Raw genomic sequence first — 1,153,433 nt, 5'->3', positions numbered from 1 at the left:
CTTGAAACAAGTGACAATAATAAACCAATACCAATATGTGGACTGGATTAATGAATGTGGCTTTTGTAACATCAATGCCATAACAGCTTCTGATCTGATTTAATGCATTTCAGCTTCCAGTCATATTTTTCTTTTTTTTTTCATTTTTTGGTGTCTGGGTGTTGGTACAAAGCCAACATTTATTGCTGATTCTTAATTGCCTTGAGAAGCTAAACTGCCACCATGAACAGTGGTCTCCAGGTCTTGGTGAATGCAAGTGTAGACTTCTTCATTTGCTTATGAGTTGCAAATACCACTTGATACTGTGAAATAATTTGAATCTGCAAACATTCTTACTTCTGGCTATGCAATGGATGGAAGGTTATTGATGAAGTAGCTGATGGTTGTCGATCTTATAGAGGTGTATAAAATCAAGAGGGGCATAGATAGGGTGAATGCAGTTAATCTTTTTTCCAGGTTTGGGAAATCAAGAACTGGAGGGCATAGATTTAAGGTGAGAGGGGAAAGATTTAATAGGAATTTGAGGGTAACTTCTTTTACACAAAGGTTGGTACATATGTGGAACAAGCTACCAGAGAAAGTGGTTGAGTCTGGTACAATAACAAATTTATAAGAGAGTTGGACAGGTCTTTAAAGAATTTTAAATCACATGGATTGGAAAGGTTTAGAAAGTTATGGGCCAAATGCTGGCAAATGGGACTAACCTGGATGGGCATCTTGGTTGGCATGGACCTGTTGGGCTGAAGGGCATGTTTCCATGCTGTATGACTCTATAACACTTTAGCTGGAGATAGTTAGGCCTAGTACACAGCCCTGAGGAACTGATGTCCTGGGGCTAGAATGATTGACATCTAACAACCACAACCATCTTCCTTTGTGCAAGGTATGACTCTGACCATTGGTGTGTTTTTCATTTGATGCCCATTGCTTCAATTTTGCCAGAGCTCTTTGATGCCACATTCAATCAGATAATGTCAAAGGCATTCACTCTCACCTCACCTCTGGAATTCAGTGCTCTGATCCATATTTGGACAAAGACTGTGATGAGGTTTGGAACCAAGTGGTCCTGATGAAACACAAACTGAACACCGAAAAGCAGGTTATTTATAAGCATTGTGAATAACACCTTTCATTATTTAGAAAACTTAAAATCAAAGACACATTTAAAATCATATCCCAAGCCTTCTCTATTACCATTCCATCTTTAGGGTTGCATTTAAATGGCATAAAATGTTCTTGCTTACCAAGTAACAACATAATACACCATTTAAAGTTAACATAGATGTAATGATGCTAGACTATAGATAGAGCCTAAATGTATATAGGGCCTAAAATTTGGGTTTGCAATACTTGAACTTCTAGTACCAAAGGCCTTTCTAAGCCTTAAATACTGCAAGCAGGAAGTGCACACACATTTTAAACTAAATGTTCCCATCCCATCATATTGGTGAAGATCAAAAGATTTAGGTATGAGTACCCATGCATGCAAGAGCAACTCTGTGAATGCAGGCAGGGATTCTGCAGGTGGTCGAGGCCAACTGGTGCAAAATTAATTTTGTGGGCATGCTATGTTGGCACCGGAAGCATGGCAACACTTGCAGGCTGCTCCCAGAACACTACGCAAAAGATGTATTTCAGTGTATGTTTCGATGTACATGTGACTAATAAAATATCTTATGTTATCTTATCTCTAACAGTCACCAGATCAATGAACCACCAAGGTATGCTAATATATAGAAAAACACTTAATTGAATATGGAGCTGAACAGAGCAGGAATGTTTTTCACAACTCACACATAAAGATCCACACCACTGCCAGTCTCTTCTACTCCTGTGTGTTGAAAGCAGCAAAAGTACTCACCAACAAATTCTGCCATCACTCCACTGAGCTGTTCAAGACAGCTTGCTCTCGACACTCTCCTTTTTCCCTTCTCTCCCTCATTTACCTGAGGGCTATGATAACAGAACCAGTGCCCAATTATAATCATGCCTTATCTTATAAGCAGCTTATTTCTCTTGCTGGTACTGCCTCAATGAACATAAGGTCTGACAATCACTGCAATCTCATAATTCACATCTCTCACCCCTTATGGACACACCAAACTCCCCTCCCCCTTATCCCAGTGTTTCTCTGGTTGTCTGTTCTGCTGTGTATGTGCAAAATATTAGTCTGATCAAGAAATAATAGACTCAGATGTTTGCCAATAATACAAAAGTAGAATGATGTTAATGTTGGAACTCAGAAATAAATGAAGAAAATGCTGTAAATACTCAGGAGGGTAGACAGCAGCTGTAGAGAGACTAATAGAGATACTGTTTCAGATCTTTGACCTTCATCAGAACTAGGCTTTTGATTAGATGAAACTAATTTGAGAATGGAGTACTTGAGAGAGATAGCAGACATAATAATTCGTGCAAATGAAAAGACATTGCTCAACTGAAGCATTTCCTAAAGAGCTGCTGCCAAAGAGTTCTGGCTGTGGATAAACATGGTGGCCCTCCCACTTCCTTACCATCCTCTGTTCTTTTTTTCAGAGCAGTTAGAGGGCAGTCAATACAGAACAAAATCAATTTGAACATTTTCCAGTTTAGTTAGTCTGCTTACTGTTTACTCGAAGGTATTATAATTATCTGCTTGGTTGCTAGTTTCCACATTTGGAGAGATAGGAATAAACTGACAAAAGCAATCAAATAATTGACATCCTTGCCACCTAGGACTAAATCTGATGAGCCTAATTCCATCTTGCCTCCTTATTCATAAATCCCCTCCAAATGCACAGCACATAAATTTCATGATTTTTTGCTCTTTGATTACTGACTAATTAAACACTGCCACTTCTCTTCCAGGAATGCCCATCTTGTCAAAGCTAAGTTTCTTTCTGTGACAGGATTTCCATTCATCTCCTTTACCTTGGTCACCTTCAATGTTTTTTTGTTTTTCTCCTCATTTTAATTATGGTGTTAACCAAAATACCTTCCATAGCCACATCTCTTTCCTTAACAAACTTCTCTGGCCCCAACTTATTGTGAATCAATTCCAACTGAAATTTCATCCTTCACATTTTGAAGCCATCCAAGACTACACGTTCATACCACTCAGCATTTCTTGAGTCACTGCTCTTGGTACATCCTGAGATCCCCGCTTCATGTAATGCATTACGTATTAACACATCATCTGTCTCTGTAACAGCACTGACTTACTTGGTCTCAAAACTGTCCACATCCACATTTCTGCATCATCCTTCGCCACGTTTGGTACTTCAATAAAATACTTTTTATCAGGCATTAAGGTCACAAACTCTAAGGGTTAACTCTGTTTCTGTCTCCACAGATCATCCTGACTTTCTGGGTATTTCTGGGAGTTTCTGTTTTGATTTTGGATTTCCAGCATTCCAGCATCTCCAGTTTTTTTTACTCTCCCAATGCAGCTTACTTGCAGCACCCACTCAATTGTAGTGATGTGAAATCACCACCAGATGGAACGAGACAGCATACTGCCAGGTACTAAAATAAAAACAAAGAATGCTGGAAACACTCAGCAGATCAGGCAGCATCGTTGGAAGGGGAAACAGAATTGATGTTTCAGATTGAAGACCCTTCATCAGAATTCATGCTCAAGGGAAATACTCACTTTATTTGTCTTAAACAAAAGTAATAAACCAGGAGTACATGATGAGCAGAAGCATTCTGTTTTTATTTCAGATTTCCAGCATCTGCAGCTTTTCTTCCTGATTTTCATTTCCTGCCAGACACTTCACAGTCCCTTCAGAAAACCAAAAAACTATCTTTTATGTAAATATGTTGCATTATATTTTGTGGCTAATATATTAAATGAAATCTTAACTATAATAAGTTTTGTCCAAATACTCCTAAAAAAAATATGGTGAGCCTATCTCTGTTGTTCTGACTCCACCACAGTTAAACAGAACTGGCATCCAAGCTAGGAGGAGTTAGGTTGGACTCCAAGCATCCATGGCTATCAATTTACATCACCCTTGAATTATTCCTGTTGAATGCAATGGATGGAACATTTCACAGCCAATCTCACACTCTGACTTGTTTGTTATTTGTTCAGAATAGCACTGACAGCACAACTGCCTGGTGAGGAAAGATTGTGTTGAAGATCAGGATGAAGGGGGTGTGTTTCTCTAAAGAGGAAGAGAGTTGTATAGCAATTATTAATAATTTAAAAAGCACAATTGACAACAGTGTTTTGTTTGAGGTATATTCATGGGAAGATCTGTTGTAAAGAAATTGTATTGCATATTCAATTCCTGTGAATCATAGGCTGTGCTTCTTTTTTATGTGTTCTTGTCTTAAATGAAACACTTGGGATTTATGAGGTCATTCCAAACCCAGAGCTCAGATCTTGTGGGCTGATACAGATTTAAAGAGTTGGGACTCAGGGCTCAGTGTGATACGTGGCACATTTTCATTTTCCCAACCTGATTGTCACTCAAAATTTCAAAGGATGCATAAAGTATGGGCCTATAAGAAAGAAAAGAAGGAAAGTGTGATCTAAGTAGACACAGTGGCTAAAAAGGCAACTCAAAAAAAATCCAAAGATCAAGTGAAAATATTTTAAAAGATATGAAAAATAATGAGGTCTGCTTTGTAGAGATATATATATGGAAATAGAGAGACCAACTGTAGCTGCAGCAAGAAGGATCCAAACCTGTGAAAGTAAATTTAGTCCTTTAAGAGTAATACAAAAGCAAAATGCTGTAGACGCTCAAAGATTGAAATTGGAACAGAAAATGCGGAGGGAGAAAAAGAGGTAACATTTCCAGTCAATAACTTGCAAATTTGAAATAAAAATTTTTAAAAAACAAAATTATTTTGCTTTTCTTCTCAGAGAATGTTGAGTAGAAATATTCCAGACAGCGATGGCCGGAATTCTGGTCCGAATTTCCTATTTACACTTTGCCAAGAGGCTACTTCTAATCTTAAACAAATTGCTATGATCATAACCAGGTGGCAATGTAATAAGAGTATTGGAAATGAAGTTCTGAAAATACATGCAATATAGTCAGCATCAGTAAGGTTAGTCGCTTTCTTCAGAGAGGAGGGTAAGATATATGAAAGCATTTTAATACGACTCAATAAGATTGTGAAGAATGCTACGAAGTAAAGAAAGGAGAGAGCCAGCTATTATACTAAAGCAGATTTTTTTTTCATGACTATCATGCTGCTAAGTAGAAAACGGATCAGTGATATCATCATTGAGACATAAAGAAAAAGAAATACGCAGACAGTGGAGAAGGGAAAAAAAAGTGGCTATCCATGTACAGTTACACCAGGAGAAATAAATAAAAATGAGGAAAAGAGAATAAAGAGAAAACAGAACTCACTAAATAATCATATCCATTTAAGAATGTACTTAAAAGTCATAGGAATAAGAATAAATGCAGAAATTAACCACCACGTGGGATGTGATGGTTTCTCCACCACTGGGACCAAAGAAGTATAATTACTGGAGAGCAATTATTCAGGTTCAATAATAATGATCTTGACATGGATAGTTTAATTACAATACTTCTTGGGACCAAGGATACGTTTGAATATTTACTTCAGGAGGGTTTGAATGAAATGAACTCCATGGTGTTTCATTTGTACAATGGGAAGTTTTGGCAAGTCATACCTGCTTTATTTGTCCCTAAATTCAGGCATTGCTTGATGGTCATCAACGGTGACATAGTAGGCATGGCTCTTTAGGAAGGATACAGAAACTTTAGGGAGGGTGATGGATGAGGTTCTCTAGAATGGTTAGGGAAGAGGGATTATAGTTCTCCAAACTGAACATTAGAGCTGAGGCTGCAACCTAAGGACAGTAAGAGAATTGACAGAGGTGTTTAAAATAAAGAAGGGTTAGATAGAGCAGAGTGAGATTATCTTCAATGGCTGAAGGGTTAATAAACATGGAGCACAAATTTAAAGGGACTGGCAAGAAAAACTGAAGTGACAAGAGGATACAGACTTTATGCAAAGAGAGAGAATACAGTTATGTGTTTTGACTGGAGGAAATGAGGTTGCTCAAGGACAAGACACAAAGAGATTTGATGGAGCTGTTCATTATTTTAAACTCCTTAAAGTAGTGGAGTGCTCATTCTCTGTAAAACATATCTGCAGGGTAACCTATTCTTCATGCTGGCTGATAACATACACACGTAGTATTGGTGTAGAGGTCTTCATTGTTGGTCAGTTCTGCTCTTTACTGAAAGAGGATAGTGTGCAAAAGGAAAATCAGCAAAAGGTATATAATGCCGTCAATATCATCACAGTTCTGATTTGACTGTGGTAACAATGGGTGAATTGTCTCATGAGGAAATATTGGATAGGCTAGGAGCTTGGCATTGGAGCTTGGAAGAGTGAGAAGTGACCTGATTGAAGCCCGTAAGGGGTCATGACAGAGGAGATAATGGAGAGGATGCTTCCTCTATGGGAGAATCCAGAATTAGGGATTGCCCTTAAAGTCAGACGAAGCCAATTTTTTTCTTGCAGGATCGTTAGCATTTGGAACTCAATTTCTCATAAGACGGTGGAAGCAGCATACTTGAATATTTTTAAGACATAGGTAGAAAGAGAATAGGTGCGAATGTGGAGTTGAGGTTACAATCAGATCATCCGTGATCCTATTGACTAGAACAGTCTCAGAGGGCCAAGTGGCCTGCTCCTGCTCTTACTTCATCTTTTGCACCTGACTTTGTCACCAAGTTCAAAGCAGAACTGAGAGACTGAATGTCCGTAAAGTTTTGAGCTCTCTGCTCAGTTCCCTTGGGAACCACCAGACTGAGGTTCCCAAAACCATTTACTTTGAGTCTTTACAGTCAGAGCTAACAAGACTGTGACAGAGTAGTGAATGTGGAAGATTGCACGGTTTGAAAGGTTTCATTTCTCTTCTGAAAGGCACAGGCTCTGAACTGGTTGTGGCCTGGCTGCTCAATGAATGAATAGTGCTTGCATTAACAAAAAACTGTAACACATCACTGAACCTATTTATTTTCTCACACCTCCTTGTATTTTCCACTAAAGGAGTGTTCTGCATCACATTACCTATGGTAAGACTATATTTAAACAGCAAAATTCTTCTGTAATTTTCAAACCTCAGCTTTGAAAATATGAAGGAATACATAAACAGAATTAAAGAACATTAGAACAGTTCAACTTAAAAAGAGACACTAAGCCTCTCAGGACTGTACTGGCCTTTTCAAAGAGCAACTAATCTCACTCCTCACTCATTTCTACACATTCCTTTCTTCTTCTCCTTCAAGTGTTTATCTGGTTTCTTTTCAAAGACTACAAGTGAACCCGTATTCACCACCCTATCCAAATCATACCTCTGTGTAAGATAGTTTTCTCTCATGTCACTTGTCTTTTATGTCAATTGCTTTAAATCTGTGATCTCTCTTTATTAACCCTTTGGCCATTGAAGATAATCCCCCTGTCTGCTCTAACCCTTCGTTATTTTTAACTGTCTTTAACAGAGCAACCTCAGCTCTTCCAGTCAATCCATACAACTGTAATCACTCATCCCTGGAACCACACTAATACATCTCACCTATCCCTCTCCAAAGCAGTTCTATCTTTCCTAAAGTGTAGTGAGTGTTCCAGCTCAGGTTAAACTCGTGTTTTGTAAACATTTAGCACAAATTCTGGCTTTTGCACTGCATGCCTCTATTTAAAAAGCTCCAGATTTCTTAAACTTGTCCTAACATCTTCAAAGATTTGTGCACAAAGATTCTCCAATATCTTTGTTCTTGTACCCTCATTAAAATGGACTATTTTCTTGAACCGTCTCTCTCCATTTTTCTTGCAAAGATATATCACCTCACACACTCATGCAAACAAATTGATCTGCCATGTGTATATTCATTCTACCATGATGTCTTACCAGGTTAGAGGAAGGGGAATAGACTAATCTTTTACCATCATTCACTGAGATCATGACAGGTCTCTACCTCCTTTATTTATTTAGTTTTCTCTATATCCCTTGACACCTTAAGCCAGAAAAATATACCAGTGTCTGTCCTGAACAGTTTAATTAACCATTTGTGCTCCAGGTACATTTTTTGTTTAAAATTGCTTTTGATTTCTCTCCCAACTAGGCTAGTTCTGACTTTATGTCTTCTGTACCAGAGGAATAGTTTCTTTGAACACAAGCCCTTAAACACCTGAATTTAATCACCCTATAATCAAGGTAATATCAGCTACTCATTCAGTCTCTGCTCAGAATTATAGAAAATTACAGCTAATGCATCTATAAGTTCCTTATCAATTTTTAAACACCCGAATAGAAACACAACAGTTCCTGAATATTTGTCTTTGTTAACTCCCATAATCATCTCAGTTACAATATTTTTATTTGTAGTAAGTTCACCTTTGGTCATTCTCTTGATATTTTCAAGATCCCCTGTAGCTCCGGTATTTTGTCCTCTTTCTCCAGTGAAAAAAAAACAAAATACTGATTTAACAAATCTGCTATTCCCTTATTACTCATTAATTATTAGTTGGTGCGTCCATGTTTAATCAGCCCACTTTCCCATTTACTATTCCTTTTTTTATTGACCCTTTTGCTGTTAATTTTGCTGAACATTCTAACATGATTTAGATATTCTTTATGCATCTCTTATTACTACCATTTCATCTTATTACTAATTTTATTACACTCCCTCTCCACTCAGTTTTCACTCCACTTTTCATTTGTGTTTCATTTCATCCTTTTAGCTTGGAACTATCACTTAACCCATTTGTTCGTATGTTCGGTTAACTGCACGTGGAACATAGTGGACAGTTCTGGTTGAAGTTGCAGTAGACAGCTGGGGAGCACAACGTAAATAAGGAATGGTAGTTTACTGCCAGTGGAATGTTAGCTGCTCTTCACTCGACAGAATGCCCACTGCAAAATGGCCTAACAGCGATAGTGAAAGGCACTGAGTTACATAAGATGCCATCAAATCATACATTCTAACCTTGAACACTGCTCAATGATGGAGGCTCCTAGGTGTAACATTTCATTGCAATACGATGAAATGTTATATCCAAGGTGGCAGCACCGACATTGGCTCCAATATATCAAAGGCGGAAAATTTCAATAATGGGCATCATACCATTGGAATGTTTGGGAATTTCCATTTTAGTGGGCAGAATGATCAAAGCCTACTACAAGAATATTTCCTTAAAACAATTCTAAAACTTGTGGAAATTAGATAACCCCCAACCCATCACCACCACACCAACCCAAAATATTATTTTTTAAGTGATACTTGGTCTATTACATGCTATTTCACTCATGTTCACCATTTGCAGGTATCATTACTGAAAATGCACTTGAGGAACAGCTTTAGGCCCAAGTACTCCAGATTTTAAGTGGGCCAAATTTACAAAATTAGCCGAGGTCTTAGACCAGGTTGGTTGGGCAAATCTATCAGGAAGGACTAGACCAACTAATATGGATGAAAAAATATACTTCTTTGAACTATTCTTATGAAAAAGTTGCCAAGTATGTGTCAAGGTCAAAACAAGGACACAGCAAAAACCAAGCCAAGCTGGTTAACTTGTCATGTGCAAGGACTAATCGGCCTTAATCAGAAATACTTCTACAAATGAAAATAACTTGCAGCCAAACAGATAAGTATTGAAAGATCCTTTCATAGCAACCAAAAGGTCAGTGGAAAAGTTGTATGCGATTGCCTCAGTAATTGAAAAATCATTCTTAGTTATTTCAGAAATTGCTGAAGGACTGGTGATAGCTGGAGGGAAGCAAACATAATACCAGTATTCGAGGAAACAACAAATAATGGCCAAAATATTATTGACCCATTACCTTTCTGTCAGTTAAAAGCAAACATCCCTCAGGGGTATTTCACTTGGTCACCTACAAATAAGATATTTCTAGACTAGTTCATGCCTTGACAACCCATTTGAATTGTGAGGTAGGTTAGTAGATGAAGGATGAAGGTAGCTCCAGGCATTCCCTGTCTGGACATTCCAAAACAATCAACAAGGTACTTTGTTGACAAGGACAAGGTACTAGACTCCTCTGGGATTGGAGAGAGAATCCTGGGGTTGGGGAAGATGGGGTTTGGCCTGTGTTCTGGTACACAATAGTTGTTCTTAATGCCATCACAGGTATCAATAGGTGCTATTCTCCACGATTTATGCAAGTGATCTGAATAAAGGCACTGGCAACACTGACTTCAAATTTGTACATGACAAATATCAGCACTTGTGACAGTATCACTAAGCAGGGAAAAAGACTGACACCTGATCAAGATGTGATGAGTGAATGGAACCACAACTAGCAGACTTTCAATGGAGATCCACAGGGCACAACATGTGGTCAGCAGGCCACATCGAGCCAACTGTTACTCTGTGACACACCCCAGGGACTTTGACACAGCTGTAAAGAGCGGGGCAGTTGCCATTAATTTCTCCAATAAAAGCATCCAAACACCTTACTTGTCAGGAGATCATTCTGGCCCTCAATGCAAACAAAGAACGTTGCAAACTACTAATGTAGATGTAATTAGTGCTCATTCATGCAACATCTTAAAAGCTGGTCTTACTGACTTGTTTCACTTCTCCCTGTAAATTCAGCAGATGGTTGGGGAGAATACAATAAACCTTTGACAACTGCTTAAAGAACACAGGTATGATAATTTTCTTCTTCTCCTTTGTGAAGATTATCATATCACAGTGATGTTCATGATAATCATTACAGTATTATGCTACTACAATATTCCTTACAGCTGCAGGTAAAAATTTTAAGTGGCTGCCAACCAAGGCATGTTACCAGTTCTCATAAACATAGAAAACAGAACACAGAACAGTTCAGCACAGGAACAGGCCCTTCAGCCCAACATGTCTGCATCAATCATGATGCCAATTTAACTAATCCCATCTACCCTCACATGGTCTGTATCCCTCTATTCCCTGCCTGTTCAAGTGTCTGTCGAACTGTCTCAAACATGAACATTGCTATCATATCCATCTCTACCACCTCCCCCGGCAGCACATTCCAGGCACTTTCCATTCTCTGTGTAAGAAACTTTCCTTGCAAATCTCCTTCAAAATTTCCCCTTCTCAACTTAAAGCTATACCCTCCAGCATTTGATAGTTCCACCCTGGGAAAAAGACTCTTATTATCTACCCTATCTATGCCTCTCATAATTTGATACACTTCTATCACATCACCCCTCAGCCTCCAATGCTCGAGAGAAAACAAAATTAACCTTTTATTCATGTGTTGTTGTTATATAAGGATGTATATTATGGGAGGAGGTTGCTGATAATAGAACAAGTTGGGCACCAAGCCTCTAACTATTGACTCCTAGAAGTTTTGAAAGAGGGCCCATACTTCCTTGGTTGTTAAGGAAGCAACAAGCAGAAGTTGGAGGAGGTATTGGTTGACCTGGCCAGTTCAGGTGACCTCAGCATCACATGGGGACAACATTCCTAGAAAACAGTCTGTATCGCAATTTTCCGTAATGTGAAGCTGGATCAGCTGCGCATGTGTCAGAATCAGATTAATTACCTCTGACTTATATAATGTGAAATTTGTTGTTTTGCAGCAGTAGTACAGTGCAAAGGCAAAAAAAGTTACTATAAATTACAAAACAAATAAGTAGTGCAAGAAAAATAGGAATAATGAGGTAGTGTTCATGGACCGTTCAGAAATCTGATGGTGGAGGGGAAGAAGCTGTTTCTAAGTCATTAGGTGTGTATCTTTAGTCTCCTGTACCTCCTCCCCGATGGTAGTAACGAGAAGAGGGCATATTCCAGATGGTGAGGGTCCTCAGCGATGGATGCCGTGTTCTTGAGGCACCACCTCTTGAAGATGTCCTCAATGGTGGGAGGGTTGTGTCTGTGATGGAGCTAGCTGTCTCTACAACCCTCTGCCGCCTCTTATGATCAAGAAATACAAGTTGAAAAAAAATTTGCTTTTATGTTTTCCCCCCACACAAATACCCTAAGAGTGAATTGTACTCAGTATCTGAAACTTTTCAGCAGTGATTTGTGAATTCTGCAAGGGCAAACTTCCGCCACCTGAACAACCATAACATGGGGTCACTTGTATAGGGAAATATAGAATGCTGCAACTTTTAATGACGTTGAGTAAAGTGCTGATTGTAACTCAGAGTATGACTCTGGGTAGGCTGGAGCTTCAGCTGACAGTAAACCACCCCATCTGGCACAGGGAAATTTGGAAGAATTTATTAGTTTGTCAACAAAACTGGGTGAAGCCACAGATGGCCATAGGCTGGAATTCAACATCAGGTGGCAGGAGGTTGCTGCTAGATTTGGAAGTTGTTGGGAAGGACTGGGCAGGATCCTAGTTTGGAGGAGGGAGGAATACTGGCGAAGAAGACACCTGAACCTCCCTTGCTCGCCTCAAAGAAACATTCTTACCACTCCTAGACACAAAAGGAAAGTGGAAAAAAAACAAGTCATTTGTCACTTTATTTCTCTTCCCCTCAGCTGGTCTGCCTCGAAAGGTTCCTCACACTTGAAATTACAATGTAAATGGAGTTCATTCTGTTTTTGTAAAAAGTAAGCACCAGACAGGCAAGGTTAGAATCCCCCTTTAGTGGTATTTACTGATATTGTCCAAATGTAACCAGAATTTTTATAACATAAAATGGTTGTACTCGATATGAAAATTAAGATTGATAGTGATATAACAAGAACAGAGCTGCACTTAGAAATATTGCTTAGTCAGAAAATAGATGCTCAGTATCTTATTATATCTCCAAGGATCTTTTTCCCCTTTATGCGTTGGTGGTTAATTTTGCCCAGAGTTGTTCAGTCTCAGCTTTTTGCTTCTTTGTAAAATTGCTGCTCGACTTCCAACAGCATCTGCCTCCCCTGTAACCATAGCAACAGAGATGATATCAGAAGCAGGACTGAATCGCATAACGTGCAGTCCACACTAATGAGGTGCCACTACAGCAGATTTTCTTCTACACTACAACATTTAGCTTGTTGTTTAAGTGAAACCACAATAGGTCTGAAATTTCAGGCCCTCATCCAGAGGCAATGGGAGGATACAACTGAGAGAAATGTGGGGAATGACTGTCACAATGTTATCTGACCACTACCCAGCTAGAACAGCCCCCAAGGCCAGCAGGTGGGTCCATTTAAAATGTTCACCAGGATCCTATCATGTTCATAGACCCCAGCTGGAAATTGTGGTCTGAAATTGATCACAAGGGTGAGTTCCTCTTTTCTAGTCTCAACAATCCTCCTTTACACCCCATAGAATCAATCTGGGTGATTCCTACCCCTCCCCTCCTACCTGTCTCTTGTCACCTGGTTTAGTGCAACTGATTCCTGCTACCAACAAATTCAGGCCCAGGCCTCACACCCAAGACCTTAAAAGAATACTGTCAGGATACAATATGAAGAGTCTTTGACCTGAAATGTTAACTTTCTTTCTACAGACACTATCTAATCTGGTGATTGTTTCCAGCATTTTTTGTTTTTATTCTGGATTTCCAGCATCTATATTTTTTTTCCTTCTTGACTATAAAGCAGGAATGATCTGGAAAACTGTTTGCTGCAGCATTTATCTTGAGAACAACCTCTTACTGTAGTTAATAGAAACAAATTATTTAATTGCAATATAAGGAGCAGGATTGGAGATGTATTAAAAATGCCTCAAATAGCAAAAAGGGTACAATGATAGTTTCTGTCAGTCAGTAAATGTTGCTTTGAAGGGAAATGCAGTACGAGAGTAAAATTGTTGCACACCACTGTAAATTAGTAAGAGGTTCAATTGAAATCTTGGCTCCTACGCAATGGAGACAAACAACTACCGTATAAAACACCTTGTGCAAATAATTATGCTTGCCTAGTTAAGTCTGTGATGTTGGTATCACAATTAGACTGAAATAATCTGAAGTATCATAACAAGTGCATACCTAAATCATTGGAGCAAATTAATAATTTGACAAGTAAATATCAACTAACTCCACTGAAAGAAAACTAGACTGTTTTTGTAGTCAAATATACAAAAGCATTATATTGATGTAATTTCAGATTAGATTTTCCACTAAAGCCACAAAGTATCTCATAATGACAAATCAATAAGAAGAGCAGGAGTAAAAGTGGAAAGAGCAGCAAGGTGACTGAACAAGTATTCACTCTTGCAAGTTGGTACTGATGAAATCTCAATATACACCAATATCTAAAAACTGAATTGTGTACCATCACACTTTGCACATTGTACAATCCAGTTTCAATTAAAAGCCAAACACAACTGAAAATCAAGATTTTAATGTAAGTCGCACCATGTTCACAATTTTCTTTCTGTGAATCCGAGATGTTACCAGTTGGAGGAGCCCAGATATTCACAGCAGGTGTTCTTCCCACTCAAATTCAGGATTCTGGTGCGATCTATTTCCACACTCAGACAACCGTATCCCCACATGAACCATACACTGTATTCATCAACCACCTTCCCACCAGATCACTGACTGCCTTTGACTTCCTGCCTTTGACCACTGCAGGTCCACAGTCTTTGTTACAGGTGGGCAGGAGGTAGATGGGTAGTCTGGTGACAGTGAGCTCCTTCTACCATTTTTGCTGGACTTCTGCGTGCTCCGGCAAAATTTTACCTGAAGTTCTCTGTGCCAGCTGGATGCTCTTTCTCCTTTCTCCATGAGTTGAAGAGGATGTTGAAATTTTGTTTTAAGGAGGCTTTGAGAAAACCCTTTTCTCTGTCCTCTTGGTGTTCTCCGTAATGGAGCTTAGAGTACAGTGTCTGTTTCAGATGCCTGGTGTCTGGCCTACAAATGACATGGTCTGCTCATAGGAGCTGAGTGGATATAATCAGGACTGGGGAGAGGATGCTGATATTGGTTTGCTTATCCTACCAATGAAGAAAGAGGATTTGGTGGAGACAGTGTTGAAGGTACCTGTCTGGCGCATTGAAATGCCTACAATAGATAGTTCACGTCTCCAAAGGATACAGGAGGATGGGGATTACTGTCACTCAATAGATCAAGAGCTTTGTGCTGGGCTTGAGGTCTTAATCTTAAGCCACTTTTCTCCAGATAACCAAAAGTTGTGTTTGTCCACTGGAGGCTATGGGAAATCTATTTTTGCTGAGACATGGCTCCTGAAAGCAATCCATATTGTCTAGGGTCTTGTCTCTACATGCTATTGAATTTACTAATGGCAAACCCACAATAAGAATGCTCAGGGCCCTGATGTGAAATGTCTAACAAATGAGCCTTCAAAGGCATAGATCAAATTTTATGCATAATTCTTCATGTTGTATTTTTGTTTCCTTTCCAGAGGTATGAACTATGCTGTGAAATTTTGTTTTTACCACTGCCTTCCCTCCTGAGCTTCCAAGGGAGTTACTCACTGCCATGTACAGCCATAACTGGCTGTCAGGTTGAGCTTCTTCAAGCAAATTCCAGCCCTACTAGGGGATATCTGAGCTTTATGTGCAATCTGCCTGTGGTGAAAGCTTCCCCATTACCTTTGGAATTTCATCCTGTTCTTATTCTTTTACCTGATCTGTTGACTTCAGCAGGGGGAACAGGCCCTACTGAAGTCAACAGATACTTCTGCATGGTTAGCTACCTACTTCCACTTTGCTGTAACTTTTCCCTCAGATCGTGCATTCCTCACTCATTGTGATCTCTTCATTTCTCAACCCACTGCAGGCTCAGGTTCAACTCTGATCTATCTCTGCTTGGTAGCCATCAACACCGCATTTTGTAAACTACCTTTCCCTGCAATCAGCTAGGATTTACCAAAAAAGATAAGGAATATGTGATTGCAAAGTGCCCAGACAGATAATACAATAGATGGAAAACCACAGGCAGGACATCCACAATTTCTCAATGTGCTTGCCCTGTCTATATTTTCCCAAACATTTAACTGGCTATTACAGACATCTATTCACTAAAGTGAAGCGTTTCCTGACCTTTTTTTAGCTGTATTACTGGAGAAAAGGTGGGTGGGCTTAGACCAAGGTTCCTTCATTCCCAAAAATGTAGCAAATTAAACCAAGTTTGTGAAAACCCTTCTGCAGTTTACAATAAAATAGTGCAGCCTGAGACTTGACTCTTGTGATGTTCGATAATATGTGAACTCACCTTGTTCAAAAATAGAATAGCTGACAGGTTGGACAAAAGGACTTTAATTAATTGGATTCGGTTTGAACATCAGTACCATGCATGTGCATGCTTCAAAGCTGGGTATCATCTTTTAATCTTTTCAGTTGCTAAGATATACAGTTACTAAACTATCTATTGCATGGTTCTTGTAGCACATGAAAAGAAAAAAAAATCAGCAGTTATTAAAATAAAATCCTTTCCTCTTGAACTCTCTAGGGTCTTCTCTAGAGCAAGACACTGTTCAGGTGTTCAAGTTGAATTTAGGAACTCAAGGAAGGAGGTTGAAGAAAGGTATGTTTAATTGTTTATAATCATGTCTCCTGTGCATGCTATTTGAGGTTTAGTCCTGGACTTCTACAAACTGCTGATAATAACACGTTTTATGTTGAACATCATACTGTCTATTTGACAAAAACTGTTTATAACTTCCTTTGTCTCACATTATACAAGAGGTTGCAAATCAGTTTCAACAAAAGATTCCCTTTTAATTCAAATATATCAATCTCTAACAAATAAATTCAACATACACATTCTGTCTGTTCATGAGGTTTAATCAAAAAAAGACTGAGTATTAAAATTTTGTGGAGTTTGCACTGCTTTATACACAGGAACTTTGTCTATTAACTTAAAGAAACACAAATAATATCACTCTTTTATGCCCTTTTAAGGTTTGTTCCACCATTGACCTTTGTTTAGCATTGACAATGATTGCTAGCATGTCTGAGTCCTGGCAGATCTCTTAACAAATGTTCTAGTAATTTTCTTGGAACAAGTGAGTGTTGGCAATAGTTAAACTAACTGTCCTGATTTCCAGAGAACCTTGGAAAAATGAAAATCTGGGCTTCTGTAGTCACTAACAGATGCAGTTAATTCAAGAAAAACTGGCACAGTAATTGGCTTAAATACACAAACCTTCATTTGCATGACTATGCATCACTATGAATATACTGAAAGTCAGGAAAGGCTTTCTGAATGTTAATTACTGTTTCAACAACATAAGTTAATTAAAGAGAGACCACGGGGGTACACTTTCTGCAGGGATTCCGAAATTGCTCACAGTTACTTTGGCAGAAATCCCAGGAAATTGGCATAAATGGAGCTCATACTCTTTCTATGAAGTTTTGACCAAGACCCAACTAATTATCAGGAGTATCCTTCCAGAAACTACAAGTGAATGTGTAAATTATATGGGGGCAATTTTTCAAATCCGTGGTTTCCAAAAGGAAATTTCTAGGAATATACAATGGAAATTTAACGGAGGTGTAGAAATTTCCAGTTATTAACTTAATGATGAGAAAATAATATGGAGTACATTTCTGCATTTCTATTGTATGCTCCTAATGGGCATGGTTCCCTGCTTTAAGCACAAAGCCAGAAAATAAATCACTTGGCATTGTGCACAGTGAGTCAAGAGGACGTGATTTTAAAACAGTGGTAATATCACATCATAAATCACACGGTGTGTTATCATGCCAGCTGATCTATGGTGACTAAACAAGTGAAATTCTGTCTTTTCAATTGGAACTTGGGATTTTCCCCAATGTTTTGCACTCAATTTTCTTTATTATGGCCCATTGTCCACTGCTAACCATAATTGGACTTGATTACTGTCATTAGCAGTTTGTTCAACAAGTATACTGTATAACCAAAATTCATAGCCATTCCTTCATTCTTTTATTTCCACAAGGGATTGAAATCCTTGTGATATCTTTCAACCCCAACTCTGTATGTCCATTCTCCTATATCCTTCTTGTATCTCCTTAGCATTTCTGCTTACATTTCCCACCACTGGAAAATATCCACCCTCAGCTACTTCCAAATTTCACCACTAATTCCAACTACACTTGGTGCTGGCTTGTTATCTGCATTGACACTGAACAATTCTATCCATTTCCTTCATAACTCTTTCACCAAAGTCCTCACAACCATAGAACCTATGCAATCTCCATCCACGTCACTCCTTTGCTTAATACAAGCATCCCCTTCATAATTGTAAGATGCTCTTTTAAAAATTTTATTTACAGCGTGGTAACAGGCCCTTCCGGCCCAATGAGTCCACGCCGCCCATTTTAAACTCAAATTGACCTACCCGTACGTCTTTTAGAATGTGGGAGGAAACCAGAGCACCCGGAGGAAACCCACGCAGACACGGGAGAATGTACAAACTCCTTACAGACAGTGACGGGAATTGAACCCCGATCGCTGGCGCTGTGATAGCGTCGTGCTAACCGCTACACCTTGTGGCTTCATATTTAGTATCCTCCACATGTCCATCAGTAGCTCTAGCTTGACCATTTCCAATTTGTCCCATCACTAGCTCAGTGGAGATAAAATTGCTCAGTATTGTGTAATCATTTTGAGGGAAGAAATAATTCCAGGCTATTATTTCTCTAAACCAAGCAGAAAATGAAGAGGGGATATCATGACCTGTAAAAATGAAAGTACAATTGGAGCGGCTCCATCCCCGAGTCTATAGTTGCCACTGCCTGCAGTGCAGAGCTGGCAGAGCGGAAATAGAGTTCAGTGTAAATTGTGGAAGCACTCTTCTAAAATGTGATTTGTTTGGATGTGTCAGAACTGGATGAGGAAGATTTTTGGGGTGTGCAGGGAACTGAGGAGGGAACCTGAAGATTCTGACGAATGTCCAACCTCCCCTTCATCCCATGTCTCAGGGTCTGATTGCACAAGGGAAGGAATCCCAGATCCAGCTTAATGCTCCTTTGATTGAGCTCCTACTGAGAACATGACACTGGAATCTTGAGCACTTCTGGGTGTTTGGACATCGGGGAGAATGAGAAATGAGATCCTAGGACCTGGAAATTGTGGGAGAATATTCCCCTCATGAAGAACATCAGAGAAGTGATCCCCATAGAAGAACCATTCATGGGGCCAGATTCAGAGAATAGTATTAGAGGTAGAAAATAGGAGCACTGAGTGTGGGAGCAGAAGAAAATGGGAAGGACATGATCTTGCATCATCTAAGGTACATGAGCTGAGTACAAAGGAGGAAACCTGAAGATTTTGACCAATGTCCAAGCTTCATACCTTTTCAATGTTTCCTCCACATCACAGTGCCAGTTGTATCCACACATTGTGATCACAAATATTCAACCTTATTCCCAGTTCTACACTGACCTTAAGCATGGTGTAGTTTTGCAATAAACTGTACACTTAATTTATGACTAGTGCAGGTATAATTAATCAGAATGTTTATAATCAGATAGCACAGGCAATGTAATTAACTTCTCAAGTACAAAGGTTTAGGCAGTGATAATGTAATTACCTTGATCTATTTTACTGAAACATTACAAAATTCAAATTAATTATATCTTAAGGGAAAGAAAAAACTCAGAGAAATGGTGTTACTTTAAAGACTGACATGAGATCCAGTCCAGACTCATGAACTGAATGGCCTCCTTCTATGCAGTAACCACTCTGTGAGTCTGTGACATCCAATGTACAAGTCACAGATGTGCATTTGTTGCACCGTACCTACCTTCCACTTGGAAGTGGCTAGTCCAGTGGGAGTGGAAAGGTCGACCCATTATACAGTAGGAGAGGTATGGTGGGCTGAAAATAGATCCAGCTGATTTTGCAATCCACAGTTTTAGTTGCAATGGTGTATTGTACATGTTCTTGCGATCCTCTGTTTATGTCATACTTGTGCATACGTTCTCACCCCTCTCTTACCCCTTCAAAAAATTCTTGGTAAGTCAACATAAAATAGATTTAATGGTAGGTATTTTGAAAAAATAATAATTAAATCTAGCTTCATTTTTCCAACAGCTGTTCCCTTTCTTCCTCTTCACCAAACTCAGGTAGAAGTTAAACATTTGTTAAATGGGAAGGGTAGATTGAAGTTAAACATTTAGAAACTTTTGTTGTGTTTTGGTGTGATTAGTAACACCTTAGTGATTCTGAGGACTGTTCAAACACTGTCCAATTGAGTTTAAAATACAAAACACTAATAAATGTATTAAAGCACAGAAAAAGAAACATACCGTGAACAAAATTTTGAATACCTAAAACATTAAAAATTTCCATTTCTGGCGAAAATGGCCAATTGAAAGGAAATAAAATATTATTTTGAACAATTTCACTGTCTCAATCTATCCTTGGATTCTTAGGTTTTCATGAGTCTCCAGTGATTGATTGTTTTGACTTTTCCTCAGCATTTTCATTTTAATTATTATATCCCCCTCTTCTATTCTAATCTATCAGTGACCGCAGCCAATATCACTACCTGGTGTTGCCAATACGTCACTATTGGAAGGGACTTCCCCAGTTTCAATGAAAAGCAGCCTGTGCTTTATGAGAACATCTTAGTTGCCTTATAATTTTTCTGACTTGGGCACCCAACCATTAAAGGTCAAGTTCCAACCCACAAAAGACACAGTAGATAGGATTTTGCAGTCGGTGGAGAAAACAGAGACTTCCCATTGAATACTAAATGAGCAGAAACTCCCTAGTCAACGATTCTGCAAGCCAGATGCCTCAAACAGCTGGAAAAACCTGATGAGTGAACACAAGCCCCACCTACAACAAAAGACAGCACCCACAAGTCCCAACCCTATCACTTATGCAGATTGGTCTTGAACTCTAACTGTAAAATACAATTTTCTTGTGCAATACCCTGGTGCAGGCTGCACGTTTCCTTGCATAAACACTTGGCATGCAGATGACATTATTTGTTGTACAATGCATCTTGACATTGAATATCTGTGATTCAATGGCATAACAGCAAAGGAGATACAGAAAAGTCCATAATAGGAAGGTAGGCCCCAACGAATAGAAGCAGGTTCACTCATGCTACACGCAAAGTTACAGACCTTCTGCATTGTTACAGAAGATGTCAATGGATTCAGCTCAGGTGCAATGGTCAACCAAATTTATGAGCTTTCTTCAGCTCAGCCTCTCAGCATTCTCTGCAGAAGGGCCCAAATGCTCTGATGCCAATGTATATTTACCATACTGTTTACTCTGTGAGCTTCACACAAGCAAGGAATTTCATTGCACCCTATATGACAATAAACTATTCTGAATCTGAATCCTCAAACTGGGTATCTAGCTCTGCTACCAAATTCTCCATTTCCATCCTTGTCCTCACAAATTACTCTAGGCCATGCCAATACTTCCAATGGAAGTTCCAATTGAGAACCAATGATGGGACATTACAAAGATCAACTCACAGTTTACATTCAAACTCCTAGCATCATGTGTGATTCATATGTGTAACTAAGCAAAAGATCGCAAATTGTCCTGCCCAAACATATGAAGTTTCACATAGAAATTCACTCCCTGGTGATCCTCAATCAAATTGCTGTGGGTTTGCAATGCAGTGCTATCTTGGTATGTGCTTTTACAAGTAGTTCAATTTCCAGCCTAATGTTAGCTGGTCAGCATGGCATTGTGATTTCCAGTAACTTGCTGGGCACAAGTTAACTGGTGTGTTTCCTGTTGCAAAATTCCAAAAGCTTTTGGTAGACATTGGCCAGGCAAATTTTGGAAGCAGTATTTGGGGCCTTAGACCAATGGGGTAAACCAAGATGATGTGTAGCATAGAACTATATTTGCCATGGCCAGTGTGCCCAACTAACATCAGACTGAAGAGCTGCAACCACCAGCTGAACATCCCTGCATGGCTCACTGCTATACACAAGAACAAGAAAATAGGAGCAGGAGTAGGCCACCTGGCCAATCAAGCCTGCCTCGCCATTCAATATGATCCTAGCTGATCTATGTTGGCCTCAATTTCTCTTCCATGCCAGTTCCCCATAATCCTCAATTCCTCAATCCTTCAAATATTTATCCATCTCCACCTTTAATATATCTGTTGATCTGGCCTGCACCACCCTCAGAGGCACAGAATTCCAGAGATTCACTGTCCGAGAGAAGGAACTTAGAACATAGAACACTACAGCAAAGTACAGGCCCTTCAGCCCACAAATTTGTGCTGACATTTTATCGCACTTCTGCGCACCTCAGTTTTAAATGACCGGCCCCTCATTTCACAGCTCTGTCCCCTTGTTTATAACTCTCACACAAGTGAAAACATTTCAATATCTATCCTGTCAAGCTTCCTTAGGAGCTTATATCTTTGAACAAGGTCAGGACATCACACAGTCTTCTAAACCTGAAGGAATACAGACTTGCTCCTCAGAACACTCTATGCAAAAGATGCATTTCACTGCATGTTTCGATGTACATGTGACTAATAAAGATATCTTATCTTCTCAAACTGTCCAGCCTCTCTTAATAGGAGAATCCACTCATCCCAGGAATTAGCCTGGTGAATCTCCTTCAGACTGCCTCCAATGTTACTGTATCCTTTTATTTAGGTAAAGGGACGAAACTGTACACAGTACTCTAGTTGTGACCTGTATAATTGTAACAAAACTTCCCTATTTTTAAACTCCAACCCCTCACAATAAAGTGAAAATCATAATAATTACAGATGCTGGAAATCTAAAGTAAGAACAGAAAATGCTGGAAATACCCAGCAGATCAGGCTGTATCTCTGGGAAGATAAACAGAGGGTTCTTCAACCTTCCATCTGTTTCTCTTTCCACAGGTGTGGCCTGACCTTCGGAGTATTCCTTTTGCAACAAAGGCCAACATACTGTTTGCCTTCTTAACTACTTGTTCGACTTGCTTGATAATTTTGTGATTCATGCACTAGAACACCTATGAACCTCACTCATTTGCAGTCCCTCTCCATTTAGATAATAATCTACCTTTTTATTCCTTTTAACAAAGTGCCTGACCACACTTCCCCACATTAGCCTCCTTTTGTCAGGTTTTTGCCCAATCACTTAATCTATCCATATCCCTTTGCAAAATCAGAGTATCTTTCTCACAACATGCCCTTCCACCTATTTTCGTATCATTGGCAAACATGGAAATCTTACATTTCATTCACTCCTGATGGTTTGGTGGTGTCATGCAGCATTTTCCTTAAGAGCTGTTGGTTAAACTCCATGTAGACTTGGCTTTCCTCGATGCATCTGTCTGATTTAGGGTATCCAATTTTACATAGGAGCCCTGAATGCAAGTCCCCTTGTTTTGCCTAAAAGAGCACTGGATTGGAAACTTTTCCCAGGCACTTACAAATGTGATAAATGGTACATTTCCAGCTTGAAATGAGCATGTGTTTCTTGACTGCCACACTGGAATATTTGGAGCCAACTTATCACAAGAAAAATAGCCAAGGTGCCCTAAAATTTCTCAAACCTTTAAATCCAAATCATAGTCCTTCTTGTCCTAACCAACCTGAGGAGGTATTGGAATTTAAGGTAAAGTACTGTGTATTGTTGTGTTGTTGCTTTTAACCTTAGCTTAGATTCATTTTTTTGTGAGAAAAATGGTAGTCTTTACTCTGGAAATTCTAAGTTTCATCTGGAAACAATCCATTTTCTTACAAACACCAAACTATATCTCGTTGGGATGTAGCATGGTTTCCAAAGATATATATAATCGAAGAGGAAGAGAAAGGGATAGAGCAGAGAATGCAGAAGGCAAGACTTATAAAGCAGCTGGTCAAGAAATCAAATTTCTCCATGGACACCCAACCACCAGAAAATGTGACCCACAAAATCTTAGCACATCTTCATGGTTTAAGGAGTCTGTGATTAACCTCAGAAGCCCTTTTTCTCCAGGGTTGGGGAATCAAGAACTTAGAGGACATACAGTAGGTTTAGGGTGGGAGGGAAGACATGTTATGAGAACCTGAGGGGCAACTTTTTGACCCAGAAGGTGGTCCATATATGGAATGAGCTGCCAGAGAAAGTGGTTGAGGCAGATGCATTAACAACATTTAAAAGGCTCTTGGACAGATACGTGGATAGGAAAGGTTTAGAGGGACATGGGCCAAACTTGGGCAAATGAGACCAGCAAAGATGGGAATCTTGGTCGGTATGGACCAGTTGGGCCGAAGGTTCTGTTTCTGTCCTCCATGACTCTAAGCCCTGGAAGAGCTTTATACTGCTCAACTGGTGCAGGGGATCTGAAAAATCTTCAAAATGTGGCATAGCATTTAGTATGTCTGAAAAACTTGCTACTTTGTTTAATTTTTGGTCTCCGAATCACGTCAAGGGATCATAGGCACCATCTACCAGTTTACTCTTGGGTAAGACAATTTTTTAATGACTTGTTTGATACAGTTGCCCAGTTAATTATATAACACAGGCATAAAATAATTAAGCTTGCAAGCCATTAATTTCCAAATACTGTTCAGCTTTTATGATCCTTGAAGCAATACATTACAAGTTACATAGCCACAGAAATCTCCAGTGTCAACCCATGCCATTATGTTGACTGAAAGAAATTTCACTTCCTTAATGAACAATTAGTATGGAGCTACAGGCCAGGGTTTACACATGTTGATGCATAATAGAGACAAGGTGTAAAAGATTTAGAAGAGGACAGGTGAAACTTTTTACCCAAAGAATTGTCAGCTTGTGGACTTCATCCCACACTTGAATGCCTTAGTTCAAAGCTTGCACTTTGGAGGTTATAGCTTGTTCCTCTGGCCTGTGACCCATAAACAGAAGCTTCTGCAGCCGTCTTTTAGCCACTTGCTCTTGGCTATTTACACTGTTGGAAAGATGTCCCTAATATTGTTGGAAATTAAAGATGGAGGCTGCCAGCCTTGCCATCTGCTTTAGAATGGAAAGGAAGCTAATATTTACTTAGCTCCTGCTTAGGAACACCCTACACTTTTTCCTTTGTCTTCTTTGAGAAGCATACACCAACCGGTCTTACATCCTCACTTGGCTGAACAACAAGCTCATTGCAGGCGTACTTAAGTATGTTCTCCACAGTGAGGGTGTGATTGTTGAGCCAGTTTTCATTAATTCTTCTCCACTACTTCTGATATGGGAAAATTTCCTCCTAACGATCAGTGTTCTTTTCATTTAGGGCTTCCAATAACAATTAAGAAACCTCAAGTATGTTAGGATGAGCATATATTCTTCACAAATCAAGTGCAGGAGCACGGCTTTCCCAATCATTGCAATGCGTCAGTTCCTACTGGATTAATGGGAAGGAATGTGCTGTTCCTTCTCCTTGAAGCTTGCCCTTTCCTCAAATTGTTCCAGCATTGGAACAGGATTTCTACTTGTCAGAATGAAGGGTATTGATGATACAGATCAGCACACTTTCCATATCAAGCTCTTCAAGTCAGGTGTTGCATTAGCAGATATGAAGTAAATATCCTTTTATCTCACTATAAATATTTATCTTGACAAACTCTGAATTCTATTCCTACTGCACATTTGCTTTTCCTATTTTATCATTCCTTATGCTTTTTTTCTCATTATAGTGACCATTTGCTGGCAATTTGTGCTGATTTATGGATTATTTTGTTTTCTGGACGTGTAGCAGTTTGGAACCAAGTTGAGATTCACCAAATGATTTAATTTGTTTGTTCCATTCGGCCAAGATAGAAGAGTTTCATCCCATTAGTCTAGTTTGGAATCAGATGAGGTCTTGATGGGTGTGAAGCAGTGTCGGCTCTTATTATAATGTTCCCAAAGGTACTTTAATTTTGAACTGAAAACAAGAAGTAGAGATTAAACTGTTGAATTATTATTGCTGAAATATTCATTTGTCCCTTTCATCTCCACCTTTTTTTCCACTTGGCAACATGATTACAACATTATGCCAGTAACAAGGGAGGATGGGAACCGGAGTGATAGGGCTGAGGAAGGGGAAAACAGTAATAAATGAAAGATAGTGCGCAATAAAGAGGACAGGAAGGACAGGCAGGTGATGTGGCAAATTTGCAACCAGTGGGATGAGTTGCAGTGCAATAGAGTTGCAGTGCAATCAAAGCAAAAGGTACCAAATACTGGACTTAAAGTATTATACTTAAATGTACACCGCATAAGAAATAAGGTGGATGATCTTGAAATACAGCTACAGATTGGCGGGTATGATGTTATGGCCATCACTGAGAACGTGGCTAAAGGATGGATGTCTTTGGGAGCTGAACGTCCAAGGATACATGTTATCCGAAGGATAGGCAGGTAGGCAGAGGGGGTGGCGTGGCTTTGCTGGTAAGAAATAATATTAATTATTGATAATTATTATTAATAAATGACATAGGTTCGGAAGGTGTAGAATCTTTATGGTTGAGTTAAGAAATCGCAAGCGTCAAAGGACCCTGATGGCAGTTATATACAGATCTCCAAACAGCTGCTGTGATGTGGACTACAAATTACAACAGGAAATTGAAAAGGCTTGTAAGAAGGGCAATCTTACGATAATCATGGGGGATTTTAACATGCAAGTGGATTGGGAAAATCAGGTTGGTATTGGATCTCAAGAGACAGCATTTGCAGAATGTCCACGAGATGGCTTTTTAGAACAGCTTGTTGTTGAGGCCCACTAGGGATCAGCTGTACTGGATTGGGTATTGTGTAATGAACCAGAGGTGATTAGAGAGTTTAAGGTGAAGGAACCCTTAGGAGGCAGTGATCACATGACTGAGTTCACTTTGAAATTTGAGGAGAGGCCAAAATCCAATGTGTCGGTATTTCAGTGGAGTAAAGGAAATTACAGTGGCATGAGAGAGGAACTGGCCAAAGTTGACTGGAAAGGGACACTAGTGGGAAGAACAGCAGAGCAGAAATGACTGGAGTTTCTGCAAGAAGTGAGGAAAGTGCAAGACAGATATATTCCAAAAAAGAAGAAATTTTCGAAGGGAAATAGGACACAACCGTGGCTGACAAGAGAAGTCAAAGCCAAAGTAAAAGCTGTAGAGATTGCGGAGGCTTTAGTAATGATCTTTCAAGAATCAATAGATTCTGGCATGGTTCTGAAGGACCGGAAAATTGCAAATGTCACTCTGCTATTTAAGAAGGGTGCAAGGCAGCAAAAAGGAAATTATAGACCTGTTAGCCTGACATCGGTGGTTGGGAAGTTGTTGGAGTCGATTGTCAAGGATGAGGTTACGGAGTACCTAGAGGCACATGACAAGATAGGCCGAACTCAGCATGGTTTCCTTAAAGGAAAATCCTGCCTGACAAACCTATTGCAATTTTTTGAGGAAACTACAAGCAGGCTAGACAAAGGAAATGCAGTGGATGTTGTGTATTTGGATTTTCAGAAGGCCTTTGACAAGGCGTCGCATATGAGGCTGCTAAACGAGATAAGAGCCCATGGAATTACAGGAAAGTTACGAGCATGGATAGAGCATTGGCTGATTGGCAGGAAACAGAGAGTAGGAATAAAGGGATCCCATTCTGGTTGGCTGCCGGTTAACAGTGGTGTTCCGCAGGGGTCCGTGTTGGGGCCGCTTCTTTTTACATTGTATATCAACAATTTGGATTATGGAATAAATGGCTTTGTGGCTAAGTTTGCCGATGATACAAAGGTAGGTGGAGAGGTGGGTAGTGTTGAGGAAACAGAGTCTGCAGAGAGACTTGGATAGACTAGGACAATGGGCAAAGAAGTGGCAAATGAAATACAATGTTGGAAAGTGTATGGTTATGCACTTTTGTAGAAGAAATAAATGGGCAGACTATTACTTAAATAGGGAGAAAATTCAAAATTCAGAGATGCAAAGGGACTTGGGAGTCCTCGTACAGGATACCCTAAAAGTTAACCTCCAGGTTGAGTCGGTGGTGAAGAAGGCAAATGCAATGTTGGCATTCATTTCCAGAGGAATAGAATATAAGAGCAGGGATGTGATGTTGAGGCTCTATAAGGCATTGGTAAGACCTCACTTGGAGTACTGTGTGCAGTTTTGGGCTCCTTATTTAAGAAAGGATGTTGGAGAGGGTTCAGAGAAGATTCACTAGAATGATTCCAGGAATGAGAGGGTTAATATATGAGGAACACTTGACGGCTCTTGGGCTGTACTCCTTGGAGTTCAGAAGAATGAGGGGACACCTCATAGAAACATTTCAAATGTTAAAAGAGTAGATGTGGCAAAGTAGTTTCCCGTGGTAGGAGAGTCTAGTACAAGAGGGCATGACTTCAGGATTGAAGGGCGCCCATTCACAACAGAGATGCGGAGAAATTTCTTTAACCAGAGAGTGGTGAATCTGTGGAATTTGTAGCCACGGGCAGCTTTGGAGGCAAAGTCATTGGGTGTATGTAAGGTAGAGATTGATAGGTATCTGAGTATCAGGGCATCAAAGGTTATGGTGAGAAGGCGGGGGAATGGGGCTAAATGGGAGAATGGATCACTCATGAGAGAATGACAGAGCAGACTTGATGGGCCGAATGGCCGGCTTCTGCTCCTTTGTCCTATGGTCTTACGGTCTAACAACACTGGCAACTATTTTTCATCAATAGTAGTACGGCTATTTTGACATTATTCTTACTTTTGGTGTGATTGTAAACTTAACATTGTGGGAAGTTAATTAATCCCAGATTTACTGGATCAGTTCACAGCAGTAAATCACTATTTTAAGTGATTATTCATGGATGGACACAACTATGATTCATGATTGTTCCACCACTTTTCTGTGTTAAACATGTATACTGTGAAGTACATTGAAGTAGGGCTTTATATTCCACCACTAAAAGATATTCCAAGGCACAAATCTGTGAGATGCATGGGAACTTTGACTCCTGGGCAGGAAGCTGGCTGGCAAGTAAGGGAGTTTCTTTAATTTAACAGCCAGACTCATTTATATTTATTGGCCAACAGCCAAAAGTGGAAGGTCAGTAGCTGCCAGGAGGCAGGGTTGGAATGGGGGATTATTTAGTGCGGTAGTGGAGGGGGGAAAAGAGGTTTGAGACTGCAGAGGCCTGACAATCCTTGTGGAGTATGGAGAAGTGTTCCTGTTCCCACAAAGGAGAATTTCCAAATCGATTCCCTCTTCGTGCAGCTTCAAGATTTCACGTACGTAACACCCTTCCCTGAGCAGCAGTAAGCCAATTAGCATCAGGGATACTTCTCCAAGTGTTATAAATTAATCCAGTCTCAGGGAAGTTAAGTGTTTTTTTTCTCTCAAGCAATAGAAGACAGGCCTGTGAGAACATAATGCTCTTGTAATAACTTGCATTTAAGCAGCACTCCCTGAAACCTCCCATTGCTCTGGTGAACACTAATCCCCCTCCTAACAGAAATCCACTGCATCCATAGAAACTGAATTATAATTCATTTGAAGAAAATACAAGTATTAATTTCAAGGTACTGTGAAGGCCCAGTGGAGCTGCAGGCAAGTCAGAACCCAAGTGTTTTCACAGGGTCTCTGTATAATGGTAGCTGGTCAGGCCACCAGAACTCCTCAACCACTGCCAGCTGCAGATGCCAATCCAGGCTGGGTTTGCTGTCCTAACCCCCAAATATTTAACATCAAATTTTTAATTTCTAAAGGGAACCAGATGATTTTGTGTGAAGGGGACCCTAGTTGAGTTGCTAATACTATAGGCAACTTCTATCAACAGGCGTATTTAACAAATCTCCTGCTGACCTTGGAAACCTAATTAATGTCAGCAGATGCTCCAGCAGGCAATGATCCCAGATCGTTACCATGGATAAGAAGGAATTCCATTCTTCAAATGTACTCATGTGCAACCATCAGTTCCTCATTATGCAAGCCATTGCTGGCTTCCCCAGCAATTGTATTAATCCCAAACTTTCTCAATTTTATTCATAAGCTTTTACTGCCAGATATTTCATGCTCGCCTCTCCTTTGCTAGTCAGTTGTAATCATCTATAACACCTCTCTGGCCACCTTTAGATTCTCCATGTCCCATTATTATTCCCTTTTTTCCTTTCAAAATTCATCACTTCTCCCTTTCACAACAATGTTAGTTCTTCCCCCTCATTCTTTTCCCTGCTCTCAACTTGCTTAAAATGGTGTTCATTAACGTTTTCCAGTTATGATGAAAGGTCATCAATGTGAGATGTTAAATCAATTCCTCCCTCTGCAGCTGCTGCCTGAGTTGCTTTGTTTTCAGCATTTGCCGTATTTATTTCAGTTTCACAGCATCAACAGTACTTTTGCTCTTTAACTCTTTTAAAATATTTTTAAAGTTGATTTTAAAGAAATCCATTATCCAACAACATTTGACTCTAATACCAGGTTTAAGCAGACTCTTGACTAATCCTCTGTGACACCAGTCGTCTCAAAGGAATACACCCTTCACCCCTCTCACCTTGCCGATTAACATTTCAACATCAGCTAACCTTCCCTCTTCCCCTCTTGGGCCACATAGCTAAGGAAGGACGTGCTGGCATTGGACAGCGTCCAGAGAAGGCTTACGAGAATGATCCCGAGGATGAAAGGGTTAATGTATGAGGAGCATTTGATGGCTCTGGGGCTGTACTCACTGGAGTTTAGAAGAATGAGGGGGGATCTCAGTGAAACCTACCAAATATTGAAAGGCCTGGATAGAGAGGATGTATCCAGTAGTGGCAGAGTCTAAGACCAGAGGGCACAGACTCAGAATAAAAGGACATCCTTCTAGAACTGAGATGAGGAGGAATTTCTTTAGCCAGAGGGTGGTGAATCTGTGGATTCATTGCCACAGACGGCTGTGGAGGCCAAGTCATTGGGTATACTTAAAGTGGAAGTTGATAGGTTCTTGATTAGTAAGGGTGTCAAAGGTTATGAGGAAGCGGCAGGAGAATGGGGTTGAGAGGCAAAAATAAATCAGCTACAATCGAATGGTGGAACAGGCTCGATGGGCCAAATGGCCTAATTCTGCTCCTATGTCTTTTGGTCTAAATGTAGTGTTGAACTCCCAATCTAAGTCTATCCTTCCCAGAATTCCATGTTTGAATATCTCCAATCAGGTTTTCACCCATGCCGCAGCATTGAAATAACCCTTAGGCTCTTATCAAAATTACTAATAACTTTCTAATGTAACTGGGATAAAGGTAAAATATCTCTCCTCACCCTCTTTAATATATCAGTTTGTGATGTAATTGATCACACCATCCTCCTCCATCGTCTTAGTACTGTTATTCACCTTTCTTCTATTCTAATCTATGCAATTGCAGGCACAGAGTCGACTGCAATGGCAATTTCCACTCCTACATAGTGTACGGGATAGCCCAAGGATCTAACCTTAATTCTCTCTTTCCTATTTCTCATCTTCAACTTCATTAGAAAACCACATGTTAATAACAAGCATTTACTTACTACTACCTTTCTTAATTTCTCCCCTGACTTGAAACTGTGAGAATATACATCTAACAATCAGTGGTGGATGAGCAGGAATTTCCTCCAACTAAATATTGGGAATATTAAAGGCATTCTCTTTGTCCCCATAAACTCTTGTTCCGTAACTACCAAATCCATTCTTCTCCCTGGCTGACTCAGACTGTTAACGAGGTGTTGCACATGAGGCTGTTAAACAAGATTGGAGCCCATGATATTATAGGAAAGGTACTAGCATGGATAGAAGATAGGCTGACTGGAAGAAGGTAAAGAGTGGGAATAAAGGGGGCCTTTTCTGGTTGGCTGCCGGTGACTAGTGGTGTTCCGCAGGGCTCGGTGTTGGGTCTGCTATTTTTCACATTATATGTCAATGATCTGGATGATGGAATCGATGGCTTTGTGGCCAAGTTTGCAAATGATACAAAGATAGGTGGAGGGGCAGGTAATGTTGAGGAAACAGGAAGTCTGCAGAAGGGCTTGGACAGGTTGGAAGAATAGGCAAAGAAGTGGCAGATGGAATACAGTGTAGGGAAGTGTGTGGTCATGCACTTTGGTAGAAGTAATTAAGGCACAGACAATTTTCTAAATGGGGAGCAAATTCAGAAATAGGAGGGGCAAAGGGACTTGGGAGCCCAAGTACAGGATTTCCTTAAGGTTAATTTGTAGGTTTAGGCAGTAGGAAGAAAAGCGAGTGCAATGTTGGCATTCACTTCGAGGAGACTAGAATAAAATAACAAGCATGCAATGCTGAGGCTTTATAAGGCATTGGTCAGACCACATTTAGAGTATCGTAAGTAGGTTTGGCCCCATATCTAAGGAAGGATGTGCTGGCGTTGGAGAGGGTCCAGAGGAGGTTTATGAGAATGATCCCAGGAATGAAAGGGTTAATGTCTGAGGAACATTTGATGCCTCTGGGCCTGTACTCACTGGAGTTTGAAGGATGAGGGAGGATCTCATTGAAACCTACCAAATATTGAAAGGGCCGGATAGAGTGGACGTGGAGAGGATGCTTCCAGTAATGGGAGAGGTGAGGCCAGAGGGCACAGCCTCAGAATAGAAGGACATGCCTTTAGAACAGAGATGAGGAGGAACTTCTTTAGCTAAAGGGTGGTGAATCTGTGGAATTCATTGCCACAGAAGGCTGTGGAGGCCAAGTCATTGGGTATATTTAAAGCAGAAGTTGATAGGTTCTTGATTAGTAAGGTCATCAAATGTTATGGGGAGAAGGCAGGAGAATGGGGTCGAGAGGGAAAAATAAATCAGCTATGATCGAATGGTGGAGCAGACTCGATGGGCCAAGTGGCTTAATTCTGCTCATGTTTTATGGTGAAGAAACCCTCGCAAACATGGGGAGAACGTACAAACTCCTTACAGACAGCGGCCAGAATTGAACCCGGGTCGCTGGTGTTGTAATAGCGTTATGCTAACCGTTACACTACCATCCGAGTGCTCCGGTTTCCTCCCACATTCCAAGGACGTACAGGTTAGGAAGTTGTGGGCATGCTATGTTAGCACCGGAAGCATGGCAACACTTGCGGGCTGCCCCCAGAACACTCTATGCAAAAGTTGCATTTCACTGTGAGTTTTGATGTACATGTGACTAATAAAGACATCTTATCTTATAAAGGAAGCTTATTTTGTGTTAACGACATGGATGCTAAACTTAACCCCAAAACAAGCATCTAACCATGCCATCAATAATCTAGTTTATTTCCACCCCTAACACTGCCTCCACCCATCCCTTAATTGATCTTTTGCGAAAACTCAGCAACCGCTTTGTAATCTCTCATCGTCACTATTCCAATGCACTCTTAGCTGGTCACTCTCATTCTAACTTTTGCAAGCTTGAAGTCATTCAAAATGGCTGTCCATGTCATGACTGACATCACTTGTTACTTCTAATGCAAGCTAACCTACACTGGCTCCCAGTTAATTGAAGCATCGACTTTCAAATCCCCCAATGTCTGTAACTTCCTTTAGGCCTACGATCCTCCAAGCCACTTCTCCATTTCTCACCTCTTGCACATCACAATGTTAGTCGGTCCACCATTGGCAAAGCCTTTAGCTGCCAATGCCCAAGTTCTGGAATTCCTTCCTTAATTCTGTCTTTCCTCTTTTAAGCAGCTCCTTTCACCAAGTTTTTCCAATATGTATCTCAGTATCAAAATTTGTTTGAAAAACCACTGAGCGTGTTAGAATGTTTCATGACAAGAATGCTATAAAGCTATAAATTGTTGTTGTTGTCTATATATTATAATCATTTGAATTAAAATTATCTTTTCCACCTTGTGGAAGGCCTGCCATTGTTATTACTGCGTGGGCAATCTGGCCCTGCATGTGCAGAAGGCAGAGGGTTCTTAAGGTGCAAGACATATAATCTGCCTCTCCATCCAGGTATTTGTCAGTTTCTGGGCCCTGCCTAACCTTGTGGAGAACCAAGGGCTTCTATCACAGATACAGTGAACTGCAGTGTCACACAAAAGTGCATTACTTTGACTCCGGTTTGTGTTCAAAGGGCAACATGAAGAAAACAAAAATCTTTCTTATGTCTCTCTCCAACTCAGCAGTAAACCTGTCAAACCCAGAAGGGGGGTTCGTTCGTAATCTCTAGCGTACCAGACTACTGTGACAAAGACTGTGGGAGAAACAAGGATTTCACTTGTCCTCTGATAAAGGGACAAATATACAGATATCCCTGATGCTGCCGCAGACCCAGTGGACTGCAATGTTACACAAAGGGTGCATTACTTTGTCTCCTTGGGAGATTTAAAGAAAGAAATTCCACAGAATTTTTGTAATTACCTCTTTTCAAACACATACTTGCTGATGCATGGCTCATTCATGGCTTGCTTTGAAGCAAACAAGCATTATTGGCAAAATTCAAATCAGTCGGTTGCCTACTTAATATGTATAATTTCCATGATTCTACTTAACACGTCATTGTGTTATTTAAAGAGTTACTACTCACCAACAAAATAAAGAAAGAAAAGACACTGGCTCAAAAATTTAGTTGCATGCCCCACAGATGCACAGACAATTCCTGGGGTAGGGCATCAATAAATCGAGCACTCTGCTGGAGGAGAGATTCCCAACTGCCCTGCCACCTTCCAATTGAGGAAACTAGAGCCACAAACTCAGACCATGTTTGCATTGCAAAGCTGAGATTTGGTTTGCTTGGCACAAGTCAGAGCTTCCATAGAGGAACCACATGTTGGGTGAATTTTGCCTTTGCTGCAGCGGAGGTTACGCCTTCTGCCATCTTACACTGCACTGTGATTGAGTCCATGAATCAGGACATGCATAATTGGCCATCACTTGCACAAACACCAGGAAAAGACATGTGCAAGGTTGGAGGTGGACTCCCCCCATGGTCCAGACATACACACAAATGAATTAGGAGCAAGAGTAGGCCACTCAGTCCCTCAAGCTTGCTCCACTATCCAATCAGTTCATGGCTAATCTGATTCTGATCTCAATTCCCGCTTTCTTACCTACCCACAGTAAACTTTCACCCACTTGCTTATCAACTATCACTGTATCTCTGCCTCAAAAATATCCAAAGACTCTGCTTCCACTACCCTCCTGAGAGAAAGAAAATTACCTCATGTCCATCTTAAATGGATGATTCCTTTTTAAATAGTAACCTTTAATTTTAGATTGTCCCACAATAGGAAACATCCACTCCATGTCCATTCTATCAAGGCCCCTCAGGATTTGATGTTTCAGTCCCCTCTCATTCTTCTCATCTCCAGTTGATATAAGCATAGCTTTCCAACCTTTCCTCACAAGACAATCTGACCATTCCAGATATCAGTCCAGTAACCCTTCTCTAAATTGCTTCCAATGCAATAACATCCTTTAATATGGAGGCCAATGCTGTGTAACATACTCCAAATGTGGTTTCACTATTTTTGTATTCAATACCGCTTGCAATAAACAATAACAATGTTTGCTTTCTGAATTACATGCTACACTTGCGTGAATCGTGCACCAGAACACCCAGATTCCTCTGCAATGTAGAGCTCTCCAATCTCTCATCACTTAAATTGTAGGCTTCTTTCGTTGTTTCTTTCCAAAATGCACATTTTCCCATTTTATACTTCATTTGCCACATTTTTGCCAACTCACTTCACAAATCTATATCTCTCTGTAAAAAAAAACTGCAGATGCTAGAAATCTGAAGTAAAAACAGAAATAAAAACAGAAAATTACTGGAAAGATTCAGCAGGTCAGGCATCTTTGACCTGAAATGTTAACTCTTTCTCTTTCCACAGACAGTGCCTGACCTACTGAATGCTTCCAGTATTTTCTGTTTTTATTCATCTGTAGCCTCCTTTATGTCCCCTTCACAACTTGCTTTCCAACTTTGTGGAAGTAAGAGGAAATGAATGAGTTTAGAGATGACAGAAAATAATGCTGTAAGTGAAATACAGAGTACTACTGCTGTTGAACATCTGTTGATAAACTGTTGCAGATCAGCCACAGAGTACCAATTTTGCACATTAAAGATGCCTATTTGAATTCTTTGGCCACCAAATAAATATAATGATGTTTTAGAGATAAATGTTCACAATGACCCTGCATTAACTTTTTGTTTTATTCTTAAAGGCAACAAATTGATTTGCAGAACACTGCATTAGTTGTACAGGAGTTTTGCTTGTGAGGTGTCAGAGGCCATTGATCTCTTTTTCAATTACCAACATGGTGCTCTTATGGTTTTGGGAAACTAAAATAATTTGCTTATAACTAAACATTGACAGCTTTTATACCTTGTCAGTTTTTGTTCCCAATTGCAACTGTTCTTGTATTTTTAACTCGCTTTGAGAGATTTCATAATTTCATGTTTATACCAATAGTCAATACAAAAATCATATGCATTTAAAGTAAGAAATACTCAATTACTGTAAACATGCAGCTATACAAATCTTATCATGAAACATCTAGATTGATGCTATTTATCTTTGTTTCATTGTGGGTGGATTAATAGCTTAAAGATACTTTACCAGTGCTGAAGCTCAAAAGATAGGGAAAACCAGTCTGAATTAAGAAAATTTTGACTGATTTTTCTAACTAAGCTACCAATCAGTATAAAGTACAGTATATGTGGTCAGTGGGTTCGTAATTCCTTATTACGTTCATTGCAGAAAATACAGACATATAGGATATGCAAGTTCAAAGTATGTTCGTTTGTTTAAGGACTTTTCAGAAATGGCGTCTCCAGAATTTTGCAACTCAGAGGACAGTCACAAGACATAATCCTTTAAGGGGTGATGGCCATAAAGTAACAACCACTGTTCAATTCATACTACATACTCTACAATCAGGAACTGAATCTGTTATAGGCTTTCTTCAATTTTAAGAAACATACTGTGGAGCTAGACTGTTCTCATTTGCTCCAAGAGCTAAAACAAATTCAGATTTAAAATAATTTAAAGCACACCAGATTTGATATCTCTTGAAAGAAACAATGGCTGGAATTTGGATTTTTAAAAAAATACAATGGTAATTAACTTGCAGGGAAAATAATTATCTTTCTGATCCTGTTGACTTATGGTTTTTTTTGGCAGGGCAAGGCAGGGGAAGGGTTCATGTCTCTGGCAGTCTGCAGCTAGGAGACATCCATTTAGTTTGTGTTCTGATGGAATGGGGGAACTGCATTCAAATTGAGATAATATGAACAATCAGGAACCAAATCTGAACAGCAAAGCATTTGACGTATTTTCTATTTCAATTTGCCAATCAAATGTAAAATATTAAGCATGTAATGGAAATAAATGACTTTAATTAGTATTTATCTGTTCATAATCACAAACTAAACTTGTTCTTGGCTGCTTCCTCAACCAATAACCTGTATTTTTCTGCTGTATGGTGCATTTATTTAAGCGCAATGGTATCAAACAATCAAAATCATCCAAATTACATTTCAAAAATGTAAATCAATGTTGAGTCCCATCTCTTAAGGAAGAAGTAATTGTCTGACTCGATTATTTCTTTGGTTCATTTTTACAGTACTGTTTTCAAAGGGGGAAAAAAAATATCCAGAACACCTGTGTCTTTGGCGACTTCATTATCTTCCAAAATACAGTTTTGGTGACTGCTATGTTTGAAGCCATTGCAAGCCAGTTAGCAGATATTCTATTGAAAGAAACATCCATTCGCATGAGTAGTGTCTTCAGGGAAAAGATTTTCTGTTTTGTTTCAGAGGAAGCTTAATTTATTTTCATATATTATGTCACACACATGATGATTTATTTTGATAAAATTTGCATCATCTTTTGTTGGGTTAATGTAAATATAACACTGTCTAAATGTATTTGAGGATAACAGTGGCAAGCAATTTTAACTTCACGTGACAAGCTGTGCAGCCTGCCCTCATTGTTTGGACTCCGTCACAGGAATTCAGGGAATGCAGGATTCATGAAGCTCATTGGCCACATATTCCAAGAGATAAACTCATCAGCAACTTTTCACACTAATAGGTAGCAAGTATCATTCAGCAGTTCTAGTACCAGATAAATTATAATTAATTATTATTTTTGTTTTAAGATTGCTGTTTCTCTGGCTTATTTTTTTTGACCTCCTAATTCTGACTCAGTGAAAGATTTGGAATTCAGTTTAATCCATGCTTCAAGGTGCAAGACATTTCCATTCAGCTTATTGCCTTCATTCATCCTATTCTAGTTTTGCCTCTTATTGCAACGTGGTTGGCTTCTCTAGATAGGGACAAATTTTGCAGAATGACCTTGTTCTCAATGCTCTTGCAGTTGCCCTGTCTCCAGCCAGTGTTTTGCTCCTTGCAGGAGGACAGCTTTAAAAATCTGGATTACCTGCCCTTCCCTGAATCTTATTATGCTCCAATACATGGTAATATAGTCATCGACTAATACAGCATGGAAACAACTCATCCTTGCCAACCAAGGTGCCCACCTAAGCTAGTCCTATTTGCCTGCATTTGGATCATATCCCTTTAAACCTTTCCTATTAATGTACTTATCCAAATATCTTTTAAATGTTATTGCACGTGCCTCAACTACTTTCTCTGGTACCTCATTCCATATACACACCATCCTCTGCGTGAAGAAGTTGCCCCTCAGGTCCCTTTTAAATCTTTCTCCTCAAACCTACGCCCTCTAGTTTTTGGTTCCTATTCCCTTGGAAAAGGACTGTGTGCATTCAATCTTTAAAAAATATTTTCAAAATAATCAGGTAATTTAACTTGTGTTACATCATCTTGACCCCAAGGAGCAGCACCTGATTCAGCACATGTCTGAAGCCAATGTGGCAAAAATGCAGTGTCTGCATCCACTGAAGCAGGAGACACATCATATATCCAGATCATGACATTTTCTCATATCTTGAATTTGTCTAATGTTTACAGCTGAAATATTCAAAATTAGTGGTAAGGGAATTGTCTAATGTGTTTTGCTTTTGGTCACTTAAAGAACAATTATGATCAGTACTTTCACTTACAGTGGTGTTTTCATGATAGAGAGTCTGGGCAATAATTAGTTGCCATGGAGACATTCCCAAAGATACATACATCATAATGCAATGGACATACAAATTTTGTGCCACTGCTTCATAGTATTTATTCTTCCACTCCTGAACTTCAGGATATTGGTTCAAAACATATCACAAACCCTATACACCACAATTATGAGGATTCTCTTTATGACAAGTGAGCTTGTTAGGCTTGCCAAGATTTTGTGTAAGACGCATTCTAGCCAGATAGAGCATGGGCTCACAGGAAAGGGCTATAAAGCTGAATCCAAGGAAATATCGAGTGTAAAAATATCATGCCCTCCCACACTTATGATCTGTGCTGATACAATTACACTTTGTATCTGTTTCTTTTCTGCCATTTCACTGCAAGACAATCTGTAATTCTCCCAAGTTTACATTCAGTATAATGGTAAAACTGCGATTTGAGAGCAATTCATTCACAATGGTGATTCCTATATAATCTTATTCTGCCCACAGCGTTTGAAGTGTTTTTAACATTCAATTATTTTAATTCATTGGAAGGAGAAAAAAAATTAGTTTTTTAAGCTCTGAAGATGAAGATTTTGATTGTTTCTGAATTAATATCTGATCTTTTCAATTTGACCAATATATTAGAAATGATGGGTCCATTGCACCTTAATAATTCTTTAATGCCACTCCTCAATAATGCATTATAAACTCTTTGGAATTAGACATAAATTCCTGCTTATATGTAATGTTACAATAATTGTGTTTTTGGATTCCGTATCTTGCCTTCTTGGGCAAAGAACTGGGAACACTGAAAACATGGAATTAGAACAAATACTCACACACAGTATGTAAAGCTAGTGGCGGATTATTGTGGTGTTCACATAACACAAATATGTTACTCAGCTGTTAACAATGCTAAACATAAGGATCATGAATCTTCTCTTTGCTGACCACTTCCACCATTCTCAGTATATATTACATTAAATACAGTAAAGGTGAAGATTATCAACCCACAGTAACTGCCTATAACATTTTTGGTGGCACTTTGAAACACATTACCAAGGATTCCCAATCCTCAATAATGTACACCAAGCTGATGGCTTTGGAGGGTTATTTGCCCATCATCTGGAAATCTCTACAACGTTCCTATCCTGATATGTTAGTTCAGGAAGGTTCAGAGAATGAAGGTTTGGATCCAAGCATTCACCACAATAATGACACAAGAAATATATTAGCGTTTTAATTTCCTCTGTACAACATAATTGCCAGTTTTTGCCTGAACATGGGTAATATGTTTTAATCTCATTTTATTAGAGTCCAAAATCTTCCTGCAAAATTGGAATGGAAAATTTACTAATTGAATTAAATTCTTGGCTATAGAATCGATTGGTGTATTAATAAGGTATAGAAATAGTTTTACAGCAAGAATTTGACTACACAGCCTTCAATTTCAATTTCAGGAGCAGGCCAGTGAATAGCCAGTCTTCAAAAGCAACCTTTCTGCTTTAACTATAACCTACCATCCAGTCTTGTTCAGGTTTAGATACTCCAATTAAAATCTATTCTGTTTTAGTACTTTGTTGAAGATATAAATTATGCAGGAGGATAAGGTCTAATGATGTTGGGAGCCAGCTTCATTAAATTCTTGAGAATACCACCAGCAAATGATGAAGGTTGACTTGTTTTCTATCAGAAAGTCATTTCATCATTAGTTCCTACCTGCAGATGCCCAAACAAAGTGAGAGTTGGAAGATGCCTCATCTGCTAGTGACATAAGCCACCAAGGGAAAGAAATTAATGTGTATTATGCATTCAGACGTACTGCCTGAAAACATATGCACATTTAACATCGCAAGTGAGGCATTGCTATAAGATATAATTCATCTCAATAACATCACTTTAAATATTAACAACTTTTTCCTAAAGCCTCTTTGAATTTAACTTAAAAGGAATCGTTTTGGAGGCAAGTTGCAATATTTGAAAGAATCTTCTAAAGACTGTAATTTGATACTCTTGATTAGAATGATTTGGGGGAAAATGGATTTTCTGGTAGGGGAATTATTGGCCTGGGGATCATCCAGATTACGATTCCCATTGTTGTCTTTGTCTCTTATGCTCTCTCTTTGCTATTACTGAGTTTAATCATTTATAATTTCCCCATCAAGTCCCTTAAGGTTTCTATGACTTCTTGAATCCTTGTATGACCATTACTTTTTCCTTCATAGGTCATTCCTTCAACACTTATTCATCAACAAAGTGATGAAAGCTGTCATGACAATGCTTCAAGTAACATTTACTCTGCAAAAATCTTCCCACTGTTGTTCAGTTTGGGTTTTGGTAGAACCACCTAGCTCCAGATCTCATCACAGCTTTGGTGCAAATATGGACCAAAGAGCTGCATTCCAGAGGTAGGAGTGACTGCCCTTGACGTCAAGGCAACATTTCTTAAAGGAGCACAGGTAAAACTAAATTCAATAAATATCAAAGCAGGATAGTTCTGATTGTTGGAGGTCAATCATCCAATCCCAGGACATCACTGCAAGACTTCCTCAGGATAATGTCTTAGGCCCAACCATCTTCAGTTGCTTCATCATTGACCTTCCTTCCATCTAAAGTGTGAATGTTTGTTGATGATGATACAGTGTTCAATTCCATTCACAACTCCTCAATAAATGAAGCAGTCCATGCCTGCACAGCGCAAGACCTATATGACATTCAGGCATGAGGTGATAATTGGCAAATATTGTTTGGGCTACAAGTGGCAGGCAATGATCATCTCCAAAAAGTGAGAGCCTCACCACCTGCTCCTGACATTCAGTAACACTATCACTGCCAACTTCCCCATCATCAAAACCTGTCGAGGGGGTGGGGGCAGTCTCCATTAACCAGAATCTCAACTGGATCAGCCATATAAATACAGTAGCTGCAACAATAAGACAGAGTGTGGATATCATGCAGAGAGAATAACTCACTCCCAAACACCCTGAAACCTTTTCACCATGGACAAAGCACAAGTCAGGAGTGTAACGAAATACTTTCTACTGACCTGGATGAGTGCAGCTCCATCAATTCTCAAGAAGCTTGATATCATCCTGGACAAAGCATCTTGCTTGGTTTGCACCCCATCGATCACCCTAAGCATTCATTCACTCTGCCAATAGTGCACAGTGGCTGCAGTGTGTGCCACCTACAAAATGATATGCCCAGCACATATCAGACCCATGACTTTGACAACCAAGAAAGACAAAGCCAGCAGGGGCAAGGGAATGCTGCCATCTGCAATCTCCCCCTCCAAATTTCTACCAGGAGCAGCTAATAAAATTAAATTAAATTTGATCTAATATTCCTTGGAAGAGTGAGGGATGATCTTATTGAAACACAACAGGGTAGATGTCAAGATGTTTCAACTACTCGGTGAATCTCGGAAGAGAGGGTATAGTTACAAGAGTACGCAGTGATCACTTATAACTAAGGTACACAGGAACTTGTTCTTGCAGAGGCTGGTGACTCTCTGGAACTCTACTTGATAGTTGTGGATATTTCAAGAGAACACTTCAGATACAATTTTGAAAGATCAGGAAACCGAGGGCTATGAGGAACTGACACAGAGGACAGATCAGCCATTATCATAATGAATAGCAGGGTTGGCTTGTTGGGCTGAGTAATCTAAACCTGCTCCTACTTTATGTTCTTATGCAAATTGCACACTATCCTGATCTGGTCCTTCATTCTCACTAGGCCTACATCTTGGAATTCAAGGCAGCATCTCCCTACCTCCTTCTCCTGAGCAATTATGAATGTGCAATAAATGCTGACAATGACAGCAGTGCCCAAATCCTGAACAATGCAAAACAAAATGAAAAAAATGAACTTCTTTAACCCTCATGACCACAAAACTATTGGATCATCATAAAACCCACGTGTCAGTAATTTTCTTCAGGAGAGAAATTCTGTCATTTTTAACTCCAGTCCCACCAATGTGAAATGCCTCTGAAATTACCTAGCAAACCATTTCCATTACTTTTCCATTACTACTAGTTTGAAACAGAGGAATAATAATATCAGATGGACCAACCAGCATCAGCCTAGGCCCCAAAATTGGACTTGACAGAGCCAGTGGCAGCCTTTCCAAGTTTCTAAGTCCTCCGCACAAACATCTCAAGACTGGTGTATCGATGAAATAGATAAAGCTTTCAGGACAAGGGAACACCAAAAAGTGGATATTCCCCTGCAACTCACACACCATCCTGACCTTCATCACTGTTGGGTCCAAATCCTGGAACATCCTCCCCAACAGCATTCTGGAGTACCCTCACCAGAAGGATTGCAGTAGTACAAGGTGGCAGCATAACATTACTTTCTAAAGGGCAATTGCCAGTAATATCTAGATTCCAAAAAAAATGTAAACTTTAAGCCTCCCCTCACAATAATCTTTCTTTAACCTTCCTTTATTTGCTTTCTCAAATCATCTCTGACAACATTCATGCCCCTTTATCATCCATTTTTCTCCATGCTCTTGTAATTTCTTATTCTCACTACTTGCTTTTAGTTGATTGTTCCTTCCTGCCTTGCACGCCTTCAAAATGTATCCAACTATTTGAGAGCAATGTTACAATCCCATGGCTGCCGCTGCATGGTGAAAAACTGTGCTTCATAAATGACATGATATTGATTGATACATTTTATTAAAAAAGGAGTTAAAATCAATGGATTGAAAGCCATTAAGCAGATTCTACAGTGAGGGTGGGTAAAAGGTTATTGGGTGGGCTGGCCAAGATCCGTTATGTCTGGTTACTGCCGGGGTGGCATTGAAAATAAATCAATGACTTTTTAAATAGAAATACTATAAAAATGTATAAAATCTGCTCTGCTCTTCTATTGCAGGGAAGCTTCTTGAGGATTGTTAAAATAATTCTGCAGCCCTAAGTTAGCGGCGATGTTTCTGAACTAATGTAATGTATTTACTTATATAACTTTTTTGGCTATCTTTTTGTACAAAAACTGAACATGATTTGGATCAATAAGGCTCATTTGACTTTACAATACATTGGGACTGCCACTAACCTCCAGCTGATAAAACACCAGGGCAAATCTAGAGGAAATCTGGTTCTCTAGGGTTTACAATGGTCTCCTGTTGATGATCCAATAGCAGACTAGCACTACCTCTGCAGAATTTGGGAGGTTTTTGCCTAGCACCTGCCCTGATTTTCAGATGAACAGACAGTATTGGTCAAAACTTGTTCTTAAAAAATATCTTAGGGCCTGGCATGATTCCATCTGGTCTACCTCTTGCCTGCCGGAATCCAACTCAGAAACATTTATTCTGCTGCCTGAGGAAAATCATCAAGGTGGTTTGTGCAGCTCATCAGTAAAAAGAATTTCAGAGCAATTAGAGAAATTAGGGAAGGATCTCTTTACTTAAAGTTCTATCTTCATTTTTGTATTCTGAAATATTTCATTAAACTACTACCTTGGATTCTAATTCCCAGGAGATATGTGCACTTATCCTGCTTGTATGTGCATACTTTTTTTAAAGTGGGAATCAAATGTTGAAGTACTGAACTTCCAGTAGCTGCAATTGCTTGTGGTTCAGCCTAGGCCACATTTAATATGTTGTCTGCTTCAGATGCATTTCAGCTATCAGGAATCTTCAGCAAAAAACCTTGGTTTCTCCAACTGTATACTGGATACAACAAGGTCAATTAACTGAACGATATTCCTGAATGATAGATCTACTTGTTGATCTTGTGGTTCAATTTCCTTTAATCTCATTTTTGTCAATAAACTAATGAATTCATTAAAAAATGGGGGAATAAATCAGCTCAAACATCAGAAACTATGAAAGCAAACTTTTCAATGTGGCTCATCAGCATAGCCAAAAACATTAGGCCTACTAATTAGATAGGGAGCAAAGGCTAGTCAGTACTAAGGTTGGAAGAAGCTCATACGTTTAAAGCATATCCTGACCTAGTATGATATCAGTTGGCAGGCGACAAAAACACTTACACCTGTTGTTAGTGAGCATTATTGCCTAACAATGGCAATGTCATATAATGGAGTGGTTACATTTGCTATAAATAGTATTGATTCTCACTAGCACATTGCCACTGGAAATCATAAGTATTGGGTTTAAGAGGCCAAGAATGACAAAATAAGATATTTTAATTCAATTCTTTTAAATCCAGTCAGGGTATGCAAGCAATATTTTTTTAAAAAACTGCAGATGAGGGAGCTTCAAAATTAGCTTGTTGTTATGTTCCTAGTTTTGCTGGTTAACTTGACCTTTAAACACTGTCATGCGATTATTTCAATTTGTGTATGAAAAGTTGGATATTCAAAAGCTAGGAATAAAAGATCAATTTTATCTGAATTTAGGGGACCACTTTGACATTCCCAGAGAAGCAGCAAGCTAATTTGAAACTGCTGGAAGAAATCAGCACCATTTAAAAATTTTAATTCATACTTAATGACAGACTTATAAGATAAGAAATTCATTAAAAAGATAATGCAAAAGATATTTGCAAAGAATTAAGTTGAAAGTTAGTATTTGTTTCCATTTTACTATTTATTCCACTAAACAAATTTGATCATTGATTTAAAATAATTTTATAGTGCTACTATTGATTTATTTATTCACCTTTTGGATAAATTGATTTTTGAATAGTTTTAAACATAAAATAAGATCTTTTTTTTAAAATCAGTTTGCTCATGAAGGATGTGAGATATCATGAGACATCATTGCTTTGCACTGACCACAATGGAGGTTTTGCCACCAATTTTGCATCCAATAAAATGGATGCAGCTAATCAATAAATTTCCAGGCCATAATTTCCTGTTTTGATGTCCTATGCATGTTACTGAATGCTTGCCTGAAGGAAAGAAATAATTGCTCACAAGAATATGTGGACCTGGGATATAATGATCAAGGATATGAGGGCAGAAATAAACCTCAGTAAAAGTAGAAAAAAAATCAAAATATTTAATGAATACTAAAATTGAAATGTTCACTCTAAGATGCATATTCAACATATCTGCTTTATCTGATAATTTATTCTAGTTACACGGTCATCACATCTTGTGCGATGATGCTCTAGTAGAAAATGCCTTGAAACATTTTAGTACCTTACAGGTTTTATATAAATGCATGCGTCATTGTGTACAACTACTTCACAGGGGAGGAGAGTGTGAAAGTGGAGACAAGGCACAAAGTAGGGCAATGCTTGACTTAAAATAAATACTGCTTTATCTTCCTTACTTATTGTATATGGTTTTAAGACAAATTATTTGGATTAGATGTGGGCTGAGAAGCTTCATACCCACCCATTTGGTTAGAGACTAGCTTTGTTCATACTTCATTGATTGGTTTCATTAATATTTAGTAAATGAGCTTTTGTTACATAGAATGCCTGTGTTGGATCTCATGGCCTTTTGTAGATGAGAGAGATGGAAATTAGTGTAAAGTAGACTGAAAAATCAATCATCTTGTTTAATTTCAAAAATTAATTCAAGTTAAGATGAGGATCGCCACCACCATTTCCCACTTATACCATCTAATACAATTGCCAGATTCAGTGATGCAATGAATATTTAGCTTTGCATATGTTTAAAAGGAACCCTGCTGGCTCTATACAAGTTTCTTTGCTGCGTGCTCAGATAGCAATCAGAGAAAATAAAAGCAAAACCTGCAGATGCTGGTAGTCTGAACCAAAAACAGAAACTGCTAGAAATACTCTTCAGGTCATGCAGCGTTTGTGGGAAGAGAAACAGAGTTAACGTTTCAGATTGGACACCCTTTGTCAGAAGTGAAAAGGAGACAAAAGGAGCTTGTGATGCTGCAAGGAAGGTGAGGGAGGAGGATGACTCTGCCAGGGTAAAACCAGGGTGACAATGGCGATAAGCTGTAAACATGGTTAGCTGGTCAATGAGTGGATGGGAGCAATTTGAGAGTGAGAATATAGACAAAAGAATGTGGGAGTTGGGAAACAGAGCACAAGGAGATGCCTGGCAGGTCAAGCTGGGCATGTTTTTCACTCCCTGATAGAAAGATTAAAAAAAAACTGAGCCAACAAAAGCTTCTCTTGTCTTCTTTTCAGTTCTGACAAAGGGTCTCCGATTTGAAACATTGACTTTTCCCATAGATGCAGCCTCACCTGTTGAGTACTTGCAGCATTTTTTGCTTTTGTTCAATGGTCAGTGACGGTCAGCTCCTCACTCCATGGTGGAGAAATGACCTGAGAAATTAAAGCCACCTACCTCCTCAGTTTCAACCAGATTTGTAGCATAAAAATTGTTTCCATAGATGATTTCTCACATTAAGAACTATTAGTATCACCAGTGCTGACAAATTAAAATGACTAACATTCTGGTTGGTAGCATCGCAGACAGAGACAGGTTGGGATGTAGGTGGTGGGTGGATGGTGTAAATTCAGAAACAGAGGTTCAAGCATACTCAGTGCCACTGTAGACCAGCATCTTCCCTGACCCCATGGCACTCAATCTATTAACAGCAGAGCTCCACAGGTAAAAACTGCTGGAATACTACACCATTGGATGTTTGAAGGCATTTTGAATCATTAGGATGAATCTGCCACACAGGGATTCTGTTAAAGTAATAGCTTTAGTACAAAGAAAATTGAATTTCATTTTCAAGCATGTATCCTTTGTTTCACATCATCCAAAGATGTTGGTAATAATCAATGCAATTTGGCAAATGGCACTTCACTACAGTTCCACTTGTGTTTTTCTGAAGATCAGCAGTCACCAGTCATATAGGACAGATTTGTACATTAGCTTGCCTCCATTGATTTCAAGTCAATGATTCTTCCTCTGTGGGATTTGTTTGGCTCTGAACTAGTTTGGCAGAAGGGCATCTATTTACAGCTTGACAATGTGCTGCACTGTAGAGATGGGAAGCTGGAACAGCAGCAGGCTTACAAATTGCTTTAGTTCACAGTCAGTTTAAAACTGGTAGCACGATCTGTGCAATAATGGCACAATAAACAAATTAACACCATTTATAAATTGCATTTTAATTAATAACAGCTGGAAAACCAGCACTTAACTAGCAGCTGTCACCCAAGCTAGGAATTTGAAGAGAGCTACTTGTGAGTCTCAGTTGTGCAATTAATGACTCCCTGACAGGCAGTCTCAAAGGTCATTGTGGGCAACATGCAGGGAATTTACCATCCATACTATCAGATTTAACAGTCAGTGCAATGCTTTAGTAATATTGAATGGCAGTACTGGAAAATATATTAGGCTTCAATTCAACTCTGGCGGGACTGGAAAAGGGGCAACAGTGTACCAGACTGTCTATTTTACAACAACTGATTTTCTGAAATGCTTCAGTTGCCATTAACTGTTTCATACTCATGCCAAAGTTGACAAAGATTGGCTGCTGAGATTTCTCTCTATCGCAGAATGCTGTTTGGTTAACTGAATGAAATGACTCACACAAAAAATGGGTGTATCCAACAAACAATGTGACTGCTTTTCACTAGATAATATTGGTGAGAATATTTTGAAAAAAAACCCACAAATGTAGATTCACTAATAGTACTTTGGAAACCATCGATCAGGGTAACCACAATTGATAAATAAGTTTACCATTGGTCAGTGAGGCATCTGTCTGTCTCAATCAGGCAACTTATGCACCATTATGTTTCAGACTATTCCACAAATAATAGACTGTGTTACTGTTTGAGGAGCAGTTGTACTCCCAAAAGCCTCAGAAAAATAATTTGGGCTGGTGGCCTCTCCACCCCACCCCCAACTCCCAGGCAAACCCCTGCTCTCCACAATTGTGCACTCTATTTCCATCCCCTACCACTCCCATAGGTTAAAAAAAACGACTGAATACATGATCAATTTTTAATTTCTTCTTTCTGTTGACTATCAGTAATTCATAAGTCTGGACAGGTGGAGAGTGCAGTCTCTCAGACCAGGTGTTCTCCTGCTACCTCCCCAGAGCTGCTGTTTACCAGAAAGGGCTAAGTTAAATGAAAACAAACACCAAAAGATACAAATCTATCCCAAAAAATTTAATTTTATTGTTTCTTACCTTCTTTGATAAAGAACATTCTGTGCCTTGTACAATATTTTTTTTCTGTGATTTGACTCCTCACTTTCATCCCAATATTGATTTTTTAACACAGCCTGAAGATATCCAATACTTCCTCCAACCTTGCTTCCTGTTAGATCTTTTACCCTAGAATGGAGGTCAAAATGCATTCATTCAACATTCACTCAATAGGCTTTAATGACATAATAGTAATGCACAGCATCTTGAGAGAAATCTCAGCAGTTAATCCTAGTAAGATGAAATCTACACTGAGCTCGGATTGTTGCCGGTTCATGATTAAGAACAAATGAATTCTCATTTATAAAGCATCTATCAATTCCTCCAGACATCCCAAAACACCTCAAGAGGTGGTAACTATTTCTGAATTGAAGTCACAGCTTTTATGTAGGCAAATCAAGGTACTGGATTTGCAAGCAGCAATATGCCACAAACTGCAACCAGATAAATGACAGGTTAAATTGATTTGGTGTAATTGGCTGCATATTAAGGGAGAATCACTTATTATTTCACAGTGCTATTGGGTCATTTGTGTTTATAAAGGAGAAATTGGACTTTGCATTAAAATCTAATTCAAAAACAGGTGTCTACCACAATACAGCAGCCCTGAATATTGCACAAAGGTAATGTGTTTGAGAGTCAACCTATGAGGCAGAGAAAGCCATGAGCTAGTGACTAGGTTTCAGGTGTCAGATCCTGAGGCCACATCTCCAGAACTCTCACGGCCTTTTGGTAGTTAGCTGCTATTGAAGACTTTCAAATTATTTTTAAATATCTCTGGTAATCAGAGACTTTAAAAACTGTTGATTGATTTAAATAATTTTTTAAAAATCATTAAAATATGTTTAAATGAAACATTGAAATGTTAGAATTTAATGAAATCATGAAAATTAAATACTGTAAGTAAACCACTAAACCTGCATGCACTTTTTTTTAATCTGGTTTTGAGAATCCCATTCAGTTGAGGTCACTATGCTGGTATACAGCTGAGGGTCAGAATGCCAAGTGCATTCAGCCCCTCTGCTCAGCACGTGGGAGTCCAGCATGTGTGGATTCATAGGTGAGTCTGATGTCAGAACAGGAATGACATACAATGGCACTGAACCTCTAACTTCTGTTTTTCAATGTACAGATATAAAAGTCCGAGATGCGATAAGCAGCAAGCAGCAGAGAACTGCCAATTTTCTGTGGAACAGCTAGTTGAAGATAAAAAAGATCCAGACCACTACCTCAATAAGGGACTGATAAATAGGGGTTCTTGTGAAAATGATGCAAAGATTTCATAGCCTGGATTTTCCTGAACCTAGCAACCTGACCATATCAATATTACAAAGTTTCGTTAGAGCACCCAAATTTAAATTTAGCTACTGCTTGTGGCCTGTTCTCTTCAACCAGAATAGAGGGAAACATAATTTTGCTGCACCTGTTCAAATTCAGTTTTGATTTAATTATTGCCTTCTTCAAGTTTTCTTTAGAAAAAGGAAATACTAATTGGTGGCAAATTAGCATCAACAGAACAAAAACATCAGCCAGTATTATAATGATGATGTTTCTAGGAATAGGGCAGAAACTAAAAGAAATCCCAGGGAAAAGGCCATCTGTCGTCTTTGCTTTCATGTTGGGCATGGCAGAATTGGGTTGGGCCCATTTCAATAAAACTCTGTCAATTAATTTTTGGAGTGGGGACTATGTAATGTCTTCTGTCCTTATTTTGAACTTGACACTTCCCCTATATTACCTAAGATTGGGAGAGCACTGCGCTAAATAAATTCCAGGACAGGGTCTTCAAAGCTTCTCTAGCAAACTTGTGAAGCATCCGATTTCAGTCAATTTTCTTTCCTTCATAGTTTTTGTTGTCTAATGAGCCATAGTGACGAATGTAGAGGTTCCAAGTACTCTGACAAGCATGTTCGGCAGGCACGTTAAGACCAGTCCGATCTGATCCGAAGTTACTAAATTACTTGATAAGCTGCTTATTTTTACGACAGTTTTACTGGGTATTTATTTCCTTTCTTATTGTTATAATGTTTCTTCAGCTGGCCCATCTACACTTGCATTTGAGAGATTAGGTTCAAGGCCTGCTGGTAAAAGGCTGCACCAAGATAGCAGGACTCACAAGGGATTGGCCAAGTGTGACTCTCCCCTTGCAATTTCTACATTGGTAAACATCTCTCCATTTGGCAGGACTCAAACTAGCAGACCACTCCAGCTTTCTTACAGTGCCCATAAGCACCTGCATAAGATGATCCATTTGCCATTGCTCACTTGAGAAAAGAAAACAGCACAGATTGGAATCTGTGGTTGTAATCCAATGAGAATTACTCTGAAAGAGTTTTTAAAGAGTTGGTATTTACATAAGAAGATTACCGTTACATTCTGTGGGAAAATATTTAATCCAGCTATCGTACATACTGAAAATAACTGACTGATTTCTAGAATGAGACTTTCTACAATGAGAATGTACAAGCCAAGATCCAGGTTCCTGTGAAAGCACCAGTTTAAGACATTCTTTGATTGATTTATTAATTCCCTTATTTCTTCTGATTTATTACTTTTTTTGCTCATCTCTTACATTCCTTCTTTGTCATGCTATTTCCCCAGAGACAGTACAAGCTGGGTACTTAGTCGGTGTAATGAGATGAAAAATGATTGAGATGAGATATTTTATGGTTTGCTGGAGAAGATTTGAAGCCTTAGCTGTTAGCCTGGATTATAATTCAGGGAACCTTGATCAGTTCTCTATGTTTTCAGAAAGAATGTCAATAATTCAATACTATTCAAGGTTAAAAATTGCAATTTTAATTTATATTTATTTAATCTTAAAAAAAGTTTTGATTCTTGCCTAAAAATCTATTTTCTCATGATACTATCCTCATTAGACCATCCTTATTGATAACTACATGCCAAAGCATCTGTTTTACATACATTTTATTCTACAAAATTAGCAATATTTTAATTTAGCTTGGGTCAAAATGCTGCATATTCTATCTCCCACTGTCTTTATATTAAGGTGGGTGGTTAGCAAAGCTACCTACCTGTCATCTCTCTGGTTTAAATTAAGTACCTATTTAAGAATATACTAGCTTAAAAATTGGATCAATTTGTGTCCTTTTTTAAAATGTGATTTAACTCATTACACAAATAATGATTTCTGGATAAAATTGTGCACATTGAGAAATTAGACGAGACACTTCCATGCATTCTTCACTTCAACCTGTCAAAAGCACACCTAATGACATCACTCTTTGCCTTTCTCTGCCCTTGATGGCATAAATTAGGTGCAACCTATGATTGTTATTGAACAGTCACAGTATAACTAAGAGAACACTGCTCTGCTTTGTTGCTTTTTCCTTTATCTAAATGGACATTCTATTAACATTAGAAGATTTGAATGGTCAACCTCAGAATTCAAATGCATTGTAATGTCCACAGAGTGTGCTTAAACAATTAGGGAATGTTTTCTCCAGCATCGAGCTGCTGAAATACTCTTGCAATGGATGTTTCAGTGATCACACTGCTGACACCAATCTATTGCTGAAGTTGTTGTTATGGTAATGACTGGCCATGCAGTTTGGATCAGGAATCTCTGGGCATAAAGCAAAGATATGTCCATTAACAAGGAGCCAACTTCAATAGAGTCTTCAGAAACACGGTATTGATCCTGGACCTTGCTGATGAAAATATATTTGCAGCCTCTAGTTCTCCAAGGCTGTCATCACTGAGGTGTGTGCAATGCTGCAGGAAAAACCTCAGCCATATTCTCACGTCTCAAATGCTCTCTCCATGGAAGTCCAATCACATTGAAACCGAGCTTCTTCACTATAGTATTTTTCTACCTGACCACAGCCAATATGATTTGCTGCTCACTGCAGCATCAGAGAGTACATCTACAAGGAGATGACTTTATGTACTTCAACTTCAGTAAGGAGAAAGTGGCATATTAGGCATTGGACTTGACAGTATTGCTGGCTTCCCACAAGTGCGGGCAACCATTGACTGCACTCGTGCCCATAAGGATGCCTTTTAATAACCTGGACCATTTCCTTAACCCAAAGCACTTGCACTCCATAAATATGCAGGAATATTTCTGATGGTGATTCCCATGTCTCCTCAAAGCACTAATGATGCATTCATCATCAGGGAGTTTGCACTACAGGCCATTTTCTGTGACAAGCACTGGGGGCCAGGACTACCCTTTACTTGCCTATTTCCTAACATCAGTATGCAGTACAGCACAGCTCCTGAGCACTGATTCAAAGAGAGCTACACAAGCACTAGAATCATTATAGCAAATGCCACTGTCCTTCTGAAAATGAGATCTGGTGCCAACATCAGTCTAAAGGTGCCAAGCTATATACACCAAGCAGATGCAGAAACTTCATTACTGAATACTTTATTCAGCAAAACCCAGCAATCAGAATCAGTAACTGATGCTGGAGGACAAGCAGCATGCAGACCCAGAGCCTGGGGTAAATCCCAGCAGAACAGCAATAACCTCATATCGCAGTCATGCAGCAGAAGGAGGCATCAACTCCACAGTCACTAAAGGACCTGCTAACAGAAGGATGGTTTCCATAAGGCTTCTGTGAAATCATTATATGTAGTCCATGCAAAATGACTCCCTCCACAGTGCAATTATTAACACCACTTAATAAAGAACTTTGGAACGTTCTAAGGGTGGGATTTCCATTATATAAACAGAAGTTCTTTCTTTCACAATGAATTAAGATCTTCTGATAACTTTCCATTCTTGTTAAGCAAACATTACATATGAAGCAGTAAAGTTCAAGGTCACAATTATTTTCTTTTCTAAAATAATTTTTCCATGACTTATCTCTTCAGTGAGTTTCTGAACATGAATGGAGTGAATTCCAAGACTATGAACATATCAGTTGAGAATCTGTACATATCCACAACAGGCCTGAATAAAGACAACTGTGAATATGATCATTCACTATATTCATGCAGGTTCTCTGATATCAACAGAGGATGTGGAAGGATTGCTTGAGGTGCTCATTTACTGTAAAATAGGAAAAGATGTAGAGTGAAACACAACAATCCCCAATAGCATACTGTGAGTATTTCACCGCAGCAGGTTAGCAAGGAATGCATAGCCATGGCCGACATAAAAAACTCAGTTATGAGTTTATTGCTGACAGAAGACTGATCAGCAAAACAAAAACAACCATATCCCACACACAGTTTTGATTTAAAAAATTTTTGTTGATGGAGGGAAAAAAAACCTGCAATTGTGTCTTTAATCTCCAATGGGGGAAATCACTTGACCTCCACTGTGGAACAACCCAGTTCCCTATCATTCAAGCTTGTTCTAGTCCTGGAACTATATCTCCACATTCCATGAAATGGATATAGAGTTAGTAGGACCAGTCATTAAATCTTTTGAGGGATATAGGCCTTGAAAATTCCATCACATAATGCAATGTTTATGTGCACCTAATCAATACAATTTTAAGAATATAAATGATCAACAAGGAAAATCACGGATCCACAAAATGTTAATTTCTGCTAAATTTTTTGAGGTTCTTTCCCAGATGTGTTAGATAGGAAGAAAATCCAGGCCCTCCATTTGCCCAAACCAAGGAAATTTGCACTTGCTGGCATGGTTAAATCATCAGAAACAGTGTAATTGATTGCAGACTATTTATCTCCTCTCCAGACCAAAGTAAAGTGAGATCAGGATATGAAGTGATGAAAGGAGTATTGAAGTACATGAAATGGTGGGGGGAAGGGGTAGCATGTAGGAAAGGGGTTTGGATAAATTCTTATCTGATTACTACCTTCCATTGTGACTTTGCAATGATGACCCATAATAATTTTGACATTATGAATTCGATTTATGATGAAGCAAATCTATATCAGTTACTTTTTATCACATTAATAGCAGCTGCTGCAACCTTTTCCATTTATTCATTTCTTACAGTGCATCTGTTATGGCATTAACAACTTCACTCCGTACTAGAGGTCACAAAAGATTATGAAGGATTCTTCTTCAATAACAGTAAATTTGAGACGACACTGTAGATTTTATTAAATTAAGGTTATTAGCTTTGAATATCTGATCTGACAGACATAAATGGTGCTTCCAGAACATGTACAATCATGCACTCAGCAGTACCATCCTTTGTATTAATAATTCATGCCCTATACATAGCACACAGCAGTAGACAAGTATCAGTGCTTTTGTTACTGCTGATCCATATGAACGAAAGAGCAGTCAGCACACCAAATAAAATTGTGCGGGGGTTAACCACAGCATTGAGACAGAATACATCATCCTATCAAAAATCCTTGGCAGCAATGAGAAATAAAAAATGGAGGTAGAGAAAGATAGAAGTCTCCATCTGTGTTCCCCCTGTCTGCATTCTGAATATGTGCTGGATCAGTGTGTTTCCACTCGTTCTCCTGATCTCTCTGACGTTTGATGGGAAGTGCAATCCATCTACATTTAAACTTGGCCATACATATTATCACCAGATTATACATAAAGATGATGGTCTCAGGACTCTGATGATCTGAACCCAGAACTTTGACATATTGTAAATTTTGAAGGAGGTGAATGGCATTTGGAGGATACATCAGTTTTAAGTTCTGCCTTAAATTCTGAATCTGCAGGAAGTGAGTCATAAGATAAATTTACTGTAGCCAAGTACGATATATTCAAATTGCATACCTAGACCATTATCAGTGTTCAATTCCAACATTTATATCCTAGAATTTATCAAATGTTACTTGTGCCATTATAAAACCAGTTAAATTAGACCAATGAAAAAAACACATCTGGGAAGGAGAAAAAAGAAACTTGTTAAGCTGCAGGGAGGGATGCAAGGGGGAATGTCTCTGATAGGGTAAAACTGGGGTGATCATGGTGATAAACTGCAAATGAATTGTAAACAAGATTATCTGGACAATGAGTGAGTGGGAGAAGGTAGAGTGTGAGAATATAGACAAAAGAATGTAGGAATTACAACATGCGGAGCTGAAAGACATACCCAGCAGGTCAGACTGGACATATCCTCCACTTCCAGAGACAAAAAAAACAAACAACCTGAGCCAATATCACAGATGGACATCTTTAACCTGAAATATTAACTCTGCTTGTCTTCCTATAGATGTGGTCTGACTTGCTGACTATTTCCAGCATTTTCTGTACATTAGATCAATAACTGGGATGTTGGGATTTAAAAGATGAATTCATGCAGTGTTAAACAGCGACTCAAAACTTTACTTTGAATTGGTCTCCAGTCAGACATTTTGTTTATTATTTTGGAAACTCCTGACTTGGAAATTTGCCTTTAGTCTGTTAGCTGTTTGAAGTAAAACTGAAGGGAATGACTGCATTTTTTCCTACCATGGATTCACATGTTCATCACATATTTGTTGGAGGAGGAAGAGGATACGAAACAGCAGGCAACCTGGGTAGCCAGACTTACACAGAAAATACCAGAAATTCAGATTCTCCTACAGATACCTGATACCCAACCTAATTATCCCCAGACGATTATCCTTCAGTGCATTAAGAGGTGTTGTTGATAGTGAAGAAGGTTATCATAGATTACAGGGGGATCTTGATCAGTTAGAGAAGTGTGCTGAGTAGTGGCAAATTGATTTCAATACAGGTAAGTGTGAGGTGATGCATTTTGTAAAGTCAAACTAGCGTAGGACTTACTATGAATGGTAGGGCACTAGGGAGTGTAATGGAACAGGGGGACCAAGAAGTACAAGTGCATAGTTCGTTGAAAGTGGCGTCACAGGCAGACAGCGTGGTGAAAAAGGCGCTTAGCATGCTGGCCTTCATCAGTCAGGGCACTGAGTACAGGAGTTGGGACATTACGTTGCAGTTGTACAAGTCGATGGTGAGGCAACCAATGACTTATAGAACTGCAACATAATAGGAAAAATGTGGTTAAACTGGAAAGAGTGCAGAAAAGATTTACGAGGATGTTGCCAGGACTAGAGGGCCTGAGTTATAGGGAGAAGTTGGCCAGGCTAGGTCTTTATTCCTTGGAATGTAGGAGAATGAGGGGTGACCTTAAAGGGGTGTTTAAAATTATGAGAGGCATAGATAAGGTGGATGGTAACAGTCTTTTCCCCAGGGTAAGGGAGTCCAAAACTAGGGGGTATAGGTTTAGGGTGATGGGGAAAGATTTAAAAGGGACCTGAGGGGCAACTTTGTCACGCAAAGGGTGGTGAGTATATGGAATGAGCTGCCAGAGGAAGTGGTTGAGGCAGGTAAAATAGTATAATTTAAGAAGCACTTGGATAGGTACATGGAGGGGCTTGGAGGGATATGGACTGAATGCAGGAAATTGGGACTAGCTGGGTGGACAATGTGGTCGTCGTGGACTGGTTGGGCCGAGGGGCCTGTATCTGTGCTGTATTGCTCTATGACTCTATCTAATACACCACTAGCAGCCCCCATAACTTCTGTTAAAAGCTAAAATTCAGTTAATTTCAGTATAAGTGATACTTTGAGAAATTTTATATTTTCCTTGTCTGTTTTTGATCCCTGTTTGGTATTCGTTGCAGAATTTAATAGCCTTCTTGTCACATTTCTCAACCATGGGATCCCCATGTTCAGCCTGCAGCTGATTAAACTATTTGCTCCTTTATTGTAGGAGATCACCAGTCAACGTGGTTTACAACTACATTGTTCAGAGTGGGCAGGATGTTAACTGAAGGGACTTAAATAAAGCCCGATTATTAAAACTGGCCAGGTTTCATCCTGTTGCAGGCAGGCGGGAAATAAGCCCACCAGCTCAGTCTCCTCTTGCTATTGAAAATCCATAAAAGTGCTAGCCTTAGCTTCTTTTGATTACATATATTCTGCCTTCATGGCTTCAAAAAACACACAACTTATTGACTGTCACTTTTGTTACTTTAATCTGGTTAAATAAAAATGTAGGGAAGAAGCAGCAAAAGCAGCATAAAGCCCAATCCAAAAGGGAGCACAGACCTAGAGGTTCAGGCGGGTTTCTGGATCTGCCTGAACAGCAGTGTGTGAGGAAGCTGTACTTCTCCAGACGACAAGACCTTACTGCCCGCTGGGCCAGATTGCAATGCTTTGCCTAAGGCTGTGCAACTTGCTACAGCCCTGCCTTCTCTGCTCAGGCTCCTTCCATCATGCTTCATGCACCTCTCAATTTACAGTTTGTAAATACATAAAGCAGTTTGTTAATGCCCTCTTTGGAAAAATGATATTGTCTTTGTTCATAACAATGAACACCAGCATTAATGCTCACTGTGATTTGTTCTGGTAATTGACTCTCCTTGCATAAACTAAGGGGCCAGAAAAATCACATTCGTTAACAGGAAACAATTCCATTTAATCCATATCTAACATCAGTAATTACCTGCACTGAATAAACCAGGTCTAAGATGCAAAAAACTGCAGATGCTGGGATCTGGAACAGAAAACAAGCTGCTGGTGGAACTAAGCGGGTCAGGCAGCATCTGTGGAGGCAAAGGGATAGTCAACATTTTGGGCTGAGACCCTGCATCAGGACTGAGAATGTAAAGGGGAGATAGCCAGTATAAAGAGGTGAGGGAGAATAATGAGGCTGTAGCCTGCAAGCGATTGGTGGATCCTGGTGAGGAGCAGTTGATTGGAGATAGAGCCATGTGGGGGAGGAAGGAGCAGAGGTAGTTACAGAGGCTGGGAGGTGATAAGTGGCAACAACAAAGGGCTGCAGGTTGTGGAATCTAAAAAGAAAAGGTGATGAGTGAAACCAGATAAGGGAGGGATGCGAGGCAGATGGGAACAGAAGGGGGAAGGGAGGGGATAGGGGACCGAGTGGGCAGATTGTGTGGGTGATAGGCAGAGGGAACCAGGTGGGGGAGGAGAAAGAAACTGGGTAACGGGACTTGGTGGGGGGTGGTGGTTTGGGAAGAAGGGGGTGTGCAAGAAGACCTAGATGAATCAGGAGGAGGAATCTGAACCAGGTCAGAAGCAGAATTCAATGACAAGGGGTGGGCGAGTTTGTGCTGAGGAGGTCCAAGCTTTCGTTGCATGGTGTAGAGATAGACTCATGCTCCTGGTTGCAAATGGAAGGTGAAAACAACTGTGATATATGTATCCTTGTCAGTCCTTTGAGCTATAACGTGCAGGGAATACAGTCATTGGGTTACACAGCATGGAAACAGGTCCTTCAGCCCAAATCATCCATGCTGACCAAGTTGACTACCTCAGCTTGTCCCATTTGCCTGCATTTGGCCCATAGCCCTCTAAAGAGACAGCACAGGAAGTTCTTCTCAGGCTGGGGCACATGTATACAACAAAACTGGTACGATCAATAAAAACATCATGCCTGTCAACACCTGTAAAATATTCAAACAATCAAGGGCCAAACAATCGATTGCTGTGACCACTTTAGCTGCAACAGGGAACACTGTTTTAATCATGGCACAAAACTGAACATCTTTAAAGAGAAGGCGACAAAGATGTGGAATGGCAGTAGCCTTGGGCATTTGCAACCTTTGAGCAGATCCCCTGTGAAAATTCCTCAAAAGGGACACTGCTGCTTAGAGAGGGCAGTTGAATATCTTGCATAGTGAACTGGTGTCTTCTAGCATGCTTTTTATTTCTTTTCAGATCCCATTGCTATGACCTCTTCTCAGAAATGAAACCAGGGAGGCAAAAGGAGTTGCACACCTGCTCCAAAATTATTTCACGTATACAAGAAGCCAAGTGGATATGGAGGAGTGAGTAAAGGAGGTCCTGCCCTAGGAGTGGAGCTGAACTGTAAAATTAGAATGCTGTTAAAGAAGTGCAATGTACTATCTGGCTGGAAATCGGAGACATTTTAGAGACATATTGAAAGTCTCAAGTTCTTCACTATTGCTTATATCAGGTTAATCAGGAATTAACTGCAGCTGCTTTCTATGCAACTAATTTTTTTTTAAGTGCTATACTAGCATTAAGGTAGGAAATATTCATTCACACAATCACCAGAAGGCTGGCACTTCTGTTCAAATAAAGTCCACAAGGCTTGAGGGAGCAACCTCTGAAAGTTTCCAAAACTTTGCCAAAATATGTATGTGGTGCAGTGATCTGAAAACATGCATTTGCTCTGTCTTTCTAGTGCCATAACATTGCAATACTAGTGCTGTGACAGTGGTATTGGATTAATAATCCAATTAACATATCAAATATAATTTTAAATAAGATATCAAATGCAATGTGTCAGAAATAATTTTAGAAATACATAGATCCGTCAGTTTACAGTACAAATTCAAGAAAACTGAAAACCGGTGATATCTTTCCCTTTGTCAGAGAGGGTGGTAAAAGTCCCATTGCACAACTGACCCTTCTATAAATCTATGGGTTATTGTTCCCACAACTGTTAAATCCCTACTGCAATATGACCAAAAGAGAGACAGGGGAGACCATATCGGCATCCCTTAGTGATGCTACAACTGGTGTCACAGATTGTTACAAGGAGGGCCCAGTAGCAACTGCCATTGACATGACAACATACTCATGGTTGGCTACTAATTCTCCATGTTATGTGCCAGAACTCAATTACAGTGCATGAACAAAGTCCTTATCACTTTCAGATGAGAGTGGTGATTATTCATTCAGCTCTAGCTAAGAAATCAACATTGGCAGACATAGCTGGAACAGAAGGCTGAACTGGGTTCTACTGAATTTTGTGCTCCACTGTGTTTTGCTAGTGATTTTCTTTCAGGTCAAGGCAGGTGAACATTGGTTATTTAATCTCCTTTCAGTCACTCTTATACTGTTGTGGGTGAACAAAAAACGAGGTCAGGAACAGCTGACTTGGCCTTCCTTATTGATGTATGAAGAATAACCAGTTGATTTGGAGATTGGAGTATGGTCAGCAACTGCAGAATTGTTTTCTGTATAAGTTAGTGTCATTTGCAGAAACCTAGTAATGGGCAGGCAGGAGAAGACATTTTGCAATGGCACAGCTAAATACAGATTCCTGACTGGTAAATGATATGCCTTTCTACAGATTTTCAGATGGTCTCTCGCTGGGTTTGTGGAGATAATTGAAGACTTTTGTAAATTATGGCAGAAAGAATCGGCTATGATGTGCAAATCAAGATTACAGCTGTTCGGTTCACAAAAAAGCTGAAAATGGATGGTTTACCTACTGACTTTCAGATGTTACTATTGTATCAGAAAACAGAATAACATAGTAAATTAGAACCTGGAGTAAATGAGAATATTTAATTCAAATGTCTGATAAGTCATTGGGCTAACCCAAATTTGTTAATTCAAACTTGTTTTGTGCTTAAAATCAGTTATATGATGTTTTTCATTGAAAGTCAGATATGTTAAGTTTTGAGTATCCTGATGCATTCTTTACTGCACCTATATATATATTTGATTACAGTATTATATCCCATGTCTATAAATAAGAAATTCAGTGACATAATACATTTAAACAAGTTTGTCTGACCTGGTTCACATGTACAGTATATAGTCGAGGAGGCTGTGAGGCCATCATCACCAATGCCTGCAAATTATTAGCCTCCTCCAGTTATCACTCAACTGTATCACTTCACACAGTTATTCCAAGTAGCACCAATGCTGTGCAAAATGTGGCACGTTGTGCACAGCTCTCAAATTTTGAAGATCGCCTACCAGGAATGCATCAGTAAAAGCAATGAGATCCACAATGGAAATGCTCTAAGTGCAAGGACAAACATAATTTTCAAATTGAACTTCAATCCTGAGGAATTTTTTCCGACTACTCAGAAGTGGCACTGGAAGTGGCTTAGTCTATTGATCTATATATGCTTAACAAAAACGTTTAACTCAGTTTATGGTGTAATCCACCTGAGAGTGAACAGAAGCAGATGTTTTAATTCTACTTGAACTGAGAGAAGAATTCATTAGTCAGTAGGGATCCTGTGTTTTTATGGGAATCCTCAACAAGAGTTCAGCTCTGGTGATAATGCAAGCTTCAACAAGAAAAGAGTTAAAAAATGGTGCAAAATTTGTTGTTCACAATTTGTCAACAAGATGAGAAACATCAGTGAACAAGAACTAAAGTTTTCCTTTCCTAGGGCATTCTGCATTAACATCAAGTACTCCCAAGGATGAAACAACAAAACCAGTTGCAGTGCAAAGTTTTATCTGATTTACTTTATTCACCTCAGATCACCTCCTCTGACACCAGTCTAACATTTGTGTTTTATACTGTGAATACACTGCTATTCCATTTCTCTGGTATGGATGAGGATAGGCGGTTACATGTTTATCCCTTTTCCTTGCAATTCTATTTCTAAATCACATCAAACCCTGTATTAAGCTTTTTTTTGTCTTAGAACTCATTATAATGTGTTAATTCAGCATTCAATATTTTTCTTTTCATAAGCATTGTAGTTAGGAAGCAAATAAATCTCTGAAGACTAAGACTAATCATTGCCATCTGATTCACCACAATCCTGGGTTTATGCTTGTTGGATTAAGAAAAAAAACATTGCAATGACAGAGCATTTTAATGGTAGCATAGCGGTTAGCGTGACGCTATTACAGCGCCAGCGATCGGGGTTCGATTCCCGTCGCTGTCTGTAAGGAGTTTGTACGTTCTCCCGTGTCTGTGTGGGTTTCCTCCGGGTGCTCTGGTTTCCTCCCACATTGCAAAGACGTACAGGTAGGTTAATTTGGGTTTAAAATGGGCGGCACGGACTCGTTGGGCCGGAAGGGCCTGTTACCACGCTGTAAATAAAATTTTTTAAAAAATTCACTGATTTTCTTTTCCATTTGTCCTTCAATTTTTTTTCCCCAGTGCCTGGTGTTGATGCTATATTTTGGATAACTGATGGAAAATACCCTTTATATTTCAAATACAAAATTAGTGAAAGATAACACTCAGCCCTAGTAAACTGAAGTCAATGGGAACTGAGGGAAAAGCTCTCCACTGGTTGGGACCAATGTAACTTGGCTGTAGTTTCTGAAAACTAGTCATCTCAGGTGACAGGAAATTGCTGGAGGACACTACAGCCCATTTGACTGACATCCAATGCACCAAATAAACATTTAATTCTTTCACAACTAGCAAACCATGATAGTATTGTGCCTGAAATGCACTGCAGGATTTTGGTAAGGTCACAGGAACAGGACCTCCCAAACGTGTGTCCATTACCACCTAGAAAGACAAGGGCTGCATCTACTTTCCCTCTAAATCACACAGTTTGGATACCTTTCACCAGTCCTTCACTAAAACATAATCCCTTCCTAACTGCACTGTTAGATTAGGGAGATTACATTAGGTTACATAGACTAGATTATAATAGATCAGAGGGTAACTTCTCAAGGAGAATTAGGGAAGGGTAATGAATTGTGGTCTTGTTTGTGGTAACACCCACTGTCTGTAAATGAATGAATTAAAGAAGAAGATTGTGAAATTGAAGGCATGAGCCAATATGCTTGACACACAATGTGACACATTTTAGTGAAGAAATTTTTGAAGCAAATGAATACGTGACTAACCTTGCAGCCTGGGCTGCTCAATGTACATTCTTAAAGTGAGATTTCTATTGAAAATGGTGCATGATTTTTCTGATGAAGCAAATGTTATTAGTTGTTTCTTACTCCTCTCATTGATTTCTGTTGTTGTGGAAAAGGCTTTTTCTGCACTGAAATGGTCTTTGTCCAAGACTTTCCCCTAAAGTTGTTACCAGCTATAACTGAAGTTGTAACAAACAAATTGGCAATGATGGGAATTTCCTTAGGATTCTGATAATTGGCCACTTTTTAGATAGAGATGATATGTTCATAAAAGAAACCAAGAAATGCAAGTGCAGCAATCTTAGGTGCTACCTAAAAGATTAATAAGACATTGGGAGTAGCATTGATAGAGGACTGGCAAACCAAAGGCAGATAGTGTAGGATAACCTCACATTTCCCATGTTACAAGTTTTATGGAACATTCCAGCACAATACAGGCCCTTCGGCCCACGATCTTGTACCGACATTTTATCCTGCTCGAAGATCTATCTAACCCTTCCCTTTCACATAGCCCCCCATTTTTCTATCATTTATGTGGCTATCTAAGAGTCTCTTAAATGTTGCTAATGTATCTGCCTCCACCATCTCTGCCACCAGTGCGACCTATGCACCCACCACTCTCTGTGTAAAAAACTTGCCTCTGGCATCCCCCCTATACCTTCCTCCAATCACCTTAAAATTATGCCCCCACCTGTGAGCCACTTTCGCCCTGGGAAAAAGTCCAAATTTTTGCCAAGTCGCATATTTATACCCCAATGCAGACCATTTAGGTCATCCCTATAACTTGCTTCCCCATCTGGCTTTGTTTTGTCAGCAAATCTGGCCACAATACACTTGGTCCCTTCAGCTATCACAAATATAGCATGGAACCCAGTGACACCTTGCTAGTTACAGTTTGCCACCTTGAAAGTGCATCATTTAGGGTGGGGAATCAAGATGTGGGGACAACCTAAAGCATCTTCAATGGGGTATAAATGGATTGTGTGGCTTGGTAAAATTTGTCAGCAGCATTTGGTACCCTTTCCCCATCCTGCATTTGTATTTTTCCAACTGAATTGGAATTTGTTTATTATTGTCACTTGTACTGAGGTACAGTTGAAAACTTGTCATACATACTGTTCATACACAGTGCATTGAGATAGTACAAGGTAAAACAATGCAGAATGCAGAATAAGGTGTCACAGCTACAGAGAAAGTGCAGTGCAGCTAGTCAATAAGGTGCAAGGTCATAACAAGGTAGACTGTGAGGTCAAGAGTCTATCTTATCATATGAAGGGACTGTTCAATAGCTTTATAACAGCAGGAAGAAGGATAACCTCACATTTCCCAAATTGGAAGAATACAAATGCAGAATGGGGAGAGGGTACACAATGCTGCTTACATGTGAAGTTCCTGAGACATGAAACACATAACGTTAGCACGCAGATCAAGGTCAGGATAGACTATATTTTTGGTCCATAGGAAAGTCAAGGATTTCAGAGAATAGGCAGAAAAGTGGAGGCAAGGCCAAGATTGTATCAGCCTTGATTTTATTCAATGGTGGAGGAGGCTCAAGGGGCCATACTGCTTAGCCTCCTCTTTTTTTTTACGTTCCTGTACTTTAATTGACTGGGTGCAATCCCATGGAATTCGGGAATACAATGGTTTAATGCTCCACCCAATGTTAGCCAATGAAATATTGACTTCAAGAAGAAGTAAAATCGGGAGAGGAGTTAAATCACCATTGCACCTGACTCATATCAGTTTCCTGTTGGGTGGATAACTTTTATAATTGCTTCATGACATCTGCACTTGTCAGTACCAAGGACACACATTTATAACCCTGACAGTCTGATTTAATCTCCCTTAACTATCACCACTTCACCCAAAATACTTTCAATAAACAATACCATATACTTCATGCAGCCTTGCAGAGTTATTTCTCGTTTCATAACATTAAGCTCTCATGTCACTCAGTCCTTCCATGCCATTGGCCCATCATGGCTGACTTTGATAGAGCTGTTCAATTAGAGGAGATGTCAGGGGTAAGTTTTTTTTTTACTCAGAGAGTGGTGAGTGGTGGGCTGCCAGAAACAGTGGTGGAGGCTGATACGATAGGGTCTTTCAAGAGACTGTTAGATAGGTACATGGAGCTGAGTAAAATAGAGGGCTATAGGTAAGCCTAGTAATTTCTAGGGTAGAGACATGTTCGGCACAGCTTTGTGGGCTGAAGGGCCTGAATTGTGCTGTAGTTTTTCTATGTTCTATGTTCTAGTCCTATTCCCTTGTTTTTTCCTTCATAAAACATTGGTGAGGCCACATCTAGGATATTGTGACCAGTTTTAGTATCGGTATTGGTTAATTATTGTCACTTGTACGAAGGTACAGTGAAAACCTTGTCTTACAAACCAATCGTACAGGTCAATTCATTACACAATGCAGTTACATTGAGTCAGTACAGAGTGCGTTGATGTAGTACAGGTAAAAACAATAACAGTTCAGAGTAAAATGTCACAGCTACAGAGAAAGTGCAGTGCAATAAGGTGCAAGGTCACAACAAGGTAGATCGTGAGGTCAGAGTCCATCTCATTGTACAAGGGAACTGTTCAATAGTCTTATCACAGTGGGGTAGAAGCTGTCCTTAAGTCTGGTGGTACATGCCCTCAGGCTCCTGTATCTTCTACCCGATGGAAGAGGAGAGGAGAATGTCCCGAGTGGGTGGGGTCTTTGATTATGCTGGCTGCTTCACCAAGACAGCGAGAGGTAAAGACAGAGTCCAAGGAGGGGAGGCTGGTGTCCGTAATGCGCTGGGCTGTGTCCACAACTCTCTGCAGAGCAGTTGCCGTACCAAGCCGTGATACATCCAGATAGGATGCTTTCTATGGTGCATCTGTAAAAGTTGGTGAGAGTCAAAGGGGGACAAACCAAATTTCTTTAGCCTCCTGAGGAAGTAGAGGCGCTGGTGAGCTTTCTCGATCGTGGCTTCTACGTGATTTGACCAGGACAAGCTGTTGGTGATGTTCACTCCCAGGAACTTGAAGCTCTCAACCCTCTCGACCTCAGCACCATTGATGTAGACAGGTGCGTGTACACTGCCCTCTTTCCTGAAGTCAATGACCAGCTCTTTTGTTTTGTTGACGTTGAGGTTGTTGTCATGACACCATTCCACTAAGCTCTCTATTTCCTTCCTGTACTCCGACTCATTGCTGTTTGAGATCCAGCCTACAACGGTGGGATCATCTGCAAACTTGTAGATGGAGTTAAGAGCAGAATCTGGCCACACTGTCATGAGCGTATAGGGAGTAGAGTAGAGGGCTGAGGACGCAGCCTTGTGGGGCACCAGTGTTGAGAATAATTGTGCCGGAGGTATTGCTGCCTATCCTCACTGATTGCGGTTTGTCACCTCAGTATAGATAAAATGTGATTGCTCTGGAGAGAGTGCAGAGGAGATTTACTGCAATATTACCTGGAATGGAGCATCTCAGTTATGAGGAGAAATTGGATAGGTTGGGTTTGTTTTCCTTGGATTCTCTACCCTGAAGAAAAGGCTATGAGCCAATTGCTGGAACATATGAATAGACTGGAGAGTACTTTGTAATTTGTTGGGCAGCATAGAAAGGATGAGCTGGATGGCCTCCATCTGTGCAGGGAATGTCTATGATACTAAACTGGTCAGGGTATAGACATTCTTGATCCAGTGTCACATAAAAATAGATTAATTAGTTCTCCCTGCTCTCAAAGCAAACCACTGCTCTGGAAGCAAGCCACACAAGATCAAAGTAAACAATTCAACCCAGATTTCCATTATTTTCTTCATTCTTTATCTAATTACTTTGTTTGTACATCGTGTAAGCAGAATGCATTATCAAGTGATTAATATTTTCTAGCTTGCTTGCAATTTCTTTGCTTCTAAGCCATCTATTCAGCCCTTTCATTGGATATAAATCACAATCCCAGAGGGCTGGATAATGTATGCTTGAGATCATCTACTTTTTTAGGATTTTGTTTTATTTGTTGTGTTTTTTTTTCTTTGATTTAGATCTGGTAGTTATTCTTCTGTGCTTTCTTTCCAGACAACATTTTACAAGCATTTTCTCTCTCCCCTGATCATTACTGTATTGATTTTAATATGACCCACTTATTATGTAAAGAAATTATTTTGTGTCCACGGTCTTCATCTCCAGCATAGGTCATAGTTGTGATTGATTACAAAACTCAAATAAGCTCCTGCCTCATTTTTATTAAAGCAGAAAAATGAGTGTTGTTTTCTGTCTAAGGATGCTGTTATTTTCAAGTTTGATGCTGAGCAGCACACAAGTGCTCTATGCGAAGACATACCCGAACGTGACAATATGTCAATTCCAAGTCTAGATCTAATCATCATTCCTGCTTATTCCACCTCTTAATTTCAATAATCCTGCCATAGATCTTCCTTCTATTTCTCCATTCTGTTCAATCATCATGATACTATGTTTTATTTTTACCAGGTCAGTTAGATTATCTGTTCCTTCAACTGCAAGACATTTGTTCCTAATGTTCTTTCAATTATTCTCAAGATTTGTGTCTCTGATTCTCCCTGCTGTTCCTGCTCATGTCAGCCCCTTCCTCAGATCTAAAGTGCCTTGGGACACTTTGCGGCATTAAAAGCTCAAATGAAATACGACGGTTTTGGATTTACCTTGTTCTTTGCTGTCGCTTTGATCTCTCTTACACTCAGCTTCTGGGAAATTCTTGTTGTTCAACTTATCCCTCAGGAAGACTATGTCTCTTTCCTATCCATCTATAATTTGATTGCTCTTTCTAAGCTTATGAGAGCTGTTGTTAACTCTCAAATTATCTAAACCCTATATTTCTTTCCACTTTTCTATGTTATATAATTGGAGTACATCCAATCACCTGTTTTCATTATTGGGTTTACTTCTATCTTTCTGACTATCTTTTAAAGGTCCCCTACACTCAGCATCCAAACCTATCCACTTATTAAAGTTTGCATCCTATATTTGCCAGCATCCTTCAGACCATGCACGCTCTGTGATCAGAGGTAGAATGATGATCTTATTCATCTCTTTGAGTTTACACTTCCTCAAGACACACCTTTACTGCCCTCTTTCAGCTGGCACCATCAACACCTGTATTATTCCATCTCTCCTGGTCTCACACCTAACAAAGCCCTAAACCCCTTTTAATCTCTCCATACATTCCTCATCCCCCACCCAAACAAGACCCAGCATTGTTTTCTCTGCAATTTGTAACTTGTTTGATTTCTAACTTTTTCCTGTTTCTGATGGTAAGCCAAGGACGCAAAACTTTCATTTTGTTTCTCTCTTCACGGATACTGTCTAACCTGCATTTCCAACATTTTCTGCTTTTATTTTTGACTTTCAGCATATGCAGTATTTTGCTACTAGAAACAGAATTGCCTGGACTTGAAAATGCTTCTATGTTAATCTACTGAATATTTCAGCAACACAAGCATCAGTCTTGTAGATTTGGAAAAGCAGCCCTTTACTGAAACTTCAAAATGTGCTGGGTTGGTGGCTAACCCCATCTTTCATTTTTCTTTTTTAGACAGTATCCCATTTTTTACTTTTTCTCCCTCTGATTCTCCACATTTTTGTTTCAATATAGTCTCCCCTGAATCGTCCTTTCCAGGATCTTTAAACCACTGTCTCTCATGGTCCAGCTTATCTTTCTCAGTCTTTTCTTCAACTGATCACCACATTCTGATTTGACTTAAATTCTTATTTATCTTTTTCATCTTTGGCATTCTCTACTTTAGGCCCTGCACACTCATCTTGGTTTCTCAATAAAAATTACATTTTAGCCTTTTTGTTATGTCATAACTAACTTTCAAAATCTCAATCTCCACAATGCATTGCACTAGGGAAATTAAAATTTTATTTCTTTCAGCCCTTCAGGATTAAGTTTTAACTTTCATGCTTCTCAATGCTAGCTAATTACATTTGCTTCTGGATATTTTTATAGAATCACCCAAAGGTTACTGCATGGAAGGTCCCTAAATGGTCGAGCAAATCTGTGCAAACTGTGTACAAGAAATATCCAACTAGCCCCAATGTCCTGCCCATTCTCAAAAGCCGATATTTTACTTTCCTTTTAACTATTTATCCAGTTCCATTGTAAACAGCATAACTGAATTTGCATCCAGATGCCATATTCTAATCACGTGCTGTACAGAAGGAAGTTTTCCTCAGGTCACCTTTGGTTCTTTTGCCATTGACTCCTCCTATATCCTCTGGTTTCTGATGCTTTTCCAATGGGAAGAGTTTCTCTCCATCTACTCTGCCCACATTCTGGTTTTATTCAAATAAATATTGCAAAATTTAAGAACAAGAATACTGTATACTTCATGAATCTAGAAACATTTTGAGCAGTTTGCTTATTGTACCAATGTGGAAACTCTTATCATTGTATTCAACAAATTCTAAAATTGTGGGTGTCAATGTAGATACAGAAAATTCAGCACCTCAAAACATTTTGGGATGCCAGCATTGTTGATGTTCACCCGAGCTCTCAAAGAAATGGGACTCACCTGACATACACCTTCTATTTCCTGATAAGAGCCTCAAAATCCCTCATGAACCAGTGTTCCTCAATCCTGCCAGCCTTGCCCTTCACTCTAACAGCAACATGCTGGCCCTGAACTCTCCCCATCTCACTTTAAAAAGCCTCCCACTTCTTAGACATCCCTTTACCTGCAAACAACATCTCCCAATCAACCTTTGCAAGTTCCTGACTCATGCCATCAAAGTTAGCTTTGTCCCAGTTTAGGATTTTAACTTGTGGACCAGTCCTATCTTTTTCTATAAATATTTTAAAATGAATAGAATTATGGTCACTGGTCCCAAACTGCTCCCCCACTGACACTTCAGTCACTTGCACCGCCTCATTTCCCAATCGGAGGTCGAGTGTTGTCCCTCTCTAGCAGGGCCATCCAAACGTTACATGAGAAAATTTTCCTGGACAGACTTAACAAATTCTATCCCATCCAAGCCCTTAGGATTCTGGCAGCAATATTAGGGAAGTTAAAAATCACCTACTAATACAACTCTATTATATAGTATTAGTCACCACCCTCCTCTCTTACCTCCACCTCTATCATGCCCGTAGCATCTGTACCCCAGAACATTGAACTCCCAGCTCTGCCCATCCCTCAACCATGTTTCTGTAACAGCTATAATATCCCAGTCCATTTACCTATCCATGCCCTGAGTTCATCTGGTTTACTTGTCAGGCTTCTTGCATTAAAATAAATGCAGTTCAGCCCATCAGACTTTCCTAGCTCCCAATCCTGCTCCTGCCTAATGAACTTATTTGCTTTAACTTCTATATTTGCCTCAACATTTTCATGTACTAAACTATCACTTTGGGTGCCACCCGAGTAATTCTAGAAAATCGTGTCCCCCCACCCCCTCCCCAAGGATATTGCTCCCCCTCCAGTTCGGGTGCAAACCATCCCTCTTGTACACATCACATTTGCCCCAGGTGAGATAGCAATGGTCCAGGAACTTGAATCCCTCCCCCCTGTACCAGCTCCTCAGCCATGTATTTATCTGTCCTATCCTCCTATTCCTACCATCACAAGCACATGGTACTGTGGAGTAATCCAGAGACTGCAACCCTTGAGATCCTGCTTTTTAAACTTCTGCCTAACTCCCTGTGTTCACTCTACAGGTCCTCATACCTTTTTCTACCTATGTCATTGGTACCAATGTGCACATGGTCTCTGGTTGCTCACCTTCCCCCTTGAGAATGTTCTACAACCACTCAGTGACATTGCACCCAGGAGGCAACACACCATCCTATACAAGCAATAGAAGCAATTTCAGTTATGTTTATAAAGGAACCAGAAAAGTACTTAAAAGATAAGAAAAATGTTGGTGTCTTTGGGAGCAGGCAGGGCATTGGGGCTAGTTGGATACTTTTTGCACACAATTTACACAGGCTCATTTGGCCAGTTGGAGACAGACCAGATATCAAGAGGTGTTTCTTTTCAGAAAGGGCTGTTGACCTGTGGAAAAACTGGCTGGTTGTGGAACATGGCATGGACTCAGTGCAAACTTTCAAAAAGAAAGCTAAAAGAATTCCTGACTCTGGCTGGCATTACGCATACAAGGGAAACTGAGTGATGTAACTGCCTGCTGGATGGGGAGGAGTGTCAACAAGTAACTTCCTAATTTTTCCACTAATTAAGTGTATAGCTTTACCTCTGTTTTATTCTCCCATGTTCAAGAGACTGCAGAGCTGCTGTTGGGAGGCATGACAGTATGTTTCAATCTTAATGGAGTGGCTGCTATTTTCCTGGCTCTTTTGCACATTCATCATGGAAGAAATAATATTAGGTAAGGGACATTGGCACCTGTCAGCTATAAATGGGAAAGGAAAGCCATGATCCTGCATTGTTTGAATGAAGCCCAAAGTAAACTTGAGGAACAGCACTTCATTTTGCATTTAGGCATGTTGCAAACCTCGAGATTCAAAATTGAATTCAACAATTTCAGATAATTTGCTTCTTCTACTTATATCAGAACTGGTCCAAGGTTATCCATTTATAATATTAACTCAGTTTTTCTCTTTCCATGGACACTGCCCAATCTGCTGAGTGTTTCCACCTTTTTCCTCTTGGTTTCAGGAGGAAGCCTGCATTTTACATCAAACGTGTCCCTTTGTTTTCTGTCTTTCTAACTGTTCACATTAACCAGGTAGCTCCATGAACACTGGAATCACTTGGACAACACTGGCCTAACCCTATAAGAGATATTTGCTTTGTCCTATCCATCAACCCCCAACCCACATGCTCACTGCAACTTAAAACAAACTTGTTTTCTCACTGATGAAAGATCTTCAACCCAAGAGTCATTAATTTGCTTCTCCTTCCATAGAGATTGTCTGTTGTATTGCTTCCATCATTTTCTGTATTTATTTAAAGTCATTGATATGTGAGCCTTTGTTGTAAGAGGATTTGAGTAAAAAAGCAAAGACATCTTACTGAAATTATATAGGGGCCGGAATATTGTGTCTAGATCTGGTCTCCCTAAAGGAGGATATAGTTGCATTAGAGGGGTTGCAAAAAAAGTTGATCAGATTGATTCCTGGAATGGTATTGGCTTATTATTGTCACTTGTACTGAGGTACAGTGAAAAACTTGTCTTGCATACTGTTCGTACAGATCAATTCATTACATAGTGCATTGAGGTAGTACAGGGTAAAACAATAACAGAATACAGAGTTATGTGTCACAGCTACAGAGGAAGTGCAGTGCAGGTAGACAATAAGGTGCAAGGTCATAACAAGGTAGATGGTGAGGCCAAGAGTCCATCTTATCATACAAGGGAACCATTCAATAGTCTTATAACAGCAGGACAGAAGCTGTCCTTGAGCCTGGTGGTATGTGCCCTCGGGCTCTTGATGGGAGAGGGGAGAAGAGAGAATGTCCCAGGTCAGTGGGGTCTTTGATTATGCTGGCTGCTTCACCAAGGCAGCGAGAGGTATAGAGGTTTCTGTGATATGCTGGGCTGTGTCCACAACTCTCTGCAGTTTTTTGTGGTCCTGGGCAGAGCAGTTGCCATACCAAGCCAAATGGAGGTGATTATCCTAATAGGAAGGGATTAAATAGACTGGGCCTCCACTCTGTAGGATATAAATGAATGAGAGTCTTGATGGGTTAGATGCTGGGATGATGTCTTTCCCTGGCTGGTCTGTCTGGAACCAGTCTTAAAATAAGGAGTTGGCCTTCAGGATGAAGAATAAATTTTTTCACCCAGAAAATGGTGAGTTTTTGGAATGCTCTTCCCAAGAGGGCTGTGGAGGCTCACATCAGTGTATATCGAAGACAGGCGTTGATGGATTTTTGAATATTCAGGAAACTGAGGGATATATGATTAGCACAAGAAAGTGGTGCTGAGGTAAAAGATTTGCTATGATCCTGAATGGCCATGAAGGTTCAAGGGGTGAAATAACTTACTCCTGTTTTTATCTCTAACCTTCTTAATAAGTGGTTAAAAAAAAACATGCAGAATCCTGGTCTTTATAAATAGAGGCATAGAGTACAAGAGCAAGGATATCATAAAGACTTCCATAAAATATTGTCCACACTTGTACTTATTGCACCACAGTGGAAAAGATATGAAGGTTTTAAGAGAGGCTGCAGTGGAGGTTAACCAGAAAGATACCTAGACATGAGGGTTTTAATTTGTTATGTGGATTAACAGAAGAATCTTGGGTTATTCTTCTTGGAGCAGAGAAGATTGAGAAGGGATCTGACGGAGTAATTCAAATTCATGAAGGTCCAGACAGATTTGAAAGAGATATGTTCCTTGACTCTTGTATTGATTGAAGGGTCAAAGGACCAGAGGACATGGAATGAGGTGATTGGCAAAACACACACTGCCAGGGGTAGTCATGGAGGCAGATTAAATCATGGCATTCAAAAAGGGAGTTATACAAGTACTTGAAAGGAAAGAAATTGAAAGGTGAAGGGGAGGGAGAAGTGATATTAGCTGGTTACTTATAGTTGGCATGAATTCAAAGGCTGAATGGCTTCTTACTATGCTGTAAGCTTTGAGATTCTGAAGAAAATTAGAGCTTTGGAATCATTATGGCAGTAAATAACTCACGAAGGCAAACATTTTCCTCACTATCAATGAAAAAATTGCTTACCTGCAATAGAAATGACTACATACACTATTGACGCCAACCACAGTGACAAGTTATTTCAAAACAATCTGGGATTAGCAGGTGCTCAGAAAGAGGTGATGTTTCTTATTAATTCTCTTGGGAATTTTGATGCAGATGCATCTAGAGCAGAAGACTTTGGACACCAAGATGAGGCTCTGTTTAATCCAAGGAAATGTGTTTATCTGCCTTAAACCATGTAAATCAGACTCCCGACCTCAAATATCCAATTTACAACTTACCCAAGTTCCACCAGCTGTTTTTAAACAGGAACAAAAGGGCATTTCCCAGAAAGCAAATTTCCCATTGAACAAATCAGAATCCACAAATCAGATTTCATAGTTGGGACAAAACTCTGTCACAATCACTTTATTTGTACATTTATGTTTACACTTTTTCATGTTTTCATTATAGTTATAAATATTTAGCAGGTCAAGCAGCTGCTGTGGAGAAGGAAACAGGGTTACTGTTTCAGATCTTTGATCTTTCATCAGAATTGAGAGAAGTGGGAAGTGAAACATGTTTTAATTTGCAGAGGAGATAGGTGTTGTTGGTGGAGCAGAAGGAACAAATGGAAAGGTCTATAAATGGATAAAAACCAGGAGAAATGATACATGATGGTGGCGCCAGCTGGAAGCAGGCAGTAATGTTGTGCTTGGAAAAGGCTTAAATGGGAGACAGATGAAATCTGAAAAAGATTAGAAAAGGAGAGAGAGCGCGAGCGAGAGGGAGAATGAAAATGTTGGAAACGTAACACAAGATGGGAATGGCTTAATATTTGAAATTATTGAATCCACTGAGTCTTGAAGGCTGGAATGTACCAAATGAAAAGATGAGGGCATGTTCTACCAACTTCTATTGAGGTTTATCGTAATTATTTAAAAGGCAAAAGACAGATCAGAGTGCGAGTGGGATGGAGAATTAAATTGACGAGCAACCGGAAGTTCAGGGTTACCCTCATGGATTAAATGAGGTGTTCTGTAAAGTGGTTACCTAATCTGCATTTGGTTTCCTCAATGTAGATGAAGATACGATGGAGATAGAGGACTGGGAGGATGGATTCCATACAGGAAGCAAGGTGGGAGGAAGTATAGTCAAGATGCCAATCAAAATTGAAACACAGGATGAATTTTGGGCTTGTAATGGATGCTGAGTCCATTTGCCTTCCCAGTATTGCTGTATCTGCATGTTGATGCCCAGATTCATCTGAACACCAGAACTTTCAAATCCCTAACCATTTAAAAAATACTCTGATTTTTCGACTTAAGTGGATACTTTACACAACTCCAAATTATACCCTGCCAAATCCTCACCCTTTTGCTTAGCCTATCTATATCCCTCGAAGGTTCTCTGCATTTGGGTCACAGCATATGCTGCCACCCAGCTTTCTCCATCTGCCCTATCGCTTTCAATAATTAATGCAAATAAACCTCTGGATTTATTTATCCTTATCCATCTTTTAGAATTGTGCACTTTACTTGATATTCTTCTGCTCAGCTGACAATTTTCTCAGTTAAATTTCACGTGCTATTCACTTCCAAATCTTACATCATCTACAAATTTGGAAATGGTACCTTGTGCAAGTTACAAATATGCATTATGAAAGGCAGTGGCTCTAGTATCAGCTCCTGGCAAACTCCACTGTACACTTCCCTCAGTCTATAACCATCTGTTCACTACCACTCTGTTTTCTGCTACTTGGCCAATTTTCCATCAGTGCAGCTCCTGCCTTTTTATTCTGTATTTCAATTTTGATGACTGGTCTATTATGCTGCATTTTATCAAACACCTTTTGAAACTCCATATATGGCATATCCACCACATTTCTCTCAGTGATTTTAATACTTCATAAAAAGACACTCTCAAGTTAATTAATCACAATTTGCTTTTAATAAATCCAGTATTTCCTAATCAATTCACACTAATTCTGTCAAAGGATATCATTTCTAACCACCAGAGGTTAAATTGACGGGTCTAAAGTTGTCAGCTTCATCCTTACACCCTTTTTTGAACAAGTGAGTAGCATGTAGTCCTGGCTTGTAGCTTTATTAAGGTACCACCTAATAGGCATGCTAACTGCTGCTCCCAGCATGCCCTTCTGCACTCTGTTTGAACCAGGGTTAATTCCTCAGCTTGATAATAATGGTAGAACTAGGAATATACTGGACCATGAGGTTACACTGCTGTTGCTGATGGTCTACCACACCACAGTTTTGAGCTGTCAGATCTGTTCTGAGTCTATCCCATTTAGCACATTTGTTATGGAGTCTTAGAGCAATACAGCATGGATACAGGCCCTTTGGCCCAACCAGTCCATGCCAACCACATTGTCCACCCAGCTAGTCCCAACTTCCTGCGTTCAGCCCATAATCCCTCCAAGCCCCATTCCTCCACGTACCTATCTAGGTGCTTCTTAAATATTTTTGTACCTACCTCAACCACTTCCCCTGGCAGCTCATTCCATATATTCACCACCCTCTGCGTGAAAAAGTCGCTCCTCAGATCACTTTTAAATCTTTCCCCTCTCACCCTAAACCTATGCCCCTTTGTTTTGGACTCCTGTGCCCTAGGGAAAAGACTGCTACATCCACCTTATCTATGCCTCTCATAATTTTTAAATACCTTTGTAAGGTCACCCCTCATTCTCCTTTGTTCAAAGGAATAAAGACACAGCCTGGCCAATCTCTTCCTATAACTCAGGCCCTCTAGCCCTGGCAACATCTGCGTAAATCTTCTCTGCACTCTTTCCAGTTTAACCATGTCTTTCCTATAACAGGGTGACCAAAATGGTACACAGTACTCCAACTGCAGCCTCACCGATGACTCATACAACTGCAACGCAATGTCCCAATTCTTATACTCAATGCCCTGACTGATGAAGGCCAGTTTACTAAATGCCTTTTTCACCACCCAGTCTACCTGTGACGCTGCTTTCAATGAATTATGCACTCATACTCCCAAGTCCCTCTGTTCCATTGCACTCCCTAGTGCCCTGCCATTCATAGTACAAGTCCTACGATGGGTTGACTTTCCAAAATGCATCATCTCACAGGTTTCCTTGCCCATGTGTGATATATCACGAGACATCATGAAGTTTGAACTTAGTGTTGAGGACTCCAAGCACTACTCCCTCCTAGCTGAATACCACTAGGTGGCTACTTCTGGTGGGCCTGCTGCTTACAAGGTAAAACATACCCAAAGATTATGACGGAGAAGTTTGGCATATTGTCTATAAGGTATGATTCTGTGAGTACACCTAGGTCAGGCTGTTCCTTGACTAGTCTGTGCGACAACTCTCCCAATGTAGACACCAGTGCCTGAACGTTTGCATGGAGAACTGGGCTAGGAACAACTTTTCTGTGTTCTAATTTGGTGCCTAGGTCGATGGCAGGTGGTCAATCCATCTCTGTTTAAATCTCTAATAGTAATGGTGCAAATGAGTGGCTTGCCAGGCAACTTCAGGGGGTATTTGAAAGTAAACCACATGGGTGGACCTGGAGTTACATTTCGGCCAGACTCGGAAACAGAGGAGTTTCTAAAATGATAAAAAGGTAGTTTATCATGGTCATCATTAAAAGACACATTTTTTTTCCCCAAATCCAATTGTCAACTGGATTTAAATTCCACAGTTGCTGTGATGAGATTGGAATTTGGCTGAATTGATAGTCCAGGCATCTGGCAACTAAACCACTGTATCACTACCTACTCACCTACATCTTCCTTTGGTAAGACTCCAGCAGCATTTCTTTGGTTTATAACCCATTTAGTCTTCACTTGCCTGTGGAAGATCTTTGTATAACCTTTTACGTTAACCACAAATAGTCTTTCATAATCTCTCTTTGCATCTCTTATTTTTGAACTCCCCACTGAACATTCTATAATTAGCATGATTCTTGATTGATACTGCCAGAAATTTAGCATTCAGATCAGCAAATAGATAGATTAGCAAATCAGCATACACAAGAAGAATGAAATAAATCATCCTGATATGGTGTCATTTCCTTCTCAGAACATCCCAATGCATTTCAGTGTGATTATGTGAAGCCTTTTCCAGCCCACAGTAAGTATCTCAGACATTCTGGAATCTGGGATTGAAATTGACAGCATTGACATATGCATTACAAATGGAATAGCAAGTGTTCTGTTATTGTATTAAAATCCAAGCTTTCTTCCCTTTTTATTTTGTGCAGAAGTTCTCCAAATTCAACAAACCAGCTGTCTGTTCAGTTGTTCCTAAGGTTCCAATACACTGCTCAGAAAGCAATACATTCCAATACAGAATACCAAATTTTCTGTTAACTTGGAAAATTCTAGTGATATGTTTGTTAACCCGATCTATTTTTGCACCATTATATGCATATAGTAAGAAAACCTATGTCTCTGAGCTCTGCATCAATTTCTGTATGTTGACCATTCAATCAACCCAATTAGAGAATGAAGGTGGCAAAATTCTTTGTTGGCATATGAGGCAACATTTACACCAGAATCATCTTTCTCCATTTGGGCACATCTCCCACGAGCAACGATTTCACAAAATATTGTAACTATTCAAGGTTGCTGAATTATGTCATAGATAAACAGGCTCTTCTCTTGGTTGGGATTACAATATAATAAGCAGAAGGACCAAAGAACAAATGTAAGAGCAGAATAGGTGTAGCACAACAAGCTGTGAAACATGACACCTGCTGACATTGGCTGTCATTCTACCATGTAATATAGAAATGTTTAAATTCCAATGACCTGTATGCTGTAACAAACTTGAGTTATTAGTTTATTGCTGTCAGCATGGTTTTGTTCATAGCATTTCTACCTCTGAGACAGAAGAGTACAAACTACATTCGAGGACTGAACATTTGATTAGGCCTGGCAGAAAAGTGAAATACTGAAGAAATGCTGCAATTTTAGAGACGCTGTTCCCTTCAGATATGGTTATAAACTACCATCATTTAAGAGGTCAGGAAGCTGGCAACCCATCTATTTTCCATTAAAAATGGCATTGGGCATACACTATGTCACATAAATACGGATTGAACTATTAAAGGTAGGTCCAAACGATGGGAACATAATACATTTCCTATCATACAGTATATGCCTTACAGGTGTATTTAAGCCATATATGATATGCCCAACAATTGGTGCCAGGGACAATGCTTACTAATGGCCACAAAGGATTAAAAATTTATATTTGCATGGGTGGAACAATCAAGTGCATCAAACCTGGGAGTTTTTATAGGAACCTCAAAGTTGTTTCCTTCCATCATTCATTCAGAGATAGGAGTGTTCTGGGATGATTGCATAGTGCTCAGCTTTGTTTATAACTCCCACAGGTAATGAAGTGCTCTGTGCTTGCACATAGCAAGACTGAGTTATCATTTAAGCTTACACAATCAAAGTGGATGCCACACAAGTGCTGGGTAATGACCATCTACAGCAAGAATGAATTCAACCATCTTCCTTTAACATTAACCATCAATGTCCTGCGGTGTTATTAAGCAGAAATTTATCTGTACCATATACACAAGCAATATAGCTGCAACACAATTCAGCATCTGGTATTATGCAGGGATTGGCCAACCACTTGACTCCCCAAAAGCTTTCCATTATCTACAAGACACAAATCAGAAAACATAATGGAATACAATTTCATTTCTTGGCCGAGTGCAGCTTAAATAAAAACCCTCAAGCCTCAATGGCAACTCCATTTGCTCCATCCATACCACAGACCCATCTTCTAAAGACTGCACAGCAGCAACTCACCAAAGCTTTTTCCACAGGACTTCCCAACCATACCCTCTTCGTCAAGTTATAGTTGGGACAAGAGGAAGCTGCAGGATTCCCCTCAGGCAAAGTTTACTGCATTCATGGAGTTGAAGAAGACTGTGGTTAGGGGAGAGGAAGCCAAAAATTTCCTTCAGGGTACTGGAGAAATCTTGGTTCTCCAGACCCATAAAGGCACCTCAAAGAAACCTTTATCTCATGAACCTAAGAAAAAGAAGCAGGAGTAGAGTACCTGGCCCTTCATACCTGCTCTGCCATTCAAGAGGATCATGGCCAAACTTTTATTTCTGTGCCACTTTAATGCATTAACCCATATACCTTTATTTCTATCCATCAAATCTATCCATCTCTGTCTTAAATATTTTCAGCTTCCACAGCCTCCATGGCTAGTGAATGCCAAAGGCTGACCACTCCCTTTGGTGAAGAAGTTTCTTCTGATTTCCATTCTTAAGGACTAACCTCTTATTTTGAGACCGTGATTCCTGGTTCTGGACACCTCTATCAAGACATGAATTCCCATCTATCCTGTCAAACCCCATAAGTATTTTGTTCATTTCAATGAGATTACCTCTCGTTCTTCAAAACTTAAGCAACTACAGGCTTTACTTGCTTAATCCCTCCTAAGACAAACTCACCAATCCAGGAATCAATCAGGTAAACCTTTCCTGCACTCCTTTTATTACAAATATATCTTTCCTCAGGTAGAGAGAACAGGCATGTACACAATATTCCAGTTATGGTCTCATTAATGCTCTGTATAACTGCAGCAAGATACACAGTTCATCGACTCAAATTTGCTTGCAATAAAAGCCAACATAGAATTTGCCTTTCTAATTACTTGCCGAGCCTGCATATTGAGTGATTCATATACAAAGTCACCAATATCTTTCTGAAAACCAACACCTTTCATTCCCTCACCATTTTCCACATTATGTTCCATCTGCTATGTTCTTAGTCATTCACTTAGCCTGGATATTCCAACCTACTTTTCACAGCCAGACTTTCCATCCCCTGGAAAATATCTGCACTGACAGTAATTTTTAAATCATGTTCTCAATTTTACTGTGGAAAACCAACTGAAACATGTTAATGAAATGTCCTGCAGGGTATCTGAATGCCTGATACTACCATGAAAAAGGCAACAGGCATATATGCAGTATGTATTAATCCAAATCCCTGTATTTAAGTTTTTAAACCCTCACTTCCCTTTCCCTGCTGTGGAATATTTTTACTCAGACCAGTGACTCCAACAGGAATTTTAATATTGCGTATTAATTTCACAGAATCAGAAAATTTATATCAGAGATGGAGATGATTCATCCTATTATGTCCATGCCAGTTGAAAAAGAGCTACCAACTCTAATCACTCCTAGCACCAGATCAGAAGCCCCACAGGCCATAGCCTTAAAGAACACAGCCAAGTACCTTTTAAATGCGATCAGAGTTTCTGCCTCCACTATCATTTCAGGAAGTGAGATCCAGACTCCTGGCATCTGCTGTGAGATTTTTTTGTTCCTTCACCATCTTTCTAATTCTTCTGTCAATTAGTTTAAGACAATGCGTTTGGTTTTGACAAGTCTGCTTTGGGAAATAGGTCCTTCCTATTTACTCTCGACTCCTTGCCATTTTAATGGCCTCAATTTAATCTCCCCTCAGCCTCCATTATTCCACATAAAGTAAACTCAATCTTTCTTCATAGCTAAAGTTTTCTATTCCTGACAACATCCTCATAAATCTCCTCTGCATCCTGTCTGGTCCAATCCACTTTCTTGCACTATGCTGTAACCGAAGCAGCATATACAATGCTCAAGCCGTTTTCAAACTAGTGTCATATACAATTCTAGTATAACTTTTCTGCTGTTATATGCTATATTGCAGCTAACAAAAGAAAGCATCCCATGTACCTTTTTAAACTATCTTATTGATCTGTCCTGCTACCATTAAGGGTCTGTGGATGCACACTTACAGATCCCTCTGTTCATCCACACCTAGCAGTATCTTCCCATTTATTGTGTACTCCTCATCTTGTTTTACTTTTGAAAGTATTAGGAATTTAAACGTGAGCAGAAGGATTAGCTGGAATTCTGTCCCATAACAGTGGGAATGGTTTAGTAATTGCAGCCATCATACTGTTCCAGCTGGCATGTCATAACTGACACTTGGACCAATCCTCCGTTCACATTTAGTATTTTTTGCTATCCTAAAAGGCACAATTTAACATGCAAATTGTTGTTGGCAGAAGCTTTGTAAAGAAAAATATTCCCACAGGCTTATGTTAGCTCAGCACAGAAGCATCTTTCAGCAGCAAATCAGTAATTGGTGCTAAAGTGCACTATTACATTATCAGATAACTAACATACACCAATTCTGTTGTTATCAATAACTAGTCTGTAAAATTGTTTGTTTCAAGAAAGAAACCTAATCTTGAGTGCAGGGTCTCAGGTTGACAGCTGAGGGCACGTAGTACTAAAACAAGAACATTCAGTTCAGCTACAGTTTGGCCAGAAACCAAGGGAATATTGGTGCAGGTTTGAGGGGGTTTACTGGTTTACTCACATCTTCCCATTCCATTAGAGAATCAGTCATATTACCTAAAATAGATATTATTTACCAATATGATAATTGCAAATTTTAAAAATATAAACTACTTAAAGAACAAACTTTGGAGGGCTAATTTGCACATGCCACGATAGTAACAAAAATCATGAGACTTGTAGTAAGACATCCTTATTCTTGTACTCCACTCTTCAAGCAACAAAGGCCAATATACCATTTGCCTTCCAAGCAGCCTGCTACACCTGCACATTAGTTTTCAGTAACTAGTGTATATGGATACCCAGGCCCCTTTGAATATTAACATTGATGGACATGGTGGCCAAGATGTCCATCTCCATTTTATTTGACCCTTTAATGAAGTATTTGTTTACTTCCTCTGGTCATTTATTTATACCTCATTATGAACTCTCTTTTCTCATCTTCCCTTCTCTAATAGATTGGCAATGGTAGGGCCTTGTTTCAGTGATGCCTCCCTAGATGTGATGCTCAGTTATGTAAAGGCATTCAAGGAGCTACTCTTCTCTACTGAAGGATTGGTGCAGCCTACCAAGGTGTGGCTAAAGGTAGCTAATGAGGAGACCGCCCAGCTCATGGAGGTAATGTCAATAGGGAGAGACCAATGGGATCTCAGGGGGTATTGTTGTACCAGGATAAAAGTGCTGCCCATAGGGCAAGGGTAGAGTGCAATCATAAGTCAAGACAGAGAAAGAGTGTGTAACATATGTAGCAAATATAATGTTGGTTCTTAATAATCGATGCTGTTTTAAGGCTGTTACACTCAGAATTTTACCATGTCTAAATGGCCTCTATATACTGCAATAATGTTTAGTACAAAAGTTTCTGCAAGTCTGTATGCTTTTGTGGAGGAAGCACACAGTTGGAATGCTGCCCAGGCTCTCTGTTAGATTCTTTTATTAATAAAGTACTTTGATAATTTAATTTATCAGACATCCTCCAGTAATTTAGAGAGGGATTGAGAAAGGAAGTGAGATAATTTGTCAGAAGTGCTGGCTGAAATGATGATATTTAGATTCTATGCCAAATGCCAGGTGCAATTCCTCCCAAATGAAATAATGTGTGGATGTGCACTGGCAGACAGAGACAGTGTGATTCAATTGAAATAGTGCATGGTGACATAAATAAAGCTATCCAAGCCACTGGATTTCCAGGTAAACAAAAGATGCAGTCAATAGGAAGGAAACACCCTGGCATGGGGGAAAGAGTATACACAATGTGGATTGGCAACTCATTTCTACACATGTCAAGGTTGCTTGAGTAGCCAGACATTGTGGACAGCAATAAGAATGACTGAAAGTGAAATTGCCTGTAATATAGGGTGTATTGCATATGTTGTCAATCAGAAAACCATATCTGTAAAAAGAACATCACAATGACAAGGGCATCGAAAGACCATGGAGTGGACAAGATGAGCAATGCAGACACAGACAGGGTCAGATCCAGAGTACCAGTTGAATACAATGCTTGTATGGTCAGCCAAGATCAATTCCACGGAAGGGTTGCTATATTGTGCAGGGCCGTGGTTGTCACGTGACAGTACTGCCCAGTACCTGGTCGAAAGACACACCACTGTCAATCAAGGCCTAGCTCCACCCCACCCATCAGTGCATACCTGACTATTGGCCCCTTTAAGCACCTTTGTACTTGGCCTCGGGCCATTGGCCTTCTGCTATCGATTAGTCCTTGCTGGCACTGGGCCATTGGCCTTTTTGAACTACCTGGGCTGGACACCCCCAGCCCTCCAGCACTATGATGAATGCCATATGTGCCGGGTTCGTTCTTTTTGTTTGCTCCGAGGAATCATGAAACGACACTGGAGAGACTGCTGGTAAGGTGTGCACTTCGACAGGGTTAGAAGCATTCTAAGTTAGTATTCCCCGGTAACGTGGAGCTGTGCCTGCACTGAGTCAAGGGGTGGCGGGTAGTGTATTGCTTTTCCTTGATTGTTTGTACCCAGTTCGTTGTGTGTGCATGTGTTACTTTACCCTTGTTGCGATTTTCCCACGCTCGCTATCACTGGTGCGCGCACGTGTGTGTCACCCCTATTATCTTTTCCCTATATTTGTCTTTGTAAATATATCATTTAACTCTAAGACTGTATTCAGAGTCCTTGTCCTTCGAGGCCTCAAATCTGTTTCACAACAGTTGCCCACAAGTACCACTAATATTAAGATGTTGGTGCAAGGCACCAATGATATTTCAGCTTGACTCAAGAGCAATGCATAATGCCCTCCTGAAGCCAGCCGTCAATGTCGTACAGCTAAAACAATAAATCAGGTGTTGTTGGTGTACAAGTTGACTCTGAAGCTTGCTGTGGAATGCTCTCTGATGGTAATTGAATTAAAGAATAAAAAAAAATTAAGTTGTGCTTTTCACCATAGTAGAAATGATGTTCCACTTGCACTTTTTATTAATCCCATCATTTGAGTTGTACTACTTACAAGTAATCATGACAGGATCATGAAAAGCGAGTCAATGGAAGCAATCACTTCAGCCATGCAACTGATAAATATATCGATGTTGTTCACAGAGCAGTGAAGCCAGAAGAGCAAAAAGCTGCAGGAACTCAAATGGAGACAACCAAAGAAGGCAGACAGGCATCCTGCTACAAAAGAGTTGCCCAAGACCTGCCACCATAAAAATTGGAGTACAGTGAAGATGAAGTTCACATTGGACTAATGACGTATGTGCCAAAAGGCTGTGATGACACATCACAACTCACATTCTACCAGGTTATGACAGAGGAGAGTATTCCATTTCAGAAGAACAGAAGCCGCCTCAGGAACCTCTCAGATGAGGCCTGCTTGACAGAAGCTGCCGTGGATATAACCATGAATACTGTAGAGCAAGGACACCACAGCTCAACAACAGACTTAAGAACCACAATGAATTAGCACCTGATCTGGAGGGGTAATCTGTAAACCAATATACCTGGAAGAATTTGTGCCAAATTAAATTAAAGAAACTGGAAAGTTATTCTGAATGTTTGTTTTTTTCCTGTTGACCTATTATTAAAGGAGGGATGAAACTGATGCAGTATATGTAATATTGGTTAACAATCATTGCTGTTTAAGACGGAATCATTTTTAAAATTGAAATCATGTGACTCATTCTATGTTGCAATATCATTTTGAGTAGAAGTTTTAAAATGTCTATCTGCTTCTATATAGCAAGCACATAGTAGGAATGCTGAATCCTTGTAAGCTTTTCAATAGCTGAGGTAATTTATTTAATTAATCAACTATCCTTCAGTGTCACAAAGAATGACTGAGAAAGTTGTCCACAAAACAATGGGGGTGGGAAACAGAATAGAGCGATTGGAGACTAGGACAGAGATACTGGCTGTGGTGTGGGAAGATAAGAGTGTAATCAGTGACCAGTTTGGAGATACCATCTGCGATGTGGGATGAAATTGGAGGCTAGGATAGAGTTCCTAGCCATGGTGTGTGGGGAGACAGTGCAATTAATGGCCATGAGTCAGAGGAGCAGCAAAACATCTCAAAGTCCTGTAGTTCAGAGATCTAGGAGTCAGGAAGCTGCATGGAGTTCAGGCTTATTGGTGATGTGTGCTGAGGTGGGGGTGGGTGCTGAGGGGTTCAGTGAAGAGGTAGTTTTGAGGAGGGTTAATCAAGAGTTTACAGACCTCTCAATTTGGTGTTCCAGGAATAAATCCATGTTATCCTGTACCTTGGTCCCAACTTCCCTGTATCACTGCAAAAGAAGTGTTGCATGGGGAATAATATAATCTGAGGCAGCACTGATGTGGAAATCATGTCAGAATTGCAAAGGTGCTAAAGGCAGGAAGATCCTCTTTAATATTTCCAAACCAACCCATAAATGCTTATGATCATGGTTAACTCTAATCTCCCACCGAGCCATCAAGCACCCCCAGGAGGTGGTGCAAGAGAACAATAGTGATAGAGGAAGTAGCTCACTCTGAGAGTGCATCACGGCAGAAATCAAGAAGACCATGCACAAGCTTCAATATACTCAAACTTCACTGGAACACCAGATACTGCAAAGTCCGACTCAGAGAACACAGCCTTCTCAGCTGATGCTGTACCTCAGTCACCATCAATGAATAGGATCCTTCTGGAGAAACAGCAAGCAACATACAACATAACAATTATTTGAGCTGAACAGTGGACGTTTGCAGAGACTATGAAGATAATTTCAAACATACATGATATGATGTTGTTGGTCTCTGCAGTGGTCTTCTTCCATGAAAGATGTAGTAGTCACCTCGACTGAGCATCAAATGAGACAATCAAACAAATGCATGAAGACCTTCACCTTTAATAGGATACATGATACCTTAGCGTGGGCTGTTCAGGCCTCTTTGATCTGTACCAAAGTCTTCTCAAGCATGTTATTAGGATGGTATTACAGAAGGATCATGAGAGATAATGGACAGAAGGATCATAGAAGTGAGTGCACTGAGCAAAGTGCTTCCACTTGTAACCCACTGCCTCTCTCTACCACCCTCACACAGTATACCAAATGTTTCCAGATATTCCAAACACCAGGTGCAGGTGAAGCTATCTGTGGTTGGGTTCTGATGTCCTCTAATCCAAAGATTAATGTCCCCAAGAAAGCATTTGGACAGGGATCCAAACAGCCTGCCTCAACCTCTGAATGAGCCACAGGGTTACAACATATGGAAATATCAGGCAGAAGAAGAACAATGATTTGCATTTGCACAGGGCTTTTTCCAGTTTCTTTTATTATTTTGAACAGCATAAGCATTATTTATTTCCACCACTTTCTCATCCTGCCATTTATTTTATTTCTCATTCATAAGCATAGAGAAACAGAAATGACACCAAAAAGAGGGCTCTCAGTCACTGGAATCACAAACATCTGTAACATTATCATTTAGTGGATTTGTGTCAGCAGAATGACAATCTGAACACCAAAAGATGAATGCCAGTGGCATTGAAATTATCAGTAACAGCCACCTTTTGCATCAAGGGTGTATTTTAAACACAGCAGGAGTCATATTTAGAATTAGCCACTTCTCTTTATTTAAAAGCATTTCCAAGTGATTGCTGCATTAGTCACTGAGACAGGTGCAAACATCCAGATTTCCTTAATTGCCTGTGGAGCAACCAGCAGCAAATGTAATAAGAATGTTTGTGGTATTGTTATTCCACAGGTCCTGGGTGCTTTTGAATGAGTTCATGTTTTCCTTCGCCTTTTATTTCAAAGGCATCGAAAACAATTCAAGAGTTTTTGTACTCTGTACATGTCTTTGTGATGCTCCTAATGCCTATGAGCATGAAACTGATCATGCAGACCCTCCCAGCTTTGACTCCTTGCACCTGGTCATCTGTTACATTCACTTTTCTCACTTATCAGTTTCAGACTGAGGAGAAAAACAAGCAACTTGTTGCCCACCTTTTACATAATATTTCCCAGGAAAGGCAAAAACATACATAAAGAATTGTGAAGAACTTAAGGATAATTGGTAAATTGGTTTATTATTGTCACATGTACCCAGGTGCAGTGAAAAACTTATCTTGCATACCATTTATACAGATCAATTCATTACAACAATGTATTGAGGTTGTACAAGGTAAAACAATAACAGAATGCAGAATGAAGTGTTACAGTTAAAGAGAAAATGCAGTGCAGACAATAAGGTGCAAGGCCATAACAAGGTAGATTGTGAGGTTAAGAGTCCATTTTATCATACTAGGGGAATGTTCAATAGTCTTATAATATCAGGACAGAAGCTGTTCTTGTGCCTGGCAGTACGTGCTTTCAGGCTTTTGTATTTTCTGCCTTATGGGGGGGGGGGGGGGGGAAAACGGAATGTCCAGAGTGGGTGGGGTCTTTGATTATGCTATTACCAAGGTAGCGAGAAATGTAGATAGAGTCAATGGAGGAGAGGCTGGTTTCCGTGATAGGCTGAGCTGCAGTTTCTTGCAGTCACAGGCAGAGCAGTTACTATACCAAGCCAAGAAATGGAAATATAGTCCAAGTGAAACAAGACTTGAGGGAAGAGGGGAAGTATATCCCTCTCACTAGCCCTAGGAGGAGGTGTACTTCCATTTCTCCAAGATATATAGGTTATGGGTGGCCAATTCTGTAACGTTTCTTCACTGTACTTACAGTAAATGTCACCTCTAATAATGTTCCTCTATCTGAGGGTATTAGGATTTACAATGTACAGTGATACCAGATTGTGATCTTTTTGTAAGCTGTACCCAGGAGATCCATATTCATCAGGTGCACTCATTTCTCTATTTCTCTGGATTAATTTCAATCATTATCACATGGAAAATAATTTTAGAGGGAGCCCCATTTGGTTGTGTAAATTTCCCATTTCTACTTCTCATCCTGTTTATTTAGAGTTGTTGGATTCTTCAAGCATAATTCAACAGGTATGACCTACTACACTGTACTCAAGGAACAGTCTGTAAACATTTGGCTAATTTAGGGACTAATCTTCTGCGTATACTTATATAAGCAAGTTCTGTTGTCTGAATTCCCAAGTGCAAGAAAGTGACACCTTTGGATGAGAGAAAAGGAAGATTAGAGATGGAATTGGAGGAAATAGATGGATCAAAAAGGGCTTCTATGAAGATGGGGATGATGGTGACAGATTTAAAAGGGAGATTGGTGCTCGAGAACAGGAAATCAACTGATGGGACCATGAAGTGGATCCAATGAACCACAGAACAGGACTAGCTCAATATTTTGTTTTCACATTAGCTATTGCATTTCCCTGGTACACATGGCAATGGAAACTAATATTAAAGTCTCAAAACTCCAGAGTTTTATTTTACGTTGGAACACATGAAACAGGAAGCAACAAATGCTATTTCTCCATTTCTAACTTCTTAAGTTCAAAAAATTGCTCGAAATAGACCTTGTCCATAAACACCAGGAACTACAAAAAAGACTGGCATTTAACCATTCAGATGTCCTGAATAAATTGCAGACAGAATACAGTTTCACAAATGCATCCAGCAATTCTGTGGAGGTTACATAGAGGGTATCCTTGGGTAATGAACAGGTTCCATTTTTACACATGTCCTTAGGTTGATTTTGTCTACAAATTGGAAAATATAAAAAACTCAATAATGGCAACTATACCTCCACAATATTGTAACGAATGGCATCAAAAACACATACAACTGACAAGGAACAACAATTACTAAAAGTGGAGAGAGGGAGGGGAAACTAGTCCTTCCGTTTGCAGGAACGAACATATGTATGCACGTCGGATCTTTGAATTTAATAATATCATGGGAGCCAATTTGTATCTATGGTCCATAAGTCAGGCATTTATAACCCAGGGACGGCCTGTAAATCATCTTTATAAAACTCTTCCATTGAATGTGGCAATTTCTAATAAAATAACCCTGAAATTTAAAAACAATGGCCACAAAATTTGTCTTTGTGATGGTCTGCTCTAACTCCATCTACAAGTTTGCAGATGATACCACCATTGTAGGCCAGATCTCAAATAGCAATGAGTCGGAGTACAGGAAGGAGATAGAGAGCTTAGTGGAATGGTGTCATGACAACAACCTGTCCCTCAATGTCAACAAAACAAAAGAGCTGGTCACTGACTTCAGGAAAGGGGGCGGTGTACATGCACCTGTCTACATCAATGGTGCTGAGGTCGAGAGGGTTGAGAGCTTCAAGTTCCTGGGAGTGAACATCGCCAACAGCCTGTCCTGGTCAAATCACGTAGATGCCATGGCCAAGAAAGCTCACCAGCGCCTCTACTTCCTCAGGAGGCTACAGAAGTTCGGTTTGTCCCCTTTGACTCTCAACAACTTTTACCGATGCACCATAGAAAGCATCCTATCTGGATGTATCATGGCTTGGTACAGCAACTGCTCTGCCCAGGACTGCAAGAAACTGCAGAGAGTTGTGGACACCGTCCAGGCATCACGGACACCAGCCTCCCCTCCTTGGACTCTGTCTTTACCTCTCGTTGTCTTGGTGAAGCAGCCAGCATAATCAAAGACCCCACCCACCAGAGACATTCTCTCTTCTCTCCTCTTCAATCGGGTAGAAGATACAGGAGCCTGAGGGCACGTACCACCAGACTTAAGGACAGCTTCTACCCCAGTGATAAGACTATTGAACAGTTCCCTTACACAATGAGATGGACTCTGACCTCACAATCTACCTTGTTGTGACCTTGCATCTTATTGCACTGCACTTTCTCTGTAGCTGTGACACTTTACTCTGCACCGTTATTGTTTTTACCTGTACTACATCAATGCACTCTGCACTAACTCAATGTAACTGCACTGTGTAATGAATTGACCTGTACGATCGGTATGCAAGACAAGTTTTTCACTGTACCTCAGTACAAGTGACAATAATAAACCAATACCAATAATTTGGGTGCTCACAGATTCTGCAGTTTCTAAATGGAAACTGATGCACAAATCATACCAGATATCACACTGATGAGACTGTAACCATATACACATCTGATCGGATCGTCACAGGCAGTATCCAGAGTGGGTAGATTATGATCTCAATTAACATTCAGTGCTAGTGCAGCCATTCTGGAGTTTTATTTGCAAGAAGCTTTGTTTGTAATGATAGAGAGTGTAGAAGAATAAATAGTGTCTTTTGACTATACTGAGGCTGATGGGATATTTGACATTGTATAAGAGAACTATGTTTGCAGTCAACAGTAAATCTTGGCTTGGAGCCAGCAGGTCTGCAGAAGACTACCGAAACCAGACTTTGAAATAAAACAGGGTTCGAGGTCAGCCTTGAGCACACTGATAAGAGGAACTGATTGGTGTTGTTCTTTGTCTTATCTTGATCTGTGAGATACATTAAGTTCTTAAGTGTGTAACAACTGTAACTGGAATAGTCATGTGATATAGCTGTTGTTTTAACATACAAAATAAGCTTGTAACCTTCTGTATGTTAGTCTGGGTGACAGTGGAGATTGCTGCCCACTCTCCATGGTACCATGTAAAATAAAGCCTTGGAACGAAACTGAGTTATCTTATCTTATTGTAGATTAAATTAGAGTTTCTACGACAGAGAGGGAGACAGAGACATCCGAGTCAGATTCTTTCTTTTTCCCCTTCTCCAGACTTCCTCTGCTAGCACATTCTAGTAAGCTAGCACAATAGCAACCCAAATCAGGAACAGAATAACTTGCACAACTTGATTTACCACACTGCTCCTTCAGAGTAAACTTCCTTTAACAAGAGTATACAGGTTATAATTACTGATCAACATCAAAATAATAGCTATTAATTCTTGGGCTCAAGTAGACTTATTCTTCCCTCTTATCTGACTAGTCATTATTTGGCAACACATTCTATAATTTATAGGTCAAATCCCTCTGATGTCTTTGTTTGCTGCAAAGGGATATCTTCTTTCAGAAGTAATAGAAGCTGATAAGGATAGACAATCATCAGCATGTGGAACAGATTCTGCTGCAGTCCAGCAAGCAGAAGCAAACATTTTCTATGTCTCCATCTTGACCTGGAAGAATACCAACCAGCAGTGTTGGGATCATTCACATGAATGTGAATATGCCTATTATCCACTTGGGCTGCTCAGGTTAAAGGTCTCATGCTTGATGGCCACTCGGGAAATCTACAGGCTCTTTATGGACCAGACCATCATCCACTCCCCAGGCAGGCCTAGTCATCTTATCACAAACTCCCAGTGAACAAATCAGGCTTGGGCAAGGCCATCAAAGCTAGTTGAGTGTGAGATCGAGGTTTTCAATACAACTTGCTAGATGTCACTTTGCTCACCCTGTGATGTGTGTTCAGGTTTGCAAAGAAGAACTGAGCCAATTTTTTTTAGGGAAAAAGAATCGACTGAGAATTCTGTTCAATCCAGACCTTGAAGGTTTGTGCAGCCCACTCTGCCGTACCATTAGTTGCAGGATAATCTGGCGAGGACAAAATATAAGAGACTCCATTTATTTCAGGAAACACTCAAATTCATGTGCAACAAACTGAAAACTATTGTGTGACACAAGCTCTCTTGGTAATCCATAAGATGCAAGAAGGTGTCTTGGAAGATTCACAGTACAATCAATGGTAGTCCATTGTGTATGAAGTACTTCCAGCCACTTCAAGTAGATGTCAATCACAACTGGAAAGTGCTATTTGCCCACCTTCAGTGCAGTCCACATGAATGTACTCAAATGGTGCAGTGGTCCTGGGTCATAGATGCTGGAATTTAACTCAGACAAGTGCGAAGTATTGCATTTAGGGAACTTACACAATAAATGTTGGGGGCCCCCAGTGAGTGTTGTAGAACCAAGGGTACAAGTACGTGGTTCCCCAAAAGTGGTGACACAGGTAGACAGGGTAGTGAAGGCAGCATGTGGCATACTTGCCTTCGTCTGCCAGGGCATTGAGTACAAGAGTTGGGATATCATGTTATAGCTGTACAAGACATTGGTGAGCCCAGGCTTGTATTGTGTGCAGTTCTAGCTGCAGGAAGGGAGGTCACTAAGCTGGAAAGGGTGCAGAAAAGATTTACAAGGATATTACTGGGACTAGTGGGGTTGAATTATAATGACAGGCTGGATAGGCTGGAACGTTTTCCCCTGGAGCGTAGGAAGTTGAGGGGTGACCTTATAGAGGTATATAAAATCATGAGGGACATAGATAAGGCTCCCCCCACCCCCAGAGTAGGGGAGTCTAACACTAGATGGAAGAGAGGGAAAATTACAACCCTATTATTCTTACAGCTATCTGTAATCTCCCTACATAATTGCTCCTCCAATTCCTGCTGATGGCGGGAGGCCTATAGTACAATCCCATCAAAGTAATCACCCCCTTCTTATTTCTTTCTACCCATATAGCTTAACTGGTCATACCCCCAGAAATATCCTAAGCACTGCTAAAACGTTCTCCCCAATCAAAAGTGAAACTCCCCCTCCTCTCTTACCTCCACCTCTGTCACACTTGTAGCATCTGTACCCTAGAACATTGAGCTTTAATCCTGCCCATCCGTCAACCAGGTTTCTACAGTAGCTATAATCTCAATTCCGTATGCCCATCCATGCCCTGAACTCATCTGCTTTACATGTCAGCTTCTTGCATTAAAATAAATGCAGTTCAGCCTATTAGACCTTCCTCACTCCCTGTCCTGACAACTGGACTTGCTCCTTTATTTTCTGTATTTGTCTCAACTTTCCCATCTGCCACAGTACTACCTTTTGTTGCAACCCCCTTGCCAGACTAGTTTAAACCCTCCCAAATGACTCCAGCAAATTTTCCTGCCAGGATATTGGTCTCCCTATAGTGCATGTTGTAGAATACTTTCTTTGCTTTAGGCTAATTTCATTTGTTCCTGCCAGTTTAACCCCAATAATGCATCCAATTCCTTTCCCTGCCCCAAGCAACAGGATCCAACAACTGTCTCCATTTTTCACTGGAACTTGAATCTCTCCCACAACAGGATTTCTCCCTTGATGGCTGCAAGAGGCATGTAATAAACTCCTCCTTTTAAACACATGCTCCAGCATGCATGACAAAGATGCCCTGATGGCCAGCTGTGTACACAGATTTTCTTGCCAGCTCCATCTGAAGGTAAATGCCATCTCCACTCTCTTGCATTGGGTATTCAGTTAGTAATCCAAATTGCTCTTCCTCTGGTTCAGTGTTCTCTTTGGTGTTAATTGTATATTTGCATTAGCAATGTATCCTGCATATTCTGTAAATAGCCCATTTTTCTACAATTGTGGCATCTTTCCTGATGAAATCTACAGGAAATTTGTTAGTGGTTTTCATCACAAACTGCAATATGTTTGTGTTGCACAACAATTGTTCGAGGATCAGGCTTCTGCAGAATCTGGGTTTGCTGATGAAATGAGAACAGCTTTCCATTGTAGCACTCACGATGCCTCTGATTTCTGTGTATCCTCTGGCTGGGATCCTCAGAGACAAGCTCAAAAATGAGTGCAATATCACAGGGTGACACAAAACTCAAATCATCAAAAGTCAGTTGTTTGCAATGAGCTTCCCCTCAGAGACAAACCAATCAAGAAAGGCATCATCATGGAATGCATCAAAATCATAGGCGTTTACCAGATGCTTCAAAGCAATGATATATTCAGCAATAATTTCTTCTTACTCTTTGTGCCAACAATAAAATCTGAAGTGTCCTGCAATGAGAATTGTCTTGGACTTCAAGAGCTTTGACAGTACTTCAGCAATTCTGTTTCACAAATTCACCAGGTTCTTTGGTGCAATTAGTTAATCCAAAATCTATAGGGCCTAAAATAGTGACATGCCTTTTTCTCATCTGTGAAACTATTTGCTGTTCACAGCTGTTCAAAACATTTCAAATAAGAATCAAAGTCTTCTTTTGATCTATTAAACTATGATACCTGCCCAATTGTTGGCATTTTACTGCCCTGCTGTCCTCTCCTCCACCACCACCACCACCCCAAACTGTGAAAAGTTTAATTGTAATGATGAGATGTTGCTGGTAACTCATGTATTCCAAATAGTGCACAGGACATTTGCAGCACCCTATTTCAGGTCAATTTTACCATGTTGCCACTGTTATAACCTTTATAATGTCAATAAGAAGGAAACAGAGACATGTTCTATCCATCTGGGTACAACATGTTTATTTTTCCCTTCCTCCAGAATTCCCCTGCTGTTAAATGTGGTATGCTAGCACAATGGCAATCCAAGGCAGACAAATAGAATGAATTGAACAAAAAAAATGCAATCCATTATTCTCCACCTAGCACCCTTTCTTAACAATGAGTAGCATGCTTTCAGCAGCTGGAAGAGACATCCACGGATACTCTTGTATGCAATCATTGATTGTTTAAAGATTTTTGCTGGCTGTTTCATTGATTCCACATGCTTTTGATGTTTTCAGAGTTCTTTAAAAGTTGCTAAATTCTACAGGGAGGGTTGCATCAAGTATTGAAGGACTTGGTCATAATTTCAAAGAGTAACTCAGTTATTCAGAATAATTCTGCATTCAAGAACATTTCTTTGAAATATAGAATACTGGCCAAAAGAGTCTAGTGCACACAGAGCCAGACAAGCTCCTGCAGGAGGGAGCAGGAAGCTATATCAACTTGAGCTTTTCAGGGAGCAAGTCGCCCACCCAAACATAAGCAACAAAGCATGTGTGAAGTCTGTGATTCAAAGAAAGAGATCCTCACTGAAATTTGCCTCCTGTTGCTGTTGGGACTGCACATACAGTAGCCATCAAATTCACTTTAATGCTGCTTCTAGGGTGGAGTTCAAGATATTTACAATATCTTACAGACTGCTATTCACTATTGCATTAGAGAAGTCACTGAAGCTCTATTCAAAGACCACATTTTATTCACTCCTGTCATGCAGGGGGAACAAACAGATTTTTAAGGAATGAAGCTTCTCCACTGTGCGTGGAAGCAATGCAAGTTGTTTGGTGGATACAATATACACACTCCAAAATACACCAGACTGGATTCCACTTCCTTAAAACCCAGCTGCTTTGAGAAATGGACAGCACATCAAGCAAGTTAATACCCACTATCCTGGCAGCAGTCAACATGTCCCTGTTCGATAGCACTATGACATCTGCATTCAAGCCACCAGGAAAAAGACAAGGCATGGCTACTGGATAGCATAACTATCTGCTGATAACACATCTCATGATCAATGCGAACAAATGGGATGAGTATAGATGGGCATAAAGAAAGGCATGGATGTGGTGGGCCAAAGGACTTGCTTCTGCACTGTACATCTCTACAAGTTTGGTGCTGAAACTAACCACACCAACTACACAAGTAGCATGTGTACAACAAAACCTCTGTTGCCAGATGAAATATGAAACAGCAAACAGATTGCTGGTGTGTTGAAACAAAAGCAGTGTCAGTGTAGAGAAAAAATGAGTTAATATTTCGGCTGAATAACCTACAGCAGAACAAGCCAGGTTTGATACAGAGAGTGAGCAAACTGAAATTGTTGAATTCGATATTGAATCCCAAAGGCTGCAATGCACCCAGGTAGAAAAATGGAGTGCTGCTTCTCAAGGTGACATTGGGCTTCATTGGAACAGTGAAGGAAGCTACAGACAGCTAAGACAGAGTGGGAGCAAGATGAAGAATTAAAGTGTCCGGAAAATGGAAGTGCAGAGTTACTCGTGTGGACTGAATGCTAGTGTCTGCAGAGCAGTCACCCATTCTGCATTCAGCTTCTCCAATGTACAGGAGACCACATCATAAGCATCAAATGTAACTTACTAGATTGGAGGAAGTACAAGTAAATCACGACTGAAAGGACTGCTCGATTCCGTGGATGATTGGAAGGGATGAAGTAAAAGAGCAGATGTTGCATTTCATGCATGGAAAAGTGCCATGAGAAGGGGAATGATGGTTGAGATGTAAGACTGACTTATGTAGATAGTTCAATGAGGGAAGGGGCCATACTACTGGGGTATAAGCCTGGCCAGGTGATTGAAATTTGAGTGGGGGAGCATTTTCAGAACAGTGGTCATGATTCCATAAGTTTTAAAGATAATTAAGGATAAGGATAAGACTGGTCCTTAGGTGGAAGTGCTAAATTGGGGCAGGGGGAGGCTAATACAACACATTAGGTAGGAACTAGAAAAAGTAGATTGGGAGCAGATGCTTGCAGGCAAGTCCACATTTGGTACATGGGAGTTTTTTTCCCCCCCCCCCCCCCCCCCCCCACCAAGAAAGGCCAGCTGGTTAGCATTAAGGACCAGCATGTTCCAGTGAGGATGACAGACAAGGATGGAACCTCAGATGACAAGAAATATTATAAGTTCAACTTAAAAGAAAGAGGAATGACATGAAGCTTGGGAAACTGAAATCTGACAAGGCCCTTGAGCAATATAAAGGGAGAAAGAAAGAATTTAAACAAGGAATTACAAGGGTTAAAAGGGGCCATGAAATATCCTTGGCAAGTAGGATTACAGAGAATCTCAAGTCATTTTGTACAGATATAGGACCAAGGGGTAGTGAGGACAGGGGTAGGTTCACTCAAGGACAAAGGAGGGAATGTATGCATGGACCCAGAGGAAGTGGGCGAGGTCCCAAATGAGTATTCCACATCAGTATTCACCAAGGAGGACATGAACAATGGAGAGATTAGGGAAGGGCATGTTGATATTAGGGACGTGGTGGTGTTGGATGTATTGAAAAAAACACTAAGTAGGAATAAGTCCCCAGAGCCTGAAGGAATCTATCCCAGGATACTGAGGGACACACAGAAGGAAATTGTTGGGGCCTTGGAGATCTTTGTATCCTCATTAGCCACAGGTGAGGTCCCAGAAGACTGAGAATAGCCAATGGTTTTCATTTGTTTAAGATAGGTAAGAGGGATAATCAGCAATTTACAGACCAGTGAGCCTTACACAGAGTGGTAGGTGCCTGGAACACACTCTCATGGGAGGTGGTAGAAGCAGATACAACAGCAACATTTAAGAGGCATTTAGACAGATACAAACAGGCAGGGAATAGAAAGACAAGGACCATAAGGAGACAGATGGGATTAGTTTAGATTAGCATCATGGTCAGTGCAGAGATAGTGTCTGAAGGGACTGTTCCATTGGATCAGGGAATCACGAAGGGAATGATCTCTTCAGAATGCTGAAAGGGGAGAACAAGGGAAAGGAAGGTGTGACTCATGGTGGAATGTAATTAAAAGGTGGAGGAAATTGCAAAAGATGATCTTCTGAATGTGGAGGCTAGTGGGCTGGAAGGCAAGGACCCAGGACACACAATATCCTTGCTCAGTCTGGGAGGAGGGGGGACTTTTTGCACCCTCTCTCTTCTTTGAATTAATGATAGCTATTAAAGTCAACACAAAATAAAAATTCCAAGCCAAATTCACAAGTTGATGGAATCAAAATCACATGGAAACAGCTATTAAATCACACTTCCCTTGGTGGCCATCTTAAATGTACTTTTACATGTCCTGGTCTCCAATGTCCATGGTTGCAGCATGGCTGATGGAAGAGACTGCAGATGACCTTGAAGGGTGACTTGAAGAGCACAAGCCTAAAAGACTTGGCTCAATTGCACCTTCTCAACACAAGTATGCTGGCTAGCTGACAAGCAACAACAAGAGGGCAAAGAGTGAAATGGCAATGGTGGGATCATGAGTGCTATCAACCTGATAGGGAACAGCAAATTTGTGCTCTTCAGATTCACTGATGCTGGCACCTCAGTAAGCCAAGCAAGCTGATCTGAGAGGAGAATAGTTTGAGCTTCCACTGCCTCACCTGAATGTTGGGTGGTTTCTGCAGATGGTGCCATGAAACCTGGCATCAGATATCTGTTGCAGGTGAGTCAAAACCATGCAGTTGCAAGTACCTACTGAGTCCAGATTGAAAAGTTGCAAGTTCCATAAAAAGTTCATGCATAGTTAGTATTAGATACCTCCATATTTCTTGACTGCATATGAACCTTTTAGCCAGCCTGCCACTGCCTTGAGCATTTTATTGTCCAAACTCAGCCATAGTCTGTATGCTGCTCCGAAGTCCTCATTAGATTCTTCTGCAGCAGAACACATGCATGACCTTGCACTCAGGGAGCTGGCACTTCCTCCCTGCATTGGCTGCAGACCATCCATGCTCAATGACTCACCACATGTACATCCTGCTAAAATAACCTCCAAGTTATGTCTAGTTTCAGTAATTTTTTAAATTATAAAAAATATTTGTTTTTGATAACCCTTGAAAATTTCTTTCAATATTCCCTTTCCATAACTCTTAGTTTTTTTTTACTTTTTGTTGTTCTTTGACCTCTCCTAGTTGTCAGGACATATGCTGAATTTATCATTATTACAAGTTTTTCCTTTCATTTTGTGTTGCCCCTTGTTTCCTCTCCTCCCCTCCCATTGCAAGATCCAGTCCCTATGGGACAACTTGTCCACACCTCAGTCACCGCAACACAGCCTCCCTATTCCATGGCATCTAATGATGCAAGCATCTTTTACTTCCTCACTTTCTACTATCCTGGGCCTCAATTGTTCTCACTATTCAAGATAAAAAGATAGAAAATAACATGCTTGGGTAAATTAACATTAAATTTCCCTTTATGTATTTTAAGTTCAAGGTCACAATAAAATTAATTTACATCACCCTTCATATTATTTCAAGAACATAAACCGAATCATTTTGTTTTAGATACACGAGCTTCAGTCCAGTTGGACTGATCTGATGAACATTTCCCAGCTCCAAATGTAAAACAAAATGGGCTCATCCACTTTGAACAATCTACTGAATAGATACGCATGTACAGAACAAACTGGTCAATAATCTAGTTGGTTCCATATGTAAATTCCGCTCAAGGCATTTTTAATCCTGCTGCTTTGGATTCTAGGAGACCTGCCCACAAATTTTCTGACTACTCCAGATACATCTGTGGAAAGCAGTTCACAGCTGTCAACCTCTCAAAATTCAAACTAAATACACAGCAATTCAAAAGTGGTTTTAGAAAGGCCATACAGCTGGCTAGTGTGGGGAAGAAAAATATTGGCTTAGGCTCCAGGGAAAATAAAATAGGCCAATCAAAGAAAAACAGAATTCAGTAAAATGGGCCAATAATTCACTGTCCCCCATTTTGGACAAACGTGCATCTCTATGGACTTCCAGTTGTACCTGATCTGAAAGTGTTTGATACTGGGCACCAAAATTAGAAGCAGCATACCTCACTTTGATGATCACAATTACCTCATTTCCCCTCAAAGACATCTACAGTTAGAATGTTGAGCTGGAATCATAAAAATTTGAGGCCAGTATTTTTGTGCAGTTTTTTTTCCAGTTTTGCAACAAAGTTGCTTAATACCTGCCACCTGCTCCTTGATGAATAACTGGAACTAAACCACTCTTTGCAGCCTTAGCATTATATTTGATACTGTAAAGTTGATCTTGGCACTTTTCATATTGAAGTGTTTTATCATCTACGTAGTCAGAGTCTAAAAGTCAAAGTCAAGTTTATTGTCACATGCACAAATACACCTATGCACAGATGCAATGAAAAACCTACCTGCAGCAGCATCACAGGCACATAGCATCATATAGCAGCATTCACAAGAAAAGCACAAATTGTGCACAATTTTTACAAAAAAAAACACAATTAGAACAAAAGAAAAAAAGTTTTGTCCAAGGTGATCAGAGTGGTCATAGTGTTGCTAAACTGTAGTGGTAATTAGGGTTTTGGCGGTTGATTCAAGAACCGAATGGTTGAAGGGAAGTAGCTGTTCTTGAACCTGGTGGTGTGAGACTTCAGGCTTCTGTACCTCCTGCCTGATGGTAGCTGCGAAAAGATGCTGGACGGAGGGGATCTTTGATAACGGATGTTGCCTTCTTGAGGCAGTGCCTCCTGTAGATACTACCGATGGTGGGATGTGCCTGTGATGTATTGGGCAGAGTCCACTACGCTATGCAGCTTCATGCATTCCTGTACCAGACCATGATGCAACCAGTCAGACTACTTTCAATAGTACGTCTATGGAAGTTTGTTAGAGTGTTCAGTGACAAGCCAAACCCCGTTAACCTCCAAAGAAGGTAAAGACGCTAGCACACTTTCCTTATGATTGCATCGATGTGCTGGGCCCAGGACAGGTCATCCAATATATTAAACGCCCAGGAATTTAAAGCTGCTGGCTCTCTCTGCCACTGATCCACCAATGTAGACTGGTGCATGTTCACCCTCCTTCCTCTTCCTGGAGTCAACAACTAGCTCTTTAATTTTGCTGACGTTGAATGAGAGGTTGTTGCTGCATCACCACTCAACCAGGTATCCTATCTCACTCTGGTAAGCTGACTCATCGCCACCTGTGATTTGTCCAACAGCAGTATTGTCATTGGTGAATTTGAAGATGGTATTGGAGCTGTGCTTAGTCACACAGTCATATGTACAGAGAGTAGAGCAAGGGGCTGAGCACACTGCCTTGAGGTGCACCTGTGCTGATGATCAGCAAGGAGGAGATGTTCCTACCAATCCTCAATGATTGAGATCTGCCAATGAGGAAGTCGAGTATCCAGTTGCAGAGGGAAGTACACAGGCCCAAGTCTTGAAGCTTGGTGATTAGTTTGGATGGGATGATTGTGTTGAACACAGCTATAGTCGATGAACAGCAGCCTGACGTACGAGTTCCTGTTGTCCAGATGGTTCAGAGCAGAGTGAAAAGCTAGAGAAATCGCACCTGCTGTTGACCTGTTGTGATGGTAGTCAAATTAGAGTGGGTTCAGGTCATTTCTGAGGCAAGAGTTGATTCGCACCATAACCAACCTCTTGAAGCACTTCATTACAGTTGATGCAAGTGCTACGGATGGTTGTCATTAATGCAGGTCACCACGTTCTTCTTGGCACCAGTACAATAGATGCCTTTCTGAAGCAGGTGGGAACCTCAGACCACATAAGCGAGAGGTTGAATACGTCTGTAAATACTCCACCCAGTTGGTCTGCACAGATCTTTAGTACTCAGCCAGGTACGCCATCTGGACCAGACACCTTTCGTGGATTCACCCTCTTGAAGGACGCCCAGACATCGGCCTCGGGTTCCGAAATTACAAGGTCATCTGGAGATGTTGGGGTTCGTGTGGGTGCGTCATAGTTTTCCCTATCAAAGTGTGAATAAAAGGCATTGAGCTCATCCGTGAGTGATGGGTAGTTGTCACTTATGCTACCTGATCTCACCTTGGATGCAATTATATTGTGCAAGCCCTGCCACAGCTGTTGAGCATCTGTCTGTGATACAGTTTAGTCCAAAATTGCCTCTTTGCAATAGCCTTCCGGATATCGTACCTGGATTTCTTATGACTCTGGGTCACCAGCCCTAAACTCCACGGATCTAGCCCTCAGCAGATTATGAATCTCCTGGTTCATCCAGGGCTTCTGGTTGGGGAAGACTAGGAATGTTTTTGTGGGTACACACTCATCCACGCATATCCTTATGAAGTCAGTGATGACTGTAGCTTATTCATTTAGGTCCACTGACGAATCCTTAAACGTGGTCCAGTCCACCGACTTGAAGCAATCCTCAATTCGCTCCTCCACTTCTGCCATCCAGCTCTCTGTAGTCCCCTTCACCGGTACTGCACTCTTCAGTCTCCATGTGCATGCAGACAGAAGCAGCACAACCAGGCAGTTGAATTTACCAAAGTGCGGGCAAGGGATGGGGCAGTAGGCAGTCCTAATGGTGGTACAGCAGTGGTCGAGCGTGTTGCGTCCTCTAGTATTGCAGGAGGTGTGTTGATAGTAGTTAGGCAGAGACTTCTTCAAGCTAGCCTGATTAAAGTCTCCCACCACGATGTGACAGGCACATAGGTACGCCACTTTGTGTAGAGTAGCATTCAATGCAAAACAAATTAATGCAGAACAACACTTGTTAAATGTAATGACATAAAGTGCTCAAATAGAGCAGAGCCCACAGCAGCTGTCATCACAGCTGAGTGACACTGTATCCAGACAAAAGCCAGGTTCATAAATGAGACCAATGCCTTACAATCAGGGAGAGGATTGAGGCACCTCCTGGCAAGAAGGAAATAATGAGTAAACTTCCAACCCTTCCCAGTTTCTACCCAGAAGTGCCTGCTGCACTTTGCTGAAAGACTTAATGCTATCTCTCACATCATCAGGACATGAAAGATGAACAGGAAGATATCAGACTTAAATACAACTGTAAAAGTCATAACTTAAAGTTGTATGTCAATGTTTATAACTACAATGCAAAAATATCTCTCTCTCTCTGCACAACAATCTGGCAGCTGTAATTAAGTGATAGGTAATTGTGCATTTCAGGCAAGAACAAAAGGCAACAGAAGGAAAATCTTTGTTGTCGAGTAAGTGATTCCTCATCATCTTCAATTTGCCAGCACAACCTTTGGTTAGCTAAGGGGTATTGAAGATCAAGACTTCAGACCTGCACTAAAGTCATGGTCTACCACATAGCACTGATTCCTACCTTCCTACACTTCTGAGACCTGGACTACCTACAGCAGCTACCTCAAAGCACTAGAAATATATCAGTGATGGTGAAAGTCTTCACAATGTACTGGAGAAATAAGCAAACTAATATCAGTGCCTACTCCCAGTCAAAGATTCCAGCAGCGAGGCCCCAGTTACACTCAGTCAGCTACATTAGGCAGGGCATATCATTCACATACCCATTTTCAGACTCAAACCTAGCACTCTATTCCAAACTCTACCACACAAAGAGATCTCCAGGTGGACAAAAGACTCAAAGACACACTGAAAGCCTCCTTGAAGAATTGCAACATCCCCACTGCCTCCTGGAAATCGCAGCCTTGTGACAAAATGGATAAAAGACATCCTCTTGGTGAGGGTCTTTATGGGTAAATGATTTTTCTTAAATCTAGCGTTCCTTGAGGCTTATAACATTTCACTCTGTTTATCACTGTATAAAATAAACACCCTCTTCAACTTTACTCAAGGTTTTACAACATAATCCTACCTTTGTAAACTATAATAACCAGGAAACCGTTTTAGGTCTATTTTTACATCCCCAAATTAGACTTGATATTAGCAGCATATTTCCAGAAAATTACCAACCTAATCGATTGCACGTGAACGTAAGAAACAAAAGTTAATACTTGCCTATCAGTTAGCAACCTCCAGCAGTAGCTTCAACCGACGAACCTGCGTTAAACATGCCCAGCGCATGCTCTGCCGAATGGAAATTAATTTAAGAGGGAGGAGGGGAAATTCGCTTTTTAAAGAAGCCTAATACCTGCTTAAAGGTGTTTGCCAAGAATATTTGAACAACACTTTAGATAAATTATGTCATCAGCATTTCTGGCACTTTCAGGACTCGGGAATATAATCTCACAAATTCGTTCAAAGTTCTTCCATTTCAAAACCCAAAAATGAGTGCAACCAACTCCTATTTTCTTCCTTCTGACGCGTCTACCTTACATCCCTTTCAGAATGTGGAAATTGTTCCTTCGTCTCAGTATGACCACAGTAATGCGTTAATAAAGTTAATCCTATGAAATATTGCCGTTCGCGCCTCGGGATGTTTTAAACCACACTGCACCTGGAAATCGGACGGGGGCTGTTACGCCCTGTCACCATGGAGCCCAGTGGCGGAGCAGTCACTCCCGAAGGATGGGGTCCAGTCGCACTTCGCATTCAGGTTTATACCCGAGGGGGTTGTAAAAGCAACAGAGTGGGCTCGTCGACCCTGAGGAAAAAATGGAAGTCTAGGTAATTGCTTTAATCTTTTAAATGTTTAAAAAATATTTAAATCTATCTTAGTAGCTTTTTGAAATATTCCAGATTATCAAAGGTATTTAAAAACTGTTAAAAAGCCTTTTGCAGCTGGAGAGCTGACGAAAACCGTTGGGATGATCTGGGGGTGGGATCTCGAGATCAACTCCCAGAGGCAAACTCGCAAGAGGGAGTTCACTCCACCTCGCGGGACACTTGCAGGCGGCAGAGGTGATCTCGATCAGTCCTCCACATGCAAGCAAGTCTGGGCATTGGCCAGATCCTGGAGATTTGGTCCCTTATTGGTGCGAATAGTAGTTTCTATCTTCCAGTTGGCTTGATAATTTTGCATTGCAAATAACTTTACTGAAGTAGTAAATTTTGCAGGATGTTAACAATATTTCTTTCAAATCAATTGTAATTAGATTTCACTGATGTGCTTTATTCATCTGCACAAATTAACTTCAGCAAGTCAGTTATAGGGTCAGAGAGCTATACAGCACAGAAAACAGGCCCTTTGGCCCAACTCATCCATGCTGACCAAGTTACCTACCTGAGCTAATCCTATTTGGCCCATATTCCTCTGAACCTTTCATATCTGCGTACCTGTTTAAATGTCGTAATTGTACCTGCCTCTACCACTCCCTTGCAGCTCGTTCCATATATGGACCACCTTCTATGGTAAAATTTGCCCCTTGGTCCCTTTTAAATCTTTCCCTTCTCACTTTCAACCTATGTCGTCTAGCTTTGGACTCATCTGCTCTTGGGGGGGGGGGGGGTGCGGAAAGACTGTGGCTGTTCACATTATCAATGCCCCTCTAAAAGTCACAACTTGTCCAACTTCTTATAATCAAACCTTTCAATCCCAGTAACATCCTTGTAAATCTATTTTGCACCCTTTCCATTTTAATGACATTCTTCCAAAAGAAGGGAGACTAGAACTCTACACAGTTCTCCAAATGTGGCCTTAACAACATCTTGTACAGCTGTAACATGATGTCCCAACACCAGAACTCAATATCCTGACCAATGAATGCAGATTTTGTTGTCATTTTATTTTTGTATGTTTAGACTGTGAGTGTTGTTGACCTCATTGTATTAGAGAATTTGAGCCCAATAGTATGAATAAATGTAATGTGCATTTACATATACTTGTGCCCTCTTGTGCATGTGTACACACATCTATATACATATATAAACACATTTAAAGCTGCAGTGCTAAGAATTAACTGTGGCTTTTTAAGGGTGCTGTCCATGATTTTGGTGCAGGGGGATTTGGTAATTGTAATGCCATTGATTGTTAAGGGGATATAATTAGATTCTTTCTTGTTAGAAATAGTCATAGCCAAGAAAATGGGGCACAAATGTTATTTGCCACTTCCTATTAAAGGCTAACCATTGCTTCAGTTTTTGTGCATGTGGTCACCAAGTACTTTTTCGATGAGCTGCAAACAGACTGAGCAATGCAATCACCAATGAACGTCCCTACCACAGAATGTATGATGGCGGGCATGTCATTGGTAGAGCAGTGCCGTGAATGGGACTACGACATTGTCCTGTAGATCTCCTGCAGTGAAGCTGAGCTAACTGACCTCAACAAACACAACCATTGTCCTTTGTATCAAGTCTGAATCCAGCTGAAAAAAAATGCAGTTCTAACTGGATATTAATCAGTGAAGGGAAGTATTCCCTGGCAGATTGTTGCTTTCCCTAGCTGAAGGGCTCTGAGGCTATTTGCAGAAGGTCAGCTGGTACCTGGCTGAGATGAGTCAGCTCATCACAAACTGAGGAACAAAATCTGGACCATCTGGCCAGTTGCTTCCTACCAAGCCATTTCCCTAGTAAGACATTAACAAAGCAAAAAAATGTGAAGTACCTTTTTAGAGGAAGAACTTGCAATATTTTATAACCGAAGCACATTGTCTTTAAATACTATAGGTACTTTGAAGAAAGTACACTATCAAATGGTGAATCATGAGTTGATAATTGTTTGAAGCACAAAAATAAATACATTGGACATATTACTACCTCAAGACTATTGAGGATAAAGGGATAACATGTTGCCACATTCTAAGTTAATGCAGCCTACTGCAGCTCCAAGTTAATGCTTAATCCATCTTAGACTTAGAGTTGGCTTGTGTCCAAGTTATCCCATTGCTTTAAATGTAAAGCACAATTTATGCCAAGACATGTCTTAGAATTGATTCTGCTGATGTTGAATAATTTATGAAAAAGAAACCCTACTCCCCATCACATTAGAAGGCTTTTTTTTCCAAAATATTTAATATTAGAGTAATTTATCTCAGTTATTTAAGTATCTTTTCAGTCCTGCTGTTCTGCTGAAACAAAGCAATTTAAAGTCAGACAGGACCAGCTGCCTGGGATTGTATAGGGATACGTACATTGGCAACAGAGAACACATATATTAGCAGTAGATTTTTTTGGGTATTTCATTTTCATGTTTAGTATGATTTTTGTGTTTCAACAGCAATCAACCAAGCAGTGTCTCAGTGAAATGACAAAACCAATGAAGCATTTATGTTTTCAATAGCCAGCTGCTGAGATTTAAAGTGAAAGAGAAAATATTTAGTGGTCTTTGAACGCTCTTTATTTTACCTTGATTAAACTGTATAATCTGATTTTATTTTTAAGTTATGAAGGGTCTGAAATGTTAAATTAATATCATGGTTCACATATTATACAGCTCCCAAATCCAGTGTAGATAACCAATATTTTTCTCCTTCAACTTTTTCATAAATTTTCCATTCTTATCTCAGTTCCTTCAAAGCAAGCAATTGTAGGAAACCACCAGTTGTTTGATATGTTCATAAATTGTGACAATTCTGGTAAGAAAGCTTGAGTGTTGGGTTTGAGCATCTCTGGCTATCATAATTGCCCAGCATCAGTATAGTTAATCTTTCAGATTTATAGTGAAAGTTCCTGAGCTATTGTGAATCTTCTGCTACTGAGATCAGATACAAGATTGCAGATATTAATTCTAGTTTCAAATCCTGAACAATAGACACTTTGAGGCAAAACCAGTTGAATTTGCATATCTTGGAATAAAATTGCTTGGATAACTGTTACTTAATGATGAACTAAGTAGGAATTATCATACTGAATACAGATTTATGAATAATATAGTGAATGAAAATACCAGTGAAGATATCAGATATACTATTTCAGAAAATGCTAGAAATACCTAGCAGACCAGTTTTCACCTGGGAAGTGTGAAACAGAGTTAACGTTTTGAGTCAAAAAAACGTTCTGATGAAAGAGATTATTGAACTGAAAAATTAACTTTGTTTTTCCCTCAACAGCTGCCTGGCCTGCTGAGCATTTAGAAGTTTTTGTTCCCATTTTAGAAAATTTGTACTTGCATTTCTTTTGGTGTGCATTATCTTGACACATACCATTCTGAATTTACTTTGCTTCTTGAATGTGTTGGCTTTTCTGAACCAGGAATGCCAAAATGGGTTTTTTATGAGAATATTGTTAGAACTGAAAAATTTGAGGCATGATGAAAGATTGGATGGCTGTGTTTGTTTTCTTTGGAACAGAAGAGACTGAGGGGCAATTTAGATCAGGGAGATAATAAGGGACTGACATGGAGGGGATGTGAAAGACCCACTTCTCATAGCAAGGGAGGTTGGGAACCAGAGGCATAGGTTTAAAGTAAATAGTAGGGTTAGAAGGAAGGAAAATATTTTTCACTAAGTAGGTGGCTGTGTCTGAAACTCACTGACTTGAAACTGAGATAGCTGGAAACCCTCCATTAATTTACAAAGCATTTGGATGATCACATGAAGCCATGCAGCCAGCGGGGACATTGATCAAGATCTGCAATGTGCGAAGGGTGAAACAGATCTACCCTAAATAGCAAGGACGGTATGAGTTAAATAATTTCCTTCTGTGCTGTAAATTTCACTGACTCTTTGAACATTTTCCTGATTCTTCATCATAAAGTTTAAGGTAGGACAGGGGAGCAGCAGAGGCCCTCGTATGATCCACTGATGCACAGCAGGGTTTATTGATCAAAGTTGAGATCCAGTGATCAATCAGGCACCTTATTGCAGTGGTAGAAATAACTGCAACAGAAACAATAAAACATGCCCTGATAAAGGTTCTGAACTGAGGGGAGGGTATAAAGGTGCAATCATCAGAATCTGAAAGGAGCTTATATCTTGCAATTTCAAGCTGTCAGTAGCAGAATTGCATAGAACTTAATCGAATTCTTTACAGCTCATCTTCCCTAAGCTGGAAAATTGTGTAGAGTAACACACTGCTGTCTGCCAGATAACCTCTTTATGTTACAGAGCACAGAATCTGCTTTGGGAGTCTGGTGTCAGGCACGTGAATGACATGGCCTGTCCAAATGAGCTGAATGAATGTAATTAGGGTGTTTAATGTTGGCCTGGGAGATGCTGATGTTGGTTTCATTACCCAACCAGTAGATTTTCCTGAGATGGTATCTCATTGGAATCTTTCTAGTTCCTTGAGGAGTCTGTTGTAAGTGGGTCACATTTTAAAGTATATAGGAGGCAAGGATCACCACTGACTGCTGGACCATGAATAATACCGGACAAATTGAGGCAAATATTCAAAGGTATTCTCGAAGCCTTTTTTGAAAAATTGCAGCATTCTCACTGACTCCTGGGAATCCTTGGCCCTTAATTGCTTAAAATGGAGAAGGCTCATTTGGAATTGTACTAAGAACCTTAAGTCCATGAGTTGGGAGCATGTAGTAGGCAAGTGTAAACAGCAGAAATAGTGAAACTATCCACCTGCCCATTCAGTTAGGCACCTCCAACTTCAACTGGAAATTCGATCACCTCTGAACCCACAGAACTGCAGTGGAAGTGATTCATCCCAGATCCCAAGAGACTGCTTAAGAGAAGAGAAGACACAGCTAACGGCAAAGATAAGTTTCCATCTGTACTATTGCTAGGATACTGCTTCAGAACTTAGAGAAACAGATAGAACATGGAACAGTACAGCACAGCACTGGACAGGCAATTCAGCCGATGATGTTGTGATGATCTTGATGTCAATTTATACTAAATGTCCTCCTCCTGTGTATCATCCATAACCCTCCATTCCCTTCATATTCATGTGTCTATCTAAAAACCTCTTAAATTCCTCCAAATGCCTGCTTCCACTACTACCCCTGGTAACCCATTCCAGGCACCTACCACTTTCTGTGTAGTTGCCCCTCACATCACCTTTAAACTTCCCCTCCCTCTAACCTTAAAAGCATGTCCTCTGGTGTTTGACATTTCTACCCTGGGGGAAAGATTCTGACTGTCTACCCTATATGTTCCTCTCATAATTTTAAAAACCTCTATTGGGTCTTCCCTCATCCTCTAATGCTCTTGGGAGAACAATCCAAGTTTGTCCTACCTTTCCTTTTAGCTCATACCCTCTAATCCAGGCAGCATCCTGGTAAACCTCTTCTGCATCTGCTCCATAGTCTCCACATCCTTCCTATAATGGGGCAACCAGAACTGCATGCAATACTGGAGTGCGGTCTGACTAAAGTTTTGTATGTGTGCAGCATGACTTCTGTATTCTTATGCTCAACACCCCTACCAGTGAAGCCAAACATGCCATACGCCTTCTTTACCACCTTATCCACTTGTGTAGCCACTTTCAAGGAACTGTGGACCTGGACCCTAAGATCCCTCTGTACGTCAATGCTATTAAGGGGCCTACTATGTACTTTCTCCTTTCATTTGACCTCCCAAAGTGCAACACCTCACACTTGCCTGGATTAAACCACAGGAAAAGCTTCCACATTGAAAGATTTCAGATGTAGGCTAAAGCAAAGTAAGAGGATTCTTCTGAAACTGGAAGTAGGCTAAGAAGTAGTGCTCATAGATTATATGGAGTGCATTTAGCTAGACTTTCCTAAATATTCCTTGAAATCAGTAAGCAATCTTATAAATAGTTTTTTGTAATTTCAATACACACTGAAACTGAATTCCTCAGAGTAACAAAGGCTTGGGATTTACAAGAGACTGTAGATGCTGGAATCTAGAGCAACACACGAAATGCTGTAGGAACTCAGCAGGTCAGGCAGCGTCTATGGAGGGAAATGGACAGCCGATGTTTCGGCTCTAGACCCTTCATTTGGACTGAAAGATAGAGGGGAGATAGCCAGTGTAAAAAGGTGAAGGGAAGGGGTGGAGCAAGAGCTAGCAGATGGGTGGAGGGGGTGGTTGATGGGGAGAGTGGGAATAGTGCTAGAAGCTGAGAGGTAATAGGTGGAAGTGACAAAAAGATGAAGATGATGGAGTCCGATAGGAGATGAACGTGGAGCATGGAATACAGGGAGGAAGGTGGAGAGGGCAGAGGAGCGGGGGAGTGGAATCAGTTGGAGGAGTGGGCAGATGGAGAGGGTTAAGGAAGGGAAAGAGAAGGTGATGGGGGCCAGGTAGATCAGGACAAAGGGGAGGCAGTTACTGGAAGTTGGAGAATTCAATGTTAATGCTGTCGGGGTTTAGGCTACCCAAGTAGAATATGAGGTACCGTTCCTCTAGTTTGTGTTTAACCTCGTGGCAGTAGAGGAGGCTGAGGACAGACATGTCGGTGTGAGGATGGGGAGCAGAATTAAAATGGCTGGAAACCAGGAGATCTAGATGGCCATAGCGGATGGAGCGAAAGTGCTTGATGAAGTGGTCTCCCAGTCTGTGTCCGGTCCCACTGATGTAGTGGAGGCCAAAATGGGAATACCGTATGCAATAAATAATGAGGGGTGATTTGCATGTGAAAGGGTGGGGGATCTTTGACCTACAAAGAAAGTTGCATTTGAATATACCAGATGTCCAAAAGCAGTGCTTTGTTTTAATAAAAAAGCAACTTGAGTCAATGAATATAACCTCTGGTTCATAACGGTGGTGTCCAAATGTTACCACTTTTTTAAGACAAATTCAAGCTGAATATTTTTCATTTTCAAAACTGCAATATTAGTTTCGACATTGGATGAACATGTTGATTACTTCCATTACTTTCACGGAATAGTTTGTGCTGTTTTATGCTGTGTTATTTCATTACCCCAACTGGAAGAAATAGGGATTCAAATAAAATCTTCTTCCCAATTAAATCTTCCTCACTACAGTGATGTGGGGCCCTGACCAGACTATGGCTGGAAATCGTGTGCAGGTTTGGCCTTCCTGAGGAAGGATGTACTTGCAATTGAGGGAGTATAATGAAGGTTCCTGATTTAGAAACTTGTCCTGAGAAGAGAAGTTGGTCACATTAGGCCTATACTCTAGAATTTAGAACAATGACAGATGATCTCATTGAAAAATATCAATTCTTATGGAACTGGACAGAGTAGATGCAGGGGTGGTGTTATCCTTGCTGGGGTCTATAGAACCAGGTATGATATTCTCAAAATAAGGATTTGGCCATTCAGGACCAAGATGAAAGAAAAATTCATCTAGAGGGGAAGGAATTTTTGCAATTCGCTGCCCAAGATAGGTACAGGGGATCAGTCGCAGAGGATATTCTGGACTGATATGTTTTTTAGATATTAGGGGATGTGAAGTTAGTACAGAAAAGTGGTTCTGAGGTAAAAAGATCAGTGTGATATTATTGAATGGCAGATCTGGTGTGAGGAGCCAATGGCCTGCACTTAAATTTTTTGTGCTTCGTGTTTTTATACATTCATAATTAATTTGCTTGTTTTTAACCTTTTTCATGGAATGCATTTCTTTTGACCTCCATTGATTTCTCTTTTAAAGATTTCCCACTGATTTTTCAGTCTCTAATTTCACACTGTTCTCTTTAGCTGTACCATTTCAATACCATTTGTTCTTTTCCAAACTTTGTCCTGCTCATAGCACAGAGGTTCTTTCTGTGTACAGCTTTCTCAGTTTGTACTGACATTTTCCATTGACTTCCTTTCCCTGTTAATGCTGACAAAATCCTCCTTCCATCACTGCAAAGCATTTTTCCCATTCCACTTCGACCAATGCTATCGCACACAAATACACTTGCCATAGGAAGACTGGCAAGGACAAAGTCAAGTAGGTTTATCCTTTGTGTTGGCAGCTATGCCACTTGAGACTTGGTAAGTTCAGTCTGGGATGGTGCTATCAACCTGGTGGTGGACTTTGAAATCCCCATCCAGTGTACATTCTGTGCCCAACATGGAGGAACACTGATTTATTGCTGAGGGAGGACAGTAGTTGGTAATCAGGAGGAGATTTCCTTGCCTATGGTTGACTTGATGCCATGTGATTTCATGGTCTGGAGTTGATGTTAAGGACTCCAAGGGTTACTTCTTCCCAACTGCTGTGACTGATGCAACACCGCCTCTTGTGGGTCTGTGCTGGTGGGACAAGCCAGATCCAAGGATTGTGATGGAAGGCTCTGGCACATTGTGTGTAAGGTATGATTTTGTTGAGTACAAATATTCCAGGCTATTGCTTGACTGGGACAGCTCTCCCAATGTAGACAACAGTCCCTCTATGTTTGTGAGGAGAACTTTGCAAGGTCAATTGCTCTGGGAGCAACTTTTGCTATGTTCTAATTTGGTGCCTAGGTCATTGCTAAGTGGCATATCCTGCTTTATTCCTTCTGTTTAAATGTACTGGTACTGATGCAATTGAGTGGCTTGCTGGGCCACTTCAGAGGGCACTTAAGTGTCAACTGCATAGGATGAGGCACATGTAGATCAAACACGATAAGAATGGTAGATTTCTTCCCCTGAAGGACATTAGTGAACCAGAGGGGTTTTGTTGACAATATGGTAGTTTGTGGTTGTCATTACAAAGATAGTTGAGGTTTTATTTTTGCAAACTCCATTTATACCTACTTTATAGTGCAACTATATGTGTTAAGGACAACGAACAGATTAACAGCTTTGGAGCAGAGGCAAATCGCATTTTTAATAAATAATTGGACAGTTTTGCATTGCCTAGCATGTTCTCTAAACAAAGGTCACTGCTCTAATGATGCACAGGTAAAGATCCAATCAATATTTAATGGAGCACATATTATGTATAGGTTTGTGTCAGAATTATTTCAGCAATGTTGAATATATGTTTGGACAAAACCAGGTTTATCTGTGACTTGATATCAAACTTGGAGTTCAAATTATAAATTGATTGCTCTGTTAACTATTAGATCCTTCATACTTTCATAGTTTCCAGAAAGCAGTGTACATGTGGGGATGAAATTAAAGAAAAACATTTATTCTTTCATGCAAGGAAGGATGGTACTTTGGAATTGAAAACCAATAATGTCATCTGACTGAGACACTTAAGAAGGACGTAAACATAATTATTTGGAATTGCTTTATTATTGTCACAAGTACTAAGGTATAACTAAAAGCTTTTGTTTGGTGCTGTCCAGACTGATCATTCTATACAAGTACATCGATGTAGTAAAAAGGAAAACGGAATGCAAAATATTGTGTTAGAGAGAGTGCAATGCAGGTAGACAAAGTGCAACGGCCACAACAAGGTAGATTGGGAGAAAGAGTTTATCTCTTGCAGCTGGCTTGTTGGTCTAGGGGTATGATTCTTGCTTTGGGTGCGAGAGGTCCTGTGTTCAAATCCCAGACGTGCCCTATTTTGGGTGGCACGGTAGCATAGCGGTTAGCGTGACGCTCAGCGCCAGCAGTCAGGGTTCAATTCCGGCTGCTGTCTGTAAGGAGTTTGTACATTTTCCCCATGACTGCGTGGGTTTCCTCTGGGTGCTCTGGAATGTGGGAGGAAACCAAAGACATACAGTTTATTAGGTTAACATGGGTGTAAGCGGGCAGCATGTTCCGGCTCATTGGGCCGGAAGGGCCTGTTTAGAAATTTTTTATAAATTTGAGTTTAAAGTAAAGTTTTATAAAAGAGGTCCATTCAAATGTCTGATAACACTGTCCTTGAGCATGATGGTACATGCTCTCAAGCTTTTATATCTTCTGCCTGACAGGATTGGGCGAGAAGAGAAAATGACCAGGGTGGATGGGGTCCTTGATTATGTTGGCTGCTTCCCTGACGAAATGAGAAGTGTAGATGGAGGGGAGGTTGGTTTGCGTGAAGGACTGGGCTGTGTTCACCACTCTCTGCAATTTCTTGGAGTCTTGGGCAGATCAGTTGCCAGACCAAGCTGTGATGCATCCAGATAGGATGCTTTCTGTGGTGCATCTGTAAAAATTGGTGAGAGTCATCGGGGACATGCTGAATTTCCTTAGCCTTCTGAGGAAGTAGAGGCACTAGTGTGCTTTTTTTTGCCATCGCATCCATGCAGCTGGACCAGGACAACTTGTTGGTAATATTTACACCTAGGATTTTGAAGCTCTCAACCATCTCCACCTCGGCACCATTGAAACAAACAGGGGCGTGTACTCTGCCCTGCTTTCTGAAGTCCATGACCAGCTCCTTTGTTTTGCTGACATTGAGGGAAAGGTTGCTGTCTTGACAATATGCCACTCAGCTTTCTCCTTCCTGTACTGTCTTGTTTTTTGAGATCTGGCCCACTATGGCGGTGCCATCTGCAAACTTGTAAATGGAGTTAAAGCAGAATTTGGCCATACACAGTTGTGAGTGTATAGGAAGTATAGTAGAGGCTGAGCGTGCAGTCTTGTGGGTCTCTGGTGTTGAGGATAATCATGGAGGAGGTGGTGTTGGTTATTCTTGATGATTGCTGTATGTTGGTCAGGAAGTCAAGGATCCATTTGCAGAGAGGGCTGCAGAGTCCCAGGTCTAGAAGTTTGGAGCGGAGTTTGTTTGGAATTATGTTATGAGCCTAGTTGTAAAAACAACAGTGTTTACTAAGAAGAAAAAATGGGATTTATTTTCTACCTACCTTTTAGTGGATTGTCTTTGATGCTAAAATAATTAGCCCTTTAAACAAAGAAGGATGTTTGTCTGAAAGCAAAAAAAATGAACTTGCTGGAAATCTGAAATAAAAGCAGGGATTACTTGAAATAACTCAGCAGGTCAGGCAGAAGATGTGGAGAGAGAAATGATCAGCATTTCAGATTCATGATGCATTCCAAAAAAAGTCATTGACCTGAAGCATTGACCTTCTTTCTCACTTCATTCATTCCTACTATTTCCAGCATCCTCTGACATTATTGAGGATATTTGTCCTTCAGATATGCCTTAAAAGTGAATTTTTTCTTTTAAGAGCTGTTTGATCAAAGAACCTTGGAGATGCAATGCATAGAAAATAATCGAATTGAGTTCCTGAGAGATTGTCAGACCAGAATGTGGCATTCCACCCATCCTTACGGAAATTTTTTCTTCCTTGTTTGACGTGACTTATCATTTCCTGGTGTCTCTGTGATGGGATCACTGACAACTTTGGACAGCATAGTTGACAACTAGATATGAGGATAAAATGCCTGGAACAGTGAGACTACTTCTCCAAATTTTCACCCTCTTTTGCAGAGTTTTGGCATAATTAGTTAAGTAGAATCAAAATTGTTCCTAATCATTTTCATGTCCTGTAACTTGCATTTATTCTTAAACCTGAAAAAAGGACTTTCAAAAAAATAATAAGCCTTTCTCTTTTAAGCCATAGTTCCTTTGTTTAAATTCACTTCTCAGGATCTGGTAAGACCAGCACTTTTGGCCGCCCTTAATTTCCTTTCAAAAGGTGATTGTGAACTCCACTGAAGATCCTACTGTGGGAATAAATTCCAGGGTTTGGACCCAGTGATGATGAATGAGCAATGATACATTTCCAAGTCAGGATGGTGTACTATTTGGAGCAGAACATGCAGATGGTGATGTCCCCAATCATCTGAATGCCTTTTCCTTCTTGATGATGGATGTCTTAAATTTTGGATATGTTATTGGAAAAGTCTAGATGAGTAACTGCAGTCATTTTTTTGTAGCTTGTACACTTTAGTCAGTGGTGGAAGGAAAATATGTTTAGGGTCATGGATGGAGTATGTATCAAGGTGGTTGCTTTTTCCAGGATGATGTTGAGTTTCTTGTACCTGTTGGCACAGCACTCGTCCAGGCAAGCAGAAAGTGTTTCATCACGCTCCTGACGTGCCTTGTAAATGGTGGAAAAGCTTTGCAGACTTGCCACTTACCCAGCCTCTGAACTGCTCTTGTAGCCACAGTATTTACTTGATTGATCTTTTTCAGCTTCTCGTCAATAGTGACCCCACAGGATGTTGATGGTGGAGATGTGGCTATTGTCATTGTCTAACCATCTGTCTTTTAATTCAATGTTTTGTTGTGAAGTTCATTGCTTGGCATTTTTTTGTACCACAAATGTTACATGCCATTTATCAGCTCATACCTTAAATTTGTCTTCCTCTTCTTAGCCAGTATTTCAGCATCACATTGACTTACTTCCACTCTCGTTCTCAGGTGACTAATGAGACCAACATGGGTGGCGGCACTAGCAAGTGGCGAGTTTTAGCGATGACCTGCTCCTTCCTACTGGATTATTTAATTCCATCTGCATTTGGACACAAAAACAGCTATCAAAAATGTATTTTGCAGCAGAAGATTCTTGGTGGTGATCTACATAGGATTTGAAATTCTAGCAATAATTTGATACTTTCATGCACTCAGCTGGTGAGCTCGTACAACATGAACAGCATCTGCACAGAGACCTCGTGCATTCAGATGTGTATGGTAGGACAGCTTAGTTGTGCTCCCACTGACGATGTAGAAAAATTTCAGTTTATTGACCAAGGTATAATGAGTATACTACTAGATTAAACAGACCTGCATGGAAGCTCACCAAAAAAGAAAGCAAAGTAAGCATTTTAATAGAATTAGAACAAAAGAAGGAAGACTTGGAAAGAGCTTGAAGGACAGGGAGAGAGCAAATAGGTTTCAATGATCTGCATCCTGCTGAAAAAAAATGCAAGATCACTAAACAATTACAGATCAAGAAGCTCTTCTTAAGTAATCCAGGCAGAGGGATCCATACTTTATGCACCCATTCTTCATTGTCTGGGTCAATTGTTCTTCCAAAGGGCAGAAAGAATCTTTTAGAAAAAGCAGAAAATTACACTGGTGAAATTTTTTTATCTATATGTTTATTATTGTCACATGTACTGTGATAGACTGAAAAGCTTTTTGCATGCCATCCAGACAGATCATTTCATACACTAATGAAAGTATATTAATTAAATTCCTGCTATAACTGGAGCTTTCAACTTCTGCCCAAAGCCCACAATAGCCTGGGGCTGACTGGAACTGTCCTTTGCTCTCTTTCCTGATTTATTCTACCATATTACAACACAGCTTTTTTGGGACACAAGGCACCAAAATTATCAAAAATACCTTTGCCTCTCTTATGTAATTGTCGGTATATTCTTGACAAAAGTCAGGTATTTTTAAAGGGAGGAGAACATTAACACCAACAAACCTTAAATAAATTCATGTTTGGCTTTGAAATAGTGCATTGATGAACATGGAAGATATTTATGTATTTGCTCCTTTTATTGGAGAAGAATTAATCTGCATGACAGGAATTTCCCAGGCCTGCTCCTATTCTGCCACCGTAACTTCGAGTATGGTGGAAATTCCTTTCTCTCTGATAAAGAAGGCTCCTAACGATATAAGATTATATGAGACTTTGCAGGTAGGATGAATAATCTGAAATGCAAGTAGAAAATTAGCCTAAATTGAAATGTATGTGCTTGAGTAGAAAAATTGAGGATTAGTATTGCCATTTTGAAGTTTACATTAATGGCCAAATTGACTGAAAGTCTTGATCTGCTAGAACTATGAAGAGTTAACCTGATCAGTCTTGGCTATTGTGGGTATGTACAGCTGCTAAAAATGCACTGCAGACTATTCCATAGGTTACCATGGAAACAGTTGTACAATTTTACCCAGCTTTCAGCATCATGTCACAAATAATCACTGTAGTTTCACTGGAGAGGAAACATCATTTTAACACTGCACATCTTATCACAGGCTGAGGACATGATAAAGCTAAAATTGTGTTTACAGAGTTGTAAGGAGGGTGATGAGTCAAGACTGAACACTTGACATGGTATGTTCAATGAGATAGTTTTCATCACAGAATATTAAATAAATGAAATGAGAAAACTTAAATTCAATGAGAGCTATGTTCTAGATATTGATTTTATATATGCTTTAGTAGTGCATGGCCTCTAGGGTCTGATGCTATGGGAAGCATAATGTTAAAATACTTCCTATAATTAAATTGAGGACAATGGTCAAGTTTTTTTTTTAAAAACTGACTTGCTATGTCATTGATTGCTCCTGGCACCCATTAGAAAGCACCAGTGCTCCCATCTGGGAAAATCACCTACAACTACAAAGGAGCACCTTTGACCAGTTCTTCACTGGATGAATAGACTGAAAGCCAGCAGGACACTGCATCAAGCAATGCAGTAAAGGCTGTTTATTTTAAGAGAAACAAATCTGAGTTTAAAATCAATTGGAATTAATGGTTGTAGAGGTACCATCCTGGCTTGGAAATTCCAGTGATGGAATGCTGCTGCTGAAAGTGCAGGTGTTATGTTTGTCATCAGGGTACCTTTTAAGTCCCAGAGAATTTGCACACTGGGGCCACACCTAATGTTATAACCACCCTATCATTTAGAACTATTCCTTTCTGCTCCCCACTTTGGATCAATTGGCATTTGACTACAGAATGAAAGAACGAACACACACAGCTCAATGCGGCAAATGTGCCAGTTTCAGGCAAGCATGCTTGGAGTGTCCAAACTTAGGATCCTACAGAACAATTGCTAAAGGTGGTATCTTATTGTGGGACAGGTCACTATGGGTGGAGTAAGCTTCATCATAAGTTGCAGTGAGACTGACCGAAGGGTGGAATACCAATATAATGGATTCTGCACTGACTTCCATTTTCTAGTTCCTTCTGCCACATGACTCGATGTTGGCTCCATAACATGGGAATCTAAAATTCCTTTTATGTAGGAATGAGTGTTGGTTATTTAAAATACCAGGGAGCAAAATGCATTAATATATTTTTTAATGCTTCAGGCTTTATTTGAGTTAGAAGAATTTGCTCCTCCAATAGTTTTGCAGAAGAAAGGACAGATTGGGAGGATGTGTGACTGAAAGGCAGAGCGTGAATATAGTGTGTTAAAGCATAATCAAATAAGGGAAATTTTCCATTACTTGCAATTATTTTGCCAACTTTTAAATCTAATTAATCACTACAATCTCTTCATCCATTTTTTTTCTAATCACAATAAATTTGACTTTTGTTTTTTTATTGTGCTTAATTATACTGTGGCAATTGCTTCCCAAACGCTCACCTATCTACTGTGCTGTGTTAGTCAGAACAAGAATAAGTTGTCCATACTTTCCTATTGGAAACAACACTCAATACATGCAGTTTGGGAACATCAGTAGGTCTGTACAGTTTCAATGAAGTTAAGTAGTTTTATTGTAAACTTGAGAACCTGTATAAAATTTACTTATTGATTTGAAATAAATAGCCACACTGAAATAGAACACCATGAAGAAATGGTCATTGACAGAGCTGTATGGCATCCCCAAAATGTACTTTCATGGTCCTGAAATAAAAGAATTATAACCATTCACTATCTGCAAATTTTCTCAAGTATTTGCTGGGTCATTATCAACATTTAATTTTCTTTTCAAATTGGATAAAGAAAATTGCAGACTAGTAGTTATTAAATTATTTTATAGCTCCTGACTTTGCAAAATTTCTTCACTATTATTGGTTAATGGTGATCCCCAGGATGTTTATAGGTGATCTAACTAAGGAATTAAGGGAAATGAATTGTCATGTATTGGAACATATCCATGTTACATAGAACATAGAAGACTACAGCACAAAACAGGCCCTTCGGCCCACAATGTTTTGCTGACATAGCTAATCCCTCCTACCTACAGAATGCCCATATCCCTCTATTTTCCTCTCATTCATGTGCCCATCCAAGCCCCTCTTAAAAGCACCCAATGAATTTGCCTCCACCACCCTATCAGGCAATGCATTCCAGGCATCCACCACTCTCTGAGTAAAAAACACCCCTGATGTCAGTTCTGGCCCATAACCTTCTAAACCCTCCCCATCCATGCACCTATCCAAATGCCCTTAAATGTTGCGAATGTACCTGTCTCAACCACCTCCCCTGACAGCCCATTCCACACACTGAAAAACGCTCTGGGCGAAAAAGCTGCCCCCCAGGTTCCCACCAAATCTCTCCCCTCCCAGCCCAAACCCCTGCCCTCTGGTAGGTGTTGGCAGTCGTAAGGCCTATTAAGAAGGATAAACACCTGGGGCCTGATCAAGTGTATCCTAGAACATTATGGGAAGCTAGGGAAGAAATTGCAGGGGCCTTGCAGAGATTTGCATTATCTTTAACCATGGGTGAGGTACCAAAAGACTGGTGGCTAATGTTGTGCCTTTTATTTAAGAAGGGCTGCAAGGACAACCAGGGAACTATAGGCCGATGAGCCTAACATCACGGTTGGAAGTTACTGGTGGGGATTCTGAGGGGCGGGATCTACCAGCATTATAAAGGAAATGACTGATAAGGGATAGTCAATGTAGTTTTGTGTGTGAGAAATCAGGTCTCATGAATTTGAGGTTTTGGAGAAGGTGACCAAGAGGATTAACAAGGGCAGGGTGGTAGACATCATCTATGTGGACTTCAGCATAGCCTTTTACAGGGTCCCACATGGCACGCTAGTCTGGAAGGTTAGATCAAATGGGATTGTGGGTAGCATAGCCAGTTGGATACAAAATTGGCTTGTTGGTAGTGGAGGGTCGTAATTTCAGACTGGAGGCCTGTGATCAGTTGTGTACCACAAGGATCCGTGCTGTGTTCCCTGTTGTTTGTCATCTATATTAGCTATTTAGATGACAATGTTGTCAACATGTTTAGTAAGTGTGCTGATGACACCAAAATTGGTGCTGTCATGGACAGAGAAGAAGGTTTTCTAAGATTACAGCAGGATCTAGATGAACTGAGGAAGTGGGCCACAGAATGGCAGATGGAAGTTAACTTGGACAAGTGCGAGGTGTTGCATTTTCATCAATTAAACCAGGGCAAGATTTGCATTATAACTGGTAAGGCCCTTGAGAGTGTTGTAGAATAAAGATTCCTAGGGGTATAGGTGCACAATTCCCTGAAAGTGGTGACAGAGGTAGACAGGTGGTGAAGAAGGCAATCAGCAGGCTCGCCTTCATTAGTCGGGGCTTTGAGTACAGGAGTTGAAACATCATGTTGCAACTGTATAAGTCATTGGTAAGACTACACTTGGAGTATTGTGCACAGTTCTAGTCACCCAGCTATAGGAAGGATGTCATTAAGTTGGAAAGGATGCAGAGAAAATTCACAAGGATGTTACCAGGACTGGAGGGCTTGAGTTATAAGGAGAGGCTTGATAGGCTGGGACCTTTGTCCCTGGAGCACAGGAGGATGAGGGCTGACCTTGTAGAGATATGTAAAATCATGAGCAGTGTAGATAAGATCACAGTCTATTTCCCAGGTTAGGAGAGCCTAAAATTAGAGGATATAGATTTAAGGTGAGAGGGGAAAGACTTAAAAGGAACCTGAGGGGCAAGTTTTTCCCCACATAGTGTGGTGCGTGTATGGGATGAGCTGCTGGGGAAGCTGTAGAGGTGGGTATTATATAACGTTGTTTAAAAGACATTTGGGTAGGTACATGGATAGAAAAGGTTTAGAGGGATATGGACTAAATGCCAGCAAATGGAAATAGCTAGGATAGATATCTTGGTCGATATGGACGAGTTGGGCCGAAGGGCCTGTATACAAACTGTATGACTATGATTCTATAGTGAAGTCTGGATAATGGTAATGTCATTGAATGTCAAAGTGAAATTGTTGAACTACTCTTGATAGAGATGATCATTACCTGGCATTTGTTTGTTGTGAACATACTGTGTCACTTAGCATCACAATTACAGTTGTTAAGATTTGTTGCATTAGGCCCCAACTGCCTTCTTGTTTGTGTTGTTTTCTAGTGTCAAGCGATCCTAAGCTCCACTACATTTGGAACAGATTACCTTGACTGCCCATCCTGAGAAGGTCTCTATTGGCATTAATGACCTCTGGCTTCTGCATCTTTTGGCCAGGAGGGTTCTAAAGGATCAGTTACTGAGCATATTCAAGAATGAGAATGATATATTCATGGATATTAAGGGAAACTAGGGATTACAAGGTTAGTAAAAGGAAGTGGTGCTGAGCTAATAGTTCAGCTATGATTATTTTGAGTGGTGTAGCAGGTGTGAAGGGCTCAATGGTTTAGTCCTGTTTTTGTTTATTATGTTTCTTAAAATACTGTGTCTTAATAGCACTTTTGTGACAACATTACATTGGCATCAAATTCGTGTTGCGTAAGAAATGACATCATGACTCCTGCTTTGCATGTTCCTGACAAATGAGTAAGGAATTTGAGCTACCATTTTACAAACTGAAAGCGAGGAAACTTCAGACCATATTGTTCATTAAGGCCACAAATAGCCACTGGAGCCCACAATGAATAAATAATAAAAGTAAACTGAAGAGAATGGGACAAATTCTTCGTGGCATAAGATCATCCCTTTTAAGAAATTTAAGGTGCATATTGTAGCGATGATATCGACTGATGATGATAAGCAGCTTATTATTTCAAGGGGTAGTTTTTGTCACATTTAGTCACCATTTTATATGTTATGCTGATGGCTGCCATTCGAAATATACAATGGATTTTAATTTACCAAACAATTTTTTGAGTATTTATTTATGCAGTGATCTTCCTACAGAAGAGTCCTCCAGTTCTATTGAAATGTATTGGCTGTATACAGGAGGGTCCTGTTCACCCTCCTAAATGCAGCCATCTCACTATCTATAAAGTTCTGTCATGTGTGACTGTTATCCTCGTATATTAATGTGTCAGCTTACCCCCGGTAGTTGAAATGTATAGTTTATTTTTTCCCAAAAAACACTTTCCAACTTTAATGCTCTTTTAGAATAGTATTGTGATTACATTAAATACAATGTTTGCTGATTGGTCAAAGCAGCAGTACTGTAAAAATACCATTTAAGGTTTTGTATTATGAACTCAAACATTTAGTTTCCGAAGAGCATGTATTGCCTCAAATTGCTTGATGATGAAATGTGACTTTCAACATTAGTGGTATGAAGGTTGGAGCATAAAGTCATTGGGTTAATTGGATGCCCTCTAAAACTGGCAGTGTTGCTGTTTTAACTTCACTTTCTAGAATCCACACAGCTCTGTTTAAGCCCATGCTAAAATATATAAAATGTGTATTAGCATGTGAAAAATGCCTACCGTCTAGACTATTATTCTGCCTGGCAGTAATTGGGCAGTAAAATTTTTAGTCCAATATTCCCTGCAGAACACTATCTTATTGTTTTTCCATACATCATTGGTGTAATAAATATGTAATATGTGTATGATCGCTCAAGTCCAGACCTGCTGTTTGCATTGTGCTGCAAGCTCAACAAAAGGTTAAAAATAATTAAAAAAAACAATTACACTGATGCTTTTTTTTATTTTGGTTTGCTGAGTGCATTTATCCATGCATTCCTTCAACAATCTGGATTGCTGTATTAGCTTTTCCACATTGCACAGAAATGTTATTACATAACATCCATTAAGCTGTGCCCTTTGAATATTAGAAATGGAGGAAAGATAAAGCCGTAGAATGTTCGCACATGTGAAATATTTAAATTTAAGTTTTCCAAATAAAATGGTTTGCATTGTATTCAATAACTGATCATGATATTCCTCACAGTAAATTGATAGCGCAGTTCCTGCACTAAGTATCACTCTGATTTATTTCCAAAGCAGTAGCTTTTTGTATCTTCTACTAGAAACATTTACCTATTTCTTTGAAAATTCTCCAAACTAAATATTGCAATGATATCAACCTAATGCACAGACTAGAGATTATTCTGTTCCAGGATCATTATGGTCCATCTAAGTGGAATATGTTTTGCATGCCTTGTTAAATGTAACCACTTTAAATCAGCTATTGGAGACAGTAGTAGAGAATTTCCAGTTAGTACAGTGTTACTGTTTGAGCAGGAGTTGTCTAGTTCAGGGCAGAAAAATGCTTTTCACTTAGTGCGGTATTTGGAATTCCTGGGGCATTTCAGCTAGCCAAGTGTTTCTTGCTGCAGGATCTAACGGGCAAATCTAGTCCATGTTTGAAATATGGCTGAATTAACAGATCACTTGCCCTAGTTTAAAACAACCATAGGCATCAAAGATTATTCTGGTCTCTTGCTGGCAATGAAAGCAAATTGCTGCATGCTGAGAGCTAAAGATGCATTGGTCAGGTTAAGCAATCTTGGCTTTAGCAAGAAGAATAAGACTTTATTGGACATTTTTTACTGTCCATGGGCCTAATGATATCCTGAGTGGTCTTTTAAATCCAGAAATGCATTTAAAGGTCAATATCAAACTATATTGTGTCTAAACTTCAAACACATAACAGTGATTGGCTGGATTTCAAGAAATCCTCAAATTCTCTGAATTTTGAGCTACCAAGAATTTCATTGTGTATAGACCATGACTGGGACTATGGTGTAATAGTCCAAAACTCTGCTGCCTGCGTTTTAACTCATTCCAAGTTCCGTTCACCCTCACACCTGTGTACTTCCTGCATTGGCATATTATTAAATCCCTCCATGTCCTTGTCCTTTTGCTTTGCAATCTCTCCAATCAGCAACTCCTCCAGGATGTTTGGCTTTTCTCCAGTTCTGGCCTCTTGAATATTCCTCAGTTTATTTGCCGTACCATTTGGAAGTTTTGCCCTCAGCTGTCAAGACTCTAAACATTTGAATTCCTTCCTAAAACTACTTTGCCTCTCACCTTCCTTTAATGCATCCCTTAAAATTTAACTCTCGAACCAAGCTGAAATAATAAAAAGAACAGAAAATTAGGGTTTGTTTCAAGTTCTAATGGAAGGTCTGTTTAAATTCTGTTTCCCTCTCCACAGTTACTCCCTGACCTGCTGCTCATTCCCAGCCTTCTGTTTTCAATTCACTCTTCTAGCATCTGTAGTATTTTCCTTTTGGTCATTTGCCATAATATCACTTATTTGGCCTGTTTTCATATTTGTTTGGTGTCCTTCCTGTAATGGTTCTTGGGTGTTTCGTGCTAATGATGCTAGATAAATACAGTTCACGTTACTGGCCAGTCAGTTCGTGATTGACACAAGTGGCCTTTTTGCATGGTGGGCTTAGGGAGTCATTGAAGAGTAATTAAAGAGAATGAATGCCAGTCTGGTGCAAGGCATTGAAGCTCCAATGTTGTACTGTATGAAAGCCCAAGAGTCTTTTGTGTTAAAATTGGCACTGCATGTGTGATAGCTCAAAAGAGTTTTCCTTCCACAATCTGAGAACACAGTAGAGCATGAACATGGCAAAGAGATCTGGGCAGCTGATTGAGGAGATGATCAGTGCAGAAGAATTGGGTACGAGGGTAGGTGATGGTCTGAAGAAAATTGTGTGGTGCTGGGGTGGGGGGAAGTTGGGAGAAGAAATGATCTGTAGGGTGGGTGCGAAATTGATTGCAGGGCAGAGATGGCTGGTGCAGATTACCAGGGATTTCGGGGGTGGCAGGAAGGTTGCTGAGGAGAAAGTCAGGGTATAGGGATAAAACATGGGAGAGGTGCGTGGAAGATTCGACTGTGGGCCAAGGAAGATTTCAATTAAGGGGCTTGGGAAGGAAATTAGTGAAACAGATAAAAGATTGGGATATCATGGTAGGGGTTAGATCATTGCGTGAGGGAAGGCAGGAAGCAAAGGAGGGGCCATGGAGTTGAGAATGACTCTGCAATGGCCATGCATTAAGCTGACCCTCTAACCATCAAGTTAAGACCTGCTTCAGTGTTTGCAACCTGTGCATTAAGAATCCAGCAGCTGGCATTAATCATGTATTATACACTGACACTTCACTGTGTGTGCCTGCATGAGTGAACACCACTTGCCTAGAAGACACAATTCAAAGTTCCTTAAGCATGTTAATACTGCACGAGGGGGTTTTGATAAAATACACTCATAATACAGAAAACCATTGTATTATGTGACAATTTCTAGGCCAGATTCTTTTCTCATTGAACCCTTGCAGATGCTTTGCAGTAAATTGCTGATCAATTTGGCCTTCCTCGGTCGGCAATTTGCAAATCTATTCAACTTTAGCTGTGAATGGCTAACTCTGCTTCTTCGTGATTTACTTCAACTGCTTACTTGACTGTTGATAGAAAATCTGAACATCTAATTGTCTTTTATGTTTTCTGACCCATTCTGGTTTAGCCTACAAATCAAAAATGTTCAAATTGCTGTAAATTAATATTGTTCCAAAAAAATCCATGGCTTGATGATTAACAGAAACAGGAATTTCCTGCTTTGAGGATGAACTTGCAAGAAGCTTTATGCAGAAACAAAAAGTCATGGAAGATTTAGAAGTCTGTTTGAATAAACTTGTTCCATTCCCATGATTAGATTTCTTAATTATTAAATTAATAGAGAGATTGTCCTTTATCTGCTAAGCATTTCCAACACAATTAAAGTGTACATAGGAATGTAAGAATTGGGAACAGGAGATGGCCAAATAGCTCTTCGAGCCTGCTCCGCCATACATCAAGACCCTGGCTGATCTTCCACTTCTGCTTTCCTGCACTATTTCCATATTCCTCAATTCCTTAATATCCAGAAATCTAACTTTTTTTTGTTCAAAGAACTCTTACTGAGCCTTCACAACCCTTCAGAATAGAGAATTCCAAAGATCTGTTCACCCTATGTGAAGAATTTTCTCTTCATCTCAGTCATAAATGGCCTATCCTTACTCAGAGATTCCTCAACCAAAGGGGAAACACCCACCACATCAAGCCCTTTAAGGTTTTTAAGTTCAATGAGATTGCCTCTCATTCATCTAAACTCTAAGAATACTGGCCTAGTCTACTCCGTCTCTCCTCATATAGCCACTTCCCCACATCCCACTTCATATTCCCAGGAATCAGTCAGGTGAATTTTGGTTGCATTCCCATTGTGGCAAGTATGTGCTTCTTTGATAAGGAGACCAGGCATGTCTCACTAAGGCACTACACAATTGCAATACGAAAGCTTTATTCCTGTACCCAAATCCTCTCGTAATTTTCAACATTATCAGTTGCCTTCCTAATTCTTGATGCACCTCCAATTTAGCTTTCAGTCAAGGACACCTAGGTACCTTTGAACATCAACATTTCTCAATCTGTCATCAATTAAAGATGCTCTGCATTTCTGTTTTGTGCACACTTTTCCTCATTTATATTCCACCTGCCATGTTTGAGCTTACTCACTTGGCTTATCCCACCCAGTTGTGCAAGCAAATAACTTCTCTCTCAGCCAAATCGTTGATATAGATTGTAAATAGTTTGGGCCCATGCACTGATCTCTGTGGTACCCCACTCATCTGCCAATCTGATAGACCCACTTAACCCCACTCATTGCTTTCTGTCAATGCTTTTGGCCAATGATCTTAACTACTTTAAATACTGATGTGTTTCCCTACATTACAACTGTACTTTGAGTGCATTAAATGTTCCTGCATATCCTGAGAACATGCAAAATTCCACATAAATTTTAACCTTTCTATATTTCTTCCATCACAAAGGCTGCCTGATACCACCTCCATATCATTGCTGCCTTTTGCCTGCCGGCCATCCTGTGATATTAAAACTCCAGTCTTGCTTATATCAGCTTAAGTCTGCTTTCTTCTGTCCTCCAAAACTCTGCTGTTCCCATCCCGTTCCCATCCCATTCCCATCTAGCACTCATCAATTCTGTTCTTGTTGATCCTCACTAGTTCCTAGTTCCACAAAGACTTTTCTGATCCTTGTGTTTAAACCATTTTCTGGCCTCGTTCTTCCCTGTCTCTGTAACCTTCCGAATCTTGGGTCAATGAATGTGCATTCACTTTTTACAAATCCCTCCCTCGTTTCACATTTCTACAACTGTCTCGAGACCATGTTCACAACTCCCTTCCTTAAACCTCCAGGTCTCTCCATCTATCTCTTTACTTTTAAGACCCAAAGAAACCCATCTCCTCAACCAAAGCTTTGATCATTTCTCTTGATGTCTTCTTTGTTGGAACATCATTCTTTATTAAGAACTACTATGGGACATTGGTTCCATGTGAATGTCATTGTATAAATTTTGCATCTCCTTTCAGTGGCACCCAAGAATGGGGAATAAATACCAATGTCCATCTTGAAATTTCAACCTTGTCATTCTCCCAGTTTATTGGTTGGGCACAGTTCCTATTCCTGTGATTTTAAAATAGGAAAAAGCTGACAGATATTTGGCTCCAGTTTCTTCACACTAATTTTAATTTGCAATATTTGAACTTCCATTGAACTTTAAATAGATAGTATTACCTCAATGATAAAGAAAGAAACACCATAACATTTTCATGTCCCTTGTTAACTGAAGAGTTGGTCTGCAAGGAGTTCTGGCGTTGTAAAGTTGATGTCTAATAATAATAATGGGGGGGGGGGGGGAGAAACAAAAACTAAGTGGAGAGTCTGCTCTATCCTACTGTCTCCTATTGTCCTAGGGCTGTGTATAGTTATGTTACTATAATTTTTTTTGGGCCCTAGTTCCATGGAGTTGCATATTCCCAGAATATGCCTAAAGACCTGCTCTAGAATTGGTTCTACTGAAGCTTATAGGGCCACTTAGGGAGGATTTGATTTGTTAGGTAAGCTGGGTGCAAGTGTCCCTACATTTGCATCCCCAGTGCCAACCTCATATGCTTATCAGAAGCTGCTGCACCCAGCCTCCCATTTGGGAAGTATTGCATAGGTACATGCTCCTGACACAGAAAAGTACAAAATGGAAGATGGAGCAGACTTTCAAGCCTACTCTATCACTCAGTACAATTATAGCTCATCCTTGTCAGTACCCTTTTCCTGCATTTTCCCTGTATCTCTTGACACCTCTGGCATTTAATAAATGTACCTACCACCTTTAAATATGTTTAATGACTTAACCTCCATTGTCTTCAATGTGGTAGAGAATTCCAGAGATTTACCACCCTCCTTTTAGTGAGGTGGGGGGGGGGGGGGAGTCTCCTAATTTACATCCTATATGCCTTTCCCATTCTCTGAATCTCTGATCCTTGTTCCAGAACACACAGCAGTGGGAAACATCCTCTCCGCATCCAGTCCATTAATCCTGTCAGAATTTCATTTCATTGAGATCTCCTCTTGTTCTTCTAAACTTACTGAATATGGGCCTAATCAATCTAATCTCTCCTCAAACGACACCCTGCTATCCCAGGATTTAATCTGGTGAATTTTTGCTGCACTTTGGCAAGTATGTCCTTTCTTTACTAATAAGACCAAAACTGCACACTATACTCCAGGTTGGACTCACCAAAGCCCTGTAACATCTTTGCTCCTGTACTCAAAACCTCTTGCAATAAAAGCCTACATTCCATTTTCTTCTTAACTACTTGCTGCACGTGTATGTTTTCTGTGACTGTGTGCAAGGACACCCAAGCTCTTTTGTACATTAATATTTCCCAACCTATCACTATTTAACTAATACTCTAATGAAATATATAATAGCATCCCACCTGTGTTCTTGTAGGCACCAGAACCAGGAGGCAATCAACTTCTATCTCCAATAAAATTTGAGGTGTTTTGGGAGTCCTGGGAACTTGATCAACTTGATTCAACAATGGGGCTCAGATATGCCTTGGTGAATTCAGATACTCCTCCATTCGACCCACTTTACCTGCTAATTCACAATAAAAACTAAAGCTTAGGAGCCAGAACTTCCACCTATCAACCCAGCACTTGCTTTAAAATGGATGGATAGAAAAATTACTGATTAAAATGCTTTGATAAAACTCCCAGAAACAAACCTATAATAGGATATCACCAACAGTTTAATAAACGGTTGTTTTTAATCTACAAATGTGAAATTCCACAGGGGTACCATCAACCTCCTACCTTAACTTGGATGGACAGGTAACTGGTCGAACCCCAAGAAACTTCCGTTTTCATTAAAAGCTCAAAATGTCTCCCTTTTATTGAACATGACAAGTAAGCTGTATCCTATTAGTGACAATATATTAATAAATTGTGCTAATTAGATCTGAGACATAAATGACCAAATGATTGACATTAGTTAAAATTTGTATGTTAAAATTTATACTTTGTGAAGCTGATCGTATTATGTGATTGTCGAGGATTTGCATATACTGTGTTTAATATAATGTGTATATATTTAGATTTATCTTTGCATAACATACATGCACTTGTCTATTAAATGGAGGTTGAATTCTAACTTGCGCCTGGTACAAACTGAGAGAATCTTCTTTATTTACCACTCTCACAATCAAACATATTTTTGATATTATATTTTCAGTCCAAATCGAGCTGTTTTAGTAAGTTTGCTTGATGTGTGAACCTGACTTAAATATAAAAGAGCATACATGAACAGTAAGCAATGCACAATCCGAGCTGTGCAGCAGTGCGAGTGTTGCTATTTTTAGCCACTTTCGCAGTCATTTTCAACACAGCATGAAAATCTATGCCAATCAATGTATGATATAACATGAAAAGATGTATCATTTTTCACAATGTGGGTAAAGTCACGCTTTGTGTATCCCTAACTGCCCTGAGAGGGTTGGGGAGTTGGAGATTATGTTCAAATCAGGATGGTGTATGACTTAAAATGCAGTCAATTGCCTCCTTGTTCTGGAGCCTATAACAAAGATGGGGTGCTATTATATATTTAATTAGAATATTATTTAAATACTGATAGATTGGGAAATGTTGAAGTACTTGAAATGACAGTCTTCTCGTGATATTCCTTATCTTAACCTTCATGATCATGGAATGGGGTGGTGTGATCGGTTCACTGTCACATTCAGCTGGGTGTGATGTTATGACTGTAGCTAGTAGCAGCAAGAATCAACATTGAATGTGGTGGAAAACTGCTCAGTTTAGGATGGACCCTGGTTTCTTGAGTGAAGTTGCAGCTGCACTCATCCACGCAGATGAGATTGAGCCTTGGAAATTTTGGATTGAGTTTGGAACGGATCAGAATGAGAAACTGATAAGCAGGTCTTATTCATAAATTCCTTTTAATTTACAAATGCACCAACATCCAAGACATGTCAGGGAAAACATCCTTTTTGAAGGTATGACTTCAGTTGATGGGAAGCAGGAGAATTGATCCACGTTGGGAGCTTTACAAGAGCTCCTTGTGTCATTGCCAGACTCATTCCAGTCTGATTACTGTCCAAAAGAGTGGACCAGGGCTTTGGTGGAACTTCAGTTGGTGCAATAGCAGGATTGCCACTGCAGAAGTGGTGTGGGACCTTAAACAGACAGAAGGTGGCTGAACGTATAAATTACAACCTTGTAGGCCTAAGCAAAGTAAGAGGAAGCCAGATTTAGGATCAAGGAGGTCGAAATTAGACCGTCTCCATTTGTGGATAATTGGTCCATTTTTGCCACTGCCCCATAACTACCACCACCTTCCACTAGTGGTGGTCACAAAAGACGAGGGGAAAATGGGAGAGCAAGTCAAACCATGTCCCTTGCTATAATGGGCAAGAAAGGGATGGTCAGCAGTAAATGTGAAGCAGTGAAATTTAGGCCAGGCCTGTGGTACTTCCCACAAAATTTAACCCCTCTCACAACTTGTACCTGGTTGACTGATTCTGGATACGTGACAAAACTCTGTTCTGAGTTCCTCCTCAATAGCTCCTTTCACTTCAGTTCCTTGCAGCACATTCAGACCATAATCCAAACCACTGGACCAAGACTTAAATGTTTTCATTGAGCCGGAACTATAATGCTGGCATATTTCGTAGAACATAGAAAAGTACAGCACAATACAGGCCCTTTGGCCCACAATATTGTGCCGACCTTTAAACCTCGCCTAAGACTATCTAACCCCTTCCTCCCACATATCCCCCTATTTTAAATTCCTCCATATGCTTATCTAGTAATCTCTTGAATTTGACCAATGTACCTGCCTCCACCACTGCCCCAGGCAGTGTATTCTGTGCCTCAACCATTCTCTAGGTAAAAACCTTCCTCTGATATCTCCTTTGAACTTCCCACCCATTACTTTAAAGCCATACCCTCTTGTATTGAGCATTGGTGCCCTGGGAAAGAGGCACTGGCTGTCTATTCCTCTTAATATTTTGTATACCTCTATCATGTCTCCTCTCATCCTCCTTCTCCCCAAAGAGTAAAGCCCTAGCTCCCTTAGTCTCTCCTCATAATGCATACTCTCTAAACCAGGCATCATCTGGTGAATCTCCTCTGCACCCTTTCCAACGCTTCCACATCCTTCCTATAATGAGGTGACTAGAACTGGACACAGTACTCCAAGTGTGGTCTAACCAGAGTTTTGTAAAGCTGCATCATTACTGCACGGCTCTTAAACTCGATCCCTTGACATATGAAAGCTAACACCCCATAAGCTTTCTTAACTACCCTATCCATCTGTGAGGCAACTTTCAGTGATCTGTGGATATGAACCCCCAGGTCACTCTGCTCCTCCACACTGCCAAGAATCCTGCCATTAACTTTGTACTCCACCTTGGAGTTTGTCCTTCCAAAGTGTACCACCTCATACTTCTCCAGATTGAACGCCATCTGCCACTTCCTCAGCCCAGCTCTGCATCTATCAATGTACCCTCTGCAATCTTTTGAAAGTCCTTCACACTATCCACAAAACCATCAACCTTTGTGTCGTCTGCAAACTTGCCAACCCACCATTCTACCCCCTCATCCAAGTCATTAATAAAAATCACAAAAAGTAGAGGTCCCAGAACCAATCCTTGTGGGACACCGCTAGTCACAGCCCTCCAATCTGAATGCACTTCCTCCACCACAACCCTCTGCTTTCTATAGGCAAGCCAATTCTGAATTCACATGGCCAAGCTTCCCCAGATCCTATGCCCTCTGACCTTCTGAAGAAACCTACCATGTGGAACCTTGTCAAATGCCTGACTAAGATCCATGTAGACCACATTTACTGCACTATCCTCATCAATCTGTCCTGGTCACCTCCTCAAAGGACACTATCCGGCTATGGGACATGATCTGCCCTTCACAAAGCAATGCTGGCTGTCCCTGATCAGACCATGATTCCATAAATGCCCATAGATCCTATCTCTAAGAATCCTTTCCAACAGCTTGCCTACCACAGACATAAGGCTCACTGGTCTATAATTCCATGGACTATCCCTACTACCTTTTTGAATAAGGGGACAACATTTGCCATCCTCCAGTCCTCCAGTACCATTCCTGTGGACAATGAGGACTCAAAGATCCTAGCCAAAGGCTCAGCAATCTCCTCCTCGCCTCGCGGAGCAGCCTGGGGAATATTCCGTCAGGCCCCGGGGACTTATATGTCCTAATATTTTCTAACAGCTCCAACACCTCCTCTCTCTTGAGATCAACATGCTCTAGAACATTACCCTCACCTACACTGTCCTCAGCATTATCAAGGCCCCTCTCCTTGGTGAATACTGAAGTGAAGTATTCATTGAGGACCTCACCCACTTCCAAGCACATCTTCCCACCTTAACCCTAATCATTCCTACCATTACTCTCGTCATCCTTCTGCTCTTCACATAAGTGAAAAATCCTGAGATTTCCTTAACCCTGCTTGCCAAGCCTTTTCATGTCCCTTCCTGCTCTCCTCAGGCCCCTTCTTAAGTTCTTCCTTGCTACCTATATTCCTCAAGAGATCTATCTGATCCTTGCTGCCTAAACCTTATGTAATGCTGCCGCCTTCCTCTAACTAAATGTTCACCTCTTGTCAACCATGGTTCCTTCACCATGCCATTCTTTCTCTGCCTCACCAGGACAAATTTATCCCTAAACATCCTGCAAGTAATCCCTGAACAAGGACCACATCTCCATAGTACATTTCCCTTCAAAATGTCATCCCAGTTCACACTCGCAAGTTGAAGCCTTATAGCCTCATAATTTGGCCCTTCCCCAATTAAATATTTTCCTGTCCTCTTTGCTCCATGACAATGCTAAAGGTTAGGGAGCAGTGGTCACTTGTCCCCCCAAATGCTCACCCACTGAGAGATCTGTCACCTGACCCAGTTCATTACCTAATACTAGATCTAATATGGCATTCCCTCTAGTCAACCTGTCAACATACATGTGACGGGAATCTGTCCTGAACAAACTTAAACTCTGTCCTGTCTAAACCTTTGGTACTAAGCAGGTGCCAATCAATATTTTGGGAAGTTGAAGTCTCCCATGATAACAACCATGTTATTTTTGCACCTTTCCAAAATCTACCTCCCAATCTGCTCCTCAGTGTCCTTGCTGCTACCAGGGAGCCTATAGAATACTCCCAGTAGAGTAACTGCTCCTTTCTTGTTCCTAACTTCCATCCATACTGACTCGAGAGAGGATCCTGCTACATTATCCACCCTTTCTGCAGCTGTAATAGTGTCCTAACAGGTTAACGCCACCCCTCCTCCTCTTCTTTCCTTGCCCCGAAAGTTAAAATTTGCTTTGGGGTGAAGGCAGGTTACAAGCACCAGTGAAATGTCATATGCATTGTTGACACCTGCAAAGAAAAACATTACCTGATGTTGCATAATGGTAATTGACTCCAACTTGTTGCTCGCAGATATGGACCTAGAAGTTGGCTTTGTGCTGACCTGCTGGCACTAACTGAGTGCAGATAATAATTTGTGACGAAATGGGGCTAAGGGACACCCAGTGTTGGGTCTTGGACATCATTTACATTAGAATGTTGTGCTGAAAATGCTGGCAGGACAATTCTGGCAAGCTTATCAGTAGGGAAGTTTCCAATTTTGGGCTAATGCATCATCATCAGTGACCCACAGAGAGAATGGGCAAAGCAACTGAGGGAGCGGTGCAGTTGGAAAATGATAAGTTTGCTGACCCAGCTTCCCTACAGCAGTTGATACCTTTCCAATTGATTCCATCACCAAAGCTCGTCTTTTTTAAAATTCTGCCCTCAATCCCTTAGTTACACTGGTTGCCAGGAATGCACAGACGTGCCTTGCACCTGCCACTGATTGGATTCAAATCAAGCAATTTACATAAACAATGGTTAAAGAATTCCATTTCATACAGAATCTGTGCACTCGCCCAGCAGTGTGGATGTGGATTTGCTCTGCCCTCAGAGCCAGCTGCTGTCATCACAGACATCACAGCAAAAGATATTAGAAAATTGCAAAGCATTTGACACTGGAATGTTACTGTCACAGATCTTTCATTCATTAGTGGCATATCTTTTGGATGGATGACATTTTAAATAATAGGCACTAAGTGCTATTTGCCATTTAACAATATTTTTGAGCTTGAATTGAAAACAAATCAAAGAGCAATATAATATTTTAAATAATAGAAAGAAACTGACCAAATGAAAATATAACAGATATGGTTTGGGAGAGGGGCAGTTAAAAATCATTTCTCCAGTGTGCTTGGACTACAGTCATGTTTTCAATGATACTGTAAGCTGAGTCTTCCTTAATCCTCCTTTAATTTAAGATCTTCTTTATATCAAGCATGCACTGTTGTTTCTGGAGTAATGTATTTGACTGTGTGAACGTGGTATATGGCCCTAGAAATTTAACCTTATGCAAAAGTGTGCTGAAATAATGATGTGCCGAGCAGCCAAGCCAAGTTTAAGCTCTTAGTATTTAATTTTCACGTACACACCTTGAGCATGAACTTGTACACTTCAGAGGCTATTACCTCCCCCCCCCCCCCCCCCCCATTGGTGCAAAGTAACCACAAATAATTTTAGGAGTCCCATACACCTGGTGTAATTAAGATGGTAGTTTGTTCCATACTTGTGCCTCAAGTGATTACTGAATCCACCCACCCATGCAAGTCATTGTGCAGCTTGAAGAGCACATTGATATTACAGTTGAAGTAGTGAGCAGCAGAATAGGGATCCACCGCACTTGGGAAGCCACCAAAAACCAAGATAAAGCAGTTCTGAGAAGTATTGATTAGAGGTCAATGTCAAGAGTGCCGAACCAAGTGCCAGAAAAAGTTCTCAATGATCTCTTGCACGTTCTGAGGTTAGTGGAAACGGCAACAAATTCTATCTATCAGCAACCGTATTACTGCACTCACATACATAACCTCTACCCCAACATTCACACGTGCATCTCACACTTTGTGGTGAGGTGCACACTTCCAGAAATTCAATCATGGCACATATATCTCAGACATGTACTTAACCTCTTGAATAAGAAACACATATTCAATAGCCTCTTACAGCAGCAGACTGGCAGGATCCTACAGTCTTCATAAGTTGTGTTGAGGAGAGTGCTTGCAATCATGAGCTTCACTGTTACAGATCCAGAGGCCATTGAGGGATCATTGACAATGTCTATATGCTCGTATCTAATCTGCCTTCTCGTATCACAGTTCCTCCTCATTGCACAATCTTAATGCTTCATAACATGCAGTTAGTTTAATCATACCTCTCACCCACCCCAGTCCCTTCACCATGATGATACGTTGTGTTCTTAATTTCAGAAAGCCAACAATGTGTACCATAGTGGACCCCAGGATATGAGCTGCAACAAAAAAGACAAAGGCACTGCAACACCACCTCTATCAATTAGTTCAGATCTTGGCAACTTCTAGACAGCAGAGGATTGTTTAGAGGTGGAATCTGTGTGTGGTGAGCCACTGGGTTTGAGTGTTCTGCATCCGGGAAAATGGGTTACCTTGTATGCAAGCGCACCAGATGGTGACGTCACAAATTGTTCTTTAGCATAAGATTTGGATTGACAGGACATCCCATAGGCTGAAGCTTACAGGCATGCACATCAAGATGCTGAGGGCATATCCAGCCAGCCAGAGTGAGATAATTTAGGAGTATTGAGAGTCCAGCTGCAACATAGTATGTGGCATGAAACCAGTCCTCCTTTTCAATGTGGAAGTGGTGGCCATGCCAATACTCTATCATACTGCAGTTCCTCATGGGAGAGAATCCAGGTAAAACTCTGGTTAGGCCACAACTGGAGTACTGCATTCATTTCTGGTCACTCTATTACAGGGAGGATGTGGAGGTTATGGAGAGGGTGCAGAAGAGGTTTACCAGGATGCTTGCCCGGATTAGAGGTCATACAAGGAGAGGTTGGACAAATTTGGGTTGTTTTCTTCAGAGCAGTGGAGGCGGATGGGAGACCAGATACAAAATTGAGAGGCATAGATGGAGTAGACAGCTGATATCTTTTTCCCCAGGTTTGAAATGTCAAGTACTAGATGGCAGGCATAAGGTGAGAGGGGGAAACTTCAAAGGGGATGTGAGAGGCAAGTTTTTTTTTCTTGCACACTGGTGTGTGCCTGGAACGCACTGCCAGGGTGGTGGTGGAGGCAGATATGATAGAGGCATTTAAGAGGTTCTTGGATAGACATGTGAATATGCAGAGAATGGAGGGATATGGACCATGTGCAGGCAGGAAGGGATTAGTTAATTAGGCACACAGTCATAGTTTGGCAAACATCATGGGTCAAAGGGCCTGTTCCTATGCTGCACTGTTCTATGATATGGGCCCAAAGTGGGCAAATGGGACTAGCTTAGATGGGCACCTTAGTTGGCATGGATGAGTTGGGCCAAGGGGCCTGGGTCTGTGCTGTATTAGGTACACCTTTCATTGCATTGCAGGGAGAAACCATACAATGTATGAGAACTGCCATACAAACTAAGTTTGCTTTTGTAAAAGTAAATTAGGAGTGTTTATTCTAGTATCATATATGCTCTATTATATATATGCTTTTGTGAAAGCATCAACTGCATACAAGAGGATGGGCCTTGCACACAACATCCACAAATGAGGATCCTCTACATTTTGTTCTCACTTCACCACACTGTCCTCAGATGATGATGGTTCACATCAGGACCCTGGAAAATGTGGACCACTTCCCATTTCTTGGAGCCACCTCTCAGCAAAGGCAAACATCATTGAAATTTACAACTACCTTCAACATGCCACCACAGCCTTTCGTCGATGGAGGAAAAGATACACAAAGATCAAGACACGAGAACTGATAAAACTCTGGTTCACCAGGCAGCAGTGATCCCTGTCCTCCAATGCAAATCTAGACGGTCATGGTACTAGGAAGAGTGGATGCCTGGAGTATTTGCAGAATTTTTCTTGTGCACCTAAATTGTGTTGTGAGGATGGAGGAAGAGCTTTTCAAAGTATCTGTCACAATTGCATATGCAGCCTGATAGGTATTATTGCTCCATGAGTCTAAGTGCCTGGTGAATAATTTCATTGGTTATCTCAATTATCAAAACTCAAAGGGAGTTTGGCTGGATAGGTGCCCCCTGGTTAGGGCGTCTAAAATAAGGGAGCATTGTCTCAGTATAAAGGGTCACTCATTTAAGACTGAGATGTAAATGAATTTTTTTTTCTTGAGATATTGTACATCTTTGGAATTCTGTCCTGAAGAGATATGTATGCTGAGTCATTAAGGATATTGAAAACTAAGATAGATTTTTCAGGAAATCAGCATTATGGGGAACAAGGTGGTAAATGGGTTTGAGGCCAACAGTCAGGTCATCCTGTTCTTGCTCCTATCTTGTATGTTATATTATTTTGTGGTCAATGACAGTTTCCAGGATTAGTGCAAGTGGGAAATAGAGGGTGATAATGCTGCCAAGTATCATTATGGAAATGCTGAGACTTTTATATGATGAAAATTGTCATTGCAAGACACTGGTGTTATGCTGTTAACTTGCAACTTATCATATCAAATTTAAATGGTGTCTTGGAGATGCAAGAGACTGCAGATGCTGCCTGACCTACAGAGTTCCTCCAGTGGATCGTTGTTTGCTTTAAATGTTGTCTTGCTGCCGTTCCTTTTCCTAACCTTTCCTCCGAAGGAATCAGCAGATAACAAGTTGCATACCCTCTCTGGAGAATATTGCAGATCATTTCTTGAACAATCACATCCTGAAAATAGCAAAGGCATTCTCCACCATGCTTATTGTGACCCTATTTGTAGTTTTGCTTTCTAGCACTTCTAATAACCTTGACAAGAGTAAGTAGCCACAGAAAAAGAAATCGCTTTTTCCCTTTACGTCCCATCTGGCATGGTGGCTCTAAAACATGCCAAAAGCAAACAGCCTCAGGAATGTTACTCAGGTTTCCAGGTTCCAAGTGTAGAGCATAAATTTGCACTGATCATTCAAATAGAGCAAATGCACATCTGAGGAGTTTTGCAGTTCATGAAGAGTCCTGGGTTCAGATGTGGAGGCTCAAGTACCACGTGTTCAGTACTTGATTCCATAAAGCCTCTGAAATCGTGCAATCTATATGCTGGCACTGCTTAATTCTCTCAGCTTAAGGAAGAGACAAACTCACCTTTCCTTGAGTAAAAATAGTCTGTGAAATTGTGTAAAAAGTAGTGTGCTGTTAACTGCAACATGAGATAGATATCCAGAATAATCTGAAGGCTGTGTGGTTCAAGATGGTGGTAAACTTCACTTAGCACAGCAGACCAATGAATAGGGTTTTGCCTGCACTGGGTTGGAGCTCTGTTACCCCTGCAATTGAAACTACCCTCTGAATGCATTGTTCCTCAGACTGTTGGAGATGGGAACATTGTTTCCAAAAGGCTTTTTGGAGGAGGTCCCTTCTTGCCAGGGCTCTTCCATCCTTAGCCTGCGAGGGAGGCTTTGCCTCATGCTCCTTTCCTCCTGCTCCTGATTTTTTCTGGGGGCCAGGAGGGTCAACATTTAAGCATCCACTTTGTTGTTAATCTCAGAAATAATCAGAAACTTGTAAACTGTTGCAATTTCAAAATTCTGCATAATTGATTTCATTAAGCATTGTTCCAATTGACTTAACAACCAACAAGTAATTGATGATCTCTTTCAGTAGCATAAGACGGGGCTCAAATCTGCAGTTCAGAACTGATTTCTAAGGCAGTAGTGCACGTGCATTACCCAGTCAAATATTTTGGTCTGGACTTTTACTCCTTCCATTCAGGTAAAGGGCAATGGACAGTACAAGAGTGAGGACCAATTTGGTGAAAGATCAATGGAAAGCAAAACCTGGCGTGGCATGAAATGGGCATCCAGTATTTCTGTTTCTGTTTCAGTTTCTCATTGGCTTGGTTTGTTTAGTATCTCCCATTCTCTACCTTTTACAAGAATATTTTTTCACCTTTTTGATTCCTCAGATCTTCGTCCAATCATCATGATGCCCAGATGTTTATGGCAAGGCTTGCCATAAATATTACTTCTTTGTTTATTTTGTCATTTCTATTTTCTTGAATGCTGCTGATCTGTTAGCACAGACTTAACAGGAAATAAAATGTAACCATTCTTGAAGGGGCACTTTAAGCAGTCACATTATACAGTAGACATAAATATACACGTGCATTTCCTTAATGTGCTTTATTATTGTTGATGGAAGTGATTATGATTGACAGCTGCCACCTATGAAAGCCCTTGCTCCTTTACCTTCAGTTCTTCACATTGACTTCTCTGCCTGAAAGAGTAATGATCCAAACTGGCATCCAAAAGCATGAAAGAAATGGGCAGACCACTCCTCCTAAAATAGAACAATACAGCACAGTACAGGCCCTTCAGCCCACAATGTTGTGCCGACATTTTATCTTGCTTTAAGATCTACCCAACCATTCCCTCCCACATAGCCTTCCATTTCTCTATCATTCATGTGGCTATCTAAGAGTCTCTTAAATGTCCCTAATGTACCTACCCCCACAACCTCTGCCAACAGTGCATTCCGTACTCCCACCACTCTGTTTAAAAAAGAAACTTAACTCTGACATCCCCCTTGTACCTTCCTCCAATCACCTTAAAATTATGCCCCCTCGTGTTAGCCATTGTCGCTCTGGGACAAAGTCTGACTGTCCACTTGATCTATTCCTCTTATCATTTTGTAGACCCCCATCAAGTCACTCTCATCTTCCTCCTCTCCAAAGGAGAAAAGCCCAGCTCACTCAACCTATCCTCATAGGACATGCTCTCCAATCCAGGTAGCATCTTGGTAAATGTCCTCTGCACCCTCTCTAAAGCTTCCACATCCTTCCTTCCTATAATGAGGCGACCAGAACTGAACACAATATTCTAAGCGTGGTCTAACAGAGTTCTACAGAGCTGCAACATTACCTCACAGCTCTTGAACTCAATACCCTGAATAATGAAGGCCAGCAAACCATACGCTGCCTTAACAACCCTATCGACCTGCATGGCAACCTTGAGGGATCTATGGACGTGGACCCCCAAGATCCCTCTGTTCCTCCACGCTGCTAAGAGTCCTGCCATTAACCTTGCTTTCTGCCTTCAAATTCAATCTTCCAAAGTGTATCCCTTCACACTTTTCCAGGTTGAATTCCATCTGCCACTTCTCAGCTCAGCATCCTATCAATGTCCTGTTATAATCTACAGCAACTTTCTACACTATCCACAACACCACCAACCTTTGTGTCATTTGCAAACTTACTAACTCACCCTTCCACATCCTCATCCAAGTCTTTTATAAAAATCACAAGGAGCAGGGGTCCTAGAACAGATCCCTGTGGAACACCACTCATCACTGACCTCCAGGCAGAATACACTCTATCTACCACCACCCTCTGTCTTAAGTGGGTGAGCCAATTCTGAATCCACACTGCCAAGTTTCCCTGGATCCTGTGCCTCCTGACTTTCTGAATAAGCCTTCTATGAGGAACCTTAACAAACACCTTACTAAAATCCATATACACCACATCCACTGCTCTACCTTCATCAATGTGCTTTGTCACATCTTTAAAGAATGCAATCAGGCTTGTGAGGCGCAGCCTGCCTCTCAAAGCTATGCTAACTGTCCCTAATCAGCCTATGCTTCTCCAAATGCCTATAAATCCTGTCTCTAAGAATCTTCTCCTGTAATTTGCCCACCACTGAAGTAAGACGCACTGGTCTGCAATTCTCAGGGTTATCCCTATTCCCTTTCGTAAAGGAACAACATATGCCACCCTCCAATCATCTGGCACTACTCCTGTGGCCAGTGAGGATGCAAAGGTTGTCGCCAAAGATGCAATCTCTTCCCTTGCTTCCTGTAATAACCTTAGATATATCCCATCTGGCCCCAGTGACATATTCTAATGTTTTTCAAAAGTTCTAGCACATCCTCTTTCCACATGTCGACATGCCCTAGCATATCAGCATGTTGTACACCATCCTCACAAAGCTAAGTATTCTTTAAGGACCTCCCCTACCTCTTCCAACTCCAGGCACTTGTTTCCTCTTTCATCCCTGATCAGTCTTACCCTCACTCTAGTAGTCATCCTATTGTTCATATGTGTAAAATGCCTTGAGATTGTCCTTAATCCTACTTGCCAAGGCCTTCTCATGCCCCCTTCTAGCTCTCCTAAGTCCATTCTTAAGCTCCCTCCTGGCTACCTCGTAACTCCCCAGAGCCCTGTCTGATCCTTGCTTTCCGAACCTCAGGCAAGCTTCTTTCTTCCTCTTGACAAGATATTCTACATCTCTCGTCAACCATTGTCCCTTCACTCTACCATCCTTACCCTGCCTCAATGGGACAAATCTATCCAGAACACTGTGCAAGTACTCCCAAAACAACCTCCACATTTCCATTGTGCACTTCCCCAAGAATATCTGTTCCCAATTTATGCTCCCAAGTTCCTGCCTAATAGCATCATAATTCCCCCTTCCCCAATTAAATACTTTTCCATATTGTCTGCTCCTATCGCTCTCCAAGGCTATGGTAAAGGTCAAGGAGTTATGGTCACTATCTCTAAAATGCTCTCCCACTGAGCGATCTGAAACCTGAAACCTGAAATCTGAAACCTGATCAGGCTCATTGCCTAGTAACAGGTCCAGTATGGCCTCTCCTCTAGTCGGCCTGTCCACATAATGTGTCAGGAATCCTTCCTGGACACACCTAACAAACTCTGCCCCATCTATCCCCTTTATACCAAGGAGGTGCCAATCAATATTTGGGAAGTTGAAATCACCCATGACAACAACCCTGTTATTTTTGCACCTCTCCAAGATCTGCCTCCCGATCTGCTCCTCAGTGTCTCTGCTACTATTGGGGGGCCTGTAGAATACTCCCAATAGAGTGATTGCTCCCTTCTAATTTCTGACTTCCACCCACATTGACTCAGTAGACGATCCCTCCAAGACGTCCTCCCTTTCTACTGCTGTGACACTGTCCCTGATCAGCAAAGCCACTCCTCCACCTCTTAACTCTGTCCCTGTCCTTTTTGAAACATCTAAACCCCAGAATATCCAGCAGCCATTCCTGCCCTTGTGACAGCCAAGTCTCTAATGGCCACCACGTCATAGTTCCATGTACTTGCCTATGCTCTAAATTGCATCACCCTTGTTCCTGATATTTCTTGCATTAAAGACACACTTCAGCCCATCCAACTAACTGCAATTTTGCCCTTTCAACTGACTCACAGTCTTTCTACACGCTGCATCTACTTGTACAGTAAATGCACCAACCTCTGACCTATCACCCTGATTACCAGCCCCCTGCTAAACTAGCTTAAACCCTCCCCAAAAATTCTAGCAAACCTGCCTGTAAGAATATTGGTCCCCCTCCAGTTCAGGTGTAACCAGTCCCTTTTGTACAGATCATACCTTCCCCAGAAAAGATTCCAATGATCAACAAATCTGAAACCCTGCACCCTGCACCAACTCCTCAGCCACACATTCATCTGCCAAATCAACCTATTCCTACCCTCATTGGTGCATGGCACAGGCAGCAATCCAGATGTTACTACCCTTGAGGTCCTACTTCTCAGTTTCCTATCTGGCTCCCTATATTCCCTCTTCAGGACCTCATCTCTTTTCCTACTTATGTCGTTGGTACCAATATGTACCACGACCACCTTCACCCTCCCTCTTCAGAATGCTGTGAGCCCGATCAGAGATATCCCTGACCCTGGCACCCAGGAGGCAACATACCATCTGGGAGTCTCTTTCACGTCCACAGAATCTCCTGTCTGTCCCCCTTACTGTGGTATCCCCTATCACTACAGCTCTCCTCTTCTCCCCCCTTCCCTTCTGTGCCACATGACCAAGCTCAGTGCAGGAGACCTGGTCACTGCGGCTTTCCCCGGTAGGTAATCCCCCCTGACAGTATCCAAAACAGTATACCTGTTATTGAGGGGAACGGCCACAGGGGTACTCTGCACTACCTGCCTATTCTCCATCCTTCTCCTGACAGTCACCCAGCTTCCTGCCTCCTGCAGTTTAGGAGTGACTGCCTCCCTGTAGCTCACATCTATGAACTCCTCGTTATCCCATAGGAGCCAAAGATCATCCAGCTGCATCTCCAGTTCCCTAACACTGGTCTGTAAGGAGCTGCAGCTAGATGCACTTCATGCAGCTGTAGTTATCAGGAAGACTGGATGTCTCCCAGAACACTCACATCTCACAAGATGACCCTGGAGCCAGTTTAAATATTCTGGCCTGGCACTAAAGGCAACACCAAAGCAAGCAAGCAAAAAAGAAACAAACTTTCCAGAGACTTGCCAGAGACTTACCATAGCCTCCACTGCCTCTCGTCGAAGCCTCTTGAGCCAAAGTCTCAATCCCCCACTCTAACACTGGCCTACTGCAACAATGGTCACTCCGCTTATACCTATCTTCCTTTTATTTTCTGCTGCTGATCAGCCAATCAACTGGTAACAATTTGCAAATGTGCCTCATAGGCAATCAGAAATAGTTTTAATTTTTTTTAAGTCTTTTTTCAGTTCAGATGTCACTTAAGATTGATTAATCATTAATGTAAGCATCATATTTTATAGAGGAGACTTATTGATACACTTGGAGATGAAGGAAAAATAGAGAACAGAAATTCAGTGAGGAAGTCTTAGTAAAAATTGATACTTTCAATTCAGTCAAATAGTTAAAATGTATGTACAACTTGCACAAAAAACATGAGAGGAAAAAATTATGTTCAGAGCCTGTGAAGAACTGAAGAATCTGCTAAACATGCCCACTAGGCTCTGCTTAAACCAACAACATTTGCTGGTATTTCATTACTTGAATACAGTATTACTCTCTGGGGTAAGAATGCTGCCGTTTTGCTGATTCTCCCTTGGACTTCATTTCTCACTTCCACAAAATTTGTACCAGCTTCCACTGTACAGATTATGAAATTTGATGTGTTTTGAATGAGCCAGGTATTGCAGTCATTGGCTATATGACACCAGTAGCATTTCCCCATCTTATATCAGGCTGTCCCAGGTAACAAATGAGTTCAGTATTTACAGACATCCATAAAATGATCTTGTCCATAAGTCAAAAAATACACAAAAATCATTTGATATGGTAACCATGTCTCCACAGTATTGTAATGAATGGCATCACAAGCACAAGACTGATAAGAAAGAACAATTAACAAAAATGGAGATAGAGAGGAAACTAGTTCTGACTTTTGAATTTAATAATATTATGGGCACTCATTCTTATGTACAGGTGTCTATAGGTCAGGCGATTGTAACCTGGGGATGGCTTATGTACCAAATATTCTCATTGATTTCTTTAATTCCAACAATGAGGTTTATAAATTTTGAATTCAAAATGGAATTTACTCTAATAATAGCATAAAATACTGGACTTCCTCAGAAGCAATAGATCATTGCTTTGGTATGTAAACTCAGAACTACACACCACATTGGACCTCATTTTGCCTCATTATCATCTATAAAAGAGATCCAAGGAAATGACAACATTAGTTGTAGTTGCATGTACCAAGGTATGGATTAGTTTTAGTTTAGGTGCTCCTCAGTCAATCCAATGAAAAGCCTGAAATCTGTATTGGCCAATTAAAGTTTTAAAACATTGCTATTTGCTGCTCACAACTACCGCAGTGTCCGATTTTGCTAATTCTTTAGTGCACCAATTTAGTAATGGTGTAACAGCTGGAAGCTATGATGCAGTCATTCCAATTAAAGGGATCTTCCATCTCCATTGTCGTAAGATTCTCCATAGTAGCTTTAAGCTACTAGTCTAATTGGTGACCTGTTCTGGCTGCAGTATCTGGAGATGCAGAAGTCTTTCTCTGTTTGGCATTTAAACAAAATTATTTTCCCATTAGATACTCTATTAGATGGGTTGAAGAGAAGAGAAGGAACTTGGGTAGTTGTAGTGGGTGGTGTGGGTAGAACAGTACATAGGAAGCAGAAGCTCCAGTTATACATTTGTTCCCAGATTCTGAATGACACGCTGTATATATGAGGCACCTCCACTTCCATGAGAGGTGCTGTGATTGTTACCAGCAATAGCACTAATTGGAGATCTGTATCAGGGCATGAAATGCACTCTCTGTGGTTATCGAGGTGACGATGGTTCTTAATTGCAAAGTTAAATGGCCCGACAGTATTGTAACAGGTAATGTAATTTGGATCATGAAGTTTGTAGTCCACTTATGGATCAAGGAAGCGCAAAAAACACTGCCCTCCAAGAGCAGTCAATTCATCTTACTATCAATGTAAGCAGCAAAGCAAGAAGAAAGAGCTGCAGGGTTCACTAAGAGTAGTGGCTTATCACAGATGCATGACTCCATGCATACATTCTGTTGAGTGCTCAACATGAAGAGCTTATAGGAAGCAATTTCACTCCCTGAACATCTAGCTTCTCAGTGGCAATGGGCAAGATGTCTTGCAGCTATGTGACTTCCTGACTGTTTCCAATCCACACTCTTTTCCACTCAGACTACGAAAGGTCAGGCCGATTGGTTAGAGACAGAGTACTCCCTGATTACTTGGCTCAGCAGTCACAGCAGGAATGTTGTAATCAGACCCACACCTTCACCAGATTTCAAATAAAACAAACCATGACCCTTTATGAAGCAGAGGTGTTTCTGTCTGGACAGTTCTGTTAGACACTCTGCAAGGAAGTCCCAATATATTTCAACTGGTTTCTGTGCATAAGTTAAAAAAACACCAGTTTGTCATTGTTGCCGTGAATGATGATAGTCTTGGCTTTCTAATGAACTTTTGAAACACACCTGAAATCCTTAAGTGTTTTTTTAAAAAAGCTTTGCCGCAAGGAACTGAGGCACATGGGACAATGATGTCACAGGAACCACTGTTCCAGTCTTCTAGTCAGTTTCTCTGATCCCCGGAAACCTGCCCTACTCATATAATATCTGGATCTAAGATAAAAATATTTACAAATAGCTCATTAACATTAAAGAATATTGATTGTGATGGTACCTGGCAGCTGACAATCAGAAAATCTAATAGCTTGCTCAATGACATTCAAACACACTTCTGCTAACTTTGGAAATAAGACATTTGGAGTGACATTGTACTCTGCTCTAAAGTTACTAATTTTAACCCCATTCACTTCCAACCCAACTATAGTTAAAATTCCTTCCATTAATCCAGGACAAAATTAATTGGCATTTGGAAAAGTATGGGCTGAGAAATGAAAGTCAGTATGGGTCTGTTGAAAGCAAATCATATTTGATTTACTTCGGTTCTATTAATGAAGTAACAGTGAATTGTTGAGGGCAGAGGTATTGATATTGCATAAATTAACTTTCAAGAGACATTTCATAGTACATAATAGAGTCAATGATAAAATTAAGGTCCATTTGAGTAAAGGGGCAGAGAGAATGTAATATAAAGTTAGTTAAAGAGCAGAAAGCCAAGTGCAGTAGTGCAGTTTTTTCAGATTGGGGATAAGAATACAGTGGGACTGCTTTTAGAACCATATATCTGAATAATTGAGATGGTTCTATAGAGCAAAATTTCAAAATTTACAGATGGCACAAAACTCAGAAATAACGTAAAGGATGAGGAGGCTAACATAACATAAGGAGTACATATGGACTAGCAAAATGATCAGGCATATGTCAGATGAAATTTCAAGAAGTATGAAGTACATTTTGGTAGAAACAATAAGGAGAGGCAATATAAATGGATCCATTTTTAAAGGAAGTGCTGGAACTGATGTACACAATTCATTGCAGGTGGCTGAACAAGTTGAGAAGTCTTTTAAAAAAGATTGTGACCTTTGGTTTTATTAATAGAAGAACAGAATACAAAAGCAAGGAAATTGTGGTAACTCCATATAATATAATGGCTAGATTTCAGCTCAGCTTGGGGCTCCACACTCTACAAAGTATACCAAAGCCTTAAAGATAGTGCAGAAGAGACTTACTAGGATTCCAAATTGTGGTTAGACTGAATAAGCTGGTGGTGGTCTTCGAACGGAGAATATTGAGAAGATTTAGTAGAGATATTCAAAATTATGATTGGCTGTGACAGAATACATATCAAACTTTTCCAATGACAGTAGTGTCAGGTACAGAGGATGTTTGATCATTAAAACAGATGACATGAATATTCCAAGAAATGGACTTAATTGGATAGTTCTCTCAAAAGGTAAGCAAGATAGGCTGGATTGACAACTTCTGTGCTGTATCATTCTTTATTTTGATCAATCCTCTGTTTTCATCCCACAAATCATCATCACTTCAAATTTCTCTGTGTTACATTGCAGCTGCCATGAAGCTGCCCACTCCACCAGTCTGCTTATGTCATAAAGTCTTCTACTATCCTCCTTTCTAAGTTTTAATTCATCTGCAAGCCTTGAAATTATGATCTTTATCCCCAATGTACCCAAAAAGTGTAGCAATATTTATAAAGTAATTGACTATCTTTTAAAAAGTCACACTTGGATGTTTTGGAAATCTATAAAGGTTGAAGAGATAGTCTCTGTTTTCTGTTGATGGGTAGTGCTTAGTTGCTACTTGAACAAGCCCAGTATTTGTTTGCATTGAGAGCTAACTTTTAAGGTATTTGTGGCCTTGTATATATCTATGATGTAGCCAGCATTTTTATCCACTGCTGTGTTTTGTGCTGTCAAATACGGTTGATTAATTGCAACTCTAAAAATAACAAATTGAACAAAGTCTGACCTACAGAAAGCAGGCAACATGTACAAAATCTGAGGAGGAAAGGTTTCCCATTGAAGTAACAGTGACAAAAACTATGGTATTGGTGAAGTTAAACCAGTTGATTAATTCAAATAATACAAGGAATGAAAGGAGAACCAGATGACAGAAAAGCAAATGAGTGAAATTATATTTAGATCAGAATTTGGGAAGTAATTTTTCACTCAGTTTTTTTTCTTGGCAGAGAATTTAGCAGAATTCAAACTATAACATCATCGTGGGTAAAACTTAAGCAACAATTAGTGTCACTTTTACCATGCTGCTAAATGGTTTATGATTGACAATAACACTAAAATGACAGCGACAACTTCGCCAGCCAAGTGTGCACCTGAATTTGTAACACGTTAAAGTAAAAGAATTGAAACTTCTACCAATTGATGTTTAAACTTGTTTTCAAATTTGTAGCTGACAATATAACTTGCTTTTGAATTTGCAGCTAACAATGTAACAGTGCAGTGTGACATCATGTGGGATGCAATTTTTTTTTGTGTCTCCAAGAAGAGCTGCTTTTAGTTTCTGCTTTCACTTTTAATCTTTGGTTCTGCAGTACTTGTTGCCAGCTGCTACACCCTTTCTTTTGGCCCTTCATATGCATAGCTTGGGTGGTACTGGCCATGTTTGTAGTATCACAATACTATCTCACTCTTCTGCATATATGCTGCTTCAAATTGAAATCTGTACACTGATCTTCATACCCAGGGTTTCGAGTGAGCATCAGGTCACGCAATACAATTTGATCAGCTGGGATCAGGAATCAGGAGTCATGCACTGGAGCTGTACAATCAGCAAATGAGATTCTTTAAATGAGCCACTAATGCAAATCCCTGGTTAAAAAGTTAACTTTAAGCTGGAAAGGCTAATCTGTTTTGGTGATTCTAGATATAGGTAGAACAAGTCTCTTAGCATACAAAATTTGTATCTTAACAGATAAAATATTTTAAACCCATGAAGTGAGTTTGCTAACACAGTGAATTCCTTTATATCTAAAATTTGATGAAGACTTGTTTAAATTGCACACTGAGCCCTTTTGCCAGATAGCTGTTGGCTGTGCTAATTTGGAACTGGGTTGGGAAATTGGGCAGGGATCCAATTGGCTGGATACCTGTCCAACTTGCAATAATTGGAATTTCTTATCAGCCCTTTTGGGCCAGCCAAAAGTAGTTTTGCACAAATGTGGGAGAGCTGTATTTAAATAGTAAATATAATGTTAATTATTTTGTAGTTTTTCAATGTCCCTGGAAATACCTTGGTCACAACAAATACTAATAAATTTTAAAAATTATTTATTTCATATTCCCATTATCTGCAGCATTTTTTTGCAATAATAAAAATTCAGTCACTGGCTGGTCTTTTGGTTACTAAGTTGATAAAGATGTATTCTGTATTTTCACAATCTAAATTTGCATATAGGAATTGATGCTCCTTGTTTTCTGTGATCTGATTATGTAAAAGCTGAAAAGAGGAATGTAATGCTAAGTAGATTAATTTGCACCAAAGCTGTTCAGTATACTTGGAGACTGAAGGAGGTATAAGTCAATCAGTGGCATAGAAGAGCAGCTCTGATGCAAGAGTGGTAAATTGTTCCACAGTGTCTTCAGATCTACTCACTAGATGGTTTGAAGGTGCAGAAAAGTTTCTTCAGGAAATTGCCTGGGATGGAGAGTTTCATTTATGTGGAGAGACTGGAGAGGCTGTGGTTGTTTTCCTTATAGGAGACCTAGGGGGATCTGATAGAGATGTACAAAATTATGAGAAGCGTAGATAGTAGGATTTTTTTTCCCAATAGTAGAGGTGTGTAAAACTAGAAGGCAGATTTAGGATAAGGGATAAGAGGCTCAGAGGGGATCTGAAGAATTTTTTCACCCAGAAGGTGGTTTGAGTCTGGAGCACACTGCCTGAGAGGATAGGGGAGGTAGAATCTCTCTCAACATTTAAGTATCTAGACAGTCACTTAATTGCCAAGGTATAGAAGGCTACACACTAAGTGCGGCTAAATGGGATTAGTTTAGGTAGGTACTTGGTGCTTGGCAAGGACATGGTGTGTCAAAGGGTCTGTTTCTGTGCTGAATGGCTCAATGAAAAGCATACTCTGCTTCCTAGCTTACCTGAGTTCATTTGTCTGGGCTCACTTGCGTTTTACCATGGTGATTTAACCTTGACCTGTTTTATTTTTCAGACTGTGGAATTGTGGCAGGGTACTTCCAGTTGCCAGTAGGAATGATGAATTTCTCGAGGCCTTGCTTTATGGTATTGCTGTATCAGAGCTTGAGTTAAGCCAGGATAGCAGAGATGTTCATTTTGTCCTGAATTTCATTGTTGATATAGATTTTGAATGGGATGTTGATGCCCTGTGATAAAGCAGATCTTTTCTTGAAACTGATTACCATGCATCAAAGAACTTGTTCATCATTATCTCCATCGTCAATGAGTTAGAGACAAACGCGGCATCATTTATAAAGAGGAGATATCTGTAATGTCAGAAGGATCCTTGGTGTTGCTGCTAACTAAGGCAAAAAACAGAGCTACCAATAAAGCATCCATTTTGAAGGCAGTCCACTCAACTAAATAGCAGTAATGATCAGGTACAACTGCTATTGACTTGTGATGCAGCCATTCCTAAAATTACTCTCACATTTATACTTATTACAATCCCTATAGGGAGCTGAGTGACATGCTTTTTGATGCATCTTTAAAAGTTGGTGCTTAATCCAGTTCCTGCATGATTGGAAGCTGCAAGATGGCAGTGAAGACTGTTCACCTTTACATTGTGGATCTTTTTAGGGTGCAATTGGAGTTCAGCCTGAACATGAACATAATCAGTATCACAGTCAGCACTATGCATAGATTAAGCATGCCGTATATCACAAATGTTTCTGTGAAAGATCAGACTGGGGCTGGGGTCAAGCTGATGCCAGTTGTTTGAACAGGAGTGCTTCCATATAACCTTCCTGCAGCTGCTGCCAGCAAAACAGGTGTTCAGGCCTATCACTCACAAGTGGCACAAAGCTCAGACAGGCAGGCCATCTTCATCCAGGCTACCTGTTTTATGTTGGTCAGTGACGTGAGTAAGGATTGACAACACTAAACACATGTGCATTGCTGTCAGCAAAAATAGCTTTTTTTTTGCAGGGACATTTTTGAGTGATTTGTTCTGATTGAAAATAAAACTAATCCTCTTGCTACTTGGGGTGGTCAGGAACTAGTCAAAGATGGCCATAGTTTCCACATTTATGAAAAGCAAAAAAAAGTTCAGATGCTGGAAAACCTAAAATAAGGCTTTCCAGTTTGTGACAGAAGTAATCAATTCTGGTTGAAAACCAGGGAATGTTAGGGTTGTTTAGCAGGTCCTGTACCATCTGTGGAGGGAGGGGCAGAAGAATCTGCACTTTTTAGGTCAATGACTTCATGATGAGACACCATTAGTCAGGGGTGTAAGCTCTATTTATCTCTCTGCCAATGCTACCCAGTCCGCTGTGAGTTTCCAAACTTCCAATATCTGCAGTTTTTTTTTGCTTTTCAATCCCTGACTGGATCTAATAGAACTAAACCTTCCTCTCCACAAACCCTACCTGACCCAGAATTCTCCTTTTTGGATTTCTAGTTCCTCAGTCTCAACCGTTTTTGTTTACTCTCCACTGTCCTTCCTCTTTTAGGCCTCCATCATACAGATTAGCAGCTATTAAGAAGCCTTTAGCACCTTCTCCACCTTTATCACAGAGATTTTGTTTGTTATATACACCTCTCCCCTCTGCCCCCCGCCCCCCCCCCCCCCCCCCCCCCCCGCAATGGAAACGTGCTTGTTTTCCAAATTTTCTTAGTTCTGGCAAAAGGACATTGACCCTGCTATTCTCTCCACCAGATGCAACCTGACCTAAGTATTTCTACCGTTTTCTGTTTTTTTTTCCCGAGTTACTCTTTACTGTAAACCACATTAGCCTCCCATTGACAGAAATAGGAGGGGTAGATACACTGGGTACAGTTTATTTTCAGGGAACCATTACTTGGATATTACCAGGTTCGAGTTCTGAATCGTTTTACACTGCAACATTCCAATTTATTCAATTTCCCTTAGCAGAGGAGTTCAATTTAAACTGATTGCTAGAAGAATCAGAGGAGAGAAGAGGAAAAATCTTGTCACCCAGATGGTGGTAGGGGTCGGAAACCCATGATCTGAAAGGTTGCTAGAGGCAGAAACCCTCAACAAATTTAAACAGCATTTACATCTACACTTGAAGGGCCATGAGCCACAGAGTATGGATCTAGTACTTAAAAATGGGATTGGGCAAATGTTCTTAATCGATTGGCACAGGCACAAGGGCTGAATGGTCTCCTATGTTGCAATTTTTCCATGTCGGTAGTCTCGAGTAATTGTTGAATCCCAGGCGTTCTTCAGGCCTACTTATTGATTGGACGCTTTTTTGCTTTTGCCTGGGGCTCTGCTGGCTTTAATAAATTTTGTAGAATATCATGTACAATTCAGTGACTATAGGATGATAGCAAATTACCGAAAGGTTATAAAATATGTGTGACCATAAACTCCGGTTTATGTATTTATAGTACACTGATCAGAAAGCAGATTCCTGCATTTGCAGTAAATGTGAAGTCTTAATCGATTGAAGGGGAGCTTTGAAGAGCCAAACTACTTTCATGTTCCCAACTTTATCTTCTTGTATCTTTATGCTCTCATATATAGAATTAATGTTGCTGATTATTTGCTCTTGACCCAGTTCATGGTTTTGGAAGTCCAAGTGAAAAATTCTCACCTTGTACCACAAGTTATCAAGGGACATAGTTCAGCTGGAAAGTTGGCAGAGCGGTGACAGATGGAATTTAATCTAGGCAAGTGTGACGTAATGCTTTTTGAGTTGTCTAATACTAGCAGGATGTATACAATAAATGACAGGGAATGTTGTAAGCATTGATGTACAGAGTGACATTTGGGTGCAAGTTAATAGCTCCCTGAAAATGGTGAGACAGGTGGATAGAGTAATGAAGAAGGCATTTAGCTTACTTGCCTTCATGGGCAGGGTTATTGAGTATTAGTAAATTGTTTTTATTATTGTCACATGTACCGATGTACAGTGAAAAACATTGTTTTGCATGCCATCCATACAGATCATTTCATCACATCAGTACATCGATGTTTTACAAGGGAAAAGCAATAACAGAATGCAGAATATCATGTTACAGTTACAGAGAAAGTGCAGTGCAGACAGACAATAAGGTGCAAGGCCATGACGAGGTAGATTGTGAGGTTAAGAGTCCATCTTATCGTTCAAGAGTTGGGACATCATTTTGTAGCCGTACAAGACATTGATTAGGCTACACTTGGAATATTGTGTGCAGTTCTGGTCACCATACTGTAGAAAGAATGTGGTAGTGCTATAAAGAATGTAGAAGTGATTCACCAGAATGTTGCCTGGAATGCATGGCTTTAGTTACAAGGAGAGGATAGATAGGCTGCGATTTTTCTCTCCAGAGCACAGGAGGATAAGGGGTGATCCTATAGAGGTTTATAAAATCATTAGGGGTATGGATAGGGTAGATAGTCATAGCCCTTTTCTAAGGGTAGGGGAGTCTAAGACGAAAGGACATAGGTTTAAGATGAGAGGGGAAATGGTTAAAGAAGATCTGAGGGGCAAGTTTATCACAGTGGGTGGTGGGTATATGGAACAAGCTGTCAGAGGAGGTGGTGGAGGTAGGTACAATCACAGTGTTTAAAAAGCATTTGGACAGGTGCATGGATAGGAAAGGAATAGAAGGATATGGGCCAAATACTGGAAAATGGGATTAGTATACATTGGTATCTTGGTAGGCATGGATGAGTGGGGCCAAAGGGTCTGTTTCTTTGCTGCATGTCTCTATGATTCTATCAGCTGATGTAGTCATCACGGCCAGTGGCAGTAAAAGTAACTCCTGTTCTCATGTTGATTTTTTTTCACTTTAAAACTATTACTAATCAATCAAAAGCTCCTGGTTTAACCAAAGCTAATTGTAGAAGCCAGAGAACAGCTGGATTTCTTATGACAACAGATTGCCACATCTGTATTCCTGACACAATATCAGCAGCAAAGAAACGATAACACTGCCTAGTTAGTGGGATGCATATTCACAGAAACCTGACATTGAATTTTGTCTGGAATAATGGGACAAAATTTGCCACTGTCTCTTTCTCCTAATCATCAGTTCTTTAGACTACTCTTTGGAGCAGTGCTTCTGCAGTGGAAAAATAATCTTGCACTAACAGAAGAGAAATTAGTAACCTGTTTTAAAATAAGCACACCGTGACTATTGGAAGAAATTTGAAACATAACCCTGCTATGGTATTAATTTCCTTATGAAGGTATATTGAAGATAAGTACATTGGGAGGCTATTGAGCTATAGGGAGATTTACTTCAGCTTGCCCTGCAACCAGCAATGCTTCACAGAGGTTTATGTTTTCTGCCATTTCAAATTCTCATATGCTTAATCACATGTTTCTCTTGTGTTTTAGCTCCCACATTCCCAAAATTTTACATACTTTTCCAGCTAAGGACTTCGCGTACTTTTCTGAAGTCATCTTGTATTAGTACATGCATTTCACTTTGAGCTCAAGACAATTAGGCTACTCTTGTGGTTGGTAAGTTGCCTTACCTGAAAGTTCCCTCCTCCTCACCTAAATATAATGGCTCAGTTTTTGAGAGTGGGGGTGAGCCACTAAAATCCTATTAACTAAGTCAATAGTTATATGAATCGCCCAGTGGGAATTGGATAGAGCAGGTTGATGGGATTCTCATCAGTGGTAACAGAGTCTTCTGTGAATCTGGCATGTGGGCTGGAGGATGGAGTGAAGAGGGATACAGAATGAGCCTTGCAGAAAAAAATGGATGGCCAGCTAAGCCATCCTGACATTCAAACACATGTAAAAACTATGAAAGAAAAACACTTCTTAAAAAAATTTGGATAAATTAGAAGCTAAAATATTTGCAAATAACTAAACATTGTAACAAACCAAAACCAGTCAAAGATATGAAAAAGTAATTAACATTTCCCTTGGTTCCTCACAACTGATCCTCTCCATTGAAATGAATGGAGATGCTATTCCTCTTCCAGTGAACCCTATGTGGAGTCCAGTCATAAAATCCCCACTGAATGGTTCAGAAAGTTAAGGACTTCCACATTAATGTGCACTTGCACAGAAATCCCAAGCTTGCTAGCTCTAATGTAAGGAACTGGCAGCAGTTTGATGTGAAACTGCTGGCAGTCCTCCACAAAATTTTGGTTCATTGATAAATTTAAGGGAAAATTTTAACCTAAGTCATCCAGTAAGTTTAGGTTGGGTAATTTTAATATAATACTAGCTGCTATACCCGGCATTGCTTGGGTATTATGCTGGCAATCATGATGTCTGCATTTATTTCCATGTAGTCAGGCTTTAACACTCCTTGTGAAGGAAATAAAATGTAACTTAAAATATATAATTATCCATGAATAATATAATTAGGGTGTTAAAATTATATTAACTGTAGTTACCTATAAAAATATACATGCTGAAAATATTTATACAAAGATTACATTTAATACAGATCATGTTTTGTCTTCAGACTTTAGATAAGAGTCGATGAATGAGGAAAGCTTTCCCCAATCCACCAGAAGTATCCAAAAAAAATGATTCCTTGGTCATTGTAAACAGCCTCTGTAATAGTATCCAAGGCATTTCTTTGGCGTCTTACTCGTCTTTCTCTTGAATATATTCATCTAACTGACAATAAACTCGACTTGGACTTTGAGTTTGAACTGGTTTAAAACATAGGAGGTCTCCCGCAGGAACTTGGTGGACAAATTTTCAGTTTCTCTTTGTGGTTTAGGTAGACCAAAATACTTGGGTCAGGTTCACTCAAGTATTTAGTACCTCAAGAATAGATCTGAAAAAAAACTCATTAATTTTCAGTATTAGGCCCCTTTTGGGCTATGGAGGACATCCTATGAGGGTTTTAGAAAAACTGTGTGTAGTGCACATCCCTGTGCCAAACCTAACTTGAAAGTAATATTTCAGATTTCTAGGTAGTTTCATTACAGAGCTATGCACAAACATTCTATTTTATTATACATCTTTTAGATGTTGGAATATGTATGGTTCCAATATTTACCAATGGAAAAGAATTAACGACACTGAAGATCAGCTCAATTCACCGGATATTACTTTTCATTTTTATCCAATACATACATTGCTGTAGTCAAAATGTTAAATATACGCCCAGAGTGTAAAATCAAAATAGGATGCTCTGTAGGTGTTCAGCCAGTTCCCACTTGGTGGGTTGGGTTTAAGTTGTTCCCTTTTGTTTCCAGTTGCTATGGATTTCCCTATTGCAACACCAGATACCAGAAATGAATTAACTAATAAGAAATCGGATAAACTGAGATTGTATGCCATTTAAATAAAAATATTGAGGAGTGCTTAGCCTGCAATATATAAAAATAACAAAAGGAGTTGACAGGGACAATGATTCCTCCTATCAGAGACTCCAGAACAAGAAAAATGTAAGATAGAAATTTAACTGTTGTGCCAATTTTACCATCCTAGTTCTGTAAACCACTATCTGCAACACAAAGTCTGAAATATGTAGATTTGCCACTTTTACATGTCTCAAACAGCTATTAAGTTTGTTGCACCTGCTAGTGGCTGAGGCCAGTTTTTAAGGATCCCTCATGAACACTGGCCACTACAATCTTTGCTCAGTTTACTTTGTTGAGGATGTAACATTGCAAGCAGTAGTTTCCAAAGTATTTTTCCCACATTTGACATTGAACCAGGAAAAATTGAAATCTTCCTCTTGATTCCACAGGCAAGGAAGGTCTGCAGGTTTTCAATGGGCCTCCCTATCTCCAGTGTCCCTCCAACATGGCACTTTCCCGAGGACTGCTGCCAGTATAGCATACACTGCAAGAGATGTCCAATGGTAGATAATTAACAGTATGGGCAGTCAATTTGCAATATGTGGCATCTTATGTTATGTTTTCCCATAGCGACAGGCAGTAATTTTATTTGTCACGTAGCAGTTATGAGCTCCTGCTTAGATGAGATCACAAGGCAATATCACTCTTCAAATTCAAACTGTGTGGCAATTCATTATTTCCTGAATACATATGTTTGTTTTTCCATGTTTAAAACCATGTAAAGGATCTGGTGTCATAGGGGGCGGGGTGGGGGGGGGTGGTGGGTGGGTGGGGGGGGTTGGGGGCGAGGTTAACACATAGCCTGAACAGAGTTTCCAAGCATAGCACCTTCGGATCAAAAATAATTGCTTAACCACTTTCAAACTTTGTTATAGCAACGATGAAAGTGGCTAGCCACTATCATGACAAAAGAGCACGCACCAGAAAATTATCAAAGGAGGAAAGAAAGGTAAAAAGCTGGAAATTTTATGCAGTGATTTCTAGAGACAGGGGCCTGAGAAGCAGAAAGCAAGACAGTTCTGATGGCATTTTTACATTTGAGATGTGACAAGATACCAGGAAGATTACACAGTTACGAAGTAGATATAATCTAATGAGTAATTATTATACAAATAAGGTATTATAAAGTATAGTAATCATGGTATTGGTTAAATGGTTCATAATAACACAGTCTGGTCTTTTTAATCATCAATTAAAACTGGGAATTTTTGATGCTAGAATTTCTGCAACACAGTTGTACAAAATGATGGTTACCTTGCATGACCTCATCCTTCATTGAAAATTAGCTTCCACCATCTTGGGTATATGGGTATCCACGAGGAATACTAGAGACATGTATTAGGGCCTTTGCATAGGCAATTGAAGAGCTTAATGCTGGTTTGTAGGCCCATACGCAAGATTGGATTGGTCAAGAATGCAGCTTTCACAGACTTTGCCATGGTCAGTTTCTCCAGGGGTTTGGCAACCGAAGCCAGCAGATCGGAAAGAATCTCCTTCCAAATTAAAATTAGAAATGATGTAAAGTGAGTCTCTTTTGCTCTGAACCTGGTTCTGTCAAAAATAAATTGTTCTAAAGTTCAATTTTTTTGCATAATTTTACATAATGGAATCAATAATGTACACATGGTGCAGGATCTCCAGCAGTGCTGCCAGCTCCTGTGTACTGTGTTGTGATGCAAAGCCGGCAAACTTGGAAAACCTTCTGTGGCATTCATTGCACACAACAGGAACTAGAAGGTTCTGGGGTTACGGCCTGAGTTTTTCTGCTAACAGCTCCTAGAGTTCCTGGCTCCTCTTACAGGTGAATCGTCATCGATGGTCAAAATTGCTGGAGGCAAAATTTTAATCCTGCTGTTTTAAAAAGAACAGCTGCAAGACATTTGTATCATTGCAGCATGGATAATGACAGTGGGCAAAATATGTGTAATTCCATTTGGAACCTGAATCCAGAAACAGGAAAAATATAACTTACCAAAGTGAGAGTGTGGACACATGACTAAATGCACAATAGTGTCTTCCAGTACTTTTCAAACAAAAGTAAGTGATACTGTGGCCAGAAGGGAAGGCAGTGTACTGTGCCAACAATTGCCTACTTCATACATGCACAGACATGCTCGTGTTGTTTCAGGACACTTATTAATCTCGTTATACTGACACTGGAGCTTATGTCATGGGTTCTGTTCCCACCATTGAAATTATCTTTTACATCTCCACAAGATTGCCCTTTAGACCTCTCCTTTCCAAACTGAAATACTGGAGATTTTCTAATTTTTCTTCATTTAGCCAAGAAATTGGAACTTTTTTAGGCACTAAATGATCTAGTTTAAGTTTTACCTTGCATCGGCTGTGCTATGATCATTTCCTGGTGAAATAACAACAATTGCAAAAATGGATCCGACATTTCCATAGGGACGATCAATACGTGTACAGTTGACCTTTTCCTGGGGTCAGCCACACACTTAATAACATCACCAAGTTCAAGTTTAATCTTGTCATAGGCATACCTACAAAGCCATAAAAAATAGCTTTTTGCATCAGCAGCACAGTGTATCACATGAGGACAAACATGTTAATATAAATTATATATAACTTACACATGTGGAAAATAAACAACAAAATAAACATAATGACACATGCACTGCATGTTTCCTCTGGTACTAACATAAATTGAAGCTGAAAATTTTATATCATCACTATTGTGGCGCAGTCTCAATAGAACTAGAATCTTGTTATATTAGTTTTCTTTCTTTTCTCATCATTTAGTGGTGAGAATCTGCTGACATCAGGGATCTGACTGGGCATTTGCAGGCTGTTCAAACCCCTTCCAAAATCCACAGTCTGAGCTAAAACTAATGGACTTCTTTTTCCAGCATTTTGCTGCTGAGATGCTCATTCAATGGGTGCATTTGCAGTGACACTCTAATTAGGTCACTCTATTACTGGAGGTGTCATTTTGGCTGTGGCTGGCCACTCAGGATGGGTCAGGAATCTCTGGGCTCATCAATAAAAAAACGATACCCACTGTCTAAATAGACACCAGATCCAACCTTGACCCGTCTTATGAATAATGTATTTATGGACTTTCCGATGCTGAGGTGGAGGACATTCTGTCAGAAGGTTTTCGGCTATGCTCTCTGCTGCTTGAGGTCACATGGATGCTAAACCTCCTTGCTTCTTGGTCTTTCCAAATGTACTACAATTTGTTATTCACTGCTTCATCAGAGAGGTCGCTCAGGCACTGTATTTGCAAAAAATTGATTTCACTCAGCTTGATTTCAGTGAGGAAAGGGAGGCATCTTAGACAGATGGATTTGACAGCATTGCCAGCTTCTCTCAAGTCCTAGCAGTCATTAACTTTATTCCTATGCACACCAAGGCTGCTCTTAATCACTCAGCCTATTTTGTTTGCAAGTCATTGTGTTCATGAGAAGACTTTCCTCATGGTGAATGTCACATTTCCAGGAAACACACATGGCATCTTTATCCTAAGGAGGTCTGAACAGATGAACCTTTTTAGTAGCCAGTATTTCCTACCCACTACTTCCCTGGCTACTCAAACCACAGCCAACGAGTGCACATGCCAGTAAGTGCCACTCAAGTACCAGAATCAAAGTGAAAAACGTTATAGGTTCCCTGATGTGAGATTTCCTTCCCTGCATCTGTCCAGGGGGACTTCCCAGTGCACACCAATCTGATGTGGATGCTTCATTGTTGTCTGCCGAGCCTTACAGATAAAAGTCAACATCATCTGAAGGAAGCAAATGGACAAGGAGATGCAGAGCCTGATGGTCAAGTCATGGAAGCAGAACAGCATTAAGGGAAAGAAGAGCAGAAAGGATGCAGCAGCTACCAGGGAAATGTCCCTACTCAGTATCAGCCTTATCTCCTAGCTGAACAGAGGAGGCAGGCATTGGGTGCACAGGATATAAGGAACTTCCTCATAGAGAGATGATCTGCACAAGAATCCTCCAAAATAAAATCCCCAGAGCAAAGCAAGTGGCAAGTGACCCTCTCCTGCAGTGAATGGAATTGTAATTGGTTTGTTATTGTCACATGTACCGAGGTACAGTGAAAAACTTGTCTTCCTTGCTGTTCATACAGATCAATTCGTTACACGGTGCATCGCGGAAGTACAAGGTAAAACAATGACAGAATGCAGAATAAAGTGAAACAGTGACAGAAAGTGCAGTGCAGGTAGACAATAAGGTGCAAGGTCATAACAAAGTAGATTGTGGGGGCAAGAATCCACCTTATTGTACCAGGGAACCGTTCAATAGTCTTATAACAGTAGGATGGAAGCTGTCCTTGAGCCTGGTGGTCCGTGCTGTCAGTCTTGTACATTTTGTATCTTCTGCCCGATGGGAGGGGGGAGAAGAGAGAATGTCCAGGGTTGATTATGCTGGCTGCTTTACCGAGGCTGTGAGAAATGCAGACAAAGTCAGTGGAGGGGAGGCTGGTTTCCGTGATGTGCTGAGCTGTGTCCACAACTCTCTGCAGTTTCGTCCAATCATGGGCAGAGCAGTTGGCATACCAAGGCATGATGCATCCGATAGGATGCTTTTTTGTGGTGCATCGATTAAAAATTGGTGATGGTTGACCGGGATATGCCAAATTTCTTTAGCTTCCTGAAGAAGTAGAGGCACTGGTGAGTTTCCTTGGCCGTGGCATCTATGTGGTTGGACCAGGACAGGCTATTGGTGATGTTCACTCCTAGGGACTTGAAGCTCTCAACCCTCTTGACCTCAGCACCGTTGATGTAGACAGGAGCATGTGCTCCACCCCCACCCCCCACCACCCCGCCCCCCACCACCTGAAGTTAATGACCTGCTCTTTTCTTTTGCTGACATTGAGGGAAAGGTTGTTGTCATGACACCATGTCACTAAACTCTCTATCTCCTTCCTGTACTCCGACTCATTGTTGTTTGAGATACGGCCTACAACGGTGGTATCATCTGCAAACTTGTAAATGGAGTTGGCAGAATCTGGCCACTCAGTCATGAGTGTATAGGGAGTAGAGTAGGGGGCTGAGGACGCAGCCTTGTAGGGCACCAGTGTTGACAATAATCGTGGCGGAGGTGTTGCTGTCTATTCTAACTGATTGCGGTCTGTTGGTAAGGAAGTCAAGGATGCAGTTGCAAAGGGAGGTGTTGAGTCCCAGATCTTGGAGTTTGGTGATGAGTTTGCTTGAAGTTATAGTATTGAAGGCGGAGCTGTAGTCAATAAACAATAGTCTAACATAGATGTCTTTACTGTCCAGATGCTCCAGAGATGAGTGTAGGGCCAGGGGATGATATCCACATAGACCTGTTTCAGCGGTAGGCAAATTGCAGTGGGTTGAGGTTGTTGGGGAGGCTGGAATTAATGCGTGCCATTACCAGCCTCTTGAAGCACTTCATGATGGTGGATGTCAGAGCCACCAGGCAGTAGTCATTAAGGCATATTACCTTGATTTTCTTAGGTACTGGGATGATAGCTATCCTGATCCTTCAATGGTTATTGCATCTCCACTTCATTTGCATACCAACTTATTTAAGGAGCTAGGAGTTCCTCATATAATACACTTTATTTTGAAGATCTTCCCCATGCAATTGTAAGCAGTGGTGCATAGATCACCATAATGTATCTGGTGATGACTTGAAATTTGCTGCAGAATTTCTCCACTTTGCGGGTTTGTACTCTGGAAGAGGCTGCTATTGTTTCCTCTTGTTGAGATCTTATGGTGAGCTTTTGAACCTTCTACAACCTGGCACACCTTCCCTTTGGCCTATATTTGATTGATTAAGACTTGTCTTTCCCTTTAAGTTATTTTGGGAGTGCTTTCCCACTCTCCTGCGCCTGTGCCTTCTCCATAGCCGCCATGCTGTGTGGCTGCCATGGCAGTGATTGCTGTGCAGCAGAATGCTAGAAGATGCATCAAATTGGGTGGAGCCGATCAGAATTCTTGGTCTTCCTGTTTCACTGCTTATTTCTAGTTCTAAACCACTCTAACCCTATTTCAAACACATATGTGATTGATTTTCTTTTTGACAGAGGGCCTCATCAGGCATTGATGTTAAACTTAATCATGTTTAAGTACATCAATAATAGGTGCAGTACAATTTCAATGTATTTGTATCAGGCTTATAGCCCTTTTTGCATCTTGCATAATTCTACTACCATTTTGCAATCAAAAATGGTCACCATATTCAAAGTGCAATATGATCACAGCCTTGCGTAGTTTGATCATTACCTCCTCTGCTTTTTATTTTAGTCTTCTGGCTCTATAGTTCAACTGTAGGGTTTGGTAATGAAAACATCTGGAGCATTGGTTAAAAGTTATGATTCATTGGGTATAATTATGTCAAACTCTTGCTTGACTGATCTGTAGAACAGTGCACCCAATTGTGACACAACTAAGCTGGGTGTGTCTTTGATGAATCTGAGCCCAAGGATCATACCAAGTGGTTTGACTGGTTTTATTCTTACTGCAGTTTGCAATAATGGTTTCATACAAAAAATGAATAACTGGAAGACCTCAGTGCGTCAAGCAGCATCTGCAGAGGCAAGGGGATGGTTGCTGTTTTGGGTCAAGACCATGCATCACGACTGAGTGTGTAGAGGGAAGGTAGACAGTATATAGAAGAGGGAGGGCTGAGGCATACATAGGTGAGCTATAGGTGGATCTAGATAAGGGGATGGGGGAGATAGTGGGCAAATGGACCCAGGTTGGGGGGGTGGGGGGGGGGGAGAAGGATGGGAGTATTGAGACAGAAGCTGGTAGGTGAAAGGTGGAAACATCAGAAAATAATCTTTTTTAGGTGGAGACAAGTGGGAGAGAGGAGAGGGGATGGGCAGAGATGGGCTGGTAGGTGAGAGGTGAAAGCAAATAAGGGATAGATGTTGGGTAGATGGAACCAGGTGAGGGCAGAGATAGGAAAAGTAAACCAATGGAGAAGAGACTCGGGTAAATTTTAGGCAGATGGAACCAGGTGATATCCGGCCTATAAAGGAGGGGGGATGGAAAAGGTGAACAAAGGAAGGGAGACCTTGGGTGGGCTGGTGGGAGTGGGAAAGGAACACTGGAAGTGGGTTACCTGAAATTGGAAATTTCAATATTCATACCACTCATATCATTTATATCATATGGTAGGCTACCCAGGCATAATGTGAGGTGTTGTTCTTTAAGTTTGTGTTTGGTCTAACCAAGGTAGTAGAGAAGGCAGAGAACAGACAGGTTGGGGTGGGAATGCCAAAGGAGTTGAAATGACATGCCACCAGAAGCTCAAAACGGCCATTGTTGACAGAGGACAGATGCTCTGCAAAATGGCCACCTAGGCGACACTTGTCAACTTGATTTGTTCACTATTTTTTATCCCTCCTCCCCACCCCCACCTCCATGTCACCTTGACTCATCACCTGCCCCTACCCGCTTACATATAACTGAGTTTCTACTCCCTTGGTTCATGTTTCCTATCCCTTCCCCTTTCAGGTTCCATCTCTTGCCTGCCAGCCTCTTTTTCTGCTCTTTCCCCTCCCCTTCCCCCTCCCCTCCACCACCTGGCTCCATCTGCCTAAAATGTTTCTTTTCTTGTGTTTGTACCCCTCACCTACCAGCCTTTGTCTCGATGCTTCCCCCCCTCCCCCCCCCCACCCCCCAACTGGCTCCATCTGTCCATCATCCCCACTTTATCTGGTTTCACCTGTCACCCACCAGCCTATGTCTCACCCCCGCTGCTCAACTGTTTATACTGCCTATCTTCCCTCTATACTCTCAGTCCTCATGCAGGGTCCTGACCTGAAATGTTGACCATCCCTTTGCCTCCACAGATGCTGCTTAACACACTGAGTTCTTCCAGCAGTTGTTTTTACTTTAGATTCCAGCATTTACAGTCTCTTGTGTCTCCAATGGTTTTGTACAACTGGGTGACTTTCCAGTGCAGCCTTATCTGCAGGAAAAGCATCTCTAACTACCAACAGAACTGGGTGACAATAGGATAAAGGCAGCTTTGTGTTCCCCCACAAATTGAAATTGACAAAATAATATGCCAACATGCCTTGAGGAATCAAGGGGAGATTCCGTGAACTACAAAGGAACAAGATTTGAGAGAAAAGAGATACAGGAGGGCTTATGTGTATTTGCTGAAATTTAACCATCTCTTTTCTTCCTGTGGTTTTGGCCATCCACGTGACTGAAGCTCACAGGATAGTACTGGCCTTGGCTCAAAGAAGTCTGAGATTATCCTCAAAGTCCTTGGAAAGGTTTTTGAGATGAAATCTATTAGGTATTCAAACAAACCCAGAACTATTCTCATTGAAACATCTTGCCTTGCAAGAATTGATTTGTCAACCAAATGATGTTTCATCGGTGACAATGGATTGGTTAATTCAGGTAATTACACCAAACAGAAAAAGGTGAGGCAATCAAAGGAGAAGGGTGAAGGGTTGGGGGGTGGCAGGGGGTAGGCAGAAGGTAAGGAAATGGTATTTTGCGATCTGAAATATATCTCAATTGTACTTGTGTAATGTATTGAAATTGTATCAAAGGAAAATTTAAGGCTAGCACAAAATACCAGACAGAAAAAAGGGGGATAGTTCGGGCACAATTCCTGCATGCCAAAGGCCAAGGAGGGGGTAGGGGTTGGATGAAGTCTGTGGGGTGGGTAGTGTGAACCTTTTGTTGAAGATCAAAGGGGAAGCTGTGAAGACAGCTGGTTACAGTGGGAAGAATTTTACCCTAAATGCATAATCGGCAGATTGACTCCTGTGGCATCCATGAGTATACAGGGTAAATTCACAGAGTAGGAAGAGAGAGAGGATATTGCAGTATCAGCCATTACATTAGTTATTGTGTTCTTTCACAATTAAAGAAAAGGTAGATCATCACAAAATAAGAAGCTTAGTCTGTAATCATTCACTAAATTTCTGAGTTTCTCTTGCGCAATCAATGGTAATTTAATCCTGGCACATTGTAAACTTAGACACAAACTGGGGAAACACATCCTACAGTACACCATTTCAGGGAGGAATTTAAGAGTCAATCACATTGCTAAGAATCTGATGAAAAATATAGGTCAGATGGAGTAAGAATGGAATATCTCCTTCCTTCAAGGACATCAATCGACCAGGTGTTTGCTAATATCTTTACAACCCCCTTCAGAAGAGCAGATTTTGATAGTGCGTAGTGGGATCCTGGCTGCAAAGGGTAAGAAAGATGAGCAATTTTAAGTAACCAGCCTACCGATGTGCACAGTTAAAATGCTGCCCATGCCTTCTGAGACTGAGGTCGCTTTCAGCATTATCTGCTTTATTATTAATGCAGCTTGCACATAACCATTTTTCCCCATATGTAAAACTTCATTTGTTTACATTCAGTTATATTTGTCCTTGTTTTATCCATTTACATATTTTGTCCCACTCATTCTATAATTTATGAAATAAGAAATGAAAATATGAAAAATGCTCAGCATCTACAGAGAGGAAAATGTTGATGTAATGTTTCAAGTTGATGATCTTTTATCAGAACTGGGAAAAGGCATATTTTAAGTTCCAGAGAAGTGGAATAGGTAGGGAGAACAAAGGGAATGTCTGTGATAGGTGGAGAACAAATGAAAATGAAGCAAAAACAACTGCTGGAAGAACTCAGCTTGTCAAGCATCATCTGTGGAAAAGGAAACTAGTTACAGTCTTGGGTCAACGGCCCTTCCTCGGAACGGTCCAAAACTTAACCTGCTTCCTCTTCTCCACAGATGTTGCTTCACTGGCTGAGTTCTTCCAGCATTTCTGTTTTTGTTTTAGATTCCAGCATCTACAGATTTTTTTGTTTTCCAAGTGAAAATGATACACGTCAATGTTGACTGAGAGGGAGTGATGATGGCTTGTTAATGGCAGCTTTGAATGTAATTTATGAGCTGTAATTTATAGATTCTTTCTTAGAATCTATTATATTTCCAAGTTTGATATCAACCACAATTTTAACCATTTTATGAAGTATTGGATGGGGAAGTGAGTTTCAAGTAGGCATTTAAAGATGAAGAAAAGACAGAGACAAAGAATTCCTGAGTGTACCAGAGAGAAAATAAACAATATAACTGAAGGCAGTACAATGATTGGTAGCTGGAACAGAGGAAGAATGAATAAAAGGCTAGAAGAAAATAAATGAAGCGTTCAGGAATGCCAAAAGGGCTGGGGAAACTTGAAGAACAATGTCATTGACAGATTTATGAATAGGGATAAGATTTCAACTTTAGTACCATGGGGAAAAAAGAGAATCAGTAAAGGTCACCAACTGTAGGAGTGATGGATACTGAGAAGGTACAGATATAGATAAAACAAAGCATGAGGGGAAAACCTGAAAAGCTAGTAAGAGGGATTTTGAATAAAATGTAGGAGTTTTTCAGAAGAGGTTGGATCACAGGCAGATGTATAAAATGAGCATCTTGGGGTGATTGATAATATAGTGTACATGGTACACCTGGATATCTGGCTTAATTCACAACGAAATAGTACACCAAGGGTCTGAGTAGTCTCGGCCAACCTGAAGTATCTGGAGAATGCTTGCAGTAAAGCATCAATGGCTAATGACAAACCAAGAGAAACTGGACAACTGGAGCCTCAGAGTCATAGAATTGTGCAGCATGGAAACAGGCCATTTGGACCAACATGTCAGCACTGACCAATGGACACCCTTCCACGTTAGTCCCATCTCCCACTGCTTGGTCCATGGCCTTCTTTGATGAAGCAATGCAAGTGCTCATCTGGACACTTCTTGAATGCTGTCAGCGACCCAGCTTCAACCACTCTCTTAAGCAGTGCATTCCAGGTACTTGCCACTCTCTGGGTTCTACCTTAAATCAATGTCCTCTAGTTTTACCTACCTCTGGCTTGGGGAAAAGTTTCTTTCAATCTAATTCCTTCAATCCACCACCCATCATTTTAAATACCTCAATCGTGTTCCCTCTTAAGTTCCTCTGCTCCAGTGCAAACAGACCTAGATTCACCAGCTTTCTTCATCACTGAAATGCTGTATCCCAGGCACTATTCTGGTGAATTGCCTCTGCACCCTTTCTGGAACTATCATATCCCTCCTATGGTGAGATGACCCAAACTATACACATAACTCCAGCTGAGATCTGATCAAATTTTTATAAAGACGAAGCATAACCTCCTTACTTATGCCTTCCTAACCACATTATCTACCTTGGAGGATCTATGGGCTTGTCTCCAAGGTCCCTCTGTCCCTCAGTACTCTCTAAGACCCTACCATTCATGAGGTATGTCCTAGCTACAGTGGTACTCCCAAAATGCATCACATTTTTCTGCATTAACCTCCATCTGCCGTTTTCAAGCCCATTTCACCTGCAACTCCATTAATCTTTCTGTCATCTATGAACTTACTGATCATGCCTTCCATACACATCCAAGTCATTCTTGTATATTTACAAACAGCAAGGGTCCTTGTGGGACACAACTAGTTACAGGCATCCAATTGCAAAAACAATCACCCTCTGTCTCCTATTGCCAAGCCAATTTTGGATCCAGTTTGCCAGCTTACCCTGGATCCCATGTGTCCTAACCTTTAGAACCTGTCTCCCATGTGGGACCTTATCAGGTCCATGTAAGTCACCCCTACTGCCTTACTCTCATTGACTTAATTTGTGACCTCTTCAAAGAATTCAATCAAATGAAGACATTAGTAATTGTTACTGTGTAGTTTCAGTGCTGCTCATAGTATCCAATATTTACATCGCCAAAGTTGTGCATGCCTTGAATACACATGCAAGCAATATAGTTTATAATGTTAGTTTAAATGAAAGTTAGTTTATCATGTAAACCCTTGTGCAATGCTGAATTAATAAAGCCCTGTAGATTCTCAGACATGCATGTAAAACCAAGAGACCCATCTATGTTACTTAAAAGGTTCATTGTTTCATTGAAGTTTTCTTTAAAACCAAGTTGCAGCTGTGTTGTCTCAAAATAGTTTAACCCTTGGCTACTGGGACAGACAATATTATTTTCTGCAGCCACCAGATAACAGAATAGCCATACCATCTAGAATGAACAGAGGGCAACCTGCCACAAGAAAGATGAGAAGAAAAGATCCCAGAACAGAAACTACAGTTAATATTAAGTACACTAATGGCACTTCTCATATGTTGACCTGATGAGAGGTCAGTATCTTACAAAGGAGGTGCCAGAGAGTTCTGTCATATATTGTGAGTCCAGCTACAGTCACGGTGCAGGGCTGGGATCATCCTGCCTGTTGAAGAAAAGTTGCTTTTGATGTGTTTGCCACAAGAACTTTTCAAGCTGCCATTGTTAATCTTTGTAAAATATTTAATTGTCAGCTAATCTATCCATAGTGGAATGTTGTTGTGAGAAAGGTTCTTTTGGTATTTTAAAGATAAAGGTCTGGACACACAGTCTTTGTAATTTAAAAATGGTTTATTAACAAAGACAAACGCGGGGACAGAATGAATGGGAACAGATGCACACTCACACACTCTCAAGCAGGAGATCACGAATGTGGAGGGAAATCACGACAGAGGGTGAGGTACACACACACACACACACACACACACATACACACACACACACACACAATAACTGGGTACACATGATCAAGGAATAAACAGCACAATGTTTGGACACCCTGATTCTGGACAAACATTGGCTCTTTGGTCTCAGGAGTCCTTAACTAACTGCCCTGAAGTAGTGCACAGCTTACCTCAACATCCTCGGAGCAGAAAGAGAGAGAAAACCAAATATGCAGCACTTTTATGCTGCTGGGGGGCTGGGTAGCCCAGCAAGACAAAGGTGTTTACCTAATGGGTGGAGCCAAACCTTGATTGACAGTGGTGTAGCTTCCGACCTAATACGCAATGCTATCATCCGACCATGGGGGTCAGTAGTGTTGTCACTGTCACCTGACCCCTGGCCTTTCATACTACACATGTTTCCCAGGAGCTTTTAGCCAATATAGCTCAAAATCACAAGCTACACAATATCATTTTTGGGTTGTGCTGGACAGAGACTGATGGTTGGGGAGTTTGAAGGTGTTTTGCATTGAGTAGTGTGTGAGGTTACTGTTGTATTAAGCAGAATGGAGTGGAAGACATTTTCTCTGACATTGATCATAGATATTTCTTCCTACAGTGGTTCCACATCGTTTGTGCCTGACCCCTGACATTGGTTTTCTCTGCATAATCCTCCAAGTGGTTTAAGAGAAGTGTCTGAGAGAAGATGTGTCAATCCCTTCATGGTCAGTTTCACTTCCTTGAATGAGCTCCAATCATGTGGAATAACTCTCAGTATCTTTTGGACCCTTAAAATACTTTTCCTTTATCCATGGCAAGTTCCAACAGGGCAAAGCACTCCAGATATTGAAGGGAATGTACGAATACCATGGCCAACAATAACAAAATTAGCAAGTTTCTAATGCTATTAAATTTCTTCCACAACCTTCCCAATGATGAGTTCATGAAGGCTTTGGCAATGATATGGCGTGATGAAAGCAGCAAATGGACCAAGCAAGGTAGCATTAAGTGCCATCAAACTTGCAGAAGCTTACATCTGACTTACAAATCATGTTACCAAGGCCAATGAATAGATCAGAAAGCATTCAAAACTTAGGACAGGTTCTTGGAATGCTCCAGGGATAGCAGTGCACAGAAGAGAACCTTTGTCAGATTTGGACTTGTGGTGTAGAACCATTCTCCTACTGGTAACAAAACTAGAACCAGGTGACAAAAGATAGATATTGGAGGAAGATGCCACACTCAGCCCAGGCTGCAGATTTGTCCTGGAAAATAAAAAGTGATAAAGCACCATGGTCACAGTTACAGATAATGTTATTCATGACTTTGGCAAGGGCTGCTTCATTGTTTTGGGAGATGGAAACATATTGAACTATTGTCAAAGGGATTTTTGAGAGTAAAGGGCAGAGAGGCATCAGTATGTTCTTGAATCTTAAGATAATGGATAGGGCAAAAACATTGGAGCAGTTTCATTTTAAGGAGGGGTTGAAGCTGATAATTTTGATAGAGGAGTGAGGGTATCTGATGAAATGAACTATTGGTGTTAGTTTACACGGGAAGGAAAGAAGTGACCAAGCACAGGGTGAATGTTAATGTGAACAAGAAAGCAAATGGTTGCTCTCATGCATGATGTATGTGGCACAGTTTTCAGACTGAGATGCGTAGTTGTGATAAATTCAAATTCTGTACATCACAAGAATAATAATCTGCTTCCATTAGAAGAATGATTTCTCTAATGCTTTTGAAGGCTTCAATGTTTCCCCCAAATCATTTTATCTATCATCTCTTTAAGTAATCATATTTTGAACAAACCCACAGAAAATAAATTACTGCAGGATAATGAAGGTATAATTAACAAACAAATTACAGTTAGATTTATTGACAAAAGTCTTGAAGTAAGAATAGATTGAAAGTGATGTCAGATAGCAGAAACATGAATGGAATGATCAATGGTATGAACAATACTGATAAAATATTTGGGCAGTGGCTAATAAGTGACTTACTTTGAAATATTTAACTGAGAACCTCAATGTATACTTCAAAGGCTTGCCAGGTAATTAATTGTTCAATTCATTGAATGTTAAATGGAATCTTAAAGCAAATTCAATCCATTTTTCATATTTCATAACATAGATTCCTGAAATAAGCAGTATGGTAAGTGATGTGAAAGTTACCTGAAATATTTCAGAACAATATGTGTGCAAAAGAGGAGTTTTAGGTTAAACAGCTACTTTCAAGCAATGATTTTGTGTTCTATGTGCAAGCTAACAACTCAAAATCCACTTGGGTTTCTGAGATGCTTATAAAGTCAAGTTTATTGTCATATGCACAAGTACATCTATGCACACGTGCAATGAAAAACTTACTTGCAGCAGCATCACAGACACATAGCATCATATAAGCAGCATTCACAAGGAAAATATAAATTAAACATAACTTGTACACAATTTTTACAAGAAAAAAAACACAATTAGGACAACAAAAAAACAAAGTTCATTTTAGTGCAAAGTGATCAAAGTGATCAAAGTTGCTAACCTGTAGTGTTGATTAGGGTTTTGCCAGATGGTTCAAGAACCGAATGGTTGAAGGGAAGTAGCCGTTCTTGAACCTGGTGGTGTGGGACTTCAGCCTTCTGTACCTCCTGCATGATGGTAGCTGCGAATAGATGGCACGGCCCGGATGATGGGGATCTTTGATGATGGATATTGCCTTGTTGAGGTAGCGCCTCCTGTAGATACTACCGATGGTGGGGAGGGATGTGTCTGTGATATATTGGGCCGAGTCCACTGCTCTCTGCAGCTTCTTACATTCCTGCATATTCGAATTGCCATACCAGACCATGATGCAACCAGTCAGAATACTTTCAGCAGTGCATCTGCAGAAGTTTGTTGGAATGCTCAGTGACAAGCCGAACCTCCTTAACCTCCTAAGAGAGTAAAGATGCTGGCATGCTTTCCTTCTGATTACATCCATGTGCTGGGCCCAGGACAGATCATCCAATATGTTAACACCCAGGAATTTAAAGCTGATGACTCTCTTCACTGCTGATTCCCCCAGTGTAGACTGGCGCATGTTCGCCCTCCTTCCCCTTCCTGGAGTCAATAATCAGCTCTTTAATTTTGCTGACGTTAAGCAAGAGGTTGTTGTTGCGGCACCACTCAACCAGGTGTCCTATCTCACTCTAACAAGCTGACTCATCACCGCCTGTGATTCGTCCAATAACAGTGTGTCATCAGCAAATTTGAACATGGCATTGGCATTGGAGCTGTGCTTAGTCATACAGTTGTGTGTGTATAGAGAGTAGAGCAGGGATACTTTCTGCATTTAATGTTATTTATTCCACTAACAGGATTTAGAGTGTTTATATCTCAATATTTGTGTTACCTTCATGAAAAATAGTGCAGGATTCAATGTTACAGTGCTTCCTCCCAACCATCACAAAGATTATTTGACGTTGTTTTAGGTTGCGTTATCAAACAAAACTGATGAATCAATCACATTAATACCACTCTTGCTTTTTTGGCATTCTAATTCAAATCATTCTCTTAAGCCAAATCGATCAAAATTTATATTTGTTCCTCAAAGTTAGCTGAATGAAGCGTTCCTGCTTGGGTGTATTTTTCATTACTGCAGTGGTAATGCAAACCACTTTATCAAGGTACCTCTTACTTTTTCTTCCTATTCTTTTCATAACCACTTCGTTTATACAACTTATTATTTTCCACTGCTTTTGTCTCATTTAAAATCTTAATTTTCTATCACTTGCCAAAAACCATGCTGAGCTTGCCAGTGCCTTCTTTCTTTCTTTCCTTCATTTTCTATATTATTTTGGCACTGTTGTCTGTTGACCACCCAGCTATTCAAGCTGGTCCCCATTTTTAATCGCATTACATTCAAATGTCTGGCAGTCAAATGGTCTTTTGGTTCAGATTTCACTTCACAATTGCAGCATCTTGGCTTTTGTCATTTTCCTTTTCCAAATTAACTTTCTTCTCTGTTTTAGATCCCTTTACCCTGCTTTGCATTTGATTCTGATATTTAGACATAGTTCCACCTCCACATGGCTTTAATGGTCCATAATTTCAGCTGAAATTTAGTTATGATTTTTGGAAGAATTAAGTCAATATACTGTATTTATTGGGTTACTCCATTAACAACATTATTCAAGTACTAATCTGTTATATTTAATGGTTCTGGCTGTAGTTTAAAAACTGAAATTACCAATGAAAATAATCTGCAGGTTGGAGTTATACTTTAAATTATCATGTTATAGAAGCTTGCCCAACATGTGTTTTTTTTGTGTTTGCCAGTTATTATATTGCAGCCAGCTTGCTGACTGTACATTGTGCATTTAATTACATCAGGTGAGTGGATAATTAATATAAACTGAACAATCTTGTCTCTGGCCTCTGAATAAGAGGTACTGGCATATGTCCTTAGTTAGTTTACTTAATGACATATTTAAATTGTTTAATGGATATATGATATCATCTGATGTTTCAGGAGTCATAGAGGCATTGTCATAAGCATGGAATCAGGCCCTTCGCCTAACTGGTCCATACCGACCAAATGCCCCAACCAAGCTAGTCCCATTTGCCAGTGTTTGGCCCATAACCTTCTAAACCTTCCCAATCCATCCAATCCATGCACCTGTCCAACTGCTTTTAAAAGTTGTTATTGTACCTGCCTCAACCACTCCCTCTGGCAGCTGATTCCACATAGCTACCACCCTCTGTGTAAAAAAAAGTTGCTCTGGAGTTCCCCTTAAATCTTTCGCCTCTCCTCACCTTAAACATATGCCCTCTAGTTCAGGGAAAAAGACTGAGTGCATTCACCCAATCTATGCCCTAGGAGCTGATATCTTTTTTGGATTCTGATCTAATACAGATTTCTAAAGCACAATGTCATCAGTAATTCAAAAAGAAATAATTTAGGACAAAATATGCTCTATAAAATGTCAATGTTTTGAACTTATTGCATAAATTATATTACTGCAGTCCTCAAATGTTTAGCAAGGATTGCTATGGCTGGAGAGTGGAGAATGAGAGAATATTGTCTCAGGGGGACAAAAGGTTGATTGTTTCACTCAAAAGGTTGTTAATCTTTAGAAGTCTGTACCACAGAGGGCTGTGAATATTCTGTGTCTGAGAATATTGAAGGGCAAAATGGATATTTGTTTGAATGGTAAGGTAATTGGGTTTGGGCAGGAAAGTGAAGTTGAAGTCTGATCAGCCAGGATTTTTATTGAATGCTGAAACAGGCTTAAGGGAACGCATGGTCTCCTCATCTTCATATAAGTTCTTATGGTAGTCTAACTGCCTGTGGTAAAATTTGGAAACTTGACAAGGAAAATGGAGGGATATGGGCATTCCCTCCAGGTAGGAGAGATTAGCTATGTCGGCACAACATTGTGGGCCAAAGGGCCTGTTCTGTGCTGTACTCTTCTACATACTTCTACAAATGTTAAAACTACTTCAAGTAGTATTACATCAGTTTCCATCCTTTGGTAGATTGGCTGATTCTTTTAGCATTCCATGCAGGATCTAACATCTCAGAATCTTTAGTTCTCCTGATTGCTGCAGGATTGAGTGAATGAGCACTTAAGGATATTTGAGATGATTCAAGAGAGCCAACGTGGATTTATAAAGAACAGTCTTGTCTAGAAAACCTAATTAACTTTTTTGAAGAAGCAACTAAAGCATGGGGTGTATATAGAGATAATCTGTGTAGACATCCAAAGGTGATAGGCTTCTTTTTAAGAGAATGTTAGTTGTTGACGCCAAACAGCTCATAAGCAGAGTTAGCAGGATCAAAGATATTCAGAAAACTGGATACTTGCCATACCTGCACACAACTTAATTATGACAAGAAGTCAGCAGTACCTGTCCATCAACACACTCAAAGAGTTTTCTCCCAAGATTTTTCAAACTACCATGGATAAAATCTTGCAAGGATTGGATCATTGTTTTTGTAACCAAGATAGCCTTTTCATTGCCACAACAGAAGAAAAAGATTATCTGATTTTGGAGGAGGATTATATGAGCACAAATTGAAGCAGACCAACTATATGTTTTTGCAACAAGTGGTAAAGTCATCTTGGTTTGGTGAAAAGGAAATCATGTTTCACCAATTTATTGGAGTTCTTTGAAGAAATAACATGTGCTGTTGATAAATGGGGAATCTTGGATATATGATTTCCAGAAGGCATTTAATAAGGTGCCTTATCAAAGGTTATGATAGAAAAATAAAAGTGCATTATGTAGCAGGTGTGAATATTAGTGTGAATAGAACATTGCTGGCTAACAGGAAATAGAAAGTAGGCATAAATAGATCTTTTTCTGGTTGCCAGAATTCAATGCAGGGATCATAGTAAAGATAAAAAGTATTGGTGAAAGTTATATATAGATCCCCTTACAGTAGCTAAATTGTAGAACAGAATGTAAAGCAAGAAATAAGACTTGTAACAAAAGTACCACAGCAATCATGGGTGATTTTAATTATCATATAAATTTTGACAATTCAACTTGTCAAGGGTTGCCTTAAGGACAAGTTCATAGAGTGTGTCCAGAGTTTCTTGGAACGATACATTGAGGAACCAACCAGAAAGCTGAGTATTATAGATGTGGTATTATGAAAGGAGACAAGATTAATTAATGATGCCAAAATAAATGATCCCCTGAAAACAAGTGATCAAAGCATGATAGAATTTCAAATTCAATTTGTGGATGTGACATTTGGCTCTGAAACTAATGTCCAAAGCTGAAATAAAAGTAATTACAATGGTGTGAGGACAGAGTTGGCTAAGGTGGATTGGGGAAATAGATTAAAGGGGAGATCAGCAGTGGCAAACGTTTAAGGAGATATTTCATACATCTCAGCAAAACCATATTCCAGTGAGAAAGAAAAGCTTTATGATTCAAATGATTATCTGTGGCTAGCTGAGGAAGTTAAGGGTGTTATTAAATTGAAATAAAAACCATAGAATATTGAGTAATGTTTAGAAACTAGAAATGGATGACAATTGAAGGTGAGAGTAAACTCTCAAATAATATTTTAAAAAGGAGCAAGAACTTCTACAGGTGCTATAGGTGTATTGAAAGGAAGAGAACAGCTAAAGTAAATGTTGGTCCCTTGGGTGATAGATTAGATAAATTGGTTTATTATTGTCACATGTACCAAGGTACAATGAAAGACTTGTCTTGCATACCGTCCATACAGACCATTTCATTTCAACAGTACATTGAGGTAGTACAAGGTAAAACAATAACAGAATGCAGAATAAAGTGTTACAGTTACAGAGAAGGTGCAGGCAGACCATAAAGGTGCAAGGCCCTAATGAGGTAGATTGTGAGGTCAAGAGTCCATCTTATCTTACTAGGAGACCATTCAATAGTCTTACAACAGCGGGATAGAATATGTCCTTTGGCCTGATGATATGTGCTTTCAGGCTTTTGTATCTTCTGCCCTATGGGAGGGGGGAGAAGAGAGAATGTCCGGGGTGTGTGGGGTCTTTGTCTACACTTCACACTGCCTTGGTAAAGCAGCCAGCATAATCAGAGTCCATGGAGAGGAGGCCAGTGTCTGTGATGTGCTGAGCTGTGTCTACAACTCTCTGCAGCTTCTCGTGGTCACTGGCAGAGCAGATGCCATCCCAAGCTGTGATGCACTCGGATAGGATGCTTTCTATGGTGCATCGATAAAAATTGGTGAGGGTCAAAGGGGACATTGCCAAATTTCTGTAGCCTCCTGAGGAAGTAGAGGCTCTGGTGAGCTTTCTTGGCCGTGGCGTCTACGTGATTGGACCAGGACAGGCTATTGGTGATGTTCACTCCTACGAACTTGAAGCTCTCAACCCTCTTAACCTCAGCACCATTGATGTAAATGGAAGTTTGTGCACTGCCCCCCTTTCCTGAAAGCAATGATCAACTCTTTTGTTTTGCCAACAATGAGGGAAAGGTTGTTGTCATGACGCCCTATCACTAGGCTCTCTATCTCCTTCCTGTACTCCGATTCATCGTTATTTGAGATTCGACCCACTACAGAGGTATCATCTGCAAACTTGTAGATGGAGTTAGAGCAGAATCTGGCTACACAGTCATGAGTGTAAACGGAGTAGAGTAAGGGGCTGAGGACTCAGCCTTGTGGGACACTAGTGTTGAGAATAATTGTGGTGGAGGTGCTGCTGCCTGTCCTTACTGATTACGGTCTGTTGGTCAGGAAATCACAGCATGAGAAAGAGAAATGGAAGAACATAGAACATTGCATTACAGTACAGGCCCTTTGGCCCGCGAAGTTGTGGCAACATTTTATACTGCTCTAATATCTATCTAACCCTTCCCTCCCACATAGCTCTCCATTTTCTATCATTCATGTGGCTCTCTAAGAGTCTCTTAAATGTCCCTAATGTATCTGCCCCCATCCTCTGCCAGCAGTGCGTTCCACGCACCCACCACTTTCTGTGTAAAAAAAAAATGTACCCCTGACATCTCCCTTATACCTCCCTCCAATCACCTTAAAATTATGTCCCCTTATGTTAGCCATTGTCACACTGGGAAAAAGGTCCCTGACTGTACACTCGATCTATGCCTCTTATCATCTTGTACACCTCTATCAAGTTACCTCTCATCCTCCTCTCCAAAGAGAAAAGCCCTAGCTCACTCAACCTATCCTCATAAACCATGCTCTCCAATCCAGGCAGCATCCTGGTAAATCTCCTCTGCACCCCCTCTAAAGCTTCCACAGCCAGAACTGAACATAATACTCCAAGTGTGGTCTAACCAGACTTCTATTGAGCTGCAACATTACCTCGTGGCCCTTGAACTCAATACCCCGACGAATGAAGGCCAACATTCCATACACCTTCTTAACAACCCTATCAAACTGCACGGCAACCTTGAGGGATCTATGGACGTGGACCCCAAGATCCCTCTGTTTCTTCACACTGCTAAGAGTCCTGCCACTAACCTTGTATTCTGCCTTCAAATTCGATCTTCCAAAGTTCACACTTTTCCAGTTTGAACTCCATCTGCCACTTCTCAGCCCAGCTCTGCATCCTATCAATGTACTATTATAATCTATAGCAATCTTCTACACTATCCACAACACCACCAACCTTTGCGTCATCAGGAAGAGATCCTAAATAATCATTTTAAATTGGTCTTGCTGGTCGAAGACACCAAAACATACCAATAATAATAGATAATCATGGGGCTCCAGGAATGAAGGAACTTAAAACAATCTCGACTACAGAAGAGACAAACTAAAGGAGCTAATGGCTGGCAAAGTTTCTGAATGTGATAACCTGCATTCTAGATCTTAAAGATGGTGGCTATAGAGATGGAGGATATATTGGATATAATCAAAATTCACCAGATTCAAGAAAGGTTCCAGAGGACTGGAAAACCACAAATGCAATGCCACTATTAAAGAAGGGAGATAGATCCAGTTAACCATAGACCAGTCAGCCCAACATTTGTCTGGGGAAAATGCTGGAATGGACATTAAGACATTTGAACAGAATCAGCATGGCTTTATGAAAAGTTTGACAAATTTGCTCAAGCTCTTTGATGTAACAAAAAGGGTGGATTTGAGGGAAATAGTGTAGATGTAGCATATTTGGATTTACTGATAGCATGCAATAAAGAACAACTAAAAAAGTTACAGCACAAGGTAGAGAGCATGGGTTGGAGGTAATATATTCATATGGATAGCTGATTGGCTAACTAACAGAAAACAGAGCTGGGATAAATGGGTCAGTTTATAAATGGCTACCACAGGGGTCAGTGCTGGGGCCTCAACTATTTTCAGTCCTTATTAATGACTTGGATGAAAGGACCAAATGTATTATTATACAAGTTTGCTGATAATACAAATGTAGATAGGTTAGCAACAAAGAGATTGCAAAAGGATAGACATAGGTTAAGTGACAGGGCAAGAAATTGGCAGATGAGCGTAATGTGAAAAATGTGAGATTATCCACTTTGGAAGGAAGAATGAAAAAGCAAGTTATTACTTAAATTATGTGAGGCAATAAAATGTTGCAGTACCTGGGACCTCAGTGTTCCAGTACATGAACCACAATGCATTGGCATGCAAATACAGTGAGTAATTAGGAAAACTAATGTGATCTTGGCCTTTATTGGAATGAGTATATAAGGAGTAGAGTTTTCATGGAACTTCACAGGGCACTGTTGAGACCTCACCTGGATATAGTATTGATATCCATATTTAAAATAGGATATACTTGCATCAATGCAGAAAATGTTCATTAGGTCGATTCCTGGTATGAAGGTATGCATGTATGAAGAGATGTTAACCAGCTTGGGCCTATACTCAATGAAGTTTACAAGAACAAGAGGTGATCTTATTAAAACTTAGAGATTCAGAGGGTGCTTATCAGGATGGGCACTGAGAGGATGTTTCCTCTCTTGGGGGTAGCTAGATGTATGGGATACTGTTTCAGAATGAAAAGTTGCCCCTTTAAGATAGAGATGAGGAAGAGTTGTTCTCAGTGTCATTACTCTTTGGAATTATGTATCCCAGAGAGCTTCAGGGGTGGAGTCATTAAATAACTTCAAGCCAGAAATTGACAGACATTTGAACTGCAGGAAGTCGAGGGTTATGGGGAGAGAGTGGGAAAGTGGTGTTGAGGCCAAAATTGGATTAGCCATGATCTTATTGAAAGGTAAAGCAAGTTCCAGGGGCTAATTGCCTGCTCCTGTTTTTTCACATTCTTATGTACATAAGTTAAGTAGAACACCAAAGATCTGGCTAATGGAGTATAATGCAGAAAGATGTGAAATTGTCCTCTTTGGCAGGAAAAATTAAAGGATGAGAGATTGCAGAAGGATCTGGGTGTCCCAGTGCATGATTTGAAAATGTCTGGTTTGCAGGGCCAGCAGTAATTAAAAAAGCAAATGGAATATTATTCAATTCCCCTTGCAATAAAGAATATGAAAGTAAAGAGGTTTGCTTTGGTTATGTAAGCCACTGGTGAATCCACATTCGTAGTATTCTGAACAATATTTGTCTCGTTTTTTAGGAAGAACATTAATGAATCTGTAGCAGTTCAGAGAAGGTTTACTCAACTAATACCTGGGATGAGTGGATTGTCTTCTGAGGATTGGTTAAGTAAACTAAGCTTGTTTCCCCAGGTGTTTTGAAGTGAATGCAGAGTCACTGTTTAAAAATGAGGGGTTACCCATTTAAGCTAGAGGTAAGACAAAGGCTTTTTTCTCATTGTCCTGAGTCTTTGGAAGTCTTTTTCACAATGAGTAGTAGAGTCTTTGAATATTTTTAAAGCAGAGGTGGATGGATTCTCAGTAAGCAAACAGTGAAATATTGCAGCAGTTAGTTGGGAATGCAGAGTTGAGGTTACAATCGGATTATACACAATCTTATTAAATGGCAGAACGGACTCAAGGAACCAAATGACCTATTCCTACTTCATATTTGTTTGTTTTTACATTTGGATGCAAATAATCCACCACTTTTAGCAATATTAGATCCAAGATAAGTGTCCATGGCAGCATCAGGGATGCAAAAATGGGCAATCGTTTTATCACAATAGACTATTCAATTGAATACTGGAATTCCATGTGGAGGTACATGATTGATGCCCTGCCACTGCTACCCCATGAGAACACTGATATTGAAAGTAAACATGTGACCTAAATATTGCATGCAGTTGATGACCACTTTCCTGGAACTGTGTCTGGAATTATAGTCAAAATGGAGAAGAAGAAGGAATTGTTAAAACAAGCATTGAAAGGATGGACGGGATTTGAGCAGTATACAGAAAAGGAACAGAGACCATGTTCCACAGTCACAGTAGGTTGTCGAGTGAGGAAAGAGTTCAATAAGTGAGTTTCTTGGGTGGTAATACGCACTTTAGAAACTCACTTATTGAAGGAAAAGATCTTGGCTGAACTTCATACTGAACAGGAATAGTCAGCATAAAGTCAATTGCAAGAAATCTTGCTGCAGTGACTTCAAATCTTTGGTAAACAATTATCATGGCCTACTCAACCTTTCAGAGAACACATATAGACTTTTGAGAAAATGGGAATTACACTTTTATGACATTGATGGATAGTCACTCAAAGTGGATTTAAATGAAATACACAAAACATACTGTCGGTGAGTTGAGATCCATTTGTGCATTCATGGTTTACCTGAATAGCTCATCTTGGTTTTCTTTCTAAAATGTCTGTTTTACTTGTAGGTACACAGCATTGCCCTCAATGAAATTGTACAGAGTTGATCTGTTAGTGTTCTTTTATGTCCCATAGTGGTTGAACTTCCATCCTTGGGTTCAATTACTGATTTGAACTGAGACAGTGATTTTTTTTTCCCTGAGATTATTTCAGAATACTAAAATTGATCTCGATAACCTTGGGAAAGGTGCCAATAAACCTGCCATGGTTCCCGCTCCTAATGGAAAGTGTTCACGTGTAGAAAGAAGAGGATCAACTCCACGGATACATTTCTATTGATAGAATTGAAAAGTCTTATTTTTTTGGCTATTACATGATGAATAACCACTTGGAAAAGATACTGGAGAGCAGCTTTTTCCTGAGAAATCAAAATATAGCACAAGCCATTGCCTTTAGAAAAGGCAGAAAATTGGCTGGAAAAATAGAAAATGATTGGCTCTTTTTTACTTAATTGTTTTTCCACAGGATTGTGTTTGTGTATGTTATTTCACAATTGTTTCCTTTCATCAGTTTTGATGAAATAAATATTAAAATATCTGAATGAACGTCAGTGTTCTCGGGCTGACAAGGTGGTTGTCATAGAGTCGCACATAGAACACAAAGGGAATCCATTTACCCATTGTGTCTGTGCCAGTTCTTTGAGAGAGCTCACCAATAAGTCTGCAGCCCTGCTCTTTGTTCACAGACCTATCATTCTGTTTTTCGACTATATGTTCCACTTTATTTTGAAAGTTGCTATTCGATGTGTTTCCACCACCTTTTTAAGCAGACCTGTCCAGGTAAGAGCAAAAAATGCAGAAAATAAAATTCTCTTCTAGAGATCACCTTTGGTTGTGATTTCTTCCCACTGCTTTGACCATTTGACTGGAGGAATCCTTGTGGAAGGTTGAACTCCCTCTTTCCCTCAGTGGCCAAGGACTCCACAGACACGTGTTAAAATAGGAATGCGCATACTCCCCTGAAATCAGCCATGGTTTCCAGAAAAAGGGAAATTGTGGCTTGCAACCAATGGGAGAAATCATTCCACAGAAACTTGTGGAATGATTTATCCCATTGGTTGCAAGCCACACTTGCCCTTTTTTTAAAAAAAAATAGGAATCTATATGCAATAAGCAGCTTCAATGAGGATAGCTGTGGATAGACATTAAGACCAACAATAGAGTGTAATCATAATGAGGTGGGACCAGGCATTTCGTGTATATCATGCACTGGGCCAAACAGGTGCAGATTAATGTGTATTTCAGCATTATTTAATTTGACCCCCAAAACTTTTTCATTCATCCAAAGCAAAACATATTGCAAATGTCATAGAGTCATAGAGTACTGCAGCACAGAAACAGGCCCTTCAGCCCATCCAGTCCATGCTGCCTGATCTTCTGCCTTGTCCCATCTACCTGCACCCGAACCATATCCCTCTAAACCCATCCATGTACCTATCCAAACTTCTCTTAAATGTTACAATTGAAGCCGCATCTACCACTTCCACTGGTAGCTCATTCCACACTTGGACCACCGTCTGAGTGAAGAAGTTTCCCCTCAGATTCCCCTTAAATATTTCACCTTTCACCCTAAGCCTATGTCCTCCGGTTGTAATCTCACTCAACCTTATAGTGAATGCATGTCGGCTCTTTCTCCTATCTATACCCCTCATAATTTTGTATACCTCTAAGATCTCCCCTCACACTCCTGTGCTCCAGGGAATAAAGTCCTAACCTATTCAAACTTTCCCTGTAACTCAGGTCCCGGCAACATCCTTGTAAATTTTCTCTGCACTCTTTCCAGTAGGTCGATGACCAGAACTGCACACAATACTATAAATTTGGTCTCACCAATGTTTTGTACAACTTCAACATAACATCCCAACTCCTGTATTCAATGCCTGATTAATGAAGACCAAAGTGCGAAAAGCTCTCTTTACAACCATATCTCCCTTTGACACCACTTTCAAGGAACTATGGATCTGTATTCCCAGGTCCCTTTGTTCTACCACACACCTGAAAGCCCTACCATTCACTGTGCAAGTCTTACCCCAGTTTGTCCTCCCAAAGTGTATCACCTCACATTTGTCTGCATTAAATTCCACCTGCCATTTTTCAGCCCATTTACCTCGATGGTTAAGATCACACTGCAAGCTTTGATAGCCTTCCTCGCTGTCCACTATGCCCTAATCTTGGTGTCATCCACAAATTTGCTGATCCAGTTTACCACATTATCATCTAAATCATTAATATAGATGATAAACAACAACGGACCCAGCACAGATCCCTGCGGCACACCACTGGACACAGGCCTCCAGACAGAGAGACAACCATATACTACCACTCTCTGGCTTCTCCTGCTAAGTCAATGTTGAATCCAATTGACAACTTCATCCTGAATGCCAAGCAACTTAACCTTCGGGATCGGCCTCCCATGTGGGACTTCGTCAAAGGCCTTTGTCAAAGGTCATGCATTATGTTTAGATAAAGAAATTGTTTTAGTTTGTCTTGAAGGAAAGTAGCTTCAAGCATTTGTATGTGAATTATATCGCTAAAAATCATTCCATGCTGTTTGTTAAGTCTACTGACTTTTCTAGTCCTGTGCATAACACGTTCTTCAGAAAGAATTACGAGAGATTTAAGTGCTGAACTATTCATTTTTCAAAGCACGTTGATGAGCTCCACAAACTACATCTATCCTTTGTTCTTTCAGGACCCAGAGACTTCCTTTGCAATTTTTTTACTTTGCTCATTGTCAACCCATACTGCCTTCTCTCCAAACTTTTGGTTGATCCAACAATGAATTTAAGACACGAGATCAAAAAATCCCAGCAGAAATTACAGATGTCAATTTTTATTATGAATGCCACATACTGTACATAAATAGAACTGTTTTGTGTAGCTTAATGTCTCTAGCCACAGACAACAAGCAGGACAAAAGTTGCAGAACCACAATTCAGATTCCTAGGCCAGTGATTTCAATAACAAATTGCATGTTTTGTTAAACATCGATAATCCAAATTCAAACAATGCCAACTTCCTTCCGAATTTTGAAGAATGATTAAATCCTGTGTGGTCCAGGTGGAATCAGAAATTTCAAGTCATCCGAAATGTTAACTGCTTCTCCCCTCTCAGGTGAACTTCACCTGCTGAGTATTTCTAGCATTTTATTTATCTTATTCCAAGTATTATGGAAATATACTAGATGATAAGTTGTTATTTGTAGGCAATAGTGTATGATTGCAATCATTTATTTGGCATGGAGGTTTTTATTTTTGTAGTGGCATTTATGTTTACAGCAGCTAAACTGACCCTCTGAAGATCAATGACAGATGGAAGATAAGATCTGAGACTGCTGAAGAACTGTGATTGGGTTACTGATTAGCACAGATGATTTCTCCAGAAAAGGTGAGATTTTTTTACCTCTGCCTTCCTCCTGATATTCTCATTCCCATGCTCATTTGCTTAAAATATAACTGGGGGCAAAGTTTGTTCCTTCATAATGGCAAAGCTGCACAGCATGCATATGACCATCATTAATCCTGACACCCTAGTAGTGGGTATTTTAGAACTCCCCTAGAATGGTCCAGGCAGCAGAACCATCATTTCAGCATGGTAGTGGTTTGCTCCATCAGATTTTCTGGCAACATAACTTTCATTGTATGCATGCAAGGGGTGTTTCACAGAAATCATCAGAGAATAAACCCAAAAATCACCTTTTGATTTGCTGTGCCACACAATTGAATTTTAATTTCAAAATATCAATTACTCCATGATGTGCAATTTTATTTCTGTTCTTTTGACGCCCTAGCACATGGCACTGAGAGGTGGCAACCAATGGTGTGCAATGCATGTCAGCACACACTTCATTAATTTTCATGAACATCTGCACGGCTTATTAATCTTTACAGCATTCATAAGACCTGCTTTGGTATTACTTAAAACGGACCTTTCTGAGCAGTTTCTGGGATGTTGGAAACCATTGCTAGGAACCTACTTTGGAGACATCTTTGAATCATTGTCATCTTCTCTGGCAGTTCCTTGGGATTCAGGCTTCCACCTTGGTTTAGTGGAGTATGAGGTGAATGATTAGACGAATGTGAGAACTGCAGACGCTTCCACAGGAGGCAGGCAACTGGGTAGTTTGTGAGGTGCTGCGCTCCTTCTTCTGTGTGTACTCCTTACCGGGACAAGAAGTTTTCAATACCATCCTGAATATGTTTCATTTTGAGCAGTCATGAGTCAGTAGAATGTTGCATATTTTCAAGGAGGCTTTGAACGTATCCTTGATTCTTTTCTTCTGTCTGCCTGGTAATCTCTTCCCGTGATAGAGCTAGACTGTAATGTTGAGCAGAGTATTGAGAGCAAATGTAGTCTTCAGGTAAAATAGAGTAGGGTAATAGGGGAATAAATGAATCTCTATGTGTGGATGTAGTTTGATTCTTCTTTTAGAGTCATAAATTCTGATTACATTTTTATGATGTTTATATTACTGTTTTATATGTTTTATATTGCTATTCATGGTTATTTGGCAAATTTCTGTACCTTATTGAGTCATCCGTCAGAGCATTGAGCCATGTTGCTGCTGTATAAAACTTTGGTTAGGCCACATTTGGAGTATTCTGTGCATTTCTGGTTACAGAAAGGATGTGAAGGCTTTGGAGATGCTGCAGAAGAGGTTCACCAGGATGTTGGCTGGATGAGGGAGTACTAGTTATCGGGTGAGGTTGGACAAAATGGGATTGTTTTCTCTGGAGTATTGAAGGCTGAAGGTGACCTGATAAGAGTATGTAAAATTGAGAGGCATAGATAGTGTAGATAGTCAGGGTCTTTGTCCCAAGGTGGAAATCTCAAATACCAGAGGAATATGTCAGTTACACACATCTAAAGTACCGTAGGAATCTGTTTGAATGCACACACCACACTTCTACAATGAAAACTTCATGTTTCCAAAATGAAATTCAGACCAGTAAACTATTATACATATTTAATCCCAAACTATAGGGTCCAGCTAGAACAACTTCCATTTATATTGTGGATTTGTGACTCAAGGAAAAATCTGGAGAATTCCCAGGTGTGCTTGGAAAACAGAAGCTCAGAGACACTGAAAGTACTCTTCTTGCTTCACACTTATAGAGAACAGTATAACACAGGAATAGACCCTTCCGCCCACAATGTCTGTGCCAAACATGATGCCAAATTAAACTAAATCTCTTCTGCCTGCAAATGATCCATATCCCTCCATTCCCTGCACATTCATGTGCCGATCTAAAAGGCTCTTAGACAGTAACTTGAAGCTGTGATTTCAACCCTCTCCATTCCCTCATAAGGCCCACTACCTGTTTGGAAACGTTTCTATTCAAGAATTGGAGTGCAAATATATTGCTGCGAAAAGAGCAAGAGATCAATGAGTAGGTATAAAGAGCAAGAAGGTGATGGGAATTGAGGCTGTGGGGCTGAGCAGCAACAGGGAATGAGAGGCCAGTGAGCATGTATAAAGAGCAAGAGGCCTACGAGAATTAAAGCAGTGGACCTTCATATTTCATTGTTCCTGATGGCACGGAAGCAGGTCATTAAGTCAATGCCAGCTCTCAGAGCAATCCTGTCAATCCCATTCGCCAGTCACCTATTCTCTTTTACATGGCATCAACTCCACTCTGATTCACCTATCATCCACTAAACTAGAGACAATCCACAGCAGCCAATCAACCCAATGTATAAGGAGTGAGAAGTTGATGAAAGCTGAGGGAGCAGACCTGAGCAACAACACCCTACAAATGAAAGTGAGTAAAGGTTTGAAAGTGTGACAGAACATTTTTTACACGGTGTCAGATTCGGAAATGGTGACGTTCAAATCTAGATATCATTGTATACAAGCCAGAGAACACTAACATGTAGGTAGAGCGGGCAGTAAGGAAGGTATGTGAGAACATTTGAGTAAAGGAGTAAAGATGTCTTAATAATTTATGTAGGGTCTCTGTGAGACCACATCTAGTCGTGTGTATAATTCTGGTTTCCCTATAAAGAAACGGATATATTTGCCATAGAGGGAATGCAACAAAATGTCAATATACTCTCTTCCAAGGATAGCACATTTGTGTATGAGGAGAGATTGAGTAAACTAGGCCTGTATTTTCAAAAAATTAGAAGAATGAGTGGTGATCTCATTAAAAAGGACAAATTCTTACAGGGCTAGACAAGCTTAATGCAGAAATTCTTACAGGGCTTGACAACCTTGGCTGAATACTCTTGGGCCAGAAGTCATGGGCGTAGGTCATTTTCGACTGAGATGAAGAGATTGGTAACTTCATCTCATCTCACAGGCTTGTGGTGGCCCAGTCATTCAACTCATTCAAAACAGAGATTGATAGATTCATGTATATTAATGGAACCAAGGGGTATTAGGAAACTGCAGGAAAATAAATTTGAGGTCTAAGATCAGCCATGATTCTGGTGAATGATGGAGCAGGCTTAAGAGCCAGATGATCTTTTCCTGATCCGAATCCTTATGTCATTTTAATCACCTGCACTAAATTCTATGGAGTATATGCCACCAGTTATACTTATCTCATACTTTCAGTCTCAATGATATCAAAGTAAATTAATTTCAAATATTTTTACACCTTTGACTCGTCTTGTACTGTTAAAACTAAGTGAAATGCAAAAAACTACAAATGCTGGATATCTGAAATAAGTCATATATTAAGTTAAGGCTAAGTATTCATATTACTTTTAATATAGCAGTAGTTTAAGTATGAAGTATAATTTTTGAAACTAACATTTAAGAAAAATGCATGAATTATTACACAAAAGTTCATAAATACCACAGTATTTTATTCTTCGCACCTATCTGGGAGCAGTAAATGGGAGATCTCCTCCTCTCCCATTTCCTTTATGTTCAGGATCTTTAAATGATGGGTGGTACATTGCCTGTTTAAAATGCAGCAATCACCTTGCCGCCTATGAGAAAAATCAAAGAAATGTGACAGAAACAAAGAGGAACTAGGAGCTGGAGTTCATCTGGAAATTCCAAGAACCATGGTAATCTTTGTAAAATACCAGAGTTACAGGGTCAAACCTGGAGAGTTCCCAGGTGTGTTCATTGCTGCCTGGCCTAATTGGTAGATTTTTTGCCTCCAAGCCATAAGATTGTGAGTTCAACACCTATTCTAAAGACTAAAACACAAAAGTCGCGCCTGGCTACTAAAGGAATGCTACATTTTTAAAGTTGTTGTCTGTTCCATTTGAGATGTTGAACTGAGGCTTTATCTACCTTCTCATGTGAATGTAAAAGATTTCACAGCACAAATTTTAAAGAACAATTATACCTGCTGCCCTAGCTAATATTCATTCCTCAATCAATATTACTGAAGGAAATTACCCGATGATTTATATATTGAATATTTATGGGAGCTTGTTGTTCACTAATCAGTGGCATATTACAACACTTTGCATGTATGCCAAATTTGAAGTATCTAAAGCCGTGAAAGGCACTGTATAAATGCAAGTCTGCCTGTCTTTCACCAGCAATGGGAAAAGCAGTTGGTTTGTACAGTGGTACTTTTGTGTTTTTGCTTGGTCTTGTACATTTACACTTACTGGCAAAGGATCAGGGAGATGGATTCCCCAGAGAACTTAGTTGCAAGGAAGAGTTGAATGTCTCTTAGAACCACAGCCAGCATAATTGTGTCCTATAATTGTCACTTCAGCAAGATGATACTCTTGGTCCTGCAGGTTATATCAGACTAGTAATGTCATGGTGCTTTATACTGTCCATTATTGGTAATTTCTGATATTGAGGGTTACACTTCCTTCGTCACACTAGAAATGAAAGTTAAATTCAAATAGCATCCCTTTAATCACCATTCATCATTATATGGTACACAGAGAAATTGCTTACTGAGACTCATTGAACTCAAGGTTGTACTTAATGAGAACATTTTGTAGCATGAACACACGTGAGATTTTAGCAGAAGATCTAATCTTGACTTCACTCAACGATATCCTATAATTTAAGGTTCACCGAATCAGTGTATACATTTTTCAGGAATATACTTCAAATTATTTATGCAACAGTTTGTATAAATATTGGAATAGTGTTTAATATCTGCATGACTTCCAGATATAGTGATAGAGTAACACTGGAAAAATCCACATAGGTTCAAAATAAATGTATTGGAAAACAATAATTGATGTAACCACAAATATGATGAATTTATGCATTCAGGTAGTACTGAATATTCACTCATGCTTCAGCCAAATTCTTTATTAAATATTGTCTGAACATATTTCTTAATAATTGATCTTGCATGCATGTATTTTGGATAGTACTTGATATAGAACCAGAAATTTAATAGTTAAGATACCTTTTCTAATCCTGAAACTAAAGGTACAAATCCTTAGACTAGTAAACACGATTGTGTTAAGGTTTGTCAGTTCTCAGATGAGTCAAGAGATGTTTTCAGGCCACTTGTGAATAGAAACAGAAAGATGATGTACAGGACCAGCCTGGGGTAACACATTTTTCATTCAACAAAGCACCAGACTTCCCTTTGTACTATGTTTGACAGCGTTTTGAAGATTAATGATTTGCCACATCAACATATTAAGAACTAACATCTCAACTCAACACAATACCGCTTCTGAACTTTTGCTTGAAAGATTCAAATTTTGTGCTATCTTAGATTGTTAGGATGTGATTTGGACCTGGTCACTTCCCAAATGTGAAGCATGCCTTGCTTTAAGTTTTATTCACTCCAACCAGTACATAACTTCCTTCTGATCTTGCCAATGAGTATTAGGGAACTCAGGGACACATTTTCAGCCTAGTTTGATGAATATAAATTACTGGAAAATGTGTATGTCTATCGGAATGCTGACAGTTTGTTGAATTTAAATCTGGAGAGTAAGGAAATGAATTTTGATTCCATTTTTGTTTTATTGGACAAATGTACTAATTTCTTTCCGCAGAAAATTTTGTAACAAATGTCCAATCAGAGAAGAAGCTGAAAATGAATGCAACTATTTTGGCATGATGATGGATATTCTCTTCCACTGAATGCGTCAGTATGATGTTATTTGAGGGTGTGAAATTAGATACCAAGGAGCTCTCTTCCTTACAATCTGGCCCAGAATTAGGTAGGATCACTGTGAAAGGCACATCAAGATCAAGGCCCACTATTGCCTCCTGGGACTGTTTCATTCCCTCCCATCCACACACCATCCTACTGCCGCCCATACCTTCCCCAATTGCTGCACTTGAATACATTCATGTAATAGGCCTAAGCTTTCTGGAAAATTTTGCTTTCTATTTACTAATAATCAAAAGCTGTATTCCCACGTCATAGTGACTTCTATCTCTTTGGAAACCTGCCCCATTATTTCTTAAATACTGAACTCAAGGTGGAAACTGATTCAAAAATGTAGGACCCCAACAGGGTTCAAATCACCAAGGTAGAAGTCATTTATTTATCTATTTATTTGAAGTAAGTAGATATCTTTTTTAAAAATGATAGTGAAAGGAATTCAAAAGATGTACACTAAATCATTGTGATAGGGTAACTTTTACCTTGTAGAGAGCATAAGATGGGGTAGATTTAATGAGAACCTGCTCAGCCTGCAGATTGGAATCTTCACACTTGGATATAAATCAAGAGGGAATCGTTGAGTGATGCCAATCATGAGCACTAAAAAGCTGTAGATTGCAGCTAGAGGAAGTTCTATGATTTTGTCCTCCTTGAAAAGAATGAATTAGAATAAGAAATTTAGCAAAATTTCGGCAGCATATTGACAGGGAGAAAATTGCACAAAAATAACCACAGTTTATTTTTCCTTTAGGCATCTCTGCTATTATTTCTGCATTGAACTTGTGTCCAGAAACATTCTGCTTTCCTGATTAAGTAGTTCATTGTCCTGTAGAACATTTGATTTGGGATTGCTGTTTTTTTTTCCAACATTGGTCACCAAAGGGCACAGATTCAGATGACTGGTAAAAGAAGCAGATCTTGCTGCCATTGATATTGTTTCTAATCTACTCACTGAAAACATTTCATGATTTGGAGTGTCTCTGTCAAATTTCCTCTTAATCTTCACTGCTCCAGGAAAAACAATTCCAGCCTCTCCAGTTTTATACATAATACCACTCTTGTTATTCTGTTCTACACTTTCTCCAGGGGCTTTGACTTCTTTCCTTAACAGTGTCACTTCCAATTGCCTACAATCAAACACACCCAACAAATGTTTTTTGAACATTCAGCGTAGCTTCTTTTTTTTGCTTTGGTAGTCTAATCCTCCATTTAAAAAAATGTTGGGGAACCTATATACTTTTTTTATAACAGCCATCTCAACTTGTTCTGTCAGGTTGAAAGATTATATATATTCTCTTAGTTTTCCATTCTCTCTGTTCCTACTGCCCTTCCTTAATTTTCCGATCAAAATACATGCTTTCACACCTCCCTGTACTGGACCACATCTGTCATGTATCTGCCCATTTCACCAACCTGTCTATGTCTTGACATTTTTATACTGGAGGGAAATGGACAGTTGAAGTTTTGGGTCGAGACCCTTCATCTGGACTGGAAAAAAAGAGGGGAAGAATGAAATCCCCTCTTTCCAGTCCAGATGAAGGGTCTCAACCTGAAACCACGACTGTCCATTTCCCTCCCATAGATGCTGCCTGATCTGCTGAGTTCCTCCAGCGTTTCGTGTGTTGCTCCACATTCCAGCATCTGCAGTCCCTTGTGTCTCCACTGGAAGAGAGAATAAGGGTTGATGGTGCTTTTGAGTGTGTCAAAGGTTATGGAGGTTGAGGAGGATGAGAAGTGATAATACATTACAGTGAGGAAGCAGCTCTTCACATAAAAAGCGATCAGCATTTAGAATGGTACTTGGAAAAGAGTCATGGAGCTAAAAACAGTGGAGTCACTCTAGACTTGGTTACAGTTTGTGTTTACTTTGTTCACACCACTTGGGACACACATTTTCAGCATTTCGTTAGAATTAATAATTCTAGCTTTAGGGTACTTCCTTGGAAAAAATTAATTGGCTTTATCAGAATAATGGGCTCTTCATTAAACTTACCCCTGTACATTTATCTTGGTGGCCTTTTCCACAGGAGTTATTGTAAGTTGGAGCTCCAAATCAATGCCCTTTCCTCATTATCTTGCACAAATACAATTAGGGAAAGCAACTGAGTTCATCTGTGAATAGTCATACTGATGTCTTGTTAATCAACAGCGCAGAATCAGAACCAGGAAGTATAAATTAGAATGGTTAATCCAGTGTCAAATCAGGTGGAAAAATGCAATTAAGGGGAAAAACTGGACTTACTAAGTGCTTTCTGTTTTTATTTCAGATTTCCAACATCTGCCATTTTTTTGATTTTCAAAGGGAAATAAAGATTGGATTAAGGAGAGAGAACTTAGAAGCATAGACATAGAATCATAAAGCATAGAAACCAGCCCCTCAACTCACCATGTCCATGCTGACCATAAGGTACCCAACTATACTCATCCCATTTACCAACACTTGTAGCTTTCTATGCCCTGATGATTCAGAGGTTCATCCAAATACTTTTTTAAATGTTGTGAGAGAACCTGCCTCTACCACCTTCACATGCATTGTGTTCCAGGTTGCAACCACCCTCTGGGTGGGGAAAAAAAGGTATGCCCCCATATTTTAGACATCCACATTATGGGAAAAAGTTTCCAACTATCTACCTTATATAGGTCCCTGTTAATTTTGTATTTTGTGACCCCCATCCCCTGAGCCTCCTTTGTTCCAAAGACGACAAGTCCTGCCTATCCAGTCTCCTCATAACTGAACCTTTCCATCCCAGGCAACGTTCTGTTAAATCTCCTCTGAATCCTCTTTGGTGCATTCAATTTCTTCAAAATGTGTGATGACCAGAACTACATACAATATTCCAGCTGAGGCATAGCCAATGATCTCAATGCTGTTGTATCCCATAACTGGCTAACGAAGGCCACATTATCTACCCGTGCTGCCATCTTTATGGATCTGTGGACTTGTACCCCAAGGTCCCTCTGTTCCTTAGTAGTCCCTTGGACCCTACTATTTCAGATGAATGTTCTACTCTTACTAGACCTCCCAAAATACATCCCCTCACAATTAATAGGGTTACATTCCATCTGCCATTGCTCCACAAACTTGTGATGGAGGAAATCTCAGAACAAATCGAGATATATCATCGCCTTGGCCTAACATAGTTGCAAATGTTTTGGCCTTTTCTTTAGCATTAGCATGCTGCGTCCTGCCATCGTTGAACATTGGGATGATCTTGGAGTTGTCTTTTCCTATTAGCTGTTTAACTGTTTTATTGCTACAAGTGTCATTTATCAGTAACTAAGACCGAACATGTTGTTGAGGAGGACATGGGCAAAAACTGGTCAAACTAAAGCTGTAATGAAGTGAGTTCAAAGCTATGACTGATTGTGGGGACTTCACACTGATGATAGGTTGAATGAAGAAACACATGGTAAATAGCATTTTGACACATTTTTAAGAGGAGCAATATATTTTGGACAGCAGCATCTGATTTTCACAATGAACTGCACATATGTGCTGCAGTTTGCTACCAATATGTGTAATTTGACTTGCACTAATTTTTCTGTAAGTTTGGGCCCCTTGCATCTATGAAAATTTATCTAGATAAGCTAACAAACCTCACACGCTATATTTGTCCTTCACCAACCTTTGTGATATGAAGTTGATAGTAATTAAACAGCTGTGAACTATAAATATAACATCATCAGAGGCTAGTTGGAATTAGCCAAAAGATTATTGCTGACATAAATAAACATGCAGTAAAACTATGAACCTTAAGGAAAATTTAGATGCCTAGAAACTGGTGCAGGCAAAGATAATGTGATGATCCAACAAACATCTTCTTTTAGATTCCCAGTGCTGCAGAATCAGAAACAAGGCCCAAGCTGTTATGCAGTACTGAAAGTACCTCACACATTTAAAGGCCCTTCCTCCTCGTGCAGTGCACACACTGGAAATCAGATAAGTCAGGGTCCATATTATTGGTGTCACAGGGGAATGGGAGACCCAGGGGTTGGGAATGGAATCTCCATGTGGAGATTCAGCTAGGGTCTTCAGGGGAAGTTGCAATCTGTTGACAGGGTTGTGGCCTGAGAATAGTTTTGTAAGGAGATTGTCAGGGGTGTTGAGGTAAGGGTCAGGCCAGGATGTTGGATGAGAATTGGTTCAGTTTTGAGGCAAATGTTAGACTCGGCAGGCAGCAATGGGAATGACAGATCAGTGATCAATAGGAATGGTTTGGGTGGTATTGGACAAGAGTCAAGAAGTGGGAAGTCTTTCAGGTCACAAGAGGGATGGGGATTGGTTAGGGAAATCCAAGGGAAAACCACTGTGATGGCCAAGTATATTACTTAAAGGAGACATATCTGAGGGAGATTCTCAATGCCGGACTTCACAGACTGGGACCTAGTAGCCAGCTGCCTTTTAAAATAACACTGAACAGTCATCACAAACATGAATAGCTGCTTCTGCATGTGTCACTGTGCCATCCATTGATGCATGTATGAATCTGTCATGAATGGATCTGCCATCCATACATGCATCAACCAAATTCCCAGAGGTAAATTGTGGAACTCCCTGTAAATTAATCATTTTCCTTTACAAATGATGTTTCTTTGAAATTCAATCCCTCTAAATGTAGACAATGTGGTCCTCATGGATCCAATATCTTGGTAAAGGGATATTCCAAGAAAAGATACGAGTGTTACCCTGAAAGTTTGGTATTAATACTATGGAAAACAAAATTGGAAAATATATCTGCTGGTGACAGTTTCAGTCCATTGCAAAATATTTTTAATACCTCTTTTCACAGAAGCTTGTGGAATTTTTCACAGAAGAATGTTAGAGATATCCTAAATAGTACATATATTGCTGATTCTGCAATGGAATAAGCAAAGGTCTCCAGTCATGAGCTAACGTAATGGATTTTCTTGAGTTGGCATTTAAAAGTACTAGTTTATAGTGGTATTGTTATCTGACCTCCAATATACTGGATGTATTTTATGTTTCTGAGTCATAACTTTAATGTTAATATGACTTCTGTCTCAACAAAATATGCAGTTTCCCAATAAGTTTATGTCACCAGAGGCTGAAATCCCACTTAGTTTGTCTTGCTGTACTAGCACTTATATCAGCAATACCACTGTAAGGTAAATGCCACATAAAATAGCTCTTTCCAAATCTCCATGTCAGCGTGGTCTTTGGATTCTCCTTCCACTTATACATACCAAGAAGTATTCTCCTATCCTTCAAAGTCACCTGACAAAAAGATAGGTAGCTCATATGAGGAATAATATAAGAAAACTGATTTATTTTGCAAAAAATGCAGTGTTTGCAGGTTTCAGTGGAAGAGCTGTTTTCTCATCATGCATCCTCAGTGAAATTTACCACTATTGAGGAAATGCCACAAGCCTTGCAATGCAGAGGTAGTTTTATGACCCCACATTGCCACCAGGTGAGACTACATGCCTGCTGAGTATCAGTAAAATTACTCTGTGAATGTCAGTAATTAAATTATTCAGGGCTCAAAACTATTCAACAGTTGGGTAATAATGGGTTTCTGAAAGCAATGCCAAGGCAACAATAAAACCAATAATTTCAGAGGATGTCATAAACTATGTGATCAAAGGTTGAGTGCTATATAACTATCACTTAAAAACTAAGATTAAATTACCACATTGAATTAACTCCAGAACATTTGAGCCTAGATATCCAATTGTGCCCAGAATTGGGCATGCAGCAGGCAGGGCATTGTACACGCCTGTTATTTTGGCTTGGCAGCATATAATACTTGTGCTGCCTGATCCTTTTAATCCTGCAATTGTGCTATTAATGTCATCCATGCTACTCATTAGCTGCATGCTGTAGGGTAGTCAGACATGTGGATCATGATTTAAAGGCGGCCAGTTTATCTTAAAGGGGAAGGCCATTTTTGTTACAGACTTAAATTACTTGTTCTGAGACAGAATTGTGTTGACTTGAGTCCCAATCCAGAGATTTGAGTTTAAAAATCTTAATTGATATTTCTGAGAGAGCATTGTACTGCCAGAGATCTCTTTGAGATAAGACATTAAACCAAAGCCTTGTCTGCCATGGCAGGTGTGGAGGTAAAAAAAGTTGAGACTTTTGGTAAGCCTTATAGAACCAGCCAACATTTGTCTCTCATCAAGCACAACAAAAAACAGATTTACTGAAAAAAACATTTTACATATCACAACCAGTGGGGGAAATCATGGCCAAGAAAGGTAACAATCTGGATGAGATATAGAGTAGGATATCTTAACATACTTTTTCTTCCAAGATAACAGCTGTGATTCAGTGGGTGTCACTGTTGTCACTGATTCAATTGACTATGAATTAAAATCCCATTCTAGAGAGTTGAGTATAAAAATCTGAACTGAAGCATTTGTTAGTGAGGGGTACTGCATAAAGTATTTTGAGGTGGGCCTTGGACAGTGGTACTTGCGTCATATGTGTTCATGCTGAAGTCACATATACACTTGCATATTAAATACAAATTCACCACAATGCTTTCCCCCTTTGAAAACTCACACATGTACATGGTCATTATAGATCTCATCTGTTGACATATTCCCTTAATTGGTTTGACCACAGCAATGTAAATATCTTTAATATTGTATTAGTTCCTTGAACGGAAGGATTTACAACTGTTTGACTTACCTTATTGTTATTCTGGACTCTTCCCTCACAGTTGACTCCATGTCAATATCAGGAATAGGTTAATCATCATAATTTACCTCAGTATCTTCCAGTATCTCTCGTGCTGTGGTCATGTGATCAACATGGATGTTTCTGACATAATTTTCAGTGCTTACTAAATATCACTAGTTTACCAAGGTCCATTGCTGAATCTCATACCTGCTCACTGATCTGGTGAATCCAACACTTACACTTACTTGGGCTGCTTTGTTCTGCCTTGAATGACTGACTTTAGTTTCAATTGCTGCTCCTCTGCACTTTTCTCCAAATTGGTCTCACTGGAATCAATCAAATGTGAAAATGATGATGCATTAACAGCTCTGCCAGAGTAAAGTCATGAGTGGAGAATGGTTTATGACTACTTAAGCAAGAAGTTAACCCACCTTGGAACACTTGCTTCATCAAAGCTTTTGTAATTCAGACAAATCTCTCTGCTGCCCCACTGGAAGCAGGATGATACAGAAGAATCAATATGACATTACATTGCGTAAGACTCTCAAACAAATGCGGTGAACAGTGGTCTGCTGTCAGGCATTAGTTCTGTTGGTACTCTGGACATAGCAAGGATCCACCCAGCTCTTCAATGGTACATTCTGCTATTCACAAATAACTACATATCTGACAATTCATTTTAGGTCCACGTCAGTTGAAAGAAGGTTGATCAATAACCACATCTCCTCCTCATTCCTCATCAACACAAGTGCACCTCAAGGCTGCATGCTTAGCCCCCTGCTCTACTCTCTTTACACCCACAACTGTGTCGCTAAGCACAGCTCCAATACCATCTTTAAATTCATTGACAACACCACTGTTGTTGGCCAAATCATGGGTGGTGAGGAGTCAGCATACAGGAGTGAGATAGAACATCTGGTTGAGTGGTGCTGCACTAACAACCTTATGCTTAATGTCAACGAAATAAAGGAGCTAATTGTTGACTTCAGAAAGAGGGAGTTGGGAGAACACATACCAATTCTCATTGGTGGGTCAGAGGTGGAGAGAGTAAGCAGCTTCAAATTCCTGGGTATTAACATTTCAGATGACCTGTCCTGGGCCCAGCACATTGATGCAATCACGAAGAAGGCCTCTACTTTCTTAGAAGCTTAGGGAGATTTGGTATGTCACAATTTGGTATGTCACAAATGTCACAACAGATGCACTGTTGAAAGTATCCTGACTGGTTGCATCACGGCCTGGTACAGCAATTCCAATGCACAGGAATGCAACAGGCTGCAGAGAGTAGTGGACACAGCCTAGTCCATCACGGGCACAGCCATTGACAGCATCAACAGGAGGCTATGCATCAAGAAGGCAGCATCTATCATCAGGGATCCCCACCATCTGCCATCTTCTCACTGCAACCGTCAGGCAGGAGGTAAAAACGCCTGAAGTCCCACACCACCAGATTCAGGAACAGCTACATTCCTGCAACCATCACGTCTTAAACCTACCTGCACAACCCTAACCCTTCCTCAGCAATGGAGTGCCAGAGACCACTCTTTGCACTACCATGGACTTGTCTTTGAATATGTCTTTGTTTTTGTTTGCACTAAACTCCCGTATTTTCATTCTATTTTTTTACTGTAATTTTCACTGTAATTTTATGTATAATTTATATTCTGTGTGTTCTCTGTACCTACGTGCCTGTGATGCTGCTGCAAGTTTTTCATAAAACTGTACCTCACCGTACTTCTGTACATGACAATAAACTTGACTGATTGGAATTATCAAGTCATCCATTTCTATGACTGCACTGATGCCATGAGTAGTATTGTCCTACATTGCTGGCAAACTGTGCACTTTAGACACAACTTCTTCCAAATGCTTATATTTGGCCAAAACACACAAGAGGCAAAGGCGTTCACATTGACAGAGTCAGTATGTTCCATATGTGGTTCATCTAAAATCTATTTTCAGAGAACACTTGGAATCACGACACAATTATTCCATTTTAAGCAGTTTTGGCCTATTGACAATTATAAAATGGCTGAAAATCTTCATTTAGGCCATTGTCCAAGCTGGTCCACCCTCTCAGAATGTGTCTCTTGAGTCACCTAAGCAATCTCTATGACTGCAAGCAGAAATCCTCACCTACAAGTCGAACAGTGAAAATTGTACTTTGACTGTCCAAATCAGACAATCCATGCAATTATCTTGACAGACTGTCAACAATTTCATTTTGCTTTGATGAATGATATTCAATCATATAATCATATTGTGATAGCTTCTTTGCATCCTAGAAGCTGCTAATTTTGGAGTTGCTGCTTTAGAACCCAGGTTTGTTGATAAAGATTTATGATCTGTAAAAAGAACGAAGGGTTTTCCCAGTTAGAGCTGATGGAATTTGTACATAACCAAATATAGCCGCCAATGCTTTCCACTCAATTTGTTTCTTCTTTTGTCTTGAGTACACAAAGCAAATGCTATGGGCTGTTGCTATCCTTCATCCACATATATGATGATAGTCCCTGTGTCATGTGTTAGTTTTAAGGTTGTCATAGTATTATAGCGAACAGTATAGATTCACTGCTGAAAATGCACTTGTATCAATCAAATGTTTTCTGTTGCTTGTCAGTCCAATTCCATTTTTCATTCTTTATAAGGGTTTGGTGCAACAGTGTTTAATTGGGCAAGAGTATGGGATATCATTAAATTATTCTAAGAAATGAGTGAAACTTGGTGATATTCTCGGGATGCTTGGTTTTCATGAAAGCATCAACATTGTTGTCAAAAGGTTTCAGTCCATTAGTATCTACATTCAAACTGAGACACACTATCTGACAAAAGAAAGATGCACATTGTGCTGATGGAGTCACTTCTCTACTTGCTCCAAAACAAATCCTTCATGCTAACTGTACCGATGAGAAGCTCACCTTGATTACATAGAGAATTACCAATGCCCTGCAAAATTTTGTCTGTGGTGAAGATCTTTGAAGAGGATCTGACTCCATATGGCAGCTTAATATAGGTATATAATCATTCATGAGTGTTAGTTGTGAGATATTTCTCACAATGCTCATACACGTCCAGTTTTGCATAAATGTACAACAAATCAAATTTTGGAAACAAAAACTTGGATCTTGTTAGTTGTACATTCAAGTGCTATGAAATTGATGAAAGATGTTGTCCATCATCAACTACCTGACGATGTTACATTGTAGTTGTCACATAATTACTGTCTTACTGCATAATCTTAATGCAAGTTTGCTTCAAAACTACTGATAGAAAGAATGACGAGGAGCAATAAAGGATACAGTTCTAAAATGGTGCTCAGCAGTAAGGGTTCCTGGGGTGTGGATGCAGAAGTTATTAAAAGTGGCAGGGCAGTTTGAGAAAACGGTAAATAAGGTAAACACAATTCTTAGTTTTATCAATAGAGTATAAAAGCAGGGAAGTTATGCCAACCTTTAAAAAACTTCATAAAACCTTTAGCCTCAACTGGAGCATTGTGTTCAGATAGTCAGATTAAAGGAAGGATGTGAAGGCAAGAGAGAGGGTCCAGAAAAAAAAATTATGAGGATGTTTCCTTGTATGAAGGACTACAGGTAGAGAAATTGATTAGAAATGCCAGAACTGTTTTCTTTGTAGAATGCTCAGGGGGGATTTGATAGTATGCAAAATGGTGAGGGGTTTGGGCAATGTATAGTAGAAGACTGTTCCTTTTGATGGAGGGATTGAGGACGGGGAAACACAAGTATAAAATGATAGGGAAGATAATTAAAATTCTCATGAGTAAAGTCTTTTTACATAGAGAGCGGTTGGAATTTGGAATGGACTGCCTGCAGATGTGGCTGGGGCAGGTTCCATTATGGCTTTTAAGAGGAAATTGAATAACTACATGGTGGAGAAAAATTTGCAAGGCTACAGAGAGAGATGGGTGATATGTAAGAGTGGTCATTTACCTCACTTAGCTTGGATGCATCGAACACAAAAGACCACAAGCTGTTCCCAGTAAAGGTGTGTTATTTTCTTGTAACAACTGGGATAAAAACAGAAATCATGGAGTTTACCTCCCTACCATCTGAAACATGTGACTTGCAATGTGAATTTCTCCAACAACTGATCAAGAAAATCATCACAGTGAAAAGCTTGTTGAACTTTGTCCAGATACTAAAAAAATTGGTCATGTTATACAGGCTGGAGAAAATGATGTTTGGCAAAAATCTCACATCCAAACTTGGGAAAGAGGTATTTGGTATTGGTTTGGTGCTCTATCCTCCACTTAACTTGTTGTGTTTTGCCGTGAAAGCTAAAGATACTTTCATGTTTGTACTGTACATACAGAAGACCGGACACCTGCCAATTTGCAAGCCTTGAGTATTCTAAATTGCTAGGACATGGTAGCATACATTTCCTATTTCTTGGGCTATGTCTTGCGTGGAATTTTGTAGATTTGTGGGGGACTGAATGCATATTTTCTATCACAAGAAAAGTTCCCAACATTGTTGAAAAGCATCTTTAGAGACCTTGCATGAAACTGACTTAACGGAGGGGTTCAGAGAAAAGTTTGTTGCATCTGACTTTGCCATGTTTCATGGAGGATGAGAGATTTAGTGAAGGAGAATTCTATAATGCAGACAGTGTTTTTTCTCAACAGCACTGAGTTAGCTGGATCTGTGAAAATGGGCCATTGAGGGAACAGAGTGGGCCTTGGTGAAAAGACTTCAGGAGTGGAATGACATATAAACAGCCTTACCACTTGCCAAACAAGATTTAGCACCCTAAGTATTCCTGGAAAGTTTACGTTGTAGGATAACATTGTGTTAAGTAAAAACTTATAATTTAAAATCATTTCCCATTAGCTTTTATGCAAAAACTCTAGTAGTGGTCCAGAGCCAAGAATCTCTTCAAAAATATCTAAATGCTTAAAAATACATTGTGTCTGAAATAAGAAAATAATGTTTTATTATCTTAAATTAAGATAATAGAGCATACATCTTGTACATAATGTACCCTTACAGGCTACTTGCTGTCAAATATATAGTATCCTATGAGGTCTTGATGGGTTGGACATATCCTATTGTAGAAGAATCTAGAGCTTCAAGCTAAGGACTTGCACTTTTAAGACAGAGATAAAGTAAAATATTTCCTCTTAGATGGCCGTGAATCTTTGTAACTCTCTTAGTCAAAGGCTGGTGGAAGTAGAATCCTCTTCTCCTCTTCTTCTGATAAAGCTCCTTATAGCAGAGGATGGCATTTTCCATCATATGGCCATATCTGATGCTGCACTCCTTTTGGTATCATTGTCTTTCTCAATGTGGCAGAATGCCTCCAAAACCATCTTGTTGACGGTGGTATTCTGGATAAGGAAGGGGGTGAAAGATTACCAAAGGCAGGAAGAAAGAGTTGAAGTAGCAATGAGATGAACCATGATTTTATTGAACGGTGGAGCAGGCTCGAGGAGCCAGGCGGTTTACTCCTGCTCCTAACATGTAGTGGCTTTGGATGTTGAGGTGACAGCAGGGGAGATGAGAGACAGAGTTACAATTGATGCTCAGATGGTGGTGGTGCTGGTGAACCTGAGCTTGATAGACTCGCACTATTGAAGGGGAGGATTCTTCCTGTGACTTCTCCTGGCTTAAGGAAGGCACTGATCTACAGTACATTTGTACAGCTCTCCTCTTCTTCCTCTGATAAAACTCCTTATAGCAGAGGATGGCATTTTCCATCATATGGCCATATCTGATGCTGCACTCCATTTTGGTATTGGTATTGGTTTATTATTGTCACTTGTACCGAGGTACAGTGAAAAACTTGTCTTGCATACCGTTGGTACAAATCAATTCATTACACAGTGCATTGAGGTAGTACAAGGTAAAAACAATAACAGAATACAGAGTAAAGTGTCACAGCTACAGGGAAGTGCATTGCAGGTGGACAATAAGGTGCAAGGTCATAACAAGGTAGATTGAGAGGTCAAGAGTCCATCTTATCATATAAGGGAACCGTTCAATAGTCTTATCACAGTGGGATAGAAGCTGTCCTTGAGCCTGGTGCTATGTGCCCTCAGGCTCCTGTATTTTCTGCCTGAAGGGAGAGGGGAGAACAGAGAATGACCCCGGTGGATGTGGTCTTTGATTATGCTGGCTGCTTCACCAAGGCAGCGAGAGGTATAAACAGTCAATGGAGGGGAGGCTGGTTTCCATAATGCGCTGGGCTATGTCCACAACTCTTTGCAGTTTCTTGCGGTCCCGGGCAGAGCAGTTGCCATACCAAGCCATGATGCATCCAGATAGGATGCTTTCAGTGGTGCATCGATAAAAGTTGGTGAATGTCAAAGGGGACATGCCAAATTTCTTTAGCCTCCTGGGGAAGTAGAGACGCTGATGAGCTTTCTTGGCCATGGCATCTATGTGGTTGGACCAGGACAGGCTATTGGTGATGTTTACTCCCAGGAACTTTAAGCTCTCAACCCTATCAACCTCTGTACCATTAATATAGACAGCTGCATGTACACCGCCCTCTTTCCTGAAGTCAATGACCAGCTCTTTTGTTTTGCTGACATTGAGGTTGTTGTCATGACACTATGTCACTAAGCTCTCTATCTCCTTCCTGTACTCCGACATTGTTATTTGAGATACAGCCTACTACAGTCGTATCATCTGCAAACTTGTAGATGGAGTTAGAGCAGAATCTGGCCATGCAGTCATGAGCATATAGGGAGTGGAGTTGAGTAGAGGGCTGAGGAGGCAGCCTTGTGGGGCACCAGTGTTGAGAATAATCATGCTGGAGTTATTGCTGCCTATCCTCACTGATTGCAGTCTGTTGGTCAGAAAGTCAAGGATCCAGTTGCAGAGGGAGGTGTTGAGTCCCAGGTCTCGGAGTTTGCTGATGAGTTTGCTTGGAATTATAGTATTGAAGACGGAGCTGTAGTCAATAAACAATAGTCTAACATAGTTGTCTTTACTGTCTAGATGCTCCAGAGATGAGGGTAGGGCCAGGGAGATGGTGTCCACTGTAGACCTGTTTCAGCGGTAGGCCAATTGCAGTGGGTCGAGGCTGGAGTTGATGCGTGCCATGACCAGCATCTTGAAGCACTTCATGATGGTGGATGTCAGAGCCACTGGTCGGTAGTCATTGAGGCGTCATTTTGGGGTCACTGTCTTTCTCAGTGTGGCAGAATACATCCAAAAGCATCTTGTCGGTTGTGATGTTCTGAATGTGGCTTCTTCTCTTTCTGTAGTCTCTGTTGCTCAAACTCTTACAGATACCCTTTTTGTGAACTCTTTGCCATGTGATTCCACTAACTCTTCCACATCATTCTAATTTAATTTATTAAACCCATCCTCATCTGCCAACTTGACAATGTCTTCTTAAATTTTTCAGATTTGTTAACCTACCCCCACATCCTGACTATAATTTCCTACTTAAGCCATTTATTGTCGCATAAGTTATGCGATGAGTTATGTTACGTCCAGAAGCATTGTCAATAATGAGCAAGGCTCTTTTATCTAGGTTATTCCTCACACAATATCGTTTGATGAAAGGGCAGAGAAATTACATGATATAATCTTGGAAGAGTGGTGCCATCACCCTGGCTTTTTTATTAGATCGCCACAATATAGGAGGATTGGCATTTTAACATCCTTTAGAACTTTCAGGTTCTCTGAGTGGTTAGATTAAGAAAGGCTTCAACTTATAGTCACCAAAAGCATTGCACCCAAGGGGAAGATAAGACAATCTTTGGCTAAATTGAAAATATTTTCTCAAAAAGATTTATTGGTCATAGCCAACCGTCAAATTACCATCTCATTTACGAACTTTAATAATCTGACGTTTAGCCGAAGCAACTTTCAGTTGGTTGGCCAATAATTTACCGGATTTATCACCATGTATATAAAACTGACTCTTGGTTTTGAGTAACTGATCATTAATTGGGGATGTTAATGACAAATTGTGTTGCAATTGAAGTTCAATTCTCTTTTTGTAAAGCTCCAAATTAAGAGCAACAGAGTATTTTTTATCAATTTCTTTAATCTCATCAACCAATTTATGTATTTCATTATTAGTTCGTTTTTTCAATCCAGCAGAAAATGAAATAATTTGATCACGGATATACACTTTAAAGGTATCCCATAGTATCCCACTGGAAATTTCTTCTGTAGAGTTAGTTGAAAAGAAAAAGGCAATTTGTTCTTTAATAAAATTAACAAAGTTTAAATCCTGAAGCAGAGAAGAATTGAACGGCAATTGCTTGGCACCAAAAATTATGTCAGTTAGTTAATGGATAGTTTCAAGGGCGCATGATCAGAAATGGCGATTGCATCATACAATCAATAATTTTCAAGAATTTTATACCTCTTTATACCAATCAGAATTTCCTGTAGATTCCATCTTAATGCACGAATTTTTAAGGAAACATTTAACGAATGTTTAACATTAGAAGCACCCATTTCGGAGGAAGAAATGAAGAAAGCAATCTCTTTGATGAATTCTGGTAAAGCACCAGGTCTTGATGGGTATACAGTAGAATTTTTAAAATCTTTTTCTGACCTTCTTTCTCCTTGGTTATGTAAAATTTATGAAGACGCCCTATTTGTAGGTAAATTGCCACAATCCTTTTATGAAGCATCTATTTCTTTAATTCCTAAAAAAGATGAAGATCTTTCTGAATGTGCATCATACAGACCTATCTCCTTATTGAATGTGGACTCCAAAATCTTTTCCAAAATATTGGCTACTAGACTGGAAAATGTACTTCCACAAATTATTTCTGACGATCAGACAGGATTTATTAAAAATCCGTATTTGCAGTTTAATATTAGGAGATTAATGAATATTGCTTATACCCCTTCATCTAAAGTTCCGGAATGTGTTATTTCGCTTGATGCCAAGAAGGCATTTGATAGGGTTGAATGGGAATATTTATTTAACATGCTTGAGAAATTTAATTTTGGTCAAAATTTTATTTCCGCGATCAAATTGATATATCATACACCTTTGGCTTCTGTATTTACCAATAATCAGAGATCCCCCTTTTTCAGGCTTTTCCGAGGTACTAGACAGGGCTGTCCCTTAAGTCCTTTACTATTTGATATTGCCTTGGAACCTTTGGCAATTGCTTTTCGTGATTCTTCTAACATATCTGGTATTAGTCGTGGAGATGGAACACATAAGGTATCACTATATGCAGATGACCTGTTACTTTATATCTCTAACCCTGAGGAATCCATCCCTGCAGCATTATCATTGCTTGCTCAATTAAGTGGTTTTTCTGGTTATAAACTGAATCTTAATAAAAGTGAGCTTTTCCTATTAAATATGCAAGTTCCAATCTATTGGCAATTGCCATTTAGATTAGTGACTGATTATTTTACTTACTTAGGTGTTAAAATTACCAAGAAGTACAAGGACTTATTCGAAGTTAATTTTTTACCCTTAATTGATCATGTTAAACAATTGTTTACTAAATGGTCCCCATTGTCCTTATCACTGATTGGTCGAATCAATGCTGTTAAGATGACTATTTTACCTAAATTTTTGTATCTATTCCAGGCGGTTCCAACCTTCATTTCTAAATCCTTTTTTGATATTATTGATTCTAAAATCCATTTATATATATATGGCAGAATAAAAATCCAAGGTTAAGTAAGAAATATTTACAGAAATGAAAAAAGGATGGCGGTATGGCTTTGCCTAATTTTAGATTTTACTATTGGGCAATTAATATTCGAAATTTAATCTTTTGGACACAAGATTTAGATGTAACTCAATGTCCACGATGGGTGTATCTCAAGCGTGAGTCAGTGCAAGGGTTTTCATTGGTTTCTATCTTAGGGGCCTCGCTCCCCTTTGCACTTAATTGTATAAATAAATGATTAATCCAGTAACTAAACACACAATACGAATATGGTTTCAATTTCATAAATTTTTTGGACTGAATAAATTTATCTTACCAAGTCCTATTCTATCTAATTTTTTCTTTCAACCATCTAGAATTGATCTAGCTTTTCTTTTATGGAAAATGAAGGGAATAACATGTTTTCGTGATCTATTCGTTGATAACTGTTTTTTGTCTTTTGAATAGTTGTCTAATAATTACAATTTGCCTAGATCACATTTTTTTTTAGATATTTACAGATTAGAAACTTTTTAAATGTTACTCTACCTACTTTCCCAATATCCCATCCAATTGAAATTACAGAAAAAATTTTAGGTTTTAACCCTTATCAGAAGGGCTTGATAGCAATAATTTATGATTTGATAATGAAAATACATTTAGGGATACTGGATAAAATTAAGATTGAATGGGAAAGAGAACTTCAGATACTTCTACCTATAGAGACATGGAAGAAATTTCTTCAATTAGTCAATACCTCTTCAATGTGTGCTGGACACTCTCTAATACAGTTTAAGGTGGTTCATAGGACCCATATGTCTAAGGATAAGTTAGCTCGCTTTTATAACCATAGAAATCCTATCTGTGATAGATGTAATTCGGAGGTGGCTTCCCTGACACATAAGTTTTGGTCCTGCCCTCTTTTGGAAAAGTATTGGAAAGACATTTTTGATATCATTTCAGTGGTATTGAATATTGATTTACAACCACATCCCATTACTGCAATTTTTAGGTTACCAATGATGGATTCTGGCCATTTATCTGCCTCAGTTTGTCGTATGATAGCATTTGTTACATAAATAGCCAGAAGATCCATTCTATTTAAATGGAAAGACCCTAAACCTCCTACTACATTACAATGGTTTTCCCAAACTATAAAATGTTTAAACTTAGAAAAAGTTAGGAGTGGTACTATTGATTCTTCGGTTAATTTTGAAGAAACTTGGAGCCCATTTATCCAGCATTTTCATATGATGTAGGCTGACCTTTTCTGAATCCTTCTCAATAATTTTCTATTCGAATATAGAGGAGCAGAGTTAATGACATAATTTTTTTTAATCAATGAAATACGACAGCCCAGCTTTTGTTTAGTTCTTGGTTAGTTTTTGTTTATTATTACCATTCATTTTGTTTTGTTACTATTTTTTTAGTTTGGGGTTTTTCTTTCTCATATAATCAAATTTCTTTTAAATTTTTTTCATGTTCAATTATTAAGAGATTGGGAGGTTCAGATTACATATTTTACTCTTTATGTTTGTATATGTTAACTGTTATTATTGTAATCCTGATCTCTTTATTATCATGTGTATAATTACTATTGTTATGTATACCAATTTGAAATTAATAAAAAGATTGAAAAAGAAAGAAAGAAAGAAAATATTTTCTCATTCTTGAAATGAATGTTTATGAAGCATTCCTTTCCAAAAGAGCCCATCACACTGATAACCTACTACCTGGTATCAGTATCCAGATTGGACAGAAAACTTTTTTATTTTGGTCACTTTAAAACTAAAACAAAACTCACCACAAAGGACCTTCATAACCTGCAGTTTGTAAACAATGCTTCATGATGGCTTACTTTGCACAGGACCTGAAAGTGGTGCTTGATCTCTTCAATGCTTTATATAAGAATCTTGGCCTGTACTTGAATATCACCAAGACAGGTTCACCAACGGAATCTCGCTAATCATCCCCGGTGCCATCCATGTGAAGCACTTATGATGAAGGAGTCCAGCACTGGGTCAACACTTTCTTCAAGCTCCGACAATGAGTCTTGGGAAGTTGTCAAAGTTATATATCTGTCCAATGCCACACTGAGACCCTTGAGGGCAGTGCTTGTATCGAATCCTGAGGATCAAATGGGAGGACCACCAGATCAACTTGAGCATCCTCCATGAAGTTGCATTAGCATTGAAGTTCCACAATAGTTCCACCAGCACTGAAGTTTTGATCTTGAGGAGTAGATTCAAATGGATAAGACATTGTGTCTGGATGCCCGAGAACCTTTTCCCTCAACAGGTTTTCCTCACTCTGCTCTCCATTGGCCAATGTTAGAAAGATAGCCAAAAGAAATGGTATAAAGACATGCTCAAGATGACCCTCAATCATGGTGGCATTGACACCAGTGACTGGGAGAAGCTGGCTGCTAACTGTTCGGCTTTCTTCCGCCTGGTCCATAAGACACGTGGCATTTTAAGCTCTAATGATTTAATGCTGAGGTGGAATAGAAGCAGCAGCAGAGATTAACTCAGGGCTGGAAATTCCATTACCCAGACCAACAATATGTGCCCATTGCCGAAGACCATGTGCATTCATAATCGGGCTTCTCAACCACTGAAGATGTGCCAAGGCTGATGGATGACATCCTAAATTCCAGATGGTCTAGGTAAGCAGCATTCTTTTTCAATGTAGCTGTCAGTCAAGTGGATAGTGGCCATTATTGACAGAGCTGTGCCTGGATTACAATTTTAGATTATTGCTAATGCTGATATAATTTCTCTTTCTACTTCCTAACATTAAAGGTTATTTGTTGTAGTGTTGAGTATATCTGACCTGTGGAGTCATTACTGCATTATGGCAAAAACTTATAAATTAAGCATTCATAAATCAGAGGATATAATGGTCAGAAAAGTTCTTTCTAATGAGCAAACCCAATACCAATAATCAACCGATAATCTGGTTTTTTGGAATACGTAAAAAATTCTGGTTTCTGAAAGGTGGTGCAGTGCTTTTCAGTAGATGGACAGAAATGCAGTGAAATACTCAGATCTGGTGAAAGCAATTGAACTCACATTGGTCTACCTGGCAGCAACCCTTCATTGAACAGCTCTTTTCAAAACTGAAGTCTGGATCAACTGAAAAGTCAGATCTCAGTATTTTTACAATTGTCTATTTTGTTTGTGTGGGCAAATTTTGACACAGAAAGCATAGCATTCTATGATAGACAATCAAGAGACAAACAGACTTTATAAAGGATTACATTATAAGAAAAATGCAACCCACAGGTAGCTTTGTGTTGCAGTCAGCACGACTTTCTTCAGTGTCCTTGTATTCTTTTTGTTTGAATGTACCGAGCAATATCATTTTGGCTACCTTGAGAAATTGAAGAGTGTCCTCCTCAAGTCTGGCATTACAGTGTTGCCAGCAACTAACAAGTTTTTCTTCAAGAACTTAAAATCTTTTTGAAGGTCTTATTAAAAGGACAGCCACACTTTTGTGACATGTTTGCAGCATTAACAAAATTTGCAATGCCCTGCACTTCGAAAAGTATGCGTTGTGGAAGTTGCCAATATATAGTTTCTTTTAACATGGTAGCATACAAGCTACCATCACAATCCTGACAGATTGAGGTCTTCATCCAATGGCAAGGGCACTAAGCTGACTGGAGATGAGACTCTACTATGTAGATTTTAATGTTCATTCATTGGTGGGTTTGGCCATAGGTGCCACTCAGAAGGTAGACACCCTTTCCCCTCTCTTTGACACCCACATACACCTCACTTCCCCCACCCCATACACCCTCCTCCTGACTTCACACCTTCAATCCACCCTGTCCCTGAACCCATTCACTTTATATATCCTCCCTTAACTCCACTCTCTGGCCTCCTTCTGCCCTTCCAGAGGTAAAGAATGGAATTCTCATACATTTTTAGGCTGCCATCTTCATGGGAATCTTAATCCAACAAGCCAAATCAAATATGTAGCTGGATTTGTTCATCCCTTAAACCACCCAGTCTCTCAATTCACAATTAACAAATTTTCCATTGTTACAGTTTGACAATATAATCATCACTGTTCCTCAATTTTTTGATTGCATGAGCTGAAATTATAGCTATGGGTTGAAATACCCCTCTATTTTATGTACTACCTCTGCAAATTGGGTATCATTAGTTTTGTGCAGAATTACTCGGTGAGTGTGCAATACAATTCAGAGCTAACTTCTGGAAGTAAACTCATTCTTGTTTGTTCCTGCACTGCACTATTCAATACCTATGTGATCTCAGCACTGTCTTCCACCTCAAATATTATTGGCCATGAAAAACATCTCCATTCTGCCCAGGAAGATATTAATGATACACAAACCCTATTATACTCCCCTAAGCTGCCTATGCAGCCTGCATATGCTTGAGCAGCCATTTTCTTTCTTTTCCCACAAAAAGGATGTCACAGTAATCCAGCCTTATCTGTCTCTTCATTTTACACCCAACGTGTCCACTACGTTACAGACTATCTTACTTTAAAATCAGCTTTGAGCAACTGCTACTGAGCTAAAGTATTTGCTACTGTCTGTATTTCGCTCCTTTCTCTCTCTTTCTCTGAGTTGACCTGTCAATACCTGCTCAAAGACATCAGAAGAACCTGTACTCAGGCCTGACATACAGGGCTGATTTCTGTTGCCTTTGCCTCCTATCAATGGACTTTTTTTTCCAGATCCAACGTGTGATTCAGGAATGATCCATTTCTTCTCACAGCTTGACCTCACAGTGCTGATCTCCTCAAGAACAATCCTTGCACCAATTTCCTTGGGGTGGACCTTGGCCTGCGTTAGGAATGCTGGTAAGCTACAACTCCCCTACTATCAACCTGGCATTAGCAGCTTCTAAATGAAGATATGTTCTTCATCCTATTTGAACAGCAAGGCAAATCAATGTATAAATATGTGATGATGCTGTTATGTTCTATACCTATGTGATTTGCTAACATATTGCACATAAATGTCCCATAGTGCTACATTATCAGCTGTGGTCTTTCAGTTGAGATGATAAAACAAGGCCAATCAGATGGACATAAAAGAATAGGATACTTCAAAGGAGAACAGCGTAGTTCACCTTGATGTCTCAGTCAAGATTAATCCTCAATTGTTGCCATTAAAATTAATTATGTAATATTACAAAATTGCTAATTGTATGCAAATTGGTTGTAGTGATTCCCAATTACACTAGGAATAATTGGCTCTAAACTATTTTGAGGCATTGTGAAAGGAGCAACATATATGAAGATCTTTAAGTTTTTTTTCTACAGAGCAGTCAGCATTGGTACATAATGTAATCCCTGAATGTTGTCATGAATACAAACAAATTGGGATGTAATTCTCAATTGATTGCCACAGGAGACTACAAAATAAACACTGAATGCAGTGTACGATGCAACACCTTCATCTTCAGCTCAATTCTTCCTGTCATTCAGTGTTTCATTCTTTCCAGGTGAACCAGCAACTTACATCTAGTGACTGCTTTACAGAACACCTTTGTTCATTCCACAATGGTGACGCTAAGCTTCCAGTTGTCTGTCACTTTAATTCTCCATTCCACTCCCACTTTGACCTCTCGGCCTCCTGCAATATCCAGCATAAGATCAAGGAATATCACTTCTTTTTCTGCATAGCACATTACATTTCAGGACTCAACCTTGAATTCAACGTTCAGATAATCAGCACTTCCAGTCTTGTATTTCATAGTTCCTGTATTTGACCTTTTTCTCTCACCTGGCATTTAAGATTTCTTTCATCACCTCCTACTTCCACATCCTCCAGACATCATTTTTGTTATTCACCAGCCTTTACCACCCTCTTTCAGCCTGTGCCGTGACCACTTGTGTAATTCAATCTCACCTGATTTCCACACCATCACCAGCCCTTCCTTTTGTTTCAGAGATGAGGTGATGGCTGGAGTCACTGTGTTGCATCCATAAGGCCAAGAACTTTGTAGATGAGGCATTTAGAGAAGTGGTCACACCAGAGCTTGAGGATGAACGGGCAGAGAGTCAGACTGGGAGGAGTAGGCAGGCACTGCAGGAATCCTCTAAGTCAATCTCACTCTCTAACAGACTTTTCCTTTTGGATCTACTGTGATGGTTCCTCAGAGGTGTGCAATCGGAGGCAGGAGCTTGGCACCAATCTTTGTACAACTGATAGGAGGAGAGGAAGAAGAGTGAGAGAGCAATAGTGATTAGGGATTCAACAGCTAGGGAGCTGGAGAAAAGGTTAGAATGCAGGCCCTCTTGGTAATCTCAGGATTACTCCCAATACCACATGCTATTGAGTACAGAAATAGAGGGATAAAACAAGTGATTACGCGACTGGAGATCTGGTGCAGGAGGAAGAATTGTGGTCCTCTGAGACATTGGAATATTGTCAGGGGCACATCTGGCCTGTACAATATGAGTGGATTACAATTCAGCAGAGCTAGGACCCAATATCCTTGCAGGGGAGTTTGCTTATGCTGATGGGAAGAGGAGAAGTTAGAAAGGAGAAGTTGGAAAAGTAGTAAGTGAAATAAATAGATGGTAAGAACAATGTGAAGCAACAATGTTTTTCAAAAGCACAGATAAATGTTAAAATGACAAAATTAAAGTCACTGTATCTGATCCTACAGCAGACGACAAGATGAATGAACTAATGGCAAGTAAATAGAAATGATTTAATTGTCATTGCAGAAATGCGGCTGCAATGTTACCAAAGCTGGAAGCAAAATATCACAGTATATTCAACATTTAGAAAGCGCAGAAGAAAAGGACAGACTGGGTAATGTTGATGTTCAAAGAGAACTAGGTGTGGTTGTACATAAGTTACTGAAGGCCAACATGTATGTACAGCAAAAGATTATGAGAACAAATGGTATATTAGCTTTTATTGTGAAAGTATTTGAATACAGGGGTAAGGAAATCTTATTACAATTGTACAGAGTCTTGGTGAGACTGCAGCTGGATTATTATGTATAGTTTCAGTCTCCCTATGCATAAAGGATAAACTTGCCAGAGAGGCAGTGCAGTAAAGATTCAATAGATAGGTTCCAGGGATGGTGGGTTTGTCATCTGAGGAGACATTATGTGGACTAGTACTGTATTCTCTAGGGTTTAGAAGACTGAGAGAAGATCTCAGTGAAAATTACAAAATTCTTAAGGACTCAACAGGCTGGTTGTAGGGAGAATGTTCCCTCGGGCCAAAGAGTTTAGAGCCAGGAGTCACCATCTCAGAATAAGGGAAAGGCAAGTTAGGCCTGTAATAAAGAGAAACTTTTCCTCTCAAATGAAGATGAACTTTTGAAATTCTCTACCCCAGAGGGCTGTGGTGCCTTAGTCATTTTGGTCAGTAAAACAGAGATCGATAGATTTCTCAACATTGAGTGAATCTTGGGGATAGTGCTAGAAAATAGCGCTGAGGTAGATGATCAGCCATGATCCTGATGAATGGCAGAGCACACTCAAAGGGCCGTATGGTCTACATCTGCTCCTGATTTTTACATTGTTATGCTCTTATGTTATTCTCTATACTATCCTACCATTTCTCTACAACTTATGACCTGCCGTCTTCCAGTTCTGGTGAAAAGTCGTTAACCTGAATTATTAACTTTGTTTCATTCTCCTCAGGTGCTGCTTTAGAGGATGACCATTTCCAGAGTTTTGTGTTATTCCCTAAAATCAAGCTGGAGCTAACAGTTGAATGCAAGCAGTCTCTTGATACTTCATTACACAAAACAAGAGATGTGGCAAATTTTCATAAGATTTTTGTTTTCCTTCCATATGTTAGAGTGACATTTCAGCAGCAACATGTAAAATAGAAAGAAACTTTCCAAAAACAAAAGATAAGCCTAACTTTGGAGATCATATTGCTCTCACTGATTATAGGACAACTGGTGACAGATAAATATATCCATCAGGTGTTGATTTACGTGGTTATTCAATGGTACACAATGCCATGAAGGTTAAGATTAGCCTGCTCAATTTCAGTCTGCATGGCCATATGGGGTTAAGCATGACCAACTGACAAAAGAAGAAAGCAGACCTAAGACTAAATAACTTGTGCATTGAATACATGTTGTTTCTTGAACCTTTTAACAAATGGTGACTCTTGATGTGGCACATTTAAATTGGAGAGTTATGTAGATGTTTAAACCACATGCATTCAAGTTTTGGCTTCTGAATGAATTTGTTGAAACTTTACCTTTGTTGAATTAGTTGAAATATCATCAGCTTCCAGACATCAAAGCTCCTGTATTATTTATACTTGTCCCAAAAATATTCCAACAGCATAATTTCACCTTAAAGATAATCTATTCAGTAAAAGAGTGAGATATTTAGGTGTTGTTTGTAAACCTATTCACCCATTGAAAATCAGATGTGCCAGCAGTTTAAAGAAGAGTAGGCTACTTACCGGCTCAGAATGTAATCCTTTCTGCCTGCAATATTTATTTCTAGAGTTGTGCAGACAGATGATATGCCCATTTAAAGTAGCATGAGCCGCATGAATATATGCAAATTGGAATCTACCTTTTGATTTTCTATGTAAGAGATCTGAATTTCAAGGGATAGAAATAGAACATTCCAATCTATTCAGTTTCTTCTGAACCTATTGAGGTAAGGGCTAGAGATTCTAATATAATATGACAAAACCTTACATATGAGTTATATTATGGAAGCTGGTCCAGATCAACTGTTAATAATATTACCAAGAAAATTAGCAAATGAAACTTACTGCTGGAGGTGAGTTGTTCAAAGTACAATGTCAATTTCCTCCTTTTGTTTAACTATTACTATTAGTTTCAATAAACAGTACATATTTTTGCATCGTTAGGTATATTGACTCTACATTCATTCTTATAGTCTGGAACAAGAAGAGCCATTCATTAGCAAAATTTTCTATGTACCACAGAACAGATCTATAATTTGCGACAATATGCACAAATATATATTTTGTGTGTTAGAGGAAAATGATATTTGCAACTTGGTATAAAGGAAGCATCTGATTAAAGCTTAAAAGCATAACAACAATTTTGTAATTTCTTTTCCTTCTGTCAAAAGTAAATGAAACAAAATTTCTTACTCTCCTACATTATTTATCCATGACAGATTGCCTCTCTTGGGATGACATTTTCTTGGTTCCTGCAATTTAAGAGCCATCACATATCACAGTTGATATTCTTTCTCAGTGATTAGCCTTATATTCCTGAATCCTATTCCATCTAACTTTTCTTAAAGGTGACAACCCATATAATAGTAATTGCTTTACCTCAGAATCTGTTCCACATACTTTGTGGTGAAAAGCTCTGTTAAACACTTATGCCTGTCAATTTTATTTTTATTTCCTCTACTTTTGTAATGAAAATGATTTTGCTAAGTTGTGAGCAGTCTCTGTGTTTCAGCAGAATCTAGGTTTCAAGTTCTGATCCAGGACTGGAACACAATCTAGACTCTTGCACAAAGTGTGTCCGGATGAGAAACATGAGTTGATCGCTTCTCATCCACAAGCATTAAACTGAGGTCCTGTCTTCTGATTTTGTGGGCTTAAAGATCCTCTATCGAATAAAATTAGTCTTCTGTCTTCAAGATTAAGTTGGTTTTAATTTGTTTCATACTGCTTTAAGACCTGCCTGGAGCTGAATTCTGGTAGACAATTTTCTGATCTAACCTAATTTACATAATTATTTCCAACTCCAGGTACTAAATTAGATGGATTCAGTGATCATTTAAGGACAAAGCAGCCTGCTTCATCAGCAACCATTTACCATCTTTAATATTCGGTCCATCAACCACTGACGCACTGTGGCTACAATAAGTATCATCTACAAAATGTGCTGCAATAATTTGGCAAAAGTTTTTCAACAATGTTCCCAAACCAGAAACCTGAAATCCCACACCACCAGGTTCAAGAACAGCTACTTCCCTTCAACCATTTGGTTCTTGAACCGACCAGTAAAACCCTAATCACTACAGTTTAGCAACACTCTGATCACTTTGCACTAAAATGGACTTTGTTTTTTTTTGTTCTAATTGTGTTCTTCCTTGTAAAAATTGTGTATAATTTATGTTTAATTTATGTTTTTGTGTGTATGCTGCTTATATGATGCTATTTTTCTGTGATGCTGCTGCAAGTAAGTTTTTCATTGTACCTGTGCATATATGTACTTGTGCATATGACAATAAACTCGACTTGACTTGATTTGGAAGGGCATAGGTGGACATAGGCAGATGCTCAGGAGCACCACCATCAAATTTAGCTTCAAGTAGCACTACAGCTTGACCAGGAAATACATTTCATCATATAAGTGGGAGTACCCTTCTCACATAGACTGGAGCAGTTTCTTAGGTGACATATCACCTTTGCAAGTGCAATTAGAGATTAGCAATAAATGCTGGCCTTAGAAGAGATACCCAAATCTTGAATGAATTTAACAAAACAGCATGGGTAGTAGATGAAAAATGTTTTAATAATTCAAATTCAAAAAGATGGGGCAATCTAGTAGAAGTATTGCAAATATCAGACAAAAATTTAGAAACCTTGTGGAGAACATTAAAGGACATCTCAACCCTACAGCAGACTTTGCCATGGCTGAGAGGGCAAAAGTAAGAAACCTATAGCCAAGGTGAAGGGAAAGAGAACTTTAAATGCAGGAATGAGTCTGTGTGCCACTGATGTTGGAGGTCAGCACATGCTTATCTTTTCAATGGTTGTTGAGTGGTGGCGCCTAAGATGATTGTGAGGATCATTGCCCTCTGTAGGATTATTCCAAATATCTGCTTCATAGCTTGTCTTTAAGGGGAAAGGAGGCATGCCTTAATACTATAATGGTTGTAATATTGTAAGATTCATGCAGTACTGGAGTTACAGGTGTCATTACAGCTGGCAGCATAGCTTGGCATCTAAGAGTCCACTGACACAGATACTAGGAAGCAGGAATAAAAACAGTAAATGCTGAAAATACTCAGCAGGTCAGGCAGTATCTGTGGAGAGAGAAACCGAGCTAATGTGTCAGGTCAGTGGTCTTTCACTTGAACATCTAAGAAACATGGATGTGTATCAGGGATGGTAAGCAAGATCACAGCACCATTCTACATCCCCAATAATCTTATAAAAACTTCTCTAACTTGAGTTTATGACAAGAAAGCCTTCAAAATCAGGCAAATTTAAATTCCTGAGCACACCTTTGTTGTGAAGGTGGGTCCTACAATAATTTCTAGGTAGGTTTGCTAGAATCTATAGAAATCTTTGGTGGCATCTTGGAAGTTGAAAGTAAGGTCAGATGCTGAATAACCTGGCATGTATTCTTTCATTTATTACTGTATAAAGCCTGTAACAGGGCTTTTGGGTCGAGTGCTCCTGAATTATGCATTGCAGATGGTGGTGAGGTTTTATTAGTCATGAGCTGAGGCACTCACCACAAGATATCTAGCTTCCAACCTGTTTTCGTAGCCATACTGGTCTTGCAGTTGATCCAGCTATGTTTCTGGTCAATGATGACCATGTTACCCCTCTTCCACCTCACCATCCCCCATGACCAGGATTTGAGGGTGGGTGACTCAGCAGTGCTAACCTACTTGAATGCCTAGGGGAAATTGTTAGATATTTTCTTGTTGAAGATGGTCATTGCATGGCATGTGTGTAACAGTGACGTTACTTGTCACTTACCCCCATGTCTAAAAGCTGTCCAGGGCTTGCTGTATCCAAACATAGGGTGCTTCATTTTTTGAAGAGTTGTAAAGTCGTAAAAAGATACAGCACGGAAACAGGCACTTTACCCCACAATGACATCAACCACCCATTCATACTGATCCTACATTAATTTAATCTTATTTTATTCTTCCCACCTTCTCATCAACTCCCCTCAGATTCTTCCACTCACCTACACACTGGGGGCAATTTACAGCAACTAATTAATCTACCAACCTGCACATCTTTGGGTTGTGGGAGGAAACTGGAGTGCCCAGAGTAAACCCACATGATCATTGGAAGAAGGCACAAACTCCACATGACCAGCACCCAAGGTCAGGATTAAATCTGGGTCTCTAGCGCTGTGAGGTAGTGGTTTTACTACCTGCACCACAGTCAAATGCCCCATAAGAGATGCATATGGATTTGAGCATCCAACAATCATCTGGGGACAACTGCACTTCAGGCTTTGGGAAGGATGGAGGCTCATTGATAGAGCAGCTTTAAGTAGTTGCCACTAACCTGAGGAATTGTTGTAGCAAAGTCCTTGGACAGGAAAGATCAACCTCAACCTATCATAACCATCTTAATTTCTGTGATGTCTTACTAAGGCTCCTGGACCCCACATTTGCTAAAAGCACATCCTTGACGTCAAGGGCAGATTGCTGGAGGACCATGACATCCTCAAAGTCCCTTCAGCCTCAGTCTTCCAGAGTCTTCAGAATCAGGTTTACTATCACTGACAAATGTCATGAAATTTGTTGTTTTGTGGCAGCAGTACAGTGCAAGACATAAAGACATAAAAATTACTATAAGTTACAAAAATAAATAAATAGTGCAAAAGAGGAATAATGAGGTAGTGTTCATGGGCCATTCATAAATCTGATGGTGGAGGGGAAGAAGCTCATTCTGAAACATTGAGTGTGGGTCTTCAGGCTCCTGTACCACCACCTTGATGGTAGTAACATGAAGAGGGCATGTCCTGGATGGTGAGGGTCCTTAATGATGGATGCTGCCTTCTTGAGGCACCACCTCTTGAAGATGTCCTCAGTGGCAGGGAGGGCTGTGCCCGTGATGGAGCTGGCTGACTCTACAACCCCCTGCAACCTCTTTCGATCCTGCGCATTGGAGCCTCCATATCAGGCGGTGATGCAACCAGTCAGAATGCTCTCCACCGTACATCTGTAGAAATTTGCAAGAGTCTTTGATGACATACCAAATCTCCTCAAACTCCTAATGAAGTAGAGCCACTGGCATGCCTTCTCTGTGATTCTATCAATGTGTTGGGCCCAGGGTAGATCCTCTGAGAGGTTGATGCCCAGGAACTTGAAGCTGCTCACCCTTTCCACCACTGACCCCTCAATGAGGACTGGTGTGCGTTCTCCTGACTCCCCCTTCCTGAAGTCCACAATCAATTCCTTGGTCTTGCTGACATTGAGTGCGAGATTGTTTCTGTGACACCACTCAACCAGCCGATCTATCTCACTCCTGTATGCCTCTTCATCACCATTTGAGATTCTGCCAACAACAGTGGTGTCTTTGGCGAATTTATAGATGGCATTTGAGCTGTGCTTCGCCACATAGTCATGAGTGTAGAGAGAGAGTAGAGCAGTGGGCTGAGCACGCATCCTTGAGGTGCACCTGTGTTGATTGTCAGCGAGGAGGAGATGTTACTACCGATCCGCACTGACTGTGGTCTCCCAATAAGGAAGCTGAGGGAGGTTAGAGGCCCAGGTTTTGAAGCTTGTTGATTAGTACTCAGGGGATGATGGTGTTGAACGCCAAGCTGTAATTGATAAACAGCAGCCTAACATATGTATTGCAGTTGTCTAGGCTCTCCAAAGCCGAGTGGAGAGCCACTGAGATTGTGACCACTGTAGACCTGTTGTGGCGGTAGGCAAATTGCAGCAGGTCCAGGTTCTTGCTCAGGCAGGAGTTAATTCTAGCCATGACCAACCTCTCAAAGCACTTCATCACAGTAGATGTGAGTGCTACCGGGCAATAGTCATTGAGGCAGCTCAGCCTGCTCTTCTTGGGCACCAGTATGATTGATGCCCTTTTGAAGCAGTAAGGCGTTGAAGGTGTCCTTGAACACTCCAGCCAGATGGTTGGCACAGATTTTCAGTACTCTGCTAGGTACATGGTCGGGGCCTAATGCCTTGTGAGTCTTGACTGCAGCATTTTGAGTTTTTGTAGAAAGGATGGCAGAAACCAAGAACTTCCATTCCGCAGGTGATTTTTGCTAATGCTAAAGTGGAAGGTGTGGACTTCGCAACCAGATGCTGCACAACGGTTGTGTGAATGAATCTTCATTCACCCAACCCCAAAACACTACGCAAAAAGATGCATTTCACTGTGTTTTGATGCACATGTGACTAATAAAGATCTTATCTCTTGACGTGGAACTGGCTGACCCCATGCTCCTAGACAACTTACACAGGCTTGTCAATGCCCCAAGCATCTCAATATGCACATGTATCAGTATTTATTTATAGGCAATCTCTTAACATTGTCGTAAATGGATTTTCCAGAGCAAAGATGCCATATGACCTGAACCTTCAGAAAGCAGACAAATGAGCTACCATCACTGCCAGCTTAGCTTAAGTCCATTTATGCTTGATAGTCACCATGGGCAGATCTCACCTCTAAACTATACTTCTATTATCTGCAAAGTGTTAGGATCTGACTAGGTGCATGCAACTGTCAGGTGGAATGATGTGGTGCCTTCTTCTTTAGTTTTTTGTGGTTCAATAGAGCCTGGCCAGGTGATTTTTTTGTGGAGCTCTACAATGAGAAAAACGCAAGTGTATGGCCATAACGTAGAGAGGAACCAGTTTAGAGAGGCAAGATTAAACTACCTGCATCTTATACAGCAGAATAGATTGCGGATGAGGGGAAATGCAATGTGAGAAGGAGGTTTGGATGAGAACATGCTGTCATTCTCAATGGTCTCTTATACTCTTCGGACAATAAGCTGCCAAATCCATTTAAGCACCTTTCCTCAGTCTACTCAAGCCTGTGGGCACTGTGCAACCCCCTTGTGGTCAGTTGCTGCAGATGGTGGTTATGTGCCAACTTCTCCTGCAAGGTAGAGTGAAGAGTTTAAGTGAGCATTGTTATATGCTTGCCTTGGATGAATTGCTGGATGTATACGCAAGAAGTGAGATGTCTTAGTCCTGGTTAAATGTATAAGTGTGTGTTTAGGTACATAATGCTAAGTGAGTGATGAATGTGTGGTGACAGAAGAAGTGTGTAACTGCATTTGTGCATTTTTGGAAGTTTGGCATTGTTGATATGATGCTGATTGAACTCTTTCCTGCACTTTAACTAGGTCCAAAGGAGAACACTTGTTGATTTGATCTCCCTGGTCACTTCCCACCAGTCCTTCATTTCTGACCTTTGTAGCATTTTATGCCCCCAAATGGGCAGGACATTCTCCAAGATCAGGATTCCTTTGGTAAGGATCTCAAGGTCCACATTGCTAAAATGTTTACTTTGTGCTTTTCCTGTCATTTTTACTGCAGTGGTTGGAATCAGTGATCGTTTCCCCTTTCAGACAGGATGTGATGTCAATAAGCATAGCTTAGTTTTGATTAGTGAACAGGATTTGTGAACTTATTTGTGATTGGTATCTGCTCATGAAAAAGATCAGAACTGGTGCTATTTAAATGTTTAATATGTTGCATGATTTGCAAGAATTCTTGTGTGACTGGTGCTGAGAAAAACTGGTCTGTCTCCATACAGTGGCATTTTAGTTCATGTCTTGTGTGCAATTTCAAATTGTACCCACAATGTGTTCCAATGACTTTTTTATTGTCCTATGCATATTGAACATAGTATTGAAAGCTGGAAGCCAATTTTGCTCTTGAACATCTAATTGAGTGCATTAGATTTTGGCTGCTGGTGCAATGTTTCATGATAAGGTTTGAATTTATAGGGTAAGTTGAAGGCTGTCCAAAGATGTTGTAATCTTAGTTCAAAGGTATTTGGTGAATAATTTCTATTACTTAGAAAGGTACAGTCCAACATGATAACATTAGACAATATTGCAACATTAACAGGTGATGAACCGAGAGCACAAATAAAAATAAATATCATGTGCTGACCAATACAGAGACATGTTTGCAGGATGATATAGACTGGGACCTGACCTATATTACTTAGGAAGGACAGGAAGCAAAGAGAGAGTGGAGGAAAAACTCTTAATTAATAATCATTTTAGTGCAATAGAGAGGGAAGGCCTATGTTGGAGAAAGTGAAATGTAGGAGCAACTTGAGTGGAGATAAGAAATAATAAAGATAAGAAGTGACTTGTGGGAGAGGTGTATGCCCCCCCCCCCCCATCAGAGTACAGAACATTAAGAATAATGGCAGCATGTCAGGAAGGTGGAGTGACAATCATGTGAGATTTTAATCTAAATTTAATCTGCAAAGAATAACCAAAAGATTAACAGAGAAAGAAAAATTAAAATAAAAAATAAGACTAGCCAAAAATATAGAAACAGATAGTAAGATTTTCTATAGCTATTTAAAAAAAGGGAACAGATCCAGAAAACAAGGTGAGTTAAGTTAGATGAGTTAATGGCCAGCATAGAGCAATCACGATCATATTGTATGGTGAGGCAGGCTTGGTGGCTTACCCCTGGTCCTATTTTCTTGTGTGCTACTTTCTTAAAAATGTATTGTCCTTCAACCTTCACTATTGAGGATGTAAGTAACATCATAGAAATAGTTGTAAATCAAGAGTCGGAAGGGATGGAGGAATTCAGGAAAATTACAATCACCAAGCAGTGTTACTGAGCAATATGTTGGAACTGTGGGCTGACATGTCTCTGGATCCTGATAGACTTCATCCTAGTATATTAAAAGAAATGGCTTGTGGGACATTAATTTTCCAAAATTTCCTAGAATCAGTTCCATAAGCTTGGAATACAGCAAATGTAACTCATTATTCAAAAAGGGAGGGAGACAGATAGCAGGAAACTACAGGCTAGTTAGCTTAATATCTGTCTTGGAAAATTATTATAATCTATTAGTGAAGAAATTACAGCAGAACACTTAAAGTATTGGATTATCAAATGAAATCAACAGTTTTGTGAAAGGGAAATCATGTTTGACCAATTTCTTTTACAGTTCTTTGAAGAAGTAACATGGAGAACTGAAAGAGTTATTATATTTATACTTTCAAGGCATTTGATAAAGTGCTGCATCAAAGGTTATTAGGGAAACTAAAAGCTCTTGGTTAGGAGGTAACATATTGGCATGGATAAGTTGGCTGGTTAACAGGAAGCAGCGTATACATAACTGTGTCTATTTCTAGTGGGCGAGATGTAACAAGTGGTGTGATACAAGTTTGATGCTGAAGCCTCAACTTTTTACAATTTACATAAATGATTTGGATGAAGAGATCAAAGGCATGGTTGCTAAATTTGGTGATATAAAGATGTGAAAAGAACATAAGGAGACAATAAAGGTGTATAGATTTGCATTCGCTGGAGTTTAGAATAGTGAGAGGTGACTTGATTGAATCATAAGTGTTGGAGATGTTTCCTCTTGTGGAAGAATCTAAAATGAAGGGTCACTGTTTAAAACATGACTTTTTTTCTCAGAGGATTGTGAATCTTTGGAACTCTTCCTCATACATAGGGCAATGGAAGCAGAATTTTGAATATTTTTAAGGTGGAGGTAGATTGATACTTAATAAGCAAAGGGGTGAAGGTTTACCATACAGAAATAAGAATGCAGAAAATTATAAACAGATTAGCCACGATCTTATTGATTGGCTCGAGAGGCCAAGTGGCCATTCCTGCTCCAAACAGGAATGTTTGCACATACATATGTTCATATGATCAATGTAATAAACTTCTATGCTTTCCCAAGCCCAATGTTAGTGTTGTCTTTATTCTCATGCACATGAACATTTATTTCTTAAATTAATTTCTTATTCCAAAGATGTGAAAGATGGCTTCTGACATTGAATAGTTCAGCTTCATTTTGTGTATGTGTTTGTGTGTGTGCGTTCAAGTGATTTTTTTAAGTCTTCCAAACAGGACTTGATTGATGCAAGTAAAAACAAAAAATGCATTAAAAAAGTTCATAATTCAGGCAGTATGTGTGGAGAGGGATTATATTTCAAGAAAAAAGACCTTTAAACAGAATTTAGTTAGTACAAGTATTTTTTAAGAAAAAGTCACGTTGATAGTGGCAAGTCAAATTTATATAAAAATCTCTGCTCTTCTACTAACTTTTAAAGCTTTCTTTACAATTGATTTGCTTCAGCAAAGCTCATATTTTTACAGAGCTGGCTGTTATAATTAAAGGGTGGCTCATACTCTTGTAAGATTAGTGGACAAGAACATCGTCAAACCTTTTAGACTGTGTTATTGATTGATATTTTTGACAGCCTATTGTTCAGTGTTGGCTTTATTTTCCTATAATGATTCCTCTTGAAGGGAAGTTAATTGCTACAGAGATTATGAGGTCAGTGAAGAGAGCATCATTGATGAAATGGAAAACAAGAGTTTCTAAAGCCAACTTCTCTTCAGGAAACTTACTTGTGAATTGCAAAGAGGAATGTATATTTATAATGGCCTTAAGCTTTTGTTTTCTGACAGAAACATATATATTTGAAGAGCTGAATCTGTTTCCAGAAGAAGACTGAAAGGAGAACATAGACTGAAAGGAATAAATAATGTAGATGCAGGAAATAATTTTAGCTTGGATTTAAACACATTGCATTTATATTGCAAAGTATCACTAACCTCAAATGTTCCAAAATTCTTCATTCTCATTGAATCACTTTGACGTCCAATAACCATTGTTTATAAGTGCACATGGAAGCTATTTCATGCCTTATAAGACCAATGGTGATAGGAATCCTGGCCAAGAGAAGAGCTCAGTGGCATGATTTTTTTCTCCTTTCATTGTGGTCACAAATAGGATTGTATTTTCTGGGGCTGGTGGAGTGGTAGTGAACAGCAGGAAATTTAATTGCATTATGAAAAGTGCACTGTGCACCTCTGGTTGCATAATGTTCAATTTCATTTGCATTAACTTGGTAATGTACGAGTCCGTACCTCTATGGAGCAAACTTACAACACTTAGGCTTTTGTTGATAAGTGACAAGTGGCAACTAACATTCATGCTGCACAAATTCCATACGAATCTAAGAAACAGTTGCAGGGGTAGGCTATTTGGTCCCTAATGCTTGCTCCACCCTTGAATAAAATCTTGGCTGATTTTTAACCTCAGTGCTATTTTCCTGCACCAACATGATATATTGATTCCCTTAATATTTAAAAAGATCTATCCATTTCTATCTTAGCATCTGAGCCTCAATCTTCTTGGGTGATGAATTCCAAAATGCACCACCCACTGGATGAAGAAATTTCTTGTCATCTTTTGTCCTGAATGGTCGACCACATATTATGAGACTGTAACTCCTGTAGGTATTCCAGCCAGGGAAATATCAATTCCACATCCATCCTGTCAAACCCCTTAATAATTTTATATGTTTCAATGAGATCACTTCTTGTACTTCTAAACTCAAGAGATTACAGGCTGAGTTTGCCTAATCTCTCCTCGTACTAAAAACATCTGCCCAGGAATTGATCTGGTCAACTATTATATTCCCTCGATTGCAAATGTACACGTCTACATGTTCTTTAGTGAGGCCTTTAATAAGGTCCTTATTATTAATACTTGCTTCCTACTATTATTATTACTACTTACCTCCATACTTGCTTCCTGAATTTCAGTGATTCATGTTCAAGGACACTAGACCCTTCTGAACACCGGTACCTTTCAATCTCTCACCATTTAAAAATACTTTGTCTTTATATTTTTTCTACAAGGTGCATGATTTCTTGTTCTTCCGCATTATATTCAGGCAGTATATGTGGAAAGAGAAACAGATATATTTTCAGGGTGATAGTCTTTCATCAGAACCTTAATCTTTTTTATGAAATGTCATTCACCTGCTATAGTAACTCTGTTTCTCTCTCCACATAGGCTGTTTGACCTGCTGAGTATTTCCATCATTTTCCATTTTTATTTCAGATTTTTAGCATCTGTATTTTTTTTGCTTTTCAATCCTGATTTTACTATCCCAGTTCTATCCAAACCAGCATCTTTATTTGAGGCCTCATTTCATTTCAACTCAACCAAAGTAACCCATTCACACTGACCTATGGTCTCTACTGGTGCCCCATTGCCACACCTCTAAAATTCTTGTCTGTATTTAAAGCCATGGCTCACACAGCTTTGAAGTAAAATATAACGTAGGTTGAAGCCTAGTGTGGGTTGATGCATGATGGATGAAGAATGTGGTTGCACAAGAAGAGAATAGAAATGTTTCAGCTATGAGGAGAGAGGGAGAAGGTTGGGTTTGTATTCTTTAGAGCAGAGAAGACTGAGGGGGGACCTGGTGGATGGAAACAAAATTATGAGGGGTGAAGATAGAGTGGATAGTGGGAAGTCTTTCACTTTAGTAGTGATGTATATAACCAGATTGTATGGGTTTAAGGAGTCAGAGATTAAGACAGGATTTGAGATAGAATTTAACCCAGAATATGGTTGAAATGTGGAACACACTGACTGAGAGGATGGTGGAGGTGGGTACTCTCACAATATTTAATGAGTATTTAGATGTGCACTTGAAACATCATAGTTGGGAAGCAGGAACAGTATAGGTAGGTACTTGATGGCCTGCGTGAACACGTTGGGCCGAAGGGTCTGTTTCTGTGCTGTCTCACTCTATAACTCTAATTTGTGGTTCAATGTCAAATTTCTTTTGCCAAGGATCATAAGAAACATCTCAGTAATATAAGGATGCTATATATTTTTTTACTTGGAGCTGCACCATGTAACGCCCCTAAACTATTTAATTTTCAGAAATATAATTCCGATGATGACAAACAACCACGTACTCAGGGCAGGTAGAGTAAGAATCCCGGTTAACGCATGCGTACTATTGGTCCCCGAAGGGTAGGTCTGCCACTGAGACGCATGCGCATTGACGATCCGTGAAGGGCAGGTCTCCACTGCGACGCCTGCGCAAAGGTACCTCTGTCTGTTAGGTTCGTGCTGACGCATCCAGAGTGCGGCCAGCGAGTGAGCGAGCGGTGATTGGTGGGTTCCGGTTCGACGAAGCACCGCCGCCGACTGGATCTTCATCGCTGCCGCCGCCGCCGCCGACTGAGTGCGGAGTTCAAGTGAGCGGCATACCGAAAGGGGGCGGGCCAACATCGCAGCGCACGGCGGGGGCAAGTGGTGAAATGGTCTAAATAACGGCGGGTGTGCAATATAAAAAAGCCCTTGCCTCCATGCAAATAATTCCTGGGGCTCGGCCTGGGCTTCGAGGGAGCAGCAGCATCCCGAGACGAGGAGCCTTGGACTGTGGATTATCAGGGTTTTAAACCAGTGAGAAAGAGAAGGTGGGGTCGTGAGAAGGATAGCGGAGCCCATCAGCCTGCTCTATTCGGCTGTTTCAGTATAAATTGGCTTCATCGGCGGCGGCTGAAATTTTTCATTGTTTCCTATGTGTTGAATCCTTCAACTGATCTACACGGGAACAGTTCTATTAATTTCCCCGATTGAAGAGTTTTTAACTTTGAATTTTCATTCTTAAATTTTCTGATTTTTAATTATCGACCATGGCCGACGACGACGTCCTGTTTGAAGATGTGTATGAGCTGTGTGAAGTGATTGGCAAGTAAGTGTCTTTTAAACGTAGATTAAAGTAGAAATAAAACTGCACTTAGAAAATGATGTCTTGGGTTATGGTTTCATTCGTGGATTTACAAGACAGGCCTCCGTCTGCTTCCAATGGATTACTGGGCAAAACCGATTTATTTTTTACATGTCCACTAAAACAATTCTGAATTGAATTTAAATAGAATATATAAGCTTTGCATCCAGAAACAAATCATGTTTATTTTTGAACGATTTTTAATGTGGTGGACCTGGCGATGTAGACGTTTATATTTACTTTTTCAAAAACTGAAATTAAGAACGAATTGTAAAACTGAAAACGCTGCAATGACTCGATGTAGTCTTTTGCATCTGAATGATACTGTGCTTTCTTGTGAAGGAGTGGTTCATCAAATTAATTTTCTCAAATAATAAGAATAATCTCTCGGATAAGCTAGAGATTTGTACTGTTATCTTCTGCATTAATATGCGACGTTATAATGTGATTCAAAAAGCGCATTGTTTTGATAGCTTTAAATGGACCATACCATTTTCATAAACCGAATTTAAGATTACTCTTCCTTGTCAGGACAGAAAAGGCACTAGTGAAGTAGTTGTCGTAATACAATTCGGTTATATTATACTACCATACCTTTAATGCATCAGCAAACTTTTAATTGTTTCAATTATTTATTCAAGCTGATAATGCCTTTCAGGATGGCTCCAACTGTTTATATTCTCGATCATGGAGTTTGTGTATTTACTACCACAAATACATCGTTTGGATCTCATTCACTTTTTTATTTAGAGCTTTCTGGAGAAATATTTACTTTTAATTATGTCGCAATTGGTTTCTATTTTCATTGGCTTCTTATGGGACATGTTTACACTACTGTTGGGGAGTATGCTTTTCAGTAATTGAAAATAAAGTTAGTTATCATTTTTTATCTTGAAACATGTCTTTTCAGGCATTTTTATTTGATTTGTTTGGGGATTTAGTTTCTTGAAAATAACCTGTGAAAATTTTCTGGTCCAAGCTATTTGTACTGAAGGCTCCCAAAGCAGTGATCAATTATCCAAATACCATGAAAGTTTTTAAAAATACCTGTTAGGTATTTTAGACTTTGTTTAAATCTATTTGAAACATAAATAACACATTCAGTTACTATAACATTGAAGGGTGATTCTTGTATGTAATTTCAATAGATGTTGCATTACAATCTTTCTATCTAAATTTTACCGTAAAATATGTGGCAATAGATTTTTGATTTGTGCTTTTAGTTCTTGAAGTGTGGTGTGACTTCCTTATGAAAACACACTTCTGTATATTTGAGAGGGTACCATTATAAAGATGTACATATCTTTGTTATGGTCATGTCTTGACAAGTGGTAATGATAACTGGAATATTTTTGTGTTCCTGTGAAATGACAAAAAGAGACTTGCATTTAAATAGTGTCTTTTAACTTTGTATCATTAAAATTTGAGCAATAAAATACTGTTATAATGTCCACAGCCAAATGCAGTTTCCTATATATAAACAACTAAACATCTCCTCCATCAATTTCCTACTTATTGTACAATAGAATAAAGGCATGATTACAGCACAAGAGGGCCATTTAGCTCATCGTGTAGCAATCACAGTTACTGCAAAGTGTTTGCTTTATAATTTTTGTGCTGTCAATCGTTATGTAAATTGGGTTTAAATGTGAGTGCATTAATCAGTTTTGTAGTTTGATTTAGGTACAAGTATGGATGGTGTTTGGGTTGACTTCTGTAGCCTTGTTTCAACCTCCTAAGCAAAGTCTGCAATGTATAAACTTCAGTATCTTGCACTTCCTTCATCTCAGCATTGGTAACCACACTTTGAGCAGTGTAAGCCCTAAGTTCTGATGTTCCCTCCATGAACCTTTTTTTTTGCATCACCAACACTCTCTCTCTCTAATCTTGGCACTCTCTTTTAAAAACTTACCTCTTTGATCATTATTTGTCATGTATCCTAATGTTTACATTTTGTTTTGCCCAGTATCTGGTTATTTCTAAATATTTTCTTGAGACATTTTAAGCCAGTTATATAAATGAAAGTTGTTTAAGAATTACTTGTTAATTCTCTACGTTAAGCCTTTGAAAGAAGCTTTGAGCATTTTCAATTAGCTTTTCCACAAGAAAAATCAATTGGTCAGCTTGTTTAATAACTAGAATATGTTTATAGAGTTACAGGTGCATAACCTACAATCATTGAAGGGAAAATTGAATACTGTGGGGAAAGTGTAGGTATGCAGGGAATGATGATATAATTAGGTTAAATGGTCTTCATCAGAATTTGTTCTCTTATGTCAACCAGAATAACTACTGATGTGATTTTTTTTTTAATGTGTATTTCATTGTAATGAGCTTGCTTCTTTAAGTTTCTTTGCAACTCCATTTTCATTGTACCCCATATAAAATGTTAAAATTTTGTTGACATTTTGCCCTTCCAGCAGATTGGCTTGACACTCATAACAAGCAGTGATGTTAAACTTCAGGGAATCCTTCTATATTGTAATTGTAAACTGTATGCACATAAAATAACATACTATTTCTGTTCTTTCACCACCATTGCACTTTAAAATGTATGGTCGATAATCAGATCTTTCTATTGCTTTTCTTTCTTTAAAGTGAATGATAGTTTTTTTTTAAGCCTTGGTTGTAATGCTGACAGAGCTCTGAAAATATCTATTGACACATGATTTGCTGAATTGCATAGAGTTGACTTCTGGATTTAGAGTGAACTTCAGAAGACACACTCAAATGGGTGACGGCTTGGCTGCTAATCTAAAGGTTAAAGGATATAGCAGAAAGGGGAGACAAAGATGGATACCAATAGATGAGGTGGAAAGAAAAGCCATAAGTGGAGCTGGTCTGGCATTGTCTAGATTGACAAAGGTAGTTAATGGAAGAGGAGGATGGTGTAGTCGGTATAGCAAAGACTGAAGAAAGATTTGAGGTGGACTACAAAGGATAGTGCACTACACTTGCAGAGTTGATAATTTATGGCCTTGGTAGATGGAATTGATAGATGGCCCTGCAATTTTGTGCGAGTCCTTTGGCACTAAATTGCAGTGGCTTCTGCACGAGGCAAGATGTCAAGAATTTGGGAGACAGCTATGCATTCAGGAGCCTTGGAGAAGAAGTGGAAATTTGGGTTTGTAATGGTAGTTTATAAGGTCAGAAAAATCAGTAGACTTCTTGGACATGATTTATAAGGAACTAGGGATATCACTGAAGAAGGCAAAAGTTGTATGGTGTCAGTTGGATTGCTGGACAAGAAGGGATATTGATTGTTAGCAGTTTAGTGGGAAAAATACATTAGATAACAATATGTGGTGATAGATGGAGTTGGCAGTGCAACCCAAGCACTTGAACAGATCTTGATTTTAATGAAACCTATCTTTGTACTTGTTGGTGTAGGCAGTTGTGGAAAAATTATAAGAAAGTGATTGAAAGGGGAAAAGAATGGGTTTACCCTTGTTCACTGGAATAGTTCTGGAGTGATGGTTTTTCAGAGGGGAGAGGGGCCATTGGAGCTTAATTTGGTTGAACTATGTCTGCTGTTAAATTGCTAAACTATTTTTCTGGACACAATCAAATCTGCAATCCTTGAATTTGAGAAATGAAGACTAGTCATAGCAGGAAAAATGACCAGTTTGTGGGAAAGTAAGTTTATTTTTGAAATAGAGGACCAAGGTATCAAGGTCACAGGATGAATTGATCGACCAAATAATCACCTGCATAGGTATCATGGCAGATAGATGCCTATTATAATTCAGAGGTTGCGTATTGGGGAGGTTTAAAACAACTGCTATAATGACTTGAGACAGGTTGCGGTTGAAAGAGAATGTGGATGGTGGAAATGAGGATACAATATAGTCAGTGGTTGAGACCATAAATGTAGAAATGACAAGTTTGCTGGGGTGGAACTGAGCTTGTGTGGAGGAGGAGATGGAGGGTGGATGGACAGGAGTGAAATAAGAGCGCAAGCAGAATTGTGGTCATATTTGAAATATAGCAAATGGGGAATTATTCATTGAATGGTGGATATCTTGATATGACACAGGTGGAGTGAGAGAGAATGGAAAATTTTAAAGGTGAGGCTTGAGGGTGGGACAACAGATCTTCAGGGAAGGAGCATCATCTGAGGAGAAAGGAATAGGTATACTTTCACCTTGAAGTCACCAATCCTGAAACAAATATTGATGCTTTTAGAGCAAAGTTTATATTTGGAAGCAGGGAAGGGAGATATGTCATGCTGTCTAATTAGAAAGCAGCAAACATTTTTGCACCAAACAGTATTGTTCTATGCCAGGTCAGCTCATGGGTTGTGGGACCTCCAATGTGCTACATGATGATTAGCATAAAGCCCTCACTTGGCAATTGAGCAATTTGTGGATTGTGGAAGGTGAGATGTTCACTGGTTAGCTGCTTTTCTATTAGATAGTTTTGTCTATGAGTCAGACCTGTTGCATATTTTCAGTGGTGGAGGGATTATGTAGAAAAACAGATTCCATTAATGAAAATAACATCTGGAAAGACTGAACAGTGCATGACAGGATTTAATTTTGAGTGAAATACATCATTATAGATTAGTTTTAAATTTGTTGTTGGTATTGCACTTACCTCTGCAAATCTCATTTCAGAGACTTGAGCACAAAAACCTAAGTTGAGGTACTGTTGGAAAAGGAGTTAAAATTTCAGAAGCAAGTGGAATACCAACAACACATTTAAAATTGTAATACTTAAGTGGATCTGAAAGGTCTTATAACAGTATTTTGAAGTAGGTAAAAGAGGGAAATGGCCATTGTTTCAGCCAAAATTTATTTAAAAACAGGTATATATGAGCCCTGAAAGAATCGTATCTTTCAGCCTTCATCCCAGATTCTTCCATCACCAACCCAGATTCTTCCAAGGTCCTGTTCCATATTCATATTGGAAGGAGGTGGTATTGTGGTCTGGAGGGAATGAGCAGTAACACTAGAACATCCTTGTAAATCTATTCTCCACCTGCACTAGTGCTATCACATCCTTTTCTATAGAATAGTGACCAGAAATGTACACTATACTTCGTGGTCTAAATAACATTTTATCTAGTTCTGTTTGCTCTTGTATTCTTTGCCTTGGCCAATAAGGGTAATGTCCTGGATGCCACCTTGACTATCTAATTTACCTATATTTCAGTGTATTTCCACACCAAAATCTGTCAGTTTCTCTACATTTATCATTTATTCCCTTCCCCAAATGCATTATCTCACTTCTTTGGATTGAACTCCATTTCCCTTTTTTGTCCATCTAAACTCTTGTGATGTCTTGCTGCAACCTGAAGCTTCCTTACTATCAACTGCAATGGCAATTTAGTATCATCGGTACGCATCTTAATCATAGCTGATATATCAAGTCATTTAAGAATTTAAAAGCAAGTGGGGGCCATGTGGTCCCTTGAGATTGCTCCACCTTTCAATAATGTCACAGCTGATCTGATTGGCCTCTGTTCCGCTTTCCTTCCTTTACTCATAACCATTCCCGATTTGATCCAAAATCTGTCTGCCTTGGCCTTGAATGATTCAGTTTCAATTCTAATGGTTCAATTCCCCTCTCTGGGACAAAGAATTCAAAGCTTTGAAGACCCCCTGAGAGAAGAAATTCCTCGTTATCTCCGTCTTAAATGGGTGACCCCTTTTTCTGCATTTATGGTTCCTTATTCCACCTTGTCAGGCTCCTTCATCATCTTTTGTTTCAATAAAATCACCTTTCATTCTTCCAAACTACAGCCAGCTTAGTCCTCAGGGCTATAAGACAACCTCCGCATCCTGCGAATTAACCCACTGAACCTTTTCTGAACTGCTTCCAATGTAAATGTATATCTCAATAAAATGGCCAGAACTGTATTTGGTACTCCTAGTGGTCTTGCAATGCCCTGTGCAATTACAGCAAAACTACTCTACTTTTATATTACTTCCCCTTGGCAATAAAGGCCAACATTCTATTTGACTTCCTAATTATTTGTTGCACCTGTATGGTAACTTTGTTTCATGAATGATGGCACCCAGATCTCTGTTCAACAGCATCCTGTAGTCTCACTCCATTTAAACAATATTCTGTTTCTGTTTTTTTCCACCAAAGTGGGTAACCTCATTTCTGCATGATACACTCCATCTGCCAAACTTTTACCCTCTGGCTTAACCTACCTATATCCTTTTTCAGGCTGTGTCCTCTCACATTTTGCTGTGGTCAGCCAGTTTGGCTATAATACACTCGTTTTGTAAATATAAGTCATTAATGCAGATTAGATGTAGTTGAGGTTCCAGCACTGATCCCTGTGGCATCCCCACTAGTATCTATTTTCTAACTCAGTTTTTTTTTATATAGGCAATCCTTTATCATGCTTGCATTAACTTCAATGCCTTGAGTTCTTTTTGAGCAGTAACATTTTATCTGGCAACTTATCAGCTGCTTTCTGGAAATTTAAATACACATTGTTTCCATTTTCTCCTCCCTGCTCGTTACAAGCTCAACAAATTGTAATAAATTTTTCAAACGTGACCTCCCGATTGCAAAATCATTGGCTATACTTGATCATATTATAACTTTCCAGAAGTCCTGCTACTTCCTTGTTAAAGGATTCCAGTATTGTCCCAATGATGATAGAAAGCAGAAAACTAGTCTATATCCCTCCTTTCTTGAATGGGGATATTATATGCGCAGTTTTCCAACCTCTTGGACTTTACAGAATCTAGTGAATCTTGAAGCATCATAATCCGTGAGTCCTGTATTTCTGCAGCCACTTCTTTTAAAACCCCAGGACGCAGGTCATTGTCTAATTACCAATTTACCAATGTATCAAAGATTATGGGCAGCACTTGTCATTAAAAATACCCATTGATTTCTCCACTGAGCTAGCTTTTGAAACAGCTTGCCTCTTTCTGTTGCATCCCATCAGCAGATTGATCTGGAAAGTAAAAGCTATGTGGGGCTTTGTCAAATGTTGGGCTTAAACCCACATGGACAATATCAAATGTGTTACCCTCATTGAAACTCGATGCAATTCTGAATTCTTATTTCTTATTGGGTGATACGAACATATTATGTACAGACTTGCCCAGAATTATTTCTATTTGTTGGATGTAGGTATTGTTGGCAAGAGCAGCCTTTATTACCATTCTTTTAGTGATCTGGAAGGTGGTGGTGATCCACCTCCTTGAACCTCTGAAGTCTACAGTGCATTTCAAGAATTGCACCCAACAATAATGAAGGAATTGCAAATATATTTACATGTCAGGATTCTGTGCAGCTTGTGGGAAAACCTGTTGATTATGATATTTCCTTGTATCTCCTGCCCTTCTACCTTGAAGATAGAGGTTGTGGGTTTGGGAGGTGTTGGAGTAATTGTATTGCATTTACCATAAACAGTAGCCAATGATCAGTGGAGGTGGAGGGAATAAATGTCGAGGGTGGTGGAATGAGGTGCCAGTCATTGGGCTGCTTTGTCCTGGGTGCTGCCAAGCTTCTTGGGTATTATTGAGTCTGTACTCATCCAGGCAAATGAAAAGTATTTTATCCCTATTCTTGGCTGGAGAGCTCAATTCTGTCCTCTTAAAGGAGTGGTATTTCAGTATCTAGTCCAGTTAAGTTTCTGGTCAATCGCCATCCTCAGGATGTTGTTGCTTGGAAGCTTAGCAAAGCTAACATCATTGAATGTCAAAGATAAATGGTTAAATTATCTCTTGTCAATAATAGCCATTGCCTGGCATTTGTGTGGGATGGATATTACATGCAACCACTGCACTATGGCTGATTGGGTAATGGAAGTTTGATTTGTGAATTCTGCAAGAGCACTACCCAAAAAATTTAAGATACAGAATAAAATTTGCTCTTGCAGGAATTTACATGGAGTGGGGGGGAAGAGTATATAATTACAATTTTTAAAATTTTTTTTATTTCAACTCATGTTTTTTTGACACATGCACAGAAGGTGTGGATTATGGACCATTTTCTAGAAACACAACCCCCAGCCCTGTAATGTGGGAGTCGCCTGTATATTTCATTTATTAGCCCATACCTGACTGTTGTCTAGGTTTTTGCTACATGCAGGCATGGGCTGCTTCCTTTTACAAGGAGTTGTGAAACATCATGCAATTATCAGTGAACAAACTCCTGACCCCTCCTGTTTAAAAAAAACCTTCTGTAGAAGGCAGCCATTGATGAAGCAGCTGAAGGTGTTTGGGCTAAGAACACTGCATGGTCTTTGGGCTGAAATAATTGAACTCCAATAACTACAATCATGTTTCTATGTACTAGGAGTGACTCCAGCAAGATTTGTTCATATGCTTCCTTGTCGTCAAGAATAGTCATTTGTTTTTTTTTATTGAGCTCTTCTCCATGTTTGGACTGAGGCAGTAGGCCTGGGGTCAAGTGATTCTGGTGAGACCCAAAATGTGCATCAGTCTGCAACTTATTGGTTATTAAGTGCCTCTTTCCACCTCGGCTAACAGCAATTTTTATTGTTTTAATCCTGAGTACAACAATGAATCTGTAATTGGCCAGATTGGACTTGTTCATTTTGTGTTCAGGCTATAACCTGTGCAGTTTTCCACACTATTGAGTAGATACCAGTATTAAAACTATACTGGAACATCTTGGCTAGTGGCAAGGCTAGTTATAGAGTACAAGTTGTCAGCATTGAATCAGATCAGCTGATTGATGGCCCTCTGGTCCAAGATTGGTTTCTGAGTTGGTGAGGACCTCAAAGCTGAGAATTTTTATACTGAAGGGTGCACATCTATGTCTTTAGCCTGCATGTACTGGGTTTTACTGTGGTGAAGCATGGGAATGTTCTTGGAGCTATTTCCTCCGACTAACTGATTGTCCTCTACCCTTTGTGGTCAAATGTGGTAGGACTACAGGGCTCTCAGCTGATCGATTTGGTTGTAGAATTTCTTGGGTCTGACTGTTAATGCTGATTTTGCTTATCATGAATATGCTGCATTTGCATGTTGAAACTTGGCCAGAGAGGCAATTCAGTTTTAGGTTTGCCTGGTTATTCTTATAATCCCTTTTGCCTGCTTCATTGAACCAGGTTTTGTCTCCTGGCTTAATTGTGTTTGTAGAATGAGATACATGGCAGTCCACGAGGTTACAGATTGTGGTGGTATTTATGGATGTCCAGTTCTGAGCTACCAGGACAGTTTCAAATGTGAAAACAAATTGTTGGAAAAACCTGAGCAGGTCAAACAGCACCTGGTGGAGGTAAAGGAATGATCAACATTTCAGTTGAAGACCCTGTGTTAGGGCTGAGAACATCGAGTGAAAAGAGCCAGTATATTGCAGTGAGAGGGAGGGGTGAGACAGAGGCTGATAGGTGGAAACAAAGGTGGGGGGAAAATTAGGTAGATGGAACCAGGTGGGGGAGGGTGGAGATTGAGCTTGTAGGTGACAGGTGAAACTGGATAAAGGACAGATGATGGGCAGATGGGACCAGGCGAAGAAGGGGATAGGAAGGTTGAGAGGAACCCAGCTGGATAGTATGTGGGTGATGTGCAGAAAGTTAATGAGTCTAAGTAATGGAGGGAAAATGGTGATGGAACTGAGGGGGAACCCGGGTGGTCTGGTGGGAGTGGGAAAGGAGCAGTAAGTGTGGGTTACCTGAAACCAGAAAAGTCAGTGCTTAGAACATTGGGTTGTAGGCTACTCAAGTAGAATATGAGATGTTGTTCTAGTTTGCCTTTGGCTTTCCAGTATTAGTGGAGAATTTCTGACACTTTCTTCCTTTTCAGGACGTCCTTTCTGCATCACCGGAGACAAACTATCTGATGCTGTCTACTATAAATCTGTGGACTCCCACAGCTATCTTGTCATTGCCTCCCCCCACCCTGTCTCCTGTAAGGATGCCATCCCTTTCTTTCAGTTTCTCCATGTCTGCTGCTGCATCTATTCTCAAGATGAGGCTTTCCACTCAACTCCTGAAATGTCTTCCTCCTCCAGGTAATGTGGCTTCCCCTCTGCTGTAGTTGTTGGAGCTCTGATGCATTTCCTGCACCTTCTGCAGCCCCCCCCCCCGACAGAAAAGAGAGTTCCCCTGTTCCTCTCCTTCCACCCCACTAGTGTCTGCATCCAATATACCAAACTTCACTTGTGCCAGCTCCAACAGGATCCCACTACCAGTCACCTTTTCCACCCCCCCCCCCCCCCACCCCCCCCCCCACTCTGCTTTCCATGGGGACCGCTCTCTCCTTGACTTCCTGGTCCACTCATCCCTTCACACTCATCTCCTCGCACTTTCCCCTGCACCTGTAGGAGGTGCAACACTTATCCCTACACCACCTCACTCACCACCATCCAGGGACCTAAACTGCTCTTCCAGCTGATGCAGAGATACATGTGCATCTTCTCTGACCTGGTCTATTGCACTTGGCTCATAATATGGCCTCCCCTACATTGGCGAGATCACATGTGGATGAGGTGACCACTTTGCAGAGCACCTGTACTCTGTCCATAATGGCCATCTTTAACATATGGTTGCATGCCATTTCAACTCTTCCCCTTCCCATACTGACCTGTTTATCCTCAGCCTTTTGTGCTGCCATGGTAAGGTCAAATGCAAACTAGAAGAACAAAGCCTCGTGTTCTGCTTAGCTAGCCTGTAGCCTAATGGCCTGTGCATTGAATTTTCCAGTTTCAGTTAACCCACACCTATTGTGTTCCTTTCCCATTCCTACCAGTCCCCCCAGGGTTTCTTTCCCTTTTGTTCACCTTTTCCATTCCTTACACACATCCACCCAGTTACCTACTTACTACCCTCCCCTACCTGATCCCATCAGCCACTTAGCTATCCACCTGAGTCTCTTCTCCCTGGTTCACCTTCCCTTCCCCCTCCCCCTCTTCACTCCATCTGCCCACTGTCCCTCCCTGCCTTCACCACCATTTGTTTTCACCTACCAGCCTCTGTCTTACCCCTCGGTCTCAATTCTACATACTGACTTCCCTCTACACTCTCAGCCCTGATGCAGGGCCTCAACCTGAACCGTTGGCCGTCCCTTTGCCTCCACAGATGCTGCTTGACCTGCTGAGTTCTTCCAACACTTCACTTTTTTTGTTTCAGATTTAAGCATCTGCAGTTGCATGTGTCTCTTGTTTCAGATATATCCCATTTAGCATGACGGTAATAGACAACATGGAGCTATGAAATTTTAACTTTTCCTTTATAAAGTGTGATAGCCACTCCTACCAATAATAATAATATTTGGATCCCAGTTGTTTTCAATTTGTATTAATGACTGACAGTGTTGCAGTTACTTTTGGTATCAGATTTTATTGTCTTTGGTCCTTCAGGATCAACAGTGACTCTCATCTGCTCTGGGGCAAGGGTGCCTGACAGGGCTGCTGGGTGGTAGCTGTGAGCTGCTATACTCCTGCCATTATCTGGGCTTTTGTGTTCCTGATGCGTGAACTTGAGGCTCTCAATACCATCCTGAATGCCCCCTCTCCACTTTAAGCGCCCCAAGGCCAGAATTCCCAAGAATCGGTGGGGATGTTGCATGTTTGCTAAAAAGGCTGTGAGCACATCCTGAATCTCTTGCTCTATCTGCCTGATGATACCTTCCTGTTGCACAGCTTGGAATAGTGTCTGATTTGGGAGTTGTGTGGCAGGTACATGAATGACATGGCCTGCTCAACAATGTCTAGTAACTATAATTAGGACCACTGATAAGAGCAGTAGAGTTAGAAAATAATGGGAGTGACTTGTGGAAAGATATAAATTGGTTCCAACTAAATAGCCACGCACAACACAGATCTTCCTCTTAGGCAGTCCCTCAAAGTCAAGAATGACTTCTTCCTCTCCAGTGCTTTGTATTGTGAAATAAAAATGGAAAATGCTGGAAAAACTTGGCAGGCCAGGCAGCATCTATGGAATGAGAAATGGTTAACATTTCAGATTAAAGACACTTCATCAGAATTAGATTCTGAAGTGGCTGATGAGGCCAATGTAGAATCCATATACTCTGTCACAAGTTATGCACAAGGTACTTGAAGGAGCAGGTGGTTGGGTACTATGGGAAATGCTACAATCTTTTGTTTCACTGGTCTGCTGTGTGCTCCTGAAAGGCACTTGTTCCCATTGCCATCCCAGATGTTCCTCTCCATTTTGATTGGTGACAGGCCAGGGATTCTCACAAATCAGTGATAGTTTTGCAGTTTGTTTCAAGGAGGCTGTGAGAACAACCCTGAATCATTTCCTCTATCCTCTTAGCAGTTCCTTGCTGTGATGGAGCTTACAGCAGTGTGTCTGTTTCAGGTTTCTGATGTCAGGCATGCATATGATATGGCCTGCCTGTTGCAGCCTACTGATACTACTTGGGGCTTTGATGCTGTGGATGTCAGCATGGGGGAACATGCTGAGATTGGTTCACTTATCCTGCCAGGAAGGCTTTGCAGTGACAGCATTAGTGGTACCTCTCTGGTACTTTGAGGTGCCTGCTGCAGATTATGCATGCCTCTGAAGCATATAGGAGGGTGGGATCAGTTGCCTGCTTGATCTTCAGATGTATTTTTTCATAGATGAGCAAAGGCTGTGCTGGCATATTGGAAGCAATGACGGATTTTGTCACTAATGTCTGCTTTTGCTGAGAGGTGGCCCAACTTTTCTGACGCCTTGGCCTTCATTGTTGGGGGCCAGTCTGATGTAGTGGGGACTGGTTGGTGGAAATCTTTGCTGAAGTGTAAGACTTGTTTTCTTTCACACTTCAGTGAATCAGTCAACAATGTCTTGTAGCTTGGCCTCTGAATGTGCACAGATGCAAAGGACAACTGCGTAGTGCCCCTTGATGACCTGGAATTGAAATGACCTTGCTTCTGGAGTGGTGGCAATGGAACACAACATAGTTGCAGCCTATTTGGGTCATCAAATCAGTGCTGATTTTTCCTAGTGCAATCACATTCTCACATTCCCCAAACCAAACTTAATATTCAAAATATGCATAATTTCCAACCAATGTATAAAATTTTATTGTAAGTGCAGAAAGAATAATAAAATACAATGCAACTCTGATAACCCAGCTGCTCATTACCTTGGTACTGGACTGGCAGAATTTCTGAACTACTAGGTAGTAAAGGTAGGAGATTCAAATACTACAAAACAAACTGCAGCATAAATATATATTTAGAACCAATTTTTTTCAATCTCCTTTTGAAGAGTGATAAATCCTTCAAATAATCTGTGAAGGAAAGTGACGTCAACAGAAAGATCGAATGTTCCAAATACGGTATTGTGCCACCACATGGATGTGTGATGTTCCATGTTTTTCCTTTGTTGGTGTTTAGGATATCTTGGTTTTCATAAAATAGCACTAGCAAACTTAGTTGAATGAATAAAACCTACTCCTGCTTTTATGGTTTACTGGCTTTGGTTGTAGAACTAGCCACTTAAGGGTTGTCATTTAAGTAACCAGATTTCTGCATCATTTAAATAGTTGGAAATCAGATTGAATTTGGTGGCAATCATACATTTCAGTAACACTAAGTTTCTTGGGACTATCTGATTTGGCCATTTCTGATACATGCTTAAAATTGGAATGTGCAATAGGCTATTGCCTTTGCGGCTAACATTTTGTTAGTATTAAAGTATCATTAGCAAGGTTCATAACTGATGGAAAATGATTACAGCAGCAATTCTAAGTTCACTAGAAGTTATGCACCATCCAATTTGAACTTGAATTGGGTTTTATTTTGTCTGTCAGTCAGTTTTCTAGAATTTCCCTGCCTGAACCAATGGGGCAAGCATCATCTGAAGGATTATGTTGATCTAAGATGAATGCTCACCAATGTCATTGTACGAGGGAAACCAAATTAGTAAGAAGAATGGAGAATAAAAATCCATACTTTTTGTGGAGAAGTGCCAATCAATGGGAACTGCCTGCCAAATATTTTAATGTCATGACTCTTCCTGAAATTAACTTGTTCATAGAAACTTATGGCAGAGAAGGAAGTCAATTGGCCCATTGTGCCAATGTCATCCAAAAATGGACTGTAGATTAATCTCACTTTCAGATGTTAGTCCATGGATTGCAGATTTTTGCTCTTCAAGGGCTCATCTGGGTATTCATTTTAAATGTGGTGAGGGCTTCTGTCTCCACCACCCCCAGCTGAATGAATTTTTTTCTCTCCTCCCCTCAGATCCTTCCACAAATTAACATCAATCTGTGCTCACTAGTTATTGAAGTTTCTGTTTAGGGGAATGGGTCCTCTTGCCTTGTTGAGGCCTTTCGTAATGTTTATATACTTTAGTTAAATCTCCCCTCTTTTTCTATTGTCCCAAACAAAAGGATCCCACCTAAACAATTAATCTTCGCCAGAATTATATTTGCAATGTTCTCCTAAGTCTCCTCTGTACCGTCTCTGTTATCACATGCTTCCTGTTGTGTGGTGATCAGAACTGTAGAGTGCTCCTGCTGTGGCCTACCTAATGATTTATACAATTCTAGCATGACCCCCTCCCCCTTGCATTTTAAGTCCAGTCCAATAAACACAAGTATTGCATGTACCTTCTCAACCATTTTTACTTGCCTGTCCTGCTGTCTTCAGGATTTATGGATGTGCATGTCGAGATCCTTCTGTTCCTTTGCACTTGCTATACCCGAACATTCAATTAATTTGTTTATCCTCCCTGAATGCATTGCTTTACCTTTTTCTCTAGATTGAATTTTGCATTCACCTACCAGTCCATTGACATCCTTCACCTACCAGTCCATTGACATCCTTGCATAGCATAGAACTTTCTTCCATCAACCACATTGCAGCAACTTGATTGTAGCCCCTCTGTTTAATTCCAAGTCATTTATATACACCATGAATGGCTGGTGCTGTGCTCTGCAGAATCCCCAAAACAACAAATTCCATTCGTTATAATTCCTCTCTATTATCCTTTGCTTTCAATTGAGCCAATTTTTAATCCAACATCTACTATCCATAGGCTTTTAACCTTGATCAATTGGAGACTTCATCAAATACTTTGTTAAAATTTATGTATACTATACTGAGTTCTGTCCCCATCAATCAACACTCCCTGTTACCTCAAAATTTAATTCAATTAGTCAGGCATAATCTTCCCTTACCAAATCCCTGCCGACTATCCTTAATTAATCTGTTCCTCTATAAATGCTGGGTTTTGCCATCCATTTTTTTTCGGCAATTTGCCCATTACTAATGTTGACCTGGCTGGTTTGTCACTTGGTCAATCTAATTCTTTCCTTTTTTAAAAAAAGAAGTGGTATATAGTTATTTTGATTTAAGCAGCGATACTGCTTTGTTCTGGGAAGTCAATAGGAATGAAATTCGGCTCCGGAGTGCCATTCTTTTGGGCAGCACAGACTGCCGATAGAAATAGTACTACACAAAATTATGGGCAAGTTGTGCCATATGCCATATTGCTAAGAGCATTAATGTTCATGCAGTGAATGTCTGCCAGAAGTAGTCAAAGCAGACAAAACATTCATGTCAATCAGCATGCAATGCAAATTGACATCAGCAGTGCCATTTTGGAGCTAAGCAATTGAACTAACACCAGCTCTTAACTTCACATGGCTGAATTGTGAAGTCAGCAACTGGAAGGACCCCATTGATGTTGTTTAAAGGAATCATTGGGCACTTAGAGATTAGTTGCTAGTAATTTACTTTTGGTATTGTTATTATACTAGATGATTAGTGTTTTCTGTAATTTCAAATTGCAAGGTGTAGCAAGTTTTACGGGACTTTTTTGTCTGAGGTTTCTACTCAAACCAGCTGCTCTAGGCATCAATGTGCTAAGAATATTCCTCTTCCAAAACCAAGAGACTGAGCAAAGGCCACACACAACAGAGCACATTGCTGAAGGGGGAAAGAGGTAAAAAGAGCTGCTAGCAAGAGATCAAATTCTCCCCAGGTACTCTGGAAACAATTCTTCCACTTCTTAGTGAAGAGCAATATGTGAGACACCTGCACTTCAATATGGATATCCTCGTCTGCTGGAAATCTGCCACCCATTCCAGTGCAGCACCCTACTTTCCATGGCTATCAAGGTGACTGTGGCACCTTGAATTTTTACACTTATTACTCCATCCTGGCTGAAGATGGAAATATTTACAGTAGCAATTTGCTGCAGCTGACGACAATTTTACCATCATTATCCAGCTGGTCTGTGAGCATAGACAGTGTATTATCTGGCTCCATCCCCAGCTTCTGGCGACCAGCACAATTCTGATGTTCTCTGGTGGTTTGTCTTTGAGCTATTAGTGTAAGCTATTGGCTGGTTACTGGGTGATGAAGATTATTTGTTGTTGACATACCACATACACAGACAGTACCTTGTATAGCAGGTTTATTGGCATTCTGAAGTGTTGGTTCTGCTGCCTCAACTTCCCTGGAGGAATCGTAGTGGTCTGTTGCATTTTGCACAGTCTTGAGACCAAGAGGTGATTGCAGTGAGCAAGAGCATTAGAAGGAAAAAGGAGGCAACATATGCATGTCTGTTCTGCACCGACTGTCCTAGAAGATCTCATCTAAATGTAACACCAGCACCATAGCCCTATTCCTTATGTGGTCACAGTCCCACAACCTCACTCCTCTCTGTCACCGACCATCAAAGCATCTGCTTGGCCATGCTGTAAAAATAGAATCCCTCACAAAATAGTCATTCCAAAAGCAAATTTATAAATGAAATTATGGCATATTCAAAAGTAATTGTGTTTAAGTACATATGTGAGAATAGAGTTGGCCACAACTTTAAAGTTAGGAAAGATGGGACTCAGCAATATGCTAAACCCTATGCCAAGTTTGTTCTGGGCTCCATGCTACTTGCCATTGAAAGAGACTCTCTAGCAACACTAGAATAACCTTGACAAGGGCCAACTTAATGGTGTCCAACTGGCTGCTCTTTTGGGCAGATACAAGTGTGCATCTCCTTCTCTGGTTAACTTTGCTTGCTCCAACTCTGTGGCACTTTGTCTCATGAGGGAACTGTGCCACTTGGTGTTGTAAAATCCATTTCTTTGACTTGGAAGCCAGATTACTAGCCATGAGTGTGTTCAAATTGAATTGTGAATGTGATGCTTGTATATGTGAAAGTGCTTTGAAATATAGAAATATTAGTATGAGACTGGCTGATATTTGTTTAATTATGGCAATGTAGTGAATCGACCAGTTTTTTTTGCCATTTGTGCAATTGATTGGCTATTTCATTTGTAATTATATTTGCTGATTATGGCCACTTGTGCAAAAGAATCGCTCTTGAAGATGTGTATATGAGTCTCCAGTGTTTGTTTCCTGGTATTGACTTTGCAAAGCTGTTTGCTCCTATTACCTTCTGAATATGTGCCTGGTTGGCCATTCTAAACATGCAGACAAAGACTATTCTCCTACTTTCCATCTCCTACAACTTTTGTGGAAACTCTTGAAATCCTTGAAGACCACTTTGTCCCATGTTGTCCTCCCCCAAGCACCCTTTACACTTCCACCAAGTTGCTGTGTCAAATTAAACAGGTGTGAGTTAGGTGTGATATCGGCTCCCTAATGAGGCATCTTTGCTTTCATAAAATCCTAGAAGTTTACCACAGCCTATGTCCATGGCAGCCAAAAAGCATTTATTGAACATTAATACCACTTTTGAGCTCCCAATTGGTAGCCTCATAAATTATATCAGGTGCTCATCCTCATTTATAAATGTAATGAGATTTCTGACTCAGCCTTCTTTCGTGGCAGTTCAGTTCCATTCTCCTGCTACTTTTTGGATGAAAACTTTAAACTTGCTTTTAATTTTTGTGTTACCTGAATCAATTGTTCCAAATTATGACCTATCTGGTTAGGAAAGTAACCCCTTCCTATTCACTTTATCAATGCCTTTAACCATAAACATCTCAATTAAAATCTCTTCTCAGCCTCTTCACGTTGGTGTAACCAATTTTCATAAATATCCTCAAATTTTCTGCAAGGCATCATATCCTTCCTTTAACCTAACCAGCAATTACACAATAAAAATTTTTTGAAAATTCCAGCTGCTGGAAATCTGAAATAAAAAGTGAAGATGCTAGAAACATTCAGTAGGTCAAGCAGCAAATGTGGAGATTCTACTATGAGCATGGTCTCACTCCTTGTGTTATATGCCTTGGCCAGTAAAGGAGTATCCTGAATGCCTCCTTAAACACTTTTTTTTTCTTCTTCTTCTTTGCTCTTTTATCTTTGTGAATCTGTGAACATGACTCATAGGTTCCTGTGCTTCTCTACACTTCTAAGTATCCTACATTTTCATTGTGCATTCCTTTCACTTCATTTGCAAATTCTGTCGTCTTCCCCCTCCCCCCCCCCCCCACCGCCACCAGAAGACAGTCCGCAGAGATTTTTGTACAGTTTGTAACTTCCTTCCTCACTTTCAACCATACATCAGTTCTTATATCATTTGTACACAACTTAATCATTGCCACTTAGCTTTCAGTCAAAGTCACAGATATATACCATAACAAAGCAAAGAGGCTGAGAACTGAGCCCTGCACTGGCAGAATACAATCTTGCAGGTGCTAACACTCGGCTTGTACGTTGCCCTTTCCTTCCTGCCGCTGAGTCAGTTTTGAATCCAATGTCATTTTCTCTTGGATTCTGTCTGTCATGTGGAAATTTGCTTAATGCCGTCCAAAAAACCATATAGACTATGTCAAATTCTTTCAATATCACCTCAAAATTCAATCATGTTAATCTGGCACTGCTCTTCCTTAATGAATTCATGTTGACTGCCCTTATTTGATCCATGCCTTTCTAAAAGATTTGAAGTTGTCCCTCAGAATTTTTATCAATAATTTTCTGATCACTAATATTAGGCTAACTGGCCTGTAATTACTTAGTCTATCCTGTCCCCTTTCAAATAATGATACCACATTAACAACCTTCAATTTTTCTGCCATTTCATTCATAACCATAAAGAATTGGGAAATGATGGTCATAATCCTTGCTGTTTCTCCCTAGTTTTTTTTAAACACCATGGGGCATCCTGATAATTTTAAAAAGATGTAAAATGATAAATCCTTCCTCCCCTCCCTCTCTCTGTTGCCATATCTAACATTTCATACAATTTCTGCCACAGTTTTCAGGGACTTATTTTATGTTTGTCATGAAATGATGGGAACAAAATGTCAATGTCTTGATTATAACGCTGCATTTATAAATGTACTAATAGCCTAGGTTCCTGTGCCCCTTTACACTTCTCAGTATCTTACATTTTCATTGTGCATTCCTCTCATTTCATTTGCAAATTTTCTGTCGTCTCTCTCCACCCCTCCGCTCACTCCCCATCATCACCACCACCAGAAAACAGTCCATAGAGATTTTTGTACAGTTTATACAGACTGTTTGTGGACTATCAAGGAGAGCTATAGTTTCCATACTTAAAATACTGTTAGGAGAATTAAACCTGAAATATTTGGAAAACTGGGTATACAAGAAAATTTTGAAAATGGCAGTAGGGCTATGGGAAAACGGCATCCATAAATATGCCAATGCAAATCATTTACTTAGTACTAGTTGAATACTTATCCAATGCTTTGATCATGCAAATATCATTTAAGTGTATAACTCAAACTTCCATTCTGCGGTAGTCCATTTAGTTTTCCTGGCAAATGGATTGAGTTCACTTCGTGGCTATATTCCAAACCAAGAGTACTGGAATTTGTTCCATATCTTGATCATTGGATATCAAACAACTGTTAAGAGTAATTTCCAGCAATGGTGATTTTCCCTGTTTCCAAGGTTATAATTGATTATTTTGAACACTTGGAGAAGAAAAAATTATTGATGGTTCCTGATGTTTTGATTAGTCAAATTCAGAGCTTACACTTAATCAACTTAGATGAAACATCAGCGCCATTGTGACATTCCTGGAATTCTATGAAGTCTGTGTTCTGAAGGCTTGAGAATGGAAAATGGTTTCCTGATCAGATGGTGCAGTTTTAGCTTCAATCTTTGAGTGGCATGGTTGCATATTTCATCTGCTGTATCATCAACTGTCAGGTTGCTAAAAGTTCATGTTGCTCTTTTAAACCCATGCAGCAGTCCATTTTTGCTGTTTTGTATCCAGAGAGTGGTATTTATACAATATACTTTAAAACAGTTTTCTTCTAAATTTTGAGTGAAATCAAAATGGGCTTCCAAGTGTTTGTCCCTCTGTTTATAACAGGCTATTGTATTTGTCTCATTACTTCAAATATAAACTTAGGAACTGATGGGGGAAAAGTAGCACAATATAACTTCTATTCTGTGAGGAAGGTCTCTTCCATTTCAGTCAATCTCTCAGCACTAGAAGAAATTGTTTATAAACACAGAGCATGGTAGAATTACTTAATTTTATGTGGACATGTTACTTGTGCTACTTTCAGTTCAGAAGAATGTATTCACTGATCGTAATGTGGTCTCTGCATTGAAGAGACAAAACGGCGATTTGTGTGATCACTTTACTTAACCCCTCTTCAGGCGCCTAGTGTAACCCTGAACTCCCAGTTGAACATCCCATTAATTCTCCATCTTACTTCCAGCTTTTTCATCTGCCCTTGGCCTCCAGTTGTATTTCAGTGCCACACCGAACAGGATCTTGTCTTCCAATGAACCACATTAAAATGTTTGGACTCAATTTTGAAATCAATATTTTTATTTGAGAATTCCCATTACAACAGTACTTTGGTAATTTCAGGTAATTTTTCTGCTAATAATGCCATCTCCAGCTTGGTCTTTTTGATCCTGTTTTACACTAATGACTACCGACCAGTGGCTCTGACATCTACCATCATGAAGTACTTTGAGAGGCTGGTCATTGGCATGCATCAACTCCAGCCTCCCAGACAACCTCGACCCACTGCATTTTGCCTACTGCTGTAACAGGTCTACAGCAGATGCCATCTGCCTGACCATACACTCAGCTCTGGAGCATTTGGACAGTAAAGACACCTACGTTAGACTACAGCTCCGCCTTCAATACTGTAATTCCAAGCAAACTCATCACTAAACTCTGAGACCTGGGACTCAACACCTCCCTCTGCAACTGAATCCTTGACTTTCTGACCAATAGACTGCAATCAGTGAGGATAGACAGCAACACCTCCAGCACAATTATTCTCAACACTTGTGCCCCACAAGGCTGCGTCCTCAGCTCTCTACTCTACTCCCTACATACTCGTGACTGGGTGGCCAGATTTTACTCTAACTCCATCTACAAGTTTGCAGATGATACCACCGTAGAAGGCTGTAGCTCAAATAACAATGAGTCGGAGTACAGGAAGGAGATAGGGAGCTGAGTGACATGGTGTCATGACAACAACCTTTCCCTTAATGTCAACAAAACAAAAGAGCTGGTCATTGACTTCAGGAAAGGGGGTGGTGTATGTGCACCTGTCTACATCAACAGTGCTGAGGTCGAGAGGGTTGAGAGCTTCAAGTTCCTGGGAGTGAACATCACCAATAGCATGTCCTGTTCCAACCATGTAGACGCCACAGCCAAGAAAGCTCACCAGCACCTCTACTTCCTCAGGAGGCTAAAGAAATTTGGCATGTCCCCTTTGACACTCACCAACTTTTATCAATGCACCATAGAAAACGTCCTACCTGTATATGCATCACGGCTTGGTATGGCAACTGCACTGCCCAGGACCCCAAGAAACTGCAGAGAGTTGTGGACACAGCCCAGCGCATCACGGAAACCAGCCTCCTCTCCATGGACTCTGTCTTTACCTCTCACTGCCTTGGTGAAGCAGCCAGCATAATCAAAAGACCCCACCCACCCAGGTCATTCTCTCTTCTCTCCTCTCCAATCAGGCAGAAGATGCAGGAGCCTGAGGGCACATACCACCATGGTCAAGGACAGCTTCTATCCCACTCTGACTATTGAACAGTTCCCTTTTACAATGAGGTGGACCCTTGACCTCACAATCTTCCTTGTTGTGACCTTATTGTCTACCTGCAATGCACTTCCCTGCAGCTGTGACACTTTACCCTGTTATTGTTTTTACCTGTACTACCTCAATGCACTCTGTACTAACTCAGTGTATCTGCATTGTGTAATGTATTGATTTGTACGAACGGTATGCAAGGCAAGTTTTTCACTGTACCTCAGTACAAGTGATAATATAGCAATACCTTGTCTCTTTATGGGCTTTCCTTTTTGGGTATTGTCCCTTTTTGTCAGTAATCCATTCTGTTTTCTGCCCTGTCACAGGCCTTCCCTTTAATTCTTTCTTTGTTTCTCAGAGACACTTGATTCCTATTTTTTCCAGTATTAATGACATGTTCTTGACCTGAATTTGTTAACTCTCTTTCTGTCCACAGGCACTACCTTATCTAATCTGTTATTTCCTTGTGGGGGAGGGGGGAATTACATTTTCAGATTTCCAGTTTCTGCTATATTCTATTTTTATGACAAAATCACTATATTGCCTCTTAAGATACATTTCCCTATTTGCATAATCAGTAGAATATTGGAGCAAAATTAAATAAATGTATTTCCTTATTTGCTTTTCTTTTTCAAAGTGGTGCAAAATAAATGTTTAAAAAAAAGACAATATTATCCCCGAGGTGTTTTATTTTGCTTTTAGAGAATTGAGCTCTCTTGTAAAATTTAATACATAAGAGTTGTTTATTTCCATCTCAAACTCTAAAGGTGTACATCGCCTCTGACCTTCAGTGAGAAAACTGCAGTCGACACTTGTGTTTAGCTCCTTAAGTATTCAAGCAATTCACTTCCAGCAAGCAAATGCTGCATCATGCTTCAAGTAAAATATTTATTTAAGGTAGCACCAAAGTCTGATTTATCATTTCACATACCAAATGATATTGAATAGCTTCTGAAGTTATATTCCAAATCAAATCTTAAACCAAATGTTTTATTTCTGCCATGAACCTTGTATTAAAACATTGGATGGAGTGTGCCAATACTGCTTTTTTTAAGCTGGCTAAAGAAATTGGATCAGGGTTGTTAATGGATTTCCAGAGGTATTTTGTATATCAGTTTGACCAATTTTCAGGCAAAGTATCCAAGTTCTTTTCTCAGACTGAATGCCACTCAAAGTTTTAACAAGGTACAGCTGGAGTCTTTTGCATCATAGTTTTTTTTAATATTAATATGCTGTTTGAATTTAGTGTTCCTAATAAAAATCACTTGCTGCATTCAAGATCCCAAGGCTGCTCACACAACTATAAAGCGTGAATGTGCTGATCATATTGTTGAGTGCACAGCTATTATCAAACAATAAATTGGTATCTCCATTAACCTATCAAATCTGGCTGAATTTCTTTTGCGAAGCCACTGGAGCATCACATTCTAACTACTTGGTAAGTTAAGAATTTTCTTAAATTCTTTACTGAATTTACTAATAATTATTGTCATATTATGGCCTCTGGTTTTGTACTTGCCCATAAGTGGAAGCATCACAACCTGTGTGGCACTGCCAGTGTCACTTTCGTAACTATGTAGAAGTTCTATGTGCATACTGCAAATTTCCCAAATCTAATGCTGGGTAGTTCTATCTGCTGAATTGTTGCCAGTTTAAACCTGTCACAGTAACAGCAACCTCATTCATTTGAGTGGAGGAGAAGTATTGCAATAAAGTAGTGCAAGATAATTTGAATTTTTGATCTTGGTTGAATTAATATTAGTGCATTTGATTTGTTTAATGCTTTTTCCAATATTAATTTTATACTACCTTTTTTAAAATATAAAGTTGTTTTAATTTTTAACGATTTCTCAATGTCACAAACATTAAATCCCCAACTGCATGCTTAACTGGCTGTTAAAGCAATTCTGTAGCCAGGGCTTTCAGGTTACGTTATTAAAGACCTTGCCAGCCAGCCTGGAGCTGCCTTGCCAGAGAAGTTTGCACTTTGAGATGTGCTTCAGGTAAGAACAAATTTTAATGGACAGCCATCCTATTAGTGCAGTTTGCAAGTCTGTAGAAGGAAGATTTCTGTCATTCTGTACATCTATACAATTAAACTATTGCATAACTTTAGAATTTTCATCATTGTTGCCCTTTGGCAATGTACCCAACACAGTTTCTCTTGAACCCTTGGTTACATCAATAGTTTTACCTTGGCAGTATGACTTCGCACATTAGGCAAGTTTGTTATTGTAGGAAGCACAAGGCATTGTGTACTGGTGGCATTGGCACAATGTAAAAGCAACTTGGGTCTGTCTTTAAAAAAAAATGCAGATACCATTTCGATTGAGGTTGGTGTCCAGTCAATGCTAATTTTTGAGAGCAGCTTCTTTCAGGAAGAGGTTAAGGAAGAATATAGTTTATATGTTTGATTAAATGTCAGAATCCACCAAATTTTCACTTTTTGAAAAGCAAAAAAAACTGAGGGTGTTGAAAATCTGAAATTAAAAACAGAATACTAGAAACACTCAATGGGTCAGGCTGTATCTGTGGAGAGAGAAACAAAGAAAATGTTTTGGATAACCTTCATCAGAACTGTTCTCTGGAACACCATAGTCATCTTGGACATTCCTATATCTAATTTGCTGTTTTGAGCTGAACAAGGGAACAAACCATTGCCCCTTATTATAAGAATAGATACCATGTCTTTTGTCAACCTTTCTAGCTGGAAGATGCCATATTGCAAGAGGATTTTGTTAGGGTGATTACTAATGGACTTGGTTGCATGAAAATTGAAAGGAACAGCATCAAACTAGTATTGTAATGTTTGTTTTCAAATATGGACAATAAGAATGTAAGTAGAAGGAGGAGGGCACATTGCCCTGCAAGACTGCACCACCATTTATCAAAATCATAACTGTTCCTGACTTGGTCTCAACATTACTTTCCTGCTCTCTTACCATCCCTCCTGATTTCCTTGTTGTTGAAATATTTGTTCATTTCTGCCTTGATGATATTCAGTGACTTGACCTTGACGGTGCCCGGAGTAGAGAATTTCAAAGAGTCACAAACGTTATATGTGACGTCTAAGAGGCATTTGGGCAGGTACACGGATAGGTGAGGTTTAGAGGGATATGAGCCAAATGCAAGGAAATGGGACTAGCTCAGTTAGGCAACTTGGTCGGTATAGATGAGTTGGGCCAAAGGGCCTGTTTTCCATGCTACTGCATAGCTCTATTGAATGCCTTCTGGAAATCCAAATACACTATATTTACTGGTTTTCCTTGATTTCTTGTGGACCCATTCGGAGTCTAGGGAATTTTGGTAGATGACAGCTAAAGTATCCACTGCCTCTGCACCTAGTTCCTGAAAGTTCCTAGGATGCAGGTCATCACTTCCAGGGGCTTGTCGACCTTCAGCTCAATTAATTTTCCTGGTACTTTTTCTCAAGTTATTGAGATTGTTTGATAGTCTTGAATATCTTCTATTTCTCAATTCTCTGGTCTCTTCCCCCTAAGGGACCAACATTTACTTTTGCTAATTTTAGTTATGTATAACCGTAGAAACGCTTACTATCCTCTTTGATTCTTTTGCAGCGGATGAAAAATTTTGCTTACTATTACGAAAGTAGATAAAAAGCAAGTTGAAGAGGGCACAGTATCTACAAAAATAGCTTGAGTGAGTGGTAGAAAAAAATGAACACCTGGAATATAATGTGGGGAAGTTTTGAGAGGGAGAATAGAAAAAGCAGCATATGATTTGAAATAGAGATGACAATGCTGCTGTGTTGGGGATCTGAATGTGCTTGTACACAAAGCAAAGTTTCCATACAGGTATGGCAATTAGGAAGCTAAATGAAATGTTGGCCTTTAATGCAGGGGTATAAAAATAATGAAGTCTTGAAACAACTTTACAGGATGTTGATACAATAACCACTAGAGTCCTGTGTGTGGTTTTAGTCTCATTTTGAGAATAGCCTGCAGTGGGGGCAGTTTGAAGAACAATAGAACAATACAGGCCCTTTGGCCCACCGTGTTGTGCCGACCTTCAAACCTCGCTTAAGACTATCTAACCCCTTCCTCCCACATATCCCCCTATTTTAAATTCCTCCATATGCTTATCTAACAATCTCTTGAACTTGACCAGTGTACCTGCCTCCACAACTACCCCAGGCAGCACATTTCATGCACCAACCACTCTCTGGGTGGAAAAACCTCCCTCTGACATCTCCCTTGAACCTCCCACCCATTACTTTAAAGCCATGCCCTCTTGTACTGAGCATTGGTGCCCTGGGAAAGAGGCGCTGGCTGTCTACCCTATCTATTGCTCTTAATATTTTGTACACCTCTATCATGTCTCCTGTCATCCTCCTCCTCTCCAAAGAGTAAAGCCCTAGGTCCCTTAGTCTTTCCTCATAATATATACTCTCTAAACCATGCAGCATCCTGGTAAATCCCCTCTGCACCCTTTCCAACACTTCCACATCCTTCCTATAATGAAGCGACCAGAACTGGACACAGTACTCCAACTGTGGTCTAACCAGAATTTTGTAGGGCTGCATCATTATCTCGCGGCTCTTAAACTCGATCCCACGATTTATGAAAGCTAACATCCCATATGCTTTCTTAACTACCCTATCCACCTGTGAGGCAACTTTCAGTGATCTGTGGATATGAACCCCCAGATCTCTCTGCTCCTCCACACTACCCAGAATCCTGCCATTAACCTTGTACTCCGCCTTGGAGTTTGTCCTTCCAAAGTGTACCACCTCGCACTTCTCCGGATTGAACTCCATCTGCCACTTCTCAGCCCAGCTCTGCATCCTATCAATATCCCTCTGCAATCTCCCGCAGTCCTCCACACTATCCACAACACCTCCAACCTTTGTGTCGTCTGCAAACTTGCTAACCCACCCTTCTACCCCCTCATCCAAGTCATTAATAAATATCATGAGAAGTAGAGGTCCTAGAACCGACTCTTGTGGGACATCACTAGCCACAGCTGTCCAATCTGAATGCACCCCCTCCACCACAACCCTCTGCTTTCCACAGGCAAGCCAATTCTGAATCCACTCGCCCAAGTGTCCCTGGATCCCATGCCCTCTGATCTTCTGAAGAAGCCTATCATGTGCAACCTTGTCAAGTGCCTTACTAAAATCCATGTAGACCACATCTACTGCACTACCCTCATCAATCTTCCTGGTCACCACCTCAAAGAATCCTCTCAGGTTTGTGAGACATGATCTTCCCTTCACAAATCCATGCTGGCTGTCCCTAATCAGTCCATGATTCTCTAAATGTTCATAGATCCTATCTCTAAGAATCCTTTCCAACAGCTTGCCCACCACAGACGTAAGGCTCACTGGTCTGTAATTCCCTGGACTATCCCTACTACATTTTTTGAATAAGGGGACAACATTTGCCATCCTCCAGTCCTCCAGTACCATTCCCGTGGACAACGAGGACTCAAAGATCCTAGCCAACGGTTCAGCAATCTCCTCCCTCGCCTTGCGGAGCAGCCTGGGGAATATTCCGTCAGGCCCCGGGGACTTATCTGTCCTAATATTTTCTAACAGCTCCAACACATCCTCTTTCTTGATATCTACATACTCTAGAACATTAACCTTACCAACACTGTCCTCAGCGTCAAGGCCCCTCTTCTTGGTGAATACTGAAGTGAAGTATTCATTGAGAACCTCACCCACTTCCACAGCTTCCAGGCGCATCCTCCCACCTTTGTCTCTAATCGGTCCAACCTTTACTCTTGTCGTCCTTCTGCTGTTCACGTACATGTAAAAAACCTTGGGATTTCCCGTAACCCTACTCGCCAAGGCCTTTTCATGTCCCCTTCTTGCTCTCCCCAGCTCCTTAAGTTCCTTCCTTGCTACCCTATATTCCTCCTGAGCCCTTTCTGATCCATGCTGCCTACACCTTGTGTATGCTGTCGTCTTCCTCCTCCTAACTAGTTGTTGCACCTCTCTTGTCACCCATGGTTCCTTCACCCTGCCATTCTTTCTCTGCCTCACCGGGACAAATTTATCCCTAACATCCTGCAAGAGATCCCTAAACAACGACCACATCTCCATAGTGCATTTCCCTTCAGAAATGTCATCCCAATTTACATTCTCAAGTTCTAGCCTTAGCCTCATAATTTGCCCTTCCCCAATTAAATATCTTCCTGTCCTCTTTGCTCCTATCCTTGTCCATGACAATGCTAAAGGTTAGGGCGCAGTGGTCACTGTCCCTCAAATGCTCACCCACTGAGAGATCTGTCACCTGACCCAGTTCATTACCTAACACTAAATCTAATATGACATTCCCTCTGGTCAGCCTGTCAACATACTGTGACAGGAATCAGTCCTGGACACACTTAAACGCTGCCCTGTCTAAACACTAAGCAGGTGTCAATCAATATTTGGAAAGTTGAAGTCTCCCATGATAACAACCCTGTTATTCTTGCACCTTTCCAAAATCTGCCTCCAAAATGGATAATTTCACCAAAGCATATGAAGGAATGTGCTTTGTGTTAAACATCCTGTACCTGCTGAATTCAGACCACACTCCATCAATTGAGATCCATGATGAGATCTTAGAAAACATAGATAATTTACCTTGGAAGCTACTGAGGACAAGCTTTGATAATGAAATCTACCACTGTCTCCAGTGGGCTATCATAATATGTAACCATCTGAGGAAGAACGTGTTTGAAGACTGTAACCTCAAACGGAACACTAAACTCGTGGTCCACTGAGTGGTGGTGATTCCCAGTGTCCTACGAGTCTTGGATACATGGACAACTTGCAGTAAACACCTTGAAGCACTGGAGAAGTGCCATCAAATCAGGAAAAATCCTTTGGTTCACCCATCCTGTCAATGGATTGTCAGGGACCTCATCTGGGTTGACATCTCTAATATCAAGAGACAGATCACACTCAGGTCTGCTGGCTTCCAACTGTACTCTCAAAACAAGTCCTCTGTTCAGAACTGTCATGGAAAGTAATTTAAAGGAACACAAGACATTTCAAGACCATTCTCAAAATCACCTCAAAAGTGCAGTGTCAGCATTGTGGGAGCCCCGGTCCAAGGTCTCTGGGTGGAAACCAAACTAGTGGGGAAACCTTTGGAAATGTGCTGAGAACCAAAAGGCTCATAGAGAGCACATTGAAACAGAGTGCAAATGTTGGAATGAGCATACAGCAACCAAGCCTCCCTGCCCACCCATTCTGTTAAGTGCCACCTGCCTCACTTGTGGCACAATGTGGATCTCTCAAAGGACATATCAGCTACCTCAGGATGTAAGAACTTAGTTATCCTTGACAGTGAAGGACTACCAGAAAGGAAGAAGAGTTGTTTCATTATTTCTGTGTTCTATACTAATAACTTGGAGTTGAGGTGAAGCTACAATTCTAAATTTATGGATAGTGATAGATTATAGCAAGGTATAAATAGGCTGGAAGAATGGACAAACACATAGCAGATGAAGTTTAATGTGGGAAAATATGAGATGCACTTTGGTGAAAAGAATGAGGAGAAGCAATAGGATAAAGGAGTCCTGGGAGACTGCAGATGCTAGAATGAAGCATACTATCCTAAAAGGGATCTGGGTGCAGAGTCCTGGGGATATGTGTACAAATCTCGAAGATGACAGGGCAGGTTGAAAAAGCAGTTAATCAGGCATACACAGGTCTGCACTTTATCAATAGAGTCATAAAAGCAGCAAAGTTATGCTGAACCTTTTATTTTACACTGGCCTAACCTCCAGTAGACATTGTCTTCAGTTCTGGTTGCCACATTAAAGAAGGATGTGATGGCATTAGTGGGTGGTTCAGAAAATATTTACAAGAACTTTTAGGATGAGGGATGACAGTTAACAGGATAGATCAGAGAGGCTAGGCCTGTTTTTCTTTGGAGAAGGCTGAAGGGAGATTTGATAAAAGTACATAAAATAAGGGGTCTGGACAGAGTGGATCATGAGGATGTTGGCTTTGGTGGAGAGGTTGAAGACTTGAGGTAACAGTTACAAAGGGGACAGAATTCAAAGTCTCACATGAGGAAAGCTTATGCAGCCTGTGGTTAGAATCTGGGATGCCCTGCCTGCAGGTGTGGTGGAGGCAAGTTCCACTATGGCCTTTTAGGGCAAATTGGATAAATACAGGCTATCCTTGGATAACAGGTTTTACTTTTACAGAAATCCATAAGTCAATTTTGTAAGTTGGAAAATGCATAAAAATCAGTTGATTATAGAACCAAACCTCCATAGTATTGTAATGAATGGCATCAAAAGCACATAAGAATGTTAAAGAGCAATTACTAAAAGTAGAGAGAGGAAATTTGTTCTGCTGTTGGTAGGAATGAGTGTATATACTCACTTTGGACTTTTGAATTTAATATTATGTGAGCTCATTCATATGTGGGGTGTCCATAAGTTGGGCATTCATAACCTGGGGACAGCCTGTATGTGGTGGTGAAGAATTTTGTAAGGCTACAGAGAGAGCTGGTGGGTGGAACTAAAGAGTTTCTCTAGTAGAGCCAGGACTGACATGACCTCCTCCTGCACTATAGTCATCCGTCGGCTCTGATACCTGTGAATATTATGTTGCAAGAAAATGTGCTTAACGTGAGATAACAATCTATTTGATATGATCTTTAAACTCAATGGTTGGTGCATAGGCTGGAGCTTGCAGAGAGAAATAACAGGAGATCATCACATGATTATAATGGAGGAAATCTGGCACAGTGAAACATGGAAATTTAGAAATTGTTGTCACTGCTAGTCTTGGAATTGCTATTTTTGCATTATTCTGCAGAAATTGGGTAGGCTAATGAGAATTTAAGGTGTTTGCAAACTTTAAAATGTTCAAATAGTTAACTGAACTGGTTTGTGCTTTGAGTAATCTTCATTGTGATTGACTGCTCAGCCTGCTTGATGACATTCCTATTACCAAGTGCCAGATATCCTTTGGAGCTGACACTGATAGTAATCGTTGTCAGGAAAACCAAAATTTATGTTACTTCTCTAAGGTCAGTGGTAAGAATTGGTGCTTCTCCATTAACTCTACTATTCTGGCCATTATAAATTGCCAAAGATCAGGTTCTATTGATATCTGAAACTGCAATCCAAAGAAATGTATTTTTTTTACATAATCTTGAAGCTGCCACCCCTGCCTCTCCAATTTTTTTGAATGTCTTTGTAGAATAGCAGAGCATCACTATTGATACTTTTGTCATTTGATAACGTGGCTTTCCAGTCGTAGCTTAATGAACTGGATCTAGAACAAAACTTAAGTATTGAATGTTTAAAATTGCTTCTGTGAGTTTGCAAATTTGATATTGTGCTTTTATTTTATTACAGACCAAGGTCCAAACTCAAACTCTTATCAGATTTCTGGTCTGGTACAGGTGGAACCTAGTTGTTTTAGTTTGTTCAATTTTGTTAATTGATGGAAAATACTTCTTTCTCTCCCAGTTCAATTCTAACCATCCAAGTTGTTTGTCACTCAAACAACAGACAAGAGTTGATATTGAAAGCTGCCCTGTAATTCTTATTGGCGATTGACTTGCAACAGAAAGCTATTGAAAATGGCACTGAAAACTAGCAGAGAAATGTTTGGTGTTATATGATAGGCTTGATACTTTTGGAATCATTCAAATAGGCACAAGTATATTGAATTCCTTTGTCTTGCTGTGAGTGTTATGAAAGCAAAGGGTGGCAGAAATCCCACGATCAACAGTGAGGTAAATGACCAGTCAATTTGTTGGTACTGATTGAGAGCAGCGTGCTGACGCCTCCCTACCCAGCTTTTGAATAATAAAATGGATCTTCAGCAGTGATCTGAAATGCATGTGGTATTTTGGTATATTCTCTTTAATTAATAGACAATGCCTCAAAAAAAGGCATATTGTACTGAAGTCATGCTCAGATTATCTCCTGAAGCGAAGTATTTGTTTGAAGTCTCAACCTTCTGTTTCTAGTAGAAATGCTACCAACTGTGCTAAACTAACACTTGCAGTGTTGAGACAACTTAAATATTATTTTCAAGCACTGGTTTTGCAGCTAATAGTTGAATTTCACAGTTGTAGATTTTTTTTTGTTTGGGTACAAAATCATTTTTTAATCTTCTCCCACCTTTTTATTTCTCCCTATAAAGATACTGCAACACATTAACAGTAACCGAGCAAGTGCTAATGCTTTAGCAGAGTCTGGTTAATTGTATCATGCAGGCCTTTTACTGTTAACTGTCTTTGGATGTGTAAACAAACTGATTTCGATACATCCAATGACAATATGGTTGCAGTTTTCTATGGGTCTTCTAAATGCCTGTAAGAACAACAGCAGTTTTCTTCTCAAACTGAGTTGGTTCTCTATATTTCTGACTTGGAACACAATAGTACAGCACAGATCGGGCCCTTCGGCCCATGATGTTGTACCAGCTATATAAACACCTACTCCCATATCAATCTCACCCTTCCCTCCTACACAGCCCATAATCCTCCATTTTACTTGCATTCATGTGCCTGTCCTAGATTCTTTTAAATGTCCCTATTGTATCAGCCTCAACCACCACCCCCACAGCGCATTCCAGGCACCTACCACTCTGGTTTTTTAAAAAAAACTATGACATCTCCCCTAACCTTTCCTCCACTCATCTTAAACTATGCCCTCTGGTATTGGCTATTGCTGCCCTGGAGAAAAGGTACTGTCTGTCCACTCTATCTATGCCCCTCATAATCTTATACACCTTTTATCAAGTCACCTCTCATCCTGCGTTGCTCCAAAGAGAAGAGCTTAGCTTGCTCAACCTTTACTCATAAAACATGTTCTGTAATCCTGATAGCATCCTGGTAAATCTTCTCTGCACCCTCTCTAAAGCTTCCACATCCTTGTTATAATGAGGTGACCAGAACTGAACACAATACTCCAAGTGTGGTCTGTCCAGAGTTTTATAGAGCCCCAACATTACCTTGGGGATCTTGAAGCAAATCCCCTGACTAATAGCAACCAGTGCACCATGCACCTTAACCACCCTAGCAACTTTGAAGGATCTATGGACTTGGACCCCAAGATCCCTCTGTCCCTCCACACTGCTAAAAATCCTGCCATTAATCTTCTACTCCACTTTCAAGTTCATTCTTCCAAAGTGTATCACTTCACACTTTTCTGATTGAACTGTCTGCCACTTCTCCACCCAACTCCACATCCTGTCAATATCCCATTGTAACCTTCAACCTTCTTCATTATCCACAACACCTCCAACCTTTGTGTCATCTGCAAATGAACTAACCCATCCCCCCACTTCCTCTTTTATAGTCAGTTATAAAAATCACAAAGAGCAGGGGACCCTGAACAGATCCCTGCGGGACACCACTAGTCACTGACCTCCAGGCAGAATATTCTCCATCTACTACTACCTTCTGTGGGCAAGCCAATTCTGAATCCACGCAGCCAAGTCTCCATGGATCCCATGCCTCATGACTTTCTGGATGACCCTACCATGGGGAACCTTGTCAAACACCTTACTGAAGTCCATGTGCACCACGTCCACCGCTCTACCTTCAACTGTTTTGTCACCTCCTCAAAACTCAATTCGGCTTGTGAGGCACGACCTGCCCCCCTCAAAACCATGCTGACTATCCCTAATAAGACTATGCTTCTCCAAATGCTCGTAAATCCTGTCCCTAAGAATCCTCTCCAATAGCTTGCCCACCACTGACATAAGACTCACTGGTCTATAATTCCCAGGATTATTCCTATTACCCTTCTTGAACAACAGAACAATATTTGCCATCCTCCAATCCTCTGGTACCACTCCTGTAGCCAGGGAGGACGCAAATATCATTGTCAATGCCCCAGCAATCTCTTCCCTTGCCTCCCATAGTAACCTGGGGTATATCCCGTCTGGCCCCAGGGACTTAACTATCCTAATGTTTTTCAGAAGCTGCAACACTGCCTCTTTCTTAACTGCAACATGCTCCAGTTTTCCTCCTGTTCTATGTTGACCTCTCATTCATCAAAGTCCCTCTCCCACAGTGAACACTGAAGCAAAGTATTCATTATGGACCTCCCTTATCTCCTCTGCCTCCGGGCATGTTTCCTGCTTTATCCCTGAGCAGTCCTACCCTCACTCTAGTCATTCTCCTGTTCATTACGTATATGTAGAACACCTTGGGGGTTTGTCAAAGTACTTATTGTGGACATAAAAGGACACTTTGGTGCAAGCACTGGATGCACATGAAATAATGGGCAAGACAGAATTTGTCATGACTTAATTCTGAGCCTACCCATTGTTCTCTAATGGACCTACATGGAGGGTAGAGTAATACTACTTTCAACTTCAAAGTAACAATCACCTGAACATGGTCCTGTACTTGCAATTATGCTGTCATTGAGATGATGGCTGGCAAGTTCATGATAGATTGGTGTCTTTGATATTTGCACAAATGGCCTGTGGGAGATACTTGCTTCAGTCATGGACTCTTTATAGCAAGACGGCTGAAATTAAGAATAGTGCATAATGGGGAATGAATAACCAGTGTCCTTGTGATGTTGCACATTTGTCCTTTACTGTGTATAACCACACCTCAATTTTGCAATTTAAACCCAAGAGCTTTGGAAAGATTTTGAAGGCATACACACAGTTGAACTCTAATGGAATTAATTAAGACTAATGCAGATGTCAAATTGTGACTAATCATGGGTTTGTAAAATGAGATGTCATAGCCAGAGCAAATTTCCTACTACAGCCTTCATTCTTCCCATTTTTCCTTGTTCTGCTTTAAACACCCTCAAATTATATTTATTCCTTAACCAGTGTTAATAAACAAATTGTTTGTGTAACTAGTTTCATTCTGAGGCACCTTGTTTTCTTCAAACTGACAGCCATAATTCCTTATGTTATAATTGTTAGAATATTTGTAGCACATCCAGATTATATGACTGACTTTTGAAGTGTTTTGGAAGGTCCCCTTTTAGTGAGAGACACCATGTAAATGCAAGTGTTTTCTTTAAAAGAATCAGATCATCTGATACGTTAAAGTCAGTTTATCTGTATAGCTAGTGAAGTATGACGGGAAATGCACGGTGTGTTGTACAATGCAAGCAGATAGATAACCAACATTGCACAGATGATGGGGCTCTCTATAAGTAATAAAGCTTTGGAGGCATTTTGACAGGTACTTTACTGAACAAGGCATAGGGGTATGGAATTAATGCAAGCAAGTGGGATCAGTATAAATGGGCGTGATGGTTGGCTTAGACATGGTGGGCCAAAGAGTCGATTTCAATGATGTACAAACTCTGACTCTATATGAATCGGAACTATTCATAACCTGAAATCCACAAAACCAAAGGTAGGCTCAATGAATTATAGCTAAAAAAAGAAACAATTGATATTTATTCCTTCATGTAAATCAACTTCTTCAGTTATTAACAATAAGTTAAAATATCTTACTGCCATATGGTTGGGCCATGATATATTTATTCTGTGCTCTCCAATGGGAAAAGCACTAGACCCGATGTGTACTGTGAGCAGGATGATTCAATTTATTAAGTTAGTCAACTATACATATTAATGAGGGAATTTAACTCTGTGCTCGATTCACTAAGAGTCAGAAACCCTATAGAATTACCAGTTTTTCCATTCCTCTTTCTATTGCTAATATCGCATCTTTATTTCTTCCAACCTTTGTTATTTATAAAATATATTTCTATTCACTGATTTTTGGATATTTCCATATTCCTTTATGACATGGAAGTATGTGCTGGCTCATGGAGCAATCCCACTCCCCCACTAACTTTCCTAGTAATCTTTCCAGCCACATTCCCGTTAGTTCTCTCCAGATTCTACCATCCACTATACCAGAGGCAATTTGCAGTGGCCAGTTAATCTTCTACCACCTTGAAGGGAACCAGAGTGTGCGGTGAAATCCATGTGGTCACAGGGAGAATGCTTAAACTCCATTTGGACAGCACCAGAGGTTGGGGATTAACCTGCCTCACTGGAGCTGTGAGGCAGCAGATCTACTAGCTGTGTCGCTGTGCTGCCCTGACATGAATTAATTTACTATTGGCTACAGTTATACATTAACAAACATTTAATGTCCTTCATAAATTGAATATTTATCTCTGTGCTGAAAATTACAAGTTCAATTTTATCCAAATATTTGGTGCATTTGGAATTGACATAATTCCACTTAACTGTCATGTTTACCTTGAGCAAAGGAAGAACAAAATCTTATTTTTAGAAATGCATATGTGAAACTGTATTTGTAGTTTCAAATAAAAACACTCCTTTAATCTGGTAATTGCACAACTGATTTTTAAAAGGCTTTTTGCTGTTTGGGTCAAGACAAGTGTACATCTTTTTTATTACAGCATATTTATAATACTACTTGAACAGATATTTTAAAGCTTTATGGGCAGCTCTTTGATTGTATTTAATATCAACTGCAAAGCAATAGTGCTCATTGCTGACCTTGCAGGACCAACAATCCCTGGCAAAAACACTCTCATTTGTGAAATCTGTTGCTGTCAGGTGTTTGTTCAAGGGGAGCCCTGCAGTTCAGGAGCTACAAATGACATGAAACTTGCTGAGTAGACAGCCACATTAAGATGTTCTTGCAAAGCGCATGTTGTTAAGGAAATAATACAATTGGTTCAAGAGTTAATTAAACATTGTAATATCCCAAATCTTTGAAAATAGGAGTCAGGTCAACCATGATTTTATTGTATGATGGAATTGGCCAAGTAGCCTACTGCTGCTTGTACTTTGTACCTTCATAATAATTTGAGGATAAACAATTGAGATATTGTAATTTTAAAAATTGAGTGATTTAAAAATTTTCATCTATTTATTGTATATGTGGGGGAATGAGTACTTGTCATTAATTGTGGGATCACTCACCATTTTAAAAACTCAAACCTCTGGCATCAAAGCATAAGATTTTCAGGATATTTTACAACCAGAATAGATTGTGAATAAGTTAAATTTTCATCAATTCAAATGAGTTTTCCCTCTATTCTTTTGGAGAAAGGTACAAATAACAGTTTATGGAAGGTTGCTGAATCACAAGCAACAGCTTTGGGATTTCCATATTAAACTACATGTGCAAAAGTCCCTGTTGCTATCAGTTTCTTGGGGCACCAACTATGAATACTGATAGATTTTGCCAATATTACTGCTGTGAGATCCAGGCCATTGAATTCTAGTTCACCTTCAAAGCCAATGTGAAATAAATAAACCTGGTGCAGATGAGATCAATGACTTTTATATTCAATTGAATAGGTTACTTTGGTTACAATGGTTTTACTTTAGTTAAGAGCTATTTGGCACAACTAGTTCCCTGTGCATGATCCTTTTAACTCATAAACATGTCTGTTACATGGCAAACAAATTTGAATCTGCCATCCATTAACACAAGCAACTAACATCCTGGGGAACTGTTCCTGGAGCTATGGACATTTCCTTTATCTTTAATTTATATAAAGCAATTGTATTTGATGCTGAAAAATAAATGTTTGATTTCCATTCATGCTTGAACGTTAGATACAACTTGAACAGCAATAACAAGTGTTTTATTTCATTAGCATTAGAATACACAAACATCAGATCTTATGTAAAGTTGTATATTAATAAAAAACATTAGAAGTATCACAGTCATTTATGTTAAGGTATCTTTCCATTTTATAATCCTGTGCTGCATGTTTTGCTTTCCATTTTTTTTTTAAAAAGTAGTATGACTGGCTTTATTTCTGTACTAAATTTGTCTTTGTTTCATGCAACTAATTTAAAGCTCACTTTTTGATCATTATTTCTTAAACTGAAGCCTCAAATTTCAATTTTTACTATCATTTTTGCGTATATTTTTGAGGATGTTGTTGCCAAGGCAAACAATTCATTGTCAATCCCTATTTTCCCTTGCTATGTAGCTGCAGTCAGATAGAATTGGTTTAATGCCCTTATTGCTTTTTATAATATTTTCCATAAATATGAACTTTGTTAATAACATGATTAATAATAACCTGGTTTTTATGGCTTTTGGGTTAGAATTCCCATCAGGTAATCCGTATGAAATTGCAGAAATCTCAATCCCACCACTTTGACCAATGTTTTCACATTGGATGGCTCAAAGAAGTGCAAGAATATACAGAGCCATTTCTAATTTCCATATGGGAATTGGAGGTAAAAGTGATGTCAGATGCTGGAATCTAGAGCAAAATATAAACTGCTCGAAGAACTCAGTGGGTCAAGCAGCATCTGTGGAGGCAAAGGGGTGGTTGATGTTTTAGGTTGAGACTCTGCATTAGGACTGAGAGTATAGAGGGAAGATGGGCAGTATATTGAAGTGAGAGGGAGAGGTGAGACTGTTCTCCTAGTCCATCTGCCTATCATCCCTTCCTTATCTGGTTCTACCTATTATCTACCAGCCTCTCGTCACACTCTCTCCCCCTCTTCAATATACTGGCCATCTTCCCTCTATACTCTAATTCCCGATGCAGGGTCTCAACCCCAATCACTGACCACCCCTTTGTCTCCACAGATGCTGCTCAACCTGTTGAGTTCTTTCAGCAGTGTATTTTTTTTTCTCCACATTCTAATTGGGAAGGGTGTACATGTTAAAATCGAATGGGGGGAAGGAATTGATGCTGCTTCTCACTCTTCACCACCCTTGACTCGCCCTTCCTCTTGTTACTTATTGCTTTTCTTTAAATCCAGCCCCCACCTTTGCTTTGTTTCGTCTTCCCAAGCATCCACTTCTGCATGTGACTGTTCCAAATTGATCTCATTCCTAGCCTCCAATCATGTACCCCATAAAAACTTTGGATTATCATACAATTTGACCAAAATACTGGTTCACATAACCATTTTCACATTAAGTTCTACTCATCCAACATCCCAGATGTGCTAACCTTCACTGACTTCTTGCCTTGATGCAGGAAGTTTAAAAACCTGGCACTCAGTGGTGTTTCACCACCACCGGCCCCTCTTCCCCGACCTCTCAAACCAGACCATTATCTCTGCATGGTTAACTCTTGAGAGATCATGTTTTCAAAATGTTCAATTCCTTTGACTCTGATATATTGTTGATTTTGTTTTTATTTTCCTCATCCTGCTTTCTGTTGCTCCTTAAAGACTTTCTCTCCTGACTTGCTATCGGTGTTCATTACACACTGAAATATGCAAGAGATTTATTTTGGTGAAAGGAACAGGTGACTGTTTCAAATACATGGTAGCAGTTAAACATCTGAATCATAAAGCTGTGGATTCATGTTCCACTCCAGGACCTGAGTGTAACATCTGGGCTATACTTTAACGGAGTATGAGGGAGGACTGCATTAATAGTGGGTCCACTTTGCAATACATTAGAATGAAAAAGAGAATTTGCGTGTATACAGCAGTTTTTGTAAGTTCAGCATGCATCAGAGTGCCATAGAGGTAATAAAGTCTGTTGCAATGTGGGATACATGGCAGGCAGTACCAATGCAACAAGGTCTCGCAGACGACAATGGTCAGGTTGATGTTGGTTTTTAAAAAAAAGTGCTGGGGAAAACTTGCCTGCTCTTTACTCAATTGTGCAAAAGGGTTTTCTATCTCAAACTGAGAGGGAAGATGAGGTGTTGATTTGATAATTCTTCTAAAAGTTGGACAAGCCAAATCCTTGTTTGCCACCTCAGACAGGCATTTCAATTCTGTGGAACTGTTTTAAGAGCACAGGAGTTCCTTCAGCTTCCTGGTCAACATTTATCCTTAAAATAAATCATTTTGAATAAAATTGGGTTGTTATTTCATTTATAGACTTCAGGACTTCATGCAAATTGGGACCTTTTGTGTAAAATCAATTCATAGCCTGTGAAGTTCTTGAGCTTCGAATATAGCAAGCATTATATAAATTTGTATGAATAGAAAGTAATAATTTATTCACACAATGCATATATTGCAAGCATCTTTTCAGGTACTGAGTACTTTCTGATGAAGTGTTGTGCCTTGGAATGTTTAAAATTATGTGACAGTTTAGGCTCGCAAAAAAAAAAATGTCTGATGTTTATGGGTAATATTTACTCCAGAATTATGAAATAATATACTTCAGTTCTGGTATATAACATTTGCTTTCAAAAATAAAAGATGCTTGTCATTTGTGCACAATACATTGATTTATATTGTTAAATTGAAAGAGTATACTTCAAAAACAAATCCTGATTTTGCTAATTTGATCTAAATATTTCAAGATACCAAGAAGGTTTTTGAGTATTTCAATGTAATCAAATTCCAATTGCTATGTGACATTCCTATCACTTTTTCTTCAACTGTACCAATTTCATAGCTCTACAAACTAATAAAAATCTGTTTGAAGTGCAGTTATCATGAGATTTTGTGTTCATTTATAAAAATATTTAAAGGGTAGTACACATTTACATCTATTGTATTCACAAAGATTTTCAAGGAATGAATTGTAGATCAGCCGTTGGTTGGTGCCACCATGTGGTGGTAAGCAGTTTGATGCAAACCTCTGCTGAAGTTCGAACTTCTGCATTGAAACCCAAGGGACACAGTTACTTCTCCATAAAAGAGAAGGCAGATTGAAGAGTAAGCAACTTAACTAGTTTCTGGGAAGTGCAGTGATATAGCTAAGAGCAATATCAGCTGTGGGGCCAAATTCCTGAATAATTTGAACAATGACCTGAATAGTGTGTGGTTATGTCTAGATTCTGGAATGCTGCTGGATTTTTTGAAGGTGAAACCATTTTTAAGGAATCATTATTCACAATGGTAATTGGATTAGGCAGAGACAATGACACATGATCTGTGTGTTACCAATAGAAGAAACCAGCATGACTGTCTATATGCTTAACATTTTATTTTGCATCCTTGCATGCTGTTTCCTGTTTTCTACTCCTCCACTCTTACATTTATTTCTTTTCCACAAGCACACTGTTTATTTCTCTTTAGCTAGCTGTCTGTTTCAAAATCATGTTGAAAAGATAGGAAAATGTGTTCGAGAAAGGAGGTTTCGATTGATTTTTATTGTTCTTGCACTATGGTCTGAGAATTAACTGTTACAAGGATATATTTTCCCCTCTGGTCTGCTTGTTTACTGATCTATTTTGACAAATAGTGTGACATCCATATTGTAAATGCAAGTGTAGTTGGAGAGTGAGGATTCAATTTATTTGTTTGAATTGTAATTTTAAGAATCACTTAAAACAGTTGAAATCTACAAGCAAGCAATAATCAAGGATCTATTTAAAGCATTACTAAGCCACATAACACCTTAAAGCAGATGTGGGTTTCTCGTGCTATACTGAAAATTGTAAAATAATGACAATAATGCAGAAGAAAATACATGAAAAATCAATTTCTCATTTTTCTCCCAAATTGTTTATTTTGCATTGTTGACATTATGGGGTAATCTTCATCTACTGGTATTTCAATTCTAATTACAAAGTTGAAAGAAAAAGCTAAAGTAATAATATGCTAAAAGTATACTCTAATGTCTTTTGGGTCATTTGACATTATTTGCAACTCCAACTGCAGACTTGGGTGAGCATGGGATGAGAAAATTTCACGTAGATTAAATTTATAGTAGAACTTGAGGTATAGGAGAACTTGAAGTCTAGTGCAGCCTATGGTGAGAGCCTTGCAAAAGGACGCATCAGTCCTGATGCAGGGTTTCGACCTGAAGTGTTGGCAATTCCTCTCCTCCCACAGATGCTGTTCGACCCAATGAGTTTCTCCAGCAGATTCTTTGTTGCTCCAGATTCCAGCATCTGCAGCCTCTTTTGTCTTCAGCCTGCGGCAAAACTCTAAACATTTCAGTTGATTGGCAGCATTTGAAAAGATGAAAGTCTGTAATGGGCAGGCTGTGGTTGGTGAAATGCAGGAAGAAAAAGTGTAAAGCAACTATGTATTAGCAGAAGGTAACACTTTGACAACTTGAAGTGGTGGTGTTGCAATGTGAAATAGTGGCAAAGACGATCCTGTTTGTCTTTCCTTGGACCTGAGAGGAAATATTGGTGTTTGAGATGTATTGCCTGTATTTGGATATTGAGTTGAAGAATCATGCAAGGGCAGAATCTAAGACCTTGAACAACAAAGGAAAAATGATGAGAAAAAAATTGCAGGGCAAGTAATCTATCTTTGAAATCGAACAACATGCTGAGGGATAATGCTCAGTGGTCACTATGCATTCATGCCATAAATCAGAGATTCTCCCTGCCATGTAGGTGTGTGAATAGCATGGCAGAAGCTGGAAGTTTTGAATGAAGAATGATGGTTTGAAAGGAAGAGTGACAAAACAAAGTATTAATGTGCTTAATTGAAACCAAAGATTTCGAGTAAAAACTTTATTTTAAAAAAAAGTCAATAAATATGGAGCATTTCTGCAGTTCACTATTGCACAAGGTACTGTTGGAGAAAGCAGATGAATTATTATATTCGTACAACTTTCCTCTCCCTATTTTGGAGGAGGCATTAAATATGCCTGTGTTGAAGCATTAAGAATAAAATTTACCTGAGATGTTTAGGATTGTGACTCAAGAATTTGTAGCTAGATTGTATCTTTTACTGTTTCAACGTCTTTCATAGTGAGAGCTATGATACGCTAACTATTGTGATTTTGTATACGTTTGATTATAACAACTTTTATATTTGTACCTCTTGCCATAAAGCACAGTATTCCGTTGAATTTTTTTTAACAGGCTTATCAACTAAATCTCTACCCCCCCCCCCCCCCCAAACCCCTCTCATTTGTCTTTTCCTTCCTCATTTGAAGACCAGTGACATTTTTCAGATTGTATTATAAAGCTGAATTTCATGGGCAAATGCTGGCACTTCTGTGCAGCACTGATTCATTTCCCACTGAAGAGGTTCACACACTTGCATGCAAAAAAAAACCTCAAACTTACTGGCACACATTCTCCTTCTCTGTTTGCTCCCTCCCTGTCCCAATTAATGAGTAGTGATTAGAATCAAATGGATTATACTGTTGCTAATTAACTTTCCAATCTGTTTATCAATTTCATATTCCATTTTTTTCCTCAATTAAAATAACTGGCACCACAACTGAACTAGTAATTTCTGAAAATCAACTTATGTTTATATTGTCAGCAATATCAAAACTATTGTTATGAGTGAATGTTTGTCCAAACCAGCTATGTATTTTGGAAAAAGCAACTTTTTTGTGAGAGACAAGGCTAAGTAATTTCACTAAATGCTTGAGACTTTGGAAAGAGAGAATTGCTGTGGCTCGGTCATTTATGATGGTGAGCTGAAGATATTTAGCTCTTGCCCTGCTGTATAAATTCTATAATGTCCTTCTGTGCTGTTTGCAATCATGAGGGTAAATTTGATAATAACAGACATCCATCTTCTAGTTGCTGCCCAGCATTTTATGGTGCTGTAAGCATCTAACATGCATTCCACATAATTTTTTGCAATATAAGTGACCTGAGAATATGATTGCTATAGTGGCAATCTTCTCAACCCATGATGGTATTCAATACCTTCAGTGGCAGGTTTAAGACTACATAATGCATGTAGTGGAAAATGTTCTATTTTTATAGAAACTGTATCCACTGACAATTGAACTAGTAACCAGAGGTTATTGATTGAAAATATCTGGCAAAATAACAAGAGAAGAGAATTTCCTTTGCAAAGTGAGTTATGATCTGGAGTGCTTTTCCTGAAACCGTGATTCAGTAGTAATTTTCAAAAAGGAAATATTTGAACAGGAATAACTTGGATTCCTGTGGGCAGAGAGTAGGAAAGTAGAACAATTTGAAAGTGGCTGTTTCAAAGAACTAGGATAGGCATGGGCGGGGTGGGGGGGGCACAAGTAACTATATTTTGTGGTGCAACGTTCTCCTTGTGAAGACAAACATTTTCTTTTCCATTTTTCACAGTTCATGACTGTCCCAATAACTGTTTACTCGTTAAAAATTAAGGTATAATATCTGTAATTCTTGGCCTGTTCAAAATAATGAACAATTTACTTGGATAGCATCTTTCTGGTACAGAATTATAGATTTCTGAACAATCCATGAGCACTACCTTGTTATTCCTTTTTTGCACATTATTTTTGTAATTTATAGATTTTTATGTCTTGCGCTGTACTGCTGCCACAAAACAACAAATTTCACGTCATGTGTCAGTGATATTCTGATTCAAAACCAGGTAATCTGAGTGAAATTGTCCTTTCTGCTTGGCTGTATAATTATTATGGCTATTTTAGATGTATTTTGCTGGAACTATTGTATTTATGTGAAATTTAATGTTAAAGCTGCTAATTTTGCCCTTTGTATTAAAGTACCCATTAGAAATTGAAGATTTATTAGTCATTTAAAGAAATTGCAACCCATTGGTAAACCATTTAATCTTGATGGAAACTATACAGCTCAACATTAGCCTGAGTTCGTCATAAGGTTAGGATGAGCATCTATACTAATGAGCTGCTTACAGATACTTGTAAGTGTCTTTGATGTAAATATACTTTCTGTTATTAAATGTGTTATCTATAGATTACTTCTGTTGGGTTGCACAGATGAGTTTTGTGCTCTATAGAAGTTTATCAGCCGAGAGGTGCAGCACGTAGGGCTACTGCCTCATAGCTCCTGTGACCCAGGTTCAATCCTGACTTCCAATGCTGCATGTATGGAATTTGCATGTTCTACCTGTGACTAAATGGGTTTCCCCTGAGTGCTTTCACTTCCTTCCATATGAGTGGAATGTTTGTGCTGGTACATTAATTGGCTTCTAAAATTACCCCTTGGTGTGGCTTGGGTTGAGAAAATGATTGATTAAAGTGAAAGATTTCTGAACATCTTCTGAACAGTCCTTGAACCCATGAAAACTACCTTGTTATTGCTCTTGCACTATTTAGTTTTGTAACTTAAAGTAATTTTTGTCTTGCAATGTACTGCTGCCGTAAAACAGCAAATTTCATGACTTGTGACGGTGATAATAGACCCAATTCTGAGAGAATAGGTTGCAGGGAAATAAGTGGGGGGAATAGGATGTCAGGTCCTCCCCAGCTTACAAATGCCTGACTTGTGTATGGGTTGTACATACCAGTGAGCATTTGGGAAACTGGTGGTATCGATTTGCCAGCTGCTGTGGGGCTACAGGCATCTTCTGCAGCCTGGGAATTTGGTTCGCAGCTGCATTTCAGACTTGTGAATTGTTCAGGTTATGAACAGTTCATGGGAATGGAACCCTGTCATGACCTCAGGATGACCTGTAATGACATCACTTTGAGAGCCAGCATAGACTCAGTGGGCCAATTGTAAATTGGTTTATTATTGTCACGTACTGAGGTACAGTGAAAAACTTGTCTTGCATACCGTCCATACAGATCAATTCATTACCTCAGTGCATTGAGGTAGTACAAGGTAAAACAAAAACAGAATGCAGACTGAAGTGTTACAGTTACAGAGAGAGTGCAGGCAGACAGTAATTTTTATGTTTCACACTGTACTGCTGCCATAAAGCAGCAAATTTCATGACCCATGTCAGTGATGGACCTGATTCTGGCAAAGTCACATCGAGGTAGATTGCGAGGTCAAGAGTCCATCTTATCGTACCAGAGAACCCTTCAATAGTCTTATAACAGTGGGATAGAAGCTGTCCTTGAGCCTGGTAGTACATGCAGTCAGGCTTTTGTATTTTCTGCCTGATGGAAGAGGGGAGAAGAGAGAATGTCCACGGTGGGTGGGGTTGTTGATTATGCTGGCTGCTTCACTGAGGTAGCAAGAAGTATAGACAGAGTCCATGGAGGGGAGGCTGGTTTGCATGATGTGCTGAGCTGTGTCCACAACTCTCTGTAGTTTTTTTTTTGCAGTTATGGGCAGAGCAGATGCTTTCTACGGTGCATTGGTAAAAATTGGTGAGGGTCGATGGGGACATGCCAAATTTCTTTAGTCTCCTGAGGAAATAGAGGTGATGGTGAGCTTTCTTGGTCACCAATATCATATGAAAATGTTATTGCCTAATGCCAATAAGTTTACTGTATTGAGTTTCTCCCACAGGCATCTGATAATGTTGGTTATGTAACTATCATTTGTCCTTGTCAATTAGCTTGTTAATTCTACAGTATATGCAAAGTGAGCTGTTTAATGCTAAAGGATGTGAGCTTAAACAATGAGTGGAATGTTAGAGTTCTGTATATTTAACTAAATAAGTGTGAAATTCATAGAATTAACTCATTACTGTTTCAAATCATGCTTTTAATATTAAGTTTGGACTATTGAAAATCACCTAAGATGTAAAAGTAGTTGCTGACAGTCTTTGTAAGATGAGAATTAGTTTTGTGTATAACTATCATGTTGACGAAAGAAAATTCTTATAAATTTTATGCAAATTATTATCTCTTTTAGGCTTGAGTATATTGTTCATTCATGTTGCTTCTATGCTTTTGAACCTTTGTCTATCTTTTGGGCTTTTTTGGAAAAGTCTGGTTAAATTTTGTACCTTTTGAATTATAGGGGACCATTCAGCGTTGTGCGACGATGTATTAACAGAGAAACAGGACAGCAGTTTGCTGTGAAGATTGTAGATGTGGCCAAATTCACCTCCAGTCCTGGCCTCAGTACAGAAGGTATATAATATTATATTTTAACTGTACAATTAGGAACATGGTCTTTGCAGCTTAAATTTTCAAAAAATGTCTACTTAAAATAAAAACTTCATTTGTTTTTTTTTGCTCTTAAGATCTGTCTTAAATGCCTGGAATGTTACTCAAATACACAAGTTTGATTCAGGGAGGATCCTGCTAACTCAGGCTTGTTGGTTTTAAATTATCAGGTTTATTCTTTCTGAACAGGTAAAACATTAGCAATCCTCCAGTCCTTAGACATTGACTCGTACCTAATGAGAGCTGCCTTTATTTCCATCCTTATTTTTCCCAGTAAACTATGGTGCTTCATATGTGGACCCCATGGTTTTTTTCTGTCAATACTGCTAACCTTTAAGATGCTGCTTCACTTTTCCTTTAATAATATTTGAAATTGCAACTGCCTCCTTGTTTACTCCTATATTAGCATCATCCCTTTATTCAAGAGCAATACAGAATATGAATTTTAATACTTTAATTATCCCTTTTATTTAAACATTTTGATTCACTTTTGTCTTTGCATTTTCTTCACTTTTTGTTTTATTGCTTTGAAGAGTGGTGCACGGTATTGTCGAGGATAGTTAAAGGATTTCTGAATTTGCCTGAGTGACAATTTACCATTGTTCTTTATTTGTGATGCTTAAAGGTGGAAAGAAATATTGTGTTCATGCTCTGGCCAACTGCTTTAATGTCATCCATTCAGTCCATCCCATGAAGACATCAGAAACCTTTTGTCTAATACCCTTCAAACCTTGAAATCCTGTATTAAAAGAATTTTTTGGTAATTTAAGATAAAAGATGGAGTAATTCCTCTCTAGCCAGAGGCATTCAGCAAAGTCCAGATTGAAGCAATTGATATTACAATTGCTGGGAATCTGTACTTACCAAATACTTGAACAATAATTTGTTTCAAAGTATGTAATCAAACACTCACCTTGCATCTTTTATAATGATGGGAGCCCAGGGCAGAGGATTATCCATTCTAACATGTACATCCAACTGAACAACATTTACTCCTACATCACTTTAAAATCATCACATTACTTTCTTAAGTGAAATGAACTCCTAGTTTCTCTTGGGTAAAATAGATTTAACTGCTAGAGGGTGTTTTACTCCCCTTGGATTAACTCGGGTCCATGGTTACCACAAATTATATACACATACATAACAAGAATTAGTTATAATGATTTCTTTGAACAGCCAGTAATATATATTAACTGTAGCAGGGTAAAACCCCCTCCTTTACAAACTCTTGCCCAGTAGTTTTGGTCCAAGATATTTGTATTCTGAACTGAGCAAAAGTTGCATCTTAATCTTCTTCACAAAACAGCGTAGGCTTTTTATTAGTGGGTGCGGTTAAAGCATTGGCAACTAACTTCATCCAGACCTAGAGCAGATTATCCATCTCTGGTTCCTACTGAGGTTCTACCATCACAGAAGCCAGCAATTCAATGTAACAGTTGAGTACAGGAGAAGCTGTGAGCCCTGACATGATCCTGCTTACAATGCAAAAGAGCTGTGTCCAGAATGCTTAAAACTGTAATACTGTTATCTACCTGATCTGTCATCTACCAATGTGGAAATTGTTCAGAAATATCTAGTCCACTAAAAGGTAGAACAAATCCATTCTGTTAATTGGTTTATTATTGTCATATGTACTTGCATCCCACCTAGCCAGATCATTCCATACAAATACGTTGAGGTAGTCATAGTGTTGCCGCTACAGAGAGAGTGCATTGCAGGTTGACAAAGTGCACGGCCAAGGTGAGGTAAATTGAGAGATCAAGCGTTCATCTTTTATCGTGTAAGAGATCTGTTCAAGAGTCTTATAACAGCAGACTAGAAGCTGTCTTTGAGTATGGTCGTAGATGTTCTCAAGCTTTTGTATCTTCTGCCTGATGGAAGGGGAGAAGATGATCAAGGTGGGATGGGTCCTTGATATTGTTGGTTGCTTTTCCTGAGGCAGTGGGAAATATGGACAGTCAATGGAGGGGAGGCTGGTTTTCATTATAGACCGGGCTGTGTCCAGAACTCTCTGTAATTTCTTGCGGTCTTGGGCAGATCAGTTGCTATACCAAGATGTGATGCACCGGGATTGGATGCTTTCTGTGGTACATCTGTGTGAATTTAGTGAGGGTCATCGGGGACATGCTGAATTTCCTTAGCCTCCTGAGGTGCTGGTGTGCGTTCTTGGCCATAACACCTTCTCATGGCTGAACCAGGTCAAGTTGTTGGTGATATTTACACTGAGGAACTTGAAGCTCTCAATCATCTTCAGATCGGCACCACTGATACAGTGTACTCTACTTTGCTTCCTAAAGTCAATGACCAGCTCTTTTGTTTCACTGGCATTGAGGGAGAGGTTCTTGTCTTGACACTGTGGCATTAGGATCTCCATCTCTTTCCTGTACTCTGTTTCGTCATTGTTTGAGATCCAGCCTACTACGGTGGTGTCATCTGCAAACTTGTAAAAGCCCTCATCCTTGGAACCATTTTAATAAATCCCACATCACTGTAATCATTCCAGCAAGCCACAAGAAGTTAAATACTATCAAGTACAAATCAACTGGCTTGTTTTCTATCCCAATTATCACTTTAAGATTCATTTCCTCCATCATCAAAACTTTAATCGCAGTGTATCCCATCAACAAAATGCACTATTTGGCAGCATCTTCCAAACCCATGATCTCTGTCAACAGGAAGGGCAAGAAGAACAGGCATACAGGAGCACTTCCATCTGCAAGTACCCACCACATCCAAAATTTTCCTGTCTTGGAATAATATTGCCACTCCTTTGTTATCACCAAGTCAAAATCATGGAACTCTCTGATCAACAGACTTGCTGTAATCTTTCACCATGTTGGTATAATAATTCATAACAAAACATTCAGCACCATATTCATTTTGGAGTTGGATGTGGCCAATAAATCTGGCATTGCCCATGTAATGTAAGTGAATTTTAAAACGTGCATCATAGGGAGAAAACAATCCAAAATGCATTGCTGTGGCTTTAAAGAAACTAGTTATGGATAGGAACACTTCTGTTTATATAAACTAATAATTGTCTCTGAACACACACCGATTACAGCCAGGTCAAGGTAGTTATTTATAATATGTAACCTATTTGAGGCAACTAGCCTGATTTTCCAACTAATATTGCAGAGGTTTTTGACCATCTTCCCATCTCATTAAATGGGTAGGGTAAAATCCATTGGCTAAACTATATCCAGCATGTGGACTTGCATTTTTAAAAAGAAAAAACATCAGTACTTTCCTGATGAGTCTCTCAGGCTGAAGTGAATTTTCTTGATTGCAGCCTAGTTGTGATAATTGCTATTTTTCAAAGCATGTGAAAGAAGATTCCCTTTAGTGATATAGGAGGGTTATAAAATTTCAGAAGTATGATCACAACAACTAAAATTGAATTTTTAGTTCATCTGAAAAGAGTGATCTTTGCTATAATGAGGATGTTTATGAATGTCCAGATACTAAAAGATGGAATTCATATGGAGTTTTGTAGTGGCAGTAAAACAAGAATTGCTTTTTTTATTAGTTATTTCTGCTTCTACTGGGATATTTAATTTCAAGTTAAGCTTCACAAAATTTCACTTCTAGCCTATTTCCTTTGATAAGAGCTTAGTCTTATATTTGCATCTTAATTTTATTACCTGCATTAAGAGAATGAATGAAACAGCAGGAGGCCTCATTAAGGTTTCAATAATATTTAACTGGAAAAATCCTTTTTAAGTATCTGAATAATTACTGTTATCAGTAGTCCTTGAAAATAACAAAACAAATGAAGGACATGACATTGCTTGCCAATTACAATCTTATTCATGGATTATTCTTGATTAAAATTAGGGAGGATCAGTGGAGATGAGTTTAAACTGCACAGGAGTGGGAATTGATGGCGTGTTGGACAGTTCATTTCAGAGATTCATAAGCCTGTGATGGCTGATGATTCTCTTTTAGCTTTCTGGAGAGAAGGGATTGACAAAGCCAGATATTCTATTAGGTATTATGTCTTTACACAATACTTGGTCCACATGATTTTCTGGATTTGCATTAGTCACCTCTCTTGGAGAAGAATTTTTCAAGTACGTTATTCCATTATTGCCTCTGAGAAGTTTTCTTCTTTGGCTTTTCGAGATACCTGGTAAGCTAAAGGGAATGCGGAAAGTTTAAACATGATGTTTGAGCAACCTTGAGTGTGAGCAAAACTTAAAGCCATTGTTCTTTTGTATTCTATTTCATATTTTTTTTGTATGATCAAGCTCTTCATGGAATTGACATTTTATTTCATTGGAATTCGTCATGGTGTAAGGGATGTAATAATGACGTGCCTCGCGCAAGTCTACGAAAGTTGCACGGTTGTCAGACGGCCATTTCTTCCTTTTGGATTTTACAGAAAGCCAATCCTAGCTTTTCATTCCTCTACACAATTCTTTTGAGAGTAACTCTTATGAAGTTTGCATCTACATCTTTCAGCTGACGTTGTTCTAACCAGAAACAAAAAGGCAACATTTGAGGAAAGAGAAACAGTTAACATTTCAACTCAAAGACCCTTGGTCAGAACAAGGAAAGAGAGAAATCTTGTTCCTGGTTCTAATGAAGGGTCTTTGACTTGAGACATCAACTCTGTTTCTCTTTCCTCGGTTGCAGTATTTCAGTATTTTTTATTCCAGACATATAGAATCTGCAGTTTGTTTTTAATTTTCATTCTTCTAAGTGGCTTTTGCTGATAAGGTCAATGAGTTGGGAATTGTGGATATAAAACACTAAACTGTCTGTGTACATAGTCATTACACCATGAAATTTACAGGAACTCTAGATTCTGCACTTTAATTTCAAATCTGGAAATTGCTTTTAGTGATTTTGTGCTTCTTCAAAGACTGTGCTGTAATAATAGATTCTCTAAAATTCCTTTAAAATTTTATACATGAAAAGCTCTGAATGGCTGACCAAGTCACAATTACCAGTTAACAAACACTCTGGTTCTAGTTAAAACTAATTTTATATATGTCGATTTCAGTTCCTTTAGTTAAATTTTTCAAAATAAAATGGGTTTTAAAATATATTTTAAAGAAGGTCATAATTATCTTGCTTGCACAACTAAGATTTTAAAATGCTAGTTAAAAAAACATGTACTTTGGATTTTTAATTTTGATTTGCAGCTCTGATAATCACTGATGTTGAATGCCAGCACTTCCCTTGAATTGACACCTGTCAGCATCAATTGCTAGGTCTCTCTTGGACAGTTTTCTTCAAGGTCTGTAACAAGCCATGGGATTTCTCCATGAACTACAAGAACGAGGCCAGTGTCAATAATGTACCATGGTAATTCCCTCATTCAGTGTTCCCTGCCTTTCAGATCCACTTGTTAATTTGGTGTACCTGCCTTAGCACTACCCTGGAGAGTACTAAATCGATGTAGTGGATTTTGAGCACTCACTGGTATTTCTTCTTGCCCCACTTTCCAGAAAACATGTCTTGGGCTATGAGTTATTGTGCCAAAAATATGATGTGCAACCCAGCCCACCTGCTTTGCCAAGAACCTGCTGAGAGTACCTCTCTCCATGCTGACACCTCCACAGCAATGAATCACCCTTGGTTCAGTGTGAAGAGGCTGTGAATACTGGTGTTGGCTGAGCTGAGGCAAATGACGTCACTGTTCACTGCTGAGATGTGGAGTTCAGGGCTGCATCCTAGCTGGATTATTGAATGCAAGCCACGGTTAGGAACTGGCAGCACTTCCTCCATGACAGATTACACTATGGTCTCTCCATAATCTCTTTTTGGAAGTGATGGAAGTTGTTGTCTTCCCATCTCTGTGCTAATGTGCTCATTGGTGCTTGCTACTGTAGAGAAGTCTACAGGCTAAGGATAACTGTGCAGCTAAATAAAGAACACAAGAAAATAAGAACAGGAGTTGGCCATCGGGCCCTTCAAGCCTGTGCCGCCATATATTATGATCATGGCTGATCTGTGCTGGCCTCAACTCCTTTTCTGTGCCATTTCTCCTTACCCCTCTGTTCATTTACCTATCAAATTTTTACCCACCCCCACTTTAAATACTTCTAATGATCCAGAATCCACCACCTGCCAGGGCAGAGAACTCCAGAGATTTGCTACCCTCTTGAGAAGAAATTTCTACATACCTCAGTTTTAAGTGATTGGCCTCTTGTCTTGTAGTTATGTACTCTTGCTCAACTCTCTCCCATTGGTGAAAACATCCCTACATTTATGCTGTCAAGTCCCCTGTGAGTCTTGTATATTTGAACGAGGTCACCCCTCATTTTTCTATACTCCAAGGAATATAGGCCCAAATTATTTAGTATCTCTTAGTAGGACAACCCTCTTATCCCAGGAATTAGCCTGGTGAATCTCCTTTATACAGCCTCTAATGTTACGATTTTTTTAAGGTAACTGGACCAAAATTCTGCTTAGTATTGCAGGTGAAGCCTCACCAACATCCTGTACAATTGCAACAAAACCTCGGTATTTTTAAACTCCAATCCCATTGCAATGAAGATCAAAATACCTTTTTGTCATCTTAACTATTTCTTTGACCTGCCTGCTAGCTCTTATTCATGCACTAGAACACCTCTGAATTGCAGTCTCTCTATTTAGATTAGATTTAGATAATCTGCCTTTCGATTTCTTTCACTAAAGTGCATTGCATCACATTTCCCCACATTAACTTTTTTTATTTACCAGTTTTTTTTGTCCACTCATTAAAACTATCTATATCCCCTTTGAATATGACAATAGCCTTATCACATTGCAAAGAGTTGTGAACTCCCTTTGCCCAGTCTATCACATAAACCAGCCTTCCCTTCATTGACTTTGTCTGCATTTCCTCCTGCCTTGGGAAAGCAGCCATCATAATCAAGGACCTCTCCCACCCTGGTCATTCTTTTCTACCCCCTCCCATCGGGCAGAAGATACAAAAGCTTAAGAGCACATGCCACCATGCTCGAGGACAGCTTCTATCCTGCTTTCATCAGACTCTTGAACAGACCTCTCCTGTGCTAAAAGATAAACTCTTGATTTCTCAACCTTCTTAGCTGTGGCCCTTGCACTTATCTACCTGCACTGCATTTTCTCTGTAACTGTAACTCTATATTCAGCATTCTGTTTTCCTTTTTACTACCTTGATGTACTTGCATATGGAATGATCCGTCTGCTTGGCATGCAAACAAAAGCTTTTTGCTGTATCTTGGTGCATGTGACAATAATAATTAAACAAAACCTTCCACCTATTTTTGTATCCTCAGCAAATTTGGAAACCGTTTATGTTCTTCCATCCTCCAGGTCATCAATGTAAATGGTGAACAGTTAGTGGCCAGGAACTAATTCCCGTGGTACTGTACTAGTTGCCTCCTTCCATTTTGAAAAGGACCCATTTATTCCAGCTCTATTTTCTATGAGACACTTCCTCTGATACCATGAGGAGGGGAGACAGCAGCTTTCATCAGCAAGGGGTGATGAGAGAGATTGTAATATTCAACATAGCAATGTGCAGCAGGGATTCGTGCCTGATTCCTGGCACCCAGATTCCTTGAACAGTGGGGAGTGGTGGCATTCACACCATGGTCACAGCATAGCAGCACTGTTGGTAATATGTTTCTCTACATGTGATGCTATAAAGACTTATTTTAGTGCTGATTCCATTTGTTACTTTTTTTCATGGGAACAGAGCCTGTATGCTGAGTGAGTTAGTAATGTATTCTCATGTTCTATTGCTGTGTTTTTTCTTTGAAATATGCCTTATTAGAATACCTTGTGTCAGTCTCTGTCCAATGGAGTTGAATAGTATGATCCTGTGTATGAAAATCCTAAATACGATGCTTAATCCCATGAGGGACCACTGCTGTGAGCAGTGCTGGGGCTCTGGCTGTAAGCAATCTATATCAGTCGTGGGTGAGGAGATCAACTTTAATGTATTCAACTTAGCTGATGTGGGTGCCAGTGTGGGATGTGAGGAAGATGCAGCAAGACTTCAGGGAAATATTGTCTGGCTTGGTGAATGGATGGACACATGACAGGTGGAATATAATGTTGAAAAATGAAGTCATCCATTTTGGTAGGAAGAAGTAAAGGAGGAATACTTTTTAAATGGTGAGGGATTGAAAAGAGTTGGTGTTCTTAGTGATGTGGGTGTTCTTGTACACGAATCACAAAGTGAATATGAAGGTTCAGAATATCATTAGAAAGACTAATGATATCTTGGACTTCATTGAAAGAGGATTTGGGTTAAAGAATAGAGGCGTCCCAAACATGCAGGGCCTTGTTGAGACCATCAAGACTTCTGAGTACCGGTCTAACCTGCCAATCTAAGGGAGGAGGCACTTATGATAAAGGAAATGAAGTAAAGGTTCAGTAGATTGATCCCTGCAATGGCAGATTTTCCATACAAGAAGAGATTTAGCAAAATAGACCTATATTTTCTCAAGTTTGGAAGAACAAGAGGTGATTTCACAAACATATAAAATTTCTAAGGGGCTTGATGTATTCGAAACAGAGTTGATTTTCCCTTGGCTGACCTACTTAGAAACAGACATCACAATATAAAAATAAGGGGTTGACCATTCAGGAAGAGTGAGAAGAAAAAGGAAGCAGAGGAGTTAGACATGTAATAAGGGGAGAGTGAATAGAGGAAGAAAAAGAATGGGTGAGAAGAGGACATTAGAACATAATGATTGGAGACAAATATCAGGTAAAAAGAGAACTTCTTTTATCTAATACACTTCATATAAAATTGGGCTACTCCTGAATTTTTTCTCAGTAGAAAGTCACAGCATGGAGTTTTGTTTATTGAATTCATTTCCATTTTTTCTTTAAGGCCATCTCAGACCTACATCCATTTTTCCCATTAGAGGAAATTATACGTTTACTTCAATTTACCACACTGCAAAAAGAATGTCAGGATTTGGAAGAGATACAGGGGAGATTGACCAGAATATTACCTGGATTGCAGAGCTTCAGAAATGTGGATAAAATTGAAAAAACTGTAATTTCCTCCCCCCCCCCCCCCCCCCCCCCCAGATAAGAGAAAGTATTCAAGAGGAGATTTAACAGACATTCAAAGTCAGGAAGGGTTTTTGGTAGATTATATAATATGAAACTGTTTCTAACATTTGCAGAGTGATTGATTTGGGTAGAGAACCTGGGGTCTCCTGCAGATGCCTTCCTTTCATGGAACAAATTGTTATAATGTGGAGTACCATGCCTGACAACAGGGTAATATTCAAAAGATAATTGGATGAGAAGTTGGAAAAAAAATGTTTGCAGGATAGTGAGGAAAGAGTCAACTGAGACTATTTGATTTAACTCTTCCAAGTGCTGACTTGGGCATAGTGGGGCAAATGGTAGCCTCATCTATTTATATAAGATTATAAAATAGTTGAGACAGGAAGAAGTCATTCATGCAGGGAACCTGAACATTTTTACATGTTTCAATGTCTATTTCTTGTTTTGTTTTGTGAACACTTCTGAATATCGGAGAACATTCTAAGAGCTTGACAGCTTCAGTGGATGGAAAAGCCACAACCATGGCTTTGTCGCCTGTCAAAAGTTATCAGCAGTTTCATGTGGAAGAATTGTCTGGTTTGATGATGTCAGATAGAATCCTGGCACAGCTCAGAGCCTTGCCAGCTGGACCCAAGATGCTCTTAACCAACAAGTTAGGCTTTCTGGATTCACAAAAATGAAGCATGGAGCAAGGTAGAATCATAGAACAGTACAGCACAGGAACATACACTTTGGCTCACAGTGCCAAACTAATTAAACTAGTAGTTAAATGCCTAACTAAACTAATCCCTTCTGTCGACATAATGTCCATATCCCTCCATTCTCTGCACATTCATGTGTTTATCTTGGAGCCTCTTAAATGCCTCCACTGCCACCCCTGGCAGCCTGTTCCAGGCACCCACCACTATTTTTTTTAAAAAATTTGCCCCACATTTCTCCTTTGAACTTTTCCCCCTCTCATCTTAAATGCATGCCCTCTAGTATTAGACATTTTGACCCTGGGGGAAAAAGATACTGGCTGTCTATCTATTCCTCTCAGAATCTTATAAACTTCGATCAGGTCTCTCCTCAGCCTCTGCTGCTCTAGAGAAAACAATCCAAGTTTGTCCAACATTTCCTTGTAGCACATGCCCTCTAATCCAGGTGGTATTCTGTTAAACCTCTTCTGCACCCTTTCCAAAGCCTCCTTCCTATAATGGGGTGACCAGAATTGAATGCAATACTCCAGATGAGGCCTAACCAGAGTTTTTTAAAGCTGCAACATAACTTTCTGACTTTTGAACTCAGTGCCTCGATTAATAAAGGCAAGCATACTATGTGCCTTCTTTACCATTCTATCGACCTGTGCAGCTGCTTTCTGGGAGCTATGAACTTGGATTGCAAGATCCCTTTGTGTACATTAATGCTGTTAAGGGTCTTGCTATTAACTGTGTACTGTCCCTTTACCTTCGATCTTAGCAAAATTCAGCAAGTGAATCAGTGCAGCCAATTAGCTGAACAGTGTTTATTGTAATATATGTAAGGTTTAATGCCAGTTTCAAGCTTGTACTTGTGACTGCTTTTCATAACCCTCTACCTGTGTCAGTGTGCCACAGGCTGAATATGGTATATCAAGTGTGTAGGTGAAGAAAACCAGCATAAAACTGCTAGCTTTTAAGTGCTAGTGTACTGGTAAAAGGGAGAGCCAACTGATTAAGTTACCCCTATTTGTGCATAACCTTTCTTTTGGCAAGTCCTCTGTTGTGTTTTCACTTGATAACAGAAACTGGTGCCCTTGTAGCCACAGGCTAGAGCTTCAGAGAAACTTGGGGCAGCACAAAATGCTGGAGGATATTAGCAAGTCAGGCAGCATCTATGGAGGGAAATAAACAGTCAACATTTCGGGTCAAGACCCTTCATCAGGACTGGAAAGGAAGAGGGCAGAAGCCAGAATAAGAAGGTTGGGGGGAGGGGGAGGAGCACAGGCTGGCAGGTGATGGGTGAATCCAGGTGAGAGGGGGAAGGTAGGTGGGTAGGGGAGGGGGGATGAAAGGGAGTGATGCAAGAAGCTGAGACGTGATAGAAGAGGCAAGGGGCTGAAGAAGGTATCCGGTAGGAGGGAACAGTAGACCATGGAATAAAGGAGGTGAGGAATAGATGGCCAAGTTGTGAGGCCGGGAGAGGGGAAAGAGAAGGGGTGAGGGGGCCACAGGAATGAGGGAAAACAAAGGGGGAGGGGGGAAGAGGGGAGGGGTTACTGAAAGTTAGAGGAATCAATGTAGAGGCCGTCAGGTTGGAGACTACCAAGGTGGAATATGAAACTTAGGGTACTCGACCCTGTCACCTTCTGCATGGGTCTACCAGTATGTGCATACACTATGGTGTTCGCAAACCAAATCCCTAGTTGTGAGCAATTAGCCCTATTGCCTTGTGAGGAGAGGGGAAGATTGTAGGAGTATACCCTGATTTTTTAAAAAAATCTTAAGTGGAATCCTGAGACTGCTGCCTAAAAAGTAATTTTTTTGGTAGCCCCTGCAAATAAGTCTGTGCCAAACATGAGTGTTCTCCACCAGTGGAGATCCAGAGGGAAACTTCATCTCTGGACAGTACAGGCTTGCACTGTGGAGAGGACACACCAGTCTCTCAATGAAGTATTGGCACAGAGTTGAAGGCATTCTATAGTCCATGACCAAACTACGGTCATCATCCTACAGCAATATTGCCACACCAATGACAGGTGGCGCTCATCCAGTTCATAATGATTGTGAGCTTCCTACCCTCTTTTTTGAGCCTTTGATTGTTTCAAGCTGATGTGCAATTGGAGATGTTTGGGAATGTACATGGCAGTGCTAGAATTATAAAACTTAACCTGACTAATCCAAATGTCCTGAAAGCAGTCTTATAAAGAATCGTCGTCAACTCTCTTGTGTTTGCTACTTGGAGTAGGCTGGTAGTTTCAACTTTTCTGATGTAACTATCTTCACTTGTGTGCTTTTGTTCTTGAGTGTGCACCTCTTTGAAGTGATTTGGGCTGGATTGTCAGTTCAAAATTAAAGCTGTATATAACTCATTTTGAGCACAGGTGCACTTCCTATACTGCTTATGGGAGAATTTGTAGTTTAAAGATTTACTATTTGTGACAGCCAGAACATTGCAATCTCTAAATATTCTTAACAGTCCTGTTATTTACACATGATGGGTCAACTTGGCCATGAAATTTTAACTAGATGACTAAAGTGATATTTTCCTTTTCTTAGATTTAAAGAGGGAGGCCAGTATCTGCCACATGCTGAAACATCCACACATTGTGGAATTACTGGAAACCTACAGCTCAGATGGAATGCTCTACATGGTCTTTGAATTGTAAGTAGCTTGATTTTCCACTCCTAAATTTTATATGTGGCGACTCTTGACTTGAGCATGCGAGGAGTGTGTTATTGTTAAAAGTGCTACTTTATTACTTCACGGGATGTGACGATTGCTGGCCAGGCCTCTGTGGCCATCCTTTATTCAAGTCAGCAGATGCATATACTTGACATTCTTAATTCAACATTTATGAATTAATCTCAATGAAAATGTTAGTATATTTTTCCAACATGAGAGAAACAAAGGACTGCAGATGTTGGAATCTAGAAGAAAAGCACTATGATGCTGGAGGAACTCAGCAGGCCAGGCGTCAATGTTTCTGGTCAGGACCCTTCTTCAGGACTGAAGATAGAAAAAGGGAAGCCCAATATATAGGAGGGAAAAGCAGAGCAGTGGTAGGTGGACAGAGGGGAGGGGAGGTGGGGTGGGCACAAGGTGGTGATAAGTAGATGTAGGTAAGCGATAGTGATAGGCAGTTGCAGGGGAGGAGGGGAGAGCAGATCCACTGGGAGATGGGTCAAAAGTAAGGAGAGAAAGGAAAAACAAAAGGAGGTAGAAAAAAGACAAAGGGAAGAGAAGAAGCATGATTTGGGGTGGGGGGGAAGGTTTGTGGGGATTACAATGTTCATGCCATTAGGCTGCAAGGAGAATTCAATGCTCGTGCCATTAGGCTGCAAGGTTCCGAGATGGAAAATGAGGTGCTATTCCTCCAGTTTGTGCTTGGAATTCTCCTGGCAGTGGAGGAGGCAGAGGACTGACATATCAGTGATAGTGTGGGAGGGGGAGTTGAAGTGACTGGCAACAGGGAGATGCAGATTGCAATTACGGACAGAGCGCAGCTGTTTTGTGAAACGGTCACCTGGTCTTCGTTTGGTCTCACCAATGTAGAGGCAGCACTTGGAGCACTGAATGCTGTAAATGATATTAAGGGAGGTGCAGGTAAATCTCTGTCTCACCTGAAAGGACTGTTTGGGTCTTTGGATGGAGGTGGTGAAAGGGCAGGTGTTGCACCTTTGGCAGGGGCAGTGAAAAGTTCCTGGGGTGGGGAGGAGCAAACTAGGGAGTTGCAGAGAGCGCGGTCCCCGTGATAGGCAGAAAGGGATGAGGAGGGGAAGATGTGCTTGGTGGTGGGATCCCATTGGAGATGGCAGAGATGTGTTGGATACGTTGGCTGGTGGGATGAAATGTGAGGACAAACAGGACCCTATCCCTGTTGGGTCTGGGAGGGGTGGGGATCAGAGCAGTGGCATGGGAAATAACAGATATGGGTGCGAGCTCTCTCGACCATAGACGGGAAGCCCTGGTTAGAAAAGAAGTTGGACATCTCGGATGTCCTGGAGTAGAAAGCCTCATCGTAGGAGCAGATGAGGTGGAAAAATTGAGAAAAAGAGATAGCATCCTTGCAAGAGACGGGGTGGGAGGAGCTGTAATCGAGGTAGCTGTGGATGTCAGTGGGTTTGTAGATGTCAGTGGATAAGGAATCTCCTGAGATGGAAAGATCAAGGAAGGAGAGAGAGGTGTCAGAGATAATCCAAGTGAATTGGAGAGCAGGGTGAAAATTTGTGGTGAAATTTATGAAACTGTCGATTTCCGCACAAGTACAAGAGGTGGCACCAATGCAGTCGTCGATGTAGTGGAGAGTTGAGGAATGGGGTCAGAGTAGGCTTGAACAGAGACTGTTCACCGTAGCCAGTGAAGAGGCAGGCATAGCTGGAGCCCATGCGAGTGCCCATGGCTATGCCATAGGTCTGTAGAAGGTGAGAGGAATTGAAAGTGAAGTTGCTCTCCCCTCCTCCTTTGCACCTGCCTATCACTATCTGTTACGTACATCTACTTATCACCACCTGGTGCCCATCCCACCTCCCTCTTGTCCACCTATCACTGCTCTCCTTTTGCAACATGAATTGCTTTTCAAACATTTATGCCAGTTGATCATAATTGTTGCAATTTAAATGCTCCCTCTCTTGAGTTGTTTTAAAAAAAATTGAAAACTTTGGAAATATTTAGTGGGTCATGCAATTTCCTTGTAAAGAGAAATAGTCAAGGACCCTTCACCAGAACTGAAAGAGAGGAAAGTTAGTTTTAAGTTTCAGGGAGTGTGAGAGAGGGATGGATTGGACAAAACTATCTTGTTTCCTCACATGATAAGACATGGAGTCACACAGCACCCAAACAGGTTGTTTGACCCACTGAATCCAATGCCACTATATCATTTCTTAGGTCAGGGGACCAGAATTCTGAAGAATACTCTAGGTGTAGCCTCACCAGCACTCGATACAATTGAAACTATTTCTAAGCTTCAACCCTCTTACAATAAAGGCCAATATGCCATTGCCGCCTGAACAACTTGTTGTACTTGAGAAACAAAGGACTGCAGATGCTGGAATCTAGATGAAAAAACAAGAAGATGCTGGAGGAACTCGGCAGGCCCTGCAGCATCCATGGAGAAAAACAGATGGTCAACTTTTTGTGTCAGGACCCTTCTTCAGGACTGAAGATAGGAAAAGGGGAAATCCAATGTGTGGGGGTGGGGGGAGAGAAACAGAGCAGTGATAGGTGGACGAAAGAGGGGAGGCGGGATGGGCGCAAGGTGGTGCTAGGTAGATACAGATAAGAGATAGTTATAGGTAGATGCAGGGGAGGAGGGGAGAGCAGATCCACCAGGGCATAGGTCACGGGTATGGAGGCAGGTGCCCCATGAGGGGGGGGGGGAGAAAAAAGACATAGGCAAGAGAGAAAAAAGAGGTTAGGAAAAGGAAGAGAAGTAAAGAAGAGGCATGGTGGGGGGGGTGTTTGGTTTACTGAAAGTGGGAGAATTTGATGTTCAAGCCATTAGGCTGTAAGGTCCCAAGACGGAAGATGAGGTGCTTTTCCTCCAGTTTGCATTTGGACTTCTCTTGCCAGTGGAGGAGGCAGAGGACTGACAGGTGACTATTTCATAGAACACCTGCGCTCCGTCCGTAACCACGATCTGCATCTCCCTGTTGCCAGTCATTTCAACTCCCACTCCATCACTGATATGTCACCAAAATGTTGACAGTCTATTTTTCTCCATGGATGCTGGCTGGCCTGCTGAGTTCTTCCAGCATCTTGTTTTTTCATATTTGTTGCACTTACCTGCTAACTTTTAGCGATTTCAGGTACAAAGACACCTGGATCCCTCTGTGCTTCACTCGCATGCAGTTTCACTCCAGTTAGATAATAAACTGCCTTTGATTCCTTTTACTAGAGTGTATGTCTTCTACACTTTCTGACACTAAACTCCACCACTTGCTCAATCTACATCCCTTTGCTGAACCACAGTATGCTCATTGCAAAGACGTGCAAGTTAATAGGTGAACTGACTACTATAAATTGTCCCGAGTATATAATTGACCAAAAACCATCCATTTTTCACTAATCCTACTTTAATCTTATTTTATTGCCCCCTCATTCCTTTCAACTGCCCTTCCTCTATATTCTACCATGCAATTACATACTCACAGATCACTTTTAAAATGTTTGATTGATGAAGCAGTTTAAGTAGCTTAAGATAACATTGACATGTACATGGCAGTAAAAAAAAAGGGCTATGTTTGCTTATGGTCTCAGTAATGCAATGCAAAATGGTTGCAGACAAATATATATTCCTTTTAATCTATGTACTGGATGGTATGACAAACTTACGCTAACTTTCAACATGTGTAGATAATTAAGATTTGGTAGTTTCAAATATGCTATTAAATTTGTGTTTTTTATTATAGTATGGATGGTGCAGACCTCTGCTTCGAAATTGTGAAAAGAGCAGATGCAGGTTTCGTTTACAGTGAAGCTGTTGCCAGGTATGTACCTTATCCTTAAATTCCTATTATATGGTTGGAGACCAGTTTTGAATCTATTCATTGCCACTAAAATATGTTGGTGCAATAATGTGCTGTATAACTAAATAACACATTCCTTTTTCTTATTTCTTTGCCCACAGGTAAAGGTTTTTCTCTGCCACCATGAATATCAAAGTTATTCATGTTATGGTAAACAATGCAGGTCAGGATTTGCTGCTCATAGTGTAAAAGGAACTCTTCTCCACAAATTCATTCATAAATCACAGAAGGAATCCCTTCTGGTGAACTAAGGATGTAAGAAAGGCCACAGAAGAAGGTGGAAAAATGGATTAAAATGGGAGGGGATTCATGATTTGAAATTTCATGAAACGCTTGTTGCTTAAGAATAAGCATCAGAATCTGTAACATTGTTTGCCTTGCCCTTCATTGGGAACTGGCATACTACAGAGATGTGAATGCACGAAGATCATTTCTAATAATTCACAGTGGGTGCCTATATTACCAATAAAGGTGCAAGTTTTATGGCAGCTTCTGATGACTCTATATACAATTCAACACCAGTTATGGTATAGCCAACGTCATTTATTGTATATCCATTGATTAAGTACAATGTTTACTTTGCTATTTCTTGCCTGCAGAGGTGAAAGTTGTGAATATTTAAATCTGAAGTAAACTAAATTCTGTAAATATGCAAAAGTTCATTAATACCTTAAGATATTAACATTTCGAGTGGAATTTGATCCACTTTTTTGATCCTTATTTTTTCCCTCTTCCTTTCAATTTTCTTTCATTCCTTCTAATTCTGTGTTAGAATTGTATAACCCGAGTTTAATGCATCCCCCAATCTAAAATGTCTTTAGAATTATTTTGACTTTATGATATGGTTAACAAGCAACACCTTCAGATGGAAAACAATGAATTTAATCTCAATATGCTGTACTCAGTGCTAATGGAAAGATACTGATTTGTAACTTCTAGCTTGGATACAAAATTGAAGCTTGAATTTCATCCCTATTAAAGATGGTGAAGAGTCTCAACTTTGTCATTTCTACTTTAAATCTACAGTTTCTTCAGGAATATTATAACAAAAACTGGTGGAGAGGGTGAAGGGAGGAAGTGATTGATTCTCATTGATATGAGAACAAATTAACTCCAACAGAAGAAGAAAAATATCAGTAAACATTATATAATACCTCCTGAAGGATACTCATCAGCACATTGAGTTTTTTTTAAAAAAAAGTGGAGGTAGAGCAAGGAGTCATTGAGGAGTGCTTAAATTGTCATTGTGTTTTTTATTTTTGTACTTCAGGGTTTGGGGTGAGATGAAAATAAGCAGAACAAAAGCATTGGAAAGGCACTTAACCATATAATTTCTTTGCCTCCCAGTTGTACCCAAAAATGTAGTGTTTTTTAAAGGTAGAATTATTAATTACAATTAGTACAATTAACACGAGGCAAATTAACAATTTTTTAATCATGTACATTAACAAAAAATCTAAATCTCCTGGCAAGAACTTCCTTCCCAAAGCTGCACTAGCAAGGCCCTGTCACTTTCAGCGTCCTCACTTTGGGATTGGGGTGATGTGAGGGAGGGTGTGCCACAGAATGAGCCCTGCCCACAGAACTGCTAGGGGTGGAGTTGGGTTGGGGAACTTGACTGGCAGCTAAACCAGGGCTTCTGACTTAGATAGTTGTTTAATGTGTCAAAAAGAGTAGCATTCAAATACTATTAATGAAAGCATTAAAATGAAAATAACTTAAAATTGTTCAAACATTTTTTACATTCTATTGGTTAACTGCAATTCAACTTGATTATTTTAATTGACCTGAAGATGAGAATGATCACCGTTCATTCTCGTTGGTAGAGAGTGATTTTTTTTTAAAATTTGAATTTAACATGAGGCTCTACTTTTTTTCCAGTTAAGAAAAGAAATACCTAGCAAATGTCAGCTCAAGTCACTGTAATTCCATATACTGAAATTAATAAAAATTATCATGCTGTGTTACACTGCTTCCCATTTGAAGACATGCAAGGTTTCTAAAACTTCAATTGCGCTATAAATGCTATCCATTTGAGGAGCTCTGTTATCAGAGGTAGGACATGCTTGGCATGGGTGCCAGCTGGCATTTCTTTACAACAGAAGTAGAAACCATAGATTCCTTCTGTAAAACTGTATTCTTCCTCTGCTTTTGACTTTTGCTGGCAGTGTTGTTGGTCCTAAAACATTGCAAGGTATTTAAATCTTGAGTCATTAACTGCTGCCTGAGACTCAAGTTTTAGAAATGTAGGCTGCAAGTACTTGTGGGATTAAAACAGAAAATGCTGAAAATGCATATTGGGTCAATCAGTGTCTGCAAATAATTGGAGTGTATTTTAATAGTGTCTGGACTTCATTAACTTGAAGCAAAACTTTCAGCTGAATCTATAATTAGAACCAGTTGTGGTTTCTTTGGCATAAAACCTTCCCATTTGATGACATCTGTCATTGAAAGAGTTTTTGATTACAGGATCCAGAGTTTTATAAAACGAGGTTAAGAGCATCACAGCAAGAGTGTTGTGTAAATTTTGTATAGAATAAGAGTTTGGCCAAAACTGAATATTGTGTCTAATTCATGGCACCATACTTTAGAAAAGATCTAAGTATGTTGGAGTGAAAGCAGAAAAGATTTACCAAGATAGTTGCAGGAATGAGGGATGTTAGTTATGTGAGTAGATTGGAGGTAGTGAGGAAACCTGATGGTGGTGTGTAACATCATGAAGAACATAGATGGAGTAGTTTGAGGAAACTGTTCCCATTGATGAAGGGATCAAGAACTATGGGACATAGAATGGAGGTAATTGAAACAGGAACCAAAAATGACACAATGAATTTTCTTTTTCATTAGAGAGTGAAATCCTGTGGTCTTATCTAATGGTCTCATGAGTGGTTAATGTTCAGAATGCACTTCCAAAAGTATTGGTAAAGGTAGATAAAATTGCATTGTGCAACAGGGAGCTTGATAGGCTTCTGAAATGAGATGAGTTACAGGGGCTGTGTGGAGAGGGTGGGAACAGGGCTAGCTATATTATTCTTGTATGGATTTGGCCTAATTCCATGCTGTAACCATCTTTGTGATTTCTTTTATTGCCTGTTATTTTATGTTTAATGTGTACTGCATTTGCTTGTATTGTTCATACAAGTTTTGATTTTGGTTGTGGCTTCACTATAACTATCAGCTTGACTATGTGAACTTTTTCCAGTCAAATTTCAATTTCTGAAAATGTGGAATTTTAAGATCCTTGACTTTTGAAATGGTTACAGCATGATTCTAATTTAGGTAATTATTTCTGTATTTGTGTCTATCTTGAGGAGTGAGCCAAGAGCCATACTCCTGTGTCTAATTCTTATATTTGAATTTAGTGATCAAGTATAATCACTTTGGAAAATCTCCTTAACCCTTTCTATCTGACTCCATTGTCTCCATCATCTCCTATCAATACCCCTAACTTTGTGCATTGGCTGTTCAAGCCAACCATCCTTGCCATTTCCAAACGTGATTAATGCAATGCTCTAAAGCACCTTTACATCTTCCACTCTCTGTAAGCAACAGTTTAACCAAAACTTTGCTGTTCATATGCAGTCCAGTGCTTACTTCTGTTCACCTATAACCCCCCTCCCATGTATCCAAGCATATGAAAGCTTTTGGCAAACAATGGTTCAGATTTTTTTGGCATCTTCTATGCTTAAATCCTTCATAGCTTCACTTTTTTTCCCCCACTTCCTTGCTGAAATCATTTGCAGTTCCATACTTCCCATGAACTTATCTCCTGGTGGTTCTTGTTTTTGTGCATTTTCATTAAGTCCATCTGATCATTAACAGCTTCAACCTTTTGGACACTATGATTTGAGAAATTTCATTATCACTATCAAATAAAAGTATTGCCTAATTCCCCAACAAATTATTGGGATACAGAAAACAAACTGGGCAAGCATACAAATGCTTTGGTTATGAGAGCAGGTCAATCGAGAAGTATTCTGCCACTGCTATCCTCAGTTTTTCTACTACCAACAAAGACAGGAGTGTAATGGCATACTCTTGCTGGATGTATGCAGCTTTAGTCATGCTTGAGCATCTTGGGGAAACAATTTATTTGATCAGTACCCCATCCACAAGGTTAAAATTCTATTTGCTCTATAATTAGCGTATTTTGGCTGTTATGTGTTTTACAGGAGTGAAGCATTGCAGCAACTTGATGATACTGCTTTTTGTAGCATTTTCACCACCTAGGAAGAAAGAACAGCATGTGTATTGAAATAGTCTTAATTCCAACTTTTCTTGGTCATATATCATCTTCACCTGGACACATATCAGCTTTCTTTCATTGTCTCCATCAAGACTCTGGCATACCTCACTGTTAGTGTTCAGTTAGATATTTAGCAGCATATTGGCATCCTAAGAATAACTCATCTTTAAAAACAAAAAAATGAGGAGCCAAAACCTTCAGGACTTTTCACTGTAACATGTCTGCTTGTGGGATGGAAAATTGATGCATGGTATCTTGGGACTTTGGGAACAAAAGAAAAAATCACACTTGAATATAATTGATCAAAATGTGTTGTCTTTTTAATCAATGTATTATTTTACATAACATCAAAGTAGTTTTACTTGTTCTGACTCAGGAGGGCACCATTGGCTCTATCCCAGCTCCCAGCAGAACCCATTCCTTTACCTTATTTCCCTGTAGCTCAGGAACTTATTTTCTCTCATGCCCATCAACACCCCTTGGAATCTTTTACCACTTACTAACACTGGAGGTATTTTGGGTCAAAGAGCCTATTTCCATGTTTTGTGACTGTGATTTAAGTTTATTGGTACATCTTTTAATCATGCACTTTGCTGATGGGATTGATGCAACTTGTTCTCTATTCAGCACGTGTTCTCTATTTATACTTTGACATAATATATGCATATCTAAAAGTGCTTACAGAGCAAGTTCAGATACATTTAAGACTATTGAGACATTGTGGCATAATGTTCCCAGACCTGGTGCTAAATCCTGATGTTCCTTCTCAAAAATGTAATTAGCCATGAGCTCTTAAGTGAACTTGGTCTCTCAGTGATGACGCATCAGATGCTACTATATTAAAACATGGAATTCATGTCAACTTTGAATTATTTCAAAGATTTTGGGTCCTATACAAGATCAATTAGCTGTTTGCCTTAGTTGTCTGAGTTAGTTTCATAATGTATGGTATCCAAATAAAGGTAGAATTCATGGCAAGACATTGCTTGACTATCTTTTTCTGAACTCCGTTGTTTCTTTAAGTTTCACAATTTTAAATCCTGTTTATTCCCAACACATTGCGTGAATTTCATTTTCAATCATATAATAGCAAAATGCTTAAGTTCCCGATGAATAAGTTCCCATGAATCAATCTAATCATTTCCCATTTTCTTCATTGTGCTTGTCATTCCTTCAAAGTCTGCTGTTCTGAAATCTAACACGTTAATAGTTTTTATTTTAAATGTTAGTTTGGTTCAGTGGTACCACTTCTACTCAAGCACCCTTCCATGATATGAGCTTTGAGGGGGTTATACATTGTAGAGGCTCTAGCCTTTTGATGGAAACAATAGGGGGAATCTCTGTCTGTACTTCTGTTTAGTTAGACATAAAAGATTATTGCACTTTATTCTGCTCTATCTTGTGCTGATTTAAACAGAAAATGTTGGAAATACTTGGGTCAGGCTGCATCTGTGGAAAGAGAAACAGGTAATATTTCAGGTCAAAGACCCTTGTCTGATTAGCTTAAATTATGTAATTTCATTTACTTCATACTTCAAATGACTTTCAAGTAAAAATTGTTAGTAGACATTTTTTGTGATACTGTGGTTAACATTTGCTACTTAATCTAACATCAGCAAATCTTTAAATGGTGAGTTATCTGACTTGCTGTTTGTGGATCTTGCTATTCCAAATTAGCTACAGAATAAAAGCAATTTATTCCCATTGACCTGACCTGATATGTACTATAAAAATGCAAGCTTTTTTTCAACCTGTTGTCTAAATTTCAATCTTCTCATGAAGATTCTGATCAATAAGCTATGAATGTTCTTCACTTTTGTATGTGGTAACTAAGAAATCTTAAATAGTGCAACACCTGTTGCCAAACTTAGTCAGAAATATTTACCTTTTATCCCTACAGCCATTTCAGTTCATGTTGCAACATTTTTTGTCATAACCAGTGTTATTTGTTTCCCGCAAGACCTTTCATAATCTTACCAGGTATTTTTAAAAATAAAATGTATTCCCTAAACTACTTCAAAAACAAAATGAAAATGGAAGAAATGTATGTTTGGTTTTCCTTTTCTTTGCCCTGATTAATTCTTGTTGAGTACGCAGTAGTTTCATTCCATCCAAGTATCCCTAAATACCACATGGCTCAGCCATTGAAGAAAATTAGCAGATTTCTGAACAGGAGCAAAAGAAGCTTATTCTCTTGGCTTGCATGTTTCTGCTGGAAAACTGGTGGAATGGATAAATATCCATTAATCATTCTATAATCCACCTCCTGGTCATTGTAATCTCAATTGCATCACACTCTCTTCCCCACATCACCACCATAAAAACTCAAACAAGTACTTAGTATCTTTGCCATAAGCTCATTCCTGACTAACTTGACTTCTTTATCTCCTGGCACAACTTTTCTGCTGCTAATATGTTAACAGAGCTGTTTGATTTTCCTTTATATTGCAGTAACTTTTTCTTCCTCGAGCTTGCTAATCTCTGTACTTTAGTATTCACAGGACAGGTAATAAAAACCAATTACCATTTAGCTTCAAATTTGACATCAACCTTTTGTTTTCCATTGCTCTTGTTGCAAACACTTTCCATCCCTCTTGCCCTAGTACTTTTGCTTGCACTTTATCATGGTCTCTCACAGGCAACACATTCCCCCATCCCCAACCACCCCAATCTCACAACCTGATGCATTATTTGCATTACCTATAACTCCTCTATGCCAGTGAATGAAAACTTGATGTTTAAACTGCATGCTTTCCCTCAAAGACTCATTGCATCCTACCAGGTGGAAAGCTACTGTAGTGCAACTTGTTAAATTACAAATGTACATTTTATCTTCAACTATTAACATAACACATCTTGTCAAATAGATATCCTGATTTTTAACATAAAGTCTTGGTTATGTACTGAAACAAAATCCAATATGACAAGTGACAGATGTATTCACATAAATTCTTTGCCTTCAGTACAAAGAATGTGTATACATTTAGAAAGATTGAAATCTCTTCACAATACCTAACTATCAATCTTTGAGCTATCCTTGATAACGTAAAACTAGTAATGCTTGTGAAGAGTAGTTGTTCCACACAGGGTTGGGCTTTTCAGTGTCCTTGTGTGCAGTCTGTACTGAAAATTTCCAAGATATATTTGAGGCCATCTGCTGGAATGTTGATTGTAAATGGAGATGTTCCAAGTCAGCCCCTGACACAAGCAAGCAGCAAAGCTAAGATCTTTGATAATATGCAGTCATATTTCCTGAACAATTCATTTTCTTAACAGTTTACTTCCTTGATGTTTTTGCGCATCAGTTCCATTCTGTAATTCTGAATATAAAACAAAGGAGAAAAGATTTTAAATATTTAATTGCTGGTCGGCCATAACAACCTCCTGTATTGCCAAAATTGACATAACTTTCCACATTTGATTCTGTGAAAGTGGACAAATGTACCATGTGAGAATTTTTCAGTCAAGTCTGTAATATTACTCCAGTCATTTTTGAATATATTTATTGGTCAGATTTTTTTTTAAATCAGCCTTAGGAGTTTTCAAAACATCTGTCTGATATCCAAGGGTCTGTTGAAACATATAATTTTCATATTTGGTGAGGAAAGAAGAAAATTAGTGTGGTATAGCATGAGAATGATGAATTACTACATTCTGCTGTAAGGTGTTATAATAAACTCCTGGGGAAAAAACAAATGGTTTTGTGATTGCTTACTGTATTACACAAATTTGTCAGTTAAAGCCAAGTGTTATGCAGTATTCTGAGGCATGGGGCAGAATCCACAACAGTACAGATTGTAAAGCATTCAGTTTCCAGGCACACTACAAAGTGTTACCAAGTGACTGATGCTTCATGGATTTAAATTCAAAATGTAATTCAACAGTGAATTTCATTGCAGTGAGAATGCTGAAACACCTTAAAAGAGAAAAATATTTTTGAGAACCAGATGCTCACAAACTGTCCAACATTAAACATTTGCTTAGTAATGGATGACTAAGCTAACTTTCACATCTTGAGTTAGCTTGATCTTTATTGTTGGATTTCTCATAGAACCATCTACTTGGCTTTTTGGATGAATATATTTCATTTGTCGAAGATAAAACAAAGACTCAAAATTGTTGTATAAACTTGTTTATGAATTTAGATCTCAGAGTTAAACGTAGTCTGTCACCACACTGGTCATTGAATGATACGGCATCTAGGGCAGTACATGTATCAGTTCCAATCTAGACTTATGCTCTTATCTGTTTTGTCTCTTCTGTTGTGTTGCAGAAGAATGGGTGGAAAAGCCCTCATTTTCTGGAATTGTGAGACTATATGAAGGCCTTTTGTCCAGTAATATAGCAATCAGTTTTAATTCTTTAAATTCCAATGGTGAGCAACAAAAAAAAAACATATTTTCAGATGCTATTACATCATAGAAGTGCAGAAACTTCACTAAGTGAACTTTGTCTTCTTGGCACCTTGATCAAACAAGAACAGCACATGAGGAACATGCTGTTCATTCAGTGTAACAGAGGTACTTAACGCATAGATTGTCCCTCTACAGGAATTTAATTTGATTGTCAAAACAAAACATTAAATTCTTTAAAATGTGTGTTTTTGTCTGTCAAAATGCTCTGATTTCAGAGTTGCTTGCCCTTGTCTTGATGTAGGATGTTCGTTAACTATTTGCCTTGAAGTAAGATTTACTTTTCTTTGGAAGTGGTGCATCTTGCAAGATGCCTTTTGCAAAAGGCAAATGTAAATTTCTGGGGTCCAAGATAATAGTGCTCAAGTGTTTCCAACTTAAAAACCTAGAAGAAAAATCTTACCTTATTTGTGTAAGGCTGTGTCACTGGATAGAGTAAGAGACATTCATCTGCATAACCTACCTTGTTAAGAATTGAGATGAATCTATTAGTAAAAGTAAGTAGTTAATAAATGCCATGATTTATTGGTCCCTGGGAAAACTGGATCCACAGAACTCTTTCTGGGGTTAACATATGGAAGATTGCTCTCATGGCACATAATTTTTTCAAGGGGTGGTGTCCCTAGAAATTTCTTCAGCACAAGATATTGAGATCATTGTATTTGGTGATCTTATTGTCTATCATTCTTCACACTGAATTATCTGATGACATATAATTCTGTTAGTACAGATAAGCATACGGCAAACCTTGTTACAGTTGGTGGTTAGCAAATGAGCTGCAGAATTTTTTAATCTTGTTTTGTCTCTTAGCTTTTGTACTTAAAACAAACTGGATTTGCGCATGTATCCATTTAAGTTTTTGAATACAGTGTATCCTGATGATGTGGTTATTGTGTTTGGGCATGGTACACTAAATTGGAGTAATCACACCTCTGCCACAAAATAATGAAAACTTGGGGTATAATTTCCTTTATATGGAGGCCAGAAGATGACCACAGAGATGGAAAGAAAATTTCTGGCAATGTCACTTGAACCATTCTTTAGATGCACAGACCTATGAGTAGGAAGAGTAACATTGAAATGGGTTTCCTGTCAATCTTCCCTCTGGATATTGGTATGCATAATCTTGCAGATATATTCAACTAAAATAATTGTGTAACTTGTTTTGATTTCACTGCTAACTAAAGATATGTATAATTCTAATTTTTTTTTGTATTTGTAGTCACTACATGCGACAGATACTAGAAGCACTACGCTATTGTCATGACAATAATATCATTCATCGAGATGTGAAGGTAAGTTGATTGCCTTTGTGATGCTGTTCTGTTCGTGTAAAAATAAAACCCTGAATCGAGTCTTATTCAACGGAGAAACTGAGCAAGTTTTCTCAAAAGCAACACTATTTTTCATAAGGATTTGTAATTGTCAAATATAAAATGGCTATATACTCTATTGAAAAAACTGAAATGCTGAGTGGAAAAATGGGTAGGTATGATTTCATAGGGGCCAATTTATCCGTTGTTGCATGCTTTGTATATGGGTGTTAAAAGGGCTGTGGAGCTTGTATTATAAAAACTGCTGATCTAATCACTATTGCAGCTTGATATATTTGTATGTTATTTGTTGCTAATTCTCAACAGCTTTGGCCTGACTTAAGTGAACCAATGTTTACCATCTTATGCACACTCGCATTGCAGAGCAAATGATGGAGCCGAGGAACTAACGCACAAAATTTTGATTCATTGCATGTAGTACATATAGTAATGTGAATTGCCATTTAGCTGAAATTAGCAATAAAGGCTAGTGTTCCTGAAGGTTGATTAGAAGAATTTGGATTGTTTTTTTTCCTCAACTCATGATTATAGGAATAGCACCTTGTTTAAAATGTAAGTAACAATTATCCATGATTTCATTGAATGGCACAATAGACTCAAGAAGCTGAGCATACTTCTCCTGTCCCTAAGTTCATAAATGGAACAATTTGCCCTCGCCTTAAACAAGTGCTGGCAACTCCCAGCTTTATTCTTTGGCAAGGCCATGAACTCAAATGTGTTTTTTTTTTTTGCTTTTTCTTTTTTTCCCCCCCATATATTGTCCTCAAAGCCAAACCCACCCCTCAGACTTGTTTTACTCTAGATTTGCATCTCTCAAATGTTTCCGTCCCATTTGTTATATTCCCTTGTCTCTCCAAATCCATGTTCCCAATTATATTTGCTGCCACCTCTCCATTTGGAATGAAACTGACAAATCATTTTTCTTTTCTTGACACCATAATAGTTGATATTTCTTATGTTCCCCTTTTCATGGGCATTGTCCCTCCTCACAAAACCCACTTTAACTTCTCCGTATCTAATCTCCCTTTCCTTTTCAGACCTATGAGTAAAATACTGTCTCCCAAATATGCACGTTTTTCCAACAACCTTTTTGAATCAATTCAGTTTTCCACCTTCCACTGCACACATACAACTGCAAGTAAACCCTGGCACAATGTTTTTTTTAATGTACTGCGTTACTCCTCATTTTTCCTTTGCAGCCTTCAACATACTCTTATCACCTCACTTATTTTCTAGGTCAGTGGAACCTTTTCCTCTCCTATTTTATTTAAATGTTGTCTAAGCATCTCCAGCATTACTGATGTTTCCCAACCCCAAACCATCAACTGACATATTCATGGAGAAAAGCAGGTGGTCAACGTTTTGTGTCAGGACCCTTCTTCAGGGCCGAAGATAAGAAAAGGGGAAGCCTAATATATAGGAGGGAAAGCAGAGCAGTAATAGGTGGACAAAAGAGGGGAGGCAGGGTGGGCACAAGATGATGATTGGTAGATGCAGGTAAGAGACAGTGATAGGCAGGAGGAGGGGAGAGCAGATCTGTCAGGGGATGGGTCAAAGGTAAGGAGGAAAAAAAGGATAGAAAAAAGAAAGAGGGGCTTGGAAAGGGAAGAAAAGGCATGGTTGTGGGGGATGGTGTTGAGGGGATCACTTAAAGTGGTAGAATTCAATGTTCATGCCATCAGTCTGCAAGGTTCCAAGATGGAAAATGAGGTGCTGTTCCTCCAGTTTGCGCTTGGACTTCTCCTGGCAGTGGAGGAGGCTGAGGACTGACATATTTGAGATGGAGTGGGAGGGGGAGTTGAAGTGACCGGCAACTGGGAGATGTAGGTCGTGGTTACGGACAGAGCGCAGATATTATGCAAAACGGTCACCTAGTCTGCGCGTTTCGTCTTGCCAGTGTAGAGGAGGCTACACTTGGAGCACTGAATGCAGGAGATGATATTAAAAGGTGCAGATAAATCTGTCTCCCCTGAAAAGACTGTTTGGGTTCCTGGATGGAGGTGGTGTAGGGGCAGGTGTTGCACCTGTGGCAGGGGCAGTGTAAAGTCCCTGGGGTGGGAGCGGGATGGGTGGGGAGGGAGGGAGGAGTGAACTAGCTAGTCATGGAGAGAGCGGTCCCTGCGAAAGGCAGAATGGGTTGGGGAGAGGAAGATGTGCTTGGTGGTGGGGTCCTGTTGGAGATGGCTTAAGTGGTGGAGGATCATGTGTTGGATACATGGGCTGGAAGGATGAAATGTGAGTACAAAGGGGACCTTATCCCTGTTGGGTCTGGGAGGGGTGGGGGTGAGAGCAGAAGTGCAGGAAATGGCAGAGATGTGGGTGTGAGCTCTCTCGAACACAGTCGAGGAGAAGCTGTGGTTAGTAAAGAAGCCAACATTGGCTTTTCCTCAACTTTCTCCACTATATTGACGACTTCATTGGTGCCACCTCTTGCACCCATGCGGAACTCAACAGTTTCATAAATTTCACCACTAATTTTCACCCTGCTCTTCAATTCACTTGGACTACCTCTGACACCTCTCTCTCCTTGATCTTTCCATCTCCATCTCAGGAGATTCCTTATCCACAGGCATCTACAAATCAACTGATGCCTACAGCTCCTCCCAGCCTGTCTCTTGCAAGGACACTATCCCTTTTTCTCAATTTCTCCACCTTCGCTGCATCTGCTCCCATGCTGAGGCTTTCCGCTTCATGACATCAGAGATGTCCAACTTCTTTACTAACTATGGCTTACCCCCTACTGTGGTCGCGAGAGCTCGCACACATATCTCTACCATTTCCTGCACCTCTGCTCTCACCCCCACTCCTCCCAGGCCTAAAAGAGGTAGGGGTCCCCCTTGTTCTCACATTTCATCCTACCAGCCTACATATCCAACACATCATTCTCTGATGCTTCAGCTCACTCCTCCCTCCCCACCCATCCCGCTCCCACCCCGGGGGCTTTCCACTGCCCCTGCCATAGGTGCAACACCTGCCCCTACACCACCTCCATCCAGGGACCCAGTCTTTTCAGGTGAGACAGATTTATCTGCACCTTCTTTAATATCATCTACTGCATTCGGTGCTCCAAGTGTGGCCTCCTCTACATTGGCGAGACCAAATGCCCAGACTAGGTGACAGTTTTGCAGAATATCTGCGCTCTGTCTGTAACCGCGGCCTACATCTCCCAGTTGCCAGTCACTTCAACTCCCCCTCCCACTCCATCTCAAATATGTCAGTCCTCAGCTTCCTCCACTGCCAGAAGTCCAAGCACAAACTGGAGAAACAGCACCTCATTTTCCATCTCAGAACCTTGCAGCCTGACGGCATGAACATTGAATTCTCCCACTTTGTGATCCCCTCAACACCATCCCCCCCCCCCCCCCCCCAACCATGCCTCTTCTTTTCTTCTGTTTCAATGCCCCTCTTTCTTTTTTCTACCCTTTTTTCCTCCTTACCTTTGACTCATCCCCTGGTGGATCTGCTCTCCCTTCCTCCTGCCTATCACTATCTCTTACCTGCATCTACCTATCACCACCTGTGCCCACCCTGCCTCCCCTCTTTTGTCCGCCTATCACTGCTCTGCTTTTCCCTCCTATATATTGAGCTTCCCCTTATCTTCAGTCCTGGAGAAGGGCCCTGGCCCAAAACATTGACCAGCTGCTTTTCTCCACAGATGCTGCTTGACCTGCTGAGTTCTTCCAGCAGACTTTGTTGCTCCAAATTCTTGTATCTGCAGTCTCGTGTGTCTCCAAGTCCCATTCATTCAATCTTCTTTGAATTTTACCGGCTTCAAGATCCCTCCACAAACTTAATATCCTCATTTTCATACTTCACGTTCTTTTGGCCTTTCTTTTCCTTACCTTAAAAACTTCCTTCAGACTTAAGCCTCCTGACCCCTCTTTTGGTTGCAGCCTTTTTGTTTCTCCCCTATTCTTCTCCGTACTCCCACTGTCCAACTTGAAAACCTACAGTTGTAATTGAACTTTTATCAGTTGTTCCCAAAATCCAGAGAAAATAGTCTTTCTCAAAGAGTAGGTTAGATTGGAGTGTACGCTACATCAGGGTAGAAATTCATCCTCGATCATTTGTACTAAATATGAATATTTAGTAAAGGCTTTGCAATGTTCTCCACTTTTCTAATTTGGAATCAATGGAATTGAATTTCGGAAGCTGAGTATAACATTCACACACTGCTTTGCATACACAAGGTGGTTCAACACTGCAGAAAACTATCAAAGTTCTAGGGATGGAATTGAAAAGAAAGTAAGGAAGGCAAAGGTTGCATGAAAAAAAGTACTGGCAGGTAATATCCTAACATGTTCTGAGAGCAAATGAAGTGAAAGAAAATGAAAAAGGAAAGAACTGGTCTTTGAGACCAAAACAATAGCCTTTGGTGGCAGTTGTATAAGTTTTGTATGAATGCTTTGCATTCCTCTTCATGGAAGAGGGTGATGTCGATGGGAGTAGAGGTTAAGGTGGAAGATTTGTAAATAATAAGCCTTGAGAGGACAATCATCTTTAGAAGTGGATAAATCACCAGGCTCTGATTAAAAATATGTTTTAAACTCAGAACGAAGGCAGGAATTGCTAGAGGCTCTGACGATAATATTTCAGTGCTCTTTGCTGCAGCAGTGAAACTGTTGGACTGCTGTGTCACTTCTCAGAAAGAGAGGAGTGATTATTGCTCGAACTGTACATAACATTGACTAGGCCACAGCTAGACCACTGTGTACAGTCTTGGTCACCACGTGGTGACCTCTTATAAGAGGGATGTCAAAGTACTAGAACGTAAAACAGTGCAGCACAGGAGCAGGTCTTTTGGCTGACCATGTCTGCACCTACTGACTCTTAGTAGGCTATAGTGTAACCTCATACTAGTGACTGCACCTTTCTTATTCCCGAGTTCTAACCATGTGGCCTTGCCGGATGAGCCATCCAAAATGTCCCCTCAGCAGAGCTGTGACATTCTCCCTAACCTGTAGTGCAACTGCCCCACCTCTTTCACATCCTTCTCCAACATGTCTGAAACATCTACAACCTGGAACTTTGAGATTCCTGTCCTCCTCTCAACCAAGTTTCTGTAATGAGTGCACTATTGTAGTTCCATGAACCCACGAACATAACCTATTATTCCTTTTTTGCAGTTTTTATTTATTCGTAATTTATCAATTTTTTTTAAAAAATGTCTTTGCACTGTACTGCTGCCACAAAACAGTGAATTTCACATCATTTGTCAGTGATGATAAATCTGATTCTGTACCAACCCAGGCTTTTTCGCTCATCTGCCTTGCCTGTTGAATTCCTTGCATTAAAATAAGTACACTTCAGGCCATCATTCCTGCTCTGTTCATTATCCTGGCCCTGCCTGTTTTTCCTGTCTTTAATCTCTACCTTCTCAATTACTCCACCTGGTGACCTCCTGCTCCGGTTCCACTAGTTTAAACCCTCCTGAGTAGCAAGTTTTCCTGCAAGGATATTGGTGCCCCTCCAGTTTAGGTGCAACTTGTCCTCCTTGTCCCACCTCCCCTAGGAGAGATCCTAATGATCTAGGGATCTGAAATCCTCCCTGTACACCATTTCTTTAGCCATGGATTCAACTGTATTGTCATTTTACTTCTGGCCTCACTAGCATGTGCACATGGAGTAATCCCCATATTACAACCCTCGTGGTCCTTTTTAACTTTCTACCTAATGCTCTATATTCTCTATGCATGACCTCATCTCTCTTCCTGCCTATGTCATTCGTACCAATATGGACCACAACCTCTGGCTACTCATACTTTCCTTTTAGAATGTCCTGTACCCACCCAGAGACACCCTTGACCCTGACACCAGGGAGGCAACACATCATTCTGGAGTCTCACTCATGGCCACAGAAATGCCTATCTGTGCCCCTGATTATGAAGCCCCCTATCACTATCACTTGCTTAGACTTTGCCCTGGTGCCACTGATCTGGGTGCTGCTGTCATTTGCTGTGCTCTGCTGCAACAGAGGGTCCAGAGGGGATTAACAAGGATGCTGACAAGGTTGGTAAATTAAGGTTATGAGCAGAATCTGTCTAGCCTAGAGTTGTTTGCTTTAGAACAAAAGAGATTGAGGAAAGATCAATTTTTTAAAAAAATTAAGATCCACAGGGCTTATTTCCTCATCAGAGAGGTCAGTAACTATGGGGGCACAGACTTAAATTAATGTCAGATAATTTGAGAGAATTTATGATTATTTAATTCAGTGAATGGTTTGGCTTTGGAACTTGCTGTCTGAAGTAGTAGTGGAGGCAGAAAATCATATGATTTGAAAAAGAACCTGAATAAGCATTTGAAGAACCATAACCTGTAGGACTGAGAATGGAAAGTGGGACTAACCTTAAATTTATTTTTGACCAATGTGGACATGATAGGCTGAATGGCTACTTCCAGCACCATATATAATCTTGTGTGTTTTTGTGCACTTCTTCTGTTGTTTTCAAAATCAGCCACTAGTGTTTTGTTATTATTGGTTCACTGTAGAATCTTGTACTAATTATTAATTTGAACATTGTCATTTGTTGAGTACGGTCAAAATCGAGTTTGAATTAAGTAAAATAAAATTGATATAAGCTGCTCTGCAGGGACACCTGGTGACCAGACCATCCATTGCAGGCAGAAAGATCTGTTTACCTCTCAGCTGCTGTGCTTCTCTCTTTTTGAAGACACAGGTTTTGTATGTATTGATCTATTTCCCCTAAATACTGCACTTTGGACCTGGAATAACGTTGATACATTTAGATTTTCAGGTTTCTTGAAGCCGTGGAAACAATTCCAATGTACATTAATAGGTTCTTTGTTTGAATCATGTTGATCAACTAGGTCAAACTTTGGCTGAATCCTTGATGGGCATGGTTTAAATGTTGAATTGCTGAGTCTGCTACTGAGTTGGTTCTTACTCACAGGATGTTACTGGGAAAAGTCAGCATTTATAGCTTGTTCACAATTGATTTCCTTTGAACTGATAGCTTACTGGGCTATTTCAGAGCTTTTGGGAGCCAAGCACAGCTCTGTAGGTCAGATAGTTTTAAGATGACATGCATGTTCGTAAAAGGCTTTAACAAAATGAATGGATATTTACAATAGTTTCATCATCACTGTCATCTGCACTTTTTACTATTCCAAATTTGAATTTGCTTCTCTTGATAAACTCAGATCTTTGAAGTGCTTGAGATATGACCACTGTACTGTGGTTTCCTACTCTTAGTTTCCCTTCACTAAGCACATTACCTTGCAGAAAGGAAGATAGCTGTGATTCTAGGCACATTGTGTGTGCATTTTTGAAACCTTGCTAAGTAGAAGGTATACGGAAGCATTAATAGATTTCTGATGCTTTTGTAGCTGATACTCTAATTCTATCAGATGTAACTCCAAACTGCTAAATTATGACTTTTTGGTACACTTTGACGATATAAATGAAGATACTGCAATATTTTAGTGATGATCATCTGGTCAGAATGATCCTTCTGTCTCCCCATTTGCAGTCTGGTTTTGTGAGGAAGTTAGTTATGTGACTGGTCTGTGTCAGCTAGCCTCTGGTCTGTGCAGACAGTAGCCATGATGAGCTCGGGTAATTGAAATCCTGGGTGAAATTTTAGATCTGATGTTGTAATGTTTTCATGCCTGGCCAGAGTACTTGCTTTATCCAGAACCTAGCGAGCTACTTTTTACTCCTGCATTATATGGTGAATGCATGTAATCATAAAACAAAATCATGACAAAGCAGTCCTTATGAATATACATCATTGCCCACTATATAGTTAAATAAAAACAAGTTGAGCGTTAATAAATATTGGATCCTTTAGATAACATCTCAATTCTTCAGAATTTTGTTTTTGAAATATGAACTGAAAAACACCCTTTTGAGACCTGGCCAATTGTAAACCAATGAAAATTTAAATGTAATTAGTTATGTGTGAGTAAAATTCCATTTTCACTGAGATTTACAAGGTCCCTGTTACAAGGCAGAAGTTCAAAATAATCGGTTACTTAAATTATGGTGTTTGATGTGGTTGTGAAGCTACAAATCAGCTCTGAACTTGTAATTTTAGTGTTCTGGCCTGCTTCAGTCCACGAACTCCAGTACAACTAGATTTGTACTCGGTGTATGTTATTCTGCACCATAACCCTTGTCCATCATTACCTCACTGATGTAGATTGGCTCCTGGGCACCCTAAGCTTCACATTTAATGTATTCAAACTTCTTTGTAAGTTCCTTTATTGTCTTTTGGAAAACTCTCAAAATAAACTTTGGAATCTGGATTTCTGTGGGAAATTGCAAAAGGAACAGATACGAATACTGCATTGTTACCATAGCTCTAAAGCTCAAAATATTTTGATGTTTTTATGACTACCCCTGAGTGGAACAGGGTGAGCAAGAGAAAACCAGGCCCAAGATCCCCAACTACAGAAGCAGTGGATGAGACCAGAGAAGAATTCAACCATGATCTTGATCAATCCATAGCCGAGAAGAGATGAACTGATCTTCCTATGCAATTTCAGTGCAAGGGTCAGACAGGACACAAGCCTCAAAGAGAAACTTTGTTGTAGCATTACTGTTTTTTGATATCATGTGGAGTGTCGAATTGGCTGTAGTCCAGCTCCTATGAGCATGGTGACCATAGAAGGAGGCTGTGGTGATCATTTTCTCTGCTGTTGCAACAAACTGGTTTCAAGTGTTTAAGCCTTTGGTACCCGTCCATTGGACTCTGCTGTCTTTGAGGATCGAGTGTTTTACTTTAGAGGCTTTTAATTATCCACTGTCATTCATAGCTTGGTATGGCAGGAATAATTACTGTTTTTTTTAAAGCTGTCTATTAGATTTACTATTTGCATTTCTAAGTATTCAGTGCGGAGAGGTTTGGTTAGCAGCCTTCAGTCACTATAATATTTCTGCTGTTCTCATTATGCCTGACCATGTGCCTCCTACATTTTTTGTCTGGCCCTAGTAAATTTCTATGCTCCCATTTTAGTCAGATGACATTCATTTTTGCTCCCTTGTGGTAAGACTTCAGTATATCTAGCAAGTAACTGTTTTTGTCATCTATCTCTCAATGCTGTTACACCATATTAAGTATTATCAGATACCTATCAACAAAAAACATTCACAGTACCTTTTAAGGGGAAAGACAGATTTGTGCAGGGTACTTCTTCCAAAGTGGAGACTGAAACACAAATCAATTTGGTAGAAATGGGGAGGTGGGAGGGAAACAAACAGTCCTGGGGTAGAAGTTAATGATTACTTTAAAATTTGTTTAAACTTCCCTTCTCTTACCGGAATGCCATCCAGATTTAATCAGCAGCACTTAGTTTATTAATTCCAGTTACTAACTTGGCCATGGCCTCAGCTCAACCTTTTCAACTCTGAATTGCCTCAAGGCTACACCATGAGCTGCAAGTAAATTTGTCTCATTAACTTGAAGACTTCTCACAGTTATTCACAGGTCTAATATATATTTATTAAAATCACTCAGGGATGCCCACTGACCCGCCACTTCTAGTCTGCTAAAGTTTTTTTTTAATTAATGTGAGCTGTTGATTGATAATTAGCCAGCCACCAATGTCTGTTATTTTGTTAAATGTGTTTGGCTGAAATCCTATGTCATTTGCCTGAAAACTGCATGGATTGTTTCACTGTATTTAGGCCAGACCCATCCTTTGCAACACGAGAAGGGTAGAACCTCAGCAGATAATGACATTTGGTGTGTGCATACCCAAACCACTGCTGTTGGCTGCAGGAGTGCACTAAGAAACCAACTGCAAAAACAGCAGGTTGCCCTGGACTTTGTTAAATGTGAGGTAATGTACTTTGGGAGGATAAATAAGGGTAGGACATAGACAATGAATGGGAGGGCCATAGGGTGTACTGAGAACAAAGAGACTTTAGTGTACAAGTCTATGAATCACCAAGGATGACAGCACAAGTGTACAAGATGGTGAAGAAGCATGTGGGATAATTAGTGTCACACAGAATGACAACAGGCCCTTCAGCCTAACTTGTCCATGTCGACCAGGGTGCCAACCTGAAGTAGTCCTGTTTGCCTGCATTTGGCCCATATCACACTAAACCTTTCCTATCTGTGTACCTGTCCAAATGTCTTTAAAGCATTTTGATTGTACCTGCCTCTGGCAGTTCATTCCATGTACCCATCACCCACTATGTGAAAACCTTGGTCTTCAGATCTTTAAGTATTTCCCCTTCCATTTTAAACCTATGCCCTCTGTATTAGATTCCCCTACCCTGGGAAAAAGACTGATCATCCACCTTATCTATGCCCCTCATGATTTTGTAAACCTCTGAAGTCACCCATCAGTCACCTCTGTTCTAGGGAAAATACTGGCAGCCTATCCATTCTCTCCTTGTCACTCAAGTCCTCCAGTCCTGCAACATCATTGTGATTCTTTCTACTTAATCACATCCTTCCTATAGAATGCCAACCAGACCTGCAAACAATACTCTAGATGCAGTCTCACCAACATCATGTACAGCTGTAACAAGACATCCAACTCTTGTACTCAGTGGCCCGACTGAAGGCCACCATGCCATTTGCTGCCGTCACCACTCTGTGTCACCTCCTTCAGGGAATTGTACTTGTATCCCCAGGTCTCTCTGTTCAACAATACTCCACTGGAAACTTCCCAAAATGCGTCACCTCACACTTGCTGAGTTAAATTCCATCTGCCATTCCCTTGCCTACTTTCCCAGTTGGTCGACATCCTGTTGTAATTTTGGATACCTTCTTCACTGTCTTCTACACCACAAGTTTTGGTGTCATCTGCAAACTTGTTAATCATGCCACCTGTTAATACATCAAACATTGTACCCCAATACAGATCCCTGCAGCACACCACTGGTCTCCAATCTGATCAACAACCCTCAACTACCACTTCCTTATTCCTTCCAAGCTAATTTTATATCCAATTGTCTAACTCACCCTGGATCTCATGTGATCCAACCTTCCAGACTAGCTCCCCTGATCTAACTAGCTTCCTCCACACTAAATACAGATGAAAAATATTCATTTAAGACTTCACCCATCTCCTGTGGCTCCACACGTGGGTGAGCATACTAATCCTGAAGAGGCCCTGTTTTCTCCCCAATTACCCTTTTGCTCTTAATATACTTAATTCTTTTAGGATTCTCCCTTATCTGTCAAGGATATCTCATGTCCCTTTGTTCACCTACTGATTTCCTTAACTGTACTCCTACATCCCTCGTTCCTCCTGATCCCAACTACCTTTACCTATACCTGACATACAGTGGCATGCAAAAGTTTGGGCACCCCTGGTCAAAATTTCTGTTACTGTGAATAGTTAAGTGAGTAGAAGATGAACTGATCTCCAAAAGTCAAAGTTAAAGATGAAACATTCTTTTCAACATTTTAAGCAAGATTAGCGTATTTTTGTTGTGTACGATTTTAGAGTGGAAAAAAGGAAATGAGCACCATGCAAAAGTTTGGGCACCCCAAGAGATTTGAGCCCTCAACTTTTACCAAGGTCTCAGACCTTCATTAGCTTGTTAGGGCTATGACTTTTTCCACAGTCATTGTTAGGAAAGGCCAGGTGATGCAAATTTCAAAGCTAAATACCCTGACTCCTCAAACCTTGTCCCAACAATCAGCAGCTATGGGCTCCTCTAAGCAGCTGCCTAGCACTCTGAAAGTAATTAAAATAAATGATGCCCACAAAGCAGGAGAAGGCTATAAGACGACAGCAAAGTGTTTTCAGGTAGCTGTTTCCTCAGTTCGTAATGTAATTAAGAAATGGCAGTTAACAGGAACGGTGGAGGTCGAGTTGAGGTCTGGAAGACCAAGAAAACTTTCTGAGAGAACTGCTCGTAGGATTGCTTGAAAGGCAAATCAAAACCCCCGTTTGACTGCAAAAGACCTTCAGGAAGATTTAGCAGACTTTGGAGTGCTGGTGCACTGTTCTACTGTGTAGCGACACCTGCACAAATATGATCTTCATGGAAGAGTCATCAGAAGAAAACCTTTCCTGCATCCTCACCACAAAATTCAGCATCAGAAGTTTGCAAAGGAACATCTAAACAAGTTTGATGCATTTTGGAAACAAGTCCCGTTGACTGATGAATTTAAAATAGAACTTCTTGGCTGCAATGAGCAAAGGTATGTTTGGAGAAAAAAGGGTGCAGAATTTCATGAAAAGAACACCTTTCCAACTGTTAAGCACGGGGGTGGATGGATCATGCTTTGGGCTTGTGTTGCAGCCAGTGGCACAGGGAACATTTCACTGGTAGAGGAAAGAATGAATTCAATTAAATACCAGCAAGTTCTGGAAGCAAAAATCACCCGTCTGTAAAAAAAAAAGCTGAAGGTGAAAAGAGGATGGCTTCTACAACAGGATAACCATCCTAAAAAAACACCTCAAAAATCCACAATGGACTACGTCAAGAGGCTCAAGCTGAAAGTTTTGCCATGGCCCTCACAGTCCCCCGACCTAAACATCATCGAAAATCTGTGGATAGACCTCAAAAGAGCAGTGCATGCAAGACGGCCCAAGAATCTCACAGAACTAGAAGCCTTTTGCAAGGAAGATTGGGCAAAAATTCCCCAAACAAGAATTGAAAGATTCTTAGCTGGCTACAGAAAGCATTTACAAGCTGTGATAATTGCCAAAGGGGGTGTTACTACGTACTTTTGCTTTGGGCCCTTTTCCTTTTTTGTTATTTTGAAACTGTAAAAGATGGAAATAAAAAAGTAATCTTGTTTAAAATATTAAAGAAATGTTTTGTCATTAACTTCATGCCTTTTGGAAATCGGGTCATCTTTTACTTGCTTAGCTATTCACAGTAACAGAAATTTTGACCAGGGGTGCCCAAACTTTTGCATGCCACTATATGTCATCTTTTTCCTGATCAGACCCTCAATATCCTTCATCAACTGGGGTTCCCTAATCCTACTAGTTTTGCCCTTCACTCTAACAAGAACAAGTTGGCCCTGAATTTTTCCCATCTCACTTGTAAAGCCTCGTACTTGCCAGGTGTCCCTTTCCCTGCAAGCAGCCTCTCCTAATCAACCTTTGCATGTTCCAGTCCAATGTCATACTAGAGGGTGTGCATTTAAGGTGAGAGGGGGAGTATTTAAAGGAGACGGGCAAGTGTTTTTTTACACAGAGGCAGGTGCCTGGAGCAGGCTGCCAGAGGTAGTGGCGGAAGCAGATACAATAGTGCCATTTAGGAGGACACTGGAAGTTCCCCCGATCTCCCACATGTGACTGCCATCTCAAAACCACTAAGACCGCAGAGGAAAGTGAAAGGTCTTGCCTTATCTTACCTTGCCACTCACTGCTCAACTTCTGTGTTGAAGCCTCTCGAGACAAAACCTCAGCACTTACACTTCAAACACCGCTGCTTAGCTTCTCAACAGCCATTCTAATGATGGCTGCTCTGATATAGCTCAGTTCTTTTTAAATCTTCAATCTGAGATCTGATCACTAGCACCTTAATAGGCAGGGCTTAGAATTTAAACTCACCTTGCTCTCAATTTTTCCTCCTCTAAAATGTGTCTTAATCCTCACTACTTTTGAACCTCTGTCCTTCTATTTCCTGAACTGGGTAGATAATGCTCCTCTGAAATGTACATAGATCATAGAAGAGTACAACACAGGAACAGGCCCTTTGGCCCACGATATCTGTGTCAAGCATGATGCCAAATTAAATGAATTCCTTTTGCCTGTATGTGATCTATATCCCTCCATTCCCTGCATATTCATGTGCCTATCTAAAAGCCTCTTGGACGACACTATCATATCTGCTTCTACCTCTACCAGCACATTCCAGGCACATATCACTCTGTTTTCAAAAAAAACTTACCCTGCACATCACTTTTAAACTTACTCCCTCTCACCTTAAAGCTCTACACTCAAGTATTCAACATTTTTACTCTGGGAAAAAGTTTCTGGCTGTCTATCCTCGCTATGCCTCATAATTTTATCAACTTCTATCAGGACTCCCTTCAGCCTCCAATGCTCCAGAGAAAATGACCCAAGTTTGTCCAAACTCTCTTAGTAGCTAATAGCATCTAATTCAGCTGGCATCCTGGTTAAACCTCTTCTGCATCCTCTCAAGTCTCCACATACTTCCTGTAATGGGCCGACTAGGACTGCATGCAATACTCCAAGTGTGGCCTAACCAAAGTTTTATACAATTGCAACATGACTTCCTGACACTTCTCTTTTCCCTCTAGCAATGAAGACAAGCATGCCATATGCTGCCTTTACCATCCTATCTATTTGCATTGCTATTTTCAGGGAGATATGGACTTGGACCCCAAGATCCTTTTTTTTTACACCAATGTTACTAAGGGTTCTGCCATTAACTATATACACTCCCCTTGCATTTGTATTCCAATGTTCTACAATAGAGAAACAGTATAAATGCAAGCTGTTTAATTAGACTCCCAAAGTCTAACATTCAATCTTGCATAAGTCCAGCAAAGTATTGGCGAGACTGAAGTCAATATCTGGGTTCTTGTAACAAGCTCCACACCCTTGTCACCAATTTCCTAGCCATTGTCTCTGGCTGATCTAGATTGTTTGCAACCCCAATGACCTCTTTACCTGGAACTGAGCTTCTAATCTCATGTTGTCACTTTTACAAAAGTTACCGCTTTTGCCTGTGTCTCCACTTCAGCCCACCTGACATTGACATTGCCTCTGCAATTATAGCACTAGCAATATTTTTGGCTGGCTTTCATTCTGGATCTGACACAATCTTTAGCATATAAAAACTTTGCTGACCAGACCCTTTTCCTCAACTATTAAAATATTCCTTGGTTCCCTCTTTCATTTTGTTTCCCTGCTCCCCAAAACCTACAGCTTCATTACAATCCTTACATTTTCTAAGCCTCACTACTCACCTGAACTTTAGTGTTCTTGCCACTTAAGCATTTCCTTTACCCTTGCCCCATCTTCAGAGTGCAAGCCTTCAACTACGAAGCTCCTTTCTTAAAACCACATATTACAACCAATTGATGGATTTTGGTAACTTGTACTGGTTTTTTCATTTTGGTTCTTTTTTTGTTTCCACCACTGCAAAGTTCCTAGGAACAACTTTTGTACTTTCATGGCACTAAAATGCAAGGCATAAATTATAAGTTGCAATAAGTTATTGTTGATAATGTAATGACATTTGGGGAGATTCCTCTATTCAGTGCTTAACTTATTTTCAAAGCTGCTAGTTTATGTGCAGAAACCGCAAAACATTTACAAATGCCTACTTACCTATATAGTACTAATATATAATTTCATGTGATTCATAATGACAGTTAACACAGTGCTTTCAACTACACATCAGTTTTTAGTTTCACAAAAGCATGAAAGAACAATTTTCAGATGGTGCACTAAAATTACAAGCATTATAACCTTATTATGCTTAATGTATACATTTTTATGATGGGGCCTGAATTCAATTATTATATAGCTGTATTGATCACATTTGATTACATTTGATATGTAGTTAATGCTGGGACCCAAACAATAGAAAGCTTTAAGGGTGAGCATTATCAAAACTCTCTTTTAGCACTTCCCTGATGGTTTAGTTGCTCATTGAATTGACTCTTGTGATAATGAAAGACACATTATGCAGCCCCCGATCTCCCTGCTTCTCTTCCCCCCCCCCCACACCCACCCCCGACCATGCCTGTTCTTTTCTTTCCTCTCCTAGCTTATCTCTCTTTTTCTAACCCCCCTTTTTTCCTCTTTACCTTTTGACCCATCCCCCGGTGGATCTGCTCTCCCCTCCTACCCTGCACCTGCCTATCACTATCTCTTATCAGCATTTACCTATCACCACGTTGTGCCCACCCTGCCTCCCCACTTGTCCACCTATCACTGCTCTGCTTTTCCCTCCTATATCTTTGACTTCCCCTTTTCCTATTTTCAGTCCTGAAGAAGGGTCCTGACCCAAAACGTTGACCCCCTGCTTTTCTGCATGGATGCTGCCTGGCCTGTTGAGTTCCTCCAGCACTGTAGTGTTTTTCATCTAGAAGAGATGTGCAATTTTTTTTTAGTAATTCTAGCTCTTGTGAGAAATTTACAATTTTAACATGTACAGAAGCCAGAATTGTTCGCATGAAGTATTAAATAAAGCATCAAATTAAGTATTACATTGACTGTGCTGGAATCAATATAATGAATGTAGAGGACATCACACATGGAATTCATGGGGATGAATGTAGTGAATGGAGTAACTTCAAAATCCTTAAGTGCTAGTTGAGAAATGTATTTTCTTTCTCAGAAGTTAAGACACTAGCAGTGTCTTTGCACAGTAATGTAGGTTAGATACTGATGTCTGTTAAAGAGCACTCCACTATTACTTGTCATTGTAGAGTAGTTGTTGAGAGCTGAAGTGTTTCTTGCAAGCTAAACAATATGCATCAAGACATGAGAAACCACAACTTAGTGGGGAGACACTTCTGTTTGCAGTTGAACTTTTCCTTTCATGCTTGTATTTTTGATTTCCAGCATCTATATCATTTTCTTTTAATAATTAACATGTTAAGCATTTTATCTGGATAAGCTGATAAGTTTCTCACAATAGTAGCACAATAGATTCAATGGACCTGTGCTTTTAAATTTGTATTGTGTACATGTTTAAAATTTTAGCTGAAATTTGAACAAAACATTTTGTAGGCAAACTGGGATCAGGACCTGAATAACAATAAACAGCACCAGCCAAAACTTAATCCTTTTTCTTTAACTCCAGGAAAAGGAATTGTCTTAATGCCTAAGAACAGTCTCAGAATTAATGATGCCTACATTTGTCTCATTAATCTGTATGACTCTTGCTCCCTCTTTAGGATACACAAGCTGCTGAATAAATAAAGTTTATTTTTCCAAATAATCAAAGAAACAGTCATACAATAAGTGCAAACAATTGTTTATTAACATCAGAATCATAATTAGTTACACTTAACCCTAATACAAATGATAAATTGGATTAACTAACAATGAATCAGATTGTTTTGTACAGAGACAGTTTAGTTGCTTCATAATAATTCAGAATCAGCTTATTTACATGGTCCAGTTTAATGTATGAGATTACTATAATTGAAAATTTAGAATTCCAAAGAGAGACCGCTTCCCATACGTCAGGAGCAGCCTCTTGGTTAAGGCAAACATCAGACATGAAGTTAACCATCACGTTCAATGCACCTACACAGCCTTTGGTTGACTGAGTAAAAGGATATTCAAAGATGAAGATTGGAGACCTGGGCCAAAACTCGTGGTCTGCCAGGCAGCAGTGAGCCCCTATTGCCACCTCCTTCCCCTCTTATGTTACTGAGACCTGGACTACCTACAGCAGGCAGCTCAACGAACTTGAAAGAAGCCTCTAAGGCTGTCTCTGCAAAATTCTCTAAATTGACTGGGAGGATAAGTAAACACATATGTCTCACACAGCCCAAATGTCCCCAGCATAGCAGCCCTAATTACACTCAGTGGACTCGTTAGACAATGTCAGGCAGGACACCTTGGTTGCATTGTCTGATGCTGAACTCCTGAAACAGGCACCCTGTTCTGTGCTTTGTCATGGAAGTGATTACCAGATGGATAGAGGAAAGGATGCAAAGCCGCCATGGAAAAAGTGTAACTTTCCCATTAATTCTAGGGAATCCCCAGACAATGGCAGCTTAAATTAGAGAGGAGCATATAGAGCGATACTGAGAAACTCTAAGTCATACATAAACAGCAGAGGGAGAACTACCCAACCACTGCTCTGTCAGGCATCTGCTGTCCTATCTGTGGAAGAGTCTGCAGTTCCAACAGTGGCACCATCGGTCAGCTCAGAACCCATAAAACCAGAATGGAAGCAGGTCATCCTCAGTCGAACACGCTGTCTAATAAGAAACAGTAATGTGATAATAGCCAGCTACTCTGTGTTAGTGGCGATGTTTGAGGGATAAGCATTGGCCAGGGCACCAGAGCCAACCTTTTCTCCTACTCAAAATAGTGCTTTAGGAGTATTTTTATTCAACTGGGAGAGCAGACAGGCCTAAGTAGAACATCTCGTGGCACTGCTGATGGTCTGGTACTCCATCCTTGCTTCATTGGTGTGTCTGCCTCTGATTTTCCTATTTAGAGTGGAATATGAACTTGCAACCAACGAATCTATAGTTGGTAAAATTAATAAAATATCAAACAATTTAAAAGCAAGAGTCGAGAATAAACATAAATCTGTATGCGTGAAAAATTGATATTCCTGCCAAGGGTCTTGGGATATTTTCAAGTATTTAACTTAACACGATCTGGGCTTAACACTTTTGAAATGTAGCATTAAAAGGTGCTTAAGGGAAATAATTATCATAACTTCTTGTTGTATTTGGGTAAGAGTATTGGTGTGAGGACTATTTGGAATTCTGAGGAAGTCTCCAAAGATGGATGCCAGTGTTTTATAATTCCTGATTTTGATTTAGCAACAGTTAAGCTTGATGGTGGGCTTTTCTCTTTTTAAAAGTTGGGTAAGTAGAAAATTGCCCTTCACATGAAGCTGACAGTTCATGAATTGAACTATGGTCATTTGCCAGCAAATAATTCTGACAAAATTTGTCTGAGATCTTCTTGAAGATGGTTAATGGAGTGCCATAAGGATATTATCATTGAAGCTAAATTTTTCCCAATTGGTCATAAGTATACTCAGCAACTGAATCATCCACAGCCTTCCTAGGTAGAAGATTCCAAAGATTCACCACTGTCTAGATGAAAACATTTCTTCTCATCTCACTCCTGAACAGCTAAACCCTTATTTTGTGACATTGACCTCTAGTTTAGAATCTTCAGCAGGGGGAATCTCTGCTTCCTGCATCTATCAAGCCCCTTAAGAATTTTATACATTTCAGTAAAATCACCTCACTATCTTGTAAATGCCAGAGTGCAGACTTAGTCTGCTGAGTCTCTCTTTCCTCTGAAGACAAATGCAATAATCCCAGGAATCAGCCTGATGATCCTTTACTTTCCCTGTTGCAAGTATGTCCCTCACAAGCAGGGAAACCAGATGTGTACACAGTATTCCAGATGCATTTTCTCTAGGGCTATATATCATTGGTGAAAGTCATCTTGCATTCAAATTCTCTTGCGATTAAAGACCAATATATTTTTTGCCATTCTAATTGCGAACTGAACCTGCACATTAAAATTTCAGAGATTGTGTCCTCCTGAACAATTACTCCTTTCTACCACAAATACAGGAGAGACAAGTTTGACTTCATGGAAATTTTCCCATAAGTTTTTAAAGCATTTTTCAAAACAGGAAAGCTAGTTACAGTAATGCAAGCATCTTCAGGAATGCGGAACAGGGGCAGCAGCAAATTAATTCAAAAGTCAACCAGTCTTCATAAAACTGTTTATATGCAACCTCCCTGCAGTAATCAAACAGGTACATTGTATTTATGAAAACAGCTGCCTGTTCACAGCAGAGGCAACTTACTTTATTTGCCTTGGAAACTTATAAAATACTTACTATACAAAAAAATGTAGCATTCATTGATACTTCAATGCCATCAAAACTAGCCATTGGATGGGAGACATTCTAATTCTATACCATTGTAACAACAGAAGGGAAGACAAATAAATGTTTATGTTAATTGACCCTCATTGAAATTATACATTAGTCACTTAAGGAAATATTGGTTTATGTACAGTTCTCAGGATGGAACCCTTATGTAACCTGGGGATTGTCTCTACCTTGAAAGATCGGGGTGTACTCTGTATTCATATATTGAATGTTGCATATGGTTATCCAAACATTTGCAGATGCCTCTTCCACAATTTGTTACCATATTTTATGCTCCAATTTGTGGATTTTCAACATATACTTTTCATTTTTGTGACTGTGAAAGCCTGTTTTCCAGTAACAATGTGAATTGCAACCATATAACATGGGCAAATGGGAAGAACTGCCTATTAATGTCACTGGAACTGAAATGCATTTGGTAGAGATCTTTTACATCTGTTCCCTTGACATCTTTAACATCCTGTAAGACATCTAAAAATATGCAAACTGGTTCATTTATTAATTTATAACTTCAAAAAATCCGAACCATACTTCTGTTTGGGCTCATTGTTAAACATACCTAACAAATACCACAATATGTTTATTATTTAAGCCATTCCATGAATATTAAGGACCAAGGATACTACAGCTTTTATGTGGTTTCACTTCTTGAATCTTTCTGGAGTTTTCCATTAATTAAGCTCAATACAGTTCTTCTAACAGTCTTGGAGAGCAGAAAATACATTATTGGATCCAGGCAACTGTTGAAAGCAGATAACAGAAGTGATATTTCATTTGTTTTATTACCACATTTTTCCAGTAACAGCTCGCTTGCTGGAGCTGAGATGCGATATAAAAGAAACGGGAGATGTGAAATGGGACAAAACATACGGTGAAAATGGTGGGAATAATGAATGTTTTCATTACAACGTTTTTGAAAATGTTCTTGTTGGATAAGTCTGGCTTTTCTCTATTGAGCTTAGAAAGTTTTTTTGCAATCTTTGCATATGAACTGATGAGGAAAAAGAACACAACCCAAAAAATATTACAATGAGAAGATTGATAATTGCTGTCAAGTGACTTTTTGCTCTATAATGGAAGCATTTGGTGGAATTGTCAGTTGCTTTGCTCCTCCAAATCTCTATTATACCAATCAGAATGGAGACACCCCAGATTATGCCACAGATCATACAAGCTTATGGTGACTTCTTGTAACTTAAAGTGCTGCAATGGCTTTATTATTTTTAAGTACCGATCCATACTAATGAATCCCAAAAGTGTGATGCTAACATACATATTCATATAAAACAAAATGCCTATGGTCTTGCAGAACAATTTTCCTAACATCCATTGGTCATGATTTGCATGATATGCTATTCTGAAAGGTAAGCAGACAATTAAGAGGAGGTCTGCAATTGCCATATTGATCAGGTAGACATGAATGGAGTTTTTCTTGGTTTGTATGAAGAAAAACACTAAGAGTGCTGAAACGTTGCTTATCAGTCCTGTTAAAAAATGAAGGAGTACATTATTGGTAAAAAAAACCATTAGAAAGTCCTGATGTATGCTGCAGTTATGGTTGGCTGGTTTGTTGCCTTCCATCCTTGTTTCTAGCAATTTACTTCCATTTTCTGATAGCCGGTAGCTTATTGACAAACTGGCAGTTTCCATATTTTCAGCTGGTGAGATGACTTAGTTCAATCTTTGTATTTCTGTAATAAAATAGCATCTCTATTAGAATAGTTTATAGAAGAGACAAAACACTTCCGTGATGAATAAATTTATAAAATTGCTCTATTAGGCCAGTCATGCTCGTCAGTCAAATTGAAAGGATATACAGGAGGATTCCAGCTGCGGTCTTCAGAAAACGTGGATAAAATTCATTTTCTTGGCACTAGTTCCACTCCTTTCCCATGCCAATCACCTCAGCAGAAGCTGATAGTACCATGCCCAATGAATAAAGAACAGGAATTAGGAGGAGGCACCCAATGAGCAGGATATTGGAATGATATATCCATGTGAAGAATGGTGTGAATCTGGTTAACATTTTGCAGATTGCTGAGCTTCAGAGTCAAGTTGTCACATTAAGTTTATGATACAGTGTCTATATCAGCAATAGAACATTACAGCACAGTACAGGCCCTTTGGCCCACATGTTGTGTTGACATTTTATCCTGCTCTAAGACTTTTCTAACTCTTCCCTCCCACATAGCCTTTGACTTCTCTGTCATTCAGGTTTCTATCTAAGAGTCTCTTAAATGTCCCTAATGTATCTGCCCCCACATCCTCTGCCAGCAGTGTGTTTCCACACACCCACCACTCTCTGTGTGTGTAAAAAAAAAACACCCCTGACATCCCCCTTGTATCTTCCTCCAATTACCTTAAAATTAAGTCCCCTTGTGTTAGCCATTGTTGCCCTGGGAAAACTTTTCTGACTGTCCACTCGATCTATCCCTCTTATCATCTTGTACACCTCTATCAAATCACCTCTCATCCTCCTCCTCTCCAAAGAGAAAAGCCCTAGCACTCAACCTATCCTGATAAGATATGCTCTCCAGTCCAGGCGACATCCTGGTAAATCTGCTCTGCACCCTCTCTAAAGCCTCCACATCCTTCCTATAATGAGGTGACCAGAACTGAACATAATACTCCAAGTGTGGTCTGACCAGAGTTCTGTAGAGCTGCAACATCACCTCTCAGCTCTTGAATTCAATACCCCACCTAATGAAGGCCAACACACAATACGCCACCTTAACAACCCTATCGACCTGCGCGACAACCTTGAGGGATCTATGGACGTGGACCCCAAGATCCCTCTGTTCCTCCACACTGCTAAGAGTCCTGCCATTAACCTTGTATTCTGCCTTCAAATTTGATCTCCTGAAGTGTATCACTTCACACTTATCCCGATTGAACTCCATCTGCCACTTCTCAGCCCAGGTCTGCATTCTTTCAATATCCTGTTGTAATCTACAGCAACATTCTACACTATCCACAAACAACCTTTGTATCATCAGAAAACTTCCTAAGCCACCCTTGCACATCCTCATCCAAGTCTTTTCTTTAAATCACAAAGAGCAGGGGTCCCAGAACAGATCCCTGCGGAACACCACTGGTCACTGACCTCCAGGCTCCATCTACCACCACCATCTGTCTTCTGTGGGTGAGCCAATTCTGAATGCACACAGCCAAGTTTCCCTGGATCCCATGCCTCCTGACTTTCTGAATAAGCCTTCCATGAGGAACCTTATCAAATGCCTTACTAAAATCCATGTACACCACATCCACTGCTCTACCTTCATCAATGTGCTTTGTCACATCCTCGAAGAATTGAATCAGGCTCGTGAGGCACGACCTGCCCTCACAAAGCCATGCAGACTGTCCCTAATCAGCCTCTGCTTCTCCAAATGCCCATAAATCCTGTCTCTAAGAATCTTCTCCCATAATTTGCCCACCACTGAAGTAAGACTCATTGGTCTGTAATTCCCAGGGTTATCCCTACTCCCTTTCTTAAACAAAGGAACAACATTTGCCACCCTTCAATCATCTGGCACTACTCCTGTGCTCCTGTGGCCAGTGAGGATGCAAAGATTGTTGCCAAAGGTGGAGCAATCTCTTCCCTTGCTTCCCGTAATAACCTTGGATATATCCCATCTGGCCCCGGTGACTTATTTATCCTAATGTTTTTCAAAAGTTCCATCACATCCTCTTTCCTCATGTCAACGTGCCCTAGCATATCAGTTTGTTGTATGCCATCCTCACAAACATCAAGGTCTCTCTGGTGAATACTGAAGCAAAGTATTCATTAAGGACCTCCCCTACCTATTACGACTGCGGGCACATGTTTTCTCTTTTATCCCTGATCGGTCCTACCCTCACTCTAGTCATCCTCCTATTCTTCACATGTGTGTAGAATGCCTTTGGGATTTTCCTTGATCCTACTCGCAAGTGACTTCTCATGCCGCTTCTAGCTCTCCTAAGTCCATTCTTAAGCTCCCTCCTTGGCTACCTTGTAACCCTCCAGAACTCTGTCCATGCTTTCTAAACCTCAGGTAAGCTTCTTTCTTCCTCTTGACAAGATATTCTACATCTCTTGTCAATCACAGTTCCTTCACTCTACCATCTTTACCCTGCTTCAATGGGACAAACCTATCCAGAACCCCATGCAAGTATTCTTAAACAACCTCCACATTTCCTCTGTGCACTTCCTCAAGAACATCTTTTCCCAATTTACGCTCCCAAGTTCCTGCCTAACAGCATCATAATTCTCCCTCCCCCAGTTAAATACTTTCCCATATCGTCTGCTCCTATCCCACTCCAAGGCTATGGTGAAGGTCAAGGAGTTATTGTCACTAACTCCAAAATGCTTTCTCACCGAGAGATCTGAAACCTGATCAGGCTCATTGCCTCGTCCCAGGTCCGGTACGGCCTCTCCTCTAGTCGGCCTGTCCACATAATGTGTCAGGAATCCTTCCTGGACACACCTAACAAACTCTGCCCCATCTATCCCCTTTACACTAAGGAGGTGCCAATCAATATTAGGGAAGATGAAATCACCCATGACAACAACCCTGTTATTGGAGGGTTGGCTTAAAAATGGCATAACAGGAGCTTAACATTCCTACCTTCTGTGCATTTGGGGTTAGGAATGAAGTCGAGAGGGCATGGCATTGTTGATCAACAGACTGTAGTTTAACATTCATCACTCTTGGGATGATGTAGTGGAAGGTTCCAAAGCAAAAACTGCAGATGCTGGGTATCTGAAATATAAATAAAGGATGCTGGAAATATTCAACACGTGAAGCAACATTTGTAGAGACAGAAATGGAGTTAATGTTTCAGAATTCAGATGCCCAGTATTGCATCACTAATTTCGTATTTGGTTACAAAAGGTATAATTTCAAAATTCCTATAGTTACGATAATACCAATCATATAACTATAGGAAAACGGGGATAGCAATAGACAGTATATTGGCATTTGGTGAAGAGGGCAACAAGTGGCAGGTTAAATTTATCACTGATTACATTTGGGTAAAAAAAATATTTGAACTGCATGGTACAATTGCATATGTGGTCGAGAAGCTTGAAGAAGTCAGTGTTGAAGTGTGGTGTTTGAAAATGGCTGAACAAATTGAGATAGTTATTATAAGGGAAAAAACTTAGAGGATCCTTAGTTTTAGTATTAATCATAGAATGTGAAAAAAGGGCCATTTTTGCCAAATAATTATAAAAAAATTATTTGTTCCACAGCGAAGTATTGTTCATTTCAAAGCAGCATAGTTGTCAAGAGATGTTCCTCTTTCTCAGGAAAGGGAGGGATACAAAAATTGGAGCTTCTGCACAGTTGTTGGGAAAAAGGTGAAATCCAAGATATAATTAGACACAGCATAGTTTAATGGAAAGGAAATAAACTTGCTAAAATAAAAAGGTTTGATATCGGGAGGTATCAGAGCCATGGAAGTCATGGAATTAAAGGACAATTCAAACTATTTGACCCACTGAGATCACAGTGGCCACTAACAGAGCAATCCTGTCTGTTCCATTATGCCATTTTCTCCCCAAGTTGTGCAAATATTCATTTTCAAGGGCCTTTCCCTTCCCTTTTCAAGGCAGTGATTCTGTTTCCATTATCCTACGGGCAGGGAGTTTCAGATCCCATCCAAGTTAATTTTTTCTCGCATCCTTGAATGGTTTTCCTTTTTAGATGAGTTGAGGTACAGATACAGGAATTGGATAATGCAGGTGATTCCTGTATAATAAAGAATTGAAGAGATTGTGCCTGAAGTATTGTCCAGTTTTAGCCTCTGTATCTGAGGAGGGATGTACTTGCCTTGGAGATATACAGTGGCATGAGGAAAGATTGACTGTCTACTGTCACTGGAAGTTAGAAGAATGAAATAAGATCTTATTGAAATACAGAAAATAATGAAAGGGATTGACAGGATAAATGCAAAAGAGGGTATTTCTTCCTGGAAAGTCCTTGATTAAAAGCTGCAAGGCTTTGGCTATTTAGAATTGAGAAGAATTTCTTCGCTGAGATAGGATTGAGTAATCCGTATTCAAGACTGAAGGAATGACCAATTGTTTCATTATATTGAGACTGTCTGATCATCAAAGGAATTAAGGAATATGGTGTCAAGCAGGAAGGTGGACAAGATGAAAGCTCAGTAAAAGTTGGGAGTATATGCTTTAGGTCCTTTTTGGTGCTAAGGAAGTTTTATGTAGTGAAGCTAGGGATTCTCTCTTTGGGGAAGAAGATTAAGAAGTGTCAATGATCAGTTTATGTTGCTAGAATGGAAGCTAGCTAGGTGATAGAGTTAAAGTGATGAACAAAACAATGAGGGGCAAATGAAAAAATACTTTCGTGATCTGGATTACAGTGCCTGAAAAGGACAGTGAAAGGTGATTCAAATAGTAAGTTTTGCTTCTTTTCCCCTTGTGTTAGTTTATGTTGCTTGTGTAGTCTCTGGTTAATGACACATTTCCCAGAAGAAACTGATTCTCCTTACTTGCTTTATCAAGCCACCTTGTAACTTTGAGCTGTTTTGTCAAATCTCTCTCCTCAGCACCAAAGAATTCTAGGTTCTGCAATCTCCATGAAACTGAAGTCTCTGCACTTTCTACATGGCATCAACATCATTCTGTAAGCACAGTGCCAGAATTGTACACAATACTTCAGTTAAGACCTAACCAGAGATTGTAAATGTTTGGCCTGGCTACCAAACTTTTGCATTTGGTGTTTCTGCTTACAAGGCATATTCCATATTGTTTCCTTCCTTTTCGACCTACAGAAATTTGTGAATGTGTTTCCTAGATCCCTCTGCCTTGTAACCCTTCTCTTTCTGATGTATTTTTTGTGTAAAGTACATCTCAAGTTGATTGCAAAGCTTCAATATTAACATATTCACTTCACTTTTATTTTTCTGATATTATGTATTCTGTATTCACTCTAATAATGATGGTCATCCATTTGGAGGAAAATTTATCTGCTCACACCAGTGCATAGTATTTTTCCAGCCAAGTTTATACCTTGCATTTTTTCTGTTTAATATTCTATCTGTCACCTTAGTTATATTCTATCTGCCCACCCAGTTAACCAGTTTTATACCCTTTGCAGAGTCCTTGCATCCTCACTTCACTTTATTACTGGTTTTTATAATCAGCAAAACCTCAATCTGTTGCACTGTCATTAATAAAATTGAGTAGTAGAGTCCAGTAGTGATCCACTTAGTAAACTGCCAAACTAGGAGGACATGTATATTCTGATAAAAGCAAACTGAAAAAAATCTGAAATAAAGCACAACATCCTGGAAGTATCTATCAACTTGGAGAGCATCTGGTGAGAGAAATATGTAATTAATATTTTAGGTTGATGGCCTTGCATCAGAAATAGGAATAGTTGGAGATGCATAGGTTTTAAGATGCATAAAAAAAGTGGGAGTTGTGTAGAGTACTAAAGGGACGTTCTGTAATAGCATGGAAAGCAGGAGAGGTTAACTAACTAAATGGGTGGTAATTTGATATAACAAAGCCTGGAGGAAAATGAGAAAGAATGATTATCTGAAATGGACAAAAGAATTCAAAGAATGCTGAAAATGCTCATTAACTGAGATTTTTCAACGATGATTCCAGAAGACATTTAATGTAGCTAATTAGAGGTTCTGTTTGTCAGAGTTGTGTTAAATTTTATTGAAACAATTTGGAGGCCAAGAATAGAGAGGGCAAAGAAGGAATGAAACAGTGAATTAATATGACAGGCTTAGGGTTGAACTTGCAGACAGAATAGACTATTTTTTATTGACTACAGCTCCACCTTCAATACTATAACTCCAAGCAAACTCACCTCCCTTTGCAACTGGATCCTTGACTTCTTGACCAACAGATCGCAATCAGGTGAGGATAGGCAGCAACACCACTGCCATGGTTATCCTCAACACTGGTGCCCCACAAGACTGTGTCCTGTGCCCTCTCCTTAACTCCCCTTGTACTCATGACTGTGTGGCCAGATTCTGCTCAAACTCCATTACAGGTTTGCAGATGATACCACCGTAGTGGGCCAATATCTCGAATAACAATGAGTCGAAGTACAGGAGGAGATAGAGAGCTTAGTGACATGGTGTCATGACCACGCCCTTTCCCCTCGTTGTCAGCAAAACAAAAGAAGCTGGTCATTGACTTCAGGAAGCGGGGTGGTGCATGCGCTCCTGTTTGTATCAATGGTGCTGAGGTCGAGAGGGTTGAGAGCTTCAAGTTCCTTGGAGTGAACATCACCAATAGCATGTCCTGGTCCAATCACATAGACACCACGGCCAAGAAAGCATACTTTCTCAGGAGGGTAAAGAAATTTGGCATGTCCCCTTTTGACCCTCACCAAATTTTATCGATGCACCATAGAAAGCATTATCTGGATGCATCCTGGCTTGGTATGTCAACTGCTGTGCCTAAGGTCGCAAGAAACTGCAGAGAGTTGTGGACGCAGTCAGTTCATCACGGAAACCAGCCTCCCCTCCATGAACTTTGTCGACATTTCTCACTGCCTCAGTAAAGCAGCCAGCATAATCAAAGATCGCGCCCACCCCAGATATTCTTACTTCTGCTCCCTCCCATCAGACAGGAGATACAAAAGCCTGAAAGCACATACCACCAGGTTCAAGGACAGCTTCTGTCCTGCTGTTATAAGACTATTGAACGGCCCCCTAGTACGATAAGAATTGACTCTTGACCTCACAATCTACCTTGTTATGATCTTGCACCTTATTGTCTGCTGGCACTGCACTTCCTCTGTAACTGTAACACGTCTGCATTTCTGTTATTATTTTTCCCTTGTACTACTTCAATGCATTGATGTGATGAAATAATCTGTATGGATGGCATGCAAAACAAAGTTTTTCACTCTACCTTGGTACATGTGACAATAAACCAATTTACAAATAGAGGTGTTCTGAAAAATGGCCACCCAATCTGAATTTAGTCTCATCAGTATAGAGAGTGTAAGGGAATAGATTTCACTAAACTTAAAGAAGTTCAGGTGAAAAGGTTATTTGTGACCCTGGACGGCAGGAAAGGGAGAAGATCAATGGGCAGGTGTTGTATTTCCTGCAGTTGCATGGGAAAATGTCCTGGAAGGGATGGTATCAGCAGAAGTGGAAAAATGAATCGGTTTTCTGCAGGGGTCAGCCCCTTCGGACAATTCAACAGGCAAGGGAGAATAACATGTTTTTGGTGCTGTCAGAAATAAGAAGTATGTGGAGTCAAAAGAGAAGTGACTCAATGTGAATTGAACTTTGCAAGGAAGTGTGGTGTGTGAAAGGATACTGACTGATTGTTGTTCAAGGAAGAAGCAAAGTGCCCTTGGGTCATCTGGTGGGCAATAGAATTCATTCCCTCTGTTTATTCCTACCATTTTCTGATGCTCTATCTCATCTTCTGTCCATACTAAAATATGATCCTCAACTTCAAGTCCTTATTTTATGAAGCAGCCTTTTGTGGTACCATTTTCAAATGTCTTCTGAAAATTCAATGCAATTTAACCACTGGTTCTTCCTTTTCTAACCAGCATTTTATTTTGGTGGCATTACTAATCACCAGCTGTTATGTACTTTTTAAATAATTTTTCACGATGGTTCCATACCAGTTTAAAAGGAATATTAGTTTCATAGATTCTGAGAAGTTCAGATCTTTTGTATCCTTTATATTTTCCAGCGTTTAAGTCCATAAACTTTAAATGTTTTGTTATCTGAGGGTTTTCACTCTGTACAGGTGTGGCCACATTCTCTTAACGTGTCAAATCAAGCTACAATATAAATCTGTGCTTTTTCCACTACGCTGGTGAATTGATGTACCAAGAGTATAAGTTGCCAGAAAGCAAAATCCTCCACATCAGGGAGAGTCCAGAGATTTATCTTGTGCTCTTAAGTTACTTGATTGGTGATTATCAGGTAAGTTGAATATAGCCTAAGTTTCCAGAAACTGTCTGCACTGTGCTTAAATATGCACTTTCCCTTCTTATTTCTGATTAGCATCTTCTATTCTATTGTGGTTGCTATAGAAAGGTGATAACAGAAGTTAATGTTAGAATGTCTTTGCCCTGAGAAATTCACTTCTGACATTATTCACCAAAGATAGCTAAATATATCATACTCAGACATGGTGCTAGCAAAATGTGCTCTGGGTTGTATGTTAAAACCAGTGATTTCAGAATGAGGAATGGTATAACTTGGTTCCTCTGTTACAATGAAAGTATAACTTAGTTCCTCTGTTCCACTTAACTACTTCCTTGTCTCATAATTCATTTCAAAAGCCAGAATTGTGAAACAAGGAAATGCTAAAGTGAAGTTGGTCTATAATGAGTGAAACTGACTGAAAGTAATAAATTGTTACACCACAACTGTTTTCTTTTCCCATTCAGATCAGTTTATGTTGCAGTACTAGCACTGACTGATTTTATCTGCAATAACTTAAATTAGGAGTAAGACAATATAAAAACTGATAAAAAAAATTATGACATATATTTGGTGGCAGTTGTCAGCTGAAGAGCTTTGCACATCATTCTGATAATTTACTTATAAAACTGACATTAAAATTCCCCAGGCTCCTATACAACAGAAAATCAACATGTGAGCCACAAAAGACTGCAGAGGCTGGAATATCTAGTTGAAAAACACTGATGCGTGGAGGAACTCAGCAGGCCAGGCAACATCCGTGGAGAAAAGCAGATGGTCACATTTCGGGGCAGGACTCTTCTTCAGATGGAAAAGGGGAAGTCCAATATACAGGGGAAAAGCAGAGCAGTGGATAGGTGGACAAAAGAGGGGAGGTGGGGTGGGCACAAGGTTGGTGATAGGTAGATGCTGGTGAGAGATAGTGATAAGAGGGAGGAGGGGAGAGCAGATCCACCGGGGGATGGTGTGAAAGGCAAGGAGGACAAAGGGGGGGGGGGGTTAGAAAAAAGGAAGGCTAGGAAAGGGAAGAAAAGAAGAGGCATGGTTGAGGAGGGGTTGAGGGGATTACTTAAAGTGGTGAATTTATTGTTCATGCAGTTAGGCTGCAAGGTTCCAAGACACAAAATGAGGTGCTGGTCCTCCAGTTTGCACTTGGACTACTGGAGCAACTCAGCAGGTTAGGCAGCATTTGTGGAGGCAGAGGGATAGTTGACATTTTGAGTCCAGACCCTGCATGTTATGAAGACCTTTCGATGTTGATAGATAGAGTGATAACTCTGAGAAAAGCAGTTTTCTTAATTTCATGCATTTCCTGCTTCTCACTTCCTTAAGTTTTCAGGTCAGACATTATTTTCTTTGATTCCAGTTGGCCACTAGACAGCAGTATAACATTGCTGTAGATCTAAATTTGGAAAACTCCAGCAGCTTTAAAAAGAAGCAGCAACTCAAAAAAAAGTGGTAACTATAAAGTTTCTCCTGAGGAGTGGTGGGGAAGGTGCATGATTAAAGCCGAGAAGTGGCTGAACTAACTTGAATTTTAAATATTATTTTGCATTTCACAATTTGATATTGGGTCCTGCAATTCAGTTTTATGAAAGGAGTTTATTTGCTTAAACTGGTTACAAGGGGGATGAAGTGAATTATGAATTTGTCTTAAGTGACAATTCTTTTGCAGGATTGATTTGTACAAAAGTGCAGATTTTCTCATTTTTAAATTACTTGTACGGTTTGATCGAAAGACATCAGGAAATTCAAGTTTTTTTTAAACAAAACACCTTTTATCGTATATAATCCAATCCATTGATCAACATATTAGTGTGTTTTGCAGCATTGCTTTTTCACTTGCTGGATATATCTTTGATTTCCAAATCCAAAGGGAGGCAGGATAATGGATCACCTTGCTATTTGGAAATCAAGAAGTTAGCGTAATGCAATTACAGCGCCAGCGATTGGGGTTCAATTCCTGCCGTTGTCTGTAAGGAGTCTGTATATTCTCCCTGTGACTACATGTTGTAGATGTGTGAAATTGTTAAATATTAATGGACCTAGGAACTTTAGTGCATCCAAAAGTTGCACAGAATGAGCTTTGCAGTGGGACACCAACAACTGTTTTCATTGCTGAAATCACTGCTGCAAACTTCAGCGTGGTCAGGATGATTATAAGTGTACTTTGATTGACTGGAGTGGTGAGGTTTTATTTGTGCTCAGCCTTGTGATTGTTAGGAAGGCATTGGAGTTCAGGACTTTGAAAGTCACGAATCAAGGTATTAATGCTGTGATTGTTGGAAGGGGGAATTGGAACCCAGAATTGTGGCTGGACAGGTAAGTGGTGGAGAGACCAGGGATTATCTTGGTGTGATGGTTGGTGTGGATGGTTTTTAATGGAATATTGCAGAAATTAAATCTTGCAGAGGTAGAGAGATAATTGGCAATTATGAATAGTTTCTACATCCTATTCACCAGTGTTACTGTTCTGAGAAAGAATATCTGAGTTAACATCTTAAAACATAGGGAATCAGACATGAGAGCATCCAGCAATATATAACAAAAGGGTGATAATCATCTTGTTTATTACCCAATCTAGAAAATCGGAGTTTTAGCTCGAGTAGACAACCTAATATTCAAAGACCTCTAATTAAAAGTTATGTATGCAAGTGAGAATCTGCATCTAATGTACCTCAGTCGAATGTATTTCTGTTAAATAGAACAGTACAGCCCAGGAACAGGCCCTTTGGCCACAAGGTTGTGCTGAAATATACCAGCATATCTTGATCTTGTGGGTGTAAAGTTTTCAGCAAATATCTCATTTAAGTGGAAATAAACTATCTTTAGTTACTGTTGGTGGTCCTTGACCCAATAATTAAGAAAGTGTTCAGCCAAGATCAGTAAATGTCTAATCCTTTGGTAATGCTTGTGTATTTCTACCTTGTTCTCTGATTCATTTCTCATGCCCATTACAGCACATTTCACAAAGAAACTTAGATTGGGGAAAGTAACAGCTCTGAATAAGCTTGTTCTGTGATTAAGACAAGTTAAAGACATTCAAACTTCATTTGAAAATGATACTTCAATTAGTTTTGGATTGAAGTGGATATTTGTTTTATTAGTTGCATGGAGATTGAGAACCAGTTTTCTTGCAAGATGATACACAGAAATTCTGGCACACTGTGGTGATATTTTTATTCATTGTGCCAGAGGCAGACTTCTGCAACTTTCATCTGGGAGCTCCATATGGGAACTTTAACCATGCTTTTGAAGGTTGCAAATGTAGCTGCCCTCAATCAATAAGGAAGTCTTAACCTTAGTGTTGAGGCCTGCTTATAATTTTTCACCTGGCGGTCTAGATTGAAAATGTTGAAAATTTTCTGCTGGCTCACACTCTATCGCTAAATTGCATTATGTGATGCATAGAAATATCATGATATGTGATTTAATTTCTAGATCTTGATTTTATTTTAAGGAAATTGTTCTTCATCCATGTGTACATGAGAAATCATGTCTCAAGAATTCGATTGAATTTTTTTTGAAAGAAGTGATGAGGGCAGGATGGTAGACATTGTCTACATGACTTCAGCAAGGCATTTGACAAGATACCACATGGTAGGTTGGTCTGGAAGTTAGATCACATGGATCAGGGTGAACTAGCCAATTGGATACGGAATTAGCTTGGTGGAAGGAGTCAGATGGTGGTAGTGGAGGGTTGTTTTTCAGAATGGAGGCCTTGTGAACAGCAGTGTGCTGCAGGGATCTGTGCTGGGTCCACTGTTGTCCATCATCTTTATTAACAATTTGGATGAGAATGTAGTTGGCATGGTTAGTAAGTTTGTGGGTGGCACCAAAATTGGTGGTATAATGGACAGTGTAGAAGGTTATCTCAGATTATAACAGGATTTAAATCAACTGGAAGATGGGAATTTACTCAGACAATTGCAAAGTGTTTCATTTTGGCAATTTAAACCAGGACAAGACTTGTACAGTAAATGGCAGGGCCCTGGAGAGTGTTGTAGAACAGAGAGACCTAGGGGTTACAAATACATAGTTCCCTGAAAGTGGCAACACAGGTAGACAGGGTGGTAAAGAAGGCGTCTGGCACACTTGCCTTCGTCATTCAGGGCGTTTAGTACAAGAGTTGGGACATCAAGTTGCTGCACATTATTAAACTAGAAAGGGTGCAGAAAAGATTTGCGAGGATCTTACAAGGAGTGACTTGATAGGCTGAGAATGACCTTTTAGAGCTATCTAAAATAATGAGGGGCATAGGCAAGGTGAATGGCCACAGCCTTTCTCCTGAGGTAGGGAAGTCTAAAACTAAATAGTACAGATTTAAGGTGAGAGAGGAAAGATTTAAAGGGGACCCAAGGGGCAACTTTTTCATACGGAGGGTAGTGGGTATGTGGAATGATCATTCAGAGGAAATGGTAGAGGCATGTACCATCACAATGATTAAAAGACAGGTTTGTGGATAGGAAAAGTTTAGGGGGACTTGGGCCAAATACAGGCAAATGGAATTATATCAGGTAGGCAATTTGGTCAGCAAGGATGAGTCGGACCAAAGGGCCTGTTTCTGTGCTGCTTTACTCTGACTATGACTTTGATACGATAAGGGTGTCTGGAGTTTACATCTTTCTTCATGTAAATTCCTCCTTTTAGATTTTAATAGCTAACAATGGTCCAACCCTTCCACCCTGCCAATACTCTCTGTTCACCTCCTGTCATCTTGATTGGCTACTCCTTTACCACAACCTTTTTTTTCTCCCCAGTCCCCAAGCCATTCTTCAATACACTTTCTCACTCTCTACAATGGTGGGATATCACCAAGGAGAGAATATTGTGTATATTCTTTAAACAAGCGCCGTGCCCAATGACTCGCAAGAGTTGAGGGGTAGACGTCCAGGTGACCCTGTTCAAGGTCTTTTCCATTGCACATAACAGCTCAAGGTTTGAGCAGGATAGAATATTGGTGCCCTTGGGCCTTGCACCAAACTGGCACCAATCTCTCCCACCACTTCCTCATTATGCAGCACCATTTCAGTAGAATTTCAATGCTCACATCTATTTGGCCTGGAGATGCTTCTTTATAAGTAACAAGTCTTTGATGCGCACCAAAGGAATAAATTGTGTTGCTCAACTAGTTGTAGATGTGTGAAATTCCTAAATATAATGGACTAGGAACTTTAGTGCATCCAAAAGTTTGCACAGAATGAGCTTTGCAATGGGACACCAACAACTGTTTTCATTGCTGAACTCACTGCTGCAAACTTCAGGGTGGTCAGGATGATTATAAGTATACTTTGATTGACTGGAGTGAAGTGAGGTTTTATTTGTGCTCAGCCCTGTGATTGTTAGGAAGGCATTGGAGTTCAGGACTTTGAAAGTCATGAGTCAAGGTATTGTTGGAAGGGGGAATTGGAACCCAGAATTGTGCTGGACAGGTAAGTGTGGAGAGACCTGGGATTATTTAGGTGTGATGGTTGGTGGGGATAAGGTTAGGCTGTTGGAGTAGTTGGAAGGACTGCTGTAAATCAAAAGCCTTCTTGGTGGCCTCGGAGCAAGAGAGGAGAGACTTGGGATTGGGATCTTGGTCTTGAAATCAGGGATTGAGGTGGAGACTGGTGGAATGGTGGAAGTGGATTGGTTGGTGCAATGGTGCAGTGAGAGGAATCTTGATCAATGTTCTAGGAAGAGTGATGTGCAGGGGATTGTCGTCCTGTGCATCCATGCTGCTGAAATCACATTGAGATATAAAGATGATCCAGACCTGTAAGTCATTCGTCAAATTTTTTGAATGTTGCAAAATGGCCAGGATTTGGTTGTCACCAAATGTTCTTTTCCTTTGCCTGAGAGACTGAGACTTGAGTATTTGGTACCATACAACAAATCTGAAAAGGGAATCCAGATACATAAACTTCTGCAGATGCTGGAGTCTGGAGCAATACACATAAAGTGCTGGAGGAAATCAACAGGTCAGACAGCATCCATGGAGGGAAATAAACAAGGCTGAGACCCTTCATCAGGATTCATCAGGGAATCCAGATGTGCTTTTGAACTGCAGCATATTTATTTTTGATTATTTCATTCTTTTCTCAGGTTCAACTTTAGATTTAAATCATTACTCCAAGACTTGTGACGATAATCTAATTTGGCATTTCATTGCATGACTAAGGGATTGCTAGGCCATTGATGTCATCTTTTCAGATCAGGCGAGTCTTGTCTGTTCAGGAAGGCATAAAATATCAAGAAGAACTGAGGCCTCTCCAGGTATTTGTCAATAGTCTTCCCCAAACCAACGCTATCAATTATTTCATCTGTTTTTAATGTGAACTTGACGTCAACAAATTGTCTGCATTGTTTGCATCAATAAAACAACAGATAATGCACTCAAATTAGTCAGCTATGAAGTATTTTGGGATGTCCTTTGTGACACATTGAAGAAATTTTTTTTATTATTTGAGCTGGAATGAAGTAGAAATGCAGAATATTATGTGCAAACTAATGCTCAATTCTGGAAGGGTTGAGTTGGGCATCTATTAATTTCTTTATCCCCTACAATCTCTGCCATACAATTTTATTGATTGTTAAAATACTTTTTAAGCTCGCTTTCATGTGAAGTGTTAATTCGCCCAAAATATACCTTTGAGTCCATGCCAGATGAAGTATTTGTGAAAGTAGAAGTGTTTCTGTTAAATTCATTTACAATTTTTTCTATGTTATTCTTTAACATGAGCTGTTTTTAGTTGATGCAAACCTAAACTGCAAATTACCCATTAGTTCCTTCATCCTTTCTGTAAGATCCATTCAGTGATCTGTAACCTAACTCCATTCAATTGCTAGCATGCCTTGGAGCACAGCGAAGACAACCTGTTGTCCCATGAGTACCCAATGATGCATGACCCTGGTACCGCATGACCCTGGTACCCCATACAATGCTCCAAAAAACATCACCTCAAACGGCTGTGACATGGAAAATGTGTCACTGTGGCAATGGTGATTCATGACATGAAGTACCTGAGTGACACAAAACAAACTGTAAATGGTTGTAATCATGTTTCACTCAAAGGGGAAAAAAATGGGTGTGGGGGATGCGAAAGATCTGTTTTCAATTGCACAGAGCTAAAAATTATCATGATCATGCAATTGAGTTCACGGCAAGAGTCTTTTATTCCCATTAAATTCAAAGTAGGTGACTTCATAATTTCTCCATATATTGAAATCCATTTGCTGTAGTTTTGCATATGTGTTTAATCTCTAAATATTTTCTTGCAATTTAATCATTTTATTTTCACTGCTTATAATGTTGCTGACCTTTGTGTCATCAGTGAATTTAAATACATAGCTTTTTTTTTACTCCAGCACCAACATTGCAAAGAACTGCAGTGAATTTTTGAGGCCCTCTCATTCCAGTCACATCATTTCCTAACTAGGTCTATATTTCAACCAAGTGAAGTCCAGCTTCATCTGGTAGTCTCATGTGACTTTATCAACTGCCTTTTTGGAGTCCAAATAAATGGCATCCATAGACGCCTCTTCCCCCGCACTTGATTTGCTTCAGGAAATTCCATCAGTTTCATCAGACATCATTTACCTTTTATAAATCTGCTGGTTCTTTTTGATCAAGTGGAAAAATTTCCAACGTGTTTAATTACAGGTGCTATGACTGCAGACTGATCTATAGTTATTGAGTTCTCCCCCACCCACCTAATTACCTTCATAGTGGAGTAACATGCTCAATTTTCCAATAGGTTAAAAATTGCTAAATCAAGAGAACAGTCATCTGACGTGCAATTTACAATCTCGTTTACAGAGGAGAAGCAGTCAAGAAATATTTAAACTTAAAGAGAATCGCCAAAGAGAGGCTCTTGTCTCTTTCTCTGGAACTGTAACACTGTATTCTGCATTGTGTTATTGCTTTTCCTTTGTACTAACTCAATGTACTTTTGTTTTAAATTGATCTGTATGGATGGCACGTAAAATTTAAGTTTTTCACTTTATCTCGGTACATGTGACAATAATAAACCAATACTAATATCAACAGAGATCAAAGAATGCATGAATAAAGTTTGTCACATACCTGTGAAATCCTGTGTATAATTGGACTTGCTTGAATTTAGCTTTCAGTATCCAGATGCCTAGCATTAAGGTTTTGTTCAGAGAAGCTTAACTGAAATCTATTCCCCTTTCACTTCTGGTCTTAATGTTTGTGGATTTCCTTTCTTGGGTAATTCTGCTGATGCCTTACACTTAACTATTTACATCTGCATCCTTTTCCCCCGGATGTGGTGTATTAATACCATTTCAGAACAAAGTTTTCTGCATGTTGGCATTTTTTAAATATTCAAGATGAAAAGTACACAGGTGAAAAGGAGTGATTTAATTTATATTACATTTTATGACCACCCAAAGTGCTTCACAGTCAAAACAAGTAATTTTGAAGTAATGTAGGAAATTTGACAATTTTTCACACAGCAAGCTCTCATAAACAACAGGATGATGGCCAGATATGTAGATGGGATATGGTGACAACGATAAGGACCTTGTTCTTCAAAATATTTGTTATCACCAAGATGGCAAGTGGAGCCTCATTTTGATCTCTCATCCAAAATTTGCAACCAATGTTAGCACTGCATTCTTTTAGCACTGCACTCGAAGTGTCAGCATATATTTTAGTGCACAAGTCCTCCAAGGTGGGATTTGAAGATATTTATCTGGCTCAGGGAAGCATACAACCCAGTGAGTCATTGCTGATGCATAATGAGGTGAATAAAGACATCCTTGAGTACAAGAATTAGGACAACTTCATTCATCCCCAAAACATAATAGTATTAAAGTTTTAGTCTCCAAAAAGGGTTTTCTTTGCAAGCTTCCTGCACCTCTTTGAGCCCAGAATTAACATTTCACACATACTATGATTTTGCAGATGGTATGGTATTTCATCTCTGTAACCACAATATGAATCAGGTTTTCACCCTGGCATTGCATCAAAACTGTTCCACTGCTTAAAAAGTACAATTCTCCTTCTCTATCCTTATTGTAACAGATTTGATCACTCTATTCATCTTCAAAACTTCTCGAATATCCAGCCTACTGTAACTGGTCCCACCCTTGCCTTTCTCAGTGAGGTCAGGAGAATTGGCTGTATTACACCTGGCAGAATGAAAAAATACTGCTATCATAAGATATAGGAGCTAAATTAGGCCATTCAGTCATTCTTGTGAACTTCCTCTGGACCCTCTCCAGGGCCAGCACATCCTTTCTTGGATACAGAGCCCTAAGTTGCTCACAATATTTCAAATGTGATCTGACCAACGCCTTATCAAGTCATAGCTCCATACAGCATGAAAACATGCCATTTGGCCCACTGTGTTGGCAATGACCATCAAGCACCCATCTCACTGATACCATTTTCCTCTCTCTCTCTCACTCTCACACACACACACACACACACACACACACACACACACACACACACACACACACACACACACACCCCCCCCCCCCCCCCCCCCCCCCCAAGGTACTTGCAAATTCTCTTGCCACCCACATACAGGAGGGGAAATTTACAGTAGTCAGTTAACCTACCAACCAACACATCTTTGGTATGTGGAGGAAATGAGAGCACCCAGGGGAAGCCTATGTGGTCACAGAGAGAACATGTAAACTACATACATACAGTACCCAAGGTCAATATTGAATCCAGATCATGAGCAAGGTGGTAGTAGTAGTAGCATAAGAAAAACCCGATCAAAAGGTCAGCTCCATTGTGATATGACTGTATTCCCAAATGTTGTAGTGGCTCTCAAAATCTTACAATTAGCAAGGTTTGGGAGCTTGTGGAAATTGTTTGGCCAGGATAGCTAGCCAAACTATAGTAACAAAGGGAAAGCCAGAACAACGTAACTAATCTTCAACTGAAACATTAACTGTTTCTGTTTCCACTGGTGCTGCCTGAGCTGAGTTTTTCTAGCATTTTCCATTTTCATGTATAAAGCATATCCATGTTTGTATATCATATTGGCTTAGTTTTTCTTGTTCTACATTAAATAGACCAAACAACTTATTGTGCTGGTAACTGCTCCTATTTTGACTCACCCTATCAGAGACATTCCCTTTGTTCTACAAGTTCCTCCCTTGCTTCCTTTCCTTCTGAAAACTAATTTGTTCATCTCTTTCCCAGTTCTGATACAGGGTCACAAACCCCAAATACTTAGTTTCTCTTTCCATAAATGATGCCTGACCTGCAGAATTTTTCTGTTTTCATATTTTCAGCATTTGCATTTTTGTTTGAATTTTCTATAATTCTCATTAGCTGGCAATATATTGAGAAATTTCATTGTTTCAAGGATAAGGACACTTGTGCACTGAATCAAACTAAAGTGCCTTGATATTAACTGAACTACTGTATTGCAAGATTACCAAAAGTTGAGAATATAAATTATACTGAGGATGCCAATTATACTGTTTAAACATCTTGGTTTGTATACCCCCAGTAACTCAATAGATTTATCCACTGTATCCCGGGTGTTACGGACTCAGTGAATGTCCCTTTTAGATAGAGTGTGTGTGTGTGTGTGTGTGTGTGTGTGTGTGTGTGTGTGTGTGTGTGTGTGTGGCGTGCTTACGTCAATAGAAGATAAAGGACGTAATGACGTTGTTGAAGAGGTCAGAAGAAGAGAGAGAGAAGGGAGAGAGACACCAGCCTGCTAGTTTTCTCTATCGATGGATGGGAAACAATAACTGTGTCTGCCACTGAAATCCATGTATGGAAATTGGAAGTAATCTGGTGGAGTTCACTTTGTTGCTGACCTGTAGAAGGAAACAGGTATTTGTGTGTGGACGACCACGATTCGGATGCTTTTCGGGGTGAGGAAGTCACTACCGAGTAAACGCTGAGGTGTTGTTTGGGTTCCATCGTGGAACATTTGGATTTCGTAATTACTCTCTCTATGTTTCTCTACGTCTACGTCTTATCTTCAGACAACGGTGGTTGTTGAAGAAGCCTTTGCTCATGTTTCACCTTATGGCTTGCAGAACTGAACTTTAAGAACCATTCCTGAACTTGGAGTTTGCGACTGCCACACACACACAAAGAGTTTAGTTTTGGGGTTAACGTTCCAGGTTTAACATTTTTGAATTCTAACATACTAACATTTTTACTTTTATTTTACATATTATCATAAGTAGTGATTAATAAAATAGTTTTTAACACTGAATCATGCTCAGTGTGTTTCTTTTGTTGCTGGTTCGTGACACGGGCTATGCAGATCAGGAAGATTTCAGGATTGATGTTGAACCACTGCAAAATTAGCTGGTTCCTATCATCGTTGGTGGCAATGGCACTCCTGTTGATTTCAAGCACTCCACGATTAGAAAGAAGCAAATCAAACAATTTAATCCTTTTAAATTTAAGTTGAAAGTCTACTTGTGTTGATAACTTGAATGTTGTTAGGCTCGTTGTTGTGATTCCCATGATTGAATGCCAACAGTACTCATTTTTAAACTCCACATTTGCATTTGGGCAAAGTACCATAGCATAGCTAGCAATTTTAGGATTATAATCTAAAATGGTTTTTGGTGAAAGTTTCAGAGTTAAATGAGTGAGGATGGTTGGAGTGTTCAGATGTAGTTGCAATAGTATCATGGTTGCACATATGTTGACTTGTAACTAAATGTTGCCGGTCAGTAAGAAGAACTACAGACAAAAAAAAACTGGTATCTACTTGAAAATGAATTGGAAGATTATGGATTTCTGCATTAGTAGATCTCATAGATTAATTTTTGTCAACTTTATTTCAATTCTTGAAGATAATTTTGGAAGCTCAATTGTCCCTCAGTTATTTTATTATTTACCCAGGTTCACATTACTAGAAAGCCAGCATTCGTTGTCCATTCCTAGTTGTCTTTAAGAAGGTGACAGTGAACCACTGCAGTCTTTGTTGTGTTGGTGTTTCCAGAGTGTAACAAAGGGATGGTGATTCAGAGGGAATGCACAGGTTGTGCTTCCCTGCACATCCTGACCTTCTCGGTAGCAGATGTTGTAGTTTTAGCATCTGTGGTCAAAGAGCTGTGGCGAATTGCTGTAGTGAATACTGTAGGTGACACAGACTTCAACCATTGTCCACCGTTAAAAGTCTCTGTTAAGCGGGTGAAGAAGTACATTCCATTTGCCTGGATGAGTGCAGCTCCATCAACACTCAAAAAACTGAACACAGCCCACGACAAAGCAGCTGCTTCATTGGCACTCATCCACCATCCAAAACTGTAATTCTCTCCCCAGTACATAATGGCTGCAATGTGTACCATCTACAAAGAGCACTGTGCCTTGGCTGCTTCCGTTGCACCTCCTAAACCTGTAACCATTAATATAATGAATGAGCAGTAGACACATGGGAACACCATCTGCATGTTCCCTTGTGCATCTTTCTGACTTGCCATTTCTTCACTGGGTTGAAATTGTGGAACTACCACCCCAAACAGCAGTATTGGGAGCATCCTCACCCAAAGGACTATAATAGTTCAAGAAACTAGCTCCCCATTTCCTCCTTGAGGGTAGTTGGGGATAAAAAATAAATGCTAGTCTTACCTGCGGCCCCAGGTACTGAAAGATGAGTAAGTAGATAGATCAGAGGTGGTCAAATCATATTATGCTTAGTTGTGAAAACATACTGGTTCTGGATAGTACCTATCAATGTTTTAACTGTTAGTAAATTTAGTTTTTGGTGGCCAAGTAGAGAAGGATTGCAAGTGAGATTGCAGTGTAGCTGGAGTATTTATGTTGTGAAGATGAGAGCAAAGACAGAGGACATTTTTAGCTTACCATTGTGGTCAGAAAAATGAGTGCAAGCCTCTATCATGCATTTTAATGTTTCCTGTGTCTGATACACCCTAGTACAAGTTGTAACAGTAAATTTTTCTTAAGTTTTGAAACCGCTGTACATGAAGAGAAGATAAAATTATGGAAGTAATGGTAAACCTTTATCAATTGCTAGTTCGGTCTCAAGAACATTATGGCCATGCTTTGAGGATTGAAAGGGCTTCAGAGAGGAGTTTTCCCAAAATAGTGTCAGGGGAAAGCAAATTCAGTTGCATTAGCAAACTAGAGAAGCTATATTGAAAATTAATGGGAAATTTAATAGAAATCCAAAATAGCAGAGGCTCTTGATAAACTAGTGAGAGAGTTTTCTCTGCCAGGAGGGTTGATAACCATAGGCTGTGCTTTCAAGATTAATGACAAATAATCCAGTGCCAAAATGACAGCTTTTAAGTAATAATTACCGATCAGGCATGAATTGACTGTAAAGGTGGTGGAAGTAGCTTTAGTTGTGACTTTTGGAAGGAGACATTTATTGGTCTTTGGGGCTGTTTGGACCATTGTTGGATTCAGTAGTGTGCTGACATAGGTTATAGTTGATGCTTGATGACTTTGTGGTCTTTTTCAAACCTACTAGCTCTCAGAAACCTCTGCACGGTTAAAAATAGAAATAACACATTTGTGTACTTTTGAAGATAAATTTAATTTGTGAAATCTCTAGCCAGTTAGAATGCTGTCAATTCCACACTGATGCGTCAGCTAAATTTCAAGTATGTGGAGCTCTTTTAACTTTTTAACCAATGAAATCGAAGCTAAGCTATGTCAATCATTCTCAATCGGTTGCATATTTGTTTATCTCAAAATCAAAGAACAAGAGGCCCATCACCACAGTATATTCTTTTACTAATTTATTTACTGAAGATTAGTTATCATGCGTAACATGATGTGTAACATTTTGAAATTTGTTGCCATGCCCCCATTGCACCTTGGTTTGGCATTGATGCATCCATTTTAATGAATATACCTTTGTATATACAAGACAAGGATATCTAGATTTATGGTTGAAACTCATCCAATATCAACTGCAAAATTTGTCTGCTTTGCATTTCTGAGATGCTACTTCCCTTTTCTTGCACAGTTGCCAAAATAATTGTTAACTTAGTTCTAGTTTGAACTTGTTTTCTTATGTTACTGATGTTGCAATATATAACCTTGCAGTAGCATTGGACTCTAGCTTTGGTATATAAAATATATCTTTTCTTGAAATAATTTTTATTACATTTTTTTGAAAAAGTATATGCTGCAATATCTAAGTGAGCAGCTCCAGTAAGTGATGCTGTATCATTGGTTTGGCTTCCAGCAGTTACTGTTCAGCATTTTTAATGAATGTACATGGAGAAAGTCAACGAGATTTAGGAATGGATTCATGCTTAATCTCTCATTGGGTGTGGGGGTAAGCATGTGGATGGAGATGATGATGGAGTAGGGCACAATCCTCATAAGCTTGTAGTTTACGTCTTTTATTTACATATTGTACGTGCATGAAAAATGCATTTTAGTGTGTCATATTGACTGTACAGTTCCAAGGTATACACCAATAAATGCTGCAAAAAAAGTTTGCTTCTGGACTGATTAACACTTTATAAATAAAGTACACAGGAACCGGTGGGACAATGAATATCACTGAGTTTATAGACCACAGTCTTTCGCTGAGCACATTCAAAATAATGTGGAGGGCACTTTTTTTTTAATTTTGCTGAGTTGGTATTGGTTTAGAAATCAACCCTTTTCAAAGTAACAAAAAACCTGCAAATCCAATATAGTCTTCTTGTTAATAAAGCTGAAAAGATGAATTGATTATGAGCAGTTTCAATTTTGCACAAACTTTTTTTTTCTTCTTGTGCAGCCACACTGTGTGTTACTTGCTTCGAAGGAAAATTCAGCACCTGTCAAGCTCGGTGGGTTTGGAGTGGCCATTCAGTTAGGAGAATCTGGGCTTGTTGCTGGAGGTAAGAGCATAACTTAATCTAAGCATCAGCAGAGAATATTCATAATGCACGCCAGCAGGTGAAACACATTATCCAAATACAGTCTAACTAACCATGGCAGCACAAGTTAAATCCAAAAGACATGGAGGGAAGTCACTTGTGTAGGTCACACCCAGTCCTGTGAAGAGAGAGAGGAGTTCTGAAGGATGAATGGAGTTAGCAGTCTTGGGATCCATGCAGCAAAACATTGAGTTTGTACAGAATACAGACCAGTACAAAAACAGCAAGTGTAGGTCATTACTAGCTCAGCATAGAGTTTAAATGTTGGTGAGTTATAAGAATCTGATTTATGCAGAAGCAAACCAGGAACTAGAATACAACCCAACAGAGGTAGTTCTTGTGTTTTTAAAAAATGGCAATGACACTGGAGATCTCTGAGATCCATAAGCCGAAAACAAACTCCTTTCTGAATATCAACTGGAACAAAATCTCTTTCCATCCTCAATTAGATAACTGCAGCACAGCTAAATACTGCTGTTTCTTAATAGATTTTTGTAGGCAAAATTAAGAACAGTTCTTGAATAAATAATAAAAAGATTTGTCTGAAATGACCCTCAGTTATTTTAACAGCGACCTTAACCTTGTTTAAAATACATTGAAGTCACCACAGAGGTAACCAGAAGGAAGTTAAACCAAACAAATTAATTTGCAGAATTAATGTTTTGTTGCTCCTTTGCTTTTCATCTTTGATCACCACTTGAACGATTCCAATTTGATGCCATGCCTGCTATTTCAAGGAGTCTACTGATATAAATGACACAGCTTTGAAAGTTGGCCTTTATTTTCTACTTGAATTATCTTGTTTAGGTCGTGTAGGAACACCACACTTCATGGCACCAGAAGTTGTCAAAAGAGAACCGTATGGAAAGCCAGTTGATGTTTGGGGTTGCGGAGTGATACTTTTTATTCTTCTTAGTGGCTGTTTGCCATTTTATGGAACAAAGGAGAGATTGTTTGATGCTATTATCAAAGGAAAACACAAGGTAAATTTGAGTTTTTGTGTGTCATGTTGGCTGCCGCTTATGCATTACTCTACTAAACATTGCAATATACTTTCAGCTTCATGGTAAATTCTATCCTTTGCATTTTCATTGTACTCAGGATTCTCATAACCTCCAAACTGTGTTTATGTTTCACTATTCCTGCAGCTTTTAAAAACAACTTTTTCCCCAAATTCCAAATTGCTTCTTGTCTGGTTTTATTAGAAATATGTAACTATGGTATGAAAAATGTGCAAGGAGAGTTATAATTATGCTATTAGTGATAATAATTCTTTTCATATAGATGAACCCTAGGCAATGGATCCATATATCAGAGAGTGCAAAGGATTTGGTCCGTCGTATGCTCATGCTAGACCCTGCAGAAAGGATAACTGTTTATGAAGCTCTCAACCATCCTTGGCTTAAGGTGCATTTTTAATTGATTTCAAATAGGCGTCCAACTACAAGCAGTTGTAATTTTATGCAGCAGAAGATGCCATTTCTTTAAATATTTTTGTAAAGTAATTTTAAGCTAAATGGTCATAAATTTTCCCACCTCATGTTGACATATTTATGGAAAATATTTTAGTGCAGTGGTGAAACTATTTGCAATTAGACCAATGTGTATGGACTCCTTACAATATTGCAGTCTTGGCAATCATTTGTGACCATCTAAGATGGAACATGGAACAATTCTCTGAGAAGTGCCTTTTCATTGCTTTGAGACTTGAGCATTTTGCTGTGTCCATACATTGGAAAAAACACAAATGTTGAGACCATTTCATAAATGAGTTAGCTTAGGACATCTAACACATTAACTTAAAGCCATTTATTTCAACTTGAAACTTGGCCACATTTTGAGTTTGGAGGAAATATCTTGTATATAAACTTTACTGACTCCATCACAACCAATTGTAATATTTTTACAGTGATATATCCAAGGTTTTAAATCAAACATTATATATTTCAGGAACGAGATCGGTATGCATACAAAATTCACCTCCCTGAAACTGTGGAACAGCTGAGAAAATTTAATGCAAGAAGGAAATTGAAGGTAAGGTTAAAAGGTGAAATATTTGGTTTAATATGGAAGGATATTTCCAGTCCTTCACTGTGGAAAAGCCAACTTCTAGCTTCCTTGCACAGCAGGACTCAATGGAAATATTAGAGCTTGTTGTAACATGTAGTGCCCATTTCTTAGATCAGAGTGCAAGGATCAACCACTTGAAATCCTTTTTAAGACAGCAACAAGGCATGGTACATGTATTTCTACAAAAGCCTATTAAACCAAAAGTAATAAGGGACCCATTCAACCAAGAGAAATAAGTAACAGGAGAGTAATAAGGAACCTTTTTTTTCAGAATTATTTATGGAATTTGGAAGTTGCTGACAGGGCCAATATTTATTGCCTGTTCCTCACTGCCCTTGAGGATCCACTTCCTTGAAATGCTTCAATCATTCAGTTTTGTTGTGTAGGAAGTTTCAGATTTCTGACCCAATGATGAAGGAAAGTAGATACATCTCTCAAGTCAGGTTGGTGTGTGAGTTGAAACATGAGCTTGTGGTAGTGAACATGCCTCATTGAGGTTATGAGTTTAAATAGTGCTATTGAAATAACATTGTCAACTATCTGCATTGCATTTTGTTGATGGTAGTCACTGCACTCATGGGTGCCAATGGTGGAGGATGTCATGTTTTGGCTGGTGGATGATGTGCCAATTAAATAGGTTGCTTCGTCCTGGATGAAGTTGATGTTCTCAGTGGCATTGTTGAGGTTCTCAGTAGCATTGGAGCCATATTCGTACAGGCCTGTGGAGAAATTTCCATCACATTCTGTACTAATGCTCCTCAAAAGTCTCTTCCCACTACCTAACCTCAAGAACATATGCATGTATTCCTCTTACTTTCCTTAATTGCAGCGATGCTTGTCACCGTGATTACTATTTTTTTTAGGAACTAGTTCCAAACTTGAACCTTTCTCTGAATAAAGAAATTGCTCTGGAATTTCTTCTTGATTTATTAATGATCATTATGTTCCACAGTTCTAAGTACGCCCAATGAAATCCACCCCCCTCCCCCCCCCCCCACACCCCATTATTTTAATATCCTCAATCAAGTCGCCCTTCTCATTTGCCAGGCTGTTAGTCAGCTTTGGTATCATTCATGTAAATCTAAAATATTTCCCACTCCATCACTATCTTCCTCATAAAGCGAAGACTAGAAAGTTTCACAGTATGCCAATTGTGGTCTAATAAAAAAAATCTTTGCAACTGCATACTTTTTGATTTCCTGTGTGATATTGTAAGAATAATATTTTCTGTTAAATATATAATTGAGGGCTGTAAAATGCACGAGTCCTTAAGATGAATTAAGAATTAGCAGAAATTAAAAGCAAAAACATGGAAATTATTCAAAATAATTTTTTCCTTTCTCTGTTGTTTTGATTAGAAAGATCTTCCTTATGTCCTTGTGGATGTTTTAGAAGCTTGTACCTGTTAGTTTTGGCAGAGCTGACCTGGTGCTGATTGACTTTCCCAGGCACTTCAGAAAGTTTTGTTTTCTCTGTCAACCTTGATAAAAGTTAAGTCCAGATTTTTGAAAATGATGGTGTGATAGATATCCTGGGAATTGCAGACAAAAAAGTATTTCTTTTTACAGCTTCCCCTTCAGCCACACAAACTAAGAATATATTGTAGATTCAGCATTTTGTGTTGTGTTGCTCACTGGACACATGATACTCATCTGACTGTCTTTTCTAGAAGGTACAAACAGGAAAAGAAAATCATTTGGTCAGTTGACAGGATGTTTCCACATTTGCCCTGCATCTAAAAGTACATTGTTAGTAAAATATGGTAAATGCTACAATGCTTAATGTTTGATTGCTTGAAAGAACTGGGAAGTTGCCTAATCAAAAGTACTCTGAGTTAACCTGGTATAATATAATAATGAAGAGTTCTTAAATTTTGATTTAAGTCCCTTCAGCAGTTTCCTATTCTATTGCAGTATGCCTTTAGTTACATGAAGTACCTTCTGTTAAACTAATCTTTAATTGTATTAATCATCATTTGCTCCTAGCAACGACTGTCAACCCACAGGAAAGAAATCACTTGGGTACAGTACAGTCCTTATAACAATTTCTGATTTTTTTTTATTGGTAGGAAGTAATTTTTTTCAGTATTTTGAATTTATTATAATGCAGGGTTACTTTGCTTAATTACCAAAGTAATTTTCTTTGATTTAAAAATAATATGAAGTCTTCTCCATACTGAGAAGCATTAGGCCACTGTCTCCTGCACCATCACCGACCTCATTACCTCCAGAGGTCTCCCCTCTACACCCTCCAACCTCGTTGTTCCACAACCCTGCACTGCCTGTTTCTACTTCCTACCCAAGATTCACAAACCAAACTGCCCCAGTCGGCCCATTTGTTTCTGCCTGCTCCTGCCCAACTTAATTTGTATCCTTGTATCTAGACTCCATCTTCTGTCCCTTCCCACTTACAAACATAACACTTCGCATGCTCTCCACCACTTCAACAACTTTCAGTTCCTTGACCCCAACTGCCTCATTTTCACCATGGATGTCGCCTGACCATTTCCCTCCATAGATGCTGCCTGACCGACCCACTGAGTTCCTCCAGCTCCTTTGTATGTTGCTGAAGTCTTTTTTTGGTTGTTTAAGTGAAAATGCGTAAAATTTAAATATATAGACTCAAGGCTGAATTGATTTTTGAATAAAATGTGGAGCAAGTTTACAGGTGGTTGGTGCAATTGATGTGGAGACGTCAGCATTTGTGTGGGTTTCATTCAGTTTGTTTTTCTTCTTGAGCATTAGCTTAGTTCATGAAGTGATTTGCTAGAAGAATAAGGAAAGCAAATAAACTGGAAGTGTAACATTTGTCACTGGAAGGGTCACAGGATCAGATCTGCATGTTGCAATAGGACCTGCAGCTTCAGTCAATATTTAGAGTTAACTTCCTCATAATGTTGGTTATTTATCCCAGCAGATATACCATGATCTTTGGAATAACGTGTAGATTTTTCACTTTAGAAATGTCTACTCTCGAAGTCAGAATAGACACTATCATTCTGTTACTTGGTATGTCTATAAAATTACAAAACAGATTTATGAAAAATAACATAAGCACCAAGATTGCACATTGCATCAGGTTTAGCTCCTTCCTCGAGTGGGCTTCAGATACTTTTGATCTACTTTCCATGTAGTCATGACATGCTATCTCCACTTAATATATTTTCCATTCTTCCACCAATGTAAATAAATGATACAAATGCATCTAGCAACTGCACACACTTAAATTTTGTCATAGGTGTATTGGAGAAGGTGGATACACACACAAGAGAAAGGAATAGAAACTAATACTGACAAAGAAATTTGAGAGGAGGCTTGTGTGGAGCATAAACATCAGCATCAAATGGCCAGTATCAGTGATGTAGACTCTTTAATTCGCCATCTCAACCATCTTGAAATTTTCTTTTTAAGTTCTTCTGTGGTATGTATCAAGATGGGCAGTTAATGCCTTCCTCAACTGTCCTTAAGCTGACAATGGTGAGCTTCTGGCTTCACCAAATTTAAATTTTGTAGAAAGCATTTCTGTAGTTTTGGGTAGAGAGTTATCAGATTTTGACCTGGTGACAGTGAAGTGTTGTTGATATATTTACAAATCAGGGCACTGGATGAAATGTAGGGAAAATTGAAAATGAATTGTAACCCTTACACTTGTGACCTGGGTCTTGGTGAACATTGAAAGACTTTGATTACAGGAGGTAAGCCAGTCACTCCACATTAACCAACCTCAGCCCTCCTCAGCTGATAACTATGGCCATTGCGGTTGACTTTCTAGTTCAGGGATTACTAATCCAACAACAAAACCATTGTGCTCCTATACTCACTGATCTGTAGGCCAAACCACTTGTGTGTAAATTGTGGAATCAGCTATCTACAGCACAGGTTGAGGTCATTTGACCCATCATATGCATGTTTGCCAAAATGGAAATATTTAGGTTAATCCCACTTTCCATTTCTCTGTTAGTAGCTCTGTAGATTGCAAAATATCAAGTTCTTGTCCATGTTTAAAGGTGATGAGTAGTTCTGCCCCCCAATTTCCTTTCAGATAGTGTTCCAGAGACCATCACACTGGGAGACAAACATTTTTGGTATTGGTTTGTTATTATGTGTACAGAGATACAGTGAAAAGCTTTTGTTTGCGTGCTATCCAGACAGATCACGCTGTACATAACTGCACTGACGTAGTAAAAAGGTAAACTGAATGCAGAATATAGTGTCGCAGCTACAGAGAAAGTGCAGTGCAGATAAACAAATAGAGTGCAAGGGCCACAAAGAGGTAGATTGGGAGATCAAGAGTTCAACTTCAGTGTATGAGGTCTGTTGAAGAGTTTGATAACAGCAGAATAGAAGCCTTTAGTCTGGTAAGACATGCTTTTGTATCTTCTGCCAGACGGGAGAGGGGAGAAGAGAGAACTACTGGGGTGGGAGGTGTCCTTGATTATGTTGGCTGCTTCCCTGAGGCAGCAAGAAGTGTAGACGGAGTCACCAGAGGGGAAGCTGGTTTGCATGAGGGACTGGGCTGCATTCATAACTCTCTGCAATTTCTTACGGGCTTGGGTGGAGTAGTTGCCATACCATGTTGTGATGCATCCAGATAGGATGTTTTCTATTGTTATTGGTATTGGTTTATTATTGTCACTTGTACCGAAGTACAGTGGAAAAACTTGTCTTGCATACCAATCGTACAGTCAATTCATTACACAGTGCAGTTACATTGAGGTGGTACAGACTGCATTGAGATAGTACAGGTAAAAACAGTAACAGTACAGAGGAAAGTGACACAGCTACAGAGGAAGTCCAGTGCAGGTAGACACTAAGGTACAAGGTGACAACAAGGTAGATTGCAAGGTCAGGAGTCCATCTCATCGTATAAGGGAACAGTTCAATAGTCTTACTGCAGTGGGATAGACGCTGTCCTTGAGCCTGGTGGTATGTGCCCTCAGGATCCTGTATCTTCTGCCTGATGGGAGAGGAGAGAAGAGAGAATGACCCAGGTGAGTGGGGTCTTTGATTATGCTGGCTGCTTCACTAAGGCAGCGAGAGGTAAAGACAGAGCCCATGGAGGGGGGGCTGGTTTCCATGATGCGCTGGGCTGTGTCCACAACTCTGCAGTTTCTTGCGGTCCTGGGCAGAACACTTGCCATACCAAGCCGTGATGCATCCAGATAGGATGCTTTCTATGGTGCATTGACAAAAATTAGTGAGTGTCAAAGGGGACGTACTGAATTTCTTTAGCCTCCTGAGGAAGTAAAGGTGCTGGTGAGCTTTCTTGGTTATGGCATCTATGTGATTGGACCAGGACAGGCTGTCGGTGATGTTCAATCCTCGGAACTTGAAGCTCTCAACCCTCTCGACCTCAGCACCGTTGATGTAGACAGGCGCATGTACACTGCCCCCTTTCCTGAAGTTAATGACCAGCTCTTTTGTTTTGTTGACATTGAGGGAAAGATTGTTGTCATGACACCATGGCACAAAGCTCTCTATCTCCTTCCTGTACCCCACTCATCATTATTTGAGATACGGCCCACTACGGTGGTATCATCTGCAAACTTGTAGATGGAGCTCGAGCACAATCTGGCCACGCAATCATGAGTATATAGGGAGTAGAGTAGAGGGCTGAGGATGCAGCCTTGTGGGGCACCAGTGTTGAGAATAATCGTGCTGGAGGTACTGCTGCCTATCCTCACTGATTGCGGTCTGTTGGTCAAAAAATCAAGGATCCAGTTACAGAGGGAGGTGTTGAGTCCCAGGTCTCGGAGTTTGGTGATGAGTTTGCTTGAAATTATGGTATTGAAGGCGGAGCTGTAGTCAATAAACAATAGTCTAACGTAGGTGTCTTTACTGTCCAGATGCTCCAGAGCTGATTGTAGGGCCAGGGAGATGGCGTCCGCTGTAGACCTGTTTCGGCGAATTGCAGTGGGTCGAGGTTGTCGGGGAGGCTGGAGTTGATGCGTGCCATGACCAGCCTCTCAAAGCACTTCATGATGGTGTATGTCAGAACCACTGGTCGGTAGTTATTAAGGCACGTTACCTTGCTTTTCTTTGGTACTGGGATGATAGTGGTCGTCTTAAAACAGTTGGGAACCTGAGATTGAAACAGGGAGAGGTTACATATGTCTGCAAATACTCCTGCCAGCGCGATCAGCACAAGATCTGAGCACACGGTCAGGGACACCATCTGGGCCAGATGCTTTCCTCGTGTTCACTTTCTGGAAGACTGATCTTATGTTCTCGACGGTGACCACAGGTTCAGTTGCATTGGAGGATATCAGGGTGGGTGGTGACAATCCACTTCCCTTCTATTCGAAGTGCGCATAGAATGTGTTAAGCTCATCAGGAAGGGATGCGCTGTTGTTAACTATGCAGCCCATCTTCATTTTGTAGCCTGTTACAGCATATAAGTCCTGTCATAACTGACGACTCATCTGGGAGTCGGTATTTTGAGTTGGTATTGCCTCTTGGCATTCCTGATTGTTTTCCGGAGGTCATACCTTGCTTTCTTGTACAGGTCAGGATCACCAGATTTGTGTGCAGCAGTCCTTGACTTCAGCAGGGAGTGGATCTCCCAGTTCATCCATGGTTTCTGGTTTGGGAACACCCGAATTGTCCTCTTTGGTACACAGTCCTCAACACACTTACTGATAAAGTCTATGATGGTGACGTACTCATCAAGGCTGGCAGCTAAGTCTTTGAACGTAGACCAGTCCACTGACTCAAAGCAGTTGCGTAGAAGCTCATCTGTTCCCTCAGACCAGCACTGTACTACTCTCTGTACTGGATCCTCCTGATTCAGTTTCTGTTTGTATACAGGAAGAATGAGCACAGCCTGGTGGTCTGACTTACCAAAGTGAGGGTGAGGGGTGGCTTGGAAGGCATCTTTGATGGTTGTATAGCAATGCTCAAGGATGTTAGGGCCACTGCTAGAGCAGGAGATGTGCTGGTAGTACTTTGGTAACACGCTCTTGAGGTTGGTCTGGTTGAAGTTGCCTGCAATAATGAAGAGGGCCTCGGGGTATCCTGTCTCAAGGTTGTTGACCACGGAGTATAGCTCATTGAGTGCAGGCTTCATGTCCATCTGGGGTGGGATGTAGACTGCCATCAGGATAGCTGAAGTGAACTCCCTTGGCAGGTAGAATAGTTGACACTTCACTGTTAGATATTGCAGGCTGGGTGAGCAGGAACTCACCAGGGCCATCACGTCTGAGCACCACAAGTTATTGATTAAGAAGCAGACCCTTCCACCTCTAACTTTGCCTGAGGACGCTGTACAGTTCATTCGATGAATTAAGAAGCCCTCAGGTTGAATGGCACAGTCGGGTGTAGCAGGTGTAAGCCACATTTCAGTGAGACATAGCACACAGCAGTCCCTCAGTTCTCTTTGGTAGGTCAGTCTTGCCCTTAGTTCATCAACTTTGTTCTGAATGGCCTGGACATTAGCTAGTCATATGCTGGGGAGGGGGTGGGGGGTGATGTATCCATGCTGTTTCAGTCTCACCTGCAGCCCAGCCCTCTTAGCATGCGTCCAAGGTAAGCTGCAGCAACCTTTCAGTCCTGGCGTGGAGCCACCTGGTAAGTGATTGCTTAAGGACAGACCTGGAAGACCTGGAGTGGATTTACCTGTACTGGATGGTAAGTAATTTCTTTTGGCCAGACTTTGAAGACCTGGAGTGGATTCACCTGGACTGGGAGGTAAGCTTGGAAGACTTGGAGTGAATTCAGCTGGCTTGTGAGGTAAGTTATTGCTTCCATGCAGGTCCAAAGGTCCTGAAGCGGAGTGGGCTGCCTCAGCAGGTAAGTGGGGGCGTCTAGGGGGGCCTTGGCGTCAGGACTCGGCCCCGGGTGCTCCACGGGGTTGGGCTTCTGATCCGGAGCAGCCTTGATGTCGGGTCAGGCCTCGGGACTCTGTGGAGTATTTGTAAAATTTGGCAAGAGTCATTGGGGATATGCCAAATTTCCTTAGTCTTCTGAGGAAGTAGAGGTGTTTTCCAGTTAGAGGAAAACTTCCCTGTGATCCTATTATCTTTATATCTATGTCATCTAGTTATTTATTTTTTCAAGCTTGATGATCTTTTTCCCAGAATAGGGGAGTCTAAAACTAGAGAGCATAGGTTTAAGGTGAGAGGAGAATTTAAAGTGAAAGTATTTTACACGGAGGGTGGTGGGCATATAGTAAGAGTTGCCAGAGGAAGTGGTAGAGGTGGGTACAATTACAATGTTTAAAAGATAGTTAGAAGGGTACAAGGTTCAGAGCGATATGGACCAAGTGTGGGCAGATGGGATGAGCACAGGTAAGCAACCTGGTAGGCACTGACAAGTTGGGCCAAAAGAGCCTGTTTCCATGCTTTATAACTCTGACTCTATCTCCCATCTGGTCATAATCGCACTTCAGCCCTGCTTTGGCTGATTTAAGTTGGCATTCTCATCCTACTTGGTGAGTTAGTACACTGTTTATTGGTTTAAAAAACCATTTGAAAAATAGAATTAATTATGCATAAATGAATTCATTTAAACAAAATTGTAATTTGTAATGTTTTTTCTTAATTTATTTTAGGGAGCAGTACTGGCAGCTGTATCAAGCCACAAATTCAATTCTTTCTATGGGGACCCCCCTGAGGAGCTGCCTGACTTCTCAGAAGACCCTACCTCTTCAGGTGAACTGCTTTAACATTTGGATTCCAAAGCCAATTCCTGCAAATAGTTTTGGTGGATGAAAATTTTGAGGCTTTGCAGCAAAAGTATACTTTATATAATTATCAAATCAATCTTCCTTTGATTTTTCAAGCTCACAACACATGGCAAATTTGTATTTAAATGTTTAAAAGCTGGAATCTTTCAAACATGATTCTTTGTCTTGAATTAATATATGCAAACATAAATGCAGACAAAGTCACGCAACATAAATTTGTGTGGTTAAAGGACCCTACATCTGATAACGTGCAGTGAGATTATCATCACTACTTCCTGACTAAATGCAATTTATGTCTGACTGGGAGTCGACTAAATTAATTTAAGCCTGAGTTGTTCTTTTGATTTTGTCTGTTAATATTATGACTTTGGAATTTTAAATCTGTTCACTTCCAAAACTGAGGCTGTAACTTGTAAACTGTGTGTTTCTTGAAAACAGTGGTCCAGATGTGCTGGTGGCTAGCTGAATCTGTAAGGAACTGCCAGCTAGCTGCAGTCTATATGACAGCATGTTCTTGACTTCCTTGCCTGTCCACTGCATAAAAGTAATGAGTGATAGATATATACGCAGCCAACCTTGTGCTCTTCCCCTGCCCTCACCATTGAGTCAAAGGGAACTCCATAAGTTACTAAACTAATGGGCTGGATACATTGTGTCTGGCCCCTCACATTTGCACCAGCCAGAGCTATGTAAGTTCTGTTCTCGAAAAGCAAAATTGAACTGTGATGCTGGAAATACTAATGTAAAAACAGAAAATACTAGATATGCTAAGCAGATTTTAGGCTGCACATGTGAAGCTGAAGAGGGAGTTAAACATTTCAGATTGGTGATCTTCCGTCAGACAAAAGTTCATCGTTTATTTACATTTTTTGTTCATCTGTTTTATTTCAAGGTTTCAATTTAAGGTTTCAAAGGTCATTTGTTCTCAAGGAAATGTAGCATTTTTTTAAATAGCTTTTACCTTTTTCAGCTGCTTCCTAATGCCTTATTTGGAAACAGTGAAAAAGCTTACTGACAGCTAAAACTGGAAGACTTGTGGTGCAAAAAATTTAATGCATAATTACAGCTGGTGTAGAAGGCAGCTGTGAGACATGGGACTGGATTAGCACGATCTGGCCCAATATTTTGATTAATTGCACATTATGCAGCATTGACCTGTAAAGGATATAGAAATGGATGCTTCAAAAGTTGGAAATGAATCATTTGCAATTCGCTCAAGTCAAGAAATGATACCATTTTGCTTGACCGTCCTTAAAAGTATATGTTATTTTTCCAATATAACTGGTCCATTCAATAGCAAAGCTTTTTGCTAAGCAACTGGCTTTGGTGTTTCATCCCTGTGAAAATGTTCAAATTGTCTTCAAATTTGAATTTTTAACTATTGATACTTGCAAGGTCATTTATAAGTTAAAAAAATGATGCCAGTACTTTTCTGACACTTCTGAAGGTAGAATTGTGCTAATTTTGTTTCATCCTTTATTTCATCATCTGTGTCACATATGATTTGTTTCATGCCAGCAAGTTTATTAACAATGATGCCAGTCCTAAAGGTAGACATTCTATGTTGTACAGTTTTTACCACCACCTTGGTTTTACTGAATGTTATTACAGATGTTCACTAATAATCACAGATTTGTGAGTTACTTGAGGATTTAAAATTCATCTTAAAACTGAGGTTTAAATCTATAAAGAAAATATGGAGTTGAATAATTTATCTGGCTTCCTTGCCTTTTATTCTAATGGGGGGATTAATGATTTTGATTTTTAACACACATTTGCTTCTACTCTTGCATTAGTTTGATTAATGATTTGGCTAACAATACAGCTTAAAATTATGTTCAATTAAGATTCAGTGTCTGCCATTTAGATCCAGACCAGCCATATTAATGATGATATTGCTTTAGCCACATAGCCTAATTTTAGCAGAAAGTGCCTTATTACAATATGGCTCAATGTGCCTCGTGTCTGTGTGTATTTATCTAAGAAGCCTCTACTGTGTTGGTAGTCAAAGTGAGGCAGGTAATGATTAAAAAACACAACACTGCTTTTCATTTTATTGATTTAGCAACAGATGTACAAAAATATTTAATGCTCATGCTTACTCTTGTGCTAATATGAATATTGATATTAAGTGTACAATACCAGTGATTTATTGCTCATACTTGCTATTAGAAAATTTGTTTATGGAATCCCAATTCATCTGGTTTGTAGCTACCATGTTTAGATAATGCTGAACCAAAATGTTCATTGTTCAACCAATGATGGCTTCAGCTCTAAAAAAGAGCAAGCCAAAATGTAAAATTCAGTTTATTTTCAGTGTAAACTAATACACTCGCAACACCTTATGGTGACAACTTTTAAAAAGTTCTTAATGTTTGTTATTTATCCAAATGCTGCTCACTTACTAGGACTGCTAGCTGCAGAAAGTAGGTATCTATTTGTTTCTCTAATTAAGGCATCTCATACTGCATAAACTGTGTGCTGTTGTGTGTGTAAATTCCACTGTCTCTCCTTTCACAGGTATGGTACTGAGGGGATAACACTTAAATTTCATCTTTTTTCATGCAGTTAATTATTGATATGTTCACTGGTGTGTTTCAAGATCTTCCTTGGCACATCACTTTCTAGGTAGGATAGTTGTAAGGGCAATTTTAACATTTGATCTAAAATGACATAAATGCCAGAAAATTAAATAAATTAAATGTTTGGGTAAAGATTAAGAACCTCATACAATTTGGTCTTGATTGTTATACCAACAGAATTAAATATATGGCCAATTAATATGTATTCACTAACATAATTCATACAGAGTTTAGTTCTTTAATTTGACAAATGCACTAAATGCCACTAAAAGCATTACAAGGCCTGAATATGCACACTTAAGAATTGCACCACTCCTTAATTTTTTTTGTAGTACTCATTAGGGTGGTTACTGTTGAGAAGTGAAAATGTTTTCACCTTTGGTGCTCTGTCAGCATCAAGCGTACCCTGGTCAAGCAAAGCATAGTCAGATGTAAAAAAAACTTCACAGTGCTCTCCATGCAAGGATAAAATCAATCTCAAAAGAAGATATTTTCCATTCCCAATAAGGCTCAAGGCTGGTGAATTTGCAGCCAAAGAACCTTTAGCTCCATCAGAATGAAAAGGGTTGTTTTAATGGCATGATTTGGAGCCAGCTATTAGAAACAAAAATTATACGTGCATGAATTATTTCAGCAGTTAAGATATTTAATAAACTTAATTGGCTAAATTATAAAAAGCTGGAAACACTCATAGTATTTGTGGAAAACGAAACAGTTAACATTTCAAGTCAAGGACCCTTCATCAGAATTGGGAAGGTGAGAAAAGTTTTAATTCATAGAGAAGATTGGGGAGGGATAGATAGGCCAAAGGTAGTATCTCTGATAGAGTGAAGCCAGTGTAGCCAAGGTGATTACACTGATTACAGAGACATCTGATTGATAAATTAATGAGGGATGTTGGGAAGAAAGAAAACACAGGAACATGCAAAAACTGAAATGCAGATCAGAGCTGTTGCTGAGACCTGAGGCCTGAAACCAAAAGGAGAATGCTGGAAATACCCAACAGATCAGGCACTAACTATGGAGTGAGGAAAAAATGAGTTAATATTACAGATGAATAAGTTTACAGCAGAACTGACCAGTTCTGAAGCAAACAGGAAAAGCAAGTTAGCTGACTTGATGAATTCAGATAGAGTCCCGAAATTTGTAACATGTTCTTGTGTTGAACTAGTTGCCTTAAATTCACGTTATTTACCAGTGGCAATTACAAGGGACTATTGAAATACTTAGTTTCCTCCAAGCAATTTTAGTCCATAAACAGGATGTGCATTTCTTCTGATCTGCTGATAGAATCTGGTCATAGATTTTTTTGTTGATTGAGTGTCCTGCAGTAAAAAGGAAGTCAGAGTTGCCAAACTGATTTTTGTAAATCTGCTGAGAAATAGCTAATTCTAACATTCATCACTCATTAAGCACTTTTGTAACTCGATGATTAGTAGATTGATGATGAAATCTGTTCTGCGTTGTCACTAGATGAAAGTACTTTTCTATTATAAACAATTGTTGTTGTTTTCAGGCTGCAAGTTTCAAGTAGAAAGCAGAAAAAGAGTAACAACTTACAGTTGAATAGAGTGTTCCATGTTTATAATGGTCCTGGGTCATGTCACAATCAAACAAAAATAAAAATTTGAGATGACAGAATGGCTATCAGAATAGTGAACAATAGCCTAGTGTAAGCTGTATTTTAGCAGAGAGGTTTGAAGAGGGAATTCCAGAATTTAGGAGCTGGAAAACAGCCCACTGTCACCAGTATTGGTGCTAAGTGGATGCACAAAAGTTAAAAGCAACAGAATTTGTAGTAATTTTTAAAGTTGTGTCAATGGGATTATTTTGGATTGGCATCATATGATTTACTAACGTTATGTGAGTGTTAAATATTGTTCAGGACAATAGAGGCAACATCTTTATTCATCTACACCCATCTAAGATCAGACAAAGCCTCTGTTTAAAGTCTCATCCATAAGTGCAGCACCCCCTTTTTTTACTGTAGTGAAGTGTTAGATCACACATTTCTTTTATACTCCAAGCTTCTGTCGTGAGATTGGAGCCCATAATAAGGAGTTATAGACTCGGATGGTTATAGAATCGGGGAATAGCATAGGTCTGGAAGTATTTAAATATCAGAATATTATTTTCTTTAACTTGAGACATTGGGGGCTAAAGGTCAGTGTTGGTAAGCAAGTTTGGGTGAAAATTGAGTAGCGTATGGAGCCTCATAGGACGAGGCAAGAATGTTTGAATGAACTAGCTGAGTTGACAATAGGAAATTGGCAATAGTTGAGTCTGGAGGGATAAAAGAATGAATGAGCGTTTTTATGGAAGAGGGATTGTTCAAAGTTGAATAATGTTGCACATTGGGGGTAAAGGCAGTCTTTTTGACATAAATGGAACTAAAAGATCAGCTTGGGGTCAGAGGACACCAACGTTGCAAACAGTCTGGTTGAGCAGGAGGGTATATATGGAGAATATGATTGAAGTGGTGACTATGGTACAGTTTTGTATCACGGACAGAAACTGAAGATGTTAGTCTTTCCAGAATTTAATTCATGTACTTTGAAGGGTAGAAATTGAACAAGAAGTCTGTCAACACAAACACTCGCCAAATTTTGAGAAATTGCTGGGAACAGCAGAGCCGAATATCATGAGTGAACATTTGGAAGGTGATCCCAAGTTTTTGTGTGATATTGTCTAGGGGTACCATATTGTTGAGGGAAGAGCAGAATGCCAAAATTTGGAGACTCAGAGTAATGGTGAGTGTCTTGGAATGGATCCCAATGCTGCAGATTTGTGGATAGGTATTCAGCGAGGCCAAGGCAGCAAAATACAGAGTTGAAATAACAATCAGATTATCCAGGATCTGATTAACTGGCAGATCAGAGTATAAAGGCCAAATGGCCTACTCCTGCTCCTAATTCATCTCCCATTGTGGTTGCACCTTGCCAGCCTGAAAATGATCATTTATTCCAGCATTCTGTCTTCTGCATTCTCTCAGTATATTAACCCCAATCCCACGAGTCTGGTGTGGTAATCTAATTGAATGACTTCTTGAAATTCAAACAATATTTACTGGCTCCCCTTCATCCCATCTTGTTATCATCTAATAAATTTGGCAAATACTGTTTCCCTTTCATAACACTTGTGTTAGCAGAGCTTGACCATTAAATTCCCTACTTTTACCTCTTTCATAATGGATTGCAGAATTTTCTCTCCTTTCTTGAATAGGGTCATTAAATTTCTGGTTTTCTAAACCACTAAGACTGGAATCCTCCTTTCTGCCCCCAGATTTTCTACTGGTATTGGATATTTCATGTCTTGTACCATGAGCATAGAATAGTACAGCACAATAACAGGCCTTTTGGCCCACAATGTTTGTGCTGACCGTGATGCCAATCCAAACAAATCCCATCTGTCCGCACGTGATCTATTTCCCTCCATTTCCTGCCTGTTCATGTGCCTATCTAAATGCTTCTAGTACATTATTCTAAATCTGCTTCCACCACTCCCCCTGGCAGCGCAATCCAGGCAGCTACCACTCTCTATGTACAAAAAAAACTTGCCTCATACGTCTTTAAACTTTCCCCTTCTTGCCTTAAAATTGTGCCCTCTAGTATTTGACATTTCTACCATAGGGAAAAAGACTCTGATTGTCTACCCTTTCTATGCCTCTCACAATTTTATGTCCCTCAGCCTCTGATGCTCCAGAGAAAACAATCCAAGTTTGTCCAACCCCTCCTTATAGCTAATACTCTTTAATCCAGACAACATCTTGATGAACCTCTTTTACACCCTCTCCAAAACCTCCACATCCTTCCTGTACTGCGGTGACCAGAACTGCACGAAGTACTCAAAATGTAGCCTAACCAAAGTTTTGTATGTCTGCATCATGACTTCCTGACTTTTACACTCAGCACCCCAACTGATAAAGGCAAGTATGCCATATGCCTTCTCTACCACACTATCTGTGGGAGGTATGGACTTGCACCCCAAGATCCCTTTTTACATCAGTGCTCCTAAGAGTCCTGCCATTACTGTATACTTTCCTCTTGTATTTCACCTCCCAAAATGCAAAACCTCACAGTTGTCTGGTTTAAATTCTGCGATTTCTCTGACCCACTTTCCAACTATTGATAACCTTTCTCGCTATCCACCACTTCACCAATTCTTGTGTCATCTAAAATTGACTAATCAGCTCAACTACATTTTTTTCCAGGTCATTTCTATGTATCATAAACAAGAGGTCCCAGTACTGATCCTTGCAGAAAACACCATTGGTCACACACTTCCAGTCAGGGAAACATCCCTCCACCACTACCCTCTGACTTCTATGGCCAAACCAATTTTGAATCCAATCTACCAGGTCTCCAAGTACCTTAATCTTCTGGATCAGCTTACCATGAGGGATCCTGTCAAAAGCTTGACTAAACTCCATGTATACAACATCCACTGCCCTGCCTTATCAATCATTTTTGTCACCTCCTCAAAAAAAGAAAGAAATCAAGTTTGTGTGGGGAAGGACGTGTCTTACAAAGCCATGCTGACTGTCTCTAATAATTCGATGCTTTTCCAAATGTGAGTAGATCCTATCCCTAAGAATCTTCTCCTGTAACTTTCCTACCATTGATGCAAAGTTCACCAGCCAATAATTTCCTTGTTTGTCTCTATTGCTCTTCTTAAACAGAGGAACAACATTAGCTCTTTTTCTGTCCTCTGGAACCTTGTCTGTGACTGAAGAGGATAGAAGATCTCTGTCAAGGCCCCAGTTATCTCCTCTCTTGTCTCTCTCAATAACCTTGGATAGATCTCATCAGGCCCTGGGGACATATCCACCATAATGTTCTTCAAGAGCCCCAACACCACCACCTTCCTGATATTAACATGTCCTAGAATATCAGCATACTTGTCCCTGATATCACTATCCTCCATGCCCTTCTGCTTCATGAATACCAAGGCAATTCAAAGAGTCATAGAGTAATACAGCGTGGAAACAGGCCCTTCAGCCCATCTCATCCATGGCAACCAAGATGCCCATCTAAGTCCCATTTGCCTGTATCCCTCTAAACCTTTCCTGTCCGTGTACCTGTCCAAGTGTCTTTTAAATGTTGTTGTATCTGCCTTAACCACTTCCTCTGGCAGCTCATTCCATATACTCACCACCCTTTGCATGAAGAGATTGCCTCTCAGGTCCCTTTTAAATGTTTCCTTTCTCATTAGTTCCTCAACCACTTCCTCTGGCTCCAGGCATAAATTTTGTGCTTTGTCTTTGAGTGGTCCTACCCTCTCCCTCATTACCCTCTTGTTTCTAATACATGTATAAAAAGCCTTGGGATTATTTTTAATCCTACTCACCAAAGAAATTTCAGAATCAGAATCAAATTTATTATCACTGACTTAAATGACATGAAATTTATTTTGCAGCAGCAGTACAGTGCAAAGGCATAAAATTACTATAAATTGCAAATATAAATAGTGCCAAAAAAAAAGGAATAACGAGGTGGTGTTCATGGATTCATGAACTGTTCAGAAATCTGATGGCAGAGGGAAAGAAGCTGTTTCTGAATCATTGAGTGTGGGTCTTCAGGTGATGGTGGCCCCTTTTAGCCTTCCTGATTTCCTGCTTAAGATCTCTCCTGCTTTCTTTATATTCTTCAAAGGCCCTATCTGATCTCTAAACCTTGTACATGCTTCCTTTTTCTTTTTGATTAAATTTGCAACATCTCTCATCATTCAAGGTTCCCGAACTTTGTTATCCCTGTCTTTCTTCCTCAAAAGAACATTTTGGCCCTGAATTCTGACCAGCTGGCTTTTAAGCAACTTCCACATCTCAGGTATAGACTTACCCAAGCACAGCCACTTCCAATCTATTCTCCCCAGCTTTTGCCTAATACTGTTGTAATTAGTCTTTCTCCAATTTAGAGCCACCCACTCCACCCCCCCCCCCCCCCCCCCCCCCCCCCCAAGGTCTAGTCTTCTCCTTGTGAATAACTGTCTGAAAACTTAGGGAGTTACAATCGCTGTTCAAAAAAAATTCTCTCCCAGTGAAACTCTGATCACCTGGCCAGGCTGATTTCCTAAGTCTAGTATGGCCCCTTCCCTGGTTGGATTATCCATATATTTTGTCAAGAAACTCTCCTGGATGCACCGAACAAATTCTGCTCCATCTAAACCTCTGGTACTTTTAAAATCCCAGTAAATAATGGTGAAATTTCGGTCACCCTTTACAACTATCCTGTTGCTTTTACAACTTTCTGTAATCTGCTTGCATTTCTGTTCTTCTTTCTCCTGCTGCCTATTGAAAGGTCTGTAGTACAACCCCATAATAGAGATAGCACATTTCTTATTCCTGAGCTCCACCCACATTGCCTCACAGGATGAGCCCCCCAGGAAGTCTAAATGCCACTGTGACATTCTCCCTGATCAATTGTGCTACTCCCCATCTCTCTTGCACCCATCTGAAACATCTGAATCCTGGAAAGTCGCACTGCCAGTTCTAATCTTCTCTTTTTGTAATGGCTACAACATTGTAGTTCCATGCACTAATCCAGACCCTAAATTCATCTGCCTTACCCGTAATTCTTCTTGCATTGAAATACATACACTTCATCCCATCAGCACCACCATGTTCATTTACTGGCCTGCTTGTCCTTCCTTTTAGACTTTGCCCTACCCTGCTGTACAACAGAGCCAATTGTGATGCCACTGATTTGGCTGCTGCTGTTATTTTCTCCTGAGAAGTCATCTCCTCCAACAGTATTCAAAGTGGTATATTTATTTGAGAAGGGAACAGCCACAGGAGAATTTGGCACTACCTGCCTGCCCTTCCTGGCGGTCTCCCATCTTTCTCACTGATCCATTTGGTGTGACCATATCCCTGAAGCTCCTATCTATAATAGTCTCTGCCTCCTGTATGCTCCTCAATGTGTCCAATTGTTGCTCCGACCACTCCATGCAGTTTGAGAGGAGCTGCAGTTGGACATGCTTCCTGCAGATGTCAGTAGGGACACTTGAACTCTCCCTGATCTCCCATGTTTCACAGGAGCATACCACTCCGCCGACTGCCATCACTGCCCCTCTTAACAACTAGTGGAAAGAAGGAAAAAAGTGAATTTTGCCTTGCCTTAATCTGTTGCTGCTTGCCCTCCTCACCGAAGCCCACATTTTGACCTCACAGTAGCACTTGCAACTCAAGGCTGCCATCCTCAAAATGGCCATTCCACTAGATGTTGCCTGCCTTTTATTTGCTTCCAGGCCTCACAGTAAGCAATTAAACAGCTCCTCACCTGATCCATGCATTTTCAGCCACTACTTCCCCTTCCCTTTTATCTGACAAATATTTATGTCTCTGTCATTTCCCATTAGTAATTCCTCAGTCTCATTCTTGACTATTTTCTTCCTTTTTGTATACTGGTAGATGCTCCAATTCTTTGTTTTATTAGTTCTTGCTTGTTTTCTCTCAATCTATTTTCTCTTCTTTTTGTCAGCTTTACCTGGTTTCTAAAATTTTCCCAACCACCTGGCTACCACCATTTATACAATATTGTATACCTTTTCTTACAATATGATGCCACCCCCTAACTCCATTAGTTAGCCAGGAATAGATCATCCTTCACTTAGGATATTCCTCGGTGGAACATATTGTTGTTGAGAACTATTAAGTATCCAATGAACTGCGAAGTATCTATTGAAGACTGTTTACTTGCTATTTTACCTTTTAAACTATTTTCCTACTCCAGTTTCAATTGGTTATGTTTCATACTCTCAAACAATTAGATTCTATTGTGTTATGATCATTCTTCCCCAGTGGATCATTGAACTGTGAGATCATAATTCATCCAGCTTCATTATACCTGACCAGAGCTAAAATAGTTGAGCCTTGGTAGGTCCCACAGTACATTGTTCCCAGGAAATATTGCAAATACAAAATACAAACTTGTCCTCAACACCATTTCAAGTATTTAGCCAATGCTTTTTTGACTGTCACCAATGTAGTTGCTTCCACCACCTTTCTGAATTACAAAAAAGTTATCCATGTTGCCACTGGATGTTTTACCCAGTGTCTTAAATGCATACCTTTGGTTCCTAATCATTCTGCTCCTAACAGGTTCTTCTTATTTACTCTATCAAAACCCTTTGTGGTTTTGAACACATTTCAAATCTGCTTTTCACCTTCCCTGGTCTAAGGGGAACAACCCAGCTTCTCCAATTTCAGCATATAATTCCTCATTCCTATTAAATTACTTCTGCACTCTTTTACGCATTTGTTAAAGTGTGGAGCACAGAATTTTATTGGCCCAAGCCTGTTGCCTGGGATCAATACCTGTGGTTAACTTGCATTTGTATTTAACAGATCCTAATGCAGAGGGTTTACCTTGCTGGCTTGATGTCTTCCTGGTCACTGAGTCATAGAGTTATACGGCACAGAAACAGGCCCTTCGGCCCAACTGGTCTACCCTGACCAGGATGCCCCATCCAAGCTAGTCTCATTTGCCAGTGTTTGGCCCATAATTTTCTAAACCATTCTAACCCATGTACCTGTCCAACTGTCTTTCAAAATTTGTTATTGTACGCGCCTTAACCACTTTCTCTGGCAGCTCATTCCACATGGATACCACCCCTTGTGTTTTTTTAAAAAAAGTTGCCCCTCAAGTTCCTGCTAAGTCTTTCCCCTCTCACCTTAAACCTATGCCCCCTAGTTCTTGATTCCCCAACCCTGAGAAAAAGACTAGGTGCACTTACCCTGTCTATGCCCTCAGTCTCCTATGCTCTAAGGAATAAAACCAACTTCTCCCTATAACTCAGTCCCTCAAGTCCTGGCAACATCCTTGTAAATCTTTTCTGCACTCTTCCCAGTTTAATAACATCTTTCCTATCGCAGGACGACCAGAACTGAACACAATACTCCAAGTGCAGCCTCACCAGCATCCTGTTCAACTGCACTATGACCTCCCAACGTTTACTGTATACTCAATGCCCTGACTTATGAAGGCCAGCGTGCCAAAAGCCACCTTCACCACCCTGTCTATCTGTGACTCCACTTTCAGTGTACACTGTACCTGTACTCCAAGGTCCCTCTGTTCTGCATCATGTCCCAGGGCCCTGCTGTTCACTGTTCAAGTCCGACCTGCATTTGACTTTCCAAGATGCAACACCTCACACTTATCCAAATTAAACTCTATTTGCCATTCCTCAGCCCATTACTCAGCTGATCAAGATCCCCCTGTAATTTTTGATAATCCTCATTGTCCACAATATCACCTAGTTTAGTATCATCTGCAAACTTACAAACTGTGCCTTGTACGTTCTTATCCAAATCATTGTTAAAGATAACAGAAAACAATGGCCCCAGCACTAACCCCCAAGGCAGAACACTAGTCACGAATCTCCAGTCCAAGAAACAACTTTCTACCATCACCCTCTGCTTTCTACCATCAAGCCAATTGTGTACCCTATTTGCCAGCTCTCTCTGGATTCCATGTGATCTAACCTTCCAGAGCAGCCTACCATGTGGAACCTTATTAAAGGCCTTACTGAAGTCCATATAAACCATGTCTACTGCCCTGCCCTCATCAACTTTCTTGGTCACATCAAAAAAAAACTCAGTCAAGTTCATAAGACATGATCTCCTTCGCACAAAGCCATAATGACTATCCCTACTCACTATCCCACCTTTGAAAGCCTCCCATTTGCCTGTGGTCCCTTTGCCGGCAAACAACCTGTTCCAATCAACCTTTGCAAGCTCCTGTCTCATACTGTCAAAAGTCACCTTGTCTCAATTTAGAATTTGAACCAGTTGACCAGTTCTGTCCTTTCCATAACTATTTTAAAACAGATCTATGGTTACTGGTCCCAAAGTGCTCCCCCACTGCCACCTCAATCACCTGCCCCACCCTATTACCCAAGAGTAGGTCAAGCTTTGCCCTCTTCCTAGTAGAGCCCTCTATATATTGCCCAAGGAAACCTTCCTGAACGCACTTAACAAATTCCACCCCATCTAAGCCCTTAACAATATGGCAGTCCCAGTCTATGTTAGGAAAGTTAAAATCCCCTACTATGACAACCCTATTTTTCTTACAACTCTCCACAATCTCCCTGCGTATTTGTTCTTCTAATTCCCGTTGACTATTTGGGGGCCCATAGAACAATCCCAACATCCCCTTCTTATTTCTCAGGTCGACCTATAAAGCCTCACTGGATGATCCTTGAGTAACTTCTTCTCTGACTACTGCTGTGACGTTCATCTTAATCGAAAATGCAACTCCCCCTCCTCTCTTTCCTCTGCCTCTATCCTGCCTAAAGCACCTGTACTCTGGAACATTAAGCTGCCAGTCCTGTATCTCCCTTAGCCATGTTTCTGTAATGGCTATAATGTCCCATGTAGCTACCCGAGCCCTAAGTTCCATCCGCCTTACCTGTCAGACCTATTGCATTAAAATAAATGCAATTTAATCCAATAGGCTTTCCTCGCACCCTGCCATTCTCCTGCCTATTCAATTTGCTGTCACTGACTTCTGCATCACTTTTCAGCCTCTCATTTGCCTCCCTGATGCTTGGGATCCAACCCCCCTGCCAAACTAGTTTGAAGAGGCAATCGGAGTCTGTGGGTGGATGATATGGGTGGTGAGGAATGCACGAGGTTAATTGAAAAGGAGCTTAGTGATATCAGCAGGGTGTATTTGTATGGATGGAGAGATGTCAGGAAGCATTTACTTCAGAGTAGGAAAATGGGATTTAAAGTGTGGATTGAAAACATCAAAGATGACTTGTTGAAGAACAGAAGAAATGAGAAGCTGTGCAGTGTGGCAACAAAGATTTTAAAGTTTGAGGTGGTGATGGAGGGCGTTTTATTTTTAAACATGATCGAATAAGGAAAGCACCAAAGGAATAGGAGAAATTGAAATGAACAAAATAGTACCATGACTATGATAAAAGTGGATGGTAGCCAACAGGGAAGTATTCACTATAGGACACAAGGTATCTATCCATGAGCTTCGATCTCAATTCAATTATCCAATAATATGGTTGTGGATGGAAAGGTCCTTGTGAGAAACAAATATTCTGCGGTGAATAACAAAGGTTAAAATTATTGGTCCACTGGCAGAATACAAGTGGTTATTGAGTGGGGGATGAGAAGGAAGCTGACAAGATTCACGTTGTGAAATTTTGTTGAATGAGGAAAATCATTTAGTCAGGATCTCTGCTTAGGAAAAGCAATAAATGCCTTGGTGTGCCCTCCAGAGAAGCCCAGAACATTAGGCACATCCAAGGATATTGAGAATAGGATGATGTGATTGGTTGGGATAGGGACTGGGAGATGTTTGGTAGAATGGGAGGCTGTATAATAGGTAACAAGAAGAGCAAGAGAAATGAGAGAAAAGGCCAAGAGTGAGAAGAAACAATTGAAGTAATGGTCTTTGGTGCAAAGAGGCATCTAAAATTTGTGAGGAAATTCAGTTTATTTGGGTGTGGCAAAATATGATTTCCCCCTGGATTAAACAGGTTCATTTTCCTTAATGCCAATAGACAATACTCAAATAGATAGAGATGAAGTGGAACTGAAAAATGCTATATAACGCATTTAACTGAGTTTTATACATTTCCATAAAACTTTATAAATAGTAGAATGACAAACAGTTCTGCTTAACTATATTTACAATATTAGTATCAACAAGCTAAACCAAAAATTACAGACACATGCATTTAAAAATGTGTACCAGAAAATGAGAAGGGCTTGTGTAATTTGACAATTCCAGCAAATGTGTAATTATTAACAAAGTTAATCAGATGCTGCTTGTGATTTAATTGTAATTCAAAAATAATTATTGTCATTTTTTATAAATTGAAAATATTTGCTTTTTGGGCATCCTTTCTACAAAAGAGGACTGCTCCATATGAAATGATTGGTTTTGGATATTCCTAGAATTTGATGATAAATCTGCAGAGTTGGGCTAGTTTACATTAAAATTTGTGTAATGTTATAATCCAAATCAGTAAAGTAATGATAAAGGCATAGCTGAAGCAGATGAAAGCCTTTTGATGATGAATGTTGTACATGATCTGTGGAAGGTGAGGCTTAATAGCTGAACAGCCTTTTAAATTTTGAGCATTCATAAAATGTAAAAAACCATCTGTTGGTGTGAACCATCTGTTTTCATTAATTCCTCAGTGTCATATGTGATAAATGGTTCATAAAAGTACCAAATTCAACCTAATCAGAGGATTTTCTTTGTAGGGATGAAAGTGATTTTAATGAATCCACATGTGTCGAGAAGTAAGTGATAAAGCATGAATAATAGATTTTCTTCCCTGCTGTTAACTAATTTTGTTAGTTACTTGCATGGTGCAAGAAACTTTTCCAAATGTTTTTGAGCATTTGTCCTCACCAGGAACCATTTTCATTAAAATAAAACATCCATTTCTTTGATCTCCCTTCTGATGTGGTCAAAGAATTCAGGACAAAACCTGACCTGATAACTGGCAAGATAAAATGTATTCAGTCAGGTGATAGTTCTAAAATGATAGGGAGTGGGTTGGTACATTTTATTCAACAGGTACTGTTTGCCTTTGTGTTGTGTATCTTTTAAATAAAATATCTGAGACAGAAATAGCTGCAGACTTGTCAAAATTGAGCACCAGCATTAATGTGGTAACCACGAGGGATAGTTGGAGAAGAGTCGGAAATGGAGGGAAGTGTCACAAAGCACAGGGACTAATGTTTTTTTTAATGAATGGTACTGAAAAAGCCAAATGCTCCATTGCTATAAGTGAAATGACAGCAGGAGCACTGCCAGGAAAGTCAAAGTTGGAACTGTAGAATACTTTATGAATAGACATGTGGTGTAATGACAGTGGCAGAATTGGGGGGTTAAAAGACCAAAGTTGTTGTAAATGAGGACTGGTATTTTGAAATTGATGTGTAAAGGTCCTGTGAGATTAATTTAATCTAGTGGTAAGAGAGTAAAAGGGCAATGGAAAATAGTATGGAGATCCTGGATCAAAACACAACACTATGAATGTTGGACATCCTGAAACACAAAGAAAATATTCAGTGGGTCAGGCAGTGTATATGCAGAGAGAAGCAGTTAACATTTCAGATTGGCAACCTTTCTGCAGAACTAGAAAAAGTTGGAGATAAAATGAAGTTATAAGAAAGGGAATGAAGGTGGGGTGGAGAGATTATAAGATGTTATGAAAGAGTGGATCTCAGGAGAGAATGATAAAATGGGCAAGGGAGCAGGATGAATAAGGGTGATAAATTCATTAGTGAATAGCAGTAGTCTGGATGCAGTTTATATTATTAGTTGAGAGTACCAAGGAGGAAAAAAAAGAGTCAAAAGCAGAAATACTGGAAGTGGAGACCAAAGATCAAATTGGCAGTGGGATGGAGAATTAAAGTCACAAACAACTGGAATCTCAGGGTCACACTTGCAGACGAATGGAAGTGATCAACAAAGCAGTCACCTAATCTCCACTTGGTTTCCCTGATATAGGGGAGACAACATAACTATACAAAATTGAGAAAAGTGCAAGTAAATCCCTGCTTAATCTGATAGAGTTTAGGCAGACTGGATAGAGAGAAACTGTTCCCAATTCATAGAAATATTCAGAACTAAAGCTATGTACAGAGCTAAAATGGAGGTAATTAGAAAAAGAACCAAATGTGACATTTTTTTCATGCATCTCGAATGCACTGCTGGGAGAAGGGTTTAATGAAGGATGAATAAATCGTTATATTCTAAAAGGAACTGGGTAAATACTTGATAGGAAAATATTTACAAGGCTAGTGAGAAAGGGTATTGCTGGATTATTCTTATATAGAATCAACATGGATTTGATGGGTTTAATGGTGGCCTCCTATTCTGATTCTGTGTTTATGTGGGAGAGGTCATCATCAGAGGAAATGTGATGCAGACTGAGAAATTGAGAGATTGAAAGTAAGGTGGAGAATGTGTAGTCATGATAGCTGTGGGAGTCCATGGCTTGCAGTTTGTAGTTGTTGCTCACTTATCCACTGAAATGGACATAGAGGTGCTGGCAAGGGAGGAATTGGAGATGCTGGTGATGTGAGTTTTGGACAAGTTAGTGTCTATACAGGACAGGATTTTGATGACTAATTAAAAAGAGCATTAATATCAAGTCTAAGTTTAAAAGCATTATTTTTTAGCAAACATCAGTGAGCATATGCCAGCATTCATTGTGTTTGCTTTTGCCCGCAGACTAAGCTTTTCCCACTGGAAATTCTTAACAACCAGCTATTGCAAGTGCATGGTTGCTTTGAATAATCTGGGATTTTTGCGAATAGAAATAACAAATATGTACCATTAACCAGTCAGGGTTGATGAGCTATTGCTGAGCAGTGGAGAGTCTAAACCAGCGAATGTCAACAAAATGATAGACTCATTGAGTCATTATGGCAGAGGTGGAGATCATTTGGCCTATCATTTATGTCTGCTGTCTGCACAGTGATCTGCTCCATTCCATGCACCTGCTCTATTCTCATAGCCCTGCAAGTTTATATATCTATCGAAATTTTTCAAATTGTTGGTCATCTCCACTTCCACCAACCTTGGTAACTAGCTTTTGGCCATTCCTACCAATGCAGCATAAAATTCTTCCTCATTTGCCTCTTGTATCATCCTTTGTCCAAAAGTTTAAATCTGCGTTGCCTAATCCTTGTACCATCAGCTAATAGGAACAACGTTGCCTATCATATCTAAAGCTGTCATAATCTTGCGTATTTCTATCGAATCCCTCAGTCTCCTTTCCTCCTTGGAGAAAACACCAGTTTCTCTCACCTAATCTTGTAACTAAAATCCTTCATCATTAGACTTAATCTAGTTAATTTTTTGCACCCACTCAGTGCCTTTCATGTCTTTCCTAGAGCGTGGTGATTGCAGTATTCTAGTTGTGGCCTAACTAGAGTTTAATTTAGGTGCAGTATAATTTCCTACTTTTATACCCCAATCCTCTTTATGAAGCCCAAGATCTCAAAAGCTTTGCTAACTGCTCTCTCAATATCTCTCCATCTTCAATGTTTATGCACAAGAGCTCCCAGGTCCTTCTGTTCCTGCAGACTCTTCAGAACTGTGCTGCTAAATCAATATTACCTCATATTTCCTTGTATTAAATTCCATCTACTACCTCAGCTTTTTCTTTCAGTCTATCTACCTCCTATTGTAGTTGATTGTTATTATCCAAACTGTATGCCACACACCCCAAATTTGGTATGATTGACAAATTAAGTTTCACTCTGTATTCCTTTATCCCAGTCATTCTAGCACTGACCCTTTGAGAATGTGAGACTAAAATCTTTCAATCTAAACAGAACCCTTTTTCACAACTTGTTGCTTTCTATCCTCAAGCCAATTTTTGTCCTAAATGAAGAAACTAGTGGAAGCACTTAGCAAAGCAAACAGCAATTTTTTTCTCTTTCCCTTGATACTGCCTGATCTGCCAAGTGTTTCCAGCATTTTCCATTCTTGTTTCAGATTTTTAGTATCTGAAGTTTTTTTTTAATTTATCCAAGTTGACACCGACTATTACATCACCTTTTATGTGTGGCATCTTGTCAGACGCTTTCTTAATTTCTATATAGAAATCATTCACTACATTTCCTTCATCAACCTTCTCTTTGTCAAAATATGCAGTTAGGTTAGTCAAATAAAATTTACTTTTTACAAATCTATGCTGGCTCTCAATTACTCAGACCATCACAAATATGTATTAATTTTTCTCTGGTTATTGTTGCCCACCACCAATGTTAAACTGATATGCTTGTAGTTAGTAGGAATGTCCTTAAACTATTTCTTGAACAAACATATTCCATTTGCCTCTTTCCAGTCCTTCAGCACCTCCCACATGTCCTCCCCAGGTTATGAACATCCGACTTATGGACACCCCGTACATCATCGAAAAACCAGTGGGATGGGTGGGGATGGATTTGCCGGCTGCCGAATGGTGCAGGCGTCTTCTCCGCGTGGGAACAGGACATTTCCATGTGCCTTCTCTCACCTCCAGCCATCCTCCCCACAAACAAGTCACAACAATCGGAGGCAGGGTTAAGCAGAGCTGGGAGTGCTGATCAGACTCACTCACTCACTGAACCAGCTGGCAGCTGATGTTCCTGTGCCTGTTTCTTCTCCCATCACAGCTGTTTCTGTGATCCTCCCCCACACACTTGTTTTTGTTCATTTCCGACTTCCATAGAGTCAGACTTGTACAGTGTGGAAAAAGACCCTTTGGCCCAACTCCTCCATGCCAACCAAATGTCTCTTCGAGCTAGTCCCATTTCCCTGCATTTGATCCATATCCTTCAAAACCTTTTCTATTCATGTACCCATCTAAATGTCTTCTAAACATTGTAATTGTACCCATCTCTACAACTTCCTCTGGCAGCTCCTTCCATATCTGTGTGGAAAAAGTTTCCCTTTGAGTCCCTTTTAAATATATCTCTTCTCATCTTAAACCTGTGCCCACTAATTTTAGACTCCCCTACACTGGGAAAAAGACTGTGACCATCCACCTTATCCATGCCACTCATGATTTTGTATACCTATATAAGGTCACCTCTCAGCCTCCTATGCTTCAGGGAGAAATATCCCACCCTATCCAGCCTCTACTCAAGCCCTCCAGTCCCGGTAACATCTTCAAGAATCTATCCTGCACCCTTTCCAGCTTAAAGACATCTTTCCTTTAGCTGAGCGATCAGAACTGTGCACAGTACTCCAAGTGTGGTCTTACCAACAATTTGTATAGTTGCAACGTGTACATCCTAAATCCTGAACTTAATGCCCTGACCGATGAAGGCAACCATGCCTTCATCACCCTGTCAACCTGTGGTGCTGCTTTCAGGAAACTATGCATCTGTACCCCTTGGTCTCTCTGTTACATGACACTCTCCAAAGCCCTACCATTTACTGTGTATGTCCTGCCTTGGTTTAACTGACCAAAATGCAACACCTTGCACTTGTCTGAGTTAAATTTCATCTGCCCTTCCTTGGCCCACTTCCCCAGTTCATCAAGATTCTAGTGTAATCTTAGACAATCTTCTTCACTGTTCACTACACCACCAACTTTGGTGTCATCTGTTAACTTACTAACCATCATAACAACGTTGTCATCCAAATTGTTAATACAGACGATAAACTACAGTGGACCCAACACCGATCACTGTGGCACACCACTGGTCACAGGCCTCCAATCTGAATGACAACCCTCCATTACCACCATCTGTCTCTTTCCACCAAGCCAATTCTAGATTTGCCTACCATGCGGTACCTTGTCAAAGGCCTTACTGAAGTACATGTAGACAATGTTGACTGCCCTCCACTTGTCAATCATCTTCGTTACCTCCTCAAAAAAAAACGCCATCAAATTTACAGGGCACGATTTCCCATGTACAAAGCCACGCTGATTATCCCTTATCAGTCCCTGCCTTTCCAAATGCTGGTAGATCCTGTCCCTCAGAATCCCTACCAGTAACTTTCCTTCCACAGATGTTCAGCTCACTGGCCTGTAGTTCCCTGGCTTGTTCCCTTGCAGCCCTTCTTAAATAAAAGCACTATATTACCCATCCTCCAGTCTTTAGATATCTCCATCATGGCTAAAAATGATGCATATATCTCTGCTAGTGCCCCCGCAATTTCTACACTTGCTTCCCACAATGTCCTAAGATATACTTGGTCAGGCACTGGGGATTTATCCACCTTAATATGCATTAAGACTGCCAGCACCTCCTCTGTTGTAATGTTCCAATACATGACTATTCATTTCCCTTAATTCCTTAGCTTCCATGGCCTTCTCCAATAGTAAATACAGACAAGAAATGTTCATTTAACACCTCTCCCATCTCCTGTGACTCCATACATAGGTGACCACATTGATCCTTAAAGGGACCTATTCTTTCCCTAGTTACCCTTTTGCTCTTGATATATTTGTAGAATCTCTTAGGATTCTCCTTTACCTTATCTGCCAAAGCTATCTCATGTCCTCTTTTTGCACATGTGCACAAGTCAAACAATAGCCCAATGGGTGACCCATAGAGTTGTCTTTTAGTCATTGCCCCAGTCTAGGTCATTTGCTGGGTTCACTGGTATAAGTTTTTTTCCATAAACAAATACTTCTTTCAACTCAAATCAAAAGAATCATTTGGCTCCTGCCTAGAAACCTGCACCATAGCATTTATTTACTCATTTTCTTTGCCTGACTTTCAGAATCTGTTTAATTGAACAATGTTTCAGCCTCACATTCTTGCCATCAGCTACACTGGCTACAGTGGTGTGGACAGTAACCATTGGATCAGATCAGAGTTCTGTAATCCTGCATCTGTGTGTGGCAGTAAATGGTGATGGTGGAACCTAGTAAATCAGTACCAACGAGGTTGAAGTGGCAAATGGATAATCCTGTTTTCACAGGCTATTGTAAATCATCAGCATAATGATGGTAGGTGTCGTCCACTGAGCTATCAAGTTCAGGAAACAGACTGCTTAATGGTGTCAAGTTTTGGTTTCACAAGGCCGCCTAGATCTAAGCATGAAGAAAAGAACTGAATTACAGAGATGAGGTGAGAATGTCTGTCCGTGACCTCAAGGCAGGGTTAAAATTCTTGCATCATTAAATTAAAGACAAGAGGAATTTAGGGAAAACACTCTTAAGTGGCTGGAATCATTCCAGGCACAATGTATTGTGGCTATGGTGGTTGGAAGTCAGTCGTGTCAGTCCCACGTCATTGTTGTAAGAGTTCATCAGAGCATTACTTAAGGCCCATCTTCAAGTGCACATTCTATTCATGCATGAAAGGAAAATGGTTCACTTTTAAGCTCGGACTAATGTGAGCAGACTAGTGTTGTGGAAAACCTAGTAGCAGACCTGAACCAGGTGCAGCAGAAGATGCAATGAGCAAAATAAATTGACCCACACAAAAAGGTCTCTGTGCTCTAGTGACTGAAAGAGAAGGTTGTCTGTGGAGGAGGAGCACAACAGAAAATGGCTTGAAGGAATCTTCAGTGGTGCCTTGCATCCAATGATTTCATCTCACAGCAATACATAGGTATGACAGCAGCCCAAATCATAATCCCCTCTCAATTGGATGGGTTGGCTGCATTTATTCTGCCTCTTAGATACTGCACTGTCAGATTTGGATATCCTTGAGTTTTTCTCTCTGTCACTGTATGGTTCTAAGGACAGGATAATAAGAAGGGAGAGCCCAATTTAAGAAGAGAGGCATTGTACAGGAAAACAGGGAAATTTCATTCTTAAGACTTGTAGCTGGAATGATCACACGTGTAGACAGAAATGTGCAAATGTATAATTTGGTGCATTTTTCAAGAATAGAGGCCTGATAGCCATCAAAAGAATCCCAGTCAGAGCTAATAAAGAAAACTAATTTAAAAGGGGAAAACCATTGGGATCTGAGTGCAGAAGAGAGCTGAGTTTTTGTAGATGTGATACAAGTCCAGGAGCAGGTGATTAAGGTGCATGATTTGAGGCCTAAAGATGGATATGGAGGGTCCAGAAATAGTGACAAAAATCAGGGAAATATAGAACTTGTCTGGATCACAGTCAAGTTTGCATAAGTAGTCACAATTGGGAGTGTATTTCTTTGCTGCCTGAGGTACCTTGCTGTCTGTAAATTGTTTGCTTAATTTCCTATATAAGAGCAATGACTGAATGCCAAAATTAATAGGTTGTAAAATACTTTGAGAAATCTTAGTTATAAGTGTGAACATCACAGTGGCAGAACAAACCCATGAATGCATGCATGTGCGGCTGGTTCCCACTAAACTTTTTGTTGAAAGCTGGTGGCTTACAAGCAAATGAAGGCTTGAAGGCTTCTGTATTTTGCCTTCTCCAAGAATTTGTTAAATAATAGTATGGTGGCCAAAATGCAAGTGATCAGAGAATGACATTTTGGAACAAGATATGGATAATGGCAGGCCATATGCTGCATGATTAAGTATTGGTATCCTCAAAGGGTTGCAAATGATTCTGCCTCTTGGGAACATCTGGAAACTTGAAGTGGTAAGGCTTTTGTATGAAGATCTAAATGGAAGAGTGACAGGCAGGGAGCTTCAGGAGCTGGCAGAGAGTAGGGTACACTGCCGGTGTCAGATAGTGCATGTGATCAGCAAGGTTTTGATGAGTCCAAAGTACTTGATAGGAAATCAAGTGCCTGCATATCAAGGACTTCTTTGAATCCTCCATCTTAACTCAACAATTATTTATTGGAGATGCCCTCATTCTCGTACAGGATTAACCCATAACCTGAGCAGTTCACAAATCAAAAATGTGGTTGGCTGGCAATATATTTAAGTCGAAATTTTAAACAATGAAGTACAATGTGTAGTTAGACCAGGGCGTTTAAATCAGCCATTTAGATATTGCTGTGAACAGAGTTCCTACACGACAGAAGATGCCTGCAGCCTCGCAGCAGCTGACAAATCCATCCTGTCTGTCTCCCAAACACTTGTTCATGTGTACAGACTATACATAAGTTGGGCATTCATAACCTCGGGAGGACCTGTGCACAATGGTAGTAAATAAGAAGCCCTGAATAAATTCCAGGCACTAGTGTTAAGAGGTAATTAGTGTAGAATATGAGAAAGCTCCTTGTAGTATATTTTATTCGAAACTTCAGTAAATGAAGATTTGAAGTAATCCTTATGATTAATTATTCTAAAAACCGTAAATGTGCTGTTTAATATATTGCTATTCCTCATCATCACTGGGTCTAAATCCTGGAGCTCCCTTCCCAATATCACTGGCCATATTTCAAGGCAGCAGCTCACCACCACCTTGTTAAAGGCAATTCCAAATCAGCAGTAAAAGCAGATTTTGACAGCTATACACAAATCCTGAAGCGAAATTGAATAAAATTTGATTCTATGGTTTAGAATAAAACTTATTGTTGGAACAGAATTGAGAGAGCTGTGCTTTATTTGACCTGGGAATGCTTACTTTCATATGTGGAAAAATATTCCTCTGCTGACATTCTTGTAAGCCCAAAAATATATATGAAATAGCCATCACGGTCTTGCATCGACTTCATTTTGTTTTGCTTTACTTAATGTCTTAAAAACAAATGTGTCATCTTGTTACATTTTTTTAGATCTGTTTCTGTTTTAATTACACAATGATGGAGTTATTTTAAGGTCAACTGCTGGTTCAATGCATATCTGCATTCTATACAGATGAGAAAGATCATAGTTTGATTTCTTGATTATACGGAATTAGCAGAACTTAGCTGTTACTAAGTTTGTTATTAGAATTCTGACTTTGGAAATGAAAAGGCAACCTAAGTTCCCACTTTAAGTTTGGGCAGAATTGTGGCCAAGAATATTAACTGATTTGGTGGTTCAATTAAATCTGAAGGATGACCACTTGAGTGAATACATTTAGAATCGTGCTTTACCATAACACTTTTTATCCCCTTCAAATGTGGGGAAAGAGGGAATCTACGCCCTTGATAGAGATTTTACAATTTTACATTTTCCTCTGTATGTTTCAGTTTTCCTGCCTGTTGTTGAATTAACTTTTGCTTCATTCTTTACTCTGCTTTCCACCCAGTAATGTGGTTTAGTTTCCTGTTATTCTTGGTTCTGCTTCACAACTGCTCACACAAACTACATTCAAATTAATTTCTTATAATTCAGAACTTGTATGGTGGATCTAATTAACTAAAGTTGTTGTCTGATAAACAGTAATTTCTAGGTTTAGGATTTCAGTAAGGATATAATTTTATTGGGAACAAAAGATGGAAGATAGTAAGCAACTATTTTTAAGAGTTACCTCTTTAATACACCTACCATTTACCTGTGTGTGTATTTTTTGTTAATCTATTTCATCCTTCAAAATGTAGCCTTGCATAATTTATTTTTAATTCATTCTAGTTAGCTATCCAGTACCATGCCTGGAAGGTGCTAAAACATATTAGTGTTGGTAACCACTTTATCATATCACTAATTTCTTTGTTCTCAGACCAATCTATCACCAGTGTGATCATTTCTGTATCACTTGTATCTTTCTGGCCTGGTAAATGAACATCAGAAGTGTGATCAACACCCTTCTCTTCATGTACCTCAAGAGTTTGATATGTTTGTCTCTGCAGGAGCTGTTTCACAGGTTCTGGACAGTTTGGAGGAAATCCATGCATTAACAGATTGCAGTGAAAAGGACTTGGATTTTTTACACAGTGTTTTCCAGGACCAGCATCTCCATACACTACTTGATGTGAGTTATTTAAGACATTTGTTCACATATGAATTTAATAATATTTTTTTGATAAGCCTCTCAATTTTGCTTAAAATATTTGAGGTGCATCCTATTCATTTGTTTTTGGAGGTGGGGATCCAACATAGATCAGTGGTAGCACAATTCATGGAATGACCAAAGTATGTCAGGACCTATTAGCTGGTTTGAATTCACTAAATAAAAGAATTGATATGGGATGCACTTTTGTAAAGATCGATGTCCCCTTAGAACAAACCATACTTGGTTTCTCAGATGCTTAAAGGTGTGATTTTTTAAAAAAATGTTTTTGTAATAATAGTAGCTATTTCACAAGTATAAGACAATTTGCTAATTCACAGATTGGTCAATTCCACAGAAAAAGGTTATTATGTAGTATTTTACAGATCTTTTACCAGTTTGTTTTGCTATATGTCATTTATTCCACTGTCAAGCAATTCCACCCATTACAGTATGACCAATCTAATAATCTGCCTTTCAGTGTTGATTGCATCCAAGATGAAAGACAGATTATTAGAGACTTTTTCTCAGTTCAGTTAATAATCTTTACCTGTGACTGATTCAAAAAGAATATCTATTTTGGGAGTCTACGTCCGGTATGTCAATGAATTGATGCTCCACAAACTTTTACTCATTCAAACTGCTGCCCACAACCTAATTTATATCGAGCCCCATTCACCCATACCGTTGTGCTCACGAACCCACCAGCCGAGTGTAACTCAGGCCTCAATGCTGTGGTTTATCCTTCCAGTGAACTTGGAGGATTTTGGAGAGAGAGTATTGATATTGTCTTTCCACTGCCATTATCCAATGAAATTTGACACACAGCTTCATTAAGAGGCTATGTGTTCATTGACTGAAGTTTCACTGAGGAGGTTTATTTTAAAGAGCGGCTTTAAAAGTAGAGAGATTTGAAGAGGAAATTCCAGTTAAGGACCTAGGCAATTGATGGTAACAGCAATTTAAAATTAGGGATGTGCAATTGATTAGAATTGGGAGAAGTGTAGATGTGTGAGTATCAAGCCTGAAGGGGTGAGACCTCCTTAGAATCAAGATGAAAATTTTAAAATCAATGATTTGTTTAAGCAGAAGCCATTGTGGGTTCATGAACACAATGGTGATGGGTGAATGGGTCTCGATGCAACTTAGATTGTGGGCAGCACAGGTTGAATGAGCAAAAGTTTATGGAGCATAAAAGATGTGAGGGAAGCCAGGAGTAGGTTGGAATTTTCAGAACTGGAAAGTAACAGAAGTACATATGGGGATTTCTATGGTAGATTAGTTGAAAAATAGAAGAACAAGCAAAAATAGAAGAACGAGCAATATATGTGCATTTCCTGTAATGACACAAGGTACATAGCACAATAAAGGGCCATTCAGTCCACTGACTTTATTTTTGTATATTAATTCATTGCAAACTAAACTGGCTTTCTAAATGTTTGAGATGCAACAGTTATAACATGGGTTTTAAGCTATCAGCCTTTGAGTAGGATGTTCATCCATTTAATAATGTTGACAAATTCTTGTTATGCTTATTTAATAAAAGTTATTCTAACATTAAGATTAAACATTAATCTTTAATGTATTAAATAACTTAGTGGTTTATGTGGATCCATTTTAAGTTTCTCTGGTGTAAATCTTTAAGCTTAAATGCTAATATGTTAATTATAATTTGTGGACTACTTTGTACTCAACAAAGTTTAATCAAAATCTGGCACACCCTGATCAAATTCCTACTTTGCCTAGCTGCTTTGTTCAATCTGTATCTGGCCACCAGCCAGTCGAATGTCCTCTGTTGAATGGGTCAGCAAGAAATTCTGTGTGCTAGTGTGCTTTGACATAGATATTTTGTTTGTAGAGGGCAGACGCAACATCTAAATAAGGACACCAGAACCTTCATGCTTCAAAGACTTTCAGATCCACCCTGTTAGAAATTGGTCTTTTTTTTAAGGACTAGTACCCTGGGAATTCTGAATATAGCTGTCTCTCAATTTACAAGTGAAATTTCATTCAGGGAGGGAACAATGTCATCTTTTGTATTTTCGGAGCTGTTCTCCACTGATACCATTGTCAGTGCCTGACTGTGAGAACAGAAAGCCTATGCAGCCGGAGCTGCTCAAAGTGCTGAGACTAAGTTGCATTATTTCAGACCTACACTGCCTATCTGGTGATATTTCCTGGCTCATTGGGTGAATTCATGCTTGAGGTATGATATGCATGTCAGTGTACAGTATTCTTGATTGTCAATGTTTTATTAACTTGCAGGCATTTTTGCTCATTAGATTTTGGCAGATCTCTTGTCTTCTGTGTAACACAATTGTCCCGAGTTACAAGCACTAAGCACCTGGTAAAATTATGTATTTTTGTTTTGAAGGCAGCTATCTTTTAGGGAGAAGGTTAGACTGATGTTTCGTAGCATCAACTGGATACTTCATGGTACAGAGTTTTGTTGATCGTGCAGAGTTTTGGATTCAAGCTGGATTCAGTTAGGAAAAGAACACTACACTTGTTTATAAATTTGAAATTGAAAATGTATTAGTTGATGGAGCACAGGCCAAGATCAGTAAATGTCTTCGCTTACATTCCCTGGTTATGTGTTTGTTTTCCTTACATTTATTCTCTGGCGCTTAGAACTTTCTGTAGGTATAAATTATGGACATACCACTTATCTGTTGGTTTGCTTGGAAATCTAGCCTCAAAGTGTAGGTGTTAATTCAAGTATAGATCTGATTATGTATTACAATGTTTTGTTGAGAAATAGAATAATGTTTATGATCTAATAAGACACAACTAGATATATTCTTTTACAAAAATTATCTATGCTGACTTGATCCAGGATAGAGAGGTAGTGGAGTACAATTGTCCTCACTATAATGAGCAGGAGGAAAAATCAACCGAAGGTTGTTCTTTTGATAATTATTGAATCATTTCTGATATTTGGGAACAACACAGGTGGATGGATTTAGAGCATAACTGATTCTGAAGTTGTGGATTGGATTTGGATTATTAATGGTTTGTGGCTAGACCATTCACTGGGTGAACAAATTCAGCTGTGTGGTCGGAGCGTTTAGTGCTGCTTCTGATTTCCTATTCTTCCAACACAAATACTGCCTGCTTATTTAATATTTTCTATCTCCACCAGTGTTTCAACACATCTGCTGAAATTGTCATCTATCCTGTAGTTATCTCAATATACAATTAATTCAATGTTCTCCAAGTCAGCCTCTCACCTTCTACCCTCGATAAATCCTGTCGTCTATCCTGTGCTCACTGACATACATTGGCTTTAAAATGTGTGCTTATCCCTAAATCTTGTTTTTCCCTGTCTCTGAAACCATCTTTAACTTTAAAATCCTTCAAGATCTCTGTTTCTCCAGTTCCAACATAGTGCATCCCCACTTCCTTTCCTTGACTATTGGTGCCTATAGCTTCTGTCAACTTGGTCTTCAGCTTTGGAATTTTAAAACACTCCTTAAAATCTCCCTCTGTCACCTGTCCTAATGTCTGCCTCAGTGTAACTCTTTGTTTTATTATGCTCCTCTATCCCATTAGAGGTTTTACCAAAAACTCTACAGAAAAGTAGTTTGTATGATATGTGAGTCAGCATCCCATCTCCATGCCATTCCTCAGTCACCCATCCTTTATCCCTCCCCAGATACAACGAATACTACAAAAAGAATTTTCCTGGTACTACCTCTACCAGGACCAAGAGAAATTACTTGACTTCTAAACATTATGGTCTAGCAATGAGTAATTGAGAGGAACAATCGTTAAAAACATCAGTATCTAAGAAATAGAAGTAGAAATAGGCCATTTAGCCCCTCTTTCCTGCCCCACCATTAAGTAAGATAATGGTCAAACTTTTGCTCAGTGCCAAAAAGAAACTGCTGGAGGAACTCAGTGGGTGAAGCAGCATCTGGATGCAAAGGGATAGTCAATGTTTCAGATTGAGACCGTGCATCATCAGAACTGAGAGTGTAGAGGGAAGATGAACAGTATGGAAGGGTGAGAGGCTGATAGGTGGAACCAGGTGAGGTGGGGGATGATGGGCAGATAGAACCAGGTAGGTGGGGGGGAGGGAGGTGGAGTTTTGGTACAGCCTGGTGGGTCATAAGTGGAAACAGATGAGGGAAGAAAATGGCCAGATGGAGCCAGGTGGACAGGGAGTGGAGGGAAGAGGGAAGGCAGAAACAGGCTGGAAGGAGATAGGTGGAACCGGAAAAGGCAGGGGTGATGGACAGATGGAACCAGATGGGGGAGAGGATAGAAAAAGTAGACGAATGGAGAAGAAACCCAGGTAGAGAGGTACACGACTGATGGGCAGCTAGTGAAAGGTAACGAATCTGAGTAACAGGAGGGAGAACTGGAAAGGGTAAACAAAAGGAGAGAGAATGTAGGTTGATTGCTAAGAGTAGGAAAGTAATACAGGGGGTGTGAGTTACCTGAAATTTGGAAAATTCATTGTTGATGTTACGTACCAGCAACAATAGAAACACAACAAGCCATGATTAAATGTTAAAATCTATTTATTAATAATTACTTGTAATAATAAGAGAAATAAAAACTTTGGATATTAGATATTGACCCCAAAATAAACTCAAAGTGTGTATGTGGTAAGTTCCCAAACCCCAAATCTAGGAACAGTTCTCAAAGTTCAGTTCAGCAAGTCTTGAGGCAAAACGATGGGCAAAGGCTTTTGAAAACCACATTAGGATGTAGAGAGTAGGTGTTTATGAATTCCACAAGTTCCACAATGGAATCAATATGACGCCTCAATCACGTAAGATCTCCATTGCTTTGTTCCAAAGTATCTGCCACGCCAAGGGCACTCGATACATGGCCGCCCACAGATACCTGATTTCCAGTACAGGGTAACGACAAAGTGGACTCCACAGATAGATACAGAGACTGGCAGTCAGTGCTACTAACTTTTACGTCTCTCTCTCTCGCTCTCTCTCTCACTCTCTCTCTCGCTCTCTCTCTCTCTCTCTCTCTCTCTCTCAGTCTCTCTGTGCCCTTGCCAGCACATCAGTGAATTTCCTTCAGACTCTTACAGCATTCCAGTTAGAGACATTTTTTCCGCTCCCACTCTTAGTAGTCAGATAAAACCACACACACACTACTACACTACTGTACAGGTGCCTTAAAGGGACACTCATCAAATAGCAACCTGGCTCATAACATTGGTTTGAAGGCTACCCATGTGGAATATGAAATGTTGTTATAGAGTTTGGCACCACGGAAATGGGCCCTTCGGTCCTACTGGCCCATGCTGGCCAAGGCTCCCATCTGAGCTCGTCCCCATTTGCCCACGTTTGGCCTATATTCCTCTAAACTTTTCCTATCCAAGTACCTGTCCATGTATAATGTTGTTAATGTACCTGCCTCAACCAATTCCTCTGGCAGTTCATTCCATATATTGACCAATCTCTGGGTGAAAAAGTTGCCCCTTGGGTTCTTATTACCTAAATCTATGCCCTCAAGTTCTTCATTCCCCAACCCTGGGGAAAAGACTGTGTGTATTCACATCTATGCCCCTCATCCCTTCATAATTTTATACACCTCTATAGGAACACTCCTCATTCTCTTACACTCCATTGAAAAATGTCCCAACCTGCTCAACCTCTCTCCATAACTCAGTCCTTCGAGCTTGGGAACATCCTCATAAATCTCCTCTGCACTCTTTCCAGCTTAACAGCATCTTGCCCTACAGCAGGGTAACCAAAACTGAACACAATATTCCAAATGCAGTCTTACCAATGTCTTGTACGACTGTAGCATGACATCCCAACTTCAATACTCAATGCTCTGACTAATGAAGGCCAGTGTGCCAAAAGCCGCCTTCACCACCTTTTCTGCCTGCAACACCACTTTCAGGGAACTGTGCACATACTCTTAGATTCCTCTGTTCTACTAAGCCCCCAATGCCCTACTGTTCGCTATGAAAGTCCTACCCTGATTTGTCTTCCCAAAATTCAACACTCACACTTATCCAGATTAAACTCCATTTGCCATTCCTCAGCCCACTTACCCAGCTGATCAGAATCAGATTTATTATCACTGACTTATATGACATGAAATGTGTTGTTTTGCAGTAGCAATACAGTGCAAAGTCATAAAATTACTATAAATTACAAAAATAAATAGTGCAAAGGAAAGGAAAAAAGAAAGAAGCACCCTTTATAAATCCTGATAACCATCTTCACTGTTCTTGTCTCATATTCCACTTGGGTAGCCTCCAACCCAATGACTGAATATTGAATTTTCCAATTTCAGTTAACCCTTACCCTCTGTTCCTTTCCCTCTTCTATCAATCCATCTAAATTATCTCCCCATTTATTCGCATTTTCCATTCACCCCCTCACCCATTTCCTAGATTTATAACCATCCCCCACGTGGTTCCATCTTACAAGGATGTTGCCAGGACTTGAGTACCTGAGTTAGAGGGAAAGGTTGAATTGGTTAGAACTATTCCCTGGAGTGCAGGAGAATGACGGGAGATCTTATAGAGGTATACAAAATTGAGGGGTATAGATGGGGTGAATGCATACAGGCTTTTTTCCCTAATGTTGGGTGAGACTAGAGGTCATAGACTTAGGGTGAAAGGTGAAATATATAAGGGGAATCTGAGGGGGAACGTCTCCGCATTCCACACTTGAACTTTCAAGTGTGGAATGAGCTGCCAGCAGGAGTGGTAGATGCGGGTTCAATTGCAACGTTTAAGAGAGGTTTGGATAGATACATAAATGGGAGGGGTTTGGAGAAATATGGTCCGGGTGCAGGTAGATGGGACTAGGCAGAAGATCAAGTCAGCATGGACTAGATGGGCCAAAGGGCCTGTTTCTGTGCTGTAGTACTCTATGACTTTAGAAACCAGATAAATGAGAGTTCATTTTATTCTGTTAAACCCCATAAGAATTTTGTGCATCTTGTTATAAAACTCTGGCTAGGCCACATCTGAAGTATTGCGTTCGATTCTGATTGCCCCATTAAAGGAATAATGTGGAGGCTTTGGAAAGGGTGCAGAAGAGGTTTACCAGGATGCTCCCTGGATTAGAGAGCATGTGCTATAAAGAGAGATTGGATTGTTTTCTCTAGAGAGGTGAAAGCTGAGGGCAAACCTGATAGAAGTTTATAAGATTAAGGCATTGATAGGGTAGAAAGAGACTTTTTCCCTAGTGTTGAAATATCTAAATGGGCATGCATTTAAGGTGAGAGGGGGTATGTTCAAAGGAGATGTGTTGGGCAAGTTTTGTTTTACACAGAGTGGTGGGTGCCTGGAATGCACTGCCAGGGGTGGCAGTGAAGGCAAATATGATGCAGGCTTTCAAGAGGCTCTTTGATAGGCACATGAATGGATCTGTTCCTGTGCTATACTCTTCCATGTCCCATGCCTCTTATTCTCCTAGACTGAAGAGCTTAGGTCCAGTCTGTTTAACCTCTCCGTATATGAAAGTCCCACCATCCAGCAATTAAATTGCTGAACCTTCACTGTGTTCTTAAGTACAGGCCGTCCGCAGGTAATAAGCAAGTTCTGTTTTTACGTCAATAAGTTGATGTCTGTAAATTGGAAAACACAATTCACTCAATATGGTAACCAGACCTCCACACTATTGTAGTGAATGGCATCAGAAGCGCGTATGACTAATTTGAAAGGACAATTACTAAAAATGGAAAAAGAGAGGAAATTAGTTCTGGCCGTCATAAGAACGAACGTATGTATGTACGCCAGACTTCTGAATTTAATATTATGGGAGCTCGTTTGCATATACGGGTATCCATAAGTCAGGTGTTCATAACCTGGGGATGGCCTGTTCATTCTTCATTGGGTAAAGAGACCAGTCATGTTTTCAGATGCAGTCTCATCAGTGGCCTCCATTACTGGAACAGAATGACTTTGCTCTTGTATTCATATGCACTCATAATAAAAACCAACATGCCATTTTATAGTTTGTAGTATTCTAAGATGCAAAAAGGAAGCACAGGTTCCCTTGATGGTTTAGTAAATTAATGCATTATGTTGTATCAACCAAAAAGTCAATACAGGGAAAGGAAAGGTTTTGAATGATATGGGTCAGACACTGGCAAATGGGACTAGCTTAGATGGGCATCTTGGTTGACATGGATAAGTTGAGCCAAAGAACCTAGTTCTGTGCTATATGACTCTGACTTCATGATGAGTTAGCTGAACTCAGCCAGCATTGCGGCTATATTTTGAGTTTCCACGTGCCTACTTGCTGTTCATTGATTTCAATAGAAATAAAAATCAGCCAGTAGTTTAAACAGATTTATGACAGGGCAGTGTGTTTAAAATCTATTTCATTCTGTTTGGTTTATCTGGTTAAATAGTACCAGAAAGTCACCAGCACAAGTCATACTGAATGCTTCCCAGCATTTTCTGGTGCTGTGGAACACCCAGCACAGGCTATTGCCTAGTATCATGTCTGCTTAAGGCAAACACACCTGACCCATGTGAAAGGAACTATTGATGTTTTCCTCAAAGGACCTCTCCCAGAATTAGATTCCTGGCATATCTTCAAAGATGTTCCAATTTGAACACTTTTGATGCAACTCTGGTGTAACATGTACACAAATGGTAAGCGCTATTATTCCTTATATTAATTGAAAACCTTATATTCAAATAATCATCTAATTCCGCCATTTCCAATGTTCATATTTAACACTGCATGTGTTCTTGCCATTTCAAATTATTTCAGATTTGCTTGAAGATCGTTGGTTCGTTCATATGGAAATTTACTCCCTTTCAAAATCGGGCATAATGTTCCTTTTTCATTATGAGATTGGGAGGTGGGTGGACAGTGCAATAGAACTTGCCTGTGTTGCATTGCTCACTCTTTCCATGTCTTTGTGCGTAGGATGTGCACAATATAATATGACATCAGTTGCAAGTTGGCATAATCATGTGGTCGAGTGTGCAAAGTATTTGTAGATTAATATCCAATCAGTTTCTCTGATCTTGACTTTAACTTCTCATAGGAAATAGAGTAGAAAGAATACTAATTATAGCATGTTAAAATACAATGTGGCACACTTACATTTTTAAACTCTGAGACATTTTTTCAATAATCATTAATTCAATCATTTCTATGTCAGTATGTTAAAAAAAATCTAACGATTTTACTTTCCAAATTGTTACTGGACAATTTCTCTCTGCATAAAAAGACAGGATACAGATAATTAAGTATGAATTTGAAGGCAAAATTGTGTACAACTTTGTCTCTTGCTCTTCAGTATGCAGGAAAATATAGCCCTGGTTTTTAAAATAGACCTGTTGAAGAACTGTGTTTTCAGAACGAGAATTCACAACTTCATTTGATGCTTTTCCACAAGAATGGACTTTAAGACCTGCAGCAAAACTGCGGGTTACAGGTGAAAGGCAATAGATTGTATTTTTAAAGTTGACAGTAGAGATACTATTGAGTTCTAAAAACTTTGAGAGGCATGTTTTATAAGCTTGGATACTGACACTGGAATTGATAAACAATCAAAATTCGGGTTCTTTGCATGCAGTCAGTTATGCATATTTCCCAGATGTGAAATACCAACACTGAAATAACTGAGTTAAATATTGATCATTTTTTTGCTTTCTTAAATGGGCCAAATCCAGCTGGTAAATGCCAGCAATTCTGCAGCATGCATTTCTGAACTGTTCTCAGGTCCTGTACCAGGTTAGACATGGTACATGATCCTATTCATATCAATTAAGTTTACAACTGCAAGAAAAGTAGGCAAGAATAAGGTCAAAATTTTGATTGTTTTCTGTAATGTATTTTGGGTCACTTTATTTTAAACATTTTTAAGGTTTTATTGTTGACTTCAGTTTTAATAGTATGATTTTTAAATGTCAGGGAGCCTTCCAAAAGCTTGACAGCTTTTGGAGTAGTCCTGCTTTGTAGCTTTGCTGTCTGTCAACAATTTTCTCAGCAGCTGGGTGATTCAATTATGTGTTTGGTCTTAAAGATCCGAACCAGGACAGTGGGTAGTTCAAGTAACACCTACTAGCAGTAGGTCCCATTCGGCTAAATCTATGCCAGTGTGTCATGCTAAAATGAGGAACTGGAAAAGCCATATGATATCAGTTTTCCTTGCACTGATAGCATTGTTATCACTTCTATTCAAATTTTGCTAAATTTAAAACACCAATTTGGGAAATGAGCATTATTGACTGACAAGGCCATGTTTACTCATCCATCCCCAATTTCTTTGAGGTAATATTGGGTATTCTTCTTGAATCCCTTTGTGAAGACATTTTATATAACTTGAATTTCTTGCTAGGCCACTTCAAAAGACAGTTAACCACACTGAGGCTGTAATGACGTATAGGTCACATCAGATGGAGTCGCCAGTTTTCCTTCCGTTATGCTGAATCTGTAAACTTTTTGCGGCTATTTTGTTGTCACATTTACTGACACCTGCTTTCTATTTTCAGCTTTTCCAAACTGCATTTAAATTTTCAAACCTCCATAATAGAATTGAACTCCTGTTCTCTCTAGATTATTATTTCAGTAACTAATCACTACATTAATCACCATAATTCAATTGTATGTAGGGAACAAACATTAAAACTTAACAAACAAATTTGTGATGATATTGCTTCTCTTAAGATATCTTAAAACATTTCACTGCTAATGACATTTTTTTTTGAAGTTCAGTAGCATCATGTATAGTTTTGGGAAGATGACTGATTACCTTGGCCAATGACAAACAGTCAGCATACGTTCAGGTAGGCACAGTGCTCGGCTTTCACTAATCCAAATACAAACAGCTGTACAGATGTGTGGTCTGTTCACGCCTTTCTAAAATAGTACTAGGAATAGCTGAAGAACGAAGACAGAATTTAGTGTCGTCATTAGAAAAGGTTGCAATGTGTTTGTCATGCAGATTGGATAGATATTAAGCAGGTAACCAATACTTTTATGAAGAAAGGATGTATGTCATATTTAAGCAGTGAAATATTGATGACAGGATTTTTTCCTTCGATGAAAATGACGTAAATACAGATCAGAAACACTTGTCCATTTTGTTTTCTTGGCTTTTGTTATGCATTTCAAGAAAGTGAGGAAGATCACAAATTACATTATACAGTATAAACAGAATTCTGTGCATTTCCTTTCATCAGTGAAAGAATATTTCTGAGGAGTTTGAATTAGTACTGAGTTTATCTGTCAATTCATTCTTGAGAACTTTTAAGCACACTTGGCTATTCAGTTGAGGTTTCAAACTCCTCCCACAAAAACAAGGAAATTGAGGCTTGGTCAGCTCCTTTGCTAACTAGCTCACTGAAAACTTTGACAGACATGCAGAAAGCACATCAGCACAAACTCACAATTTACATTCCAGAGCACAATAAAGTCCTGCATCATTTAAATGGGGAAGCTAGGTATAATGATTATGAATGCTTATTGATCCACTGTTGTGGACCTATAAAATTTCTACTGCGTCACTCATTTTAAAACCTGTTGCTTTTCAAAAAAAAAATCACCTTTGGAGATGCCTATGTTTGTATTTATCGTAAGTGTTGGGTGTGTGACTACTTCCGGGTGAGTTTATGATATATAAATTGGATAAGAGAAAGTACAATCATTTTTTTCTTCCTTTTTGTGAAAAATATTTCAGAAAGAGAAAAGACTCTGAAATTATGTATCAAATGAATGGGGATGCTTAACTAGCCTGTGTGCCTCAACACATTTTTGTTATTTTAAATGCTGTCTGAGTTGGATAAAGGAATGTGTTTTTAAAAAATTGGGTAAGTTTGATGTAGAAGAATTAGTTGAAAGACTTCATGATTTGCTGGTTTGGTGCAATCATGACATGCAGAAAGAGTAAAGGGAAAAAATGGGAATATGATATGAAATTAAAAGCAAGTCCAGGATGGAGTATCCTCTATCACCAGAGGATACATTAAACATATTAACAATTGTGTTCTGTTGCTTAATGTTCATGCTATTAGTTCAGACTCCAAATTCAAAAAGATTTCAACTAAAAAGAATTAAAGCATTAATGAGATATCTGATGAATTTAATCCTGTACAGAATTCATGTAAGATCAACATTTACAGAATTGTATTACTTTCTAAGAAGATCATAAGTCATCTGGGATTCTATATTTTAGACAATATAAATGAAACTTGGCAATAGCTTAAAACAATATTTGAAATTGCTTCAGGTGTGACAATGTTTGATACAAGGGAAAAAAATGCATGCATACTGCCCTCAGATATACAAGATGACAAACTTATTCTGGCAAATAGTCATGATAAAGTAGTGAAACCTCTGGAGGTCAGTGACAAGCATTGATTTGAGTAAAGATTATTCAGCAACTAACATTGATGAGGATAATGGAAGAGTAATTGCCTTCAAAACAAAAAAAAACAAAAAAGGAATAAGAAATATATAAATTTAAAATTCATGAAAGATATCAGTTTGGTCTAATAAAATGTTGTTGGCTATTTTTGAATAGAGATCATCATTGTGCTCCCTTGGACAACAGTAAATGGCAAATTGAGTTGTTCTAAATATCTCTATTTCTGCCTTGAAGGAGCTAAAGATTTAAAATATCATTGCCATGATATTTTGACTGAGCAATGTCTAACCTGCAAGTAGTTGATGATCTCTTTAAATTGTGTTGTGCAAGATTAAGAGGGGGAATGACATGGACTGCTGGAAATTAAAATAGCAGTGCTTTCATAATACACAGATAGCTCTGCATTCTTTCAGTAAGTGTTGACACCAATATAGAGTCTGTTTGCCCAACAGATGTGCACATGCACTGCAGATGAAATTTTGGAAGTCAAAGGGCATTCATAATGACCAATAAATGGTGCCATTTACCTGAATTTTGAATGTTTATACTCAAGTAATATCATATTCTGCCTGACTCCTTTTTCTTTCTTGCATCCATCATGCTGCAAAATTCAAATCTGAATTGACAGATAAAGTAAAAATATTCTGCTAATTGACCAAACTCTCATCAAAGGGTAATCCTAAATATGAGTTTTCAAATAGAAAGTATTTATTTGCAATTTCATTTCATGTTGAGAAACAGAAAAAGGTTTATAAACTGAAGAGTAGCTATCATATGGGTATTGGATCCTAATTATATCCAAGTTGAAACTATTATCTCCGTCTGTCAGTTGTTGGATTTTATTTAACATGCACAAATATTTATCCAGTTTTCAGCACAATGTGAACTCTAGATATCAAATAAATGAAAGTGCAAGAGTATATGTGTGTTTAAAAGAAATCCAGACATTCTTAGCAGAAGTAAAAGTCTACTTTGTGTTGGACTTAAGGTTTTGAACCATAGATTATCAAGGATAACTGGCTGTAGTTGTAATTGGATGAAATCATGACCTTGAGAAAGGAGGGAGGAATTATGACAGTTGTGATTAGAGGGATGGTTGGCCTTGTGGGAAGATTAATTGATGTTGAAAGTGAAAAACTGTCTTTTATATTCTGTAATAATAATAGAAAATGTTGGAAGTCTTAAGCAGACAAGGTGGTGTCTGTGGTGATAAAAGAGTGTTGACATTTCATCAATACCTAAAATATTATCAATTTGAAACTCTGTCTGCTTAGTGTTTGCAGCATTTCCTCCTTTTACAAAGAAGAGTAATTGGCTATCAATGTTTTTTTTCTTAGAATAGTGCCAGTTAAGAAACTCTATTGCTAGAAGCTATTTTAACAGTGAAGTCTGAATGGCAATATTCTAGGAACACTAATGTTTATACAAATTGTAGAAAAATCAAGCAAACATTAATTACATTTTATATTGTTCAGATAATTTATGTCAGTAATGTACAGAGAGAGTTTTTGTTTTAATTTCTTATTTGTAGTGGTCATTAATAAGGTTCTCATTTCTATTCAGTTATTGCCAAAATTTATTCCATGTCCCTAATTGCTTTTAGGAGATTGGTGGTGAGATCTTTCTGATGACAGTACTGTGTAGTAGGGAGTTTCAGGGTTTAGATCCAGTTATGCTGAAGGAATGGCAATGAAATTCCTTAAATTCAGATGATGTGTGATTTGGAAGGCAATTTCACCCACTGAATATGAGAAATACAGGTTTATCAAGCATACAGTCACTAATTATATATTTAAATATGCTTACTATTAAAAGTTAGTGAGTTAGTTGAAGGATTCAGAGTATTAAGTTGCAAAGTATCTTTGGCCATTATGAAACCAAATACTCATTGCAAGTATTTCTCATATTCTGTAGAAGGATGCTATTGTGTCTATACCAGATCTTGGAGCTGTCATATCCCACTTCCCTCTTTAGTTCCCTGTAATTCATTCTCTCTCGCATTTAATACCAGGATTCTTCCACCAGCCACCTACATAAGGGGCAACTTACAATAACCAATTAACCTAATAACCAGCATGTATTTTACTTCTTTGACGGTCTGGACTTCTATATTACTCTGTATATGTTTAAATACAACTCCATACAAGGAGATTTCAATAGGCTGTATGAAGATCAAAGTACTGCAGATGCTGGAAATCTGAAAGAAAAATAGAAAATGATAGAAACACTGAGCGGGTCAGGCAGCTTCTGAGGGACAAGAAACAGTTAATGCTTCAAGCAGGGAGGGATAAAGAGGATTTGATGTGTTTATCCCTTATCAATAATATCAATTTTCTTTAACCTTATACAATTTCATTACTTCATTATTATTTTAGCAGTTTCAGTACTGTTTCATATCCTCCCAAGCAACATTTTAAACTCTACCTTTTATTCATCACCATTCCAGACCAGCCAATAACCTGCTATTACAGGATCCCCATTTAAAAAGGTTTTTATGTCCCATTCTATCCTCCACAGTAATGTTTACCATATTGTTTCCAAATATGCAGCATATGAAGCACTCCTGTCTCCACATGCTTTCTTTTTTTAAACAATTGGCATACCCCATTTTTGAAGAGAATTCTGGTGGCCCCTAAATACAATTGATTACGCCACTATTCATCATGGTACTTGAAATTGCCAGAGTCTTGTTGTCATAATGATATATCTTTAAATAATTTGCAGTACCTAATTACCCTAACAACCAGCATGTATTTTATTCCCTTCATCTAACAGTCTACTGTGTCAGGGTCAGCTCTGGCACAATCGCCCAGTGGTACTTTAAATTGACTTAGTGTTCCCTGCCAATTTTGCTAAAGCTAAAAAATATTGTTACTAAAAAGCAGAGAGAAATCAATAGTACATTAATATAAGTGGACTTCAGGATAATCTGATTAATCCATTCCTTTCAGGACATAGCACATATTAGTGAGCAAAGGCCACAATAATAGGGCCCCATAATTAGCACAATCTATTTTCACAGTGGTACATTTGCTTTAACAAGGTGAGGATAATATGAATTCACCAAATGATTGGTTGGAAGTTGGGTGGTGACAGGGCAAGTGATTTTTGGGGGAGTGTGCATTAGATCTGTCAAGAACTCTGAGGTCTGACAGAACATTAATTCCCTCCTCACCCCATCTGCTCTTTTCTTTAAAAAATTGACATACCACATTTTTGAAGAGGTTTCTAATATCCCCAGATACTGTTGATCATGTCGCTATATGTCATGAGACTTAAACAAATTACCCAAGTCCTTTTGCATAGTGGGACTTGGATTTGCACTGTAAAATTAATCACCTAGGTACAATGAGAGTCTTTGCCATTTACCTGAAGACCAAAAATTGCAGTTGGCAAAATGGGTGGGTACATTCTGCATTCCATTTTCCCACTTTATAACCACATTCAATCCCAAAAATGAGGATGGAAATGAGAGTTAGCTTTGTATAGATTCACTGTACATTTAGAAAATAAATCCATTGCAACCTTCATTTAAATGAGAAGCTGAAACTGAGATCATTGGTGTCTTTATCTTCCTGCCTTTTTTTTTGCATTGTCATTCATAATTTGAAATATTTTCATTTTTAACTCCCGAACTAAGCATGATAAGCATTTACAATTTTTAAAAATCATTGTACATTCATTATTGTAAAGGGAGCATTGTATTTCATTTTGATGCATTTATTCATTTGAGATTTTTTCATGAAAAGAGGTTTTTTATTCTGTGTTATTCTCAGTTAAGTAGGATATTGTGGTGGCCCTATGTTTGCCGAATGATGGATGTGAAATAGTTTATGGATGGCTTCACATCGTTGCACCAAATCTTGCATGTAAATGAGAATCTTAGGACATTATATATTTAGACAGTTGCATCAGTTTTTAAAAAGTGCGCATTTTAACATGCAAATGCTATGCTTGTGAAACTGAACAAAAATGAAGTAATATTAACAGTGCAGTTCTAGTTTGTGGATGTGCAGAATTACGCATGATGATGCCCTTTGCAAATGTTCATCATGACACAGTGGCAGCAGCTTTATGTGAAGTACTGAGATAAATCAAAACATAAGCTGTCATTATTTTGTGAATCCAAACCTAGTAGACATTTTGTTGCAATTGCAATATAGAAATGGTTCATTGAACACAACTAATCTGTCATTTCATTCCATACGAACAAGTATTCTAATCATATTCACCCACACTGTTGTTTGCAAGTCCCTTTAGATTCTCTTTCTTTATTCATCAATATAATATATTGAACTAAATTTACATAGTTTTTTTCCTCAATTACTAACTCAGTAAGTTTCACAGCTTTACAATTACTTGAAAAAACTTTTCTAAACAACTTGGCTTCCACTTGTGCCGATGGCCCCTCTTTGTCCCTTCAACTATTACTCTATGCTTCCACTGTTTTCCAAATTTTAATTCTATCTTCTCTGTATTCTATTAAAATAGGACCCATTTTTTTTCAGTTTTCCTTGCCTGGGTAACAAATGGAATTGGGTTTTACAGACACCCATAAGTTGATTTTTGACTGCCTCAGAAAATGCACAAAACTCCCTTGATATGGTAACCATACCTCCGCAGTATTGGAATGAATGGTATCAAAAGCACATAAGATGGATAAGGAAAAACAATTACTAAAAGTGGAAAGAGGAACTAGTTCTGCTGTTTGTAGGAACAAACACATGTATGTATGTCAGACTTTTGAATCTAATAATATTATGGAAACTCATTCGTATGTAGGAATGTCCATAAGCCGACTATGGCCTTATTTGCACTCTTTTATACTGGGGAACATCCTGGTGAATCTGCCTTGTAAAGCTTCAATATCCTTTCCGTAGAGCAGATTCATACCATGATTTAACTGAGATCATGTTAAAGTTTAGTATGAACTGTCATAGCATCTTAGGTTAATACTACATCCTGATAAAATCTAGAATTCAATTAAATCTTTCATAACCTTGAATAATTTCTGTACTTGAGTATCTGGAGAGTAACATGAGCTTTTAGTATTATTTACTTGTTTGAGTTAGCGCCTTCAGAAGAGAAGGCAAATGGGAGAAAATAAGATAGCTTGCAGTTGTTTAAAAGAGTGGTTTCACAGTATTGTAAACTTTGTTGTGTCAATAAACTCAGATGTCAATAAACAAGACCACACCAACAGCTTTTGCACTGTACTTGTGGTCCTAAAGTAAAGCACCATGACAGCAAAACTACTCCACTGATTTATTAATTGTCTTTCATTTCTTTCCCATCCCCCATTTTGTTACAAGTTGAAATATGGGCACCTCTCTTGATGGCTGCTGGTCCTACCTATAACTTACTGTAATTAGGAAAAGCACAATAACTTTCTGTGACATGTGCCTCTTCACTCTTTTATCCCCAGTTGATCTCCATTTAGGGTTACGAGTAGAAGTTATAAATTTGAAATTCTACAAGTTTTCAAATTGTCACCAAGTTATTTTCCTTCAAATTGTTTGAAAGTTAAATAGACTTAAATTGTCAACGTAGAAATAGATAGAAGCTATAACATCAAAATGTCATTTGCTCCAACCACTGTCTGTCGCAATTTATCTTCCATACAAAAGAAGCTGTTAAAATTGTACTTACCCACCATGTTTCCTTCATCCACCAACATAATCCAATTAACAAGGCCTTTCTATGCTCTGTTCTAAATGTGAGAAACATCTGCTTCTGTTTAATATGTCCTGCTTTCCATAATTTTCAATATTTCTCTTGTTGCCCTACATTTAATATTATTTTAATAAAAGAGAACCCTAATTTTCAAGCCTCTTTTTTACATTTGTTCTTTGCACCAGGATATTATCCTGGTGAATTATACAGCAAAGCTTTAGTGCAATTACACTTATTAAGGGTAGAAAATGAGAGGCTAGTCAGGAAAGCACTGCAATATTTCAGATTAGAGGTAACAGACAACAATCATAATTTCAACAGCAGATGAACTGATCAAAGGGCAGAGATGTTACAGAGAACCAATGTGAATTAATGATTTTGAGGAAAGAAGTGAATGTACTGTCAGCTATGAGGTAGATGCAGGCAATTTACAGAGAGAAATTGATGGTTTAAGTAAGTGAACAAAAATTGGTGGGAAAATGTGAAATTGTTTGCTTTGGGAGGAAGTATAATAAAGGTTACTGATTAATGGAGAGAGTTGCAGCACAGAGGGATTTGGGGTCCTCATACATGAAACAGAAGAACAGTATACAGGTGACACAAAAAATTCTGCAGATGCTGGAATCTGGAGCAACACACAAAAAGTGCTGGAGGAACTCAGCAGGTCAGGCAGCATCCATGGAGGGAAATAAACAGTTGACGTTTTAGGCCGAGACCCTTCATCGGGACTCATCAGTATGCGGGTGCAGTGGGAAGTTGAAGGTTAATGGAATGCTAGTCTTTATTTCAAAAGGGGTGGAGTACGAAGGGAGAGAAGTCTTTAGTACAGCTGTACAAGGGACTAGTGATGACATATCCATAGTACTGTGAACAGTTTTGCTGCTCTTATTTAAGGAAAGCTTTATTATGATTGAAGGCAATACAGAGGAAATTCACTAGAATGATCTCAAATATGGAGGAGTTGTCTTATGAAAGGTTAAACAGATTGGACTCGTTTGAGTTTAGAAGAATGAGAGCCAATCTTATTGAAATGTATCTTGGGGAGCATGATAGGGTTGATGCTGGGAGGATGTTTCCCTTTGTGTGAGAATCTAGGACTCGAGGGCATGGTCTCTGTATCGGGGGTGCCCATTTAAGATTGAGATGAAGAATTTCTTTCCTCAGAGTTGAGTCTTTGCCCAAGAAAGCTGTGATACCTGAATCTTTCAATATATTCAAAGCTGAAATGGATGTTTTCTTAATCAGTGAGGCAATTGAGGGAGACAGGGAGAAGGCAGGAAGGTGGACTTGAGGAAAGTTGGATCAGCTATAATCTTATTGAATGGCAAAGCAGACAAGGGGCTGTATGGTCTATTCCTGTTCCTTATGCTCTTGTTGCCTTAGTGATTAACAAGTATAACAGTAGTAATCAATTCAGACTTTAAAGGCTAGTGCAGCCTTTTACTTTGTTTCCTCTTCCTGTTAATCCCATTTTTCTTCCTTTCTCCCCACAGGAGACCAAGCTCCACCCCAGTTCAGCCTCTTTTCAAAGCTAGCTAAGGGCTGAGACCTCAGTACTCTGCTGCCAGAGGCTTGGATGCTCTTGAGGCCTTGCTATGTTACCCACTGACCCTAGTATACAGGGCCCCAGAAAAGTTCCACCTACATCACAATACTGGGTAAATACAAATGTGGGGAGAATGGGGCTGGTCCAGGAAGATTTCCCTAGTAGTATTCTGCCTAATCTGCACACTTATTATCATGCAACTTTTTTAACAGACCTGATGCAAGATCGTCAATCTGAAAAGTTAACTCTCTCTCCACAGATGGTTCTTGATCTGAGTAATTCTAGCATTTTATGTTTTTATTTCGGATTTCCACCATTTGCAGTTTTTGCTTTTCTACCATTGATACTGAGACCTAGGAAAGAAAGTGTGCCTTCAGGCTCAGTTATGCTAGTGATCAGTTCCCTTTGTTGTAGATCTCCCTATCCCACCCACTCTCCCCCTCCACTTCCAGGATTTACCCAGGGCTTGTGGTTCAATTTTATGTGAAATCATAATATGCAGCTCTCAACCCCCTCGACCTCAGCACCGTTGATGTAGATGGAGCATGTGCACCGTCCCCCTTCCTGAAGTCAATGACCAGCTCTTTTGTTTTGATGTAATATACTCTGGACCCATATGTACACTTCATGTCTGTTGATTTTCCTTCCTTTTATTGGGAAATCTTGCCTCTACTCCTGCTAGTTTTTAATGGCTGATGCAATATAATATAATACTGAGGCCACTAATGAGTTTGCTGTGAATGCGGACTTGCTGTTAGTGGGGAAAATGACAGTCAAAACTCGTATATTTTTCTCATTTCCAGAAAATATTTTATATTAAGAATAGAATATCTTAATTATGCTGCATTGTAATTCCAGTGTAATCCTTTGGAAATTAGCTCTTTAATTAATTTCTGGGATCTGTGTATCGCCATCAAGACTGGCAATTATTGCCCATCCTTAATTGCCTTTGATTAGTGGTGCCGAGCTGCCTCCTTGAACATGTACTCCCACAATACTATCGGCAAGTGCATTCCAGGATTTTGACCCAGCATACAGTGAAGGGCCAACAATGTATTTTCAAGTCGACTTGGAGGGGGTCCCATGCACCTGCTCCCTTATCCTTCTTGATGGTAAAAGTCACAAGTTTGGGAGGTGCTGTGGAAGTAGCCTGAGCAAGTGACTGCAGTGCTTGTTGTCTATGATACATATTGCAGCCATGTGCTTTGGAGATGGAGGGAATAAATGTTTAGGATGATTGATAGGGTGCCAGTCAAGCTGGCTGCTTTGTCCTGGATGGTTTAGAGGTTATTGAGAGCTGTTGATGCTGCACTCATCCATGCAACTGGAGAGCATTCTGTTGCACTCCTGACTTGTGCCTTGTAGATGGGTGAAAGGCCCTGAGGTGTCAGGACTTGAGTTGCTCACTGTAGGATGCCCAGCCCTGGGCTGGCTCTTGGAACCACAGGGTATTTATGTGGCTGTTCTGGATGAGTTTCCAGTCTATAATGATCTTCATTGGTGTTGATAATGCTATTGAATGTCAAGGGTAGGTGGTTAGATTCTCCTCATTGGTGGCATCATTGCCTGACACTTTTGTGCCATGTGTGTTACATGCCACTTTTCAGCCCATGCCTGAATATTGTCTAGGTCTTGCGTATACAAGCGTGGGCTGCTCCATTTGCTAAGGATTTGCAAATGGAATTAAACATTCTGCAATCCCAGCAAACATCCCCACTTCTGACCAGAAAATAGAAGTAGGGTTATTGATGAGGATGTTTGGGCCTATGGCATTGACCTGAGGAACTTCTGCAATGACATCCTTGGGATGGGATGACTGACCTCCGACAACTACATTCATCTTCCGTTGTGCAAGGTAGGACTCCAGCTATTGGAGTGCATTCCCTTTGATGCCCATTGACCAGTTTTACCAGAGCTCCTCGATGTCAAGGGCAGCAACTCTCACATCACCTCCAGAATTGAGCTCTTTGGGCAGTGTTTGAATAAAGACTGAGATGAGGTCTGGGGCCAAATGGTCCTGGCAAAACCCAGGACATCCATGAGTAGTTTATTGGTAAGGCAGTGCCACTTACTAACACTGTCAGAAATGACTTCTAGCAAAGAGTATATGGTCTTGCATTGCTTTTTTTTCTGCTCATCCATTCTGCTTATTTGAAATTTGCTTTATATTTTTCTCTACTAGTTGTATGACAAGATCAACACAAAGTCATCACCACAGATAAGAAATCCACCAAGTGATGCTGTCCAAAGAGCCAAAGAGGTTGGTTGTTTACTTTCATTCTAACTTGTTATGCATTCACTTGGTATTTATGTCTTATTCATTCTGTCAGTTAATGGGTAGATAATAGAAAAGATATCTTGAATAAGAGTATCACTTTACCCTATAGATTTTGGTGAAAGAACTTAATTCATTGTTAACCTGGAGTTACTTAAATGTATTATTGTCCATAAATAATTGCTATGCATATGACCTAGGTACCTCTATTATAAAGTCTGCAATGTACTGTCTCATATTTGAATTGCCTCTTTTGTACATTAACCTATGGTGGTGGTGGAGAGGTACAGTATGCCTCCGAGGTTGATGCACTGGATACAATGGTGGAGTATTTTGTTGCTTGTAAAGCACTACTGAATGCAGCAAAAGTGATATGACAGCTATTGTTTAAGTCATTCTTTATTTTTTTAATTACATTCTAAAGCATCTGATATATTCTTGTGATTAATAACTGTTAGAACACATCTGCTAAACTTACCCATGCATGGAGTCAGCTTACAATAAGTGCACTTCAGGCTGGCAGTGAGGAGGTGCAGCTGTGATTTAAAAAGACAGAGTGTAGGTCGGAGTTTGTTAACAGTATTGGCAGGCCCAGTGAGGAAATGCAGCAGACTAAGAGGGAGGCAAATTATAGCAGGGGTGGCTATTTAGAAAGCAGCATTTTCTGAGGTTGAAGTGTCATGGTTGCAAATGTGACACTTCTGTTTAAGAAGGTGGGGTAGGCAAAAGAAGGAAATCATAGGCCAGTTGGTCTGACCTCGGTGATTGGTGATTTTAGAGTCCATTATTAAGGGTGAAATTTCAGAGCACTTGGAAGTCAGCATGATTTCATTAAGAGGAGATCTTGTCTGACAAATCTGTTAGAATTCTTTGAGGAGGTAACAAGCAGGTTAGACAAAGGAGAGTTGGTGGATGTTATTTACTTGGATTTTCAGAAGGCCTTTGACAAGGTGCCGCACATGAGGCTGGTAAACAAGATAAGAGCCCATGGTGTTAGAGGCAAAGTACTAGCATGGATAGAAGATTGGCTGACTGGCAGAAGTCCGAGAGTGGATGAAGGAACCGATGGCATTGTGGCCAAGTTTGCAGAAGATAGGGGGAGGAAGGGAGTCTGCAGAAGGACTTGGACAGGTTGGGAGAGGGCAAGGTGGCAGATGGAAAACAGTGTAGGGAAGTGTGGCATTATGTATTTTGGTAGGAAGAATAAAGGTGTAGACTATTTTCCAAATGGAGAGAAAATTCAGAAATCAGAGATGCAAAGGGACTTGGGAATCCTACTTCAGGATTCCCCAAGTTTAACTTGCAGGTTGAGTCAGTAATAAAGAAGGCAAGTACAATGTTAGCATTCATTTCAAGAGGACTAGAATATAAAAGCACTGATGTACTACTGATTCTTTATAAGGCATGTCAGACCGCATTTGGAATATTGTGAGCAATTTTGGGCCATATCTAAGGAAGGATATGATGGCCCTGGAGAAGGTCCAGAGGAGGTTCACAAGGATGATCTAAAGAACAAAAGGGTTAAAATATGAGGAGCATTTGATGTCTCTAGCTCTATACTTGATGGAGTTCAGAAGGATGAGGAGGGGATGTCATTGAAACCTAATGGATACTGAAAGGCCTGGATAGAATGGACATAGAGAGGATAGAATCCAAGGGCACAGCCTCAGAATCGAGGGACAACTATTGCCGGTCATTCAATACTGATGGGCAGAAGTTTCCTGTAATTAAATATTAGGAAGGCTAGAACTATTGTGTTCAGGCCTCACCATATTCTGTTCCCTCACCATCATTACCACCACCTCCTCCCAAACAACTGTGTGTGTTGTTCACAATCTGTATGTCAAATCTGACACTGATGAGCTTCCAACCACAAGTCCATGCTATAACCAAGACTGGCTACGTCCACTTCTGTAGTGTTGCCTAGCACATGAATGTGGCCAGCAACACCAGCATTTATTACCATTCTGTATTTGCCTTAAGTGGCTTGTTTGGCCATTTGAAGACAGTTAACAGTAATATACAAGGCCAAACCAGGTAAGGACAGCAGATTTCATTTCCTGAGTAAACCTTAGGTGAACATTAGTGAACTAGATATTGGTTTTATGGTCGCCATTACTGGTTCTGTCTTAGTATTCCAGATTTTAAGTAACTAAATTTAATTTCCCTGGTTACCACAGTACAGTTCAGATCTGTGCTCTGAGATAGTTAGTCCAAGCATATCCTTGCCTGATCTCATTTGCTACTGGAGCCATCATGACTGCCTTTGTTATTTCTAAACTCGAGGCTTGACTATTGCAATGCAGTGCTAGCCACCTGTTCACTCGTCACCTCTGCCCTTCCTTGCCTACTTTGTGTCCTAGTTAAGCAAAGCCTCAAGTTTAATTGTTTTAAATGTCTTAATGTCTCATGGAACATAGAACAGTATAGCACTGGACAGGCCATTTGGCCCATGATGTTGTGCCGATCTTGATGCTAGTTTATACTAAATGTCCTCCTCTGTATCATCCATATCCCTCTATTCCCTTCATATTCATGTGTCTGTCTGAAAGCCTCAAGCTCCACCAAACTGCCTGCTTCCACTACAGCCCCTGGTAACCCATTCCAGGCACTTACCACTCTCAGCATGTGGGAAAAAAAAACTTGCTTCTCACGTTGCCTTTATATTCCCTCCTCCCCCCGCCCCCACCTTAAAAGCACGTCCTCTGGTGTTTGGTATTTCTACCCGGGGGAAAAGATTCTGACCGTCTACCCTACCTATGCCTCTCATAATTTTATAAACCTCCTTCATGTCTCCCCTCAGCGTCTGACGCTTTGGGGTGAACAACCCAAGTTTGTCCAACCTTCCCTTTTAGCTCATACCCTCAAATCCAGGCAGCATCCTGGTAAACGTCTTCTGTACTCTTTCTAGAGTCTCCACATCCTTCCTACAATGAAGCAACCAGATTGCACACAATTACTCCAAGTGTGGTCTGAGTGAAGTTTTATATAGTTGCAGCATGACTTCCTTACTGTTATACTCAATATCCCTACCAATGTGGCCAAAAATTAAAAAACTAATTTCAACTGAATTCCTGGTTGGAAAATGAAAAAATCGGTATAATCTGAGTATTTTTCTGTCTTGACAATTTTCCTCTATTTTCTTGGTTTCTAAGGGTTATAATTATTATAAGAAGAGAAATTTCCATCCCACTTGCTCTTAAAAGTGAAGCAAGTTTTTTCACTCTGCTGTATGGGTATGTGACCGCTACACAAGACCTAATGGATTTTGGCACTCTTGTCATACAATGTATTGCCCCAAAAAAATAGTTTAAGTTTTTAGCTCTTGGTGCTCCTTACTCAGGTGCATAGTTCCCTGAAAACAGAGACACAGGTAGACAGGGTGGTGAAGAAGGCATTTGGTGCGCTTGCCTTCATTAGTCAGGGCATTGAGTACAAGTGTTGGGTTGTCATTTTAAAACTGTCCAAGTTGTTGGTGAGACCATACTTGGGAGTACTGTGTGCAGTTCTGGTTGCCCAACTATCAGAAGGATGTCATTAAGCTGGAAAAAGTACAGAAGAGGTTCAAGGATGTTACTGGGACTGGAGGGCTTGAGTTGTAAGGAGAGGCTTGGACTTTTTCCCCTGGAACTTCGGAGGCTGAGGGGTGACCTTATAGTGGTATATAAAATCATGAGGGGTACCAATGAGGTGAATGGTCAGTCTTTTTCCCAGGCTAGAGGAGGCCTAAAACAAGAAGGCATTTAAGGTGAGTGGAGAAAGATTTAAAGGGGCAACTCTTTCACACAGGGTGGTGGGTATATGAAACGAGCTGCTAGAGGAAGCTGTGGAGGCAGGTACAATTACAATGTTTAAAAAACTTTTGGACAGGTACATGGAAAGGAAAGATTTAGAGGGATATTGGCAAAATGGAACTAGCTCAGGTAGACAACTCAGTTGACATAGATGAGTTGGCTCAAAGGGCCTGTTCCTCTGCTGTATAATTCTATAACTGTGATTCTGTGATATCCACTCTGACCTGTGTAAGCACAACCAAACATTGAAGGAATGTGGTCTCAAAATCTATTTGTAATGCACAGAAAAAAAGCAGCACACCTTCATTTGCCTATAATTCTAGAATCTGTTTTGTGGGCAGCACAGTTTTGCAGTTAGTAGAGCGACTTCCTCACAGCTCCAGTAACCTAGGTTTGATCCTGACCTCCAATGCTGTCTGTGTGGAGTTTGCACGTTCTCCCTGTATTTGTGTGGGTTTTCTCTAGGTGCTGCAGTTTCCTACCACAAGCCAAAAAATGTGTGTTGGTAGGTTAATTGAACACTTTAAATTGCTCCTGGTGTGTAGATAAGTAGTAGAATTTGGGGCAGAGTTGATAGGAATATGGAAAGAAAAAAATGGGTGAAGGTAGGATTAGTGTAAATATGGGGGCTTGATGGTCATTGTGGACATGCTGAAGAACCCATTTCCATGCTGTATCTCTGCATTATTTATGCAGGTTACACTAAAACGACCAAGAAGGAACAGTTATGTATGATGTATCATATGCTCTTTAATTTTTAGGTTATTATGTGGTTACAGTAAATTGGTAACATATTTAATTACATCTCTTGTGTGGGAAACCAGAAAAATCATGGCTTCCTTATTGCAGCGGGAATTATTACAAGGCAGTTTACTTCAGAAGTATTTAGGAAAGTCATCCTTTTAGATGTTTTTTTTTCATCCCACAATATAAATATGCAAAGAATACAACTTTGCCGAGTATTACTTTTGTGAATCCCTGCCATTGTAAATGATGTACATGCAGGCAGTATGGCCACTGGGTCTGCATGACAGCATCAGAAGAGTTGTCTATAGATGTAAACAAGCCAAAAAATAGATCGAAATTGGGTTTAAATGAAGGGATAGGAAGTCCTTTTTTAGGATCTATTCCTCTATTTGCTAGTCCAGGCCTACCACTATTTATAGTTCCAGGAAGGACAAATGGATGCACAGCAGGAAAATCCACCACAAACCCAAACTGTCATCAAAATCAGTTGGATCACTCTAAGATGGTTTTTATCAATGCCAAGAATGAAGTTGTCCCTTCTATTTCTCCATTTTAGTTATCAACTTCAAATAATGGCATATCTTAACTTTTCAAGTTATGATCTGTAGTTACTTGCTAAAATTTTTGTTGAATGTTGTAGGTGTTGGAAGAGATTTCATGCTATCCAGAAAATAATGATGCAAAAGAACTGAAGTGTATCCTAACACGGCCTCATTTTATGGTAGGTGAATTATTCTGTTATCAGACTTCAAACAAAAGATGCATGATTGTCAATGACCATTGTCAAAATTGAATAACTATATAAATGACAGTACTCAGTATCAGGACATCTGACAAATAAATGACTTTGTTATTTTAAAAAATGTTAAGTTTTTAACGAGGGAAAGGAAAGTCAGATTTTTTGCTCACTTCTCCATTTTAGAGGAGAAGCAAGTATTCTGAGTTAAATATTGATTCTCATTTTCAAAGAAGTCAATTTATGGAGGCCTGTTTGCTGTTGTTTAAACAACCCCAGATGTTCAACTCAGATGTGACAATCAGCATCCTTAAATAGTTTTCCTGGTAAAGAGCAGTGATGTGATTTCAGAATAGACAAAGGAGTATTCTAGAGTTGCTCACTGTCATGAAAGTATGCTGTAATATGTCCAACAAGGCTAGTTTGAACTCTCTGTTCCCTGGTGTTGTTAAAATACAAGGGGATTTCCAGTTCAGGGTTAACAGCAAGAAAGATCCGACTTCTGTGAACCACTGTAAATGTTTTAATTGCTAGAGGCCAGTGGCTTAGTGTAGTCTCCCTAGATGATAGATATATTGTCCCCCTGTTAAAATCGACCTAAGTTCTAAATTGGAGGGACACTAATTACAACACTATTAGGCAGGATCTGGGGAGAGTAGTTTGGGAGCGGCAGTTATTGGGTAAGTCCACATCTGAGTGTAGGAGTAGTTTAAAGGTCAGCTGTTCAGAATTCCTGTGAGGAAGGTAAGGATGGCAAGGTTCATGATGATGGTGTTTTAAACTTAATCAAAAATGAAAAGGAAGCATTTGTAAAGTTTAGCAAGCTGGAATCAGACAGGCCCCTTAAGGAAGCAGGAAAGAACTTAAACTGGGAATCAGGAGGGATAAAAGGGGCCATGAAATGTCCTTATGAGTAGGATTTGGAGAATCCCAAGGCATTTTATACATATTTTACAAACGAGAGGGTAAGACCACTCAGGGACAAAGGAGTGAATTTATGCCTGGAGCCAAATGAAGTGGATGAGATACTAAATGAGTATTTCACATTGATATTCACCAAGGAGAAGGACATGGAGGATAGTGAGATCAGGGAGGGGTATATTGAATATTCTAGGGCATGTTGATGTCAAGAAGGAGGTGGTGTTGGATCTTTTAGAGGAACATTGAGGTGGATAAGTCCCCTGGGCCTAATGGGATGTATCCCAGATTATTGAGAGAGGCAAGAGAAGAGGCTGGGACCTTGACAGAGATCTTTATATCCTCTTTAGCCACAGGTGAGATTCCAGAGGACTGGAGAATAGCCAATGTTATTGCTTTGTTTAATAATGGCAATAGATCAAATCAAGAAATTATACGTTGGTGAGCCTTGCATCAATGGTAGGGAAATTATTGGTGAAGATTCTTGTGGATAGGATTTACTCGCGTCTAGAAAAGCATGGACTTATTAGGGAGAGTCAGCAAGGCTTTGTGCAGGGGAGGTCACATCTTACAAATTTGATTGAGTTTTTTGAGGAGATGACGAAGATGATTGATGAGGGTAGGGCAATGGATGTTGTCCCTGATGATAAGCTGATCCAGAAGATTAATGCACTGTGGGATCCACAGAGACTTGGTCGGTTGGATTCAAAATTGGCTTTGCCATAGGAGACTGAGGGTTTGCAGACAACACAAAAATTGGCAGACTTGTGGATGGTAAGAAAGGTTGTCAAAGGGTACAGCAGGATATAAATCGGTTGGAAATATGGGAAGAGAAATGTCAGATTGAGTTTAGTCTGGACAAGTGTGAGGTTTTGCGGTTTGGGAGGTCAAATGCAAGAGGAAAATATACAGACGGCAGGACCCTTTGGGAGCATTGATGCATGGAGTGATCTTAGGGTGCAAGTCCATAGCTCCCTGAAAGTGGCGGTAATAGTAGATAGGGTGGTAAAGAAGGCATGTGGTTTCGTGGTCGACATGAACGTTGCGCCTAAAGGACTCATTTTTGTGCTATACAGCTCTATGACTCCTATGGCCCTAAGTAGATGGGACAGTTAGACATGAAGACAATCAATAAGGTGAAATTAAAATTAGGAAAGCATACATATTATTGGTATGGAATCTAGAAGGGTGGTTAAGTAAATGATACCGAAACTACTTGCTGTAAATACTCATGAATTTTTTGGTATGGATGTTTTGCCAGGTCATTGCCAATCTACTACTTTCTGCAAATCAAGAAAGTGAAAGAGAGCCAGGTGTTTCAAGGCAGTGACCCTAATATTAATAGACAATAATGAGTTCCCACCTTCTAAAATTACCAATCCAAATACACTGAATAGGAAGGATACTGAAGAACAGTGAACTCGGGAACACTCTTTGAAACTTGCAAAATAACCATTTTGTAGACTTTGCTGACTTTTACATCACTCTATAATCTACTTATCATGCCAGTGCAGGTGGCCAGCACATCTGAAGTGGTCTTTTACACATTCTAGGTGATTCCTAGAGGCTGTAACATGGGAGGAGTTCAGGCTCCTTTGAATGATCAGATGTTAATGGTCATGAATTGTTGTGAAATGGGGGTTGGTGCTTTAACTAGCAAAAACCCATTTCCAGAATCCAACAATTTGATATCTTGCCTAGCTTATTTTTCTGGCACCAGGATCAGCATTGCAGTAAGAGACATAATGCTGTCATCGTGAGAGATGTTCTTTTGCAAAGCGTAGCAGACTATGCTGTTGTTGGACAGCAGTTTTCAGTGGTGCATTACAAAATCATTGATCCAAATAAACCCCCCTCCCCCATCCATTTGATATTGCACTTTGTTCAGGAGGGCAAAACAAGATCAACTCCAGTGCCTGAATAAGCTCTTCGCTATTAGCAGCTTTTATAATTCTTTAAAAGGTGTTGTCCTAATAGTTTGAGAGCAAGGATGGAGCTCACTTTGAACAACAAGCTAACTAATTTTTTTTTAAATGGTGCAGTACTATGCCACATCAGGTTACTGTGTTCACGAGGTCAGAGAATTAAGCAGAAAAAGAGGCAAGGTAGATACTGACATCCTTTGTGTCAGGCCACAGGCTTATCATCTTTGCTGACAATTTTGCATTTATGTATAATGATTTTTCCACATTGGCAAATGTCGGTGGCAGTGTCCCTTGTATTGGTTAACTTTGTCCTACTGTATGCAAGTTTTTCCACCAAAATTTTGTTCTGTTGTATGCAAGTTTTTCCACCAAGAATACTGGAAGTGGAATTAGTGTGGGCCCTAGACCCAAACCGTTGCATTGGAAGAAATGTAAACATAGGGAATAATTGTGAGGGCAGTAGCAACTTCTGATTGCACATGAAAGCAGAAAGGAGATGTAAGTGACATCTTCCTGAAGACTCATGACCAACCATGGGAAGCAAAGTTGGATTCCATGGTCCTACAAAAGGTCTTGCAAGCTCGTACTGATAACATTAGTTAACTTTTCTCCAAGATCTGGATTTAATGCAGAAACCGCTGTGTACATTGTGTACCTGGATTCTATATCCATTCACCAATTTGCTTTGATATTCATTGACCACCTTAAAAGAAGAGGCCCCAGGCAGCATCTTGTAGTTCTAGAGCTCTACTTTCTTGGTCACAAAAATCACTTCTTTCAAGCTGCTGCTATAGCACTAGATTCACCCAATCTAATTGGCAGATTGCCAGAATGTTGTACCTTTTGCTCTGGCACAGCCATTTTACATGCAAGCAATGAGTAATGTATTCTTTTCCAGGAATGGAACCCTTTCATAAAAAGAAAAATGCCCGGTAATTAGGGATGTTTCTCTACTGTCTTCTGCAAGCAGCTTGTGTAAACACAGTTGTTGAGTTCTGGATTTCTAGTGGTGTGTAAAATTGTGGCAGAAACTGAACAGGTTTCAACTTTTTAAAATAAAACAGTTGACATGACAGCAACTAGGAATGTTTTAGAAAGTATTTGGCATGCTTTCTGAATTCTGGTATAATTTCATCGAAGAATAGTCTGACAATGTATACACTGCAGTATCTTCTCAACTAGTTCTAAATTGTGTTCACTTCTGAGAAACAGAATTCTATTACACTGTGTATGTTATCTTAATGTATAAAAAAAGAGTTCATACACAGTGTATGTGTTTGTCAATTTAATAAATTGCTTTTTCCATCAGGTTGTACTGTATGTTGATTTAGAGTGATGTCTTAGAGCAGAAAATGCAGCTTTATGTTAATATACTCTTCTGGTAAGAGTATATTAATGGTTAGGAAGTGTTGATTAAGAAGCGTAAGGTGGTTCAGAAGGCGTCTGGTGTGTCGGCCTTCATTAGTCGGGGGATTGAGTTCAAGAGCCGTGAGGTAATATTGTAGCACTATAAAACTTTGGTTAGACCACACTTGGAGTATTGCGTTCAGTTCTGGTCACCTCATTATAGAAAGTCTGTGGAAGCTTTAAAGAAGGTGCAGAGAGATTTACCAGGATGCTGCCTGGATTAGAGAACATGTCTTATGAGCAAAGGTTGAGCGAGCTAGGGCTTTTCTCTTTGGAGCAATGGAGGATGAGAGGTGACTTGATAGTGTGTAAGATCATAAGAGGCATGAATAGAGTGGACAGCCAGCACCTTTCTCCCAGGGTGGCAATGGCCTGTTCAGAGGACATCTGTTTAAGGTGAGTGGTGGAAAGTTTAGGGGAGATGTCAGAGGTAGGATTTTTACACAGAGTGGTGGGTGCCTGGAACACACTGCCGGGGATGACGGTGGAGGCAGATACATTACTGACATTTAAGAAACTCTCAGATAGGCACATGGATGCAAGAAAAAATGGAGGGTTATGGGCAGTGCAGGAGGGAAAGGTTAGATTGATCATGGTATAGGTTTATATAGGTCGGCACAACATCGTAGGCCGAAGGGCCCGTATTGTGCTGCACTGTTCTATGTTCTATTACTACCGTTTTCTTCAGCCGATACAGTTCCTTGGTTAAGTGCTTTGGTTCTGCAGCATATTTTGGGAGTTGCACAGCCTGAATTCTGTAAGTTTCCTTTGGTTTTAACACTCTTTATTTCATATATCATTTTGAATTAATAAGATAGATAAGTCAAATTTCCCTAAATCTTTTATCCATAAACTGGTTAGTTGTCAGATTTCATAGTCTCAGAGTAACAAAAAAACCTGTAGTAAAACAAAATTAGTTTTCAAGTGAATTTGGTGACATTTTAAGAACAAACAGCTTAAGATTCCAAGCTGCTTTTGTAGCAATCATGTTCTTTTGCAAGTTTTTCCATGCATTAAAAGCAGAAAGCATAAGATGCATTGGTTAATATTACACAGTGCATCAATTCAGAATCAAGGAGAAGGCAGAGAATAGTAACTTTATGTCTTTGATCAACAATCTGCATCAGTAAATCTGGGCTTTATTATCAGGTTATTTTCCTGGAATCTATCTTTATGATATCCTCATCAACTTAAAAAATCTCTCAGAAGCTGGAATACATCCATAGGCTATCGTTCTCAAAGGTGTTTATGACAGCTTGGTAGCGGTTGATCACTCAAGCTGTAATAATTTTTAAACCATTGGGTTCTAATCCCTTGGTAGTTTGCTTAATGTACAATTTTTCCTGAAAACAGTGCTTTTGATGTCACAATACCAGTGTCTTGGGTTTGAAAGCTTCATTGATTGGCAATTTGTTATGCTATTAGCAAAACATTTTACTATGATTTTTTTCCCATATTATTGCAATGTTAGGAACTCAGAATTAAAATTTTAAATGATTGTCTATATTGGCGGAAAGCCAAATGCATAGAATTGTTCCATGTCTGATTCATTTCTTCCGGTTGATTTAATTGATGCAATGAAAATTCTGAAGTTGGTAATTCAGATCATTTGCCATTTAAATGGGAGTCAGAGAGTTGTACAGCACAGAAAGGGGCCCTTCAGCCCACCACATTTATTCCAAACATTTTACCCATCTATACTAATTCCATCTTTTTTTTAATGTAATTTTCACTTGTTATTACAGATGAGGTACTGTGCAGGGCAACATTTTTCTTATCTTGAAAATGAGGAAGTTAGATTTTGGGAAGAACTACTTGCATTTTTGCAATGCCTTTCATATACAGAATATGTCCCAAAGGGCACCAGTTAAGGAGGCAATTATAGTGGGGGAAGTGATGAAGGATGGGTGAGAACTTGATAACAATAGGCTTTGTGTCTTTAGTCAATTTAATTTTCCTATTTCATTTTCTTTTGAAAACTAGGCCTTGCTCCAGACTCATGATGTTGTGGCACATGAGGTATACAGTGACGAAGCACTAAGAGTTACACCACCACCATCTTCTCCTTATTTAAATGGTGACTCACCTGAAAGTGCAAACGGAGATATGGACATGGAAAACGTTACACGAGTTCGACTTGTCCAGTTTCAGAAAAACACTGATGAACCTATGGTAAAGTAATGTAAAAAAATCTATAATTCACTTGGGTTAGCAGAGACAATAAATTGTTAGTTTTTTTAATTAAAATTCTAATTTAAGTTCATATATGTCACCACAGTTATAAAACTGTACTTAGCCGTTAGACTTACCAAAATTAGCCATTTTTTTCTTTGTTCTCCTGTATGGCCATTTCAAATGATAATCTTTGCAGAGGAAGAAGTTATTTCTGTCCCATGACGCTGTTGTGTCTGAAAGAGACATAATTAAAGATTGCTCAGAATTTGTTTAACTTGGCACTGTGTGAATAATCCGGACAAATTATTTTTAATTGCTTTAATTAAATTGAAAGCCTTTGGCTGAACACAAGAAAAGAGCAGCAGGAGTAGGCCACTTACCCTGCTATTCAATATAATCCTGGCTGATTTGCCCTAGACCTCAACTCTTCTGTGCAAATTTTCTAAGGCCTTGAATTCTCCTCCTCCAACACCTCCAGTGATCTTGCCTCCACAACTCTGTGATAGAGAATGCCAGAGATTCACTGTCCTCTGCGAGAAGAAATTCCTAAATATCTCAGTTTTAAATGATTATTACTTATCTTGTAACTGTGTCCCTTTATTTGAGACTCTTCCACTAGTGGAAACATCTCAACCTTTATTTTGTCATTGCCCCCTTTGGATCTTGTATGTTTCAATAAAATCATCCCTCATTCTACTAAACTCCCAAGAATACAGATCCAACTTCTTTATTACAGTACAACCTTCCCATCCCAGGAACTAGCCTATATTTAGATCCCAACATTACTGGTGGAAGTAACTTGGTCATATAATGAAGATTATAGTTTGGTAAGAATGTTTCTGTGCATTCTGTACCTTTTCCCAAGCAAACTAGCTTTATCTGCATGTTCTGTTTGCTCCATTAAATTGCAGCTATCCATCTGTTCAAATTCCAATGTTAATAAACTTTCTTAATTATAGAATTGACTTGAACCTTTAGAATGAGAAGTACCTATTGTTGATTGCACAACCGTGCAAATTGACCAGGATTACTATTAGAAGTATCTGTCTGAATGCTGGATGAGTTCAGGACTTGGTTCAGTAATGATGAATGGTTGTGGTAATTTGTAACAGCATTTAAAATGCTGAAATAAATATAAGAGAATGTTATGGAAGAGAGAGGATCTGTGCTAAGTTCAGATACTAGCTGGTGTAAATGGTAGAGAATCACAGCAGATGTGTTGGAATATTCATCTTTTAAGTAATTATATAAATTGATAGTGCCACATTACCCCAGATCTAGCGTACAAATAAATTAAATTAGACACTAGTGCCACCTTGTGATGCAAACCTAGCTTAGCGCTTTCTGCTTTCTTGTATTGAGGCTGTCCAAATCAGGTTTTTTCTTAATGCAAGACTTCATTTTAGAAAAATTTGACAGTAAAACTCAATAGAAAAATGGTTGCAACAGGACCTTTTGTCTAACACAGGAAATACTTCCAACTGGAACTTCCTGTCCATAGTGATGCACAACATTGAAGTCAGCAAGGTATTCAAAACCCAGGTGGGTCAAGTGAAGCTTTCACCTCTAGTACTGCTGCTCAGCTGACCACAACAATATGCCTTTCAGCTGAAAGTTATCACTCAATTTTACTTTCCCTCTTTATACCTTTCAAGAGTAGTTATGAGGTTGTCGAAGAAAAAATGTAAAACATTAGAACTGGACTTCAACCACGATGCAGAAGAATCAATAATTGTTCTTCAAAAGGAAAATTACTTCAGAGAATGCTCTGAATTGTGTTGTCTGCAATATTTGATTATATAACATTCAAATATCTTTCAGATGCCCTTCTTTAAAGGAATCTGTTTATTAGAGTGATTAATAGAAAGGAATGCTCTCTTCCTATTGTGCACTGCTCCCAATTGTGATATGTAAATACGCTATGGAAAAAACGCAATTGCATAACTTTGATTATCCCTGATCCTCTCAGTTAGATTCATTGGTTTCAGTAAGTTTAATCAAATAATTTTACATCCTCTCATATTTTAGAACAATATGCTATACCACTTCCAATTTAATGTTGAAAGTTTTACAATCATTCAATCCATACTGGCACTTCTAATTGTTTATGAAAGAAGTATTCTAAAATATTTGCATTTTAAGTAACATTACACAAACAATAGTCAAAGCATTCCCAGTTTTATGATATTAAAAATGCAGAATGTAAACCATAAAATAAAGTCATTGCTGAAAATAGATATTTTAACCTTAATTTGAGGTGTTGTATCATGCAGTGCAAACGTGTCTACAGTTTTCTACAAAAGCAATCATAAAAGAGATGCTGTACCTTTAGAAATATTGCTTCCTCAGTGGTTGAGTATAAAATTTACACAGTGCTAGACTGAGTTTCCCACAAGTTCAGCAAGTTCCAACCCTGAATAAAAGCAGAAAAATTCTGGGAACGCTCAGGTAACATCTGTGGACAGAGAAGAAGAGCTAACACTTCAAATCAAAGACCATTTGTCAGAACTGGACCTCCCTTTTATCCATTAAGGGAATTCCTAGTAGAACTAATATGCTCCCCACAAAAAGGAAGGAAGTTTGCAATGCCAATACACCAAAATATTTCCAGTTACTGGACCCCACACCTCAAGCCTAGGTGCATGAAACAAAACATCTTTCTCTCATTTGTCTATCTTTGGATATGTTATCTCTCTCCATAACAGTCATTGTCCATTGTGCTCCCCCTCTCCCTTCCTTCCCCCTCCCTATACTTTGTCTCTACAATTTGTGGTTCCTCCCAATTCTGTATTTTGTCTTTCCATTTCAGTCTTTAGTCTCCCCATTTTGTATCTGCTATCAATCGTCTATGTCCATCTTACCTACATTCCCTTTTAGGTGGTACTGTTTCATCAAATGTAGAATGCTCCTTAGGATACATCAGAGTTTTGTGTTAAGATGTGAAAAATATTAGCTTTGAAGTTGCTTTATGTACAGCTGTTGCATTTAATCCTTATATCTCGTATTGATTTTCTCCATGTTCCTTCACTTAGGGGATAACTTTAAAAATGAATGAAATGAACCATTGTATTGTTGCAAGGATTATGCATGGCGGAATGATCCACAGACAAGGTAAGGAGTGGAAATCTATGTCAATGAAAAATATTAATTATTTGCCGTTCCAAGAAATTAAAGTCTAATTCATGTTGCTGGAATCAACATTCCGTCACTTTTTTCTGTTGGTGTCTCCTTCCTCTGTACTTCTCCTTTTCTGCTTCAAATGATGGTTGATTAGCACCCCACCCATCACCCTAAACATTCTTACTACCACCATCGCACAGTGGCTGCAATGTGTACAAAGTGCACTGCAAGCCACTCATAGGCTGCCTCCAAAAGCACTTCCCAGACAGCACCTCCAATTGCACTCTTGCATCCGAGCCCCAAGAAAAACAAGGACAGCAGCCAAATGGTTACAGCACCACCTGTAGATTCCATCCCAAATCGAGCACTAACCCAATTTCTTCAATGTATCTAAGTTTAAGAAATCCCCTCTCGCTATAACAGCACTGCTGGAGTATTTTCATCAGAAGGACTGTTTGCAGTTCAAGAAGGTGGCACACCATGATCTTCCACACGGCTAATAAATGTGGGCCTTGTCAATGATGATAAGATCCAAGAAAACTGATATTAAAAATCAACATTTAAGAGGAGAATTGATCTAATATGTTGTTCCTTTGTTAGAAGGGAACCCAATTTAGAAAAAAATTAAGAAGGAAAGTTAAAAGGGAACTCAGAGAAAACTTTAGTAAAGGGAAATAAGTTACAATTGAAAGTACATGATATTGACATGAGTTCATGAAACTTGGATGAATTTCTAAAAAGGATTGGTTAATTACAAAGGGACAAACTTTTTTCAGCTTCATGAGATTCTCTTGAGCCCTATCAAAGAAAAAAATAAATCTCTTGTTCTTTATGTGAATTTTTTTGAACATGTAGGGACACTCCATGTTGGTGATGAAATCAGAGAATAAATGGCATCAGTGTTGCTAACCAGACAGTAGAACAGCTTCAAAAGATGCTTGTGAGTATGCAAGGTCAATTTTTAATTTTTATTTAATGCTTTGGACTTTGATGCTATATTGAGATCAAGAGCGCTGGGTAGTACTGTTCCTTCACCTCCTGAGACCCACAAGTACTGTTGATTGTTTAATAAGTTTCAATTTATTTCCCTGATGGCACTAACTCAGAATGTAAAACTATCAACTGTTACAATTATCAATGATAAAATTTGGCATTATTCACCTCAGACCACAAGCATACTGTTGCAGTCTTACTATTAACCTTGATCTCCTATTTTACTCTCAAATTTGGTCTTTGCCCATCCTGCCAATTTCAAGTTCAATTCCATCTCAAGTCTCTTTCTATAAGAAACATGGGACAGTTTTAATTCAGTTGTAGGTTCTGTCCTCTCTCTTTGGGATCCTTCTCGTGTTCCAGAACTTGCTTCAATAACCCAATAATGATTTGGTGCACACCCTGTGCAATAATACCAGCTACCACTGTCACAGTCACTAAATTATCATCCGTAGTTCCACAAATCAGGTTTTTAAAGTTCATCAAAATAGTGCTTTTTCTAACCAGAATAATGTATTTGATTTTTTGTTATATGTTCAATTTCCCCACATCAAAGGGATTTTAGCAAGTTAACTTGGATACATTTCTCTTCCCTTGCTTGATACTTGATTCTAATCAACCGGTTATCACTCACAATCCACTGTGATGAACTGCTTCAAGAGGTTGTTATGGCTATAATTAATTCCTGCCTGAGCAAGGACCTAGACCCACTGCAATTTGCCCACTGCCACTACACGTCTACAGCAGATGCAATTTACTGGCCCTCTACTGTGCTTTGGTATTGGTTTATTATTGTCACTTGTACTGAGATACAGTGAAAAGCTTGTCTTACAAACCGATCGTACAGGTCAATTCATTACACAGTGCAGTTACATTGAGTTAGTACAAAGTGCGTTTGATGTAGTCCAGGTAAAAACAGTAACAGTACAGAGTAAAGTGTCACAGCTACAGAGAAAGTGCAGTGCAATAAGGTGCAAGGTCACAACAAGTGACGTGAGGTCATAGTCCATCTCATAGTAAAAGGGAACCGTTCAATAGTCTTATCACAGTGGGGTAGAAGCTGTCCTTCAAGTCTGATGGTACGTGCCCTCAGGCACCTGTATTCTTCTACCCGATGGAAGAGGAGAGAAGAGAGAATTCCCGGGTTGGGTGGGTGTCTTTGATTATGCTGGCTGCTTACACCAAGACAACGAGAGTAAAGACACAGTCTGAGGAGGGGAGGCTGATGTCTGTGATGCGCTGGGCTGTGTCCACAACTCTCTGCAGCTTCTTGTGGCCCTGGGCAGGGCAGTTTGCCGTACCAAGCCGTTGATACGTCCAGATAGGATGCTTTCCATGATGCATCGGTGAAAGTTGGTGAGAGTCAAAGGGACAACCAAATTTTCTTTAGCCTCCTGAGGAAGTAGAGGCGCTGATGAGCTTTCTTGGCTGTGGCATCCTACGTGATTTGGACCAGGACAGGCTGTTGGTGATGTTCACTCCCAGGAACCTGAAGCTCTCAACCCTCTCGACCTCAGCACTATTGATGCAGATGGGTGCATGTACACCACCCCCTTTTCTGAAGTCAATGACCAGCTCTTTTTGTTGATATTGAGGGAAAGGTTGTTGTCATGACACCATTCCACCAAGCTCTCTATCTCCTTCCTGTACTCTGACTCATCGCTGTTTAAGATACGGCCTACAATGGTGGTATCATCTGCAAACTTTGTAGATGGAGTTAGAGCAGAATCTAGCCACACAGTCCGTGAGTGTATAGGGAGTAGGGTAGAGGCTGAGGACGCAGCCTGTGGGCACCAGTGTTGAGAATATCGTGCCGGAGGTATTGCTGCCTATCCTCACTGTTTTGCGGTCTGTTTGTTAGAAAGTCAAGGATCCAGTACAGAGGGAGGTGTTGGTCCTAGGTCTCGGAGTTTGGTGACAAGCTTGCTTGGAATTATTGTATTGAAGGCAGAGCTGTAGTCAATAAACAATAGTCTAACATATAGGCTTACTGTCCAGATGCTCCAGGAGCTGCGTGTAGGGCCAGAGAGTGTGGCATCTGCTGTAGACCTGTTTCGCCGATAGCGAATTGCAATTGGGTCCAGGTTTTCTGGTAGCTGGAGGTTGATGCGTGCCATGACCAACCTCTCAAAGCACTTCATGATGGTGGATTGTCAGAAGCCACTGGTCGGTAGTCATTGAGGCATGTTACCTTGCTTTTCTTTGTTACCGGGATGATAGTCGGAACTCTTAAAACAGGAGGGAACCTGAGATTGAAGCAGGGGAGAGGTTGAATATGTCCGCAAATACTTCTGCCAGCTGATCAGCACAAGATCTGAGCAACGTGGCCCCGGGACACCATCTGGGCCCGGTGCTTTCCTAAATCACCTTTTCTGGATCACCTAAACAACCACAAGACTTACGTCAATTTCAGCTCGGCATTCAGCACACATCATTCCCTCGGTACTATAACCAAGCTTCAAAGCCTGTGTCCCTCCCTCTGCAACTGGATCCTCTACTCCTCATCGGCAACTGCGGATCGGCATAACATCTCCTCGCTGACTATCACTGTTGCAGAAGCTCAGATGGCAATGAAGGAGGCTTACAGGTGTGAGAATAGATCGGCTGGTTGAGTGGTGTTGTAGCAACAACTTCACCTTCATCATCAGCATGACCAAGGAACTGATTGTGGACTTCAGGAAGGGAAAGTCGGCAGAATACACACCAGTCCTCATTGAGGGGTCATTAAGGGAAAGGGTGAGCAGCTTCACATTCATGGGCCCAACACATTGATGCAATCTTGAAGAAGGCATGCCAGCGGCTCTACTTTGTTAGGAGTTTGAGGAGATTTGGTATGTCACCAAAGACTCTTACAAATTTCTATTGATGTACAGTGGAGAGCATTCTGACTGGTTGCATCACAGCCTGGTATGGAGCCTCCAATGCACAGGACGCAAGAGGCTGCAGAGGGTTATAGACTCAGCCAGCTCCATCACAGGCACAACTCTCCCCCACAATTGAGGACATTTTCAAGGGGCGGTGCCTCAAGAAGGAGGCATCTTCATTAATGACCCTCACCATCCGGTGCATGCCCTCTTTCGTTGCTTACCATCAGGAGGGACCTTACAGGAGCCTGAAGACCCAAACCTCAATAATTCAAGACAGCTTCTTCCCTTCCACCATTAGATTTCTGAACGATTCCATGAAATCATGAACACCACCTCATTAGTCTTTTTTTTTTTGCAGTATTTATTTTGTAATTTATAGGTTTTTGTCTTTGCACTGTACTGCTGCTGCAAAACAACAAATTTCATCTCATATGTCAGTGACAATAAATCTGATTCCGATATGATCATTTCTGCCTTTTATTTATTTATGTATACAAGGCTCTTTGGTTGGCAGGTAACTTAGTTATTGAGCCATTATGCTTCCTCTGGTTATTTTTGTCTGGGAGTAAAATATGAAAATAAATGTAAGCATAATATAGTCAAGATTCCAAATGTGGTCAAATGCTGACTGTTTTATGATTATTTGCACGAATACTTGGTGAAAACTAAGAATTATTTGTGAAACTGTACAATCCAGATTGAATGCTGAATTTAGGAGTTCTATCCTATAATTTTATCCTAATAAAATATTAATTTTATGCCCCTACCAGAGAGAATGAGAGGTAGTATTACCTTCAAGATTGTGCCAAGTTATCGCACTCAATCATCGTCATGTGAGGTAACAAATTTAAGAAGTGTTATTTATATATATATTTCTTCCTCTTCCATCCCCAACCCTTATGGCTAACTGCCTGCTGACTGGTGATTGATAAAGCTTTCTGTAAAAACTGGTTTTCTCTGTAATGTTCATTATGCACACCAATTTTACAACTATGATAACGGAATAGATAAGTGGATCTCGCCATTTCAGCCCTTTCTTCACTAGAATGACATGGGAGAGAAAAAAAGGTTTTTTTCTTTACTGAATGAATTTCAATCCATTTCCCAGATGACATAACCGAGAATGCAAAAGTATTTACTGTTACAGTTTTCAATGATTAAATTTGACATTATTCACATTGGGTCATAATCTTTGCATAACCTGTCAATTTCAAGTTCATTGCCATCCCCAGTCTTCTACATACTCTTTCAATAAGTACACTGGTCAATTTTGATTCAGTTGTTCTCTCTCTTTGGTATAGCCTTCTCTTGTTCAGTACTTGCTTCAACAGCCCAATGTTGGTAATTTGTGCACATTGTATCCAGTAATATCAGCTGTCATTTTGACAATTGCTAAATTGTGGTAGCTTTATATTTTTACTAAGCTCTAATCCTAGGTTTTGCAAATTAGGTTTTTAAAATTCATCAAAAGTTGTTCTTTTCTGAATAGATTTATTTACCTACTTAAATTGTTCAGTTCTCTCACTCCAAGGAGTTTAGCAAGTTTAACTTCGATACATTTCCTTTGCTTGATGCCTTGATTCTAATGATAAAATAATTTTCTGCCTAATTTTCATTTGTGGATACAAGGTTTAGTTGATTGGCCATAACTCACCAGTGAAAGAGTATTGAGACCTTGATGTCTCCTCTGGTAATTTTTGTCTGAGAGTAAAATATGAAAACAAATATAAGCACAATATAATCAAGTTCTTCTGGACATAACTGCAAATACAGTTACTGTGGACAGGATATTGTGGCAGGCATCGTTGCTTTGCAATGTTGAGTGTGTTCTGGGGTAGAGAAATTATGTTTGGTGCCATCATGCTGGAGCAGGGGAAATAGTAGAGGATGATCTGGGGATGGCGGTTGCTCAAGTGGAAGGGGTGACCACAGAGAACTTTATTGTGGTTTTCCAGGAAGGAATAGTTGTTGCTTAAAGATAGAAGGTGGAATGGATGTGGTCAAGGGCCCTGTCAACTCCAGCAGATAGGAATCCTCAGTTAAAGAGAAATGATGACATATTATAAATGCTAGCTTGAATAGTGGCATCTTTATAACAGATGCATTAGAAATGGAGAAGCTGAAAGAATGGAACAGATTCCTTTGCAAGAAGCAGGGTGGGAGTCATTGATCAGTCACCTGCTACAAAAATGTAGTTAGAGAAGAGAGGATGTGATGGGAAGAGACAGAGATGCATTAAAACTCATAAAAGGTAGAAATTGGAAACAAAGTAGAACCAATTTTCCACTTTTAGCATCAGCAGGAAATAACAGCGATTAGTCGTCAACCTACCAGAGAAATAAATGCATAAAAAACAGTTTGATTAATTCTGATGCCGTAAACCAGAAACCCTACTTGCAATTAGACAAAACCAGGAAATGGAGTCATCAGAATATAGATAAACGTTTTTGAAACCCATGTGGCAAAAATGGAAGTTGACACTAACCATAAGATAAAGTACCAATTTTATGGCTTGCAATGTGTATTTATGAATTTTCCTCATTATTTTGATGGTATGGTCAATATGCATTACTGAATTATCAAACCAGTTGCAACTAGATGAATCATTATTAATTATATATATGTAATTCAAATGTAGAAGTTGATTTGCACCAACCAGAAATATGTTACTGATCTAAGGCATGCTAATTTATTTGCTCTTAAGAATTCTTTCTTCATCAAATGCTCTGGATGTCATAAAAATTCTGGAGTAATTTCTATCAAATCACTTACGGAAAAAAAAATAAAAACTCAGGGCTTTCATTTTATCGTTGCTCAAAAATTGAAGCATCTCCTTTGAAAGGATCTAACAAGAAATCTCTGACATATTATTTTGGAATACAGTCCATCTAGAAGATGGATTCAGCTGAGGATGCAAGGCTAGTGAGGGTAGAGTGTGGTGAAATGCAAAAGAATCTGAATCTAATGAGCAGATAGCAAGAGGAAATTTTCCAATATGATTTGAATAGGATATGAAATTCAGATTTCTTTCTATTACCCTAAATCACTCTTTACCTCTAAAGCAAAGGAAAATTTTCAGATTCTGGATATGGGAAATACAAACTGAAATTTTACTGGAAAACCTTGGCAGATTTGGCAACATCAGTGTTCAGATGATCAGAAATAACATTTCAAATTGATAACCTAACATCAAAGCAGAACAGCCTAAAGCACTAGTTTTGTTCCCCTCATGTCAGAAACTGCTGAGTATTTTCAGCATCTTATGTTTTTGTTCATTCACCTCAAATTTCTCCAACTCTTATCTACATTATTTGTTTTGTGAGAGTTTCTCCACTATCTCACCTCTGCTTCAGCTATGGAACTTATTTTCCCTCATTTACTGCTTTGGTTTTCTTACTGGCTCCAGAAATAATTTATTTTTTAAATCCCAGGTTTGCAGATTTATTAAAATACTCAGGCATACAGACACCTGAGAATTCAAGCTCCAGCTGGAGTCTCTGGGACTGTTTTTATGGCTCTCGAATCACCTCTGGGATGGAAAACGAAAATTGTAGAAGTGAAACATCAAAAAAGCTAACATTGACTTGAATACCAGAGATAAAGGGATAGTAGTAATCTGAAATGATGCTGGCAGAATTGTGGAGAGAGAAAAATGTTAATGTTTTCAGGTTGAAGACCTGAATAATGTGTTAATATGAGGTCATCAACTGCAATATTATCTAAGCTTTTCCCTCCACAAATGCTACTGAGCATTTTTTGTTTTTTATCTCAGCATTCCGACTCTCCTTCCTGACCAGAATGACTAAATGAGCAAAAACGTTTCACGCAAACAAAGTGATGGAGATACTCAGCAGGTCAAGTTGCATCTGTGGAGAAAGGTGTGGGATAGCTAGAAATAAAACAGGTTTAAAATTGCAGAGAAAAGGAAGAGGTGGAGGTTGATGGTAGGGTGGCGAAGAGTGAGAAAATGCCACAGGTGCTAGTAGTGCCAGCTTAACGAGGGTGGTAGAAGGCCTGTAGAAGGAGTATATAGGTGGAAACAAATGAAATAAGAAGTACCAGAAGAGAGTGGAGTGGAAAAATGAATGTAGAATATGTGAGATACAAGATTGCAATATCTGATTAGTTTGTTAAATTCAATGCTCATTTTGTGCATTTTTTTAAATTCTTCCATTTGTTAAGGAAGCTGGGTTTAGTAAACCTTTTACTCGTAGTAAATACTTGAGCAAAATGAAAACACAGGAAACAGCACACTTGTCTATTTTTTCTTACAACCCAAAACTCAGTAGCTTCATACGTAAAAGTCTATTAGAGGCTACATATGATCTAAGTGGATATCATGATGTATTGTGATGCAGAATTCTGATCCTATATTCAAAATAAGGATCCTATTTGCAGAGATTTAGGTCAGTGTTGTATTTTCTTTTATGAACACTGTTATAATTTTATTTAGTACAGGTTTAACTTATTACTCAATGTTCAGATTCAGTTAACACTCAAATCCAGAATTTAATAAGACACTGTTTAACTAAATAACAAAAGGCTTTTTTTTTACATTAAGTATATTATTTTCCAGCTCCTCAACACTGCATATTAGCTATAAAAATACTTAATTCTTCATCTAAGTAGTGCAGTCTGACAGTTTACACATTACTTGTATCTAGTTCATGCTGCAGTTACACTAGAATGCAGCAATCACTGTTGCTCCAAATGATGCCAAAAGTGACCAGGTTAACTATCGAAATAAGAACACTGAGCCCACAACCAGTTCTGTTCTTGATACGCCTTCAATTTGACGTACACTTTCAATAGATTGGTATAGTTTTCAGTAGGAGCTTATAAACAGGCAATAAGGCTGCACAAACTGCAGTTACTCATTACAAGCATGCGCATAGGTCACTTTATAAATTTCCTTTCTAAAAAAAAACTTAACAGTGATTGAATGAATAATAAATACAGAGAATATTCCAACCAAATTCCTATCCTTAGCTTTTGTACGCAACCACTTCAGTTACCAATAATCGCAAAGCAATACTGCTGGCCAAATGTTCCATTCCTGACTCCATATCGTATGTATTTTCTCTGTCATTACTGACCAAGCTCTTAACCCAAAACTATAACTCATTGTTCAAAACTCTGCAGCTAGATGAAGCAGCCTTGCAGCCCTGTCAAACCCTCTAAGAATTTTATGTAAACAAGCTCTTCAGTAGAAGCTTGTAGTTCAATACAACATTGATTGTGAAAACAAAAACTTCATTTTATTGCTGTTCTATTCCAAAGATTTAAAATATATCTGCTTTGGCCAAAAGCTTTGTTACATTACATGCAACTAATATACATGGAGAAAAAAAAGAGACAATTATTCCTATTTAGAAACAATTAAATTGGACCCTGATCTATGCATAAATTCTTTAAAACAGTGTTTAAAATTCTGACATATGTTGCAGTTGTGTATATAAGGTGCTACTGAACCTTCTGTCTCGTTGCAGAGAGATTCCCCCTCCACATCCAGACAATCCCCAGCTAACGGCTATAGCAGCACTTATAATTCTGTTTCGGTAAGGTTTCCATTTACAACACACACATGGTATAATTTTATTAGTATTGCCTCTGTACCAAGGAATTTATCTTTCAGAAAAATCCTGTTGGTTTTCTTTTTAATACCACATGAAAAAAGCCATCGGTAATCACTCGTATCCTGATAACTAAGATTTCAGCAGTGGATTGGTTTGCGATGCATTTTCTTCCAAGGTGCATTGGCACAACCAAATACTGGAAATATTTCTTTCTACTTAGATGGTTTGTCTGTGAAGAAATAAAATGAGGTTGAGTAGGGGGAGAAATGAAGAGATAACTTGTGTAATGATGGTTCCAAAATGAAAACTGGCATAGCATCACACCAGAGCTCTGAGAGGTAGGGTTTGGTTTCCGCTATCTGAGTTCTCAAATTGGTGTGCCCACTGCTGCCGTGGTACCTGTACATTATGGTATGAAGCTGAAGCCTGGCCAAGCAACTCAATGCTACCATATCATGTAACGCCTAGTAATAATAAACAAAAAATGGGATTGTTCATACATCTTCAACAGAAGTTCTTATCTTTGTCTGCATTCAGCTTTCTGAGGAGAGCATTGATAGTACAAGATGTGCTTGTTTGTCACAGATTTTGCTTCAGAGATAAGGTCATGAGGTAAATTACCTTGCCTGAATATGCAGAATTAGCAGGCAGATCTCATTTGATTAACATGACTATTTCTCCATATGAACATGACATGACCATTTGATAACATGACTATTATTTGAAAACTTGTTATTTGATGCATTAACTACTAATATTCATCCTATATTTTTGTTGGCATGTTAACTTCATAACTGCAGTCAGCTACTGTTCGTTTACAAGCTTTCTTTTAATGCCCTCCTGTTTTCCAACAGTTTTCTCTCAATCCCTTCTCCTATGTCCAAGGTGTTCTCTCTGCGGGTATTAATCCACAAATGATCACCACACACATTCTACATTGCCCAACTAGTTAATGTTTTCTGTGTGAATATAGGCAATGAGTGTCAGTAAGATACTCCTGAATAGAGAGCATCATGATGGGATCCATTCTCACTCTACAATAATATGTACACACTCCACTAGATAGCAATCAGGAATGCAAAATTTAGATAAATTTCCCCTCCATAACCTAGAAACACTAAACTGAAAATTGTAGAACATGGAACAGTACAGCGCAGGAACAGGCCCTTCGGCCCATGATGCCAGTGTAAACTAATCCCGTCTTCCTGCACATGGTGTATATCCCTCCACTCCCTGCCTGCTCATGTGCCTTTCGAAATGCCTCTTAAACATTGCTATCATATCTGCTTCCAAACTTCCACTGGCAGCGTGTTCCAGGCACTTCTACTCTCTGTTCTTTTTAAAAAAAAGCTTACCTTGTAAATCTCCTTTTAAACTTTCCCCCTCTCACCTTAAAGCTATACGCTTTAGTATTTCACATTTTCACCTTGGGGTAAAGACTCTGACTCGTCTACCCTATCTATTTCTCTCATAATTGTATATACTTCAATCAGGTCGCCCCTCAGCCTCTGGCACTCCAGAGAAAACAATCAAGTTTGTCCAACCTCTTCTTATAGCTAATACTCTCTAATCCAGACAGCATCCTGGTGAACCCTCTCCTGCAAAGCCTTCACTTCCTCCTTCTAATGCAGTGGCCTGAAATGTACTCAATACTCCAAATGTGACCTGACCAAAGTTTTATACAGCTGCAACATGACTTCCTGACTTGACAACACCTAACCCATGAAGGCAAGTATGCCATATGCCTTCTTTGCCACCCTATCTGTTTGTAGTGCCACTTTCAGGAAGCTTTAGAATTGCATCCCAAGATCCCTCTGTACATCAGTTTTTCTCAGTGTATACTTATTCTACACATTTTAGTTTATAGAACATGTTCAGACATAAAAAAAATTGAAGGCAAAGCCAATCCTTGTGTCACTTATTTTCCTCCCTTATGATCGTTCCAAGGATAACAGTATTTTACACAGCACTTATCCACTCAGAGGATAAAGTTTAGAACGGGGAACGAAAGAAATGTGGAAAAAATAATTAACACAAGTGTGATGATGGTTTAAGGAATTCTCTTTTTCCATTGAAAAGACCTGAGTAATCTGGTTATGTGGCCGAATATCTCTGAATCAAAATGATCCTTATAACCAAGCTTCTCGAACATTAAATTTGGTTTTCATTGTTTGAACCCCATTCTACATTGTTCAACCAATAACAAAATTCATACAGATAAGTAATGCCAACAGAGGCAGTAACAATGGGTATTCGCAGTTAAAATATTTGAATGCTCTACTGTGGTAATAATTTATTGCAGCTGTATATTTGTGTTGAAGATGTAGACTGCGTATTGGGGGTGGGAAGCAATAACTGTTCACAGCTAGTATATGCTTTCTACAGCTTGTTGCTAAACAGCCTGGCCTAATTATTCTCTGAAATCATTTTACGTAATGGCATGATGCATTTTGCAGACTGATTATACACCTGATAATATACATTTTGCAGTAATAAAAATTATAAATATGTGAAATGTGGTAGAATTGTCAAAGTTTTGCTTTGAAGGTGAAATGAAAATCTCTTTTCCTTGGGTTGACTTTATTCTACAGGACTTGCCATCAACTGCACAACCAAAAGGACGACAGGTGAATAGTCCATAGAAATTTTATAGTATCCGTAACTTAGCACCCATAGTCAATCCATTTTTCATTCAATATTTTGTATGTTGCAGTATTAACTTTTCAGATAATTGTATTTGAATCTAGAACTCACCACAGTGAAATTACCAGCAGCTGTCTGAATATTGCAGATCTTAAGTACTTGCTATCACACTTGTATTGGCTTTTGTTGAGCTAATCAAATTAGATTTATTACCTCTTTATTATTTCTTAAAAGCTTGTGTACTCTTTCCTTTCAGTTGTTTATCCAGTAATTTCTAATGTTACTTCTGAATCTATTTACACCATCCTTTCCTGAGCACAACAACTATTATTTTGTTAGTCTGTTATTTGATACCTTACTGAAATCCATCAACTGCATTGGTCTTACCAGTGCTCTGCAACTTCATTAAAGAACTCGTTCAAATTAGTCAAGCATGATTTCTTTTTGAGAAATCTATGCTGACTTTCGTTTACCAGCATGCACTTTTCCAAATGCCAATTTGTTCTGGATTATTTGCCCAGTATTTGCAGGCGTAATTGTGATTAAACTTCATCCTTTAATTATTGACAATTTCAGATGAACACAAATGCATAGTTAAGTGTCGAGATCCCCAAATTGCCACTTAGTTCCTGCACAGAGTGGGCAATTGCAGTCTTTGCCAAGGTTAAAGTTAGCATGGAAACAGGCCCCTCGTGGGCGGGGATGCCAATCTATGCTCATCCCGTTTTCCTGCATTTGGTCCATATTCCTCTCTTCTGTTCCTATCGATGCACCTGTCCAAATGTGTTTTAAATACTGTGATTGTACTTGCCTCTACTGCCACCTCTGGCAGCTTGTTCCATTTACCCACCACCCTCTATGTGGGAAAAACCTGCCCCTCAGATCTCCAAATATTTCCTCTCTCACCTTAAACCTGTGGTCCTCTTGGTTGACAACACATTATTAAACCTTTCTGCAATATTACTGATATCAGTCACAATTACTGCTGTTTAGCCTCTATGATTCTAAAGCTATTTCCCTTAGCACAACTATTTCAAATTTCTCTGAATTTTACAATATCTTAATTATTTTGCTGCTTTCAACTCTAGACAAGTATGTCCCAATCTATTCACTCCTTTATGTTTAACAAGTTAGAAAAATTGATCTTTTGATTTCCAGGTTTGTTGTCTGTCAAAAGTTTGTTACCCAGCCAATTTTGATGCCCTCACTGTTGCTTGATACCATATACACAGCTCTGTGGATAGGTTTTGCTGAGGTCATTGGCAAGTGCTGTCCTTTCACTGCTGGCTGGGGAATTCCAGCCCAAAATCTCTCTTCCCTACTAATGTTCAGCTGAATGGCCTGGATTGCCAGGTTTAGCCTTTTCTTTGTGTACTTTTTTTTATCCTATCCAATATTATTACTGCCTCCAAAAAAAAGGAAGAGTAATTTAAAAAATTTTGTTCATCAGATTGTTTCAAAACTATATGCAGCTCATGTTCGTGATAGATTATTTGTTCAGGTTAATGTTCACTTTTCTGATTCTCAATTCTATCACATTTTCTTATGAAACCCTATTTATCCCATAGATTTATGTTCGAGCACAATTTGAATATGATCCATCAAAAGATGACCTTATACCTTGCAAAGAGGCTGGGATCCGTTTCCGAGTTGGGGAAATCATACAAATTATCAGTAAAGATGATCACAATTGGTGGCAGGGCAAGTTGGAAAACTCAAAAAAATGGTACAGCTGGACTCATCCCCTCTCCTGAACTGCAGGAATGGTAAGTCTCTTCGGGCATCTTTTGCCTAATAAATAAGTTCTGATGCAGGGTTTCGACCCAAAATGTCGACAATTCCTTTTAGCCCACAGATGCTACTTGACCCATGGATTTCCTCCAGCAGATTGCGTGTTATCCTAATCCTACACTAATCCATTTTATTTGCCCATATTCCCATCAATTCCTTCCCAACTCCTTCCCAAAATCTAACACTCACCTATACACTAGAGACAATTTATGGCGGTCAATTAATCTACAAACCCAAACATCTTGGGATGTGGGAGGAAATCCACGCAATCACAGGGAGAATGTATAAATTCCACACAGACTGCCACCAGATGCAGGATTAAACCCAAATCGCTGGAGCTTTGAGGCAGCAGCTCAAAGCTGTGCTACAGTGTGATAAACCAGTTGTTGAGGAAGCAGAGCAACTAAATTCTGTTTCCGGTGAAAAAAAATTATGAGTTCGATGATTAAATTATTATATAAAACATTTGAAGGATTACCTTTTTACTGAGGTAATACAGTCCACTTTGGAAATAAGTATAAAAATCAAAATATTTTCCATGTAATATATTTAATTTTAACTAATTAGTTAAAGCAACAGCAGCTATGCTAATGCTAACTATCATTAAAGAGCTGGTTAAAGTAACTGGTTGGGATATCCCTACAAATTATAGAGACGTGTATAGGCTAAGCTTGAATTTTTGAAGCAGTGCTTCCTGTGCTGTGGGGGAAGGGGTAATGAGTTGAATGAAAAGAAGCAGACCAGGATTTGGTATTGACGTATTGGGGATATGTGCATATTTTAGATGTTTGAGTTTCTTGATGTGTCTCTGCAAAACCTCATTTATAAGGCTGAACAGACAGGAGTTTGTAAATAAAAAAGTTGTTCATGGTGTACGGAAAGTGAAAACTAGATGTTACAAATTTCCTATTTCTTTCAATGTATGTTGTCTGCTGTGTTCTTGTTTCCTAAAACAAGGCGTGTTGCATGTATAGCCATGGAAAAGACCAAACAAGAGCAGCAGGCTAGCTGTACCTGGTTTGGGAAGAAGAAAAAACAATACAAGGATAAATATCTGGCAAAGCACAATGCAGGTATTCAATACTTAATTACTAAAATACTTAATTACTGAAATTCTTAATTCCAGCTGCATCTGCTTTTGATTCATAAATTATTTGCATTCAGAAATAAAAAGAGTCCAAAATATAGTTGTACACAATGTGAGATTTATAAGCATCATTTAATGTCAACAGTGAACTATTAAAATAATGTTATCATCACTATTAAAATATTATCATGGTTAGTTGCAATTTTGATGTAATTAGTGTAGAATGTTCATGTATTGTATATATTTGTGAGCAATCACTTTTAAAGAATAGAGCTTTGACAAAATATAAAATATTCCAGGGTTTTTATTTATTCTTTCATGAATTATGGTTGTTACTGGCAAGGCCAACATTTATTGCCACCTGAACCATTTCAGAGGGCAGATAAGACCCAACCTTTATTTGGTGTTTCTGTAGTCACAAGCAGACCTGACTGGTTAAGGTTGGCAGGGTAATCACCTTGAAGGAAATTAATAACCAGATATTTTTTGTGACAGTTCATTAATTTTGTGGTTACCCATTAAATCCTCCAGCTTCATGATAGGATTTGCTCATGTCTCTCCATTTGAGTCCAATAACTTGAATTCTAACTTAATTCTTTAACATAATAGGAAGCATAAATTCAGTAATAAGGGAAAGGGAGAAAGGGAGGAACTAGCTCTGTAGTTCTTCGGATCTTCTATATTTTCTCTCAGCTGTTGCAGTAATGTTTAAAAAAAAATACAAATCCATCTATATCCTGTTTTACCTTCTTAGGGTTCAGAGATGTCATTTGCTCTCTTATGCAGCAGTATGTATCTGTGAATGATAACTCGCATTGTTCTGTTGCTGGCATGATCCTGGGATCTATAGAGGGCTAAAATACCTCTCAATGAAGCTAGACTTAATGTAATTTTTAAAATTGGTTTTAATTTCCCAATAGAGTGAGGAAAACAGAGCAACAGTTGAGAATTGTTTAGTTCAATCACTAAAACTTCATAAAACCATGAAGGCACTAACTTAGCAGGTCATCTTTTAACTTGAAATCAACAATTCCTCTGCGTTTTGTCCTACAGCCAAAGAGCACAATCACTTGTCTGCATTGATTCCTGTATTTTCTGCAGCCCTTTGTTACCTGACAAAAAACTGTGCTGCTACGAAGGGTGCTACTGTACCCATTCCCTTTAAAATTAACTTTTTACAAACTCAACATGAAGGTACCTTCCATCACCCACCATCCTTTTCCCTGCAGTATGAACATGATAGCAATTCCTATATTATTTCTAACAGCAAATGCTGGCAGCTTTTGCTCTTTGCTTTTTATTCTTGATTGACAGCCATTTGGCTCACAAGATCTGTGGTGCCTCCAAGCAGAGTAACCCTGTAATGAAGATTTTTTTAAAAACTACAGATGCCGGCATTTCCCCTAAGTCCCATTCCCCTTTTTGTTTCCTTATATCCTACAACTTATTCTGTCTCACTTGCCCATCACTCCCCTTTGATTCCTTTACATTCACCTATGCGAGAGTGTAATTGAGCTGAAGATTGAGGCGAGAGGAGCATCAGAGATCATTCATGAGTCATGAGGTAATAAAAGCTTAGATGACTGTTTCTGCAATACATGGGCTAAGGTAGAATTAAAAGTGATTGATGTTTTAGAGCAGTAAGTGGATGGTCTTTATGGTGAAATGCATACAGGGTGACAATATTGGTTCAGGGTTGACAATGAATCCAATGTTTCAAGCTGTGTGATCAAAATCGTGGTAAAGATCTCAAGTTTTGGATGGAGCTGAAGATGTTACCTTCATTCTTGAAGAGATTGGTGCTCATCTATGATTGGATTTTGTACAAAGCTTTTAACAGCATAAAGTACATTATAGTTCAAGAGAGCTGTTGGTTGTTGTGAATTTCAAAGCTGACCCCATGTCTTCAGATGATATTGCCAAGATACAATGTGTTGTGAAGAAGGTGGTGGGTTAAGGATAGATCATGGGGGTACCAATAGTGGTATGTGAGGGATTGCTGATAAAGCCTTGTTCTAGTTTGAGCTGGATAAGTAGCAGTAGAACTGAGCAAGAGAACTCCATTCAATTGGCTAACAGAAGAGTGGGTTTGGAGAGCAGTGGTTTGGCTGACCACGTCCAAAGTTGCAAAGAGGTTATAGGAAACAATAGTAACATTTATAATATGATATAGATTTCTTTTTCTCGTGCAACATACTGAAGTCACAGAGAATGTCATTGATTGGAGAAAGTTTCATTACTAAGACAGAGGCAGAAACCTGAATAGAATGATTTGGGAGTATTGGGCATGGATTTAGAAAGTGACAGCACATCCCAAATATTATGCTATAATAGGAGTTCCTTTGTAAATCTAGATTTGCTAAAAAAAATTATACCTTATAATTTGCAAGTTTATCTTGGCATTCAGAAATGTAATTAAATTATTAATGTGCCATGATAACTTGAGGTAAAATCAGCTGATCCTTTGGCACATATTTGCTTTATTTTGGCTGCCAGATGATGTATCTTGATGAGGGGTAGATCAATCATTCAAGACAACAGTTAAGTTTTGTCCTCCCCAGCAACCTATTCCACCTAGACAAAATCTAGGCATAAAATCAAGAATACTCGGCCACAGTGGTTATCCTAATTAAAATGTTTGTCTGAGACCAGACTGTTTGCTTTGAATGATTAAACCAATGCTCTACATGTGAATTTTCTTGTTTACCTAACCTAAGCCAAAAAAATTGTACCTCTGACAGTGCACAACTGCTGATCATTGCAAAGGGAAAGTCAACAATGGAATCAAAGACCATGATGCAATATCACAAGCTACAAATATAATTTTTTTAATGCAGTAATAAAATACTCGTACATTTTATGAAGTTAATGATCTTAAATTTGCCTCAAGTTTATATGCATATTTGTGAAAACAAATTCATGTACGTACTAGTTCTAAAACCAAATCAAGATGGCACACAACATTAAATTACCCCAACTGACCACCATTATTTTATCCTAAAATAGTGAGTTAAGTACTTTTGCAATGTGATGTGTTTGTTGCCTTTTGTGGATACTGAGATATCTTTCATGCATTTTATTTGTAATATAATATTTGATTTTGCTTTGATGTGGGTTTTTGTGTGTTTTGTACATTTTGGTTGTAATTTAACAATGCAATGCAACATTGCTTAAACAATGATGCTTATACATTTTTCATGCTGTCTTCCACCCAATGGCCTCTATGCATGTAAGTAACTGTGAATGAGTGACATTAACTTTTCTCCCTTTTTCCTTTTTTATTTTAGTTTGTCTCATTAGCATTGAATGAATTAAAGCTGCATTATATTCTCTTGGAAAACCTGTTCCCATCTATGGCGTAATAAATAATGTACTTTTAGAAAGTATGTTGATGTCAGAACCCAGAAATGCAAAGTAATGCTGTTCACTAACACAGCTTGCATTAGTGTATGTCTAGAAATTCCAACTTTCCCTTCAGGGTGTACCAGATGAGTGCAACAGCTGGGCACGATCTCTGTTTTTGTCATTGGTCCTGCACTGAAAACACAGGATGAAAAGCCATAAGTGAAAATATACTGTTTAATATGTGGTTCAGAGACTGAAATCAGGCTTGACAGCCTCAAACCCAAATGGGCCTATGGTGTGGCCAGCAGGGAAGGGCATTGGAGATTGATGCTTTTGGAGCTGTTTGGGAGGCAGGGGAATTGGATAGAGACTGGCATTCATGATGTTCTGTGGAGTTTAGGGTACGGTTGAAGAATAAAATCAGGAAATGCTCATCAGCAAGTCACACAGCTATTGTGTGGAGAGAAACAGTTAATGTTTCAGGTTTAATGATATATCACTAGGACACTAAGTTAGAAACCAGCCATGTTTTAAGCAGCAAACAAGATGGACAAAACAAAGAGAACGGCTGAAAGATGGTGACCAAAGAGGTTGAATGACAGCAGTGGTGAGGGTGCCAGCTCAGAGAGGATGTTGAAGTCTTGTTAATCCCAGCTGACGTGAGGAGAGAAGAAAAAAAATGCTGGAATTGCATGATATAAAACATTGCAGATGCTGGAAATCTGAAATAAAACAAAATCTTGGTCAGGCAGCATCAGTGAAGAGAGAAAAACTATTAATATCATAGATGATGAGTTTGCATCAAGAGTGACCAGTTAAACCATGAGGGTTGTAATATGCCAAAATGAGATGCTATTTCTTAAGCTTGCATTGGATTTTGGTGGAGCAGTGTAAGAAGCCAGAGACTAGGAACTCAGGGTGGAATGGAGAATTAAAGGATATAGCAGATGGAAGCTCAGAGTTGCCTTTGTGGACTGAATAGAGTGTCCTGCAAAGAGGTCACTTAATCTGCATTTGCTTCCTTTGATGTAGAGGAGACCACGAGATGAGCACTGAATGCAATATACTAAGTTGAACTAAGTACAAGTGATTATTACTAAGTACAAGTGATTATTACTAATTACAAGTACTAAGTACACCTTCATCTGAAAAGAGTGGTTTGAGTCTTCTGATTCTAGGAAGAGAAGCGGTAAAAAGACAAGGTGTTGATACTTTGCATTTGAGTGGTGAGGTACCCGTGAGTGGGAAGTTGGTATTGGGTGAAGATGGATGGAAAAATCCCTTATTGAAAGGGAACGAGATTTGTCTAATGGAGGCATCATGTTGAAGATGACAGAAAATTATGGAGGAGCATCCATGACTATTGAGACTTGTGGGTAAAAGGTCAAGACAAGGAGAAATCTGTCCTTGTTCAGGTTGGCTAGAGAGCAGTTGAGAGTAGAAATGAAGGAGATGGAACAGAGATAGTTGAGAGCCCTGTTGGGGAAAAAGACATCTTGGAAGCACTGGTGGTGGAAAGTGTCTTCATCAGAACCAATACAATCATCCAAAAAAACCAGGAGAATAGAATGAAGTCCTTGCAGGAAGGAGGGCAGAAGAAGGTGTAGTCAAGATAGCTCTGGGAGTCCCTGAGCTTATATTAGTCACTAAACTGTATCCTGAGATGAAGATGGAGAAGTTAAAGCTTCTAGGTCTTGCACTGTGTTAGTATAACTAATACAGTCCCAGGAGTGCCCAACAATGGGCATCCCAAAGCAAAGTGGAAATTACATCAAGAATGCAAGATTGACCCAAGTCTGGAAATGCTCAGTCAGATTTCCAAAGCAGCATGAAATAACATGGAAGTGGCTGTTATTGCAATTCACTTGGGGGAGAGGGAGGAATGATTTTCAATTGCATTATGCTGATAAAAAGTGTTACTAATTGCATTTGTAACCTGTGGTGTCCAGCAGCAAACTTGCTCTTGATTGTCCCACAGCTCAATCTTTATCATTCTTCCCCACCTCACTACCATCCTCATTTTCCCATCCACCTTTTAGTTGGGTTGGTCTCCTGTTTAAGTGTTTCTCCCATCAGCAGAGCAAGAACAAAGGATGGAATTGTCAACTGTAACTCATGGTAGAAGAGAATTGAGGAAAGAGGATTAATGAAAATATTTAATCATTGCATGCATATGATGAAAATCAACAATCGACAGATGATGGAAATCTTAAATAAAAACAGAAAATGCTGGGTCTGTTTCCAACATTTATGATCTTAATTAGATGTACCTACTTTGGATCGGAAGGCTAACTATATGTGTTAGTATCTAAAATTGCATTATAAAAATATAATGCAGCTTTAACCGCATGATGGAATTGTTTTATATGACTCATAATTTCCCTGTAAGTACACCTGACATGACGCAATGTTTCTTAAAACTAAACAGCAAAAACGAATCTCACTTTCATTGTGAAATGTGAGACTTTAAAACCCTGTTAAAGACCCTGTTGGCGTTTCTTTAAGTAAGTTTTAGGGCTGAAGAAAAAGTGTGTGACATCTTTTTGTTAAAATTTAAAGCTATTGTGGTTTTTTCTTTGTTGAACTGGCCTCTGTTGAATCATTTCTATTTTTATATCGCTATTTTGGGTATTTTTCACATTTTATAGTTAAATTTATTTTGGGGATCTTGAGCTTCCTTTCATACTCTTACCTCCCTGATGTGCTTTCACTCTTCTCAACCAGAAGCCAAAGCCCTCCTTTAGTTCTAATGCTTCCATGATGTCTGATAATTTTGTATGTTATCAGAACATGAGAGGAACTGAAATCAACAAGCTCCCCAAGGAAAGAAAGTCTTGCAGATGAATTAGCATTTAGCAGGAAGCACTTCAACATTATGGGACATAAAGATTTCATTATTGTACTAAGTACATAAGGCTGGTCATACAAGTACTTCTTCAAGCCCTGGTGTAGAATTGTTCTCATGTCTGCAATAGTGGAATGATTCCAGGTTTGCGAATTTTAAAAAAACGTTCAATTGAACCACTGTTTCAACTTTTTTAACTAGCAGACTGCATCAATGTGGTTTTAGGTTAAGATAGTTGGCAGAGCTTTGCATTTTTCCACTGTTAACCTCTGAAAAGTGAGTTCCCCTTTTCCTCCTCCTTGCTCACCTTTATTGCAGCTTACAGAAGCTTGGTGCATAATGGACAAAATGTCTGGTGGCCAATAGAAAACTGCCAATAAAAATCCAGTAATAAGTACTTACAGAAAAATTAGGAGTCTGCACTTTAATTGACTAAGATTTTTGGAATATCATTGAAAATACATTTCCCACTTTCTGGGTTTGCTCTAAACGTTCACTTTATACCATCTTTAGTATTCTGTAATACTAAATACTATTGAAAAGGTGCACATTTATCCCTTAAGTTATTCTTAACAGTGCCAAAAACAAATGTGTGTATGTCCCATCTTACTATCAACTGTTGTTTTGAGAAATTTTATCTGAAGGAAAATCAGATTCCAATTTCAATAACATTCATTATTCAATTATAATATCAAATACATTTCATCTCATATTATCCGTAGATGTGTTTTTAGCAAAACAAATGTTTAATTGCAGAATAATGTATTACTGCACTACACTCTACTTCTAAATAAACAGTAATTCCACGGTACTTAAGATCATAATAGATTTTGTAATCGTAGTCTGACATTCCCAAAAATGTTTTAAAAAATCACTTTTAATTTAGCTGTTGTGAAAAATAATAATGATATTCAATATTCAATTTACTCTCACAATGGGTCTCTCTTTTAGTCTTCGATCAACTAGATCTTGTCACATATGAAGAAGTAGTAAAACTGCCAGCCTTCAGAAGGAAGACTCTAGTGTTACTAGGTAAAAAAAAAGTAATTTAATTACATTAATTGTGGAATTGCAGTTGCTAATTACTGTTAAAGGCATTTTTTAAAAGTGAATGAAACTTCTGTTTTTGCCTTTTTTTATTTGTGGAAAAGGAGCCCATGGAGTAGGACGACGGCACATTAAAAACACTCTTATTACAAAGCATCCAGACAGATTTGCATATCCTATTCCACGTAAGTGGTGGATTTTGAAATATTGTATTTGTGTAAAATATTCAGTAGTTAAATTCTTAACAAAACAATTGTAGTTTATTGAGCAGTCATGGTTGTTATACATCAGTTATTGTATTCAGAAAGATAGTTGATCTTTCAATAAAAGGAGCATTTTTGATTTTGTTTCAGCTTAACACACTGTCTTCAACTTTTCTGGTTCTTCCTTTGATGAACTAGCTGAGAACTGGCATAGACTGTGCACAAACACCTGCATATTTGGACTGAGTTTTGCTTGAAAGACACTAGTAAATGACAAAGGGACTTGGTCCTATATCTTTCTGTTCCTCTTCAAATTCAGCTTTATTATTATTACAAATAGTTTTACCACTACTTGAACTTTATAATTTTAATTTATTTTCTTCCTCTCTTCTTCCAAATACAGTGGACCACACCATACCATCCTAGTCCCCCAGCTCAGAACTGCTGCCCACAGACCACCACTCCCACTCCCAACTTCTGCGAAAGAAGCAGACTGTTCCTATGTTACCCTCAAATATGCTTTAGTGTATGGAGTCAGATTCCCATTGAAAGACTGCACTAAGCACCAAACTTAAACAAACAGTGTGGCCTAGGAGCCAGCGATTTCTGGGCAACAGAGATCTTCCCATTATGTTGGGAAAAGAGCACCAGATCTTGTTGAAATGATGTGTTTTGCAGAAATAAGATGCCTTGCAACAAGCTCAACAGACTTTCCCTTACACCCTACAGCTCGAAAATATTTTGCCTATAATATGATATTGGTCTTGCAAGGGCAATTGAGACCTCAGTGAACAACTATGCCAACAGGCTATCTCCATAACAGTTAGATCGAAGAATCGAAAAATAGCAGATGAGAATAGTAAGTTAAAGAGGATGAAAGTCAATGCAAGTACAGAAAGAGGAAAAGGAAAATAATATTTAAAAAGAGAAATGAAAATAAATTAATTGAAATTTTTAAATATCAAGAATTTCTTACAACAAGTTTGTTTTCTTTCTGGGGCAGAAAGCATTATCTCTCCTCACATTGTTAAGAGCATACTGGTACTGTAAAATAAAAGCCCTAATACCCTTCAGAGAGTATTGGGCAAGTTCTTTAAAAATAACAAAGCCAAAGGTGCACTACCATTTATGCAAAGCAAACCATGTGGTGTAAGTCAACTAGTTCTTGCTGTTCGCAATTCAATTTTTTTCAACTGAAATTGCTGACTTTCACCCATTAATAATGTAATGCATTAAGAACTCGACATTATTCTTACACTATGATTTAGTTCATTATTAGGCAATATTATTTGTTGAACTTTCTGGACATGAGAGTAAATAAAAAATCCAAAGCATCTGTGTTCAAAACTAATATTAAAATATTCTGTTGCTCATTGGATTAAAAGACTAATGTGATCTCGGTCAAAATGGCAAAAAAGTTTTACAGTTGATCTTTGCCTGAAGGTTAGGAATAGAGGGGTGGCAACTTGTTGAGAATTACCACTTCTGATCTTTATCCAGTGAATTATTTCAATGCATTGGATCCCACAACCTCTCCTAGCAGCCCAGACTTTATCTTGTTTTCACACAGAAAGAATGGCAGTTGAATCTAACCACCTTCGGTTGCTTCAATCATCCAAAATTTTCTTCTCTATAGAAAAATACACATCATGTCCTGCTTGCCAGTCGTGCTCACTGTGCCCTGTGCTCACTGACCTCCTTTGACTCAGTTCATCAAAATCGCCAATTTAAAATTTTTATCCTCGTGCTCAAATCCCTTTTAGGCATTTTCTCTGTAACCTTTTCCAACTCTTCAAACTCTCAGACCTCTGTGATTCTCCAATTTCAGTTTTTGTGCATCTCCTGCTTCATTTATAATCAAAAGGCCCAAGCTCTTCAATTCTTTTCCTAAACTTCTCCACTAAAACCTTCTTCAATGGTCAGAAAAGACTGATGAGCCAGGCATAAGTTTCAACAGCAATATCTGTCACTAATGTAAAATTATTTTCCTGCATAGACACTACCAGACCTGCCAGAAAAGACGAAGAAAATGGCAAAAATTACCATTTTGTTTCACATGATCAAATGATGCAGGACATTTCCAATAATGAATATCTGGAATATGGCAGTCATGAGGATGCAATGTATGGAACAAAGCTGGAAACGATACGGAAAATCCATGAACAAGGACTCATTGCAATTCTAGATGTTGAGCCACAGGTCAGTAAGGGAAGTAAAACTAGTATAGTTCTCAATAAAGGCCTTGTTTATCCCGTAGTCTTGGCCTGGCTTTTGGTGTAATTTTTGTCATATCATTAGTGCTGCAAGTCAAACTTCCATGCACAGTTTGTAATGCAGTAACCATAATCTGCCATTGGGCTTTTCAACCATCTGTTTACTTACAGGTCAGTGAAAGAAAAAAACAGTGTAGGTTATGATTCTTTCTAATAATTGTTTCATATTTGGAAAAACCTCCTGGTTTGCTTAAAAATTTTTTTCAGAAAAAGCATTTAACTTGATAAAATGCCCAATACATTATTGAGCTTACTAGTGACTAAAAAATATACCCAATAAGTCACTGAACCACACAGACCAGGCAGGACCTTGAGTTACTGCTGAATTAGTGGATTTTCCCAGGGTACAGTAGAGCTGCTACAATTGGATTCTGTTTTGCAGGATGGATTTATAGATGTAATGTTGATCAGTATATGGTGACCTCTGCTGGAAGCATGGTATATAAACTAATTGAGCAAAGGAATGGGTTTACAATGGACACTTGTAATGAATTAATGGGCCAGATTGTGTTTTTGTGGCTATCAGCCATTCAATGCCCAGTACGTCCCAGATCACCATGTGCATGTTGAGATGTGGAGGTCTGAAACATGCTGGCACGCCAGACCTTCTACTCCACCACTGGACTCGCTAGTTCAGAGCAGAGAACTACATGGTGTACAGACAGCGATCGTCTTTATTTGGATGGAATTTCTGACCCTGTGGCAAAGTTCTTAAGCCAATTACTTCATTTTAATACATATAATTATTTGTTAGTAAAAGAGTTTGAATTAAATTTGTTTGTATCTTAACTTTTTTTGCTTCTATTTATGTAAATCAAATTGAATGTTTTTTTTAATGTATCCACCTAATAGAGACATTCAAAAACTGTACAAAGGTCTTTGAAGTAGGTGTCGTCAGAGCATTCTGAAGGTCCCAGTGGGATACTCTTATGAGGCATATTTGTTGCTTGGAGTTTACTCTGCCTTTAGGGAGAACTTCAAGTATGGCCCTCTGCAACAAAAAAAAATCTAGGCCATCAATTGGGTCCAGGACAGCTCCATGTTTCTGTGGATAAAGTATAGCCTCACTGTAATTGGCCCCACAAAATACTCAATACTTTTAGGAAAGGGGGAGAGGGAAAATGTATTGCAACCTATTGCTAGTCAGCCGAACGTGTTCTGCTGATTATTTAGTTATATATTGTTTGTGGAAATTTGATGTTTTCTGCAATTTAAAAAGAGGGAAGGTCCATAATGTTATATTGTAAAACCAAGTATTTTGTTTTTTTTTACTCAATTGTAAGTTGTTTGCAACTTTTGAAATTGCAGATGACACTATAAAATGGAGCAAATAAGCCTGGATCATTTTAGTATTGTTTTAATTTCTAATTTATTTAACTGTTTTTCAGTGCAACAAAACAAAATGCAGTGTTCCTATTGATAATGAAAGTTGGTTTTTAAAAAGGGTGGTGGAGGCAGAAAGATTCATAACATTTAAGAAGGACCTAGAGGAGCATTTGAAGGCAAAGAAGGCTATATGGGGTCATGTTCTGGAAAATAGGATTAGTATAGTAGTATTTCACCTTGCAGGAGTCGGGACTTGGAGCGGGAGATTTGCGGTCATCTCCCTCCAAAACAGATGTGCTGCTTTGGATACTGTTGGGGGAGGTGGCTAATCAGGAGAAAGCAGCAGTAGCCAGGATTATGGCACCATGAGTGGCTCTGCTGCGCAGGAGGGCAGGAAAAAAAGTGGCAGAGCTATAGTGGTAGGGGATTCCCCAGTAAGGGGAAGAGACAGGAGCTTCTGTGGCCACAAACAGGACTCCCAGTTGGTATATTGCCTGGCAGGTGCAAGGGTTAGGGATGTCTTGGAGAGGCTGCAAGCATTCTGGAAGGGGAGGATGAATGGCCAGTTGTCGTCGTACACATAGGTACCAACGATGTAGAAAAAAAGCTGGATGAGGTCCTACAAGCTGAATTTAGGGAGCTAGGAGAAAGATTGAAAAGTAGGACCTCAAAGGTAATAAACTCAGGATTACTACCTGTGCCACGTGCTAGTCAGAGTAGGAATAGCAGCATAGTTAACATGAATATGTGGCTTGAGCTGTGGTGTGCAGGAGGGAGGGTTTCAGATTCTGGAGCATTGCATAGAACATAGAACAGTACAGCACAGGTCCTTCTGCCCACAAGGAGCTAATTCCTCCTACCTAGAACTGGTTCTGGGGGAGGTGGGACCAGTACAAACTGGATGGTCCACACCTGGGACCAATGTCCTAGGGGGATGCTTTGCCAGTGGGGAGGGTTTAAACTAATATGGTGGGGGAGGGGGGGTGGGAATCCATGCAGAAAGACAGAGGGAAGCAAAGCAGAGACCAGAGCAAAAGTTAGAAAGGAGAAAAATAAGAGTGGAGTACAGAAAAGTCAAACACAAAGGACATAAAGGTTACTAGATCCTAGATCCTGAAAGGACAATGAGTGTAAGGGCACTTTATCTGAATGCCTGTAGTATTCAAAACAAGGTCAGTGAACTTGTGGCACAAATCAGTACAAAGAGGTGTGACTTAGTGGTCATTACAGAAATGTGGTTGCAGGGTGGAGATGAGTAGGAATTAAATATCCAAGGGTATCAGGTAAATTGGAAGGATAGACAGGAAGGTAAGGGAGGTGGGGTAGCACTTTTAATTAAGGATGAGATCAGGGCAATAGTGAGAGATGATATAATATCAAGGGAGCAGAATGTTGAGTCCATCTGGGTAGAGATTAGGAATAGTAAAGAGGGAAATAAATCACTGGTGGGAGTTGTCTATGGGCCACTGAATAATAACACTACCGTGGCACAGGCAATAAACCAAGAAATATTTGATGCATGTAAGAATGGAATGGCAGTTGTCATAGGGGACTTTAACTTCCACATAGATTGGGTGAATCAAGTTGGTCAAGGCAGTCTTGAGGAGGACTTCATAGAATGCATCTGTGATAGCTTTCTTGTACAGCAGGTTAGTGAACCTACAAGGGAAAATGCTTTCTTAGATCTGGCCCTGTGCAATGAGACAGGTAGAATTAACGATCTTGTAGTTCAGGATCCTCTTGGAAAGAGTGATCATAGTATGATTGAATTTCTCATACAAATCGAGGGTGCAATAGTTCAATCTAAAAACAGTGTATTATGGCTAAACAAGGGAGACCACAACGGGATGAGGGAGGAGTTGGCTAACGTAAACTGGAAACACAGGCTTGATGGTGGGACAGTTGAGGAACAGTGGAAGACTATCAAAGAGATTTTTCACGGTGCTCAGTAGAAGTATATTCCAGTTATAAGCAAGGACAGTGAGGGTGGGGAAAGCCAGCCATGGATAACTAAGGAAATAAAAGAAGGCATCAAGCTAAAAGCTCATGCATATAAATTCCCAAGAGTAGCGGGGAAATTGGAAGATTGGGAAAACTTCTAAAAAGCAACAAAAAACCACTAAGCAAAGCAATAAGGAAAGGGAAGAGAGATTAGGAAAGTAAACTAGCACAAAATATAAAAACAGTATAAAACAAAATATAAAAACAAAGTTTTCTATAATTATATAAAGCAGAAAAGGGTGGCTAAAGGTACCTTGGAAGATGAGAAGGGGGAATTAATATTGGGTAATGTGGAAATGGCTGAGGCCTTGAATGACTATTTTATGTTGGTCTTCATGATGGAGGACACGTCTAACATGTCAAAAAGAGATGTTATGGATGCGATGGGAGGTGAGGACCTTGATACAATCGCTGTCACTAAAGAGATAGTGATGATCAAACAAGTGGGCCTAAAGATAGACAAGTCCACTGGTCCTGATGGGATGCATCCCAAGGTAGTGAAAGAAGTGGCAGAAGTTATAGTAGAGGCGTTTGTGATAATTTACCAAAATTCTCTGGACTTTGGGCAGGTCCTGGCAGATTGGAAGACAGCGAATGTCACACCACTGTTTAAAACAGGATGTAGGTAAAAGGCAGGTAACTATAGGCTACTTAGCTTAATGTCTGTAGTTAGGAAAACGCTTGAAGCTATCATTAAGGAAGAAATGGTGAGACATCTGGATAGAAGTGGTTCCATCAGGCAAACACAGCATGGATTCAAGAAGGGCAGGTCCTGTTTGACAAACTGACTGGAGCTCTTTGAGGATATAATGAGCGCAGTGGATAGAGGGGAAAAGGTGGATTTGTGTACTTAGATTTCCAGAAGGCATTCGATAAGGTGCCGCATAAAAGACACACCCATCAGAAAAGAATGCATGGAGTTGGAGGCAAGGTATTAGCATGGGTAGAGGATAAAGCAGAGAGTTGGGATGAATGGGTACTTCTCTGGTTGGCAATCAGTGGAGAGCAGAGTGCAGCAGGGGTCGGTGCTGGGCCCACAACTGTTCACGATATACATTAACAATTTGGAAAAGGGGGCCGAGTGTAGCATATCTAAGTTTGCTGATGACACTAAATTGAGTGGAAAAGCAAATTCTGCAGAGGATGCAGAGAGTCTGCAGAGAGATATAGATAGCTTAAGTGAGTGGTCAAGGGTTTGGCAGCTGGAGTACAATGTTGGTAAGTGCGTGGTTTTCCACTTCGGAAGGAAAAATAGAAGATCAGATTATTTAAATGGTGAAAGATTGCAGCATGCTGTTGTGCAGAGGGACTTGGGAGTGCTTGTGTATGAATTGCAAAAGGTTGGTTTGCAGATGCAACAGGTTATCAAGAAGGCAAATGGAATGTTGGCCTTCATTGCTGGAGGGATTGAATTTAAGAGCAGGGAGATTAAACTGTAACTGTACAGGGTACTGGTGAGGCCGCACCTGGAGTACTACATGCAGTTCTGTTCTCCTTACTTGACGAAGAATATACTGGCTTTGGAGGTGGTGCAGAGGAGGTTCACCAGGTTGATTCCGGAGATGAGGGGGTTAGTCTATGAGGAGAGATTGAGTCGCCTGGGACTATACTTGCTGGAATTCAGAAGAATGAGGGGATCTGATTAGAAACATATAAAATTATGAAAGGGATAGATAAGATAGAGGCAGGAAGGTTGTTTCCACTGGTAGGTGAGACTAGAAGTAGGGGACATAGCCTCAAAATTCAGTGGAATAGATTTAGGACTGGGATGAGGAGAAACTGCTTTTCCCAGAGAGTAGTGAATCTGTGGAATTCTCTGCCCAGGGATGCAGCAGAGACTACATCATTAAATATATTTAAGACACAGTTAGATAGGTTTTTTGCAAAGTGGGTAATTAAGAGTCATGGGGAAAAGGCAGGTAGGTGGATCTGAGTCTGTGACCAGATCAGCCATGATCTTATTGAATGGCGGAGCAGGCTCAACAGGCCAGATGGCCTACTCCTGCTCCTATTTCTTATGTTCTTATTTAATGATCAGCTGTAAGACCCTATAACTCTATGACTAATCCTTAAATTCCTCAAAGGCTGAAAAAGTTAAGCAAGCGGATAATTGAACCATTATTCCCATATTTGATCCTTGCATTAATTGCACTTTAATGGGGTACCTGACGTAGGCATCCAGCACAACCACCTTCCCCTTTCTCACTAGATAGTGTCCTTGTGTCTTTGAACTTCACTATGAATTGAACAAAGAACCTACCAAAATTGTTCCCTAATCTCATACATAAAGAATCGTCGCTCAAGCAAGATTCATGCAAGAACACTAGTACTGGTGGAACAGTACACAAGTTAGAGCCTTCAGCATGAAACTGGAAGGGAATAAATACATTTTAAAATATTTGGAGCTGCTGCTTCTGCCTTGACTGTATTTCTGTTTTCCTATATATTTCAGTAACAAAGTTTCTTCAGGTCATTTTGAAATCAGTCTTAACTAAATTGATTGATAGCAAAGCTGTTTTATTCAGTGTTTCATGTACATTAGATCCTTGGAAGAACTGGAAGGTCTGAGATTTTTATTAAAACAAAATCTATTCACTTTGAAGCAGATACTCACTTGAAATGATTAACATTGGATTTATCATCACCCATTTCAAGTAAAACCTTGTGCTTTGCACTGCTGCTAAGATTTGAAAGTTATTTTATCAGTATTGTATAAAAATCATGAAGACTTGTTAAGGGGAGATCAATAATTAAAGTTATCTGAAAGAAATTAAGGAAGTGAACTACAACACTGAATTTTATCTGCTACTGAGATTTGTCTTGCAGAGCTGTCATGAGAAGAATGAGCAGATGTACAGTTTTTCTTGCATCCATCAGTCTATTCTGTTTTATTCAAGATTAGTAATTTGGTCTGTTTCAGAGACTAGTAAACTGGTAACAGACTGTCCAGTACCCAGACCAGCAAATGTTTCATGGAAAGTAACTACTTTACAGTAGCTATCTTGTGATACATTGCTGGTCAACAAACTGTGTTCCAATTTTCAAATACGTGTCTTACCCTATGCAGGTATGAAAAAAAAATCACATCCACTGTTGTCTAAAATATTATCTTCAACCTCACATTGTTCTTACTTTCATTTAAATTTTCTGAAGTGAGCAGGAGGTCGAATAAGTGAGCAACCAAACTTTGACCTTGTTGCAAATGAAGTTCTATCTTATTACTAAGGATACATTTTGTTCTTCCGTTAGGGCTGAGAGATTCAAGTGTTGCACATTTATGTGATTGAAACACATGAATGCAGTTTATGAGGTATGTGTTTGTCCATACCATTGGTTTAAATTAATGTTCAACTCCAGTCTTTACTCAGCATCAAACTTATCTCCTACAGGCACTGAAGGTTTTGAGAACTGCGGAGTTTGCCCCATTTGTTGTTTTCATCGCTGCCCCGACTATTACTCCAGGCATGACTGAGGTAAGAAAGAAATAAAATAATTTGAAGTCTAGTGAACTTCCTGGTTCTGCTGTTACATTTTCATTATTTCATTGAAGGTGAAGTAATTGAATTCCAATGGTGATCTTTAGAGATAATGATTTTACTTCTAACAACTTATTCCTGTTAAATCTTTCAAATTTGTCACTTAGTCACAGCTTCAGATGAACAGGAACAATTTGTTTAGCAATACTATTAACAATTTTTCTCCAGAAGATATTCAGGGCTCAGTTTCTTCAGGATGATGCATATGGAAAAAAATCAATCTAAAATATTCAGTCTTTGTATAATTGATTAGATACTGACGATAAGTACTTATGGCTTTTGCAGTTAGTAAGAGTAAAAACACTAATGAGAGTTTTGAAATGTGTAACTCTCTTAATGCATAATGTTAGTCATGTCCCAACAGAACAGTTAATTAAGATTTCATCATTATTTGTAATTCTACTTTTGCTTTATTCAGTTTTTCAGGTAACCTAAGATATGCCAAATGTTCTTGTTTTAAAAAAGTGTTCTGTTTGTACAAATTGCAGTCTACACTTGTATTTGAGTTTAATTGCTGACACAATGCCATCCTCAACTCTGTTGGATAATGTACCCTTTATGTTGGACTGTGCAAAGAGTTCTAGGCAATACATGTACAGCATCTTCAATGGGTTAAGATGATCCAGGGTGCATCTCATGTAAGCACATGATAGAATTATCAGTTTCATAAAGGACTTCAGGACTGGTGAAAAATAACTTGGTCAAAGAGAAGTTAGACAGAATTAGGAGCATCTTAATAGAGAAGTGTAGAAGTGGAAAAGTTCAATGAATAAATTCTGGATCTTGGGGCCTAGGCAACAGAAAGTATGACCTCTATTGGTAGAGCAAAGAAGTTAGGAAAAACAGTTTGGAAAAACTATATTCCTGGGAAATTGGACTGGACAAGGTTGCAGATACAGAAATGGGGTTAAAAAAAAAACTAAGAGATGTGAACACTAAGCAAAATTGATGAATATGAGACGGTGGTAGATTGGAAGCTAATGTAGCACAAAGGTGTTGAATGAAAGAGGCTTGGTGACGATTAAGTTTTGGATGAACCCAACTGCGGAGGATGCAAAATCACTCGGAAATTATTGGAATGCCGGAAAATTGAAATAAGAGAAAATGCTCAACAGGCCAGGCCTCGTCTGTGAAGATGTGATTATATTGTGGTGCAGCAGACAGTGCTGGAGCTCCAGTGACCAGGGTTAAATCCTGACCTGCAGTGTATATGTATGGAGTTTGTACCTTCTCCCAAAGACAGTGTGGATTTCCTCAGTATGCTTCAGTTTCCTCCTATATCCCTAAGACGTGATGATTGGTAGGTTAATTGAATACTACAAATTGCCACTAGTGTTGGCAACTGGTATGGAAATAGGGGTATAGTTGGTGGGCAAGAGAGAGAAAATGGGTTACAGAGAAATAAGTGGAAAAAGGATATTGATGGAATTGTTAAGAGCTGGCATCGATGTATTGAATAACCTTCTGCCATATCATGAGAAATACGAATGTGAGAAACAAAATTAACATTTCACATGAAAGGTAAATTGGTTTATTATTGTCACATATACCGAAGTATAATGAAAAAACTTTGTTTTGCATGCTATCCATACAGATCATTTCATTACAACAGTGCATTGAGGTAGTACAAGAGAAAACAATAATAGAATGCAGAATAAAGTTTCACCGTTACAGAGCAAAGTGCAGTGCAAGCAGACAATAAGGTGCAAGGCCATAATGAGGTAGATTGCGAGGTCAGGAGCCCATCTTATCGTACTGACTACTGTTATCCCGTAGTCTTATAACAGCAGAATAGAAGTTGTCCTTGAGCCTGGTGGTACATGCTTTCAGACTTTTGTATCTTCTGTCCAATGGGGTTGGGGGGGGTGGTGGTGAGAGAAGAGAGAATGTCCAGGGTATGTGGAGTCTTTGATTATCTTGGTTGCTTTACTGAGGCACGAAAAGTGTAGACAGAGTCCATGGAGGGGAAGCTGGTTTCCATGATATGCTAAGCTATGTCCACGACTCTGTGCGGTTTCTCGCGGTCCCGGGCAGAGCTGTTGCCTTACCAAGCTGTGATGCATCCAAGTAGGATGCTTTCTATGGTGCATTGATAAAAATTGGTGAGGGTCGACAGGGACATGGCAATTTCTTTACCATCCTGAGGAATAGAGGCGCTCGTGAGCTTTCTTGGACGTAGCATCTACGTGGTTGCACCAGGACAGGCTGTTGGTCATGTTCACTCCTGGGAACTTGAAGCTTTCAACCCTCTCAACCTCAGCACTGTTGAAGGAAACAGGAGTGTGTGCACTGCTCCACATTCCTAAAGTCAATGACCAGCTCTTTTGTTTTGCTGAGGGAAAGGTTATTGTCATGATACCATGTCACTAGACTCTCTATCTCCTTCCTATATTCCACCTCATTGATATTTGAGATTCAGCCCACTATGGTGGTGTCATCTGCAAACTTGCATATGGAGTTAGAGCAGAATCTGGCCACGCAGTCATGAGTATAGAGGGATTAGAGGGCTGAGGATGCAGCCTTGTGGGACACCAGTGTTGAGAACAATTGTGGCGGAGGTGTTGCTGCCTATCCTCACTGATTACAGTCTGTTGGTCAGAAAGTCAAGGATCCAGTTGCAAAGGGAGGTGTTGAGTCCCAGGTCGAGGAGTTTGGAGATGATTTTCCTTGGAATTATAGTATTGAAGGTGGAGATGTAGTGAATGAACAATAGACTGATGTAGGCGTCTTTACTGTCCAGATGCTCCAGAGATGAGTGTAAGGACAGGGAGATGGTGTCCACCTTGGACCTGCTTCAGTAGTAGGTGAATTACAGTGGGTAGAGGTTCTATGGGAGGCTGGAGTTGATGTGTGCCATGACCAGCCTCTCGAAGCACTTCAAGTGGTGGATGTCATGACAACAGCCTGTCCTGGTCAAATCATGTAGATGCCACGGCTAAGAAAGCTCACCAGTGCCTCTACTTCCTCAGGAGGCTAAAGAAATTTGGTTTGTCACCTTTGACTCTCACCAACTTTTACTGATGCACCATAGAAAGCATCCTATCTGAATGTATCACGGCTTGGTACGGCAACTGCTCTGCCCAAGACCACAAGAAGTTGCAGAGAGTTGTGGACACAGCCCAGTGCATCACGGACACCAGCCTCCCCTCCTTGGACTCTGTCTTTACCTCTCGTTGTCTTGGTGTAGCAGCCAGCATAATCAAAGACTCCACCCACTCGGGACATTCTCTCTTCTCTCCCCTTCCATCGGGTAGAAGATACAGGAGCCTGAGGGCATGTACCACCAGACTTAAGGACAGCTTCTACCCCACTGTGATAAGACTATTGAACGGTTCCTTTATACAATGAGATGGACTATGACCTCACGATCTACCTTGTTGTGACCTTGCACCTTATTGCACTGCACTTTCTCTGTAGCTGTGACACTTTGCTCTGTACTGTTATTGTTTTTACCTGTACTACATCAATGCACTCTGTGCTGACTCAATGTAACTGCACTGTGTAATGAATTGACCTGTACAATTGGTTTGTAAGACAAGCTTTTCACTGTACCTCGGTACAAGTGACAATAATAAACCAATACCAATACCACTGGGAGGTAGTCATTAAGGCACGTTACCTTGTTTTTCTTCAGTACTGGGATGATAGTGGTGAGGACCTCAGATTGGTTAAAAATGTCTGAACTGGAAAAGATAAAGATGGAATGCAGGGGAAGGCCTTTGATAGGGTGGTAGGTAGAAGGGATAAAATGGCAAAGAGATGATGGTGCAAAGCAAAAATCTGTGGTAGGTTGGAGGAGGCATAAACAGATGAAGCAGCGGTATTATTGAAGTTATTAAGCAATGTACTATAACTGGAAATGCTAATTACATGAAATTATGTTCCATGAAATTGTTAAACTGGGCAAGGAGTCCAGCAGACTAATATGCCTGGTTGGCAAACAAGATGCTGTTCACCAACTTAATACTGAGCTTCAATGGAGCACTGATAGGCTGAAGATATGGTGTGGGCACAGTGATTAAAACACTGAGCTGTAATGTAGAGAGCTGGTCTAACAGTCCATAGACATAAGTTCAAATCCCACAATGGCAGTGGTAGAGTATAAATTCAGTAAATTAAACAACGTAGGATTTTTTTCTAAAAAAATATATTTAACTTCCATCCTGGCCACCACAAAAGTATCAGAGTATCATGATATCTGGTTCACTGACGACCTTGAGGGGCCAAATTTGATGTCCTTAGCTGGTTTGGCATTAGCAATCCCCAAATCCACAGCAATGTGGTTAACTGCCCTAAATAGTCTTGCAGTCTTTGAGTTGCATCATTCAGAGGACAGTTGAGCATTAATCAAGATGAACCATGCACCATCGTCCAAGGTGCTGAATTCATATGCAGCAAAGCTGGTCATAGTCTAGTTGACCTTAAAATTTCTTCCTCATGAACATCTAGGGTCTGATATCTAAATTTGGATAGCTATTCCATAGATTAATCAAGCAACATCCTTGCATAGTTTACTTACAGAAATGTATCTTAAAATCAATGTGGTGGACGCCTCCATCACAGTCCCTGCATAAGTATTGAAGTTTTGTGGCTTCAGGTTAAATGTGGAAAGGAACCCTCTTCATGATTACAACTCTCCCTCCGTCCTTGGCTAATGAACCAGTGCTTCTCTGAATAACAATTGGAAGAAGTTCTGAGAGTAACTAGGACACATAATGTACTCCAGAAGAGGGACTTCAGTCTCTCTGAAGAGTGGCTTATTAACACCACTATTGATCAAGCTGGCCAAATCCTGAGGATATAACTATCGGACTGGTGGTGAATGACCTACAATGATGGATATACGTCGTTGAGTTCATCCTCAATGGTGCGGACAGCATTAGAGATGTAGTCTCGTATTTACTCTAAGAACACCTCCAGCATGTGCTTGTATGGTACTAAAATCATCCTAAATGGGGTAGACTCAGAATAAGTTGGGCAGCTTAAAACTGGGCATCCACAAGGATCATTAACAGTAGTAAAGGTGCATTCCACAACACCGAAACACTTCCACCCTTTAAACAATGTTACAATCGATATTATTTAAGTGCGAAAGGGAGCAACACTATGCATCTCAAAATGAGCTGCCAACTAGTAAATACATTAAATAGTAAAAGCAACATATTATAGAAAGCCAAGTGATAACACACCAGTGGGTTAGACAAAAACTTTGCAGTCCCATCTCATGCTGTTGTAAATGGTGCTGAATAGTTGAATGCCTAATGGATGGAGGAAGCTACAAGGACATCCCAGTCCTCAATGATGACATGGCATGACGTGACTCGGTGCAAAAAACAAAGCTGAACCACGTGCCAGCATGTTCAGCAAGAAGTGCCATATCAGTGATGGATCCCTGCTTCCTGAGATCGCCACAATCACAGAAGCATTCTTCAGCCATTTCAATTCTCTCCAAATGTTAACAAGACAGAGTTGAGAACACTGGCTAAAAAGACTAGAGGACCAGATGGCATCCTGGCCATAGTAGTGAAGGTGTACACTCCGGACTCACCGTGCCTCTAATCAAATAGTTCCGGTATAGTTCCAACAGTGGCATCTACCTGACAGTGTGGGGGGATAAAATGCCCATGTATCCCCTGTCCTCACAATGCAAGACAACTCCTATCTAACTAATTACCACTCAATCAACCTACACACAGCAGCAAAGTGATGGATTGTGTTGTTGACATTGCTATCATGTGGCATGTACTCGCTAATAGCTGCTTAATGATGCATATTTTGGATTTTGCTGGGACCACACAGCTACAGGCATCATCAAAAGTCTAGGTTCAAACATAGATGTAAGAACAATGCCAGAAGTGAGATGTTGTGACAATCATTGATATCAAGTAGTATTTGACCAAGTGTGGCATCAAGGAGCCCTTGTAAAAATGAAGTCAATGTGAATCAAGGGAAAAAGAGTCCATTGGTTGGAGTCATACGTCACACAAAGGAAGATGATTTTGTTAGTAATCAGTCATCCTAGCACACGTTTAACATTACAGAAGTTCATCGGGGCAATGTTCTTGGCCCCTAACCATTATCAGCTGCTTCTTCAATTACTTCTTTCCACCATAAAGTAAGAAAAAGGAAACTGATAATGATGCAATGTTCTATTTCCATTCGGAACACCTCATCAAATGAAGCAGCATTCACATATGACAAGTAGTATTTGTCTACTCATGTGCCAGGCAATAGCCATCTTCAACGAGAGAGAGTCTAACCACTTACCCATTGTATTACTATTGCTAAAGCCCCATTAAAGATAACCTAGGAGTCACCATTGACTAGCAGTTCAATTGGACCAGTCATTTACATAACATGGCTTCAAGTGCATCATGCAGCAAGTGACCCTCTTCATGATACCCCAAAGCCTTTTCACCGTCAACAAGGTGCAACTTGAGGATAGGATGAAATACTGTGCATTTCCCTGGATGGGCACAACCCTAACAGCACAAAAAGCTTGATGTCACCCAGAACAATGCTACCACCACACTAAACATTCATTCCTTCCACTGCTGGCACACCATGGTTGCAATATGTATCATCTACAAAATGCGCAATAATTAGTCACCTAGGTTATTTTGACAGCACATCTAAAAGCCATGACTTCAACCGTTAAGAAGAATAAAGACAGCAGGTGCATCAGAAACTACCACCTGCCAGTTCCCCTCCAAGCCACACACTATCTTCATTTTGAAATGCATTGCCATTTCTTCTTCATCACTAATCTAAATTCCTGGAGCTCTCTCCCAGCAGTTCTGTGGGAGTCCTTCACCAGAAGGACCACAGCAGTTCAAGAAGGCAGCTCACCATCTCACCACCAGCTTCTCAAGGGCAATTAAGGATGGCTAGAGGTGCCCTGATTGTAAAAACAAAATAATGATTTTTTTTAAGAAGGTAATGGAGAATTTATTGTTAGGGTGGGTAGGTGAATTAAAGTGACGGATCATTGGAAGCTTGGGCTCATGTTTGTAAGCTGAATGGAGTTGTTCAGCAAAGTGGTCACCCAGTGTGTGTTTGCAGTTTCCTCTGCACTGGGAAAACCAAAGTAACTGGGAAATACAGTACACCAGCTGAAAAGGGTACAAGTAAATTGCTCATTCAGTTTGAAACTGTTTTGTAGGTCCTGGACGGAGGAAAAGAGAAATTAAAAGGGCATGTGATGTTTTTCCTATGGGAGGATGTGCAATTTAACAGAGGTGAGAATAGGTCTTGATGACAGAGAGGATACATAAGCTCAGTTCAAAGTGAAATCTGATGCAACTGTTGTGAACAGCCAGGGTTAGCCTGAGATTGTGGTCAGGGAGGGTGATAGTATCAGTGAGTGGTACGTGGAGTTTGTGGAAGGACTGAAGATAATGGTATCGCTTAACTCTGCACTTAATCAGAGGAATTTTTGCTGGATGTCAGATAACCATTGTGACAACACAGGTATGAAGTTGTTTGAAGAAATGTTTTTGAGATCAGAGCTGGGTATTATTGCCAAATATGATGCAACTGAAGTGTTTTTAAATGATTTTACTTGGACATATTAAAGGTGGGAAATGGGGATGGGTCAAAGATATCCTCGGGAAAACTTCAGAAATAACCTTCTGATTATTAAAAGATATGTCTATGCAAAGGAACATTTTTAAATAAGATACAAGGACAGGTTTGTGCAAATCTATGGTCCATCTCCTTTGCCCGATTTCAGAAGACTATTTCCTTTTCCAGCCATCTTCCTGGGACTTCTGAGGAGTCTGTTAAAATAGTGCCATGTTATAACAAAATTTTTATGAATAACTCTTTGCCACTGATTCTGCTGGGACTGGACAAATTCACTTTATCATAAGACAGCCACATGCAAAAGAAATAAGACTGTCACACTGAATTGGAGCATAGATACCCACAGGTGACTGAATAGTGCCTTCTATTACTTATCTAGTCCACAAATATTATCAACTAATTCTGAAGCAACATTATTGCAGTTCCAGTCTAGACAGTCATGGTTGGAAGGAGCAGATGTGGGAAGCTAATGTGATGGGGAGGATTGAGAAAATTAGACTTTTGAGGAAAGAGTTCACAGTGAAATAACTTTGTAAACTTGATGCTTTATAAGAGATAAGTTAAATTCATAAAGCTTGCTGTTCTGTATGTAGCTTCAGTCTTTATCTTCCTTTTTATCTGTTCTTTTATTATTTAAACTCACATTTTATGTTTATTTTCTTATATCCTTTCTGATTTTTACATAGCTCCCAAGGTGGTGCAAAAAGCTACCTGTAAGTATTTTAATTAGTCAGGGATGACAATGAAAATGGTGATTTTAGTTATAGCAATTAGTGATGCTGTAGTCATCTTCGAGAAAATTTTGGTTTTCTTCAAGATGGTTATTATTAGAATATTGAGTAAAAGTTGTTTTACTGTTTGTCCTTTAAGCTGTTTAATCACATGATGGAAAAAGATAGCCTTGTATGCAAAAAAACAAGCTATCCATCATTTCTGATGGCATTAGTTAAGATGCTTAAAGATTTCCTTGAAGTGGTTTTGAATCTCCTTTTTACAGGTCTTTGTTGAACTTGTTCTTTTCATTTGTTTAGTGCACAATTACACACTCTTTTGTTAATGAGCTTTGCTAATCAAATAGTATCTTAAAATAAAAATGTCTGTCATATTAGGTAGGAAATTGTTCTGTAGTTCAACTTGAGAAACATCTTTGGTGCACACAACGCTACCTTGAATTGTAATTTGTATTTTAAACAATTTCAGTAAGTTGATTGCTACTTTGCCGATTTAATGCAAAGGAATCTGATGATAATGACAACTAGCATTTCCGAAACATGGTTCTTGTCGAGAAAAGTCTTGTGTCATTTCACAGCTACATGGGGAAAATAGATATTGACCAGAAGGTGCTGATGGATAACCAGTAGTTCCATGGAGACCCGCCAGCTGGTTGCAATGTGCTTGGCAATGCATTTAGACTTGTGCACCTGCACACTGCAACATGGAAGTTGAGAATGCACTGGTGTGCTTCTAACCTCTTGTTCTGATTAAATCCTGGGGGGTTCATAAGTTGTTCATCTTAGGATGCATCTAGTGAGACCCCATTCATTTGAATGGTGTCGCCAGCCTTTATCTGAGAGGTGCATTGGTAGCTTTTTGTTCACTTTTTATTTCACAATATGTTTTTAAATAATTAATAGAAATTTCATGTGTTCACAAATAAACATTTTTTTTAAATCTTTAACTCCTCATTTTTTAAAAATTATTTAGTTTTCTGTTTCCAGATGACTGGGATCATTTGTGAAAACATTTTCTGAGATTGCATGCTATCAGAGGACATCAGTGGTCCAAATATGGGGCCTAATGCCTACTGCCTACTTCCCCTTCTTGGGCTTGAGTACAAATGCTGACAGTGCATTGAGAGTTGTGAGGGTCCAAAATTTAGACCAAATCCAGAACGAGCATGGACTAGAATCGGTGCAATCTGGCCCATTGAATCAAAAAGCAATAAATTAAGCAGGCTGCTGAGAAGGTTAGTTGACTAAGTGTTTCTTTATAGGCAAAGAATGAAGTGAAGTGGGGTTCAGGGCTCTATTCCAATAAGTGGGGCCTAGGTAGCTGAAGGCTACCAGCAGTTTGGTGAGGGGAGCTCAGGGGTACACAAGGTGTTGCATTCAGAGGAAGGGAGCTGGGGCGAGGGGTGTGGCTGGGAAGGTTCACTAAAGGAGGGATGAAACTTGCCTCCGTTCCATGAAGTCAAAAACGTATAACTGACTCCCTCTGATAAATCTGTCATCTTCCACCTGTTGAAAAGTTTGATGAGAACTTTCCGGCAATCTGTGCCCACCCTCTGGTTAACTCATAGATGTGAGAATAACTTCAGAAATGCATGGGTTTGGCAGCACGTCTGTGTTGTCCATGCCCCATCTTTCAGACATGAGGTCCTAGTTTCTGAATTCGGGTAGTAAATGGCATCAAAAACTAGACAATTGACTTACACTGGACAGCGTTATGTCCCATATCAGGCTTAATTGGGAAATTGCAGCAATGCTCACACCAATCCTGCTCTCTTTAATGTCCTGCAGTTAATTATGCACTAACCAGATTTGGTCCTTATGGTGAAACTGATCAGAAAACCATTCAAACCATAAGCTTAATAAAGCATATGACCTGTGACCGATGAGGATAAACATGTCTTGGCGCAGTTGGCTTCTCTCCAAAAATACCTTGTGGATTTTCTGTGTTTAATTAGAATGGATAAGAAAAATAAATGTTGGAATTCTTAAATAAAATAAAAGCGACTGTAAATACTCAGCAGGTCAAGCAGAGTCTATGAAGAGAGTAAAAGCTAGTATAGATGTACTTTGAGTGTGGGAAGATTCCGTTAGAATCTGATTTAGTTTGGCTCCGATTATTTCAAATTCAGTATATTTTTCTTTTCTTCAGGATGAATCTCTTCAGCGTCTACAGAAGGAGTCAGAAATTCTACAGAGAACATATGCACACTACTTTGATCTAACCATAATCAACAATGAAATAGATGAGACCATCAGGCATCTGGAAGAAGCCATTGAACTTGTGTGTACTACACCACAGTGGGTTCCTGTATCCTGGGTATATTAAGGACTGGAGAGAGAAACCATGAACTTTATCATTCCCTAGCAACACCTGACGTTAGACTTTGTAAATGATCATGCATCAAATCTTGCCCCTTATAGACTGCCTAGGATTAGTGTGCCCTAAATTTTTTTGACTATTGTTATGTCCTTCTAGATGGATGGAGAGAGAAAATATCAAACTCTGAAAGTGACAGTGTCCCTTTTTAAGATTCTCTGAGGGTTGTACTTCCATTATTAAATCAGATCTACAAATGCCTCCTGATCTACAGATATCCAGAAGTCCCACATGGATCTCCGAAGCTTATTTGAACACTTGTTTTTACTAAGTTTTTATTAAGTAAGCTTTAAAAAAAACACTTTCACCCAATTTGTTTTTTCTCAAATACTGAGGATCTATTTTTGGTATAAATAGTTCAGTCAGACTATGTTGCTATCTATTTGAAATTTAATTTCACCTGGATGGTTTTGTATATAAATTCAGATTTTACATTTTTTTGGTGTCCCCAAGTAGTCAAAGAATAATTGGTATAAGCTTTAATCAATATTTTATGTCTGCAAATTCACAGATATCTGCAGTCAAATATTTGGAGCTGAGTATAGTAAGGGCATTAAGTAGATATGATTTTTTTTACACAAAGGGGATACTGTCAGTTACAGTTTAAAAATGTACAAACATTTTAGGAATTTGAATCAGGTTTTACTGCATGTGGACAGTTACAAGAATTCATGCTGTTGGTGTATCTGTGTTGGAAACTGTATTCTACAGCAACGTACATTCCATTTGTTGGAAAAAAAATACCCAAGGGAATTATTATTCAAAAAAAATTGTAAACCTATGCACATCCCTTGCATTGTGGGCAAGTTTATAAATGACTGATTTTTAATCATGTAGTGAAATGTGTTTGTACTTTGTTGCAATTTAATTTGTTCTAAGGGGAAGAATTAGCAGTTTCGCCATTTCAGATATGTGTCGTCTTTGAATATAAATATTTTAATTATGTTCCGTCTGGAAAAATGGTTTAATTTTTATCATTGAATTATATGTATTAAAATGCACAAATTTTACTAAAGAAATACTGTGCACAAAAAAAAATTTGTGGTCAGATACAAGCAGTTCAGCTCACGTCACTATTTCATTCAAACTGCCCTGCAGTGTTACTGAAGACGACAAATACAAAAACTGCAATTGGACTCATGTTTTTAAAAAAAAATATATACTTCCCATTATGTAGTCAGCTTTATCCTGTTGTTTTTGAGCTTATATTGAGCTCAATGTCACCCAGCCATGTTAAATTGAATAGGCTGCAATTATTGACCTTCAGTACAGCTGCCGAAGATGTTATTGTGTTTCAATTACAGGGCTGTAAGTTCTATACTTTTGTAACTGGTCAATGGTAAGACCAGTATGGTGCTGGCCATCGGGAACTGAACAGTACCTCTGGTCATGTAATATAAAAATGAAAATACTGTGGAAAATTGTAAAAGAAAACGAAGCACAATTTCACAACTGGAATTTATTGAGCATTTTCATATTTTCTGGAAAGTTCCATTCTGGTAAAGAGAAAATAGTATTTTATAAAACTGTTCCCATCAGGATTTTAGAGCACAGAGGAATGCATTGTTTGCCTTAAGACATTTTGTAACTTAATTCCTGCTTTCTTTGATGTAATGCCATTCCTAACAGTATTGAAAGGAGATTTACATATCTGTTATACATTTCAGAAAATGCGTATTGTTCAACGTTGCATAAATGCCATGGATGCTTTCGTGAAACACAATTGGCAATGGAAATCTGTATTAAAGGATAAGTGGTACGGTTGAGACCCTTGAATAATTGAAAATGTAGATCAACTGAAATGAGAGTATTTTATTTTTAAGTCATTTTACTTAAGTCTGAATAATTTTATACTGCAGTACTTCTGCAACAACAAAACTGCAACAAAATAGATTACAGTAATAATGAAATGCTGTTAATTGAAAACTAAGTTTTCACCTTTGTTCAGATGACAATTAATTTTAGAGAAAACAGTTACTGATTTTACTATCAGAGAACAGAATCTAGAACGTAGAGACATTATCCACGGTGACTAAATGTAGATGGGGAAAAATATAAAGTTCAATCTTATAAGTAAGATGAGAAATTTCTCCATTTGTGCCATGGAAAACAATTTTAAAACTTATTTTTGCATGCACATTATTTGATTGTATATCAGTGAGGGATAATGTAAAAGTTATTTACGTTATTCAGATAAATAATATAGAAAAAACTTCATTGCCATATGTAAGAAGTAGGTCTGGGATGTAATCATCCTAATTTCTGCACCCTTCACTACAATCTAAAGAAAAACACATTTCAAAGTGATCCAAGTTGACTGATGTCCATTTTTCTACTTTTACACACCAGTCCATCTGAAAATTAACAAGACTCACTGAGGAGAACGGTTTTTCAGAGGCACATCTATAACCAAAGTAATGTGACAAAAAAACTACATGCTTTGAGACCAAAATCATCCAGAAACTTTTGTTCCCCTAGTGGCATCATCTGCATGACATGAAATTGCTTAGCACTATGAAGCAGACAATGATAAATAGAACTTGTCTGGAAATCCATTTGCATAAGCTTTTTTCAGCATTATGCAATTGAAAATGTTTTTCCCCATGAGTGAAGCACAATATTGACCATTTCTGGGTCATTTTAACCAGGCTTTTCCTATCTCGACCCTGATGTGATCTCTGCATCGGCACCTCAGAATGGCATCATTCAGCCCTGCAGCATTGATTTTAGAGCATTGTAGGAAAACTTTGCCCACATTGATAAGATGTGATATTTATTAGTCACATGTACATTGAAACACGGTGAAATACATCTTTTGCATAGTGTGTCCTTGGGGGCAAGAACACACTTCCGGCGCCAAAGTAGCATACCCACAACTTCCTAACCTGAATGTCTTTGGAATGTGGGAGAAAACCGGAGCTCACGGAGGAAACCCACGCAGACATGGGGAGAACGTACAAACTCCTTAAACTCAATATTGAGTGCTTCTGGGATAACATGGTCTTACTGTCCACACTGGGTCTGGGAGTTCTGCAAGGTAAATGATACACTTATCCTCTTCCCAATTTGCAACCCTCAATAATGCATTTATTTTCCTCCCCCTCCATAAAATAGGCAGTCCTGCGTTCTGATTCCCATGCTGTTCCTCTCACACCCAAACTCCAATTGCTTCTTTTCCTCACAACACAATGCACAACACAACATTGCAAATATCACAGTCCCCGACTTGCCGCTCCCCAAAACATTGTCGGTGCACCCTGATCCTCCTAGCCCACCATCTACAAAAATACTGATCTCCAATCCCAAGCCTCAATCCTTGGCCACAGGTTGGGCCTGTGACCAAGCTCCTGAGCACACCCTTGGAAGACAAAAAAACAAATTGCACATTTTCTGCTGCAACCAAAGTTTATAAGGCATTGGGTACAAGAGTTTGAAACAACTGCACAAAACATTGGTGAGATTGCACTTGGAGTACTGTGTGCAGTTCTGGTTGCCTAGTTTATAGGAAAGAATCCATTCCGATAGAAAGGATACAGAAAATATTCTCAAGGATGTTACTGGGACTGGAGGGCTTGAGTTATAAGGAGAGACTGATAGGCTGGGCTGTTTTCTGTGGAGTGTAGGAGGCTGAGACTAAACTCATGATGGCATAGATAAGGTGAATGGTCAGTCTTTTTCCTGGGGTAGGAGAGTCTAAAACTAGAAGGCATAGGTTTAAGGTGAGAGGGGCAAGATTTAAAAGTGGCCAATGCTGGGTATATGGAATGAGCTGTCAGAGGAAGTGGTAGAGGCAGGTACAATTACGACACTTAGAAGACATTTAGGTACATGGATGGGAAAGGTTTAGAGGGATATGAGCCAAATGCAGGCGAATGGGACTAACTCAGGCAGGCTAAAGTGACTCTGTGCTGTATAACTCTGACTCTAAATTTATTAGAGTTAATGCATGCAAAAGTATCACACAATTTGAAAAATATGACCATGATTGGCGTGGCAATGCAGTTCCATACTCCAAGTAATTTCAGATATTGCTTTATTTATCCTTGAATCAATGGGTGTCACACTCACTTCTGAGACAGAAAGTTATGGGTTGAATCCACACTTCAGAGATGAACAATTATCTGGGTTGATACTTTGGCCCCAGTTCTGGAAAACGGCTGCACTACCAGAGGAGGCTTCATTCAGATGGAATGTTAACCCCATTCACCTTAACAACTACAGGTGAAAGATTCCATGGCACAATTCTAAGAACAGAGGAAGTTCCTTGAGTTCCTGGGCAATGTTTATCCCTCAAAATAGAAAATGAGTACCAAGACTGATTACTTGGTATCCATCTAATTTCTATCTTAGAACCTTCTGTGCACAAATCCAGAGCTTTGTTTCCCTCCATTACAATAACGTGGTGGAGATCTCAGGAAATCGATCAACCATTTGACACTTATCATCATCTCTCGGTCTTGATCTGCCTACTGCCTTTAACACAGTGGCTCGCTTCATCCTCTTCCACCTTCCCTTTATTGTGCAGCTGATGGAAGTGCCCTTTGCTAGTTCCATTCCTTATCTAACCTATTGCTGTCTCAATATTCTACTATGGTTTACCTTTCACCTGCTACACCATTATGTCTAGACTCAGAATTTATTTTTGTCCCCTCCTATTTTTCATTCACATGCTTTACCTTAGAAAGTGGCAAATGGAACCCCATTATTTAAAATTGAAGGCAAACAGGAAATGGGGAACTACAGATGAGTTGGCCTAACGTTGATAGTAGGGAAAATGCAAGAACATCATAAAGAACGTGATTATAGAATACTTAGAAAATATCAGCAGGACTTATGAGAAGGAAATCTTGTGTGACAAACCTGAAGTTTTTTGAGAATGTAACAGAACAGATAATGGAGATCAAATGGATAGGCATTTAGATTCTCTGAAGGCCATTAATTTTGCAAACCAAGCAAATCAGATTGGGGGTAATATACTGGCAAGGACTGAAAACTAGTTGAGTAGGAATAAGTAGGTCTATTTTGTTTACTATTCTAAGTTTACTAATGACACAAAACTTAAATGGGGCTGTGAGGCTGCAAAGAGGCTTCAAGGAGATTCAGACGAGTTAATGGGCAAATATATGACAGATGCTGATTAATATGGATAAATGTGAAATTATCCTTTTTGGTTTGAAAAACTGCAGTGATAGATTGGGAAATGTTGATGTACAAGGGGATCTCAGTGTTTTTGTACACCAAGCACTGAAAACAAGTATGCAGGTGAGTAAGAAGCTGAGGTAGGAAATAGGAAATCAGCCTTCAGTGCACGTAGTTCTGAGTACAGGAGAAATGAATTACAGGGCCTTAGTGAAAACACCTGGTGTATTGTGTGCAGTTTTGGTCTCCTTTTCTAAGCTTTACTTGCCATAGATGGGGTGCAATGAAGGTTCATTAAACTGGTTCCTCGGCCGGACTGTCCGACGAGGAGAGATTGAGTCAACTAGTTCTCTTTCCACTGGAGTTTAGAAGATTGAAAAGAAATCTCAATACAAAGGTACAAAATTTTGACTGACAGGATGCTTCCCCTGGCTGGGTGATCTGGGATCAGGGCTCACAATCCCAGGGGGGGTGGGGGGGGTCAACCGTTTAGGACTGAGACAGTGAGACCCTGAAAACCAAGTTGTTGACCTCATTCAATAAGGATGTAATTTTTAGACACAAAGGGCATCGAGTTGCATGGAGAGAGAGAGCGGGACCAAGGTAGTGGAAGATTAGCCATGATCATTGAATCGCGGAGCAGGGTTGACGTGCCAAATAATCTATCCATGCTCCCATTTTTCTACGTTTCCATGACATCGCAAAGTACAAAGTCAGATTAAACGTGAACGCGGATGACACTCAAGTCTACTTCACCAGACGTGGCTCAATACGGGCGCTGCATCTGATTTGCCCGACGTTCAATAGCGGCTGTCCAGAAACTCCGATTAAACACTGAGAAGATCAAAATCCATCACCCCTCTGCTTGCTGATTTGCACTGATTTAAACTTGAAGTTCTCATTCTGGTGAAAATTAGATCCCAATTCTTCAACTTGTTTCTGTCAGAGAAGGCGTTTGTCGATAATGGGAATCGCCTAAGTGTTGTTAGTCCACAGACGACAGTTTCTTCCACAGCTGAAGTTGTTCGCGCCATTTTATTGCCATCGAGTCATTCCGAGCCACCACAGAGGGTACCTATCATCTGCATGAAACAAGTGACGGAACCTTCATTTCCCGGAGGCTTCGCCACGATCAGAGTCCGGCTGAGCTGATACGAGCAATAGGCAGTCTGCTGGAGGGACTCGGCGGGTCGAGCAGCATCTGCGGCCCCTGGTGTCTCCCGAGCCGACAGGAGGGCGGGCTTTTGTGCTGGCTCCTCAGCTGCCGGAACCCCGACGGCTTCCAGTCATTAACATCGCAAATGTCCACGGGACCATTGATTGAAGGGACGACCCGCGTGGTACCGTTGTCCAGCTCTCCGTGAGCTCACGCACACCGGTGGCTGCAGCGAAACGCCGAGAAACCTGTGAGCAAAAGACGCGAGAGAGAGAGAGACCTGTCTCAACAAAAATTAGTGTAGGACCCGCCACTCGAGCTTCCACTGTCCCCCATCCCCCATGGAGAATGTTTCTTTACAAACAGATAACTGTGTCCAAAGTAATCACGGACACTGGCATACTGCATAATTCTCGGTAAATTGGAGGAACGACACAACAGAACACATTGGAGTCCCAACAACCAGCAACAGCAGCGGAAGTCGGGGGCAATGGGAAGAAAGAAGTGCAGATAACAAATCTGGTGTTTCAGCTACTTATTGGCTTCTGCTTTCAAGTAGCGCCTGATCCTGTTCCCGAATAAACGTTGTAGATGAAGCAGTCACGTGTTCCCCAAATCCATGTGTTTCCTGTGCCTCCATTGCAAACTAACCGCCATGGCATCGTAACATGGTCCCTCCGAATGAAGGTTGTCTGCATGAAGGAGGAATGGCGTGTTAAGATGTATGTGTTGAGAGGAAGTTCACAGGAGAATGGGGTTGGGGATGCAATGAAGACCAGAGTTAGAAAACTGAGGAGTACCAGTGGAAAGGAAGACTTCAACAATTGGATGCACACAGGAGAATTTCATGTGTTGGAGTTGTTCAAAAAGTGAAAATCAAAGACCATACGAAGAGGATTGGAGAGGTTATCCAGATTTCACAGAACACTGATAATGGACTAAAGTAGCAGGAGGAGAAAGAGCAGAGGTAAACAATGTAGTAAACATAGGTTATTCTGGTGAAAGGATGCGAAGTTAAAATTGCTTCTGTGTCCTGTAAGATATCAATCTGAAAAAGCGGTGGTGGTTGGGAGGGATTGGAGTTATTGGCAACGAAATGAAATGTTGGTATAACAGCTGAAACCAATGTCTTCAGACAAGACATTTGGATGAAAATAACAACATCAGAGAACTAACAGGTTTAGTGAAATGGAATTCAACCACTGAACAATCTAAACGTGCCAGAACAAAGAACTGATAAGATCCACTTTCTCACCCCTACCCTACCCCACCTCACTTTGTCAAACCAGGACTTCTTTTTCCATCTGGACATTGACTGTCGGTGTTACCTTATGCCAAGTTAGAAAAATGTCAAACAGCTGCCTGCCTTTGTACCATGCACTTGTGACAGGGAGTTGCTGGACTTTCATTTAACTTCCATTGGGGCCTTGTTTACATCCAGTGTGTAGCAGGGAATGTTGAATAGGATGTTGAACCCATTTGAGAGAGGGCTAGAATGTATACAGCACCTTGATAAAATACTAGCAATTTTAAAGTTATATTTGTCAGATAAACATCAATGACCCACTCCCCTGCCAACCTCAGCAACCAAAAGTGCAGAGGGGAAAGGGGATTGTGCCTGAGGATGTGCGAAAGGATGAGGGAGGGGTATCAAAAGGAACTAGGTATTGCACTGTCAGCTTTCGTGACTCACATTCTGTCTGTACCCACCACCAACTGCAGCCCTACCACCCAAGACCCTTTGGAATAGGAGGACAGGTCAGATGAATGTGTGGCTAAAGGATGGTGTAGGAGGGAGGGCTTTAGGTTTTGGATCATTGAGACCTTTTCTGGAGAAGGTGGGATTTGTACAAATGACACATTATGTGTGACCTGCAACCTCCAGTTCCAAGTTTGCAATCATTGATGAGCACTTTCTTGACCATAGTATAAACATTCAGCTTTTACTTGTCCAGTCAGATATGAAACCCTTGCCCCTGGTCCATATCCAATCCAAATAAATCACCCCTTTGCTTCAACCAATCAATTCATGTAATATACCTCAAAATAAATTAGGGCTCAACAGGCCGACCATTTCCTCTGTTGACCATTTATGTTTACGAACCTATCAACTTTCCTTGCATTCCTGCAGATGTTAATTACTTTAGCAAAATGCCTGTGATTCCTTTATGTCTTTTACTTACTTTGGCTTTTCCATAGCCTACCCATTTATAGCCAACAGGTCTATTAAATCTTTCCTATTTATCTCTATTTGTAATGTCTTATTTGATATATCCCTATGGTGACTAGAGCCCTGAGGTGCCATGAATGTTCCAACATAGACTGCAACTTCATCATCTTCAAGAAAACATTCCAGTGGGCTATTTGTTGTTATTTATATTCCCACTAGTTTGACATTAAGTCAGACAGGGAAATTTCTTCTGTTACCATTTGTTTAATACCAACTGTGTAAAAGTCCCAAGTGCTATAAAAATACAAGCGGACCCCACGTTACGGCTGTTTGGGTTACAGAAATTCACCCTTATAGAATTCACAAATCACTGCCCAGAATAAAATTTGCTCTCATGGAATTTGTGTGGAAAAAGAAAGTAAATTAATCAACACAAAATTGATGTCTTTTAACTTTCATTTCTTGACGTGTGCAGATGACACGGTTTTGTGTTACGGAACATTGCGATATGCGCCGTTTTCTGGTAATGCTATCCCACCTCCTCCCGTATACCAGGAATCACCTGTATTCTGCAACACAACAAGTATAATGCATTTGAGGTGGTGTTCGTGGACTTGCAGAAGGCTTTTAATGAGGTGCTAATAACTGACTAATCAGCAAAGTTGAAGCACCTGGCATAAAAGAGACATTCACTGCTTGGAGAGGAAGTTGGCTAAGTAACAAACAACAGAGGATCAGGGTGAATGATTTTATTTCAGGCTGGTGGAAGGTGAATAGTGGTGTTCTCCAGCGATCAGCATTTGGACTATTGATTTTTTTAAAATCTATATTGATTACGTAGCTTTGGGGGTACAAGCCACAACTACTTCTAAATTTGCAGATGCCACAAATCTTCGCAGTACAGTGAGTGTGAATAGATTGTGGCAGGCTGGTGGAATAGGCAGATGCATGGCAGATGAGGTTTAATGCAGAGTAGTGCAAGATGATGCATGTTGTTAAGAAGAATGAGCAGAGGCAATAAAGAAAAAAGGATTGTATTCTAAAAAGGCTGCAGGAGCAGAGAGACTTGGAAGGTAAATCTATACTTATCATTGAAAGAGGCTGGGTAGGATGAGAAAGCTGTCAATAAGACATGCAGTTCGGGGCTTTATCAACAGAGACAATGGAGTGCAAAGGCAGGGAAGTCATGCTGATCTTTCATAAAACATTGGTCCAGCCTCACCTGGAGTATTTGTTCATTTCTGGTCACTACATTGGAGGAAGGATAAAGGGCGTGAGAGAGGGGCCAGAAAAAATTAACAGGAATAGTTTTTGGGCTGAGGGACAAAACTAAAAAGAAATGTTGTAGATGCTGGGAATGGAGAAGGCTAAGGGGAGATTTAATAGAAGTATTTTAAATAATGGAAAGAATCCAGAGTGGGAAACCATTTTCTTTAGTGGAGCATTGGAGGACTAGAGATCACAGGTTTAAAATAAAGGGGAAGAGAATTAAGAATGACCTGAAGAAAACCTTTTTTACGCAGCATGTGGTTGGAATTTCGAATGCATTGCCTGCAGATGTGGTGAAGGCTCTTTCTATTCTGGGGGTAGTGCCCGATTAGATGAAGGATATCAAATTACATGAATTGGCTAATGCAGCCAAGGTCCCATCAGCTGCCAGCTCAAGGGAATGACATGATGATATGACCCTGATCATTATTGTACAAGTACTCAGGTATATCGTTGTTATACCCATCATTTTGCTTTCTGGAACATCCAGGCTCAATTTACAGAAGGTATAAATCAGACATGATAGTTAACGGAAGTGTAGACTTTGTTTTAGGAACTTTGTAACCACAATAAATTGATTAAAAAAAACTGCCTCAGTGAAAGGCTGATTTCAGTGTTTTCCTTTTAATACTACATAAATTAACTGATTTTAATGGCAGTTATATGAAATTAACAGTTCTAGCTACCTCAGCCTAAACGTTCCAAGATGTATCTTTTATCTGTTGCTTCCGCATGAATAAAATAGATTTATAATGCAATACACGGTTACCCCAATCCTCCCAGATTGTCATTGAATAACAGATCAAAACATTAATCTCTAAAAATCATCCACAGAGGATGAAATGGTTATTGTGGCCACTGTTTAGATCACATCTGGTGCATTTTACTGAGGAAAGCATTTACATAATGAATTCAAACAGATGAATTCATGGAAGAAAACTTACAATGTTGGATGCAATAGATTTCCATTAAAATGCTCTACAAAATGCAATATACCCTGTGTTCACAGGTATGTTATGGCATATATCAATATGTTATACAAAGAAATAGAAAAATCTTAAATATATACCTGCGACATTAATAGTGTTTCTTGCCTACTGTTATAAAATATAGTTTATAAATATACCACTATGCAGCCAAAACTTGGATTTAGATGCAAATTACTGCAAAATTAGATAAGGTAATCCATGAAGATTTGGGATTTGTCACAAAATGAAACAAAGAAGTTGTAGTGTAACACGGGATGAATGAGCAGCTTTGCAATTCCAAGAAACTTGATCCCAATTTAGCCAAAGACAATTCTGAGCTTCTATTATAATCCCATACTCCGGCAATTTAAATGTAGATTGTTCATTTTTTGAGGTACACAGAGAGCATTGGGATGAATTGTACCCGACTCCAGCCTTTTCCCTCTAGACTTCCGTGAACTGCAGGAAATAGAGAAACAGCAGAATGCACAACTGCAATCCTGTGTCATATATTATAATGTAAAATTATAATGACTGTCAGGATTTGAATGTGTCTGTCGATTTGATATCGTTCGACATTAGCAGCTGCAGACACTTCCTCGTCAATTCCACTCGGGTCTGACACATTCCTAAATATTTCGGTGCTGTTTTCAGTATCAAACATTTTTGGAATGAGAAATTTCGAGATAAGACTGCTGAACCTATTCTCTGTGGTGGATCGGGGCCATTCTGGCAGAGTTGGTGTGTAAGCTGTCACATTCAGTTCAGCTGGGTCCAGGCAGACACCACCTGTGGATTTGCTGAAGAGGACCTTGCTTAGGTCCATGCCGGCTACTGACTCTGGAGAGGCACACGGGATATCCCGAACCAGTTTGTAGTTTTCCATCCATTCCTTCAACCACTCCATCTTGCAGTCACACTCCCATGGATTCCTGAACACATAGAGTCTTGCTATGAAGTACACTGGCTGAAAGACTGAAAAGGACAGAGTCGTCAGGTTATTGCTGTTCAGGTGCAGGGAGATCAAACTGGTCAGGTTTTCAAAAGCCCCTTCTTCAATGTAAGTGATTGCATTTCTGTCCATATAGAGAACTTCGAGCTCAACAAGCTCACTAAACCAAGTATTAGACACATTCACCAAAAAGTTACCTCCCAAGTTTAACATCTTCAAGAGCCCGAGTTCTTTAAATGCAAACTCAGGAAGATTGTTCAGAAGATTGTCGTTAAGATAGAGATACTGCAGTTTCACACAGTCTTTAAATCCCTTGTCGTGGATAACTGCGATTTTATTATCTTGAAGGTTAAGATATTTCAAATTGACCAGCCCTTGTAGAGAATTGTAAGCCACTGCTTCAATCCTGTTTCGCTCCAAGTACAAACGGGCCAAGCCCTCCATCCCCCTCACTGCTCCAGGTATTCTTCTGAAATTGTTCTGCCACATTGCCAACTCTTGTAGAGAAGTGGCTGCAGTAAAAATCCTGTCTGGAATGTTAAACAGATTGCAGTCAGACAAATCGAGCTTCAGTAGGTGTTTCAGGCCAGTAAAAGTCCTGGTGTGCAGGTATCTAATGTACTCGTTGTGTGCCAGTTTTAATTCAGTGAGTTTAGGCAGCCCCTTAAACGCTCCAGGGGTGATGAAGGAGATGTTATTGTGGTCAAGTGACAAAGATCGTAGAGCTGGAAGAGTACCGAAGGCTTTTTCTGACAAAAATTTGATACTGTTTTTATCCAAGTTGATAGCAGAGGCTTCACAAGGGAACTCCCTGAGGACTTGTGATAATCCAGATCGGTCGCAAAGAACAGCACAGTTCCGTTCCTGAGTACAAGTGCAAGCTGGAGGACATAAACGGACACAAGCCCATGGAGCAGACACATGGATGGGAGCAAGCAAAAGCACTAAGATATGAAAGAGAGCAAAGTACAAATAAAATAAGATAGATCAACAAAAATAACAGAAAAATGTCAGGAAAAAAAAGTTCCAGGAAAGATATAGTTCATGGGGGGGGGGGGGAGGGACAAATACATGTGATGGAGAGAAATTAGTACATGGTTAAAATCAGTTTTTCCATTTCATTTTACTTTGCTAAAATTATAAGATATGATTTCTTTATTAGTCACATGTACATCGAAACACACAGTGAAATGCATCTTTTGTGTAGAGTGTTCTGGGGGAAGCCCGCAAGTGTTGCCACGCTTCCGGCGCCAACACAGCACGCTCACAACTTCCTAACCCGTACGTCTTTGGAATGTGGGAGGAAACCGGAGCACCCGGAGGAAACCCACTTAGACATGGGGAGAACGTACAAACTCCTTACAGACAGCGGCCGGAATTGAACCTGGGTCACTGGCGCTGTAATAGTGTTATGCTAACCACTACACTATAAAATTAACTCCTTTTGGTCAAGAATTTACAATATAAAAACTGGTGATGTGACCAACTGATCCAGTTCTGGGCTACATTCTACATTCTCTAAATTCTCCTCCAGCACCACATTCTTCTAGTTAATGGTGGAATCTTCATTAAATTGATTTTGGAAAATTTCCTACTTAATTTTGGAGTGGAGTACTGGTGAAGTCCTCCTATACTGTGACCAAGTGTTCATTCTAAGTGTAAAGGTGATGTACTGTAGGATTGTGACATGCATCATGGATGAACCTGATCCTCTCAGTCCCAAGACTGAATTTTTATGACATATGGTGAGGGACCTCATAGGAACATTTAGAATGTTGAAAGGACTGGACAGAGTAGATGTGGTTAAGCTGTTTCCCTTGGTGGGTGAGTCCAGGACTAGAGGGCACAATCTTAGAATTAGAGGGTACTGGTTTAAAACAGAAATGAGGAGAAATTTCTTTAGCCAGAGGGTAGTGAAATTATGGAATTCTTTGCTATGTACAGCTGTGGAGGTCGAATCATTGGGGGCATTTAAGGAGGAGATAGGTATCTAATTAGTCATGGATCAAGGGATATGGGGATAAGGCCAGAATTTAGGGCTAGATTGGAATAGTTTTTAGTTTAACCCATGGAGCAGACTTGATGGGCCGAATGGCCTACTTCTGCTCCTTTGTCTTGTGATCTTGTGAACCAAGAGCTAGTTCTTGCAATTGAGTTCTGAGGTCAAGTATTTATTGTAGTGGAAGCACCAAACCAATAATCTACAGGCTTAGACTGATAATGCAGAGAGAAAAATTCAGCTTGTACCAGGCAACTGGGAAACTTGAATTCAGTTAATTAAATAAATTCTAGATTTAAAAAGAATCCAATAACAGTCAACATGGTGACCATGAAATTACTAGGTTGTCGTATAAATCCACGTGTTTTGTTAATGCCCTTTAGATAATGAAGCCTGGTGTTTTCATCCAATTCCAATGTTTCAGCATACCCACAGCATTGTGGTTTACTCCTAACTGCCCTTTGACACAGCCCAGTTACCACTCAGTTCAACAGTCAATAAGTGTTGACCCTGTCAATGTCTCCCAAGTCCTCAGAATGCATATAAATATTGTTAACTACTAATGAGCTCAGTGAGACTTCAACAAGGTCTGGGGTCGCCTAATCTTTCAGTCATTTGGACTGGAGTGGCATTGATATACTTGGAGTAGGCACAGAAATGGGCTCGTGTTGTTCTTGATATCAATAAAATGACCAGGAATATTGAAAGCCATTAGGATGTAACTATCTATGAATGGAAAGTTTTATATAAATCAATAAATGAATCATCTGGGAGAGAAAATAAGGAAAAAAAGGAAACAATTGATGCAGCGAGAAAGGAAATGAGTTGCTGAGTTAATCAATAATGGACATTTTATAGAAATTGCAGACAAAAGTTGCAATTAGAAGAAAATGTACAGCTAGCAAGATTAATTAAATAAATGTCTATAGGTTAGAACCCAAAGCTACCATCTTATTTTTAGTAATTTCTCAGGTGATTGCATAAATCACATAAAGTTGAAGGTGGGTTGTTAGTTAAAATGGATGGTAATGTTCATTACCGTTTAAAATGATCAGAAGCATCTTGGTGTTCTTTCTTCTGTGGCATCACAGAATACAAGTATGCCAAGGTGATCTTTACTAAATGCTATCTAGAAAAAGATACAAACGATACAAAATATCACATGTAACAATCCATTCAAAAACATGTTCCTTTAGAAAGTCAGGTACTTAGCATGTTAGCAAGGTTTAGATTTGCAGCAAATAACACATTTGAATTAAGAATAATGAGCATAACTTACTGACGATGATTCCCACCTTGAGTTGAATCTGTTAGTTCACTTGATTTCTGAGTTATGGTTCTGTTTCGATAGATTTCCCAGCAAAGAAAAATTCAGGAAGCTTTGAGCAATTTTTCTAAAAGCCATCACTTAATGCATTGACAAATCTGTAGTGTGAGAAGGGATTAGCCTCGATCGTGTTAAAACGTTTTCTGCAGATCAAACTGGTAATGCCTGTAATCTTGCAAAAAAGCATTGCATCCAGATTGTCCTTGCCTGTGCCAGTAACCCCACAACAGCTAACAGAGCAGGGATGAAAGTGAACATTGTTGTACACGCATTGGGTTTTGGTCAGGCAAAAGATGATTAGAGAGCAAATCCAGACAAAATAACTTGGAAATGTCCATCTGAAGTTTGATATTTCTGACAATACTGCACTGTCCTTTGGTAGAGCTTAGAAGAGTCAGTCCAGGAGAGGGGCTTCATTGTTAACATTTTGGGTTTATTGTTCTGTATTTATCTTTGGAATGACTTTATATGAACATGCAGGCAGACAAATTATAAGTATGAGTCAGCCACTCAGTCTTTCCTTGTTGCTGATCTGACTGTAACCTCAACTCCACATTCCCCTTTTTCTTTGTAATCCTTTCAGCCCTTTTCCTTATTAAGAATTTATCTATTTCTGCCTTTAAAAAAATAGTCTGCTTCCAAGGCCCTTTGAGGAAGAGAGTTCCAAAATCTCATGACCCTCTGACAGAAAAGAGTGCACTTTATAAATGGGCCACCCCTTATTTGTAAACAAATTCTGCTTGAGGAAATGTCTTCTCCACATACACCCTGTAGAGGCCTCTCAGTATTTTGTATGTTTCAGTCAAGTCCTCTTCTAAGCTCTAGTAAATGGAGGCTGGAAATGGTGCAGAAAAGGCTCACTGAGCCTGGTCATGTGGTGCAGAAGGGAAGGGGAGAGAAGAGGAGAGCGGTAGTGATAGGGGATTCCATAGTAAGGGGGGCAGACAGGAGATTGTGCGGACGTGAAAGAGACTCCTGGATTGTGTCCCGGGTGCCAGGGTCAGGGACGTCTCGGAACGGGTCCACAGCATTCTGAAGGGAGAGGGCGAACAGCCGAAGGTCGTGGTACATAGTGGTACCAGTGACATAGGTAAGAAAAGAGATGAGGTCCTGAAGAGAGAATATAGGGAGCTGGTAGGAAGCTGAAAAGCAGGACCTCAAGGGTAGTAATCTCTGGATTTCTGCCTGTGCCATGAGGGTAAGAATAGGTTGATTTGGGAGATGAATGCATGGATGACAAGTTGGTGCAGAGGGCAGGGTTTCAGATTTGTGGATCATTGGGATATCTTTTGGAAAAGGTATGACCTGTACAAAAGAGACGGGTTACACCTGAACTGGAGGGCGACCAATGTTCTTGCAGGCAGGTTTGCTAGAGCTGTTGGAGTGGGTTTAAACTAATTTGGCAGGGGGATGGGAACCTGAGTGATAGGTCAGAGGTTGGTGCATTTAGTATACAAGTAGATGCAGCATGTAGAAAGACTGAGTCGGTTGAAAGGGCAAAATTGCAGTCAGTTGGATGGGCTGAAGTGTGTCTAATGTGAGAAGTATCAGGAACAAGGTTGATGAACTTAGAGCATGGGTAAGTACGTGGAACTATGACCTGGTGGCCATTACAGAGACTTGGTCATCACAAGGGCAGGAGTGGCTGCTGGATGTTCCAGGGTTTAGATTTTCCAAAAAGGACAGGGACGGAGTTAAGAGGTGGGGGGGTGGCTTTGCTGATCAGGGACAGCGTCACAGCTGGAGAAAGGGAGGATGTCCTGGAGGGAACATCTACTGAGTCAGTGTGGGTGGAAGTCAGAAAGAGGAGGGGAGTGATCACTCTATTGGGAGCATTCTTCAGGCCCCCCAATAGCAGCAGAGATGCTGAGGAGCAGATCGGGAGGCAGATTTTGGAGAGGTGCAAAAATAACAGGGTTATTGTCATGGGTGATTTCAACTTCCCTAGTATTGATTGGCACCTCCTTAGTGTAGAGGGGACAGATGGGGCAGAGTTTGTTAGGTGTGGCCAGGAAGGATTCCTGACACAGTATGTGGACAAGCCGACTAGAGAAGAGGCCTTACTGGACCTGGTACTAGGCAATGAGCCTGATCAGGTTTCGGATCTCTCGGTGGGAGAGCATTTTGGGGACAGTGACCATAACTCCTTGACCTTTACCATAGCCTTGGAGAGGGATAGGAGCAGACGATATGGGAAAGTATTTAACTGGGGGAGGGGGAATTATGATGCTATTAGGCAGGAACTTGAGAGCGTAAATTGGGAACAGATGTTCTTGGGGAAGTGCACAGTGGAAATGTGGAGGTTGTTTAGGAAGTACTTGCATGGGGCTCTGGATAGGTTTGTCCCATTGAGGCAGGGTAAGGATGGTAGAGTAAAGGAACCATAGTTGACAGGAGACATAGAATATCTTGTCAAGAGGAAGAAAGAAGCTTACCTGAGGTTTAGAAAGCAAGGATCAGACAGGGCTCTGGAGAGTTAAAAGGTAGCCAGGAGGGAGCTTAAGAATGGACTTAGGAGAGCTAGTAGGGGGCATGAGAAGGCCTTGGCAAGTAGGATTGAGGAAAACCCCAAGGCATTCTACACGTATGTCAAGAATAGGAGGATGACTGGAGTGAGGGTAGGACCGATCAGGGATAAAAGAGGAAACATGCCTGGAGTCGGAAGAGGGAGGGGAGGTCCTTAATGAATACTTTGCTTCAGTATTCACCAGAGAGAGAGACCTTGACGTTTGTGAGGATGGCGTACGACAGACTGATACGCTAGGGCATGTCGATGTGAGGAAAGAGGATGTGCTAGAACTTTTGAAAAGCATTAGGATAGATGAGTGACGGGCCAGATGGGATATATCCAAGGTTATTATGGGAAGTGAGGGAAGAGATTGCTGCGCCTTTGGTGAAGATCTTTGTGTCCTCACTGGCCTCAGGAGTAGTGCCAGATGATTGGAGGGTGAGAAATGTTGTTCCTTTATTTAAGAAAGGGAATAGGGATAACTCTGGGAATTACAGACCAGTGACTCTTACTTCAGGGGTGGGCAAATTACTGGAGAAGATTCTTGGAGACAGGATTTATGGGCATTTGGAGAAGCATAGGGACAGTCAGCATGGCTTTCTGAGGGGCAGGTTATGCCTCACGAGCCTGATTGAATTCTTTGAGGTTGTGACAAAGCACATTGATGAAGGTAGAGCAGTGGATGTGGTGTACATGGATTTTAGTAAGGCGTTTGTTAAGGTTCCTCATGGAAGGCTTATTCAGAAAGTCAGGAGGCATGGGATCCAGGGAAACTTGGCTGTGTGGATTCAGAATTGGCTCACCCATAGAAGACAGAACGTGGTTGTAGATGGAGTGTATTCTGCCCGGAGGTCGGTGACCAGTGATGTTCAGCAGGGATCTGTTCTGGGACCCCTGCTCTTTGTGATTTTTATAAATGACTCGGATGAGGATGTGGAAGGGTGGATTGGTAAATTTGCAGATGACACGAAGGTTGGTGGTGTTGTGAATAGTGTAGAAGGTTGCTGTAGGTTACAACAGGACATTGATAGGATACAGAGCTGGGCTGAGAAGATCCAGATGGCTCCAACCTGGAAAAGTATGAAGTGATACACTTTGAAGATCGCATTTGAAGGCAGGATACGAGGTTAATGGCAGGACTCTTAGCAGTGTGGAGGAACAGAGGGATCTTGGGGTCCATGTCCATAGATCCCCCAATTTGATAGCATTGTTAAGAAAGCATATGGTGTGTTGGCCTTCATTAGTCAGGGTATTGAGTTCAAGAGCTGCAAGGTAATGTTGCAGCTCTATAAAACTTTGGTCAGACCACACTTGGAGTATTGTGTTCAGTTCCAGTCGCCTCACTATAGGAAGGATGTGGAAGCTTTAGAGAGGGTGCAGATTTACCAGGATGCTGCCTGGATTGGAGAGCATGTTGTTGTGAAACAGATTTGAGGTCTCGAAGATCAAGGACTCTGAACACAGTCTTAGAGATAAATGATTTATTTACAAAGACAAACGCGGGGAAAAGGTAATGGGGGAAACACACACACACTGGTGGTAGCAATAAGGGTAAAATACATACACACACGCACACACAATGAACTGGTACAGACGATCAAGGAGAAACAATATGTTACCTGCCACCCCTTGACTCAGTGCAGGCATGGCTCTACACTACCGGGAATACTAACTTAGAACACTTCTAGCCCTGTTGAAGTGCACACCTTACCAATGGTTTCTCCAGTGTCGTTCCACATTTCCTCGGAGCAAACAAAGGCACATGTGGCACTCTTTATAGTGCTGGAGGGCTGGGGGGTCCTGCCCAGGTAGTTCAAAAAGACCAATAACCCAAGGCCATGTACAAAGGTGCTTAAAGGGGCCAGTGGTCAGGTGTGCACTGATGGGTGGGGTGGAGCCAAACCTTGATTGACAGTGGTGTGTCTTCCGACCAGGTAGGGGGCAGTGCTGTTACGTGACAGGCACGACTCTCCACAATACACATGTCTTATGAGGATAGGTTGAGTGAGCTTAGGCTTTTCTCTTTGGAGCGGAGGAGGGTGAGTGGTGACTCGATAGAGGTGTACAAGATGACAAGAGGCATATATCGAGTGGACAGTCAGAGATTTTTTCCCCAGGGCGAAAATGGCTAACATGAGGGGGCATTATTTTAAGGTGATTGGAGGAATGTGTAGGGGGGATGTCAGGGGTAAGTTTTTTTTACACACAGCGTGGTGGATGCGTGGAATGCACTGCCGGCAGAGGTGGTGGAGGCAGATACATTAGGGACATATAAGAGACTCTTAGCTAGGCACGTGAATGATAGAAAAATGAAGGGCTACATGGGAGGGAAGGGTTAGATAGATACCAGAGCAGAATAAAATGTCGGCACAACATCGTGGGCTGAAGGGCCTGTACTATGCTGTAACGTTCTGTTACAGCACAGTAGAGGACTGGTGGGCTTGACTAGAGGAGAGGCTGGATAGGTTGTGTCTTTTTTGCCCGGAGCATAGGAGGTTGAGGGGTGACCTTGTAGAAGTTTATAAAGTCATGAGGGGTGTAGATAGGGTGGATGATCACAGCCTTTTTCTCAGGATAGGAGAGTCGAAAACTAGAGGGCATAGGTTTAAGGTGAGAGGGGAAAGATTTAAAAAGGATCTGAGGGGCAACTTTGTCATGCAGAGGTTGATGGATATATGGAATGAACTATATTATTATAAATTAACTAATAGTAACAAATGGTATATCTGGTATAGAAAATATTGTATTTTCTTAGGAAGCTGAAGAATTATAATTTTTTTGCAAAATCTTTCAATGCAATATAAGATGATATTTTATAATGTATTTATTCTCATTGTTACTGTCACTAATAATTGCTTTTCACTATTCCTAAAATACAGACTTTCCATATACTGTAGACTATAGCCAACATGATAGGACTGGGAAATTTTCTTGCCAAGAATGACAAGGTACCACATGGTAGGCTGGTCCAGAAGGTTAGGTCACATGGGATCCAAGGCGAGCTAGACAATTGGATTCAAAATGTGCTTGATGGTTGGAGACAGAGGGTGGTGGTGTATGGTTGTTTGTCAGACTGGAGGCCTGTGACCAGCAATGTGCTGCAGGGATTGGTGTTGGATCCATTGTTGTTCATCATTTTATATTAATGATTTGAATGAGAATGTAGGTGGCATCGTTTGCAGATGACACTAAAATTGGTGGTATAGTGGACAGTGAAGAAGGTTGTCTTAAGATTACAATGGGATCTTGATCAACAGGTGGGCCAAGGAATGGCAGGTGGAGTTTAATTCAAATAAATGTGATTTGCTGCATTTCACATTAACCAGGGCAAGACTTGCACAGTAAATGGTAGGGCCCTTGCATTTTAGAACAGAGAGACTTAGGGGTACAGGTACATAGTTCCTTGAAAGTAGTGACTCGGGTAGATAGGGTGGTGAAGAAGGCTTTTTGGGATGCTTGCCTTCATTGGTCAGGATATTGAGGACAGGCATTGGGACGTCATGTTACAGCTGTACAAGATGTTGGCAAGGCCATCCACTCTGTACAGGTCCCACCTTCCCCAGAAGAGGTCCCAGTGATCCAAAAATCTAAAACCTTGCCCCCTGCACTATCTCCTCAGCCACGCATTCAACTGCCATCTCCTATTCTTACCTTCACTATCACGTGGCACTGGCAACAATCCTGAGATTGCTACCCTTGAGTTCCTGTTCTTCAGCCATCTGCCTAGCTCCCTAAACTCGCTCTGCAGGACCTCATCCCTCTTTCTACCTATGTCATTGGTACCAACACGTACGACGACTTCTGGCTGCTTTCCCTCCCGCTCAAGAATGCTGTGGACCCAATCAGAGACATCCTGGACCCTGGCACCTGGGAGGCAACATACCATCAAGGATTCTCGCTCACATCCACAGAACCTCCTGTCAGTTCCCCTGACTATAGAGTCCCCTATCACTATTGCCCTCCTCTTCTCCTCCCTTCCCTTCTGAGCAGGGGGACCAGTCCCAGTGCCAGAGACCTGGCTTCTTTCTGCTGCATGATCCCTGTAGGTCATCCCCCTCAACAGCATCCAAAGTGGAATACCTGTTATTGAGGGGAACAGCCTCTGGGGTCCTCTGCACTTTCTGCCTGTTCCCCTTTTATTTCTCTCCCCTGACAGTCCCCCATCTCTCTGCCTCCTGGACCCTAGAAGTACCTGCTCTAAGGGGGTGACTGCCTCCCGATACACAGCATCTACTTATCTCTCTCCCTCCCTGATGCTCTGCAGTGTTTGAAGCTGTGACTCCAGCTCATCAATCCTGAGCCAAAGTTGCTCCAGCCTCATGCACTTACTGCAGATGTGGTCACCGTGCATCACAGCAGGGTCCACTAGCTCCCACATCATGTAGCTGCAGCACATCGCTATGCCCTCTATCTGAACTATTTTTTTTCCCACCTAGCTGTAGTCTACTTAAAAATTTATAATAATAACAGTAAACCTTACCTTTACTTACCAGCTACTCACCAGTGTTGTTGCAGATGGCCTCCGCCTCTTGATGCCGAAGAGAATAATAGATAAGTGAATGGCACCTCGTCCCCTTACCGCCAAAGCCCAATCACTCTGCTACCTCTCACTCCACTGCCTGCTGGTTATGGCGATCTTTTTAAACTGCTCGCGCGCTACCTGCTTACGTCACGCGCCTGCGCAGTCTTGCCCCACTATTCCCGATTAGAGAAAAAAAAACTTAGCTGCTCCGAAGTTCACCGAAACGATAATGTCATTATTGTACCCACCTCAATGACGTTCCCTGGCAGCACGTTCCATATTTGCACTACCCTCTGCGAGAAGTTGTTTCCCCTCGGGTCCCTTTTAAATCTTTCCCCTCTCACCTTAAACCTATGCCCCCTAATTATTGGTTCCCTGTGAAGAAGACTGCTTACATTCATCTTATCTATGCCCCTCATGATTTTGTCCTCCTCTATAGCGTCACCCTTCAGTCTCCTATGTCTCCAAGGAATAAAGTCCTAACCTGCCCAACCTCTCCTTATACGTAACTCAGGACCTCAAGTTTTGGCAACATTCTTGCAAATCTTCTTTGCACCTTTCCAGCTTAATGATGGCTTTCCTATAACAGGGTGACCAAAGCTGTACACAGTACTCCAAGTGCCACTTCACCAATGTCTTGTACAACTGCAACATAACATTGCACATCTTATACTCAACTGATGAAGGCCAGTGTGCCGAACAACTTCACCATCCTGTCTACCCGTGATGCCACTTTCAATGAACTATGTACTTGGTCCTTGGTCCTTCTGTTCCGCAACACTCCCCAGGCTGCTACCATTCACAGTACAAGTCCTACCCTGGTTTGTCTTCTCAAAATGCAGCACCTCGCATTTATCTGGATTGAATGCCATTTGCCAATCCTTGACCCATTTACCCAGCTGATGAAAATCCCCCTGTAATTTTTGATTACTTTCTTCACTGTCTATGATACCACCTTTTTTAGTAGTATCCCCAAACTTACTTACAAATCATGCCTTGTATACAATTGGGATGAGAATGTACATAAATAATGAATAACAAAGTCCCAGCACTGATCCCTGTGGAATACCACTAATCACAGGCATCCATTTCGAGAAACAACCTTCCACCATCACCCTCTGTTTCCTACCTTTGAGCCAATTATGAATCCAGTCAGCTAGCTCTCCCTGGATCCCTTATGATCTAATCTTCCAGACTAGCCTGCCAGGCAGGACCTTATCAAAAGCCTTACTAAAATCCATATAGACAACATCCACTGCCCTGCCCTCATCTATCCTCTTGATTACATCATTGATAAACTCTAACAGATTTGTCAGACAGGATTTACTATGTACAAAGCTATGCTGACTATTCCTAATCGGACCTAGTCTTTCCAAATGATGGTAGATCCTGTCCCTCAGAATCCCCTTGAGTAACTTATCCACCACTGATGTCAGACTTGCTCGCCTGTAGTTCCCTGGCTTGCCTTTGCTGCCCTTCTTAAATTATGGTACAATATTAGCCACCCTCCAGTCTTTACCTGTGGCTAAAGATGAAGCAAGTATCTCTGCAAGGGCATAGTATAAATCAGGAATTTAGAGGTGCATATAATGAGTGTAATATAATACTCATTGGGGACAGGGCAAATCTAATTAGTAATAATGGTGTGCTGGACAAATTCATGCTTCTCATGATTTTCTTTATCAGTATGCTGAAGAATCATTGAGGGAACAGGCTATTTTTGACGTAGGACATTGAAATGTGAAAGGATTAATTGACAATCTGGTAGTTAAGGGGTCTTTAGGGAACAATAATTGTAATATTATAGAATTTTATATATAAATTGAAAGTGATAGTTCAATCAGAAACCAGGATCTTGAATCTGATTAAAGCAAATTGCAAAGGCATGAATCATGACTGGCTGCATTAGATGAGAAGCTTTTATTTATTGTCTTACCTTTTAATGTAATGTCCAATAGTTAAGAAAAAAATAATATAGTTTATACATATATGAATAAACAAGAAAAACTGTGCAAGCGTGACTATTAAGAGAAGATGTATCAAAGTAAAAGATTTAGAATACTGTCAAAATGCGGTATGCCTAAGGATTTGGCAAATTTTGGAAATGAGGGTGAAGGCATTGATAAGAAAAGGGAAAGCAAAGTATGAGAGTACCCCAGCAAGAAACATAAAAACAGACCATAAAAGTTGTGTGAAAAGGATAAGATTGGCTAATATTAATTTGGGTCCCTTACAGACCAAGGAAAGAAGATATATCAGAAACTAAGGAAATGGCCTAGAAAGTAAACGCATATTTTGTGCTAGTCTTCTCTGAAAACCTCCCAGAAATGGTGAAGAGGTTCAGAGTGAAAGAAATTAGCATTAGTGAACAAAAAAATTGTACTGGAGAAATTAATGGGAATTTGATAATCTACATCCTAGGGTTGTGAAGAAGGTGGCTGTGGAGATTGTAGGTGCACTGATGTCACTTGCCAAAATCCCATAGATCCTCTATTAGTTCCAACAGATTGGAAGGTAGCAACTGAAACTTGTCTCTTTATGAAAGGAGGGAAAGAGAAAACAGGAAACTATAGATCAGTTACCCTGGTATTTGTGGTTGGGAAAGAGATGAATCTATTATTAAGTGGTAACAGAGCACCCAGGCAACAAAGATAGGACTAGGCAGAGTCAACAAGGATTATGAGAGATAAATCATGTTTGACAAATCTATTAGAAATCTTTGAGCTTATGACTGACAGAATAGGGGGAGCAGGTTGATGTGGTACATTCAGATTAAAGCATTATGTGGGAAGGTGTCACACAAGAAGTTATTAAACAAAATTAGAGCACATGGATAATATAATGGACTGAGAACATTGGGCATTGGTTAATGGACAGAAAATGAGGCCATTTTCCAGTTAGGTGCCACAGGAATGTTGCTGGGGCCCCAGGTATTTGCATTCTATATCAATGGCTTGAATAAGAAGAGGACATGTCCCAGATGGTGAGGGTCCTTAGTGATGGATGCTGCCTTCTTGAGGCAAAGCGTCTTAAAGATGTCCTCAATGGTGGGGAGGGTTCTGCCTGTGATGGAACTGGTTGAGTCTATAACGCTTTTGCAATCCTTTACATTGGAGGTCCCATACCAGGCTGTGATGCAACCAGTCAGAATGTTCGCCACTGTACGTCCATAGAAATTTGCAAGTCTTTGGTGACATACCAAATCTCCTCAAACTCCTAATGAAGTAGAGCCGCTGGCGTGCCTTCTTTGTGGTTGCATCAATGTGCTAGGCCCAAGATAGATCCTTTGAGATGTTAATGCCCAGGAACTTGAAGTTGCTCACCCTTTCCATCACTGACCCCTCAATGAGGACTGGTTTGTGCTCTCCTGACTTCCCCTTCCTGAAGTCCACAATCAATTCCTTGGTCTTGCTGATGTTGAGTGCAAGGTTGTTGTTGCAACACCACTCAACCAGCTGATCTATCTCACTCCTGTAAGCCTCCTCATCGCCATTTGGGATTCTACCAACATAGTGGTGTCATTGGCGAATTTATAGAAGGCGTTTGAACTGAGCTTAGCCGCACAGTCGTGAGTGTAGAGAGAGTAGAGCAGTGGGCTGAGCACGCATCCTTGAGGTGTGCCTGTGTTGTCAGTGAGGAGGAGCTGTTATTACTGATATGCACTGACTGTGGTCTCCTGATAAGGAAGTCAAGGATCCAGTTACAGAGGGAGGTACACAGGCCCAGGTTTGGAAGCTTGTTGATTAACACTGAGGGGATGATGGTGTTGAACGTCAAGCTGTAAGCGATAAACAGCAGCCTGACATGTTTTGCTGTTGCCTAGATGTTCCAAAACAAAGTGGAGAGTCAGTGAGATTGCATCCACTGTAGACCTGTTATGGTGCAAATTGCAGCAGGTCCAGGTCCTTGCTCAGGCAAGAGTTAACTCCAGCCGTGACCAACTTTTCAAAGCACGTCATCACAGTAGATGTGAGTGCTACCAGGTGATAGTCATTGAGGCAGCTCACCCTGCTCTTCTAGGGCCCTGGTATGATTGTTGCCCTTTTGAAGCAGGTGGGAATCTCAGACCGCAGGATTGAGAGATTGAAGATATCCTTGAACACTCCAGCCAGTTGGTTGGCACAGATTTTCAGTACCCTGCCAGGTACATCATCAAGGCCTGACACCTTGTGAGGGCTCACCCTCTTGAAGGGTGTTCTGACGGCGGCCTCCAAGACAGCTATCACAGGGTTGTTAGATGCTTTGGGGATTTGCACAGGTCTAGTGTTATTCTCTCTTTCAAAGCGTGCATAAAAGGCATTGAGAGCATCAGGGAGTGAAGCATCACTGCCATTTATGTTGTTAGGTTTTGCCTTGTAGATAGAAATGGCATTCAGACCCTGCCACAGCTGTCGTGCATCCAAATGTGTCTCTAACGTCACACTGAATTGCCTTTTTGTTCTCACGATGGCCTTCTGTAGGTCGTACCTGGCTTTCTTGTAGGGTTCTGGATCGTTGGTCTTGAATGCCACAGATCTAGCCACAGTAGACTGCGAATCTCCTGGTTCACCCAGGGCTTCTGGTTTGGGAAGACTCAGTATGTTCTCGAAGGCACACACTCATCCACGCAGATCTTGATGAGGTCAGTGACGGCCATGGCATATTCATTCAGAGCCGAAGATGAATCCCTGCATATGGTCCAGTCCACCAATTCAAAGCAGTCCCGCAAACGCTCCTTCGCCTCCCTTGACCATACCTTCATGGTCCTCACCACTGGTGCTGCGGTCCTCAGTCTCTGCCTATACGTTGGGAGTAGAAGAGCAGCCAGGTGATCGGACTTGCTAAAGTGTGGGCACAGGATGGCATGGTAATTGTTCTTGGTGGTGTGAGAGTGTGTTGGCTCCTCTGGTTCTGCAAGCGATAATATTGGTGGTAGTTGGTCAGAGACTTACTTAAGTTAGCCTGATTGAAGTCCCCCACAATGATGGGGAAGGCATCAGATATACTTGCAGTAGAAGGGGTGCAGTGAGCTAGACAAAAAAAAGTGGCATGAGCTTGCAAACAAGCCCTGCTCTGGGATGCAGATCCAAATCAGGAGCACAAATTATTTTTTTTAAATTCAATATAAAATCAAGTACAGAAAACACTAAGGAACATGCTTTGCTGAATTCTAAAATCCTTCAAGCGCACAGACTCACTATTCCATTTGCTAATATTAACAATTAACCTAATAGTGGCTTTATTAATTATATTTTTATTACTTTGCCCATAAAGTATTTATTCCACATGGGTATTTTCTTTAATAAATTTACTATTAGCTATCTTCATATCTAGTTTCCTTATTATTTTAAATTGGGAACTATAGACCAGTAAATTTAACATCAGTGGTAGGCACGTTACAAGAGGGGATAAGATATCCCCTCCTTTTTGGCGAGCAGTTGATTAGGGATAGTCAGCATGGCTTTGTGCGTGGGAGATCACATCTCATGAATTTGATACGATTTTTTTTGGCAGAAGTGAGCAAGGTTTATGACAGCAGTGCCGTAAACCATTGGCCAGATGGACTTCAGTGAGGTCTTCAATAAGGCTCCACATGGTAGGCTGCTCTGGAAGAGCACATGGCAAACTGGATGCACAGTTGCCTTGATGGTAGAAAGCAGAGGGTGACAGTGGAAGGTTGTTTCTTGGGCTGGAGTGTTCAAGGACATCTTCAACCTCTCACTGCTGTAGTCAGAGGTTCCCACCTGCTTCAAAGGGGTATCAATCAGACTGGTGCCTAAGAAGAGCAGGGTGAGCTGCCTCAATGATTGTCACCCAGTAGCACTCACATCTACTGTGATGAAGTGCTTTGAGAAGTTGGTCAGGGCTAGAATTAACTCCTGCCTGAGTAAAGACCAGGACCTGCTGCAATTTGCCTACCACAACAGCTCTACAGTGGATGCAATCTCGCTAGCTCTCCAGCCTGCATCCAACCAAGCTCACTGATAATACATGTATCAGTGCAGTTCTTTTGCAAAGTAAATTAATGTGTAATATCACAGACAAATTTAATGAAATGTGATAATATCTACTTTGAAGAATGGACAAGTTTAAAGAGCAACACCAGCAAGATTTGTGTACTCATGTACATAGAGATCACGAAGCCAACAATTTGGAAAGAAAGCAGCATTTGGCCTTTACTACAGTGATTGAAGCACAAGATATTACATTGCCATTATTAGCACTTTAGTAAGAATAGTTAAATCTTCCATATTTATGAGGGGATATCTTTTATGTACAAGATTCATGTATAGGTTGAGGAGAGCTTGAGTACAGTGGGCCTATAGTCTTTGCAATTAAGCATGAGAATCATTGCCCCTGCTTTTGTTTTGGCTGTTTGAGTCTTTGATGGATGCTGTCATCTATTCTGGAAGGAATTATACTACTTTTCCATGGCACAATTTTAATTAGATAGATGCATAATGCTTACACCAAGTTGTACCCTGCAAACATTAAGAGTTTACTTTGCACCAAAACCAGCTGCTCCATTTCTCTACAGTAGAAAAAGCAGGCAATTCCTTATTGCAGTGACTGCAAAGACAAATATTGAAGTGCCAGTCCTTTCTAAGAAAAAGGACATAACTGCTAGAGTGAACACATCTCAGTTGACTCGAGGAGCAAAGAGTATTGGATCTGTGAATGGCTGGAGGGGTGCTATTCCCATAGTATTTATGTACACATACCACATTTATCTGTTCTAGTGTTTTTGCCTCGAAGGAAATTGCAATTTAAATAAAGTGAGATAACAAATCACAAGCAAATCAATCTTCCTGGGCATCTATTGAAGAATATTCAAAGGATATGCAGAAAGGCACATTATTAAGCCAACCTTGATATACTGGGAAACCTTCTCAAATTCTAATATGCAACCTTCTAGGGATTTAGGACAGCTATCATGTTGCTGGAACACCAGTTGCTAAATCAAACCTTGCAAAGCAATTTTTGGGTTTAAGAGATTGTTAGAGTAACTATTAAATTCAAGGGATCAGGAATAGCACTCTTATTGACACCACCATTTAATATCAAGTCCAAATAGAAGGAACAAGACTTGTTAAAGGTAGAAGTACTGGAAAGCCTTAGATGGATTGATTTTATTTTAAAATGTTTACTTTAGACTAAACTCAGAATTTGTTTTGCTCAACCTCAACATTTTCCTTAGTTGCTCCAATGAATGTCACTGGAGCTCAGTGAACTTTGATACCTGAAGATTACAGTTTTGTCAAACACCAATTAAAAAAGATTAAGCCCTGAACATGTACCATGGAAAGAACCCATGCATTCACAAGTTTAAGCAAATTGCCATTTTTAAAAAATTGAGCTATAACTTGGTGCCCAAACTTAAATAATTAAGCATAGAGATGAATTTGCAATACAGATTCAAGATATGGAAAAAGCAAGTCCAAGACCTTTTCAACTCTTCAATCCTTTTCACAACAATCAAGATAAATCATTAGTTGATGCAGCTCAAATTTTATTGATAAAATCATACAAGTAATGCACAGCCGAGTCTTCTTGTGCAATAGAGCATAGCATCTAAACTATTATAGAAAGCAAATTCTAGATCTACAGTGACTAAAAAGGTATTCAATGCACTGAGCAAGACTGGATACTCATGCACTGCAATAGTTATGTTGTAGGAACTTACAGCATGGAGCATTTTTCTTTACCATTTATGAACATTAGGTCTAAAAACTACAACTTGCTTAAAAGTGTCAAGTTGAATACCCAAGTCACTTAATATGCAAATGCAACTAAATGCAACAATAAAGTGATAAACCACATGTATTAAATTTGCTCTTTGCCAGACATTCACTAAACAAAACAAATTGGAGTACCATAACATTTTGCCATTTCTAAACATTTTTCCTCTAGAATTTTAAGAAACTCTGTCCAAACCTTGGCATATTTTATTTCAGATTTGATCAAATTACCCACATGAATGAATTTGATAGGACAATGGGAATTAGCGGCAATCACAAGGCCGACAGTAGGTTGTGGTTCAGTTTCTGACTCTGGGTCCAATATGACCTTAACAATAAGAGCTCACACTACCCCGAAATATATGTATATATATTCACGCATACGTTGACATTCAACATTCAAGTGCCAGTGTTTTTGGACTGTCTTTTGGTCAAGTTACTTTTTCGGGTTTTCTTTGAACTTTCAAAGAATCACTTTTAGGCTTACAAAAAACAAACACAAAAAAATTAAATATTTGTCAAATGAATAAATATTACACAAAACTAGCAGCAAAAATACCTAGATCTGTTGTGTGCAAATAGTTAATCCCCAACTGTTAGACCCCCATGGTCCCAAAATAGTCCTGGTTTGGTATCTAGCCTCTTTCCCACCCCTTCCCATTTTAAGCTGCGTTTGACAATCACTGCAAAAAAAGACTTGGAGGTTCAAGAAAATGCATGCAAGACAAGACATCGGTATACAAAATATTCTCTGAATGTGCATTAAAATAAATTTGTTAAAGGTATTTAGATCTCTTATATAAAACCTGATGGGCACAATGTATAAGGGCCTAAATCTACCTGTATAGCACCATTCATCACAAGAGATTAGCTCAATACTGTCAGTGCATCTACTTTCCATTGATGAGAATTTCAGTACAAGAAGGCACAACACACAATAGATGTATTGCACTTGATAAGTTCTTTTGCTACTTTTCAGTTTGTTCTCCACCCAAAATTTCCAGTAGTTTTTATACTGGCAGTCTGGCCACTTGGGGAAAAAAATAAGCTAAGAAAAATCTACCCTATCTTGGCAGTTACAAGTCAACTCACCTGACTGCATTGTACAGCTCAACATTTAAACAGGTGGGAAAACTAATCTTTGGCCAGATTTAGCGGATTAAACTGACTATTTGTCCATGTAATGGACAGTGTGCAAAAGGAAACCCAAGCCACTATGCTATAGTGGATATGCGATCAATTACCAGCGTTGGCACCTTGTGCAGTAATGTGTACATTTCCATTCTCTGTGATCTCCAAGCATCAAACTTCAGACCCTAGTGGAGCAACTTTACAGAATCTACAGTAAACAGTTAAATGCGGCTTTTCTGAACTTTGTAACGCAGCTCGAGTATACACAAATGTAATTTTCAGTAAAGAAGCCTGCTGCAGAGATCTTTCTGTTCGTTCCCCTTGACCAAAAAACAACACTAGCATGCGTATCAGACCAAAATCAGCCGAGTCCGTCTGTACAGTCACTCGGTGCTGTGGTCCATTTAGCCATTCTGAAATTCAATTTCCTTTTAGATATGGCAGGCATTTAAGATTTCTAATGGATGAGACTTTCATCCATATCTAGAAACTTCAAGTTTTCAAAAACCCCTAAAAAAAATACATTCCTAGCTACTTTCTGCCCACTCCAGGCAAGCCTGAATTAGTTAACTAGCTGCCTTTAATGTTGTCAAGTTACTTTATGTCAAGTTTTCAGAAGTTTTGCATTTGCTTAGGTGTATTAATTGGAAACAGCAGTGCATTAAAACTTGACTGTACACATTGTTGGAATGGCTTGTAAAGCTACCATGTCCCCAACAGGTTTCTATCCAGGATAGAGTGAGCAACATCGTTTCCCCACAGTAGGGATCAGAATGCTGCAAATGCCCCAAGTTGTCTTTACAGGTCACGCATGTCAAGGCCGTAATGGAGGTCACTGCTTATTTTCAGCCTTGTAACAATGTTAAGTGCAACTGGGTAAATGACTCCTGGTAAAGCCATTTCACCCTGCTTCTGCCAAGGTTTGTTCTGCCCAAGTCTCTCTCAGATTGTGCTAGAGAATGATTGCGAGAACTCAGGCCCAATGAACCAGTAGGACATTAAAAATAAAAGTTCCTCTATAAAGGCACAGTACATTAACATACAAATGATCCTCAGTTACAGAGATAAACTATTAATGCAGCACAGTTCAACATCTATAGCCAATATTCTAGTGCTGTTTACGGCCACATTTTCTCCATCGTCTAGGGTTCATGTTCTTCTGTTACTGCTGTCTTTTTGCATTTGAGCTCCCTTTAAAAAATATCCAGAGAATCACAGCTGGTAATGTACTGCGAGTTCTTGAAGCTACACAAGGTATAGTCTGGCTCAGTTACATGTGGTTTCCATTTAGCTTGTTTGGCAAGGTGACATCCACTGGAATATTCAGTTTCCCCACCAATCCACCTGGGAGTTGTAAGCTCCACCATATCCATCAGCATTGTAATAGTTTCCATAGCCACCTGGAAAACAAATGTGGTCAGTTAGAGAATTTAAACTTCTCTGCAAAAGCTACCAGTGTAGAAGACAACTGACCTGTGTACAGTAAAATAGCTACAACCTTGATGCTAAATCAACAATGGGAGGGAAATCCACAACTCATCTAGAGATTCCTACTTGACAAGAACCAGGCCTGGTTAGTAGTTAATCAGCTACAGGCTTGTTCAAGAATGCAGTACCACAGCATTCACTGCAAAAGTTGCTGTTTCAAGAGTGGGATCTTACAGAGTGTTCCATTATAATGGTTAAGCTGATTGATCAGCAGCCGGAGTTCATGAACATTGATCTGGAGACAAGTTGTACTGCTATGGTGCAGTTAAGAGGAATAGAAAATTATTTGCATAGTTAGATGTATATTAGACATTTCTCCCCAGGATGGAAAATGTCAAATACTCGAGGGCAAAGGTTTAAGGTGAGGGAAGGTTTAAAGGAGATTTGAGGCAAGTTTGTTTTATTAACAGAGTGGTAGGTGCCTGGAATGTGCTGCCAAAGGCAATAGAAGCAGATACAGTAGCAACATCTGAGGCATTTAGACAGATGTAAACAGGCAGGAAATAGAGGAAATGCAGACCATACAAATGGAATTAGATCTGTATCACAGTGGGACACCCGCCCATTCCTGTACTGCACTGATGTTCTGTAGCAATTGGGGAAATTAAGATAATTTAATTAAAGCTTGTCTAAGTAATTAGAAAGTCTGATCACTCAAGATTTAACTCCTTCAGATCTGATGGAATTAGCAAGGGACAATGTTGACACTGCCAGCAATACACATCCCAATCAAAAATCAGAGCTTAGAACAAATTTGTAAATGACATTTCTCCATCCAATTCACACCTACCTGCTACAGTTACTCTCACCTCAATTTGTATTCCATATTTCAAACATTGCTAAACAGCTCGTCTGTAGAAAATTTTGGTATGCAATTTATATTTCAGTAATTTTAAATTTTTTGTACTAATATCTAGCTTTGGCATTTACACAAAGCAACACTGATAACATGGATAACAAAATAGTTAAAACTTTATGCACATGAAAAATGCATTTCAGGAAAACCACCATGCACAGCAGATAACTTGCCTCCTCCATATCCTCTGGGCCCTCCGTGGCCAGTATTACGGTTTCCACGAGTATTGAAGCTACTGTTGGTTTGTCTGTAGTCTCTGGCACCAAATCCAGCTGAAAATCGGCTAAAATGCAAAAATTAACATGCTTTACATCATTGACATTACTGTCTTAATAAATGATTGAGAATGTTGTGTCAGGTGATCAAATATTAAAAGTTTGCAGATAATCAAAAATGAATATCCAGGTGTAGTGGTTAGTTAGGGCTTTGATATAGTCACAATAAGCAGCACCTATATAATTATTTTTCATATGCAGTGAAAATTACATGTTTGAAAGTTGTGTAATTGTATGCAGCACCATTCTCAAATAGAAATCAAGTTCAGTTAAAAGAGAAATGCCTTAGCTGGCAACATTAATGCAGAAAAGTGGATATTTATCCTTAATATGAAATGCCACTTATCAATTCAATGCTTGCAATTACAAAATCTTTAGCTCAAATTTAAAGGTAAAATTAAGGCAAATGGCTATATGCATTAAAAAGTCTAGTAACAATATGGTCAAGTGCTATGAAGGGTTAAAAGGTGATCTGCGATGACCAGGAACAGACTGGAGCTAGCTTTAAATTCAGCAAGGCAAATAACAAGACTTCAAAAAAGGTATCAAGCAAACCAAATTGAGTACTATGGACCTTGCCTTAGCCGATCTTGGAATTGATCTAACCTACTTGCTGGAAGATTCATTGCTAAGTATCTTAATAAAGTGGGATTGAAATAGAATTTTATAGCAAGTACAAGCTAATAGGTGAAGTTGTTCCAACTCCTGTTCCATCTATCTCAAACTATCAACTCCTCTTCTCTCCCCCCCCCCCCGCCCACCATTTTATTTAGTTGTCCAGCTTCCTCTACTTGTACCTTCACTTGATACCTGTTGTATTAAGTTCCACACACTAACCAATTAGTGAAATTCTGAACAGCTTGTACTTTGTCAAATTTTTCATATACTCAAGTTCACTAAGACTCAGTTCATCCTCTGATCACTTTGAGGGGCTCTCCTGATGCAACCACAGTTGATATTATACATTTAAATCTTGGAGGTTAGGGACAAAGTATATTCAAATTCAATTATGCCATTTTACCTCTTGGATCGTCCACGACCAGTACTCTTGTGCTGCTGCTCATATGCCAGATTCTCTAGCCAGGATGGTACTTCTTGCTTGGCTTCCACAAGTAAATCTAGAAGGTCTTTAGTAATATTGCTGTTTTTCTCATTAAAGAATGAGGTGGCAAGACCTACAAAAGTACCCAAAATGCATTTCAATGAATGTTTCCAGAACATCTAGTACATTGCTTCATTGCCAAGAAATAAAGCAGCATACAAGTGGCTGTTTTTCTCCCCAACAATTTCTCCAGATAACATACCAAGGTTGCCAACACGACCTGTTCGCCCAATGCGATGTACATACTCCTCAATGTCACTAGGCAGATCAAAATTGATAACATGCTTGACATTAGAAATGTCCAGTCCACGGGCTGCAACCTGCAAATTCAAATCAATAGAAATTATAACAGTAATTAATTTAGTCAGCCCAGTACTGACCAAACAACCCTGCAGTAATTATTATGAGGAAATGCAAAGTCCATTAGCATTCATACAAGGGCATGTTAATAACACTTCATTTAATGAAAAATTTTAGTTTTAGCAACTACCGCAGTGGCAACCAGGATGGGACATTTTCCAGAGCGGAACTGATGCAAAGCTTCTTCTCTATCTCTCTGGGAACGGTCACCATGGATGCTGGTACAAGCATAACCCTCACGGTAAAGGAAATCCTCCAATGAATCAGCACCCTTCTTAGTCTCCACAAAGACCAGTGTTAGAGAGTCTTTTCCTATAAAAAGGGGGAAAAAAGCAAATTGTTGGACACAATGGAAGTCATTCCAGCCCTAGACAAAAATCCTAAAATAATTCAAAAGGGAGCAAGGTGTTGCATTAATACTTAAACTGCTTTATGAATAAGGACAAAAATCAGTGTTTTACAGTGAAGGAGTAAAATGTTTATGACAGTGAATATAACCAGGTCAAACTGACAACTGCTGCAACAGAAGTCATTCTACAGGTTTTGCAAGGGGAAAATCCATTGCTGGCTTCAAGGGCAAGAATTCCAAAATATCAACCCAATTGATGTAGACCTCCTTTGGTGGATGGTCACAAGGGGCCACTATTTTAATTGCACAGTATCAACATGTTGGACAACAGAGGGCAGTTTTAAGTTTCTTGCAGAATACTTCCATCTATTCTTTGTGGAAGAGAGCAAGTATTAATTAGTTGGTGTGGAAAGTTTTACCCAGGCTCAAATGCAAATTAAAGAGTCAGTGATTTATCAAAAGTTTAACCTCACCATCACGACATTTACCTGTAGCATTCAAGAGGTCCAGCAGGAATGAACGTTTGTCTTGTTCCTCCACCCACACTACTTTTTGGGTAATGTTTTCAGAAGTGGAGCCCACACGACCAACTGCCAGAAATATATACTCATCTAGAAAGTCACGAGCAAGTATCTGAGGATGAATTTAAAAGGGCAAGATCAAGCACTCATTCATTCATTGTTTAAAGCAGAATAAAACATTCCCCATATTAACACATTCACAATGGATACAATGCACTAGCACTAACTACCATTTTACTGAGTACATGATTACCCTATTTTAACTGAAATTTGAAGATTAATACAAAACTTGCAGTTAACCACCAAGTATACTCATGAAGAAAGTGGTGCAAGAACTACATTGGAGTCTGGGGAATAAGCCCAGTATTTTTTGTGAAGTATTTGCTCTTGCAGATGCATTTTACTCCCATGACTCTGCAGGTCAGCAAGTTGTACCTATCCTGTCATCTCCAACTAACCACAGTTAGCTTCTGTTTGGGTGGCTTCCATCAGCCGACACGATGCAACATTAAGTTACACATCCTGGCTAGGGAGATCATTAAACCAAATAAACCCAAATTAGCAAGTCTAATAGGTGCCAGCATGTGAGAAGAGCAAATAGCTTTTGGTTTTAAGGCAAGAATTGCCATTGAAATGAAGTTAACACCCTTGGCATACAATCTTGGGATTTAAGTTAGTTGAAAAACTGGGTGACATTTCAATACCACTGTTGTAATTTACCTTTGATACAATCAAAGTAGGCTACAAATTTGCTAAAGTTGTATTACACAGAATTATGGCAATCAGGAATAGACTATTCAAACTAGTCCATGCCAGCATTTAAAGCTCAATACCCAAAGCAATATTCAAAAACAGGAGGAATTTCTTAGGAAAATTCAAGCAAAAAGGGAAATAAAGCTTACTAACCACAACCATTAATCTGCTGAAACCAGTGTAAAAAGTAACCAGATTTCAAATGAAAAAACCAGATAATTGCATTTTCTCCACAGCTCTTCAGAGATGCTTGATATCATCTTGTTAGGACACCTCTACCAGAATTCAGTCAGACTGAAGCCAATCCCTGGCTCTCAAACCTGCTGCAAGAGGTTTCCATTTTATCACTGCATTGGATTTGAATAGCAAAATTGTATCTTGCTGGGATCCTGACTGCCTTCCCCAAACCAACAGAACATCTCAGCTTCAAGTATGACATGGACACACTGCTGATGAGCTCACCACCCTTTCCCATTGGGGGGAAGCTGTATGCAATTTTATTTACCCAAATGATTAGTATTAGTTGAAGTATTTGTCAAACCTGTATCTCCTTGGGAAATGTTGCACTGAACATCAGAGTTTGCCGGACATCTTTTGGTGGCATTGCATCTTGCTCAACAATGCGACGAATTTGTGGTTCAAATCCCATATCAAGCATCCTATCAGCCTCATCCAGCACCAAGTACCTAAATAATAAATAATATTCAACTTGCACACAAGGGTATACAAAAAATTTCACTCCATTATCCTGGGTACAGATGAGTGTAAAATTGCTGACTCCATCACCCAAATCACATTTTCCCTCAGGAACCAAGTTGCATCTCATGATTAGGACAATATGTATTGCCAACAGGCATCTCCAAATAACATTAAAGAACATTACTTAACTAAAAGCATAAACTAAGACCTAGGGTTGTGCTGCCTGTCAACTAGGACTCTAGACAACTCACCACTGATTAACTAGCTTCATACTGTATCCGGTAAATACAAACGGCTTGGCTGCACTATTTTATATTTGGTTTGATCAGAAATGGCAATTACCTTTTAAATAGAATTATCAAATTCAGGACCAAATGAGAATACTTAGGACTCAATGACTATCAAGATGACTCTGATTTTTCATTTCTCTAGATGAAGTAATGAACCCAAAACCAAATCACCACTGAAGCACCTCCCATTCTGAAGTATTATCCATTTTTATGCACATCTCATTAATCCCATTCCACTCACTCTCATTTTAAGCCTGCATGGTACCTTCACAAGCATCTAAAAATATTTATGGCACTATCACGATTTTCCTTAGTTTCTTCAACCCTTGCTGGTTCTCCTCGATTAACTTTATCTTTTCAAATTGAAAATCTGTCCTGTATTCAAGTTGCCTGGTTATGGTCTTACTTGGCTGACCAACAACCATCATCTACTTCCAGCCCTTTACTGCTCTTAACCAGTTAGGTCAAGGCAACTTCTTTTCTTAGTATGCATTCCAAACTAGACGATCAAGTTTCTACTGTTCTAGTCAATCCCTCTGCTCAAATACCAGAATCCAACATGCTGAAACTACACCAAGTAGAGGAAAGTGGGCCAGTGGTTAAGATCCCAGAAGTAATGAATCTAGTACAGTTAATCCAAGGCTCATTTCAGATATTATACAAGTTCAAAGGTTTAAGTCAACATGTGCAATAGATTACTGGAACATCAGTCAAGGTGTGATGGGAAAAGGAAAGCTTTAAAATAGACATTTTGTTAGTAGGTTAATAAAACTGCTAATACAGTTAAAACCTCTACCACCACACCCCCCCCCCTCAAAAGGGCTGTGCAGCATAGAAATGAAATGATATTTGGTGCACTTGTCAAGCATAGAACCAATGCAAATAGTATATCAATGCTGCAGCAAGTAGGCCTACTGCTTCACAACTTCACCAACCCAGGTTCAATCCCAGCCTCTTGTGCTGTTTATGTTGAGTTTGCATATTCTCACTGTGGCTGTACAGTGAAGAATTCAAGGTACATCAAATTCAGTTCTATTTCCAACTGCGTTCTTTTAAAGGAATCTCACATACTTGCAATAGTCCAGTCCAACTTTCCCCCTCTCGATCATATCAACCAAACGACCAGGAGTGGCTACAAGAAGATGACATCCACGCTCCAAATCTCTGATCTGTTGCCCAATGTCAGCACCTCCATATACTACAGAAGGGCGAACTCTAGAACGATAGGCAAACTGCAAATAAAAATATCAAGTTAAAATGTAAATCAGCTTCTCGTGCAATAGAGCCAAAGCAAATTTTGAAACCTTACCTTTCTGGATTCATCATATATCTGCACTGCAAGTTCTCTGGTGGGTGCCAAAACCAAAGCAATTGGATATTGCTTACGACGACCATATTTTGACGAATCCTGTGGAATAGATGGATGTAGTAACATAGCAAGACAAACAAAAAAGGTAATTTAGATGAAGGAGCAAAAATGAAGTTCTTTACCTGTGCTTTGGCAGACTTCAAAGCTTCACCAGGTCCTTCTGCATAAATTTGACTAAGAATGGGAAGCAAAAATGCTGCAGTTTTTCCAGAGCCTACAAGGGTGTAGGGGAAAAAAAAAATCACACGAATATACAAGTCAATCTGCACTGATTTAACATTCCAGTATTTTGTACACTGGCAATCTCTGCAGATTAGTTTAAACAATAAAATGGAAGCATGGAATTTGGTTTAAGCAAAGGTATTAAGTGTAGAAGGATAATGGAGAAACTCCAGTTTGTAGAACAACTAGAGTGATCGGCACTTGAGCTTTCAGTATTTGTCATCAGCACCATAGGCAACTAGTTTGTGCGAGCCTGAGCTCCAAAAATCTGCTTGGGTAAAAATTAACATCCATCCACTTGAGCAATGGGGCATTTGAATTCATCTGCAAAAATGACACTCAGTGCAATGCCTGCTCACATCCTGAAAGGAATTAACATATCCAAATTGAATGTTTAGCTGAGGAGCCAGGAACTGAGATCAAAGTTGATGTAAAGGGCTAATGGACATCATATCCCAGCAACACTGAAAGATAGAAGTTCTGCAATGAAGAACTGGGGACAAAGGTTCAGGGAATTTTTTTTAAAACCTACCTTGGAAGGGCAGCGCAGATTAAAAACAGACCAGAAGGCAAGGGGACATGTCTGCCTAAAGGCTAGGTTTATAAATTGTGTTGAGGTTAAGGAATGATCTTATTGTGGTGCAGAGGGGGGTAAAAAAAATATCCAATGAAAATGATGGGAAGTAGTGTTAAACATATTCCCCTCCACTAACCCCACCTCCATCTTTCAAAGAAGCTGCTAAGGCATATTATACCAACTTTCAAATTTGACAAACCTGTCTGGGCACATGCCATCAAGTCCCTCTTCGATATGATGATGGGAATGGCATGTTTCTGCACAGGAGTTGGACGATCATAGCGACTTAGTTCAATGTTGCTCATTATTATTTCTCCCATGTTCACATCCTGAAACTGAAGAGAGCACAACTTTAAGTACAAAGTTAGCTTCTCCACCCACTTATTTGTTGCCAACTCTTGGAAGTTGAAACTTCAGTATGGTGTACATCATACTTCACATTATGAGTCACACCCAGGACTTTTCATAATCTATTGCAACAAGTTTGAGGGTAATGCAAATGTAATGACTACTTACAGTTTCAATATGAGGGGGTGAGTTTGCACCAGTTGCCTCAACAGGAATGTCATCATATTTCTCAAAATTAATTCCTGTGTTGCTTGCTGAAAACAATTCCCTAAAAGAAAAAACAAACTGCCTTCAGAAAGAGATTTAAAAACACAGTTTCCTCTGAATTGAATGCAAGGCAACCTTTTGAGTAAAGATACTTCTAACCAAGACCACATTGGATCTCAATGAATCTTTCCTTAGAGCAGCTCCAAGCAAAACATTTTGTTGACAGTTACAAATCAGGATAAAAGTTAATAACATTCTGCTACAGGTTATATTTCTGTTAAATTAATGGGCCCCTGCAGAACTCAGACCTGGAAATTAAACAGCCTAGAAAGGAACTACAGACTTAACACCAAGAATGGCCCTGCTTACTTCCCCAAACATGTTCTTTTCAACTGTACCCACAGTAAAACCTTTTGAATTCTCAACCTTTGAAGCCAAATCTGCTTTTGCCTGGGTCCGGTGTACACAAGGGTAATAATCTGAATATTAATCTCATCTCACCATGATAGAAGAACAAATCTAGCTTTCCTGGATATCCAGGAAACATGCCAGACCCCCAGGGTCAGCAAAAATTTAAAATGTGCATTCCAATCAACTAAATGCTATCAAGGGTATGAAACTCATTCAATCCTTTTAATGGCAAGTTCAAAGCAAAGATCAGTCCCACTAACCCAGTTTAGGAAAGAGTACAAACAATGTGAAAACATTTGCCCACAGCAGTGTCAATAGTCAACTCATTGACCCTCCTAGTGAAGGTGGCAGCAACTGACTGAAGTTGGATGCACAAGTTCAAATAAACTAAACCTTTGGACACCACCTTCCTTGGACTACAGTATCAATGGTCCATGTGTCAGGACAGTGAAAGAACTATTCATCCAGGGAAAGCCTGGAATGAGTATCTGAAGCCCAGTGAGGAACTGAAGAAACTACTTGAAACAAGGTGCTGGAGGGATAGGTGAAAGGAATCTGTAGAGATAGCTGCTCTAATACACCAAGTACATTGATCAGTATTGAAGGCCAGCAGTTAATGTCAAATCATCTGAATTGAATTTAAGATTGGCCAGAAACTCAATTTGAATGCCATAAATATCAGCACCTCCATTCATAATTGCCTCAATTACACCATCCACTTAAGCTTTGTCAGCTTACACTTGTAAAATAACAGTTCCAAGAACGGCAAATACATTTGAAACTCCAGTGCTTAAACTTGCCATCCACTAATTCAACACCTACTGTTCCATGCGCTCATTTGGTGGTAGCTGTTTTGACCAGTCATCTTCATCTCGTTTGTCTTCAACCCAGCGGCTATTTCCACCTTCACGAGAGCCATAGCCACGATCCATTCTGCCATATCCACCACGGTCATTGCGGCTTCCAAAGTGGTCATAAGCACTGTCATTAGCATTTCCCCTGCCACGGTCATCATATCTAATGGAAATAATGCAGAACAAATTCAATAAACAAATCTTTACAAAGTATTGTACTTATGCACTAGTACAAAACAGATACTCCCACCACCAGACTTGTTACAGCACCCCACTATTCATCTTGTTTATCCATAGCTGATTAAGTAAATGAAGCTTTTGTTGAAATGCAATTAACTAACAGGGTAACCAGTATCAGATTCAGCTCACCTTCCTCTTCCACGATCATTGAAGAAACTTGATTTTCCTCTGTCAGCGCGTGATCCAAAACTGCTGTATGGATCCCTGACATCCTTGTTACTCCATCCTCCATCATTTTTATCATAGCCGAAACCTGTCATTGTTTTAACAAGACAATTATTCCCCTGAAAATTTAAGATTTGAAGCATGCAAAAAGTGGGGTTTGCAAAGTGATGGGTGCATTTAAGTGGTGCTTCAGATAAAAATCTATTTTTGGCAGTCTACAAAGGATAAGGGAACTATTTGCAGATTAGCCACTGAAGTAGCCAAAATCAAAGCCTTATAAAAATTTGAATCAATATCCCCAAATGCCCTCAAAGAAAAAAGTAAATTAATTTTAGTGCAGTCCAAATTTTATATGAGTATAATTTAAATGTTTGAAAACATTCACCTCCCTTACTGACAATTCTTTCAAAACTACCTCAATATTCATTTACTCACTTTAACAAGTTCCAACAGAATTTAAAGACAGAACTGCACAAGTACTCCAAGCAAGCTATTGCACAGAAGGTTAGTGTTCTATGCACCTAATAAAGCATTGAAATTACAAACATGATTGTTCTTTGTATACATTTCATTCTTTGACATTTCCAATTTCCGTAGAGGAATAAGCATCAAGGGCAGAATTTAAAATCCTTTGAAGAGTCACATGCAAACACTTACCAAGATTTAAGCAAAACTATTATGCAAAGGTTCTCTAAAGCAGGAATTTCCTGGTTAATGCACTAAACTTGCAATTACTAAAGAATAACGTGATTTATATTTTTTTTACACAAATATCCAATGATGCCATCTGATTTCTTAATTTCACCTCAGACGTCAGTCAATGAATAGAAGAAATGGTACCAAGTATTCTACCTTCTGAACCTCAGACTTGAGTAGAATTTGCAGCTAGGGCTAAGAATCTTTCAAATCTTTCCACTTTAGTAGTAGAGAACTGAGCTTCAATCTAAAATTTAAAATCAAAGTTGCCTGCAAGATTAAAAACATATCCATTGCAGTCAACCTTACATTTAGAACCTTGTTCTAGTTTGGCACCACACGTCTTGGAATTCTTTGCTCCCCTCCCCATCACCCAACTAAGCAATATCCTTTTTTTTAAAAAAAAGGCTACAAATTAAACTGCAGCTATGAGTACAAATCACTCAAGGCTTGTACGCTGATCAATTACTTTGAGGTAAACTACAGCACTACATAAAAGAGCCCTCACAATAAGGTTCATCTCAACTAGCTTGCATTTCCCAAACCACAACGTGTCCCTGATTTGCAAATCTTTGGTCATGTTTAAAAATTAATTTTGAAATGTATTCCACAAACTTGCCTAGAATGCAACCTGAAGTAACTCAGCAGGCTGAGAGGCATGTTGTTGGGGGCAGGCGCAAAGAGAAGCAATGTGTACATTTTGGCTCTAAACCATGTTACATCTGGAGTATAAATGGAGAAATTTAGTCCACTAATCACCTACTGACCCATTTCTCTCTATTCCCCCATTTCTTTATACTGACCATCTTCCCTCTCCAACAAACTGGAGGAATTGTGGGTCAAGCAGCATCTGCAGAAGCAATGGGATAGTTGACATTGAGCCAAGACCCTGTATCAAGACAACCTGAAATACTGACCATCCCTTTGCCTCCACAGGTGCTGCTTGACCCACTGAATTCCTCCAGCAGTTCATTGGAGAGGGAAGACAGTACAAAGAAATGGGGAAAATAGACAGGGGTCAGGTGATTGGTGGACTGAGGATGGGTAGATGGACCCAGATGGGGAGGAGAGTGACTGGGGAGATAAGCAAGCAGCTGGACAATAGGAGATGACTGATTGAGCTGGGGGTGGGGGGGGGGGGGGGTGGCAAGGGAGAAGATATGAAAGTAGAAACAGCTAGGAGGGTTATAAAACAGGAACAAAAGGGTACAAGTGCTAGAATCTGATAAAGTATGGAAGGTGTTAAGGAGAACCATTGGGGAGAGGCAGGCAAATGAAACCAGATGGGGGAGGGAGATCCAGTAAGTAAAATCTATGGATGGTTTGAACCAGGAGGGGGACAAAAAAAAATGGGAAGGACCAGAAGAGTGTTTTGGCCAGCATGGAGTCCACAATGAGAGCACCAAATGCAGTGGAGGAAGTGCACATGAATCTTTGCCTCAACTGGAAGGGTAATTTAGGTCACTAGATGATACTGAGTGAGGAGGTGCAAGAACAAGTTTTGTACCTCCTAGGGAAAAGTATCATTGATCAGGGAGAGATGAGCAGACCAGGGTGAGATGAAGGGTGTTGTCCCTACAGAAGGTAAAAAAAAACAGGGTAGAGGAGAAAGTTAGTGGTGGGACATTGATGCAGCTCGTGGAGATTACAGATTAAATCTGAAATGTTTCACTACCAAAATGTCAGTTAGTTTCAACACTTCAGCATCAAGTGCAAGTCTACTCCCAGTTTGGAAGCATTTGGTTACCGAATGGACAGTGGCCCATCATGAATTATTTCACTGATAATGGCAAACACTTCAAATAGCTATTCAAAGATGACTGAACTATTTCCATCTATCATTCAAGATGCCTTAAACATTCCTAAACCATTAAAAAGGAGAAACTCATGCTTAGTGATTAAGTCTACATTTTCCCAGCCCCTCTGATGTCTCAGCCACTGCCAAGCCTATTCATGCACAAGTACAAACCACCAATCTGAATCCAAGCTCAGCTAGACCACCGTCATAACTTTTGTTCCAACAAGCCCCAACCTTCTCCAAGTATGCAGCTTTGTAAATGAAAGTTACTGTGCATTCTGCACAAGTCAATTCATTAGAGCATTGCTATGGTCACACTGCATTATGCAGAGGACCAGCCTTTAGGGTATAGACCACATCAAATCTTGAACAATGGCAATTTGAGCAAACTGGGCCTATTTGTTTTCTACCCAGGTTACTATATTTTCGAACTATAGGTATTTGAATGCCAGTGCTATAATTACTGTACCTAGTCAAAGTCCACTTGTATCTATACTCAATTATAAATTGGTTGAATTAAAATCACAATCAAGTGCATCACTTACAAGTGCAACTTGATAAAACTTCATTGAGTTCGTATCTTTGATGGGCAGATGCTAAGATTCAGTTTGCTTTGACCAACAGGCCTTTTCATAAAAAGGCACATACCAAGTTAAGTTTCTAAAAAATTTGGTTATAAACCTAGGTACCAAATCACTTCCAACTTCAAAGAAATATTAGCTATTCCTCCCAAATTCTGCCAGAGAATAATTTGGGCTTATAACTACCATCATTGCCATCTTTTGGGAAGGAAAAGATTTACATTAAGTATTTGACATTTCCAAGTTCAATACAACTATTCAAGTGCATATTTTGATTGATGTCAGAAGCACTGCAACATGTTCTTACCAATTCAAAATTGGATTCCAAAACAATTCTAATGAACTTGGAGATATGCAGACTGATGTTAAATACACTAATTTGACAAGATTAGGCTGTGGTTTGACTTTAGAGCAGTTGTGCTGAAGGGTCCATCTTTGACATGCTATACAAATTCTAGTCAAAAGCCAAAGTGCACCCCTACAACTAATTACTTAGCAAATGACCAGTCACCTTTGACAAAGAAAATGCAGCTCAAGTTCTCCAAATTGAATATTCCAATAATCCAAAACTAACAATTGCTTTACTGTTGCTTGCAGGTACAACTGCCTGCAATGCATTTTTTTTTGACCTGCTACCCCTTTCGGACATTGATGACAGCTTAGTATATGCAAGTTAATTCAACTCCTGAAAACCAGCCTTGAAAGAATGATCAAACATTTGATCAGTACAGAGCTCTTAGGAATAAAGATCTTTGATTTAAGGATTCATTTTTTTTTAAAAATCGGGGCATGCAATTCATATGCTCCTGGTGAATGTCTCTATTAGGAGTCATTTTCCCAGCACTTGTGGAACCCAATCATGAGTAGACCAACCACCTTAACTTTACAGTGTAAGGATTCCAAGCTCAGGTCTAATTCTCAAATAGTGAATCTAGTTCAATTATGAATAAAACTATTTTGAGATATTGGAAGTGCTAGGAGCAATTAGAAATGGGAACAAGGTTCTACTTATAGCTCAAGTAATCCTGTTCATCACCTCTGCTTGGAAAACAGATTTGCTACCACTCTGACAAGGCCGTAAATTACTTGCCTTGAATTTTACTTCCTTCATAGCTTCATGTCATTGTATATCCATCAGATCTTCCTCAATTGTGGCCCCTTGCATCTGCCTTTAGTTACCCTGCCCCTAAACGCTAGAATTATCCTACCTTTTTAGTGGAACCATAAACTTTCCTTTGAGCAAGCTGACCCATCAAACAAAATTAGAACAAACCACAATTAAACCCTTTAAACATCTTGGCAAATTTTGCTTCATTACAAGCCCCAATGACAACTCCAATTTTGCAAAATAAGCTGCATCAGTATTGAAATACATACTAGTGCCACTAGATTAGAATGACCCCTTAATGGGCAGAAATTGGTTAAGTGCCAGACAGATTTGATAGTATTGTTCAAGTTGAAAAGTTCACCATAAAACCTAGCATCTACCACCTAATAAATCCCTATTTCTCCATCTGCACTAATTTTCTATAGGAGATCTGATCCAACAATCAGCATAATACTGCAGTAAGTCTAGTATTGCACACCTGATCCAGCACTTTGCTGGGCACCAGGATTAATTGTTCGATTTCGATAACCTCCACGGCCACTTGTGTCATTTCGATTGGATCCTCTACTGTTGAACCCACTGCGGTCACGGTCATAACCATTTACCCGAATGTCTCTTCCATCATGGTACCCATTAATTGGGCCACTTCCTCCACGTCCAGAATCCCAGCTTGGTGAATCTTACAGTTTGCATGAGGGGAGAGAAAGTTAACTTTCAGCAATACCAAAATGTTCAACCAATTTGAGATTGCATTGTACCTGCAAACCACAATTGCATGTTCGATCATAGCCACCACCACCCATTTGCTGAAGTTTAATTTACCTCCCCCATTGAGCAGTAGACATCCATCATGACAACAGCTGTTCAGTGGGAATGGAAATTAACCATTACATATTCTGAGAGAAACACCCAATCTATCCACTTGATCACAGTATCATACCCATCTTTGGAATTTCATTAGGGAAGATACACCAAAAGACCAATCCAATTGTTTCCCCAAATCTAGGATTTTGTCTGCCATACTACACCAGGAAGTGTCCATTAACAGGATATTAACTGGCCTTAAATGCCAAAAATCAACCTGTAAAAGGGCAAACATTCCAAACTAAATTTGAAGAGCTCAGGGTGGCAGCAGTTGTCAAGTGCCTTGGCTTCCCTGAACCAGTAACAATTTAACTTTTCTTAATAAGCCTATATGTTATCAGAATCACACCCATTTGACTATTCAGCCCATTCTTATTTGAATTAAGTGCAGTGATTCGAATCATTCTTCCAGCAGATTGTTTGGTCCAATAAGCAACAGCTCTGCTATCACTTACCTGCAGTAGCAAGTTGGTCCCCAAAACTGGGGACATATCAATAAAGCCACATGCAGCACAAGACTTCCTAAATAATGCAAACTTCACCAGAAATGATTTGACAGCCTAAACTACCCTTGCCAACTAAACCTGGCAAAATAAGCTTGATATTCAAACTTCACTGCAGACTCAGCACCCATTTCAGTGTGCAGGTGATCTGCACTCATCCAACAGTTTGTAAGCAGCAAGCTCAGTAAATCAGACTTCTGCAGTGGTTTAGATCATTCTGCCCTTTTCTGCCAACTTATTCAAACTCCCTTTTCCACATATACATGCTTTCATTTAAGTACAAATTTGCAGAGCTATTTCCACTAAGCCTAGTCTCAAATTCTGACAGACCTCACTATAAACAGTCCTTTAAAAATCTGAAATGAACTGCACTGCTTTTTTTCACCCAAAGATTCACCCAGTTTAACAGTGCTCATATTTCAGGCACTACTACCACCTGATCCTTGTCCAAACTCAAGTACAGGTCTTCCCCAGGTTATGAACAGCAGACTTATGGACACCCTGTACAGCTGAACAGGTGTTTGGGAAACCATCAGGGCAGATTTGCTGGCTGTGGGGCTGCAAGCATCTTTTGCCAGGTAGGACAGGGAACTTCCATGTGCCTTTGCTGCCCACTCCCACCAAGCATTAATTGGGGGGGGGGGGGGGGGGGGGGGGGGGGGGGGGGGGGGCCGCCAAGTTAAGCAAAGCTTAGAAATGTCAAAGTTCAGTTGCTGCAATATGCAATCAAATAAAAATGGAAAGTCAAACTAAAGTTGCATCACTTTGATGTTCAACCTCCATCGAGACATTTACATTAGAAAACCAGACTACATTGCCCAACTTTAACATTACATATAGTGACCTTCAAATTACTTTAGAATTAAATCATTCAAACATCAATGCCTCAAATAAAGCAAGCGGTCAAAGTCCCAAGTTTTAGTCACTTAACCAATTCTAGAAAAAGCCCAATTTTGTTCCATTCAAATCATAGGACACAAAATGGATTGTTAGAGTTCTAGGAAAGGATGCATAATGACATGAATGGGAGTTTACATTGCAAATAAAACTGACTCTAGCAAGGAGCACTTAACCTGGACCTATAATTGTACAGATGTTTAAAGTTCAGAAGACATTTTCACAATTCGAGAGAAAGGACCAGAAACAAAACATTTGCCAGTAGACCAATTGCAACTTTTTGGTTTGCACAATAAATCCAAGTCAAGCACAGAACAAAATAACAGAATTGATTTGCAAAATTTTGAATTATGAAGGGACTGATAAGCTGGGACAGTTTTCCCTTGAGTGAAGGAGGCCAATGGGTGAGCTTTAGGGGTTTATAAAATTGAGGCTTAGAAAAGACTCAGTCTTATTCCTAGGACAGGAAAGTTTAAAACTGGAGGTCATACATTTGAAGGCAAGGGAAAAGATTTAAAGGGGACCCAAGAGGCAAGTTGTTCTAACAAAGGGTGATGGGTAAATGGAACGAGCTGCTAAAAAGGTACAATTACAATGTTTGAAGGCATTTGGATAGGTAAAATGCACAGGAAAGGTTTAGAGGGATATGGGCCAAATGCAGGCAAGTGGGACCAGCTGAGGAAAACACCCTAGCTGGCATGGACATTGGGCCTATTTTCATGCTGGGTAGCTATAACTCAGAATCCAGGGAACACAAATGAGCCCTGTTAACTCAGCCTCCAGATGAACACGTACTGTGCAGATCCAAGTTCTTGACTACTGAAACAGGGAAAGCAATAGTTCTGGAAAATTCTACCTTGTACAAGTTCAAAGCAAAAAAAAGTCGACTTACCTAGACCAATGGAACAAGTGGTTAAACAACTGTACACTTGAACAGACACCATTTCAAATGTGTACCAACAGATTCAAACCACTTTAAAACCAATTGGGCAACTGCAACTAGGTGCAGAAAACTGGGCACGAGCAACATTTTTGGTTATTGGATAAGCAAATCTCATTTAATCCAGACCGAAAAGATGCTAGGTTAAGCAATTTCAAATGTAATGCAAGGTTATTGAGCAGGACAGTTCCACAATTTTTGAAACTGGAGGCATTCTTTCTTGTAATAGTGGAACAATCTCAGTATTTTCAACCAGAACAGCAACTCCACAAAAGCAAAGGATCAGGAAGCAGAGAATACAAGCGGTCAGGAAATCTGGGGTGTAGTTTGTGGTCAAGTTGATACAGCACAAGCTGTTCTGCCGAAATAGAAATGTAGGCGAGAGGACAGCCAATACACAGCTCAAAATACCAGTAAAGATTACAAAAATAATGCAGAGATGAGAGAATTACATGATTTTTAGGATCAGTGTCTTCATAAGCAATGAAGAATCCTCAAGGGCATTTTGCTGGCACTGAGAAGATAGAGAATGAAATAAGGTGGTCCTGCTGGGTATAAAGTAATGGGAAGTAAAACATCCATGCAAGTTTGGCAATTTTCTTGATTACCCAAGCATAAAGCAAATTGGCAGGCCTAGACCAGGTACCGTAGCCCAATGTGTAAAATGGTGTTGGGGTGGAACCATGTATCCAAATCAAACTTGGTCATAACAATAAGTTTAGCAATTCAGAAATTAAAGCATCACTTGCTCCATTTTAGATTATCTGGACTAATATACAGCTACAAGGAAAAGTCAATGGGAATTAAACATTAAGGGAAAAGAGACAGAAGACAAAGCAAAATTTGAAATTAAATTATACACAAACAATACAAATTTAAGCACGAAAGGTGAAAGATTGGAAAAGGAAAAATATTCCCAATTAAGTGAATAATGAGGATTTCAATGAAGTGAATGTGCCATATATCCAAGTTTGTTGGTAATCCAAAACAGGTGGTAGTGTGGGCTCAAAGAATATAAGAGGGCTTCAAAGGCAGAAGGAAATACACAGTTTAAGTGAATGGGAGAGGACATGTACATGGAATGTTGAAGGGGGTCATCCACTTTGGTAGAAAGACTTTTTTTTCCAAAATAGAAATGCTGACACCGAGACCTCAGATCCCCACAGGTTAACACAATAGCAAGAAAAATGGTTCAGAGCTCTGCAGAAGTGTTTCAGTACAAGAACAAGATTTGCATCCATTATATAGGCAAATGAACAAGTTTCATCTCCCAAGGATGCATATTTGGGACAGAGTGAAATCGAAGTTCACCACATTCATTCCTTGGACTGACAGATTGGGAAATAGGGAAATTAATTTTAAACTGAGCCCTTATTCAACTTTAAATAGAGGCATGATCCTTTGAAACAAAATTCATTGGGGCCAACAAGGTCAATGCAGTGGTCTTACTTTCTGATCTGCAGTATTCAACTGAGGGGTCAGCGATTCAGTGCAGTCAAGTGGAAGCAATCTGTGGAATTCTACCTAAGATGACTATGGATATTAAAGGGAATGCAGGGATATTATTCAGGAAAGTCATCCATGATCATATTTAATCCTGGAGCAGACAAGTGACCATGCAAGTGGACAGTGGTAAGCATGACAAGAAAAGTCTGAAAAAAATTTCATTGCCTGCCTTAAACTAGTAAAAAGCATTCTACTGGCACAAGCAAAACTGGCAAATTTAAAAAACCCAACATCAATACCAATTTCCAGAAATTGGTCTAAAACCAGGGGAGCTGAGATTTCTGAAATTAAAACTGAAGTGAACAAACTTGGATAAAACCACTGGTGTAGATAGGATATTTTCATGCATTTCAAAGGAAAACATATCAAGCCAAATCATGCTGGCTGTAACCAGCAATTCTCAAAGTGCTGGTATTCAGCCACACAAATTCTGGATATATGACTGGATTCCATACAAATAAGCAGAGCCCAATCTTACTATGATTTTTCCAACATTATGCTGACAACTATAGAACCAGAGACCTAGTTCCTTCCAATGGAAATTCTCAGACTGCAGAATTTAGTGTTTAAACTTCCCCTTAAGTTTCCAGGTGCATAATATTAAACAGCAAAAACATTTAATTCACACCTACTAGAATCTGTAACGTCCAGATCCAGCTCAATCAAGAGCTAATATTAAACCTGGTTCCCCATAAGTTCTCTGCTTGACACTGGAACAAGAAATAAATCCCAAAGGGGAAGCAGCAAAAGCACAAATTGTTTTGCTTAACCAGAGCCTTGGACTCCTGGTGGTCACTGACATGTTAACCCAGTAGATGCAATTATCTAGATATTCAATGGACCCCCAAGATGTTGTAAATGACTAGCAAAGTGGTGAGGCAGCCTGGATGGTTAGAGTTAACTTTTCAGACTGGCAAAAAGAAATGCAGCCAGGTGTTTACATTGTGGAATTAGACAAATATAATCCAAGTTAGAGGAGATCAAATTGAGGTATGGTGTAATTATCCAAGAGGTCTGCAACAAATTTGATCAATGGATTACTAATTTGAAAATTTAATACAAGTGTACATGCAATTTAGCAAAAAAATTAAAACCATACTTAAACCTAAAAATGGAGTAGAGGATCAAAGATGAAGTGTGCAAAGTAACAGGCCAGAAAGTAGACATGCCCAAGTACATATTTCTATGACAGAATAAAAAGATACTCAAATCTGTTTAAAATTGTCAGACCACACTATAAAACTCTGCTGCATGCTGCACTACACTTCTAGATTTCACAATATGGAACTACTGAAGAGGTACAAGACTCAAAGATGCCAATATTGAAATTCTATCCTATGGAATGTTTCTCCTCCCCCATGAAAACCAATAGGAACATAAAACTAAAATTACTTGCTTAAAACTAATCAAGTGTTCCCTCTTGGAGAAAGTGTAAATTGAGGATGTCAGTATTCCAAGGCATTATGAGCGGAGCACAAACTTCAAAGTGGAATTTGTTCTCCAACTTTAGGAATGAGTTATGCACAACGTCACATTAAACTAACTATAAAGTGAAGGTTCTGTATAACATTAGCTCAAAACAATTTATGACTTGTACCCCTCACCACAACTAGGAAGTCTTGTCTGAACTTGACATTCACAGTCACCGTGACAAAATTTGGGAGTAACTGACCAATTTCTTCAAGCAGGTTGCAAACACTAAGTGTTGCAGTCATTAATCTGAGAAATCCAAGTCAAATATCAGTTTGTTTTCTTCAACACTATCAAATTCAAAGCTGGAATTAGAATCACTGGCAACCGCAGGTTGAAAGCTACTTCACAACTGACATGCAACTTTCTTTCCACCATTGCCCCCCCCCCCCCCCCCCCCCACATGCCTAAAACCAGGATTCCATTGGTGAAACTGTAGTTCCTTGTTCTCATTCTTGGAGCCAAGTTTCTTCACATGCTGTATCACACTTTGCTTCCAAACATTTTTCCACATTATGCTCACCTATTGAAGATGTTGGTCCAACTTGGTAATTAATCAAAGCCCAGATAATTAAACTGAAATTTTATCTCCAGAATTCAGCTGTACATGCATTGTTAGTACACAGTTCCGCTCTCATGCACCAGTACACTAAATGTCGTACCACAGTGGTCTAGCCAGGTATCTTTGCAGTTCTGATGTCCACCTGCTTCCTGCCAGGGATCTCTTGGGAAAGCTAAGCAACAGTACAAGCCATTATTTGGTATATACCCACACACAAAAAAATGGTGGTGGTTGGTGGTAGTAACAGCGTGCCTACAAGCATCTCATTACTAACCAATTATTTGTACTCAAGTCTGCTGGCTCATGTGGTTTCATCAGTATGGAACATAGTTTGCTCAATATTCAGGAAAGGCTTCAAACTGCATTTGGCTTTAAAACTAAACTGTGGGAAAATCAAGTTATAAAAGCAATGTTAGTGCTATATGTCAAATAAAGGATTTGCAGTGTTACAATAAAGACACCTTAATAGCCATTTTGTTTAGAATTTAGTGCAGTCTAAATTAACAATTCTAAATTGTACTTGTTAGCATCCAGTGGGAAAGAAGTTTTCAAAATGACATTTGTTACTTAAACAGTAACAAATTTGTCAAAGAGTTCTGCACAGGACTACATATTTGAAGCCATCATGCTTTTTCCACACAAGTGCAAGAAAGTACAGACTTACAAATCCTCAACATTGGGAAATTAATAGAGCGATTTGTTCCAAGTGGATTATAAGCTGTAAAAGAAACAGCAACTGTCAAAATTCACCAGATGCAAACCAGTTGGCTGAGTGTAAACATTAAATTGTAATGCAATTGATGCAGTCTAACTGTTGCACTTTATTTAAAATGGCATGTTAAAGCAAATTTCAGAGCACGTCTGATCTAATGGTGGTAAATTTAACGTGGCTCACCCTTAATACCAGTGGTTCAACCTAGTCCATGAAGGTTGTGTTCATGGAGATGTTCTTCCTAGGCAAATAAACTCGGAGCACATTTGAGTAATTTAAATTGTGCACTCAATTGAAGTTCAATATATTGTGAAAACACTTGTCAATTGCTGACACTGACACTTTGCAGATATGAGAAGTGGAAGATCACACCCAGTTCGACTGGTCAAATGAACCAATTTCTATAATTTCACATACCATTGTTTTTTGATGTATAGGACAATACAGAACTTATTAAACCAGTTCAGGTTTGCAAAACAGCACCTTTAATACCTTGAACGGTCAATATTTTTAAGAGCAAATCAAATAGTGGATTAGGAACCACTGCAGCAGGACTGATATTGGTTAAGTCAAATTTTATTCTGTTGGTTAGGTGGCCATAAAAATCTTGTCACATCAAATTTCAATACTCATGTATTATTCCTCAAGCTAACTGTGTAGCTAAAGAGCCCGAGGATAAGGCATCACAAAACTGACATGTTGTAACCAAATCCACAGATTTTATGGAACACCTTTGGTAACAATGAGCTTCAATTTGAAATAATCAACGCAAGGGAGCAAAAATGTTCCTGAATGCTGAAATGCCTCATGAAAATTTGACACTGGGCCACATAAGCAACATCAGTACAGATTTATCCAAAAAGTTTAAGATTCTGCCAATAACCTGAGGGAGAATCAAACTCAAGATCCAAAACCAAGTGATCACTACAAGCTTGGTGAAAAGTATCAGGCTAGGATTGTGAAATCAATAGTTCAAGCAATAGGGGGAAGTGACAGCAACTCAAGTTGATTATTCTATACATGCACATACTTAGTGTGCATGTATAGAATACTGAAGCCCTTTGTAGAGAAACACTGCCTCTGGCCAGCAATTTTAGCTGCATGCTTGCATGACAGCTGGGAGAAACTGGGGAAGGAAAGAAGGGAGAGAAAATAATGAACTAACTGAATCCAGACAATTCTATTCTTCCCAACCCACACAATGACAAAATGTGTTTCAGGACGCATTGTTTCTCCAAATCTAATAAAATTCATTCTGCACAAGATAGGATGCAAGCAGCAAAGACGCCCGAGGAGCTGAACCTTTGCTCGAGGCAACTGGTTGGGAGGCAGGGCACATGGTTGTGCAAACTGCCTAGCTTTTTGTCACCCATTTGATGTATGTTGGGACTAGATTCTTTACCAAGTCAGCACCACTGCACCTTCACAAACTGTACACAGCAAGGTGAGCAAAAGATCAAGTAGCATGTTAGAATCAGGATCTGCCATGAGACTTCAAAAAAAAGCCAAGGAAAACTTCAAATTGGAATTGAGGTCACCATTAGGATGAAAAGGACAAACAGGTTTTCCCAGTGAAATATATAAATCAGAGTTGATGTGATAATTGCTTTGGATATCATTCCAAAGGAAACCTGAATATCTCATGGCATTTGGCCCTTTACAAGTTAATATCCATCTAGAAAAGAGGCATACTACTTGCCATCACCTAGTTCCATAAGGTGTCTTAACCCCACTTCCCCGCACACAGCCTCAAACCATTACAATCTACAGCATCCCAAAACATGCAAGCCTCCAAACCTGTATCCCCAATCACCACCCACAAGCCAGATTTGAACTTGCCACCAGTTCATACCCATACCTAGCCTTATCATTAAATTGCCGCTAAATAAAAAAAATCTTGGAATGGGAAAATTGTTTACAACCACTTCAGGCAAACAGAAATAAGCCTAGAGACCAAGATCTTGCCATAAATCTTGGAAGGCATGCACCTTTCCATCCTGGTCAGAACAGGTCCTTCTCATTGGTTGGAATTCAACACAAGTTGGCAAACTGATCAGGCTTTTTTCTGGCAGACAAATGCAACTTTTCCACTATATAATCCACGACTTCATTCACAGTTTACATAGGTGAAGACATCTACCACAGATTGAGGCCCTCTGCTGCTCAAGATAATTTATAATGCAAATTTTAAGCATGCAGAACTTGTTATTCAAACTACTGTCAATTGATCCCTATGGATAGTTTACTTACCCTGAAACCATGCAGTGATTCAGTTAGCAGCTCCCATTAAATATAGAACTTTTAGATTTGAAAGGTTCTGTTATCCAGAGCTTTGTGTAAAGATAGCATTAAGCATTAGGTTTTTAAACCATGCTTTGTATTCAGTTGCAAAACATGCTGTGGTCATTTAAAAATGATGACAGTTCCAATTCAAAGCAATATAACCAAGTGATCATTTTCCATTAAAAGCACAATATTAAAAATACGGCCTTGCAGCAATTCAGCTTCAAGTTTCATGAAACAAAGCCGTTACATCCTTGATCTGTTCATAGTCCAACATTTCTTCAATCTGGTTTGCCAGCAGTCTAGCAACAATATTCAATAGACATATTGGCTCAGTAGTCTAGATCTCACATGGGCAGCGAGTTCAAACTCTTCTGCAGGAAAAACAATCTGATTGCAAACCCAAAAGATGCTCCAGCAGATTTAAGACGAGTTGCACTTATGAATGCGAACTGGTCACTTATTCTTCATTTAACAAGAATAGGGCCCAAAAATCTAATGAAATCTTATCTATTCAGGCAATTTAACCACAAATACTCATCTTTATCCAAGTTATTAGTCAAAATTTCAAACATCAACATTTCTAAACACATCTTGCTATTTGCTTGATAGTTGCCCAAGCATTCACCTACTAAATAGGTGTTCAATTTAAATCAGCTGAGACTGATTAACAATTTTCAGTGGGATGTCTACAGTAAATACAAGGTCCATTTTAAGGAAACCTGATGGTGGACCCCAATTTCACTTTACATCCCAAACCATACAGGTAATGATCAAGCATTTTAATAGCCACCACTGCTGTTGCATGCTTTTCTAGCTAATTTTAGAACTAAATCAATACTAAATGATCAGTGTTCTTTACAGGAGCAGCTCTAGTAACAACAGCCATTTCTGCGCCAATCAAATGCTCAATTCAACACCTAAAGCACCAAATTGAAACAGTAAATCAGATATTACAATTAAACATGAAAGTGTAAATTGCACAGAAACTATTACCCTATCTTGTGACTGGACTGCCAAGATTAGTACTGAAGCATCTGTAAATCATGTGCACTTATTTCAAAAAAAATCATGTCACAGGAATAAAGATCATGCTACTGTATGACTTTTGCTGCCAAGTCTTGTCATGCATACATTTCAAGAAAGTGAATTTTAGTTGATAAAATTCTAGAACTCATAGCATGCAGGCATTAACTACACTGGGTGACATGAAGAAAAATCCATGTTACTGCCAATACACTTTTGGAAGTGCATCTGAAACAGGCTTGTAAAGCACAACCATAGCAAGCCAAGTTTCAAAGTGTAGTGAACTAGAACCATGAATTCTTTGGACATCAACCAAAACGACAGCAATTGTGAAATTGCCATGTACCATGTTAAGATGCTAACTACATGCAAGTCCCAATATTTGTATGAAATTGCAAGCAGTCTACTTAGGAAAACTATTTGCAACTGCAGTTGCTACAATATTTCTGGATGGCCATTTGGGCCACAATCTTAGTCTTACTAATAATTTGCTTCATTCAGTCTTCTAGTTCATTTTCCCCCACAATATACTCTATCTGCCAACTTCTTGCTCAACCTGCAAGCACTTGTTGGTTGCATTCTCAACTTGCTAACCCTATCTTTTACCATCAGTACATCTGGCTACAATATACTTGATCCCTTCACCCAAGTCATCAATAGAATGAACAGTTGAGACCAGCACTGATCCCCATAATACTCCAGGAGTTACTGCTTTTCAAACCAAAATGACTCTTATCCCAACTCAGACAATCCTCCATCTGTACCAAAATCACCCTCAGCCCTTTGCCCTCTTGTGCAGCAAACTTGTTGCACCTTACCAAATACTTCTGGAAATCCAATGCAGAACTACCGATTTCCAACCTTTACCAGACTAGGTTAAATATTTCTCATGAAATCATAACTACTTGGTTTTGCAATTCTCTAAATGCCATGCTATTACTTTGATTATAGATTCCTGACTTTTTCCCCCAAATCATTAGATTAATTCACCCAATGTTGATAGATTAAAATCAACACATCCATCTCAGTAAACACTTCAAGATCCCAGGATTAATCAGGTCCAAGGAACTTGTCAACTTTCAGCCTCATTAGTCTCCTTACTACTTTCCTCTAGCAAGAGGATCAAGAAATGTGACAACTTGCTTTTAATTCACAGGGGTCTTCAACTGAAAATAGTAGCTCCTTAGTCTTCCACAAATGCTGCCTGACCAGCCAAGCAACAAAACAGTAGGCCACCTGGCCCCTCAAGATTACCCTGCCATTCAAAATCTCTCCCCACCCCTAAAAGGTGGTTGTAGTAATATACCCTGACCATAACTCATTGTTTTTTGTGTCTTCTACTATGGACATCAATCCAAATTAGTATCCCTACCATTTTCAATTCTCCAGTATTAATTTCAACAGGAGCAACATTTATTTCAGCCACCCTTTTAACATAGCTCTGACTGTTCATCTTTCCTCAAGTTCTAGTTATCCTCTATTTCCTAATCCTCTGTCCAATTGTCCTAACAGTCTTTTCTTACAATTTGACAACATCCTTAACTTTAGTTGTGGGTGGTACATCCTTCTCAGGACATTTCCTTACTGGAACATACCTGAATTTATAATATATTGCCTTAAATGTCTGCTAATACTAATCTACCATTTTACTGGTCCACTTTTAGTCAACTGGAATTTATTGCAATTGCCTTCAACAATTTCAGATTCAATTTTCAAATTGAACCCAGAACTACCATGCCAAAATCATTTTCCTAGGGAATCTTTATGAAAATCAATCCCATCTCATTACACTATAGCAGGTCTAAAATGTTTGTGCCCCAAATTGATTCCTCAATGCTCAAAGAAATCATCCAAGTATACTGTGACCTTCTCAAGGCTATCCTTGCCCAAAGGATTGTCTAACATAATAAAATTGCCCATAATTATTGCACTCTCTTACAAGCATCCATTATTTCAGTTTATATAGTCCTACAGTGTAGCTATTAATGGGCCTATAAGATCACCCTTACCATCTTACCTGCACCCAAACTGATTCTACATAAGAAATGGGAGGAGTAGGCCATTTGGCCCATAGAGCCTGCTCCACCATTCAATAAGATCATGGCTGATTTGGCCATGCACTCAGATCCACCTACTTGCCTTTTCCCCTTAGCCCTCAATTCCCCTACTATGTAAAAATGTGTCTTAAATATGTTTAATGAGGTAGCCTCAACTGCATCCCTGGGCAGAGAATTCCACAGATTCACTACACTGGTAAAAGCAGTTTCTCCTTATCTCCATCCTAAGTCAATTCCCCTGAATCTTGAGGCTATGTCCCCTAGTTGAAGTCTCACCTACCAGTGGAAACAACCTTCCTGCCTCCGTCTTACCTATCCCCTTCATAATTTTATATGCCAAGATCCCCTCTTCTGAATTCCAGCGAGTCCCAGGCGACTGACTCACTCTCCTCTCATGGGCTAACCCACCTCATCTCTGGAATCAACCTGGTGAACAACCTCTGCACTGCCTCCAAAGCCAGTATATGCTCCAAGTAAGGAGGCCAGAATTCCACTCAGTACTCCAAGTGCACCTCACCAGTACCCTGTACAGTTGCAGCATAACCTCCCTGCTCTTAAATTCAATCCCTCTAGCAATGAAGGCCAACATTCCATTTGCCTTATTGATAACCAGTTGCACCTGCAAACCCATCTTTTGCAATTCATGCACAAGCACTCCCAAGTCCCTCTGCACAACAGCATGCTGCAATCTTTCATCATTTAATAATCTAATCTTTTATTTTTCCCTTCCAAAGTGGATGACCCTTGCATTTACCAACATTGTGCTCCATCTGCCAGACCCTTGCCCACTCACTTAACCTCTCTGCCGACTCTCCACATCCTCTGCACAATTTGCTTTTCCACTCAATTTAGTGGCATCAAACCTAGATATGCTACACTGTTCCCTCTTCCAAATTGTTGACGTACATCATGAACAGCAGCAAGCCCAGCACCGACCCCTGCGGTATCCTGCTCACCACTGATTGCCAACCAGAGAAACACCCATTTATCCCAACTCTGCCTCCTACTGGTTAACCAATCCTCTTTCCATGTTAATAGATCCCACTTCATATAAAAAGTTTTACCATCTTGTGCTATGTCAAACTTGAGGCAATAATTCTGCACACCTACAATTACCTCAACATTAAGAATGGAGTGATTAACTCCAACCTTTTTCTGCCCACCCTACCAAAATGTCAAATACTCAATTCTGAGCTGTAGTCTCCTTGTAACCATATTGCCAATGATCCAGGTGATACTTGTATGTGTAGTCTCAGAGCATGTTCTACATGCATTCAGACAAGACCTTCAATTTCACTTATTGACTGGATCACTTGTACACACTACCCCTTCCATGTGCTTTATTACCCATCATAGAAATGCTTTTTGCCTTCCTAAAAGGCTCGAGTTCCAATTAGCTTGTCTATCTTCCAATTCTATCCACAGGTACTGATTTATCCTGCCAGTTGTTAGGTAAAATGGGGATACAACAGCTGCTTCAAATTGTTTTATTTCAAGCTACGCTGGCATAATGAAATATTCCTCACCCTATCACCCACAGTGGCATTGATCAAGCATTTGGAACTCTTGTGCAGATTGGTTAGCAAACTACCCTGCAGTTTAAGCCAGCCTTCAACTTTGTCCTCATCTTGAGTAATGCCAACTTTAAAGTTAGGCAAGAATTCAATTTTAGTTAACATTTTGGAAACTGGAGCACTTGTATTGACAAAGTTTGTTAACACAAGAATTGATATGGAAAGTAACAAATGCACATAGCTGAGACATTGACAGATTCAAATTCAGTATTGTTAAATGAAAAACCTCTAAATGCCACATGAATATTCAAGAAGTTAGTGGAATACAAAGATAATGGAATATTAATTGGAACCAGAACATTAGTAAGAGCAAAAGATGCCTTACAATCCAAAGCAAGTAATGATCTAGCTACAAGCAAAAGAGTCACAATATTTTTTTTTATATACATCTCATCAGACAATTTCAGGTACAAATGTCAATTCCCAGCTGTGTGCGCACACCCTCTTCCTCCCCTCCACAATACCTGATCTCCAAGTAAATTTCAAGTGGAATGCCATAAAGTGAATTCAATACATTTCCATGAGTCATTCAAGATGAGTTCTGAGAATGTCATGACTTACCATTTTTGGATGCCTCTTTATTTCTCAGGTGTGGAGGAATATAACGACCTTCTAAAAAAAAAAAGGGGAAATAGATACAACACTGAAAACATCCAACACGTGACTAAAGTGTTAATTCACAGAAATTATTCAATTGTCTTTTAAACAATTCCCAACTTGAAAGATCAAATTTTACACCCAGTCTCAGATCAAGAAAGAGCAACTGCTTGCATCCAAAACATTATTCAGCTTTTGAAAAATTATCCTTTGACAATGCCGAAAGTTTGGTTTCACCCAGACAGAAGTTACTGTGTCAGATCTGGAGACAGGAAGAGAAAAGTAATTCAAAAATTAAAAGAACGTCAGCAACGAAGATATTTAGTTAAAACTTAGTCTCACACCAAAACAACTATTAGGTATGCATTCTAGACATTTCATCTGCCTTAGTGGTTTAAGAAAATCCAGGTGAACATTGAAAATGTTTACCGTAGTTCTAGAATTTAAATCAGTGAAGGAATATTTTCATTCAGGAAAGTGTGCAACTTGGAGAATCTGCTATTGGTATAATGCTGCCAAAAGGGACTACAATGGGCATAGCAAAGGTAGACATCTACAGGATATTGTGGATGGTGCACACAGCAGCTACATAGTGAGGAATTAATATGTACAATGGTACAAGGCAAGCAGACTATGACTAGCATTGAGATTATGTTAAAACTAATGTAACTAGAAAATATTCATACATTTATGCCCAGTGGAAAGGTGGTCAGGATGCATTAACTTGCAAAAGATCTTTGACTCTCATGTTCAAGGATGAATTGCTTCCACTTCAAATTGGACGTGGTTGGCTCCACCAACTTTGCCATGGCTGTAGCAGTTGCCCAACACTTAGGTGAGTAACTTAGGTGGAATGTTCCTTCCACTGCTTAAGCTGGGCTAATGCAACCAATGGATTTTCAGCTATCACTGCCATCCCAAATTCTATTCCTACACAGTGGAGTAGAGCATCTTCTCTTTCCTCCCAGCCACCTCCCCCTCCCCCAGCTGATCTATCCCAGGTTTCAAGTCCTTCTGGACCCATGTCCCTCAATCCAATCTTTTCAAAAATCTACCTCTACAATTCTACAGGGAATTCCAAGGACTCACCACCCTCCAAGAAATTGCTACATACCCTTACCACCCTTGTTAAAGATTCTCCCACTAGTGAAAACATCTATTTTGTCATGCCAAATTGGATATTATTCAGACCTTTTGTTCCTTTTTTGGACCAGGTCTTTTACTAAAGTCAGGAACCAATTTTTTTTTGGGGGGTGCAGGGAAGAGGAGAGGGAAGAGAGAGGTGTGCAGAATCTGGGCATTACCAGCAAGGCTAGTTTGTATCTCCCCACACACTAGAGGGGGTGTTAAGCTTCCTTGAACCCTGCAGCCCTTCTGAGCGTATGCCTGATGCTCTTGGTCAGGATATGGGCTAGCAACAAAGAAACTGGTGATAGATTTCCCCATCAATAGGGTGCACAACTTGTCAGAGAATCTGCAGATGCTGGTATTCCCATATGCCTGCTTTGTTGCAATGGATGCAGATTTGGAAAATGCCATTCGAGTAGCCTGGGTGAGTAACTGCAGTTCACCATATGCCAGTGGAGGAAGGAGTCAATACTTGGCTAGTGGATGGGATGCCAGATTGCTGTGTCCTGGATTGTGTGGAACCGAGTTAACAGCACAACACTCAAGGGACATGGAATATTCCATCATGCATCTGATTTATGCCATCATGTTTGGCAGACATCGTGGGCCAAAGGGCCTGTTCCTGTGCAGTAATGTTTTATGTAGATTGCAAAAAGATTTGACATCAACAGGCTAGTTACTGCAGGATACCCAACCTCAACTGCTCGGGGCTTATTTATATAGCTGTATCAATTGTATTTCTGGTCAGTGACAACACCTAAGGTAGGCACAGGAACTCAATGCTAATACCACTGAATGACAAAATTTAAGCTAGCAATTGAGGAGCAAGAACCACTTGATACCACAGTCAACACCACTTCACTGATGATTGGCACTTGCTAGGGTAGTATTTAGCCAGATTGGATTTGTGCTGCTCTGGGGACTGGACATACTTTGGAATCTACCCAAAACCTATAGAAAAATCACCCAAGCCATGCATGCACAGGAACAATTCACTTACAGACCCAGCCAATCCTGGAGCAAGTCTTCACTATCAGGTGTCATCTAAACCCCAGAGCGTGTAACATACAGTGCTCTCTGCTAATGAAACTGGCCAAGATGAAGATCTTGGAAAAAGTTAGATTATCCGCTCTGCACTGCTGTTCAAAAAGCTGCATATGCTACAGCCTTGGCTTTAGGCACTTGCTGGCCCCACAACGAGTGGGAAGTACTGGAAGGCCATCTATTGAACTGCCCATTCACAATTAGATGCAATGGGAGACCTCTTGGGATGTAACAGCGCTTCAATTTGTTAACTCAGTTTTATAGCAACAATGGTGCAGCATTCCTGGGGTGCAGGTTGAATTCTGGGCAAGTGCAGATTGCATCTTTTTTCCATCATCACATGGGGGTTTTCCCCTATACTCCAAAGGTGTTGGCTGTTGCAAATTGCCTCTAATGTAGGTTAATAGCAAAATAAAATCACAGGCAAGTTGATGGGCATATGGGAAGAACAAGTTTTAGGGCTACAGGGATTCTTGGGAGTCAGTAAGAATTGTGTTATACAATTAAAAGATATCTGTACTCTAGTACTTCACCCAATTCCTGGGTTTCCAGGCAAAGGGATGGGGGTGGAGGGGAAGAAGAAAGAAAAGTGATTAACACTGCAAATCTAAGATGTGTCCTCATGGAGAACTGAGGGCAGGAAAATTTCTGAAATGACCACAGAAAATTAAGTGGCAGAATGCAACTTGGTCTGTGTTCAAAGAAAAGAGCATTTCCTATTAGTACTTGAAGTTTTCAAAATTAAACTGAAATTTTACCCAACCATACTGACAAATGTTGGCATTTTCTTCCTTAATGCAATCAATATTAGGAGGGCAACTTAAGATTTGAGAAGAGTGTCATAAAATTTACTTCAACATACATGCAAAATCATGAAACTGCTGGAAATTTACAGTTAATGCAAATCCTGTTAACATGTTGCCAACTGAAAAATTCAACTAGGCAAGTCAGACATGAACAAACCCTTGAACTTGCGTTACATTTGTCCAAGTGCTCAGTCCATTAAACTGAATACAACTTTGGGTCACCTTGTGTTAAATGAACAGATTTCTCCTCACCCCCAAAATACAACTCCCAAATCAGAGCCTGGAAATTACAACTAATATCCCCTCAGCTCTTCACACCATGCAACAAAAAGAATTTGTTTGACTTTAAGATTGTATACAATCATCTAGCTCAACTAAAAATGGATACAAGGTACTGCCTTTAACACATGCATTTATCCATTTAGCTTTTCCTTTAATGGGTTAAAACTACCAACTGACATCTTATGAAGTTTTATTGAAAGATGACCTTATACCTCAAACTACACTTCACTTAACAGAAGCCACCTAATTATATACATTTTTAAGTACTGGTTTTATATCATGCCATACCCCCTTAACTGTTTCCATTTTATCTACAAATAAGTGATACGTCTTGAATGCTATCATGGGCACAGTGATGTTTTATGAAAGAATTCCCATGTACTTTTAATTAACAATCAACTATTCATATCCCTTGCAGGATTTCCTACTTTTAGACTGAAAAATAAATTGAATGCATGCAGATTTTCAGCTAAAGAAAAATCAAAGAACTTCATTTTAGCATATTAGTAGATATATTATGCTTTCATTTCTTTAGAAAACATCTGGTCTGTGTGGCAAAACAACTTCAGTAGAGCTGCTACTTACTGCCTGCCCCTCCAGCACTTTGGGCATCACCTGAAGACGATGTTAAGTCTAGGCCAGCAAGCTGAAAAATATAATGGACATTTAGAGACTTAATTCAGTTATCACCATCATAACAGCAAATTACTTCATTAAAATGAATAAATTTTATGGCTATCCCAAAGTATTATAAACCAGAAACTGCTAAATGCTACAGCCAAAACCATTAATTATATTGAATTTGCTCAGCAGGAAGTTAATGGCACCAGTTACACTGGCTCAGACAAGAATGCACATTGGAAACTACTTAACTGACATTGTTACAGTCATATTGAGATCATGAAGAGGGCAGCCTAGTGGCACAATATTTACTACCACTGCCCCAGAGACATGGGAGCTATGGAGAGTTTGGACAATCTCCATGTGGCTGTGTGGGTTTCTGCTGAAGGTGTACCAGTTAGCAAGTTGTACTAGTTAGCAAGAATCAAAGGAATTTGACAACAAAGAGTTGCAAAACCACAGGGAACAGGAGATTGGATAGGACTGAAGGTTTCTCTATTGGCCAAATCACCACCTCCTGCATCAAGTTAACAAAAGGCAGAGAAATTTCTGGCACAGATTTAAATTATCTGAACATGAAACCATTAATCTCATTTTTCTAAATTATTTGTGCTCCAACTGAAGATTCAACTCCCTTTCCCTCCATTTGCAAATTTATTCAATCTCAATAATGACAACTGTTGAGAGCCACCCCTGCCAAAATCCACAGCAGGTGATGGGGTCAGGAATCACTACAAGTGATAAATGCACTGATGCATTACTTTTGACCCAAAGCAAACAGCAGTGTCAACTTGCTAAAATACAAATGAATCTGAATCAGGCATCAGATCTTTCCCCAATGGATGAACGACACCAAATTTTGATTTCAGTTTCCAAGTTCTGTTGAACATTTCTGATCAGCAGTCAGTTTATCTAATTGTTAACAAATTTGATTGCAAAATGAAGCCCACTTATAACTAATGCTGGTTTAACAAGCAACTGCCAGACATGTGACATAGGACATAAGTTTTAGAGTCTCCAGGATTCTCTTCAAAAATGTCAATTCTCTATACAAGGCATTTTTGTATTCCAAGTTCTGCCATGCAAAACATTCTATAGATAAAAAATTAACAAACCACTGCCATCTTACACCACCTGCAGGGCAAAGCCATGAACAAATGAGTTTTCCCACTCATTTTCATTAAAATAGCAAGAAGTGCAATTCCACGAGCAGAATAATTTTGAATTACGACCAAAGCCAACTCATTTTTATTGCCCTCACTGTACCATCTAAAAAATGTCTAAAACTATATGAACTTTTACATTGCTATCTGTGACCTTCCAAAAATAAAAGTACCTCAGATTCTACATAAATGAAAGCCACTGACATTCACAATTAGCAAGTCAGACTAATACCAATTAGTAAAGATCATTTAAAATATTTTAAAACACAACTAAAAACAGATTGGTTAAGTACTCCACAGTCATTCCTTCAGTTGCCTACCCCATACCCATTCCAAAACAAGATCAAATTTCCTCCCACCTCAAACTTACTTTCACTGGATTTCTGGTCACACTTAAAGACACTAATCAATGGTTATCTATTATCATTCTCTTGGACATCAGTATTTAAAGCTCCATACAAAATTCTTGGCATCAAAAGGTAGACCTCAATATTACTTTTCGTGAGATAAGCATACTTATACACATCCTATTTACCTTGCATTGAACCTTTTGCCAATAAACTTGTCACATTCACACTTGCACCAATGACATCATTTTATCTCCATAGCAAGTCTCCATTCCTCAGTTTCCTATTCCTGCGAAATTCCTTTACAAGTAACTTCACTCATCAAAATGTACATGGAAGTAATAAAACAAAGATGACTACACATTACCATATTCAAAAACTGCTTTCTACTCAAAGTCTAACAGTTGATTTGTATTCCTATTGGTCAAGTTTACAACTCCCATGAAAGCACTGGAGTTATGAAGATTGAGCTAAGCATTTTAACCCACAACTGTGGCAAAGCTAACAAGTTTTTCACAACTACAATCTTTCCTGTGCTAAGATTTTTTTTTACTTCTCTTCCCCTGCCCCCCCACATCACAAAGTACCATTAGTCACCTTACCAGCTTATCCCTCAATGGATACTTGTCACCCTCTGCGAGCATGAAATTTAAGAATCAACTTTTTTTTATTCAAAATACAAACAAAATACAATTTGTTGCTCCTGATCACATCTTTATTATGGATGCCTGACAATGGCCTATTTTTTCCATTGTGCTACTGACCGAATAACAGGTTAAACAGAAAGAATTCCCTAAACTTCTGCAGATGCACTACAGAAAGCATCCTGAGTTGCAGCATTTCAGCCTGGTATGACAACTGCTTTGGATTGTCAGAATCTGCAGAGTGCTAAACATTGCCCAGCCCTTCACACCCTTCCCTTCAGTCAATCTTCAGTGTGTGCATTAGGAATGCCAACAGTATTGTCAAAGATGTTTGCCAGCCTAGCCATTCCTTTCTCTCTCTTCTATTAAAGATTCTTACATAGGATCTACTCACATCTGGAAAAGCATAGACTCATTAGGTATAATCAGCATGCCTTTGTGTGGTGGTGTCCTACAAACTAGATTTAGCTTTGAGGAAGTGATAGACAATTGATGGGGGATAGGGCAATGAATGGACTTTAGTAAAGCTCTCAAGTCACTCATGGTAGGCTGATCCAAAAGATTAAGGCACATGGGATCCATGAAGACTTGATAAACTGGATTCAAAATTGGCCTGGCCAGAGAAGACAGATGGGTGTTGACTGGAGGTCTACGATCAATAGTATTCTGCAAGCATCAGTGCTGGGACCTAAAAGTGATTTGGACAAAAATGTAGTTGGATTAGCAAGTTTGCAGATGACAAAAATTGGTAAAGTTGTGGATCATGAAAAGGTCAACAGATGCAGGATATAGATCAGTTGGAAATGTGGGCAGAGTAAGTGGCAGATGGAGTTTAATTCAGGCAAGTGTGAGGTGCTGCATTTTAGGTGAAAAGCAAGAGGAAAGTATACAGTAAATGTCACGACACTTAGGAACATTGATGTACAAAGAAATCTTGGGATGCAAGTCCATAGCTCTCTGAAAGTGGCAACACAAGTAGACTGGGTGGTAAAGAAGGTATACTTGCCTTCATTGGTAAGGGTGTTGAGTAAAAAAGTTAGGAAGTCATGTTACAGCTGTTTAAAATTTTGGTTAGGTGACAATTGGAGTACTGTGCAGGTACCACATTACAGAAAGATGTGAAGACCTTGGAAAGAGTGCAAATAAGTTTCACCAAAATGATGTTTGGCTTAGAGAATATTGGTTGTAAGACACTGGACAAATTTGTAATTACTTTTTCCTGGAGCAGACTCCAAGGAGAGACCCAAGTATACAAAGTTATGAAAGGCATAGTTAGGATAGTCAAGAATCTTCCCACCACCACCACCCCTCTCCCCAGAAAATTGTAGGTGCCTGTGATGTGCTGCCAGGGAAGGCAGTAGCAGATAGAATAGCAACATGTGTAAGGCATTTAGACAAACACATGAACAGACAGGGAATGGAAGGATATAAACCATGTGCAGGCGGATAGGATTAGTTTAATGGGCATCCTGGTTGGCACAGACATTGTGGGCCACGTGGCCCATCCCTGTGATGTACCGTTTGACCTTATAGAAGATACAGCAGCTTGAAGGCCCAAATTCAAGAAAAGCTTCTTCCCCACTGCTATCATATTTCTGGACCAATCATCTCTTTCACATCCCTTTCCCAGTGGAGCTGCCATATTCTCAAGCCCTTATTTCTAACCCTTCCCTTATTGTCACTTTTACACATTTATTTTTGTACTACTATACTTTGCACCAGTTGTTTGGCACTTGCTGCAGTTATTAAATATACCATTTACTGATTTTCACAAGGAAATTCATTGCATCCTGGTGTATATAACAGTAAAGCAATCTGAAGGAAACAAACCACATTTTCTGGTATCAATGCATAGTTGTTTACTCTCAAAGTAGTATTGCTAGGTTGTATTTCCACACTTTACTAGCCCATCTTTTGAGAACTACCATTTTGAAGAAAATGTATTTTGCACTTTGTATTTACAAATAAAATTCTGCCAGTTAACCCAAGTGTGCAGGGTACAATTACATGGTCCAACACCCTTGTTGTACACTTCCAGTGCTACAAGCCACCTCATTCATTCTGCTATGCCCGTTATGTCAAGGATGTCTGTCCAACATCCATACCACAAATAACCACAACTATTGGCTACAAGAATGCTTAAAACAAGTTTCCTCATATGGTTCCTCAGATTTATTGCCAAAAATTAAAGTTTGTAACCCTTCAGTTCTGATGTCAACATTTGAAGATCAAGGCCACAGTTTCCACTTTTACTTCTCACAAGATCCATCCAGTTCTGGTGACATTAATTCAAGACTCAAATTACCTTTTTTAAAATCTATAACCCAAAGTTACATCTGTGTCACTTTAATAGTCAGCAACCTAGAATATGCACTCCCTCCACAAATTGGTCTTTAATCCCATCAGTCCCATGTTATTCTAATTCTTCACTTTCTAATCTTGCCCCCATCTTATTTCTTTCAAGTATTCTACAATAAACTCATTTGAATTCAATTATAAAAGTTCTAACATAACAATTTTATACATCTAGGCTGAAACTATCTTTGACCCTAGAGATCCTTCCTTTGTCAACTCTCCATATGAAACATCTTTGAAAGACAATGATGGATGAATGAATTGTCAATCTCATTCTCAAACCACTTGCCAATCCAGAAATTTCCATACCAATGGTGTGTGAACAACTTCTGCCTGACAAAGGCCAACATGCAGTCACCAGGAGCTTCACTGGCACAATGCCCTAGAAGTACATTTCTCCTGAAGGTAAACTATTATGCTTCAATTAGGTTATATTTGGCTCCTATGCAAGGAAAAACAAAATCTAATTTTGCTCATGAATTTAGATTTCCACATTATTGCTCAAGATATTTTGCTTTTCCTAAAGGTTTAAAGGGCATCTTGCCAGAATTGCCACTGACGTATGCAAGTTTATCTAACCAAAATGAACTCAAATTTGGTGAATTTCAAACCAAGTGACATTGACTTAATATATCCAAACTGATTGCAAAAACAAATTTAGAACCTTAACTTCTGCGAAATTTAATCGGAGATCCTACAAGTGTACATGCTTAAGGTAAACGCTTACTTTCTACTTTCATGATTGAAGATTTAATTTTAAAGCAAAAAATCAACTGGGCAAACTGGTAAAAACGAAGATGACCTGAAGAGGGCGTCGCTATTTTTCCGTTTAGCAGAAGGGAGCCTGAACAAGTCGAAAAGTGCAACAATTCCAGCCCACGACTGATGTAACTGGACCCAGCAACATCTGACAGAAATAATGCCCCGAAATTAAAAGTGCCTTCCTGACGGCGATCCTCATGTATTCGCATTCACTGGACTAGTGTGTGTTGTTTTAAAGATAAAACCCTCATCGCTGGATTTTATCAACGGCGATCAAAACGATTTCTCATGTCACTAAGCCATCGTTTCTTACATCGTGGGCCTCCGATTCAATAAAAATTACCGCAAAGCGACACGAAAAAAAATGGCATCGCACGTTCGTTACGTTTACAGGAAACAAACCTTTGACGGGCCTTCCCCGCCCTTTTAACAATCACCCGTCAGTCTCCAGCACGTAACACGCTCCGATTTCGTCAGAAATTAATCACACACAACTCCATTTTAATATTTTTTACCTCCACCCCCCTTTCAAGGCGATACTCCACATCTATTGTTTTCTTTAAAGCTACCTTATCGACATTGAAAATAGCTCTGCAATCCTTCTTGAAAAAGAACTTTTAAAAAAATCTCGATGTGGCCGCAGGGATAGATGTCTCATGCTTGAGCTAATAACATGCTGCGCCAGACACAATGATGGCGCAGTTTCCTAGCACACGGACTTCCAGTAAACAAGAAAACAGTAATCGATTCAGCTAAAATTTGCTTTGAAATGTTTCTTTGAATTTAAACGTTTGGCAATTGAGCGGCTTTTTAAAAAAACACGGTCATAAATATTAATTTGGTTTATTCGAAACAGCCACATCAGCACATTTACTATTAGGTTGATTTTAAATGATCAAACAAATTTAAGTTCTAAAACTCCAAGCTACTGTAACTACGACAATCATCTCAATAGAATTGAAAGCTTATCAAAGGAGGTCAGGCTTTCTGGTGGGGGTGCGTAATATGAGAAAGTTATGTAATCTCAAACAACCACAATTTGAGAAAAGTGAAAACACGAGTTAGAGCTTAAAATCGGAAGAGGCAATTGCCTATTTCGGATCAGAATGCAACGAAAGTCAGATGGATGGCTTTGAAACGACTGATCTGATAGAATTGTTTGATTAAACCAAGTATTCATCCTTCCGTTTTCCTAATCTACCCATCGTTAAAATATCAAGCGTGCTTAGTTCTGGGAATGGAGGAGGTTCTTTAGGAAATTTAATGGCCTGCATCAAGCCAAGATTAGATCTTTAAAATGACGGGTTTTAAAACAGTGCTCACGTGGAAATATTTAATCTGTGACTAGCTGGTGGAAGGAATGGCTGGCAGCTCACCACAAAGGCCGCCATTACAGGATTTAGTTTTCCCGAACAAGGAAACCCACCAATTCTCACCTCTAAACAAGTGACATTTTAGTCGGAAACACAAGACACTTAACTGAAGTTAAAGTTCAACTGGATTAAATTAAAGCCAGTGACAGGTTTCCCCCGAATATGAACCATCCCCCACCTCTCGCCGGCGAGACGAGGCCGGAGCAGACAAAGGCCCGGCTGAGAGGATGGTGACTCTCGGCACATCTCACAACTCGCGGGGCAGAGAAGCGAGGAGAATGAGCCCAGTCAACTTAGAAAGAGGGGGAAAAAAAGGAGGGAGGCAGAACAAAACCCAGTTTTCTTTTAAACGCGAAGTAATCGGAGGACTCCTCCCCGTCGCAGCGCGGGGCGGCTCCGAAACAGACAAAAGCCGCCATTGTCGGCCGACTTCCCGCAGCCAGCCGGAGGGGAGGGGGGAACGAGGAAGGGGGAGAATGAGCCCACAGGGGTCCCAGCCCACCCCCACCAAACACGCCGACAACATTCAACATCATGCTACCAGGGAAAAAAAAACATGGAAGTGAAGCTGCCGGTGACTCACCTGCTGATCTAGATCCAGTACATTGCCGATGGCCACATGACTCATAACTAAAAAAAAGTGAGAAAAATATCCTGACCAGAAAAAAACGAAAAGTTATTTTTTTTCCCCCTCGGGGACAGGAAACAAAAAAAAAAGAGGGTTATTAGAAATACTCCTCAGAGGGTTTTCGCTTAGCCTCTGGTTTTGTTTCGCCAGCGCAGAAGAGAAGAGCGTGTATGTGTAACAGACAGAAGGAGCCAAACGCGTTGTTTCGGGAGGTTTCGCCGAGCCCACCGTCGCTGCCGCACTCGTCCCTTCGTCTCTCGTAATCGCCAGCCGACGCAAAGATGGTCGGGAGCCTGGCACGTGACGCGGCCCTCCACCAATCAGCGGCCCGACTTTCCCCTAGCGCGCTGCGGGTCTAATTAAAGGAACGGGCTCCTGTCTCGCGAGAGTGGTGGCCGGTGGTTCTGGAAACGGTGGGAATGTGGTGAGGTCCCTCCTCCCCTCTGCCTCAAGTTTCAGTTGTTTTCCATCTCCCAGATCCAGGGAGCTTTATTTTGTTTCGTGTTTCATTCTGAACAGCAAATAATCCTTCCTGTGCATTGAATGAAGGACTATGATTATGAACGGTGACTCGTTAATCCAGTAAGGAATTCGTGTGGATGAACTTCTATTTAAAGATGGGGAATCCAATTAACTATGTAAGGGAAAGAGGAATAGGAGGCTGTGTTCGTGGGATCGGATGAATTTTGACATCAAAATATATTTTTGTGCTTAAATCGGATATGAATTGTCACACTATTTCTGGGTGCTAACTTCATTTATAGTCACTGGTCAATATATATATTTGCGTTCCTGCACAAGGAAACCCACCAATTATCGTTATTTCACCATGAGATTTATGATTTCCATTACTTGTGAGATTTATAATGCATTGCATGGAGTTAAAATGAGAAGAATAAAAACACGGAAAATGCACTTTGTCGTGGCGAGAGGAACATAATTGTTGTCGATGACCTTTAATCGGAACGAGGAAAAGTTAGAAGTCAAAGCTTTTTGAATTGCAATAGAAAGGAGGGGGTGGTTGGGAGAAAATAATAGACAATCTGTGATAGGGTGGAGACTGAATAACACATGGTGTTGTTGCTAGATGAGAGGGTGGTTAAGACTTGCTGACCTCTTTGGAAGAAATGTAAATAGACGGAAATGAATGAGGATAGGAGAGAAAGGAAAATCAGCTGTGAGGTACAAAACACTGGGGTTGGTGGAAAATAAAATAAAAGAGAATGCTGGAAATTGGAAAGCAAAAAATACTGGAAATGCTGGAAATACAAAGAATAGAAAATCCTGCAGATGTTCAGTTCTGCATCTGAGTTGAGAGAAACAAAGTTAATGTTTCAGGTTGATGGCCTATCATTAGAACTGGAAAATGAGAACATGCCTGTGTTTGTTGTAGGTAAGGGGAAAGATTTTTTTTAATTCGAAATAAACTTTATTCATGATAAAAGACAAACTATATAAAATTACAAAACAGTGCAAACCTTTATATTCTTGTACAGATCATTCATTAGTGTTACCATTTTATATATAAAAAAAACAGCACCGATGCCACACGTGTGGCTCCCTGGAAGCTACCCGGTCCTGTATTTACAATATTTAGGGTCTTTCTCGCCTGTCCCTACCCCTCCCTCTCCAGTGGCAGAAGAACCCTAAACTGTAGTCCTTTCCCACTGAGCCTTTGCGTTGGCTGCACCCAGCTTTAGTGCATGGCGAAAGATGCAAGGGTCCCTGTCACTGTTCATCCCCAGTAGCAGCGTAACAGAGGATTCTCTGATCTACGGGCTGTTCCCGGGGACACACACAGAGGCGGACATCAACTGCTGCTGGAAGGTCATCAACTCGGTGAAAGACGCTCATTGGTCTGCCCGAAACTTGTTGGTCTTCCAGCACTGCGAGATGTCCGTAGGGGAATGCTCCCAGCTGGCACATTCCAGGCTGCAGGAGTACGTGCTGAGGGACGCACTGAAGCTAGGTAAGGGGGAAGATTTTTTTATACAGAATAACCTTTATTCATAATAAAAGACAAACTATATACAATTACAAAACAGTGCAAACCTTTACATTCTTGTACAGATCATTCATTAGTGTTTACCTTTTTATATAGAAAACCGCACCGATGCCACATGTGTAGCTCCCTGGAAGCTACCCGGTCCCGTATTTACAATATTTAGGGTTTTTCTCGCCGGTCCCTGCCCCTCCCTCTCCAGTGGCAGAAGAACCCTAAACTGTAGTCCTTCCCCACCGAGCCTTTGCGTTGGCTGCGCTCAGCTTCAGTGCGTCCCTCAGCACGTACTCCTGTAGCCTGGAATGTGCCAGCCGGCAGCATTCCCCTACGGACATCTCGCAGTGCTGGAAGACCAACAAGTTTCGGGCAGACCAAAGAGCGTCTTTCACCGAGTTGATGACCTTCCAGCAGCAGTTGATGTCCGCCTCTGTGTGTGTCCCCGGCAATAGCCTGTAGATCGGAGAGTCCTCTGTTACGCTACTGCTGGGGATGAACCATGATGAGGACCCTTGCATCTTTTGCCACACCCTCCTTGCAAACCTGCAGCCCGCAAAGAGGTGGGCGACCTTCTCGTCCCCAGCGCAGTCATCCTGGGGGCAGCACGCGCTGGGAGTGAGGTTCTGACCATACAGGAAGGATCTGACTGGGAGGGCCCCTCTCACCGCCAGCCAAGCGAGGTCTTGGTGCTTGTTGGTGAGTTCTGGCGATGAGACATTCTGTCAGATGGTCTGGACAGTCTGCTCAGGGAACCACCCCACAGTATCCATTGAGTCCTTCTTCTGCAGTGTCTGCAGGATGTTCCGTGCTGATCACTGCCTGATGGACTTGTGATCAAAGGTATTGGTCTGGAAGAACTTGTCCACAAAGGACAAGGATGGAGCTAACAAAGGGAATGTTTGTGATGGGGTGGAAACCAAGATTGTGGGCAGGCACGCTAGCGTAGTGGTTAGCGTAACACTTTACAGTGCCAGTGACCCGGGTTCAAATCCGGCCACCGTCTGTAAGGAGTTTGTACATTCTCCCCATGTCTGCGTGGGTTTCCTTCAGGTGCTCCGGTTTCCTCCCACATTCCAAAGACATACAGGTTAGGAAGTTGTGGGCATGCTATGTTGGCGCTGGAAGCGTGGCGACAGTTGCGGGCTGCCGCCAGAACACTCTACGCAAAAGATGCATTTCACTGTGTGTGACTAATAAAGATGTCCTATATTATTCACGCTATCCAAGAGAAGGTGATGAATGCCATTTAATTGCAACTCATCATAGAGGAATATAAATAGAGGGGGATAAATGAGAACAGGAGGTAAGAGAAAAAATGTTGCAAATGTGAGAAGCATCACCGCAGTTGCTGGAAATATGAAATAAAAGAGAAAGCTGGAGATATTCAGCAGATCAAGTGATGTCTGTGGAGAGAGATAAACTGTTAATGTTACAGGTGGATGACCTTGCCACAGGATTAGCTGGCTTTGATACAAACCGGAAAAACTTGTTATCTGAAATTGTTGAATTCATTGTTGAGTTCTGTGGGCAGTAACATGCCTAGGAGAAAATGAGAAACTGTTCAAAGAAAAATTCTAATTGCATCTAGCCAATACTGATGGGCAGGCCCAATCATATGCATGCCTGTTTAGTGGAGACTGGAACCAAACACTCTACCCTGAGCCCCATCCTAGCAAAAGATTACCAAAAAAATGGGTAACATCCTCATCAATTTGTGGAATCCCTGGCCCATGATTAGGTTCTATTTTGCAATAATTGGACACATCCGATTGGCAAATGTGGCCTTTACTCTGAATCCATTAGAGAATTGGGATAATTTGAGAACCATACATTGTGGGCAAGCTATTTCAGATCTGGTCACATGCTGTAAAATCTCATGGCAAAGGTCCTCTTGGGAAAGAGGGAATCGTAACACAACTTCATGTTCAGTTTAAGGATGAGCAACCTGGGCGTGAAACTTGTGCCTTAAACTTTAAATAAAGGGAATCACAAAAGTTTAGCTGGCTAAAGTGAAGTAAGAAACTAGATTATAAGGCAACACAATAGATGAACAGTAACAAAAATTTAAGGAGATATTTCATGATTCTCCATAGAGCTATTCCATTGAGAAATGAAGACCAGTAGAAGATAATCCAAGGTGGCTAACCTAAGATGTTAAGGATTGTGTTAACTTTAAAGGAAAGGCAAGAATAAGATGATTATAACAATAAGAAGCTTAATTTTATAGTCGTCCTTTAATCAAAAGAGAATAAACTGAGGGAGTATGCTAGCAAGAAATATAAAAACAGTAGGACATTCTACAAATGTATGAAAAGTAAGAGAGTAGTTCAGGTGAATGTTAGTCCCTTAGAGGATGAAGCAGGAAAATTAATAATTGGGTAAAGACTTTTAACAATAATAGTGGAAGGGCTGTTGACAAAAGGGAGGGAGGAGCAGGGGTCAGTGTCAGAATAAGGGGTTGGTCATTTAAAGCGGAGATAAGGAGGAATTTCTTCCCAGTGGTTTATGAATTTGAGATTCCCTACCTCAGAGTGGTGGAAGCTGAATTATTTGTATATACTCAAAAGTTGAAAAAGACAGAATTTTGATTTACAGAGGAGTTGAGGGTTCTGTAAAACAGACAGGAAAGTGGAATTGAAATCAAGATCTGTTTAGCCATGATCTTATTGAATGAACTAAATGGCCTACCCATGTGTTCTATTTGTCCACATTGATACTGCCCCTGAGAATTGCCATCTTGTCATTACACCTTTTTCAATGGAAATGCAAAGCAGGAACAGGAGTAGACCATTTTTCCTCTCAAATCAGTATGCCATTGAATAAGATCCCTGACCAGACAAAATATATCTGCCTTTTCTCCAAACCCTTTTTCTCTTCAGTTATTATCTTCGGTTAACAAAAAAGATCAGTCTCAGATTTAAAGTTATCAATTGCTGTTTGCATTAAATTCTAAATTCCGATCATCCTTTGCATGTCAAAGTCTTTCCTAGCTTTGCTGTTGAAAGGCTGGGAATAATTATTACACTCTGCTATATTTAGCTTTGTCTGCCCACATACCTGGGAAATGGTGAGAATAAAATGATTATGAAAGAATTTATCAAACATTTTGAATAAATTTGAGGTTGTATGACTATTTATACTTGAGAACAAGAGGATGCCATTCAGACCTTCTCATCTGCTATGATTTTCAATTGACTCCATTTCCCCTCCATTTGTTTCATATCCCTCAGTATACCTTACCTAACACAAATTAATCTTCTTCAAAGGTCAAATAATACATCCTTTTGAGCTGCAGAGTTACAAATTTCAATAAACTTTTGTGTGAAAAATTGCTATGATTGTTCCCAAAAGGAATTGTTCTCATAGAATCATATTGGAGAAACTTACAGTATAGTTTGAGGTCATCGGGCCCATTTATGTACATGATAGCTAAAAATGGAGTTCTGTATGCAGCCATATAAATTATAGTTCTCCAAGTGTAAATTGAGGCATGTTTTATTGTAATATGGATTTCTGTGTCCAGTATTTTTAAGGCAGTGCATTCCCTACCATGCATTCTTTATGTAAAAAGCATTTTCCTCAACTTCTTCCCTATCCTACCAATTAACAAATATATGACCCTTGGTTATCGATCTCCTCCAAGGGAAATTGACCCTTCTCTTCACCCCATCCAAGCGTCTCATAACTTTGGATGCCTCGGTTAAATATCCCCTCAGTCTCCTTTGTTCTTAAGGAAACAACCTTGCCTAGTTAGTCTCTCCTCATAACTATCTCTGATGCTTCCAGTTTTTAGTTCTTTTTAAAGTGACCGAAATTGTTTATAGTACTCTAGCCACAATGATGCTGGAGGATCATTGTGGAGGAACACTTTGGGTCCTGACCAAAACATTGACCACCTGCTTTTCTCCACAGATGCTGCCTGGCCTGCTGAGTTCCTCTAGCATCATAGTGTTTGGCCTCCTCCACTGCCAGGAGAATTCCAAGTGCAAACTGGAGGAACAGAACCTCATTTTCTATCTTGGAACCTTGCAGCCTAACGGCATGAACATTGAATTTCCCCCATTTTAAGTAATCCCCACACCCCTTCCCCATACCCCGCCCCAACCATGCTTCTTCTGAGCATGGGTGAGCATGAGTGGCTAAAGTTGTTCCCCTATTTAAGAAAGGAACAAGGAAAATCCGGGGAACTATAGACCGGTGAGTCTCATGTCAGTTGCAGGGAAATTTCTGGAGAAAATTCTTAGAGATAGGATATACGAGCATCTGGAATCCAATGGTGTGATTAGGGAAACCCAGCATGGCTTTGTGCAGCGCAAGTCATGTCTTACTAGCCTGGTTGAGTTTTCTGACAGGGTGATGAGAGAGAATGATGAAGGTAGAGCTGTGGATGTCAGCAAGGCATTTGACAAGGTCCCACACAATTGGTTAATCAAGAAAGTTTGGATGCATGGGGTCAGTGGAGAATTGGCTGTGTGGATCCAGTACTGGCTTGCCTGTAGAAGACAAAGGGTGGTGGTTGAAGGCACTTATTCGGGCTGGAGGCCTGTGAGTAGTGGTGTTCCGCAAGGATCTGTACTGGGACCTCTGCTTTTTGTGATGTACATAAATGACCTGGATGAGTATGTTGATGGGTGGGTTAGTAAGTTTGCAGATGATACCAAGATTGGTGGAGTTGTGAATAGTGTAGAAAACTGGCGACGGATACAACGTGATACAGATCAGCTGCAGATGTGGGCAGAGAAATGGCAGATGGAGCTTAACCCAGATAAATGTGAGGTGTTGCACCTTGGTAGGACTAATGTTAAGAAGCAGTACACTTTTAAGGGCAAGACCCTTAACAGTGTTGGGGTGCAAGTCCATGACTCATTGAAAGTGGCTACACAGGTAGACAGGGTGGTTAAGAAGGCTTATGGAATGCTTGCATTTACTAATCAGGATATTGAGTATAGGAGCCAAGAAGTTATGATGCATCTCTATCGAACTCTGGTTAGGCCGCGTTTAGAGTATTGGGTGCAATTCTGGTCACCTCACTATAGGAAGGATGTCGAGGCTGTAGGGAAGGTGCAGAGGAGGCTTACCAGGATGCTGTCTGCATTTGAGGGCACATACTATCAGGAGAGGCTGGACAAACTTGGGCTCTTTTCTCTGGAGAGGTGGAGGCTGAGGGGTGATCTGTTGGAAGTGTATAAAATTATGAGGGGCATAGATAGGGGGGACAAGCAATATCTTTTTCCCATTATTGAGTGATCCAGTACCAAAGGGCATGCATTTAAGGTGAGGGGTTAGGTTCAGATCAGACGTGAGGGGTGTTTTTTTTTACTGAGAGTGGTGGATGCCTGGAATGCATTGCCTGATAGGGTGGTGGAGGCAAATTCAATGGGGGCTTTCAAGAGGGGCTTGGATGGTCACATGAATGAGAGGATAATAGAGGGATATGGGCATACTGTAGGTAGGAGGGAATAGCTATGTCGGCACAAAATTGTGGGCCGAAGGGCCTGTTCTGTGCTGTACTGTACTGTTCTGTTCTTTTCTTCCCTTTCCTAGCCTATCTCTTTTTTCTACCCCCTTTTTCTCTCTCTTTACCTTTGACCCATCCCCCATTGGATCTGCTCTCCCTTCCTCCCCTGCACCTGCCTATCACTATTTCTTACCTGCATCTACCTACCACCACCTTGTGCCCACCCCGCTTCTCCTCTTTCGTCCACCTATCACTGTTCTGCTTTTCCCTTCTATATATTGGGCTTCCCCTTTTCCTATCTTCATTCTGAAGAAGGGTCCTGACCCAAAACATTGACCCCCTGCTTTTCTCCACAGATGCTGCCTGACCTGCTGAGTGCCTCCAGCATCATTGTGTTTTTCATCTAGATTCCAGCCTCTGCAGTCCTTTGTTTCTCCAGTACTCTAGCCACAATCTAACTAACGTTTTATATATTCCTGCCACGACAAGCCTGCATTTGTATTCTGTCTTTCAGCGAATAAAGGCAAGTATCACATGTGGCCTTTTAGCTACTTTATCCAAGCCCATCAAATCTTGAGATCCCGGGACATGCTCTCAGAACTCTATTCCTCTATTTTTCCCAGAATACTGCCATTTATCATGAATTTCTTTGCCTGTTTTTTCCTCTCCAAATGTTTTACCACACACTTTTAGTACAGTTATTTACAAAAAGAGAATGGGATAGATGGAGCAACTACAGGCCAATCAGCCAAATATTGGTGCAACAAACAATCTGCTGGAGGAAAGCAGTGGGTCAAGCGGCATCTGTGGAAGGAAAGGAATTGTCGACATTTCGGGTCAAAACCTTACATCAGGACTAAGAGTGAGGAGGCGAGATGACCGGTATAAAGTGGAAAAGGGAATGGTAAGAAAGGAGTCTGAGGTGATTGGTGGACTCAAGGAGGGGTGTAAGATGACAGGCGGTTGTGCCAGGTAGGGGAGGGGAGTGGGGTGGAGTTGAGAGACGGTGGCTGCTGAATGATAGAAGGAAGCAAACAGAGAGAGAGAGAAACAAATGGAGCAAGTGTGGGAGGGGAGTGTGATGATTGGAGACAGCTGTTGGAGAAGGATAAGCAGGAACACAAAGGCTACCACTGCTGTACTCTGATAAGTAAAGGAGGCGAGAATGGGAACCATTAGGGTAGAAGTGAATGGCAGGTGGAACCGGAACCGGATGGGGGGGTGGGTGGGGGTGCAGGGCAGGGAAACCTGTGGGTGAACTGTGTGTATGTAGTGGGTAGATGGATCCAGGAGGTGGAGGGGGATTAAGATGGTGGGTGGGCAGGTGGTAATGAGGTAAAGGGGGAGAAAAATAGGAGGACTGGAGGAGGATCGGAAGGTGGGGGGGGTGGGGTGGGGGGTGGCGGAAATACCTACACTTGGAAAACTCTATTTATGGCATTGGGTTGTAGACTACCCAGGCAGAATATGAGGGTGATGTTCCTCCAGTTTGTGTTGGGCTTCATCCTGGCAGTAGAGAAGGCTGAGGATGGACAGATCAGTTTTGGAATGGGAAGGGGAATTGAAATGGAATGCAATTGGGAACTCAGGATGGCCAATTCCAGCATCTGCAGTCTCTTGTGTCTCCAGTGAATATTGGTGGTTGACAAATTACTGGAAAATAAATTCTGAGGAATAGAATAGATCCACACCACCAGTATTTAGTTGATTAGCCTATAGTTGCTCTGTCTCTTTTGTTTTAACAACAGTATCACATTGGCAATCTTCCAGGCCTCCAACCCCAAATCTGTAGCCAAAGAGAACTGGAAATTATAACTTTAAGGTCATAGAACCATAGAACACGACAGCACAGAAGAAAGGCCATTCAGCCCTTCTAGTCTGTGCCGAAACTTTATTCCACTAGTCCCATTGACCTGCACTCAGTTCATAACCCTCCAGACCTCTCCCGTCCATGTACCTATCCAATTTATTCTTAAAACTTGAGAGTGAGCTCGCATTTACGACGTCAGATAGCAGCTCGTTCCACACTCCCACCACTCTCTGAGTGAAGAAATTCCCCCTAAACCTTTCCCCTTTCACCCGAAAGCCATGTCCTCTCGTACTTATCTCTCCTAATCTAGGTGGAAAGAGCCTACTCGCATTTACTCTGTCTATACCCCTCATACTTTTGTAAACCTCTATCAAATCTCCCCTCATTCTTCTACGCTCCAAGGAATAAAGTCCTAACCTGTTCAATCTTTTCCTGTAACAACTCCTGAAGACCCGGCAACATTCTAGTAAATTTTCTCTGCACTCTTTCAATCTTACTGATATCCTTCCTATAGTTAGGTGACCAGAACTGCACACAATACTCTAAACTTGGCCTCACCAATGTCTTGTACAACCTCATCATAACATCCCAACTCCTATACTCAATACTTTGATTTATGAATGCCAGGATGCCAAAAGCTTTCTTTACAACCCTGTCTACCTGTGGCATCACTTTAAGGGAATTATGTATCTGAACTCCCAGATCCCTTTGTTCCTCCGCACTCCTCAGTGCCCTACCATTTTCTGTGTATGTCCTACCTTGATTTGTCCTTCCAAAATGCAACACCTCACACTTGTCTGCATTAAATTCCATCTGCCATTTTCTGGCCCATTCTTCCAGTTGGTCCAGATCCCTCTGCAAGCTTTGAAAGCCCTCCTCACTGTCCACAATGCCTCCAATCTTGGTGTCATCAGCAAACTTGCTGATCCAATTTACCACATTGTCCACTTGTTTCTCATGATTTCCCCACCCCAAGAAATAGTGACCAAATCATGAGGTCTATGACTTCTAAATGGAACCACCAGCATTCAGCCACTCCCAGGTAAGTAAATTGCTGGGACTTCTCTTACCACAGGACTGAACCTCCAAAGCTGGCAACACGGTGGTATGTAGTTGGGAGGGAGTAACCCTCGGAGTCTTCAACATTGACACCACATTCCATTAAGTCTCATGGCATCAGGCAAACATGAGCAAGGAAACTTCCTGCTGATTATCTTATGCCAATCATGAAGTCAATGCTCCTTTATGTTAAATAACACTTGGAAGAAGCACTGAAAGTAGCAAAATTCTGGCTGGGGTACTTCAATATCCATAATGAAGAATGGATTTGTAGCACCACCACAGAATAAACCAACTTAATCCTGAAGGGTAAAGTTGCCATCCACGCCAACCTACCTGTGGTAGATGCATCTGTGCATGATGGTGTCGGTAGAAGTGGGCACTACATAGTCCTGGTGGAAACAAAGACCTGCCTTCACACCAAGGACCTTCCCCAGCATGCTGTGTGGTACTACAAGCATTTTAAATGGATACACTCAAGAATTCTGGCTGCTCAAAACTAGGAATCCATGAGGTGCTGTGGATAAACCAAAAGCAGCAGAAATGTACACTACCACAACTTGTGTATCCCTTATCCCACCAATTCTATCGAACAAGGAGATCAACGCTGTTTCAATGGGGAGTCCAGAATGCCATATCAGCAACAGCACCAGGCATACATAAAAATAATGAGTTATTAGTTTGGTGAAGCTGCAATACAGGACGGTATGTATGCTAAACAATGGCAATAGACAGAGTTAAGCAATCTCACATACAAGGGATCAGATTGAAGTTCTGCAATCCTGTCACATCTAGTCATGAACAGTGTTGAACAATTAAACAACTAAAAAAAAGTCATTCCATTACTGGCACTGGTCTCCTGGAGCCTGATTGGGCTGGGAATCCTTTGGATTACACTGAGGAATCTTTCAGATTTGAGACCAAACACAATATCAGTGTCATGGGAATTCTGATCTGCAGATTAGGTGGGAAAAGGCAAGGATAAGTTATTTATTTATTACTTTTATTACTTTAATGCTTTTAATCATTTCTATGTTTCAATGTGAGTATCAGTAACATTTAAAATCGCCTCCCGTTAAAAGCTCTGAGGCCTACTTGCTCCTGAAGGCTTGCTATGCCTTGCTGCATGCCTCCTTGCTGTCGTGTGTCGGCTTGTCGAGCCCTCCACATCAGATCCAGGTGATTGCAAGCAGCTGGACACTGCAGACAGCAACTCTGAGCAGCAGGGCAGATGCCACTTAATTGTGGCTCGTAAGTCTAAATCTGCCCTGTGATATCTTTTTAACATTTTATATGTGTTAATCAGATCACTATGTAATCTCCTATTCTCAAGGGAATACTAGCAAAGTTCATACATTCAGTCCTCATAATTTGAACCCTGATAACAACCTGGCGAAGCTGTGCTGGATCCACTCCCAGTACAATTTATTCTGTTGCTATTCCTAAAACAACACAATATTCCTGTTTTCTAAATCAATAATTTGATTTTTCATTCCCCAAGATCAAATGTGGATTATGAAATCAGATGAGAAACATATGTTCATAACAACAAATAATTGCAGCAATGTAGTTATCATCTCTGAACAGACTTTGAACATCTATTCAAATTTCCACATTTTCGAAATTAGGTGTTATTTGCAATTCACAAAGGGGTTTAATTTTGTTTCTTCCTCTAACTGGGAATTTCAACATTTTTATTTGGGCCATTGGCCCACTGGGCTCACAAGGCATTTACATTGGTTACTTGGCAAGAAGTGGAAAATCCTGGAGTAATAAAACGTGTTATTTTAACAACCTTGTAACTGTTTTCTTAATTTTTTTTAATGGCACTTGCTTGCTGCCATTGATAAACAATCTTTTAACTCTCCCTCCAAAAAACTTTACATCCTCCTCATTTGTTACCAGTTTACACTAACATTCAGGCAGTTTCTTACATAGGAGGTTATGGACATGTCTCAAAAACAAATACAAATGCTCAGAGATGCCTATCTTAACCTCAAGACTAATCAACTCAGAATTTCCATTTTGTGTGTTTTGTCCTGTTTGGAATTTTGTGCAGTTGAAAGTTTGAAAATTTGTTTTGTGTTTTTGCCTTGTTATTCCCTTTCTCTCACTCTCACTCTCAGCCAGAAGCCTGGACCATTGATTGAGTGACATGAGTTCAAATCCCAATATATCAATAGAGAAATTTAAATTCACGTAATTAATTAAATCTAGAAAAAATTTCAGGGCTACTATGCATGAAACTTTCAGATTATCATCTGGTTTACTAATGTCTTCAGGGACAATTCCTGCCTATATCTGACTCCAGACCCATTTGTGAGTTTAACTTTTAACTGGCACCTCAATTCAGGCAATTGGAGATGAGCAATACACTCCAGGCTTGTTGGTGACACTTGCATCTCATGAATTTATAATAAAGAGAGCCAATATAAATCAGACATTGACCTCCACGTTTAGTATCTTGCAAGAAATCCTGGTTTCATTCTCCACATCAGCATCAGAACCTCTAACACATCTCACTTCTATCAATTTTCTACAACTGTGAAAATTGAAGTGAAATGGCTGTAAAGCTAAATTAATATTTCCCAATGTTCATGGGATGGAAACTCTCTCTTTCTGCATCACAAAATACGAAATGTCCAATGGACAGAAATAACATCATTTGGAGTACAAAAAGAAAATACTGCAAGGTCAGGCAGCATTTGTGGATGTGGAACAAAATTAATGTTTCACATTAATAGCTTTCATCCAAATGGAAAAAAATTAGGATAACAGTTTTTAAAATGCAGTGTGAGGAGACGAGAGGAGAGAATGAAAGGGGTTGTGATAAGAGATTAAATGATGAAACGTGATGATATGCAAGGCAAAGAGGTGGTAATGGGACAAGAAAAGAAGCAAAAGATTAGTATGAAGAAGGTGTAAGTGGAAGAAGCAAAATCATTAAACAAAATAACCAAAGGAAAATACTGCTGATGCTGCAATTCAAAAATAAAAACAGAATATATTAGAAATGCTCTGAACTGAAATTGTTGGTTCCAGAAGTCCGTCATGTCCTGAGTTCAGAGATGAAGTGATGTTCCTCAGACTTATGCTGAGCTTTGTTGGAACAGTGTAGGAAAGTGAAGAAGATGTCAAATTGGGAGTTCAATGGACAATTAAAGTGAGAGGTGACAGGAAGACTGGAGTCTCACTTGCAGATTAAATTGAACTCTTTCACAAAGCTGTGATGCAATTCCCGATTGCTGTCCTCAGTTAAGAAGAAACTGCATTGTGAGCAGGAAAGACAATACAATAAATTGAATCAAGTGCTGTTAAATATTTGTTTCTTTACAAAGTGTGTTTGGGGCCTAGAACAGAGGAAAGGGAAGAGGTTAAAGGGGATGTATTGCATCTCTTGCAATTGTACAGAAGGAATGTGGCTATCTGTGATGGAGGAATAAATCAGAGTATAAGGTTGAAATTATCTATTTGAAATGCTATAAAGGAGTGAAAGTGCAAAGGAAGATGTGTTTGCTGGAGGTAGCATGCTAGAAGTGTTGGAAATCATTGAGACGAGACTGCGGATGCTGGAATCTGGAACTAAAAAACAATGCTGGAAAAGCTCAGTGAGTCCAGCAGCATCTGTGGAAGCAAAAGGTGTATATTGAGGTTTAGGTTTGAGACCCTGCATCAGGACTGAGAAGGAAGAGGAAAAATTGGCTGTATATAGCAATATGAGGAAGGGTAGGACAAAGACTGGTAGGTGATAGGTGGAACCAAATGAGAGGGGAGGGGAGGGGATGGGAGAGGAAACCTCGGTGGTCAGGTGAGTGGGTGTGTGTGCAGAGAACACCATGGGTGATGTGAAATTGGAAAATTCAACATTCACATGATAGGGTTGTAAGCTACCAAAGCAGAATATGAGATATTCTTCCAATTTGCATTCAGCGGAGGAGAAGGAAGAACTGCGGAGAGCAGCAAATTTGAAACAGCAAGAAATGAAGTTGTGGGAGTCAGGGGGAAAGGAACAGAAGATAACAATGCCTGGCAGTGAGGTAGAGTGTGGGATACAGAGAGAAAACTGTAGGAAGAAATGGTGAATAGATTGAACACACCTGAGATCCTGGCTGGAACCAAACTGGGAGACCTAAAACCGGAGCTGGAAGCTATATGGAACAATATTGCGACAGCATTTGTGCTGAGGAAAGACACATGGATGTGGTAATCTTGGTAAGGATGTTATCTAGGAGCAGAGGAGCAGCAGAAACTACAGAGGGAGAACAGTGAAAGAGAGACTCATGGAAGTCCCATTGTAGAGAGGAGCAAAACTTCTTCAAGGTCCTGTCATAGAGAGGAGGAAAACCTTATCACGCCTTGAAGAAAATCTGTAGTAGAGTATTAGTACAAAATAGACTGCAGATGCTGGAATATAGAACAGAAATAAGAATGCTGGAAGAACTCAGCGGGTCAAGCAGCATCTGTGGAGGCAAAAGGTATATGTTGACATTTCAAGTTGAGACCCTACATCAATGGCCTTTTCCATTGCTATTACGAGGCCAAGTGCAAATAGGAAGAACAATATCTCATACTCCACTTGGGTAGCTTACAACCCAATGGTATGAGCATTGAATTTTGCAATTTCAGATAATTCTCACCCTTGGTGTTGTCCACCCACATATACTAACTTAGGTTTCTTCTCCCTTTATTCACCTTTCCCATCCCCTCCCTCTCCCTCACCTGGTTCCATCTGCCCGCACCCCCAATCCTGATGTGGAGCCTCGATGCAAAATGCCAGCCATCCGTTTGCCTCCATAGATGTTGCTTGACCCACTGTGTTCTTCCAGCAGTTTATTTTTTATCCCCCATACCCCTTATCTGGTTCCACCAATCACCTACCTGCCTCTGTCCCACCTGTCCCTCAAAAAATAATATACTGGCAATCTTTCCTCTTCCTTCTCAATCCTGAAATGTTGACATGCACCTTTTGCCTCCACGGATGCTGCTTGACCTACTGAGTTCTTCCAGCTTTCTGTTTTTTGTTGGAAATTATGGAAGCTGGTGGAGCACAAGGTGAGGACAAGGGCAAACTTGACCTGGTTCTGAAAAAGAGAAAGCATGTGAGCAGAAATATGGGAAATGGAATTGACTTTTTGTATCATTATTTGGAATAGCTTTTTAAAATTTATTTCTGTGCTGTCTCCTTGAAGAGGGCCTGTTGCCTTATTGGTGAATAGATCTAAAATCAGAATACCAATATCCTTTCACATTTACAACTTATATTTGTGTAAACACATGGTAATGTAATTCAAACCCTAAGACATCCAGAAATTCATCTCTATGGTTCATGAGCCCTGCCACAAGAATTTATATCCTGAACTTCGACATTTCTTTTATAACAGCACAGAGTCTTTAGTAATGGTTTTCTTCTTTGTAACTCAACATTGCTACAGCAAGTATATTTCCTTTCAAAGAATAATCTTTATTCTTAGAAAGATACATTACACAAATTACACAAACCAAGGAATTACTATTGGCATTCATTGCTGATAAACCTAATACATTTATATTTGAACAGAATTCAATCAAAGAAAATCACAATGTTTGATATGGTCAACCCGAGTAAGCTTCTTCATTAGTTTGTCTCTGATGCCAAATCCCTTAGAACAGCCCTTATGATACCATTTTCAAATATACAAATTATATGTACATATGAATTAGGAGCAAGTGTAGGCCACTCAGCCCCTTGAGCCTGCTCTGCTATAAAATAAGAACATGGCTTTTTCAAATATAACCTCAACTCTGCACTCACATCTACCTGCAGTCACTGTTCACCCCTTGCCTTTCAAGAACCTATCGACCTCTGCCTAAAAATATTCAAAGACTCTGCATCAATCACCTTTTGAGGAAGAGAGTTCCAAAGACTGAGAGAAAAATAATTGCCTCATCTGTGTCTTAAATGGCTACCTGTTTATCTTTAAATAGTCACCCTTAGTTTTATGTTCTCCCACAGGGGGATTGATAAGGTAGGTGTTGAGAGAATGTTTTCACTCATGGGAATATCCAGAACTGGGGGGGGGGGGGGGGGCATAGTTTCAGAATAAGGGGTCACCCAGTTAAGATGCAGGTGAGAAGGAATTTCTTCCCTAAGAATTTTGTGACTCTTTGGAATTCTCTACCCCAAAGAGCTGTGGAGACATTGTCATTTGAATTAAGACTAAGATAGATAGTTATTTGGACCATAGGAGAGTACTGGGTATGGGGAATAAAATAAAAATAGAGTTGAGGTCTAGATCACATCTGCCATAATCTTACTGAATGGCAGAACAGGCTACACTATCTAACTCTGTTCCAGTTTCCTATGTTATTATTTTCTCTCAACCTTCTCTGCTCAGAGAAGCAATCCTACTTTCTCCTATCCATTATGTACTTGAAGTTTCTCACCTCCGGAATTACACCGCTGAATATTTTCTGTGCTTTCTTTCGGGCCTTCACCTGCTTCTTGTAGTGTAATGACCAGAATTAGACACAATATCCTTGTTGCAATTTGACCATAATTTTATAGAGGTTTGGCATAACCATATTGGTTTTATACTCAAATAAAAACAGAAAATGCAAAAAATACTCAGCAAGTCAGGCAGCATATATGGGCAGAGAAACAAAGTTAACATTGCATCAGATTAGAAAACAAGTATATTTTACATTGCATACTTTTTGATTCCCTTGAAGTCCAAATATCTGTCAATCTCCACCTTGAATATATTCAATGACCAACCCCCACCACCACAGCTCCCTGGGGGAGAAAATTCCAAAGATTCACTTATCATTGAGACAAAAAAAAGCCTCTTTATATCCACTTTAAATAGGCAACTCCTTATTCTGAAACTATGCACCTGGAGAGAGAAAAACTGTGTTACAGTTTGATGACCTTACATCAGAACCTGCCAGATCTGACACAAACTGGAAAGGCTGGTTGTCTGTTGTTGACATCAATGCTATAACGTGCCTAGCTGAACGATGAAGTGCTGTTCATTGAGTTTACATTGGGCTTCTGTGAAACAGTTTAAGAGGCCAAAGATGGAGAAGTCAAAGTGAGAGTGGGATGGAGATTTAAAGTGAAAGGCAGCCAGAAACTCAAGGTCACCCTTGCACACTGAACAGATATAACAAAGCAGTTGCCCAATCTATGTTTGACTTCTCCAATGTAGAGGAGACTTCATTGTGAGCACATGGTGCCAGGGTCAGGGATGTCTCAGATCAATACAGAACATTCTGAAGGGGGAGGGAGAACAGCCAGAGGTCACAGTACACATTGGTACCAGCAACAGGTAGAAAAGGGGATGACTTCCTGCAAAGTGAGTTTCAGAAATTAGGCAGAAGATTAAAAAGCAAGACCTCTAGGATCATAATCTCAAGATTACTCCCTGTGCCACATGCCAGTAAGTGTAAAAAATAGGAGGATAGGACAGATGAATGTATGGCTAAAGAGCTGGTGCAGGAAGGAGGGCTTTAGGTACTTGGATCATTGAGACTGCTTCTGGGGTAGGTGGGATCTATGAAAGAATGAGGAATTACACCTCATTCACAAGTGAGGTGAACCTCATTCACATTATTCACATTTTCACCTCATTTACGTAGCCGCAGGTGAGGTGCCAGAAGACCAGAGGATAATTAATGTTGTTCCTCTGGAACAGGAGGGATAATCTAGGTAACTGCAGCCCAGTGAACCTTACATGAGTGGTAGGGAAATTATAGGAGAAAATGTACACTTGGGAAGGCAGAATAGGCTGATCGGGGATAGTAAGCATGGTTTTGTGCAGGGGAAATCCTGCCTCAGTAATTTGATTGAGTTTTTTGAGAAGCTAATTGAAGATTGATGAAGGCAGGGTGGTAGGCACCATCTATATGGACTTTAGGAAGATCCTGCATGGTAGGCTGTCCAGAAGGTGAAGGCACATGGAATCCAAGGTCAGCTGGCTAATTGGATCCAAATTTGGCTTAGTGATAGGAAGCAGAGGATAGTGGTAGATTGTTGTTTTTCTGATTGGAAATCTATGACCAGTGGTGCACCACAGGGATTGGCACTGGGACCCTTGTTTTTTGTGATATGTATTAACAACTTGAATTGTACGTAGGAGGTATGATTAGTAAGTCATTGATGACACGAAAGTTGGTGATGATGTGGATAGCAAGGAAGGTTGTTTAAAGCTACAGTAGAATATAGATCAGATGAAAAGCTGGGTGGAGAATTGACAGATGGAAGTTAATCCCAAGTGTGAGGTAGGATTTTTGGGAAGTCAAATAGGGGTAGGACATGTACAGTAAATGGTGGACATTCAGGAATGTTAATGAATAGAGCAACCTTGGGGTTCAAGTGCAAGTTCCCTGAAAACGGCAATACAGGGAGATAGGGTATTGAAGAATGCATATGGCATGCTTGCCTTCATAGGTTTGGGGCACAGAATATAAAAGTTGGGATGTTGTGTGACAACTTTAAAAAACACTATTAGACTGCACCAGCAGTATTGTATGTATTTCTGGTCGCCACACACTATGGGAAGAAATGTGATGGCGTTGTAGCAAGACTAGATTCACCAGGATGTTGTCTGGATTGGAGGACTTTAGTTATGAGGAGAAATTGGATAGGTGGGTTTGATTTCCTTGGAGCAAAGAAGGCTTGACAGAAGTATTTATAAGAGGTATAGATATGGTAGGTAGTCAGAATCTTATTTCCCATGGTCAGGGTATCAAAAACAAGAGTGCCTAGGTTTAAAATGAGAGGAAGAAGTTTTAAAGGAAATTTAAGGAGAAAGATTTCTATACAGAGAGTGGTTGATATCTGAAACTTGCTGCCAGAGGAGGTGGTAGATTCAGATACAAATACTACATTTAAGGAACATTTACATAGGCACTTAAGTAGGCAAGGTATGGAAGGATATGGACGTAATGTTCAAGTAGGATTAGTGTAGATGGGCAAGAAGGTTAGCAAGGACGTGGTGGGCTGAAGGGCCTGTTTCTATGCTGTACAACTCTTTGACTATGTGGTGCAAATAAATCACTTCTTAAGTCACTATTACTGCATCCATAAATCCACCCTTAATGCCATGTGTCAGCATGTGCAAGCTCTTGATCTCTCTCTCTCTACAACAGCATTTACTCACTCTGTCTCAAAGGTGTCTGCAATTCCACTTCATGCATTGCTGCATTCAGTGCTTCAACAAAAGACTTTTTTCCTTCCTTTTAGGCATCATAGATCACAAAATTCAACAGCTCTTGATTTCTAACCCTTCACCCTGATCTTTCTCTCCCTTCACATTCCTCAAACACTATGTCTCCCCTCGGTCTTACCCCTTGCTAAATCTTCACAATCTCTCCTGATCTACCCCTTGTGATTTCAAACAATCCATTCTCGGAAGAGGCCCCGCCTTCAACTTCCTACATCTTCATTTCAATGAACTCCAAGTCCAGCATGACGTTGAGCTCTTCACACACTGCTTTCATCTATGTGTCTGTTTCTTTGGCCTAGTCTTCACCCTAGACTATGAACCCTTTCTCCCATCTATAGAATTCCAGATCAACCTGGAACTCTTCCTCCGGTGTCTTATCTTCTCTAGATCTATTAATTCCTGCTGATTGCTAATTCCTGACATGACATTTTCCCACTGCCCTTAATAATTGCATACTTCTTCATGCACCTCCTTTCCATTTTAGGTATACTGAGAAAAACACCAATTAACATGATACCTGCACTTTCATTCATGTGGATTTTATCACATTACTTTTATTGTGTTTATGGTAAATGTCATAAATACAACTAATCTGACTCCCAATTTTCCCAGCCTATCTAATTTTAAATACTTTATAACCTGTAAATTTTAATTTCAAGTCTCAATTTCTCTACAGCAATATTTCTGTGATCCTGATTTTGACAGAATGTGTTTGTCACGCTGGGACAGCCTGTAAATCATTTTTAGCAGTTGTTCCTCTCATTTGTTTTTAATAATTTTTTCATACACCTGTTCCTGCTTCTTTACATTTGTGAATCCCTGGTGGTGACATTAGTGACCAGTTTGTGTTCTTTTATTACTAAGAGTCAACTTCTATTTTGTTTCCAGCTTTGCTTTGAGGAATTTGGTTTCCTTTGTCAATTCAACTAGTATTAAATGGCATTCATTGCTCCACGATTGAAATATATCACGTTACTATCATGATATAGGGCAGTAAATCTGATAACATGGTTTTAATTTGAAAGCACTCAAAATTTCTGATTTAAATTTGACTCATTCAATATTGTCACTTTTCGGTTTGGTAACACATCACTGGCAAAGCCAGCTTTTATTGCCCTTCCCAAATTGCATTTCAAAGGATGGTGAGCCACTTCCTGAACCACTGAAGTCCTTTCTGTGAAGGTACTATCATAGTGCTGTCGGGAAGGAGTTCCAGGATTTGGAACCCACAACATTGAAGGAATGGCAATATATTTCCAAGTCAGGATAGAGTGCAACTTGGAGGGAAACCTGCAGGTGGCGGTGTTTCCACACGCCTGAAGCCCTTGTCCTTCTTGGTAGTAGAGATGGCAAGTTTGGAAAGTCCTGTAACAGCCAAGGTGAGTGACTGTAGTGTATTTTATAACTGGTACATATTCCAGCCAATGGTGGAGGGAATAAATGTTACCGTGGAGGATGAAGTACAATCAAATAGAAATAAGAACAGAAAATGGTGGAAACACTCAACAGGTCATCTATGGAAAGAGACACAGGGCTAGCATTTCAGATCCCTCTTTCAGATCTGGAACTATATACTAACCTGTTTTCTCTCCTTCCTGGTTTTGACAAGTGTCTTTGATCTGAAGTATTGACCCCAAGTGACAATCAAGTGACAAAAATGTGGTAGGGCAGGTTTGCAGAGAACTGCAAATGCCATGAATTATTGATAATAAAGGACTTCAACTGCCCAAATATAGATTGGGATAGCAATAACTTAGGGGGCAATAAGTGAGAGAAGTTTCCAAAGTGTGTTCAGTATGTTTCTGGCCCAATGAAGAAGAAGAATGTTTCAGCTTGAAGACCCTTCCAGTTCTGACGAACAGTCTTTGATATGCCACGTTAACTCTGTTTCACTTTCCACAGATGCTGCCTGAGCTTCTGAGTTTCTCCTGCATTTTCTGTTTTTATTTCAGATTTCCAGCATCTGCAGTTTTTTGATGTTTATTTAATGTTGCAGGTCATTGACTTCTCATCAGAACTACCCAAGTTGGAAGATGTTGTTCCTTGAGCTCATATTGGATTTCCTTGGAACAGAGGGGTTATAGTCATAAAGTCATAGAGAGTTACAGCACAGAAAAAGGCCCTTCAGCCCATCAAATCCATGCTGACCATCAAGCACCCATCTTTACACAAATCCTAGCCTAACCCATCCTATTCTGACCACAGTTCCATCAAGTCCCCCAGATTCTTTCACTCCTCTACACATCAGGAGTAATTTGCAGTACACAATTAACTTACCATCCACATATCTTTGAGATGTGGGAGGAAACTGGAGCATCCAGAGGAAATCCATGCAGTCAAAGGGAGAACACAAAACCTCCACACAAATAACACCAGAGGTTAGGATCAAACCTGGGACACTGGAGCTATGATGTAGCAGGTCTACTAGCTGTCCAACTATGCTGCCCAGTGGAAGTGGGATGGAGAATTAAGGTGACAGGGGAGTGGAAACTCATGGTTATCTTTACAGATTGAATATAAGTGTTCTGCAAAGCATCACCCAATCTGCATTTGGTTTCTTCACTGTAGAGGAGGACATGTCATGAGCACTGAATATAATAAACTAAGTTGGAAAAAGTACAAGTGAATCATTACTTCAACTGGAAAGCATGCTCAGGGCTTTGGATGGTGGGAAAAGAAGATGTGTTGCATCTCCTGCAGTTGCATCGAATGGTGCTGGGAGAAAGGAGGTGAATGTTGGTGGAGATGAAAGAGTGAACTCGGGAGTCATGGAGGGAATAGTTCCATTTAAAATATTGAAAGAGAAGGGAAGTGGAGAATGTGGAGGCATCATGTTGAAGGTGACAGAATGTACAAAAGATGATCCATTGAATGTAGAAGCTGGAGAAAGGTGGGGACAAAGGAAACTCAATCCTTGATCTGGCTGAGAGTAGAGGGGTTAGTGCAGTTGAGAGCTTTGGCAACTATGGTGGAAGGGAAGCCAAGGTTAAGGAAGACGTCTTGGAAACATGGAAGAGTCATCATCAGAACAGTTACAGGAGTTTCCACAGGAAGCAGGTGGGAGGAAGTGCTGTGGAGTTTATAAGCTTGTAATGGATATTGATTGCCCACATAAATCAGAAATGTTGATAGAGGACTCAAAAAAAGTGAGGAAAGAATCAGACATGACCACATGAATGTACAGACAGTCTGGACAGTGGCAGAATCTTCTGAGTTTTGCCCGAGAGCAGGAAGCAGCACAAATACAATCAACATGTATTGGAAAAAGGGGCGAGGGTTTGGTCTGAGTAGGGATGAAATCAGGGCTGTTGCAGACATTGTATATATAGATGGGCATAGCTTGGACCTTCCAGTCTTCCAATAGTTACACTTTTGATTTGGAAGAAATGAATGGTGTTAAAGGAAAAGTTGTTGAATGTTCAATGGGCTTCTGAAGAAGAAAAAATGCAAAGGATCTCAGGCCATCCTGGTGTGGGAATACAATGGAGAAGGGATTGAACATCAATGGTGAAAATAGTGGAAACTGTCAAAGTGGCGGAGGGCATCAGAAGTGTCACGGATGTACGTGGAAAGCGACTGGATGAAGGGAGAAGGAAGAGTCAACGTGGGGAGAAATAAGTTCTGTGGAACAAGAACAGGATGAAACACTAGCTGTCCACCAGCATATCGCAATTTCCTGCGTAACAGGAATAATTAGAAACCATGCTGTTGATTGACAGCTGGAAGAAGCCGGCACAGAAACCCCTGGACTACATTTTCCATCATGCAACAGGGAACTCAAGTCACCAACTTTTTTTTTTGTTTATCGAAAAAAGCTTTCGATTATTTTTTGACAAACACAATCACGAACCGTCAATCACCTTCCGTGTGCTGAGGATTATTTATGGAGAAAAGTATTTTTCCCTCGAACGGCGTTCCGGAAGTAGCGGCCGCACGGACGTGACACCTTCCTTTTTGCGCGGACTCCCGCTCTCGGTAGGCCGATGGGGGATGTGGGCACCAGCGTAATCCGAGTCTAATCTGCAGGTTTAGCAGCCATCCGGTTAATATTCCCTCAAAATATAGATCATTGTTATTTCGTTGTCACTGCTATGAATTTCATTTATTAAATATCCGATTTTATGTTCGTTTAAAATGCGGTTCGATTGAGTCCCTGCTGTAACTAACATGGAGCCCGTGACTTGAGTTAAAGGGATGAAGCTGCTCGTCGCTTCCCGTCACTTTGTGCTCTGGCACTTGTAGGAATTGGTGGTTAAATGTCTCCGCACGGGGGAAAGTAGTGCACCCATGAGAGGTGATGGGAGCGGGGGGAAAGGCCAGAAGTTCTGCAAATGGTTCCCCTGCGAAGTTATGCCCATTAAATTGGTCCTGACTGCGTTCTTAAAGAAGTCACCTACTAGAACGTTTAAGTGTCTTATTGGCAAAAGTATAGCATGAATGGGAAATGCCACTTGCATTTTACAATGGAAGTAAAATATTGATGTTCCTGCTGCTTCATATGTCTGGTTATTTTTTTACTTGAATAATCACAGAAAAATATATTTTTGAATGGATTGTTGTACTTACAGTAGTGCAGAATGGGTCGTGTAATCAGAGGGCAGAGGAAGGGTGCAGGCTCCGTCTTCAAAGCCCATGTGAAACATAGAAAAGGTCCTGCAAAGTTGAGGGCAGTGGACTTCGCTGAACGCCATGGTTACATCAAGGGAATTGTCAAGGCAAGTACTGAAAAGAAAGACAACTCCATTTGAATTTCCATTTTTATAGTTAAGTCTTTTTATCTGTGGAGGTGATTAAGTAAACAAACTGCTTCTTACCTTAAAGGAGTAAATTCCTGGCAGAGTTAATTTAAAATGTAATAAGAGTTTTATTTTGCTTTGCAGGATATAATTCATGACCCTGGCCGTGGTGCTCCTCTAGCAAAGGTAGTATTCCGCGATCCTTACAGGTTCAAAAGGCGGACTGAACTGTTTATTGCCGCTGAAGGTATTCACACTGGTCAGTTTATCTATTGTGGCAAGAAGGGTAAGTTGAGAAAAAAAATCACATAATTGTCCTTTTATAGTTTGTGCTTTTAAAAGTTATCATTTCATCCAGTTGTAACTTCATCTATCACTGTAAACTAGAATGCTAACTGAACTAGTTCACAGACAATGATTTTAATTTTTGAATAATTAATGTGTCTGAATTGTGTTATTAGAGTTGTTCTGAAAGGTAATTTGATGTGATTCCCTGTAATTGATGTAGTTGCTTGTAATCTGGGAGTCTCAGAGCAGTATCATCATGCATTTTGGATTAAAGGATTACATAAACAAAATTTTGAAAGATCTAAACTTATCAAATCAGTTCTGAAACCTTGACTTGAGCTCTTTAAAATGTGTAGAGGAAATAGCACAAGTCACTTCTACAATTATCTCCTGCAATGCTATTTCTATAATGTTTTGGATTTTATTAATTGTAATTAATCTGGCATGTAACCCCTGAATGTTTGTAGCCTTCATTCTGAATGATGATGCTGTGTTTCACCAGTGAAGTTAAGTCTTTGACTGCTTAAGTGGTACCCACATTCCCAATTGAGTGAAGTTCCAATTCCAGTCATTAAGCTCTATCAAATCTCTTGCACGCTTTGCTGTTATCAGCAACTGACCTGAAGTTCTTCCCTGGTGGAAATATTTCACTCCCTTGCATTTATGGTTCTTTGTTGGAAAAGCCTCCACAGTTCCTACAAGGGTTCCCTTTCTTCTTTTTACCTGAGTAGTCATACCTTGTCTGGCTCTAAGAATGCCCTTGTAATACTCCTCCCTCCTCAAATGATATATCACTCACATTGCTCATTTGCTGACATAACTGAAGAAAGAAGTTCAAGTTTATTGTCATAGGCTTACATACACAGGGTATAAGTGGGCCGCACGGTAGCGTAGCGGTTAGCGTAACGCTATTATAGTGCCAGTGATTGGGGTTCAATTCCCACTGCTCTCTGTAAAGAGTTGGTACGTTCTCCCCGTGACTGCGTGGATTTCCTCTGGGTGCTCCGGTTTCCTCCCACATTCCAAAAAAGATGTACGGGTTAGTAGGTTAACATGGATGTAATTGGGCGGCACAGGCTTGTTGGGCTGGAAGGGCCTGATGCCATTCTGTATAATGAAGCTTTTTAAAAAAAAAGCCATGAAAATTAGCTTGTTGCAGCAGCAGAATATATTACAAACATTACAGTTAACATAAATTATGTGTAACTTGCACAAGCGCAAAAATAAACATAACACTAGTTGTGTTTTCTGTATTCTGATGAAGAGTCCCGACCCAAAACGTCGACTGTCCATTTTTCTCCATAGATGCTGCCTGACCTGCTGAGTTCCTCCAGCATTTTGTGTGTTGCTCCAGACTTCCAGATTTCCAGCATCTGCAGTCTTTCTTGTGTCTTCATAACAACCCTAGTGCAAGATTGAGAGAGAAAAAAAATGCAGTCTGAGGTAGCGTTAGGGTTTTTCAGGTCACGTGAAGAACCTAATGGCAGTGAGGAGGAGGTTATTGTTGAACCTTGAGGTGTGAGTCTTCAGGCTCCTGTACCTCCTGCCTGGCAGCAGCATCGAGAAAAGGGCGTAGCCCAGGTGGTGGGGGTCCCCGATGATGGATGTCGCCTTCCTGAGACATTGTGTCTTGTAGATGTCCTCGATGGTGGGGAGAGCTGTATCCATGATGGAACTGGCTGAGTCCACCACTTTCTGAAGTTCTTGTGTTCCTGTGCATTGGAGTTTCCAGACCAGGCTGTGACACAACCAGTCAGAACACTTGCCACTGTATATTTGCAGAAGTTTGTAAGAGTCTTCGATGACATGCTGAATATCCTTAAACTTGCAAGAAAGTAGAGGTGCTGGCATGTCTTCACGGTTGCATCTGTGCTGGGCCCAGGCTAGGACCTCTTCATAAATACCCGGAGTTCTCACTCGGTTCTCAAATCAAATGTCTTTGTTTCGTGTGCTATCCTTTTTTCCTCTTTGCTATTCAGTGGGGTACATAACTGCACTTAGAACACAGGAGAATTCAACCAACATTACAAAACTATATTAGGCTTCTTGGTCCCCAATCCTGTTATATATTTCTTAAGTAATATCTGGAGCACAAAACTTTAGTTATCTCCTGTATTTTTTGGCTTATTAATAAAGAATGAAGTCTTTTACTGTTATGGCTTTTCAGAAATGAAGTGAAATTGTGTAAGAACCATGCTGAATAGGAGAAAAACCTTGACTCAAGGCAGGCGGACAGTGGTAGCTGTCTTTGTGTACTTATTTTTATAAATGAGTTGTATTTTTCTTGATTCATTAGCATATGAGAATTATAACTAAGCTGTATTTGAAATCATAAATTTTCTAAATTTGTTGATTAATAATTGTGTGAATTGCTTGCTTGCAGCTCAGTTGAACATTGGAAATGTCCTCCCTGTGGGTACCATGCCAGAAGGTACCATTGTGTGCTGTTTGGAGGAAAAGCCAGGTGACCGTGGTAAACTTGCCCGTGCTTCTGGGAATTATGCAACAGTCATCTCCCACAATCCTGAGACCAAAAAAAGTCGTGTCAAGTTGCCATCGGGTTCTAAGAAAGTAATTTCTTCTGCTAACAGAGCTATTGTTGGTAAGATTCAATTTACTGTCCTTTTTTTCATGTGTTGACAGATTTTAAAATGTGCAAATGTTTATGCAAATAAAATGGTTTTAAAAAGTTGAATTGTTTACACAGTGCATTTCTATATTTCTTTAAACAAGGTTGTCTTGTTATTTATGTAATCTTAAAACAAGAGTAACTTGCAATTTAGTAATTTTTAAACTGAAAGCTTTTTATTCTCTCTGGTAGCAATATTAAAATCTTGTACAAATTTCTTCATATAATGCAAGCTGAGTATTTCTGAGTAAGTATTTTACTTTGATTGCAGGTGTTGTTGCTGGTGGAGGTCGTATTGATAAACCAATACTGAAGGCTGGTCGGGCTTATCACAAGTACAAGGCTAAGAGAAATTGCTGGCCACGTGTCCGTGGTGTGGCTATGAACGTAGGTTTAAGTAGCCTAAGTAACCAATTGTTAAGTGTTTTCACTGGTGCACTTGTTTCACTCGGGGACTTATTCTCATTAAAACTATTGTTGGTCCATCTTCCTAGGTTGTACTTTCCTCTTTCTTAGCATCTGTCATAATTCATTTAAAAAAAATCCAAACCATTCAGTCCTTGCTGGTCTTCCTTTTTCCCCTCAGATCGATACCCAGTTTTCCTACAGCTCGATACAGGAGCTGCTTCAGCCAGAGGTTTCTTTTCCTGACATTAAAATTGATTTAAACAAAAGACTTGTTATTCAGATTGTGACTGTAATATGTCCTCATGTTATTATGCATCCTTTGACATATTCCACAGCCAATTCATCTAATCGCTCTTTCTGTATTATCCATCCTCCAAAGGTGGATTATTTGTATTTTGTTCCAGTCACAGGCACAGAATCTTCAGCAGTGGCTTTTTCACATTCTGCATGGTTGCCTCTGGAGTTTGTATAGCTAACTGCTTGCTATTTCTTATTTATTGGTTCAGTCATAAATATTATCTACCTTTATAATGTCTGGTTGCACGTGTATACTACTTCACCATGAACTCTGCAATGGTGCTTTTCTGCAACCTGACCAGTTTGATCCATCAGTGGTGGCTATGCATTTTATCAACTGTGAACTGAACTCTCCAGTTTCCCCCCTCCTTTGCTTATCTCATTGCTTATTAATCCTTTACTTCATTTGCTTCCTTAGCAAAACTGTAGTTATTTTCTTTAATTTTTACTTGATTAAAAGTCCCATGTAGATGAACTTATATATATACACCAACATAAAGCTCCTTGATTAGTTTTGATGGTATTTATTGGTATTGGTTTATTATTGTCACTTGTACCAAGGTAGTGAAAAGCTTGTCTTACAAAGCAATTGTACAGGTCAGTTCATTACACAGTGCATTGATATAGTGCAGGTAAAAACAATAACAGTACAGAGTAAAGTGTCACAGCTACAGAGAGAGTGCAGTGCAATAAGGTGTGAGGTCACAATAAGGTAGATCGTGAGGTCAGAGTCCATCTCATTGTGTAAGGGAACTGTTCAATAGTCTTATCACAGTGGGGTAGAAGCTGTCCTTAAGTCTGGTGGTACGTGACTTCAGGCTCCTGTATCCTCTACCCGATGGAAGAGAAGAGAGAATTTCCTGGGTGGGTGGGGTCTTTGATTATGCTGGCTGCTTCACCAAGACAGCGAGAGGTAAAGACAGAGTCCAAGGAGGGGAGGCTGGTGTCCGTAATGCGCTGGGCTGTGTCCACAAGTCTGCAGTTTCTTGCGGTCCTGGGCAGAGCAGTTGCTGTTCCAAGCCGTGATACATCCAGATAGGATGCTTTCTATGGTGCATCGGTGAAAGTTGGAGAGAGTCAAAGGGGACAAACCAAATTTCTTTAGCCTCCTGAGGAAGTAGAGGCGCTGGTGAGCTTTCTCGGCCGTGGCTTCCATGTGATTTGACCAGGACAGGCTGTTGGTGATGTTCACTCCCAGGAACTTGAAGCTCTCAACCCTCTTGACCTCAGCACCATTGATGTAGATAGGTGCATGTACACCGCCCCCTTTCCTGAAGTCAATGACCAGCTCTTTTGTTGACATTGAGGGCAAGGTTGTTCCTTAAATGAATTGTGACTGCTTTGATTATCCTTGATTCTCAATTTCTTCTGGATTTAATGATTAGGGAGATTTCAAACATGGTGTTATAATTCTAAAAGTAGCTGTTATCCATTCAGGCATTATGAACTACATATGATCAGTGCTGCTTTGTTTGGAAGAGTTCATAAATTATTTTATGTAGGAGGAAAGCTTGTAGCATTGGATCTTCATGTGGTTGTAAGCATAGAAATAAGTGAGATTTGAGAGAAATTTGCATTTGGTGTAGGGTCGAGTAGTTAAGATTGTGAATTTGCATTGTGGAAATGCAGGGCAGGGTTATGTTATAATTCTGATCCAAGCTCTTTAACACTTCATATGGCTAATGTTGATAAATTCAGTAGTCTGGGCAAGCTGTTGTGACAACAGGATGGGTATGGTTATTGAGATCTTGTTTTTAGTAGAGAATTTGATGTTTGAAATGAAGAGAATATAGCAGATAAAATAAAGGAGTATGAAATAAAGGTGACCGAGGTGGATGAGAGTAAAAATATAAAACAATCACACTCCATCAGTAATGCATTCCAGAGTTCATTAAACTAGAGGCATTTACTGATAGAAATAATATTTGAATTTTGTTAATTTGATTTTATTTCTTCCACAGCCTGTAGAACATCCCTTTGGGGGTGGTAACCACCAGCATATTGGTAAGCCATCAACCATCAGGAGAGATGCTCCAGCTGGGCGCAAAGTCGGTCTCATTGCTGCTCGTCGTACTGGTAGACTGCGGGGTACCAAAACTGTCCAAGAGAAAGAGAATTAATTCCTTGGTGTAATATATGTCCCTATTTGTCACAATAAAAATTCTTAAAGTGCATTTTGTTTGTATAAAATTCCTAATATGCAAAAATAATATATACATACAATTTTAAACAAGTGCAGCAAACTAAGTTTTAATTGCTCCAACATTGGGGAACATGATTCAGCAAGTCTGGAATTAACACGGAATAAAAACCAGAGTACAGCATAGGTTGCCATTCAGTTTGTAGATCCAGACCAAACAATTCAGCTCATTCCAATTACCCTCCCTCTTTCCAGTCCTATAAATTTCCTTTTGGATATGTCTAGCTTTGATAGCCTCATTCGAATCTACCAGTGAGTGGTCAGGATGTGGGCTGCACTGTGGATATAAAAAAAATGCTCAGTAATTTTGATCCTTTTTGTCAGTCACCTTCACAGAGTCATACATTCTATGTCCCTTAGTTCATGATTCCTCTGCCAGTGAAAAGTCTGTACCCTAAAGCTTAACAGCAAGGGCAAATTTCAAGTTTAAGTTTAAGTTTGAAGTTTAAACTTAAAATCATTCTATGGATATTCTGTGCCTTCCAGTACTGTTATTCATAACAGCAGTGACAGTGAATGTTCTAAGGGCACCACCTTCATGTGTATTCCTCAAGAGTCACTGGGAAAATAACCATTTCCTTCCTCGTTCATCTCATGGTATCCATATTCCTGAGAGTAAAATGCTTTAAAGGCAAAGTTACTTTCAACTATTTTTCTGCTATGCCAGCTGATATAAGTGACAGCACTAACTTCAAGTCCTTGGGACATTGATGAAGGAAATCAGATAAAATCAAGTATTCTTATGATCCCCTAATCAAAGTTATCCTTGTTGAGATGAACATATTAAGGTAGCACCAGGCTCAGATCTATTGTTACTAAATATAGGGCTATACAAAGAATAGGCACACAGATAATATGTCACCCATTGGAAGCATTATGGCCAGAGACAGAGGAGAGAAGAAAAATAACAAGAGCTGTTCACCACAGTTGTAAACATTCAGACTGGAAGTGAATATTTCAGTTATTGCAATAGATCATATTGATCCTCCTTCACTATTACATAGGGCATAGAAACAAATCATTCAGCCCAAGCAATCCACATTGGCATTTATGATCCACTCAACTCTCCACCTGCCTTTCGTGAAGCAAGAGTATTAAGCATAACCCTCTTTAGCTTTTCCTCTCGTATAACATGTCTAGCCTCCGCTTATGCATCCCTTAAATCATCTCAACCACAACTTCCACATTTCTCATCACTCTGACGAAAGTTACCTCTTAATTTCCAAATGGATTTCTTGTTGACTACCTTGTATTAATGCTCTAGTTTTGCTCTTTCAAACAAATGGAAACATTTTCCCTGTATCCAATCTGTTAAAAGCTTTCATAATTTTGAAGGCCGGGAAAAAAGAAACACAGTCTGTTCACATATACATACATAAATATATGCCTTTCCATATCTGATATCATCCTTGTAAATATGACAACTACATTGTACCTTCCTTTGCTGTATTCAACTGCTAACACCCTTCATTTTGTTTTGGCTTGCTTGGAAATTTTTGGAACCATCGTTGAACAGATATTTCCAAGCCTGTAGTCATCATCATCCTACAAAAAATGCACAATTCACTGCAATTTGATTCTTCAGGTTTACAGTCACTGGAGAAATTAAGCTCATTAACAAATGAAATGACAGACAAAATGTTCACTGTGTCAATAATTCAATTTCTTTATTGTTGCTAGGGGGAGTTTAGTTGTAAGTATACCTCTGTGCACAAAAAAATACCAAGTGAAAGGTCACAGTGCGACTGTAGTTTCAGAATTCAATGTCACGTCATGGCCAAAGCCAAAGTCACACATGGCATGGAACTCTGCACAGTCAATTTTTTTTGTTTTTTTTTAAATAAGAACACAGGACAAAATGTTCCTTTTAATTCATGTTCTTCTTTTGAATTCAGCAAAATAATTTCTATAAAATAAAACTGCAAAATATTTAAATATAATAGGATGGGTTGAGTCTGTTTTGCAGGGGTATTTGGTTTGAGACAAATTCCAAAAAAATACACATTCAAGTTACCAATTTTTTTTTAAATACAGTATTTACTGATTATTTCCTCAAAATCCATAAACAAAAGGCTACTTTTGGAATTAAGTGAGAATCCTGCAAGAATCATGACTAACCAGCAGTTTTTCTTAAAATTACAATCCTGCTTATATCTGAATTAGGCTGACAGGATGGACAAGGAGCTAAGACAATTTCCTGCTTTCAAGTAGAATTGTGACTGCAACAAATTAGTGAGCTGTCCCCACAGCGGCAGTCATGTACATCTTGATTTAATTCTACTTCACTGAGTTGCAATAGGAGGGAAGTTTAGAAGTTAATCTAAGTAAGCTCTACCAAGGAAATAAAACAAGCACACCATGTACTGTCTATTATGCTCCAGGCATCCTGGCATAGCAACTGTTGCATATATTTTTTTTCCTTTAAATTCCTATAATTCAAAACTAATAATCCTTTATCCCACCCATAGACTGCCAAATATTAGATCTGAATATATGTGCAATTGAAAGCCACTTATACTCACATTTTTCTCCAATTGAACCATCAAGGTGTAACAGAAAAGGAAAAAAAGCTCTGAGCAGAGCATTTTTTTTTGCTCAGGTCAGGGATTAAAAAAACTGCTGTCATTAGGATCATCATCTTTCATTGGCTACACTAATCTGATGTGAAGCCATGCTAAATGTTACAGCATAACTAGAGCTTCAAAATGATTCAACTAAGACCAGAATGAAAAAGGCAATGAAAAAAAGAGTTCCAGAGCAACAATACATCACCATTGTCCCACATCAACCAAATGTTAAAAAGTCACCATCAAATAACCCAAAGGAAAAGCAACTCCGGTGGCATGAGTTAACATGTTTCTTCCGTCTGGTTGACATGGCCATGTATTTTGAAAATAATCTGATCCACACTGCCATTCGGCAGATTACCCTCAAAGCTGAGCACAGCTGATAAAGCAAAGATTAGATTTGTGTGGTTTGAAGGTCTGCAACACTCCTCAAGCAAATCTGCATTGCTGAGGATTTAACAGTCAAACATTAATATACTATATACACCTTGCCATTTATACATTAGCATCAGGCCATTTATTACAAAACACTATACACTTTTCCACTGCAGGCAGGTTATATGTCAACAGCATTGCTCTGCAGGGCAGACAGTGAATAGACTCTTCCCACTCCAGGTCGGACAGTATATTTTTGTTAAAAAGGTATTTGTTTCACTGGTGTAGACGGACCCAGAGAAGTGAACTGTAAGGCCTGGGCATGTGCTTGAGCCAGTGTCTTTATCAGGTACATTGGAGAATTATCTGTGTTAATCTTTTGTCTGTGATGCAGGAATATCTTCACTGCTTTCCCAATTTTCTTGTGCTCGCTGACCAGTTCGTTGAGGGTTGTTCATATGATGTGCCACTGGACCTGTGTATGGCTGACCATGCACATGGTTATTCTGCTAATGAAAAATGAACAATTGTTTTAGGAGCAGAATGAAATTAAGGCAGGCATACAATTCTGTGCAAGTTAAGCAAAATGAAATGCAGAGTGTTTATTTACAGCTAAATAAATCAGAGAAGTACTGCAACAGCACAGGATATAACTGAAATGTACACTTCAATGTGAAAAGTTCTCAATCTCTGATGGACTGTCGGCAAAAGCAAACAGAATAGCAATTCATTATTTCATAGGTAAAAGGTAGATGGAAAGTGAAAAGTAGGAATAAAGCAACAAAAGAAGTCCATCCTGTACTTAAAACACCATAACAGGTATAAATAATATACTTGATATGCAAGGCGCACTGCTGACTTTATCTCATGGAAACAACCTTTTGGGTAAAGTAAACAACTGATTAAGATGAATTACTTGGAGAAGAATGGGGCTTGATCCCAGAGCTTGAAGTTTGAAAACAATCTAGGCTGAAACTTCACTGCATTACTAAGGGAATGCAACATTTTTCAAGATGGTTTTACTTGGATGGTCTGCCCATAACCGCAATCTGCATCTCCCGGTTGCCAGTCACTTCAACTCCCCCTTCCACTCCATCACTGATACATCAGTCCTTGGCCTCCTCCACTGCCAGAAGTCCAAATGCAGACTGGAGGAACAGCACCTTATTTTCCATCTTGGGACCTTACAGCCTAACTGCATGAACATTGAAGACTCCCACTTTAAGTAAACCAATTCCCAGCTCCCCCCCACCCCTATGCCTCTTTTCTTCCCTATTCTCTCCTCACCTATTTCCCTATTTCTTTGTTTCACCCTCTCCTCCCCTCCCCCCATGGGGCACCTGCCTCCATATCTATAACCCATCCACCAGTGGACCTGCTCTCCCCTCCTCCTCTGCATCTGCCTATCACCATCTCTTACCTGCATCTACCTATCACCAGCTTGTGCCCACCCCATGTCTCCTCTTTGGTCCCACCTATCACTGCTCTGCTTCTCCTCCCTATTTTTTGGGGTTCCACTTGTCCCATCTTCAGTCCTGAAGGGTCCTGACCCGAATGTTGACCATCTGCTTTTCTCCATGTATGCTGCCTAGCCTGCCGAGTTCCTCCAGCATCTTGTCTTTTTCATTTAGATTCCAGCATCTGCAGTCCTTTGTTTCCCTAGGTTAAATGATCACTGTAAATTGCCTTAGTGTGCAGGTGACTGGTTGAATCTTTGCATGGGGGGCGGGGGGTGGTGGAGGGAAGGATTAGTGCAGATCCTGGGACTGTGATCTCTCAAAGAAGTAACCATTTGAGGTTTCATTACTTTGTTCAGATTACTTTGTTCAGGCAGTGATTGTGCTTGATCACCATAGACTCGGTGGGCTAAAGGGCCTGTTTCTCTGCTGCATTTGTCTATGACTCTAAAGGCTTAATGCAAAGTACAACTAGAATAATAGTGCCATAAGGCAATTCAGGATTGCCTTTATTCATTCAGCATAACCTTAAGCTTGCTAACAAATGTGAGGTTCAACAATTTAGAATTATTCTCATTAAGTTCAGTCAGCAAAATAAAGGGCAGGGGAAAATAAACATTTACCTGTTGATACTGGGAGTTTGGTGAATGCGGGTATAAAGGAGCATCTTCTGGTGGGGATGAATCATGATCATCTGGTGCATCTTGATCATCGGGCTCCTACAACATCAACAAATTGACTATGGAAGTAGGAAGTAAACTTGGTATAATGCATATGGAGGCACAGCACAAAAATAAATGAAGATGGAGAGAAGAACATCAGCATATCGCAAAATAAATAGTGTAGGGTAAGGAACAATCTGACAGGGGTCTGGAAGAAAGGACTGCACAAACCTTATGGTGGTGGATATTGGGCAAGTCGCAAGGCAGGTCTACTTTTACATACTGAAAATATAAGGCAGCAGGGTTAAAAGAAAAGATCCGACAATGTTTAATGCCTTACCTCTTCAGGACACAGTTCACATGCTTTTGCAAGAGTCATCCTGGCACTATGTGATCTCTCAAGGAAGTAGCCATTTGAGGTTTCATTGCTTTGTACAGGCGGAGACCAGTTGTTGTAGGTATACTGAGGATTTGCAGCATACGGCCTCCGTTCCAGTTCATCGCCAAGCCACTCCACTGCCCAGGTCCATTTTCGTTTCAAGTCACCATTACTCTGGAGAAGCATTTCAGTAAAATTCATGTATAAAACTTGTTTTTTTCTACTTTGTAAGAGTACCTACACTTCAAAAGAACCCCATTTATTATCAAGCCTTTTGATTTCCTGAAGTTGTGAAAGTCATAATGTAACTCAAATTTTTATTTCTGAATATGTGATGAAATATATAATGTGAGCTTTCCTTGACAGCAAAATAATACTTGGCTAAATAGCTTCTTGAACCTGTTTCACATTCAAGAACAAGGCTGACCCTGTCCCACATTATCTACAAGTTTCTTATCATTTAAAGAACATGTACCTTGTCTGTTCTTGAATAAAAGACACTCACTTTCCCACCTGTCACTTCATTGCCCACACACTTAATTTATTGGTATCCCTTTGCAGACTGTGCATCAGCTTCACAGCTCATTTGTACTTTGTATAATTGGCAAACATATATGAAAGGACACTGTAATGTACCCAAGTCATTATAGATTATAAATGGTGAGGATTCAGTTCTGAACCTTGTGGCATTGAATTATTGATAGTCTGGCAATGTGGCCTGAAACCCAGACATCGAGTCTGAGAAAGAAACATGTTTCTTTTGTTGTCTGCAGGTAGTTAGCAGATATTTTTTAATCCCAGAAAGCAATGAAATTACTTCTGAGACTACAAAGAGGAAATTAAGACCAAGGAAAATTCAAAAGTTAATCCTTGCCTGTACAATTAAAATAAAGGACCTTGGTGCACAGCTGAGACACAAGAGATTCTACAGATGCTGGAATCTGGAGCAACACACACAAAATGCTGGAGGAACTCAGGAGGTCAGGCAGCATCTATGGAGGGAAATAAACAGTCAACGTTTCAACCCAAAACGTAGACAGTTTATTTCCCTCTATAGATGCTGCCTGATCGGCTGAGCTCCCCCAGCATTTTGTGCGTGTTGGTGCAAACCTTTTACTTTCTCCAAGGTGGAATTGGGATATGGGGTGGTTAAAGAGGTGAATGGCAATCCAAGATCTTTTTCATGATTTTCCAGCAAACTTCCTGATGCAAAATTGAAACTGGTGAAGACAGATTCAGGGTTAGTTGTGACGCTTCCCCAAAGTGGAACAATACAGTTGCATAATGAATTGGTAAGGAACCAGAGTACTGCCATTGCTCAAGCAGCTTCAGGTTAATGCCTTTAAATGAACATAGAGAGGAAATAAATGTGAAGAAATGTATATTTTTAAAAAGATTATCAACAAGGTTAAAAATAATATATTGCCAGTGAAATGGAGTTGGCAGAACATGAATGGATTTCTCTAGTGAGTTCATATTTTTTCAGACATTTGTCCATTATGAACAAATTAATAATGTGCGGAAATAATTTTTCAACCCAATTTTAAATTACTTGAGCTTTAAAAATAACTCTCAAATGGGTAGTTGCAGTGACCTGAATTATGGGCTATGTTGCTATTTATCCATGAGCAGCTGTGCTGAAAACAGAATACTTAAATTGAAATTTGCTTCCTAGAGTGTAGTGTGCTTTCCAGCAAGAATTAGCATCAAAAAGGCTCTAAACTCTGCTTGGTGTAATAGTCACATGCTTTTCAATATAAATTGAAAGCAAGCAGCAAGGAATAAGAAAACAGAATTTTACTAAAAAAATGATTTTTGTTCTTTGAAAGTACTCCAAGCAATACCTTCACAATTTTGTACTTGTATTGGAATATTTAACTTACCAAGCAATATTCTCCAGTTTGATTATACTGTATTGAGTATAGCCACCAGCAACAGACAAGGTTCATTCACTTTAAATCATAAAGATTCATGTTAAGATCATTCAGGGTGCAAGCAGAGACCAGGGGGTATGGATGCCCAAGTTGTTGAAAGTGGCAGAGCAGGTTGAGGAAACGGTTAATAAGACAGAGATAATTCTGGGCTTTATCAGGAGAGGGAAAGAATACAAAACCAACAACTACTGTGTTCAATGCTAGTCATATCATTATAGGAGGGATGTAGAGGCATTGGAAAGGGCCCCAGAGAAGCTTTGCAAGATTAGGGACTACAGTTACAAGGATTGATCCAAGAGGCTGGAACTGTTTTCTTTGGAGAAGAGGAGACTGAGGAACGAACTGACAGAAATGTGCAAATTCAAAAGACAGCAATTCTTTCGTGTTCATAACATAAAAGCAACTCCTACAGAAAACAGAATGTGGTTTTCACTGCATTGCAGAGATTCTGAACCACTATTTCTTTTCATAAGCCACTCAATTATCAGATTTTTTTTCCCCTGAACAAGAATGTGATATTTTATTCTTGGGCTGACAGGATGCAAGGGATATTGTTAGTCAGGACAAGAATGAGTTAGAAAGACTGAGCAAAATTTTGTAGATAGCTCACGTGGTTGCAACTAGCACCTTACTTTGAAAAGAGATTTACCTGGAGAATCTGGTAGGCTACGGGACAGGAGCTGAAGAGGGCAACCATGCATTTAATACACTGATATGCTCTCTTCTGATAATGGTTTTTAGAACGCTGGATCGTGTCAAAAAGCCCATCTCTGTCATCAGGAATTCCCTTTAGGGCATTATGAATCCTGTAAAGAAAAGAACTTTACAAATCAAATTTCTGTATGAATGTACAGTCTCAAGATGTTTGAGGTTATTCAGCCATTTAAGTTTATATATACTGCTGTCTTGTAATAACTTCCTACAGGTCCTTGGCACAATCTACCATTTTTGTAGCAAAGTGGACAAGGGCAATCCATCTGAAAGCCTGCAGCAGGCACACCATATTGATGATTTAACAGAGCACCAATGATAATATCTCACACTAGTGCCCCTGAGAAAATGATTTCCCATTAATTGGTACTTCTGCTGATAGCAAAATACTTAAAACATGCGATGTGAAGAATCCAAATACAAACTTTTGGCCTACCATTCTAATGGTATAACATACAAGTAACAATTAACAAGCAACCAGTGTTCAACAACTGACATACACTTAGGTTAGTCAAATACACACAACTTTATAGGAGGAATGCCTTAATTCTTAATATTTAATAAAATTAATACTTATGCTCCCTAGATTCATGATTATATTTCCAGTTAGAATACCTGTTTATAGCTGTTATCCCTTTCAAAAAGCTGGATTAGTCACCCTCTCAGTTTTCTCCCTCACTAATTTACAATCATGTCACTGCTTCTTAAAAATCTCCAATGCAGTAGCACCCAAAGTAGTCAAAGTACCAGATGTGGTCTCAGTGTCAATCTTGACAAGTTACGTGCTTACTCCAAAGCATCAAGTATTCCTGAGAAACACTCACAAGAATTAGACAAGCAAATTACTTGTTTTTTTTTAAGTATTCATTTAAGTCTGGAAAACATAGCAGGCAATTAATCAAGTCACACTTAACTTTAGATGGATCCCATACTGAAAATATGACTTAAAAAAATTAACCTGCTACCTTATGTCAAAAAGCAGATTTATTTGAAAAAGAGAAGCAAACTTAGATTAAGCTCGTTTAAAGCAGGCATAGATCCCTCAAGGTTGCTAGGGTTGTTAAGAAGGTGTATGGTGTGTTGGCCTTCATTAGTTGGGGGATTGAGTTCAAGAGCCGTGAGGTAATGTTGCAGCTCTAGAGAACTCTGGTTAGACCACACTTGGGAGTATTGTGTTCAGTTCTGGTTGCCTCATTATAGGAAGGATGTGGAAGCTTTAGAGAGGGTGCAGAGGAGATTTACCAGGATGCTGCCTGGATTGGAGAGCATGTGTTATGAAGACAGGTTGAGTGAGCTCGGGCTTTTCTCTTCTGAGAGGAGGAGGATGAGAGGTGACTTGATAGAGGTGTACAAGATGATAAGAGGCACAGATCGAGTTTCCAGGGCGACAATGGCCTACATGAGGGGACATAATTTTAAGGTGATTGGAGGAAGATATAGGGGGGATGTCAGGGGTAAGTTTTTTTTTTCCACAGAGAGTGGAATGCACTGCTGAAAGAGGTTGTGGGGGCAGATACATTAGGGACATTTAAGAGACTCTTAGATAGACACATGAATGATAAAGAAATGGGCAGCTATGTCAGAGAGAAGGGTTAGATAGATCTTAGAGCAGGATAAAATGTCAGCACAACATTGTGGCTGTGCTGTAATGTTCTATGCTCAAACAAAGAAGATGGTAAATATGTTTAAAATCTACATTATAATTTAAGACAGTATTCAAGTTGAATGCAACCTATTGTTCAGATTGTATGGCAAAAACATTTGGTGTAATGATTATGGTAACAAAGGCTGTGAGTAAAATCAATGCGCTCTCAAGTAGTCCAAAAACAATTTTTGGCTAAGATTTGACAGAGAACGGATTAGAAACAAGCAAAAAGCAAATGTGAAATCTCAATAGATGAATTATGGATGAAAAATTTAATAGCAGGGTTATATCAGAATTTTGTAAACTTAAAACTGATATGCATTCAACTAAGTGAAAATCTCGAAGTAAAACATTAACCAGATCCGCTACCCTGGTTTGATATTTTCAGGAGCCTCATCCGTGACATGGGTCCTTCACTACCATTACAATCACATGAATCCAGCAGACTGACTGATAGAAAGTTGAAATCTTGGAATCAGTGAAATTACAAATGAAAATTGGATAGTTAACTCAGGTACATGGATGTATTAGTGCACAAGTGTAGCCGAGAATTTTTTTTCAATATTGGTTGTGTTCCTGGTTCATTCATTAGTAAAAATGGTGATGACTCTAAAATTATACATTCCCATATTTACATACAAATCAACTTGTAGTGCTCTTTAATGGCTCACTGATAAAGACAGCATGTGATTCATTCTCACTGGATTGTGACAAATTAGCTTAGCCTGGCCTGAACAATGGTGGATACACTTCAATGGTCACTATTTGTGGGTACGGAAAGTAAAACAAAACTAGCTGGAGTTTCTATGTCACTGCAGTAGTCCAGGCGCATGAACTTTTGAGCAAATTCAACACTGGGGTTAAACTACAATGACAAAAAAGCTAAATGAGTTTCATAGAAAGGCATATTTTGGTGAAACATCAGAGCACAGTGACTTGTGTGTTTGTTTTCCACTGCAATATCATGTCTTTAATGGAGAAGGGAAAATGGGAGAATAAGAGAAAACGATGGAGAAATACAAATTAATTTCATTCAGATGTTAACTCACTCGTGTAATTGTTTACTAACCTGCAAAACAGCAGAATGTATTTTGTAATGCTATTTTAAAGCACTTTGCTGCAGAATGTTCAAGACTCATTGTACATTTAGAGAAACTCACCTGTGGGTTTGCCATGAGTCTTCTATAAGCAAGATTTGCAACAGAAGATCTAAGTAGGGCCTAAGTTCATAGGTGTAAGAATATGCCACCTAGGAATAAAGAATTACATTTCAAATGTGGAGCAGTTATTAAATAAAGTGACAATGCCTACCTCAAGTCTGACAATCTATTTGAATTATAGCAGTTTGATGTCAAAACTTTTAAAACTAAGTTATGTATAAATAGCAATGTTATTCAACAAAAAAGTCATTTCAGGAAAGGAAGGAATAATGCAAACCTCTCCTGAATTGCACAAGATTTTTTTTTGTTTCTACAGACTTGGCTACAAAATACAGGTATTACAGCCTTTTGAATTATGAAACTCCGCCCTTACGAAATTCACAAATCACAACCCAAAAATTTGAGATACAGAATAAAATTTGTTTTAGGGAATTGATGCGGAGAAAAAGTAAAAGTAAAAAAACAAAAAATTTTGTAAATTTTTTATGTTTATTCACTCACTCATATTCTGGGGCAAAAAGATTTGGATATGACATCATTGCGTTGATTGTGCTGGCAGTCACAGCCATTCCTCCTTTGCCACACCCTCTCAGTATATGGATATATATGAACAGAGCCTTCAGCACTGCCGTGCTCTTCATCTGTGAGACATATTCTCTGTTGTGCTGCATTAGCCATGGGCAGCTCCCTAAAGTAATCTCATGGCCTTTACACACCTGATCTCCTTTTAAACCACCTTTCTCCCACGTACTCTGAACACCACCTCCCAAACCCTTTCCTAATCCACAAACCTTGTGTGTCAGAGAAAATACCTCACAGATGAAGTTTTACAAGGGTGATGCCAGAACTGGAAGGCAGGAAAGACATAACAGCCAGGGAGACTTTTTTCCCTTAACAAAGAAAGGTTGAAAGGTAACCTGATAGAGCTCCTTAAAAATTAGGAAGGTGCATGACAAGTTGATAAAGAGAAGTTTTTTCCACTTGAAAGGGAGTCCAAAATGAGCAGGCACAAAAACCAGTTGCTCATAAATCTATTAAAAATATTTGGCTGAATGATCTTTAACAGCGCTGTAAATATTATGTAGTACATAACGACCAACACCGAATTTCCCAAAAGGTCAGAGAAAGTCAAAATAGGCAGGACTGTTAAACACTGTGAGGAAAAAGTTAATTATGTGAGCCACTCTTTTCATCTTCTGAAAGGTTAATTTACATACAAACATTTGGATAGATTCTTGAAGGATCACTGCAGTAATATAACAAGTAATTCACTCTTATGTTGGCTCTCTGGTAAAATCAATATATAACAGATTGCTAGAAGTATTAAGTCTTAGATATTTTATCTGATAAAGGCACAATGGTTACTCCTGGAAAATATCAGTTTCTTGCATTCAGCAATCATATTGCAGATGTCAAATTATGCAACAGAAATACAATTGGACGTCTTATGACCTGAACTGAATATTGCTTCTTTTGCATAATGTCCAACTTAGCCTTCTGGACTGAAAAACACCAGATGAAGTAGGCCTAATTTGCAACACTGCTTTATAATCCTTTAATAGAGGTGAACAGCTGTAAGTAAATTTGCCTTCTATCCCTCATTTCTATTTCCCTCAAAAAGTGAGAAAAATTATGAAATACACACTTGTCCCTTGAGGTTTGCCATATTTTTCTTTTGAATCTTCAAGCTGCACAAACTGACCACATGAACCTAAACACCAAGCTCAAGGTCCACATCTTAGCGTCTTATATAAAAATCATTGATTGTTACATGCTTCTTTCACCTTTGTTCTGTATTTTAAGTGACAGGGCTTTCCATCTCACCACTTCCTTTTTCTACACTTTGTCCTACTTCTAAGCTGCCTCTCTTACACCCGAGAGGTCTTGAACATAAAAGCACAAGTAGAAATAGATTATACAGCTCCTCCAACATCATTTAGTAAGACCATAGATGAAGCTGCATCTTAAATCCTCTTTCCTATCCAATCTCCATGTCAATTGATTCCCTTAATGTTGAAAAATCTCTGTTAATTATTCTCAAAGACCCAGCAAGAGTTGGGGTCTCTTCTATATTCAGATGAAAGGACAATGTATGCAAGTTTGCAAATGATACAAAGATAGGTAAGAAAGTAAGCTCTGATACTGCAGGGGAATATAGAAACATAGATAGAAAGGTTAAACCAGTGGAGAAAAATATGGCAATTGGAATATAAAGTGAGAAAATATGAGGTTGTCCACTTTGGGGGAGAAAAGTATTTAAAATGGAATGTTTAGAGAGGCTGGGTGTCCTTCAAAAAGAAGAAAATAATATGCAGCCACAGAAGAATATTTACAAAGTTAAACTGAACGTTAGGCTTGACTACAAGAAGGTTGTAATACAGAAATAGGAAAGTCTGTTACAACTGTTCAGGGTTTTACGGGACTATACCCAAAGAACTGGAAATAGTTTAAGTCCTATTTAAAGATATTTTGTCTTGGAGATAGTACAAGAAGGTTCACTTAATAGATGATTCCATTATCTAAGAATCAAAGATGGTGAAATCAAGAACTATGGGGCATATTCTCAAGATAAGTAGTGAATTTAAGACCAAGATGAAGAATTACTTCTATCCAAAGCTTGTGAACCTTTGGCATTTCTTGCCCTGAAGAGCAGTGAATACAGAGTCATTTTAATTACATTCAAGGCTGAGATAGGGTTTTTGGATTGTAGACTCAAGGTCACATGGCCAACTCTTGTTCTTATATTGTTCTTAAAATTGAGCAGTCATAGCTTTCACCTCTGTCGAAATGCAAATATTTATAACATTTGCCTCATTCTTACCAGTGCTCCTCTGTGGCTTGAGAAAACAGCCTCTCTGCATCTATTTGTGAACATCTCAGATACTTAAAAGCTTTAACAATGTCACCTTTTGCTACTTTACAATTCTGCCTTATCCCTTCTCTTCAAGTTTAAAATTTTCCTCATCTGAACAGAAAAATATCTGATTATTCCAACATGGTTGACAAACAATGAATGACGTCTCTACCCTCAATCTGTGAGTTATTAATTTATGTAGCAATGTTGTGTGTGATATTTTAAAAGTCCATTAAGGAAGTCGAAATATATCATACTCACTACATATCTGTCTCTTTCAAAAATCTATATTAACTCCTCAATTAAGTAATTTTTTTTTAAGTGCCCTGTGACCATATCCTTAACAGCATGTATTATTTTTCCAATCCTTGATAGCTGTTTAACTGCTTAATATTTCCCAATTTCCCTTCTCCCTCCTTTCTGTCTTGGCACTTTATACATTCCAATCTGCTGGGACTGATCCTCTAATTTGAAACAGCAGAATGCAGTTTTTGAAAAATGTTGATTCAGCTTCAATCCATTTTTAATTTCTGACCCACTTGGTAAGATAACTTCTCAAGCTAACATAGGAACACATGAAATGCTTCAGAATAAAAATGGTAGTTCAAGCAAAAAGAACTATTGGGAGCTTACAAGTATATTGCTACAAGTATAATAGCATTATGACAATTAAAAATATTATTACTTTCCAAATACAATGCAAATGGTTTGCAAGTGGCTGGTAAAGGACTCTCTTAAAAATAACACCGTGATGGCAAAGTGCACGTTAGTTAGTGATCACGGCAAAATGCTGCAAGATGGGAGTCCAATGGGAGCATAATCTTAACAGCTGTGGAAGATGGACACTCCATACATGTGGATTTTTAAAGCCGGATTTCAGGAAATAACCATGTAAGTTCTTTGAGGCATAATGGTGTACTAATTAGTTGACAAGACTTTGGTAAATAGATCAAAATGTTTGCCCCTTTTTTAATCCATATTGTATAGTAAATGAATAGAGAAAAGATGTGTTTGAAAATTATAGAGCTGATAGATTTAGTTTCCCTTTACAACTTTCAGCTTATGAAAGTAGTGGCCTTCATACTGAAGTCTTATCTTTGCTAAAAGATTAAATGAATTTCAAGTGGAGCAGTGCACACCGAGCACCTATGAAACCATGCATTAGTAAGGAATCAACAACTTCAGGAAAGCAGACGGAGTGTGGAAAAGATAGCAGAAATTGGAAGGGAAGAAAATTAATTCAATACAGTTTAAATGAATTGAATTTGCAATTCAAATTGGGAAAAGGTGAAATTAATTTTAAGATGGATCATGGGAAATTACTGATTTTCAAACACAGAATTATATTTCTATCCATAGGAAGGTTTTTTTGCTGGAAATATATTTGCACATTTTGGCAATTCTTTCAATAATGTTAATATACATTTTGACAAATCTGGCTATCAAATGACAGCTTCCCATTTAATTCTACCCGTGAATCATTAACTTTTACCTTTCCCTCAATAGATGCTGCCTGAATTAAAGATTTTTTTCTTTTAACACTTTTTATTTCACATTTTCAGCAACTGCAGTGTTGTGCAATTCATATCTCTACTGATTTTGTTTCATGTAATCCTTGGCATCCACCCTCACCACTCCCTAAAAAGATATTTTCAGACCTGCCAGAGGAGTTCACTGAGTACAGTGGAAGAAAACTGTGGATTCTCCCAGCAACAAAAGCGAAGCAGTTTGATGGTCTCTTCAGAATTGCTGCAGTCTTCAATAATCTTTTTCACATAACTAGTTCGTACAAACAGGATATCTGCCACACTCTGCTGGATTGGCATTATAGGCTGGGACAAATTAGGATCACCATAAGGATTTGACAGAGGTGGATTTCCTAAAAGAAAACATAAGTTATTAATTACTTCCCTGACTTCAAAAGCCTGTAACCGGCGAAAAATGGCTGCATTTCCATTGTAGAAAGTATTCAACTTCCTTTCTCTAAAGCAACTTAATTTCTCTTCAAGAACTTCCATTCTTCTCCAGAAGAGTGCAAGAACTGAGGAACACATCAATATAATGTTAACCTCATGTACTAGCACTAATAAGATTTCAGCTAAGCCAATCCATGTTCTTTGTAAGATATATGGTATGGTACATCAAATATCAAGAAAACCCCATCTAATATCAGCAAAATGTTAATGTTAACTGAGAAACATTTCACCAATATTTATAAACAATGAAAATACTCAATCTCACATTAATTCTCTCTTGAAATGTACCATGACTGTACAATTTAAAGATATTACTTTCTTTACTTCAGTTACAATGGGTGACTATCTAAAATATGAACATCTGAAACCCAATTATTGTGTCAAACATAATTTGCATCTCAAACTAGTTTGTTAAATGACGATAACAGGAACAGGAGGTGTCATCTCAGGACAGATCAGTTATTTAGTTTGTCATGCAGAGAAATTTCTTTCCTCAGAGGATTGTAAATATTTGAAATTATCCATCCCAAAGGACTGTACACACGCTCAGATATCAAAGGCCAAGGTCAATACCTTTTTGGTCACAAATGGAATTAAGGGACACAGGCTTAAACATGAACTAAAGCTCAGCAAAGACCACATTGTTCAAGGAATTGCATTGTTGACTCTTCCTTCTATTTCTGTGGTTAGACTCTAAAATAATTCTTCTATGTAAAACATAACAAACTAAATCTGCACAAGCATCAACTCTGCATGGCATGGGATGGGCATTTTGTACTTTTGTTTCCTGAAAAAAAATCACAAACATTGCTCTTCTTCACAAATAAACTTCTGGGCTCTAAAGACACTCTTTTGGTCATTGTTTCTTACCATTAATTGAGGACTGCATGCGTGATGATACATCACAGCAACGGACTAACTGTGATACCACAGCATAAAGTTTTCCCAGTTCAGCATACTGGTATTTGATAGGTGGTCCTGGGCCTTCATCCAGAGCTACCAGCATAAACGTTGCAGGCACATTCAGTTTAAGTAATTGTGTCTTTTCTGCCACACCTGGTTAAAACAAAATTTTAGGAACAATGGAATTAATTACCACTTGCAATGAAATAATACCATCTGTAAGCAGGAAACACGCAAGAGATACAATACATCTAATAACCTCCTTTAAACTAGTTGAGCTCAAAATTTGAAGATAATTAAACGTGTTTAATTTGAAATTTCTGAAACTCCATTATGGTCTTGTTCATATTTTGTTTGGATAGTTGAGTATTGAGTAAGTCAAGCACACTCAGGTTTTTAAAAGTAAGTAAAACTTGATGATTAGATAAATAATGCAGATGCAAGTTTTTAATACTATACAGATTGTTTTTGATGTTGCTTTCTCTAAGGTGCAGCATCCAAAACCAAACAATTCCATACGAGCTGTGCGGCACTCTACAATGGATCATATTGAGTTGCTTTAATATGCCTTTTAATGAAGCCCACTCAACATACCACATTTCTCATCATTTATCTTTTCTCATCATTTATCTTTTCTCATCATTTATCATCACTTTTAGTTGAACCTTTCCCCTATTTGTTGCTTTTGAAAAACATTGCTAAACCCACTAGAAAAAGCATTCTCTTCAAATATAGTATAGGCTAATTTCTCTTTTTAATCTGGGTTCATTATAGTACAATGAGAATGACAAGTGTGAATAGAACCAATCGGCAATAAACATGAAAAAGTCCTATGGTTAAGTCTCCACCAGATTTTTTGGCAAAGAAAAATATCATACTGCAAAGCAGAGTACAGAGATCTTACAGTGATGTAATTAAAGCATCACAATCGAAAGCAACTTCCAAAACAGTTTCAAATACCTGCTTCCCCCCCCCCCCACCACCCCAAAAAACATTCGAATACAAATCAAATGCTCTTGGTCTTTAGGAAAATTATCCAATTAGTTTGGCAATTATACAGTAAAAATGAAAGCAAAGTGAAGGAATTAGTTACAATCTTACCCAGATTTGCATACATAACAAAGAGATTGAAGTACTGTGTCAAGTGCCGCCCGTGCTCAGATACTTCTCGTCGCAGTAGATTAAGAACAGCTCTGAGAAGGTGATCACTGAGACTTAAATTATCAAAGGCCTGTTAAATAATTAAACAATTATTAACCAGATGCATTAGAAGACACTAAATACATTCCAATAATATACAACTATGGATTGGTAATACACACCTTTTCCTGACCTCTTCTTAACAAAACCCCTTTGCTGCTGCATTGTTACACCTTGTTTGAATGGTCATTATACTCTTTGATGAAATCACGTACCAAGAGTGTACAATTCTTCCACTAAAATTGCCCAGAATTTGGAACAATACCAGAAGAAAGGAAAGTTGCAAAGACAACAATATTTTTAAATAAGCATTTAGGAGGGCAGTGATCACTGCTGCCCAGTAGACTGAGTTTTTTTTGCCATGTCTGAGGTCTTGATCTTTAATTACCCTTTTCCCCAATCAATGAAAGGCTGCGCTGGCATATTTCATCTTCGATATCTGCCTGTGCCAAGAGAGGCATCTCCACTTATGGGGAATAGTCTACTTTTTCCAGGGTTTCACTGTGAATCTTTACTGTCAAAGCGCAACATGGTAGAGTGCAGACAAGCTGGTGGAGAACTTGTCTTGCAGATGTCGAGTGCAAGGTTCATCCTCTCTTGTGCTTCACTGAAAGCAAAGATGGCATAGAGCTTGGCCTGAACACATACAAACACAAGAACTGTCTGCATACTACAGCTTGACTACTGAGGTTTGAATAATGTTGGCTCTAGGGTATTGTCACAGCAGTCTGAATCACTTCCCACTTATTTTAAAGATTAGCTCCACTCTCACAAGCAGTTTGTTGGAGGCGTGATGCCACATTGTGGCATGAAAGATTAAGATAAGTGTTGGGGCAATGACAGCCTTGAATAACATTTTACTGAGAATTGTTGCCACAATGGTTAAGATTAATCCGAGGAGGGCTTTTCCCTACAGTTCCACCTGATTGATGGTGCCTTAATATGCCTATCTGCAGCCCACCAAAGCTGTTTCCACATAATCCTCCGAATTCACCCAAATATATAAGCAAACTGTTCTCTACTAGGTCAACATTCCCAGTACTGAGGCAGGCTGCATCGTTCACAATCCCATAAACAGGCACACAATTCCGAGCTGCATTCTGGGAAGAGATTACCAGATGGACAGACAGGAAAAAAAAATCATAATGTTTCAAAGCCTCTCTGAAGAAATAAAACATTGACACCAACTCCTGGGAATCTCTGGCTCATGACTACTCAAAGTAGAGAAAGAGCATTGAGAAACTTAAGACCATGCATCTGGAGCAGAAAAAGGCCCTGTGCAAAGAGAAGATGCAAACCACTTCACAAACCACCACCCCCTCTCCCACCCCATGAGCCACAACGTGCCCTGCTTGTGTGGAAGAGTCTGCTGTTCCCAACTGACTTCATCAACCAGTGCAGACCCACAAAACCAGAGTGGAACCACGCAATCTCCAATATCAAGGGATTGTCAATGACAGCAACAACTCTAAGATTCTGGAACCGTGGATGACCATGATTATTGAAGGTTTGATCAGACCAGGGGGGGAAAAAAAAAAAATCACATGACAGGTATAGACAACAACAATTGAGTTCCCTGAAGAACACTGAGGGTGTAGATGAGTACTTAAGAAGAAATTAGGAAGGCAAAAAGAGGCCATGATATATTCTTGCTGGTAAGATTCAGGAGAATCCCATAGCATTCTCTAAGTACATTAGGAGGAAGAGGGTAGTTGGGGGAAGAGTGGGTCCCCTTAAGGACTCAAGGGGTAATTTATGAATGAAGCCAGGAGATGTGGGTGAGATCCTAAATGAATATTTCTCATTTGTATTTGACAAAGAGAAGGATGTGGAGGACAGAGTTCAGGGAGGGATAGAATGATTGTCTGGACCATGCAGGTATTAAGATGATGGAGGAGTTAGGTGTTTGGGAATGCATAAGTGAATAAATCCTCAGGGCCAGAGGAGATCCATCCCAGAATGCTAAGGGAAACAAGGAAGAGATTCTTGGAGCTCTGATGGAGATTTTTGCATCTTTATTAGCCACAGACAAGGACCCAGAAGACTGGAAGATAGTTAATGTTGTTCCTTCATTTAAGTAGGGCAACAGGGACAATTTAGCACCTACAGGCCAGTGAACCTTACATCAGTGTAAGGAAGTTATTGGGAGAAAATTCTAAGATGCAGGATTTAGGTTTAAACAAGGCACAATTGCAAATAGTTACCTGCTGATTGGCTTATCAACAGCAGCAAATAAAGGTAAGGCAAGTATAAGCGGAGTGGCCATCGTGTGAGTTGCCAGTGTTAGAGTTGGGAGCTGAAGCTTTGGTTCAAGAGGCTTCGGTGAGAAGAGGCGAAGGTAAGTCTCTAGCAAGTTTCTTTCTTTCTTCTTTCTTTGATTTGGTGTTTCCTGTAGTGCAGAGTAGTGAGAATGGCTCCAGGGTCAGTGATGTACTCAGCTTGCGAGAAGTGGGAGTTCTGGGAGACATCCAGTCTCCCTGATAACATCTGCACGAGATGCATCCAGCTGCAGCTCCTTACATACTGTGTTAGGGATCTGGAGCTGCAGCTGGATGACCTTCGGCTCCTACAGGATACTGAGGAGTACATCGACAAGAGCTACAGGGAGGCAGTCACTCTGAGGCTGCAGGAAGCAGGTAGCTGGGTGACTGTCAGGAGAACTGAGAATAGGCAGATAGGCTGTTCCCCTCAGTAACAGGTATACTGCATTGGATACTGTTGGGGGGGGGGGGGGTTACGGCCTACCAGAGGGAAGCCGCAGTGACCAGGTCTCTGGCACTGAGCCTCATCGTGTGGTACAGAAAGGAAGGGGGTGGGGAGGGGGGGTGGAAAGAGAAGGGGAGAGCAGTAGTGATAGGGGATTCCATAGTAAGGGGGACAGACAGGAGATTCTGTGGACGTGAGACTCCCGGATGGTATGTTGCCTCCCTGGTGCCAGGGTCAGGAATGTCTCGGATTGGGTCCACGGCATTCTGAAGGGGGGAGGGTGAACAGCCAGAGGTCGTGGTCTATATTGGTACCAATGACATAGGTAGGAAAAGAGATGAGGTCCTGAAGAGGGAATATAGGGAGTTAGGTAGGAAGCTGAAAAGCAGGACCTCAAGGGTAGAAATCTCTGGATTGCTGCCTGTGCCACGTGCCAGTGAGGGTAAGAATAGGATGATTTGGCAGGTGAATGCGTGGCTGAGAAACTGGTGCAGGTGGCAGGGTTTCAGATTTATTGATCATTGGGATCTCTTTTGGGGAGGGTATGACTTGTACAAAAGGGATGGGTTACACCTGAACTGCAGGGGGACTAATATTCTTGCGGGCAGGTTTGCTAGAACTGTTGCAGAGGGTTTAAACTAGTTTGGCAGAGGGATGGGAACCAGAGTGATAGGTCAGAGCTTGGTTCATTTACTGTACAAGTAGATGCAGAGTGTGGAAAGACTGTGAGGAAGGATAGGCAGTTGAAAGGGCAAAATTGCAGTCAGTTGGATGGGCTGAAGTGTGTCTACTTTAATGCGAGAAGTATCAGGAACAAGGCTGATGAACTTAGAGCGTGGGTAAGTACGTGGAAATATGACCTGGTGGCCATTACAGAGACTTGACTGTTGCAAGGGCAGGAATGGCTGCTGGATATTCCAGGGTTTAGATGTTTCAAAAGGGACAGGGGCAGAGGTAAAAGAGGTGGGGGAGTGGCCTTGCTGATCAGGGACAGTGTCACAGCTGCAGAAAGAGAGGATGTCCTGGAGGAATCGTCCATTGAGTCAATGTGGGTGGAAGTCAGAAAGAGGAAGGAAGCAATCACTCTACTGGGAGAATTCTACAGACCCCCCAATAGCAGCAGCAGATGCTGAGGAGCAGATTGGGAGGCAGATTTTAGAGAGGTGCAAAAATAACAGGGTTGTTGTCTTGGGTGATTTCAACTTCCCTAATATTGATTGGCACCTCCTTAGTGTAAAAGGGATAGATGGGACGGAGTTTGTTCGGTGTGTACAGGAAGGATTCCTGACACGGTATGTGGACAAGCCGACTAGAGGAGCGGCCATACTGGACCTGGGACTAGGCAATGAGCCTGATCAGGTTTCAGATCTCTCGGTGGGAGAGCATTCTGGAGACAGTGACCATAACTCCTTGACCTTTACCATAGCCTTGGAGAGGGATAGGAGCAGACGATATGGGAAAGTATTTAACTGGCGGAGGGGGAATTATGATGCTATTAGGCAGGAACTTGAGAGTGTAAATTGGGAACAGATGTTCTTGCGGAAGTGCACAGCGGAAATGTGGAGGTCGTTTAGGAAGTACTTGCACGGGGCTCTGGATACGTTTGTCCCATTGAGGCAGGGTAAGGATGGTACAGTGAAGGAACCTTGGTTGACACAAGATGTAGAATATCTTGTCAAGAGGAAGAAAGAAGCTTTAGAAAGCAAGGATCAGACAGGGCTCTGGAGAGTTACAAGGTAGCCAGGAGGGAGCTTAAGAATGGACTTAAGAGAGCTAGAAAGGGGCATGAGAAGTCCTTGGCGAGTAGGATCAAGGAAAACCCCAAGGCGTTCTACACGTATGTGAAAAATAAGAGGATGACTAGAGTGAGGGTAGGACCGATCAAGGATAAAAGAGGAAATATGTGCCTGGAGTCAGAAGAGGTAGGGGAGGTCCTTAATGAATACCTTGCTTCGGTATTCACCAGAGAAGGACACCTTGACATTTGTGAGGATGGCGTACGACAGACTGATATGCGAGGGCATGCCGATGTGAGGAAGGAGGATGTGCTGGAACTATTGAAAAACATTAGGATAAATAAGTCACCGGGGCTGGACGGGATATATCCAAGGTTATTATGGGAAGCTAGGGAAGAGATTGCTGCGCCTTTGGCGACGATCTTTGCATCCTCACTGGCCACAGGAGTAGTGCCAGATGATTGGAGGGTGGCAAATGTCCTTCCTTTGTTTAAGAAAGGAAGTAGGGAGAACCCTGGGAATTACAGACCAGTGAGTCTTACTTCAGTGGTGGGCAAATTACTGGAGAAGATTATTAGAGAGAGGATTTATGGGCATTTAGAGAAGCATAGGCTGATTGAATTCTTTGAGGATGTGACAAAGCACATTGATGAAGGCAGAGCAGTGGATGTGGTGTACATGGATTTTAGTAAGGCATTTGATAAGGTTCCTCATGGAAGGCTTGTTCACAAAGTCAGGAGGCATGGGATCCAGGGAAACTCTGCTGTGTGGATTCAGAATTGGCTCGCCCACTTAAGACAGAGGGTGGTGGTAGATGGAGTGTATTCTGCCTGGAGGTCAGTGACCAGTGGTGTTCTGCAGGGATCTGTTCTGGGATCCCTGCTCTTTGTGATTTTTATAAATGACTTGGATGAGGATGTGGAAGGGTGGGTTAGTAAGTTTGCTGATGATACAAAGGTTGGTGGTGTTGTGGATAGTGTAGAAGGTTGCTGTTGATTACAACAGGATATTGATAGAATGCAGAGCTGGGCTGAGAAGTGGCAGATGGAGTTCAACCTGGATAAATGTGAAGTGATACACTTCAGGAGATCGAATTGAAGGCAGAATATAAGGTTAATGGCAGGACTCTTAGCAGTGTGGAGGGGTCTTGGGGTCCATAGATCCCTCAAGGTTGCCATGCAGGTCGATAGGGTTGTTAAGAAGGCGTATGGAGTGTTGGCCTTCATTAGTCGGGGTATTGAGTTCAAGAGCCACGAGGCAATGTTTGCAGCTCTACAGAACTCTGGTCAGACCACACTTGGAGTATTGTGTTCAGTTCCGGTCACCTCATTATAGGAAGGATGTGGAAGCTTTAGAGAGGGTGCAGAGGAGATTTATGAGAATATTACCTGGATTGGAGAGCATGTCTTATGAGGATAGGTTCAGCGAGTTAGGGCTTTTCTTTTTGGAGCAAAGAAGGATGAGAGGTGACTTGATAGAGGTGTTCAAGATGATAAGAGGCATAGATCAAGTGGATAGTCAGAGACTTTTTCCCCAGGGTTACAATGGCTAACACGAGGGGACATAATTTTAAGGTGATTGGAGGAAAGTATAAGGGGGATGTCAGGGTTAAGTGTTTTTTTTTGTTACACAGAGTGGTGGGTGCATGGAACGCACTGCTGACAGAGGTTGTGGGGGCAGATACATTAGGGACATTTAAGAGACTCTTAGACACATGAATGATAGAAAAGTAGGGGGGCAATATGTGGGAGGGAAGGGTTAGATAGATCTTAGAGCAGGATAAAATGTCGACACAACCTTGTGGGTTAAAGGGCCTGTACTGTGCTGTAGTGTTCTATGTTCAGGGACAGTTAGAATGGCATTATGAAGGGGCAATGCTGTCTCACTAATTAGACAGTTTTTTGAGCTAACAAAGAAGATGGATGAAGATAGGGCAGTAGTTGTTGTCAATATGGACTTTTAAAGCATTTGGCAAGGTACTGCATGATAGGCCGGCCCAGAAGATTAAGGCACATGGGATCCAAGGCAAGCTGGCTAATTGGATCAAAATAGGCTTGGTGATAGGAGGCAGAGTCATGGTGGAAGGAGTGAAAGTTTGCGACTATTGATGTACTAGAGGGATTGGTGCTGGGACCTTATTGTTTATGATATTTATTAATCACTTGGATGTGAATGTAGGAGGAATGATTAGCAAGTTGGCAGATGACATGAAAATGTTACTTAAGGCTGCATCAGGATAGAAACAAATGGAAAGTTGGGCAGAGCACTGGCAGATGGAATTTAATCTTGGCAAGTGCAAGGTGATGCATTTTGGGAAGTCAAACAGGGGTATGACATTTACAGTAAATGGTAGGGAAATAAGGAATATTGATAAGCTGACAGAGACTGAGGGGTCCAAGTCCACAGTTCCCTGGTAGATATGGTGGTGAAGGAGGATTATGACATGCTTGCCTTCATAGGCTGGGCATAGAATACAAGGGTTGGAATGTTAAGTTGCAACTTTCCATAACACTGGCTAGGCTATACTTGGGAATAGTGTGTGCAGTTCTGGTTGCCACACCACAGGAAGGATGTGATTATGTTGGAAAGAGTAAAGAAGTTCACCAAGATGTTGCCTCAATTAGAGGACTTAATTTATGGGGAGAAATGGGATAGGTTGGTCTTGTTTTCCCTGAAGTGAGAGAGGCTTGAGGGGTGACCTGATAAAAGTATATAAGATTATGAGAGGCATAGATAGGGTTGAGAGTCAAAATCAGAGATCAATTCCGGAGCCACAGCTAATCACTATTTATATTAATGACCTTGGTGAAAATACAATCTAACAGATTCAAGTTTATTGATGCTAAATCTAGGTGGGAAAACAAGCTGTGAGGTGGACACAGTCTGCCAAGGGACCTTGACAGCTTTCGTGATTAGGCAAGAAAGCATTAAGGCATGAGAAGTCGTGCACTTTGGTCGGGAAAAACAAACAGGAAAACAATAGTTTATTAGTGAAGAAAAATAGTAATAGTATTGACGTACAAAGTGGTGGAGTCATTCATGATATGCATACATCTAGAGCAAACAATTAAGAAACCGAATAATATGTTACAAGAGGGTTGGGGTGGGGGGAGGGTGATGGATAGAGTATAACCCTAAACCTGTTTTGCAGAGATTGCACAGGACTTTGATGGGATATTCAGAAAGTGAGAGGAGTTTTGGTTACTACACCTAAGAGAATTTATTTCCCTTGGAGTTGGTGTCATGTGGATTCACTTGGTCAATTACTGGGATAAAGGGGGTATTCTCTGAAAAGAAATCAAGGAAGGTTGAACAAGATAGAAAATCATTAAAACATAAAACATTCATGGAGGTATTGTTAGGCAGATATTTCATCCAGTTGCACAGTCTAGAGTGAGGGGTCAAAACTTTAGGGTAGGTTGTCTGCTATTTAGAACTGAGATGAAAATAAATTTAGAACCATAATAAACTTAGATTAGAAATCTCTGGAACTTCATCCCTCAGAGATCTGGGGATACTCAGTTGTTGAATATATTTTAGACACAATATGGGTATTGGGCGAGGAAGTGAATTTGTGGTTATAATGAATGACAGAACACACTCAAGGAAATTAAGGCCCACTCTGGCTTCTTTTGATACTTTCCTTCCCAAAGAAGTCTATTATCCTATTTAATAGTTCCCCAGAACTCTTCTGTGAACCCACTGGCACATCTTTTGATGCAATTACATTTTCCCACATTGAAAGTCAATGATTTAATTTTGGATTGGATGGGAAGTGAGGAGGGATGGGGGTAGGGTGAGTGGGGGGGGGAGGAGAATTTTGGTTGACTGTGGAGATTAAATTAATTCTAGGTGCACATCACAAGAGTATTTTAGTTAGAGGTTCATTACTATCTTATATAAGATAGTACCTTTGAGAGATGTACTTCAATTTTAAATAGAATGCAGTTTTCACTGACTCTTAAGCGACTTGTCCCATTAAGTCTGTCCTGGGTCTCTTTGTAGAGTGACACAGTCAGGTTGCCAAGCTAAAACTATTGGAGTTCCACAGGATTGGACCTGGCTCAATTATTTAAAACTTGTACAAATGGATATAGGCAAGGTAAATCATTAGGCAAAAATAAGCCATGAACTATCTTGTGGAGAAATGAGATTAACACGATAGTGTTGAAATGAAGAAAGACTACAGAATGGGTGTCCTTGGAGATGAAAAGCAGGAAATTTACATGCAATTATAGCAATTAACTTTGGAAAACAAATGGGATGTTGGCTTCTATTGGAGTACTGGAAATCATACATTAATATACAAAATTATATCTGTAATCTGCATTTAGAAATATTCTGATACTTGCATTTCCTGCATTGATAACACCATTGCTACAGGAAGAATAAATCCTAATTCTAACTGCATTCTGTTCTATTTGTTTAATACTTAATCAAGAACAGCATCTACAAGCATCTTGGTTGGATAATGTAGGACCCAGCCTGTCCTCTAGAATTGCCATTGTGGTCCCCATGTTTACCAAAATAGATGGAGAAGGCTGATACTGCACTCTCAAGTCAGGTGGCAAGGTCTGGGTACTGGCTTAGTCTCACAGGATATGGTACTGAGATCACCCCCCACCTTCCATCCCCAAAATGCAGAGTGTATTAATAGGCTTTGATAGATTGCAAGACTGGGACAGAGCTTTGTCTTCTGCCAAAAAAGTTAATAATTTTTTAAAATTAAGATTAAAAACACAAAAGCAACAAAGTAATTAAAAGTATTAAACTAGTTTAAAATAACTTACTTCCCCCTCTGCTTCCTAATCTACAAGCTTGGAATCCCTATTGCAATCAATGAGTCCAATGGTGAAGAGAAGCGACAGATGTGGTATTGTCACGGAATACATTCTGGACTGTCAGCCTGAGTGTGCAAATCCAGGACTTAGTTCTGGTTGAATCGTCGCCACTGGAACCAATGGTCACACCCACCAAAATTTATTCCATTAAAGTGAAGGAATAGATGCAGCATCTTCAGAAACAAGTTGTTGAAGCTGTCAGGTTAGATGCCCATCTTCCCAAATGGTCTAAATGTTACTCTTAAATATTTGAGCATTCCTCAACTTGGCTTATCTCATTCCACGATGCAGAAGATAAATTGACATGTTACAATGGAGAAAAAAAAAGTGCTAATGGCAAGTTCTGCCTTAGAAATGAGGAATTGAACAGACAGAAAACTATTGCACAAAGGAAAAAATGCAAAGGTTGGAAGCCTGAAAGAAAAGCAGAAATTATTGGTACATACAAGTCAGTCATTATTTTTCAGAGGACAAAAAGCTAAAAGTGAAAATTTTTTTTATTTCACCACAAGACTAAACAAACTGGTATTTTCCTAGTTGAATTCTCTTACCTGAGTGGAAGGTCCTGGGGATGTAAATGGTGAAGGGCATGGTCCATCTTGCAATGAAAAATGTGCAATAAATACTATGAGTTTAGCAAAAGCACTCCTTACTTCAGTGCTAGGGCACTCCAGAAGGTACTCTGAGAAGCGATTTGGATAGGCAAAAAGAACATTATGTGCAAACCAACAGCGTACATTCTTGCTATGACGAAGCAGGATACACAATGCATCATACCTGTGAGGGGGAAAGAAGAGGCCTTTTCTCAACTGTACATTGAAGACTATAGCTTACAGCATAGAACAATACTTAAATGATAAATCTGTTCTGCTTGATGGATAACTGCATTGCTCAGCTTTACAGACCATGTGGTCTGGCCTCTGATTTAATTCTTAGTCTACCGAATTCATTTATTCACCTGTGGCATTACAATTGCTCTCAATGTTCAAATCTGAGTGGAGGATCTGGATATGAGAGGACATCCATGGACACAACCAAGATACAAGGTCAGCATCCATGATGCAACATTTAACAAGTCAATCCAGGTTCACATGATCAATAACTACTTGGAAAATAGAAACATGATCATGGTTAAGTATTGGTAGGAAAAAAAGTTTTAAAAGTGAATGGAGTAATAATTTTATTTTCTATTTACACCCATGTAAGAATGATTGCAGCAATGCAATTCTCTTGTCATCAACAGCTTTACTGTAGGTTTCCTGCACCTCAGATAATAAACAAAACCTTTTCCAACAAAAGGCTCATAGTAAAGAGTCTGGGCAGAGCACAGCTCACCAAGCCATGGATGATGGATCATGGGTTGGAGATTGACAGTGAGGAAAGAAATCCCTCCTGTGAGCAGTGCCTTGGAGAAAGCACCAATTTCTCCTCTCAACTTAAAGTATCAAGTTTTTTCTTTGATTAGATTCAAAGAGACTATCACAAGCAAAGAGTTACATTTGAGGTTATATCAACATTACTCCATATATCAAGTGTTTGAGTTAGTATTAAAAATTAATCTCGCTCAATGTTGGATAAAAATTAATTAGTTTAGTTCAATACCAATATTAGATTATTGAATTTGCTTATATTTCAAGGCTTTAAAATTTTTACCCTTGTGCAGTTTAAAATTTGAAAACACTCCTAATGCTGGAAATTTGCAAGTTTTTGATTTAGTGTTTCGTATCCAGATTTCAACATTTACCAAAATACTGTGACTATTTCAGTTCTTTAAGTTCAATGAGAATAGACAATGGGTTGCAAAAACAAACATTACTATTAAGTCACTCACCATTCACTTGCTGGACCTCGGACTATTTTCTTTGTGTGAAACCCGGTATTAAACAAGAATCTTGCAGCAAGTTGAATACTTATCATAGCCAGTTCTTCAGCTTCTGATAATAGATGATCTTGCCCTGCATAAGTAAGATATACTAATTGAGAGTCAATTGCTTACTGAAGGTAATACCAATGGGTCTTCTCATCTGAACCTGATCTCAAATGAAAATTTACATTATTAACTTATTGTAAAGATTTTGAGGTCAGAATGTGAACTTCTGTGGCATTTCATCAAGCTTCATCACTGTATCTATCCTTGACATCTGCAATTCATGCAGCTAAACTTGCAAGATATTGAGAGCTCAGTATCTCACTTCCAGAGGAGAGGGTCAGTAATACAAAAAACTATCTGAAAAATGGGTTCTGATAAAAGCCAACAAGTTTCTAAGATGCAGTGGGTTTTAAATATGCATGGATTAAATTGCTCATAAGTCTGTGGAACCAGCTCCACAGCAGACAGGCACAGTTGTGTTGATTTATTAAGATGCAAATTTCTTTCAGATAACAATAGCTGAGGTTCAGTACATGAACAACAGGAGGAAAGACAAGATAGTGCATAGAATGTTTGAAAAGAACAGTTGTTTGCTCCAAGATGGTGCCGGAGCGTGGCAGCTCTTTGCATGCTGCTCTCAGCAGATCTATTCATTACATTTATTATAATCATTCTACTCTTTTACATCTCAATTTTAAGACTGCAAGAATTACTAACAATGTTCTCTGCATTCTATTTTTCCTTTTTGTACCACCTTGACGTAATTATATACGGAAGGATCTGCCTGGATGGCACACAAACAAAAGCTTTTCACTGTATCTCGGTGCATGTGACAATAATAAACCAATAACAGACTTGAGAAATAACAATTCCAATGGTGTCATCAACTGAAGTATTCCTTGCCTCACATTTGATGGAGGTTAAATGATTTCACCAAGACACCTCACAGTTCCAAAGGGCAGATTGGCCAAGTAAGTAAGAGCACATTGGATCCAAGGGAAAGTGGCAAATTGGATTAAAAATCGACTTGCAAGGAGAAAGCAAAGATTTAATCATCGATGGGGAGTTCTAGTTACTGGAGGACTGAATGCAATGGGTTTCTGCTGGGGTTAATAAACCAATTATTATTTTTTGTGGTTTGTATGAATGATTTGGATTTAAAAGTAGGGACCACAATAAGAACCATGTCGATGATTCCAATCCACAACAAATGAGAGGATATCAAGAAACAACGAACAGGAGATCTTGAGGATCCACAAATCCTTGAGGTGCTTAAGTCTGTATGTGGGGTACTTGTCTTTAGTGGAGCAGGTGATCATATTAAAACTATAAAATACCAGCTAGGGCTCAGTGTGCTATATCAATTTCTGGTGTCGACATCACAGTAACGATCACTACACTGCAGATAGCAACAGAGAGAGACTGAAGAGGAAATTTATAGTTATCAAGACTAGAGAATTATAATTATGAGGAGAGACTATCTAGTCTGCAGTTTTCTTCTTTGGAACAACATTCAAGGGAACACTTAATTGAAGAATTTTACAAGAAAAAAGGAAGGGCCTATATTCCCCATTTCCCTCAGCAGAAAGTTAAGTAACCAGAGAACATAGATTCAAGATAATTGGTCCAAATAAGAGAGGGGAAGGATCAAGGAAATCTTTCTTCATCTTACAGTGAACAACATGGTTGGGGAACTCACTGCCTGAAAAGGTGATGGTGGTAGAAACCCTTTATTTATAAAGGTGTCTTGCTGACCATAACCTGCAAGGCAATGGTCAAGGAGTTTGGAAAAGAGAATAACTTAGTTGGTCAGTATTTAGTCAACATGGACAAAGTGGATTGAATGGCCTCCTTCTGAGCTACAAAATAATAGGAATATTCATTTACACATTAAAAATTAGTACACAGAAGTTGCTAAAGAACATTTAGACATCAGAACTTGGCAATTCCTACAGAGAGAAAACAAAAATCAGTGTATTCAGTTTTTTTCCACCATCCTGGTATTTGCGGGTGCACTCACTCCTGGCTAAATCCCCACTAAAGGAAAAAAATCTCTTTATGAAAGGAGACAAGTCCAATTGTAGTAATTACCACGGAGCCTCCCTGTTGTCTGCCACAGGTAAAGTCCATTTCCGGTTGCCCTCAATCATAATGGGGTTTCCACCCATCAAAAGGCACAATGGATATAATCTTCACCAGGTGACTAATCTAAGTGCAGGGTAAAAGTACCAGTAAAAACCACAGTACATAGATATCATAAGTATCTCCAAAATCATCCTTTATCCAAGGGATTATGGAGGATTCTTCTTATATTTGACTATTCTCCAAAATATGTCACCATCCCTCATCTGCTTCCCCATATAGGTTTTTAAAATTTCTCATTGTCATTGCTCCTCTTTCTTTCCTGAAATGCCCGGAGACAAAAAGCAAAATTGTTGCTCAAATAAATACAGTTGATCTTTCACCATGATTTCCTGACACGTGAAACTCTCATAAACTCCATGTACAAACTTCATATGTACTTTAACAGTAATCAAAAGGCTCAAAATCTGTAAGTGGATATTCCAGTAATTCATAAAAAAATAAAAGAGCCAACTTGAAGAAAATATCCAAGATCAATTCAAAGCAACTGGCATAAGCATCTTGTTCAAGATGGGCCTTAGGAAGACACAAAGAGTTTGATTTCATGAGCATTTTACAATTATCTGAACATAATGTTTACAACTAATGTTGCCTAAAAATGATTTCTTTTGCAGATTTTCATTCAAGTCGAGCATTAAACGTAAATTGAACTTAAGTTGCAGCTAGCTGCTGTTCTTTTTCTGAAGGACTACTTTCAAGAAGAAAACATTTTACTACTATTAAATGAGGCCGAGCATTTAGCATAGTGAAATATCATCTTGATTGAATTTAACTGAACAATGATTTTGCTTTCAGTATCTGGTCATTTAGGAAAAGTGAAAAGGTGGGATGATTATGGCAATCAATTTAGTCTATTCTCACCCCATTAAGCATGGTTTCTCTTGCCTCACTTCCCCCCTCCCCTTGTCCTCTCTCTTTCTATCAACATGAGGCACTTACAATGCCTTGTGCTACTTTCCAGCTCTGAAAAGCCTTTCACTGCATCTCCCAACATGGTGGACAGAGAGCTTTCAGCTTTTTTCCCCCAAGAATGGGAGGATTAACTATTCTTCATCTACCTTCAATCTTCTTGCCTGTTCTCAAATTCACCCAAATCCATTTGCTTCCTCCAAATAAAGGCAAAACAGGAATCCATTTGGATCATTGCTTTTTAAGGGATGTGTGAAATTTTTCTCGTTTTGGCGTTACTTGGGTCCTATCTTTTTCTCTTCTCCTCCACAGTAGTCTCTTGGGATCAGGAATGATTTGCTTTCACACTAAGTTCTATGGATTCTAAGGAAGTTGATTAGGTCAATATGGGTCCTGCACACGGGGCAAGTGGTTTTTAATGGAGCACGTGGGTGGATGGTTTGGGAAGCTGTATGGTCCGTCCACCATTTAAGCTGGGTCTCTCTGGGGACTGCCAACCAATGGTTGAGATTTTCAATGCCATCCTGAATGCTTGTTCTCCACTATTACTTTGGGTTGGCAATTCCCACAAGTCAATGGAGATGTAACACATTTTTAAGGAGACTTTGAGAATATTCTTGAATCTTTTCCTCTCTCCACGAGTTAACTCTTGCCATCTCTAAGTTCAGAAAAGAGTGTTTCTGATTTCAGGCTTGAAAACTGTGGGGCTTGCTCAATTGTAGCTGAATGGACATTATTTGGTCTTCAGTGTCTGCAGCTGAGGTCCTGAAAGATGTTGACCTTAATCTGGGATTGAAGGATTGTGTGGAAGCAGCTTTGGTGATCTCTCTTCAAATGCTTTGGAGGTGCCTGCTTTAGACAGCCCATGTCTCTGAAGTACACTGAGGAGAAGGGATTGTTTACTAATATACCCATGTGCTTTGCTCTGGGTTTGAAATCTTGACAGTATTTACCTCAGATGGTTTTTGGCAATGGCTCGAGATATAACAAGTAGTCCACATTCTCCAGGGTATCAAATTGATCTTTGTTGTCAGAGAATAGTTTTGTATGCAAGTGGGGGGGTGGGGGGGGCAGTTTGGTATGGGGTGGGGAGACAACTTGGTAGAGATCTTTGCTATGAGATGTTCAAGTTATGCCAGTTGATTAATGCATTTGGGGTGACCTGAGATGCATCATTGTGGCAAGACGGACGCAGAAAAAATGCTGGGGCAATGATGCAGCCTTGCTTGACACAGTACACTGATGGCTACGTAGGTGTTATTTTCTGGTCTTGTTGTAAATTTCCATTGGGCTGCTAATTTCCACCCTTCTCGCTCTTTTAGTCCATCTGCCAATTCTACCTTTTCTCTACCCCATTTCTATTTCTGGTTGTAGACTGGTATCAAAAACCACCAAGCCTGCCAAGCTTTGCACTACCTTGACCAAACTGTCTCCCACCCTGTTCTCTGCAAGATCTTCTTTCCTTTCTCCCAGGTTATTTGTCTAATTACTATCTTTTCTCACAACGCTACCACCTTACAGTCCAACATGCCTGTTTCCAACAAAAGATTCATAACTTTCGCCAGCAAGATGCTCAACCACATCCATTCACTTTTCATGATGTCACTCTTTCCCTTCACTCCCTTTCTCCCAGAATAACGACTTGTTTCTGCTTACCATCACCTGCCAGCCCACTAATATTTATGTTCAATAGATCATCCTCTGGCATTTCCTATACGTCCAGATGGTGACAAATTTACATATTCCCTTTCAAGATTTGTTGTTAGCTTATCTTCCTCTAGCCATGATGACATTCCCTGGCAACTACAGGAGCTGCAACAGCTGTTCTTTTATTCAGCTGTCTTCCCACCTGCTAGGGCCTCAAAACCTAAGGTCCAGAGTGTGCACACTCATTTCAATTTATATACTTTATTTGTTGCTTACATTTGTCTCTCCTGAAGCCAAATACTTTGTGGAACATATCCATGCAATTCTTAAGCTTGACCCAGACATTCCTGTTGTATGTATTCTGAGTGTATCTAAGACACTATTCCAATATAGCTCAAGGGTAATCCACTTTTTAATATCAGGCACATTACAACCTTCTGAACCCTGCACCATATTCAAACAGCTTTGCAATGATTCAGCAATTCCCTTTTGTGCCTCCTCCAGACCACCTTTTGATTTATTACTTGTCTTATGACTACCCATTTTCCCTTGCTCCATCTTTTCATTTAGCTTTAAACCTTCCTGTCTTTCATCCTATCAGGGACATTGTCTTATTCTGTTTCCCCCTCCATGTTTTCTCCATATCTTAAAACTTTTATCACCTTCAACTTTTCTCAGGTCTGATGTCAGGTTGTCAAACCTTAAATGTTACCTCTCTCAATCCACGATACTACTAACCTGCTAAATATTTCCATCATTTTAGAAATATTGACTTTTTGGAAAAATCAATAATTTTCAACATGTAAATAATTTACAGACATTCCTCATTCTACAATGAACTACTTAACATTTTTCCACATTACATCTCATTAGCTACCTTCTTGCCAATTCAACTTGTAATATCCCTCAGCAGTGGGTGCTCATCTCAGCTCAACTTTTCTACCTGGTTTTGGATCATCAGTCAATTTGGATATGTTTCATGTAGTCCTTTCATCATGAATTTGAATTGTAAGCAGCTCTGGTCTGAACACCAATTTTTGTTTACCACCCTGAAAATGACCCTATTCTCACACAAGAGACTGCAGATGCTGGAATCTGAAGCATAAAACCAACTGCAGGAGGATCAGCAGATCATGCAGTAGCAGTGGAGGGAAATGGACAGCTGACATTTTGGGTCGAGATCCTTCATCTAGAATCAGAGACAGAGGCTGGAAGGTGATAATTGGAGACAACAGATTCTGGAATCTGGCAAGGAAGGTGACAAGTGGAACCAGAGTGAGGATGGACAGATGGAACCAGTGGGGGAGGGAATAGGAGACCCAGTGGCTGATAGGCAGATGGAACAAGTTGGGGGAGAGGACAGGAACTGGGTGGATCAGAAGGAGAGAGAGAGAGGAACTGCAAGGGTGTGGGTTGTCTGAAATTGGAAAATTCAAATGTTCATATCATTGGGTTGTAGATGACACTTGAGATGCTGTTCTTCTCGTTTGCATTTTGTCCTCACCCTGGCAGTGGAGAAGGTTGAGGACAGACAGGCCAGTGTGGGAATGTGAAGGGGAATTGAAATGGCATGCAACCAGGAGCTCAAGATAGCCATTGCAGACAGAACACAGATGCCTGGGAAAGCAGTCACTTCGTCTTCACCTGGTCTTGCCAATGTAGGAGGCCACATTGTGAGCACCAAATGCAATAGACAAGGTTGGAGGAGGTGCATGTGAATCTCTGCCTCATCTGGAAAGGCTGTTTAGGTCCCTGGATGGTCGTGAGGGAAGAGGTGTAGGTGGTAGGTTGCAGGGGCAAGTGCCAGGTTATGAGGAGGGGTAGGGGGGAGGTTTGAGCGAACAAGGGAGACACAGAGAGAATGGTCCATATGGAAAACAAAAAGGGGTAGGGAGAGGAAGATGCAACTAGTGGTGGGGTCACAGCAGCTGCTGGAAATGACAGAGAATCTCAGATGCAGAATCTCAAAAAGCTGTTGAATATGTCCAACATAGTTTTCCTATCACAAACTTGTTGATACAAGTAAGTTACCACTCTTTAATAACTATATTCTGTATGCTGCTGACAACTGATTTTGGGCTAACTTTAGGCCATTTTATTATCCCTTCTATTTTTGTATGCTGGTCACACATACTGAAAGATCACAATCAATGCATCCCACAACTCTGCAGCCATGCATTTTAGACTGCAGGTGATGAGGACCTGGGAATTTATCAGTTTTTAATATTAATTTTCCTTTTTTTTTGAAGCATATCTACTGAAGTGTAGATATGCTTCTCGTTAGCTTTTCACTTGTTTTTTTTAGTATTTTTGTGAAGACAGGTCAAATATTTGACATTTCCTTATTCCTCATTATAATTCTTCATAGCTCGTCCTCCAAGGGACTAAAATTCATTTTTACTCTCTATAGTGCATATTTCCAAAAGCTCTTACATTCAGCTCGATATAGGTTCTATTTTAACTCAACATACCGTAGGCCCAAATTATTGAGTCTTTCCTATTTTAATTTTATGAATTATTCCAAATCTGCAAGGCATCCTAGCTATCCAACAGGTCAGGCAACATTGGTGGAAAGAGAGGTAGTTAACATTTCAGGCTGAAAACCCTTGATGAAGTGTCCTTCATCTGAAATAACCACTGTTTCTCTTTCCACAAATGCTGCATGATCTGCTGAATGCTTCTAGCATTTTCTGTTTTTATTTCTGATTTCCAAACATCTGCTGTTTTATTTTTCATTTTCATCCTTGCTAGCCATATGAATGGCAATTTGGAGGGTTGAATGCTGTGGGCCTGTGCTCAGATGATGTACTGAAGAATTAGGTACGAATCTGTTCTCTTTAACAAGCCAGAAATATAAATTAGACAGTTTATACCTTCATATGGAGTTTAAGAAAAGAGAATACATACAAGAATATACAAAGAAATGTAACACGAGTGCAGTAGTTGAGTGGCTGAAAATGTGCCTTTGAAGATTTTAAGAAATGTTTCAAGTAGAGATGGAAGCAGAAAATGGAACTGTTTTCAGAGATAGCTCAGGGAACCACCAATGCAAGATGAAAGGATGTGGAATATAAATGAGGCAGGAGAAACTAAACTTGGGTATCAGTCACAGTAAACAATAGCTGGAAGGCAAGTCATGTATACTTTTTTAAGTAAGGAATTGAATTGACAGTTCAGGATTGTCAGCTTCCTTTATATATTTGTCGTATTATCAACTTCTACATTCTTACTCATCCAATAAGGAGCAGATCCATTACAATCAACTGCAAGCATGACATTAGATGTAATTTTGTTGATGATTATATGACATCCAAAGCAGAAGGCAGATTGGTTGTTAAATAAATGAAAAGGGAGCAGTTTACAGCAAAGCATATTAAAAGGAAGTAAAAAAAAAATCTGGACGAGGTGTTCATCTTCCATCAAGACAGATTGCAGCCATCTGGACTTGATTTCATCTCAGTTGCCTTCTCTGTTTATATCACAATTGGCCAGTTCTGCTGTAGGCTACCCATCTATAACGTTAATTCAGATTTTTTTCTCTCCACTAATGCTGCTGAGCAATTCCTATTTCTCTGGGTTGCATTTCACAGCTTTTCCACGTCCCTTTATTTGTTTTCCCTCTCTGACTGATCTCATTTATCAGTTGGATTCATCACAATTTATTACCAGGGTACCCCTGGATGACAAGTTGTGATGAATCCAACTTATCAGGGTCCAGAATATTCTCTCTGTCCCATCCAACTTTCACGCTCTCTGTAACTTCAAAGTAGCCTGTTTTCTCTCTTTCCCAGTTCGAACAAAAGGGTCTTTGGCTTGAAATGTTAATTCTGATCTCCTTCCACAGATGCTGCCTGATCTGCTGAATGTTCTTTGCCTTGTTTTCACCATCCTCAAGGAGTGTGACAGAATACTCTCAGTTTGCCTGGAATGGAGTGCACAAGATGATCAAGTTGATAGGTGCTGCATCTCCCTGCCAAACAATTACTTGCTCCACCACTGGCAAACGATGACTGCAATATATACAGTTTACAAGATGTCCTGCAGCAATTTTCCAATTGTTTTTCAACAGCAAAAAGCAAATCTACGACCTTTATCACCTAAAATAAGGATGTAAAGCGCATGGGAATGCCACTACCAGCATGTTATTCTTTCAGTCTCACATGAGCCTAACATGGAAATATATACTCTTCATTTAGGGTCACGATCTTGGAAATCTTTGTCCAATGGTAGCATGGGAATACCTTCACCACAACACCTGCAGTGGTTCAAGGAAACAGATCACTTTCTCAAGACAAAAGGAATGGGCATTATATGCTGGCCTTGCAGAGACATGAACACTCCATGAGTGAAGTCAAAGTATTGCTGCACCAAAGTAACCTCCTTGAAAGGGTTAGATGAGATCTTCTTAGCTTGTTACCAAAATATAGCATCCCGGGACTGTCAGAGATAATAAATAGCAATGCCCCTTCATTAAATTTCTAGCACTGGCAACTTGAATTTAGCCATTGACAACTACCAGTACGATTGAATGTTAAGCGAGACCCAAATAAATATAGATCCATTCCATATAAAATATTTCCTTAAGTGAAATTTCAAAAATCAAGGCTGCGTTGTGAAATGCAGTATGACTATTTGGATGAAAAACACTATGATGCCAGAGAAACTCAGCAGGCCAGGCAGCATCCATGGATAAAAGCAGGCAGTCAACATTTCGGGTCAGGACCTTTCTTCAGGACTGAAGATAGGAAAAGGGGAAGCCCAATATATAGCAGGGAAAAGCAGAGCAATGATAGGTGGACGAAAGAGGAGAGGCGGGGTGGGCACAAGGTGGTGATAGGTAGATGCAGGTAAAAGATAGTGATAGGCAGGTATGGGGGAGGTTAGGGGGGGAGCAGATCCACCGGGGGATGGGTCAAAGGTAAGGAGAGAAAGGAAAAAAGGGGTAGGTAAAAGAGATAGGCAAGGAAAGGAAAGAAGAGAAGAACCATGGTTTTGGGGTGGGGGGGTCAGGAATTACTTAAAGTGAGAGAATTCAATGTTCATGCCATTAGGCTGCAAGATTCCAAGATGGAAAATGAGGTCTGTTCCTCCAGTTTGCGCTTGGAATTCTCCTGGCAGTGGAGGGGGCCAAGGACTGACATCTCTCTGACAGTCTGGGAGGGGGAGTTGAAGTGACTGGCAATGGGGAGATGCAGATTGTGGTTACAGACAGAGCGCAGGTGTTCTGCGAAATGGTCACCTAGTCTGCGTTTGGTCTCACCAATGTAGAGGAGGCCACACTTGGAGCACCGAACGCAGTAGATGATATTAAGGGAGGTGTAGGTGAATCTCTGTCTCACCTGAAAGGACTATTTGGGTCCCTGGATGGAGATGGTGTAGGGGCAGGTGTTGCACCTATGGCATGGGCAGTGAAAAATTCCCGAGGTGGGAGCGGGATGGGTGGGTGGGGAAGGAATGAACTAGGGAGTCACAGGGAGAGCAGTCTATGCGAAACTTACTTCCGCCATCTCCAACGGGACCAAGCATATCTTCCCCTCCCCTCTCTGCCTTTCGCAGGGACCGCTCTCTCTCCGCGACTCCCTAGATTCCAGCATCTACAGTCCTTTGTTTCTCTAGTATGACTATTTAGATATAGTATATTCCTTTTGGTCGAGAATGGGATGATATTTGGTAAAGTTCAGAGTTGAAATTTATAAATTCAACATTCATAACATGAGTACCTATGGAGTCAAGAGTAATACAGCATGGAAACAGGCCCTTTGGCCCAACTAGTCCATGCTGACCATAGTGCCCACCAAGCTAGTCCCATTTGCCTGCATTTGACCCATATCCCTCTAAAACCTTCCTATCCATGTACTTACCTACATGTCATTTAAATGTTGTATTGTACCTGCCTCAACCACTTTCTCCGGCAACTCATTCCATATATGCATCATCCTCTGTGTGAAAAAGTTGCCCCTCAGGTCCCTTTTAAATCTTTCACCTCTCACCTTAAACCTGTGCCCTCTAGTTTTTTTTAAAGTCTATTTTCTGCAGGGAAGGGGAACATGTGCATTTATCTTATCTTTAACCCTCATGATTTTATATACCTCTGTAATGTCACCCCTCAATCTCCTACATTCTAAGGAATAAAGCCCTAGCCTACTCAACCTCTTCCCTGTAACTCAGACCCTCGAGTCCTGTAGTTGCATCTTAGACTTAATCTATTTTCAGTGCAAAAATGAGGCATCTGTTCCTTATGAATATTCAGTAAACTTGAGGTAAATGAACTGTCTCAGCTTATTTCAGGGACAAACATTTTGCCTGTTTCAATTCCACTTTTGAAAGAAAAACCACTTGCCCTACTGAGAAATACACTTGCAAATGAACTGGGACTTGAGCACAGAATTAAAAGATTATAGCACAAAAGGAGACAACTGGCCCATCACCTTTTTGTCGACTGACAAAGAATTACTGAACCTAATCCTACTTTCCAACTCCCAGTCAACAGCAATGCATGTTATGGCAAATGGTCACTCAGGTTCCTTTTAAATGCAAGCATTTCTGCCTCCACTGCCCTATTATGCAACATATTCCCAGAACCCAACCATACTTTGAGAAATCTTTTCCCCTCTAATTCATCTAGCTATCATCTTTTATGTATTTAATCCTTGTTACTGACTGCAAAGGAAAATTGGATTTTCCTATCTGCCTGATCAAAGCATCTCATTTTTAAACTATTCAGTAAATTATAAACATTGTTTTCATATTTACATGACACATCTTAAAAGGTGTAGTAGTAGCACTACTTAACAGTGAAATGACAATATTTGTTTTCTTAAAGGTGCAATGTTATCAAAAAAAAGATAATGCATACTCACCAGGTGGAGGATTCAGGTAGACACTGTTACATGTTAAAAGTTTCTTAATGAATTGGAAGTACTCCAAACTGTACTGCATTCTGTTGTGCATAAATTGCACATTCTGTTTCCGTACGCTTCGCTCAATGACAATTGGCATTTTTATCTGGTGTGGTTTAATGCTAATCTCAAGCTCAGAAATGTACTTAATTAATTCGTTATCTTTATCTATTGTGTCCATTCGTTCATAAAAAAGGATGTAGGCATTCCACCATCGTTTTTGTCGCCTGTATGACATACGTTTCATCATATGATCAAACACTTCGCCCATATATTCACCACCAAAACACTGGTTTTTCATTTCTTCATCGTCATCCATTTTGCACTCAGTTACATCACCATCGTCAAACTTATACCACTTGTTTTTTTCACCATCTCCACCATTTCGTTGAATGATATATGAATAGTAATGTCCACCACTGGCCTGACCGCTATGCACCAACACACCAACTAGTCTATATTTAGTGCTACCAGGTTGTTCATTATCTGGCTGGTCATTTTGGATCAACTGATTTTCTGGGTTGATGTCATCCCCTTCCAATTTGGCAACTCCAGCCACTGTGTAAGGCTCCATGTCCAGCTCTCGAGGAAACTCAAAATAGTCATTGAATTTAATTGCACATTCCCTTTCCCAGTCATAGTCAAATCGCTTGAGTTGAATTGCTAAAACTGGAGGCAACTTCTTTATTAACAAACGTTTCACCGTATCCACCTGCAAAACAGAAAGCATTACAGGATAATGAAGATAAGGAAATTCTGCTACTGTAAATATCAAAAGAAACTCATGCCCTTGACAAAGCCAAAAGAAACAAGTAGGACAAATTATCATTTAATAATAATCTACCTGAATATAATAATAAAACTCCTGAAGCAGAGGCTCATCTTGAGCATCATTCATTAGTTGTTACCAGCTGTGAAGTGCTTCACCTATTCATTATGTTTGAAGAGACTATTCAAGAGTGAGACTCACAAAAAACAAATTTCATATCCAGCCACATGCAACATTGTTTCTTTTGAATTTGTAGCAATTCAAACTCAGGTTGAATTGCAGCATTCAAAAAGGGAAAGATTTTGAATGGCTATGGGGAGAGTAAAGGGGGAATGAAACTACCTGCATTACTCTCAGAGCCAATATAGACAGCTGGCCCAATTGCCTCCTGTGCTGCATCCATTAATTCTACTTTTCAGCATGCAGTGGTAACTTCACTTCATCAATAATTAAAGTTTGAAATATGGATATACTTTTGAACAACTAGAATGCAAATGAAGTTCTTCATTAAAATATTATATTTTAGAAAATTGTAACAATATGAATTCCTAACAATTCCACATGGTCATTTCTAATTCAAGTAGCCACACAACAAGATGCTTAACCAAACATTTCCACGATAGAACATCGAACAATACAGCACGAGAATAGGCCCTTTGGCCCATGATGTCTATGATAAACTAAACCTATCTGCCTGCATGTGATCCACATTAGAAACAGTTTCACCTTATTTACCTCAAGACTGAGGCTGGCCCAGTCCCACTACCCTTCAATACATGAAGGTGTAAGGAACAGACAAGGTGGAGAATTCTAAAAGTTTATAACCCTCTGTTTAGAGAAACTTCTCATCTTGGTTCTAAATAACTGACCTCTGTGGTCAATGAAAATTCATAAAAATATCAATAAGCTTGACATTTAGCCAACAAGGTCTGAGACTGTACTTTGACTTGGCATATCCCCATTGACCCTCACCGATTTTAAAAGATGCACCAATGAAAGTATCCTATCCAAATGCATCACAGGTTGGTATGGCAACTTCTCTGCCCAAGACCACAAGAAATTGCAGAGTTGAAGACGCAGCTCAGTCCATCACGAAAAACCAGCTTCCCCTCCATAGACTCTGTCTACACTCCTCACTGCCTCAGAAAAGCAGCTGGCATAATTGAAAACCCCATCCACCCCAAACATTCTCTCTTCTCCCCCTTCCATTGGGCAGCAGGTACAAAAGCTCGAAAACATGCACCATCAGGCTCAAGGACAGCTTCTATCCCACTGTTTAAGACTTTTGAACGGAAGCCTTGCACATTGAAGATGATGTCCTCACAATCTACCTTATCACGGTCCTTGCACCTTATCGTCTACCTGCACTGCACTTCCTCTGTAACTGTAAAACTATAATCCGCATTCTATTATTGCTTTTCCCTTCTACTATCTCAAAGTACATGTTTTTAAATGACACGTATGGATGGCTTACAAAACTAAGTTTTTCCACTATCTTGGTTCATGTGACAATAATAAACAATACAGAAACGATAAAGAAAAGTAAGTTGTATGGAAAAGTCACTAATAAAGAAGCCAAGGTGTCTCAGATTCACAATATATCTAGTCACTGGATTCAAATTACTTTTTAAAATTATCTCATGGGTAGTAAAATGATTTACATAAATGTTCCTTTTGTATACAGCAAAAGGCATCAGTCCGAGTATGAATCTTGAGTCCTGAGTATAAATACTGCACCGGTAGCAGTGACTCCTCAGTCACAAGCTCCTCCTACCTGAACATGAACGATCCCAGGGTGCTATGCAAGAAAGGGCCAATGACCTTTACCTGATGAGCTGACCAATATTTCACCTTCAACCACAATCACTACAGTTGATTACTCTCATCATAACGATAATGTTTAAAATATGGGAAAGGTAAAGAAAAATTGAGAATCTATTCTTCAGGTATGGTTAAACAGATAAAGGTAGAATATTATAATTTCTATTGCATAATTCAGAGAACCAGGAAATTCACTACATGACTTGGTCAACAGCTGTTCCTCAAAAACCAAAAAACCCCAACCTACCTTGTCTTTCACTGGAAAGCTGGCAAATGCAAGCAGTCCTGCTGCTTCTACCCACTTAAGTGGGCGGAAGCTTGACATTTGTAAACAAGGGCTGAAGCCCAGCCTTCACTCCAGCTAACTTCGACCCTCTGGACACCTGCATGGCACCATTGAATTTCTCAGAGTCCAACATAGGAATGCACACTTCCTTAGATTTCCCTGTATCTACATTGAAAAATCTGACCAAGTGGTGCAGGTCCCATGAAATCACTGGGAAGCAACAGTTGTGGGGATAACAATAACTGGAATTTTTTTAAAAATTTAATTCAGTTGATTTAAATCATGTATTGGTATTGGTTTATTATTGTCACGTCTACTGAGTTATAATGAAAAACTTGTCCTGCATACCGTTCATACAGATCAATTCATTGCACAGTGCATTGAGGTAAGTACAGGGTAAAAACAGTGACAGAATACTGAATAAAATGTCACAGCTACAGGGAAGTGCACTGCAGGTTGATAATAAGGTGCAAGGTCATAACAAGGTAGATTGTGTGGTCAAGAGTCCATCTCATAGCATATGGGAACTGTTCAATAGTCTTATCACAGTGGGATAGAAGCTGTCCTTGAGTTTGGTGGTATGTGTCTTCAAGCTCCTGTATCTTCTGCCTGATGGGAGAGGGGAGAAGAGAGAATGATCCAGGTGGGTGGGGTCTTTGATTATGCTGGCTGCTTCACCAAGGCAGCGAGAAGTATAGTCCATGGAGGGAAGGCTGGTTTCCGTGATGTGCTGCGCTGTGTCCACAACTCTCTGCATTTTTTTTTTTGCGGTCTCGGGCGGAGCAGTTGCTGTACCAAGCCGTGATGCATCCTGATAGGCTGTTTTCTATGGTGCATCGTTATAAGTTGGTGAGTGTCAAAGGGGATGTGCCAAATTTCTTTAGCCCCCTAAGGAAGTAGAGGCGCTGGTGAGCTTTCCTGGCTGTGGCATCTAAGTGGTTGGACCAGGACAGGCTATTGGTGATGTTCACTCCAAGGAACTTGAAGCTCTCAACCCTCTTGACCTCAGCACCGTTGATGTAGACAGGTGTACGTATTCCCCTTTCCTGAAGTCAATGACCAGCTCTTTGGCTTTGCTGACAATGAGTGAAAGGTTTTTGTCACGACACCACGTCACTAAGCTCTCTATCTCCTTCCTGTGCTCCGATTCATCGTTATTTGAGTTACGGCCTACGATGGTGGCATCATCTGCCAACTTGTAGATGGAGTTAGAGCAGAATCTGGCCATGGAGTCGAGTATATAGGGAGTAGTGTAGAGGGCTGAGGACACAGGCTGTGGGGCACCAGTGTTGAGAATAATCGTGCTGGAGGTGTCGCTGCCTATCCTCACTGATTGCGGACAGTTGGTCAGAAAGTCAAGGATCCAGTTGCAGAGGGAGGTGTTGAGTCCCAGGTTTCAAAGTTTGGTGATGAGTTTGCTTAGAATTATGGTATTGAACAATAGACTTAAGTGTTTCAGTTGTAATTTCTTTTTAGGTATTACTAAGAAAAACAATTGCAAATATTTCATTTAAAAAACGTCTTTGATAGAGAGTCTGGGTAGGGCCTCACCAGTTTTGAAACCAGAGATGGGAGAATCAGAAGTTACATGGTAAGACTCTACCTTGGGCTTCTCTGATAAAGTGGAAACTGGCTTCCCTGGAATGCACTCGATGGCAGCTTTCAGAAAAAGCATGTTCCGATGGCAGAGGATCAGCAAGCTTAGGTGACTCGTTACTGAGCATTCTTCCTCTCACTACCACCCCATTACCTGGTAATTCATCTCATGGCAGTTAGTAAGGTCCTGCACATTGGCTTTCATTTACATGGTTTTGTACGACTACACAATTTGCTAGCGGCACTATGGAAATGCAATTTGTGTAAAAACAAAGCCACTTAAATTTCAACAATCACAAAGCTTTCCCAACCAATTTTTTTTTGTTACAGCAACTGTTCCAAAAAAAAGGGCAAAGTTCTGTACATAAAGGCCCAACTTCATAAACTGTGTAGAATTACATTAAAACTAAGTGGTCCATTATTCACTCTTGGTTCACAATTCACAGTGGATAGGAATAAACTGTACCAAGATGAAGCAGAATGTTGGGAATGGGTTTCTGTGAGGTGTGGGCTAATACTGTCAAGGTCAATTTTAGGGCATAACTGCACCTAACATCTGGATCATCAAACCAAGGTAGCTTAGAATATGTGGTGAGGCTACAGAATAAAAAATCTGCCTGTTATTTTACTAGCACAAGTGGCTAAGATTACACTCATCTCAATTATTCCAAGTCTGCCAAATACAACATATTTAAATGCATAGGACAGTGACCCCAGTTATTAATTCTGTATACAAAGGAACAGAGCAAAAGTAAATGGTGGTTCCACAAAGACAAGGGGTGGGGCAAGTTAATAATAGGGAATACATAGCAAAGGCATTAAATACCTTCACAAAAAGATACATCAAGAATAAGTGGAAGTTAAGGCAAGTAGCATTAAAGAACTTAAATCAACAATATCAATATAGGAAAGATTTTAGGCAAGTTAATGGGACTGAAGGCAAGCAAGTCCTCTGGACCAGATGGCTTGCTTCTTAACATTTTAAATAAAAACAGCTGCAGAGATAATGGATACACTGATTTTCAGTTTGTTGATCTTTACAAAATCAAAGTTCTCTTGTCTAATCATAGTCTAGTTAATATCACACAAGTTGCTGGGAAAATGCATTGTTTCACAATTAAAGAAATGGTAAAGAGACACTTGAAAAAAGATTAAAATATGATTAGATGGAATAAACATTGTTTCATGAAAAGGAAACTGTTTGCCAAACTTAGTTAAGGATCTAACTGGTAGATTTGACAATGGGATTGAATGGATGTCAAATGTATTATGGGTTTCTTTAAAACGTTCCAAGTGCCATACAGAAAACGGCTTGGTATTGACTTATATATTAGTATAGATAAAGAATCGGTTAAACAACAAAAACGTGTCCTTTAAATTTGCAAACTGCAGCTCATGAGTGCTATAGGAATCAATTCGGGGGCCTTAGCTGTTTACAATTTACATCAATGATTTTGACAAAGGGGCCAAGTGTGTTGTTTCAAAGTTTGTTAATATTATAGAGAAAGGGGGAAAGAGAAAGTTGAGAGGATACAAAGAGACTGCAAAAGGGAAACAAACAATAAATTCTTCCAAACTCCGTTAATTATAGACTCAACCTCTACTTATCATTCATCAACCTTCCCAATTTCTTGCTTTGTGTTTCATGGACTAAAACTCTTGCTCCCATAACTTATGGGCACACTAACGTGACTAACATTTTCCTTATCCAGAAAAGCCTTATTTCTTGCTAACAGACTCTACTTCCCTTAAGTGGAAGTACAGATGTAGCTTGAACTTTTCTGGAAAAAAAAAACGAAACGTTTTAACAATCTTGATTGGATTGAAAGATGCTGAATGGCAGTGAAACAGTTCATAAATGTTAGAGGTTAAATGGCCTGTTATTTTATTCAGTTCACTTATCCTTTTTCCTGACACTCCTTTCCTTATGTAAAAGAAAATCAGATTTAGACATGAAAAGGTTTGGGAAGCCAAATTGGACACAGCCTTTGAGGAATATAAAGGAAACAGGAGAGAAGCAGGGAATCAAGAGGGCTAAAAGAGGCCACAAAACATCTTCAGTGAGGAGTGAAGAGAACCCAAAGACATTTCATACATACATTAAAAACAAGAGCGTACCAGTTGTGGACCACTCAAATACAAAGGAGGGAAGTTACTGTATGTCTGGACCTAGAGGAGCTGGGCAACGTACTAAATGAGTACTTCGCACCAGTGTTCACCAAAGAGAAGGATGTGGAGGATAGTGAGATCAGTGAATCTGTTGATATCAAGGTGACGATGATGTTGGGGCTCTTGTAAAAACATTAAGGTGGATAAGTCTCCAGGGCTTGATGGATCTATCCCTGGTTCTTGAGAGAGATAAGAGAGGAGGTTGCTGGGGTCTTAACAAAGAGCTTTATATCCTCCTTAGTCACACGTGAGGTTCCAGAGGACTGGAAAATAGACAATGGCATTCCTCTGTTAAGAATGGCAATAGAAACAAAGCAGAAAGTTAGAGGCTGGTGAACCGTACATCACTGGTAGGGAAATTATTGGAGAAGATTCTTAGGGATAGGATCTACTTACATTTGGACAAGCATAGACCCATCAATGATAGTCAGCATGGCTTTGTGCGGTGGGGGGGGGGGGTCGCATCTTATAAACGATTGAGATTTTTGAGGAAGTGATGAAGATGATTGATGAGCACAGGGCAATGGATGTTCTGTACATAGACTTAAGTAAAGCTTTTGACGAGTGCCTCATGGTAAGCTGATCCAGGAGATTAAGGCACATGGAGACTTGGGAGGTGGGATTCAAAAGCCAGAAGGTAGTGGTGGAGGGGTGTTATTCTGACTGGAGACCTGTGACCAGTGCAGTTCCACAAAGATCAGTGCTATAACCTCCGCTGTTTATACACGATTTTGATGAAAAAATAGGTGGGCTGATTTGTAAGTTTGTAGATGACACAAAGTTTGCAGAATTGTGAATAGGGAGGAAGGTTGTCAAAGGATTCAGTACGAAATGTGGAGTTTCATCCAGACACATGTGAATTGTTGCACTTTGGGAGGTCAACTCCAAGAGGAAAGTATATGGTAAACAGCAGGCCCCTCAGGAGCACTGATGTACAGAGCAATATTGCGGTTCAAGTCCATAGCTCCCTGTAAGTGGCAACACAAGTAGATAGGGTGGTAAAGGAGGCATATGGCATACGTGCCTTCTTCAGTTGTGGTGTTGAGTATAAAAGTCAGGAAGTCATGTTGCAGCTGTATAATACTTTGGTTAGGCCACATTCAGGGTACTGCATGCAGTTCTGGTTGCACATTACAGAAAGGACATGGAGGCTTTGGAGAGGGTGCAGAAGAGGTCCACCAGGATGTCGCCTGGATTAGAGAGTTCTTAATTTTGCTTTCCACAATGCAGGTTTAGTTAAACATAGAACAATGACAATTTAAGCTAATCCCATCTGGCGGCACATAGTTTATATCCCTCTATTCTCTGCCTGTTCACTTGCCTGTCTGAATGCTTCCTAAACGTTGCTATTGTATTTGCTTCCACCACCTCCCCAGCAGCTCGTTCCAGGTACTAACACTGTAAAAAAAAGAGTAAACTCACCTTGTAAATCTCCTTTCAACATTCCTCTCTCACCTTAAAGCTGTGCCCTCTATCTACCCCTAAAAATTTGGTATACTTCTATCAGATCGACCCTCAGCCACTGACACTCCAGAGGAAGCAATTCAAGTTTGTCCAACCTCTCCTTAAGGCTAATGCTCACAAATCCAGGCAACATCCTGGTGCACCTCTTCTGCATCCTCTCCAAAGCCTCCACATCCTTCCTGTAATATGGCAACCAGAACTGTACACGATACTCCAAATGTAGCCTAACTGAAGTTCAAACAGCTGCAACATGAATTGCCAACTTTTATACTCAATTGTCCGACTGATTAAGACAAGCATCCTGTACTACTTCTCTACCACCCTATCTACTTGTGTTGCCACTTTCAGGGAGCTATGGATTTGCACCCCAAGATCTCTCTGTACATCAGTGCTCTAAGTGTCCTGCATTTACTGTATCCTTTCCTCTTACATTTGACCTCCCAAAGTGCAATACCTCACACTTATCTGGAATAAACTCCATCTGTACTTTCTCTGGCCATATTCCCAACTGATCTATATCCTCCTTTAACAACCTTCTTCAATGTCCACATCTCTGCCAATATTTGTGTTGTCTGCAAACTTACTCATCAGCCCATCTACATTTTCATCCAAATCATTAAGATCACAAACCAAGATCCCAACACAGATGCCCAATGGTCAAAGACCTCCAGTCAGAATAACACGCTTCCACCACTACCCTGTCTTCCATGGCCAAGCCAATTTTGAATCCAAACAAGTATCCAATATTACTTTTAATTCATATGCAAAACCTGCAATAAAAATGCTATTTAGATGAAATCAATGGAAATGACATGGAACAGGAGACACAAGATGGGTTGTAGTGAATCAAAAATTATACAAAAGGCTGCAAAAACTGCAAAATAAAATTAATGTCACATGTCCCTAAAAAGCAACTGCCAAGAAATCTTCGGAGAGGACAATAGCCAAGGAGCCTTTCAAGAAAGTGCAAATTAACTGAAGTAGCTCACACCATCATGGGTCATATAGGTGGAGCTGAGGAATAGGAAAGGTGTGGCCACACTAATATGGTTGTATTATAAACCACCCAATAGTCAGAGAGAACTGGAGGAACAAATCTGTAGGGAGATAGCAGACAGATGTAAGAAACAGAAAGTTGTGATAGTAGGGGATTTTAACTTTCCACATATTGACTGGGACTGCCACACTGCAAAAGGGTTGGATGGCTTGGAATTTGTCAAATGTGTTCAGGAAAGTTTTCTAAATCAATATATAGAGGTACCAACGAGAGAGAATACAATACTTGATCTCCTATTAGGGAACCAGGCAGGTCAGGTGACAGAAGTATGTGTAGGTGAGCATTTTGGGTCCAGTGACCATAATGCAATTAGTTTCAAGATAATTATGGATAAGGATAGGTCTGGTCTTCAAGTTGAGGTTCTAAATTGGAGAAAGGCCAAGTTTGTGGAAATGAGAAAGGATCTAGGTAGGGTGGATTGGGATAAGTTATTTTCTGGCAAGGATGTGCTCAGTAAATGGAAAGCCTTCAAAGATGGCAGAGTTTGTATGTTCCTGTCAGGATTAAAGGCAAAGGTCACAAGCATAGGGAACCTTGGTTTTCAAGGGATATTGGTGAGCTGGTTAAGAAAAAGAGAGAGGTGTATAGCAGGTATGGGCAACTAGGAACGGATGAGGTACTTGAATATAGGAAATGTAAGAATATACTAAAAAAGGAAATCAGGAAGGCAAAAAGACATGAGGCTGCTTTGGCAGATAATGTGAAGGTAAACCCAAAGGGTTTCTACAGGTATATTAAGAGCAAAAGGATAGTAAGAGACAGAATTGGTCCCCTAGATCAGAGTGGTCGTATATGTGTCGAGCCTCAGGAGATGGGGGAGGTCTTAAACAGTTTTTTTGCATCAGTATTTACTCAGGAAACTGGCAGCGTGGATAATGGAAGGAAGGGAAACAAGCACTAGTGTCATGGAAAATATAGAGATTAAAAAGGAGGAGGTACTTGATGCTTTACAGTGAATAAAGGTAGATAAATCCCCAGCGCCTGACAAGATATTTCCTCGGACCTTGAGAGAGACTAGTGCAGAAATTGCAGGGGCCCTGGCAGATATATTTAAAATGTCCTTAGCCACGGGTGCGGTGCCAGAGGACTGGAGGATAGCTCATGTTGTTCCATTGTTTCAGAAAGACTACAAGAGTAAACCAGGTAATTACAGGCCAGTGAGCCTGACATCAGTAGTGGGTAAATTATTGGAAGGTGTTCTGAGAGATAGGACATATAAGTATTTGGACAGCCAAGGGTTGATTAAGGATAGTCAGCATGGCTTTGTGCGTGGTAGATTGTGTTTAACGAATCTTGTGGAGTTTTTTTTGAGGAGGTCACTAAGAAAGTAGATGAAGGTAAGGCTGTGGACATTGTCTACATGGACTTTAGTCAGGCCTTTGACAAGGTCCCACACGGGAGATTAGTTCAGAAGGTTCAGTCAATGGGTATCCATGGTAAGGTTGTAAACTGGATTCGAAATTGGCTGAGTGGGAGAAGACAGAGAATGGTCGTAGATGGTTCTTTCTCATATTGGAGGCCTGTGACTAGTGGTGTGCCTCAGGGATCTGTGTTGGGGCCATTGTTGTTTGTTGTATATATCAATGATCTAGAAGATAATGTGGTAAATTGGATTAGTAAGTTTGCGGATGACACTAAGATTGGAAGTGTAGTGGACAGCGAGGAGAGGAAAGCTTTCAAAGCTTGCAGGAGGGATCTGGACCAAATGGAAAAATGGTCCAGAAAATGGCAGATGGAATTTAATGCAGACAAGTGTGAGGTGTTGCATTTTGGAAGGACAAATCAAGGGAGGACATACACAGTAAATGGTCAGGCACTGAGGAGTGTGGAGAAACAAAGGGATCTGGGAGTTCAGATACACAGTTCCCTGAAAGTAGAGTCACAGGTAGACAGGGTTGCAAAAAAGGCTTCTGGCATCCGAGCACTTATAAATCAAAGTATTGAGTATAGGAGTTGGAATGTTTTGGTGAGGTTGTATAAGTCATTGGTGAGACCAAATTTAGAATATTGTGTGCAGTTCTGGTCGCCAAACTACAGGAAGGATGTCAGTAAGATTGAAAGAGTACAGAGGAGATTTACTAGAATGTTGCCAGGTCTTCAGGAGTTGAGTTACAGGGAAAGATTGAGCATGTTAGGACTTTATTCCTTGGAGCGGAGAAGAATGAGGGGAGAAATGATAGAGGTTTACAAAATGATGAGGGGCATAGACAGAGTTAATGCGAGTAGGCTCTTTCCACCTAGATTAGGAGAGATAAGTACGAGAGGACATGGCTTTAGGGTGAAAGGGGAAATGTTTAGGGTGAACATTAGAGGGAACTTCTTCACTCAAAGAGTGGTGGGAGTGTGGAATGGGCTGCCATCTGATGTGGTAAATGCGGGCTCGCTCTTAACTTTTAAGAGTAAATTGGATAGATACATGGACGAGAGAGGTCTGGAGGCAGGTAAATGGGACTAGCAGAATAATGTTTCGGCACAGACTAGAAGGGCCAAATGGCCTGTTTTCTGTACTGTAGTTTTCTATGGTTTCTATCACACAGTCATTTAACAGCAGAAAGCTCATTCTTCCCCCAATGTTGGGCAAATATTCAAGTCTCCCTTTCTATGGCAGAGCAGAAGGGTAAGAACACTTAGGATTTTCTGCCTACCATTCACTGCCCATGTTTCACCTAGAATCCCCTTGTTAAGGAAACATGGGCAACCATATGAGCAGCAAACAATCCTTACTCAGGTTGACTATTGTCATGACATTCCCTAAGCATCTGACTAAAACTGCACTTCAATATCAGTTCCCTTCCCTTGTTAAATTTTCATTTGGTCACCCACTATCTCAACCACCAAGCCCTTCCAAGCTACTGCATCCAACAGCCATACTTTCATTCTGTGATGGGTGGTAATTCCACTTCTTCAATTGTCCACTTAACAGAGCTGCCCCTAAAAAGCCAAATCATACACTTTCTGACAATAATATTCTCCAGATATTGCACTCTGAATTGTTATTTGCCCCCAAAATTACTCCTTACTTCATAAATTGAAATTTCAAGTTAATAATATTCATCTGCCTTTGACATATTCTCTCCCCCTCCTTATCCAACTTTTCTTCCAGTCTTCACTTCTTTAATCCATTTTCCCCTAGCTGCCTCATTCTATTCACAAGGGAGGTTAACATTGCCCTTGGTTTCACCTTCCTGTAAGTTCACAAATGATAGATAATATTTGTGAGAGATCACAAAGTACTGAAGGAATTCTCATGGTAGAGGCTGCACTACCATCATAACTTGATCTGATGTTACATGACAGGGCCAAAGTCAGGTAAAATTTAACCACCTTTGAAGTTCCACAAAAGATCCACAAATACCACTCCCTCAACAATTAACATGGAAAAAAATACTCAAAAGGTTTTAAGACATGCCCTACAGGTCTTGACCATAGAAGGTAGTGATCCAAAATCATCATCTCCATCAAAACTGCAAGTTAAACCCAAGGAAAATCAAGTTTTTCTTTCAGACAGCAAATGGAATCAAACCTTTTAATGTACGCAAGCGCAACAACAGCAATAAAAGGAAGCACACTCAACTATTGAATAAATCTTGCAACTACCATGCAAAAGATAAACAGAATGCAATACTTGTAGGTAAGAGAAGAATATTTGGAAGATAGAGTTAGAAATTCCTTGCTATAGGTTCTGCAGCTCAGAGTTTAAAATTGGTGCTGGGATCCCTGCAGCAGCAGAGACAAGAGAATTAGAATTCCATTTTAATAGCAGTGCACCTTCTACATGGTATTGTGAAAAAAATATGGATTCAGCGGAACTTGGGACACCATACTGAAAACGAAATTGTCATGCTTTAAATTAACTGGTCTTTAACTGATCATTTAAAATGGCATTTTAAATGCATTCCCCTAATGTTTATGTAATTGAAGTTGAATTCACATTTGGAGTCAAAAAAGTATTCTACCTTAAGATTGGGTGGATCAAACATTGAAGACAGTGTTCAAAAGCTGGCTCAAAGGGCTGGCCTGCTGTTTGCCACTTTTCTCCTTGCATTTACAGCCACAACGTTCACCATTCAACAAACCCTTTTTTATCTCAATAAAATCCCAATGGAGTTCAGCAGCCAAAAACATTGTCCAATATTGCACTCCTGCAACGTCTACACTTGCTGAAATCCATGTGTGATGAGTCCTCATGTGTCCTTATGATGTAATTTTCTTCATTTTGCAAATGACTGCCATGGAACCCTTAATGTCTCTTGGCCACATCCTTCATTGGAGTGGGGGAGTGAAGAATGTGATACACAAGCGACCATCTTGAATGATGTGTTCAGAACTGTGCAGGATCAGAGACTGCTGTCTGCTTCCACTGAAGCACCAACTGCTGACAAAAAAAATCAGCCCGTTGGCTAACCTTCACAACTAAAACCTATGGAGTTGAAGGTATAGTGTTGAAGCCCAAGTAAAAACTCGAGCTCTCAGTACTGAAAGATTGTCCACTGATATCAATTAACAAAGTTTAGTTGTTCTCAACAAACCCACAGAAGATAATTGCACCCACTCAATTCTCCGTGAGTGCTACAAACAAAATTCTAGTGGCCCATTCCATTGTTACAGTACAAACTTCCCCACCAAGATTCTGTGAATCACAGTGATCAGCATATGAACCCTGTGGCTCACAGTTACTGTCACCAAAACATCTGCCATTTTCAGCACATTTTGCAACACTTTTCAGGAAATAACCTAATTTCTAAAGCTTTAACTGCAAGACTCTTTCCAGTTGGGAGTGCTGACACACGCTCTTCAGGCTTTATTCACTGTCTTTCTGCTGGGTATTTCCCACCCATTTGGTCAACTGAAACTTGAAGCTACTGATTTTCCACTACCAAAATAATTTTGTTTAAACTTCTGGCCATCTCAGATTCCTTATCCCTTTTGTCTCTGCACTCTGTTTCTCTTCACCCAAACCCTTCCTTGCCCTTTTCATTTGATTCCCTACATATTTCTTTTCCCTCCACTACCCCATCTTATTCCACCCCTTTCTTTCTACTTTCCTCCTCCTTTCCCTAACCTGCTCCTACTCATTTTTCTCATTATAATATTTTGCAGCATTTGACCTGACATTATTTTATTTCCAGATATCTGCAGTAAAACAGATGATCAAGTGCTATAGTGAAACACTTCTAGCAGTTCAAATAGAACTGGAGATTTACAACCAAAAAGGAAAAACTAGAACTGGAGATTTACAACCAGGGAACTATGTAGGATTAACTGCAGGTAAGATATATCAAAAAAAATCGCAAGTGTTTTTAACTCTCAAACCTAAGAATGTAACTTATTCTAAACTGCCTCTTCGGCTAAGGGGGCATTTCAAGACAGACAATAAATCACAGTATTTCCAGCAACATTAACATCCCATGAACAAATAAATGAAATGTAATGATGGGAGTCATACCAATAAGCATTGATATCCTTGATCACTGAATACCAATTCAGAGAGTAATGTGCAAAGTCAAATGTGAAATACTGCCACTGTATAAGTGGAGTTCAAATGCACAGATGCTGTGCAGCTATGATAGTTGGCAGAGTATTGGCTAAAGAATTTAGTCTAATAAAATCTGAACACAAAATTCATTACCTTTTTGTTACATTTCTCACAATGATATGCATTGGCACCTTCCAGTAAATCTCCTTTGACATACTGCTCAAGTGAGTCAAGCAGGTTTTGATGATTTCTAATGTCAACATTCAGTGTTGTGAAGGATTCCTCACATTCATACCTGAAAGAAAAATAATGGTAACCAATATGATGAACCCACCAATTAGAGAAAAAATTAAAACTAACATTCAGGAATATACTCAAAGCATTTCTCTATTCCAATATCCATATACATATGTTTCAGACAAAGAATAACATGAAATATAATATTTGGGTATCACTTGCAAGAACACAATTTATTGCCCATCCTTAACTTGCCTCGTGGTGTGATGGTGGTGGTGAACTGCTGCAGACAACGTGAAGGTATTCCCATTATTTGTTAGACTAATTTCTAAGATTTAACCCCTAAATGAAGGAGCAATGGTGATAAATCAGGCTGTCAGACTTCTGCACAACTCGGACAGGAATTTACTGGTATTTGTATTCCCCCTTGTACGCAGTTGAGGGTGCAGATTTGGTAGGTATTGTTTAAGGTGCTCTTGGCATGTTTCTGCAGAGCAAATTGAAGATAATACATGGTCAATATATTATAGTGAAGGAAAAATTGGCCAATTAAAGGGAGGATGGCTTGCCAAGCAGGCAAGCTGTTTCAATGAACATCAGCTGTTGGAGCTGGTTGACCCATTGATTAGAATCATTCCTTGCATGCCATTCTGTAGCAGATCATGTATGGAGATGAATTTGTGAGGGCAGTGAAATTTGAGGAGGATTCTTCATGGTCGTTTCTTGGTTGACAGAGCCAAAGACTTGTTTTTCAGTTGACACGTGGTCTTTTCAACCTTGTTGGTCTGGGTAGCACGAGACTAGACTGGATAATGTGCGGTCCAGTCTTGGACATTCACATCATGGGCAGAATTTTGGGTGGTAATTTCTCCTCTGTTTTTGGCCCTCAAATGTGTTGGGCCACAGAGTTTGGGCAGCAGATGGTCTCGACAGCGCTGAAGAATTCACACACCGTGATTGCTGGCCAGTTGCTGGATTGTATGGATGCTTTACACCAACCATCTGTTCTTTAAGCCACAAGATTTTTGGTGAACCTTGGTCATTAGGTGGCTGCAGTGACGTTTTCTCTCCACTCAATTGAGTTTCCAATTCAAAAAAAAACGTTGCTTTTGTGGTCAGTTTGCTCTTGACCTCCTGATTGTTTTCAAATTATTCCTTGCATTTTCTGGTCGAGGAGCCAAGAATGTCTTCACTGACGTTAATTCTGGACAGCACAGGCATTGTTGAAACACTGTGGCTCACTTTGGGAGTAGTCAAGTTGTCTGAGGAACCATCTGACAAGTGGTTTCTTTGTGCTATCCTTGAGGTCTTTGACATGAAACTTCTTGTAGCAGTAGTTCAGTTACCGACATTGTTTTTGGGCCAGGCTGATCCAAATAATAGAGCAAACTATCTGTTTGAGTCAAACAGTCATTGGCACCTCTCAAGATATGGGTAATGTGAACATCCTTGTATTCCCTCGGTCAAAGGACGGCATAATCTATTAGATGCCAGTACCTGTAACAAACTGCTATGAGCTCATGCATCTCTAATGAAACTGAATGTTGGCGGCATCCAAGAGTTTCATCAAGAGTACTCCCTGATTGGAGTTAGTTTCCCCAATCCTTCCTTGTCAATCATGCGCATTTCTGTCCTTTCTGATCTTTGCATTAAAGTCAATCAAGAAGACCAGTCTCCCGACAGAACCAGGAAAAGGTTTCCTTTTTCTCAGGGTTTAAGCCAGGATAATTGTTGCAGACTAGTTTCCATGCAACCTTGACAGATAAGGTCTTGGTTCAATGGCAAAAGGATCCAAAATGACTCTCTCTTGATCTTCCAGTCATGACAAAGGCATGAATCACTTCATTGGAGTGACAAAGAATCTGCCCCATCAACCAGAAAAAGATGCACTGGGACCCCGCAATCTGCTGAAAGCACGTTGGAATATTGTACAATGCAAGCAGGAAGCTATGCCAGGCGTTGGGATACAACCCAGTAGTGGCCTCAGCTGGACAATAGACCTTGGACAAGTCAAGATGGAAGGTGATTGAAGACTGGGGATGATAGTGTGAAATGGATAATGTGTGCAAGTGTGAGAATGAGATTTCATCTCAAAAGGGGAAATAATGTCTTCAGTGTTGCCAATCGCAAAACTGTTGTCAAGCTGTAATGAGTTTTGAGAAATTTCTTTTTAAGATATCTTTATTAGTCACATGTACATCAAAACACACAGTGACATGCATCTTTTGCATAGTGTGTTCTGGGGGCAGCCCGCAAGTGTCACCACACTTCCGGCACCAACATAGCATGCCCAACTGGAGCACCCGGAGGAAACCCACGCAGATGTGGGTAGAATGTACAAACTCCTTACAGACAGTGGCCGGAATTGAACCCGGGTCACTGGCGCCATAAAGCATTATGCTAACCGCTACACTACTGTGCCTGCCCTTGTGTTGCTAGAATAAACTAAGTTCAATGCACAAGATTAGAGTTGATATTTAGTGAGGAAAGGACCCTTTTAATAGCAAGATTTATATAGGTCACGTAAACTCAGAGCACCAGAAAGCCAGGTCAAAACTAAAACTTGTTGCTTTTCCTTATGATTGAAGGGAGGACAGTAGTTGTTTCTGGATGATTTTGATTTAATATGGTTTGTTCCCATTTTTTTCTCTTCCATCAAACCCTTTCCTACTCCTCTTTATTTAATTTGACTTGAATTCACAATGTTTCTTTCACTGTTGTGCCTTTTTTCCCCACCTCCAACCACAGATTTAATTGTTTGTTTGGCTAGTTATTCACCAATGTGCCAGATGTCTTCAGGGCTCAATACAGTACAAGAAGCTCACATTTCCAAAATGTTTGCAGCAAATAGATTTTAAAACAACAGTAAGGAAAAATAGCTAAGTATGCTATGAGATACCTCCTGCTAATTCTGAGTCAGTATTTAAACATTTGCACTGACACCCAACTGATCACTTACACATTCACAGTGATGCCAATGTAGGTGATGCCAGAATCAACAATAAGCACAGTTAAAAACATTGATCTGCCAGACTAGTGATGAGATAACACAGGACTGCATGTGCCAACCAGCAATAACAGCATGCAATAGATAGATCTCACAACCAACATATGAGATTAAAGATCTGCAGTTCTACCACACCTCGTTGTGAAAATTGTGAATGTTGGTGGGTAGTGAGGAAATCAACAGGAAATGTTGACTCCAAGCACTTCCCATCCTCAAAACTGGTGGATCATAGCATGCAAGTGTGAAAGACAAGCTAAAGTATTCACAGCTATATCCAGTCAGAAGTGTCACATAGATGATCTACCTTGCCAATTACTGGCCAATCAAGCTACTCTTAATCGTCAGCAATGTAATGGAATGAGTCTTTGACAGTGCTGTCAAGTGACACTTATTCACTGATGCTCAGTTTGGCTACAACTCAACTCCAGATCCCATCACAGTCTTGATCCAAATACAGATCAACGAGCAGAATTCCATAGGTGAAAGTGACGACCCTGACATCAAGGCAAGATGTGGCATCAGAACAGTCCTGGTAAAAAAAAATGAAGCAATGGGCAGCAAGAGGAAAGTACCCCAATGGTTGGAGTCATAACTCACAGAAAGATTGTTGTGGTTGTTGGAGGCCAAATACCCCAGCCTCAGGACACAACTATAAAAGTTCCAAAAGGCAGGACGAATCAACTTCACAGCTTTATCAATGAATTTCCTTTCTTCAGGGGATGTTCGCTGATGATTGCACAATGTTGAATTCCATTCACAATTCCTCAGCAAAATGAACCAGTTCGTGCATGAATGCAACAAGACCAAGACAACACTGAAGCATTGACTGATAAGTGGCAAGTAACATTCATGCCACAAATGTCATTGTCAAACTAGAGTTTATTGTCATATGCACGAGTACATGTCCAGGTGCAATGAAAAACTTACTTGCAGCAGCATCACAGGCACATAGCATGTGTCTGGCAATGACCATTTCCAACAAATAATCAAGCAACCTTGACATTTAATGGTGCTTCCATTGCCGAGTATCCCACCATCAATATCCTGGATCACTCATGACCACTCAACTGGACCAATCACAAGAATTGTGGGTTACAGAAGCATGTCAGAGTCTATGTATAAGTGACAAAAACTTAATACTCCAAAGCATTTCCACCATCTTCAAGTCGAAAGTCAAGAGCCTGATGGAAAACTCTCCACTTGATTGAATGAGTGCAGTTCAACCAACTCTCAAGAAACTTGATACCATTAGAACAAAGTTGCCCATCTGATTGGCAATCCATTAACTGATTCCCTCCACCACCAGCTGCATTGTGTACAATTCAAAAGGTACTGCAGTTACTTGCCTAAGTTATTCTGACGACACCTTAACCCACAACCTTTGCCAAGAAGGAGAAAAGGGTAGCAGGTGCAGGAACACTACCACTCTAAGTTGAACACCATCCTCATTTGGAAATATTTTGCTTGTTCTTCATTGCTGAGTCTAAATCCTGGAGCTCTGAATCAAACAGCACTGTGGGAGTACCTACATCAGAAGGACTGAAGTAGTTCAAGAATGTGACATGTGAATAAACATAAAAAATTCTTACCAGGACTTGCTCATAATTTATAATAGGTTTGGAATTCTACAGTCCCATTCTAAGAAGGTCTAAAATAATGGCTTCTCAAATTTGGAACTTCTATTTCTGTCAGAATTTTTGTGGAACAACCTTTTATTTAGATGTCACCCTATTTTAGGTAACACAAGGGAAAAAATTGGTCTGCCGGGGAAATGTTTGAGAATTGAACTGATTGGATTGCTCCTGCAGAGAGCTAGCTCCATAGGTCAAAAAGCCCTGTGCCATAATGATTCAACTTCTAGCTGAGTTCTTGCATATTATTACATTTAAGAGTAAAATTCATAACTCAATTATACATTAATACTTGTCTTAACATAACATAGCCAACCTGAACAAATCTCTTAAGCAATGCAATAATGTAGAGAAACAAATAGAATGGTTATTCTGATCAGACACTATAATTATTTCAGCTGCAATCCATCCTTCTCAGTAGCAGTGGAACAGCAGTGTTAAGTATTTATCAGATTCACCTGTGAGGACAGCCTTGACATATCTTCTGATCAGCAAAGGAACCACCAAGAACTTTGCTGAGCATTGTTGCATGGCCAAGAGCTTTCAACGCTTCATCCAGGCTATCCACTAGTGAGTTGAAGAACTCCAAAGCATCATGCTGCTCTCGAAGATTGACTGGTTCACCCCAAAGCCTAAGGTTGTAAAAAGTAAAAGTAATACATTGCCTTATACTACACAGAAAGAAGAATCTCTTCCATATCATGTTTGCTTCAGATTCACTATTTTATGCTGTTATCCCAATCCTGAACTCAGTCCGTTAAATAATCTCCTTACAATTGCTTTATCCATTTCTCTACATCTTATGTGTACATTTAATTCCCATTTTCTTTGATGAAAGAAAAGTCAGTACAGTGTTAATACATTTGATAACTAAGATGATTACATTTCCACTTTAATAATGTCAATAATTGTCACATACTTTCCCACTCTCCTTTTAGGAATCCGGTCTGAAATTATTGACATTTCAGCATAAGGAACAGACACAATTTTTAAGCTACAAACCTGAATTGTTTCCAGAAACCTCTAGGCACATAGTACTGCAATCTGGAGGCAGCCAAATGGCCAAAAATGACCTGAAGATGTCTAAGAACCCCAATATTATATTCCTTCCGATCTTCAGTTTTTCCAATTACTGGTTTGTCATAATGGTGGTGGTAACTGAAAACATCATCTCTAGGATCAACATTACTCTGTAAAAATATCCGATATCAAATAGGGTTGAAATAAAATTAACAGAACTATCAAAAGAAGACAGTTTTACATTTGCAGCAGACTTACAAATAGTTAAACTTGTTAGAAATAGTTGGAATTGTTAAACATAACTTTGGTAGGCCCCAATGTATCACAGCGGGACATTTAATGGTATTACCCATTAGCTGCATCTTCCCTTTCAAAATGCTGTACTAGTTAATTATTGGAAACTTGAGCTGACCACACAGCAATGAAAGAAACAGGGCAGAGAGAGATCCTAATCTATATCATTTTGGGATTAGGAAATGACATCTGAAAGGAACAAGGTGGCTGTGGTAAAGGGGCTAATTTAATATTAAATTCGATACGAGGAAATAAAGATAAGGTAGGACAGATTGGATTAAAAGGCTGGGAGAAACAGCGAGAATAGCCATGTAAAATTTTGCTTTTAACTGACACTTAATCTCCTGAAACTATCCACACGAAGGAATTATCTGACCAATAATAGTTACATTTTAGTTTCGGAGAGATTGACAATTTATATTAGGTTTCTGCATGCAACAGCAGTTGCAAATAACTCCAGCATTTAATTTCTAATTACTGTGCAAATATAGAATCTTCATAGTGTTTAATTTTTGTCAATGGTAAAGCAAAGAGTAAAATCCATTTTTGCTAAGCTACTTTGGACAGAAGCTTCGAAATATACATACACAACTACACATTAACCCCTCACCTGAAATTCCTGTACCACTTATGCATAAACAGAGAATCAGTTTGTTACTTTGACAAAAAAATTTGGTCAATCGAACATTTGATCATTTTCAATATTTGTATAATTATGGTATTTTCTACAAATGACTGAATTATTCTCTATACTTAAAGTAGTTTATTCACTGCAGTATTGAGACTAGTTTTCTGAAACAAGTTTTAACTTAATTGGAATGGCTAGCAACATTTTAAAAAGATTTCATCATAACAAAATAAACATTAGAATACATTTGCAGCACTTTGCAGTTACCTACCAAGTTCAATAACAGCTTGGGTACTGAAGCATATTCTACCAAAGAGAAGATTAAAGCCATTAATTTCTATACATAAAGACAGTTGTATTTAGTTTTCACCTCATTGTCCTGCTTTTCGTCCCCAGATGTATCATCATCAACATCACTACCAGTGCCTTCGATAGTAAGGATACCATTTCTAATAGCTGGAATCATATATAGCTGCTGAATAACAGAATTCATGTAACAAGTAGCACCAGCATTCTTTAATCCCACAAATCCTTTCGATGGACGTGGTCCTACTGGTGGTAAGTACTCCCACTCCGTCAGTGCTTCACAACCTAAACAAAAAAATGTCACCAATTAATACTTCATTGGCATTTCACCTATTTTAAATATATCATGAACAGTTTGCAGATATGGATTTTTCACTTAGACTAAATGGTTGAAAAAGATCAAAATTAGACCAGATAATTAGATATTTTTAAATATCTCTGGCAGAGTAATTAACATAATATGGTAAATTCCAGACTGCATGATAACTCATAATTTCTAGGATAGGGACATGTTCGGCACAGCTTTGTGGGCCGAAGGGCCTCAATTGTGCTGTAATTGTTCTATGTTCTAACTCAGATTCATGTTTCTACCCCAGTGGCAATATATTTCATGTAAATTAAATTTTTTTTTTGAAGAAAAATAAGTAGCAGATTTCTTTAAAAGTTCATTTCAAAATTAAATGTTTTAAGATCAATGGCTTGAATAAGGGCTAAGGACATTAAGAGTGCTGCAATATTTTATTCTAGTTTTGACGTGATGAATTTGCAGAGATGATAATAATTCTGAAATAGTACTCCATGATGTATTGGAAGCATCAAAAACATTTTTGGTCAGTACTTGAGGTTAACACAGCTAAACAAACAAGTAAAATAACCTAAAAGGAAAAACAGCAAAATTTTGTTACTATTTGATTGCAAAGCAAATCGAAGTTTGTGTCCAATAAAATAGCCACATTGAGGTTCATTAACTTTATCCGTATTAAGACAAATTAATGTGTTATGGTTGAGATACCATTAAACATCTTATGCATCTAATTTATGTGATTCCATTTTATGCAACTTTGTTCTCGTGACTGTGCTTTTTGTTTCAACCACCGTGAAATGTATTCAGACATGTAAAATATTTCTATATACATTTTCGCTGAGACTCCCTATACCTTAGCAACAAAGGGAACACTCAAAATATTCCAGAGCTCTTAATCCACCTCTCATCTCCCTCAACACTGTCCTATACCACACAGCCCACTCTAACACCCAAACCCAACCCCCCCCCCATTCTATCATCTCTATCAGCATACCATTTCTCTCTCAATACAGTAACGTAGATCTAGTTAAAGTTAAAAGATTTGCTAAAGCTCCATTCTACACAAAAAGACATTCATCAAATGAGAGCTCAGAAAGAAACAGTTCATTTGGCTGCAGGGCACATGGTTAAAGCTAGGCTCCCTGGTACTACAAATCATAATATTGTGTAAGTTCTTTTGTATACTAGACCAGATTTAAATGAACAAATCCTTCCATGTGGATTATCAAGGTCACAAAATCATAGGCTTGAATTTATATGAACATCAGCAAATGAAATAGTTTTGAAGTACAGTCACTGTTGCAATGTCACAAAAAAATATAGCAAGCCACCTATGTACAAGAAGCTCCTACAAACAGCAATGATCAGATGGACTTGCTTTTAGTATTGAATGTGTTCAAATCCCTTTTGTGAGCTTGAATCCAAAACCTTCTGAATTCAAGGTACAAAATGCTACCAACTGAGCTACAGTTGATAGATCAAATAAATCTACTCGACTATATTCCATTGAGTTTATTTGCTAATCTGAATGCACATCAAATCAACCAGCAACTAATTTTCAAGTACCTGCATAATACATATCTGTTATAGTGTCCACTATTTGTTTGAGGTTTTGTACACAACCAACAGCCAATGCTACCAGCAACTCAAAGCCAGCATTGATTGCAGCAGGTGCACTGCAGACAGGAATTGCTTGTTCAGATGGCAACTCTCCACTCTTCTTGTATTGTAGGTATACATTAGAGGCTGGAAAGATGAAGTCATCTATCAGCTCCTGCAAAACAAAACAGGATCCGTTACTTATAGTTAGTTCATGTTGGGCAAGATCAATTGTCAAAGAGTCAAAATCAATCTAGTTTTACAGCTCTCACTGTTCTGTACATCTAAATGTAAGCTGAGGACAACATAATACTTACAGGAAATTTAAGTTTTCAAAGTCCTCCACATTTCTTTAAATGCTGTCAGACTTTGAAATGCACAACACTGCAAGCTCGCATCAAAGCTTTAAAGATGGTGTAGTAAAGCTCAATGTCCAATTACAATAATCAGACAGTTGCACTAAATTATTACACAGAAGAAAGTTTGTTCAAAAATGTAAAGCAATTCGTAACTGGAAAATTTGCAATTTATTAGTAAAGATTACTTCTTAACTCTCAAGTTCACTTTCTTGATGCACTCCCCAATTACAAAGGCCCCACCACATTTTTTGTTGGGCACATTGAAAGAGGAACCTCAGAACAAATATTCTATGTTAAGAGACACCAACACAGAATTAAATCACTTGACAAGATGACCACAATATTCGGCTTCATCCTTCCAGCTGACGATAATGGATAGCAGGACAGAAGAATAACATTGATGAAAAACACAGTGATGCTGGAGGAACTCAGCAGATCAGGCAGTATCCGTGGAGAAAAGCAGGCAGTCAATGTTTGGGGGCAGGACGCTTCCTCAGGACGAAAGATAGGAAAAGGGGAAACCCAATATATCGGAGGGAAAAGCAAAGCAGTGATAGGTGAACAAAAGAGGGGAGGTGGGGTGGGCACAGAGTGGTGATAGGTAGATGCAGGTAAGAGATAGTGATAGGCAGGTGTGGGGGAGGAGGGGAGAGCAGATCCACTGGGGTAAGAAGAGAGAAGAGGAGAGAGGGGAAGAAAAAAGGCTAGGAAAGGGAAGCAGCAGCATGGTGGTGGGGGGGATGTGGGGAAGGAGGGTAGGGATTACCTAACGTAGGAAAATTCAATATTCATGTCCTTTGTTTATCCAGAAGAATAATGCTGGCTGATTCTACTCCAATTCAGAAAGTTGCACCCTTACCCATTCCCTGATCAAAACAGTCTTAATTAATAGTTTGACTTATAATTGTACTTTATATTTTTGGTTGCAAGAAGACATGAAATATTGACATTGTCTGTACACAAATTAAACATAAACACGTCAATAAATACAGAATCCCCTGAAGTAAAGTCAATGATATCATAGAGAATTTACTACTACAAAAATAGTAAATTAAAAGCAAATCAACTGGCAACAGAAATGATATTTCGCAGTCGAGGTTTGAATGCAATGGTGCAGAAAGAGAAAACTGATATTAAGTTGTAAATATACTAATTCTACAGCATAACATTACATGTGTATACACCTGTAACAAATTGTGTAACACCATCTTTTACAATGGGTATGAAATCTTGAAAATAATTCTGCTACAGGGTCTTGCATTTTTTTTTACAAAAGTCTGGTAGACGTTTTCTGACACGATCTCAAACATGGACTAAAGACTTGAATACCAGAAGTGAGACCCCAACAAGGCAGAATATGACCAAGTGTAGCTTAAGCAGCAATCATAAGTTGGAAATGGTAATTAATGGTAAATGAGGAAAAAAACTCTTCCAGTTGCTAGAATCATACTTTCCACAAAACATGACACAGAGCTGATGAACTTCCAGCAATCAATCAGAAGTTCTTCAGCTGTTTCAGCAGCTTTCACTCCATCACAAGGCTGGAGGTGGGGATGTTCACTTATTTTTAACATTCAGTTTCAGACACAGCTCTTTAACTAATGCAGTAGCTCTGCATGCAGTGAGCACACATTAGACATAGCTAACGTTAAGGCTTAGGGTGATAAGTGGCATGTCATATTCATGCCACCAAGTCAGAAGCAATAACCATCTCTCTTTCATATTGCAGTTACTAAATCCTGTCATAATTTTTTTGTGGAGTGGATGATCATCGATCAGAAACTGATCTGGACTAGTCATTTATGTACTGTGGCTATAAGAGCTGGACAGAGATTGTGTATTCTGTGATGAAGGACTCAGTTTGTTACTCTCAATTTCTATCATCCACAAGACACAGATCTTAGTGTGATTGAATCATTTCCAGCAAGACTTTATGTCTTGCACTGTACTGCTGCCACAAAACAAATTTCACAACATATGTCAGTGATAATAAACCTGATCTGAGACAAAACACTTGAGAAGCTTGACCATCCAATGCTGAGCAGCTCCCCCATTACACTCCATCTACCATAATAAATATTCACTTCCTCTGCCATGTGCACCAAGGACATAATTGTCATTTACAAGATGCACTGTAGCAACTCACCAAGGCTTCTTCAAAGGCATCTACAAAGCATACTACCTGTAACCCTACAAAACTACCTATTAAGTTCCCTTCCAAGGCACATACCATTCTGACTGGCAAGTATATTGCTATACCTTCACCACTGTTGGTCCAAAAGCCATAAACTTCCAACCCAATGTTGTGGGAGCACCTTCTTCACGTGGACTGCAACACCTCAAGATTGTTCATCCTCACTTTTTCAAGGTCAATTGGGGATGGGAAACAAATTTCTCAGCAGCACTACCCACGTTAAACTTCTTCCATTTTAATTCTCCATTTCCATATTAATTATGGATGGTGACAATATAAATTTGACACAATGCAATTACTGATAAGTGGGGAGATCTTACTAAGAAATATAAAATCTTAAGTGGACACGACAGGGTAAGTGTCAAGATGTTTTCACCAGTGGGAAAACTGCAAATGAGGGGCTGGTCATTTAAAACCAAAATATGTAGAAATTTCTTCTCACAGAGGATAATGAGTATCTGAAGTGGAGGCAGTCAAACTCGTGAAAGATCAGGGGTAGGGGGGCCATGGGGATCTGGCACAGAGGAGGAGGAGTTGAGGCCTGGGGTAGGTGAACCATATTGAAAGGCAGAGCAGGCTTAAGGGGCCAGGTGGCCTACTCCTGCTCCTATTTTGTGTTCTTGCATACTTACTCTCCAATTAACCTAGGAAACAGGTTATTTAGTTCAGATGATAGGTAGCTATAATTACAAACTTATAACTTTATATCTGAGCAATTTTCATATTTGGGGTTCAGAAATTATCAAGAAAAATAAGGGAACAGCTCACAACTTGAAAATGGGTGCTTCTTTTGTAGCATGTAGAGTCTAAACATTTGCCTTGATTTAAAGACTTGCATTTTCATTTTTGCTCTCATATGCAAACTGCCTTTCCCTTCAGCCTAAAACATGATTTGTTAATTTCTGACTACTTAGTTTATCTCTATCTTACTCTCCAGCTCCAAACTTTTACTGCTTCTTGGCATTTAGAGTCATTTCTGCTTCCGACCCAACTGTTTAAAAAAAATTCTCAACCATTCCATCCCACAGTTGCTCATTCTTCTGGTCTTCATTCTGCCAATTCAGCTCTAAAAATTCTCAGCATGAAGGTTCGATAACAGCCAGACTCACTGCCATTCAGTCCCTATTGGTAGTGCAGAAATCTTAGAATTTTAAGAGATAATTCACTTAGGTACATGTTATTGAAAGGCAAAAAACTGTAGAGGGTAAAGACCTGAAATAGAAACAGAAAATGCTGCAGACACTCATCACGTCAGGCGGTGTCTTTGCAGAGAGAAACAATTAATGTTTGTGGCTTTCACACAAACTGGAAAAGTGAGAAAACAAGTGTTTTCAGTTGTGGAGAAGGTGTGGGGTGAGGGAAGGAAGCAAACAAAATATCAGTGATAGGGTGGAGACCTAAAGAATCCACACGATAGTTATTGTCACTTAAAAGAGGGTGTGAAGACTTGGTAATTGTAAATAATCTGCCTGGAGGTGTAACTAGAGTGAGATGAAAAAGAATGTTGGAGAAAAGTAACATTGGAACATGGCAATTGCTGGAAATTAAAAATAACAGAATTCTAAAAATATTCAGCAGATCAGATAGCAACTGCAAGGAGAAAGAAAATGAATCAGGCCACAGGTTGATGACACATCAGAACTGACCAGCAACTAGAGGGAAAGTCAATGAGGTAGCCCATTTCATCTACTTCACTCCTTTTAGCTGTCTCAATCAAATCTTCTCCAAGTCCTTTTTCCCCTACCTGTGGCACTTTTCTGCACTGCCCCTGGTGGTTCAATTGACATTCAGATGCCCATTGCCTCACTCTATGCGTGATTTCTGCCATGATCCACAATTCTCAGCTTTTTATAAGTTAACAGAAAATGATACAGATTCTCTGCAGTAAGCTTCTGATCCCTATGTCTCCAATTCTACTGTTAAATTTAACTTCCCTTCCACTCCAAACACTGTTTCTTTTCCAAGATGCAATTTAAAATACATTCTATCACATCTGGTGGGCCCAAATTTGTAATGCTGCACATTAACATATTTAAAATAATAATGTGCCTTATTCTTCTGAGGTAGGCTGTTCATACAATATTCTACATTGAGCACAAGCATACTACTGATTTGTTGGGGGCAGTGTTAACTGACTTACATTGAAGTTCTCCTGAGAGATTCGGCCCCAGTACATACTATTTTCAAAATAAATAATTTTAACAATACAAGGGCAGTGTCAGGGTCAGTGCAAAAGTTAACTACTTAAAAAAGGTTTTAATTTTATCATCCATTAATCAAATACCAAGCAGCAACTGTTTACCATTGAAATAGAGCTATATGCTTATGAAAGAACTTAAATTGCCAACAGTTGAGACCTTAATACTATGTGCAATATTTACATTTGCTGTGCATTACAGCTTCTTAACAACCAGTTAATATTTGCCAGTTACTGTAGAAGCAAAATGAAAAAAAATTGACATTTTATGATAATATCCAAGTGATCAAAAAAAACATAATATACAAAACTCAGTCTGCTGTTGGAACATACCTTAATAAGATTAGCCCCTCCTTTTTCTGAACCTATATGAAATTTCTTTTCAGGTGTCTGGAATGCCAATAGCTCCTTTGTAACTCCAAGATGACCCTCCAGAATTGTTTCTTCAACACCAGTTTCACTTGTTCGCTTCACCTCATCCTAACATTTAAAAAGACGATTATAAACTTTTGATAATTAAATTCAAAACGCACATCATTAAGGCTTTTTAAGAAAAGAGATGCACTTAAAATATTATTTGTTAAGACTACACACTATCTTTAGTCTTGTGACAAAGTTTAACTTTTGTAGACATAAGCTCTGACATATATTCCCTCCCACCCCCAAATCACTCCTGTATTTTGGCAACATTTTAAGCAACTAATGTAAGATCTACACTGCTGAGGGAATAATGTTTGTGAGAGCATTTTACATGGTATGATAAATCAACACACCATCTGTTTGAAGTGAACATCTTTCAGCACTGTTTGAGGAGCAGTTTGCCTTGAGTTCAGCCCTATATTCCTCCACAACCAAATATTTATATGAACAAATCATCTGATTATTCATTATTAGGACTTAGCTCTGCGCACATTGGTTGACAACTGCCTATATTAAATAGCCACACTACAAAATGTAATTCAGAAGTTATTACGCACTTAGCAATGTGCTTAGGAGGCCAAAATTATTCCTTTCTAACTCATGACTTGCACATCATATCTCCCAGGGGGAAAGGTTCTCAGTTAAACATTACAAACAAGCCCAGTGTAGGAGGGAGGGTGTGGAGGGCAAGCAAGGGGGTTGCTGGGCAGGCAGCCATGCAAGGGGTTGGAGGTGGGGATGGGAGAACAGGCCAGTGTGCATTCCTATGCACTGGTGAGACACATCTGATGCTGGTCACCCAACTGTGGTGAGAAGACTAAAGAGGAAACTTGACACAAGACACCTCCATCAAGGTGAAATCTTAGAAACGTGGAACCATTTGTCATCATCCTCCCTGTCAACAGTCATTAAGGAAATAATTGGTTGTCTCTCTCTTCCAAGAAAGACACTTTTCAACCTCTTTCAATTCTCCTAGCAACATACCACTTTTCAATTTCTGTTCACAACTGTCAAGCCAGCTTGGCAAGCTGATTGTTCTAATTTCTGCTCTCCCTATTAGCAAGAAGTCTGCACTGTACTGTTTATCCACTGCAAACCCTCAAATGTGGAACAAATATTTGACTGCTGTGAAATCAGACTGTACAATTTCAGTTCCTGTTCCACCAGCAACAAGCTAGTCATCAACTCTGATCTGCCAGATTTGTCAGGATTTTCCTGTCAACCCTCACAATTTTAGCTCCCTCAATAAAGAATTGAAACCCCACTGCACATTTCAAATTTCAATCTCTAACATAACAATTCCCTGGATGCCAGCTCAATTACTCCCAAAACCCAATGCTGTAGCAAGAGTGAGAAACCAAGAGAATACTGTGCTTGGGAGGTGTGGAATTCAGGAAAAAGAGCAAGGGCAAAATGGCCAGTGTGGATATAATAGAATGAGAACAGAGGACAAAGTGTTGGTAGTGGGCAAAGGTATATTAAAGATCAGAAAAAGTGGAGGATTAGGAGGGGAAGGGAGGCAGGTTAAAAAAAAAGGTCATTCTGATTTGACAGAATATGGCCAATCCAGCATTTTGGAATTTTATTTGCAGCAGAACTCACTGTGATAGATAACTGAGAAAACACCACCAGCAAACTCTGTCCAGCAGGCACACCTAGAGCACTCTGGTTCCAATGCTTAATACGAAAGTAATATGAAAGTAATTCAAATGGTATGTGTGACAAAAATGAAGCCTTTATCTAAATTTTTGGGTCAGTGGAATAAAATTAGTTGCATCTTACTGTTTTTAGGAAACTATGGAGAACGGTTTGTTAATCCCCATAATCCCCGACAGACAGGATTTCAATATGCCAACACATGTTTTAACTAGAGCTATTTTTTGTTATGTGTAACAACTCCAATTGCATATTTCCATAAGATGATGTTCGGACATACAATGTAGTTGCCATAAGGCAGAAGTAAACCTTAATAAACTAGAGTAGCAAGAGGGAAAGTATATTGCAGATGCTGGAAACAGAAGTAAAAAAAAATGGAAATCAAAAGAAAAAAACTGATAAACTTTGACCAAACACCATCTGTATAGTAAAATTAGTAGGGTTAGCTATTGTAGGCGGATGATTTTGCATCACATTCAAATATTAACTCCATCTTCCTATCATCACAGAAGTGGTGCAGTGGCTTGTTTATATAAGAGCACACATGGAGCATTTGAGAAAATCCCTTTCTCAAGTAGAACATATAACACAAGAACAGAGGGATTCTGGCTGACCTGCTGAGTTTCTCCAGCATTTTTCTGATTTCATTTGAGATTTCCAGTATCTGTTCTGTTACGCTTTTAGAACATAAGTTTTGATGGAGAAGTTTACAGCTAGCACCTCATTTTCCATGTTAATTTCAGCTTGAGTGTTGAAGGGAAATAGGGATAATCCTGGAAACTATAGACCGGTGAGTCTCATGTCAGTGGTAGGGAAGTTAATGGAGAGGATTCTTCGGGATAGGATTTATGAGCATTTGGAAAACCATGGCCTAATTAGGGACCAACAGCATGGCTTTGTGCAGGGCAAGTCGTTCCTTACTAACTTGATTGAGTTTTGAGGTGACCAAGGTGATTGATGAAGGTAGAGCTGTAGATGTTGTCTACATGGATTTTAGTAAGGTATTTGACAAGGTCCCTCATAGGAGGCTGATCCAGAAGATTAAGATGCATGGAATCCATGGTGAATTGGCCGTTTGGATTTAGAAATGATCTGGATGAAAACGTAGGTGGGTGGATTAGTAAGTCTGCAGACTATACGAAGTTTGCTGGTGTTGTGAATAGCATAGAAGATTGCCAAAGGATACAGCGGGATATAGATCAGTTGCAGATATGGGTGGAGAAATGGCAGATAGTATTAAACCTGGCCAGATGTGAAGTGTTGCGCTTTGGTAGATCAAATGTAAAGGGACAGTACACTGTTAATGGCATGACCCTTAACAGTGCTGATGTGCAGAGGGATCTTGGGGTCTAAATCCATAGCTCCCTGAAAGTGGCTATGCAGGTTGATAGGGTGGTAAAGAAGGTGTATGGCATGCTTGCCTTTATTAGGCAAAGAATTGAGTTCAAGTCAAGAAGTTAAGTTGCAGCTTTATAAAACTCTAGTTAGGCCACATCTGGAGTATTGCATTCAATTCTGGTTGTCAATCCCCATTACAAGAAGGATATGGAGGCTTTGGAGAGAGTGCCGAAGGGGTTTCCCAGGATGCTGCCTGGATTAGAGGGCATGTACTATAAAGGAGTTGAACAAATTTGGGTTGTTTTCTCTGGAGTGGCGGAGGCTGAGGGGAGATCTGATAGAGGTTTATAAGATGATGAGAGGCATAGACAGAGCACACAGCCTGTATCTTTTTCCCAGGTTTGAAATGTCTAATACCAGAGGGCATGCATTTAAGGTGTGAGGGGGGTAAGTTCCGAGGAGAAGTGCAGGACAAGTTTTTTTTTAAAACACAGAGAGTGGTGGGTGCCTGGAATGCACTGCCGGGGTGGTGGTGGAGGCAAATATGACAGAGGTGTTCAAGAGGCTCTTAGACAGGCACATGAATGTGCAGGAAATGGAGGGATATGGACATTGAGCAGGCAGAAGGGTTTAGTTTGGTTGGGCATTTGATTACCAATTTAATTAGTTTGGCACAACATCGTGGGCTGAAGGGCCTGTACCTGTGCTGTCCTGTTCTACGAATGGTTGAATCAAGCCTGCATCAGTAAGGGTAAAATTGCCAGAGGAATTTCATACTTTTAGTGAAATACTAGCTTTTGGTCTTTATCTGTATTGAATTTTTCATTTCAATCAGTGCAGGTCAATAAGCTGCCATGAATTATTTTCGAAAATTCAAAGCACTCTTTGGTTTTGTATCTGTTACACGTCAAAGTTCTGCATAGAAAATGTATCTCTGAAAGAATGCAGTTTGGAAATTCTGGTCATTTGTACAACTTCCCAGCTTAGGTCAATCACTATGAACAAGCCACACTAATTTATGCCTCTTAAGAAATTTACCACAACAAAGATGGCAAAGCATTTAACGTGCATGTCTAACACGAAGAGGAAACCTTCTGTTTAATGCAGATGTAAAAACAAAGATGATATGAACTGAGAGCATATGGAGTCAGCAAAGATCAAAGCTGGCCTTGAGAGCACGACATTGTGCAGTATCCAGTCTTAATCACATCAAAGTGAAACTTGGTACTGATAGCTTTGCGAAAATCCTGAAGACATCCAATACCAAAAGAAAATTAAAATAAAAAACTATAATGGAACACAAACTTTGGAAAAGATAGAAAAGGCACTGCAAAATACAGAATGGCCCTAAGAGGAGCTAAGTCACTTTATCAACTTGGCTGCTCATCGTACAATGTGGTCAAACCTAACTTTGCTCCTCAGTGATATTCTTCTCCCCAGGGTCCTACTGTATTTTCAAAGAGAAAATGAAAATAAAGTTTAAAAATGTAGAAGATTAGTCTTATTTACAAGATCACAACAAACCACAGAGAAGTGTGACAAAACATATAACATGAAGAACATTTAATGGCCTGAATTGTGCTGCCATGCTGTGAAAACACACTTGCAACTGTGTGGCTCCCAACAACTGAGGCCTCATTTCTGTGATAGTTCTACAAAGCAGATGAGTTTGAGAGCAGATAGTAAAGCTCAGATGGCGGACTCCAAGACCCTGTCCCAAAGCTATCTTAAAGACCTGGCAGCAGCTTTGCTGTCTGAAGACTTTTCAAGCATCCCTTAATTTCCCCAATGATTTTAAATACTTGGAAAAGGGCAAAATACAAATAAAAGTGATTCAATTAAATGTTAAAAAAGATAAGTTTAAACTCCAAAAAAATAATTAAAACAAATACAAACTGAAATAAATTTAAAGAAAAAAAGAAACCTTTTTAATGGCCAGCAATTCTACTCAAATAAATGGGACCATAAGAGATATATTAGTCATCTGAGAAGCCAAATACAAAGCATACATCGTCTATGAGCTCCAGTGGAAAAACACACCCTGAGCTCAGTGGCAGAGGAGGAAGTCAGATGTACCAGCACCTGATCTCCAAAGTGTTTCATACTTCAGTGCCGTAATGTGCAAGAGTGAAAGTAAACAATGTAGTGACACACAAAGGACATAGCTGATAGTTTACTAATGGAAAAGATAATTGTGGATTGGTCCATTATTTATGCATAAAATATAGATGTATTGAACCAAGGGTAGCATGGAGTTTAACTATGGTTAACAAAATCACTTTGCTGTACTGCACATAAGCAGAATAAACAAAAGGAAATAATGTTATTATAACCACGTGGTGCAATACTCTGGAGTGCATGCATACACTGTCCATGATAGAATGAGTAATTGCACTTTTGATTCCAGAAGCAAAGTACTTCACACTTCTGTTCTGCCAACTTGGATTAAAATAAGCAAAACTTGTCTCAATTTTGTGAGTACTATAAAGATGTAAAATAAGTAGTTTTCATTCCTGGGCAACTACAGCATACTAACTTATGCTCAATTATACAAGAATTGGCCAGATGGTTAGCAAGTGAGGAGGAAAGCTCTCGACTGTGGGCAGATGGTTATGGCTTAGTCAGTTGGGCAGAAATGGCAATGGATCTCAATCAAGTTTGAGGTATTGCATTTGGGGAAGTGCAATGTCGCAAGGAAATGCACAATAAATCAGATGATACTGAAAGATATAGAGGAATGAATGGTCTTTGGAATCTAGGACCATAGATCTTTAACAGGAGGACAGGTAAACTGGTGGTTAAAAAGGACATATGGGATCCTTTCCTGTATTAACTGAGGCACAGGATATGAGCAAAGACAAAGCTAGAACTGTATACAACACTAGTTGGACCATAGTTTCAGTGTGTGTAATACTCTGCTCTTGGTTTACAAGAAAGGAATGACTGATTGAAGATGCAGTGGAGATTCAAGAGATATCGGTAGACTGGAAAATTTTAGCTGCGAGAAAAGACTGGACAGGAAGGAGTGGTCTTCTTTCCAATAGACGAGCCAGAGGGAGATTTAATTGACGTGTATATAATTAAAAGATATTTCAAAAGAGTAAATAAGATGGACCCATTTCTCTTACACATCAAGAATTAGAAGGTATAGATTTGTACTAATTGATATTAGGATTAGAGACAAGGGGAAGTTTTCTCACTCATCGTATGGAGGGGGGGTAATCTGGAACTCAATGACTGGAGGTGCGGTAGAAGTAGAAACCTGCTAATAAAAAGAAACTTTTAATAAAATGTGGATGTGTACATGAAGAATTGTGACCTACAGGACCAATAAGGTGTTGGAAGATGGGATTAGGTTACCTTGCTCTTTCTATCACCAGTTTGGACACAATGGCCTCCTTTGGTGTTGTAATTTTTCAATGATTTGTACAGCACTGCCAGAAATGAAGAACCAGAAGGGAATCAACATTCATTGCCCTGGCTGAAAGGTGATCCACGTCTCACAGGGACAACCAAGAACAAGGGGAAAAAAATTCTATAATAAAATGTCCTGCATACCAATGACAGAATAAATATCAACAACCCTCCAGTTTATATTTTCTAAAATCTGACTTTTCTAAACTACAAACTTTACTCACTCTAATCCTCTTGAGCCAGTCAATTTCATTGTTGAGCAGAACTTCTGCGTTAGGCAGGTTAATGTTACTGTTGTACGCGTAGTTAAGCAGATGCCTTAAAAGTGTGAAGTAATCTGCTGAATGTTTTGCTCTCTCTCTTGCAGTACTCTGGCAGCAGGAAAACAAGTAAAAATTAAATGCAGTCAATATCATTACTGCTGAATACATGTCAAATTTAGACAAGTTTTAATGCATTAATAGTTACTGATAATTCAATTGGTTGATTGATTCCCCATTATCATTTGTCATTTTAAGATTAGACTTCAAAATTAAAGTCAATAAAAACAATATATTCAGAGTGCTTTAAAGTCTTGGAAAGTTGCTTACTGCTAATACTGTGAAGAGCAGAGTAATGAAGAAAAGGAGCGGTCGATGTCCCATACAGCACCTGGTAGCCATTAGAAAGAACTGCTCTTGGGCCATCTGCCTAACTGCTCTGTAAAATTTCAAGAATTTGGCTTTTAGTTTGAATTGTCATAGCATCTGCATATTTACATATTATTTCAAAGGTTTTGCCATTTTTCTTCTTTAGTTTCTTTATACTTAAGTTATACATGCATAAAGCTCCAGTTAACAAAGAAATTGGTCAGTCCCAGTGTCTCTGCCCAACAGCTTAGAGTTAGAAAAGGAACCCTCAAATGAGGAAGGTAGGTGTTACATCTCCCACTGTCGCATGAGGAAATGCCAGGAGATGGTTAAGGGTCAATTGGGGGGGGGGGGGGGGGGGTCGCTGGAACCCCACTGGAGGTGATGGAACTCATGGATGATGATCATTAAATATAAAAGACTGGTGAGGTGAAGGAGAGGATGAGGGGAACCTATCCTCCAAACAATGAGAGGAGTGTGAGCAGACATGCAGGCAAAAGAAGATGTGGTAGAAAGCCCTTTAAACTATTAGAGGGAAAGCTTAGATTAAGGGAAAAGGAATCCATTTTAATGGCACTGGGGTGTGTACATTTTCAGCATCAAAGTAGACACAAAGAGTGAGAAAATAGGAGAATAGAATGGAGTCCTTAAAGGAAGCAGAATAGGATATGGTGTAGTCTAGATAGCTGAGAGTCGGGGAGCCTATAGCTTATATTGATAGCTAACCTATCACCTGAGACTGAAATGTAGATATGAAGAAAGGGACTGGAAGAGTCAGAAGTGCAACTTGGTGTGAGAGCAGGGTGGAAATCAGCAACAAAGGCAATGAAACTTTCCAGTTCTGTACAAATGCAGTAACAGCACTAATACAGTCATAAACGTAACAGAAAATTTTTTGAAGGAAGAGATCTGAATAGGACTAAATCAAAGGTTATTCCACATTGCTAAAAAAAATAGGCATAGCTTGGAAGTTCCAGGAATTGTTAAGAAAGAGTTTAACCAGATGAAAGGGGGAGTTGGTGTAAGGGGAGTAGTTGGGTTTCTGTTCAGGTAAAGGTCCACATTGAATGCACAAAAATACATTCCAGTTTCTTGGTCACTAACTCATCTCTACAATGGACATGAATCTTTTGATACTTCCATTCCACACAAGGATGGTCTTAAGGCCCTACAGACGGTTTTTTTTTCCGACGATAGCCAGAAAATCATGAAAAACAATCTTAAATTAACCCACCCATTTAATTAACAGGAATGACATTAAAATGTTGCAAAGCTATTTTCTCATTATAAGTGCAAATCATTTTAAAATCTTAAATTTGAAGTGACAAATAACAGTCTCAGGACAACAAACTGATCAAAGTTACAAAAGAAACTGATTTTTGGCCATGAAGTTTTGTGAAATAATTGAAGAGCTATGATTGAATGTTCTCAAAATACATATGAAAAACCACGTCCATGAAACTACTTAATTTTTTTTGGTACAAGTATGCAAATTTAAAGACCTATATTTGCTTGAGTTTTACAATTTATTTACCCATTAAATTTTGGAATGCCAAGCAATTCTGTGCAAAGCAGAAGTACCAAGCCTGAATATTCCTTGTTTTGTTCTTCATGGTAAACTGGCTAGTTAATTCGACATTCAAATTGACTCCTACACTTTTCTTATGCTTTAAAACATGTCTTGCCCATTTATACTAATGCACTGCATGGAATGCACTGCCTGGGGTGGTGGTCGAGGCAGATACATTGGACAGGTTTAAGAGTTTGTTGGATAGGCATATGAAGGAATGTGAGATAAAGGGATATGCGGGAGGAAAAGGTTAGTGTGAGGGTGGTTTGATGGACAGCACAACATGGTGGGCCGAAGGGCCTGTTTTGTGCTGTATGGTTCACTCAAAGCAACTGTTAACAGCAATATAAACCAATTGGTAAATTTCCTCCACACTGATTCATTTAAAAATATTCCATCTCTACTTATTAAACCCTCCTCATATCTCAACAAGTAAACTTACTTTGTGTCAGTGAATAAGGCAAAATATTGATTCAGGCATGATATTCTATTAGCTGGTATCCAGTACTCCATTCTATTCCAACTGGTAGTTATGAAAAAATGTACTTACTTGCTGTGACAGTGGAGCAGCAAATCAATTATGAAGGTCTGCCATGCCTTTTCTTTACTAAGTGTATCTAGTGCCGTTGGAACCAGTGCAAAGCACAGTGTCATCACCTCCAGGGCTTCACAGCAAACATGCTCATCTTCAGAATCTGGCTCACTTCCTGCATTTGTCTTCAAATACAAGAATATTCAATTTAAGGCAAGATTTTATTTCTGAAAAAGGAGCAAACTTAGATCTATTTTCTAAAAACAGTTACATCTAAACGACCAAATGTTTTTTTAGACATGTTTTCCCTCCCTCAATCTTCTACAAATATAAAAATCATGTGAAAGGGGACAATGAGACAAACAATAACAGGAATAACAACCATAAACGAGTTACATTCTCCAAATAAGTATAGTTAAATACATAACGATTTAATATACATAACGATTTAATATACACTTCCCAAGAAAGTACACCTGCGCCTCTACTTCCTCAGGAGGCTAAATAAATTTGACATGCCCCTTTGACCCTCACCAATTTTTATTCGTGCACCATAGAAAGAATCCCATCCGGATGCGTCATGGCTTGATATGGCAACTGCTCTGCCTGAGACTGCAAGAAACTGCAGAGAGTTGTGGACACAGCTCAGCACATCACAAAAACCAGCCTCCCCTTCATAGACTGTCTACACTTCTCGCTGCCTCAGTAAAGCAGCCAATAGAGTCAAAGATCCCTCCCACCTTAGACATTCCCTCCTCTTCCCCCCTCCCAATAAGCCTGAAAGCACCTACCACCAGGCTCAAGGACAGTTCTATTCCACTGTCATAAGACTCCTGAATGGTCTCCTTGTACAAGATATACTCTTGACTTCACAATCTACCTCATCATGGCCTTGCACCTTATTGTCTGCCTGCACTGCACTCTCTCTGTAACACTATACAGGAAGTCCCCGACTTACAAACGTCCGTACGACCTTCGTGGTCCCCGGGCCAAGTGCGCATGCGCGGATACTGTTCCGAGTTACACACAAAATCGGGTTACGAACAGGTCTCAAAAACGGAACCCGTTCGTAACCTGGGGACTTCCTGTATTCTGCATTCTGTTTTTGCTTCTGCCTTGTACTACCTCAATGTTCTGATGTGATGAAATGATCTGTATGGATGGCATGCAAAACAAAGTTTTAAACTGTACCTCAAAACATGTGGCAATAATAAACCAATTTACTTAAATCTGTACATTGCACTGATATTTAAAACAAAAATTCGACTGCATCTGATGGATCACTTTTGTTTGCATATAATCTTCATCAGTCATTCAAAGCACCAAACCAAAAAAATCCTGCATTGTTTAACACAGTAAATCATCCAAATGTGCCAGCTTGTTTTGTTGTAACATAATTTGTTCATAATATTGTAATGCTGCTGTATCATTACTTAATTTGTAATGTTTGCAATATTATAGTGCCAACCAACTTTATGTGCACATTGTTTAATTTACAGATTTGAACAATTTCCTGACATCTACCATCCAAATTCGTAATAAATTCAAGTACTATTCACTCTACGTTTAAAATTCACACTGCTAGTGTTTTCTTCTCTTGTCAAGCCAGATCATTAGGTTTATATAATTAACACTGATCAGTTTATAACATTTAGAGATAAACTGCCATGTCTATAGTGAAATAAGGGTCGTACATGAACCCTTGCCATTTCACCGCCTTCATTCTTTATGGGTCTTAGTACCGAGAGTCAACGTTTATATTATGAGAAAGGAGACACAGGAGACTGCAGATGCTATAAACAAAATCTGCTGGAGGTTGAGCAGTATCTGCTGGGGAACGATCAACATTTCAGGCTGAAACCCTGCATCAGGACACAGAGTGGAGAGGGGAGACAGCCAGTATAAAGATGAGAGGGAGAGGTGAGATATTAGTCAGTGGTGATTGGCGGACCCGGGTGGGAGGGGAAAAGGGAAATTGTTGAAGGCTGATGGACAGATTGAGCCAGGTAGGGAAGGGGGAGGAGCGGAGCTGGGATACATGTTAGATGGAGGCAGACAAAAGGAGAGGAAGATGGAGCCAGGAAGGTGGGGGTTGAAGATGGAGCCAGGAAAAGGGGTGGGGGGGTGGTGGGAGGGGGTTGAAGCTGGAGACAAGCTTCTGGAGTGTAATAAGCAGGAACACAAAGGTTACTAGTGCTGGAATCTGATGTAGAATGGGTTTAAAGAGAAATTGCCATGACTATAGTGAAAAGGGTGTCTCCACTCCCTCTCCACCTCAGTCCAATTACCCCTGGTCTTTGTCTTACCACTCCCCTTCTCCTCTTTACGTATACTGGCCATCTCCTCGCAGGGTTGACCCAAAAGTCAACAATTCCTCCCCCCACCCCCCCCCCCCCAAACACAGATGCTGCTCAACCCATTGAGTTCCTCCAGCAAATTTGTTGTTTTATATAGTGTATTATTGCCCCTGAAATGCTCCTAAAAATTATGTTTAATTAGCATATGATAATATTGCACAAGTGGCATCCAACTTGAATTACTGATCTCTCTCATCATGAAGATTCATAGGTTTTTTTCTTTTGACAATCAAGCTGTATCTATTTACAGCATTTTTCCACATGTCCATGTACAAAAGGTCACAACATCCAAGTTTTTAAATAGCCTATAACTAGAGCTGCCCCAAAATATTTAGTAGGTAGACCAATTTTACATACATTACAATTGATCTGGATTTATTATTAAACATGAATTTTGTTGTGACAGAAGGCTTTAATAAGGGTTACAGAAAAGTTATCACATTTATAATCAAATAGTTCTTAAAGATTCCAGAGGTACTCTGTGAACTGTCTCATAAATCAGCATTCACTGAAGTAAATATATAAATTCACAGTCAAATATTCTACAGGTGGTTCTCTTTCCAACTTCCCTCAATATGGCACCATTATTTCAGCAAGCACAATTTTAATCTCAAACACATTTTTCTAATTGATTTAGAATTCCCAATGGATATAGAAGCAAAATTAAATTCTTGAAAAACAATTGTAAAATTAACTTACTTTTTCATATATTTTGCTGATGTCTTCACTTGAACTGAATACAAGCTGTATTGAGCCACAGCCCGAGGCCCAAACAATTTTTTGGACTGCTCTAATAACACAGATGTCTGGGATGTATTTTGAGGCCTTCGAGAGAAAACAATAATATAATTGAAAATATCTTTCTCACTCATATAGAGAACGAACTCTACATGGAGTTTCATTTTCTTGACATCTCACATGCATAATTATCAAGATTAAGGTACACAAGAGATTATTTCGTTATGCCCCTTCCTTTTTATGCTCATAACCAAAACACCTTGGTTATCGGAACTTCAGCATTTCATGATTTAGGGCATTCAGCATCAGCTCACAGAAGACTGCATTTCTTGCTTTACACCAGAAGGCTATTAATTAGCCTATCACGTGTCTGTGGATGACCACTGAATGTACGACAAAAAAAAGTGGATGCCAATTTCTTGCCAGATTTGGGGCAACTGATGTTGAGAATTTATCACGTTGGAACTTGATCGAGGCATCCAAATCTTCCCAACACCAAGAATTCAACAATTAACTGCAATTGTGTCGAGATGGAAAAGTAATAAACTAATGCGCCAACCACAATTTTAGCATTTCATAAGATTTTAAACCATACGTCAGAAACAAGACAGCCCTGTACCTTCTGTCACGTAAAAAACAAAAATGTTCAAATGTAAATATTTACAGATGTTGATGCTCATTTGTGATGTCATTTGCCATGTTACTTTTAGTTTCATGATTTTAAAAAGTTCTTTGCCCATGAGTACCAGGTCTGCTGCAATGAGCTTCGAACTTGATTGGCTGCATTGATCACGAAATACCCATTAATGCTTTACAATGGCAACACTAAATGATATGTGGTATTAATATTCCAAGCTCTGCCTTTCAAGTTCCCCAACCCAACTCCAAATTTCTTTTTCATATCTTCTCAGATGACAGCAGCAGTAAGGTTCCCCTTGATTTTAAGTATAAGCATATCGTTCAGCCAACAACTATCAATTTTAAACTTATTTGCATACTTTCATCACTAAATGAGAATCAAGAGCAGAGACACAACCACATTTTTGTTAACATCACTTTACATGGGGAGTGTTGAAGCCAATGACAGCACCTCAACTGCTCTAGTTGTGATCAGCTAACTTAGCACAGACCAGCAATCAAATTTAGGAGTCTTCTAGTCAGTTAGCTCAGTAATCACACCAAGCTACACAAATACCAATAAAACTATTTTTGAAGTCCAAAATTAATGGTAATTTTTTTTAAAGTTTCCTACCAATAATATATTGGAAAACCATTTTGTCAAAATCAAAACAAAATTAAAAGCTATTTCTAAATACACTACCTTGTAATGGTATTCAGCCAAACAAATCATGAAGGCCTCAGTTTATGCTGAGTTAGCTGATAAACAGGGGCATAAAGGGCACTACAGTTGATCTCAGCACCCCATTTTAGAGGAGGAAGAGGAGAATTTAGACTTCCTGCTTCTGATTGCTACCCATGGCAATCATTTGCTGGAAAACGTGCAAAGGATATACAGGAGGAGGACAGGAATAGTCAGTTGAGATGCCCTCCAATGTCAAACAGCCTGACAGCACTATCTAGGCCCATGTCAAGAATGAGCATTTAAGCAAGATTACAAAATGTCCAGAACCCACGGAACCGTACCTCAGCATGAGTTAGTGCCTACAGAAGAGGAAGAATGAAAAAAAAATTGGAGGGAAAAAAGCAATTAAAATCTCAGTAACAGCACTTGAACAGCATCAATTAATCTTAAATTAATCAAAGAATTTTTTGACCAGTTTTAAACTATCATAATAAAGATATCTTAAAGGTACATCTGCTTCAAACATTATAAACATTTTTTGAAGGTAAATTATGTGCACAAATGGCCAAAATGCACAGTGCAGTCAAGTAAACACAAAGTAAAAACTTTTGCTTTGTTTTGTAATAACCAAATTAATCCAACTGTTTGAATTTATATTGCACTTCAAATACAATAAAATGTTTAACATAATTGAATTATGAACTAATTTCTCCATTAGGCAGATAAAAGTTGCACACCATGATCCCACAAACAAATGAAATGAATGACCATGCTTTTTGGAAAAAATAGGGCTCAAGATCTTTCAGAATATTAAGCTATTTTATAGCAGTTTACAATGCAGCATTCCTACAGTTGCACACGAGTGCTAATCCAGAGAAGGCAGGTAAACTAAATATTCTGAATAAAAGGGAATATGGCTGTTAAATGCTAAATACTGAGAAGAAAACACATTTGTAAAATATACCCCTTGGATGTATATCATAACCAGCCATGTGGCGCAATCAGTTTGTTTTGGCATGTTTCGCAATTCCAAGCAACAGATCTCTAATTGTGTTTAGCCTCTTCACAAATTCCTCACTCTTTCAACAACCTACTTAACCAACATGAATGATGGACCACACTTTTACTCATCTACTCCCTCCCTATCAAAGACATAACTTCTGAGTTTTCCCCTTTTAATTTTTTTCTTCTTCTCTGGAATTTTCCTTCCATGTGTTTCTGCCATTTTTGTTCCTGTTCCTTAAATTTTCTCTCTCATCACTGGTCGCTCATCACTGGATTTATTGAAAATCCAATTTGTTTAACAGCCGGGTTTAGTCACACACAGAAGTTATACAATCACTTAACCTGAAATTAGCATTCATCTCATCTACTGCTGTCAATTTATTGCAGTAAGCCACTGGAATCCTGCTCCTTGCATCTTTTCCAAAATACTTCAATTTTAGCTTTATTCCCCCTTTTCTCTCAATGTTTCTTCTTCATACCACTGTATAAGTTATACAGAAACACAAACTGATGAATAAAACACTACCTTCCCTCTACCAATTTTGGAAAACAGCCCAAAAGCACAATGTGATTTTTTTTATCCCCATTTCTTCTGCCAACCATCTTCTCTGTGGCTTGAGTTACAATGGCAATTAATACCAAATCAGAGCAAGTTTATGTTGTAAGAATCTCCAATGACCAATGGATTTATTCAATGCAAATCTCTTCACAAAGGACCTTAAAAATAAGCAAACAACTGAGGCTTTATCCCATTAAAATGGATCAGATTTAAACATGAATCAGGGTGAAAGGATCACATTCAATTCACTGTACAACCATGTTCCCAGGTGCATTTTCTAATTGGTGATGCTGGACAACAATAATTGATAGAATGCCAACTTGATATTTTAACTATTACTGATTACAGACCTGGATGCACTGAAGCAAATATGTTTTAAATACAATAATTCAGTACATATTTGGAATAGTAACCAAGATTTAAACATGAGGAATACCTAGAGAGTAGAACTCTCCACATCAGGCTGCTGTTAATTGATACAGCTCGGCGTTCAACACAATCATTAAGCTTCAACTTGGGCCTCTGTACTTCCCTCTGCAACTGGATCCTCGACTTCCTCATCAGCAGACCTCAGTGAGGATTGGTAACATCTCCTCCTCGCTGACCATCAAACACAGGTGCACCTCAAGGCTGTGTGCTTAGTCCCATTCTAATCCCATATACTCAGCTCTAATGCCAAATACAAATCCTCCAATGACACCATTGTTGCTGGATGAATCACTGGTGGAGATGAGTCAGTTTACCAGAGTGAGATAAGACACCTGGTTGAGTGGTGCCACAACAACAATCTCTTGCTCAGTGTCAGTAAAACCAAAGAAGTGATTGCTGACCTCAGGAAGGGGAAGGAGGGTGAACATGCGCCAGTCTATATTGTGGGATCAGCAGCTTGAAATTCCTGGGTGATAATATATCAGATAACCTGTCCTGGGCCCAGCACATAGATAAAATCACAAGGAAAGCACACCAGCATCTTTACTTTCTTAGAAGGTTAAGGAGGTTCGGCATGTCACTGCACACTCTTAACAAACTTCTACAGATGTACTGTTGAAAGCATCGTGACTGGCTGTATTATGGTCTGGTAAGGCAATTCAAATGTGCAGGAACACAAGCTGTTGCAGAGAGTAGTGGACTCACCCCAATAAATCATGGGTATATCCCTCCCTATCATCGAAATATCAACACGAGGTGCTGCCTCAAGGAGGAAACATCCATCATCAAAGAACCCCACCATCCAGGCCATGCCATCTTCACGCTGCTACCATCGGGCAGGAGGTACCGAAGCCTGAGGTCTCACCATCAGGTTCAAGAACGTCTCCTTTTCTTTAACCATTCGGTTCTTGAACCAACCTGCACAGCCCTAATCACTAACTCACTATAGCAACACTATGACCACTTTGCATGACAATGGACTTTTTTTTTGTCCCAATTGTGTTCCTTCTTGTATAGTTTACGTTTAGTTTATGTTTTTGAGGTGAATATTGCATCTGTAATGCTATACGCCTGTGATACTGCTGCAAGTAAGTTTTTCATTGTACTTGTACATTTATATACTTGTGCATGTGACAATAAACTTGACTTTGAACAGCCAACAAGGAGACCTTGCTGTTGTTGATATTTTCTAATCGGAATACCCATAGAAAAGGAACAGAAAACTCTGAATTTAGGTGACAGAAGAATTCACTTGTTGGTCAGTCACATGTCTGATATGCACATAAATGGCATCAAAATCACAACAATGCATGGGGCCTCACGTCCCACTTAAGCTCAAAGTTTAGGTCTAAGTACATCAAAACTCACAAGTCTGAATTAAGCTGAGGTAGCCATTTAACATTTATTAGAGACTCTTGTTAATAATTAGTTCATTTAACCATCAGCAACTCTGCCCCAAAGGGATCCTGATCAGTTTCTACCTGTCATTTACAGGCATTTTATCTTTAACTTTTACAAAGTAGTACTTTCATTCTCAAGCTATTCATGGTTGACCAGCCAGCAGGGATCCAACACTTGGACTATATGCAGCAGCATTTCAAAGCAAAATCCTCCAAATCCTCACCTGGTGCCAAGGTCCTGAATAACACACATACTGCTCCATTGGGTAGGTCACGTCATTTATATACCCAACTCCAAACTTCTGAAACAGACACTGTACAGAGCTCTGTTATGGCAAGAAATTATCAGGGGAACAAAGTGAAAGAGTTGGTTTTCAAAGCCTGAAAATCCCTGGTTCATGTCTGCTCTAAATAGAGCAGTTGGGGCAGCATTGAGAAGCTCAAGTCAATGCATCAGGAGCATACAGAAGCCCAGCATAAACAAGGCAAGGAGTGCACCACAAGCGACCCTCCCACCATCTCATCAGATACCTCCTGCCTCAATAGGTTCCATATTGGCTTTGGTCACATCAGAACTGAGGTGAAGACCATCATAACTCCCAAGGAACCACCTAAGTAAACGTGCAGATATGAGTTTACTGTCAAGAAACTATTTCAGCTCTATTCAAATAACTAATCCCAACTAGAACAATTCCACATGAACAGTCTAACCGGAGAATTCCACGAGGTGAGCAGCTTTTCTACAAAGCAGTCAAACCAGTGAATCGACCTCAGATTCAGAAATATCTACTTAATTTACAGTAAATGACATTCCAAGATTTAATTTATGGAAAATATATGGTTTCCAAAAGGTTCAATTGCCAGTCATATTAATTCAAGTTGTATATGGACGTGGGGCTTCTGAAACAATCAAAAAAGTCAGTAATTTAAAAAAAAATGCAGATCCATATGGAAAGATCTTTGGCATTACAGCTATAACTACAGCCATTTAAGGTGCTCAGAACTATTAGAAACCAAAAAGGTTTTTGGACAAAACTTCAAGCTGGCAGTGTTAACCAGATAAATCATAATATTCTTAAAATTAGAAAAGGTTCCTTCCAAATGACAACCACCTCCATGAACTAGAGTGGCAATTTAGTCCCTTATTTCCAATACCAATACCATCCCCTGCCCTCCCCCCCCCCCCCAGATTTTGCCATTCACCTACACACTTGGTGCAATTTACATAGGCTAATTAACTTACCAACCCACTTGTCTTTAGGATATGGGAGGAAACCTGACCACCTGGAAGAAATGCATGTATTCACAGGGATAACACAAACTCTGTACAGATAGCAAAGGTCAGGATTGAACCCAGGTTGCTGGAAATGTGAGAGAGCAGCTCTACCAGCTGTGTGACTATGCTAATCAGTACAATAGCTAGATCCTCTCAAATTAAAGTCAATGCTAACATATTAATCATGGCTAGAAAATGCTATACTATTTAAATATCTGCCAGCTTTAGATTCAACTGTACAGTGAAGGTTTAATCTATGAAGTTGTGCATATCATCAGTCAAGACATCCACCTTCTTCACTAGTTAACAAAACATCTTTATTGGATAATTAGAACAAAACAGTCTAAATGTGCCTGCCGTCGTACAATGCACACGAGTAAACATAAATTTGAAGTTTCATACCAGTCACATCACTGTAATGACTTATTCAAACATTCCCCTGGCTGCAGATTATGCTGTTATGGAAACAGGTTTGCTGCTAAAACATCAAATGATTACAAGGAAGTTGGGATAACCATACAGCACGTGTGCATATTTCGAAAGATACAATTAAATGTAGAGTTGAGGCAACAACCAGATCAACCAGTATCAGCCTGAATGGCAGTACAGGCTTGAGGGGCTGCATGTCCTCCTCCTAATTTGTACATTTGTAAGCTGACATAGCACCTCTTCCCAGCTGTAAATAAATATAAAGAGGCAATCTGGGGAAATTCGTGGTGATTGAGAAATAATACCGGGAGAGAAAGTCTGCATCATCTTGTAATCAACCCGAGAATAAGGATCACGCCTTGCAATTTAGGAGAATGTGAGCTGTATTGTAGGCATTCAAAACCTGACATCATTTAAACAGCTGTGTCTGATTTGGAACAGTAAACAGATGGGAAATCATAAACTTCCCTAATTTGAAAACTGTTCCTTCTTGGGAAAGCTACTGCTTCTCTTGGCTATCTAAACCAGTCTAGCCCAACCATTCCAAAAAATCAAGCTATTTTCTCCATTAGTCTCCCACAATCAACCACCCAAAGAGTTCATTTTTTTCCTGGATTGCAGATCATCAGTTCATAGAAGTGCTTACTAAAACCACTGGAATGCAAATCATGTTACACATGCCTTCAATTAACTGTTCTTTGAATAAAATGCAGCACCCTTGAAGTTTGTATTGAAAAGAAACCACCATGACTGTCATAGAAGCAAAGAGATACAGCATGGAAAAAGGACCTTCAGCCCACGCTGACCATCAACCAGCCATTTACACTACTCCTACATTAATCACATTCATATCCTCATCAAATTCACCTAGATTCTACCACTCACCTACATACTAGGAGCAATTTATTGTAGCCAATTAACCTATCAACCCACACATATTTGAAGTTGTAGTGTGAAAGGTCATGGCTGTCATGTGACCGTGACAACACTGACCCCTCTGGCTGAGATGACACCATTGAGCACATGGCCGAAAGTGACACCACTGTCAATCAAAGTCTGGATCCACCTACCTATTAGTACACACCTTGACCATTGGGCCTATGTAAATACCTGTTGTACCTGGCCATGGCCCATTGTACATTTTTGAATCACCTGGGCTGGCTCCACCCAGCTCTCCGGCACTATAAAAAGTGCTGCATGTGCTGGTTCGCTCTCAAGAGGATGTTGAGGTAAGCTGTGCAATACTTCAGGGTAGATAGTTAAAGATCCCGGGGAGCGTTAGAGCCAATGTTTGTCCAGATTCAAGGTGTTCAGACATTGTATTGTTTATTCCTTGATCATTTGTAACCAGTTCAGTGAGAGAGCGCCCGTTCTCATCCATTCTGTCCCCACATTTGTCTTTGTAAATAAATTTTCCCTTCTTAAAATACAAAGACGTGTGTCTGAAGCCCTCTGCCTTTAAGACCCGAAAGAACCGTTTCTCACAACAAAAGTGAAGTGTTGGACGAAACTAGAGCACTGTAGAGCTTTCTTGGCCATGATGTCAATCACATAGACACCATGGCCAAGAAAGCTCACCAGTGCCTCTACTTCCTCAGGAGCTAAAGAAATTTGGCACGTTCCCTTTGACCCTCACCAATTTTTATTGATGCAACACAGAAAACATCCTATCGGAATGCATCATGGCTTGGTATGGCAACTGTAAGAAACTGCAGAGTTGTGGACACGGCTCAGCACATCACGCAAACCAGCCTCCCCTACATGGACTCTGTCTACACTTCTCACTGCCTCAGTAAAGCAGCCAGCATAATCAAAGACCCTACCCTCCCTGGACATTCTCTCTTCTCCCCCCACCATCAGGCAGAAGATAAAAACCCTGAAAGCACATACTACCAGGCTCAAGGACAGCTTCTATCCTGCTGTTATAAGACTATTGAACAGTTCCCCAGTACGATAAAATGGACTCTTGACCTCACAATCTACCTCGTTATTGACCTTGCACCTTATTGTCTACCTACACTGCACTTTCTCTGTAACTGTAACACTTTATTCTGCATTCTGTTATTGTTTTACCTTGTACTACCTCAATGCACTGCCGTAATGAATTGATATGTACGAACAATAAGGAAGACAAGTTTTTCACTGTACCTTGGTAGATGTGACAATAATAAAGTGATTTAACCAATGGAAACCCATGTGGTCACACAGAGCATGCAAACCCCACACAGACAGCATCTAAAACCATAGAACAATACAGCACAATACAGGCCCTTTGACCCACCATGTTGTGCCGACCTTCAAACCACACCTAAGACTATCTAACCCCTTCCTCCCACATATCCCTCTATCTTAAATTCCTCCATATGCTTATCTAACAATCTCTTGAACTTGACCAACATATCAGGTTGTCAGGATCCTGATCGGGTCCACAGGACTCTTGTAGTACAAGGTCAGGACTGAACCCATGTCTCTGGCTCTGAGAGGCAGCATTTCTATTAGCTGCACCAATGCGATGCCTTTTTCTCCCTTTTGTTTTTCGAAAAGCTGACTTAGCTGGGAATCTAAATCACTTCTCCCTTCCCAAATCTACTTAGCGATATATGCCTGATCAAGAAACAAAGTCACTAATGAATTCTTGCAATCAGGTTTATAAAGTTTTTTGACAACTAGGTACGATCTTTTGACTGAGAACCCAAATGGGACTGGTTGAAGCTAAATCAAGCTTTTCCTCATACTAATATTGATATTTCACCCAAGTATTTTTTGGTAGTCGAGTGAAGGTAGCCATACGTTAACCAAACTGCTGATGGAATTGCAGATGTCAATTTAAAAAACTGACCTCATTTTCTAACTTTTCAATTATTTTCAAATGGATATGTAGCCACAGTTTGCCCAAAATCAGAGAAAGGCTACTTCTGGTTCACAGGCAGATTATGTGTATTTTTTTTTACATTGGTTTATACTTCCACAAATCAACTTGCTTTTATTAAGTTTCAGTAAGAATACAGATCTGTCCAATAGTTACAATTTTTTCCATAATTTGTTATACATCTTAAATTAGATTACTTCTTTATAAATATTAAATAGCATTTACAACAGTAGTTTCCTGAGAAAGGTTTAAAAAAAAATCACTGTTTCATATATTATCCAAAAATCACAAGATAAAAGAACACATACCTCGTCTGAAATCTGCTGGGCAAGACGAATGGCTACATTTCTCAGCATACATTCTGAAGTAGGATTAGGAATGTTGTGCAGAGCATTTTGAAGAACTACAGCTTGGCTATGAGTAGCATGATTTATCTGTTTATAAACAAAAAAAAACTAAGTTTGCACAACACAGGATATACTTGAAGAACAAAATTTGAAATTTATACAAACAAAACAACCCTCAATTTATGCTTCCATTATTAAGCTACTAAATTTAATTATGTCCTCAAGAATATCCTCAGCTTCACAAATCAATTCTCAATAAAATGCAAATATGAATTCAAATACACCACCAAAAAATGTTGAGATAATATTGAGAACTACACATTCAGAATCAGATTGGAAAGGATTTGTGCAAGGAACTTCTGGTCCACATCTTGCTTCACAATTCAGAGGAGGCCAATGTATTGTAAAGTCATCTTGATGACTCTTCCAACCAAATTACTGCATCTTATGAAATGCACCATTTTGCTTTGGCTAATAAAAGAAAAAGAAACATCACACTGCCTAAGTGTTCCATGTCCTACAGGATGAGCTGTCAGTTTATTACCACTAACATAATTATCACAGGAATTCAGCAGAAGTTTACATTCATAAAAGAAAGATACATACTGGTGAAACAGTGCTTGATCCTTCCACAACTGGCTGAAATGCTTCTGCCACAGCTCTAACGTGGCCATATCCAACAGCCGTGAGCAATAATTTGGCTATTTTTAGTGCATTAAGATAGGCAGCCCTTCGTGTCTCCACATCAGCATTTAGCAGGAAATTATTCCTCGTAAGCATGCCCAGAACAAGGGACACACCACCACTTTTTAAGAAGTTATATTGGAAATCACTTGCATCTTCTCCCAAAGGTGCACTGGCAGGCATCAACAAAGCATATACTACCTGCATAGAAATGTGATAATTTAAAGTAGGAAGCAATTTTATACAAATCTTTTAACATAAATTGTTACCATAAGATATCAAAGCAAAGTTCTGACTTTTGCTCTTCTGCAACTTTGTGATTAATTTAACATTTTAGTTAAACATTGCATTTAGTGAATAAAGTATTTCTTCAAAAATCTTCTTAGAAAGCAGCATCATTCTTGTGTTCAATATTCCCTTCTTCAATTTAAGAAAAAGATTTTTGCGTGCAACATACCAGAGAAGAGAGTGGTTAAGAAAAAGAGGGAGGCATAAACTGCGCATAAGTAATTGAGAACTAGTGAATCTCTTGATGACAGTAAGTGTAGGAGTGCACTTAAGAGAGAAGTTAGGAGGGCAAAAAGAGGATATGAGGGGCAAGGTGAGGCAGAAACCCAAGAGATTCTATAGGTAGATAAAGAGTACAATGGTGGCATGGGAGAGAACAGATCCCCTTAAAGATCAGCATGGCCATCTGATAGTCTTTTTCTCAGGGAGAGGATGCTCAAATCAGAAGGGCATCGGTTTAAGATCAGAGGCGAGAGATTTAAAAAGGGACATCAAGGGCAGCTTCTTAACGCAAAGGGAGGTGCGTATTGGAATCAGCTGCCAGAAATAGTGGTTGAGGAGGCACATTAGCAATGCTTAAAAGTCATCTAGACAAGTACATGGATTGGAGAGGTTTAGAAGGCTTTGGGCCAAATGCAAGCAGATAGGACTAGGTCACTGGGCAACACAGTTGGCACAGACAAATTGGGCTGAAGGGCCTGTTTCCAAGCTGTATGAATCGATCATATTTATAATAATCCACCATAATTACAGTAAAATAATGTAATGTGATGAATAAACATTACAGTTTCAACCACCTTGGAATTCCCTAGTAAAAGGAAAAAAGATCTTAAATGATGTCAAATACTACCAGATATATTCAGCCATTTTGGAAGTGAAATGCTTTTAAGAAACCTATCAAAGGACTTATGTATTTTATTGTATTACCACAAGGAAACTGCAACATTTTTGAGTGATATCCATGTTATTCTTCCACAAAACTTTTGAAAGATCAATTAGCATATCCACATTATTCTATTAACAGGGAACATGTATTTGGAAGTAAAATAGAAGCCAAGATCATTACAGAGTATTAATATGTCAATTTTATAAAGAGCTAGGTTTTTCTTGGGCATCAGAATGAGGAGTTATGCAAGTTTCCAAGTCATATCAAACATAGAACAGACGTGGAGGAGGTAAAATTAGTCATCTCATAACTTTTTATCCTGTACTTCAGAGTCTCTGGTTTGAGAGACAAAACAACAGGTCAAAGCACGTCAACCACAGACACTCAAATCCCAATGTTTCCCTCTATTCCTATGATCAAAGAAAACTGCAGCCTAACATACTACTTTTTCATAACTGGAAAAAGATGGCCTACATACCTCAGTTAGATATAACACCTGTGAGGCAGACTGTCCAAAGAATAGCGAGTCCAAGTTTGGACTGAGACTGCTTTCACCAAGCTTTGAATGATCCAAGCAAATAGCCCTAAGTTTTTCTACTGTGGTGTTATCTGGAACAAAAAAAAACTTTGGATTACTATGGATTTAAAAAAAGTCAATTAATGGGAAAAGAGAGAAGCAGCATCTTTTAGAATTTAATGTTTTCATTGTTCCATTTCCTTAAACATATTTAAGTTATACTGCAGCAGAAGTACCCCAAGATTCATAAAAAATCCTGTATTTCAAAACAGTGATGAAACTTGATGCCTACCATTCACAGCCTTCAAAATGAAAAATAAGCAATTCCTTATTAAGTCGGTAAGATTGATTTGGGGGGGAACAAGATCATGACATGAATTTAATTCAATTATATGGAAAAACTACACTAAGGTATTAAAAGTCTCTTTGGGCAGAGACAATTGACAATTAAACAGACATACTAAAACTGAAGGATATTAATAAATTTTGATAGGACTGACTTCCTTTGATAGTTGGGTAAAAGACAGATTCAGGTGGCAAAAATGATATTGGGCAATAATATTTTAGTCAACAAGAACCAGTGCTGAGATATTGGCAGGGTCATGAAAATAAGCAGGAAGTCTTTCAAACAATTAGCACAAGCCAGGAGATCTGAATAGCTTCCTCTTGCTTTGCAAAATCCTGTCAAATCAAATGGAGTAACGAGTATCAAAAACTGATCAAATTAACTTTTACTTTGAATAGCAAAGCCTCTGGTAAATCTTTGTCACTGGGTATATCTAGGTATTCCCTACTCAACTTACTATGAGAAAAGGATTGCTGATGTTCCCAGAGTTGGCACACCACTACTTCAAGGACAATGAGGGGATAAACTGAGATTTCCAGTGACACCCACAAGATGTACATTAACAACTAGGACATGTTACACAATATATTTCATTACACTGTGATACATCCCATGTATTAAGAAATTTAACTGATCTTCCATGGCTTCACTGGTAGCTAAAAAGTGCTTCTTCCAGTTTCTCGACAGCAGTCATATTTCTCTGAACTTTTACCTTCTAATCTTTTCTAGATCCTTCAAAGCAATTGTGCACTCTTCTCATTATGTGGTATCAATTTGGTTTGATGCTTGTAAATAACAAGGCTGTGGCTTCCAGTTCCTTGACAAGACTTGATCACATCATGGAGGCTCAAACTTCAATACACTGCCAGTGTACTACAGTTGAGGTTACCAACTTTGAGTTGGGTTCCTGAAGTGAGATTCCATTTGCTTATTGCTTATTAATACAAAATTGAACTGCACTTTGAAGGAGAGGTTGGATTTTCCCCAGTGCCCTGACAAGAAAGAGACCTGTCAACCTAACTTTGCTGCTTGTGGAACTTCAATTTTTGCATATTAACATTATTAATTATTTGACTTAATTAAAAAAAATTTAGAGGTCATGAAGCATTTTTTCATACAACTATTGCAGCTCTGTCAATATTCCAAGCTCCTACCATCTAACTTCACTGTGTCCTACTACCTCTGGATAGAATCTACTTTTCATTTTTGAATATTTATATTTTAATAACTTATTTATCTTAAATTTCCTTCCTTCTGACATAGGCATGTATTTCCATTCAATAAGTTGTTCATAGGAAACATATACTGTTAATGTAATTAAGGGGGATACTTGACCCAATTCAATATCCACTCTCCCCAGTCTTCTGCATAAAAATTTTTTAAAATCCAAGAATATTACAAACCCTATTCAAAAGATTTTGGTTCTTTCATGGAAGCTACATGTGATTACTCCTTTGCATCACTCAAAATCTTCCATCCCAACACTGCTAACAAGAATATAAACAGTTCAAACTCAAAGATGTGGCAAGATTAAATTCCAAGCGTGGTAATCTCTGAAGTGCAAAGCAGAAGCACATGATACTGGAGCAGTGTGGAGTGAACAAACTGCTCATCTTTCTCTTGCACCTTTCCGGGGCAAAAAGTTTGGGCATGGAAATACATGCTTCATGGTAACAGGATTCACATATTGGTAAGCAGATTATGATGCTCCATGTGGAATTGAAAATTTGGTCATCACAGGTACTGGCAACAAATTATTAAGCAAAGAGGATTTTCCCATTTTCTTCTGGGGTATCTCAATTTTAGGGCCATTTACTTTACTAACTATTCAAAGAAAGCTCAGACACACAGAATGACAAAATTACAGCAATACTCGCGAGTGACAGGCAAGCTCAAAATTCTCTACTCGGATAGAAGATTTAAAGACTTGGTTGTAACTGTGAATACTGACAGGATGAATTATATCTTTAATGTCTTCCTGACTGCAGATACCTTCTGAACCCCAACAACTGTTATAACAACTTTGGGGGAAAACAGCCACAATGACAATGTACCTTTGTTTAAATACTTAGGGCCAGATGACTCAAAGCAACATGTTGCTTAATATAAAGAACATTTTATATTGCTTCTGTTTTGGTTCATGGAATGATGAAGACAAGAAACTTTATTCATTTCAACAAGCTGCATAGCGTGCCTTTTGCAAGGTCTCTGGCACATATGTTGTCATAAAATATTTACAAAATGTAGATAAAATGAAGATTAATTCATACTGAAACAAATTACATACCAGTGTAAAAATGCCAAGAAATTCTGTGAACTACAAGTGACATAGCAGGAGAACAAAGGGTAAATTTTAAAACTAAATAGTCATAAACTTGGGAATAAATCAAAATGTTTTGAAAACAGTTGGTTCTAAAATTATAGGATAAAGTGACATGTTGATATCCCACGAATAAAAGATATTCTTTGCTGTTATTCAAAATGTGGTCCACTAAAGCTGGGTTTTCTTTGAGATCTATGAAATACCAGTTTTAATAGAATTGTTGCCCAAAGACCAATTCTGTTAGCATTATGAATACCAACTTGAAACACTGGCAATGTCAATCTGTTTTAACTAATAGTAAGAATTTCAATATAAGATAAAGATATCTCATTACAATTATACAATGCACTGGTGAGATCGTACCCAGACTGCATGCAGCTCAGGTCTCCCTACCCAAGGAAGGATATATTTGCAACAGAGGGAGTGCAATGAATGCTCAACAGAAATATTCCTGGGGTGGAGAACTGCGCTATGAGAAGACAAAACAGAATGAGCAAAGTCTTGAATATAGAAGAATGAGGATGATCGAATTGTAACCAATACAATTCTAATAGGGCTTGACAGATGTGCAAGTGGTGTTTCCCCTGAATGGGGTATCTAGAACCAAGAGTCACAAACTCAAAACAAGGTATCAGCCAGTTAGGACTGCATTGAGAAGAAAGTTCTTCATGCAGCAAGCCGTGGACACTTAGTGTTGGTTTATGTTTAAGACACATCGATTTTTCTTGGATATTAAGAGAATCAAGGTGTATTTCTAATTATTAAAATAAGACAATGGTAGAAATAAGTATCTTCAGGGAGAGACAATTACACATGAATAACAATAAAAATGCTGCCAGATTTACACTTTTCTAGGAACTCCAATGAAATTAAGAGGCACTCAATGTGAGAGTCAAATGCTGTAATTTTTAACCTAATTTAGAATGAAATCAAAAACAAAACTGCAGATGCTGGGATCTGAAACAAAAACAGAACATGTTGGAAGAACTCAGACAGTCAAGCAGCATCTGTGGAAAAAGAAATCAGTTAATGTTCCTCAGAACTGAACTGAAAAAGGGTCCTTGACCCGAAACATTAACTATTTTCTCTTTCCACAGATGCTGCTTGACTGGCTGAGTATTTCCAGCATTTTCTGTTCTTGAGTAGCATGAAGTAGATTGTGTTTGAAGTACGTGATTGGAATTTGTAACCAGTGCTAACTGTTCAAAACAGAACATGAAAATCAAAATATTCAATTTGGACAGCAACTTAGTCTCAGTTCAAAACTGATCATACTGTCTTAACTATTCAGCTACATTCGATTTAACTGAAAGATTAGTTTTCACACCAAATAACTACAGTTAGGAATACCAATGCCACTAACTGCATTCAGTGAAATACAAAAATCAAGATTCAAATAAGACATCTTAGTTGTGGTCTCGTAGTTCTTAATCTTTTTTTATAAGCATGCACTCGTACCCTTTGAAAGGAATGTCATCAGCCTAATAGAGGAAGGTAATCACTCTGTAACAGACTAATACAGTACACATCATAGAGAAAAAAAAAACAATACAACTCTGGGAATATTCCATCATGCTGGACATAAAATTTGAAGAATACAACAAGGAAACATACAAATTAACATGCATCAGCTGTGCCAATAGATTTTATATATAGAAACAGTGCATGGAAGTCAGTTCCACTCAGGACTGTACTAAAGAACCTGAAATTGGGTAAATAATTTGAAAATAAATTGCTTCTTTCTCGTGTCCATGATTATTACATCTAGAATGTTCTAATTTAGCCAGGTTGCAAACCAATGACCATGATTGCTCTTGATGCAAATATTTATGCCATCCATCCACACTGGTATTTATGCACGACTGAATTTCAACCAAGCTCCACAATATCAAATTCATTCAATCAAGCGTTTCTTAATCCCATACTACCCATGCAGTCCACAAATTCTTAGGATGCAAGAGAATTGAACATACAATTTACTAAAGCATGACTTGAATTATATTTGCGATAACATGGATTCCCCACAAATATCTCTAGTCCCTCAGCAGCAATTCAGCCCATCACTGACTTGTTTTCCCAATGCACATGATGTTGGTAATAGAGGTTACCTCATTTTCTTTTATGGCTCTGTTAGAAGTGATTACCTTGTGTCTTCAAGGTTCATATTACTGAAAGCTTAATGGCAATACCTCTCAACCAATGTCACCAGACAACATAATCTAGTTCTATCCTTTATAAAGGTATCTTACCAGGAGGCATGAGTTTCATTAGGACACGAGCGCCATCTCTCAGAAGTGGCATGTTTAGGCTACTGCCCAGGTCAGCAATTTGCCAGAGAAAGGAAATATATCGGGGATGCAAAGACATTATCTACAGAGGAAACAAATTTAAAATGACTAAATTATCCAAGTTATAACATAATGATATGCTGAACATATAAACTGGTGAGACATCAATGTGAGCAAACCGACTGTATCTTCACCTGCAAAAAAACTGCCTAGAAATTAAAAATATGCTGGATGTAAAGTAGTTCTGAATATACTTACAACGTGAAAATCTAAACTTAAAGTGAGTTCTTTCAAGTATTTGTGTGCTCGAAATCCATCTGTTTTTGGCAAGACAGCAATGGAAAAACACCTCTAAAATCAACTATTCTCCTCATACTAGCAGGAATGCACAGTGGAGTTGAAGCATGTATAGTGATATTAAATGTTAAGTCCATTATTCACTGTGACCTTATCAAAACCATACAACTTACTTGCAATAAGTGCAATGTTGCAATGTTAGTAGATTGCCTGCACAAGCAATCACAAGAGTAACTGTGAACCTGTTGGCGTTTATTCAACTTAATTGTAGATACATAATGTAGTATCTTTCAAAGGAAGGACTTAATTTGACTTGATATAAATTGAATAGATATGGCAGCTTAATTCCATTTCCCAGCTGCTGACCTGCAATCTTGCTTAAGGGACTTCAAAAGCTTTGTCAAGTAATTTTACATTGTGATGAGCATTTCTAACTCAACAAATGTTTTCAGCAACGAGTCCTAAATTTCCAACATGCCCAGGGTATAACAAGTACACATGCCCTCTTCTTATCCTCTCAATTACTTTAAGCTTATGAAAACTCAGTTAAGTGAAGAAATTCCTTGTTAGTCACTCTACTGCAACCCATTACAGTCTGGGCCTCATCAGTTATGCTTGATGAGAGTCAAGGAAGTCATAGGTATTAACAATAAACTAGCTGATCAACAATTTAAAATGAAAAACCACAGATGCTGGAAATCTGAAATAGAAAGAAAAATGTTGGAAATACTCAGCAGACCATCTACAAGAAAGACCCTTCATCAGAGCTCACAATCACACCAACAAACAATACTTGGTTCCACATAATGGATAAGACACAGTTTCCTATAATGTGAAATTCCCTCCTGTCAAAAAGGCATACAAGTCCCCAATTCTAATGTCCTCTGCAGTCAGAAAATGTAAACTTTCTCTTGTCTATAAAGATACAAAGGATCTAAGTTTATGCCAGCCTTCATCTCAATCAATTAACAAAAAATTGCATGAAACTCGACAGGCTCCCTTAAATTAAACACTGTTCTGGGGCCACAACTATAATCTCTGTAGACATCCACGATAGCTCCTAACCAACCAGGCATACACACAAACCCATCCAATACAGACAAATATCAGAATGGAAATAGGAAGGTGACTCGTGGATTTAGGCATAATCCATTCAAACTACCAACACCTGATGAATTTACTATGTAGCGTCCAACAGAAGACTTCACAAAATTCTGTCCAACTATCCACTTAACTACATGGAAAGTTCATTAAGGTGTTCTTTCAATACCATCTCAGCCTGGCGCCACCATATTCCAAACTCTTTCAATTAAATACTACTCTCCAAAAGTAAATATCTTTAGAGCTATCCGTAAGGCAGTAAAGAACACTGCACATTTTGCAATTTAATGGCAATAAAAACATATCCCATTTTTCTTCTTTGTTCCAAGTCACAACTGTATCATCTCAATCATCCTTTCATTATGCACCCTTAGCTTACAAGTCAAAATATTCTACATTCAAGTCCCACTCCAGAGATGTTAGAATCAAAATCTCAGCTGACACTGCAGCATCGAGTGCATGTTGCATCGTCAGAGATATTATTTTTGGGATGAAACAGTGAGACCCATCTGCACTCACAGGTATATGTAAAAGATTTCACAGCATGGGAGCAATTGACCTAAAGAATATTTTCCATTGATTACCATCAAATTTGATCATTTAGTCATTAGCATATGTTGCATGCAAATTGGCTACTTTGTTTCCAATGTCACAATAGTAACTGCACTGCAAACACTACTTCTTTGGCAGTGAAGCACTTTGGTATATAGTGAGGTTGTGAAAAAGTGCTCCCATTTATGAGCATGTTCACTTCATACCCTTAGTCTTCACAACACTTGCACAACAGTAGACAGAAATGAATCTGCAGTCATTTTAACAAATTTTTTAACGAACATTTGAATCTAAAGTAGATCAGAGGAAACATCAAAAGCAAAATAAAATGTAGATGCTGAAAATTAGAAATAAAAATATATAATGTTGGAAACACTCAGCAGGTCAAGCAGGATCTGTGGAAGAAGAAACAGTTAACCCTTTAACAGAAGTGGGAGGGGAGGTGGGGGGGGGGGGAGATGTCTTCGACAAAGGGAGTGTCTGTGATAGAGCAATGCATGTGTCATCATGGTGATAAGTTGCTATAGGTGTGGAATTCCCTGCTCCAAAGGACGGTAAAGGCAAAAAGTCTTAATTGGGTTTATAAAGTATTTTGATATATATTTTATATATATATATAAATATATATATATATACACACACACACACACACACATATATATATATATATATATATATATATATATACACACACACACACACACACACACACACACACACACACACACAGATACATATATGCAAAAAGCAGGGCTAAGAGCCAAATACCGGGAGATGGGATTAGGCTGGCAACTTTTTTTTGCAACCAGTCTGGATCAATGTCACAAAGTGCCTTCCTTTGTATCGCTAGTTTTCTATGATTCTTTGAAGCACACAGCAACAGTTCAGAGTCCTATCTGATGTTATGCAAGTAATTTTCTTTAAACATTTACAGAAACACAGTAATAAACTTAAAGATTATAACTCGCTTACCACTCCAGGTAACAGCTTTCTACCTCAGGATTGGGGCCATCACTGTAGTGGTTACCATGGTTTCCAGGGGAGCCAGTTGAAGAATCAGACGAACTATCGGGACTTGATGGCATATTTGAAACTTATCTGTGTTAGCTTGGCTGTAATAAGCTTAAAAAATGAACCGTTCATTAGCACAGATGTGATCCCATTTTTCTCCTTCAATAGTTAATTAAAATGTTTAATATGAAGTACAATTTACAACTCAGGTACTGATTGATCTTTTTCTGTCCACGTTTGTTAAATTTTATATCCAATTTCTGGTCTGCCTCCTTTGAATCACACCAATTCTTTTATTTTGGTAAAAGGAAAGGACTAAGTGAAGAACTGAGGCATCAGCATTTCTGTCATCAGGTTCTTCCAATTATTGCTCCCCCATTCTTAAAATTTATTACTGTATCCCCATGAAGTGAGATACAGTCTGGAATGTTTGTTAAATATCTTGTGCTAATCTAACTATGCCACGGTTGCCTTCAATCCATTTCAGTTACCACCTCAGAATTAAAGTTTGCTAGCTGAGAACCTCTCCCATTTGAAATCACCTGATGCTATTAATGTTAAAGAAAACAACATAATTAATGTTATTCCAGGAAGGACATAGTAACCCACAAACATTGCTGCTTTTAGTATTGGTTTGCTCCAATATAAAAATTATTCTACCAAAATTAAAACCAGAAGATTAACTAAAATTTCACTTTGGTTTATGAAACATTCTTTACAGATTTCTGATAGAAGAAATTCAAAGTAATCCTGTTTTGTCTTAACGTAGTTCATATAACAAGCATAAACATCTGGAAGTACTGAATATCTACAAAAATTGAACGGAGGCAGCGGGCAATTTAGGCTTCCCATATTTATTTAGGCATCAGCAAGTAGGATCCAGCAAGTGCTAATTTTGACAACGAACCTCCATCTACAAATTGAATTCAAGACAACACAATCCACAAGGGTTTTCTACAGGAAAGCACTTCACCGCTAATGTTCTAGACATAACCCAGGTTAATACAGAGCACTGAATATCGACTGCAGAAATTTACATTCTTGGAATCGTGAGTTCCAATGATTCCTGTGATATTTCTCCAACCGTAATTGGCCAATATCCAAACAATGCATTTAGTTATAATAAAGTGTGGGCTTTTAGAAAAAAAACTATTACACAAGCTTCTTTGTATATTAACAATGAAAATGGACTTCAAACATGCTTTGATAAGTTTAAAGGGGATTTCCCATACATACAAGTACTGTGTGGATACAGAGATGCTGCCTAAATTTACTATTTATGAGTTGAGTTTTTCAGATGGACTTTTAAAGATAAAAAATGAAAGAATTTTTACAAATCTTTAGAATCTATCTGATATTGCAAAAATCTCAAGAAACTGGTGCTCACATACACTGCCAAATGTAGATAATTTCTCATTTAGATTTTGAGAGCTAAGTGAATTCTATAGATGATCACACAAACCACATTCACATCTCAATATCCATGAGGAATAGGGGCACAGAGTTCTCACTGATGACAAGAAACACAGATACTCCTAAGGGCCCTCTCCTATGTACCAAACACCTCCCAAAAATTACAAATGTGCCCTACCATTTTCTAAAAGCTTTAGCACACATTAATAAACACACTAGATCTTTAAATACCTACCAGAAAATGATAAGACAAAAAAAAATCAAAAAATACACATACCTTTAACATAGTGATCAACCCCTTCTCTGACTATAGTTATGCAGGGGGAGCAGCTGATTATTCCTCTAGCTGTTGACCCAGGAATTGGAGGTTGAAAGCAAGATGGCAGTGGGAAGGGGCACAGTTTTCAGCTGGCTTAGCTTTTGTAAAGAACATTTATGTGCCGAGGATTACACCTGTATGTGCTCCTACTCTTTTTTGAAGTGCTTTGAATGTTTTTGGTGTGGTTCAAAGCCTCTTCCACAAACATTTAAAATGGGTTCAAGGTTTGGCCTCTCAATTATGCAGATAGCAAAGGATACCAACAACTGGGTACACATTCGTTCAACTGTTCAATAGCTTATTCAAAAATATTAAAGACAAAATTCATCCAAAATAAGGATTCACATAAAAGCACACTACATTTCTTCCAATTCCACACCAAGCATCTTTGATGGTTGCGCAGCAATGAGATTTTCTTTCCCCTTCAGGGTGTGTCCAGCTTCTATCTTCCACAGACAAAAATTCAATTGAAATCTCAACTTATCCATGGAATGGATGTGAGGAGGTACAAGCTGGCGAAGAGAACTGATCCCATACTAGAAGCACCTATTTTTTATTACTTGAAAACAATACAGAACCTGAGGCAAATCTTCAAACATTTGGCTGCAAATTTAGTAAGCAATTGCCTAAAGGATGAAAAAAATACACACACACACATATATAATAATAACTATATTTTTTTATTTGTGTGTGTGTATATTTTTTTATTTTTTATATATATATATGTATGTATACACACATAGAGAGAGAGAGAGAGAGAGAGAGAGAGGGGGGGGGGGGAGAGAGAGAGAGAGAGGGAGAGAGAGAGAGAGATAAAATTATTAGTTTCTTAGTCTGAACGCTAACTGACATATTCCCTGATAACTTTAAGGAAAACATTGGTAGTGTGCTGCGAACCTGATGTGTATCCCTAAATCTGCTCTGGTATTCTTACAAAATGAAGCACACTGGTATGGAGAGACTGCTTGTAAAGGCTAGTGTTTTATGGGTTATGGCAGGCCTTGTGGCCACTCAATGCTGAGATGCGGTGCTCATAGCTGCATCCTGTCCAGCATGGAGAGTGTGAGCCATTGCTGGGGGCTGGCAATTGCCGACTCCATGTTTTGACAGAACACCTGGTGTCATGGGGGAGACAGCTGCTTCCATTACGACCAACGGGAAGAGACAAGAGAGACTGTAGGATCAGGGCTGTCTGCCATCACATGGAGTAGGCACTGCCCAGCAAGGGCCTGCATTCACCATGCTGGCCAGGGTGATCCCAATATCTCAGCTCTGAACAACTGCACCACTTATCTTGGCTTGCCCAAACCAGCCCACGTAGGCCGTGGGAAATTCATTGCTGGATTGCACCAGGTCCCTGGCAAGGCAACAAGCAGCATCTGGCGAAGCAGGGGTTCACAACAGGCTCACAGCATAGCTGTGCTCAGCAGCACTGTCAGTAATATACTTTCTCTAATGCTTAAATGACCCTTTTTAGTGCCGACTGCATTCATGGCCTCATTCCTGACAATGTATCCTGAGTGCTAAGTGTAGTCCAAATGTTCTATCACCAATTTTAAACCACTTTGATCGATCCTGTGTCTTCAAAGGTGAATTTTAAAAACAAAAACAATCTCCTAGGTCAAAGATCTCAGCACAAATGATAATACAACAACTGATGCTGTCAAGTGAAATGAGATATGTACTTTCACTTGAGTAGAATTATTTACAAGATAAAATTCTTTGCATATTTTCAGACAAATCTCCCCACTAATTTGTCAGTATTCAAGGTGGAAATTGTTACAGATTTAATCAACTAGTGTGGCAAAACTTTGAGCAGGTTCACTGAAAAGAGGGCACAACTTAAAAAATAATGCTCAAATCAGAAACAAACTCTCAACAGATAATACTACTGTTGCCATCACCAAGCAACACCATCCCAATTACCTTCACTACCAAGAACTACCTTAAAATATGCTACTGTCTTACAAGCAACTTCCTCTTTTGTATAAAGTCAATAGATCATAATTTTGGTCACATTAATTTCCTCGAAAGAAACAAATGGAGGAACATTCTATAAATATTGATCTTATCTGACAAGTAGTTATGAAGTGTAAAAAGATAGCACATGACTGCCTACAGGGCACAAATGGAACCACGAATGGGCTGTTTCAGTCAAGCTTTGACTGACTTTAATATATGATTATAAATATATATTTCAACAACGTACTTACTGTTTATCTTTAAGGTTTAACTGTCCAATCAATTTCCTATCATCAGCAGGATCTACAAGTTCACCACCAATAAACAGTTCAACCTTTTGTATGTGCACTATTGGCTTTTATTCTACTGAGGATGCAGCGCCTAACAGACCCAATGGTGTCATTTGTGTGAGACCAAATATCCAAATCTTCTACTTGACGTCCTTGATTTGGAAAACCGTACAACCAGTGACACATGCTTCCCACGAAAAGCTCTGTTTTTAAAAAAAAAAGAAATAGCTTCATGATCCCCAGCAATTCCAAATGGTGGGAAATCTAAAGTCTCAATAAACATTACAAATTAACCATCTTAGACATTACAAATTAACCATCTTAGAGTATCATATTGTTCAAGTAAACTATGGCCATATTTCAGAATAGATGCAATTTACTGATCTGTGATGACAAGTTAGATCACAAGATCTATTTAATTACACTACAAAACTAAAGTGAAGTTGCCTTTTAGAAACCAAAAGGTCTTCTGATTCAGAATGGGGAAAGAGCTTGAGCTTTCTTTACAACTATTGTCAATTGAAAAAAGTTTATCAAGCACATTTTTCTAGCTAACCTGCTCACATTTAAGAGACTAGTCTACGAAGAGCAGATCCACAGACAAGATAAAATTTACAAGGGAAAAGTTCCTCAAAGATTCAATAAAAATGGAAAAATAAATCAACTGACATGCACTGCTGATACTGTTTTCAGCTATAGTATCACCTAAAACTACTTTGTGCAACATGAATTATGAATTTACATAACTTCAGTATAAATGATTTTAATACGGACAAAGTTTAACAGATTCAGTGTGATAGTCCCAAACACAACTTTAAAAACATTAAGATAGAATATACAGGGAAACAAAAACGCTAGTACTTTAGTTGATGTCAGAACATAATTTAACTTTATCATAACTTGAAAGCAGACCTTCAAATATACATACCTTGACATGGGTAGGATTGTTCGCTCTTCATGGTAGTCACTGTCACATTCATTTATGTACTCGCGCAGTACTGTCAAGACACGTACCATCCGTATTGCCTCCTGTCTTGCACAATTAATACTGTCTTTATCACCATCCAGGACACACAACGTGTCATAGGAAGCCTTCAATCGATCAAACACGACTGAATGAAGTCTTCATGAATCTCAACCTAGTTGTGTGAATATTGGGACAAGAGAGTCATTACAAATAGACATGATGTTTACTAGCTTCAACTGACTACAACAATAACTTCCATTTTTTTCTTTCCCCAGCTTGCTCTCCCATCTCCATTCATCCCAATTTCATTATTACAAGCTAAACATACATAAGTTTGATCATAAGAATTCCCAATTTTGCAGTACTATAGAAGTCCACCTACAATGTTATTTGCTCGGCATGATCATCACTGGATCAGATTAAGACACAAGTGCACATCCAGATTTCTTTAATGTCCTCAAAGAGTTGAGACTTTATCAAATTATTTTCAGAATGTTCTAAATTTTAATGGAGTACAGAAGCTATAATACCTCAAGTACTAAACCTGAAGTGAAAATATCAACATATAAAAATTCAATAGTTTGACTTAACATAATGCATTTTAATCAAGAGTAAAATCAGTTTCATATTGATAAATTCCAAGTTAAAACACCTACTTGATTAACCTGCAACCTCGGCCCAAGATTTGTGTATTTCTTTCAGCAGATTCTATTGCTCGACTGGCAATGTCATCACTTCCTTGAATTACAACCTATTGAGGACAGGAAATAATGAAGTGAGAAATCTTAAGCAAAAATTAAGATTTTTTAAGTTTAGACAAACTCAGAAAGATTCTCCATACACAGCTACAAACTTAGAAGTTTCATCCATTTGGCACTTTCATTTTCCTCTGTTGTCACCATTCCAATAGTTGTTATGAAGTTTAATCATTGGACATGAACAATACCTATCCAAATGAAGAACTGAATAGGAAAAATTATTTGTACCCAGCTCAACTAAGGGCATTGAATATAAAGGGGAACCTTGTCTAATCAGGGTTGACTTCAGATCTTGCAACTTCATATTGTTTTTTTTAGTCCTCAAAGGTGTGTTCACCAATACACTGAAAACAGATATATAACATCATGACTTACACTGATTTATCCTTTTCTGTGAGTTACACAATGCAGTGAAGTGTATCAGATGCTGTTCAATGTCAGCAATAACATAGCAGAATCAACCTTTTGTTAGCAGAAGAACTTAGATTTTCAACCTATTTTTCAACTGCAAACAATATTCTGAAACTAGGCCATGATCTGGCTTGTCCAACGGGGAGGAACATTCTCTCAGCATGAACCCTGTCAAGCCTCTTAAGTAGCTTCCATGTTTCAATAATTCTCATTCTTATCATCTCCACAGAGCATTAGTGAAAATGTTCACCCCTGAATTAGGGGGGTGAATCATCTCTTTAATGGGTCCAACATTGGCACCATAGTCCTATGACTTAAACGGGATACAAGCTGCAAAACAAAATAGCTCCACTTGAGGGGAAAAAAAAAATGTACAGGCATAACCAACAAAGCTCAACCCTGTTCTGTTATTGAGGATGATGGCTGATCCTCTTCCTCTTCTTTCTTGCCCAATTCTCATCTCCCTCAATTCTCTTAAGTGCCCAAAAATCTAACCACCCATCAGGATTGAACCTATTGACTAACATCCACAGCCTTCTAATTAAAATTGCTGGAAATAACCCACCCTTATCCAGAGGCTGTGAAGCATGGTAAAAAAAAATACTTCAACCAGAGATAAGCCTCTCAGTATCTCACCTGCCAATCATATTGAGTCTCAATGACATCGCCACTCATTCTTCTAAATTGCAGAGAGTACAAAACCATCCAACTCAATATCTCAGAGATCAAGCCCTCATCTTAGGCATCCATATGGTCAATCAGTAGTGCACAATCTACAAGTTCATCCTCAAATAGAGAGACAAAAAACTATAGCCCAGGCTTGGACTTGCTGAAGCCGAGTAAACTGTTGCAAAGGCTTCCTTACTTTTGTACTCCAAACTCTAAATTTGCTTTCCTAAATGCTGGCTCCACTTATTAAGATTAACATAATAAGTAGGATAACTGAAGGCCTGTGACCTTTCAAACCTGCTCTGCTATTCAATAAGATCATGGGTGATCTGATCTTGGCTTCATCTCTACTTACTGCTTGTTCTCCAGAAAATCAGTGTGTATTGGTGAACACACCTTTGAGACTGAAAAACAATGCCAAAAACTCCATCTGTTTTGACCTATTCAGCCTCCACTGATACACAAGGTAAAGAATTCGAAAGCTTCACCATCCTTAAAAAAACTTTCCTTATCTCCACCCCAAACAAGCAACACTTTATTCTTAAAACTATGCACCTAGTTCTCCATAGTCCCACACTGAGAAACATCCTCCCAGCATGTACTCTGTCAGCCCCCTCAGTATATTGTTTTCGTTCAATATGATCACCCCTCATTCTAGAAAAGTCTCTGGAAAATAAGTTCAAACTTAGCTCAAATGAGAAACCTTCATCCCAAGAATCAACCAAATATTTTCTTTAATGCCTCTCATCCAAGATTGGAAACCAAAGCTGTACACAGCATTATGGATGTGATTTGCACAGTTACAGCATGACTTTCTCTATGTTTGTATGCCATCTGCATTCAAACAAAGGGCAATATTCAATTTGCCCTTCTCAAACACTTGCTGGATTTGCATGCTAATTTTATGCTCCTTATACAGGGATCCTTCTGTGCAGCAGCATTCAGTAGTCTTTTGATTTGAATATTTAGCATTTTCCTATCCTCTTGTGTATCATCCCCAATAATTTGCCCGAATTGCACTCCATCTGCAAAATTTCTGTCCACTTGCTTAATCTAACTACATTCCTTTGCAGATTGTATACTTCATAGCTGCTCTCCCACCCATCTTTGTTATCAGCAGCAAGCTTGGCTATAACATACTTCGTCTCTTCATCTATGTCATTAATTTAGATTGCAGCTGTAGTCTCTGTTGTGTTGGTCCACATGGAATACAAAAATAAAATGCTAGAAACACTCAACAGATCAATTGCACCTGTTGAGTTTCCAGCATTTTCCATTATTTCCAATTTCCAGCATCTGCAGTTTTGCCTGAGTTTCAATGATCATGTGTGGCATTCCACCATTAGCAGCTTGACAAACTTATAAAACACCATTTATTCCAACTTTGTTTTCTGTTGTTAGCCAATTTCTATTCATGTTAATCTATTACACTAACAACAAACACCACCTGCCACCAAAAAATACATGGGTTACTATAGAGACATTCAGCATGGAAAGAGGCTATTTGGCCCACCATAGCCATGCCAACCAGTGAGCATTAATCCCACTTCCCAGCACTGAGCCCATCTATACCAAACGATTTCAAGTGCTCATCTAGAGACTTAAAATGCTGTCAGCGACCACAACCTTTATCACTCTCTGCCAGTGCATTCCAGGTACTCACCATTCTGAGTGAAAAAGGTCTCCCTCATGTCTCCTCTGAATCTCTTCCCCCTTAGCCTAAATCTATGTCTTCTTTTTTTGTCTACATTAGATATGGGGAAGTTTTCTGCAGGATCTATTCCCCTCAATTTTATATACCTCATACATATCTCCCCTCCCCCCCCCACCTTTAACTACCTCTGCTCCAGAGAAAACAGACATAGCTTCTTCAGTCTCTCCTCAAATTAAATGGTCCATCCCAGGCAACATCCAGAAATACATGCAGTACTTCAGTTGAGGCCTAACCAAAGTTTTATTAAGTTAGAGCATAACCTCCCTACTTTCGTATTCACTGCCCCAACTAACAAAGGCCAGTACACCATACACCTTCCTAACCACATCGTCTACTTGCACGGCTGCCTTCAAGCATTTCTGGATTTGTACTCCACAAAGTTCCTCTGTTCATCAATGCTCCCCAAGGCTCTACCATTCATGTTGTTTGTCCTAGCTTCATTAGTACTCTCAAAACGCATCACCTCATATTTATCTAGACTGAACTTCATCTGTCATTTATCATTCCATTTCACCATCACATCAATATCATCCTGTAGCCTAAAACTGCCCTCCTTACTATCCAGTACTCCACCAATCTTTGTGTCATCTGTGAACATGCTGATCATGCCTCCTACATCCACATCCAAATCATTCACCTACATTACAAACAGCAAAGATTCCAGCAGCAATCCCTGAGGAATACGACTAGTAACAGTTATCCCATCACTAAAACAACCCTCTGTCTCCTATTGCTGAGCCAATTTTGTATCCAGTTTGCCAATTTGTCCTGGATCCCATGGGCCCTAACTTTCAGATCAGTATCCTGTATACTAAAATCATGTAAACTTGTTTATCTAGACATTTAATGCAAATACTACTGGAAGCACAAGACAGGAATTACAGCTAGCAGAACCTTGCTTTTAAAATACATCTCTATGTAAATATCAATTCATTATTTGGACAAACAGCTAACGGCAGGCACGGGAGTGTAGTGGTTAGCGTAACGTTTTACAGTGCCAGCGACCCGGGTTCAATTCCAGCCACTGTCTGTAAGGAGTTTGTACGTTCTCCCCGTGTCTGCGTGGGTTTCCTCTGGGTGCTCCAGCTTCCTCCCACTTTCCAAAGGCGTACCAAAGGGTTAGGAAGTTGCGGGCATGCTTTGTTGGTGCTGGAAGCGTGGCGACACTTGCGGGCTGCCACCAGAACACTACGCAAAAGATTCATTTCACTGTGTTTCGATGTACATGTGACTAATAAAGATACATCTTATCTTACATGACAGGATCATGAGACATTATAGGGTGCTGTGTGAAACCCAAAGCGACAAGCGCACCAGACCAGAGTTGGATACACAAATAGATGGCTAACAAATCATTGGTGTACATTAACACTTAAGAGATGCATCGATACTCTACCAGGAACATCGATAAGGGAATAATTTAATAATATATTGAGAATATCTGTGGAATTCAACAGTTGGGAAAGCCATCCACAGCAGACAAGTGCAACAGCCATGGATCAGAGGCCAAAACAGATGAGAATGAAGTTGTCTAGAGTAATGGCTTATGTGCCAGGACATCAGAAACCTCTTATCTAAAATGTTATGTATGACACCAAGAGATGCCTTAGCTCTGCACCCCAGCTCTCTCAAATATGGTCGTGGGCACATCCGCTGGACTGTCAATCATTATCACTGTGTCAAAGATGTATGAAATTTTGATTCTCATTAGATCTCCATTTTGAGAGTGGGGAGTGGAGAGATTGCTGGAGTTTATTCTGGGGAAAATACAGAAGAAAATGGAGTCGGTAGTAGTATTTGGGAAATTTGACTGGAGGGAAATGAATTAATTCAAAATCAAGAGCATTGTAATAAAGTTGGGGATGATACACGAGCTGACACAATTGAAATGAACTTTGGAGTATGGTTGGTGAAGTTTTTGTGAAAGGAACACCTACCATTGCTCACAGCAACAAAACTATGTGCATTGCAGAAAATTCTCTAGAAGAACCTAGTGACAACACCTCCAGCAAATAATGAAATCAGCAGGCCGTTCCAACTGAAAGCAGTATATAATACTTTACAAACTTAGTGACCAACAAAGAACAATGGCTGACATGAGAGGCGTACATCTAACAAGATATTTGTACAGAGCATTTAACCAGACCATACCTTTTCCTGAACAGTTGCTGGACACTTGGATTATATATAATAGTAACACACAGCAATGTATTATTACACTGGTGCCTAAACACTGTCCAATGTAGAAACCAATCTAATCTATAGTAAACCTTCAAAGAAGGGATGTGGAGGAATTGTTTTCACCTTCAACTTTAGCCAATAAAATAAATTTTTAAACCTTAACATAAAATAAACACTTGCACAGTCAACTTCAAACTTTGAGCAGAGTTGCAGTAACAACCCTTTAAGCTTCAATTTAGATTAAACATTTATACTGAGCATTCTTTCCTAATTGTGATTTTTCTTTGGATGCAGCATTCTTTCGTATTTCAATTTGATTTTCTATTTTAGCTTAATAGAAATTTCCAATTTTAAAACTTTTATCAACAGTTTATACAATTTCTTTTGCAAAATTCCTCAATTACCTACATTAGTCATTACTTGTCCACACTTCACACTTTTTCCCTGCTCACACTTTTCTTTAAAAGCTTACTAGAAACAAAACACTTGAAGTGTGTTTATCGATACCATTTAAGGCAAAACAGCATCCTTGTCAATATACCAGTAATCATAAATAGTTATAACAATTAAAAATACCACCAATTAATCAAAATAAAGTGAAATCAGTCTCTGTCCTTACCCTCCATAGATATTCCAGTCCAATTAACTCAAGATCATCCATCATATAAGCACGGCGTTTTGCTACAAGCTTTCCTTCTCGACAATTCACCGCTTTGAAAAACCGTTCAAAGCACTTCATTCCATTTTCCGTCAAGAGAGAAGGATCCAGTTGTAGCACATTATTTTCAAAGAAGTCCTTGTTAATATCTGGGTCTAAGTCAGGCTCATCTCCCATTAGCTTTGAAAACCACTTGAAACATGCTTCACGATCACAAAGGTAGACAGCATTCTCAGCCAAACACTTCCAGATCTGCTTGGCTTGAGGAGCACACAACCATAACTGGCCATCCTTCAATAAAAATCTAAGCAACAAAACAAATTTTCTTATTATCCACTGGTGTCCAAAAGTCACATACTGTCATTGGTCAAGATTACAGTTAATAACTTTGAATGCCTCAGCACTATGAAATACACCTTTAGAATTGTACAGGTTTGGCTTCCCTTCCCTACAATTCACAACTTTGAAAAACCCTTCAAAACATTTCATGCTGATTTTCTTTTTCCACCTTTTTTTGTCCATTCCACTTAACTTACCTTTATTCAGTACAACACAAAAAGTAAAAATTAGCTCAACCATCAGGGGCCTAGGACCATCATGAACCCCAGCTGCACATGGATACTCTAAACTGCGATGACAAAAATTTGATCCTGTTAGCTCAAGAACAGTGTCACATGAAGGTAATGTTCTTCCAACAAATCTGTTTTTCCCTAATAGAAGGAACATAATACCATTGTAAGGCTAATAAATTCTCCAAATACATAATACTTCAACCCAAGGAAGTGGCTAGCCATGCACAAGAAATAGCTTTGTTTTCAAACAATAATCCTCTTCATTTTCAGAGTTCTCAGATCATGGATATGCTTATGGAATAATGGACCCATCTAATATGTGGGATGTCCTTTTGTTTATGATTCAGATTTATCTACATGGGTTTTGATCCCACCTTCCAAGTATGAGCTCAGACTTGATGAAACATACTTTGTTTCATTTTTTTTCCCATCCTCAGAATTATTTACTTTTGTAACAGAATACAGATTTTGCTAAGCCTCCTTTGTACAATGAAGGGCTGATTCTCTTCCACATAACAAAATAGATACAATTTTTCCCACGTTGCAACACCAAAAAAAGTTATGTAGTTTGAAGATATGACAAGGTATTTTTTCTGTTTGTAATTTTTCCTTTTTTTCCAGCTACAGTACAATCCCATGTGAATTAACAGCAAGAAAGCGTGACCATTTTGCTTATTTTACCGAAGTCAATTCTTACATTTTCATGTACAAGCTAACTCACCTTAAGAAATTAAGTCTTTCTTGAACTTCTTGTACATGACTATAGCGGCTTCCTGACCGTACTGTTTGTGGATCATACTCTGGGTTCTCTGCAAGATGTACAATTCTCCATTAATGCACAGGAAATTCACTGGAATCTCAACGAAAAAGAAATGTCACAGGAGAATTTACCACCATCTATTCCAATTCATATAAATGCCAACACATGTTTAAGCAAAATTTTGCTAACATTTTAACAACAATTAACAGAAAATCTCTCTCTCAGGATCACTGCACTGGGATTGGTCATCACTATATATAATGACACATTCGCAACTTATTTGCAGTGAGGATCAGACCAACACCCTGGAACCACACATGAGAAAACACATTTTATTTCCACCATATACAATTAGATACTGATATTTGCAAACACTTTCACAGAGACACAAATTCCATCAGTTTATTAATGGATCTTAACTAAAACAATGCAATAGCAGCTCCCTCCTGTTTCATCTTCACACCTCTTCCCACCTTGACAATTACCTCAATCACCCTTTTTAAAAGTCTCTCTCATCAAGAGAAATAGTCTGTACTTGAATGGTCCCAATCAAATATTTTCAAATCAGAGCTACAAGGAACTTGAGAAGCCCCTAGAGCTGTGTGCTACACTCTGTGGTTTCACAGAACAAGAGTCTCCTGAAATGGAACATCCAAATTTGCTCCATTCCACTTTCTAATCATAGACACTTTAATCCATCACATTTTTAGAACTTTGACGAGCATTTGTGGGGACAGGCCAGAGAAAAACACATTTCCCAGTGTAGCAGGTGCTGCATGCAGGCAGGATAGACAGAAGGAAACACTGAAGTGATGACAATGGCTTTTGTACATGGACCCATTCTGCAAGCTGGATATTATGATGACCTGGAATGAGACTATTGCTCACATATTTTTCTAAATTTATGTAGCTACTGGATGAAAAAGTGGCAACAAAAAATGTAATCACCAAAGACTGGATGTGGTTTTTTTATAAATCTCACTATTATGCACAAATTTATCCTTGTGCTTGCTTACATCTTATTCTTAACCTATTCTGACAAAGATTTAAGACTCTTCATCCAATCATTTATCATCTCTTACCCGTCTACCATGGTACTTATTCCATTTGTTGCCATGCTTCATCTTCCAGATAACAAAGTTGGATTCCTTCTTTAATATATTCTTTAAAACCTTCCTCACTGATGAACTTCCTCCTTTGGCTTCACGTCAATATTAATCTGCTAACTTTCATAAAATGCCCACTGGTATGTTTTTGTAAGTTAAACAAACTAATTCAAATAGCCGTAACTGCCATTGAGCTAATTAAACAAAATCTGTAATTATCCTGTGACATCCAGGAGAGAGTGCTGCAAATAACAGTACTAATCTTGGAGGATTTCAACACACCAGGGAAAAAGAACAAATTATTGACAACTTGGCACAGATGGGGTATGCAAGTGAAGAGTAATAAGGGGTCCAAGTCTATGCAGAGTTCACTCTCTGTTTCAGGTGACCAAGTTAGACAGAAGTGAAATGGTCAGTTTCAGGTTCGTATGAATTATGAGAGTTAAGTCCATTCATGGATGTAAGTAAAGCTGCACAACCAGAATGAATGCAATTTCACCAGGTCTCACGCTATTTAAGTTGCCCAAAAACAAGCAACCAGAAAGCAGGTGGAGAATTCAATTACACCTGGCTTTCAGAGGTGTCTCCATTTGTATGATCCAATCACCCTGCATGGATGTGGTCAGGGCTGCATTAAAATTTCCTCCTTTCTCCCCACTCACCAAACATCTACTGATCTTCTATTGTTATCAGTTGGACAAGCAGCAATATAACTATCTTTAGCCATCTGAATTTTTCCAAGAATCATTTCTGACCCATAGCTCTTAACTCTGATTTTCTAACTAGTCATCTGTAAAATGAAGAGGATATCAGTCAGACCATACTGATCAGAATTCCTCAATAGGTTGTGCTGAGAATAGGGCTGATATCTTGAGGTCAGGATTGGGCTAGGAACACTATTTCTTTCCTAGCTGAACAGCCTGTTAACATTCACAGAATGGAAAAGGACAGAGAATAAAGCCATTCAGGAACTTCAGCTGTGCAGCAGATGACATGATAGCAAGAGAAAGAGCCAAACGGCAGCCGTGTTGGCATTACAAGTCTTTGCCTTTCAACATTATCTCAAGCAGAATGGCAACATGGGAAGAGGCCCTCTCTATTGCTCAGCTCTGGGCCTAACTCCTCTTCACTGGAACTGCAAATGGAGAAAAGCAACACACATTGCTGTGCTGTAATTCACTGACTCTATTCCTCTGGCAAAGAGTCAATGCTCAGGCTCTGGGAGAACCACAGAATTGCTTCCACAGGCCACCCAGGTGCCTCAAGCAATCCCGTGGCAAGTCAGAGTTCACTGCACATAAGCAGTCTGCTCCATCCAACCCCAATACTTGAACCCAAACAAGGCTGTATGCAGAGCCCTTCCGTAATTTTCAAATTGCATTTTTATCATTGACATGCATGATTAAAATGTTAAAAACTTCCAATGCATTTGTGATATGTTGAAAAATTGAGTCTGTTTGTTTTTGTTCCAAGCTTCAATATCCTTTGTTAGGAATACAATGGCTAATATGTCGGAGCATTGGAACAAGAGAGTGCTCACACATTAGACAAAACATATTCAATTTCTCTTGGGAATAGGAAGATTTCCATTTGCATAGCATAAATCACATGCCAGACACCTTCATCACAGTACCTGGGGTGCATCCTATCACATTGGTGGCACAGACCCATGAGAGATGACAACACATCAATTTCCCAGTATAAAGGAAAAGCCCTGGGAGTCCAAAATACTGACTTAAAACAACGACATCAAATGTGGATAAGAAAATCCTAACCTTTGGTACCGTGTGAAGTTTGCACGTTTTAAGCCCACGACCCAGTTGGTTTCCTTTCTGTGCTCCATTTTTCTCCTCATTCAGAAGTTGTGCAGGTAGGTAGGTTAATTGAATACTATAAATTACCCCCAGTGTGCAGGTCAGTGGTTGAATCCGGGAGGAGTTATTAGGAATGTAGGGAGAATGAAAAGGGACCACTGTAAATAAGTGCTTGGAGATCAGTGTGGATTTGGGCCCAAGAGCCTGTTCCCTTGCTATATGACTCTATAACACTACCTTTCACATTGGCCACTTTGGACATTGTTCCACTTGCCACACTTGTTCACTTGCTACCATGACCAGAAAAACCTCATTATATACCGTTAGGGTAACGACTCAAAGAGGGTGCCTAAATAGGTGGTTAGGATTGTATCATAAAGCTGAGTGATTTAATGTTGAAGACAGAATTATTTTGAACGTGGCACCAGGTAAGTAGGTGGTCTGGGAAGCCACTATATATTCTGCACTTGCCAAATGCAAATCCAGCAGTTTCTACGGCAAACTAAATCAGAGATAAATTAAAAACAAAAGACAACAGTGCTTTGTTCTTCTCACCATCCCTTGTTCAAGTTCTTAACTATTTCCTCCCACCAAAGTATTTGCAGCTCAGATTGCAATGTAGCAGGTTTCTGGACTCCAAACTTAACAGTCCATCTCCAGTTGGACACAAAGTAATCTAGTCTACTCACATTGTTCACTTTTGTAAATGTGGAATTCTGTATCTTAGTTTTTCTATTGGCCCTTCTAGAACTTTCAAAACTTCACCCAAATTAACACTCCATTATATACATCAAATTAACACCAAATTTTTGATACGGGAATCCAATTCTTCACAGCAAACTGGATTTAAGTGAGCACTTAAAAGTAAGATTTTGTATTTAACACTTTATTTTCCAGGAAACACAATATCTTCTTTACCTTTGTGAAACTGGCGTATGTTCTCCATATATGCAGAGAGGTTTTCAGCTACCAAGGTGACCAACGAATGATTATGTTGAAGCTGGTTAATCAAATCATGCCGATAGAACACATGAGGACTTCTTTGGGTCTGACTAAAAAGAAAGTGCACAAGTTAATCAACACCACTGGATAGTACTCAAAAATCAATCCACTATGATATTGGACAATAAAGTCATTTCCAATACATATACACAGGTGATCCCCGCAGTATGGCCTTTCAGGTAACAGAAATTTACCTTTACAGCATATAAAATTTGGGTCAAATCCCAAAAGGTAGCACACACAAAAAGTTCCAGAGATTCATTACCCTCAGAAGCAATTTCTATGCACCTCAGTTTTAAATGACCATCCCCTTATATTGTAATTACGTCCCCTTGTTTTCAACTCTCAGACCAGTGAAAACATCCCAATACACCGTCAAGCCCCCTTACATGGTCTTAAATGATCGAATAAGGTGACCCCTCATTCTTCTAAATGCCAAGGAATATAAGACCAAGATATTTAGTCTCACTCAGTAGGACAATCCTCGCATCCCAGGGATTAGCCTGGTCAATCACCTTTGAGCTGCCGCCAATGCTGCTATATCCATTTTTAGGTAAGGGGACCAAAACTGTGCATAGTATTCCAGGGTATGGACTCACCAGCAACCTGCAAATTTCCCTGATCTTAAACTCCAACCACTTCACAATTAAAGCCACAATGCCAATTGCCTTCTGAACTGCTTATTGAACTTGCCTGCTGACTTTTGTGATTCATGTATGAGATTCCTCTGAACTTCACTCATTTGCAGTCTCTCTCCATTTAGATAATAATCTGCCTTTTGATCTCTCTGATCCAAGTGCATGGCTTCCCAAGATTGAACTCAATTTGCAGGTTTTTGCCCAATCACTCAATCTAACTTCTGCTGCAGAATCACAATGTTCTCATCACAGCATGCTCTCCCAACTTTTTTTGTATCATCGGCAATCTATAAAAAGTTAAATTTTGTTCCCTCCTCCAAGTAAATAGGAAACAACCAAGGGCCAAGAACTGATCCGTGGGCTACTCTACTAGTTACATCCTTGCAGACTGAAAAGGACCCATTTATTCTCACTATTTTCTATGTGACAGCTAGTTTTCAAATCCATGCTAACAAACTTCCTCCAATATTTTGTACTTTCACTCTACTGAGGCACCCCTTCGGCTTTCCATTTTCTAGAGGCAAGAAATGCAACCAATTCAACCATTCCTGCTGAGCTTTCCAGTGATCATTCATGCGAATTATTTTTGAGCTTTCCCCAGTTCTATCACTTCTTAAAATATAAAACAGATACCATAACCACACTGTGAGCTATGGACTAAACAAGACTCCATATAAAGTTAGTACCCTTTAGATATTGTGTGTTCATCCAATTTGTCCATAGCAAGATCCCATAAATAACAATGAAACAAATGATCAAATCATCTGTTTTAGATGTTGTTTAAAGATAATTGTTGGCCAGGCTGCCTGGAGAACCAACCTGCTTTGCTGTAATGAAGTTGTATGGATGCAAAATGTGTTACAAGATAACAGATTTGCCTTAAAATCTTACCCAAAAGATGGCACTCCTTTAGCACCACACAGATGTTCCAGCCTATATTAGGCACACGTATCTCTTTGGGGTTGAATGTACAAACAAATAAACTCAAAAAATAAGAGAACTACGAGTGTTAACATTACGTTAACACCATCTTGAGTTCTTTTGAACCAGATGCTACACTCTCAGATTACATCCTCAATGACAAATCAATGACAAGACGTTCAGTAAGTATGCAACAAAAAACTCCCTTAAATGACACAGATACAGGAAATTAAATGTTCATTCAATCACAGAGGTCTGGGAAATCGAACGTTGTGCATGGTAAAATTAAGAACATTACTGATGAGAGTAGTGGGAGAGGGAGAGGTAGGCTGAAAATAAGAAACAGCTACCTGAAAAATGAGGCTCATAACAATAATGTTAGAGATTTTAATGTGCTTCAAGGTGATACCAGGATGCTAGTGCAAGCAGGTATCCACGACTGAATGCTGCAGATTGGCACACATTGTGGCCTAGTACTACATGCTGAGGGCTATGCTGAAGAATAGCACAGCCACCTCACAAGCTCTGTGGGGAAACTTCACAGATCAAGGTTTCTCTGCCATTTCACACCAAGGGGTTAGAGCCTGTGCAAAGAAATCCCTCGAACAGTCTGACCTAGTATAAAGGATAATTGGTGGCATGCTGATAAATGGAACGATATGATTTGTATTGTTTCTTCCAGCCTAGTCCTGAAGTTTGTCTTTGCTGGGGGTGAACTGGCAAAGCCTGGTGCAGAGCAGAGTCTCTCCAGCTTAAGTGGCTGGCTGCACTAACAGAACACCTGGGTGAAACTCTGCACCCAGGCTTCCAAGCTGCCAAAGCTATCAATGTCATTGAATGTTTGCAAACATCTTTGACAATTACACATTTAAAAACATTCTGGACCTATTAAAAATATGAACGCATTAAAGCATCAAAAAACCAAGACAAAAGCATTTAAAAGTAATTTAAAAAATTTTCTGGCAGTCAATTTCCCCCATGCAATTTAAGTAACTGCTATACTTGTATTCTCAGTAGGCAGAATTTCAATCCTGACAGCTGGAAAATCTGCAGAAATATGCACTGCTCTGTTAAATATCATGACAAGCACATCGGCACAGTGCAGGTATTTTGGGGCTGATGGTGTACCAAGTAGGTGGTTGTGCATCAGCCTGCACATGGGAATTGCCCAGTTACAGGCTTATCTGCTGGCATACCCAGGCTTCTATCAACAGAAAACTTGTCCCAATGAATTTAGGCTTATAAAATGCACATCAGCAATCCAGAACTACAACTTTTTAAAATCAAACTTACATTTCATACTGCATCCATACTGACACAACAGGTAAAGTTACATCTTTTATTTATTCACTACTCCGCTCAAGATCTTCCATCTTGCTGTTTACTTAAATCCACACTAGTAGATTAACTCCCGAGAGTGCTTTTTAAGTCCGCGTGCAGCCGCCGCACATAAAAGTAGCAACTAACTCGATATATAAATATCAATGGAAGTCTGAAGGACCTAAATAATCTCAATTTCTATTGGGCACCATATAAAATAAATGCTGTAGTTTTTAAATGTGAAATTATTAAGGTATTTATCATGAACAAAATCAAAAGACAACTTTTTCAAATAATGGAATATGTTATGTACAAAATATTAATACTCTGAGTGAGCTTGCTGCATCAGAGCCTGCCCACAACAAATTCTGATCAGTCTTTATTCTTACCTTAAATTTTGTGGTGCTTCTCCAAATAAACTACAGATTTCCCTAATTTGCTTCAAAGCAGGAATGACCCATTTGTCATTTGTACGGAGTTCCTCCACAAAACGATCTATCCACTGAATCTTTTGGGTGTCCCGATCCTATTTCAATAGCAACTTACATTAGTAATTTTATAAATATTGCCAAAAGTTAAACTAATCTCCATCAATAAGCACTGAAAACCAAATCCCCATAAAAATACAAGTGCTTTATTTTGAAACCAGGGAATAAAACTGCATATGTGAAGCATCAACAATGAACTGCCAAGTGACCTTTCATCCATCTTAAAACAAAGTAAAAGGTTAAATGAATGGAATGAAAACCAAGTCTACAGCTCGCTTTGCAGCAACTGTTTTCATTTCTTGCCCAAAACAAATGGAACATAACTGGGTTATCTTATTGACACCAACAATATATAGTAAAGTATGCGCTAATCATTTATTTTACAAAGCTAGTTTTTGAATGTCATTTCTGGTCACTTGGATATTTTATCATGCTAGTAAAGACTCTGAATTTACCATTTACAGGAGGAACTTCAGGAACCTCCAGGGTGAATTTATTTAAAACAAAAATACTGCAAGAGGAGTTGCAAGGGAAAATAAGGGAATATACTTATTTTGGCTTCAGAAGAGGAGTGTTTGCTCCCTATTAACCAATTTTTGAGTGTTAGCAAAAACATATGAGGTGTTTTTCTTAAAACTCTGATAAGACACCCACATGCATTACTGCATACACTACTTGAATACCTGGATAATTTTTTTTCCAATGCTCAGCCCAAAGACTCAAGTGAAAATTAACTGCAGCTATCAACAAGATCAAATAACTTGTTCCATTGGTAGAATGGTATATTCATTACTAGGATGGGGATACATTCATTAAAGTCAAACAAATCTTTTGCAACCGTGTCTTTCCAAAGACAATGCATCAATATTCAGTCCTAATTTCTGCCAAGGAAGTTTAGGTAGCCTGCTGTCACAGCCACTTTCTTACAGGTAAGCAGCTGGCCAATAGCTAGGGATGACCTAGTTATGATTCAAGTAGATTTATGTCCCAAGTTAGTGAATAACAATCCTTGATGCCAAGATACCTTTCGGGGGGGGGGGGGGGGGGGGGGGGGGGGGGGAGGGGGGAAGAGAACAAAAAGCCATTCAATTTTTGTTTATATCTCAATCACTAAGTCAATGCAAAACTTTAAAAGTTTAAAGCATTTCTGAAAATGCTTTCTAAGATGCTGCTTTCCCTTACCTGAGAACAACTATAATCCAGGATTTTGATGTGTGCGCTCAAAGCCTGATCCATTATAGTCAACAGGTACATCATCACTATGTGCTAAATTCCACAGCAGATTTAACACTTTATGTGCCATAACACCATCTTTGTCATCCTCAGCAAGACGACGGATCAATTCCAGAAGCTTTTCACGCTGCTTTTTACCTGCATTTGTCCAACTTGCCTGAAAGTTGAAATGTTACTAAGTAAATAACTAAGTAAATAACTAAGTATTTTAATTGAGTTATCAATCAATTTAATTATTAAAATAATTCTACCTTAAAGCAATCAAAAAGGTGGTCAAGCTGTTCTGGAGAAAAATCCCACGCCAATTTTGCAAGTAGATCATGGACATTTTTCACAATCGCTTCATGTTTACCCGCCTACGCAAACACAGAAGGACCATATTAAAATCAATTCTTTTAATGCAATTTTTTTTGTTAATGGTCTTGAAGCATTGGAACTCTTACATTCTTTCCCCCTAAAAATATATATATAAGCACTAAAACTATGACTAATAAATAATGGAAACTCTAAACTGCACAAATTGATTAATTAGAACATCTATCTACAACTAAATTCATTAGATCTGAAGTCATCCTTCAGTCAGTGGCGATATTCTCACCCAGTCATCATGCACTCCAATCCGACTAAAGACTTAGCACCCTATTTAAGTCAATGCTTCAATGCAGAACTGGGAAAAAAAAATTACCAAAGATACGCTTATTCAGATAAGCATTAAACATTTAATTCATTATTATTTATTTAAATATTAATTGCAAAGCAATCGAAGTTTTGATTATGTGTGGCCTCTCAGACTAATGTAGAAGAGTAGGGAGTACCAAAGTACTGAATAGCAGTTATACCCTAATCAGATTATCTAGTGATTTTTCCCTTGGCTGCTTGTGGAACCTTAATTCATTTCCTGCATTAAAATAGTAAGCACACCCTTAGTTCTGAATTACGCTTGGTGTATCATAAGATCATGAAAGGCCAATGTTGTTCTGTTCCTTGCCAATTACCAAACTGATATTTTAACTTAAACTTGAGATGACAGGTTCTCTGCCTTTTCATGAACAGTGCAATTCCCTCTATTTAGGAATCTAATACCACCATGTAGATAAAAATTAGCTAAATCTGTTATTTAGAAGGCTTGTTGTGTGCTTTGTACTCACCTCATTGTAATGATAGTTACAATACTATAAACAGATTGAAAGTCTGAGATAAGAGCATTCTTAAAGTTCATGCTCTTTCTATCTTGTTTGTCTACAAGCAGTTCATGATAACTTTTGGTGAGAATAATGCCACAGCATGAAGATGACTTCAAATCTAATGAACTTGGTTGTAGATGGATAATCAGTTTTGTACAGTTCAAAGTTTCCATTATTGTTTGTTAGTTGTAGTTTTAGTGCTTGAATATTAATAGTCTCTGTTAACAATCTGAAAAGGTTTAGAGAAAACATTTTTCCACCAATCAAATATTTAATTAAGAAGCAGCACATCACCAAAAGCCATTAATACATCTTTACTTGCATGAAGTGCACTTTCATTTAGGAAAATCTATCATTTACTGAAATGCCAACATTTACCTACAAATTTACAAACCCAAGGCTGTGGTATCTCAGATTTTAACCAAGGTAACACTGGAGATTAACCAGGTGAAACTACGAAGATTACAAATGGCATTTCCTGCAACTATTCTAGCTAAGATCACAGTCTTTGCAGAAATATAGACCATTGAGAAACCATTTAACTATCAATACAAGATCTACCCTTGCACATTCTATTAGTTAAGCCACACTTTCAGATCAATGATCAATAGAGCCTTGAATAGTCAACCTGTTGGTTCAGGAACTGGACCTGGACAAATTTAAATCCAAGTTTATACAGACAAGCATATCAAAGCCATGAAATTCCAATGGTATTTCTAACTTGAAAAATACTCGAAATGACAGGTGTTGGCATTTATATGGTTCCTTCAATTTAGGAGCATATCTAAAAAATGTTTCAGAACATGATTGAATGACACTACTAATGAAGGAGTATTTAGGAAAGATTACTCAAAGCTTGTTAAGGAATGAGGTTTTAAGAAATCAAAAAAGTGAAATTTTTAAGCATGGAACTTCACTCTGCTCCAAGGCAACTAACTGAGAGAAAGGGTTGTTATGCTAAGTTGCGGAGCTAAAAGGGGGGGGACTTAATCAAATGATTTTTTTTTAAATGGAAGGGATTAAAACAAAAACAAAGATCAATAAAAACTTAAGCTGCAGATGCTCAAAATCTGAAATAAAAACAAACAGAAAATATTAGAAACACTCAAGTCAGGAAGCACCTCAAGAAAGAGGCATTTTGGATTGAAGACCCTTCAGCAAAACTGGGGAAAAATAAGAAAACAAATTAGTTTTAAGTTGCAGAGAGGGCGCATAGGGATGGGAAAACATCTTCCCATCCCTCTGCCCTCTCGGATATGATGAGGCCAGGTTCACCAATGGGCTAAGTAGTAGAGGTTATCCAGGTAAGTGTTTAATGGGAGTGGTGAGAGAAAGAGCAACTGAATGAAAGCCATGAAATAACAGCAGTTAGAAAGTGAGAACACTACAAAGGAACACAAAAGCTGCAAAATGCAACATAGTAGGACATGTCCAATTGGTCAAGCAACTCATCTTTACCAAAGATCGACAATCCCTCTACACATCCATTTCACACCACATTGGTTTAAGGACCCTCCACTTCTTCCCTGAATACAGCCTCAGTCAGTTCCCTTCCAATATACTTATAGGCTTCAATGAACTCATTCTCACATTGAACTCTTCAATTCACTTCCTCCAGATCAAAGCTGTCATTACGGAAACTCACATGGGCCCGAGCTATGTCTGCCTTTTCGTCGGATATGTGTCACAGTTTTTGTTTTAGTCCTACTGGGGCTCCCTCTTTATCCAATATATCAATGGTTGTATTGGTGCTGCTTCCTGCATCATGCAAAACTCAAATTTTATTACTTTTGCTGCCAATTTCCACTCTACTCTCACTTTCATCAGTCCATCTCTGACTCTTACATTCCTTTCCCAAATCTCTGTCTTCATATCAGTGGATCGGCTAATACCAAACATCCATTACAAACCTACAGACTCCCATAAGCTTTCTTGAATGTACTTTCTCCCATCCTGCCTTCTCTAGGTTCATTATTCCATTCTCCCAGTTCCTCTCTCTCTGTTGCGCTTGCTCCAAAGACAAGACACTCTACAGAGGTGCCTCTGAGATGTCTTTCTGAACTGTGGTTTCCCAGACGCCTTGACCATATTCCATACGTTTCCCACAGTTTTGTTCTCACTTCTCCTCCTGGAGGGAACATAGAGCTCCCCTGGCCTTCATCCTCAGCACTCATCAGGTCAATCTTTGCAATTTCCACCAACTTCAAGAGATTTGACCACCAAACATCTTCCCCTCCCTTCTCAGCATTTTGATGAGACTGTTCCCTTTGTCACTCCCTGGTCTGATCTTCCATACCAACCAACCATTGCCCTTTTCATTGTACTCGCCCTCATCCTGTCTGGAGATATTGCAGCCTTTCAAGCAATTTAAGGCAATGAATTTTGAAGAAAAGCCGCTGTTGTCCAGGGAGCTGTGAACCAATTTCATATCAAATCTGTCTGAGCCAAAGATAGGAATTTCTGATATACCGGTTTTTGAGATCTGTCTATCTGGGTGTGCAGACAAATTCTTTATCTGCCGTGTTGCAACACACACTCTGAAATACATTCAAGTCCCCAAACACATCCACAAATTTCTGAAAAGTGCAAGAAGTTCAATGAATGAGCAAGAGTGTCAACTCCAGCTGCATTGACAACTAAAGCAATAGTATTTTATGGCCATCTGAATTCCTAACAAAAGAACTGTGCACATCTGATGTAAAACTGATCAGAAGTTAGAAATTGGCACACCGAACTTTTGTAATTTATTTTGTACAACGACTTTCATAATGTGGGCATAGCTAATGTGTACAAAAAGGAAAAATAAATTTAAACTTAGAGAAAGTAATACTTCAGTAACACAATTCTTTTGTTCAAAAGTTTACAGTTCTGAAAATTAGCTTTGTATTGCACAATTTCAATCTGGAAAAGTTGAAGAAATATTTAAGATTATCCTTTAATAAATTCATGTATTTCTGTCCAAACTTAACCAGTTTGGCACAAGATAATGACTAAATTTTGCTGTTTCTCATCTCCTCACCTGTGCTGCCCAAATATTGTCAAGATCTTGTAGGGTGAGAGCTTTCTCTTTTATGACAAAGCGAAGTATTTTCTCCAGTTTTTCGACATATTGTGGTTGATGTAGACTGTCACGCAACACAATTGACAGAATGTTGTTTTGTTGAATCCACTCCTAGAAATAAAGAAACTCAAATCAAGTCAAATTAAAAACACATTAACAGAAATTATGTTCTTGTAATTCACAGAAAAATCCTACATTGCAGAATGCACAGTATGAAACAAATTTGCCTTCCCAATAACCACTAACTGCTCATTTTCAAAATTTCAGTTTTCTAACACCCAGAATTGAAAATTGCAACAGAGAAAGGACTTGCATTAATTCACATATCTTTCACAAACAGAAACAAAATTACATTAGACAATCAAACAATCTGCTGGATGAAATCAGTGGGTTGCACAGCATCTGTGGGAGGAAAGGAATTGTCCACGTTTTGGGTCAAAACCCTGCATCAGGACTGAGAGTGGAGAGGTGAGATGGCCAGTATAAAAAGGAGGGGAATGGTGAGAAAGGAATCTAAGCTGATTGGTGGACTGAGTGGTGCAAGATGACAAGCAGGTTGTGCCAGGTAGGGGAGGGGAGCAGGGTGGAGTTGGGAGACAGTGGCTGGTTAATGATAGATGGAGGCAGGCAAATGAAAAAAAAATGCAGAGGCAGATGGAGCAAGGTGGAGCAAAAGTGTAAAGATTGGTGACAACGGCTGGAGGGAGGTCAACAGCAACACAAAGGACTACCTCTGCTGGACTCTGATAAGGAAAGGAGGCAAGAATGGGAACCATTAAGGGAGAGGTCTGCGGCAATTGAAACCAGAACCAGATTTTTTTTGGGGGGTGGGGGGGAAGAGAGGAGAACCTGTGGGTGAAGTGTGTGCGCGCACGTGCGCATGCGCAAAATGAGTGGTTGGAATCAGGAGATCAAGTGGGACAAAGATGGGTGAAGGGGAGGCTAGATGGCTATAAGAAAAAGGGGACAAAAATGGGAGGAACAGAGGATTGAGGGGGGGTGGGAAGGGGGGGAGAGGTGCAAAAGCAACCCACTGGAGGGGTTACCTAAAATCAGAAAACTCAATATTCAAGCCATTGGGTTGTACACTACCCAGGTGAAATAAGAGTTGCTGCACCTTCACTTTGTGTTGGGCCTCATCCTGGCAGTAGAGAAGGCAGAGGATGGACAGGTTAGTGTGGGAATGGAAAGGGCAATTGAAATGGCATGCAACTGGGAGCATGGGGTGGCCATTGCAGACCGAGTGTAGGTGCTCTGCAAAACGGTTGCCCAATCTGCGCTTAGTTTCATTGGTGTAGAGGAGGCCTGAATGCAGTAGACAAGGTTGGAGAAGGTACACGTGAACCTTTGTCTCACCTGGAAGGGCTGTTCAAGTCATTGTATGGTAGTGAGGGAGGAGGTGCAAGGCAGGCACGGTAGTGTAGCAGTTAGTGTAACACAATTACAGTGCCAGAGACCTGGGTTCAATTCCAGCCACTGTCTGTAAGGAGTTTGTATGTTCTCCTCGTGTCTGCGTGGGTTTCTTCTGGGTGCTCCGGTTTCCTCCCACATTCCAAAGACGTACGGGTTAGAAAGTTGTGGGCATGCTATTTTGGCACTGGAAGCATGGTGACACTTGCGGGCTGCCCCCAGAACACTACACAAAAGATGCATTTCACTGTGTGTTTTGATGTACATGCGACTAATAAATAAATATCTAAAAAATATCTATAGGACAAGTTTAACACCTCTTGCGAGGGGAGGGGTAAGTGCCAGGGGTTAGGGAGAGATGAGCAGACCAGGGGTCACAGGAGAGTGGTCCCTGTGGAAGGCAGAAGGGGGTAGGCACAAGAAGATGTGCCCAGTGGTGGGATCTCGTTGCAGCTGGTGGAAATGACAAGGATGATATGCTGGATGTGCTGGCTCACAGGGTGAAAGGTGAGGACGAGGGGAACTCTCTTTTCTGTCTGGAGGGAGGAAGGGTGAGAGAAGTATGAGAAACAGAGGAGATGTGAGAGCGGGCTGCATCAACCACAGCAGAAAGGACTCCAAGTTTCTGCGAGATCCTCTCTCACTGCTCCGCCTCTGTGGTTTAGTGTCCATTAGAGAATGATTATACAGCACATGATGTTAAGTGAAAAACGAGAGCTGAGATGCTCATAGACCAAAGTACAGAATCGAATACCAAAAGTAATAGAGTCAGAGTCATACAACACAGTAAAAGGCCCTTTGGCATGGACATATCTACACTAATCCCATTTAGCAGCATTTGATCCATAGCCTATGCCTTGGAGATTCAAGAGCTGAGAGTACTGCCTCCACCACCCACTCAGGCAGTGTATTCCAGGCACACTTCCAGTGTATTTCACTTGCTGGGCACAAAAAAAAATATTTCTCAAACTCTCTACACCTCTTAAGCCTTACCAGAAATGAAGCCTTTAGATAGGTCTACTATGGGAAAATGTTTCCTAAACACCTACTTCTCCATACTCAATTTTGTATACTGTAATCAGCCCCCCCCAGCCTCCTCTGCTCCAAGGAAAACAAACCTAGCCTATCCAGTCTCTGTTCATGAATGAAATGCTCCCTCCCAGGAAACACCCCAGAGAATCCCCTGCAACCTTTCCAGTGCAATGAAATCTTTCTTATGGTGTGGCAACCAGAAATGCATGCAAGTCCCCTCCAACTTATGAATGCCCAACCCATGTGCAGCCCATGCATACGAACAAGTGTTGAGAGACCAGCAGTATGGATTTGCTAGCTGCTGCAGGCATCTTACATGATGTGGGGACTGTTCGGGTTACAAACAGTTCATGGAATGGAACCCTGCTGTAACCTGGGGAGGAGCCGTATAGTACAGTACTCCTGTACTATACTATAGTGGCCTGAGCAATATTTTATAAAATTGTACCATGAACTCCCTGCTCTTGTATCCACCAGCCAATGAAGGCAAGTATCCCATTCACATTCTTGACCATCGGATCTACCCGTGCTGCCACCTTTGGGGATCCTTGGATGGTACACCAAGGTTCCTCTGTTCCTCAATACTTCATAAGGCCCTACCATCCATGACTCTTACCTTCATTAGTTCTCGCAAAGTGCATCACCTTGCACTCAGCATAATAAAATTCCATTTGTCATTACTCTGCCCATCTAACGACTGATCAGTATCATTCTGTAGCCTACCATTATCCTCCTCACAACTATTGTTTTTGTCATCTGCAAGCTAACCTCCTAAACTTATATCCAAATCATTAATGCATACAACATACAGCAATGATCCAATCGTAAAAGGAACCCTCCACCATCACCAAGTCCTATTATCTAGTGAATTCTGCATCTAATTTGCCAACATGCCCTGGATCTCATGGGTTCTAAACTTTTGGACCAGATTCCTTGTCAAAAGCCTGACTGAAGCCCATGTAGACTACATCAACCACACAGTCCTCATGAATATATTTTGTTACCTCTTCAAAAAGAAAATCTAATTGGTCATACTGGATCTCCCTCTAACAGAATTGTGCTAACTATTTTGATTCATCCCTGCTTTTCCCAGTTCAGATTGATTCCATCTCTGATGTTTTTTTCCAGTACCTCCCCTACCACTGAGTGTGAAAAACAAAGACAATTATTAGTAAACTCTTATGTTGAAGACCTTGGCATTGAATTGTGAATAAAAAGTTGCTTGCTGAAATATTGTTTTGTTTCTTTATCTTGCAAATCCAAATACTCACCATCAGCCTTATGCAATATAGTTACATCACATACTTCAGCTATGTGAAGCAGAGAATTCTAGAAAAAATTTAATATGCATCCAAACTTGAACACTAAAAACCAAATGGACCACACATCCTCAAGTATCCACAAAATGATCCAACAAAACATTGAAAATCAAGCAACAGCCATATATGAAACCCTTCTGGGATAAAGTAATTTCAATATTTATTGCAGGATACAGAAATAGTTTTACCACTTACTGCCATTCTCTCCGCTGTCAACCATTCTTCTTCTTCAGGACTGCCATGGCGATGAGTATAATAAGACACACTAGAAATCACCTTGTTAACTTCATTTAGTGCATTCATCTTCCCATTGAAAGATGAAATTTGTAACAATCTGTAAATAACAAAGCTAAGTTATGACAAAGCTACTTTATGGTAATTTCAACTGATTTTTTTTTTAAGATTTTAGTTACCTTAATATCATTTTTAACCTAAATATTTCTAAACTTTTGACCGTCTCCTCCTGCCCAGGAACCCGTGAAGCTAAATTTTTCAGCGATTTAATTATCATAGATAGAGCATCATTTTTGGCTTCATTCTTTGCTTCTTTCTTCAGTTCCTCATCTGTTAGATTTTCTAGAAATTGTGGAACCATTTCTATTATTGGAAGGAAGTACTTCTTCACTGTGTGCAAGGTAAGAAATTCGTAACACTGGCCAAAAGGTCTGCAAGGAATTAAAAATAATACATCAGAATTCAAATAATTAAGAGTACTTGGCTTGAATTATTCAGTGTGTGTGTCTGGTTCAGTTTAAGGAGATTTTTCATTTATCAGTATGGCAAAAGGTTATTTTAAGAAACTCAAACTATTTAATTATATATAATAAATTGTAATTACATTGGTTAACACAACAATATCTGCACTTTTAATGTTGCTCATGGTTGCTTGCAGTTTTTCTATTTTGTAATTCAATACCACACATCATCCCAATCCCCAAAATTACTCAACTACATCACTGAATATTAATTATAAGTGTGATTTGCAAGTAATTGAGGCATATTATCTGCATTTTCAAAGCCATAATCTTGAAGCAAGACGCATGGCTAACATTAAAATATTGTGAATGGTGCATTATTGGTCAAAAAACAAATTTTCAAATCAAATCAGAGCTTTTCCATTGTTATTGAAGCTGAAGCTCAAAATAAACCATCTTTATAATGAAAATTTTGAAGAAATCAAAATATATTCAAAGTAGCTTATACATCTCAGAAGTTTCATTAATTTACTTAACTAAAGCAGCAGAATTTCAGCAATAGAGAAAAAGTCTACTCTCTGTACACATATGGTACAAAATTCTTTCAAGGACCAGGAATGATACAGTGATCTCTAATTCTCTATTCCAGCAAGTAAGGCTCACTGAGAATTCCATTTGGTTTTGTGATTAGGAAGCAAAATTAAGTCAAATCAGAATATGTTTATTTAATATTGCCAAATTTCATCAGGTCATAATATAACATATATTTTTCGCAAATATGGCAACTATCAAAACTGTAGAGAATGGAAATGAAAACAATCAAGTTAAACCATCAAGACAATAGCTTGCATTAAGCAAAATTTGGTTTATGTCAAAACAAAGATTTGCTCAACAACTATCTGGAATTACAATGAAACATTACACTTTTATGCCTTAATTCGCATTTCACTGGCTTGTGCATGTCAAGATTTTCATCTAAGCCAAGTATGAAATGATCCATTGTCTCAGTAGATGCAACACTATTTGATTAATCTTTATCTCAAGAGGTTAAGATGTCTATGCAGAGAAGCATTAAAATGCTGCAGTCCTGTAAGTCTTGTCAAAATTTTGGATGCTGCTAAGATGAAACACAAGAATTTCTCTGACCTGGATACTCAAGTAACCTGAGTGGTTTGTGTTTTTATTAAATTCTCCAAAAAGCTTTGGTAACCAAAGTCAACAAATAGGTATGCAACACCAAGGTTTCTTCATTTTACAAAGAGTTCTGTTCCTGGAAAAAGTTTAGGAAGGCAAGATTTCTCAAATCAAGAAAGGCTTTTCCCATTTCCCATACTCTCTTATTATGAGGTCAGGAATGCAGAATTTGCAATCAGATCAGCCATGACCTTAATGGATGGCAGAGCAGGCTCGAGGACCCATGTGAACTACCTTGCTGCTTAATTCTCATCTTCAGATGTAAATGGCAATGATGGTTTTGCATGTCAAGGTGACCGGGGAGAGTCAAAGGCAGATTCTTCTACTCATTTTCTGATGATGCATGTGCTGGTAGTGAATCTAATCTTGGAGTCTGCAAAGTTGATGGCAAGGGTCCTTCCTATGATTGCTCCCAACTGGCTGATGAACAAGCTTAAAAAAAGTTGTTGATGGAAATCTAGACAGCTCTCCTCATTCATCTGACAAAGCTCCACACTGCAAAACATAGCCTTTTCTATTATGCAGGCACATTTTAGGATTGTCGCTTTTGAAGATGGCAGTTGGTTTCTCAATGCCTCTGAAAGCAGTGGGTTGTTTTGGCGGTGCAGTTTGTGGCTTCATATGTTCCTGCTGTGCTCTGTCGCTTGAATTCTAACAGAACCTAAAATCAGAGCTTCAACATGAAATTCCAATGACTTTTTCCCCCACATCAAATGTACCCTCTTGTCAAATGGATGTCATCATCTTGGAGATTTTCTTGATTCATAAACGTCAAAGAATTGTGTACACATTCTAGCCATAATTTCCATCATAGACCATTCATTGTTGCATGTCTTAGGCCATTCAAAGAGGCACTGATGGCCATCTTGATTTTGTACCTCTTCCAAATAACATAAGTGGCAGATTTGTCATTGCCACTCTACTCCGAAGTGACATGCCTCATTATGTGCTATGGGTATTAAGCCTCAAATGTAGCAACAGCATTCTAGTCCATGGATTGTAATAATGGAGTGATATTAGGAGACACAAAAGCTACCTGGATGTTGTCAGTGATGTCCCTGATGTTAACCAGCAACATTGTTGACAATGAAGGCAGCTCTGTTGTCAAGGTTATTGATTGCAGAATATTGTTTGATGAAGGGAGAGAGCAATGACATGATGTAACCTTGGAGGAGCAGTACCATCATCCAGGTTTTTTCATCAGATCATCATAACACCAGAAGATTGTCTTTTGAGTATTCCTATAAAACCTTATTGCTTCAAGCACCCCTGGCATTGCCTCAAAGGAGAAGAGTAATGTACTCACAGGCTGATGAAGCCTGGAGCACTTTACTCATTCATCAAAATGAATCTGTGAGAAGGCATCCTCCCCCAAAAAAAGTCCCATTCCACCCACGTAAAAAAAAGTTGTTGAGGAGCAGGCACCTTGCTTAATGATTTGTTCCAGCACCTTGGGAAAATGTTCTGCCAACATGGTACCTCCACTTTCAGAAGATCCATCAGCCACCTCATTTTTTCTAGTCATAATGACCTCACTTTTTACTGGATAATGATCAAACTCAGGGGCACATATTATGTATCTTCAAACCACACACTTAACCCTTTTTTATAAAAAGATCCTCCCTATTAAATCATCTTTGACCAGGTAATGCACTTCCAGGGGCAACACTCTGGGCAGTAATTCTGCTTATGTTTTTGAGGATTGTAAGCACTGTTTTGCAGGATTTATCAAAAGCCTGATGACCACCAAGTGCTCACATTTTCATTTCTATTAAGTCAATCTAGCCTAATATTAAAGACAACAGTGTGCCATGATTTCTTAGACTAGCAATGCTTAGAAATTCTGTTTGAAGTCATCTTGAAGGACACACTGGATGAATTGTGATGAATCCCACTAAGTGGAGCACTGTGACCACAATGATTTCAACAAAGACAAAATGATATGCAGCGAAGTACAAAGTGCACTTCAGCAGAGAATGGCACGTTTTTCGTTATAGTGAAAGAAACTTGGTAAATAGAGGACTTAAACCCACAAATAGCTGAAAATTTGTAAAGAGGAAGAATATCCGTATTTTAAAGTTACAAACAAATGAATTCCTGGAATTAGCTATGTATTCCCAGTGAAAAGGAGAACTTCAGTCTTAGCCATTTCATGGCAAAGGTGGTCATTGTCTACTTAGTTTTCAGAGAAAATCTGAAAAATTTACAAATCAAAAAGATGACAAATGTTGTGATTCAAGCATCTTATTTAAATAGAGGCTTCCTATTTCTAAGTTTCTGATTAGTCCAAGAACATTTCCCTGTACAATTTATTTAGTTTGAATTTTCCAATTTTAGGACAAATAAATAGAAGAACCAAATTTTTCCAATCTATCTGGGATTCCACAGACTGAGCTAAGTTCAACACAGCCAAGAGTAACAGAGTTTTAATGCATTTTTACATTCTACCACAGCCTCAAGGGAAAATCTTTCAACCTAAAGATTTTTTAGTCCCTCTGGTATCCGAGCAAGTAAAACAGGAAGTCATCAGCAGGTAAAGTTGTCATATGGATAAGAGATTCAGCTGTCTAAAATTTGCTGATGTACTAAGGCATACCAGCCTAAACACAATGCTGATATTAAAAAGAACTCCAATTTCCAGCACCAAATTTATATTATATCAATAGCCAATAAACAGTACACAAAAGACATTTGAAGAGGCAACTTGGTTTATTTTAATACTGGGCAATGAAAATCACATAGGTAAAAGGAAGATAATTGTAGATATGGAATATACTCAACATTGTCTTTCCACTGTCCTTAAATTTTCATTCCAACAACCAATCTTACTACAAAATATAAATGTATATCGTTTCTTTTGAACATTCTTTTAAGAATTTTAGTACCACAAAGTTGCATCTTCATTAGAAAATAGATCATGGTCAAACACTGAACATTCCTTCGCTATCTTTTAGCGGACTGATTTATTAGGTCAAACACGACTGTATTTAGTATAGAGAAACAATATACTGAGATGAGACCACTCAATACATTCTGCAGAGCAAGATATATCAGGTAGACAAGCAAACAGGAGAGATGCACAGCTGAAGGCAAGGTAACACCGAACAATCTGAATGCCAAAAAAGATAACTGCACAGAATAAATTACTAAATTTTAATGCAAGTTAAACAAATGACAGTGGCAAGGTGATGTAATTTAAAGATAAAGATATTTCAAACAGTGTACATGATCAGCCAATTATCGCAAACTGCTCCAGTAATGAGGTGCACTAACACAAGTTGTCCCCTCATTGATACAAACTATCAAATGGTGCAAGAATATAGAAACAGTTATTTTATGGAGAAAATTCCCAATATGAATTTGGATTCTTCTGTAGACGAGAGCACAATATATCTATGTATATATACACCTTGTATATCTTCACAAGATGAAGAACGAATCAAACAAAGTAGCTGCTATCAAAATTTGTTGCTATATGCATCCAGTTCTCCACAATATGAAGGCTGAATGGAACATGCAATGTTACAAAACAAAAATGGCATTACCTTGGTGCAATTTCTATTAATTCCTATAAAGGATAAAATTGAAACCTTGCGGGGAAAAGACTGCACATAACAAGTTGGCAAAATTGTGGACTGGCAAGGTGGGTTTAAAGCAACAAGGGCTGCTGAAATGAGAGGGATAAACTGCCTGGGAAAGAGGAAGGAGAGATTTTTTTTTTAGATCTTGTCATTGTTCCAATGTTTTTATTTGTTTTTGAACACACAAGTTCATTTCTTTTTGAACAATATTTTTGTTGTAAAAGGTCTCCGACATTTCCAGACTTTTGTCATAGTTTTAAAGTGCCATTCATCAGGGGATATGGGGAATATTTCATCGCATCCCTAACATGTGCAATGCCGATGAGAGAAAGGCTTTTGCTAAGCAAGAGAAAAGTCGCTCACTGCTGACTCGCTCCTGGCCACAATATTTAAGAGGCTGGAACATTTAAGTTTCTCAGCCTATGCCTTGAATTTGTCTAGACCCTTTTCCAGCCAGGTACAGGCTGTTTTGTTTACCAAGTTGCAAATGGAATTGAATATGCTGGAATGAGTGAACACCTCCTCTTCGGACCTTGTGATGGATGGGTGCTTATCATGAAACAACTGGAAGTGATTATGCCTGAGAAACTACTTTGAGGAATTTCTACCAGGAAATTTCACGTAGTTGTGATGATTGCTCTCCACCACATTTCCTTTCTTCGTGAGCTCTGGCTCCAACCAGTATCATCTCATCTGACAGATGGCACCCCTAAAAGCACAGTATTTCTCTAGAATGTCAGCATGGTTTGTGGTCAAGTCTGCAGAAAAGACATCTTCTGCTTTGCTGTGGTTGCCATCTCCTTCCCTTACAACTCATCACCATCTGTTCTTCCAGTAGCCATCCAACTCAAAACATTTAATGTACCTTAATTATAAATACCTGACAAATGCCATTGCTGAATTGTTCACTTTAAAAACTACTGCGCAGTTCTTCAAACACTTAATTATTAACATGTCAAAAAATCTGCTTACTTGATGAGTGCTGCAATTATCTGAACATTTAATGCTGAACCACTGACAAATCGATCATGTAGAATCTGAAATCCATTTAATGTCCCAAATTTGTTGATAAGATCCACAAGCCAACCCTATAGAGAAGTTAAAAGTCAAAATTCATGTCATCTATATACATTAAACTGTTGTAACAATGCTTTGGCTGTCAGGGGAAACCAAAAGCTCATCCCTTCACTTTCACCGTATAATCAAACTTAGAGAGAAACCAACATATTTTTCTTCAGGTTCTGCAATACTATGAGTATTTCACAAGCACAAGTAAGCTGTGCCCTGATCAGTGCTCCTGCAAATCAACAGTTGCACAAGTGCAGAACGTGTTAACTCTTGTACTTCCAGGATTGAGCCTTGCTGGAAAAGTACTTTGGCTACAGCTCATAGAATCCATAGAAGGTCAGTCAGAGTGGCAAGCCAATTTAACATTAGCTTTAATTATATGAAAATATCACAATTAACCTACATACCAACATGAACTTTATTGGAATATTTTCAGAATTAATGAGGTGAAAGATCTTACCATAGTTCATGCTGTTTTAGCACTGACCATCATGTTAAATATACCTCTGATGAGCACCAGTACTAAATTCCCAGAGTTCTGCATCAATATAATTTCATCCCAAAGCTTGAAAAGGAGCCACAGAGCTTGGTAATTAACACTGTAATCCACAAAACATTATTTCTCGAAAATGGTTGTAGATGAATCGTGTTGCATGACTGCAGCCATTAGAAATCTTCATAATAATAGACTATTTCCTGCTACAGATCTTTAAATCCAGCAGTGAGAGGAGGGAGACAACTAGGCAAGTATACAGTGGCAGGCAAAAGTTTGGGCACCCCGGTCAAAATTTCTGTTACAGTGAATAGCTAAGCGAGTAAAAGATGACCTGATTTCCAAAAGGCATAAAGTTAAAGATGACACATTTCTTTAATATTTTAAGATTACTTTTTTTTCCATCTTTTACAGTTTCAAAATAACAAAAAAAGGAAAAGGGCCCGAATCAAAAGTTTGGGCACCCTGCATGGTCAGTACTTAGTAACACCCCCTTTGGCAAGTATCACAGCTTGTAAATGCTTTCTGTAGCCAGCTAAGAGTCTTTCAATTCTTGTTTGGTGGATTTTCGCCCATTCTTCCCTGCAAAAGGCTTCTAGTTCTATGAGATTCTTGGGCCGTCTTGCATGCACTGCTCTTGAGGTCTATCCACAAATTTTTGATGATGTTTAGGTCAGGGGACTGTGAGGGCCATGGCAAATCCTTCAGCTTGTGCCTCTTGAGGTAGTCCATTGTGGATTTTGAGGCGTGTTTAGGATTGTCATCCTGTTGTAGAAGCCATCCTCTTTTCATCTTCAGCTTGCTTTTTTAAACAGATGGTGTGATGTTTGCTTCCAGAATTTGCTGGTATTTAATTGAATTCATTCTTCCCTCTACCAGTGAAATGTTCCCCGTGCCACTGGCTGCAATACAAGCCCAAAGCATGATCGATCCACCCCCCGTGCTTAACAGTTGGAGAGGTGTTCTTTTCATGAAATTCTGCACCCTTTTTTCTCCAAACATACCTTTGCTCATTGCGGCCAAAAAGTTCTATTTTAACTTCCAAAATGCATCAGGCTTGTTTAGATGTTCCTTTGCAAACTTCGGATGCTGAATTTTGTGGTGAGGATGCAGGAAAGGTTTTCTTCTGATGACTCTTCCATGAAGGTCATATTTGTGCAGGTGTGGCTGCACAGTAAAACAGTGCACCAGCACTCCAGAGTCTGCTAAATCTTCCTGAAGGTCTTTTGCAGTCAAACAGGGGTTTTGATGTGCCTTTCTAGCAATCCTACGAGCAGTTCTCTCGGAAAGTTTTCTTGGTCTTCCAGACCTCAACTCGACCTCCACCGTTCCTGTTAACTGCCATTTCTTAATTACATTACGAACTGAGGAAACGGCTACCTGAAAACGCTTTGCTGTCTTCTTATAGCCTTCTCCTGCTTTGTGGGCATCACTTATTCTAATTTTCAGAGTGCTCGGCAGCTGCTTATAAGAGCCCATGGCTGCTGATTGTTGGGACAAGGTTTGAGGAGTCAGGGTATTTATAAAGCTTTGAAATTTGCATCATCTGGCCTTTCATAACTTTGACTGAACAAGCCATAGCCCTAACAAGCTAATGAAGGTCTGAGACCTTGGTAAAAGTTATTCGAGAGCTCAAATCTCTTGGGGTGCCCAAACTTTTGCATGGTGCTCATTTCCTTTTTTCACTCTAAAATTGTACAAAACAAAAATAATACACTAATCTTGCTTAAAATGTTGAAAAGAATGTTTCATCTTTAACTTTAATGACTTTTGGAGATCAGTTCATCTTCTCCTCACTTAACTATTCACAGTAACAGAAATTTTGACCAGGGGTGCCCAAACTTTTGCATGCCACTGTACAGATTGTTAACCATCAATCGCTGGCCATAGAAAGAACAGCAGCCCAATACACTAAAAATAAATTCATTTTTGCTACCAACAACTTTCCTATCCACTTCTAAAGATAATGTTTAATTCCACACCCATGCTCCATCATCTGAAACCTCTGACTGACAGGCTATTCAACCAGTGGTATTTCAGCTAAACAGTTTCTTGCTTTCAGCTCCACGTCCATTGAACCAGAACTATAAAGCAAACATCAAGTGTGGAAATTCCTCCCAACTGTAATTTTAGCACATCAGCTTCTGCTCCAATAGAAAGTGTAACTCAGTAGAAACCTGACACGAAATCTGTAATGATATTAACATGAAAAAGAAATTACAGATGCTGGAAATCTGAAATAAAAACAGAACATGCTGCTAACTCTCAGGTCAGGCAGCATCTGTGGAGAGTGTTAGCTTTTCAGGTCCAAAATCTTCATCAGAAGGGTCTGTGACCCAAAACCTTAACTGTTTCTCTTTCCACAGGTGCTGCTGGACCTGCTGAGTGTTTCCAGCATGATGTCAGCATGCTTGGCTTATATTTGTAGAATAAACTTACAGAAATCTTTAAGAGACCAATTTTTAAGTGGTCTTTATAATTTCACTTTGTCAGCACTGTGAAACTAATTAAAATTTGGGTAATAGTAAAGGAAATGGACAAATCACTGTTTGAAAATTTTGTATTTGTGTACTAAGTGTGCTGCTTTCAATTTATAGTTATTTCAAATTTCCATTCTAGAGACCCATACATTGCTAAGTGATAGTAACAGAAACATCAAAAAATAATGTAAATCCTTAAAATTATTTTACAAGATTTAAAAACAAGCCAGCCCCAAGATACAAGTTTGGTGTGGTACATTTACAATGATAATAATCATAATAATTCCAACAACTATTAGTTTGTTTGCAATTATGAAAATCAAATAAAAATAACAATTCTAGTTTCTCCTAACCTTGGGTGAACGTGGGTCAGGCGGACGTGCAAAGAGTTCATCTTCAGCTAGCTGCACTCCAGCAGGAACAGTTTCAGAGGGACGGGTACCATTGTAGATATGAAATTTGCAGTGAGGATTTAAGGCCATTGCAAGGAGTTCAAGAAGAGGAAACCAGTCCTGGGACAGCTTGGCCACACACAGTTCTATGAGGCGATGGGTATTATTTATAATACATCTCTTAAGGGAAAAAGAAAAGTCAGTTAAGCATTAAACCAGAGTCTGCAATAGTATATCAGATCTGCAAAAGAAAAAAAATACAAGATGAGCATTTCCACTTATCAGTCGAATCATATTAATAGTTCTAATATCCTAATTTTGCCAATCTTTGCTACTACACACCAATCCTTCATGCACTATTACACATTAAAAGAAAAGTGCAGCATTTTTGCTGCAAAGGAGCCATTAGGCTCAAGCAGTTCTTGTTTGGAATTGACAAATGGGAGAATTTTCGCAAAATGTTATATGCCCATTAAGTGTCAGTAAGTCATAGGTTTTGCTTGCTTGCTTGCCTCACCAGAACTGAGAAGGTGAAAGTTTAAAATATCTTGGGGAGAAGAGATCAAAAGAAAATTACAGAGCCACAACAATTAATGTAGCTGAGAAAGAGAACATTATCTTCACTTTTGGCTTGACTGCAGCAGTACATGCATTAACGCATTCAAACTTATTATTAGAACATTTATCCTGATATAGAAGGAAGGTCATTTTAAACAATGACCAATTCCTTTTTTTATGCTTCCCTCAGAAATTTTCACACAACTAATATGACTAATCCAGTACGGTATTGTGTATTGAACGCAGACATCCACCGCATTACTGGGAACAGTGAGTATTTTTTGTTAATTGTCTTTTAAACCACTAAATTTTGCATGCTTCCAACCTGCATTTTTTTTAAAGACTAAGTTTCCTCATCTCAAACTGAAAGACTGTGTATTTAACACTGTTCATTGTCCTCTAGCAAGATCTTCATTCTTGGGGATGTGGATATTATCAAGTTGAGTCAAGACAAGATCACATGATACTTTAACCACACAAAGTCATTTACAATTGGTTGAGCAGCATTATTCTAAAACCAATAGAAAAGCTGGCATGAATGGGAGCACAAAATTGCTTTCCTCTTAATCTCTAATTCTGGATCCTAAATTAGGGACCACAACAGTTGATCTGGATGATCCAATAGTTTTGGAAAACAGCTGCTTTTATTTTGAACCAAGATGAAAAATGCAGCAGTTGCTGCTGCTTGCATCACAGCTCATTATTATTTGTAAAAATTACCAACCAATGCATTCAAATATCCATAGCTTTAAGTGATGAAAGCAACAAGAGCAGGAGACCTCTCACAAGCTACACTAACAAGGCTGACAAAATTGCCTAGAATCAACTTAATCCAAGCCCAAACACATCACAGGTCAACTTCCTCTAACTGCAGAATTGTGATACAAGTCAGAATCAGATTTATTATGACTGACTTATATGATGTGAAATTTGTTTTTGTGGCAGCAGTACAGTGCAGAGACATAAAATTACTATAAATTACAAAAATAAATAAATAGTACAAAAAAATAACAAGGTAGTGTTCATTCAAAAATTGGAATCGTTGAGTGCGGGTATTCAGGCTCCTGTACTTCCTCGCTGATGGTAGTGACGAGAAGAGGGCATGTCCCGGATGGTGAGGGCCCTTAATGATGGATGCCACCTTCTTGAGGCACTGCCTCTTAAAGATGTCCTCAATGTTGGGGAGAGCTGTGCCCATGTTGGAGCTGGCTGAATCACTAAACAGCATGGGGTATGCATCATCTCACTCATTCCACAAATCCAATTTACCTCAGAGTAACCCCACATTACACACTTTCAAGAGCCAGACAGAGGCAAAGCTAAGTCAAGCCAATTCCTGAAACATCAGGAACTACACAAATTCAAAAGATGAGGTTTTTATCTTTCCATTGTTAAAACTTCTATGCTCACACAGTTGCTCTTGTTGCAAGGGTATTTTCTCCTCACACAAAATAAAACTGACCCTGTGCAAAAATCAGTGATTGCCCTTTACAAACAAATGGCAACACATTATATGTCCTCATTGTAACGTTATCATTGGACATCCAGAGAGCAATTGCTCATCAAGGAGGAATGACGCAGCAGATAGAGAATGGTAGTCACCTTCTGCATGTTGGTGACATGAGAAAGGCTGCAGATGCTGGAAATCTGAAGCAACATACACGAAATGCAACAGTAACTCAGCAGGTCAAGCAGCATTTATGGAGGGAAATGAAGAGTTGATGTTTCGGGCCGAGACCCTTCATCAGGACCCTCTGCATGTTTGTATGATAGTAGAAAAACACCCAAGATTACATGACAAAAATCATAGCCACCTTTACTGGTGTGACCACCTGCAAGGAGTTGTGGCTGGTGCAACATGCAGATCTTGAGAATGGAGCTAGCATAGAGGATAGGGGTTAAAAGTGAAATGGACTACCTGGAAGGTCCTAACTCACCTTCATATCCCAGTTGGCTTAGCAAGTGCTGATAACAACTTAGGCACTTGATTGCAGTGAGGGACTAAAAACACACCTTTAAAGTTAGTCCAGGGCTTGAGGATAGAGAACACATGATTTGGGATCTTGCCAAGGACAGTCTGTGAACTCTACATCATACCCGGCCAAGGAAAGTGTTGTCACTTTGGCAGATGGACACGAAGGACAATGGTATTTAGCTTTGACTTACACAAAATGTCATTATAATGAAATTGAAAGTGCATCACATATGGAATTCATTTTCCCTATTAAACAAGATTTTGAATTCTGTGGTAAAAATTTCCTTACCAATAAAATGCAGTAAATTTCAGTTTATCAAAATTGATAAACAATTTCCATCATTAAAGTCCTACACAAAGTTTTTTTAAAAATCTCATGAATCAATTGTTTAAAAATGGTAAGAACAAAGGGCTGTATTAACAGTCACAATGAGAGGCTTTTAGATGAAACACGAGTGTTCATTTCAGGCTGAGCCTATGAACCATTGTAACAGTAATTCCCATATTACATTGAACAGTTCCCTCATACAATGAGGTGGACCATGACTTTACGATCTACCTTGTTGTGACCTTGCACCTTTTTGCACTGCACTTTCTCTGTAGCTGTGACACTTTACTCTGTACTGTTATTGTTTTTACCTGTACTACATCAATGCACTCTGTACTAACTCAATGTAACTGCACTGTGTAATGAACTGACCTATATGATTGGTATGCAAGACAAGTTTTTCACTGTATCTCAGTACAAGTGACAATAATAAACCAATATCAATAGAATTCAGGCAATTTCATAATGCTGCAAGAGGACATTCAGGCACGAGCTGAAATATGACATCTAACAATTATAGCATCCAAATGTCAGGAAATCTCTCAAAATATTTTAACATCTGTCTTTAAACATTTGGCAACGTTAGCATTGTCAGATCTTTCACCAAATATTGTGGATGCAATAGCAGATCAGAGACCGAGTATTCAATAATAAGATTTGGTAAATGGAGTAAATGAAAAAATGTGAAAATGTCCATTTTTAACATAAAAACAAAGGGATGTTTATTGGAAAGGGGAGAAATTACAGAACTCTGAAATGCAGGATAAAATTGCTATTCTTGTGCATGATCTGCAACAAGGCTAGTATACAGGTATTACAAGCTAACAGAAGGTTAAATATCTATTGCCAGAGAAATTGAATACAAAAGTGGATAGGTTATTATTCAGTGATACAGGGCATTGCTGAGACTAGATCAGAAGCATTGTATACAGCATTGGTCTTCTTAGTTAAAGAGAAGGATGTTAATGCACTAGGTTTACTGGACTGATAATTGAAATGAGCAAGATGTCCTACAAGGAAAGGCTGGACAGGCTAGGTTTGATTATACCAGAGCTTAGAAGAGCAAGGAGGGAACTTGACTGATACACATCAGACCTGAAGGGTCCTTGATAGATGGATGTGGAGAGGAAGCTTCTTGTGGGAGAATACAGAACTAAGGGTCACTATTTAAAAGGGGTCACCCACTTAAGATAGAGATGAAGCAAAAGCATTTCTCTTAAGGTCATGGGTTTTTGGAACCATCTTCCTCAAACCTGTCTTCCTTGTGGCTGTACAATATTGGTTAACTGCACTTGAGCATTGTGCACAGTTCTGGTTGCCACACTACAGGAAGGAATTGGTAAAAATGGAGTGCACAGAAGAGATTCACCAGGATGTAGCTCTAAGCAGAGATTGGATAGGCAGGTTTATTTTCACTGGAACACAGAGGATGAGGGGTGACCTTATAGAGGTTTATAAAATTATGAGGGGCAAATATACAATAAATAGTCAGTCTTTTGCCCAGGTCATGGGAGTTTGCAACTAGAGGGCACAGGTTCAAGGTGAGAGGCGAGAAATTTAAAGGAGATCCGAGGAGACAAGTTTTTTCACACACAGGGTGGTGGTTATTTGGAACAATCTGCCAAAGGAGGTGATGGAGGCTGATACAATTGCAATGTTTAAAAGGCATTTGGATAGGTACTTAAGAAAAGAAGAATGAGAGGGATACGACCCTAATTCTGGCAAATGTGATTAGTTTATTTAGGCATCGTGATCGACATGGATGAGTTGGGCAAAAGGGCCCATTTCTGTGCTGCACAATTCTAGAAAAAGGATGGTGGAAGCAGAGTCTTTGAATATTTAAGGCACCGAGGGATAGATCCTTGTTGAATAAGGAAGTGAAAGCTTGAGTTGAGTTTACAATCAAATCAGCCATGACCTTCTCAAATGGTGGAGCAGACCCAAGGTGCCAGTGACCCACTCCCGCCACATGTATGTATTTAAGTGACTCACCCCCCGACTCCTCAAAGTCTTTTCATCATTCACAAGGCAGAAAGCAGGGGTATGATGGAACATTTGCCCAGATGCATACACTGAAGCTTGATATCCAACACAAAGGAGCTGTACACCATCCTCTATATTTGGGTACAGTCTGCTCCACTTAGGAACTTGTCAAGACATCTTCAACAGTACCTCTCAAACCCACAATCAATGTAATTTGGGAAAACTGGGAAGCAGAATGCTAACATCCCTTAACTACCCTATCCACCTGTGAGGCAACTTTCATGGATCTGTGGATATGAACCCTCAGGTCCCTCTGCCCCTCCACACTACCCAGAATCCTGCCATTAACTTTGTACTCTGCCTTTGAGTTCATCCCTCCAAAGTGTACCACCTCACACTTCTCCAGATTGAACTCCATCTGCCACTTCTCAGCCCAGCTCTGCATCCTATCAATGTCCCTCTGCAATCTTCGACAATCCTCCACACTATCCACACCACCACCAACCTTTGTGTTGTCTGCAAACTTGTCAACCCACCCTTCTACCCCCTCATCCAAGTCATTAATAAAAATCACAAAAAGCAGAGGTCCCAGAACCCATCCTTGCAGGACACCGCTAGTCACAGCCCTCCAATCTGAATGCACTCCCTCCACCACAACCCTCTGCTTTCTATAGGCAAGCCAATTCTGAATCCACACGGCCAAGCTTCCCTGGATCCCATGCCCTCTGACCTTCTGAAGCCTACCATGTGGAACCTCGTCAAATGCCTTACTAAAATCCATGTAGACCACATCTACTGCACTACCCTCATCAATCTGACTGGTCACCTCCTCAAAGAACCCTATCAGGCTTATGAGACACGATCTGCCCTTCACAAAGCCATGCTGGCTGTCCCTGATCAGACCATGATTCTCTAAATGCCCATAGATCCTATCTCCAAGAATCTTTTCCAACAGCTTGCCCACCACAGACGTAAGGCTCACTGGTCTGTAATTCCCTGGACTATCCCTACTACATTTTTTGAATAAGGGGACAACATTTGCCATCCTCCAATCCTCTGGTACCATTCCCATGGACAACGGGGACTCAAAGATCCTAGCCAACGGTTCAGCAATCTCCTCCCTTGCCTTGCGGAGCAGCCTGGAGAATATTCAGTCAGGCCCTGGGGATTTATCTGTCCTAATATTTTCTAACAGCTCCAACATATCCTCTCTCTTGATATCAACATGCTCTCAAACATTAACCTTACCAACACTGTCCTCAGCGTCATCAAGGCCCCGCTCCTTGGTGAATACTGAAGTGAAGTATTCATTGAGGACCTCACCCACTTCCACAGCTTCCAGGCACATCTTCCCACCTTTGTCTCTGATCGGGCCTACCTTTACTCTCATCATCCTTCTGCTCTTCACATAAGTGAAAAATGCCTTGGGATTTTCCTTAACCCTACTCGCCAAGGCCTTGTCAAGTCCCCTTTTTAAGTTCCTTCCTTGCTACCCTATATGCCTCATGAGCCCTACCTGATCCTTGCTGCCTAAACCTTATGTATACTGCCTTCTTCCTCCTAACTAGATATTCCACCTCTCTTGTCACCCATGGTTCCTTCACCCTGCCATTCTTTCTCTGCCTCACCGGGACAAATTTATCCCTAACATCCTGCAAGAGATCCCTAAACAACGACCACATCTGCATAGTACAATTCCCTTCAAGAATGTCATCCCAATTTACACTCCCAAGTTTTAGCCTTATAGCCTCATAATTTGCCCTTCCCCAATTAAATATCTTCCTGTCCTCTTTGCTCCTATCCTTGTCCATGACAATGCTAAAGGTTAGGGAGCGGTGGTCACTGTCCACCAAATGCTCACCCACTGAGAGATCTGTCACCTGACCCAGTTCATTACCTGATACTAGATCTAATATGACATTCCCTCTAGTTGGTCTGTCAATGTACTGTGACAGGAATCAGTCCTGGACACACTTAAACTCTGCCCCGTCTAAACCTTTGGTACTAAGCAGGTGCCAATCAATATTTGGGAAGTTGAAGTCTCCCACGATAAAAACCCTGCTATTCTTGCACCTTTCCAAAATCTGCCTCCCAATATGCTCCTCAGTATCCTTGCTGCTACCAGGGGGCCTATAGAATACTCCCAGTAGAGTAACTGCACCTTTCTTGTTCCTAATTTCCACCCATATTGACTCTAGAGAGGATCCTTCTACATTATCCACCCTTTCTGCAGCTGTAATAGTATCCTTGACCAGTAATGCTGCTCCTCCTCTTCTTCTTCCCCCAGTGCCCCCCCTGCCCCCCCCCAATCCCTTTTAAGACACTGAAATCCAGGAATATTCAATATCCATTCCTGCCCTGGTGACAGCCAAGTCTCTGCAAGAGCCACAATATCATAGTCCCATGTACTTATCCAAGCCCTCAGTTCATCACCCTTATTCCTGATACTTCTTGCATTTAAGTAACTGCACTTTAGCCCATCCACCTTTCTACTTTTATACCCAATACTCTGCTTCTCCTTCCTCAAAGCCAATGTTAGATCTGACTTTACTCCATGCACTTCTTCCATCCCTCTGGTTCCCATCCCCCTTGCAAACTAGTTTAAACCCTCCTGTACCACACTAGCAAACCTGCCTGCAAGGATATTGGTCCCCCTCGAGTTCAGGTGTAACCCATCCACTCTGTACAGGTCCCACCTTCCCCAGAAGAGATCCCAATGATCCAAAAATCTAAATCTTTGCCCCCTGCACCAACTCCTCAGCCACGCATTCAACTGCCATCTCCTTCTATTCTTACCTTCACTATCATGTGGCACTGGCAACAATCCTGAGATTGCTACCCATGAGGGCCTGTTCTTCAGCTTTCTGCCCAGCTCCCTAAACTCCCTTTTCAGGACCTCATCCCCCTTCCTACTTATGTCGTTGGTACCAACATGTACCACGACTTCCGGCTGCATTCCCTCCCGCTCAAGAATGCTGTGGACCTGATCAGAGACATCCTGGACCCTGGCACCTGGAAGGCAACATACTATCCAGGATTCTCGCTCACATCCACAGAACGTCCTGTCTGGATATTAGGGGCAGATGTTAAATGCTGCAAGTCCAATGAATATCATAAAGGAAAATGCTTGTGGTCTATTATAAAAATCCAAACTATTTTTACATATGGTTTTCCTGGACCCACCCTCTAATATATTAAAACCCAAATCAGTTTAAAGACTTTACCAAGCTGTACATGAACTTTTGAAAAATTATGTTCCTGTAACCCAACATTATTTCTGTACATTCTTTGGTGTCTTTCCAACAATTTCAAAATCCCATACATTGCTTATCCTCAAGATTCATTACATCTTACTCTTTTAAATTATGAAGCCACAAATATTTAACAATAAAACATCTGGTAAAACAAATATTCCCAATTAGAATTAAGCTATAGTGGGAACAGTGAAAGAACCTGAATCACTGCTATATAGCTAGTTGTTCATTAAAAGTAAAAGGATAACAATTGCTAATAATTAAGGTGAAAAAAATTTGGGGCAATGCAAGCAGCTGTATAAGCTTAAAAAGTTTCACTAAATTATCATTTAAGTTAGTATGAATTAGGAAACTCTAATACCTTAACTTGTTCAAATTAATTTTCATAAAAGATTTCATAAAATTAAAGTGAAGCATTTTACTATAAGATACTTACATGAATTTCAAATTTCCAGCCACTCACAGCCTCATCTGTTAGAATTTTTGTGAAAGAAATTGTGAGCCCATCACGAAAAAAGCGTTGACATGCTTCACTTTTAATATCAAGGCCTTGAAATGAAAAAAAAATCAAAAATGTTGTGTACATCTAGCAATTAACAGTCCCTCCATCATAAATCAGGATAAATCACAAATATCACAAGAACAATTTTTTTTATGTACAGTAAAACACCATCAATCCAGCCTGCTCGAGACTTTGGTGGTGCTGGACTGGCAGATTTTCTAGGTATTGAATGTTTTTTCCTTTTAGTACCCCAACACAATTTTAATTTGGTTTAAGATGTTACATGGTAGGATAATAAATTTTCCAGTGAACACAGCAAGCTTAAAAGGGAGTGCAGGAAACAGGGAACTGCAACTTTGAAGGGAGCATGGGAAACAGGGTCCTAAAATGTTTTGAGGGAGCACTGGAAACAGGGCCCCAGCAAGTTTAAACTGAGCATTGGAAACAGAACTAAGTGGATTTAAAACGATTGCAGGGAACAGAGAAAATAAAAATCACCCAGTTAGCAAGATGCCAAACCATGGGGATTTCTGAATAACCCGACAGTGGATTATCAGTTATACTAAATATAGATTAAAGATTAAATTGATATAACCCAGCACACCACCAACTATTTTGAGATAGCCATTCTTGAGTCAAATACCAATGAATATGGAACTGAACTCAGTTTGATTTCACATGATTTAGACATCATGAATTCAAATTACCCATCATTCTGCACTCTCAGAATTTATTCAAGAGTCTAATTTAAGTATCTGAATAAAATGCTTAAGGGAATAACCTCTTGGGCACCAGACTTACAGTTAAACCTGCAATTCCTATTTTGAAACCTTTGTAAATTAAAACTTTGGGCCAAAGTTTCAATGTGAAAACTATACATTTACTTTTTATTAATCAAAGTGCGAGACAAAATGCAGCTTTCAATTTATATTATTTCATGATCCATAGTTAAGACTATCCTTCACTTTCCATAGTTTGAGGAATTACAAAATGCCACTGAATAGCATTATGGTACCATGACAACAACCTTTCCCTCAATGTTAACAAAACAAAAGAGATGGTCATTGACTTCAGGAAAGGGGGCGGTGTACATGCACCTGTCTACATCTATGGTGCTGAGGTCGAGCAGGTTGAGAGTTTCAAGTTCCTGGCAGTGAACATCACCAACAGCTTGTCCTGGTCAAATCACGTAGAAGCCACGGCTAAGAAAGCTCACCAGTGCCTCTACTTCCTCAGGAGGCTTAAGAAATTTGGTTTGTCCCCTTTGACCCTCACCAACTTTTACCAATGCACCACAGAAAGCATCCTATCTGGATGTATCACAGCTTGGTATGGTAACTGCTCTGCCCAGGACCGCGAGAAACTGCAGAGTTGTGGACACGGCCCAGCGCATCACGGACACTAGCCTCCCCTCCTTGGACTGTCTTTACCTCTCATTGTTTTGGCGAAGCAGCCAGCATAATCAAAGACCCCACCCACCCAGGACATTCTCTCTTCTCTCCTCTTCCATCAGGTAGAAGATACAGGAGTCTGACGGCACGTACCATCAGACTTAAGGACAGCTTCTACCCCGCTGTGCTACGACTATTGAACAGTTCCCTTATACAATGAGATGGACTATGACCTCACGATCTACCTTGTTGTGACCTTGCATCTTATTGCACTGCACGTTCTCTGTAGCTGTGACACTTTACTCTGTACTGTTATTGTTTTTACCTGTACTATTTCAATGCACTCTGTACTAAATGTAACTGCACTGTGTAATGAATTGACCTGTACGATCAGTATGCATGACAAGTTTTTTTTTACTGTACCTCGGTACAAGTGACAATAATAAACCAATACCAATAATATCTGGCGCATATGCTGGATTGTATAGAGTTGTAAGTTGATAGGCAAAACCATGATGTACACAATTTATCAGTAAGGTAGCATGCGATATAGCTTTGAAGCAATTTTTTGGGACAGATGGAGCATGGACAGGCTTTGCGATTCAAAAAGGTCAACTCAGAAAACTGACATGTTCATCCAACATCAAGCTGTTGACACGCTTGAAGAGTTACAGTCATCATTTGATTGCAGTCTTCTTACTCAAGCAGTTGATACCAACTAAGGAAAAACACTCATGTTCCATGGCCAGAGTCTTGAAAGAACATTGTTAAGTCTCTCAATCTCAAAAGGATTTGACAGTGTAGAAGTCAAGGTACTGTTCTGACACATTGAAAGCATAGGACCTATAAATCCGAGACTAACAAATCCAATAGGAAACTCATTACAAGGAATAAATAAGTTGAACAGTATGGATGTATCTCAGGGAAAGCTTGGCAAGTACACAAGGAAGGAGGAAATACCAGGATATGCTGAAGCACTGAGAACAGAAAACAAGTTCATCATGGATAAAGAGAACAGAACTGCACATTTCCTATACATATTTGCCCTTGTGATTATATCGAATCATGAGATATTATTTTCAAGCTAGGTGGAAGATTTCCTTTTATTCTAGACAATGAAAAATAAGGAAAATATTGCACACAAAACATAATATTTACTGGCGAATCCTTTCCTTTAAAACATTCCCTTTAAAACCAAGATGATGTCTTTATATTCTGCTAAATATGCCTTTTTCTTTCTTCAAACATTAACTAGTAGCAATGACACACAACCAGAAGGAAAATTACTGTTACAGAAAATGCTGGGGATACTCGGGTCAGGTAGCATCTATCAGTGAAATATTAATGCCATTTCCTCTCACCAGATGCTGCTTAACCTGATGAATATCCCCCTTCATTTTGTTTTCATTTTAGATCCCTAACGTGCAGTTTTTTTTCCGACTTTTCAGATGTGACTGTCAGATAGCTCACTGCAATCTTATTCCTCCAAATCTGAAGGGCCTTCAGTTTTATTTTATACAATTAAAACTAAGTATTTTCCTCTATCTTTTAATAACTTAATAGTTCAACAGATCAATCTGTTTCTAAAATCCAAAGTACTCATTTACCTGTAAAATTAAAATAGCTTCAAAAAATTACTTACTTTTTTTACTAAGGTCTATAGCAGCTTCAAGTAAAACTTCTAATTCACCTTTCGGCAACACTGGGACCACCCAACGAGGCCTGCAAAATGCAAAAATATTAACAAGTTGTACACGAATGCAGATTATCATTGTTCCAGATTAGGCGCACTCACCTATTAATCATATCATCCAGCTTTGCTAAATCGGTGTGAGGAAATGCAGGCTCCTCTTCCTCAAGTTGAGGAGGAGCATCACCTTGTCCTTGTTCATCAGGAGGGCTAACTGGAGAGTTTTCACTTGATGTATTAGGTGAAGAGGTCTGTTGGATAAGAGAAAAGCAAGTTCAATATTGGATCTACACTATTTTATCCAATTTGTCTGTGCAGTTGTCTTTCTACAAACCCATTTCCTGTTAAGTATTTAACTAAGATCGTATTAAGATTTTTAAAAAAATCTAAGGAAATTCTTGTTCCTTCCTTTTAAGTACACTTTATTTGATTTAATTACTGTGTACACTTTATACAATACATTAATAAAGATAATTGAGCGGGATCAAAAACTGAAAAGTACCATTACATGAAGTGACTGAAATTTCTTAAACTGGCAATGTAAAATATATTTCATAAGATGTACTGACTGATCTTGCCTAAAGTGAGCCACTGCCATATAGCAGGAAGTATTTGAGTTGCATTCAGAAATACACCTTTATATTGATGCAGAACCAACAGCATCTACTTTGGCTCGACAATAGTACTTTCCAAATCCAACTTGAGCACATCATCTGAGCTGTCACCAGTTCAGTTTGGAATAGTAATGTGTTAAGGAGGGGGCATTGAGATACCTGCCCTCAATTGAGCATAAAATGACAAATTAGCTAAAATGCAGGGTTGTACAACCCAGTGACCTAGTGAATATTAAGCCCTCAAAAGACGAAAGAATATAACCTAGTCACCTCTCATATTTTTGGGAAAATACACAAAATTTGTTTACCTGGTTTCCTATAGTACAAGGCTTGGAAATATAAACAGCAAGAAGATTAATGTAGTGGGGCATAGACTGATGAAATGGCTAAATACATTTAAGAGGATACAGGGTTCACAGGTTTAGAAGGAATAAGAGGAACATGGATAGATCACTGAAGGACATAAAACAAGGGTTTAAATAGGTTATATTTAAACTATTAGACAGTTAATAGCAGGTTACAAGATCAGTGGTGGGGCTTCAACCACGTACAACCTACATTCATGATGTTTGAAAAACAAGTTTACTGATGAAAAAAATAGGTGAGAAAGTCAACTCTGAAGTTAATGCTCATAGTTTGCAATGGCATACAGGTGGATTAAGTTAGTGCCCAAAAGGGACAAACAATATTATGTGAAAAAATTTGAAATGAAAGCTGATGTGAGTAAAAAAAATGGTGAGAAATTATATACTCGTGTTCAGGAGCATTTCATTTCCTTGTCCACGAAACACAATAACACGAAAATTTAGCTGACAATAGGGAAGCCAAACAATATCACTTTTCGTTGCAGGCATGTTGAGGTACAACAAAATGGGTCTTGTTGGAATTGTACATATATTTGGCGAGAACACACCGAGAGCTGCATGTGCACTTCTGTCCCCAAGAAATAATCTATTTGCCCTAAGACAATGGAACCAAGGTCCACCAGATAGGTTTCTGGGATGAGGTGCCCTTGGAGGAGGATGAGCCTATTATCAATGGTACCTAAAGCAATGGGAAATGATCTTACTGAAGTAGACAAAATCTGAAGAGTCTTAGTGGGCAAGATCTTGAAAGGTCAACACCTGGTTGGCATTTAGAATTTGGTGGCACACTGGAGAATGAAGGGTAAACCATTTAACACAGATGCTAAGAAAATGCTTCAGAGGGTTGCAAATCTTTGAATTTCTCTAATCCAAGGGATGTGGATGCCACTCACAGAGTACGTTCAGGATGCTATTCACTCAGTATGTTCAAGGCTGACAGAAGGAAATCAAGTAACATGGAACTGGGTATGAAAGCGGAGGTTACAAATCAGCCATATGTTGTTTAATTGCAAAGCAGCTTCGAGAAGATGCATGGGGTACTCTTATTTATGTTTTAAAAGCAAGTTGAACAGAGGGATTTTCGATAATGGAAATTCAATCTGATAATAATTAACAAGGTATAAATCCTTAGCATTTTATTAGAGATGGCACAAAATTATAGTCATGGAAAACCTTAATAAATAACTGGCTAAACCTCTTTTTGGGAATATTGGCCCAGTTCTAGGCATCATACTTTCACATGATTAACAAGGAAATTGCAGGTGAGAAACACCAAGGAGAAATCTGAAATATCTGTTAAGATTGCAGTTGCTGGGATCCATTTCCTCAGAGTAGGAAAGATTAAGGTGATACTTAATGTTAATGCAAGATGAGGAAATGAGAAGATTGCTAGAGCAAATGGTCATCTGGCAATAGAGTCAAGAACAGGAGGGCACAAGTTTGATAATTTCCATAGACATCCAGGAAAAGTTTTCTTTACCCCCCCAGTCCCCCAACAAGTTATGACAATGCATTGCCTGAAAGGATGACAGAAGCAGATTCAATCTCAACTTTCTATATTAACGTCTGAGCACATCTTCTAGACAAAGCGGAAATGAGAGCGAGATCAATTCAATTGGTCTTTCAAAGAGCTGGTGCGCAAACAGACTAAATAGCCTTTATGGTTCTTCTGCCCCTGCTGTCTGTGCCAATCGTCAAGCACCCATTCAAGCTAATCCCATTTTTCCTCTTATCTCCGTTAATTTCCCCCACCATCAATTTCTCCAGCCACCCACCTATGCTAGAGGCAATTTACAACTTCACAATCAGCATGTGATAACATCAGTCATATAGCACTGAAATAGGGCCCTAATGACCACCATGTCTGTGCCAACCATCCATTTACACTCATCCCACTTTATGCTCCCCAAATTCCCATTAACTCCTGGCAGATTCTACTACTGAACTAAACACTATAGGGGCAATTTAAGCAGCCAATTAACTTAGCAACCGACACATCTGTGGCACTGGCAAAGAAACACAAACACATGGGGGAAACCCACGCTGCCACGTGCAGAATGTGAAAACTCCCCACTGATAGCACCCAAGGTCAGGACTGAACCCAAGTCCATGCAACTGTCAGACAACACTACTAACCAATGTGCCATGGTATTGCCCCAAAATTTTGATGCTATAAAAAAAACCAAAAATAACATTAAAATTTTCAACAAGCTGAATTGTTTGCTTTGCATTCTATGTCCTTCCTACTTGTTTAAAATTGGCAATCACTATTAGTTTTACATCTTCCCAAATAATGAAGTTCAAACCTTCCAACTGTGTGTCCTCTCATCTCCAGATCCATAGTTTAACACAAATTTTGATATCCTGCTCCTTGACACTGATCAACTTGCCAAAAGACAATTAAGTTGGATTTCAAATAAATCCATTTGTGAAGGAGCTCAATGAAGTTAATTCCGTTAAGATTACTTTCTGGAGTTAACATTGGTTTTGAAAAACTTACAAACCTTGTTCAACCAAATATCATTTTATTGATTTACTAACTCATTAACTCCAATCAATTTTCCCAACTTCCATTACATTGGATTTCTAAGTAATCATTCTTATTTAGATCATGTTGATATAATAACTATAATCAAATTTACACTCCTGAAAATTGGATTCAGTAAAAGTCTATGCAAACATTAGACAGCCAGACATGATGAAGAAAAAGAAAACAATGTTCATTTAACATGGCTTTCAGGGTTCCAAATAAATGACAACAGTGGAAATTGTTTCAGAATTGTTGTAAAGATATTTTTAATTTTAAAATAAAAATGAATTACATCCTGGACGTCTAAATACTGTATGCAGGGAATAGCCAATTATTTTAACAAATTTACTCAGATAAATAAAAGCAATCCTGTTACTCTGCATTGGGGAATAATACCAAAACCAATGTACTGCAGATACATGAGACTGCAGATGCTGGAAACTGGAGCAAAAATCTCCAATCTACCCATCATCCTTCACCCCCTCCCCCCACTCAGTCCACGTATCACCTCCTGTTCCCTACCTCACCCTTCTGTTTATACTAGCTATCTCCCCTCTCCATGCTCAGTCCTGATGCAGGGTCTCAACTGAAACATTGACAATTCCTCCCCCTTCCACCACCACCACCACCCCCCACCCCGGCAGATGCTGCTCAACCTGCTGAGTTCCTCCAGCAGTGCTTTTTTGCACCGACATGCTGTGACCAGGTCAATGTTCCATTATCTCAGTTATCTGTCCCATATCACAGATATGGATGCTAATTTTCCTGCATAAGAGTCAAGACCACCCTGGACAGTTGCAACTCATTGAGAGTTTATCCTGAAGCCCTGTGCCAAGTGAAGAATTGAAGACGTGTGCAAGTTGTGACAGATAACTTGAGAGGAATTCAACTTCATTTGCTGTTTGTTCAATCCTTGGGGCCCAGTCAAAGCCAGGCCTGAGAACCATGATCCTGCCCAAATGAGTTTCTTGATGGAACAAGATTAAAATAAAAACAGAAAATGCTGGAAATACTCAACAGGTCAAACAGCATCCGTGGAAAGGGAAACAGAGTTAATGAACTAAAACAAAGAGAAAACTAGTTTTAAGTTGCAGAGAGTTGGGACAGGATGGAATGGACAAGGATTTGTAGTGATAAGTTGAAGAAGCCATCTGGCTGATGTTAATGAGGACAGTTAGGAAGAGAAAACAAGAGAATCATTAAAGTCTGAAATGCAAGTCAGAGCTGCAGGAAAGGTAGCAGATCGGACAATATTAGTGGAGAGAGAGGAAAAACAGTGAATATTGCAGACAGATAACCTACAAAGCAAGCAAGCTACCTGAAACTGTTGAATTTGATATGAAATTCAGGTGGCTGCAACATACCCAAATAGAATATGAAGTACTGTGCATCAAGATTATACAGGGTCTCATTAACATAACGTAGAAGGCCACAGAAAGATAGGTCAGAGAGTAAGTGGGAACAGGACAGAGAAGTAACTCGAAGCTTAGGGTCATCCCTGCAGGCTGAACAAGGGCCCTCCACAAAGCAGTCAACTGATCACATTTGGTTTTTCCAAAGTAGAAGAGACCATGAATGCCTTACTTGAAATGTAAGTGAATCAGTACTTCACTTGAAAAGACTGTTTACATTCTTGGATGATCAGAATGGAGTTAAAGAACAGGTGGTGTATTGCTTGAAAGTGCATGGTAAACTGTCATAAGGGGGATGGTTAGTGGACATGGAAGTACAGATCGGAGATTTGTAAAAGGGTAGGGAAGGAATCTCGTTGAAGGTAGCAGAAATTGCGAAAGTTGAATGTGAAGGCTGGTGGGCTGCAATGCAAGGACCAGAGGAACTCTACCTTTGCTCTCACTGGGAGGAGGGGGCCTGAGGGCATAGATGTGGGAAATTGATGAGATGTGGTTGAATGCAAGCCACAGTCAAGGAAGGAAGACATTGCAAGGGTACTTGCATGGAAAGTCTTGCCATTGGGAAGATAAGATGAAGGCAGAGGAACTGGGAGAACAGAATCAAGTCCTTACAGGAGTCAGGGTGGGAGATTGGGCTTGTAATGGATGTGTCAGTAACTTAGCACGTGAAACAGAGACAGAGAGATTCAGAAAGTGAAGAGTGAGAGATAGACAGTCTGAAGTTGATTATAGGGTGGAAATTGACAGCAAAAATAATGAAATACGCGAATTTTGATTGATTGCAAGAAGTGGCACCAATACAATCCCAAAGAACCAAAAAACTGATAATTGTTTGCTGCCTGCAGTCTAGTCACTGTTGCAGACTGCTCCACATAGAACAGCCGAGCAACAATGTCAGCAGAAAGTTGACAGCCTTGTAGCAGCAGAAGAGGAGATGTGGGTTGGAGCCAAGCAGTGGAATCCATGTCAGTCCACTAGCAGGACCCATGCCCATCACCCACTGCGAGCAACATTGGATGGCCTGCTGCCATTTTCCCCAGGATTTGAGAAGAGGGTGGGTACTAAGATTCAGGCCTTGGGGGTGATGGGGGAAAAGTGAGCACAGCTATTAACACTGCTGAGAAAGCTTGCGGTGAAACACAAGTCTGGGGCAAAAGGTAGGGGTTTGGCTCAAAATGCGAGATCTTTTACTTGGGCTGCAGTTATTGATTTAATGAAGTTTTTGGTTTGTCCCTGGCAGGGCTGCACGAGTTCTAGTGGAAACAAGGCTATTGCTGCAGAGTCAGAGGGCACTCCCTTCCACTCACTGGGGCCCCATCTCCCATGCTCATCTCACTTTGTTCTGTTCGCTATGCTCTCTTGAAACTTATCCAGTTCTGTTTTCCACACTCCCTTAAAAAAATACTGAACTAGCAGTGTTTTGGAGTATTAATAGAATAACACCTGATAGTCCTTTAAATCTGCCAGTCCGGCTCCCAACTGCTGAACTTGCCAGATTAATGGAGTTTAATTGTATCTGTAATATATTACAGGATTTACTCGCAAAGAACTCGGGCAAAAGTTATTTGCAGATCCTTAATATCATAAACAAGCACAACAGGCAACGCATCAGCCACGTCAAAGGGCAGATTTTATTCCAATCAGAATTCAAATAATACGAGACAAAAATGATATTTCATAAAAGCTGAAGGGCCTCTGAAGTAAATGCAAGTGGGAGTCAACAACAACTTGAGGCTGCATTCGTTAAAAGAATATGTCAAATATTTAGAGCATTAGAGAACTTTAGACAACATCAAGGTGATTGCCAAATAAAGGCATTAAATTGTTTGAAACAAAGACCCGCACAGGCTAAGAGTGGCATACAAGATAAGGTGTTTTGAATACAAGGAACAGGAGCTGAACATTTGAGGGGACTGGACACACAAGAGCTTTTCAGATCATAAAATGCAGAGGCTGAAAAATAGAAGACTGACAAAAAAATACTGGTTTAAGTAGGGAGGTGACAAAACTGTATGAGGGCTTCAATAACAATGGATAGAGACGAGATAGAAATTGGCCAAATGTGACAGAATGTGGGGTCAGAAGTTCACCTCACTGTTGGGTACTGGGATTGGCATCGAGCGCAGTTTCAAATGAGTGGGAAGGTTGGGAATTTATTAAGCATGAGATCGGTGACTGCCATCTCACTCCAAAATATTATTTTCATCCTTGCATTTAGAATTTTAACTACTTTAGAATGGTTTCTTTAACAGTATTATTCAACATTAAAGAATTGTTAGCCAGTGGCAATTAACAGGTGATCAACTTGAAAAGAATGTAATTACCATTTTTGGGTAGACTTGAAGGCATAAAAGACATGGTTGACACAAAAATGGCGACCCAGAGTACTGCTTTGAAGATTAGGAATCTGTTAAGCAGGTCAATAAATTTTAATTAAATAAACCAGTAAAGCAGCCACTTGTCAAATGTTGATCTGAAAACAAATGTTTGATTCTTGTCCTGTAATTATACTAAAAACAAGAGAAACATTGGAGCTCTTGGTTCTGTTTACTACATACCTTGTAACGGACTAGGTGAATGTTCCTTTAAGATAGAGCATAGTGGGGTGTGGGTGTGTGTGGCGTGCTTACGTCAACAGAAGATAAAGGACATAGTGTTGTTGTTGAAGAGGTCAGTCGAAGTCAGTCAGAGGAGAGAGAGACACCAGCCTGCTAGTTTTCTCTATCGATGGATGAGAAACAATAACTGTCTACTACTACAATCCACGTATGGAAATTAGGAGCAATCTGGTGGAGTTCACTTTGTTGCTGACCTGTAGAGGGAAACAGGTATTTGTGTGGACGACCACGATTCGGATGCTTTTCGGGGTGAGGAAGTCACTGCCAAGTAAACACTGAGGTGTCGTTTGGGTTCCATCGTGGAACATTTGGATTTCGTAATTATTCTCTGTTCTCTACATCTACGTCTTATCTTCAGACAACAGTAGTTGTTGAAGAAGCCTTTGCTCATGTTTCACCTTATGGCTTGCTGAACTGAACTTTAAGAACCATTCCTGGACTTGGAGTTTGGGACTTTGCCACACACACACAAAGAGTTTAGTTTTGGGGTTAATGTTCAAGGTTTAACATTTTTACTTTTATTTTTCTTATCATAAGTAGTTATTAATAAAGTAGTTTTTAACAATGAATCATGACTCAGTGTGTTTCTTTTGTTGCTGGTTCGTAACACCTGTGTTGGTGGTAAAATGCACAATGCTTCTCACATCCTAGGGAACCACACATTGCCAGATCACTTGATCCAGAGGGAGAAGCTAGTTTAAGGTCATGCAGGCAAACTACAGAGCTCAAGAGATTTAAAAAGTAGAAGTACAGAATGTGTTAACTAGCAAAGGTACTCAAAGCAAATACAAAGCAGGAGGATTGTCCAAATGAACGTGCATCTGTCAAGATAGTGCCAGAGGATTTGAGATTTGTGGAGGAGTGGGGGCTGGTGCAAGGGAATGCAAGGCCAGTGCAAACCAAATAGATTGCACCTTCATAGGAACATAACTAATATTCTTGTGCTTATCCTTACTATTGCCACTGCGACAGGTTTAAGCCATCTTGGCAAGGGTCTGGGGATAAGCTGACGGCAGTTTTAAGCAAATTTGGGTGTTGAACGCATTAAACGTCTAGTTTTTTCCCCCCTCACTCTTCACTGTATAATTTGTATTCTGTGTGTGGTCTGTACCTACGTGCCTTTGATGATCCTGCAAGCAAGTTTTTCATTGTACCTGTTCCTCACCATATTTGTGCACGTCACTAAACTCGATGAATGAATTTGGCCATCTCCAAACTCCTAGACCTACGAATTGGCACTTTCCTTTGCAACTTGACTTCCTGACCAACAGACCGCAAATGGTAAGGATAGGAAGCAACACAAATGCCACGATTACCCGCACTGATGTTGCACTCTCATTCCCTTACTTTATTCTCTATACACTCAACTGTCTGGCCAGATTCTGTTCCAGCTTAATCTACAAGTCTGCAGATGATACCACTGGACCTCAAACAACAGCGAGACAAAGTACAGGAAGGAAATTGGGAGCCTAGTGGCATGGTGTCAACACAACAACCTTTCCCTCAATGCCAGCAAAACAAAAAAGATCTGGTCATTGATTTCAGGAAGCAAGATGGAGTACATGCCCCTCTTGGTATCAGTGGTGCTATGGTGGATATGGTTAAGAGCTTCAAAGCTCCTAGGTGTAAATATCACCAATAATTTGACCTGGTCCAGCCATGTAGAAACCACAGCCAAGAAAGCACAACAGCACCTCTGTTTCCTCAGAAGGCTAAGATATTTCAGCATGTGCCCGGTGACCCTCACCAGTTTTTACAGATGCCCCAAAGAAAGCATCCTATCTGGATGCATCACAGCTTGATATGGTAACTGCTCTCCCCAAGACCACAAGAAATTGCAGAGGATTCTGCACACAGCCCAGTCTATCACAAAAACCAGCCTCCCCTCCATTGATTCTATCGACACTTCCTAATGCTTGGGAAAGCAGCCGACATAATCAAAAGATCCCTCCTTCTCCAGTCATTCTTCCTGCCCCCACCCCCTCTTCCATCAGGCAGAAGATACAAAAGCTTAAGAACACATACTACCAGGCTCGGGGACAGCTTCTACCCTACATAAGGCTCTTGAACTGACCTCTTGTACAATAAAGATGAACTTGATTATTATTGTTTTTCCTTTAATACTCCCTCGATGTACTTATGTATGGAATCTGTTTGGATGGCATGCAAACAAAGCTTCTCATTCTATCTCGGTATATGTGACAATAATAAACCAATTTATAACTCCTGGAGTTATACAGCAAGGAAACAGGCCCTTCAGCCCAACTCATCCATGCCAACCAAGATACCTTTCTGTGTGAATTCCACACCCGCATTTGGCCCACATCCTTCAAAATCTTTACTATCCATTTACCTGTCCAACTGTCTTTTAAACATTGTAATTGTACCTGCCTCTACCATCTCCGCCAGCAGCTCATTCCATATACCCAACATCCTGTGTGAAAGATGTGCCCCTCCAAATCCCCTTAAATCTTTCCCCTCTCACCTTAAACCTTTGCCTTCTAGTTTTAGACTTCCCAACCCCGGAAGAAATAAAACATCAATGCCCCTCAATTTTATAAACCTCTCTAAGGTCACCCCTCAGCCCCTTTTGCTCCAGGGAAAACATTCACAGGCTACCCAATTTCTCCTTATAACTTAAGTCCTCCAATCCAGGCAATATGCTTGTGAATCTTTTCTGCACCCTGTCTAGCTTAATCACATTCCTCCTGAGCACAATACTCCAAGTGCAGCCTAACCAATGATGTATACACCACTAACATGACGTTCCAACTCCTATACACAAGGCCTTGACCGATGAGGTCAAGCAAATCACATGCCTTCTTCATTGTCTTGTCTACTTGCGTCACCACCTTCAGGGAACTATGCACTTGTATCCTAAGATCTCGCTGTTCAACAACACTCCAGGGCCCTGCCATTCACTATGTATGCCCTGGTCTGGTTTAACTTCCCAAAATACATCACTTTGCACTTGTCTGAGTTAAATTCCATCTGCCATTTCCCCAATTGATCTAGATCCTGCTGTAACCTCAGACGACCTTCTCCTATACCACCAATTTTGATGTCATCTGCAAACTAATCATGCCATCTACATTCCCATCCAAATCATTAATATTTATGAAGGACAATAAAGGACTGAGTACCAATCCTTGTAGCACACCACCAGTTACAGATCTGCAACTGGAAAAGCAACCCTCCACTACCACCCTCTGCCTCCTATCATCAAGCCAATTTTGTATCCAATTTGCTATCCCACTCTGGATCCCATGTATTCTAACCCTCTGGACCAGACTACCATGTGGGACCTTGCTAAAATCCATACAGACAACATCCACCACCCTGCTCTTGTTAATTCTACTGGCTACTCCTCAAAGAACAAAAAGGTACAGAATTCTCAAAATGCATTCAAAACAACTTTTTAAAATTAGTACATAGCAAACTTAACAAGAGAAGAGGCAATATGGAAAGCTTGGCAGTGGCATGAGACTGCGAATATAATTCAGTTGGATTTAGCAACAAAAAAAACTCAGAACTACTATTGAGGACAGTCTAAGAATCAAAGTTGTAAACTGGAGTAAGACCAATTTTACCAAACTGATTTAGACGAAGTAGACAGGAGACAGCAGCTCTATGGGAAGCATTCAAGGAACAAAAAGAGTTCAGATCAAGTTTGTTCCCAATAAAATTATAACAATTAAGTTGTTCTCTGCAACTCAAAATACACTAATTTCTTATTTTTTCTTACTCTGATGAAAGATCAACAACCTGAAATGTCTTCTGTTTCTGACCATTAATGTTGCCTGACCTGCTGAATTTTATTTTTGTGTCATTAACACCTTGAGTGTTGAAGTGCAGGGAGGTCATGCTGCAGCTGTATAAAATGCTAATTAGGACACAGCTGGAGAATGTGTAGAGCTCTAGTCATTACACTAGAGAATCATTCTAAAGAGAGTGAAGAGGAGATGTACGCATGTAAGCAAAGCGAGAGAATTACAGTTATGAAGATAGAAATACAAGGCTAGGGCTGCTTCCTTTGGAACAATGGAGTCTGAAGGAAGATTCACTTGACAGGATAAAGACAGTAGACAGGAAGGGACTATTTCTGCCCATGGGGTAGAAGGCTTAGAAAGATGCAGAGGTGCAATACTTCACTTCCTTTAAGGGCCATGAACACAAACCCTCATCACATTTAAAAAGTAACTGGATGAGCAGTAACCCGCAAGGCCATGCACAGATGAGAAATGCGATTAACCCAACTCAATGGCCTGACTTCCTCCTTTTGTGCTTTAGTTTTCTACAAATACAAATATACTAAAAATTCTTTCTTTGCCTTCAAGTTCAATTTGAAGATCCACACCTCAGGGGCCTGTTCTTATCAATTTTGGCACTGCATCATCACAAAAGCACATTTCACCCTCAACATTATGGTTATTGATAGCATTGAAACTGAATGCAGACATTTACAGTACCCCAATGTTCAGTAACAGCTGACAAGCTATAAGTTTCTAGATAGCCAGTCTCAATCATCAGATAAATACATCACTTATGATAGTTATAAGTAATTAACATCCAAGTTAACTGTTTACTTTATCAAAATCTGCCAAATAAACACTATAAATCCTTTTAGTTTCACATAGTAAAGCAGTTGTAAGTCTTTTTGTCCAGCAATATCCTACTGAAAGTTAGCAAACCCATCGACAAGATTTGCACCTGTTTAATTGTGGATTAGTATAGCCCAATGACAAGTAAAAAGTTTCAGAGCAATGAAAAGCAATGTTTAGCAAAACTAGCAATAGAAAAATAATATTCACAATCCAGAACAAAGATCTATCACTGAATCACCTTTGACATTGCTCCTGCCCTTAGACAATATTTCTTCTCGTGTAGTTCTGGTCACAGCATAATACAGAACAAGTGTTCTCTTATATTATGTGGCCAGCTGCTCTGCCAAGATAGTTTTGACAGCCAATGAAATCCCACTCTGCCACCTCAGCAACTGTCACAGCTATCACTGAAACTCAACATTCAAACATTCAAAAAGACTCACATTTTTAAAATATTTTGCAAATAATTACTAAAAGTTTAAATTATAAACGTTGAAGGACACTCAAACATAAAACAAGAAATACATTTAAACCAGCAAAATCAGCATTTCGTTCTTTCTCCCCCCAGATTTTCAGCATCTGCAACAGTTTGCATTTCATTAAATTCTTTACATTTGGCTATATATCAATCACATTCTCTGCCACGCTATAAATTCTCTTATTCTTATAAAAGAGCACAATACCCAATTTACAATGAGTTTAGATGTACTTCAGTACAGGCAAAACTATTACAATTACTTGAAGAGTAAATACAACACTACCAAGTTCAGAAAGCAAACCAAGTAAAAAAGGAGTGCAGTGCCCAGCCAATGGTATGCTGTCTTACTATAGAAATAAAAGCACGACAGAAGGCAAGATTCACACATTTTCAGTTTTGCACAGGTACACAGTACAAACCTTTGGCCCCATAGTCAACAACAAAAAAAAACTGAAGTTATATCTTAAATGCTTACCTGATTCTGTGGAAGAGGAGGCTGGGACTGGCCATCAGGAGCCTGCCCCTGGTTATCATTCCCTCCTACAGGAGAGCCACGGGTCGTGGCTGTCATAGTCGACACAGGACAGATTTTTGCAATTTTGTCTGGCTATGTGGTTGTTGAAAGAGAAAAATAAATTGCCTCCTCAATGAAAATGGGAAAACAATTTATATCTGTACATAAAAGCACCACCTCGAGCTCAGGTTGTGTTGCAGAGACCATTGCACAGCCTGAAAGGAAAAGAAAATAATTCATACCATGTGGAAAGTTCCAATACGAAAACATAGTACAAGTTTTGAAACAAATCATACCAAGCATCAATGACAGAACAGAATCAACCAATAAACAGAATCATTGGTGGTTATTAGATCTAATTAATTCTAAGAAATACAAGGGAGGTATTAAATATCAATAAGAGAAAATTTATATTAGGTAAATTAACAGGGCTGAAGGCCAATAAGTTCCCTGGACAGGATGGCATGCATCGCAGGATTCTATAAAAAGTGGCTATACAACTAGTCATTGCATTAACTGTAATCTTCCAAAAATTCTTGCACTCTGGAGGATATTAAAAGAAAGAACACCTGCCAATGTGATATTATTCAAAAAGAGTGCGAGGCAAAAAGTGGTCACTGCAGTCCAGTTAGTCCAATGTACATTTTGGGGGGAAAAAATTGTTAAATTATTAAGGTAATGGCAGAACATTTGGAAAGATGTACTCTGATCAAGTAGAGTCAGCATAGTTCCATGAAGGGGGAAAAAAAATCACATCTAATAAATGTATTAAGTGTTCTTTGAGGAAATGTCAGGCAAAGTAGACAGAGGAGATAAGCAGATGAAATGGAATGTAGCTTTTTCTGACTACAAGAGACCATGGTATTAGGAGGTAAAATATTGGCATGGATTAGGGATGAGTGGGCAAAAAGTTAGCTTGAAAGTATTACATGGGGCAATACAAACTTGTTCACTTTGGGAAGTATGATCAAAAACATCTAAATAGAGGCAGGCTACAGAAAGCTGCAGTGAAAGGGATTTGGGGAATCAGTGTACATGAAAGAAAGCCAGCAGATAATTGGAAAGGCTAACGGAATGCTGGATTTCATTGATCTTGGAGCATATGTAGAGAAGTCTCATTTCAATTGCTCAAGGCATTTGTGAGATGACATCAAGAGTACTTAGTAGTTTTATACCCTTCTATGAGGCATGACAAATCATTAATGGAGGCAGTTCACTAGGATGTTCTCAAGTATGAAGAAATAGTCTTTTGAGGATAGATTGAACAGGATATGTCCATACTCACTGGAGCTTAGAAGAATGAGAGGCGATCTTATTGAAACAAACAAGTCTTAAGGGACTGGACGATCACATCCCCCCTCAGAGGAGAGACTCAGACCAGAACACCGTGTCTCAGACTAGGGGGCAACCATTTAAGAGCAGAGATGAAAAATTGGTACTCTCAAGTGTCAAGCCTCTTTGGAATTCCCTACTCTAGAAAGCAATGGAAGTTGAATTCTAGAACATATTCGGTGGAGATGGGTAGATTTTTAATTGGTAAAGGAATCAAATGTTACAGAAACAGGACAGGAAAGTGGACTTGAGGAAAGTTATATTGGCCATAATCTTATTAAGTGGCAAAGGAGGCTCAAAGGGCCAAATGGCCAACTGTTGTTCCTATTTTTTTTAAATGGACTGTTACACAAATGTGTATTCACATGCACCAGTTAGAAACCAGCTGATGAGTGGGTAATTACGACTGTTACCACCACAGTACTGGCTATGACAGCCCATCAAAATCACTAATAGTGACACACTACATAGGAATTGCACCAATAATTAAACACAATTCAATGCCAATAGAAAATTGCACTCATTCCCAAAACATTTAGAGCAAGAGAACTCAATTAACGAACAGCCACATAGTGGTTAAGCCAGTACCCACAATGCTTGCTTTTACTAGCAAAGGCACAGAAAATGTGCATTGACATCATGTTATATCAGCAGAAAGCACCAGTCCATCAACCCTGCCAATCCATCAAAAATGCCAGTTACCATGGCATGCCAGATTTTACGCACTTGAAAATTTAAATCAGTGATGCCTTAACTAAAAACTTCCTTAATCTGCCATCCAGAAACTACTTGTACGACAGTAAAACTTCAAAGAATCATTCATTGGCTTTCAAGTCCCAAAATCTTTTGTAATAAACATCAATGGCTACAACACATTCATTTATTTTGCAATTCTTAACATTTACTGCTCAAGTTTCTTTAACCAAGTTTTGCTTTTACTTATAGTTTCCATGTTACACAAGACTAAATTCATAACATCCTAAAATGTTCTGACCAAACGGAAATAATAATGCAGTAATGATGTAACATTTGTGTTGCAGGTAATTTTCTGAGATATACCAATTAAGGCATACAAAATTCCAAAAACATGCTTTCACGTGGAATTCCAACAGCTGAGCATACCTGTCCAACACCCTCCTCCTCCTATTTTAAATTATAATGCAAACGAGTGAAAGGCAACAACAGAATTGGTTCCATGCAATCCCACATGTACTCCATCCTTCACTTAATTCCCACTGCGACAGCTCTTTGAGATAATCTATTGCCCTCAGCAGAGGTGCCAGTTTGTTAGTATAACACACCCTGAAGGACAAGAACAACTAAGGTGCACTTCATTAAGTTAACTCAGAATTTAACCAACAATATGTTATTAGGCTAAATATTCAAGTCTGATTAAGTGGCAGAGTATACAAAATTACTATACAAAATTCATCAATTCATCAACTGGTTTAAGCATTTTTCTTTGCAAATTAGCTTGCTCTACCAATTGGTTACATTAGAATTTTCCTCATTATCAAATATAATCTGAGAGAAAGGAAATAATCATATTTATTTGTTGGCTAACACGTGTACAAGGTTCATTTTGTTTTAACCTAATGAATTATATTCCCTTCTACAATGCTTTAGTGTGTATTAAGGTCTGCATTTTGAAAATTAGGAGTTTCAATAAATCCACTGAGTTATCTGCCATGTACAAAATCTAAATTTAATTTGACACAAATTTACACGGCAAAGAAAGCACATCAATGCCTCTACTTCCTCAGAAGGGTAAGGAATTTCAGCATGTCCTTGATGACTCTTACCAATTTTTATAGATGCATCATAAAAAGCACCCTATCTGGATACATTATTTGGTATGGCAACTGTTCTGCCCAAGACTGCAAGAAATTGCAGAGTTGTGAATGCAGCCTAGTCCATCATGCAAACCAGCCTCTCCTTTATTGACTCTGTCTATACTTCCCGCTACTTTAGGAAAGCAGACAACATAATTAAAGGACCCGTCCCACCCCAGTCATTCTCTTTCCTCCCATCTCCTATTGGGCAGAAGATATAAAAGCTTTAGAGCACATACCACCAGACTCAAGGATAGCTTCTATCCCACTGTTATCCAATCCTTGAACGGACCTCTCATATGCTAAAGATGAACTTGTCATCTCCCCATCTACCTAGTCATGACCTTTGTACTTTGTTTACCTGCACTGCACTTTCCCTGTAACTGCCATGCTATGCATTGTTTTGCTTTTTACTACCTTGATGGACTTCTATCTGGATGGCATGCAAAAGTTTTTCACTGCATCTCAGTTCACTTGACAATAATAAACCAAGACCAATAACAAAACAATACCAAAGCATACCTACCTTCACGCTTCCTCAAGACAAACCTTTACCCAACCTTCAATTATGCCAAAGCAATAAAACAGCTCTAATCCAAGTCATATTTCACATCTTCTCAACTTCTGAACAAAATCATCTCCCAGTGCCATTTTCCAGTTCAGTGGACCAGTCATTATTAGCTCTACCTGAGAATTCTCAAATAGTGAGATCACCTCCAGCAACACCTCTTTCTCACATCACACCATCACATTCAGAGCTCACCAATTTACACTCAGACTCCCATCTTCAACAACATACTTGCCAAAGGTAATGGCACATGGAGATAAAGCTCATCCGCATGTCCATGATAACTCCTACCATCCACTCCTTGACAATGACAGAGATGTTGTTCCTTTTGCTTACGTTCAGAGTTAGTGGATAAGTGCAGGTAGAAGATACAGAGATCAAAGCAGGTCTGATTGGGAGAGACAAAGTAACCAAAGCTTGATGACATGCTTCCAAGTGGTATGGAGGTATTCTGCAAAGTAGTAATGCTTTTAACAACAATCACAACATAAACAGCAAATAGACAAATTACAAGTTCATCTGCAAAGTGTGTTTAAAAGTCTGGGCAAAGAGAAAGCAGATAGGAGTGTAGGTGCTGGACTGCCTGCATGAGAAAGTGTTGCTAAGGGGAGGGTGGTGGTTATGTTTGTACAGTAAGCCGGGATATAGATTGAACATTCACTTGTTCCAGTTTCCTCACACATTCCAAAGAGGTATGGGTTAGGAGTTGTGGGCATGCTGTGTTGGCACCGGAACCGTGGCGACACATGCGGGCTGCCCCCAGAACACTACGCAAAAGATGCATTTCACTGTGTGTTTCAATGTACATGTGACTAATAAAGATATCTTATCTGAAAACCCAAGGAAGGCATGAAAAATTTGATGGTGGAATCATGGAAGGGCTGCTGGAAATGACAAAGATGTGTTGAATATGGAAGCTGGTGGAGTGACAGATAAGAACAAAGAGAATCTGACCATGATACTTGAAGGAACAAGGGTGAGAGCAGAAGTGCAGTTAACAAAATGGAGATTGTGCAGATTATCAGTTACTTTGCTGGGGAATCATCAGTTGAAACCACTGCCTTCTTGACCACCCATCTGAATCAAGGAAGATCTGCTTGCACTTCAGTTGGGGGTTCTGAAATGGCTAATGAGGCCAACATGGGACCCACCAACTGTGAAAGGTGGTACACAAGTTGCTCGATGTGACAGGTGGGTTATTTGGGAGGTGATACGCTTCATCTACTGTTTAAGCTGAACAAACCAATCAACGCGAAACTCTCAATGCCAACCTGAATACTCCTCTATTTTGAATAGTCATGGGCTAGGCATTCCCAGAAGTTAGTGGAGAAGTTATACTTTTCAAGGAGACTGAGAAAATCCATAGATCTCATCTATCTTCACCCAGTCATTTCTTGCTGTGAATAAGCTGAAAACTGTGTTTTGGGAGTCTGGTGTAGGGCATGCAAGTGACTTGGTTTGTCCAGTAGAGCTTAAGTGGGCCTTAATGCGAGAAATGATGAGCTGGCTGAGGTCACTGACATTAGATATTGGAGAGGCAGTGTTGGTATTATTGCAAATGACACAAAGGTTGGTGTTGTTGTGGATAGTGTGGAGGACTGTCGAAGCTTACAGAGGGATATTGATAGGATGATGAACTGGGCTGAGAAGTGGCAGATGGAGTTCAATCCGGAGAAGTGTGAGCTGGTACACTTTGGAAGGACGAACTCCAAGGCAGAGTACAAGGTTAATGGCAAGATTCTGGGTAGTGTGGAGCAGAGGGACCTGGAGGTTCATATCCACAGATCCATGAAAGTTGCCTCACAGGTGGATAGGATAGTTAAGAAAGCATATGGGATGTTAGCTTTCATAAATCGTGGGATCGAGTTTAAGAGCCATGAGGTAATGATGCAGCTCTACAAAACTCTGGTTAGACCACACTTGGAGTACTGTGTCCAGTTCTGATCACCTCATTATAGGAAAGATGTGGAAGTGTTGGAAAGGGTGCAGAGGAGATTTACCAGGATGCTGCCTGGATTGGAGAGTATAGATTATGAGGAGAGACTAAGGGAGCTAGGGCTTTACTCTTTAGAGAGGAGGAGGATGAGGGGAGGCATGATAGAGGTATACAAAATATTAAGAGGAATAGATAGAGTGGACAGCCAGCGCCTCTTTCCCAGGGCACCAATGCTCAATACAAGAGGGCATGGCTTTAAAGTAATGGGTGGGAGGTTCAAGGGAAATATCAGAGGGAGGTTTTTCACCCAGAGAGTGGTTTGTGCATGGAATGCACTGCCTGGGGTAGTGGTGGAGGCAGGTATGTTGGTCAAGTTCAAGAGATTGTTGGATAAGCATATGGAGGAATTTAAAATAGGGGGATATGTGGGAGGAAGGGGTTAGATAGTCTTAGGAGTGGCTTAAAGGTCGGCACAACATGGTGGACCGAAGGGCCTGTATTGTGCTGTGTTGTTCTATGGTTATCTCTTCTTGCTTCATGATACCTGCTGTCAGATGGACCAAGAGCTTTGTTCCCGGCACAATTTTTTTTAAACTTTGAACCCTTTTCCTCAGAAGGCCAAAGACTATGTTAGCATACTGAAGACAATGGTGAATTTCATCATCCACTCCTGCCTTTGCCAACAGATTGCTCTGGAGATACATGGTGATCTGTGTAATCCCAAGTCTCTGTGACTTTTTTTTTGTCAGAAGTTGCACAGTGGGACAAGTTAGTATTGTGCACATGTTAAACGTAGGGTCCATTCTCTCAAACGTTTCAGTGAACAAACCAACAATGACTTGGAACTTGGCCTCCCAATGTGCCCATATGCAAGTATTGTTGCAGCTCCATGACTGAAGTTTGGATGAACTTGGTCCTGGAGAAGAGATAACCTATACACGGACATGGAGAATATCACGTCAAACAGAAAATAGAGAAACTGGGAGAACAGGACAGGGTCCTTACAGGACTGACATGGGAAGTAGCAGCTCAGAGAGCAAGTGGATATTAGTTTGTCTAATCCCAGAAATGGAGACAAAGTAATTAGAAAAAGAGCTAGACAGTGTGAAGGTGAGGGAAGGGGTAAAATAACAGAGGTTGGAGAAAAATTCCAGTTCAACACATGTAAAAACCAGCATAGATACAGACAGTGATTTACTGGAAAGGTGGCCAAGATAGAAAATGAATGGGACTGGAACAGAATGTTCCACGTTTACTACAGAGATAGGTATAGCTAGGATCAATTTGGATTTCTGCAACAACACTTTTTAATTGGAGAAAATCATTAGAGGAGATGTTAGATTAATATAGAAACAAGTTGAGCCATGTGGAAAAGAATGCAATTTGACCTGGCCACTAATCAAGCAGTAAACCTCGTAGTAGAACAATAGGTTCTCAAAGTGAGGGGACTAGGAAAGTGAAAACTGTTATTAAAGTGATTGACAGGGTCAAATGTCTCACAGATAAACGTGGAAAGAGACCAAAACTCTGCAGTCCAACAAGCTAAAACAATGGGTCTCCTGAGGCAAACCTGCTTTTGAATCCCAGCATATACATAAATATGTTTAAGTGTGTGATAATGATGCAATGAGGTTGGAAGCCTTGCATGTTCTCAGAGGTGACTTAGTCGGAGGCACCGATGTTCAGTGATGTAGCCACGATCGAGATGGAGGTATGAGGTGGCATAAAAGAACAGTCATTCAGAGTCTCCAAAGTAGAGGGTAGATCACCAACAGTTACATCTGACATGGCAGCTAGTTTAAGACAGTGTTTGGGTTGGACTTTAACGAACAGAGTTTGTAAGTTCCTTCAGGTTCAACCAGCATCTCCTGCATTTATAAAGGTGGGTGCTATGGGATGTGGAAGGGGCAATGGTGGTGATTTAAATTGAGAGGTATGGTGCTGAGGAGGGACTGATTCATTATGGAATCGGGTTACAATCAATTTCCTCAGCACTATGCAGGGGACGCAACAGGACCCTATCACCTTCTCTCTTCCCGCTCTCCATGGTCATGCATTCCAATAACACAATTAATTTGAACTTTCAAATTAATACACTATTCATAATAGTCATTGTTACGTTAGTGAGACCATAACAGCTTAAGTATGCCAATTGATCCCTTGAGTCTGCTCCACAATTCAATAAGATTATGGTTGATGCACTCTCGATCTCAGCATCAATTTCCTGTTCTTTCCCCACACCCACTGACTTCTTTATAGCTCAAATATCTGTCAAGCTCCACCTCTACAGCTCTCTGGCATAGAAAATTACTAAGAGTTATGAACTACAGAGGATACATTCCTTCTCACCTTTGTTTTAAATGAGCAAACTCTTACTCTGAAACTATGCTCCCTAGTTCTAGATGCCCCCTATTAGGGGAAGCATCTTCTCAGCATCCACCCTGAAAAAACCCTCAGAATCTTTTATGTCAAGATCATTACTGATTCTTTTCAATTCCAATGAGTATTTAGATAAATGCTGTCAACCTTTCTTACATCAACCCTTTTCATCCCAGGAATCAACCTGGTGAACTTTCTCTGCATTATCTCCAATGCAAGTTTATCCTTCCCTCAATAGAGGCCAAAACTGTATGCAGTAAGCCACGTGCAGTCTCACATGCACCTTAAAAATTGCATCAAAATTCACCCACTTTTATACTCCATACTGCTTGCAATAAAGATCAACATTGCATTAGTCTAATTACTTGCTGTGCTCTTCACATTTCATTCACTAGGACCCACAGATCCCTTTGTACTACAACATTTTGTTATCTCGCTCCATTTAAATAATTTTCTTTTTCCATTCTTCCTCCCACATTATATTCCACCTACCAACTTCCTGCCCATTCACTTAACTTTTCTACAGTGGCATGCAAAAGTTTGGGCACCCCTGGTCAAAATTTCTGTTACTGTGAATAGCTAAGTGAGTAAAAGACGACCTGATTTCCAAAAGGCATAAAGTTAAAGATGACACATTCCTTTAATATTTTATTATTTTTTTTATTTCCATCTTTTACAGTTTCAAAATAACAAAAAAGGAAAAGAGCCCAAAGCAAAAGTTTGGGCACCCTGCATGGTCAGTACTGAGTAACACCCCCCTTGGCAAGTATCACAACTTGTAAACACTTTCTGCAGCCAGCTAAGAGTCTTTCAATTCTTGTTTGGAGGATTTTTGCCCATTTTTCCTTGAAAAAGCCTTCTAGTTCTGTGAGATTCTTGGGCTGTCTTGCATGCACTGCTCTTTTGAGGTCTATCCACAGATTTTCGATGATATTTAGGTCAGGGGACTGAGGGCCATGGAAAAACCTTCAGCTTGTGCCTCTTGAGGGTAGTCCATTGTGGATTTTGAGGTGTGTTTAGCATCGTTATCCTGTTGTAGAAGCCATCCTCTTTTCATCTTCAGCTTTTTTTTTAAACAGATGGTGTGATGTTTGCTTCTATAATTTGCTGGTATTTAATTGAATTCATCCTTCTCTCTACCAGTGATATGTTCCCCGTGCCACTGGCTGCAACATAAGCCCAAAGCATGATCGATCCACCCCCGTGCTTAACAGTTGGAGAGGTGTTCTTTGCATGAAATTCTGCACCCTTTTTTCTCCAAACTTTCCTGCATCCTCACCACAAAATTCAGCATCAGAAGTTTGCAAAAGAACATCTAAACAAGCCTGATGCATTTTGGAAACAAGTCCTGTGGACTGATGAAGTTAAAATAGAACTTTTTGGCCGCAATGAGCAAAGGTATGTTTGGAGAAAAAAGGGTGCAGAATTTCATGAAAAGAACACCTCTCCAACTGTTAAGCACGGGGGTGGATCGATCATGCTTTGGGCTTGTATTGCAGCCAGTGGCACGGGGAACATTTCACTAGCAGAGGGAAGAATGAATTCAATTAAATACCAGCAAATTCTGGAAACAAACATCACACTGTCTGGAAAAAAGCTGAAGATGAAAAGGGGATAGCTTCTACAACAGGATAACGATCCTAAACACACCTCAAAATCCACAATGGACTACCACAAGAGGCACAAGCTGAAGGTTTTTCCATGGCCCTCACAGTCCCCGAACTAAACATCAAAAATCTGTGGATAGACCTCAAAAGAGCAGTGCATGCAAGACGGCCCAACAATCTCACAGAAGCCTTTTGCAAGGAAGAATGGGCAAAAATCCTCCAAGCAAGAATTGAAAGACTCTTAGCTGGCTGCAGAAAGTGTTTACAAGCTGTGATACTTGCCAAAGGGGGTGTTACTAGATACTGACCATGCAGGGTGCCCAAACTTTTGCTTCGGGCCCTTTTCCTTTTTTGTTATTTTGAAACTGTAAAAGATGGAAATAAAAAAATCTTGCTTAAAATATTAAAGAAATGTGTCATCTTTAACTTTATGCCTTTTGGAAATCAGGTCATCTTTTACTTGCTTAGTTATTCACAGTAACAGAAATTTTGACCAGGGGTGCCCAAATTTTTGCATGCCACGGTATCTGTTTGCAAGCTCCTTGTGCTTACTCAACTTGGTATTTTTGTATCATCAGCAAATTTGACAACAGTACACTGTCCCTTTGTCCAAGGCATTGAATTAAATTCCAAATGGTTGAAGCCCCAGCACTGACCCCTGTGGTATCACAGAATTAATGATGCCAGGCAAAAGTGACCCATTGATCCCAACCCTTTGCTTTGTTAGCCAATCCTTTATTCATGCCAATATATTTATCCCTAATCCTATGCACTCCTATTTTGTCCAGTAACTCCAGATTAGTCCAACCAATTTGCTATAGATGTCCATTTAACCACAAACTTGACTCCAAGCTTCCAGTTAACTATCACTTTAAATCTTACCCATTTCTAATCACTGTCACCTGCATCTTACTTGTAGGTAGTCCACAGCTCAGAAACACAGAGCAGGGCAGGAATTAATAGATTGTTTTCAGGTTAGGTGCTGAGACTAACGGAGTGCCACAGGGATTGGTGCTGGAGCTCCACATTTTCACAATCTATATCAATAACTTGGATGAAGGGATAAACATAATATATCCAGATCTGTTGGCAATAAAAATCTAATTGTGTGGGCTGTGAGGGAGATCCAAAGAGCCTTTTAGCGATATAGACAGGTTAAGTGAATGGGCAAAAATACATCAGCTGGAATATGAGGAGAGCTGTATCATCATTTAATTTAATACAAATAAAATAGAAAGTCAGTTTTTTTTTTAAAATGTAGAAAGCTTGTTACATTGGTGTTCAGAAGGATTTGGATACATCACAAAATTAAATGCAAGTACAAAGCCTTGTGGTCTTAACAGTAAGAGAATTTGAGTACAAGAGCAAAGGTGTCTTGCTCCAATTACATAGAACACTGATGAGAGCGCATCTGGAATGCTGTGTGCAGGTCTCCTGACCCAAGAAAAGATAAACCTCCAATAAAGTGAATACAATGAAGCAATGCTGGATTGATTCCTGGAATGGTGGGTTTGCCATCCAAGGAGAGATCAAGTCTGGGCCTGTAATCTTTTGAGCTTAGAACAAGAGATGTTCTCAATGAAAATTACCTAGCTTGATAGAATGCATGCAGTTGGTATTTCCCCAGCTGGGTGTCAAATACCAGGGATCAGAGTCTGAAAACAAGGTGTCAGTCATTCTGGGCAAAGGATAAATTTCTTAACTCAGACCAATGAATCTTCAGATTTCTCTACCCAAGAGGATTATAGAGGCTCAGTTGCTGAATATATTCAAAACAGAAATAGTTAAGATTTTTAGACTCAGGAATTAAGCATATTGGGTTAGAGCAGGAGGGTGGTGCTGAATTCAAGATCAGCCATAATCTTATTAACATGATAGAACAGGAGAGGGGTCAAACAGCCTACCTTCCGGACCCTTCAAATAAGCTCAACACTAGATTGAGTTACATCAGCTTTACACTTAGCACAAACCAACTCAGACTAAGTACGAGTTTTAGCTCATGATCTTGTTATTCCAATTTACCCCTTTCCTTATCCTATAACCATTCCATTTTGCCTTGCAACATCAGTTTTAACATTTAATATCTCCTGCTTTCCATCCCTTTATAATCCTTTTGTTTCTTCCACCCATTCCCCTTACTCGACAACTTTAATTTTTTTCTAATTTTTCTTTCTAGTTCTGGTGAGAGCTCATCTGTCTCACGGGAAGCCTTCCTTTGTCCAGATCTTCAACCTGCCAGGTGATCCAACATTTTCACTTTTTGTTATCTAAAACTTCATTTTCTGTGCCTCTACTTCAATCAATCTTCTGCAAAAAAAAACTTACTTCATTCATGCACCTCCATACATACGACATGATAGGAGATCTTTCTTGCCTATCTGGCCAATCCAGGCTCCCTATCAGTCCCATCCTCTCACCCTTGAGCTGTGCAGCCCATTGACTCTCCTTTGATTTTTTTGCCACTTACCTACATTAAGGGAGATTATTTACAACTAATGTACCAGTACATCTTTTGGAATTACATATTTAATTTTTCACTAGCTTATTTACAATGAGAACTATTTGTTGGCTGTTCATGCTTTAATTAGACTTTCTGAAACCCAAAAGGAGACACAGAAAAAGCCACTTTAACAGCTAATATTCAGGGACTTTATTTTCCATTCAGTTCACATTGCAGTTTAATATTACCAGTTAGTATAAGTTTCTATAATTTGCTCTCTTCCAAGAAAGAACAAGTTCCTGTAAACCTCTGTGATATTATGGCTTCTGTTCACATCCATTACCTCTTCAATAAATTGATCAAATTTAAGCCTACGCACGAAAATATTTATTCAGTTTCTTTTTCCAAAGATAAACTGTAAACATATGCTAATAGTCATTCAAATGGGGAAGATGTTCTGTTCCATTTATGACTTTGTTGCAAATTATCAAGATATCAGACAGATCAAATCATAACCCAAGAATCTGGAGTCGCATCTTGCTACAACAGTGGCTAAAATTCCGAATCAAAGCATATCCTGAATTAAAAACCCAAATAGTAATTATTTCTTAGCCTTTAACACTTCAGTGTTAACATTATCATTACAAGGAAATGATCAGTTACTCTAATCAAAGTCAGATAATTTTTTTTAAATCATGAATTTCACAACGTATTGTAATAAATAATCTGAAATAATTTTAAGCAATTGTCAAATCGGTGTATCACATATTTAGTATTAAAGAGTTTCCTTTTCATCATTTGGAATATAACTCTAGCCCTTGACTGTTAATACAATATTTTATGCAAGAGTAACAGTTTCATTTAGAACCAGACTTGATTAGGAGTTCTCACTTTTAAAAGCTCTTTGTGAAATAGAACAGGGTAAATTAGCAATCTCAGTGCAAGGGATCCTCCAGGGAAAAAGAGATCAAAATATGAGTAGAGACAAGAGACTGCAGATCCTGGAATCTGGAGCGAAAAAAAAACAAACTACTGGAGGAACTCTGTGGGTCAAGCAGCATCTGTGGAGGCAAAGGAAGAGAACATTTCAGCCGAGACCCTCCATCAGGGCTGAGAGTGTAGAGGGAAAACAGGCAGTATAAAATAGTGATGGAGGGCTGAAGTACGGTCTGGCAGGCAACAGGTGGAACCAGGTGAGGAGGGAGATGACGGATAGATGGAGCCAGGCAGAGAGGAGGAGGAGTGCAGTCAGGAGACAGTTGCTGGTGGGCAATAGGTAGAAACAGTTAAGGAAAGAGGTTAAAAAAGGGGGCAGATGGAGCCAGGTTAATGGGAGCGAAGGAGAGGTAAAGACAGGGGTTGAAGTGGAAACAAGATGCTGGAATCTGCAGATGTGAAATCAGATAAGGGAGGGATAAGGGGGAGATGAAACCAGTTGGGGAAAGGGGAACCAGAAAGTGCAGTGTGTGGGTGATTGGCAGATGGATCAGGTGGGGACATGGAGTTGGTGGTGGTGGTGGGGGGGACGAACCAGAAAGAAAGGAGCACAGGGAGTGTGGGTTATCTGAAGTTGGAAAATTCAATGTTCATACCATTGGGTTGTGGACTACCCAGATGGAACTACAGGTACTGTTATGCAACCATGAGGTCAGGCTGGCCACTACAGAGGGAACATAAATCTTCCACAAAACAGTGTCCTAGTCTACATTTAGCCTCATGATGTAGAGGCCACATCGAGAGCACCCAATTCAGTGTACATGCATGGAGGTGCACGTGAATCTACGTCAGAGCTGTTAGCCTTATACCAGTTTGTCATAAAAATACCACATTAATGTGGTAACAGCACTTAGAAAAGTTATAGTCTTAGTGTCAACATGGTTTGAGTCAGAGAGAGATACAGTACTGAAACAGGCCTTCCACCCAATTTGGCACTGACCATCAGGCAAACATTTTTACATTAACCCTACCCTAACTCATTTCAGTTATTCCCATTTACTCCCCACAGATTCTACCACTCAACTACACATTAGGGGCAATTTATGGTAACCTACTAACCCACACATTTTTAGGATTTGTGTAGAAACCAGAGCACCAAAAGACCACAAAGTACCAGAGAACAGAATTGAACCCAGGTTGGTAGAGCTTTGAGGTAGCGCCTGTACATATGCTTTACAGCAAAATTTATGAAAAGAAAATCATGCTTGACAAATTCTTAGATTTTTTCCAGAACCATACCAAGATAGATGAAGTAACCAGCAGATATAGTATATTTATATTTTCCAAGGGCACTTGGTGAGGTTGTTACACAAACTCTGCACCCTTATGTAACATATTGACATAGATGATTGTTTAAATAATCAAAACAAAGAGTTGGAATTAATAGATTGTTTTCAAATTACCATTTTGTTACTAGTGGTATTCTATGTTGGGCAATCAGCTATTCACATTATATATTAAGGATTTAGATGAGAAGACAGTGTTATACATCCAGGTTGGCTGGGTGTAATGGGGCGAACACAAGGAGTCTGCAAATGTGGGCAAGTTGGTGGGCAAGGTAGTAGATGGAATGTGAGAAAATGTGATGTTAGTCACTTTGGTAGCTTTGATATAAAAATACTTCCATTAAAAAATACAAAACTGCACAGTTTTTATATGAGCAAACTGGTTAATGTTTGTAGAGAGGGAGGAATCGGGGGTGCTCATTCACAGGACATAGAAAATAAACATACTGGTATAACAGGCGATTACAAAGATGATAGGACTGTTGACCTTTTCTGCATGAGAAGTGACTTCTGAGAAAATGAGGTGACCTCACTGAGATAGATGATTCCAAGAGGGATTGACGGTAAATGTTGAACAATTGTTTCTTCTCAGTGGAGTGTCCAGACCTGAAAGGCACAGTCCAATTAGGGCCAAGATGAATACTAATTTTACCTATAGGTTATAAATCTTTGATTCTCTCTCTCACACTGAAATTTGTCTGTGAAATTTGTCACCTAGTCAAGGTTGAAATAGATACATTTTTCAAGAACGAAGGGGTCAGGAAATTATATGAGATTGGCATAGAATCTATCAAAATATTACAAAATGATGAAATAGACTTAGTGGGCTTTATGGCTTACTACCACTTCTACCCCTCAACTGTTTATGCACCTAAAATGGCACTATTTCTGTTGATCTAGTTGTCTGTGGTTAGAAAACTATTTTTTTTCTTTTACAATCAATGCAAGCATCTGCACTTCTATTTACCAAGGGAACATAATGAGTATAGCTGACAGCTAGAAAGAAAAACAATTGCATTATTGGTTAGCTTATCTTTTTATCCTCATTTTTTTCCACCCACTGTTGAAAAATCCCTAACTTTAAACCAAGGTAGCAAATCAGCATTGATTCCCTTCTACCCCTTGCAGGGGGTCTTCTTCATCAGTGAGAACTAGCAGCAAGCTGCTCAAGTATTGTAGTTTCTAACTTCAATACCTAGAAAGATGAGGAAGTTTTCAGCAGCCTACCACTACAAACCATTAAACCTACGACATGAGTTTACTCAGTATCACATTACCTTTATTTACAGAACTACCCAGAAATGGAGCTGCTCAACAAACTTAAGGTACAAGCTACATAACTGTTCCATGGTAGTTTATAATTTTCAGAAGGATCATAATGGCCCATTTTATGGCTGCGGAGGGGGTGATATTAGTAGGTGAAAGATTAGGTGGTGCACAAGGTTTGCAAAATGTAATCATTTGTTGATATATGGTTTGAATGCCAAAATTCAACAAATACAGGGTTTATGATAGTAATAACCTAATGTTATAATTTCATTTGAATAAAGAACAGCATTTTAAAACAAAATGAGCACGATTAGCTTTAAGCAAATTATTTTTAGAGGCGATGCCCAAAAGTTGTCTTTTCCCTGCCAGTTATTTCTTTCATGCACATAAAGATACCTACCACTACAGTCAAGGGAATATGATCTGTAGAATGCCTGTTAGTTTACAATGCTCTGTTCCACTCTCAGGGAATATAAAAAGGCTGGGATACATTAACCCAAGTTCCATGAATGATTACTGTACAAGGGTTCTACTGAAAGCATGCACTTGGTCATTGGGCTTGATTATGCTGCTGCTTCAATAGAATTCCCTGTCAAAATTATAAATCAAAATCACTACAAGATACTACATTCATGTCTCCATTTCTCAATACCATTCTATCCATGTCATATTACTCTGACTCATTCCCCAATATGCCAACTTCAAAGATTTTTTTCAAATCTTTCAATTTTCAACCGATCACTGAACTCCCTCCTTTTCCTTCATTTATCTCAGCCCTCCATCATCAATCACAGTTTTTAAACCATTTGCAAGAGGGCACCTTGCATTTTTGAACCAACTCACAGGTATCCCTGAACTTTATTTCCGAAAGCATCAACTACTGTTTAGCTAAAATCATTTGAGAACCCAAGTCATTACGGAAGCTGTCCTGAACATTTCATTTTTGTATGACAATACTGTTTTCTGATTAAAAACCATCTTTTGTAAATATTTTCCTTACAACAAAAAAAAGCTTTTAGAAAAACTACTGCCCAACTAACCTAGTGGAGCAAAAACAGAGTCATGGATTTGCATTGCTAGCCTCCTTGGAACAACCTTGACATTTTGCCAAGAATCCAATGTAAAGCTTAAAAATACATAATGAAAATGATTTCAGGTTTCTCCTCACCATCTTCAACTACCAACAGTCCCCTACCTTGCACTTTGGTATTCCTCAACAATTGTTTTTGTTTGACTTCCACATAGCACCTCAGGACATTTACAACATGATATCAAAGAGGAGCATGGAATTCCTTAAAGGATTACGATAACATACGATTCAGCTGTGTTGACAGTCACAGAATTAACAGAGTTTATAAAGGAGGCCTAACTCGTACTCTCTTTCAGTCATCAATTCGAGAGAAAAAAGCCAGCTAACAGCATGAATCAGCATGCTCCTTACTTCCATGCCTGTGCACCGCAGTTCCCAAGACTCAGAGGTGCGGCGTAGCCCATCTGACATCCAAATCCACTGGACTCAGCACAGACTGCAGGAATGGAATTAAGTCACACTGAGAAACGGATGTACACTGTATGTGGCACCTTAAGCTTTCCACCTATGGAGCACAGCCCCATTCATTTGACCAAGATGGAAAAGTTGTTGAAGTAAATTATTTTGGTTTCTTTACTGTAATTCAGAATACTTCCAGTTACAGTTGTATTACTTTAAGTAATAATTTTAAAAATTAAAAATAATTTTCAATTTTATTTCAATTGCATTTTAAGGCTCCAATCATCAAAGACATTTTGGAGCAGCCAGCAAAGGTCTTAACAACAAATGTTAACAGGCCATCATTGTGGTCTAGAGGCAGAACCAACTGCTGCCTGATTATCACTTACAGACTACACCTTTTTGTTGGGCAGTTACAGCAGAGAAAACTTCAGCTCGATTGGATCCTCATGACCCAACTCAATGCAGCTGCAGGTATCTCACAGGATGGGGTGCAGTGTTCATGGGAGCCATGGGTTGGGTCACAAAGAATCCAGCCCATTTACTTGCTTGGGAATTTGAAATGAAAAGGTAATGAATCGTGGAATTGTTATGGCAAAGCAGGCCACTTGGATAATAAGGTCTGTAGTGGCTCCTTTAGTTCCATTACCCCACTCTTTATGCAAAGGCCCACAGATTTTCCTTTAAATTCCTGTTCCTTTAAGTTCCAATAGCCTAAATAAACTCTGATTCTGCCAACCTAAGTGGTCAATGAGTTTCATATCATGATTACACTCTGCTTAAAAGTCTTTCTGCATATCCTCCTTCTATCCTTTCCTCAAAACTTCAAACCTGTAGCTCCTGATCCTTGAACCCTTCACAAATAGGTGCAGCTTCCCTCTGCTTCCTCCATCTAAAATCAGTTATGATCTTGTACACCTCTTTGCCTTTACCCCATGGAGAAAGCACCATTTTCTCCAATCTAATTTATCTCTGCTCGCCAGAAAGAGTCCCATAAATCTTTCCTGAATCCTTGCAAGGCGTTTCCCTTCTCCTTTAAGTTTGGCAACTCAAATCTTTTGCAATTTTCTTCACTGTGACATAACTGGTATTTTATATAAGTTCAACATAACTATCCAACTTTTGTGTACTATGCTTCTATTTATGGAATTCCATTTGCTGTACTGACCACTCTCTCAACATGCCCTGCCATTTTCAAAGCTATCTGTAAATTTACAACATCTTTCAGTTCCTATACACCCTTTAGAGCTGCACATTTTGCCTATACTATTTTTCATTCTTTCTGCATCACATCTGCCACAGTACATCACTTGTAACAATTCAGGGCAATACAGTGGATACAACTCTAATATTCTCAATTCAGGAATAACATTGTGCTCTTAAACAATGTTGTTCGTACAACCAAAAACATGAACTGGCCATTCAATTGACAATGTACAAAAGAAGTATTCAATTAGTTGATTATGACAGAAACCCAGATTTTCTGCTTGGATTTTCAGAGCAGCACTGTGCAAGAAATTAAAAGATGAAGCAATTAAGTAAAGCCCCATCAAGCAAAACAACACTCCTACACTCTGCTTTTCAAAACTTATTTACCAACAAATACACAAAGAGGTTATAATACATGAGCAAACCCTGTGATGTCAATATCCACATCCTGTTGTTGCAACCCTACCAGTTGCAAACTTGGAACATTTACATTTGGGGCCCCTCAGTTGATATAGATTATGAATAGCAAAGATATAAGCATCCATGCCTGTGCACCTACCAGTCCTAACCTGCCAACCTAAGAAACTGCCATTCTCACTTTTTGTTTTCTATGTGACTAATTCTCAACCCATACCAGGGTATTATCCAAATTCCATGTGCTCTGAACTTATTAACCAATCTCCTGTGTGTAAATTTGTCAAAAGACATCAGGAAATCCAAATGCATCCTATCCACTTGCTCCCCATTATCTATATTATTCATCAAGCCCTCAGAGCTCCAGGAATGTAGTCAAACATGATTTTTCTTTCATAAATCCATGCCAACTCTGCTCCATCTACTACAGGTCCCCCTTCCATTACAACCATTCAAGCAACAGAAATTTGTCCTTATAGAATTGACAAATCACTACCAAAAAATTTAAGAAACTGAATAAAATTCAGTCTCTCAAAATTTGTGTGAAAGAAAAATTAAACATAATTCTTATTTCAACCCACATTTCTTGATGTATACCCAGATGACGCGATTTCACGTTGCAGTAAAAAAATGATATGGACTTTCTAGGAACGCAGACCCCAATAAAACAGTGGTCCCTTTATTCATATCAAAGTGTTCTGTTATTACAGCTTTCACTATTGATTCTAACTTTTTTCCTACTACTGATCTTAGGCTAACAGGTCAGTAGTTCACTGTTCTCAATCTCCCTCCTTACCCAAATGCAGGGTAACAAATGTGACCCACTAATCTGCAGGAACCATTGCAGAATCTGTAAAATTTTCCAAAGATGATAACCCATGGTTCCACTACTCAAAACTCACCTCTTTCAAAATACTGGAAAGTTAATCTGGGTCCTTGGAATTCATCAGTTTAAGTCTCATCAACTTCCCTCGTAGTTATTTTTAACTCATATAAATTTCCCTCAATTCTTTACTCCTACTGGATTCTTGAATATCTGGTTTTTTTCTAGCAGTTTTTTTTGTGTCACAGAAGAGAATGCAAAAGTATTTGCCATTCCCATATCCTGATTATAAATTCTCCACATTGGTCTTTCCCTTTTCACATACTTAAAAATGGACTGCAAGTGCTTCTGTACATTTCTCACCAGTTTATTCTCATATTCTTTCCTTCCTTGCTTGATCCATTTCACCGTCCTCCACTGAGTTCTAAAATGCTCCCAATCTTCAGATAAACAACTATTTCTGACAATTTTATGAAGCCTTTTCCTTTGATTTAATATTTCTATCGCAGACTTTTCCTGTTGGGTTTTTGTGCCTAAAGGGAATCTATCTTTTTCTTTTGCAAATCACATATTGCTTTTAATGCTAACCCCATGGCGTGACCACCAAACCTATTAATATAGTTTTCCAGTCAACCTTCTCTAAACAAGGGAAACTTTTGGATTGAACTCCATCACTTTCAAGTTCAATATAAAAGCTCTATCATACGTAAAGGTAATAACAAAGGTGGTGTTGGAGGCCCTGAAAAAGAAAGGTGGATAAATCCTCAGGGCCTGACCAGGTAGTAACTATCCCAAGATATTATGGGAAAGCAAGAGAGGAGATTGCTGGAGCCTTGGAGATTTCTGTATCTTCATTAGTCACAGGTGAGGTACCAGAAGACTGCAGGATAGCTAATCTTGTGTTTTTATTTAAGGAAGCAGGGATAAGCCAGGGAACTAGAGGCCAGTGAGCCTTACATCAGTGGTGGAAAAGTTATTGGAAAGGATTCTGAAGGACAGGATTTATTTCCATTTGGAAAGGCAAGGACCGATTGAGGATAGTCAGCTTGGCTTTGTGCATGGCAAATCATGTCTCAAATTTGAGTGAATTTTGTTTTTATATAATGAGAGGACCAAGAGAATTGACAAAGGCAAGGCACAAAACATCATCTACATGGACTTTAGCAAGGCCTGTGACAAGATCCTGCATGGCAGGTTGGTCCACAAGGTTAGAACACATGGGATCCAGGGCAAGGTAACAAATTGGATACAAAAGTCGGCTTGGTGGTAGGAGACCAGAGGGTGGTAGTGGAGGGTTGGTTTTCAGATTGGAGCCACGTGACGAGAGATGCGCCGCAGGGATCGATTCTGGGTCCTTTGCTGTTCGTCACATCTATTAATGACTTAAAAGAGAAGGTCGATGGCTGATTAACAAGTTTGCAAATGGCACCAAAATTGACGGCATAGTAGACAGTGAAGGTGGTGCCCAAGTTACAACAGGATATAGATCAACTAGGAAAGTGGGCAAGGGAATGGTAGGTGGAATTTAACTCTGATGAGTGTGAAGTGATACATTTTGGAAAGGCAAGCAAGAACAGGACCTATACAGTGACCCTGGGGAGTGTTGCTGAATGGAGAGGTCTTGGATACAAGTACATAATTCCTTGAAAATGGGAACACAGATAGACAGGGTGGTGAGAAAGGAATATGGTGTGTTTGTCTTTATCAGCTGAGGCACTGAGTACAAGAGTTGAGATGTCAGGTTACAATTATAGAAAATGCTGGCTAGGCCACACTTAGTGTTCAGTGCAGCTCTGGTCACCACACCATAGTAAGGACGTGATTAAGCAAGAGAGGGTGCAGAATAGATTTACAAGGATATTGGCTGGATTGGAGGGCTCAAGTTACAAGGAAAGGTTGGATAGGCTAGGTCCATTTCCCTGGAGTGAAGGAGCCAAGAGGTATGCAAAGTTATTTCAGACGATAGGGGAGATAGACTCTCTGTTTCCTATTGTAGGGGTGTCAAAAACTAGAAGGCATTGGTTTACTGTGATTGGGAAGGTTTAACGGGGATCTATGGGGTAAATTTTTCACACAAAGAGTCATTGGTATCTGGAAATAGCTGCCAGAGGTCACAGACAGGTACTCGAATGGCACAAAGGGATATAAAATTAATGCAAGCAAATAGAATTAGTATCGATAGGCATGTTTGCATAGATGCAGTGGGCCAAATGGCCTGTTACTATGCCTAGCCAGTGTTTTCTATAATTGTAACCTGACATCTCAACTCTTGTACTCAGTGCCTCAGCTGATGAAGACAAAAACTCTGATTATGACGCCTCTACAACTAGATGAATTAACCCTTTCTCATCGCAAAATACCACATCTGACATAGCCTTTTTCCTTGCTGGTTTTTCAGTATCAAATTTGATACTGACCTCCATCTTACAACCATTAATTTGACTTGCTCAGACCATAAGTAGATTTGAGTTCTCCATGAAACAATATTATCCCTGTATCTCTAATTTCCTGATCTATACTATGCCAATATTACAACTACTATTTGGTGGCCTATAACAAGAGAAAAGGAACACTTCTGGGAGTTAAGTTACAGTATTGCCATCCCCAGCTTCCAACTACATAGACAGTACAAAGATGACCCACTCATCTACAAATATGAGGAACGCTTCAGGCTTTGCTTCACTGGCATCTCAGGAACATGAGAGATCCATCACAATTGATGGCTGAATCTTTTCGTATTTGGGGTTGGATGAGGACAAACAGCTTTGTAGGTAAGAAAGCGAGGCCAATCTTTGATCCCTATCAGGCCACAACCTAACCACCATCTTTGTTTGTGGTCAGACAGCAAATAAGCACCAATCACTGCACGTCTAGCAAGTGAATGTCATTTACCAGAATATTTAATTAACACTTTTCTTAACAAAAAATTCTATTTCCAGTTTGGAACTACTTCAGAATAAACAAATCCTCATTTCAGAGAACCATCCTTCTGTCTCTAATCATGCAGCACAGAACAGGCCCTTTCTGTCCACCTTGTTCATGCTGATCAGGATACCACTCTATGCTAATTCCATTTGTTTGCATTAGGCCAATATCCCTTTCCACCTTTCCTATCCAAGTACTTGTCCAAACACCTTTTAAACATTGTAATTGTATCTGCCACCTCCTCCAGCAGATACTTTATGAATTTAATTGCTCAACAAGCTAATAAAAACCCAGCATTTCTTTTTCTTCCCCAAGGGCTGACTGGTGAGCCAAGTACATGACTACACACATCCCGACTTCCCGTCTTTTCAACTACTGAGGAACCAATTTCCAATTTACAGGGGCTCATTGATTTTTAAGAAAACAATGACCAGAACTTTGTTTAACAGTCCAGAAAAGTGCAGTTTTTAAAGCAAATTTTCTTTAGGCTTACCTCGTCAAAGAATTTGTTTTAAAGGTAGCAACAAATTCGACTGTTAAAAGCATTGTCCAACATTGTAGGTTATTTAAGGCTTCTACAATCTTATGTAGCCAGTGTCAAACATTAAAAGAACATGATGCTTATCTGTTGGACAAGTGTGCCAAGCAGAAAGTAACTGCTTTTACATTCTTTCAGAAAATGTTGAAAAATATTATGAGCCAGAAAGTACTTTCATCAGTCAATGAACTATGCCTGCCATTAATGTACCTTACCCTTGCCCATTTAATGCAATGATATGTTGCACTGTGTGTTTCTGGGACAAAGTGATGGAAATAGTTTAGCATTCAATGCAAGTCAAGGAAACAAGGCTAATAACCACGTTACCTTAACCAATTGCAATTCTCCAGTGAAATTCACAAGACAAGGACTGAAAAGGAAGTGCAAGCAAGAATAGTAAAATCAGTATCAAAACAAGTTAAAAAAAGATTGGATTGCAAGAGAACTGATGAAAGAAAATTTAATCCTCAACACCCGAAAGAATTAAAACTCTGCTTTGATGATTTTCAGTAGCAGAAGCTGAGTAGCAGCGATTAACATCTATAACGATATTATAAGATTATTTAAAATTACTTGACTTTGTGATGAAGTTAGTTTAGAATCACAAAGGAGTTAAACAACTTCGCCACTCCATTCATTTTTACAGGAAGTCAAACAGGGAGATGCACATTTTGCTCAAGTATCAAAAGAATACAATAACAGACTTTCAAAATGCCCCCATCAGAAAATGCTGAAAAACCTCAGCAGATCAGGCAGCATTCGTGAGAAAAAAAAACAAGAGTTAACTTTTCCAGTTGAAAACACTTTGCCAGCCAGGTCTTTGACCTGAAACATTAATTCTGTTTCTCTTTTCACAAACGCCATCTGACCTGATGAGTACTTCCAGCAATTTCTGTTTTAGTTACTGACTTCCAGCATCTGCACTTGTTTTTGCTCATCTTTCTCCATATAATCATCCATCACTGCTGTAACACTTTCACAGGAACAAGAGCCTTCAGCTCATCATTATTTTGACAACAGATTATGACACAATGTGTGCCCTGCTCAGGATAAAAAGAGCCAATGGTTTACAATGATGAAAACTTAAATTTCATTTTCAACCACTTGACATTCTTGGATATTTACCACCAATTTTGCATTTGAATTCTGTACCATTCTCAACTATTACACAAAATCAAGGACACAACAAAAATATTTAGGCCAAAGAATCATGCATTGTCCCAGGACACCTATTAAGTGGAATTTGACAGGAAACCATAACTCACTTGTGATTAAACATTTGGAAAAAAAATTTAAGGAACATCTTGAATAAGAGGGTAACAGCAGCATAAATTTTTATTTATTAACTATGTTTAATTCAAATTTTTGGGCAATTGGCCTTCCTTGTTTCACCTGCATGTCAGTATGCAGTGACATACGTATGTACAAAGACACCAGGTATCTGAACAATACATTGTAATCTCTTATCATTCAAAAAAATCTTACTATTTACTTTTCCCCAATGCAGGGGAATGACACATTTCAATTTGGAGATACAATAGAGACTGCAGATGCTGGAAATCTGGAGAAACACAAAATGCTGGAGGAACTCAGGTCAGGCAGTATCTATGGAGGGAAATGGATAGTCAACATTTCAGGTTGAGACCCCTCATCAGGACTAGCATTATTTCAATTTGTTCACTATCTACCACGTTATTTCCCCAGTCACTCATTTAGTCCACATAATCTTGATGCCCCTTTGCGTTCTCATTACTACTCACATAACTTCTTGACATCAGCAAATGATTATAGACTGAATACTTGGGGTCAAAGCATGAATCCCTGCAGTCCACTGCTGGTCAGTATGCAAACCCAAGGTGGAAACATTTATTCTTACTCTGTTCCCTAGTTGTTAACTATTTCTCAATGTACAATAATAAACTACCCAAAACTCCATATGGTCTAACTTTGTTCACCAATGTAAATTGGTTTATATGTACAGAGCTACAGTGAAAAACTTTGTTTTGCATGCCATCCATACAGATTTCATCACATCAGTAGTACAAGGGAAAACAACAGAATGCAGAATAAAGTGTTACATTTACAGAGTAAGTGCAGTGTAGGTAGACAATAAGGTGCAAGGTCAATAACGAGGTAGATTGTGAGGTCAAGAGTCCATTTTATCGTACTAGGGAACTGTTCAATAGTCTTATAACAGCAGGATATCACATAATGACAGTAATTTCTGCTGTTATCAGAAGTCATTCAGGTATCAAAAGAACCCTCAAGTAAATTCAGATACGTAGAACACATAAATGTTTCAACTGCATGTCATTTCTTCCCAAACTGGCAAAAATCTAATCATAACAAATGCATGCCAACTGTCTAATAAATAATTTGTCTAGATCACACTTTTTTCAATATTTGCAGATTAGATATTTTTTAAAAGCTACTATACCCTCTTTTCCGACACCTCACAAAACTGAAATTACGGAAAAAATTTTAGGTCTTAATCCTTATCAGAAGGGCTTGATAGCAACAATCTATGATTTAGTTATGAAAATACGTCCAGAATCACTGGACAAAATTAAGAATGAATGGGAAAGTGAACTCCAGACATCTATACCTACAGAGACATGGAAGAAAATTCTTCATTTAGTTAATACATCTTCAATGTGTGCCAGACATTCTTTTATACAGTTTAAGGTAGTTCACAGGACCCATATGTCAAAAGATAAGCTGGCCCATTTTTAATCACCATACAAATCCAATATGTGACCGATGTGAATCGAATGTGGCTTCTTTGACACATATGTTTTGGTCCTGTCCTCTTTTGGAAAAATATTGGAAAGACACTTTTCACATTATCTCAACTGTATTGAATTTTGATTTACAACCTCACCCTATCACCGCAATTTTTGGATTACCAAGGATAGAGTTTGGCCATTTATCTGCTTCCGCTTACCGTATGATTGCCTTTGTTACATTAATGGCCAAACGATCCATTTTGCTTAAATGGAAGGATCCAATACCCCCTACTACTTTTCAGTGGTTCTCTCAAACTATATCATGTTTAAACTTGGGAAAAATTAGAAGTGGTACTGTTGATCCTTCACTTAAATTTGAAGATATTTGGAATCCATTTATCCAATATTTTCACATGATGTAGATCCCCTTTTAATAACTTTCTAATTTAAAGGAACGGAGTTCACGACATAATATTGCTCTGTTTTTACTGAGAAATTTCAGTCCAGTCTTTTTGTTTTTTTTTAATTTTTCTGTTTAGTTTGGTTTGATATATTGTTTATAATTTTTCTTATTGATTTGGTGATTTTTTTCTCTTTTATATATAATAAATCATTTTCTTTCCTTTCTTTTATATTATATTCATTTACTAAGAGACTGTGGGATCTACAGATTTTTAAATTTTTTTTGTTCTTTATGATTACCTATCCTATGATTGTTCTCCTGATCTCTGTATTACATGTATTATATCATATATTAAAGTTATATATTAATCTGTATTAATTTGAAAACTAATAAAAAGATTGAAAAAGAAAAGAATGCATGCCATGACATCATACAGGAAGAATGTAACATCTTCAGCTAACAACTTCAACCAATTACCTTGAATTATTCAGTGCATTCTAACTGTCATTATTCTAAAATATGTAAAACCAGATAACTGTATCCACTCTTTGCTTGTTTCTTATATTTCAAGTTATAAAACCTCTGATTATAGAGTCAGAGAACATATTTTGCAAAGAACTCCATCAGTTCTGACATCACAAAGTTCTATCCAATGACATCATAAATGCCAAGACAAACCATGTACGAAGATTATGCGGTTGTGTAGTTAGAGGTGGTTATGTAATTAAATTTATTTTAAGTCATTCTATTACTTAAACATGTTGAAACAGTACAACACACCAATTCCAAACTGCTTATGTCAATTTTATGCAATTTTTTAAAAAACTTTTCTAAAACTGCTGCTTAATTACTACTTTCAGATTTCAATTCTAGATTCTGAATGCTTCCAATTTACCAACAATTTCAATTAAGTTTGAGATGTAAAAACACGTTCTTCTCATTAAAGTAGTTACAAAGCTGGGGTCCACTATTGGCAATCATTTTATAACCCACAGAAAGTTCCAACTTTTATTTTTGTATTTTAGTTCAAGTTATGTCAGTCTTCTTGCTCCTTATTAAGTTTGTTCAAGAGAAATCCATTCTTTCATTACTTCAGTTATTCATCACAAGGTATGTGAACCAGTGGCGGCTCACAGACCTTACTATCCCATTAATCCAAAGTGGAGGCAGTGGCCAGGAACAAGTTTGGCGAGCAAACATGTCAGATGTCAGTTCATCGAATTCCTTTTACAAATCCACTCGCCTTTATCTATCCAGCGTATTGCAGCCTCAAAATACTCCAACCAATTTGTCAAAAGCAACTTCCTTTTCTGAAATCCACTTTGATATTTGCCTGATATCAGATCCATAATATTAGATTCTAGCATTTCACTTCACACTGATGTCAGGCCAGCTGGTGCAGAATTCCCTTTTCCTCTCCTTATTTGAATGTCAGAGATACATTTGCCACCTTTGAATCCAAGAGCACCATTGTATAATCTTTCCAACATTAAAGTCAATAGAACCATTGTCTCTCTAGAGACCTCTTTGAATTCACAGGATAGAGGGTGACCAGTACATTAAGAGTTTTAATCGCATCCGTTGTCTTAACATTTTACGAACCCTGATTTATTCAAGTTCCTCACTCAGATTAGCTTCTTGGTTTCCCACACTTTCTAAAATATTCTTAATGACTTTACTGACGTCCGAGATATTCGCTCGCCAGACTCCATTCCTGCCCACACTGCCTCCACCCGTTGGAGCTCCACTTTGGATTGATGGGATACTAAGGTCCGTGAGCCACCACTGGTTCAACATACCTTGTTATGAAGAACAATGAACTAACTAAAGAATGGGTTTCTCTTATTGAACAAGCTTAATAAGCAGCAAGACTGACATAACTTGTTGAGCGAGCTAGGGATTTTCTCTTTGGAGAGGAGGATGAGAGGTGACTTGATAGAGGTGTACAAGATAAAGAGGCATAGATCAAGTGGATAGTCAGAGACTTTTTCCCAGGGCAACAATGGCTAACATGAGGGGACATAATTTTAAGGTGATTGGAGGAAGATATAAGGGGGATGTCAGGGGTAAGTTTTTAAACACAGAGAGCGGTGGGTGTGTGGACCGCATTGCCGGCAGAGGTTGTGGGGGCAGATACATTAGGGACATTTAACAGACTCTCAGATAGACACATGAATGATAGAAAAATTGGGGGGCTATGTGGGAGGGAAGGGTTAGATAGATCTTAGAGCAGGATATAATGTCGGCACAACATTGTGGGCCGAAGGGCCTGTAATGTGCTGTAGTGTTCTATGTTAAAATACAGAAATACAACACAACACATGTATTTAATGTTCTCGCCTTGCAGCTTCTGTCCTGTGTGACCCATGTTTACTGTTGCTAATCTCAATATTTCACATACCTCTAAAAACATACTATGTTTTCTTCTCTTGGTATTTTACTCCAATATTTCATTTTCTGTCATATCCTAAGCCATGCAATGCACATTACCAAAATCCTCCCAATTCTCAAAATGACCATTGTTTGCCAGTATTTTTGTTAGCTATGGTTGCACTCTATCCACAGCAGAGGGAGTGAAGTCAGAAGAATGAGAGTGAAGGGAGGAAGAGGAGTAAAGAGGGCCAGGGTGGTGATATGTTGGGAAGGGGAAAATAAATAAGGCAAACTGAAATAGAGTGAAACGAAAAGAAAGTACAAGTGTGAGATGCAGTATAAAGATGCAGTAAACTGTTAATTTAGTAGTTTTGGCATTCTCATATTGCAAGTTTTTTTTTGCCAAAGAGGGCCTTACTTGAAAAAAAAATCAAAGAATGTTACATTAACTAATATGTTAAGGTTATCTCCAAGCATTCATTTTCCATTATCTCTTAAATTTCTTAAAACCTGCTCAAATCTTTTTCCAAGTTTTAAGCCTCTTTCCGAATTAAGTAACAACTATAAAGACATTAATAAACACATCTACAAATTGTGCAATGCTCTATGAAGGCCACTGAAAATGCACAATTAAAATTATCAGTGAACTCTTACACAAGTGCGAAATTTTATTCAAACCCACAGAAGCTTGATGCATTGCATACAAGTAATGCAAAACCAATTCTGACTTTAATTAGCCATGGTGCTGAGCTTCATTTCTTAAATTGACCAGTACACTTAAATTTTGAAGTTGCCAAAATGTAGTGAATACAGTGCATCTAAAGACAAATTAGATAGGATATAGTGCAGTACTTGTTATATTACGTTAAACATGAGCAACAGTAAAGCAACAAAGCCAGATTCCCTCTTCTCTTAATGTGCCAACAGTACCACTTTAGACTTAACATTGTTATTCTTCTTCCCTAAAATTTTAACCTCTCTTTATGATAATGATTCTGTTCCAATTCCATCAATACAAACTTTTGAATGAGATGCCAATTTAATGAATACCATATTGCAACCTAACAAAATCCTGTTTTGACAGCCCAATCATTTTTTTCGCACAAAAGCAAAAATTCATTGGGGGAAATTTCACTCTAATGAATCTCATTTCACTTTTAAGTGATATTCTAATTCACTGCATCATCTTCCTCCAATAATTTTCATTCATTACACTGTAAACAAGAACTTGTGTTGTGATCCATTTTAAGATCTCTATGCTCAGTTTTAATGGATTAATATTTGGCTGCAAGTAACAAAAATATCTTGCTGATGCTACAAAAGAACTGTAGTTTTCCACTGCAAAACAATCTAAAACCTGTATCATTCTCGAATCCTAATGTGTAAGCTCCCCTCAGTTTCAGCATATCCAATTCAAAAGATAAATGCAAAACTATATATTCTAGTAATGGTATTTTAACTAGTTGAAGCACAATTCAATAAACAAAAAGCCAAAGAAGGTCCAAAAAACAAATCAACAGAATAAGAAGTCCCTTGAGCATACTGTCCCAATGACATAGTTGTGAAGGCACCACCTGGTGTGGTACCATGATAAAACCAACAGGCTCCACATTGACATTAGATTCTCTGTCTGTGCCAAGATAGTTCTTCTCAGCTGGAGAAGATTTTTGGGTAGAGACGAGATGAAGCAGAAGAAAGGGGCAAGAGTAATTAGTGACTAAAAAGAATCAGCCAAGCAAGACTTCTGCTCCTGAATATTTTCTAGTGTCTCGTACTGCAAAGTGTGCATGTAAAATACTGGAATGATCTTGACTGCAATGCCACCTGCAATCAAATAACTATCAACATTCATTGTCAATGCTTTTGCATCAATAATCATTATTTGGGCAAAATACCTGAGGGCTGCTGCTGTCCATGGAACAATATCCAGTAAATCAGCACCTTCAGAAAAGAATGGGGAAAAGATGAAAGATAAATAGTGTGTGCGCATGTGTAACTTAGGCACTTTATCAACTAATATCCACACATCAAGATTCCACTCCATTTGAAATGATAACCCAGTAGGCCAGACATGGCAAAGACCTGCCTCTTAACTGTTGCATGTTTTATAAACCCCGTCATTAGAAATCACCTTCCTGTACAAGGACTAGATCTGTCAAGTTTTCATATTCCAGAATCAGCAGGCAAAGCAATATAACATTTTATCTTGATGAAAGAAAATGCCACTAAACTAAGTACACATTATAACTCCTCAGTTTATAAAAATGAGTCCAGAATTGAGTGAGTAAAAGAAAATCTGCAGAAGCTGGAAAACATTTTCCCTTTTCACAGCTGCTGCCTGACTGCTAAAAGATTCCAGCATTTTCTGTTTTTATTCCAGTGAAGTAATTCACTGGCCATTAAATGATATTGCTGGGCCAGGAAGCAGTTTTATTTCTGGAAATTCAAAAATACTTTGAAAACTGTCTTCATACATTATTTTCCAAATAAGACAAGCTCTGCAATCGATGTTCTTTGTTGTTTAAGTCAGATATCACAACTTTTGTCTATAATACTACTGAATATAATTTTTCTCCAAAATTGAAGTACATAGATTCAAAATCTGAAATGGATAATTCTTAGTAACTAAAGCTCTGGAAGCAACAGTAATTTCATAAATTGCAGTGTCAGCCATTAATATCATGGAGTTTTGAACATGTTTAAACTTCTGCTGGAATCAACTTCATTAATATGGTATTACCATTGTGCAGCATCTAGCTGGAAACCTTAACTTCTGAAATATTCTTTCAAAGATATTATGGCTGATGACACTATTTTAATTTATTATAGGGAATTGCGTACGTTTTTCTTACAAGCACCACTGATGTAATAATGTAGCTTTCATACTGGAAAAGTCGTATTGACCACTTTTATGAATAATAAGACAGAACTGTGTCTCTAGCCTAGGGTTATTGCAAATTGACAATGATCCCATATTACTGACAGCAACCTAACTGCTCCAGTAAGAGAATCTCTTTCAGTTATAGGTATCATTATTTTAAAAATTAAACCAGTTGAATACAAAAGTTGATACCAGTTTAACCAGTAAATATACAAAGTTCACAATAGAATCATAACTAAGTTTAAGGTTACTGCTGCTTCATTACTACCGCAGGTTTACAAACCATACATTTTTTCTTGAAATATGAACGATATTTCGCAGCTTAACCTACACGTCAATCTTAAAATTTCCAACTCTATGTGCATGACTCTACATTTACGTCTTAACGATACAGACCACAATAACAGGCGTGGAACATCGTTTTAAATTACTTTAGAATGCTATTTCTGCAAATTATTTGAATCACACAACGATTCATTGGAAAAATGAGTTTTAAGGCGTAAAATAGACTAGGCCTAATGTTTCAGGCGTAGTCGAGGCCTACGTTTTCCATCAGAAAAAAAATCACTCCACCTCAGAAATGGCGTTTAACAGTCCAAGAAATGAAAAGGGAAATATTCCATTCAGAGTTCGTTCACAGAAACGATGACTTATTTTTTAAAACACAGAGAGGAAATGGTTGCCACCTTGTATTAAGCCCAATGACACATCAAACCAATATAGGCTTTCTGCACAAAAACGGGTGCTTTCCCCCCACAAATACAGCCGGATAAGGGAGTCTGTCAGCCATTTTCCTCCTCACACAGGCAGCAGCCGGCTTCACCGTCGCCGTCAAAAATCCTCAGACATGTAAACAGCTCCATCGCTATTCAATCTTTTCCTAGACTTTCCAAAACCCCATCACAGTCCTCTTGGCATAAACGCAGACAGCAATTCACATCCCTGAACTAAACTCTCCAAGAAATTGAATAAAACATATTATAATGACACGAGAGTCCCATGCCTTACCAGGAATTAGGTCTCCTTTGCCAGGACTGCGAGCCTGGTTGCGTAGGGAGGGTGAGATTGAAGAGGGGGAGGGGGGGAGAGGTGGAAGAGGAGATACGGCTTTATTTTTTTGTTCTTCCTGCAGTTTCTTCTTCGTTCCTTTGCCCCCCTTCTCCCCCACTCTCAATCTTCCCAGTTACCCTTTCTCTGAACCAACACCAACCCCGCTCTCACCAGGACCGAGCCACACAACAATATGGCGGCGGTGCGCGTTATTAAAAAAAACTGCACAAACAGAGCAGACGCAACGGCCTGCGACGACACCGAGACGCACGGGAGGAAGAAAACTGTGGAGAGCGGCCGCACAGAAGGCAGGGATCAAAAGTTCCGACAGCCGGCTTCTCTGGGGATTTTTTTTACCCCCCGCCGCCGCCCCGTTCGTTTAAGGCCGCCTCTTGATTTTTATTTGCCCCCAAATAAATTTAACTCAAATTCGCCAAAAGCCCGGCTTGTTGTTACAAAAAAAAAGACTAATTCTACGTAACCTCCAGGCCATTCGGTTTTTGGGGTTTTTGTTTAATATAAGGGAGAGGCTGTCGCAGCCATTGCTCCCCTCACTCCATCAATTTTTTGTTCTGCCCACAGCACACTAGCACTCATGCCGCAACCTGAAGACTCCCAACAATTCAACCCCCGGCCGGGCATCATCTCCAGCCCCCGGATGGTGATGTCACCGGGCCAGGAGAGGCGGGTACGCGTTTACAAGCGCCATCTCTCGACGGAGCGTCGAATTGCCGCTCAAGCTCCTCCCGAGTCAGCTGAAGGAAAATGAAAGCGTGAGCAAAGTTGCAGGAAAGCAATGAAGGTTTTTCTTCCAGGACATTGTGATGCAAACCTATAGCAATATTTGGCCTCGTAACATCAAGCACTACATTTTAATAAAGAATACACGATGTTAGGAACTTTCAAATATTTTGAGCTAAGAATGCTTAGAATAAAAAAAATGCTTTTTTTGGTTCTTCAATTTCACTTCATGGATATCCCACCATATTCAATATTGTGTTTCCTTCTCGTTATGTGTTACAGTTTTGGATTAGCCTCAAAGCCAATATGGATCACCACAATAATTCAGGTAGATATTTATTTTCAAAAGAATTTCCTTGACCAAGATCTTCTTTCCCTTTTTAAAGACTTATAACGAGATTAAACTTTTGAATTTAATTAATTGTTGTTTGATTAAGCTATACTTGTTTCAGAGTATGTAAACACACCCAAGTAACATGGCCCAAAGATTCCACAGCCAGGATTAAAATGAAGGTACACAACTTTATTTTTATTGAAACAGGTCACATGTGTAATATGAAATATATAAATGTTGTTTTCTGAATATGTTATAACAGAAAGAAAATGCCAAATGGCAAAAACTCTCATTCACATAGCATCTTCAAGATTATAATATATTCCAAGGCATTTCACAGGACTGAGCCAAAGGAGAAAGCAACAAAGGTGATTTAAAGTTTGGCAAATGGAAAAGACTAAAGGGGCATTTTGAAGAAGATTACATGGATAAAAAAAGAGGGAATTCTGAAGCTCAGACTTCTTAAGGAATGAATAATGTTTAGGAAAATAATTCATTTAAATTGTTAAAAACACTGAAAATGTTAAGGATAACTATGTTTAATACATTTCATAATAAAGTGTGAGGTAACAAATTCTGATTCCAAAACGTCGACAATTCCTTTCCTTCCACAGATGTTGCTCCAGCAGATTATTTGTTGCCACTGAGGTTGCAACTGTTGGGCTGGTCATATAGTTGAAGCAGTCCAAAAAAAATTGTTAAAGCGACCAAAGTGGCAAATAGAAAATGCATTGTAATTGATTTGTATTCTTTAAAGTCAAAGTTATTTACATACAACTAAATTACCGAAACTGTGAAACCTACATTGCTACAGGCATACAAATGAGATAATATATGATAATGATTTCTAGTTTCTTTTCATGTGCATTAAGCTTTTCTGAAGCCAAGTATTAATGATATATCTTTATTTATTGTCTGTATATTCTAGATTTTAATTTAAACTGTATCTGTATTTATTACAGTTCAGTTTTGGACAGTTTATGGTATAAAGAATATCATGAAACTTAATTTGCATGCAGTACAGTTTCAAAGATGGAAATCTACAGTAATGAGATACTGGAACTGCTTGAGGATCAGATGTGTCTCTGTGAGGACCAATCATAAGTCAAAGGTTTATGGATTCAAATCCCAGTTTAAAGGCTTGAGAACTAGTGCAACACTGAGATTCCAGCAGCCCTCTCCAGTGGATATAAACAATCCAAAGACACTGTTTCAAATAGTCCATTCCTGGCTGCTATTATCACTCATTCATCTTCAGTTAAAACAGACTAACCAATCATTCTCATATTACTGTTTTTGGGACCATGATGTGCAAAAATAGCAGCTGCATTTCTAACTGAAGTAACCCATATCCCCTGTGCTCCTTTCCCACTCCTAGCAGTCCGCCTAAGTTCTTTCTCCCTTTGTTTACCTTTACGATTCCTCGCACCTCATTATCTCAACTCATCACCCTCCCCCACCTGGTTCCATCTGCCCATCACCCACTTATCTATCTACCTGGGTTTCTTCTCCCCTGGCCCATCCATCTGTCCCCCATTTAGTTCCATTTGCCCATCATCCCTCCCTTATCTGGTTCCACTTATCACCTTCCAGCCTGTTTCTACCTTACCCCTCCCTTCACATCCCCCAGCCCCATCTGTCTAAACATTTTCCCCTTATCTGTTTCCACTTATCACCCTCTAGACTCTGTCTCCAAATTCCCCTCTCCCCCACCTGGCTCCATCTGTCTATCATCCATCACCATACCTGGTTCCACCTATCACCTACCAGCCCCTGTCTCAGCCCTCCCTCTCATCTCTTTATTCTGGTTATCTTCCCTCTACACTCTCAGTCCTGATACAGGGTCTTGACCTGAAATGTCGATCATCCTTTTGCCTGTACAGATGCTGCTTGACCCACTGAGTTTTTCCTCGAAAGTACTTCATGGGTTGTAACAACCAAGAGGCATTTTAAGTCATGAAAGTCAGAATACAAGTTCAAGTTATTTATTTTCCCACAAGAGCAGTGTATATTAGGGTAAAGTTTAATAGTTTTAAAATTATTTAGCATTTTGTTTGGGTAAATAGGAAAATATTAATGTATGTGGTAAGTTACTAATGAAGGAACATAAATTAAAAATTTTTAATAAGGTAAAGTGGAAAAGAAAATTGGACAAATATTTGCAACAGGGGTATATGTAAGGCTGTGGGAAAATAGATGGAAAGCTGGATAATGTTGGATAACTCCAAAAAAGTGACTAGAGAGTATTCATTCTCTGCTATAAACTTTTATGGTTCTACGTGCAATAGAACAAAAATAACTAGGTCAAATCTGTTTAAACAAATCTTCAAATCTTTTTGGGAATTACTATTGATAAACTATTAAATATATGAAAAACAATGAAAATGTTGTACACTTTTTTTTCTTTTATCCCTTTGTTTTAATCTGATTACATCTGCCTAGAAATTAAATTTACAACAAATATATAAAATAGTAAATAATTCTCAAATAAAGTGTTAAGCTTATGCAAGAAAAACCTTGTAACAGCATTCTTTCAAACAGGCTTCTGAGGCCTGGGGCTTGAACTCTTACAGGTTAGCTCTAGTATTCCAGGTGATTAAACAAAGCGCTATCTGTTTGCAGCTTGAGATAATTTGAAGACTGCCAGTCTTAATGGCTGGTAAAATCTCAATATTAATGCAGGAAATAAAGTCAATCTGAAATCTCTAATTTTTGCTCAGTTCCACCGTGCAAATTTACCTCAGAATCCAGACCTTTCCTCTTCTTGGCAGCAATAATTAATGATAATGCCAATAGAATGAAGCATCAATCAATACATAAAATTATATGCTGCTGCTATTCGTAATTTTATAACTCTGTATCTACTAATCTGGAATCTGTTATTGAGGAAATGGTATTAGGATTCTTAGGTAATAATAATAGAATTGGATAGAATCAACATGGTTACATGAAAGAGAAATCATGTTTAGCAATCTACTTATTTTTTTGAGGTTTAAAATCAAATAGATAAGGGAAACCAGTTGATGTGGTATATTTGGACTTTCCGAAAGCCTCCAATGAAGTGCCACACTATAGATTGTGAGACCAAATTACAGTGATTAGTAATGAGGCTGAAATACTGATATGGATTGTTATTAGACAAAACAGAGAGTGGGAATGTTAATTTAATTAATGGCTCATTTTCAGTTTGGAAGGCTGTAATCAGTGCTGGGGTTTCAGATGTTCATAAAGCAGATCAATTATTTGCTTAAGGGGATAAAGGGCAATATATCCACATTTGTTGATTAAATAAAGCTGAGTTGTGAGAAGGATTCGGAGAGGCTTCAAGGTAGATATAGGCAGACTGAGTGAATGGATAAAGACATAGCAGATGAAGAGAGAGCAGACTTGGCTTAAACACTTTAGAGTTTAGAAAAAAATGAAAGGAACATGCAAAATTCTTAAGGTGCTTAATAGGGAAGATGAGGGATGGTGCTTTCCTTGTCTGGAGAGCCTAGAACCTGTGTGACAGCTTCAAAATGCAGGGTTGGCCATTCAGGACACAAATGAGAAGAAGTACCCAGATAGTATTGGATCTTTGGGATTTTCAATCCAAGAGGGGCATGAATGCTTGGTCTTTGAGTACCTTCAAGAATGAGATTGATAAATTGTTAGATATTAAGGGAATCAATTGACATGGGGTTAGTGCCAGGGAGAAGTACTGAGGCAAGTCATCTGTCATTGATCTTGTTTAAAGCCAGAGGGGCTAATCGGCTTACTCCTACATCTATTTTATGTCCTTATTTTGTTTAGTTCTTCCCTCTGCACTTTTTTCCCAGCTTTTCCTTATAATAAATACCTCTGTCTACATCTTCACAGGTTTGTAAAATTGTCACTTGAAAATCTGATTGCAAGATTTTAATAAACCATTCAGGATTATGCCTGAGAATGTTTTCAGTGCCATTTAAACAACTCAGTAACTGAAACTCATTTCCAAATTAATAATTTATTGAAAAATGTCTCATAAAATAATATCATTATATTAAATTGTTTTAATTCTTTTGATGTTTTCATTTAAAGCTTGTAAACTGATGTGGAGCCTAAATGATTGAGATGCGAAGAATCCTTGATTATTTCATCTTCTGGATCACTTGTAGTGATTGATTGTGTGAGTTGAAATATTTTTATGAAATATGTACAGTACATACTATGTTTTGTAAGGAAGTTAATGGACTGTTAAGTAGTGTTGTGTTTGGTCATATGGGGAAACAACTGTTCAAGTCTTCTAATACAATAGCTGGGAATTAGCCATACTAAAAGAGGAAAATAAGAAACATAAACCCACTTGACAAAATTAAAAAGGACAGACATCAAGTAGATTTGCAGCTCCATATACGTATACTTATGTTAGCTTATGAGAACCAAGGCAATTCATTTAGTTAAATTCAATGAAACTAACTCTCAAGGGAGGGACTGGTTCTTACATTACATGCAGAAAAGTAAGCCTCAACAAACAATATACAACAAAGCCACCAAGTACTCTATACCTTTTGAGACTTATTTTCTTTATGTGACACCATCTGAATCTGAAAGGAAGCCAACTTGTTGGTAAAAACAAATTACATAAGTTTAAGGGTTTGAGAGCTGGAGCTGAAAGTAACAGAGTCTTCCTTGTGAACAAGTCACCTGCTGGTCTACTCAGCAGTTGTGACCCCTGCTCTCCTGTATGCTTTGGATACATGAGCAGCCTACAGAAGGCACTACAAATCTCTGTGTCCACAGAATCCCCTAAACACATTGTCAGGAAAGTTAAACTGATGTCAATATCCTCTACCAAACCAACATTCCCAGAAATGAGACTCTGATCATGCTCAACCAATTCCAGTGGGTGACTCTCACTGTTCACGTGGCAAGTACCAAATATGAGCATTTTTCTCTAAGGTCCATCACAGCAAGAGGTTCTCAAGATAGAGAATACACTGCAGAGACATTTTTAAAGTTTCCATTAAGAAGTGCAGTTTCTTTGAAGACTCCCTTTCTTGCAGAAGCCATACACAAACAGAAATAGTGTACAACATCTTAATTAACCCACTAATCCACCTATTGGGCACCATTCATCGCAATATCTAAGGATCCTGCATAGGACTCTTCAATCACCTCAGAGACCACAGAACAAGAGTGAAAGCTTGTCTTCCTCAACCCCAGGGATTGCACAAGAAGAAAACTGTCAGTTAAAATAGCTTAGAAAATCTGGATATTGTTTTGACAGTTTGAACCTACTTTACTTTGACAGTTAACATTGAAATTATTAACTGGAATTAGTTACAGGAAAAGGCAGGATTGGCACAGAGGTTTAGACCACGTGTGGATGCTGCAGTGTTGTAAAAGTTACTAAGGTGCTTGGCAGGAAAGTCAATCAAAATTTATCACCAAGCTACATTACAACAGACGACAAAAGCTTTGTCAAACATGCTCTTCATAAAAGAGGTAGAAGGGTGGGAAGAAAAAATCAGAATCAGAGGCAGCTGAAAGTTGATTAAATTCAGGAAGATCAATGGAGGTTCACAAATACCTCAGACCAGTTCTTTCAAACCAACAAACACAGTCAGAATGATCTTTTGCACTGAAAATAGTGAGGGGCAAGACCAAGGAGGAATTTGAAAATAGTGAGAGTTTAAAACCAAGGTAATGTTTATCCTGGAGCTAGTAAAGGTCAGCAAGTACAGCACAATGGTGAACAGACTTTGTGCAAGTTAGAGCATAGGCGGAAGAGTTTGGCATTGTCTCAAGTTGACAGTGGCAGAGCAAGAGAGGCCAGTATTGGAATAGCCAAGTCCAGACAGAACAAAGGCAGGGAGGTTTCAGCAGCAGGTAAGTAATCGCAAAGGCTGAGTTGGGATATTTTGGAGGAACAAATGCAATTGAGGTCTTAAAATCATAATAAAATCATGATCAGTCAGCTTCAATTTCAAGCAGATCCCAGGAAAAATGATGGAATCAGTTGATCTGAAATGGATTTTGTGGCAGAATTTGAAGACAATGGGTCAGATTATTTGACCTATCAATTAGCAGTTTAGTGAGTGTCTGCTGGTACATGCTTTTATTTCTGACTGGTTAGGTCAATGGAGTGGTTTGCCCATCGCCAGGCTGGCAACCTTCCAACTACTTTTTCGCCAGTGAAGCAGATTCCTCACTCTGCCGCTGGGAGCAAGAATCTCTGGGCTCTTATAACGACAGACAGCCACTGCGATTCAAGGAAGCAATAACCTGGGCAATCAAATGAAAATAGAATCTGACTCTAATATTTTATAAACCATTTAAAAATGATTGATAAGAAACACAGGTGACACTTCCCGGCTGTGTCCTTTCTTGAGGTGGGTAATGTGTCAGAGACCCAGTCCAATATAGGACACCACTGCAAATGTGACCAAGGATTTCCACGTCAATCAGTTACATTATCAACATACTGGAGGGCCAGAATGCCAGTCAACACTGAATCTGTCACAGGATTAGCTGCCAACTCACTTAAGAGTTCATCAGGCTCACTAATGATTGTTGAATGGTGAATATTGTGGCTGCAACGAAGCAGAGTGTGGCATTTTGATTTTGTGTTGGACAATCCAGCTCAACAGCTTTGGTCTTCCCAATATTTAGTTGCCGCAAATTCCAGTTGATCTGGTATTCTATTTTGGATAAGTACTCTAACAGTGGAGATAATTGGGAGGTGGATGTTGCCTGTGTACATATGTAAACTGTTACAGTACTTTCATACGATGTTGCAAAGGGTAATTAATATATAGATGATAACTTAGGTGGGTCCAGGAATGGTTTCCCAGGGAACTCTAGGGACAGTGGTATAGGCACAGGAAGACTAGCCATTGTTGGTGGTGCTCAATGTACAATTCGATAAATAAATTAAATATCCATGGATTTTGTATAAAAAATTTTTGTTAAAGAAAATCAGATGCTGAAAATTGAAGTAAAAACATAAGATTCTACAAACACTCAGCAGGTCTGCAGAAGTTGAAACATTTCAGGTCAAAGATCCTCTCTGTTCAATCTGAAATGCTATTTCTGTTTCTTTTTCTGCGTGCTGCCCAAACCGCTGTGTTACCAGTATTTTCTGACTTTATCAAATAAGAGTGGGATTAGATGAGTGCATTCCATTGAAATGGATATTGCTATAGAGATGCAGTCAACAGTGTCAAAGACTACAGGCAGAGAGGTAAACTTCCCCTCTTACACCCTTCTCCCCTCCCCCCCCCCCAACAACTGCCTCCCTCTCCTGTCTTTCTCCCTGAGAAGGACTCTTGCTGCCCATTAGATCACAGTGATTGCTATCATTTGAAATCCATCAGAGTAGGTAGGTAGGTCTCAGTTCCACATGGGCAATCAAAGCAGTGGGAGTGGAAAGTAGGGTACTGATAGTCTTGGAGAAAGAGATGGTCTGACGGCATGTGAGTAGATAGGGGATTAGATTTTCAATAGTGGGTGGGGATGATGGGATTGGCAACTGAGGTAATATGGGGGGCTGCACAGATCATGACCCTATCAGCTGATGAAGCTAGCCCCACTTGGGGTAATGCCTCACTGTTTGGGAAACCGTGCCTTTGAATTTTGTTGGTAAAATGCCATGCAGCTTGTCTGAAGTAGATTTAAAACGTACTTGAAGTCTGTTTAGTTTAAAGTTCAACTTTTGTAATAAATGCTGGCAAGAGGTTATAAAGCAAAGTTCTCAGCTTGTCACACAAAAGCCATAAAACGTTTTAAGCTAAAATAAAAACAGAAAATGTTGGAAACAGTCAGCTGGTCAAAGGGCATAATATGATAACATTTTAAAAGACTTCAAGAAATGTGTGTAACTCTAATGCATTATGTCTTATCTAATGGCATACTCCAGTACTTAAAGCCATTTGAGACACTCAAATCCAGAAAATACCCTGGGAATGTCAAATATTTCACACGTTTTTTTTTGCCCTGTGTGAGATTCTTTACTGAATATGCGGCTGGAAAATGAGGATGGGGGTGGAACTTTTCAGGTTGTAGAAGGTTATAAGAGATAGGGCAGTGAGACCACAAAGGGAATGAAACAAAAGACTGAGAAATCAGCTAAAGTAGCAATGATAAATGAACAGCTTTTACTGTAAATTAGAATATATAGGTAATTATATGTTTTACATGAGTTTGGTTTACCAAATGTAGATCCAGACCAGTATTTGGGACAGTATTCTCAAGCTACATTACTTTTGACAACACCCTGATTCCTTCCTCCATCAACAGCCCTTCCCCTTCCTATGGTATCTTCCTGCCTGCTTACCTCCTCGATTCTCAGTGTCCCATTGTCCAGGACGTGAATCATTTATTTCTCAGAATTATAATATATCTGTCCATTTATAACCTTCATTCTCACTGTCCAGGACCTGAACTCATTTTCCCGGTGAAACAAGTGATCTAATTTCAATTTAGTTTATTGCATTCGCTCCTCATAATGCACATTCTGTTTGGCTGAAACGACAAAAATTGGCAACAACTTTGCAGATCATATCTATTCAGTCCACAAATATTAGCCTGAACTGTGCGTTGCCTCTCACTTTAATTCCCCATCCAACTCTCATTGTGTCCAGCTTCAACGTTCCAATGATACCTCAAGCAAGTTTGAGGAATAGCACTCATCAGGTTTACAACTTTTAGATAATAACTCTGCTATTTCCAGTTACAACTGCTCTAGACCCAACCAAAGTTTTATTTTTTCCAGTTCTGTTGAAAGATTATGGACCCAAATCATTAACTCTATTTCTCTCTTTGCAGGACTTTCATTGGTAGAATGGCAGAGAAAGTTGGGGGAGACAATGCACATACCCATAAATAGTCAAGATTGTGATGGGAAGAATACAGTCAGAGGCATAATTCAAACAGAATGGTGAATTAAGAATTCATCTGTAAGAGTGGGTGATAGAGAAAACAACAGCGGACAGTGAAAGGGCATCAGCACCAGGTCAACATTCATTTATTCATAGTGGGGCAAATGTGGGAAAGCAATAAGGGAATAGATGGACAGGGAAGTAGCCACAGAAAAGTGGAAAGGAATTAAAGAGAAAAAAGGGTAGAAGTCAGGGTAGAAATTAGTGAGAAATCATGGATAGGGAAGGATTGGACACTGAATTTCCTTAATTGTAAGGGGAGCTAAACCCAAACCCAAGAAATGTTGGTCCATTTCTACCTATACTGTCCTCAGTGCTTTTTCTCTTGCTTTGAGAACATTATGTGGGTTGGTTTCACATCATGATGGAGTATGTAATAAGTTGCTTCTATTTAATGATTAGAAGAGGCACAAAGTTCTTGCTTGTGTAGCGGAAATACTTGCTTTTTTTGTGAATAGTGAGTTACTGCTCGCAGAGGAAGGAAAAAGCCAAAAATAGTTCTAGATGGAGCTAATTATGAAATAGAGGGTAGCAGGATCTCTTCATCCTTAGTAAAAGGTGGTAAAAATTGAGTTTGCTCTGATTGGACAGATGCAAGATTTCCCACTAATCTTCACCCTGACCACCAATGCACCCCCCCCCCCCCCCATCTTTCTTCTTTTCTTCCTTCTTGCCATTAAAAAAAGAATGGACTGGATGGTAACAATTTATATAAAATGGACAAATTTTATTCACTGAAACAACAATCAAAGTTTGTTTACAGAAGGTGTTGTCATTTGGACATATTGGAAGTTCTTCTTTTATGTTTGATTGGGATGTTTTTCCAATTGGTGATGATGTTGACAAAGAAAGGGGTTGGTATAAATATTTCAGCTGAATACTAATGTGGATTGATCGATTGGTAGATGGCAATCTCCTGCTCATGGGGGTGCTGAGGGACAATTGTAGTGTAACGTATACACATTGACATGGATTGTGTCATTCTTCCCACATATTGAAGGAATGATCTCCATGAATTATGTTGGGAGGGGACTTCTGGAACATATTGAAAGTAAATGGACAAGAATGAAATTTTGCTGTATGGTGATAGTGTGGGCAGCAGTGCTGATGCATTGTTTTTTTTGATCAGGAGTCAATGGACAGTCAGTTGTTACAGGGTTCATGTTTATTTGATGTAGTTGGTTTTCCTCACTTGCCAATGCCCTCTGCATTCTATCAAAAGCTGAACAGTTTAATTCACTTTTTTGATTGTTTAACGTTTATGTTAAATCTGTCTACATCTAACTCAAGTGTGGGGGATTTACAATTTGAAAGGTCAATAATGTGTTCAGTTAATGCTGGTTTTAGTTTTCCTTTGTATAGATTCTGTTAAAATGTTATATTTTCATCTGCCATATTCTAGTGATTGTGAATTTGCTTTGTTTTTTCATTGAACTTATTTTACATGCTTTATGTGTAATTTTTGGCAGCAACCCTATGCTTTCAATGTACCCCATGTAATAATGTTAAATTCATAACCACAGGTGCAGTATCTGGAGAATCTTAAGCTCACTCTGTTTTAGTACATAATATACAAATTGCAAAACAGTGTGGAGTGGATGATCTCATAATGTGCCTCAGCCTTTTCCCACTTAGCTCAAAGAATTTGTTTCCCCAATACCAATGAGTCAACTGGGACCCAAGTGAATTATAGGAGCAATAAAAGTATTAAGAAAGGGGTAGATTAACAACAGCAGGGAAGATTGAAATAGACTCAGATGCAGGAAGAGAAACAGGGAAAGAAAGATTAAACTACTGAAAAGGAAAAAGATAGAAAAGTACAATAAAATTTATAACAAAAAAAGTTACAATCTGTAGGACTGGTGGGTTGCTTAAAGTGTTTCCCTACTGGGTCAGACAGTTTGAGTAGCATTCCAGGAGCATAAACCTTGTCTTTAAAAAGACACTGATGCTGTTAAGTTTCAGACCCAACTTTCTCTGTTAAGCTTACTATGCAATTACTATTAACAATTAAATGCAGAAATGTCATGAAACTAACCTGGTAGTTGTGACTAACCTGCTGTTTTGTCCAATAGCTTGTGAAGATATCCTCTGGCACTGATTCTTGCCTACTTTGGCATTTCCCAGTCCTACCCTTTGAAGCCAGTTTGTCCTTATACTACACTCAGCCTGGTATCCCTATACACAAATGGAAATTTAACTAGTTTTGTTTTAGTATTATTAAAATCATACAATGGTGGTTTTGATTGTTACTCCAAAGAAGTACTCAAATTTACAAACTTCAGTTTAAGTAGTTCCATGAATACAGTTGGCTCTCTGTTATTTTTAATTAAATTGATCAGCCAAAGACACAATTCACAAGAATGGAAAAATGGAAAAAAAGCATTACATACCAGACATCCAAAACAAAAGACTATTAGTATCTAGTGCATTTTAGTTGATAGAGACAAAACATTTGATAATTCTAATCAAAGTGGCAGTACAGTTAATAAACAGATTTAATAAACTAAGAAAATCCAGAAACAGTCAACACTTCAATTGTGTGAGCAATCTATCACCACCTGCTCTAACTCTCTATGGAAATTATAAAGTTTCTATTATTGGTCTTTCCACAGGCACCTGTGCAGTTGTTGTTCTGCACAAAACAAATGGTGTTTGCTTGTCATTCTCAACCAACAACTTACCCAACTGCATACAACCAGTTAAGTTCAATTTGCTAAAACTTAGTCCAAGGTTTGCATGTCAACATGTGGTATTTCCAAAGATCATTCACAATGTCTCCATCAATTCATAGGCTTCAACAGAGCTTACTTACATTTGTTCCATTTCTGTGACACTTGTCGAATGATCAAAATATTACTGAATATTTTTAATTGTGCCATATCACTCTCAACAATGAAGCCATTCCCTACATAGAAATCTTAGGCCAATGTTTTAGCAGTAATGCCTTTCAAATTATTAAACACTCCAAATTCTTTCAAAGAACAATTATTTGCAAAAATCTGCTACTGTTTAATAAAGAGATATCATGACAGGGAACCAAAGGTGGTGTCTTAAAGGATGAAAAACCGGCAGGGAACATTCTGGAATGTAAAACATACATATCTAAAGGCACAGCTGCTAATGGTGGAGTAATTGAAACTGGGAATTCAGAAGCCAGAAGAAGGAGTGCAGATGAAATGAAGGGTTGTAGGTCTGGGAGACATTTGTGGATTGGGGTCAGTGCTGGGTGGGGCATGGAGAAGCACTGGAAGGATTTTTTGAATAAGGGGTTGAGAATTTTATATTGGAGCAATGCTACACCCAGAAGCAGCATACACATCAAGGTTGACATGTTTCTGGTTTACATCTTCCTTGTTTTTAACTTCAGATTTCCAGCATCTGCAGCTTTTTAAAATTTTCATTTGCCTCTGAAATGTTTTCCTTCTTCCTGTATGGAAAAACTCAGGTCAGGCAGCAGCTATGGAAAGGAAAACAGTTGACATTTCAGATCAAAGACCCTTCATCCATTTCAGACACGTGTGCGGAAAATCTCATCAGAGCAAATAATGAACAACACAGATGCAGAATGAAAGTATGGTCAAGATAGTGGTGGGCTTCAAATGGATGTTTGTGCTTCCCCTATACCCTGAGATGGAGATAGAAAGAGAGCGTCCAGAAAGGGAAGATCAAATGATAGACCATGTGAAGGTGAGAACAAGGTAGAAATTGGCAGCAAAAAGTAATGAAATTTGAGTTATGTAAGAATGCAAAAAGCAGCTGTAAATATACTGGAAAAAGAGTTGAGGAAGAGGGTTCGAATAAAAGTGAAGCAAAAACCATTCTGTGTATCTCACAATAAGACGTGTTTGGAGCCATGCGAGTTCCATGGCTACATCTTTGATCCAACGTGTGGATGATGGAAAGACCTGGCTATCAGGAGATGAATCGCTCCCCCGAGGTCCAATTCGCTGGTGCAGTTGAGTCTCTGGTTAATTGTGAACTTGCCAATATTGATGGGGGAAAGAACCTGGCGGTAGTAATGCTACTGAATGTTTTACGATCCATGACCGTATTGAGTTTGGGATTTTCTACTTTGGCGTTTAATTCTGCTCACCTAAATGAGAAGCCTCGAATGAGAAATTACATACGAAGTGCATACCAATTATAAAAAAAAGTACATTCTTCTGTTTGCAAGTTAGTTTTGACAGCAAGAATCCTTGTCACGCTCAGTTAGTCCCGTCATTTTTAAAGCATCTTCTACTGCGCCTCCTCATCTGTTGGAGAGGAGGGAAGATCAACAACTGTTGTGTTTACTTGGTGTTCCCCTGAGTTTCCTTCCGGGTCACCACCCACATTTACTTCCCGATTCCTGGCAATATGGCGGGCCCTGTTCAATAGGATCTGTTGCTGTTGGACGAGCCTGAAACAATAATATTCCAGCCAATCTGCTGGGGAAGAAGAAAAAATAAATCAACGTGGTCCGCAGTCATGCAACGAAAGCGACCCTTCCACTGACTGACGGTGAACGGACCAAGTTTGACGGCCGTGCCTGGAGAGGAGGCGTTGGGATCAGTGCTGCGAGTGGAAAATGGCCCCGGTTCAGGTGGAGAGTTCCCAGCTGGTGTCTGGGGGCGGCCCGACCTCGGGGCCGGCGGCTGCAGCCGCCGCCGCCGCCGTGGCCGCCAACCCGGGAGTCCGCCTCAGCATGTTGATCGATTTCCTGCTGCAGAGAACCTACCATGAAATCACGGTGCTGGCTGATCTGTAAGTACGAAGAGTAACCGCGTCCAATGGGTACGCTCCCTTCAGCCCGCTCTTATTTTCCCTGCCAACTGTCCAGTACTCGATCTGGTTATCATTTCGAATTGGAAACCAGTCGTGTCATCTCTTAGACGTAATTTATGTTGCGTTATTTTTGTTCCCGGTTGCGCTGTTGATCGCCTTTGGTAACATCAGCCTGTTTACTCTAACTCAAGAGATCCAACTATATTTCTAAGCTGTTCGTTCTAGAAATTCAGCGTGGGTTAAATAATGTAAATAATTATTTTTAGAGTCAAAGTGACATAAAACGAGACCATCCGCTCATCAAGGCTATGACGTGACAATTATTAAAATAATGGAAATTAGAGATTGACATACCACCCATCATGAGTTGCAGACTTCCAAAATCAGTTTCCGTTGTCTCTTGCGCTCTTCCTTTTAGATGAGATCCTACATAGGCTAGCTGTTTCTCAGTTTTTTTGCAAGCGAATATCCATGTTAAATTCTCGAGTGAGTTTTGTATTCCTTGAAATGTGGGGTGGAGGACCAGAGCTGAAATTCGTATTTTCACCTGGCAGCATCAGATACTGGAAAATAACTGTAATTTTCTACTTCTCATTAAAGTAGTTATTTAAATTGAGACTGGGGATGAAGCTGAGGGTTTCCACGTGTACAAATGCCTAGGTAATTGAAGGAATCCCAATTAAAATAAAAACTGGTATGTTGGTAGGGTTGATTTTGTTTTTGTTGATGTAACTTTGTACGTTATATAATGTTTTTTTTAAGTGTGCATTCTCACCTAACTGACCAACTATGAAGGTTATGTGCTGATTGGATGGTATTGTGATGTTGAAATAAGAATAATTCCTCAACATAAATGCTAATTCACTCTCATTTTCCTCCATGCTGTTTCTCAAGGGCCATCAAGCTTCTTATTCAAACACATTATTGCTACACAATGGTCATCAAGGATTTTAAAGACCCGACAAATATGTTGTCATGATTTGTGAATTCTCAATATCTGCTTCTCATGCTCTTATTCTCCCTGGTTTCCTCTCTCATTGATTAGTTTCTCATAAAGCACCTGGATTGGCAACATTACAGCAAGCATACTAACAACCATAAATAAGGAAATAGAAGCAGGCTTGAGCCTATTTGGCCCCTGTCCCTGCTTTGCCATTAAATAAGATCATAGTTGATTTTTATTTCAGATCTACTTTCCTGCACAAGCCCTTATAATACTCAATTCTCTTAATCAAGTGAATCAAAGGATTAACATAAATCAATTTTTTTGACTTGAATATACTCAGCAACTGAATCTTTACAGCCCTCTTGGGTTGAGAACTGAGGAGATTCACTACCCTCTTGGTGAAGAGATTTCTTCTCATCTCTTATCTTGAATGATCGACTTTTAGTTTACTAAACTTAAGCCAGGGCAAACATCAATTCCACATTTATTCTGTCAAGCCTCATAAAAACTTTCTGTTGCAATGGCATCACCTAAACTTGAGAGAATATAGCCTTTTAAGGCAAACCCACAATGCCAGGAATCAATCCGGTAAACCGTCAGTAATTTCTCTCTATTGCAAATGTATTCTTTCTTGGGGAGGGAGATCAGACCCATGCACAATATTCCAAATGTGATCTGACCTGGGTTGTATATAATTGAAGCAATAAGTCTCTACTCTTGTACTGAAATCCCACAGCAGTAAAGGCCTAATGACTTGCTGTACCTGCATGTTAATTTTCAGTCATTCGTGGAAGACATCCAGGTTCCTCTGAACACCAACACCTTTTACATCTTACCATTCAAAAATACATTCCTTTTCTATTTTTTTCCTACCAAACTTGATTAACTTGCATATCAGGTGGACGACCTTTCCCATTTATTAAACTTACCCATATTCTCTTCAAGCCTCTCTGCTTCCTCTTCAAAGCCTACTATGCAACATAATTTTGCATCATCAGCAAACTTGGATATGCTCCCTGTGGCACTGCAATAATAGAAGCTCCCAACCTAAACAAGGCCTGTTTTGTAGATTAATCAATTCTCAATCTGCAGTCCTCGTATATCACTGTAATGCTGTCTAATTTTGTTCAATAATCTGTTTTATGACATCTTTTCACATCTTTCCAGCATCTTTTCAAACTTTTAGTGACACAAACATGGTTCCTAGAGGACCAAATCTTTCACCATGAAATAAAATTCCATTTCTGACCAATTGAAGTGACTGTTATCTACAACTTTTTAAAAAAACATATCATTAAAATAAAATGTGATTTGTTTTTTATTCTGTTCAAAGATTTACAATTTCAGACAACAGACATTATGTATATGCTTTCCTAAAGTGTTTGAGAGGTCAAAGATTTAGTCAAGTAATCTTTTGGAAAGTTTCCTCAGAACCTGACTTCACCTTTGTCATGCTTACTTGTTTTAAATTTTGGTGGTTTTTATAATCATTGGTAAAGTTCTTTAAGGTGCTTTTCTGTGCAAGGAATGCTACATAAATGTAGTCTGGAAATATCTAGGGCCAGACTGTTCAGTTAAAATATTATTTTCATGTGATTTTAAAACATTTGCAGAACTTTTTACTTCAGTAAGTAACAGAATTTTTTTTTCCAGGTTACCTCGCAAGACTGACATGGAACGGTAAATGACTGTTTTCTTTTTTGCATAGTTTTGCTTAGATTTTTTTTTATTTGAATATATTGCTTGTACAGTGGCATGCGAAAGTTTGGGCACCCCTGGTCAAAATTTCTGTTACTGTGAATAGTTAAGTGAGGAGAAGATGAACAGATCTCCAAAAGTCATAAAGTTAAAGATGAAACATTCTTTTCAACATTTTAAGCAAGATTAGTATGTTATTTTTGATTTGTACAATTTTAGAGTGAAAAAAGGAAAGAAGCACCATGCAAAAGTTTGGGCACCCCAAGAGATTTGAGCTCTCAGATAACTTTTACCAAGGTCTCAGACCTTCATTAGCTTGTTAGGGCTATGGCTCGTTCACAGTCATCGTTAGGAAAGGCCAGATGATGCAAATTTCAAAGCTTTATAAATACCCTGACTCCTCAAACCTTGTCCCAACAATCAGCAGCCATGGGCTCCTCTAAGCAGCTGCCGAGCACTCTGAAAATTAAAATAAATGATGCCCACAAAGCAGGAGAAGGCTATAAAAAGATAGCAAAGCATTTTCAGGTAGCTGTTTCCTCAGTTCGTAATGTAATTAAGAAATGGCAGTTAACAGGAATGGTGGAGGTCGAGTTGAGGTCTGGAAGACCAAGAAAACTTTCCGAGAGAACTGCTCGTAGGATTGCTAGAAAGGCAAATCAAAACCCCCATTTGACTGCAAAAGACCTTCAAGAAGATTTGGCAGACTCTGGAGTGCTGGTGCACTCTTTTACTGTGCAGCAACACCTGCACAAATATGACCTTCATGGAAGAGTCATCAGAAGAAAAACCTTTTCTGTATCCTCACCACAAAATTCAATGTCAGAAGTTTGCAAAGGAACATCTAAACAAGCCTGATGCATTTTGGAAACAAGTCCTGTGGACTGATGAAGTTAGAATAGAACATTTTGGCCACAATGAGCAAAGGTATGTTTGGAGAAAAAAGGGTGCAGAATTTCATGAAAAGAACACCTCTCCAACTGTTAAGCACGGGGGTGGATCGATCATGCTTTGGGCTTGTATTGCAGCCAGTGGCACGGGGAACATTTCACTGGTAGAGGGAAGAATGAATTCAATTAAATACCAGCAAATTATGGAAGCAAACATCACACCGTGTGTAAAAGAAAAAAAGCAAGCTGAAGATGAAAAGAGGATGGCTTCTACAACAGGATAACCATCCTAAACACACCTCAAAATCCACAATGGACTACCTCAAGAGGCACAAGCTGAAGGTTTTGCCATGGCCCTCACAGTCCCCTGACCTAAACATCATCGAAAATCTGTGGGTAGACCTCAAAAGAGCAGTGCATGCAAGACGGCCCAACAATCTCACAGAACTAGAAGCATTTTTCAAGGAAGAATGGGCAAAAATCCCCCAACAAGAATTGAAAGACTCTTAGGCTGGCTGCAGAAAGCGTTTACAAGCTGTGATACTTGCCAAAGGGGGTGTTACTAAGTACTGACCATGCAGGGTGCCCAAACTTTGCTTCGGGCCCTTTTCCTTTCTTATTTTGAAACTGTAAAAGATGGAAATAAAAAAGTAATCTTGCTTAAAATATTAAAGAAATGTGTCATCTTTAACTTTATACCTTTTGGAAATCAGGTCATCTTTTACTTGCTTAGCTATTCACAGTAACAGAAATTTGACCAGGGGTGCCCAAACTTTTGCATGCCAGTGTATATTTAAAGACTAAATGTTTAGAGATCTCCATGAGTTTACCATCATTTTGCTAAATTGAAAAAAAAATTATAGTAGGACTAACACTATGTAATTCCAAGCACTGCAGTCCCAAACTATCTGGCCTCTCTTGATATGACAAGAAGTGTCCTATTGATGAGGATGTTTCCTAAGTCATCTAGTCCAAGAATCTTGTGTCAGTCTGTGTTGAAAAAGCTGATATAAGTTGAGAAAGGGTTACTTGATTTTTCTTTGGGCATGATTGTTTGAAGCATGAAAGTGCGTTAATTGACTGCTATAAATATTAATGTCCTACAGAAAATCTTGGTTGAAAATTACAAAGTGATGAGTTAAGTTAATTGTTTCTGTTTGAAAAATATTTCTTTTTTGAAAATTGAAGTTTAAAAAATTAAACATAATATTTTTAAATCCACAGGAAAATTGAAATAGTTCAGTTTGCAAGCCGAACACGTCAACTTTTTGTTCGTTTGTTGGCATTGGTAAAATGGGCAAGTAATGCTGGAAAGGTGGAAAAATGTGCGGTAAGTCTGTTAAAGCCTCATGATGCACAACTCAATAGATGCTTGTACAGATGTATTTTGCATTTATTTTTCTTTTCTTGGACTTGCCCATTACGTTTTCAGGCACTGGGTGTCCTGCACATCTAGTGGTTCATTGTGTCCATATATAGCTATTGTCTATGCAGCATAGATGAAGGGTGCATTCTCGCCTTAGAGAGAGCTTAGGCACGAGTTACTAGCTAAGGTCTAGGGACCTGCATTTGCATCTAGATGGTGTTAATTATCAACAATGTAGCTTTTTTGCCTAACTTCCTTCTGAAAAATACTCAAACCATGAGCGAAGTGGAGAGTTGCAGGTTCCTAGCAAATACTGAATAGTGAGTCAACTTGCCCGGGCAATCATCTGAATTACCATGGAACTATCGGGTTGAGTTTGGAGACTATTACAACACATGCTTCAGTCTTTTAATGGGGCAACATTGATAGCTCCTGTCAATCTCAAGCTCAAAGAAATATTAGTTACTACTTCTCTAGAAGTAAAATACTGCAGATGCTGGAACTCTGAAATAAAAAAGAACACAGGAAATACTGACCAAGTTGGGCAGCATCCAAGGAGAGAAAACAGTTAATGCTTCAAGTCAGAGCCTGATTGTTTGTTGCTTCGGATTCCAACATCTGTAGTCTCTTGTGTCTCCAGAGCCTAATTCTCAATTTGTATTTTCAGTCCTAGATGCAAGTGCACTTGGGGATTTTCTCCTGCACTTCTAAGACGTAACAGAAATGTTTGAACATAAATTTTGTATGTCACAAGTTTTAGGTCCTCTGAAATATTGCTCTTTCAGAACAGCCAAGTGCCTGTTCTTGAATGATCCCAATGGATTTTAATAAAAATTGTTTTGACATTCATCGGGATACAGTTTGTGAATAATCTTGGCTCAGCTGGTAGCTTCATCTGAATTAGGTTGCAGAGTTAAGTTTCACTCCATATTTGAGGACATAATCTCAGCTGCCACGTAGACACAGTGCCCTGTTATCCCAGGAATTGCAGTCTTGTTGATTTATTAAACCAACATTGAAGATCTGATTGTATTTTAAACAAAAGCAGGGAGTTTGCCTTTATTCTGGGAAGTATTTGTCCTTAAACTATTATTACCAGTAAAAGAGTCATTGATAATTCATTTATTTACTATTGTTCAAGTGTTCTTTACTCCATTTTGAGTCATAGAGTTTGGCTGTGACATTTATCTACATGGCAATAATAATGGTACAACCAAAGATGTATTAATGCAGAAGAACTAACAACATTTTTCTGAGAGATGGGATTTTTCCTGCTGCAGTGTAAATCAATATTTGACATGTCACCAATCTGGTTGCAAGTTACTTTATGGCATTAAAACGGAGATCATTATTCCTTTGAAACAGTTTGAGCATTGGTTTACCACACTGAGATTATAGGCATATTGTTATCATGTTAGACAGAAAGTGCAATAGGTGTCAGATTCTGAGGCCACTTCAGCTAATTTTCTTGCCCTTTTTCACTTCTGCAACTGTAATCAGAATTGCCTCTACTTTTATATTAATGTCTCTATTTCTAGGTGGATTGCTGCACATGCGTATCGGTCTCCTTTGTTTTGTTACTCCAGTTCTGGGTCATCTTCAGTTTTATTGAGATTTGGCGATTGATTTCTGTCACCACAAACTTCTGAAGATTTGGTGTTACGACAACAGTTAGCGATGGCTCATTTTATAATTATAACCATTATTCCATCTGTAGTTCAGTGGTTTGAAATTAGTCCACGTCCCCAACTGATCCTTTTTGTTTTGTCTTCCAATGGTAGTTAATAACCAGATGTATGAGAGATGCTTTGTAATTGTTTCCTCATTTATTATTTTCACTTGGGGTGAATGACAACTCATAATAAGTTTCAGATGCCAAACTTCTTAAAGTTTTAAGTTGATATCTTCTATTTGTCCATGGCCTACTGTTAAAGAATTTTGGCTAAATAAATACATTCCACCAGCTAATTTTAACTGAGCACATATAAGAAACTTGTACAGCGTGAGATTTGGATGCTTTTAATATTCAGTTTAGTTTTCTTCAGAATTTGGGATTGAGTTGTGAATGTGAAAGAATTCACGAGCACACCATCCAAGAATATCCTTCCAGCAAGTAATGTTTGGGTTCAAATATGAGTTTTTTGTTGTATTCCAAGAATCAAAGACGTATTAGCTTCAATACTCAGTGCAAATGTATTCTTGAGTGGACTGCTTTTCAAAGACTCTTCCGTCTTGTCTCTCTCGAAATGTTACCTGGAAAATGACTCTTAGATCGCTAAAATTTCTCATGATAGACTAAATTGTTAAACTTAGTAATTTGGTTTAAGTGATTTTAGTTATTACTAAATTCAGAAGGTAATATTCTTGAGAGCAGATCCTTAAGTTTTGTTGTAATTTAGTAATGCAATTTAATTATGTTCATTCTTCATTAATTTTTTTTTCATATAGATGATATCAAATTTCTTAGATCAGCAGGCTTTCATCTTTGTTGACACTGCTGATCGAATGGCATCATTGGCTAGGGATGCTCTGGTTCATGCTCGCCTACCAAGCTTTGCAATTCCATTTGCCATTGATGTCCTTACAACAGGATCATACCCTCGCCTGCCTACTTGTATTCGGGTAAGCCCCTAGATCAAGCATGTAAGAACATGAATGGTGTTTTATTTATCATTGTTTCCTATGTTCTATGTTTCCTATATTCTGTTGAATGAATTACAACACAAAGTAATCAGCCAACGTAGTTATTTAATTTTTTTTTAGTTTATAATGACTTAGAACTTAAAAATATTTTCATCTGTATTAGTTTGGCTTTGAGATAATGAATGAATTTGACTCAGAAAAATGAAAGGTGAAGTTAGACACTTTTTTAAAGTTGTTCAGATATGAAATATCCCGACCTGAATCTTTGATATCTTAAGACTCGTAAAATTATTTTAAAATATTTTTAGAGTGTATGGGGATAGTACGTGGGAAGGGGCTATAGTGAAAGGCACTGTAAGATGTGTTTTTTAGAAAAAATATCCTTTTGAAGAACTTCCCTTTTCAATAGAATTAATAAGATTGGATATGTTGACTGATTTTGGTTTTTTTCCACCTGCTTGTATTGCAGAAAAATATCAGTTTAAGCTATCCTGCTAACTTACTATTAAAGTTAATGGTTACAATTGTATGGGTGTTTATGTTGAAGGGCACAATTAGATTTTTTTAATATAATTTATAACCAATTTAAATTGTTACAGTTAGAATGTGCTTTCTAATTAAATTTGCTTGTAAATTGCCATTAGGATAAAATCATTCCTCCAAATCCAATTACAAAAAGTGAGAAGCAATCCACACTACATCAGCTTAATCAGATTTTGAGACATCGACTTGTGACAACAGATCTGCCTCCACAGTTGGCAAACCTTACAGTTGGTAAGAATTTTATTTAACTTGGTGGTAATTGAGATGTTTGTGTGGGGAAAAGTCTCTACCATGAGCAAACAAAGCTTTCACTCTTTAAATACTCAAACAGTTATGGAATTTATCTTGCAATAATGGTGCTGTGGTTGAAGCCTTTTAGGTTTTGAAACAATATTTTCAATTGTGTCAATGTCCTGAAAGTTTCAGCGCACACCTCAGGACCAGCTGCAAATAATTGATACATTTTTGTTCACCCTTGGCCTAACTTCCAGAACTATTTTGTCATGTTTACATTTTTTTCAAATAATTCCCCAGCTTGGTTGTTTTTGCGTTCAATTATTCAAGCCCTCTTTTATTTTTATCAAACAAGTATCTCAGTTTGGTAATGAAGATTACTATCTTCATCTTCCCTGATATTACAAACATGTTTGTCATTCTTTAATAGCATTCAGAAATATTGTTTGCTTAACGTTAGATATTGAGTTGCCTGAAGAAATCTGAGAAGTTTACTTTAAGAAGGTAGAATCCTGGATTTGAGAAGCCTGTACATGAAGATCAAGGGCTAAATAAACAGATGACTACTGAGGTAGTGGCTTAGAGTGATGATTGTTGCAAAAGGCAATTGCCATGAGATTACAAAGCAACAGTATGGATTTTTCTTCCAGTATATCCTTTTAGCTTAATTATTTACTCCTGTGACATCAATAAAATCTACATTATTTTGGTTAAAATAGTAAAACATGAGACTGTTACCTCAATGGGATGTATGTCCTTTTTTTTGAAATCTATGTTTGGAGTTGGATCATTTGCTTAAAAGATACAGAATTTTTGTGCGTAAACCTCGAATTTCAGTACTAAAATATTTACTAAGTGATTTTAGAAATGATATACAGTAAATATTTACCTATCATAGTGTAAACTGTGATTACACAAAGTATTGCACAAATAAAATAGTTTTAGTTTTTGATATTTATGAACATTTTGCAATATAGTATAAAAGGACAGAAAAGGTACGCATATACTGAATGACTAAGTAAGCCAAAAACTGGAATACATCGAAGTTTAGTATTTTGAGGTCTTTCATGTGTCATGATTCAGATTGAATAAAGCTATTTTTAGCCAGTGAAGTTAATTTAGTTTAGAATGCATAAAGATTGTATGAATGTTCTAATGTTGAAATTCTGGTCCTTTCTGCAAAGCTAATGGACGTGTTAAGTTTCGTGTTGAAGGTGAATTTGAAGCTACACTTACAGTGATGGGCGATGATCCTGAAATTCCCTGGCGACTCCTCAAGCTGGAAATACTAGTCGAAGATAAGGAAACAGGAGGTAATTTGCTGTTCATCATAAGGCACAAATATTCACTGGAACTAATTATCAATAACATCTTTATCACACATCTGCAAGAAAGCTTACTTGACTGTTTGTGCTTTGCCCTCGTCAAACAAAAGTTAGTCCTCCATTTTGTTTTCTAGTTGGGTCCTGCTTCAATAATAAATTAAAAATTACTTAAGTGAAAGAAAGCATTCTATATTTTCAGCACCATGCTTCTTATTTGCAATTTATTTTGTATTTATTGCTTGAGCACGATTCCTTACCTATTGCAAGATTTTCACATTGTGGCCATTTTAGTTGAACATTCACACCTGATTAGGTAGCCGTGGACGATGCCTCATGTAATAGTTTATCGACTTGCTCCAGAAAGTGAGTGGTTGTTTAATTTCTTTGTTAAATGTCCTTTTGATATTCTGGGATGTTTTTGAATATTTGCAATATTATAATGTCATCCAGACTACATCGTAATCTCTTTCAAGTTCTTGAACTCAAACTATTTTAATAGTTTGATCATTTATTTTCACTGAAAAGATTACAGATTCAATTTTACTCTTGTTGCAGATATCTTCATCGTAGTTTGCTTATTGTCTTTGTGTTCTTATTTCAGATGGTCGTGCGCTGGTTCATAGTATGCAGATCAATTTCATTCATCGGCTGGTACAGTCCAGACTATTTGCTGATGAGAAACCTCTACAAGACATGTACAACTGTTTACGTATCCAAATTGTTAACAAATAGAATGTTACCTTTTTTGGAGAAGTGCTAGGTGTTAGTCACTGAATGTTGCCATTATAGATCTAATATATAATATTCAATATTGAATATTAATTAATTCTAACTTCTAAATGTTTCTTCACTGAATGACTGCTGAAGTATATCTTGAATAATAGTGGCCAAAGTTACTAAAATTGTTAACAATCATATATACCAAAAGTAACTGTCTTGTAAGTTTACATTAATGCAGTTTTAAAAAATTTTGTATTTTTACATAACTTTTTCCTTTTAATATGGATTTATAAATGCTTCAGTATTCTTCAGGGATTTTTCAAATATTTTTATTCATTTTTCATTGTTGACCTTTTCACTTTCATTGCTATTGCTCTATTGAGCACAAAAAGAGATTTAATTCCTAACTATCCTACATTGTTAAGTACACTTTCCAGCTGCCCCGTGTAGGTTGAATTGTGGCCAAATTAGTGTTGTTCTTTTTTTTTTCATGCATCAATTGCTTCAGTGTTCACTAGAGAGAGAGAGACTTTGAATGTGAGGTCAGATTAGGACAGGCTAATGTCCTGAAGTATGTCGAGGTTAAGTTAGAGATAGTGTTGGAGCTTCTGAAAAACATTAGGACAGATAAGTCTCTGGGACTAGTCGGGATATACCCCAGGTTACTACAGGAGGTGAGGGAAGAGATTGCTGGGGTGTTGACAATAATATTTGCATCCTCCCTGGCCACAGGAGTGGTACCAGAGGACTGGAGGATGGCTAATGTTGTTCCCTTGTTCAAGAAAGGTAATAGAGATAATTCTGGGAATTATAGACCAGTGAGTCTTACGTCAGTGGTGGACAAGCTGTTGGAGAGGATTCTTAGGGACAGGATTTACGAGCATTTGGAGAAGCATAGTCTTATTAGGGATAGTCAGCATGGCTTTGTGAGGGGCAGGTCATGCCTCACGAGCCTAATTGAGTTTTTCAAGGAGGTGACAAAACAAATAGGTAAGGTGGTGGATGTGGTGTATATGGACTTTACTGAAGTGTTTGACAAGGTTCCCCATGGTAGGCTCTTCCAGAAAGTCATGAGGCATGGGATCCATGGAGACTTAGCAGCATGGATTCAGAATTGGCTTGCCCACAGAAGGCAGAGGGTGCTAGTAAATGAAGAATATTCTGCCTAGAGGTCGGTGACTAGTGGTGTTCTGCAGGGATCTGTTCTGGGACCCCTGATCTTTGTGATACATGAAGGCGGAGTACAAAGTTAATGGCAGGATTCTGAGCGATGTGCAAGAACAGAGGGATTTTGGGGTCCAAGTCCATAGATCCCTCAAAAGTTGCCACGCAAGTTGATAGGGTGGATAAGCATATGCTGTGCTGGCTTTCATTAGTTGGGGAATTGAGTTCAAGAGCCGCGAGGTAATGTTGCAGTTCTCTAAAACTCTGGTTACACCACACTTGGAGTATTACGTTCAGTTCTGGTCACCTCTTTATAGGAAGGATGTGGAAGCTTTAGAAGGGGTGCAGAGGAGATTTACCAGGACGCTGCCTGGATTAGAGAACATGTATTACGAGGAAAGGTTGAGCGAACTAGGGCTTTTCTCTATGGAGCGACGCAAGATGAGAGGTGACTTGATAGAGGTATATAAGATTATGAGGGGCATAGATAGAGTGGACAGCCAGTACCTTTTCCCCAGGGTGGTATTAGCAAATACCAGAGGACATCTGTTTTGGGTCAGAGGAGGAATGTTCAGGGGAGATGTCAGAGGTAGGTTCTTTGCACAGAGAGTGGTAGGTGCCTAGAAAGCACTGCCAAGGGTGGTTGTAGGGGCTGATACAACAGGGACATTTAAAAGGCTCTTAGATAGGCATGTGGAAGTAAGAAAAATGGAGGATTGTAGGCTGTGTAGGAGGGAAAGGTTAGATCGATCATTGACCAGGTGTTCATACAGTTCGGCACAACATTGTGGGCCAAAGGGCCCGTACTGTGCTGTACTGCTTTATGTTCTAGATGTTGCACGTTTTGTGTTTCAACGGCACATCTTGCAAGATGGTAAGACTCAATCAGGTTTACTATCACTGATATATGTCGTGAAATTCGTTGTTTTGTGGCAGGACATAAAAATTACTATAAGTTACAAAAATAAATAAATAGTGCAAAAGAGGGATAACGAGGTAATGTTCATGAACCGTTCAGAAATCTGATGGTGGAGAGGAAGAAGCTGTTCCTAAAATGTTGAGTGCAGGCCTTCAGGCTCCTGTACCTCCTCCCCGATGGTAGTAACACGATGAGGGTCCTTAATGATGGATGCCACCTTCTTGAAGCATTGCCTCTTGAAGATGTCCTCGATGATGGGGAGGGCTGTGCCTGTGATGGAACTGGCTAAGTGGTTGCATCAGTGTGTTGGGCCCAAGATAGATCCTCTGAGATGTTGACACCCAGGAACTTGAAGCTGCTCACCTTTTCCACCACCGACCCCTCAATGAAGACTGGTGTGTGTTCTCCCAACTTCCCCTTCCTGAAGTCCACAATCAATCCCTTGGTCTTGCTGATGTTAAGTGAGAGGTTGTTGTTGCAATGCTACTCAACCAGCCGATCGAGCTCACTCCTGTACGCCTCCTCATTGCCATCTGAGTTTCTGCCAACAACAGTAGTGTCATTGGCGAATTTATAGATGGCATTTGAGCTATGCCGAGCCACACCACACTAATGATAGAATTACAGACAAACTTCATATGAAGCTGGAGTTTTATTTTCACTGTACTTTTCACTGAAATTTCATTGCCATTTCATTGTACTTTGTCTCTTCCACACTCCCCACACCATCACTTTGCCTTGCTTTGTGCTGTTTGAGTCGATCATTGTTGCAAGTAACATATTTATGATCCAATCTGGTGTACTGCATTTCCTGCTTACTCTGGTGTCCATTATGTTGGGGGAACTACAAATGTAATGGATGATCCTGAGCTTCCAGCTGACTGTTATTTTCACTCTCCTTGCTCCGGCCATTTTTTGGCTTCCTGAGATGCTCTAATGAAACTTGATTCATTAATCCAGCACCTCAGCTTCCAATTAGATGTAATCAAGACTTGATTGAAAATCAGAAAACTGCAAGTGCTGGAAATCTGAAATAAAAACAAAATACAATGAGCACTCAATAGGTCCTGCTGCTTATTGGGGGGGGGGGGGGGGGAAAGAAACAGTTAATATTTTTGATGAATGACCTTTGACTTGCAATGTTAACTCTCAAGTGCTTCCAGCATTTTGTATTCGGACTCAATATTAAATTTAATATAGTCGGCCATTTTAGCTTTCTACCTCAGATTTCCAGCTCAGTTTTTGTTTTCTGCCCTCTTTTTGGGAATTTTAGATTTCATTCATCTTTATTTATACCTCCCACAGAGATTGTTATTCACTGGCCTTTAACATCCTTGTTGAGTTGGCACTGTGACTACTTGTATTATTCCACTGGTCTTTCCTTTTGCTCTGCTCCTACTACTTTCTCTGCAGCTTAGAAATTGGTTATTTCTCATTTTCTCCTCGCATTAATTCAGTTTCTCTCTTCATAGATGTTTGCACAAGAAAAGTTTTTTCGTTAATCTTCATTTTGCTAAATAAGAAATAATATTGCGATACTGCATCAATGATTATTGTCCATTTTAGCTTTTAAGAGTTCCTTAACCTTTTATCTTAGACTCATTCTGTTTGTCATTGCAACTGGAAGTTTTACACTCGCAGGCACAGATGCTAATCCGTGAACGTTGGGGTGATCTTGTTCAGGTCGAACGGTATCAACCTGGAAAGTGCCTGACTTTGGTTGTTTGGAAGTGAGTAAATCATAATTATGTTGCAAATTGAGTTTTTGAGATGTTGAAATTAATTACTTTGGTGTACACAGAGAAGCATTGTGAATTAAGTATTAAGAATAAGTAAACTTGCATGATTTGACTTGCAATTTGCTATTCTAACCAATTTATTTAACTAATTCATTAGATCTTGAAGGATTAATTAAAGTTCATGAATGGTCATTAAAATCACGTATTTGTGCTTGTTGTTTATTTAGATAAATTAGAAAATTGAAAATTTCATTGGAAATCCAGTCGTTGGCATACTTAATTTGTATTGACTGGAATTGAATGAAGAGTGCTTTTCCTCAAACTCTGATTGACTGATCGGTTGATTAGTGCCTCATATGTCTTTTACTTTTATAGATAGAAACATTTCCATTAGCTGATTAACTTTCATACACCAGGACTTTTCATCAGAACTAGGAAGAGTTGTAAATTAAGTGCTATTTAAGGTGAAGAGAGTGGAGTGGCTAGGTGGTGGGGTGTAGAGAGACGAAAAGAAAAATTTGTGTGATACGCTGAAGATCTGGAAAGAGTGAGTGACAGGTGGTGATGGCTGAAAGAAGATGGTAAAGATGTGGCAGAAAATGAATGAAGTCTGAAATGTCAAGTCAGGAGGAAAAGAAAAAGTGAATGATGGCCATGTGAGGTACTTCACTAGCATGGTTATTCATGTATTGCATATTTCTGCATTTTCTCCCTCTCTTTTCTGGTATTTGAGCTCTCATTTGTCACTGCCTGTGGATATAGCTCTCTCGCCCTCTTTCAGCTGGCAGTAAAAACAGAAAATGCTGGAAATACTCAGCAGTTCGTGCAGCATCTGTACAAATAACACTTGGGTCTCATTTCAGGTCTGAGGAAGGGTTATTGACCAGAAATGTTAACTCTGTTTCTCTCCCTGCCTGACATGAGTATTTTATTTTCTACTTTTATTTCAGATTTCCTATATCTGCAGTTTATTTTAAATCTGCTCTTTCATTTGGCAGAACTGCCACTCCAGTCTCTCCAGTTCAATCTCCACTGTATCATGAACTTTCCTCTTTGTTAGCTCTGCCCCTAATCCCCCTACTCTTCCCTCTCCCCCCCCCCCCAACCCATTCTTTTCTACACTTAAAACCCATTTCATCAGAATTGGGAAGAGTTTTTTTTTAAAAAAGGTATGGTTTTTGACCTGAAATGTTAATTATTGTTTATCTTCTGCTGAGTATTTCCATCATTATTTGTTTGTTTTTAAATCGCTAGTATACAGCTAAATGAATATGAAACAAAATAGTACTCTGACGTGTTCATATCAGTGAGTGGGATGAACCTATTTGCTGGAGCACTAGCTGTGGGATCTCAGTTTAATTTGAAATGTTGTGTTTAGACATTCGAAATTCTAACTTTTGGGCCAACCTTCTGCTATCCTAAAGTGCAAGTATCAATATTCTGAATATTGACACCATTTAGTAATTAATTCATACCAAAGTTACTACTTGATTGTGTAGCAGGATTATGTGCTGTATCATGCTGATCCAGGCCCACGCCTTATGGACACTCTCTTGATCTTGGTCAGTTAGGGAAGTGGGCCGAGGAGTGGCACATGGATTTCAATTTAAGAGTGAGGTGATGCATTTTGGAAAGTCAAACCAGCATAGGATTTTAAAGGGACCTGAGGGGCAACTTTTTCCACACACAAGGTGGTGAGTATGTGGAACGAGCTGCTAGAGGAAGTGGTTGAGGTACAGTAGTATCATTTAAGAGGCACTTGGATATGTACATGGAGGGGCAGGGCTTAGAGGGATATGGGCCGAACACAGGAAATTGGGACCAGCTGGTTGGGCACTGTGGTCGGCATGGACTCGTTGGGCCGAAGGGTCTGTATCCCTCCTGTATTTGCTCTGTGACTTTGTTCTAGCCCCATGGATGCATGAAATTTTGTGTCCACATGGCTCCCAATGCACATGCTGTCAATCTGCTTTACACTGTTTACAAGTGTCTCTGGTTGAGGGGCTTTTCATCTTTTAAAGTTTTGTTCTGAAGTCTATATATTATCTAATTTCCGAATCTGAATGTGATAACCACTAAATTACTGTGTGAGATGATTTTATACAATAAAACTCGTTTTATCATTCACTGGGTTTTTATATCATATATAGCCAGCAAGTCTTGGGAAGGAAGACGGGCAGTGCTTCTGTTCACAAGGTCATGATAAAGATTGATGAGAATGACTGCTCAAAACCATTACAAATATCTCATGATCCACCATTGCCAGCTGGTGATTCTAAATTAATAGAACGTGCTATGAAGGTAATATGATATTTATGTCCCTGTGAATTTAATTTAATTTTCCTGTATCAATTATAGTTGGAAAGAAAACAGTACAATTTCATTTCTCAGCATGGGCCTTTTTACATGGTTGTATTGGTTAATGTCCTTAATTCTCATATACTATAAATGTAATTGTATGTATTTTGTTTGCAATTTGAAGCAAAACAAACTTATTTGGTTCTGGGAACAGGTACTTCTTTGAAGAAAAATATCTTTAACTAGTAGATCTACTCATTTAAGTCTGATATGTTGTGATTTTGGGCTGGATTGAGCTCCAGTGTGAGTGTTAGTTCAGTAGGGATCGGCCACATCTGCCCTCTGACATTTTGTCTGCTTTCATCTCTGTGCTCTGTGGCACAGAAGTGCAGAACACACTGAAGGTTGGATGTGAGCACATCTGACATCCTGCTCCACCCCGGACTCCATTTAGAATGGGGTTATTGCATCATACAGGTTAAGTTTTTGTTTATTTTTATTTAGTTTCACTTTTTATTTGTATCTTCAGCAAATTTGTAATAGGTTAGTGTTTGGTAACTAATGTTACTGCTTTTTAATTACTTTTTAAAGGACATTTACTTAAATCATTGATATCCACTTACCACCATGTAGCCTATTCAGCCTTGTGGAAGGATTGTGGAGTGGGGGGCTCCAGCATTCAAAAGCTGGATCCTTCAGGGCCCACAAACAGATGGTGCAGCTGTGGGGGCACATGCTGGGTTGTGTCAAGCACTATTATTTTATTATTAATCTGTTTTATAAGCAAGAGTCATATTTTGTCTTGTATTACACAAATTTTTAATGAATTTTGAGAAGCCTATGAGATGAGAATCTGAATATTCTCGCTATCCATTTCCAAGAATTGTTGATGCAACCAATGGATATGATTGTCTTTTGATGTGGGAATATTTCATTATCATTAAAGCTTTACCTCCCAAAGTCTTGGTGGCCAATATAAGTGTTGATGGAAGGGACTTTGTTGAATGCTGTTTTATCCAAAGAAGAATGTGTAATTTGAAAAAAACATTAACACATATGAAAGAATAATAAATACATTCACAGTTCCTTGATTGATGTAGCATTGTTTCCAGATCATTTGTGGTCACATTGATTTCAAATGGACTTGGAAAAATGAGTTGTTAATGCCAATGACTACTCTATTCCACAGGTTGACCACCTTTCTGTAGAGAAGCTTTTGATTGACAGTGTCCACGCACGTTCACATCAGAAACTACAGGAGCTGAAAGCCATTCTGAAGAGCTATAATCATAATGATAACTGTATGTTACACAATAATGATTCTTGGGGAAAATAAGATTATTATTTCAATAACATCACATTTTTATAGAATATGAATGAAATGCTGCTTCTTCTCTACAATTGCCTTTTAGCAGATTTCTCAGTATTTTCTGAATTTACTGCCTGCAAGAGATGCAGAATTGGAACATTGTAAAGAGTTGTATGAAAGTTGATTTAGATAGTTGGGTTTCAGAACAGATAGATGGATGAGAATATCTGTCGTGATGACATAATGATAATGTTCTATAGTTGAAGATTAATTTTGGGATAGTTGACATAAGCAGATGGAAGAAAAATCAATTTGCAAGAGAAAATTCAGCTTATGAGGTTTAAAGCAACTTATGTAGTCACTATTTATACCTGTGAAGAAGAAAAAAAACAACTTCCAAGTTGTGACTTTTAATTTTTAACCTTTTCAGCCTTTATTGAGACAGCCCTGCCAACACTGGTAATTCCAGTCTTGGAACCTTGTGGTCGATCTGAATGTCTTCATATTTTTGTGGATCTGCATTCAGGAATGTTTCAACCTATGTTATATGGGATTGGTAAGTGCATAGATCTGTGTACCATTGAAACTTAACGCAAAATACATTTTAAAAAAATGTGAGGTGTTTTTGTTAGGGGCAACAATTTAAGTAAAGTAAGCATTAATTTTTCATAACCAATGCAGAATAAATAATTTTGTTGGAAGAAGGAAATAAATTAAGTAAATGTAATTAGTGTATTTTTTAAAATAAGTTTAAGACACCAATAGTTCAGCTATATCAAACAAAAATAATTTCTATGTAGCTCATTGAAGATGGACAGCTGTCAGGCTTGTTATTAAGTATCTAATAGAACTGTTCTTTGTCAAGTAAATTAGACATTTAAAGTTTACTGCTAAAGTTGTGATTATTTAAAATATGTTTTCAAATTTTGTCTTGGCGTCCACCTTATAGCAGCAACTCGCTTGTATCACATTTCATTGTAACAGAACATCCCAAAGTGCTTTTACAGTAGCAGAATATGATGCTAATACACAAAATGTACAAGGACATGTGACAAAAGCCTTACTTCGAGTTGGTTTAAAAAATGAAAGATATTTAGAGGTAAGGTTTAGTTTTTGGCCTTAGCAGCTGACACTGCAGCTGCTTGTGGTACTGTGATTAAATTTGAAGAAGATCAAGAGGCCAGAAATATGAGCATTTCTAGGGCTGGGGGATATCAAGAAGTAGGGTAGAACAGGGCTATAGAGGGAATTACAAACAGAGGAGAATTTTAAAACAAAGGTCGTGCTTAACTGTGTCAGCAAGAATAGTGCTGTTAGGTGAATGCAGCTTGACTGAAGTTTGGACGTAGACAGTAGAGCTTTAGATGATGTTGCATTCATGGAGGGTGAATTGAAACATTGTTGAACAGTGGATCAGGTGTGGATGAAGGTTTTGGGAGCAGATGGATCTGAAGGAGATGTGAGGTTATGAATTATATGGAGGTAGCAATTAGATAGTCTTGGTGATGACACAGATACGTGGCTTGATAATCTCAAAGTTGCCAGCAGTTTGACAACAGTCTGGCAAGAATTCAATGAGTTTACAAGAATTCCTAATGCATATTTTGGAAAGTAAAAGTTAATGATTTCCAGGGCAAGGAGACCTCGTCATTATTTGAGATTTGTTTTCATGATCTGCACACTGGAATTGCAAATATGCACATAATTTCACAGCAAAAACAAAAGCAACTAAATTAGCAACTATAAATAATGTGTGATAATTATTTCTTTACATTTTCTTAAATTTCTATCATTGCTACCCACATGATCCAATCATGTCTCATTTATTTGTTATGTTGTCCTTTTATTGTGCATTGTCATTGTTCTTATCAGACCAGTCTACATTAGACGATATTGAAAAGTCCATCAATGATGAGATGAAGCGAATTATCCCTTGGCTTCAGCAACTGAAGTAAGTATGAAATACTAATTTGTTCGAACTTAGTAGAAGGGAGGAAATAAGAAACAACCAGAAGGAAAGGGGAAAACTACTCCTTTACATTTACAGGTCATCCCTCAGTTATGACAGGGTTCTGTTTCTGTTTCTTATTAATAACCTGAACAATTCACAAGTCAGAAATGCAGCATGAACAGAGTTTCCACACGGCAGAAGATGCCTGCAGCAGCTGACAGATCCATCTGCTGGTCTCCCCAAACGCTCATTTGTATGAACATAAATCAGGCATTCATAAGCTTGGGAGTACCTATATTCTGTTAAATCTGGGTGATGTTCTTTCAAATGTGGTCTTACTTTTTAACGTTTAAAACAAAAAATTGCCCTTCAGGTTTTGGCTTGGACAACAACGTTGCAGACAGTCTGTGAAGCACCTTCCCACCATCTGCAGTGAGACATTACATCTTTCAAATATTTCCTCTCATCCAGTTGGAAACCTCTCAAAACACAAACTGTTCATCAAGCTAACACGTCTTCCTCAGTATTATATTGTAAGTTTATTTCATTGATAAAACCATCCTTCTCTAAATATTATACATGCGACACCCCCACATTATGGTTGTTCGGGTAATGGAAATCTGCCGTTACAGAATTCACAAATCACTGCCAAAAAAATTGGGGATACGGAATAAAAATTCGCTCTTATGAAATTTATGTGGAAAAGAAAAGTAAATAAACATAACATTTATTATTTTGTTCTACTTTCATTTTTTGGTGTGTGTACAGGTGATGCAGCTTCACATTATGGAAAACATATCTTCTAGGAATGAAACCTCCCCCATAACATGGGAGTCACCTGTGTATAAAAATATTTATAAACTTAGAATTTTTAGCTACAAGAGAATTGGTCACATTGATAATTATAAAACTAGTTTATTGTTAGTAAGCACGTTTCCTTACTCTTCCCTTCCAAATTGGCCCCTGTCATGCAGTGTTCTCAGCCCAAGATGGTAGGATGCTGGCACACTGTCAGACCACCAGTAATATTCTTTAATCCCTACGTGGAAGAATGTAAGACCGTTGATGTACTGTTCTCACCTTTTTTTTTGTCTATTTTAACTGCCAAGTTCAGTAAGTGTGTATATGCAGTAAAATGTTCAAATTGTCCAATTCAAATCAAATTGAAGTTGCTAAATTTTATGGAATAGGTTTTGTTTTTAGTAGTTCTTATTGGTGATTAAGTAATAACATTTCTGTTTTTCTTTCAGGTTGTGGAAATGGAAGATAAGCCAGGATGCCCTGTAGACTTGCAGTATAAATATTATTTTCTCTCTCTAAGTCAAGGGCTAACTGATCCAGATGATTGTCCTCCCACTGCACTACTTTTGCAACAGTTCAAACCAAACATTGAGGACCTAGTGCTGAATGTGAAAGCTGGGAAGCATGCCAAGGCTGGGGACAAGCACAAGGTTTGGATTTTGAATTAAAACTGAGGCTTGAGATTACTAGATGTTACAGGAGTTGTAGAATTGTACAGCACAAGAACAGGCCTTTCAGCCCACCATATCCATTCCTTCCATTGTACCTATCTACACTAATCCCATTGACCTGCATTGGGTCCACTGCCTTCTATGCCTTGGTGATTCAGATACTTGTCTAGATGCTTCATAAATGTTGTGAGAGTGTCTGCTTCCATCATCTTTTCAGGCAGCACATTCCAGACTCCAATGACTCTCTGTGTAGGGGGAAAAAAATTCCCCTCACATCCCCTCTAAACCTCCTACCTCACCTTAAATCTATGCCCTCTTGTCTTTAGACATATCTACCATGAGGGGAAAAAAGATTTTTACTATCGACCCTATCTGTTTCCTCCCCACCCTCCCCCCCCCCCAATGTTATATACCTCCTCTGCTCCAGGAAAATAAACCAAGCCTATGCAGTTTATCCTTGTAACTGAAATGCTCATACAGGGGTGAATCTTGTCTGAATCCTTTCCAGTGCAATCACATCCTCCTTATAGTATGGCAACCAGAACTGCACATAATACTCCAAACCAAACTTTTATAAAGTTGTAACATGATGACCAGCTCTTGTATTCTGTGCCAAGGCCAATGAAGGCTTTTTCACCGCCTAATCCACCTGTGCTGCCTGTCGAAGACACTGAGACTTAAGCAAGAATCCCAAAACAACCCTCCACCACCACCCTTTGCTTCCTATTTTCAAGCTAATTTTGAATCCAATTTGCATGCCTGCCCTGGATCCCATGGGGTCTAAACTTCTGGACCAGCCTACCATATGGGATCTAGTCAAAGGCCTTACTAAAATCCATGTAGACCTTTATCAATATGCTTAGTTATCTCCTCAATGACAAAAGTCAAATAAATTTGTGAGCTGATATTTTCCACAAGCAAAGCTATGCTGACTATACCAAATCAATCCCTGCCATTTCAAGTGAAGGTAAGTCCCGTCCTTAGAATTTTTTCCAGTAGTTTCTTTACCTCTGAAAGACTATTTGCCCTTTTTTCCCTGCTGCCCTTCTTGAATGAAGGAGCAAATCTGTTATCTTGAGGCATCTGGTATGGTTAACGAAGACGCAAAAATGTCAGTTAAAGCCACAGCAATCTGCTCCCTTGCCTCCTAGGATACACCTGGGATACATCTCATCAAGCCCAGGGAAGTTATCCACCTTTATGCATCCCAAGGTATCCATCACCTCCTCCTTAATGCTAATGCGCTCCAGCATGTTGCCATCCCTCGCATTGAACTCTCCCTCTACCATGTCCTTTTGCATGAATACAGATGAGAAGTATTCATTTAGAATATTGCCCACATCACCTGGTTCCACACAGATTGCCCTCTTTGATCCTCAGGAACGACTCTTTCCGTGGTTACTGTCTTCCTCTTAATATACTTACAAAACACCTGGGGACTCACCTTAATGTTGTCTGCCAATGATATTTCATTGTCCCTTTTTGCCTTCCTATTCCTTTTCCTTTGAGTATAGAAGTTACCGAATGAAGGTTAGATGTCCTTGATTTTCTTAACACATTTTTTCACAATTTATAGCATGTATGTGTGAATTCCTGAAGATATGGAAAGAAGTTTTGGGCAAGGATGTGTGTTTGGCTAAGAGAAAATTATTCACATTTCATAGATAAGTATTGGACTGATTCAATTTTGTGATGTCAGTTGCAAATGCTTTGTAATCCTGTTTTGGTCAGCAAAAAAGTTAATTTAAAAGAATGAGAATTCCCAATGTGGTGCAATACTGCTAGTAAATACAGTGGCATGCAAAAATTTGGGCACCCCTGGACAAAATTTCTGTTACTGTAAATAGTTAAGTGTGTAGAAGATGAACTGATCTCCAACAGTCATAAAATTAAAGATGAAACATTCTTTTCAACATTTTAAGCAAGATTAGTATATTATTTTTGTTTGGTACAATTTTAGAGTGAAAAAAGGAAAAGAGTACCATGCAAAAGTTTGGGCACCCCAAGAGATTTGAGCTCTCAGATAACTTTTACCAAGGTCTCAGACCTTCATTAGCTTGTTAGGGCTATGGCTTGTTCACAGTCATCGTTAGGAAAGGCCAGATGATGCAAATTTCAAAGCTTTATAAATACCCTGACTCCTCAAACCTTGTCCCAACAATCAGCAGCCATGGGCTCCTCTAAGCAGCTGCCGAGCACTCTGAAAATTAAAATAAATGATGCCCACAAAGCAGGAGAAGGCTATAAGAAGATATCAAAGCATTTTCAGGTAGCTGTTTCCTCAGTTTGTAATGTAATTAAGAAATGGCAGTTAACAGGAATGGTGGAGGTCGAGTTGAGGTCTGGAAGACCAAGAAAACTTTCCGAGAGAACTGCTCGTAGGATTGCTAGAAAGGCAAATCAAAACCCCCATTTGACTGCAAAAGACCTTCAGGAAGATTTAGCAGACTCTGGAGTAGTGGTGCATTGTTCTACTGTGCAGCAACATCTGCACAAATATGACCTTCATGGAAGAGTCATCAGAAGAAAACCTCACCACAAAATTCAATGTCGGAAGTTTGCAAAGGAACATCTAAACAAGCCTGATGCATTTTGGAAACAAGTCCTGTGGACTGATGAAGTTAGAATAGAACATTTTGGCCACAATGAGCAAAGGTATGTTTGGAGAAAAAAGGGTGCAGAATTTCATGAAAAGAACACCTCTCCAACTGTTAAGCATGGGGGTGGATCGATCATGCTTTGGGCTTGTATTGCAGCCAGTGGCACAGGGAACATTTCACTGGTAGAGGGAAGAATGAATTCAATTAAATACCAGCAAATTATGGAAGCAAACATCACACCGTCTGTAAAAGAAAAAAAGCAAGCTGAAGATGAAAAGAGGATGGCTTCTACAACAGGATAACCATCCTAAACACACCTCAAAATCCACAATGGACTACCTCAAGAGGCACAAGCTGAAGGTTTTGCCATGGCCCTCACAGTCCCCTGACCTAAACATCATCGAAAATCTGTGGGTAGACCTCAAAAGAGCAGTGCATGCAAGACGGCCCAACAATCTCACAGAACTAGAAGCATTTTTCAAGGAAGAATGGGCAAAAATCCCCCAAACAAGAATTGAAAGACTCTTAGCTGGCTGCAGAAAGCGTTTACAAGCTGTGATACTTGCCAAAGGGGGTGTTACTAAGTACTGACCATGCAGGGTGCCCAAACTTTTGCTTCGGGCCCTTTTCCTTTCTTATTTTGAAACTGTAAAAGATGGAAATAAAAAAGTAATCTTGCTTAAAATATTAAAGAAATGTGTCATCTTTAACTTTATACCTTTTGGAAATCAGGTCATCTTTTACTTGCTTAGCTATTCACAGTAACAGAAATTTGACCAGGGGTGCCCAAACTTTTGCATGCCACTGTATGTGGCTGGTAACTGGAGAAAGCCTGAGGCACAGTATCAGTAAGAATAGATGCAAGTAGTATGGGGGCACATACAAAGCACTAGTCTCTTAGCCCAAGAACTACCCTAGCTCATCTCTTTGGAATGTGTCCAGTATCAGTAAATCCTTTCGTAAATGTTTAATATAATGGAGTATAATGAACTTGTCTTTTGGTGAAGGCACAGGGATGATTTTGGGGATGAAAAATTTGTGTCAATATGGATAACCCTTTCAAATAAAGCAGCACAGGAACAAAGGCTGACTTTAAACCACCTTCTGCGTGGTCAGGTTCTATGATAAATCTTTTGGTCAGGGTCCAGTTCTGATCGGAACTCGCTGCTGTAATGCCACCCAGTGGTGAATATTGTGCGCTGCAATTAAAATCTACATCCAGGGGTTCAAGTTCAGTTGATTGACAGTCATGATGTCAAATGTCTTTTCATTCCACCTACTGAAAGTGCAATGCCATTAGACTGTTGGGAATAGGCTATTTGTTATGTACTAAATGTATTTTTTACATTTGTTGCCTGCCTAAGTTTGAATCATTAACATAAATGACAAAAGCAGAAGGAAGCTCCTCGTTCCTGCTCTGCTATTTAGTAAGATCACGGCTGATCTTCTACCTTAACACCACTTTCCTGCATTAACCACAAATTCCTCGATTCCTTTAATACCTAAAAATCATTGTCTTAATTGTACTTAGCAACTGCGCCACCACTGCCCCATTGGGTAGAGAATTTCAAAGATTCACTATCCTTCTAGGGAAAGGAATTTGTTCTCCAGTCTGTCCTGAATGTGTTGAAATTATGACCCTGATTACAGACGCACAGCCATGGGGAAACATCAACTGTGCATCTATTCTGACAAGGCCTTTAAGGAGTTTAAATGTTTCACTGTGATCAGCTTGCATTCGTTTAAGTTTAAGGGAGCATAGGCATTGGTCAATCTCTGTCCATGTGACATGCCCACCATCCCTGGAAATGGTGTTGTGAATCTTTGCTGCATTCCTCTATTGCAACACTTTCCTTCCATGGATGGTGAGACTAGACCTACACACTGTATTGCAAATACAGTCTCACCAGGGCTCAGTGTAATGGGTACAATAAATCTCTAATCTTGTACTGAAATCCTTCTGCAATAAAGGCCAACATATCATTTGCCTTCCTAATTACTTGCTCAATCTACATAAAAACGTGAGAGTGTCGATCTGTGTAGAAAGACACCTAACTCCTTCTGAGCACCAAAACTTCTCAATCTTTATCACTTAAACATTATTGTGCCTTTTTTTTAAATGTCTCCTCCTCCAAATCCCCTAAATTCGTGTTTCCTGCATTTTTCTCACACCCCACGCCGCCATCCAACTTCGTGTCATTTGCAAACTTGTTCATATTGCAATTTAACCCATTGTTCAAATCATTGATTTGTGGTCTCATCTGTGGTCTCAGCATTGATCCCTGCAGCATCTCGCTGGTCACAGCCTCCCAACCAGGAAATGGCCCACTTACTCCTCCTCCCTGTTTTGTAGGTAACAATCCACTCCATTATTTTTCGCCAATACTGTGACCTCTAATTTTATTTGATCATCTCCTGTGTGGCATTTTAATGAATCCTTTGGAATGTCAAGATGCACCACATCAACTTGTATCTGGTTATACCTCAAAAAATTCTGACACATTTAGGAAACATGAATTTTCTTTCATAAACCCATGATGATTCTGCACAATCCTATTATTTTCTATGTGCCCTGTTGCTATTTCCTTAATAATTGATTCTAGCAGTACCCTTAATTCTGATAGATTAACTGGTTGATAGTACCCCCATTTCTTTTCCTCTCTTTCCTTAAGTAGTGGGGTTATATCGCTACTTTCCAAACTGTGAGCACTGTACAAGAAACTAATGTTGGAACCTGTGTATCTACTATTTCCATAGCCACTGCTTTCAAAACACCAGGATGTAGAGAGAACATAGAATGGTAAAGTATAGGAACAGGCCCTCCGGTCCATGATGTTGTATGAAACTAATTAAACTAGTAATTAAATGCCTAACTAAACTAATCCCTTCTGCCCACACAATGTCTATATTCCTCCATTCTCTGCACATTCATGTACCCATCTAAGAACCTCTTAAATACCTCTATCATATTTGCCTCCACCACCACCCCAGCAGCACATTCCAGGCACCCACCACTCTGTTTTAAAAAAAACTTGTGCACATCTCCTTTGAACTTGCCCCCCATCACCTAAAATGCATGGCCTCTAGTATTAGACATTTCGACCCTGGGGAGAAAGATACCAGCTGTCTACTCTATCTATGCATCCATAATCTTATAACCCTCTATCAAGCCTCCCCTCAGCTTCCACTGCTCCAGAGAAACCAGCCCAAGTTTGTCCAATTTCTCCTTGTAGCACATGCCCTCTAATCCAGGCAGCATCCTGGTAAACCTCTTCTGCACTCTCTCCAAAGCCTCCCCTTCCTTCCTATATTGGGGTGACCAGAACTGAATGCAATACTCCAGATGCAGCCTAACTAGAGTTTTATAAAGCTGCAATATAACATCCTGATTCTCTAACTCACTGTCTCAACTAATAAAGGTAAGCATGCCATAAGCCACCTTTACCACCCTATCAACCTCTGCAGCCACTTTCAGGGAGGTATGGCCTTGGACCTCAAGGTCAACTTGTAGATCTTGTTGACCTTGTAGATCAACTCTTAAGGGTCTTGCCAGTAACGGTATTAGTGTCCCTTTACATTTGATCCCCCAAAGTGCAAAACCTCACTCTTAGCCAGATTAAACTCCCTCTGCTGCTACTTCGCCTATATCTGCAACTGATCCATATCTCACTGTATCCTTTGCAATCTTCTACACTATCCACAACACCACCAATCCTTGTATTGACTGTGAACTTACTAACCCACCCATCTACATTTTCATCCAGGTGTGTATAAACAGTACACACAAACTTCAGAGGTCCCAGTACGCATCCCTGAGGAACACCACAGGTCATGGACCTCTAGCCAGAATAAGTCCTATCGACCACTGCCCTCTGTCTTCTATTGGCAAGCCAATTCTGAATCTAAACAGCCAAGTCACCATGATCCCATGCATCTTAATCTTCTGGATGAACCTTCTATGAGAGAGAATCCAGGTCCTGGAGCTATTCAGTCCATCATTAGTTTCTCCAGTCCTAATTTTGTTACTTGTGTTGATTTCTTTCAGTGCGTTTACTCTGGACCCGTAGTCTTCCCCTATTGCAGAATGTTCTGTGCATGGCGACTCAATCCATTAGCTTATTCCTCAATATAATTTCTCCTGTATCAATCTGTAAGGGATTAACTATTGCTAGTCTTTTCCTTATTAGATATCTCTAGAAGCTCCTGGAATTCTGCCTTTGTGTCACCCTTTGTTCTCTCCTTTCCTCATCCTCAACGACGTTTTGGCCTACCTTTGCTAATTTCTGGAAATTGTCCTAATTCTTGATCTTGCTGCTTATTTTTTGGCAACTTTATGTCCTTTTCTTTGACTTGGTGTTATTTTTAACTTTTCCTGCTTTTTTTTTGTTTGCCTTGAAGAGAAAAGTACTACCTGTAAACTGTGTATCAGCTCTTCAAATAAGCCCTGCTTGCTGTCAAACCTTTTAGTTTCCCAATATACTATAGCCAAATAGCAACTTGCGTTCTTGTAGTTTGCTTTATTAAGATTTAAGACCCTGGTTTCAGAATGAATGAAATCACTTTCAATTTTTTCATATGAAGTGCTGTAACTTTATGACAATTGTTCCCTAAAGGCCCCTTAACCAGCATATTAATTAACCCTTTCTCATTGCACAATACTAGCTTTAAAATGGCCTGTTCATTTGTTTGTTCCTCAATATAGTGATCTTGAAAATTCTCTTATATTTACCACAAATTCATTCTCCACAGTTTAACTGCTAATTAGGTTTGCCTAATCCATATCTGAATTAAAACCCTTATGGTTATAGAGTTACCTATGTGTTTATGAAGATGAATGGCTGGTGAATGTCACAAATCCTTTGGCCAACCTTTAGTGCCATGTCTTAGTACATTTTGCTCCTTGTTTTATATCTGTGCTTATGAAGGCACGTAAAGAACTTAGTGGTTGCAGAAGGGAGAGGTTGAAGTAGAAAATCTCAATGATCACTTTCATGGTGCCACATTTTAGTGCTGAAATTGAACTGCAACATGCAGGGGTGCAATACCTGATCCTTGCTTATCGGGTGGATTCAATAAGGTACTGAAGAAGAGTGTTCTGAAATGTTAGTGCAGAGGATATAAGTGGATTGTGCCTTGGAAGATGCAGAACCCGAATATAGAGCAAAACATTGCATCTTATGTAAAGTAGAAGCATAGCAAATGGGAGCAGGAATAAGCCATCCAGCCCTTCGGGCCTGCTCCACCTTTCTGTATCATCATAGCTGATCATTTACTTCCTCTTTCTGTATCCACCTGTTCCTATCTCTTCATCCTTTCAGCATTAAGAAATAGAATATATCTCTTTCTTGAATATGTTATATGTTTAATGACTTGGCCTCCACTGCCTTTTGTGGTAGAGAATTCCACAGGTTCATTACCCTTGAGGTGAAGAAAGTTCTCATAGTGGTTCTAAATGACCTGTCTTGTTTCTCAAGGTTGTAATGGGTGGTTCTAGATTTCCCAGCCATCGGGGGCATCTTCCTCCATCTAGTTTGTCTAGGTCTGTTAGAATTGTGTAGATTTCTTTGAGATCTGCTGTAAGCAGCTGTTGCTGAGGCATTTCATCTCTGTAGTGCCCCACTCAGCAATCCTGTCACCCTGAAAAAGACCAATTTATTCCTTATCAGTTTCCTGCAAATCACCCAATTTTCATCCCATGCAAGTATATTATCTCCATTCCTATGTGTTTTACTTTTGTACACTAACCTCTTATCTGGGGAAATTATCAAAGGTCATCTGAAAATCTGTGACTGTTGGTTTTCCACTATCTATACCAGTTAACATGCTCAAAAAACTTCATGTTGGTCAATCCATATTGACTTGGAATCATGCTTATGTTTTCTGAATGTCCTTTGTAATAGACTACAGCATTTTCCCTACTCCTGATGTTATGCTTACCTGTCTGTATTTTCTTATTTTCTCACTCCCTCCTTTTTTTTTAAATGGTGTGGTTACTTTTGCCACATTCCAGTCTGCATTGTCCATTCTCCATTCAGCTTTCGCTTAGCTGAGCTGGAGTTGGTAACCATTCTGTTTCTGGTTATGCAAGTTGTTGACCCTTTAGGTAGGGAGGATGATCAGTGGGAATGAAGAAGTAGTTGTTGCAAGTGGCTCTGACTGACGAGTGTTATGGGAGGTAAAGGTTGAGAGAGTGGCTACAAATGAATTGGAGAAGAAAATTTAGTGAGGGCATAAAGGTAATGAATTTGAAGGCAAGGGAAAATAAGAAACCTCTCTGGTTGAGTTATATGATATGGAAGCAGCTGGATGTAAAAGGGGAAGATGTCACGGGATGTAGTGGGGCTTGGAGAAAAATGGTTGAGTATTTTAAATGAATGCATTGGAATGAAATGAGGTGCTTAAAGGAAGGTACTTTTCACCTCAGCTAATGCTAATCCACAAAATAAGGTTCGATAGGGGAAATGAATCAAATGGGCAGTAGTCATTGATGACACTAATCTGAGAGGAGCAATGCTGTACATTTGCACTGGCTAAGGGCATTGCCAACAACATTTTAAAAACAAATATTAACTCATTCTGGCTATTGTGCATGATGCCTTTCCTTGGTGTCAGTATAACATCCAGATTTGAAGGGACTGGAATGAGCACATATTTTATGATTGTGGTGCAGCACCTCCTTATGTTCTTCCCTTTCAAAACCATTGAAGATTAGACTGTAATCTTCAAAGGCTTAGGAAAATTGCTTCTTGCTTAATGGGTCAATAACTTACATGATGGACTTTGGACTAACTTGCAATAGAATTGAGTGACATGTAAATTGTGTTGATTGCCAGCACAGCACATAAGGCATAATGTTGTCTTCAATGTAAAATGGTACACCTTTTACCAGGGATTTCTGAGCTTTAGAGTCATTCCATGACAAGAATGCAGTTGTGAATTGTGCTGTTCCAGACTACAAACCAATGCTTTACCCAAGTTTGCCTTTGGAAGCAAGCTTGATTTTTGGTTTTAAAACCCTCTGATAATTGACAGGTATGTTTAAATTATAGCTGTTGGCTGATCAAGGACCTACAGAAGCGAAAAAACCCAAGAGGACAGGGGAAATGTGTGCCTTTAATAAGGTCCTAGCACACCTTGTAGCAATGTGTGACACAAACATGCCCTTTATTGGACTTCGTTGTGAGGTAAGAAGCTTTAGAATTTCTTATTTTGCAATTATTTTTGATTATCAGTTTACAGTAAATTTGTGGCACTGAAGATTTGCAAGTTATAACAAAGCATACAATGCCAGTAAATCATAGATGCATGCCCTTGATTTGACATTTGACAGCAAGTTGATCTGGTTTATGGACAGCTTTTTCTTTTAAGACGGCTGTACTTTTGAAAGCTGTATATTTTGCCAATTCAATGTGAAGCTGCCCAAATCTGGCAATTGACTTGATTTTGAATAGTTCTCTGAGAATTGCTGTGCTGTTATACAGGCACAAAAGTGAGTAATACAAATGCTGGAGATAGTCAGCAAATTAGCCAGCATCTGTGAGGGAGAAATAGAAGAGGTTTTCATTAGAATTCCAATTTATGTTTTCCCTACAGACAAATAAATAATTCTAATCACATTAATGCACCCACTGCAATATACCTTCGGTCTATCTATTTCTTCAATCCATCAGATCCAATCTTAAATATTGGTGTTTCTGTGTCTGCTTCTAACAATGGAAATCATTTTATATTCATGTAGCTTTCTATTGTAGTCTGTTCTAAACATTTTGTGCCTTAACCCTCACCACTCTCTTATTCTTGATCTGGGATAAATCTGTTCCGATTTATTATTGTTTCATTATTTCATAATTTTAACCAGTTGCCCTTGACAACCTGTGATCTTACAGGAAAACATGAACATTTTCAAAGAGAGCCTTTTTTTTTGCATCAGTGAATCAATGCTATGTCTTTTTCAAACTGTTATATCTTTCCTTTAGTGTGGAGCTCAACACTGCACTTGTTAATGTGAAGTTTTACTATGTCCATGTTAATTTCTACATCTGTAAATCGGCACTGAAATGTTTCTAGTTTTATTTGTATAGAGGGTCCAAATAAATTGACTGTTTCTGCTGCAGTTATGTTTTCAAAACAAAAACATTTGAGTTGCTAAGTTGATCTGTTGTTTTAAAGCTTTCTGCTATGGAGATTCCTCACCAAGGAGTTCAAGTGGAAGGAGATAGCTGCAGTCATGCTATACGCATACTGAGGTAACCTTTTCAAACAAAACCACAGTCCTTCTTTCAGCATTTGGTGAAATGAGGCATGTTACCTGCACTATGTTACTTCAATTTGGTGAATTTGCTTTGTTAATAATTCAGTGGAAGAGGGAGCATTGTGTGTCCTCCTTTAATTAACTTCTAGCTGAACAATTAACCCAAGTCGAGTTTATTGTCATATGCACAAGTCCAGTGAGGTACAGGTACAATGAAAAATTTGCATGCAGCAGCATCATAGGCACGTAGATTTAGAGAACACACAAAACATAAATTGTACATAAACTGTACAAGAACATGAAACGTGTTTCCTTGTTGTGGAGGTTTTGTACTAAAGTAAACATTAAAATTAAGGTTGGGAATTATCACTCTGGGTCACAATGTGAACATCAAATAATGCCTTCACTTGTGTATTTTATTACAAATTTGGATAGATTTGATAGATTTGTATTTTACAAGCATATTCTAGTTTTGCGTCACATCAGATATCAGTCATTCTTGAGCTTTCAGACAACTTTACGAAAAGATCATGGAAGACTGGAGATCTTATTTTGATTCCTTGGTCTATTGAGTAGTGGTTAGTCTGTCGTAATGCGCTTTCCTTAAAAAGCATATGGACAGGGATTCAAACATCTCCAAGAGAATATTAATAATCAATTATTCGGTTGATGAACTATACCCAGGTAATTTATTACAATTCAATAAATAATTTTAGATTGAAAATGTGCATTGGAAATTAACACTTCATCTTACTCAGGAAAAAATCTTGTCCAAACAAGTATAAAATGTTGATTAGATATTCCCATCTAATAGAAATCATTAACAAATTTTGTTTGGTTACTTTAAACAAAATGTTGTGTCATGGAAATATCCCAATGAAAACCAAGCTGAAGTCAGCATGGTTTCCTTAAGGGAAAATCTTGCCTGACAAATCTGTTGGAATTCTTTGAGCAAGTAACAGGCAGGATAGACAAAGGAGTTGGTGGATGTTGTTTACTTGGATTTTCAGAAGGCCTTTGACAAGGTGCTGCACGTGAGGCTATTAAACAAGATGGGAGCCCATGGTACTGCAGGAAAGGTACTAACATGGATAGAAGATTGGCTGACTGGCAGAAGGCAAGGAGTGGGAATAAAGGGGGCCTTTTGTGGTTGGCAGCTGGTGACTGGTGGTGTTCCCCAGGGGTTGGTGTTGGATCCACTACTTTTCACGTTATATGTTAATGATCTGGATGACAGAATTGATGGCTTTGTGGCCAAGTTTGCGGATGATACAAAGATAGGTGGAGGGGCAGGTATTGTTGAGGAAGCAGGGAGTCTGTAGAAGGACTTGGACAGGTTGGGAGAATGGGCAAAGAAGTGGCAGATGGAATACAGCATAGGGAAGTGTATGGTCGTGCACTATGGTAGAAGGAATAAAGGCGTAGACTATTTTCTAAACGGGGAGCAAATCCAGAAATAGGAGGTGCAAAGGGACTTGGGAGCCCGAGTGCAGGATTCCCTAAAGGTTAACTTGCAGGTTGAGTTGGTAGGAAAGCAAATACAATATTAGCATTCATTTTGAGAGGACTAGAATAGAAAAGCAAGGATATAATGCTGAGGCTTTATAAGGCATTGGTCAGAGCATATTTGGAATATTGTGAGCAGGTTTGGGTCCCACATTTAAGGAAGGATGTGCTGGCATTGGAGAGGGTCCAGAGGAGGTTCACAAGAATGATCCCAGGATTGAATGGGTTAACACATGAGGACCGTATGGTGGTTCTGGGCCTGTATTTGCTGGAGTTTAGAAGGATGAGGGGGGATCTCATTGAAACCTACGGAATATTGATAGAGTGGACGTGGAGAGGATGTTTCCAGTAGTGGGAGAGTCCAAGATCAAAGGGCACAGCCTCAGAATAGAAGGACGTCCCTTTAGCACAGAGATGAGGAGGTATTTGTTTAGCCAGAAGGTGGTGAATCTGATGAATTCATTGCCACAGACAGCTGTGGAGGCCATTTCATTGGGTATATTTAAAGCAGAGGTTGATAGGTTCTTGATTAGTCAAGGGTTATGGGGAGAAGGCAGGAGAATGGGTTTGAGAGCGAAAAATAAGTCGGCCATGATTGAGTGGCAGGGCAGACTCGATGGGCTGAATGGCCCAATTCTACTTGTCTTATGGCAAGGTGCCTTCTTTTGGTTCAAAATGGTCTCAAGTCTAAATGTTGTCAGGCTTGTATTATAAACTTCTGTTTTCCTTTTAAAATTTTATTGCTTGATAGCAGCAGCCACTTGGTGCACTTCTCCCAATCTCTCTTGCTTTATCTGTTCTGTTTGTTTCAGTAAGTGAAATACAGACCTGAATTAAAATTTGGATTAAATTGTAAAGAAGCAGATTTCATAATGGTCTCATGAAATTCTTGCTAATGGTGTAAATTATGTTTTGGACACAGAACTAAAGACTCAAATAGTCCCTGTATGATCGTATGTGAGGATCAATAATTCAAACTGTTGCCATTATGGTTGAGAGCAGTTATTTATAATGCGTTTACACATAGTTAATTCTATACTTAATGCAATAATTATCAACACTGAAACAGATTTTAAAACTCTTTGCTCATTGCTAATGGGCAGGCATGGCAGTATAGTGGTTAGTGTAATGCTATTACAATGCCAGTGACTGGGTTCAATTCTGGCCACTGTCTGTAAGGAGTTTGTACATTCTCCCTGTGTCTGCATGGGTTTCCTCAGGGTGCTCCAGTTTCCTCCCACATTCCAAAGACATATGGGTTAGGAAGTTGTGGGCATGTTACGTTAGTGCCAGAAGCATGGCAACACAGGCAGGCTGCCCCCAGAACACTCCACACAAAAGATGCATTTCACTGTGTGTTTTGATGTACATGTGACTAATAAAGATATATCTTGTCTCATCTTAAAGAGCATGTACCACTGTAATGTTTATCAGGATTCTGTGAACTCTTTCCTGTGAGACTGAAAATGGAGATTTCTTCCCCGCACCCCCCCCCCACCCCCCCCCCCCAAAAAAAAAGAATGACTCTTTCTTGCATCTGCAAAAATCTAGACCAAGTCTAGGCCATGATTGCTGTTTTGGTTCTGAACCACAAAAATCCATGTTTCTGTAGTAAACTTATACTAAAATTTCACACTATAATAAATAATGAGTAAAATGTTTTTTCCACAGACTGATCAAATTTGCACACCTTTAACTTCTGTCCTTAATTTCCCAACTTGTTCCATAAAGTTGCACTGTCTTAGACTACTGCCATTTCTTTATCTAGTGGTAGCAAAAAGCAGTTAAGTGGATTTTTGTGTTTCCAAGGATTCCTATATGTACAAGCGTCAGTGAAGAGACGCAGAAGGCCTTAGACCGATCTTTGTTGGATTGTACTTTCCGATTGCAAGGAAGAAATAATCGGACATGGGTGGCAGAATTGGTGTTTGCTAATTGCCCTCTTAACAGTACTTCAGCCAAAGAGCAAGGTTAGTTACTTTTCAGTCCTCTTGTTGGCATTATCTATGCTATTTCCAAAACCATTCAATTTTGCTTTGATTTTCTCAAAGTTTACTCTTTTGAATTGAGAGGTTTATATTACCTCATGGAAACAAGTAATTTATTTATCATTAAAAACAGAGAATGCTGGAAATACTCAGCAGGTCAAGCCAGATCTGTAGGAAGAGAAATAGATCTATGTTTCAGGTTGAAGATCCTTAATCAGAACTGGGAAGCAAACAAAAGAAGTTTGTTATGCTGCAGGGAGGGGGATCTCTCTGACAGGGTAAATCTGGGGTGGCCATGGAGATAAGCTGTAAACAAGGTTATCTGGTTAATGTGTGAATGGAAGGAGTTAGAGTATGAGAACATAGACAAAAGAATGTGGGAGTTGTGAAATTTGGAGCACGAAGACATAACCTGCAGGTCAAACTGAGCACTTCCTCCAATCCCAGAGGAAAATAAGTTAGGGAGGGTAGGTGGGGGGAAAGAAATGAGCTGAGACAATACCATAGACGTTTTGCAGACAGAAGTCAATTTACCTGAAGTTGCAGATTTCACTGTTAAGTCCAGAAGGCTGCAGTGTTCCCAGATGGAAGATGAGGTGCTATACCCAAGCATGCATTGGGCCTCATTCTAACAGTACAGGAGGCCACAGACTGATAGGTCAGAGTGGGAGTGAGATGTTGAATTAAAGTGAAAGGCAACTGGAAGCTCATGGTTGTCCCTGCACACTGAACTCTAGTGCTCCGCAAAGCAATCACCCACTCTGTGTTTGGCTTCTCCCATGTAGGAGAGACCACACTGTGAACACTGAATGCAACACACTAGGTTGGAAGAAAAGCAAATGAATCACTGCTTTCACCTGGAAAGACTGTTTGGGTTCCTGGAGGGTGGAAAGGGGAGAGGTGAATGGGCAAGTGTTGCATCGCCTGCGGTCACAAGGGAAAGTGCTGTAAGGAGTCAGGTGGTTGGTAAAAACAGAAGAGCGAATGAGGGAGTTGCAAAGGGAATGGTCCCTGCGACATACTGAAAGGGGAAGATGTGTCTGGTGGTGCAATATCTCTGAAGGTTGTGGAAATTGTGGAGAATAATCTGTTGAATGTAGAGGCTGGTGTGGTAGACAGTGAGGGCCAGGGGAACTCCATCCTTGTTCTGTTCCAAAGGAAATGGGGTGAGAGCAGAGGTGCGGGAAATGGATGAGATGCAGTCAAGGGCTTTGTTAACAATAGTACAGGGGGCACCATGATTCAGGATGAAGGAAGACATTTCAGAGGCATCTGTATGGAAAGGTTCTTCATCAGAGCAATAACAATGGAAATGGAGGAACTGGGAAAATGGAATAGAGACCTTGCAGGAGGCAGGGTGGGACGAAGAGTAGTCGAGAAGCTTGTAATGGATGTTAGTAGCTGGCCTATCTCCTGAGATGAAAACAGATCCAGAAATGGAAGGGACGAGTCAGAGATTGACCATGTGAAGATGAGTACAGGAGGCATTACTAATGCAGTCATCTATGTATTAGGAAGAAGGTTTAGAGAGTGGGCCTGGGTAGGACTGAAACAAAAACAGGCATAGTTTGGGTAAGTGGCCCAACCTGTCTCTTTGACCTGGAGAAAGTGAGTGGAGTTGAAGGATAAGTTGTTCAGCATGAGCCCAAGGTCAGCAAGACAAATGAGTGTGTTGGTGGAGGGGAACTGATTGGGTCTTTGCTCCAGGAAGAAACAGAGGGGCCGCAGACCATCCTGATGTGGATGGAGGTGTAAAGGAATTGTACATCCATGGTAAAATAAGCCTGTTGGGACCAGGGCATTTGAAACAGTCAAAGTGGCAGAGGGCATCAGAGATGTAACAGAGATAAATGGAAAGGGACTGGACCAGATGAGAAATAGATTCAAGACTGGAAGAAATAAGTTCGGTGGGGCATGAGGAGGTTGAAGCAATGGGTCTGCCTGGGCAGTCTTGCTTATGGATTTTGGGCAGGAGATAGAAGCGGGCTGTGCTGGGCTGGGGCACTTTAAGGCTGGAGGCTGTGGGGGGAAGATCTCGCAAGGGAATGAGGTCCATGACTGGATGACCATGGCCTTGCATTTGATGACGAAGTCATGATCCGAAGGGAGGTGTCTGAGACTGAGATTCACTTGTATTTCTTCCAATCTAGTGTACTACATTTACTATTTACAATGTGGTCTCTGCTACACTGGAGAAATCAAATGATCGCTGGACATGTCTTCTTGCTCTGCATTTCTTGACTCCCATATTCTCTTGTCTATGTTCTCACTCACTAACTGCTGCCTTCACTCATTGATCAGACAACTTTGTTTACAGCTCATGCCCATGGTCACCCCAGTTTTACCCAGCAGAGATATCCCCCCATCCTCGCTCTATAATGAGCTTTTTGTCTCCTTCCTGATGAAGGATCTTCAACCTGAAACTTCAGCTCTATTTCTCCTCCCACAGCTACAGCTTGATCTGCTGAGTATTTCTAGCACTTTCTGTTTTTATTTTAGATTTCCAGCATCTGCAGTTGTTTTGATTTCAACTTACTTATCACCTTGCAGAGAGCTATTTTTATTCACTTCAAAGTGTAAAATGGACTCAGTTGCATTTGAAAAATCTAACCTAACCAAACCAAACCAAAACCATTCTACCTCGAATGTCCTGGATATCTTGCAAAAATGTGAGAAATGTTTTGCTCTAAGACTGTGTGATTACTTGGCCAAAAGGTGTCCAAACATAGATGAATATTGGTTACTTGGTTCATGAGTAATGTACAATACTTATTAAATATGGAACTTTTTTTTTGTCAATCAAGTACATTAAAATAAAGTGAATAATGATTCAGTATAGTTAGTTTGGTAATCACTGAGTCTTTTAGAAGCCAAATTAAAGATGTGGAGCAGTATTAGTTGAAGAAAAAAATTGGGATGAATTCACACTAATTCTGCAGCATCACAGCATAGTAGATATTTTGTTGTGCACCAATCAGCAATTATTAAATATTTGTGCCTTGAATCCAGAGAACCAAGCAGACCCCAGAGTGAAGGGAGACTCTCTGGATTCAATATATTAGAATACCCAAACTGTATTTCACAAATTTATTATCTGATGAGAGGCAAAAACATTTTGTCATAAAGCTAACTTAGGTACGCATCATTAATGTATTGTGTATCTTGTCCTTGTATTCTAAGTCTGGAGTTAGATTTTGCACAGCAACAAATAGTAGATACAAATATCTATTTTGGGAATCAAATATTGAAAGGTGTCTTTATAGATGTTAAATTATTCAGTTCCCAATATGTGTTAATCTGAGAAACATAAGGTGCTAATATGTTCAATCGCCATATGCATGATGTCACGTATAAGGTTTGTCACAGCTGACGTGAATATTTGGCATTTGTTGATTGAAAAAAAAATTAATTAACTCCCAGTGTAATGATTTCATTTGTCTCTAGGGTCAACGCGTCATGTTTATCTGACATATGAAAGCTTATTATCAGAACCCGTTGGAGGTCGCAAGGTGGTTGAGGCATTCCTAAATGAGTGGAATAGCATAGCCAAGCTCTATGATTGTGTTCTAGACTTTGCACGTTCCTTGCCAGGTACTTGCCATAATTTCAAATTTTTATTCATGTGAAATTACAGCAACAGTGAAATGAGAAATAATCTTCCTAACAATTCATCTTTTAGAAATACCATCTCACCTTAATCACTTCTCAGAGATACGTGTCTATAATTACCGTAAGCTTATCATTTGCTATGGAGCCACAAAGGGCAGCTCGGTAAGTACAGTCAACTTCATTTTATTTTGTCTGTTTTTGTTATAATCTGGTAAATTTGCAATAGACCACTATTATGTCAACATTTAACACCATCTGTAAATCATATGCAAACACTGAATTTTATATTTAAAGAACAAAAATGGTAAATAGTGTAATTTAAAAACAAAAGATATTGCTTTTTTTTGCATTTCAGATAACTATCCAGTGGAATCCCACTCACCAGAAATTCCACATATCATTAGGAACAGTAGGTCCAAATTCTGGCTGCAGTAACTGCCACAACATCATTCTCCATCAGCTTCAGGAGATGTTCAACAAATCACCAAATGTTGTACAGTTACTACAGGTACCTGCATCATTTATATATTTTTATGAAATCTTGCTGACATATGCTTCCTGTTTTATGGGTGAGGAATTTTATTGTAGAACACGTGAAACTGTAAATTTAGCTATTATTAGTAGTTAAATGTTAATCAGTTAGCATGAACTGTGTAAAACAATGGGAGCTGAGTGGTTCTAGTGCTAGCCAATAATCTTTTAATAATTGGCACTAAAGGCAGGATACAAAGTAATAGGATTCTGCGTGATTTTGTTTTGGAATAATGTAAATTCCATTGTGGGAAAGGCCTGAAGGTTTCATTGTCAGAGGTAATCTAATGTTGTTACAGGATCTTTTGACTCATTGGCAGTTGTTCCATGCCTGCTTCCCTTAGCTCCTGAATTATGTGCAACAAGAGGGAAAAAGAAATGTTAACATTTTTGTGCAACCTTTAACTGTTGCACTTTCATCCAGAGAATTGTTACTGATTACTAGTGTTGACTCTGTACAAACTTCACATCAAAAAGCAATTAGTTTTTATTTCCTGTTATGCAGAGATATGCTCTGTGTTTGCATTGAATCAAGTACTTCTTGTTGGATTAGGCTGAGCAGCAGATCATTGGTAATTTCTGTGATAATATGCCTGTTCATCGAAGAGAGCAAGCAAGGAAAATTAAATAATCTGATCGTACCTTTCAGGATGCTTGAGACATTTATTGGGAACGTTCCTGACCTTGGCATTAATTAGCATTTACAGAAATGACTATCAGGTACTATTATTCAGGAATATCGTTGAAACCCATCCGATAGTAAAACAACAAGCCTTGTGAAAGCCTGTCATTTATAGTCAGTAGCACTTAATGATTTTTTTTTGTTAAGACAAATTTGCTACTTTGTCACAAGAGTTCTTTCTGTTGGTTTTCAAGTTAGCTACTCTGGTAATAAATCTATCTCATTTTCGTGGGATTAAAATGGAGTTATCTTTCTAATGTGTTATATTTCTCAAAAACATCACTGTGAAACATCAGCCATTGCATATTTCCTCATCATTGACGGAAATGTGGAAACAGGAGTGGACCATTAAGCACATTAATCCTGTTCATCCATCCAATGAAATTTGGGCTGATTTGCATTTTAACCCTATACACCCAACTATGCCTTGTATCTTTTTTTTTATACCTTGGGTTGAGAAATATATATGGAATTACCAAACAGCAAAAATAATCGGCTCACGAGTTCACCTTTTAACATTTCAAACTTTCAGAGAATTTAAGTTTCTGCATTTTCTTTTTGAGGTTGGTCCTTTGCATCCAAGTACCTTTCTGGTAAATGCTCTCTGCCCCTATATGGAGCTAATATATCCTTAATCAAAATATGGTGCCCCGGACTGAACACAGTCAGTAAGAGACACTTGTATCTGTTTAGTTCATTACAGGCTTAGTAAAGAAGACCTGTTTATCATTTATGGTTCATTCATCTGTGACCAGAGTCCATGTATCAACACTTTTAAAGTATAGTCATACTGTGTTGTAATGTGTGTGTAATCCATGTGTGGTATAACTATGGCTTTGATACCTGCAACATAATTTCCACCTTTTAATGTAAATCTCTCTATGAAGGCCAGAATTCCATTAAGGAACAAAATAATGATTTGCATTTAGTAGCACTATTTCATGACCTTGGTACATCTTGGTGCTGTGCTGCCAATGAAGTACTTTTATCATGCAGGAAGCACAGCCAGTCTCCATGCAGAAAGCTTTCAAAAACAGCACATGAGAATAACCCAATAATGTGTTTTTATGATGTTAATTGATTGGTAAATATTGGGCAGTGCAGTTGGAATGCATTCTGGATTTTTGTAGTCAACTCTGAAGCAATTCCACAAACTTGAATCTGAGCCAGAAGAAGACTTTTTTTTACTGCTGTTCATAACTTTTCAAGAATCAATGTGTATGAAATCCTATGTTTCTTTGAACTTCCATTAGTTTTTGACCATTTTGACAAATAAGTGGACAATCTCTCATTATGTTGAAATCCATTTTCAGCAGTTTTGTTATTCAATCTGCTATTATGTCTTTCTAATTTAGTACATCCATCATCAGTGTATTACAATGCCCCCTACTATTTTGTCATCATCAAACCTGGAGGTGTGGCTCTGAATCCCAATATCTAATTGCTCATTATGAGATCTCTACAGGACACCATGTCACATCCTGCCAATTAGAGTTTCTGCCCAACGTCTATACTTTGTCTCCAGCCATGTTGCTAATTTCTTAACTGGATCAATAATTCCATGGATTTTAGCTACCTATTATTGAATGTTTTCTGAAATCTACGTAAATAACAGAATGTCAGAAGAGTATCTCTGCTTGTTAAAGGGTCTTTGACCCCAGTCGTTAACTCTGTTTCTCTTTCCACATATGCTGCCTTAAGTACAAGTTAATCGACACATTCACTTCATCTATCCATATTTTTTTCTCTTCTGCATTGGATTATCTGGAGCTTAATAACTCTGAATATATCAATCCTCCTTTCTTTTCCTATCAAATTAATTCAGACCAACATTTATACAAGGTAGTGAAGATCACAAGACCAAACTGCATTTTAGAGTATGGTGCCGAAATAATTTCACTTGTTACTTATGTATTGTGAACTTGAGTTGCAGTGAAGAAGGAAGGTGATGAGCTGCTCTAATCTGGCTTCCACATCCAGTCTATTCCTGATAATTTAATAATTGTTCGCAAGAATTAGGTAGTGTAGATGTACTCTTGAAGTCTGTTTAATCTCATGAAGCGCCTCACAATTCAGCTATTTAAAATAAACAGAATTATGTAATGAGTAATTCTACATTAGAGTGAGTGGGTAGCAGCAGAGTAATAGAGAGAAGAAAGGAGCCACAAAATAAATATAGGAATTTAATACCATATTCAGTTATAATTGAACCAGGTTAATAATAATTTGATTTTAATTTACGACATGGGCAAGTTATTAGTGGCATACATGTCCTACTTCACATGATTGCATTCATACCATGTAACTATTGAGGTAGGAAATATAAATCTGAATTTTTTTTTGTTTGCACATGTGGCAGTATGAAATACATCTGTGTTTTGAAATGTTCTTCTCATCAATTTTGCCAACCTCCTTCATTTTGCAAAGGTTCAAATTTCCCTTCAGAATATGAGTCTGCCATGCCAGTTGCCTTTTAATGCAGTCCATGATGTTGAACTGTAAATGCTAACTAGTCACTGTCAGCAACCATTGTGCATATGACCATCATAGATTATGAGATGGCAATCAATAATGGGATTTATTTTCTTCTCTCTTAATTCAAAATGGCTTTATTCCAAGTATTCTCCAATAGGCTGTGGATGCTTGAGACATTCCGGGAATCAAGAGATATGGCTCTTTGTGTGAGAAAGTGCAGTTGAGTAGAGAATTGGACATGGTTTTATTAAATCATGGAGATTTGAGGAACTCTGGCTACAACTACCAATTTTTCATGGACTTGTAGCTGAGGCAATTATTGTGTCAGGGTCACCACGAGAATTCAGCTCACCTGGCTCAGCTAATGAATTGACCCCAGGATCACTGAATTGCAGAAGTGCAGACGTTGAACAAAATACTGTGTTGTGTCTTTCTGTGCAAGTAAGCAATTCATATTCTGTTTGAAATGTGTGGAATAAAAACAATCTTTATTTTTTCCCCACAGATATTGTATGATACACAAGCACCACTCAATGCCATCAATAAACTCCCAACAGTGCCAATGTTGGGACTTACACATCGAACAAATACAGTCTATCAGTGTTTTTCAATACTACCGCAGTCACCCACACACATCAGACTTGCCTTCCGTAATATGTACTGTATTGACATATACTGTCGAAGTCGTGGTGTGGTAGCTATCCGTGATGGTGCCTACAGTCTTTTTGACAACAGTAAGATCGTAGAAGGATTCCATCCAGCTCCAGGCTTAAAGGTCTGTCATTGATCAGTTTGCTAAAGAGAATTAAACAGTAGTAATGTTTAAAAGTATTTCATGGAGTTACATTACACCTTGTGTAATGTCATTTTATTCCTATCAACACTGTGCAACTATATAGTGAAAGTGAAGCAATTCATTCTCTAAAAGATACAAACTTGCTATCTATTTTGTTTGTACTAAATCCTGAATGTAGCACTTGTATGTGCTAAAAATACTGAATTAATTTGAATTATTTTCATTACATTCATTTATAAAAAGTAAACATTTAAAAAAAAATCAACCAGTCTGTAACACAAAAATTTGTTTGTTGTAGGCAAGCTGGGCAGCAAACCGCTGTGCCACATGTATGATCTAGGAATTCTGGATATTTCATCAATTATGAATTGATCCAGATAGAACTTTTTTAAAACAATAATGCAGCATTGGAAAAAAGAACATGCCAGGCAATGAGCAACCCTGTTATGATACACTCTTGTGTGCATAAATCTTAATATATTTATGAGAATTCCTTATGATCTGTTGCAGTGTACAGTGCAATATACAAGAATTAATTATTTAAATTTTGATCATCTTCCAGACCTTTTTGAACATGTTTGTAGACAGTACCCAAGATGCACGTAGACGATCAGTGAATGAAGATGACAACCCACCATCTCCTATTGGTGGAGACATGATTGAATCATTAATGTCTCAACTTCAGTCGCAGCCACAGCAGGTTTGAATGCATTTTGGGTCATGGATTATATACATTGGATATGATTATGATTTCAAATACCCCTGCACCCTATGTGGAGCAGTTAAAACAAATACAGCTTATGCAGGAGAACTGTGACTATCTGTATTAATTAATCAGCGATATAAGGCTGTAGAGCTGCTATTTTTAGTTCAGACCCAGTATTAATATTTGAAAGAGGATGGGGAAAGTAACATGTGCCGCCTTGTACCTAATCGAGCAGTTATTCTTAAGCTATTATTGTTATTACTGTTGCATGAAAAACTAGGAATATTATAGGCCAGTCAGTACCACAAAGAGGAAAAATTGTTGGATTTAACCAGCTTTATTTAATACAAAAATGATTTACCTCCTATTTGTCTTGAAGCTGAATGCAATTGTTTTTTTTCCCCAGTCTTTTGCCAAATCTGGTACAACAGTTACATACCCTCTGACATCACCGCCTACATCCTACCACAATACAGTGACTCCATCACAACAAATACTGCCTACGCAATCACCTGGTAAGTAATGAGTACAATTTACCACATGTTATAATTCTAAATACAGAAGCTTGTTTATGAACTGCAAAATATTTATGTTATGTGGCCAATTGCTGTTGAAGATGATTATTTTGCATTGCTACGTGGCAATGATGACTACACCAAATTTTCACGTATTTTGCGAAGTCTTGAGAGATGCAATGCCTAAGATAAGCCACAAAATCCCCATGCATAAAACAAGCTAGAGGTTCCAAGACAACTGCACAGGAGACATTTTGCCAGCTCTTTCTCTTTCTGGTCGATTGGGTGAATTCGAGATTTAAATTTGTGGAAATGAGCAACAAAGAAACATAGGTAAGTATTTCAAATCACTCCCCAGAATTATATTCTGATATTTAAATTAATATGTGCTGTGGATAAAGGGGATCCAGTGGATGAACTATACATAAAATTTCAGAAGGTATTTGACAAAGTGCCAGCTCCAAGGTTATTGTGGAAAATAAAAGCTCATGGTGTAGAAGGCAACATTTTGTAAAAGATTAGCTGACTGACAGGAAATGACTAAGGCATAAATTGATCTTTATCTGGTTGGTAATATGTAATAAGTCCTTTGCCATCTGAATTGGTGTTGGCTCCTCAACATTTTACCATTTGTGATAAAGGCACAAGGGATAGTTGTTAAAGTTTTTATGACAAAGATGGGTAGAAAATCGTTGTGAAGAGGCCATAAATAAGCTACAAAAGAGAATATAGATAAGTGAGTGGGCAAAGATCTGGCATATGGAGTATAATATGAGAAAAGGTGCAATTGTTCATTTTTGGTAGGCAAAATAGCGCATTAGATCTGGATGTCCTCATCCATTATTTGCAAAGGGTTAGTGTGTGGGTGGTACAAGTGATTAGGAAAGTTAACAGATTGTTATAGTTGATTACTAGGGGAACTGGAATACATAAGCGTGGAGGTTATTGTTCAGTTACATAGGGCATTGGTGAGACCACATCTGGAGTAGACAGTTTTGGTCCTTATTTAAGAATGTTAAAGCAATGGAAACAGTTTGGAGAAGGCTTACTAGGCCAAGATCCTCTGGGGGCTTGACATGGTGGATGTGGAGAAGATGCTTCCTTTTGTGGGCCAAGCTAGAATTAGAGGCCACTGTTTTAAAAAATAAGGAGCCACGCATTCAAGACAGAGGTGCATTTTATTTCTTGAGAGCCATGACTCTTTGGAATTCTCTTCCTCAAAGGGCAGTGAAAGCAGAATCCTTGCATGTTTTTAAGGCAGAGGTAAATACGATAAGCAAGAGGGTGAAAGGATACAGCACATGGACGGGAATGCAGAGTTAAGGTTATGGTGATATCGGCATCCATCTCCCTCCCCTCTGCCTGTGTTGGATCTCAGACCCATCCCCTCTTTCCTGCTGCATTAACAGCAGGAGCAATGTTTACCTACCTGACTGCCCTGCAGCATTAGAGGTTGCACATAAGCTCCCATTCCTCTTGCCTTTTGATCCTTGGGCCAGCAGAAGCACCTGTGAGAGATAAAACTGGATCAGAAGGTTGGAGGTGGGAAAATGAGAGAGGGAAAGAGATATAAAGAGAGAAAGGAGAGGTATGAGAGAAAGAACAAACAAGTCCCTCATCCGTCCCCATTATTGCTTGGTCACTCCCTCCTAGTCCTCGTCAATGAATTTGTGTGGTGAAAAAAAAAGCCCTAAAGGAAAGGGAGAGAAGGAAATGGAAGGAAAGGCAAGAAAGGGGAAGAGAGAGAGCAGGTAATTTCCTCTCACTTTTTGATGGGTCTCCCCGTCCCCCCGCTCCAGTGGACTTTTCAGCTTGCCTCTCCTTTGTACCCTGCTCACAGCTCCTCTCTCTTGAGATTTCCTGATTCCCTCCAATTTTAAGAAATTGTAGGTGGGATTTTTTCTAAATCAAAGAAGGAATGCTCATAATATCCCCTTTTTTGATAAGAGAACATAGTTTTTAACCTTTCTTAACCTTTTATTCAATGAGTTGCATTTCAATTTGTTTAGAGTTTTAAGCATGTTAAATTTTCAACACATTTTAATTAATTGGCAATGGTGTAATCTTGGTGTTTACTTAATGGCTCCTTTAGTCATCTAAATACAAACTAAGTAGTAGATTGCCAGCAGCATTCAAAATTAAACTTATACTTTGTGCAGGGAATTTACATCCAGCAAATTCCCCAAGTGGTGCAATTCGAGCACCCTCACCAGCATCATTTGCACCCTCTCCATCTCCATCTTCCCTTGGAATTACAATGGGACCGACACCAAACTTTGCAAGTCCACATGGTGAGCTTTTCTAATTTGATGATTAAAATTAATTAATACATGCTTTGCCCATTTAAGGGTTGGTGCCTGAAAGCTTCTTTCTTCAGATAGGTAGATGTGTGATTATTTGATGGTCAGAGATATTGGAAGACTTTGAAAGAGGCATAGGTTCGTTTCCCACAGTTCCTATTCAGATATTACTTGTGTCAGGTGTTTTTCCTTATTCAAGTTGACGTATTGAAATTTGCCTTTTAATTTTGTCCTGTAATCTTGCGCTGCTACGGTTTTAATTTTACAGAAACAAGTTTGTTTTGTAAAAAGATTAGAACTGTCAATGAATACTTCATATATTGACATTATTAATCATTTTATTAGTACCACTGCTATGAAGTTTATAGTTGAAAGGCTCTATCTCTTAAATGTTGGCTTGATCTTGGATTCTTGCCCAGAGCTAACTCTGTCGGTCGAACACAGGTCCTGCACTTCGTAAATAAGCATTGTGCACAATGTACTGGGACTTTTCAGTATTTGAAAATGCAACCAACGTGGTAAAACAGGATACAAATTGAATGATTATTGGGCAGAATTACAACTTCCTTGAGTAGGAATACTTTAAGCTAAATTAAAATTCAAGAATTGCTGAGCCTTTTTTTGTGGACCTTAAGATGCATCAAATGATTAGGCATTGGAACATTTTAGTTCAGAAATATTCTGCATCATGAATACGTTGTTTTTAGATCTGAGAAATTTCCACAAGACTTTTTTAGGTGAGTTGGATCGTGGTTAGGCATAGATATTTTCATTAGTTTCTTGTAGAGAGTTGGTGAAGGAATAATGAGAGTTTATTATGTGCTGATTCACTTATTCTTCAGGAACAATTGATCCGAGTTCACCTTATTCAATGATGTCACCCAGTCAGCGTCCTGGAAACTGGCCTGGATCTCCACAGTTACCTGGATCAACTTTAGCACGCATTCCTGGAATGTCTCCAGCAAATCCATCCTTGCACTCCCCAATCCCTGATGTATCTCACTCCCCAAGAGCTGGAACAAGCAAGTTCTAACATCTATTACCTTATTTTCAAATGGTGTTCAGTTTTCTCAGAAAAATGTTGAATTCTTTTAGCTAATTAATTGAATGGATGGAAATGCAGATTTAAATTTCATTTTGTACATTTGTCATGCCTGCCACTTCTCTCAAAGGGTGTTGTCTGTAAGGAATTTTTATGTTCTCCCCGTGTCTGCGTGGGTTTCCTCCCGGGTGCTCTGGTTTCCTCCCACATCCCAAAGATGTATGGGTTAGGAAGTTGTGGGCATGCTATGTTGGCACCGGAAACACGGCGACACTTGTGGGCTGCCCCCAGAACACTCTACGCAAAAGATGCATTTCACTGTGTGTTTCAATGTACATGAAGATATCTTTTAAATTTATCAACATCTTTGGGAAAATGGCAAGTATGTCATATATTTGTGTAAGGAGTATGAAAGTTGTAGTAATATCTGCATTTCCAGTCCTTTTTTTGACCTTTTTGGTATTGAAAATCCAAATGGAACTTTTTGGATATGTTTGTACATCTATGCTGAAAAAGATAGTTGAAATCTTATACATTATTGCAATGTAGTTATCAAAATGTCAATGAAACTTGTGGGAAAACTGATTCAATGTCTTGGTGATGCATATTGGCAACCTAATATCGTTATGATAATTGCTCTCTCCAGGTCTTAAACACTTGAGGACTGGAATAGCTGACATGGCCACTTATAATATACACTGAACTAATAGTATATGATACTATCTGCAACTTGAATCATCCTCAGTGATGTTGGAAGAGGATTGGTAATTGGCAAGAAATTGTTGTAATACAGGATAAAATCTGTCCATATTTTAAAGAAAACAGTGCTTAAAATTATTTTTAATCCAAATTTAGAGCCCTTATGATGTAGTGTTTTCATGTGTAGACAAAGCAATAGGCCTGGGGCTTGATAGGCAGCACGAGCGTGATACCTACCCACAGCACCCCTACTGACCAATCCAAACTGCAGAGTGTAAAAATGGCATTTTTTTCTTATATCAAAAGTATGATGGAAACAAAGTATTTTAAAACCAAGCGAGATATGGAATATAAATTTACCTGGACATCAGAAATAATCAAAATCTCCATAGTTATAAAACTTAACACTGTCAATCTACAATTAGGCAGAAGAAGATAATTAGTCTGGAAGGGTGCAGGTTGGAGTGAGTGTGTCTCATACTGCTACCACATTTTTTTTTCTAATATGATTGAAATATTGCTTTTTATTTTGAATTATGCTAAATTGATTATGAAGTAAAGCAGATCACAATTAACGGGGGCTAACCAGAAGTCAGTGAGTTCAACTTGTAGTTCATGTCAAATACTTTTCAACAACATTAAGTAAAAATACCACCTTTGCAAAAATAGTTAAGGTAAACATAATATATTGTCTTTTTTTTAGGTACTCAAATAATGCCGACGAACATGCCCCCTCCTCGTACATTACCTCAGCGTTCATGGGCTGCATCGATACCTACCATCTTAACCCATAATGCCTTGCACATTCTCCTTTGTCCATCACCAACACCAGGTCTTGTCCCAGGACTGGCTGGAAGTTACCTTTGCTCCCCATTGGAGCGATTCTTAGGATCAGTTATGATGAGGCGACACTTGCAGAGGATCATACAACAGGAACCAGTAAGAAGAAAAATTTGTTCTCTGGTGAAATCAACAATTAAAATTTAAAGCTAGCCCATTAGGTCTTTTTCTTTTTTAAAAAAAAGAGAAAAAAGCAGTTCATATTTTAAGTATTTTAAAATTTCCTTCAGTTAACTTTCTTTTTTCAGATTTCTAAATTTACTTATAACTTTCCATTGGGGACATGTTGCTGTGTATTTGGAAGAATATAATTCTTGCAACAATTGAAATATCCAGAAGACTGAATTTAATTTCCAGCAGGTGTAGTTATGATTTGTTAATCAGATTATTTAAAAGAAATTTATGTTTCTTTGTTTTTAATTTCAGTTGCAGCTTATAAACTCCAATGAACCTGGTGTGATCATGTTTAAGACTGAAGCACTGAAGTGTCGAGTAGCACTGAACCCACAGACATATCAGACTTTGCAGTTCAAAGTAACACCTGAAACAGCGGACCCATGGATGCAAGAAGAACTACAAGTTTTAGAAAAGTTCTTTGAAACAAGAGTAAGTTTTTATTATAATGGTATATTTTTTTGTCCAACATCCAGTACTGAGTGAGCAGAAAATTTGTTTGTGTAAATATTGAGAAGCCATTGTCTTCACTTCCAGCAGTGTCTGTCTTCTAAGCACTGATAGTGACCTGCTCTCTGGTCCAAAATAAATCAGGCTGTTTGCCACAGGGGGTCACATGAGCTTGAGTTGAACCTTGGACTCTTAAATTCACACCATAATGAAGAATTATAGGTGCCTTTTCAAGAGTAATACAGAAAATATGGCAGATAATTTGCAGCACTCAAACTTCCACCTCTGTTACCTTATTCCTGCCTGAGGCCATCCATGAAGTTCTCATCCATGTCTTGTTACCTCTGGATTTCACTGTTCCAGCACTCTTCAGCTGGTCTTCCTCACTCTATGTGAATTTGACATCTAAATCTCTGTTGCTACATGTCCTAACTTATACTCCCTCAATTTGAAAATTCTCTACCTTTTTATTAGATTCCTCCCCTCCCTATCTCTATAATCCTCCTCTAGCCCTATAACCTATTTTTGGTATCAATACTCTTCTAATTTTGACCTCTTGTACACTCTTGCTCTATTATTGATAGCTGTGGTATCAGCTTTCGAGCATGTAAAACTTGTCATTCTTTCCCTGAGCTGCTTCACCTTTTTGTTTCTTCTTCTTCCTTCAAGACAAAATTTATAACTTACTACTTTGACCAAGCTTTTGGTCAACTACCCCAATGTATATTCAAATGGTATGGCACAAACTTTAGTTGGATTATGTTCTCTAAATTCCTTGTTTAAAATATTTTATAAATAGAAGTTGCTTTTTGTGTGCAATTAATATTAGAAAAATTGAGTATTACCAAACCAAAAGTCTTAAGAACTAAGAAGTCATATCAGAGGTTCTCATGTGTCTCCAAATATATGTAGCATTTAATACTTTTTAAAAACTACAAGTCAGACTTCCTTTGTTCTTCTCATGGTGTGAAGTTTGCAGTGTGGAGGTTGGCTGCTGCTACTGACCTACTCTATAATGGGTTTGCAGTGACAGAAGGTATAACATGGAGAAATATCAGTCGCTGTTTCATTTGTGCAACTCTTATTTATTGGTTATTTAGTGAGTTAAAAAAATAGCTCAAAACATTCCTGTTAACACTGTAACTGACTGATTCATTTGTAGTTAAAAGATAGACTTGCATTTCATTGCGCTTTTCACTTCCAAAAATATTTTATACATGCCTTTTCAAGTGTTGCCACTATAATAATACAATAAATATGGCAGATAATTTGCACCTCTCAAACTCTCACAAACAAATGTAATAATATCCAGACAAGGGCAAATATTGTCCATAATGGAATGGGATATTTTAAATCCACTTGAAAGGTCAGAGCCTTGGTTAATGCCTCATCTGAAGGAGAACCATCTTGCATGGTACAGCACTTCCTCAGTATTGCACTGAAATATTAGCCTAGATTTTTGTGCTCAAATCTCTAGAGTGGAATATGAGATCTCAATGTCCTAATTCAAAGATAAATTTGGTACAAGCATAAACTAAGTGTCTGACTGATGTGAAATTATAAGTTTTAAGTAGATTGTTGTGTCCCTGGCTCTTCATCAATTTTGAATTGAGCTGCTTTGTCATGACAGTCCACTTGCATTAGCCATTTATAGAAGAGCACAAGGAGCTTTCATAAATAAGTTGACTGTATGAAGCTGAACCATATCTTGAGTTTTTTTTTAGAAAATCATTTACGGTTATAAGAAGAATCCTTGTATGACATTTATTTCCCCATCAAAATAAGTCATTATACTGTTACTTTATGCATTCCTTGAAAAGGCTGGTTAAATAATTAGTGGTGACTGTTAATAATCTTCTATTCCCACAAAAAAAATCTTTTAGGTTTATTGAACTAAACTCTTAAAGAAAATCACATTAAGTGTATACTCTGCTATTTCTGTTATTAACACGTTTTCAGATATATATATATCACCTTCTAAGCACTACTGTCACGTAATTGTTTATTATTTCTGTTTGGTAAGGTTGCTGGTCCACCATTTAAAGCCAATACACTAAATGCCTTTGCCAAGCTACTGGGAGCTCCCACACACATCCTGAGGGATTGTGTGCGCATCATGAAACTAGAACTGGTAAGTGACGATGTATCAGAATCTTAAGATCTTCATAAGATTCTAATATTAACACAATATTCTGTGATACTTTCTTTTCCTAGGCTTAATTATAATATTTTTCAGTCTATGATTTTAGAACTAGTATTGCCTGGAATGAAAGGATTTTGGAAACTGAATATTAAGACTATGGATATGTACTTGTAGTCTTTCTTGCCCTGCTTGAAATTCCTTCCTGCTATTTGTGCTCCATTTTAATATTTATGTAAGAGCACTTTTTTTTTAAAAGTACATAACATTCAGTTAATGGCATAGCTGTTTTTTTTAAGTGATTTAAGGTGGTGCATTTGCTTAGTACCTGGCTTTATCACCATTTCTAACATTACTTATTGGCAGTTAAGTTAGAAATGAAAACTGAAGTGGATAAAGTGGAGTGCAAATTTGATACCTCTTAAAACTGTTGTCTTAATTTTTGTACTATTCATTTAAGTACATTTTTAAATGAGACATGCCAGCATTAATAATATTGCCGAACTTTGTTTCTTTTATTGTGTATTCTTTGTCGTATAGAATTTTATACCTGCAGAATTAATGAGGAGAATATTGCAAAATGATTGTTTTGATAGTATGTTTTTAAAACTTTACTAAAAATACTAATTTCAGAAGAAAATATTGAATATGGTATGATTGCACGTTATACTGACAAAATACTTAAATAGGTACTGAAAAGTATTTATTTTCTTCAAATGGAAGACTGCACTGAAAAAATCAACATACCCAAATAATTCTCATTCTTATTTAGTACTTCAATAAATAATGTTCTATTTTGCTATGAAGTTTCCTGATCAAGCCAACCAGCTAAGATGGAATGTGCAGTTCTGCTTGACAATTCCTCCCAGTGCTCCTCCAATTGCTCCTCCAGGAACACCTGCAGTGGTGCTAAAATCCAAGATGCTGTTCTTTGTAAGTAGAGCACCTTTATTTTCAATTCCTTATGGAGTTACAATCACTGTCTAAAGTCATGTGAATGTAATTCCATAAATGTAAAATATATTGGATTTGGTGCCATAATAACATAAATATTAAAATGGTATGTCCTGTATATTCAAAAATGATAATGGTATTGTTGGTAGAAGGAACTTAACTTCACAATAGGTAGGTGCATTAATGACTAAGCAAGCCAACCGGTGATGGATGTTATATATTCGAGCCATCAAATGTGTATCTTCCCGGAGGAATTCTGTTTTCTTTGCTGTCTCAGTGCTAATTCTCATGTCCTGTCTCTAATTGATATATTGTTGTAGCTCCAAAGCCTTTCGACCCACCATTACTATCTCTTGGTGACCATGCCAATGAAACAATGGCCATTTTTTTTATATCACTTCAAGTGAATCTTGAGTTTATTCATATAAAGGCCTTGTTACATGCCATTTTGTTTTTGCTGCTTCACCTTAACATTTGGTTGCCAAAGCAAATTTTTATTTTCTGTCCTCACTTGCTCAGCTCAACAGAATTTGTCATTGATTAATTGAAACTTCAACGTTGATAGTGACAACCAGTTCAACTAATTTACTGACCATGATGTCCTTCCACTTAACAAGGAATATGGTACTTAGAATTTGTTAGGAAGCCTTGAAAGCTTTTGAATATATCTTCCATGAAGTATCCATGTTTCACATACAGATTTAGATGAACATGCTGATATTTGTACTTCACAAAAGACTACCAAGAGTGATGCTCATGTCTGAATGTGATTCATCACTTCCTTATCAATCGCTAGATAATACACTTCCAGGATAGGTAAACATCCTGGACTCGATGGTCCAACATGTAGCTTTCCAGGACTGAATGGCTTCGGTTTTATTTTAATGCCTGCTTTTGGCATTTATTGCTTATACCTTAATGCCTTTGAACAAATAATGTTGGGCTGCTGCCTTGAACCACGACAGCCCTTCTGGTGAACGTATTCCCACAGTGCTTTTAGTCAGCAACTTCCATAATTTAGACCGAGCGATGATGAAAGTCTGGCGATATATTTCCAAATCAAGATGGTGGGCAATTTGGAGGGGAATGTATAGGTGTGCATCAGCCTTGGCCTTGCTGATAAGAGGTGCAGGTAGCCTTGGTAAGTATTTGCAGTGCATTTTCTAGAACGGTACATGCTACAGCTGCTGTGCGCTGATGGGGTGGACAGAATGTTTAGGTTGGTAGGTGGGGGTACCGAACAAGCAAGCTGCTTTTGTCCTGGATGATGTTGAGTTTCTTGAAAGTTGAGAAGGTGCTGCGCTCATCCAGGCAAATAGAGAGTTTTCAGTCATGCTCCTGACTTGTGCCTCGTAGATGGTGGCAAAGCTTTGGTTTTTTTCAGGAGGTGAGTCACTTGCCACTGGATATCCTAGCCTCTAACCTGCAGTTGTAAGCATGTGGCTGCTCCAGTTGAGTTTCTGGTCAATGGTAATTTTCAGGACATTAATGGCAGGAAACTTGTGACGTCATTGAGTTTCAAGGGTAGGTGGTTCGACTCTTTTGTTAGAGATGGTTGTGTTCTAGCACTTTTTTGTAGCATGAATGTAATTTCCCATTATCAGCCCATGCCTGAATGCTGTCTGGTTGTTGCTACATGAAGGCACAGGCTGCTTTATTTTGTTGAGTTGCAAATAGTATTAAACATTGTGCGCTCTTTAGTGAACATCCCCATTTCTGTCCTTGTGATGGGAGGAATGTCCTTGATAAACTAGCTGAAGATGGTTGGGCCTAAGATGAAGTTGGCCCCTGAGGAACTCCTGCAGTGATGGTCTAGGATGATTGACCTTCCTCAGCCACAACTATCTTCCATTGTGGTGGCATGTCTCTCACCACTGAAGTATTTTTCCTTTGATGCCATTGACCAGTTTTTACCAGGGCTCCTTGATGCCACACTCAATCAAGTGCTGCCTTGATGTCAATGGCAGTCATTCTCACATCAGATGTTTGGACCAAGGCTGTGATGAAGTCTGGAATGGATTGATTCTGGTGTAACCAAAAATGGGCATGAGAAGCAGGCTTTTGGTGTGTAAGTGCCACTGATAGCACTGTCAGTGATACTTTCCATCACTTTGCTGATGAATGAAAGTGATTAATTGGACAGTTATTAGCCATATTGGATATGTTTTGCTTTTTGTAAAACTGCTCATCGGAACTAACTGGGTAATTTGCAGGCAGATGCCAATGATGTCAATGTACTGGCATACCTTGGCTAATTGCACAGCTAGTTCTGGAGCCAAAGCCTTTACTGTATCCAGTACCATCAGCTGTTCCTTGATGCTATGTAGTGTGAATCGAACTGCTTGACAACTGGCTTCTGTGATGGTGGGACTCACAGGAGGAAGCTGCCATAGATCATCAATTCATCATTTCTGAATGAATGTGGTTGTGAATGTTTCAACCTTGTCTTTCACACTTACTTGATGGTCCTGCCATTATTAAGGATGCTGCTGATGGTTCACAGCCTTGCGGCTACCTAATTTAAAGATTAGAGATCTGATCAAAGTATAAAATATAAACAAAAAGTGCTCAGCAGGTCAAGCAGCATCTCTGGAAAGAGAAACAGTTTGTACTTCAGGTTGAAAACCCCTCATCAGGACTTCATCAGTTTGTGTCTACCCCATTTAGCCTATTTGTAGTCCCACACTACTTAATAGAGGATTTCTTTGGTGACAGGACTTTGTCTCCAAAAAGACTTTGCAGTGGTCTCTTCTACCAATGCTATTGTCAGCATTATATAACTGCCAGTATAAATTGCACATCTATTCCTATTCAGTAGAAGGTCTTCCTTGGAATGCACCATAGTGTGTAGTTCTCAGCATAGCAAAGTTCTTGTATAATTCATTTGGAGGGATCTGTCAATATTTGCAATCTTCATAGACCAGAAGTTGGCTTTTGTTCAAATTCATATAGCAACTTCAACCTAATGATAGCTAACCATATCATCTGAACATAGCCACATAAAACCTAATAAAAAAAAAGCTCAATACAAATCTAGAACTGGGAACAGATGAAAAATTGTAGTTCAATTTGTTGTTCACGTCAGTATTTGTGACACCAAAATCTGACTTTTTTTTGTATTTCCTCTTTTTCCCTTCACGACTATCTCCCAAAAGCTGCAACTCACTCAACGACTAACAGTTCCACAAGAACCAATCAGCATTATCGTGCCAATTGTCTACGATATGGCAACAGGAGCAACGCAGCAAGCTGATATTCCAAGACCACAGAATACATCTGGAGCAGCTGCTTCGATGGTTAGCAACATTTTGAGGAGGTTTTCAGAGGTGCACCAACCACCACAGGGTAAGCCAAAAAAAAGCAGCCTTTCTGTAAGTCACTCTCTCAGTCTAATAATTTCAATGTGCAGGAAACTGGTATTTATTGAGTGCATTAAATGACTGGACAGTTACTGAAGAGAAACTCAATTTTTGGCTTAGAACAGTAATGCAACATATTGGTTACATCTGTCCCATTAGATATTTCTTTCTCGCCCTCCCTGAACATTACATAGCCATAAGGGCCAGGTAGTTGCTGCACTTTTCTCCTGTACAAGCTGTATAATTATCTATGTTTAATGGTGACAAGAAGAGAGTTGATTCACTTCCAAAGCCTGAAGTCCAGGTGCTGTTCCACTGGGCTGTTTGTCTCGTGCAGCTTTCCCCAGGTGGTACTTTGAGTACTGGAAGGACTTTATTTACCTCCAAGTGTTTTGCACCTTCTTTGCCACTAATCACATACTCTATATTCAAGTCTCTATTTTGTTATTCAAGGCAATCATTCAGTGATTTTTTCCTGTCCATCAGCCAGAAGTTGCCTTGTTGCCAAGTAAGGGCTGTTCGTTTTGTGCTGTCTGATCCAAGCATGGACTTGGAATGAGAAGCTGTGCTCTGGTGCTGAAATAGCTATAACTAGCAGTTGTTAGGCAGATAATGCCAAGATTCTCTGGTTAAGGTATAATCTGTAAAGGAACTATTGCCAATGGCTAGACCAGAGGCCTTGGCAGTATTGTGATGTGAGTATTGTTCACTGTTACATGTAATGGGATAAAGCTGGGATTAGGCTCTGTTGGGATGGAGGAAATGTAACCATTTGGCCAGAGAAGCCCAGGAAAGAGTGATTAAATATTGCAATACAATTATATTGTTTTAATCATTTAAAATTTAGCTTAATTTGTATACTGGTTGGATCAAAAACCCAGACTGAGGCTCTTGTGGTAAAAGCTGTGAAATCATTTTGTTGTGCAGTGGCCCTTTATGAATAGTTACTCATTTGTCACCAGTTTCCTATCCCTTTGATTTTGTGTAACGATATAAAGAATTGACATTTGTAACTATGCAATCTGTTTGAGCCGGGGGTTGGGGGGGGGTCACCCGTCTCTAAACAAGTAGAACATGCAAAAGACTGGTGAAATTGGAAAACAGTGCAGATGAGGGAGAGTCATTCTGCAGTTGCATTTTGCTCTGTTAATTCATTTTATTGGGACCTGCCCTTCTGGTTTCTTAGAATGTATAATTAATAAGAAATTTTTATTGGCTTTGCTCATGATTTATTAACTGTAGACAGTGTGCTGAAGGGTGTATTTCAATAGATTATCAAATAAACTTTGTCAACAATGTTGTTGTACCTGTTCACTTGTCTCATTCCTTTGTACATTATCTAATGTTTGTAATATTACTTTTGCAGGTGACTGTACAATCTATGCTGCCGTGAGGGAATTGATGGCAAACCTAACACTGCCCCCTGGGGGTCGACAATGATGCTCCACAATCTGCTTTCATGGTTTTATGGAGAAGACTTTGTGCAACATAATTATTTGGACAGTTTGTGATGCAAAACAAAATTAAGGATTCTTAGTATTGTGCTCTAATATGAGTTAAGAGCATGATTTATTCTTCAGGGATTCACTTCTTCCAACAAAAGATACATCAGTTTGTATACTTGCTGTTATATAGTGTATTTTATAAACTGCATTTCAAGAAAAATATAAAATCTGGAAAATTCCTGTTTGAGTTAGAATTAACCATAGTTGTAATATTAACAAGGAAAGGCTTAGGTTATGATGATGCCCAAAGATATGATTTTTTTTTTTAGAGAACACAAATGTGTCAGTTTTCATATGTTCTGCCATAGTAGTTTAAGTTTCATTTGTCCTCATACTTATTTGTTATATTGATGGTTGGTGTAATGTAAAATGTGAAACTTTAATGGAGCTGTATTTTATTATGACTGCTTTAAATCTTTACAGAAAATTTGGGTCCTTTGATATTGACTCAGAAACAATATTTAATAAACAAGTAAATCAAACAATCATTCCTTGTAATATCATATTCTCTAGTTTTAACAGCTATGTATAATGGCAAAATTTGGTTATGTATTACACTAGTTTTCACCTTATTCTCCCCATTCATTGCCTTGTCTAAATTTTTTTGAAGTTATGTTTTTTGCTGCTTTTTATTTACAACAACCTTATGACAGAAAGTAACTTCAAACCAGTTACATAGTGTTAATATTATTAAGGTTTATGTACCAATAATGTTTTACTTTTAGTCATATTTTGTTTAATAATGAATTTTAAATGAATTATTGGAATTTTAACAATGTTTTGTATTGTGTCTCCTATATAACTTTGAATGAACTTTCATTCAAATACACATTCTGACTATCATTACATCTGTCTCACTTTTGGAGATTAAGGCATGTAGAAGTGGAAACGTGAAAATCTGGCTCAGTGGAGTAAGCAAAGAAAAAAGCAGATTTAATGTGTGCAGCAATAGTTAGTAGTACCAATCTGTCTCTTCCCACCCCAAATTCCCAGAAAATATCAGCATACCTATTAATGTGATCAGTGTTATGCATTAGACAAGCTGGGGTTTATCATTAACGTGTAAAGCATTAAAATCAATATTGGGTACAGGAAACTGCAAAATGCTTAACAGTAAAATAAGGTGCTGTAGCTCTTACTCATGCTGATTTTCATTGAAAATGCAGAACTCCAAAAACTGTGTTGGGCAGAAAATCAAAGTGGAAGATAGCAGTTATATGTTTGGTGCTGCACCATTTGATTATTCCATTGTGTTGGAGATCACATTGAGAGCCATAAATCTAAATAGCAAGTTTAAACAAGTCCATGCAAGTCTTTGGAACTGTGAAGGAGGATGTGAATATCCAGACATTTGCTGTGCTTTCAATAAAATGTGACAAAAAAAAAGTGCAGTGCACAAAACAACCAGAGTGTCACTGAGAAACCTGACTCACTGGAGAGACACGTGCAAGGAAAGTATGTTTGGTTTTGGGATTAAGTTGAAAGTGTTAGAAGATGCATCAAATCAATGAAATGGATGTATCAATTCCATTATTATGATTTATATCAAATCAAATGAATGGAAACAATTATAGTTGTGGGTGGGTGGGTGGGGTGGTGATGGTGGGAGAAGTAAGGGTAGAAAGGGTGGCTGATTCTTGTCTGCTTCAGTGGAAAGGAATCAGCTGAAAAAAAAATCATTTTATATGGAGCACAAGGAGAGTGGGCATGTGCAAGGGTGCAATAAGCTCAGTTCATTATGGGCACTGATATCAACAAGGGCAGCAGCAGATCATCACGACTCAAAATGCAAAGCACCTTTCCTTAAAATTATTGAACATGTTTACATTCTGCATTGGAATTGAAATCCTTTGTGAAGAATATGATTAGAATTTATTAAAAGATGAATGAATTGTTACATCTATACATGGATACTTGGAAAATGATTTCATTGTACTTTGCCCTGCCCAAAATAATTGTTTCTAAATCTTGCATATATGAACAGAGAAAATCTGTTTCAAAGGAATTTCTTCAGTAAATTTTATGGAACTTTGACAGCGGTTTCTGTTCTAAAACTGCTGTGTTTTACATTTTTTGTACAATAGTTCTACATGCTAATCAAAGTGGCAAATATCCTTTGTTTCATTTGCTATCTGCCTTCATACCATAATTGACAATTTTATAACTGTGTTGCACAAATTATTGCATATTACCTATATTCCAACAGTATTTCAAATATTTCATTAACTCTAACATGCTTTGGATTTACCTGAGGCAATATACAAATGCAAGCCCTTGTTTCAATGTTGGACCTCTGTCATATGGAGAGGGTAACATAAGCAACATCAATGTAATTAAAGTGGGATGGGAATGGTGAGATAGGGTGAATAAACATTTCAAATCCTGACATTGGAATACAGTTTCTAACTATCGTTTATTTCCACGTGCAGGGAGAAAAAGTCCAAGTACACATGCTTTCTTTCAATAGTGAGAGTAGAAAAATAAATAATATAACTGTCTTCTTTCCCTGGATTAAGCTGTTTATTATTCCATTTCCAACCCTGATCTCCTAGGTTCAGAACAGCTTTAAGTTTTTAATAGCTATTTATAACACCGATAATTAATAATGGCATGATTTTCTGAATAGTACTCTGAAAGAATGTTTATTTACTTAAATGAACGAATTATTCTTCATTCAGAACTCCCAATTATCCAGCACCTTACTCCCTAAACTGCTTGGCTAACTGCTTACCCATGTAGCCATAAAAGTCAAGAGGAGAAAATCTCATATGTCCTGTAGTTTAAGTAAAAAAACTTAAGCTAAATTGTACTTCTGCCAAATCAATGCCTAAAGAATTATAAGAATGAATAACCCTTTTAAGTGCAAAGAATCAGAATTCTAATCCTCGTACACAAGTAAGTAAATCTGTAACTGGGGTTTCTTGCAGGAGACTTGATCCATTCAAGAGAAAAAGAATACAGGGGCCCAAAAGGAAAGGGCTAATTGAAAGGGAGAAGGTTTGGGTGGCTCGGAATACCATTTTGGACATGTACTATTTATGTAAAGGAAACAATGTAGGATGCTCATCAGAAGCTCACGATATCTCCGAAGGCTGGAAAATGACATGCTTGTAGACTGAATTACTTGTTCAATGAAAGGCTTGCTATGATTGGCTTGGCTGTGTAAAATTCAGACCTAAGACACAATGTGCTTTGAGAATTGTAGTTCTCCATCGCAAAAACTTTGGTAAGGAAATGGGTAAGTTTATTTAATTGTGTTTATTAGTTAAATATAATTATTGTTTCGTTCTTTTACTGTTGTATCATTCAGTTAAACATACATCAGGAAATTTCTTCCACAGGAGAGGATTATCTCAACTTGAAATTCCTTGCCATGGAATATGGCCACTTCATATTTGAATTTGTAAAACTGGATAAATATTTGTAATCAGGAAAATATAGCAGAAAAATGTTGGCTTTAAATGTTATGATTGTAGTTTCAAACGTACTAATAATAACAGCCAAGGCTATGGTTTCTGACGCACTGGGAGAATAGAATGAGCCGCTTGTCCGAGTGTGCAGATGCATTATCACCCTCACATCCCGCCTTCACCTGGAAAAGTATTATATCTCCTATTACAGGGTTCTGGCTTTCAAAAAGCGTGAACGTTACAAATTCGACGATTGAATTTGTATGAGCTACGTACAAATAGTAAAGAAAACGAGGGTAAAATATTGCAGAATAAAAGGTGGTCAGCCGGATGTGGCAGAGAAAAATGTATCCATACAAACAAAAGAAACGTGCGAAGTGTTAAAAAGGGATTAAGGTGGAGATGCCGATTTCACAAAGGAGAGACGATTTTAATTTGTAACTAGCCCATGAGAATTTTTTTTATATAGACAAGTGCAAATGGACCCGGCACCATTCCTTTTCGGGTCAGTTTTCAGCAGCAATGTCCGTTCCGCTCGCGACTGCGCGCGAGCGTGAAGGTCTCGCTCGCGCCAGCCGGGCGTCTGCGCGCGCAGCAGTTTGGCCGACACAAGGTTCGGAGGCCGAGGCGGGAGACGTGGCCTCTCGGCTGTCCGCGGATTGGTATCGCGACCAACGTTAACTTCAGCTGAAGTGTGATGCAGTCAGAACTGAGTATTCGGCTTAATGACGACGGATACAAAAATTGGATTAAAGCAGGCTTGTGTCTGCAGAAAATTAGAGACTGCCTCCACGGCTTCGTCCGCACAGAAATTGAAAAGTTCCACCAGATTCTTCTCGGCACCAACCCGAACCTGCGGCAAAGAATCTGTAGTAATTATTGCAGATCCCAAGGAACAAAGGTGAGGAGATGGGAATGAGGATAATATACAGCACCTTTGAACAAAGAGGGATTTTACAAGGAAACGGCAAAACTAGCCGAGGAAGCTCGCAAAAGTTGCAAATAATGGAATTCTGAAATAAAGACGGAAAATGCTGGAAACAATCAGCAGGTTAGGCTGCATCCGTGTGAAGTGAGACAGATTTAAGATTCAGGTTGTCAGAACTGGGCCTGAAAGTAGCCGAGGAGGTAGAGATGCAATATCCCACATTCCTTCCTTTGTAAAGTGATCCTTAATTGTCTTCCTTGCTGTATCGAACTACTGCATCACTCTTCACGACCTTGTTTTGAGATTGTGATCCTTGGTTCTAGACATCACAGCTAGGGGAAACATCAACTCTGCTTCTACCTGTCAAGCTTCATAAAAATTTTCTGTGCTTCTGTTAGATTGCCTTTCATCCTTCTAAAGTCCAGGAGAGTAAAGGCCCAGTCTGCTTGATCTCTCCTCAGAGGACAAACCTGCCATCCCAAAAATCAATCTGGTGAATCTTTGCTGTGCTCTCTCTATCATGAGTATATCCTTGATCAGCTAGAGAGAGATCAGACGTACACACAATATTTCAGATGAGGTCTTATACTTAAACAGAAGGAAGACATTCAGCCCATTGGATCCATGCTGTTTTGGAGAATAATCCCATTATTTACACTCCCACTCCTTATTTTTCTGCCATGCAACCTATTCTCTGTCACACATGTCCACCAATTCTCCTTAGAATCTTTTTACCATTAATCTGCATTAAGGAGAAATTCAGTGCAGCCAGTTAATCTACCAGCACATCTTTGGGATGTGGAAGAAAACTAAAATAGCTGGAGAAAACCCACATGGTCATAGAGAGAACGTGCAAACTCCAAGGTCGGAATGCAGCTGAAGTCCCTAGTGCTGTGCGGCAGCACCATTAACTGCTGCACCACCATTGCTATTCCCAGAGCCCTATGTAATTGGTGCAAGATGTCTTTACTCTTGTACTCAAACCCTCTTGCAATGGCCAACATACCATAGATATAAGATAAGTCACATCTTTATTAGTCACATGTACATCGAAACACACAGTGAAATACATCTTTTACGTAGAGTATTCTGGGGGCAGCCCGCAAGTGTCGCCACGCTTGCGGCGCCAACATAGCATGCCCACAACTTCCTAATCCGTATATCTTTGGAATGTGGGAGGAAACCAGAGCACCCGGAGGAAACCCACGCAGACACGGGGAGAACGTACAAATTCCTTACAGACAGCGGCCAGAATTGAACTCAGGTCACTGGTGCTGTCATAGCATCACGCTAACCGCTACACTACCGTGCCTGCTCATTCTAATTGCTTGCTATACTTGCATGTTAACTTTCAGTGATTTGTGTACAAGGAAATCCTCTAAGCATCAACATTTTTTGTGTCTTACCATTTAAAAAATACTCTACCATTATATTTTTTCTATTAAAATAGATGACCTCATATTTTTCCACATCACATTCTCTGTCATATCCTTTCTCATTCACTTAACCAGTCAATTTTCCCCTGAAGACGTTCTGCATTCTCCTCACAGTGCACACTATCATTTAGCTTAATACCATCAGCAAATGTAGACCCTTGATCATTGATATATTTATTGTGAGTGGCTGGGGCCCCAGCACCAATCCCTGTGGAACCCCACTAGTCACAGTCTCTGAACCTGAAAATTACCTGTTTATTCCTAAACTCTGTTTTCTGTCCATTTGTCAATCCTCAATCCGCTCCAGTGTATTTTCCATAATACTGTGCACTGTAATTTTGTTTAATAACCTCTGGTGTGGCATCTGACTGAGGCCTTCTCAAAGTCCAAATAGACTACATCCACTGGTTTGTCCTTAACTGTTTTACTAGTAGCAAACTCAGAAAACAGATTTGTCAAATTTGATTTCTCTTTCATAAATCTATGTGCACTCTGCCCAATCCTTATTATTAATTTATAAATGCTCTGTCACCATTTTTTTAATAGTACATAGGAAAATAGTCATATCTACTTTTTCTATGTCAAGGTAACTGGACTATAGTTAATTGTTTTCACTCTTTCTATTGGACAAGTGGACACAAACTATAAAAACAGTAAAAGTTTTTATAATTATATAAAGTGGAAAAGGGTGGCTAAAGTGACCGTAGGTCCCTTAGAAGATGAGAAGGGGGAATTAATATTGGGTAATGTGGAAATGTCCGAGGCCTTGAATGACTATTTTGTGTTGGTCTTCACGGTGGAGGACACATCGAACATGCCAAAGAGAGATGTAATGGATGCGATGGGAGGTGAGGACCTCGATACAATCGCTGTCACTAAAGAGGTAGTAATGAGCAAACTAGTGGGCCTAAAGGTAGACAAGTCCCCTGGTCCTGATGGGATGCATCCCAGGGTACTGAAAGAAATGGCGGAAGTTATAGTAGAGGCGTTTATGATAATTTACCAAAATTCTCTGGACTCTGGGCAGGTCTGGCCGATTGGAAGACAGTGAATGTCATGCCACCTTTTAAAAAATGACGTAGGCAAAAGGCAGGTAACTATAGGCCAGTTAGCTTAACGTCTGTAGTTGGGAAAATGCTTGAAGCTATCATTAAGGAAGACATCTGGATAGAAGTGGCATACATGGACAGAGGTAGACTGGACATCAGACAGACACAGCATGGATTCAGGAAGGGCAGGTCCTGTTGACAAACTTACTGGAATTCTTTGAGAATATAATGAGCGCAGTGGATAGAGGGGAACAGGTGGATGTTGTATACTTGGATTTCCAGAGGTGTTCAATAAGGTGCTGCATAAAAGATGTATCCATAAGATAAGGATGCATGGAGTTGAGGGTAAGGTATTAGCATGGGTAGAGGATTGGTTAACCAATAGGAGGCAGAGAGTTGGGATAAATGGGTGTTTTTCTGGTTGGAAGGATGCATGGAGTTGAGGGTAAGGTATTAGCATGGGTAGAGGATTGGTTAACCAATAGGAGGCAGAGAGTTGGGATAAATGGGTGTTTTTCTGGTTGGCAATCAGTAGTGAGCAGGGTGCCACAGGGATTGGTGCTGGGCCCGCAACTGTTCACGATACACATTAACAATTTGGAAGATGGGACCGAGTGTAGCATATCTAAGTTTGCTGATGACACTAAATTGAGTGGAAAAGCAAATTGTGCAGAGTATGCAGAGAGTCTGCAGAGAGATATAGATAGGTTAAGTGAGTGGGCAAGGGTCTGGCAGATGGAGTACAATATTGATAAATGTGAGGTCATCCACTTTGGAAGGAAAAATAGAAGATTAGGTTATTGTTTAAATGGTGAAAGATTGCAGCATGCTGTTGTGCAGAGGGACTTGGGAGTGCTTCTACATGATTCGCAGAAGGTTGGTTTGCAGGTGCAACAAGTTATTAAGAAGGCAAATGGAATGTTGGCCTTCATTGCTAAAGGGCTTGAATTTAAGAGCAGGGAGGTTATGCTGCAACTGTACAGGGTACTGGTGAGGCCGCACCTGGAGCACTGTGTGCAGTTCTGGTCTCCTTACTTGAGGAAGGATATACTGGTTTTGGAGGTGGTGCAGAGGAGGTTCACCAGGTTCCGGAGATGGGGGTGGGGGGTGGGGGGGTGTTAGCCTATGAGGAGAGATTGAGTTGTCTGAAACTTTGCTCGCTGGAATTCAGATGAATGGGAGGGGATCTTATGGAAACAAATAAAATTATGAAAGGGATAGATAAGATAGAGGCAGGAAGGTTGTTTCCACTGGTAGCTGAAACTAGAACTAGGGGGCATAGCCTCAGGATTCGGGGGAACAAATTTAGGACGGAGATGAGGAGAAACTGCTTTTCCCAGAGAGTAGTGAATCTGTGGAATTCTCTGCCCAGGGAAGCAGTAGAGGCTACCTCATTAAATATATTTAAGACACAGTTAGATAGATTTTTGCACAGTAGGGTAATTAAGGGTTATGGGGAAAAGGCAGGTAGGTGGATCTGAGTCCATGGCCAGATCAGTCATGACCTTACTGAAAGGCAGAGTAGGCTCGATGGGCCAGATGGTCGACTCCTGCTCCTTTTTCTTTTGTTCTTATGACACTGAAAGAATTCCATAGGTCCTGGGAAAGATTAGGAGGGATGTACCCAGGCTAAACAAGGTCAGAAATAAGTTAACATGAGAGATAAAGTTATGAAAGGAGTTCAAGTGGCATGGTGAAGTTGACTTGTAGACAAGATGAATGGAGCAAGGTTTACAGGTGGTTGTGGAGAAGGCGGAAAATCTATTTTTGGGCTGCTGGATATTGTACAATGGCAAAACAGAGCTGAGCAACAATCCTGAGTTGACCAGGATGTAGCTTAGACTATTTTTGGAACTCAAAAGAAATGTGAGCTTCCTGGTGAATGCTGGATTTGGTGCAGGTTGAGTTGTCAAGGATAGGTGGTCTGATGCACAGTCTCGACCCGAAATGTCAACTATCCCTTTGCCTCCACAGATGTTACTTGACCCACTGACTTCCCTCAGCAGTTTTGTTTTACTCCAGATTTCAGCATCTGCAGTCTCGTGTCTCCATGAATAGGTGGTTATTGTAGTGTTGTGGAGCATACAAGGGAGAACGATGCTAAACAGGATGACAACTTGAGGGAACAAGTCCAAGCTAGTGTATTGTACGGTTTGAGACAAAAAGCAAAGGAGAAACTTTTACAATAGCAGACCAGGTACCACATTACAGATAGTCCAATGGATAAGATGTACTAAGTTGAAAATGGGAATGAAATAAAACTGAGAAGAACAGAGGAAGTATGGATCTGTGCAGAAGATTAGCTTAATAGCAATGCTGAGAAATCAACAGTGCTCTATGTACAAACCTGGACTTCAGTTAACAGCTGTGCAGTAGGAACTTGCACTGGGCTGAGGCCTGCATGTTGACACTCTGAACAGCAGACCCTACTGACAGAATTCAGGACATTGAAAGAAAATTTATACTTATAAATGAAAGTAGTTGATTAATATGGAGCATAGTGAAAGCCATTTAAGATGTATGAAATGTATTGTTATACCAGACAACATCACATTTGATATTACTCACAGTGAATAGGAACGCAATAACAGAATGAACAAATCACTCAGTTTCTATGCTGCTGCTGATTTGGTATTCCTCCAAGTCAATTAATCTCTGAAACCTGTAAATGACTTGCTTCTATTTTCAATGTTTGCTGATCCTCTGTGGCATTGCACATGGGGCCAAGACAAAGTATGATCTTTAGTTGAAGCAGGCTTAGAGGGTGAATAATTCAGGATGTTATGAATTCCAATCCCTACAAATATCATTGAAACTCTACTTAAACATGTCATTCTATAATTGTAGCTTTCTACTGCTAAAGCTTAGAGAAACTGAGTTTACAAGGTTTAATTGGACCTTTCCATGATGAACATTGGAATTAAAATAGAAATGTGAAAATACGAATGCTGCCATTGAAGATTAGGGGAAGGTGGCTACACATTCTCATGGAGTTACCATGATTTGGCATTTATACGGTTTGAATGCCATGCCTGCTACTAGGGCCAAATGTGGGTTATGTCTTTGCCCTGCAATAGACTGGCTAATCAGAGAAGTCATGAATGGATCTGAACAATAAACTTATCTGGAAGCACATCAGAATCTGCCTGTAAAATTATGTGATTTGAAGCATTTGGAGGTGTTGGGCCAAGGACTCTGCTCTGAATAAACCCAACAGCAATGTCTTGGGATTAGAATTAGACTCTAGCATCAGGGAGTTTTCTTTTTGATCCTTCATCGACCTTGATTTTACCAAGGTTCTTGCTCACCTTCTTGTGTTGAAACGAGTTTGATTTTATCTTGTATGTCCCGCATGCTTATTTATGTTGCACTGATGCACTCCAAGTTGTGAGAAATTTTGTAAAATTTTGTATTTTTTCTTAATATCTGCAAATTGCTGATCTGACCCAACCTTTGCAAAATTTTCAACACCGCCTTTTTCATTCTCTAATTCTGCATTCATTTGGTGCCCGATTCTCTTACCTCCTGGCCTTTTCACCTTGCAGTGTGACTCTTGAAATCCATTCCATGAATCTCTGCCAACTGATTATTGATGAGAGAATTTTGAACCTGACCCAACTTTTTAATGGTAACCAAATCCTCGACCTCACGAGGTGAAATTTAACGGACTGACCGTTATCTTGCAGAGGCCAGACGACAGCTCTTGGATACTATGGCTGTCCAGTCCTCATACACCTCCATCCCCCATCAGGAAAGTCTTCAAGCCCTCCACTTCTTTCTGCAACAAAGATCCAACCAGTTTCATTCCACCAACACTCATCTCTCTGGCTGAACTTGTTCTGACCCTGAACAACTTCTCTTTTGGCTCCTCTCACTTTCTCCACATCAAAGGTTTAGCCATGGGCACTTTCATTGGCCCCAGTTCCGCCTGTCTTTTCGTTGGCTACGTAGAACAGTCCTTGTTCCAAACTTTCTCTGGTATCACTCCCCAATTCTTTCTCCATTACATTGACAACTCCATTGGTGCAGACCTTATAAATTTTATCACCTTTGCTAATAACTTTCATTATGCTCTCAAACTCTCTTGGACCATTTCTGACACTTCTTTCCCTTTTCTGGATCTCTCTGTCTCCATCTCAGGAGACAAATTATCCATTGACATTTACTATAAACCCACTGACTCCCACAGCTACCTAGACCACACCTCTTCCCACCCTGTCTCTTGTAAGGATACCATCCCTTTCTCTGCTGCATCTGCTCTCAAGAGGAGGCTTTCCATTCCAGGACATCTGACATGTCCTTTTTTTTTTCAGGAAATGTGGCTTCTGTTGTGGTCGATGGAGTTGTCTCCCACATTTTCTCCTTTTCTTGGACTTCTGTTCTCAACCCACCTCTTTCCAAACAGAACAGAGATAGAGTTCCCCTGGTCCTCACCTTTCACCCTATGAGCCTCCACATCCAGCACATCCTTTGTTATTTCTGTAAGCTGCAAAGAGATCCCACCAACAGCCACAATTTCTCCTTCCCACTCCTTTCTGCCTTTAGCAAGGACCACTCCTTCTATGACTCCCTGGTTCACTCCCTACCCACCCCTCCCTGACCCCTGGTACTTTCCCCTGCAACAGCAGAAGGTGCTACACTTGTTCTTACACCTCCTCCCTCACCACCATCCAGGGACCTAAACAGCCTTCCAGGTAAGGCAAAGATTCATGTGCACTTCCTCCAACCTCATCTTTAGCTTTCGCTGCTCCTGAAGTGGCTTCCTCTACAGTGAGACCAAGCACAGACTGGGTGACCAGTTTGCAGAGCATCTGTACTCTGTCCACATTGGCCATCCCGAGCTCCCAGTTGCATGCCCTTCCAACTCCCCTCCCCATTCCCGCACCAACCTGTCCATTCTCGGCATTCTCCACTGTCACGGTGAGACTCAATGCAAACTGGAGCACAACACCTCGTATTCCGCCTGGATTGTCTACGACTCAGTGGGACAAACATTGAATTTTCCAGTTTAAATTCTCCTACCTCCTGTGTTTTCTTCCCCTCCCTCCTCCTGGTCTGTCTCCAGTCTTCCCATTTTTGTCCTCTTTCCAATATCCCCCCTCCAGAATCCAACTGCAGAATGTCCCAACACTTTCAGCTACTTCTTGATCATTAAGGTGATGTTTGTGTTGACTCATCTAGTGATGATGCATAAAATTTAACAGTCCACTTTTTCTTTTAGTTTCAGAAGGCCTGCTTTGTATGTGAAGAATGGAAAAGGGAAATTCTGAAGCATCATACAAATCAAAACAGTACGATATACTGGGGGAACTGCTCTCCTTTGTTGTGGCCTACAAATGCCTGGGAAGTGGCAAAAGTATGTTTTATATAGAGAAATGTGGTGAACAATTAGCAACAAATATTTTGATTACATTACTTAAAGGCTCCATTGTGCAGAGGCTGAAATGCATTAAACTAAGAAGCAGAATGAAAAAAAAATTGCATTTTATCTACTGGGTCACCTGTCCCCCTCCCCCTAGTGTTCCCATCTCCCCACTGTCCTGGTTCCACTCATCACCTTCCTTTCTTATCAGATTCCATAACCTGCTGCCCTCTGTTGTCTCAACTTATCAGCTCCCTGTCACTGTCACCATCCCCACCTTTCCCTCCCCCACCTGGTCCATCTGCCCATCAATCCTTCCTTACCTGCATCCACCTGTCCCTTGCCAGCTCCTGCCTCTCTCTTTCCTCTCACCTCTTTATGATGCTCAGTCCTGATGCAGGGTCTCGACCCAAAATGTCGACTCTCCTTTTCCTCCACAGATGCTGACTGACCTGCTGAGTTCTCCTCCAGCAGCTTGTTTATTGATCCAGATTCCAGCATCTGCAATCTCTTGCGTCTCTCTGGAAAAAAAATCCAGATTGTTTATGAGATGTTTGAGGTAACCCAACTTTTATTAATTAGTTAAAGACCCCAAATGAAAATCCGTGGTTCTTATTTGCAGTGGTAACACTATCCTAAAGGGTTTAAAACTGGATACACTAGTAGTTACCCAAAGTAATGTGTCTGATGATGACGAAATATATTGTTTATATTTCAAGAATGACAAAATATGGACGGTACTAGAAATTGGACACCCAATAAAAGACAATCATTTATTGACAGACATGAATAATATTCGTAGCAAAATGTACAAAAGGCATTTTGAAACTACAGATGCTTTAAATTCTTTAGCCAGTCTCTGTAAGAAGAGAGAAAGTGCTCTAATTTTTAGGTTTAAAGGCTTGCACAACAGCATCACAGGAACAGAGCAGTTTCTCTGCCTGAAGATGTTGGGTGAAGAACTCCCACCTTTCAAAAAAAGCCATTTCTTTTACTGAATTTCCTGATGTTTGTGTTGACCTTGCTTAATCTCCCAATCAAAGGAAACGCAAGCGAATGGCAGAGAAGATCCATCCCTTGCCTCATGCCTACATTTTATCAAAAACTGGTAATAGCACTTCATTGACTGGACATTCTTCCTCTCAGCTATGAGGAGCTTTTGCTTTGGCGAGTGAGTGGGAGTTCTTCTGTTGGGTCTCTCTGATTTTTAGAGTGATAGATAGGTCTGTGATCCATTGGATTTCTTGCAGAGTCATTGTTCTACCAGAAAACTGCCTACCGGATATGTTTTCCCTCCCAAATGTTCTCACTCCATTCTTAGTATCACTTTTGGAATCTATAATATATCAGCAAACCTATCACCACATTCGCTCTTTTTTCTTTCCTTTGAATGTCCTAATTTTATTAACGTAGGAGAGTTGAAATCTGACAGCCAAATACTGTTTGCACCTTATTCCTTTTTATTGTGTTCAACCAAGTTTTTTTAAATTGAGTTTTGGAATCTAGGCATTTATTGCCCTTGAAAAGGCACTGGTAAGCTGCTGCCCTAATTTGCTGCATCCTTCTGATGAAGTTACTCCAGCAGTACGTTGCAGAAGGGAGTTCCAGGATTTAGATCCAACAGTAATGAAGGAACAGCAAATCATACCGAGGTGCGACTTGGAAGAGAACATGCAGGTGTTTTTGTTCCCATGTACCTGAAGCCCTCATCCTACTTGGAGATAAAGGTCACAAATTTGTGAAGTGCTGGTGGAGAACCCGAGGAGAATAACTGCAGTGTATTTTGTAAATGGAGGAGGGAGTTGATGTTTAGGGTGTTGAGTGGGGTACCAATCAAACAGGTTGCTTTATCCTAGGTGGCATCAAGGTTCTTGAGTTGCCCTCATCCAGACAAATGGAGTACATCTATCATACTCCTGACTTGTCTTGTAGACAATGAAACATCTTTGAGATAAATTGGCTTTGGAATATCCAGAGATGAGTCACACTGATGTTAATCTTTGAGGTGTATGTAATTCACAGGTTTGACTGAATTTGGTTGACCTGTTAATTATTTTTTTTAGTTTTCCTTTGCATCTAAACATGACTGTTCTCTTTCTGCCTCTCCCGCCAAAATCCTAATCCACAAATTTATTACTTCCGTCATACACTATTAGATAGTTTTCCATGATTAGATAGCCTCTCGAAATATCTGGCCTCTCCATTCCTACACGGTTGACTAACTTGTCAATCCTTGGTCCCTCTCAGTGACTGCTCATTTTATATCTATGTGCACTCACTGTCTGGAATTTACTCCTGCATCTCTGCCATACCCTTCCTTTAATGCCCCTCTGTGGCTCTCATTTTCTTCCTGTTCCTGCGCAGTCCTCTTGCTATGCACTTTACTTTAAAACATGAGATCTCTGTCTGCCATAAGAACTGTATGTGTTTGGTGGTATCACAGCTATTTAGTTCTAGCCTCCAGTGTACCTTGCCTTAAAAAAAATCACAAAAGCAACCATGCTGACCATTGTGAATATTTCCATCATTGTGAGTGTGATGATTTGTATTGAATAACATCCTGTTTTGTCCTTGAGCCTGAAAACACTTAATTTTAACTTTGCTAATTGAGCAACTGGAAGAAGACTAATCCCAACATTCTGGGCTGCACTTACACCCATGCCCAAGTAGTAAAAAGGTTTTGAGCTGAATCGGCAAATCTGATGTTTGTTAATTCCTTAGTGGCATGTGCAATATGAACCATTTGCTGATCATCAACAAACCTGCATAACTACTGATCGGGTTCAGGAGGCTGACTCTGCACCAAATTCCACACTGCTCAGCAATCATGGGACACATGGGAGAGGTCATATGACCAGTCAGTTATGCTCTGATAACATAACTTCCTTTTGTTTCACCCCCTAAATGGCCCACTTGTGCCAAAAATTCTCGGCAGAGGTTGCTGAATGATGGGCCACTTGGCAGTGCAAAGGTTGGGAGATTCTTGTTGCCAGTGATGCAGCTTTGCTGGCATGTTAGCAGTCAGAAAGTGACCATCTTAGAGTTACTCCATCAATATGGCCACCTTTTAACAGAAACAAAGGAAACTACTAGACATTACAGGAGTAACTGCCAGAGGACCTGTCTCAGTGTGATGTCCCACCAAGCCATTGAGTCAATTTAAAAATAGTTTTGTTGATCGTACTATCAAAAATTCCCAATGTTAAAATTGCAAGTAGCATGTTAGGTGCACATGAAATAGATTGTATAGATATTCAATGTTTGTGATTGTTTGCAATATATGGTATCAGGTTTAAGACATTTCCAACTCCTGATTGGAAATGGCAGAAGTTGACACTCCACTGCTGAACTCCATAACTCCATGAAGAAGTTCAGTTTTGGAGCTTCATTCCAAAATGGTAATCTGCAAATGCAAGTTTGGGACTTCCAAGTTTTCAGACAATAACTTGGGGGGCCTGAACTTCCACATGGAGGTAAAAGGTGGCAGAGGAAACTGAGGGTTGCAATTACTTTTCATCAGATGGTTTACCTCATCAGTTCCCATACAAGACTTTGTAGTTCTGTACAAACTGTGATATTATTAATTTAATTCAAAATTCGTGTTCCTTTGGACTTCAGTGTAGATGTACCATACTTGAATTATTACGGATATCTTTTACTTAAATTGAGTAACAAGGATTTGTTCTATTTACATTTTGCTTGTGATTAAATCCTGGTTTCCACAGGTCTACATGCCTCGTGGGCAGGCCAACAGGCGGGGACCAGAAAATTGTGATGCAGCAGCTCTTTTGAATCTTTTTATTTTTTGCGATCACTTTCACTTTGAAAGGCAAAAATTAATTGAGGTAATTAAGGTTACACTTCGTAATATTATAAGAAAGATTATTATTTTGTTTCATTATTCCTTCCCTTGTATAAATCCCTTCATGACTTTTCTATTTCATTCTGTAATGTTTTGAAACTCTGTAACCTTCTCCACAGCAGAACTCTTACTTCCTCCATATTTAGCCTGTTGTGAGCTAACACCCCCTCCCACTAAGTTAAACTTCTCCCAGATTTGAAAGTCTAGTCATGTCAATGATTGACGTCTTTCTGCTTCTTCATTGGCAGTCTCTTGGACAGAGAGACACATTGTTATTGGAATAGTATGTTGCTGATTACATTTATACCAATATATTATTCTGATATTTATGTTCAGGTGATTAAATGTCGTAATGACCTGATGCATTCTGTAGAAATGAGTGTTTCTGTAGAATGGTTCAAAAACTATAGACGGAAGATCCTTGTACTTCTACAGGAATTTCAAAACATCCCTGAAGCAAAAGCAGCAAACAAAATGATACAAGAGGTAACTATAACATAAACATCTTTCTGTTATTCTAATATTAATTTAATGTTTCTATCGGAGTAGCGTAGACAAATAACAGTAGTGCATTTTGTAGATGGTACCTATTTGCAGCCATGGTGTATCGATGGTGGAGTGTGTGAGTACTTAAGGTGGTGGAGAGGTGTAAATCAAGTGGCTGTTTTGTTCTGGATAGTGTTGAGTTTCTTGTGTTGCTGGAGCTGCACTCACCCGGATAAGTGGATTCATTCCACTGTGCTCCTGACCTGTACCTCGTGGATGGTGGAAAGGTTTTGGATTGTCAAGGGGTGAGTCATGCTGCAGAATACTCGGTCTCTGTCCTGCTCATGAGCCCTAATCACGTTGCTCGTCTAGCTAAGTTTCTGGTCAGGTATGATCTCAGCAGGATGATGGTGAGGGATTGGGCAATTGTAATGCCATTTTTTGTCAAATGGAGGTGTTCAGATTCTTTTTTTTAATGGAGATGTTCATCGTGTGGCAGTTATGTGAAGAAGGTATTGTGAATAAATTATGACATGTTCTCGTGTTGGACTAATAGGTCACATCATCTGACTGGAAAGTTAAAATGACAGTGACTGATGCAGTGGATGCTGCAGTGAAGTTTACAGATGAGGAGTTTGATGTTGGAGAGGTCTATAATGTTGAGTTAGACCTGATTAAAGAATGGGCAGAGGAGCTGAGCCTTGCACTAGAGGAGCAAGAGCCTTTACAACAGGTAGAGTAATTACACATTTGCAGTTAAAAGGTATAAGTTGTTAACAAAGATACTTTGTTTACCTTTGTCTGTACAGATCTTTTATATGTTCACAAAAATGTTGTCATTAGAATTGCTATTTTTATTTGTTTTAAATTTTGCAGACCCTTAACAATTTTCAGAAAATTACATTAGTTTCTAAAGTAAAAATTAATAACTTATATCTTCCTCTCTTACATTCATGACAATATTTCAGTGTTTCTAATTGTGCAATTGTTTTGTTCTTTTAAAGCACTTAAACAGTTTGAATACATTCAAGGAATTTTTGAAACGAAATAAAGAGCTTGAAAGTATGCTTCACAAAGAACTGCAGCAGTTGTTTATTCTTGAGAAGAGATTGAATAGTGGCAAAGATCTGTGAAAAATCAAGATAATATGGAGTGCAGACAGGAGAAAAAAAAAGTAACAATGGTAAAGACACTGTGCTTATTCCTTGACACTTTTGCAGTTCAGTTCAGTATAATTTAAAACATTTCAGAACATATATCTTATTTACATTCAAGTGTAAACTCAATATGTGTAATCTATCTATGTTGTTGTGGAGGGCTTAACGGCAGAAGTTGATTCTCTTTTACAAAATCCACCACAAATGTGTATTTTCTAGTGGTACATTACACTTCAGTAACAATGGCCTTAGTTAAGAATAGATATCTGCATACAAACCAAAAATTGTTTCCAATATTAACATACTTATATTATGGATAGTATTTACTTACTGAACTAACGAGAGATTTGTTCCCAACAGCTGTAGCAACTATATAAAAAAAATAATGAATTGAGCTAAGTTTATAATTGTCAGACCTGTTATGTGTCATTTCTGATAATTAGGACGCCTGATGTTTTGAATTGAAAAAGTTAACATTCTCCTTCTTCTTAGGCAGTCCATCAAGATTGAGCATGATTGGTTTTGTGGGTTCTCGGGTGGCTGAAGATGCCAATTTGAGAATTGCGGCCTCTTTCACAAATGGGGCAGGAGATGCCTGACAGGGTGGCAGGAAGTAGTTCATGAGTGGTGCGTTCCTTAGGCCGTTTGCACAGGGCTTCTTTGCTCCCAATGCGTGGACTTGAGGTTCTCAATATCATCCTGAATGTTCCTCCTCCACTTTGAGGTGCCATGTGCGAAGAGGTTCACATGAGTCAGTGGGAATGTTGTCATTTTCAAGGAGGCTTTGAGCACATCTTTGACTCTTTTCTACTGTCTGCCTGGTAATTTCTTCCCTATCACTTATGATAAAGGGTTTCTTTTCTCTACTGTCATTTTTTTAAAATTGTGACTGTGGCCATGACTTTATCCAGCACAGTACATTTGTCAGCAATGTAGTCAGTCAATGCTGACTGAAACCAAATACCTGACAAGTATGTTTATGGAAATCAACTAGAAATGAGAAACTGACACAGCAGCTTGATCTTATCTCACATTATAACACATTGAGGGATATTTTTCTTGACAATGGCTGTTAATTAAATGGTTTTAGAATAAAATTTGTGAAGATCCTCTTGAGTAGTTTGTTTAGGAAATGGAAAATATTTCTCTTTTACAGAATGAATGGCCTAGAAATTAATAATATGCCTGTATGATATCTATTATTCACTAACTTTTGAGAGAAAGACCATTACATTGATTTAGTGGCAGCTTGAGAGACTCAATGTGACCTTGCGTTTCTTGCACCAACATCATGTACTTGCTGGAGTCAATGTTCTCTCTGTCCTTTGGTGGTCGAGTGTCCTCTAAAGCTTGACGCCCTACTGCAGTTTCTACATTCTCATAGTGCACAAAGAGAAAATGGTGTAAGCACTAAGAGGGTCAGGCAACACCTACGCATGGAAAGGATATTTTGATATTGACTGTTCATCAGAATGGTACTAACTGCAATTGTGCTGAAAAAAGGAACAGAACCAGGGGAAGGGAAAGAAGAATCTTAACTTTAAACAGAAATAGATTGATCCTGTAAGGTACATAAAACACAAGATGGTTAAATGATGGACATTATCATAGCATTAGATAATATGAAGTGTAATGCGAAAAATCAGTGAAATGAAATAGATCACATGTGAATTTGGTCCATTCCAAACATTGTTATTCTGTGTCCCCTAGTTCTTGTGCCATCTCTCTGTTTGCTCTGTGCATATCCTTCATGATTTTAAATACAACTATCAGATCCCCTTGTAACCTCCTCCATTTCATGAAGAACAACCCCAGCTTTTCCAGCCTATCCATATAACTGAAGTCTCTCTTGCCTGGAATCATTTTGATAAATTCCTCCCTACCACCTTTAAAGCTTTGACATCTTTGCTAAAGTGTGCCCCTCCAGAATTGGACACAGTTCTCCAGTTGTGGCCAAACCAGTTTTATAGAGCTTCATCATGACTTATTTGCTCTTGTACTGCTTACAAGGTCCTGGATCCTGAATGCTTTTCTAACTACTTTCTCAATCTGTCCTGCCACTTTCAACATATTGTGCAAATACACTCCCTGCTCTTGTACCCCTTTTAGAATTTGCCCTCTTGGTTTATATTGTCTCTTATTTTTCTCTATCAAAAGGTAATAGTCACATTTCTCAGCATTAAATTTCTACCCACCTATTGCCTATCCCTCCTTCTGCCTGTATCTCCTGGAAGTCTATTCTCACAGTTCACGACTCCTCCAGGTTTTGTGTCTTCTACGCATTTGGAAATCGTGCCTTGTACTCCAAGTACAAGTTGGAAATTTTACTTTGCATTTCCATCCAGTCTGAAAAACAATATTTTGCTGTGTTACGGATTAGGTTACTATTGGTGAATGCCCCTTTAAGACATAGCACAGTAGTGTGTGTGTGTGCGCGCGCATGCGCGCGCGGCGTGATTACAACAACAGGAGATAAGGACGTGATGATGTTTTTTGGAGTAGTCAGAAAGAAGAGTCAGAGAGAGAGAAACACCGACCTGCTGGTCTCTGTATCGATGAATGAAAAACAATAACTGTGTCTGTCACTATAATCCACATGTGGATTTTTGGAATAATCCAGTGGAGTCCTCTTTGCCATTAACCTGTAGAAGGAAACAGGTATTCGTGTGGACGGCCACGACTCGAATGCCTTTCAGGGTGGCAGGTACTTCGGAACAAAGGAATGGCGATCATCAGTGATTGAGGTGTTGTATGAGTTCCATCATGGAACATTTGGATTTCGTAATTACTCTCTATTTTTTCTTTACATTTCCCCTTCAGTCATCGGTGGTTTTGCAGAAGCCTTTGCTCACATTTCACCTTACGACTTGCTGAACTGAACTTTGAGAACTATTCCTGGACTTGGAGTTTGGGAATTTGCCACACACACACTTCGAGTTTAGTTTTTGGGGTTAATGTTTAAGATCTAACATTTTTACTTCTAACATTTTTACTTTTTTTTCTTATTATCATAAGTAGTTATTAATAAAATAGTTTTTAACACTTATACGTGATTCAGTGTGTTTCTTTTATTGCTGGTACGTGACAGCTGTTACTTGCTGATTCATATTATCTGGCCAATGTTCTTTTCAAGTTGATACAGCCCTTTTTATTCCATGGCCTACAAGTAACTAATGGTCAGTAATTACTAGGTTTATTTTTACATCCTTTCTTGATGAAGGTATAACATTCAAGATTTTCCACTCCTCATTTAACACTCTGGAAAGCCACGGTTTCTGCATTTAGCGTCCTTGCATCCCTCAGCAACCTCAGATGTATCGCATCTGAACCAGGTTACTTATCTGCATTACATGAAACTAGCTTTTCTAGTACCTCCTCTTATCAATTTTTAGCCCATCCAGAATCTTAACTAAATCTTCCTTTGCTGAGACTCCAGCAGTATCTTGTTTCTTGGTCAAAACTGATTGGCCCACCTCTTCTCTTACAGTCTTTTTCCTACCTACATCCCATTAAATATATTTGCTGACGGTCTTGGAAATCATTGATATGCTCTTTGCTCCGTTTTTTTTCACTCTTTTATTAGTCACCCAGAGAGCTCTAGGTTTCATTTCCCCACCCTTCTCCCACAAGGGAATGTATGTAGACTGTACCTGAAATATCTGCATTTTAGTTTACGGTTTTGCCTGCCAAACTTTGGTTCCAATTTACCAGGGTTAGATCTGTTCTCATTCCACTGAAATTGGGCCTTCTCTAGTTGACTGTTTTTACATTGGAGTAGTCTACTAATTGTAGTTACTCTAAACCTTATGATATGATTGTTATTTCCTTGATGTTCCCTGACTAGTTTGTGTTGCACTTGGCCTGGCTCATTCCTGAGAACCTAATGGAGCAGTTGGCACATTCTTCATTGGGCCGGAAACATAACTGATTGAGAACATTCTCCTGAACACATTTCAGAATCTCCTCTTCTTTGTCCTTTATGCTCACCCAGTCTATATTTGGAGAGTTGAACTCGCCTTTTATAATATCTTCATGGCTTTTGCTTCCAAATTTCCTTTCCATTAGTTAGAAGCCTTTGGAATAGTCGCAGTAATGTAATCATATCTCTGTTCTTTCTTAATTGTAGACAGATAGGTTCTGTCCTTAATTATTCCAGGACATACTCTTTCTCTCTCCAGAACTGCAGTATTCTCCTTAATCAATACTGCCACTCCTCCCTTCCAATTTTTCTTGAATACCCTGTATCCAGGAATATATAAAATGCTTTCCTACCCCTTTTGATAGGTCTCTGTACATCTTCTACATGAATTAATTGAATATCACCTTGTCGTAGTATTGTGATACCACGTGGTTAATTGGGCCTGCAGCTCTTCCCTTTTCAACATTTCCAGGGACCATTCCCTTCACGAATCACGAATCCCTGGTCCACTCTTCCATTCCCACCAGTCACGTGCGCCCCCCCCCCCCCCATTGCCACTTTCCCTTGCAACCACAGGCAATGCAACACTTGTCCTTTCACCTCCTTTCCCTTCCCCCCATCCAGGGACCAAAATAGTCTTTCCAGGAGAAGCAGCATTTATCTTTCACTCCTTCCAATCTAGTATACTACATTCAGTGGTCTCCTCTAGACTGGGAGATCACTTTGCAGAACACCTGCATTCTGTCCGCACAGGCGACCCTGAGCTTTCTGTTGCCTGCGTTATTAACTCTCCATCCCACTTCCACTCTAACCTATCAGTCTATGGCCTCCGATACTGTTACAGTGAGGCTCCATGCAAGCTTGAGGAACAGCATCACTCTGGGCATGCTTCAGCTTTCTGGACTTAATGTTGAATTCCACAACTTCAGCTAACTTGATTTCAGTCTGTATCGGCCGTCCATCTGTGATATTGGCTCAGCTTGTTTTTTTTTAATCTCTTGATTTTCTTCTGGGAGTGGAGGACATGTCCACCTCCGTTCTTTTGTCTATGTTCTCACTCTTTAAGAGCTCCCATTTATTGACCAGATAACCTTGTCCCCATGGTCACCCCAGTGTTACCCTATCAGAGACAATCCCTCTCCTCCACCCTCCCTGCAGCTAACCAAACTCCTTTTGTCTCCTTCCCAGTTCTGAGGAAGCTTCTTCGACCTGATTTCTCAAGATATGCTTCACTGTAGAGATCAGCTACAAGATCAAAGCCCAGTGGGGCTTACTGCATGTAAAGGGGAAACAAAAAACTATGTCCTTGGATGGGATAGATTTTAATTTGCCACATTCAGGTGGCATTTTAATTCTGTTCCAGGAAAACACTGTGTGTTTAATAATTGATCACTAACTCTGAACATAAAGAAAAATTAGACAGGGTAATGAAATCTATGTTGGGAAAAAAAAATGAAAGAATTGGATATTTTAGGAAGGGCTTGAAAAGTCTTCTCTAACATTGAAACTTACTTAAATGCTAAAGGTTTTCCCTGACCGTTGAATGGTCAGATCTCTTAATTTGCACTTTAAAAAGGATCTCAACCATTAGAGATTGTGAGTAGGTTTTTGGTGGGCAATTCTGCTCTAGTACCAATAAGAGAAATAAAATTGACAAATTAGGAAAAATGGAAAATCCAAAATTTATAAGATATTTTAAACTATTTTTCAAATGTAGACCCTGTTGTAAAGATCTAAAAAGTCTGTAAATGTAGCAAAAGACATAAAATAAAGACATCTGCTGGGGAAATCTTTTAGCATAACCTGCTTTGGATTCTTGGCCTACAGCAGCAAGGACTACGCATTCATTCTTCAGCAGCCATTGTCTGTCATAAATACCGAAAATAGAACAGCCTTGTAAACAGAAAGTTTATAAAGATACTAACACGTTTTTGAATGTTTTAAAATAATGCCCTGTCCAGATTATTCCTGGTCCTCTTATTAATGGGCATTTTCACATTAATTGCATGTTTTTCCTGGCTTTCCTTAAGTCAGTAGATCAGAATTGGGAATCTATGCTATGTTCAATTCCCTTCGCAACTCCTTAGCACAATTAAACAGCTCATGCCTGTAAGTCACAGGACAGGGAAACATTAAGGCAAAGGCTGATTAGTGGCAAGTAACATTTGCAAAACAAAAGTACCAGACAATGACCATCTCCACAATAGACAGTAATTGTTTACCCTTGACAATTCAATGGCATTACTATTGCCAAGTCCCCACCATGGACCAGAAACTCAGCTAGACCAGCCACACAACTACCTTGGCTACAAGAACAGGTCAGAGGTTGGGTATCCTTAAGTGAGTAACTCATTTGATACTCCAAAGCTCTTCCACTTGCACAAGTCAGAAGCGTGATGGTATACTATCCAATTGCCTAGACTGAGCACCAACTCTCAAGAAACTCAGTATCTTCCAGGACAAAGCAGCCCCTTTGATTGACATCCCATCAATCTTTCTAAATATTTGGTCCTTCCACCAGTGCCTGCAGTGTATGCTGTCTACAAAATGCACTGCAATTACTCTCCCAGGCTACACAACAGCAGTCCCAAACCTTCAACCTCTACACCAAGAAAGAAAAGGGTAACAAGTTCACGGGAACACCACCAGTTGCAGATTCTCTTCTATGTCACCCCAGCTGTCCTTCATTGTCTTGGTTCCTGCTCAACATCACTGTGGGAGTACCTTCAACAAGGCAATCATTATTGTTATGTACCAGCAACAATAGAAACACAACGAGCAATGTTTAAATGTTAGAATCTATCTATTAATAACTACTCGTAATAATAAAGAAAAAAAGTTAGCCATCAGACATTGACCAAAATAAACCAAAGTGTGTGTGTGGCAAGTTCCCAAGCCACCCAGTCTAGGAACAATTCTCAAAATTCAGTTCCATCAGTCACGAAGCAAGCCGATGAGCAAAAGCTGAAACCCATGTGAGAATGTAGAGTGCAGGAGTTTACGAATTCCACAAGTTCCACAATGGAACCAATACAACGCACCAATCGCCGAAGATCTCCGTTGCTTTTAGTCAGAAATATCTGCCACTCCGAGGGCACTTGATACGTGGCCGCCTACCTGATTCCTGGTACAGGTTAACAACAATGTGGACTCCACAGATTGCTCCAAAAATCCATGTACGGATTGCAAAGTGACAGTCACAACGATTGTGCTACACTCATAGAGGCAGAGGCTGGCAGTCAGTGCCATCAACTCTCATGTCTGTCTGTCCGTCTGTCTCTCTTTGTCTCTGTCAGTGTCTGCAGTTGCCAGCACTTCAGTGAATCCGCCTTCAGACACCTGCATCATTCCAGTTATAGAAGCTTTTCGCTCCCACTTGCAGCAGTCAGACAAAGCCACACACACTACCGTTCAGGTGCCTTAAAGGGACACTCACCAAGTAGCAACCTGGCTCGTAACACTATCACCTTCAAGGGCAATTAGGGATGGGCAATGAACGTTGGCCTTCCCAGCTACACCCAGATCCTGAAAATGAATTTAAAAAGCTACTTCTCTCGTCCAATTAAAATCAGAATAGTGAAGTCTTATTTTTCTATGTGTATTATGCCCGTTTCTGAATTTCTATAGCCATATTTTGGTAATCCTTACTCTCTCTGGTTCCTCACAGTACATGATTGCCTCTAGCTCCCTTATTAGAGATATTGTTTACAGATTGCTTAACTCATTTTAATAGGATTTCCTCTCAATTTATGGTTAAACATCTTACACTATTCTATTTTTCTTTACTCCTCAGCCTGTTTATTCTTTCCTATGCTTTTTTTTCTTGTTTTATACTTAGACAGCTGCTTTCTTGTAAATTTACGTCAATTCCATGCCTGAGGTAAAGAAAAATTTAATAAAGGCCATATGCATGTTTATTTACCCTACTGATGTTGAATTTCTTTTACCATGTTCAAAGTATGCTTGAAATGTAAGGCTGTTTACACCTTGTGTCTTCCATCCATTGGCTTTTATGTGGGCTTGACCTGTTAGTCATTTCTCTCCCTCATTGTATTATCTCCAGACTAACAGTCCAGCACTCACTCTTTGGTTAGGCCCTCATCATGTCCACGATGATTACATTTGTCGCATTTCACAGTAGTAACTAAGGGTGAGTGCAGCCTTTTATGGGTTTTAGTTGTCTTGTCTCCATGTACAGAAAATCTGTTACTTTGCAAAATTATCCTCTTCAGCTGCAATGCCAGTATTGAATGCACCTGTACCACTGGTGAACAGGGCCATTTTTGCTGCACTTTTGGAAAGTAAGTAATTTGTTGCCCTCTGGTGGACGCTTATGGTATGTACAGCACTCCCTCATTGCACTACACAAATATATCTGACTTGATCCGAAACTGAATGAGTATTTTAATATTTGCTACTTTTGCTTTCCATTTATTATTAAATGTTATTAAATGCTTGGAAGATTCAGTTGTGAGTTGTCTATTCCTACTAGATCTTGTGTTTCAGCTAAACTTGCCTTCCACATGATTGATGATGTTAAAGCGAGTTGGCCAGATTCCCACCTTTGAAACATTTACAGCAAAGTTAATGTCCATATTAATCTATTCCTCACATTTTTTTTGGTAAAGGTCACCATGGCTGATTACTCTTGCCTAAACAATTGAGAGAAGCTGGCATTATTAATGCTAACAGGGACAAAGAAAGGCTGAATTTCTGACACAAATTGAAGGGTTCCATTCTTATCAATCAACCCTAAAATTACAAAATAGCCTCTGTGCCACCCAAGCTTGGATTTCAAGAGAGCTGAGCTACACTTTATAACATCCCTTCCAGCCTTGTCTTCAACAAAGGACCAGATAAGGATTATGGGCCTGTAGTGGCTGGAGTCACAATCCAAGAATTTAAAATCACACCATAGAATTTTAGACTTTTGTTTGTTTTAAAAATAACATCTGGAAATAAAAAATGGATTTCAGCACAAAATTTTGAGATAGTTATAAAAACCCAACTGATTATCCAGATAGAGTAGGTATTCTGTTGTCCCATTACATGTATAGTCCCCCCATCATTGTGATTCATAGAATCTTAGAATGACATGAGGTGGTCGTCGTTTGACCCATTGGACCTATATCAGGTCCTTTGTCAGCCATGCAATTAGTTTCAGTTTTCCTATTCTTTCTCCGTTGCCTAAATAGGTGGTCTTGGTGATAACGGAGCTGGTTGACTCTCAGCTTATCTTTGGGTCAACTGAAATAATAAGGTAGCAAACAGTTTTGTTCATTTTCATATGCTAGGAAGAGGAATGAACTAAGTAGCTAGGAAAATAATCTTGTGATGGGAACAGCTAAAAGCTTTAGTCATCCCAGTATTGCAAGAAGCTTCTGTTCATCCAGTACTGAATGTCTTTCCTCAATCTGTCAGTTTATCTGACAAAGAGGTAATGGATTTCATTGGAATACAAGTGGAAAATAATCCTATGATCTGAAGGATAGAAATGGAAAGATTCCAAAGATAGATACTTGGGAGATACCAGAGATATCACTGCAGGCTTGTGGGCAATTCTCTTGCAGTCCCATGTGGCTGGTCAACAGTGGAGAGGTTTTGTAGATGTAATGGAGGTCAGTGGTATTAAAGGACACAAGCAGGTTGAAGGATGCAGAGGTTCAGATTACCCTTGCTACTAACTCTTAGGACACCATTTAGTTACTCTAATAGGAGTTTTTGATAGTGTGGCAGGGAGAGGTAACTGACTGGAGGAACTGAAACTTCTCCTGGAAAAATAAGCACATATTTGGGACGCTATAACATGACTAAGGGTTTGAGACAAAAGGGAAATTGAAAATTTGAAAAATTTCAGGGGCCAAGGATCGAATCTTTTTTGGAGGGATAATAGGTTTCAAGGAGAGGATGGCATTTCAAAGGGTTGAGCACTTTGCAGTCAGGAAATATAGGGACCAGGTGGAGAAGTTGGGGAGCAGTTTGGTGGGAAAGATTAAGTTAGCAGGAAGCAGATCCAAGAAACAAGACAAGCTTGAAGGAGAAAAAATATTTCTGGGAAAGGACGAGTGATATTTGGCTGTGGAATGCAAGAGGCAACCGATTAAATAGTTCAAATCTTAAAGAGATCCACGAATTCTTCATACAAGTTGGCCCTAATTACACTGTCAGCTTGGATGGGCAGGCCACATCTTTCACACACTTGACACCTGAAAGAGGCACTATACAGTACTCTGACACAGCAAGATTACACAATAGACAGTGGGGAAAATAAAATTCAAGAATCTTCTCAATGTGAGGAGGTGTAACAACCCCACCAACTTGTGGGAATATCTTGCCATTGAATGCTCAAAACACAGTATTTGGGACCAGAATGTTTCAAATCACGGCTACTCATTAAGGATGGACTTTACCAGAGCAGGGAGGAAGACCCAAATTATACCCAAAGTATTACCCAAATTATACCCAAAGTATTACCCAAATTATAAGGGTAGATCAACTGGGGTTAATTGAAAATATTTGTAGAAAAAGAGAAGCTGACTACAAACTAATGAAAAAAATGATTATTCAATATTTAGCAAATAGAAAAATACTAAGTCACCTGCTGTCAGAAAAAATACTACTGCGAGTTAAAGGAACTCAGATTAAAAGCGAACCATTACATTAACAGTATTGAAGAACAAGTTGTGGGATGAAAATGCAAGAGATTTGCCATCAGTACAGGAGGGGAGATGTTATCAATTGGTTTAAATCTGCAATATGAAAAAGTATATACATACCTGTTTGACCATGGTTAACTATAAAATAGCACCAAAGACAGGTTGTAAATGCTTAAAATGGCAAAAAGTATTTCATGATCTAGATTAAAAACTGGTTACATGGGGAAAGCAGTAGAAATTAAAGCCAACTTTTAGATAGAGGTTGAAAATAGTTAGAAGTGTCCGACATGTTTACTTGACTTGGGATATGAAGATTGTGCTGAAAGCAGGTACAGTTATTTAATGCAAGTCATTCAGATTTTACAAGTTATTAGTGTCATTTATGACTGAAATCTGTGCACACAAGTTCACTGGATAATCAATACAGCAGAGTTGATACATTTGGGTAATAAAATCTAGTAATCTCTATATTTAATAATGAGATAATGAAATCCTGTGGCCTCAAATAATGGGCTGCATGCTGTAGGAGGAATATTGATGCTTTAAAATCAGGTACAAAATTAGCATAACATCTTGTACAAGAAAAAAATGCTTCTAACAACAGAATTGGGGCTATTTTCATTAGAAGAAATTAGACTATGGCAGAGTATAAAATTGAAGAAATGGGAACAAGGCAGATGAAATTTTTCAGTATATGTAGAATGTGGGGCATTAGATACCTGATCAAAAGAAGTTCATCAGTTGTGGGGATTCACGAATTGTTAAGAACATTCAAGGTTAGATTGCCTCCAATTTTTCTGCCATCTAGCCAATGTCATTGGATTTCATCTTGCAGAGAATAAATGATGTGGGATTAACTAAAATGGCCAGTTTTTCATGTTGCACCAGCAATTTCTATCTAACAATAAAAACTGAAATTTGTAACTATGACCATATATTAGAAACTTGCATGAATTGGATTATATAATAAGATGGTTTAGCCATAGCGTCAAGTTCACACAGAAAATTCTTTATTAACATTGCATAACAGGCATTCATAAATAGCAGGATCAATCACTTGTACATAACAGCTTTTAATCATTGGAATACAAAATGCTAACAATTGCAGTTGGACCACACAAAAATAATTGACCACCATTCAGGACTCTGGTATCATAGTTTACACATTCACAAGCTACGAAAATAAAGTTTTGCAGTGCATTCCTGGCCATAACTGGCAAATGTATCCATTACAGTGAAAGTGACAAACCAAATCAAATAGAATGCAATGGCTATTTACAAAGGCAGAAAAACACAGACAATATTTGCACACAAATTTGATTGCAAATTTGAGATGATGGAAATTAAAGACTTTTATCCCATTTAATGATGAAGCAGAAGTTAATCTCTTGGCTCACAACTACAGAATAAAGTGTATTTGAACAGAGTAACTAACTATAAAGGTAAAATTGGACCAGCTCATTAAATGAAGTTGAGAAGATACTGAACTAAATTATGATAAAATCTATGAAAATTGCAGAATCATATGGGTTACATGCCAATTCTTAAATCAGGTTTAGTATGCTGAATTTCAATGTTCTGAATACATTTAGCTGAAATTCCGTGCAACTAATTTTTCTTGGTTACACTGAACATCAGGTGTAATCAACTTCAACCATCTTCTGCAGTAATTCTGGTTCAGTGAAGGCATCCATAATCTAATCTTTCTTAATTTTACTCCCTACCCTTGCATATCTTTTTCTTTCTCCCTCCTTCCCACTACTCCCAACTTCCATCCCAGTATTTTACTTAAATTATCACAATGCAAAAACAATGAAAATCATTCATGACCATGTGATTTCATCAATTAGAACTGCAAATGACAGACACCATGATAATCAAATGATATTTTAACAAGGTACAAGTATTTTACATATTGCAATTGTTAAAAAAAGAAATCCACCACATTACTCAGTGTGAAGGAATACTCTCCAAGAAAGAACAACCTAATTGTGTTGGCGCTACAAATTTTTCCAGAATTTTAGAAATTTACATTTTCACTCATTGGGCTTTTTGGACTTTGCGAAGCAAACAGCTTATTCCATTTTAATTCGCTGACTAGTCATTCTATAGATAATACTGTCATAACCAGGATCCATGTTCCACAGGTTGTAGGCAATGACGATCACAGATAAAGCAAGGCCTATCATCAACCAGAGGACAATATTGAACACAACAGCATAGTTATAGTTATATTGGTAGGCCAAACCATAGGGACTGCCTGGGTTGCTCTGCAAAGAAAATAAGAGTAGGTTAACAACATGCTATTGCCTTCATTAATCAAAGTCTTAAGCAAAAACTAACATGCATGGTAGTGTAGTGGTTAGCGTAACACTATTACAGCTCCAGGGACCCGGGTTCAATTCCGGCCACTCTGTCTGTAAGCAGTTTGTACGTTCTCCCCGTGTCTGCGTGGGTTTCCTCCAGGTGCTCTGGCTTTCCTCCCACATTCCAAAAGACGTACGGGTTAGGAAGTTGTGGGCATGCTATGTTGGTGCCAGAAGCATGGCAACACTTGCAGGCTGCCCCCAGAGCACTCTATGCAAAAGATGTATTTCACTGTGTTTCAATGTACATGTGACTAATAAAGATCTTATATTTAAGCAAACTGTCACCAGAACCAGTTCAATATTTTTAATTATGTTTAAATACCCATGTTCTATCTCTGTAAAAGTACTGATCATGGCCAGCACTTCCCAAAAACAAATATCGTCAGTATTTCTTTCATATCAGATGCAAACTTAAACCGAGAAGCAAGGTAATTTGACTATGGAAACAATTTGTATACAATACTTACTATGGATGGAGACTCTAGGATAGAGCGAGTTTTTCTTATCAGAGGAGCTTCAAACATCTTCACAGTCAGTAACTCAATCAAAGCATTTTCATTATAAATGGAAAATACATCATCTGCAAACTGAGATAAATAAATTTCTACTTGTAGATTCACAATGTTGATCAAACACAAGTTTCTAAAATTGTATTAGAAGAATATACTGTAGTCACACAAATTGTGTAAAAATACAAAAAGTTTGGGCCACAAATAACAGCATTGACTACCTTTGGAATTTAAAAACAAGGAATTGAAAACATCCACTTTAGTTGTTCTAAGCTCCATTTTTGAAACTACTACTAAAAGACCTGTACAAAGTATTTAATTGTAGAATGAGCAGTTTGTTAATAGTTACTTGCATTTTGAGAGCACTGTTAATGCAGCAAAGTGTCCCAAAGTGCCAAGTGACATTGTCAGGAAACAACGCTTTGCAAATTAATGAAGTGATATTGGAAGGAATCTCCATGAAGCAGGTTAAGGATCAAAGAGGAAACTCCAGAAAACGAAGCAGAGGCAAGCCGATAGGATGGCTGGATGCAAGTGAAATGGTAAAGGGAGGAAAGAGGTTTAAATTGGAAGATATATTTGCAGGGTTAGATAACAATTAAAAGGGGAAGACAATGAATGGTTTTAGAAAATAACTGTTTTAAATTTGAGAATTAGGATCAAGAGAGATAAGGACAAGAGTCTAGCTGGACAGCACTCAGATTAAGTTTGAAGGGAAAATATGCAAGAATGAAGCTTTCTGTAGGAGATTATTTGTGGTAGGGGTAGAGGAGGGTAAGGCAATAGAAATGGAAGTAGTCACTCTTTGCCATAACTAGATTGAACAAAGAGTTGAGAACAGTTTCAGCCCAAAATGGATGTCCGGGTAAGGGAAAATATTAATATGATTAAGGAGTTTGTGAACCTGACTACTTCAGTCAGAAAAGGACCAAATATTGATCCCTGGAAGGATTTGGATGCTCTGGCTACAAATACACCGCTAAAATTAGAAGCATGCAAGAGCAGTCTATGGAACTGGACAGGTGCATTCAAGGATGCTGTGATCAAATACTGCAGCTATCAAGGACATGAGAAGCATAATGATCAAACTGGGGAACCATATTGCAGGCCAAATAATCAGATCAATACTTCCTGATATATTTGCACATTTTTCTGGTGATCAATTCTATTTAAAAAGTGCTGCACTTCTTCCATGGGTATTAAAGAGTCAGACATTTGAGAACAATGACTGAACTACTTTGCAAGATTTCTACTTGTAGGAAATTGCAGAGGAACTGCCAGGTTCTTAACACATCTGCCAGATCCGTTCAGTGTCTGGCCAACAATAACCATTCTTGAAAGGTGTAATGCTGTGTAATTACAATAAGTAATTCTAAGTAATACTATATCCCAACAGTCATTTCTCAGGTTACTGTAAGAAAAGTGGCACAATAATCAAGAACATAAGTCTTTTCTTCAAAGGATGCCACTAGCATTAGTGCTTAGAAAATCAAACAATGTAGGTAGCTATTTCTATTGCCAAGAAAAGTGTACAAAAACAGACTTGCTAGAACTTCAGGTTAGATGGCACTGGTTTTAAGAATTCAATTTGAACAAATACACAAGAGGTTCAGCAGTTAGTGCTGCTGTCTCAGTTCCAGGACCTAGGTTTGTTTCCAACTTTGGCTGCCGTGTGTGTGGAGTATGCACATTCTTCCCACACTTGCGAGGGCTTCCGCTAGATGCTCCAGTTTACTCCATCGCAAAGATTTGCTAATGATTTAATTGATTACTGCAGTGTAGTTAAGTGGCAAAAGAATCAATGGGGAGTTAAAAGACATGAAAGATAGACTATTAAGTTACAGGGCTTCACAGGAAAGGGGCCATAGAATGTTGAGAGTTGACATAGATCCAATGGTCCAAATGGCCTCTTCGTGACCTAAAAATAAAAAGATGAGACGGCAACATACAATTCTTCGATATTTAGAGCTGGGGCCAGAAATTGTCTGGAGATTTATAGAAGATTCTCCTACTTCCCCTCCCCCCCCCCCCCACCAAAAAGGCATGAACTCTCAGGAGGTACAGTAGATAGTGGTTTTAACCAGCACACAAGGTTACCCTTTCAACCATTATATTTGTGTCAACTATCAGATAGCCACCTATCCACTTGACCCATAGCCTTCTATGCTTTAGCAATTCAAGTGCTTGCTTAAATACTTAAATGTTATTAGAGTCTCCATCTCCACCACCACCTTGGTAGCTTGTTCTAGATTCCAATCACAGTCTGAGTGAGAAAAATCTTCCTCAGATTCAGCAGGGGTCTCCACCTTCAACTTTCTGGCTCTACCTTCCTCCCGTCTGTTCACCAATCACCTCTGACTCCTGTCTCACCACGCACCTTCTCCTTATACTGGCCATTTCCCCTCTCCACTCTCAGTCCTGAAGCAGCATTACCACCCTAAAGGTCGACAGTTCCTGCCCTCATGCCCAAGATGCTGCTCAACCCACTGAGTTCCTCCAGCAGGTTGTTTGTTCTTTTTCTGATTCCTTCTAAACTTCCAATACTTCATCTTAAACCTATGGCCTCTGGTTTTATACATCTCTGCTCTAGGAAGGTGTCTCACTCTATACACTCTTCCGAATTTAGTACAACTCAAACAGTTTCTCCTTCAGCCTCCTCCCCTCCAAGGAAATCAAACCCATCCTATCCAGTCCCTCTTCACAACTGAAATGCTCTATCCCAGGCCACACTTTGTACTGGAGAAGGTACAGGGTAGATTCACCAATCATTTAGTGTGGTGACTAGAAATGTACAGTACTCCAGCTGCAGCCTAACCAACGTTTTATAAAGTTGTACCACAACATTTTTCTTCTAATATTCTCTGCTCAGTAATTAGTCTCACTATTTAAAAGTGAAAAATTCTAGATTAAAACATCTGAATTACAATGGCTGGGCGAAGTTTGGAAATTTTTTGCTTCAACATTTCAGTTAGGCTGCATTTAACATGTTAAATTAAATTTTTTGTAGATAATGAATTAAAAATTTATTAAACAGTAGTAATCATTTTGCAGTGCTATATTAAATCCCAATGGGATTACTAAACATGTATTTTACCTTAGGAAAAGGTGCACCAATGACATGCAATGATTTCAAAGACACGTGCAAAATTAAAGTATGCCTACACAAAAGCCATATCGAGTTGCTAATTGTTCCAATAAATGATACCTTGTATCCATTTCATCAGCACAGCTAAGGCCATGAAAAGGTTAAAATAATGTTGAAAGCAACTCTTCCAGAAACAAGTACAATCTATGCTGATAGTGTAGGTGCAACTTGATTATATCAAGTGAAAAGAGAATTAAATCATTCTTAACCCTCAGCTTGCTACAATTTGCTACAAGAAGAAACTGCAGTGCAACAGCACCAATATTTGTATACAGGGCAGATCATCGATTTCTAAACCCAGTGATGTTCTTTTACCTTCTGGATAACTGAAGCCAGGATTTTTGCAGCATCACGAAACTGCTGGGAGTCCTGCCCATAATGTTTTATGATCTCTTCCAGACCTGCCAGCTCCAGTGAATAAAGGTCAGGTGAACGGTCTTTTGCCAAATGTTTGTGAACAGATAGCTGCGGAAATATTTTACGTCCAGGGTTAATATACATATATATATAAAAAAGTATCCATTATTGCAATGCTGTGCACTGCAGCCACAGAATTTGTGGGTATTACTTGTACAATAAAGCAAAGCAGATTAAGTCCACATTTGAATTTCACCAAGTATCAAATCTGAAACACAGCAATATGTATATTTCTTCAAATGTTTCCCAAAATTTCATCCCACCAAACAGCATTTACTTCACCAGAATCATTTGATACAGTGACTCACAAGTTGCCAAGTTCCCATTTGATGAGAAAAAGTCTTGCATTTACATTGAATTTTCTATGATCTCCAAGTTCCAAAGCACTTCACAGCCATTGAACTTCTGAAATGTAGTCACTGTTTAATATAGGAAGTGCAAAAAGTTTGCACATAGCAATCGATTGCATTTCAACAGAACTGACGTGATGCTTTCATGGTGTCCTTAACAGTCACCAACTTCGAGATGGTAGAATAAAGGAACTATTTCTAACATAAATGCAGCCTCTCAGCAGACATTATATGCAACCCATATCATCTTTTCATCAAACTAAGTAGAACAAGTCATTCAGAACAATTATACATTAAACACACCTGTCAGAAAACAAACATGAACATATATGTCTAATCATTAAATAAAGATCAAAGTACTTTCAAAGGGATAAATAACAGGTGGTAAGAGTTAGGAAAATGCATTTAGAATACAAGTAGAAAAACGATGGTATGATAGACTTTCATCCGAGGTCACCATCTCCAAAAGAGATTGTAAAGGGATGCACAGACGCCTGAGTTAGAGGTTGAATGGTATGGTAGTACAATATTAGAAGACTGAAAGCTCATCTGCAGTTCAACATATTAAGATACAATTATTATGAACAAAGGTCCAAGCTCACAAAAAACTTTGAACACAGTTTGAATGCAAGTAATGTGATGAGGATGAATTAACAGCATAAGGAGAAGAAAATTAATTCAATGTGTTGCTTAAGGAACTAGTTTAGATGAGCAAAAGATGATTTGTTGTCAGCTGCTTCGTACGCAAGATATCGGATTCCTCCCTCAAACCTTAGTCATTTATTTTCAAGGCCCAACTAAACTCAGCTCCTGTTTATCCTTGGCTCCTTTAGCTTACTATATTTTGTTTGATAAAACAACTGTACAAAACTTGAGTTTTAGCAAATTATTAGGTGCAATACAGTTGCAAGTTGTTGCTAAAAACAAGTAGAACCGAATGCAGATTTAAAAAAAATATTAATTCAAGGAATGTGGGTTTCAGAGGCTGAGCCAGCTTTTAATTGCCCATCTCTAGTTGCCCTTGAAAAGGTGGTGAGCTGCCTTCTTGAGCCACTGCAGATGTTGAGGTGTGAGTATACCCTTAGTCCTAGTAGGGAGAGGGTTCCAGGACTTTGACCCTCTGAGTGAATGTGAAGGAATGGCAATACATTTCCAAGTCAGGATGGTATATAGCTTGGAGGGCAATTTCAGGTGGTGGTGCTCCCATGCTTTTGCTGCCCTGTCCTTCTAGTTGGTAAAGATCATGGGTTTGGAAGATGCTGTATAAGGAGTCTTGGTGAGCTGCTGTAGTGCAACCTGAAGATGGTACAAATTGCTGCTACTGTGCATCAGTAGTGGAGTGAGTGAAAGGTTGTGGATGGAGTGCCTAATATGTGTCTTATATGGTGTTGAGCTTCTTAAGGACTATTGAAGCTACACTCATCCAGGCAAGTGGAGAGTACCCCCTCACAATTCTGACCTGAGCCTTGTAGATGGTGGACAGGCTTTCTTTAGCCAGAGGGTGGTGAATTGGTGGAATTCATTGCCACAGATGGCTATGGAGGCCAAGTCATTGGGTATATTTAAAGTGGAGGTTGATAGGTTCTTGATTAGTAAGGGCATCAAAGGTTATGGAGAGAAGGCAGGAGAATGGGAGTGAGGGAAAAATAAATCACCCATGCTCGAATGGCAGAGTAGACTCAATGGGCCGAATGGCTTAATTTTGCTCTTATGTCTTTTGGTCTTTGGGGAATTAAGAGGCAAGTTACTAAAGATTTGTAGCCTCTGACTTGCCCTTGTAGCCACATTATGTATTTGGCTACTCCAGTTCAGTTTCTGGTCAATGGTAACCCCCAGGATATTGAAAGTGGGGGATTCAGTGGTGGTAAGGCCATTGAATGTCAGGGCATTTTAGCTGGATTTTCTCTTGTTGGATAGCATCATTACCTGGCATTTTGGTGCCACATTTGCGCCACACATCAGCCCAGACCTGGATATTGTCCAGGTATTGCTGCATTTGGCCAAGGACTGCCTCAAAGTTGCAAATGGTGCTGAACATTGCACAATCATCAGCAAACATCCCTACTTCTGACCTCATGATTAAAAGAAGGATATACTCTGCTTTCAATGATTTGTAAGCAGGAAGGCACTGAAGGGATTGGAGTGGAGGTGAAAATACAGGTGATGGGGTGTAGATTTTGAAACTTGATGCAAGTTCAACAGAATGCACTTTGTTTTAAATATGGCTTGGTGCAGCCTCAGCTGCAGAAGAGGTTTATAACAGAACCTGCAAATCACTGATTTAGTCACTCAGTAAATTACTTTCATCGTTCCACAAGTTGGCATAAGGTCAAGACACCTAGTCACGTTGGGCATCACCCATTTGTTACCATGGCTCTATTCATGAATAAGATCAAATCAGTACACAAGCAAGAACAAGCAGAAGAGGAAAGGATAGATTACTGTAGTGCTAATCAAACACAAACAGGGAAAGAAGTTATTGCTGGAGATCTGTTGGCTGTAAATACTAACTGTCATAGGCAAATTTAAAAATAAATACAATTGCTGAAATTTACAGGAAATAAGGCTAACTTCACAAGCAGATGGCTTTGTGTTCAAGTCAGGAGCTTCCTGTTCCTCAAAAATCAACCATGTTACGATGAAGTTACTAAATATTGTGCTCAGCTAACAATGATTGCTTGGCACAATGCTGACAGTAATATGCCTCATTTGTCAACCACCTGCACATGGTTTAGATTAAATTTAAAAATGCTAATTTATTAATCTTTTAACAGCTGCTGCAAAAGGTTTGAATGAAAATATTATACCCTGTATGGAAAAAAATTTACATGTAAAGTTGTTCTTACTCACCAACGCAGAAATATCATGAAGAACTTGTAGTTCTGAAAGGAACAGAAGATCAACCTAAAAAGAAAACCCAAAAAGCTTTTAGAATATTTATTGGGTAGTGGTGGGCATGATGTATTCTATGGCATGGATAAACACAAAAAAAATCATCCAAAATATTTGTACTAAATCATAGCTCTAAAACAACATGTAAATGAGCAAATAAACTACATAAGATGACTTCTTATAGGCTTAAATTAACCATCTGCAGGTCTACAGCACGAGTTGCATTGCCATATTAACATGGTACAGCACAGAAACAGGCCCTTTGGCCCATCATGCCCTGTACCATTGGGGCAGTTTTCCTATAGTAAAGGACATCTCAAACTACCTTACTGAGTATTGCCCTTAAAAGAGGGAGGGGATTATTTATTTTCAGGTTAAAATTTAATGATTTACATTTTGCCACCATAAATACAGTGAAACAATCAGCATTTCCCATCACAACTTATTGAAACTGACAGGAACTTTACGTTTCTGTCCATGCACAGTTTAAACAAAAAATTCCAAAGTTGCTGTCACTGACTTGATACTCACCCTCATGAGACTGTACTACTTAAACTGAAAATGTTGTGTTGCACAAGATCTGAGCTATTAACTAGAATAGTATGCAGTTTTGGTCTCCTTAACCAAGAAAGGATATACTTGCCATAGAGAGTACAGCAAAGATTCATTAGACTGGTTCCAGGGATTGCAGGTTTGCCACACGAGGAAAAAAGATTAAGTAGAGCAAGACTGCATTCTCTAGAGTTTAGGACGATAGCGAGCAATCTCATTGAAACTGAGCCTAGACCAGGTGTAGTTTCAGAATTAGACATAGGCCATTTAATCCCAAGTAGGAGAAATGTCTTCATTTGGAGGGTCATGAACATTTGCATCTCTATATATGGGGAGGGCCGCAGAGACTCTGTTTTTGCGTTTGTTTAGAACAGAGATCATAGATTAAGGGAAGTGAGGATGTGGAGAGAGCTCAGAGTTAAATGAATGATGGAGCAGGCATAGAGTAGACCAACCACCCCCATGTTTTATTAACGCTTTATCAATAATTACTGCTTAGCAAATTACCTGGCCCTAGTGTGGTGCATTATAATTCCCCAAAATAATTCATAAGAGATCATGTTTATAATACAAGCTGCAATAATAATACAAAAGTTCACATAATGCAAAAGTACTTTTATAGGTTAAAAATGTGCTTTCTGTAACCTAGAATACTGCAAGAACTCTTAATTTTCGATCGATATCATAGATCTAATTGATCTGATGGAAGGAGTGTCAGAAAAGAGCAAAGTCTCACCCTTGATTGTTAGTTCTTTATGGGATGCTTTCTTATAGGTCAATCAGAAGCACTGATGCTTCACCATTTTAGAGTCATAGAGCAATACAGCACGGATACAGGCCCTTCACCCCAATGTGTCTATGCCGACCACGTCGTCCACCCAGCAAGTCCCAATTTCCTGCATTCGGCCCATATCCCTCCAGTCCCCTGCCCTCCATTAATCTTTCCAAGTGCCTCTTAAATTATAGTTATTGTACCTGCCTCAACTACTTCCTCTAGCAGCTCATTCCATATACTCGCCACGCCCTGTGTGAAAAAGTTAGCCCTCACATTCCTTTTAAAACTTTCCCCACTCACCCCAAATCTATGCCCCCTAGTTTTGGACTCCCCTACAATATGTTACAAATAGGATGCTGTTTGAGAGCTACCATTACATGGATCTTTTTCCTGAAAAAAATTAAGGAGCAACTGGATTTGGCAAATATTCTAATGCCAATTTGAAAATTGCTCTTCCTCAAAAGACTGCTCAAGAACTCTTTGATGCATTGTTTTCTTTTTTTTAAACAGAGGAATAGTGAATGAAAGCTCAAGCTGGAGGATGCACATCATTTTTGGATAGGATGCCAAGGAGAGTAGAAAAGCAGAGAAAAAGAAATCTTGCAGGCACTGTCCCATCAATCTACCATGCAAGTAATGAAAGATGCTATCAAGCAGTGATAATTCACCAATAACCTGCTCACTGATTTGTAGTTTGGTCCAAATGTTGACAAGAGCTAACTAAATTCTACAGGGGCAGAGAGAGTTGTATTGACAGCAAAGCACATCAAGGAGCCAAATTAAAATTGACCACAATGGGATTTAAACCAGTAAACACTCCATTGGCATGATTCGCCACAAAAGAGAATACAGCTGGTGGAGGCCAATCAATTCAGCCCCAAGAGACGGCATTCTTGGCTCAGCCACGCTTCAATGACTTTCAGTCTATGATTTCCAAGTCAGGATACTTGATGATTGTGGAGTGTTCAGCTCCATTCACTGCTTCTTACAATGAAACCATCCATGCCTACTTTCAGGAGAACATGGACAATATTCAGGCTTGGCAAGTGTCAAGTAACGTATTCACACCACATGGCTTTCAGGCAATGCCCATCTCCAATAAGAGTTTAACCATCTTTCCTTGGATAATATTACCACCATTGAATCTGATCAACAGTCCATGGGTCCCAAATAATTAAACTTTCCCAGACTAGCCACATAAAAACTGTGGTTACAAGGACTGATTAAAAGCCATATGTGCTATGGCAAAAGTCTTCCTTCCCAACTCCCTAAAGCTTTTCCATCTTCTGCAAGACAAAAAGTAATAGAACTTCCTCCACTTGCCTCGATTTGTGCAATTTCAGCAACACTTGAAGTTCAATATAAAGCTGCTTGCTTGACTGATATCCCATCCATACAAAAACATTCACTCTTCAACACCAGCATAATTTGATTGATTAAAAATGTTCATCAGGAAGCTATTCCATTAGTAATCTGAACCAACTAGGTATTTGGCTATTGGCCTCTGTATCTGATGTGGTCCATTCAGTTTATCCATACAGGACTGGATCCAATTAAAATGCCCAAATATACTAGCTTCCCATTCAGCAAAAGATATCACAGACTCAACAGCACTTCATAAAGAAACACTGATGTCAATAGCCACCACATATCAAAAAACATTCAAGGTCAAAGCTTAGAAAGAATAACTTTATGTTATGCAAAAGGTTGCATTATGTTCCGATTGATGTATCACACAGCTTTTATTATTAATTGGGGAATGTAAACACAGCATCGTGTTCAAGAACTAAACTACTAAAATCGAAGTGCAGCATTTTAGCTTGCTTGACTGAATACACCCCACCTCACATAATGACATGCTTCATTTGTCTGGGTCCAAGCAGCTTTGGGAAGGCTCCCTGCATAGTAAATTAAATAAATTCCTGGTGCTTGTTCAGTTGAAGCTGCACAGAGCCAAGAAGCAAACAGCAAAAACATTAAGGGTTCTACTATGTGACCAGCAGGAAGCATGCGGCACTTGAAGCACTGCCTTGCAAGATTACAGTAAAACTTCAATAATCTCCATTCAAACCATTTGGAAATCCTGATGGTTCAGTATCTTCTATACCAGATGTTTGCTGCTCTCCCATTCTCTTTCTGGGGCCCTGGTTCCCATGCTCCTTTTAAAACTTACTGGGTTCATAAGAAAATATACAATACTGTGTAACATCTTTTTAAAAAAGTGAATTTAAATTGTGTTGCAGTATTATTAGGGAATAATATTCAATAGTATGGAAAATCTGGTAGTCTAGCATGGTAGATTATCAGAGTTGTATTAATGCCAGGTCACAAGGAAAGCGAAATTCCCTACTTCCTCTTACCTCGTTATTTTTATTCAGAGAATTAGAAGGAAGCAAGCTCAAAACAGAGTTATCCTGGTACAAACGGTTTCTCATCTGTCGTAATGTCACAGGAAGATCTTCAAAAATGCTGTTTGCCTTCCCGACCATGTATAGTCTCTAAAACAACAAAAAGCTCCATCAGTATTTTGATTATTCAGTTTCACAAACAAAACTTGAATTGAGAAGCTGGACTTTTAAAGAACTTGTGTACACTACCTGCTCAGACACTGGTGAGGAAGGGAGATGGGGGAAGAAAAATTTTAAATGGTGGAAATTAGAGAATATCATGACTTGCTTGGAAACTGGGTTAAGTGAAGGTAAGTAGCACAGCGTTCCCCCAAATCACTCATCTAGACCATCCATATTCAGTGGATCAACAATGCTAATCTCTAGAGACAAGCCTATTTGGCTATCAATTCCTGCTGCATCGAAAATGACGCTCTGCACTCCACTAAACTCGTCTTTACAGCTGGAGAGATAAGCACATCTGCTGAGCTGCCTGATTTACCAGAAACTAATTTTGAGGGAACCAGCCGTTGGTTAATAGCCACAGACAAATCAACAGTGCCATGTACTATTGTTCACATTAGCAGGGATGGCCTTGCTTGACTGATATCCTGCTAAAGATAGCAGTTAGCTCACAGGGTGCTCATCTGTTATTCAATGAGTCACCATTTGATTTATTTCAGCCGGATTTCTACACACCCTCTTTATCTAGGGCAGTCCAATTTGGGGCAGCATTTCAATTGTCAACATGACCATGAAAAAGGTTGTGCCAATTACAAGGTACCAGCCAGGAGACCAATAATGATCCAACCAGATCCTGTACGGTACCGAAAAAAATAAAAACCTGATCACTCACCTCTTCACTGGGGGTCAGCTGTAGAATCACTGGTGTTTCTTCAGAGAACATTGAGTGGATAGAATTTGAAACACTGTCCAAAGTGAAAGGGACAGGCTACAATAAAACACAGGTTAAATAATTTAAGACATTGCATGAAATTAAATGATATGGAAGAGGTCTTGTAATTATCTTTCCCCTCCTCTTCTCCCGTCTCCACCAAAAGTCATTAAAAATATTTACCCGAACATTGAAAGTAGAAAAATCGATGGACTACAGTAGTCAAAGAATTTATTATATTCTTATTCATACATGGGATACAACATTGCCAGGGCTAGCTTTTATTACCCATTGCTAAATTGCCCTTGGCAAAAGATGAATTGATCTCTACTATTCTCGTTTTTTCTACCCTAATCTAAACTTACCAGACAAGGAAAATGATGAAGATAGTGATTTGTTGCCGCAATCAGTAGCATACAAAACCTAGGCAATGATGGTACATTAAAGAAACTGAAATGAACAGCTGGTAACATCATAAATATCACAAATAATACCTCCCATGTTCACAGTACATGATTGAAAGGCTACTTAGATTATGCAACAATTAGAATTTATAAACAAATGCATTTCTGCAAGCTCCATTCAGAAGAAACTGGTTACATAAAGTTTCCTCCTAAATTTATTAAAGTTGCATCCACCCCTTCAGTCCTAAGGGAATAAATGTTTCACTAATGGAAATTTTAAAAAAAACTGCAGATGCTGAAAATCAGGAAAGAAAACAAAATGCTGGAAAAACTCAGGTCAGGCAGCATCTGTAGAAAATTGGCATAAATTTAATATGACATTTGACATAGTATTGTTACCATTGATCGTAGTCATAATTTTGACAATCGTAAACAAAGCTCAGAACACACACCACTGCCTCTTCAGCTGTTAAGAGAAAGTGACCCTGAATCAGAAAAAGCAAGCTAATCTGCAAAGCTTGTGGTGATATCCTGCCTCAGACCAGACAAAGCCCACTTCTAATGGTGATTCATTTGACATATTAATGGAAGAGTTTTAATGGACATGAAGTGCACAATTAATAATATGAAATCAATGTTGTATGCCAATTTAGGCCTAATCTCCTACTTCATTCACGTGTAACTGAAGTCCAACAATGTGTAAATAAGTAACAATCTAGACGTGCCAAAGGCAAATGTAGGAAAACAGTTGAGACTGGTGAGAGAAATGCAGGTAGGAAAATTTCAGTCTATATTACTAAATTACTAATATGGCTTTCATATTGCCAGACTTGAAGCAAGGCATCTAATTCTGTTGTTATAAAGCTCCTGTAATGCAGTTCAGAATGTTTTTACCTTGTTAAAGTTGCCACACAAATGCAGTGTGTTATTAATTGCAGATTTCAAACTCCATTCAAACAGAGAAGAATGACAAAATGACAACTAGCCTGAAGACACATCCATAGTTGGGATTGGGGAAAGGAGACTACTCACATCAAGATAGACTTCAATAAGATATTTCAACTTTTAGAAATGGTCAAGAAACTGGATTCAGATTGGCTGAGCAACGTACCATGGTAATATCTGAGGTCAATCCAATTGTGCAAAAGGGATGTGGCCAGGAAATATTTCTTCAGTCATCTTTCTATCAAACAGATTCAAATGTATACTATAATTTTATTTGTTGTAGCTTTTAAAAGGCAAGCTGATAAGTAGACATCAATTTCAGTTACAGACTAAATTCCTAGTTACAAATAAAATGAAGTATTAATGCAATGTGATAAGTCAGAATATTTTCCTAAATTATTCCCCCCACCACCAAAATTTATCCAGAGATTATTTTCCCTTTTCTTTAGAAGCATGCAGATGAAACAAATGTTTAGAATAAATTCAAGACTCCAAATAGTTTCAAAGTTTCTGGACAAAATGGGCTTAATCTTTTCCCAAAGCAATTATCATGGGCGATTTTAATCTATATATTGATTGGACTAATCAGACTGGCAAGAGTACCATGGAAAAGGAATTTGTGGAATGCATCAGGGATTGTTTGTTAGAGCAATTTGTAACAGAACCTAACCAGGAATTTTAGATTTGGTCATGTGTAATGAGGTAGGATTAATAGATACCTTGTAGTAAGGATCCTCAAGGGAGTAGCAATTACAACATGGTAGAATACCAGATATAGATTTTAGGATTTGGGTTAACCTTGAGTCCAAAACTGATGTCCTCAACTTAAACAAGAGATATAAACAGAAGAATTATCTAATAATCTGGGAAAATAGGTGAAGATCAGATAAGTAGAAGCAGATATTAAAATTTACTTCATAATGCTCAGCAAAAATTTATCCCAATTAAAAAGGAATCAACAACAAAGAAACAACTGTGGTTAACAAAGATGGTTAAAGAAATTATTAAATTAAGAAGAGCATACAAAGTGGCGGAAGCTGGTGTTAAGACTGGAAGTCTACGAGTTTTTCGGGAATCAGCAGCAGAAAACTGAAAATCTTGTACGGAGGGAGAATATTGACTATGAGAGTTAACTTGCAAGTAATATAAAACAAATAGCAAAACCTTCTTTGGATACATTTAAAGGAAGAAGGTAGCCAAGGTAAACAAGGGGCCCCTTTTGAGCAAGAATGGGGAACTGATAACAGGGAAATGGCAGATAATTTAAATTTAAACCAATATTTTCTATCAGTCTTCACAGTGGTGGATACCACAAATATCCCAAACAGGGCCAGTTTCAAATAGCATGGTATAACCTGAAACAATCCATATCAAGGGATACTTTATTGGACTAAATGATACTAAAGGCAGACAAGTTGCCAGGACATGATGGCTTGTTTAAAGGAAGTGGCTAAAGACATAGTTGAAGTTTTTCAAAACTCTGACTTCCAGGAGTGTACCAGAGGATGTGACCACAAACGTAACTCCCTGCTTCACAGAGAAGCCAAAGGCTAGTTAGTTTACATGCATTTTGGCAAGATGCTGGAGTCCATAATCAAGGAAAAAAAATAGCCAAAATGGTTTTATGAAAGGAAAATAGGCTAAGATGAGCAATGGCAGACTGCTCTAGGCCCTCAATGAATTACTAAATACATTACTGATTTGGGGGGGGGGGGGGGGGGGGGGGGGAGGTGGTGCGTGGCGCAGAATACAAGATACCCAAAGTTGCAATGACACTAAAGCAGGTGGAAAGACGAGACATAAATTGGATAACTCCTTGGCAAATGGAGTTTATTACAGGAAGGAGATTATATTATTGCAATTGTACATGGTGTTAACAAGGCCTCATCTGAAGTAATGTGTACAGTTTTGGTTCTCTTATTTAAAGAGAGGGTGTACCAATGCTGGAGGCTGTCCCAATGGGATTCACTATGCTAATTCTTGAGAATGAGTGGTTTGATTTATCCCAAAATTAGATCATATTCTTTGGAGTTTAGAAGAATGAATGGTGACCTTGAGAAACACAAGATCCCTAGGAGGCATAACATGGTAGACTTTGATATATTTTCACAAGTGGGAGAGTCTTGAATCAGAGGACAGTTACAAGACAAGGGGACATTCATTTAAACTAAACTTCTCACCAAGGGGGATAAATATCTGGAATTCTATACCCCAGAGGGTTGTTAAGGCTGGAAACATTTAAAGGAGGTAGATAAATTTTTGAAAGAAAGTTTGCAGAATTCAGGGTTGGAACTGGCACAGAAGAGGAGTCAGGTCCTTGAATGATCATATTTGGGGGGGGGCGGCGCAGGCTTGAGGTGCTATTTGGACTTTTCTTGCTCCTTTTTTTTTTAAAAATCTCCCCTTGTGTTTGTATTCATTCTTATTCTACAAATCATACGTAGAGCAAAGCCATCTCTGGATCCAGTTTCAAAAACAGTCCCTTGATTTTCCACCTTGTTTCTAAGAATAGTTGGACTGTTAAATATTAATTTTGCTTCAACTTGTTTGTAATATTTTATTACAAAAATGAGCATCAAAGATGGGTCTGCATGAACAAAACATTTAAATCAGGTAACATACAACATTGTGGAGCAGTTTTTTTGTGCAGTTGCTTAAAATTAATACACCTCAAATATAGTAGCACTGGCAGTTAACTTCCTCGATCCTGCTGCACCCCTCAAAATAGTTTGGATGTGGTTAATGTTCTGTTGCCATCTTAACGATTTACATCAACTTCACAGGCAGGGTTCAGCTCTTCAGGAAGTTTCTTTGCAACTGTAGATTGCACACAAAACCACCAACCGTGTTTAAAGCTTTGACTTGGCTTCCATCCTAAGGCTCAATTATCAGTTCTAGGAAAACCAACAGATTTCCATAAAATCTGAATCAAAACATTGAGTTTAAAACTGAAATCACTTGATTAAACTCACTATTTTATAGAGACTATTTGAAATGATTACAGTTGGTAAGATAATACAAATAAATTACAAAATAATGCTCTATACAAAATTGAACATTGTGGGAAAACAATGGAGAAACAAATTAGTTTTGAACTATTTTGGCTTTTAAATGACAGATTATTATACAACTTTATACATTTTGATGCAAGGTAGAATTGGTACACAGTCTTAGTTTTATACAGTATGGCATGAGAAGCTGGAACTAAGGTGTTACTTCAGATGAAGTCTGGCATAATTGGATCAGGATACACAAATTAAAATTTAGTAGCTTATATAGATAGATATTAAACATCATATATTTTTATATGTCCCATCTTCAAAACTACCTTTGATTAACAAATTTGTCCATGTTTCTTTCCTTGTACAATCTGTCACCTGGTAATTACATCACGTCAGTACTGGGGCTGCAGTGTTTATTTTACACTTTCAATCAGTCAGCCAGTAAAGCAAAGTGTACTCCTCTACCCTTCAGTTTTCCCACATTGCTGCAAACTTTTCTATATTACCGTGTTCATAAAATTTCTAAATATGCATAGATGCAGGAGGGTTGGGTGAAGTGTGGGGGAAAAAAATACAGGAACGTGCTCTTAGGTGATATGGAAGAGACTTGGGGGCAATAAACACTAGTGTAAGGTGAACAGGCTAAATTTTCTATGCTACATAGTCTACTTTTATGTAGTATTGGCTTACATTATGTACGATTTAAGAGGGAAAAAATTTTAATCAGCATTCCAAATTCCAATTAACTTACTATAGCTCTGCTTCAAAAGTTATGTATTGTGTATGACTTCCATGTGTAAATGACATTGCGGTAATTATTTTGCCGGTTTACTTCCAATGTTAAATTTGAGATATTACTTCAGATTAATTTGAACCACAGGGACTACAAACAAATAGAAATTGTTGAAAAGCAACTTAGCACAGTTAAAGAATTGTTAAGTCGAATTTTAAAAATTGTTGGAATAAGCTACCAGAGAAATGGCTTGAGATAAAGATTAGTGCATTTAAGAAAAGTTGTTTTATATAGAGTTGTCATACTGGGAGGCATGGATGACATGGCTTTATGTCTCTTCTTCCTTTGGCAGTCTCTTGGGATCAAGGACGTCTTACTTCCATTCCAGTTCCGTGGGTTCGAGTTGATTGATAATGTGGGATTGTGGATTTTTTCCCCCCATAGGTGGAGCAGGCAGATGTTTAGTTTAGGAAGTTCCTACTGCCATTTACACTGGGCTGCATTGTCCAAAACCAAAGAGGGGCTCTCAATGCCATCACAAATATTTCTGCACTAACTTGGCATCAGCTGAAAATCTGTGGGGTTGTTGCACCTTTTCCAGGGAGGATTTGAGGATATCCTTAAATATTTTCCCCTATACACCTGATAATCTCTTCATGAAATTTTTGAATAAAATATCTATTTCTGGAGTCTGGTGTCAGACACACGAACAACGTGGCTTGGTCAATGATGCTGATGGAGAGTAATTAGGGCTTAAATGTTGACATAGCCTGGAGAGGACACTGTTGTTGGTTCACTTATAGGGAAGCAGTGATCCCTACTCACTACAGACCACTACCTTTGTGCCAGGTTTGAGATCTTGATCTTCAAACACTCCTTTTCTTAGACAGCCAAAGGCTGTGCTGGTGCACTGAAGATAATTATGAATTTCAGTGATGTCTGCCTTTACAGAGGTGGTTTCTGAGATATGGGAAGGAGTCCATGTTTTCCAGGATCTTGTTGTGGTCCATAGTTAGAGGGCAGTGTTGTGTGGTGGGGCAGGTTAGTAGAGGTCATTTATTTCATAAATATTGAGTGCAAGGCCCATCCACTTGTAAACATCAGGTGACTTGGAGCACTTCAAATCAAGGTTGGGGTGACCTTGGATATGGGAAGGAGGCGAAGTAGGTTGAACAGTTTCTCATTAATCCTGTAGTTACATTCTAGTTGGACACTTAGAGGCAAGGTGCAAGGAGAAATATTAGGGAAAAAAGTTTTAGAGTGATAATCCAGCCTTGCTCAACTCCACTCTAGACTGAGATTGCATATGTTGTAGATCCATTGATTTCCATCACAAAGCCAATGCAAGATAGGGAGAGCAGGCAGTGAAATTCGAGAACAATCCTCCATAGTCTCTCCAAATGAAAAGTTTAAGGCTTTAGAGAGACCATAAAGGCCATGCATATAGTGGCTGGTATGGTTTCCTGCATTTCTCTGACTTGTTGTGCAATGAAGATCATGTACACTGAGCCTCGAGATGGATAAAATCCATCTGTGATTGGGTAAGCAGCTCATTAACTATTGGGAGGTGGCGGCCAAGGAGGACCCTGGTTATGTTTTTGGCTTGAAGTGGGGTGGTGCTTTGGGTGTTTGACAACTGGCCTTGATGGCACTGAAGGATCTGTGCATGCCATTTGCAGCTTAGTATCTCACAAGAGTACTGGTGGGGAATTTTCAGAAAGCTCTTTAACTACAGGAAGTTATAGAACAGCAACTTGGAATGGGAAAATTAAATTCTCCCAATCCAGATGCATGAAGGCCTTGTACAGCCAATTTACAATAGACAACTTCCTTTGCACAATTCCAGAGCAAACGACATACCCAACCACTAACCAATTAGGGAAAATTACAAGCAGAATTCAAATCAACTTCCCTATTTAAAGTGAGGTACATTTAACACAATGCAAATAATTAGTTAACAATACTCAATGTGCCCATCAGAGAAATAATCCCATATTTACAGTCAATGGAATTAAGTTATAACCCTCATGTTTCTTTCCTTTAGTCATTTGTTACTTTTATAAAAGGTTGTATTTTGAAATCAGGTCATTGTTTTGAGGTCAACAGATTCTGAAGTTAAACATGGATACACTGCTAGCATTCAATTTATAACGAAACAATTTCTATATCCTTTATCTCCAAAATACATTACACAAAATGCTGAAAAATTACTTACATTTTCAACAATGTATGAAATTCCACTCTTAGGAAGAACCAGCTGTTCTATTCCCCTCACAATTACCAGAAAGTTGGCACGTGGTCGGTGAAACAAACTGCCAATAGCAAGTCCAGGCCATGGAAGATCCTTTTCAAAAAAAAAGAATTACTTTTTTTTGGCTCCCCCAGACAAATCTGACGATTTTGTTCCACTTTAAAAGTACAACATTATATGGGAAAAAAAACATACAAGTAAGTTTTCTCCCCACTGTTCATTTGGTGCCTATATTTGCATAAAAGCTAGGACATAATCCAAAAGATGCCTATGCAAATAAAAATTGCAACGAGCCTTCCTTTGACACAAAGTCAAACAACAAGAACTTCACTTTGAATTTGCTCTTCTAGCATTACTGCCAGTGTGCTATTTCACTCTGCACCCCCCCCCCCCCCCCCTTTCCACAGAGTTAACAGATATCATTTGGGATAATGTTAGGATTCCACAATTAGCTTCTGCTGGTTGCCAGTGAAAAGTTTATAGGTGGTTGGGAATAAAGAATGTGATGGTGAGTGGGTGGAGAAAAGCTAGAGGAACAAGTGAATTTGAGCAGTACCCCCACACCAAATCATCAAATGAATTTGTGGATGCCTTCTGCTTCCTCAGATGTTCTGAGCCATGAAGAGAAAAAAATAATAATTTGTTTGGTTCCTCTAAACGTCTCCACCAACAATGGAAATTTGCAATGTGGATCAGTAGATTACTGAATAAAAACAGAAAAGCAGTATCTGCCAAGAGGAAAAAAGTTAATATTTCACGCCAGTTTCCTAGCAGAACCACTTCTCTCTCCTTGAGCTGCATCACCCACTCAGTATTTCCAGCATTTTGTGTCCCAAGTTTGGATTTGCAGTATTTGCATTATTTCACTTTTGTGCAAACCATAAGCACTAAGAGCAAAATTTGGTTAGTTATAAATTTGATTCACTTTTCTTATTGAAAGATTTTCAGCAGAGCACCTTTTTGGCCCAGGTTTTTGTGGATAGCAAAAAGTGAAAGGCACTAGTCATTCATCACATTTACATTTGCTCAAACTTTCCACAGTATGTGGCCTAGAAGCATGTTATTTGAAATACAGTAAAGAAAAACTTATGTGGCAACTTCCCTACTTCATGTCTGATGGGCCATTTACCACCTGAATTTACTCACGTACTAAGGGTTGAATCACAACTTAGAATGTAAATTTTTTGGGGGAGATATTTATAGAGGGCAAAAAAGGTCTTGTTTCATTGCAAGAATTTGAAATACAAAGCACATAGTAAATCCTTAGCATTTTGGCAAAGATAAATCAAATTCTACACAAACATACAACAAAGAAAGTGTAATTTACCTCCTCAACTGAAAACCCCATTGACAAAGACACAACATCTGGAATACGGCCTCCAGGCAGAGGCCCTGCATTTTGGAAGTGGACAGACTGTGATGCCCTCAATATGCTGAATTCATCACCAAAGACTCCTGTAAAATAGATAGATTAGTTTTTTTTTCTTCCCTCACCCCCATTAATAGTTTGCTGCTATTTGTTCCACAGTGGGCACAATAAAAGCTAAATTTGACAAAGTTTAATTTTGTAGGAAATAAATGAAAGGTCTCTGTTGCCAACAACTGTATGCTATAATGAAAGGCTTACACCATATATTGAACAATGGTAGATTGTCAACTGGCTGAACAGGCAATTTGACTGCAGAACAGCAAAGCTGTTGCAGACTTACGTTAAAAAAAATCAACAAACCATGAATGACAAACTGCCTTTGAGCATTTGCAAATAATAAGTTTAACTGGGAAGAGGGAAGGAAAGGAACAGAGCAAGAAATGAGGAAGTTTTTTGGAAGTTCCTTGAAAGCTTTCAAATTAAATTTAAAATACAAAATCATCTTTTAAGAGCCAAAACAAAAAAATATGTTCTACAAAGATAATTTGGCTGCAAAGCAGGCAGAATAAATGCACAAGGTCTTTAAATTCATGAACAACATGCACCAAGAGCTTTGCTGGCAAAAGCCACATGTATTATCGACCAGAAGGCTCCAGTTTCAATTCCCAGTTAGTGCAAAGTTAATTGATCTTAATCTAGAAACCAAATGGGACAACATAATTGTCATCTCTGGCCTTCAGCTACGAAGAATATGTAAAAAAAAACATACAGTAGATCCCTTTCTTCCTTTTATGGCTCCAGCTCGAATGGGTGGATGTCTGGCAAGGCAGAAACAGGTGGGATGACCTCATGATTCTGACCTGATGGCACTTACCTTCCGTTCTTTTGCATGAAAAACAAATCAAAACACCATTTCTAAATCTGTATCCAGAATTAATTAACATTCAAAGAGGCTAACAAGTGGAGGCAGCTCCATGAATAGTTCCAATTTTGACTACCCTTGCGTAACTTCCAAAGTACTTTGCTTCACAGGAAGTGAAGCAAAGTAGCTCATACGGAAGCATCTTGTCTCAAATAATAGGTTTGACTATACATGCAATATTGACAGACAAGAGTGAGGTTTTATGGCATTGTTAGAGATGCTGACTTTTGAATGGGATGTTAAACTGATATCCAGTCTATATCAGTTCATGACTAGCTGGGCACAAAGCACTATTTAAAAATAGGACTTTGCTGGTACTCTGACTAGTATTCAATGCTGAAGCATCATCACAACAAAAAAAATCTGGTCTTGCATTTATTTATCCTTTTTGGTATTTTGTGTGCCAATTGGGAACCATTTTTTAACTAAGCAACAGTTATGGAAAAGAAACCAGATTTGTAAGCAGTAATGTGAAAAACTGATATAAAATATAGATGTACTAGACTGTGACTACTGACACCAGCAAAGTTGCCCCTTACCATTAAATATAGCTGGCATATTGTCAGAGTTTACAACGTTATACCATTTAATCTAATCCATGTTGTAAAACAAAACAACTTTCATCAATTCTGATAAAGCTACATTATCAAGTAAATTTGCTATTTGAATAGAACATTAAACAACACTGGAAGAATACACTTCAGAAAGACTTAAAATCCACAAATATATTGAATTTTAAGAACTGTTTTGAGAAAATGCAGGAAATTTTTGAATCTAACAAATCTGAAGGGAGGTTTACTTAATTCACACTGATCAGATTAGATTGCACTGCAAACAAATCTGCTTGTAATTAGATTCCAAAAGGTAGCATACATCAACACACTTCCTCACCGTCAATTAGTTTTGCAAATACAAGCTTATTTAAATCTTAAACATTTTCTCCATGCTCAAGCGATTTCATAATGCACTAGAATATGACAGGAAAATGTTAAAATGTACAGATACATGTTCATACCTACATATTCTACTACTACTCCCAAAGGAGAAAGTTTTCAAATGTTTTCAACTATACTGTGCAAATCTTTTTTAAAAAAGCATTTTGTCAGCTTGCTACTAATCAAAGGTAATGGGTTAATCCAAACTGAACACGTATTTTAAATTTGTAATATTTCACCCAATTGTTAAAGATGCAAAAATACAAACCGACAAGGTGACTTTTAAAATGGATTATTGCCATAACATACAACACATCCAAGCAAGAAAAATCAGGTTAAAACCTGCAATCTTGCCTGTGAGTAAAATTTTAAACTTCAGTCATGAAATGAAGCTTCATCACAGCCTTACTGCATCTCATGTCCAATTAATTACTTTTGAAATGTAGTCACAAACAGTATGGTAGAATAATGATTACATTCAGAGGCCTGGACTACTGATATTCAAATTCCACTACAGCAGCTACAAAATTGAAATTCACAATTGAATAAATCTGGAATTTAAGCTATCATTATTAATGATGAAACAATACTATTGACACAAATACCCATCTGACTCACCAATGTCCTTCAGGCAAAGATGGCAGATTTTCTCATCTCATGTGCAGAGTAGAAAATATGGCCAACTGTTAATTGTCCTCTTAAATGGCCTAGCGAGCACTAAATGCCAGCCCTACTATTAACATCCAAATCCCTGAACAAAACTTTAAAATATTATCCCCAATCTCATGAACATATGTTAAATAGAGCCTTGTATTTACCAAATGCCTTTTGAAAGTTAGCCACTACCTCTCCAAATTACGGTCTCAAAAAAGAAAGCCACTTGTCAAGGACCATTTCTCTTCCACAAAAATTATGAAGATTCTCTCTGTTCACATTATGACTTCCTAAGTAGTCTCTAAAACCCAATAGTGAATTTCAGCATTAATGGTTCCAGTTTTGTCTCCCCTTCTTAACCAGCATTGTTACATCAGCTACCTACTGATCCACCAGTACCTTGAATCTTGGGAATTTTGAAAGACCAACGCCAATTTTCCCATTTTCTCTGCTTAATCTATGCCATCAGATCCAATGAATGCATCTGCTTTTAGTCCCCTTAATTTCCACCAGTACCTTCATTTACCAATATTGGCTTCTAACGTGAAGACTTGCCATTTTAGACACGTTTTCCCCTTAGAATTCCATTCCTTCTGCCTCAACAAGGGTCCCAAGTTGACTTTTTTTTTTGTCTGGGTGAGTTGTGCAGGTAAATGAGGAAAAAATGGTGCAGGGGGAAAAGTAGTTACACTAATTTTTGTTACCGATTGTCATTAACACTAGTGTTACATACTCAACACCGTTAGCTTAGGCCTGAATGTTGTCCAACCACTGTGGACCAACATTTGAGGCCAATCTACTACGTTGGCCAAGGAAGAAATACTGCAGGCGGGCACACTGATTGTCCACAGGGCAATGGGACCTATTAAATAGGGCCATCAGTTTAATATTTAATTGAACGTATCGTTCAGTAATAAATGGAGTTTGAATATTTAACATTAGTTAGGTATCCGACAAAACGAAAGCCGCAGGAGTTACTTTCCCCCTTCACAATTACTATACGTTTCAGTTGAGTAAATCCACACTGCGTTAAAGAAAAACAAATCTAGTTTAATCTAGCAACTGGGCAGGAACTGAGAGAGAGAGAGAGAGAGAGAGAGAGAGAAATCACATGATTTTTCCATCTCCTTAAGCAATCGTATTCGCGACTGGAATTATGAAACCATGAATATAATCCCCAGATAAATATAATGCTGCAAATCTACAGTTGCACAAGTGTACGAGATTGTTTTTCACATAGTGATCTTTCTTTGGATTATTTAATTGCTGAAAATTTTATCCAGCCAGTTGAAAATAGCTACTTTTAAATTAAAAGATGATTACCAAAGTCTTGGCAGGTAAAGGGATTTGGCCAAAAAAGTGGATTTGCAAAATCCTTACCAGTTGTCAGGGCTGTAGTGATGAGGAACAGCTGACAAACCCCGGCACAACCTCTGAAACCCACAGATCCCAGCGCCATCTTACCACCGCACTGCCTTCTGGATAGGACGCACGATGGAGAAGGAGAGCGGTGGGGGTGGGGTGAGGGGGGGGGAGGGAGGAAAAACCTGCGTCTTCCGCAAACCCATGATCGCACCACTCACTGGCTTGTGATCGGAATTGGCCGTTGATTGACAGAAATTGAACCAATTGAAAGGCAAGGAAATCACATAAAGGGGAGGGGGAAACCCCGCCGGAGAATTTAATTGACGGCGAGAGCAGCCACTCAGAATGGAGGGTCGGAGGGGCTAGCCCCGGTTTGAGCCAATGGGGAACGCTCTGGCTTCCTTCCTTGGCGCGTGGCCAATTGTGGAGCTCAGGATCGTTTGCTCGCGATCAGTGGGAATGGTTCGGGAGCTCGCGACCTGGGCGATGGCGTGTGGAGCAGCCGATGTAATCCTTCACCAACGGCCGAATGAATAAATAAATAAATAGATTCCGGTACGGAATAAACTAAGAACGAAATTAAGAATTTTCTCTCTCTCTCTCTCGCCCCGGCCAACACAGGCTCGCACTTTGAGATATTTCCGTAATTATCACTGGGAGCTTTGTGCCGTTTGATGAGGTGTGACGTCAGGCTCGCTTGGCTCAGTTCCTCTCGGATCGGCGCAGCGAAACTTCCCGGGTGGTGCCCGCCGAACCGGGCCAGCGAAACCAGCTGGTCGGCGGCGGCAGCAAGCAGCAGCAAAGCGCTGCTTCCGTACCTTGTGGAGATTTTTCCTCGTTCATTTTACTGTGGCGTTTTCTTATTTAAACAAAAAGAATCAACTTCAACTTTAAACAAGTAAAAGAAAACGGGAGAAAGAATTGAAAATCCAACTCTAACAGAACCCAAGGGGAAGGGGAAGCCCTGAGTGAGCTGAACACGAACACCAACCCGGATTTGGGCTGAGGGAAAGTGGTGACACAGGTCGGAACCCTCGGTCACAGCCGGTATAAATTTTAATGCTTTGTAACTACTAGATTTCAAAATACTAACAAGCTGGAAAGCTGCAACCTGTTTTATTTTTCTCTCACGGCGCCGTCAATGTGGAATTAAAAGGGCTTTGCAATGAACCTCTGCTGTGTTTAGGCAGAAGGAAGCGGTTGAAGTTGCTGGAAGATTTGTTGTAGGAGCAGCGTCTCATTCCTGGTGCTTTTGGGGGGTGGGGGGCAACCAGCGCTTCAAAACATCCCATCCAACCTCGATCTTATCTCTCCTCAGGAGTGGGAGCCAAGGAGACTCATCATCATCATCATCATTATGCTGTTGCTGTCGTCGCCGTAGGGGCTGGCACAGTTTTGAAACCTTTACCCGGGGAGGAGGGGGAGGGTTATCCCCTCTTTTAAGTTTTAGAGACATGAATCAAAAGAGTCTTTGGGTCGTATGAAGAAAGCTAATGGACTTTTATTTGCGTCTATCCTGTAAAAAATCATGGCGAAAACCAAAGAGAAACGCGTTTGGAAGGAAACGTATGGCGATTTTCGCTCAGTGCCCGGAGAGTGCATCAGCAGCAAGAAGGATCGCGACAAACCCAATACTAAGTGAGTTTAATTTCCGTTCCAACCCTCGCCCCCCACCCCCCCCCCACCCCACCCCCCCCCCCACCCCACCCCACCCCACCCCCCCCCCAAGTTCATCTGCTGGTTCACTTAAGGAACTGTTTCCCAATAGTTTTATCTACAGATGGAATCACGTAAAACAAATGTTGTAAAATAAAAATACGTCACAAAATATTTTTAAAATTCTGCAATTACACGGCAATAAAACATTTATTTTACGTTTGTAAATAAATGAATTTTCCGTTGGATATATGAATTTTTCATGAACTTTATTGAACTATTTTTCATTAACTTTTTGTTCTTATTTTTAAATCCTTGACATCGTCTTTTCCAGGTTAGTGGACTCAGAAACTGGCAGAGGACGATCCGAGAATTTTAATATGACAGAGTCTCAGTCATTAGGAGGTGTGAAGAAGGTGGGTCTTTCTTCTATTTATTTAACCAACTTGCTCCTAAAGCGCAAAATAAGTTATCATAGATGCTGATAAAATATCCAAAGATTGGACTGACTGAAGGTGGTTGTAAAAGAGATCCTTCTGGCTTCGTCATAGTTTGCATTTGCACTGTAACTATGTATCTGAGCGTTCGACATACCTTATTGATCAAGATGACTTACTGGTATGTTTTTCCGAGCTCCTTGTCGACTTTTTAAACACGCAAGACTGTAACCTCGCTATACAATGGTAAAATGCACAGATTTTCAGAGGTTTGGTTGGATTCTTCGTCTTAAAACCGTGCAGTAAAGCAATGTACATGTACATTTGCAGTTCCTTCGCTAGTAATATGACATTTTAAATGTTTATGGTGAAATTAATTTAGATGTTACTTCACCATTACGAGATGATACCGTAAGATATTTACTGCATTTTCCAGTTGTAATGCATCTTCATGTAGAAAAACGTCCCATGGTGTTTTATGGAAGGATGGGAGGGGAGGGGAGGGGGGGGGGGTGCTACTGCGGGGGAGAGCCATATAACAGCGATAGAAAAGGATTCTCAAAATTCTTGGCCTTAGAAGAGAATTTGGAAATGGAGAGGTAGACTATTTGAGGAAGGAAATTCCCAAACGCAGAGCCTTGATAGCTGAAGGCACAGATACTGGCAGCAAAGTGGGAGAGGAGACTGGAGTCAAAGGTACAGAGAGTTTTGCTTGAGGAAGGAGGAGGGGTTCCTGTTGGAGGGGTGGCAGAACTATGGAAGGCCACAAACACAAATATGACATTTTAATTTTTTTGAGATCATAATGAACTGGAGCCCAAGTTGCTCAGCAACAGAAGAGTCTAGTTAAGTTGAAAAATAGAAATGCTATATGAAAGTTTCAATGGTGCATGTAGTGAAGTAGGAGTAAAATGGGTGGTGTCATAGAAGTGGTATTACCAGTCTTTGTGAAAGAAAGAATATGAGCTTGCCAGCTCTGCTCAGGGTCAGTAAGGACATCATAACTGAGAATAGGCTGCCACAATCTGAAGAAAAGTCTGGAAAAAGGGATGGAGTCATTGACAAGTGTATGAAGTTAGTGAAGAATGTCAAAGCTGATGGCATTGATCGCTCCTAATTAGTTAAAGAAATCCTAGTGTATTGAAAACTGAATGTTGGACGACCAGTTTGGCTCTGCAGAGAAAGTGGAGGGATTAAGAGAGGGTGAAGATAAGAAGGCCTTGACAATCATTATGAAAGGCAGAGGATTGGTACATGAGGAAAATGAACTTTTTACAATGTGAACTAACATCGGGAGGAAGAAAAGAAGTTGGATATTCATTTGTTTAGTGCTTGTTGTAAGAAGCATAATTGTATCATTTTTTTCTTTTCATTAATTAGATTATTAAACGGTTTATTTTAAATCATTAAAGCAGAAAAAGAATGTCTATTCCATATTTGAAAAAAATTCATTTCTCAGTTATATAAATAATTGTAATATTGTTAAATGTATGGGACCTGTTATTATTGGTCAGAGCATTGACTATAAAAGTTGGCAAATTGTGTACAGCTGAATAAAACTTTGGTTAGGTCACATTTGGAGTATTGTGTGCCGTTCTGGTTGTCACATTATAGGAAGGCTATGGAAGCTTTGGAGAAGGAGCAGAAGAGGTTCACCAGGATGTTGCCTGGATTGGAGAGTGTTAGCCATAAGGAGAGGTTGGACAGATTGGGTTGTTTTCTCTGGAGTGCCAGAGGCTGAGGGGCGACCTGATAGAAGTAGTTAAAATTATGAGAGGCATAGATAGTCAGAGTCTTTTTTTCCCCAGGGTGGAAATGTTAAATACTAGAGGGCATAGCTTTAAGGTGAGAGGGGGAACATTTAAAAGAGATTTACGAGGCAGGTTTTTTTAAACAGAGTGTGGTAGGTGCCTGGAGTGTGCTGCTAGGGGAGGTGGTGGAAGCAGGTGTAATAGCAACATTTAACAGGCACTTGGACGGCCACAGGAATGGAGGGATATAGACCATGTGCAGGCAGATGGGATTAATTTATTTTGGCATCATGGTCAGCAGAGACACTGTAGCCAAAGGTTTTCTGTTCTGTACAGTTCTATGATGCAAAAAATGTAAATTTTTGGGCAAATTAAGGGAAATTGTGTAAGTAGCTACTACTTGGTGTGAGATACAAACCTTCCAAAGTTAAATTTAGTGAAAACAAATTGAAAGATAATAGACATTTAGTTTATATCTATCAAATATTGAGGGAATATACAAGGTTTTTTTTTACTGAAATTTAAGATCAGAATGCCTTTTAAAAAAAATACAGCCTTTCTGATGGGTCACCATTCTTAATCAAGTCACTGTCTGAACCATGGAGACCTGCATGATCTCACACTGAAGTAATAAATTAGTTAATCTGGCCAAAGTAGTCATTGGACATTATAATTTCTTCCACTACCTAAAATTGAGGTGGTGGAAGAAATTATAATGTCCAGTGACTGCTAATCTTAGGTAAATTTCTTGTTGTCATTTTTAATGAAGACTAAGGGAAATGTTACCAACCACAGAAAAATTCCTCCTGCCAACCATAGAAAAGACATACTGGATGAGAACAGATTGGAGACACAAGAGATTCTGTAGATGCTGGAATCTGGAGCAAAACACAAAATGCTGGAGGAACTCAGCAGGTCAGGCAGCATCTATCGAGAGAAATAAACAGTTGACGTTTCTAGTTGAGACCCTTCATCAGGACTGGAAAGGAAGACGGCAGAAGCCGGAATAAGAAGGTCAGGGGAGGGGGAGGAGTACATGCAGATAGGTGAGTTCAGGTGATAGGCGAGTCCAGGTGAGAGAGGGAAGGTAGGACGGTGAGGTGGGGGGAGGAAGAAGAAAGAAACTGAGAGGTGATAGGTAGAAGAGGCAAAGGGCTGAAGAAGATTGGGCTTGGCTGTGAAGTCACCTTGAATGAATGTCTTGTCAATATTTCCTGTCAGGCTCATCAATAATGGCATCTTGGGTATTATTGTGGGGGACAATTAGTACCCATTGATTTGTACCCCAGGAAGAATACATGGGGGGGGGGAATACATGTAGCAAATTATAAACTCAATAAATAGTTATAAAGGGGAGGCAAGGTAGCTGCAACATTCCAGTTACAAGCTATTCAGTAAAAGTTAATTTGCATAATTATTATTCTGAATAGGCCATTAACCCCTTTGTTAATAACTGTCGTGTGCATTCTTCATAATAGCTGTATTGTCCTTAAATTTTTCCTTTTCATGTGCTAATTAAGACTTGTACCATCCTTGAAAATTTCCAAATATTCTTTATAACTGATCTTCTATTTAAACACATCCTGCTATAGAGGCCAGGATCAGATCCTCCACGATTTTGTTTAATGGTGGAACTGATTCTCAGGGCCAGATGGATTACACCCGCTCCTATGTCTCATGTTTTTATTCCATGAAATAGTCAATTGATTTGTTTTACTCCATCTTTCTAGAGTGTTTGTTTTAGAAAATTCACTCGACAGAACTAAAAATAATGCTATTTCGGGATGCAGTTATTCAAATAACTACAACGAAGAGGTGAAGGGGTCATTCACAGCACTTCATTGACGGTGTTTTTTCAACATTGCTATGTGTAAAATTATTTAGTTATGCTTGAAATATTATGAATCTGAGATTCTGAGAAATGTATGCGGCTACAGAAGAAAATCTTTATTAGGACGATGTGATATTTAAAAAAAATGTAATCATGGATTGTAAAGGGTTAAATCCAGATTCTTTCCTACCAAATATATACATCGGGTGAAACTTTCTGCATGCACTGTTCTAAACTCCCAGATATTGTGCTGCAGAAATGTACATTCTGTGTGTTGTGTTAGGATGATTGCCATTTCTTTGTGACGAGGTGCATATGGTTTAAGTTGTCCATTCACCAGTTGCTGTCAACTTTGCACACACGAAGAAGGCATTCATGAACAACAACGTGTAACAGCAAGGCACATCCTTAAAAACAAACATTTCGCAAGAAAAAAGCTTTTTAAATATATATTTATATGGTTGACACTGAATACATTTCTATATTTTATTGTTCACCAGATATTGTGACGATTGAGGCTGGCATGCTGGTGGCTGCATGAAAAGCAAGCTAAACTTGCTTTAGCTCCCACTTGCCATGTGCCCCACCATTTATATGAATGTTCCTGCCAGTCTCAAACATGGGTCGTCACGGTCATCACATTGGCAATATAAAGCTGTGCTCAGAAATTCTTTGTACTTTATTGATATCTTAAGCCTTTGAAGGTAATTGTCAACCTCCTGCTGAATTAGACCTTTTTAGTTTGAAAATCTAAATTACAGAACATCCAACGTTATTGAACAGAGCATGTTGAGCACCATTATCGAATGGCCAAATAGTGGTTAATTTTTTTTCCTCCCACATAAAAGTGTGTTTGAGCTGTCACTACTGCCCCAGTTTCGACTTGCAGTATCATCTCTCCAGGGCAATTCGGAAAAAAATGCTTTAGGTGCAATTATTGATCCTCTTGGTGAACGCTTCAAAAATGTAGGTGTCACATTTAGTGTACCAAAATGGCATCAAAATTAGCAGATCAATCACAGGATTATGTGGACCGTACTTAACCATTTCAACAGTAATTGTTCTAACAAATCATTCTAAATTGCGATTAATTGCGAGTTTAAATCGCAATTTAGAATTCAAACAATGGTCACAACAATACACATAATTTTGGGGGAAGGGGAAGCACTGTTACCAAATGGTTAATATTTCTTCGGCTTTACATTGTGTTATGCCATCCTTGCTAGCAGTCATGTGAGTCTCACACAGAGGAAGGTCACACAAGAAACATCAGGGAGCTTTAGATCCCTTGTGAATCATACACTTGCGGTATCAAACATTCCAGAGTTTTTTTTTATTAAAAACGCTTTCGAAATAATTCATCACATTATGTAGTACACTGAATATTCATTAACACATTTTAAGTAAGTGTAACTTTAAAAGATGTGTTTTAAAATGATGTAGACTACTTTGGGATTTCTGAAAGATCTGCTCGAGAGTGTTTCATGCTGGCGGAGTAGGTAAAGCTTCAGAAAGTATTGCAAAATATAACTGCAGGATTTACTTTATGCTGCTGCAGCTGGCAGAGTTTTGGAAATTAAAGCTTTTCACATCGGTCTAGTGACAAGTAATATGTTTCTGTGTTGTACGTATAATTACAGCTCAATGGGGATTCTAAATTCTGATTTACAGCAATTTTAACCACGATTCAGAAGATTAACTAAATAGATTAAATTTAAAAGGAGTTTTATTCAACTTTGTCACCCGGATTAATATTAAAATTTTTCCGGTGGACGACATACAGCTCCGCAGTATTGTAGGGGTTGCACCGAACATTTGGGAATAATTGCATTTAAATTAATACAACTGCATTATCAGGTTAAAAATTGTGCGCTTCAATTTGACCCGATGTCCAAATGCTGCGATACTGATTTTCATTATTAGCCACGAATTCTCTAAACGTGTATTTCAGTTGTGTATGTAATTGCGGTATATGGATCGCCAATCTGTACATTTTGAGTTGAATTATTGATTTAATTTAATAAAAAGGCTTTCGTTGTGTATTTACAACGTTAATCATTCACGCATTTAACCCAGAATGCACAGATCTAGTTAGAGCATGGTCGTTGAAGGGGATTGCCGTTCTTATCAACTGAGTGGCTTTCCCATGTCGCCCGATTCCGCCTGTCGAACACAACCATACATACTTAAAAATGGAGTCGAAAAAGTTTGATATCGTATCCTTCATCGCCAGTGATAGTAATGCCTTTCTCCTTATGGTAATCAGTTGCGGAATGTGGATATAGATCACGCGGAGTGCATCTCTGAGGGGGATTGGGATAAGAGGGAAGCTACTGTTGTTAAGACTATTGAATATTTACTTAGCTTTGCCTGCCCACAGACAATGGCTTCGGCTAATGGCTCCGACTCGGGAGCGGGAAAGCAGTCAGCAACAGCAGTGCGTTTATATATTATACACATTTGAACTATAGGTTATGATCACGTGGCAATCATACGTGACAAGTCTGGATTAAATCGTGATATTTACCAATACGAAGGTTATCGTTAAGAACGTGGGATTTGTGTTCCGGCCACATTTTACATTCAAAATGCAACAGCAGCAAAAGCAATAGCACCGCCTTGAAAACGCGTGCCCTCTACATCATTCCAGGGTCGAAAGCAAATACTATCGCGAACCTGCAGCGATACTAAAACAGAAAGGTCATTGCATTTCAACGTCCATGGTGCTGTGTTACCGAAAACCTATACACGAAGATAAATCCACACTAGAATCCTTAGTATCAAATCGACCAAAACAGTCTTTGTAAGGTGCTATGTGGTCTGTCGATCGTTACGGTATGCGTTTCGAGCACACGCAGTGGCAAATCGCATTATTGAACGCAGAGCTTGTTAGTCACGTATACTCCAAGGTGTAGATTCATATGTCCTTGTGAACTGTACATGAGACACATAAACATAGCAATTTTAATAGACGGTCGGTGTCCTATAGGTCTTTAGCAAAGCAAGGGTCAGATGCATGTTGATTGGGCGGGGGGATGTGCAGGCGACGCAAATAGAAAATTAGGATACATAAGTGATCTGTGCTTTCGAAGTTCAATTTGTTGCGCACATCACTTATACCTCTTAAGGTCATCTTTTTTTGCGAAACGTGTACTGGAAACAATGACGAAAGCAAACGATATTCAGGGGTGGGTAGGTTGGTAGATTACAACAGTATCCGAACTACAAGGGCTGCTTCCCTTCACAACACCATCTCCTGTGACTTGTAAGACAGAGGACTGTAAACAGAAAGTTATTTTGAAACAATGTTAAACGCACATTGCAATGTCTTGCATGTGAGATGATTTTGCTCTTTTGCCAGGAATTGTGTCACCGTTAAATCGTATTGTAGCTGCCGATGAAATGGGACAGCTCTCGCAATCTGTTTTGCGCCCCCATCCGTGTTTACATATGAAGAGTGCGGTTATAAAAGTTAATACTTAATCTTAGAAAAGCAAAATAAGCATCTTGCACCCATCTCTATTTGCAATGTAGAGGTACTTATTTTTTTATACTTTGAAACAACCGACACGTGTGTGCCCTTGGGGCACATTATTTCCAGCGATGTTGCTGCGCTAAACTCATTGTAGAATTTTTAGCAACACATCAGTTAAAATCTATACCGTATACTGAAGAATTAATAGATCAGCCATTGACGCCTAACTTCCCACCTATAAGTAAATCTGTTCAGCGTTGTCGTTACTTTAAAAGCAAGCAGAAAAAAACGAAGCTAAAGATGCTGAAAATACAAAATGCAGAGGATATTCCATAGAGAGAGCAAACGAATTAAAGTTTCAAATGTTGACTTTTTGGTCATAATAAAGAAGAATATGCACTTGGAACATTAACTCATCTATTCTTTCCACTGATTCTGCCTGCTCGGATATACTGTATGTACATAATCCAAGAGTGCCTGTTGTCTTGTTATATGGAGGAGAAATTCTCACTACAGGCATCCTTTCAGCCTCACATTAACATTTTTCACTTTTATTACCAGTTAGGAAGCTTATTACAATTGTAAATAGCAGTTTGAGGTCTAAGATGCTTACAGGAGCAAATCATTTTTTCTCCCTTTTTCCTTTAATTTTTCTCCCTTGTTTATCCCTTCATGAAGGTGATTCATCCTGAAATATACATTTATAAGCATAGTTGCACTCTTATACCACATCCAAATAACAATTCATCCAGTGGGAATCATCACTGGCAAGCTTAATTCTATATTCACAAAATACCAATTGGAGGAAACTTCCAACAATGTGCCAGATGGCAAACAGAACAGGAAAGTACAGCTTACTTTTACCCCTCCCTTTTTACTGAGATCATTTGAGGCTAAGTGTGTTGTCTGCTTTAGCATAGCTTAGGTAAGCACTGGCAAACGATTTGATTCTGTAGTTCAGTATTTCACAATGTGGTACATTTACCCAGTGAGATGACAGGAACCTCTACCTATTTAAAATCCTAGTGTGCAGTTCTTGATTAGTTGTTGATATTATGCCATTACATTGACAATTCCTCTTTCCAAAATCTTAATGTAAATCAAAAGTAGATTCTGTACCATCCTAGGAGATTTTCTTTAATCTAAATTTCATGTGGTTCTGGATGTGCATACAGTTGCCTGAACCTTAAGCTCTGGCCTTCCCTTCCTAAACCTCCCTCAAATCTGCCTTCCTCCTCCCTATTCATTCCTAAAAACCTACCATTTTGATAAAAAGTTTTTGTTATCTCTTCTAATGTCTTTTTTAATAAGTTATAGACATTGCATTCCTCATCTAACAACTCTGAAAACAATTTGAGGCAAACAAGATCTTTCATAAAGTGTCGATTCTGGAAACAATAGGAATAAGTAATTATTCAATTTTTTAAATAATTGAAACATATACAGCCAATATATTTTACTTTCATTCATTGCATTATTGAAAAATGAAATGGCATCAGAATCAGATTTATTATCACTGACATATGATGTGAAATTTGTTGTTTGGTGGCAGCAATATAGTGCAAAGACATAAAAATCTATAAATTACAAAAAGAAAGAAATAGTGCAAAAAAGAAGGAATAATGAGGTAGTGTTCATGGGTTCACAAACCTGATGGTGGAAAGGAAGAAGCTGTTCCTGAATCATTGAGTGTGACTCTTCAGGCTCCTTTACCTCCTCTTTGATAGAGGTAACAAGGAGAGGACATGTCCCAGATGGTGAGGGTCATTAATGATGGATGCCACCTTCTTGAGGCACTACCTCTTGAAGATGTCCTCGATGGTGGGGGGGTGGGGGGGGGTTGTGCTCAAGATGGAGCTGGCTGAGTCTAAAACCCTCTGCAGCGTCTTGCAATCCTGTGCATTGGAGGCTCCATTCCAGGCTGTGATGCAACCAGTCAGAATGCTCTCCACTGTACATTATATGAAATCTGTAAGATTTTTTGGTGACATAACAAATCTCCTCAAACTCCTAAATAAGTAGAGCTGCTGGCGTCCTTCTTCATGATTGCATCAATGTGTTGGGCCTAGGATAGATCCTCTGAGATGTTGACCCCCAGGAACGTGAAGCTGCTCACCCTTTCCACTGCTGACCCCACACTTAGGACTGGTGCATCTTCTCCTGACTTCCCCTTCCTGAAGTCCACGATCAGTTCCTTGGTCTTGCTGACATTGAGTGCGAGGTTGTTGTTATGACACCATTCAACCAGCCAATCTACCTCACGCCTGTAAGCCTCCTCATTGCCATCTGAGGTTAAAATAAGCTTCAGGTTAAAATAAATGATGAAGTCTGCTCTGGGTTGGGTTGAAAGAATGAAAGGCCGTAACAGGTAGCTTGGATTGTGCAGTCAGAAAGAATAACAAGTGGTTGAAGCTCTATATCCAGAATCATAGAAAATATGTGGCCCCATTATGGTCATATTGGTTGAAAAAGAGCTATCCAACCCAATCCCATCTTCCAACACTTGTCCTGTATTTTTGGTCTTCTTTGTTATTCCAAGTACTTTTTAATAAATAATGAGGATTTCTAACTCTACCATCCATTTGGGCAGTGAGTTCCAGACCTTGCCAACCCTCTAGGTGGGAAAAAATGTCTTCAGCTTTCCTCTAATCTTTCTACCAATTATTTTAAATATATTTTCCATGGTTTTCAACACTTTGTTTAAGAAAATAGGTCCTTTCTCTTTATCTAGGCCAGTCATATTTTCATACATCTTAATGAAGTTTCCCCTCAGTCTCCTTTGTTTCAGATAGACAATGCAATTTTTCTTCATAACTAACATTTTACAGTCCTCATAACACTCTCATAAATCTCCTTTGCCTTTTCTCCAGAGCAATCACATCTTTTCTTTAATGTGTTGACTGGAACTCAAGTTTTGGTGTAACTGTTGTTGTATACAGTTCAGGAACAAAATACTTCATTTTAAATTTCAGTTAGATCCTTTAAGTAAGTTCTGAATTTCCAAGACCCACTAGTTTATCCTCTTCTCTCAACTGCTTTAAGTTTTGGTCATATGACATGCAGCTATTTTTATATCAGTAACAGTTGCTAAATTGTTGGTTTAGTACAGGAAATGAACTACATATAACTTCTAAAACCAACACATTTCAGCTGGGTTTGTATAAAGAATCAACCTGGTGTGTACCCACCTCTGCATTGATAGTTGTACTTCAGTTACACCACGTTTAATGTCACTGTTTTGCAATAATGTCAAATTTGCTGAATGAATCTGATATTTTTTGTCAGTAATAAGTGACCAGTAAAGGGGATATTGAGAAATGATGATTATTCTCCCAGTAAATTCAAAATTTGCAAGGTTTGTGGCATTGTTCTTAAAATTGTTATTCTATAAAGAAGCAATTTGGATTTTGTGTCCATGATAAACTTTATTTTGCTCTGCTTGTATTAATTAGATTGTTGCAGAATTTTGATTACACTTGCTCCCTGCTATTGACCCATCTGCTATGGGAGAATGGATATACTTGCCATAGAGGGAGCACAATGATGGTTCACAGACTGATTCCTGGAATGCCGGTACCGTTATATGAGGAGAGGTTGGGTCAACTAGACCTGAATTGATTACATTTTAGAATAATCAGACAAGATCTCATTGAAACATCTAAAAGTTTGGCATGGCTGGACAGACTGGATGCAGGGCAGGCTTTTCCCTGGCAGGCAGTTCTAGAACCAGAGGCCACTGTCTTAGGATATGGAGTAAGGCATTTAGGACTGAGATGAGGAGAAATGTGTTCACTCAGAAGTTGGTGAACCTGTGGAATTCTCTAACACAGAAGGTTGTGGAGGTCAAGATTCTGTATGTATTTAGGAAGGAATTAGATGGATTTCTAGACAGATATATTTCTCTCTCAACAGGGTGTGGAGAGAGACCAGAAAAATGGCATTGAGGTAGGAGTTAAGCCATGATTGTATTGATTGGCAGAGCATGCTCAAAGGGTTGAATGCACTAGTCCTGCTTCTATTTTTCTATGTTTCAATTAAAACAAGCTACAAAGCAACTGTGTTGGCTTTAAATGTCAAAATGGAAGGTAGTATTTGTCTTCCCTCATGGTTAAGTGGATAATGCATCATGTGAGTCATAATGTACTGGCCAAGCAGTCAAAAAGCTGTGTCAAGGTTAGCAATCCATTCCATATCTTCAACTAAGTTGGTATCTATAAATGTGGATATGGTAGGCCAAAGGGTCTGTTTCCGTGTTGCATGACTTTGAGTCTATGATAGCATAGAGTCATAAAGTCATGCAACACGGAAACAGACCCTTTGGCCTATCATATCCACGCCAACTGTCAAGTACCCATCTATCCTGATCCCATTTATCGGCACTTGGTCCGTAGCCTTCTACGTGCTGGTGATTCAAGTGCTCGACTAGATCTTTCTTAAATTTTGTGAGAGTATCTGCTTCCACTGCCCACTCAGGCAGTATGTTCCAGATTCCAACCACCATCCAGGTCAACAAGTTCTTCCTCAGATCTCCTCCAAATCTCTTAACCTTTACCCTACACCTGTGCCCTTGAGTTTTAGATACCTCTGCTGTGAGAAAAAAGTTTCCTCTTAATTTACCCTATCTACGCCCCTCATGATTTTGCATATCTCTTTCAGGTCACTCCTTAGCCTCCTCTGGTCCAAGGAAAACAAACGTAGCCTATCCAGTCTTTCCTGATAATCAAAATGTTTCGTCCCAGGCAACATCCTGGCGAATCTCCTCAGCTCCCTCCCCAGTCCAATCCTTTTCTTCCTGTAGTGTAGCAACCAGAACTGTACACAGCTGTGTCCTAACTACTGTTTTCTAAAGTTGTTCCATAATCTTCTTTCTCCTATATTCTATGCCCCTCTGCATCAGAAATAGATTTCTCAGGACAGAAGTTTAGAATATGAGTAATGGGCTTACATGGGTGGGCATAATCACAATTTGAGCTTTTCTTCATATTTCATCTATGGAGGAGGTGGCTGCAGCTTTCTTGATGTGTCCTAGGTGCTTGAAGATTGTCCAGGTTTTCCCTGGAGGATTAAAAACTGAGGCTTCAGTGCTTGGGTCAGTTACCCATTTGTAGTCAGCCAATGGGTGCACCACTGAAGAGTGGGACTGTCATCACTTTGCAAGGTTTGGAAGAGGCTACTAGATTTCAGAGGGAAGCATGTTTTTCAAAGATTTCAGAGGATGCAAGCTTGTTTTTTAAATGTTCTTTGTCAATGTGAGTGCTATATTATCTGTCAGCTGCTGGTGTTCTTTAAATAAGATATTTTCTTTTTGAGCTCCAGGAGTTCAGTGTGGACTAGCACAGGAAGCCACTTGAGCTATACCAGTTTCAGTGCTCCAGAGGTGATTCTGATGGTTTCCCAGAGATGGATGTTTAGAGTCTTTGTGTGGTGTGTGGCTTCTGGGCTAAGTTAAGTAACAGCACTCTGCTCTTGCTAAACCAGGACAAGTGAACCAGTGCATAGTGTGTTAGCTGCCTCAGGTGGTACCTGCTAATTTGCTTATTAGATTCACTCTTTTCTTGAATTTAGCTTTTACTTTGAAGGTATTGCTGGGAAGCCAGCATCACCAGACTTCTGAAGAAGACATTCTCTTTTGAACTCTGTTGTGGGAGGAGATTATCAGGCTAACAGAGAAAAAAGATTCAAGGATGTGCTCAAAGCTTCCTTGAAGAAATGCAACATCCCCACTAACTCCTGGAAGCCTTTGGCCCACAATTGCTCAAAGTGGTGAAGGAGCATTTGGGATAGTATTGAGAACCTTGAGGCCATGTCTCGGGAAAGCCATGTGTAGCAACAGAAGGAACCCACCACTTCAGAAGCGACCCACCAACTTGCCCCAAGAGGCACCTCCAGTCCCATCTGTGAAGGAGCCTGTAGTTCCCACATTGCACTCATTAGAAACTTCAGAACCCACAAAATTGGAGTGGAAACAAGTAATCCTCGATCTTAAGGGACTGCATAGGAAAGGAGGAAGAAAATGGTCAAGTCTGATACAAAAGTATTTTCGTGTTTAATTGTAGTTGAGTGGATGGCTGCAGAACTGGACAGGGAAGTTGTAGAGGCAGATAATCTCATGACACCGAAGACTACGGACCTAACACATGTAAATGGGATTAGTGTAGGCAGGGTGGCATTAACGTGGTGGCTGAAGGGCCTGCTCCTGTGTTTTACAGGTCTATGACTCTAAGTTTTTCCCTTTCTTTCACAATGCTCTAATGGAAAGCCTGAACAACAGTCTTGGGTTCATCAGGTTAAAATCTCCATTTATGAAAATAAATTTCCAGAGAATGTTATTCATCTGTAAGTGTTTTTGCAAATGTCCTGAAGTTCTTCAGCTTGGCAAGCCAAAGCCAAGTCATCATCAGATGTAAAGTTGTGACTTGGTGGTGGGGAAATCATTGGTATGTAAGTTGAAGAGGACCAGTGTCAGGACTGATTCCTGTAGGAACTCATTATTGATTGTGCTTGGGATGCTGGTTGATCTACAAGGTAGACCTGGAACTGTCAATTGCTAATCATCTAATTAATAAGCTGTAGGACTTTCACAAGCAAATCATTTTGGAAAGTTTCAGCAACGTGACTGCGTATCACATTCTGTATAAGCACAGGAAAAGTCAACAAACGTGGCTCCTACCTGCAGCCCATTCTGGAATACAGTCTTAGCTTGAGAGATCATTGGCAGGACCTGCTTAGAGAAGTTGCATCCTGTACGAAAAAAACCTGCCTGCTGAGGGGGTTTTGCTGCTTCTAATGTTTAGTTCAGTCTATTTAGGAGGAGGCATTCTGGGGCCTTATTATGTGCAGAGCAATGGGATGGCAGTGGCATGGATTATCAAGTGGTTTTTCTGGCTTGGTTCTGGCCACTTTCTTGGACTGCTGTTTGGAATGTTCCCTGTGTTATGCACTTCAGCAAATAGCCTTGTTAGCCTCTTCCTTCACTGCAGTCTGGTTCTTAGGAAATTCTGGATAGATTCCATTGATTTTTGCTGTTTCTCTGACTTGGTTGCCAAAAGGGAGCTGTCTTCTTCCTCTTGTGTGTGAGAGCTTGATAGGTTTGTCTGCTGTGAAATGTTTGGCGGGGGTGGGGGGAGGAACAGCAATGGATGGGTTTTATTGTCTATTTAGCTTTCTAGCTAGCTGATGTTGTCCAGTTTATAAGAAATTGTGAAGTGATAGCATCAGTGTTGACTCTAGGTTGCTTTCTGGTTGTTGGCTGGCTGTTCCCAGGAGTGTCCTTGCAAGGCTCTTCATCGTTTCCTTTCTTATGAAATGTACTTCATTGAGGAGTGCTGTTACCACCATTGGCTCTTCATTTCCTTCTGTATTCTTTCAGGACTTGATCACTTTCTGTGTCCAGCAATTGATGACAGTTTTTCTAAATCCCAGGGAAGAAATATGTAAGCTGCTAGTTTGAGAACTTGAGTGAAGTGGTTGTTGTTTTCAGGGAGGGGAGGGATCTGATGAATTGTGATATCTCCTCTTCTGACGTAGGAATCCCAATTGCCCTTGTACTGAATTGAGCATGATTTTGGCTTTAAGCTCAAGGCCAATGTGAATAAGACTTGGGTGTGTTACATCAGGGGGAGAAGACAGCATCATTGAGAGCATATCACATGAGTCACTGAGTCAGAGGAAACAGGAGAATCACAAGCTTGTTCCCTTTTTTGAGTTGGTGAATCAGGTCGGACAGTACTGCGATGTTCTGTCCCCTGACCTGCAAAAGGGGAAAAATGATAAAAGTTATTTTTTTCTTGATTGCTGTAAATCACTGTTTTATTAAAAAGTCATATGTAAATATGTCAAGTGATAACATGATGGACTTAGCTGTGATGTTGTCTCTGGTCAAACTATCCACTATAATGTATGAAAAACAGCAACATAGTGAAGTTTGTTTGGTGTTTTTTAATTTTATTACTCCAGTATGAGTCACCCCTTCTGAAGGAAATAACTTAAAAGAAGTACAGGACTTGGAAGCTAGTGATTTGTGCTCAGTTTTTAGTTTAAGTACCCAAATGTAGCTCTATTTTTCTTAACTTAAACAGTATGAGCAGGCATTGTAACCAAAGTTGCTCAAAATACTACAGGAGTGGTGGTGCATTAACTCTTCAAAGGAATAACAAAAGGCACTGCATTTGAGCATGTATTTCTTGCAGGAATTTGTAGGTTGCCATGCTGGTATCAGCTTAGTATAACCATAGGCCCTGTTTGGCACCTAACTCTCTGCCTTCTGTCCAATGATGGTTATCTGTAAGCAGGAAAATGTGCCCATATGGGTATGTGGTGTTTTGCTGTTTAATCCAATGAATAATTCTATAGTTTAAGGTTGGTCAGTTTATTACTATATTTATTATTTAAACTAACTTTAACTCCCAGAACTAAGAAATTCTTCCTCTTCTATGCACCAACATGACAAACTAAGCTTTTAGCTGCCAGTCTTTAGCAGCGTTCCTTCTGCTTATGTCATTGATAAAACATGGTTTTTGTTTGATACCTAAAGGAAACAAAAGATGTACAGGTAGTATATTTATGTTGTGTCTTTAGCATTGGCTATGTGAAGAAAACAAAACTTCTGTGATGCATTCTAATAAACAAATTCATTATTTAATGATAATTGGGAGAGAGAGGTGGGTGGAAACTTTGGTCAATGATTGGATCTAGATATGTTTTCCACCCCCTCCATATTGACAGTTCTCATTTTATTGCAATATTGAGAACATTGTGTGGGGAAACCCCACTTTTGAGTTTCTCTGGAGAGAGCGGGATGGAATATAATGATAGAGGGAGCACCTTGTATCATTTTACAAAGTGCTGTGTACGTGGAGCGCCTATTGTCATTTTGTAATTCTTTTTGTCTTTCGGGTGTCAGCCATAACTCTATTTCTAGCTATCTTGCTCTGAATGAAAAGACTGAGTTTAATTTCCACTTCAGGGATTTGAGCACAAAATCTACACTGAACTTGTAATGGCACATTAAGGAGCATTTCATCATCAGAAGTGCAGTCCTGTGGCCAATATTTATCTCCTAACCAACACCATTAAAATAAAATCTAAATAACTGGTCATTATTGCACTGCCTTTTGTCTACCCAAGGTATGCACAAATTTTCAGCTGTGCTTCTTGCATCACAATTTCTGACATGTTATTGGCTGTAAACTGCATTGGGACCTCCAGAAGTTGTGAAACCACTATATGCATGCAGGTCTTTTTTAAGGGGGGGGGGGGGCGAGAAGTAAATGTCAAACTGAGCTGGATTTGTCTTCTGATCCACCTAGGTCTGTTGCAACAGACCAAACAAGCTGACTCTTCATCTCTAGGAGTAGGACAGTGGGTCATGGCAAGATCTCAGGCAGTACAGCCCTAATTCTCACAGTACCCTCATATCCTTTCTCAGGAGGCAAGCCTAGAGGTGGAGCTTTTCCTCCTGTGAAAGCTAGGAGGCTGCTTTAATAGTTTCTAAATTTGTTAGATATTCAGACACTTAAAAACTTTAAACATGCAGTAAATAACTAAAAAAATTAAATAGTCAAAAAGAAAAAAGTAATTAAAAGACATTAAAATACTAAAGATTCAAAGCCCCACAAGGCTGCATCCTCAGCCCTCTACTTTACTCCCTATACACTCATGACTGCTTGGCCAGATTCTGCTTTAACTCCATTTACAAGTTTGTAGATGACACCACTGTAGTGGGACATATCTCAAATAACGATGAGTCTGAGTACAGGAAGGAGATAGAGAGCTTAGTGACATGGTGTCATGACAACAACCTTTCCCTCAATGTCAGCAAAACAAAAGAGCTGGTCACTGACTTCAGGAAAGGGGATGGTGTACATGCACCTGACTACATCAACAGTGCTGAGGTCGAGAGGGTTGGGAGCTTCAAGTTCCTAGGAGTGAACATCACCAATAGCCTGTCCTGGTCCAACCACGTGGACACCATGGCCAAGAAGACTCACCAGTGCCTCTACTTCCTCAGGAGGCTAAAGAAATTAGGCATGTCCCTTTTGACACTCACCAATTTTTATTGATGCACCATAGAAAGCATCCTATCTGGATGCATCATGGCTTGGTATGGCAACTGCTTTGCCCAGGACAGAGAGTTGTGGACACAGCCCAGTGCGTCATGGAAACCAGCCTCAGCCACCCCTCCATGGACTATACCACTCACTGCCTTGGTGAAGCAGCCAGCATAATCAAAAACCCCACCTAACCGGGTCATTCTCTCTTCTTTCCTCTCCCATCAGGCAGAAGAAACAGGAGCCTGAGGGCACATACCACCAGGCTTCCATCCCACTGTGATAAGACTATTGACCAGTTCCCTTATACAATGAGATGGATCCTTGACCTCACAATCTACCTTTTTATGACCTTGCACCTTATTGTCTACCTGCAATTGACTTCCCTGTAGCTGTGACACTTTACTCTGTCCTCTGTTATTGTTTTTACCTGTACTATCTCAATGCACTCTGTACTAACTCAATGTATCTGCACTGTATAATGAATTGATCTATACGAACGGTATACAAGTTTTTCACTGTACCTTAGTACAAGTGACAATAATAAACCAATACCAAAAATATTAAAATAAATAATAAATGATTGAACTTGCACATTTTCCTCCTCCTTCTAGCTCGGCTTTTTCGATTCCACATGGAGATCAGTGAAGAAGCAGAGTGAGAAGTGTGCTGGCATCTGTCACTAAGCTCATTCTAGATTTATGGTGTGCCCATGTAAATCTGGGGCATTCCTTTTCTGGAAGCAGAGCCTTTGGAGTTGCAGCATGATTTGGCCCATTTGGGAATGGTGATATTTTAACCTGAGTCTTATCTATCACTTTAATCTGCATATGATGACTCTTATACTTTAACAATTTTTTGTTATCAATTTTATTACTGGTTGGAATTTTGAGAATTTTATGATAAGGTCATAGAGTGTGTTATTTTGAATGCTGGGGAATACTTCCTTTTTCCATTAATATGATAACTGCAAACTAATGGTGGAAGATTGTTGAAGTGTATCAGTATTGTGTAGCCCCTTGTGTTAATTCCAAAAGCTGTGCATTTTTCCCACATATTAAACATTATTTTTAATTTGTCTGTTGTCTTCTTGCAAACAAAAATCATAGATCTGATAAATGGTGTGATTATCAGTAGTACTTTGTAATTAAATAGTGTATATTGAATCTTTAGTGATTTTCTTTTTCCTTTGGGTATGTCCGTAAATATGAGAAGACAAGGTTTTAAATTATGAGCAAGTTCCAGTGCGTGCCATAAACAAGTAGTATCCTGTCGCCGACATAACTTTTCACTTTTTGCTTTTGGAGAGCTCTGGCTCTTTCATAAGTTTCATTACCATTTCTTTAGTATATTCAAAGCATATTCCCCGCAGTTGAGAACATTACCTTTTTAATATTTTGCTCTTGCAGAGTTGCATGGCACACAGGACTAATTTTTTTTTATAAACAATACTAAGAGTTTTCAGATGCAGAACAATTAAAATGTTTACATAATCAGTCCCCACAACTCTATGGCAAAGAGTTCCAAAGACTCAAGAAATTCTTCCTCATTTTATCCTTATTCTGCGACCTGTTGCTCTTGTCCTGGCCTTCCCATGAGAGGAAACAGCCTCTCAATATTTACCCTGTCAAGACCCCAAAGAATATTATATATTTCAATAAGGTCACCTCTGTTTTAAACTGACGCAAGAATTGTCACATATTTGGGTTGTATTTTCCATGTCTACCGCTATTTAGAACTGCTAAAGAATTTTAATTTTCCTACATGAAAGTTGGACATGAAAGATGTTAGGGTATGGATTGTTCATCTTCTGTTCTTAAATTAAGATTTTGGTATGCTTTTGTGCCATTTTGATTTATTAGTTCTGGAAGGAGGTCTTGGACTGCTACAAAGATTGAGATTTTGTTGTTGGTTGTACTTCGATCTTTAAGGTGAGACATGATGACAGCAACTTGCAATTATATAGCTGCCATGTAACTAGGCAATAGTTGATGCTGAACCAAAAATGAGAAAATATTATTAGGAGGAATGACTAAGGCTTTATTTGAGAGGTAGGTTTTAACTCTGGTCTTAATAGAGAAGAAAGAAACTGAAGGATTTTAAGGATAGAATTCCAGAACTTGTAGCCTAAATGTCTGTATGTACAAGTATCAATGGCGCACTGAAGGGAGGATGGGATGCATAGCAGGCTAGAATCAGGTGAACACTAAATTCTATGAAAGTTGTGCATTTAATATCAGCATATTGGATCTCTGCTTTAAAACAAGTTTGTGGTAAATCATTGGGGGCTTCAAAAATTAGTGAAAAGAGAAAATGCCAGACAGGGTTTCTTGTGTTGATTGTACCTCTGATAGAAAATGACTTTGTTTGTGTGTCTGCTGGAACAAAATCGAACCAAGTTGAATATGGTAAACTGAGAAGACAGTTTACCATATTCAATTTGGTTGTAAGACAGGTAATGAGAAAACATGAGAATGGCTGTCAACAAAAAAGTGAACCCAAAACTATCCTATAGACGTATAAGTAAATGAATTGTAAGAGAAGGGAGGGAACTAATTAGGTGAACAACAATGCTGGGCACTCCTTTACTTTGAATAAGTCTTCACCAAGGAAGAGGATGCTATGCTGCTGATATTTTTCCTACTGGATGCAGATGAGGTACTGATAATGGACAAGATGAAGTTTAATAAGGAATATATGTTGGAAAGGCTGACCTTGTTTAAAGAAAATAAGCCACCAGGTCTGGATGATATCCAGAAAGGTCCAGGTCTTTATAGGAAGCAAAGAAGGATCCAATACCCCCTACTACTTTTCAATGGTTTTCTCAAACTATATCATGTTTAAACTTGGAAAAAATTAGGAGTGGTACTCTTGATCCTTCGCTTAAATTTGAAGATATTTGGAGTCCATTTATTCAATATTTTCACATGATGTAGATGCCCTTTCAATAACTTTCCAACTTAGAGGAACAGAGTTGACGACATAATATTGCTCTGTTTCTACTGAGAAATTTTAGCCCAGTTTTTTTTCTTTTTTTTGTTGTTTGTTGTTTTAAAAAAAAATTTTTGTTTAGTTTATATTGTTTACAATTTTTCTTATTGATTTGGGTTTTTTAAATTTATATAATAAATCTTTTTCTTTCCTTTCTTTTATATTATATTCATTTACTAAGAGATCATTGGATCTAAAGATTTTTTTATATTTTTGTTCTTTATGACTATCTATGCTATGATTGTTATCCTGATCTCTTTGTATTACATGTATAAATATTGATGCTATATATCAATCTGTATTAATTTGAAAACTAATAAAAAGATTGAAAAAGAAAGAAAGGAAGCAAGAACAGTGGGAGCGGCTATTGTAGAAGGACAATGATCTTTCATTGCTCCCTAAATACAAAGGAGATGTGAGAGGACTGAAGAATAGAAATATGACACTATTGTCCAAAAAGAGGTGTATTACTGTGGACAACAGACTGAGCAATTTAACATTGGTGGTGGGAAGCTTTTGCAAATAATAATCAGGAAAAAATGTAAATGAGGAAGTATGTGTTAATAAAGTAAGGCCAACATGGATTTATTAAGGGAGAATTGAGTTTGACTAATCCGAGTGAATTTTTATAATGAGGTAACAGAAAAGGTACATGAAGGAAATGCAGTGGATGTCATTCATGTGGCTTTTCAGAAGGCATTTCATAACGTCTGAAACAAAAGGTCAATTAGCAAATTTGAGCCCAGTAGAAGAGGGTTTGATAGCAGCACGCATTTTTTTTAAAAATTGACTCAACGACAACAAGCAGAATGGAGGATGGTAGACAGTGGTGTTCTCCAGGAATCAATGCTGGTTTGATGTATATCAATGATTTGAGTATGGATGTGTTGGATAAAATTTCAAAATTTTCAGGGAATTTCAAAAATAGTGGGGATAATAGTAATAGACTGCAATAGGATGGCAGATTAAAATTAAATACAGAGAAGTGTAAAATGATACAATTTGGCAGAAAGAGCAAGCTGAAGCTACGTAAGCTAAATGGCACAATTCTAAAGGGTGTGCAAAGCATGAGGATTGACATGAATATATCTACAGAAATCTTTAGAAGTGGCAGGATATACTGAGAGCACAGTTGTTGAAGTATTTGAGATCCTGGGCAAGGAATACAAAGGCAAGGAAGTTGTTTTGAATCTTTATAAAACACTGATTAGGGCACAATAGGAGTATTGTATTCATTTTGGGTTACTGTACTTTAGGAAGGTTCTACAGGGTACAGAAAAAAAATCAACATGGTTCTAAGCACCAAGGAGAAAATGCCATTGTTATCATTAGAGGAAGAAGGTTGAGAGATTTGATAAAGGTGTACAAGATTGTGATGTGTTTTGATGAGGTAAGTAGAGGGAAACTTGAAACCAGGGAAGACAAGTTCAAAGTGATGGGTGAAAGATGTTGGGGAAATTCTTCTCATGCAGAAAATGTTTATGATCTGGAACTTGCTTCCATTTAGGTATTGGTTTATTATTGTCACTTGTACTGAGGTACGGTGAAAAACATGTCTTGCATACCGATTGTACAGGTCAATTCATTACACAATGCAGTTACATTGAGTCAGTACGGGGTGCATTGAGGTAGTACAGGTTAAAAACAATAACAGTACATAGTAAAGTGTCACAGCTACAGAGAAAGTGCAGTGCAGGTAGACAATAAGGTGCAAGGTCACAACAAGGTAGATCGTGAGGTCAGAGTCCATCTCATCGTATAAGGGAACCGTTCAATAGTCTTATCACAGTGGGATGGAAGCTGTCCTTAAGACTGGTGGTATGTGCCCTCAGGCTCCTGTCTATTCTACCTGATATAAGAGGAGAGAAGAGAGAATTACCCGGATGGGTGGGGTCTTTGATAATGTTGGCTGCTTCACCAAGGCAGCGAGAGATAAAGACAGAGTCCAAGGACGGGAGGCTGGTTTCTGTGACGTGCTGGGCTGTGTCCATAACTCTCTGCAGTTTTTTGCGGTCCTGGGCAGAGCAGTTGCCGTACCAAGCTTTGATGCATCCAGGCAGGATGCTTTCTATGGTGCATCGATAAAAGTTGGTGAGTGTCACAGGGGACATGCCAAATTTCTTTAGCCTCCTGAGGAAGTAGAGGTGCTGGTAAGCTTTCTTGGCCATGGCATCTATGTGATTTGGACTATTGGTGATGTTCACTCCCAGGATCTTGAAGCTCTCAACCCTCTCGACCTCAGCACTGTTGATGTAGACAGGTGCATGTACACCGCCCCCTTTCCTGAAGTCAATAACCAGCTCTTTGTTTTGTTGACATTGAGGGAAAGGTTGTCATGACACCATGCCACTAAGCTCTCTATCTCCTTCCTGTACCCTGACTCATTGTTGGTTGAGATGCAGCCTTCTACAGTGGTATCATCTGCAAACTTGTAGATGGAGTTAGAGCAGAATCTGGCCACACAGGATGGTGGAAATATAGTCAATCTGGGCTTTCAGAAAAGGAATTGGATAGGCACTTGAGGTAAAATTGTTTTTAGAATGGGTGGAAAGAGGGGGGAATGGGATAAAGTGGATTATTGTCCAAGAAGCTAACATGGATTTGGTTGGCTGATGGCCACCTTCTGTGCCACAACAGTTCTATGAAAATTTGAGAAGAACACAATTGTGGTGATAGTATAATTCAGAGTGTCATTACACAAAATGTTCTTGAAGACTTTTTAAGGCATTTGATTTTTCCCTCAAGCATCTCAAAAATACCAAATCTATCTCTTTGCCTTTACAGTTTCAAGCTGTTCTTAAGAGTCTCGTGTCCTGGACATTCTTTTAAAAGCAATGATTTATCTTGCAAATTTCTTAATCTAAAAGAGTGTGATAAATTTACTGTGGCTTCAGCATTACAATTAAACAAAATGCAGCATTATATTTATTGCAGTATGTAATATTTGTAAGAGGAAACATTCATGACAGCATGATTAGCATTCCTATATGAGTTAGGACAGTGTAAACAAATACTGAGATCCCAAATATGAATGATGATATCAAAGATTTCTGATGTTGTCACTGTTGTTCACAGAGTAAAACAGAATAAAATTCCTATGGACCAAATGGATCATAGGTTGCAAGCGTAAACTAGTTTATTGTTTTTATAGATGGGAACTTTGACAGAGTCATACAGCAGGGAATCAGGCCCTTCGGCCCAACTAGTCCATGCTGACTGTGTTGCCCAGCAAGCTATTGCCATCTGCTTGCATTTGTCCTATAGCCCTCTAAATCCCTCCTATCCAAGACCTAAAGTCTCTGTAATTTGGAGCAACCTCTCACTACAAATAAAAATGCCTCCCTTCAGAGCTGTTACTGCCTGTGCTTACCTTTCCCAAGTACTTGAGTCCAGTTGCTCTGCCACTTCCCATGAGTTGGAGCCCATGAACATAGGCAACATGTGGCATGGTGTGGCACTGGGTGACTGTATCTAGCGGATAGCTGTAAATCTGCACAGAATAAGTTTGACAAAGCCACCAAGGAATTCTTCAAGCAGATTAGTGTGGTGAGTTGCTGCTGCATGTTAACACACAAGTATTTATTCACCCCTTTCAATTCACTGGAGGGAAGATGAAGCACCTCTTATAGTCTCTGGTCAGGTCTTCAGCAGCACCTGTCATGAGTTGGAGTGAGTGCACCTGAAGAGAATACTGAGCCAGGCAGCACAGGAATAGATGTCCTCCCTATGTGCGTATCCCAAAGGAAAGTTTCAATCCTCGTGGCCAATATAGAAACACCACCAAGATAATCCCTTTCTCTGCGTGTGTTAGTTGTAAAAATGGTCATCTTTTATCAATACAATGAAAACAGAAAATACTGGAAAAAGTCAGCAGATCAGGCAACAGTTAATGTTTTAGGTCTGGGATCCTTTGTCAAAACTGAGAAGGAGAAAAACTAAATTAATCTAGGCAGCAGAGAAAAGGGGGGAGGGTGGAAGAACTTCTGATATGGTGAAATAATGGGGCAGTTAAGATAAGATTAAACTCCTTTGTGTAATGTGTTGCTAATGTGTAATCTGAGTTAAAAAATAAAAAAAGGATGGCAGACAGAATGGCCATTTGTCATCCAAACGGGGGCGGGGGGGGGGGGGGTTGGGGTGGAATTCAAGTTATCTAAAATTGGAGAATTCAGTACTGCCATACAGGCTACAATGTGTCCACATGAGATCCTCAAGCTTGTGTTAGGCCTCATTGTAACAGTGCAGGAAGCCACAGACAGAAATGTCAGTGTGTGTTTTTTGAATGAGTGGTAGGCAACTAGAAGTTCAGGGTCACTCCAGTGGGCTGAGCGCATGTGCTCTGCAAAGTGATCACCTGATCTGTGTTTGCTTTCTTCAATGTAGAGGAGGCCTCATTGTGAACACCAAACACAGCACACCAGATTGGGAGAACTTATTAAAGTAATACTTTTTAAAACAGTCTCATAATGAGAAAGCTAATGGGGAAAGAAAATTGATGCGTGTAATTAAGCAAGCAATCTTTCCCCCATCTTCCCTTTCTATGCCTGCATATTCTTATCATTCTTCTCATTCTTAAAACTACGGGCACTGCAACATTCCATTGTTTGTCCAAGTTATGCATCCTTGTTAAATTCCAACTACCACTTTGTCCTGAGTAAATTGGTTTATTTGTGTTACTTCACTAGAAAGATAGCTTGATGGATTGATTTCAAAGCACTTCTTGGTTCAATAATTTGATATAGAGTTACATAGAACAAATAGCACCAAGAAAGGCAATTTAACCCAACAGTTCTCTGCTAATATTTATGCTGCACCTGCACTTACTCCCTCCCCTCTTCCTATAACCCAATCAAATATCCTTCTCTTCCCTTCTCCCTCAAATGGTTATTTAGCTTCCAAAAATGCATATATACTATTCTCAACTTCTCCAAATTCCACATTCCAACCACTCTTTACATCAAGAAATTCCATTGAAATTCCTTTCGGATTTTCTTATTGCATTTTATTGGCACTTACTGTATCTTTGTCTGCAATTATAAATGTGTCATATTGAGTTTTGCAATTAAGCAGGATGTCAGTGCTGGTATAAATGCCATCAACTGCTGTCTGAATTTTGATGCCAATTCCACCACAGTAAGCAGGCTTGGAGGTAAATTACTTCATTTAGAAAACATGGGTAATTGCCAATGCCTGGAGCAGCACCTTTTGGGTACTGGCTGGATGGAATAGGTAAAATTTGCAGTTTTGAGTATGACTTCCTTTCTTTTATCCTCCCCCATCCCACTGCCATCTCTTGAAATAGATGCAAACATTCATTTGCTTTTTTAATTACCTGAACACTGGGTTTGTGTTGTTTGTATGAATGGATGCAGATCTTTCTGAACTCCAGCAATGAATGGTCTCACAGCGTTTAAGTAAAGCTTCTTTTCTAATTCTCCTAACTGAATGCATAACCTCACATTTCCCTTCATTAGATTTCAACCAAACTAGATAACCTGATTTTCCCATTATACTTGCTGATCATCTTCTTGCCATCTTCTTGCTGAGTGAGTTAACCTGTCTACATCCCTTTGCAAACTTATTGTCCTCCCCATAATTTGCATTCCTACCTTTGGTAATCCTGAATTCATTACACTCAGGCTCTGCTGAATTCCCAGCACAGATCCTTGAAGCATTCCACAAATTGCAGCTTGCCAACTTGAAACTGCCTTGTATATCCATGTTCCTGGTTTCCTTTCTGTTAACCAATCCTTTATCTATATGATGTATTAGCTACAATCATGTGAGCCTTTATCTGATTCTATATCAAAGCACTTCTTATAACAGAATCAGAAAATTAAGACACAGTTTCCTAAGTGCCCTTCCACCAGGATGAGTAAACATCTGACTGCTAAATCCCATAATAAGCAAGTCATGTTCTCTCTTGTGCCACTGCCATTATGTGCAACATTGTGCCCATAAGGAAGATTTTTGCAATAAAATACATAAAAGATCTTGCTTTTAGTGTTTCATTGTCACACATCAGAAATCACACTTCAAACTTTCACATTTTTTGACAGATATCTTTCATAAATCAATTTTAAAGCATGACTAAACTGGTAGGAACAAAATAGGCATGACCCCCACCTGGCTCCTGCCCATCATCCTTCACCCCTCTGTGGTCCATCTATCACCAACTCTTCCCCTTCCCGCCCCCCCCCCCCCAACTAGCTATATGTCCTCCTCCACTCTCAATCATGACATAGGGTCTCCACTTAAAACATCGATAATTCCTTTCCTCCCACAAATGCTGTGCAACCCGCTGAGTTCCTCCAGCAGAATTTTTTTTACTACTTCTTGTAGTTAGGCTTTGTAAAAGGACTAATAGCATTAAAAAAGAGAGAAGCCAATTTCAGCACCATTATGATTTTCTTGCATAAATAGAGCAAACTGAGTGAAGCAGGTTCTATTCAATACATATAACTTCTGTAAAAAAAAATATAGATCTAATTATGTGCAAGAGCCTGCATAAAATCATGAACCATCACAGCTATAATACATAAAGAGTGCAGACAAAACTGCATTTCATAATTAATAATGCAGAATTAGTATGCATTATATTTTAAAATTAAGGAGTTGCAGCATCCATTTCAAAATGTATTCCAGCTCCAAAGTCAAGTCCTACCAATGGGAAAATACATATGTCAACATTTGAATGCAGTACCTGTTACACCTACAGATGGCACTGTTATACGTGATTCACATTTCTGAGTGATTAGCATATTCACACCCGAGAAATCTGGTAATCCAGCCTTTAACATCCAATAAATTATATGGTTGAACATGCTTGTCTTTTTGTTCCTGAGATAAGAGTTAATGCAATTCTACCCTTCCTCCAGCTTTACACCAGCAACAGCAACTTAACCTTAAGTTCTCCTTTTTGACTCTGTTCTACCCACACTAGGCAAGTTGAATAGAGTTCTCAATAGTCTGGTGATTTCACAGCAAGGGAAAAGTAGAAAGGAGGAGAAAAAAGATACAAAAAAGTGGGATAGATGAACAACACTAGATCAAGTAACAGGAAGTTTTTAGACAGAACCAAACTAAGAATACAAAAAAAAGTCTAAGATAGATTTACAGTGCCTGTACAAAAACACAAGAGGTGTGTTGAGAAAGGCTAGTAAGTTGCAAACACAATTTACTTCATGGGATCATAATGTTGTAGCAATAATAAAGACCTGGATAAGGAAAGGGTTCTAAATGCTCCTGGATACACAATGTTGATGCAAAATAGGGAAGGAAAGCAAGGAGTGAGGTCATGCCAGTATTAGGTAAGGAGAATATTACAGCCCTGGAGAGAGAGAGAGAACATGTCATGTAACAATAAAGGATAGAATTAAGAAACAATAGAGGTATGGTTGCACTGCTCTCACTAATATATGCACCACCAAGCAGTGGGTAGGATATGAAGGAACACATTGGCAGGGAAATTGCAGCACTGTGCAAATGATATGGAGTGCTGATAATGGGATATAATTGATATGTAAATGTAGATCAGGATAATAATAACATATGGGACAAAGATGGGGAGGAATTTCTGAAATGTGTTCAAGAAAACTTTCTTGATTGATTTGTTTTTGGCCCAATGAAAAAGGTGGCATTTCTGGACGGTGCTTGGAACTGAACTGGGCAAATTGAAGCAAGTGTCAGCTGGGGAACATCTGAGTAAAGACGAATCAAAGTTTACTCGGTAAAGTTGTAATTGAACAAAGGGAGGCCTTTAAAGTAGACATATTTACAGCTCAGATACATTCCCATTAGGGAAAAGGGTAGGGAACATAAAACAGAATTCCCTGGATGACCAAAAAGATAGAGTAGAAAAGCAGAGCAAAGACAGGTTCCAATGAAAACCAAACTGAATACAGAAAGTTCAGAGGGGAAGTAAATAAGGAAATGAGAGCCAAAGAGAGCACGAGAAAAGACTTGTAACAAGTATAAAAGGGAATCCAAAAATATTCTGTAGGCGTGTGAAGAGGAGAGGGGCTGTATGAGGAGAGGCGAGGCTGATCAGAGGCAAAAAAGGGAATTACTCAGGAACTTGGAAGACATGGCAACCAAATGAATACTTTGCTACTTGTCTTCACCAGGAAAGAGGATGATGTCTCAAAGTAAGATGTAACCGAGACTCTGGATTGCCAAAAAATAATAGAGTTGGTGCTAGAAAGGCTAATTACACTTCAAGTAGATATATTAGCTAATTCAGAGGGAATGTATCCTAATTTGCTGGGGGAAGTAAGGGAGGAAATCAAACATCTGTAGATGCAGGGGTGGTGCCTGAATAATGGAAAATTATAAAACCTTTGTTCAAAAGAGGATTTAGGGATAAGCTCAGTAACTACAGACCAATCAATTTAACCTTAGTGGTGAGGAAGTTCTAGAAACAATCAGGGACAGAATTAGCAATCACTTATGCACATGTGGATTAATTTGAGAAAGCAACATGGATTTGTTAAAGATGAATTGCGTCTCACTTACTTGGAGTTTTTTGATGAGGTAACAGGGAGGATCAATGAGGGAACTGTGGTTGTTGTGGTAAATATGGATCTTCCAAAACACATTTAATAAGGTGCCACATACAGCATGCAAACAGACTCTTTGGCTCACCTAGTCTGTCTTGACCATCAAGAACCCATTTACTCTAATCCTATAGTAATCCCATTTTACTTACCATGCATTTCCATCAACTCCCCCGAGATGCTATCACTGATCTATAAATTAAGGGAAATTTACAGTGGCCAATTGCCTGAACAATCCAAAAATCTTTGCAATGTGGGAGGAAAATCGAGCACCTGGGGGAACCCATATGTTTACAGAGAGAACCTGCAAACTTCGTGTGGACACACTGGAGGTCAGGATTAAGCTTGGGTTGCTGAAGCTGTGAAGCAGCAGTTCTGCCAGCTGTGCCACTGTGCTACAAAATGTAAACATTAGTAACAGAATATATATTCCACAGCTGCCATGGTGGGACTTGAAATCCTGTCTCAGGATTATTTGTCCCTTTCTCTTCTGTGGGCAGAGCATACTTGGATAATTTTCCATATTGTTAGTCCAGGCATAATTTAAGCACAGCATCACTACCGTGCTTAAGAAAAGATACCCAAGCCATCACTGGATTGATAAGTGGCAGGTGAAATTTAGTACTGAGAAATGAAGAATGAGATGAGACAATATAAATTAGAGGATATGGTTCAAAAGAACAGAAAGATTTGGGTGGTATATGTGCACAGTTGGTTGGAAGTGGCAAAACAGGTTGAGAAAGTATTTTAAGTAGCATTCAGGAACCTGAGCTTTTTAAATAAAGACATAAAATATATAAAACACTGTTTCGCCACAATTGAAGTTGAGTTCAGTTCTGGTCTCCACGCATTAGGGAAAGTGTAAAACCTTTAGAGGGGAGCCACAAGGGATTCCAGGGATGAGGAACTTTAGTGATGTGGATTGACTGGAGAAGCTGGAGTTGTTCTCTTTGGAATAGAGGAAGTGGCTAGGGGATCTGGTAGAGGTATTTAACATGATGAAGGCTATAGACTGATAGAAACTGTTCTCATTGGCAGTGAGTTTAAGACCTAGAGGACATAGAATGTAGGTGATTGGCAAAAGAACAAAAAATACATGAGGAAATCATTCTTTATCCAGCAAATGAGTAGGTTCTGAAATTCCTTGCGGGGGTAGTAAAGGATGCAAAATTAATTGCAGCATTCACAAGGGAGTTGAACAAATATCCATAGGGAAAGAATTTCCAGAGGTTTGGAGAGTGTACAGGGGAGTGGGATGAGCTGGTATGGAGTTGATGGACCATATGACCTTATTCTGTGCTATAGCTGTTCTGTGTTCCTTATAAATTTTTTCTCCAAGCCTGTTACCTGCTGATCTCCTTCTTCACCTTCCTTCCTGTTTGACTCTCTTTTCCTTCTCACCATTCCCACCTAGCATCTCTCTTCCATACCTGATCTTGTTCTTCTTTTCTCCATTCTTTACTTCACTTGCTTCCCTTTTTTCCTCTTGACCTCTGTGTTTCACTCAGTGTTTCAATTAGCATGCCTGTTTCTAAATACCACCGTATGGGTAAGTTTAATTTTAGAAAAAATATTTTGACACAAAATTGAATTGTGAAATCCCAATCTTAACACAATTGCTGATCTGATTCTAATTTTATGAGTGACTCACAAGCATAACTTTACATAATTAGATAGTTAATTTGTACATGCATTGATGTCAGAAATATGGAGAATAGGTAATTGATATCAATTGTGCAACTTTGATTTCCTGCATTCCCCACTAAACTGGACCTTGGGACTCCAGCTTAACCATAGAAAGGTCTGATATGGGGAAAGATGAAGAACCTCTGTCAGCACCATCAGCATTATTTTGCTCAACATAGAGCTTTAATTGAACCTGCAGCAGTTTCATCAAGGTTATGAGAGATTTTGGAGGCTGAAACTGCCTTGCCAGTGCTAGAGTTTCTGTTGAACTAACAGCTATGCTGAATTCAACAAGTCAAGCAATATCTGTGGAAAGAGAAAGGGCCAACTTTTCAAGTCTGTGACCCTTTGTTGGAACTGACCTGAAAAGTTGATTGTTTCTCTTTCCACAGATGCTGCCCAATTTTTCCAGCATTTTCTGTTTTTGTTTCAGATTTCTAGCATCTGCAGTTTTTTTTTGATTTTCACTTGTGCTGAATTTCTGTGCCTCCAATTCTTTCCAAGCTGGTTCCAGAGGCATGTTGCATCTTCCAATTTGGAATGCATAGTTATATGAAGGACATTACAGAGGAAATTTATTCAAGGAGAGCCAAATTCATCTTATTGTTCTTTCGTATATAGTCGAAGATAAAATAAATATGTGGGACTTCCAGTATAGCAAAATCTCTTGTGATGCATGCGTCATTGACTGCACCTAAAGAGCAATGACAACATTGGACCATAACACAATGATGTCAAGAACCAAAATGAATACCAATTTGACAATGGTTAATATCCAGTACCCAGGGAGCTGCCATGAATTCTTCATAATGTGATACTCTGTTGTACCCAATCTTTTTCAGCAAACACCTCAAACCAAAGGGTCCCTATGCACAAAAGAGAAATGTGGTTAAAGTGAGAAACATGCTGGTACCCACAAGGTAATTTGGCATCCTTAAGACTTAAGGACTTCTATTTGCTGGGCTGGTCAGGAAGTCACTTGCATTTCAGTGCATGACAGAATAGGTGTCCCTCCTTGTTGTTCCACTGCATCATCCTCAGCCTGGCAATATTATCTGATTCAGCCCTTGCAAATTCATGGTGGGTAGGGTTTGCTCAAGAAGATGTGTGAAGCAGGAAGAGGAGATGATACTGAGAGTCTATTTCTGATTACATTATTGGGCACAGACCAATACATTATACTTTCAGTATGGAATAGCCTTAATGGAATTGCTCTCCCTCAGGAATGAAGTGCTATGTGGTTTCATGCACAAAAACCTGAACATTGTTAAGAAATGGACAGATGTGGCAAGTGGCAATTTCACTATGAAGTGTGAGAAAATGACCATCTCCAAAAGTTCAAACTTAATCACACTCCATTGAAATTTATTGTCATTAACAACTAAATCCCTCATCATTAACACTGTGAGAGTCAAAAAAATTAACTAATCAGAGATTGACCAAAATTTAACTGGAACAGCCACATAATAACTGAAATTGTAAGAGGCTGAATGTTCATTACTGGCTCCCCTAAGTGTTTCCACCATCCACAAAACGGATTATTCTTTTAATTCCCTGCATAGGTGCAGCTCGAACAACATTCAGGAAGCTTGACATCATCCCATCATCCAGGATAAAGCAGCTCAACTTTAAGAACTGACAGTATGGCTAACTTCAGCTGATGTGAGCCATTGACAAAATTGTACCCTATTGCAATGAACAGGCTGATTAGTGCTAGATAGATTCCACAATCACATTAGTGAGATGGGAGCATGAATTTTGTGTTCATCTTGATCTGAATCACATTGGGTTAGGTAACTATATATCACAGGTCCAGCACAGGTTATTCAACGTTATCCCGTTTCATCTCCTTTTCATCTGCTTTCTTGGACAAATGCATATAATGACATTTAGAAGGTAATTGGTGTAGGCAACTCAAATGGACCTTTGTTTCTCAAGGATTACTGCTCCACAGCAAAGTCTCTTCAAGGATGCCCACTTTGAAGTTGTGTTCTTCCTCTCTTCAATGGGAGTTTCGTGAGTCCCTCTCTCATTGCTGCCCCTCTGTGATCTCCCCTGTGCTCTCCAGCTCCTTGACCATGTGCTCACTCTCCTTTGTTTCTCTGGACCAGTCAGAATGTGTTTTTATTGTCCAGATCAAGTGCTTATTTAAACCATTAAATGAATCAAAACATTAAGGAGAAATTAGGAAAAATCCTGGCAGCCAAGTACCATATGGTCATTTGGAAGGATGTTAGCTCAGCAGGACATGAGACTGGGCAGAGCTAAGAAGCAGCAGGTGCAGAAAATATTGGTGGAAATTGTTTTAGAGCTCTCCTGAATGGTAGTAGTGATGTAGGGCATGGTACAAGTGAGGAAATTAGAGGTGCATGTTACAAGGATCTCTAATCTATGTATAGATTGGGCAAATCAAATTACTGCTAACAGTGTAAAGATGAATTTTTGAAATGCATATAAGATGGATTTCTAGATTAGTTTGTTGAGGAATCAACAAAGGAACAGACTATTTTAGGTAGGGAACTGTGCAACAAGAAACATTTAAGTAATAATCTCAGTGTTTAAAGGGTCCCGAGGAAAGAGTGACCTTAATATGTATAATTTCATATTAAGTTTGAAAAGGATGTAGTTTAATTTGAAACCAGGGTTTTCAACCAAAACAACTATGAAGGTATAAGGAGCAGGTTGGCTGGGTAGATTAGGAAACTACTTTTAGGGGTATAACAGTGGCTAGCCTTTAAAGAAATAATACGTAATTTACAACAGATATACATTACTTTCAGGAAACATGATCCAACCATGGATTACAAAAGAAATTGATGATGATATTAAATCTAAGGAAAAAGCTTATAATGTTGCTAAATAAAGAAGTTAATCTGAGGGGTGGGAGTGTTTTAGAACCCAGCAATAGATGATAAAAAAAATTGATTAAAAGTGAGAAAATAGAATGGTGAGAAATAAACTAGCACAAAGCATAAAAACAGATTGTGAGAGCTTGTAGCAACACACAAAGTAGCTGGAGGACCTCAGCAGGTCAGGCAGCATCTATGGAGGGAAATAGACAGTCAACGTTTCGAGTTGAGACCCTTGATTAGCACTGGAAAGTAAGAGGGGAGATAGCCAGTATAAAAAGGTGGGGGGAAGGGGTGGAGCAAGAGTTGGCAGCTGATAGGCAGTTCCAGGTGAGGGGGATGATAGGCAGGTGAGGGAGGGAGGAGAGTGGGAATGACGTAAGAAGTTGGGAGGTGATGGGTGGAAGTAATAAAGGGCTGAAGAAGATGGAATCTGATAGGAGAGGACAGTGGAACATGGAATAAAGGGAAGGAGGTGAGGAGGGGAACTGGTGGGAGGAATGTGTGGATGATGGGCAGATCGAGGAGGTGGGGGAGGGGAAAAAGATAGGGTGATAGGGGCTGGTGGGATAAGGAAACAAAAAGGGACAGAGGGGAGTGGTTACCGGAAGTTAGAGAAATTGATGCTCATGCCATTAGGTTGGAGACTACCAAGGCGGAATATGAGGTGCTGTTCTTCTAATCTGTGTCTTGCCTCAATTTGGCAGTAAAGGAGGCTGTGGATAGACATGTCGGTGTGGGAATGGGAAGTGGAATTAAAAAAGTGGAATTAAAATGGCTGGCCACTGGGAGATCTCATCTGGTACTGGGGACGGAGCAAAGATGCTCGACGAAGCGAGCGTTCAGGTCTCACTGATATAGAGGAGGTCACACAAGATGCAATAAATGACACCGATGGATTCACGTGAAGAACTGCCTCACCTGAAAGGACTGTTTATGGCCCTGAATGGCTGTGAGGAAGGAGGTGTTGGGGCAGGTCTAACACTTAGCATGGGTTACAGGGATGAGTGCCTGTGGGGGGAATTGGTGGGGAGAACGAGTGGACAAGGGAGTCATGGAGAGAGCGATCCCTGTGAAGAGCAGAGGAGAAGGTGTGCCTGGTGGTGGGATCCTGTTGGTTATGTCAGAAGTTGCAGAGAATAATATATCAGATGCGTAGGCTCGTGGAATGGAAGGTGAGGACAAGGGGAACTCTATCCCTGTTATGTCTTGGGAGAGAGTGGGGCCAGAGTAGACGTACAGGAAATAGAATAGATGCAGGTGAGGGCTCCATCAATAACTGCAGGAGGGAAACCCCAATTTCTGAAAAAGGATGACATCTTGGATGCCCCGGAGTGGAAAGCCTCCTGATGAGAATAGATGTGGTGGAGCTGGAGGAACTGAGGGAAAGGAATTGCATCCTTGCAAGCGACAGGGTGGGAAGAGGTATATTCGAGGTAACAGTGGTAGTCAGTGGGTTTGCAGAAGAGTGTAAGAGCTTATATCTGTAAAATGGGAAAGATGAGTGAGGGCCAACTAAGGTATCTTACAGACTGAGATGGGAGATATAATATAAGAAATAAGGAAATAACACAGGAAATAAACAAATGCTTTCTATCTGTCTTCATGGAAGAAAACACAAAAAAAAATTTCCTGTAATACTGGAAAACCAAGGATCTGGTGCAAACAAAGAAATAAAGAAAATTAACGTTACTAAATAAATATTTCTATGAGAAGTTGCTAAACCTGAAAATTGATGAATCCCAAAGATCTGATTACATGAATACCAGAATTTTGAAGGAGGTGTCTATGGAGATTGTGGATGTTCTAGTTTTTACCTTCCAGGATTCTATAGATTTACAATTTGGAGGATAGCAAATGTAACCCCCTTTATTTAAGAAAGAAAGGAGGGAGAAAACAGGAAACCACCAACCTGATATTACTAGTTGGCAAAATGCTGGGATCTTTAGTAAAGGATGTGATATAAAGGCACTTTGAGCAGAGTAAATGTGGAGTTATGAAAGAGACATCAGGTTTGGTTGATCTATTGGAATTGTTTGAAGATGGATCTTGTGGAGTAGATGAGGAGGAATGAGTAGATTTTTGGATTTTTGGAAGACTTTTGAGAAGGCACCACACAGGAGGATGGTGAACAAAGTTACAGCACGTAGAATTGGGTATAATATACCAGCATAGATTGAGAGTTAACAGATAGAAAAGAGAAGAAATAAAGATGTGCTTCTTTGGTTGGCAATTTGGCTAGTCAGGTATCACTAAGATTGGTGGTTGGGTCCGACTCTTCACAATTTATATCAATGATTTGGGTAAGGATCAAAACTAAGTGGGAATGTGAGTAGTGATGAGGATGCAAAGAAGCTTAAAGAGAATATGGACAAGCCAAGTGACTGGGTAATAAGTTACTGGATGGAGTACAATATGGGAAAAATGTGAGACTATTCACTTTGGTAGAAAAACACAGAAATACTGAGTACTGTATATTTAAATGGTGAGAGATTGGGAAATGTTGATGTTCAAGGGAACCTGAATGTTTTTGTACACAAGTCACTGAAAGCTAATGTGTAGGTCTGGCAGACAGCTGAGAAGGCACATGGAATATTAGCCTTTATTGCAAGGATATATGAATACAAGAGTAGAGACTTGCCATAGAGAGAAGGCAGTGAAGATTCAGTTTCCTGGGATGGTGTGTCTGTGACATGAGGAGAAACTGAGCAGGCTAGGCTTCTTCTGCAGAGTTTAGAAGGATGAAAGGTGACCTTATTAGGGCACAGAAAATAGTTGGAGGACGCAACAGGGTGGATGTGGCGAGGGTGATTCCACCTGCTGCCACTGTTGTTCAGGGAGTAGTGCTGATGCCTCATATCTCTGGAAAACCAGTTCAAACATGACCTCTGGCTGCTGCTTGTGTAGATTTTGCACATCTTTCTGTAACTTTTCCCCTTGGTGTTTTGGTTTCCTCCCACATCTCAAAGACATGCTTGTTGACAGGTTAGTTGGCTATTGTGAATTATTATTAATGTAGGTGGATGGAAACAGAAACAGAAATTGATAGATTTCTGGATATCGCAGGAATAAGTCAGGAAAATGGTCTTGAAGTAGAAGATCAACCATGATCCTAATAGTGAAGCAGGCTTGAGAGGCAAATGGTCTATTCCTGCTCCTATGACTTTTTATTAAGCATGGAGTCCATATTTTGGATGCAGTATATAAATACTTTTTCAAAGAATTTATAGATGTTGGAGATTGATTGACAATCAAATTTTGCTTCTAAATGTTGATCTACTGCATGCATGTGTATGCTCTTTGAACTGCATTTGAAACTAATGTTGTGAGTAGCTGCTAGAATCCTCAAATGTTGGGAGGAATTTCATTTAGTGGCACATGATGCATTGTGTACATGATATTCTATCCAACATCATAGAATGCTGGGTAACTTGATCAGTTCTCTGTGAGAGAAACTAAAGTTGAGTAATGGTTCGTTGTGTAGCACAAAAAAATTGGTAAATTGGTTTATTATTGTCACATGTAGCGAGGTACAGTGAAAAACTTGTCTTGCATACCATCCATACAGATCAATTCATTACACAGTGCATTGAGGTAGTAAAAGGTAAAACAATACAGACTGCAGAATAAAGTGTTACAGATACAGAGAAAGTGCAGTGCAGGTAGACAGTAAAGTGCTAGGTCATAATGAGGTAGATTGTGAGGTTAAGAGTCCATCTTACCGTACTAGGAAACCGTTCAATAGTCTTATAACATTGGAATGGAAGCTGTCCTCGAGCCTGGTGGTACATGCATTCGGGCTTTTGTATCTTCTGCCTAATGGGAGGGTGGAGAAGAAAGAATGTCTGGGATGGAAGGGGTCTTTGATTATGTTGGCTGCTTTACCGAGGCAGCGAGAAGTGTAGTCCATTGCAGGGGAGTCTCGTTCCGTGATATGCTGAGCTGTATCCACAACTCTCTGCAGTTTCTTGCAGTCACGGGCAGAACAGTTGCCACACCAAGCCATGATGCATTTGGATATGATGCATTCTATGGTGCATCAATAAAAATTGGTGAGTGTCAAAGAGGATATGCCAAATTTCTTTAGTCTCCTGAGAAATTAGAGGCACTGGTGAGCTTTCCTGGCTGTGGCACCTATGTCGTTGGACCAGGACAAGCTATTGGTAATGTTTACACCTAGGAACTTGAAGCTCTCAACTCTCTTGACCTCAGCACCCTTGTATTTGTAATGGTATTGCTTTATTATTGTCACTTGTACTGAGGTATAGTGAAAAACTTGTCTTGCATACCGTTCGTACAGATCAATTCATTACACAGTGCATTGAAGTAGTACAGGGTAAAAACAATAACAGAATACAGAGTAAAGTGTCACAGTTACAGGGAAGTGCATTGCAGGTAGACAATAAGGTGCAAGGTCATAACAAGGTAGATCGTGAGGTCAAGAGTCCATCTCATCATATAAGGGAACCGTTCAATCGTCTTATCACAGTGGGATAGAAGCTGTCCTTGAGCCTGGTGGTATGTGCCCTCAGGCTCCTGTATCTTCTGCCTGATGGGAGAGGAGAGAAGAGAGAATGACCTGGGTGGGTGGGATCTTTGATTATGCTGGCCCTTTCACAGAGGCAACGAAAGGTATAGACAGAATCCATGGAGGGCAAGCTGGTTTCAGTGATGTGCTGGGCTGTGTCCACAACTCTCCGCAGTTTCTTGCGGTCCCAGGCAGAGCAGTTGCCATACCAAGCTGTGATGCATCCAGATAGGATGCTTTCTATGATGCATCGATAAAAGTTGGTGAGTGTCAAAGGGGACATGCCAAATATCTTTTGCCTCCTGAGGAAGTAGAGGCGCTGGTGAGCTTTCTTGGCCATGGTGTCTATGTGGTTGGACCAGGACAGGCTATTGGTGATGTTCTCTCCTCGGAACTTGAAGCTCTCAACCCTCTCTACCTCAGCAGCATTGATGTAGACAGGTGCATGTACACCACCCCCTTTCCTGAAGTCAATGACCAGCTCTTCTGTTTTTTTTTTGACACTGAGGGAAAGGTTGTTGTCATGACACCATGTCACTAAGCTCTCTAGCTCCTTCCTGTACTCCACCTCATCATTATTTGAGATATGACCTACTACAGTAGTATCATCTGCAAACTTGTAGATGGAGTTAGAGCAGAATCTGGCCATGCAGTCATCAGTATATAGGGAGTAGAGTAGAGGGTTGAGGACGCAGCCTTGTGGGGCACCAGTTTTGAGAATAATCGTGCTGGAGGTGTTGCTGCCTATCCTCACTGATTGCAGTCTGTTGGTCAGAAAGTCAAGGATCCAGTTGCAGAGGGAAGTGTTGAGTCCCAGGTCTCGGAGATTGGTGATGTAAACAGGAGCATGTGCACCGCCCCCTTTCCTAAAGTCAATGACCAGCTCTTTTGTTTTGCTGATATTGAGGGAAAGGTTGCTGTCATGACACCATGTCACTTGGCTTTCTATATCATTCCTGTATTCCGACATCGTTATTTGAGGTATGGCCCCCTACAGTGGTATCATCTGCAAACTTGTAGATGGGCCAAAGGGCCTGTATAGTGCTTTATTGTTCTATGGTTCTATGGAGTTAGAGCAGAATCAGGCCACATGATCGTGAGTGTGTAGGAAGTAGGGGGCTGAGGATGCAGCGTTGTGGGGCACCAGTGTTGCGAATAATCATGGCGGAGGTGTTGCTGCCCATCCTTACTGATTGCAGTCTGTTGGCCAGGAAGTCAAGGATCCAGTTGCAGAGGCAGGTGTTGAATCGCAGGTCTCAGAGTTTGGAGATGAGTTTGCTTGGAATTATAGCATTGAAGGCGGAGCTGTAGTCAATAAACAATAGTCGAATGTAGGTGTCTTTACTGTCCAGATGCTCCAGAGAAGAGTGTAGGGCCAGAGAGATGGCGTGAATTGCAATGGGTTGAAGTTTCTGGAAGGCTGGAGTTAATGCATGCCATGACCAGCCTCTTGAAATCAGGGATTATTCAGGTAAATACATACTTTTAAGTTATTAGTTAGCAAGTCTAACAGATGACAAGTCCATTGGCTGTTTGCCTTTGCTTGTGAGTGCACATGCTTTACAAAGGTTTATATGCTTGTACTACACAGAAGAAATTACAAGCTTTAGGATCTGAAATTGTGATTTTCATAATCATGATTGAGCTTTCTTTTCTAGGAATGTCTCAGTCAAGTTGTAATTATCAGGAGTCAAAGCTGTCCCCCCAGCTACTAGCCACCCCCTGCTGCAGCGTGTCGCCAGACAGTCTAAAGGTTCTAAAAATAAATTGGACTACTTATTTATTATAGTTTTCTTCTTAAAAATAAAAAGAAAATCATAAAAACAGTCTGGAGCCTTTCATTTGAACATTAAAGCTGAAGAAGACCTGTTTTTTTTCCAGATCAGGATAAAGTCACACCTTATTTCCAACTCATCATTTGAATGTTGAAAACTTTTATTGGTTATATCTTCTTACATTTTGTATATTTATATTTCTAATACTGAACTTTAATAAAATTTAACAATTGTGAATAGTGTTTGGCTAGACTTTGACTAGTGGTTGAAAGTTAGACATTTTACAATTTTGTTTGCATATTGAGGAGAAGCTTTTAATAACAATAACTTCTCCATTGCCTGGGCATAAATTTTGTGAAATTATTTATATAACAGTCACAATTTTTAAAATTGTCATCTTCATTATACTTTGAATCATGGGAACACAAATGGTATTGTATTAATTATTTTGTACTAATGGGTACTGTACAAATTAAATGTATATTTACATACAACAAAGGAGGCCACATGAAAATATACTTCCTGGTGTATGGCTGCAACAGTACCTTTAGACAAATGGTCTTTCTCCTAAAGAGGTAAATTGCAATTGAATCCAATTCAGTTGTCAAGTCCACACAGATACATTATCTTACAAGACTCATGTTATAGTGAAGGCTTGTGAACTCAAATTGTGGTGGGCTGTTAGACAACGCCTTTGGCCTTCCCCTTGTTTATCTGGATGTAATCGGAATTTATCCTAAACTGGATGACAGATAACCAGTTTGATGGCACAGAGGCAAAGGAGAGGTTTTAGATGTTGAAGAAGGGAAGCTAGGTGTCATCAATGTACACAGGGAATGTGGTGTTCTTTAAATGATGTATTTAAGGGGCAGCATGTAGATTATAAAGATAAAGGCACTAGAGAATAGATATTTGTTGGAAAGCTAAGACTGGAAATAGTCTGCCTGTGATTAGCTTTACAAGACTGAAGCAAAATGGGCTATCCCACAGCTGCACAACAGAGGAGTGTTAGCTTTTTAGAGGGAGATGATATGGCCATCTATGTCAAAAGTTTCAGAGAGGGTGAAGAGGGAGATTACACCATATTATTTGTGACTTTGATTAGTGAAGTTTTGGCACTATGGCAGCGGTAAGAGCTTGATGAGACAGATTCATACTTGATGTTGCAGGTAGAGTGGGCGTGGATTTGGGAGCAATGGCAATATTGAAAAATAATGGAGAGAGAAAGGAGGTTAGGGAAAGGATGGCAGTTTACAAAGACAGAAGGTTTATTTCAGCCATAAGGCTAAACTAGAGAAATTTGGTTGTTCTCCTCAGAGCAAAGAAGGATGATGGGAGATTTGATATGGATGCACAAGATCATTTCTTGTTTAGATGTTGCAAAGAGAGGGAAGCTATTCCTATTTTAGAAAATTAAAAATTAGCAGATCTTTCTAGAATTAGGGCCACAAAAGATACACGGGGAATATGAAGATAAACTTACTTATGCAGAAAATAGTTATGAACTGGAACTCTGCTTAAAGGGGTGATGGCAATAAACAAAAAACAGACAGGACTTTCTAATTGGATAGGCACTTGAAAGAGAATAACTTCCAGGGACCTGGGGAAAGAGTGGGTGAATGGGTCTGACTGGATTGCTGTCGTTGGAGCTGGCATATATTTGATGGGCTGAATAGCTCCCTCTTGTGCAGTAACAATTCTATGAAGTTATTTCTTTTTTAAATGTTTAGAGAGGGAGATGAATGGTAAAGAAAATGGGAACAGTTATGTTTTCAGCCAGCAAGTAAACCAGGAAACAAAAAGCAAAACACTGCACATGTTGAAAATCTGAAATAAAAATGATAAATGCTGGAAATACTTAGCAGGTCAGGAAGCATCTGTGGAGAGAAAAACAGAATTAATGTTTCAGTATGATAACGTATCATCAGATCAGGAAAAGAAGTTTTCTTGTCAATGGTTTTGATATTTGGAGTCAAGAGAGAATGAGTGCATCTTTGCCATTGATCAGCTTTGAGATAGCTAGAGAAAGATGAGGGGTCAGGGTTTATTCAGAAGGGAATTTTGGAGGACGTTTGGCTTGGTAGGCATGAATAACAGAAGGAATGTGGTTAAGTCAGTGAAGTAATGATCCCAGTTTTAGCAACAAAGAAATCTGTGTGCTCCCTGCAGATTGGAAAGAAGGGTGTAAAGAGGTATTTGGAAGTGATGCACTGCATGATTGAATAATGAAGCAAGAACCTCGCTCCTATTTAGGAGGTGATTAGAGGTATTTAATCCCAGTCAGAATGACTATTGGATAATGGTTTTCTTTGTTTAAGTTGCACTTAAAAATCAGAATGTAATGTCAGAACCTAACATTTGATATAAAAAAAAATCATAAATTTTGAATTGATCATAATTGTCTGAAATAGTGGCCAAGAATTTGTATAGCTGTTCAATGTGATGACTCAGAAAAAGTCCCCACAATAATCTTGCAATATCTGGGGTGAACACTTCCCCTTTTCTGATACCTACTGTAGTTAGTTATCAGATGAGGGAGATTCCTTGCAGCCATCAGCCAATCACATCAAATAATTCTTAGCCAGAAAATCAGGAAGGATTTTTTGATTACATTTTTAAACATTAAACAGAGTGTGAAGTTAAAATTGGAATATGCAAATATGAGAAAGTAGCAGCTGAGATATCAAAGAAACTTTGTTTGGCAATAACAAAAACAAGCTATTGAAAATTCATGGATAAAATGTAAAAAAAAGCAAAATATAGTTTATTCAGCAGTAATTAATTAAGGGTTAATGCTCCATTAGAATTTCACTTTGACATTGTATCACTAATCAAAGGGCTTTCAGGGTACTGGATAGTTGGGCTGGTATATTAACCACCTAAATTCACATCAGCTCAAGAAATTTTAGCTTGATTGCACCAAAGAAGCCTTCAGAGAGAACAGCCTATGAAGATGGAGACACAAGAGAGTTTGCAGATGCTGGAATCTAGAGCACTACACACAAAATGCTGGAAGAACTCATCAAGTCAGGCAGCGTCTATGGAGGGAAATAAACAGTCAATGTTTCAGGTTGAGACCCTTCATCAGGATTAGAAAGGAAGAGGGCAGAAGCCAGAATAAAAGGGGAGGGGTAGGAGCACAAGCAGGCAGGTGATAGGCGAGTCCAGGTGAGAGGGGGAAGATAGGGGTGGGTGGGGGAGGTGGGATGAAAGGGAGTGATGTGAGAAGCTAGGAGGTGATAGGTGAAAGAGCCAAAGGGCTATAGAAGAAGGAATCCGATAGGAGAGGACAGTAGGCCATGGAATGAAGGGAAGGAGGTTGGGAACCAGAGGGAGGTTGTGGGCAGATCATGAGGGTGGGGGAGGGGAAAGAGAAGGGGTGAGGGGGGGCACAGGAATGAGGGAAAACAAAAGGGGGGAGGAAGATAAAAAAACAGAGGGAATGGGTTACCGGAAGTTAGAGAAATTGATGTTGATGCTATCAAGTTGGAGACTACCAAGACGGGATATGAGGTGATGCTCCTCCAGCCTGCATCTGGTGCCAAAGTGGCAATAGAGGAGGCCATGGATAGACATGCCACTATGGGAATGGGAAGAGGAATTGAGGTGGCTGGCCACCGGGATATCCTGGCTGTTGCAGCAGATGGAGCAAAGGTGCTCAACGAAGTGGACACCCAATCTGTGTCGGGTCTCACAGATGTAGAGGAGGCCACACGAGGAGCACTGGATGCAATAAATGACACCTTCAGATTCACTGGTGAAGCACTGCCTCACCTGGAAGGACTGTCTAGGGCTCTGAATGGTGGTGAGGGAAGAGGTGTAGGGGCAGGTGTAACACTTTGCACAGTTGTAGGATAAGTGCCAGGAGGGTGATCGATAGGGAGGGACGAGAGGACAAGGGAGTCGCGGAGAGAGCAATCCCTGCAGAAAGTGGAGAGGTGGGGGGGTAGGGGAAGATGTGCCTGGTGGTGGGATCCTGTTGGACATGATGGAAGTTGCTGAGAATGACATGTTGGATGTGGAGGCTCGTGGGGTGGTAGGTGAGGACAAGGGGACCCCTATCCCTATTATGTCAGAGAGGGAAAGGGTGAGGGCAGACGTGCAGGAAGTGGAGGAGATGCCACTGAGGGCTGCATTGATGGTGGTGGAAGGGAAACCCTGTTTACTGGGAAAAAAAAAGGACACCTCAGATGTCCTGGAATGGAAAGCCTCATCATGAGAACAGATGAGGCGGAAGAACTGAGAGAAGGGGATGGCATCCTCACAAGTGACAGGGTGGGAAGAGGTGTAGTCAAGGTAACTGTGGGAGTTGGTGGGTTTGTAAAAGATGTCGGTGGATAATCTGTCTCTGGAGATGGAGGCAGGGAGATCAAGAAAGGGGAGAGAGATGTCGGAGATGGACTAAGTGAATTTGAGGGCAGGGTGGAAGTTGGAAAGCCCATGAAAGTGGATTGTTTTACTGTCAAGAAAGTCCTGAAGATGCTGTCAGCTACATGGAGTGACAATAGTGAATCCAATAGGTTTGCTTTTATTACCACTTTAAGTCAGATTACTGGACTGTTTCAAGATGGAGAAAAAATTAAGTTCAAATCCTGGTTTGGAAAAAGATCAAGAATTACAGTCAATGTTTACAGTAAAAAAAAAGTCTGAGTTGCACATGGAACTTAATAGCACTTACCTTCCTATCAGTGAATAGATTTCAGACTCCTGAGCAAGCATCTATAAATGCCAAAATTCCAAACAGTTGATTGCCACCAATTGGACTGTGGTGCTCTGACACTTGATTCCTCATGGAGTCCAGCAGCACAGCGCAAAACATATGAAATTTCCAAGCATTTATGCTGGTTAGACCTGGTGCAGGAACAGGAATCTCATTAAGTTGAATGGAGAGTAATAACTGCAACAGAGAAGGATAAATAAAAGGTAATTAACAGTTTTTCTTTAATAGAATTAATTTTTAAAATTGCAAAATTCATTTGTATTTTGATTGCTTTATTTTTAAGTTAATATTTTTAATAGCATGTTTTAAATTTTTTGAGCACTTTTGAATGCTTGTGAATATCAAAGGCATTCATAAACATTCAAATTCTGACAGCTCTGTCAACTCATTCAACCTTGGAGGATGGATTAATCAACTGACAAACCAATTCTGTAGATAAGGCTAGCTTGCTATGTGTTGAGCAGGCAGGTGATCGACAATTATGAGCAGTGAGGCAGCCTGTGGAAAATTAAGGCCAATAAATTACCTTGGTTGTAGTTATGTTATAATCTGTGCCAGTTTAAGTAGTTTTATTTGATCCACCTATTTGTTTTCTCCTCTACACTCATAATCCTGCTCTAAATTTAGTCTTGACACTGAGAGGCATTTCTGTGAGTTGAATTAGTTTGAATTGCGTGAAGTTGATTCATACAATAAGTTACCAAAGGAGGACATTGGAGCTGCGTTTTGTATGTAACAAATTCCTATTGTCATTTCCCATTTTGCATGTTAAATTTGCAACGTTGATATTTCAGTAATTTAAATGTTCTGCACTTAAATTTCTAATTATTTTGTTGGTTTTTTCAGTCATACTTTGGAGTTTAAAAATCTCCTATGATGTAGTTCTTGTTGAATATATGTGGCTGTTATATATAAAATTATTGACCATCATTTTGTAATCAACAGATATTCACTAGGAGAGACAGACACACATGAATTTTTGATATATATTTTGCATTATTTTTGTAAGTTTTAAGATTTGTTTGTTTTGCTCTCAGCTCTTTAAGCTTGCAGTTCTTCAAAGTAGGCATCAGCATCATCAGCAAAGAACCAGAGTGATAGCTCACTGGCTTTATCTAGTCATGGCAGATGTTATCCATCTTTTGTTTGTTAGGACTCCACAGGTTGTCGTAGTGTCCTCTATTAGAAGAAAATATTAAAAATTAAAATTACTGGACATGTATTGGTCAGAGAGCAAGGCATTGTTTTATACTATGTGACAATCTAGGAATATAATTTGATGAATAAGTAAAGTATTTCAAAAATTGAAACTTACAAAATGAAATTATGATAAGATTTTGTGACTCAGTCAAACAATTTGGCTGCAGTTCATATTTTCCTCCTTTATGGATGAAAGAAAGTAAAAAAAAACAAGATTGACCTAAGGTAACATACAAAACTGATGAAGGGTTACTGACTTGAAAAGGTCATTCAATTTCTCTTTCCACAGATACTGCCTGACCTGCTAAGTATCCTCAACATTTTCTGCTTTTATTTATGGCTGATCTTTTACCTCTGTGCCAAGGTCTGATTATGAGCCAGACTTCAGTGTACTCATATCTAGAATAAAATATGACCAGTCATTTAAGGACTAAAACTTTATTTTGTTCCCCCCTCTGCACTTTTTCCACAGCACTTCCCCCCTTCACTGAATGGGAAAATCTAGACTAAGAGAATTTTCCATGGCCATTGCCGACCAAAGATAGTGTTCGGTGATTACCATTTTAAAATGCTGAGCAATCATCAGAAGTGGTATCGAGAAAAGCAACAAGAATGATTCAAGGTATAAAAGAGAACTGCTGGATGAAGATTAACAAAAACATAACAGGGAAAGAAGATAATTAAAGGGGAATGGGGTGGTGTTTCTATTGCTTGAACGACATAAAATATTATGTTGTTTACATAATGTGTGTCTAAAATATGACATGAACGTAAGGCAGATTGTAGGACCAGAGTTCCTAAGCAGAACTAGCAAAAAGAAAATTTCCCACAGAATGGGAAAGAAACTTCATTTTGTGAAGTGCAACAAATGCTTTTAAGTAACAGCCAGGCAGGATGAAATAGCTACAGATTTTAGGGAAACTCAAAGTACAATTGGGTGCAAAAGCTGGAAGAATTAGGACATCAGAGGGTGGAGCTTTGACAACTGAACCACCATAGTAATCCTGCCCTCAATTTCTGTCAAACAAATCTGATGATGAACCAGACTTCAGTATGCACAAATTTAGAGCAAAATATGACTGATAATGTAAGGACGAACACTTTCTCTGTTTCCCACTCTTGACTGATCCCACAGTATCCCTTCCTTTCACTGAATGGGAAAATATGGTCTGAGGACTTTTACATCATCAGCTGTTAGTCCTATTAAATGTCAACTGACCAAAGGAATTTGTGCATAATGATTCTTCCCCATAGTGATTTCTTCTGATGCAGATTGTTCCAGTGACTGATAACTACCCAAATTCACCCTTTGAAAGGGGGAATACTAGATAAAAGTTGCTCTCTAGGTGAAAAAGGTCTCCCCTTAGGTCTCCTCAAATCCATTATCCCTTACCCTAAATCTATGTCCTCTAGTTTTATTTACCTCTGATAAGGGGAAATTCAGAAGAATGAGAGGGTATCTTATAGAAACATATAAAATTATGAAAGGGATAGATAAGATAGAGGCAGGAAGGTTGTTTCTACTGGTAGGCGAGACTAGAAATAGGGGACATAGCTTCAAGGTTTGGGGGAATAGACTTAGGATGGAGCTGAGGAGAAACTGCTTTTCCCAGAGAGTAGTGAATCTGCGGAATTCTCTGCCCAGGGAAGCAGTGGAGGCTACCTCATTAAATATATTTAAGGCAGAAAGATTTTTGCTTAGTAAGGGAATTGGGTGTTATGGGGAAAAGGCAGAGAAGTGGATCTGAGTCCAAGGCCAGATCAGCCATGATCTTATTGAATGGCAGAGCAGGCTTGACAGGCCAGATGGCCTATTCCTGCTCCTATTTCTTATGTTCTTATGAAAGGTTTGCTGCAGTCTACCCTATCTATACCCCTCATCACTTTACATACCAGCATCGTGTCCCTTTTAACCTCCTCATCTCCAGGGAAACAGCCTTAACTTCTCCAGTCTCTCCTCATAACTGAAATGTTCCCTCCCAGAGAACATCCTGGTTAATCTCCTCTGCACCCTCTCCAGAACTATCACATCTTTCCTATAGTGTGGTGACCACAGTTGCACATGGTACTCCAGCTGAGATCTGTCCAATGTTTTATAAAGTTGGAGCATAACCTCACTATTTTTGTATCAGTGCCCTGACTAATGAAGACCAGTATCGCATATACCTTCTTAACTATGTTATCTAACTGTCCTGTTGCCTTCAAGAATCTTTGGACTTGCACACCAAGGTCCCTCTGTTCTTCAATATTCCCTGGGACCTTACCATTCATGGTATATGTCCTAGCCTCATTAGTGCTCCCAAAATGCATCACTTCACATTTATCAGGATTAAACTCCATCTGCCATTTCTCTGCCCATTTCACCAACACACATCACCCTGTAGCCTAAGCTACCTGCCATACTATCAAAAACTCCACCAATCTTTTGTCATCTGCAAACTTACTGATCATACCTCCTACATCCACATCCAAATCATTACCATATATTACAAACAGCAAGGGTCCCAGCACCAATCCTTATGGAACATGACCAGTTACAGCCATCCAATCCAATACCAACCCTCTGCTATCACCCTCTGTCTCCTGTTGCCAAGCCAATTTTGGATCCAATTTGCTAACTTGCCATGGATCCCATAGACCCTAACCTTTTGGACCAGTCTCCCATGTAGGACCTTGTTGAAGGCCTTACTGAAGTCCATGTAAACTACATCTACTACACTTCCCTTATCAATATACTTTGTGACCTTCTCAAAAATTCCAGATTGGTCAGACAAGATCTTCCCTTGATAAAGCCATACTGGCTATCTATGATCAGTTGCTGCTTTTCCAAATGATCATTAATCCTGTCCCTCAGAATTTTTTCCAATAACTTCCAACTACTGATGTTAGGCTCACAGATCTGTAACTACCAGGCTTTTCCCTGCTATCCTTCTTGTAAAGGGGGACCACATTTGCCATCCTCCAGTCATCTGGTACCTCATTTATGGCCAGCGAAGATTTAAAAATCTCAGCCAGAGACCTAGTGATCTCTTCCCTTGCCTTCCATAGCAGCTTGGGATAAATATCATCTGGTCCTGGGTGTTTATCCACTATAAAGCCCACTAAGGCATCAGGTACCTCCTTTATTTGTGGAGATGCACTAGAGTTTCACCATCCTCTTCGCTGCCTTCTCCAAATGCAAAGTCCATTTCCTTTGTCCACTCCCTCCACCTGATTGGCTACATTCCCCAAAACAAGGTCCAGTAATGCTCCTTCCCTCATTGCTCGATCCACATGCTTGGACACATCTCACACATTTTTCTCACTCTGAGCCTTTTAACTCGAACAATCTCAGTTTTTTATTTGAGAAACAGAAATCCCCAAATACTATTACCCTATTTTATCACATCTCGCTGCTGTTTGCCTACATATCTGTTCCACTATCTCCTGTTGACTGTTAGGTGGTATGTAATATACCCCCAGAAAAGTGACAATGCCCTTTTTGTTCCTAATCTCTATTCTTATCCCCTTATTTGAGGAACCTTCTAGAATATCCTCCCTCAATACTGAAGTAATGCATTTTTTTGACTGACAGTCCAACAACACCTCCTCTCTTGCATCCCCCTCTGTTTTGCCTGAGAATTTTATGCCCTGGGATACTGAGTTATCAGTCCTGCCTGTCTTTCAACCGTGTCTCAGTTTTGACAACAATGTCATAGTCACATGTGTTTATTAAAGCTTTGAGTTCATCTATCTTAATAGTTAGCTGCTTGCATTAAAATAACTGCAATTTAGCTTTGTATTCATTTACTCATCTGCCCTGCCTATTGGACTTACTAACTTTTTCTCCTCTAGATGACTGTACCTCCCCATCCGAACATGTACTCTGAGCCCATGTGATCTTAGAAATATAGATATCCTTCTTGACTTTTATATCCTATATATCTAATATTTTCTTCAACCATTCTTCTGCAGAAAATTTATGCCCAATTCCTACTGCTTCAAACTCATGTTTATTTTTTGTGGAATTATCAAACGATTTTTGCAAGTCCAGAGTTGTCTTCATGGTATGTCATCGTAGAAATGTATTTAACCTTCTCGCTCATTATTAAGCCCTGGAGTTTTCATTTCATGTTTAGCCATAAAATGCATAGAATGCATTGGCCTCTACACCAATATTGCCATGGTGGTGTTAGATCCAAATTTCTGTTCAAACTCTGCAATACAGGATTTTTTAGTTCTGAAAATGGATCAGGATTTCTGCTGCATCTGGACTGACGTAGGGAGGAGATATCTGATGTTACAAAGGAAGAGCTAAGTAATCTTTATCATGGAGTGAATATGGATTCAAAGGCACCTCACTGGATGAAATTGGACAGTGATTTTTGCAAACAGATAAGTAAAGGAATATAGTTTATGCAAGATTGGATGTATCTGTGTTTGACAGTGGAGAAGAGATGGTGAGAGGTAGAGCTGGGTGCATTGATTCCTATGGGGAATCATCTCTCCTATCTTTGATACCAACAGGCCCATATAGAACAGAGAGAGTAGAGTCATACAGCATGGCTGACCAAGATTCCCATCTAAGCTAGTCCTATTTGCCTACGTTTGGCCCATATCCCTCTAAACCTTTCTTATCCACCTACCTGTCCAAGTACCTTTTAAAGGTTGTTAACGTACCTGTCTCAGCCACTTCCTCTGGCAGTTCATTCCATATACTGATCACCCTCTGGGTGAAAAAGTTTCCCCTCAGGTTCCTATTAAATCTCTCCCCTCTCACCTTAAACCTATACCCTCTAGTTCTTGATTTCCCAACCCTGGGAAAAAGACTATGCCCATTGATCCTATCTATGCCCCTCATGATTTTATACACCTCTATAAGATCACCCCTCATTCTCCTATCCGCCAATGAAAAAAGTCCCAACCTGATAGATCTCTCTCCATAACTCAGTCCCTCAAGTCCCAGCAACATCGTCATAACTCCCCTCTGCACTCTTTCCAACATCTTTCCCATAGCAGGGTGACCAAAATTGAACACAATGTTCCAAATGTCACCTCACCAACATCTTGCACAAGTAGGAGTTATAGAAGATGGATAGATACAAGTGGAACTAAATTAGGACAGGGACACTAAAGTGAAGTATGCAGGAGCATCACTGGTGGAGGGTGGTATGGTTATCTGTGTAAAAGGCTGTAGAGATGTTGAACAAGGAAAAGCTGGGATTGTCTGTCACAGAAAAACCAACTAGGGTTATTTCAGTGTGGCAGGGCTGAATGTTTATGAGTGAAGTTCAAACATGATGTTGAGGGGAAAAAATCAATACTAATCTCAGAAGTAACATGCACAAAGGTGTAGGCAGGGAGAATAGATTAGGAATAAAGTAGTTTGCAAGAACGGCAAGATTGTGGATGAGCTCATTAAGGAGAGGATGATCGTAGTTTTGAAAGAGAGGGAGAGGTGTACCTGAGGAAAGGAATCTAAGTCTGCTGGAATGGGGAGCAGGAAAGGAAGCTGGGAAGCCACCTACTATGTGGAAATGAGGTTGAGAGAGGAGATGATGGAATGGGTGGCTCTTAAAGAAGGTGCATGAATGCACAAGGGAAATTGGGGAGTTTCCAGGGGAGTGGTTCAACCCATTCTCATCCATGAGGGAAAATAAGTTAGAACCAATGACAGTTGGTAAGAAGGGCAACATTAAATGTTATAGAATAGATCAAGAGAAGTGAAAAGGAAAATAAGTAACAATGAAGGTAAACAAGGTAAAACAGATAAACAGGAAACCTGTCAGATTCAGGAGATTACAGGAAAAGAATTGAACAATATGAAAATAAGCTAAAATCCAACCCAACAGCTCAAATATCATTCTAAAAACTGGTGAAAAAACATGCATGAACTCCCAACTATATCTCTGAATTTGACATTAAACAGCATAAAAGACCGAAAGGGGAAAAAGAGCAGGAAGTGTTGAAGAAACAGGAAGGTTGCAGAGAGACTTGGACAGTTTAGGAGAGTGGGCAAAGAGATGGCAGATGAGATACAATATTGAGAAATGTGCAGTTGTACATTTTGGAAGAAGAAATAAACGGGCAGATTATTATCTAGATGGGGAGAAAATTCAAAATTCAGAAGTGCAAAGGGACTTGGGGGTCCTCGTGCAGGATACTCTGAAGGTTAACCACCTGGTTGGATCGGCAGTAAGGAAAACGAATGCTATGTTGGCATTCATTTCAAGAGGAATAGCTTATAAAAATAAGGAAGTGTTGATGAGGCTCTATGGGGCACTGGTGAGACCTCATTTTGGGCCTCTTATCTTAGAAGGGATGTACTGATGTTGGAGAGGGTTCAGGGAAGATTTACGAGGATGATTCCCGGAATGCAAGGGCTTACATACGAGGAGTGTTTGTCGGCTCTTGGACTGTATTCATTGGAGTATAGAAGAATGAGAGGGGACCTCATAGAAACACTTCGAATGTTGAAAGGATTAGACAGAGTAGATGTGGCTAAGTTGTTTCCCTTGGTGGGTGAGTCCAGGACAAGGGGGCACAGTTTTAGAATTAGAGGGTACTGATTTAAAACAGAGATGAGGAGAAATTTCTTTAGCCAGAGGGTCATGGATTTATGGAATTCTTTGCCACATACAGCTATGGAGGCCCGATCATTGGGGGTGTTTAAGGAAGAGATTGATAGGTATCTAATTAGTCAGGGTATCAAGGGATATGGGGAAAAGGCTGGGAATTGGGGCTAGATGGGAGAATAGTTTAGCTCATGGTGAAGTGGTGGAGCAAACTCGATGGGCCGAATGGCCTACTTCTGCTCCTTTGTCTTGTGATCTTCTGAAATTGAATGAGCACGTTTTGTAACATGCAGTGGATTTGTTGTTGCACTACTGACAGAAAGTCTGAGAAAATACTCAGTTGATCAGGCAATATTTGTGAAGAGAGGAACAGGAGTAAAATATTAATGTGGAATTATATCTCCTGCTTCCACATGCAGGCTACCTTTTCGATCTTTGAAAAACCTTGCCCTTTCCTTTGTTATACTGTTAGTTCTGAGATTTTCTGTGTATCATTGACACAGAGCATCCTTGCAAGGAAAAAACGTCTCCAAGGCAAATAAGCCTGAATGTTGCTAACTCCCATTTTAAAAGTGTTCCCGGGATATGAACGACGTTGATAGAGGTGTATTTATTGTTCACCTAAGGCTGTTCTAACAAACCGATTATTTACTAGATTACTTAAATGATTATCGAGGATCAGCATTGTGATGTAGAGATTTAAATCAAGTGAACAAATCAGGTCCAGGGTATCTTTCCAGCCTGAAGTGATCTGGTATTAGCCAACTGAATGGCCTTGGTGTATTTTTTTTCTCTCAAGAATCAATCTACAAATGACCAGATTTATTGATTTCGTGTTATCCATTAGGCACACTCCAGGCAGCGCTATTCCTCTTATCATGGTTTTCATGCTTACACTACCAGATTTAACTTGCTTTCGGTGGTGCATCGAATTCCATAAATTGGCACATTCGTGCATTCGGAACTACTTTTTATTTTACAGATTATTTGTTCCTAGTTTATAGGAGGAAATCGCTGCTACGTCTTGTGAGTGTTTGTCACATCAATGAGCGCTGCGTTCTTTCTCTCTCCAGTTGCAACTGAAGCATTTTAAATCTGCTGAATTTAAACAGTGAAAACGAAGAGGTAGAAGGACCATTGCTCCTTACAGCAAAGAACGTCCTTTGTGGTGAATCTGGGTTGGACAGTTTACATTGCCTGAATACCCATCAAGGTACTTCCAGTCAAATGTACAATTCCACTCGTCTTTCACTCGGATTAAATGAAGGAAATTGATTCCGGTGGACGGCCGCATGCCACGTTGACTATAGCGCCAAAATAACAACTTTTACCGAAAAGTACTTTAGGACAACTGACCCAGTGCTTGCTTAATGTCCCCTACCATAAAAATCAATACGTATTGATGACGGCCTATGACATTTAAAGATGCTGCGCTCAATCTTGGTACCTCTGTGCTATATTGATGGAGGACCGATTCTACTTTTGGCGAGAAGATTGTTTCGCTCAACGTGGGTCCAGAAACTAGACGATTATTTACTGATTTCGCCTGAAGACTTTGTGTCTGGTCAGCTGGGCGCAAAAGTCAAAATGTCTGTTTCCCAAAGTTCCGGTGTTTTCATTCGTTGCCTGTCTTTTCGCTATCTTGTTGTATGACGCCGCTATGTTTCAGTACTGGTTAAGCTATCGGTGGTTCTTTCATACGTGTCCAAGTGGCCCATTTGCAAGCCTTAACGAAACAAAACACCATGACAGAGTGTGTAACTGTCGAAGGTCCTTTCAACGTTGATTTCAGCTGTGAGACCTTTCATGAAAAATGATAACAAATAAACCAGTGGCAACACCGCCCCACAGCACAAACTAAATCCACTGAAACATAAAAAGACATAAATTCACAGTGAGCGTCCGGAGCACAAGTGAGGGAAAGTAGAGCAGGAGGAGTTTGGGGGCTGGCGGTGGCGTGGGGGGATGGTGAGTGGAGGTTGTCTGATCAACTATAAGCGCATAGTATCGTAAAATATGTACTAAAAAAGGATTGTGTGAAAACACATCTACAAAGTACAAGCGCGGATAAGTGTCCGGGCAAAATCTGTAAACAGAGACGACACAAAAACAAGTTCGCCGCGGGGGTTTGCTTGGACCAAGTCGCACACGACCTGAATAACACTGGAGAATTTAGTGAATGCAGTGCAACAACTTCCTATTGTATGGTGTCTTTAAGTAGCAAAACGTCTGGATGACATCAGACAAAGACGAGCACTCAATCACACAGGTAGACATTAGAGACAATCGAAGTTTGGTAGGTTTTAACTAACGATTTAAAAGTAGAAAGATGAGAAGAGGAGATATTTATAGTGTGATTTTTCAAAACTTAAGAGCTTGGCAGCTGAAGATACAGTGGCCAGTGGTGGAGCAACTAAATCTGGAGATGGTCAGAGTAAAAGCAGCACAGTTACCTTGCACAGACCCAGAGGAGCTTACATGTAGGAAGAAAAGCACCATCCTGGAGACGTGTAAACAATGGAGAGAATTTTAACATCGAGGCATTGATTAACCAGGAGTCAGTCGAGGTCAGCAAGTGCAGGGTTGATGAGTGAATAGACAGTGTGAAATTGGACAGAAACAACAATTTTTAAAATTGGCCTCAAGTTTCCAAAGAGCAGAATGAGGAAATTTTGCAGTGAAATGGCTAAGTCAAGTGGTAACAATGGCATGATTGAGGGTTTCAGGAGCAGTGGACTGAGGCAGATTCAGAGTTGGACAACAGGGTTATGCAGTCCAATGCTTATCCGGACATGACACCAAGGTTATAAAGCTCATCTCGAGGTCAGATGCTGCAATTATCACAGGAGATTTTAACCTACATATTGATTGGACAAACCAAGTTGGAAGGATATTGTAAAAAAAAGAATTTGTACAATGCATCAAGGATTGCTTTTGAGAACAATACATTGTGGAATCTACCTTGGAACAGGTTGTTTGTGATTTGGCTTTATTATCGAAGAAGGATTAACGAGCGATCTTGTCGTTAAAGATCCCCTCAGTGGTAGTGACCACAATATGATAGAATTCCAAATGCAGTTTCAGGATGAACACCATGGATCCAGAACCAGTGTCTTCAATTTATGTAAGAGCAATTGTAATGCTATGAGGGAGGAGCTGTCTAAGGTGGACTGGGAAAACAAATTAAAAGGCAGGTCAGTAGATGAACAGTGGCAGATATTCAAACAGTTGGTCTATAATGCTCAGCAAGAGTTTATCCCAATCAAAAGGAGGAATTCCATGAGAAAGAGGCACAAAGGAGGTAAAGGATAATGTTAAATTGAGAAGTAGCGTATACAAAATGGCAAGGATAGTGGTAGATCAGATTCAGGATCCAGCAACAGAAGACTAAAAATCTCATAAGAAGGGAGAAAGTAAATTTTGAAAGAAAACTTGCATGCAGTATAAAAACAAACAGTAAAAATTTCTATCGATATATGAACAGGAAGAGGGCAGCTAAGGTATATATGGGGCCTTTAGAGAACAAGGCTGATGATTTAGTAACAGCAAATAAAGAGATGGCAGATATGTTGACTAAATATTTAGCACTAGTCTTCACCATGGAAGACATTGCTAATACCCCTGTGATGTTGGATGGGCAATTTTCAAATAATGAGGTAGAACTGACAAAAATACCAATGACATGTGATAAAGTATTCGAGAAGGTCAGGGGGCTAAAGGCAAACAAGTAGCCAAGACACGACGGAATGCACACTCGTGTTTAGAAGGAAGTGGCTACAGAGATAGTGGACCCATTGGTTGAAATTTTTCATAATTTGCTAAACTCCGAGTGGTAAGATTGGAAAACAGCTAATGCGACTCCCTTGTTCAATAAAAGAGAAAGGCAGAAGGAAGGGAACTATAGGCCAGTTAGTTTAACAGCTGGTATTGACAAGATGCTAGAGTCAATAATCAAAGAAGAAGTAGTGAATCATTTAGGAAAACTGAATTTAATTAAACCTAGTCAACATCGTTTAATGAAAGGTAAATCATATTTGACAACTTAGCTTGAATTCTTTGAGGATGTAACAGGGAATCCTGATAGAGGGGAACCTGTAGATGTAGTGTATTTAGATTTCCAAAAGGCATTTGACAAGGTGCCTCATAGGAGGCTGTTGCATAAATTAAAAGGCCCTGGTATCGGAGGAACTTGTGTTAGAATGGATTGAAAACTGGTTGTCTCACAGAAAGCAGAGATTTGGAATAAATGTGTCCTTTTCAGACTGAAAGAAAATAACTTGTTGAGTACAGCAGGGATCAGTTTTTGGCCCACAGTTGTTCACCATTTAGATTAATGACCTGGAGGAAGGAACAGTATGCAAGGCTTCCAGATTTGCCAATGATACAAAATTAGTTGGAAGGACACCTTATGATAAGAATACTCTGATTCTGCAATAGGATATATAAATTTTGGTCTCTTTGCTTAAGGAAGGATATTAAAGACAAGACTGCAGATGCTGGTATCTGAAGCAAAAAACAAACTGCTGGATGAACTTAGCAGGCCAAGCAATATCTGTGATGGCAAAGGCATGGTCGATGTTTTGGGTTGAGACCCTGCATCAGGATGTGAATGTGTTGGAAACCATTCAGATAATGTTCCCTCAATCAAAACCTGGAATGGGCAGGTTGTCTTGTGAGGAAATGTGTAGAAGAGAGGAAGAACTTGATTGAACATAAGAAATTCTTAGCGGTTTTGATACAGTGAATGTGGAGTGGATATTATATAGGGTGTTGTTGTTTTGCAGAGAATAAGCACAATTAGACACATTATCCACATAATATTTTGTATTAACTGGAATCTGGAAAATCAACATACAAACAAATAGTTTAGGAGCAAGAGAAGACCACTTGGCATCTTGAGCCTGCTCTGCCATTCAATAAAATAATGGCTGATCTGATTATAACCTCAATTGTGCATTCCCATCTACCCTCAGTAACCTTTAATCCCTATGCTTTCAAGTATCTGGCCATCTCTGCCTTAAAAATGTTTAGACTCCACTTCCACAATCCTTTAAGGAAGAAAGTTGCAAATGCTTGCAAATTCCTGAGAGAAAAATGTGCAAATCATCTTTGTCTTCAATGGGTGATCCTTTATTTTTAAACAGTGCTTCCTAGTTTTAGATTCTTCCCAAAGAAGAAACATCTTTTCCACATAAATTTCCTGCAGCTTGATTATGTCCTACATGAAATGAATATTGTATATTTTTCTAGGAGAGGAAACCAGTTGTATTAGTAATCAACCCATTTACAATAATCTTGCAGAATTTAACAAAATTTCATACAAAGTCTTTAAGATAGTAGGCATTACTATGAAAACAAAATATTTACAGACATAAAAACCAGTGTATTACCTAGTGTTATGAAACATAAAATTGGCATTCTAATTAAACAAAGAATATAAAAATCTCCACAGGGTTTCTTTTTATTGACTTAGTTTTCAGGGTTAGGGCATTGTTGTCAAGGCCTACATTTATTGCCCATTCCTAATTACTCATGCGAAGATCATCGTGAGCCATCATCGTGAACTGCAGCAGGCCTTCTGATAAAAGTATTCCCATTGTGCCGTTGAGTAAGGAATTCCAGGATTTTGACCCAATAATGATGAAGGAATGACAATATTTTCCCAAGTCAGTATGGACTGATTGATTCGATCAGTAATTAGACTGATTGATAGACCAGTAATTAGCGTGATTGTATGTATCCTGCTTTTTGTTATCCAGACAATTCCTAGATGGTTTTCCACATTATCTGGTAGATGCTAGTTTTGTAACTGTACTGGGAAAACTTGAATCATGATGCAGCTAGTTCTGTGTGACAAATCTTCAGTATTAAAGTCAGGATTGTTGTCTGGTCCCATAGCCTTTTCTGCATCCAGCTTTTTTTTTATCACATGGAGTGAGTCAAATTGGCAGAAGACTGGCTTCTGCAATGGTGGACGTATTGGCAGGAAGGCAATTTGTAACATCCTTTTGATACTTTTGGCTGAATGTGGTTGGAAAAGCTGAATCCTTGTCTTTAGCACTCACTCAAATAATAGCCCAGCTATCATGTGAATGGGCATGTCTTGGAGCTACTTCCTCCCATTCACCACTGAGCTCTGATCCATTCTGGTCCACTCTACTCTTGAATGCATCTCTACTATTTGCTTTAACCCCTCCCTGTGGTGCAAATTCCATAGTCTCATCACACTTTGAGTAAAGATGTTTCTTTGAGTAAAGACATTGAAACATATGAAACATGCATGATTGCAAAAATATAATGTTTGGGAAGGCATTGAATTAAAAGCCAGCTGCAGAAAATGAATAAACCCAAAGGCACATGTCATGGACAGACCTTATTGGACAGATTTCAACAAAGCATTAAACTTTGTGTATATGCTTGTCATTTTTTATGTACTATTTAATAATTTTACAAAATCACAACCTGAGCTCATACTTTGTCCACTGGGAAGGAGAGCAATTGAAGAACTTGAGTGTGTGCTCCTATGAATTTGACAGCCATTATAAATGTCCAAAGATAAAATAGATGGTGAATGACCAAGATCCTGGTGCACACAAAAGACCTTTTTTTGGTCAAGGATCCCCAGAAGGAGTTATACCCAAAAATTGTGGGGAAGGAGAGGGATTGGAGCCTATGCCTTGAGTTGGTGGGGTGGGACGGATTAGTACTATGCTATGATTGTGGTGGGGGGAGAGGGAAGGTGAGGGGTTAGAAGAATGGAATCTGAACCTACGTCGTGGGTCGGGGGTGGGGGAGATGAATCAGGTTTATGATCAACCGAGGAACGTGGATGGGGAAAACTGGTTTGCATATGTGGACTGAGGGTGGCAATGATGGGGGAGGGTTTGTTGGAGATCAGAACCTTTCTCCACCCTTCCCTCTCCCACCTGAATCGATCTGCCAATCAATTGCTTCTTTCCTGGATCCACCCATCACTTGCAAGCTCTTGCCTTACCTCTCCCCCTCACCCCTCTGTACTGGCTATCTCTCCTTTACTCTGTCAGTCCAGATGAAGAATCTTGACCCGGAACATCAACTGTCTATTTCCCTCCACAGAGAAGCCTGATCCACTGCGTTCCCCCAGCAGCTTGTTTTTTGGTTCAGACTCCAGCACCTGCTGTCTCTTAAATCACCATCCGAACATTATTATCCAACTTCCCACCCAATGCAGCAAAAAGGCATTAGGAAGGAATGAGCTGATTATTGGCCTGATACTTCTGTCCCACCCCTGATGCAAGACACTGACTCATAGTTCTCTCTCCAACCACCCCACCCCCACCTGCCCAACTTGAACCCTTTGACATGGAATTCGCATCAAGCCATAAGGGTGACTTATACCCGGAAGTACCCAGCTGAATTTCTAGAGTGATGTCAAATGACCTGGAAATGGTTGTTACTTCACTCCAGGGGAAAAAATCAATTTTCAATTGCATTTTACTGAAAAAAACAGTGTTATGTGATTAAATTTATTCTCATGACAGGGAAAGTTCAATGTCTGTAATGTCTATAATGGTTGTAATTTTGTAAAATTGCCTCTTATTTCCTTAGGTACTGAGATAGCGACATGGAACAAGAAACATTTTCAGTTGTTCTTTGGTTCCTCTTCTTGCTAATTATTTACTCGTGTCTGTACTTAATTAACTTTCCTGTGTGCTGATTTTTTTCATTGGCAATTTTCTTACATATTGAATGATATTTTTGGCAATTAGCATGTGATTTGTTGTACTTAGCTTTTTGATATAAATATGACAAATTTGGTACTTCCTATTGCCCCAAATCTCTTTTTCAGTCCGAGTTTTATATTACCAACCTTCTATTTACTTAATAAAACTGTTGACATCAAGCTGGTATTGGTTTATTATTGTCACCTATACCGAGGTACAGTGAAAAACTTGTCTTGCATACCGATTGTACAGGTCAATTCATTACACAGTGCAGTTACATTGAGTTAGTACAGAGTGCATTGAGGTAGTACAGGTAAAAACAATAACAGTACAGAGTAAAGTGTCACAGCTACAGAGAAAGTGCAGTGCAATAAGGTGCAAGGTCACAACAAGGTAGATCGTGAGGTCATAGTACGTCTCATTGTATAAGGGAACCGTTCAATAGTTTTATCACAGTGGGGTAGAAGCTGTCCTTAAGTCTGGTGGTACATGCCCTCAGGCTCCTGTATCTTCTAAACGATGGAAGAGGAGAGAAGATAGAATGTCCCAGGTGGTAGGGTCTTTGATTATGTTGGCTGCTTCACCAAGACAACAAAAGGTAAAGATAGAGTCCAAGGAGGGGAGGCTTGTTTCTGTGATGCACTGGGCTGTGTCCACAACTCTCTGCAGTTTCTTGTGGTCCTGGGCAGATAGGACGCTTTCTATGGTGCATCGGTAAAAGTGGTGAAAGTCAAAGGGGACAAACCAAATTTCTTCAGCCTCCTGAGGAAGTAGAGGCACTGGTGAGCTTTCTTGGCTGTGGCACCTACGTGATTTGACTAGGACAGGCTGTTGGTGATGTTCACTCCCAGGAACTTAAAGCTCTCAACCCTCTCGACCTCAGCAACATTGATGTAGACAGGTGCAGGTACACTGCTGCCTTTCCTGAAGTCAATGACCAGCTCTTTTGTTTTGTTGACATTGAGGGAAAGGTTGTTGTCATGACACCATGTCACTAAGCTCTCTATCTCCTTCTTGTACTCCGACTCATCACTGTTTGAGATACGGCCTACAATGGTGGTATCGTCTGCAAACTTGTAGATGGAGTTAGAGCAGAATAAATCTCATTGTGTAGTACCCCTTTTGTATTGTAATGCATCTTCTAACTGGGGTATTTCTGTAATAATAACTCCTGTCAATCCACAGATGCTGAATTCAATCTATAAACTGAGATTGATGCATTAGCAATGAAATAATTACGAGTACATCATTTTCATTAAAAAGTTTCAATCTGATCTTGCAGGAGACTATCACATACCAACCAGCATTTTTAGTCATGAGTCATATAGCAAGAATGAAATGGTGTACTTGATAGGAAGTCATGCCAAAGACAATTATTAACTTTGGTTTCTTAGAGTATTTATGCATTTGCAGATAGGGAATGTAATAGTCCATAAGATACTGCTCACTATCTTTGCATCTGAAGGCAAGGTTTAGTGTAATCACTCAATTATAATATGAACTAACTCGTGATTATTGTGGTATGCTTATTGATAAATGCAAACTATGTATCAGTAGTAACTTTCAGATCAGCTTTTTAAAGTTTTGCACTCACATGAAGGAAGGGTAAATTAATTGTTATTTAACTGCTTTCATACTTCTTAGATGTTATGATTTCACAAAAGCAAAACTAGCTTCCTTAGCCCCAAATCCTCATTTAGTAGAGTCTGAATGGCATTTTTCAAAAATATCCTGTTAATAATTTCTCCTTTATTAATCTTCACTTCATTGTCATTACTCATTGTACTTGTACATTTGAACCATCTGAGCTTTTTTTCAGAGGTTCAATTTACTGCCATTTATCTCCATTCCTATTTTCTCTGTATTAAGTTTCAGAGCATGTGTATCAAGCCATTTCTGCCACTAATAGCTTTTGTCCAGTACAGGTAATGTATTGCACAAAGTCCTTTAAAATCCATGTTTATTTGTCAAAATGAAAAGCTGTTTTTAACAAACCTCTGTAGGTGCTTCACTGCAACAGAATATTAAATTCTTATATTGATCTTAAATTTTTTTTCAATTGGTGCTCTTCTATGCATCCCAGGCTATCACTTTCCATCTTGTAAAATGAATGGACAGAAATATTGTAGGCTAACAAGCAGAAGAGCAGAAAACCTTAGGCATTTTTCTACTCTGTGATGTTAAATTATTTATTATAGGCAATGCCATGGGCTATTTCAAAATTACTTAATTTTGCTATTACATTGAGGTTTGCAGTCCATTACTTCCAAGCATATGAGAAATTATTCAAGTTGGAAGCTGGAGTTATGTTGCTTGTGGTTCTTCATATGTGTGCCCAAATGCTTGATGTGTTGATCTCTAACTGCAGTGAAATTTCTGCCAATTCCTTGTCAGTTCTATTCAGTAAGCTTAATGATATCAGAGGCCAGTGCAGTGGGAAATGATATTGGCCAGCAGTTGCGTTTTGGGGGGGGAATGAGGGCTAAGGAATGGATCTCATCCTATTTTAAGCCCAGAGAGATTAACTTTAACATCAATGAGGGCACAAAACATTAACCATAATGCACCTTTCCAGCTGATAATGTCAAGTGTGACTGAATTAGTAGTATACTTGTCTTTTTGTTGGAAAGTTGTAGGTTAGGTCCCAATCCAGGGTATTGACCAGAAAAATCTAAAATGAATTATTGTGCTGCACTGTCAGAGGCACTTTCTTCAGGATGAGTCGAAAAACCAAGACTCTCTGCACTCTTTCACATGGACATAAAAAATAAGTCCATGGCACTATTTTGAAGAGTTGCAGGGGAGCTATTCCCAGTATATTACCAGTTTACAGATGACACAAAAAGTGCTGATGTTGTGGATAATGAGGACAATAGTCTCAGGCTATATGAAGTTAGCAAGTTGATGGAGCAATGGCAAATGGAATTTTATCCTAATAAGTGTGAAGGGATGCATTTTAGGAGGTCAAATAAGAGTAGGATATACACAATGAATGATAGGGCCCTAAGTTTTTTGAGGAACAGTGGGATCTTGGTGTACAAGTCCAAAGATCCCTGAGGGTGGTAGCATAGATAGATAAGGTGGTAAAGAAGGCAGATGGGATGTGAGCTTTCATTAGCTAGGGCATAGAATATAAGAGCAGGGAAGTTATGGTACAACTTTATAAAATATTGGTGAGGCCACATCTGGAACTTTGTGTGCCGTTTTGGTATCCATAGTATAGAAAGGATGTGATTGCTCTGGAGAGGGTGCACAGGAGATTCGCCAAGATGTTGCCTGGGATGGAGTAGCTCACTTACGAGGAGAAACTGGATATGCTGAGTTTGTCTTCCTTGAAGTGGAGAAGGCTGAGAGGAAACCTAATGGAACTACACAAAATTGTGAAGGGCATAGATAAGGATAGATAGCAGAGGTGTTGTAATTAGTGGGTATACAGTAGGTCTAAGGTAAGGAATAATTAGTTGAGAGGGAATAGAAGGAATTTTTTTTTCATCCAGGTGGTGGTTATACTTCAGAATTCAGTGCTTGAGAGGATGGTGGAGTCAGAGCCTTTCACATTCCAGAAGTATTCAGATGAACACTTGAATTGCCAATGAATAGAAGGCTATGGACCATGTGCTGGTAAATGGGATTAGTACGATGGGTACTTGATGGTTGGCATGGACAGGGTGGGCGGAAGGGCCTGTTTTCTGTGCCATATGACTTTAAGTATTTATTTCTCCCTCAATATTGCTAAAGCAAATAATCTAATGTCATCAGGTTTCTATTGTGGGAGCCAGCTGAGCACAACTTGGCTGCCATGTTTTCCTGCCTTGCAACAGTGATTTCAAAACTACTCATTGGGCTCCAAAAGTACTCAATGGGCTCCAAAGTGAAATAGACAAGTCTGCTGCTAAAGAAATGCAAGTCTTTTTCCTGACTATTTTTAGTTTCCTTTCAAGTGATGAAATTGGAAAGGAGCATATAATGAATGGCCAAATCACTACTGTATGTTTTTCATCCAAACCAAGATTTAATTTCATCTCACTCGTTGTCAGTCTCAGATGGTTAAAGTCTGGTAGAGATAGCCAAATCCTAAACTCCTTCTATATGCTCCCAACTTCAGAATAACAGACCCAACCTTCTCAGAGTGACACTTCTTTCATTATCCAGATCAGCTAATTTGTGATTGTTCCACAGTGACATTGCCAGTCAACAATTCTGCCATTCAGATTCCCTCTATAGCATTTTTTGATGTTAAAATGTCAGAAGTCACCATTTAGGGCTGAACAAAAGTTGCATGTAATGACACCAAATCATTTTTAGTTGTAGAATCATGGAAAATTTATGACACAGAAGGAGGCCACTCAGCCCGTTCTGTCCCTGCCGGTTAAGAACTGATGGTATATGTTATTTTCTTTCATCAATCTCCATGTCAACAGTTACTTATTCATGAGATGCCTTTCAGTCACAGTCAGATATCTAGTTCAAGTGGCCATTTTTCAACCAGCTACTCAGGTATGCCAAGAATATTGCTGCCAACACTAGTCCTGAGAAAATGGGACGATGAAAGTTCATAAGAAATAAAAGCAGAGGTCAAATGGCTTCTTGAGCATATCTTCCATTGAATAAGATTATAGATGAGCCTCTATTTTATCCACTTTTTCCAAATGATTCCTTTAATGTTGAAAAATGTTGTGCTTATGCTCAACAACTGAACAACCACGGCTCTCTGGGGCAAAAAGTCCAGACATTTAAAGTAAGAGTAAAGAAATTTCTCCTCATATCAATCCTAAATGGCTGCCACCTTGTCTTGAGACGACAGATACAGATAAGATCTTTATTAGTCACATGTATATTGAAACACACAGTGAAATACATCTTTTGTGTAGAGTGTTCTGGAGGCAGCCCACAAGTGTCACCACACTTCTGGTGCCAACGTAGCATGCCCACAACTTCCTAACCCGTACATCTTTGGAATGTGGGAGGAACCTACTTCCAAATTCTCAGCCTGAGGAAATAGTGCCTCATCATCTATTCTGTCCTCAGTGTGGGGATCCATTTGCTATTTGGGATAGTATTCGGGAGTTGAAACCATAGCCTTTGCTGATGATAGTGCAATTAGCTGTTAAACTCTCCACCCCCCCCACCAAAAGAAACTGTGCATTTATGTAGTGTCTTTAATGTGGTAAAATATCCCTGGCATTTCACAGAAGTGTAATAAAAACAAGATAGACTACAGTTGTTCACCTTGGCTACTCCGACAACACCTCTCAATCCTGTAACCTCTACCACCAAGAACAAAGTTAGCAGGTACATGGGAACACCATCACCTGTAGGTTCCTAAAGTTGCTCACCATCCTTTCTCGGAAATGTTGCTGGCTGTAAATCCAGGATCTCTCTACCCAATAGCACTGTGAGAGCATCTTGGCCAGAACTGCAACAGTTCAAGAAGATGGTTCAAGAACAGTTAGGGATGGGCAATAAATGCCAGCCTTGCCAGTGACACCCTTGTCTGAAAAAATAATTGGTACAAATCCATAAGGAGATAACTGGGACAGATGACCAAAAGATTAGTGCAAAGGAGTGTATTGGGAGAAAGAGTAAAGGATGTCAGTGGATGGCCAACAGTAGTTCTTCAAAGAAGCTCCCTTGGAAGCTTCCACCCAGGAACCATCTGCATTTTGGCTGTTGTCAGCCAACTTAGCATTGACTTCCTTGATAGATTCTAAGCAACTAACTGGATAATTTCTGAGTAGTCAGAGAAATAAAGCTTTTAAAGATTTAAAACAAAATCAGCTGACGAAGCAGGATTTTGCTGGAATGCCTTTTGCCATGCGTTAACCTATTTCCATGTCAATATTACAAAGTATGATCTTATCTCAGCAGCAGCCATGCATTTCACAATACAAAGAAGCTTCTCCTTAATTTATGGCTTCTTCTGAGAAATGTTTTTGTCGTTGATCATAAGAATAACAAATCAGAGGAGATTTTATTTAATTTGGTTTACTCCTTTGTTGGCTAAATCACCCAACAGTTGGAATATGATATGAGTGACCACTAGGAAAAGTCCTGCTTATTACACATCCATATTTGGTAATCATGATCATGAGGTAGCCACCATTTTAACTCAGTTTTGACTATGGCATTTTGTAGTACCCAATGTTGGTTTTAGTTCGCTAATTTCCTTATTTCCTTTTATTAGTTTTATTTTCCTTTATTTGTATACATACTGGAGTTGGGGTGGGGATGGGAGAGTACTCTGAACTTAGAGACAATTAGTGTCAAGCTACTCAGGGACTCTGGGCTTTAAAGTTACTCTTCAGGCACTAAAAGCAGTTCTTTTAAAAAAAGTTTTGCAGACCTATTTTAAAAAAGGAGCAGAGATGCAGTAGAAACTAAAGTACAACAATGGCTCTGTAAACTTAGGTGATCATACCTTCGAGCTTTTACAAGTTTCACATCATTAAATAAATTCATTGTTTTTCAGTTGGCTATCCCCAAAATTTTGTTTTTACTGGAAATTTAGACATTATCGAATACCAAAAGTAGTTTAAGTGTTGATTGCTGTAGAGCACCCATAAACATTTTAACAGCTCATATAATTATTTGTTGTCCTCTGTTTCCTATTGTCTATTCAGATCTTCTCTTCCTGCTGGCCTCATATGCACTCATGATAGCGAAATTACTTGTAAAGATGACTTGCAATCAGGATATTTTACTTTCATATCCATCTTATGAAAAGGCTAGCGCACTACAAAAAAATTGACTGGGCAATTCCACCAATTTTAAATAGCAATGATTCACTACATGAGTATATTTGTTCTGGTGATGTCAGTTTTAGAGGTGCAACCATCGGTGGCGTGCTGCATGTTCTTTAACGTCAATATGGCCAAAGCAATCAATACGTTGGTGTGTGTGCATAGATCATGTCATGGAGTCATACAGTGCAGAAACAGTCCCTTTTGGCCCACCGAGTCCATACCAACCACCTACTTACATAACTCTACATTGATAACCCCATTTTTTCTTCTCCCACATTCTCACCAACTCCACCCCCCCCCAGTTTCTCACCTATACACCTGGGGAAATTTACAGTGACCAATTAACCTACCAATCTGCATGTCTTTAGGGTCTTTAGGATGTGAATGGAAACCAGTACATCCAAAGGAAATCCCACAGTGACAAGGAGAACGTGTGAATTCCACCCAAGGTGAGGATTGAATCTGGGTCTCTGGCACTGTGAGGCAGCAGCTGTCCAAGCTATGTCACTGTGCCATTCACTTGAACATTCAATATAAAACTGCACTGATAAATTGTTGGAAGAAAAGCATTTCACTTAAACAGTCACCTATCACATATAAGCAGACATCCATTCAACCATACCAGTGCACTTACACTCAAATACACACTTGCCTTTATCAGACACAGGTACTCCATGCATATTTGCTTTATTAAAAAGTAAAAATAACTAACATTTGCCTTTCACGGGTAATTCTTTCTAGGCAGTCCTGTAGGAATGAGGTTGGCTTACTTCCATTTCTGTTCTGGGGTGGCCATTGAAGCCAGTACAGGATCCATGGATTTTGCCGCAGGTGCGGCTGGGGGTTCTTGATGGGATGAGAAGGTGAGTAGTTTGGGAGGTGATACACCCCTTCCACTGTTTCCACTTAGCTTCTATCTGCTCCTGATGAATAGACTTGAGGTCCTCAATGCTGTCTCAAATGCTCCTTCTGCAACTTGAGCGATCATGGGCCAGGATTCCCACAAATTGGTGGGGATATTACTTTTTTTCAAGGAGACCTTGAGGACATCCTTGAATTTCTTCTTCTGTTTATCTCTTGCCATGACAGAACAGATAGTCTATTGTGAGAGTCTGATGTTGGGCATTTGACTGAGATGGCCAATTCATTGGAGCCAACTTAGTAAGGCCTCGGTGCAGGAGATGCAGGCCTAGGGGATGTCACTGATGTTGGCTTGCTTTTTCTGCCAGTGCATTTGGAGGATTTTATGGAGACAACATTGATGGTATCTCCTAGTGCTTTGGAGCTACGTGCTGTAGTTAGTTGATGTCACAGAAGCATCTAAGATAGCAGGGATCACAGGTTTGAGTCTTGATCTTCTAATCTTATTGTTCCTTAGACCACCAAGGCTGTACTGGTGTACTGAAGGTGATGTTGAATTTCATTATTTAGATGTCTTCATTGAGAGGTGGCTCCTGAAATTTGGGAAGCAGATCATGTTTTCGAAGATCTCATACTGGATCTTTATTTTCAGAGGACAGTTTTGAACAATGGGCAGGTTGATAGAGGACCTTGTTTCGTGGATGTTAAGTGTATGCTTCAGTGAATACGTTGAGGATGGTTTGGAGCTCAGCTTCCAAATGTGTGCAAATGACCTTAGTTCTGGAATGGAAGTTGAACAGTTTCCCATTTGTCCTGCAGATTAATGAAACTTGAGCCCTTAAAGCTCTGAGTCAGAAGCAAGTGGCCTGCTTATTGAGCCACAGCTGAAACTTTTCCTCTCCTTTCCAAATCAACATCTTGAGTTACTCAAGGCAAAATGCACTCTCATCTTCCGACTATCTGGAAAGTTATGTGCAGTAAAAATGTTCATTGCTCATTGAATTAAAAGAAAGTTCTGTGTAGGTGATGGGATAGATTAGTGGTTCGTTCAAAGTTGATCAGCTTTAATTGCTGAGAGAAGAACAATTGTTGGTAAAAAGGAAGGCCTGGGATTAAAGTTTTCAAAGCACATTGTAAATCTATTGGCCTGGTTTTTTCCACATTGACCTTTTCTGTTAAGGATTTATTCACATTTTAGATGCAAGTGTGAGCAGTTTTATGTCATAATGATACCACAATTAATATTGTATAAAGAGCTGGAATCTAGTGTTGCAGACTGCCCCTAGATTAAATGATTCTTGAAGTTGGAGTCGTACTTCAGAATTAGTTGAGGCCTTGATACTATATACAGTATATGATCCACAAGTTTCGCGTGAAGCAATTTTGACTTTGTATCAACATTGCAGTGTTTATATATATTCCAAACCCTTTGAAGTGCTAGAGAGTGGAAGATTTGGGGTTTGATTTCTTGAACTTTGAAGAGATTTACTCTTAATGCAAATCATACAGAGGCATAGACAGTTACCCAAAAGAAATGAAGATGTATTCATGACATGTTACTTAAGTTACCACAGTACATTTTACAGTAGAAATCTTGAGTGATGATATCACCGTTGCTGAGTTTACAATTTTTGCTGCTGCATGAAGGGAAGAACCCCGTAGAAACCCCGATTTTTCTGATAACAGGATTTAACTGGTGAAGAGCACTGACTTTCCTGCAGCTGTGGCAAGTGGTCTCATCTGATCAAGTTTTCAACCTTCCTGTATTCTGAATGAGCTGTGGGAAAAGGTGAAGTTTTGTCTGTAGCACAGTTGGCCACGAATCAACAAATAAATAACTTTTAAAGACTGCAGTTAGCATTTGGAAAAAAGAAGGGGTGCAGAAAAATGTGGCCAATGATTGAAATACCACATCAGAGACATGTGAACAGGATGACTGAGTTGGAAACTATGACATGGTTTGGGAGACAATATTTAAAGCATTGTACACAACTATTACCTCTGAATGTATTTGTGCAAAACCTGCAAGACATACTTCTCTTTTCTTTGGTGGAAGTAACATACATGGAACAAAAATCAAGTACTCAGGCTTTCAGCTCAAAACGTCCTTCTGCTTTTTGAGGGTTTCTCAGCAGAGTCAGCAATCATATAGAGGCACTGGTGTCTGAAGAGCTGCACCTTTCACCTCCATTCCGAGTACTGCTTGCATGCACCACCATCACTGTTTGGTTTCCTTTTAAAAGAGGAACTTATTTTCCTAGTTTTGAATTCAGCAAGTAAAGAACCTGGTAGAATGTAACTGCTCATGTCTTTGCATAGTACTGTTAAAATGTCTGCAGGAAACAAAAAAAAACAGGAAGAATGCACTGACAGCCAAAGAAAGCAATGTTATCAACAAGTACCACTAAAGCATGGGACAAAATGAACTAGAAATGCCAGCCATATCAATCTTATTTAATAAACACCATGTTTGGCTTGAGCAACCAGCCCCCAATATCCTATTGCACCCATGTTTAAGAAAAAAAGAGTCTGTGGTAACTATCAGGAGACCATATTTACTTAATGGATTGATTTAAATAATTCACACTGATAGCACAGCTTTATTTTTGCAATTAGAAACTATTGTCCCAGTGTATGAATTTGGTACATGAGGGCACAAGGCCAGTTTTCTAAGGGAAGAGTCATTACTATTCCAAGACTGTCTACTGCTTGCAGTACCTTAGAAGATATGGCTTCTTGGAGATTGGAAATGTGGGTTGAGGCCAGCTTGATTCAATTTAATGTATTTTCCATTCAAAAGGTTCTGTTGTAACTTAAGATGTCTTCCATAATTTGGCACGTAATTAGCACTACAGTACAGAGTGTCTGCAATCATGAAGAAGGCACGCCAGTGCCTCTACTTCATTAGGAGTTTGAGGAGATTTGGTATGTCACCAAAGACTCTTGCAAATCTCTATAGATGTATGGTGGAGAGCATTCTGACTGGTTGCATCACAACCTGGTATGGAGGCTCTAATGCACAGGACCGCAAGAGGCTGCAGAGGGTTGTAGACTCAGCCATCTCCATCCCAGGCACAACCCTCCCCACCATCAAGGACATCTTCAAGAGGCGATGCCTCAAGAAGGTGGCATCCATCACTAAGGACACTCACCATCTGGGACATACCCTCTTCTCATTACTACCATCAGGGAGGAGGTGCAGGAGCCTGAAGACCCACACTCAACAATTTAGGAACAGCTTCTTCCCCTCCACCATCAGATTTCTGAATGGTCCATGAACCCATGAACACTACCTCATTATTCCTTTTTTTGCTCTATTGATTTATTTTTAAATTTATAGTAATTTTTATGTCTTTGCACTGTACTGCTGCTGCAAAACAACAAATTTCATGTCATATAAGTCAGTGATAATAAACCTGATTCTAATTCTGCCTTATTGGTGATGGTCAGCATCAGGTAAGATATTAGAGATGTGACTTTGGCTCTCCGTTCATTTCAGGGATTTGGACAGGCATAAATCTTGTGGTGCAACTGATGGATGGGTTTGAAGCTTTTGTGTTGGCTTAAGCAATATTCCTCCCATAAACTACAACATCAAGAACAGATTGACAACTTAGCATATTTCAAAGTAAGGTAGAGTGCTTTGAGGACCTCTGGGGAAACTAATAAGCATGGTAAAATACATTTATTTTTACAGTTCACAGTGCAACATCAAAAACATGTGTTTAGCTGTTCTCACAAACTCACATCAACAAATACTTCCCAGGAATGACTGCCAATTAGTTTGACACTAACAGTGAAAGGGTCTATAGGCAATTCATCAACAGATCATTGGTATAGTATCATCAGCACAATGTCATCAGATGTCAATTTTTGGATATTTGTAAAAAGCAGTGTTCAAAAACTGTGGCGAAGATGATGTAAACATGCTTTTGCTCTTTCAGATGATCTACTACTAGACACAAACAAGAACATTATAAATGTAGGTGTGTTGATACACCATTCCTTAGCGAAACAAATTCTACAAGCACTATCTGCCAGTCTGCGCAATACCTTTATTATATACTGCAGTGTAATTTACTGGACCTCAGATAGCATTTGGATCTTTTGTTAATGAAATGAAAGAGTGTGGAGCACACAGAGTCCTTTGTACGTACTACTAGCATCCTACAAATTACATGGTAATTATAGAGCCTGTAAGAATCACACGACATCTGCTCTAAACGTTTAATAGATCTGCGATTTGGAGGATCTGACGGAGAGTTTTGAAATAGTAGATTATAGTAGTCTCCCATGATGGAAGAATCGCCCAACGACTCACAATATGTCACTGTTTTATGTATACTCCCCATGGCTTTCTCTGTCATTTACGAAGGTTTCAAGGGTTTAAAACAAAAACTGAAGGGATCCTGGACAAAGAAAATTAACGCTTTTATTTATTATTTGAGAAGCTAGATATATTGTTGATTTTTTAATATAAAAAGGAGGGAAGTTTGAACAGATTCCTGCTGCGATGCGGTGCCGCCAGCTGTGTTCTGTGTTGGGGGTCAGGCGGTGAAATTTGAGCACACGTCACGTGCTTTTCAGCAGCTCCCTTGAGGCATGACCCGGCTCCCCTGCTTTCCAGCACAGAGTGTGCTAAACGTAAATAACCCGCACTTGTATTCTGCTATATATTGCAGAGAGTAAACCAGAAACTGAAGACAACTGTGTGATTTATAATCGCGCACGTTAATTTTAAAAGCTATAAGGGAGGGCAAGCATGAAAATGACCATTGCATTTTAAATTGTATTTAATCCTCACTCTCCCCAAGTTGTAGTTTTATAACCGAAATATGTTGTCGTGACTTTGAGCCTCAAACGTCGTTGTAGAAGTTAATTCACCTGTGGGATGCAATTACACGTGTTCAGATTGCAGTGAATAGACGTGTCAACTACTCACTATACTTAATTGTAACAGAGTCTGAGCACATTGCTAATAATTAATGCCTAGACAATACAATTATTTTCTGATGTTGTAGGGTATAGTGTGCACAATGTGATTAAACTTTTGGCTTAGTTCACTTTTTATAATGGAGTACAACAGCACGCAAACATGCTGCATTTTTAGTCAGATGTGGTTTTCTTCATGGTGGTCAGTTTTATCTAACATCAATTGTTATTGAGTTAGTCGAACGTGCAGGATGTTTCTTCAACTCAGCGAGAACCGTATCTCTCAAAAATATATAAACACCAAATCAAATATAGATTGATAGGCTTTACTTCCCCGTTGAGTTTGGACGCTTCAGCCAATGTACTTTATTCCATAACGTAATGGGTATCGTGTTAGCTGGCACTTATACACAAAAACATCGCATTGCCTTGTGTGTGTGTGTGTTCCGCCTTCCGGAGGAGAAGCACTTTGTAATATTACGAAACGTCACGCGTGGTTCAGTAAATGCAATATAAATGCATGTTAATTAACTAAACGCATACCCACATTTGCGGTTTTGTGTGCACGAAATCTTTTAAACGGCTAGGACCAGACTAACATGGATATATATTTGTGACAGGGAAGGGGAGCAGATAAATGAACTAACATAAAATGTGAATCTACTTGCATATTCTTTCTATAAACCGCTTTGTGGTGTTGGGTCTCATACAAAGCGGCTCTGATTCCGTGTAAAGAGCAAACAGGTTCGAACATTCCGGGGATTATGCGTCCTTGTCATGTTTAAGATAAAAATAGCGGAAATTAATGCAGAATACGGTACATCAATTGACCGTTGACTAGAGTTAGTGCAACAGACTTGATGGGAACCGCATGTTCCACTGTATTTAAATGAAGCGTGCTCTGTAAATTTATCACAGGTCATAAAAGACAGCTTGCCTCTGTAATCAGCAGGAAGCATGTCGGACTTATGACGGAGGTTGGGTGGCAGTGCTGATCTTTATCCAGTGCTTAAGGGACTCTTGTCTGGCCGCGCTGCAAACTGAAGCCTGGAACCAAAATGATACAAGGAACCAAGTGATACTATCTCCTGTTCTGTTTTAATCGTAACGGATATCTATAGGTCGCAGTGTTGTGGTGATGCACAACAGCGATATGTATGTTCAACAATGCAAATAGAACTAGTTTCTAGTGAAGCTTATTGGTCATTTAGATACAGCATTTTGTTATGCAGCAGTTGTGGCTGTCGCTTGATCGTTTATGGACCACACTAAGGTCACTTATTTGATTCGTGAATAATTACTTCAATTTCAGGTGCAGTAAACATGCCTGTGGTTTGTGTGAAACAAAGGCACTTTCTGTCACTCTCACTCCCATTCTTAGACACGGAGGACTATCCGGGAACTCACTGAAAATCATCTGTGTGTCATGCGGGGAGGTCTGTTATCTGGAGTGACTCCAGACGTTAAAACATTCTGTTTGGACATTGAGTGTCACGTAAAATCACATTGGCTTGAAACTGTGCGTCTCTCACGACATATTTAAAATGTTTTTTTTGCAGTACTGTAGATTTTAAGTGTTAACTTGGCAGTAATGCTGATTCTGGCCGTCATGATGTATGTTCGAACTCGGCAATTTTCCAGAATGAATGAACTCGTGTTGCCTGGTTGCACGCTGTATTGTGCAGCATCTGCGCAGCAGACGAAGTAAAGGTTTTAACGGAGGTTTGCGCTAAGGCCGTGTCAGGGTGTGGTGGAAGATGATTTAGCAGGGGAGGGTTGAATTGCTGCTGTGGAGATCGATCTTGTATGAAGTAGTGTGTGTTGTAAGTGGTGATTAGATACGCGCATTTGTCTGGAAGGAGTATCTGTGGGGGCGCTTCGTGCAGAAATTGCACTCACGCTGAAGTCAGAAATCGCAAAGTCGAAATCTTTTCTACCATCGGATGATAAGAAAATTAATTGACAGATTTTGAAATACTTTTGGGAGCTTCTTCGACATAGCTGCCCTTATTTGGATAGGTTTCCAAGAGGAATGTCAATATAGTTTAAATGGTTGAATCAAAGTGTAACAATTTCAATTGAAAATCAAATTAAACTGCAGATGCTGGAAATTGAAATGAAAACAAAGTGCCGGAAACACTCAGTATGTCAGGTAGCAATGATTTGGGCATAAATCCTTTCTTATTATTCTGGACAGGGTGAAAGTAACTTGAACTTCTTACTGGTAGGGTGTATCGCTAACATTATCTAGTTAGCTCATTTGTAGTAATTTGCGTCGGTCATTTTCTTAGAGGTACGTTGTGTCGGCCCCTACCGGCTTACTGTCACCTTTTATTCCGGATGAACGGATCAAGATATGGGTGGTGGGGGAGGGGGGGAAAGAGGAAGGGGAGTCATGTGACTTGATAAGGTGATGTTTCGTGTGAAGTTAGGCGTAGATCTGGAAATTGAACAAGTTGTGTAAATACATATAGGAGATTCTGAGAATGTTAACAGAAATAAAATGGGATGAAGTAAGCAGTTGGCAAACTAGAAAATCCGCCTCAGTGGAACGGGTTTATGAATGAAATGGGCTCGGAAGTGAATGGGTCAGGCAGCGTCAATGGAGAGGCAAACAGTTAACGTTTCCGATCAATGACCCTTCATCACAACTGGTAGAAGTTCAGATGAAGGGACATTGATCTGAGGTTAACTCTGTTTCTCTCTCCACAGATGCTGTCTGACCTACAGTATTTCCAGCATTTCGTTTTTATTTTAGATTACCAGCATCTGTAGTTTTTTGTTTTTCAGAAATGAGGGGGCTGCTTATCAATCAAAGGCATTCCAGGGTAGCTACTGCTTTGAGAAACTGCCAGTGAAAAGAGGAGACATTATCTGTACAGAACGTCGAGAAAGTGAGGACAAGATCAATTGATAGTTTGATCCACGGCTGATACGAATAAGTCTGAGAATTCTTGTTTCGTTCTGGAAGCTCCCATGAATTAGTATTGCTTTCTGCGGTTGTAATTAGGTTTGACTAATCTTGTTGTTGCAGCTATTGTGATGCATGAATGGGAGGTGATAGGCATAGTACATTTGGAATATCAAAGAATATTCATTAAGGTTATTTTGCAAAATTTGGAATCAATGTGTTGAGGATTTTTTTTAAAAATTACACAGTGGTAAAGAAACCTTATTGCAATCATATAGAACGTTATGAGATCTACACTTGGAGAGGTGAATACAGTCTTGCTCTTACCTGAAGAAAGAAATGGGAGTGAAACAAAAGTTTACTGGATTGATTTCTAGGATGAAGTTATTGCTCATGGGGAGAGATTGAGTGGATTTTCTCTTTATTATTGAGTGTAGACGCAATCTTAATTAAAACATATCAAGTCTTGAAGGGATTTGAAAGGCTTGATGCCTGGAGGATATTTACACAGCTGGGGAATCCAGAAGTTGTGCAGCGATCAGAATTGGCCATTTAGAATTAAAATGTGGAGAAATTTCTTCACAGGCATTGAATCTGCCCTTTCCTCCCCTACCCCATTCTACTCATTTGGAATATTGTCATTCCATTTGAAGCCTCTGGGACTCCTTCAGAATCTAGGGGTGGTACACTGCAACTAATACATCCTTAATATCTACAGCAACTTATTTTAAGACTCTAGAGTGCATCTCACTGGGGTCTTGGGGACTTGTTAGCCTTTAGCCCCATTAGTTTGCTGAGCAGCTTTTTTTCTAGTGATTGCTTGAAGTTGCTCCCTCCCATTAATCATGAATTATTATTAGGATGATTTTGGCATCTTGTATTTTGAACACTGATCCAAAATAATTATTCAGACTTTTGCCATTTTCCTGTTTCCTATTATTAATTCCACAATCTCATTCTCTGAGCAGCAATATGTACTTCCACTACTATATTCCTGTTTATTTACCTGTAGAATCTTTCATTGTCTACTTGTACATTATTTGCTAGTTTTCTTTCTTACTGATTTTTCTCACTTTTTATAATTTTCTTGGTATTTCTGGCCTATCGTTAATCTCTGCAACATTGTTTGCCTTTTCTTTTAAATTGATACCACCCTTAACTTCCTTAGTTAGCCATAAACAATGCATCTTTCTCATAGGTCCTTTCTTTCACACTGAAATATACCTTTGCTGAGATTTAGTAACTATTTCCTTAAATGTCTGCCATTGCTGATCTGCATCTTACCCTTTTAGTCTATTTTCCCAGTTCACTTCAGTGAGCTTTGTTTTTGCACCATTGCAATTGCCTTAATTTAGACACAGACCTTCACTTTTGACCCTCAAACTGCATTTGACAGTTGACCAGACAATGATCGCTCTTTCCTAGGGGATTCTTTCCTATGAGATCTATGAGACTACCAGATCTAAAATAATCTGCTTCCTAGTAGGTTCCTCAACAAGTGTTCAAAGAACTCATCCTGAATACACACTATGAACCTGTCCTTAAGGCTACTCTTGCCAATTTCATTTCTCCAATCTATATGATCATTAAAATCACCCTTGATTATTCCGCTACGTTTTTTACAATACCACATTGTTTCTTTATTTATACAACAGTATTTTAGGGGTTTTTTATATTACTCCCACCAGTGACTTCTTACCCTTATTTCTTACCTTCACCCAAACTGATTCCTGAAGTTTTGAGCTTCTGAACCTCAATATCATTCCTCACCATTGTGGGATTTCATCATTTATTAACAGAGCCATTACAACTCCTTTTTCTTTCAGCCTATCCTTCCAAAATGTCAAATATCCCCGAATATACAAATCCCAACTTGGTTACCTTGCAACCATCTCTCTGTAATAGTTATCAGATCATTCCCATTTATTTATATTTGAGCTGTCAATTTGTCTATCTTGTTGTGAAGGGTGCAATCAGAAAAACAGAGTTTCATTGTGTTTTTCCTTACTCTGACTCTCTGCTGGTGTATGCTCTTCTTTCTTGATGAACTCTGCTTATCATTACAGGTACAATTGCCTCCTTTCTTTTCACCTTCCAAAATACCACTTCACTGAACCGTTACCTTCTATTTCCAGCTTAGTTTTCCTCCTCCTGATTCTAAACTGTTTCCCAACCCCTTGCCAAGCTAGTTTAAACCCTCCACAACAGGAATAACAAACCCCCCTGTGAGGATATTGTTTACATTCCTGTTGGAGTGCAACCTGTCTGACTTGTAGAGGTCTGTCTTCCCCAAGAAATTATCACTGTTCCACAGGAATCTTACATCATCTCTCCAGTCATGCTCCAATCTGCTCTGTACACCCACTTTTGCACACAGTAGCACTTAGCATTGGTAATACTTTAGAAATTACTACTTTGAGTTCACTAGCATATGGTACTGGTAATAATTCAGAGATCACTATCTTTTGAGGTCCTGATTTTTAATTCCCTAGCTCCCCAAGCTCTGCCTGCAAGACCTCATCCCTTTCTACCAATACTGTTGGTACCAATATGGACCATGGCACCTCCCCTTTCAATGGCATGAAATAGTCAGAATCCATGCATGTGCTGGCAGAATTCAGCTCAACCTCACCACCAGCTCTCCACTAACTATAGGTTGTTGGTTGGAATATAATTGCTATTGACTGCCTTTGGGCCACCATCTCAAACTTTAGTACCTGGCCATTAATTTCTTCCACAACCTTGCTTTTTAACCACCATGTCCCCCCCAACTCCTTCTCCCCCCCCCCCCATCCCATGCCCTTTCCATTGATAAGATCGCCTTTTCTACCTCTAATATCATCCACTTTTGTTTATATTTCTCTTAAAACCCTCATCCATTATTTCTTTATCTCCAGTGCTCTAAATCTGAAGTTGTCCTGACTTGCCCTTCATTTATCTTTAATAAACTCAGCCACATCACATTTCTACTCTTTGTGCTTCAACTTTCCAAGACCAATTCATCCATAATTCCTTCACAGACTGATCAATACTGATGCCAGTATACTGATCTTTTATGAAGTATTTATCCATGTTTTCAAATCCCTCTGTCCTCATATCTCCTTTCCTTGCAAACTATCCCTTTTCAACACTTCTCAGAAACCTCTATTTATTCAGCTCTGCCTCTCTTGCATCCTTAGTTACTTTGTTGCACATTTGGTGACTACCTTTTGATACTTTATTGGAGGCCAATCATTCAGCCACCTTGCCCCTAAATTGTATAATTTTGCCCTGTAATCTCTACCTTTCTACCTATTTCAGTTGCTCACTAAAATCTACATTTTTGACCAAGCTTCTGGTCAACTGTCCTTTTTTATTCTTTATCTATTTTTGCCTAATTAAAAACCTGGTAAGTGTCTTTTGTTTTTTTTAAGAGTTCAAATCGTTATTGTTGATGCTGGATTGAATTGACCTGTGCTGTGCTCCCAGGTTAAGATACTAATATTGTGAGTGGTGCGTAGGATCGTGGAGCCTCTAGAAGGGAAGCCCAGCGTTGGACATGCATAGGTGATGTCGAGACAGAAAATGAATAAAGGGAGCTGATGCGATCGTGTCAAGACCGCGGTTGGTGGTGGTGGTGTGTGCTGTGTGAATATGTCAGAGTGGGAGTTGACGCGTGTATTAAGCCATTGTTGAAGTGTGTCAGGTGGGAGGTGAAGCACTGCGTAGGGGCTGTGCGTGGAATCTGAATGTATCAAGAATAGGCTTTTTGTGCCTGCGTGAAATGTACATTTTATCTTTCCTTTGTTATGTGCACTCGCAGCGTTCACTAAACTTGGTGCAACGCCGTGCACAATCTAGTTCATTCGCTGCTAGTCAACATCGTGCTGATACCTTGCTAGAACTAAGAGTTTTGCGGGCTGGAGTAAAGATATCTTAGCAAGTCTCTTTCATTCTCGTGTGTCACGCGGTCAGCGCCTGTCGGTTGGAAAGATCTTTAACTCTTAAGCACCGATGACAGATATGATATAATTATTGGTTCGAAGCTGAGGAAAGCCATCGATCACCAAGCCGCAGAGAGCGTCTGAATTTCTGGACGGATTCCAAATTGTTTCGCAATACTCGGGAATAATAAATAGGCACTTCCAGGTTGCCTTGAAATCCCAGAGCATTCAATGACTAAGGAGCTTGTGAAAGCTCCACTCAGTTGATGCAATTGCATTCAACGGCGAATGTTTTCCATTTAAACCATGTGGTGGAGGAGGGGAGGGGTGGGTTGGGGCAGGTGGAGTAAATTACTACTACCCACCATGGATTCCAAATATGAAACATGTTGCATCTGAATGCTTCTGTATCTCACTATCAGTTTGGCTTTGAAACATTCTCCGGAATTGCCCGATTAAGTTAAAGTATTGAACGGTAATGTGTTTGGAGTTGAGTTCAGTATATTTCAGTAAATCTGATCAGCTAATTGAAGGAGGGATTTTGTTTCGTTTGTAAAGGAATAAGAGAACACGATGCACAATGGAAATAAATGCTGCCATGTGAAGCGGGGGATTGGGTTTGGTGAGTACCGCGGAATGCGGCAGCGTGAGGGACTGCCACAGTGGTTACCGAGGCCAAATCACGCACGAATCGCGGAAGCGGAAGTCCGAGCGCTCTTCTGCTCCTTTTCTGAAGGAGAGTCACCATGTCGGCTCTGTTGCCAATACAAAACAATTTTATAAAGAATGATTTGCATACTGCTGCCACACGTAGGAAGCCTGCTACCGACTTTATTTCCGTCGGGATAGTGCCTCAGGTGACAGGGAGGCCGAGAAAGCCAGTACTGTAACTTATGAAGCGTTAGGAAGGAGCTGCCGTACGCGTGAAGAGGGCGGAAAGCTGGATAGCTCCGCTTTGGCCGAGTCAATCACACACATAGGGTCACTGATGGTGAACAAGATTTAGGGACCATTGACGATGAATTGGAATAAACTCGGCCTTCTGCAGTACAGAACTGTCAGATGGATGGCCATTTCCTTTGTATTGCCATCATGTCAGTTTTTGATAAAATGAACTGCTTAAGCCTTCCCTTCCGTTCCACCCCATATCCACCGCCCCCCTCCCCGCACCCTACACACACCCACAAACATACACACACCGGTTGAGTACTGACTGCCTTGTATGTTAGCAAGAGACTATTTCCCTTACTAAGCGCTGATATTACAAGCACGCTCAGAGGTGTCGGACTAGCGGAGCAACACTGAACCTTCCGAGTGCCCATCGAATTAAAGAGTATGTGGACACCAAATATACTGAATGACTGACACAAGTGTGTTGCAAAGCCTATAGGTGTACTATTTTAGTAAAACATCGTAAAATGTCCTCAGAGTTATTAACTTAACAATTTGATCGCTCAAGATTGACACCTTCCGAAAAAAAATAGCAATTTAAGTTAGCTCTATCTCAGATTCTGCTCGACGATCACAACATGCAAAAATAGCTGAGCTGGAACAGCAGCCTATTAACCGTGAATAGTACACAGCGCTGGCATTCAGATGTTGTTATCAAAGAATAGTTGATTTGCAAATGATGAATCCCTGCACATAACATATCTCAAGGAGATGTGCAGCGGAGGATACTAAGTTCTTTTGCGAAGAATGGAACATAATATTTTGGAGGCCTACTGCGTTTTTTTCTCCCTGTGCGATTTCTTTTTCCACCCAGTTTTGCTGAAAAGGTGATAGCTATTTTGATACAGTTTCACAGTCGTTTTCCTGGAATTCATTTTTTTTCAGTTACATGACAAAGTCACGGACTGTCATCATCTTCTTTGATTACAGTTGCTATTCCTCGGGGCGTTTTACCATGTTTAAGGTGCTAGAAAAATGCAAGTTGCTGTTGTTTTGTTTAATCACTAAATTTCAGGGGAGTATGAAGATCCTCGCCTAAACACCTAATCAGATCATTGGATAGTTATGATGAAGAAGAAGCCATGCATAATAATTCTGAAATAAAAATAGAAAATGTTGGAAATTCTCATCAGCAGGTCAGCCAGCATCTGGGGAAAGGGGAACGGAATTAACGTTTCATGCCTAAGACCCTTAATCAAAACTGGGAAAGAGAAAACAAGTTTCAGAGAAGGTGGACAGGGGTGGATAAAACAGATGGAATATCTCTGAAGGGCTGAGATTGACAATAGACATCCTTTGACAATGTTCGTCACAAATTACACCAAAACTGAAGAGGTGTGATTTGGATTATTATGCAGCAGTACATCATACAGGAACAGAGTGTGAAAATATAGTGCAAGTCGTTAAATCTTGTTATGTTTGTAGCGTTAACTGGGGTAAGTTTTTTCGTGTGTGACAAGATATTTATTCTCAGTCAAACTTGCACTGCCCAAGACAATTAATGTAAAATTACAGTACCACCTTTATTTTAACAACACCCAAAGCACTGGAGAAATTCAGTGGGTCAGGCACCATCTATGGAGGAAAATAGACAGTTAACATTTCGGGTCAAGACCTTTCTTCTGGACTGAGAGAAAGAGGGGAGACAGCCAGTATAAAAAGGCAGAGGGAAGGGGTGGAGCAAGAGCTGGCAAGTGATAGGTGGATCCAGGTGAAGGGGGTGATAGGCAGATGAGGGAGGGGATAGAGTGGGAATGATATCAGAAGCTGGGAGGTGATAGGTGGACAGGACAAATGGCAGAAGATGATGGAATCTGATTGGAGAGGAAGGGAGCTGTCACCTGCCAGTTCTTGTTCCACCCTTCTCTCCACTTTTTTATACTGGCTATCTCCCCTCTTTCTTTCCAGTCTAGATAAAGGGTCTCAACCCAAAGCATTGACTGTCCATTTCCCTCCATAGATGCTGCCTGACTCAGAGTTCCTCCAGCGCTTTGTGTGTTGCTCCAGATTCCAGCATCTACAGTCTCTGGTGTCACCTTTTTTTACCAAATGTTTTGAGATCTTCTGCAGTCTTGAATTTACTATATTAATTGAATTAAGATTGCATTCATCTAAAACACTACTGTAGACTAACAGTCACCAAGTAGATGGACAAGACACTCTTATCAAAACATTGTAGGGACCTCAGAATCACAGTTCAGAATAGGTATATTTGTTTTCGTGATTGGTACTAAATTGTCCAAATCATCACCTGTCACCTCTCATCTTGCCGACCAACATTGGTTTCTGGTCCAAAAAATCCTTGAATCTCTTCCTTGTTTTTAAATCTCTTTGTGGACTGCCCATTTCCCATCTCTAAGGTTTCCACCAACCCTGGAAGTATATAAGATCCCTGTGATCCTTCAGCTCTCAGCTCTTGGAGGCCCCTGATTTACTTCATTTTTTTTTAGCAACCATGTGTTCAGCTGCCCAATTCTGGAATTCCCTCCCTATACCTGTGTGCCTCTCAATTCTTCTTTTCAAAATGTTTCTTAGAAGTTATCACTTTGGTCCAAATTTAGTTTGATAACATAGGAAGTGCCTTGGGATATTCCAGAATGTCATATATTTTATAAACTAGAAGTTGTTAATTATTTGAAATCAATTTGCAAAATAGTAATAAAATTAACAAATTTGCTGTTGGACTGCCATCCCAACAATAATCTTGGATGTCATCATTCACTGAAAGATATGTATCACTTGGTGTTCTCTAAAACCAGTGGTAAAGATGACCTTTATTAAACACATTATAGCTTTTGTGAAAGCCAATTATATTACTTTGCTCCAAAAGAATAAGACAAAAACAGTAGCTGTTTTCTGGTACTGTATTTTCATGCCACCACCCTCTTTGCCTCACTACAAGGTTTATCATTACATTTGCAATATTACTTCTACTTCTCAAGGCAGATTTAGCACTTGAAATATCACTTTTCTTAACCCGGGAGACACCTGTTGGTTTCTGATGTCCTTAAGCCACAGACTTCAAACAATATACTTGAATCATATTATTCCAATATCTCAAAGGGCCAGTATGGTTTTCAGAATCTTGGTTTTGCATGGGCAATTTTCTTCTTTGAGAAGGAGATAAACCACTGTTCTCTTTTTAAGTAATTGTGGACGTTATTAATAGGTTATTGTTCCATTGTGTTCTATTTATTTACGTTTGGTTATTGTGATATTCATTTACAATAAAGTGCATTGAAGTTTCAGTAGGACAAGCCAAGCCTATTAAATGTTCTGTAACTGTAATACTTCAATACTATTTTTTCTTTTCTGAACTCTACCCTTTTTTCACTCCCTTCCCACTTAAAATTTGTTTTCATTCAATATCTGTTCTCTGATTCTGTCTATGGGTCCACTGCAGATCCAATGGCATTCTAGACTTGGGTCAAGAAAGGTCGTAAAGTCACTCTAACCCTCTAATGTTCCTAGTTACAATATTGCACCTCATCTCCAGCAAGCCTACCATCAGAGTGGAGCTAATCTACGGGATGAATGGAGAAAACTGGTCAACATTTGCCACAATTACTCCAGAGCCAAAGTAACTCTAACGCTGGATGACAACTGCGTATGAGTACATTTCGAGGTCACGTTCTAAGTCATCCATTGACTGATTTGCTAAAGTAATTGAAAGAAGGGCCTTAAGATAAAAACCTAACTTGCCCCACAGTGCCACAAATCTGTCAAGAAAGATCCACAATGAGATTTTGGAAAATGTGAATTGCTTTCCATATCTCAGGAGCCACATCTCAGTGAAGGCAGACATCAACAAAATTCACGACCTCCTCCAGCACAGCTTTTGGCCATGTGAGGAAAAGTGCATTCAAAGATCAGGATGTCATATCCAGTACTAAACTTACTGTCTTTGAGGGAACAATATTTCCCTATCCTCCTGTATGTTTCAGAGACATGGACTACTTAAAAGCTTTTCAAAGCATTGGATCCATACCCCTGATACTGATACCCAAAATCCTCCAAAGGCATTGGCAGGTTAAACAAATCCAGGTCAGCATACTCTTCACAGCCAATGTCCTTGTTCATCACAATCTATAGGTTCCTGTGGACAGATCACAGTGTTCCTCAGCTGATGAAAGACTTCCAAAACATGTACTGTACTCTGAGTTCCATCACAGAAGGAGATCGCTACAAAGGCACAGAAAATGCTTCAAGGATTCCTCAAACCATTCCTGAAAAAAATGCCACACCTCTTTGAATTATGAAAATCCCTGGCTCATTAGAACTTGAAATCAAGGAGCATGATCTGGGATGGCACCTGAACATTCTGACTTTCTATGGGAGCATGAGCAGGTCAAGTGAGAATAGGAGAACCTCCCAATCAACCCACCATGCCCATTCAAGCCCCGCTAGCTTCACTTGTGTCAGCAACTGCAGATTGCACATTAGAACCTATAGAAGTGGAATGAAACCAAGTCATCCTCAAACTTGAAGGACTACTCAAGATTCAATATTTTTGAACTATTGTCTGGTTCTCTTCCTTTTTTGTTTCTCTTCCATTCTTAGTATTTGGTCCTGATTATTTCTCTCTAAATTTTATTTTGTCATTAATTTTATTTTCTTTCCATTTTGCACCCCAACAGAATTGCTTGCAGCCATTCCCATAATTTGCTGCTGTAATTCCCAACTTTACATGTGGACGAAGTAGTAATTATTCCACATCTTTATACAACTCATTGGTCTATTACTGTCATTTCTAAGTTTAATATTCCTATTAGTGTCTGTTATTCTCCATTTTGTAACTCTCTTGTCACACTCATTGCTAGGGTTCACATTATCATGCAGAAATACATGATCTGTGTTTGAACAAAGGAGGATTAAAGTATGATGTAATCAGTTTTGGGTTCTTAATTCTTAAATGGTAGATTTTCTTTTATTTATTCACATTTTGGTGATCTGATCTGAATGTTATTGCCCATTCCGAATTGCCCTTGAGAATATTATGGTGAGTCACTTTCTGGAACAGTTGCAGTTCCTTCTCATGAACGTCCAAATCGAGGATAACGACCCAGTGCTAATGAAGGAACAGGGAGAAGTTTTCAAGTGAGGATGGTATGGAATTTGGAACAGAACCTTCAGGCTGTGGTGTTCCCAAGTCCTAAAGCCCCTGTCCTCCTTGGTGGTAGAGGTCGCAATTTTAGGAAATGTTTTGGTGTAGTTCCTGCAAGTAACTGCAGTGTATTTGGTGAGTGGTACATACTGAATTTTCTCCGTGGCATTGGTGAAGGCAATGAATGTTTAGGAAGGTGTTTAGGTGTGGTCCTGATGATGTTGGACCAAGGCCACCTATTCGAATAATGGATAACACATGCCACTGCTTATTTGGTCCAGATATAGAGGGCCTCTCTCACTTGTTCTCCTCACTCTGTGGCTTGGCAAAGTCTGAGGCCCTCTCCTGAAATACCCCTGACAGCTTGAAGTAAGACCTTGAGCTATGAAAGCTGCTTGTGATTTTAATAACAGACAAATGTCAGAGACGTTTTAAAATTAAAATGTGAGAAGGAATTAAAAATTAATCTAATTAAAAACATTAACCTAGAGCAAAATAATTTTAATGAAGTAATTTACCTTTGTGTTTGCCCTAGATCTACAACCCCCTTGAAATGAACAGGGTCACTGATTCTGAGCCATATTTGACTTGGTGCAGAACTTGAGTGGTGATTTTCTCCAGCATAATGATGACAAGTTTTTGGCCATCTAAATCTGACAATAAGTCCGGACTTCTGTGTTTTACAGCTTACATGCAGAAGTCTGGGACTTACGCTTTGTTTTTTTTTATGATTTATTCATTTCTGGGATGTGGGTTTTGCTGATGTCCTACAATATTGTCCATTTCTATATGCCCATGAGGAGGTAGTGGTGAGCCACTCTTGAACCATTGTGGTCCTACTAGCAGAGCCACTTACATTGCTGATGGGTAGGGAATTTCCAAGTTAGAGTATTGTGAGATTTGGAGAGCAATCTGCAGGTGATTGTGCTCTCATGTTCCTGAAGCCCATTTTTTTAGGCAGTGGAAATTGTGGGTTTGGGGAGGCATTGAAGGAGTAGCTGGGAAGAGTAATTGCAGTGCATTTGTAGGTGGTACACACTCTATAGTGATTTTGAGTTGGTGGTAGAGGGTTTAGAGTGGTGGATGGAGGGCCAAGCACATTGCTTTGTCTTTGGTATTGATAAATTTCCTGAGTGATGTTGGAGCTGCATTCATCCAAGCAAATGGAGAATATACTATCACACTCCTGACTTAGGCCTTGTGGATGATGGAAGGTCCTTGGGTGTCAGGAGGTGAGTTACTGGCTGCAGAATACCAAACATCTGGCCTGCTTTTGGAACCACAGTATTTATGTACTTTCGGATGAAGGATCTTCAGCCTGAAATGTTAACTCTGTTTCTCCTTCCACAGATGCTGTTAGATCTGCTGAGCGTTTCCAACATTTTCTGTTTTTTATTATGGAATTTATGTGGTTGGTCTAGTTGATTTTCTTGTTGATCAATTATGACCATCAGCATCACACCGCCCCCCATTTCCCCTCTTCCCCCCCCCCAACACACACACACACACACACACACACACACACACACACACACACACACACACACACACACACACACACACACACACACACACACACACACACACACACACACACACACACACACACACACACACACCTCCCAGATGTTGATAATAGGGGATTTGGTGAAGGTAATGGCAATGAATATCAAGAATAGGCAGTTAGATTCATTATTGCAGCAGATGGTCATTACTTGACACTTTTGCAGCGTCAGTGTAGTATGTCGCTTGTCAGCCCACTTATCAGACCATTTGTCAGATTTCCGTGTTTTTGCAGGTATGGACTACTGTATTTACTAAGAAGTTGTAAATGGAACAGGACATTGTGCAATCATCAGTGAATATCTCCACTTCTAATCTAGAGATGGAAGGAACATCATTGACGAATCAGCCAAAGATGGTTGGGCCTACAACATTTTCTTGAGGAACTGCTGCAGTGATGTCCTGGGACTATCATGATTGACTGAATAACTGAAACATCTTTCACTGTGTTAGGTTTGAATCCAGTCATTGGAGTATTTTCCCCTTGATACCTATTGAGTTCAGTTTTACCAGGGTTCCTTTATAGTACACTCAGTCACATGTTGTCTTGATGTCAAGGACAGTCACTTTCAGCCCACCTCTAGAAATCAGCTCTTTAGTCCATGTTTGATCCAAGACTGTGTTGAGGTCTAGAGCTGAGTGGTCCTGGTGATACCCAAACAGATTACTGTGGAATTTTTGAACAGCACCGTCAATAATGCCTCCAGCACTTGACTGATGATAGAGAATAGACTGGATGGTTATTAGATTAGTCCTGTCTTGCATTTTGTGAAAAGGACACAGCTGGAAAATTTTTCATCTTGGGTTGATGCCAGGTTGTAATTGTACTGGTTTTAGAGGTACAGGTAGCACAATTGTTTGGTATTATGGTTGGGATGTTGACCAGTCCTATAGTCTTTTCTGCATCCCGTGTTCTCTGTGGTTTCTTCAAATCGCATAGGGTGAATTGAATTGGCTGATGACTGGCTTCTGTGATGTTGAGGATTTCAATAGGAAGCTGAGAAGGATAATCAATTTGGCACATCTCATTTTACATTGTTGTGGGTGCATCAGCCTTGCTTTTAGTATTCACATGCTGGGCCCTGCTATAGTTGAAGATGGGAATGTCCTTGGAGCCCCCTCCTCCCTTTAGCTGTTTGATAATCCACTGCCATTTGTGGCTAGGTAAGGCAGGACTACAGAGCTTTGATCTGATCTGTTGTTGAAGGATCACATCTCTGCCTATTCATATTGTTTAGTACTTGTGTAGTTGTGTGTAGCATTTTTGTCAAGTTGGTATCTTATTTGGTGCTACTGCTGCAATGCCCTTCTGCATTCCTCATTGGACCAGGGTTAATCCCTTGACTTGATTGTAGCAATAGTTTGGGGGATATGATGAGCCATGAGGTTACATATTGTGGTGGTGTTCAGGTTTTGTGGTTCTGGCTGATGGATACCCAGTTTTGGGTTGCCAGATCTGTTCTGAATCTATTCTATTTGGAATGATTGTGATGCTGCATAACATGAAGCAGGTTCTTAATGGGAAAATGGGATTTTGTTTCCACAAAAATTGTTCAGTGGTCACTTCTACCGAGGTTGTCCTGCATAGATACATCTGCTAGAGGTAGATGGGCAAGGTTAAGTAGATTTATCCCTTGTGTTGGTTAACTCACTACCTACAGCATACCTAGTCTTGTCACAAGTCCTTCAGGGTTTGGCCAGCTCAAACAGTGATGGTGCAACCAGTCCATTCTCAGTGATGGTCAATGAGATTATCATCCAGAATGCATTCTGTGACATTGCTACTTTCATTGCTTCTTTCATGTATTCTCCAACGTGGAGGAAATTTGATTCATGAGTTGAGGAAGGATTATATGTGGTATTCATAAAGAGGTTTCTTCGCCTATACTTGACATGATGTCATGAGATTTCATGGGGTCTAGGCTCATTGTTGAGGGCTCCCAGGAATACTCTTGCCTTTATACCACATTGCTGCTCCCTCAGGTGAGTCAGTTCTGTGCTTGGGACAAGGAGTTATGATTCTGTGAGTACAGTTGTGTCAGGCTGTCACTCAGCTGTTCTCTGGGACTGCTCTCCCATTTTAGGCACTAGCCCCAGATGTTTGTGAGGAAGACTTTGCAAGGTCAACTGGACAGGGAATGGCTCTTGTGTTTCTTAAGTTGATTCCGGGCAGCCTGGCCTGTTTTATTATGCTTCATGGTTACAAGGGCATTTAAGAGTTAAAATGGATGAACATTGGCTGTTCGAGTTAGAACTATCTTGAAAGCTAGGAACGATCCAGCCTACTTGTTACCTCTCTACTTTCTCTAACCCCCCCAACAGCCGAGATCTTTATTCTCCTATTCTCCTATTCTAGCATGATTGGCTCATTTCTTTTCCATTAGAAGCCATACCTTCAGCTGCCATGACCCCTAACTTTGGAATTTCCTCCTTAAACCTTTCAAAACACTCTATTTTTACAACCCAAGTGTTAAACAAAGCATTTGTTTACTTGGCTCATTTTCTCTGTCCTTAGAAGCCAAATTTTATTAGAAGCCAGTCAAATGGTGCCCCTTGGGATGTTTTACCATATTAAAGGTGCTATATCAATTTATGTTGTTTTATTGAGTTAGTTGATCCCAACCACAGGCAGTGGGAAGTTAGAGACTGTTGTATCACAATGGATTGGTGAAAGGAAAAATAACCAGTGTTCCCACACTCTTAACATCCAATAACCCTTCTTTGAAGGAAAATGTATGTTTCAGATGGTAGGTCAGCTATGATTTGATTCAACGGCTGAGTAACATTGTCAAGTAATATTAAGTCTAGACTTACGTACAAGCATGGTCATATGAGTGAGAGATGAATGAACAGCTGGCACCCATGAAATTGTAAATGAATTAGGAACTGGTGCTCCAGAGAAATGAGGAGGCTCAAGTAAATTGTCAGAAATACTAATTGGATAGTTAATCCTTTAACTAATTTTCACAAACTGAATCACTATTTGTACTTTAAAGATTATTAAGGAGATCATAAGGCACTAGTCTTATATTGACCTCCATGAAGAACTTGTTTTTATGATGGAGTTTGGTGTGTGCTCCTGAGTAAATTGTAGATCTAAGATTTAGTTCACTCTGTTTGCAAATATATTTCAGCTTTACACGTTTCTGGGTATTGTTCCTGCTTGTAATACAAATGAAATTGGTTGCTACTCTGTTAGATTAATGTAACTCAAATTATATTGACAGTTTTAACAGAAATATTGCTTTGACTTTCTGGGTTAATAAGCTAGAATCCAAAATTGGATAAGGTATTGTCAGGTATTGTGATGCTGCAGTGATTAAGGACAAAAACAACAAGTAGCGCAAAACTTATCTGAAGGAGTCTTGGTAGTTTGTTACCCAAAAGCATGCTTTTATTTTTAACTTTAGCACACAGCCATGGTCTACAATGCAGGGATAGCATCATGGAATAAACTAGAAGACACAAGAAAGCAATGTATTCTATTTCCAGTGGTTCTCTTTTGTTTATGAACACTGATAAAACACAAAATATATTTTTACAAACCAAATGCATAGCTTCTTATGTTTGTCCACACAGGGTTATCAACTTGTCCAGATAAACTACATCTCCTGCATGACTAAATTTATGCTTTAGGGGCTTTCACAATAGTCTTATTTCTATTTGTATATTCCATTATTACAACATTAAAGTAATTATCTTCTCCATTATATTGTCCCGTGAGATTTAAGTCAACTGAAACCAGAAGAGTAAGAAGAGACTGAGGGAGTTCAATTGGGTTGACGTCTTGGGACTAGAATTATCCAAAAACAAAAACCTCTGATATTTTCATGACCAGTGACCTTATTTGTCCAAATATACAAAAACTTGAGAAATAGTGGACATCGTGTACAAGGATAAGAAATTTATAGTGTATTTATCAAGCTTATGAATTGGACATCTCAGAAATTGGATGTCTCAGAAAGGCGACATCCATCATTAAGAATCCCCACCATCCGGGCTGTGCCCTCTTCTCGATGTTGCCATCAGGCAGGAGCTACAGGAATCTGAAGACCCACACCACAAGGTTCAATAACAGCTTCTTCTCCACTGCCATCCAACACTACCTTGGACTATATTTCTTTTTTCTCACTCTCAACTTGCACTAATGTCATTATGATTATTTTGTTGTGTAAGTTATATATGATTTATGTTAATTTAAGTTTGTTGACTTATGTTTGTCATCTTTGTAATGTATTGTGCTCTAGCTGCTGCTGCAAAAAGCTGAATGTTCATGGCATTTATACCTGGGTATGTATGCCTATGACAATAAACTTGAACTTGATATTAAAATTGTAGAAGGAAAGGCACACTATGTAGAATTTCATAGTTTTAGCACCTGGAAAAGGAAGAATAGACAGTACAACAAAAATCCTTAATTTAAATTCATGGAACAAGCAGGATGAGACGTGGTTGCAGCATTGAAGGAATAACAGAACAGCCTGAAGAGCACTGACTATGGTTGAATCAATAAAGAGACAACAATTGTTATCAAGGGATTGGAAGGTTAGAGATGATGTTATGGACTCAGTGAAAGTCCCTTTAAGATAGAGAGTGTGTGTGTATGTGTGTGTGGGGCGTGCTTACGTCAATAGAAGATAAAGGACGTAATGACGTTGTTGAAGAAGTCAGAAGAAGAAGGAGAGAGAGAGAAGGGAGAGAGACACCAGCCTGCTTGTTTTCTCTATCGATGGATGAGAAACAATAACTGTGTTTGCCACTGAAATCCATGTATGGAAGTTGGAAGTAATCCGGTGGAGTTCACTTTGTTGCTGACCTGTAGAAGGAAACAGGTATTTGTGTGTGGACGACCACGGTTCGGATGCTTTTCGGGGTGAGGAAGTCACTACCGAGTAAACACTGAAGTGTCGTTTGGGTTCCATCGTGGAACATTTGGATTTCGTATGTACTCTCTCTATGTTTTTCTACATCTACATCTTATCTTCAGACAACGGTGGTTGTTGAAGAAGCCCTTGCTCATGTTTCACCTTATGGCTTGCGGAACTGAACTTTAAGAACCATTCAGGAACTGGGAGTTTTGGACTTTGTCACACACACACACAAAGAGTTTAGTTTTGGGGTTAACGTTCGAGGTTTAACATTCTTGAATTCTAACATACTAACTTTTTTTTAACTTTTATTTTACGTATTATCATAAATAGTGATTAATAAAATAGTTTTTAACACTGAATCATGCTCAGTGTGTTTCTTTTGTTGCTGGTTCGTGACAATGAGTTGACATAAGTATGGTCATCTTATATTTCAACACCTTCTGTAATTTGCTATTGTGCATAACTGTAAAAGAAATGACATTCCCAGGTGTCAGAGTGGTATGGGCCTATTGGTGTTCAAGTCAGGGATATACTAGTAAAGTGGTCAGATTACTGGACTAGTATCTAAACGGTTGATCCATCCCACAGCTTAAATTCAAGTATAAATTTGGAATAAAAAACCACCATTGGTAAATTGTGACTATGAAACTACTGGATTGTCATATAACCTAGTATGCTATTGTCCTTAATGGAAAGAAACCTGCCATCCTTACCCAGTCTGGCCTGTATATAATTCCAGACCGACCAATGTGGTTTAGTCTTAAATACCCAGCAAGCTGCTCAGTTTAAGAGAAAGTTAAGAATTGGCAATAAATGCTGGCTTTAGCAACAAACTCCACGACCTGTGAACTAATAAAATCCACTGAGGAACCACTCCATTGTACTCTATGACACAGATAAGCAGCAGTAGATTCTGAATAGTTCAAAACCATGTGGTACTGTTGCCACTCAGCAGAAGAACTGTATTCCAGCACAATCTGTAACCTCATAGCCTGGCATATCCCTCATGTTGCCTTTACCTTCAAACAAAAGATTAGAAAATCACACAAGAAAGAGCACTAGGCATACGGAATAATGCAATACCAGTCTGATGCAGGTACAACATAGAGCCATATGCTAAGCAACTGAAGTGAAAAGATAAAGACAGTGCCAGGTGGTCCCACAATCAATAGATCAGGTCAGAGCTCTAGTCCTACCACATTCAGTTGTGAATAATGATGGAAAATTAAACAAATCACTTGAGTTGTGGATTCATGAACATATCCATTCTCACAATTCATGAGCCCAGTTCATTAATGCGGAGAACAAAACTGAAACACATTGCTGAAGGTGCAATGTGTGTTTGGATAGTGTGAGAACAGAATTAACGTATTTTAAAGCAATTGCATGTGAAGGAAAATAATTGGAGAATGCTGTAATTATGCTGCAGAAGAAACTTGAATAAGAATGAATCACAGAATGCATTACAGCATAGAAGGGTATATTCAGCCCCTCAAGTCTGTATCAGCTCTACACAAGTACAATCTAGCTAGTCCCATTCCTCCGTCCTCTCTACATAGCCCTGAAAATTCTTTCTATTTAGATACTTATCCTGCAACATTTTCAGTGCTACAGTTGAATCTGTCTCCACAATTGCCTCTGTCATTTCTGGGACTTTTGCCAATTATTCATTCTACTTCTCCTAGTTCTTGTTTCCTCTGCCAATGGGAACATTTTCTGTCTATCCTGTCTGTGCACTTCATGGTTTAAAAATTCTAGATTAGATGTCCTCACAAAAAAAAGAAAAATGAAGCATTTATAAATGGTGAGGGTTTAAAAGATATTGATGTTTGGAACAACCTGGATGTCCTTATACATGAATCACTGAAAGTTAATGTGCAAATATGGAAAGCAATTAGGAAGGCAAATGTTGTATTGGCCTTTACTGCAAAAAGATTTGGAAACAAAAGTAAAGACAATCTGCTGGAATGATATAGGATCCTGGTGAGACTGCACTTGGAATATTGTGTACAGTTCTGATTCCCCACTTAAGAAAGAACATACTTGTACTAGAATGAGTCGAGTGAATCTTTAACAGTTTAATTCCTGGGATAGTGTGAGAGATTATACCAGTGTATCTGAGTTTAGAATAATCTCAATTACATCTTCCTTTATGAAAACTGATGTTATAAAACATTTAGTACTTCAGGCAGCCTCCATGAGTAAATTTCCACTTTCATCTGATTGGGTTTTGGTCCTCCTCTTACATCTTTTTTTCCTGAAACATTAACTGTTTCTCTCTCCACAGACACTGACCATTTTCAGCATTTTCAGTTTCAGATTTCCAAAATTTGCAGTTTTTCCCCCACTAAGATTAAGGTAAGAATGTAATGTGGTAATATGGTTTATAATTTTAAACACTGAAGAGGCCATAGCATTTAGATTCCTGCAAAAAAAAAACACAATCCTTACCACTTTTTCTCTTAGAATCATGAGCAGTTTGAGTCTGAGCTGAAGTTTATCCTGCAGATTTGATCCCTTGCCAGTGCTGCTGCTTTTTCCACCTGCTTACAACCATGTTTCTCTTCTGCCTGGAGGTGTTACAACCGTCTTTTTACAAATCATTTTTTCATTTCAAGGTTTGTTTTTCCTTTTAAATAAAATTAGAAATGTTCAACTCAGTCAGTATCTTTGGAGAACATCAGTCAACATTTTGGGTTAATCTTTCATTAGCATCAACTGATATCTTGTTCCTATTTCTCTTTCTATAGCTGCTGTCTGAGCTGAGGAGCATTACTAATATTAAATGTTTTACTTAAGCTATCCAACACCTCTATAGTTTGATTCTTCCTATGCTGATTTTGATAGCTTTCCATTATGTAGTCCCAGCCTCCTCAAAGCTTCTCTAACCTTTTATCAACCAGCTACACTGGCTCCATATGTCCCAATGTCCCAAAAATATTAACTCTGGTTTTAAAATTCCTGCATCATCACCTCATTCTATTTGTGTAATGCATTTTTTTCTAACTATGGGCCAATCTTAGTAACCCATTTTGATATTTAGCTTTAGGCTGTTCATTTCACCCAGTTTTTTTTAGGCTAATATTTTATTGATTACTTCTCCTTCAAGGTCCTGTTTAAAACTATCTATTTCACCTGTCTTCTGCATCTGAAAGAAGCTATTTGGCTGTTAGTTGCTCTCTTTCTATTTCTGACTCCCCCATCTAACTCTTCCTCCTCTTCCACCTCCAATTAAATTAATACTTCTTAGTTTCATTAATTTCTGGTCCTTGAAGTACTCTGGATGTTATTGTGTTCTTTTACTGAAAGCTGTGCTCATTTGGGGGATGCAATGTATCGTGAGCAAAGATGTGAGTTTATGCCATCTTCCACATTTTTTCCCCCAAGTAGGTACCAATTTTCTTTGACTATTACTAAAATATTCCAGTGGACAAAGGAAAATAAACAAAATACTGTAGATGCTGGAAATCTGTTTTTCTCTCCATCAATAATACCTGACTGATGAGTCTTTTCAGCATTTCCTGTAAATATCTTCCATGTCTTCTAGATATAACATCACAAATGTTATATCTGCATGTTTGAATTCAATTATCTCTTTCAGTAGTATTCAATACATCTAAGAAAATCACAGCCCTTCTCCTGCACTATTAAAACTTTGGTAACTATCAGTTCAGTATGACCAAGTGAATATTTATTCCCATTCAATTTAATGTTAAAGGGAATGGAAAGGGTAATCATTGACTCTTGGTTGAATGACTTAACCTTGTGCTTCTCACCACACTAATCCAGCTGTGTAAAATAGCCTCCTTCATTTTCTTTCAGATTCCTTGCAATAGATAGCCATACATATAAGATATACACTCCCATTTGATATCAGATCAGAGTATTGTAAAATCTGGCATTTCATTATCCAGTTGTACATTTTTATAGATATTAACCAAGGTATATCATTGGTCATCTGAATGTTAAATATTTCAGGGATGTCCCTGCACTGACTGAAAATCTTAACCAAATGGAGTGAATAGAGCTGATTCACTCCCTGTGGTCTCCTCCCACCTATGCTTGCCTGGGCTGGATTTGAAGGGCTGATTTGAGTAACTCTGCACTAGCAAAGCATTCAGCAAGGCAGAGTGAGGTCTCAGGGTACTGCTGAGGTCTTGTCCCCAGAAACAAACTTTGACAGGATGCAAAACTGGGAGTGGAATTTTGTATTCTGTCAAAGCTGTGAGGCTTTTTCAAAAGTCTGATGTAGGATTGGAGGGAGGTGGATTCCCAAGAGTAATGGATGTGGCCTCACTGTTGGTTCCACATGAAATCCACCAAGAACTGGACCTGAGTAGCAATGCTATAAGTCCAGGACTAACATATGTGGGAGCAGATGAACATCTCTTTCTCTTTGGAAATTGTTTCCCACAGCCAGCACATTTCAGTACATGAAAGTAGAACTGAGATGTGTAAAATTATATTCTCATCCAAACTGTGTATCATCCAAACAATCTTTCAAGCTTCCCCACCTCTCCAACCTTTTCAAAGAATAATGAAACGCTTGGTGAGAATTCTGGTTACAAATCATTAAACTAATTTATTTCAGACAGGAAGTGAACATTAGGTCAGAGTAGCCGAAACTTGCACTTGATTCCTGCACTTGAAAAAATAGCTAACAACTTGTATTTATATAGTACTTTATCATAGTAAAACATAACACGGACTAAAAACGTCAATCCAGCCTCTTTACGTTCACTCACTTATTCAATTTATACTTCTAACTGAAAAAGACCCATTTTAAAATCATCCACGTCTAGGCCTGAATATCTGCTATTGTCTCTTAAAACCTCGACACACAGGACCCTTTCTGTAGACAGCCAGAAGAACTTGCATACTAACTTTTTCTCCAAAGTTATTTGTAATTTTCCTGGCAACTAAATATCTACCTCTCCTCTACCTCTCCTTTTCAAAACAAACTTGTTTTTGATGAATGGGATCTTTCTCCTCACAAATAGCTCTGAGAAGAGTTGATTGAGGAACTCCTGTAGCAAGTCCTGGGACTGAGATGCTTACTCTGATTAATTTTATCCCCAAATCCTTTTGGTGAACAAGAATTTCCAAAGCACAACACCATTTCAACAATTTAGAGAATAGGAATACCTTCCCTCCTTTGAGAATCATTGCACGCCTAGCTTATTGATGATGGTGCTCTGTCATATTCATCGAGGAGAACTATCATTCCCAAGATCTCTGCCCCTAACGTCGATTCTGGTGTGCACTCAATTCCAGGCTATTGAGGTTGTAGTTTGGCAAAATGTAAATAATTAATCCTACTAAGCACTTGGGCTGTACTACATTGAATTGCTTGTTTGTTCAATTTTGTTCCATTAAAAAATCCACTAAAGTTAAGTGTCGAAAAATGTGACTTGCAGTACATTTTAGGAAGCAAAATGTCATTTTATGGTATTGGTATTGGTTTATTATTGTCACTTGTACTGAAGTACAGTGAAAAACTTGTCTTGCATACCCATGGTACCGGTGAATTCATTATACAGTGTAGTTACATTGAGTTAGTACAGAGTGCATTGATGTAGTACAGGTAAAAACAATAACATTGCAGTGTCCTGTCACAGCTACAAAGAAGGTGCAGTGCAATAAGGTGCAAGGTCACGCAAGGTAGATCATGAGGTCAGAGTCTACCTCATTGTATAAGGGAACAGTTCAATAGTCTTATCACAGTGTGGTAGAAGCTGTCCTTAAGTCTGGTGGTATGTGCCCGCAGGCTCCTGTATCTTCTACCTGATGGAAGAGGAGAGAAGGGAGAATGACCTGGGTGGGTGGGGTCTTTGATTATGCTGGCCGCTTTCCCAAGGCAGCAAGAGGTAAAGACATAGTGTCCAAGGAGGGGAGGCTGGTTTCCGCGACGCGCTGGGCCATGTCCACAACTCTCTGTTCTCTTGCGAAATAAGGCCGAGTGATAAACACGTCTGAATGGTTGAGATGTAATGACGATATATTTCCAGTCGTCAGAAAGTATTTGAGCATGCCAGGTGTTACTTGTAGGAATTCGAGAATTCATCTTCCCCATTTTCGAAATATTTTGACTTAGCAGTTAAATAGGCACACCCCCACGGTCTATAGAGGTTTGTGCTACATCTGTCTTAACTCGCACTATGTCTTGCTCCCCCATCGACCGTGCACTCTGACTTAAATTGGCTCCCGAAATCCCTACCCTTATTTTCAGGTCACGCAATGGCCTAGCTTCACTGGATCTCTGTTGACCCCGTCCAGTTAGACAACCATCTGAAAGACTGGAAAGCGGGAAACTGCAAATGCTGGAAATCTAAAATAAGAATAAAATATGCTGGAATCACTCAGCAGGTCAGACAGCATCTGTGGAGAGAGAGAAACAGATTTGATGAAGGGTCATCGACCCGAAACTTTAACTCTGTTTCTGCCCTTATAGTTTTTTGAGATACCTGTACTCCACTGGTTATCCACATCCCAGGATTTCATCGCTCCACCACTGGAGTTTGTTCCTTCAATCGCATGAGTCCTGAGCTATGGAATTCCAACTCTGCCCCCACTTATATATATATATACACACACACACACACACACACACACCTTTCCTTCATTCTGCCTCTTTTAATGCATTCCTTAAAGCATTCCTCTTTGATCAAGGTTTTAGTCACCAATGTAAAGTTATACCACCTGGCCAGTTGCAGATGCTTACATCGGGCCTTTCATTGATTCCTTCCCTGCACCGCAGAGAAACTCTCAAGTTCCCACGAAGTCCGCTTCCAAAATTCCACGTGTGTAACAAATTCATAACCAATTTATACAAAACAAAATTAAAACGTCAGTTGAAATGGAGGCTGATGTATATCTGCGAGAGTACTGCCTTCGCTTGAAGGCTACATTTTGATCCTGGTTCATCCCTGGGAAATGTTGCGGGAGAATTAAAAAAAACGTTGAACCAGTTTAAACAGCGTAAGTAAGTCATTGCAGAGCATTTGAATATAAACTTGAGCACGGAGCGGTTATTTTGCAGGTTTCGTAATGTCTTGTACCAAACTGAGTGAGTGCACTATATGCATATGTATTTGAACTTCTATACCATGGTTTCAGTACATGTGCCTATATTTCGTCTTTGCAAAATCGAGGATACAAAACGCACTGCCACTGTGGAGTAACCTAAGGGCATTTGGTTCACTTTTCCAGCAGCGAAGTATTTCCCACCCAGTTACCGTCACAGGATTCCAGCCGGCAGTTTTATATCCAAATAGGTCCTCACGAGCTTTGACAGAATTAATGGGATATATCCAATTAAAATGAAAAAGTCAGATTGGTTAAGACTTCCACTATAGCTATCATATTGATTTGTAAAGCGACTGGAGACATTTTAATTAAATTCCAAAATACACTGCGCTACTCTCGACAATTTTACCCGGCAGTAGTGACCAAACTTATTTAAAATTCACCTTTGGCTTGATCCTTACGAGAATTTAACAGTAAACTAAATGCCATTTACCCATTTGTAAGGGCGAATGTAAGAAACAATTGTGCAAATTGCCGAATTATGTAAAATAAACAATTAGGATTGACCAAGAGCCGTCATTGAAAATAGCGCGATGATTGAATAGAAACCGAACTACACGGCATTAAGATTAAAAAGATCATTGCATAAATACTGTCATACAACAGGGAAACAGATCCTTGGTCCGCTGTGTCCGTGCCGAGCATCAAGTACTCTCTGTACTAATCCCTCTTCCCAGCATTCGGCCCGGAGCCTTCCATGCCATGGCATTTCAAGTGCTTTTCTAAATACTTAATACATGTACACACAATCCATGTTTAAAATGCTTATCTTGGAATTCCAAAACTGAGATTTCCGATCCGCTTTTATACTTTTGGGGTCTTTCTTTTTACTGTTCCGTCGTAATTTCAATCACAATTCCTTTTTGGTAGTGCTTCAGAGAAATGGTGCTAATGGTATCAAATATTTCCACGTATATTCCTTTGTTGGTTCAGACTAGTGCTCTTGGAGGAGAGGCTCATTTACCGACCTATTTAGCTGGTAAACCAGATGTATGGAGAGGCTGATAAACTTTAAAAAAATACCAATCACTTATAAATAGCCCAGATGATTTTAACCTAAAGAACTGCGCAGGCATTTTCAGGTTGTGTTGCAGAGTGCATCAAAAATCTTCCATAAAACTTCAATATTAAAATATTTCAGAGGCAAGGACTTATACAAATGCTAATTCATTTGGTTGATGGTTTAATTTTTCCCCTTATTTATTTGCTTTCCACTCGTTGAATGAAATCAAGTTTGGCCAGGCTTGGCAAACCTAAAGAGGGCCGTTTTGTGCAAGTTTATTTTAATTCCCAACAATGTGGCCAAAAAGGACGTTCATTGAAATATCCCATATTTCTGTCTTCCCAGTAAGGCGATTTAGCGAGGCGTTGCTGAGGCCACCGTGCGGGTATGGTTCTCTCAGCACGAACCATCATGACTTTGCACACTAGCTGTTTGGCGAAACATTAGCTACAACAATGAGGGGGAGGGAGCGGTGCCTCGCAGCCATAAAGATCTGTGAAGCTCTGATACAAAGAAGTAATAATGTGTTTGTGGGCTGATAGGCAGGGCCTGGTCGAGCTGGTTTCTGCTGATTGATGTTTCTTCTCTCGCGTTTGCAAAATTTCTGGGTTGTTTGGATATGTCAAGCGAGATTTCGCAGGTGCCGGAGGGAAAGGGGGGTGGGGAGAATGATGATGCACCAACGGTGGTGGAAAGTTGGGAAAGGATGGCGCGCTTTTACTCTGACTCGAGCTGCTTTGAAATAAACTGGTTTCAGTGTGCAGCTGAGCGGAAGGAAGTTCTGATGTTTCTGAAGCCCGCGTGTTCAAGGACCTCACTCAAGGAGGAACGACTGCTTAAAGGAAAAAGGGGGCGGTTAAAATACCAGGGTTACAGAGGTTTCTAACTGTGAGCTCGACAGAGTTACTTCTGCTTTTAAAATGGAACAGAAACAGCTCACCACAGCATACATTTCGGAGTTTTCCGTCATTTAGATCCCGCTAAACTATAGGTGTAATTTACTTTTTTTCGCAACTTTAAATAAAGAATGTGATATTTTCACGTATTCGCAGTTTTATGCTGGTCAGCCACTGAACTCCGTGCGGAGGCTGGACCCGCCATAAGTTCCGTGCCGTCGCTTTATCGGGCGGGGAAAACTAAATCCCGGGGATGTGAGAGTGATAAATTGTGAAATGTATATTTTACCTAATTTTCAGAATTTAATTTCTAAATCTCGCGACACAGCCTGTGCATACCTGTTTGTTCTATGGGCGTGTTACGCGTACGATCGCTGGAGGTTTATCAGTGTGCTGTGTGTGTGAGAGAGTGGGGGAGGAGTGGTTACATGACGCGAAATAAATTACTTATTTTATCCATTTCATATTTGCGTTTAAAAGGCCACAGCCAGACCCGCTCTGATGTAACTTTGAGATGCAGCCCGTTCACCATTAGTCATATTTTAAAATAAGCCTCGTGTCGTTCGAACTTTTTAAACATGCCCTGTGCATTTCATTCCACACATCACGATGTTACATGTGCTATTTGTTTCCAGGAGGTCCCGATCACCCAAATAACTGCGCGGGCGTGTATGTGTTTTATTTCATCTATTGAACTGACGACCAAGCAGAGAGAACCTGAAGGTTGTTTAGTAAAAGGCATTGTTGGACGTGTTTTGTTCCTCTCCTTTGGCGGTGCAGCAGTGGGGAGGAAATGAGTTCACGGCCGTTCTGCTGACACAAGCATGTAATGAGAGATGAAGCCGCGATACCGCACTGAGGCGTCTCATTCACCCGCTTTTCGCCTGATCGCTCTGCCAGGTGTTTCGTGGTCTCGGTTTCAAAATGTTTTGCACATTTGTAATTCTCCCCCATCCGCTTCTTCAGGCTGAACATATTAAATCATATATACCGTTTACATGGCTACAGCCTACATGTATACAACGGCGACATTGTGAGCGTTTTCTCATTCTCTAGATTGATGTAAGATGGTTGATTGATGAGCTCAATACGCAACCTGAATTTTTAAAGGGCACTCGGCATTTCCATCGGACTTCATGTGGGTTCGCGTTGAAGTCTTTGCAGTACGGTGATTGGTTAAATTTGGTAAACGTTTGCTATTGAACATTTACTTTCTGTTTTGCTGCTGAATGTGTTCTGTACTACCAACGCGTAAGAATTTCCAGTCGTTGGTGGATTTATCCGATAGGAGTCGGTCAGTTCTGAATTAATCAAACAGCTTTCGGGTAGTTAAATACGGAAACATATAAGAAAATTGAACATTCACCAATCAAAGCTTGATCATTTGCTGTAAATATTTTCTTCCAGACGTTGATTTATTTATCGCAGTGGTTTAATTATGGCGCGGTGCAAAATTGAGCTTCTTTTGTAAGCGTGAGAATGCCTTGCGGCAGTGATTTTGTGTTGATTGCCTATTATCACGGATAGACTGGCAGTTGCTGATTGACGTTTTACAGCGTCGAGCTGGTACTGGGCTCATTCCGAACAGCAATTCGAAGGACAGGGACATGGGCACACCGGGTAAGGGCAAACTACTTATAAAATTGCCCTCTTTCATTCCAGTAGCTACATTCTTCAGGCTTTCGCCAGGGAGTTGCTGAATTTCTTGTTCCACGAATGCAGACTATGCCTCCTCCAGTCATTAAAATCAAAGTAAACATGCGTTCAGTAACTTTAATACATAAGCAACTTACTTCCATTCATCAACTTTTTTGTTGATGTACAGTGTGGTAAAGATATTTGTGAATGTAATTACTTGGTCTATAATTGTAATTTCAGTTATTTCACATGCTTTCGATTTAAATCAGTCAATCGAGGAATTGCAATATCTCGATAAATCCAGTTTACCACATCAGAAGTCAACCTTAGTTTGATCAATATGTCAGGAATAAAGCAATACATGAACGCATCTTAGTTACTTATAACATGTGTGTTATCCGACAAATTATAGCGGAAGGGTATGAACATCCCATCCTGGTCTAAATTTTTACATAGGTGGAAAATTCTTGCCTGTATTATTTTAATATTACAGATTGATTTCACTAATTTGAATTTTCACTGTTGTCTTTTTGGTGGGGAAGCTGTTTGAGAAATATATATTGTATCAGAATACAACGGACACAGGGTAAAAACCATTGACATTTAATGTTTTCCAGAATCCGCGGTAGTGCGGGGAACCTGGACAAGTTTATTTTTGTATTTCTTTTCCTTGCACGCATATCCTTTGAACCGTCATTTCTAACTGCGGTAATTAAACCGGTGTCGGAAATTCTGTTCCTATCTACTACGTCAAGGTATATGTTTTGCTGCGGGGGCGCGCAAGGAAGTAAATGAAACTGGCACCAGTGATTAGAGCAGTCTGTGAGCGTCTTTGGACTGCATTGTTACAGAAAGCTCTGGACATGAATAATACAAGAGTGCCTGAAACTTACGGCCTTAAGATGCATATCCGGGTTTTTCAACAACGTATTTATATAGCGCTTTTAATGCCGCTCAACGTCTGAAGGCGCTTCATGGGAACATTGTCAAACAAAACTTGGCAGTTAGTCATATGAGCAGGAGTTAATTCACATTATCAAAAGCTTATCAATGAGAGATTTTAAGGATCACCTTAAAGGAGAGAGAGACGGAGGGCATTTCAGGGCTTGGGGCCTCGACAGCTGAAGAGACTGCTGCCAGTGCAGGAATTGTGAGAAGCTCAAGGCTGTGGCACACTGAAGCCCTGCATGGGTGGCAAAAGGAGCACACCACCTCACATACTACCTACCCAACTGCCCCATCAGCCACATCCTGCAGTGTCTATGGAAGAGACTACAGTTCCCACATTGGCTTTATCCATTAAGGAAGAAGAAGGCCTAAGGAACATATGGTTGATGGAAAGACAGCTGAAGGTCCAGCAGTTCATTGATAACTGAAATCCGTGTTCATCAGCACCATTAATGCCATCTCTGACTTTGAAATGCCCACCCTGGAGCGAGACAAGAAGGGAGGTGAACATATCAAGAACAGACAATTAGTGCTCACGGAAAGGCACACATTAAAGTATTCTTCCATCATGTCTCTGTCCTTTGTGAGATCCTTGACTCCATAACAACCTATATTTTTCAGCCTCATTGACACCCTGACTGATGAAAAGTTGAAAAGACTGTATGTCTACTGAAGAACAACTTGGTTTTAAAAGCAGATAATACCCCTGGTGAAGCTTTAAAACTTGGTGGAGATGAGCTTTGGTCACTAATCCATAATCATATCTTCCAGATCTGGAAGAAGGAGGACATTCCAGGACACCAAAAAGATGGCATAGTTGTGATCATCTTTAAGGAAGGAGACAAAATCTGATTTTCCCTGCTTCTTGCCTTAAGGAAAGTCGTCGCTTGGATCTTCCCTGACTGCCTCCTCCCAGTGGCTGAAGAGCTGCTCCCAGAATTGCAATGTGGATTACATACATTTAGAGGCACAAGCGGCATGATCTCATCATGTGATAACTCCAAGAACAATACAGAAAGCAGCTTCAACCTCTATACATGGCCTTCCATGACTTCACAAAAGCCTTTGATTCCATTAGCTGAGAGGGACTATCAAGCATCCTTCACAAATTTGGATGCCCACAGAAATGAGTCTCCATCATGTGTCTACTTCATGATGACATGCAAGCTGTAGTTCTTAACCAGTGGGTCTAGAACAGACCCAATCTCAGTGTAGATAGATATCAAGCAAGACTGTGGCATTGTCCCAACATTTTTCACAATCTTTCACACCATAATGCAGCTCCAATAAACTTCTTACTGAATGGAGGTAATCTACAGAACGATTGGAAAACTACTCAACCTTTGTCATCTCCACTCCAGAGCCTATGTCATTTGCGTGCCTGACAACATATTCTCAAAATATTCATTCTTTGTTGAGCTCCATCACAGCAAAAGATTACCAGGTGTACAAAGGAAAAGATTCAAGGATATTTTTAAAGTGTAATATTTCCATTGACTAAACAGAATCCCTGCCTCACAACCACTTAAAAAGAAAAAGGAGCATTCAAGGTGGCATCAAGAACCTTGATTCCATTAATTGGGAGTGCACATAAGTCCAGGCTAAATGGCAGAAAGAGTGCAAACTTGGTCCCAGCTGTCTACAGGTTCCACATTGGTCTCCTCAGAACCCACTGAACTAGAGTCATAGCAAGTCAACATTAACCCTGACAGACTATCTAAGAAGGGATAAATCTAGAGACAATGGGGAGAGGTGGGTGGAAATGTTTGAGAGGCCATAGTTGGAGGAATGCAGAGAAAAGGGTTATGGATATGGAAGATTAGTAGGAGCGGAAAGGGTGAGCCTATGAAATGAATAGAAATCAAAAAATTTTGATCAAACCGCTGATTTAATCAGGAGGTAATGTAGTTGAGAAAGCACCAGAATACTGTAAGAATGGGACTTATTGTAGGTTAGGACATAGCACTAGAGTTTTGGATGATGTCAAGTTTAGAGACCATAGAATGAATAAAGCTGACTCGGTGTGGTGTTGTAATAGTCAAGTTTGAGAGTAACAAGGAATTGGATGATAGCTTTAGCAGAAGTGATGTGGAGCAAAATTATAGATGTGGAGATAGGCATTCTTAGTAAAGGAGCCCAAATATAACACCATAGTTATTACTGGTTATGGCATGGTAGGAGGCCAGTCACCTATTTGGTCCATACTGGTTCCCAGCAGAACAATCCAATCAGCCCCATTCCCTTTTACCTTAATAGGTCTGCAACTTATTCCCCCTCATATGCCCATCAACTACCTACACTAACTCCTGCATCATTGTACAAGCCTTTCTGAAAAGTCTGGTTCAATGTCAGATAATTGCCATGGAGAGGGAACTATCACTCCACATGCAGTCCATTAAGTGGTCCCTGCCTTTCTAGGACTGGGAAGACCCAATTTTATGCCATTTAGACCTGGCATTGAATCAGAGGTACTGTTCATTTGAATGGATATTCCAGCCTGTAGATTAGGAGGAAAAATTAGCTATTGTTTTCTGACTTCTGTTGTAATTATATTAGTACTTCAATGTTTTTAACTTAATTTTTAAAATTATTAACAACTTAAAATTTTTAAATGTAATGTCCCTGAGTATCAGAGATATTTAAAACTTACAAAATACAAAACCAGCATTTAAGTATGCAAAACCTGTCTCCTGTCAAAGACTGTCAGAGCAATCCTAGAGCAATGCCACAGCAGTAGGTTGCCTGAGTATTTACTGCTGAGGCTGTGGTAAATATTCCTGGGTGCTTTCTGGGTGCAAAGAGTCATTTTGCCCAACCCCTTACATGCAGCTCAGATGTGTGGAGGCAATGGATCACATTTGGCTCTTTCAGCCCAATAGCTTCAGCCTATACAATATTAATCTTTGGAAAATTTCTGTTTTTCAATTTTTGGATATCAGAGAAATGGTGTGACAGTTTTGATAGTAGTGGAAGGATTGAGAGAGGATGGCAAGGAAAGAGACTGCTTGTCTTTACTGTATTTGTGAAAACTGGCAGTGTTTCTGGACGATTTTGCTGAGGGACTGCACATATGTGACAAAATGAGTGGTGCTCCAAAAGTAACAATATGATCATGGTAAAAGAAACCATTGCCAGTGTCTCTATGTTTGGAAAAGTAAGAAATTACATTTATTACACAAGCTAAGTACTCTAACAAGTTAATCCAAATACTTTATTTAAAAACTATTGTTTATGCTGCACATTGTTATGCTTTTTGGAAAATGGGAGCAAATAAAAAAGTATTTTTACCGAGTTCACACATAAAACTTCAATTTTACAGTTTTAATCTATGATGAAACTTGATAGAGGATTTATAAGATATTCTATTACACTATTGTTAAATATAAGTATCTTACAACATGCAATTTAGCAATGGATGTAAGACAAACAGTATAATGGTAACAGTTGTCAGACTACTGTGCTTTGAAAAGTAGTATCTTTGATAGGTCATGGCTAGGATCGCCAGTGTCATCAAAACTAAATGTACTCATTTACCAAGCACAGCAATCCATATTTATACTAGAAATTGTGCAGCATGTTTAAAGGCTGACGAATAATTGAATTAGATAGAAGAGGTGGGTGGATGAGGGAATTATAACAGTAGGCAGTGGTGATGAACATTGGGGAGGGATGATCAGATGTTAAGGATGAACTAGGAGGTATCAAGAGAGTGTGTTGAAGGGGAGAAATAAGGGAAAATAAGACAATTCTGTCAAGCCTGAGTTTAGTGCTTGAATTTTTCCTTTGTGGGGTTGGAGATGGGTGCTGGTTGAGAAGTAGGGAAATGGGATATAGTGCAAGAAAAAGTGAGGAATCTTGTGAACTTTGGAGATGAGCAGAGATTCAAGATCAGTGTTGGAGTTTGTTACTTGTGCTTACTGGTGAAGGAGTATTATATTCCATGTTCATCAGGGAAGACTCACTGTTCACTGGGATGGATCTTTGATACCTTCCTTGTCACATTCCTGGCCACTTTAGAATGTACAATGCATGTGCTACTTTACAAATAGTCACTTCATTGGTTCCAACTCATTGGCTGGTACTTGGCTCTTTTGGTTCTGGTCTTTTGCTTAAATTGGCTGTTGATCATTTCAATCAGTGAGGGTATATATGATATTTTCAGTCGCTGGGAAGCCAGGGAGAGGTGAGGTCGTGTTCAGTTGAAGGGGACTGTGGGGGAGGTTTTGATCTGTTGGAATTTACATCAGAGTGGAAGGGGAAATTGGACATCAGTGGTGTATTCTGCTACATTCCTGATCAGAAATTATCAAGTTTCAATTTTTCTGACTAAAAATTAGTCAAGGTTTTCCTCCACATTGGAGATATTGATATACGTTATCACATTCTCCCTCACTGCTCTCTTGCTATGAAACAGATGGCTTCCAGCAGATTTTTTTTCCTCTGTGGTCTCCACAGATGATGTTGGGCCACAGTTTTTACATTTGCATCTCTTTACACCCCACCATTTGACATTTTCAATTTTATAATCTGTATGGTTTCCAAATGTCATGAAGGATTGATTTCTTGAATGTTACTTGACATGCATTTTTAGTACTAATTTTCTTTCAGTGGTGAGAGTTGATTTCTAAGGACAAGTGCTGACTGACATACTTTCTGCTGCACTTAGCAGTATCCGCAAGGTTGTAATCACAGTTTATTTTAGGAAATGAGGAATTGGGGATTGTTTGGATTTCCATTTGAGGCGGTGAAATAAGGTTATATACTGTCCCATGATGTTCAGGTTGTCACTGTGTGTTCACTGCATTGCTGTTGTTGTACCTTTTGGTTCTATGGTTAAGGGTTACATGTAAATAAAATAAATTCTTAGAACATTCCAAAGAGCCTCATGGCTAATGAAGTACTTTTATGCTAATCATTGATGCAATAAAGGAAAACATGGCAGTCAGTTTGTATGCAAGGTCACAAAACGATAACCAATTGTACCTTAAATAACGGGTTAAAAGTATGCACAGAATTTTGAATGGAAGTATATTGACCTCCAAACTGGGTTAAAAACAAAATAAAAGGTGTTCTGTTTCTACGCATGGTATGCTTTAGGCCCTGAGCAAATGAAAATAGAGGAGCAAATGCCTGCTTAAGACCCCCACTACAACGTTAATTTGTCTTGTTAGGCAGCACCACTGTGTGGGTAAACCAGCCCATTAACAAAGGAAAATAACTTGCCTGAGTATGAAGCAGAAGTAATTTCCCTGACCCCACAATAAAGGATCCTCTCGCTAATTCTCCCCACCTCTTTCTCAATCTTCCAAGACATCTAACTCCCACTCTACTATCACACCATAATTAGTTCAGAGCCCAAAAACTTGCAGTTTTGGTATTGGGTGAGTGCTTACAGTGGACCCACTGGAATTTATAGACCAGTGCGTTTATTGATTCTGGTTGAGGGATAAAACTTGACCAGTCAAGACACTGGGAGAATTCTCCAGCTCTTGTTCCAGTTACTCCATTGGGTCTTGTATATCAGATTCACATTAATAGTTTCTACTGCAAAAAAAGTACTAATGACAGAGCAGTATTTTCTCAGTACAGTGCCAGAATGTTAGCTTCAACATATTCATCATTATGATGTGGAGTTCACTGACATGGTTGGCATTCATTTGCCTAACATTTATTTTCTTAATTGACCTTGTGTTCTAATCTATGAAGTGATGCCTGAACCTTTGGCCCATTGGTTCAGAGGTGAGGATGCTACCATTAGGTGGAGGCTGATAGCATGTAACAGATTAAGAATAATACATTTTGGAGAAAAGATTAAGATGACAAAAACCTAGGGATTAGGGAGTGGAAATTTTAAGGCTTCAGATGTACAAATCTTTAATTGAAGAGACTGTTAAAGCTATTCTTACAAAATATATGCATGATTTATAAAATGTCATGAATTAAGTATAAAAGCTAATTGCTAATGCTACACCCAGTCAAATAATGGGTTAACTCGTGTTAAGAAATTTTTATCCAGTTTTCAGTGTTGTACTACAAAATTAATCTTGACACAGTGAAATTTTAGTTGCAGCTTCTTAAATTGATACCATCACTAAAAAGCCTTTGGTTATACAGAGAAAACAGAGAAACTGGACACTTAAGGGCAAGACAAAATCACAGTTGTCAGATGTGTTCAAAATTATTAAGGGTCTTGCCACTGTGACGTATCTTGGTTATGTTGTAGGTCAAGGCAAGCAAGCTCCTGTTCAGGCAAAAGTTCAAGCAATCTGAGTTCCCTATTCCCACAGGTACGAGGACTGTTAGAAGATTTTTGGGAATGGTTGGACATTATTGAAAATTTTGTAAAAATTTTGCTGATATTGCTCTTCCCCTAACTAATCTTCTGAAGAAGGGAGTAAAGTTTGTTTGGACAGATTCTTGTCAAGAAGCATTTGAGAAGCTGAAAGCCATTTTATGCTACCATCCTGTGCTCAAAACACCTGACTTTGAAAAGCCATTTTCATTAGCAGTAGATGCCAGTGACGAAGCTGCAGGAGCTGTGTTATTGCAGAAGGGTGACCTTGATGATATTGACCATCCTGTAGCTTACTTTTCAAAGAAATTTAATGAGCATCAAAAGAATTATTCCACCATAGAGAAAGAATTACTGTCGCTTGTTTTAGCCTGGCAACATTTCAGTGTATATGTTTGCACCGCTCAGAAACCATTGACTGTATATACAGATCATAACCCATTGGTGTTTCTGAGCCGAGTCAAAAACAAGAACAGAAGGCTGTTAAACTGGAGTTTAATTTTGCAAGAGTTTGATCTCATGATAACTCACATTAAAGGCAAAGATAATGTGATTGCTGATTGTCTTTCCCGATGTTAAATGGGAAACATGTATCTGTACTAATCTGATAGTCTGTAGTTGTGTAGCATGATGATTATTAACATTACTAACTGTATGCGCGGTTAAATTTTTCTTGGGAAAAATTTTTTTTTAGGTGGGAGGTGTTACGGATTCAGTGAATGTCCCTTTAAGATAGAGAGTGTGTGTGTATTTGTGTGTGTGGCGTGCTTACGTCAATAGAAGGTAAAGGATGTAATGACGTTGTTGAAGAAGTTAGAAGAAGAAGGAGAGAGAGAGAGAGAGAGAGAGAGAGAGAAGGGAGAGAGACACCACCCTGCTAGTTTTCTCTATCAATGGATGAGAAACAATAACTGTGTCTGCCACTGAAATCCATGTATGGAAATTGGAAGTAATCCGGTGGAGTTCACTTTGTTGCTGACCTGTAGAAGGAAACAGGTATTTGTGTGGACGACCACGATCCGGATGCTTTTCGGGGTGAGGAAGTCACTACCGAGTAAACACTGAAGTGTCGTTTGGGTTCCATCGTGGAACATTTGGATTTCGTATTTACTCTCCCTATGTTTCTCTACGTCTACATCTTATCTTCAGACAACGGTGGTTGTTGAAGAAGCCATTGCTCATGTTTCACCTTATGGCTTGCGGAACTGAACTTTAAGAACCATTCCTGAACTTGGAGTTTGGGACTTTGTCACACACACACACAAAGAGTTTAGTTTTGGGGTTAACGTTCAAGGTTTAACATTTTTGAATTCTAACATACTAACATTTTTACTTTTATTTTACGTATTATCATAAGTAGTGATTAATAAAATAGTTCTTAACACTGAATCATGCTCAGTGTGTTTCTTTTGTTGCTGGTTCGTGACAGTAAATTAAGAAAAATAATCTCTAGTGGTCAGTGAGTTGGTAACCAGAAGTGATAAATTTAATATCTCTGAAAGACTGGAGAGATTTTGTTATATGCAGATTACATTTGTAATGTCTACCACCAACAGCAAATTACAGTTTTTGAAAAGCAAAAAAATTGTGGATGCTGGATATCTCAAATATAAACATTAATTAGTGGACTTACTCTGCTGACCATGCAGCATGTGTGGAGAGAGGAAGATAGTTAATATTTTGGTTCGATGACCCTTCAACAGAACTGGGAAAAGTATGAAAACAAGACTGGTTTAAGCTACAGAGAACAGGAGAGGTGAAAGAAGAAATGAAATGACTGTGATAGGATGGAGAATAAGGTTGTCCAGGTGACAAACATACTGTTGATGCTGTCCAGGTGAGTGTGATGTATGTTTTTTTAATCATAGTTGTTCAGTTTGGAGAAGTATAGATAGAGGGAGATGAATGAGGCCAGTGAAGAGATGGAGGGTGGGGGGAGGGGAGGGCAATGCTGGAATTGTGAGATGTATGACATAGCAGTTGCTGGAAATCTGAAATAAAAGGAAATGCTGAAAATATTCAGCAAATCAGGTAGCATTTGTGGAGAGAGAAAAAAACAAGTTAATGTTGCAGGTGGATGGCCTTGCATCAGAACTGGCTTTGGACTTGTTAGCTCAGGGAAACATCTTTTCCGCCTCTGACGTGTTGAGCCCTTTAAGAATTTTATAAGTTAAAATGAGATGACCTCTTATTCTTTTAAACACCAAAGAATACAAACCTAGTCTACTTAATTTCTTCACGCACAGCAAACCCATGGTCTATGTAACCAGTATAGTGAATTTTTGTTGCACTCTTAAGCGAGCATATCCTTGTGTAAGGAGACCAGAACTGTAAACAATACTCCAGGTGCAGTCTCATCAAGGACCTATATAATTGCAGTAGAACTTTTTACTCCTGTACTCAAATCCTCTCCAGATAAAAGAGATGTTGGTCTTTTAACATCTGCTAAATACCTCAGCATTTTCTGTCCTTATTTCAAATTACACTTTTTCTTGGTGTTATGTTTTATGAAGTTTTACAAGAATGATGAAAAAAGGGGAACATTACACATGTCTCCTAAACATTATCTGGTGCTTACAGCTAAAGTATTCTGGGATATGATTATTCAATAAAGACAGGTGCAGGCTCACATATGGTGCTGTCTCTTTTCCACATTCAAATAGCCTGCCAATACTTGAAGTCCAGGCTCACACATGGAGTTTGACTTTTTGCTTGAGATATTGGAGGATAACTGATATGTCTTGGATATTATTATAATTTGAATCTATCTTAAGGAAAGGAGGGCAATATAAACAATAAAAGTAATTTAGTTTGATTATCGAGGCCAATGAGGGGAAAAAAAAGCATTTCTATAAAATGCGTAAGAGTGTAAGCACATGAGAAAGAGGAGCAGGACTAGGCCTTTGGGCTCCTTGGGTCTGCTCCTCAAGATCATGGCAAAATGTTGGATATGTGTATTCGGGATTTGTAAGCATTTGAAAATGATAAATCGGGGTACCATTCTGGCATAGTGGAAGTGTAATCCAGTACTTCAGATGGACTGAAAGGGAGGTGAATATTCAAGTAATAAGGACAAATTGACGCTGCAGCTGACAGGCTCAATAATCAAAAATAGAAAATGATGCAAAGTTTTGACGACGTACAAAATTCCTGACAATCAAGCTTTGAAAAACACAGGTCAATACGTATCAAAGACCTACTGGATCAGTACTCCGGAGGTTTGAACTAATAATATAGACGATGAGAATTCAAATCCCCCCGTAGCATCTGGAAATTTTACGTTTGAAAAATCTGCAAGTGGAATGTTTCCATCAGTACATGCGACATGAAATTGCCGGATTGCCGCTAAAATCCAGTTGGTTCAAAAATGTATTTTTTTATTAAAAAGAAACACCCGTCCTCACTTTATCCGGCCTATACGTTACTTCACTCCCACACAAAACTGGTTGACTGTTAACCGTTCTCTGAGGTGCCCTTCCAGGGCATTCAATTGCATTCAAGCCACTGCTGTTTCAGAAACAGCCACTGCGACCTTCTCGGGGCAACAACGTTTCTGGGGATGGATACAGCCCGAAAATTAGGCACGTATAGCTTTTCCGTGGCGCAGCACTAAAATGGTAAATTGGAAAAAAGATAGTGTGCATTTGTGTAAGATATTAATAGATAAGACCTGCTGGAAATACTCGACATTTCGCCAGCATTCTAGGGTTGCCAGCTTTTGGATGACTGGACTCGACAAATAAATCAGCAAAATATAACCCATAAACCAATTTATCGGGTTTGTTTGTGCAGCGTGCGCTCTTGATGTGATTTTTAAAAATCGGTTTCCAAAGGATTGAGACAGAGCGTTAGAAACTTGAGCTCAAGTTGTGGGCGAATCGGCTGGTGAATGGGCAGCCGCGTTCACGTGACTCTATTTTGTTTCGCTTTATTGCAGCTAATTTATTTCCCGAGGCCACATTCTTGAAGGCAGGAAGTAGCAGTCAGGCCCGAGACTCCTCTGTTCGAAGATAATCCTGGTGGAGGCTGTTGTTGCAAAAGACAAGCGGCGCTAGAACTTCAGAGATTAGCCCGACAGGCTGCTAATCTTTTTTAACTGGGTGGGGAGCTGGGAGGTCGCGGCTTTTAGCGCTGCAGCACCATTGCACGAGCTGGTTTATCCAGGCGTTTTTGAGACGCGGCCGTAATGCCCCAGCTTTCTTTCGCTAGAATACATTTTTTTTGCATAACGTTTCATTTTTCCACGCATACAAACTAACGTATCAAGGGTGAAGGGGCCATTGTGAGAACATCAGTACTCTCTCAAGTTGGATTTAAAAAAACTCGTGTTATTTGAACTGAACTGAACAATTGTCGGGGGTCAGGAGAAGACCGGTTTCGCTATTCTGACTGGTGAATGATGTTAGCAGAGCCTCAAATGGTAGCTGTGTGTGGGAGGCATACTTCGGTCGACGGTCGCCCAACGAATCCATCAAATGCACAGGAGTCATAAACGGAGGTTTATATTCCTCCAGCGAAACTTAAGATCTGGATTCTGGACTTGCCTGGCTGAAGCGTTTTCCTCAGTGATCCTGGAGATGGAGGATTCGCAAGCAGTCCATCGAGGCCGTGCAAGTACGGCCGGGAAGCTTCGCAGGAAGAACAAGGTGACATGACCTGTACTATATTCTCATACACAAGCTATTTTGATTGCACCTTCACCCACTTGTACAAAAAGTTCCATTAAGCACGTTGAGGAAATGTTAATGTCGCATTACAGATATCAGGTTGAGGACACGGCTAAATCCATATGCCATCTGAAGTCACTTTTACTAATTGTAGGACTTAGCGAAAATAACGTTAAGCATGTTTTGAGTGGGAAACGTGACCCTGGCTATAAATTTGAAGGTCTTACTTGCAAGCACTCGTAACATTTTCTCCAACTAATTACTGGAAAAAGAAGCCATTGTCTTTAGTCCCCACTATACACTCTATTCTCTTGGCACTGACCTCACCCCTCTTCCTGGTCATTGTCCGAGGCTGAAACAAACTACTCACAGCCTTGATGTCCTACTTGACCCTGAGCTTCAAACCTTTTTTACTTATCACTGAAACCAGCTACTTCCACCTCCATACCATTGCCTGATCTAGCCTCTGCCTCAGCTCGTTTCCTTTGGGAAACCCTATTACCTTTATTGTCTTGAGATTCAAATAACTCCTAGCCGGCCTTTCACCTGCCCTTAACTAAGCTGGTTTGTTATCGATATACTAACTCTCAAGTCATTTTCATCCTTTCCTTGCTGACATTTGGTTTCCATTCTAGCAAAGCCTGGAATTTAAAGTTCTTATCCTTGTTTTCAAAGCGTTCCGAAACCTCATTCCATCCTATTTCTAATCTCTTCCCGGCCCTAGAACTTCTGAAATCTTCATCCCTGGCCTCATGCACATGCCAGATTCCATTTCCCCGCCATTAATTCCGTAAATGGATTGGAATAACGTTACTGATCCTTTTTCATATCTCTAGCTCTTCTCTTTTAAGATCTCTCTAAAAGCATAACTCTTTGTCCAAAATCTCCTTGTGTAGTTTGCTATTAAACTTTGATAATCCTCCAGCTAGAGCCTAAAATGTTTTCAGAGACACAGGAAATTCTGAAGATGCTGGAATCTGGAACAATACACAAAAAGTGCTGGAGGAACTCAGCAGGTCAGGATCTTCCTTCCCAGTCCTGATGAAGGGTCCCGACCCGAAACGTGGACTGTTTATTTCCCTCCGTGGATGCTGGCTGACCTGCTGAGTTCCTTCAGCACTTTTTGTGTATTGCCCTGAGATGTTTTAATATGCGCAAATTGATATAAGGACCCAACCTTGGTTCATTATCTAATAACACTAACAGTATAACAGAAGGAAGAAAATCATTTCTAAACTGACATTTGTTGTTCAGTTGCAATCTGACGCATTTTTGGACGGTACTCATTACAATCTTCGGATTAGTTATGTAAAGCAGCTAATGAGCACGACCCATATTTGCCACTTTGATTTTTTTTAATTACAAAGGTTATTGTTGAATGTCAGCATTTGATAATTTTGTTTATTTTTTCCAAGAGTGCATTCATTCATTATATATATATATGTATACACAAAGTAACAGGTTTATTATTCTATGCAAAATAGTCAGTATCGTACTGTGCCGGTGGTATACTTATTTCATGCCTGACAAATGATAGGACGGAATACTCTCCTGACCTAGTGGGAAAGGCGTCTCACACGTTAAGCAGTTCTGAAGCATATCTCCTTGCAATCCCGTGGCTGTCTGTTGCGTTGGTTGCATAGGAGGTATTGCGCCTCTGCCCTTGGTGGGATCCCTGTAAGCAGGAGGTGAGACGCAGAGCGCTGTAACTGATCTCTATTCATCAGTTTCCGTCTGAGACATCGCTCAGCTCTGGGGTCACCCGGGGCAGGGGAGTGGTAAACTAAACCGAAACGGATAATTAATCTGCATCAGAGCTGCTGGCGGCTGACACGACTCCGGCATCACTAGGGTTTTTCCAATCCATTCTTAACAGCAAGCACCACGGAATCTATAGAATTCTGCGTGTTTATTTTCGGTATAAAAGCAGCTATTATAATCAGAAACGAGTGATGAAATCTTTAGGGTTAGGTGTGGAATGTGAGATGTACGTTCGTAAATATGTGGATTAGAAAACTACTGAAGCATACCGCGGGTTTCTGATGCGAAATCCTTCATTCTTTAATGAACCGAAAGCCGTAGAGTGGATACATTGTATTTCGGGCAGCGTGGGCAAGGACTGGAAATCACACATTTTTGAGAAACAACCTAAACCCTGGATTTGGTTAATCCCTCTGGCGGCATTTCTGTTGATCATTTTGCAACTTTAGCAACTTCTGCAAAATGTTATAGCCTTTAAACGATAAACGCGTCGAACTGCAAAGAATAGGATTTTTTTTTGTCCAATCGCCATCCCATGATAATGAGCCCAAGTAAAGTTCTACAATAAAAAAAACGCCGCAGCGCGCAGTTTTAATGGCATCTCGACTCTTTGGAATTGAACACACATTGACTCTCAGGACTTCATTAGTTCAGTAGAAGGTACAGAGGCTTACAGCAATTGCGTTAGTTAGGAGACATTCTTCTTATCATTGACGACGTCTCGAGATTTTTAATTTATGCAAAGATGAATTATAATAAAGATTCCGGGAACTCTCCACCCGGGACCAAAGATTTCAGATTGCAAACGCTCCCGTGAAACAAGTTTGCGCTTTGCGCTTATTCTATTGCTTCATCATTGCTGTCTTATGAACACAGTTGAGGAATGTAGAAAGGCATAATTAACTTTGGGCGACGCAGAACAGTTACTAGTGGAACCGGCTTATAAAATAGATGTGTCATTAATGAATTCTTCGTGGTAAGAATTTGTTGTCCAATATAAGCATAGATTTTCAATTCTTTAGCTCTTCACGCATGAAATTACTGAAAATGTTATCAAATACTGTTGATAAGTAGAATGGATATAGTAGTTCTAATAATGTTCATCAGTAAAGGAAACTTTAATATGTAACTTCAGTTTTTATCCTGACTCTATTACCTCTTCAGAAAGTGTTAATTCATTTAGGACATAGGTGTAAATGTTCTTTCACTGTTTCACTAAAACGTTTGTTATGACGTGTGGTCCAGAGGACTGCTATCAATAGGCTATTCATCGGGGGTGTACGTTTTTATATAGGACCTATTAATATAGCTTAATGTTCCACAGTGCTTCATTTATGCCATTAAACAAAACTTGATCCTAAGCTAAATAGATATAAGGATATGTGGCACAAAAACTTTGGTCCTGTGTTGGAGATTTGTTTCCAATTTGTCATACTGTTTGGCCAATGGATTCATTGGAAGATAAGGTACAAGGTAAAGTTGGGTATCATCAGCATGCATGTGGGAACTGATGATGTTCTTTTGATGATATCACAGGCTCCATTTAAATACGAAATAGGACAGAGCCAAGTATTTTTGGAACTCCAGAGTTTGAAGGAGAGCCAATGCCATGATTGGATATCTAGGAATAAAACTAATGAGGGCAAAACAACCTCGTATAAGTACAGATGTGAGACATTAGAGGAAGATAATGTGATCGACCATGTCAAAGTCTCAGGAAAAATAATTTACCAAAACAGTTCCAGTCTCAAAGGATGTTATTTGTAACTTTAAAAGTGTTTCAGTTCTATGTGGATGGAAGTTTGATTGGGGGAGGGGAGGGTTGGTGCAGGATATTCAAATTGAGATAAATGGAAAAGATGGACATGATAATTGAAAGCATTACATGTGAGCTTAATTTTGTTTGCAAATGCACTTCAATAGGCATCATTGAATAGTGATCAAAACAGAAGCTAAGGGTGAATTGTTGCATCTCTAACCAGCAAAGACTAATGCCGTCATGGTCTATTACAACATTGTGTGGTTTATGATATTGACATGATATTGAAGAAGCACAGAGCATGTATTTATAATTTAAATCTTTAACTGGTTGTGTTTTTGGAACTTCATATTCCATTTCCCTAATGTACAGTCACTTTTAGTCTGATTAGGAAGATTTATAAATGTTTAACTGGCCTTATTATTATTGTAATTTGTTATCACCTGTTAACATTTTTTTAGGGCATAGTAGATCTTTTTGCATTTAGATTCTGTTTGTTCATGCAGATTACTTCATTGATGTTAACTTTTTCATTCTGGGTCTCCACCACAACCAGTCAGAGCCCTCAACTGAGAATTGTCATCCTTGATCGTTAGTTAATTGTCTCCTTTGTATTTGACTCAAAATGTGAGCTAGCACAGTGAGTTAGTAGTTTATTTACTTGTGGGAAATCACAGAACCTAAGCCCTGTACATACTGTAGAAGTGCATATTTCACCAATATAATCAAATAGATAATAAGAACAAGACAAGTCTAATAATCCAGGATTCCTCTTGTTGTGCTTCAGTTTCCAGCTGATCTCAACCTTGTTTGCTGTCAATCAATGCTGTACTTGAACTGACTATTATATCTTGTGGTTGACGTTCCTTGTTATTCAGATGTTAAAACATCAGTCTCTAAATTTTGGAAAAATTCTTGGTCTCACCTAGCTAATATACATAGATTTGTATATTTGTATCTTGGTCTCATCTAGCTAATATACATATATATAAGTTTTGTACATTGTAATAGTATCAGTGTGGGTTCATATTTTAATATTTCATGACTATTATGTTCACTAATATGCAGTGTTGTGCACCTTGCTAATTTAAATCTAGTTTGCAATTAAAATTGGTGAGCATACAGAAAATATTATAATAATTGAATGTAAAATGAATTTGAGGCCATTGATAATTTTTCTGTAATGGAACAAAACAGAAAAATGCAGGCAGCATCAGTAGAGAGAGGAACAAAATTTCAAGGTGAAGATCTTAAGTCAGAGCAGAGAAAAGTTAGAAGTAAAACATGTTATAAGAGGTGGACACATGAGACTGCAGATTCTGGAATCTGGAGCAACAATCTGCTGGGGGAACTCAGCGTCTGGACGCAGGATTTTGACCTGAATCATTATCAATTCCTCCCCCCCCCCCCCCCCCCCCCCACAGATGCTGCTTAACCTGTTGAGATCCTACAGCAGATTGTATGTTATAATATTATAAGATGTAGTGACCTATCCACGGCCAGATCAGCCATGATCTTATTGAATGGTGGAGCAGGCTCGATGGGCCAGATGGCCTACTTCTGCTCTTGTTTCTTATATTCAGTTCCTTTTGCCTTTTTGCTCCTGGGCTCCATCCTATCACAAATTTACCTTTGTGTGCCCTCTGCTCCTCCCCTCTTTCCCTTTGGCTTAAAATTTGTTTTACCTCTAACTTTTTTTCAGTTCTGATGAAACGTTGTCAAACCGCAATGTTAACTCTTTTCTCTGCTTACAAACACTGCTTAACCAACTGAGCATGTTTAGCATATTTTTATCTCAGATTTCCAGCATCTGCAGATTTTTTTCTTTCTGTAATGGATGTGTTTGGCACCTACAAACTGCTGAGAAATAACAATGATGATGATGATGATTTTAAGTCAGCTACAGAGCATGATGCAAGTAGATTGACAGTGGGAATACTTGTCAATGAAACAATGCTGGTAAAGAAATTTCAGAAACAAATTTAAAAATGTCATCAAACTGGCCATTAGTTCTGCAGTTGATTATGCAGGAAACTGTTAAAGAAAAACATGCTATAAATTATATATAATTTTGTACCTTGTAATAATATCAGTGTGGGTTCATCTTCTTAACACACTTAATATGGATATAACAATGTGATCTTTAGTTTTGTGAAAATCTTCTTAACTGATAATTGAAAATCTATATAAATATATGAATATTCAGGTAGGTATGGAATTAGAAAATAACATATGCAGGTCAGTCAACATTTATGGAGTTGATAGAAAGGGGGGAAGTTGATGTACCGTTTCAATTAATGCAACAAATGACACATTGCAAATTTATGGGCTACACACAAATGTTTGTGCAGAATTTTTTTCTTTGAATTCATTTGCTTTATTCCTCCATCTATTATAATCATTATTGTTGTTTCCCATTTCTTCCCAATCAAATGTCAAGTGCACTTAGTGAGGTGATGTGGCTAGGACATTTTGCCTTCTGCTGCTCCCATCTGGAGTGATCTGCAATACTGTTTTTTCTTATTACACACCTGCATGCCCAGTTGTTAAGTAAAACAAGGATTAACTGTGATCAAAAATAATATCAGCTGAAATCTTTGTTTTTCAATTGTATGGATTCATTCCATTAGTTTTCTGTCCATTCCACAGATGAATATTGCAATTACCATTTGTGCAGGAGTTGTAGATTCAGGAGGGATCACTGGTTATTCAGTTACCTTCATCTTGTTACAACAATCCTGATATATTTACATGCACATTTGGGCTCTATGGATGGCTTACAAACCCAATCAATGTCTCTGAACCATATAGTTTAGTCATTGTTTAATCATACGTCTATTAAATTCATGAATGTATTCTTGAGGTATCAATATTACAATTGAAAATTTTGATTGGACAGCAACAGCTGGAACTGTGCAAGTGGATGATGGGTGGGGATTTGGATATCATGATCTCCATACTTCGATAACCTGTCCCACTTTCTAGTCTTACCAATGAATAATCATTACTCATACGTAATAATAGAGAACAGTAAGCATATGAGAAATTATATCCCAGTAAGGAGTTCAGAAGAGGAGAACTTCTTGGACAATTAGTGATGGACAATAAGTTTGCCAGTGATGCTCACATCTCATGGATGAATAAAACAAAATAACATTTGCACGTTCCGACACAACACTGAGCAGCAGTAGGAAACCCAAATGATTGTTTTTGCTTCTTAGTCCTGGTGATTCTAATTCAAACATGTGACATTTTAGCTGATCAACAATGCACTTCTACTTTTAAAAAAAGGCTTCCTGGTGTGTCAACATTGCTGGGAAATCCAGCGTTTATTGCCTCTTTTTAGATGGTTGGCTCTTTATCCTCTGTAGTCCATCTTTATGCATTTGATGCAACTTGCTTCTGAGAGTGATAAGGAATCAATTAGTGTGGTCTTAAACTATCATTGCTCAAGTCCAAATTATAATGCATTGATAATATTTTCCTTTCATATAATATTTTTGTACAATTAAAGCATAGACTCTTGCAAATATATTGTAATTTATAGCACATTCTATATAACAAGAATCTACAAAGAGTTTGTTTTTGATAATTCCATGGTGCCACTGAGAATTAACAGTATAACTGGCCTGACATCTTGGGTGGATATGCCATCAGTATTAAACTCCTGTTGTAGTCTTTCAGTTTTCTTTGGTGACATTTAACTGCAGTATTTTGACCTGCTGACATTACCAGAATCCTTGTTGACCCTAGAGTTTTTGTACCATTATAAGTCTGGCATAATTGGGAGTTTCCAGTCACTCATTTATAGCCATTATACTTACTTCAATTAGTTTCCAGTGAAAATCTATGTATGCTGCTGTTTACCATTTCAGCAGCTTCATGTGATCAGAACAACTGACCTCAACTTTAGTAAATCCAAATATGCCATTTCAGAAGGCAGTTCAGAGTCAACCACATTGCTGTGGGTCTTGAGTCCCATGGAAATTAGACTGGGTAAGCATTCTACATTTCCTTCCAAAAAAAATGAAATATGGTGGTTCCACGTTTATCATTTTTTTTCTAGATTTATTTACTTAAATCTAAATACCCCCATATTTGACCTCGTATCTCTGTATCATTAGTTCTGGCCTCTGGATTTCTGCTGCAGTAATACAGTATCATAACCAACACATTCTCTTGCCACAGGTGAAAATGATGCACGACCCCTATGGGCTGTCATGCTGCATAGCTGGTTGGCAATCGCTATCTGAACTATATGATGTTAATAGGTGCTGGAAGGCTGCTGGCACCCCCAGGGCCATTTCCAAGCATGTCACTTAAGAAGAGATCAGAGAAAACTAGAATCCAAGAAAGCAGTACGTTCTTCAGAAACTGCCAAGTGTTTCTGTGGAGTTAGGTTTCACTGACTTAATTTGCTCAAAAGCGCTGCACGTGAATTCGAACGGGGATTATCTTGGATTGGTTATGGAACGTAAAAATGGCCAAAGGATAGAGTGGAAGTAATCGTTCGAGTTGGCCAACAGCACAGCCACAATGTCCATGGTGTTGTTTGTATCTACTCACAACATTTGCCTGTAGCGATCGGAAATGTGAAAAAGTGGCTGACTGCAGATTGAAGATGCAGCGACCCATATTTTGGTGGAATGTGGTATCGCCAGCATTTTTCTGGGTCACCTTTAGGTCTCTGTTGACAAAAATGATACATGGGCATTGTATTGATCTCATTCGCAGTTTACCTCTGTTTAAATATTATTACAGCTGGTTGTTAAAAACTGACCATTGATCTAAATTGATTTAGATTGCGTAATTTTGGGGAAACAGTAGGGAAATAATACTAATTGGATCCTACACACGTACAGTGGGCTAGACGATTTCCTGCTGTGCTGTATGATTCAATGACTCTATTCACGGCGGTTTTAGCCCTACTCTTGCGGAAAATGGGTGCCCTCACAGTTATGGAGTGGTCCACCATTTTATGTGTGTGAGTGCATGTGTTGACGTCAGAAAGTTCACTTAATGTTCACCAGCCCCTTTCCTCTGAAGGGATCAAAAATTGCCCTTAAGGAAAAGAAGCAAAACAGAAACCGAGTAAATAAACCATCTTGATGAATTTTGGTCAGTTTTTAACAACCAGCTGTAATAATATTTAAACAGAGGTAAACTGCGAATGAGATCAATACAATGCCCATGTATCATTTTTGTCAACAGAGACCTAAAGGTGACCCAGAAAAATGCTGGCGATACCACATTCCACCAAAATATGGGTCGCTGCATCTTCAATCTGCAGTCACCCAGGGTCTTGTCTACCTTCGAGTAGTAACTATTTGTGGCAGGATATAAAATAAAGATATTGAGCAGATAGTAAAGTGGATAGAAAACATCCGCTACAAATTGCCTGGTTATGACGTCATAGGTAAGTGTCTCAGCGGTGAAAACGTTTTTCTCCAGTGCAGCAACCCAAACTACTTGGTGCCGAGAAAGGAAAATAATCGAAACAATGATCTGTCGGTTAGTTGTAATATCCTGTCACTTTTTATTGGTGTACGTCAAAAGTATTTATTGTTTACTAAAAAAAAACACGTAAGTTTAATAGTTACAGAATTCTTACGCACGAAGTGAAACGCGTATTTTACCTGGAAACATGCTGCAATTTTGATGTTTTAAAAAAACTTGCGTCTAGCCTGTAGAATGCAGAAATATAATGCAGCTTTAAATCCAAACCGGAGAGTTGAAAGACCTCGTGGCAATCAGCCATCCCTGAGTGCAAGGAAAGCAATTGCTTCAGTGCGAGTATTGTAAACTGACGTGCGTTGGGTTCGCTATTTATACACTTGTGTCCGGATATCAGGAAGTTGTCAGTGTTGTATAATGCAGTTATTTAGGAGACATTCGCCTTCAGTAGTAGTGCTGCTCAGCCTTACTCCTCGACCTATTTCGACTCCTTTAATACGTTACTTTTAAAAAGAAATGAATGATTTACAATAAATACGCTAATTGGGTGAATTTAATCTGTCAGTTGATCCTTCAGATGCTTCATAACCTAGCAGGGCCTTATTTTTTTTACATTAATATTTTATGAATTTTACTGGCATTATCAACTGCCATACTTTTTTTTCCGGAAGTATGTTGCTTCTCTGGAAAACTCTATTTGGTACCGTGGTTCGAAAGGTGCAGGTACTGACACCTCTGTTTCTCCTCTCCGCTGGTTCTTTGAAAACTTTCCTCTGATCCTGATCTTGCAGGGGCAATACATTGCATAAGGCTGGAATTAATCATATCTCTTAATAATTTTATTTTTTCGTATGGGGAAGATTGGTGGACGACATCATTTCGTACCTAAAATATACCTGTTGCTGTTATTTATTAGCAACGTATTTACAGTTTTCACAGCTTTTGACATTGGTAAATTTGCATTACCTCCTACTTGTCGGGGGGAGATGTTTTGACAACACGCACTAGTTAATAAATTACAGACCGAGTCGTGAATGTGCTTCAGTTATGAATTTGATTGTTCTGTGTGGCTTTTATATATTAAAAAAATCACGATACTGTTTCGGGGCAGTCAAGGAATTGACAGAATCTAGTGTTAAATTGATAGCTGAATGTTTCCAGCCTTCTGCAGTCAAATTCATTGGACATTATAGCGAACATCATTGGGTTTCATTAACTCAGCTTGTAGTTTATTAAATGGTGTACTTTCAACTCTCTGCAATGCAGATCTCTTTCAACGGCTGGCTTTTCATGAATATAACGCTTCATTATCCATGGGACTTGCTGGAAAGTGCAGCGTGATACATGGTAAAAGTTCCTTTATTATCGCCCTGATGTGCAAGGAGAACAATAGGAGCAAGTATGCCAGTGTTGAAAACAGCTACGTTTCCTGTTCAAAGGTTTTCCTTTATTGTAGCGATTTTTTTTTAGAAAAAGATTTCTCTACATGAGACTCTTCATCATTTCAATGGTTAAGCCTTGAGGTTGGTCTCTTCCATTATTTATTGCCTACCTTACACTGAGAAAGAGCTAGTTTCTACCGACAATTTTGCCATTTAATCTCCAAATTGCGTTCCCATGATGGATTTGATAGACCGGTCGAGCTTTCCATTAGCATCACTGTCGGGATTCTTCGTTGTAGGCACGGTGAAATTTTTGTCTGTGCAGTGCAGCGCGGGTCAACGGGAGGCTTTGCAGTGCTAACCGCCCCAGGCGACCATTAGCCATGACTGGGTAAGCGCTCCCTCTACCTGCTGACACGCCATTACTCATTGTGCTCCTGCAACTCTGTTCCATCCACATCATACGAGAGTTTAGTATAGGGTAAACCGCACGCGTAGACAAAACCAGGGTGTGAAATAAACGATCAGGTTTCCGCATCTATCTGAGCACTTCTCATAATCACCAGGGATAAATTGCTCTGCAGAGATGATTTTGTTGCATGCCACATTTTTATCTTTCCAGCTCCAAGATTTGCAAATCGGCTCATGACCACCAAACCACACCCCCACTTCCAACAATCATTTACTGATAGGTTCATTATAAAGTCAAAGCGAAGATCAGCAAACTTTGCTCGATAAATTGCCTGAAATAGGTGAAATTGTAAAATGCACATTCCATAGAGAATACATTATATTAAGCAGAATTAAAAAGAACACAAAATGCTGGAATTGTTCAGCAGATCAGACTGCATCTGTGGAGCAAGAAATAAAGTTCGATACATGTGATACATTAAACTTGACCTTACTTGTTTACAATGGAAAATGGTATTACTGGTTATTCATTTATGGCTCGGCAGGTTGTAATAGGATTTGAACTTCAGTGCACTGGTGAGGTTGTGATAACAGGTGCAATCTCTCAGGCAAGACATTAGACCAGGCCTCCATTGACCTGACAAGTTAGAGTAATGCCTAGGAAAATGCTTGGTTTGGGATAAAGGAAATGATATGTGTCTTTTTTACAGCACTTTTCTTGATGTCAGGGTATCCCAAGGCACTCTACATCCAATAATACACTTTGAGTGTAGCCATTGTTCTAATGTTGAGTAATGTGGCAGCCAATTTGTGCACAACATTCTACACAAAATCAATGAAATATTGACTAGATAATCTGCTTGAGTGATTGATGGCCAGGGCTACACAGGAATATCTTCTTTCATGGAGTCATGCAGTACGGAAACAGGCCCTTTTGGCCCAACTGGTCCATATTGACCACAACATCCTCCCTGCTAGTCCCAGTTGCCCACATTTGGCCCATAACCCTCCAAGCCCCTCACCTCCATGTACCTATCCAAATGCCTCTTAAATGTTGCAGTTGTACCCACCTCAACCGCTTCCTCTGGCAGCTCATTCCAGATACTCACTACCCTCTGTGTAGAGAAGTTACCTCTCAGGTCTCTTTTTTAAATAATTGCTCTCTTATCTTGTATATGTGCCCTCTAGTTTTGGACTCCCCAATTTTGGGGAAAAGACAATGACCATCCACCTTATCCATGCCCCTCATGATTTTCTAAGCTTCAATGTCCTCATTCTCCTACGCTACACGGAATAAAGATCCAGTGAGGTGAACCTCTCCCTATGACTCAGGCCCTCTAGTCTAGGCAGCATCCTTATAAATCTCTTCTGCAACTTCTCCAGCTTGACAATGTCTTTCCTGTAACAGGGTGACCAAAACTGTATACAATACTTCAAGTCCGGCCTCATCAACGACTTATATAACTGCAACACAATGTCCCTGCACCTAAACTCAATGCCCTGACTGATGAAGGCCAGCATGCTAAATGCCTTCTTAACCACCTTGTCTACTTGCGTGGCCACTTTCATTGAACTGTGCACTTGTACTCCCAGGTCCCTCTGTTCCACAACACTTGTCAGTGCTTTCTCCAGTAGTGCCATGGGATTACTTATTCTCACCTGTGAGGATAGACAAGAACTAGTTTCATATCTTGCTTGAGAGATGTCATTTCTTTTATCACAATCTTAGTACTGCACTGAAATGTTGGTCTAGTTCATCTGACAGTAAGACTGCCATCATGGAGTCAAGGATGACAACTAATAGGAATGGAGGTAACACATACTCTTGTGGGTGCATGCTTCCAAGCTTCAGTCACAATCCCGGTTTTGGTTCCAAAAATGCTTTTTAATGATTTTTTTAAAATTAGTGGTTTATAATGACTGTCTTTTCCACAAGACGACAATAATCTGGAACCTTCAGAGTTAGAAAGAGTGCCACTGTGATACAATGATGTCGAAATACTTTACAAGTCAGAAAGGTGAGCACCAAACAGAGCAAAAGGTGACTGCATTTATAGAGCATCTTTTCCATCCATGGGATTCAGCAAAATTCTATGTTGTCAATCTTTGAAATAACAGCATTTGTGTTTTGGGCAAATTATCACACATCAAGACTCTACAAACAGTGGAAGTGATAAATAATCCACAGCTCTATGCTAATCATGGCTGAGAGATGAATATTGAACACAATACTAGGAAATGTCTCTGATAAAATTCACATGATGCCAGGGTATTATATTTATGCTCTGACTTCATTCAGTTTAAATTCAATTTCTGAAAAAAATGTCTGACAAAGGGGCATTCCAAGTGCTGCATTGAAACATCAGCATTTACGAACTGCTCCAGACTTAGCAACAGAATTGAACCCACGAATTAGAAACAATATAGCTACCTTGAACTAAGAGGATTTTGGAGTATTGGTTGAAGAAATGTATCAAAGAAAGAACTATTTGAGAGGCAATTGTAAGGTAATGGAATAGGGTGAAGACCATGAGATTTTGGAACAATTCCAAATGACTGAAGCATAAGTTTGAAGATGAACAAGCCTAAGATTTAGATGGTGAGAAATGGCTGGAAAGGAATAGTCGAAGTTGATTTCAGAAGTAGGAGTGATATGACACGGAGGATTTGAAAATGAGGATCAGAATTCATAAGGGATTCATTGGAACACTGGGTGGCAGTGGGATGTGGGTATCGGGTGGTTGTGAGGATGAGAGTAATATCAGAATAGTTAAGGAATTTTGGATTAATTGTAAATGCTGGAAATCTGAAATCAAAATGAAACGCATATTAAAACCAACAATTGGGGAAATAAGATAACTTAGTGAAAGATGGAGGATGATGTAGAACAGGGGCATGGACAAATATTGGTAATGTATTTATGGGATTAAACAGAACAATAAACAACATAAAATAGTAAAGTATTCGAAATTAGCAGTACGTGTAGAGAGAAACTAGTTGGAAATTGCAGAGGCAGACAAACTAGGTTGGACTATGCTGGGCTTTGGGGTAAAACTAAAAGAAAACCAAGAGTGTAAACTCTTCTTCTTCATCAGAGAACTGTACTGTACCAGGATTCCATCCTGTAATGTCAACCACTCCTTGTTTGTGCTGCTGTAAAGGAAACATAGGCTACAGATGAGTGTTATTGTTAAATTTCTAAAGCTGATCTTCAAGCCAGATGACTGCAATGTGCACATGAACTCTCTGTATGATTGAAGAATGTGCCCCACTAGGTTCAGATTGAGGGATTGACTATGCTCAGAATGATGCAGTTATGCAAGATAGTTTCGGGTTTTTGTTATTGAGTTGTATGATAGTACAATTCATTTCAGGAGTTAATGTGAAAACAGTAAATGCTGGAAACAAAGCCAAGTCCATGACTTGATGTCTGGTGCTACAGTTACAGTACTTGTGTCAGTAGTGATTAATTGGTAGAGCTGAATGCATATGTGGATATTGATCATGCTTGCCAATGATTTTGCCAAAGGGTAGCATGCAGATAATGAATAGAAGCAGTCCAAAGTGCCCCATGGCAAAACAGAAATGATGTGCATACAGGAGAAACTATTTTATGATAGTTTCAGGAGAGGTAGGAATGGAAAAGCAAGAGCAGTGCCGCCAATGTGGACTACATAAGGAAGTTGAAGACTGGAATGTTTTAGATGTTGGTGAGTTTAAACAAGATGATTTCTGTGGTGGAGGTTAATTGGAACTGTCATTGGATGAACTTAGTGGGAACACAAAGAGAGATGAGCATGTATTTTAATGTGGAAAGCATGTATTGACTTTGTGAGAGGACAATGATAGACGTTCGCTGAATGAGGGCATGATGAAGGTTCTGAGAAGGGATCAGCAACTGAAGTAATGGATAAATGGGAGATGCCATGAATACAGGGCTGCAAAGGAAATAAAGGATGGCTGAGTGGAATGCCCTGATTTTAAATGCAAGTGATCCATTCATCTAATATAGGTAAGAATTAAGCATGTTATTGAGGGATCTTGGTGGCATTTGAAGTAGAATTGCCACTTTTCATTCAAAATCAAAAAAATACACATGCTGGAAATCTGAGATATAGACAGAAAATTTTGGAAACACTCTGCAGGTCAGACAGCATCTGTGGAAAGAGAAACAGAGTTACCATTTCACATTAGACCTTGAAGGGGTTAGTTATCTATCAGCTTTGTTGTTTGCCATGTACCCTCATGTGTAAAGTGCATGGATGAAAGAATGACAAAGATAATGGTCAACATGGGAAACTGTCTAGTGGTGGGGAAAATAGTTATTGGAGACAAGGGATTGATTCTGACAAAAGATCTTTGACCTGAAATGTTAACTCTGTTTCTTTCCACAAGCCTGACTTGGTGAGTATTTTCAGCATCATCTTTTCTTTTAAGAGTGAGCATGGTTTTGTGCATAGGAAATCCTGCCTCACAAATTTGATTTTTTTTATTTGAGGAGGTCACTATGAAAATTTATGAAAGCAAGGCAGTAGATGTGGTATACATGGACTTTATTAATGCATTTGACAAGATTCTACACTGTAGGCTGGTCCAGAAAATTAGGGCACATGGGGTCCAAGATGTTTTGGCATACGAGATCCAAAATTGGCTTGGTGATGGGAGGCAGAGGGTAGTGATGGAGGGTTGTTTTTCTGAGCAGAAGTCTGTAAGCAGTGGTGTAGTACATGGGTCGGTGCTTGGACCTTTTTATTTCTCTTTCTTTTTCAATCTTTTTATTAGTTTTCAAATTAATACAGATTGATATATAGCATCAATATTTATACATGTAATACAAAGAGATCAGGATAACAATCATAGCATATATAATCATAAAGAGCAATAAAATATTTAAAAAATCTGTAGATCCAATGATCTCTTAGTAAATGAATATAATATAAAAGAAAGGAAAGAATAAGATTTATTATATAAATTTAAAAACAAAACCCAAATCAATAAAAAAAATTATAAACACTATAAACTAAACAAAAAAAAAACTTTTTAAAAGAAAAACAAACAACAAAAAAAAGAAAAAAAAAGCTGGGCTAAAATTCCTCAGTAGAAACAGAGCAATATTATGTCATCAAGTCCGTTCCTCCAAGTTGAAAGGGGATCTACATCATGTGAAAATATTGAATAAATGGACTCCAAATATCTTCAAATTTAAGCGAAGGATCAACAGTACCACTCCTAATTTTTTCCAAATTTAAACATGATATAGTTTGAGAGGACCTTTTTATTTCTCATGTATATAAATGACTTAGACAAAAATGGTGACACAGGTGGATTGGATAGTGAAGAAAGTGTTTTAGTTGCTTGCCTTTATAGACGGGTATTGAGTATAAGACTCGTGACATCATGTTGCAACTGCACAAGACATTGGTTAAGTCACACTTGGAATATTGTGTACAGTTCTGGTCACCAAACTATAGAAAGAATGTAGAAAGAATAAGGGTGTAGACAAGATTCACCAGGATGTTGCCTGGAATGGAGGGTTTTAGTTACCAGGAGAGATTGGATAGGCTGGGATTGTTCTCACTGGAGCACAGGAGGCTGATGGGTAACCTTATAGAGGTTTATAAAATTACAGTAGATAGTCACAGTCTAAAACTGTAGAGGACACAGGTTTAAGATGAGAGGGGAAATGCCTGAAGGATATCTGAGGGACATCTTTCACACAGAGGGTGGCGGGTTTGTGGAACAAACTGCCAGACGAGGTAGTAGAGGCAGGTACAATCACCGCATTTAAAAAGCATTTGAACAGGTACGTGGATAAAAAAGGAATAGATGGATAAGGACCAAATGCAGGAAAATGGGATTAGTGTAGCTGGGCATCTTGATAGGCATGAACAAATTGGGCTGAAGTGCCTTTTTCCATGCTGTATGACTATGACTCTATCTCAGCTTGTACAGAATTTGGTTCTGCATTATTCAGGGGGCAAATTGCATTATGTAGGCCTGAGGAGAGAGGGTTAGGGTGTTAATGGATAATGGATAAAATTATGAGAGCTAGAGGAGGATCAACAGACTGGAAGTAGGACAAACTGAATTTTATTGTGGGTTAAAGTCACTTGATGACCAGTAATCAAAACAGTGATGAGGTGAGGACAAGCAAATGGGAATACTGCTAAGAAGGAACCAAAGGCTTCAAGTAAAGATAGTAGATGATAAAGATATGAAGGCAATTTAGGAAGGATGATAGTGAGGTGTTGAAATAAGGAAAATCTGCCTGAAGAAACAAGGGAAATAAACTGAGGTGAATGATGTGCTATCTGCACTCTTTTTGAGTAAAGCTTGAATTTAAAATGTCAAGCTAACAGTTTATATTATTGCTGTTGCGCATGTTGTTAATCATTCGTAAGTTTCCAAATAAAATCTGTAGTATTTGCTGAAGGTAAATATTTGCTGAGAAGAATCTGTTGAGCAAAATGCATTTAGTAAATTATGCTATACATGAAGGGAAACATCAATTTAAATTCATGTAACATTTTTTTGTGATGTCCCAAAGAAGTTCACAACCAGTGCTTTATTTTTAAGTTATGTTACTTTGTTTTAAATTCGCATTCAGTAAATTTTATTTAACTTTAACAATATATAATGGATTATAGCAAATAATTGTGTGTTGATTATTGTAGATGTTAACTGACAATTTAATGTAATGGTATTAATGACTAAGGTCTGGTCAGCCTTTTTGCTCCTAGGCTGATAGTAAAAAGTACAACCTGTGACTGGACAAATGCGGCAGCTGGGCAGTCAGTAACTAACCTAAGGATCTTTAAAAGTATTGTTTACTGCAGTTGGATGTAAAGAAAGAAGTCAGATGAGCACTTAGTGATGGTTTGTAGGACCAGAGGTGGAAGAAATACTGTCAAAAGATGGAAGAATTAGTCAAGATTTGACTCAGAGTTGAGATGGGAACCACTCTGTCTTTTTTACCCATGGCGGTGCCATGAAGGGTGACCAAGCAAAACAGAAGTGTGACAGGTCAGTCTAGGCCTGCAGAAACAATGAATGAAAGGACAGGAAGACAAAGGGAACCTGACTGGAAAACATCGCGCAACGGACTACAGCCTCTCTATTCAAGCTGCTCCAGAAGTCCCAAGACTGTGCATGTTGCAGGCTATTAACTGCATGGACTTCCAAAGGGGCAACCTGATGATCAAATTGGACATGAGAATTGTTGTAGTAATAGGTATAATTTAGTCTTGTCTTTGTTCCATCTGATGTTTGATTTGATCTAACCAAAACTAGATTCAAATCCATACAGTTGGTTCTATGGCAGCAGAACTAATCAAACAAGCTATTTAGTGCACAAATTGCCATAATATTGGAATTAATTCTGCAATAACACAGTAAATCATTCTTATGTAATGGTGCCAATACATTACGTATATTCAGGATGGTGGTGATCTTTTCAGGGGGCAATTATAATTATTGAAGCCCAGTAACCACCATCCACTGTGATGTTATAACATCATGACATACAAAAGAGCAAGGATGCTTTGTTGTTATTGGGCTGCTATTGTTGCAGTTGACTTACACCAGTAGTAGATTGTTGAGTGCTTGTCCAAGTGGAGAGCACGCTGAGGGCATTGTGGCTTCTTCTGCAACTTGAGAGCCCCATTCTATGTGCACAGACAGAATTTGCATTTACTTGATGGTCCAATCGCTGATTAGATGAGAAGGTGAAAAACCACTTTGCTCTGTACTGCTAACTCTCATTAAGTCGTTAGAATAAGCATATGACAGCATGTGTACAGGTCTTGTCTTTGAGAACTTGTCAAGGTACTGCAGCAGACAAAGAGTGATGATACCTTTATTCACACAGAGTATATATGTAGTAACTGTTTCGGGTAATTTAAAATAACCTTTATTGTACACCTTGGAGTTCTTATTGGTAAAAGGGGCTGAGTATTAAATAAAATTATTAAAATTTACTTCTTTGTTTCTTTAATAATTACTGGAAAAACACAAATTTGTATAAAATAAAATATTCTGTACTGTCAATTAATCAATCAAATTAATCAGTAACTTAATTACATTTTGCATGGCTTAGAACAGTAGTGTTAAAATAGTGTGGATATTTAACAAAGCTGCAAGACTACAAGTTTGGTTATTTTTGAGGTGACCTATTCACTTTTTATTCATATCCACTGAAGTTTGATGGGCATAATCTACAGTGGCATGCAAAAGTTTGGGCACCCCTGGTCAAAATTTCTGTTACTGTGAATAGTTAAGTGAGTAGAAGATGAACTGATCTTCAAAAGTCATAAAGTTAAAGATGAAACATTCTTTTCAACATTTTAAGCAAGATTAGTGTATTATTTTTGTTTTGTACAATTTTAGAGTGAAAGAAGGAAAGGAGCACCATGCAAAAGTTTGGGCACCCCAAGAGATTTGAGCTCTCAGATAACTTTTACCAAGGTCTCAGACCTTCATTAGGCTTGTTAGGGCTATGGCTTCTTCACAGTCATCGTTAGGAAAGGCCAGGTGATGCAAATTTCAAAGCTTTATAAAACCCTGACTCCTCAAACCTTGTCCCAACAATCAGCAGCCATGGGCTCCTCTAAGCAGCTGCCTAGCACTCTGAAAATTAAAATAAATGATGCCCACAAAGCAGGAGAAGGCTATAAGAAGACAGCAAAGTGTTTTCAGGTAGCCGTTTCCTCAGTTCGTAATGTAATTAAGAAATGGCAGTTAACAGGAATGGTGGAGGTTAAATTGACGTCTGGAAGATCAAGAAAACTTTCTGAGAGAACTGCTCATAGGATTGCTTGAAAGGCAAATCAAAACCCCTGTTTGACTGCAAAAGACCTTCAGGAACCATAGAACAATACAGGCCCTTCGGCCCACCATGTTGCGCCGCCCTTCAAACCACACCTAAGACTATCTAACCCCTTCCTCCCACATATTCCTCTATCTTAAATTCCTCCATATGCTTATCTAACAATCTCTTGAACGTGACCAACGTATCAGCCTCCACCACCACCCCAGGCAGCGCATTCCATGCACCAACCACTCTCTGGGTGAAAAACCTCCCTCTGACATCTCCCTTGAACTTTGCACCCATTACCTTAAAGCCATGTCCATTTGTTTTAAGCATTGGTGCCCTGGGAAAGAGGCGCTGGGTGTCCACTCTATCTATTCCTCTTAATATCTTGTATGCCTCTATCATGTCTCCCCTCATCCTCCTTCTCTCCAATGAGTAAAGCCCTAGCTCCTTTAGTCTCTCCTCATAATCCATACTCTCTAATCCAGGCAGCATCCTGGTAAATCTCCTCTGCACCTTTTCCAACGCCTCCACATCCTTCCTATAATGAGGCGACCAGAACTGGACACGGTACTCTAAGTGTGGCCTAACCAGAGTTTTGTAAAGCTGCATCATTACTTCGCGGGTCTTAAACTCGATCCCACGACTTATGAAAGCTAACATCCCATAAGCTTTCTTAACTACCCTATCTACCTGTGAAGCAACTTTCAGTGATCTGTGGATATGAACCCCCAGATCCCTCTGCTCCTCTACACTGCCCAGAATCCTGCCATTTACCTTGTACTCCGCCTTGGAGTTTGTCCTTCCAAAGTGTACTACCTCAAACTTCTCCAGATTGAACTCCATCTGCCACTTGTCAGCCCAGTTCTGCATCCTATCAATATCTCTTTGTAAGCTTCGACAGCCCTCCACACTATCCACAACACCACCAATCTTTGTGTCATCTGCAAACTTGCTAACCCACCCTTCCACCCCCTCATCTAAGTCATTAATAAATATCATAAAAAGTAGAGGTCTCAGAACCGATCCCTGTGGGACACCACTAGTCACAGCCCTCCAGTCCAAATGCACTCCCTCCACCACAACCCTCTGCTTTCTACAGGCAAGCCAATTCTGAATCCACACGGCCAAGCCTCCCTGGATCCCTTGGCCTCTGACCTTTTGAAGAAGCCTACCGTGTGGAACCTTGTCAAACGTCTTACTAATATCCATGTAGATCACATCCACTGCACTACCCTCATCAATCTTACTGGTCACCTCCTCAAAGAACCCTATCAGGCTTGTGAGGCAAGATCTTCCCTTCACAAATCCATGCTGGCTGTCCCTAATCAGTCCATGATTCTCTAAATGCTCATAGATCTTATCTCTTAGAATCCTTTCCTACCACAGACGTAAGGCTCACTGGTCTGTAATTCCCTGGACTATCCCTACTACCTTTTTTAAGGGGTCAACATTCGCCACCCTCCAATCCTCCGGTACCATCCTCATGGACAACGAGGACTCAAAGATCCTAACCAACAGTTCAGCAGTCTCCTCCCTCACCTCCCGAAGCAGCCTGGGGAATATTCTGTCAGGCCCCAGGGACTTATCTGTCCTAATATTTTCTAACAACTCCAACACATCCTCTCTCTTGATATCTACATACTCTAGAACATTACCCCTACCAACACTGTCCTCAGCATCATCAAGACCCCTCTCCTTGCTGAATACTGAAGAGAAGTATTCACTGAGAACCTCACCCACTTCCACAGCTTCCAGGCACATCCTCCCCCTTTGTCTTTAATCGAACCTACCTTTACTCCAGCCATCCTTCTGCTCTTCATGTACAAGAAAAAAGCCTTGGGACTCTCCTTAACCCTACTCGCCAGAGCCTTTTCATGCCCCCTTTTCGCTCTCCTCAGCCCTTTCTTAAGTTCCTTTCTTTCTACTCTATATTCCTCACGAGCCCTGTCTGATCCTTGCTGCTTACACCTTGTGTATGCTGCCTTCTTCTTCCTAACTAGTTGTTCCACCTCTCTCGTCACCCATGGTTCCTTCACCCTACCATTCCTTCTCTGCCTCACCGGAACAAATTTATCCCTAACATCCTGCAAAAGATCCCTGAACATCGACCACATCTCCGTAGTACATTTCCCTTCAAAAATGTCATCCCAATTTACACTACCAAGTTCTCGCCTAATTGCCTCATAATTTGCCTTTCCCCAATTAAATATCTTCACATCCTCTTTGCTCCTATCCCTGTCCATGACAATTCTAAAGGTTATGGAGCAATGGTCACTGTCTCCCAAATGCCTATCCACCAATAGATCTGTCACTTGTCCCAGTTCATTACCTAAAACTAGATCTAATATGGCATTCCCTCTAGTCGCCTGTCAACATACTGTGTCAGGAATCCATCCTGGACACACTTAACAAACTGCATCCCATCTAAACCTTTGGCACTAAGTAGGTGCCAATCAATATGTGGAAAGTTGAAGTCTCCCATTATAATAACCCTGTTATTTTCACATCTTTCCACTCTGCTCCTCAGTATCCCTACTGCTACTGGGGGGCCTATAGATTACTCCCAGGAGGGTAACTGCTCCTTTCTTGTTCCTAACTTCCACCCATATTGACTCTTTCTGCACCCTTTCTGCAGCTGTAACAGTGTTCCTGACCAGTATCGCCACCCCTCCTCCCTATCCCTTTTAAAGTACTGAAAACCAGGAATATTCAATATCCATTCCTGCCCTGTCAAATTCCTGCCAAAAATTTAGCAGACTCTGGAGTGGTGGTGCACTGTTCTACTGTGCAGCGACACCTGCACAAATATGACCTTCATGGAAGAGTCATCAGAGGAAAACCTTTCCTGCGTCCTCACCACAAAATTCAGCGTCAGAAGTTTGCAAAGGAACATCTAAACAAGCCTGATGCATTTTGAAAACAAGTCCTGTGGACTGATGAAGTTAAAATAGAACTTTTTGGTCGCAATGAGCGAAGGTATGTTTGGAGAAAAAAGAGTGCAGAATTTCATGCAAAGAACACCTCTCCAACTGTTAAGCACGGGGGTAGCTCGATCATGCTTTGGGCTTGTGTTGCAGCCAGTGGCATGGGGAACATTTCACTAGTAGAGTGAAGAATGAATTCAATTAAATACCAGCAAATTCTGGAAGCAAACATCACACCATCTGTAAAAAAGCTGAAGGTGAAAAGAAGATGGCTTCTACAACAGGATAACGATCCTAAACACACCTCAAAATCCACAATGGACTACCTCAAGAGGCACAAGCTAAAGGTTTTGCCATGGCCCTCACAGTCACCTGACCTAAACATCATTGAAAATCTGTGGATAGACCTCAAAAGAGCAGTGCATGCAAGATGGCCCAAGAATCTCACAGAACTAGAAGCCTTTTGCAAGGAAGAATGGGTGAAAATCCCCCAAACAAGAATTGAAAGAATCTCAGCTGGCTGCAGAAAGCATTTACAAGCTGTGATACTTGCCAGAGGGGGTGTTACTAAGTACTGACCATGCACGGTGTCCAAACTTTTGCTTCGGGTCCTTTTCCTTTATTGTTAGTTTGAAACTGTAAAAGATGGAAATAAAAAAGTAATCTTGCTTAAAGTATTAAAGAAATGTGTCATCTTTCACTTTATGCCTTTCAGAAATCAGGTCATCTTTTACTCGCTTAGCTATTCACAGTAACAGAAATTTTGACCAGGGGTGCATGCCATTGTATGTTCTCACTGCCAGGTCTTTGGGAACTATTATTATAAGCAATCAGCATGTAATCTTATTTGTTTACTTTTCATTTCTCCCACCTTGTCCAAAAATTAATTGCCTCTAATTTAACGCAAACTTTAAAAAAACAAGCTGTGCTTTCTGGGAGCTAATCTAGCTAAAATAATCATAGAATGCAAAGGTAATCAATAGCATAAAGTAAGGCTTATTGGGATGAATTTGTTCTCAGTAACTTTAATGTTTGACAGACAAAGCATTGACTTGCATTCCACATGGCTGAAAATGACTTCCTCAATCTCCTTGAACAAAAATCAGTTGAAGAGAGAAATTAGAAATTCGTCATGCCATATCTTCAAGTATCTGAGAAAGAACATTTGCATTCAGTGGCTAGCTGTTCATAGTGTTTAAGAAGAGATCTGCTGTCCTCATTTAAACATTAGAAATAGTGGCTAGAGTAGGTTATATGGCACTGCATACCAGCTATGCCATTCAAAAACATCATGGCTGATCTGATCTGATGATGGAGTTAATTCCATCTTCATACTGTTCTACCCAATCCTTGACTCCCATTTAGACCAAAAATCCACCTATCTCAGCCTTGAATATATTCAGTGATTAACACTCCACAGGTGTGTGGGGTAGAGAATATTATGATTTACTAAATTCATCACTTATACTTCCTTAATAATAGATTGCAGCAATTCCCAATGACAGATGTTATTCAAAAATTAGTAACTAACATAATTAAATAGAGTCATCATATTTTTATGAAAGGGAAATAGTGTTTGACAAATTTAAAGATCTTGGAGAATCTAACAAGCAGTGTGCATAAAGGGGAACCAGTAGATGTAGTGTATTTGGATATGGTTTCTTGCTTTCTGTCAGTCTCCTTTCTTGAATAGAGGTGTTAGATTTGCAGTTTTCCAGTCCACTGGGACCTCTTTAAAATGTAGAGGCTCAGCAACCCCTTCTTTTCAGACCATCGATGCAGACCATCAGATTCTGGGATATATCAGCTTTTAATCCCATTTATTTTTCTCAAAGATAACATTGGATTCACAAGACAAGATGCAGGCTTCCACATCCAAACAAAGTTGCCAAGTTAAGTAGTTCCGTAGGTCTGAAAGGTATGTTGGGAAATATGATGATTTATCTCATCTTATCTTATCTTTTTTCTCTCTTTGTTACTTAGCAACCATGCATTGTTTCTAATTTTATTTCATGGGGTGTTGATATTGCTGGCATGACCAGTGTTTACTGGCATTCCTAATTTGCTGCTTTAAGCCACTTGGTGAAGATACTTCCATATTAGGTAAGGTGTTCCTGGATTTTGAACAAACAAGGATAAAGGAATGATGCCATACTTCCAAGTCAGGATCATATGTGACTTGGAGGGAAATTTGGTTAGGATGGTGTTCTTATGCATCTTTGCTCATCCCTTTAATCATGGGATATGTGGGCTTGGGAGATACTGTTGAAGAAACCTCAGTGTTGTTATAATGCATTTTGTAGATGCTACTGTCACAAACCAGCAACAAAAGAAACACACTGAGCATGATTCAGTGTTAAAAACTATTTTATTAATCACTACTTATGATAATACGTAAAATAAAAGCAAAAATGTTAGTATGTTAGAATTCAAAAATGTTAAACCTCGAACGTTAACCCCAAAACTAAACTCTTCGTGTGTGTGTGTGTGACAAAGTCCAAAACTCCCAGTTCCGGAATGGTTCTTAAAGTTCAGTTCCGCAAGCCATAAGGTGAAACATGAGCAAGGGCTTCTTCAACAACCACCGTTGTCTGAAGATAAGATGTAGATGTAGAAAAACATAGAGAGAGTACATACAAAATCCAAATGTTCCACGATGGAACCCAAACGACACTTCAGTGTTTACTCGGTAGTGACTTCCTCACCCCGAAAAGCATCCGAACCGTGGTCGTCCACATACAAATACCTGTTTCCTTCTACAGGTCAGCAACAAAGTGAACTCCACCGGATTACTTCCAACTTCCATACATGGATTTCAGTGGCAAACACAGTTATTGTTTCTCATCCATCGATAGAGAAAACAAGCAGGCTGGTGTCTCTCTCCCTTCTCTCTCTCTCTCTCCTTCTTCTTCTTCTGACTTCTTCAACAACGTCATTACGTCCTTTATCTTCTATTGACGTAAGCACGCCCCACACACACATATACACACACACTCTCTATCTTAAAGGGACTTTCACTGAGTCTGTAACACCTCCCACCTAAAAAAAATTTTTCCCAAGAAAAATTCAACCGCGCATACAGTTAGTAATGTTAATAATTATCATGCTACACAACTACAGACTATCAGATTAGTACAGATACATGTTTCCCATTTAACATCGAGAAAGACAATCAGCAATCACATTATCTTTGCCTTTAATGTGAGTTATCCTGAGATCAAACTCTTGCAAAATTAAACTCCAGTTTAACAGCCTTCTGTTCTTGTTTTTGACTCGGCTCAGAAACACCAATGGGTTATGATCTGTATACACAGTCAATGGTTTCTGAGCGGTGCAAACATATACACTGAAATGTTGCAAGGCTAAAACAAGTGACAGTAATTCTTTCTCTATGGTGGAATAATTCTTTTGATGCTCATTAAATTTCTTTGAAAAGTAAGCTACAGGATGGTCAATATCATCAAAGTCACCCTTCTGCAACAACACAGCTCCTGCAGCTTCATCACTGGCATCTACTGCTAATGAAAATGGCTTTTCAAAGTCAGGTGTTTTGAGCACAGGATGGTAGCATAAAATGGCTTTCAGCTTCTCAAATGCTTCTTGACAAGAATCTGTCCAAACAAACTTTACTCCCTTCTTCAGAAGATTAGTTAAGGGAAGAACAATATCAGCAAAATTTTTACAAAATTTTCGATAATATCCAACCATTCCCAAAATCTTCTAACAGTCCTCGTACCTGTGGGAATAGGGAACTCAGATATTGCTTGAACTTTTGCCTGAACAGGAGCTTGCTTGCCTTGACCTACAACATAACCAAGATACGTCACAGTGGCATGGCCAAATTCACTTTTAGCCAAGTTAACTGTAAGGTTAGCCTTGGAAAGTCTTTCAAACAACCTTTCTAACGCAGAGATGTGATCTTCCCAAGTATCATTCCCAGTCACTAAGTCGTCAATGTAGGCATCTGTATGTTTTAACCCATGAATCACTGAATTAATCATTCTTTGAAATGTTGCCGGAGCATTTTTCATTCCAAATGGCAAAACATTGTATTCATACAATCCAGAAGGGGTTACAAAGGCTGAAATTTCCCTTCCTCTATCTGTTAATGGAACACACCAGTACCCTTTTAATAGGTCAATCTTTGTAAGAAATTTTGCCTTTCCCACTCTATCTATGCAATCATCCACTCTAGGAATAGGGTAAGCATCTGACTTTGTTACAGCATTCACTTTCCTGTAATCTGTGCAAAATCTAACAGTTCCATCAGGTTTAGGTACAATAACACAGGGCGAACTCCAATTTGAAGTAGAATGTCTAATAATATCATTTTCCAACATGTATTTTATTTCCTGATCAACAAGTTTACTTTTTTCCACATTCATTCGATATGGGTGTTGTTTGATTGGTTTTGCATCCCCAACATCAACATCATGGGTAATTATCGATGTTCTGTTTGGAACATCTGGGAACAGATTTTTAAATTTTAAAATTAATTCTCTCATCTGTTGTTTTTGTGAAACTTGTAAATGGTCCAACTTCGTTTCAAGGTTCTCCATGATATTTTGGTTTTTTAGTTTCGATGGAACAATATTTGGTCTAAATTGACCTTCCTCAACATCAACATCAGGCATTCTAGAAACAACCTTTACACCATCCACCAAGGCCACAACTGAATCCCTCTCATAGTAAGGTTTTAGCATGTTTACATGACAGAGTTGTATTTTCTTGCGTCTATCTGGTGTTTTGATTATATATGTTAGATCAGTCACTCGAGATTCAATAACATAGGGTCCAGAAAAATGAGCTTGCAAGGGATTATTTTGGCTAGGGAAAAATACCAACACCTTTTGCCCCACTGCGAATGTCCTAGGCCGAGCACGTCTATCAAAATATGTCTTCATTCTTATCTGGCTAGTTTTCAAATTCTCTCTCGCTAGCTGGCAGACTCTCTCCAACCGAGTTTTAAATTTTTTTGGACATGGGGAGGTCTCCATTTCCTCATTAACACTCCATTTTTGACATAGTATCCAGTTGGCACCTTTTCAATCTCCTCACATGAGAGAGCTTTTTCTTTCAATTCTGTCAACTCAGGGTCCTTTGTCTGTTCCACCATAAAATCCTTCCTCGACAAAGACAAATCTTTAAATTCAGGCTCACTATAAGGATGTTGATCCTCCAGTGAAGACAGAAAAGTCTCAGATAAGGCATCATAATTTTCTTCCTGTTTAGGACTGTCACAAGGAACCACATCAGACTGCATCGGACTGTCTGTCTTGGCTAATTCTTTAGCTCTAGCTCGAGTCACCGCACATGATGGGTAAACATCTGGATCATTCTCAGACTCATCAATCCTTGGTTTGGTTGTTAACCGTACCACAGGAACAATTTCTCCATCTGCAAGGTCATTTCCCAATAACAAAGAAACTCCTTCCACTGGCAACCTAGGTCTTATCCCTATCTCGACTGGTCCTTCTACGAACTTTGACTTTAAAATCACCCTGTGAAAAGGGACAGACATGGTCTCACCTGTAACGCCTCGTACTAGATTTACTTCACCAGTGTCACTTTCTTCTCCAAAATTTAAAACACTGTCCAGCAAGAGAGATTGACTAGCCCCAGTATCTCTAAGAATTTTCACTGGCACCTGGGGTGACTCATCATTCAGTGAAACAAAACCCTCTGATACATACGAACGGAATTCTTTTCTCACCTCCTCCAACTTTTCCGCTTTTCCCTCTTGCAAGGACTGGTCTTTAACAGCATCTCCTAAATTTTTTTGATTTTTAATTGCCTGAAAGCAAGCATTGGGCACAGCTTCCTTCCTTTTCTTCAAAAGGGCACAATTAGATATCACATGGCCAGGTTTCCTACAGTAATAACAAGTACGCTCAACAGGTTTCTCCAGCCCTGGCTTCTTTTCATCTTTTCCTTTTTGATTACCTCCCAATTTAATCTCTGGTTTACCTGGATTGTCTTTGTAACTCTTTTGAAAGGTTTTAGGTTGTCCCCATTTGGATTTATGGGTTAAAGCATAATCATCTGCCAACCTAGCAGTTTCTTGTAAAGTTTCCACTGCCTTTTCATTTAAATATGTTGTTAATTCAGCTGGAACACATCTTTTAAAGTCTTCCACCAGTATCAATTTTGTCAATTTATCATAATCCCCATCTACATTTTTAGCCAGGCACCATCGTTCAAAACATATTCTCTTTCCATTGGCAAATTCCATATAAGTCTGATCTGCAGATTTCCTCAAGTCTCTGAATTTTTGTCTATAAGCCTCAGGGACCAATTCATAGGCCTTCAAAATAGCTTGTTTTACCTTGGTATAATCAGCTGCATCCTCAGCAGACAAAGCAGAATAAGCTTTTTGAGCTTTACCTTTAATCACACTCTGTACCATAAGAGCCCATCCTTTCCTTGGCCAGTTTGAACTCACAGCAACCTTTTCAAAATGTTGGAAATACTGATCAACCTGATCTTCCTCAAATGGAGGGACTAATCGAACCTCCCTGCTGGCTGAAAAACCATCATCAGAATCAGATTCCGAACTCCTACGCTTCATTTGTAACTCATGCTGCCTCTGTTTCTCCTTCTCCTCACTATCCAGCTCCATCCTCTTCAATTCCATCTGCTTCATTGCTAGATCAGCCTCTATCTTCATCTGAGTTATCTTTTGTTCGGCCTTTAATTTCTCTCGTTCAGCCTCTATCTTTAACTGGGTTTGCTCTCGTTCAGCCTCTATCTTTGCCAGCTGCACCTGTGCCTCAGAAATTGCTATTTCACTGCCAGGAAACTGTTTTAACACTTCCTTCTCAAACACCTTCTTTTCCACATAATGGCCAGCTATCAGTCTCTGAATATCTGCCTTCCTCATAGACTGCTTTACTTCTGTAAAGTTTAACCTTGTAGCAATCTTTATCAAATCATCCTTTTTCGCCACCTCCAATCCCTTTTGGGTTGGTGACTCCAAAAATGCCTTAATATCCATTGCTGCTGGTTTCCACACACACAAGCCAATTAAAAAGAATTTATCAGACCTCCCTCAAAAATCTTTGGATTGAATCCCGAACAAATCTCGTCAATCTGGGGAACGATCCCAGACGACACTCGTTAATCTTTGGATTGGATCCCGGACGAGCCCCCAATTTTGTCACAAACCAGCAACAAAAGAAACACACTGAGCATGATTCAGTGTTAAAAACTATTTTATTAATCACTAGTTATGATAATAGGTAAAATAAAAGCAAAAATGTTAGTATGTTAGAATTCAAAAATGTTAAACCTCGAACGTTAACCCCAAAACTAAACTCTTCGTGTGTGTGTGTGTGTGACAAAGTCCAAAACTCCCAGTTCCGGAATGGTTCTTAAAGTTCAGTTCCGCAAGCCATAAGGTGAAACATGAGCAAGGGCTTCTTCAACAACCACCGTTGTCTGAAGATAAGATGTAGATGTAGAAAAACATAGAGAGAGTACATACAAAATCCAAATGTTCCACGATGGAACCCAAACGACACTTCAGTGTTTACTCGGTAGTGACTTCCTCACCCCGAAAAGCATCCGAACCGTGGTCGTCCACATACAAATACCTGTTTCCTTCTACAGGTCAGCAACAAAGTGAACTCCACCGGATTACTTCCAACTTCCATACATGGATTTCAGTGGCAAACACAGTTATTGTTTCTCATCCATCGATAGAGAAAACAAGCAGGCTGGTGTCTCTCTCCCTTCTCTCTCTCTCTCTCCTTCTTCTTCTTCTGACTTCTTCAACAACGTCATTACGTCCTTTATCTTCTATTGACGTAAGCACGCCCCACACACACATATACACACACACTCTCTATCTTAAAGGGACTTTCACTGAGTCTGTAACACTACACACTGCAGCATTGGTGGTGGAGAGAGTGAATATTTAAAATATTGGAGGGGGCATTAATCAGCTGCGTTCTTTTGTCATCAATGGTATCAAGTTTCACAAATGTTCCATTACACTCTTGACTTGAGTCTCTAGGTTGGGGAAAAATTCTGGGAGTCACGAAATTAATCTTGTTGAAGAATATCCAGCTTTCGACCTGCTGTTGCAGCCACTATATTTGTGTGGCTGGTCCAAGTTAGGTTCTAATTAATGGTGACCCTTAGGATTTTAATGGTTGGGGATTCAATTTATGGTAGAGCTATTGAAAATCAAGAAGTAGGGTTAGCTTTCCTTCTTGGAAAGTGTCCTTCATTGACAATTGAGTGGCACCAAACCATTTGTCAGCCCAAGCCTTGCTGCATGAGGACACTGACTATTTCATTATCTGACCATTGTCTTTGTGCTGCAAGGAAGATCATTGATGAAGCAGATGAAAATGATTAGACCTTGGTTACTCTGAGGAACGCCTCTTTGGAGCTAAGATAAATGCCCTCCAAAAACTTTAACCATCTTCATTTGTGCCAGGTGAAACAGTAGCCAATAGAGGGATTGCCTTTGATGTACACTGATTTCAATTTGACTAAGGTTCCTTGATGCCCTAGGGCTCTAAAAATTAACTTATTTCCAGTCTTTTATTTGGAAATTTAGGTAATATTGGATGCTGTTTCAGGAGGTAGTAGTGAGATTATATAATTGTGGGTACTGAAGCTGATCTTACAAGTGCAAATGAGATCCTTCATTTAGGTCCCCAATATTGTTTGTTACCTTGTACTTGTTTAGAGTCAGTAACAGAACCAATTTACTTGGATCATTTTGTTCAAGTTGAAAACCAATGTAAGAAAGTACAATTACACACAGCTCCCAGACTGCATCACATCTGGAACTCCTGGGCTGCTAGGTTTGTATGAACACTAAGGAAAATCGTGTGAAATTGCTTTATTGCTTCCAAAATGTCCTATAAGTTATTTTGTATCAGTGTGCTTTGCTGTAGACTTCAGTTTTATATTACAATTAAATTGACAGTCATTTTAAATTGAAGTCTACTGCAAAGTTTGTGGCTAGTTTGTTGTTTGTCTGGCTTCCTTCCCTCCATTCTTTGGACAAATGATTCTACCAGTGGGCAAATGACACTAAATCAAACTAAAGCTGCTGTAAAATGCAGGGAAAACCAGCAACTGGTTTGGATCTTTTCAGAAACTCACTTGGGACATTCTCTGAAATAAAATAAATAGTTAAACAACCAATTGTGCTACATCCAGCAAATGTAAAAATTCATGGGTTTTGTTTCAGGATTTCAAAATACCTGAGGTAACATGTCCAAATAATGTTTCTGTATATCCTATTGTGCAGCTATGGGGCAGCTTTGGAGATATGCATATCACATTCTGAGTTGCCCATTCTCTGAATAACAGTCTTAGCAGTGCACCCTGGGAAACTAGAAAGGAGAGACTGGAGATGAGAGATTAAGACAAAATTTATAATGCACTTAAAAATGGGATATCAGATCTGCTTTAAAAAAAGCACAAATGAATGTCTATCAGTCAGTTGGTATACCTGTTTTGAGATGCTGAAGGTGCTTACTACTAATGATAAATATAAAATGCTGTTGGTACTATGTATACTCATACTCCTCGTCAAAAGATCCAATGACTCCACAGGCAGTCTTGAAAGATTTCTTTCTTTTTAATACCTGATAGACAATATCAACAGCAATTTTTTTATTGCTGGGGCATTTCCAAAGTTTCAACCAAGTGGTTGTTCTTAGGTATAAAGGTCAGTGTGTTTTTTTGATCATCTGGGTAAGGGGGAGTGGATAAAACAATCAAATCTGTTTCAAACTTCATCTGCCATTAAACATGCATTTCACAACTGGAATTGTAGGAAAGTGACCAGCTGCTGTTCTCGCCTTTCATAGTTCAGAGACACGGGGACAACTTTCATCATTCCCACTGCAGTCCTGCTAATTAACATAGACAAGGGACCAAACCTAGACATTTCTGTTGTGCACTACCTGTCAACACTCCACTTAAAAATACTGATGTTGCAATTTTGGAGTGCAATCCACTTTTCAGCAGTCAAATGTAGGTGAATTTGGAAATGCCAGTTATAATCTTGTAAAATTTTTCGATTACAGGAATATTGTCCATGCCAGTGACCTTTACAATGCCAAGATTTACTTGTTTTCATCATTTTCATTTCAAACAAACCCTGTATACTATGTGCCTCCCAGCATAAGAGTTCTCTGGCAATAGTCTAGTAAATGCCAAAGGTAGACATTTCTCTCTTTAGTTAAGCTGTCTGGAAAATTGTATCATGAGGGACTTTGAGGGACTAAATTTCAGCAAGATTCTTCCTTTACCAAATAACAGAACATAGAACTCTCTGTATTACCTTGTTTGTCAGTAACCAAACAGGCTTGTTTCTGTCAACAGAATGGACGCCCTTTTTGGAAGATTTCCCAGTATGAATTTGATCAAACGTAACAGAGGTTAACATTTTGTAAGGAGGTTACTCAGGATTGCAGATACGATTGGAACAAGAACAACAACAATTTTGGCTTTCTGCATTTGAATATGAAGTAATAAAATATGTAGAGAAAAGGAGGGTGAAATATGAACAAAAATTGCTGGACTCGTGCAACTGGTCAAAGGATATCTGTGAAGAGAGAAACAGAGTTAATTTTACAGGTTGATGACCTTTAATCAGAAATAAAAGATTTTAAGTTAGTAAAAAGTCCAAAATTGGGGTAGACATGAAGTAAGCAAAAGAGGAAGTTTGTGACAACTTTGATGCCTGGAATCATAACCTCTGCAAGTGAATCCTGCTGCACAGCAAAAATAAGTGATAGTGGGACAAACAAAGAAGGAAAGGTAGATCCAAAAAACATGTGAATCATCATTGTCAAATTGCATGGGAGGGAAAAATGGGAAATGTGGTAAAGAAGGGAAGACTTACATAGTCTGGTAATGCAGCAGAAAGAACAAGTAAACTTCTTTAACCCCATTCATGGCGAAGTTTCAAGGCACTTTATTGTTAATTAAATAATTTTCAATTGTGGTCAAAGTAATATTGGAAACATAGTAGCCAATTGGCACACAGCAAGTTCTTATGTTCAAACGCTGTAACAGATGATAAATAAAGTGCAGATTTGAATAGGTGCAGCTACAATTTTGGTGATACAACTAAGTCATACAAAGTCTTATATAAGTATTGACTTGTATAAGTCAATCAGTGAGGATAGGCAGCAATACCTCCGGCACGATTATTCTCAACACTGGTGCCCCACAAGGCTGCATCCTCAGCCCTCTACTCTACTCCCTATACACTCATGACTGTGTGGCCAGATTCTGCTCTAACTCCATCTACAAGTTTGCAGATGATACCACCATTGTAGCCGTATCTCAAACAGCGATGAGTTAGAGTACAGGAAGGAGATAGAGAGCTTAGTGGAATGGTGTCATGACAACAACCTTTCCCTCAATGTCAACGGAACAAAAGAGCTGGTCACTGACTTCAGGAAAGGGGGCGGTGTACATGCACCTGTCTACATCAATGGTGCTGAGGTTGAGAGGGTTGAGAGCTTCAAATTCCTGGGTGTGAACATCACCAACAGCCTGTCCTGGTCAAATCACATAGATGCCACGGCCAAGAAAGCTCACCAGTGCCTCTACTTCCTCAGGAGGCTAAAGAAATTTGGTTTGTCCCCTTTGACTCACCAAATTTTACCGATGCACCATAGAAAGCATCCTATCTGGATATATCACGGCTTGGTAGAGCATCTGCTCTGCCCAGAACCGCAAGAAGCTGCAGAGAGTTGTGGACACAGCCCAGGCATCATGGACACCAGCCTCCCCTCCTTGGACTCTGTCTTTACCTCTCGTTGTTTTGGTGTAGCAGCCAGCATAATCAAAGACCCCACCCACCCGGGACATTCTTTCTTCTCTCCTCTTCCATCGGGTAGAAGATACAGGGGCCTGAGGGCACGTACCACCAGACTTAAGGACAGCTTCTACCCCACTGTGATAAGACTATTGAACGGTTCCCTTATACAATGAGATGGACTATGACCTCACGATCTACCTTGTTGTGACCTTGCACCCTATTGCACTGCACTTTCTCTGTAGCTGTGACGCTTTACTTTGTACTGTTACTGTTTTTACCTGTACTGCATCAATGCACTTTGTACTAACTCAATGTAACTGCACTGTGTAATGAATTGACCTGTACGATCGATTTGTAAGACAAGCTTTTCACTGTACCTCGGTACAAGTGACAATAATAAACCAATACCAAATGGGGAAGGACTTGGGTTATATATTTTGCCTGTGATATCTGCCTGGTAAAAAATAAGATTTGTACAATATTTTGTTGACTAAGTAATCTGTTTTACTGGTATTGAATGCAAGATAAATAATGAACACCAGGGATAGGTTAATTTAAAAAAAATGCAGATGCTGGAAATCAGCAGGTCAGGCAGCATCTGTGGAGAGAGAATCAGTTAACATTTCTGAGGCCCTTTGTCAGCACTGGGAGAAGAGAAAACAAATTAGTTTTAAGCTGCAGAGATGGTAAGGGAGGCATGGATAGGACTAAGGGAATAGGTTTCCTTCTGTTCAAAATAGTGCCACAAGATTGTTTACACCTTTCACACAGGGCCTTAGTTTATCAGTGAATCCAAAAAAATTGCATCTCCAGTCGTGCACTGCTACTGCAATGGAATGTTGAGCTAAAGTTTTGTTCTCAACCCTCTGGCAGTTGAATCCACAAACTTCTGACAAGAGTCAAGAGTGAAACCTACTGAGTCACAGCTGGCAGAAAGTGTTATAGATAGGAGTTTCAGGGATGTGATCACACCACAAGTCCAGCCAGATGGATGGGTGACCATCAGGAGAGGGAAGCCGGTAGTACAGGAGTCCCTGTGGCTGTTCCCCTCTCTAACAAGTATACTGTTTTGGATACTACTTGGAGGGGATGGCCTCTCAGGGGAAAGCAGCAGCAGCAACCAGATCAGTGGCACTCCAGGGGACTCTTATAGTCAGGGGTACAGATGGGTGTTTCTCAGTATTACTCCCTGTGAGCTAGTGAGGGTAGGAATAGGAGGATAAGGGAAATGAGTGTGTGGCTGAAGAGCTGGTGCAGGTGGGAGGGTTTCAGCTACTTGGACCATTGGGATCTCTTCTAGGGCAGGGGTGACCTGTACTGGAGGGACAGGTTGCATCTGAACCGGAGGAGGACTAATATCCTTGCAGGGAGGTTTGCCAGTGCTCTTCGGGAGGGTTCAAATAGTCTGGCAGGGGGGTGGGACCCAAAGTAGTTGTGTATCAGATGAAAAGGATGAAGCAAATATAGAGTTGAAAGCAAGCAAGTCCAGTAGGCAGGCCAGGCAGAGGCAGTTCAAGGAGTGTGCAAGGTTTGATAGGCTAAATTGCATTTATTTTAATGCAAGAAAAAGGTGAGGCGGACAAATTCAGAAGAGAAATGGGCACATGGGATTGTGATATTGTAGCTATTGCAGGAATGTGGTTAAAGGATGGGCAAGACTGGCAGCTCAGTGTTCTGTGGTACGGATGCTTCTGGCATGACAGAAGTGGAGGTAAGAGAGGAGGAGTGTTGCACTATTGATTAGGGTGAACATCATAGCAATACTTAGAAGGGATATCCCGGGGAATGTCCAGCAAGGCCATATGGGTAGAACTTAAAAATGAAAAGGATGGATCACTTTGACGGAATTATACTAAAGGTCCCCCTGTAGTCAGCAGGAATTAGAGGAGAAAATATGCAGGGAAATCACAAATAGATAACAGAATAATAGGGATACAAGAGACTGCAGATGCAGGAATCTGGAGCAACACACAAAAAAACTAAAGGAACTCAGCTGGTCAGGCAGCATCTGTGGAGAGAAATGGGCAGTTGATGCTTTGAGTCGAGACCCTTCATCTGGACTGAAAAATAGAGGGGAGATAGCCAGAATAAAAAGGTGGAGGGAAAAGGTGGGGCAAGAGCTGGCAGGTGATAGGTGGATCCAGGTGAGAGGGGGGTGATAGGCAGATGAGAGAGGGGAGAGTGGGAATAGTGCCAGAAGCTGGGAGGAGACAGGTGGAAGCAACAAAGGGCTGAAGATGATGGAATCTGAGAAGAGAGAAAGGTGGATTTTCTGAAGAATGATGTCCTGGAGCGGAAGGCTTCATCTCAAGAAGAGATCTGGTGGAGTCGGAAGAACTGAAAAAGGAATGGCGTCCTTACAAGTGACAGGGTGGGAGGAGGTGTAGTCAAAGTAGCTGTTGGAGTCAGTGGGTTTGTAGTAGTAGTCGACAGAGAATCTGTCTCCGGAGATGGAGACAAAGAAATCAAGAAAGGAGAGAGAGGTGTCATAGATGGACCAAATAAATTTGAGGGTGGGGTGGAAGTTGGTAGCGAAGTTAATAAAATTGATGAGTTCCACATGGGTGCAGAAAGTGGTACCAATGTAGTCATTGATGTGGTGGCAAAAGACTTGGGGACTGGTGCCCAGGTAGCTTTGGAACATGGACTGCTTCATGTAGCTAATGAAGGGGTAGGCATAACTGGGGCCCATGTGATTGCCCATGGCTATGCCTTTAATTTGGAGAATGTGTGAGGAGCCAAAAGAGAACTTGGTGAGGGTAAGCACAAATTATGCCAGGCAGAGGAGAGTGTTGGTGGAGGGGAACTGGTTAAGTCTTTGTTCCAGAAAGAAGCAGGGAGCCCTAAGGCCTTTCTGATGGGGGATAGATGTGTATAGGGACTGGACATCATGGTGAAAATGAAGTGGTGGGAGCCAGGGAATTGAAAGTTGTTAAAGTGGTGGAGAGCATGCGAGGTGTCACGGATATAGGTGAGAAATGACTGGAACACCTTGCCCTCCTATCAGATTCCATCATCTTCAGCCCTTTATCACTGCCACCTATTACCTCCCAGCTTCCGGTGCTATTCCCAGTCTCCCCTCCTCCATCCACCTGTCAGGGCCACCCCCGCGCCCCCCCCCCCCCCCCAAATCTGGATTCACCTATCGCCTGCCAGCTCTTGCCCCACCTTTTCCCCCCACCTTCTTTGTACTGGCCATCTCTCCTCTATCTTTCAGTCCAGATGAATGGTCTCAACCTGAAATGTCGACTGGCAATTTCCCTCCACAGATGCTGCCTGACCCACTGAGTTCCTTCAGTTTTTTGTGTGTTGTATAAGAATAATAGGGTTGTAATAGCAGGTGATTTTACCATCCGTAATATTAACTGGGATAGTGCTGAGGGATTAGATGGGGAAAATTTATATTCAAGAGCTAACAACAAATCCTTGACCCAAACTTGTTGTTACTCAGGACATGATCTGCCATGTTTTTACCACGATGCATGGTTGAATTGCTGGGAGTAATTTTAGCATGAATACATGTAATGTGTAACGCACTGATTGAAATATGTGTATACAGAATAAGCTGGATGACTTAAAAGATTTACACAGTGATTAACTCAGCCACACAAACAGGGAAGGACTTTAGTTTGATCTTTTGTCTGTGCTGAGTTTGGTGATCTCAGCTTGGACAAAGTAGTGTTCTATAATAGTGTAGCTGATTTAGGGAAAATCAATCCATAACCAATATTGTTATTTCAGATCATTATTCAATCATCTCCATCAAGAAGGGTGTGAATTGAGTGCAAATTGGTTGGAGTCAACAGCAACAACATTTTTTAGTAACCTTAACATAGAAAATGATCCGAATTTCTTCAGAGAGATATAATTTTGAAAAAAAATCACGAAACCAATGGAGGAGGTTTTAGATGGATTGACCAAAACCTTCATAAAAGAAGTGTTTAAGGAGAATCTTGAAAAACAGGAGGGAGAAGAGGAGGCAGATGGAATTCTGGTGAATGGGAATCGGGAAATGGTGACACGTCCAGGTGATCAGATTCAAAAGAGCTGATAGATTGATGGGAAGGAAGCTGCTTATGGTTACCATTGATGGTTTCTCAGCGTCAAAGGATGATCTCTGTCTCTGGTTTTATTTTTGATGGGTTCTTAGATGGCTGAGAATTTTGATCTCTGAGCCACAGACAAATTGTCACATTTCAGGTAGAGTTAAATGGCAGGTTTAGGTCTTGATTGTTTTGAGATAGTTACCTGTCCTTTTTTTTTTGGAATTTATCAGTCACTACAGTGGGACAGTTGTTCCTTCCCTGATGCCTTGTTTTGGGTTGCCGTCTTCCACTATACAAGGTCAATACTGTATCTCTTTATGCTTGTCTTTAAAGCGCTCGCTTTGGCCTCTCCATTTCCTTTTTCTCATGAGTTGGGCATACAGCAATTGTTTTGATAGGAAACATCAGACATTTTCACACAGTGTCTGCTGCACCTCAATGTATGCTGCATTATCCGAGCTTCAACACTGAAGATGATAGTCTCTGTGAGGATACTGATGTTAATACAGAAATCTCTGAGCTTTTGTGGAGGATCTTATGAAGAAATTACTGGTGCTGCTATTTCCAGGGTCTTCAGATGTTTCTGTAAGGCTCCAAGAAGAGAACTGAAATTACCAACATTTTATAAACTAAAAATCTGTTATTTTGTAGTTATTGAACACATATTGTGAAGTAGTCTGCTGAATGTGCTGAATTTTGATATCTGTGTTTACTCTCTGGGGAAGACAGCTGCTAAAGTGGAAATAATAGAAATTTATGACACAGAAGAAGGCTATTCATACCAGTTTTTTTTGTGCCATTTGGAAAAGAGCTACTCAAACCAGTGTCAGTTTCCACCATGGGGTCCATAGTACAAGTCATGGCTCTTCGAGTAGATGTGGAAGTACTGTTTAGTGTGATGAGGCTTTCTGCTTCAATCTACCTTTTTAGATAATGAGTTCCAGAGTCCTATCAGCCTCTGGATAAATTTCCTTTCCTCCTTTAGTTCTTCTACCACTTACTTTAAATCTATGCCCTTAGTTTTTTTCAATCCTCTGCTAAGGGAAATAAGTCCTTCCTATTTGCTCTATGTAGGTTCCTCAATATTATACATCTCAATTAAAACTGCCTTCATCTTCCTCTGTTCTGAAGAAAACAACCCCATCTTATTGAATCCTTCCTCACAGCTGCAATTTTCCAGTCCTGCAACACATTTGTAGCTCTCCTCTGTAACCTCTCCAGTATAATTACATCTTTCCTACTGTGTGTACTAAAGAGCTGTGGCCTAACTAGTATGGAATAAGTTTACAAGATAATACCCCTGCTTATATAATCTATGCTTTGGAAAGCAGTCCATATGCCTTTTTAGCCACTTCATTACCTGTCTTGCTGCTTTTAAGGATCCGAGGACATCCAAGATCCTTTTGCTCCACCATACCACCTAATATCCTCCTACTTATTATGTATTCCCTTGTATTTTTGCATCTCCCCAAATGCATTATTTCACAATTCTCTGGATTAAATTCCATTTGCAACTTTTCTGCCTAGCTGAATAGACTATCCACATCTTGCTGCAGTTCAAACCTTTCCTCCATGGTTAATTTTGATATTCTCTGCAAACTTCTTTATCATGCCTCCTAAATCATTTAAGTCTATTACAAGAAGCAAAAGATTGAGCACTGAGCAGCGTGGAACCTTCCGATCACAAAAATATCTATCAGCCATTATCACTTGCTTCCTGCCACTGAACCAATTTTGCTTGGGCAGCCAAATATTCACATAATTTTCTTCAGAGCCTCCTAAATAATTTGAAAGCTTTGGTCAGTTCTATCTGAATGATAGTTTGGCAATTCAAAGATTTCATGAAAAGTGCAGTACTACTGTCTTTATAAAAAGCAGACCTACATGTTGAGAAAGTATCAATGACTCTCAATAAGGACATTGAAATACTGAATGTAAAAATCATAGAGTCAGTACAAAACCCAGATTATCACTGATGACTGTAACAATAATAATAACAACTGGGGTTATAATGCCACCAATTGTTAGAATTTGAACAAAGGCAAACTTAGTTGAGCCTGCTTCATGACAGCAAGCTCCCAAGCCTTTAACGATGGATGGTGGAATAAAGGTTACTACCATGCCTTACATTTGTCAGCAATAATATCAAACCATTAAGCAGAAAGAAGGTAATGGGGCCAAACAAACATTCTCATCACTGCCCCAGAGGACCTGAGTCCATCCAGTTGTAATGTCAAAGGTAGTAACTTTATGACATTGCTTCAGTTTCATGAAAGCAAACTGGAAGGATTTTGCAGCATGCCTGGACTAAGCAGTAGTAGATATTGAACCTCAAAGTATGTGCAGCTTGTAACGGCAGTGGAATATTCAGAAGACATATTCCACAAGCCAGCTGAACATTCTCCCTACCCTTTCTCAGACCATACTTGGCTGACATAAAAGATAATAACATTCAAATGCACGATATCAATCTATTGCAATAGATAGCGTCAGAAACGGAGAAGACCAGACCTCGTAGTTGGACTAGCAGAAGTATATCAAGTCATTGCTGAATGACACACAATTGCAAAAAAGCTTCATTGTTAATTAAGAAGCAGAATAATGATCCATGGAAAGCAGAGTAACATTACAGTGTTGTCTTCTTCTTAGGCTAACTAGTTGACTAGGTAATACACAAACTGGCAAAAAATGGTGAAGCCCCTCGAACAAACAGTAGGAAAGGAAACTGCAACAAGAAGGATGAATAGTGATGACCTGTCTGCTGAGACTATTTAACAACTGCTTAGTTCAGTTGTTTACCTAAGATTGGAGAAAAGCATATATAGTTGCACTTCTGAAGGTATGTAAAGGCCCTTCAGATCCAAAGTACTTTTTGGCCAGTTTCCTTGCTTTGCACCCTCTACAAAATTTTGGAGCACCTCATACTAAATTGGTTCTCATCCATTCTAGAAAAGCAACTCCTCCCCAAGCAAGTTAGTTTCTGGCTGGGCTTTGCACATTGGCCAGGGGTTAAATCTTACCCAATATATCAGAGATGGTTTTGAGACAAACATTATAATTTGTCTTTTTTTATCAACCTCCCAGCAGCATTTCACACTTAGTCACCAAAAGTTGCTTTGGAAGATCCACAACTTGACAAAAGAATATCAGCTGGTCTGTATGACCCAAACATATGTGCAAAACTGCTGCTTTAATGTTGAATTACAAGGAAAATGTAGCCTCTGCTGCTTGCAACTCAATAACTTTCACCCAGGAAGTGTGTTGGTGCCCTTGCTGTTTAATATTTATACAAATGACCAACCATTCCCTCCAAGCACACATTGCTTTATCTATTAACAACCTGACCATGCAAGTATAGGACTTCACCCAGATAAAATAGCTTCACAAACCAGACAAATTAACTGCTATGTTACAAATCAACTTAAACTGAAGCCAAGTAAATCATAAGTTGTGGTTATAGTCAAGAGTACAGAGTTTATAGTGAGGATTAAAACAATAGCTTTTATCTTTCCAAACTGGAGCTGAAGGAAGTTAATAGATGAGATATTTGATAACCAATCTGACAGCACAGAGGCAATGGAGAGGTTAAGAAAGGTGGTTAAGTAGAGCTCTGTGTCATTCTACATACTTGATATTGGTAGATCATATTATTCGGGGGAATATATATAGATAGGAAGGGGAGGGCGATGAGCCATTGCAGAAGAATGGTTTAACTGGCCATATCAAAGACTGGAAACATTGCAGATAGTAAGGACTATTTTGCTGCATTGGCAGGTCAGGAAATTGGAAACCTAATTGGGCAGTTACGAATTGGATGTCATATACATGGATCTGAGAGGTAACTATATGTTAAAGGACTTTAAGAAAGAATTTGAGTTTGGAGATCTATATGGTAGCATCTAAAAGAAATAAGGCCCATTGTATTGAGCCCAGAAAATAATTAAGGTCATATAGGGCAGATATATTTATGAAGGTTCTTTTTAAAAGTTATTGCTTGAGACATTCTTACATAAATAATCAAAAGTAACAGGCACACAAAAACAGGATGAAGATGTCTATTAATCATTTGCATTTCGATGTTTATTTTTAATTTTCAGTTTACTCCAAAACCCACATTTTATGAAGTGTCGATTTGAAACAGTATGCACTCTTACTTATGTCTCAGTTAATCAAATCAAAGCTATATTCATATATTTAGCCCAACTGCATTTGGATTGTGGTTTTGCTGCTATTAATTTAACTTTTGCTATATTTTAAAATTTGCTTTAAAATGACATGCAGCACAAACTTTTCTGGCCTTAATTATTATTAGTTTACTAATTATTAGCATTGTCCTTAATGCTTCTAGCAACAGGAGCACAGTTGTAAAGTGTCGCTACCAATTCGATGATTCCCCTTCAGGTCCATTGCTTAAATTCTTCATGTGGGAGAAGCGGTACAAAGAGATTATTGAGGCCAATTGTAAATTTAAGAATACAGATTTGAAAATCAATCTGGAAATTCTTCACCTTAACTTTTTCTAAGATTGTTTTGCATATGCAACAAGCTATGATGGAGATGTGCTTTGGGCACAACCAAATCTCTCATAGTGCAACTAACCACAAGTTGGCTGATCCTGACAGAATGATTGCATCATGTTTAAAAACTGTGCATTATTCTGTTGCAGAAGTGTAGAAACATGTCCATTCTAAGACTGCAAAGTCTAATTGAGAAATGAATGTGTGGTGAGTTCATATGCTAGTGAATTGAAGCTAGGGATGTTGTGGTTTCAATATGTTCTGTCATTGGGAAACTTCATTTCAATATTCCAAATGCTTTTCTTTGTTTCATTAGATTCCTTTCCAAGTGCTATGCAGAAACTTGCATTAACATTCTGTGGTGTTAAAAGTGTGTGAGGTACACAGTGTCTATGTGTACATAATGTTTTCCTCTTTTTTTCCTCCATACCTTTGACCCATCCCCCAGTGGATCTGCTCTCCCCTCCTCCCTCGCACCTGCTTATCACTATCTCTTACTTGCATCCACCTATCACCACCTTGTGCCCACCCCACCTCCCCTCTCTTATCCACCTATCACTGCTCTGCTTTTCCCTCCTATATATTAGGCTTCCCCTTTTCCTATCTTCAGTCCTGAGGAAAGGTCCTGACCCGAAGCATTGACCACCTGCTTTTCTCCACGGATGCTGCTTGGCCTGCTGAGTTCCTCCAGCATCATAGTGTTTTTCATAAAGTTTTCATAATATGTTAAAGATAAGTGTGTTCATCCAGTACAGGTATCATTTGGCTATATATAATAAAGGCTGACTGATGATTACTGATTTAGAAATACAACTTAAGAAGTAGTTGGCTAAAACTGTAGTGCATTTATTAAGAAACAAGCATATTCATAACAAAAGTAAATATTAGTTTTCTGTATTTGGATGATGACTTGCATCCAAGAATGATGAAGGAGGTCAGAAAGTTCTAACCACAATCTTCCAAACATCCTTAGATGTGCCAAAGGACTGGAGGCTAGGACACTTCATCTCTATTTCAAAAGGGAAGGAGAAAAATCCATATTTGACAACTTTACTAGAATTATTTTAGGTAATAATGCTATATTGATAAATGAAAATATGAATAGCACATATATGGATTTTCAGAATTCATTTGATTTCATGCCACCTTTGGAGCTTGTTGATAAATTAAGGCACATGTAGGGATAGGGAGTTAGCTTAGGGAGCAAACAGATTTATAATTATCTTTTGGAGCAAAGGGATGTAAACAGTCACATCCCCAGGGATTAGAATTAGGTTACATTGCTCTTAATACACATATGATTTGGATTTGAATAAAGGGGAACCATCATCATGCTTTGAGATATTTTGATAATTTTCCATAAGGGATTTGGAAAAAAAAATTAAATATTGTGTTTTTAAAACAAAATATACTTATGCGTTTTGACAATAGAATTATTTTTGTGCTCATGACACTCTTCACATAGTAAGAGATTGTAACTTGCTTCACTGATATGACTTTCAAACAGAATTTGACACTAAGTCACATGTGGTATGAGATAAGGCAACCCAAAGCTTTGGACAATGAGGTGGGTTTTAGTAATTGTTTGAGAAGGAGCGGGCCCTCAGAGTTGGAAGAAGTTAAGAGAGGGAATTTAAGAGCTTGGAATCTAGGAGGCTGGAGGCCTGGCTGCTGAAAGAAATAGGGGATATGTGAAAAGGCCAAGGTTGGAGAAGAATAGAATTGGATAGAATAAATGTTTGTGGGGTTGGAGGAACTTAAAGAGACCATCGAGTGATTTAACATAAAATAGATGAGAATTGAAAAACTGATGCAGTGCTAGAGTTAAAACTAATATAGGTCATTGGTGTTGGATGACAGAAACTTGTAGAGTAAATAAAAGCTGCGGAGTTCCAGAGAACTCCAAGTTTGTACAAGTTAGGTGGGAGCTCGTCCTGGTCCAACCACGTAGACGCCACGGCCAAGAAAGCTCACCAGTGCCTCTACTTCCTCAGGAGGCTAAAGAAATTTGGCATGTCCCCTTTGACACTCACCAACTTTTATCGATGCACCATAGAAAGCATCCTATCTGGATGCATTATGGCTTGGTATGGCAACTGCTCTGCCCAGGACCACAAGAAACTGCAAAGAGTTGTGGACACAGCCCAGCACATCATGGAAACCAGCCTTCCCTCATGGACTCTGTCTATACCTCTTGCTGTCTTGATGAAGTAGCCAGCATAATCAAAGACCCCACCAACCCTGGGTCATTCTCTCTTCTCTCCTCTCCCATCAGGCAGAAGATACAGGATCCTGAGTGTACATACCACCAGGCTCAAGGACAGCTTCTATCCTATAGTGATAAGACTATTGAATGGTTCCCTTATAGAATGAGATGGACTCTTGACCTCACAACCTACCTTGTTTGACCTTGCACCTTATTGTCTACCTGCAATGCACTTCCCTGTAGCTGTGACACTTTACTCTGTATTCTATTATTGTTCTTACCTTGTACTACCTCAATGTGCTCTGTACTACCTCAATGCACTGTGTAATGAATTGATCTATACAGATGTTATGCAAGACGAGTTTTTCACTGTACCTCGGTACAAGTGGCAATAATAAACCGAACCTCGGTACAAGTGACAATAATAAACCAATGCCAATACCAATTCAGCCAAGTGAGCATTGGAGTTAGTTGAGTCGAAAGGCAACAAATGCATCAAAGAGGATTTCAGCAACAGATGAGTTGTGTGGATGAGCTAAGTTACAGGGGTAGGACTAAGCAGTCATGATGATGGAAAGGATTCTACAGCAGAAGCTTCACTTGAGATTAAATAGGACATTGAGATTGCCAACAGTCTGGTACAACTCTTCCAAGACCAGGATGAGAGAGGGATGGCCAGGGAATGCAGTTCATGGTGGGGATCAAGGATTTTGGCTTTGGTTTTCCCAATACTTGGAGGAATTTTTTGTCATCTGTTAAGAACCACAGCAAATTTATGATGCAGATGGAAACCATTCAGCCCATCATGTCCATGGTGGTTAGAAAAGAGCTATGTAGTCTAAACCCCCTCCTAGCAAAAGTTTCATAGCCCTGCAGTTCATCATGCAGGTACTCATCCAGATGATGTTTAACTGTGATGACCTCTATCACCCTTTCAAGTAGCAAGTTCCAGAGTCCTACTGCCATTTGGATGAAAAAATATTTCTACTTTAAATCTGTGTTCCTCTGCCAAGGGAAATAGGTCCTTTCTATTTACTCTGTCTAGGTCTCCCATAATTTTATACACCTCAATAAATCTCCCCTCAGCCACTACCCTTTCAAAACATACTCAAGGCTACAATTTTCTAGTCTAGACAATAGTCTCATAATTTTTTTTTCTGCAGCCTCTCAGTGCAATCGTATCTTTCCTGTAATGTGGTAACCAGACTTGAATATCTGACTTAATGTGTAGTCTAACTAGTGTTGTTTATAGTTTGACATAATCAGAATCAGGTTTGTTATCACTGACTTACATGCTGTGAAATTTGTTGTTTTGCGGCAGCAGTACAATGCAAAGACATAAAATTACTATAAATTACAAAATAAATATTGCAAAAAAATGGAATAACAAGGTAGTATTCATGGGTTCATGGACTGTTCAGAAATCTGATGCAGAGAGGAAGAAACAATGTATTTCTGTGCCTTGACTAATAAAGGAGAGCAGGCCATCTCTTTAAGGATCTGTGGACATGCATTCCAAGGTTGCTCTGTTCCTCCACTCCACAATATCTTCACATTTATTGTGTATTCATGAACTTCGTTGCACCTCCCATCTACAGATCAGACCATCTACATCTTGTAATCTAAAGTTTTCCTCCTCACTGTTGATGACATTGCCAATTTTGGTGTCAACTGCGAAATACCATCGTGTTATTAATACTAAACTATTAATACTAAAAACTACATTTAAGTTTAAATCACGAATCTACTCTATATTACAAGAAAAACAGAAGAGAGAATACTGAGCACTGAAGACCTGCACTGGAATCTGCCTTCCAGGCACAAAAACACCTGTCAGCCATTATGCTTTGCTTCCTGCCATTGAACCAATTTTGGATCCAATTTGGCACATACCCTTGCAACCTACAGGCTTTTACCTTTTTGACCAGCCTGGAATGCCAGACTAACAGTGTGACAAATCATAGTATTGGACAAGGTGAATAAGGTGATAATAAGTTAGTGCATATGTCGCAGCTGATTTTATTTTCAAATATAACCAATGGCAGTATAGAGGTGACCCCAGAGGTCAAAAGAGACCCAGGGGTAATAATGTAAAGCAGAGAAGAGAAGTAATTTAAAATGGTTATTTGACTATATTTGGACACAGGGAACCAAGTGATAGCAGTCCACCAAAATGGAGAACTGAAATGACGATTAAACAACAAAGAAATATATATTGATGCTGTTCCTTCATAGAAATACCAAAATAAATTACTTGTTAGATTGTCTTAGCAACTGGAACAGATCACACACTCATATTGTGTTGGAAAGTCTTTTTTTTAATCCACAGTGAATAAAGGGAGACAATGATGGCATAAACTGTCGGAGATTATTTGAAACTCAATGATGCGCAAGTTATTTCATTCTCAAAGAGAAAGTGGTGGAGGCTTTAGGTCAGAGTGCTGGAAGAGCCATTGAAAATTGCCACACATCTAGTCAGGTGACAACTGGGCTGGTAAAGATGACATATTCATATTTTATATCATGCATGAAGATGAGTTGTACTGTTTATTATTGAGACTGTTGGTAACTCTTATTTAGCGTATTTAACCTTTTGTGAAATTAAGCAGCTTATCGATTTAAATCAGGTCTCTCCACTTTTTGAGAGGTTAAAATACACTTTGACCAGTTATAAATATCCATTTCAGGTTGCAAGAAAATGCTATTGTTAAATAATAACAGAAAAAATGTTGAAACTATGATAGCTTTCTTCTAGTCTGGAGGAGTGGACGCAACTTCTGGGAGCTATTAAAGGTACAAGCATGTGGCTAACATAACAAGTGTTTTGTTTCTTTAATAGATCTCCAGTTGAAAAAGAAAATAAGAGTGTTGGGAGCTATTCGGAGAATGGAACTAAATAATTTAGTATAGTGCGTGTGCCAGGTTGGTGTGGGAGGGGGAAGTGACGGGGGAGGGGGGTTCCTGGAAGCAGTGATGTCTATGATTTCAAAGTGCCAATGACACTTTTCAGAATCTAGATGGAAAGAAAAGATAATTCAATTTTATTTTAAATGCAAATCAATCCCCACAGGTTTTTGCACTGTATGCAGTGGAGGAAAAAATGTATTATCTAATTTAATCTACTCAGGATGATGATCTTTGTAAGTCGTATATGACATAGGTCTGAAATAAACTCAATTGTTCTTCATTAACTATCCCCTATATTTCTCCAGTCAGTTAACCCCAGTGTTGTCACTTGTGTTGCATTGATGCACAGTGGTGCCTCTGATCTGCTGTTACATGAAATCCATTTTTCATTCACTGTTCCTTCTTCACAACAATGACTTCACCTCAGAAAGAAATTTACTGGCTACAAGGCAGTTTAGCATGTATTGAGTTTGTGAGGTTACAGGTCTTTTTCATTTTATCTCCCTTCTCAAGGTGTTGATGTTTGCTTGAGGTTGAGTTCCATGAGTTTTGATAGACCCATGGTACCCAACACATTACATTCTTCATGTAAGGAAACTGGATAATGGGTGCTGGCATAATATTTGACCAAAGGTACTTAAAGGCCTAAGCTAATCTTTGCTATTCATCCATTCACTCATATTGCCCCAAAATGAGAAAGTTTGAATCCATCCCTTCGACTTGGCAGAGTTTCGGCCTTTATATTTTTGGATTCTGTTATCTTTAATTACCTGATGTTTATGGAATTTGTTCCGAATCATTAGGTATCTTTTACACTGGAATTACAGTTACCTCATGTGTTAGTCCTTTAGGGTGGGGACTGTTATTATGGGTACTGCAGCTGGGAATACTGTAAGAAGAAATACATTTTCCATTTGCTTTCTTCAAATTATGCAAACAAGTCATACTAACTTGCAAAATTTTATATTAAGAGATCAATTGTCGTAATTTAGTTGGTGTGTGAGGTCTAAACGTACGTGTGTAAACGTATTGTGTGCTCTTTGAAGGCTTGTGTTTTAAAAGTCAGTAAACAATCTTTGTATGTTAAATAAGCATATTGTAACTTGATAAGATTGTGTGCAGGCAGTAGAGTGATATTTTCAAATTAAAACGTTTTAATAAGGTTTCAAAACAGGAGCATCACAACAGTGCCGAATGAGGTTCTTGTTTGGAAGTTACAGTAATACCCTAAATTTTATTTTGATTTTTGTCTGAAACCAGATTTGGTTTATCTAACTCAGCAACAATGTCAAACTCACGCAGAAGCCTGTGTTTGAGCCTGGTCACAAATGAGTGTTTATACAACTTTGAATTGCGATGCAGAGAACGTGAATGCCGGAATGGGTGTAGAGGTGCATGTATTTATGAAAAGCCAATGTTCTGAATGGACGGCGGCTCTTAATGTTCCGGTACTTTATGAAGTAAATGACGGTCTTTTAAATGTTTGTTTTTAATGTGTAGATAGGTTTACGGTAGGAGTTTAGCCATTGCTGGACTTTATTTCTGCTTTGTATTGTAATCAAATATCGATACTTTGTTGGGTCTCGCCCTTACACCAAGCGCATTTTGAGGTATATTTGACGTTCTTTGTTCGTGTGTGCAAGTTGGAAAATAATGAAATCTTTTGAGAAAGCTTTACATGTCCGACAAAGTGAAGATGGTTCCAGTTTTCTTTTCACGTTTAAACTGTGCGGCTTGTGTGTCGACCCTTTCTTCTGCTTTCCTTTGCATGTTTCCTGTGTCTGTTTCGAGGCGTTTAGTCTTGGTAATAAGCTTGAGATTGGCGCTGTACATATTACGGTGAAGCGGTCGGGTCGAGGAAGTGGCTCTAAATAGTGGGGGATGGGAGCTTTCGCCATCTTTGTCTTGTGAAGTCGCTGTACTGGTTTTGTGGTGGAGCGCAACATTATCGGCGAGACAGGTGGCGCACTTCGCGCCGGGATCCCTCGTTATCGTCAGTTAAAATCAATGAAAAAGAGGGATTTAATCCCACTGAATATTTAAAAACCTGAAACGTATATCAGATCACACAGATCGCACAATTTACGATGAATTTAAATACCGGTCGTAATAAAATAAATAACCACAGAATTCATTGCTTTATTTTCACTGAAAAGTAAAATATGGAACAAAGAATGTGGAAACAATCATAACTGATAACACTTCTGTAACAACAGATAACAAACCAGCGAACCATGGTTGTTGCCTCTTAAACAGACGTTTCCTTTGGGGGAATTACAGAAATCAGCTGACGTTAGTTATAATTGTATAGGCTGCTCATTCTGAGAGAAGGACGCGGTTCCCTGAATTAGGATGTGAAACAGATTCGAGCAGATGTGTTCTCTAAAGTGAACTGCCGTAACCCTACTGCTGTTTCTGCTTGGAATCAAGGCAAAACTAAAAGGATATCGGTAGCAGCGGTGGAAATTCTGCCACACTGTTCGAGTAGGTTAGCAGCTCAAGGCTGCGAGTGATTTTAAGAGGCCAAAGTGTACACACCTCGGAAGACTCGAGAAAAGTAAAGCGCCGCGCAGTCGCAACACGCTGACACAAATTGGTGTGAAAGCACACCTCCAACTGAGGCACGATTGTTACATTAAACAATGCGGTGAACACAAACGACCAGATCTTCTATTGTGACTAATCTTTTTAGTGGTAACAACCTCTCCCCTGAGGGGGGAGGGGGTCGTTAAACGTCCTCTCACCTCCTTTCGCCTTGTATATTCTTGGTATTAGGAATCTAATCTCCTTCATTTTGTGCCAGGGCTGATGGCTCAAAGAGAGTATGATCCATAATGTGGATCTTTTATAGGATATAGAGATTCAAAATATTATTTATGTACCATTTACGACTTGTGCAATTTTTAATAAAACCTATTCCTCAATTATCTTTAAAGGAAACTGGGTGCGAATCTTTAGAAAGACCTCTAACTCTTGCCAGACCTGCATTGTGCGTTGTTTGAACGTCCAGATCGATTATCCTTTCAGGATTATTATATCTAAATTGCAATACTCTATTCTGAAACTATTCTCATTTTAAACAAGCTCCAGTCCCCAAGGTTCTTTTGTTGCTTCACACTGAAATAGAAAGATGCCGCAGCAATAAGGTGATTTTTTTTTATGGAGAAAGTAGTGAGAAGAGCAAAATGCGCTTTGAATTAACAATTGGGCTTCCTTGAGGTGGCGTCGAAGACAGTCCTTAACATGAGCCCAATCAGCCTCAGAGCGCCCTGTTTCCGCTCGGGTTCAGAGAAACACAAACTGATTCTGCGAGCGCGGCGCAGCCGAGAAGCAGCTGCTGCGAACTGTTGGTGCGGAGATACGGGTGCACGGGCGCGTGTGGCTGATTATACGTGACTGAATGCAATTGCGGGGGAGTAATGTGTAATGAAGGGAATGCGAGTTTGTGTGGTTGCAAGAGAGGTTTTTGGACTGTGTGTGTGTGTGTGTGTGGAAAGAGTGCGAACGTCTGAAACTGCGAGAATGTGCGGGAGGGAGCTCGAGTGAAGTGTGCAAATGAGTGAGTGGTGCAAGTATGGAAGGAGGCGCGTGGGTGATTGCGATCACATTACTGGTAAAGTGAGGGAAACAGGGACCGTGTGTGTGTGAAAGGGAGAAAGAGAGAGACGAAGGAGGATGTGATCTATCGGCGTGTGAAGGAGGAAATATGTGTTACTCGGCGTAACGCGTGTGTAATTCGGGAAATGCGAGACCACGATAAAGTGGGGGAGTATTCGTGTGTGTGTGTGTGTGTGTGTGTGTGTGTGTGTGTGTGTGTGTGTACGAGAAAATGAGTGTTTCAGGACTGTGGATGAGATTGCTGGAGTAAGGTAGTGCCAGGGACGGAGCAGTTATCTGCACGGCTGTGTGCGGAGCTGACTGAGCGTGAGAAGTGCGTGTTTGTGTGTATGAGCGAGCGACAGACTGTAAGAGAGGCCATCTATGTACAAGCGAGTCTAGGTATGACAGCTCGAGAGTGTGTGGCTGCGGGAGTACGTGGGAAGAAATGAGTATACAACTCGCTGCAGAAGCCTGAGGTTACGTGCCAGCGTGGGTATACATGTCATGTTTTTATATAGGTGCCCCGTGTGCGTGAATGGGAGTGTCCGAGTGCTTGATGGAAGATTTCCCGCGCGAGTCGTGCGCAAAGCGTCCTGACCTTCTGGTCAACTACCAAGGGATGGGCAAAGGGAAGAGTTTGCTGAAACAATCGAGCCAGTCTGAGCATCAGCGTTGTTCTTACACTTTATCATTCCCGCCTATAGTTTATTACTTTATAAAGCTTAGTTTGTGTTCTGATGAAGTACATTTGTCACATATTTTGCCCAATACTGTAAATTTTCAAATGAAGACAATGGAGTGAATCGGACCGTTTTATTTTACTGTGTACTTATTCACAACGGCCATATGAATAAGCTTAAAGCCCCTCTCCGCTTAAATCTATGAACAATTTGAGAAGTATAACTGAACTTCAATTAATGTAATTAAAAACACGACGTTCTCTCTTAATTGGCGCGAAATACAGTCGATCCTTGTTTTAAAGACACCTTAGGAATAGAACTGGTTAATGACCTGATTCACCATTTATTTGAACATAAAAATCACGGGGAATATTACAATTTTATGTGTACAGATGAAATACTCGGATGTGAGCACCTAAATGTGAATGAATCAGATGTTTAAGTACTGTTGATAGGTAACTTGACATTAAATCACTTATCGGTGGCAATAACCGGCAATAAATGTAAACGGGCACTTTTTTTACATTGAAGACCATCATTAACTATTTGCTAGTTTTGGAATCTATGATATGGTACGTGCAAATGTTAGTATGGTTCACACACAGACCGCAGCCAAGAAATTAATGATACTTAGGGCAGAAACTTTTAACAACCTTGCCATTTATATCTCGCGTGATCGAAGCTTGTGCTATCATGCTACTAGCGTGAGTTGTTTTGCAACGTACTAGCACACAACATATATTCTAATTAATAAGCGTAGTGTGGTGTGTACTGGTTGTGGTGGTTTGTATTTGCGATGTTGCTGGTGCGTGAGAGATTTTGGTATTGGGGTTACGAGCTGGAGGTTGATGTTTATGGTAATTGAAGTTAACGACTGGCCTTATGGGTAAAGAGGTTTTTTTCAGTCCCGGAGCGGAGCTGCACGCTCGGGCTGGATCGGAAATTTAAAAAAAATCGGCTAACACTGTGGACGCTGAACCACGTCTGCGCCAGTGATCTGCCAGAGGGCTCTTCACTTCAATACCGCCGCCCCCACCCCTCCGTCAGAAACCCGCAGCCCGAGGTTCGACAAGTTGGGGATGTGGGGCGATGGAGTGAGCGTCAGCCGATAGACCGGATCGTTTGGCCGCTGTGTATCTGGTGAGAAGGCAACATGGCGCTGCGAAGAGTTCCGTGCCAGAGGATCACAGCCGATCTCCACCTGTACAGTGAACATTTACACTGAAACCTTGGCTGACTCACTGGAGCGAGCCGCGGCGCTCCCCGTACCGTTCAGCTGCAGCCAAAGGGGTCGGTTAGAGCTGCGAGAAAGGCCTTTCCGTTGATGTTTTTTTTCTCTCTCCTTTAAAGAGCGGATTTTTTTTCTCTCCTCTGGTGGATATCCGGACTTGTGGGGTGATAAGCGTGCTTCTCTCACATTTCATATGCGCAGATGAAAGAAGTCTTTCTTGGCTATTAGAAAATATAAAGGCACGTGGATGCAGCAAAAAAACCAGGAGGTCGGCGTCGGAGTACTGGTCTGGTTATATTACGTGCTGAGACTGGAACCAGGTAAGAAGGGGTTCTGTGAACGGAGTGGATATGGACAGGGCTTTCCTAATCACTAAAATCGCGGTGGGACCGCGCCGATGACTGTCGGAAAGCGGAGACTGTCTGGGTGAAGACATTTCTCCAAATTGTGCGGTCTTCAATTACTTTTCAGTTTCAGTAAAAGTAGATTTACTAAATAAAACTCCCCAGTTTTTGATACATTAGCTCGAATACGTATCTCTAGTGAATATCGAGGATAAGTTTCGAGACTCGGATTAGCAGAGCGCGATCATTGTGGGTCCGTTCTCAACTTCGCGATTCGGTTCACAATCTGATCCATTCGGCTTTACCAAAGACATCGATCGTCCCGTTTTAGCCAACCGCTAAGATTCGTAGACTTGCAAACATCATTTTGACCTTTTTAAATGCAAAGGCACATTGTAAAACACGCTTGCCATTGTCCGCAGAGGAACTCGGGCTTTTGCAAATACTGTTTCGGTCTGCCTCTGTTGTACAAAGGAACACGGATGTCTTCCACCACTGAGGATATTCGTGCAAAGCCGAACCGTGCAAAAAGATCCCCTCCCCCCACAGCGATGGCTATGATAAACCTTCTGAATTCCGCTCAGGGGGCTTAACCAAATGCTTTTTTTTACGCAGTTGTTATCTTTATTCCAAAAATAACACAGGAAAAAAATAACGGAAACATGGTGATTTTGTATACTTCTCGAGCAGAAAATGTAAGCTTTTTTTTTAAAAAAGGGGCGGAAACATCATTTAAAATAAAGGAACAGTTCCATATTTATGCATATTTTGCCAATAAACTGCAGCTCACGTTACTGGACTACTGAAGGGAGATGAGTGCCAGTGAAGGATCTTATGGTGCAGAGTAATGGTTTATGTTGTTCAAGCTGTGGCTTCCAGGTTATTGCGAAAACACCTTTAACGTTATGAAGTATTTGTGTTGCAGAATATTAATACATAAACAATACACCGTTTTCCTTTCGACATGTTTATTGTAATTTGAACAGTCTGGGAGAATGTTAAAGTGAGATCTAGTGTTGAAGGTTGTTCTGTTGCTAGCTGGTTACCTGGAAGGTGACATATACCCGTGTGGTAACTGCCAGTTCTGCCTGATTGAAGGGTTTGGCCGTATTGTACGTCTCTGTCTAAATGATCGATCGGTCTAGACAACAGTGGTCGGCTCCCTGCAAGCTCGGGGAGGAGGGACTGGTAATCGCAGGAGAAAAAAAAACCCGAGGGGAAGTAAACCGGACTCTGAGATGCGTCTTGTTTTTTTTAAACGAACCGCAGCCCTCTGAGCGAAGTGTTCAGGGATTGAAAGTTTAGTTGAGAATGTCATGCTGTGGGAGTAGTGCAGTATGCGTTTGCGTAAATGTATGTATATTCACCCTCCCGCGCGTATCACCAGATTAACACCATGATATATACTTGAACTTTTAAGCGCACGTACGCGTGCATTTCTCAAATTACTTTTATACAATTACCGAATGTCTGATAGGGTGTTTTCACAATCATTCACCCTTTTCTCGAACTTTTTGTATTGCTGAAATGAATGAAGCTACTGAATGAAAAGAGTTGATTGAGGTAGAAGTGCCAACAGTACTGACGGACCATTGCCTTTTGTCTGCTCGCTGACTTTTGTGAACATGGTCTGCGCATCTGCATGATCGGAATATACTTTTTGTTTGCAAAAGACGAACTTATTGGTATCCTTCAAGCTCATTAAGCCTACTTCACCTGTTAAGAATCCGGGAATGTATCTATTATAAACGTTTATTTATAGATTGTTAGAATTTCTAGCATTTTTGACTTAATGGTTTTGTTAATTTTATTTAATCATTGAGGTTATAAAGCTTTCCTTGTTAGTCTGTATGTGTGCCCTGGTCAACAGCCATTAAGTAGTGTCCCACCGCGCTGTTAGACGTAAAGTAGAAACACCTCAATGCTGCCGATCTCCATTCAAAAGGATTTCCGCCTTCATTTAACTCTCGTTACCTAAATCTCCGGTTCACCTGAACTTTTTCTTGCATTATTAACAGATTTTTTTTTATTTGGCTAAAATTGTAGACGATAGCACTTTTTTTGGCATTTAATGTTTTTTACCACATAGTAATCACTACGATTTCTCATTGAGTTACACTTTTGGTAAAACCATAACAATATTTTTGAAATAACGTGCGACCTGGATCCATCCAAATCGCATTCCACGCCGAATAACTTGGTCCTCGAGTAAAGTTTGCTGGTAAATTCCAATGAAGTCAACTAACTACGAACTGGGGCTGTTTCAAATCGGCAACGTCATTAGCTGTGTTAAAATGAACTACTTGCATAGCAGCATTATATATGCGCACTCTTGATACATGTTTAATACATTATGACAACTTACAACACCAGCTGGCCGGAGTCCACAATTCGAACTGAGTAGCAAATAAGTAGCTGTGAAGGTTGGAATTAAAAGGTATATTGCCACGGGGTTTGCAATCGGTTTAGTATAGCACAAGCAGAAAGTAGTCAGGTCAAAAAAAAGTTCCTTTGAACATAAATATTCTTGGGGAAGGTAAAACCATTCGCTTCTACAGTACAACCAGAACAATGTCACCGTGTTCACAGGAACACCTGGTGACATTGTTCTGGTTGCACTGTAGAAGCGAATGTATATCAACCTAATCATATGAGATTAACCTGAAATATATATTTGTTCACTGAATGTGAATCAGCATAATTACTGGGAAGATTTGTACTTGAATTTAATTATTCCGTTCTTACGTCAACAATCTTTTACACCAACCTGCATATGTTGAGCAGAATAGCCAGCAAACCTTGATTTACCATTGACCAAGGCCAATGATTATGATATTTTGATCAGTCGGCAGGAAATCTCGGAAAAAATATCATTAGACGTTCTCGACCAGTTGGCCTACACAAATTATAGGTTTATCCAACATTTGTTGTGTATTTTGCAATTTGCACATCGATTTCCCCGTTCTCTTTAAAATAATTCAGTTTAGGCTAGTATCCACGATGTTGTAGCTCATGCTATCGTCTGTGTGTAGCGTAGGGCGTGGGAAAGTACTATCAAAACATCTTTGGTTGGATGTTTACTTCCTAATATCGCCCCTCAAAAATTATTCGTCACGCCCCTTCAGATGACGAGCTACAAGTGAACCCTAGCTGTTATTACTGGATGGGGACGGCAAAATCAAGCAAACAACAATACATGCTAATAGGACTCTGGTATCAAAATGTAAATTTTGTTATCCACTACTTACACTTTTTAGTTTTGCGATCCTTTTCAGCCATGGTTATTACTTTGCAGATTTTCACGTAGTGGATCAGTGATGTAATTCGGGATTTCTCGCCTACTCTCTTCTACCCTCTCCAAACAGGAACCACTCGAACATCAATCCTATTATATAAACGTCGTGCTGTCGATTTTAGGTCAGTGTTTCTAATTCAAGATCAGATCAGGCATGCTACTGATGTCCTAGTACTTGTGCAGATATAAAAGCACATTGATAGACATCTAGTATGGACAATCCAAAATGAGAATTACAGTTGTAATCTGGAACAAATATGCTTAGATTCAACGTGAATTAATCCAGTGTTCAGAAAGGGAAACAATGCAGCTTTTTGTTATGTTTAAAACATTAATGTGAAAATATAACTTTAAACATATATTTCATCTTATTGAAATACTTAATTAAAGAATAAAAACCCTGTCGTGTGAACACATTGGTGCATAGACCGCTGAATTTGTTTTATCACACAAGGTCCAGAGGCAGGCATAATCAATGATGAAGTTCTGTGTCAAGAAAGGGTTAATATGGTATGTATAAGAGGATCATCACACATTGAAATACTGAGAGGTTTACAGGGGTCAGTTCTTAGTCTGATTTTAACTGGGCAAGTGCAGCATGATGTGGATTTATTGCATTTAATTAATAGTAAATGGAGGAAAGAAAATGAATACTTAACACCAAGTTTTATTCAGTTGTGCAAAAATAGTCAAATGATGTTCTTCTACATGATGCAGTCAGACTTTATGTACTGAAATCCAACTCTGTTCAGAAGAGAAACCATCCATTGCCTTTTTCTAAGGCTTCCATGGTCAATGGCCTTGTAGCCCGTGCATTCGTATAACTGTTTCATAACACAGTTGTCTAGTGTTTGAGATCTTTGTCTTAAATATTGAATTTTAAAGCAAGTTAAGATGAGCTAAACAGTAGATCATTTTTTCCCTCTAATTTTTATAAATTGTAAAGTTTTGGTCATGTGTTCAATTTCATGAATTGAATGCAGAGTCCATAATCATTTTTCCTAATTCATCTAATATCAGTATTACTTATCAATAATGCTATTATTTGATAATATAACTTCACTTTTAATAATATTGGCTAATGTCCATGGCATAAGGGGTTGGGTAAAGTACTATTCATCAGAACAGTTGTCAGGAATACTTAATGTTGGAACAGCTGATGTGACAACACACAACAGTTTGATGTAACTGATACAATAGGCTGTTTGCTAGCTAAATTTGGTGCCAAAATAAAAATTAGAACTCTATATAAAATGGATTCTGTATTTTTAATTTGAAGTCCATTGTTATTTTTCTGGTTTCACTATGTACTCCTAATAGCTAATAAAAACAGAAAATGTTGGAAACACTCAGTAGGTCAGGCAGCATCTGTAGAAAGACAAACAGAATTAATGTTTCAGGCCAAAGATATGATAAAGGGTCATAGACCTGAAATGTTAATTCTATTTCTCTTTCTACAAACCCTGCTTGATCAACTGAGTGTAGCACTTTTTTTGGTTTTAATTCAAGTTTCCTATATCTGCAGTCCTTTTTTTTGATTTCCACTCCTACAACTGAATTGCATTTCATTTTGTGTCTTACCCATGTTTACTGAGTTGGCCCCTAATACTTGGTGATGTACTGAATGTTTAAAAATTTTACCCTCCTACAAATATTCTCTGTCATGTATTTAACATTTAACAAATATATTTCAAATCAGGTTTCACAAATGAGATGTAGAATGGGTGTTTTGATCTACATTGAGTTTTTTTTGTTGTTTTTACATGCATGAGCCTTGCTTATAATTGTGTGTGAAGGTTCATACCTTACTCTGACACAAACTGGTGTGCTGGACAGAAGCTTGCTGCAGCAAGGTTGGATGAATAAAAGGATGGAAAGGCTTATTGTTGTGGATGTTCTGTCTTGTCCATTGGTAACTGTCTTTGCATTGTCCTCTACAAGCTGCACTTAATACTATGGAGCAGGCTTTAGAACCTCTCTTAAATGAGGATAAAAGTACAATGTTAAGACTGCAATAGATGAATGTATTTCTTGGATGCTCTAAATGAAATGCAAAAAAGATCCACCATCTATATCAGACTCATGAACTTTTGGTGCTTGAAAGCTACTTTTCGTGGTACAACTAGCTCTTTGTTCCTAACTGGCAAAATAATGCAAGATTCTGGATGGGTAGAAGTAGCAGAATCTTATTGCAACCACTTATGACAGCAGAAAGTAAAAACAACAAAAAAGACAAAAATATAGAAGCTGTGGCAAATTGTGACAATGTTGCATGCTGTGTGTTTGTTTTAAGAAGTTTTAATCATGAAACTACATTATAATGTGCATGAATTGGAACAGGAGTAGGCCACTAACAAGTCTGCTCTGCCACTTAATAAGACCATGAGTGATTTTATTGTAACCTCAACTCAACAGTCCATCTGCTCATGGTATTCTTTCACCCCCTTGCACATCAGGAATCTATCTATGTCTGCCTTAAAAAATGTGAAGACTCTGCTTCTGCCACCCTTTGAGGAAGTGAGTTCCAAAAGACTAGGGACTCTGACATAGAAAAATAAATTGCATAATCTCTATCTTGGGTGGGGAAAATGGTGCAGCTAGTAGAGTTGATGCCTCACAACTCAATGACCTGGATTTAATCCTGACCTCTGGTGCTGTCTCTGTGGAGTTTGCACATTCTCCCTGTGACCATGTGGGTTTCCTATGAATCCTTTCACATCCTAATGCTGTGTGGGTTAGTAGATTAATTGACCACTGTAAATTGCTCCTAGAATGTAGGTAAGTGGTAGAGTCTGGTGTTGGGGGTGGGGGGTAGTTGATGCAAATGTTGGGGGAATAAATTAGTGTAGGTGCTTGATGGTCAGTGTGTACTCAGTGGGCCGAAGGTTCTATTTCTGTGCTCTATATTTCTGTGGCTTAAATGGGTAATGTCTTATTTTTAAACATTGACCCCTAGCTCAACATTATTCCACAAGAGGAAACATCCTCTCCACTCTCACCCTGTCAAGACCCTTTAGGATATAATACATTTCAAGCAAGTCCTGTCACCTAAATTACTGTGGATACAAGCCTAGCCCATTCTACCTTGCCTCATATGACAATCTGCTCGTTCCAGATATTGGTTTAGTACTTCCAACCTATTTACATCCGACCTTTTAATAAAAAGACCAATACTGTACACTGTACTCCAAATGTCTCACCAATCGCCACATACATAACCTCCATACTTTTCTATTCAATAAAAAAATTGCTAGCTTTCTTAATTACTTGTTGCACCTTCATACGAACCTTTGCACTTTGGGGCTATACTGCATTATTTTGTGGATTCTCTAACTTGACAACAGCAGAAGATTGTGAATTTAGCCATTACAATCCTTGTACTTCTTCTAGAAGATGTACATTTAATTAAATATTATTGCCCCATGGATCTGAATTGAAATACTTCAGTCTAATACCTGTCTTGCAATCTTGACACTAGCAAATTATAGGAAGTTTAAAATATAGATTGCTATCAAATGTTAACTTGGGGACAGATATTTGCACAGCGGCACTTCCTCATTTATGGGCACGTGTTGCCAGGAGATACAAAGTTGTTCAATTGTAGTCGCGTTGATTTTGAAAGCAGATTAAATTTAGTGGAGACCGCAGGACAACAAAGGCACTGGTGAATCTGAATATAGATCCACGTTGTGCTGATTTGCTTCACTTACTATTTGGTGCTATATAAATTGAGTAATTAAAAAATGTTAGTAATGCACATCCACTGGATTAGCATCCGTTGCAAAATAGATTATTGAAATTTCGTGTGTGTCCGCTCAATTTGTGGTCGTGTGGCGTAGGTTACCACATTTTTCAAATGAAAACAATTAACTCACTTTAAAACGCAGTGTTAATTTTGCTATTCTTCATTGCGAGCTTGTCATTCTTTGAATATTTCTGATCCCGGATCGATGGCTTGATTAACTTGGACCTTCTTAACCTGTCCAATTGACATTGCCAAATTAACAGTTTCTGACCCCTTTTGGCTGCACCACAATTCTACGTTGAGAAGACACGTGGAAATGCAAAATGCAGTTTCTTTCCTTCCGGGTTGTTAAATGAAAAAAAAATTCAAGACATGGCAGTATCAGTGCCTGGAAAAGCTATTGTGAGCATACTAATTCCTTAGTACGCTCAACATGTTCTAGTTGATTGCGTGGTATTCAATATTGCTTCTACCTTGGATGTTGATGCAGATGAGCTGTGGTGCGAAAATAATGTACATTTTGACAATTTGCTGAAATTATCCATTTTATTCAGGATATGTATTGAGAATGGGATGGCTAAGCTCTTTGCGCAACCTTGTTTAAATTTTTTGCGACTACACATCCAGAATCTGTTCTCACTTTTACATGGAACGTCTGTGTTACCTTCAAATCAGCAGCAGTTCGCCTATGTGGCCTCTTACGAGGCCTTCTGAATGCATGGAGCCATTTAATTATGTATGGTTATATATTTACTTGCGCCGGCCTTGCATCGGCGAGGAAGCGCAGTAAATGCACTAGACACCAATTTCACAATCAACGCATCCTGTTAAAAGATCGAGCATCCCTCCCAACTGTGTTTACAATAAACTAAAAGGTTATTACGCCCAAAGAAAGCGCGTGGAATGAGGCAGGCAGTAAGTGGGCGAGATCAGATTTCAGGCTCGGCTCCCAGAGGAGAAGTCAGGGTTTGATTGAAGCGCACTCCGCTCCTGCCTCCCCTGGGAGACCAGCCCTGAAACCTGAGATCGCGAGCCGTTTAAAAAAAACCTTTGTGAAAAAAGGACGGGAAGGCACGGATCGCTGAGCTCTTTGGAGGATACTGGCTGCCTGTGCCTCCGCTGTGAATATCGAGTTGTGTTCTAGCGGTGATTGACTGAGATAGCACATTTTAGGAACCACATAATACCGTTATCGTTTATAAGACGTACCATGTTAATCTTTGACATATATACTAGATGTTCGTGTGTGTGTGTGTGTCTGTGTGTGTGTGTGTGTGTGTGTGTGTGTGTGTGTGTGTGTGTGTGTGTGTGCAGTGGCTTAACTTTATCGGATAGATGGAATTAAGTCCAGACGGCGAACTTCGCTAATGGTATCCTTAATTTTTGAGTTGCATGAGACAGTTGTATTACTAATCACAAATATAAAGATGTGTTTTAAGTTACAACTATTTGAATGCACTGCCCAGTCCCCACACGCACAGTGGTCACTAGTTTGGTAATACACTGAATTGAGAAAATTGAATCTATATGAATCTTGATTATTGCAATGCACCTTTTTGTTAAAATGCAATTCAAATTATTTACAAAAAAACACTCAAAACGTGCATGGAATAAATTATTTATCTGCTCTTTGCACACCAATTGGAAGCCTTTCGTGAAAAAAATAGCAGGAACGAAAAACAGACCACTGTGACAACTGAGGATTTTCTTGTTGCCTAACGACACATTTTAAACAGATGTGTTATGAAAAGTGGAAGATTAAAATGAGTTTACAAAGGAGGACGTGTGAATCACGTGAGGCCGAATGAACATTTTCAGTTTTAATTACACAGGTGTTACAGGCGCCAGAAGACGGGTAAAATGAGTGCGTAGTTTATTGGTTGTCCGCAAGCAGATTTGTAACACTGATTTGAAATAATTAGAACGTTCTTGTAAAAGAAGAGGCCCTTAGTGACGCAATCTCAATGCATTGGATGCAGTGGATTTCTGAAGCCAGTTCGGGCACATTCTTACATATACCATCATCGCGCCCGCCCTAGGTTTGAACGAGCTTGTGTTTTGTGCTTTGCGGCCAGGCAGAGAGGATTTAAGACCCAGGTTCTAAACATCTTGCACAGTACCCTTAAAATGGATGACTATATTTAAAATATAAGTATAATTGAAACCGCCCCCCCCCAAGCGTTGCGGTCAATCGTATAGACATTTAAAGCAAGTTTTGAAATGTTCAACCCTATGACAACCCAGAATGAATTTCTAACAATTGAATTATACGTCTGTCTAGTACCCATTTGGTTTAAGGTCCATACCCAAGGGATATTCTATCATTGGCGTGGAACGTGTTCTACACTGTGACTGCAAACCCATGCGGTATAAGTTAAAGAGAATAAGAAATGTAGTTGCGTTTGCATTTTTTTTTCTTTCTGGTGCATAGGGTTACACATCGTAAGATGAAAGGAATGGGTGTTTGGTGCATTTTGAAAAGCAGTAGGTTTACTAATGTGCTGAAGGCAATACCACAATTCCAGAGTTGTGTATATTTTCGCCAACAATGATCCCACTCTGTACAGTGAAAGAGATTCCCTGTAATTTGATGTGATTAATCGTTCAATTGGGTTTGGGTGAAAAAACACTGCGAGGAAATATGGGCCATGTTCATTCAAAGTCTTGAGCCTGTGTTTGAAATCAGCTTGTGTTTTTCGCAAATTATACTTTTCTATATATAGGGTTGATTTCATGATTAGAGAAAGCAGCTGCCGCTGTAGACTCTAAAGCAATAAGAACAATGATGTTGTTGTTGGGCGGATTCGTGGTCTTCATCTGGGAGAATGTGTAGTCTGGTTTTTACAGCGGTGATCCAGAGAGACGAGTGGAAATAATCTGACATCTGTTCCAGGAGACGGCCTTCAATGCCAGCTCCCGCTCGTCTTTTTTTAAAAGAGGTAACGGCTCCGTTGCCAGTGTGTTTTTTTTAATCGGGGGTGGAGTTTAAGAAAAATGCCCTGATTTTTTAATATATATAATTACGTGAGTACATTGAATTGTAGATTAACCCTCTCAGATTATCCGTCTCCCCAAAAGAATGTCTCCCATCCGTCGACCTGAAATTCCCACTCTATTGATCTTGCAACCAACAATGTTGAAATTATATCAGTTTTAGTTTTTACAGTGCAATTGTGTCTTACTTTGGAAAACCAAAAAGGAAATGCTGTCTCCAAGACAAAACAAAGAACAATGAATAACGCCAATGTTGACAACCTGAGGCAGGCATATATTAATTCACTGGATTTACCAATGGGAGCGTTAGATCAGAAAGTTACCCAACATTGCTTCTTTGTAATCCATTATGTGAAAAGATAAACTGGAAGTAATATGAACTGCACACCAAAACGCTTCCACTCTGCCCGCCCGAACATGACAGTTTGTGATGTGTGAGCATACTAGCGCACAGACTTCTCAGTCCCAGTTATTATCTAGGAAGGTAAACTCTAGTCTGAAATGTCAAAATACAGAGAGTAAACACTGAGTCGTTAACCTGCCAATCTTGTTCAAATTAATTTTATGTGTAGTTTTGACAGAGTACATGTATAAAAAATGAGACGAGATTGCAGAGGCTGGGATCTGGAGCAACAAACAAGCAGCTGGAGAAACTCAGACAGTATCTGTGGAGGGAAATAGACTGTCAACGTTTCAGGTCGAAACCCTTCATCTGGACTGAAGGGTCTCGACCCGAAACGTCGACTGTCCATTTCCCTCCACAGATGTTGCCTGACCCGCTGAGTTCCTCCAGCTTCTTGTTTATTGCTATAAAAAAACATGGCTGCATTAGAGTAAAACATTTTTTGGTACAGCAAAGCATACTTTATTTATACAGGGGGTCCGTTCTCACGAGAAAAAAACATGATAGGTGTTGTAATTGAACTTGAAACATTCTGAAGCGGTTCATTAGAGTAGGCCTAGAGATATTTCCACTTTTGGCAGAAGTCCAATAGCAATGCGCATGAATGCAAGGTAGCCCAATAATTTAGGGGAATGGTGAGAATGGGGAACTCGCTACCGCCTGAAGTGATTAAGGGGAATGGCATTCATACAGTTAAGGATAACTCGTACCGAGCATGACAGAAAGAAGTAGAATTATATTTTGACGCGGTGAGATGACGTGAGTAGAGTAGGGGTAGGTTCGTTTGGAGCATAGACCATTTGAACCGAATGGCCTGTCTCTGTGGTATGTTGTATTTATAGCTGTATTATTGGATCGAGTCAGTCAGAACCACGTTTATGCTGCTTGTCTGGAACTAAGGTTCTGTTGGCCAGGAAGCTGCTTTTCACTCATTAACTCCTGAAGGTTTCAAAAATGTCTAGGAGCTTTAACCCACCTCTGCTCACTTTTATACTGGATTTACACTGCAATGTTACTATAGTGCTGGTGTCAAGTAGCGGGATTGCTTTTCTTCCAAGAGGTTTCAAAGGAGTCCGTCCAGAGTCAGTTAAGGTCTTAGTGGTGAAACAGAACGTAAGTTTCAAACATCCATTGATTTCGCGCAGCGTAACTCAATTTTCAGTGTTTTAAATATAGAAAGCCAAAATGGACACAGAACACGCAGGCACCAGACGGCTCTTTTATGTTAAAATAAATCCTGCATTGGGACTCCAGTAATCCACGACTTCCTGAGTTATTGGAAGTGAAATTATATTAAAAAAAACAGGAGGCCATTCAGCCCACCGTCGATTGAGTGAAATAGCACAATAAATAAAACTTCGAGTTGTTGGGGGCAGCTCGTCCATCAAACCAAGACTCTAGTCGTGATCTTCAAATAACTAGATTACAACTGTTAACAGCTGACGTATCTTTGGAGAGAAATAACTAATGCCAACCTATTAGTTAAGGGAGGCAGAATGAGGAAAACCAAAATGCTGCAGATGTTGGAATTCTTAATAGAACAGAAACCAGTGGAAAACAGTCGGCAGCGCAGACGTCGTTGTCGAAAGAGAAAAGGTTAACGTTTCAAAACTATGACCTTTCATCAGGCCATTGACCTGAAACGTTAACTCTCTACCTCTCTCCACAGATGGTGCCTGAGCTGCTGTGTATTTCCAGCATTTTCTTTTTTATAAGTCAGAACAAGGATCTGTGTTTGTCTCGATAAGGAGACTGGGGGAGGGGCGTTAGTCATTAAGAACCGAAGTGTAGGATAATCATGTTATGCGCATTTTATAGCTGTTCCAGCATTTGGCTGAAAACGACTCATTGTGTTATCGAGATGGCAGGGGCGAATTTGTCACCTCGCAGTACAGTCCTGCGAGGTTGGGAAGTTTTTTTAAATCTACATAATCTGGATGTTCTGTTGATGACTGATGGCCTTAAAACAGTTTTGTCAATCGGGTGGGGCTGTATTTTGAGTCACGTGGTGAATTTGTTGAGATCCTATCGTTGCTTCAGGTCAGTCTAACTAAAAGGAGACATTTCTTTCGGTTCCATTGCAATTTCCGCTGACCAATTTCTGCCAGCTTGAAGTTGCTGCTAACCCTAATCGGAAGCCCGCTAACTTCAACCAGAGTGCAGTTTCTGCTCCATGCGACGGTTATTTCTCCCAGTTGTGCAGGAAAGCTGCCGATTCCGCTAACCGTACGGGAAAAAGAGAACCGATTCTGCAGTCTAACCGGACTGTCGTTTCTGCTAAAACTGGTGGGAGGCAGTCCTAGGAATTGCATAATAGTCACTTTGAGGTTTACTGGGCTGGGAGATGAATAAAATCCAAGCTCGGTTTATAGCTCTCGCTGTAACACGGTTCTGTTGACTCCTGCTCATCTCTTTAAAGTTCGTCTCAACAAAGTCTGAAATCCAGTTGATTGATGTCCCAGTTGACCTCCAGCATATCATATCCCGTATTCCCCCTTTAACAATCAGTTTTTTTCTGTTCTCTCTGCGTTTGTATTTTCTTCTCGATTAGCTGGAAGAAAATAGAGGGCTGTTTAAAAAAATCCCACCCAAAGGTCTTTTCTTTTTTTAAGGAAGATTGCTGGATACTCCTGGTGGAGTCCTGCAGACTACTCTCGGGTTTCCCCAGGGATTTCCGCTAATCGATCTTGCCGACTAATCTGTTGCTTCGTCGAAGGGGAATACAGCTAGTTGCCTGCCTTCCACAATTATGCAAAAATCAACCATCCGCGATCAATATCTCCTAACGTCCCTTCGAATTTATCTTTGTTTTCAGGCGGTCTTGACTGGCAGCTCCGCTTTTGAGCCAACCAGCTTTTCATTGTGAATCTGATTATCCTGTTTAAAGGGGGCATGCAGCACATTCAGCGAGAGCGCGAGGATCGCGATTACACTGTTGCGGCGAAGGGAGGGCAGCGCAGCCGGAAAATGAACTCAGTCCCCATGGAGCTGAGCTTCGTTGTGTCTGGCGAGTAGGAGCTGCTTCTAAAATGGCGCGGAGTCTGTGCGGAATGGAGAAAGTCCTGTCGTTAAAGTTAATCTCATCACAGGGCAGAATGAGACTGGTCGGTAATGAAATGTTCAGCAGCAATAGCTGCAAACCCATCAATAACCACACGCCCCCACGTCCACCTGGTTTATTGATCATAATGAATCCGGCCGGAGTCTCGCAGACCGACTGAGTTTATTGCAAGGCAGCCTCGCTGTCTTGCATTCACCCCTCAGTGGCTGGAGCTCAACAGGGGCCGCCTCTCCGGACGTTCCAGTTCTGGTTCCGCGTAATGTCCAAGAATTCAAGTGTCAAAAAGAGAAAATTATTTTTTTTAAAAGCTCTGCTCTGTACCTTCCACCCTGCCAAAGCCTTCCGGTACAACTTTACACATCTGCAACTTTCTGCTTCGCCTAGTGGCCAACGGAAAAATACCCCCCCCCCCCCACTTCTGAAATTGTAAATATGGACTTATATAAGAGTCTAGTTAACTGCGGGTTGCCGCCATTTTAAACTGCCAAGAATCAACGTTTTCCGCGAGTAAATGTATAAAGAAAGCGATCAGATGAAACTTCGGAGGAAGTCCATCAACTGAGAAAAGGCTTGGTCTCTTTTTCGTGCTCAAGCCCCTCTAACCAAATCGCTAGAAACAAGTGTAGATTTTCTTCAAACTTATCAGTCAGACACTGAAAGTGAAATTTCTCCTGGCGTTTCCCCTTTTATTCCAAACCGGCAATTTGATCCCGCCAGCAGATTAGAATAAAGGTTACATGTGTTTACGGACCAGCCCTCAAGGTCATTTCTCACTGGGCTGCACGTGATGTGTCCGGGTACAGTCTTCTTTCCCCAGGTTATATATCGCTTTCAGCTGTCAAACAGCCCTGAACTGGTTGCCATGTGTAATAATTACCGGGGTAGGTCGGCAAGATAACTCGTCCTATAATAAATTCTAGCTATTTCCCCACAACGTAATCAGCCTGTTTGCCTAGCCAGCAAAAAAAGGTACGGGAAGCAATCCACTGGATAATCTACATGTGCCAGCCCGCACATGGTTAGAGAAATAACACTGTTTTGATAGTTGAGTGTTTTTTTAATACAAGCAGAGTGATTTTAGAGCCAACCACGGTACTTCCCAGCAATGCATTTTTTCACCACTCGTATAACATAACATGACATGCAACTTGCTCCCAAGAGAGAGTTAAGAATATGGTGCTGTGACTTAATTTAATTTACGTTGTGTTAATTCCATTTGTGTTTAACGTGAACGGACTTTGGGAAAAAAGCTCATTAACAGTAATGAATGACATGCTATCCGGTTTGTTTTTCGGATACCTGTCTCTATTATTAGTTTAAGGATACTATTAGACCTTTAAATTGGTAAAATATTTTTCTGGAACTTTGCCTTCCCGTAGATAAGGTGGCTCAGCCATTTGAGCATCATGTCGAACAGTGCCAACAATCTTACGGATATTAAAAACCGAAAGACAGCAGGTTGTAACGCTTTCTGTTCTTAACATTTGATTTATACTGAAACGTATAAATGGGAGAGTGTACCGGTTATTTTCCGGAGTAAAAGTGCAGTCTTTACAGAAATATTATCTGCAAGTTAAGGGTTTCTGAATATTATCCTACATAATAACATACCTGTACCAAAAAGACAAGAGCCAGGAAGTGAAATAAGAATGTCTCTTTGTGGTCCTGCAAATAAAACTAATTAGACCTTGCAAGTTTTGAGTAAATGCTTGATCACTTTCAGTCTGTTGGTCAGGTAAGTTAACTAGTGGGAACATTTCCCAATAGTAGACTTTGCATTTTTCAATATCATTACTTCATGTACTTGATGTAACTAGTTCACAAATATGCCACCACTGAAAACCATAATACAGATATAGAGGTTTTAAAATATTAATTGGCTGGATAGGAGATTGATATGCAACAGTTAACATTACATTTCTTTTGAGCCAAGCTGACAATTTTTATGACAGAATAAATACAGATCTCCATGTTGCTGATATGTAGAGAAAGTAGATAGATGAGTGAAATTCACCGAACAACCAATTTAACAAAAATGTACTTTGACTTTTTCAACAAGCAGCTGTAAAAAAAAGTGAATAAGACCCGGTCTTTCTCTTATTTACCATTGAGTTGCTTTGTAAATAGCCATTCCCACTTGTGTCCTAAATCGGTTTAAACATTGGAATTCTGTGCTGTCTATCTTAATCATGTTATATCCCAGTTCTAATTATCTATTTGTCCATTTTGGATTAAGTTTATCAATTTATAGTCAAACTATTGTACATAATAGTAAAATTCCATTTACTTATGACCTGATATCAACCTGCTCTATGACATTTAATAGTCAATTGCGTATATATAGGGAGTAATTTACAAGGGGAGCATTGGTAATTATAATCTCTTTCAGTTGTGTGGAGTCACGTGGATGATGGAATAGGGAGAGAAGAGTTATTTATACCCATATGACTAATATCATCACCTAGAATTAGTCACTGAGTTACTTTATAAGGTACACACATTACTGCTCCATACTACATAGACCTTAATACTAGTTACTACTAATATTTTTAAGTAACCCATGGTTAGTATGAAATCCATTAATTGTATATATGCTCTATTGTTTTCTTTTGAAGACAATATATCTAAATTTCTCTCAAAATACAAGTTGTGCTTTTGGATTTCAGCAATATCAATTGCACACCCAGTACGTAAGCTTGCAACAATTTGGTGCCAGAAGTGTGGAATTAAAACTTACAATACCTGACTCATTAATGTTTAATGTTGCCAAATAGTACAGAAAGTGTAGAATACATTCCATCTCAATTCTTACTGCCAGATAGCTATCGTTTTGATTGTAGCAAAATCATTCCTCTGTTCCTTTCTCCTCTTTCTCCCCCTTCCTTGTACTGAGCACCTACTTAATCTTTTGTGAATATGGATTATGATTACGCATTGCAGATAAATACATTCATAGATAACCTTCCCCCGTCAATTGCAGTACAAATGTCCCAATGCTCAAAACGATTTATGTACCGTTTCCACCCTTGTGCATCTGTAAAAAGTGATGAAATGCAAACAATTTTTTAAAATGGTAGTGTATAGAAGAAAACATATTTCACATAAATGCTATCTTTGACAATGGATTACTGCCTTGCTATGTGCTAATTAGTGCTGTGCAATTAATCGGCGTCCGGCCAGTTTGCAGAGTAGCTGGATCGTCTTTTGGCTGTGTTAGTTTTCTCACACTTGAAATCCGTTTTCCATGTTTTACTTTGTAATGTCGATTATTTCAGGAAATGCTCCTTTTTGCTTGGATTCCACTGTTGATGTGGGCCCTTTAAATTGTTATATTTATTCGATTAAATTACTCCCTGTCTGCACAAGAACTAGATAAATATAGCAAGAATGTTTACATAATGTTCAGCAATAAAAACAAACGTATTAGAAGAAAGATAAAGTTAACGATATTTTCCTACTAAAGTGGTGCTTTGACATTGCTGTCCATTTTGAAAATGTCACAAACTAACAAGGCCAAATAGGGCTGAAGCTGTATAACAAATTTAAGTTGTGCAAGGGGTGCATTTGCATAGTAACTTTTGCATTTATGCCAAGGTTTATGCATTACCATTAATGCTGACGCAAATTGGTAACCGTGACCTGACCCGACTGGAGCAGAACTGAGCGAGACTTCCTGGAGTGTAAATTCAGTGTGGTGTCAAATCAGTTGTCAAAATCTGATTCTTATGCCTTCTTATTCGTAGACCTTCTGACACCTTTATGCTTGCCTGCAATTAATTTAAACATTTAGACAATGGTGATGCAGCTGCCCACAAATTTAATTCCTCCAAGCGCTCTCTCGAGTAGCAAATTAAACACGCAGCCATTATCATCTGGATATTGCCTGGGTGAAATGGCAGTTGTATCCACGTATGATAGATACACGGCAGAAGTGGTCGTGCGCATTTCCCTGGTCAGGTTTAGAATTAAACGGTGACTTTCTTAATAGAATCTCAAAGCTCATACGTTTTGACGTAAAGGTAGTGGCGTAAATGGAGTCTTGGGGTTCCTTTACTTTGTAAGTTTGAATTTAGCGCCGCACCGGTTCAGTTTGTCACTGCACGGACTGTACGTTCACTCTGCGGAGTGTTCAGGTTGTAATCCTACCCCACCTTCAAATCGTCGTCTTTCTGCTGCCCCAGCATTTATAGTTTTAACTGTTATGACACAATCACTCATCCAAGGATGCTCGATAGCTCTCTCCAAACAGGACAGTTAAACTTACAGCCAAGCACAAACTCACCAATGTAAACAGGAAATGCCCGGCAAGAACCTGTAGTTCAGGTTCCAGTAAAGCAGGCCCAAGACTGTTAACTTCGGTGAAAATGCACCTCTGTCCTCAAATGATTTTGTATTGATGCAGTGGTTGCAGAGAAAGTTTTACGCAGTCCGAGCAACCGGCAGTTGACCCCCGAAAAGGTCAAGAGGCAGATTAATAATAAAACATGACACGACAATGGGTCCCAGCTACATTATTTTCTTACAGCTTAAAACATTCTTCATTTTGCATAAATACACAACTGCATCCATCCGTACATATGCTTATACTACAGACACGGAGGGATCGCTCGTTTATTTACAAAACTGACTTACCAGCTGGTACCACTTACAAATAGTGTCATGAGATCACATTACTTAACAGGGAGGCCTGTGTTATGTGCCCACTGCAGATTTTTTTAAACGTATATAAGCAAGGATATAGCTGTGTCCTTAATCGACATGTATGGAGTACTAACATAAACACTAAAATTTGGTTGAAGCAACATAGAAAAACATTGCAAACTTCTGACATAGTGGTCTTTTTACTTTCTGCCCTTCTATTGCATTTATGAGTTATTAGACCCAGACGCTACTCAGTGCGGCGTGCCTAAAATTAAAACCTCTGGGGAGGGAGGAATACAGATGATCCTATGAAGGATCTCCCTAATCACTACTCCCCGTTGAGTGATTCTTAGACTTCTATCTTCCATTTAATAACATTGACAAACAATGCACTATTTTAGCTGAAACATCTAAATAGTGATTATCTGATCTACGTTTGAACAGCTGATTTTACTAGATGAATTGCACGTCGTATCAATGATTTGATGTTTCTGGCGATGTAACTTTTTAGTTCAAGAAACAATAGACGTCCATGGTAATGTTCTTGGTGACGATGCGATATTGGTATTGCCTTTAATCTCTGCGGATTGAGAAACGTCGGCGCCAACCTCCCACATATGGTCGACCAACCTATTTCATTATGAAATTTACAGTATTGCTTTATCACATTAATAAGTTATTGTAACTATCCCAGCTACATCACTAGTTGGTTATGTGGCCTATTTTACTCGGTATCAACATTATAACTTGCCACCAGAGGGGGGAGTCGAGTATCAGCTGTATAAGCATGAAAAGGGGGAAAACTGCATACAATTGTGCATACTGGAAGAGAACTGCTAAAAATGAAGCACTAAACACCTATAAACAACATTAACACTGACTAGGTGTATCTAATTCATCTATCGGTGTAGAATAATTCTCAATGAATATTAACTGTACGTTGCCAGACAAACGTAGCTACCCTCCTCAGTGAAATCCCTAACGTTGTTATTGTTTAAGAGGTCACCCAGTTATAGCGTGTTACTGTTGAAATAAAATTATTGCTGGCGCCGCAGTTTTCTGGGGCAACCGACTTCGCGGCTTCAACAGTTCACTTGAAGTTCAGCCTGAAGTTAAAATTAAGATTGTTTCCTATTTATTCAAAGTATGCTTTAAAAACTGCTGTTAATTTCATCATTCAAAATGCCAACACGTGATCGCCAGTGCCGCTGAGTGCTAAGTCGTGTTGTTAGTAGGTTACTGTAATAAAGCGATTTCAGAATGAAGCTACAGGTTTTAAATGGGGCACGACTCGACTCTGACGTCTTAAATATCGATTAGTAGCAGATTTAGAGCCAATAATACTTTTTTTAAGGCAGGGAAACACGTTTCAATAAAACAGCAGATTTTATAGCGAATGTTAAGAGGAGTTTAACTGACGTCGATTTTGGTGGTCTTATCTGGTGCTTGGGGATAAGTCGTTTTGTGTGGTGTGAATTTCTGATGAGCTTTGTTTTTATGTTCAGTAAACATCGCGTCCCGATAAGCAGGGTGCATAATAGGGTCCTCATTTGTTTGCGTAAGATTTATTGGAAAAATCAATGAGTTGACTTTCTTGGTTATGGATTTCCTGCAGGTAATGTGATCAGTACCCCCCCCCCCCCCCCCCCCCGTTCGAACAAACGCTTGACAGGGCTCTAGTACGGGTGGATTGGTTTTTGTTCTGGTTCATTTAGCTTCACATTTTTTTCGCTGCTCCGGCAGTTTCGACTTTCCCCAGGTGCCCGTTTTCGCTTCTTGGAGTCCCTTTATTCTTCCTTTTGACCTCTTTTCCTCCCTTTTCCTTTTTTCCCCTCTCTTGCCTTTGTCTTTTCTTCTCCGCCCCCGCGTCCACCCCCCACCCCCGTCTTGCTTCGCTGTTTAATTTCTCTTTCGACACCCTCGCCCTTCTGTCTCCGCGTTCTTTATATCTCTTATCTCGATGTCTGTTTCTTTTCTCTGTCGCTTTCGGTGTCTAATTTTACCTCCTCTGGTCTCTGGAGGTACTACGCTACTGGCGAAAGCAGCGCTTTATCAGTAGACTCGAGTCGCCGATGCCAAATGCCCCGGGGAGCAGCACGATCTCAGTTAATCCTAACTAGCTTGTACCCTGTGGAGATCAATGCGATAACCATCGTCATGTGTGTTTGGGCTGCGCAGCTCTGCGAACCACGAAAAACGCGTCGACAAACATTCGGAAGGCGCCTGAGTGAGTGCAGATGTCATCGAATCAGGGCTTCAAATCTACTTTTACGACTCCTTAACACGATTTGCTGAAGAATTAACTCTCCGTCAGAGAAAAAGGAAATCGCACGACAGGCAAACAAAGTCACACTTTTAATTCTACGTAATGGTTAGAACTCACGACAGATTGGGTGCGTTTGAATGTTTCATTTGTTGCACTATAGAATGATGCGCGTTCGTGGTTTTCATTCAATCTGACCACTTTGCTTGCGGAAATGCATTTTTTTTAAAAAAAGCTCGTGTCCTGTAAAATGAAGGCCCCATGCGACTTTTACAGCATAATTACCAGAATATCACCCTTGCCGTTTAAAGTAAAGATATGCACCCCGTGGAATTAAAAGGCGGGCGTTGCAGATTCGTGGGCGATCGATTTTAAACCATTCTTTTTATGTCACCGCCTCAGATGAATTCCTACTCTCCTGTATTTCTGTCTGAAGTGATATTGATCATAAGAGCACTTGAAGGCCTAAATGGAGTGCATTTAAAACTTAGCATATTGCACTGACTGGCATCCAGAATTATGTCTGCAACATTCGAATTTCGTGCTTAGTTAATTAGAAGTACTTTTATTAAATGGAGTAAACCCACCTGACCCAGTAAACTCGCCATAAAGTGAACAGTGGACTGCAGTCTTTGGCCCCTTTTAGTCTTTTGTTCGATACAGTTTCTTTGATTTGGAGACTTCTTATTCTATCCTCGTGAACTTAATAGTTCTCAGAACTGTTGTTTCACCTTGGTGCAGACACACAACAAATTTGCAACTGCTACAAGTGCAAATTTAAGGGCAATTTTACATGAATGTTTAGCAGCAATTTAGTCCTTTTTGAATAGTTCATAACAAATAGTTTTTTTAAAAAAGAATCAAACTAAAAAGGATCATGAAAAATGTAACTTTTGGCCATTTGGCTCTAGGCTGTATTCAACAGACCGACCTGAGAAACACCCGAAAACTACTACAGGAGCCATTCTGCTTATTCTCCCCCCCCCCGTTACCCTGTTCAGAAAGACTATGTTAACCTATAATCATCCTTACTACACACTATAACATTACCTCCTTAATGGGCTCCTTATGTCAGTACTGACAGTATTGGCTGTCTGATGCTGCTTCATTTCAGGATTTAATACATTTCTGTAGATGGGAATTACTGATCAGAGATATTCATCTGCATCACAGAAAGAAACAGCAGATCAGGTATGACCAGTAGCAGGGATCGGAAGCCTAGCCAACCTGGAATAGTGACAAAAGTTGATCAAAAATGTTGAGCCAGCCCCACAAACACAAACTGAGAAATACCCCTGAACATAAATTGTGACTTACAGTTATTGTGAAAGTTAATGAGGTGCAGGCTAGTCATAACTGAAGCAGCAGCTCCACACCAAGTGTTCAAGAAACTTCTCGTAAGATTTTTGGTCAAAAAATGCAGAAATAATCTCATTATTTCCTGGGAAATATTTGATTTTTATGATGTTGTATTTATGCTGCTGTTTTTCAAACTAATGATAACTGTTTTGAAATTCCTTGCATGGTTGACTCTGTGACATGAAGGAATTATTTAACTTACTTCCCAGAGTTTGCAGATGTGCTGCCTTTCCATCTGCTCCTCATCCCCAGTTCACAGGAGGCTTTTAACTTCTCTGCCACGTTTTACGCTGACATTTCCTCTTCCTTACCTCATCTGCCTTCAGTTAAGGGTGACACCTTTGTACCCCGTCCCCCTTGTGCAGTTAATCCTCACACTTTATTATCCTTTCAGTTAGACTTATTTATCTCCTAAATTTCATTGCCACACTCCTCCTCTTCAGCAGCATTTCTTGTTCCAACAGACTGTTGCTGTGGGTGACAGGAATGTTTCCATGAGCAGTATTTCATGCTATCATTTTGTAAGATTAGGAATACCAGCCCTGCAAAATTATAAGAAGTAAATTCCTTCCTTCATGGTGGTGTACTTCCTGCTGCTAATCCAGGGATTGGGAACAAAAAAACAGCACTCAAGTGATTTTGTACATTGCGTATGAGTGGCTACACCTGCAATGCACTAAAATTAAATTTTAGAAAATGTGCTCCCATTTATTGATTTACTTCCTAATGAAAGTCCAGAGATAATTTTCCAATTTTCATGCAAAAAATTAATAACATTGATGAGGATATGACGCTATAGTTATGCTACATTTTTGTAGCTTGGTTGGATCCTAAATTATTTGAAACTTGATGTGCAATATGCAATTTATTCCATAAGTTCAACTATTTGATGTAAATAAGATTTTTGGATCAAAAAAGAGCATGCCAATGCTAAAAATGTAAACTAAGAACAGAAAATGTTTGAATCGCACAGCAGTTCAATCCACATCTATAAAGTCAAAAGACTGGTTATGATGGTTCAGGTATGCATCCTTCATCAAAATCAAAAATACAGAGCTGGCTGAACTGTTGTACACTGCAACATATTTCATTTTATTCCCAAAACCTGGAATGAAAAGAAAAACTGAGCGTAACAAGACGGGGATAAAATAATAGTTGTCTAAAGCTCAGAAAAAGAAAGTTTGAAACAAGACCAAAGATCAGCGTACAGAAGTGTGTGTCTGTAATAGATACTAGAGAACATATATGATTATAGGAAACAATAAAATATCACAAATAAAACAGTTGCAATGAAAATTAAGAGCATATTAAATCATGTGTAGCACTGTACACACTGTGAACAACAAAGTAGGAGAATGGAGGCTGTAATCATGACTGAGGAAACAGGTAACAAAAATGTTGGCTGTAAACAGGTGAGGTAGATAACAGGTTAGCTAAATATTGAAGGCTACATTTACTTCCTGGAAAAACGGAAGAAATTTGGGGTTGCTTTGTTAATTTTAGAAATAACAGCAGCTAGAAAAGACAAAGATGCAAACAGAATCTAAATGGATTGAAATACAGGATAGGGATGGAATGCCACACTTTCACCAAACAGTGCAAATAATGTAGAGGAAGAAATATGTAGGTAAATCCAGCAAATGATTGAACAGAAAATCACAAATAAACTGGGAAGGAGAACAAAGAAAAGGCAGAAAAGTTGTGCTTAATTTGACAACCTCACCTTTTGTCCATAACTCTGTAATGTTCTTATCCATACCTGTTGAACTCCCTAACCTACACTATCAAGTATTCTCATTAGTTTGTAAACTTCTAATTAGACCATCTCTTAACCTTTCCTGTTCTAAGAAGGAGAGTTCTAACTTTTTCAATCTCTTCTAAAAATCTTAAGTACCTCTTTTCTTGGTATATGGGGTGGCGGGGTGGCACAGTGGCACAGCTAGTAGAGCCACTGCCCCACAGCGCAGAGACTCGAATTCAATCCTGACCTTGGATTCTGTCTGTGTGGAGTTCGCCAATTCTCCCCGTTAATATGTGGGTTTCCTCTGGCTGCTCTGGTTTCCTCCCACATCCCAAAAATATGCTGGTTGGTAGGTTAATTGGCAGCTATAAATTGCCCCTAGTTTGTTGGTGAGTGGTAGAACCTGAGGGAAATTTTTGAGAATAATGAGGGGAATTAATATGGAAAGAATAAAAAATGGGATTAATGTAGGATTAATGTAAAAGGGTGGTTGATGGTCAGCGTAGACTCGATGGGCTGAAGGGCCTGTTTCCATGTTGTATGTCTTTGTCTCTATGATCAGGATAAACTCCCTCACGGGAGATCTATTGTATAACTGACAAATGGAGAATCGGGATAGGAATAGGTTTACAAAGGGATGAGCAAGGTAAACAATTGGGAGATGATACTAAAGTCACAAGGATATTGAGTCATAGAACTATAGAAATTTGCAACGTTGGAGGCCATGCAGCCCACTGTTTACATGGTAGCTGATAAAATCTATTCAGACAAATCCTGCTTCCTTGCTCTTGGTCTGTAACTATAGATTATGGCATAGCAAGTGGTCATCTAGTTAATTAAAAGTGAAGAGGATTTCTGTCACTGCCCCTATTTTAAGCATTAAGTTCCAGGCCCCGATACTGTTTTCAGGTGTTTCTTTTTTTTCTCAACTCCTCTTTAATCTCTCAGTTTATTAAAGTAAATCTAAACCCCTTAGATACTGTTCTCTCCACTAAAGGAAAAAGGGCCTTCCTTTTCACCCCGTCTGGCCCTCTCATAATTTTATAGATCATACTTAAGTTTTCCCTCAGCTTCCCCTTTTCCAAAATAAGCAATTGCAATCTATCCAATTTTTTTTTTCATGACAAAATTTATCTGACCCAAATCACATTCTTCTAAATCCCCTCTCAACGTATTGCATCTTTTCTGTGTTGTGGCTAGAACCCTATGTAGTAACCTGGCCCAATTATTGTCTTATCCATCTCTGGTATGATCTCCCTGTCTTTATGTTCTGTGCTTTCTCTCATTAAGGCATGCACCTATACGTCATCTTAATCACCTTTATCTACTTGCCCTGTTACTTTCAAGAATCTGTGGACTCCAAGATCCTTCTATTTCTCTTCACCATTCAAAATCTTACCATTTATTGTGTATTTTCTTAACTTATTTGCCCTCTTCAAAAGGATTACACCATACTTTTCTGGATTAATATGACTAGTTTATTGATTTATAATCTACAGCTTTCTGCCCCACTATTGACTACTCTGACCATTTTGGTATCATTGGCAGACTTATTAATCCTGACCCTTAAATTTAAGTCCAAATCAATGAAATGTTGCATACAGTATATAAGCAAGAAGCAGATCCCTGGAGAGCCCCACCTCGTACAGCTTTCCTGTCACTAAAACTCCCATTGAGCATTATCCTTTGTCTCCGAGTCAGTAGCCAACTTTCCATTTTATCTTCGACCATTTGGGGCTATGCTTTTCTCATCGGATTGCCAAATGAGCCTTGATAAAATCCATGTAGACCATCAGAATCACAAGCTTCATCTGCTCACTTTGATACAAATTTAGATGTTACAATATTCTCTTTTTTTTACATTGAAAATGGTTCATCTGCACCAAAAGATGTTAGCTTGTGCAGTTTTTCTCAAAACTGTTATGGTCTTGCATAACATTGGGAGAACTGCAACAACTGCATTGCATTTCTTGAGCATGGTGATTACTCAGCCTGCATGTGGTCAGAGAGGTGACAGCAATAATGTTTCCACAGTGCTGTACTGCATCACTGTTGAGGAGAATGCCTCTTTATAGTTGGTATGGGCATGACTTGGAGCACTTGCACTAAATTTGTATGTTAATTTCAGAATTAATAATTTGGTACTTTACTGACAAACTTCCTTTCTGTTTAATATATGTCTGCTCACCATTATATTTAACAAACCTAATTCCTGTTCACTCCAAGTTTCCCTCTGACTTTTGTTCTTTCTCCTACTCATATTTTAGTTAACAGCAAATGTGAAGGAGGAGGACTAGAAAGAACATTGGGAAGGTCTGTGATAGGGTGAAAGTGAAGAGAAAATGAATGACAGAGCTGCTGGTGGTGCTGGTTGACAGAGGGTGGTAAAGGCTTGTTGATCCCAGAAGATCTGCCTGGAGAAGATATAAATAGAAGGAGATAAATTAAAAAAAAGATAATAGAAATATTAAAAAAATGGGGGGGAAAGTGCTAAGACTTTAAGTTATGTACTGGAGAAACAAAATTGCAGATCCTGGACACCTGACATAAAAACAGAGAATGCTGGAAATATTCAGTAGGTCAAGCTGCATCTGTGAAGGGAGAAATAGACTTAACCTTTTGTGTGTACATTTTGCAACAAGGGTCATCTCTGGAAAGTGACGAGACAAGAAACTTTCTTCACTCCCCAGATATCAAAGATGCAAAAGCAAGTTATTATTCCAACTGAGATGTGCTAAATCAGTTTTTGTTGTACCCTTTAAGTCATTGGATATAATTTTGATTTTGCTAATGTTAAAGTGAAGGAAGGTAGCTACTCAATCTGTCCCAATTGTCATTTCTATTAACCATGTAAATGGGTATCTGGATTTGTATTGTCCATTGTACACCAGCACTCAGTCTATTATTACACTCATGGAGTGCTAAGTTAATATATAGTATCGGGTTTGTAGTTTGTATTACAAAAGGTAGAGTTCAACATGCAGGAGTCTGATGTGAAGAAGTGATTGGGTCGCTTACACTTTCAAGCATGGTAAACAAGTGCTATTCAGGAGTTTTCAGAACTTTTGCAATGAGTTCTTCATTGTGAGCACAGATCTGAAGATACCTAAATTGTCTATTATTCATTTTTGCTCTCATTTTTACTCTTTCTACCAGTAACTCTTTTCTACCAGTCTATATGTCTGCCACATTCTGTAGTCTAAATTCCATCTGAGAGAATTCTCGGCTCCAAATCTTCTGCCAGCATCATTCTTGAACAAATCATAGTGAAAATGTATGACATTACTTCCCCAGTTAAGTTTCCTCTTGGGAGTGTGTTTATTTCACCCTTTGTGGAAGTGCCTTGGCTCTGTTAGATGCCCCCTTAAAATCAGATGTTTGCCGTGCAAGAGTCCACAATCTTAAAGTTTAATACAAAAATCTTTAGTGTAGAATGCAGTACCTCCAACAGAGTTGATATTTGAAATCTGGATACCTTTCAATAAATATTTAAAAAAAACAAGACAGACAATCCCTGAGTTCCGTGAGGGTTACATTTCCGAAAACTGTAAGCCAATTTCTCTGTAAGTCAGAAATGTCCATTTTCTATATATTATAACACTCTACATACGCTTACTATAATTCTTTCAATTCATTGAATAATCACATGAACACTGTCCGTAATTAAAGTAATGGAATATATACTGTATCCAGTCATTAATGAATACCATGAAACATATTATTGTTATCACTAGCTTGAAAAATGCTTTAAAAATGTGTGAGAGAATTTGCATAAAGTTGGATTTCAGTAAATCAGTTAATTTGTGACTTGGGGAGACACTGTACAACACAAGATAATTTGGTTCTGTAGTGCTCTGTGGGGTGCACTATTCTTCAGAATGGTTCAGCATAGGATGATGAAGTGACCGATGTTACAGGGACTAGCTCTATCCTGGCTTATAGACTGGTAAAGTTAATGTATATGCATTCTCTTGTTAAAGACCATATTTTGTTTGGATTGCTCCATGATCAACTTTACTATAATCCCTTAGTCAACACTGTCTTAAATATTAGGTTTTTTCATTGTTGTGACTTGTAGTGCAATTTCCATGGTTTTGATGGAAAGTGCTGCTGCCTGCTGTTTTACTTGCAAATAGCAGTCCATAGTGTTAACCATCCAATTTGAAGCAGGATAACATTTGTATATAAATCAATGTAGAATTAATAATATCTGCTTGAAGTAAATCTAATAAAAAGACATTGTGAAATCTCTCTTATACACCAGAGTTCCTGTTACAGGTGTGTGCAAACATGCTTTCTTAATGTTGGCCAACAACCAGCTGATAATATTTTACACAGCACAATTTTGCTATGATCTCTAAATTCCTTGAAATGTAATCTTTTCACGTACCCTGAAACTTAGAATGGGATTTTATTAAGATCGTTGTTTCAACACCTTTTCAGGTCAAATTTTTGACAGTTTTAGATCTAGATGTAACACATGTGATATACAAGCTGACTACTATCCAGCAGAACTTATAAGTTAATAAAGTAAATTCATTCTCTGTCTTCATTGGAAGAAACAGGTGAACTACTTACACCAATGATGGAGTTCTGTAGAGCTCAGCTATTGAGTCTTACAAATATCAACCCACATAGAGGCTCAGAGAATTGTATGGGAGGGAAGCAGTTGAGAGAGAAAGCAAATCTTGTTGCAATTGCGGAGGGCTTTCATGTAACCACACTTGGAGTACTAAGTGTAATTGTGGTTTTACCTAGGAAAAGATAAGAGCAAATGAAATAGGAGTAGGAGTAGGCTAGTCAGCCCTTTGTGCCAGCTCAACCTACTATGCCCATATCTGTTGATTCCCTTAATATTCATAAATCTATTGATCTTAATGACTGAGCCTCCACAGCTCTCCAGTGTAGAGAATTCCAGAGACTCACCAAGAAGACATTTCTCCTCATCTCAACCCCCTTCCTTATTCTCAGAATCAGAATCAAATTTATTATCACTGACATATGATGTGAAATTTGTAGTTTTGCGGCAGCAGTACAGTGCAAGACATAAAATCTATAAATTACAAAAATAAATAAATTGTCCAAAAAATGGAATAATGAGGTAGTGTTCACAGGTTCATGGATTGTCCAGAAATCTGATGGTGGAGGAGAAGAAGCTGTTTCTGAATTGTTGAGTTTGGGTCTTCAGGCTCCTGTACCTCCTTCCTGATGGTAGTAACAAGAAGAGGGTGTGTCCTAGATGGTGAGGGTCCTTAATGATAGACGTCACCTTCTCGAGGGGGAGAGTTGTGTCTGAGATGGAGCTGGCTGAACCTATAGCCTTCTGCAGCCTCTTGCGATCCTGTGCATTGGAGGCTTCATACCAGGCTGTGATGCAACCAGTCAGGATGCTCTCCACTGTACATCTATACAAATTTGTAAGGCTTTGGTGACATACCAAATTTCCTCAAACTCCTAATGAAGTAGAGCTGCTGGCATGCCTTTTTCATGATTGCATCAATGTGCTGGGGCCAGGATAGATCCTCTGAGATGTTGACGCCCAGGAACTTGAAGCTACTCACCTTTTCCACCGCTGACCCTTCAATGAGGACTGGTGTGTGTTCTCCTGACTTCTCCTTCCTGAAGTCCACACTCAGTTCCTTGGTCTTGCTGATGTTGAGTGCGAGGTTGTTGTTGCAACACCACTCAGCCAGCCAATCTGTCTCACTCCTGTAAGTCTCCTCTTCACCATCTGAGATTCTACCAACAACAGTGGTGTCATCGATGAATTTATAGATGATGTGTGAGATTCCATTCTGAGACTGTAACCTCTGGTTCTGGACCCCTCAGCCAGGAGTAATATTCTCCTTGCATCCACCCTGCAAACCCCTTAAATTCAGCTTTGTAAGTTTCAATGAGATCTGCTCTCATTCTTCTAAACTCTAGAGAATACAGGCCAGATCTATTCAATATCTATTTATATGGCAAACTGATCATCCCTCTAACCAGTCCAATGAATTTTCCCCTCTATGGCAAATATATTCTTTCATGGTTAAGGAGACAGAAACTGTAATAATACTCCAGGTATAGTGTTATTGAGACCTATATAATTACAGCAAAATGACAGTACTCATGTACCCAAATCCTCTTGCAATCAAGGCAAATATACCTTTGGTCCCTTTGCATATCAACCTTACTGTATCTCTCTCCATCTAAAAAAATACTGTTTTTCTATTTTGTGCATCAAAGTGGATAACTTCATACATTTATCATTTTCTTGCCCATCCATTCAGCTTGTCTTTATCTCCTTGAACCCTTATTTACATCCTTGTACCTAGTCACAATCTCACCTAGTTTTGTATCAAAAGCAAATTTGGTCCCCTCTGCCAGATTGTTGATATAGATCTCAAATAACTGGTGATGAAGTACTGATCCCATTGGTGCCCTCTTGACACAAATTGCTGAGGCATTTGCCTTACAGGTAGTGCAGCATAGATGGTCTTGGTTGATTTCTGGCAGGAGAAGTCATTTGAGGTAATGAGTAAGATTGACCTACATTCACTGGAGTTAGAAATAATTAGAAGTTATTTTGTTGACATATAGAAGATTCTAAAATGATTGACACTAGGCACTGAAAATCTGCTTTCTCTGACTAGAGAGTCTAAAATTAGGCAGCATAATTTCAGGATAGTGAGTCAACTTTTTAGGATTGAGATGAGGAGAAAATGTCTTTACTAAGTCTTTGGAATTCTGTAGCCCCAGAGGGCTGTGGATGCTCAGTCGTTGAGTATATTCAAGACTGATATATTTTTGTACACTAGGGATATGAGTTCCACATTTATCAATGGGCACAATTTCTGACTTTTAAGCAAGTAGAGGATTATCATGTAATTGCACAGGAGCTTGCACCTAATTGCACTGGAGTTCAAGTCACTGCTAAATTGGTCAGGACCTATTTTAGAGACTCGTATCAAAGGATTGGCACTGGGTGGGAAAGTAATCATGAAGTATAGGAACAGCTATGATCTTTCTGAGTCATGAAACATGCTTGATGGTGTGTGTGGCCGATTTCTGCCTCTAAGAGTGAGACCACAGCTTACTTTGTGGAGGCAAGAGGAGCACGACTGCATTTACTGATTTCACTCATTTGGGCTTTTTTTTAAATCTGTCCGGGGTATCTTGCTGATTAGGCTGCTCAGGTTCTGGGACAGCTTGTTGAAGCAAGAGTTGGGTGTCTCTTAAATTAATCAGGTACCTTTCTTTGGAGCCTGACCGATTTTAGTAGTGACCTGAACTCTGAAACAGTTAGGTTTGGGGCCCTGTGCTGTTAAATGATTCTGTACCTATCTGGATTAATAAAATGGATACATTGTTAAATGTAGACCCTCAGTAGTTCATATTTGAGAAGTCATGTGCCTACAAGAGTTCGCATTCAATGAAAGGAGCAAAGCTGATCAACATGCACTTAGTTCTGTAAATAAATAGGGCAGTCAATTCCACTGAATCCATTTCAGCAGAAAAATACATGGCATATAGTTCACATTTGCTATTTTTAAAAGCTTTATATAGCCTGTGCAATTTCCAAAATATATACCTCTTTTTATGAAATATGGCCTTTGTGCAGATTTTTAAGACCGGGTATTACTTTGAAAGGAAATGCAGATTTCTGCTGTAGGCTGCAATGTGTGGCAGTTTGCAGATGTTCTGTTCCAGTTGATGCGATTCTTTTTTTTGCCTGCCGGATTTAAATTTAGTTGTGCCTTGCTACGTATGTGATCAGCAGCACCCAGTTTCACTGTATATTCAGGGAAGAGTTTAAGTCTATATTGCTATACTTGGAAACTGGTGCAGCTGTATAAAGCGTTGGTTAGGCCTCATCCAAAGTATCGTGTGCAGTTCTGGTTGCCGCATTACAGGAAGGATGTTAGGGCCTTGGAGAAGGTGCAGAAGAGGTTCACCAGGATGTTGCCTGGATTAGTGAGTATTATCCATAAAGAGAGGTTGGACAAAGTTGCATTGTTTTCTCTGGAGCGTCAGAGGCTGAGGGTGGTGATCTGATAGAAGGGTATAAAATTATGAGAGGTATAGATAGGGTAGACTGTAAGTGTCTTTTTCCCAGGGTGGAAATATCAAATGCTAGATCGCATAGTTTTAAGATAATACAGGGAAAGTTTAAAGGCGATTTACAAGGCAAATTTTTTTAACACAGATAAGTGGCTGGAATGCTGCCAAGGGAAGTGGTGGAAGCAGATACAATAGCAATGTTTAAGAGACATTTAGACAGGAACATGAACAGGCAGGGAATGGAGGGATATAGGCCATGTGCAGATAGATGGGATTAGTTTGGATTGGCATCATGGTCAGCACAGACAGCATGGGTTGAAGGGCCTTTTCCTGTGCTGTGCTATGTTTAAATGAGCAAACCACCTATTTCAAGTTTGTTCAAAGACTCACTTGGAGGAGGATGTACCCATATTGAGAATTCTGTTTCAATATCCTTCTGTTGGTTTCTGTCAACCTATGTTGATTTTAATTTTTGTGGAAAAAGTGATGCTGATCATTGAGGTATGTATGAAAAAGTGATCATTGAGGTACACATGTAGATGATGCTTAGCCCAACAGTGTGAAGCAGCTTAATTAACACTCACAGTTAGGGCGCCAAGAAAGATCATTGAAGTGGACTAGGTAAATAACTATAACTCAGTGTTCATCAACTCTTCTTGCTCTCAAGTTCAATGACTCCTCCCTGTCAGTTCCAAGAGCATTTATTGAAATAGTTCTACAGTGTTGGACCTCCAGTCCTGTGGAATCAGCCCCACTGTGTGTCAAGTACAGGACCACATTTGGCTGCAACTTTTAATGATGCTTACCTTTTCTGCTGAAGGTGGTCCACAAAGGCCAGTGAGAATTAAATTGCCTGTGCTTCATGAACTGTCTGATTGGCTTGGCCACTGGAAAACATGGCAATTTTTCTAATGGGAGCATTCATAATATCAGCAGGATGTCAGTTCCTCTGAAGGTAGTAGCAACTTGTTTAGATACCCAGGAAGGTAGTCATGCCTGTATTTACCAAATAAAAGAAGCCACAGTGTCAAGTGTAGGGATGTGCATTTTCTTTTTCATAAGTACAATTAAAAAGTCGTAATTAGAAGTTCTCTCTCTGGAATGCAGTAACTGATTATGGTAACCTCTGGTGCCTCAGACATGTCACTTATTTATTTGTGAGCAGCAATGGTGTATCTTGCTTCATGGTAATATCACAACTGAGGATATTTTATTCTTTAACTACGGATCCTAGATCTGCATTTCACCACAGCCTGCTGGATTCTAATTAGGAGCACACCTTTTCCTTCTCTTTAGCAGGATGTTAGAGCTAAACAGTGAACTGAAGGTCAAAGTGGGAGCATTACAAGCCCATATGACAGGGCCCCCAATTAGCATCCAGTTCCACCTACAGCTGAGCCTGAGTTTATGCTAAGTTTAAGCAGATTACTATCAGGCATGTTTCTGAAACAATTGATTGTAGTCATAATAAGAATATAGCTGCATTGCTGGAGCATTTTGAAATTACTGTGGACAGGGTACGTGACCATCTGCTTTCCTGTTGCAGTCTGCTGACTAGGTGAAAGTGGTTTCTGTGGTGGTTAACTGCTGGTCTGTTAAATATCCGTGGCTAAACATTGAAATAGAGGGGCATTTGGTGACTCTAGTGCAATAGAAATATCTCAAGTTCAGCCTTGGCACATTAGAATGTGAAGGCTCACCGCAAAAACATATTAATGTGAATAGTGACAGTTCTGGCAGTGGCCAGTAATTAACCTTTTATCATTCAACCCTAATAGTTACGGGAACTTTCAGTACAATTTGCAGCAACAGTGAATTTGTGCATTCTTATAGGAATATATAGCTTGCCTGCCGTAAATTGGTGTTCACACAGATTTCCATTCCATGTTACACCCTGCAATGCAGCACACCTAATACAGCAAAGTTTTCAGTGAGCTAAATACTTTACACAAAATAAGCACTGTGACCATAATATCCTATTTAGTATTATATTCTTTGAAGTGCATTAAAGTATTTGTTCTCCTGGCAGTAATCCCTGCAACCGTGCAAAGTGCTACACCTGTCTCTACACCTCCTCCCTCACCACCCTCAGGGCCTTAGACAGTCCTTCCAGGTGAGGTGGTGCCTCACCTGTGAATCTGAAGGTGTCATTTATTGCATCCGCTGCTCCCGGTGTGGTCTCCTCTACGTCAGTGAGACCTGATGCAGATTGGGTCACTGCTTCGTCGAGAACCTTCGCTCCGTCCATTGCAAAAGCCAGGATCATTCGCTGGCCAGCCACTTCAGTTGCGCTTCTCGCTGCCATACTGACATATCTATCCATGGCCTCAACTGCCACTTTGAAGCCAGACGCAGGTTTGAGGAGCAACACCTCATATTCTGCCTTGGTAGTCTCCAGCCTGATGGCCTCAACATTGATTTCTCTTCTCTAACTTCCGGTAACCCCTCCCTTCTCACCCCCCCCCCCTTTTTTCCACCCCCATTTGTTTTTCCTCATTCCTATTGGCCCCTTCACCCCTTCTCTTCCCCCTCCCCTGCCCTCATGACCTGCCCATTTATTCCCCACCTCCTTCCCTTTATTCCATGGTCTACTGTCCTCTCCTACTGGATTCCTTCTTCAGCCCTTTGCCTCTTCTACCAATCACCCCTCAGCTTCTCACATCACTCCCTTTCATCCACCCTCCTCCACCTTCCCCCTCTCACCTGAACTCACCTATCACCAGCCAGCTTGTGCTCCTCCCCCTCCCCTGACCTTATTCTGGCTTCTGCCCTCTTCCTTTCCAGTCCTGATGAAGGGTCTCAACCCGAAATGTCAACTGTTTATTTCCTCATTAGATGCTGCCTGACCTGCTGAGCTCCTCCAGCATTTTGTGTGTGTTGCTCCAGATTCCAGTATCTGCAGAATCTCTTGTGTCTGTGATATTTTGTGTTATTAGATATTTGAACTGAACATTCATGTAGTAGAATTTTGGTTCAAGAGACATTTCTATTCTTAAATAGAAAGAGTATGAAAGCTTTGCCACATGCAGCAAAGAGCATGAGCATAACTGTTTTGAATGTTTTGCACCTGAAAGAACTTGCAGAAATGTTAACTCATTCATTTTTAAATAAATTTCATGACCCATTTATTTGAGATTTATTGTGATATTGATTATTCATTTCACAAACTGCAACACTGATCTTTATATATCAAAGGATTGGCTTTGATCACTTGCTATATATGTTAAAAAATTTCAGTTTATCATCTATTGTTAATGAAGGTATTGTGAGAACTGTGATCTTCAGTATGAAATCTTAATTTTGGAATTTTATCTATACAACACATATATTGTTTATTGGACTTAAATACAAGAACAAGATACGTACCATTGCAGATGGTCTGTTAATGGTTGCATCCTTGGTCATTAACATACAAAGATACTCAACTGAATAATAAATAAAATATTATGCTTTTAAAACTAAATTAAGAACTAAAAGAAATACAAACGTAAAATTCCTTGATTAGAACAATGAATGCTTGTAAAGAGAAATATAGATTTGGCAGAAATAAAACATTTAAAATATTATTTGCCCATTGTTCCTGGTAATAAGGATGTTTGATGTATACCTATTTTGTATATTGATAAAGATTTATTTTTATTTTAAAGAATAAAGTTGTGGAGAAGGGAAACTTCAATCAAAAAGACGTCATGCTGTCAGCAACCCCCTTGTACAGCAACCTTCCCAGCTGGATGAGTACTGATAGAGTTCGCATGTGTGGAATTAATGAAGAAGGGTAAGATAAGTTATATTTTTGCATGGTAATAAATTAAACAAACTTTTGATCCAGTTGGGATTCATCTGTGGGAAATCATTGTTATCTGAGAGGGTTGTTACTCTTACACGTGCATTGGTTGGATTTGATTTTCTTGAGTGGTGGGGAGGATTATTAACCTGGCTTAATGCTTAAATATCTTGTCTTAATGAATAATATTGAATGGATGGTTTCCTTTTGCAAGCAGAAAGAACCAATCCTATTTATCATTTTAGTTATTACAAGAAATAATGAATGTGCAGGAGTTGACAACCTATTTCAGATCATGATTTACAAAAACTTGACTGATTTTCCATTCATGAGGTATCCTAGAATTTGTGGTTGGTGGGGAAGCAGTAGCACTTACCATTCACCATGAAAGCTCCCCCAAACGATCTAGTGATGTTTGTAAGGTTAACATCCTTTCTGTCATTGGCTGCTGTTAGATATCATTTCAAAAGATTCCCTGGCTTCCAGCAGATTTTTTAATCATTGTAGCTGAGCAGCTTATCACATTAAAGGAGATACATAAGACTGCAGGTGCTGGGATCTGGAGCAAACAAACAAGCTGCTGGAGAAACTCAGTGGGTCAGGCAGCATCTGTGGAGGCAAAGGGATAGTTGACGCTTTGAGTTTTGAGTCAAGACCCTGCATCAGGACTGAGAGTGTAGAAGGGAGATAGCTAGTATAAAGAAGTGAGGGAGAGGGGTGAGGCAGGAGCTGGCAAGCAATAGATGAATCTAGGTGAGGAGGGGTTGATGGGCAGAAGGAGCCAGGTGGGGGAGGGAGGGATGGAAATAGTGACAGAGGCTGGGAGATGATTAGTGGAGACAACAAAGGCTGCAGATTATTAAATCTGATAAGAAAAGAAGGCAATAAATGAGGGAGGGATGGTGGGGAGATGGGAACAGTGGGAGGAAGGGAGGGAATGGGGGACTGAGTGGGTTGAGTGTGTGGGTGATAGGTAGGTGGAACCAGGTGGGGGAGGGTAAAGAAACTGAGTAACAGGAGACAGGGAGGATTGGGGGGTGGGGTTGGAAAGAAGGGGTTGTGTGAGAGGACCTGGGTGAATCAGAAGGAGTGAGAATGTAACAAAGGGTGCAGGTAACCTGATTTTCGTACCACCTAACTCTCCGAGGTGTAATTTACAGAAAGCAATTAACTTACCAATTAGCATATTTTTGGGATGTTGGAGGAAACCAGAGTTCCTGTTCAAGAGAGAACATGCAAACATCTTTCAGACAGCACCCCGGGTCAGGATTGAACCCAGGTTGCTGGAGCTGTGAGGCATTAGTACAATCTGCTGTGCCATAGTACTAAAGACCTTTGGTTGCAGAAGGAACAACAGCTTAGAAATGCTGATGGGGAGGGGAGGAGAAGATGTATCTGATTTTGGAATATTGTTGGAGATGGTAGAAGCTCGGGCAGAGCCTTGGTTCTGTCAAAGTTTAAGCTATTAAGAGTTTACAGAAGTTTCTGATAAAGAAAAAATTGCTTTAAATAATTCTATAAAACAAATAACTATTCATAAAACTAATTAACATTAAACATGTTAAAATTCCAATAAATAATTAAAAACATTGAAACAGACTAAAGTAAATAAAAGGTGAATAACTGTATTTTCAGATCAGGAACCCTCATTGAAATGAGTGAAAATTCTGATTGTATGCTAGATCAGCATTTGTCCCTCCACTTCTGGACTGATAGCCAAGTTGCAGAAGTCCATGTGGAGGCTGGTGGGAGGATAAGGGAGGAGAGTAAGTTTATCAGGATGATACCTGGGCATCGGAGGGTTAAATTATGAGGTAAGATTTCACAAACAAAGGTTATATTCCTCCCGAGCTCAAGGCCAAGGAGCTATTTGCTGGAAACTTTGAAGATATTAAAGGTAGCTGATAGGATAGATTAATCTTTCCACTGGCTGAGAAGTGTAGGACTTGGGTTATAGAGGCCCTTCAGGATTAAAGTTATGAAACATATGGACAGCAGTAGCGTTTTGGAACTTTATCTCTATAGAGATTGATTGATGTTTGGTCAGTTGCCAATTGATAGAGAAACAAAGGACTGCAGATGCTGGAATCTAGATGAAAAACAATATGATGCTGGAGGTACTCAGCAGGCCAGGCAGCATCCGTGGAGAAAAGCAGGCGGTCAACATTTCGGATCAGGACCTGAAACGTTGACCACCTGCTTTTCTCCACGGATGCTGCTTGGCCTGCTGAGTTCCTCCAGTATCGTTGTGTTTTTCATGTCAATTGATAGAGTTTTATTAATCCAAGATGCTGAAGGACTTGGGAAATGACAGGTGTGTGAAATGTGGTCATTGATCAGTCATGATTTTATTAAATTGCAGAAGAGGTTTGAGGTGTTAAATTGTGTATTTCTGTACCCATGTTTCTTTTTTTTATTCAGTCACCAGAAGAGTTTGCTAAACAGTAATTATAGTTAAGTCTTGTTTTGAAAACTTATTTATACCTTGTGCAATATTTTCTTGGTATTTGACAGTGTGATCACTCAGAAGTACCCATAAATTTCATGTCAGTTTAAGTGAGTTTGGACCTGTCTCCATGATGCATCCCTCCATGCTTTCCTTTATAATACTAGTACAAATGCCTGGGTCAACACAGTCTCAGAAGTGACTAGAAGGAAGCTGATACACCACTGAGTCCCCAAATCTGAAAGCCTTTCACAAGAGGCAAGGCTTTGGCAGAGCCTCACTTCTGTCAAAGTTTAAGCTATTAAGAGTTTACAAAAGTTTCTGATAAAGATGAAATTGCTTTAAATAATTCTTTAAAACAAATACCTATTTGTAAACCAAAATAACATTAAACACATTAAAATTCTAATAAATAATTAAAAACATTGAAACAGGGTAAAGTAAATAAAAAGTGAATAACTGAATTTTTAGGTCAGGAACCCTCACTGAAATGAGTGAAAATTCTGATTGTATGCCAGAGCAGCATTTGTCCCTCCACTTGTCCTGGACTTATAGTCAGGCTGCAGAAGCCCAGGACCTGCTCACCTAGGGGCTATTGAATGGCGCTATTTCCTTGATTTGTTTCTAGCCATAATGAATAAGCTGGTCCACTACTGAGTCCCCAGATATGAGACTTTCACAAGAGGCAAGGCTCATTGAGAGCATTTTAGGATTTTCTGGATTAAACCAAGCATTTGTGGAAATCCTGAAGTTGTTGTCAGTCTTGTTGTGTAATCATAGCAAACATTGATTGTTTTGCCATCATTTCTACTGCAGAGTATATACCATTAAATTGATCATCTCATGATATCGGAGAATGCTGCTCAAAACAGGCAATGTGCTAGAATTTAGAAGAGAATTTAGAAGAGAATTTGTAGGAGATTTACACTTTGCTTGCCTATGTATGTGTGATGATTTTAATTTTAATCACCTTTTAGTTTGCAGAAGTATTTCAAAACAATATAATTTCAGGATTTAAGTAAACTGGACTATGGATTTCCAATGGCAACATACTATTTGTGTAAAATTCCTTTTCATTTTTGTATGGCCATTGCTTACACAGAATCAAAATAACTGCTCAAAAACAAATAAATATTGCATTTATGTACAGTACATGGTGGAAAATTGGACTGAATTTTGAGCCATTAATGCAAAATAATTTTTTTTTAAAGTGGCTGGCACAGTGGTGCTGCAGGTAGTGCAACTGTCTTGCAGCTCCAGTGACCTGGGTTCGATCCAGTTGAAAATATTGTTTCAGTGAAGTTAGGATTGCAATTGTGTGCATGTGCTGTTGCTTTCTATGAAGAGCTCTCTCTTGATTCACATGATTAAATAAGGTGCTTCAACATGAATAGTGCAATTACTGTTCCAACCCACTGAGGTGTAATCTACTGGTTACTACTGCTTAACTGGGAATAATGGGGCTCTCTGTGTTATTTTCTATTCCAACATGCAAATGGTTTGTCTTGAGGCCATCTTCAAACTGTATCACTGTATCAAGTGACTATTATTTGAGTAAGATAAAGTGGTAACCAACTTTTTGGCAGTTTGTTTCTAATTAGCCAAAAGGGATTGGGTCTCCAAGTTGAAGTACCAGTTTTTGCTCTGCTTAACATATATACTACAATGTTACCGGAGGTTGATTATATAAGGAATCTTATTAGTTGATTTATTGCATTTATGATTTCTTTAACATAAAATGCAAGTTTTATGTATAAGTGTCTCTCTAAATATGTTTCTTTTTCTGACCTTTCTTTATATCTCTTTTGTTTAAACCTTATGATGTTGCTGTTGCCTGAAATCTGTTTCCAGCAGAAAAGTGATCTGAGATTAGAGCACATATCAGACATGGAAAGCCCAGACAGATACTTAAAACTGACGTCTGGTGATCTTTACCAAAGTTCCAGTGACCAATTTGGAGATACCCTTTGGAAATTTCATTAGTAAAGTAGAAAGGAGAAGTTTATTTGACTCCAAAGAGTTTTTTAAAAAATTTTTTAAAATTTAATTTACAGCATGGTAACAGGTCCTTCCAGCCCAACGAGTCCGCGCTGCCCATTTTAAACCCCAAATTAACTTACCCGTACGTCTCTGGAATGTGGGAGGAAACCGGAGCACCCGGTGGAAACCCACGCAGACACAGGAGAACGTACAAATTCCTTACAGACGGCGACGGGAATCGAACCCCGATCGCTGGCGCTGTAATAGCATTGTGCTAACCGCAACGGGTGTCTATGGTGGCTTTTACCTTAAAGAATGATTACCTGTCATATTAAGTGTGTTTCGAAATAATGAAGAAAATCTTGCCTTAAATTTTCATTGCTGTAGGAAGGGTGAAACTATTTACTTTGAGAGAAAAACTTGCTGGAATTGTATGATTGTGATCATGATTTCTAAAACCCTTATACTTACTATCATCGTATTGTGTGTGCAAGTTGAGGGAGTGATAATAATTATGAGACTTTTTTTTTAAAAATAACCACTGTTAATGCAATATTCAATGAGTAATATGTAATCACAATTAAAAAATATTGAATTTGATTTTTTTTCACAGTAGGAAAGTCTCTGTAAGTGATGGTGAAACACAAAAAAACATGAAGCGTTTTGGGATTAGAGAAGAGAATCATATGACCCACAACTTGAGTGTGGTAAGTTATTACTTTTGCACTTGTCAAATTTCTCTCTGTTATTTTGCAGTAATGAACAAAGAATGAACTAATTTGTTAAACTTGGGCATTGCCTGTTAAAATAAGAGAGATTTGATCTCAGTTGAACAGTAGTTTCAAAGTTTAGACTTGAATGAAGTCATAAGCTGAAATTGTATGTTGTTTTTTATGAGCGTTATGAGGCTTAAGTCAAACTCCACAAGCTACTGCAATTGAAGTTTTGCAAAAGGTCATTGCAGTACAAGCAGCAACATCAGTCATATTACAATACATGTTGAGAAAATTAGAAGGGAATGCAACAATACAATAAAATGTAGGTGGTACCATTTCAATGCAGCATTAACAAGAATATAATAATATTAGTTGCTGAACTATTTTGAATAGAGTATTATAAAAAATTTTGGTATATCCTGTTGGGTTCACTAGATAGCAGCATGCCTCCTCCCCGACCCTACTGCAATCTTCATTTGTGCCTGAGGCCCATTTACAGCTTGGGGACTTAGGATATGGGATGCTGGTATTAAAGGGGAGGGGGGAAGGGAGGTTCCAGAAGAGAAGGGATTGAATTATGTCAGATCTGGGAGCAAGTTTGAGTGATAGGGGAGGCGTGATCGGGACACCAGTAGGGTTGGAAAGTGGTGGTTTGGGGATCACAGAGCGCATGACTGGAGGGCCAAGGCTTGGGGCTTGAGCAATCGCAAGGTTAGAGGAGCTGGCACATTTGGTGGGGTGGTGCCAGAGTGGAAGTTGATTGAAGGGTTGTGGGGTTGGAGGTGGACAGTCAGTTCAGGACCTGAGGCTTGGGCTATTATTGAGTTAGAGTAGGGTTTATCAGTACACTGTTGTGGGTGGCGACTGGGTGGAGCCCCCTAAGCATGAATGTAAGTTGTTGAAACATGTGGCAGGGTTTTTTCTTTATCCTTTAATTGAAGGCAATAAGATCTAAATGACAGTGACGGCATAGATGTGAAATTAGCTAAGAGGCAAAAAAGGCAGATAGTGCGGAATGTTTTTTTTTCATTGTAGAGGGTGGTATCCTCAGGGATTGATCTAAAGATCACTGGCTTTTTGATACATATTAGTAACCCTTACTTGAATATACAGGGTTTGATATCAATGTTTATGGATAATACACACCCAAAATATGTTGTAAACAATGAAGAACATGTCAATAGACTTCAGATGAAGGCAGAGAAACTGGTGAAATGGGTAGACATATGGCAGATGAAATTTAATGCAAGTGTGTAGGAAGAATTGAATCATTAGTATAAAATAATTGTACAGTTTTAAAGGTAGTGCAGAAACAGAGACCTGGGAGTACATCTTTGAAGGTGGCAAGAAAATGTGAGAAGACTCTTTTAACAAATGGCTTTCTTGGCTTTATAAACACAGGCATAGACCAATGAAGCAAGGAAGTTATAGCAAACCTTTATGGATCACTCGCTAGGTTCCAGCTACATCATTGCTTCTGTTTCTAGTCACTAGACTTCAGGAAGAATGTCAAGATCTTAGAGAGATTTACTTAGTGGTGTTGATAAAGTTAAGGCAAAATTTAATAGAGATCTTCAAAATCATAAGGAGATTTGACAAATAAGGATAGACTACTTTCTGTGGCACAGGAGTCAATAACCAGAGGACACAGATTTAAGGACATTGGCAAAGGAACTGGTGATGAATGAGGATTTCTTATGCAACCAGTTATTGTGTTTGTGATTGCACTACCTGAACATGAATCAAATGTAATAAACTTTAAAATAGGAATTAGCTAAATACATTACAGGAAAAAATTCAGGGAAATTGGACAAGGAAATGGGGCTAATTGGATAACTTTGAAAGAGCTTTGAAAGACAGGCTATGTAGACCGTGCTTTATAAGGGTGGCAGGTTTCTTCCCTGAAGGATGTACACATCCCAATTTCTACAACAATCTCACAGGTTCCAGGTGATTATTATTTTGCTAACATTACCTCTATATTTCAAATTTACTCAGCTTTTTGAAGAATTGAATTCAAATTCACAGGTCACATAATGGGATCTTAATTCATATCAGTACATGAAAATAAATAAAAACAGCTTATACTGGAAATCTGACAAAATAAAACCAGAAAAGTCTGTAAGCACTCAGCAGAGTTCTGATGAAGAGTCTTAAACTGAAACATTAAATCTGTTTCTCTTTCTACAGATGCTGTCCTATTTGCTGAGAGTTTCCAGCATTTCCTGTTTTTCTTCTTAATTCTTATCCCTGTTTTCAGTCCAGGCCTCTGGATTACTCATCCAAAAATATAACATACTAAGTTCGTATATCTAGTTTGAAGTTCAGATTCCTGCCTCGTTCACAAATGAGTTTCTCGGGATCTCTGTTGTGATTTACCAGATGACACTGCAGCTGGGTTCACAGAAATATCATCTTCTGAACCATTTGGCCAACAAATGTGAATGGCCAACTGGTTGCCAGCTTATTTTTGCAAACCTTGTCAATTCAAAAAGCATAGTGCTTGTACAAAGGAGAAATCTGTTTTTGTTACATAGACAACATTTTCAATTTTCATTGTCTCTTTAAAATAAAAAATATTGCTAAGTGCATCACAGAGACAGATAAGGGAATGGATGGTGAACCATGAAGGGAGAAATTCGATGGAATTAGGTGGAGGGACAGGAAGAAAAGGGAAAGTGGATGAAATTGCTGCATGATTGGATGCAGTCTGAGAGATGAAATCTGTAAGTTCCTTGGACATGGAAGAGGTCATAAGTGTTGAGAAAATGGGGAAATGTACTCTCTTGTGTTATTTAACAGCTTGTGATTGGCCTTGCCTCTAGAATGAACTCTACAGTCTCAACCCTCCTCATAGCAACCTCCAAGATATCTAATTATTCCTGAAGCTGTCAAGATCCCTTCCTAAACCACTCCGTCTCCCTTTAGATTCATATCTTTGATCAGGCTTTTGATCATCTGCCTTTATAATTCCTTACATAGCTCGGCTTAAACTTCTTGTTTGTGAATGTGCTGTGGAAGGCTTTGTATTGGTTTTGCTGTGTTAAAAGTACAGTATAAATGGAAGTTGTTACTGTTGTTCTGGCACTGGCAAAAAACTTGGGCTGAGATGATGCTTGAAATGATACAGCTAGAAAAGTATCAAAATTAGGTTGATTATGCACCCAGTACTCTTGATTTTACACCCACTAACAATACAGCAATGGTGACAAATGTACCAGAAGGGGATCGAATGGATGGGAGCAGGTGAACAATTTGTGGGACCAAGACTATCAGTGGCAGAGGAAGGAGAGCAGTTGAATAGCTACTAAATTGGGCACAGTAAACTAATTGGTGGTCATTAGAACAGTTGCTTTATTTTATCTCCATAAACAGTAATGTTGTGCTAACAAAGTCCATTAAGAGCTAAGATGTAGAATATAAATACTTGCCATTCTACTGTATGGCTGTTTTATCCAATACCCTTTTGTTTGGTCACCACAGTTGTTTTGTTTCATATACTAACTGACAATGGATTTTATCACTTTATTAAAATAGCAGCTTCAACTGACAGAAAACAAATCAAAACATTTCTTAAATGGTGTATAAACAATTAATCTTTTTGAAATTTTGTCCAGGTGGATGCTGCCTCAGTGAGACAAATTGATCGACTTAGAGCTGCCAGTGGGATCATGCAAGAGGAGCTTAGAAACCACAATGGTATTATATATCCTACTGCACATGGGCTAAGAAATGAAAAAGAACAAGAGGCTGCAGTGGCCATGACCAGTCTGGGATTTATGACTGATAGAATGTCTGATTTGAATTATAAAGTACATCCACCAGAAACACTGGAAAATGGAAGTGGTTGCACAAAGCCTCATGAAAGCTTTAGCACATTGTACAAATCACCTCCCGGTCTACAAAATGCTGCTAGTGCCAGAGGTGAACCACTGGGTTTAGAAGGATCTTCAGCTGGCAAACAAGCTCCAGTAAATGGAACTGGTCCAAGTTATTTGCGACTTCCGTGGGTTAACCCATACATAGAGAGCCCGGCATCAGGCATGTATTCATTTGTGGACTCATCAAGCAACTACCCAAGGAACATGTATAAAACATGTCTGATACCTTCACAGAACTCTTATGGCTTACCGCAACACTTAACCTATTCACCTGTTTGTAGTCACAGTGACCGCTTCTTATACATACCACCTCCACACTATGGCTTGCCTCCCATCCCTTCATCTCTTCCTTCTCCACTAAGGATTACACCAGCTGCAACATCACCCATAATGTCGTCTATGGTTCACTGTTCTGAAAAATGCCTTTCAGGGATAATGACAGGTAACCCAAGACTGCCAGTTGATCCACACATTTTGACTCATCAGATTTCAAGTAGTAAGAAAACAAGGGTTCCAGCTACTGAAAAGTCAAATGCTGGTAGCATTTCTGCTGACCCAACTGCACTGTTGCAATCTCCAAGACCACCTTCCCGGCTTCACCTATCCTCACCGCAGATTGGAGAGAACTCTTCTGAATTTCAGAAGCATCTTGCTAGGATATCTGGCCCTTCTCCCTCAATGGCACTTCCTCATGGTTATTTAAGTCTAAGTAGTGAATTTACTTCTCCTGTTCGATCAGTAAATGGCAAAACCGCAAAACCACCAGAATCTAGTGAAAACTTCCAACAAGCAGCAACACATTCACGAAACACTCAGCCTGAACAAAAAACTACTAAGTCCCCATCACAGCAAGAAAAACAGACCTCCACCAAAGACTGCAATGAAAAGCCTCTAGATCTGTCTTCTAAAGTAGGCTGTGGTGAGACCTCAAGTGATCAGACGTCAAAGACTGAGAGTACTGATAAAGTGGTACCTGGCAAATGGCGAAACAACTCTTCATTGTCAAGTAAGGAAACGCATTCTGAAGGTTTTTCAACTTCAATGCACAGTGATGTTCCTGTTGAAAGGCCTCCTATTATTAATAAATTGCACTCAACCTGGGCCATTCCTAGTACCAGTTCTCCAGGAGACCATCAAACCAGTAGTATATTGGTGAGCAATAAAACACTAGAGCGTATAATTCCACATCAGAGAAGCTCCTCGTGTCCTAGGATTGGGAGTTCCAATGGTTCTGTTACTCATATTCCGGGTTCGGTCTCTGGATTGGGCCGGCCTGCATCTGCTTCACCTTCGCCAAATATTAATACTGAGTGGGTTCAGTCTGAAAAGGCACATAGGAATAACTCTTCAAATAAGACATCTGTCATTCACCAAACAGGACAGTCCTCTCCAATACCAAGTAAGCAGCCTACTAAAGGGACCAAAGGAAGCTGTCAAGATTTTGTGTCACATGCAAATGAAAGTGGTCATTCATCAGGTTCGATATTTCTAACTCCAAATGAGACATTTCTATCCCCACCTTTACCATATCCAAATAGGTATTTCACCTACTCTACACCAGAAGGAATCCCAATTAGCCATCTTCCCTTACCTGACAAAGGACTTGTATTTCCCCATCCTGCCTTATTGCCCAATGGCAACTTGTATGCAGGAAACTTAGCACCAAAGCACAGACTTTCTTATAGCAGTTTGCCAACATGCAGAAGTGAATACACCCTATTCCACAACACACAGAATTTGATCAACCCTATCATCTCGCCACACAGTGTTCAGGAAGAAAAAAGGAGTGAAGGCACACAGCGACGATCCAGATCACATGATCGACTTCGAAGCAGTGAAGAACCTGTTAACAGAGAGAGACCAGCAGAGATTTCACAAAAGATAAATGCAGACCAGTTACATGCTTCAGGAAGAAGTGAACCATTATGTCATAGTCCAAAGAATCATGGCAAAACATTTGCCAAAGATAATAAGGACAAGCACCTGATCTTAGAACACAATGATCAATGGGGTAAAATTGAAGCAAAAACATCTAAAAAGTGTATCCCATCAGAAGGCAATAACAAACAAAATTCTACAAAGGAAAGCAGTGATAAAACAGTTGACTCTGTGGAAGCCATTTCAATACAAGATGGTATCCAAAAAGACAGAGATGTCCATAAGGGAGTTGAGATCTGTAGCTTATCACAGGGCCAGTGTTTACCAAATCAGAACATAAACAAAGAAAATACTTCAGACAGCCAAAGCAAAGAAAGTACAACAGTTCAATTGATTGCTGATGTCTCAGAGGACGATTCCATTATTGACCATGTTGCCACATCTTCTGGCAAAACAAATACAGAGAAGGAATTTGGTGCTGAAACTGGGCAGTTTTTGACTCAATTGAATCACAGTGATACCAAAGACAGAACTGAAGATCTAGAGGTAACAGCTGCTAAATTTATGAAGCCGAAGAAATCTAATCTAACAAAGCGAATAGCAAACTCAGCTGGGTATGTGGGAGATAAATTTAAGTGTGTCACAACTGAACTATATGCAGACTCTAGCCAACTTAGTCGAGAACAACGAGCACTACAGGTGAGTTGTTGACTTGTTTGTCAGTGGCTAAGATGCTTCTTAATTTTTGGAAGCCTTTTGATTTTATAAAACATTTTTAATATTTAATATTCTTGCTTGAGTAAAGTGAACCCTACTAAAATAGGTTTCTGAATCTTGCTGAAGGCTGCTCCATGCATCCCATTGCTAGGCCATGATATAAAGGAATTGTTCAGTGGACTAATCCATCATAACAATTTCATGAGCATGTGAATAATGATGCGTAACAACAGTGAAATCTAAATTGTCCTTGGGAAATTGGCAACATTTTCAAGACAATATTTAGTGCCCCTCCCTAATTATCCTGAGGATGTCGATGATCAGTCACATAGGATGAGACTGGAGTTACTTATAGACCAGATAGGCAAAGCTTGCAAGATTATGACAGGAGTTGAGCACATATTGTCCACAAATTTCAAAATATATTGGATTCTTTTCTTCAACTTGTCATGGTGGAATATGAATTCAAGACCTTCTGGTTGCCAGTCCAGTACCATAACCACTATGCTACTGTGCCTACGTAAGTTTTGGCTTCTATCAAAAATTTTGTGCCATTGGTGCCAGTTTTCATGTGATACTGTACCACTGAGACCACATTCCCTTTGTTTTATTAAGAAGGCCATCTCATTTGTATGGTCAAATCACCCCAAAGCAATATATATTTTCATAAAAGAAAATGGGGATAAAATAAGATATACATAAAAAAAACCACCAAATACAGGGTGGTTAGGAAATGACATATAGACTTGTACAATGTTATGTAATGGCTTTGTCCTTGTATTCATGGTTGTGCTGCTATCTGAATGAATTTTGGACATATCCATGGCCACACTTATTTTGTATTTCTGTAGCATGTTCAGAAATGTTTGGCACTGTCTGCTATTATTGTTCTTGTGCTATAATTTTAAACTAGAAAGTGTGTAGCAGTAGAAACCGGTTATATGGTTAATGATCTCCAAGAATAAGTTTTCTCCCTAGACTAGCTATGTTATTAGATAGGTCCATTAAATAGGTGAATTCCTTCCCTCTACCCCATCCTCCCTCTTTACTTTTTTCACACATTTGTACTGTATATATTTATTGTATGTAAGGTCTTCAGTAAACATTCCACCTTTACACACATTTTTGATAGGTGAAAAGCCTCTTGATGATTTTCATTCTTGTTGTGAAATATTGGTGTGTGTCTGTAAAAATGAATGATAAAGTTCCCCACTGAGTGATCATTTTAATTGAATAGATGGAAGGATTATCACAAGAGGACAGTATTTTAAATCAGCCTGCTGCTTACTGTGAGGTCAGTTCTTAAGATTTTTCTCAGATTGTTTAACTTAAATGAAAAGAATTGTTAAATGATTTTAGTTAACAAAAGTTTGGGCAGTGAGCCAGTAGATGTGGACCCCAGGACTAGTCTACAGACTACCTTCCTTGTGTTGAAACTCTCAAGCATGTTTCAAGATTATATACAATAGAAATATACTGACTTTTTTAAAACATGCAACAATCCGCTTTTTTCATAGGGGATACTATAGTTATTCATTTTATTAAATAGTGCATTGATACAACTTAAGAACACTGTTCAGTGTTATCTTTTGCTGATTTTAGAAATTCTCTTTCAATGAGCATTCAGAACAGGTGTGAAATTAAGGCAAATTTGTTACTGCTGTTTTTCATAAGAGATTATGTTATTCATTTATTAATATTTTCATTTATGATTCTAGCGTGCTATGATGCGCTTTTCTGAGCTTGAGATGAAACAACGGGATGATAGTAGGGTGTCTGAGGATGCATTAGAGGACAACAAATTAGGTGACACTGAATGGAAAAGCTTCACTGGGAAGAAGGAAAAGAAGTCAAAGGAAGATTCAGAAGATGAGATTCCATCAGTAGAAAATTTTGATGAAGGTGAATGACATAGCAGGAGTAATCATAAGTTATTGCATGTGGAAGGATTAGTGCTACTAATTGCAATGACCTGCATACTTAAGTTCCAATTAAAAATTATTTTCCTACTGGTAACTTGCAAATCATGTTGACTGTGATTGGCAGTTCCAAACACAGCCACCAGTATTCAGCCATTCAAACAAAAGTAAGTCCCGGACATGTGTCCATGTGGTGAGAGAGGGCTTACTGACTAACTCAGGCCCGAATCTGTCATTTTGCTGTGCCTCTGGGCTCTGCCTGGAACAGTGCATGGAATGTACTGTAGTGTAAACCATTTTAGGATCCATAAAACTTTTTTGATCAATAAAACTCAGGGACTTAGAAACTCAAATCTTAACCCAGGTGAACAAAAAGAAATTTCTTAGTTACCATTGAGGTGATAGGAGTTGAATTATATACCCAATGACCTTGATAGTCTGAAAAGTTTTAAAGAAATTTGTTGAGTATCGTGTCAGTGCAGTGCTTTCTGAAATATTTTTGCATTTTACATAACCTTGATTTTGGGTATGCTATTATTGAGTAATAAATTATTATTAAAAAAAAAGAGCATTACAATACAATAAAAGAGTATTTACCAGCTTTCAGAAAAATATTCATTGCAACCAGCCAGCATTTTAGTTTTCATCTTTAAATAAATATTTACTGCAGTTTCTTAGTAAATTAATTACTTTTGACATGACAACATATTTTGAACAGTGCCAACCAGTGTCTCTGTGTAAAATTTGATGATGTCCTGAGCTAGGACCTCTGATGGAATCTTGCAATTTCAGCTTGGGACCTTACAAGTTTTGTGTCAGGGTCTGAATCTTAATCCAAACTGAGTGCAGAAAACATATATAGATTTGATAGAAACTTAACTAGGTTTAAAATTCCCCAACATGTTCTGCGGTGTAGTTAGTTTTGCTTGAATTACTCTGATGTTAGTTGCGTAAGCAAGGAGAACCTCTATCCCAATGAGTGAAATTTGTATGATTTCAGAGACAATGGACTAAATAGTGTAGTATATTAACCCTTGACCTATTTTCTAAACAACCAGACTATTATTTCATCCCCATATATTCAGTGAGTTTTTTTTTGGTTATCACAGTTACTATTTCGATGTTCTGTAGTATTTAGAAAGTAATCCTGAGAAGTGAAAGATACAAGTGTCAATGATAGTTCAGTAAGCAAGCTTTTTCTCACCAAGTTATTAATGCTCTGAATTATTGGTTGATTCTTGAATGCCCCTGTTAGTCTGCTTACTTATCTGCCAATCACCTGGCAGTGAAAGACCAGTAATGAAACTGCCTGGTTGCTGTGGTGAATTGAAACTATCACCATGACAACAAAGCTATGGAGTGTTACCATGGTACACCACATGGTGATAAATTACAGGATGTGCCATGAGTCATATGATTCTTGTTAGCTGTGATCAAATGATTTAATCAACTACACAAAAAATCCACTGTTAAACAAATAATTGTCCTCTGTTGGTTAGAAGTCTAAACACTACTGATATTCATCTTGCATATTATTAACAGCAACACCAGCAAGAAGTCACATTTATATTGTAAAGTTTTCTTTATTCAGCATCGCTGACGTATGATAAGATACTGTTTAGGAGTCCCTGCCTAGATGTCTGTTCACGTAGAAGTCGAAGCCGTGAGGTCAGACTATTTGATCACAGATGAGTCTCTACCTGGTCTCAGTTAACACGCAGATACATTTTACTTTCCAGCAATACAAGCTTAGGGACATACAGAAAAATTTATAATGCAGCCTAGCTGTGATTAATTTAATGCATACCAACCATCAAATGACGTACATCTAGTTTACACCGTTGGGAAGTATCATAAGGTGAGCTTATGAAAAAATTATGTTAAAAGTCTCACCAATGAACATTACGCAGTGAAAACTGCTGTAATGTCTTAGTGTGAATGTTAGGTGAGAATAGGGGTACATAAATAGAGTTAGAACAATTACATTTTAAATTGCTGTTGGTGATATTGACATATGACTATTTCATACCTTCATATGACATCTGCCTATTTATTATTTTAATACAATCATTAACTCATTTACTTTAAACAGGTTAAGGCTTCTGCTAAAATAGTAAGCTAGAAATGATGTGCAAGGCATCAAAACTTTCAGCAATGTAATCTAATTTCTAGATATGTATTTCTTCATCTGATTTATGGTATTAAGCAAAAGATTATTATTCAAAATAGCTACAGCATTAAATTTTATTGTGTCTGAAAAAGCAACTGTTTGATAGGCCAAAAGATGTATTTTAAATTTTTTTGCCTTTAAATTAGCCTTCCAAAAGAAACAAAAGAATGGATTCCGAGATTTTATTCCACTTCTTCTGCAAGTGCGAGCACACAACAAGTCTGGTATGTATTCATTTTGCAGTTATTGAAAAAAGTTCAAGGAATATAAGTAGGTCTCCATATATTTTAAATTTTTAATAAGGTGTTGTTAATTTAGCAAAAATGTTCTGCTTGTAATTCTGTGCTCAAATCTTGAAGGTGATTAGTTGTGCTCATCAGAACTTCTTTTTAATTTCCATAATTTTCAAACTTATGGAATATATGGTCAGCATCTTGCAGCAGTTATGTAATAATTCTTTTCTGAAGCATTGTTTTTGGTGCACCTAAGGAAAAACAGCTTCAAGTTGTCTGAGGTATGTACTGAAATAAACTTGCATCAGAATAATTGTCTAAGTGCCTGCTAACAATGAAGTACAACAAATCAGTTCATGACTTGTGAACTAGTGACAGACTACTGACAGTACATTCCTAGGAATTTTATTTCTGAGATTTAAAAATGGGAGCCAACACTTATTGACAAAATGGTTCAAAAAGATTAAATAGAAAGGATCTTGAGATGGAATTTTTTATTGATTTATTAGTGACTCAAGAGATTCTACTGATGCTGGAATCTGGAGCAACAAACACAAAATGCTGGAGGAACTCAGCAGGTCAGGCAGCATCTATGGAGGGAAACAAACTGTCAATGTTTCGTGTTAAGACCCTTCATCAGAACACTGAGGACAGGTCCTGATGAAAGGCCTCGACCTGAAACGTGGACTGTTTATTTCCCTCCATCAATGCTGCCTGACCTCCTGAGTTCCTCCAGCATTTTGTGTATATTGATTTATTGGTAATTGGTTTCAGAATTTTTATGTAATTGTTTTTGATTTGAAATAGAATTGAGTGTTAAATTAGGTGCAAATGCACACATGAACTACAACTAACAATTATTTTTATGGAAAAGGCACAAATTGAAAAATGAAGACCTAGTAAAGCAAGGATTCTTTCCAAATTTATTGGAAATCATCATTTATTTGTTTTGACAAAATTCTACTGTAATTGCACTTTAATTTCCACTCTATGACTTCTTCATTGTAACTATTTGTAGAAATGTCAGCAGGGAGAAATCTACCCTCTAATACCTTTGGTACTATCACTACTCTCATCCCATCTACCTGCTCCTTCTCTGTATATCTTTAGTAGTTTTCTTCAAATATTCATCTAATTCCACTTTCTAAATGTAATGATTAACTCAGTTCTGTGGTCTCTAGCAATGTAATTGTAATTATTCTGTTAACCTGCTGCGTGATTTTTTTTTAAAATCATCCTTTTAAGTTTCTGCTATAATTCCTAACTTTATGTTGCTTTATACCCATTTACTGACTCGTAGAATCATGAAGTCATACAGCATAGAGACAGACCCTTTGGGCCACCATGTCTCTGCTGACCATCACGTACTTACCTATATTAATCCGATTTACCAGCACTTAGTCCATAGCCTTCTGTGCCTTGGTGAGTCAAGTGCTTGTCCAGATACTTCTTAGCTGAACTTTTAATTAAATGAGAGTACCTGTGTCCACCACCACCTCAGGCAGTGTGTTCCAGATTGCAATCACCTTCTGGGTGGAAAAATTCTACCGGGAATGCACTGAATGGGAAGGTGGTGGAGGCAGGTACTCTCATGTTTAAGAAGCATCTGGACAGCACTTGAAAATAATCCTTCACTATTTATCACTAAATACAGTTTTAAGATTTTAAACACTTCTGTTATATTACATCTTAATCTCCTGAATTTTTTAATACAATCATATCTCAGATCTGGTAAACTATGTTCTCTTATCACTGGAATGAACATACTAAGTGTACCTTTTGTAGTGTTCCTATGTTTTTTCTATGACAGGGTTGTCAAAATGGCACAAAGAAGCCAACTATGGTTGGGTGATTGGTACTCTTTTTCATTCTCCCAGATTCCTGGGTCAGTGGTTTCTGGTTAATTTGCTGGTCTTTCATACTTCCTGTTTTTCCAACTAATCCATTTTGGGGTCTTCTCATGCTCTATCTTTTGATTTCTGTGCCTCCTCTTGGTTTCTCTGCCCATCACTTCCTTTTTTTAACCATTTTCTAATCTCCTCCATAGCACATTACAGGCTATTCTTTTTTAGTTGTTGTTCAATTGAGAGCATTCTCTTCTCAAAAGATTGCTGGTTCAAAGCTCACTTCTGAGACCTGAGCACAAAATTCTAGGCTGATACATCACTGAAAAACCAGAGGGCACTGTATTGTCAGAGGTGACATCTTCCATCTGAAACATTAAACCAAGTCTCCCTCTGTCCTTGTAGATGGGTATGAGAAAAGCACTTATTTGGGAAAAAAAACTGAGGTATTATCCCTAATGCCTTGGTCAGGTTTCATTTCACTGTCATTATCTTTTTGCTGTTTCTGGGAACCTGGATGTGCATAAATTGGTGCCCACATTTCTAACATCGCAACAATGATTACCTTTCACAAAGTATTTAATTATCTGTAAGGCACTTTAGGACACCCTGTTAAAACAAAAAAAAACAAAAATTGCTGCAGGCATGTATTATTTTTGTTTTTTCCATGTGTGCGTTGTTTCCTAAATTTTTTTAATATTTTATTTACAGCGTGGTAACAGGCCCTTCCGGCCCAATGAGTCCGTGCTGCCCATTTTAAACCCAAATTAACCTACCCGTACGTCTTTGCAATGTGGGAGGAAACCGGAGCACCCGGAGGAAACCCACGCAGACACGGGAGAACGTACAAACTCCTTACAGACAGCGACGGGAATCGAACCCCGATCGCTGGCGCTGTAATAGCGTCGCGCTAACCACTGCGCTACCGTACTGGTCTGTGTATTACTTCCCCTTTTCTCTTATTCTGTCTTACATTGTTCATTTTAAATCTTTTTCAGTTCTAGGGAAAGATATTAAACTTGAAACGTCAACTATCATGTTTTCTCAACAGTCAAGAGCTGACTTTTGAGCATCCTCAATATTTTCTGTTTTTGTGGTCTAAATGATATTTTATACAGATCAATTCATCGGGCCTATTGAATGCTTATTGGAAGAACAAATTACACTCTTGTAATATGGAAAAAGAAATTTTGCATGTGGAATCTTTTTTTCTAAGTAGCTTACATGAACTCACTTTGGAGAGTCTTCATCCACCCAAAAGTTCAGAATTGGATATATAATTCATTTTCATATCATTATTCTTATCCTGTAGCTGAGCCTCTATGATAGCTAATGCATTATGCTTAATTTGTGCTTCTAATCCCTAGTTTACTAAAGGTAAATGAACACAAATTCATATTTGAAAAATTAAGATTTGGCTCCTGGTCCTCAAAGAACTCATTTTAATACCACATTTTCAGGTTCAAATTCCTTCATGGCTTGGCCTCCTTGTCTTTAACATTGTCTGGTCCTTTAAATCCCAGCAGATTCCTCCAGCTTTGACCTCATCTAGAGGCTTTCCTATTATGATGTGAGGAGAAGTGTGCTTTGATTATTGCTTTCTCTCTTTTGAACCAGCTCTTAACATTTTTCACCCTACAATCATTGGCATGATTTCCAGTTTCCAAAATATTTGGAAAATTAGAAATAGGGCCTTTGTCAGTTAGTCACTACTCTTCTAAGTATTTTGAGGTTTGGACATAGCCTGAACATTTTGTCATAAACTTATATTTTTCATTTTAACATTTTAATTTTATTTCAAAAACACTTATTTAAAAGAAAATACACCAAATTTCTGCTTGTTCTCAAACATATGGTGCTTAAATACATGTAGGAACTAATTAGCCGCTTTTTCTGCAGATGATCTAGATAGCAATGCAAAGCACCTAGATCGGTTGGTTGAAAATCATGAAAATGGAGAACATTGGACTGATCAAACCAATGCAGAGAGTTCCACCCCACAGAAAGTATCTCCTTCTAATCAGGACTTTGAAAAAACTCTACAAGCTTATCATCGTGAGGATGCTAGTTATAATTCTGAGTCAACCTTTGACCAGGATAGCCAATATTGCAAGGAAGTTTTAGGAAGCAACCAAGATGAAATGAACATTCATGAAGTACAATCAGAGATGAAGGGATATAATGAGACTTGCATCAATCGATCAATGATGCCAGAAATTTTCAAGATGAAAAGAAAAAGACAAAGTTCCATTACAGGTAAGGGTTACAGTATTTTGCACTTTTTGACAGCATGTATATTATAATTATGATAAAGTTAAGATTAGGTTGGCTAAACATCTCTTCCATGTGAAAAATTTCATCTAACATACACTGTAAAGTATAATCTATGGTTTGATATACACAAAAGATTGCAAGGTTCCTTTTCAAATACATCAAAATATATTGAAGCCTTTCGGTATAGAAAAAGCTTCATAGGTCCAAAATGAAAATATGTTCCTTATTATAAAACACAGGCTTTAAACAAAATCTCATATTTTAAATACAAAATATTGCAGAATTATATTTGAATCATCTTGATAAAAATCAGATTCAAATTCACTGCATTAAGAATAAATATATTTAATGTTTGGTCCAGATATATTGATGCAGGGTTTAAATTCATGTGATTTTTTTTTTAAAAATGATTTATTAATAAGAACCTTCAGAATATAGGGAGTACAGTTTTAAGATAATTGATAGAAAGGTTAGTGGGGAATGAGAAAAAAAATACTTCACAAAATAAGCTGTGGAGTTCTGGAAGTCGTAGCCTGAAAGGGTGGGGGAGACAGACATACCACATTTAAAAAGATCTGGATGACCACTCAAAGAACTGTAACCTGCAAGGCTATAGATCAAAAGCTGGGAAGTCAGATTAACCTAACATGCATTTTTGGCTTGTCCTGAGTGTGCTGGGTTGGCAGTTTTTTTTTTGCCTTAATTTTCTGTGATTCTAATGATTATCTCCTGACTAGACCAGTTCAATACTCAACTCTAATGTTGCCACCCTAAAAGCAAAAACTGGTGGGTTTGTTTCTTTCTGTCTTGGATAGGCTGTTAAGTTGCACAGTCAGCACATTCCATCTCCGGCTGATGCAAGATAAGCGTAGAGAACCCAGTTTGAACCGTCCTGGCTAAAGGAGGATAATACTGAGTCAGAAGGGCACCTAGAATGATGCAGAAAATAAAATATATATCTTTTACGTTTTTAAATTTGTGGCTATTTGATAATTAATTTTGACTTTTTCCAACCATTTTGCAAATAGAAAACTCGACAATGAGGTTTAATAAATTCTTTCACCATTAGGAAAACATCAAATCCAATCATTTTTCAGCTATAACAAACACAAAAGCACTTACAGCTGAAAGGATCACTGGTTAGCAATGAAAGCAACATGGTGATTTTCTTCCCCTGTATTTTTTCCCTTCCAGCCTATGAGTACTTAGGCCATTTGCAGTATCCCTCCTGCTGCAACTTGGTGTAATGGGGCCATGGGAACATCTAACTTGGCAGAGAACATGGAGTTTATTATTCTGTAATGCATTAAATAGAACACTTAGTCATCTGAGTGGTCATTCTCATCAACAGAATCTCATCTTTATCAACAGAAAAGCAAATTATATATTCAAAAGCATTTGTGCCCAAACAACTTTTTGTTTATTAAAAATAAAGTCAGGCTACTACTTCATTTGGAGCTGAGCAGAGCTGCTGCTTTCTAGCTCCAGCAACCCAGTTCAATGCCGACCATGGTGTTATGGTGGAGTTTACTTGTTCTCCCTCTGACTGCATGGATTCGCCCTGTGTGCTCTGGTTTCTTCTCCTGTCCCAAAGAGGTGCAAGTTAGTAGGTTAAATAGCCACTGTAAATTGTCCCCAGTGGTGGAATCTAGGGGGAGGAGTGGTATTGATGGAAATTTGGAGAGAATGGGTTACGGGGAAAAATTAGTTGAGGAGTGGGATTGCTCTGTGAACTAGCATAGACTCAATGGACCAAATTGGCTCCTTGCATGTCATAATGAAATATGTAACATAATATATGAAATTTCTGTGGATATATTAATGGTGTAACATCATAGGATATGACAGGAATTCTTAAGAAAATACCTATCATTGTTTAAATTCAGGAGTGATACAAACTAAGTCCACAAGAATCAAATATCTTATTCATTTTATATTTGGCATTTTTAATAAGTGTTGGCAAATAAAAGTTTTATTTGCACAGAATTGGGAGTCCTGTTCTTAAATTGTTAAGTTTCATTTGAGAGAATGAACTGGACACTAATGTGGGAGATTCACTTTTCCTGGATGAGTGTGTTGTGATGACAGGAAATAACATATTTGTGTTGAAATATTAAAAAGCATAACATTCAGGTGTTGCTCAGAACATTAGGGCTGCTTATGATTTTGTTTGTAGTGTTGCTAGTTGTAGGGCATGTTTCATTAACCTGGACTATTTTCAAAGTAGATGAATGGACTGAAAAAGAGATGAATGATGAATCCACGGATAATTCAGAAGATTCGCACTCAAGCGAAGTAACAAACCTAAAAGTGTGCATTGAACTGACAGGACTCCATCCACGCAAGCAAAGACATCTGCAACATCTAAGGGCACTCTGGGAGCAGCAAGTGTCTCCCAACAAATCCTCTCCTTCCAAGACAGATCGACACAGCAGAAAGGAGTTAGCTGGAGGCAAGGAGTCAGAGATTATTACAAAAGAAACAAAAGTCAAAGACAGGGCAGAAGAAAAAAACAACAAGAAAGCATCAGAGGCCAAGGCCAACAGAAATGGATCTGAAGAGACCTTCAATAGAAATGACTTCGAGAAAGGTACATTTGAAACCTGGAGAAGTCTGTATATTTGTTTAATTTAGAAACACTTAATGTACTTTGTAAGGAAAATGGGGCACTTCTCAGACTCTTCCATACACTTTTCCTTTTCACCAAACATGGAGCTCTCGAGGAGAAGGAATTTTGAAAACTTTCAAAGAAAATTTACCTTAACCTTACTTTCATTTGGTTTTCATTCTGATTATTTCTGAACAAAAAGTTATTAAGTACCTCCTTGTAGATATCTATTTATTGATGGTCTCCTATTTTCATATCTCAAATCATTTTTACATTCTGCAATTTTAAGTGAAGATTACCTAGCCTGATAACGTTTGCTTCAGGGTGAATTGACGGGAGTTGTTATCAAATTGTCATGTCAGGTGATGCCAATTTTTCCCTGTTCAAAAGAAGAGAAGAAAAAATTTTGATGCAACTCTTAAGTTTCTCGGGTGATGAATTAACCATCAGAGGCAAACACATGTGAGCAACAAGATGACTTAAGATTCAAAAGATGGGCTTCCAGTTTGGATTGTGGACTCATGGTCATATTTTTAGATCAATCACTTAATGCTTTGGAAATGTAACGTTTGGCAACATTGATGAGCAAAACGTATGATAAATGCAAAAGGTATTAGAAATTTGAAGTAAAAAGAAAATGCTGGAAATACGCATTAAGTAGAATGGGACCAATGGAAAGAGAAACAGTCAAAATTTCAGATTGATGACCTCTCATCAGAAGGAGCACTTGGTACTCAGTTTGGTGGGAAGGAAGAAGGTGAAAGGGCAGTTGTCTCTCCTGTGTTTTCATGGGAAGATTACATGCAAAAAGGGAAGCAGGAAATGGAAGAATCAGAGAGAATGGAAGATATTTCAGAAGCTGTGGCATGGATCGTGGTGTCGACAGAACAGATGCAATGAGAAAAGCTGGGAGAATAAAGAGAATAGAACTAACTATGAATTATCCAGAAGAAGGAATTTGAAAATTTTAGAACGTGATCAAAGAAAATTAAAATACAAGGGAGGATCAAACGAGGAAACTCCATTTGGCTAGAGTACTGAATGGAATAACTTGGTCCAATGTGTATCAAAACACAATTGAGTTTAAGTTGAAACAGCAAAGCTGGCCTTCTGAGGGGGCTGTTTTAAAAATGAACTTGTAGTGCTTGCATATTAAACAAAAACTATTAATACAGGTTAACATTCATTTAACTTTCCTTCAGAAAACTTCAACCCAAGCTTACGAGTGCAGAAAGAAACTTCAGTTTTATTCCTCTCCTTGATCTACTGCTGTGAAAATCTAGTATGCTTTGCGCAAAGTTTCTGAAAAAGTCAGACAGAGAAAGTGATAGGGTTGAGTAATTTGGTCTGAAAATTAGTTCAGTCAAATACAAAGGCAATACATTTTATGAAATGTTATTTTAATATTCTAAATGAATTTTCCCTTATCCATTTTGGCCACAAAGATATAGTTTCCATTCAAAATTTATTAGTTGTTTGAATGAATTTTTTTTATGTTTCCTGTTTAAATAATTTTGATTACCATACCTTTTATGGTTTTGATATCATTGTATCTGATAACTGGAGTACAGTGGAGAGAAAAAGGGAAGTATTACAATATCATTGAGTTCAGAAAGAAGTATTAAGATTTCAGCAGACCAGAGAAACATCAGTATCCATGTCATAGTAACTGGAGATTTAAGAAGTTGGGATTATTTTCAGTAGAATTTGAAAGACTAAGGCATGATTCATGAAAAGGCTTTGGAAGTGAAATGTTAGAATAAGAACTACTGGGTAATTTCCAGGACAGTGAGATGGTAACTGGAATACATTAATTGCTGATGATCATAGAAAAAATAAAAGGGTAGATGGAAAAAAAATCCTTTTCATTAACTGGTTGGATTCTTTGCTATGAACTGCTGTTGGAAGAGGCTCCAAAACGTTTTGAAATTAAGGTTCTTGTAAAGAAGGAACTTTGAAAGGTACATAAAGAAATAAGAGAGTGGAGAAAAGCAGCAGCCCAGTTATTTGGGCTGAATGGCCTTCTCCGTGCTCTAAATATTTTCCCTTAAAAATAGTGGCTCATGTAGGAACCACGAAGGTTACTGGCCTGTCACAGCTCAGCTCAATAGCAATGGCTTTCTTTTAAATAAGTTCAGCAAGCTCTTGTTTCTTGCTCTCAGCAGAAGTTTAGATGAGATCTTTTGAACGAGGATATCAGTTGCTTTTCTGGCTCACAGTCCCTTTATGACAGTTGTCTACAGCAGCAGTGCTCATTCATAACAAGATTATGAACCATCATTAGGCACATCACATGGAGAGTTCTTGAAAGATCAGGAATCTATTCAGAAAAATCCAGTGTAGCCCAGCTTAAGCATCAGACATTATTTTGAATTGCCACATGCTCTTTTGCAGGAGACTGACTGCACTGCTCCTGACTTGCCTTTGCCAGCCCTGAGGCTGCCACTCAATAAAGATCTAGCTCAGATGTGACCTTCCACTCCACAGAATACTGTCTGTCTTGTAGGGCACACATGCCTGCCTTTATAGTGACAAATTACAGTTGTGTTTCCTGCTGGAATCCTAAGATTTCTCTGCTCCTTTCCAACCCTCCCACGAACTTAGGGGTTGGTATGTGCTGCCTACTATTGTTCATTTGAATTATGCTGATAAAGGAACGTATTTCAGTTTATGTAAATAAATGTAACCTGCCTGTCTTGTGTTCGACAACCAGTATAGTGCAGTCAAAGTATTAAATGACAGTCTGGTTTGTTGAATGTTTCATGATTTTGTTGTAGAGTGCAGATTCAATGCACAGTATGAATAAATGCAGAATGTCATCCATCCTGAAAGGACCCAAAGTACCACTATTGCGGCATCCAAATATTTCTCGGATGCCTTGGGGATTTTTTGCCTCCATTAATCTGATCTGAAAGTCTGTTGCATGTAATTGTTTGAAGAAGCATTTCCTGGTCCAATCCCTAACTTCATTTTACCATACCAGCTTAAATCTCTTGCCATTTTTAAAATGACCAATTTCTTCTTAACATAACACAAGCATCTATAGAATCATTTCTCAGATACCTAGGCTGAAACAGCCAAGGTTCCCCATTTTCCACTTGTTGCTCAAAGACGTTTTCACAGTTTTTAAACATCTCTTGTATTCAGAGGCATTTAAAACACTGGATTTAAATCATTAAAATATTTTTTAAAAATTTTAATCATCTTGTAAATAATTTGTTAAAATAGGTAAAACAAAGTATTCTGGTATCCATTGGTGTTTATTTGATGAAAATGGACATCATGCAGATACTGGACACAGCAGTGGTTGTCAGGGTACTCATTAATCAAGGAAGTACTGGAATCTGTGCCTGAGAACACATAGACAAAAAGCAAGTGGCATAAGATAGTTTGGGAACAATGGATCCATTCACTCCAATGATACATTAGATGTTATTATAGCAGAAAACACAACCTTTGCTTTCCTTCAAGCCTGCCCCACCATATTAAATCTTTGAAGTCTTTAGAAGTCTGGCATTGAAACTTAGACTGCTGCATGTTGCTCGTAATTTTGGTGTTACATGTTGCTTCCTGTCAAAGGATATAAACTTAACCCTGTGACTTAAATGACAATCCTCAGTGTGTGAAAAATTTACCTCTTCTTGCAACAGTTGTTGTCACAGAACCTCCATTACTTCAACAGTACCGTGTGCCTGTCGTTTCTACTGCAACCATGCACTTTACTGGTTCATTGCTTTGTGAAGGGTGACTCTTCTTGCCCTGAGCCAGCAAGCTTCCTGGAAGTGATTTTGGTTCATAAAGTGCAACAAAAAGCAAGTGGCATAAGATAGTTTGGGAACGATAATCCGTTCACTCCAATGATACATTAGATGTTAATGAAATTATAGCAGAAAACACAACCTATAGCAGAAATCCACCAAGTTGGCAGTGTTTTCTGGCATGAAAATTATGTTTCTCTGGGCTTGTGCACATGACTTGGAGATGAGCAACATCCTTTCTTACTCTCCTCCCACCACCTCCCCCACTAATCGACACTTGAGCATCTGATGTCATGGTGCTGCATGTGCCCAGCTGGAGCCTGTTGTCTGTGGCAGCTGTTTCTTTCTTTAATTAGCCTGTGGCTTGTCTGGATATTGAAGCAGGTTGAGGAGAATAGATTGAGGGAGGAGCAGAATGATGGACAGATTGAAGGGGAGCAGGAGATTGGAAGGGAAAAGTGGACAGTGGATTGGAACAGGAGTATAAAGTCAGAGAAGGGATAGGATCAGCAAATGGAGGGGGAGAGGGGAAGGAATTGATGTGTGTGAGAGAGTAGAGTGGAGAAGAGGGAACAGAAGAATGCACAAACAATATACCTGACCGGATTCCTCAAACTGTATACCTAACAACCACCACGTGTTCACATTGGTGTATGACAGTGATGCTAGAGTGTCTTAACATTCTTAATGTTAAGACACTCTGAAATAATTATGATTTTTATAAATAGTATCTTTCCCTATTTTGATGATACGATGGCACATATGCAGAAATTATCAGAATATTTGTACTGTATATGTACAACTGTCAAAATACTGGCTACTAAAAAAAGCTGCCATTTAAGCTGGACCTTCTGTCCTGGATATCTTGCAGCATTCATACCTTTGTGTCCCCTGATTAGTTTAGAGAATTATAGTGACTGCAAGTTAATTCTTTCCTGCATTCAAATGAGTGATCAACATTATTTATGTCTACCAGTCTTTCGTAATGTGGTAATATAGAAACCAGTTTCAGAGAATTTGTAAACATTGCCCTGTTTACATTGAGGAGATAGATAGTTCTCGAACTGATTACCATACTTGACTACTGAGCTTTTGTACACCTACTGTATGGAGAATATCATGTTACTTCTGCAACCTTCAAATGACCAATTTGATGGCACTGTATTGCAGTTATAAAACTCAGTAGTTGGGTCTAAAATTTCAGCAATTGATTATTGAAAATGATGTTGATTTCTTTTTAGGTTTCTCTACACCTCCAGTATCTCCAAGGAAAAAGACAGCACTATCCGGAACAACAAGTAGCAGCTGGCAAATACAGCAAAACTCAACCAGCACACCAGTGTCACGATCATCGACTAAAAGACAAAGAAATAAGGAAGGCCGCAAACTGAGCATCTTGTGTTCTGGAAAGGAGGATGACCATCTTTATTCACCAATTTCACCAAAGTATTCAAACACTGAACGGGAAAAACCTTCAGGAAAGCGCCAGTTCAAAACAAAACACTTAACACGGCAGGATAAAAGAAGGTCATCTTTGACAGCAGATGACTCAACTGATATCGAGAGCTCAGAAGACAAGGTATAATAATAATTTATTGGTATTTTCATAATTTATTAGTATTTTTACATTCAATGTATATGGCTAACAATCACAATCATGGAGGATAGCTCCTGTAACACATCTCTATTATCCTTAGTTATAGACAGAATTCACAATAAGGTAACAAAAATCATGTTGTTTGTAATTTATAGATGTAATACTGAGCAAAGCTTAAACACCCTCAGTAGTACAATTGTTCATCAAATACTGCTTTGAGTATATTCCAAGTTCCATTGATGGTTCAGTGAGATATTATGCAAACTGTTATGGTACTGAGCCTTCCAGATAACAAAGATTTCATATTTGATCCTAGTTTGGTGCTTAATTGTGACCTCAAATTGGGCACCATTTTGTTAATACCAATGGACTTAGGAGAAGAATGATCAGCAAAGCTTTCTTTAACACTACAAAATGACCATAGCTTAAAAGTATTTGTTTTCATGAAGTTAGAATAAGACTGGGCTCATATGTGATGCCCAGTTCATTGAACAGTTTGTGAAGAGTGGATACTTGAAAGATTAATCGTACAACTAGATTAGTTATTATCTCCCTCTTTGTGTATGAGGAAACTTCAGAATAGATGCTGTGTAGTCCAGATATTACAGTCAACCACTTTAGTAGATAAAGAGGTAAAGATTTGTCCTTTGTCAGTTGTGCTAAATGTGAAATGTAGTAGCAATTATTTGGTGATGCTGCTACGGTATTGTGCTATTGATTTAAATTAATTTTCTACTTTAAAATCTCTATTTTCTATCTCATAATTTAACTTGGATATTAACTCCTTTATCAGTTTAATGGGTTAACATTTCTGCTTGGAATGCTGTGAGAAAGCATTAATGCTTGAAACTTATTCGCAACAGTAATTTTTAGGCTTTTTGCATCTTGTCCACTCAAAGGATAGGTATTCAAAAATGCTATGCTCACAATGCAATGCCATTTTTCACTTTGATATATTTGGCCATTAGAATTATGTATCAAATTTAAAACTTATCAAAGGCATTATACATTCAATTTTTGACAGACTTTGGTGTTAAATTATTTTCTCTAGAATCTTGGATAGAATTCAGTTCTAGACTGAGTTGGCATTTTGGATAGTTTTCATTGGAGGCTCTCAGATTTTTTCTATGTCTTTAGCTTTGCAGTAGAATCCTAATACACTGGCTGGTGAGGATGGGTTGACATTCTTACTTTGTTTTATGTATAAATGTCTTATGTATATTTAAATATTGCTCCTCTGGAAAGAAGTACTTGTATCTGCAGAAATTTGTAGAAATGTTCTTAAGATACATTTAATAATTTCACCGTAGCTCATAAATCTTTTGTAACTTGTATCCTTCAGTTATCCAATAATTACTGTGATTTATGTCAAACAAATACAACCATCCTTTTCTAATTCTCGATTGTAGTGGTAAGCAGTTGTAATGGATTTTCATTTCCTCATTGGTTAACATTTTAAACTTCCAATCCTTTCCATGTTCCACTGGCTTTATGGTAGCTTTTCAATCTTTGAGACTTCTTTTTCAGGTAAAAGTAATCACATTTATATCTTTTGTGAAAAATGGTTGAAATTCAATTCTTGATTTGATTTCAACTACAACTTTGGCTGATAAGTGTACTTTTATAGTGTGATAGTAAACTATAGAAATATAGGAAAATTCTAGATCTAATGCTTAGTTTGTGGGATGTTGGACTATTTTTATTGACAATAACATAACAAGTGCTCTCCTAACAGCCTCAATTTAGGGAAGGAACAGAACAAAAGAAGCAGGGGTCAGATGTTTGATTCTTTGTGCCTGCTTCTCCATTTAATAAGATTACAGATGGTCTTTTACCTCCACTCCACTTCCTGTAGGCCTTGATTCTCTTAATATCTAAAAATCTATCAACTTCTCACTTGAATATACCTGGCACCTGAGCCTCCACAGCACATTGGGTAGACAATTCCAAAAATTTGCATGAAAAATGCCATGGTTTCCTTTCTAGATTACTGCACTGGTGACAAGCATGTCTCGAACTATGTGAAGAGAGGATTGAGCTCAATTCAAGAATGATCACTTGGGAAAAGAACAGCGTGGTCTTGGGACCATGGAACTTTTTAGTTGCCCTCATGGGTGGATAAAATCAGAAGAAGGGAAAATAGTCCAAAGGTTTTTACTTTTCTCCACAGGACTGTTCAATTTTCTTTCTTTATGTTCACCTACTCTAAACTACTTGTCAGATAGTAATGGACTATGGGTTTCAAAAATCAAATATGTAATTGTTTTAATTATGTGCAATAATTTTAAAATTTGGATATGAAGAATTAGTGGTTTGAAATCATTTGAAATCATTTCATTTTATACAGAGTGGATGGAAACAATTAATGGTAATTACACACTTTAGCATAAATTTCCTGGTTCCTTATTTTCTTGGTTAGTAATTCTCGTGACACATCTGTAGGGCTTGTTTGGTTAATTTGGAACAGAACTTGCTGAGGATCCAGTTACATGCCATGTGCCACTTTCATTATTTGTTGTGTGAGATTTTGCCATGTGGCTGATCAGTTGGGGTTATGCTGCATAATAATATTTTTCAGTTTTTTTCAGGAAAGAGAGAAAATTTGTTTAAATCTTGAATACCGCAAATCTTATTATAGCCTTTTCCCAAAGGGGCCTGGAATTCAGCTTTACAATGTACTAGAAAGTATTTCTTCCTCTTCCAAATCCCTCCTTCCTCATTTATCTCTATAGAATTAACTTGGTTTGCAAAGTGAAAACTTTTTACATAGTATCTTGCTGGAAGATATACTAGGATCCATACAATGTGCAATTTCTTCTATTTGGTGATACTTCAGATAACAGTTCCTACAGATAAGACACCTAGATTTGAATGTGGTTTACTTTCAATGACAACAGTTGTTGCCCATATTAAGTTGCAATACCATACTGGACATTATTATTCTTTTAACCTAGCATATACAGAGGTCCCCTTTTTTTGCACAAAAATATACTAGTATGATTCATGATCTCAATTTTCAGCTGTAATGTGAATACAGGTTCAGTGCAGCTTATGGAAGTGTTTTGGAAAGATTTATGTTAATAATAAGATGTATGTGTGGTTTTGCATGGTATCATATGTCTAATTGTGCTGAGCATTTCATTTCATAATGTAGTTTTCAGGTTTTTATTAATTGAAGTTTAGAAATGTCATGCTAATATGGAAATGAAAACATAATTTTTTGAAATTTCTTCTGTTTTAACCCCTTCACATTCGGTACATAAAATAATCTTGATTTAAAAACTCAAGGTAGATTTTAATAAGTTTTTGTTTCATGTTTATGACCTAGAAACTATGCCAACATAAATCCTTGCAAGTGACAGGGCATGTTGAGAGAAGTGATTAGTAAATTATATCAGATCTGCGGTTCATAAATAGAGGCATGGAATATAAAAGCAAGGAAGTTATGTTGCATCTGTAGAAAACACTGATCAGACCGTACCTGGAATACCACATCCAATTCTGATTGCCACACTTAAGGAAGGATGTGAACATCCCAGAGAGGATGCAGAAGAGATTTACTAGAATTGTTCCAATGATGAGAGGTTTCAGCTCCAAGGCTAGACTGGAGAAGTTGTGTTGCGAGCTTACAACAAAGACATCTGAGAGGAGATTGGATAGAGTTGTGCAAGATCATGGCTGGATTAGGCAGGATAAACAGAGGGAAGCTCTTCCCATTAGCAGATGGTTCAAGCAATGGGGCACATTCAAAAATTTGGTGCAAAGGCACTAGAGGGCTTTGAGGAGTAGTTTTCCTTCCTGCAGAAACTAGTTATGACTTTGACCTCACTGCCTGCAAAGGGAATGGAAACAAAATCACTCAAGGTTTTTGAGATGGAATTGGATAGGCACGTGAGTGGAAATTTGTGCACCTTTCAGAAAATAATTTTCAGATTATGGGGAAAGAGCAGTCTAATGGGGCTGATTGGATTACAGTACTAGGAGCTAGCATATCTGAAGGCTGAATGGGTACTTTCTGTGTTGTAACAATTCTATAATTCCACAATAAGGTATTGGACTTGTGACAGTTGAACAACAAGAGGCAGTAATATCAGGAGTGTGGTACAGCTCTTGCATTTTCTGGGAGGTGGAAATAATGTGTGATGCTAACTCACACAAAACTTGTAATTTAGGACCAAGAAAGGTTGTCTCCATGTTATTGTGTGACTGCATTTTAATACAAAGTATTAATTTTGTAACAGATATTTGAAGGAGTGACTGGTAGCAGAAAGTTTGTCTTGAGATTGTAATGCCTGCATTTTCTGGTTTTGTGATTGCTACTGTCACTGCATATGAGGGCTCATGTGCCACTAAGCATGGTGAAAGCTGACCAGTAACAGCAGAAAATGCCTGTCACATGGTGTCATGTTGCATTCATGGTATTCCACATAACCAATCATTGTATACTGGATTTCCTAAACTGAACACAGCTTATAAAGGTGGAAGAGATGCTCATCAAGGCTGAGGTATTGACTCGACTGTCATTCCCTTCATGAAGATTTCCAAATGTCATGCCACATTCATTTGACAGTCACCTTCAATATGACCCCAATTTATAGGATCAAACACTTTTTAGACTAGTGTTGGGGTCAGTTGTCCACAGATGTAGAAAGAAGTCCAGAGTCAGGTATTAGTGGAGGCTGTGCTTAATTCCTTTCATCATTGACCTAAGGCAGTACAATCCAACAGATCTGCTGCATTTCCCAGAGAGTTATCAATAGCATTTTATTGCTGTTTGGTATCTTAGATCCATTTGTGGTACTGGGGATATGGAAGGGTGAGTGAGAGAAATTCAGCCTCAAAATGTTGTTAAAGCAAAATGGATTGATGATGCTGATTTCACATTGTGATCGTAATAGACTCATCAGACCTGGAAGTGATCAAGCTGCTAAACTGAAACAAGTGTTAGACACTGAAATTAACAAAACAATATTCCACCACTGGTTTTAGAACCCCAGTGGAAAGTTGGGTAGCAAGGAAATGAAGCATGCACCATATAGTTTTCCAGTTCTTCAGCCTGGTTGTGTGGCAGGCTACAAGGCAAAACGGTCTTTTTACTTGTTCAAATTTCTGTTGAATCAGCACTAACAGAAGTTCTTCTGGTTCCATAAAAATAATTCATTCTGTATCTGCTCAGACCTACCTGTGGCTAGGTTGGCATCAAAGGCACACAGAAGACTTGTGTCCCTGACCAATGGAATGTAACTGGAGGCCTAGTTTTGAGCTAGTCTTGGCCTAGCCACTTTGTATGTGCATGATGTTAGCCATTCTAAGTTGAATTGCTGCCCCAGTCTGCCAATATAGAGTGTATGCAACTACTGTTGAAATGTTAAGTTTCTTGGTGATGAGTCTTATAGCAAAACCCTTAGGGAATAATGCTGCACCGTATGTTCCATCACCTTGCCATTAAAACAAAACCTCAACAAGCATTTTAAAGATAATGATAAAAGACAAGGTTGAATAAGAAGGAGGAAATGCTAATTGAATTTGCAGCAAATGGAATTTAATCCAGACAAGTGAGGCTAATGGAATTTAATCCAAATATATGGGAGGTAATGCACTTTGGGAGGTCAAGTTTTGGTAGGACAGAAAGAGTAAATGGCAGTGACCAAAGGAAGTTTGATGTCCAGAGAGATCTTGGGGTGCAAGTCCATTGCTCACTGAAAGGTGGATGGGGTAGTAAAAAAGGCATTTGGTGTGCTTGTCTTCATCAGCTTGTGACATTGAGTATAAGAGTTGGAACGTCATGTTGCAATTGTACAAAACATTGATTAGACCACACTTAAGAGCGTTACGCACAGTTCTGGTCACCACATATAGGAAGGATGTGGTAGCAATGGAGAAAGTGCAGAAGAGATTCACTATGATGTTGCCAGGAATGAAGGGCTGTGGTTATAATTGGTATTGGTTTATTATTGTCACTTGTACCAAGGTACAGTGAAAAACTTGTCTTGCAAACCGATCATACAGGTCAATTCATCACACAGTGCAGTTACATTGAGTCAGTACAGAGTGCATTGAGGTAGTACAGGTAAAAACAATAACAGTATAGAGTAAAGTGTCACAGCTACAGAGAAAGTGTAGTGCAATAAGGTGCAAGGTCACAACAAGGTAGATCGTGAGGTCATAGGTCATAGTCCATCTCATTGTATAAGGGAACTGTTCAATAGTCTTATCACAGTGGGGTAGAAGCTGTCCTTAAGTCTGGTGGTACATGCCCTCAGGCTCCTGTATCTCCTACTTGATGGAAGAGGAGAGAAGAGAGAATGTCCCGGGTGGGTGGGGTTTTTGATTATGCTGGCTGCTTCACCAAGACAGCGAGAGGTAAAGACAGAGTCCAAGGAGGGGAGGCTGGTGTCTGTGATGCACTGGGCTGTGTCCACAACTCTCTGCAGTTTCTTGCGGTCCTGGGCAGAGCAGTTGCCGTACCAAGCCGTGGTATATCCAGATAGGATGCTTTCTGTGGTGCATTGGTAGAAGTTGGTGAGAGTCAAAGGGGACAAACCAAATTTCTTAAGCCTCCTGAGGAAGTAGAGGCGCTGGTGAGCTTTCTTGACCATGGCATGTACATGATTTGACCAGGACAGGCTATTGGTGATGTTCACTCCCAGGAATTTGAAGCTCTCAACCTCAGCACCATTGATGTAGACAGGTGCATGTAACTGCCCCCTTTCCTGAAGTCAATGACCAGCTCTTCTAAGGACAGATTGGATAGACTGGTTTTGTTCTTACTGGAGTCTGAGGGGTGACCTTATAGAGGTTTACAAAATTATGAGGGGTATAAATAGGATAGATAGTCAAAATCTTTTTCCCAGCGCAGGGGAGTCCAGAGCGAGAGGGCACAATTTTAAGGTGAGAGGCGAGAAATTTAAGGGAGACCTGAGGGGTAAGTTTCTCCACACAGAGGGTAGTGAATATTTGGAACAAGCTGTTAGAGGAGGTAGTGGAGGCAGATGCAATTACAACGTTTAACAGACATTTGGACAGGTACTTGGATAGGAAACGAGTTGAGGGATATGGGCCAAACATGGGCAAGTAGGACTAGTGTAGTTAGGTATCACAGTTAGCATAGATGAGGTAGGCTGTAAAGTCCTGTTACTGTGTTGTATGTTTCTGTCAATTCTATGATTCATTTGCAACAAGTACCAAGAAAAACTGGTTCACCTGTTTTTCTGAAGCCCCATGGTGACCCTCTATTTCTTAAGTCACATTTATGAAGTAACTGGCCAACCACCTTGAGATGCATTTACATATTCAATTCTTCAACTGCAGTCTATTTTTACCTTCTAGCTTCTAAATTCCTAAAATTTTTAAATTTAAATTTTTTACATTTTATTTACAGCGTGGTAACAGGCCCTTCTGGCCCAGTGAGTCCACGCCGCCCATTTTAAACCCAATTAACCTATCCGTGCGTCTTTGCAATGTGGGAGGAAACCCACGCAGACACGGGAGAACTTACAAACTCCTTACGGACAGCGACGGGAATCGAACTCCGGTCGCTGGTGCTGTAAAAGCATTACGCTAACCGCAACGCTACCGTGCTGTGATCAAAGAGGAAAAGTGGTTTATCAAATGTTTAAATTAATGACACATTTGTTTTATATTCTGCATGAATGTTTAAAACTTCAGCTGGCATGTTGTTGTCCCTATATGATTCTTCTTTGATTGAGAAGTGTGACATCTAACTTAGTATTCTTTCAAAGCATGCATGAAAAGAGATTTGACTTTGGCTGACTACAGGGACTTGCTGATAGTGTGTAAAGATTATGGCGGACAGAGATATCTCTGGGCCATACATTGAGAGTGCTTAGTGTGTGAAGTAGCCACATTATAGTCTGTGGTTGGCGTCACCTACATGCTGGACCATGTGCTCTTGGATAGGAGAATGATCAGAACTACAAGTCACGTCCTCTGTTTTCAGGAGACTTTGCAGAAGGATTTGGCGTTCCTATCCTGTCACATAACTAAAGCGTGAGCTGTTTGTTAGTTGGCCTTGTTTCAGTTCTACTTTATGTCCAGTTCTACCTGCCTCCTAATTGCAGTTCACGACTGATGTGGGAAAATAATGGTGTTAACTTTCCAACAGCTGGCTCACAAACCATAAGCATTTAATGTAAGCAATCAGGAATAACGAACTCCAGAATTTGATAATGTGACAGTAACTTCTAAGTTGACATCCTATGTTATTATATAAAAAGTTAAGAAATGTGATAAACGCTTTACTTTGGTAAGCATATGAGGCTTTTGAAAAGATACAGAAAACAGTATTTCGATACTGGCTCTAGGAATGAGGGATTAGAGTTATGTGGTAGGTTGGAGAAGCTGTACTTGTTAGAGCGGAGATGGCTAGAAAGAGATTTGGAATTTGCTGCTTGACAGGGTGTTGGAAATAAGTACAGTATTAGCTCTCAATATAAAGAAAAAAATTCCAAGGACAGGTGGAAGGAGTCAGCAAGTAGGGCTAACTGGATTCTTCTTTGAAAGCGCCTACATTGACTTGAAGGGTTTACAGACTTCTTTCTGTGATGACTTCTTTCATAATTACTCTTAATAGAACAATTCTAAACTTCAAATTTCATATCTTTGTCATATAACCTTTTCTCACAGCTTCTGTGACCCATCTGCTGCTGAACTACTCTTCAATGATCTGAACACCTCGTCTTGACCATTCAGTTTCTCTTTTCATTTGCTTCCAATCATCTACCCTTTATAAACTGTAGCCTATCCAAAACTGAAGCTGCTCATATCTTACTCTGCACCGAATCCTACTAGTAAATCACCTTGACTTACACTGGCTCTTGGTTCCTCAATATTTTCTTTCTGCCCCTCTAAGTTCCACTCCTCAGTTTTTAAACTTCTGTCTTATCCTTGACACTGGCCAAAGTTTGGCATCTCTACTGTCATAACTTCCCTTGGCTCAGCATGCATTATTTCTTATGATTAAGTTTCTATTAGGCACACATCTGTATATTAAGAACACTACAAGTTCTGGTAATTATATAATAAAAAATTAGCAGACTTCTTTTAACTTATTTAGAATAAATAGGCATTGACACTTGTTAAGCCATCTGAAAAAACTGCTGACAGTTTAAGCAAGAGCACCTCATTATTTTAAATTTTATCTTGAGATACGGATAATACTGAAAAGGGCAGTGTCAGTGTAACAGGGACTAAAGGCTTGCATATGTGCCATGCTGAGGAGGGACTTTTAGAGAACCGACTGAGTTTTACTAACAATTTGGAACTTCAGTGGTTCCTTTTCTGGTGCTGGTCTACATATTTATCAATTTATTGAATGCCGTTTCACCAGAAATTGCCATTTGAACCTATGAGCCATGAGTTGCTAGCCCAGTACTAACCACTATACAACCAAGTCCCCATCTTTAGAAATGGTCAGTTATATGCCAGATTTCAATTGGTTTCATAGTTTTTTTTCTTGTTATTGTGTTTCACCTCTGGGCTGAGTCAGGTGCCATTGCAAGAATGTGCATGATTTTGGTATGCACACTGATTTTTTACCTGAACAATGACATTGATTGCATTTCACAGTAATCTGTTGTATTGAAACCACTTTTGAGATGTTTCTAAGAAATATAACACTATGTAAATGTAACTTGTTGCTTTGTTACTCCAGTTTATTTTAGTCTTTTTCCTAATTATGCAGAGAATTTAGATCAAATAGCTGCAAAATCATTATCTTTGCAAATTTGCCCTGTACCTCTCCATTCCACTCTATTAACAATTTTCCCATCGCTAATTTTACTGCAGGCTAGTGTGATCAGGAATTCCAGAAAACGCCCAGCACTAACTACGGACACAGATACCACACCAAAGAAAGCATGCGAGCAGAAGTCCTCTGATCGTTTGTTGCCGATTTCATTAATACTGCAGTCCTCCCGGCCTCTGAATGCACAAGCAGTCAGCAGTCCACAGGAGACACCAACAAATCGCCCCATGCCACCAGAAGCACGCAGACTCATTGTCAATAAAAATGCTGGTGAGACTTTGCTGCAAAGAGCAGCACGTCTAGGCTATGAGGTAGGTATTTGAAAACAGGTGGTTTTATAATTAAAAGTACTTTTATTTTGCTGGTGTTCAATCAAAAATCATATTTTGATTTCTTAAAACTGTATCCTACTTGTAACAGCCATATTGATTTTGGCATTTGCAATATTTAAACAAAGAAATTGCAGTCTGCATTTTTTCCCAAGAGTATACACAGGGATAAGATGAATATTACCTTAATCCTGCTCTGCCACTTAAAAAAGATCGTGGTTAAACTTTGGTTTCAAATCCGCTTTCCATGATGATTTCCATATCCTCTAATTCTCTTGGTGTCAAATGTACTCAACAATTGAGCATCCACGGCCTTTTGGCGTAGAGGATTCCAAAGATTCATAGCCCTCTGAGAAAATAAATTCTGTGTATCTAAGTCCTAAATGGCTAACACCTTACCCTGAGACTTCACCATCAAGTTCCAGATTCTTCAATTAAAGGAAACAGCATTCAACCTGACAATCCTGTTTGGAATCTTGTATTTCTCTGTGACGTCACCCGTTGTTCTTTTTATACTCCAATTGTATTCAACCTCTTCTTCAAGGTCAGCTCTGATACCAGTAGACAATTTAGCTGCATCATCTCCAAGGCTAGCGTATCCTTCCTTGGGTACAGAAACCAAACTACACACAGTACTCCAAATGAGGTTTTATAGAGCCCTATAAACTCTTGGCATAACTTCCCTAGTTTTGAACTCCAACCCATTTTTGACAAAGCCAACGTATCATTTGCTTTTAAAGTAAATAATCAGAACAGCCATATGACATGATATTTGTTGTTTGGAAGCAGCAGTATAGTGCAAAGATATAAAATTACTGTAAATTACAAAAATAAATAGTGCAATAAAAGTAACGAGGTAGTGTTCATGGGTTCCTGGACCGTTCAGAAATCTGATGGCAGAGGGGAAGAAGCTGTTCCTAAATTGTTGAGAGTGGGTCTTCAGGCTCCTGTAACCTCCTCTCCGATGGTAGTAACAAGAGGAGGCATGTCCTGGGTGGTGAGGGTCCTTCTTGAGGCACCACCTCTTGAAGATGTCCTCAATGGTGGGGAGGATTGTGTGCTTGTTCTCTCACATTATACTCCATTTCCCTCCCCCAAGCCTAGTTAGTTAACTGATACTTTGCAAACACTTTGATGCCCTGACATGTCATTTTCTCACCTGAGCATGAACATATATATATATATATATATATACACACACACACACACGATGAGTGTTTCCAACATTTTCTGCTTTTATTTCTGGTGTCCATCAGCTGCAGTTTCTGATTTTCATTGTCGATTTCTCTGCTGTTTCTCTTCCACGAAAGTCAATCATGAAGGAGCTCTGCTCCTTTCACTGGTGAGATTTCCATCTGTCTCTCTCGCCTAACTGGTGAAGAGTCTTCAGCCTGAAGTGTTAGCTCTGTTTCACTTTCCACGGATGTTGCTGAGTGTTTCCAGCATTTGCTGTTATTCTTTTAGATATATTGCACTCTGTCTTTTCGTTCTTATCATTAAAGTAAGTTAGCTGAGGGGTTTGAAGAGGACCTGTTTATTCCTACACCTTTGTTTTCTGTCCAACCCTCTACCTATGTTGGAAGCATTTATAAATTTGGTTATTTGTTTGACTTGGACAAGTGTCTTAACTTTAAATATTCCGACACCCCGTGTTTATAACATCCCATATATGCATCTGGAATCTTTACAAAAAAATGTCTGAGAAACATTTAAATTGTTAACTTGTTGAGCCATAGCAAAACGTACATTTTGTTTTATGATTAGGATGTAAATAATTTCCTAAATATTTTCATCATGTTAACATTATAGTCCCTCAATTAGTTAATTCATAATAAGAAATAAGATGTCAATTTTTGTTGCATTGCAACTCACTGTATTAAAAATATTGTGTCAACACAATCATAATTAGTACGTTTACAGTTTGCAATGCGTTTATCTTGTCATAGATCTGAAAAATTTAGTAGTTAATTGATCACTTCTGTAATGTTCTGTAAGGGAACAGCAGCTTTCTTTGGCTCATCCACCTGATTAACTACCTTAGTGGAAATGGTACTAATTTATAATTAAGATGGGGAAAACCGTTTGCATGCGAGCCAGGTGCTTCAAATGGAAATGTTAGATTTGGACAATTGAAATGCTTAAGTTGTTTTTGTGATGACCAAATGGCTGATTCATTGAGGTTTTAAGGTTTTTATTTAAGAACTTTTTTTTAAGCTGGTACAAAGAATGCCACCAGTTGCATTATGTACTGCTAAGATCTTATGTACCATGCTGTCTTGGACTTCAATATGAAAGACTCCCTCTTTCCTTGTCAAAAACCACATTTCCAATTCTGTTACTGATGACATCAGAAGCAATAATGTTCCAGTATCCTGCCCCACGGTACAAGGACTGTTGCAGTATTCTGACCTGTTAGGTCAAGCAAGACTCTTTCCCAATAATAGGGTGTCACAGTTACTGACCCTTGTATATCAGAAATTATATTTGAATCCAGGCCTGATCTCTGTGGGATCCCACTAATAGAAGCCTGCCAATCTAAAAAAAGACCCATTTATTCATCCTCCCTTGCTGTCTGTTCTTTATTCAATCATTAACTGACTGACTCAGGCCATTAAAATGTTGAATTGTGTAAACCATGTTAAGTTGTCAAAGTATCATACAAAGTACTGATGGATATTAGTTTTTGCATTTGCATGTATTTTCTACCAATCAGTGTCAGTGTCATATCTGAGGGTTGATGAGGGAATTGCAGTTATGTGGTATATATGAACTTCCAAAAGGCACTTGAAAAGATGCTAGATAATAGTCTTGTCATCAAGGATGATGACCATGGAATAAAAGGGGCTGAGTAACAGGAACAGAGTAGTAGTGAAATGTTATTTTTTTGGATTGGAGGGAAAAGCACAATAGAGTTCCCCAGGGAACAGTTTTAGGCCACTGCTTTTTTTAAAAAAATATGTTAATGATTTGAGATTGTGTTTAGAGGGCACAATTTCCAAATCTGCACATAGATGACAGGTGAATTTTAACATTTAGAAATATTAAGTCTAAGAAGAATAAGGGGTGATACAAGTTAGAGGACACAGTTCTAAAATATGTACAATAAAAGAGCGATCTGAGGGTTTGTATGTGCAGATGGTTGGCAGGGCAGATTGAGAAAATGATTAAAAACAAAATTCTTTTACAGCAGAATAGATCTTTCAAAATTACGATTTTCTTTAGCTGAAGATAATTGCCTTTAAAACATTGAGAAGCTCAATGACAACAAAAACTTGTATTTAAGTAGCTTCTTTAATGCAACAAAACATCCCAAGATAAGACTTGGGAAGGCTATCGAACAAGACTCAAGGCCACCAACAGTGAGGAAAGAACAGATGACAGCTCGGTTAAAGAGGAATGTTTTAAAAGAGGTGGAAAGGATGTAGGTAAAGGGAAGGAACTGAAGGCTTGGCTGCCTGCGAATTGAAAATTCATTCAGACTTCAGTTTTGATAATTGAAATGCTGAAGTTGTTATTGTGATGACCAAATGGCTGATTCAGCTGTGTTGTTTTCTTCTAAAGTTATTTGAGACAAGGATACAAAATAAATCTGCGGAGTGGTTTGTGGACCAGCAGCATGGTCAGGAACCATATTTGACTAATTATGAGAGGCTTATTATAAAGCTTGGTTATTCTTTTATGCCACTAATTTCAAGCTGTATAGGAAAATGCATAAATTGACTGTACTATTTTGCTGCATGCAGCCTGTAGTAAATTTTCTTGCCAGCCAAAATCTTAAGTTTGATTTTAATGACTGTTCAGCTTTCATTTGTACATGTTGTGTTATATAAGTTTCATTTATGTATTGAAACATTATTATAACAGTCCCCATTGAAGAAAAAAATTGGGGTGATTTGGTAGGTATATTTGCAAATGAAATCATGTATAAAAACACAAATTTATAGTATTTCCTTGTCACATTCTTTCAGAAATCTGCCATTTGTTTCATAATGCAAATTAATTCATTTTTTCTTCTTCCCTAGGAGGTAGTGTTGTACTGTTTGGAAAACAAGGTTTGTGATGTAAATCATCATGATAATGCAGGTTATTGTGCTCTACATGAAGCCTGTGCCAGAGGATGGCTCAGCATTGCATGTCACCTTCTGGAACATGGAGCTGATGTTAACTGCAGTGCCCAGGATGGAACAAGGTATATATTTTTCCTCATTAAATTATACCAACTTCCTGTCATTTAAAAGAAGTGGGTAATGACCATTCAACCCGGAGTGCTGATGTGCTACATTCATATTTGAATCTTGATGTTTGATGAAGTTTATCAAAGCAACTGACAGTTGCACTTTTCAACGTGCAGATTTGTTTGTGAAAACTTTAATTAGCCTATATTGTTTTAAGAAAGTTTCTTCTTAAGAAGCACTGTCACTAAAATTTAAAGACAGTGATTTTTTTTGACATCTAGTTTTTGCTCTCCAAAATTACTTAGTGATTTTTGTTTAGCTCAGCAAAGCAGAATTAGAACAATGAACACTTCCTCATTTCAGCATCTTGTATGTTGTGTGCTAGTGACTGAGTGCAATGATTACGGATACAAGTTGTGATCCTGAGATTTAGGCCAATATTCTAGAGTAGGACAGTGGGAGTGTTGCATTGTTGTCAGTGCCATCTTTTGACACAATATTAAACCAAACCTGTTTGTTGTCTCAGATGAATTTAAAAGATTCCAAATACCATTTTGAAGAGCAGAGAAGTTATCTCCAGAGTCCTGATCAATATTTGTACTGCAATTAACATTACCAAAAATATTGAGTGTCTGAACATTGTCATTGATGTTCAGGTTTGCGGAGTGCAAATTTTCTGTTTTTCCTACATTAGAAGTGACTAAAGTTCGAAGTACTTAGTAAAGCATTTTACAGCTAATTATGTCTGGAGATCATGCGAGGTGCTATATAAAACCATTCAGATTAGGCATGTTTACAGCATGATCTCTGTTGGCAGAGCAATAGGGCACTATATTTGCCATTAGTAATCGTGCTCAATTGACCCTTCTATATCAAGTGCTTCTGTTGAACAGCTATAGACCTGATTCTTCGACAAGTATTTACCTATGTGTAATGAATATGGGCAATAGAGAACCAGTACGATATCCCAACAACACTAATCCTGTATATTTAACTGCATCTCAAAAGGAAGTAAAATTACTCATTCAAGCTTTATGCCAAACTGGTGTTTATTGTTGAAATATACATAATTATGGACATATTGGTTACTGCTGTAATGTCATCATGATTGACTAGTGTCCTTTTATTTACTTTCTATACATATGGTTACCTGGAGAAGTTATGTTTGGGCTGCTAATCCCTGCATGTCATTAACCCATCATAAATTACAGCAGAAGTGAAAGGAAGAAAGTTACATCTGTAAGTATATTTATCTACCACCAAATTAAATTCTAGTTTTGCTTTTACTGTAGGCCGATCCATGATGCAGTAGAAAACGATCACTTGGAAGTGGTTCGACTATTGCTTTCATACAGCGCAGATCCAACATTGGCCACATACTCTGGTCGAACTATTCTGAAAATGGCACATAGTGAAGTGATGGAGATGTTTCTGTCAGGTATGTCCATATTCTAATAAACATACTTTGTAAAATTGCCTTTGATGTATATTTAGTAGCACAATAGTGGAAAACTATGAAAATAATCTGATTCAAGTTAATTACCACAGAAGTTTATATTTCAAGAATCTCCTATGAAAAACATGACAATTAACTGTTACGTACCAGCAACAAAAGAAACACACCGAGTCATGTATAAGTGTTAGAAACTATTTTGTTAATTACTTATGATAATAAGAAAAATAAAAGTAAAAATGTTAGAAGTAAAAATGTTAGATCTTAAACATTAACCCCAAAACTAAACTCGAAGTGTGTGTGTGGCAAATTCCCAAACTCCAAGTCCAGGAATAGTTCTCAAAGTTCAGTTCAGTAAGCCATAAGGTGAAACATGAGCAAAGGCTTTTGCAAAACCACCGTTGGCTGAAGAGAAAATGTAGAGAGAGAATAGAGACATTACAAAATCCAAATGTTCCACAATGGAACCCATACTACACCTCCGTCACTGATGATCTCCACTGCTTTGTTCTGAAGTACCTGCCACCCCGAAAGGCATTCGAGACATGGCCATCCACACGAATACCTGTTTCCCACTACAGGTTAACAACAAAATGGACTCCACTGCTTTATTCCAAAAATCCATACGTGGATTGTAGTGACAGACACAGTTATTGTTTTTCAACCATTTGATAGAGACCAGCAGGCAGTGTCTCTCTCTCTCTCTCTCTCTCTCCCCCCTCTCTCTCCTTCTGACTCTGACTGAACCAAAACGTCAACACATTGTTATCTCCTGTTGTCGTAATAACGCCACACACACACTACTGTACTATGCCTTTAAAGGGACATTCACCAAATAGCAACCTAATCCATAACAAAATTAACCTACCACATCTGGCTAGAATGAATTCTAGAATGGTTTACTGTACCAGCGGTGTACATGTTGATATGGATAAAATATTTTACTGTGTCTGGACTCACTATAAAAACCATTGATGTTGTAGATTACCTGACTACAGAATATTTAAAATTGTAATGGTCTATTGGCTTGAAAGATTAAGTTGAAGAAAACGCCAGACCTTGAATAGACATAAAGCTGACACACAACAATATTTTGAGGGATAATGAAACATGCCATTTAAGATTAAAACTGGACTAGAATGAAAATTAAGACTGCAGATATTGGAAATACGAAATAAATACTGAAAATGCAAGATACACTCAGCATGTCAGGCAGTAGAGTTAATACTTCTGGTCCAAGACACTTCACCAGACAAGTTCGGTTCTGATGAAGGGCTTCGGACTTGCATTAACATGATCTGAGTATTTCCAGCAGTTTTTGTTTTCAAAACAGGGCCTGATTGGTTGGTTGACAAAAAGTACAGGGGATATAAATTACTCTGTCAAAGTAATTGGTCACTTATTTAATTGCTATATGTGTGAGACCTCACTGTCTGTTTGCAAACTCTCCTAATAAATCTAGGGTAATTGCGACTGAAAAATGCAGTAGGTGGAGGATGGTTATATTCAAATGATCTGTATGAAATCAATCGTAGTTAATTCAAGCAATGCAACTTGATTTCCTTTCTATCTTGGAACAGCATTACCAGCCTCTGGCATATGTGCCCAAAATATTGAAATTAAGTTGAATCAGACTGTGTTATATGTTTAGAGATGCTTCCATAGGAAATAACTTATCAAAGAACAGTATAGCACAGAAACAGGCCCTTCAGCCCACAATGTTTGCATTGAATGTGATGCCAAATTAAACTAATTCTCTTCCATCTGTCCACACACCCCCATTGCCTGCATATTCAATTTGCAAAAGGATTAGGAGATTTTGCCCTGTTGCTGTTAGGAACAACCTAGCTCAAGTTAGTTGTTATTTTAATAGATCTTGACACAGCTATCTTCTACTATTGCAAGTGTTTGGCTGAAGAATTAGGCACCAATTTGTGGTTTTCTTCTTAAGGATTCACTATTTGCATGTAAGTAGCTCTAAAGTATCCAGGTACCATCACCTAAATCTGTAGAGGGGGTGGCAACACAAAAATAAATACCCGGCATCCTGATATTGAACCTCAGCTTCCTCAAAATTTGTAATTGCAGGAAATCCTGGAATATGAGCAAATCTAGTCTGATAACTTTAAGAAACTGACTCCATATAGTTACTCAGTTGGCAAACATACTATATGTATGTACATACACTCTGCTTAAAACCCTCTTTTGCAGTTAATGTAAAAAGGTTTTCTTTAAATGCAGAACAGTTTCATTAATTATCTAAATAAAACAAAACATATGATGGGTACTCTGAATTCACAATGGTTTTACCCAAGGAGTTGCTTTAAATGGACTTTCCTCTGGGTGTTAATCTAAAAAAAATACATTTTGTGTTACCTTTTTTAAAACTCGCCACTGGCTAGCTGCTAAAGTTCAATGATTCTTCATTGTTCCCAATACTCCTTCCCTACTCCACAAAAAGCAATTTGTGGCATTGGCTGCTGAGAGCTGAACAAATAAACACGTAGCCTTGAAATGTCATAAAAAATGATATATTGTGTTTTGTCTAGCTATGTAATTATATTTTACATGTGAACACACATAAAATGTCAGACAGGCATTGTCCATTTGGTGCAGTCTGCCACATAACATCATGATGGGTCATGCATTACATTCCCTAACCTCTCACCAAAGCCTGTAATCCCCTGGGAGAGATGAAAAGCCAGGTTTAAAAACATAGGGAAGTAATAGTGTTGGATGAAGAGGATCTTGAATATTCTTCTCCTGATATAGGAATTTCATATGTAAATAACTTTACACATCTGGCCAAACACATTGCCACGTTTACATTAACCGTTTGGCTTGCATCATTGTTAAATCAGTCATTTGCAATCTCAAACTACAGAGTTGGGATACACATTTTGCTGCCATTCTTTGTTAACAAATTTATATGTTGTATGTCACAACTACAATGTGTAGTACTTTGGCCTTCAGTGCTTTGACCAATGTGTGTGTTTTTACCTCACCCCCAGAGTATTTTGCTGACTTGCAAGGTCGAAGCAATGATAACCCTGGTTTGTACTGGGATTTCTATGGCAGCTCCGTGTGTGGTGAGTGATACAAAGATACTGCAATTTCAGCAGAAAAGCAAAAAGTGATCATTAAATATATAACAAAGCCAGTGCAACTATACAGTTAAATGAATTCCCTCAAAGATTAGCTGTTTTCTTTCATGTGGTCCAGGAAAGGGTGGTGGGGGTGGGAAGATGAATTGGATGACAGGTGGCGTGTGAAGGGGAGAGCTGAGGGGGATAAACAAGAACCCTGAAGAAGCAGGATGGTGTTAGGGGACGGAGGAGGGGGACAGAGAAAGAGAAGTAGCAAGGTACAGAGGTGGGGAGAAGGGGATAGAGATTGCAGTCACTGGAGTCTTTGTGAAGCAGGTTGATCTTCATTCCTGCATCTCTAGGGTATGGTGTTTCCATTGTCCAGTATTGTGATGAGGTGGTAGGGTCTGAGGTTTTATTTTGCAGTTGGGGAGGTAGAGTGGAGTCAGGCAGTGGTCTGTCATTATTGCAAATACAAGGTGACATTAATAAACCTGTTAAATGGATGTAAAATTGGCAAATGAACTTCAATGTGGATGTGCGACTTTAATAAATGTTGTTAGAAAATAAAATAAGGTGACCACTTACTCCTTGAAACAAAGTAACTAAGTGGGGTGGAACAGCAATTAATCTGGATACAGATACTCAAAACAAAGTAGTGATGAAGGTTAATAGGACCAAAGAAAAGCGAAATCAATGGGGTTTATTTCTGGAGAGAGAATTGGAGATATTTGTGAGCCAATATGGTCCGTCTAAATCAAAATATATTACCAATAATTATTGAGGTCTTTAGGCTAGATGATATTTCAGTTTGTGAACGTTGCATTTGGAGATGGAGAAATTTTTGCCAGCTGTACCAAATATTTCAGAAAGGTTCTAAAATTATCTAAGTTCTCAATTGCCCAATGGTAGTTCCACTCAGAAAACAACTGAAATTATTTAAGGTGATGGATAACTTGTGTGCAGTGAAAAAAGCAACACTGCTGTACCAATTCACAGGGGTTAGTTCCAAATACTTCTTCAGTCTTCTTTTCAAAGTTGGACATAAGAAATAGGAGCAGGAGTAGGCCATCTGGCTCGTCGAGCTTGCTCTGTCATTCAATAAGATCATGGCTGATCTAGCCATGGATCCACCTATCTGCCTTTTCCACATAACCCTCAATTCCCCTACTATGCAAAAATCTATCTAGCTGTGTCTTAAATATATTTAATAGGTAGTGTCTACTGTTCCCTGGGCAGAGAATTCCATAGTTTAACTACTCTGGGAAAAGCAGTTCCTCCTCATCTCTGTCCTAAATCTACTCCCCCAAATCTTGAGGCCATGTCCTCTAGTTCTAGTCTTAGCTACCACTGGAAACAACCTTCCTGCCTCTACCTTATCTATCCCCATCATAATTTTATGTTTCTATAAGATTCCCTCTCATTCTTCTGAATTCCAGCGAGTATAGTCCCAGGCGATTCAATCTCTCCTCATAGGCTAACCCCCTCATCTCCGGAATCAACCTGGTGAACCTCCTCTGCACCACTTCCAAAGCCAGTATATTCTTCCTCAAGTAAGGAGACCAGAACTGCACGTAGTACTCCAGGTGTGGCCTCACCAGTACCCTGTACAGTTGCAGCATAATCTCCCTGCTCTTAAACTCAATCCCTCCAGCAACGAAGGCCAACATTCCATTTGCCTTCTTGAGAACCTGTTGCACCTGCAAACCAACCTTCTGCGATTCATGCACAAGCACTCCCAAGTCCCTCTGCACAACAGCATGCTGCAATCTTTTACCATTTAAATAATTTGATCTTCTATTTTTCCTTCCAAAGTGGATGACCTCACATTTACCAACATTGTATTCCATCTGCCAGACCCTCGCCCACTCACTTAACCTATCTATATCTCTCTGCAGACTCTCCATGGAATTTGCTTTTCCACTCAGTTTGATGTTATCAGCAAACTTAGATACGCTACACTCGGTCCCCTCTTCCAAATCGTTAATGTGTATCGTGAACAGTTGCAGGCCCAGCACCAACCCCTGCAACACCCCGCTCACCACTGATTGCCAACCAGAGATACACCCATTTACCCCAACTCTCTGCCTTCTATTAGTTAATCAATTCGCTATCCACTAATACATTACCCACAACTCCACACCTCCTTATCTTACGGACAAGTCTTTTATGCGGCACCTTATCGAACGCCTTCTGGAAATCCAAGTATACAACATCCACCTGTTCCCCTCTAAAGAACTCCAGTAAGTTTGTCAAACAGGACCTGCCCTTCCTGAATCCATGCTGTGTCTGCCTGATAGAACAACTACTATCTAGATGTCTTCCTTAATGATAGCTTCAAGCATTTTCCCAACTACCGACACTAAGCTAACTGGCCTATACTTACCTGCCTTTTGCCTACATCCTTTTTAAAACAGTGGTGTGACATTCGCTGTCTTCCAATCTGCCAGGACCTGCCCCGAGTCCAGAGAATTTTGGTAAATTATCAAAACGCCTCTACTATGACTTCCGCCATTTCCTTCAGAACCCTGGGATGCATCCCATCAGGACCAGGGAAACTTGACTATTTTAGGCCCACTAGTTCGCTCCTTACTATCTCTTTAGTGACAGCAATTGTATTGAGGTCCTCACCTCCCATCACATCCACAACATATCTCTTTGGCATGTTAGACGTGTCCTCCCCTGTTAAGACTGACACAAAATAGTTGTTCAAGGCCTCGGCCATTTCCACATTATTAATTCCCTCTTCTCATCTTCCAAGGGACCCACTTTCACTTCAGCCACCTTTTCCCACTTCATATAATTATAAAAACTTTTACTATCAGTTTTTATATTTTGTGCTAGTTTATTTTCATAATCTATCTTCCCTTTCCTTATTGCTTTATAAAGTTCTCCCAATCTTCCAATTTCCCACTACTCTTGGCAACTTTGTATGCATGAGCTTTTAGTTTGATGCCTTCTTTTATTTCCTTAGTTAGCCAAGACTGGCACTCCCTATCCTTATTATCCTTGCTTTTTAACTGGAAGATACTTATGTTGATACTGTGAAAAATCTCTTTGAAAGTCTTTTGCTGTTCCTCAACTGTCCCACCATATAGCCTGTGTTTCCAGTTTACGCTAGCTAACTTCTCCCTCATCCCGTTGTGGTCTCCCTTGTTTGGGCATGATACACTGTTTTTAGATCAAACTATTGCACCCTTGATTTGTATGAGAAATTCAATCATTCTATGATCACTCTTTCCAAGAGGATCCCTAATTACAAGATTGTTAATTTTTCCTATCTCATTGCACGGGGCCAGATCTAAGATAGCGTTTTCCCTTGTAGGTTCACTAACATGCTGTTCAAGAAAGCTATCACAGATGCATTCTACGAAGTCCCTCTCAAGACTGCCCTGACCAACTTCATTCACCCAATCTATATGGAGGTTAAAGTCCCCCATGACAACTGCTGTTCCATTCCTACATGCATCAAATGTTTCTTGGTTTATTGCCTGTGCCACTGTAATGGTTATTATTCGGTGGCCTACAGACAATTCCTACCAGTGATTATTTTTCCATTGACTATTCCTAATCTCTACCCAGATGGACTCAACATTCTGCTCCTTAGATCTTATATCATCTCTCACTATCACCCTAATCTCATTCTTAATTAAGAGCACTACCCCACCTCCCTTACCTTCCTGCCTATCCTTTCATATTACCTGATACACTTGGATATTTAATTCCCACTCATCTCCACCCTGCAACCACATTTCTGTAATGACCACTAAATCACACCCCTTTGTACTGATTTGTGCCACAAGTTCACTGACCTTGTTTCAAATACGGTGCCCTTACACGCATTGTCCTTTCAGGATCTAGTAACATTTGTGTCCTTCACATTTCACTTTTCTGTCCTCCACTCTTATTTTTCTCTTTTCTAACTTTTGCTCTGGTCTCTGCTTCCCTCTGTCTTTCTGCATGGATTCCCATCCCCCTGCCATATTAGTTTAACCCCTCCCCAACAGCACTAGCAAACAATCCCCCTAGGACATTGATGCCAGTCCTGCCCAGGTGTAGACCATCCAGTTTGTACTGGTCCCATCTCCCCCAGAACCAGTTCCAATGACCCCGGAATCTAAAACCTTCCCCCTGCACCACTGCTCAAGCCACATATTCATCTTAACTGTGCTGCTATTCCTATTCTGACCAGCACGTGGCACAGGTAGTAATCCTGAGATTATTACCTTTGAGGTCCTACTTTTTAATTTATCTCCTAGCTCCTGAAATTCAGCTTAGAGGACCTCATCCTGCTTTTTTCCTATATCGTTGGTACCTACATGCACCATGACAACTGGCTGTTCACCCCCCCCTTCCAGAATGCCCTGCAGCGACTCAGACATCCCTGACCCTTGCATCTGGGAAGCCACACACCAACCGGGGGTCCTGTTTGCAGCCACAGAAGCTCCTGTCTATTCCCCTTACCATGGAATCCCCTAAGTCCCCTACCACTAAAGCTCTGCCACTCTTTGCTGCACAGGAGGGCAGGAAAGAGCCACTCACGATGCCATGATCCTGGCTACTGCTGCCTTCCCCTGACAGTACCCTAGGCAGTACATCTGTTTTGGAGGGTGATGACTACAGGGAACTCCTGCACTACCTTCCTGCTACTGCTTTGCCTGTTGGTCACCCGTTCCCTGTCTTTCCCTAGGCCTTTAAACTGTAGTGTGACCAACTCACTGAACGGGCAATCCACAACATTCTCAGCATTGCGGATACGCCAAAGTAAATCCATGTGCAGCTCCAGTGCCGTCATGTGGTCCGTCAGGAGCTGCAGCTGGACACACTTCCTGCACACGTCATCAGCGACACTGTCAGCCTCCCAGAGTTCCCACATTGTGCAGGAGTGTCACGTGACACGGGTCTGAGCTCACCTGCCAGGACTAAAAAGCTTTGAGGGAAAATAAAGAGACAAAAAGAATTAAGAACCTACCCTTACCTTGGAGTAGCTCACCCTCCTCGCTGAAGCCTGGTATTCACCAAAGTCCAAACGTAGACAACCAGCAGCACTTTGACTAGACAGCAGCCCTTCTCAAAATGGCCACTCTGCTTGACCCCAGCTTCTTTTTATTGACTGTTGTTAATTAGCCAATGAGCCAGTCAACTATGAACAACTTGCAAATGTGCCTCTTCTAGACTCCTTATAGCATACAAGGCTTTATAAGCATGTGGGTCTTAAAAAGATTTATGCACAGTAATGAGAATGTGCATAAAATTGGTGCTGGTTTATTGTCGTTTGTACCGTGATACAGTGAAAAACGAACAATAACAAACCACTTCCAAGCGTGATGCACCAGCATACGAGGCCATTGGGCATGTGCAGAAACAGAGGAAGTGCAACACTTTTCTCATCACATGCAAAATTATACTGCGTGGAAACTGAAGTGTACAACTGGGTGTTGGCGTGCTTTAGCATTATTTACAGGTCTCATCCTACCTGGGCTGCTGAGAGGGTCTGAATATCCATCGTCCTCCAGGTTGTTGCTGCCTTTAATTGTACATCTTTACTGATCAGATCCTTTCCTGACTCACTTCCCTGCTGGTGTCCTCAGGTGCCCATTCTTGATCATTTGCTTCATCCTCACCTCCAATCATCTGCCTGATGAGTCTCCCTCCAATCCCAACCCCCAACTTCATTTCTCTACAGTCTACACAGTGGGAGACAGGAGGTAGAGTCATCGAGTACTACAGCATACAAACAGGCCTTCAGCCCATGCCGACCTGATCTCCTGCCTAGTCCCATCTACCTGGACCCAGACCATATCCCTCCAAATCCCATCCATGTACCTATCCAAACCTCTCTTAAATGTTACGGTTGAACCCACATCTACCACTTCCACTGGCAGATCATTCCACACTTGCACCACCATCTGAGTGAAGAAGTTTCCCCTCAGATTCCCCTTAAATATTTCACCTTTCACCCTATGTCCCGTAAGTTCTAGTCTCACCCAACCTTAGGGAAAAAAGCCTGTATGCATTCACTCTGTCTATACCCCTCATAGTTTTGTATACCTCTATTAGATCTCCCTTCATTCTCCTGCACTCCAGGGAATGAAGTCTTAACCTATTCATCCTTTCCCTATAACTCAGGTCTTCAAGTCCCATCAACATGCTGGTAAATCTTCTCTGCACTCTTTCAAGCTTATTGGTATCTTCTGTAGGTAGGTGACCAGAACTGCACACAATACTCTAAATTCAGCCTCATCAACATCTTGTACAACTTCAACATAACATCCCAACTCCTGTACTCAGTGCCCTGATTTATGAAGGCCAAAGCGCCAAAAGCTCTCTTTACAACCCTATCTACCTGTGATGCTATTTTCAAAGAATTATGGATCTGTATTCCCAGGTCCCTTTGTTCTACTGCACAACTCAGAGCCCTACCATTCACTGTGCAAGTCTTACCCTGGTTTGTCCTCTCAAAGTGCATCACCCCACACTAGTCTGCATTAAATTCCATCTGTCATTTTTCAATCTATTTTCCTCACTGGTCAAGATCATGCTGCAAGCTTCCTCGCTGTCCATTACACCTCCAGTCTTGGTGTCATCTGCAAATTTGCTGATCCAGTTTACCACATTATCATCTAAATCATTAATGTAGATGATAAAGAACAACGGACCCAGCACCGATCCCTGCGGCACACCACTGGTCACAAGCCTTCAGTCCGAGAGACAACCATCTACTGCCACTCTCTGGCTTCTCCCGCTAAGCCAATGTTGAATCCAATTGGCTACTTCATCCTGACTGCAAAGTGACTTAACCTTCTGGACCATGTAGACAACATCCACTGCCTTTTCCTCATTGACCTTCTTGGTAACCTCCTCAAAAAAAACTCCAGACATGACCTACCACGCACAAAGCCATGTTGACTATCCCTAATCAGGCCCTGTCTATCCAAATACTAAAATATTCTGTCCCTTGGAATACCTTCCAATAATTTACCCACAATTGACATCAGGCTCACCGGCCTATAATTTCCCGGCTTTTTCTTAGAACCTTTTTTGAACAAGAAACAACATTAGCTATCCTCCAGTCCTCCGGCACCTCACCCATGGCTAAGGACGTTTTAAATATCTCTGCTAGGGCCCCTGCAGTTTCTGCACTAGCCTCCCACAAGGTCCAAGGGGACACCTTGTTAGGCTCTGGGGATTTATCCACCTTAATTTGCCTCAAAACAGCCAGCACCTCCTCTTCCGTAATCCAGATACGGTCTATGACCTCACTACTCTTTTGCCTTAGTTCTGTATCTGTGTCCGTCTCCAGAGTAAATGCAGATGCAAAAAATTCATTTAAGATCTCCCCCACCTCTTCCAGCTCCATGCATAGATACAATGGCTGATCTTCAAGGGGACCAATTTTGTCCCTTGCTACCCTTTTCCTCTTAATATAGCTATAGAAACCCTTGGGATTCTCTTTCACCTTGTCTGCCAGAGCAACCTTATGTCCTCTTTTTGTCCTCCTGATTTCTCTCTAAAAAAGTGTTCTCTTGCATTTCTTATACTCCTCAAGCCCCTCATTTGATCCTAACTGCTTATACCTGATATGCGCCACCTTATTTTTCTTTACCAGGGCTTTAATATCCCTCGATAATCAAGGTTCCCTAAACCTGTTAGCCTTGCCTTTTATTCTAACTGGAACATACAGATTTGGTACTCTTAATATTTCACTTTTGAAAGCCTCCCACTTACCAAGTATCCCTTTGCCGGAAAGCAGCCTAACCCAATCCACACCTGCCAAATCCCTTCTGATGCCATCAAAATTGACCCTACTCCAATTTAGAATCTCAACCAGAGGACCAGTTCTATCCTTCTGCATAATGATCTTGAAACTTATGGAATTATGATCACTCGATACAAAGTGTTCCCCTACACACACTTTTGTCACCTGCCCTAACAGGAGATCCATTATCGCGCTCTCTCTAGTTAGGACCCCTGCATATTACTAAAAGGAAACTTTCCTGAACACATTTGACAAACTCCATTTCATCCAATCCCTTTACAGTATGGGAGTCCTAGTCAATACATGGAAAGTTAAAATCACCTACCATCACAGTCTTATTTTTCTTGCAAATGTCTGCTGTGTCTCTACAAATTTGTTCCTCTGAGTCCCGCTGACTATTGGGAGGTCTATAATATAGACCCAATAACATGGTCATCCCTTTCTTATTCCTCAGTTCCACCCATATTGCTTCAGTAGACGAGCCCTCCTGTATGTCCTCTCCGAGCACTGCGGTGACATATTTCCTGATGAGTAATGCCTGAAAAACTGCAGTTGTGCCCAAAGCCTTTAGGGTTTTAGCATTTTTCAGGGGAGGGAGAGGGTTTTAAGATGGCCATTCTGATGCTGTTAAAAATATAATTCTTGTATTAGAATTTGATAACCATAAAAAAGTCTGGTCTATTTTGCATGTAACCATTAAGTTTTGCAATTTCAGAACCAGTGGAAGAGTCTGGATTTAATGTCTTGGCTAATCCACCAAGCCCTGGTGATGAGGAAGAGTATAATGATGATGTGTTGGAATTTGAGTTTTCTGATGCACCTCTTTTACCTTGTTACAACATTCAGGTCTCGCTCTCTCAGGGGTATGTATTTAACATTTGCTTTTGGAAAACCATAGGGATTATTGATAAATGTTAGCAGTCAACGAATAATACTGAAGGGCACAATGAGGAAAAACAGCTAACTTCCCTCCTCATTGCTTCAGTATCTCATTCACTCGCTGAACCTGATGGCTGGACTGAAATGGTAAACTCATTCCCTTGGAGTCTAAGATGAAAGTATGAACCAGCTGAAAAGTGAAATATGATTGCTGCCATTCATGACTATGCCTATTGGCACTACAACAAGGCATCAACAACTGTTTGTCATTTGCTGTCTTCTTGTTCTCCATCCAACTCAAATCACCCAAAACAAAAATACTCAGATTTCCCCCAAGGCTTTTCATTCCACTCTCTTGGAATATACCACCCAGTACTTGGTTCTGAGGCTAAGTCCAGCATTGCCAGTGGCCACAGGCAGTTTAAGGTGGGAGGGGCAGGGGGTGAAGAAGAGAAAAAAAAATTGGTGTCAGATCAGGATGGAAGGGCATTGGAGAAGTGGGTGCTTTCAGAAGACAGGACTTGCAAGATAATAGGTTGCTAAGCAGATAGGTGGTAAAGCAGGGTGGAGCGGTGCGGTAATTCCCCCAAAGTTATTGACTTACCTGGCAGCTGTTCTAGTCCAATGCTGTGGTAGGAAAACGAGGTTGTCACTAGAGTGTCCAACGAGTTCCCCAGTAAAGCTTCAAAACAAGCAATGCATGGGTCCCCAAAGCAGATAAGGCAGTTAATGGGTTTCACTGGGAAAAGGAAATCAAACTTCAATTAAATAACTAAGTAAGTGTGCTATTTCTAGGCAACAGAGTTTCAAATAGATTCAAGAGAATCAGGAAGTGTCTAATGGGTATCTCTGATTACAAACTGTGTAAATACAGTTTTTAAAAAATCTATATATCCTTTTAATCCCATGAAAACCAATTCTTTCTACACATTTTCACAAATATATCACACTCCCTGTAAAGGTTTTTGTTCCATTTCTATTGTCATTATGGAATAACACATTCTAAGCAAATCACTATTGATTATAAAAATGTACATTAAAACTAATGTAAAAAAAGTTAAATATAGAGAGCAGGCAATTTACCAATATTTGAAACTTGCTTCAATTCACAGAGGACATTAGAAACAGATGGTTCATCTCACTCCAATAAGTTGAGGGATGGTTGCACTGTCGGAAATGCACTTTTGGTTTAACTAAAGTGTTGTCTGCTTTCTTAGATGGAAGTAAAACAGTCTGAGGCACTATTTTTAAAGAGTGGGGAGGTAATCCCTGCTCTGGCTTATAACACTAAAAAAACATTTCAAGTCATTATTACACTGCTGGTTTGTAGGAGCTTTCTATGCACAAATTGGTCATAGTTTTATTATATTAGAATTGGAAATACTTCAAAAACTGTAAAGTACATTTCTTTAGGACATTCTGAAAAAGATTTGAAAGGTGTTACAGCAATGCAAGTTTGTCTTTATTCTTTTCCATGTACTGATCCTGTATTAGGAACGCGAGTTTTATAAACTTTGTTACAAATTTGAGAAGTATTTTAAATATTAAGTTACCTCACATTATGATATTTTGGGTTATAAGTGTGTAATCTGTCACGTATCATGTTATTGCTTATAATGCCTTGGGTGAAAGCCTTCTAAAGTACAAGACTGTCTTTGCAATCCATTACAATAACCTGCCTCTAGTTTAAAACTTGTAACATGTCTGCTTTCTTGTTCTCCATGACAGTCCCCGGAACTGGCTGCTATTAACTGATGTGCTACGGAGATTGAAATTGTCAGCCCGCACCTTTCGGTCCTCATTCCCTCATATTGAAAATGCCACCATTTCTGAGGTGGAATTTTATAGACAAGCTTCTTTGAGTCAAGTTTTTACTTATCCAGAGGACTTTGAAACTCCAGACACTGACAATAAAGAAACACTGGAGCTGGTTGAATTCACAAGTGAACTTCAAGACTTGTTGGGATCATCTGTCACATACCTGTATGCTGACAATGAGGTTGAAACATGCAATTAACTGTTGAAGGAACAATTCACACATTAACTGCTGTTCCTACATTTATGGCCTACATTTTAAAAAAAACCTGTAAATTATGTAAATGATGTTACTTTATGGATTGTTGTGTCTGGGGGGAGATAAATGATATTCTAAATACTAAATGACATAATGTTGTCTATGTTCTTGTACATTTGAAAACCAGATTTCCATTTTGGATGGAAATGCGATTTTTCAGAAAAGTATCACTTTGTTTATAAATTTCTTTTGTATGCTGTCAGTTTCTTATCTTTCTGTAAATGTATTTTTCTGCTTATTGGCAAGTAGCCCAAGTTAGGAACATTTTTCCTGAGCCACTGCATATGTAAACACATTCATTTCATTGTTTTATTTTAATTTGTTTTTTTTTGAAAAAGAAGCACTGATTTTAAGATGGTGTCCACTTTCAGATCCTGTGGACTCTGTCACACAATCTGTTTAGGAGGCTTGGTTGTGGTGAGGCACTTCACTTTATTGTTTACAAAGTTACCTGCTGTGGTCAGGTACACTTAATTGGGTAAAATCCAGTAGCTTGTAAGATAATGAAAATGGTATCCTTGCATCAGAAAAAAATTTGATTTGGATTTACTTTTAGATAACCACCCTCAGACATCATCCAGTCCCTTATACATATATGTAAACATGTTTTACTTTTTCAATTTTATTTAAAAATGAATTTAATATTTTTTCTGTACTTTGTACAAAATTATGAAATTTAAAATTTTAGAGGATTGTACAATAAAATCTGTTTTGTCAAGAGTGGAGTTATACACTGTGGATGTTGGGGAACTAAATGTTTCTGATAGTTGTATAATATTTTAGAACATCTGTTTAACTTTGTAAGTAAAACTGCTGTATATTTAGGTTTATATTTTACACAGTGACTAAAACAATTTTTTTCCTTAAAACAAAAGCCAAAAAAAAGTGTCTGGTAATAAAGACATGGTTTGATAAAGGGATAATGATGTGCCATATTACTCGTGTACATGTACGATCACACAATCACAAAGCAGGCATGGAAGATTAATTAAGGTACCACAGTTGCAGCAGAGGCACGTTCTTTAAAATTATCAAACAAAATGATTGTCTACTCTAAATTATCTTTCTTCTCTGTGTCCTCACCTTCCTGAAGTAATCTACCACTAACTCAGTTCCACTGGATACCTTAAGGATTGTGTGCAAAATTATTTGAATAGAAAACACTCTATGCTTCAATGTGTTAAGATGTTCATTTGTCTGACACTGCATCTTTTGAACTGGCTTAATCCAGCATATGTCTTGTAAAGTATCTCATTAAAGGC

The 1,153,433-nt window shown here is 39.4% G+C and overlaps 10 protein-coding genes and 1 long non-coding RNA gene across 30 annotated transcripts; 5 read left to right on the top strand and 6 right to left on the bottom strand.

Annotated features, from left to right (window-relative positions):
* The first annotated feature begins 228,728 nt into the window (after nucleotides 1–228,728).
* On the top strand, nucleotides 228,729–462,812 carry caska (calcium/calmodulin-dependent serine protein kinase a). Its single transcript, XM_052013430.1, is given in 29 exon segments — nucleotides 228,729–229,333; nucleotides 275,686–275,798; nucleotides 288,083–288,188; nucleotides 291,935–292,012; nucleotides 301,932–302,004; nucleotides 346,210–346,312; nucleotides 347,159–347,334; nucleotides 347,636–347,758; nucleotides 348,302–348,385; nucleotides 356,969–357,068; nucleotides 359,512–359,529; nucleotides 381,785–381,906; nucleotides 403,650–403,727; nucleotides 408,924–409,004; nucleotides 415,253–415,441; nucleotides 418,477–418,555; nucleotides 419,420–419,449; nucleotides 419,452–419,504; nucleotides 423,197–423,262; nucleotides 427,914–427,982; nucleotides 430,592–430,627; nucleotides 432,212–432,361; nucleotides 432,363–432,409; nucleotides 433,392–433,507; nucleotides 440,663–440,743; nucleotides 440,863–440,943; nucleotides 442,958–443,160; nucleotides 449,951–450,034; nucleotides 460,562–462,812. Coding segments are annotated over 29 exon segments (2,775 nt in total). The 5' UTR covers nucleotides 228,729–229,274; the 3' UTR covers nucleotides 460,739–462,812.
* Nucleotides 296,638–311,217, bottom strand: LOC127569097 (uncharacterized). The gene is made up of 3 exons (XR_007956144.1): nucleotides 311,163–311,217; nucleotides 299,310–299,617; nucleotides 296,638–297,746 (listed from the first exon to the last, which is right to left on the bottom strand). It is a non-coding gene; the product is annotated as an uncharacterized LOC127569097 (long non-coding RNA).
* On the bottom strand, nucleotides 320,867–339,696 carry gpr34b (G protein-coupled receptor 34b). Its single transcript, XM_052013429.1, is given in 6 exon segments — nucleotides 320,867–322,363; nucleotides 322,366–322,599; nucleotides 322,602–322,740; nucleotides 322,742–323,268; nucleotides 326,182–326,316; nucleotides 339,567–339,696. Coding segments are annotated over 4 exon segments (1,014 nt in total). The 5' UTR covers nucleotides 323,228–323,268; nucleotides 326,182–326,316; nucleotides 339,567–339,696; the 3' UTR covers nucleotides 320,867–322,208.
* Nucleotides 462,813–471,996: 9,184 nt separating the features above from the next.
* nyx (nyctalopin) lies at nucleotides 471,997–480,017 on the bottom strand. Its single transcript, XM_052014461.1, has 2 exons — nucleotides 479,990–480,017; nucleotides 471,997–473,387 (listed from the first exon to the last, which is right to left on the bottom strand). Exons 1-2 carry the CDS (start codon nucleotides 480,015–480,017, stop codon nucleotides 471,997–471,999), a joined length of 1,419 nt encoding a protein of 472 aa, XP_051870421.1.
* Nucleotides 480,018–492,090: 12,073 nt separating this feature from the next.
* On the bottom strand, nucleotides 492,091–533,402 carry ddx3xa (DEAD-box helicase 3 X-linked a). Of its 3 annotated transcripts, none has more exons than XM_052014869.1 (18): nucleotides 533,018–533,402; nucleotides 525,755–525,815; nucleotides 521,874–521,924; nucleotides 507,397–507,597; nucleotides 502,700–502,823; nucleotides 502,299–502,493; nucleotides 501,027–501,126; nucleotides 500,710–500,845; nucleotides 499,834–499,925; nucleotides 499,652–499,750; nucleotides 499,414–499,574; nucleotides 497,895–498,039; nucleotides 496,568–496,712; nucleotides 495,861–496,042; nucleotides 495,573–495,690; nucleotides 495,290–495,443; nucleotides 494,167–494,276; nucleotides 492,091–493,049 (listed from the first exon to the last, which is right to left on the bottom strand). In XM_052014869.1, the coding sequence occupies exons 1-18, from the start codon at nucleotides 533,060–533,062 to the stop codon at nucleotides 492,973–492,975; spliced, it is 2,196 nt and encodes a 731-aa protein (XP_051870829.1). In that variant the 5' UTR covers nucleotides 533,063–533,402; the 3' UTR covers nucleotides 492,091–492,972. The 3 variants fall into 3 exon arrangements, with proteins under 3 accessions (XP_051870829.1, XP_051870830.1, XP_051870831.1); XM_052014870.1 differs by lacking the exon at nucleotides 507,397–507,597 and adding an exon at nucleotides 514,325–514,378 and having other exon boundaries at nucleotides 533,018–533,336; XM_052014871.1 differs by lacking the exon at nucleotides 507,397–507,597 and having other exon boundaries at nucleotides 533,018–533,336.
* Nucleotides 533,403–556,548: 23,146 nt separating this feature from the next.
* Nucleotides 556,549–563,126, top strand: rpl8 (ribosomal protein L8). 3 transcript variants are annotated; one of them, XM_052015031.1, is made up of 6 exons: nucleotides 556,549–556,569; nucleotides 557,163–557,309; nucleotides 557,475–557,616; nucleotides 560,002–560,220; nucleotides 560,519–560,634; nucleotides 562,914–563,126. In XM_052015031.1, the coding sequence occupies exons 2-6, from the start codon at nucleotides 557,172–557,174 to the stop codon at nucleotides 563,070–563,072; spliced, it is 774 nt and encodes a 257-aa protein (XP_051870991.1). In that variant the 5' UTR covers nucleotides 556,549–556,569; nucleotides 557,163–557,171; the 3' UTR covers nucleotides 563,073–563,126. The 3 variants fall into 3 exon arrangements, with proteins under 3 accessions (XP_051870991.1, XP_051870989.1, XP_051870990.1); XM_052015029.1 differs by having other exon boundaries at nucleotides 556,552–556,636; XM_052015030.1 differs by lacking the exon at nucleotides 556,549–556,569 and adding an exon at nucleotides 556,599–556,620.
* Nucleotides 563,127–564,793: 1,667 nt separating this feature from the next.
* usp9 (ubiquitin specific peptidase 9) lies at nucleotides 564,794–761,540 on the bottom strand. The gene is given in 53 exon segments (XM_052015032.1): nucleotides 564,794–566,600; nucleotides 568,175–568,270; nucleotides 568,554–568,766; nucleotides 571,176–571,332; nucleotides 574,043–574,131; nucleotides 578,555–578,775; nucleotides 579,743–579,928; nucleotides 580,877–581,006; nucleotides 590,810–591,035; nucleotides 592,090–592,213; nucleotides 603,687–604,437; nucleotides 618,517–618,658; nucleotides 623,697–623,870; nucleotides 624,241–624,428; nucleotides 625,551–625,771; nucleotides 627,357–627,564; nucleotides 632,473–632,619; nucleotides 639,192–639,338; nucleotides 639,558–639,666; nucleotides 641,717–641,883; nucleotides 644,755–644,880; nucleotides 654,372–654,497; nucleotides 655,017–655,295; nucleotides 656,747–656,877; nucleotides 661,704–661,824; nucleotides 664,665–664,675; nucleotides 664,678–664,783; nucleotides 664,785–664,814; nucleotides 668,645–668,734; nucleotides 668,736–668,852; nucleotides 668,854–668,890; nucleotides 669,616–669,793; nucleotides 669,796–669,826; nucleotides 670,311–670,348; nucleotides 670,351–670,405; nucleotides 676,007–676,349; nucleotides 677,339–677,426; nucleotides 681,216–681,349; nucleotides 684,568–684,704; nucleotides 685,849–685,905; nucleotides 685,907–686,056; nucleotides 686,151–686,255; nucleotides 690,103–690,255; nucleotides 694,101–694,239; nucleotides 694,319–694,570; nucleotides 700,348–700,463; nucleotides 703,770–703,988; nucleotides 712,343–712,455; nucleotides 715,442–715,521; nucleotides 715,595–715,740; nucleotides 728,586–728,839; nucleotides 759,065–759,110; nucleotides 761,059–761,540. Coding segments are annotated over 51 exon segments (7,635 nt in total). The 5' UTR covers nucleotides 728,682–728,839; nucleotides 759,065–759,110; nucleotides 761,059–761,540; the 3' UTR covers nucleotides 564,794–566,465.
* Nucleotides 761,541–775,338: 13,798 nt separating this feature from the next.
* On the top strand, nucleotides 775,339–835,646 carry med14 (mediator complex subunit 14). The gene is made up of 31 exons (XM_052014702.1): nucleotides 775,339–775,821; nucleotides 778,442–778,468; nucleotides 780,601–780,706; nucleotides 783,191–783,364; nucleotides 784,030–784,159; nucleotides 785,347–785,475; nucleotides 786,089–786,196; nucleotides 789,888–790,020; nucleotides 792,180–792,330; nucleotides 793,517–793,628; nucleotides 794,067–794,192; nucleotides 795,509–795,587; nucleotides 795,961–796,120; nucleotides 796,838–797,038; nucleotides 806,709–806,843; nucleotides 807,829–807,905; nucleotides 811,226–811,386; nucleotides 814,849–814,995; nucleotides 815,084–815,175; nucleotides 815,369–815,521; nucleotides 819,207–819,476; nucleotides 820,060–820,197; nucleotides 820,610–820,718; nucleotides 822,878–823,009; nucleotides 823,861–824,040; nucleotides 825,463–825,698; nucleotides 826,026–826,205; nucleotides 828,247–828,354; nucleotides 829,171–829,296; nucleotides 832,473–832,662; nucleotides 834,043–835,646. Exons 1-31 carry the CDS (start codon nucleotides 775,646–775,648, stop codon nucleotides 834,114–834,116), a joined length of 4,320 nt encoding a protein of 1,439 aa, XP_051870662.1. The 5' UTR covers nucleotides 775,339–775,645; the 3' UTR covers nucleotides 834,117–835,646.
* A 2,564-nt stretch (nucleotides 835,647–838,210) lies between these two features.
* LOC127569465 (uncharacterized protein CXorf38-like) lies at nucleotides 838,211–855,007 on the top strand. Of its 4 annotated transcripts, XR_007956200.1 has the most exons (7): nucleotides 838,211–838,492; nucleotides 846,226–846,360; nucleotides 850,092–850,211; nucleotides 850,565–850,714; nucleotides 851,271–851,447; nucleotides 851,719–851,897; nucleotides 852,364–855,007. XR_007956200.1 is itself a non-coding variant. In XM_052014147.1 (6 exons), exons 1-6 carry the CDS (start codon nucleotides 838,289–838,291, stop codon nucleotides 851,845–851,847), a joined length of 816 nt encoding a protein of 271 aa, XP_051870107.1. In that variant the 5' UTR covers nucleotides 838,211–838,288; the 3' UTR covers nucleotides 851,848–855,007. The 4 variants fall into 4 exon arrangements, 3 of the variants coding, with proteins under 3 accessions (XP_051870107.1, XP_051870106.1, XP_051870108.1); XM_052014147.1 differs by having other exon boundaries at nucleotides 850,664–850,714; nucleotides 851,719–855,007; XM_052014146.1 differs by having other exon boundaries at nucleotides 851,719–855,007.
* An 8,427-nt stretch (nucleotides 855,008–863,434) lies between these two features.
* Nucleotides 863,435–889,455, bottom strand: atp6ap2 (ATPase H+ transporting accessory protein 2). Its single transcript, XM_052014552.1, has 9 exons — nucleotides 889,333–889,455; nucleotides 885,400–885,527; nucleotides 884,037–884,165; nucleotides 876,699–876,794; nucleotides 875,816–875,953; nucleotides 872,087–872,140; nucleotides 868,785–868,934; nucleotides 865,283–865,402; nucleotides 863,435–864,716 (listed from the first exon to the last, which is right to left on the bottom strand). The coding sequence occupies exons 1-9, from the start codon at nucleotides 889,409–889,411 to the stop codon at nucleotides 864,522–864,524; spliced, it is 1,089 nt and encodes a 362-aa protein (XP_051870512.1). The 5' UTR covers nucleotides 889,412–889,455; the 3' UTR covers nucleotides 863,435–864,521.
* Nucleotides 889,456–889,795: 340 nt separating this feature from the next.
* On the top strand, nucleotides 889,796–1,153,090 carry bcor (BCL6 corepressor). 13 transcript variants are annotated; one of them, XM_052014806.1, is made up of 18 exons: nucleotides 889,796–889,872; nucleotides 890,862–890,955; nucleotides 891,308–891,389; nucleotides 1,094,493–1,094,620; nucleotides 1,099,669–1,099,762; nucleotides 1,103,389–1,106,229; nucleotides 1,107,485–1,107,541; nucleotides 1,107,966–1,108,149; nucleotides 1,110,483–1,110,560; nucleotides 1,114,313–1,114,669; nucleotides 1,116,912–1,117,277; nucleotides 1,122,295–1,122,632; nucleotides 1,132,458–1,132,727; nucleotides 1,136,768–1,136,934; nucleotides 1,138,213–1,138,358; nucleotides 1,141,385–1,141,462; nucleotides 1,149,934–1,150,081; nucleotides 1,151,826–1,153,078. In XM_052014806.1, exons 3-18 carry the CDS (start codon nucleotides 891,354–891,356, stop codon nucleotides 1,152,112–1,152,114), a joined length of 5,577 nt encoding a protein of 1,858 aa, XP_051870766.1. In that variant the 5' UTR covers nucleotides 889,796–889,872; nucleotides 890,862–890,955; nucleotides 891,308–891,353; the 3' UTR covers nucleotides 1,152,115–1,153,078. The 13 variants fall into 13 exon arrangements, with proteins under 13 accessions (XP_051870766.1, XP_051870760.1, XP_051870765.1 ...); XM_052014800.1 differs by lacking the exon at nucleotides 889,796–889,872 and adding an exon at nucleotides 889,897–890,341 and having other exon boundaries at nucleotides 890,636–890,955; XM_052014805.1 differs by lacking the exon at nucleotides 889,796–889,872 and adding an exon at nucleotides 889,897–890,364.
* Nucleotides 1,153,091–1,153,433: the final 343 nt, after the last annotated feature.

Source organism: Pristis pectinata, chromosome 4, assembly GCF_009764475.1.
Source record: "Pristis pectinata isolate sPriPec2 chromosome 4, sPriPec2.1.pri, whole genome shotgun sequence".
NCBI classification, from domain to species: domain Eukaryota; kingdom Metazoa; phylum Chordata; class Chondrichthyes; order Rhinopristiformes; family Pristidae; genus Pristis; species Pristis pectinata.
The sequence above is the reverse complement of the archived record's forward strand: the minus strand, read 5'-3'. Positions and strand labels throughout refer to the sequence as shown.

What these genes read in the sequence shown, in the direction of transcription:
- rpl8 (XM_052015031.1), top strand. Translation starts at nt 557,172, where the DNA reads ATGGGTCGTGTAATCAGAGGGCAGAGGAAGGGTGCAGGCTCCGTCTTC. An exon ending in ACATCAAGGGAATTGTCAAG is followed by an intron (nt 557,310 to 557,474) that starts GCAAGTACTGAA and finishes TTTGCTTTGCAG; the next exon opens with GATATAATTCATGACCCTGG. An exon ending in TCCGTGGTGTGGCTATGAAC is followed by an intron (nt 560,635 to 562,913) that starts GTAGGTTTAAGT and finishes TTTCTTCCACAG; the next exon opens with CCTGTAGAACATCCCTTTGG.
- bcor (XM_052014798.1), top strand. Translation starts at nt 890,846, where the DNA reads ATGGCGAAAACCAAAGAGAAACGCGTTTGGAAGGAAACGTATGGCGAT. An exon ending in GAGAACAACGAGCACTACAG is followed by an intron (nt 1,106,230 to 1,107,484) that starts GTGAGTTGTTGA and finishes TTAATTGAATAG; the next exon opens with ATGGAAGGATTATCACAAGA. An exon ending in AGTAGAAAATTTTGATGAAG is followed by an intron (nt 1,108,150 to 1,110,482) that starts GTGAATGACATA and finishes CCTTTAAATTAG; the next exon opens with CCTTCCAAAAGAAACAAAAG.
- LOC127569465 (XM_052014146.1), top strand. Translation starts at nt 838,289, where the DNA reads ATGCAGTCAGAACTGAGTATTCGGCTTAATGACGACGGATACAAAAAT. An exon ending in AAAGGCAAAAATTAATTGAG is followed by an intron (nt 850,212 to 850,564) that starts GTAATTAAGGTT and finishes ATTTATGTTCAG; the next exon opens with GTGATTAAATGTCGTAATGA. An exon ending in CAAACAAAATGATACAAGAG is followed by an intron (nt 850,715 to 851,270) that starts GTAACTATAACA and finishes TTGGACTAATAG; the next exon opens with GTCACATCATCTGACTGGAA.
- atp6ap2 (XM_052014552.1), bottom strand. Translation starts at nt 889,411, where the DNA reads ATGGCGCTGGGATCTGTGGGTTTCAGAGGTTGTGCCGGGGTTTGTCAG. An exon ending in CTCTGAATAAAAATAACGAG is followed by an intron (nt 872,141 to 875,815) that starts GTAAGAGGAAGT and finishes TTTTCTTTTTAG; the next exon opens with GTTGATCTTCTGTTCCTTTC. An exon ending in TTCATGATATTTCTGCGTTG is followed by an intron (nt 868,935 to 872,086) that starts GTGAGTAAGAAC and finishes ATATTTCCGCAG; the next exon opens with CTATCTGTTCACAAACATTT.
- nyx (XM_052014461.1), bottom strand. Translation starts at nt 480,017, where the DNA reads ATGTGGAACGACACTGGAGAAACCATTG. An exon ending in CGACACTGGAGAAACCATTG is followed by an intron (nt 473,388 to 479,989) that starts GTAAGGTGTGCA and finishes TTCATATCTTAG; the next exon opens with TGCTTTTGCTTGCTCCCATC.
- ddx3xa (XM_052014869.1), bottom strand. Translation starts at nt 533,062, where the DNA reads ATGAGTCATGTGGCCATCGGCAATGTACTGGATCTAGATCAGCAG. An exon ending in TGAAGTCTGCCAAAGCACAG is followed by an intron (nt 499,751 to 499,833) that starts GTAAAGAACTTC and finishes TCTATTCCACAG; the next exon opens with GATTCGTCAAAATATGGTCG. An exon ending in GGTCGTGGACGATCCAAGAG is followed by an intron (nt 494,277 to 495,289) that starts GTAAAATGGCAT and finishes TTTGCATTTTAG; the next exon opens with CCGATTTTCAGCTGGATTTG.
- med14 (XM_052014702.1), top strand. Translation starts at nt 775,646, where the DNA reads ATGGCCCCGGTTCAGGTGGAGAGTTCCCAGCTGGTGTCTGGGGGCGGC. An exon ending in CATGCTATACGCATACTGAG is followed by an intron (nt 807,906 to 811,225) that starts GTAACCTTTTCA and finishes TGTGTTTCCAAG; the next exon opens with GATTCCTATATGTACAAGCG. An exon ending in CTCCCCAAGAGCTGGAACAA is followed by an intron (nt 824,041 to 825,462) that starts GCAAGTTCTAAC and finishes TCTTTTTTTTAG; the next exon opens with GTACTCAAATAATGCCGACG.